Genomic DNA, 908,907 nt, shown 5'->3' with positions numbered 1-908,907 from the left:
GACATACACACACTGCCGTGTGTAAAACAGCACGTGGGAAGCTGCTGTGTAGCACAGGGAGCTCAGCTCCATGCTCTGTGATGACCTAGCAGGGTGGGATGTGGGGCTGGGAGGGAGGCTCAAGAGAGAGAGAGGATATATATATATAATTATCAGTGATTTGCATTGTTCTAAAACCAACAAAACGTTGTAAAGCAATTTCCACCAGGGGAAAAAAAAAAAAAAAGTGAATTTGAGGCTTTCAGACCTGAATTTGTGGATTTTTGATTCCTGATCTTCTCAACCCCCATAGCTACAATGATGCAGATCAGCAGAAGAAAACTATGGTATCAAGGGACAGCAAGGGAATTCCAGAAAAACATCTACCTCTGCTTCACTGACTACACTAAAGCCTTTGACTGCATGGATCACAACCAACTGTGGAAAATTCTTCAAGAGATGGGAATACCAGACCATCTTACCTGTCTCCTGAGAAACCGGTATGCAGGTCAATAAACAATAGTTAGAACCTTGTATGGAACAACTGACTAGTTCAAAATTGAGAAAGGAGTATACTAAAGATGTTTATTGTCACCCTGTTTACTTAACTTAGATGTTAAGTACATCATATGAAATGCCAGGCTGGATGAGTTACAAGCTGGAATCAAGACTGCCAGGAGAAACATCAACCACCTCAGATATGTGGATGATACCACTCTAACGGCAGAAAGTGAAGACGAACTAAAGAGCCTCTTGATGAGGGTGGAGGAGAGTGAAAGAGCCAGCTTAAAACTCATTATTAAAAAAAATAAGATCATGGCATCTGGTCCCATCACTTCATGGCAAATAGAAGGGGGAAAGGTGGGAACAGGGACAGATTTCCTCTTCCTAGGTTCTAAAATCACTGCTGATGGTAACTGCGGCCAAGAAATTAGAAGACAATTGCTTCTTGGCAGGAAAGCTGTAACAAACCTAGACAGTGTGTTAAAGAGCAAAGGCATCACTTTGCCGACAAAGGTACGACTAGTCAAAGCTGTAGTTTTTCCAGTGGTCATGTACAGATGTGAGAGTTGGACCATAAAGAAGGCTAAGGACTGAAGAATCGATGCTTTTGAACTGCGGTGCTGGAGAGGACTCTTGAGAGTCCCTTTGACAGCAAGGAGATCAAACTAGTTAATCTTCAAGGAAATCAAGCCTGAATATTCATTGGAAATGCTGATACTGAAGCTCCAACACGTGTGCCACCTGATGGGAAGAGCCGACTCACTGGAAAAGATCCTGATGCTAGGAAAGATTGAAGGCAGAAGGAGAAGGGGGCAACAGAGGATGAGATGGTTGGTTGGATGGCATCACCAATGCAATGGACATGAACTTGGGTAAACTCCAGGAGATGGCAGGGGACAGGGAAGCCTGGCATGCTGCAGTCCATGGGGTCTCAAAGAGTCAGACAGGACTTGGTGACTGACCCACAGCAACAACAAATGAACACTGGATTGTTCACTAAGTGCCAAGTAGCAGTAAAATGCTATAATACACATTTAATTTGTGATTTGGGGGAAATAATGTATGAAACCTATGCTCACAAATATATTGGACTTTGAAGCTGTTTTTAAAATGTTTCCTCAAAATGTAATAAGGCTAAATCCTAAGATAATGTATATACATACAAAAGTGTACAAATGAAAGTCACTCAGTCGTGTGTGACTCTTTGCAACCCCATGGATTATACATGGAATTCTCCAGGCCGGAATACTGTAGTGGGTAGCCTTTCTCTTCTCCAGGGATCGAACCCAGGTCTCCCACATTGCAGGCAGATTCTTTACCAGCTGAGACACAAAGGAAGCCCAAGAACACCAGATTGGGTAGCCTATCCCTTCTCCAGCAGATCTTCCCAACCCAGGAATCAAACCGGGGTCTCCTGCATTGCAGGCAGGTTCTTTACCAACCGAGCTATGAGGGAAGCCCAAGTGTACCAATGATGGTGCACATATATGATTTCTCCAAAACGTCCCTGTTGGGTAATCATTTCTTTCGTAAATAAACTATTTTTTAACATAAGACACATAACAGTTTAATATATTTAGTGAATAGTATGTGTGTTAGTCGCTCAGTCGTGTGGAACTCTTTGCAACCCCACTGACCGTAGCCTGCCAGGCTCCTCCATCCACAGGATTTTCCAGGGAAGAATACTGGAGTGGGTTGCCATTTCCTTCTCCAAGTGAATGGTATAGATGCATATGAAACCTAGCCACGTGAAGCATGAAGCTAGAGGCTGGAGGAGCAGAAAAAGTCTGAGTGTTAAAAACAACAAAGCAGAAAATAAATCATTAACCATGTGTTAATCAACCCACTTTCCCCAAGTCACCAGCTTTCTCAAAAGATTACACTGCTTTCATAGGTTCTCTAATTAATGTTTCTTGAATCAACACAGAGCCAGGGGTTAGGCTACCGGTTCTGTTTGTTTTGTGCATTAATTCTGCCTGTGACTGGTGGCTCAGTATATTAATAAATGCTTGTCCATAACTGACCCTGTGTTTTTTTGCTTGAGAAACCAAAGCGGAGAGTGGACATACTTAAATTGGATTGAACTGTGAACTTCAGTTCTTTCTAGGGACACCGTGAAACAAGTCTATTCAACTGACCACACACGAAACACCTTTTGATCTGCCCAGAAGTTAAACACTATCATCAAAATGTTTTGCGGAGACTATGCGAGTATAATGGCTATTTTCATAAAACTTGACAGTTTTTCGAGATGTGAACCTCGTGTACAAAATTTCATTTGTGGTTCTTGACATTTTCAACAAGAAATACTGGTGTTTTAATTTATCTTCATTAAAGTTTTAATGAGTAGGTGTTCGATGTCACTATTAAACCAAGTTTGTGTTATTAAATATCAAATTCGTGCTAATTTTGAAATAATGTATTATTCTCTAGAGGCAATTCAGTGATCCCTACTTTCTAAAGTTACCTGACTCAGAATTCTAACTGAAGTGTAATAAGCTCTTTTTGTCTCCATACTTACGTCTCTCTGTAAGAAACTAAAAGTAAACCTGACTGCTAATTTTTATTTAAAACCTATGGTATGTTCAGAAAATACGGTTTATTTTTTAAGAATTATTTTGAATTTAAACAAATGTAAGACTTAGTTTAGTCATTTTATTTTTTTCCTTGTCTGAGTCACTTTGATCCAATTGCTCTAATAGTCCATGAACTTTGGAAGAGCCTATAGAGACGCTGAGTTATTTAAACGTACATCGTTTGAAAAGATATCCACTTCACACAGCCCTGGAAATTTTATATACATTTGTTGAGGATTTTCTACAAATCTGTATCATTAAAAATGCTTTCCAGAAGCCTTTTATTTTTAGTGCAAAAATGTTATGCAAGAAAAGAAAACAATTATTTGGTGAAACTTTGGCGCAAAAATGATGTTATTTACCCATTTACAAAGTATTAATCCCTAGAAATTTTTATTTACTTATATTGTTTTTCAAATTAAATATTGAATGGGACCTCAAATGTAGCTACTTTCCATCACTGTTGGTTCATGAATCTTAATTTTACCTTGAGATTTCAGGATCTTATTTGCAGTTGAAACTTCCTTCATCATCTTATTAATTGTAAGGCAGTTACATTCTACTAAAGAAACAGAAGTTGTTACGTAATTTAGGCCAGGACAGTCAATGATTTCATTTGTAAAAGAAGTTGTTTTCTCCTGATTATTACTTTCAAATAATTGTACTTGGATGAATAGAAAATTTCTCCCTTTTTGTTCATTCAAGTACAATTATTTGGAAGTAATTAAAACTATATTCTGTGTGGTACATATGGTTTTATATTAACATTTATATGCCCATCTATCAAAAGATATATTCATAGAATATTTACATTACATGTCAGAGACTACTAAAAGTTACCAATGATAACAAGCTTTTAAAGAAATGCAATGGTTTGCCATGCTTCTGTAGATAAAGAAGAACATCAGAGATTAAAGAGTTGGATTTCAGCAGACCTAAACTTTCATTTTAAGTGTTCTGATCATCTATTTCAGAGATAAATATCAGGTTTTATGAATTATCTCAGAAAATGAGAAATGGTTTTACATAATCATGTGATTATATTTTCATATTTATAGTCTTTAGGATATATATTTATACATCCCGTTATATATATATATATATCTACCTCCTTAAGATTTATGGACTAACTGGGAAGAATTGGATATTAAAGAGGCCAATATATGAGGTCAAGTTCACCTGTTTAATCTCCATTCTGGGTGTGTGTCCTTCAGCAAAAGGCAGGCTTTTGCATAATAAGCAAAAGTCCTCAAGTCATAGGGGAGATAGTTACTGACTGGGTTGCTTGTTAAACTATTGAGTTTACATTAAAATTAAATTATCGACTGAGCCTTCTTCTCAGCAGCTCTGATTGAATGACACCTGAATTCACCCCCTTGGTATAAACACATGACTGTCTTTAGAGCCACCAAAATAATGCATTATGTCAGTTACAAAACATAGAAAATTTAAACAGAAATCAAGCAGGAAGCAAGAATTAGAGAAAAGCAGTTATATTTCTATAGGAAAGAAGCATATGCACTCCTTGAAAATTCCTTTCCAGAATTTTGGAGTTCGAGGACCCTCAGGGATTAAAGTAATTCAAGTGGGTTAATTACACCAAGAAGGTAAATTCACCTTCCTGTAAGTATTTTACAGGTGTAAGTATTTTACAGGTGTGCTTGACTGTAAAACTGTCAAAAGCAAGCTTTAATGAAATGACGTTGGCAAGCCTCAAATCTCCCTGGCTGCATCCTACCTGGGCTGTCACCCACCCCCTCTACCTGCTGGGTCCTGTGGAGGTTGGCAGTGACCTCCATGACCTGACCTATACCCCATTCTCTGCCTTCTCTTGCAGATATATGGGTGAGGTCTTGCCAGAGTTCTGCTCCAGCTGGTCCAGGGGTTCCTTGAGGAAGGATGGCGTCAGCGATGCGAAATGAGAAGACACAGCGAATCTTAGAGTCTCCAAGTGTCTCCTGACTTTGTTGTTTTCAAGACAGCTTTTATATTTTTAGTGGTACATAGAAACAAATGTAACATGTAGAGTCATACCAAATCAGCTTAATGGGTCAGCAGTTCTGACCCTTATCGACGCCGTTTGCGTATCTTAGTTACAAAAAGTTTCATTTTGTTTACATCATCTTCTGGCCTGGGGGCCTGCTAACATCTTGTGACTCTATTGATAAGGGTTGATCAGCCAGAACACTTTTGTATCAGGCACAGCAGGAAAGAATTCATCAACAGAAAGTTTCAAAGTGAAACCTGTTTTCGGTAATCTATCCTAGCCTTGAGCCTAACAGAAAAGAATGTGGTCCCATAAAATCATAGAACAGCAAGCTGAAACAATGTAGCGCAAAGGTCATTTCTTAGCAAAAATCACCAGCTGAATTAACAATTCTTATTATTTGTATTAAGGCTAAGCTTTTATTTTTATAATTCTTAAACTATTATATTTTTATTATGTAGGCTAAATATGTTAAGAGCAAAAATATAGCAAGTAAATATAGACTAAGTAACAGTTTCATAAAGCAATGTTTCTTATGTTTTCTAATAAGCCCTTTCCTACTAAGGGCTCTGTGCCCATTGGGGCTCTCTGTGCGGAGGCTCTTAATGCTGTTTATTGTTAAGGAGCAGTCATGCACATTAGCTCCAAAGGCACAGGTATTTTTATCAAGCAAACTAATATACTAGTAAGAGAAGTGTCAATTAAAATACTCTATATCCTAGATAATCTTACAGGGAACTACCGTTCAGGGGCCGTAAAGTTTTCAGATTAATCTATTTGAGAAGAGATCAGGAAAGGCCTTCTACCTAAGCCGCAGAAAATAAGAAGAGGTTTATTAGAAAGATAGATACCATCTTTAAGGTGAGCACTGAGGCAGCCTTCCGAGAATGCCCTGAGGCCTGAGTTGCTCTGCTCATCAGGCCTTCTCCTCATGACTCTGTCATGGGTGGGATCTCGTGAGCTGGCTCCCGGCACCCGTGGACTGTAGCCCGCCAGCCTCCTCTGTCCGTGGGATTCTCCAGGCAAGGACACTGCAGTGAGTTGCCATTTCCTTCTCCAGGGATCTTCCCGACCCAGGGATGCAATCCATGTCTCCTTTGTCTCTCACATTGGCAGGCAGATTCTTTACCACTGGGCCACATGGGAAGCTCATTGCTATTAACAGTGATTCTCAATAATAAAGTTAATAGTTATTCTCTTTTTAGTTTTATTACTTTGCTATATTTTGCTATATAATGTTTTTTCTTTCATGTGGGATCTTAGTTCCCTGACTGGGGATCAAACTCACGCTCCCTGAATTGGAAGGCGGAGTCTTAACCACTGGGCCACCAGAAAACTCTCTACTATAGGCTGTTTTTGACGAGGCTTCTTATCATTATAAATACAGAATTGTGAGATCTTAGATTGAAAGGGTTAGAAAATGTAAACGCCATGAAGACAGGCCCAGTGGCCTTAACCCCAGCCTCAGCCCCAAGCTCCTTTGTCTGACCAAGGCTTAGAGCAGGTCTAACAGAGCTGCTTTGTCAGTGCACATTGGGTGCCTACCCCTCCCTCTGCTGAGTGAGCACTCAGACTCTGTCTGGACCCTAGTGATGCTGAATCTGTTCTTTTCAGAGTGGTCTCCCCACAGTCATCTATTTATTCTGAATATTTGAAATATCCATCTAGGATATCTCCCATTTACTCGTATCTTAGTTTAATAATCTTTCATAGTAAATAATCTTACTTAATCAGTTTTTTAAAAACATAACTTTATCTCTTTATTTTTGGCTCCCCTGTGGGCTTTCTCTGCTTGCGGGGAGTGGGGACGGCTCTTCATTGCAGGGCTCAGGTGTGGCTGTGATGGCACCTCTCGCTTCAGAGCACAGGCTGCAGGCGTGTGGGCTCCAGCTGACGCAGCCTCTACAGCGCGGGCTCAGCAGCTGTGGCTCCCAGGCTTAGTTGCTCTGGGGCATGTGGGATCTTCCTGGACCAGGGATTGAACACGTGTCCTCTGCATTGGCAGTCAGATTCTTACCAACTGCACCAACAGGGAAATCCCAATAGTAAATAATCTTAGAATTCTAGAATGATAAATAGAAGGTGACCTTCCTTATGATTTTACTTGATGATGACGTTTAACTCCAAAAGAGAGTATCCATTCCCACCCCACCCATGAATTTGCTTAAAAAAGTGAAAAAGTGAACTGAGTTTTTTGAGAAATCAGAGCAATTCAAATTCTTATTCTAGTTGCTGTTGCATTAGGTAGAGTGTTTCCCAATGAATTCCAAGAAGGTATTCCTAGCACTGGAATTTAGATGTAACATCATGAGGGTCATTTCCCTGGCTTTTCTCTAATCTGGAAGGAGGACAACTGACAGAAGTTTAAGGGAGATTCTTTGTGCAATTAGTCTTCAACATGAAAGACTAATATCTTCCTTTTTCTGAGAAGTGGCCTCAAACAGGAATCTTCTCCGGTGCTGGAGGAATTCTTGCTGACACACTCAGAAAGGCTAGGCAAGCAACTTGCTGGCATAATTGGCAAGGATGTTACATCTCATCCCACTTAATATAATTAAATCTGATTATATATAATGACTCCCTTCCACGGAAGAAGTTTCCTTGAAAGGTTAAAAACACTGATGGCTGGGAGTGGAGATTTCACTTTCCCATGTTGACCACAGGTAGAAATAATACTCTGTTGAACTCCTGTATCCAACATACTTATTCAAATATATATTCCTTTTCCCTCCTCAAATGCATTTAACTTCTCACCAAAGAACTATAATCAAGATGAATCGGTCCCAAAACAGAACCACATTTTCCTGTAAAAACCCCACATTCTTTCTCTGGGTTTCCCTGGTAGCTCAGATGGTAAAGAGCCTGCCTGCAATGCAGGAGACTCGAGTTCCTTCTCTGGGTCAGGAAGATGGCCAGGAGAAGGATATGGCCACCCACTCCAGTGTTCTTGCCTGGAGAATCCCATGGACAGAGGAGCCTGGCAGACTATATAGTCCATGGAGTCACAAGGAGTCAGACAGGACTGAGCCAGCAACACTCACTTTCTTTCGCTATTACTTTTATCTTCCTATTCTCTTAATATGTAACTTAACTTGATTCTAATAAATAACAAGAGGTGACTAAACTCACTGAAAAACTTTGGCGTTGAAATTTTGTTGGGTAAAGTAAGCAAAAGGGGAAAAATAGAGCAACAATTAAGTGGTCAAAACAACGTTTTCCTGACTTCCCACCAACCTTTCCCCAGTTCTTCCTCCTTTAATCTCTCAGAGATGTGTCTGCTTTCCTGACTATGAAGTAGGTAGAGTCATCTTTAAGCTCTTAAGCAATAGCTGCCCATCAAAGAGAAAAAGCCCATGTCCTCACAGGGACTCAGGGTCCATTCATTTGGCTTTATTTTCCTCTGGCTTTTGTTTTAACGTCCTGCCTCCTGAGTCCTTCTTTGCGATCCTATGACATACCAGTCAGCCTCCTATTAAAGAGCCGTTGCTTGGGACTTCCCTGGTGGTCCAGTGGCCAAGAATCTGCCTTCCAAGGCAGGGGATGTGGTTTGATCGCTGGTCGGGGACCTAAGATTCCACGTGCTGTGGGGCACCTAGTCCCGCTCACCCAGAAAGGCAGGGCTTTATTCTTCCTGAGATGCTCTGTCTACATGGCTTCTCTTCCATCTTTCACTTCTCTACTTTGTTTTCTGTTCTCCCAGGAAAAAAGGAAGCAGGTTGACCATTGCTTATTTCTCTCCTCATTTACAACTGATAGCACCTAGATTATCTTGTAGTTCCGTATTATGTTCTGAGAAAGCCATGCAAAATAGAAACAAGTTGATATTTAGGTTTATCGATGATTACCTTTTCTACCATCATCATGAGATTAATTTTTAACTTCACAATAAGCCATAACATAAGCAAAATAAACAACTGGAAAATAACTTTTAGTAAAATTCTTAATAAAATACATACCTCCTTAACAAAATTAAGGAAAAGCACTGCCCTGGATTTATATGATAATTGCATTCCTGGAAAATTCACTATTGTTAAAAATTACCCCCACATACATTATTTCTATATATTCAGTGTCGTTGTTGTTTAGCTGCTAAGTTGTATCCAACTCCTTGTGACCCTTTGGACTGTAGCGCACCAGATTCCTCTGTCCATGGTATTGCCCAGCAAGAGTACTGGAATGGATTGTCATTTCCTTCTCCAGGGGATCTTCCTGACCCAGGGATCAATCCTACATCTCCTGCATTGGCAGGTGGATTCTGGATTCTTTACCACTGAGCCATCACCGAAGCCCAAATATTCAGTGGGAGTCTTTCAAAAGTCATGTGGGTATGAAATGTCCTTTTTTTTTCTTTTCTTGGTCAGGACTGTCCAGTGTTTCAGAGAATTTCTAGTATCCTTGACCTACTCACTAAATGCTAGCAGCGCCCCTAGATATTATGACAATAAAAGTGCCCCCACCAGATTTCCAAAATGCCCACCTCCAGGAGATGGTGTTACCTTTACTGACAGCCATTGCTCTAAAGGAATTTGGGTGGAGTGTTCCTTCCCTGACTTTGGGGCCAACAGTCCTTCTGAGCAAAAGCACAATAGTTAGCATCATGCGCTTTGTCCTAAAGGCACAGGTTGTAAGGGAGCTCAGTTCTTGCCCTTTGTAACTGACGCAGGGTGAGATGAATGTGCCCCCACGTGCAGACATATTAACGGAATCACTGATGCTTTTCCTGCTGACCATGTAGGCTCTATGAGTGTGATTTTCTCCATGTGGAATTTAGGGAGGAAAAAAAAGGGAGAAAAGGCAAAAGCAATCTTCTTTTGCTACATATGTCTTAGCCCCATTATGTGTGAAAGTACTAAATTTACAGGAAGGTCTAAGTAACTGCAAACAAGATGAGGAAAATTTCCTCCTAACAGGCAAGGCATAATCTCCCTAAAAGGGACCTTGAAGGAGACTTATTCAGCCGTACATTTAGGGTATTTTGCTGTCAGGGGAAACTAGAGGAAGATTTGAGGGCAAATGTTAACCTGAAATGCACACACAGCTGCATGCAAATATCTAGGGCACAATTTCGCTTTAGTTAAGTGAAAGACCTTCTTCATCCTTCTTGCAAAGTTGTAGCTCTTGGTAATAAATAAGTTTCTTTCTGAATGATCAGGTTCTCCTTCTTTAGTCTTCCCATTTTTTTAGCTTGCCCCCCTCCCCCAAACATTCTTGGCTATCGAATCCTTGTTTATCAGGAGGGCTGAAGATGAATAATTTTCTACAACTGTAACAAGCTATTCCTTCTGGATGCCCCAGACTCTTCATCTATAATATAGGGAAGGAAGTTTGAACAAGACTCTTTAATGGCCCTTCCAACCAAGAGCTTCGGTTTCAGGGACCTTAATTCTAGCTGAATGACCCTGTATTTAATAGCAAGGATATTCTTCCAATACATGGGTAAAGTGACTGATTTTTCCAGTAGGAAATGAGGTGACCCCCCCACATTCAAATCACTCTTCTGCCATTGTTTATCTCAGGTTAGTCTCATCTCTGCAGCGTTATCATCTGGGTTTGAATCTCAGGCGGATTCCTCAGTAGCTGGGTGACCTTGAGGCAGTTACTGAGCATCTCAGAGCCTCAATTTCTTCAAGTGTGAAACAGACAATATTGGTTTCTATAGAGATCTTATGAGGAGTAAATACCTGTGAACATATTAGCTGGTCACCATCATCCCCAGCATATGGTAGGACTCAGCACCATTTGACTTTTTTTAAAAAAAAACTATTTAAAAAAATTTTAAAGAATTTATTTATTTATTATTTTTGGCTGTGCTGGGCCTTCGCCGCTGCGCGGGCTTTCTCCAGCTGCGGGAGCGGAGGCTACTCTTGCGGCGGCGCTCAGGCTCCAGGCGCACGAACTGCAGTAGCTGGGGCGCACAGGCTTAGTTGCCCCGTGGCATGTGGGATCTTCTTGGACTAGGGATCAAACGTGTATTCCCTGTGTTGCCAGGTGGATTCTCAACCACTGGACCCCCAGGGGAGCCCTTGACTTGCTATGTGCATCCCTAGTTCCCAGCATGTGGGGGACATGCATTCAAAACTCAATGACCTGAATAAGGTCACTTCCATCCTGGCCGTTTCTCCAAACTCACTGTTTCCTATTGCCGGGGCTTGCTGTAAAACATTGTCTCCAGTCTTTCAGAGATCCGGATTTTTAATGAATTTCTGAAATCATACTGAATCTGGCATTGCCTGGCTCCGCCAGGTACGGTGGAGCATTTTCCCAGTCTGTCACTGGGGGCTCTGCGGTGGTTCCACCCACACATTCCGGAAGTTACCCCCGCACAGCTTCACAGCACAGTCATTCCACTTCGTCCATACCTTGAGAGAGGGGTGCTCAGGGTTCCCATTAAAAGGCAACAAATGAAGGCCCCAGTCTTCCCATCCACCACAAATATATGGACTTTTTAACCCTGGGACGATTTTACCTTTCTGTTATAGAAATGATAAGTGTTGTGGGCTTCAGTTTTCCCTAAATTGAAAGAGCTCTGTCATATCCTTCAAATGCTAAGGGCTGCTCTCTCCCTTCCCAGAACAAGTACATTCATACTTAGGGCAATTTCAAATGTGACTCTGCAGCAGGCCAACACTGGAGCTATAGACTGTTTTGTGCACCCTCAAAATCCATATGTTGAAGTCTAACCCCTTCTGGTTTCAGAAGGGTGGAGCACCCCATCAATGAGATTAGTGCCATTTACCAAAGAGATGCTGGAGAGCTCCCCTTCCCCCTCTACCATGTGAGGACATTACAAACAGATGGTAGCCTGTGAACCAGGAAGTGGGCACCCAGGAGACTCCACACCTGCCCATGCCTTGATCTTGGACTTCCCAGCCTCTGGAATGCACAGAAACAAACGTTTGTTGTTATAGTCATCCAGCCTACAGTGTTCTATTACAGCACCCAGAATGGATGAAGGCAGCTAGGGTAAAGGGAATGTGACACTGGCTTTAGGTGCAAAACCCAAGAGGCCACCAAAAAACCTAGTAATCCAGATAAACCATACTTTATTTTATAAAATATTTTTATTTATTTATTTGCACTGGGTCTTGGTTGCAGCACGTGAATTCCTACTTGTGGCATGTGGGATCTGGTTCCCCGACCAGGGGTTGAACCTGGGCCCCCTGCCTTGGGAGCATAGAATCTTAGCCACTGGACCACAAGGGAAGTCCCCAGATAAATGATATTTTAATGCAATAGTTTTAAAAGTCAAAAATAATTTAAAATCCCATGATGGGACTTCCTGATGGTACAGTGGCTAAGAATTCACCTGCCAATGCCAGGGACACGAGTTGGCTCCCTGGCCCAGGAGGATCCTACATGCTCTGGGACAACTAAGTGCATGAGCCAAACTGCAGAAGCCCACAGGCCCAGTGCTCAGCAGCGAGAAGCCACTGCAATGAGAAGCCCACGTGCTGGAACACAGAGCAGTCCCACTTGCTGCAGCTAGAGAAAGCTCAGGCAGCCGTGAAGACCCAGTGCAAAAAAAACAAAAAACAAAAGAAACCCATGATGAATGAAAAATCAAAATTTTAAAGAAAGATCGGGTCAAGAGTAGTGTTAGGGTGAGCCATTAGTTAAAGGAATTAATAATAGTAATTGTGCATTAAAAATATTTTGTTTATCATGGATGTTTTGGTGTTAATTTTGATTGAAAAATACTACATTATAATGTGATGTACCTGGATAACTGAATGCTTTGGCATTGTCTTCCACCCTTAGATTTTGTGTCTGAGCTTGTATTTCTCTTCTCTCATGTTAGTCTTTGCCCTGAAAAGAGGGTCATCCATTCCTCTTTACATTGTGTTCAGGAAACTTCCTTTGCTTATCTTTCGACCACTAAAAAAAAAAAAAAAAAAAAATACACTACAGGAATCATTCTTGAGCCTTGGTCAAAGATAAGTGGCAGAAGTATTTGGTGCGTGGACCACAGTCATTGGCTGACCTCCGCTCTAGGCCAAAGCCAAACTACCCAGCTCTTAGTTATGAGACAATCCGAGAATGTCTTTCAGCAAAATGATTCAAAGTATCTTCTCGAAGGTAATTTAAAAATGTGAGTTTCTTAGATGAGAGTCAGGATTTTTATAAAGAGATGTAGAGAGAGTAGATTAAGAGAACCACAGATTTGTTGTTCTAAATAGCCAAGTTACATTAGGTGCCCCCTCTCAACCTTCTAACATTGTGTAATTATCTGTATGGAGCATTTAAATTGCCTGTAGTTATGTCTGTTTTCTCGTCTGGACTGACAGTCTGTGATGGCAGAGGTTCTTGTACTCTTGACTCCCTGGACAAATTTGGTGCAAAGCAAGGTTATAATGAATGTTTGATGAATGCATAAACACATATTTACATCCCAAGAAATATAGCAGAAATTTCCGTATTTCAGGCTCACCAACAAATACTATGTTTGTCAACGTAAGCATAGTTTTGCAGCAATTTATGGAGACATTAATCCACCAAGAAAAATAACATTGTTTCATTCTTCAGAGGTGAGATAGTCTAACATCAATAGTAATAAAATAATCTTTTGTCTGATGTAAGTTATTAACTACTCGCCATAAAATCAAAAATAAAAAGAAAGGCTTAAATGGTTATATCTTGCTTTTAAATGGATAAAATAAAGTATTTCCAAATTTTCTGAATAAACCAAGAATCTCAAAGTCTAAATTTACTAATAAGCTGATTTTTTACAGGAATCAGTCACTTTGTTAACATAAGGAAAGATCCTGGGTCAGGTAATTCAACTTTAAGATCGATGCTGTTCAATTATTTAGTAATAAATCCTCCTAGAGCAGCATTATACAAGCACTGTGCCTTTAAAAACATAGGATTGGAGGGAGATGAGATGGCAGCTTTTTGATCAGATGAGACTATGCGGGGAGGTGATAAATTTCTGTAGATGCCGGTAACGCTGAATGCCACTAGAAATGATTCTAGTATTTTATCTATACATTAAAAGCTAAATTGCAAAGTATTTGGCATCTTTTCAGCGCAAAAGCCATCTTAGGGAATCCTCATTCCATCTTAGGTAAAATTCTAAGGTCAGTACAGAGGACAGAAATCATCTGCAGGGTGAACTAACTGTGAAAATCTCTTTAGGAGGGCATCCTATTGGAAACTGACATACATTAGGTCAATGATTCAATCTGGCCACTTCTGCTCTTGGGTACAAAGAGATCTCTGTTTTTCTGTGTAAGCATCCCAAGAAGCAGTTGCCTTGTATTTTTAGGCAAGGCTGTAGAAAAGGGAATTCTGCGTCATTAAGCCCCAGCGAGTCTGATGGTTATACGGCGAAAGGCAATGGAGAAGGGAGACGGAGAAAGAAACAACAGATCTGTGTTTCTTACATGATTCTTACTCTGGAATGATTTACTCACTGGTTGGAGGGGGCAGTTGCTTGCACTGTTGCAGGCATTTCTGACGCTCTGTGAATTGACCTCTACTTGGCCACCTTGCTGCATTAATTAACTCACATGTTCCTTCTGGAAAGCATCCTGACTCCTTATGCCTCCACGCTGAAGACTCCAGGCTGGTAGACTAATCTCTAGTTTTCCTGCACACTTCTATTGAAGCTTGGTGCTTGCCAAGTGTTCACTTTGTTGTCCTAAATCTGTTCATGGTAATTGTACTTGCTATTATAATTATACCATTTAATTAAGCATTATATAAACTGATAAGTTGTAAGTGTGAAAAGAGAATTATCTCTATGAAAACTAAGTTGAACACCTTGGAAAAAAATGATAAAGGCAATCAGCTAAAAGATGCTATCATATTAGGTGTGAGGGAGACAAATGTTAAGACTGAAAATATCATACAAATCTAGAAGTCTGAAATCAAAGTACAGTAAAAGTCTTTTGAGGTCCTGCAGCATTTTCAAGAAACTGCCATTTATCTAGTTAAGTTCCATAAGCAGCATAGGATTGGTCAGCTTGCAGTTGTCAGTATCTGCACCACAAGAAGAAAGAAGAAATGCTCAGAGACCATCCCCTGAACTCCTAGAGTAGCCACGCTGGAGGGCGCGGCGGTGCCCTTGGCGCTGGAGGTCATGCGAATGGCACCCTCAGAGTTGAGCAGTGTGCAGCCTGAGGAGCTGTAGATGGCGCTCCTGCTGATGCTTGCCAAAATCAAAACCGCCTCATTAACCAATCATACCCACGGTCCTGGAGAGTATGTAGCAAAGCAGATAAACTCCCAGACGTGATTGGTGGGAGTGAAAGTTATCTAGTTCTTGAGAAGGGCAGTTCTACCAGAAATTAAACACTATATGCACTTCGAGCAAGGCTTTCTTCTTCTAGGAGGTTATTTTTTAATTAATCGATTTTACTTTTGGCTGCACTGGGTCTCTTGCTCCCCGTGGGCTCTCTCTCGCTGGGGCGAGTGGGGGCTCCTTCCTCGCTGGGGCGTGTGCACCTCGCCGCGAGAGCGTCGCGTGTCGGGCACCACAGGCTCTCGAGTATGCAGGTGTCTGTAGCTGCCACCCTGGGCTCAGCAGTTGTGGCTCATGGGCTGAGCTGCCTCGTGGCATGTGGCATCCGCAGACCAGGGATTGAAACCAGAGTCCTTTGCATTGCGAGGTGAATTACTGACCAGTGGACACCAGGGAAACCCTAGTAGGTCAGTTTTAAGAAATTCTTGGGGCTTCCCTGGTGGTCCAGTGGTTAAGACTGCACACTTTCCCTGCAGGGGGCACAGGTTTGATTCCTGGTTGAGGAACTAAGATCCCACAAGCTGAGTATCAGGGCCCAAAAAGAGAAAAACAGCAATTCTCATTCATGTGCATGGAGATACATGTTCAAACGTGTCCATTTTAGCAGTGGAGAAAAATCTAAATGCCCTTCTTCCTCCAATCCTTTGATATTTGAGCACAACCAAAATAGTGTGGCTTATGGAAATTCAGACTGGAAGAGACACACAATGACCCTGACCTCAGGGAGCATGCCTTTCTGTGAGGTCTCAGATAAACAGCCAACAGATGCACAAATAAATATGTATCATGATATCAAAAGGTCAATAAGGCCATGGAGACATTATTTATGATTCATTCTGGAATTCTATTAAGCCATAACAAAAGAATGACATAACCAATTTTTACAGATAAAAAAATTATCAAAATATTTTCAATTCTTTCTCGGAAAATAAGTCACACCGCGGTGCAATGTGAATCATAAGATCACAGCTATGAACAGTCTGTGTCCGTGGGCGTACATATGACTCGACTGTACAGAAGACATCTGAGAGTGTATGCATTGGAATAGAATGGAGCTATGTCTGGGGTGGGGGTCTTAGTGCTGGGAGAGGGCAAGGGCGTATATGTGAGGTGGGTGGGGTGGGGAGTGAGAACAAGGGGAGGGTTGATACTCTGTTTTGCCTTATTGCATCTTCCCATTCTACTTTTGTGTTTGAAAAGAAGAAATCTATGAGCACTAATCAGTGCTTCTCTAAAGCTGATAACTGAGTAGGGCAGTGAAGAAAGGAACTCCTCTGTCCTGATGCAGGACTGAAAAATCTAACCTTTCTAGAAGGCAAGGTCAACAGCTTTAAAAGCTCAACTTTTTGAAGCAACAATTTGACGTCTAGGAATTTAGCCTAGAGAAGTAACTCATGGTGTGGAAAAAAATTTAAATAGAAGAATGTCCATTTCAGGTTTTTTGGCTTAGAAAATTTTAAAAATGATGTCCACATAGAGAAATGGCTAAATAAATTATGACAGCTCCTAAGGGATAAGATATTACACAATTCAAAATCTTCTTTTGGGAATTGTGAACATATAAATGCTCACAATATTGCAAATTTGGGGAAAATAGTAGAAAACAAAAACAGACCACTTGGCATAATCCAATATTGTAATAAAAACAGAATATGCCTTTGAGGAGGACATGACAGGCCACTCTAGTATCCTTGCCTTTAGAATCCCATGGACAGAGGAGCCTGGCGGGCTACAGTCCATGGAGTTTGCCAAGAGTCAGACACGACTGAGCACACACCACACCCAAATACAGAAACTATAATGCCTGCGAGGTTGGGTTCCGCCGGGAGCCAGCTCACGAGATCCCACCCATGACAGAGTCATGAGGAGAAGACCTGATGAGCAGAGCAACTCAGGCCTCAGGGATTCTTGGAAGGCTGCCTCAGTGCTCACCTTAAAGATGATATCTATCTTTCTAATAAACCTCTTCTTATTTTCTGCGGCTTAGGTAGAAGGCCTTTCCTGATCTCTTCTCAAATAGATCAATCTGAAAACTTTACGGCCCCTGAACGGTAGTTCCCTATAAGATTATCTAGGATATAGAGTATTTTAATTGACACTTCTCTTACTAGTATATTAGTTTGCTTGATAAAAATACCTGTGCCTTTGGAGCTAATGTGCACGACTGCTCCTTAACAATAAACAGCATTAAGAGCCTCCGCACAGAGAGCCCCAATGGACACAGAGCCCTTTGTAGGAAAGGGCTTATTAGAAAACATAAGAAACACTGCTTTATGAAACTGTTTCTTAGTCTATATTTACTTGCTATATTTTTGCTCCTAACATAGTTAGCCTACATAATAAAAATATAATAGTTTAAGAATTATAAAAATAAAAGCTTAGCCTTAATACAAATAATAAGACAGTTGTAAATTCAGCTGGTGATTTTTGCTAAGAAGTGACCTTTGCGCTACATTGTTTCGGCTTGCTGTTCTATGACTTTATGGGACCACATTCTTTTCTGTTAGGCTCAAGGCCTAGGATAGATTACGGAAAACAGGTTTTACTTTGAAACTTTGTTAATGAATTCTTTCCTGCTGTGCCTGATACAAAAGTGTTCTGGCTGACCAACCCTTATCAATAAAGAGTCACAAGATGTTAGCAGGCCCCCAGGCCAGAAGATGATGTAAACAAAATGAAACTTTTTGTAGCTAAGATATGCAAACGGTGTCCACAAGGGTCAAAACTGCTGAGCCATTAAGCTGATTTGGTATGACTCTACATGTTACATTTGTTTCTATGTACCACTAAAAATATAAAAGCTGTCTTGAAAACAATCAAGTCAGGAGACACTTGGAGACTCTAAGATTTGCTGTGTCTTCTCATTTTCGCATCGCCAACGCCGTCCTTCCTGAAGGAACCCCTGGGCCAACTGGAGCAGGACTCCGGCAGGGTTCCTGCCTTATTAAAACTGTGCTCTCTCCCTAAAACTAACATAATGTTGTAAGTCAACTTGACTTTAATTTAAAAAAAGCAAAAATCTGTGTTCTCAGAAGTTACTCAGCTCTACTCTTTTCCCCTCTGGAATGAGACCGTTACTTAATGGAAGAAAAAGGAAGATGCAGAGGTTAGAACTTAAATGTCAATTACACGTTCCTAGACGCCTGCGCGTCAGGCCATTGATGTTTGACCCATCTCATTTTCAAAGGGCTGAGCTCTGTCGCTCACTCTAAGTTAATAAAAATTACATAAGAAATATTTTCAGTATGTACAGAGCAGTCTATATGTTTTATGACAATTTCCAACTCTCTGGCTGTAAGTCCAGCGCAGCGGCGGGCAGACGCCGCGGCGGCCCGCGGGCCGCCGCCGGGGCACGCGTCCCCGGGGTGCGGACGCGCACGCGGACTCGGCCTCGGGCGCGAGCCGCCCGTCCCGACGGGGCGAGAGCCGCCACGGGGGAGGCGCGGGCCGCGCACGCGCGGCGGGGAAGGCACCGCAGAGGGAAGGGGGGCCGTCCGGGCGCCGGGAAACGCCGCCGCCAAGGGCAGGACGGCGCACGACGGCGGACCGAAAACGCGACCCCACCACCCCCGCGGGCCCCCGCCGCGCGGCGCGAGACCGTCCCCAACCCCCCCCCCCGACACCCCAGGGGAAGCGACCCCCAAAGGCCGCTTGCGGCGCGAGGAAGCTCTCCAAGGGGAGGACCCATCACGGAGGCCCGGCAGGCCGGGGGCCTCGGCGCGAGCTCACGTCCCCTTCTCTCCTCTCGCGGGCGGCGTCCCCCTGGCCGCGGAGGCGGGGGACGCCGTGTCTGCACTTAGGGGGACGGAGGGCACGGCGGCCCTGCGAGGACACCCCCCAGCCGTGCGACCCCCGGGGAGGCGTGCACACGACACGGGCACCCGGAGGGGCGATTGATCGGCAAGCGACGCTCAGACAGGCGTCCCGGGGCCGCAAGTGCGTTCGAAGTGTGGATGATCAATGTGTCCTGCAATTCACTTTAATTCTCGCAGCTAGCTGCGTTCTTCATCGACGCACAGGCGAAGTGATCCACCGCTAAGAGTCGTTCGAGGTGTTCGAGGGTTTCGTTTCGGCGGGAGGCCCGCCCCTGGCACAGCACAGCCCTCCCGCTTTCCCTTCCCCGGAGGTGGGGGCGGGGGGGTTGCCTCTGGCCGGCCAAGTCAGACAGAAAACAGCAGACCGGAGGGGTCGGGAAAGGTTTCACACGACGGGGCGTCCGGCGCCAACCCGGTAGGGCGGGCTCGGACACCCCACAGGCGCCCGGGGGTTCCCCACCCTCCCCCAGGGACGCGGGGGGTCGGGCGCACGCAGAGCACCGCACACGGCCACAGCCCGCCCACACGACGACCGCCGGGCAGGCCCCCTCCCGAGGGCCGCGGCGGCGGCGGTGACCGTGGCGCGCCACCCCGGCCCCTCGGGGGACGGCGGAGTCTGGGGGAGACGGGAAGCACCTCCCGACTCCCCGCGGGCCCGACCGACCCGACCCCGAGGCGGACGGGCGACCCCCCCCAAGGGGTCTTTAAACCTCCGCGCCGGGACGCGCTAGGTACCTGGAAAGGGGGGAGGCGGGCGAGGGGCACGGCGCGCCCCACGGGCCACCGCCCCGACGTCGACCACCACCGCGGCCCCCCCCCGGGCCTCGGCGCTGCCGGCCCGTGACGCACGGGGTCCCGCCGTGCCCCGGTCGAACGCCGCCGCCCGGGGGTCCCCCGCCGACGCCAGACGACCACCCCAACGTCCCCCCGAAATGGGGCAGAGCCCTCTCCCCGTCAACCACCTCGCGACGCCCCTACGGCCGTCTCCCCCGGACCCCGCCCTCTCCCCTCCACCCTCGGGGTGCCCCTACCCGCGCCCGCGTGTCCCAGGCACCCTTCTCCCCCACCCGCCACCGAGGGCGGGGGGGGGGGCGCCGACGGGAAGCACCGAGCGGGCAGGGGACGCGACAGAGGGAAGGGGGGACGAGAGGGCGAGAGACCCGGAAGAGACGAGACGGCCGCGGGGGGCGTGGGGGGAGGAGTGGGGGCGAGCCCCGAGGCTCGGAGGGCGCGGGGAGGCGCATGGCGACCGCGCGGCGGGCCCAGAGCAGCGGGACGACCGACGACCAGCCGAGGCAGACCGGTCCAGGGCCGGCGGCGGGAGGCGACGGGCGGGCAAGCGGCCCCGCGGCGGGGAGCCGCCACCCGTCACGCCGCACAGCTCGCGAGACGCGACCGGAGGATCCGCGACCGGGGCAAAGGCAGCCGTGGCCGGCGCCACGGGGCGAAGGCGGGTGGGGGTGGGGGTGGGGGTGGGGGTGGGGGTGGGGGCGCGCCGAGCCCTCGGACCCAACCTCGAGGGACGTGGCGGGGAGGTCGGACGGGAGAGGGAGGGACACCGGAGACGACGCCACCGGGCGCCGGGGGGCGGGGGACCCCTCCGGCCGGGGAACAGAGGCGCGCGGAGGGGCCGGCGGGGCGGGGCGGGGCGGGCAGGCGGAGGGGAGCCGCCTCTCCCGCCCGACCCCCGACACACGCTGCACGCCGCCCCCCACCTTCTCGCGCGACCCCTCGTCCCCCGAGCCCCGGAAAGGCCACCGGCCCCGGCCCCGGGGCGGGGCGCCTCCCGGACGTCTCTCTCCCCCCTCTCCCCTTCCTGCCCATCCCGCGCCCGCCGCACGGGTGGAGGAGAGGCTCTCGAGCCGGGCGGGGCGAGGTGAGGCGAGGCGAGGCGAGGCCGCCGCGCCTCTCTCGGCACCGACCACGGTAATGATCCTTCCGCAGGTTCACCTACGGAAACCTTGTTACGACTTTTACTTCCTCTAGATAGTCAAGTTCGACCGTCTTCTCAGCGCTCCGCCAGGGCCGTGGGCCGACCCCGGCGGGACCGATCCGAGGGCCTCACTAAACCATCCAATCGGTAGTAGCGACGGACGGTGTGTACAAAGGGCAGGGACTTAATCAACGCAAGCTTATGACCCGCACTTACTGGGAATTCCTCGTTCATGGGGAATAATTGCAATCCCCGATCCCCATCACGAATGGGGTTCAACGGGTTACCCGCGCCTGCCAATCTTTCCTCTCCTAGGTATCATGATGCAAGCCATTATTTCATTTGAATATGATTTGCTATGTTTTTTTTTTTTAAGGATTTTTAAAATCTTTGGTACTCTCTGTGAAAAGTGAAAGTGTTAGTCACTCACTCAGTCACATCCGACTCTTTGCAACCCCATGGACTGTAGCTTGCCAGGCTTCTCTGTCCCTGGAATTTTCCAGGCAAGAATACTGGAGTGCATAGCCATTCCCTTCTCCAGGGCATCCTCCCAACTCAGTGACTGAACGCTTGTCTCCTGCATCGCAAACAGATTCTTTACCATCAGAGCCACCAGAGAAGCCTGTTGGTGCTCTCTATCAGTTACTAGTTATTACTAATACATTTCAAAACGGACTCCAACACACCAGATATCAATATATCATCACTGAGACCTGCGTACTCAGACACTTGATGAGAGAATCCTTTCCCCCAGTTTCAACATACATTTTTTAAAGAAATCAAACCAGAAGCTATCTATCAGCCCCATCTCCAGGCATTTCTTGAAGACTGGCTTACGTGCTAGACCAGTAAAACTCAAAATTCTTCATGAAACCGTTCATATGAATGGTGGTATATTTCTATCCAGAAAAGCACAGCCCCGGTGTGATCCCATCATGCTCTCCCGTGTCCTATCTGCTCTGACCTGCGTGTCCCTCCATGAGCACACAGCCTCCTGAGGGCAGAAACCCACCATGTCCATGGTGCACAGCCGGCACCTGGTAGGGAACCTGGCAGATAACAGGTGCCTGCGAAATAGTCATGGAAGGAAAGAAGACATCTCAGAATGGCCACATATTGTATTTTTTAAAAAGGTTTTACTACGTGATTCATCCACTGCCATCATAATTGTGGCTATTTCCTGCTCGTTCTACCAAGTTCTGCCTTGTCCAAGATAGCAAGGACCCCTTCTCATCCCTCCCGATCAGTCCATCTCCCCGTTCCTCTCCCCTGGGAAGTTGAAGAGCACACGAGGCTGCTGGATGGCGGCCCTTCAAGTGATGACTAACGGTAGTAACGCAGTCTTAACTCCTCTCCCTGCATCCTGCAATGGAATATTCTTGCCTTCTCCCTCCCACTTCTAGGACACATGGTCTGCCCAGGAATCCAGCTTCTATAGAACTTGTGTCTCCTAATCTAACATCTTTCCATCCTCTGGCCTCTGAGAAAATAAAAACAGCCTCTCCAAGCACAGAGTCATATCTTTATCTCCTTATTAGCCTTTTGGATTAGTTGGCTGTTTTTCCTTCCATGTGGCTTTGGGTAGTTAAATATACAGACACCAAGCAGACTAGTATGTGGAGCCATCACTCCATCTCAAGTCATTATCATTTGTTTATAAATATGATTTCTCATGGCTGTGTGACTGTCCATTACATAGAATTCGCCATAAGTTTTTTAAAAATTCCCTTTTGCTAGGCATCATTTTATAAAGGCTTTTAAGCAATCCTGAAAGAGTGTTCTTATACTTAAATGTTTGTGAGTATCACCATTATCAGTAATATTACCTGGGATATAGTCTTAGGTGTGGAGATACTAGGCCAAAGGATTGAACTTTTTCAGAGACAAAGTTCACAGGAGGATAGACTAGCTGATAGAATATCACTTGATTTGAAAGATCTATATAAAAGATATAGAGATGATAATATATGAGCAAGGATGGGCTTCCCAAGTGGCACGCCAGTGTAAGAGACATAGGAGACGCAGTTCTGAACCCTGGATTGGGAAGATCCCCCGGAGGAGGAAGTGACAACCGTCTCCTGTCCTCCCTGCCCGCGCTGTCCCTGATCCCCGGGGCGGGCACGGCGCTCGGGGCCGGAGGGGCCGCTGGAGCCGCGCGCTCCTCTGCCCTCCCGGCCGGGGCGGCAGCCGCGCCGCGTTCTCTCCGCTCGGGCTGAGCCCATGGACACCGCCCGGGGCGCAGCGGGGAAGCCGCTGCCTTCCAGGCGGAGCTCGCGTAGGACTACCGCACAAAGTAGCCCGCGACCAAGCAGGGACCTCGTGAGCACATGCACAGCGCCATGGGATCCCAGTGGTTACATTATTATTTACAAAACGTGGGCTGAGAGAGCCTGAACACGCCGTCTAAATCTCTCTCCCCGCAGCAACCCGCTCCAGTGTTCGTGCCTGGGAATCCCGCGGGCAGAGGCGTCTGGTGGGCTGTGGGTCCGCGGGGTTGCAAAGAGTTGGATACCACTTAGCAAGCGAGCGGGAGTCTCGCACCCAGCTTTATCTCTGCCTCAATCACTGTGAATTACTGATACGGCGCTTTAATTTGTCTGAATTTTCTTTTCCCCAAATACATACATCTATGAGAGTTAGTAGATGGCTTAATATTTATTTTGTGACTGGTAAAGCTTCAGCTTGAAACCATTACTTTTGTTTTAGTTTATAAACAACTATCGATATAAAAGATCCCATCAAGAAGCTCTCGTTTCCAGTTTTACTTACAGGCAAGAAACATGTTAAAAGTCAGGGATATCAAGCAAATCCATACAGGGTACATGTCTGGTCTGAATCGAAACGGTTGATATGTAAGATAATGGTGAGTAGGAGCTGTTGTAAACTGCAGGATGTGCGCCAGGTTTGAGACGATTCATCAAGAAAGTCGTGGGCAGAAAAGAAGTGACAACTTCCTTCACTTTGGGCTCACCATCTCGTTGCTTAAATGCCACCATCGTTTATCCTGCTTTCAATACCTTCTCTTCTGTTGATATGGTTCTCATCAGTGGATTTCTTTTAAAGCTTTACTTTTTCCTAAAATATTTATATGCACGAAGCAGAATGTATAACCAGCAATCCATAATCAGGGATATCTTTAGCTGTGTTACAGCAGAAGACCTGGAGGACAGAAGGGAGAATTTCCCAGAGGGCAAATGAGTGTAAGTTCACAGAAGTTTCGATGACTCTTCAATATTCTTGAGCCTGGTAGTCTCAAGGAGTAAGCCTGACATTTCCATAAGTGAAAACTTTTGATTCTCCATGATAGAAATTCTTATGCTAATTAACTTACGCAAAACAGAGAAAATCAGTTTTAAGTATATATAATGAAACTACAGTCCATGGGATTCTCCACACCAGAATACTGGAGTGGGTAGCCATTCCCTTCTCCAGGGGATCTTACCAACCCAGGGATCAAACCCAGGTCTCCAGCATTGCAGGCAGATTCTTTACCAGCCCAGCCACCAGAGAAGCCCAAGAATGCTGGAGTGGGTAGCCTATCCCTTCTCCAGGGGATCTTCCCGACCCAGGAATTGAACCAGGGTCTCCTGCATTGCAGGCAGATTCTTTCCCAGCTCCAGGGAAGTCCAATAGCTCTCACCTAGAGGTGGCTTGTTGGTCAAGTGGAATGATTCTCGCTTTGGGTGCGAAAGATCCTGGGTTTAAATCCCGGACGAGCTGCTTATGGTTAGATGGTTTTGGGGCTTCCCTCATAGCTCAGTCTTTAAACAATCTGCCTGCAATGCAGGAGACAAGGTCTCAATCACTGAGTTGGGAAGATGCCCTGGAGAAGGGAATAGCTACCCACTCCAGTATTCTTGCCTGGAGAATTCCATGGACAGAGGAGTCTGGCAGGCGACAGTCTATTGACTCTCAAGAGTTGGACACGACTTAGCAACTAGACCACCACATAATGAAAACAGCCCACGTTAAATTTGGGTTTTAGGGAGTCAACAATGTCAGGGGGCCAGGTCTCTCCAGTTTTTTCTGTGCTAATTTCATGCTCAGGTTCTACTAATGGCAAGACGGATGCCCAGAAGCCCGCCATATACATTATTCCAACTTTAGTGGAGAAGAATGTGTGCTTCAATATTTTTCTCAGTAAACTTGTGCCTGAATCCCCTGAGCAGGCTCTGCTTTATGGAATCGAGACTGAAAGAGCAAGGAAGGAAACAATCCCGAACTGTGTCTGGAAGAAGACGTTCTCATTGTATGACCTCAGCTTGCAGAGGACAGTGGTTTCCAGGTTTTGAATGCTCGTGCCCATTGATGGATAAGGATGCTAGAATAATTCCTACTGATCCCTGTCAGAACAAAGAGAACTCGTAGAGCTTATTATTAATATTTTATTCCTTTAAAGAGTATTTACTTATTCATTTGGCTTATTTGTCCTTACTTGTGGGGCTCAGTAATTGCAGTACACAGGCTTGGTTGCTCTGAAGCTTGTGGGATCTTAATTCCCAACCAAGGATCGAACTGGTGTCTGCTATATCCCAAGACAGATTCTTAACCACCTGACCACCAGGGAAGTCCCTATTTTACTCTTTTTTTGGGATGAAGACTCACATCAAATTCGTATGGCTTCCCAAGTGGCACTGGTGGTAAAGAACCCGCCTGCCAATGCAGGAAACATAAAAGACACAGGTTCGATCCCTGGGTCAGGAAGATCCCCTGGAGAAGGAAATGGCAACCCCTACAGTGTTCTTGGCTGGAGAATCCCACGGACAGAAGAGCCTGGTGGGCTACAGGCCACAGGGTCACAAAGCGTCAGACACGACTGAGAAACTGGGCACACACGTTTATAAGACACGTACAGTGTCAAAACCTCCAAGCACACGCTTGGGTGGCATTGGGATTCAGTATTTTGGGGGGGAGTGGAGACCTGAGTTTTAGGGACTTTGTAATTGCTCTTTGCTTTAAATGGGTTAGAGGTACTTTGGGTGGAAGCCCAAGGTTAGATAATGCTGTGTCATTTGCTATGACTACTAAAATAAGACCAGAGCGAGTAGAAATTGTATGACTCAAAAAATTCATCTCCATTTCATGGATTTTTGAGGTGACCTCTTTGAAGCTTTCTGGCTCTCTGATTTCATATTCCAAAGACTAAGAATGGAAGAGGAAGGGCTATAATGTAAGGCCACAGTATAAACACAGTTGATTGCAAAGAACAATAAATTGCTATCAGAAATCAATACATTATTTTCCAAAGCTTGTCTGGGGAGAATCATTCCATCTTCACAGACACAGTGAATGTTAGCTAGATTTATAGCTGTTTGCTGGGGGTTTATACAGCATCATATTTCCAATGGATCCACCAGGAAGAGAAGCTTGGTTATTTAGCCTCCCTTTAGGGAGTACCAACAGCAGAGAAATTTCCGAGATGACGTATTGAGAGTTATAAAGGAGTGATCTTTTCCATGTACAATTAATCGGTGAATTAAAGAAAAGATTCTTGCGATAGTTCATTTAACAGTTCACTTTTAATGCTTTATTTTGCACATAGAGGTCTGGATTAGATAAATTTACTTTATTAGTACAGATAATATTAAACATTTGGGCAGTCTTGATATATGATGCTTAGTTGTATATATTTAAAGGGAAAATTTAACATGTATCAGGACACTTAAAATATAAAACATCTTGACTGCAGTCACAGAATGAACCAAACTCTAAATTATTATTTACTGAGCAGGAAAGTCAAATTTGAACAATTTGGTTTCAAGCACCAATAGTTTGAAGGAGTCATATGCTAACTACTGCATTTTTTCCAAAAAAATCCTTACTTAAAGATATTGAAAACTTGAAATACACACTAAAATCTGATTTACTTGGAATTCACTAATTTGTAGTTCATAATAATGTGACTTAGCTAGAATGACATTGACTTGTGTTTTCTATTCAAAGAAAAGTAGCTATTCTGTGTAAATGCATTTTCCCAAGGAGCATCTTATCTATTTATTAAAGGACTTGACAGCACGGAAATTGCATTTCATTGAAATAGTTTTGTAATTTACCTGGACCCCAATTAGTACAGGATTGTGATGTTTGACTATCCTTCACTTTATACCGCAAGAACATCTAGTTCAGAGTTTAAACATAATACTCCTTTCTCATAAAATAATTTTATAAAATGAGATCTTTTCCTTCTCCAAAGATCCTTCTTTTAATTTTTATACCATAAATAATAATAGAACATCATCATGTGTAATAAAATACTCACCTCTCTGGATAAACCACTCTGCTCTTATTATTTGTATCCTGAAACAGAGTCATTTATGAATTGAAATCATAAACTGTCTTAGCTCTAAGTATAAATTAAGCCAAGCCAATAAAATTTTAGCTGGCCATTCTCAACCAGTACTGTGGAGAAGCTTAACATTTCTAAAGTCCCATATTAGGCAAACTAGTCAACATCCAAGGGTATTGTGTCAGGTGAAGGCATAGCAAGGGGCATTTCTAAGACGGATTTGAATAAAAGCAAAAACATTCAAAGGATGACTTTCCAGACTAAACCGATTTCCCCATCTGAACGCACATACAGCAGCGAGAATTGCTCCCTCCGCAACTCTCTGCATCCAGAACATGAAACCCCGCTTTCAGGACAGGCATGAGGGGAAACGGGGACTTTCTCATTGTCTCAGGGACCTTCTCTGACCTTGCACGACTTTCCTCATGCCCTCAACCACGAGGTCTCTGAAACAATCTAGTCCTTACGGTCAGTCCAAGAAGACGCTCGGTCTTGTGTGGCTCACTTCTGCCAAGTCCTGTCCCTAGAACCAGAGTCGTTAGGGGAGGATGAAGGGAAAAGTGCTTTATATTCTGTTGCTATTAAAAATTACCGCAGGTGCAAGGCACACTGATTTCAATCAGTCTCCCACATATTGTGAGGACTTTGGAAAGCCTAGAAAGTTCCGAAAGCTGTAAGTTTCCATCAGACACAATAACCTAGGGCTACCATCTCAGAAGATAGACTCACAGTATTTAACAGCCCACAAATTCTTCTATTTATCTGCATCTCCCCCTCTTACTCTATAGTTGCCCTTCAGCTTGAAATTACTGATCTGTAAGATAAGGCAACATTTGGTCATTTATTCACCAAATACTTCTTGCTCTATATCAAGCATTGTGAGTAGGCATTGGAGACATATAAATTAATGTGATAGACAAAATCCTTATTGTCAGAGACCTCGTATTTCTGGGTGGGGATGTACAATTACGATAGACAAGTCTTTCAAATGAAAATCCAGAGCTATAAACACTGTAACAGACAAAGCAGGGTGAGGCTTTACCATGGTGTGGCTGACACACCAGATGCTGCAGTTAAGAAATCAGAAAACATTTTTGTGTGTTTTAATATTTCACCTTTCAAAGTGTCCCATCAAAAGTCAGGTTTATTTTTGCAAAGTAGAGGTATAAGTCAGGGTTCTCTAGGGAAACAGAACCAATGGGATATAGAAGTAGATATAGATATATAGACTCTTAAGAGCTCCAATACTCTGGTCATCTAATGCGAAGAGCCGACTCATTGGAAAAGACCCTGATCCTGGGAAAGACTGAAGGTAGGAGAAAGAGGCGGCAGAGGATAATAACATCCCTGACTCAATGGACCTGACTTTGAGCAAACTCAGGGAGATAGCCAGAGGAACCTGGTGTTCTGTAGTCCACTGGGGCCCAAAGAGTCGGACATGATTTAGTGACTCAGCAACAGCAACATATAGTAATAGATATAGATATAGATATAAATGTAGTTATAAGAGGAGATTTATGATAGCAGTTGCTTCATGCACTTATGCCAGCTGAAAGTGAAAAGTGTTAGTCGCTCAGTCATGTCCAGCACTTTTCGACCACGTGAACTTGACCCCATGAACTCAACCCCATGAGCCCACCAGACTCCTGTCCATGGAATTCTCCAGGCAAGAATACTGGAGTGGGTTACCATTTCCTTCTCCAGGTTGTCTTCCCAACCCAGAGATGGCACCTGGGTCTCCTGCATCACAGGCAGATTCTTTACCATCTGAGCCACTATGACAGCTGAGATGCTCCACAATCTGCTACCTGCAAGCTGGAGAACCAGGGAAGCCAGTGACATGCTTCGGTCCAAGTCCAAAGTCCTGAGAGCCAGCGGGCTGCTGGTTTAAGTCTTGGGGGTCTGAAGGTCTGCGAGCAGGAGCTGCCGTGTCTTGGCATGTCGGTGACCTTCCAGCTCAAGACGAGGGAAGAACTTGCCCTTCCCTTACCTTTCTGTTCCACTCGAGGGCCCGGTGGATTGGTGAGAGTGGCTCTTCACGCCAGCTACCAGATCAAATGCCAGTCATTTCCAGGCACACATGCACAGACTCACCCAGAAAGAATGTTCTTCCAGCTGTCTGGGCATCCATCCCTAAGGGCAGTCAAGTTGACACGTAAAATGAACCATTGCAATGGTAACAAGAGTCCATCTTTATTTCAGCTTGTTAAGTTATATCAATGTCCTGCTTATATGTGCATAAATGTTGGATGTGCGTGGTAATTTGAGAGAAGACCCATGGGCCCGAAGCCTGAATTTGTACAGTTTTCTGATTCCCTTTGAAAAAGAGCACGTCTCATCAGTTACATGTTAGAAGGGGAAGAGTAGGTGCCTGACTTTGTCGTCAGACCTGTGGCGTGGAGTCCCCCTGGGGGAGACGGGGCACCCGCGGTGCACACGTTACTCTTGCAGGCGCGCTCCTGTCTCCTGAAGCCAGCAGAGTTCTTGTTGATTTCAAAGGTGTTCTATGGAGATAGAGTTGCATACCGACTGATAGGTCAGAGCGTTGAGTTTCCACATCAGCCGTCTTTCTCCTTAAATATGCACCTTTCACTTGTGAGTCTTTCAAACAATACAGTTGTCAATAATTTAGGAAATGATCTCCAATGTCTTACAACTTTTATAGCACTTTGGGTTTGCAGTCTGGTGATGTTTTACATCCTGGATGCCTCTACAAATCAAAATCTTTATTATGGAGTCAAGTACATACCCAGAGCTCTCCTAGAAAAGGGAGGGAAAGGACAGATGTTTGTAGATAAATATTTGCAAAATAAAAATGTTTTAATGAGAAAGGCTTGTTGCAGTGAGGATAGAATGGATGTCCAAACTTGGAAAATAAAATCGAGTAACCTTCATCTCATTCATCTGGTTTTTGATGAGATCCTCAAGACTAGCTTGACCACAGTTAAGATAAGACCTGGAAGTGAGGAAGATGTGATCTGCTTATTATTCAGAAAAGTGCCTTGCACTTTAGAGATGCTTAATGAACTTGTGTTAAATTGGTACCTCCCTAATTTATGGGGGTATATGGGCTTCCCTTGTGGCTCAGCTGGTAAAGAATCTGCCTGCAATGCGGGAGACCTGGGTTCAATCCCTGGGTTGGGAAGATCCCTTGGAGCAAGGAAAGGCTACCCACTCCAGTATTCTGGCCTAGAGAATTCCATGGAATATCCATGGAGTCACAAAGAGTCGGACACAACTGAGCGACTTGTACTTTCACTTATGGTATAATCTTGAAAACAAGTCTTCTTCCAGTCAGGAGGAATTCACAAACATCCTGTTTACACTACAGTTCATGTGTGTCAGGAATCGTTAGTAAAATACATGGAGATGCATGAAATATTTGTGCTGATACTAATTCATTATTATAAGCTTCTATTACACCAGTGGTTCTTAACACTACCCAAACCAATGTCATTTTTATAGCAAATATTTCATACTATCTCTTTTACTCTTATGCAGTAAAGTTCATAGCTAATATGAGCTTTGTACCATATAATTTTAAGATGTAATATCATAATTATGAGAAATAAGAGAACACTACTGTGCTTTAGAGCAATAATAATATGACACAGATTTTAATACAGGAACATTTAGTCTTGACCATGCTAGGAGACAAAATGTAATTGTCAAATATTTACACTTAGACATAGAATTATCTATTTAGACATATTTACACAACTAATGAAGGTTTATTGTGTTGGTTGTTGCATCTGGAAAATACTGAGGTTTTCCAAAACAGTGAATGACTGACTCAGTAGTTATGAACCACAGTAAAAGTTTACATCAGTTTATACAGATATTGTGCTTCTGGAGAATTGAGTGGTTAAAAGTGTGAAGAGATAATTTAGACTTGTCTGTGAAGGGTGGTTAGATTCTAGGCTCATAAGATTATAAACACGTTTGCCACCTTCCCGGACATCCACGGGAACATTTCAAAAGCTCTCAGAATATAGGAACGTCCTTTGTTCTTTGAGGAAGAAAAGTCTGGATCCCTTGGACCCCGTATTCCATATGAGTCCTCGCCCCCCACTCACCCTGACGACCAGAGGTCCTTTTACGCCCCCAAACGTTCCCCGGGATGCCGCGCTGTGGCTGCAGAGAGCCGGTGAACCGCGTGCGCAGGTTGAGGAGGCGGCTGTAAGCCTCCCCCTCGCTCATCGTGGGCGCCCCCAAACGTTCCCCGGGACGCCGAGCTGTGGCTGCGGAGAGCCCGTGAACCGCTTGCGCAGGTGAGGAGGCGGCTGTAAGCCTCCCCCTCGCTCATCGTGGGCGTTGTCGTCACTCTTCCCCAAGCTCCTGGCGGTTTTTGAGATGTGACCCCACACAGCAATCTCACCGCCACTGATAGTTGGCTGGCGACATAGTTTTCCTGTCCTCTAGTCATTTAAATAGAAATGAATGGCAATAAAATGAACCCCACATGTTTAAAAGCAGTTCTGGTTTACATAACTATAGGACTGGAAAAAAAATATTGCTACACGGAGGGAACAATTAATCACACGGGAGACTAAGACAAATAAACAGCAAATAAACAGCAGGACTTTTTCATCTTTAAATGTGAAGAAGACAATGTAACAGTCATGGAAATATGCAAAAAAGAGAAAGAAGACGATTGTTGGCTTCAAGGAGCTTTGAGTATCTCCAAGCGTTGGGGACGGGAGCGTAGATAGGGCTCTGATAACTAGCACTTCAGAGCCTAAGCAAAGCTCACAACAAGTGGCTGGTAGGTTACATCACTTCTATCCTTGGGTATGTGGGTTGTAATGCTATGGATTTTAAGTAACTGCCTCATAAACTCAATTGACCATTAAAGTCCAATTGACCAAAATATTAAAGCCTTTGGCAGGGCAGGGGGGAGGGGGGAGCCTTAATGACAACAGAGTGATTCAACTAAGTTTGATAAATGCTCATCGGAGGTCTAGCACATGTCAAACACTGGGAAGATCTAGCATTGATGAGCCTCTTCCAGAAGCTACACACATAGTTTTCTGTAGTCTTCTCAGTAACTCTCTGTGAGAATATTTCATCCCCACTTTATAGATGTGAGCACTGGGGTTCAGCTGGAGAAGGAAATGGCACCCCACTCCAGTATCCTTGCCTGAAGGATCCATGGACAGTGGAGCCTGGCCGGCTACAGTATGTGGGATTGCAGAGAGTCTGACAGGAGTCAGTGACTAAACAACCGAGGTTGAGCAAAGCTCAGAGAAGCAATCCTAGAAGCTGGGGTTTGCACGTTCACCTGTTTCATTCTCAGGGAGGAGAGTGTATCATTCCGGTACTAGGTCCTAGGCTAGGAAAGGTGCAAGCTCTATTTCCTTCATTCCTCAAAGAACCAAATGATAAAGGTGGTGGCTATTTCTCTAATTTTAAAGCTGAGTCTCTGAAGGCACAGAAAGCTAAGTGACTTGGTTCATATCCCGCCACGAGTGAACAGTGTAAGCCAGACATATGGTTGCATTGACATGATCCCGGAGGACCTGTTCTTTCTACCCTGGTCTCCTAGGCGTGGTAGCACCATCTCACTTTTTCATTTCTCTACTTGTCATGATTCTTTCTTGAATGTGCCCTGTCGTGTCTCTTTGTGACCCTATGGACTGTAGCCTGCCAGGCTCCTCTGTCTGTAGGGATTCTCCAGGCAAGAATATGGAAGTGGGTAGCCACTTCCTTCTCCAGGGGATCTTCCCAATCCAGGGATCAAACCCACATCTCCTGTGTCTCCTGTATTGCAGGAGGACTCTTTATTGCTTTAGCTACTGGGGAAGCCCTTCTTGTTTAATTTTATTTATTTATACATATTTTGCTGAGTTGGTCTTTGTAGCTGCACTCGGGTTTACTCTAGCTAAGACAGCAGGGGCTACTCTCTGACTGTGGTGTGTGGGCCTCGTCTGTTGCCCAGCATGGGCTTTAGGGGGCACGGGCTTCAGCAGTGGCAGCTCCCGGGCTCTAGTGCTGTGCTGTGCTTAGTTGCCCAGTCGTGTGCGACTCTTTGTGATCCATGGACTGCAGCCCATGGCTCCTCTGTCCATGGGATTCTCCAGGCAAGAATAGTAGAGCAGGCTGCCATTTCTTCCTCCAGGGGATCTTCCTGACCCAGGGATTGAACCCGGGTCCCTTGTGTCACTTGCATTGCCAGGCGGATTCTTGACCACAATGCCACCTGGGCCAGGGTTCAAAACCCTATCCCTCTTCTCACTTTTCCTGCAGTTTAAATGGAATTGTGCATGGCTGTACACTCCCAGTTGTTTGAGTGGCGACTTCAACTCAACCCCAGTCTGAATCATCACCAAGCACGCAGCCTGACACGTTGATCTATCCAGACTCCTTGCCGAGGCTGCCTAATAGGAGACCTGATGATAACAGGGACTAAGTCATGTCGCCTTCCCATACCAGCAAGTGTAGAGTCTTAGCCAGTGTTTATCCAGAGCGTGTCAGATTTATCTTTCAGCTTCTGAGGGAAAATGCATGCGTGATAAGAGCATGGTGGAAAACTAAATCTTCAGGGGTCCACCACTAAGAGCTTCAGGCAATTATCCAGGATTCATCATGCAAAGGTTCAATATTTTTTTTTTTTCAATATTACTTTTGAAGAATTTTCACACTCTTTTGGTATTTCTAGATATTTTCGCTAGAATTTCCTTTTCCTAGTTTTGGAGTATTCACTTGAGATGCTGCTGCTGGTGACAACGTACAATACACAGCACGTGCACACACACACACACACACACACACAAGGAGGCACTATATATTTTGATTAGATAATAATTTAAAATTTTAATATGGATATTGCATTCCTGCCATGGACCCTCATAGCACTATTCCTTTCCTTCACTGCACTTATCATGGATATAATTATACATGTACTTGGGTGATTCTTATTACTTCTCCTTTTCCCCACTAAGCTCCTTAAGGGCAGGGAGAGTTTGTTTTGCTCACTGTTGTATATCCGTGGTGGCCTCCACCATGACTTTTTGTTGTTGTGTATTCGCTAAGCCCTGTCCGACTCATAGGAGATCCCATGGACTGTAGTCCACCAGGCTCCATGTCCATGGCATTCTCCAGGCAAGAATACTGGAGACGGTTACCATTTCCTACTCCAGGGGATCTTCCTGACCCAGGGGATTCTGCATTGGCAGGAGAATTCTTTACCACTGAGCCACCTGGGAAGCCCTTCCTCAGTGATTATCATAGAGTAAAAGGGTAGAAAGTATTTGTTAAATGAATTAATGGTTAAGTGATTAAACAAATGAATGGGTGTTAATACTCCAGTGTGTTATATATTCAAGATTCTTTATATAATGGCTTTACCTCAGCCCTCAACATTATAACAGACCCCAACTTCAGTCCACCCAATTTCATAATCAGTGCATGTTCATCTAAAGAATCTATAAAATGCTAAAATCACAAAGCTTTTTCCATCGTGCCATTGCCTAGAAACAATGATGGTTTAAGTTTGATGTATACACTTCCACACTTTTTAATCATTATTGCAGAAAATCGAATCTGTATTATATTTATTAGCTTACTCTTTCACTTGATATATCGTGAACATTTTCCATGAAATATTGTCCTTAACTCAGTGTTTAATGATCATCAGGCATCCCATCATTTGGATGAATAATAATTCATTTAACGGATCCTCTGTTTTCTTGCACATGAAATGTCTTTCTAAAACTGTAGGGACCCTGAGATATCAGGAGCAGGGCCAGACAGAAGGGCTCATGACTACGGTCCCAGGGACTGTGGCTTCTGCCTCACCCTCGTGTTAATACTGAGTCTTACTATTTTAATAAGACAGTTTGTATCTTATGAGGTGAAAACAATACATTTTTAATTTAAAATTTCTTTCCTGGGGGCTTCCCAGATGTCTCAGTGGTAAAGAATCTGCCTGCCAGTGCGGGAGACTCGGGTTCGATCACTGGTCCAGGAAGATCCCATACGTCTGGAGCAACAGTCCGTACACCACGGTACTGAGCCTGTGCTCTGGACCCTGGGGCCCGAACACTGAGCGGCGAGCCCAGGGTCCGGCTCTGCAGTCAGAGGGGAGCGCCCTCTCTCTGCAACAAGAAAAGCCCGCATAGCAACGGAGACCAGCATGGTCAAATAAAATAAAATAAGTTATAAAAATTTTAGCTGAATAATCTATGAGTTATATATATATATATATTTAAAAGTGGCCCATCAATACTCCAAAATGATGGTTACCTTTATCATTCATTTCTTCTTAATCTGAAAGCTACACAATCCAAGATTTTGTTTCCTGAAAACAAAACACTGGGTCCTAACTCAAGGATGGTGACACACAAGGAAGACAGAAATCCAACAGACCAGATACCTGGAGGAAAACAAATATTTAAAAAGATCATGACAGAAAAGAATAACTTTAAAACAGGCAAAGATTTTGTCACCTGGCCTGAGGGCCTTTTTCCTACAAACAGTCCACAGGCAGTAACACGTACGTTGTAATCACTACACAGTCATCAGCAGAGATGAGAGAAATTTAAACATTATGCCTTGTTTTTCCTGCCAGGAAAAGCAGAGATGGTGAAGTAACATTCTAAGAACTCGGACTTTCCTGGAGGTCCAGTGGTTAAGACACCGCGCCTCCAGTGCAGGGGGCAAGGGTTCGACCCTTGGTTGGTGAGCTGAGCTCCTACATGCCGCACGGTGTGGCCGGAAAGTAAAGAGAGTCCTCGGAATGGACACGAAGGCAGCTGAGAAGGCTGCTGTTTCAAGTAATAGTTAAAGACAGAATGAAAGAAAAGAGCCTCTGTCTTCCTCCATCAGGGAGCTGGACTTTTCACAGGTGTGTTTCTGTTGGAGACGAAAAAGACACTGTTTGAAGATGGGAAAGAGAGGAAAGCCTGGGAATTTGTATTTATGGTTGAATGGCAACTGCTTATATTAATATTTAAGAGATGTTTTAGATTTCCCCCCTTTTTAAATAGTGCGAAATCTAGAGAAGGATAGGCATGATAAAAATTTTAAAATAAGGGTGAGAAAAACAGAAGAAGGAAACAAAAAATTCCTGATTACTTAGAAACTTATCACCCTAGAAAATCAACGGTTTTCATCCTATTTTGTTAATGCGATTGGTTTCACAACACACAATCTCATGATATTCTGACCACTGCTCTTAATACTATTGGCAAGAATAGTAACAATATTAGCCAATATTTATTAAAACGTTATAGTATCCTAAATGTCATGGGTTGAATTGACCCCCATCCACAATAAATTCATTTACTGGAGTGCTTAACCGCCAGCGCCTCAGAGGCTGACCTTATTTAGAGAGCGCATCTTTACCGAGGGGATGGATTTAATTAGAGGTCATTGTTGTTGCTAGGGTTCCCCAGGGGGCACTGAGTCCTACTATTAAAGTGATAAAAACCTGTCTCCAATGTAGGAGACATAAGAGTCATGGGTTTGATCCTTGGGTCGAGAAGCTCCCCTGAAAGAGGGCATGGCAACCCACTCCAGTATGCTTGCCTGGAGAATCCCATGGACAGAGGAGCCTGGCGGGCTTTAGTCCATAGGGTTGCACAGAGTCAGACATGACTGAAGTGACTTAGCAAGCACACACACACGTTGTTGTTTAGTTGCTAAGTCATGTCCAACTCTTTGCAACTCCATGAACTGTAGCGCACCAGGCTCTTCTGTCCATGGGATTTCCCAGGCAAGAATACTGGAGTGGGTTGCCATTTTCCTCTCCAGGGGATCTTCCTGACCCAGGGATTGAACCTAAGTCTCCTGCATTGGCAGGCACTTCTTCACCACTAAGCTTGGGTGGGCCCAATCCATTGTGAGTGGTATCCTTAAAAAAGCAAAAATCCGGAGACGGACCAGCACACGGGGAGAACACCATATAAAGGCGAAGGCAGAGATGGGGGTGGTGCTTCCCACAGCCCAGGCGCGCCCGTGATTATCGCCAAACCACCAGCACTGACAGGCGAGACGTGGGGGAGATGCCATCCTGACCCTCAGGAGGGGTCAGCTCTGCCTGAACCTTGGTTGTGGACTTCTGGCTTCCAGAAGTGTGAGGCAGTAGGTGTCTCTAGGGCTTCGATATTGTTGCCCCAGCAAACTAACACAGCAAGCACTGCATTAAACAAACTACACATAAACACTTATTAAATACTCAAAGGTTTTACATGCCAGCTTCTGCCTGTTGTTTTTAGCACAAAGTCTGACATATTCTCCCTAAGCACACATTGGATAAATAGTTCTAGTTCTGTGGTTCTCACATAAATTAAATGATAGCACAGACAGCATATAACATTTTAGTATGGAATGTTCTATGTTCCTACAGAGCCTCCATGATTTTTACTTCTTTAATGGCTATACAAAATTCTATCAATTGCATGATACTCTTATTTATTTGGTCATTTTCCTATTGCTGGATGTTGATGTTGATTTTAATATATTACTATTATAGGTAACACCATGATGGACGTCTTCATGCCCAGATATTTTCCCAGTTTTTTAAGATGGAATGTTTACTTCCCTGTGGTAGTCATGAAGTTTATACACATTTCTCTAGTTATTATAATATGTATTATCAAATTACCTTGCAAAAGACTTCTGCCAATAAACCTTATTGATGTGGACATGTGTAAGTGTAGATATTTCACGATATTTACATCTGTACTGGGTCAAAATTCACAGTAATTATTAAACCCAGTTTGTCAGATTATCATTCTATGTTTTAAATTTGATCTTTTTGATTTAAAACTTACTTTATCAAGTATCCTAATTGCACCCTTTCTCATGCTCTTGTTAGAAATTAAATTAATTTTGGATTCCCAATGACAAGGCTAGTTTTAAATGTTGAGGTTAGTTATTTAGAAAAATGAAAACACCCACTAAATGAGGTAATCAACTGATAAAATTGACGGAACTTAGTCATATTGAACTAGCACACCAATTTAGTTTAAATACTTGTCCTGATGAATGCAAATAGATACAAGCACAGCTTGTATATATCACAAATTGACCAAATGACAGTATCTGGTGTTCAACTGGCATTTCATGAAACAAAGATAAGTTGTGATGTATTTCAGATTATGAACACACACACACGGCCCCATGATTTGCTTAAAACTGTAAAATCAAATACGTAAAATGTGAAAGCAGGTGAATTGGAAAAAGGAAAGTAGCCCAAAGATGTAATTTTTTCCGACCTCTAAGATATAAAAGGAAGAATTCACTTTGCGATTAGAAAGTTAAAAAGTTGAGTGATTCCTGGACACAGCACATTTTCTGGTAGGGATCTGTTAATACTATAGTCAGCTCAGGAAACAGACCAACTTAGTGATGCTGAGCCTGTTCTATGTGTTACTCCAGTGAATGTGCTAAAGAAAGAAATAAGCTTAATTTACCCCTTGGCCACCTGATGGGAAGAGCCAACTCACTGGAAAAAAACCCTGATGCTGGGAAAGATTGAAGGCCACAAGAGAAGGGGGTAGCAGAGGATGGGATGGTTAGATGGCATCACTGACTCAATGGACATAAATCTGAGCAAATTCCAGAAGATAGTGGAGGACAGAGCATCCTGACAGCTGCAGTCCATGAGGTCACAAAGAGTTGGGCACAACTTAGTGACTGAAAAACAACAACAACACCCCCTTGGCTCAACATGGTCACTGAAAGGCATGGGGTGGAGGGAGAAAGGAGAGTGAGCATGGAAAGGAGAGAGAGGAGGAGAAAAAGGAAAAGCAGAGAGAGAAAGGGAAGGAAGAGCACAGAAGGAAGCGGGGAGGAAAGCAAAGGAAAGAGTCGGGAAGGGAAGCGGGATGAAGAGAGGCAGGGAGCTGCTAGGACATTTGTCTATAACTGTGATTGGTATGTTTGTTTATTTCACTTTAAAAATCCCATATGTCAGTGACAGCAGAGAGTATTTGTCTTTCCCTGGCTTATTTCACTGAACAGAAGACTCTCTAGGTCGATCGCATTGTTGTGTATAGCCGAGTTTTCTCCTTTTATGGCTGAGTAATAGTCCACTGTATATGTATATATCTCACAACTTTATCTCAGGGACAATTGGGGAGGGACAAAATTGGGGTATGGGATTAAGACATACAAGCGACTATGTATGACATAGCTAAGCAACAGAGATATATTGTACAGCACAGGGAAATATAGTCATTATTTTGTAATAGCTTTAAATGGAGTGTAATCTGTAAAACTGCTGAATCAGGGCTTCCCTGGTTGCTCAGTGACAAAGAATCACCTGCTGATGCAGGAGACACGGGTTCAATCCGTGATCCAGGAAGATCCCACATGCCAAGAAGCAACCAAGTCCATGCCCCACAACCATTGAGCCAGTGCTCTAGAGCCCGGGAGCCACAGCAAGAGAAGCCACTGCAGTGAGAAGCTGAGGAACCACCGCTAGAGAGTGTCCCCGCCTGCCGCAGCAAGGGAAAAGCCTGTGCAGCAGCAAAGACTCAGCACAGCCAGTAAAAAAAAAAAAAAGAAAAAGAAAAAATTCTGAATCACTGTTACACACTTGAAACTAATATAACATTGTAAATCAACTACACTTTACAAAAAAGAAAGATGAGGAAGGCAGAAAGGAAGGGAGGGGGAAAAAAAACAATTCATGACGCACAGATAGATGCATGAAGTTTGTTAGCACGTGCACAAAGAGAAACTCACTTCAGTATAAGATACTCAATTTTTTAAAAGCCCAATGTTTTAATTGAATTAATTGATAGTGCATATAAATGGAAATTAATTAAAACAGTAATCACATTCAAATCAGATATTAACTTTGCTTTTTTTAAATGACAAAAGTAATCTTTAAGCAGTAACTTCATCTGCAAAGTCCTAAGCAAGGAATTTCTGTGAATTAATCAGTGGCATCTACAATCTGCAGAGTACTCAGCACCTTTGGTGGCTCAGATGGTAAAGAATCTGCCTGCAATGCAGGAGACCTGGGTTCAATCCCTAGGTCGGGAAGATCCTCTGGACAAGGAAATGGCAACCCACTCCAGTACTCTTGCCTAAAAAATCCCATGGACGGAGGATCCTGGTAGGCTACAGTTCACGGGGTCGCAACAAGTCAGACACGACTGAGCTCACCGACGTGAGCCCAAGGACGGAGCACAAGTTCTCTGGCCACAGAGGACGACCTCAAAAACAGTCCTTTCCATCCCTCCCTCCTCTGTCATGATGCGAGGTGTGTTTTCTCCAAGGAAAGCATTTCCTGAAGTTTTCTTTCAAATAGGAAATCACTGAGGCTGCTTATACACTGGGAAGCAAGAAATAGGACTGTACTAGCCTTTCAGGTCATGCTGGCTTTCTTCTCTTTTCCTTTCCAGTTCTTTTTGGTCATAGTTCAACCTTTGCAGGCACACAATTCCACACTGGAAACTGTTTCTGTTTCCAAGAGAAAAAAAAAATTTAGACCTGGCCGCAGGCAAACATCTCTCAGCAGGCTAGTGAGAACTTCTTGCACCGACTGACCTGTGAAAACTATCAACCATTTTCAGTTGCCCACGAAGGGCTTTCTTGGTCAAGTGGTCCAGCATCCGCACGTGCACAAGGCACTCCACGAAATAGCTACGGTTGTGCGGGAGGCCGAGACTGGGCAGCCACTTGTTGCCGATCCACTCATGTTTCACGTTCCTGTACGCGCGGGTCTGCATTCAGTAATTAAGGATGGTTAATTGAGGAAAAAATGGAGGAGGCAATGGCAACCCACTCCAGTACTCTTGCCTGGAAAATCCCATGGACGGAGGAGCCTGGTAGGCTACAGTCCATGGGGTCGTGAAGAGTAGGACACAACTGAGTGACTTCACTTTCACTTTTCACTTGCATGCATTGGAGAAGGAAATGGCAACCCACTCCAGTGTTCTTGCCTGGAGAATCCCAGGGACGTGGGGGCCTGGTGGCCTGCCGTCTATGGGGTCGCACAGAGTCGGACACGACTGAAGCGACTTAGCAGCAGCAGCAGCAATTGAGGAAAAAAACCCACGGAAGCAGTCACAAGGGCCATTTACATCATCTTGAAAATGGATTTTTAAACAATTACATAATCTCAAAGGCTAAGCCAAAGACAACAGTATTGATCATAACTTCAAAATTATTTGATCTTTTCTTTGCTACCTTTTAAATTTGCTGGCAAAATTTTATACAAAGAAATTATACCATTAAAAGTCTATGACTCATCTGTGGCAATAAATTTAACCTATCTACCAAACCATGATAAAATTGTAATGACTACACATTACTTCTCTGAAATAGCTTTTATACATAATAATATGTCAACAAAGAATGAGCACGACTCATGAACAAGTTTGAAGGATTGACCTAACTCTACTCACTAAAAATATCTCTGGCTAGCTTGAATTTTAATTTCAACGCTTTGTGTTCCAAATTTCTTTAGCAACACATCTGCTAATTTCAAAGTCAGTTAAGTGTATTAAAAAATAGCTTTAAAAAGAAGAGATAAGGAAAACAACAACGAAATAGACTGAAAGAAGAAATAGGACACACCCACAATTACAGTCAGGGACCTCAGTCTTCCTCTCCATGACTCAATAACTGATTGAACAAGGAAGCCAAAACAGACAACCAACCAAGGTCAGTAAGGATGTTGAAGCCTTTAAACAATTCTCCAGGCAAGAGTACTGGAGTGGGTTGCCAAGCCCTCCTCCCGGGGATCTTCTCAACCCAAGGATCAAACCCAGGTCTCCCGCATTCCAGGCAGATTCTGTACCATCTGAGCTACCAGAGAACCCTCTTAAACAGCACTATCAACCAACTTGATCTAACTGACATTTGATAGAACACTCTATCCAACAAGAAGCACGATAAAACTCTTCTCAAGGGGATACGGGACATTCTTCAAAAGACAGACAAATCTCAGCATACTTAAAGTGACTCAAATCATACAAAGCATGTTTTCTGATCTCAACAGATTTAAATTAGAAATTAAAAACCCCCTGATATCCAGGAGTCTCCCAAACATCAGCAAAGTAGCATATTTCTAAAGAATTCATGTGTCAAAGAAGAAATCACAAATGAAACAGGAAATATGTTGAAGTGAATAAAAGTGAATATACAATATACTAAAAAGCTACGGGACATGGCTAGATCAGTACCTGGAGGGAAACTGATAGGATGAAATACTTACACAAATGAAGAAAGATTTTGAATCGATCCTCTAAGACTCTATCTTAAACAACTTATAAAAGAACAAATGAAATCCACAGCAAGCAGAAAGAAGAAAATGAAAGAGTAAAAATCAATGAAACAGAGACCAGAGAAACAAAATGAAATGAAAAAACTAAAATCAGGTTCTTCAAAATATCAACAAAAATGACTAAGCCGAGTGACGAAGAAAAAAGAGAAGACATAAACTACCAATATCAAGAATCAAAGAGGGAACATCAGTACAGATCCTATAGACACTGAAAGGAAAGGGTAAACTGTGAACAACTTCAGGCAACTTAGATAAAATACCCTACTTTGTTGAAAGACACAACCTATGAAAGCCACTCAGTAAGAAACAGATAACCTCAATCTATTAAAACTCAAATCCGTAGTTAGAAATCTTACCTACCCATACACCCACACGCACAAAATCTCTATCCTAAATGGCCTTACTAGTGAATCCTAACAAACAGTTATGAAGAAAATCCTGGTTATACACAAACTATTCCAAAATAGTGAAGAAAGAAACACCTAACTCATTCTGAGGCCAGAATTCTCTTGATACCCAAACCAGACAAACATATTACAAGAATATCAATATCCCTCAGAGACACAGATGCAAAATTCCTTAATGACACATCAGGAAATCAGTAATCAATTAAAAGTACAAGGTATCATGACAAGTAGGGTTTATCCCAAGAACATAAGTTTCGGCCAACATTTGAAGAAATCAGTGAAATTCACCATATCAGTGGACTGAAAATAAAAACCACAGTCTCACCTCAAAAGAGAGAGAAAAGGCATCTGACAGTATTTATCATTTATATATGGAAATCTTAGCGATCTAGGAATGGAAGAAAACTGCCCCAACCTCATAAACGGCATCTACAAAAAATGTAGAGCTGACAACATATGGTGTTTCTCCTCAAGATCAGGAACCAAGCAAGGATGTCTGCTCTCTTGGCTTTTATTCAACTCTGTACTGGAACTCCTAGCCACTGTTACAAGACAAGAAAAAAGAAATCGAAATCATATGAACTGAAAAAACAATATAACTGTACTTGCTGACGACCTGATGATTAACGTGGAAAATGAATCAACAAAAGAGGTACAAGCATGAAAGTGAGTTCAGCAACGTTGCAGTATACAAGGTCAACATATAAAAATGCTCCGTATTTCAGCATACTAAACTAGACCAGAAATTGACATTTTAAAGAATACCCTTGATTATAATGTCATCTAAAACTATGAACTCCTCAGGGATAAATCTAATGGAATAAGGGCAAGATCTGCACAATGAAAATAAACACATGCCATGTACATACATACACACCAAAGAAGGCACTTGATGTTCTTCCGTCCAAAAAGACTAAGGTATGTTCTGAGGAATTATGTACGTTATGGAATCCTGGGAAAGGATTATCTACAAAGTACACAAGTAGATGATCGAGACTAATACTGGAAAAAAAGCAACCAATTGAAAAATGAGCAGAAGACCTGAACAAATTTCTCCAAAGAAGACAGGAAGAAGGCCACCAAACACATGAAAAGATGCTCCACATCGCTCATTATTCAGGAAATGCTAATCAAAACTACATGAGGTATCACCTCACACCAGTCACAATGGCCATCATCAACAATTCTACACATAATAGTCGCTGGACAGGACATGGAAGAAAGGGAACCCTCTTGCAATGTTAGTAGGCATGTAAATGGATACAGCCACTATGGAGAAGGAACATAGGTTTCCTTAAAAAGTAGGACTAAAACTACAATATGACACAACAATCCCCTACTGGCCATACACCCTGAGAAAACCATAACTCTAAAAAGACATTCGTACCCAATGTCCATTGCAGCACTATTTAACATAGGCAGGGCATGGAAGCAACCTAATGTCTCTCAAGAGAACAATGGAAAAAGAAGTTGTGGGACATACATGCAATGGAACACGACTCAGCCATGAAAAGGAACAAATACGAATCCGTTGAACTGAGGTGGATGAACCTAGAAACTGGGATACAGAGTGACGTCAGTCAGAAAGAGAAAAACAAATGTAGTATATTACTGCATACGCATGCGATCTTGTAAAATGGTACTGGTGAATATTTGAAGGGCAGAAATAGATACACAGATGTAGAGGAAGGACTTGTGAACTCAGCTGGAGAAGGAGAGAGTGGGACAAATGGAGAGAGTAGCAATGAAACATAGCCACTACCATATGCAAAATAGCTAGCTAATGGGAAGTTGCTGGATAACATAGGGAGCCCAGCATGGTGCTCTGGGACGACCTAGAGGGTGGGATGCCAGGAACTGGGAGGCAGTCTCACCAAAGAGTGGATAATATACTTATGGTTTATTCGTGGAATTGCATGAGGAAAACCAACCCAACACTGTAAAGCAGTTATTCTCCAAATAAAAATCAATAAATACAATCTGAAAACTATCATTCAACACATTTGTACTTTCATTTAGAGCTATACGGGATCATCTTCTATTCCTAGCTATTTTTCCAATATAAGTGCTTATAAATGTCATTCGAGTTTTTGAAAATATGATTTTAATAGCTACATAGCATTGCTTAATATCTCGTACAGAAATAATGAACTTTCAGTCTCAAAATAGAAACATAATACCGAAAAAGGTTAAGATTTTAAACTAAAGCTTGCATTTTAATTCAGCTTAATGAGAATTCCTCGGAAGAGCTAAAATTCCTATGAAAAGTAAATATGTGGAGTCCTTCTTGCTTTCATCTGTTATGTCTTATTGTCATTTAATTCTAAGGACTCTTGGACTTTTGACATGTTTGCCTTTGACTGTAATTTTTGACTGAGATAAAATCTTCAATGTAGACATTAAAAATGTCAAGAAGCACTCTTGTAAGTGTGAGTCACTCAGTCATGTCCAGTTATTTGTGACCCATGGACTATAGCCCACCAGGTCCCTGTCCACAGAATTTGCCAGGCAAGAACATTGGAGTGGGGTAGCCATTCCTTTCTCGAGGGGATCTTCCTGACCCAGGGGTCAAACCCAGGCCTCCCGCATTGCAGACAGATTCTTTACCATATGAACCACCAGAGAACCCTGACCCTGGTGTACCTGGATGTAAAAATCCTCAAAAAAGTATTACCAAGCCAAACTGAAGCATACGTTAAAAGAATCATACACTAGGATCAAATAGATTTATTCTGGGCCTGCAAGCATGATTTATTATCTGTACATCAATTACTGTGATACACAATATGAGCAAAATGAAGACTAAAATCATGTGATCTTCTCAATAATTGCAGAAAAAGCTTTCAACAAAGTGTAACATCAATTCTGATACCATCTCTCAATACAGTGGTTATCCATGGAACATCCTAAAGGGCACGTTAAGACAAACCCACAGCTAACATCCAACTCAGTGATAAAGAGCTGAAAGATTTTCCTAAAAGATCAGGAATAGTACAAGGATGCCCGTTCTCACCAATCTTGTTCAACATAGTGGCGGAAGTGTCCTACCCAGAGGAACTAGGCCAGAAAAGGGAATAAACGGCATCCCCATTGGAACAGAGGAAGTTACACTGTCACTATTCGATTATGACAGGATTTATATGAAACCCTAAAAATGCCACCAAGTAAGAAGTATTAAAACTAATAAACTCAGCAATATAGCAGGATAGGAAGCATAAGAGAACAGAAAAGTCCCATATACAAATGCATCAAAAAAAAAAAACAACTTCAAATAAATTTAACCGAGGAGCGGGAACACCTGTATCGTCACGGCCTCCAAGACATACAGTCTGGGTTCAAATCTCAGCTCACCCGCTGACCCGCACAGTGACCCAGGGCAAATCACACAATGATCTGAGGCTCAACATATTCAACTGTAAAATGGACACAAACCCAGGATCTACACCCAGAGCTGTGAAACTCCGAAGAAGTGCTTATTTAGGCCCGGGGATGGAGTGTCTCCAGGAGACTCTCCTTGTATGACACTCCTCTAGAACTGGGCTCTCCTGATCCTGTGGGTGAGGCTCAAGGGTAGAGCCTGGGAGCCAGATGGGAGGCGACAAGGATGAGGACAGAAAAGACTAGTTCTGTGTCAGGGAGGGAAGCCACCTCCTTTCCAGATCTCAGAGTGGGGCCTGCACCGAGGGCCCGGGGGATGCACAATCGGAAGTGACAACTCCGAACCCCCCACAGCAGGGATGGAGCCTTCCTGGCAAGAACCTTCTCTCTGGTCCAGGCTCCAGGGTGATGTGGTACTGCTCCCTGAGTGCTCCACGTCTCCACCAGGCAAAGAGCTCCCGGGACTTGGAGGTCTATTAAACCACAGGTGCCTGAGTGTCAGAATGACACAAGGGCTAACACCATTGAAAATTAGCTACATTAAAAAAAATGACAGAAGTATGGACGAGGCAGGGCATGAAAAGCAGAAGGATTGACTACCTCTCAAGCCTTTATCAGAAATCTCTCCACACCAGCTCAGCGGAGCCCGCAGGAGGAAAATATCATGGAAAAGCAGGCCATGGGTATATCTCTACACTGCTGGACCCAGAGACCCACGTCCCAATCCACCAACATCTTTTTGCGTATCCAGACACCAAGAGGAAGAAACACAGACCTTGCCTGAGAAAGTCTCAGCCAGACTTAATATTGGGGTTGCTGAGCATGCTCACATGGTCACTATGGACTCAGCCTCTCCTCCGTGCTCACATCCTCTGTCCTCACAGAAACATACACGGTTCACTGCAGAGAGCCCTCTGAGGGCACTTGTGTATACGACAAACGGGCAATGGTAAAATGCAAATAGAAGACACAGAAGTGGAAACAAGCCTCTGGAGTACAAATTACCAAAGACCCGAACTTCTCGATACTTGGCATTTGGAAAAATAGCTTCTTAATATGTAAACGCAGAAAGGACATTTCTAGGAGAAAGGACAAAGGAATCGTCCCATTGGGACAATATTGTATCCATAGGAGAAGGTAAGTTGGATCCCTAACTCACAAAACACCACCAAACCAATCAGACTGCATACTAAGAACCAACAATTGAAAGAAAAACTTGACAAAATTCAAACAATTTTTGATGAGGAAATATCTTTTCTTTAAATTGAGGTATTGCTGATTTACCATAATTTGTTTGTCTAAGGTGTACAGCAAAGTGACTCAGAGATTCAGCCTCTCAGGTGCTTCCTTGGACAAAATTCATTGCCTTTGGGAGGCCCCTGGGCCATGCCCTCTACTCAGAACAGCTAAGAATCCTGAATACGCAAAGCAGCATATGGTGGTCCTCCTGGGGGTTTTCAGACTGAATAAATTATTCTAACGGGATACAAGAAACAAGCCCGGAGGTTAAGAGAGGATCTCCAAACTTACCTTCAAACCGGAGGCCTTGCTCCCTTGAATGTGGGTGCGTGCAACAGCGCTTGCGAAGCGAAGAGGTTTATCGTGAATCTTCCGTCTGCAGAGGACAAAGCGGTGTGTAGAGAGGACGCGCAGGCACGTCCCAGGACCCTGAGCACACGGACACAGTGACTGGACTCTCAGCCCTGCTCTTGGGGTACCGCACTCTCTCCACCGCTGACACAGGGCGAGCAGCTCACACGTGACCTGCGGTATGGTCACGGGACCTGGAATATGGTCCCATGACCTGGATCTGGCCAATCGGTGTGCTCCATCCTCCCTGGCTACCGTGATTGGCTCAGGACTGGGGCTGTGACCAATCGGGGCCCAGGGCCGGGCCTCAGGCTGGAATCAAGAGAGGAAGAGGAAGTTCCGCCAAAAGGGGTGGGGCCTGGTGAGGTCAGGTTACAGCGGTGGAAGCGGCGTGAGGTCAGCCTGGGGCAGTTGGTGGCTTTCCCGCGCCCATCAGGGCAGAGCCGCCCGCCTGAGAATGAGGGCGCTGCTGAGCCCACGGGCTGAGAGCGCCAGTTCCTGCCGTGGTCCCGGAGATCCACCTGAGACCTGAGCGAAGCCGTCTGCCGGTGAGTCCTCTCCTGCTTGTCTGTCAGCTTGTTTGCACCACGCTGGGTTTTCTGTCTAGCTGGCTAAGTGGAGACCCTGGAAATGCACGTGTGTGGGTTTTGGCTGGCTTCAGGGAAGAAATGCCAGAGGACACTGGGAGCCTCCAGTTTAATCTGGATTCAGGTCATATCTCTTGAAAATGAAGTGAAGTTCCTCAGTCGTGTCCGACTCTTGTGACCCCATGGGCTCTACAGTCCATGGAATTCTCCAGGCCAGACTGCTGGAGTGGGTAGCCTTTCCCTTCCCCAGGGGATCTTCCCAGTCCAAGGATTGAACCCAGGTCTCCCGCATTGCAGGCAGATTCTTTACCAGCTGAGCCACAAGAGAAGCCCGAGAAGACTGGAGTGGGTAGCCTGTCCCTTCTGCAGCGGATCAGGATTCGTGACCCAGAAATCAAACCGGGGTCTCCTGCATGGCAGGAGGGTTCTTTACCAGCTGATCTATCAGGGAAGCCCAGGATCTCTTAAGGCCAGCTAGTCATTGATATGTCTTAAGGCAAGCTACTCATTGTAGGGTTCCCCTAATTAGTCTTCACAGGATTAAGGTAGCAACCTGCTAAGGTAGCAATCAATGTCCTTTTTCTAGAGGACAAAAGCGGGGCTCAAAGGAGGTAACAGAGCTACAGCAAGGAAGTGTGTACCTAGACAAAACCCCCAGATCCTGCTGTTAGAACTCAGGGAAGCCATATGGTGTGGCTTGTCCATGTGACAGGGGCTAAGGCGCCCAGCCCACACTGGGTACTGTGGGGACCTGACTTGGTAACTGCCGTCTGGCAGCTCTGAGGCTGACAAAAGCAGTTTGCACTAAAGAGAGGAAGGACACCTCCCTTCATCCACCCCACCACACCCTCGGGGTACTGCCACACCCTGCCCCCTTTCTCTTGCTTTGTGAGGGAATAAGAGTCACGCTCACGTGACCACATTGGCTGTCCACTTTTCACGGGCTACCAACTGGAGCTGCTACAGGAGAGGCCAAGAGCCTTTGCCCCTGAGTACCTCTCTTTCCTTTGCACCGTGGGGGCCCTCCTCCACACTTGCACACCAGAGGCCTCCTCTGAGACATGCAGGGACCCTCCCTCAGTTTGCAACAGGTTGCCTCCGTGCCTGTCCTTTCAATGCCTCCCTCGAAACTCAGATCCTAGCCCCTTTGTCTACTCGCGGCCCACCTGGCTGCCATGGGAGGGCCATAGCTTACAATGAATCCCAAGCTCAGATCTGACAGGCGGGAATCTGTGTATAAAGGACCTGATTATTGACGCTGTACAGGCTGTATTAGGCTCCAGGGATCCGTAACCAGGGCTTGGGCCACAGTGACTCCACAGCTGTTTTGATGCCTGCGGAGGGTTCTGCCTATAGTGGGGGTGGGGTGAGTCTCCTGAGGTTCTGAAGGCCAACTTTTTGCAGGTTCATGGTGCACAGAGAAGAGAAGGCGGAGTCCTTCCCTGGAGGTGGTCACAGCTCATGGATGAGCCAGACAGGCAGGCAGGGCACAATAGCACCTGAGCTGCCTTTATGAGGAAATGGTGTGAGGGCAGAGGAAGAGAACCAGGTCTGCTCCCTCGTGTGGTGCCCAGGGCAGGTTGTCACCAGACTAAACACTTAACTATGGTGATGACCATCACTGCTGTCTGCAAAGGCTTTACACTGGCATGTGTCTTCATCTAGCGGTCAGGCCGTCTCTAAACTACACTGTCCATGGGCATGGCCTCTTCCTTGGAACTTGCCGTGTTTCGTCTCTTCCTTACTGAACATTCGTTTCCAAGAGGGTTTTTGGGCCACAAGATTGTTGAGTTTTCTCTAGCTTTGCCTCATGAGGAATGCTTTTCCGGTTGTTGGTGTGGTTTGTTTTTCCAGCTCTCTTTCTTGGCTTATTTTGTGAATTGGTTTCTGCCAGAGGAAGAGCTCAGAATTTGCCTTCTGGCTGAGATGTGACACTTACAGCAGCAACGCCTACCTGGATATTAGGACCACATTTGCCGAAAGGGCTTTGTTATGCAGAAGACCCCTTGAAAGTACCTACCCTGTCCTTTCAGATACCCAAAGGCTATTTGCAATGAAATAGAAAACAATAATGCTCAACTTTAGTCTTACAATCTGTGGGGAGTCAGAAAAATCCCCTGGAGAAGGGAAACACTAGCCATTCCAGTATTCTCGCCTAGAGAATTCCACGGAGCGTGTAGTCCATGGAGTCGCAAAGAATCAGACAAAATCTGATGACTGAACAGCAACAACAATGAAGCTTCATCACTCATCAAACAGAGACAACAACAGTATTTACACAACTGTGTGCATGTTCAGTTGCTCCTTCGTGTCCACCTCTTTGCAGCCCTGTAGATTGTAGCCCCCAAGATCCTGTATCTGTGAATTTTTCAGGCAAGAATGCTGAAATGGTTTGTCATTTCCTCCTCCAGGGGATCTTCCCAGCCCAGGGATTGAACCCAAGTCTCCTGCATCTCCTACATTGGCTGGCGGGGTCTTTTCTGCTGAGCCACCTGGGAAACAAGTCATTACATCACTGGGTTATCCTAAAGTACTTAATGTAGAGTCTGGCTCTTGGGAAATTCTCACTGGTAATGTGAATATTCAGTCATCTATCATTATTGCTCATAGGATAATGGAATGGCCATGCTCACAAAAGGGAAAGAAGAGCCTTTCCAAGTCCAGTGAAATCCTTCGCCACACATATCTTTTTTAAAACTTGACTTTGAAATAAATACCAAACATAAAGACATTGGTTATGGCCACCAGAAAAGATGGAGTTGTACCAACAAGTGAGGATTCTTCTCCAAGTTCCAACATGCATGCGTTGTTTGCCTGGCACCACCCACACTTCTGTGACAGCAGCTGGGGGTCCTGCAGCTTAACTCAGTGTGGACACTGCCTATCTGCGGGTAGTGCCAGACCCCACAGGTTAAAGGCCCAACCCTATAAGACCCTTGCCCCACTTGAGACATCATTTGCAAGCCCAGATGGTCACCTACGCTCTGACCCACTGGCCACCCGTTCAGAGGTTCTAATGACTTTGGGTTCTATTAATTGGTAGAGTGGCTCACGGAACTCAGAGAAACATGTTGCCTACTAGATCACAGCTTTATTGTAAAAGGTACTAAAACTCAGGAACAGCAGATGGAAGGGGATGCACAGGACAGAGTGTGTGTGGGGGAGGCACGGAACTTCACGCTCTCCAAGCCCCGCTTTCCCCAAATCCACATGTGTTCATCAACCCAGAGCTGTCCAGACCCTGTTTGGTGGTTTTTCTGGAGGATTCATCACACAAGCACAATTGGTTAAATCACTGGCTGTTGGTGATTGCTTCGACAGGAAGCCCTTCTCGCGTTCCCAGACATGGTAGTGGGGAGGGACCGGAAGTTCCAATCCTCTAACCATGTGGTTAGTTCCCCTGGCAAAAAGCCGCCCCCCTTTGGAAAAGAGGCACTCTCTGAAAAGTCATCTCATTCACCTAACAAGAGACACCTTGACTGCTGTCCCCACTTAGGAAATTCCCCGAGTTTTAGGAGCTCTGTGTCAGGACTGGGGGACAAAGACCAAAAATGTATTTCTTCTTATGAATACAAGTCACAAGGTCACAGTGACCCCAAATTTCAGTGATAATTTGGTACTATAGCTTTAAAAGGTTTTCAGCAGTTGATTGGACCTTTTTTAAAAAAAAATGTTGGGGCCACACCTCAAGACATGTGGGCATCTTAGTTCCCCAACCAAGGATTGAACCCACACTCCCTGCATTGGAAGGCAGAGTGTTGATCACTGGACCACCAGGGAAGCCCCTGATGGGCCCTTTTTTGATGAGAATGCTCCTGTGGTGTAAACTAAAGGGTTCAAGATTTCAAAAAGCTGGAGCTGAGCATGAGCCATCTTCTTATGCTGTCTTTAGATCATAACCGACTTTTCCATGGCCCTTGCAAGCCTGAGCTTTCCCCTGAGATGAGTCAGGCCCCAAGCAGCCTGTTGCCTTCCCCTGCTCGAGACCAGAGTCTATTCGGGGGCCGCTGGGCGCAGGCAGCATGCAGGGTGTGCGCGGGTCCACGCCAGCGGGATTAGCGAGAGATGCCTGGGATGGCTCATTGCCGGGTGTGCTCTGATTACAAGAAGTGAGAGGGTTTGGGGAACAAGATAGCCTCGGAGAGAGCCCAGCCACACAACCTTGCCCACTGTGAAACAAAATTGTGCTGCTTCCCCAAGGAGAAAGAAATCCATGGACTCCTTTGAATAATCAACGACCCCCAAAAGATGAAGAGTCTTAAAGTGGGATTCCTCAGCCTTGGCGTTGCTGGCATTTGATATGTTGCAGCATTTGTAAATACAACCGAAAATGTCCCCAGATGTCACCAGTGTCCCCCGGACCCCAACATTGAGGGCCAGCTGGACAGGCTGGACCAGGAGCAGGGATGAATGAAATGAAAGTTGCTCAGTCATGTCCAACTCTTTGCAACCCCATGGACTATACAGTTCATGGAATTCTCCAGGCGAGAATAATGGAGTGGGTAGCCTTTCCCTTACCAGGGGATCTTCCCAACGCAGGCATCGAACCCAGGTCCCACATTGCAGGCGGATTCTTTAGCAGCTGAGCCCCAAGGGAGGCCCAAGGGAAGACCAGGAGCAGGGATGGGAGAATGCAAAAGGACAGTGAAGCAAGAGAAATGGGGGCAGAGAAGCAAGTCCGCCCTCCTGAGACGTCTGCTGGCCCGGTCATCTGCAGTTGTGACCAGGTCACGGGGGCTCAGAGGTGTGTGACCCCCTGTGCTCCCCCAGGGCCAGCGGGTGTGTGAGGCTGAGCTGCTCCGGGGGAAGCGTGGGCCTCAAGCCCCACACAGATGTGCGGCGCGAGCCTTTCTCCCGAGTCAGGAGGTTTATTGTTGAGAAGACTTCCCGTGATGAACAGGGGAAGACCGGCCTGGCTGAAGTCGCGGTCAAGGGGTGGATCTTTTTTTGTTGTCGTTTGCTGTGAGGCTCAGGCATAAAAACTTTTATTAGAGAAGTCATGATTATGTATAGATGTGTGTAATTTTGATCTGATATTCAAATATTCAAATGTTTTCTCTTTTAGTTTCTCAGCTCAGTTCAGTTGCTCATTCGTGTCCAACTCTTTGTGACCCCATGAACAGCAGCACTCCAGGCCTCCCTGTCCATCACCAACTCCCAAAGTTTACCCAAACTCATGTCCGTTGAGTCAGTGATGCCACCTAAGCATCTCATCCTCTGTCGTCCTTTTCTCCTCCTGCCTTCAATCTTTCTCTACATCAGGGTCTTTCCAGTTGAGTCAGCTCTTCGCATCAGGTGGCCAAAATATTGGAGTTTCAGCTTCAACATCAGTCCTTCCAATGAATATTGAGGACTGATTTCCTTTAGGATGGGCTGTTGGATCTCCTTGCAGTCTAAGGGACTCTCAAGAGTCTTCTCCAAGACCACAGTCCAAAAGCATCAAGTCTTCTGCGCTCAGCTTTCTTTATAGTCCAACTCTCACATCCATACGTGAGTACTGGGAAAACCGCAGCCTTGACTAGATAGACCTTTGTTGACAAAGTAATGTCTCTGCTTTTTATTTTTTTAATCAGCTTACTCATTTTAGTTGGGGGCTAATTACTTTACAGTACTGTAGTGGTTTTTACCATACATTAACATGAATCAGCCATGGGTTTACATGTGTTCCCCATCCTTAACCCCCCTCCCACCTCCCTCCCCATCCCATCCCTCTGGGTCATCCCATTGCCCCAGCCCTGAGCATTTGTCTCATGCATCGAACCTGGAATGACGTTCTGTTTCACATATGATAATGTACATGTTTCAATGCTCTTCTCTCAGATCGTCCCACCCTCACCTTCTCCCTCAGAGTCCATAAGACTGTTCTATGCATCTGTGTCTCTTTTTCTGTCTCGCATATAGGGTTATCGTTACCATCTTTCAAATTCCATATATAGGCATTAGTATGCTGTATTGGTGCTTTTCTTTCTGGCTTACTTCACTGCGTATAATGGGCTCCAGTTTCATCCATCTCAATAGAACTGGTTCAAATGTATTCTTTCTAATGGCTGAGTAATATTCCACTGTGTATATGTAACACAGCTTCCTTATCCATTCGTCTTGTGATGGACATCTAGATTGCTTCCATGTCCTGGCTGTTATAAACAGTGCTGCATTGAACATTGGGGTACACGTGTCTCTTTCAATTCTGGTTTCCTCGGTGTGTATGCCCAGCAGTGGGATTGCTGGGTCATATGGCAGTTGTATTCTCAGTTGTTGAAGGAGTCTCCACACTGTTCTCCATAGTGGCTGTACTAGTTTGCATTCCCACCAACAGCGTAACACCCTCCAGCATTTATTGCTTGTAGACTTTTGGATAGCAGCCATTCTGACTGGCATGAAATGGTACCTCATTGTGGTTTTCATTTGCATTTCTCTAATAATGAGTGATGTTGAGCATCTTTTCATGTGTTTGTTAGCCATCTGTATGTCTTCTTTGGAGAAATGTCTGTTTAGTTCTTTGGCCCACTTTTTGATTGGGTCGTTTATTTTTCTGGAATTGAACTGAGCTGGTAGATCTTAAGGACACAGAATATTGGGAGTCCCAGATGGGGCTTCTGATACTGACGACCACAACCTGGGGGCTGGGGGTGGGGGAGGCTTAAAACAATACTAATCGATTCTCTCCCAGTTCTGGGACCAGAAGTTTATTGTATTTTCTTTATTTTTATTAAATTAGGTTATTTATCTATCTTTTAACTTTACAATACTGTATTTGTTTTGCCATACATTGACATGAATCCACCATGGGTGTACATGTGTTCCCCTTCCGAAACCCCCCTCCCAGCCCCCTCCCCATCCCATCCCTCCAGGTCATCCCGGCGCACCGGCCCCGAGCACCCTGTATCATGCGTCGAACCTGGACTGGCGATTCGTTTCACATATGATAATTGACATGCATCAGTGCCATTCTCCCATATCATCCCGCCCTCGCCCTCTCCCATAGAGTCCATGATACTGTTCTATATATCTGTGTCTCTTTTGTTGTCTTGCATACAGGGTTATCTTTCCGATTTACTAAATTCCAAGGCGTCAGCAGGACCGGGCCCCCCGACCCGGGCTCTGGGGGAGCGTCACTTCCAGCTCTTCCAGTTTCTGGGGCTCCAGGTGTTCTTGGGTTTGGGGCCACGTGCCCCCAGCCTCCGCTTCCTACTCACATGGCCTCCTCCTCTCTGTGTGTCCTTCCTCTTCTTATAAAGACACCCAGCATTCTGCATAAGGCCCAGCTAATCCTCTATAACCTTATCTAACTTGATTTCATCTGCAAAGACCCCATTTCCGAATAAAGCCCCCCTCGCAAATATGAGGAGTTGGGATGTGGGTGTCTCTTTTGGAGGGCACCATTCACCCATCCACAAAGCTGGGCCTTTACACATGAGCGGTTATCCCAGGAGTGGGGGGAGTTCACGCAGGACCCCTCGAAGTACAGCCATGGGTGGGGGAGGCATGGCTCGTGGTTGGAAGGCTGAGCGGGGCAGGTGGTCTGGTGGGAACCAAGCTTTGAGCTGGCTGCCTGGGTGCAGGGTCCCGGGGTGTGCATGGAAGCCCCTGAGGTCGTCAATACGCAGGTTCTGACTCAGCAGGTCCAGGTGGGCCCCACACTGCGCTTCTCACCTGCTCCCAGGGTGTATAAACTGCTGAGCCTGGTCCACGCTTGGAGGTGTGAGGAGCGTGCAGTCCTGTTTCCCAGGAGCCGTCAGAAACGTCCCCAAGGAAGGCCCCTCCCCAGTGTCCACTCAAGTCCCCGACCCCCTGTCCAGTGCCCCTGAGGTACCCAAGACAGAGGCCCGCACACCCCGCTGGGTGCCCCGGGCCAGGAACCCAGTGGAGGGGGAGGGGCGGGCCTGGAAGAAACGTGCTCATGGCTCCGTGTGTGGGGCGGATGGAGGCTGAGCCCGGCCGACGGGCTGTGCCCACAGGTGACCCACTGGCCCCCGCCCCCCGCCAGGCACCCAGGGGAGCTCAGCTTGAAAACTGCTTCCCCAGCCACCCAGAGGAGGGGCCCTGGTTGTCAAATTAGGATCTGACAGCTTGATCCAGAAGACGGCCCCCGAAGTCAGTTTCACACATGAGGGTCCAGGAGGGGGTCATGTCAGAGACCCCTGGGACAGCAGATAGGATGGAAACGGTGGGGGAAGGTCCTGGAGGCAGGCAGCCCAGGCCTGCCTTCTGCAGGAGCACCTCTTCTGCCCACCCCCCACTCCTCTGTCCCTCTGATGGCGTTGGGATCTGAGCCAGGGATTCCAGGAAATGGAAAAGAGCAGCTTGTGCGCCAACATGTTTCCCTGTACCTGAAACCCATCAGCATTTTTCAAGTCCAACCTCAAAGCCAGGGCGTTATTGATGTCCTAGGAATGTCTTTGTAAGCCTCCCAGAGTGCGGGCGGACACCCGGGCTGGACTCGGGAATTGAGGCCCAGGGAGCAGGCCCGGAGGTCTGGCGTCTGAGGAGCCCCAGACTTTCTGTGCGAGGGAGGACTGAAAAGCCACTCTCTGGGGCTGCCTTTCCTGCCTCCAAGGACGATAGCCTCCCCTACCGCGTTTGGGCTGAGAGTCATCCTGGGCTGGGAAGCGCTGGCTGGGAGGTCATTTTTCAGAGGCCATTGCCCAGGGGGCCCCGCGCCCAGGGAGAGCTCCCACACTGCCTGGGAACGTCAAGGCGCCCTCCACACGGCTGTTCTGTCACGTTTGCTCTGTGGGAGGGAGCTCGCGAGACTAGGCCTGTCTGCACCGTGCTCGGCTCCTGCAGGGAGAACACCGTGGGCCTAGGGGCCCCAACCGGCATTTTTCTCCTGGGAAGGCCACACGTGGAGCGGCCCAGCAATGCCTTTGGAGCCATCCCGTGGCTGTTTGCTTTCGTCTGCCGGAGCTAGCTTTGCTCCCCTCAGCGGCGTTGGACAGGGCCGGGGTAGGCCCGCCACCCCTCGCCGGGGGCCCCTGGGAAGTGCGGGCTGGCCTTGGCCAGGGGACACCGGCATGGCACACGGACCTCTCCGCCATACTCACCTGGCCTCCTGCCCCATGGGAGGACGCGTTGCCCTAGGACTATCTTTGCAAGGCTCCCAGAGTGCAGGCAGTCACCCGGGCCTGACTCGCGAATTGAGACCCTGGGAGGAGGCCCGGAGGTCTGGGATCTGAGGAGCCCCACACTTGCTGGGCGAGGGAGGACTGAAAACCCACTCTGTCGGGCTGCCTTTCCGGCCTCCAAGGAAGATAGCCTCCCCTGCCAACTTCGGGCTGAGTGTCACCCCGGGCTGGGAAGCACTGGCTGGGAGGTCATTTTTCAGGGGCCATGGCCCCTGGGGCCCCGCGCCCAGGGAGGGCTCCCACACTGACCGGGAACTTCAAGGCACCCTCAAAAAGGCTGTTCTGTCACGTTTGCTCTGCAATACTAGGCCTGTCTGCACCGTGCTCGGCTCCTGCGGTGAGAACACCGTGGGCGCCCGCCTGCATCCCGGGACTTTCTCCTTAGGCTTTTAGTTACATCATTTTGCAAGAGGTACGGACTGACATATGCAACACTTAAAAAGACGTTAGTTGAAATTCTTGTTTTATATAAGGCCTGTGCTGATCTACAGATCTTCCTTGGTGGCTTGCTAAGTTGCTTCAGTCGTGTCCGACTCTGTGCGACCCCATGGACTGCAGCCTACCAGGCTCCTCCGTCCATGAGATTTTCCAGGCAAGAGTACTGGAGTGGGGTGCCATTGCCTTCTCCGCCCTGGTGGCTTAGCGGTAAAGAAACTGCCTGCCAAGGAAGACACGCTGGCTTGATCCCTGGGCGGGGAGGATCCCTTGGAGAAGAAAATAGCAACCCATTCCAGTATTCTTGCCTGGGAAATCACATGGGCAGAGGAGCTTGGAGGCTACAGTCCATGGGGTCACAAAGAATCGGACATGAGTTAGCGACTAAAACAAACCACAGTGCTGATTTGTGAATACGATGGCCATGAGCCAGGTTCCCTAATTGTCTTCCTTTCCCTTTTCGTGTTGTTTCCAGATGGGGGAAATCAGGTCATTGGCAGGCATCCCCCTGGAGTGATTGCAGCGTCTCTGCTGGTGTTTCATTCAGCATTTGGAAAGATCTGGAAAGTCATCTGTCCCCCTTCCCTAGCCAACAAACCTCTGACAAATCTGTAGTCAGTTTCTTTCATGACTTGCCTGTAAGAAAGAATTGTTCTGATCCTTTAGAAGCAAGATTTTGCTACATTTGAGCAGTAGTTTTGGTAAAGGACTAATTTAGGGTTGCAAAAATATAGATGTCATCTATGTTTTGTCTCTGCCTCAGCATTACTGACTCATTCCTTTATGAGCCCAATTGATACAATAGTTTACAGAGATTCACAAGAATGCTAACATTTCCACTTAACAGAGGAAGACAAACGGGCTGATGCTGCTGTTTAGTCACCGAGTTGTGTCCTACTTTTTGTGACCCCAGGTACTGTATCCCGCCAGGCTCCTCTGTCTATGGGATTCTCCAGGCAAGAATACTGGAGTGGATTGCCATGCCCTCCTCCAGGAGTTCTTCCTGATCCAGAAATCGAACATGCGCCTGCCTCATTGGCAGGTGAATTCTTTACCACTGAGCCATCAGGGAAGCCGAAAGCCATACTGGGACAGAGACAAATGCAAACAGCCCCCAAAGCAGCTCATTTCCTCTTTCGTCTTGGCAGCTCTGCACAGGGCCGGGTCGTGGATCTGAGTTTGCTCAAAAGAAGAGTCAAGTGACCCTGCCGCTGGGCTACGGAGGCCCCCCTTTCATGACAACCCCCTCACCCCAAGCATTTCTCTCATTTCTTCTTTGCTGACATGTCCCCCTCCGCCGCCGATCACACGTGGCAGTATATCACTGGGTGACCCGCTCTACCTTCATGGCGTGCCACAGCTCGTGGGCATCATATGAGGGTGGGGGGTACATGAGGCCGACCATGACGTCCTTGAAGTGATTGGAAAGCTTCTCCTTCAAGTCCCCAGCCAGGTCCTGTGCAGGGAAAGCAAGTACTTGCATTACACCACTTCCCAAGTTTGCGGGGAAAATGGGATAATTGCAGAAAGTCTTCTAGCAGGATTCCCTTCTCCTTGCCCCTTCACATAATAGCTAGTTTGGTTTGGATTCACACGTGTGTACATGGGTTACATGAAAGGATGGACTTGAGGGTTTGAAAATGAGTGATGTGGTCATACCTCCACGCCAGACGTCATCTGTATGGATATTCTAGTTACACAATCACAGAACCATGATCCTTCTTTAATCCCAACACAACCCCTCTTCTGAGCCTATAAATGAAAGTTAAAATCTGAAAAGCTTAAAATAAATAAAAGTTGAAACTGAAAGCATTTCAGTAGGGAGTATAATAGTTTTGTGTGGAATTAATGAAATATTAGTCCTTAAAGAAAATATGCATTTTATCATTATAGCAGTGTCTTTTAGTAAAGAGTTCCGGTTATACTGTTGCCAAAAAGCTTGTGTAAATGAGTTAAGTAAGCAGTCTTGGAACTTTCTTCAAATAGTCACCTGAAAAAGAAAAACAAGCATGCTAGATTTTAGCCCTTGAAATACAGGTATAAAGGCGTGAAACTGATGGTTTTCCTTTAGTTTTCATTTCACTCATATAGAGTAGATGTTTAAAAACAAAAAATATGCACAATTTATGTTTTCTAGGGTTATAAAGACATCTGAAAGATTTTTTAAATGTACCATTTCTTGTTAAAATGTACAGTATATATTCAGTTATATGTTAAAATATGCAACAGTTTAGTTATGAGATGATTCACTAAGATAATTCAATAAGGCACAATAAGCTTTGTTACAGTACAAAACAAAATTGTCATAATTTTCATTTTATTTGCTATAATCTGGCAGTATATTTCCTGTGTTTCTTTTTTAGCAAAAAAGGCATCAGCCACAAGGTGTTAATTGGCAACACAGAGAATGTTTGCTCAGGTCAAGGCAGTTTGTCTAATGTCTGGAGTTGTGGCTGGTCTTGGAGTATATATAAGACTTATAAGATCGCCTCCTCATGGAGCTGGTATTCCAGTCAATTCCCTCATCTTTTGCCATCAACTGTTTCTAATTTCTGTAACAGACTGTCCTGGTGTGCTGTCAGGAGGCAGGCAAAAGCAATGATAAAGCCGTTGTGAACACATGAGCTTGTGAAGACTTTGTTCTCCTGCCCACATGAGCTCAGCACATCGTTTTGAAGGAAAGGCAGCAGTGGAGTCAGTGGGTTTTTATTTCTACTTTTTCTCAGACAAGATGGTAGGAGCTGGAGAAAAACAACACACGATCTCTGTTTTCAAGAGGATCCACATCCATAAACATCCCAGACATAATGCGAGTGAAAATGCGAGCTAATGCTTTGGAAGGCTCTGGTCATGATTTTTCACATCATAAGATCCTAAACAGTAGTTCAAGAGGGTTCTAAAAATTCAGGTAAGAGATGAGAATGGCCTTACAGGCCTAGGGACACAAGACAGTCAGACAAGAGAGAAGTTACTTTGGGATGGGTGTTCAGAAGTCACTTCTGATAGTTAACTTTATTCACTTTTGCTGGGCCATTAACATTGTTCTAGATGTTTCTGTGAAGGTGTTTTTAGATGATTTATGTTTTTAGATGATTTACGTTTAAATCAGTGGACTTCAAGTCAAGCGAATTGCCCTTCACAGTGTGGGTGAGGCTCCTTCAGTCAGCTGAAGACTTTCCCTCAAGAGTTCTGCCAGCAGCTGGTCCTTGACACTGGGCTCCTACCCCCTCTGAGCCTCCAGTTGGCCTGCGTCTCGGCTGGCCTGCCCTGTGGATTGTGGCCTGTCCACCTCACAGTCATGTAGCTAATCCCTCACATCGCCCTCCTTCTCGGTGGCAGTGGGCATCCTTCTGACAGCGAGGACTTTGCATAGTCAGAACAGCATGAGGGTGACACGTTTCCTGCGGCACGGCTCATGACTTGTCTCTCGGGTGAGTTTACTCTCCCACTGCAGCAAAATCAACTGCGAACTAATAATAAAGATGGATCTGGGCAATCCCAGATACTTTATTTAGTGAACCTGAAAATGTAACACGTCACAATATGTGACATGCAGCTGAGACAGTGATTGAACATCCATTTTAGCTTTAAATATTTATATTAGAAGAGAAACAGGCAGTCAATGACCTAATCTTCCACCTCAAAACTAGAAAGAGAAGAATACATTAAATCCAGTATAAGAAGGGAGGAAATGACAGGGTGGAGTGCAGACTGTGATGGATTAATGTAACTGTATTACACATGTATGAAACATATATTCATATATTTTAAATTTTAAAAAAGGGAGGAAATGAGAATAAGATCATATTTCAATGAAATAGAAAATAAATACTTAAACTGTCAATGAAATCAAAACCTAATTTCTGAATGTTAATAAAATTCTAATTAGACTGAAAAGAAAAAAGAAAATGCAAAAATATTGGCAATGTAAGAGTAGCATATACATATAAAACAGAAAAAAAAAAGTCGCATACACAAATACTACAGATATTGAAGGAAAAAAGAATATTATGAACACATTTATACCACTATATATATTTTTAGTTGAAATATAATTTATTTACAATGTTGTGTTAGTTTCAGGTGATTCAGATATATATATATATATATATGTTTATATGTTCTTTCTCATAATCTATCTCTTAGGTTATTACAAAATATTGACTAAATTTCCCTGTGCTATACAGTAGGTCCTTGTTGTTTACCTATTTTATATATAGTGATGTGTTTATGTTAATCCCATCCTGCTAATTTATCCCCCCCTGTTCTCTGTGCGTGTGAGTCTGTTCTCCATGCGTGTGAGTCTGTTCTCCGTGTGTGAGTCTATTTCTGGTTTGTAGATAAGTTCATTTGTGTCATATTTCAGATTCTACATATAAGTGATATCATACAGTGTCTGTCTTTCTCTATCTGACTGGTTTCACTAAGCGTAATGTTCTCTGGGTCTCTCTATGTTGCTGCAAGTGGCATGATGTCATTGCTGTTTATGGCTGAGCAATGTTCCATACGCATACCACAGACACATTCCACATCTTTATCCACTCCTCTGTCTATGGACACCTAGGTTGCTTCCACATCCTGGCTATTGTGAACACTGGGGTGCGCGTGTCTTTTTGAATTATGCCATCATCATAAAGCCTGAAATACTCAGCACCTGTAGGTCATTCCTGTCACCTGGCTGCTGCATCCCTAGGGACCGCCTGTGGCTGTGTCACAGACAGGAGAGCAGAGCTGAGGCTCAGTTCCCTTCTGCACTCCTGATGGGAATAGGAATGGTGCAGCGTCTACGGAGAACAGCATGGAAGCTCCTCAGAAAACTAAACATACAACTACCATATGACCCTGCGATCCCACTCCTGGGCATATATCTGGAGAAAAAGATAAAGATACACCACTATAGTTGAAAATTTAGTTGAAAAGTATAAATTTGTTGACAGCCACATATTACAAAAATAGGACAAGGAGAATTTCCAACTCAATCTAAATTTCCTTATATTAACGAAAAACAAAACCAAACCAGATTCGCAAGTAATCCACCCTCTTTAATCTCTAGACCCAAGTGGAGTCACTTCATAACATCTATGACACATTTTAATGTAGAAGTAAAATCATCTCTACACAGTATTGTGTAGAAAGCAGAGGGTGAAAGAAGACTTCTCAATTTATGCAACTATTATTGTCCTAATACCCCAATAAAAAAAAAAAAATTAAATCCAGTGCTGTGCCTCGGTTTAAAGGGCGGCAGATGGAAACGGTAGAATCAGCAACTCTTTGCGAGCCTTCCTCCGGCCCTCAGGGCAGCTGATTGTTTCTTTGACACTGCAGCTCCACCCCTGAGTTTATTGCACTGGATGAATGACCATATTACATGAATGTTTGCCCCCCTCCCCAAGTCTGTCTCAGGCTTCTCAGGTGGCTCAGCGGTACAGAATCTTCCTGGCAATGCAGGAGAGGTGGGGTTGATGCCTGGGTCGAGAAAATGCCCCCGGAGAAGGAAGTGGCAACCCACTCCAGTCTTCTTGCCTGGGAAAGCCTAAGGACAGAGGAGCCTGGCGGGCTACAGTCCATGGGGTAGCAAAGAGTTGGACATGACTGAGCGACTAAACAACAAGAAACGGCTTTATCACAAATGTTGCCAAATTTGGCCGAGTGCTGAGTGGTCAGATGTGCAGAGTTTATGGTGTATACCCGGTATAAATGAACCTGTAACAAGTTGAAGAATGAAGGAATGAACGTGGGAGGAGAAAGCCCTGAAGTTACTGATTAAACGTAAAACATACAGGCAATGGCTTGGGCATGGCAAAATCCTCCATTTGATCTTCAGTCACTTCTGGGGTCCCTATCCCTCCCGAATATTCGTAACAGCATCTTCCCCTTACTTCACCTGTGATCGCTGTGGGCTCTGACCCGGAACACCTGCGCCGGTTCCACTGCCCGGTGAGGTTCGGTGCGGCCGCTAGATGGCGCTGGGGAGCTGCGCGCCGGAGCGCGGGGGTGCGCGGGTGCGTGTGTGCGCGTGGCTATAGCACACGGATTTGATAAGGGACCTAGAGGAAGCTGGAGCACTGCGGTGAAAAAGACTGCCGGTGGCGCCCGGGCAGGAGGTGGCCTGGGTTCAGCCCGGGCCGAGCGTCAGCTGCGAAGTGGGCGACTCACCTGTGTGCCCCGTCTGGTCTGTACAGTGAGGACGGCTCCCACCTCAGCGTTGAGCTTTCTAGACAATGTTTGCTCAGGTGAAGTCCTTAACATGTTTTCTGGCTGCTATGAGGCACTGAAAATGTCTTTTTTCCCAAAATATATTAGGTAATTTGCTGTAGGTTTAAAATGGTGGGTACTAGCTGTGTCCTCTCTCCCCTCTTTTTTCTCTCTCTCCACCTCATTAGTTGTCTGTTCCCTTATATATCTCACAGCCTTTCCAGTATCCAGTTGTCAGTGATTCCATGGTCTCTAACTTACGAATGCATCCCCAAATTGACGATTTCATGCCCAGTTACCGCTGCAGCCTCGGCCTTTCGTGGTCATCGCTCCTGCGGTCAGTGCCCAGGCCTCCAGAGCGCCCCGTTCTGCCCTCCCAGCGCACCTGGCAGGTGACCCTGGAACATGCACATCAGCTAGTCACTTCTCTGCAGAAAGGCCCTTCCCCACTCCAAACGCCAGGACGAATTACAGCTACGTTTGTGCAGCTCAGCTCAGAATACAGCAAAGATGCAGGTGTTCTGTGTGACGGTCTCCAGGGCGCTGGATGGGCCCGCGGTGGACACATCCCTGCCCTCACCTCCGGCCGCTGCCATCCCTGCTCCCTATCCGCTCCACCCCGCCGCTGGCTTCCTGCAGCTCCTGGGTCTGCAGGCCCCTCCCTCAGGGCCCCAGCTTCCCATTCCTGTCACCTGCATGTTCTTTTGTTGTCTGTGCTGGCTGCCTACTTCATAGAGAGCTGCCTGCTCTCATCACCGTTGACAGTATGCCCCAGCCGCAGCACTGTTTCTCGCCCGGCTTGATCTTTTCTCCAGAGCACTAGTTCATTCTAACATGATACGCGTGCGTGTGTGTGTGTTGCTTCAGTCCTGTCTGACTCTTTGTGACCTATGGACTGTAGCCCGCCAGGCTTCCCTGTCCTTGGCATTTCCCAGGCAAGAATACTGGAGGGGGTTGCCCTTTCCTTCTCCAGGGGATCTTCCTGACCCAGGGATTGAACCCGCATCTCTGAAGTCTCCTGCATTGGCAGGCGGGTTCTTTGCCACTAGCACCACCTGGGAAGCTCGCTGTAGTGGTGGCTTGTTTTTCAGGACATCAGAAGACAGTACTTTCATTAGGGAAAACAGATATTGAGTAACATGTTGAAGTAGCCAAACTTCTCAAGTTCAGAGCGGAGCCTTCACCTGCGTTGTCTAGTCAGTGTTTTAAATGCTCTCCGGAGGGACAGACACAGCGTTGCAGATGCAGTCTTCGCAGGGTGCCTTTCCGCAGCCTGCCTGCTGCTCTTTCCTGTTTGCCAAAGACTCGCCCCAAAGGGACTCCTTGGGCCTCACAGCCTGGGCCTAAACTAGGCTGATGAGTGGATGCCCTTCAAGTGGATCTATTGGAGCTGCAGGTGGGCCGTGTCGCAGCAGCTCCGACAGCTCCACTTCAGCTAAGAGTGACATGGTGGTTCCCTTTTCTGTCTTCCTTTCACCTTTACCTAACTGTGTGCGCTCAGGGCAAGACACAGGATGGCCAGCACTCTGCTTGTTGGAATATGTTTATAACTTCTATCACTTTTCCTGCTGTTGTAAAAAAATACTTGCTCTTGAAGCCATGTTGTAGACCTGTACCAAGTGTGACTTAGAAGTTGTCTTAATTCTGCCCACCCCAATAGTCATCGTGTAAACCCTCGGGAAATTTTATGTTACATTAGAAAAACACTTGTGCAAACTGCTTTGTCACTGTGCAGTGGTAAGTAAATGTTTAAAAAACGTATTTACTTATATTGACATGTAGTTGATTTACAATGTTGTATTAGTTTCAAGTATAAAGCAGGGTGATCCGTTATAGGTTGCTGCAAGATATTCAATAGAGTTCCCTGTGCTATACAGTAAAAGTGATATCATACAGTGTCTGTCTTTCTCTATCTGACTGGTTTCACTAAGCGTAATGTTCTCTGGGTCTCTCTATGTTGCTGCAAGTGGCATGATGTCATTGCTGTTGTTGTTTATTTGTTGCCGGTGTTGTTTATCGGTTTTATTTACAGTGGGATCTATCTGTTAATCCCAGACTCCTAATTTATCCCCCGCACCTTTCCCCTTTGATACCATATGTTTGTTTTCTATGTCTGTGAGTCTGTTTCTGTTTTATATGTAGATTCATCTGTATTACTTTTAAGGATTCTATGTTTAAGTGATATCATATGGTATTTCTCTTTCTCTATTACTTCTTTTGGTATGATAATATCTCTGAGTCCATCCATGTTGCTCCAAATGGCATTATTTCATTTTTTTTATGGCTGAGCAATATTCCATTGTACATATGTACATATCACATCTTCTTTATCCATCCTTCTGTCATTGGACATTTAGGTTGTCTTAGATGTAAAACTCACGTCTATTGTATGCTGCTATGGACACTGGGATGCATGTAGCTTTTCAAATTAGAGTTTTCTCCAGATGTATGCCCAGGAGTGGGATTACTGGATCATATGATAACTGTTTTTTTAAGGAATCTCCATACTGCTCTGCATAGTGGCTGTGCCAGTTTGTATTCCAGAATATTACTTCAGGTGAATTTGCCTCCTCTAGGAACCACTGTCAGATTGCCCAGCCCTTCAGCTGGGACAGACCTCCTCAGCCCAGGGGCATCTTGGGTCCCAGGTTCCACTGTACTGGGGAGAACTGCTCTGGGTCAAGGTCTGGAGTGACCGCATCCCTTACGCTGACCAGTGTGTCAGCGGTGTTCCAAGGCTCCTCTCGTGTGTCTCGGGACTAGTGTCAGCAGCTCGTCTAACGTAAAGTATCAAATAGTAAGAAGTATTTGTGAAATGTGCCCAGAACTGTACCTTATTCAGCAGCTAAGAGAGTAATTTCCTCTCATCTTTCTTACTCATGTTCATAAAAATCAATGGTTGGCATACAGGAAATCTATCAGCTCTCCCACAGGAAGGGAAAGCTGGCCTTGTCCAGGTAGAAGAAGTCATTCTGAACGTGAGCAGTGGGGGAGGTCAGGAAGCCATCCCCAAGGTCCAGCAAGCTGACTGGGGGGCAGCCAGAGGAAGAAATGAAGGAAAAGGGAAATTTAGGCAGTTTGTCGGTGGTTTTTTTTTCCCTGTTAAGTGTACCCTAATGGGATTTTTTTCCCTCCTTTGTATTTACAGGCAGAGTGGACTTCTGTGAATGCAGTTCCTGTTCTGTATCAGACCCTGGCTGGACCCGGTCCCTGACTCCAGGAGGTGAAGGCTGAGGGGCGGGAGGTAAGGTCAGTCCGCACACCTGGCGTGGAGGGAGGGGCAGAGAGCCAGGCCTGTGCGCCGGCAGCAGAGGATGTGGTGTAGCAGTCTCGGGGGTGTGTGTCTGGGGTGGCCTGAGTGTGTAGGTCCCGGGGAGAGTGCACGGAGCCCTGGCCGCTCAGTTTGCAGGCCTGCAGGGCCTCCTCTTGATGCAGTGGGCAGAGCAGGAGGTGGCCAGCCCAGCTTGAGGGTCAGAGTGCAGATGCTGCGGATTTGGTGAGAGGGGTGGGAGGATGGATTGAATTCGGTGCACAGATGGGTATTTTGCGGGGGGATCGAGATTAATGCTCTGGTATTAAAGCGGGACAGTAGAGTTTTAGGTTTGGACTCCTCCTGCCTTCAGTTTAGGGATAGCCAGGGTAAGGTCCTGGGGCAGCAGCTTGGGGCGGGGCACCATTTCCACATCCATCTGGATACCACGTGGCGATGCCCAAATCAGAACCGTGTGAGCCAGGGACCCGTGGCAGTAAAAGTGACTAGGAGACTGACTAACTGACCTGATGGGATCTGAGAGCCGAGGGGCCCCACTAGGCTCCTCTGAGGGTCCTCAAGCTCTCTGGATGCCTGGGGCGCTAGCACAGGGGGTCTGACCACTCTGAGACCTTGGGCGTGTGGTAAGGCCTCTTCCCTGGAGGATCCGGTGTCTGAGAAGGTGCAAACACCTCGTTTCTTAGTTTTTTTCTCGGTCTGTTTTAGGGCCATTTTGTAGAAAGTGATAAAGTATTGCTTTTACCCAAGTTAACCTCATCTATGAAAGGCACAGATGTACGTAAACTTTTGGGATATGAACTTACTGAAAATGACCTCTCTTACGGCAGTATGCATATTGCAGCAATATTCGTGACTGATGCTGCAACTTGTATAGCTTTTTTTTTTTTAATAAATTTATTTATTTTAGTTGGGGGCTAATTACTTTACAATATTATAGTGGTTTTTGCCATACATTGACATGAATCAGCCATGGGTTTACATGTGTTCCCCATCCTGAACCCCCCTCCCACCTCCCTCCCCATCCCATCCCTCTGGGTCATCCCATTGCCCCAGCCCTGAGCATTTGTCTCATGCATTGAACCTGGAATGGTGTTCTGTTTCACATATGATAATATACATGTTTCAATGCTATTCTCTCAGAACGTCCCACTCTCACCTTCTCCCTCAGAGTCCATAAGACTGTTCTATGCATCTGTGTCTCTTATTCTGTCTTGCATATAGGGTTATCGTTACCATCTTCCAAATTCCATATATATGCATTAGTATACTGTGTTGGTGTTTTTCTTCGTGGCTCACTTCACTCTGTATAATGGGCTCCAGTTTCATCCATCTCAATAGAACTGATTCAAAGGTATTCTTTTTAATGGCTAAGTAATATTCCATTGTGTATATGTAGCACAGCTTCCTTATCTATTCGTCTGCTGATGGACATCTAGGTTGCTTCCATGTCCTGGCTATTGTACACAGTGCTGCTTGTGTAGCTTTTACGTTCTCTTTCAAAGGAAAACTACTCCGGGTGTCACAGGAACATAAGAAAAGGAGCAGTTTTACCTGGAAGAAAAACAACAACTGGTTTCCTACTACGGTTTAATTCAGCTAATTTCATGAGCAGTGGTGGCCTTTTAGATGTCATTCATTCCAAAGCAGAGCACACCTTTGTTTTGTGTACTGTGGTTGTTCAGAGCCTGAGGTTTGGAGATGGAGTAAATCTTTAAGAACTAGTCTTACAGAGAAAGAGTTATGGTGGTATTTCATCGATAATGGTCAGGTGACAAAAAGTAATTGCTATTCCAGGTCCTTTTGGACTGAAGAGTTTTCATTCTTAATCTGTGGTTTAAGTGCACAAAAGAGGAGAGAAATCCTTAATGGCACCTGCTTTGAAACCAGTGCATGATTCCGTAAAGTACTCTGGACGGTTCTATTGCCTGAAATTATTTTTGAGCACCATTCTTTTCTAATGGTCTCTAACTGCAGCTTTGGGAGGAAAAGCTAGTGGGGAAGCCACTTGGATAGAGATGCGGGTGAGGACCTCAGGAGAACTGCAGGAAAAGATCTTATTTCTGGGCCTGGATCATTAGCTCTATGTGCCTTCCCTGGAGCTGAACACGGGGTGTTCCCAGGCAGTGCCTAATTGGACCAGCTGGTAGTGTTGGGCTGTGAGAGCTTGTACTTTATGAAGCTGAATGATTTCTAAGAAAGGGCTGGTGGGGTCACACATCACGTGCCGGCACTTCTGATGTGTCTCTTTCCCACATCCTGTGCAACACGTTTGAGGTAGAGGAACTGTCTCGAATGTTCAGTGAAGTCAGACACCTTTGTGATCAGAGACTGGAGAGCCCAGACCCTGTGCGGAGGTGTCTCAGAAGTTTGCCTGGAAACAGGAGGGGTTGGGGGGACTCACCCGGCCGAAGGCACCCAGGTAAGCCTCAGCGATGAGCTAGTGCTACAAGGGTAGTGTTGAGTCATTGTGACAGGGACTATTCAGCTTCAAAGTCATACAGCCCTTTCAGTTCAGTTGAGTTCAGTCGCTCTGTCATGTCAGACTCTTTGCGACCCCATGAATCGCAGCACGCCAGACCTCCCTGTCCATCACCAACCCCCGGAGTCCACTCAAACTCATATCCATCGAGTCAGTGATTCCATCCAGCCATCTCATCCTCTGTCGTCCACTTCTCCTCCTGCCCTCAATCCTTCCCAGCATCAGGGTCTCTTCCAATGAGTCAACTCTTCGCATCAGGTGGGCAAATTATTGGAGTTTCAGCTTCAACATCAGTCCTTCCAATGAACACCCAGGACTGATCTCCTTTAGGATGGACTAGTTGGATCTTCTTGCAGTCCAAGGGACTCTCAAGAGTCTCCTCCAACACCACAGTTCAAAAGCATCAATTCTTCGGCGCTCAGCTTTCTTCACAGTCCAACTCTCACATCCATACGTGACTACTGGAAAAACCATAGCCTTGACTAGACGGACCTTTGTTGGCAAAGTAATGTCTCTGCTTTTCAATATGCTATCTAGGTTGATCATAACTTTCCTTCCAAGGAGTAAGTGTCTTTTAATTTCACGGCTGCAGTCACCATCTGCAGTGATTTTGGAGCCCAGAAAAATAAAGTATGACCCTGTTTCCACCGTTTCCCCATCTATTTCCCATTAAGTGATGGGACCAGATGCTATGATCGTAGTTTTCTGAATGTTGAGCTTTAAGCCAACTTTTTCACTCTCCTCTCTCACTTTCCTCAAGAGGCTTTTTAGGTTCTCTTCACATTCTGCCATAAGGGTGGTGTCATCTAAATATCTGAGCTTATGGATATTTCTCCCAGCAATCTTGATTCCAGCTTGTGCTTCCTCCAGTGCAGCGTTTCTCATGATGTACTCTGCATATGAGTTAAATAAGCAGAGTGACAATATACAGCCTTGACGTCCTCCTTTTCCTATTTGGAACCAGTCTGTTGTTCCATGTCCAGTTCTAACTGTTGCATCCTGACCTGCATACAGGTTTCTCAAGAGGCAGGTTAGGTGGTCTGGTATTCCCATCTCTTTCAGAATTTTCCACAGTTGATTCTGATCCACACAGTCAAAGGCTTTGGCATAGTCAATAAAGCAGAAGTAGATGTTTTTCTGAAACTCTCTTGCTTTTTCAATGATCCAGCAGATGTTGGCAATTTGATCTCTGGTTCCTCTGCCTTTTCTAAAACCAGCTTGAACATCTGGAAGTTCATGGTTCACGAATTGCTGAAGCCTGCCTTGGAGAATTTTGAGCATTATTTTGCTAGCGTGTGAGATGAGTGCAATTGTGCAGTAGTTTGAGCACTCTTTGGCATTGCCTTTCTTTGGGATTGAAATGAAAACTGATCTTTTCCGTTCTTTTCCAGCCCTTTACTGTACTTACTGTAACCTTAATCTAGGGCATGTAAAGAAAAGGATTATTAAAAATAAAATTATAAAATAATGATTTTAAGATTAATCTGTGATATGTCAGTTGTTTTTAACATGTTCTAACATGCATAGAAAACCATGTAATGTTATGCTATTTTGTTAGCATCCTCGCATACTAAAACATTGAATGAAAAGCATAATGAAAAAAAATAGATACGTTTCTCACATACAGGTGAAATATTGAAAGTAAATATTATTGAATCTAATTCAGCAGATGTTTAACTATTAATTACCTGCAGCCAAGTGAAAATTTATTCCAGGGTGTATAAATTATTTACTATACGGAAATATGCTAATATACCTAATCACATCACATAGCCCAAAGCAGAGAAATCATGCATTAATCTTAATAGATACAGAGAAACAGTTGGTCTCTTTTTATGATAGAAAAATATTAATCTAGAAATGGAAAAGTATATTCTCAGTATGCCACAAACAGCATACATACTCTGATGTTTTTCACAGTTAAACATCAGAGATGGTCTTTTAAAGTCATAAATGCTACAAGAATATCTTCTATTTCATGAATATTTAAGGGAAAAAAAGTTAATGAAAGTTCCAACTAGTGAATAAGACATGAAAGATTTGATAAGAGGAAAACATCATTATTTTCAGATTATATTATGACTATATTTCCTGAAACCAAAGTCTGGAAATTAACAGATCTGATAGTTGTCCTCATTCAAGCTTCTTCAGTTGGCAAAGGGATTCCAGTGAGTTTGACATGTAACATTTATTAGTTGTGTCTTTGCATTTTCCTTCAGTTCGGAACAGTTCCTCATTTTTTCTTTGTATTTCATACCTTGACAGTTACAGAACTATAAATCAGTTATTTCATAGAACATCTGTTAATTTGGGGTGTTCCTGTTAGTTTAAAGTTAATGCATCATTGGCTGAAGTATTTCAGAAATAGTGTTGTGTTCTCATTATATGCCCATCCTATCAGATGCACATGTTTTCCTTTGTTCTATTACTGATAGTGTTTACCTTTGATAAGTTGATTAAAATGCTACTGACCATTCTAAACTTACTATTTTTCCATTTTTGTAATAGGTGTTATATCAGGAGATAATTTGTAACCATAAGAGTACCTATCCTATTCTGCATTATTTTATCCATCTGTTTATTTATATTGGCATGTATTCATGGCTTTCTGTTTTATTCAATGATTATAATTTGTTTCTATATATATTTAACTGCTCAAATTGTCCAGGGTGGCCAAATACTGAAAATTATCATACGGCCAGGATCTGCACTAAATATAGAAAAACATTCCCTATTCAACAATATCAAAATACATTGTTTCCTAGCAAAGTTTATATGTAGAGCAATGTTATACATAACCGCAAAAAACTCAAAGCAATCTCAGAGTACAACGTTAGAGGAATTAACAGAGATTTATACATCATCAGATATAGTGGGCTGTTGGATAGCCCTAAAATCATTAATGTTATTATGTTATTCATGTGCTATTCATTACATCAGAAAATGCTCATTGTAATATTAATGGAAGCAAGGTAACTAGGTACAAACTGTATATTTTATAATCTCAAACATATTAAAAATAAAAGGAGCAGAAACTATATTAAAATATGTATAGTAGATCTTTTCAGTGATGGAGTTATGAGTGACTGTTATTTTTTAAAATTTCCAAATTTGTCATTGGGCATACTATGTTTTTGTAATCAGAAGGGGAAAAAAAGAAAAACAATAAAAAGCATTGGATCAGCTTCCCACAAATATTGATTCAGTTATTGGGCTAAGGGAAGTTTTACTACCTGGGACGCTTTCATTTTCCCACTGTGCGTTACTCCACAGGAGAAAAAAGCATGCCAGCTTTTTTGTTTATGGGCACTGGGCAGGATGGTGCACCATTAAATCTAAGTTGGAATAACGATCATTATCTGCTAGGTGACCTGGAGAGGATGGTTATCCAGTAACTCTCTCTATATTCTACCATGGATGCATTAAAAGAAATCTGCCCTCATATCCTTAGTGGGAAATATGGACCTGAAAATGGGTTAAACAGAAAGAAAAAAGGGTTAAACAAAAGTACACAACATAAACAACAAAAAATATAAGACCTCTATGTTAAGTTCATTACTCTAAAAAAAAGATAAAATGCAGGATGTTCCTCTCATGTGTACTATAATACTTATGAGGTCATTAATGTTTGCCAAAAACAGTACATGCAAAACTGTCTTATTCTTTCTTCTCTGGCATGATCATAATATGATCCTATATGGAGCTTTTAGTAAAAATTGGTATAGTCATTCATTATGCATTTATCTTATTTTAATCCTCTTTGGACTTGATCAGGATGACAATACTTAGTGCTTGAGAAGTCACCATGAAAAGTATGAAAGCTCAAGATATATCTGCTTATTCACAAGTAAATAAATCAGCCTTTTTAATCCTTTAATCTATTCTAGAAATTGAATAATTGAGCTAGAACAGGGGTTGTTCCATCTGATACAAAACATTTGGAGGTCAGAGTCTCAGAGAGATTTTTCACATGTTTATTTTCTCTAATTCGCATAATTAGTTAAAATGAACAAATTAGAAAACAAGTAACCAGAGGGTGCTGGATTAGCAGGAGTCTTAAAAGCTTTGCAGCTTCTTCGTATAATTATTGAGGAGGCATGTTTAATTAATATAATACCCATTAGTAACAAACATAGCCAAGGTCAGGATGTTAACCTTTTTACCATTTACTGTTGGCATTTTAATTTTATAGTACTCTCAGCCCAGAAGAAATGTTCATTTATTTCAATGTAATATTCTGTGATACTGTTGCAACATCAAAAATCTCTCTTTTTCATATCACTATAATGCAGTAATTTATGGGTAAGAAATCGAGGTTTTAGTTTCTAGAGATATCTATAGAAGACTCTCATAAGTGTGAAAGTTCAGTACTCAAAGAAATGACGATGCACATACAATTTCAAGTGACTGTGCTTTGCGAACTGGACTCTTTCTGAGCTCAGTGAAAAATAGAATGAAGAGACTTAAATAGTTGCTCCATTTCCTAATCCCACATCTTGTACCTCAATTGAAAGGGGTTAAGAGCCCATTAAATTCTCTTCTTGGTCCATAAGCTTCTTTTCAGTACCTTTCCCAGGTTGCAAAGAAAATTTCCTGAAGGTTAGCCATTAAAGATTACTATACTCCTGAAAATCCTTGACTTATGTCTTGAAACATGGGATCATTTTAATTATCTATGAATGAAAGACTGTGGTTTGACTTCAACTCACTTTAGATGTCTCTTACGATGTATAACATCTTAAGGTTCTGAAAAACTATCTCCCTCATTACAACCTAAGAAATACCATATTTACTCAGCTTTTTATTTCTGCTCTATGTAATTCATTACTACTAGTGCATCAATTCTGATTTCTATGAATGAGGGAAAAAAAATCTACAAATCAAAAAAAAACAGAGTATCGAGTTATCTTTTTAGTTTCCATAATGAAGCTACCCTCTCTTTTGTTAAAGCTGTAAAAATTACTATCAATGAATATTATAAGAACCAGAGGATAAAGAAGGTGGGATATGAAAGATATTGACTGTTTATGTGGATGAAAATTTTCATGAATAGTGATACCTGTTTTATGTTCTCAAATTAAAAAAAATTACAATATTAATTTTTAATTATTTTTATTGGAGTACAATTGCTTTACAATGTTATGTTCTGTACAGCAAAAGTGAATCAGCTATATGTATACATGTATCTCCTCTCTCTTGACCTTCCTTGCTACCCATGCATCACTCTCAAATTTTTTGAAAAGATAGTTTTCAGATCGAAGAGAGATGCAGCTCTAATAGTTATACTTTTCTATGAACTGTATGTTTAATATATTTAACATGTATGAAATATATGTTTATTACAGAGTTGTCCTATATTAGTTGTGATTAATACTTGGTCTTTTGAAGTTCAAAATAAATCAAGCAAGATGAATTGGGTAGGAACATCTGGACAGAATAAGGTTTTGTCACATCTGAAGCTGAAATCTTTCACCTGGATGAATTTACCAAAGCCCAGGGGCTTTCCCACAGTTGTAGGGTTTGGAAACATGACATTTTTAGAATTCTAAATACAATCTCTTTTCCCAAGGGAGGACTCACATTAAACCAGCAAACACAAATAGTGTGTAATAACAGAATGGCAAGTTGTGATTGTAATGATAAACAAAAAAAAGTAAAGAAATCACAATGCTCTTTATCTCTTTGAAATGTACTCTGTGACTTGAGTTTGAGCGATCTGGATGTCAAAAGCAATCGAGATTCATAAACTTTTCTGTGTGTATTTTATACCTCAATGAAATTTACAAAAACAAAGTGAAATCTCTGAAACCCAGGGACTAAGACTCTACAGAGTAAACAGTAAGGAAAATTCTCCTGGAAGTTTGGGTGGTGGTTTCTAAGGGCAAAGGGTAATAGCCACTGCAGTTGTCAGTTATGATTTGAAACTTTAATTTCTGAATCACAGATGCATGCGTTTCAAAGGAACCTTGGAAATTTGGATGGATGGTTGCCTTAAGAAGACCTTTTGTTTCTGAGTAGTGAGGATGACTCTTTAATGATTGATGGCTTTTCTGTCAGTCGCCTGAAATAGCTTTTCTTACTTCGTTTGGCAAAACATTTACTGGTCTTTCCTCTAAACCAGAGGTCAAAATCTAACTCCTACAAAACTTTTCCAACTGTTTCAATTTATTCCAAAACTCCTTGACCCTATCAACCTCTCTTACTGGGAACATTTCAAAATAATTGTAATTTAAACTTGGAGTTACAGCTCTCTGAAAATGTGACTCATGTGTTTTATTGGTGGACCTTCAACTCTCAGAAACTCTGAAGTATTGAACAACTGGATGCCTTGTGTTTCTGGGTAGTTAGAGCTACTCTCTCATTTATCAGCTGAGTGATATTGAGCAAATTGTGAAACTTCTCTAAGCTTTAGCTTCCTTGTCAATTAAATCAGGAAGTTAGCACCAAAATATGTAATATTTTATACATAATAGTATACACGGTATAGGTGAGGTATGTTGTGTGTGCAGTGACTATGATATGCATTTAGTACTAGAAACGACTTGATCTCCATCCTTTGTGCTTAGTCGCTCAGTCATGTCTGACTCTTTGTGACCCCATGGACTGTAGCTCACGAGGCCTCTCTATCCATGGGGATTCTCCAGGCACGAATACTGGAGTGGGTTATACCATGCCCTCCTCCAGGAGATCTCCCAACCCAGGTATTGAACCCAGGTCTCCTGCATTGCAGGTGGATTCTTTACCCTTGAGCTAACAGGGAAGCCCCTCCATCCTTTATCCTTTGGTAAATATATTCTTACAAGTGTATCAACAATTGAATTGACACCTCTGTGAGACAGGGAGGAGTCAGAGAACAAAGGATCAGTTCTCATCTGGTCAAATCTTGGTGGTGTTGCAGAAGACTCTTGAGAGTCCCTTGGACTGCAAGGAGATCCAACCAGTCAATACTAAGGGAAATCAGTTCTGAATATTCATTGGAAGGACTGATGCTGAAGCTGAAATTCCAAAACTTTGGCCACCTGATGCGAAGAACTGCCTCATTGGAAAAGACCTTAATGCTGGGAAAGATTGAAGGCTGGAGGACAAGAGGACGACAGAGGATGAGATGGTTGGATGGCATCACCAACTCGATGGACATGAGTCTGAGGAAGCTCTGGGAGTTGGGATGGACAGGGAAGCCTGGCGTGCTGCAGTCTATGTGGTCACAAAGAGTCTGACATGGCTGAGCGACTGAACTGACTGAACTGAACCTTGGGGATAAGAGGAAGGAGGTTCAGAATGAAGCAGGGTTAATTCCCAAGAAACTTGTCCCTCAGAACCTTTCCACATTTGAGTTTGCCATATATAAGAGAGAATATGGATTAGAAGTCCTGCACCTCTGATTTAACTGTGATGCTGGTACATTCTTCCAAGCTAGCATTAATCAGAAGCCCAAATTTCAGTGTATCTCTCTGCTTTCCTTTATTTTTATTTTTCTTCTCTTTCTTCTTTCTTTTGAATGAATTATCAACCTCTTTTTTGTTTGTTTTTATTTTTTCCTCTTGTTGTTATTGTCCAGTTGCTCAGTTGTGTCTGACTCTTTGCGACCCCATGGGCTGCAGCACGCCAGGCTTCCCTGTCCTTCACTGTCTCCTGGAGTTTGCTTAAATTCATGTCCATTGAGTTGATGATGCCATCCAACCATCTCATCCTCTGTCGCCCCCTTCTCCTCCTACCCTCAATCTTTTCCAGCATCAGGGTCTTTTCCAATAAGTTGCCTCTTTGCATCAGGTGGCCAAAGTATTGGAGCTTCAGCATCAGTCCGTCCAATGAATATTCAGGACTTATTTCCTTTTAGATTGATTGGTTTCATCTCCTTGCTGTCCAAAGGACTCTCATGAGTCTTCTCCAGCACCACAATTCAGAAAAATCAATTTTTCAGGGCTCAGCTTTCTTTATGTTCCAACCCTCACATCCATATATGACTACTGAAAAATCTATTGCTTTGACTAGATGGACCTACATTTTCAGGAGCTTTCCACAGTCTTCCATCTGTCTTTCCATCTATTTCTCTTCAGTCTAATTCTATTTCACTTAACTAACCTCATCCAGCCTTTCTCTCAGGTCCCCCAACATGTAGTACTCATATGTTCAGCCAGGTTTGTTCCCTATTCCATAAGCCCTCTGTGCTCACTCCTGACGTTGTGTATAGTCCCTTCCCTGAAGGCTCTTTGCTGTCCTTCTTATATACTTATGCAAGACTCAAATCCTACCTCATCTAAGAGGTCCTCACAGAAGAAGGCAGTGCTTTTTGAAACCCTTCTTTAAATGAAATCCCATAGCAAGTCTAATTTGTCCTCCCTGACCTGGTAATTAATTATCCATTGACTCCATCATATAGGGTATATTGTTTTTCTTATGTGTTATTCTTCTTTATATAAAAAGATTTTAATGACTTGAACTAGGAGCTATGGCATTTTCGTTTTCATTTTCATACAAGGATCTGTGATATGAAGTTAACATCCTTTTCCCCCACTTCCCATTCACCCTCAGCACTTGTTAAACATAAAGGATACTTGGAACTTACTGGTTTACAGGTTTTTGTAGTCCTTGGTTCTGGTCCTTGGGTCTAAGCCGCAGTACTATAATGCTAATTTGATTGATTTCTTATTGTCACATAACTCAGAAATTAACTAAATATCATTACAAATTTAGAAACGTATAAGATATTGTAAGAAAGCCAATGGATATCACAGCCTTAGGCCTGGAGGAGAGTGTTGTGCAAGTCATAGGTTGGTGGGGTTCATATTTAATGATTTAGCCTTCTAATATTCCATTGTAATTAAGAGATATGCAACTATATATTTAATATTTAACAGCATTGGTTAAAAAAAGAGAAAAGAGAGAAAGGGAGGGAAGAGAGAGATCTTGAAGACTTTTTGAAATTCATGAACAAATATGATTGGATGGGGAAAGAGAAAAACCAAGGGCTGACCTCTCACAAATAAGCTCAGGAAAGAGAGAAGGGCTCATCTGACATGCAAGTAGAAAGGTTAAACCTCCAGAACCTTAGAAAAGCTGAATAGTCTGAGCAGTATTGGCAGAAGGCACATTAAAGAGCTTGCACAATTCTGCAAATGTCTCACCCAAAGAAATCTGACATGGTGTTCATCATCTAGCTAATCCTATCATGCAGACATTTCTGAGAGTGAAATCAGATCTTTCTTTGCCAGAGTGGGTTCCTTATTTGGGCCACCGGGTCAAATCAAGAAAGGCCAATACAGGCTGCCAGAGTAGACAAGGAGAGGAGAAATAAAAGAACAAGACATATAATTCATCAGTGATTTCCTCCCAATATACTTAGCCTCCACCTTACCTCCATCTTACTGGTAATACAGAAACAAGGTTGAAGGATCAGGTAAAAGGTATCTGTAGAAACTGAGTAAATATAGGAAATAAAGTAACTTAAAACATAAAATTGAAAATTTTCTTTCTAGGGATAATTGTGATGATAGTTCAGTAATAAAATAAGATCAGATGAAGTCTGAAGAAATGTTAGAAAACCTGGATAAAGTAGAAAAACATCTGTTTGAAGGCATCAGAATGTTAGAGACACAAAGACGTGTGGGCCAAGTTCTAGAGAGAAGGGAAACAGACACAGGCTTGACATTTGGCCCAGCTTTTCTCCTTGGGGCATTTGCTGATTCAAATCTTACAGCCTAGGGGCTGAGAAGCCAAGGAGTTCAAAAGACTGCAAGCAGAGAAGCCAAGTGGCAAAAGCTCAAGCAAAAAGAAACAACTAAGAGAATGACAAGCTAAGTCTCACAGGGCTGAGGGAACCATTGCATATAAAGCCTGACCAGTGCAAGTACTTGGGAATGGTCACATGGTAATTTCAAAGGGCAGCACCCATAGAGGAAGGACAAGCCAGAAATAGACCAGTCTTCACAAAGACTGAGAACCCCTTTGAATGAGCTCAAACTGAGAATGGACTAAGGTTACCAGTCCCTACCATAACTGTCTGCTGTGAGCAAAAAGAGATCTTTTCAAAAGAAAGATAACAACATCCAGAGTGGAGGTATCTTTATAGTTTCCTAAAATAAGCCCAATGTTAATATAAAACATAATTTGGCATACCAGGAAAAAAGACTAAATTGTCAAGAGCCCCAAAAGAAAAAGACAACATAAATCAACACAGGAGGACAAGATATTTGAGTTTTCAGTCATTAGTTAAAACAACTATGATTTAACAAAGAAAATATACACATGGCAGGTAAGTTCATGGAAAGGTGCTACATGTTATATAACATTCAGTTCAGTTCAATCACTCAGTCGTGTCCGACTCTTTGCGACCCCATGAACCACAGCATGCCAGGTCTCCCTAGGGAATTTTAAATTAAAACGATGAGATACACACCTATTCAAGTGGCTAAAATCCAAAAAATGAAATACCAAAGCTGGTGAGGATATAGAAAATAGGAATTCTCATTTGTTGCTAGTGAGATACTTGACAGTTTCTTAGAAAAGTAAACACTTTTATCATACAGTGATCTTGTCATCATGCTACTTGGTATCTGCCCATAGCAACTGAAAAGTTATATCTCTATTAAAAACCTGAATGTGGGTGTTTATAACAGTTTCTTTCTTAATTGCCAAAACTTGGAATCAACCAAGATGTTTTCCAATAGATGAACCATTTGGCTTCTCTGCTTATAGTCTTTTGAACTCCTTGAGTCCATACAAAGGAATAGCATTCAGCAATAAGAAAGAAAATCTATGAAGCCATGAACAGACATGGAAGAATCTTAAATGCATATAGCTAAGTGAAAAAGAGCCAGTCTGCAAAGGCTATGTACATATTGCATGATTCCAACTATGTGAAACTTAGAAAAGGCAAAACTGTGGTCACAGTGAAAAGATCTTTGGTCATAAGAGATTGTGAGAGGGAGAAAAGGATAGGTGAACCATGGAAATTTAAAGGCTGTGAAACTTCCATGTGTGGTTCTGTGATGATGGATACAGGTTATTCAATTCAGTTCAGTCGCTCAGCCGTGTCCGGCTCTTTGCGATCCCATGAATCACAGTACACCAGGCCTCCCTGTACATCACCAACTCCAGGAGTTTACCTAACTCATGTCCATCGAATTGGTGATGCCATCCAGCCATCTCATCCTCTGTCGTCCCCTTCTCCTCCTGACCCAATCCTTCCCACTATCAGGGTCTTTTCCAATGAGTCAACTCTTTGCGTGAGGTGGCCAAAGTATTGGAGTTTCAGCTTCAGCATCAGTCCTTCCAATGAACACCCAGGACTGATCTCCTTCAGGATGGACTGGTTGGATCTTCTTGCAGTCCAAGGGACTCTCAAGAGTGTCCTCCAACACCACAGTTCAAAAGCATCAATTCTTTAGCACTCACCTTTCTTCACAGTCAAACTCTCACATCCATACATGACTACTGGAAAAACCATAGCCTTGACTAGATGGACCTTTGTTGGCAAAGTAGTGTCTCTGCTTTTAAATATGCTATCTAGGTTGGTCATAACCTTCCTTCCAAGGAGTATGCGTCTTTTAATTTCATGGCTGCAGTCACCATCTGCAGTGATTTTGAAGCCCAAAAAAATAAAGTCTGACACTGTTTGCACTGTTTCCCCATCTATTTCCCATTAAGTGATGGGACCAGATGCTATAATCTTAGTTTTCTGAATGTTGAGCTTTAAGCCAACTTTTTCACTCTCCCCTTTGACTTTCATCAGGAGGCTCTTTAGTTCTTCTTCGCTTTCTGCCATAAGGGTGGTGTCATCTGCATATCTGAGGTTATTGATATTTCTCCCGGCAATCTTGGTTCCAGCTTGTGTTTCTTCCAGCCCAGCGTTTCTCATGATGTACTCTGCATAGAAGTTAAATAAGCAGAGTGACAATATACAGCCTTGACAGACTCCTTTTCCTATTTGGAACCAGTCTGTTGCTCCATGTCCACTTCTAACTGTTGCTTCCTGACCTGCATACTGGTTTCTCAAGAGGCAGGTCAGGTGGTCTGGTATTCCCATCTCTTTCAGAATTTTCCACAGTTGATTCTGATCCACACAGTCAAAGGCTTTGGCATAGTCAATAAAGCAGAAGTAGATGTTTTTCTGGAACTCACTTGCTTTTTCGATGATCCAGCGGATGTTGGCAATTTGGTCTCTGGTTCCTCTGCCTTTTCTAAAACCAGCCTGAACATCTGGAAGTTCACGGTTCACATACTGTTAAAGCCTGGCTTGGAGAATTTTGAGCATTACTTTACCAGCGTGTGAGATGAGTGCAACTGTGCGGTAGTTTGAGCATTCTTTGGCATTGCCTTTCTTTGGGATTGGAATGAAAACTGACCTTTTCCAGTCCTGTGGCCACTGCTGAGTTTTCCAGATTCGCTGCCATATTGAGTGTAGCAATATATTACTGATGCTAATTAAAAAATAGCTAGACTAAAATTTGGAGGGAAAATGATGGGAAACAGAGAACCTATCCCAAGACCCTGGGGGCAGGAAAAACCATGGCATGAATGTAAAAATTCCACCTGGCTCTCTTGGCACAAAGAGGGAACAGGCTGGCCTGCCTTTAGTTCATTGCTCTGCTGGGAGGGGGGCCTTTTACCCACCATGCAAAATGTTAGGGAGCCTGCCCTCCAAGATGCCTTAAGTAGCAGAAGCCAGGGCTGCCACGCCAGCTCCCAGGGCAAGGGACAGCCTGCTTGTGTCTGTCTTTTTTTTTTTTTTCCATAATGGCAGAAATATGACCTAAGGGTCCTATCTTGTCGTATATATTTGAGGTGCTTCACTAGTACTTGAGGCTGATTAGACAGGTTTGAGTCAAATTTACTTTGTTTCATTGTTAATTGAGAAACTGTTTCAATAAAATATTCTTAAAAAGAAAAAGAGAAATGAGTACAAAAGACATATGGAGTATATATATAAACTACTGTGTCTAGCCAGGCCCAAGTCACACAGCCTCGAGAGGAGACACAGTCTACCTGAATCTCTAGGACTTCTCCAAAGGGAAAAAATGAGATTCTGATGCCAGAAGTGGAAGGAATGATTTTAAAAGAAAAAGGTAAAATATAATCTAAATACATCAGTAGATGCATATTTCCCTGTGTTTTTAATCTGGTACAGATAATAAGAAAAGGATGCAGCTAATAGTAGGGGCCGTTAGATTCTGCTGAGGAAAATGTGCTGTGGAGGGAGAGTTTGTTTAGCTATTTGTTAGAGTCCACATGTAAGTGGCATCATGCACTATTTGTCCTTGTGTTATTTCACTTGGCATAGTGTCTTCTAGTTTTATCCATGTTGTCTCAAACAGTTGAATTTTCTCTTTTTTAAGATTGAGTAATATTCCACTTTGTATATACATCATATTTTCTTTATTTATCAATGTATTGATGGATACCTAGGCTGTTTCCGTATCTTGGCTCTTGTGAATAATGCTGCAATGAATATGGGAGTGCAGATATCTCTTCAAATAATGATGGTGTTTCCTTTGGAAGTGGTAGTGAGGAAGAGCTTATGACAAATTGACCATGTGTTAAAGATGTTGGAGAAAAGGTCATTTTCAAGGTCATACATAGTTTAAAATCATGACATTTCAGTGAGCCTGTGTGTATGAAGACTTGCTTTTTTTTTTCTGAATTTGAATACACTGCAAAGAAGTATTGCAAAATTTTTGATCAACATCAAAAAAAAGAAGAATAAAAAGGATGGAAATACTTTGTTTTTTACTATGAAACTGGAGGAAAGGCAAGCCTTGTAAGCAGCATGGGATGAAGCCCACTAGAATTTTCTCTGATGATAGTGCTAATTTAGGAGAAGAAGGATACAAGGCCAAGGCACAATTCTGAAGCAAAATAAGGCTGCTGAGTCTGCACCCAGTGTATGAGATTAAGTTTTAATGGCATATGATGAAGTGGCCATGACAGCTGGCAGAGCTGGTTGAGTTGTTGAAAATGGCTCTTGAAGCTACAGGAACTGGACAGTAGACACAGAAAAAGAATAAGGTAAATCCAAAAGAGTGGAAGGACAAAATTAATAAAGAGCAAAGACAAAAATAGAGAAGAAAAGTAGTAAACTTGACAATACTGAAAGCTTGTTCTTTAGAAAGACTAGTAAAATAAGCAATATTTGGTAAAGACAGTAGAGATAGAACTAGCTATAAAGCAGTATTTTTTTAATTACAACAGAATACTGTACTAACTTTATACCAATACACTTGAAAATCTGGACAAACTAGATGATAATAAGTTATATGCATCCAATATTGACTCATATTTTGAGTAGAAAATATAAGTAGCTTTATGAGGTTAGAAAATATAATCAAAGATCTACACTTTAGAAAGATATCAGTTGTTTTCCAATTTATTAAAAAAGCTAAGAGTCCCAAGACAAAAATCAGATTTAGCAATTTACCCTAAAATTAACCAGAAGCACATTTCTTTTACGGTATTAGGTTATAATGAATGTTAGCAGATAGATTCCAGCAACACATTTTTAAAAAGTTATAATGATCAAGAGGGATTTATCACCATAAAGCAGAGTTTTTTAAGGGAAGATAAAGTTGGAATGAGGAGAGAAATGTGCATATCCAATATCAAAACACACTCCAAAGTTTCAGTGGTTTTAAAAAAATCTACTAAACTATAATAGTACATCAATATATTATTAAACCTGTATAGGAACCCATGTATATATAAGAAATAAAATATAAGATAAATAAAGTACAGACTGTCCTTACTGTAGAACTACAAAAATGGTCACACAAATTGCACTCTGCAAAGTTGATCTTAATGACCAGTGCAGAAAATATTATTGTTCCTTGATCTTAAAATCTTGCTGAGAAAACACTAGAAATTTTCTTGTTTAAAAAAGTAACTGCTGTACACATGAAACTACCACAATATTGTTAATCAACTGTCCTCCAATATAAAAGAAAAAGTTAAAAATGTTTTTAATACTAAATGTGGAGCTTGATTTATATAATTGTTTTAGATGACAATAGCAAGTCATTATATAATAATGCTAACATATTTGGATATTACAAATTTTATTTTACTTAAAGATACATTCTTTTAAGCTTTCAAAATATAGTAAACCTTAGTTAAGAGACTGCAACCTAAAACATTAGAAATACTGAGAATTAGCATGTTTTATTCTATTGTCAAAAAAACTTACGAGACGTCTAGTTTTGAGTCCAACATGAAAGGAGCTTGGAAGTTGCCACTCTGTACTAACAAGTAAATATCTGAACAAACTGAAAAATCAACAATTCTTAGATACAGTAGAGAAGTGAGGTCACAGGAAAAATCACCATGCCCAAAATTGGAGAGGCAAACAGAATATAACAGCTTACTGGAACGGAAACGCAAGAGTAGAAATCACTGTGGAAACCAAACTGAGGTAGGAAAAACTGAACTGTGTTTGATGAATTGCTAGAGGCCCCGTGTGCAAATGTCTGTGTGATAAAAATTCCAGGGAGGCCTCTATACTTTTGTGAGTTTTGTTTCTTGAGCTCTGCCAGGTTGTCACTACTGGGTGAAGAAGGTCAGAATAAACTCCTCTTCTGGCTGAGGGAAGATAATTTTGAAATACAATTTTGAAACACACCAGAACAATTTTGAAATACACGAGAAAATTCTACTATTCATAGTAAGGCCTGCCCTCAGTTCAGTTCAGTTCACTCATTCAGTCGTGTCTGACTCTGTGTGACCCCATGGACTGCAGCACGCCAGGCCTCCCTGTCCATCACCAACTCCTGGAGTTTACTCAAACTCATGTCCATTGAGTCAGTGATGCCCTCCAACCATCTCATCCTCTGTTGTCCCCTTCTCCTCCCACCTTCAATCGTTTGCAGCTTCAGGGTCCTTTCCAGTGAGTCAGTTCTTCACATCAGCTGGCCAAAATAGTGGAGTTTCAGCTTCAACGTCAGTCCTTCCAATGAATATTCAGGACTGATTTTCTTTAGGATTGACTTGTTGGATCTCACTGCAGTCCAAGGGACCCTCAAGTGTCTTCTCCAACACCACAGTTCAAAAGCATCAATTCTTCAGCCCTCAGCTTTCTTTATACTCCAACTCTCACATCCATACATGACTACTGGAAAAACCATAGCTTGGACGAGATGGACCTTTGTTAGCAAACTAATGTCTCTGCTTTTAAATAAGCTGCCTAGGTTGGTCATAACTTTCCTTCCAAGGAGCAAGCATCTTTTATTTATTTATTTAAATAAATTTATTTATTTTAGTTGGGGGCTAATTACTTTACAATATTGTAGTGGTTTTTGCCATACATTGACATGAATCAGCCATGGGTTTCCATTCGTTCCCCATCCTGAACCCCCTTCCCACCTCCCTCCCCATCCCATCCCTCTGGGTCATCCCATTGCCCCAGCCCTGAGCATTTGTCTCATGCATCGAACCTGGAATGGTGTTCTGTTTCACATATGGTAATATACATGTTTCAATGCTATTCTCTCAGAACGTCCCACCCTCACCTTCTCCCTCAGAGTCCATAAGACTTCTATGCATCTGTGTCTCTTATTGCCGCATATAGGGTTATCGTTACCATCTTTCAAATTCCATATATATGCATTAGTATACTGTATTGGTGTTTTTCTTTCTGACTTACTTCACTCTGTATAATGGGCTCCAGATTCATCCATCTCAGCAGAACTGATTCAAATGTATTCTTTTTGATGGCTGAGTAATATTCCATTGTGTATATGTACCACTGCTTCCTTATCCATTCGTCTGCTGGTGGACATCTAGGTTGCTTCCATGTCCTGGCTATTGTAAACAGTGCTGCGATGAACATTGGGGGACACGCGTCTCTTTCAATTCTGGTTTCCTCAGTGTATATGCCCAGCAGTGGGATTGCTGGGTCATATGGCAGTCCTATTCCCAGTTTTTTAAGGAATCTCCACACTGTTCTCCATAGTGGCTGTACTAGTTTGCATTCCCACCAACAGTGTAAGAGGGTTCCCTTTTCCCCACACCCTTTCCAGCATTTATTGCTTGTAGACTTTTGGATAGCAGCCATTCTGACTGGTGTGAAGTGGTACCTCATTGTAGTTTTGATTTGCATTTCTCTAATAATGAGTGATGTTGAGCATCTTTTCATGTGTTTGTTAGCCATCTGTATGTCTTCTTTGGAGAAATGTCTGTTTAGTTCTTTGGCCCATTTTTTGACTGGGTCGTTTATTTTTCTGGAATTCAGCTGCAGGAGTTGCTTGTATATTTTTGAGATTAATTGTTTGTCTGTTGCTTCGTTTGCTATTATTTTCTCCCATTCTGAAGGCTGTCTTTTCACCTTGCTTATAGTTTCCTTCGTTGTGCAAAAGCTTTTAATGTTAATTAGGTCCCATTTGTTTATTTTTGCTTTTATTTCCAATATTCTGGGAGGTGGGTCATGGAGGATCCTGCTGTGATTTATGTCGGAGATTGTTTTGCCTATGTTTTCCTATAGGAGTTTTATAGTTTCTGGTCTTACATTTAGATCTTTAATCCATTTTGAGTTTATTTTTGTGTATGGTGTTAGAAAGTGTTCTAGTTTCATTCTTTTTCAAGTGGTTGACCCGTTTTCCCAGCACCACTTGTTAAAGAGATTGTCTTTTCTCCATTGTATATTCTTGCCTCCTTTGTCGAAGATAAGGTGTCCATAGGTGCGTGGATTTATCTCTGGGCTTTCTGTTTTGTTCCATTGATCGATATTTCTATCTTTGTGCCAGTACCATACTGTCTTGATGACTGTGGCTTTGTAGTAGAGCCTGAAGTCAGGCAGGTGGATTCCTCCAGTTCCATTCTTCTTTCTCAAGATTGGCAAGTGTCTTTTAATTCCATGGCTGCAGTCACTATCTGCAGTGATTTTGGAGCCCCCCAAAAATAAAGTCAGCCACTCTTTCCACTGTTTCCCCATCTATTTGCCATGATCTTAGTTTTCTGAATGTTGAGCTTTAGGCCAACTATTTCATGCTCCTCTTTCACTTTCATCTTTAGTTCTTTGTTTTCTGCCATAAGGATAGTATTATCTGCATATCTGAGGTTATTGGTATTTCTTCTAGCAATGTTGATTCCAGCTTGTGCTTCATTCCAGTCTAGCATTTCTCATGTACTCTGCATATAAATTAAATAATCAGAGTGACAGTATATAGCCTTGACATACTCCTTTCCTGATTTGGAATCAATCTGTTGTTCCATGTCCAGTGTCAACTATTGCTTCTTGACCTGCATAAAGATTTCACAGGAGGCAAATCAGAAGGTCTAGTATTCTCATCTCTTGAGGAATTTTCCAGTTTGTTGTGATCCACACAATCAAAGATTTTGGCATAGTCAATGAAGCAGAAATAGATGTTTTTCTGGAACTCTTGCTTTTTTGAAGATCCATCGGATGTTGGCAATTTGATCTCTGGTTCATCTGCCTTTTCTAAATCCATCTTGAACCTCTGGAAGTTCATGGTTCATGTACTGTTGAAGCCTGACTTGGAGAATTTTGAGCATTACTTTACTAGTTTGTGAGATGAGTGCAATCATGTGGTAGTTTGAACATTCTTTGGCAATGCCTTTCTTAGGGATTGGAATGAAAACTGACTTTTCCAGTCCTGTGGCCACTGCTGAGTTTTCCCAATTTGCTGGCATATTGAGTGCAGCACTTTCACAGCATCATCTTTTAGGATTTGAAATAGCTCGTCTGGAATTCCATCACTTCCACTAGCTTTTCTCATAGTGATACTTCCTAAGGCCCACTTGACTTCACATTCCAGGATGTCTGGCTCTAGGAGAGTGATCACACCATCATAATAATCTGGGTCATGATCTTTTTTGTATAGTTCTTCTGTGTTATCTTGCCACCTCTTAATATCTTCTGCTTCTGTTGATATCTTCTATTTCTGTCCTTTATTGTGCCCATCTTTGCATGAAATTTTGCCTTGGTATCTCTAATTTTCTTCAAGAGATCTCTAGTCTTTCCCATTTTATTGTTTTCCTCTATTTCTTTGCATTGATCACTGAGGAAGGCTTTTCTCATCTCTCCTTGCTATTTTTTGGAACTCTGCATTCAAATGTGTATATCTTTCCTTTTCTCCTTTTTCTTTCACTTCTCTTCTTTTCATAGCTGTTTGTAAGGCTTTCTCAGACAACCATTTTGCTAATTTTGCCTTGGTCTTGTTTTTGCTGACTGTATAGAGCTTCTCCATCTTTGGCTGCAAAGAATGTAATCAGTCTGATTTTGATATTGACCATCTGGTGATGTCCATGGGTAGAGTCGTCTTTTGTGTTGTTCGAAGGGGGTGTTTGCTATGACCAGTGAGTTCTCTTGGCAAAACTGTTAGCCTTTGGCCTGCTTCATTCTGTACTCCAAGGCCAAATTAATCTGTTATTCCAGGTATTTCTTGACTTCCTACTTTTGAATTCCAGTCCCTTATAATGAAAAGGACATCTTTTTTGGTTGTTAGTTCTAGAAGGTCTTGTAGGTCTTCATAGAACCATTCAACTTCAGCTTCTTCAGCATTATTGGTCAGGGCATAGACTTGGATTACTTTGCTGTTGAACAGTTTGCCTTGGAAGCGACAGAGATCATTCTGTCATTTTTGAGACTGCATCCAAGTAGTGCCTTTTGGACTCTTTTGATGACTATGATGGCTACTCCATTTCTTCCAAGGGATTCTTACCCACAGTAGTGGATATAATGTTCATCTGAGTTAAATTCACCCATTCCAGTACATTTAATTTGCTGATTCCTAAAATGTCGATGTTCACTCTTGTCTTCACCTGTTTGACCACTTCCAGTTTGCCTTGATTCGTGGACCTAACATTCCATGTTCCTATGCAATACTGCTCTTTACAGTATCAGACTTTACTTCTATCACTTTTTCTTAATAAGCCCTGCCCTCAGGAGAGACTGTTTTACTAGAGGTCTAATATACTGGGTTTTTTGGGGTTTTGGGACTGACTGCAAAAGCAAGAGAGTTCCAGAAAAACATCAGCAGTACATGAACATGAACTTATCGATGTTCAAGCTGGTTTTAGACAAGGCAGAGGAACAGAGGTCAAATTGCCAGTATCTGCTGGATCACCAAAAAAGCAAGAGAGTTCCAGAAAAACATCTACTTCTGCTTTATTGACTATGCCAAAGCCTTTGACTGTGTGGATCACAATAAACTGTGGAAAATTCTGAAAGAGATGGGAATACCAGACCACCTGACCTGCCTCTTGAGAAACCTGTATGCAGGCCAGGAAGCAACAGTTAGAACTGGACACGGAACAACAGACTGGTTCCAAATAGGAAAAGCAGTACATCAAGGCTGTATATTGTCACCATGCTTATTTTATTTATATGCAGCGTACATCATGAGAAATGCTGGGCTGCATGAATCACAAGCTGGAATTAAGATTGCCAGGAGAAATATCAATAAGCTCAGATATTTAGATGACACCACCCTTATGGGAGAAAGTGAAGAAGAGCTAAAGAGCCTCTTGATGAAAGTGAAAGAGGAGAGTGAAAAAGTTGGCTTAAAGCTCAACGTTCCGAAAACTAAGATCATGGCATCCGATCCCATCAATTCATGGCAGATAGATGAGGAAACAATGGAAACAGTGGCTGGCTTTATTTTTCTGGGCTCCGAAATCACTGCAGATGGTGATTGCAGCCATGAAATTAAAAGATGCTTACTCATTGGAAGGAAAGTTATGACCAACCTAGACAGCATATTTAAAAGCAGAGACATTACTTTGCCAACAAAGGTCCGTCTAGTCAAGGCTATGGTTTTTCCGGTGGTCATGTATGGATGTGAGAGTTGGATTATAAAGAAAGCTGAGCGCCGAAGAATTGATGCTTTTGAACTGTGGTGTTGAGAAGACTCTTGAGAGTCCCTTGGACTGCAAGGAGATCCAACCAGTTCATCCTAAGGGAAATCAGCCCTGGGTGTTCATTGGAAGGACTGATGTTGAAGCTGAAAGTCCAATATTTTGGCCACCTGATGCGAAGAGCTGACTCATTGGAAAAGACCCTGATGTTGGGAACGATTGAAGGCAGGAGGAGAAGGGGACGACAGAGGGTGAGATGGCTGGATGGCATCACTGACTCAATGGACGTGAGTTTGGGTAAAGTCCAGGAGTTGGTGATGGACAGGGAGGCCTGGCGTGCTGTGGTTCATGGGGTTAGAAAGAGTCGGACGTGACTGAGCGACTGAACTGAACTGACCTGAGGGAAGGGAAATACCTTACCCAAGTCCCTTCCAGCCATTTTGTCTCATTTAAAGTGAGAGAAAATGTTGAGAGGCACTTCTGAAATTCAGCGCTGAGAAGCACATGCTCATTATAAGACTGAGACCTAATCATAAGACTATAGAATGCCTCTACAGCACCACATCACTGAAGATTTATTTACTGCTGTTAATTTCACCAGTACACTGTGTCTTCCTTTTCAAGGAGATAACTGAATCATATACAATGTTTAATTAAAACCACAAATGGCAGAAAAAGATGGAATATAAAAATAGGAACAAAGAACAATGGCAATAAATGTGAAACAGCATCAGATATGATAGATATTAATCCAATGATATCAATAATCATTTTAAATACCAATGACTATTCCTATTAAAAGATTGTCATAGAGCATCTAAAAACAAGATCCACTTATAAGAAATCTACTTTAAATGTTAATATAAAGGCACATATAACTTAAAAGCAAAGGGTTGTGGAAAGAGATATCATACTAATTCAAAGAAGTTTGAGAAGCTTCATCAGTTTCAGTCAAAGCAGATTTAAGGGCACGGAAGATTACCAGCCACAAAGAAGGCTTTCCGTAATGATAAAGGGGTCAGTTCTCCAAGAAGACATAACAATTCTTGATGTGTATGTGCCTGACAACAAAGCATCAAATTAGTGAGACAGAAACAGAACTGCAAGGAGAAAGAAAGAAGCCCAATATCATAGTTGGAGATTTATACACCCCTCTATCCTAAATGGAGAGATCCAGCAGGCAGAAAATCAGCACAGACATAACTGAACTCAACAACACCATTGACAAAATGGATGTAATAAACATCTCCAGACTGCTTCATCCAACAACAGAATGCACATTGTCTCAAGCTCACATGGCATATACACCAAGATGGACCACATTCTGGGGCATAAAGCATGCTCTAACAAATTTAAAATAGCAGAAATATATGAAGTCTGTTCTATTCTTGGACCATGATAGGAGTAACTTGAAATCAATAATAAAAAGAGAGGTGGAAAATTCCAGAATACCTGGAAATGAAGCTGTTCAATTCTGAGCATTCCATGAGTCTTGCTGTCTGTAAGTGAACATGCACAGTGACCCAGCACCCAGAGACTTTGAAAGATGGGGCCTGATTGTTCTCTAATCGTGATATACATCTACCATTACCGTGGTGGTTTGTAAACTTGTTAACAGCTGTGAAGTTTGTACTTTATGCACTTCCTCACAGTTAACACATGCTGGTGTCTGAAATTTGTTTGTTCTGTTGGGGGACAGGTATTATTTAATTAAATAACAGTAACTGAAATTCACGAATGAGCAAACTGTTCAGAGTAAGGACTGCCTGTGTAGCATACACTGAGTAATGTTCCATGGTAAGAAACATATACCTAGAGGCCTATAGGATGAGAATTCATATCTTGTTATGAGGAAGTCTTTCTCTAAGCAGAATGTGAAACTGAGATATAAAGAAAAAAGAGAGTTGCTTTGACTTCATAAAAATGAAAGAATTCTGCACAGCAAAAGGCAACCCAAATAGAGTTAAAGATAAGTGGCAAACTTGGAAACATAAACATCTGACGATGTCTTTGGCCAACAATTCCTTTTCTGCACAATAGAATGAGGGGGGAAATCTCAGTGAGCCAAACCTCATGAATCAATAGATGAGAGGTTAGACTAAATTTCTTATATGGTGTGGATTTAATTTTATGGAATGCAAAATACCTTCCAGTAGGAAATATGGAGCACTACCCATCTTATCCAAATCCTTGGCAATGCACACAGGTAAACCTTGAGTAACTGTGTGATGGATGAGTCTCTTTTCTGTTCTATAAGAGAGAGAAAACAATTAGCAGAATGTGTGTTTCTCCAGGGCAGAATTCTAGTATTGTCTCTGGACCACTGAGCTTTGCAAAAAATCGAAATGCACAGTCTCGGTCAATCACTCTTAAACAATCAAGAGGGAAAGAAATGGAAAGGCTGATGAACTTGCCAGTCGCCGTTGTGGTCCTGACTCCTGAAAATAGTGATGATGGGGAGTATGTGATGTCACATATATGAAACTTACAGGGCATGGAGATTCAGATTTACAGGGTGTAGATTCAAATGAAGTTGAGTAGGGAAGAATGCCTCTCATAACCCACCTCAGCTGAATTACTTATGGTCTCAACTGGGAAATGTTAATTAAGAAATGAGAGGATACAGGCAGGAGCAACTCCTGAAATAGCGCCTATATAACTCAAATATTCCTAAGGAATCTTGTGGACAACTGTGTCAGAGAGGAGCTGACAAATGGAATATAATAAGCACAGAGATCATGCCCTTGTCAGCTAGCATACAGAGAGCATTACTGATCCTCAGCAAATCATTACTGATCCTCAGGAAAATGTACTGTGACTGGGTCTAAAACCTGACTGGAATGTTCCATAGACGTGTGATATTGGAGATGCGTTTGCAGCTGCACTTGGCAAATCACCTTGTCAAAGCACAGTAGGTCATGGCCAGAGGAGCAAGGGCTGCTCTGCTCGCTCTGAGGCAGAAAAGGATTTTAGAAATGCCAAGTTCTCTCCCACAAAGGAAGGGGTTAGCAGGTTATGAATTAATGATTAGTACAAGTGTCTGTGATCTCTCAACTAATTTCCGTCTTGAAGCTGGGATATAAAGACTCAGGTGCTGGGTGGTGAGTCACAATCTCTCTGAATAGGTGCTTAATCACGACTGGATGGGCTGAATTTGGGTCTCGGCATTGGATACCAGCTCTTTTTTCAGCAGGATGCCTTTAGACTTGGCCCCACACCTTTGCATCTATAGCTTTTTGTTGTTGTTTAGTTGTTTAAATATATAAAATGATGATAACACTAGTTGGTGGCATATTATATTTTTTAAAAAAAGCAACCTTTCATTACTTAGTGCAAATCAAACAGTAAATGCTTTCTCTTAGTAAACCTGCTTAACAGTTTTCTGGACTCTTCTGCTCTGGGCCAGATTCAGAAATACACAAGTGAAAGAGGAGATGGTACATCATGTTCTATTCAGTTGGGTCTTGATACCTATGTGTGACTCTTAACCAAGGAGTATGCAGTAGTTAAGGACACAGATTGAAATTGTTTAGAGTGTGTCCTAAACTCTGACTGCCAGGATTTAAATCTCAACTCTGGAAATTGTAAAACCTGGGAAAAATTGCTTCCCTAAACTTCATTTCCTGGATCTGAGAAAAATAACAGTATCTACCTTGTAGACTGAATAATACCCTTGTCCCTAAATGTCCACATTCTAATGCCCAGAACCTGTGAATGTCACATTAAATGACAGAAGGGATTTTGCCAATGGGATTAAATTAGGGTTATTGACGGGGAGATTATCCTGGGTTGCCTGAATGGGCCCAAATTCATCACGGGTGTTCTCATTAAAGAGAGGTAGAGGGAGATTTGACTCCAAAGAGAAAGTGATGATGAAGCTGGGTTTGGATTGATGCAGCCAGAAACCAAGAAATGCTGGCAAGGAAACAGATTCTCTCTTAGAGCCTCTAGAGGGGGCATGAATGGTCCTACCAACTCCTGATTCCAGTCCAGTGAAACTGGTTTTGGACCTCTGTCTTCCAGAACCATAAGAAAATGTGTTTTGTTTTAAGCCACCATGTTTGTAATAATATTATAGCAGCCATAGCAAACAAATGTGCACCTCTTAGGAATTATTACCCCAGTTAAAATGTGTGATTGGAAGCAGACTTAGTGGCATATCTGCATGCAGCATGTATGCCATCATAAGCCATTCTTAAAAACCCGAATCCTTGGTTTTGTGGGATCATCAAATCCAGTACAGTGGTCGCCATTTTTCTCCTTGTTCATCCTGGTAACATGTCTAGACAGCTAGTGGAGAGAGCTCTGTCCTTCTCCACAGGTCCTCTCACCTCTATTAATTAGAAGGAAAGTAAAAGTTGTTCGGTCATGTCCAACTCTTTGTGGCCCCATGGCTCCTCTGTCCATGGGGATCCCCCAGGCAAGGATACTGGAGTGGGTTGCCATGCCTTGCTCCAGGGGATATGCCCAACCAAGGGATTGAACCCAGGTCTCCTGCATTGCAGGCAGATTATTTACCAACTGAGCCACCAGGGAAGCCCAAGAGTACTGGAGTGGGTAGTCTTCCTTCTTCAGGGGATCTTTCTGACCCAGGAATCGAACTGGGGTCTCCTGCATTGCAGGCAGATTGTTTACCAACTGAGCTACCCGGGAAGCCCTAATTAGAGGGAAGAGGTTACTTAAGTAATATGTTACTTAAGCCACCTTATTCTTTTCCTTTCCTTCGTGATTCTTCATCCAGCTGGTCTTTATAAATTTTAAAGAAAACAAAGTCATTTCTCAATGGATTCAGATACTACCCCAAATTAACATTCCCAGTAAGTTCTTGTTCTTATTTCCAGACCTCATCACCAGAAATTCCTGAGCCTAAATCCTCCCTAGCTTCTAGGATCACTCATTTTCTCATTTCTCCCTTTTCCTTTTAGTTGAATCTTGTCATTTTAGTCTCTTCCTTAAACACAACCCTTAATAAGGTGACATAGCAAAGTGATGAAAGTACAGATGGTTTGGTTTTAATCCTGGGTTTTTGCCATCTACTTACTGTGTGACATTGGACAGGCTCTTTAACCTCTCTGGGCCTCAGTTTCAAAAAAATAAGTCAGTATTATAAATAATACCTACCTAAGATTACAATTGTGAGGATTAAATGAGTTTAATATTTGCTAAGCACTTAAAATAGTACTTGTTATAGTGTAAGCACTATAGTTGTGCTTGCTAATAATAATAAATGCAATTCCAAGCACATAACCTACTCAACTTTCTGTCATAACTTTGAGGTATGTATTTGATGAAATCAGTAAAATCATTCTGTTTCAAGGGGAACAGAAAAGTATTTTTGAGCAATTGTCTATGTGGCTATTTCACCACATTTAGTGTTTCCAAATTTCTGTACAATAGCCTGGGCTACTCCAGCAGCAAATTAAAAATGGACAGAGCTTATGTTTTGCACCCTTTACCTCACTGCCCCCCCCCACACACACAAATCCCCATCTCTTTGGACACAAACTTTCATTTGTCCTCCATCTTCTGAAAACCTACTTCTAAGAAAGTGTCTGGGTTCATCCATGTCACTACAAAGTTGCATTGACATATATACACTAACATGTGTAAAATAGCTAGCTAGTGGAAAGCTGCTATATAACACGGAGAGCCCAACCTGGTGCTCTGTGATGACCTAGAAGGGTGTGAGGGGAGGGCTGAGGTAGGCTCAAAAGGGAGGGATATATATATATGTAAAATTATGATTGATTTGCCTTGTTGTATGGCATAAACCAACACAACATTGTAAAACAATTATCTGCGAATTTAAAAAACAAAGGTGTGTGATCTCCAACTTAATGTGAATTTAAGACAAAGGTACCATTTACCTCAGAGAGACAACTTTTCAAGACTGGTTGTGTTTTTCAAGTTTGTTTTGTTTTTCTGTCTCTCCCAGCCTCTCAACCTTGGACAAATACAGGAGATCCATACTATGGCTTCAATACTTAGTACCTATGGCATTCTCCAAGCCTGAAAGGAGCATCTGAGGGCAACACTCCTGTCCCGGGACTGCTGAGAGGACCACGCTTAGCTCTGTCTCAGGTAAAGTATAAACTGTTGCTCAGGCAGCCCATTGCATCACATCACCCTAGGTACACGGCAGTGGCTGGTCCAGGGAGGGCCTGGGTGGGCTCAACACAGTCAAGGGCTGTTTCTGGATCTCTAAGAAGAAAATATATAGGACAAGACAGGCATACATTCATGAGTCTGAAATTCTCAAATCTTCCACAAGCTACCTTCTCATTCCTGCGAGATATATGCAGGGAAAATGCCCTGCTTAGTAATAACTAGAGTTTTAGCCTGAAGTTCCACACAGAATTTCTAATCTTAGGAAATATAGGAGGCCCTAGGTCAGATCTCACTTGTGGCCTAGACCAGTATTGGGCGTGATATGGAACAAGGTCTACCTGGCTCATAATTACCTGAAGTACTGGTTGAAATCCAGATTGTTAACTCTCCCACAAAGCAAGGAAATTAAGAGTGATGGGGTCAGAATTATGCAGTTTTCATGATCAGTAACTAGTCATTATTTCTAGTCTAACTGGAAAGCAATTTGGTCTCTTTTCTTTCAGGATCTTATCCTTACTTTGGTCTTACAGCTTCCAAACTGATGAAGGGGAGGGACGAGTGTTCTGAAAAAGGAGGGGATCCAGGCAAGGAAACGGTGTTGAGTTTGAACATTTCAAAAATAGTTTATTCTGGGAAAATGGTGCAAGGAGAACAAAAGAAGGTGGGTCACATTTTAGGAAAAGTAATGAAATTTTGTGAGAAAATAGCAGTTGAAGTAAAAAGCAAACTGAAATATAGCATCAGTTTAAACAGTTGATGTTAGAGACAGAAGTAGGAGCATCATACCTACAGAGAGGAAAATACAGTTCTACCATACTGTTGTCCCCAGGACTGAGCAGAACTTAGTTAATTTAACTTACTTGTTTTCAACCCATAGCATCAACCTGTGAATAAAACACAGGACACTTTGTTCTGATTGCATAACAAATTGTAAATATTATCATCACAGGTAAACAAAGCAAACATGCTATTGACAAAAGGTGAGTTGTACAAGGGGAAAGACAGAAATGGGAGCACAAGCAGTCTCAGGCATAAAGAAAATGATGAGATTAGAGTGAAAGTGACTACTGTAGCTATGTACTATAGCTAATATTTCTTGAGAGCTTCCGTGTGTTGGACGTTGAAGGCTGCAAATGTGTTATTATTTGCATCATCATGAGCAACTCCATGCAATGGTGGTTACCATCCATTTCCTCATTGTACAGGTGAGGAAACAGAGGCCCAGGAAGGTTGAGTAAATTGCTCAGGATTGCAGAGCTAATAAACTGAAGAACAAAGCTTCCAAGCCAAGTGGTCCATCTACAGAACCAAGGCTTTTAGCCACTATGCTACCACTTCTCCCTTCAGTAAAAGCCAGCAAAAATTGCATGGCATTACAGAAGAGAAGCAGCATAAGTAATGAAATGAATATGAAGTATTGAAAGGAAGAGGGATGAGAAGTAGTGGGGGCAGGAGTTTGTCTTCCTGCCTCATGCTACGGTGATAAAATCAATCTACAATGGATACAGCAGATAAACATAATGTTTAGAATTATGGGAGTAACATGCATGTGGCCAAAAACTGTCTCTGGAGAGGGGGAACTGGGGTTAGAAAAGTTGAATTTCTGTATCTGAGATGCTATCATGTCCACATATTATTTTCATAAAAATAATTCTATTTATTTAGAAATAGCTTCAACTGTGTAAGTGCATTAAAACATGAAATTCAAAATCATCTTTACATCTCATACATTTGTTAAGTACTTGCCTTATCAGAATTGATCTTTTCAGCTTCAAAGTTTTTTTTTTTAATGAAAAGCATTATAAATTTTAAAAATTGTCTCTGGTAATATTGCCCGGCATGGCTGAGAGGTGTGGAACTATTAGAAGCAAACTGGATTTCAGCCCTGCTTCTGGGAGGCAGTTGCAACAACAAAGGGAAGGAGAGTCTCTGAAGTCAGGGAGCAGGAGCTTTGATCCTCTGGAGTTGTAACAACTTAGAATAAATGAATCAGGCAGCAGGGTGCCGGGAGGAGGCTGTAGGCCTCTCTGTGATGGTGTTGTTTTTGTGGGAAGGCAATGGCACCCCACTCCAGTACTCTTGCCTGGAAAATCCCATGGACGGAGGAGCCTGGTAGGCTGCAGTCCATGGGGTCGCTAGGAGTCGGACACGACTGAGCGACTTCACTTTTACTTTTCACTTTCATGCATTGGAGAAGGAAATGGCAACCCACTCCAGTATTCTTGCCTGGAGAATCCCAGGGACGGGGGAGCCTGGTGGGCTACCGTCTATGGGGTCGCACAGAGTCGGACACGACTGAAGCGACTTAGCAGCAGCAGCAGCAATCTCAGAAATGTTGCATTAGGCTCAGTGCTATGCATTTTTAGGCTGGAGTTACCATGTTTTTCCATCTGTGTACTTCATGAAAGCAAGCACTTTTATGCTCCCTTTGAAATGGGAATCTCCTATTTGAATTGCCTGGTGAAGACATTTGAAGTAATTCATTAAGTATACATATACGTGCTCTATCTCCATCTATGTATCTATCAATCATCCTTTCCCTACTTACCTACCTGTGTTAGTCTGCTCAGGCTGCTATAACAAAATAGCGTAGTCTGAGTGGCTTAAACAACAGACATTTCACACTTCTGGGAAGTCTAAGATCAAGGCAGATCTACTTCCAGGTGAGTCTTCCATTTTTGGCTTGTAGATGGCCATCTTCTTGCTGTAGTCCTCCTCACATGGTGGAGAGAGAAAGCTCTAGTGTTTTTTCTGTTTCTTAGAAGAGCTAATCCCATCATGACAGCTCTACCTTCATGGCCTCTTCTAAACCTAGTTGCCTCCTAAAAACTCCATCTCCTAATTCTATCACACATAAGAGGATAGGGCTTCAATATATGAATCTCTGGAAAGGGACAAAAGAATTCAGTCTTAACTCTCTATATCTGTCTCTGTCTGTCTGTCTTTATGTATAGAATAGTAACAGTGGCTTATAATTCATTTCCCTGTGTTATTTTATCCTTCCTTTACTCGTGTGAGGTAAATTGGCCATAGGAAGATCACTGATTTCACTGAAACACTTGAAAGTTGAATTAACTTTGTGATCACACAATCAATAAATAATGATGCCACAATTCAATCCACATCTTCTCCATCCTGCTTTCCTGTTCTCTTCTCCCTTCCCACTTTCTGACTCTATTCCAGCCACATTATTTGCTAGCTTTTCCCTGAGGACATTGGTATCCTTCTTCTGGGCCTTGCAGAGGTTATTCCCATTATCTGGAATGCTTTTTCCTCAGATATCTGACTCAGTTGCCTTCCCCTACACTGTTCAAATTCCACTTTCCCAGTAAGACTTATCCTGTCTACTGTTTAACTTGAAAACCTTGTTTCTCTGCCCACAAGGTCAATTCCCCATATACTGCTTAATCTCTATTACATTTGTTACTAGGCTTCCCTGGTGGCTCAGTCAGTAAAGAATCCACCTGTAATGCAGGAGACCTGGTCCGATATCTGGGTCAGGAAGATCCCCTGGAGAAGGAAATGGCAACCCATTCCAGTATTCTTGCCTGGGAAATCCTGTGGACAGAGGAGCCTGGTGGGCTACAGTCCCTGGGGTTGCAAAGAGTCGGACACTACTTAGCAACTAAACCACACCACCAACTTGTCAGATAATTTACATAGATTTCTGTTCTCCCCTCTGACTAGAAGATAGGCTACCTAGAGTCAGGAATTTTGCCTTTATTGAACCTGGAGGCCCAACAGAACTCTAGGGTATGCAAGAACTGGACACAGTTATAACTCTTATGTTTGGTATTTTAGCAGCCTATCTCAGAGCCAAGCCAGTTATTAAAGAGAACTTTTCTGATACTTTAAGCAGTATGATAAACTTGAAGTAAACTTAAATTTTCAACAATTACAGAGCAGGCATGGACTCTTCCTTTGTTTTCCAGACACATGAACCTGGATACAAAATCCATCCTCTCTGGGTGAAGTGGGAATATACCAAGATGACTGGCCTAAGTCTCAACTGGATAAAAAAAAAGATGCACAAAAGAGACGTTTAAACATTTTCAAAAACTAAAATCATACAGTGTGTTTCCTCCTCACACATCAGGGATTATCTGGACTCTAGTGTGGTTAGAGTGGTGTGGGGGGAGAGAGAGAGAGAGACAGAGAGAAGTAAGGATAAGTCACCCTGTCTCTCCCTCCTCTGGACCTTAGTTCTTCCTGGATTGTCACTCCTTACACTCAAAACAGATTTCAGGAGTCAGCACACATGGTCATAATGTGTGCCCAGCTCCTCATCCCAGTCACTGGGACCCAGAAAATTTTGCAACCTCAAGTCTGCCTCAACACATCAATATCAACGAGTAAAGACACATAAACAGTAGTAGATTAACAAGAATAAGTTTTTATTTATATATAAATTACATATATATATATTTGTACATAAAGCTAGGAAAGATAAGGGCCCATTGAGGCAAATGGATAGGGGGAGAAGAAGCAGCTAAAGACTGCTGTGGGCACCCTGCCAGTTCCAAGTGTAGGGAAAATAGCCAGAAGTTTGGGTCGGCCAAGTTTACAGTCAAACCAGGGATGGCACAGTTGATGATACATGCAAGTTATTTTTCATCCTCCAAATGGAACTTCTCAAGTCTGGTATCTAGTTCTGAGCTGGGCTCATCTGCTTCTAACCTTGCAACACACACACACCCACATTCCTCACCCATGCACATACAACACACACATACTCCTGCACACCCCTGAGTGTGTGGTCGTTTGGCTCGTTGTAGAAGAAAGCAGGTTAACAGTTTCACTTAAATGGGCAGAGTCGTTTTCCAGCAAAGCCCGTTCATCGTTGCACAGAATCTGCAGAACAAGATCTGCTCTTTATCTGTTGAGTTTCTTCACAGAAGAAAGGAGTTTGCTGATGCTCCAATGAAATCCTGGGCAGGTGATGAAAGTACCAGACCTAGAGCACAGATGCAGCTTCCCTGACCAGGAGCCGCTAAACACAACACTGTGCTCCTCCAAAGTCAGAGGGGTGCCCTGAGTTGGGGTCCCAGGTGTTCTGAGCATAGAAGTTCCTCTCTAAATATATATGGTGCTATCCCCCATCATACTTCCTGGGTTTGGGCTGGGGAGGCCCGGGTGCTTTGTATGCATGGAACACTAGAAGTGTACCCAGTCATAGCAGGTGTGGTGCTGTCCCCCATCGCCCCCTCTGTGCTTTGCATATAAGAGTTCTGAGTCCAATGGCAGGTGTTGACACTGGGGCCTCCCATCCTATATGAGATGTTGCTCCTTCCATCTATTCCACTCATGGTGTATTGGCCAGGTGGGCCCCAGTTGTACGTATGGGAAGTGTGGATACCAGGTCCTCCAATCCTGGGAATGATGTTGTTCCCTCCTGTACCACCACCACTTGGATTTTGGACAGGTAGGCCCCTTGTGTTTGGAAATAAGGTGGAACTTCTAGTGGGTTCCAAGCCAGGGGTGGGTCTCACACTTTCAAATCGAATGGATGCAGTGTTGCCCTGGTGGAAAGTGGAAATTGACTTGTCCCTTAACACAAATTTCTTCTCCATGGTGAAGGGATTTGTAACTGTAGATTTTCTACATTCATGTGGGTCCTGAGTGCAGCAATGGGAAGTGGTAACACCCCAACCTCTAACCATAAGGATGCTGGTGTCCCCTGCCATCACTCTACCACCTGGTTTCAGCTCAGGTAGACCCCAGGCATTTGGATTCAAGTTGGAACCAGATATGTGCCTGGATGCTGGGATGGTGGCTTGCCCTTCCTACTGCAGCAGCCATGCTGCAATGAGATGACCCGCAGGTAATCTGGCCCACAGTAGGAGCACAAGTGGTGCTGGGTGCCCCACACAGTTCTGTCCAAAAGTTAGTTGGTCCAGATGCATCTGAATAAGTGAGGCCTAGGGCATTCACACCAACCCCCAAATTCCCACCAGCCATAGAGACTGCAGATCCCATCAACAGTGGGCCTGATGTGGTACTAGCAGACAGCAAGCTACTGTCTCCAGTACCAGGCACTGTGGTATACACTCCAAAATAGCAGATACATCCCTGGGGAAAATACTGGAGTTGTAGACAAAGGCCGGCTGCATGTTGATGATGATTGTGGCAGACAGGGGATCTGGCAAACCTGAATCCATTATGTTTCCTCTGGGTGGCTGGACTGCAGAAGAGGTTAGCTTTTTATCTCGTGCTAGGACTAATGGGTTTCCCAGTGGAATAAACTTGTCAGGCTTCTCCCTATTGTTGGCCCCAGATGTGGGCTGAATGGTGAGTTCTGGGTCCAAGTGAAGCTTGAAAACGTGGGTACCTCTGTTGACCAACTCCACAGGTAAATAAGTTGAAGCTTGGGTCCAGGCATTGCCACCACTGGGTGCTGTGTTCTCAGAACCAACAATAGCATGTGATATGGGTAGTGGTTCTCCTTGGAGTCAGAGGTAGACTGAAAAATAAATCTGAGAAAGAGGTGTTGTATCCATAGCATCGATGTCAAAGACTGGTTTAACGTTTGTACAGATGCCATCTGCTGGAGCATGGATAACTGCCAAAGCCATAGGTGGGGGACTGGGAAAAACAGGAACTGAAACCATAGATGGGGGTTGGGAGAGGCAGGACCCAAAGCCATAATTTGGGGACTGAGGGAAACAGCCAAAGCCCTAGAGAGGGGGCCAAGGAAGACAAGACCCAAAGCTGTAGATGGGGGGCCAGGGGAGACAGCGGCCGGAACCGTAGATGGAGGGATGGGGAAGACACCGGCTGGAGCCCTAGATAGTGGGGCTGGGGAACACAGGACCCAAGGCCGTAGATGGGGGACCAAAGGAGACATTAGCCGGGGACCTAGATGGGGGGCTGGGCAAGACAGCAGCCAGAGCCTTAGATGGAGGGGCCAAGAGAGGCAGCAGCTGGAGCCCCAGATCGGGGGCTGGGGAAGACGGCAGCCTGAGCGCCAGGTGGGGGCCCGGGGAAGACGGCAGCGGGATCCCCAGATGGGCTGGGGAAGATGGCAGCGGGATCCCCAGGTGGGGGCCGGGGAAAGACGGCAGCCGCATCCCCAGGTGGGGGCCCGGGGAAGACGGCAGCCGGAGCCCCAGATGGGCTGGGGAAGATGGCAGCGGGATCCCCAGGTGGGGGCCGGGGAAAGACGGCAGCCGCATCCCCAGGTGGGGGCCCGGGGAAGACGGCAGCCGGAGCCCCAGATGGGCTGGGGAAGATGGCAGCGAGATCCCCAGGTGGGGGCCGGGGAAAGACGGCAGCCGCATCCCCAGGTGGGGGCCCAGGGAAGACGGCAGTCTGATCCCCAAATGGGGGCACCGGGAAGACGGGAGCCTGATCTCCAAATGGGGGCCCCGGGAAGACGGGAGCCTGATCCCCAAATGGGAGCCCGGGGAAGACGGCAGCTGGAGCCCCAGGTGGGGGCCGGGGAAAGATGGCAGCTGCATCTCCAGGTGGGGGCCCGGGGAAGACGGCAGCCGGAGCCCCAAATGGGCTGGGGAAGATGGCAGCGGGATCCCCAGGTGGGCGCCGGGGAAAGACGGCAGCCGCATCCCCAGGTGGGGGCCCGGGGAAGACGGCAGCAGGATCCCCAGGTAGGGGCCCGGGGAAGACGGCAGTCTGATCCCCAAATGGGGGCACCGGGAAGACGGGAGCCAGATCCCCAAATGGGGGCCTGGGTAAGACGGCAGTCTGATCCCCAAATGGGAGCCCGGGGAAGACGGCAGCTGGAGCCCCAGGTGGGGGCCGGGGAAAGATGGCAGCTGCATCTCCAGGTGGGGGCCCGGGGAAGACGGCAGCAGGATCCCCAGGTTGGGGCCCGGGGAAGACGGCAGCCGCATTCCCAGGTTGGGGCCCGGAGAAGACGGCAGTCTGATCCCCAAATGGGGGCACCGGGAAGACGGGAGCCTGATCCCCAAATGGGAGCCTGGGGAAGACGGCAGCAGGATCCCCAGGTTGGGGCCCGGGGAAGACGGCAGCCGGAGCCCCAGTTGGGGGTCTGGGGAATACAGAGGCTTTTTGCTGCTTATCTGTGGTCACAAATGTGGGCCGAGGGTTGGTTTGGGAGTCAAAGGGATAGTTAAAAATTGAAGCGCGGCAGGGGACCATCGGCACAAATGGGATGGTGGTGTCTGGTCTCTGTGCAATGTGTGTCTGCTCCACCCAAATACCTGGGGGAGACAGAAAAATGACAGCTTGATCAGGGGGAGTAGTGTCCATGTCAGTGATGCCCGGATTTGAAGGAGACGGGGAGGTCACACTTGCAGATGCCATGACTGTGGTGGTAAAAGGGACTGAAGTAGAAGTGATGGGCTGGTCAGTTAGAACAGGGGGAGCGATGGGAGGGTCTGGAAGAGGGGTGAGTAAGTATAAGGGAGGGGGAGAATCTACACACATGGGTGTTGGGGTTTCATTTTTGTAGGAGGGTGGCTGGGAGGAGAGGGTTGGGGTGCTCAGAGGTGTGGAGAGGTCAGAAATAAAAGGTGGTGTTGCTCTGACTGAACACTGAGGGCCTCCATCCTCCTTAAGCGTTATTCCCACAATGGGATTGAAAATTGGAGGAAGACGAGAATCTGCAGAAATAGCAGAATGAGAGTAAACACGGTCTGTGTGTCTTGCCTCCTGATCCATACAAGGTGTCAGGTAAGGTGGAAGGCCAGCCAGATTGGGGAATCTGGAGGACAGGTCGGCCAAGTCAGTGGTAGTAGGAGGGACCTCTAAAATGTGACTGACCGGAACCAGGGAGCCTGCGGTCCCTGGGGCAGGCGGAGGGGCACTGCGGCGTCGCATGGCCTTCCTTGTATCCTTCAGGACTTTGTTCCGATGTCGCTCCATGCTTCGTTTCAGGGTGCCCCAGTTTCTGGCAAGAGTCATGCCTGGAAGCTTCGGAGGTGGGGGAAGGTCACTGCGACCCCACGGCAGAGGCAGCGGTGGTGGCAGTGGTGGCAGCAGTGGCGGCAGTGGCAGAAAAAGCAGCGGGGGCATCTTCCGCTTGCGGTGGTGCCTACTGCTGGCAAATCCCAGGGAAGAAGAGCTTCTCCGTGGGGTGTCTGAAGGTTGTTCGCGCTGCAGCACCTTCCCAGACATCAGTGAGTCAGGGGAGCTGGGTCGGTGGTCTTCACCCAGCACTTCTTCTATTGGCCTGTCGGGCAGCAGGTTGCAGCACGGACTTGAGGCAGAGAGCACCGTGGCCAGGGGGCCAGGCTGCAAGGGAGGCTGGCCATCTCCAGCAGTGCCGTCTGAGCAGATGGCGGGGCTTTCGGAGGAAAAGTTCATCCGAGACACCTGGGCTTTCTCACTAAAGTTGCCTTCTGGGTGCACCGGAAGGAGATTTGGAGGCTCAGGACTGCATTGGAAGGACGCGAGGACCCCGCTGGTCTCCTGGGGCCTAGATGTCATTGTCATATCCCCGTTGCGGTATGGACTTATCTTTCTTTTTTTTTTTTTTTTTTTTTTTTTTTTTAACTCTCCTTTTTTTTTTTTTTTTATTACTTTACAATATTGTAATAGTTTTTGCCATACATTGACAAGAATCAGCCATGGGTTTACATGTGTTCCCCTTCCCGGACCCCCCACCCACCTCCCTCCCCCTCTCATCCTTCTGGATCATCCCATTGCCCCGGCCCTGAGCCCTTGTCACATGCATCGAACATGGAATGGTGCTCTGTTTCACATATGACAATACACATGTCTCAATGCCATTCTCCCAGAACGTCCCACCCTCACCTTCTCCCTCAGAGTCCATAAAATTGTTCCATGCATCTGTGTCTCTTATTCTGTCTCGCATATAGGGTTATCATTACCATCTTTCAGATTCCATATATATGCATTAGTATACTGTATTGTTGTTTTTCTTTCTGGCTTACTTCACTCTGTATAATGGGCTCCAGTTTCATCCATCTCAGTAGAACCGGTTGAAACTGGGAATAGAACTGCCATATGACCCAGCAATCCCACTGCTGGGCATATACACCGAGGAAACCAGAATTGAAAGAGACGCGTGTACCCCAATGTTCATCGCAGCACTGTTTACAATAGCCAGGACATGGAAGCAACCTAGATGTCCATCAGCAGATGAATGGATAAGGAAGCTGTGGTACATATACACAATGGAATATTACTCAGCCATTAAAAAAAATACATTTCAACCGGTTCTACTGAGATGGACTTATCTTTCCATTGTCCTCTCCTTCGGCCTCTGTGTGACCTTCCTCCTTTGTCGTGCCTTCCCTGTGTTCTTCTTGGACCTTCGCCTCACTCTCTTTTGCGCAAGGAAGTAGGAGGTGACTGGTTGGTACCAGCTTCCCAGCCTCGACGACCCAAGCAGGTAGCTCAGGTAGTGAACGCAGGAGAATAATTTTGCGCCCCGGTGGAGGAATTCTGACAGTTCTCGAAGGTCCGAACATCATGGAATTACGAGTGGACAAGACGGGCTGCTTCTTCGGCGAGTCCTTCAAGTTCACCAGGGGTAGGACGCCCACACGGGAGTACCCAGCCTGCTGGATGGGGTAGTGCCTTTTCGGCGCGATGTAAAAGCTGGATGATAAAGGCACTCGATCCTGGTTGAGCAGCCTACGACCCGGGTGTAAAGCAGGAGCTGGAGCAGCGGGGTGTAAAGCAGGAGCTGGAGCAGCGGGGTGGCCCCGGCCAGATGTGATGGCAACCCGAGAGGGCAAAACCAGTGAGCGATGGCCCAGCGGGTGCCGGCGGTGGAGCGCGGAAACAAATTTACACAGTAAATTGCCCATATAGGACAGATTGTGCGCCAAACGCCCCGAGAATAGAGTGTGAAACTGGGAGAGCGTCTCCCTAGCTTCTGACTCCTATCGCGGTCAAACACGCACTGGAGAAACGATTCCTCAGCCTGGCGTTTGTGACATGTCCATGGTATACGCATCACAGAGGGCAAACTCCGGGGCAAAGGGCGGGGCCCCTCCCGGACTCTCTAGCAGCTGAGACTTCCCACTGTGGGTGCAGGTGTTTGGCACCAGAGGCGCCACCACGCAGAGACTGTTCAGGACTGTGGGGGCTTCCTCCTCCAGAGCTCATCCTGTCTAGCATCTCATCATGCAGCCCCTTTGGTGCCTGCATGTGTATTGGCCAGCCCCTCCCTGCCTGGGTCTCAGAGGCCTGTGCAAAGCTGAGTGCAGGAGCCACCCACCCTGTGGAGGGGTGGTCCAGCACCTATGGGGGACCTCCCCAGCTTCTCTGCGAGGCCTGGAGCCAGGACCACTTTCTCCACTGCTGTTCCTCTGCCATCATCACCAGCCGGCAGAGAATGCAGAGACCTCACCTGGCCAGATGCTGCACCCCACAACGTCCCTTCTTGGCAGGTAAGGCTCTTTCTTCACTTCTTTTTAGAAATTTGGTACAACAGTTAAACCTTATACTGTTCTTCAGGGTGTGCAGATGGTAATGGCTTAGCCAGGATTTGAACCAAGCCTGCTCTGGACTGTGGTGCCTCCTTGTCATACATGCTTCATGTGTTACTGTTCTTTTCTTGTACTCCTTATGGCACTTAGCCCTAAGTGTCATACCTATAATGAGCCTATATTCTACCCTGTAGAAGGTTTTCTTTTGCTCAATTCATGAATTGATCACCTACCGCACTGGGTTCTGATCTCAGAAGATGCAGGTTAGGGACCACCAGTTGTCAGCATAGCACCAGCGGAGGTTTTCCCTTTGGTCTAGTTTGAAGGATCCAGATATGTAAAGATTATAGTCTAAATAAATCGTGGGCTTTCCTGAAAGAAATTTACCAGTGAATTATCCCGTATGAATTAGAAGCCAATTTCTCTGGCCTTCCTGGAGTTATTTTCAGTAAGGCAGTTGCCTTTCATGTCTAGAAAGTAAATACATCATTTATTGTAGCTTCATAGTGGATCACTGTGTCAGTTTAAAATAGTCAGGTACAATTTGGTCACTGTGAGCATGTCAGCTTGGTCCACTCTTTACTACCATATATAATTCTCGAGATTCTTATGCCCAGGAGAGAAGAAGCACTCTTGGGTGTCTAGGACAAGGGAAACATGTTATTATTCACAAGGTAGAAGCTTCAAAATAATAGGAAAGAACTGGAAAATCCTAGTCTAACATGGCTTTATCGAGTTTGAATCTTGTTTCTTTGGCTTACTTCATTGGAGTGTTTTCTTTCTCCTGTGTTTCTCCTGTAACACATTGTGTGTTACACATCAGGCATGTGACATGTAGAGGTTTCAGAACCCAGAACTGTATTGATCAGTGAAATTTTATTTATATATTTTAGTTTAAAATCTCTTTAAAATAACATGACATAATTCATATATTATAAATAAGTTTTGCCCTCTGCCCTTGAGATTCTTTTTATAGTATGTCAAAGCAAATTTGGACTTCCATCCCCAATAAGATTTGAGATTGGAGGGCACAATAAGTTTTTCTCAGACCTAAATTATGTCTGAAAAAAGCGAGAAATATCATGAGCCCTATCTGACCTCTCTAGGAGCAGAAATGATTTACAGCCGTGGCATTTAACCATAATTCCTTGATCTTGTTTGAGACGAGTTCAGTAAGGAACAATCTCTTGATTTTTGTTTCTTCTTTGTTTTCTTGTTTTGCTTACCAACAATCCATTGTAATCCATGTATTAATATGGCAGCAGGCTGAGTGATCTTTGGAGCTCATTAAAGTAACTTTTTTTCCCTAAAATAACTTTAATTTCCTTGTTTTTCAGCTCCTCTTCTTTCCTTGCCCTTTACCATAACCAGAACTCACCAAAAGCTGACTGGCTTTGTGCAGACCCCTCTTAGGACAATCTTTCCTTAATTATTTTATTCATCACTCTGTTTCATTTTTTGCCTTCTAGAAATATGTTGAAATCTTTCTGTAGTTGATGACTTCCACAACCTCTTGGCTTTTATTAGCTTATTAATTTGGTATTTCTACACTTTTATTTAAATATGGTTTCAGAAGGAACAGAAAGTAAATATGTGCCCTAGTCTGCCATCTTGAGCTGAAAATCCCTGTCAATTTTAGCATCCAGCATTCCCATAGGGGGAAAAAAAAAAAAAACCTTGACATTAATAGGTGTAACACTCAAGATTTCAGCTTTTCTTGGGCAATCACTAAGGACTTAGTATGTGGTAATTTCTAATGGGAAAATAATAACTATTTCATGGAATTTATTTGAGGATTACGTTAGATAATGAACATACAAACACTTTCTAAAGTTTAAAAGTCCATAAAAATGTTTTTTGTTATTGATTTATTGCTACTTCAATTTTACTTGACCTTGCTTATGTGAGAAGATGCCTTCTGATTTGCTGTTTTGAAAGTTAGATTGTATTTTTCAACAGTTCAATGAAAACATAATTTCTGAAGGTGAAGCTGTAAATGTTTCCTGATACTTGTCACTTTACAATATTTTCAGCACCTAATTCACTCATGTATTCCTCCTCCCAATTTTGTTGTGGACCTACTACCCGCCAGATGCTTTCCATCAGGTGTCGGAAAACATTTTCTGGATTTTTAAATATGTGTCTTAGATTTGGTGGGCCATATACAGTTGCTGTAGCTTCTTCTCCTCTTCTTTCTTCAGCAGCCTTTCAAAATGTGAGGCTCAGTATTAGCTCACCGGTCATAAAAACACAAGCTGAGCTCACAATGATTTGTGAGCAATTATTTGCCAGTCCCTGCTCTACATTGTCACTGACTAAGAGGTGCGTTTTTGAGTAAATCATGTCTTTGAGTCAACTCTTGGTCTTCCGGAGCTTGTCCTTACTCTCTTGCAGTCTCTAATCAACAGGGCATTCAGAGAGATCCTGTTAAAACATAAATCAGATCCTATTGCTCAGATCTCTTCAGTGACTTACTCCAAGCAGAAAGCAAAGTCTCCACAGGCCTAGAAATCTGGGCCTCTGTTTCCTCCCTGACTTGTTCCTTCTCCTCTCTACTTTGCTCACTCTATTTCCCACACACTGACATCCTTTCTGTTCCTTGAATACCCTAGGCATATTTTTGCCTCCTTCTCTTTCCATCTGACTGTTCCCTCTGCTGGTAATATTCATTCCCCAGATATGCACCTCGCTCCCTTCCACAACCACCTTAAATTCCTTCATAATTATTATCTTCCTCATAAAGCCTTCATTTATTACTTAATTTCAAGTGGCAGGTGCCTTCTATCAGCCATCTCCATCTCCCTACAATGCTTTCTGTTTTTTCTCTAGCACTTACCTGATATTCTAGTTATTCTATGCATCTATTTAATTTTTATTTACATGTTTATACTTATAGTTTTATATTTGCTTGTTTATTTTTGTCTACCCCCTCAGTTGGAGAGAGGGTATATTCATCTATGTTGATCACTGCTGTGTCATCAACCTATAAAACATACTGAAGAATGGTGCCTGAAATTTGATAAGGGATTAAGAAATTGGCCACATAACTAAATACGTACATAAATTAATGAACAAATCTCCAGGGCTTCTGGATTGAGGGCTAATGAAAAGAGGAAGGCAAATGGTTGGGGCAGGGTACTACAAGAAGTAGAATTTGGAATACTCTGATAGCTATCCCAATAGATAAGGTCTTGTTAATTTAGATAGTTTTAATGAGCGAGCTGCGAACTAGGGACACAGTATCAAGATTTTTATAATGTATTGTGTAGAGTTCTTTTGAAGTGTGCACAGATATCACTGAAAATCTATGAATGTGTGCATGCCTGTATTACTTTATTTAGTGCTTTACAAGAGCCCCTCAAGGACAGGGTTATTGTAAGTATCAGTATCTTTCCTTTATTATGAGCTTAATTTGTTCAAAATTATATCATAATTTATTTGCAGCTGTGAAACTAGACTTAGTTTTTGAGTATACCCTCCCTAGAAATCTGTGACATTAATAAAACCAACACACATGTGTTCAGCTTCCAACGATACACATACTACAAACTCAATTATGGGCCATCCATTTTAATGAAGGCAAGAAGTGATTTAACAAATACAAAGCAAAGAGAATATTAAGTTTTGTCCTCCGTTAATATTAGTAATGGATAACGTGGATTCCAACACCTTCAAAATAGTTTGAGACCATCATCTCTGTGTCATGGCAGAGGGATATTCAGCCAGGATATTGTTCTCTGTCACTCAGAAAAATACCCGCAATGTATACTGATACTTACTGAGTCAGATATGGGACATTTGAGTGATTAGGAGTCTTTTAGCATGATTCTTTCAGATGCCTTAGCTACAAGATGAAGCTAGCAGCTTTGGACACTTTTAGCAATGAAGAGTTTGTTGGGATATTAATTTTCATGCTGAATGAAATGAGCTTATTTCTTCTTGAAAGCCTCCCACATACCATTTCTAACCTCTGTTTTCTGTTTGGAAAGACTTTTAGAAATTAAAGATCAAGACAAAAAATAAATCACAACTTAAATGATACATGGAATATTTTTCTGACTTAAAGGACCCTGCAGAATTAAATATGACCCAGTTCAAATCTGAGCTACTAAGGCTTCTCTGGTAGCTCAGATGGTAAAGAATCTGCTTGCAGTGCAGGAGACCTGGTTTCAATCCCTGGGTTGGGAAGATCCCCTGGAGAAGCAAATGGAAACCCGTTCCAGTATTCTTGCCTGGAAAATCCCATGGACAGAGGAGCTTGGCCGGCTACAGTCCATAGGGTCACAAAGAGTCAGACAGTACTGAAGAGACTTAGCACTAACACAGTTCAAATGTTAATTTCATTTTAATGTGTATATTGGAGTGGAATCTTCAAGGTACCAGAAAACGAGAATTCACCCTACCTACTTGAAACTGCAGCACAGCACGCACACTTCAGTTACCAGTTCTGTTCATTCCACAGAATTATCTTCATAAAACATAGTGTTCTATATACCTGAGATGTATCTTACTTAGTTTTAAGAATTTCCAGATAACTCTTCATACATAGTGTTACAATTCCCATCTTGCCAAGTCCTGCACCAGTTACATAGAACACAGCACATTTATTTCTCTGGATTGTTCAGATCCCAGTGATAGAAGGATGGAGTGGGATCAAAGAGATCAGGATTCTTGTCCCAGATTTACCATAAAATAATTGTGTTCTCAGGAAAATTGTAGTTATTCTAGACCCCTTTCCTTGTCTTTATTTCCAGAGTTTCACTATTCAGTTCAGTTCAGTTTCTCAGTCGTGTCCGACTCTTTGAGACCCCATGAATCGCAGCACGCCAGGCCTCCCTGTCCATCACCAGCTCCCGGAGTTTACCCAAACTCATGTCCATCGAGTCGGTGATGCCATCCAACCATCTCATCCTCTGTCGTCCCCTTCTCCTCCTGCCCCCAATCCTTCCCAGCATCAGGGTCTTTTCCAGTGAGTCAGCTCCTCGCATGAGGTGGCCAAAGTATTGGAGTTACAGCTTCAACATCAGTCCTTCCAATGAACACCCAGGACTGATCTCCTTTAGGATGGACTGGTTGGATCTCCTTGCAGTCCAAGGGACTCTCAAGAGTCTTCTCCACCACCACAGTTCAAAAGCATCAATTCTTTGGCGCTCAGCTTTCTTCACCGTCCAACTCTCACATCCATACATGACCACTGGACCATAGCCTTGACTAGACGGACCTTTGTTGGCAGAGTAATGTCTCTGCTTTTCAATATGCTGTCTAGGTTGGTCATAACTTTCCTTCCAAGGAGTAAGCATCTTTTAATTTCATGGCAGCAATCACCATCTGGAGTGATTTTGGAGCCCCCCAAAAATAAAGTCTGACACTGTTTCCACTGTTTTCCCATCTACTTCCCATGAAGTGATGGGACCAGATGCCATGATCTTAGTTTTCTGAACGTTGAGCTTTAAGCCAACTTTTTCACTCTCCTCTTTCACTTTCATCAAGAGGCTCCTTAGTTCTTCTTCACTTTCTGCCATAAGGGTGGTGTCATCTACATATCTGAGGTTATTGATATTTCTCCTGGCAATCTTGATTCCAGCTTGTGTTTCTTCCAGCCCAGTGTTTCTCATGATGTACTCTGCATATAAGTTAAATAAGCAGTGTGACAATGTACAGCCTTGACATACTCCTTTTCCTATTTGGAACGAGTCTGTTCCATGTCCAGTTCTAACTGTTGCTTCCTGACCTGCATACAGGTTTCTCAAGAGACAGGTCAGATGGTCTGGTATTCCCATCTCTTTCAGAGAGTTGCACTAGATGACACCAAATAACATCCCACTCTTTGCAGTAATAGCTTCGATGTTATTGGTATTCTGAAACAAATGAAGACAATGACACATGAAGCTGTGCACCATCTATGTAACTATGTTTTTAGAGTTGCCTCCGTTTTAAAAGAGACACGTGTGCCCCAATGTTCATCGCAGCACTGTTTACAATAGCCAGGACATGGAAGCAACCTAGATGTCCATCAGCAGACGAATGGATAAGGAAGCTGTGGTACATATACACAATGGAATATTACTCAGCCATTAAAAAAGAATACATTTGAATCAGTTCTATTGAGATGGATGAAACTGGAGCCCATTATACAGAGTAATGTAAGCCAGAAAGAAAAACACCAATGCAGTATACTAATACGTATATATATATGGAATTTGAAAGATGGTAATGATAACCCTATATGCGAGACAGAATAAGAGACACAGATGCATAGAACAGTCTTATGGACTCTGAGGGAGAAGATGAGGGTGGGATGTTCTGGGACAATAGCATTGAAACATGTATATTATCATATGTGAAACAGAACACCATTCCAGGTTCGATTCATGAGACAAATGCTCAGGGCTGGGGCAATGGGAAGACCCAGAGGGATGGGATGGGGAGGGAGGAGGGAGGGGGGTCCAGGATGGGGAACACATGTAAACCCATGGCTGATTCATGTCAATGTATGGCAAAAACCACTACAATATTGTAAAGTAATTAGCCCCCAACTAAAATAAATAAATTTATTAAAAAAAAAAAATGATAAGATGGCTGAGCACAGAGGTAGATGTTTTGACCAGAGAGGCTCCAAAGTAAATGCAGCTAAACCACACGTTTCCTTCTTTCCCGAAGCTCACTTAACTGAACATAGGCTGCCGGATATTAAGCTGTAAAGCATATTATCAGTGTATTTTAAAAGAAGCTATTCTTCTAAGATTTCTAATTAATAGCAGGAAGTTTTGAAATTCTTAAAAGATCATCTGATCTTGTGAGATTTACAGCTCCATTTTCCAGTCAAGCAAGTTGAGTTAAGGCATCTGAACTTCTGGATGCATCTCAGAACTAAAATTCTGAACCTCTTGAGTTTTTCTTCATGCTGTCAGAAATTCACGCCAGATAATCCTTTTAATAGCGAGTACGTACAGACTTGTATATTTTCATATAAGAAAGCAATGTGGTGAGTCAGGATGGAAGTGAAGCCCTTAGTCTCAGAGGGGTACTGAGCTCCTGGTGAAATATAGCCATCATTTCTTCAAAATAGAAAAGCAGTTATTTGAAGTTATTAACACCAAATAACTATTGATACATTTATCTGTGATACATGTATTTACTGTACCAACTAGGTGTGTTCTCTTTGGGAAGTCTGTTTAAGACACAGATTGTTTATTTTTGTTTGTTTTCCCACAAAGACCGTGACCTTCTGATCAGGAATGTCTATATTTTACTAACATCTGGAACCACCAACTAACACGGTGTCTAGAATGTAGCCAATGAATATGAAATAAATGAATACATTTTTAAAGTAAGGGCCAGGGTGTGGGCAAATACAAATTTTTTGTTTTCAGTCATAACGTGATTGAAACATGTAAATGATACAGACAACAAGCGCTACAGTAATTCAAAGAAGGCATAGAACAGATAACCTGTAAGCATCTATTGTATAGCACAGGGAGCTATACTCGATATTTTGTAATAACTTATTAATGGAAAAGAATCTGATAAAGGACGTATAGATAAATTAATCACTGAACTGTACACCTGAAACTAACATGGCGTTGTAAATCAACTATACTTCAATTTAAAAAACAGACAACAAAAGACACCAAGAAGTCATAGCCGTTCTTATGATATTTCCATAGAGAAGCCAAATGAGGAAGAGAGAGATAGCTTTTGAATTAACCAGAGGAGGAGTCACAGAGAACCTAGGCTTGGACCTGAACTTGAGTTTGCATTAAGATTGCGGTGCAGGTACAGATGTACGTAATCACGTACACTCACTATAGTGAGACTAGCTGAAGTTATGAGTGTTATTCAAGATCCCAAAGCAAGTGCAGTATGGAGTCAAAATTTTAAGTGACACCTAATACACTAAAAAAAAAACAAACAACAACAAGCCCTTTCTGTGATACTGTGTTGTCGTTGAAATAGTTTTGCTTCTTTTTGGTAGATTATAGTAGAAATTGGTTCTAGTGTTTTCTGCAGTAATTACTAGTTCTGTTTATCCCCTCTAGAGCTGATCTTCAAAATTTCCATTACAGTGGTTTTGCCAAAATGAAACATACAAATATTCATGATGCCTGTATCCAAGTATTTCTTCTGTTGTTCCCTGCTTTTCTTCTAGGATTATATGAACAATTCACTATCTTGAATTATGCTTTTCCCTCCTTCAAGAATTCTCTCCTCCCTATTGGGCACCTGGAAAACCCACTTCATTTGTCAAAACTCAGTTTACATATTATCTCTTTTGTGCTGTCTTCTGTTTAGTGTTGTGATCACACTTTCCTTTTTGCTCCCATTACACTTTTGCATACCTGATTGTTGCACTTGCTACACTGTATTGTAGTTGGATTTTTTACATATCTCGGGCTTCTTCTGGGCAACATTCCTTGGGGCCAGGGACTACCTTTTCTTCATCTATTGCTGCAGCTTTAGCATGTTACTTGTTATGCAGTAGTTAATATAAAAATGAGATTTGAATAAACTTAAAAAGGTAGGTACCTATGACTTATTATCATTTTCCAGACATAACAGGAAAAAATATTACTGTTGGTGCTGAATGTTCACTTTTACTGTAGTGAATGGTGGTGGTACTTGACTCCACTTATAATGTTTTACCCACCATTTAATGTATTTCTACCCGATATCTCTTCTTTATTTCCATCTATATATTTATTGCTAATCCAAGTAAAGCAGGAATGAGGGTAGGGCTAGGTTATACTTGGCTGGAATAGTAAAGACATTGTGTGACTTTTTGGTGAGAAAATCCTAATGCATAAGAGGTCTACATCTTCCCTTTGAGGCATATGGAGGGCTCTGCCTCTAAAGAGTTTTATTAGCAACTAATCAAGATGTTTCTGCATGAGGCTCCTGATTAGCTATTAGTAATACTAAGAGTAAATCAAAACTAAAGTAGTTTCTGACTTGTTTTACATTGTAAATGTAGGTTATTATTTTTTAACGCTGGGGGTGGTGGTGGTGGGGAGTGAGGGAATGGTCTTTTCCCATCTTTATGTTTCAATCCTGTCAAGAGAGATCTTAGGGTAATTTCAGCCCTGCTTCTTTTCTTATTCCACCCTAGGGTGATCACGTGACTTATATAGGAAGCTTGAAAAGAATTAAGTGGGCCTGTTTGTCTTAACTAATTCTGTTCTCTCCCTTGAGAGTGAGAGTTGGTGTCTTCTGTTTCTGTCATCCTGTGTATTACTAGTTCAGTTATGGACTAGTAATTTCTGGGGTTCAGTTATGGGGTCATTTCATTCAAACTGGATTCTAAGCCAGGGTTAGATCAGTACCAGGAATATTTTGACCTCCATCTTCGCTCTTTTATCTTGTTTCTTAATTAACTCCATACCTAGGTGTAATTAAGGTGTTGTACCTGTTGTACTTTCACAAATGCATCCTTTGATATGTTACCTGGAAACACTGAGAAATAAAAAGAAAGGAGCAGACTTTTTGGAGAGGAAAATGTCCACGTGGAAATGTTTTGGTGCTTCCATGCAAGGTAGTCTTGTGCCTTGGTCTTTAATGTGTGGTGGGATGTTGGGACCTTTGACTATTTGAAAATACTTCGGCTTATGCAGTTAACTGCTGAAGTCTAGAAAAGTTTTAATGTATGCTGTATTAGTTTCCAGTACCTGCTATAACAAATCAGTATAAACTTGGAGGCTTAACATAATAAAAATGTACTATCTCACAGTTCTAGAGGTCGAAAGTCTGATATCAAGGTGTCAGTAGGGCTGCCCTCCCTAAAGCTGTTCTAGGGGAGAGTCCACTCCTTGTCTCTTTGAGCCTCTGGTGGTTAGTAGCTTCCCTGCCTTGAGGCCGCATCACTTAGTCTCTGTTTTCACTCCCTTTGTGTGTCTGTATCTTTTTCTTTCATCTGGTCCAAATTGCCCTCTGCCCTTCTTGTTTAATAAGGACAATTATCGTCATATTAAGAACCCGTCTGATTAATACAGGATGGGAATCCCATCTCAAGATCCTTAATGAAACTTGCAAAGACCTTGTTTCCAAGTGAGGTAACAGTTAAGAATTAGAACATGAATATATCCTTTTGGGGGGTCACCATTCAACCCACTACACCAACAATAAGACTCGGCAGTTGGCTGCAGTTTATTGCATGGAGGAGTGGCTGTTTCTGTCAAGCCACTTAAGTAAAGGTCTGGCATAAAGAAAGGGGGCCCTAGGGAATTGCAGGTGGCTGAGTGAATAACTGGAGCAGAATGAATAGGGCACCTGGAGGGTCTTTAGTATACAGAGAACTTTACCTGGCTCTTAACTTTGGGGTGGGCAGGAGTTTACAGGGCAGGAAATACTCAGGCAGCTGCTCACCTTGGCTTACTCTTCAGGTAGTTTTTTCCCAAGCAGGCTTGACTGAGACAAAGACTTAGTTGTAAGGAAAGTATATTTTACAGAACTTGTCAGCATTGACACATATGGTTACCATAGGCTCAAGTTAATCCTTTTACATGTGGATCCAACTGACATGGAATTTGTCAGTTACACTGGAGAAAGAAATGTTCTCTAAAAGGCAGGCTTCTTTGGTCTGTGCAGTTCCACAGCCAGAGGCAGTGAAAATGGCTATGGCGCCGTAGGATCGTAGAATCTACACATCATAACTGGAGGTATAATGTTACTGGATAGAACCCATAATCAGGTCAGTACTGCAGTGTGAACAAGATCATCAAAGAGGAAGGATAACTCAAAAGTCCATGTGTGATAGGTGCTCAGGGCTGTGCATTGCACATGGCAAATTCATAGCGAACAATCAACCTTAGGCCAGAAAATTCCTCCTGGTTCTAAGTTTGCAGGTCAGGAATTTCAGATAAATGGCACAGACTAATGGACATCCTAGTGAGGCTAAAATCAAAGAGACTTTATCTTTCAAATGCCATTGAGTTTCTGCTATGTTCTTTGATAATTTCTGTACTGGTTTCTGGGAATGAAAATGTACCTAGTTTCATTATTCTAGGAGTGGGGACTGGCTTGCTTTTGAGATTGTTTAAATTGTGGGCATAATGCTGTAATCTCAGATTGAATCTTAGTAACTCTTTAAAATCTTTAAAAGCATGATTCACGAAAGACTTGATAAACTGATAGAACAGCCAAGATCCTGAGAGACCTAAGCCAATGTCAGTAACAGAAGTCCAAGCTATAGATATGGAAGTATCCCTCAGTCCACTGAGACACGGAAAGCCCTGCCACTGAGAATGAATTAAAACATACATTTGGGAGGATTATTTCTGGACATTTAGGGACTTCAGATTTTTAACCCAGCATAACAAGGAAACCTGATTTAAAAAAAAAAAAAAAGTGAGGTCTTCAACTTTGTTTTTCTTTCTCAAGATTGCTTTGGTTATTGAGGGTTCTTTGTGGTTACATATGCATTTTAGACTAATTTCTTCTATTTCTGAAAAAAATAGGTTATTTTGATAGGTATTGCATTAAAATGTAGATAGCTTTGTGTAATATAGACATTTTAACATATTAAGTCTTCTAATTCGTAAACATGGTATATCATTCCATTTATGTCTTCCTTAATTTCTTTCAATAACATTTTGTAGTTTTCAGTGTGCAAGTCTTTCATGTCTTTAGTTAAGTTTATTCATATTTTATTATTTTTGATACTATTATAAATGAAATTGTTCTCCTGATTTTTTTTAGATTGTTAATTGTTAGTGTACAGAAGTGCAAGTAATGTGTGTATGCTGATTTTGTATTCTGCAAACAAACTGCTAAGTTTATTAGTTCTAATAGATTTTTTTGTGAACTCTTTAGCATTTTCTGCATCTTTTTTCAGTATGTTCACTTTCAGCCTAAGTGTATCCTTAATTCTAGGTGACATTTTCACTTCCATCTTAGGTTTTCATCTTTTTAAAAAATTATTTTACCATTAATGTTTTTATTTTAATAATCATATTTATATTTTGGCTGTACTGGGTCTTCATTGCTGTCCAAGCTTTTCTCTAGTTGTGGCATGTAGAGTTTCCTCTCTTTGCAGTGCGTGGGCTTCTCACTGCAGTGGTTTTTCTTGTTGTGGAGCATGGGCTCGAGGGTGTGTGGGCTTCAGTCACTGTGGTATGTGGGCTCAGAGTTGTGGTTCCCAGTCTCTAGAGCACAGGCTCAGTAGTTGTGGCTCAGGGGCATAGTTGCTTCGCGGCATGTGGAATCTTCCCAGATAGGAATCAAACCCAGGTCCCCTACATTGGCAGGCACATTCTTTACCAGTGAGCTGCCAGAGAAGCCCCTTAGGCTTTCATCTTAATTCTCAATATATTCAGGCTTAGTTGGGTATATCTCTTGCTCCTCTTCCCTGTACCTCACCATGCCTGGAATAGGAGGTGCCCCTATAACCCTGTGTTGATTTATTTTAAACGACAGAAGTGCATGTACATGTTCATTTCCCTCTGGAAAAGGGGGTTACATTCCACAAGATTCAAACATCAAGTCTTTAAACTTCATTGAACCCATAGATTAATATATAGTTGCATAATTATCGTCCTCTACACCACTCTAAGATAATCATATCAAAGTATGGTTATTAATTATTTTACTTGCAAAGAAATAATAGGCAAAGAGAAAGAAATCTCTTCTCAAAAGAAATTATTCCACTAAAGTAAAGACTAAAGGTCCAAAAGTCAAATTTATATGGAATTTGTGACTATTCTAAGTGATAAAGGACTCTGACAAGAAATATTTCAGTGTTGATTGCTATTATCACCTTTTCACTTTCCATTACAGTTGTTTATATTATTCTCATGAGATTTTACTTAAGTTATCAAGATTTTTATAGTAGTCAAATTAAAGAAACAAAACCCAAAATATCTTAAAATGCCAATACAAAGAAAAATGAGTCAGAACATGAAAAATATTTTAGACAAGTTGGCAACATATATTCTTTGCTCATTTGTTTTTGAGACAAGTTCCATCTTATTCACACCCACATGTACAATACACTGAATAAAATACAACCAATCACCCTATGGTGATGAAAAACAAAAGACAGGATGGTTCTAGAAATTTCTTCTGTCTGTTCCTAGTATCTTGTTGCATCTGGCAAAATAAGCATGTTGAAATGTTCTCTAAATTTTGTGTTTTATTTTATAATAATTTGCTTATTTATCTTAATGTAAATGTTAAAAAAAAAACTTGAGATATTTTAACAGTTGGCATATGAGTTTCCCCACCTATTTTCTCTAATGTTCCCTTTGCCTCCTATAATGATCTTTTAGAATAGCCTGCATATACCATTCACATACTCCGCAGACTCTACAGCCCTATACATGTGCAAAAATAGCTTCTAGGGATGGGTTAGCATACATTGGATTGAATTAGGAAGGTTGTAGAATACATAGTTTTTCATCTCAACATTTCAAAAATACCTTTGGAAATTTTGCACTCAAGTTTGAGTGCAAATTCCATCGACTTACCAAATGCATTTCAGGTATACCTAGGTATGTCCAGTAAAATGGTGAGGAGACTATTTAAATGAGCAAGCGAAAAGAAATCAGCAAAAGGATATATTATAACCAAAAGGCAGATATCATGGGTCAATCAAGTAATCCCAGAAACATATCCACACATATAAACACAATTAACTTACAAAAGAGGTGCAAAGCCAGTTTAGAAGAGAAAGGATAGTCTTCCTGACAAATGGTGCTAGAAACATGTAGTACATGGGTAATATCCATAGATAGCCATATGCAAGACTATGAGTTTTGATCCCTACCTCACACCATATAAAGAATTAATTAAAAATAGATCAAAACATAAATCTGTTAAACTTGGACAAAATCTGTTTGACCTTGGTTAAGCAAAGATTTCCTAGAGATGACACCAAAAACAAGATCCATAAAAGAAAAAAAGTGATAAATTAAGTGTCATCTTTGAAAGACATTATTAATCAAGGAAAAGCTACAGATTGGGATTGGAAGAAAACGTTTTCAAATTACAAATTTGAAAAGACTTGTATCTGTAACATAAATAGAACTCAAAACTCAATAATTAGAAAATTTTTTTAAAAATGAGCAAAAATATTTAAAAAGAGATCCTGCCAAGAAGATGTATGGATGTCAAATAAGCACATGAAGTTGCTCAATGTAATCAATGATTAGCTAAAAGAAAAAAACCACAGGAGATACCACTGCACACCTGTTGAATGGCTAAAATTAGAGTCCAACCACACTAAGTATTGGTGAGGCAGTGTAAAAATTGGAAGTGTTATACAATGCTTGTTGTTGCTGTTGTTGTTCAGTCACTAAGTCATGTCCAAGTCTTTGTAACCCCGTGGACTGTAGCATGACAGGCTACTCTGTCCTCCACTGTCTCCTGAAGTTTGCTCAAATTCATGTCCATTGAGTCAGTGATGTTATCTAACCATCTCATTCTCTGCTTCCTTCTCCTTTTGTCCTTAGTCTTTCAAAAGCATCAAAGTCTTTTCCAGTGAGTTAGCTCTTTGCATCAGGTGGCCAAAGTATTGGAGCTTCAGCTTCAGCATCAATCTGTCCAATGAATATTCAGAATTGATTTCCTCTAGGGTTGACTTCTTTGATCTCCTTACTGACCAGGGGACTCTCAAGAGTCTTCTCCAGCACCACAATATGAAATCAATCAGTTCTTTAGTGTTCAATCTTCTTTATGGTCCAACTCTCACATTCGCACATGCTGCTGCTGCTGCTAAGTCCGACTCTGTGTGACCCCATAGACGGCAGGCAGCCTACCAGGCTTCCCCGTCCCTGGGATTCTCTAGGCAAGAACACTGGAGTGGGTTGCCATTTCCTTCTCCAATGCATGAAAGTGAAAAGTGAAAGTGAAGTCGTTCAGTCGTTTCCGACTCTTTGCGACCCCATGGACTGCAGCCCACCAGGCTCCTCCGTCCATGGGACTTTCCAGGCAAGAGTACTGGAGTGGGGTGCCATTGCCTTCTCCACATTCGTACATGACTACTGGAAAAACCATAGGTTTGACTATATGGACCTTTGTTGGCAAAGTAATGTCTCTGCGTTTTAATATGCTGTCTAGGTTGGTCATAACTTTCCTTCAAAAGAGTAATGTCTTTTAATTTCATGGCTGCAGTCACCATCTGAAGTGATTTTGGAGCCCAGAAAAATAAAGTCAGCCTCTGTTTCCACTGTTTGCCCATCTATCTGCCATGAAGCAATGGGACCAGATGCCATGATCTTAGTTTTCTGAACGTTGAGCTTTAAGCCAACTTTTCACTCTCCTCTTTCACTTTCTTTAGTTTTTCTTCACTTTCTGCAATAAGGGTGGTGTCATCTGCATATCAGAGGTTATAGATATTTCTCCCGGCAATCTTGATTCCAGCTTGTGCTTCCTCCAGCCCAGCGTTTCTCATGATGTACTCTGCATATAGGTTAAATAAGCAGGGTGACAATATACAGCCTTGACATACTCCTTTTCGTATTTGGAACCAGTCTGTTGCTCCATATCCAGTTCTAACTGTTGCTTCCTGACTTGCATGCAGGTTTCTCAAGAGGCAGGTCAGGTGGTCTGGTATTCCCATCTCTTTCAGAATTTTCCACAGTTTATTGTGATCCACACAATCAAAGGCTTTGGCATAGTCAATAAAGCAGAGATAGATGTTTTTCTGGTACTCTCTTGCTTTTTTGATGATCCCTTGGATGTTGGCAATTTGATCTCTGGTTCCCCTGCCTTTTCTAAAACCAGCGTGAACATCTAGAAGATCACGGTTCACGTATTGCTGAAGCCTGGCTTGAAGAATTTTGAGCATTACTTTACTAGCATGTGAGATGAGTGCAATTGTGCAGTAGTTCAAGCATTTTTTGGCATTGCCTTTCTTTGGGATTGGAATGAAAACTGGCCTCTTCCAGTCCTGTGGCCACTGCTGAGTTTTCCAAATTTGCTGGCATATTGAATGCAGCATTTCCACAGTGTCATCTTTCAGGGTTTGAAATAGCTCAACTGGAATTCCATCACCTCCACTAGCTTTGTTTGTAGTGATGCTTCCTAAGTCCTGCTTGACTTCACATTCCAGGATGTCTGGCCCTAGGTGAGTAATCACACCATCGTGATTATCTGGGTCGTGAAGATCTTTTTTGTACTGTTCTTCTGTGTATTCTTGCCACCTCTTCTTAATATCTTCTGCTTCTGTTAGGTCCCTACCATTTCTGTCCTTTATTGTGCCCATCTTTGCATAAAATGTTCCCTTGCTATCTCTAATTATCTTGAAAAGATCTCTAGTCTTTCCCATTCTATTGTTTTCCTCTATTTCTTTGCACTGATCACTGAGGAAGGCTTTCTTATCTCTCATTGCTATTCTTTGGAACTCTGCATTCAAATGCGTATATCTTTCCTTTTCTCCTTTGCTTTTCACTTCTCTTCTTTTCACAGGTATTTGTAAGCCCTCCTCAGACAGCCATTTTGCTTTTTTGCATTTCTTTTTCTTGGGGATGGTCTTGATTCCTGTCTCCTGTGCAATGTCATAAACCTCCATCCATAGTTCATCAGGCACTCTATCAGATCTAGTCCCTTAAATCTATTCCTCACTTCCACTGTGTAGTCATAAGGGATTTGATTTAGATCATATCTGAATGGTCTAGTGGTTTTCTCCACTTTCTTCAATTTCAATAAGGAGTTCAAGAAAAATAAAAGCATTTTTTCATACAAAGACTTGTGCATGTATCTTTATAGCATCTTTATTTTTAATACAATTGTAATAACATCAAGCATCCTTCAACAGGTTAATGAATAAACATACTGTTGTATACTCATACAATGAAACACCACTCAGCAAAACAAAGGAATAAACTAATAATATCCACAAACATATGGATTACTTTCAAAATAATTACACTGAGTATAAGAAGCCAGGCAGAAGAGTGAACACTGTGTAAATCTATTTATATAAATTTTTTAAAAATGCAGACACCTCTATAGTGATAGAAAGTTTATCAGTGGTCATCTGGAGATGTGGAGGGGTAGAATGTGGAAAGAAAATAGGGGCATTATGAATGAGGTATGGAGACACTTTTGCAAGTGATGGTATGTTCCTTTTTTTGATTGTGTTGGTAGTTTCATGGGTATATATATATATTTCAGAACTTAGTCAAATTGTGTTCTTTAAGTATGTGCAGTTTATCATGTCAATTTTATTTTAATAGAACCCTTAATAGAAGGCAAGAACAGAAGTTTGTCTTAACAAAAATGTACAAAAGAACAGAAAAGTTAAGTGCATTATGATCTCTGTCAGTTGAATATTTCTATAGTTTATTTCCCTCAAAACATATATCCCAGTTCTTGAAAGAGATGGGACTCTTAATAAAGGGTAATAAAACCATATTCATTGAATTTCAGGGATAGTTTTTGATATCTCGCTAGCAACATGTTAGAGAAAAGGAGAAAATAAAATTTATCCCACATGTACCCAGACCATCTGTGGCTTCACTGAGGATGCTTGAGGATCATAGCCTCACTATTACCCATCAGAGGCTCTAGTACATGTCTCTGGTTGCCACGACACCCAATGGCAACAGTGGTATCTGGTGATAAGTGGTTTGCATGTGGCTGCTGCTACTCTGGTGAGACACCTTCTCAATGTTTTGTGCACAGGGAGACTGTGAAAGGGTAGCGAGAACAGAAGTGGAATAAAATTGGATGTTCTCTATGGAAGTTGAGAGATTTTGTTGGTATCACTATGAAAAACATGGCTTATATATAGAAATCATCTTTTTTTTTCAAAGATAAATGCAGTTCTAATGATAGTAGCATCTCTAAGTGAGCCCTAAATCATTCTACCAAATTTCTTGGGCTTAGGAAACCTCTCAGGATTGATTAAAGAATCACTAACCCCTAGCAGAAGGCCATCATGTGTATAAGATGATCTCACATCCCAAGGGAGATTCTCCTACTTTATTATGTTTAATTGATATTTCCAGTGATTCCAAACAGAGAGATACACAAAAGTGCCCTCATTCTCAAATAATTAGGAGGTTAGGAAACTGTACTGGTAATCCTAAACCTCGTATTTGAAATGCTTCCAGATTTAAGCCTTTTGAAGTGCTGTGTTTTTTCTCAACTGCTTTTTTTCTTTTTTTTTAAATTTTACTATTTAATGTTCTTTGAATCATACAACTCTTCTACAGGGGATGAATATGCCAAAACAGATAAGGACATGTATTTTCAAAAGGCTCTCTACTTCAAGTTTAGTAGTCTCCCAAAGTTTATATAACAGAATCCCAAGCTGTTGCAAGGGTTTGACGAGCATGTTTTTCAGCAGTTCTGGGATTTATGTTAGATGGCTTTTAGTGCAGATAAAGCAAAGAAAATTTACTGAGTTCCTAAATAACCAGTGATGCAAGTTCTTATTAATATTCTTAGTAGTGGTAAATACTCTTCCTTGCTGTTCTGCCTTAGAATTCTTCGTTTGTTTTCTTCTTCAGGGATTTATTGACTATTTTAAAGATGTATCAAGCTTTTCATTATTCGAATTTGTGTTGTCTCTTGCCCCCTTTTTTTGTCTCCTCCCTATGGCTTGATTTACTTTGCCATATTTAAGGTTTATTCATTTGGTAACATCAGTTCAGTTCAGTTCAGTCGCTCAGTTGTGTCTGACTCTTTGCAACCCCATGAACCGCAGCACGCCAGGCCTCCGGGTCCATCACCAACTCCCTGAGTCCACCCAAACCCATGTTCATCGAGTCGATGATGCCATCCAGCCATCTCATCCTCTGTAGTCCCCTTCTACTCCTGCCCTCAGTCTTTCCCAGCATCAGGGTCTTTTCCAATGAATCAGCTCTTCGCATCAGGTGGCCAAAGTATTGGAGTTTCAGCTTCAACATCAGTCCATCCAATGAACACCCAGGACTGATCTCCCTTAGGATGGACTGGTTGGGTCTCCTTGCAGTCCAAGGGACTCTCAAGAGTCTTCTCCAACACCACAGTTCAAAAGCATCAATTCTTCGGTGCTCAGCTTTCTTTATAGTCCAACTCTCACATCCATACATGACCACTGGAAAAACCATAGCCTTGACTAGACAGACCTTGGTCGGCAAAGTAATGTCTCTGCTTTTTAATATGCTGTCTAGGTTGGTCATAACTTTCCTTCCAAGGAGTAAGCATCTTTTAATTTCATGGCTGCAATTACCATCTGCAGTGATTTTGGAGCCCAGAAAAATAAAGTCAGCTACTCTTTCCACTGTTTCTCCATCTATCTGCCATGAAGTGATGGGGCCGGATGCCATGATCTTAGTTTTCTGAATGTTGATCTTTAAGCCAAATTTTTCGCTCTCAACTTTCACTTTCATCAAGAGGCTCTTTAGTTCTTCTTCACTTTCTGCCATAAGGGTGGTGTCATCTGCATATCTGAGGTTATTGATATTTCTCCCGGCAGTCTTGATTCCAGCTTGTGCTTCATCCAGCCCAGCATTTCTCATGATGTACTCTGCATAGAAGTTAAATAAGCAGGGTGACAATATACAGCCTTGACGTCCTCCTTTTCCTATTTGGAACCAGTCTGTTGTTCCATGTCCAGTTCTAACTGTTGCTTCCTGACCTGCATGCAGGTTTCTCAAGAGGCAGATCAGGTGGTCTGGTATTCCCATCTCTTTCAGGATTTTCCACAGTTTATTGTCATCCACACAGTCAAAGGCTTTGGCATAATCAATAAAGCAGAAATAGATGTTTTTCTGGAAGTCTCTTGCTTTTTTGATGATCCATCAGATGTTGGCAATTTGATCTCTGGTTCCTCTGCCTTTTCTAAAACCAGCTTGAACATCTGGAAGTTCACGGTTCACATATTGCTGAAGCCTGGCTTGGAGAATTTTAAGCATTACATTACTAGCATGTGAGATGAGTGCAAGGCTGCCTCTTAAGGAAGAGTAGATAAAACAAAGATAACTGTTTGTGCAGTAAGCTTGAACTCTTTGCACACGTGTGCCCAACCAGTTTATAAATTTTTTTTGGTCACTCTTTTCAAAGATTTGCTAACATGGTTGAACTTTTACTGTAGAATCCCCTGGCTGCTTAAATCATTCAGCTGATAATCCTGATTCTCAGAGGTGGGTAGAAGGGGCTGACTTCCTTCTCCCCCCCACCCCCTCACCCCCCCCACTACCTCCCACCTCCCCACTCCGCCAGGACTCTGAACTTTACTGCATAAAGCCAGTGTTGAGCAAGCACCTAGAAATTTACAGTCTGCTAGCAGGGAGAGTAGTGACAGGAAAAAGCCCCCCTTCCTCATGACTGACATCAAGTATCCTGACCCTCCACACTTTATTATTCCTCATTCATGTGCTTACTATTAAGTGATTTTCCTGTGTATGGACCCCAAGTCCTCTAGAACTCTTCTTCCATAAAATTGTCATATATTGCAGTGCTCCTGTCTCATAGAAAGTAATATTTTAGATGGGTACAGCCAAAGAAATAGTTCACATAAAGTCTGAAGCTAAAGCTATAAAACACAAGTAAGCAGGATACTTCTTTAGGGATTATATTTTTAAACAGTTTCAAGTCATATCTGGCCTTTACTTCCCCAAATATGAATTATTTTTCAGGCAAATGTCAAATTCTATGACTTTTTACAGATTCCATTTTGTAATTATCTACACTTCACTTCCTGAACCTACACATTTTGCTGAACCCATAGGTCTTGTTTGATTTCTGATAAGCTCCAGGTAACAATAGCTACCTTGTAACAATAGCTACTTTCAAACTCTTCTTATCAGGAGAGTTCTGGGGATGTTTTGTTCTTGGTTTCTTTCTTGATTATTAGTGTTGTTACTTTATGTCTCACCAGTTCCTGGGAAGGGGTCTAGACTAGTACTTAGAAAGCCTGACTCTTGACCTTCTTAGTTGGGTGAATCAGTTAATATCTCTGGAATTTAGTTTCCTCATCTACAAAAGGGGAATCAGAATACCAGGCCTGTCTACCATATAGGACTTTTTTGAAGGTCAAGTGAAACCGTGTGCTTACTGACGTTTTGAAGATGATTATGTGTGGTAGCAACACACAGTACCATTATTACTATTGTATTGTTCTTACTCCTGTTTCTACCATACTGTTAATAATATCACCAGGTGAGATGCTATCCAGAAAACATACTTATCATTTTCAATGAGTTTGCCCTGCTTTGTACAAGATAATATTACATTTTATATATCTTATTTTTTGTTGAGGAACCAGTTTCCACTTTAATTTTTATTTATTGGTACCAATAAATAACTGTGGGGCTTCCCTGATAGTTCAGCAGGTAAAGAATCTGCCTGCAGTGCAGGAGACGTAGGAGACATGGGTTTGATCCCTGGGGTCAGGAAGATCTCCTAGAGAAGGAGATAGCAACCCACTCCAGTATTCTTGCCTGGGAAATTGCATGGACAGAGGAGCCTAGTGGGCTCTAGTCCTTGGGGTCACAAAGAGTTGCACGCAACTGAGTACAACAGTAACAAAAAAATAAATAACTATAAAGCCTGATTAGATACCAAAAGGGAAAATTGTATTTAAGTTCAAGGAGCAAAGAGAATCCAAATAAAAAAAACATATAAAGTGTTCAAACCTGCTAGAAGAAATATATATTTTTATTGTGAATTTATATCAAACAGTGGTTCTATATGAGACAAAATCATTGGTTATACTTATTATGATTTCAACACTCAAAGAATCCACTCAGCTTCTTTTAATCAAAGGAAGAGAAGGTACACAACAGGCACAACTCATTGTGAGGCTCTGTCTGTGAAAATCATTACATTGCCCAAACCCCATGTGTACTCCAAATCTTCATAACACATTTTGTTCAAAGTAAATTGTTTCTGGCAATTCTGTGCCTGAAATTTCTGAGCAGCTTGCCACTCCAGTTTATCGCTGGAGGACATTATTAGTCACTCTATTATTTTTAAAAATGCAGAGGTAGTATGTGTGTCTATGTAGTATGCGTGCTGAGTAATAACCAAGAGAATGGGATATTTTTGCAGGCTAGTGATGGGCACGCTCTGCTTGTACGTAGTTCCACATCCGCCCCACCTGTTGACTTCTTGCTGACCTGCCTCCTCAGCATCATGTGTGTGGCCTAACATGGGAAACTTTGCTTCCTCATTTAGTACTTGTTTCCCCAGCTATAGATTGTAAAAGAGAGTGCTGAGCCTCAGGGGATGGGTTTTTATCCAGACAGGCACAAAGCTGATGATCGAATAAGTCTGCAACACTGATCTCAAGCTGGAGAGGTTAGCTGAGAAGCAGATAGGGGCAAGAGGTAAGCAGCTCAAGATAACTGAGACCACAAGGAGGCTTGATGGAAGCCACTGTTCAGCTGTGTCAAGGAATGGAGACCTTCCCTTAAGAATCAATTAGTGGTTTGTCCCTATGAGGGCCTGCAAATGACTCAGAGCTCTGGGCACAACTGTTCACCTGGTCTCTGTGACCAGTGGAGTATATGCAGCTCCATGTACCATTTCCTTTGTCATCACTGGGCATTAACATGATATGAGGAGGATCTGTTGTTTTTCTTGCAGAATTAAAAAAAAAAAATTTGTAAGAAGTATTTGGCTTTACAGAAGTGAAGGAGTATACGCTTACTCGTGACTTGCTTGAGACTCAAGTAATAAGAATATTTGCCATGTGAGAAGCTGGTATCTGCAAACAACCTCCCCACTTCCACTCCCCCTACCCAAATCTACCACCTCCTGGCCGGCCCAGAGTGGCCCTGGCACTCTTGTGCCGGAGTGCTTTCATTACCGAATCCCAGACACCCCTTTCAATAATTAAAGAATGCCCTGTTATATTTATTAGAGAGGTGGCTGATATTGCTGCCGATTGTTGAATTTCGGTTTCCTGTGGTTGATTTTCATGCATGAGGAACACCCAGCTCCTGGGCAGGTATCAGGGCTCCATTAATCTCCCCAGGCTGCCTCGACCTCAGGATAAATTGGAAGATCAATGACTTGTCCCTGCTGCCGCATCAGCTGCTATTGAGAAATTAATATGAGGATCACTATAAATAAAAGATAAAAGATGATATGGCTAACAGTGTAAAATATTAAGGCTGGACACAATGTGCCAGAGGAATCTAAACCACAAGAGGAAGAAATTAACCCCATACAGGCCTTCTACTACTTTGTTGCAAATCCAGTCTGAGGACAAGAGGTGGTGCTGGCATGTGAGAAGGATCTCTTCCTAGAGAAAAAGTTAAAAACAGTGTTCTTCTCTGTGTTGTAGAGTTTTAAGCCTAGAAGAGACTGCAGAAATTATTTAACCCTAGACATCTCATTTTACATGAGGAGACTGAGGACCAGAGTGCTAAGTGGTTTGCTCAAATATTTGCAGCCAGCCAGAGACGGAGCTGCTAATGGACCCCAGTTCCTGTGCTCAATCCTTTTTATCAAGGTATCTCCTATCGCAAAGTCTCTTCGTAAAACTCCCATTTTTGTGCTCTCTAGGGCTTCCCTTAGAAGAGCACTAATTTGTAATCATGCTGCTGCTGCTGCTAAGTCGCTTCAGTCGTGTCCGACTCTGTGCGACCCCATAGATGGCAGCCCACCAGGCTCCCCCGTCCATGGGATTTTCCAGGCAAGAGGACTGGAGTGGGGTGCCATTGCCTTCTCCGAGGTAATCATGCTAGAAGCAGTCAAAGACGAGTGTATTTCTTAACATACACTCAAGACCAGAGATCTATGTGCAGCATGATAATAACATTTGACAGATATCATTTGCAGAGCATCTCTGATTCTAGAGCTTCACAGAGGGCATTATCAACGTTTCTTCTAGAGAAGAGAAAACAGAACAGATTATCAGACTCAAAAAGAGATGTGGAGTCCAGAAAGGGGCTTGGGAGAGAAAAGAAAAATGCTAGTTGAATTACGATAATGCTGGTTGTCAAGAAAATAAGGCCCTAAGAGGAGCAACCTGTTGAAAAGTCATGAGTTAATTATATTTGCATCTAAAAGTCTAAATTCAGCTGCTGGCTCTCGTGCTCAATTTGTGTGCACTAGTCTGCATGGCTCAACTCAAAGTGACTCTGAATCCCCGAGGTTTCCAGCTTTAAACTTTACTCTGCCCATACTGGCAGCTTCCTGGGTGGCTCTGGGTGGTAAAGAATCCACCTGCCAGTGCAGGAGATATGGGTTCGATCCCTGTGTTGGGAAGATCCCCTGGAGGAGGACCTGGCAACCCATTCCAGTATTCTTCATCTGGAAAATCCCAAGGACAGAGGAGCCTGGCCGGCTACAGTCCATGAGGTCACAAAGAGCTGGACGTGACAGAGCGACTGAGCGTGCACACACCCACTGGCAACTTGAGACACGAGGCTGCTGTGATCGCCAGACAGCTGAGTTAGGTGTGTACCTTGATTTGCAGTTCCTTTTGGCTGCTTCTCAGGACAACTAGACGGGATTTAGATTCCTTAAAATGCATTTATGAATCTATTGGTCTTGACTCTAGGTTCTACCTATGAATTCATTTGTAGTTGGCAAGGAACATTTAATTTCTCATCTCCTACATCATTTAAGCCTCTCTTTAGAGCCTGGCCTCACTCTCACCTGTTAGTAATCAGAATCAGCTACATGAAAGAGTCAAGTCAAGCTCCGTCTCTTGAAGACAAATGCACTTTAAAAAAGCCGTGTCACCTACAAGGTGACAAAGTCTGATTCTCTCTTCAGCAGGTTAAAAAAAATCCATGATCTCAAACTCTTGCTTTTCCTTTAAAAAAAAAAAAAAGTGCAAACTTCTATCAGAGCTATTTCTTAAGGGCCAAAAGTGTACGTTACAAAAAGGGAGAGACAAAAAGATTAGAAATCAATGCAAGCTCTCCCTGAAATACCTGTCTCAGTTGAGAAATGAATATGAAGATCACTACAAATAAAAGATAAAAGATGCTATCCCTTTTTGAGTAAAATATGAGGCCAGTCACAATATGATGTATCAGGTTTAACCAAATTAACCCGCTGGGATAAACAGGGGCTTGGATTTTGCTGCATTTGAAAAATGAACTGATATTAAAAAAATAAGCTTATATATGAAAAAAAGTCATCTAGGGGCTCAAAAAGGAGAATTCAGCTTCTTTCCTTTTAGGTAGTCTCTGTCAGACACCTGCACGAGATTTGGAAAATGCTTTCCCCTGGGCGACAGAAAACAGAGCAATCATTCAGCATTCTGCAAAGGTGCACCAACTTATCTTATTGGTTGATGTGGTAGCTGGAAGCTGTGTTTAGGGGATGGATTATTTTTTTGCATTTCAGTCTACAAGCTTCTCTCAGAAAATATGCTTTCCATTAGGATGTACACAAATCATTTTCTAATATACTGTTCATTAGATTAATGTTAGTATTAGAGCTTCATAGAGCACATATGTGTCTTGGGCATTTTTCCAGAAATGCATTATGTAACACATGGATTTCCAGTTCATAATTGCAAAAGTTTCAAAACTTGAGCTTCACAGTAGAAGCAGGCTAGCTGCAATGAATTTTTCACTCCCTTTTCTAACTAGTCTTCCTGAATTGTGCGCCTTTTCCAGGAAATGAGATAAAAAAAAAATTAAATTTGGTTCACTAGAAGCGATCACTTTGATCTGTTGAGATGTTTCCAGTTTTTCTCTAAGTCTGTTCCATATAGGCTCTCTCTTTTTTTTTTTTTGCATGTTTTGACCTTCTCTATAACCCTGAAAGAATATAGATGGGGTGGGTGACTCACAGCACTTTTGGAGTAGTGAGCTGAATTATTTAGCATAGGCAATGGGAGAATATGGAGGAGTAAGCAGGGAGAAATAATTTTAAATTATATCTTCAGCTGGAGGAAAATTGGCCTACCTACACAAGAGTAAATATGGCATATGCAGTGATTCAAATACTCAAAGATGTCTGTTTTAGCAATAAAGACCAGATATGGACACAGTCCCTGGCAGAGTCAGACATACACCTGCACATTCACTATATCAAAAGAACCACAGAAGTGTGTTGAAAACTGCTTAAGTGAGAGACATAAACACAACTACAGATGAATGGACAGGAATTCAAGGTTTTAAATGCTGGACTGCTGCCAAAGCAGTCAGCAGCGTAAGCTCAAGCCAATTTTCAGTTGTGAGACACTAGGTTCCCATTGCAGGCATGCTGGAAGGTTTGTTCTTCCTGCCCAGTGTTTTCAGGAGGATATTAAACACCCCTGTTAAATGCCTGCAAGTGATTGCCAGAGTGAAGCTTTTGAGAATGATGGCTGTGATCTTTAATAGGGTTGTGGCTTTGTCAAGAATCTCATTCAGAATTTCCAATGTAATTTTCAGTTCAACTTTTTTTTTGGATGATATATACAAATAACTTATTTCAAGAATATATGTAGACATGAAGTTCGGGACCAGCTGGTGTCAATTTTTGTGGTTATCTCCTGACCTAACCTTTTAGCTTCTTTTTGTTCCTTGATTGTAGCTAAGCTTCATCTTGCTTTAGGGCCTTTGTATTCACTGTTCCCATTTTTTGGAAATACCATTTCCAGAAAAATTCTCTGTAAATGATTCCTTTCAGTGGCACTCACTTCTTAAAAGATATTTGGTCCTGGACTGTCCTGCTAGCCTAACTTTATCAGATTACCTTATTTATTTATTTTACATGATAAAAATAAAAATAAATATTATCTCTGGTTTCTATTTGTATTTAGATAAGTTTCTTCCCAAAGAACAAAAGCCCCACAATGACAGAGGTTGTTACCTTTCTTATCCCTTATTCTGTGACTTAGAATAGTGTTTGGCATGTAGTCATCACTCAAGGTCTGTTGACTGTGAAAAGAATGTGTGAGTAGATACATGGATTTGGAGTTATTTGAGGTCATTCTTAATGATGGCTAGGGTTGGTGATTAAATTGCACTTGTAGGTTTTAGAGTTGGAAGTGATCTTGTTGCGTCTCACAGATATGGCAAAACTCTTCCTGCTGTAGCATCCCTGACAGGTAATCAACAAGTCTGTGCTTGAGTAACTATACAAAAGACACTCACCAGGGCACCCTCCTAGCTGCCTTCAAACAGATTACTACCTTCCATGGGAGTTTGCTGCTTGTTATTCAGCTGTAATTAGGGGGGAAAAAAAGAAAAAAAGAACTGATTTACTCAGAATCATCTTCTCTCAGTCTCCTTGTTCTAGTTCCTAGAGGATAGTCCAGACAGAATTTCTCTAAATTACATCCTTAGGGTTTGCATTCATGCTTGTAGCAAAATTAGCACACTACTATGGCAAAACTCACCTTGATTGTCTGCCACTTATTACTATAACCCTTGTTAGTATTTAGAAATAATGTGTCTTCATGTTCCACATTATAATTGAGGGAGTATAGGAGTATAGAAACAAAAGTAATCTTGAGGTTATGTCAGAAGCAACCAGATAGATATTTTCACTTACCCTCTTAATGTAGTCAGTGCTGATGCTGTGAGGGATTGAGCAGTATAGTTACAGCATTATTGCCATTGCTGGGGAAAAAAAATGTATTTATGGTGAAATATACGGTAACTTTGACAGCTTTACCTGATGGGGAATTTGTCAACTACATCTTAGAGCTATGAGCGTTTCTCAGAAAGTTGTGATACAAAACACCTCTCCCTTTTCTTTTTTTTTGTATGTTCACCTTCACAAAAAACATACTTCATATCCTTGAAATAATGATGGCTTAGTTGACATTCTTTTGGGTCCTCAAGGACCGACATCTGAGCGTAATAGTGTAGAGTTGCACAGAGCCTGGATATTTGGCTCCAAACTGAAAGCTCCATGGAGTCATTCTTTTCATGTCTGTTCATCAATGTGTATAAGTGAGAGAAAATCAAAGTCCTAGTTTGCCGATCAAGGTGATCCACACTCTTTCACTTTTTGCTGTGACAAACAGGTACAGAGGTGTAAAATATCTGAAAACAGCCTCATAGGGTTGTGAGAAACTTAAGTGGGATGTAGAGAATATGTAACAAGAAGAAAAACAAGAGAGAACAACTGGCAAATTTTTTCAAGGACCGCTTATGGAGCAGTAATAATAGTAACAATAATAGATTGGTTTGAAAAGACTGAAGAGCAGCACAGATTTCTAAGCTCTCTACATGTATTTAATTCCATGTCACAGCTCTGTAAAATGGGTGAGGTTTTTAACCCCCTGTTTTTCAAAGAAAAACACTCCTAAAAGTCCACCACTAATAAGAGGTATAGCTGGGGAAAAGATCCAGGCAAATTGATTTCAGAGTCAGTGCTCTTAACCAGTAGGTTATATGCCATAGGCAATATTTGTACATTTTGAAATCAGTTCACAAATACTATTCTTACCCCTAAAGTACACAGGGAATACACAGGGAAATTGGCATTATAATTATTTACTTTGCCAATGATCAGTTAACTTTTGACCGTTCAACATCCTTACCCAACTTCTTAAAAATTCAGCCTCTTGGCTCTTACTTGGACTTATTTCTCTCACCTCTTCTCCTTGCTTGCCCTTTTCCAAACACCTTGTACTCTTTAGTCCTTGGTGTTGCAAAAAAAAAAACAAATACAGTAGCAGACATTTTCACTTGCTGTTCACATTGCCTAAATTGTAGTTCTCTTCAGCATCTACATTACTCATCCGCTCTCTTTTATAGGTCTTTTCTCAAATATCACCTTCTCCGTTATGAGCCCTTGCTTATTTTTCTTGGGCTTCCCTGATAGCTCAGTTAGTAAAGAATGCACCTGCAATGCAGGAGGCCCCAGTTAAATTCCTGGGTTGGGAAGATCTGGTGGAGAAGGTGTAGGCTACCCACTCCAGTATTCTTGGGCTTCCCTTGTGGCTCAGCTGGTAAAGAATCTGCCTGCAATACAGGAGACTTGTGTTCAATCCCTGCATTGAGAGGATCCCCTGGAAAAGGGAAAGGCTACCTGCTCCAGTATTCTGATCTGGAGAATTCCATGGACTGTATAGTCCATGGGGTTGCACAGAGTTGGATACGACTGAGCGACTTTCACTTACTCACTCATAGTTTTCTTATAATAACCTGCAACCCCATTAATAAACCCTACCTCCTTAGAAATCTCTCTTTTTACTGTAGAATCTGTTGAATGAATGAATATAATGAATTATATCTAATTAAAAAAACATAAACTGTAAACACTTATTGAGTGATGGTGTCACTAGAATATAAAAAAAGAAGTGTAAGTTCAGGCTTTACCATTCATGATCTATTCTCTCAGGTCTCCTGTGGTGTATCCATGTATAAAAAACACACTTAGATAAGACTAATTACTAGCTTAAATTTGTTAGGATCCAAAAATGTTTGTAGTAGAAATATGATAAAAATTGTGTCAGAGATTCTCAACAAAATATTAGTAAATGAAATTCAAAAAAGTGTAAAAATAATTATATACCATGACCAAAATGGAGTTTGTCTCAGTTATGTAAGGCTGGTTCAACATTTGAGAATCAATTAATATAATCCATCCAAGACTAAAAAGGAGAAAAAAAGACCAAAACACATAGGCACATAAATACATGCAGAAAAGCTTTTGACAAAATCCAGTGTGGACTCATGATAAAAACTCTCAATAATCTAGGAATAAAGGAGAATTTTCTTAACTTGTTGAAGATTATCTATAAAAAATTGATAGTTAATGTCATACTTAATGGAGAAAAACTCAGTTTTTCCACTAAGATTAAAAAAAAGACAAGGATGTTCCCCATTATTATCACTTCAGTATTGTGCTGTTAAGCCCTTGATAATGCAGTAAGGCAAGGCAAGGAAATAAGAGGTGTGCAGATTGTGAAGAAAGACATAAAATTGTTTTTGTTCACAGATGACATGATCATCGATGTTGAAAATAAAGAGTTGACCAAAAAACTCCTAGAACTAATAAGTGATGTTGGTAAGGTGGCAGGATGAAGGTTAATATACAGAAGGTAATTGCTTTCCTATATACAAAAAATGAACAAGGGAATAGGTTAAAACTAAACAGACATTTCTCCAAAGAAGACATACAGATGGCTAACAAACACATGAAAAGATGCTCAACATCACTCATTATTAGAGAAATGCAAATCAAAACTACAATGAGGTACCATTTCACACCAGTCAGAATGGCTGCTATCCAAAAGTCTACAAGCAATAAATGCTGGAGAGGGTGTGGAGAAAAGGGAACCCTCCTACACTGTTGGTGGGAATGTAAACCAGTACAGCCACTATGGAGAACAGTGTGGAGATTCCTTAAAAAACTGGGAATAGAACGGCCATATGACCCAGCAATCCCACTGCTGGGCACACACACCGAGGAAACCAGAATTGAAAGAGACACATGTACCCCAGTGTTCATCGCAGCACTGTTTACAATAGCCAGGACATGGAAGCAACCTAGATGTCCATCAGCAGACGAATGGATAAGGAAGCAGTGGTACATATACACAATGGAATATTACTCAGCCATTAAAAAGAATACATTTGAATCAGTTCTATTGAGATGGATGAAACTGGAGCCCATTATACAGAGTGAAGTAAGTCAGAAAGAAAAACACCAATACAGTATACTAACGCATATATATGGAATTTGAAAGATGGTAATGATAACCCTATATGCGAGACAGAATAAGAGACACAGATGCATAGAACAGTCTTACGGAATCTGAGGGAGAAGGTGAGGGTGGGACGTTCTGAGAGAATAGCATTGAAACTTGTATATTACCATATGTGAAACAGAACACCATTCCAGGTTCGATGCATGAGACAAATGCTCAGGGCTGGGACAATGGGATGACCCAGAGGGATGGGATGGGGAGGGAGGAGGGAGGGGGGTTCAGGATGGGGAACACATGTAAACCCATGGCTGATTCATGTCCATGTATGGCAAAAACCACTACAATATTGTAAAGTAATTAGCCCCCAACTGAAATAAATAAATTTATTAAAAAAATAAATAAATAAAACAAAAGATTTCAGAATTGAAAAAAAAACAAACACTGCATACATTAGCACCACCAAAAATGAATAACTTCAGTATAAATCTAATAAAACATGTACCAAACCTCTATTGTTTTCCTCAATAGGTGGAAAACTACAAAACCCTGATGAATGAGATCAAAGAATAAATAAATCAAGAGACATTGCATGTTCATGATAGGAATATTCAGCATTACCAAAATACTAGTTTTTTCCCAATGTAATCTGTAGAAATACAGTGCAATTCCAATCACAATCCCAGAAAGTTATTTTATGGATACTGTCACATTGATTCTAAAATTTATTTTTTTGGTCTTTTTTAAAAATTGATTATTTTAATTGGAGGCTAATTACTTTACAATACTGTGGTGGTTTTTGCCATACATTGACATGAATCAGCCACGGGTGTACGTGTGTCCCCCTGCCCTGAACCCCCCTCCCACTTGCCTCCTTATCCAATTCCTCTAGGTTGTCCCAATGCACCGGCTTTGAGTGCCCTGCTTCATGCGTCGAACTTGGACTGATCATCTATTTCACATATGGTAATATACATATTTGCTTGCTATTTTCTCAAATTATCCCACCCTCGCCTTCTCCCACAGAGTCCAAAAGTCTTCTTTACATCCGTGTCTCTTTTGCTGTCTCGCATATAGGGTCATCATTACCAGCTTTCTAAATTCCATATATATGCATTAATATACTGTATTGGTGTTTTACTTTCTGACTTGCTTCACTTTGTATAATAGACTCCAGTTTCATCTACCTCATTAGAACGCACTCAAATGCGTTCTTTTCTATAGCTGAGTAATTTTCCATGGTGTGTAGGCACCATAACTTTCTTATCCATTCGTCTGCTGATGGACATCTAGGTTGCTTCCATGTCCTGGCTATTGTAAACAGTGCTGCAGTGAACATTTGTGTACATGTGTCTCTTTCAGTTATAGTTTCCTCAGTGTGTATGTCCAGCAGTGGGATTGCTGGGTCAGATGGTAGTTCTATTTCCAGTTTTTTAAGGAATCTTCACATTTTTCTCCATAGCGGCTGTACTAGTTTGCATTCCCATCAAGTGTAAGAGGGTTCCCTTTTCTCCACACCCTCTCCAGCATTTATTGTTTGTAGACTTTTGGATAGCAGCCATTCTGACTGGTGTGAGATGGTATATGAAGAGGCAAAAAACCCAAAATAGCTATTACCTTATTGAACGAGGACAAAGTTGAAGGAATATTACCCACCTTGAAGATTTACTTTGAAGATATAGTATCAAGACAGCGTGATATTGGTGAAAGAACAAATATATCAATGGAACAGAATAAAAAGCCTCAAAATGAACAACATGAATACAGTCACCTCATCTTTGTCAAAAGAACAAAAGCAATATAATGGAGCAAAGATAGTCCTTTCAACAAATAGGGCTAGAAAAACTGAATATCCATTAAAAAAAAAAAAAAGAAATCTAGACCCAGACTTCACATCCTTCATAAAAATTAGCTCAAAATGAGATCTTAATGTAAAACACAGAACTATAAAACTCGTAGAAGATAACATAGGAAAACCTAGATGACCTTGGGTATGGCAATAACTTTTAAGATATAACCCCAAAGGCACAATCCATGAAAGAAAGAATTGATAAACATAGTTCAGTTCAGTCGCTCAGACCCGTCCTGCTCTTTGTGACCCCATGGACTGCATCATGCTAGGCTTCCCTGTCCATCATCAACTCCTGGAGTTTACTCAAACTCGTGTCCACTGAATTGGTGATGCCATCCAACTATCTCATCCTCTGTCGTCCCCTTCTCCTGCCTTCAATCTTTCCCAGCATCAGGGTCTTTTTCAGTGAGTCAGCTCTTCACATCAGGTGGCCAAAGTATTGGAGCTTCAGCTTCGGCATCAGTCCTTCCAGTGACTATTCAGGACTGATTTCCTTTAGGATGGATTGGTTGGAACTTCTTGCAGTCCAAGGGACTCTCAAAGAGTCTTCTCCAACACCACAGTTCAAACGCATCAATTCTTCGGCACTCAGCTTTCTTTATAGTCCAACTCTCACATCCACACGTGACTACTGGAAAAACCATAGCTTGGATGAGATAGATCTTTGTTGTCAAAGTAATGTCTCTGCTTCTTAATATGCTGTCTAGGTTGGTCATAGCTTTTCTTCCAACAAGCAAGCATCTTTTAATTCATGGGTGCAGTCACCATCTGCAGCGATTTTGGAACCCAAGAAAATAAAGTCTGTCACTGTTTCCACGGTTTCACCATCTATTTGCCATGAAGTGATAGGATCGTATGCCGTGACCTTTGGTTTTTGAATGTTGAGTTTTAAGCCAACTTTTTCACTCTCCTCTTTCACTTTCTTTAAATTAATTTATTTATTTTAATTGGAGGCTAATTACTTTACAATATTGCAGTGGTTTTTGCCATACATTGACATGAATCAGCTACTCCTCTTTCACTTTCATCAAGAGCCTCTTCAGTTCCTCTTTGTTTTCTGCCATAAGGGTGATGCCATCTGCATATCAGAGGTTATTGATATTTCTCCTGGAAATCTCGATTTTAAGTTGTGCTTCATTCAGCCTGGTAGTTCTCATGATGTACTCTACATAAAAGTTAAATAAGCAAGGTGACGATATACAGCCTTGACGTACTCCTTTCCCGATTTGGAACCAGTCTGTTGTTTCATGTCCAGTTCTAACTGTTGTTTCTTGACCTGCATATAGATTTCTCAAGAGGCAGGTCAGGTTGTCTGGTATTCCCATCTCTTTCAGAATTTTCCACAGTTTCTTGTGATCCACACAGTCAAAGGCTTTGGCATAGTCAATAAAGCAGAAATAGATGTTTTTCTGAAACTCTTTCACTTTTTCGATGATCCAATGGATGTTAGCAGTTTGATCTCTGATTCCTTTGCCTTTTTTAAAACCAGCTTGAACATCTGGAAGTTCTTGGTTCATGTACTGTTGAAGCCTGGCTTGGAGAATTTTGAGGATTACTTTGCTAGCGTGTGAGATGAGTGCAATTGTGCAGTAGTTTGAACATTCTTTGGCATTGCCTTTCTTCGGGATTGGAATGAAAACTGACCTCTTCCAGTCCTGTGGCCACTGCTGAGTTTTCCAGATTTGCTGACATATTGAGTGCAGCACTTTCACAGCATCATCTTTTAGGATTTGAAATAGCTCAACTGGAATTCCATCACCTCCACTAGCTTTGTTTATACTGATGCTTCATGAGGCCCACTTGACTTCAGACTCCAAGATGTCTGGCTCTAGGTGAGTGATCACATCATCACTGTTATCTGGGTCATTAAGATCTTTTTGGTATAGTTCTTCTGTTTAGTCTTGCCACCTTTTTTTAATATCTTGTGCTTCTGTTCGGTCCATACCACTTCTGTCTGTTTTCTTTTTTACCTTTTTATTTCTCACACTTTGAACCAGCAGTGGTTAAGAATCTGAGCCACCAGGGAAGCCCAAGAATGAAAGGAACTCAGATCCAAATATTTTTCTCTTGCAAAGTACAGAGAATATGGGGGGAAGTGAAATTTGGGAATTTGTTTTCGTTCCTTTTCCTCCACCTTTTTGGTCAGTTACCTTAGTTCTTCACCTCACTTTTTCTTTCTCATCTGGCTTTAGAAGGAAGATAATTCGATTGACTACACAGTGTTGGAGAAGGAAATGGCAACCAGCTCCAGTATTCTTGCCTGGAAAATTCCACGGACAGAGGAGCCTGGCAGGCCACAGTCCATGGGGTTGCAGAGAGTTGGACATGACTGAACATGAGTACATACACAATATTGGAGTAGATTGCTAGAAGGGACCAAGATCTGGATAACTTTAAAAAGTGGCTACATGGAATTCTATTCAAAAGGGATGGTCCAGCCAATTTCCCTAATTACACTGTGGAATGGATTCCCTGTTTGTAAAACAGTAGACCTATGTTCAACTGACAGGAAGGATGGAGGTTTAGCCCAGTGCATGTATATATGTATTTTTGTGTGTTTGTCTGTGTATGTTTTTAAATTATATGTATTTAATGCCTAATGAGAATATCTCAGACGGTCTCCTACTTTCATGTATTTTTTTTAATTTTACTTGTAAAATTGTGACCATTTTTCAATTCAAAATGAGGAGAACCTTAAAAATTAATTAAAAAGACATTCTCAGTAGTCTAAGGTTCAGGGTGACTTGGCAGAGAAAATTAACGAATGGTGAGATAACAGTGCTGGTATGCTTGGCTACTGTGACACTGTCCATTTGAGTTTCCCTTAGTTGAATTTATAAGATACTATATAACTCAAGAGAAAGACTGATAATTATTAATATTCTGCTTGCTTTTTATATAGCCTCTTGAAGACTATTTTGGTTAATTATTTTGAAGTTCATAGGAAGGAACCTTCATGATCTGACTTTTAAACAAGTAGGGTTGCAACATAGAGCTATGACTAAAAATTAAAAAGGAAGTTTGAAATGATCTGTTTGTTTTGGTTTCTCTTAAGAAATTTTTTTTTTTGGAGTATAGTTACTTTACAGTGTTGTGTTTCTACTGTACAGCAGGGTGAATCAGCTATAGGTATACATGTATGCCCTCTTTTTAGGATTTCCTTCCCATTTAGGTCACCGTAGAATATTGAAAAGAGTTCCCTGTGCTATACAGTCGGTTCCTGTGTGTGCTTGTGCTCAGTTGCTCAGTTTTGTCTGACTCTCTGCAACCCCATGAACTGCAGCCAGCCAGACTACTCTGTCCATGGGATTATTCCAGCAAGAATACTAGAACAGATTGCCATCTCCTTCTCCAGGAGATTTGACCCAGGGATCAAACCCCCCTCTCCTGTGTCTCCTGTGTTGGCTGGCGGATTCTTTACCACTGAGCCACCTAGGAAGCTCCACTGAAGATTCTCATTAGTTATCTATTTTACACATAGTATCAATAGTGTATATATTTCAACACCAATCCCCCATTTCATCTCACCTCCCACATCTCAGTCCAGGTGTCTGTCAGTAAAATGAATCACTTTTCAGTCAAATGGGTGGTCAGCAATATAATTTTTTTAAGATGGGAAGCTGAAAAACACTGTTGCCAAACAGCATCTGCAGTGTTAACATCTATATGGAACATCTTTCTTTTTCCCAAGGGATGCAAATGAGAAGAATGAGGGCAGAAAAATGCACCTGAATAAAGCTTTTCTAAATGGATGGAACAGAGAGCATTCCCAGAGGCAGGTCAAGTTCAACCCAAGAACAACTCTCTCAGTGCTTTCACAACTAGTTAAAACACAAGACCAATAGTACCTCAGCTCTCAAATCAGTGTGGAAATCCAGCAGAAGGTTGTTAATATCGATATGGTTAATATACATCAAATAGGATTCCTTTAATTTTCTGAATCGAAAAATTCTGCACAGTGTTGACATTTCCTTACTGAATTCCCAGGATTGTTTGGTTTCAAAGGCTGTCGGGCTCAAGACGCATTTTGTTTTAAATAATCCTTCATAAAAAATTCAGCTTTCAGTCTAATATGATTGAAACTCAGCTTGAGTGTGTTTTATAATGCATTGAACTGGAAAGACTATGGGCACTGAATTATTCAAAACATGATAGGCGAAGGAGTGATATGTGGGGAGGAGATGATCAAAGAAATCAGTGAGACTTGATATATCTTGTTATCTCATTTTATTTAGCTTTTAGAACTCCTCCAAATATTAGAGAAAAGAAATCAATATCAATTTTCACCTCTGTCACGTTCCACACTTCAATTATTAATGCATGTCAAGTTTGACCACAGTTCTCTATACCACCTGCTTTGCAATAATATTTCTGAGCCTTTATTAAAAATGTAAAATTGTCATTGAATTTCCAAATATGATTCTCCAGTGGCTAATTCGGCTTGTTTTATTAATAAGCAAGTTCTGATGAGTAATACTAATTTAATACCCTGCATGTAAGATTAAATTATAAATTATTTCAGCTGAAGGTGATGAGATATGACTCTGATTTGGTTTTTGGGCAATCACCTTCCTGAACTAACCCTGCAAGCACAGTTCTTGGGAGAAACCAGTACTATAGATAGTAGCAAATCTGATATTATTTTACATGTCTCCTTTGGCAGTGGAATACACACACACACACACACACACAAACACACACACACACACACAAACATGATGGGTGAAAAAGCATACATGCATACCTTAGATGTTTGCATTAATTTCTGAATACGATTCTCCAGGAAGAAAAAAGCTTTACTAATGATTTGTATTTTTATAGTTTATTATTTTATCCATACTAAAGCACTTCAGGAAATCACTTGCTGTTTTGTTGTTCATGGAATCCTTTCAATTTTGAGTTGCTAAATGTAAATTGGGCCTTCCCTGCTGGCTTAGAATCCACCTGCAATGCAGGAGATCCAGGTTTAACTCCTGGGTTGGAAAAATGCCCTGGAGAAGGGAATGGCAACCCACTCCAGTATTCTTCCCTGGAGAATCCCATGGACAGAGGAACCTGGTGGGCTATACTCCATCAGGTTGCAGAGTCATGACTGAGCTACTAAGCACACATGCACAAATGTAGATTGAAATAATAATTAATAGTCCTTGGCCATGAAAGACTAAGTTACAGAGAAACTGGTGACTGGAGGTGAGAGATGCCATGCAATTCTTCTCTGCTCAGTTCAGTTCAGTCGCTCACTCGTGTCCGACTCTTTGCGACCCCATGAATTGCAGCACGCCAGGCCTCTCTGTCCATCACCAACTCCCGGAGTCTACCCAAACCCATGTCCATCGAGTCGGTGATGCCATCCAACCATCTCATCCTCTGTCGTCCCCTTCTCCTCCCGTGGTTGTAATAAGTCAAAATAAAATAAACATGTTTGCATTTCAGAAAAAAGCCTCTAAAACTGTATATCAACAATTTTTTTTTTCTTTTTTTTCAGTTTTTTTTCTTTTTCTTTCATTCTTTTTTGTTATTGTTGCTGTTACTGTATTCTTCCTGGAGAATCCCATGGACAGAGAATCCTGGCAGTCCACGGTCCACAGGATTGCAAAGAGTCAGACAGGACTGAAATGACTTATCATAGCAAGAAGATCTCAGCAGCACAAGATGCTCAGCAGTGATTTAAGTCCTGAACTTCCTTGAAAGAGATGATTTTTGTCCTAAAGCAGTTGTTAGCATTTTAGGTATCATAGCTAAAGAATAGCAGCTATCTACAAGGGATTAGTAACACGGACAGGAACTGTAAGTTTCACTCGATTTTACAATATGTGACTTGTTAACTGAAAACATCAATTCTTATCTGGATAAGAGTTTTTCATACTCTAAAGGTATAAACTCTTCTTAAATTAATCTTCTCAATGGGAATCTTAATGAAAATAATTGTTTTGAATATATTTTAAATTTATTTTAACAATTTTAAGCTAATTTTAATTTGAACTTTTATCTTGCTGCTGCTGCTGCTAAGTCACTTCAGTCGTGTCTGACTCTGTGCGACCCCACAGACGGCAGCCCACCAGGCTCCGCTGTCCCTGGGATTTTCCAGGCAAGAGTACTGGAGTGGGTTGCCATTGCATTCTCCAAAGTTTTATCTTATTTATACTTAATATATTATCTTATTTTAATAATTTTAAAATAGAAATATATGGGCTTAGGCAAAATTCTGAGAAAGAATACTAATAAGGGACTGCTAGACTCTTCACAACTACTTGCACTCATCTCACATGCTAGTAAAGTAATGCTCAAAATTCTCCAAGCCAGGCTTCAGCAATACTTGAACTGTGAACTGCCAGATATTCAAGCTGGTTTTACAAAGGCAGAGGAACCAGAGATCAAATTGCCAACATCTGCTGGGTCATCAAAAAAGCAAGAGAGTTCCAGAAAAACATCTATTTCTGCTTTATTGACTATGCCAAAGCCTTTGACTACGTGGATCACAATAAACTGGAAAATACTGAAAGAGATGGGAATACCAGACCATCTGACCTGTCTCTTGAGAAACCTGTATGCAGGTCAGGAAGCAACAGTTAGAACTGGACATGGAACAACAGACTCGTTCCAAATAGGAAAAGGAGTATGTCAAGGCTGTATATTGTCGCCCTGCTTATTTAACGTATATACGTCATGAGAAACACTGGGCTGGAAGAAGCCACAAGCTGGAATCAAGATTGCCAGGAGAAATATCAATAACCTCAGAAATGCAGATGACACCCCCCTTATGGCAGAAAGTGAAGAAGAACTAAAGAACCTCTTGATGAAAGTGCAAGAGGAGAGTGAAAAAGTTGGCTTAAAGCTCAACATTCAGAAAACTAAGATCATGGCATCTGGTCCCATCACTTCCTAGGAAATAGATGGGGAAACAGTGGAAACAGTGTCAGACTTTATTTTTCTGGGCTCCAAATTCACTGCAGATGGTGATTCCAGCCACAAAATTATAAGACACTTACTCCTTGGAAGGAAAGTTATGACCAAACTAGATAGCATATTAAAAAGCAGAGACATTACTTTGCCAACAAAGGTCCATCTAGTCCAGGCTATGGTTTTTCCAGTAGTCATGTATGGATATGAGAGTTGGACTGTGAAGAAAGCTGAGCACTGAAGAATTGATGCTTTTGAACTGTGATGTTGTAGAAGACTCTTGAGAGTCTCTTGGACTGCAAGGAGATCCAACCAGTCTATCCTAAACTGATGTTGAAGCTGAAACTCCAATACTTTGGCCACCTCCTGCGAAAAGTTGACTCATTGGAAAAGACCCTGATGCTGGGAAGGATTGGGGGCAGGAGGAGAGGGGGACGACAGAGGATGAGATGGCTGGATGGCATCACCGACTCAATGGACATGAGTTTGGATAAACTCCTGGTGTTAGTAATGGACAGGGATGACTGGCGTGCTGTGATTCATGGGGTCGCAAAGAGTCAGACACGACTGAGCGCCTGAACTGAACTGAGACTCTTCACATGTCAAAATATCTTAGATATCATAGCAATTATGTGTCAATGCACACATGAATAAAGAGATCAGTGAAAAAGATTAGAGTTTTGAATTAGACCCAAATACATTTGGAGGTAAAAATACAATAGTCAGAATTTCAAATCAATGGCAAAAAGATAAAGTGAATATTTTTAAAAAATTCTAAAATTTACAAAACAAATACAATCAACCCCTCTTGAAAATCCTAAATCAAAATGAATCAAATGCTTTAATGTAAGATGTAATATATGCTTTAAAGATGTAAAAAATGCTTTAAAATTAAATGCAAAAAAAAATGAAGTTTTGGCACAAGTGAAATGAGAAAATTCTTCCTAAGCAGGATACGTTTTTGTTTTTTAATTTAATATAAAATACAAAAAAAAATACATGCAGAAATAATTCTACATGGGATAAAAAAATTAAAATATATATCCAGAAATTATTAACCATATATACAATGTAAAAGATATCATTTCTTTTGTTTCAAATTCTCTCTTAAAAATAAAAAATTGAATGAATCATATTAAAGACATATATATAAAATCCATAAACAAATACAAATCAAATCATACATATGGGAAGATGTTCAAACTTAATTATATCAAAAGGGTTTCAGTTAATGTAAAAAATAACTTTAATTAGATGTGATAAATATTTATCAGATACTGGTCGTTGAGAATGTGGACAAAAAATTCACATGGACTATGAACAGGACAGAAACTGTTATTAGGGCTTCCTTGATGGCTCAGCGAGTAAAGGAGACACAGGAGATGCAGGTTCGATTCCTGAGTCAGAAAGAGCCCCCGAGGGAGGAAATGGCAATCCATTCCAGTATTCCTGCCTGAGAAATCCCAAGAACAGAGAAACCTGGCAGGTTACAGTCCATGGGGTCACAAACAGTGAGACACAACTGAACAACTAAGCACAGACATAGTAGCTGTTAGTACAACCTCAAGGGCAATAGTTTGGAGTGAAGTAAGTCAGAAAGAGAAAAACAAATATAGTATATTAACTATCTATATGGAATCTAGAAAAATGAACCTATTTGCAGGAAAGAAATGGAGATGCAGATATAGAGACAGGACTCATGGACGCAGTAGGGGAAGGAAAGTGTGGGACAAACAGAGAAAGTAGCAGCGACATATATACACTATCTTGTATAAAACAGATAACTGTGAGAAGTTGCTATATAACACAGGGAGCCCAGCTTGGCACTCTGTGGTGACCTACAGGGGTGCAGTCGGGGAAGCAGAGGGAGGCTCAAGATGGAGTGGTGCTGGTTTAGTCACTAAGTCGTGTTCGGCTCTTGTGACCCACGGACTGTAGCCTGTCAGGCTCCTCTATCCATGGGACTCTCCAGGCAAGAATCCTGAAGTAGGTTGCCATTTCCTGCTCCAGGGGATCTTATCGACCCAGGAATCAAACTCCGGTCTCCTGCATTCCAGGCAAATTCTTTACCCACTGAGCTAGGAGGTAAGGTGACACGTGCATAATTATGACTGATTTGGGCTGTTGTATGGCAGAAACCAACACAAAACATTGTAAAGCAATTTTTGCCAAATTGAGAAATAAATTTAAAAAAAAAGAGAATGATATTTTGGCAATAAATATCAGTATCAGCATTTTAAATGCATGTAGTACCTGACCATTAAATCAAATGTAATATCAACAATTCTACACCTAGAAACTTATATTTGCACATATTCAAAAACATATATTTATTGGAAATGTAACTGTCATAGAAAAGCCTGGGAATCTCATGAAAGGAATGGATATTAATTTAGATATAAATTTATAAAGAGTGTTGTGCAAAATGAGAAAATTTAAGAAATCTATATGGACTGGTATGGAAATATCTTTAAGATATTGCATAGCAAAAGCAAGCAAGTGATACATATTTAGAAAGAAACAAATATATATAGAGAGAATATACTTGCATCTGCAAAGATTATTACTAGATGAAAATTAAGAAACAAATTTAGGTTCAACCTCTGAGAATGAGGACTAGAAGAAGCTGAGAGAAAAACAGAAAATTCATTTTAAATTTCACCTCATGCTATTTGGATCTCCTTGGGGATCATACAGTAAAGAAACTGCCTGCAATGCGGGACACCCAGGTTCCATCCCTGGGTTGCGAAGATCTCCTGGAAAAGGGAATGGCAATCCACTCAAGTATTCTTGCCTATAGAATTCTGTGCAGAGAGGAGCCTGGTGTACTACAGTCCATTGGGTTGCAGAGTCGCACTCTACTGAGAGAATACAGTTTCCTAGCATTCAGTTTTTGCTTATGCTATTTATTATTATCTATTTTACTTCAGTTTCATTGTAAACACTGAAAGTATAAAAGTAAAAATGTTGTCTATAATGTGAATGCAATACAGTAAAGGCAAGTCATACAGAATTATGTATTTTAAACTGTATAAGTAAAAATGTTAACTTAAGTGACAAGATGCTAAGTAAAGATTACACTGCCTCTGAAAAAGAATAAAAAATATAAATGCATAAGTTGATGAAAAATCAGAATAACTGTATAATAATTTACTTGTTAATTCATTACATATTAATCTCTTGCTATATAGGCATTACACCATTCTAGGTACACTGATAAGTTAATTATAGACTTCATATTCTAGTACGTAGGTAAACTGTTATTATACCCTGGTTGTATAATTATAATTACCATAAACTCTTTGAAGAAAGAGAAATCAGAATCAAATTTTAAAATGACTTCTGCATTCTAAGGAAATGCAACCTGATGTCAAATTACTCCCTTCATGGTGGATGATGCACTTATTGAATATGAGATATGATGTTTCTTCTCCAGGGCATCTTCATAGCATAAGTTAGCTCAGAACTTCTTAAACTGTAGATTAATGGGTTCAGAATGAGGGTTGTGACTGTGAAAAACACGCTCAATAATTTGTCAAGGGGAAACGTCTTAGCAGGTCTTACATACGTGAAAATACAGGGAACAAAAAAGCAGACAACCACAGTGATGTGGAAACCACAGGTGTGGAGGGCATTCTGCCTCCCTTTCTGAGTCAGATTCTTCAGAGATTGCAGGATGACTCCATAGGAGATGAGTAAGAGCAGAAACACAATAGTGCAGATCAGTCCTCCATTGGCCATAACAAAGATTCCAATGAGATAGGTGTCAGTAGAGACGAATTTCAATAAGGGGTACATGTCACACACAAAGTGATCGATGACATTGGGGCCACAGAATGGGACCCCATAAATAGTGCTAAGTTGAATTACTGAGTGCAGAAAACCTCCAAACCAGGACACCGCCAGCACCACAACACATACCCTCTGCCTAATGATCACCAAATAACGCAAGAGCTTACAGATGGCCACATAGCGGTCATAGGCCATCACCAGCAGAATGAAGACCTCTGATCCAGCAAAAAAGTGTTCTGTAAGCAGCTGGGTCATACAAGATTCAAAGGATATGTGTTTTTCCTCGAATAACAACTCTGAAATCAATCTGGGGGTGACAGAATTGGAGTAAGTGACATCCATACATGATAAGCTAGCAAGAAAAAAGTACATTGGTGAGTACAGGTTCTTACTGACAGCTATAGTCACTATAATAAACAGGTTGCCTACCAGAGTCAAAAGGTAGATGAACAGCAACAAAAGACAAAGGACTTTCTGCTCCTTTGGATTCTGTGTGAGACCCAGAAGGACAAAGTAGGTTACATCATTTCTTGATTCCATCTAATCTGAACAGGAGCTGACTTCACATATTAAAGCAGTTTACCTAAAAAAAAAGGGGGGGGGGTATAACAATTAAAGGGGAAAAACGCTAAAAATCTATAGAAATAACGTTTTATTTATCCATTCATTGGAAGAATGTCAGTAGAACATGCAATTGTGTCTAATGTGTCATAGACATTTTGATTACCAATTTGAATAGGCATAGCTTGTGTTTTTGTTTTTGTTTTTTTAACCTCAGTGATATGACACAGAACAAAGAAAACAAGCAATTCCAGACACATGTATGAAGTTCCATTAAATCCACACAGCACTGAGGAGTCAGAATATAAGAGTATATCAAGTAAGTATCACAGAAGACCTTCAAGAGGAAGTAATGCTTCAGCTGAGTGTAAAAAATAATTCAAAGTATAAAGAAATAGAAAGAGAAAGTCATGAAAAGGTGCAGCATTTATAAAGACACAGAGTATAATACATGAAACACACTCAAGGTAATACACATAGTCAGTGGGTAGATGAATGTATGAACACAAGTTCCTTGTCTTGAATTGTCTCAAAGCTCCCTGACACTTTTTCAGTCTTTAGGTAGATATTTCCCTTTTCTGACCAATAAACTATACTGCAACAGTCTAATTTTGTATTTCTAATCCTTATCTTTCCCCTAAATTTCAAATGTTTATTTACAACATATCTAATTTTGAATTCCAATTGAATAGCAATTTACTATTGTAAAACATAACTTCTAAATTTTCCACAATAAACATGAGCATTTTCTAAGCAAAATTTAAAGAGGCATTCCTTATTTGTCTCATTAAATGCTATAATTTTCATGTTAATATTCAGAAACAAAATTTCAGTACTCTTAACTCATTTTTTACTCTCATGAGAATTAATAAATCCTACTAACTCTATTTTCAAAATACATCACAAATGTGATCATCCCCTACTTAATTTCCTCCTGGTCCACTCTAATAGCCTCCTACTAAGTCTCTCCACATTTATATTGGCCTCAAAAGTCAATTCTCCTTAAGCAGATCAAATTGTACTTTTTAATCTTATTCTGATAACATCACTCTACTTCTCCAAACTCCTACAGTATATTCCAATCACACACTCATAGTTTAATGTAACACATTTAATATTTACAGTAGCAAGAACTGTAATCCTTATTTCATAAGTGAAAAAATTAAGGCTCAGAATATCTAATTCATTTTCTCATGTACACATTTTTAAGTGATATACCTAGAATTGAATCTGTTTGATTGATTTCAAAGAAATTAACTTTCTTATATAATAAAGAAAGTCACATCTGTGAGTCTGGTTCCCACTATTTAATGTTAGTATTACCTTCTGGAGGCTTGTTCAGAACCTGAAAAATAACTTGAAGTTATTCATAAACACTTGGAATTGTTTTTCATCCAGTTTGACAACAGAGGAAAAAAGGCTGCCTTATTACTTGAGTGTATAGTTTATTTGACTTTCTGTCCATTTACTTCATGGAACCTTCTAATTACTCAGGTCATTTTTATGCGAAGTGTAAATTATTTGAAAGTAATTCCATGGTACACACACTGAAAAACAAGTTCATTACATTAGGAAATATATCAAAATGACCAGTAAATCCTACATATACATAGAAGAAATCAGCTAGCTATTTGGCAGGGAAATTATTCACAAGTAAGTTCTTTCCTACTAACTTCAAAAAGAAAAATAGCATTTGACTGGTCAGTTATTTTCACTCTGTCATATAAACATGACCAGATTAGTTGACTGAGATTTTGAAAGACATTCCCATGATTCTTTTTAAGTCATGTTATAAGTCTAAGAAAGGACCTCCTGAATGTTTTATGCCAGTTACTAAGCAAATAGCATCTTCTTCCTATTAGAGGTGAAGATCATGGGATATTCCATCCCTTCCAGCTTCAATTATCACTGAGTCTTGGAATGTATTCAAGGCTGATTCTTGTTTAATTAATTCACTGGGATTTTCCACAGAGGTTTTAAAGAACATCTATAGGGGCTTTCCTGGTGGCTCAGTGATGAAGAATTCACTTGCCAATGCATAAGATGCAGGTTTGTCCCCTGGTTTTAGGAAGATCCTCTGGAGAAGGAAATACCAACCCATTTCAGTATCCTTGCCTGGAAAATCTCATGGATAGAGGAGCCTGGAAGGCTACAGTCTGTAGGGTGGCAAAAGAATCAGGCATGACCTAGGTACTAAATAACAACAAAAAATATGTGAAGATATTACGAGAGCAAAGCATGTAATTAATGTCAGAAAGGTACAACATGCAAAAAAAAAAAAAGTAGCTTTAGAATCACTATGAGGCTGCTGCCAATAAGGATAAAATATAGACCCACTCATTTTGATCTAGTGGAATTATTAATATATTCTCCCCTGCCATGGAAAGAATATCTTTCCTTTTATTTAATACTAGATTCAATCACCTTAAAATTTGGTTAAATAAATAACAGTTATACTAAAAATAAAATTAAATGTTTTCAGGTTTTAGATGTAATAACTAATAATTTATCCAATTATTAGTTGTTTATAAAAGTCAGGGCACGCCTCTTATGCCATCATCTGTGCTACGAGTTAGGACACAGTACTTAATAAAAGCAGCGGAAAAATCACGTAAAAAATATTTTCCTGCATGGATATTATAATCGTCAGACAATAAAAAAGGAGACATTTAATAAAGTAGCTATAGTCTTATTCAGGGCTCATAATGTAAGAAATAGAATAACGTGACAGAAAAGAAGAGATAGAATTCTACCATGGATAATATAATCAGAGGAGACCCTTCTTAAAAGGTTATGTTTAAGCTGTGATTGAAAGGTAGAACGTTGCTGTCATTAGAAGTGTTACAGAGAATAATACTAAATAAAAATTAATAAAATTATCTCCTGTCATCAGAGATGACAGGATCTATACTCAGAAAAATATAAACTTTTCACAGGAATTTTTATGGCAGTACTATGTTATAAAAGGACTTGTGAGAGTGTGCCCTCTTGTCTTATTCTAGATTTTAATGAGGAAGATTTCAACCTTTCTATATTGAGGATGATGTTAGCTGTATATCTGTAATATATGGAGTTTCTTATGTCAAGGTACATCTTTTGCTAATTACTTGAGAGTTTTTTTTTTTATGAAATGATGTTTCATTTCTATGTGATAATGAGCAACTCAAGGAAAAATTAAGAAAATAATTCCACGTATAAAAGTATCAAAAAATAAAATATTTAAGTAAACTTAATCAAAGAGACAAGTCCTGTAAACTGAAAACTACAAAAGGTTACTGAGAGATATTATGGAACACACACAAATATGAAAAGACATTTATGATCTGGGACATTTAAAAGTATTAAGTTGTTAATACTACCTCAAGTAATATACAGATCAAAATAGCAATATTGATTTTGCAGAAACGGAAAAATCCATGCTAAAATTCATATGGAATCTCAAGGACTCCAAATTGCTGAAACAATTTTGAAAAGAAGAAAGCTGGGGGTCTCATATTTCCTGACTCTAAAAGATATTATACAAAGCAATGGTAATCATAGCACCAGTATTCGAATGAAGATGGATGGTGGACTAATGGAATAAAATAGAAAGTCCAGAAATAAACCTGTGCTGCAATTCATGGGGTCACAAAGAGTCGGACACGACTGAGCGACTGAACTGAACTGATATGTCTTTAGATAATTTTCAACAAGGGTCCCAAGAGTATTTAAAGGGGAAAAGATATTATAAAAAGTTATAAGAAGGCAATCACATAAAAGCAATTATCATATAATTTGACTTACATGAAGAACTTAGACAATCAAACTCATAAACAGATAGTAGAATGGTGGTTGCCTGGGGCTTCATGAGCTTAAATGTAGAGTTTTGTTTAATGACTGAAATTTCAGTTTGGGAAGTTGGAAAAGTTTAAGAGTTGGATAGTGGTAATGTTTCTATAACAAGTCTGTGTCACTTTAAAATGATTAAAATTGTAAATTTTGTTATGTATGTTGTTGTTCGGTCGCTAAGTTATGTCCAACTCTTTGTTGACATCATGGACTGTAACACGCCAGGCTTCCCTGTCCTTTTTTAATCTCCTGGAGTCTGCTCAAAGTCATGCTTATTGATTTTGTGATCCTATCTAACTATCATCCTCTGTCATCCCCTTCTCCTGCCTTCAACCTTTCCCAGAATCAGGGTCTTTTCTATTGAGTTTGCTCTTTGTATCAGGTGGCCAAAATATTGGAGCTTCAGCTTTAGCATCAGTCCTTCCAAAAAATGTACAGGATTGGTTTCCTTTAGATTTGGCTGCTTTGATCTCTTTTCTGTCCAAGGATCACTCAAGAGTCTCCTCCAGCAACACAATTCTAAAGCATCAATTCTTTGACACTCAACCTTCCCTATGTATATAGGAGCACAATTTTCAAAATAAATGTAAGAACTAATGGACTTCCCTAGTGGTGCAGTGGATGGGAATCAGCCTGCCAGTGGAGGGGACATAGGTTCAATCCCTGGTCTGGGAAGATTCCACATGCTGCAGAGCAATTAAACTCATGCACCACAACCACTGAGCACATGCTCTAGAGCCTGAGAGGCATGACTAGACAGCCTGCATGCCACAACTACTGAGGTCTGAATACACCAGGGTCCTGTAGCCACAACTAATTAGCTCCAGTGCTGCAATTACTGAAGCCCAGGCACCCTAAGGACAGTAAGTCACAACTACTGAGCCCTCAGGCTGCAAGAATTGAAGCCCATGCACCTAGAGCCTGTGCTCCTCAACAAGAGAAGCCACAGAAATGAGAAGCCCATGAACCACAACTAGAGAGTAGCTCCCACTCTCTGAAAATATAGAAATCCCACATGCAGCAAGGAAGACTCAGTGCAAGCAATAAATAAATAAAACAGTATATGTGTTAGTTGCTCAGTCATGTCCAACTCTTTGCAACCCCATGGACTGTAGCCCACCAGGCTCCTCTGTCCATGGGATTCCCCAGGCAAGAATACTGGAGTGGGTTCTGTTCCATGTCAAAAAAAAAAAAAAAAAAAAAAATGAAGTCAGTTTCGTAAAAGAAAAAAAAAAAAACTAAGGTGACTTCATTAATTGGTTTATGATGGAAACATAAAATATAGCTTGATAACATAAAGCATATGCAAATATCATGGCTTCAGATAAACTTGAGTAACTTGTTTAAGAGTTAAATATGTCAATCTAATGGCAAAACCATTGAATAAAATCCTCTATTTTTTTTTAATTTTTATTATATATTATAGTACAGTTGACCAACAATATGTTAGTGTCAGGTCTAAATCAAAGGGACTGAGTTATACATGTATATATATCTATTTTATAAAATTCTTTTTTCAATTTAGGTTATTACAAAATATTGAGTAGAGTTCTCTGTGTTATAGAGTAGGCCCTTGTTGATTATCTATTTTAAATATACTGTTTATATGTCCGGAAAAGGCAATGGCAACCCACTCCAGTATTCTTGCCTGGAAAATCCCATGGAAGGAGGATCCTGGTAGGCTGCAGTCCGCGGGGTCGCTAAGAGTCAGACACAACTGAGCGACTTCACTTTCACTTTTCACTTTCATGCATTGGAGAAGGAAATGGCAACCCACTCCAGTGTTCTTGCCTGGAGAACCCCAGGGACGGCGGAGCCCAGTGGGCTGCCGTCTATGAGGTCGCACAGAGTCGGACACAACTGAAGCGACTTAGCAACAGCAGCAGCAGCAGCAGCAGCAGTGTGTATGTCAATATCCAAGTATTATGTAATCAACTTGAGCAGCCTGCCAGGCTCCTCTGTCCATGGAAGTTTTCAGGCAAGAATACTGGAGTGGGTTGCCACTGTCTGCTCCAGGGAATCTTCCCAATCCAGGGAGCAAACCCAAGTCTCTGGCATCTCTTGCATTGGCAGGTGGATTCCTTACCACTAGTGCCACCTGGGGTTGTAATAAGTCATAATAAAAGAAACATGTTAGCATTTCAGAAAAAAAATCTCTAAAACTGTATCCTAACACATTTTTTTTTTTAGGTTTTTCTTTCTTGTGTGTGTGTGTGTGTGTGTGTGTGTGTGTGTGACTATATTTTTCTGGCAAAGTCCATGGACAGAGAATCCTGGCAGGCCACGGTCCATACAGTTGCAAAGAGTCATACAGGACTGAATCAACTTATCACAGTACATGGCAAGAAGATCTCAGCAGCACAAGATGCTTAGCAGTGATTTACGTCCTGAATTGCTTTGAAAGAGATGATTTTTTTTCCTAAAGCAAGTGTCACGTAGCATTTTAGACGTCATAGCTAAAGAACAACAGCTATCTGCAAGGGATTAGAAACACGGGCAGGAACTACAAGTTCCACCCAATGTTACAATAGGTGACTTGTTAACCGAAAACACCAATTCTTATCTAGATAACAGGTTTTTTTTTTAATATATATACTCTAAACGTATAAACTCTTCTTAATGTGAATCTTAATGAAAATAATAGTTTTGAATATATTTTAAATTTATTTTAACAATTTTAAGCTAATTTTATTTTTATCTTATTTATACTTAATCTATTATTTAATTTTTACTTTTTTTTTTAAATAAATTTATTTATTTTAGTTGGGGGCTAATTACTTTACAATATTGTAATAGTTTTTTGCCTAATACTTACAGGCTTAGGCAAAATTCTGTAAAAGACACATGATACAGGGTGCTCAGGGCTGGTGCACTGGGATGACCCGGAGGGATGGGATGGGGAGGGAGGTGGGAGGCGGGTTCTGGAAAGGGAACACATGTACACCCATGGTGGATTCATGTCAGTGTATGGCACAACAAATACAATATTGTAAAGTTAAAAAAAAAAAGATAAATAAACTAATTTAAAATAACAAAAACAACAATAACAAAATGCTAATAAGGGACTTCTCGGAGAAGGCAATGGCACCCCACTCCAGTACTCTTGCCTGGAAAATCCCATGGACGGAGGAGCCTGGTAGGCTATAGTCCATGGGGTCGCTAAGAGTCGGACACGACTGAGCGACTTGACTTTCACTTTTCCCTTTCATGCACTGGAGAAGGAAATGGCAACCCACTCCAGTATTCTTGCCTGGAGAATCCCAGGGACGGCGGAGCCTGGTGGGCTGCCGTCTATGGGGTCGCACAGAGTCGGACACGACTGAAGCGACTTAGCAGTAGCAGCAGTAGCAGTAATAAGGGACTTCTAGATTCTTCACATGTCAAAATATCTTAGATATCATAGCAATTATGTGCCAAGGTGCACATGAATAAAGAGATCAGTTAAAAAGATTAAAGTTTTGAATTGGACCCAGATACATTGGGAGTTCAAAATACAATAGTCAGAATTTCAAATCAATGGCAAAATGATAAATAGGTGAATATTTTTAAAACATTCTAAAATTTACAGAACAAATAAATCAAACCCTATTCAAACTCCTAAATAAATTCAAGATGAATCAAATGTTATAAGATGTAAGATATGAAAAATGCTTGAAAAATTAAATGCAAAGGAAAAAAATAATTGAAGAACTTTTGGCACAACTGAAATGAGAAAATTCTTCCTAAGCAAGATAGATTTTTTTAAAATTTAATATAAACTACAAAAAATTTTACATGCAAAGATAACTCTACATAGGATAAAAAGTTTAAAACATTTAACCAGAAAATATTAACTATATATACGATGTAAAATAGACAATTTATTTGGCTTAAAATTCTCTCATAAAAATCAAAAATTGAATGAATAAGATTAAAGACATATATATAAAATCCAAAAACAAATACAAATCAAATTAAACATGTGGGAAGATGCTCAAACTCAATTATATCAAAAAGTTTGCAGTTAAAGTAAAAAATAACTTTAATCACATGTGATAAATATATTTATCAGATACTGGTTCTTGAGAATGTGGTCAAAAAAATTCACATGGACTATGGACAGGACAGTAGCTGTTAGTGGGGCTTCCTCAATGGCTCAGTGAGTAAAGGAGACACAGGAGACACAGATTTGATTCCTAAGTCAGGAAGATCCCCTGGAGGAAAAAATGCAACCCATCCCAGTATTCTTGCCTGAAAAATCCCAAGAACAGAGAAGAGTAGGACACAGTTGAATAACTAGCTGTTAGTAAAACCTCAAGAACGACAGTTTGGAGTGAAGTAAGTCAGAAATGCAGTACTTGAATGCAATCTCAAAAATGACAGAATGATCTCTGTTCCTTTCCAAGGCAAACCATTCAATATCACAGTAATCCAAGTCTATGCCCCAACCAGTAATGCTGAAGATGCTGAAGTTAAACGGTTCTATGAAGACCTACAGGACCTTTTAGAACTAACACCCAAAAAAGATGTCCTTTTCATTATAGGGGACTGGAATGCAAAAGTAGGACTTCAGGAAAAACCTGGAGTAACAGGCAAATTTGACATTGGAGTACAGAATGAAGCAGGACAAAGGCTAATAGAGTTTTGCCAAGAGAACGCACTGGTCAGAGCAAACACCCTCTTCCAACAACACAAGAGAAGACTCTACACATGGACATCAACAGATGGTCAACACTGAAATCAGATTGATTATATTCTTTGCAGCCAAGGATGGAGAAGCTCTATACAGTCAGCAAAAACAAGACCGGGAGCGGACTGTGGCTCAGATCATGAACACCTTATTGACAAATTCAGACTTAAATTGAAGAAACTAGGGAAAACCACTAGACCATTCAGGTATGACCTAAATCAAATCCCTTATGATTATACAGTGGAAGTGACAAATAGATTTAAGAGACTAGATCTGATAGAGTGCCTCATGAACTATGAATGGAGGTTCGTGACATTGTGTAGGAGACAGGGATCAAGACCATCCCCATGGAAAAGAAATGTAAAAAAGCAAAATGAATGTCTGAGGAGGCCTTATAAATAGCTTTGAAAGAAAAGAAGTGAAAAGCAAAGGAGAAAAGGAAAGATATTCCCATCTGAATGTAGAGTTCCAAAGAATAGCAAGGAGAGATAAGAAAGCCTTCCTCAGTGATCAATGCAAAGAATTGGAGGAAAACAACAGAATGGGAAAAACTAGAGATCTCTTCAAGAAAATTAGAGATACCAAGGGAACATTTCATGCAAAGATGGGCTCGATAAAGGACAGAAATGGTAAGGAACTAAGAGAAGCAGAAGATATTAAGAAGAAGTGGCAAGAATACACAGACCAACTGTACAAAAAAGATCTTCAAGACCCAGATAATCACGATGGTGTGATCACTGACACTCACCTAGAGCCAGACATCCTGGAATGTGATGTCAAGTGGGCCTAGGAAGCATCATTATGAACAAAGCTAGTGGAGGTGATAGAATTCCAGTTGAGCGATTTCAAATCCTAAAAGATGATGCTGTGAAAGTGCTGCACTCGATATGCCAGCAAATTTGGAAAACTCAGCAGTGGCCACAGGACTGGAAAAGGTCAGTTTTCATTCCAATCCCAAAGAAAGGCAATGCCAAAGAATGCTCAAACTACTGCACAATTGCACTCATCTCACACGCTAATAAAGTAATGTTCAAAATTCTCCAAGCCAGTCTTCAGCAGTAACTGAACCGTGAACTTCCAGATGTTCAAGCTGGTTTTAGAAAAGGCAGAGGAACCAGAGATCAAATTATCCAACATCCTCTGGATCATCAAAAAAGCAAGAGAGTTCCAGAAAAAAACATCATTTTCTGCTTTATTGACTATGCCAAAGCCTTTGACTGTGTGGATCACAATAAACTGTGGAAAATTCTTAAAGAGATGGGAATACCAGACCATCTGACCTGCCTCTTGAGAAACCTGTATGCAGGTCAGGAAGCAACAGTTAGAACTGGACATGGAACAACAGACTGGTTTGAAATAGAAAAAAGGAGTACGTCAAGGCTGTACATTGTCACCCTGCCTATTTAACTTATATGCAGAGTACAGCATGAGAAACGCTGAGCTGGAAGAAACACAAGCTGGAATCAAGATTGCTGGGAGAAATATGAATAACCTCAGATATGCAGATGACAACCCCCTTATGGCAGAAAGTGAAGAAGAACTAAAGAGCCTCTTGATGAAAGTGAAAGAGGAGAGTGAAAAAGTTGTCTTAAAGCTCAACATTCAGAAAGCTAAGATCATGGCATCTGGTCCTATCACTTCATGGCGGATAGATGGGGAAACAGTGGAAACAGTGGGTGACTTTATTTTTTGGGGCTCCAAAATCACTGCTGATGGTGATTGCAGCCATGAAATTAAAAGACGCTTACTCCTTGGAAGGAAAGTTATGACCAACCCAGATAGCATATTTAAAAGCAGAGACATTATTTTGCCAACAAAGGTCTGTCTAGTCAAAGCTATGGTTTTTCCAGTAGTCATGTATGGATGTGAGAGTTGGACGATGAAGAAAGCTGAGTGCTGAAGAATTGATGCTTTTGAACTGTGGTGTTGGAGAAGACTCTTGAGAGTCCCTTGGACTGCAAGAAGATCCAACCAGTTCATCCTAGGGGAGATCAGTCCTGGGTGTTCATTGGAAGGACTGATGTTGAAGCTGAAACTCCAATACTTTGGCCACCTCATGCGAAGAATTAACTCATTGGAAAAGAGCCTAATGCTGGAAGTACTGGGGGCAGTAGGAGAAGGGGATGACAGAGGATGAAATGGCTCGATGCCATCTCTGACTCGATGGACATGGGTTTGGGTAGACTCCTGGAGTTGGTGATGGACAGGGAGGCCTGGCGTGCTGCAATTCATGGGGTCACAAAGAGTCGGACACAACTGAGCGACTGAAATGAACAGAACTGAAGTCAGAAAGATAAAAAAACAAATATAAAATTTATCGTATCTGTATGGAATCTAGAGAAATGGTTTTGATGAACTTATTTGCAGGAAAGAAATGAAGACGCAGATATAAAGATGGAACTCGTGGATGCAGTAGGGGAAGGAAAGAGTGGGACAAACAGAAAAAGTAGCATTGACATATATACACTACCTTGTATAAAACAGATAATGGTGAGAAGTTGTTATATAACACAGGGAGCCCAGGTTGGCGCTCTGTGGTGACCTACAGGGGTGGAGTCCGGGGAGAAGAGGGAGGTTCACGATGGAGATGGTGCTGGTTTAGTCACTAAGTCGTGTCCGACTCTTGCGACCCCATGGTCTGGAGCCTGTCAGGCTCCTCTATTCATGAGACTCTCCAGGCAAGAATCCTGGAGTGGGTTGCCATTTCCTTTTCCAGGGGATCTTCTCGACCCAGGAGTCTCCTGCATTGCAGGCAGATTCTTTATCAACTGAGGTATGAGGCAAGGTGACATTATGTATGATTATGACTGATTTGGGCTGTCGTATGGCGGAAACCAACACAATATTGCAAAGCAATTTTCCTTCAATTAAAAAAATAGATTTTAAAAAAAGGGAATGATATTTTGGCAATAAATAACAGTATCAACATTTTAAATGTATATACTACCTGAACATTGAATCAAATGTAATATCAACAATTCTACATCTAGGAACTCATATATACACATAATAATAAAAACAACAAAACATACATTTATTGGAAATATAACTGTCGCAGAAAAGCTTGGGAATCTCATGAAAGGAATGGACATAATTAATTTTGATATAAATTTATAAAGAGTGTTTTGAGAAAATTTAAGAAATATATATGGACTGGTATGGAAATGTCTTTAAGATATTGCATAGCAAAAGCAAGTGATAGATATATAGAAATAAACAAATACATATACATATAGAGAATACCCTTGCATCTACAGAGATTATTACTAGATGAAAATTAAGAAACAAATTTAGGGTCAACCTCTGAGAATGAGGACTGGAAGAAACTGATAGAAAAATAGAAAATTCATTTCATATTTCATCTTGTATTGTTTGGATTTCCTTGTGGCTCAGATGGTAAAGACAATGCCGGCAATGCGGGAGACCCAGGTTCCATCCCTGGGTTGGAAAGATCCCCTGAAAAAGGGAATGGCAATCCACTCCAGTATTCTTGCCTAGAGAATTCCATGGAGAGAGGAGTTTGGTGGACTACAGTCCATGGGGTCGCAAACAGTCAGACTCCACTGAGCGACTACAGTTTCCTAGCATTCAGGTTTCACTTATGCTATTTATTACTATCTATTTCACTTCAGTTTCATGGTAAACACTAAAAGTATAAAAGTAACAATGCTGTGCATAATGCGAATGAAATACAGTATAGGTAAGCCATACAAAATTATGTATTTTAAGCTATATAAGTAAAAATGCTAACTTAAATGACAAGATGCTAAATAAAAATTACACTGTCTTTGAAAAAGAATAAAAAATATAAATGTGTAAGTTGGTGAAAAATCAGTATAACTATGTAACAATTTACTCGCTAATTCATTGCATATTAATTCCTTGCTATATAGGCATTACACCATTCTGCTGCTGCTAAGTCGCTTTAGTCGTGCCCGACTCTGTGCGACCCCATAGACGGCAGCCCACCAGGCTCCTCTGTCCCCAGGATTCTCCAGGCAAGAACACTGGAGTGGGTTGCCATTTCCTTCTCCAGTGCATGAAAGGGAAAAGTGAAAGTCAAGTCGCTCAGTCGTGTCTGACTCTTAGCGACCCCATGGACTGCAGCCTACCAGGCTCCTCCGTCACTGGAGTGGGGTGCCATTGCCTTCTCCGGACCAACTTACAGGTCTTCATTTTTTAATCAATTTAACAATCTCCGTGGCCAAAAGCTGGGCCACACCATTCCATTCCGCTGGCGTTCACTGTATGACAACTAATGAGCCAGCCCAGGGAGACAAGGAAGAGAGATAAAAGGTCACAGGCTCACACCCTCCTTCATTTATGAACATGCAGCATCACACCATGATGGTGTTTTGGCAAATCGCACTGTCCGCAACCCCACAGGTGACGGGAAGCACAGTTCCACAGGCAGCAGAAAGATGCGCAGCCCCTCCCACATTTGCTGGGGCTGACACCCCCGTCCCGACAGCTGTCCCTGAGTGGCCAGATAGCTGGTGACCAAGTTGGACTCCACCCCGTGCCAGAAATGAACCTCACATGGAGGCAGGCCCTAAACCTACTCAGCCCCTCCTTCTGGAGCCCCCGTGTGACAGCAGAGCCACAGCGCAGACACCTATGGGGACAGCTCTTCTGTTCATGTTGCCTCACCACCCAACCTCCTCACGTCCACCTGAGGTCTACTACACAAGATCAGGGATCACCTCCTTGCTCAGGGAGGCTGCCATGCCTTGTGCCACTGATGCTTTAGGAAACACTCCATATGAACACACGCTACACACACAACTGTCAACATACACATTTAATGCCGTCCAAGCTGGGTTCCTATTGCAAAAGGAGACTCATGCAGTAGCATGACCTTTGCAGGAGTCACATGGGGTTAGAGTAGCTGGAGCCGCTTCCCAGCCATCCATTAATAGCCACTGAGATAGCAGACAGGCACTTGGAGCAAGATGCCAACCTCACCAAGTTCTCCCAACCCCTGTGCTCACTGCCACCTAAAGACAGCCTGCCCTGAACCATCTACACAGAACAGAGGACTGTGTAAATGCTGCACTGAAATGCCTAGTGACAAGGTGGAAAGAGAAGAGAAGAGGAGATGGACACAGAGAAAGGAGGCTTGCTATCTATGTGTGGGTTATCATCACTACTCCAGTTTGGGGGTACGAGTTAGGTCACAGGAATTTCACCCACATTTCAGTTTTCTTTAGATGTAGATAGAGCTATTGCCACACAAAAAAGAAAGTCCTGTAATAAAATCCTATTGGAAAATTACTGCACTGAACGCATTCCATTGCTTTTAGAAGCTACTGCGTCACAGCCCAAAGGCCATAACGTGATTCTCACTCAGTCCCTCACTCACGCATCTGTCCACCAGTCTGTTCAGAACACAGAGATGAAACTGCAGGCTCTGGAGTCATCTATGTGAGACGGCACCCCAGCCCCACCCCTTCCTCAGCAGTACAGGTTCTCTCTGCCCTACCTCCCTCGCTTGTGAAACGGGAGTATCAGTAAGGCGTCCATCCTATTGTTGCAAAGGTTAAAGGAGACAAGATACATAAAATCCTTAGAACCCAAAGTATGTGCTCCCTCTGGGTGTCTATATTCATGTAACAAACATTTCAATCCAGCTAGCTACAAACCACAAGGGCAGAAAATCTGTCTTCAAGGAATTATTCCAGTAAGAAGACAAGCTGTTAAGGAACTTCAGCAGCAAGACAACCACGACTGTTGTCAGACAGGAAATACAGACCAGGTGCGTGGAGAGAAGACTCCCTCCAGCTAAGCAGGTCACAGAGGATTCTGAAGAGATTTCCCATGAGAAGGGCCATCAAAGATGAACAGGGTCTGGACAACTGGTACTGCGCATCTGTGGTGAAACACTCCAGTTTACAGATAAACCATGAGGGCGTCCAGTAAAATCCATCAAGCAGATGAGCAGAAGCACTTGGGGCTGGGTTCTGGAAGACCTCGGGAGCCTGACCAAGGAGCTGTGCCTTTGGCTGTTTGCAAAAGAAAGCCATCAGAGGCTCAGCAGGATCAGAATTATCCTCTTTATTTACCTAAGTTATGTTTCTGATAGATACGTCATTCAGGCAGAACTTGGAACTACTCCCTAGGACATCAACTATTGTAACTAAAGAAAACTGCATGTGACTTAAAAACTGTCAGACCAGAAGGCTTCATCTGACAACAGAGTTTAGAGTATATTTAACTTGTTCAGTCTTGGAAGCAAAACTGTTGCCTAATTATCACTTTGAGAGGCAACCAAAGCTTTAATGGGCCATCCTGAGAATAGAATGGAAAAGGAAAACAAATGCGAAGAAAATTAAGAAATCTTCCCCCACTCAAACCCCAGAGCCCCAAATGAGGTCTCCTTAAGACTTCCACCTTATTGATTTACTACCAAAACATCACAGTGTGATTGCTATGTCAGTGAAAAGCATCTTTTCCTCGTCTAACCTAATTCACAGCGATCAAATTCTCACGTGTATGAGACACTGTCCACACAAAGTTGTAGCTGCACTAAGAGAAGAGACAGTGTCCAAAAAGGTGGATGGATGGACATGGGTGCTGAGAAGAAGGAAAATGGGCAAAGATAACATCCAAGAATAAAGAAAAATCAACCCAAAAAAACTTCAGGTTAAAGTGTTCAGTCATTTTTAAGCTTTGCAGAGGCATACACCATTAAGGAATAGATAAAAACTAGGAAGTTATTCTTGTTGCTTTTAAAACTCAGATTAAATATCTGTTAAAAGTACTGATTCTGTAATTCTGATGAGTACCACCCAGGCAGCTCTGCATTATGACATAAATAATAGCCTTTGCTCAGAACAAACATGGCAGAAGTATCACTCACATGGTCTGTTGTCAACGCAGCACACAGGTGAAAATGGTCACAGGAAATGTCATGATTGCTCACTGAACATATGTACTTCTCTAAGTCATCGTATCTCTCTTCATACAGCGCTGGAAGTGAAGAGCAAGAATTTCCCAATGAATGGACACACAAGGATGGGATAACTTGAAAGGAAGACACAAAATTCCTATGAATGTGTCAAACCTACCAAGTCTCACTTTATATGACTGCTTCATCAGCAAGTAGTTCTTGTGGGAACTGGCACGGGAGTTGGCATTTCTTTTAGAAGCAATACTTCATTCAATCATACTGTCTGCTTGTTTCCAGTACCGTTTTACAGATTGTAGCCACCTTAAAAATTTTAATTATGTATTACTTATGCAGAACATGGAACCACTTCCTGAAATGTCAAGTACTTCAAAATACAGAAAATGTTATGTGCCTTAAAACTTGTACATAAATGAATAGGCCCTGGAGCCAGATGGCCTAAGGTTGAATTCCAGCCTCCTTAACCTGGGCTGAGACTCTTGGTTGAATCACAAAATCTCTCTGTGCCTCGTTTTTCATATTTAAAAGGAAATAATAATAGCAGTCAGAAAATCTACCTAACAGCAGCAATTAAAATAATAAATCATAAGCGTTGTTGGCCATCTAAGACACATCAACATATGCAAAGTACTTAGAAAGGCACTTGGCAAATCAGAGTCTTTGCTATAATTGTTGTTAGTGGGCAAAGATCTAGCACAATGGAAAAATGATACGGGGCTTTCAACTAATAAGGCTCCCCTATCTTTCCAAACATCTGTAAACTGGGACAACATAAGAAGTCTCAAGGTCCATGGCAGACTGTGTCATTATGTGTGTGTGTTAGTTGCTCAATCAAAGTGTCTGACTCTTTGCGACCCCACAGACTGTAGTGCCGGAAGCCAGCTCACGAGATCCCACCCATGACAGAGTCATGAGGAGAAGACCTGATGAGCAGAGTAACTCAGGCCTCAGGGATTCTCGCAAGGAAGGCTGTCTCAGCGCTCACCTTAAAGATGATATCTCTCTTTCTGATGCTTGCTATAATAAACCTCTTCTTATTTTCTGTGACTTAGGGAAAAGGCCTTTCCTGATCTCTTCCTAAATAGATCAATCTGGAACCCTGATCGATACGGCCCCCGAACGGTGGCGCCCTGTTAGATTATCTAGGATATAGAGTATTTTAATCTAAACTTCCCTTGCTAGCATTTTAGTCTGTTTAACAAGAGTGCCTGTGCCTTTGGAACTAATGTGCATGACTGCTCCTTAACAATAAAACAGCATTGAGAGCCTCTGCACAGAAAGCCCCAATGGGCACAGAACCCTTCGTAGGAAAGAAGGCTTATTAGGAAATATAAGAAATATTGCTTTATGAAACTGTTACTTAATCTATATTTACTCACTATGTTTTTGCTCTTAACATATTTAGCCTATATAATGAAAGCATAATAGTTAGAGATAAAAGTTTAGCTTTAATACATAATAAGACAATTGTTAATTTAGCTGGTGATTTTTGCTAAGAAGTGACCTTTGCGCTACATTGTTTCAACTTGCTGTACCATGACCTTATGGGACCACATTCTTTTCCCTCGGGCTCGGGCGTGGGATGGATTACCGAAGACAGGTTTTGCCTTGAGGCTTTCTGTTGATGAATTCTTTCCTGCTGTGCCGGATGCAGGAGTGTTCTGGCTGGTCGACCCCTGTCAATGGAGAGTCACGGGGTGTTGGCAGGCCCCCGGGCCAGAAGATGATGTAAACATAATGAAACTTTTTGTAACTAAGAGATGCAAACGGTTTCAATAATGGTCAAAACTGCCGACCCATTAAGCTGATTTGGTATGACTCTATACTTTACATTTGTTTCTATGTATCACTAAAAATATAAAAGCTGTCTTGAAAACAATAAAGTCGGGAGACACTTGGAGACGCTAAGATTCGCTGTGTCTTCTCATTTCGCATCACCGACGCCATCCTTCCTGAAGGAACCCCTGGACCCACTGGAGCTGGACTCCGGCACTCTAGCCCACCAGGTTCCTCTCCATGGGATTCTCCAGGCAAGAATACTGGAGTGGGTAGCCTATCCTTTCTCCAGGGAATCTTCCTGACCCAGGGATGGAAACTGGGTCTCCTGCATTGCAGACAGATTCTTTACTGTCTGAGCCACCAGGGAGCCATGATACTATTTTAATTCTATTTCTTTGCAGAAGGACAAAGAAAAAGAAAAATAAATCAATCACTTCTGGTGAGCCTTTCTTGAGATACGGGGGAAATTTCCTACTCAACTGCAGATCCAGCTGGGGGAACCCTTGGTTTTTTTCCTTTACAGAGTGTGGCCTTGCTCAGCACCTGCCAGGAGGAGTGAGTGTATTCCCTGAATATTCAGAGATAAGGTAAGAGATTCATCAGGTGGTTATGGAACTTTCCAGAACACATATAGAAAAGATGACATTCAAACATTCAAAACAGATAAGTATTCTATCTAGACTGAAGCTCAGGCCTACTCAGTCAGATGCTCCGGGTTGCTGATGGTAGCGGAAAGAGCCAGGAAGGGGCAGTGGATAATGATGAGATGCTCCCAGATTTCTGCTCCAGTTTCCCCACCAAGACAGTGGACCTATTAAAGACAAAAATGCTCCATTAAAACTGAGCAGGAGGTCTGAAAGATGTCTTTCCAAAGCAAACAAACAGATGGCCAATAGTTACTTGAAAAGATGCTCAACTTTACCCATCATTGAGAAATGAAAATCAAAACCACATGAGGTATCACTCACACCTGTCAGAACAGCCACCACCAAAAAGAACACACATAAAATGTGTTGGCTGGAGGCTTCCCTGATGGCTCAGTGGTAAAGATTCTACCTGCCAATCCAGAAGACACAGGTTCAATCCCTGATCCAGGAAGATCCCACAAGCCAAGGTACAACTAAGCCTGCACACCGCAACAATTAAGCCTGTGCTCTAGAGACCAGGAGCTGCAACTACTGAGCCCATGTGCCACAAATGAAGCCCTCATGCCCCAGAGCCCATGCTCCACATCAAGAGAAGCCACTGCATTGAGAAGCCAGTGCACCACAACTAGAGAGAAACCTCCACTCGCCTCAGCTAGAGACGAGCCCATGCAGCAGTGAAGACCCAGCACAGCCAAAAAATAAAAATATAAAATAAACAAAAATATTTTAAAAAGCAATCTGAATGTCCATTGCTCAGAGACTAAGTAAACACATTTAAAAAAATATTGTTGGCGAGGGTATGGAGAAACAGGAACTCTTGTACACTTTTAGAGGGAATGTGAGATGGTTACAGCCATTCAGAATAGTACCAGAGGCTCCTCAATAAACTAAAAATAGAACTGCCATATTCTGCAATTATATTCAGCAATTCCACTTCTGGGTGTCTATCCAAAGAAAACAAAAGGATATATGCATCCCCCATGTTTATTGCAGCACTATGTATAACAGCCAAGATAGGAAGCCACCTAAGTGTTCACTGAAGGATGGATGTATGGATAAAGAAACTGTAGTATGTATACATAGAATGGAATATTATTTAACTACAAAAAAGAATGACATCTTCCCATCTGTGATCATGGAAGGACGTCAAGGGCATTATGCTAAGTGAAATAAATCAATAAGTCAGACATAAAAATGATTTCACATGTGAAATCTTAAAACACACACACACAAACAAGCTCAAATATATAGAGAACACGCATGTAGTTACAAGAAGTGGGTGTGGGAGAAATTGGTGAATGGCTTTTATTTGTTGTTTTAGTTTAGTTTAAACAAATTAAATAGCTTTCCAGTTGATTTAAAAATAGCAGATGCAAATAAGCCCTGGAAGCTTGACTCATCATCATACATCGTTTCATATTGGCCAACCATGCCAAGTTTACATAAACACTGACAAATTCAGCCAACACAAAATCCTGACACACACTTTCTTTTAATTCCCATAACCAATCCATCAATAATTCCTCTGTATCTTACTTTCCAAAATATCTTTCAAATCTAAGCATTTTCTCCACGTTCATGGCCCCCAGGTCATCTACAATATCCTCCTGGCTGACCTCCCAGCTCCCCTGGGCCCACCCCTGCACTCTTCACATCATAGCCAATAGACATGTCTCGAGGATGAACTCAATCAGGCCACGTCCCCAATTACATTTTCTCAATATCTTCCCACTACATGTGGAACAAAATACAGACTCCTGAACAGGGCGAACATTGTGTTGGGGGTTCCCACCCTCACCAGCCACTCTCCAGCCGCATTCCAGCCTCTCTCCCTTCGTGCACTCACTTCTCTCCAGACACACCGGACTTCGCTTTGTCACCTGAACACAAATTTCCTACCCCAGAGCTTCCACATACACTGTTCCCTCTGCTTAGAATGCTCTTACCCCCTTTTGGACTTGTAGAGTTCGGTTTAGTGTCACCCACTGGAAGACTCTTCCCACCAGCACTGCAGAGCTGTCCTCAGGCTGCACCTATCCCCCAGCTGGCCATCATCACAGTCAGACAGGCTGCCCCTTCTCATCACCATATGCAGGGAAGTGGGCTGCCACAGTCACACGTATGCTCAGCTGTCTGATCCCTTTTGCCCAGTGATTCTGTGGCTCACATCTGGGCATTCCCACACCCACAGTGCCTGGCATTGTGGAGACACTGCTTCTATGCCGAATGCATGAACGTCCTTTGACCCGATAAAGCAAATGGAACTAGATTTAGGGAAGATTCTCAAAAGTGGTGTCAACTTATAAAATATAAGTTTTCCTCTAATTTTGCCCTCCAAATGTGAATTTCTGATCCCCGAGAGTGCCCAGGAACAGCAATACCTGCTATCTGGCAGCCATGGAGCTGCCACCACTCCCTATGGTGAGCAAGGAAATAAGGATGTGAATAATCACATCACAGGACACGGTTTTAGTTAAAAACTAAACATGGTGAGAGTTATGTTTCATTTGGTGGGAATTTTTAGGGCATCAAGCCCGGGAGACAGCCTCTCAAGTGACCCTGAGAGAACTGCTCTGAGGAGACAGGGAGAGGAGGGGAGGGTGGGAAGTCAGGTAATGTAGAAGCTTGCAACAAGGGGCAGGTAGTCTGAAAATCAAAAGATTATTGCTAATCAGGGAACACGTGCTGTAGTCCATGCGGTTGCAAAGAGTCAGACATGACTGAATGACTGAACCGAACTGAACTGAGGGAAGACGAGATATCTCATTAAGGAATTGCACTTTTCTGTGTATGGGAAGATGCAAGAGTCTGGGCTCACTGAAATCATCCCTTTCATATGCATCTCAGCTATCTGGGGCCACTGCCCTGTGATGTGATTATTCACATCCTTAGTTCCTTGTTCACCATAGGGAGTGGTGGCAGCTCCATGGCTGCCAGATAGCACGCATTGTTCTTCCTGGCCACCCTCGGGGCTCAGAAATTCACATTTGGAGGGCCAAAACAGCTGAAGGCTGTGACATCCTTGTCTATGATATGGCAGGAAATACTTCATCTCACACTGGTTTCCTTTAAACAGATTACACTGACACTTGGCAATCAACTGGAAATGACTCACTATCACAGTTATTAGATAATTTTTTACAATTCCCTTGCCCATTTGGTTTGGTGGCTCAGATGGTAAAGAACCTGCCTACAGTGTAGGAGGCACAAGAGACCTGAGTTCGATCCCAGAGTCAGGAAGATCCCCTGGAAAAGGGAATGGCTACTGACTCCAGTTTTCTTGCCTAGAGAATTCTATTTATTATTGATTTCCCAGGTGGCGCAGTGGTGAAGAATCCACCTGCCAATACAGGAGGCACAAGAGACAGGGGTTTGATCCCTGGACTGGGAAGATCCCCTGGAGGAGGGCGTGGCAACCCACTCCAGTATTCTTGCCTGGGAAATCACATGGGCAGAGGAACCTGGCGGGCTACAGTCTATGGAGTTGCAAACAGTCGGACATGACTGAGGGACTGACCACACACAGTCAGATAACACAGCTGAATGGTGGCCTTACAGTCTGTGCACATGGCACTCTTCCCTGACTCTGCCAGAAGAACCATCAGTCTCCAAAGACCTCCAGCTTTACCCTTACAGAAGCTGGGGAAGCTGAGGTCCCCCATGTCACTCCATTTCAGAGCTTGGAGACAAGAGTACAGTTCAAGGCCCTGGAGTGCAAAGACAAAGCTGTTGGATGTTTTCCAAATGTGAATATTCAAGGCCTTCAAGATGCAGTGTATACAGATTGAGCAGAAATAAACACAAGAAGTCAGCTTCAAACAAATCAAAAATACAGCCTGCTTGGTGGCTCCTAGTTCACACAGGAAAAGTTAAGCGAAACACAGGCTTATCATCATTTCCCCTTCAAGCTGAAAGCCCCTTAGAGCGGAAGAATTCTTCTATAATGCTGTAAGCCTCTCTGAATAAATACTCTCACTCTGCTGTAAAAACGTTCTCAGTACCCTTCATTTGCCCTATAAATGTCTATTTTCCAACCTGCTCTCTCTGCCCTGGGAAACTGAGCCACAGAGGCTACTTCAAAAGGGTTCCGGGGTTCTCTGGGTCCATCGGATTTGGCTGAATGAGAGCCTGGGCAAGAGACCTGAGGGGAATGAGGATGAGGTCTTAGTGCCACCAGCTCCCTTCCTGGAGGGTTGCCCTGAGCCAACTGTGCCCCCCTGCCTGCCTCCCCCCGCCCCCGCCACCCTCACTAAGGCAGCTGCCCTCCCCAAGCGGCCAGCACGCATAGAACCTCCCTGTGGGCCTCAAGGACGAGCTCCAGGATCAGGCCTACAGGTCTGCCCACAGTTTTCTCTGTGACCTGATCCACCCTTCAAGCTCCACAACTGAGAGCCTTTCACTGATGGACAACTGATTTCATTCTGGTTTCTCCTTCGGTTCACTTGTTGAGATGGGAAGTGTTTGGGTATGTGTGGTATTTTGTGGCTGTTCAGGGTTTTTAATGAGTTGAGGATGTGAAACCTCAGCAACCCCTGACCCAGTCCTCCCCCTCTTCCACCCAGCATATTTCAACAGCACCGGAAGCTCTAGTCTCACTCTCCACTTCAACAACCTACTCCCGTGACCACACCTGGACCCTGTCCAGCATGTCAACAATCACAAACCCCTCTCTGTGTGTCAGCCCCTCCCTCCAGCTGCCTCCCCTGGGGACCTCCCAGAAGTGTGTCCTGTTGGGTGAGCTCCGAGGCAGCACCTCTCCAGTCCGCTGCTGGCTCCCCTCCATACCTTGCCTGCAGCTGACGATCTGGATCCACTTTCCCCAGTGTTCTGTCTGGACACAGGGCAAGTTTACCCTGCTCGTGTCCCATCAAACTGTGACATAGCTGATGCCTTTCCCACAAGACTTCTGCATGTTCTACAATGATGGTAGAACTGATGGTACAACTCCACAGCCCTTGACATTCTTCTGCAGTCCTTTCTGATGAGAGGACATCTCTGTTTTCAGTTCTCTCTCAACTTTGTGATGAACGCTCACCCTCTCGGTCTTAGAGTCTGAGAAGACACCAGGCACCACCAGACCCAACACTAGCCCCCTACGATGGGACCAGGTACCACCTCAAACTTCCCAGTTCCTTCTTCCTCAGCCAGTTGTACTCCCCCTTGACCCTGTCAACTGGAAGGCGCTGCTGTTCATTCCACTAGCAGACTCAGGTCACTTCCATTGAAAACACCACCAAGGTTCATCTCCTGTGGCACTCTCTCCCTCCTCTTTTTGGCACGGCTCCCCCTTGTGGTCTACACACACTGTCTGCACCTCCTCCCCTTCCTCTGAGTCCTTGGGACCAACCCTTTAGTCCTTGGCACTGCTCTTCAAACACCAGTGATGCTTCAGTGATAGAGAAATCCAGACGATGCTCCCCTGGCCCACAGTGCGCTGGCTTCTCTCTGAAACACGTGAAAGATTTCTGCCAGGGTCTCCTTTCCTAAGAGCTTCTGCTCCCTGGGTTTCAGTTACAGTATTCTTCCTTAGATCTATTTCTCTTCCTCTCTTCTCTCGGGATTAGTGTAATCACTGCTCAAATTAGAAGTGTGAAGATCGTTGAGCATCTTCACTCAAATCCCAGTGAACCTGAGCTCCTAGCACCAAGAGAATCTGGCACCTCTTGCTCCCGTTTTCCACAGACTGGCGCGAGCATCACCATGCTCACCTGGATGGCTGAAACAAGTGCTTCCCTGCCAGACTGCTGGCGGCCTCTCCACCCCATTGCCTCCTGCTACCTGGGCCACCAGTGAGTGTGTAAGGTGGAGGCTGACTGACCCTGCTGAACACACTCCAATGCTTTCTCTTGCTTCTGAGTTAAATCAACCTCATTAGTGCTTCCTTTCTGGGACCTGCCAACCATTTGATAAGCCTCCTTCCACTGATGAATCTAAAAAAGAGTGAATATATGTGTATGTAAAACACACACTGATTCACTTTGCTGTACATCTGAAACACACAACCACACAACATTGTAAATCAACTCTATTCCAATAAAAAATTTTTTTTTAATTTTCTGCTCAGTTCTTTGGGACTTCATTCTATTTTGAAAGGTCCCAAGTATGTGTCAAATATCAGTAAGATGTGTATGCTTTCCTCCTGCTCACCCATCTTATGTCAGTTTAATGCTTAGACTCAGCCACACACCCTAAGAGACCAGAGGACGTCTGTCCTCCTCTATAGCTTCCCAGGTGGCTCAGTGGTAAAGAACCTGCCTGCCAATGCAGGAGACACAAGAGATGCAGGTTCAGTCTCTGGGTTGGGAAGATCCTCTGGAGGAGGGCATGATAACCCACTTCAATATTCTTGTCTGGAGAATTCCATGGACAGAGGAGCCTGGCAGGCTACAGTCCACGGGATCGCAAAGAGTCAGACACGACTGAGCACACACAGGGTACACATGGGATTTTAGGTCTTACAATACTTTGACATCCTTTTAAACCTTGGTGATGACTCATATCTTTAGGGAGGAGGACAAATGCTCCTCAGGAAGCAAAGTAGGCCCCTGACCAGGCGGGACAGGGTCAGGTGGGGAGGTGGCCACTGGAAACGAGAACCTCAGAGGTTCCCATCCTCATGGCCACTATAAGTGGTTGGGGTGTCTGAGTGGTGGGGGTGGGAATGTTGGGGGAAGTGAAGTCCCCAGGGACAGAAAGTTCGCTTGATTGGTGTCTGTAGTAATGGTGACACTCACAGGAGGTGGAAAGGTGGCATGTGGTACTGTTTAACTTCTATCAGAGCTCTGGAAGAGTCCCTTGGCTTCCAAACTGAACCAATTAGATCGGCTGCCGGGGGTGTATGTGGAAGGCGGGTGCGCCGAGCACTCCCTTCATGCCTAGCAATGTCTTCTGAGATGGGACAGGAGTCCTTGCTGTGGGTGACATCTGGATGACATCTAGGACTCCCAGGGGGATGAGGCATGTCCCAGGAGGGCTGTCTGGGGGTTAGCAGATGTAGACAAGTCTGCTACTGGCTCTCTGTTTGGGTACCTGTAAAGCAAAGATCTCTGGAGTCCTTCAACCCAAAGGGAGAGGCTTCCAGGCCAGGGGCAGGCACACGTGGAGATTCCCAGACAGGGCCCCTGGTCGGCCAGCCTTGGGGCTGAGACCGCTGCCTGAAGGGCAGCCAGCTGTTCAGCCTTGGCCCCCTTCCTCTGCCAGGACACTTGGTTTGAGAGATGGGAGAGTAGCCCCAAATCCCTGAGTTCCTGCACACACACTGGTGGTAACTCCATCTATAGAATCTGCCAACTCCCGTTTCTGTTCACTCAGGTGATCTCTGGGTGTCCCCAGGCAGCTGAATGGTCTGGGATTGGGGTACCTCCTCCAACTCCCCAGCATCTGGCCTGGACTGAGGGCAGGGGGCAGAGAGGACAAGTCCCGCTCGAGGGTGGGGCCTGCCAGGGCCCCAGGTTCAGCCCCACACCCCTGCCCTCCACAAGAGGCCTGGTCCCAGTTCCACACTGTGGGGTGCTGCTATCACCAACCGAATCGGGGAGGGCAGAGTCCAGAGGGTCACAGGCTCAGGGTCATGGGCACCTGTTTTCCGGGATCCTAAGTGCAGGGCTGAGGAAGGCAGCACTTGAGGTCACAAGCCCGGGGGTGCCCGTGGCCACCGCAGGTAGTCAGGTACTGAGGAGTCACAAAAGGAGGCCTCTTCAGCGGAGGAGTGGGGGAGGGCACCTATGGAATGCGCACAGAGCTCAGTGGGGGCAAGTTTTACAGCGTGTGGTGCAGGGGCCCCCATGAGACAGTGACTTGCAAGTCCCACCATCAGTCAGGTGAAATGAGTGGATGCAGATCGTGTTGTCCCCAGAACCCAAACAGGACTAAAAGCTGTCAGCGTTGTGTCCACACGTTGGATGGGGCCCGGTCACCAGGTCTCTGCACTCCTAGTCGGCAGTGGGGCCCTCAGCTTACCAATCAGATCCTGAGCCCCACTCTAGGGTGGCGGGCCGGCACCGTCTGTCTGTGCGGCATCCAACCCCAACACGCATTGGGCTCTTTGTCAACATCCGTGGGTCCAAGATGAGCACTTCAGTGAAAGAAGGGGTCTCCTCAGATGATACCATCAGTGCTGTCACACCTGTGCCCCTGGAGAAAGGTGACACGGCTAAGACGTCACCTACAAAGCATGTGCACATCCCAGGCGGCTGCCCCCCTCCCCAGGGAGCCAGGCAGACACACGTCCTGGCCCTTCAGAGATGGGACACTGCAGACTTCAGAGGGGCCATAGAAACAGGCACAGAACAGAACAGCTGTGCATTTCTGTGACAGTCATGCACCAGCTGCAGTTGGATGGAGTGACGGGGGGTGGGGGCTTCCTGGAGCCATGAAGGGAGTGGATCCACTGTGGGGGCAGGGGGCACTCTCAGGCTGAGAACACACCAAGGTGGGCTGGTGCCTGGAGAGCCAGTGAGGGCTACCACCCCTTCATTCATTAGGTCAATGATGGTGCAGCGGTAAAGAATGCACCTGCCAAGCAGGAGATGTAGGTTCGATCCCTGGATCGGGAAGATCCCCTGGAGAAGGAAATGCCAACCCACTCCAGTATTCTTCCCTGGAGAACCCCATGGACAGAGGAGCCTGGCGGGCTACAGTCCGTGGGGTCGCAAAGAGTCCGACACAACTGAGCACACACACACACACGGACGTGACTCAGTTCATGAAAATTATTTGTCAAGAGTGCAGCAGTTGAATATATGCTGTTTCACTTTTTACTTTTTTTTCTGATTATGCTGTGATTATTATTTTAGGAGTTTACCTAACATGTGGCTTTCTAAGGAATCCAAGACTTACTTTTTCAGATGTAATTGAATTTTTTTGATCTTGCCAGGAAGCATGTGGCATTTTAGTTTCCTGAATAGGGACTGAACCTGTACCTGTTGCAGCAGAAGCTCAGAGTCTTAACCACTGGACTCACAGGGAGTCCCACGATGAATTTTTTTTTTTAACACCAAGATAGTCTCATGCTTTCTTAAGATCATAAAGTCAACACTTTTTATTACCAACAGAGTTCTTCTCTACTGAATCTGTTTTGGTTTGAATTGTGTAATAATAACCTCAGTATTAAATATACAAATCATAAATAAACGATGGGCTTAATCAATTTTTCTGTATCCCTATGGAAAAGTGTCAGCAATAATATACTGACCTCTTCATCATGAAGAAACACATAAAACATTTACACACAATCACAGGCTCTAGTAGAAAGTGAAGATGAGCCCCTGGGTGTGTGACATTTCTGATACAGGCATCTCCAACACCTGCTTGTCGGTCCATCAGAGGAAACCTTGGGGCTAGAGACCTGCCAGCTCCCTGCAGATTCCTTCCCAGAATAGCAGGCGCTGAGCAAAGAGTGTGTCCAGCCGCAGCAAGCCAGGGCAGACCCGAGGTTTCTGTGGCACAGCAACTGGCCTCCACGCTGGCCTTTTTTCAGCGTCTAAATCGTTCTCTGCTCTGACAGCCGCTTTCCCCCTTTGACACATTCTTCCTTCCTGTTTGCTTTCCCAGGGGAGTCCCGGCCGCATGGTCCAGGGCAGGCTCCGTGGGGAGCTGCCCCTGAAGCTGTGGGCAGCTGTCCCCATATCCCCGCTTGTTGCAGCAAATGCTCCCCAGGCAAGTCTGATGCTCCCCACCCTATGTCTCCACCCCATATCTCTCCAAGGCAGAGAAAACAAGAACTCTAGGAGAAGCAGAGGCTGTCAGCTGGGATGAGGTTGTGAAGTCTCAAAGCCACTATTAGACATCAAATTATCCTGGCAGATCTGCCTTCCCCTCTAATGGAGAAAAAAGCCAAATTATCTCTTCCCATCAAGGCTTTACTTCCTTTTATATCAACTCAACTTAAAACAGTGCAGTCTGCCACCATAAAAAAAAAAAAAAAAAAGATGCTGTGGGCCTCCCTGTTGATGCAGTGGATAAGAATCTGCCTGCCAATGCAGGGGACACAGGTTCCACCCTTGATCCAGGAAGATTCCACATACCGCGGAACAACTAAGCCTGTGCTGCACAACTCTTGAGCCTGTGCTCGAGAGCCCGGGAGCCGCAGCAACTGAAGCCCCAGTGCGCTGGAGCCTGTGCTCACAGCGAGGGAACCACCATACTGAGAAGCCGCGCACAGCTAGAGAGGAGCCCCGGCTCACTACCAACTGAAGAAAAGCCTGCACAGCAATGAAGATTTGGCATGGTAAAAAATAAATAGATAAATTTTAAAAGATGCTGCATTTTAAATAATGCATTCATAGTGTAAACACAGATGATTATTATTTCTTTTCATTATCATTCTACAGAGAGTTTTTCCTATGCAATTAGAAACATTTCATTCACATCACTTTCTATGACCACTTTAAATTCCATGAATTAACTTGGCCAGTCCATACCCTGGAGATCTAGGCTGTTACTGACTGTTTGCTACTATAAATACTGTTGTACAGACCATGACATCACACATGTCCTCAAAGAAGAGCAGGAGAGAATGAGTGGGTCAAAGTATGCTGTCAAGTGTGAGCATTTAAAGTGTGCAGATGCTAATCCACTTACAAATGGACTAAAGATCTGCCAGTTCACAGATGAGAGCTGGCCCTGAGTAGAGGACACTTCAACTTCCCTGGTGGCTCAGATGATAAAGCGTCTGTTTACAATGCGGGAGACCCAGGTTCGATCACTGGGTCGGGAAGATCCCACGGAGAAGGAAATGGCAATCCATTCCAGTACTATTGCCTAGAAAATCCCATGGATGGAGGAGCCTGGTAGGCTACAGTCCATGGGGTCACAAAGAGTTGGACACAACTGAGCGACTTCACTTTCTTTTATTTAAAGTCAGTGAGGGTCATTTAATGTTCTGGATAAAAACACATGAGGTTTGAGGCTGTTGCTCTAAGCCTCTAAATTTGAGAGTAGTTTCTTATACAGCAATACATACTGATACATATTTTGATCTGGGATTTTGGAAGTGGAGGACATAAGTGTTGCTGGACAAGCAAGGGGTAGACAATGAACAGAGGTGAAAAGCAACAGGTGTAAGAAGATAAAATCACAGATAGGAAGCAAGACTCCAGGGTGTGGAATTGACAGACAAGTGGGTGCTGGTGTCATCCAGGATTATGGCAGGACTTGGGGTGAAGAAGAAAGCCAAGAGCCCAGATAGTTCAAGGTCTTGATTCAACAAGGTGGGTGGAGGACAGTCAACTCCAATGACCAGCGCATGAAAGAGCAGGGCTTTTTATGAAGAAGCAATTGCATCGAGGCTGAACTGGGGACCCAGGACAGGCCACTGACTCCTTCCTCATCTCCCAGCCTCAGATGCACGTAGAATGGGCTGCGGTGGTAAATGGGAAGTGCGTGGGACTCCCTTTCACAACGTCCGCTCAGTTAGGCACGGCAAGGCCAGAAGCAGACTGAGAGGAGAGACCAGAAAGAGTCCAGCAGCTCTGTCACTTGAGTTCCAGGGGGAGAGCAGACCATGCAGGGCCACTCAGAAGAAGCACTGGGGTCAGGCAGGGGGCAGAGGAGAGGGGAACAGCGGGTGGTGCCTGGTCTGTGGTTTCCATGCAAAGGAGCTGGTGCGGCAGGGTGAGCAACCTAGTACAGGCTCCAAATAAATCCCACCAGGGGGGTGATAAGGGCAGGTGCATGGTGGCCTGGAGCTCTATATGGGAGGTGGTTGGGGTGTGGGCTTGAGGCACTGGACAAGAAAGGGAAACTAGCAGCTCCTAGTAAGGGCCTCAGAACTGGCCAAATTAATGTGTTACAAACTGTACTACACTCCCCATGGCCACGGCTGCTGTGGCGGGCCACGCAGTCACTCCGGGGCCAGCCCCCCCGCCTGCACAGCCTTGTCACAACAGGAGGACACGCAGCCCCTGGGCTCTCGTGGCCAGGCGGGGCTGTGCCTCTGAGCCCACAGGCAACCTATTATGCTGTCTACTTCTTCAAGACCGGAAGAGAGAGCTGATTCATCTAATACACAGAAACAGAGAACTAGGCAACATAAGGATATGTGTTCCAATCAAAAGAACAAGACAAAAAAACCTCAGAAAAATAATTAAATGAAACAAATACAAGCAATCTAACTGACAAAGAGTTCAAAGTCATAGTCCTGAAAGTGCTTGCTGAATTCAGGGCAAGGATGATGAACAAACACAGTGAGAACTTCAACAAAGAGATAGAAAAAACCAAACAGTCGTGTTTCTGAACTGAAAAACACACCAGAGAGACTCAACAGCGGGTAGGAGGGAATCAACAAACTGGAAGACAAACCAGAGGAACTCACCCAGACAGAGCAGCGAAGTGAAAAACAAAGTTTTAAGAAAAAAACAAAGCTACCTTAAGGGGACCTAGGGACAACATCAAGCAGAATAACGTTTGCATTATAGGGGTCCCAAAAGAATAAGAGAAAGAGCAAGAGAGGAAAATTATTAGAAGAAATAGTGTCTGAAAACATCTCTAATCTGAGGAAGGAAACACATCTAGGTCCAGGAAACCCAGAGAGTTCTGAATAAGATTAACCCTAAGAGACCACCCCAAGGCACATGAACACTAAAGTGGTAAAAATTGAGGATGCAATTGTTGTTATTGTTTAGTCTCTCACTCATGTCCAACTCTTTGTGACCCCATGGACTGTAGCCCACCAGGCTCCTCTGTCCATGGGTTTTCCCGGGCAAGAATACTGGAGCAGGTTGCCATTTCCTTCTCCAGGGGATCTTCCCAACCCAGGGATCGAACCCTCGCCTCCTGCATTGGCAGGTGGATTCTTTACCACTGAGCCACGTGCGAAGCCCTTAAGGATAAAGAAAGCATCCTAAATGCAGCAAGAATAAAATGACTTGTTACATACAAGAGAACCCCCATGAGGCTACCAGCAGATTTTTCAGCAGAAAACTTACACAAAACTTTTTTAAAATGGAAAAAATAAACACAAAAAATCAAACAACACTGCTGAATAATCAACTGGTCATCAAGTAAACCAAAGGAGAAATTTAAAAATATATAGAAACAAATGCGAACAGAAATACAACTTATGGAAATCTATTGGGGGAAGTCTGTGACAGAAAGAACCAAAGGCCTGGGCTTCGTTTGGGGGAGGAAGCAGCTGCTTTGGGCTTCAGGGGACAGGTTGGGGAGATAGGACTAGGGGTGGGGGCAAAAGGAGAAGAAAGCCTACAGAGGAGACCAGATTTTGGGAGACCACCCTGGGGAGCAGCGAAGGGACAGTGCCTGTGGTTCCCAGGGGTGGACAGCACTCCAAGCCAGGCTGCCCACTGGAGAAGGGGAGCCTGACCTCTGGGAGGGCCCCACTTTCCTGTGGGCTGAGTGGCCCCTAGAGCTCCAGTTTGTGTGGAAGGAGGAAGGCAGAGAGAGCAGCAGGAGCAGGAAGCCAAGGGTCTCACCACCCCGCCCGCGGGTGGGGAAGGGAGGGAAATTGGCCGATGCCCGGAAGGGGAGCAGGAGGAACAGCCAAGGGGCTAGGGCTCCAGGAGCACTGGCTCCCTCGTGTGCTGGCTGCCCACACATGAGTTACTAACTGCCTTCCATGAGAATTTAACAAGAGGCACCAAGATCCTCACATTTTCAGCAGCTTTTTGGCCAATAATCCCACTTTCCATTTCAGAAAATCTAAGAATTTCATTCCAAACTGGAAGGAAATCTTTAAACACATAACTCTTGAGACCAACAGCATTTATGATATAAAACCTGAAAATTATCCTAATGCCCTGTAATAATGGAGCAATTATATAAACTATAGTAGGTCACTCGAACACTATTTAACAGTCATAAAAATTATTTTTTCACAGTGCTGTGAAAAAAATGGAAATACCTTTAAGGTAAAATAATGCACAGTATATATAGTATGACTGCAACCATATAAGAAACAACCACATGGACTTCCCTGGTGGTCCAGTGGATAAGACTCCATGCTCCCAACACAGGGGACCCAGGTTTGATCCCTAGGTCAGGGAACTAGACCCTACATGTTGCAATGACAACCCGGCTCAGTAAAATATTTTAAAAAGTGAAAAACAAAGAGAGAGAAAAACAGCCACAACAAAATCTATGCCCTAAAATAAAACAGTAGTAGAAATTAAGTCAAAATACTAATAGTTATCAGCATCAATTTGAGAGGTAGGCTAGGAGTACATATTATCTATTTTTCTTCAGTTTTCCAATTTTTCTCATAATTTTATAATAAACAGAAAAAATAAATGCATAAATGGGTTTTCTAATTCTAAGAACAGAACACAGTGTTAACCAAGTTTCGTGGTTGGTGACACAGAAACATGCTCTCATCAGAGGGAGGAAGGAAAGAGAGGAATGCTCTCACGCTTCAAACAAACAGATATATTGTGGAAATAAAGCAATGTGTTGAAAATGGGACCTGATTGATTCATCAACTAATTAGATCTGGCATTATTCCAAGATGAATCTATATATTTTTTTCATTTGGGATGTAATTGCTTTACAATGTTGTGTTAGTTTCTGCTGTACAGCATAGATCAGCTGTTGCTGTTGTTCAGTCTCCAAGTTGTGTCTGACTCTTTGTGACCCCATGGACTGCATATACCAAGTATACCAGGCCTCTCTGTCCCTCATAATTCCCCAGAGTTTGCCCAAACTCATATCCATTGAATCCATGATGCCATCCAACCATCTCAACCTCTGTCTCCTCCTTCTCTTCCTGCCCTCAATCTTCCCCAGCATCAGCGTCTTTTCCGATAGTCAGCTCTTCATATCTGATGCTTTAGCATCAGTCCGTCCAATGAGTATTCAGGGTTGATTTCCTTTAGGGTTGACTGGTTTGATCTCCTTGCTGTCCAAGGAACTCTCAGGAGTCTTCTCTAACACCACAGTTTGAAAGCATCAGTTCTTCAGCACTCTGACTTCTTTATGGTCCAACTCTCACATCTGTACATGACTACCGGAAAGACCATAGCTTTGACTATATGAACCTTTGTCAGCAAAGTGATGTCTCTGCTTTTTAATACACTGTCGAGGTTTGTCATAGCTTTCCTTCCAAGAAGCAAACATTTTCTAATTTCATGGCTTCAGTCACCATTCACAGTGATTTTAGAGCCCAAGAAGAGGAAATCTGTCACTGCTTCCACCTTTTCCCCTTCTATTTGCCATGAAGTGATGGGACCGGATGCCATGATCTTAGTTTTCTTGAACATTGAATTTTAAGCTGTCTTTTTCACTCTCCTCTTTCACCTTCATCAATAGGTTCTTTAGTTCCTCTTTGCTTTCTGCCATAAGGGTGGTGGCATCTGCATATCTGAGGTTACTGATATTTCTCCCAGCAATCTTGATTCCAGCTTGTGCTTCATCCAGCCTGGCATTCCATATGATGTGCTCTGCATATAAGTTAAATAAGCAGGATGACAATATACAGCGTTGATGTACTCCTTTCTGAATTTTGAACCAGTCAGTTGTTCCATATAAGGTTCTAACTGTTGCTTCTTGATCTGCATACAGGTTTTTCAGGAGACAGGCAAATTCGTCTGGTATTCCCATCACTTTAACAGTTTCCCACAGTTGGTTATGACCCACACAGTCAAAGGCTTTAGTGTAGTCAATGAAACAGAAGTATATGTTTTCCTGGAATTCCCTTGCATTCTCTATGATCCAGCAAATGTTGGCAATTTGATCTCTGGTTCCTCTGTCTTTTCTAAACCCAGTTTGTAAATCTGGAAGTTCTCAATTCAAGTACTCCTGAAGCCTAGCTTGAAGGATTTGGGGCATTACCTTGCTAGCATGTGAAATTAGTGCAATTGTGCAATAGTTTGAACATTCTTTAGTAACTGCCCTTCTTGGGAACTGGAATGAATATTGACCTTTTCCAGTCCTATGGCCACCGCTGACCTCTCCAAACTTGCTGACATATTGCATGCAACACTTTAATAGCATCATCTTTTAGGATTTTTAAACAGCTCAACTCAAATTCCATCACCTCCACTAGCTTTATTAGCAGCAGCACTTCCTTAAGCCCCTTAACGTCACACTCCAGAATGTCTGGCTCTGGGTGAGTGACCACACCTTCTTGGTTATCCAGGTCACTAAGATCTTTTTTGTACAGTTCTTTTGTATATTCTTGCCATCTCTTCTTGATCTCTTCTGCTTCTATTACATCTTTATCATTTCTGTCCTTTATTGTGTCTGTCTTTGTATGAAATGTTCCTTTGATATCTCCAATTTTTTTGAAGAGATCCCTAGTCTTTCCCCTTTTGTTGTTTTCCTCTATGTCTGTGCACTGTTCGTTGAAGAAGGCCTTCTTGTCTCTCCTTGCTAGTCTCTGGAACTCTGCATTTAGTTTGGTGTACCTTTCCCTTTCTCCCTTGCTTTTGGCTTCTCTTCTTTTCTAAGCTATTTGTAAGGCCTCTTCAGACAACCACTTTGACTTCTTACATTTCTTTTTCTTTCAGATGCTTTTGGTCAGTACCTCCTGTACAATATTATGAACCTCTGTCCATAGTTCTTCAGGCACTGTTTACCAGATCTAATCCCTTGAATCTATTTGTCACCTCCATTTTATAATCATAAGGGATTTGATTTAGGTTGTACCTGAATGGCCTAATGGTTTTCTCCACTTGCTTTAGTTTAAGCTTGAATTTTGCTATGAGGAGGTGATGATCTGAAGCACAGTCAGCTCCAGGTCTTGTTTGTGCTAACTGTATAGAGTTTCTCCATCTTTGGCTGTGAAGAATATAACCAATCTGATTTTGCTATTGACCATCTGGTGATGTCCATGTGTACAGTCATCTCTGGTGTTGGTGTAAAAGGGTGTTTGCCATGACCAGTGCGTTCTCTTGGCAGAATTCTGTCAGCCTTTGCCCTGCTTCATTTTGGACTTTAAGGCCAAACTTGACTGTTACTCCAGGTATCTCTTGACTCCCTATTTTTGCATTCCAATCCCCTAAGATGAATAGGACATCTTTTTTTGGTGTTAGTTTTAGGAGGTCTTGTAGGTCTCCATAGAACTACTCAACTTCAGCTTCTTCAGCATCAGTGGTTAGGGCATAGGCTTAGATTACTGTTATGTTGAATGGTTTGCCTTGGAAACAAAGAGAGATCATTCTGTCATTTTTGAGGTTGCACCCAAGTACTGCATTTTGGACTCTTGTGTTGATTATGAGGGCTACTCCATTTCTTCTAAGGGATTCTTGTCCATAGTGGTAGGTATAATGGTCATCTGAATTAAATTCCCTCATTCATGTCCATTTTAGTTCACTGATTCCTAAGATGTCAATGTTCACTCTTGCCATCTCCTACTTGACCACATCCAATTTACCTTGATTCATGGACCTAACATTCCAGGTACCTATGTAATACTGTTCTTTACAGCATCAGATTTTACTTTCATCACCAGACACATTCACAACAGCTATATGCATATCCCCTCCCTCTTGAGTCTCCCTCCCACCCATGTAGCCTCCCTCCTACTATCTTACCTTTCTAGGTTATCACAGAGCACTGATCTGAGCTCCCTGCACTCTATAGCAGTTTCCCACAACATGAATCTATTTTAAAGGTGATCATGCTCTTTATCTCTCATCTTGAAACAAAAGATAAGCTAGTATGAACTACAGTTACCATTTTTAAGAACACACAGACACACCCAATCCTAGAAGAACAGGCTCTCCAAGCCAGGGCAGCAGAGCAGCGAAGCCGCACAGAGAGAACCACGGCCACACAAACCTCCCCCTGCGAGGCTAGGCCTTCCCCACTACCTGCTCGAAGCACAGAAGGTGCTCAAGAGCAGCAGGTGACCGTCTATAGGAAGGACAGATGGAGAAAGTGACGACCATGTTCACCTGGGGAGCAGTCATGATTTTTTATCTGGGACAGATGTATATTTCACTGAAGGTGTTGTATATGACTTTCTCTATTTTTTAGAGTAAGATGATGATTCAGATGGCATAGCAAAGCTTCATGCAACCCACAGGAGAAAGGAAGATGTTAGCATGAGCCCCTGACTTTGGATGTTTAACATGGAAAGAGACTATGGAAGAGGTACTGAAAGGCTCGGTTTTGAAATACAAGTTTGATGGACTTTGATCAATAAGAAACTGTTCTGAGGAGTTCAGTGCCTCAGACCAGACTAAAGGCTGCCTTCTGTGACCTTACCAACCAGAGACAAACTGCCCGCATCTCAGCATACCATGCTCTTAATGGGACCTGCATTGATCAGATGGCAGATGAGACTTAATGTTCATTCCTGGGAACCACATTAGCATAGACTCTGGCAGATTAGAAACTTGTAGCAGTTAATGCAAGAGCAATCTAGTTTTTAGTGCATGTTTTCCTAATTAAGGAGGTCAGTAAAATTATCATTTGTCACCTAAAAAGTCAAAATGAGAAATTAATTGTACCTTCAACCTGGTTTCCTCAAACCAAGCTTTACACCACTGTCGATTGTGATGAACTGCTAGGCAAGAGAACCCCTTTCTTCCTTTTTCTGATCGTCAAATGGAAAAAGGTGATTTGCTTGAGAAACTCTGGAAAATAAAGTAAAACATGAAGGGATAGTCATCATTCCGCTACTGGAGTTCTGTGTAGTCAGATGTAAACAATTTTTTCTATATGTTTTCTTTCAGTTAAGAATATTGCTGAGTAAAAAAGAATCTTTCTGAATTATTTGACATTCGAAAAGTGTTCTTTTCTGACAGGCTTCTCTGCTTCCCACGGATGAGAAGCTTGGGGCTCCGGGTGTGATGTCTGTCTGACTTGGTGTTAGCCTCTGAGAACGTGCTGTCCCTTCTCGGGGAAGGACAGGATGCAGCCTCCGGGCGGGAGACAGTCACTCATCAGCAGGTGTGGCTGGCGTCGCTGCAGCGGGCCCCCCCGGGGGTCTCCACTCTGGAAACACTCTTGGCTCTGACCACCGTGTCCTTCCTTTGGAACTTACCCCCGCCCTCTTGCTAATTTATATGTACTAAATATCAAAACAGGGAGAGAGGCTTCCCAGGTGGCTCAGTGATAAATAATCCACCTGCCAATGCAAGAGACACAGGTTCAATCCCTGACTTGGGAAAATTCTACAGGTATTAAGGCAACTAAGCCTGTGTGCCACAGCTACTGAATCTGTGCTGTAGAGCCTGGGAGCCCGTGTGTCCTATGGCCCAGGCTCCACAGCAAGAGAAGCCACCACAATGAGAAGCCCACACACCACAACTAGAGAGCAGCCTCTGCTCGCCACAATGAGAGGAAAACACCGCAGCAATGAAGACCCAGCACAGCCAAAGAGAAAATAAATAAAAACTGGGGAAATCAGAGTGCTTATGAGAAAATATTGTTATTTAACTAATTTGTTTTTAGAAAACAATGCAGAGAGAGTATTATCTGAAGCTCCACTTAGAACTTACTTTTCTAATTTTTGTAATCACCAGAGAAAGTGAGTAAGAAGGGGAAAAGAAATGACTCTGGGGAGGCGGCTTCTCAGGGTAAGTGTTATGATGCTCTCCATTCACGTGATGGAGACCAAGACTTTGTTATGGTAACTAACGCTACCTGGATTCTACCAGGAGGACTGGCATCAAAGCTTGCAATATGCGCATGGATATGTGCTAAGATGCTTCAGTCTTATCTGACTCTTTGCAATCCCATGGACTGTAGTCCACCAGGCTCCTCTGTTGATGGGATTTCCAGACACGAACACTTGAGCGGGGTGCCATTTCCTTCTCCAGGGGATCCTCCCAACCCAAGGATCAAACCTGCATCTCTTTCCTCTCCTGCACTGGCAGGCAGATTCTTTACCACTAGCACCTCCTTGGAAACACCAAAGCTTGTGATGGTTCCACTTTACTAAACTGCCTTTTATAAAAGAACATTTCTGTTCTTTTATGCATGTTACGCACGCTGGAGAAATTCTGAATTTTAAAAATACTTTTTGGCTTAGAGGACCCTTTAAGAATCTGTTCATGAACATGAATTTTCTAATAAAAAATGCCTCCCTCCTTGAATGTGACCCTAGGCACGTGCACACACTCACACTCAGAGGAAACCTTGTATGTAGTCTCAGTCTGGATACTGGTATATTCCAGGCTAAAAAAAATCCAGTTCATAAAAAGTGACTGCACAGGTTTCAAAGAACTACTGCTCTAGGGAAGGAGTCGTCAATATTTAAAACCCATCAGTGTGTTTTCTCGAGACGTTTCCTTGTTCTTGGTGACACGATATGCAGTCTGGGGACAGAGAAGGAACACACAGTGTATCCAGTTGACAGCACACCCCTTGGGACGCAGTGTTCCTGGTCTCTGAAGGTACTAGGACTCCAGACACATATCCGATTGCCTACCGACATTTCCACTTGGATGTGTAGTGAATGGACATCTCAAATTTAAGATGCCTGCAACCAATGCCTCAAACTTGGGGCTTCCCCACTTTCCCCAGTCCCAGTAAAGATGGCAACATCTTGCTAACCACGTGAGGTAGCAGGTGAGGACACAGACACGTACAAAACCTGGGCCCCGGGGACAGGGGGAGAGAAGAACACTGAGCTCTCTGCTTCTTCCTTCTTGATTCTCTCCTTTGTTTACATTCAAGTGAACTGTGATTTCATTGCTTTGTTGATTGAAAAATAAGTATTTATTCATCAAATCAGCTAATGGTTCTTGAATGTCTAGCATGTGCTAACAAACTGCTTTCAGTACACAGGATGGGGATATTATGAAGAAATAGCAAATAACAGATCACATTGATCAAGGGCTTATGGTATGTTTGCAGTGTCTAGCTACACTACAGCTATGGCCACGTTTAGTTTTTACTAGAACCCTATGAGGAAGCACACTGCTACTATCCTGATTTTACACATACGAGAAATAACTCTTCAAATGTGTTGGCTGGAGTGGTACAGTGACAAAGGGAAACCCTAGATGTGCAGCTAGTCCCATTTCTAGAGCTCGGATTCCGAATTATTATGCAATAGGCTTTTTGAACAAGGAGACAGAGCACCACAATATTTTTAATTAGTGTATAATACAGTAGGTCATAGCTGTGTCGTTTTCTCTAAAATTATGGCTTTAGTTTTCCAACTATGAAAAAATAAGATATATAAATTCTGTATGTGTTACAATGTACACTAAGTAAAATCACTTGTATGTGTCTTTGGGGCAATTTTGTTTAAGCTCTAATTTGCTTAAACTCTTTGCCAAATTAATTTTTATTAAAAAATACAATGGGTTGTTTGGATTATGAAGTTTTCAAAAGTACAGAAAATAGTATGACCTCCATCTTTATACCACCCTCAATAATCAACATATAACACAACTGTAATGCTCATTCATAGACTGAGTACAAATGGTGATGAATAAAATAACTACTATTAGGGAAGTGGCTATAGTCAATGGAGTAGGAAACAATTTTGCAGAAAATAAAATCCTCAATTAAAAAAAAAAAGGTTATTATTAAGGAGAGACCGAACAGAGTACTTATGCTGCATTTTTAACATTCTGAGTCTGGCATCTGTCAGACAAAATAAAGATTTACTGATGGCTGTACCTTCTCTCACTATGAAAATATAATTTAAAGTTCTTTTAAAAACCTGAGAAATTTTTAATGACAGAGACAACACAAAATCAAACAGTAAACCAAAACGCAGTACTTTATGAATGTTTCATTGTCATGAAGGATGTCTTTCAAAACAGCAAATTTTCACTGATTTTTGTTACCATTTGTACATTTAGAAGCTGGTTTTCAAACTCAGAGACAAACAGCATGGGGCTGGGAATGTAAATTGGTGCAGCTACTAGGGAAAATAGAACATGAAAGTGAAGTTGCTCGCTCAGTCATGTCTGACTCTGCAACCCCATGGAGTGTAGCCCGCCAGGCTCTTCTGTCCATGGCATTCTCCAGGCAAGAATACTGCAGTGGGTTGCCATTCCCTTCTCCAGAGATCTTCCCAACACAGAGATAGAACCCAGGTCTCCTGAATTGTAGGTGGATTGTTTACCATATGAGCCACCAGGGAATCCAGCAAAACAGGATGACGTTCCTCAAAAAACTAAAAATAGAGCTACCATATAATCCAGCAATCCCACTCCTGGGCTTATACCCAGACAAAACTAAATGGCAAAAAAAATATATGCACCCTAATGTTCACTGCAGCACTATGTGCAATATCCAATACATGGAAACAATCTAAATGTCGGATCAACAGAAGAATGAATAAAGAAGTTGTGGTACATATATACAATGGAATACTACTCAGCCTTAAAAAGAATGAAATAATGCCATTTGCAGTAACATGGATGGACCTAGAGATAATCACACTAAGTGTAGTAAGTCAGACAGAAAAAGACAAATATCATATGTTATCACTTATATATGGAATCTAAAAAAAACTGAAAAAAAAAATAAACTTCTTTAAAAAAATAGAAACAGACTCACAGGCTTAGAGAACAAACTGATGGTTACCGAGGAGAAGAGTGGGGGAGGTATAGTTCAGGAGTTTGGGATCCACATGTACACACTGCTATATTTAAAATGGATAACCAATAAGGACCTGCTGTACAGAACAGGGAAGTCTGCTCAATATTACATAACAACCTAAATAGGAAAAGAATTTGAAAAAGAATGATTCACGTATATGCATAAATGAATCACTTTGCTGTATACCTGAAACTAACACAACGTTGTTAATCAACTCTACTCCAATATAAAATAAAAATTAAAAGAAAGAAATCCACTGTCAATCTTTCATTAGATATTTAATGTGAGAAAATTATTTCCATACTCTAAATATGCTTTGACAGGTGATGTGATAATACCACAAACTGCTGCTGCTGCTACTGCTAAGTCGCTTCAGTCGTGTCCGACTCTGTGCGACCCCATAGACGGCAGCCCACCAGGCTCCACCGTCCCTAGGATTCTCCAGGCAAGAATACTGGAGTGGGTAATACCACAAACAGATAGGGATAAATAAATATCCTGTATCTCATAGGATTATTCTGAGAATTAAAAGAGATTATTTAGAAAAGGAACTAGCAAAAACAATTGTTACTATTACTAAATTGATTACCTCTTCTGAGACTATCTCTGATGCTGCTGCTGCTGCTAAGTCACTTCAGTCATGTCCGACTCTGTGTGACCCCATGGACTGCAGCCTACCAGGCTCCTCTGTCCATGGGATTGTTCAGGCAAGAGTACTGGAGTGGGTTGCCATTGCCTTCTCCCACTATCTCTGATAAATCTTATAAAAAAAAGATGGAAAGAATGTTGCATTAAGTCATTTTGATAAATAAAATAAAAAGTCAGGACAAAACAAGAGAATTGTTTTGTAAATTGTTCCTGTAAATTACCTCTTAAAATTTTTTTTGTTTCTTTCTGTGCTTTGCATAACATATGCGTAACTTCTGAGGTTATCAGATTCTTGCCCTGGTAGAAACATAATATTGATCCCCATCCTCTGGGTGAGTATGATTAAGAAGTTATAAAGGAGTGTTTGAGGTCATCAGGATTCCTTTGAAACTATCAGGAAACATGGGGGCAATGCTTTTCCAAGAATAATTTCTACTCTCATGAGAGGCATCCAGAAAACCCTGTTTGAACACCAGCGTTAGCACCGTATCGAAGACAGAGAATTAAGACAGATAACTCAATGAAAGAAGTTTAAGAAATCAAAACATAAACATTCAGTTTCTTGCAGTGAGGGGAAAAATGTACATTACTTTGAAATCTTCACTTCATGGCAGTTAATACTATTAGTTAGAGATCAACGAGTCATAGGATCGGAATCAGTGTGGTCCAATGTTTCGCTCTGAATTATAGTCAAGGACCATAGGTTAAGTAGAGGTCTGAATCCTCAACTGTCATTTCACAAATGTATGCCATAGGTCAAAATTAGGATTTAAATAAATCTGTCTTATATAATTAAGCAGGTGTACACTACTTAGAGTATCTATTAATTTCACTTCTCAACTTCCAATTCTTTTACTCTCTAAGTTCAAACAGGGGTCAAAGTAGCAAGTGGATGGATCTGTTATATCTGTTTTCGGAAGCTGATGTGCGTCACTCTCAGCAGATTAAACCTAGTAGTTGAGGTAATGTATTTCCTCCTTAAACAACACAAGTCTTTAATGAGCAGATAAAAAATTCCATTTTTCAGTGAAGTAGTCTAGATTGCTTAAAAGTAAAGCAATAATTGCTTATAAAGAGTAGGGTAGGAGAAATTCTTTATCAGATTGAGATTTGCTAAAATTGGAGTCCATTCAATTTGTAATTTTTAAAAGCCAGAAAATTACCTTGTTGGGGATATTTAATATAAAGGAAACAATGAGAGCGTAGTGCCTCTGTTGAATGTGCCATTTTACTGGGCTGTAAATAAAATCCCTGGTGAGTTTTGAAGTCTAAAGGGCTTTCTAGAATTTAAGGCCGGCATCTAGACAGGAAAAAGGCTGTTGATGAAACTTCTTCTCCTTCCTCATGTTTCTGGATGTCCTTAAAATAGACTTCCATCATCACAAATAAATAGGGGCTTCCCTGATAACTCAGTTGGTAAAGAATCCGCCTGCAATGCAGGAGACCCCAGTTCGATTCCTGGGTCGGGAAGATCCGCTGGAGAAGGGATAGGCTACCCACTCCAGTATTCTTGGGCTTCCCTGGTGGCTCTACCGGTAAAGAGTCTGCCTGCAATGCAGGAGACCTGAGTTCAATCCCTGGCTTGGGAAGACTCCCCTAGAGAAGGGAAAGGCTACCCGCTGCAGTCCATGGGGTCACAAAGAGTCAGATACCACTGAGAGACTTTCACTTCACTGCATCGCAAATGAGTTTTACCTATCATCCATTTTGACCTAATGACATTTTCAGAACACTATATTCAAAAACTATGGAAGATGTATTTTTTCCAAGAACACATGGCACATTCATACAAATAGGCCATTTTGGGGGGTCATAAAACAAGCCCCAACATTTTTAAATAACTGAAATTATACAGGAATAATTTATCTGACTACAATGGAATTACATTAGATACCAACAGTGATAACATATCTAGAAAAAAACAAGTATTTATAAATTAAAATAGCACACTTCTAGCTAATCCCTTGTCAAAGAAGAATGATGAGGTATTTTACAAAATACGTCTAATTAAATGGGGAAGAAAAAACCAGTAGATGCAAATTCGTGATGTGCTGCTAAAGCAATGATTAAAAATAAATTTTAAATGTTCAAAATGATAAAGAAGAAAGGTCTTGACTTGCGGTTCCAATTTAATAAGGGAGGGGAAAAAACATAAAGAAATTCCAAGAGAAGAAATAACAAATGTAAGTAGAAATTAACGAATTTATTTTAGAAAACAGACAAACATTTGAGAAAGTAACAAAACCAGGGCTTCCCTGATGGCTTAGTGGTAAAGAATCCGCCTGCCAATGCAGAAGACAGGGGTTCAATCCCTGGGTCGGGAAGATCCCACATGCCAGGGAGCCACAATTACTGAGCCCACATGCTGCAACTACGGAAGCTCATGAGCCCTAGAGCCTGTGCTCTGCAACAAGAGAAGCCGCTGCAATGAGAGGCCTGAGCACCGCAGCTAGAGTGGCCCCCACTCCCCAGAAAAACCTGCTCAACAGTGAAGACCCAGCACAACGACAACAAAAAAAGCTAAAGCTGGGTCCTTGAAAACATCAAGAAAACTAATAAACCACTAGATAAATTAATCAATAAGATGGGACAGAAGTCATAAATTAGCAATATAAAGAATTTATAGAATATTTAATATTATATAAAGAATATACATTTACTAGGTCAGTAAAATACTGATACCGAAATAGCCTGACAGACATTATAAAAGAAAGAAAATTACACATCAGTATCCTTCATGAATGAATATAGGCACACACAAAATATTAGGTAATCAAATCCACTTATATATCTTTTAAAAAATATGGCCAAGTAGAATTTTCCCAGGAAAAAAAGGTTGAATTAATACTCCAAAATCAGTCAATGTAAAACACTTAATTAAAAAAATAAGAGGAAAAGCATATAACAATGCACATAGAAAAAGCACTTGAAAAAACTTAACACCTATTTATGATAAAAAACCCTCAGGAAACTAGTAATAAAGGGGATTTACTCAATCTTGATAAAGGTATCTACAAAATAACTACAGATAACACAATATCAAATGGTGAAATAACACTTTCCCTTTAAGATCAAGAAGAGAGTGAAGATGCTTATTCACTCTACTTCAACCCTTACAGAAGGAATCAGCCAATTTAATAATACAAGGGAAAACACATAAAATTGAAGAAGAAATAAGATCATATTTATTCACTAAAGACATGTAGAAAAGCTTAAGAAATGTACAAATGAATGACTAAAATTAATGAGTTAGTTTAGCAAGATTGTAGGATAATAGGTCAATATGCAAAAATCGATTATATTTCTATACACTAGCAGCAAAAGATGAAGAAATTAAAAGTTCAGTGGATAATTTTTTAAAATGAAATATCTATAAATATATTTAATAAAAGATGCGCAAGACCTCCACACTTAAAACTACAAACAACTGGTGACAGAAACTAGAGAGGATCTAAATAAACGGAGATACATACCATGTTCATTCACTAAAAGACTCTGCAGCTATAATGAGTATAATTCCATCAAGCTTTTTTAAAAAAACAGAAATTCAGAAGCTGACTGTAAAATTTATGTGGAGGTGCATAGCACCTAGAATAGTCAAAGCCGAACAAAGAACAAACAATCTTCCCTGGGCATGGCAACCCTCTCCAATATTCTTGTCTGGGAAATTCCATAGACAGAGGAGCTGGCAGGCTACAGTCCATGGGGTCACAAAGAGTCGGACACAACTGATCAACTAAGTACGGCACAGAACAAAGTTGATTTCAAGACTTACTATAAAGTTATACTGATTAGGACATTGTGATACTGGCAACAAAGTTAAGTCCATTTTTGAAACAGAGTAGACAGCCCAGAAGTAAACTGACATATACAGTCATTTGATTTTTTACCAAAACAACAACAAAGTAATCCACTGAAGGAAAAAGAAATCTTCTCAACAGTTGATACTGGAATAACTGGACCTCAAACTCTAACTCAAACCACACACACACAAAACTTAATTCAAAATATATCATAGACTCAAGTTCAAAAGTTGAAACTATATACTCCTAGAACTAAATATAGGAGACTATATGATTAAGAGGCTTTTTTTTTTTAAGTGGTACAGGAACAACAACTATTAAAGTATGATGAATTAGATTTCATCAGAAAAAGCTGTCTGGTCATCTGAAGAGAGCGTTAAGAAAATTAAGTGCCAAGCCACAGACTGGGAGAACATATTGCCATAACACAAAGGATTGCTTGTTTTATTGCATTTTACTTTATTGTGTTTCATAGATATTGCACATTTTACAAAATTGAATGTTTTGGCAACCTTACATTGAGCAATTATATCAGTACCATTTTTTCCAGCAAAATTTGCTCATTCTATATCTCTGTGTCACATTTTGGTAATTCTCACAATATTTCAAACTTTCATTATTATTCAATTTATTATGGTGATCTATAAACAAAGATCTTTGATGTTGTAATTGTTTAGTGGAACCATGTTTAGTAAACCGTTGTTTACTGCACCCATAAAAGACTGTGGCCTTAATAAACATGTCAGTACTGATTTCTCCACCTGATGGAAAAGTACAAGACTAAGGCTGTTTTCATGTCTGCTAACACAATACCCATTCTTCAGCCCATGGATCAAGGAGTCATTTCTACTTTCACATCTTTTTTTTTTTTTTTTTTTAAGAAATACATTCTGTAGGGCTACAGCTGCCACAGATAGTGATTCTTCTGATGGACCTGGGAAAAGTAGTCTGTAAGCTTTCTGGAAAGGCTTCACTGTTCTAGATGCCATTAAGAACACTTGTGACTCAGAGGAAGTGGTCCCGATATCAACATTAACAGGAGTTAATGGAGAAGGTGATTCCAACCCTCATGGGTCACTTTGACAGGTTCAGCCCTTCAGTGGAAGAAGTAACAGCAGACGTGGTGGAAATAGCAAGAGGGGGGGACACATGTGCACCCGTGGCTGATTCATGTTGATCTATGGCGGAAAACCACAAAAATATTCTAAAGTAATTAGCCTCCAATTAAAATAAATACATTAATTTTTTAAAATAAAGAAAAATAACCCCCCCCCAAAAAAAATGTAAAAAAAAATGAAAGAAACAGCAAGAGAACTAAAATGAGAAGTGGAGCTGAGGATGTGATTATTTGCTGCAATATGATCATAAAACTCTAACAGAGGAGTTGCTTCTTATGGATAAGCAAAGAGAATGGCTTCTTGAGATGGAATCTATTCCTGGTGGAGATGCTGTGAAGACTGTTGAAAAGGAAGCAAAGGATTTAGAACATGTCTTAAACTTAGGTGATAAAGCAGAGGCAGGGTTTTAGAGGACAGACTCCAACTTTGAAAGAAGTTCTCCTGTGAGTTAGATCACATGGCTTCTCAAGCTACAGAGAAATTGTTCATGAAAGGAAGAGTCAATTCAATGCTACAAACTTCAGTGTTGTCTTATTTCAAGAAATTTCCACAGCCACCCCACCCTTCAGTAACTACCACCCTGATCAGTCAGCAGCCACCGAGGCCACACTCCTCCACCAGCAAAAAGATTATGACTCACTGAAGGCCCAGATGGTGGTTAGCATTTTAATCAACAAAGTATTTATAATTAAGGTATGAACAATGTTTACTTAACTTATACGCAGAGCACGTCATGCAACATGCCAGGCTGGATGAAGCACAGGCTGGAATCAAGATTGCTAGGAGAAATACCAATAACCTCAGATATGCAAATGACACAATCCTTATGGCAGAAAGCAAAGAGGAACTAAAGAGCCTCTTGATGAAAGTGAAAGAGGAGAGTGAAAAAGTTGGCTTAAAACTCAACATTCAGAAAACTAAGATCATGGCATCCAGTCCCATCACTTCATGGCAAATAGATAGGGAAACAATGGAAACAGTGACAGACTTTCTTTTCTTGGGCTCCAAAATCACTGCACATTGTGACTGCAGCCATGAAATTAAAGGACGCTTGCTCCTTGGAAGAAAAGCTATTATACAAACCTAGACAGCATGTTAAAAAACAGAGACATTACTTTGCCAACAAAGGTCCATCTAGTCAAAGCTATGGTTTTTCCAATAGTCATGTACGGATGTGAGAGTTGGACCATAAAGAAGGCTGAGCACCGAAGAATTGATGCTTTTGAACTGTGGTGTTGGAGAAGACTTTTGAGAGTCCCTTGGACTGCAAGGAGATCCAACCAGTCCATCCTAAATGAAATCAATCCTGAATATTCACTGGAAGGACTGATGCTGAAGCTGAAGCTCCAATACTTTGGCCACCTGATGCTAAGAGCTGACTCATTAGAAAAAACTCTGATGCTGGGAAAGACTGCAGGCAGAAGGAGAAGGGGACAACAGAGGATGAGATGGTTGGATGGCATCGCCAACTCAATGGACATGAGTTTGAGAAAGCTCTGGGTGATGGTGAAAGAGAAGGAAGCCTGGCCTGCTGCAGTCCATGGGGTGAAGTGAAGTGAAGTGAAAGTCGCTTAGTCGTGTCCGACTCTATACAGTCCATGGAATTCTCCAGGTCAGAATACTAGAGTGGGTAGCCTTTCCCTTCTCCAGGGGATCTTCCCAACCCAGGGATCAAACCCAGGTCTCCCGCATTGCAGGCGGATTCTTCACCAGCTGAGCCACAAGGGAAGCCCGCGGTCCATCAGGTAGCAAAGAGTTGAACATAACTGAGCAACTGAACAACAGCAATGAGCATTGCTTTCCTAGGCATAATGCTATTCTATTACACACTTAACAGACTGTAGTATAGTATAGCGCAAGCATAACTTCTGTGCACTGAGAAACCAAGACATTCTTGTACTTATTCATTATGATATTCACTTTATTGCAGTGATCTGGAAATGAACCCACAGTATCTTTCAGGTTTGCCTGTGACTAGGAATTGTAGCCAGAATATATTAAGAACTTCTACAACTCAATAATAAAAATATAAAGAATCCAATTGAAAATAGTTAAAAGATTTGAGCAGACACTTCACAACATATATGGATGGACAACCAGCACTTGGAAAAAAGCATGTAGGTAAATTCTGATGATAAAATTAAAACCACAATGACACAACACCACACTACACATCCACTAGAATGACTAGACTGAAAATACAAGCATTTACAAGTATGAAGAACACCAGAACTCTCACTCACTGTTGGATGGAGTGCAGAGTGGTACAGCCTCTGGGAAAAGATTTGACAGTGCTTTTTTTTTTTAATAAAACTAAATATACATCCACTTTGTGACATGGTAATTATAAACACAGATACATGAACAAGGAAAATGAAAATACATGCCTCAATTCTTGAATGCAATTAGGCACAGTAGCTCTACTGGTACCAGGGAAAGTAGAGAAAGAGCTCAAGTGTCCTTCAACAGCAGAATGGATGAGAAACTGTGGTACACGTGTATTGTACACTACCACTCGGCACTGATTAAAGGAACACAGTGCCGATGCACGTGACAAAATGAACGAGACTCAGAGACATTACACTGGGTGAAGGAAGCTTTACACAATGAGCTCATGCTGTAAAGATCCACCTATTAAAAGTTCTAAAAGAACAGGCAAAACTAACAGATCTAAATGGTGGTTGTTTCTGGGGACGAGTGAGGAGAGACTGAGCAGGGGATTAAAAGAAAATGTTGGGACTTCCCTGGTGGTCCAGTGTTTAAGACTTCATGCTTCCAATGCAAGAGGCATGGGTTCAGTCCCTAGTCAAGGAACAAAGCTGCTGCATGCTGCCTGACAAAAAAGAAGAGAATCAACAGTCTATTGGTATTGCTGGAAATTTAAAAAAGAAAAAACAGAGAACATGCTGCTGTGATGGTCATGTTTCTCTGCTTGGTAAGAGTTTGGGCTATGCAAGTGTGCATCTGTCAAAACTCATCAAAATAGTATAGCTAAGATTTGAGCATCTCATTTCATGTAAATCTTACCTCAAAAAATAAATCTCCTAGAAATACTGAACTCTAGTTAAAGACCTACATGGTGAAATGTTTAAAAGTATGATACAAGAAGGCAGAGTAGAAGGACGGGCACTCCTCTTCTCCTGCAAGAACTCCAAAATTACAACTCGCTGTTGAACAACCATCAATAGGAGAGTGTTGGAGCCCACCAAAAAAAGATACCTCACATCTAAGGGCTAAGGAGAAGCCCCAGCAAGATGGTAGCAGGGGCGAAATAGTGTTTAGAATCAAACCCCATACCCGCCAGAGATGCTGGGACAGCTCTAACAAAACCTTGTGTTCACCAGGACGCAGAGACCCCACAGAGAGAGCGCCAGACCTGCCTTTTAGTGTTTGAGTGTCTCCTCTGGAATTAAGGGAAAGCAATGGCCTGCCACTGGGGTAGGGGCTCTGGGTGTAGCAACCTGGGTCACACAGCCTGTAGCATAAGCCTTCTTGGAGGAGGTTGCCATTAACCCCACCACAGAGCTGCGGAGTAGACGACCCACAAACTGCAGAACAATTATACCAAAGAAATTCTTGCACTGTTAAGAAAGTTCTAGGACCCACAACAGATTTCCCAACCTCGGGGTCTGGCAAAGGGACTGAGAACTCCCAGAGAATTTGACTTTGGAGGCCAGTGGGATGTGATTACAGAACTTACACAGGATGGGGAAACAGACACTCGGAGGGCATAAACAAAACCTAGCACCCACCAGGGCCCAGGAGACAGGAGCAGTGTGCCCACAGGAGACCGAGCCGGACCTGCCTGTGAGTGTCCAGGGGTCTCCGGCAGAGGGGTGGGTCAGCAGTGGCCTGCTGCACGGTCCGCGGCACTGAGTGCAGAAGTGCGTGCATGAGACCTTTTGAAGGACGTCGCCATTATCTTCATTAACCCCACCATAGTTTGGTCCAGGTCAAACAAGAGGGAGGCAACACAGCCCCGTCCATCAGCAGAAAATTAAAGATTTACTGAGCATGGCCCTACCCATCCCAACAAAACCCAGTTTCCCCCAGAGTCACTCTCTCCCATCAGGAAGCTTCCATAAGCCTCTTATCCCTGTCCCTCAGAGGGCAGAGAGAATGAAAACCACAATCATAGAAAACTAATCAAAATGATCACATGGACCACAGCCTTCTCTAGCTCAATGAAACTATCAGATATGCCATGTAAGGCCACCCAAGACGGACGGGTCATGGTGGAAAGTTCTGACAAAACATGGGCCACTGGAGAAGGGAATGACAAACCACTTCAGTACTTTTGCCTTGGGAACACCATGAACAGCATGAAAGGCAAAAAGATACGACACTGAAAGATGAACTCTCCAGGTCGGTAGGTGCCCAATATGCTACTGGAGATCAGTGGAGAAATAACTCCAGAAAGAATGAAGAGACAGAGCCAAAGCAAAAACAACACCCAGCTGTGGATGTGACGGGTGGTGGAAGTAAAATCTGATGCTGTAAAGAACAATATTGCATAGGAACATGGTATGTTAAGCCCATGAATCAAGGTAAATTAGAAGTGGTCAAACAGGAGAGGGCAAGAGTGAACACTGACATTTTAGGAATCAGTGAACTAAAATGGACTGGAATGGGTGAATTTAATTCAGATGACCATTATATCTACTACTGTGATATAGCAGTAGAAGAAATGCACTAGCCCTCATAGTCAACAAGAGAGTCTGAAATGCAGTACTTGGGTGCAATTTCAAAAACAACAGAATGATCTCTGTTCATTTTCAAGGCAAACCATTCACTATCACAGTAATCCAAGTCTATGCTCCAACCAGTAATGCAGAAGAAGCTGAAATTGAACAGTTCTATGAAGACCTACGAGACCTTCTAGAACTAACACCAAAAAAGATGCCCTTTTCATCATAGGGGACTGGAATGCAAAAGTAGGAAGCCAAGAGATACCTGGAGTAACAGGCAAATTTGCCCTTGGAGTACAGAATGAAGCAGGGCAAAGGCTAATAAGAGTTTTGCCAAGAGAACACACTGGTCATAGCAAACACCCTCCTCCAACAACACAAGAGAAGACTCTACACATGGACATCACCAGATGGTCAACACCAAAATCAGATTGATTATATTCTTTTCAGCCAAAGATGGAGAAACTCTATACAGTCAGCAAAAACAAGACAGGCAGCTGACTGTGGCGAAGATCATGAACTCCTTCTTGCCAAATTCAGACTTCAATTGAAGAAAGTAGGCAAAACCACTAGACCATTCAAGTACGACCTAAATCAAATCCCTTACGATTTTACAGTGGAAGTCACGAATAGATTGAAGGGATTAGATCTGATAGAGTGCCTGAAGAACCACGGATAGAGTTTCGTGAAATTGTACAGGAGACAGCAATCAAGATCATCCCCAAGAAAAAGAAATGCAAAAAGGCAAAATGGTTGTCTGACAAGACCTTACAAATAGCTGAGAAAAGAAGAGAAGCTAAAGGCAAAGGAGAAAAGGAAAGATATACTCATTTGAATGCAGAGTTCCAAAGAATAGCAAGGAGAGTTAAGAAAGCCTTCCTCAGTGATCAATGCAAAGAAATAAAGGAAAACAACATAATGAGAAAGACTAGAGATCTCTTCAAGAAAACTAGAGATGCCAAGGGAACATTTCATGTAAAGATGGGCACAATAAAGGATAGAAATGGTATGGACCTAACAGAAGCAGAAGATATTAAGAAGAGGTAGCAAGAATACACAGAAAAACTGCACAAAAAAGATCTTCATGACCCAGATAATTATGATGGTGTGATCACTCACCTAGAGCCAGACATCCTGGAATGGAAAGTCAAGTGGGCCTTAGGAAGCATCACTATGAATAAAGCTAGTGGAGGTGATGGAATTCCAGCTGAGCTATTTCAAATCCTAAAAGATGATGTTGTGACAGTGCTGCACTCAACATGCCAGGAAATTTGGAAAACTCAGCAGTGGCCACAGGATTGGAAAAGGTCAGTTTTCATTCTAATCCCCAAAAAAGGCAATGCCAAAGAATGTTCAAACTACTGCACAATTGCACTCATCTCACACGCTAGCAAAGTAATGCTCAAAATTCTCCAAGCCAGGTTTCAATAGTACATGAACTGTGAACTTTCAGATGTTCAAGCTGGATTTAGACAAGGCAGAGGAACCAGAGATCAAATTGCCAACATCCATTGGATCATCGCAAAAGCAAGAGACTTCCAGAAAAACACCTATTTCTGCTTTATTGACTCCATCAAAGCCTTTGACTGTGTGGATCACCACAAACTGTGGAAAATTCTTAAAGAGATGGAAATACCAGACCACCTGACCTGCCTCCTTAGAAATCTGTATGCAGGTCAAGAAGCAACAGTTATAATTGGACATAGGACTGCTTTCAAATTGGGAAAAGAGTACATCAAGGCTGTATATCGTCACCCTACTGATTTAACTCATATGTAGAGTACATCATGCTAAATGCTGGCTGGATGAAGCTCAAGCTGGAATCAAGATTGATGGGAGAAAAATTAATAACTTCAGATATGCAGACGACACCACCCTTATGGCAGAAAGCGAAGAGGATCTAAAGAGCCTCTTGATGAAAGTGAAAGAAGAGAGTGAAAAAGTTGGCTTAAAACTCAACATTCAGAAAACTAAGATCCTGGCATCCGGTCCCATCATTTCATGGCAAATAAATGGAGAAACAATGGAAACAGTGACAGACTTTCTTTTCTTTGGCTCCAAAATCACTGCTAATAGTGACTGCAGCCATGAAATTAAAAGATGCCTACTCCTTGGAAGAAAAGCTATGACCAACCTAGACAGCATATTAAAAAGCAGAGACATTAATTTGCCAACAAAGGTCTGTCTAGTCAAAGCTATCGTTTTTCCAGTAGTCATGTATGAATGTGAGAGTTGGACCATAAAGAAAGCTGAGCACCTAAGAACTGATGCTTTTGAACTGTGGTGTTGGAGAAGACTGTTGAGAGTCGCTTGCACTTCAAGGAGATCAAACCAGTCAACCCTGAAGGAAATCTATCCTGAACATTCATTGGAAGGACTGATGCTGAAGCTAAAACTGGAATATTTTGGCCACCTGATGGGAAGAACTGACTCATTGATAAAGACCCTGATGCTGGGAAAGTTTGAAGGCAGGAGAAGAGGATGACAGAGGATGAGATGGTTTGATGGCATCACCAACTCTATGGATATGAGTCTGAGCAAGTTCCAGGAGTTGGTGATGGACAGGGAAGCCTGGCATGCTGTAGTCCATGGGGTCACAGAGTCAGACACAACTGAGTGACTGAACTGAACATTTGAAACTTCCTTTCAAATGTGTCCCTCTCCATCGTCTTTTTAATAAATGACTAGAGGCAGAGAAAATTTATGGACATATGTAAAGCAAATATAATAAAAGTAATCATAGAATTAGATGGTGGGGCGATGGATACTTGTGGCACACCTTTCAACTTTTCATGTTTGCAAATTTTTATAATAAAATGTTGAAAACTGAAGAATGGTTTTCTTTGAGTACTGAGATAATGGGTTATATATTTTCTGCAAATCTCCACTCACTATAATGATATACTTTCTAAGTAAAGTAGTTTGACAGTAAGTTAAGAGATTTTAATTTTTATTTTCAAAGAATTAAGAAGACATTAGTCTAGAATCATACAATATTTCTCACAGATGAAAATGGATTTAAACTAGAAATCAATAACAGAAATACAACTGGAAAATCCAAAATAACTGGAGCTTAACACTTTTCTAAGTATCACATGGACCAAAGAAGATATCTCATGAGAAATTTTAGAATATTTTGAACTAAATGAAAGTTCAAATATAACATCAAAATTTGTGAAAGGCAGTGAAAACAATTCTTAGAAGGAAATCTATAGTATTAAATGCATACATTAGAAAAGAAAGATCTAAAATCAGTAATCCAAGCTGCTACTTTAGAAAACTAGGCCACAGGTGCAAGCCCAGTGTCAAGGTCACCTCTGGAATTGACTGAGCCTCTGTGTCACTGTTGACAAAAGGCCCCTGATCATCACCAGCAAGCTTCCTGACTCCAAACTAGGTAAAAGGCCCACCTCAGTGCTCACCCTACAGTGCCCTAACCAATCACCTAATGCCAACTTTACAGCGTGAATTTTATTTGCCTTGAGGCTATCAAAACTGGCTACTAAACCACAGACACTTTTACCTCTCCCTGGTCTGTCAAGAGGTCGTTCCTCTGAGCTCTCAGTGCCCCTCTTATCTCTGCTCTTTGCTCTTAATAAACTCCCTCCCTTCTGCAATGCTGTGTCTGGAAATTCTTTTCCAGCCTGTGCTTGGGCTGCCATGACAGAAAGAGAAGAGCAAAATTAGTCCAAAATTAACAACAGAAAATAAATAAATAATAAGAATTGCAGCAGAAATCGATGAGGTTGAAAACAGGATATTAGCAGACAAAAACAAGAAAACCAAGACCTGGTACTTTGAGAAGTTCAAAGAAATTGATAAGCCGCTAAGCCAGGCTAACTAAGGGAGAGAGAGAGAGGACAAAAATTACTAATATCAAAAATGAAGAGGGAACATTCATGACAACCCTATGGACATAATAGGATAATCACAGAACACTATGAACAACTGTACATCAATAAATTTGATTACCTGATGAACTTCACCCATCTCTTGAAAAGCACAATAAATTAGGAATAGAGGGGAAACTTCCTCAACTAGATAAAGACCATGTACAAAAAACCTAGAGCAAACATTATACTTAACAGTGAGAATCCCACAGACAGAGGATCATGGCAGGCCACAGGCCACAGGATCTCGAAGAGTTGGACATGACTGAAGCAACTTAGCATGTACAAGAAACTCAAGCTTCCTCACTGAGAAGCTGCAGAGAAAGGCTACCCCTCTCACCACTCCTCTCCAGCATGCTATTTCCGGTCCTGGCTAGTGCGCTGAGACTATCTGAGGAGAACTATGCAAGCTGTCCTTCATTTCTCATAAAATCTGCGAGATAGCATTCTACCAGGTAGAAGAAGCTACTGCCCCTGTTGAATGACTTCTCACGTAGGCATGTGACAAGCAAGGAGTCTCCATCCATCACAAAAAAAGTTAGATTCAACAAAATCATTTAGGAAACTGGAATATATAAAATAAAAATCAACCGTTAAAATAAACATTACAGATTTATGACTACATTTTCTACAAGGACATTGTTGTTATTATTATTTTGATTATCAGCATCATTGTTGCTGTAGTTATCAACAACAGCTACTCTTCGTTGAGTCAGTTCAGTTCAGTTGCTCAGTCATGTCCGACTCTTTGCAACCCCGTGCACTGCAGCGTTCCAGCTTCACTGTTCATCACCAGCTCCCTGAGCTTGCTCAAACTCATGTCCATCAAGTCGGTGATGGCATCTGATCATCTCATCCTCTGTTGTCCCCTTCTCTTCCTGCCTTCAATCTTTCCCAGCATCAAGGTTTTTTTCAATGAGTCACTTCCTCCCATCAGGTAATCAGAGTATTGGAGCTTCAGCATCAGTCCTTCCAATGAATATTCGACTGGGGATCGAACCAGGGTCTCCAGCATTGGAAGGTGGATTCTCAACCACTGACTACCAGGGAAGTCCTCTTTGTTGAGTACTTATAGCAGACAGTCTGCTATGACTTTCAAAATTAACCTCATTTCAGCATTACGACTATCCTACATAAAGACACAGGGCAATTACTATTTCATAACAAGAAAAACTGGGCTCAGTGGGACAAAGTAATATACCCAGTGCAGAGCCAGGATCTAAACTTAAAATCCGATTCTAAGGCCGTTATTCTGGATACAAATATATGTAATATAGCTGCATGCAAAACATCAGAAATCTGATTCATTTTGGAAACCATTTGGTAATGACACCTGTTGACAGCCATAGGGAAAATAATGTTTTCCCACCGTCACCAAATTGCTCTGAGTAAGTATACTGAATGATCATTTATGTGTTTATCACTTTATAGATACACGGATACACAGAGCAGAAGATTTCACAGCACGTTGTTTTTTGTTTCAAAGTACTTACCTAACTTTGGCTATTTCACTCAACATTAATTTTGTCATTTTCCTGAAAAATACTACATGATCTGCTAACTTTAAAAAAAAGGATTATTGTGAACCATCAATACTTTCCAAATAAACACGTAGTTTACTTATTGTTAGGGAAAGAAGAGAGGGCAATCCAATTATTTTTAATACTGTTGAATCTGACTATCGCACAATGTTGTGGTTTTATAAATTATAAATGTCAAAGATTGAAAATTACCCCATTGTGGTTGCTACTTGGACCTTAGAATAGAATATGTATTAAATACGGCTAATATCTTTTATTTTGTCACCTCTACATTGACTATATTTTATGTAAATAGTACTCTTGGAAAAAAAAAAGAAAAATCAAAAATGCACTTATACTTACAACAACAAGGAGAATGAGCAAAAACACTACTGGTAACAAACTTCATGGAATAAACAATCTGATGGCTAAGAGGGACACTAATCAAACAATTACACAAAAAATTTGAATCATAAATATGACAAATGACACAGAGCTCAAAGGTAGCTTCCTTGAAGGTTTTGAGCCTGACAGCTGAAGAATCAGTGCTTCCTTGTAATCTGTCCCGTAAGGACAGCAAAGACTGATGGAGGGAGGGTTCAAGATGGTCGCCCAGGAAGAGCCTGAATTCACTTCTTCCCAAGGACACAACAAATCTACAACTAATACAATAATTCCCTAGACTGGATAAGCAGCCTCCACAACGAAGGGTAAAAAGACAGCCTCGGGATGAGCAGAAGAGCAGAGAGAAAGTTTTGCTGAGATAAAAGCCACAGCCCAGCCTCAGGATGTGCGATACCTTTCAAGAAAAAGGAAGGATGACTCCAAGGTCAGAACCTCAAGGCCAGAAGGCAGAGCCCAGAGCCACGGAGGATTGTTTGCTAGAAATTTTAATTTTTTGGGGACCGACCAGTAACTCCTTTTTTTCCTTTCATTTTCTTTTTTTCTGAACAGGGATGTTCATAACTGGTACCCTGCCCCTGTCACAATGTTCCATCTTGGGCACAGATAACCTGCATTCTAGCTCCATGCTACTTGAATGGAAAGGAGTGTTGGCTGAGAATGGTTCATATGCAGCAGCCTCACCCATACCTGATTTAAATAATTTAGCTGATGATATTTGGATGTCCTGAGTTGATAAGATTTAGATGAAAGTTTGGACTTGAGGTGATACCATCATGGGTTGAGGCTTTAGGGGACTTTGGGATGCGGTGACTATATTTTTCATGTGAAATAGATGTGAGTTTTTCTGGGCAGAGAGTGGACTGTAGTAGACAAATAAATGGCCCCCAATGAATGAAGTCCATGCCCTAATCTGCAGGACCTGTGAATATTACCTTAGGTGGCCAAAAGAACTTGCATATGTCATTCATTCATTTAAGGACTTTGAGATGGGAGATTATCCTGGATTATCCAAGAGGCCCAATATGGTCTCAGGCAGGTAGTTAGAGAGGAGAGAAGTGCCATGCTACTGGCTTAGAGATGGGAGTGGGCACATAACAGGTATTGAGGAACCTCTACAAGCTGGAAAAGACAAGGAAACAGATCCCCCCTCAACCCCCTGATGTAGCACAGCCCTGCTAACACCTTGACTTTAGACTTCTGATTTTCAGAATTGAAAGAGAACAAATTTGTGTGCTTTAATCCAATAAATTGGTTGGAATTTGTTACAACAACAATAAGAATTCAGTACAACTAACATTACCATCCATTCCATTAAAATAATCAATCCACTTCCATCTTTGAAACACCTGTGAGAGTGAGCCCACACCCCACTTCCCCTCCTCTCTTTCCCTGTGGAAACTTGCAGGGTGTACACGCTCCATCTCTACTCCTTCCCCTTCAAACTCCTGAAGGTGGGTGAGCTGACCTACCTTTAGACCGAATCTGCACTAGAGCTCCTCTGCCAAACATCACCAGCGATGAGCTATGGACAGCCAAATCCAAACAACCCTGTTTAGTTCTTGAGTTACTGACCTGTTGTCAATATTTGAGATTTTCACGGCATTTCTTCTTTGAAAGGGTCTCTTCTCCCTTGATTTCAGCTACACTATTCCCTTCCAAATCTACTCTTCTTATTACATCTCTGTGTGCGTGCTCAGTCCCCCAGTGTGTCAGACTCTGTGACCCCATGGACTGTAGCCCACCAGGCTCCTCTGTCCATGGAATTCTCCAGGCAAGAATACTGGAGTGGGTTGCCATTCCCTTCTCCAGGGGATCTTCTCCAACACAGAGATCGAACCCGGGTCTCCCTGCACTGCAGGCGGATTCGTTACCACTGAGCCACCAGGGGAGCCCTGTCATTTCTAAAACACCCATGGGCGCTCAGTGGCAGGAGGGCACACTTATGACTCAAGAATGTGCTCATGTTGCAAGAGGCTTGGGTTTACAGATGCCCACCACAGCACCAAGGCAAAGTATCACATCTCATTTAGAGACATCTAGATTCTAATTTTTTACTTAAAAAAAGCTTCAGGTTTCCTGTGTTTGCAAAGTGAATTCACTACAATGACCCAGTTGTGGATACTGCTGTTCTTGGATAAAGCAGTTTCACAATGAAACGAAAGCAGGATGAAAATGCACAGTGACGTGAAGGAATCTGAATATTCCCATATTATCTGTTAAGCTCGCAGAGGACAGGTGGACTTCTGAGCTCTATCAGGTGGACTTTGTGGATAAGGGGGACTTTTCTCCTTTTCTGCTTTCTTTTAAATGAGCTAACGAATTTGGCTACGTGGAAGATGGCACATATGTGAGGGAGAATCAAGCAGTAACAGCCAACACAGATACCACTTTATCAGAGTATTAGCTGTGAGAAAAAGGAATTCTCAAAGGAAATGCAGATGTTGATTCATCAGTGGTGTGTCTCGGATTAAAAATTATTTTTAGTGCATTAAAAGGAAGAACTTAACTTATCATTTTCTTTCCTCCCAGTTGTGTGTCCACTGAGGAGATATTTCAGGGGAGGCCTAACTGGGGTCTTTATGCTAAAGAGTCTGACTCCTCTCGGACTGTGGATAGGGCTCACCTGCTCAACAGGGACTGACAGAGGCTGGATCACAGCTGTGGTCACTCTTGTCTTTGGAGATGATGATCCAGTGGTCAAGGACATAGAAGTGGTTTTCTTCTGAGCTCTGCAAAGTAAGGAGTGAAGTCTTGGGTCAGAATTTCTTAAGCAGGAATTATTCTTTGAAATACTGCCACAGAACAGGCCAGTTTCTTTATGTTTGCTCAATCTGCTTCAACTGGAACTGCTTCAGAAATGGGGACCCACAACCTACAGTTAGAACAGTGGTGCTCAGTATATATTCAGAGGGGCCCACAGACAGCAGCAAAATAAACACACAGATGAAAGTACTAACTATGTATCTCAGCTCTTATTAGAAAGCAGAAAGTATTGAACTGGAAAATCCTAAGACAAAAGATAATACTTAGAAAAGCCCAGTCTGGAGCAGTAAGCAGATACGTTTAGGAAATGTTTAGGAACAGGCTTCGATATTTAATTCAAAGTTCTGGTGGTTGCTTTTCAGTCCAGCAACTGCTCTTTATTCCAGTTTCCCATTGTGTAAAGTTGAGAATGTCTTGGACTGTGGTCTTTTCTTAGTGCATAAAAGTTAAGAGCTGTTTCTAGGTCCAATTTTGCTAAGTCACAGGCTGTGTAATCTCAAGCGAGTCATGGAACTTCACTAAACTTGAGATCCTTGTCGGAATGCACAGGTAGCAGAGTATGTGATCTTATTAAGAGCCCTTTAACACATATGCTCAGTTAGCACTCAGTCACGTCTCTTTGCCACCCCATGGACCGCAGTCTACCAGGTTCCTCTGCCCATAGGATTCTCCAGGCAAGAATACTGGAGTGGGTTACCATGCCCCCCTACAGGGGATCTCCCCAACCCAGGGATCAAACCCATGTCTCCTGCATTGGCAGGCACATTCTTTACCACTCAGCCACCAGGGAAGCCCCCTTTAACATGAATGCTCAGTGATAATTTGAGGCTGAATGGCTATGATTGTTATGCATATACTAGTAAATCAAACAAATTTCTTAGCACAGTCTCAATATTCATGGAGTTTTCTACCAACTCTTGATAGATTTTATCTTTGCAAAATAATTAAGATCCTAACATATTACTAATAATCCCTATGTCTTTGTAGGGACAATGACATTTTGAGATTTTCATGACATGATCTAACTGGAGATACACTTGATCCAAATGGAAACCCATTTCTAGCCTAATTAGATATTTTCTAATTTATGTGACAAGTTGTTTGTCATTTACATTTTAGTACTGATGTCAGTCATTTTCTCTCATTGTGACTGCTCCTTCTACATATTTATAAGCAGTCAGTTGGCACTGGAACAAACATTGTGGATGGTTAGATTTGGGGACACTGAGGATGAAATGCAGACTTCAAAGTTCAAAAGTCAAAGACTCTGTTCCAGGCTCAAGCATCTGATCTCTCACTGACATCAGCTGACCTCTTCCTTTAGCGCACAACACCAGCGGCGTCACTGAGCACAAGTCTGCTGACATTTTCTACTTAAACGGACGGAATCATACACACTTACTGTGGCATGGCTCCAGGCTTCGATTTGCAAGCTAAACTTTCACTGTCAGAATCTGTTGAACTGGCACCTGAGTGAAAAAAAAAAACACAACAAAGATGTAGGTAGTATCTATATCTGCTTCCATTAGCATATTGGGCACCTACTGACCTGGGGAGTTCATCTTTCAGTGTCCTATCTTTTTGCCTTTTCATACTGTTGATGGGGTTCTCAAGGCAAGAATACTGAAGTGGTTTGCCATGCCCTTCTCCAGCGGACCACATTCTGTCAGACCTCTCCACCATGACCCATCCGTCTTGGGTGGCCCCACACGGCATGGCTTAGTTTCATTGAGAGAGACAAGGCTGTGGTCCGTGTGATCAGATTAGTCAGTTTTCTGTAATTTTAGTTTCAGTGTGTCTGCCCTCTGATGCCCTCTCGCAACACTTACCATCTTACTTGGGTTTCTCTTACCTTGGGCCTTGGGTAATTCCTCTCGCGGCCGACGCCGGCCCCCAGTCCCCGGCCCAGCCTAGCCCCTGTCGGTCGCCGCCCCCGGCCCGTGGCCAGGCCTAGGCCCTGTCGGCCACCGCCCCCGGCCCCCGGCCCGGCCTAGCTCCTGTCGGCCACCGCCCCTGGCCCCCGGCCCAACCTAGCCCTCGGCCCAGCCTAGCCCTCTGTCGGCCGCCGCCCCCGGCCCCCGGCTCCTGGCCCGGCCTAGACCCTTGTCGGCCGCCGCCCCCGGCCCCCCGGCCCGGCCTAGACCCTTGTCGGCCGCCGCCCCCGGCCCCCCGGCCCGGCCTAGACCCTTGTCGGCCGCCGCCCCCGGCCCCCCGGCCCGGCCTAGACCCTTGTCGGCCGCCGCCCCCGGCCCCCCCGGCCCGGCCTAGACCCTTGTGGGCCGCCGCCCCCGGCCCCCCGGCCCGGCCTAGACCCTTATCGGCCGCCGCCCCCGGCCCCCCCGGCCCGGCCTAGACCCTTGTCGGCCGCCGCCCCCGGCCCCCCGGGCCCGGCCTAGCCCCTTGTCGGCCGCCGCCCCCGGCCCCCCGGCCCGGCCTAGCCCCCTGTCGGCCGCCGCCCTTGGCCCACGGCCGGCCGGGCCTAGGCCCTGTTGGACGCCGCACCTGGCCCCCGGCCGGGACTAGCCCGTCGGCCGTCTCCCCTGGCCACCGGCCCATGGCCCCGCCTCGCCCCTGTGGGGCACCGACCCAGGCCCCCGGCCCCCGGCCCGGCCTAGCCCCCTGTCGGCCGCCGCCCCCGGGCCCCGGCCCGGCCTAGCCCCCTGTCGGCCGCCGCCCTTGGCCCGCGGCCGGCCGGGCCTAGGCCCTGTTGGGCGCCGCACCTGGCCCCTGGCCAGGACTAGCCCCTGTCGGCCACCTCCCCTGGCCACCAGCCCCCAGCCCGGCCTAGCCCCTGTCGGCCACCGACCCCGGCCCCCGGCCCCCGGCCCGGCCTAGCCCCCTGTCGGCCGCCGCCCCAGGCCCCCGGCCCGGCCTAGGCCCTGTCGGCCGCCGCCCCCGGCCCCCGGCCCGGCCTAGTCCCTGTTGGCCACCTCCCCTGGCCACCGGCCCCCAGCCCGGCCTAGCCCCTGTCGGCCACCGCCCCCGGCCCACGGCCAGGCCTAGGCCCTGTCGGCCGCCGCCCCCGGCCCCCGGCCCAGCCTAGCCCCTGTCGGCAGCCGCCCCCGGCCCCCGGCCCCCGGCCGGCCTAGCCCCCTGTCAGCCGCCACCCCAGGCCCCCGGCCCGGCCTAGGCCCTGTCGGCCGCCGCCCCCGGCCCCCGGCCCGGCCTAGTCCCTGTTGGCCACCTCCCCTGGCCACCGGCCCCCAGCCCGGCCTAGCCCCTGTCGGCCACCGCCCCGGCCCCCGGCCCGGCCTAGTCCCTGTTGGCCACCTCCCCTGGCCCCCGGCCCCCGGCCCGGCCTAGTCCCTGTCGGCCACCTCCCCTGGCCACCGGCCCCCAGCCCGGCCTAGCCCCTGTCGGCCACCGACCCCGGCCCCCGGCCTGGCCTAGCCCCCCGCCGGCCGCCGCCCCTGGCCCGCGACCAGGCCTAGGCCCTGTCGGCCGCCGCCCCCGGCCCCAGGCCCGGCCTAGCCCCTGTCGGCCACCTCTCCTGGCCACCGGCCCCCGGCCCGGCCTAGCCCCTGTCGGCCACCGACCCCGGCCCCCGGCCTGGCCTAGCCCCCCGCCGGCCGCCGCCCCTGGCCCGCGACCAGGCCTAGGCCCTGTCGGCTGCCGCCCCCGGCCCCCGGCCCGGCCTAGCTCCTGTCGGCCACCGCCCCTGGCCCCCGGCCCAACCTAGCCCTCGGCCCAGCCTAGCCCTCTGTCGGCCGCCGCCCCCGGCCCCCGGCTCCTGGCCCGGCCTAGACCCTTGTCGGCCGCCGCCCCCGGCCCCCCGGCCCGGCCTAGACCCTTGTCGGCCGCCGCCCCCGGCCCCCCGGCCCGGCCTAGACCCTTGTCGGCCGCCGCCCCCGGCCCCCCGGCCCGGCCTAGACCCTTGTCGGCCGCCGCCCCCGGCCCCCCGGCCCGGCCTAGCCCCTTGTCGGCCGCCGCCCCCGGCCCCCCGGCCCGGCCTAGCCCCCTGTCGGCCGCCGCCCTTGGCCCGCGGCCGGCCGGGCCTAGGCCCTGTTGGGCGCCGCACCTGGCCCCTGGCCAGGACTAGCCCCTGTCGGCCACCTCCCCTGGCCACCAGCCCCCAGCCCGGCCTAGCCCCCTGTCGGCCGCCGCCCCAGGCCCCCGGCCCGGCCTAGGCCCTGTCGGCCGCCGCCCCCGGCCCCCGGCCCGGCCTAGTCCCTGTTGGCCACCTCCCCTGGCCACCGGCCCCCAGCCCGGCCTAGCCCCTGTCGGCCACCGCCCCCGGCCCACGGCCAGGCCTAGGCCCTGTCGGCCGCCAGCCCCGGCCCACGGCCAGGCCTACGCCCTGTCGGCCGCCGCCCCCGGCCCCCGGCCCAGCCTAGCCCTCTGTCGGCCGCCGCCCCGGCCCCCGGCCTCCGGCCCCCGGCCCCCGGCCCCGCCTAGCCCCTGTCGGCCGCCGCCCCCGGCCCCCGGCCCCCGGCCCGGCCTAGCCCCTGTCGGCCGCCGCCCCCGGCCCCCGGCCCCCGGCCCCGCCTAGCCCCTGTCGGCCGCCGCCCCCGGTCCCCGGCCCAGCCTAGACCCTTGTCGGCCGCCGCCCCCGGCCCCAGGCCCGGCCTAGCCCCCTGTCGGCCGCCGCCCTTGGCCCGCGGCCGGGCCTAGGCCCTGTGGGACGCCGCACCTGGCCCCCGGCCGGGACTAGCCCCTGTCGGCCGTCTCCCCTGGCCACCGGCCCACGGCCCCGCCTCGCCCCTGTCAGCCGCCGCCCCCGGTCCCCGGCCCGGCCTAGCCCCCTGCCCGGCCTAGCTCCTCTCGGCCACGCTTCTGCGCCGAGGCGTCACAGCCGCCTCGCTTCTGCGTGCTTCTACTACCCAAGTTAAATATTCCAGAGAGTTCCAGAAAAACATCTATTTCTGCTTTATTGACTATGCCAAAGCCTTTGACTGTGTGGATCACAATCAACGGTGGAAAATTCTGAAAGAGATGGGAATGCCAGACCATCTGACCTGCCTCCTGAGAAATCTGTATGCAGGTCAGGAAGCAACAGTTAGAACTGGACATGGAACAACAGACTGGTTCCAAATAGGGAAAGGAGTACGTCAAGGCTGTATATTGTCACCCTGCTCATTTAACTTATATGCAGAGTACACCATGAGAAACGCTGGGCTGGAGGAAGCACAAGCTGGAATCAAGATTGCCGGGAGAAATATCAATAACCTCAGATATGCAGATGACATCCTCCTTATGGCAGAAAGAAAAGAAGAACTAAAGAGCCTCTTGAAAGTGAATGAGGAGAGTGAAAAAGTTGGCTTAAAACTCAACATTCAGAAAAGTAAGATCATGGCATCCGGTCCCATCACTTCATGGCAAATAGATGGGCAACAGTGAGAACAGTGGCTGGCTTTGTTTTTCTGGGCTCCAAAATCACGGCCGATGATGACTGCAGCCATGAAATTAAAAGACGCTTACTGCTTGGAAGAAAAGTTATGACCAACCTTGACAGCTTATTAAAAAGCAGAGATATCACTTTGCCAACAAAGGCCCGTCTCATCAAGGCTGTGGTTTTTCCAGTAGTCACGTATGGATGTGAGAGTTGGACGATAAAGAAAGCTGAGTGCTGAAGAATTGATGCATTTGAACTGTGGTGTTGGAGAAGACTCTCAAGAGTCCCTTGGACTGCAAGGAGATCCAATGAGTCAATCCTAAAGGAAATCAGTCCTGAATAGTTATTGGAAGGACTGATGCTGATGCTGAAACTCCAATGCTTTGGCCACCTGATGTGAAGAACTGACTCATTTGACAAGACCCTGATGCTGGGAAAGATTGAAGGCAGGAGAAGGGGACGACAGAGGATGAGATGGTTAGATGGTATCACTGACTCAATGGACATGAGTTTGAGTAGACTCTGGGAGTTGGTGATGGACAGGGAAGCCTGGCGTGCAGCAGTCCACGGAGTCACAAAGAGCTGGACACAGCTGAGCAACTCAACCTCAGCCTCTTGCCTCTCTCCCCTCCCCCAACGCTGCTCTAACCATGGAGAAGTCTAGGGCGCAGGACCCCCTCCCCGACCCCAGAGCCGACGGAGGAGGAAGGACAGGCGGGAACACTCGCTGCCCCGGCCCCGCCGACCTGCCGGAAGTCGGCCGGGACTCCGCGCGCCCCCTGGCCCCGCGCGTCCACCGCCCCGGCCCCGCACGACCCGCGCTCCGCGCCGCCCGCACTAACCGGCCTCGCCGCAGACACCTCCTGCCCGGAAACAGCTCGTCTCGGGCCTCAGGACTCAGTCCTGCTCGGCTCGCAGCGCCGGCCTCTGAATTCGGTCTCGTTGGCGGAGCGCCAGGGACGGAGAGCGCGCAACCGGCGGCCAGGAGCCGGGGCGAGGGCGGCGCAAAGACTTCCCTGTTCAGTCTGCCTGTGGCGGAGGGGGCCTGAGCTTCGGGTTCACGGAGGGGAGCGGAAGGGTGTGTCCTCGGGCGGCTGGGGAGGGGGAGGGGTGTGTCTTGGGGGCTGGGGAGGGTGTACCCTGGGGCTGGGGAGGGGTGTGTCCTGGGACTGCGGAGAGGGGAGGGGGTGTGTCCCGGGTTTGCAGCGGAGGGGCAGGAGGTGTCTCACTGGGGGTGCTGGGGAGGGGGAAGGGGTGTGTCCTGGCGGGGGGGGGGGTGTTGCTGGGAGGAGAAGGGCTGTGCCTGGGTCTGGTGGGGGAAGGAGGTGTGGTATATCCTAGGGTTATGGAAGTCAACAAAACGGATGACAATTTCTGCCCCATGGCATCGATATCTTGGGGGAGGCGCATAAAGCAGACAATAAACATATAAGTTATATGCTGTGTTAGAATATAATAAGAGTAATTGAAAACATAGAGCTAGATAATGGAGACTGGAAATGGCAGGTGGGGACTTAGATTTTAGATGGAGTGGTCAGAGGTGGCCTTGTGGAGAACGTGACATTTAAGCAGAGTTAAAGGTGGTGAGGGGGTGAGCGCTGGGATTCTCTGGGGAGGCTAAGGGAATGGCTTGTACAAAGGCCTTGAGGTGGGAGGCTGACCCGCACGATTGAGGTACAGGGAAAAGGCCATGCGACTGGAGAAAAGCAAGGTGGACTGTCAAAGGAGGGAGGGAAATCAGGGGGCCACAGTCAGCCGTCAGAGGGTCTCAGGCAGAGGAGAGGTGTGATACGGATCGCTCTCATGTGTCACATCTCATGGCATTGTCCTGGACAGATGCCACACAACTGAAGCAGGACCCGAACGATAGACCCTGTGCTTCCAGTATTTGGCTATTAAACAGTGTTGCAAGCTTCCACATGCGACATTCTACCTGCTGTGTCTAAGGTATTCATCACGGCAAGTGAGATCACTGGGCTGTACATTCCTAATTCTGGTGGACACAGCCCTGTTGCCTCTCAAAGGGCTTCGCCAGCCCAGATGCCCACCAGCAATGCTGACCGCTGCCTGTTCACCACGGCCTTGCCTGCAGACCACTTCGGCAAACGTCCGAGTGTCCACTAGTCTGATGGGTGAAGAGTGACGTCTCAAGCAGATTCATAGGGACTTCCCTGGGCGTCCAGTGGCTAGGACTCTGTGCTCCCAATGCAGGGGGCCCAGGTTCAGTCCCTGATCAGGGGACTAGATCGCACAGGCCGCAACTAAGATGCTAAAGATTCCACTTGCCTCAACAAAGACCCTGTGTGCCACAGCTAAGACTTAGCACAGCCAATAAATAAACACAGAAAAAGAAAAAAGGCATACTCACAGATCTTAAAATCAAACTTTACAGTGACCAAAGGGGAAGCGTGGGGGGAAGTAATAAATTGAGAGATTGTGCTTGACATATACACACTACTATATGTAAAATAGGGAACTCATGAGAGCCTACTGGATAGCACAGGAAACTCGGCTCAATATTCTGTAATGACTTCCACGGGAAAAGAATCTAGTGTATAGGTATAACTGATTCAGTTTGCTCTACAGCATAAAGTAACACAACATTGTACATCAACAATAATAAATATTAAACATAATAAAAATTAAACAATTAAAAAAAAGGACGATTCTGACTGCCTTTCTGTGATATTCAAGCAGCTAGTTGGCTACCTGTGTCAGGATACATTTAACAGGAGGCTTCCTGTGTGCTGTTTTCAGTCTTGCATGAATTCTATGTTCTTTGGCACCCCACTCCAGTACTCTTGCCTGGAAAATCCCATGGACGGAGGAGCCTGGCGGGCTGCAGTCCATGGGGTCGCTAAGAGTCGGACACGACTGAGCGACTTCACTTTCACTTTTCCCTTTCATGCAATGGAGAAGGAAATGGCAACCCACTCCAGTGTTCTTGCCTGGAGAATCCCAGGGACGGGGGGGCCTGGTGGGCTGCCGTCTGTGGGGTCGCACAGAGTCGGACACGGCTGAAGTGACTTAGCAGCAGCAGCATGAGAGTTCAATAATTTTTCTGGACACAAGGTCCACATAAAATTCAATCTCATCTCTTTCATTAAGGAATTATTCTGTTAAGACCAAAATAAAAATAATATAACTTGAAATATTGATAGAAAGACAAATATGAATAATTGGAACCAAATAAAGTTTCTTGTAATTGGCAAAAACTATACAAATGTTTACTAAATCTTTTAGGAAAGAAAAACACATAAATAATTCAACAGATATGTCCTGTTAGTGACTTCTCTAAATTGATTGCTAAGCTTACAGTTATTTTAATTGATATTTGAATAACATTTTTTGAGATCCATGTGAAAATATTTTGAAATACTTCTAGAAAACAAATGAGCCAGGATTGCTATGAACTTTGAAACACGGAGAAAAATTCCGAGAGGTGTATTGTGGATAATATCCCAACAGAATAACAACAAAAATCACATTATAATAATTATGTATGATGATAGCAAAATCAATATGTATATATAACTGAAAAACCTTATTTGTTGTTCTTCAGTTGCTTAGTTGTCTCTGATTCTTTGCCACCCTATAGAAGGCTGCACACCAGGCTTCACTGTCCATGACCATCTCCTGGGGCTTGCTCAAACCCATGTCCATCGAATCGGTGATGTCATCCAACCATCTCATCCTCTGTCATCCCCTTCTCCTCCTGCTTTCAATCTTTCCCAGTATCAGGATATTTTCCAATGAGTCTGCTCTTCACATCAGGTGGCCAAAGTATTGGAGCTTCCGCATCAACACTTCCAATGAATATTCAGGACTGATTTCCTTTAGGATGGACTGGATTGATCTCCTTCCAGTCCAAGGGACTCTCAAGAGTCTTCTCCAACACCACAGCTCAAAAGCATCAATTCTTCAGTGCTCAGCCTTCTTCATAGTCCAACTCTCACATCCATACATGACGACTGGAAAAATCCATACTTTGACGAGATGAACCTCTGTTGACAAAGTCATGTCTCTGCTTTTTCACATGCTGTCTAGGTTTGTCATAGCTTTTCTTCCAAGGAGCAAAAGTCTTTGAATTTCATGGCTGCAGTCACCATCCGCAGTGATTTTGGAGCCCAAGAAAGTAAAGTCTGTCACTGTTTCCACTGTTTCCCCATCTATTTGCCATGAAGTGATGGGACCAGATGACATGATCTTAGTTTTTTGAATGTTGAGTTTTAAGCCAGCTTTTTCACTCTCCTCTTTCATCTTCATCAAGAGGCTCTTTAGTTCCTCTTCCATTTTCACCCTAAGGGTGGTATCATCTGCATATCTGTGGTTTTTGATATTTCTCCCAGCAGTCTTGATTTCAGCTTGTGCTTCATCTGCCCTGACATTGTGCGTGATGTACTATGTCTAAAGGAAATCAGTTCTGAATGTTCATTGGAAGGACTGATGCTGAAGCTGAAGCTCCAATACTTTGGCCACCGGATGCGAAGAGACGACTTATTGGAAAAGATCCTGATGCTGGGAAAGATTACAGGCAGGTGGAGAAGGGGTCGCAAAGAGTCAGACACGACTGAGGACTGAACTGAACTCTGCATATAAGTTAAATAAGCAGGGTGACAATATTCAGCTTTGATGTACTCCTTTCCCAATTTGGAACCAGTCTGTTCTATGTCCATTTCTAACTGTTGCTTCTTGACCTGCATTCAGGTTTCTCAGGAGGCAGGTAAGGAGATCTGGTATTCTCATCTCTTTCAGAATTTTCCACAGTTTGTTGTGATCCACACAGGCAAAGGCTTTAGCAGAGTCAATGAAGCAGAAATAGATGTTTTTCTGGAACTCTCTTGCTTTTCTATGATCCAGTGGATGTTGGCAATTTGATCTCTGGTTCCTCCGCCTTTTCTAAATCCAGCTGGAACATCTGGGAGTTCTAGGGTCACTATGTGAAGCCTAGCTTGAAGGATTTTGAGCATAACCTTGTTAGCACGTGAAATAAGTGCAATTGTGTGGTAGTTTGAACACTCTTTGGCATCGACCTTCTTTGGGATTGGAATGAAAACTGACCTTTTCCAGTCCTGTGGCCACTGCTGGGTTTCCAAATTTGCTGGCATATTGAGTACAACACTTTCACAGCATCATCTTTTAGGATTTGAAATAGCTCAGCTGGAATTCCAACACCTCCACTAGCTTTGTTCCTAGTAATGCTTCGTAAGGCCCAACGTCGATATTTTAGGAATCAGTGAACTAAAACAGACTGGAATGCGTGAATTTCATTCAGATAACGATCATTTTACTACTGTGGACAAGAATCCCTTAGAAGAAATGGAGTAGCCTTCACAGTCATCAAATGAGTCCAAAATGCAGTACTTGGGTGCAATCTCAAAAACTACAGAATGATCTCTGTTTGTTTCCAAGGTAAACAACTCAATATCACAGTAATCCAAGTCTATGCCCAAACACTAATGCCCAAGAGGCTGAAGTCTATGAAGACCTACAAGACCTTCTAGAACTAACACCAAAAAAAAAAAAAAATGATGTCCTTTTCATCATAGGGGACTAGAATGCCAAAGTAGGAAGTCAAGAGATACTTGCAGTAACAGGCAAGTTTGGCCTTGGAGTACAGAATGAAACTAACAGAGTTTTGCCAAGAGAACACACCGGTCACGGCAATCACCCTCTTCCAACAACACTAGAGACAACTCTACACATGGACATCACCAGATGGTCAATACCAAAAAACCTTCTACCTATTATTAAAACTACATTTATTTTGGATCAAGCAGTCAACAGACTCCTCTAGAACCATCTCATGTCCCTCGGGTCCAGGACTTAACCCGGGAGCCTGGGCACCCTGCTGCTCAGTGCCACTTTACTGCATGCCACCTTTTTGTCACCAATCTGAAATTCCAGTCTTTGGAGAAGAGTCTCTGCCTTCCCACCTCCACTCTGCAGCTGCCAGACCATCTCTCTGACATGAATAGACACCCTGCCCCACACTGGGTCTCCAGAGATACACTCACCCACCTTGATCCAATCCTCACCCTCACTCACTGCCTGTTTCCACACCCGACTCATTACCTTCCTATGATCCCCACATTTCCACGATGGCTTTAAACCCCCAAAATATGATCTGCTTAACATCCTAGTGCTTCAACTCGCTTTTCTCCACATCTCCATAATTCGTCAGAGAAAAACTGTACCACACACAACTCAACAGGCCAGGATGCCTTTGCAAAAGGAGAGAGACTGCCCCCAGCTCCTCTGGGATAAAGGCAGGCGAGGTCTGAGCCCTGGGCTGAGCTAGTGAGTAGTTCAGAGGACACAGGGTGGGGGCCCGGTCACGCCATGAGGACTCCCGAGTCTGCCTACTGGCACTGAGGGTTCTGCCTGCCACAGAGCCCGGGGCCAGCAACTGTCTCACTCAATGACTGTGGCTGAAAGGGGTGGATTCTAAGCCCTTGAGGAAGGCATTTCTAGCCATCCAGCAAGTGGTTGGGAGAAGATTTACATCTCAAATGAGTAAAGAAAGAATTTACAACCACAAGTTTTCCAAAGTAAATGCTCTCAGAAAAAAGAAAAGATGGAAGGCTTATGATAAGGAGAAGTTTATCTAAATACTGGTCAAGCTGAGGGGCTTCTGAGGTCTTCCTGGTCACTACTGTGACTGCATGTGTGCATGCTAAACTGCCCAGTGTCCGACTCTTTGCGACCCCATGAACTATAGCCTGCCAGGCTCCTCTGTCCATGGGATTCTCCAGGCAAGAAAACTGGAGTGGGTTACCATTTCCTTCTCTAGAAGATCTTTCTAACCTGGGGATTGAACCTGCGTCTTTTTTGTCTCCTGCACTGGCAGGTGGTTCTTTATGACCACAATCTCCCCGCAGCGATTGTACATCCAGGCATTTTACCAGGTTGATGGGTTGGTGGAGGAGGAAGGGCAGGCCTCAGAGCCTAGGAGCAGAGCCCCTGTTAAAAGCAGGGGCCGGATTCCCTCCTCTCACAGCTCCCTGCCCCAAGACTCTTCCTTCTCTGGAGAGTCTGCACTGAGTAAGGGGCACATGGGCCCCTGAGTAGAGCAGCTGGAGTTTGTCAGGTGGATTCAACGGGAGCTGTGTCTTCCCTGATACTCCAAAGACGGAATCAGTGGCAGGAGCCGAGCTCTGCAGGAGTGAGAGAGAGGATGAGCACACCTGTCCCTCCTGAGGGCGGGGAGACGAGGCCCCGCCCCACCAGGCACCAGTGTGCAAGCGGCTCCTCAGGGGTCTCAGAGGGAGGGGGCGCCATCCTATAAGTTGTTGTTCAGTCGCTCAGTCACGTTTGACTCTTTGCGACCCCATGGACTACAGCAGGCCAGGCTTCCTTGTCCTTCACCAACTCCTGGAGCTTGCTCAACCTCACGTCCATCGAGTTGCTGATGCCATCCAACCATCGCATCCTCTGTCGTCCCCTTCTCCTCCTGCTTTCAATCTTTCCCAGCATCAGGGTCTTTTTCAATATGTTGACTCTTTGCATCAGGTAGCCAAAGTATTGGAGCTTCAGCTTCAGCATCAGCCCTTCCAATGAATATTCAAGGTTGATTTCCTTTAGGATTGACTAGTTTGATCTCCGTGCTGTCCAAGGGACTCTTGAGAGTCTTCTCCAGCACCACAGTTCAAAAGCATCAATTCTTCAGTACTGAGCCTTCTTTATGGTCCAGCTCTCACATCATAATAAGTGCTGTCAAACCTCCCACAATCTTCTGTGCTAGAATCCATCTTGGCTAAAAGATGAGCATGTATATGGGGAGGGCCCTGGGACAGGTCACATGTGGGGAAAGAGGCAAGATACCTGGCCAGAGTGGAACACAGCCCTGGAAGAAGTGCCCCACATTAGTGATTTAAATCCCGTCTCTGGCACACTCCTCACTAGGGACGTTGCCTGCTGTCTTCTCTGGGTCTGTGTGTCCGCTTTGCTCCTGCTCTACATGAACTGCTTCTTTGTTCCCTTTGCATGAACTGTGCTGCCAATAACCTCTGTGCCTGCTTCACTCCATTTCTGCGGGGAATTCTTTCTCCAAAACAGAGAGGGACCCTGGTGGTCTCACCTGCTGTCAGCAGGACCAGAGCAGTGACTTTCCTCTCAACGCACATTGTAAATCATTCAGAGCCGTGTGGTGAGAAGGACATGGGGTCTGTTCAAACTGGATCCGTGTGGAGATCAGGGAAGCCTTTTGCTGGTGGGGTAGGAGGGGGATGGAAGAAAGGCCACATTCTCTCCTCCCCTCTATTTGTATTGAATCTTTTAAAAGAAAAGTCTGTAGCAGCAGGAGAGGGGGAGACGGAAGGCACCTCGGCCACGGCAGGGGTACCCTGAAACTTCCACTCACGTTGGGCCTTCTCCCTCCACTGGGAGCACCAGGGGACGAGCTGGCCCACTGGCCTTGGCCCCTGCACCGTGGGCTCTCCCTACCTGCAGTGTGGCACCCACAGCACTCACTCACTCTCCAACACAACTCTCTTCCAGGCTGTGACAAGGACCTGCTGATCGACATCCTGACCCAGCGCTGCAACGCCCAGAGGCTGCTCATCGCTGAGGCTTACCTGGGTGCCTTCGGCCGGGTGAGTCCCCCCAACCCCTCCCGTTTCCAGGCAAACTTCTGAGACACCTCCGCACAGGGTCTGGGCTCTCCAGTCTCTGATCACAAAGGTGTCCGACTTCACTGAACATTCGAGACAGTTCCTCTACCTCAAACGTGTTGCACAGGATGTGGGAAAGAGACACATCAGAAGTGCCGGCACATGATGTGTGACCCCACCAGCCCTTTCTTAGAAATCATTCAGCTTCATAAAGTACAAGCTCTCACAGCCCAACACTACCAACTGGTCCAATTAGGCACTGCCTGGGAACACCCCATGTTCAGCTCCAGGGAAGGCACATAGAGCTAATGATCCAGGCCCAGAAATAAGATCTTTTCCTGCAGTTCTCCTGAGGTCCTCACCCACATCTCTATCCAAGTGGCTTCCCCACTAGCTTTTCCTCCCAAAGCTGCAGTTAGAGACCATTAGAAAAGAATGGTGCTCAAAAATAATTTCAGGCAATAGAACCGTCCAGAGTACTTTACGGAATCATGCACTGGTTACAAAGCAGGTGCCATTAAGGATTTCTCTCCTCTTTTGTGCACTTAAACCACAGATTAAGAATGAAAACTCTTCAGTCCAAAAGGACCTGGAATAGCAATTACTTTTTGTCACCTGACCATTATCGATGAAATACCACCATAACTCTTTCTCTGTAAGACTAGTTCTTAAAGATTTACTCCATCTCCAAACCTCAGGCTCTGAACAACCACAGTACACAAAACAAAGGTGTTCTCTGCTTTGGAATGAATGACATCTAAAAGGCCACCACTGCTCATGAAATTAGCTGAATTAAACCGTAGTAGGAAACCAGTTGTTGTTTTTCTTCCAGGTAAAACTGCTCCTTTTCTTATGTTCCTGTGACACCCGGAGTAGTTTTCCTTTGAAAGAGAACGTAAAAGCTACACAAGCAGCACTGTGTACAATAGCCAGGACATGGAAGCAACCTAGATGTTCATCAGCAGACGAACAGATAAGGAAGCTGTGCTACATATACACAATGGAATATTACTCAGCCATTAAAAAGAATGCCTTTGAATCAGTTCTATTGAGATGGATGAAACTGGAGCCCATTATACAGAGTGAATTGAGCCACAAAGAAAAACACCAATACAGTATACTAATGCATATATATGGAATTTGAAATATGGTAACGATAACCCTATATGCGAGACAGAATAAGAGACACAGATGCATAGAACAGTCTTATGGACTCTGAGGGACAAGGTGAGGGTGGGACGTTCTGAGAGAATAGCACTGAAACATGTATATTATCATATGTGAAACAGAACACCATTCCAGGTTCAATGCATGAGACAAATGCTCAGGGCTGGGGCAATGGGATGACCCAGAGGGATGGGATGGGGAGGGAGGTGGGAGGGGGGTTCAGGATGGGGAACACATGTAAACCCATGGCTGATTCATGTCAATGTATGGCAAAAACCACTACAATATTGTAAAGTAATTAGCCCCCAACTAAAATAAATAAATTTATTAAAAAAAAAAAAGGTATACAAGTTGCAGCATCAGTCACCCAATATTGCTGCAATATGCATACTGCCGTAAGAGAGGTCATTTTCAGTAAGTTCATATCCCAAAAGTTTACGTACATCTGTGCCTTTCGTAGATGAGGTTAACTTGAGTAAAAGCAATACTTTATCACTTTCTACAAAATGGCCCTAAAACAGACCGAGAAAAAAAACTAAGAAACGAGGTGTTTGCACCTTCTTAGACACCAGATCCTCCAGGGAAGAGGCCTTACCACACGCCCAAGGTCTCAGAGTGGTCAGACCCCCTGTGCTAGCGTCCCAGGCCTCCAGAGAGCTTGAGGACCCTCAGAGGAGCCTAGTGGGGCCCCTCGGCTCTCAGATCCCATCAGGTCAGTTAGTCAGTCTCCTAGTCACTTTTACTGCCACGGGTCCCTGGCTCACACGGTTCTGATTTGGGCATCGCCACGTGGTATCCAGATGGATGTGGAAATGGTGCCCCGCCCCAAGCTGCTGCCCCAGGACCTTACCCTGGCTATCCCTAAACTGAAGGCAGGAGGAGTCCAAACCTAAAACTCTACTGTCCCGCTTTAATACCAGAGCATTAATCTCGATCCCCCCGCAAAATACCCATCTGTGCACCAAATTCAATCCATCCTCCCACCCCTCTCACCAAGTCCACAGCATCTGCACTCTGACCCTCAAGCTGGGCTGGCCACCTCCTGCTCTGCCCACTGCATCAAGAGGAGGCCCTGCAGGTCTGCAAACTGAGCGGCCAGGACTCCGTGCACTCTCCCCGGGACCTACACACTCAGGCCACCGCAGACACACACCCCCGAGACTGCTATACCACATCCTCTGCTGCCGGCGCACAGGCCTGGCTCTCTGCCCCTCCCTCCACGCCAGGTGTGCGGACTGACCTTACCTCCCGCCCCTCAGCCTTCACCTCCTGGAGTCAGGGACCGGGTCCAGCCAGGGTCTGATACAGAACAGGAACTGCATTCACAGAAGTCCACTCTGCCTGTAAATACAAAGGAGGAAAAAAAATCCCATTAGGGTACACTTAACAGGGAAAAAAAAAACACCGACAAACTGCCTAAATTTCCCTTTTCCTTCATTTCTTCCTCTGGCTGCCCCCCAGTCAGCTTGCTGGACCTTGGGGATGGCTTCCTGACCTCCCCCACTGCTCACGTTCAGAATGACTTCTTCCACCTGGACAAGGCCAGCTTTCCCTTCCTGTGGGAGAGCTGATAGATTTCCTGTATGCCAACCATTGATTTTTATGAACATGAGTAAGAAAGATGAGAGGAAATTACTCTCTTAGCTGCTGAATAAGGTACAGTTCTGGGCACATTTCACAAATACTTCTTACTATTTGATAGTTTACGATAGACGAGCTGCTGACACTAGTCCCGAGACACACGAGAGGAGCCTTGGAACACCACTGACACACTGGTCAGCGTAAGGGATGCGGTCACTCCAGACCTTGACCCAGAGCAGTTCTCCCCAGTACAGTGGAACCTGGGACCCAAGATGCCCCTGGGCTGGGGAGGTCTGTCCCAGCTGAAGGGCTGGGCAATCTGACAGTGGTTCCTAGAGGAGGCAAATTCACCTGAAGTAATATTCTAGAATACAAACTGGCGCAGCCACTATGCAGAGCAGTATGGAGATTCCTTAAACAAACAGTTATCATATGATCCAGTAATCCCACTCCTGGGCATACATCTGGAGAAAACTCTAATTTGAAAAGCTACATGCATCCCAGTGTCCATAGCAGCATACAATAGCCAAGATGTGACTTTTATATCTAAGACAACCTAAATGTCCAATGACAGAAGGATGGATAAAGAAGATGTGATATGTACATATGTACAATGGAATATTGCTCAGCCATAAAAAAAAATGAAATAAAGCCATTTGGAGCAACATGGATGGACTTAGAGATATTATCATACCAAAAGAAGTAACAGAGAAAGAGAAATACCATATGATATCACTTAAACATAGAATCCTTAAAAGTAATACAGATGAATCTACATAGAAAACAGAAACAGACTCACAGACATAGAAAACAAACATATGGTATCAAAGGGGAAAGGTGCGGGGGATAAATTAGGAGTCTGGGATTAACAGATAGATCCCACTGTAAATAAAACCGATAAACAACACCGGTTTACTGTATAGCACAGGGAACTCTATTGAATATCTTGCAGCAACCTATAACGGATCACCCTGCTTTATACCTGAAACTAATACAACATTGTAAATCAACTACATGTCAATATAAGTAAATACATTTTTTAAACATTTACTTACCACTGCACAGTGACAAAGCAGTTTGCACAAGTGTTTTTCTAATGTAACATAAAATTTCCCGAGGGTTTACACGATGACTATTGGGGTGGGCAGAATTAAGACAACTTCTAAGTCACACTTGGTACAGGTCTACAACATGGCTTCAAGAGCAAGTATTTTTTTTTACAACAGCAGGAAAAGTGATAGAAGTTAAAAACATATTCCAACAAGCAGAGTGCTGGCCATCCTGTGTCTTGCCCTGAGCGCACACAGTTAGGTAAAGGTGAAAGGAAGAAAGAAAAGGGAACCACCATGTCACTTTTAGTTTAAGTAGAGCTGTCGGAGCTGCTGCGACACGGCCCACCTGCAGCTCCAACAGATCCACTTGAAGGGCATCCACTCATCAGCCTAGTTTAGGCCCAGGCTGTGAGGCCCAAGGAGTCCCTTTGGGGCGAGTCTTTGGCAAACAGGAAAGAGCAGCAGGCAGGCTGCGGAAAGGCACCCTGTGAAGACTGCATCTGCAACGCTGTGTCTGTCCCTCCGGAGAGCATTTAAAACACTGACTAGACAACGCAGGTGAAGGCTCTGCTCTGAACTTGAGAAGTTTGGCTACTTCAACATGTTACTCAATATCTGTTTTCCCTAATGAAAGTACTGTCTTCTGATGTCCTGAAAAACAAGCCACCACTACAGCGAGCTTCCCAGGTGGTGCTAGTGGCAAAGAACCCGCCTGCCAATGCAGGAGACTTCAGAGATGCGGGTTCAATCCCTGGGTCAGGAAGATCCCCTGGAGAAGGAAAGGGCAACCCCCTCCAGTATTCTTGCCTGGGAAATGCCAAGGACAGGGAAGCCTGGCGGGCTACAGTCCATAGGTCACAAAGAGTCAGACAGGACTGAAGCAACACACACACACGCACGCGTATCATGTTAGAATGAACTAGTGCTCTGGAGAAAAGATCAAGCCGGGCGAGAAACAGTACTGGGGCCGGGGCATACTGTCAACGGTGATGAGAGCAGGCTCTATGAAGTAGGCAGCCAGCACAGACAACAAAAGAACATGCAGGTAACAGGAATGGGAAGCTGGGGCCCTGAGGGAGGGGCCTGCAGACCCAGGAGCTGCAGGAAGCCGGCGGCGGGGTGGAACGGATAGGGAGCAGGGATGGCAGCGGCCGGAGGTGAGGGCAGGGATGTGTCCACCGCGGGCCCATCCAGCGCCCTGGAGACCGTCACACAGAACACCTGCATCTTTGCTGTATTCTGAGCTGAGCTGCACAAACGTAGCTGTAATTCGTCCTGGCGTTTGGAGTGGGGAAGGGCCTTTCTGCAGAGAAGTGACTAGCTGATGTGCATGTTCCAGGGTCACCTGCCAGGTGCGCTGGGAGGGCAAACGGGAGGGCAGAACGGGGCGCTCTGGAGGCCTGGGCACTGACCGCAGGAGCGATGACCACGAAAGGCCGAGGCTGCAGCAGTAACTGGGCATGAAATCGTCAATTTGGGGATGCATTCGTAAGTTAGAGACCATGGAATCACTGACAACTGGATACTGGAAAGGCTGTGAGATATATAAGGGAACAGACAACTAATGAGGTGGAGAGAAAGAAAAAAGAGGGGAGAGAGGACACAGCTAGTACCCACCATTTTAAACCTACAGCAAATTACCTAATATATTTTGGGAAAAAAGACATTTTCAGTGCCTCATAGCAGCCAGAAAACATGTTAAGGACTTCACCTGAGCAAACATTGTCTAGAAAGCTCAACGCTGAGGTGGGAGCCGTCCTCACTGTACAGACCAGACGGGGCACACAGGTGAGTCGCCCACTTCGCAGCTGACGCTCGGCCCGGGCTGAACCCGGGCCACCTCCCGCCCGGGCGCCACCGGCAGTCTTTTTCACCGCAGTGCTCCAGCTTCCTCTAGGTCCCTTATCAAATCCGTGTGCTATAGCCACGCGCACACACGCACCCGCGCACCCCCGCGCTCCGGCGCGCAGCTCCCCAGCGCCATCTTGCGGCCGCGCCGAACCTCACCGGGCAGTGGAACCGGCGCAGGTGTTCCGGGTCAGAGCCCACAGCGATCACAGGTGAAGTAAGGGGAAGATGCTGTTACGAATGTTCGGGAGGGATAGGGACCCCAGAAGTGACTGAAGATCAAATGGAGGATTTTGCCATGCCCAAGCCATTGCCTGTATGTTTTACGTTTAATCAGTAACTTCAGGGCTTTCTCCTCCCACGTTCATTCCTTCATTCTTCAACTTGTTACAGGTTCATTTATACCGGGTATACACCATAAACTCTGCACATCTGACCACTCAGCACTCGGCCAAATTTGGCAACATTTGTGATAAAGCCGTTTCTTGTTGTTTAGTCGCTCAGTCATGTCCAACTCTTTGCTACCCCATGGACCGTAGCCCGCCAGGCTCCTCTGTCCTTAGGCTTTCCCAGGCAAGAAGACTGGAGTGGGTTGCCATTTCCTTCTCCGGGGGCAATTTCTCAACCCAGGGATCAACCCCACCTCTCCTGCATTGCCAGGAAGATTCTGTACCGCTGAGCCACCTGAGAAGCCTGAGACAGACTTGGGGAGGGGGGCAAACATTCCTGTAATATGGTCATTCATCCAGTGCAATAAACTCAGGGGTGGAGCTGCAGTGCCAAAGAAACAATCAGCTGCCCTGAGGGCCAGAGGAAGGCTCGCAAAGAATTGCTGATTCTAACGTTTCGGTCTGCCGCCCTTTAAACCGAGGCACAGCACTGGATTTCATTTTTTTTTTTTTATTGGAGTATTAGGGCAATAATAGTTGCATAAATTGAGAAGTCTTCTTTCACCCTCTGCTTTCTACACAATACTGTGTAGAGATGATTTTACTTCTACATTAAAATGTGTCATAGATGTTATGAAGTGACTCCACTTGGGTCTAGAGATTAAAGAGGGTGGATTACTTGTGAATCTGGTTTGGTTTTGTTTTTCGTTAATATAAGGAAATTTAGATTGAGTTGGAAATTCTCCTTGTCCTATTTTGGTAATATGTGGCTGTCAACAAATTTATACTTTTCAACTAAATTTTCAACTATAGTGGTGTATCTTTATGTTTTTCTCCAGATATATGCCCAGGAGTGGGATCGCAGGGTCATATGGTAGTTGTATGTTTAGTTTTCTGAGGAGCTTCCATGCTGTTCTCTGTAGACGCTGCACCATTCCTATTCCCATCAGGAGTGCAGAAGGGAACTGAGCCTCAGCTCTGCTCTCCTGTCTGTGACACAGCCACAGGCGGTCCCTAGGGATGCAGCAGCCAGGTGACAGGAATGACCTACAGATGCTGAGTATTTCAGGCTTTATGATGATGGCATAATTCAAAAAGACACGCGCACCCCAGTGTTCACAATAGCCAGGACGTGGAAGCAACCTAGGTGTCCATGGACAGAGGAGTGGATAAAGATGCGGAATGTGTCTGTGGTATGCGTATGGAACATTGCTCAGCCATAAACAGCAATGACATCATGCCACTTGCAGCAACATAGAGAGACCCGGAGAACATTACGCTTAGTGAAACCAGTCAGATAGAGAAAGACAGACACTGTATGATATCACTTATATGTACAATCTGAAATATGACACAAATGAACTTATCTACAAACCAGAAATAGACTCATACACACGGAGAACAGACTCACACTCATGGAGAACAGACTCACATGCACAGAAAAGAGACTCACGGACACAGAGAACAGACTCACGGGCACGGAGATCAGACTCACACGAATGGAGAACAGACTCACATGCACGGAGAACAGGGGGGGATAAATTAGCAGGATGGGATTAACATAAACACATCACTATATATAAAATAGGTAAACAACAAGGACCTACTGTATAGCACAGGGAAATTTAGTCAATATTTTGTAATAACCTAAGAGATAGATTATGAGAAAGAACATATAAACATATATATATATATATATATCTCTGAATCACCTGAAACTAACACAACATTGTAAATAAATTATATTTCAACTAAAAATATATATAGTGGTATAAATGTGTTCATAATATTCTTTTTTCCTTTAATATCTGTAGTATTTGTGTATGCTTTTTTTTTGTTTTATATGTATATGCTACTCTTACATTGCCAATATTTTTGCATTTTCTTTTTTCTTTTCAGTCTAATTAGAATTTTATTAACATTCAGAAATTAGGTTTTGATTTCATTGACAGTTTAAGTATTTATTAATTTTCTATTTCATTGAATTATGATCGTATTCTCATTTCCTCCCTTTTTTAAAATTTAAAATATATGAATATATGTTTCATACATGTGTAATACAGTTACAGTAATCCATCACAGTCTGCACTCCACCCTGTCATTTCCTCCCTTCTTATACTGGATTTAATATATTCTTCTCTTTCTAGTTTTGAGGTGGAAGATTAGGTCATTGACTGACTGTTTCTCTTCTAATATAAATATTTAAAGCTAAAATGGATGTTCAATTACTGTCTCAGCTGCATGTCACATATTTTGACGTGTTACATTTTCAGGTTCACTAAATAAAGTATCTGGGATTGCCCAGATCCATCTTTATTATTAGTTCGCAGTTGATTTTGCTGCAGTGGGAGAGTAAACTCACCCGAGAGACAAGTCATGAGCCGTGCCGCAGGAAACGTGTCACCCTCATGCTGTTCTGACTATGCAAAGTCCTCGCTGTCGGAAGGATGCCCACCGCCACCGAGAGGGAGGGCGATGTGAGGGATTAGCTACATGACTGTGAGGTGGACAGGCCACAATCCACAGGGCAGGCCAGCCGAGACGCAGGCCAACTGGAGGCTCAGAGGGGGTAGGAGCCCGGTGTCAAGGATCAGCTGCTGGCAGAACTCTTGAGGGAAAGTCTTCAGCTGACTGAAGGAGCCTCACCCACACTGTGGAGGGCAATTCGCTTGACTTGAAGTCCACTGATTTAAACGTAAATCATCTAAAAACACCTTCACAGAAACATCTAGAACAATGTTAATGGCCCAGCAAAAGTGAATAAAGTTAACTATCAGAAGTGACTTCTGAACGCCCATCCCAAAGCAACTTCTCCCTTGTCTGACTGTCTTGTGTCCCTAGGCCTGTAAGGCCATTCTCATCTCTTATCTGAATTTTTAGAACCCTCTTGAACTACTGTTTAGGATCTTATGATGTGAAAAATGATGACCAGAGCCTTCCAAAGCATTAGCTCGCATTTTCACTCGCATTATGTCTGGGATGTTTATGGATGTGGATCCTCTTGAAAACAGAGATCGTGTGTTGTTTTTCTCCAGCTCCTACCATCTTGTCTGAGAAAAAGTAGAAATAAAAACCCACTGACTCCACTGCTGCCTTTCCTTCAAAACGATGTGCTGAGCTCATGTGGGCAGGAGAACAAAGTCTTCACAAGCTCATGTGTTCACAACGGCTTTATCATTGCTTTTGCCTGCCTCCTGACAGCACACCAGGACAGTCTGTTACAGAAATTAGAAACAGTTGATGGCAAAAGATGAGGGAATTGACTGGAATACCAGCTCCATGAGGAGGCGATCTTATAAGTCTTATATATACTCCAAGACCAGCCACAACTCCAGACATTAGACAAACTGCCTTGACCTGAGCAAACATTCTCTGTGTTGCCAATTAACACCTTGTGGCTGATGCCTTTTTTGCTAAAAAAGAAACACAGGAAATATACTGCCAGATTATAGCAAATAAAATGAAAATTATGACAATTTTGTTTTGTACTGTAACAAAGCTTATTGTGCCTTATTGAATTATCTTAGTGAATCATCTCATAACTAAACTGTTGCATATTTTAACATATAACTGAATATATACTGTACATTTTAACAAGAAATGGTACATTTAAAAAATCTTTCAGATGTCTTTATAACCCTAGAAAACATAAATTGTGCATATTTTTTGTTTTTAAACATCTACTCTATATGAGTGAAATGAAAACTAAAGGAAAACCATCAGTTTCACGCCTTTATACCTGTATTTCAAGGGCTAAAATCTAGCATGCTTGTTTTTCTTTTTCAGGTGACTATTTGAAGAAAGTTCCAAGACTGCTTACTTAACTCATTTACACAAGCTTTTTGGCAACAGTATAACCGGAACTCTTTACTAAAAGACACTGCTATAATGATAAAATGCATATTTTCTTTAAGGACTAATATTTCATTAATTCCACACAAAACTATTATACTCCCTACTGAAATGCTTTCAGTTTCAACTTTTATTTATTTTAAGCTTTTCAGATTTTAACTTTCATTTATAGGCTCAGAAGAGGGGTTGTGTTGGGATTAAAGAAGGATCATGGTTCTGTGATTGTGTAACTAGAATATCCATACAGATGACGTCTGGTGTGGAGGTATGACCACATCACTCATTTTCAAACCCTCAAGTCCATCCTCTCATGTAACCCATGTACACACGTGTGAATCCAAACCAAACTAGCTATCATGTGAAGGGGCAAGGAGAAGGGAATCCTGCTAGAAGACTTTCTGCAATTATCCCATTTTCCCCGCAAACTTGGGAAGTGGTGTAATGCAAGTACTTGCTTTCCCTGCACAGGACCTGGTTGGGGACTTGAAGAAGAAGCTTTCCAATCACTTCAAGGACGTCATGGTCGGCCTCATGTACCCCCCACCCTCATATGATGCCCACGAGCTGTGGCACGCCATGAAGGTAGAGCGGGTCACCCAGTGATATACTGCCACGTGTGATCGGCGGCGGAGGGGGACATGTCAGCAAAGAAGAAATGAGAGAAATGCTTGGGGTGAGGGGGTTGTCATGAAAGGGGGGCCTCCGTAGCCCAGCGGCAGGGTCACTTGACTCTTCTTTTGAGCAAACTCAGATCCACGACCCGGCCCTGTGCAGAGCTGCCAAGACGAAAGAGGAAATGAGCTGCTTTGGGGGCTGTTTGCATTTGTCTCTGTCCCAGTATGGCTTTCGGCTTCCCTGATGGCTCAGTGGTAAAGAATTCACCTGCCAATGAGGCAGGCGCATGTTCGATTTCTGGATCAGGAAGAACTCCTGGAGGAGGGCATGGCAATCCACTCCAGTATTCTTGCCTGGAGAATCCCATAGACAGAGGAGCCTGGCGGGCTACAGTACCTGGGGTCACAAAAAGTAGGACACAACTCGGTGACTAAACAGCAGCATCAGCCCGTTTGTCTTCCTCTGTTAAGTGGAAATGTTAGCATTCTTGTGAATCTCTGTAAACTATTGTATCAATTGGGCTCATAAAGGAATGAGTCAGTAATGCTGAGGCAGAGACAAAACATAGATGACATCTATATTTTTGCAACCCTAAATTAGTCCTTTACCAAAACTACTGCTCAAATGTAGCAAAATCTTGCTTCTAAAGGATCAGAACAATTCTTTCTTACAGGCAAGTCATGAAAGAAACTGACTACAGATTTGTCAGAGGTTTGTTGGCTAGGGAAGGGGGACAGATGACTTTCCAGATCTTTCCAAATGCTGAATGAAACACCAGCAGAGACGCTGCAATCACTCCAGGGGGATGCCTGCCAATGACCTGATTTCCCCCATCTGGAAACAACACGAAAAGGGAAAGGAAGACAATTAGGGAACCTGGCTCATGGCCATCGTATTCACAAATCAGCACTGTGGTTTGTTTTAGTCGCTAACTCATGTCCGATTCTTTGTGACCCCATGGACTGTAGCCTCCAAGCTCCTCTGCCCATGTGATTTCCCAGGCAAGAATACTGGAATGGGTTGCTATTTTCTTCTCCAAGGGATCCTCCCCGCCCAGGGATCAAGCCAGCGTGTCTTCCTTGGCAGGCAGTTTCTTTACCGCTAAGCCACCAGGGCGGAGAAGGCAATGGCACCCCACTCCAGTACTCTTGCCTGGAAAATCTCATGGACGGAGGAGCCTGGTAGGCTGCAGTCCATGGGGTCGCACAGAGTCGGACACGACTGAAGCAACTTAGCAAGCCACCAAGGAAGATCTGTAGATCAGCACAGGCCTTATATAAAACAAGAATTTCAACTAACGTCTTTTTAAGTGTTGCATATGTCAGTCCGTACCTCTTGCAAAATGATGTAACTAAAAGCCTAAGGAGAAAGTCCCGGGATGCAGGCGGGCGCCCACGGTGTTCTCACCGCAGGAGCCGAGCACGGTGCAGACAGGCCTAGTATTGCAGAGCAAACGTGACAGAACAGCCTTTTTGAGGGTGCCTTGAAGTTCCCGGTCAGTGTGGGAGCCCTCCCTGGGCGCGGGGCCCCAGGGGCCATGGCCCCTGAAAAATGACCTCCCAGCCAGTGCTTCCCAGCCCGGGGTGACACTCAGCCCGAAGTTGGCAGGGGAGGCTATCTTCCTTGGAGGCCGGAAAGGCAGCCCGACAGAGTGGGTTTTCAGTCCTCCCTCGCCCAGCAAGTGTGGGGCTCCTCAGATCCCAGACCTCCGGGCCTCCTCCCAGGGTCTCAATTCGCGAGTCAGGCCCGGGTGACTGCCTGCACTCTGGGAGCCTTGCAAAGATAGTCCTAGGGCAACGCGTCCTCCCATGGGGCAGGAGGCCAGGTGAGTATGGCGGAGAGGTCCGTGTGCCATGCCGGTGTCCCCTGGCCAAGGCCAGCCCGCACTTCCCAGGGGCCCCCGGCGAGGGGTGGCGGGCCTACCCCGGCCCTGTCCAACGCCGCTGAGGGGAGCAAAGCTAGCTCCGGCAGACGAAAGCAAACAGCCACGGGATGGCTCCAAAGGCATTGCTGGGCCGCTCCGCGTGTGGCCTTCCCAGGAGAAAAATGCCGGTTGGGGCCCCTAGGCCCACGGTGTTCTCCCTGCAGGAGCCGAGCACGGTGCAGACAGGCCTAGTCTCGCGAGCTCCCTCCCACAGAGCAAACGTGACAGAACAGCCGTGTGGAGGGCGCCTTGACGTTCCCAGGCAGTGTGGGAGCTCTCCCTGGGCGCGGGGCCCCCTGGGCAATGGCCTCTGAAAAATGACCTCCCAGCCAGCGCTTCCCAGCCCAGGATGACTCTCAGCCCAAACGCGGTAGGGGAGGCTATCGTCCTTGGAGGCAGGAAAGGCAGCCCCAGAGAGTGGCTTTTCAGTCCTCCCTCGCACAGAAAGTCTGGGGCTCCTCAGACGCCAGACCTCCGGGCCTGCTCCCTGGGCCTCAATTCCCGAGTCCAGCCCGGGTGTCCGCCCGCACTCTGGAAGGCTTACAAAGACATTCCTAGGACATCAATAACGCCCTGGCTTTGAGGTTGGACTTGAAAAATGCTGATGGGTTTCAGGTACAGGGAAACATGTTGGCGCACAAGCTGCTCTTTTCCATTTCCTGGAATCCCTGGCTCAGATCCCAACGCCATCAGAGGGACAGAGGAGTGGGGGGTGGGCAGAAGAGGCGCTCCTGCAGAAGGCAGGCCTGGGCTGCCTGCCTCCAGGACCTTCCCCCACCGTTTCCATCCTATCTGCTGTCCCAGGGGTCTCTGACATGACCCCCTCCTGGACCCTCATGTGTGAAACTGACTTCGGGGGCCGTCTTCTGGATCAAGCTGTCAGATCCTAATTTGACAACCAGGGCCCCTCCTCTGGGTGGCTGGGGAAGCAGTTTTCAAGCTGAGCTCCCCTGGGATCACAGTGCCTGGCGGGGGGCGGGGGCCAGTGGGTCACCTGTGAGCACAGCCCGTCGGCCGGGCTCAGCCTCCATCCGCCCCACACACGGAGCCATGAGCACGTTTCTTCCAGGCCCGCCCCTCCCCCTCCACTGGGTTCCTGGCCCGGGGCACCCAGCGGGGTGTGCGGGCCTCTGTCTGGGGTACCTCAGGGGCACTGGACAGGGGATCGGGGACTTGAGTGGACACTGGGGAGGGGCCTTCCTTGGGGACGTTTCTGACGGCTCCTGGGAAACAGGACTGCACGCTCCTCACACCTCCAAGCGTGGACCAGGCTCAGCAGTTTATACACCCTGGGAGCAGGTGAGAAGCGCAGTGTGGGGCCCACCTGGACCTGCTGAGTCAGAACCTGCGTATTGACGACCTCAGGGGCTTCCATGCACACCCCGGGACCCTGCACCGAGGCAGCCAGCTCAAAGCTTGGTTCCCACCAGACCACCTGCCCCGCTCAGCCTTCCAACCACGAGCCATGCCTCCCCCACCCATGGCTGTACTTCGAGGGGTCCTGCGTGAACTCCCCCCACTCCTGGGATAACCGCTCATGTGTAAAGGCCCAGCTTTGTGGATGGGTGAATGGTGCCCTCCAAAAGAGACACCCACATCCCAACTCCTCATATTTGCGAGGGGGGCTTTATTCGGAAATGGGGTCTTTGCAGATGAAATCAAGTTAGATAAGGTTATAGAGGATTAGCTGGGCCTTATGCAGAATGCTGGGTGTCTTTATAAGAAGAGGAAGGACACACAGAGAGGAGGAGGCCATGTGAGTAGGAAGCGGAGGCTGGGGGCACGTGGCCCCAAACCCAAGAACACCTGGAGCCCCAGAAACTGGAAGAGCTGGAAGTGACGCTCCCCCAGAGCCCGGGTCGGGGGGCCCGGTCCTGCTGACGCCTTGGAATTTAGTAAATCGGAAAGATAACCCTGTATGCAAGACAACAAAAGAGACACAGATATATAGAACAGTATCATGGACTCTATGGGAGAGGGCGAGGGCGGGATGATATGGGAGAATGGCACTGATGCATGTCAATTATCATATGTGAAACGAATCGCCAGTCCAGGTTCGACGCATGATACAGGGTGCTCGGGGCCGGTGCGCCGGGATGACCTGGAGGGATGGGATGGGGAGGGGGCTGGGAGGGGGGTTTCGGAAGGGGAACACATGTACACCCATGGTGGATTCATGTCAATGTATGGCAAAACAAATACAGTATTGTAAAGTTAAAAGATAGATAAATAACCTAATTTAATAAAAATAAAGAAAATACAATAAACTTCTGGTCCCAGAACTGGGAGAGAATCGATTAGTATTGTTTTAAGCCTCCCCCACCCCCAGCCCCCAGGTTGTGGTCGTCAGTATCAGAAGCCCCATCTGGGACTCCCAATATTCTGTGTCCTTAAGATCTACCAGCTCAGTTCAATTCCAGAAAAATAAACGACCCAATCAAAAAGTGGGCCAAAGAACTAAACAGACATTTCTCCAAAGAAGACATACAGATGGCTAACAAACACATGAAAAGATGCTCAACATCACTCATTATTAGAGAAATGCAAATGAAAACCACAATGAGGTACCATTTCACGCCAGTCAGAATGGCTGCTATCCAAAAGTCTACAAGCAATAAATGCTGGAGGGTGTTACGCTGTTGGTGGGAATGCAAACTAGTACAGCCACTATGGAGAACAGTGTGGAGACTCCTTCAACAACTGAGAATACAACTGCCATATGACCCAGCAATCCCACTGCTGGGCATACACACCGAGGAAACCAGAATTGAAAGAGACACGTGTACCCCAATGTTCAATGCAGCACTGTTTATAACAGCCAGGACATGGAAGCAATCTAGATGTCCATCACAAGACGAATGGATAAGGAAGCTGTGTTACATATACACAATGGAATATTACTCAGCCATTAGAAAGAATACATTTGAACCAGTTCTATTGAGATGGATGAAACTGGAGCCCATTATACGCAGTGAAGTAAGCCAGAAAGAAAAGCACCAATACAGCATACTAATGCCTATATATGGAATTTGAAAGATGGTAACGATAACCCTATATGCGAGACAGAAAAAGAGACACAGAGGCATAGAACAGTCTTATGGACTCTGAGGGAGAAGGTGAGGGTGGGACGATCTGAGAGAAGAGCATTGAAACATGTACATTATCATATGTGAAACAGAACGTCATTCCAGGTTCGATGCATGAGACAAATGCTCAGGGCTGGGGCAATGGGATGACCCAGAGGGATGGGATGGGGAGGGAGGTGGGAGGGGGGTTAAGGATGGGGAACACATGTAAACCCATGGCTGATTCATGTTAATGTATGGTAAAAACCACTACAGTACTGTAAAGTAATTAGCCCCCAACTAAAATGAGTAAGCTGATTAAAAAAATAAAAAGCAGAGACATTACTTTGTCAACAAAGGTCTATCTAGTCAAGGCTGCGGTTTTCCCAGTACTCACGTATGGATGTGAGAGTTGGACTATAAAGAAAGCTGAGCGCAGAAGACTTGATGCTTTTGGACTGTGGTCTTGGAGAAGACTCTTGAGAGTCCCTTAGACTGCAAGGAGATCCAACAGCCCATCCTAAAGGAAATCAGTCCTCAATATTCATTGGAAGGACTGATGTTGAAGCTGAAACTCCAATATTTTGGCCACCTGATGCGAAGAGCTGACTCAACTGGAAAGACCCTGATGTAGAGAAAGATTGAAGGCAGGAGGAGAAAAGGACGACAGAGGATGAGATGCTTAGGTGGCATCACTGACTCAACGGACATGAGTTTGGGTAAACTTTGGGAGTTGGTGATGGACAGGGAGGCCTGGAGTGCTGCTGTTCATGGGGTCACAAAGAGTTGGACACGAATGAGCAACTGAACTGAGCTGAGAAACTAAAAGAGAAAACATTTGAATATTTGAATATCAGATCAAAATTACACACATCTATACATAATCATGACTTCTCTAATAAAAGTTTTTATGCCTGAGCCTCACAGCAAACGACAACAAAAAAAGATCCACCCCTTGACCGCGACTTCAGCCAGGCCGGTCTTCCCCTGTTCATCACGGGAAGTCTTCTCAACAATAAACCTCCTGACTCGGGAGAAAGGCTCGCGCCGCACATCTGTGTGGGGCTTGAGGCCCACGCTTCCCCCGGAGCAGCTCAGCCTCACACACCCGCTGGCCCTGGGGGAGCACAGGGGGTCACACACCTCTGAGCCCCCGTGACCTGGTCACAACTGCAGATGACCGGGCCAGCAGACGTCTCAGGAGGGCGGACTTGCTTCTCTGCCCCCATTTCTCTTGCTTCACTGTCCTTTTGCATTCTCCCATCCCTGCTCCTGGTCTTCCCTTGGGCCTCCCTTGGGGCTCAGCTGCTAAAGAATCCGCCTGCAATGTGGGACCTGGGTTCGATGCCTGCGTTGGGAAGATCTCCTGGTAAGGGAAAGGCTACCCACTCCATTATTCTCGCCTGGAGAATTCCATGAACTGTATAGTCCATGGGGTTGCAAAGAGTTGGACATGACTGAGCAACTTTCATTTCATTCATCCCTGCTCCTGGTCCAGCCTGTCCAGCTGGCCCTCAATGTTGGGGTCCGGGGGACACTGGTGACATCTGGGGACATTTTCGGTTGTATTTACAAATGCTGCAACATATCAAATGCCAGCAACGCCAAGGCTGAGGAATCCCACTTTAAGACTCTTCATCTTTTGGGGGTCGTTGATTATTCAAAGGAGTCCATGGATTTCTTTCTCCTTGGGGAAGCAGCACAATTTTGTTTCACAGTGGGCAAGGTTGTGTGGCTGGGCTCTCTCCGAGGCTATCTTGTTCCCCAAACCCTCTCACTTCTTGTAATCAGAGCACACCCGGCAATGAGCCATCCCAGGCATCTCTCGCTAATCCCGCTGGCGTGGACCCGCGCACACCCTGCATGCTGCCTGCGCCCAGCGGCCCCCGAATAGACTCTGGTCTCGAGCAGGGGAAGGCAACAGGCTGCTTGGGGCCTGACTCATCTCAGGGGAAAGCTCAGGCTTGCAAGGGCCATGGAAAAGTCGGTTATGATCTAAAGACAGCATAAGAAGATGGCTCATGCTCAGCTCCAGCTTTTTGAAATCTTGAACCCTTTAGTTTACACCACAGGAGCATTCTCATCAAAAAAGGGCCCATCAGGGGCTTCCCTGGTGGTCCAGTGATCAGCACTCTGCCTTCCAATGCAGGGAGTGTGGGTTCAATCCTTGGTTGGGGAACTAAGATGCCCACATGTCTTGAGGTGTGGCCCCAACATTTTTTTTTAAAAAAGGTCCAATCAACTGCTGAAAACCTTTTAAAACTATAGTACCAAATTATCACTGAAATTTGGGGTCACTGTGACCTTGTGACTTGTATTCATAAGAAGAAATACATTTTTGGTCTTTGCCCCCCAGTCCTGACACAGAGCTCCTAAAACTCGGGGAATTTCCTAAGTGGGGACAGCAGTCAAGGTGTCTCTTGTTAGGTGAATGAGATGACTTTTCAGAGAGTGCCTCTTTTCCAAAGGGGGGCGGCTTTTTGCCAGGGGAACTAACCACATGGTTAGAGGATTGGAACTTCCGGTCCCTCCCCACTACCATGTCTGGGAACGCGAGAAGGGCTTCCTGTCGAAGCAATCACCAACAGCCAGTGATTTAACCAATTGTGCTTGTGTGATGAATCCTCCAGAAAAACCACCAAACAGGGTCTGGACAGCTCTGGGTTGATGAACACATGTGGATTTGGGGAAAGCGGGGCTTGGAGAGCGTGAAGTTCCGTGCCTCCCCCACACACACTCTGTCCTGTGCATCCCCTTCCATCTGCTGTTCCTGAGTTTTAGTACCTTTTACAATAAAGCTGTGATCTAGTAGGCAACATGTTTCTCTGAGTTCCGTGAGCCACTCTACCAATTAATAGAACCCAAAGTCATTAGAACCTCTGAACGGGTGGCCAGTGGGTCAGAGCGTAGGTGACCATCTGGGCTTGCAAATGATGTCTCAAGTGGGGCAAGGGTCTTATAGGGTTGGGCCTTTAACCTGTGGGGTCTGGCACTACCCGCAGATAGGCAGTGTCCACACTGAGTTAAGCTGCAGGACCCCCAGCTGCTGTCACAGAAGTGTGGGTGGTGCCAGGCAAACAACACATGCATGTTGGAACTTGGAGAAGAATCCTCACTTGTTGGTACAACTCCATCTTTTCTGGTGGCCATAACCAATGTCTTTATGTTTGGTATTTATTTCAAAGTCAAGTTTTAAAAAAGATATGTGTGGCGAAGGATTTCACTGGACTTGGAAAGGCTCTTCTTTCCCTTTTGTGAGCATGGCCATTCCATGATCCTATGAGCAATAATGATAGATGACTGAATATTCACATTACCAGTGAGAATTTCCCAAGAGCCAGACTCTACACTAAGTACTTTAGGATAACCCAGTGATGTAATGACTTGTTTCCCAGGTGGCTCAGCAGAAAAGACCCCGCCAGCCAATGTAGGAGATGCAGGAGACTTGGGTTCAATCCCTGGGCTGGGAAGATCCCCTGGAGGAGGAAATGACAAACCATTTCAGCATTCTTGCCTGAAAAATTCACAGATACAGGATCTTGGGGGCTACAATCTACAGGGCTGCAAAGAGGTGGACACGAAGGAGCAACTGAACATGCACACAGTTGTGTAAATACTGTTGTTGTCTCTGTTTGATGAGTGATGAAGCTTCATTGTTGTTGTTCAGTCATCAGATTTTGCCTGATTCTTTGCGACTCCATGGACTACACGCTCCATGGAATTCTCTAGGCGAGAATACTGGAATGGCTAGTGTTTCCCTTCTCCAGGGGATTTTTCTGACTCCCCACAGATTGTAAGACTAAAGTTGAGCGTTATTGTTTTCTATTTCATTGCAAATAGCCTTTGGGTATCTGAAAGGACAGGGTAGGTACTTTCAAGGGGTCTTCTGCATAACAAAGCCCTTTCGGCAAATGTGGTCATAATATCCAGGTAGGCGTTGCTGCTGTGAGTGTCACATCTCAGCCAGAAGGCAAATTCTGAGCTCTTCCTCTGGCAGAAACCAATTCACAAAATAACCCAAGAAAGAGAGCTGGAAAAACAAACCACACCAACAACCGGAAAAGCATTCCTCATGAGGCAAAGCTAGAGAAAACTCAACAATCTTGTGGCCCAAAAACCCTCTTGGAAACGAATGTTCAGTAAGGAAGAGACGAAACACGGCAAGTTCCAAGGAAGAGGCCATGCCCATGGACAGTGTAGTTTAGAGACGGCCTGACCGCTAGATGAAGACACATGCCAGTGTAAAGCCTTTGCAGACAGCAGTGATGGTCATCTCCATAGTTAAGTGTTTAGTCTGGTGACAACCTGCCCTGGGCACCACACGAGGGAGCAGACCTGCTTCTCTTCCTCTGCCCTCACACCATTTCCTCATGAAGGCAGCTCAGGTGCTATTGTGCCCTGCCTGCCTGTCTGGCTCATCCATGAGCTGTGACCACCTCAAGGGAAGGACTCCGCCTTCTCTTCTCTGTGCACCATGAACCTGCAAAAAGTTGGCCTTCAGAACCTCAGGAGACTCACCCCACCCCCACTATAGGCAGAACCCTCCGCAGGCATTAAAACAGCTGTGGAGTCACTATGGCCCAAGCCCTGGTTACGGATCCCTGGAGCCTACTACAGCCTGTACAGCGTGAATAATCAGGTCCTTTATACACAGATTCCCGCCTGTCAGATCTGAGCTTGGGATTCATTGTAAGCTCTGGCCCTCCCATGGCAGCCAGGTGGGCCGCGAGTAGACAAAGGGGCTAGGTTCTGAGTTTCGAGGGAGGCATTGAAAGGACAGGCATGGAGGCAACCTGTTGCAAACTGAGGGAGGGTCCCTGTGTGTCTCAGAGGAGGCCTCTGGTGTGCAAGTGTGGAGGAGGGCCCCCACGGTGCAAAGGAAAGAGAGGTACTCAGGGACAAAGGCTCTTGGCCTCTCCTGTAGCAGCTCCAGTTGGTAGCCCGTGAAAAGTGGACAGCCAATGTGGTCACATGAGCGTGACTCATTCCCTCACAAAGCCAGAGAAAGGGGGCAGGGTGTGGCAGTACCCCGAGGGTGTGGTGGGGTGGATGAAAGGAGGTGTCCTTCCTCTCTTTAGTGCAAACTGCTTTTGTCAGCTTCAGAGCTGCCAGACAGCAGTTACCAAGTCAGGTCCCCACAGTACCCAGTGTGGGCTGGGCGCCTTAGCCCCTGTCACATGGACAAGCCACACCATATGGCTCCCCTGAGTTCTAACAGCAGGACCTGGGGGTTTTGTCTAGGTACACACTTCCTTGCTGTAGCTTTGTTACCTCCTTTGAGCCCCGCTTTTGTCCTCTAGAAAAAGGACATTGATTGCTACCTTAGCAGGTTGCTACCTTAATCCTGTGAAGACTAATTAGGGGAACCCTACAATGAGTAGCTTGCCTTAAGACATATCAATGACTAGCTAGCCTTAAGAGATCCTGGGCTTCCCTGATAGATCAGCTGGTAAAGAACCCTCCTGCCATGCAGGAGACCCCGGTTTGATTTCTGGGTCGCGAATCCTGATCCGCTGCAGAAGGGACAGGCTACCCACTCCAGTCTTCTCGGGCTTCACTTGTGGCTCAGCTGGTAAAGAATCTGCCTGCAATGCGGGAGACCTGGGTTCAATCCTTGGACTGGGAAGATCCCCTGGGGAAGGGAAAGGCTACCCACTCCAGCAGTCTGGCCTGGAGAATTCCATGGAATGTAGAGCCCATGGGGTCGCAAGAGTCGGACACGACTGAGGAACTTCACTTCACTTTCAAGAGATATGACCTGAATCCAGATTAAACTGGAGGCTCCCAGTGTCCTCTGGCATTTCTTCCCTGAAGCCAGCCAAAACCCACACACGTGCATTTCCAGGGTCTCCACTTAGCCAGCTGGACAGAAAACCCAGCGTGGTGCAAACAAGCTGACAGACAAGCAGGAGAGGACTCACCGGCAGACGGCTTCGCTCAGGTCTCGTGGATCTCCGGGACCACGGCAGGAACCGGCGCTCTCAGACCCTGGGCTCAGCAGCGCCCTCATTCTCAGGCCGGCGGCTCTGCCCTGACGGGCGCGGGAAAGCCACCAACTGCCCCAGGCTGACCTCACGCCGCTTCCACCGCTGTAGCCTGACTTCACCCGGCCACACCCCTTTTGGCGGAACTTCCACTTCCTCTTCCTCCCTTGATTCCAGCCTGAGGTCCGGCCCTGGGCCCCGATTGGTCACAGCCCCAGTCCTGAGCCAATCACGGTGGCCAGGGAGGATGGAGCACACCGATTGGCCAGGTCCAGGTCATGGGACCATATTCCAGGTCCCGTGACCATACTCCAGGTCACGTGTGAGCTGCTCGCCCTGTGTCAGGGGTGGAGAGAGTGCCGTACCCGAAGAGCAGGGCTGAGAGTCCAGTCACTGTGTCCGTGTGCTCAGGGTCCTGGGACCTGCCTGTGCGTCCTCTCTACACACCGCTTTGTCCTCTGCAGACGGAAGATTCACGATAAACCTCTTCGCTTCGCAAGCGCTGTTGCACGCACCCACATTCAAGGGAGCAAGGCCTCCGGTTTGAAGGTAAGTTTGGAGATCCTCTCTTAACCTCCGGGCTTGTTTCTTGTAGCCTGTTAGAATAATTTATTCAATCTGAAAACCCCCAGGAGGACCACCACATGCTGCTTTGCGTATTCAGGATTCTTAGCTGTTCTGAGTAGAGGGCATGGCCCAGGGGCCTCCCAAAGGCAATGAATTTTGTCCAAGGAAGCACCTGAGAGGCTGAATCTGAGTCCCTTTGCTGTACACCTTAGACAAACAAATTATGGTAAATCAGCAATACCTCAATTTAAAGAAAAGATATTTCCTCATCAAAAATTGTTCGAATTTTGTCAAGTTTTTCTTTCAATTGTTGGTTCTTAGTATGCAGTCTAATTGGTTTGGTGGTGTTTTGTGAGGTAGGGATCCAACTTACCTTCTCCTATGGATACAATATTGTCCCAATGGGACGATTCCTTTGTCCTTTCTCCTGGAAATGTCCTTTCTGCGTTTACATATTAAGAAGCTTTTTTCAAAATGCCAAGTATCGAGAACTTCAGGTCTTTGGTAATTTGTACCCCAGAGGCTTGTTTCCACTTCTGTGTCTTCTCTTCGCATTTTACCATTGCCCGTTTGTCGTATACACAAGTGCCCTCAGAGGATCTCTGAAGTGAACCGTGTGTGTTTCTGTGAGGACAGAGGATGTGAGCACAGAGGAGAGGCTGAGTCCATAGTGACCATGTGACCATGCTCAGCAAGCCCAATATTAAGTCTGGCTGAGACTTTCTCAGGCAAGGTCTGTGTTTCTTCCTCTTGGTGTCTGGATATGCAAAACGATGTTGGTGGATTGGGACGTGGGTCCCTGGGTCCAGCAGTGTAGAGATATACCCATGGCCTGCTTTTCCATGATACTTTCCTCCTGCGGGCTCCGCTGAGCTGGTGTGGAGAGATTTCTGCTAAAGGCTTGAGAGGTAGTCAATCCTTCTGCTTTTCATGCCCTGCCTCGTCCATACTTCTGTCATTTTTTTTAATGTAGCTAATTTTCAATGGTGTTAGCCCTTGTGTCATTGTGACACTCAGGCACCTGTGGTTTAATAGACCTCCAAGTCCCGGGAGCTCTTTGCCTGGTGGAGACATGGAGCACTCAGGGAGCAGTACCACATCACCCTGGAGCCTGGACCAGAGAGAAGGTTCTTGCCAGGAAGGCTGCATCCCTGCTGTGGGGGGTTCGGAGTTATTACTTCCGATTGTGCATCCCCCGGGCCCTCGGTGCAGGCCCCACTCTGAGATCTGGAAAGGAGGTGGCTTCCCTCCCTGACACAGAACTAGTCTTTTCTGTCCTCATCCTTGTCGCCTCCCATCTGGCTCCCAGGCTCTATCCTTGAGCCTCACCCACAGGATCAGGAGAGCCCAGTTCTAGAGGAGTGTCATACAAGGAGAGTCTCCTGGAGACACTCCATCCCCGGGCCTAAATAAGCACTTCTTCGGAGTTTCACAGCCCTGGGTGTAGATCCTGGGTTTGTGTCCATTTTACAGTTGAATATGTTGAGCCTCAGATCATTGTGTGATTTTCCCTGGGTCACTGTGCGGGTCAGCGGGTGAGCTGAGATTTGAACCCAGACTGTATGTCTTGGAGGCCGTGACGATACAGGTGTTTCCGCTCCTCGGTTAAATTTATTTCAAGTTTTTTTTTTTTTTTGGATGCATTTGTATATGGGACTTTTCTGTTTTCTTATGCTTCCTATCCTGCTATATTGCTGAATTTATTAGTTGTAATACTTCTTACTTGGTGGCGTTTTTAGGGTTTCATATAAATCCTGTCATAATCAAATAGTGACAGTGTAACTTCATCTGTTCCAATGGGAATGCCGTTTATTTCCTTTTCTGGCCTAGTTCCTCTGGGTAGGACACTTCCGCCACTATGTTGAACAAGATTGGTGAGAACAGGCATCCTTGTACTATTCCTGATCTTTTAGGAAAATCTTTCAGCTCTTTATCACTGAGTTGGATGTTAGCTGTGGGTTTGTCTTAACGTGCCCTTTAGGATGTTCCATGGATAACCACTGTATTGAGAGATGGTATCAGAATTGATGTTACACTTTGTTGAAAGCTTTTTCTGCAATTATTGAGAAGATCACATGATTTTAGTCTTCATTTTGCTCATATTGTGTCTCACAGTAATTGATGTACAGACAATAAATCATGCTTGCAGGCCCAGAATAAATCCATTTGATCCTAGTGTATGATTCTTTTAATGTATGCTTCAGTTTGGCTTGGTAATATTTTTTTGAGGATTTTTACATCCAGGTACACCAGGGTCAGGGTTCTCTAGTGGTTCATATGGTAAAGAATCTGCCTGCAATGTGGGAGGCCTGGGTTTGACCCCTGGGTCAGGAAGATCCCCTCGAGAAAGGAATGGCTACCGCACTCCAGTATTCTTGCCTGGGAAATTCTGTGGACAGGGACCTGGTGGGTTGTAGTCCATGGGTCACAAATAACTGGACATGACTGAGTGACTCACACTTACAAGAGTGCTTCTTGACATTTTTAATATCTACATTGAAGATTTTATCTCAGTCAAAAATTGCAGTCAAAGGCAAACATGTCAAAAGTCCAAGAGTCCTTAGAATTAAATGACAATAAGACATAACAGATGAAAGCAAGAAGGACTCCACATATTTACTTTTCATAAGAATTTTAGCTCTTCCGAGGAATTCTCATTAAGCTGAATTAAAATGCAAGCTTTAGTTTAAAATCTTAACCTTTTTCGGTATCATGTTTCTATTTTGAGACTGAAAGTTCATTATTTATGTACGAGATATTAAGCAATGCTATGTAGCTATTAAAATCATATTTTCAAAAACTCTAATGACATTTACAAGCACTTATACTGGAAAAATAGCTAGGAATAGAAGATGATCCCGTATAGCTTTAAATGAAAGTACAGATGTGTTGAATGATAGTTTTCAGATTGTATTTATTGATTTTTATTTGGAGAATAACTGCTTTACAATGTTTGGTTGGTTTTCCTCATGCAACACCACGAATAAGTATATTATCCACTCTTTGGTTAGACTGCCTCCCAGTTCCTGGCCTCCCACCCTCTAGGTCGTCCCAGAGCACCATGCTGGGCTCCCTATGTTATCCAGCAACTTCCCATTAGCTAGCTATTTTGCATATGGTAGTGGCTATGTTTCATTGCTACTCTCTCCATTTGTCCCACTCTCTCCTTCTCCAGCTGAGTTCACAAGTCCTTCCTCTACATCTGTGTATTTATTTCTGCCCTTCAAATATTCACCAGTACCATTTTACAAGATCGCATGCGTATGCATTAATATACTACATTTGTTTTTCTCTTTCCGACTGACGTCACTCTGTATCCCAGTTTCTAGGTTCATCCACCTCAGTTCAACGGATTCGTATTTGTTCCTTTTCATGGCTGAGTCGTGTTCCATTGCATGTATGTCCCACAACTTCTTTTTCCATTGTTCTCTTGAGAGACATTAGGTTGCTTCCATGCCCTGCCTATGTTAAATAGTGCTGCAATGGACATTGGGTACGAATGTCTTTTTAGAGTTATGGTTTTCTCAGGGTGTATGGCCAGTAGGGGATTGTTGTGTCATATTGTAGTTTTAGTCCTACTTTTTAAGGAAACCTATGTTCCTTCTCCATAGTGGCTGTATCCATTTACATGCCTACTAACATTGCAAGAGGGTTCCCTTTCTTCCATGTCCTGTCCAGCGATTATTATGTGTAGAATTGTTGATGATGGCCATTGTGACTGGTGTGAGGTGATACCTCATGTAGTTTTGATTAGCATTTCCTGAATAATGAGCGATGTGGAGCATCTTTTCATGTGTTTGGTGGCCTTCTTCCTGTCTTCTTTGGAGAAATTTGTTCAGGTCTTCTGCTCATTTTTCAATTGGTTGCTTTTTTTCCAGTATTAGTCTCGATCATCTACTTGTGTACTTTGTAGATAATCCTTTCCCAGGATTCCATAACGTACATAATTCCTCAGAACATACCTTAGTCTTTTTGGACGGAAGAACATCAAGTGCCTTCTTTGGTGTGTATGTATGTACATGGCATGGGTTTATTTTCATTGTGCAGATCTTGCCCTTATTCCATTAGATTTATCCCTGAGGAGTTCATAGGTTTTGATGACATTATAATCAAGGGTATTCTTTAAAATGTCAATTTCTGGTCTCGTTTAGTATGCTGAAGTACGGAGCATTTTTATATGTTGACCTTGTATCCTGCAACGTTGCTGAACTCACTTTCATGCTTGTACCTCTTTTGTTGATTCATTTTCCACGTTAATCATCAGGTCGTCAGCAAGTACAGTTATATTGTTTTTTCAGTTCATATGATTTCGATTTCTTTTTTCTTGTCTTGTTACAGTGGCTAGGAGTTCCAGTACAGAGTTGAATAAAAGCCAAGAGAGCAGACATCCTTGCTTTGTTCCTGATCTTCAGGAGAAACACCATATGATGTCAGCTCTACATTTTTTGTAGATGCCGTTTATGAGGTTGGGGCAGTTTTCTTCCATTCCTAGATTGCTAAGATTTCCATATATAAATGATAAATATTGTCAGATGCCTTTTCTCTCTCTTTTGAGGTGAGACTGTGGTTTTTATTTTCAGTCCATTGATATGGTGAATTTCACTGATTTCTTCAAATGTTGGCCCAAACTTATGTTCTTGGGATAAACCCTACTTGTCATGATACCTTGTACTTTTAATTGATTACTGATTTCCTGATGTGTCATTAAGGAATTTTGCATCTGTGTCTCTGAGGGATATTGATATTCTTGTAATATGTTTGTCTGGTTTGGGTATCAAGAGAATTCTGGCCTCAGAATGAGTTAGGTGTTTCTTTCTTCACTATTTTGGAATAGTTTGTGTATAACCAGGATTTTCTTCATAACTGTTTGTTAGGATTCACTACTAAGGCCATTTAGGATAGAGATTTTGTGCCTGTGGGTGTATGGGTGGGTAAGATTTCTAACTACGGATTTGAGTTTCAATAGATTGAGGTTATCTGTTTCTTACTGAGTGGCTTTCATAGGTTGTGTCTTTCAACAAAGTAGGGTATTTTATCTAAGTTGCCTGAAGTTGTTCACAGTTTACCCTTTCCTTTCAGTGTCTATAGGATCTGTACTGATGTTCCCTCTTTGATTCTTGATATTGGTAGTTTATGTCTTCTCTTTTTTCTTCGTCACTCGGCTTAGTCAGTTTTATTGATATTTTGAAGAACCTGATTTTAGTTTTTTCATTTCATTTTGTTTCTCTGGTCTCTGTTTCATTGATTTTTACTCTTTCATTTTCTTCTTTCTGCTTGCTGTGGATTTCATTTGTTCTTTTATAAGTTGTTTAAGATAGAGTCTTAGAGGATCGATTCAGAATCTTTCTTCATTTGTGTAAGTATTTAATCCTATCAGTTTCCCTCCAGGTACTGATCTAGCCATGTCCTGCAGCTTTTTATTATATTGTATATTCACTTTTATTCACTTCAACATATTTCCTGTTTCATTTGTGATTTCTTCTTTGACACATGAATTCTTTAGAAATATGCTACTTTGCTGATGTTTGGGAGACTCCTGGATATCAGGGGTTTTTTAATTTCTAATTTAAATCTGTTGAGATCAGAAAACATGCTTTGTATGATTTGAGTCACTTTAAGTATGCTGAGATTTGTCTGTCTTTTGAAGAATGTCCCGTATCCCCTTGAGAAGAGTTTTATCGTGCTTCTTGTTGGATAGACTGTTCTATCAGATGTCAGTTAGATCAAGTTGGTTGATAGTGCTGTTTAAGAGGGTTCTCTGGTAGCTCAGATGGTACAGAACCTGCCTGGAATGCGGGAGAGCTGGGTTTGATCCTTGGGTTGAGAAGATCCCTGGGAGGAGGGCTTGGCAACCCACTCCAGTACTCTTGCCTGGAGAATGGTTTAAAGGCTTCAACATCCTTACTGACCTTGGTTGGTTGTCTGTTTTGGCTTCCTTATTCAATCAGTTATTGAGTCACGGCGAGGAAGACTGAGGTCCCTGACTGTAATCGTGGGTGTGTCTATTTCTTCTTTCAGTCTATTTCGTTGTTGTTTTCCTTATCTCTTCTTTTTAAAGCTATTTTTTAATACACTTAACTGACTTTGAAATTAGCAGATGTGTTGCTAAAGAAATTTGGAACACAAAGCGTCGAAACTAAAATTCAAGCTAGCCAGAGATATTTTTAGTGAGTAGAGTTAGGTCGATCCTTCAAACTTGTTCATGAGTCGTGCTCATTCTTTGTTGACATATTATGATGTATAAAAGCTATTTCAGAGAAGTAATGTGTAGTCATTACAATTTTATCATGGTTTGGTAGATAGGTTAAATTTATTGCCACAGATGAGTCATAGACTTTTAATGGTATAATTTCTTTGTATAAAATTTTGCCAGCAAATTTAAAAGGTAGCAAAGAAAAGATCAAATAATTTTGAAGTTATGATCAATACTGTTGTCTTTCGCTTAACCTTTGAGATTATGTAATTGTTTAAAAATCCATTTTCAAGATGATGTAAATGGCCCTTGTGACTGCTTCCGTGGGTTTTTTTCCTCAATTGCTGCTGCTGCTGCTAAGTCGCTTCAGTCGTGTCCGACTCTCTGCGACCCCATAGACGGCAGGCCACCAGGCCCCCACGTCCCTGGGATTCTCCAGGCAAGAACACTGGAGTGGGTTGCCGTTTCCTTCTCCAATGCATGCAAGTGAAAAGTGAAAGTGAAGTCACTCAGTTGTGTCCTACTCTTCACGACCCCATGGACTGTAGCCTACCAGGCTCCTCCGTCCATGGGATTTTCCAGGCAAGAGTACTGGAGTGGGTTGCCATTGCCTCCTCCATTTTTTCCTCAATTAACCATCCTTAATTACTGAATGCAGACCCGCGCGTACAGGAACGTGAAACATGAGTGGATCGGCAACAAGTGGCTGCCCAGTCTCGGCCTCCCGCACAACCGTAGCTATTTCGTGGAGTGCCTTGTGCACGTGCGGATGCTGGACCACTTGACCAAGAAAGCCCTTCGTGGGCAACTGAAAATGGTTGATAGTTTTCACAGGTCAGTCGGTGCAAGAAGTTCTCACTAGCCTGCTGAGAGATGTTTGCCTGCGGCCAGGTCTAAATTTTTTTTTTCTCTTGGAAACAGAAACAGTTTCCAGTGTGGAATTGTGTGCCTGCAAAGGTTGAACTATGACCAAAAAGAACTGGAAAGGAAAAGAGAAGAAAGCCAGCATGACCTGAAAGGCTAGTACAGTCCTATTTCTTGCTTCCCAGTGTATAAGCAGCCTCAGTGATTTCCTATTTGAAAGAAAACCTCAGGAAATGCTTTCCTTGGAGAAAACACACCTCGCATCATGACAGAGGAGGGAGGGATGGAAAGGACTGTTTTTGAGGTCGTCCTCTGTGGCCAGAGAACTTGTGCTCCGTCCTTGGGCTCACGTCGGTGAGCTCAGTCGTGTCTGACTTGTTGCGACCCCGTGAACTGTAGCCTACCAGGATCCTCCGTCCATGGGATTTTTTAGGCAAGAGTACTGGAGTGGGTTGCCATTTCCTTGTCCAGAGGATCTTCCCGACCTAGGGATTGAACCCAGGTCTCCTGCATTGCAGGCAGATTCTTTACCATCTGAGCCACCAAAGGTGCTGAGTACTCTGCAGATTGTAGATGCCACTGATTAATTCACAGAAATTCCTTGCTTAGGACTTTGCAGATGAAGTTACTGCTCAAAGATTACTTTTGTCATTTAAAAAAAGCAAAGTTAATATCTGATTTGAATGTGATGACTGTTTTAATTAATTTCCATTTATATGCACTATCAATTAATTCAATTAAAACATTGGGCTTTTAAAAAATTGAGTATCTTATACTGAAGTGAGTTTCTCTTTGTGCACGTGCTAACAAACTTCATGCATCTATCTGTGCGTCATGAATTGTTTTTTTTTCCCCTCCCTTCCTTTCTGCCTTCCTCATCTTTCTTTTTTGTAAAGTGTAGTTGATTTACAATGTTATATTAGTTTCAAGTGTGTAACAGTGATTCAGAATTTTTTCTTAACTTTTTTTTTTTTTTACTGGCTGTGCTGAGTCTTTGCTGCTGCACAGGCTTTTCCCTTGCTGCGGCAGGCGGGGACACTCTCTAGCGGTGGTTCCTCAGCTTCTCACTGCAGTGGCTTCTCTTGCTGTGGCTCCCGGGCTCTAGAGCACTGGCTCAATGGTTGTGGGGCATGGACTTGGTTGCTTCTTGGCATGTGGGATCTTCCTGGATCACGGATTGAACCCGTGTCTCCTGCATCAGCAGGTGATTCTTTGTCACTGAGCAACCAAGGAAGCCCTGATTCAGCACTTTTACAGATTACACTCCATTTAAAGCTATTACAAAATAATGACTATATTTCCCTGTGCTGTACAATATATCTCTGTTGCTTAGCTATGTCATACATAGTCGCTTGTATGTCTTAATCCCATACCCCAATTTTGTCCCTCCCCAATTGTCCCTGAGATAAAGTTGTGAGATATATACATATACAGTGGACTATTACTCAGCCATAAAAGGAGAAAACTCGGCTATACACAACAATGCGATCGACCTAGAGAGTCTTCTGTTCAGTGAAATAAGCCAGGGAAAGACAAATACTCTCTGCTGTCACTGACATATGGGATTTTTAAAGTGAAATAAACAAACATACCAATCACAGTTATAGACAAATGTCCTAGCAGCTCCCTGCCTCTCTTCATCCCGCTTCCCTTCCCGACTCTTTCCTTTGCTTTCCTCCCCGCTTCCTTCTGTGCTCTTCCTTCCCTTTCTCTCTCTGCTTTTCCTTTTTCTCCTCCTCTCTCTCCTTTCCATGCTCACTCTCCTTTCTCCCTCCACCCCATGCCTTTCAGTGACCATGTTGAGCCAAGGGGGTGTTGTTGTTGTTTTTCAGTCACTAAGTTGTGCCCAACTCTTTGTGACCTCATGGACTGCAGCTGTCAGGATGCTCTGTCCTCCACTATCTTCTGGAATTTGCTCAGATTTATGTCCATTGAGTCAGTGATGCCATCTAACCATCCCATCCTCTGCTACCCCCTTCTCTTGTGGCCTTCAATCTTTCCCAGCATCAGGGTTTTTTCCAGTGAGTTGGCTCTTCCCATCAGGTGGCCAAGGGGTTAATTAAGCTTATTTCTTTCTTTAGCACATTCACTGGAGTAACACATAGAACAGGCTCAGCATCACTAAGTTGGTCTGTTTCCTGAGCTGACTATAGTATTAACAGATCCCTACCAGAAAATGTGCTGTGTCCAGGAATCACTCAACTTTTTAACTTTCTAATCGCAAAGTGAATTCTTCCTTTTATATCTTAGAGGTCGGAAAAAATTACATCTTTGGGCTACTTTCCTTTTTCCAATTCACCTGCTTTCACATTTTAAGTATTTGATTTTACAGTTTTAAGCAAATCATGGGGCCGTGTGTGTGTGTTCATAATCTGAAATACATCACAACTTATCTTTGTTTCATGAAATGCCAGTTGAACACCAGATACTGTCATTTGGTCAATTTGTGATATATACAAGCTGTGCTTGTATCTATTTGCATTCATCAGGACAAGTATTTAAACTAAATTGGTGTGCTAGTTCAATATGACTAAGTTCCGTCAATTTTATCAGTTGATTACCTCATTTAGTGGGTGTTTTCATTTTTCTAAATAACTAACCTCAAAATTTAAAACTAGCCTTGTCATTGGGAATCCAAAATTAATTTAATTTCTAACAAGAGCGTGAGAAAGGGTGCAATTAGGATACTTGATAAAGTAAGTTTTAAATCAAAAAGATCAAATTTAAAACATAGAATGATAATCTGACAAACTGGGTTTAATAATTACTGTGAATTTTGACCCAATACAGATGTAAATATCATGAAATATCTACACTTACACATGTCCACATCAATAAGGTTTATTGGCAGAAGTCTTTTGCAAGGTAATTTGATAATACATATTATAATAACTAGAGAAATGTGTATAAACTTCATGACTACCACAGGGAAGTAAACATTCCATCTTAAAAAACTGGGAAAATATCTGGGCATGAAGACGTCCATCATGGTGTTACCTATAATAGTAATACATTAAAATCCACGTAAACATCCAGCAATAGGAAAATGACCATATAAATAAGAGTATCATGAAATTGATAGAATTTTGTATAGCCATTAAAGAAGTAAAAATCATGGAGGCTCTGTAGGAACATAGAACATTCCATACTAAAATGTTATATGCTGTCTGTGCTATCATTTAATTTATGTGAGAACCACAGAACTAGAACTATTTATCCAATGTGTGCTTAGGGAGAATATGTCAGACTCTGTGCTAAAAACAACAGGCAGAAGCTGGCATGTAAAACCTTTGAGTATTTAATAAGTGTTTATGTGTAGTTTGTTTAATGCAGTGCTTGCTGTGTTAGTTTGCTGGGGCAACAATATCGAAGCCCTAGAGACACCTACTGCCTCACACTTCTGGAAGCCAGAAGTCCACAACCAAGGTTCAGGCAGAGCTGACCCCTCCTGAGGGTCAGGATGGCATCTCCCCCACGCCTCGCCCGTCAGTGCTGGTGGTTTGGCGATAATCACGGGCGCGCCTGGGCTGCGGGAAGCACCACCCCCATCTCTGCCTTCGCCTTTATATGGTGTTCTCCCCGTGTGCTGGTCCGTCTCCGGATTTTTGCTTTTTTAAGGATACCACTCACAATGGATTGGGCCCACCCAAGCTTAGTGGTGAAGAAGTGCCTGCCAATGCAGGAGACTTAGGTTCAATCCCTGGGTCAGGAAGATCCCCTGGAGAGGAAAATGGCAACCCACTCCAGTATTCTTGCCTGGGAAATCCCATGGACAGAAGAGCCTGGTGCGCTACAGTTCATGGAGTTGCAAAGAGTTGGACATGACTTAGCAACTAAACAACAACGTGTGTGTGTGCTTGCTAAGTCACTTCAGTCATGTCTGACTCTGTGCAACCCTATGGACTAAAGCCCGCCAGGCTCCTCTGTCCATGGGATTCTCCAGGCAAGCATACTGGAGTGGGTTGCCATGCCCTCTTTCAGGGGAGCTTCTCGACCCAAGGATCAAACCCATGACTCTTATGTCTCCTACATTGCAGACAGGTTTTTATCACTTTAATAGTAGGACTCAGTGCCCCCTGGGGAACCCTAGCAACAACAATGACCTCTAATTAAATCCATCCCCTCGGTAAAGATGCGCTCTCTAAATAAGGTCAGCCTCTGAGGCGCTGGCGGTTAAGCACTCCAGTAAATGAATTTATTGTGGATGGGGGTCAATTCAACCCATGACATTTAGGATACTATAACGTTTTAATAAATATTGGCTAATATTGTTACTATTCTTGCCAATAGTATTAAGAGCAGTAGTCAGAATATCATGAGATTGTGTGTTGTGAAACCAATCGCATTAACAAAATAGGATGAAAACCGTTGATTTTCTAGGGTGATAAGTTTCTAAGTAATCAGGAATTTTTTGTTTCCTTCTTCTGTTTTTCTCACCCTTATTTTAAAATTTTTATCATGCCTATCCTTCTCTAGATTTCGCACTATTTAAAAAGGGGGGAAATCTAAAACATCTCTTAAATATTAATATAAGCAGTTGCCATTCAACCATAAATACAAATTCCCAGGCTTTCCTCTCTTTCCCATCTTCAAACAGTGTCTTTTTCGTCTCCAATAGAAACACACCTGTGAAAAGTCCAGCTCCCTGATGGAGGAAGACAGAGGCTCTTTTCTTTCATTCTGTCTTTAACTATTACTTGAAACAGCAGCCTTCTCAGCTGCCTTCGTGTCCATTCCGAGGACTCTCTTTACTTTCCGGCCACACCGTGCGGCATGTAGGAGCTCAGCTCACCAACCAAGGGTCGAACCCTTGCCCCCTGCACTGGAGGCGCGGTGTCTTAACCACTGGACCTCCAGGAAAGTCCCAGTTCTTAGAATGTTACTTCACCATCTCTGCTTTTCCTGGCAGGAAAAACAAGGCATAATGTTTAAATTTCTCTCATCTCTGCTGATGACTGTGTAGTGATTACAACGTACGTGTTACTGCCTGTGGACTGTTTGCAGGAAAAAGGCCCTCAGGCCAGGTGACAAAATCTTTGCCTGTTTTAAAGTTATTCTTTTCTGTCATGATCTTTTTAAATATTTGTTTTCCTCCAGGTATTTGGTCTGTTGGATTTCTGTCTTCCTTGTGTGTCACCATCCTTGAGTTAGGACCCAGTGTTTTGTTTTCAGGAAACAAAATCTTGGATTGTGTAGCTTTCAGATTAAGAAGAAATGAATGATAAAGGTAACCATCATTTTGGAGTATTGATGGGCCACTTTTAAATATATATATATATATAACTCATAGATTATTCAGCTAGAATTTTTATAACTTATTTTATTTTATTTGACCATGCTGGTCTCCGTTGCTATGCGGGCTTTTCTTGTTGCAGAGAGAGGGCGCTCCCCTCTGACTGCAGAGCCGGACCCTGGGCTCGCAGCTCAGTGTTCGGGCCCCAGGGTCCAGAGCACAGGCTCAGTACCGTGGTGTACGGACTGTTGCTCCAGACGTATGGGATCTTCCTGGACCAGTGATCGAACCCGAGTCTCCCGCACTGGCAGGCAGATTCTTTACCACTGAGACATCTGGGAAGCCCCCAGGAAAGAAATTTTAAATTAAAAATGTATTGTTTTCACCTCATAAGATACAAACTGTCTTATTAAAATAGTAAGACTCAGTATTAACACGAGGGTGAGGCAGAAGCCACAGTCCCTGGGACCGTAGTCATGAGCCCTTCTGTCTGGCCCTGCTCCTGATATCTCAGGGTCCCTACAGTTTTAGAAAGACATTTCATGTGCAAGAAAACACAGGATCCGTTAAATGAATTATTATTCATCCAAATGATGGGATGCCTGATGATCATTAAACACTGAGTTAAGGACAATATTTCATGGAAAATGTTCACGATATATCAAGTGAAAGAGTAAGCTAATAAATATAATACAGATTCGATTTTCTGCAATAATGATTAAAAAGTGTGGAAGTGTATACATCAAACTTAAACCATCATTGTTTCTAGGCAATGGCACGATGGAAAAAGCTTTGTGATTTTAGCATTTTATAGATTCTTTAGATGAACATGCACTGATTATGAAATTGGGTGGACTGAAGTTGGGGTCTGTTATAATGTTGAGGGCTGAGGTAAAGCCATTATATAAAGAATCTTGAATATATAACACACTGGAGTATTAACACCCATTCATTTGTTTAATCACTTAACCATTAATTCATTTAACAAATACTTTCTACCCTTTTACTCTATGATAATCACTGAGGAAGGGCTTCCCAGGTGGCTCAGTGGTAAAGAATTCTCCTGCCAATGCAGAATCCCCTGGGTCAGGAAGATCCCCTGGAGTAGGAAATGGTAACCGTCTCCAGTATTCTTGCCTGGAGAATGCCATGGACATGGAGCCTGGCGGACTACAGTCCATGGGATCTCCTATGAGTCGGACAGGGCTTAGCGAATACACAACAACAAAAAGTCATGGTGGAGGCCACCACGGATATACAACAGTGAGCAAAACAAACTCTCCCTGCCCTTAAGGAGCTTAGTGGGGAAAAGGAGAAGTAATAAGAATCACCCAAGTACATGTATAATTATATCCATGATAAGTGCAGTGAAGGAAAGGAATAGTGCTATGAGGGTCCATGGCAGGAATGCAATATCCATATTAAAATTTTAAATTATTATCTAATCAAAATATATAGTGCCTCCTTGTGTGTGTGTGTGTGTGTGTGTGCGCGTGCTGTGTATTGTACGTTGTCACCAGCAGCAGCATCTCAAGTGAATACTCCAAAACTAGGAAAAGGAAATTCTAGCGAAAATATCTAGAAATACCAAAAGAGTGTGAAAATTCTTCAAAAGTAATATTGAAAAAAAAAAATATTGAACCTTTGCATGATGAATCCTGGATAATTGCCTGAAGCTCTTAGTGGTGGACCCCTGAAGATTTAGTTTTCCACCATGCTCTTATCGTGCATGCATTTTCCCTCAGAAGCTGAAAGATAAATCTGACACGCTCTGGATAAACACTGGCTAAGACTCTACACTTGCTGGTATGGGAAGGCGACATGACTTAGTCCTTGTTATCATCAGGTCTCCTATTAGGCAGCCTCGGCAAGGAGTCTGGATAGATCAACGTGTCAGGCTGCGTGCTTGGTGATGATTCAGACTGGGGTTGAGTTGAAGTCGCCACTCAAACAACTGGGAGTGTACAGCCATGCACAATTCCATTTAAACTGCAGGAAAAGTGAGAAGAGGGATAGGGTTTTGAACCCTGGCCCAGGTGGCATTGTGGTCAAGAATCCGCCTGGCAATGCAAGTGACACAAGGGACCTGGGTTCAATCCCTGGGTCAGGAAGATCCCCTGGAGGAAGAAATGGCAGCCTGCTCTACTATTCTTGCCTGGAGAATCCCATGGACAGAGGAGCCATGGGCTGCAGTCCATGGATCACAAAGAGTCGCACACGACTGGGCAACTAAGCACAGCACAGCACTAGAGCCCGGGAGCTGCCACTGCTGAAGCCCGTGCCCCCTAAAGCCCATGCTGGGCAACAGACGAGGCCCACACACCACAGTCAGAGAGTAGCCCCTGCTGTCTTAGCTAGAGTAAACCCGAGTGCAGCTACAAAGACCAACTCAGCAAAATATGTATAAATAAATAAAATTAAACAAGAAGGGCTTCCCCAGTAGCTAAAGCAATAAAGAGTCCTCCTGCAATAAATACAGGAGACACAGGAGATGTGGGTTTGATCCCTGGATTGGGAAGATCCCCTGGAGAAGGAAGTGGCTACCCACTTCCATATTCTTGCCTGGAGAATCCCTACAGACAGAGGAGCCTGGCAGGCTACAGTCCATAGGGTCACAAAGAGACACGACAGGGCACATTCAAGAAAGAATCATGACAAGTAGAGAAATGAAAAAGTGAGATGGTGCTACCACGCCTAGGAGACCAGGGTAGAAAGAACAGGTCCTCCGGGATCATGTCAATGCAACCATATGTCTGGCTTACACTGTTCACTCGTGGCGGGATCTGAACCAAGTCACTTAGCTTTCTGTGCCTTCAGAGACTCAGCTTTAAAATTAGAGAAATAGCCACCACCTTTATCATTTGGTTCTTTGAGGAATGAAGGAAATAGAGCTTGCACCTTTCCTAGCCTAGGACCTAGTACCGGAATGATACACTCTCCTCCCTGAGAATGAAACAGGTGAACGTGCAAACCCCAGCTTCTAGGATTGCTTCTCTGAGCTTTGCTCAACCTCGGTTGTTTAGTCACTGACTCCTGTCAGACTCTCTGCAATCCCACATACTGTAGCCGGCCAGGCTCCACTGTCCATGGATCCTTCAGGCAAGGATACTGGAGTGGGGTGCCATTTCCTTCTCCAGCTGAACCCCAGTGCTCACATCTATAAAGTGGGGATGAAATATTCTCACAGAGAGTTACTGAGAAGACTACAGAAAACTATGTGTGTAGCTCCTGGAAGAGGCTCATCAATGCTAGATCTTCCCAGTGTTTGACATGTGCTAGACCTCCGATGAGCATTTATCAAACTTAGTTGAATCACTCTGTTGTCATTAAGGCTCCCCCCTCCCCCCTGCCCTGCCAAAGGCTTTAATATTTTGGTCAATTGGACTTTAATGGTCAATTGAGTTTATGAGGCAGTTACTTAAAATCCATAGCATTACAACCCACATACCCAAGGATAGAAGTGATGTAACCTACCAGCCACTTGTTGTGAGCTTTGCTTAGGCTCTGAAGTGCTAGTTATCAGAGCCCTATCTACGCTCCCGTCCCCAACGCTTGGAGATACTCAAAGCTCCTTGAAGCCAACAATCGTCTTCTTTCTCTTTTTTGCATATTTCCATGACTGTTACATTGTCTTCTTCACATTTAAAGATGAAAAAGTCCTGCTGTTTATTTGTCTTAGTCTCCCGTGTGATTAATTGTTCCCTCCGTGTAGCAATATTTTTTTTCCAGTCCTATAGTTATGTAAACCAGAACTGCTTTTAAACATGTGGGGTTCATTTTATTGCCATTCATTTCCATTTAAATGACTATGGGACAGGAAAACTATGTCGCCAGCCAACTATCAGTGGCGGTGAGATTGCTGTGTGGGGTCACATCTCAAAAACCGCCAGGAGCTTGGGGAAGAGTGACGACAACGCCCACGATGAGCGAGGGGGAGGCTTACAGCCGCCTCCTCACCTGCGCAAGCGGTTCACGGGCTCTCCGCAGCCACAGCTCGGCGTCCCGGGGAACGTTTGGGGGCGCCCACGATGAGCGAGGGGGAGGCTTACAGCCGCCTCCTCAACCTGCGCACGCGGTTCACCGGCTCTCTGCAGCCACAGCGCGGCATCCCGGGGAACGTTTGGGGGCGTAAAAGGACCTCTGGTCGTCAGGGTGAGTGGGGGGCGAGGACTGATATGGAATACGGGGTCCAAGGGATCCAGACTTTTCTTCCTCAAAGAACAAAGGACGTTCCTATATTCTGAGAGCTTTTGAAATGTTCCCGTGGATGTCCGGGAAGGTGGCAAACGTGTTTATAATCTTATGAGCCTAGAATCTAACCACCCTTCACAGACAAGTCTAAATTATCTCTTCACACTTTTAACCACTCAATTCTCCAGAAGCACAATATCTGTATAAACTGATGTAAACTTTTACTGTGGTTCATAACTTTACTGAGTCAGTCATTCACTGTTTTGGAAAACCTCAGTATTTTCCAGATGCAACAACCAACACAATAAACCTTCATTAGTTGTGTAAATATGTCTAAATAGATAATTCTATGTCTAAGTGTAAATATTTGACAATTACATTTTGTCTCCTAGCATGGTCAAGACTAAATGTTCCTGTATTAAAATCTGTGTCATATTATTACTGCTCTAAAGCACAGTAGTGTTCTCTTATTTCTCATAATTATGATATTACATCTTAAAATTATATGGTACAAAGCTCATATTAGCTATGAACTTTACTGCATAAGAGTAAAAGAGATAGTATGAAATATTTGCTATAAAAATGACATTGGTTTGGGTAGTGTTAAGAACCACTGGTGTAATAGAAGCTTATAATAATGAACTAGTATCAGCACAAATATTTCATGCATCTCCATGTATTTTACTAACGATTCCTGACACACATGAACTGTAGTGTAAACAGGATGTTTGTGAATTCCTCCTGACTGGAAGAAGACTTGTTTTCAAGATTATACCATAAGTGAAAGTACAAGTCCCTCAGTTGTGTCCGACTCTTTGTGACTCCATGGATATTCCATGGAATTCTCTAGGCCAGAATACTGGAGTGGGTAGCCTTTCCTTGCTCCAAGGGATCTTCCCAACCCAGGGATTGAACCCAGGTCTCCCGCATTGCAGGCAGATTCTTTACCAGCTGAGCCACAAGGGAAGCCCATATACCCCCATAAATTAGGGAGGTACCAATTTAACACAAGTTCATTAAGCATCTCTAAAGTGCAAGGCACTTTTCTGAATAATAAGCAGATCACATCTTCCTCACTTCCAGGTCTTATCTTAACTGTGGTCAAGCTAGTCTTGAGGATCTCATCAAAAACCAGATGAATCAGATGAAGGTTACTCGATTTTATTTTCCAAGTTTGGACATCCATTCTATCCTCACTGCAACAAGCCTTTCTCATTAAAACATTTTTATTTTGCAAATATTTATCTACAAACATCTGTCCTTTCCCTCCCTTTTCTAGGAGAGCTCTGGGTATGTACTTGACTCCATAATAAAGATTTTGATTTGTAGAGGCATCCAGGATGTAAAACATCACCAGACTGCAAACCCCAAGTGCTACAAAAGTTGTAAGACATTGGCGATCATTTCCTAAATTATTGACAACTGTATTGTTTGAAAGACTCACAAGTGAAAGGTGCATATTTAAGGAGAAAGACGGCTGATGTGGAAACTCTCAACGCTCTGACCTATCAGTCGGTATGCAACTCTATCTCCATAGAACACCTTTGAAATCAACAAGAACTCTGCTGGCTTCAGGAGACAGGAGCGCGCCTGCAAGAGTAACGTGTGCACCGCGGGTGCCCCGTCTCCCCCAGGGGGACTCCACGCCACAGGTCTGACGACAAAGTCAGGCACCTACTCTTCCCCTTCTAACATGTAACTGATGAGACGTGCTCTTTTTCAAAGGGAATGAGAAAACTGTACAAATTCAGGCTTCGGGCCCATGGGTCTTCTCTCAAATTACCACGCACATCCAACATTTATGCACATATAAGCAGGACATTGATATAACTTAACAAGCTGAAATAAAGATGGACTCTTGTTACCATTGCAATGGTTCATTTTACATGTCAACTTGACTGCCCTTAGGGATGGATGCCCAGACAGCTGGAAGAACATTCTTTCTGGGTGAGTCTGTGCATGTGTGCCTGGAAATGACTGGCATTTGATCTGGTAGCTGGCGTGAAGAGCCACTCTCACCAATCCACCGGGCCCTCGAGTGGAACAGAAAGGTAAGGGAAGGGCAAGTTCTTCCCTCGTCTTGAGCTGGAAGGTCACCGACATGCCAAGACACGGCAGCTCCTGCTCGCAGACCTTCAGACCCCCAAGACTTAAACCAGCAGCCCGCTGGCTCTCAGGACTTTAGACTTGGACCGAAGCATGTCACTGGCTTCCCTGGTTCTCCAGCTTGCAGGTAGCAGATTGTGGAGCATCTCAGCTGTCATAGTGGCTCAGATGGTAAAGAATCTGCCTGTGATGCAGGAGACCCAGGTGCCATCTCTGGGTTGGGAAGACAACCTGGAGAAGGAAATGGTAACCCACTCCAGTATTCTTGCCTGGAGAATTCCATGGACAGGAGTCTGTGGGCTCATGGGGTTGAGTTCATGGGGTCAAGTTCACGTGGTCGAAAAGTGCTGGACATGACTGAGCGACTAACACTTTTCACTTTCAGCTGGCATAAGTGCATGAAGCAACTGCTATCATAAATCTCCTCTTATAACTACATTTATATCTATATCTGTATCTATTACTATATGTTGCTGTTGCTGAGTCACTAAATCATGTCCGACTCTTTGGGCCCCAGTGGACTACAGAACACCAGGTTCCTCTGGCTATCTCCCTGAGTTTGCTCAAAGTCAGGTCCATTGAGTCAGGGATGTTATTATCCTCTGCCGCCCCTTTCTCCTACCTTCAGTCTTTCCCAGGATCAGGGTCTTTTCCAATGAGTCGGCTCTTCGCATTAGATGACCAGAGTATTGGAGCTCTTAAGAGTCTATATATCTATATCTACTTCTATATCCCATTGGTTCTCTTTCCCTAGAGAACCCTGACTTATACCTCTACTTTGCAAAAATAAACCTGACTTTTGATGGGACACTTTGAAAGGTGAAATATTAAAACACACAAAAATGTTTTCTGATTTCTTAACTGCAGCATCTGGTGTGTCAGCCACACCATGGTAAAGCCTCACCCTGCTTTGTCTGTTACAGTGTTTATAGCTCTGGATTTTCATTTGAAAGACTTGTCTATCGTAATTGTACATCCCCACCCAGAAATACGAGGTCTCTGACAATAAGGATTTTGTCTATCACATTAATTTATATGTCTCCAATGCCTACTCACAATGCTTGATATAGAGCAAGAAGTATTTGGTGAATAAATGACCAAATGTTGCCTTATCTTACAGATCAGTAATTTCAAGCTGAAGGGCAACTATAGAGTAAGAGGGGGAGATGCAGATAAATAGAAGAATTTGTGGGCTGTTAAATACTGTGAGTCTATCTTCTGAGATGGTAGCCCTAGGTTATTGTGTCTGATGGAAACTTACAGCTTTCGGAACTTTCTAGGCTTTCCAAAGTCCTCACAATATGTGGGAGACTGATTGAAATCAGTGTGCCTTGCACCTGCGGTAATTTTTAATAGCAACAGAATATAAAGCACTTTTCCCTTCATCCTCCCCTAACGACTCTGGTTCTAGGGACAGGACTTGGCAGAAGTGAGCCACACAAGACCGAGCGTCTTCTTGGACTGACCGTAAGGACTAGATTGTTTCAGAGACCTCGTGGTTGAGGGCATGAGGAAAGTCGTGCAAGGTCAGAGAAGGTCCCTGAGACAATGAGAAAGTCCCCGTTTCCCCTCATGCCTGTCCTGAAAGCGGGGTTTCATGTTCTGGATGCAGAGAGTTGCGGAGGGAGCAATTCTCGCTGCTGTATGTGCGTTCAGATGGGGAAATCGGTTTAGTCTGGAAAGTCATCCTTTGAATGTTTTTGCTTTTATTCAAATCCGTCTTAGAAATGCCCCTTGCTATGCCTTCACCTGACACAATACCCTTGGATGTTGACTAGTTTGCCTAATATGGGACTTTAGAAATGTTAAGCTTCTCCACAGTACTGGTTGAGAATGGCCAGCTAAAATTTTATTGGCTTGGCTTAATTTATACTTAGAGCTAAGACAGTTTATGATTTCAATTCATAAATGACTCTGTTTCAGGATACAAATAATAAGAGCAGAGTGGTTTATCCAGAGAGGTGAGTATTTTATTACACATGATGATGTTCTATTATTATTTATGGTATAAAAATTAGAAGCAGGATCTTTGGAGAAGGAAAAGATCTCATTTTATAAAATTATTTTATGAGAAAGGAGTATTATGTTTAAACTCTGAACTAGATGTTCTTGCGGTATAAAGTGAAGGATAGTCAAACATCACAATCCTGTACTAATTGGGGTCCAGGTAAATTACAAAACTATTTCAATGAAATGCAATTTCCGTGCTGTCAAGTCCTTTAATAAATAGATAAGATGCTCCTTGGGAAAATGCATTTACACAGAATAGCTACTTTTCTTTGAATAGAAAACACAAGTCAATGTCATTCTAGCTAAGTCACATTATTATGAACTACAAATTAGTGAATTCCAAGTAAATCAGATTTTAGTGTGTATTTAAAGTTTTCAATATCTTTAAGTAAGGATTTTTTTGGAAAAAATGCAGTAGTTAGCATATGACTCCTTCAAACTATTGGTGCTTGAAACCAAATTGTTCAAATTTGACTTTCCTGCTCAGTAAATAATAATTTAGAGTTTGGTTCATTCTGTGACTGCAGTCAAGATGTTTTATATTTTAAGTGTCCTGATACATGTTAAATTTTCCCTTTAAATATATACAACTAAGCATCATATATCAAGACTGCCCAAATGTTTAATATTATCTGTACTAATAAAGTAAATTTATCTAATCCAGACCTCTATGTGCAAAATAAAGCATTAAAAGTGAACTGTTAAATGAACTATCGCAAGAATCTTTTCTTTAATTCACCGATTAATTGTACATGGAAAAGATCACTCCTTTATAACTCTCAATACGTCATCTCGGAAATTTCTCTGCTGTTGGTACTCCCTAAAGGGAGGCTAAATAACCAAGCTTCTCTTCCTGGTGGATCCATTGGAAATATGATGCTGTATAAACCCCCAGCAAACAGCTATAAATCTAGCTAACATTCACTGTGTCTGTGAAGATGGAATGATTCTCCCCAGACAAGCTTTGGAAAATAATGTATTGATTTCTGATAGCAATTTATTGTTCTTTGCAATCAACTGTGTTTATACTGTGGCCTTACATTATAGCCCTTCCTCTTCCATTCTTAGTCTTTGGAATATGAAATCAGAGAGCCAGAAAGCTTCAAAGAGGTCACCTCAAAAATCCATGAAATGGAGATGAATTTTTTGAGTCATACAATTTCTACTCGCTCTGGTCTTATTTTAGTAGTCATAGCAAATGACACAGCATTATCTAACCTTGGGCTTCCACCCAAAGTACCTCTAACCCATTTAAAGCAAAGAGCAATTACAAAGTCCCTAAAACTCAGGTCTCCACTCCCCCCAAAATACTGAATCCCAATGCCACCCAAGCGTGTGCTTGGAGGTTTTGACACTGTACGTGTCTTATAAACGTGTGTGCCCAGTTTCTCAGTCGTGTCTGACGCTTTGTGACCCCGTGGCCTGTAGCCCACCAGGCTCTTCTGTCCGTGGGATTCTCCAGCCAAGAACACTGTAGGGGTTGCCATTTCCTTCTCCAGGGGATCTTCTTGACCCAGGGATCGAACCTGTGTCTCTTATGTTTCCTGCATTGGCAGGCGGGTTCTTTACCACCAGTGCCACTTGGGAAGCCATACGAATTTGATGTGAGTCTTCATCCAAAAAAAAAGAGTAAAATAGGGACTTCCCTGGTGGTCAGGTGGTTAAGAATCTGTCTTGGGATATAGCAGACACCAGTTCGATCCTTGGTTGGGAATTAAGATCCCACAAGCTTCAGAGCAACCAAGCCTGTGTACTGCAATTACTGAGCCCCACAAGTAAGGACAAATAAGCCAAATGAATAAGTAAATACTCTTTAAAGGAATAAAATATTAATAATAAGCTCTACGAGTTCTCTTTGTTCTGACAGGGATCAGTAGGAATTATTCTAACATCCTTATCCATCAATGGGCACGAGCATTCAAAACCTGGAAACCACTGTCCTCTGCAAGCTGAGGTCATACAATGAGAACGTCTTCTTCCAGACACAGTTCGGGATTGTTTCCTTCCTTGCTCTTTCAGTCTCGATTCCATAAAGCAGAGCCTGCTCAGGGGATTCAGGCACAAGTTTACTGAGAAAAATATTGTAGCACACATTCTTCTCCACTAAAGTTGGAATAATGTAGATGGCGGGCTTCTGGGCATCCGTCTTGCCATTAGTAGAACCTGAGCATGAAATTAGCACAGAAAAAACTGGAGAGACCTGGCCCCCTGACATTGTTGACTCCCTAAAACCCAAATTTAACGTGGGCTGTTTTCATTATGTGGTGGTCTAGTTGCTAAGTCGTGTCCAACTCTTGAGAGTCAATAGACTGTCGCCTGCCAGACTCCTCTGTCCATGGAATTCTCCAGGCAAGAATACTGGAGTGGGTAGCTATTCCCTTCTCCAGGGCATCTTCCCAACTCAGTGATTGAGACCTTGTCTCCTGCATTGCAGGCAGATTCTTTAAAGACTGAGCTATGAGGGAAGCCCCAAAACCATCTAACCATAAGCAGCTCGTCCGGGATTTAAACCCAGGATCTTTCGCACCCAAAGCGAGAATCATTCCACTTGACCAACAAGCCACCTCTAGGTGAGAGCTATTGGACTTCCCTGGAGCTGGGAAAGAATCTGCCTGCAATGCAGGAGACCCTGGTTCAATTCCTGGGTCGGGAAGATCCCCTGGAGAAGGGATAGGCTACCCACTCCAGCATTCTTGGGCTTCTCTGGTGGCTGGGCTGGTAAAGAATCTGCCTGCAATGCTGGAGACCTGGGTTTGATCCCTGGGTTGGTAAGATCCCCTGGAGAAGGGAATGGCTACCCACTCCAGTATTCTGGTGTGGAGAATCCCATGGACTGTAGTTTCATTATATATACTTAAAACTGATTTTCTCTGTTTTGCGTAAGTTAATTAGCATAAGAATTTCTATCATGGAGAATCAAAAGTTTTCACTTATGGAAATGTCAGGCTTACTCCTTGAGACTACCAGGCTCAAGAATATTGAAGAGTCATCGAAACTTCTGTGAACTTACACTCATTTGCCCTCTGGGAAATTCTCCCTTCTGTCCTCCAGGTCTTTTGCTGTAACACAGCTAAAGATATCCCTGATTATGGATTGCTGGTTATACATTCTGGTTCGTGCATATAAATATTTTAGGAAAAAGTAAAGCTTTAAAAGAAATCCACTGATGAGAACCGTATCAACAGAAGAGAAGGTATTGAAAGCAGGATAAACGATGGTGGCATTTAAGCAACGAGATGGTGAGCCCAAAGTGAAGGAAGTTGTCACTTCTTTTCTGCCCACGACTTTCTTGATGAATCGTCTCAAACCTGGCGCACATCCTGCAGTTTACAACAGCTCCTACTCACCATTATCTTACGTATCAACCGTTTCGATTCAGACCAGACATGTACCCTGTATGGATTTGCTTGATATCCCTGACTTTTAACATGTTTCTTGCCTGTAAGTAAAACTGGAAACGAGAGCTTCTTGATGGGATCTTTTATATCGATAGTTGTTTATAAACTAAAACAAAAGTAATGGTTTCAAGCTGAAGCTTTACCAGTCACAAAATAAATATTAAGCCATCTACTAACTCTCATAGATGTATGTATTTGGGGAAAAGAAAATTCAGACAAATTAAAGCGCCGTATCAGTAATTCACAGTGATTGAGGCAGAGATAAAGCTGGGTGCGAGACTCCCGCTCGCTTGCTAAGTGGTATCCAACTCTTTGCAACCCCGCGGACCCACAGCCCACCAGACGCCTCTGCCCGCGGGATTCCCAGGCACGAACACTGGAGCGGGTTGCTGCGGGGAGAGAGATTTAGACGGCGTGTTCAGGCTCTCTCAGCCCACGTTTTGTAAATAATAATGTAACCACTGGGATCCCATGGCGCTGTGCATGTGCTCACGAGGTCCCTGCTTGGTCGCGGGCTACTTTGTGCGGTAGTCCTACGCGAGCTCCACCTGGAAGGCAGCGGCTTCCCCGCTGCGCCCCGGGCGGTGTCCATGGGCTCAGCCCGAGCGGAGAGAACGCGGCGCGGCTGCCGCCCCGGCCGGGAGGGCAGAGGAGCGCGCGGCTCCAGCGGCCCCTCCGGCCCCGAGCGCCGTGCCCGCCCCGGGGATCAGGGACAGCGCGGGCAGGGAGGACAGGAGACGGTTGTCACTTCCTCCTCCGGGGGATCTTCCCAATCCAGGGTTCAGAACTGCGTCTCCTATGTCTCTTACACTGGCGTGCCACTTGGGAAGCCCATCCTTGCTCATATATTATCATCTCTATATCTTTTATATAGATCTTTCAAATCAAGTGATATTCTATCAGCTAGTCTATCCTCCTGTGAACTTTGTCTCTGAAAAAGTTCAATCCTTTGGCCTAGTATCTCCACACCTAAGACTATATCCCAGGTAATATTAGTGATAATGGTGATACTCACAAACATTTAAGTATAAGAACACTCTTTCAGGATTGCTTAAAAGCCTTTATAAAATGATGCCTAGCAAAAGGGAATTTTTAAAAAACTTATGGCGAATTCTATGTAATGGACAGTCACACAGCCATGAGAAATCATATTTATAAACAAATGATAATGACTTGAGATGGAGTGATGGCTCCACATACTAGTCTGCTTGGTGTCTGTATATTTAACTACCCAAAGCCACATGGAAGGAAAAACAGCCAACTAATCCAAAAGGCTAATAAGGAGATAAAGATATGACTCTGTGCTTGGAGAGGCTGTTTTTATTTTCTCAGAGGCCAGAGGATGGAAAGATGTTAGATTAGGAGACACAAGTTCTATAGAAGCTGGATTCCTGGGCAGACCATGTGTCCTAGAAGTGGGAGGGAGAAGGCAAGAATATTCCATTGCAGGATGCAGGGAGAGGAGTTAAGACTGCGTTACTACCGTTAGTCATCACTTGAAGGGCCGCCATCCAGCAGCCTCGTGTGCTCTTCAACTTCCCAGGGGAGAGGAACGGGGAGATGGACTGATCGGGAGGGATGAGAAGGGGTCCTTGCTATCTTGGACAAGGCAGAACTTGGTAGAACGAGCAGGAAATAGCCACAATTATGATGGCAGTGGATGAATCACGTAGTAAAACCTTTTTAAAAAATACAATATGTGGCCATTCTGAGATGTCTTCTTTCCTTCCATGACTATTTCGCAGGCACCTGTTATCTGCCAGGTTCCCTACCAGGTGCCGGCTGTGCACCATGGACATGGTGGGTTTCTGCCCTCAGGAGGCTGTGTGCTCATGGAGGGACACGCAGGTCAGAGCAGATAGGACACGGGAGAGCATGATGGGATCACACCGGGGCTGTGCTTTTCTGGATAGAAATATACCACCATTCATATGAACGGTTTCATGAAGAATTTTGAGTTTTACTGGTCTAGCACGTAAGCCAGTCTTCAAGAAATGCCTGGAGATGGGGCTGATAGATAGCTTCTGGTTTGATTTCTTTAAAAAATGTTATGTTGAAACTGGGGGAAAGGATTCTCTCATCAAGTGTCTGAGTACGCAGGTCTCAGTGATGATATATTGATATCTGGTGTGTTGGAGTCCGTTTTGAAATGTATTAGTAATAACTAGTAACTGATAGAGAGCACCAACAGGCTTCTCTGGTGGCTCTGATGGTAAAGAATCTGTTTGCGATGCAGGAGACAAGCGTTCAGTCACTGAGTTGGGAGGATGCCCTGGAGAAGGGAATGGCTATGCACTCCAGTATTCTTGCCTGGAAAATTCCAGGGACAGAGAAGCCTGGCAAGCTACAGTCCATGGGGTTGCAAAGAGTCGGATGTGACTGAGTGAGTGACTAACACTTTCACTTTTCACAGAGAGTACCAAAGATTTTAAAAATCCTTAAAAAAAAAAAAACATAGCAAATCATATTCAAATGAAATAATGGCTTGCATCATGATACCTAGGAGAGGAAAGATTGGCAGGCGCGGGTAACCCGTTGAACCCCATTCGTGATGGGGATCGGGGATTGCAATTATTCCCCATGAACGAGGAATTCCCAGTAAGTGCGGGTCATAAGCTTGCGTTGATTAAGTCCCTGCCCTTTGTACACACCGTCCGTCGCTACTACCGATTGGATGGTTTAGTGAGGCCCTCGGATCGGCCCCGCCGGGGTCGGCCCACGGCCCTGGCGGAGCGCTAAGAAGACGGTCGAACTTGACTATCTAGAGGAAGTAAAAGTCGTAACAAGGTTTCCGTAGGTGAACCTGCGGAAGGATCATTACCGTGGTCGGTGCCGAGAGCGGCGCGGCGGCCTCGCCTCGCCTCGCCCCGCCCGGCTCGAGAGCCTCTCCTCCACCCGTGCGGCGGGCGCGGGATGGGCAGGAAGGGGAGAGGGGGGAGAGAGACGTCCGGGAGGCGCCCCGCCCCGGGGCCGGGGCCGGTGGCCTTTCCGGGGCTCGGGGGACGAGGGGTCGCGCGAGAAGGTGGGGGGCGGCGTGCAGCGTGTGTCGGGGGTCGGGCGGGAGAGGCGGCTCCCCTCCGCCTGCCCGCCCCGCCCCGCTGGCCCCTCCGCGCGCCTCCGTTCCCCGGCCGGAGGGGTCCCCCGCCCCCCGGCGCCCGGTGGCGTCGTCTCCGGTGTCCCTCCCTCTCCCGTCCGACCTCCCTGCCACGTCGCTCGAGGTTGGGTCCGAGGGCTCGGCGCGCCCCCACCCCCACCCCCACCCTCACCCCCACCCCCACCCCCACCCCGACCCCACGTGCCTTCGCCCCGTGGCGCCGGCCACGGCTGCCTTTGCCCCGGTCGCGGATCCTCCGGTCGCGTCTCGCGAGCTGTGCGGCGTGACGGGTGGCGGCTCCCCGCCGCGGGGCCGCTTGCCCGCCCGTCGCCTCCCGCCGCCGGCCCTGGACCGGTCTGCCTCGGCTGGTCGTCGGTCGTCCCGCTGCTCTGGGCCCGCCGCGCGGTCGCCATGCGCCTCCCCGCGCCCTCCGAGCCTCGGGGCTCGCCCCCACTCCTCCCCCCACGCCCCCCGCGGCCGTCTCGTCTCTTCCGGGTCTCTCGCCCTCTCGTCCCCCCTTCCCTCTGTCGCGTCCCCTGCCCGCTCGGTGCTTCCCGTCGGCGCCCCCCCCCGCCCTCGGTGGCGGGTGGGGGAGAAGGGTGCCTGGGACACGCGGGCGCGGGTAGGGGCACCCCGAGGGTGGAGGGGAGAGGGCGGGGTCCGGGGGAGACGGCCGTAGGGGCGTCGCGAGGTGGTTGACGGGGAGAGGGCTCCGCCCCGTTTCGGGGGGACGTTGGGGTGGTCGTCTGGCGTCGGCGGGGGACCCCCGGGCGGCGGCGTTCGACCGGGGCACGGCGGGACCCCGTGCGTCACGGGCCGGCAGCGCCGAGGCCCGCGGGCGGCCGCGGGGGGGGCCGCGGTGGTGGTCGACGTCGGGGCGGTGGCCCGTGGGGCGCGCCGTGCCCCTCGCCCGCCTCCCCCCTTTCCAGGTATCTAGCGCGTCCCGGCGCGGAGGTTTAAAGACCCCTTGGGGGGGGTCGCCCGTCCGCCTCGGGGTCGGGGCGGTCGGGCCCGCGGGGAGTCGGGAGGTGCTTCCCGTCTCCCCCAGACTCCGCCGTCCCCCGAGGGGCCGGGGTGGCGCGCCACGGTCACCGCCGCCGCCGCGGCCGTCGGGAGGGGACCTGCCCGGCGGTCGTCGTGTGGGCGGGCTGTGGCCGTGTGCGGTGCTCTGCGTGCGCCCGACCCCCCGCGTCCCTGGGGGAGGGTGGGGAACCCCCGGGCGCCTGTGGGGTGTCCGAGCCCGCCCTACCGGGTTGGCGCCGGACGCCCCGTCGTGTGAAACCTTTCCCGACCCCTCCGGTCTGCTGTTTTCTGTCTGACTTGGCCGGCCAGAGGCAACCCCCCCGCCCCCACCTCCGGGGAAGGGAAAGCGGGAGGGCTGTGCTGTGCCAGGGGCGGGCCTCCCGCCGAAACGAAACCCTCGAACACCTCGAAAGACTCTTAGCAGTGGATCACTTCGCTTGTGCGTCGATGAAGAACGCAGCTAGCTGCGAGAATTAATGTGAATTGCAGGACACATTGATCATCCACACTTCGAACGCACTTGCGGCCCCGGGACGCCTGTCTGAGCGTCGCTTGCCGATCAATCGCCCCTCCGGGTGCCCGTGTCGTGTGCACGCCTCCCCGGGGGTCGCACGGCTGGGGGGTGTCCTCGCAGGGCCGCCGTGCCCTCCGTCCCCCTAAGTGCAGACACGGCGTCCCCCGTCTCCGCGGCCAGGGGGACGCCGCCCGCGAGAGGAGAGAAGGGGACGTGAGCTCGCGCCGAGGCCCCCGGCCTGCCGGGCCTCCGTGATGGGTCCTCCTCTTGGAGAGCTTGCTCGCGCCGCAAGCGGCCTTTGGGGGTCGCTGCCCCTGGGGTGTCGGGGGGGGGGGTTGGGGACGGTCTCGCGCCGCGCGGCGGGGGCCCGCGGGGGTGGTGGGGTCGCGTTTTCGGTCCGCCGTCGTGCGCCGTCCTGCCCTTGGCGGCGGCGTTTCCCGGCGCCCGGACGGCCCCCCTTCCCTCTGCGGTGCCTTCCCCGCCGCGCGTGCGCGGCCCGCGCCTGCCCCGTGGCGGCTCTCGCCCCGTCGGGACGGGCGGCTCGCGCCCGAGGCCGAGTCCGCGTGCGCGTCCGCACCCCGGGGACGCGGGCCCCGGCGGCGGCCCGCGGGCCGCCGCGGCGTCTGCCCGCCGCTGCGCTGGACTTACAGCCAGAGAGTTGGAAATTGTCATAAAACATATAGACTGCTCTGTACATACTGAAAATATTTCTTATGTAATTTTTATTAACTTAGAGTGAGCGACAGAGCTCAGCCCTTTGAAAATGAGATGGGTCAAACCTCAATGGCCTGACGCGCAGGCGTCTAGGAACGTGTAATTGACATTTAAGTTCTAACCTCTGCATCTTCCTTTTTCTTCCATTAAGTAAGGGTCTCATTCCAGAGGGGAAAAGAGTAGAGCTGAGTAACTTCTGAGAACACAGATTTTTGCTTTTTTTAAATTAAAGTCAAGTTGACTTACAACATTATGTTAGTTTTAGGGGGAGAGCACAGTTTTAATAAGGCAGGAACCCTGCCGGAGTCCTGCTCCAGTTGGCCCAGGGGTTCCTTCAGGAAGGACGGCATTGGCGATGCGAAATGAGAAGACACAGCAAATCTTAGAGTCTCCAAGTGTCTCCTGACTTGATTGTTTTCAAGACAGCTTTTATATTTTTAGTGGTACATAGAAACAAATGTAACGTGTAGAGTCATACCAAATCAGCTTAATGGCTCAGCAGTTTTGACCCTTGTGGACACCATTTGCATATCTTAGCTACAAAAAGTTTCATTTTGTTTACATCATCTTCTGGCCTGGGGGCCTGCTAACATCTTGTGACTCTTTATTGATAAGGGTTGGTCAGCCAGAACACTTTTGTTATCAGGCACAGCAGGAAAGAATTCATCAACAGAAAGTTTCAAAGTAAAACCTGTTTTCCGTAATCTATCCTAGGCCTTGAGCCTAACAGAAAAGAATGTGGTCCCATAAAGTCATAGACCAGCAAGCTGAAACAATGTAGCGCAAAGGTCACTTCTTAGCAAAAATCACCAGCTGAATTAACAACTGTCTTATTATTTGTATTAAGGCTAAGCTTTTATTTTTATAATTCTTAAACTATTATATTTTTATTATGTAGGCTAAATATGTTAGGAGCAAAAATATAGCAAGTAAATATAGACTAACAGTTTCATAAAGCAGTGTTTCTTACGTTTTCTAATAAGCCCTTTCCTACAAAGGGCTCTGTGTCCATTGGGGCTCTCTGTGCGGAGGCTCTTAATGCTGTTTATTGTTAAGGAGCAGTCATGCACATTAGCTCCAAAGGCACAGGTATTTTTATCAAGCAAACTAATATACTAGTAAGAGAAGTGTCAATTAAAATACTCTATATCCTAGATAATCTTATAGGGAACTACCGTTCAGGGGCCGTAAAGTTTTCAGATTGATCTATTTGAGAAGAGATCAGGAAAGGCCTTCTACCTAAGCCGCAGAAAATAAGAAGAGGTTTATTAGAAAGATAGATATCATCTTTAAGGTGAGCACTGAGGCAGCCTTCCGAGAATCCCTGAGGCCTGAGTTGCTCTGCTCATCAGGTCTTCTCCTCATGACTCTGTCATGGGTGGGATCTCGTGAGCTGGCTCCTGGCGGAACCCAACCTCGCAGGCATTATAGTTTCTGTATTTGGGTGTGGTGTGTGCTCAGTGGTGTCTGACTCTTGGCAAACTCCATGGACTGTAGCCCGCCAGGCTCCTCTGTCCATGGGATTCTAAAGGCAAGGATACTAGAGTGGCCTGTCATGTCCTCCTCAAAGGCATATTCTATTTTTATTACAATATTGGATTATGCCAAGTGGTCTGTTTTTGTTTTCTACTATTTTCCCCAAATTTGCAATATTGTGAGCATTTATATGTTCACAATCCCCAAAAGAAGATTTTGAATTGTGTAATATCTTATCCCTTAGGAGCTGTCATAATTTATTTAGCCATTTCTCTATGTGGACATCATTTTTAAAATTTTCTAAGCCAAAAAACCTGAAATGGACATTCTTCTATTTAAATTTTTTTCCACACCATGAGTTACTTCTCTAGGCTAAATTCCTAGATGTCAAATTGTTGCTTCAAAAAGTTGAGCTTTTAAAGCTGTTGACCTTGCCTTCTAGAAAGGTTAGATTTTTCAGTCCTGCATCAGGACAGAGGAGTTCCTTTCTTCACTGCCCTACTCAGTTATCAGCTTTAGAGAAGCACTGATTAGTGCTCATAGATTTCTTCTTTTCAAACACAAAAGTAGAATGGGAAGATGCAATAAGGCAAAACAGAGTATCAACCCTCCCCTTGTTCTCACTCCCCACCCCACCCACCTCACATATACGCACTCGCCCTCTCGCAGCACTAAGACCCCCACCCCAGACATAGCTCCATTCTATTCCAATGCATACACTCTCAGATGTCTTCTGTACAGTCGAGTCATATGTACGCCCACGGACACAGACTGTTCATAGCTGTGATCTTATGATTCACATTGCACCGCGGTGTGACTTATTTTCCAAGAAAGAATTGAAAATATTTTGATAATTTTTTTATCTGTAAAAATTGGTTATGTCATTCTTTTGTTATGGCTTAATAGAATTCCAAAATGAATCATAAATAATGTCTCCATGGCCTTATTGACCTTTTGATATCATGATACATATTTATTTGTGCATCTGTTGGCTGTTTATCTGAGACCTCACAGAAAGGCATGCTCCCTGAGGTCAGGGTCATTGTGTGTCTCTTCCAGTCTGAATTTCCATAAGCCACACTATTTTGGTTGTGCTCAAATATCAAAGGATTGGAGGAAGAAGGGCATTTAGATTTTTCTCCACTGCTAAAATGGACACGTTTGAACATGTATCTCCATGCACATGAATGAGAATTGCTGTTTTTCTCTTTTTGGGCCCTGATACTCAGCTTGTGGGATCTTAGTTCCTCAACCAGGAATCAAACCTGTGCCCCCTGCAGGGAAAGTGTGCAGTCTTAACCACTGGACCACCAGGGAAGCCCCAAGAATTTCTTAAAACTGACCTACTAGGGTTTCCCTGGTGTCCACTGGTCAGTAATTCACCTCGCAATGCAAAGGACTCTGGTTTCAATCCCTGGTCTGCGGATGCCACATGCCACGAGGCAGCTCAGCCCATGAGCCACAACTGCTGAGCCCAGGGTGGCAGCTACAGACACCTGCATACTCGAGAGCCTGTGGTGCCCGACACGCGACGCTCTCGCGGCGAGGTGCACACGCCCCAGCGAGGAAGGAGCCCCCACTCGCCCCAGCGAGAGAGAGCCCACGGGGAGCAAGAGACCCAGTGCAGCCAAAAGTAAAATCGATTAATTAAAAAATAACCTTCTAGAAGAAGAAAGCCTTGCTCGAAGTGCATATAGTGTTTAATTTCTGGTAGAACTGCCCTTCTCAAGAACTAGATAACTTTCACTCCCACCAATCACGTCTGGGAGTTTATCTGCTTTGCTACATACTCTCCAGGACCGTGGGTATGATTGGTTAATGAGGCGGTTTTGATTTTGGCAAGCATCAGCAGGAGCGCCATCTACAGCTCCTCAGGCTGCACACTGCTCAACTCTGAGGGTGCCATTCGCATGACCTCCAGCACCAAGGGCACCGCCGCGCCCTCCAGCGTGGCTACTCTAGGAGTTCAGGGGATGGTCTCTGAGCATTTCTTCTTTCTTCTTGTGGTGCAGATACTGACAACTGCAAGCTGACCAATCCTATGCTGCTTATGGAACTTAACTAGATAAATGGCAGTTTCTTGAAAATGCTGCAGGACCTCAAAAGACTTTTACTGTACTTTGATTTCAGACTTCTAGATTTGTATGGTATTTTCAGTCTTAACATTTGTCTCCCTCACACCTAATATGATAGCATCTTTTAGCTGATTGCCTTTATCATTTTTTCCCAAGGTGTTCAACTTAGTTTTCATAGAGATAATTCTCCTTTCACACTTACAACTTATCAGTTTATATAATGCTTAATTAAATGGTATAATTATAATAGCAAGTACAATTACCATGAACAGATTTAAGACAACAAAGTGAACACTTGGCAAGCACCAAGCTTCAATAGAAGTGTGCAGGAAAACTAGAGATTAGTCTACCAGCCTGGAGTCTTCAGCGTGGAGGCATAAGGAGTCAGGATGCTTTCCAGAAGGAACATGTGAGTTAATTAATGCAGCAAGGTGGCCAAGTAGAGGTCAATTCACAGAGCGTCAGAAATGCCTGCAACAGTGCAAGCAACTGCCCCCTCCAACCAGTGAGTAAATCATTCCAGAGTAAGAATCATGTAAGAAACACAGATCTGTTGTTTCTTTCTCCGTCTCCCTTCTCCATTGCCTTTCGCCGTATAACCATCAGACTCGCTGGGGCTTAATGACGCAGGATTCCCTTTTCTACAGCCTTGCCTAAAAATACAAGGCAACTGCTTCTTGGGATGCTTACACAGAAAAACAGAGATCTCTTTGTACCCAAGAGCAGAAGTGGCCAGATTGAATCATTGACCTAATGTATGTCAGTTTCCAATAGGATGCCCTCCTAAAGAGATTTTCACAGTTAGTTCACCCTGCAGATGATTTCTGTCCTCTGTACTGACCTTAGAATTTTACCTAAGATGGAATGAGGATTCCCTAAGATGGCTTTTGCGCTGAAAAGATGCCAAATACTTTGCAATTTAGCTTTTAATGTATAGATAAAATACTAGAATCATTTCTAGTGGCATTCAGCGTTACCGGCATCTACAGAAATTTATCATCTCCCCGCATAGTCTCATCTGATCAAAAAGCTGCCATCTCATCTCCCTCCAATCCTATGTTTTTAAAGGCACGGTGCTTGTATAATGCTGCTCTAGGAGGATTTATTGCTAAATAATTGAACAACATCGATCTTAAAGTTGAATTACCTGACCCAGGATCTTTCCTTATGTTAACAAAGTGACTGATTCCTGTAAAAAATCAGCTTATTAGTAAATTTAGACTTTGAGATTCTTGGTTTATTCAGAAAATTTGGAAATACTTTATTTTATCCATTTAAAAGCAAGATATAACCATTTAAGCCTTTCTTTTTATTTTTGATTTTATGGCGAGTAGTTAATAACTTACATCAGACAAAAGATTATTTTATTACTATTGATGTTAGACTATCTCACCTCTGAAGAATGAAACAATGTTATTTTTCTTGGTGGATTAATGTCTCCATAAATTGCTGCAAAACTATGCTTATGTTGACAAACATAGGATTTGTTGGTGAGCCTGAAATACGGAAATTTCTGCTATATTTCTTGGGATGTAAATATGTGTTTATGCATTCATCAAACATTCATTATAACCTTGCTTTGCACCAAATTTGTCCAGGGAGTCAAGAGTACAAGAACCTCTGCCATCAGAGACTGTCAGTCCAGACGAGAAAACAGACATAACTACAGGCAATTTAAATGCTCCATACAGATAATTACACAATGTTAGAAGGTTGAGAGGGGGCACCTAATGTAACTTGGCTATTTAGAACAACAAATCTGTGGTTCTCTTAATCTACTCTCTCTACATCTCTTTATAAAAATCCTGACTCTCATCTAAGAAACTCACATTTTTAAATTACCTTCGAGAAGATACTTTGAATCATTTTGCTGAAAGACATTCTCGGATTGTCTCATAACTAAGAGCTGGGTAGTTTGGCTTTGGCCTAGAGCGGAGGTCAGCCAATGACTGTGGTCCACGCACCAAATACTTCTGCCACTTATCTTTGACCAAGGCTCAAGAATGATTCCTGTAGTGTATTTTTTTTTTTTTTTTTTTTTAGTGGTCGAAAGATAAGCAAAGGAAGTTTCCTGAACACAATGTAAAGAGGAATGGATGACCCTCTTTTCAGGGCAAAGACTAACATGAGAGAAGAGAAATACAAGCTCAGACACAAAATCTAAGGGTGGAAGACAATGCCAAAGCATTCAGTTATCCAGGTACATCACATTATAATGTAGTATTTTTCAATCAAAATTAACACCAAAACATCCATGATAAACAAAATATTTTTAATGCACAATTACTATTATTAATTCCTTTAACTAATGGCTCACCCTAACACTACTCTTGACCCGATCTTTCTTTAAAATTTTGATTTTTCATTCATCATGGGTTTCTTTTGTTTTTTGTTTTTTTTGCACTGGGTCTTCACGGCTGCCTGAGCTTTCTCTAGCTGCAGCAAGTGGGGCTGCTCTGTGTTCCAGCACGTGGGCTTCTCATTGCAGTGGCTTCTCGCTGCTGAGCACTGGGCCTGTGGGCTTCTGCAGTTTGGCTCATGCACTTAGTTGTCCCAGAGCATGTAGGATCCTCCTGGGCCAGGGAGCCAACCCGTGTCCCTGGCATTGGCAGGTGAATTCTTAGCCACTGTACCATCAGGAAGTCCCATCATGGGATTTTAAATTATTTTTGACTTTTAAAACTATTGCATTAAAATATCATTTATCTGGGGACTTCCCTTGTGGTCCAGTGGCTAAGATTCTATGCTCCCAAGGCAGGGGGCCTAGGTTCAACCCCTGGTCGGGGAACCAGATCCCACATGCCACAAGTAGGAATTCACGTGCTGCAACCAAGACCCAGTGCAAATAAATAAATAAAAATATTTTATAAAATAAAGTATGGTTTATCTGGATTACTAGGTTTTTTGGTGGCCTCTTGGGTTTTGCACCTAAGGCCAGTGTCACATTCCCTTTACCCTAGCTGCCTTCGTCCATTCTGGGTGCTGTAATAGAACACTGTAGGCTGGATGACTATAACAACAAACGTTTGTTTCTGTGCATTCCAGAGGCTGGGAAGTCCAAGATCAAGGCATGGGCAGGTGTGGAGTCTCCTGGGTGCCCACTTCCTGGTTCACAGGCTACCATCTGTTTGTAATGTCCTCACATGGTAGAGGGGGAAGGGGAGCTCTCCAGCATCTCTTTGGTAAATGGCACTAATCTCATTGATGGGGTGCTCCACCCTTCTGAAACCAGAAGGGGTTAGACTTCAACATATGAATTTTGAGGGTGCACAAAACAGTCTATAGCTCCAGTGTTGGCCTGCTGCAGAGTCACATTTGAAATTGCCCTAAGTATGAATGTACTTGTTCTGGGAAGGGAGAGAGCAGCCCTTAGCATTTGAAGGATATGACAGAGCTCTTTCAATTTAGGGAAAACTGAAGCCCACAACACTTATCATTTCTATAACAGAAAGGTAAAATCGTCCCAGGGTTAAAAAGTCCATATATTTGTGGTGGATGGGAAGACTGGGGCCTTCATTTGTTGCCTTTTAATGGGAACCCTGAGCACCCCTCTCTCAAGGTATGGACGAAGTGGAATGACTGTGCTGTGAAGCTCTGCGGGGGTAACTTCCGGAATGTGTGGGCGGAACCACCGCAGAGCCGCAAATGACAGACTGGGAAAATGCTCCACCGTACCTGGCGGAGCCAGGCAATGCCAGATTCAGTATGATTTCAGAAATTCATTAAAAATCCGGATCTCTGAAAGACTGGAGACAATGTTTTACAGCAAGCCCCGGCAATAGGAAACGTGAGTTTGGAGAAACGGCCAGGATGGAAGTGACCTTATTCAGGTCATTGAGTTTTGAATGCATGTCCCCCACATGCTGGGAACTAGGGATGCACATAGCAAGTCAAGGGCTCCCCTGGGGGTCCAGTGGTTGAGAATCCACCTGCCAACACAGGGAATACACGTTTGATCCCTAGTCCAAGAAGATCCCACATGCCACGGGGCAACTAAGCCTGTGCGCCCCAGCTACTGCAGTTCGTGCGCCTGGAGCCTGAGCGCCGCCGCAAGAGTAGCCTCCGCTCCCGCAGCTGGAGAAAGCCCGCGCAGCGGCGAAGGCCCAGCACAGCCAAAAATAATAAATAAATAAATTCTTTAAAATTTTTTTAAATAGTTTTTTTTTTTTAAAAAGTCAAATGGTGCTGAGTCCTACCATATGCTGGGGATGATGGTGACCAGCTAATATGTTCACAGGTATTTACTCCTCATAAGATCTCTATAGAAACCAATATTGTCTGTTTCACACTTGAAGAAATTGAGGCTCTGAGATGCTCAGTAACTGCCTCAAGGTCACCCAGCTACTGAGGAATCCGCCTGAGATTCAAACCCAGATGATAACGCTGCAGAGATGAGACTAACCTGAGATAAACAATGGCAGAAGAGTGATTTGAATGTGGGGGGGTCACCTCATTTCCTACTGGAAAAATCAGTCACTTTACCCATGTATTGGAAGAATATCCTTGCTATTAAATACAGGGGCATTCAGCTAGAATTAAGGTCCCTGAAACCGAAGCTCTTGGTTGGAAGGGCCATTAAAGAGTCTTGTTCAAACTTCCTTCCCTATATTATAGATGAAGAGTCTGGGGCATCCAGAAGGAATAGCTTGTTACAGTTGTAGAAAATTATTCATCTTCAGCCCTCCTGATAAACAAGGATTCGATAGCCAAGAATGTTTGGGGGAGGGGGGCAAGCTAAAAAAATGGGAAGACTAAAGAAGGAGAACCTGATCATTCAGAAAGAAACTTATTTATTACCAAGAGCTACAATTTTGCAAGAAGGATGAAGAAGGTCTTTCACTTAACTAAAGCGAAATTGTGCCCTAGATATTTGCATGCAGCTGTGTGTGCATTTCAGGTTAACATTTGCCCTCAAATCTTCCTCTAGTTTCCCCCGACAGCAAAATACCCTAAATGTACGGCTGAATAAGTCTCCTTCAAGGTCCCTTTTAGGGAGATTATGCCTTGCCTGTTAGGAGGAAATTTTCCTCATCTTGTTTGCAGTTACTTAGACCTTCCTGTAAATTTAGTACTTTCACACATAATGGGGCTAAGACATATGTAGCAAAAGAAGATTGCTTTTGCCTTTTCTCCCTTTTTTTTCCTCCCTAAATTCCACACGGAGAAAATCACACTCATAGAGCCTACATGGTCAGCAGGAAAAGCATCAGTGATTCCGCTAATATGTCTGCACGTGGGGGCACATTCATCTCACCCTGCGTCAGTTACAAAGGGCAAGAACTGAGCTCCCTTACAACCTGTGCCTTTAGGACAAAGCGCATGATGCTAACTATTGTGCTTTTGCTCAGAAGGACTGTTGGCCCCAAAGTCAGGGAAGGAACACTCCACCCAAATTCCTTTAGAGCAATGGCTGTCAGTAAAGGTAACACCATCTCCTGGAGGTGGGCATTTTGGAAATCTGGTGGGGGCACTTTTATTGTCATAATATCTAGGGGCGCTGCTAGCATTTAGTGAGTAGGTCAAGGATACTAGAAATTCTCTGAAACACTGGACAGTCCTGACCAAGAAAAGAAAAAAAAAAGGACATTTCATACCCACATGACTTTTGAAAGACTCCCACTGAATATTTGGGCTTCGGTGATGGCTCAGTGGTAAAGAATCCAGAATCCACCTGCCAATGCAGGAGATGTAGGATTGATCCCTGGGTCAGGAAGATCCCCTGGAGAAGGAAATGACAATCCATTCCAGTACTCTTGCTGGGCAATACCATGGACAGAGGAATCTGGTGCGCTACAGTCCAAAGGGTCACAAGGAGTTGGATACAACTTAGCAGCTAAACAACAACGACACTGAATATATAGAAATAATGTATGTGGGGGTAATTTTTAACAATAGTGAATTTTCCAGGAATGCAATTATCATATAAATCCAGGGCAGTGCTTTTCCTTAATTTTGTTAAGGAGGTATGTATTTTATTAAGAATTTTACTAAAAGTTATTTTCCAGTTGTTTATTTTGCTTATGTTATGGCTTATTGTGAAGTTAAAAATTAATCTCATGATGATGGTAGAAAAGGTAATCATCGATAAACCTAAATATCAACTTGTTTCTATTTTGCATGGCTTTCTCAGAACATAATACGGAACTACAAGATAATCTAGGTGCTATCAGTTGTAAATGAGGAGAGAAATAAGCAATGGTCAACCTGCTTCCTTTTTTCCTGGGAGAACAGAAAACAAAGTAGAGAAGTGAAAGATGGAAGAGAAGCCATGTAGACAGAGCATCTCAGGAAGAATAAAGCCCTGCCTTTCTGGGTGAGCGGGACTAGGTGCCCCACAGCACGTGGAATCTTAGGTCCCCGACCAGCGATCAAACCACATCCCCTGCCTTGGAAGGCAGATTCTTGGCCACTGGACCACCAGGGAAGTCCCAAGCAACGGCTCTTTAATAGGAGGCTGACTGGTATGTCATAGGATCGCAAAGAAGGACTCAGGAGGCAGGACGTTAAAACAAAAGCCAGAGGAAAATAAAGCCAAATGAATGGACCCTGAGTCCCTGTGAGGACATGGGCTTTTTCTCTTTGATGGGCAGCTATTGCTTAAGAGCTTAAAGATGACTCTACCTACTTCATAGTCAGGAAAGCAGACACATCTCTGAGAGATTAAAGGAGGAAGAACTGGGGAAAGGTTGGTGGGAAGTCAGGAAAACGTTGTTTTGACCACTTAATTGTTGCTCTATTTTTCCCCTTTTGCTTACTTTACCCAACAAAATTTCAACGCCAAAGTTTTTCAGTGAGTTTAGTCACCTCTTGTTATTTATTAGAATCAAGTTAAGTTACATATTAAGAGAATAGGAAGATAAAAGTAATAGCGAAAGAAAGTGAGTGTTGCTGGCTCAGTCCTGTCTGACTCCTTGTGACTCCATGGACTATATAGTCTGCCAGGCTCCTCTGTCCATGGGATTCTCCAGGCAAGAACACTGGAGTGGGTGGCCATATCCTTCTCCTGGCCATCTTCCTGACCCAGAGAAGGAACTCGAGTCTCCTGCATTGCAGGCAGGCTCTTTACCATCTGAGCTACCAGGGAAACCCAGAGAAAGAATGTGGGGTTTTTACAGGAAAATGTGGTTCTGTTTGGGGACCGATTCATCTTGATTATAGTTCTTTGGTGAGAAGTTAAATGCATTTGAGGAGGGAAAAGGAATATATATTTGAATAAGTATGTTGGATACAGGAGTTCAACAGAGTATTATTTCTACCTGTGGTCAACATGGGAAAGTGAAATCTCCACTCCCAGCCATCAGTGTTTTTAACCTTTCAAGGAAACTTCTTCCGTGGAAGGGAGTCATTATATATAATCAGATTTAATTATATTAAGTGGGATGAGATGTAACATCCTTGCCAATTATGCCAGCAAGTTGCTTGCCTAGCCTTTCTGAGTGTGTCAGCAAGAATTCCTCCAGCACCGGAGAAGATTCCTGTTTGAGGCCACTTCTCAGAAAAAGGAAGATATAATAGTCTTTCATGTTGAAGACTAATTGCACAAAGAATCTCCCTTAAACTTCTGTCAGTTGTCCTCCTTCCAGATTAGAGAAAAGCCAGGGAAATGACCCTCATGATGTTACATCTAAATTCCAGTGCTAGGAATACCTTCTTGGAATTCATTGGGAAACACTCTACCTAATGCAACAGCAACTAGAATAAGAATTTGAATTGCTCTGATTTCTCAAAAAACTCAGTTCACTTTTTCACTTTTTTAAGCAAATTCATGGGTGGGGTGGGAATGGATACTCTCTTTTGGAGTTAAACGTCATCATCAAGTAAAATCATAAGGAAGGTCACCTTCTATTTATCATTCTAGAATTCTAAGATTATTTACTATTGGGATTTCCCTGTTGGTGCAGTTGGTAAGAATCTGACTGCCAATGCAGAGGACACGTGTTCAATCCCTGGTCCAGGAAGATCCCACATGCCCCAGAGCAACTAAGCCTGGGAGCCACAGCTGCTGAGCCCGCGCTGTAGAGGCTGCGTCAGCTGGAGCCCACACGCCTGCAGCCTGTGCTCTGAAGCGAGAGGTGCCATCACAGCCACACCTGAGCCCTGCAATGAAGAGCCGTCCCCACTCCCCGCAAGCAGAGAAAGCCCACAGGGGAGCCAAAAATAAAGAGATAAAGTTATGTTTTTAAAAAACTGATTAAGTAAGATTATTTACTATGAAAGATTATTAAACTAAGATACGAGTAAATGGGAGATATCCTAGATGGATATTTCAAATATTCAGAATAAATAGATGACTGTGGGGAGACCACTCTGAAAAGAACAGATTCAGCATCACTAGGGTCCAGACAGAGTCTGAGTGCTCACTCAGCAGAGGGAGGGGTAGGCACCCAATGTGCACTGACAAAGCAGCTCTGTTAGACCTGCTCTAAGCCTTGGTCAGACAAAGGAGCTTGGGGCTGAGGCTGGGGTTAAGGCCACTGGGCCTGTCTTCATGGCGTTTACATTTTCTAACCCTTTCAATCTAAGATCTCACAATTCTGTATTTATAATGATAAGAAGCCTCGTCAAAAACAGCCTATAGTAGAGAGTTTTCTGGTGGCCCAGTGGTTAAGACTCCGCCTTCCAATTCAGGGAGCGTGAGTTTGATCCCCAGTCAGGGAACTAAGATCCCACATGAAAGAAAAAACATTATATAGCAAAATATAGCAAAGTAATAAAACTAAAAGGAGAATAACTATTAACTTTATTATTGAGAATCACTGTTAATAGCAATGAGCTTCCCATGTGGCCCAGTGGTAAAGAATCTGCCTGCCAATGTGAGAGATAAAGGAGACATGGATTGCATCCCTGGGTCGGGAAGGTCCCTGGAGAAGGAAATGGCAACTCACTGCAGTGTCCTTGCCTGGAGAATCCCACGGACAGAGGAGGCTGGCGGGCTACAGTCCACGGGTGCCGGGAGCCAGCTCACGAGATCCCACCCATGACAGAGTCATGAGGAGAAGACCTGATGAGCAGAGCAACTCAGGCCTCAGGGCATTCTCGGAAGGCTGCCTCAGTGCTCACCTTAAAGATGATATCTATCTTTCTAATAAACCTCTTCTTATTTTCTGCGGCTTAGGTAGAATGCCTTTCCTGATCTCTTCTCAAATAGATTAATCTGAAAACTTTACGGCCCCTGAACGGTAGTTCCCTGTAAGATTATCTAGGATATAGAGTATTTTAATTGACACTTCTCTTACTAGTATATTAGTTTGCTTGATAAAAATACCTGTGCCTTTGGAGCTAATGTGCACGACTGCTCCTTAACAATAAACAGCATTAAGAGCCTCCGCACAGAGAGCCCCAATGGGCACAGAGCCCTTCGTAGGAAAGGGCTTATTAGAAAACATAAGAAACATTGCTTTATGAAACTGTTACTTAGTCTATATTTACTTGCTATATTTTTGCTCTTAACATATTTAGCCTACATAATAAAAATATAATAGTTTAAGAATTATAAAAATAAAAGCTTAGCCTTAATACAAATAATAAGAATTGTTAATTCAGCTGGTGATTTTTGCTAAGAAATGACCTTTGCGCTACATTGTTTCAGCTTGCTGTTCTATGATTTTATGGGACCACATTCTTTTCTGTTAGGCTCAAGGCTAGGATAGATTACCGAAAACAGGTTTCACTTTGAAACTTTCTGTTGATGAATTCTTTCCTGCTGTGCCTGATACAAAAGTGTTCTGGCTGATCAACCCTTATCAATAGAGTCACAAGATGTTAGCAGGCCCCCAGGCCAGAAGATGATGTAAACAAAATGAAACTTTTTGTAACTAAGATACACAAACGGGGTCATAAGGGTCAGAACTGCTGACCCATTAAGCTGATTTGGTATGACTCTACATGTTACATTTGTTTCTATGTACCACTAAAAATATAAAAGCTGTCTTGAAAACAACAAAGTCAGGAGACACTTGGAGACTCTAAGATTCGCTGTGTCTTCTCATTTCGCATCGCTGACGCCATCCTTCCTGAAGGAACCCCTGGACCAGCTAGAGCAGAACTCTGGCAAGACCTCACCCATATATCTGCAAGAGAAGGCAGAGAATGGGGTATAGGTCAGGTCATGGAGGTCACTGCCAACCTCCACAGGACCCAGCAGGTAGAGGGGGTGGGTGACAGCCCAGGTAGGATGCAGCCAGGGAGATTCAGAGGTGAGAAGCAGGATAACACAAGTACAATACACTTTGGAGGACTTGTGCCATAAAAAACAGAGTCTGCAATAACTGGCGAAGAAAGTGGGATTGTGAAAAACTTTTCAGCACAGTAGAAGCTGTTTACAGATAAAGAAAATTTATTCACATACGAGAATATATTTCTATTTCTACCCATGGAACTTTTGCTGGTATTCAAATTTGCTCATAAATGTTATGAATACTTACACACACATATACGAATATACATATGTGTGTGTGTGTGTTTGTGTGTGTGTCTATGTGTAACCTCCTCTCTAGAAGCCATGTGCTGGGATGTTGAGAGCCAGGGCTTCTGCATTAGCTGGGTTCAAACTCTGGCACAGTTACTTAATGAAGCTGCTAATAATAGTTCACTTTCCCAGGTGTGTTTTGTGCTCCAGGTCTTCTCAGAGCTTTACCTGCCAAGTGATCCTCGAGAGACTCATCTAACACAGGTGCTGTTATGCCACCCATGTTGCTGTGCTGTGTGCTGTGCTATGTTGCTCAGTCATACCCAGCTCTTTGCGATCCCACTGCCGGCAGCCATGGGATTCTGCCCTCTGTCCACGGGATTCTCCAGGCAAGAATACTGAAGGGGGTTTCCACGGCGTCCCCCAGGGGATCTTCCTGACTCAAGGAAGGAATCCACGTCTCTTATGTCTCATCTTCATTGGCAGGTGGGTTCTTTACCACTTGCACCACCTGGGAAGCCCATATCGCCCATCTCACAGGTAGGAAAATTGAGGTGCAGAAAGCTTAAGTAAGGGCTTCCCAGGTGGTGCTCAGTGGTAAAGAACACGCCTGCCAAACCAGGAGATGCGGGTTCAATCCCTGGCTGGGGAAGATCCCCTGGAGGAGGAAATGGCAACCCACTCTAGTATTCTTGCCTGGGAAATTCCATGGACAGAGAAGCCTGGCGGGCTACAGTTCATGGGGTTGAAAAGAGTCGGACACAACTGAGTGACTAAACAACGACAAAGCTTGAGTAAATGGTCCTCAGCACAGAGCCCTGGAGGTAAAGCTGGCCCTGAGTGCTTGTGCAGTAGTGATCCTGCAGTTATGTTTGCCCTGCTCTTCCAGTAAAGCAATCCACAGCTGTTACAGAAGTTTTGAAATACTATTAGCAATAACAATAATACTTATTAGCAATATGCTTGTATATGACTACAAGGAAAACGTGCCTGCATCGAATTTTCCAGTCCAGTATGTATGAGTTCAACAGAAGCTTCAGTTGCAGTGGAGGCCCTCACCCACGAGTCATGAGTTTTGTTAAATTCCAGAGTGTCAAGTTCAGACAATGCAGTCCTGTGATAGTAAAATGCAATCGCAGTACGAACAACCTTTTCTTATTATTTGTTCAGTAAGTCATACTGTAGATAAGCAATCCAAATCACATTTCTTGCTTGGAATGTTTCTCTCAGGAATCCCTTTCTATAGGAAAAATCTGCTTTTCAAACGATTTTGCCTTTGAATCCACTGTACTCCAATAAACATGTTTTACAAAAGATCTTGCCCTTCCCAGCTTCTACCCCCAGGGGAGGGAGGCCTTCTCAGCCTGCAGACCCTCCCAGACTGAAAGCCCGGACTTGCTTCTGACTTCCTGCCTGTCTGCCTTCCTCACCGGCCATTCGCACCTGAGCAGCCATGCGTTTAATTCATGTTGTTGTTATTCGGTCCTCAGTCATGTGCGACTGTTTTTGACCCCACGGACTGTCATGCGCCAGGCTTCCCTGTCCATGGGATTTCCCAGGCAAGAATACTAGAGTGGGTTGCCATTTCCTCCTCCAGGGGATCTCCACCCAGGGATCAAACCCAAGTCTGTGCCTCCCGCCTTGGCAGGTGGGTTCTTTAATACTGAGCCTTGTTTTGTGTTCGTTGAGCTGAAATGCAGAATGCCTTGTCGCCCATTCTAGTCGTTAGCTCAGCTGCTGTTGTCAGACTGTTCTCAGGCCATTCTGGAAGCAAATCTGTGAGTAACAGCATCTCTGTGAAAATACTGCTGCTAATTTCCTCTCTCAATTGGACTGACAAAGGGTCTGCTCTTTCCTTCATAACATAACCTCGAATTATGTAGGATCATCACACTTAGGGGCTTCCCTGGTAACTCAGCTGGTAAAGAATCCACCTGCAGTGCAGGAGACCTGGGTTGGGAAGATCCCCTGGAGGAGGGCATGGCAACCCACTCCAGTATTCTTACCTGGAGAATCCCATGGACAGAGGAGTCTGGCGGGCGACAGTCCATGGGGCTGCAGAGAGTCAGACACGACTGAGGGACTAACACACAGCAGTCACACTTAGACGTGTTTACCCTCTAACTGTGTCTGTGTGATGGATACAGTTTTGGAGTTACATTCTGTTTCGCCACTTCCTGCCTTTCCATTCCTGGAAAAATTATTTAACTTCTCTAAGCCTCAGTATATTCATATGGAAACTGGTAGATTAAAATTTTCCATGAAGGTTGTGAAGCCTAAAAACAATATATTTAAAACCACCGAGCAGGATGTCTGGAGCCTCCAAGAAGAACGCAAGGACCTTTGCATGTCCAGGAGTATTCTTGTAAGAAGATTCACAGTGACTGTTCCATCAGACAACGCGCGCAAAGCTCCTGCTGTTTATCACCGACTAGGAAATTTTAATAGTGATAACTTCTCTCTGTGTAAAATAAAATGTAAATTCAGGTATGGAATGTGTGCTCGACATATTCTATTGCTGGTGATCTTCCTATGATTAACTTTTTTCAGAGTCAATAAATGTGGTAGAAATAGGAAAGTTGTCAGAAGGAAAGGAAAAGGACTATAATTTCCTTTGAGGCAAAAAGGAAGAGTGTTCCCAAGTAAAGGAGTCTATAATAAAGAAAATGCTACTGTACAAAATGATGGAGGAGGAGATGATAACCCAACCCACTATTCTTGCCTTGGAAATCCCGTGGACAGAGGGGCCTGGTGGGCTACAGTCCATGGAGTCACAGAAGAGTCAGACACGACTTAGTGACTGAGCACGCACACAAAACGGGGGAATCAGTTGATGACAAAACAGGACAAAAACAGCCAACAGTTTTGGTAGAAGAATCAGGGCGATGTATGTGGAAGAGACAGTGTTTTTCTGTGGATAAGAGCTTGAGTTACGGTGGCAGAGAGAGACCTGGTTTAGATACTGATCTGGGCAGGGTTTTGGTAATGCTCTGCAGTGAAATTTTTTCCACTCGAAGAGACATGTTGTAATACCATCTTCATGACGGGTGATTTATATCTGGCTAAATAGTAAATCAAAACAATTTGAGGCTTGCCAACGTCATTTCATTAAAGCTTGCTTTTGACAGTTTTACAGTCAAGCACACCTGTAAAATACTTACACCTGTAAAATACTTACAGGAAGGTGAATTTACCTTCTTGGTGTAATTAACCCACTTGAATTACTTTAATCCCTGAGGGTCCTCGAACTCCAAAATTCTGGAAAGGAATTTTCAAGGAGTGCATATGCTTCTTTCCTATAGAAATATAACTGCTTTTCTCTAATTCTTGCTTCCTGCTTGATTTCTGTTTAAATTTTCTATGTTTTGTAACTGACATAATGCATTATTTTGGTGGCTCTAAAGACAGTCATGTGTTTATACCAAGGGGGTGAATTCAGGTGTCATTCAATCAGAGCTGCTGAGAAGAAGGCTCAGTCGATAATTTAATTTTAATGTAAACTCAATAGTTTAACAAGCAACCCAGTCAGTAACTATCTCCCCTATGACTTGAGGACTTTTGCTTATTATGCAAAAGCCTGCCTTTTGCTGAAGGACACACACCCAGAATGGAGATTAAACAGGTGAACTTGACCTCATATATTGGCCTCTTTAATATCCAATTCTTCCCAGTTAGTCCATAAATCTTAAGGATATATATATATATATATATAACGGGATGTATAAATATATATCCTAAAGACTATAAATATGAAAATATAATCACATGATTATGTAAAACCATTTCTCATTTTCTGAGATAATTCATAAAACCTGGTATTTATCTCTGAAATAGATGATCAGAACACTTAAAATGAAAGTTTAGGTCTGCTGAAATCCAACTCTTTAATCTCTGATGTTCTTCTTTATCTACAGAAGCATGGCAAACCGTTGCATTTCTTTAAAAGCTTGTTATCATTGGTAACTTTTAGTAGTCTCTGACATGTAATGTAAATATTCTATGAATATATCTTTTGATAGATGGGCAGATAAATGTTAATATAAAACCATATGTACCACACAGAATATAGTTTTAATTACTTCCAAATAATTGTACTTGAATGAACAAAAAGGGAGAAATTTTCTATTCATCCAAGTACAATTATTTGAAAGTAATAATCGGGAGAAAACAACTTCTTTTACAAATTAAATCATTGACTGTCCTGGCCTAAATTACGTAACAACTTCTGTTTCTTTAGTAGAATGTAACTGCCTTACAATTAATAAGATGATGAAGGAAGTTTCAACTGCAAATAAGATCCTGAAATCTCAAGGTAAAATTAAGATTCATGAACCAACAGTGATGGAAAGTAGCTACATTTGAGGTCCCATTCAATATTTAATTTGAAAAACAATATAAGTAAATAAAAATTTCTAGGGATTAATACTTTGTAAATGGGTAAATAACATCATTTTTGCGCCAAAGTTTCACCAAATAATTGTTTTCTTTTCTTGCATAACATTTTTGCACTAAAAATAAAAGGCTTCTGGAAAGCATTTTTAATGATACAGATTTGTAGAAAATCCTCAACAAATGTATATAAAATTTCCAGGGCTGTGTGAAGTGGATATCTTTTCAAACGATGTACGTTTAAATAACTCAGCGTCTCTATAGGCTCTTCCAAAGTTCATGGACTATTAGAGCAATTGGATCAAAGTGACTCAGACAAGGAAAAAAATAAAATGACTAAACTAAGTCTTACATTTGTTTAAATTCAAAATAATTGTTAAAAAATAAACCGTATTTTCTGAACATACCATAGGTTTTAAATAAAAATTAGCAGTCAGGTTTACTTTTAGTTTCTTACAGAGAGACGTTAAGTATGGAGACAAAAAGAGCTTATTACACTTCAGTTAGAATTCTGAGTCAGGTAACTTTAGAAAGTAGGGATCACTGAATTGCCTCTAGAGAATAATACATTATTTCAAAATTAGCACGAATTTGATATTTAATAACACAAACTTGGTTTAATAGTGACATCGAACACCTACTCATTAAAACTTTAATGAAGATAAATTAAAACACCAGTATTTCTTGTTGAAAATGTCAAGAACCACAAATGAAATTTTGTACACGAGGTTCACATCTCGAAAAACTGTCAAGTTTTATGAAAATAGCCATTATACTCGCATAGTCTCCGCAAAACATTTTGATGATAGTGTTTAACTTCGGGGCAGATCAAAAGGTGTTTCGTGTGTGGTCAGTTGAATAGACTTGTTTCACGGTGTCCCTAGAAAGAACTGAAGTTCACAGTTCAATCCAATTTAAGTATGTCCACTCTCCGCTTTGGTTTCTCAAGCAAAAAAACACAGGGTCAGTTATGGACAAGCATTTATTAATATACTGAGCCACCAGTCACAGGCAGAATTAATGCACAAAACAAACAGAACCGGTAGCCTAACCCCTGGCTCTGTGTTGATTTAAGAAACATTAATTAGAGAACCTATGAAAGCAGTGTAATCTTTTGAGAAAGCTGGTGACTTGGGGAAAGTGGGTTGATTAACACATGGTTAATGATTTATTTTCTGCTTTGTTGTTTTTAACACTCAGACTTTTTCTGCTCCTCCAGCCTCTAGCTTCATGCTTCACGTGGCTAGGTTTCATATGCATCTATACCATTCACTTGGAGAAGGAAATGGCAACCCACTCCAGTATTCTTCCCTGGAAAATCCTGTGGATGGAGGAGCCTGGCAGGCTACGGTCAGTGGGGTTGCAAAGAGTTCCACACGACTGAGCGACTAACACACATACTATTCACTAAATATATTAAACTGTTATGTGTCTTATGTTAAAAAATAGTTTATTTACGAAAGAAATGATTACCCAACAGGGACGTTTTGGAGAAATCATATATGTGCACCATCATTGGTACACTTGGGCTTCCCTCATAGCTCGGTTGGTAAAGAACCTGCCTGCAATGCAGGAGACCCCGGTTTGATTCCTGGGTTGGGAAGATCTGCTGGAGAAGGGATAGGCTACCCAATCTGGTGTTCTTGGGCTTCCTTTGTGTCTCAGCTGGTAAAGAATCTGCCTGCAATGTGGGAGACCTGGGTTCGATCCCTGGAGAAGAGAAAGGCTACCCACTACAGTATTCCGGCCTGGAGAATTCCATGTATAATCCATGGGGTTGCAAAGAGTCACACACGACTGAGTGACTTTCATTTGTACACTTTTGTATGTATATACATTATCTTAGGATTTAGCCTTATTACATTTTGAGGAAACATTTTAAAAACAGCTTCAAAGTCCAATATATTTGTAAGCATAGGTTTCATACATTATTTCCCCCAAATCACAAATTAAATGTGTATTATAGCATTTTACTGCTACTTGGCACTTAGTGAACAATCCAGTGTTCATTTGTTGTTGCTGTGGGTCAGTCACCAAGTCCTGTCTGACTCTTCGAGACCCCATGGACTGCAGCATGCCAGGCTTCCCTGTCCCCTGCCATCTCCTGGAGTTTACCCAAGTTCATGTCCATTGCATTGGTGATGCCATCCAACCAACCATCTCATCCTCTGTTGCCCCCTTCTCCTTCTGCCTTCAATCTTTCCTAGCATCAGGATCTTTTCCAGTGAGTCGGCTCTTCCCATCAGGTGGCACACGTGTTGGAGCTTCAGTATCAGCATTTCCAATGAATATTCAGGCTTGATTTCCTTGAAGATTAACTAGTTTGATCTCCTTGCTGTCAAAGGGACTCTCAAGAGTCCTCTCCAGCACCGCAGTTCAAAAGCATCGATTCTTCAGTCCTTAGCCTTCTTTATGGTCCAACTCTCACATCTGTACATGACCACTGGAAAAACTACAGCTTTGACTAGTCGTACCTTTGTCGGCAAAGTGATGCCTTTGCTCTTTAACACACTGTCTAGGTTTGTTACAGCTTTCCTGCCAAGAAGCAATTGTCTTCTAATTTCTTGGCCGCAGTTACCATCAGCAGTGATTTTAGAACCTAGGAAGAGGAAATCTGTCCCTGTTCCCACCTTTCCCCCTTCTATTTGCCATGAAGTGATGGGACCAGATGCCATGATCTTATTTTTTTTAATAATGAGTTTTAAGCTGGCTCTTTCACTCTCCTCCACCCTCATCAAGAGGCTCTTTAGTTCGTCTTCACTTTCTGCCGTTAGAGTGGTATCATCCACATATCTGAGGTGGTTGATGTTTCTCCTGGCAGTCTTGATTCCAGCTTGTAACTCATCCAGCCTGGCATTTCATATGATGTACTTAACATCTAAGTTAAGTAAACAGGGTGACAATAAACATCTTTAGTATACTCCTTTCTCAATTCTGAACTAGTCACTTGTTCCATACAAGGTTCTAACTATTGTTTATTGACCTGCATACAGGTTTCTCAGGAGACAGGTAAGATGGTCTGGTATTCCCATCTCTTGAAGAATTTTCCACAGTTGGTTGTGATCCATGCAGTCAAAGGCTTTAGTGTAGTCAGTGAAGCAGAGGTAGATGTTTTTCTGGAATTCCCTTGCTGTCCCTTGATACCATAGTTTTCTTCTGCTGATCTGCATCATTGTAGCTATGGGGGTTGAGAAGATCAGGAATCAAAAATCCACAAATTCAGGTCTGAAAGCCTCAAATTCACTTTTTTTTTTTTTTTCCTGGTGGAAATTGCTTTACAACGTTTTGTTGGTTTTAGAACAATGCAAATCACTGATAATTATATATATGTATCCTCTCTCTCTCTTGAGCCTCCCTCCCAGCCCCACATCCCACCCTGCTAGGTCATCACAGAGCATGGAGCTGAGCTCCCTGTGCTACACAGCAGCTTCCCACGTGCTGTTTTACACACGGCAGTGTGTGTATGTCAGGGCTCCTCTCCCAATGGGTCCCACCCTCTCCTTCCTCCCCTGTATCGACAAGTCTGTTCTCTACGAGGTTCATCGGTGCCATTTTTCCAGATTCTCTATATATGCTGTCATATTCCTGGGTGGCTCAGAATCTGCCTGCCAGTGTAAGAGACACAAGCGTGATTCCTGGGTCAGGAAGATACCCTTGAGCAGGATATGGCAACCCACTCCAGTATTCCGGCTGGAGAAATCCCATGGACAGAGGAGCCTGGCAGGCTACATACAGACCATGGGGTCGCAAAGGGTCAGACACAACTGATTGACACACACATATACAATACTTCTTTTGACTTGCTTCACTCTGTATAACAAACTCTGTGTTCATCCACTTCACTATAACTGACTCAAATTCATTCCTTTTCATGACTGAGTAATATTCCATTGTATATATGTAACACATCTTCTTTATCCATTCAGCTGTTGATGGACATCTAGGTTGCTTCTATGTCCAGCATTATTGTAAATAATGCTGCAGTGAACATTGAGGTACATGTGTATTTTTGAATTGTGCTTTTCTCAGGGTATATGCCCAGGGATTGCTGGGTCATGTTGTCGATTTATTCCAATTTTTTTTTTTTTTTGTATTTTCTTTAAAGGATTACTTTATTAATTCTAAGTACATAACATAAAGTATACTAATTTTAAATGCACAATTTTTCAAAACATGTATACATCAGTAAAACTACCACTCATAGGAAGGTATTGAACATTTATTTTACAATGAATGCCATGTTATCTACCGCATAAATCATCTTAAATGTTACAACCTGTACTGTATGTCTTATAAATATGCTGTAGCTTGAGTTGTCTAATAAAAATATTGCTCCCTACTTGCATTTCTATGACTCTTTGTTTTCACTATCTTTATACTCTTTTATGGTTTGTTTTCTACAAATATGAGTATCCAGGGTTACAGAGCCATACTGTTCTTCATAGTGGCTCTATCAATTTACATTCCCACCAACAGTGCAAAAGGGCTCCCTTTTCTCCACATCCTCTCCAGCATTTATTGTTTGTAGATTTTTTTTGATGATGGCCATTCTAACCGAGGGCTTCCCTGATAGCTCAGTTGGTAAGAACCTGCCTGCAATGCAGAAGACCCCAGTTCGATTCCTGGATCGGGAAGATCCACTGGAGAAGGGACAGGCTACCCACTCCAGTATTCTTGGGCTTCCCTTGTGGCTCAGCTGGTAAAGAATCCGCCTGCAATGTAGGAGACCTGGGTTTGATCCCTGGGTTGGGAAGATCCCTTGGAGAAGGAAATGGCAACCCACTCCAGTATTCTTGCCTGGAGAATCCCATGGACAGAGAAACCTGGTGGGTTAGGGGTCCATGGGGTCGCAGTTGGACCTGACTGAGTGACTAAAACTTTGATTGTAACCATATGAAGTGATACCTCATACAGTTTTAATTGCTCTAATAATGAGTGATGTTGAGCATCTTTTCACGTGTTCATTGGTCATCTGTACGTCTTCCTTGGACAAATGTCTGTTTAGGTCTCCTGCCCAGTTTTTGGTTGGGTTTGTTTTTCCGATGTTGAGCTGCATGAGCTGCTGGTATATTTTGGAGATTAATCCTTTGTCAGTTGCTTCATTTGCAATTATTTTCTCTCATTCTGAGGGTTCCCTTTTCATCTTGTTTGTAGTTTCCCTTGCTGTGCAAAAGTTTTTAAGTTTTATTAGGCTCCATATGTTTATTTTTGTTTTTATTTCCATTACTCTGGGAGGTGGGTCATAGAGGATCTTACTGTGATGTATGTCACACAGCGTTCTACCTATGTTTCACTCTAAGAGTTTTATTGTTTCTGGTCTTACATTCAGATCTTTAATCCGTTTTGAGTTTATTTTTGTATATGGTGTTAGGAAGTGGTCTAATTTCATTCTTTTACATATAGCTGTCCAGTTTTCTCAGCACCACTTATCGAAGAGGCTGTCCTTTCTTCATTGTATATTCTTTCCTCCTTCGTCAAAGATAAGGTGCCAATATGTGCATGAGTTTATCTCTGGGCTTTCTACCTTCTTCCATTGATCTGTATGTGTTTTTGTGCCAGTACCATCCTGTTTCAATGACTGTAGCTTTGTAGTATATCTGAAGCCAGGAAGGTTGATCCCTCCAGCTCTGTTTTTCTTTCTTAAGATTGCTTTGGCTATTTGGGGTCTTTTGTGCTTCCAAACAAATTGTAAAATTATTTGTTCTAGGTCTGTGAAAAACAATGCCTTCGGTAATTTATAAGGATTGCATTGAATCTGTAGTTTGCTTTAGGTAGTTTAGTCATTTTCACAATATTTATTCTTCCAGTCCAGGAACATGGTATATCTTTCTATCTGTTTGTGTAGTCTTTGATTTCTTTCCTCAGTGTCTTACCATTTTCTGCATACAGGTCTTATGTGTCTTTAGGTAGGCTTATTCCTAGGTATTTTATTCTTTTTGTTGCAAACACATTTCTTACTCTTAAGAACTGTTTTTTTTTCAAGAGAAAAATTTCCTGTAGCCTCTATCTGATTTTGGATAATTTCTACTGCTGTTACATTTTCGACTTTTTATTTCATCTGGCTCTATAATTGTTATCTAGTATAATTTTTTATCTACACTGGTTGAGTCTACACAGCCATTTTACTTGGACAACATTTCTGGACATTCTCTCTCTCTCTCTCTCTGTTAAAAACTAACATCTATTTATTTATGTTTGGCTGTTCTGGGTCTTTGTTCCTGCATCGGCTTTTCTCTAAGGGTGGTGAGCAGGGTCTATTCTGAAGTTGTGGTGTGTGAGTTTCTCATTTCAGTGGCTTCTCTTGTTGTGGCTCCTGAGCACAGGCTTAGTAGTTGTGGCTCCAGGCTTAGTTGCTCTGAAGCATGTGGAATCCTTCCAGACCAGGGATTGAACCTGTGTCGCCTGCATTGGCAGGTGGATTCTTAACCACTGGACCACCAGGGAAGTCCCGGATGTTCTCTCTTTATGCATAAAATGTAATTAGTAAAAATCCTGTGAACATAATCTTCTAAGTATTAAAACTTTTCTTTCTTTAAAGAGATTTCCTTAGAGTATTAGTGCACAACTGGTCAAAAACATAAACATTTTTCAGATATATTGTATTATGATGAGATAAATAAATGATTTTTCTCAAATCCCTGTGGGTGAATGTTGCTGGTAGCTGGAATGGGAGAGTAATAGTAAACCAGCAAGCATTCCAGTGTTTTAAAAGAGGGTAAGCTTTGCAAAGCATATTCAGATCAGTATTGTGGTAGGAACAAGAGAAGTTTGTTTGTTTGTTTGTTTGTTTGTTTACAAGAACATAATTCACTTCTGTGAAGCTCTGAGTAATATGAACATTGTGAATGTCTCATTGAAACATTTACCAGTTTACAAGTTGACAAATTTGGTTCAGAAAGATTTTCTCTTCAATCATTATTATCATCATCTCAGTTTCTAATAAAAACACTGAAAAGCACAACCTCCCTAATGACTATTAATTTTGCTCTTCTTACTTTCTTAGATACATCGTGTTGTCAGAGTTAAAATCGAACATAACTGGGGAAACACGATGCTACAAATAGGAAAAGTGGGAAAGTTTTTACTCAAATTGTCACTTGGTATCAAAGACCTATATAATAACAATGCTTAATTTTCTTGGTTCTCTTTAAATCCCTTGAAAGTACTTGAAAATTGAACAGAAATCAGACGCTGTGGAAATACTAGATGTATTAGTAGCTAAATACAGTGTTTGAAAACAATTCAGTGTACAATTCAGACTTTTGCAGAATTTGAACAGCAGTGAACATCTGCAAGAATGTAATTAATCTTAACCCAACGAAGCTGGTTTTCCTAAATCCTAGGCATGACTCCCTGACTGCAGTGAGGGGTCCTTTGCCTTACTCTGACTGCACAGGTCACACTGTCTCAGTCTCCTGCTCTGTGAACGCTTTCTCTTCCCCACCTCCCTATTTGGAAATGTCCCCTGATTCGTATTAGGTCCTTTTCTGTTTCTGTGTAAACACTTGTCCTAATTTATCTCATTTAATTCCTGAACTTTGAAACCGTCTATCAACTTAGGAGTCCCAATTTTTGGATTGGCCCCGAGCTCCAAAATGTTTATTCAACACCCTCACTTGAATGTCTACAAAGAGAAAAACAAATATCATGTGTTAATGCATATATATGGAATCTGAAAAAATGGATATAGGTTATCTTATTTACAAAGCAGAAATATACATTCAGACATAGGGAACACATGAACAAATGTATAGACACCAAGGAGAGGGAGAGAGGATGAATTGAGAGAACGGGATTGACACACATGTATTATTGACACTATGTATGAAGTAGGTAACTGATGAGAAGGTACTGTATAGCTCAGGGACCTCTACTCAGTGCTCTGTGACCTCGTAAGAGTGTTAGTCATGCAATCGTGTCCGACTCTTTGCAACCCCATGGACTGTAGCCCCCCAGGCTCCTCTGTACATGGAATTCTACAGGCAAGCATACTCGAGTGGGTTGCCATTCCCTTCTCCAGGGATCTTCCCGACACAGGATTTAACCCAGGTCTCCCGCATTGCAGGCAGATTCTTTACTGTCAGAGCCACCAGGGAAGCCCATGGTGACCTAAAGGGGGAGGAAATTCAAAAAACAGGGGATATGTGTATACGTATAGCTGATTCATTTTGCTGTATAGCAAAAACTAGCACAACATTGTAAAGCAACTAGACGCCAAGAAAAATTTTTTTAATGTATCAAGAAGGACCAGACATTTTTATTCACCTCAATGCAGCCCACCCTCCCATGTGAGTCAAAGCCACCACATTCCTCCCACGACCCAACCAGCTGCTCAAACCAGGAATCTGGGTCTCACCCCTCAGAGCCTTTGTGTACCCTGAACCACCAGAAGGTCCTGTGACACTGCCTTGCGGTGTGTCCTGACCTGGGTCAGCGTCTCCTCTCACGCCAGCTAGTCCTCTGCTCCCTCGTCCTCACAGAGCAGCTTTGATGACCTGCTCTGCTCTGCAGTGTCCGGTCTGCAGGCTGAACCAGAGAGAGTTGGATCTGTCTCTCACCCCTCTAACATCCTTCACTGACAGACAGTTCAGATAAAACCCATCTTCTGCCCCAGTCTCGCCAGGCTGTGCTCAGGCCTTGGCCTTGCCCTGAGCCTTTCTGCCTGCTCACCTGCCTTTCCTTCCAGACCAAAGGCCGTCTCCTTGAGGGCTTGTGGACAGCAAACTCGGCTCCTGCTCAGAACCTTAACGTGACATGTAAACCTGCTCTTCATTTATGTGGACCCCTGTGCCCATATTTGGCAAGCGTGGCTCTTTCTTCTTATTGAGACCTCTGCTTGAACATTGCTTCCTTATAATATCTTAACCTGGCCAACCTGTTCTTTTTTTTTAATTTGATTTTTTAAAACTGAAGTAGTATAATAATGAGTACAATTCAGACAGTAAAGAATCCGCCTGCAATGCAAGATACCCAGGTTCGATCCCTGGGTTAGGAAGATCCCCTGGAGAAAGAAATGGCTACCCACTCCAGTCTTCTCGTCTGAAAAATCCCATGGAACAGTGGAGTCTGGCAGGCTATAGTCCATGGGATCCCAAAGAGTCAGCCACGACTGAATGACTAACACTTTCACTTTTCTGTGTTGATTCATAGTGTGCTAATTACTTCTGTACAGAAAAGTGATTGCTATATATACATATATATACACACACACATACATATACCTTTTATTTATATTCTTTTCCATTATGGCTTATCACAGGATAGTCAATGTAATTCCCTTTGCTGTACAGTAGGACTTTGTTGTTTACCCATCCTCTATATAAAGCTTGTGCTGTGCTGTGCTTAGTGGCTCCGTCGTGTCTGACTCTTTGTGACCACATGAATTGTAGCCCTCCAGGCTCCTCTGTCCATGGGGATTCTCCAGGTGAGAATGCTGGATTCGATTGCCATGCCCTCCTCCAGGGAATCTTCCCAACTCAGGGATCAAACCCGGGTCTCCTGCATTGCAAGCAGACTCTTTACCATCTGAGCCACAAGGGAAGCTCATATATAGTTATATATGATATATACAAAGCACCCAAAATAGTTTGAATGAATGAATCGGTTTTTCTAAGGATTTGGAACCGAGGGCAAGGCAGGCGGTCATGTTGGTGGGCCCCTGGACGTCCCCGTGTGGCCGTGCTCTCACCCTGTATGGCATATTCGGGTCACCTGTTAGTGTAACAACCAAAGTTACCAGTCACCCAAATTCATTTACTTTTCAGAAATATTCTTTTCCAAGACTTCAAAAATGTTATCACTGGTCATCCTAGCCAGCAATCCCTGAAACCTCCATCTTTGAAAACCTCAAGACTCTCTCCAAAGCAAAATAGGAAATGTTAGCTTTCCTGAATTGTGTTGCTTATCAATTATAACAATAGATTTTCCTTGTATAAGCCACATTTCTCCAACTCTAAATGTGACTGTCAATTTCATATATCGACAGAGTATTGCTCTTCAATCTAAAGCAATTTTTTGAGAGAATTCACATAGAATATACAATAGCTATCTATGTCATGCATAAATGAAAAAATATGATTTTAAAAATTATCTTTATCTCTGCACTTTGGACATAGACTGATATTCAAAAGCCCATTTAAGGCTGCCTCTAATTGGAAATTTGCATTCACCCTTTCCATTTTGTAGCAACAGAATTCATGAATTAAAATAACCTGTTTTAAATTATTTTTCAAATCAGAGACTCCAAACCTTACAAGAAATTTAGTTAAAACTCCAAGAAAAAAGTAACATACTACAAAATTATTTTCACCACTTTTAAAGTTAGATTCTAGTACATTAGTTATATATGTTAATTTGAAACAAAGTTCATATTTCTGGAATAGTAATTTTCATATATTTCAGAGAGATTAGAAGTCAGAGAATCATTCTCATTAAAGAAGGAGAAATGCTTATGATGGTAAATGGGTCTCATATGACATTAAAAGCAATGTGTATTGAAAAGAGGTATCAGGTGTTTCTGGAGGATATTTTCCTTTGGGTTTGTCAATACCATTTTAAAAATTGTTTTTTATTTATCTGACTGTGCTGGGTCTCGTTGCTGCACAGGCTTTTCTCGAGCTGTGCAGAGCGGGGGCTCCTCTCCGTTGCAGAGTGCAGACTTCGCTTTACAGGGGCTTCTCTTGTTGCAGCCCGGGCTCTGGAGCACAGGCTCAGTAGTTGGGGCACACGGGCTTAGTTGTTCTGGGGCAGGCGGGATCTTCCCGGACCAGGGACTGAACCCTCGTCTCCTGCATTGGCAGGCGAATTTATTTGTTTTGAAATGGAAACACAAGATGCGTCTGACTCCCATGTGAAGGCTGGAGCCGGTCCTAGGAAGGAGCATCAGTTCTCACGGAGCAGATGTGAACAAAGCAGAGCCATAACCATGACTTAACTTTTCTTGAAATCAGTAAATAAAGTTCATGTCATCATATAAAAATCCTTCCCTGGTGGCTCAAGCAGTCAAGAATCCACCTGCAGTGCAGGAGACATTGATTGGATTCCTGGGTCAGGAAGATCCCCTGGTGTAGGAAATGGCAACCCACTCCAGCATTCTTACCTGGGAAATCCCATGGACAAAGGAGCCTGGTGGGCTGCAGTCCATGGGGTTGCAGAGTCGGACACGACTGAGCGACTGAGCACACACACTAGTCTTACCCATTGAAATAGCAAATATAGTTTTTGCAAAATAATATTTCATTTTGATGTGTGACTGTGAAGTATTTAAGAAATAGACAAGCTGGAATTTACATATCCAGGCATGTATTGTTGTTTGCCTTGGGAGATTATTAATGATGGCAGTGATGCCCTTGTTTCAGTGATAAAAGTGAGTATTTTTCAGCACCAAATGTGCCAGCTTTGTTCTAAACACTTTAAATAGTTTTAATTTGTCCCTGTAAACAAGCCTATGAAGTAGGCTTTATTATTTCTCCATAATATAGTTGAGGTTGAATATATGGAAAATGAGATTCAGATGGTTGATGCTCTGTGGAGCATCCTTGTGTGAGGTTTTAGTGAAGATAAGGACCTGGAGCGGCAGGCAGGAGAGTCCAGGCAAACCATGGGCTTGCCATCGAGGCCCCCCACATGGGAGGATGCGACACCCACAGATGGGACCATCACCTGTGGATGTGTGTTGCTTTGGGAGACTTTGCTAGAAGCTTCCGGTGAGATCTGTCTCTGGTTATGCAGCCAAGCCAGGCTGACTCACCTGCACCAGCAGTTCCTGGTTGCTCTGGGAGTTGTCTGGGGTTAGTCTGAAACTGCTGCAGTGGGACACCCGCCCGCGATGCAGTAAGGAGTTTCATGATGCAGCCCCCACTTTGGGCTTCTTTTCCCTTCGGGTGTCTCAGGCCCATTTTCCAGACCGCATCAGAGGCCCACTGGCTCATCCCCAACAATGGGCAAAAGCCACTTCTGCTGTTGGCGATTTCCTCTGACGGTGAAAGGAACAGTGCTTACCTCTGCCCACAGCGGGCTTTTCTTTGACCTCTTCAGTTAGTGTAATGCCATCAGCATGTCAGCAGAGCACTGTTTTCTAGATGGAACACAGGCTGGTCATCTTGATCAGCGGTTCCCAACCTTTCTGGCATCAGAGACCAATTTTGTGGAAGACAATTCTTCCCCCAGCCGGCGATGAGGGGTGTTTTCAGGATGATTCAAGCTTTCCATTTACTGTGCACTTTATTTGTAATCTAACCCCACTACTGATGATGACAGGAGGTACTGAACCACAGCCTGGAGACTGGGGACCCCTCCTCTAGATGGTCAAGGACCGTCTACCATCCATGCCATGTGGCACCCTCTGATAAGTGTCACAGGAAAGGGACCCCTCAGTGACATCCTTTCAAGAGTCCACAGGGAAATGGAGGACCCGGGGGAACACCAGCCTCCTGAACATCCTCCTGATGAGGTCCCATAATACGCTTCCGCCCCCAACCCCCATGATGCTGTGAAAGTGCTGCACTCAATATGCCAGCAAATTTGGAAAACTCAGCAGTGGCCACAGGACCGGAAAACGTCAGTTTTCATTCCAATCCCAAAGAAAGGCAATGCCAAAGAATGCTCAAACTACTGCACAACTGCACTCATCTCACACGCTAGTAAATGCTCAAAATTCTCCAAGCCAGGCTCCAGTGATAGGTGAACCGTGAACTTCCAGATGTTCAAGCCGGTTTTAGAAAAGGCAGAGGAACCAGAGACCAAATTGCCGCTGGACCACTGAAAAAGCAAGAAGAGTTCCAAAAGACATCTATTTCTGCTTTATTGATTATGCCAAACCCTTTGACTGTGTGGATCACAATAAACTGTGGAAAAGTCACCAAGAGATGGGAATACCAGACCACCTGACCTGACTCTTGAGAAACCTGTATGCAGGTCAAGAAGGAACAGTTAGAACTGGACATGGAACAACAGACTGGCTCCAAATAGGAAAAGGAGTACGTCAAGGCTGGATGTTGTCACCCTGCTTATTTAACTTCTATGCAGAGTACATCATGAGAAACGCTGGGCTGGAGGAAGCACAAGCTGGAATTAAGATTTCCGGGAGAAATATCAATAACCTCACATATGCAGATGACACCACCCTTATGGCAGAAAAGTGAAGAGGATCTAAAAAGTCTTTTGATGAAAGTGAAAGAGGAGAGTGAAAAAGTAGACTTAAAGCTCATCAGTCAGAAAACTGAGATCATGGCATCTGGTCCCATCACTTCATGGCAAATAGGTAAGGAAAGAGTGGAAACAGTGTCAGACTTTATTTTTGGGGGCTCCAAAATCACTGCAGATGGTGATTGCAGCCATGAAATTAAAAGACACCTACTCCTTGGAAGGAAAGTTATGACCAACTTAGATGGCATATTTAAAAGCAGAGACATTACTGTGCTAACAAAGGTCCGTCTAGTCCAGGCTATGGTTTTTCGAGTAGTCATGTATGGATGTGCGAGTTGGACAGTGAAGAAAGCTGAGTGCCAAAGAATTGATGCTTTTGAACTGTGGTGTTGGAGAAGACTCTTGAGAGTCCCTTGGACTGCAAGAAGATCCATCCAGTCTATCCCAAAGGAGATCAGTCCTGGGTGTTCATTGGAAGGATTGATGTTGAAGCTCAAACTCCAATACTTTGGCTACCTCATGCGAAGAGTTGACTCATTGGAAAAGCCCCTGATGTTGGGAAGAATTGGGGGCAAGAGGAGAAGGGGACGACAGAGGATGAGATGGCTGGATGGCATCACCGACTCGATGGACATGGGTTTGGGTGGACTCCGGGAGTTGGTGATGGACAGGGAGGCCTGGCGTGCTGCAATTCATGGGGTTGCAAAGATTCGGACACGACTGAGCGACTGAACTGAAAAGAAGTCTTCACTAAGAGATAATCTTGTATCAACCTAGAGGGGTGGGATGGGAAGTGAGATGGAAGGGAGGTTCAAAAGGGAGGGTCTATATGTGTACCTGTGGCTGATTCATGTTGCGGTTTGACAGAAAAGAACAAAATTCTGTAAAGCAATTATCCTTCAATTAAGAAATAAACTCATTAAAAAAAAAAAATAGATGATCTCTCCTGGACTCCCAGCTTTTCCGCTGGTCCTGGGTCTGAGGACAGGAAACAGTGGTGGCAACAGTGTGGGGAACAGCTAACCCCTTCAGGGTCCAGACGGGTCTCACTTATACCTTTGCGCGAGTGGTTCAGCCAGGGGAGGTTTTAGGAAGCATGCACGGCGAAGTATTTTTATAAACAATGAGTGCGCTGTTTTAACCAACTAACCTGTGCCTTTTTAATGAGATTCTGTAAAGAATACTGATCCACTGCAGCCCCACAGGAGCTTGGTGACAACAAAGTGACTTAGTGCAAAATACAGCTGAACTCATTTAACAGCAGTTGGATAAACTGTGCACCCTCCCCTGATCTGTAACAACCACCCTCAGACAACAGAAGGCTAAAAGGCTAGAAATTATCCACATGGAACTGAACAGGGATCAATCTCAAATTCAAGTTAAAAGAAGCATTTATAAAAATCAGAAAACAACAAAGAACAGACGAAGGAAGTGACACCCCTGGGTTGACTATAGACTCCATGGAGAAAAACACCTGCCTCAAAGTCAGGGACCACGGCCAGGCCCTTCCCCCGGGCCTCCTCCTAAGGCAGGCCTCTGGGTCCCCAGCCTGGCCGCCCTCCCCCAGGATGGGAGCCCGCCCCACGGGTGCCCACGTGACTAGGACGGGCAGTACCGTGTCCTCACTTAACAAGAGGGCAAAGCAGGCCACAAAACGGGCGAGCCGTACACCCAGGTCACAAACCCCAGGGTGACGGTGCTGCTCTGCTGTGCCCGGCAGAAGGGTTCCTGGGCACTGCGCTGCCTGAACTGGAGCGCAGCTGCCCGAGTCCTGCGGAAAGCCCCAGGAGTGCTCGATTAGCAGGCTGGAAGCGAGAGAGGGACAAGGCAGGCCAGCCCTCGGGGCACTGGACTCCAACAACAGGGGCTCATCCAAGTGACCCGAGCGGAGAGGCACCGAGCTCCCTCCTGATGCTCCCTCCATCAGGGATGCCATGATGGACACGAGAGCCTCTGGAGGAAAGCGGGCTGGACGGCACCACAGCTAAGTGTCCAGGCTCTGATCAGACCAGTCCCCACCGCACTGCTGGGTGTGCAAGCCTGGGCATGGTGCCCAGCCTCTCTAAGCCTCAGTGTCCATGTCTGCTGAATGGGGATAACAGCAGCCTGGACCTCACCTGGGTGTCTGTGGGATTAGATGACAGGCTCGGAAAGCACTCTTCGGGGTGCCTGGTGCACAGAGTCTCCTGCACACTGCTACCCACCGTCATTAAATTGGTTTCCCCCAATTCTAACATCTATGGTTCTGATTCGGTCATTTCTTTTAAAAAACCACTAAGTGGAAATTCCATGGTGGTCCAGAGGTTAGGTCCAGAGGCACTTTCACTGCCCGGACACAAGTCTGATCCCTGGTTGGGAAACTAAGATCCCGTAAGCTGTGCAGCATGGCCAAAATAAATAAGTAAATAAAATTTTAAAAATAATAAATAATACTACGTCCATTATAAATAAGCATGAGATGATTAGAAGGCAAACAAGTGGGAGAAAGGCAAACTGTTACAATTTCCCCAAGGAATGACCCATTTGCAACAAAATCATCAGCATATTTTAAGTGGTGGGTGAGTTTCATCACTTCCATTAAAATGTCAAGTATTCACCGGTACATAACCACATAGCGTTCATTCATGTAAAACGATAAAGACTCTTTAATACTTCATCGAGAAACAAAGGCATGCTAAATTACTAAATAGTTTACCTTTCGACGATGCTTCCTTAAATCACTAGGCTGATAGATGCATGCAAAGAAATGAAGAGAAACCAGATTTATTGCGACTTTGAAGCTAAAAATCCAAGAATCCGTATAGGCAAAGACAGTAAAGCAAAAATGACAGCAAACATATAAGTGAGATGAAGATTTAGAGAACATGTAACTGGAAACAGAACATTTTCTTGGACCACAGAAGTTAAATAAGCTATTCAGGATTTACTAGAGAAACACTATACATTATTCCTCAGCAAGATACAATTCTATTCCAACATCATGATTTGTTAAAGCACAGCATTCTGTACAACGAAGGGCCTTAACAAAGGGCCTGAGTTTTCTATTCTCAGCCAAACTTCCCTATAACTTAGTTTCTCTTAATAAATAACATGTTATACTTCAAAATAGTAATTTAACAGATGAGGAAGTTACCATAATACCTTTTTTAACACTGAACAAATCTAACCACCTATTGGACGTTAATGTAATATCTTTACGTAGAATCTGATTTCAAACTTCTCAAAATAAATTCATTAAAGCAGGTACCCTGTGAAAATATATAAGAATGAAAGCTAGAATAATAGCAGGTGGAGTCTTTACATTTTATGAACCATAGAAGATACATTTTAAGAGAGTCTAGTAGAGACATTAACCGTGCAAAAGCTGATGAGATTTACAGTCTTAAGTACAAGCACCAACACAGAAAGGATATTGTGTCAAAAGTCCATTAATTCTACACTTAGAGGATCATTTCTTTATGTAAGCATAATCTCATTTAAGAATCACACATGTTACGTAGTGTACTATCCATCTACATTCTGCTTGTAACTGCATAGTGATACAATAATTCAAACTTCCTGCTGTGGGAGAAGAACATCATTTAATGAGACATGACGACAAAGCACAAACCCGACGAAAAGGGACACACGCTGTGGACCACAGCACTGCTATGACCAGAGCAAGTGGGAGGGCGAGGGAGGGGAGACGGATGGGTAAACTACAGCCTCCGGGTGGGGGGATGGGAGGCTGGGGTCTGGACTGACGACGACTAAGCAGACAACAGTATGAGACAGGAAATCAAAACCAATGATGAAAGCAGACACACCGTCAGAGAGCTCCAACAACAAGGAAAAAATATACAGAACTGTTCTTTTACAAATACTCGGAAAGAAATCAAGCATGAAACCACAGAGAAATTTCAAAGAATTTTAAATACCAACTAATTAGCCAGTGATGCAAATTATAAAAACAGTGTGTCAAGAGACCACAAAATGGACTAGTTACCACTTCATCTGCAGCTAAAATGATTCACCGATAATTTAATTATATGCTAACTAACAATGCAGCTACAATGAAATGGGTGGTAACAAAAAATAGTGATAGTACAAGTGCAGTTACAAAGCAGAGTGTTGCAGACATGATTTCATGGGGTAAACAGCAATGCACTCACAAAACCTAAGCTAAACACGCAAGAAAGCTGGAACATGTGCTTTAGAGCCGCACACTCTGTCACCAAAAGCCCTAGGTCGTCATCCCATTTTTAGACTCGGAAGAGCGAGGAAGCCCAACTTCTTCCCTGGGGCCCTGGGCTTTTAACCTGGTTTCACACGCAGAGCTGGCCTGAGCGTGCGGCCAGGTCCAGCAGCAAGCAGACCAGTTTAGCTTCTTGGTTTTGTTCCCACCGCATGCCCTGCACCCTGCAGCCAGGCATCCCCAATGGAAAACGTGCTGCACGGTTTTCACACACCATGAGACCTGCCTATGGTTACTTTCACGAAGCTGTCTGCTCCCTGAGAACAGAAAACTTCCCTGCAGCTGCTGTGCCCAGCACAGGCCAGGCCCAACGTTACAGAGGCAGGCTCTGGCTGAGTTCATGATGATGTGGCTAAGCCGGCGGTCCAAACATCAAGACTCACTTGTCGCTGTGTGATTACGGAATGATTAAAGACTAGCCAGTTTTAAAAATCTTACACCTCTGAGCGTAGCAAATGTATATCTGATTTTATTCTGGGTAAAAAGAGAAAAAAACAAAAAAGAAACAAATAAAACACAAAACCAGTGTGCTGGGGGAGGGACGCAGCAGGGAGGCCAGAGTCTTGATGTCCAGCTTGTCTACCTCTTGCTCCGGGCTGTGCAGCCTCCTTTGGGGCTTGGAGCGCCCACTGCTGGGCAGGCAGGAGTCGGCAAGCGAGGAGGTGGGACACAGGTTGAGGGAGCTCACAGATTCACGACGACGAAGGTTGCCTAAGCTCCCCCTGCACACTCTGCTCTCAATCTCCTCGACCCGCTGCTCCGTGTTCTCCTTCTCTTCTTGGATCAACCTAAAATAGAATAAAACTCTTCACCTGCCTTTGTCAGCAGAGGAACGTGTCTGGACAACAAATGTGGGCTTGCATTCTGTGTCACGATTAGCAAATTCCAGGAACAGTTGCTCAACTAACATCTCAGCAAAAAGGTAGGACTTTCCCTCTTTTCAACAGTCTCAAACTTAGAATAATTATCATTGAGTCTTACAAAGTGGCCCCTGATCGTTCACGTTTGATTTGACTGATTTACTCTAACATTCTGACGGGGCCTGGGTGGCGCCTCTCTCCCTGTGAGGAGATAACCTGAAGTTGACAACCTTCACCTTCCCCGCTCTCAGGGCAGAGATGCACGGCAGTGCCTCAAGTCTTTTCCACTGGGAATCGGGAACTCTGTATAATCAAACAGCAATTCACGAACAAGCTGGAGTTTCTAAACACAAGTCTCCAGACCAGATGAAGTGCTGAGTTGATTTTTTTTTTTTAAGGTTCTATACATACAAACGCATCACTTGATGCAGTTCTCCACCAGCTTTGTGTGAGTTTCTGGATTCATGTCAATGTGCTGCATTAACCTGTAATTCATGGTTACTGCTTTTCTCCCCTAATGTGTGGTGGATGATTTTATACAGCAGTTTAAATACTCGATTATGCAAATAAAATGATTTTCAAATTTAACTACAAGATTCTTACAGGTCGTAACCTCTCCAGTTTCACTTCTGCTTATACATACTGGAAGTTTTTCACCGTTGATAACAAGTTGATGGACAGCATTTGCCATTTACATCAAGTTAACTTGTGGCATAAGGAAAAATCACCTTTACCTGACAACGTGCTGTAAAAATAAAAATATTAATATATAACCGTTCCAGATTACCTGCGGGGACGGGGAAAGACAATCTTTCTGAGCTGTCTGTGCTCAAAGCCGGCCCACAGAGCAGTCTGTCTACGGCGTCAGAAGTGCAGGCGGCACCACCTGCGTTTGCTGGTTGGCCGTCACCCCCGCCTTTCCCCCGGGCCCCCCGTGCTCGGCCGACAGGAACGGGCACCTCGGCCTGGGCTGACGTGACAAGAACAATCTGAGCAGCGGCTCTGCCAGGTCCTGTGCAGGGTCACCGGCCTGCGACCAACTCTGAACGTGGACTCGGGACAGGAGGCATGGCTGTGCGGGTGTGGTACCAGGCAGATCTCGGGGCCCCCAGCCACCCGGCTGCACCCAGACCCAAGGCCCCCTGTTCACCACGAGGCCGGCCTTTGGATTCTAGCCCGTTTTGTAAATTGTTATAACTGCCAAGACGGTGTCTAAGGAAAACATCTTCAATATACTGATGAGATGAGAAAAACTCAAACACATGTCCTTGGACCACTGTCTTACTTACAACAAGCCAATCTTCACACTGTATTAACTTTAAAAGGAAAATGCAGATCTGAGTGGGAATTTGCCAACCCCAAAACCCCAGCTTTTCTGTTCTAGGTGGCTTTTCACCAGAACGTGGGCGGCTCCGAAGGACACACGAGGGCGAACCCTCAGTGCCGGAGGGTGCACGGGCCACAGGGGGACACCGCCTTGGCACCTCACCCACCTTGGGGCTCAGAGCTGAGAGGGGAACACCCCACAGCGCCTCCCCACAGAGTGCTGACAACACACTGTGGACCGAATGCCCTGGCTGACTGAGCTCTATAATCAAGGGCCATCTCGGAACTGAAAATTCTTGAAGCAGACCTGAAGTCAGTTTTCTTACTAGGGAACACTCAAGACTTGTCTAAGGAGAACAGCTCCTCAGAGAAACCAAGTTTCCAGGAAGCTGGGCTCGGGCGCACCCACCGGATCTCTTCGTTGATGCCGTCCAGCTGCTCCTGAAGCATCGCAGTCAGAGTCTCGGCATCGCCCTGCCCTCTGGGCGACAGCAGAGCGGCCGAGCTGCAGAGGATGGCCCTGTCGTCCTCGCCGTCAGACACGTCCACGTCACTCTCGAACGCCTGGGCCACGCTGGCCGGCACGCTGGCTTCCTTGGCGCGCTCGCAGTCCTGTTTCTTCGGGGTCTGCACCTGGGCACGAGAGGACCACGTCTCGTCAGTGACCACGATTTTACATGGGAGCCCTGACTTTGGATAAATGGGCCATGCTTATGAGACACTGTCATCTCTTAAGCGAGCAGTACTGAAGAAATGGGCAGGAGGAGAATCCAGTTCCTAGATGGCCTGGTGACATTCAGGTCTTAGCGTGGACGGAAGGCAATCCTATGAGGTTTTTCATAAGGGTGGGCTGATGGAGTCAGAGACAAAAACCGAAAATTAAAAAAAAATACATCCATGCTTCCTTCAGCCAGGCGGAAGGAAAAGAAAAAAAAAATCCTTCAGCTCCGCAGCAGCTGGGTCCACCTCAGCCGTCATCACTTGTACTAGTTCACCGAGGAGTACAGTCCTCACAGGTTCCCAGCCCTCCGTTTTCCAGGCTGGTCTGAACACCTCAGACAGGAGCGAGCAGGGGCAGCCAGGGGACCGGAAGGCCAGCCCCCCGCGGCTCTCCTCTCGGGGCACAGGCACTCGGGCTGTTCTGGGGGACGGCCCCTCACACCCCAGGGGTGGCTCTGTCATCAGAGATGCCCGGGAGAGTGCCTGCTGGGCCCCATCCTGCTCTTCCACTCTCACACCTCACACCCTTCTCTCTGCAAATCTCCCCCCTGCCCCACTCTCAACCCAGGTCCTGCCTTCTTTTCCCAGACATGACCTCAAAGCAACCAAGGGGCAGCCTTGAGGGGCTGGTTTGCCGGCTCCCTGTCCCCCGTTGCCTGTGCCCTCACCCTCTGTCTTCGTCACAATCCCTCCCCAGGGCTGGGCCACCCCCTTCGCTGGCTCCAGCACCTCCTGCCATCATTCCTGCTCCGCTCCAGCGAACCAGCTGCCTATGGGTTCACCCCCATCAGCCCGGTCAGCACATCCTCTCCCTTTTCTCACCTTAAAATCGCACAATGGGAACCAGCAGATTCCTCCTCCAGGGCTCCCTGCAGCACCCACTGCAGGTCTCTGAAAGCTCCCTGGGAGCGGCCTCTACTGTCCCCTGCCCCACCCGGTCTCCAGCTCTCTGCAAGCAGGTGGTGTGCCCCACCCCGCAGGGCAGTTCCCCGGGGGCGCCAAGGAACCCATGTTATCAAGCCCCCTCCCCTCCTTGCCCCCGCAGCATGTCTCTCCCTGGGCTCCAGGCCCCTCCCTCTCTGGGGTTATTCCTCAGTCCCTCGCGCCCCTTCTCAACCTTGGAATGTGGGGCACCCCACGGCTCTACTCTTGCACCCCATCTCTCTCCACCAGCACATGCCTGGTGACTTTACCATGCTCGTGCCTTTAAATGCCATCTGTATGCCCACGACCCTGAGTCCTCTCCCGGATCCAGGCCGGAACACTCAGCTGCTGACGGGCTCGTCCACTTGAACAGGGCTGAGGCCGGCTCTTAGCTCCCCACCCCAGTGCCCTCCTCACTTCAGGAAACAGGCTCCGGCCTCGAGCTGCTCAGGCCTGAGCCCGGGGTCCTCCCTGATGTGGCCCTCTCTCTCCGTTATCCCAGCTTGTTGACACGACCCTTGATCTATCTCCGAGTGGCTCCTTCTCTTCCTGCCTCTGGGGCTCTGTTCAAGGTCACCCTCCTGGTGTCACCTCGTTGGCCACCCTGTTCACACTCAATCGTCCCCCCTTCCTTGGACAACTCGGGCACTCTGGTCTCCTTTCCCTGCTCGTTACTGTCCAACGGGCTGCGCGGGCTTAAAAATGGATCCACAAATTCTTCCATCCTCCTCCCTTCAAGAGGCAGAGGGGGCAACTCCTGCTCAGCCCCTGAGCGAGGCAGGACTTTGCAGCTCACTCTCGCAAACACAAGTCAAGGTGTGCGGTTTCTGAGACCGGGGCGCGAAAGGCCCCGGGATACACCCCGCACTCTCGCTCTCAGAGGGTGTTCCGAGGAAAGCCAGGCCATGAAGAGGTCCACACGGCAGGGACCTGGGCCTGTCCCCACCAGCCAGGTGAGTCTGAAAGCCTGCCATCCAGCCCTGGGGGGCCTTCCCATGTTTGCGTCCTCAGGAGGCCCTGAACCAGGCCCACCTGCTGCAAAGCACAGAAACTGGACTGTGACCTGCTCACTGGGAAGTCACTAAGCTTTGCAGTGATTTGTTACATGGCAGTGGATAAAGAACGCACACCGTTTTTAATTCACTGCTGGAGTCCTAGTTCTGACGATGTCTGGCCCAAACTAGCTGCTCACTGAACATGGCAGCTCAAAACACAGACATGTATGAAAAAATACATGCCATAAATGAGGCGAAAATACAAAGGTACTTAAACTTCCAATGAGAATTCTTCTCACTATAAAATGATGGGTATGTGTATCCATTTACTCGCAGGATGATTTCAATCAAAACGGTGCTAATTAGTACTGTGCTGGGCCTCACAGTAGGCCACAAGTTATCAAAATTGGTTCTTTTAAGAAAAAAAAGCATGCCTTAAAAGGAAACTCGTAGCCAGAAAAAGGAAAATGGGAAGACATAAAGCGATCTATCAACGCTTTGTTCCAAAACCATTTCAGGACCACAGTGTGAGGGGGCAGGTGCCTTACAACGTGGGAGTCACATGAAAAGGTGTTTACCTTCCTTCCTCAGGAATTCACCACTATAAAAGTCAGACACAGTTCAGTAAAAGCCGTTACCTGTCGATGCATAGAATCCTTATCTGCGATTTCATTTTCAAGTTTATCATTGAGGTCGTCGTGCACAGAGGTGGCTTCGCGCTGGGCGGCAAGGTAGCATCTCTCAAGGGTAGTGATTCGCACCTCCGCGTCCGTGTTCTGGACCATGGCCTACACCGGGCATTGCAGAGTAGAAAAGGTAAGTCATTATCATGGAACATTCCGATACACGTACGCGTAAAAAAGTTGGACTAAATCCTAAGTTTCAACTCAAAAATAAAGTTAGCGTCCTCAAAATTAAAGTCCTAGACACGGCAGTTTCCTCGGACGTGAGCAAAAACGTGCCTACTTAAAATGTCACATTTGCCACGATTGGCACCCATATGTCTGTATTAACGTTCTGTCTGGCCACTCGGTTTCCCAAGCTTCTCTTCAACATAATAAACCCAAACAGCAAAGAGTATACTAAACTACCCTGTTATTGCATGAATTCCAGGAGGAATGGTATCTGGCATGAAGTCACGACCTCTGTCTGCTACACCACACAGGCGGACTGGATCCACAAGAGGGAGGGACCTTCAACAGATCCAACAGGGACCTCTGAGGCTCGTTTCCTCGGGTAAAAGTCGGAAAACTCTCATGCAATTTCCTCAGAATTCAAGTAATAGTAATGAGTGGAAACAGAAGTCAAAGTTTAACACAACTGGAAGCAGCCTTCTCAAGCCTAATTCTTCTAAAGCAGACTTACACCACATGTATGAAAGGGTCAAACCAGGACCAGAACTTGCTGCTGGTGCAACTCCCGTCCGCCAGGTCAAAATCCACTGCAGGTCCCTCCGTAGTCGACTACTAAGTAACCAATGTGGGCAAAGGCCTGACATTAAAAGTGAAAGGTCTCAAGGCCGCTTTTCCCAGAATTCTCTACATATTGAACTCTGCCACCTAATCTCCTCCTGTTGCCAAAGAATAGTGGGAAAAGGTTATACAAGCGTGCAAATATTCTGTTTTGAGTTCTCACCTTGAGCTCTCACAGAGAATTACTCACACCAAGCTACTAAACAAGGACACCTGCTGTAGCACATGTCGGAGGGGTTCTGTCTGAGACGGTCTCACGGGGCAGGGGTGGGGCAGGGTGGGCGCTGTCTGTCTGCCTACAAAGGAGAGGTGAGGCTCACAGGAGGAGGCCCGAACCCTCAGCACTCTTCTCTTTTCACAATGACCGTTAGGCAGTTTCTCATCAATCATGACAGCCGCAGACACGACCACCAGAAACATCATGACTCTACATGGTCACACAGCACGGGCCTGAGGCTCTGAGGGTGAGCAAACGCCACTCGACCTGTCTGACCGCCGGTATCAATGTCACACATCCCTTCAAGGAGCAGAACCTCAGAAAACTAGAGAAGACGGCCAGGCAAGCTGCCTCAGCTGGGCCCACACAGCGGGCTCCCATCTCTCCGAGAGAACGGGCTCCACAGACGTCACCAGACTCGCCTGAGTGAACCCGAAGGAAATTTCAGCATCATCAGGTATACATTCGACAGGCAGGTGGGGGAGATGAACTGGGAGACTGGGGTTGACGTATGTACACTACTGAGACTATGCGTAAAGTCAACAACGAGTAAGGACCTACTGTACAGCACAGGGCAGTCTACTCAGGGCTCTGTGGTAAAGTAAATGGGTAGGAAATCTAAAAAGAGGGATATATGTAGACACACACACACACACACACACATATATATATATATATATATATAAATATATATATAAATATAAATATATATATATATATATATATATGACGGATTCACTTTGCTGTACAGCAGACATTGACACAGCAGTGTAAAGCAACTGCTAACTGCTAAGTCGCTTCAGTCATGTCCGACTCTGTGCGACCCCACAGACGGTAGCCCACCAGGCTCCCCTGTCCCTGGGATTCTCCAGGCAAGAATACTGGAGTGGGTTGCCATTTCCTTCTCCAGTGTATCAAAGGGAAAAGTGAAAGTGAAGTCGCTCAGTTGTGTCCGACTCTTAGCCACCCCATGGACTGTAGCCTACCAGGCTCCTCCATCCATGGGATTTTCCAGGGAAGCGTACTGGAGTGGGGTACCACTGCCTTCTCCAATACAAAGTAAAGCAACTAGACTCCAATAAATGAATGAATGGATGAATGAATTTTTCAAAGAGGAACACACTGGGCACCCTAGAACTTGTAGAAATGAGGAGTCCACACCCAGGGTGAGCACAGCGCTAGGGATGCCCTCATGTTGCTCCACTGCCAATGGACCGCCTGGACCAGGCCTCTTCTACCGCAGAGATCTCGACGCAGAGGCGGGGAGGCCGCCAGTCGCGGTCTCGCCAGCGCTCTGCTCCTACTCACGCAGCCATCCCAAAGCTCAGATCACCGGGAGAACAAGGGACCCACATTCCACCTCAGGACAACAGACACGTCCGCTGTCACTCACTGCGCGGACATCCCGCTGTAGCTGTCTTTTCGCTTCCTCGGACGTGAGGAGCTCCTTCCTGGCCGTGTCCAGGTCCTCCTCCAGCTCTCTCACGTAGGCAGAGAGGTTTGCCAGGCACTCCTTCAACTGGCTCTGCTCACCTGACTGCCTCTCGATGACTTCCTGGAGCTCGATCACCTTAGCCAGGTCTTCCTCGTGGCTTGGGGAGCCGTCGGAGGATCTCTAAGGGAGAAAGGAAGCCTTAGACAGCCTTGTTTTGGGAGGCAGGGAACACAGCATTTCCGGGCAATCGGTGAGGTCAAAACTTTCTTCTGCACTCTGGGAGCTCACACGACCCTCACAGCCACTCAGATCTACATGGTGCATTGCTGACAGGTCCCAACAGCCCCGCACAGACTGGACGGTAAGGCGAGAACCAGACAGAGAGCGAGACCGAGGACTTGCCTTTCCATCAAGCACCCCGTCCGTTAGTAGCTTTCCCCAGTTATTCTGCTCTTTAAGAATCATCTGCTAAACGTGAAGTCCACCGGACTTTAGGAAGCATCACTACGAACAAAGCTAGTGGAGCTGATGGAATTCCCGTTCAGCTATCTCAAATCCTGAAAGATGATGCTGTGAAAGTGCTATATTCAATATGCCAGCAAATATGGAAAACTCAGCGGTGGCCACAGGACTGGAAATGGTCAGTTTTCATCCCAATCCCAAAGAAAGGCAATGCCAAAGAATGCTCAAACTACCGCACAATTGCACTCATCTCACGTGCTAGTAAAGTAATGCTTAAAATTCTCTAAGCCAGGCTTCAGCGATACGTGAACCGTGAACTTCCAGATGTTCAAGCTGATTTTAGAAAAGGCAGAGGAACCAGAGATCAAATTGCCAATATCTGCTGGATCATCGAAAAAGCAAGAGAGTTCCAGAAAAACATCAATTTCTGCTTTATGGACTATGCCAAACAAAGCCTTTGACTGTGTGGATCACAATCACCTGTGGAAAATTCTGAAAGAGATGGGAATACCAGACCATCTGACCTGTCTCTTGGGAAACCTGTACGCAGGTCAGGAAGCAACAGTTAGAACTGGACATGGAACAACAGACTGGTTCCAAATAGGAAAAGGAGGACGTCAAGTCTGTGTCCTTGTCACCCTGCTTATTTAACTTATATGCCGAGTACATCATGAGAAACGCTGGGCTGGAAGAAACACAAGCTGGAATCGAGACTGCCGGGAGAAACATCAATAACCTCAGATATGCAGATGACACCACCCTTACGGCAGAAAGTGGAAAAGAACTAAAGAGCCTCTTGATGAAAGTGAAAGAGGAGAGTGAAAAAGTTGGCTTAAAGCTCAACGTTCAGAAAACTAAGATCATGGCATCCGGTCCCATCACTTCATGGGAAATAGATGGGGAAACTGTGGAAACAGTGTCAGACTTTATGTTTTTGGGCCCCAAAATCACTGCTGATCGTGATTGTAGCCATGAAATTGAAAGACGCTTACTCCTTGGAAGGAAGGTTATGGCCAACTTAGATGGCATATTTAAAGGCAGAGACACTACTTTGCCAACAAAAGTCCGTCTAGTCAAGGCTATGGTTTTTCCAGTGGTCATGTATGGATGTGAGAGTCGGACGGTGAAGAAAGCTGAGTGCCGCAGAATTGATGCCTTTGAACTGTGGTGTGGGAGAAGACTCTTGAGAGCCCCTTGAACTGCAAGGAGAGCCAATCAGTTCATCGTAAAGGAGATCTGTCTTGGGTGTTCATTGGAAGGACTGATGTTGAAGCTGAAACTCCAATACTCTGGCCACCTGATGCAAAGAGCTGACTCATTGGAAAAAACCCTGATGCTGGGAAAGATGGAGGATGAGATCAATCGATGGCAATCATCGACTCGATGGACATGGGTTTGGGTGAACTCTGGGAGTTTGTGATGGACAGGGAGGCCTGGTGTGCTGTGACTCATGGGGTCGCAAAGAGTCAGACACGACTGAGTGACTGAACTGAACTGAAAGAAGTAAGTAAAGACAGCAAAACTCCACTTCGAAAAACTCAACTCTAAACTGAAAACAGAATATAAAAAGAAAATTCACGGTGATGCTATCCATCCCGAATACAACCAGGTGATTAGAGTCAGAATTTGTCTTCTACTGGACAAATGGGTACTTAAGAGATTCTGTAGCTCTGAACCACAAGTCTAGTTTACTAGTCATTAAAATAACCCAGGTGGGCAGGTCCTCAATCAGAAAGATAAATAACCTCTGATGTCCACCACTACAGCCTTCATACTTTTTTAAAATGAAAGGATGCAAATTACAAACCCTTAACTGAAATTACACGATGACTGATCAAACTTACCCCGTTACATGTGGCACCTAATCCTTCTTCTAACAAACTCCACCTTTCGCGTGCTACTCATAATCGCTCTCTCAACTCAAATAAAAGGGGCCGAGTCACTGTGTGTTGATGTGTGCATATACCTTAGTGCACTTCTTATTGTATACTCACCCTAATACATGGCTACTGTAATAGAATACCTTTAATGTCTCTCATTGATCTTAACGTTAAGAAAATCTCCTTCTTAACAGCTTTAAATTCTAAGTTTGAGACAACAAAACGTTATCCTAAATTAATTCTATTACCCAGTTTTTAAATGCAAATTGATATACAGAATATAATCAATCTTGAGTCATTTATGCCAACTAATACTTTTTAACTGCGGGCTTCCCAAGTGGCTCAGTGGTAAAGAATTTGCCTGCCAATGAAGAGGGCAGGTTCAATCCCTGGGTCAAGAAGATCCACTGGAGTAGAAGATGGCCACCCAGTCCAGTATTCTAGCCTGAGAAGTCCCATGAAGAGAGGAGCGCGGTGGGCTACAGTCCACAGGGTCGTAAAGACTCGGACATGACTGAGCATGTATGCAGGCAACGCTTTTTAACCATATAAAACTCTGTCTTCTTACAGAAAGAATCTATTTACAAAAATTCAAGAAGCTCAAAAGTCAACTAGTTACATAAATACGTGCAGCATCCACCTAACAAGGCAGCAAGTGTACAAATTCAAGACGGCCAGGTGGCTGGTACCTTCTCGTCCAGGGCCTTGTGGTGCTCGAACAGCGATTTCAGCGCCCTGAGCACCTCCACCTCACTGGTCATGCCGGCTGGGGACTGCGCCTGTTGCTCATCCGCCGTCATCCGGAGGGACGGCATGTACTGGGAAACCAGGCGCTCCAGACGCTCCAGCAGCAGCTGCAGGGCGGGGCCAAAAGAGCACCTTCAACCTCATGCTTGAATTCAGGGCCGATAACTCCTCTCAGCCTCATGCTAAAGCCGAAACCATGCTAAGGCAAGTCGGAATCCTGCCAGTTCAGCCTAAAGTTAGAGTGGACTTCCACAGTGGCCCAGTAGTTAAGACTCCACACTTCTGCAGGGGACATAGGTTTTAATCCCTGGTCAGGGAACTAAGATCCCACACAAAGTGGAGCATGGACAAAAATGTAAGTTAAGAGAACTCCCCCCTCAAATGTACTAAAATTACATTAGCTCTCATCATAAATTTGAAGCAAGGTATGAGAACCCCAAAGTGATCCACCTCGGTCTGCTCAGAGGGAAGATGTGAAAAATAACTTGAAAACAGACAGAGTTTAAAGACAGCAACACGGAGCCCGGTGGTGACCCCCGCAAGGCAAATGTCAACCCGTGACAATCCCCCTACTGACCCCGGTGTTGTTCCTTTCGGCTTTCAGCTCAGCGATTTCTTCTTCTCTTTCAAGAAGCTGCTGCCTGCATGCATTTAGTCCTTTGGTAAGCGTAGCAAAATCCTAGAAAACAGTGAAATGAGTAAGTAACTAAATGCAAACACAAATTAAAAAGAGAGCAAGATGCTGAAGACTGACCCTGCCAAGTCTTTCCAAGATCCACACAAAGGATCTCCTTGCCCCTCCAGAGAAGAGGGGTCTGCTGACCCCAAGACCACACAGACCACCACAACTCAGACCGGCCTGCAGCCTCCACCTCGACCTGACAGGCACGTGGCAGGGGAGAACCCGGAATCCAAGCCTGCCTTCTCAAGACCCAGGGACGTCTGAGAAACTTTCCTAAACATAAATCCAACAACAAAGTGCATAAAGAGATTCTTAAACAACACACAGACAAGTGACCTAGAATCACTGGGGAGAGTGAAGAAAAAAGGAAAGGTCTACAAGGCCACCAGGCTTTGGAGTGTTCCCCTGGGAAAAAGGCTGATGGCACCCCAGGGCCATCCGTTAGCCTGACTCCACTGAAGTCACCCAGTCATTCAGTAAACAGTGCCCAACACTTGCAAGAGGCATGTAGTAGACATGTGAAGCTATGAGGGTGTATGTTATACACGTAAGCAGTAGGTACCCGTCATTAAGATACTGGACACACTGTCCTGTGCTTTGTAAGATGAGAGACGTTAAGAGGCTTAGCATTTCTGCTTCAAGGACGGACTCTCTAGCTCGATCCACATGCCCCAGAGACTCATCCAGCCAGTGTTTCCCTTCTTGTGGGGCCTCCGCCCATCCTCCAAGCAGCACCTGCACAACCTCTTACAAGGTAAACCTGCTGGGGTCGATCCTGCCCACTAAGGCCGAAATGCCCTGGCCGGCAGGGCCCACAACCGTGCTAACAAGAAACACGACCCCAGTGCTTCACCGCGTGAGGGCCGATCCGACGAGCCCAGCCTCCATCTGCTCTCACCTCAAGCAGCTCTGCATCCAGGACTTGGGCCGCGTCCAAATTCTTCCTCGTCTTGGCCTTTGCCTTGGGGTAGCAGCACTGAAAAAGCGCCCAGACGCGGGCCTTTCTGCGACCCATCCTCACGGATGGGGGCAGCCCCCCACTCGGGGGCAACTGCTGGTTCACTACCAGATACCTGAGCACCGGAGCTATCACCACCACTATTCACACTACGACCATGGCTATTCACACCATGAACATCACTCTCACACACCCCACTCTCACACCCCACTCTCACACCCTCCTCTCACACCCCGCTCTCACACACACTACTCTCACACACACAGCTCTCACACTATGACCACCGCTCTCACACTATGTCCACCAGCACCGGTGTCTCAAGAAGAAATGGCACGAAGGCTCTGCCTCCAGCACGTCTCCCAGGAGCCCGGAACCCGGAACCCACTCAGTCACAAGGGGCTCCGTGGTAACAGGGGGGCTGGGCTCAGGCCCACCATCAAGGGCGCCGAGAAGGGGGAGGGGCTGCCAAAAAGACGGCAGGTGAGTGTGGGGTGCGGGAGAAGGAAGGCCGTGCCCACAGCTCAGGCCCACCGTCAAACATGACCCTGCAAGGTACTGGTTCACAGTTGAACCGAACAGTATGAACTGCTTCAGAAACCACCACCACTAGGAATGAGCATGTCTTCTAAGTGGACTTCTGCCCCTCCACCCCCTAAACAAGCCTCCAGTGAGGCTAGTGAAAGGGCACCCCTGAACTCAAGGGCGTCCCCAGAACCCACCCAGCTGAGGAGGACTCACCACACTAGCTGCCCCTCACTCTCACCCTGAGCTCGGTCCTCCCTGACTGACTCTCTCAATCGAGCTCAGCAAGGGCTTGACCAACCTCGCTCCAGGCACTTAACATGAACCCACAGTGGGTACAGGGGTTCACTCAACCTGTTGCGAACTCGCTCTCTTAACTTCAACCCTGGGCGGCCAGACAACTCTGCCCCGTGGGGGCTGCACGGTGGAGGTTCAGGGGTGTCCCTGCCTCGAGCCCCGACAGCCAGCGCCTCCCAGACCCCCCTAGGTGCTGCCCCTCCCTCCGCCCCCGAGTCCCCCACCCCCTCTCCCGGCTCCACTCCCACCCTCGCGGCTCTCCACTCACTGGGGCACAGGCCACACTGCTCCTGGCTCAGCCGGGACCTCTGCTGTCACTTGAGGACCTCAGTCCTGAGGGTGCTTGGGGTTCTATATCCACCCATCTCAGCCATTACAGACTCCGGGAGAGACACAGGACAGTTTGGGGTCCCGCCCGCAGTTCACCCGGAACACATTCTGTTTTTTTGGCTTTATCTACTGGAGTTTTCTGAGATGTCTTTTGAAAACCTCAACTGTTGCTTTCAGAAAGACTGTAAAATCACTGTACTCAAATTTAAGAATAAAATCTTCATTTTCAACCTTAACGTGAAACTGGAGGGAAGACTAAAAGCAGTCATTTTTTTCAAACTGAAAAAGTAAACTCGCATGTGACCACGTCACAGAATACACGTCACCGAACCCCTTCCCCCTCAGCCTTCACCTCCACCACCAGCCGGTCATCACGAGGCCTGCCCTGGGCCAGCAGGGGCAGAGGAAGAGGGGAGACCGGCAGGGGCAGAGGAAGAGGGGAGACCGGCAGGGGCTGAGGAAGAGGGGAGACCGGCTGCTCTGCCCCCAGGCCGAGTGGGCTGCTTGCTCTACCTCCTTCCCAAGTTCAAGTGGCACTGAAACAGCCCGGCAACCTGGGGATTCTGATCAGAAACACAACCGTGGGTACTAAGCAAGGACTCCTGGTTCATGTTTTCCCTGGTATCAAATAAAGATGATCAGTAGAATTACTGTGACTTTTACATGTGGCTTCAGATGAGAGAAGGCACCCAGGGCTTCCCCACTTCCAGTTACAGACACAAGCAGCCTGTAGGTCAGCCTGCCAAAAGCTAGAAAAGCTAAATACATTTGAAAAGAGGTCCTTAGGCAGCCACAATCCAAGATTTCAAACAAAAGGGAAGCCCAGGGAGGGAGCCAGAGGCTGAGAGGGCTGCTCCTTCCCTTGGGGCATTTGAACAAAGCTGACTCTGGGAAGAAAAGGCAGGCAAAAAGTCAAGCAGAGGGGACTGGCTAACACAGCTCTGGATGGTTCCTTGGGCTGGGAAGACAAAAATTCAAGCACAGGCCTGACAACTCAGTCCGGATGTTAGAGACCAAGCTCCCCAAGAAAAGGGAGGCACAGAAAACGGACCCAACACTCTGCCCAAACCGGCTGAGCGCTGAGTATCAATCACCTCGTGGCGCTCAGGAGACAGACGGTGGGCTTCAGGACCTGCCGAGAAGGAGGGGCCCTGGGAGGGACCCCAGGCTTGCAGACGGAGACGCTGGAGGGCTCCTCCCTGGGGTTGGGGGGGAAAGTGGGTGAAGGCTGCTGAGACTGAGCTTACAAGGAGCCCCCAGTCAAGTCACTCAGGCCCGAGTGAACAGACAGCTCTGTCCCCACTGGAGGTCTGCGTCAGAGGAAACTCTGGAGAAGACAGCATCACTCAGAACCTCTAGGGTTTTCCATACATCATGTCCAACATGCAACCAAAAAAGCAAAAAGGGGTGTAACCACAAACAGGACCAAGAGAAAAAGAACTGAAACAGCTCCACAGGTGTCAGATGTATATCAGCATATCAGAGGTACGCTAGAGGTATCAGATGCAAACTTCACCTGCTCAAAAAGATACTTGACAAAAGGAAAAATTTCTGAGAATCACAACCGATTCTAGAACTTTACAATAACAGTGACTCAATTTAAAAACTCAGTCTCTGGGCTTAACATCAAATTGGACGTAGCTGAAGACAGGATCAGTGAACTGAAGAATGGATCGGTTAAAAATACATATATAAGAGGGCGGAAAGTATAGAATATACTGAAGGAGCCCGTTGTTAAACTACGTTGTTAAAATCTATAAAGGGGGCCCCTCACAGTGGGGAAAAGACAGAAAGGGGAATAAGAAATGTCTACAGGGGTTGAAACTAAAGAGCCTCTTAATGAAAGTGAAAGAGGAGAGTGAAAAAGCTGGCATAACACTCAACATTCAAAAAAGGAAGATCACGGCATCCGGCCCCATCACTTCATGGCAAATAAATGGGGAAACAATGGAAACAGCGACAGACTTTATTTTCTTGGGCTCCAAAATTAAGGCAGATGGTGAAATTAAAAGACGCTTGCTCCTTGGAAGGAAAGCTATGACAACCCTAGACAGCATATTAAAAAGCAGAGACGTTACTTTGCCGACAAAGGTTCATTTAGTCAAAGCTATGTTTTTTCAGGTAGTCATGTATGGACTTGAGAGTTGGCCCATGAAGAAGGCTGAACGCCGAAGAATCGATGCTTCTGAACTGTGGTGTTGGAGAAGACTCTTGACAGCCCCGTGGACTGCAAGGAGATGCAACCAGTCAATCCTAAAGCAAATCGGTCCTGAATATTCACTGGAAAGACTGATGTTGAAGCTCCAATACTTTGGCCACCTGATGCGAAGAACTGACTCATTGGAAAAGAACCTGATGCTGGGGAAGACTGAAGGCAGGAGGAGATGGAGACGACAGAGGATGAGATGGTTGGACGACATCACTGACTCGATGGACATGAGCTTGAGCAAGCTCCGGGAGTGGTGATGGACAGAGAAGCCTGGCATGCTGCAGCCCATGGGGTCACAACGGGTCAGACACTGAGCGACTGAACTGACGGACAGGGACAGTGGCAAGAGTTGGATCAAGAATCAGACCATTGACTCAAAAATGCAAACCGCACATTGGTTTCAGCAGCTCTGCGGGTGCCTAAGGCAAGAAGAAAATGTTCAAGCGCTCAGAGGCTTTTAATGGCACAGCAAGACTGAGAGCTGACTTCAAGAACAAGGAAGTCAGAAGATGATGGACTGGCATCTGTAAAATGCTGAAAAACAAATAACCACCAACCTGGAATTCTATACCCAACAAAAACACGTTTCGAAAGTGAAAGCAAAATAAAGACTTTTAGGGCAAATGGAAATGAGACAACTCATCAGCCACAGACGTGAACTAAAAAAACATGAAGGCAGTTCTTTGGGAAAAGGAAAAGTAGTCTCTGACGGAAACAGACAAAACAAGTAAAGACCAACAATGAGGTAACTCTGAGGGTAAATATTAACTCTACAAAACAATGATGATCATGCCAAAAATGTATCTAAAATTTTCAAGTATAACAGTGACAAGGAGGAAACAATCGTGTCAGGGAGGCAGTAAAAGTACTAAGTTAGACTTAAATGTGAAACACACGCTGTATCTGCCAATGTACGCCCAACAACCTGACAGAGGAGTACAGAACTAGAGAAACACTTCATACTTCTAAAAGAAGGCAAGAGAAAAAGAACACAGAATAGGTGGGACAAACAGTAACATGGTATCTACACACTGAAATATCAAAATAATAAATAGAGCAAATACTCTCATTAACAGGTACAGTGTCAAACTGATTATAATTAAACCTATACACTATTCACAGAGGTACATGTTAAGATAGAAGATCTTTTAGACAGGTGAAAGTAAAAGATACCCAGGCAAACAAGGACAGAAAACTCATGTGGCAATATCACTGTCAAACAGTGCCTAAATTAAGAAGCATTACTAGCGATAAAAAGGAGCATCTCATACTGATACAAGTTCAGTCTAGCAAGAAGATGAGGATTCTAAATTTGAATGTACCTAATAACATAACCTCAAAATATCAATCCATAAAAACTGACAGAAATAGAAAAGGAGTAACAGCCAAGTTCATCATCGCAGTGGGAGACGTTAAAGACACGTCTCTCCTGGAACTGGGCTCCCTGGTGCGGAGTCACCTGCAGCCACGAAGTACCTGAAATGCGGCTGGCTCGACAATGAGACGCGCTGCAAGCATGAAACACACACTGGATTTTCAAGACTCAGCATGAAAAACAGAATGTGAAATATTTCACTAGGCTTTATCATGTTGATCACACACTGAAATGATAATATTTTGGGTGTGTTAAATAAAATATATTACAGGTAATTTCACCGACTTCTACTTTATTCAGCATGGCTACCGGAATCTGAATTATACGAGTGACAAGCCTGCTCTAACTGATACATACGGAACACTGCACTCCCACTGACCCATATTATTTTCAAGAGCCCAAGGAACATAGAACAAAATGAATATATATTGGGCCATTAGGAAAGCTCAAATTATTTCCAAGGACTGAAATAATTCAGGGTATACTTACGGATTGCAATGGGCTGACGGTTTATGTGCCCTCAAGCTTCACCTCGCACGTGGTGATGATACTAGAAGGCAGGGACTCTGGGAGGGGTCAGGTCAGGAGGGAATGGGCTCCCGTGCTGCGAGGACAGAGAGAAGAAGCAGGCAGCCTAGGAGCCAGGAAACAGGCCTCACCAGATGTGGCACCTGCGGGTGATCTTAGGACTTCCCAGCCTCCGGGACTATAAGAAACAACTTTCTGTTGTTTACCAGCTAGTCTATGGTATTTATAACAGTAGCGCAAAATGACTAAGACGGGGCTCTTCATGGAATTAAGTGAGAAATCAAAAAAGGGTCACTAGAAAAACCTCCCCAAACACTGGGAAGTTCAATGACATGCTTCTTGAAGAATTTCTTCAATAAAATTTTAAAAACCACATGAAGATTAGGAAAAACTTTTACATAAAAGATAGTGAAAATCGGGCTTATTCAAACTTGTGGCACGCAGCGAACTGTGTTTAGAGGGTAACTTAAAGCCCGAAACACATATACTGGAAAAGAAGGAAGGCTAAAAATCAACTAAGCCTCTAGCCCAAGAAACCAGAAAAAGAGCAAAGCAAACGAAACACAAGGCAGATGGGGAAAAAAGGAGCAGAAAATAAGGCAACAGAAAGCAAATATGAACATTTTTAAAAACAAAGCCAAAAGTTGGCTCTTTGAAAGGACCGATACAACTCATAAACCCCTAGAGACACTGATTAAGAAAAAGAGACAAAGCACAAATCACCAGTATCAAGGATTTTTGAAAGGGGAGACAACACATCTTGCAGATAGGAAACATACTATAAACCACAGTTCACTTACTAATTGGAGAATCTGCTGGCCTCAATAAATTCCTAGCAGGGGGAATATGCTTTACTTAAATAGACCCAAGAAGACATACAAAATCAGAACATTTTATTTGCATGAAAAAAATTAAATCTGAAATTAAAAGCCTCCCCACAATGAAACCAACTGGTTTTGCCAATCAATTCTTTCCAAAATCTAGGGAAGAAAACAGTAATCTCACAGGAACTCTCGGGGTAAACAAGGAACACTCTGCAACCTTGTTTTAGAAGACTAGCATAACCTTGATACTAAAACCAACAAGGAAGAAGTACAAGAAAGCAAAATTACAGACTCTGAGTATAGATGGAATAATCCTAAATAAAACCCCAACAAATAAAGTCCAACCAAAGGAGAATACATCGAGATCAGGTTGGGGTCGTTTTAGAATCACAAAATTTTTTAAAAGTTAAATCGCCACATTAAAGAAAAATCACCTGTTTCAAAACCTGCAGAAAATAAACTTAACAAAATTTAATGTAATAATCTTAGTTCATGACTAAGAAAAAACTCTTGGTCAACTAACAGAGAAGAATTTATATATTTTGATAAAAATGTCTCCAAAAAAGCTAATATCATATGTGATGGTGAAATACTGAAAGCTTTTCCTCTGATTATGGAAAAGAGACACGGATACTTATTCTCACTACTTCTGTTCACCACTGTACTCTGTACTGGAGATCCCAGTCCGAAAAATAAGGCAAGAAAAAGAAAAGGGTTATCACAGTTGCAAAGGGGAAAGAAAGCACTTATTTGAAGACATAATTATGTATACATAAAAAAATACAATTAGAATTATTTGAAATAAATGGAATTAGGAAGTGAATATAGAAAAGTCAGTTCTATCTCTATCTATGAGGAATTTATAATGCCACTGAAAATATCAAGATATCTAACTAAACATGTGCAAGACATACAGCAAACTATAAACTTCTAAGATAAATTAAAGAAGATCTAAAAAAATGGAGAGCTATATATATTGTGTTCATGGATTCTAGAACAACATTAAAGAGACAAACACACACACACACACACACACACAGATTTAACTGTGTGAGGCGATGCGTATGTTGGGCAATCATTCCATGAGGCCTATGGGCATCAAGTCATCACAAGGTAGACTTGAAATACACACAAACTGTATCTGTCAAGGACTCCTTAGTGAAGCTGGGGGTCTAAAATCAGGGCCTGGCACCTGGTAGCTGGCAGGTGTGGGAATCCGGGTTCACATGCAGGCTGTACACACTCTTAATCACAGGTGAGACCTGAAGCAACCCAGCAAGTCTCTGTTTTTCTTTTTCTGTTTTTCTCTGTTCCCCTTGCCATTTGTGTTTAACAGATTCCCAGGATCGAGTGAGCAGCGCCAAGGCAGCAATCATGTTTCCCCATCTAAGGCGGGAGCATGTAACAACAACAGACTTCCCAACCGCCCGGAGATAAGTGGGGTGTCCCATCACAACAAAAAGCAAAGAAACAAGACATTCCCCGAGACAGAGCTGCCCGACGGCAGTGGAGACTATGGTCCACCAGACTTCCCAAGGGGACCCCCAGGGGCTTGGAGCCCACGCTGGGCCCCTCAGCTTGAGGCCACACTCGCCTTTCCACCATCCTGGGGGTCCTGGCAGAAGAAAGCCAGGCCACAGAAGGGGGATGGTGTGGCCGGCCCGTGGGACTCAGGGCAGGACCGACTTGGGTCTGTGCTGGGCTCCACGTCCAGTCACCACCCTTGGAGTGTACAAAGTTCTTGGGATCATTGTAGGTTTTTGGCAAAAACCAATGGAGCCAAAGTCACTTAGGATGGTTTTTAAGGAAAAAACCTCACTGAGGATTCACTTGGTGCCAGCCTCGGCCCCTAGCGAGATGCAGACTCCTGGTCATCCATGGCTGTGCCCGCAGCCCACCAGGGCAAGGGGAGGCTCCCGGACACCGGCTGCCACGTGGGGTTCTTCCCCCACTTTGAGTGAAGGGCTGCACCCCCTGGATGGACCCGGCTCACCCCTCCACCTCTGATGCTGAGACCCCGAGCCTCCCACGACCAGAGGTTCCAGCCTCTCCCAGGGCCTCCGTGTCACTGCACAGGCCTTGTCCATGCGGCCCCAGCAGGCAGGGTGAGTCCTGTGTGGAGCCTCCCAGCTCGTTGGCCTCGTTCCCCACATCAGGGCCGTGCAAGAGCACCGCGTGTCCACTGAACGAGTGGATGAGGACCCCTAATGATGGTGATGATGACAAGGAGGAGGAGGTGAAGGGGGCTGAGACCCAAGTGGCAGTCCCTGATTCAGGCATCTCATCTGTGCATATTCATTCCTTTAACCTTATGACAAGATCGTGGCGGGGGGCGGGGGGGCAGGGGTCGCGGGTCCTGCCACTGTTTTCACCTTGGAGCCAGCAAGTTCACTCTCGGTGTCCAGGGGCGGCTGCAGCCACTGGCCACACACTGGACAGCTTTAACACAAATTCATTCTCCCCCAGTTCTGGAGTTAGAAACCTGTGACCAAGGTGTGGGCAGGGCTGAGCTCCCTCCAGAGGCTCCAGGGGAGTCCCCCTGGCCTGCTCCAGCCCTTGGGGAACCCCAGGCCTCCCTGGGCTTGTGGCCACATCACCCCGACCTCTGCATACATCTGCACAAACCTTCTCCCCTAGGTGGCTCTGTGCTTCAGATCACCCCCTCTTCTCTTCCAAGGACACCCTTCATTGGATTTAGGATCCACATGCATCCCGGGTGATCTGGTACAGAGGTCAGTAACTTACTTCCATCTGCCGAGACCTTTCATCGGAATAAGGTCACCTTTACCGGCTGCAGAAGGATGGACAGCTTTCGGGGCCACCATTCAGCCCACCATACCTGTCAGGACACACACAGAGACCCTGGGGTCACTCTGCCGACACCTCAGGACACACACAGAGACCCTGGGGTCACTCTGCCGACACCTCAGGACACACACAGAGACCCTGGGGTCACTCTGCCGACACCTCAGGACACACACAGAGACCCTGGGGTCACTCTGCCGACACCTCAGGACACACACATACAGACCCTGGGGTCACTCTGCCGACACCTCAGGACACACACATACAGACCCTGGGGTCACTCTGCCGACACCTCAGGACACACACAGAGACCCTGGGGTCACTCTGCCGACACCTCAGGACACACACATACAGACCCTGGGGTCACTCTGCCGACACCTCAGGACACACACAGAGACCCTGGGGTCACTCTGCCGACACCTCAGGACACACACAGAGACCCTGGGGTCACTCTGCCGACACCTCAGGACACACACACAGACCCTGGGGTCACTCTGCCGACACCTCAGGACACACACACAGACCCTGGGGTCACTCTGCCGACACCTCAGGACACACACACAGACCCTGGGGTCACTCTGCCGACACCTCAGGACACACACACAGACCCTGGGGTCACTCTGCCGACACCTCAGGACACACACAGAGACCCTGGGGTCACTCTGCCGACACCTCAGGACACACACATACAGACCCTGGGGTCACTCTGCTGACCCCCAGGCTGCTCTCCCAGGAGACGCATCTCCAGGCTGTAGTCTAGCTGGTGGCGTCTTCTGTTCAGTAGAAATGTGCCGCAGACCACTCTTCCACTGAAATCTTAGCCGGATGCTTTTGCATCTCTAGCTTAGTTTGCTTTCTGAGTATAAAAGACCATGGTTTTAAAAGCCTCAAGTCATTGAGCCCGATCTCCTTGTCTGAATGGAATTGAATGTTTCACTAATAAAACAACTGGATGGAAAATGCAGTGTGCAGACCCCACAGTCAAGAAGATATTGTCTGTAAGGGGGTTTCACATTTCCAGGGAACTCCGACAACATTGTTCTGCATGTGGTTTAAAACGGAAACAAACTATTGAAACTCAAGAGATGCATTAGCAGAGAGAAACAAAGAAAAAGCTTCTTACCAGGTTCAGCTGTGGATCGAGGTTCTGTTCCCCACATGAGAAAAAAAGACATCAAAACAGAGCATTCGAGTCAGTTTCCGTTCATACGAAACCTGCCCATCCTTTCCTGTGGCCTTGTCTAGGACATGTCTGCAGAAACACTGGAGATAAGCCCCATCGCAAAAGAGAGAGGGACGGTAGATCAATTTACATTCCCATAAATAAACTAAGACTCCCTTAACAGCTCACACTAGCAAGGTTTTCAATTGCAGTTCATAGAAGGCTCAGAGCCTCCTAGGATGACTGGCCCAACTTTGAATTCAAATGTGGATGTGTGATTTTTGCGGAAGAAGAAAACAAAACTTCAGTCAGGGCTTGTGAGGGCCCATAGCCAGCAGGATGGCTTTCATGTGCTGGAGCCCATGTCCCCTCACTCTGAGACCACAAATCTACACACCTCACACCACTGTCCATAAACAGATAAACAACCAGGTTTCCTGTACAGCACAGGGTCCTCTACTCCATACTCTGTAGTGACCTGTATGGAGCAAGACTCCAAAAAAGGATGGATTCATGTATGCTGTGCTTAGTCACTCAGTCGTGTCCGACTCTTTGCGACCCCATGGACTGTAGCCTGCCAGGCTCCTCTGTCCTTGGGATTCTCCAGGCAAGTGTACTGGAGTGGGTAGCCTACCCCTTCTCCAGGGGATCTTCCCAACCCAGGAATCAAACTGAGGTCTGCTGCATGGCAGGCAAATTCTTTGCCACCTGAGCCACCAGGGAAGCTTGGATGCATGTAGATGTATAGCTAAATCACTTTGCTGTACACTTGAAACTAACTCAATATTGTTAATAAAAATAAAAATTAAAAAATATCTAGAGGGTTGGGATGGGGTGGGAAGTTCAAGAGGGAGGAAGAAAAAAATAGTTAAAAATAATAAAATGCCAAAAAAAAAAGGAAACAAAGAAGAAATCCATGCATCTTAGTGACTGAACCCTTCCTGGTTCTCCTGGGCAGAGACAGGGCCTGGTCAGCCCCGGGGTGGTGCTGTGGGCAGCACTGTGAGGGGGCCCCTCTCCTTACTTTTCTGCAAGATCCAGAAGTCCGGTGAGTCCTGGATCTCGCTGCCTTGCCGGAACCAGCAGACCTACAGCGGGGGCGTGCCGCGCACACGGCACTCCAGCATGACCACCTGGCCCTCAGACGCACGGATGTTCTGCAGCTCCTGAAACACCGGGACACACCCATCAGGTCTGGGCTCACACAGCCACACGACACGGTCTCATGACACAGAGGAACACTTCCTAAGCTCAGAGGAGCACTTACGGGGTGGGCACCGTGCACACGAACCCCTCCTCAGGTCAGGAGAGCACTGGATCCCAGGTGATGAAGTGAGGGAGGTCCCGGGGCCCGCCCTGCAGTGCACGGGCTCCATTACCCATGGAACGTCTCAGTGTCGGCATGACCTGTCTTTATCAACACCAGGATGCGCTGGTGCAATCCACCCCTGTTCCATCTGGGGGTAGAGTCCTAGGGGACCAGACAGGAGGGGAAGGAGATGCCACTTGTCCACCAGAGGAGCCCGCCAGGCTCCTCTGTCCATGGGATTCTCCAGACAAGAATACTGGAGTGGGTCGCCACGCTCTTCTCCAGGGGATCTCCCCGACCCAGAGGCTGAACCTGGGTCTCCCATCTGTGCCCCAAGCTCCGACCTTCCCCCAGGACCTTCATGTGTCCACCAGCGTCCTGGGGCAGCTGCACCAGAAGGAGGGCTGGCATTTCCTCATCTGCAGGTTCTTTTGTTTTTTTTTAATAATTAAATTTATTTTTAATTGAAGGATAATTGCTTTACAATATTGTGTTGGTTTCTGCCAAATATCAACAAGAGTCATCCACAAGCATAGATATGCCCCCTCTCTCTTAAACCTCCCTCCCACCCCGCTAGGTTGTCACAGAGCACTGGTTTGCGTTCCCTGAGTCACACAGCAAATCTCCAACTGGCCATCTCTTTTACCTATGGTCGTGTATATGTGTCTACACTACTCTCTCCATTCATCTGACCCTCTCCTCTCTCCCAGCCCCCCTCCCCGGGTCCACAAGTCTGTTCTCTATGTCCGTGTCTCCACTGCTGCCCCACAGATAGGTGCACCAGTACCTCTTTCCAGATCCCATTCACCTGCAGGGTCTGAGCGAAATAAAACGGGAGCACTTCCCCCACCTGACCTTCCTCGCCTCCTCCCCCTGACCAGCACTGTCACCCTGGTGCTCCAGCCACTCTAGCTCCAGACCAATCAACTCTGACAGCCCAACAGACCAGAAAGGAGTGTGGCTTCATAGATGCAAAGAGCTGAAACTTGTCAAGCGGCTACTCAAAACCAAAGGAATGACTGACCCTTCCAGGTGCCTCCCTTGCCTTCTTCCCCTGGCAACAGGCCCACTGAAACTTTCTACTATCTATGTATGTGCCTACAGGGTATCGCATCCAATAAAGGACAAGTACGGCTCTTGAAGTAAGTCAGATGCAATAATTGATTATGCATAGAACCAAAGCAAACAAATTCACATTAGGCAGGATGCTTTTTTTTTTTTCTGTTTCCATTTTTGCTTTTTACATTTTTCTCAAAAGACGGCCAAAGGTGTGCTGGGGAAAAACAGATCCTGTAACAACTGGCCTGCAGTGCATGTGCTCTGGCCCTGTGAAACCTTGGAAGTCCACAATGTGGGCAGAAGCAGGAAAGTCTAATGTACCTGCTGAGAATTTTGGTGCCAAAGGCCTTTTTTGATAAATGAAAAGGTGAATATTATTACCTACTTCTGAGTCCATTCTCTCTTCATTCTTACTTGTAAATGTAGAAAAGTCTCTGGTTTTAAATTGACTTCCACTTTCTGATTAGTCCAGAGGGCAGTATTTCGCAGATCAGCAGGGAAGATGTTGCCCTCGGGGTCCAGCTAGTGAGGATGGAGTCATCGATGTCCCCGGTGTGTTCAGGGAGCATTCACAGCGCGTTACAGACGCTGCACTAATACTCTCCACGTGTGAGCTTCCAGACACCCAGGGGCCTCTGGTTTGCTCCTAGGACTGCGCATACTCTTCACACTGGAGAGTCACAAAGGTAGGACCTGGGTAGAAACCAAGCACGTCACACACACAGGTCTCCGTAGTTTTCCAAGGTCTGCCACGTGGCTCCTCCTGAGTGAGCTTCTCCTGAGCAAAGCCACGTTCGCACGGCTGACCTTGGGAGGCTGGTCTGTGGCCCTGGGGGTTTGAGGTCCACAGGAGGGCATCTCCTGCTCTCAGGTCCACCTGGTACCAAGACTCCCTGCAAGGTCCACGGCTCCAGGGAGAAACGCCACACGGGGTGGCCGCTCTCCGGGCCCCGAGTGTGTCCCTGGGACCCGTGAGCTGCTGTCCCCACCAGGTTGGTGGCCCCGGCTTCAGCCCCAGGGAACCCCACCAGGGGCGTGGGGGGACACGGATGGAGGTGCCCAAGGACTGGCAGAGCCCAGGCCCTGAAGGACGGGGCAGGGCAGGGAGGGACAGCGCCCCCAGGGGAAGGGTGCTGCAGGCACCAGCGAGGAGGAAGAGGCCGGCACAGCAGGCGAGGACAGTCACTCTACTGTTTGCGACTTACGAACTCAAGCTTTAGAAAAATGTGGAATCCTGGTTTCCTTTTCTATCAGGCTCAGAGCATGCCTCATGGCTCCCTTTGGGTTGAAGGGGACAGTGTGCTGGGGTCTCTGCCCCAGGAGCTGGACTGCACTGTGCGGACACGGATGGGCTGTGGCTGGCCCGAAGGAGTTTCGCAGCCCTGAGGGAGACAGGAGTGTCTCAGGTCTCTCTCCGCTGGGTACCCCAGGACGGTGTGACACCTCAGCCCGGAGGTGCGTGGGGCCCTGGCTCCAAAACCAACAGCGTTCCGACAACAACTCAGCAGCTCCCACAGACTTCACGGATGGGGCTGCTTGTCAACAGCTCCTGCGCTCCATGCAATAGTCACGCCGGCCGCTCTGTGAACGACTCCTGCTCTGAGCACGGATAGATGCCCCGTGGGCTGTTATCCCGACATCGCTGTTCATAGGCAGGACGTGACTTCTTCCTTCTTTGGGTATTTTATCCTGGGTAGGGGGAGGTGGACCCTCACTGTTGTTGTCAACAGCCCTCATTCATTGACTGTGTCCTCCGTAAACACTCTGTAGGAAGAGGTCTTTAACCAAGCTGGCTGCAGGCTGGCTTAGGAGGAAGCATCACTCCCTGGATGAAGACAGACAGAGGCTCTTCGCGGCTGCCTTGTGGAAGATTCACAGATTTCAGAGAATGGACTACAGAAGCCACTGTCACATTCGTCCTGTTACTTGGGGTTGATCCTGTGAGATGGGTGAGGCCGGGGCCCACCTCTGAAGAACCCACCCTGCCCAGGGACCCTCGGGTTGCTGGGGCATCTTGTGGGCGCTCTCGGGGCCTCGTCCTGCTGTTTGGCCAGGTTTGAGCCAGCCCTGCCCTCCTGGCGCTCTGGTCTAGGGAGTCCTGACATCTCACATCCTAACACCATCTCAGCCTGCCCCTGCAGGAGGACCCCAGCTGCTCTCAGCCACTTTTGAAACCACAAAAGGTTCAGAATCAGCCTGCCAAGCTCAACAACAAACAGAGATAAAAACGAGGATCTGTTGCAATTTGAGGAATACTACACTCAACTTAGCTGGGCTGGGGGCATGACTTCCGACAGTACGCTGGTACACAGGCATGGGGCACCTCTTCAACTGTGCCTTTTAAATATCTTTCCATCAAAAAATGATACACGTGAACTTACGTTCAAAACAGAAATAGACTCACACACTCAGAAAACAAATTCTACCATTAGCAAAGGGGAAAGGGGGGGATAAATTAGGAGACGGGACTGACGTGTACACATTATAGTCTATATACAGTAGATAACCAACAAGATCCTACTGTATTACACAGGGAACTCTACTCAATGTATTTTAAAACTCGATAAGGAAAAAGAATCTGAAAAAAACTACATCTATAACTGAATCACTTTGCTGTACACCTGAAACTAACACAACACTATAAATCAACTCAACTCCAATTAGAACATTTACAATTTTCTCGGAAAGAGGTGGGGAGGAGACAGAGGAGAAACACCCCACGGGACCATTTCTGAGCTGAGCTGATCAGCTGACCAATGTCATCATGCCTGGTGATGCAAAACACCCCCTGAGACAAACTGAAAATCTGTCAGTTGGTTTTGAAACCATCTACAAACCTTGCTGCTTTCCCAGGTTCCCATCCATCATTCTGTCTCCTCCCATGCACTGTTTGGTGTTCCCAGTCTGTTCTGAGCTCTATCAGGCCCACCTTTCGCAGACCTTTATATGATCATGGTCACACAGCAGCTGTGCACCGAGTATCTGTTTAGCCCCACAGGTAACCTTGAGATGAACCCGTTCATCACTCGTTTTCATGTTTAAAGACTATACATGAAGCCACAGGAGAATGGAATCAAAGGCCCAGAGCAAACTCAGAGGATGAGACATGCAGCTGCCTGACCTTGGTGAAGACAGGCGGGAGGCAGGCGGCAGCAGGTCCATCCGGCCGGCAGAGGAACAAGGTGGGGCTGGGGGCCTGGAGGGCAGAGGCACGTGGGTCAGACTCGGAACACGCAAACCACGGAAACATGGACCCACGTGGGTGACAGCATGGCCACTGACAGGGCTAAGCATTCATCGCACACCTACCAGTGCTTACATAGCAAACACGAAACAAGTCCACTGGTGCACAGAATGGTTTCTGTAAAGTCCACTCTGCTTTGGGGGTTGACAGGGAGTTTCTACTATACATGCCACCTCTGAATGACTTCTACTGCTTGGCTCTTTCCTAGTGTCTCATCTCAGATGTGCTTTCTCGATGGTTTGCATACCCAACATACCACAGAGTAAGTAAGAGCTAGTCGCTCAGTCGTGTCCACCTCTTTTGCGACCCCATGGACTGTAGCCCGCCAGGCTCCTCTGTCCATGGAATTCTCCAGGCAAGAATACTGGAGTGGGTTGCCATTCCCTTCTCCAGGGGATCTTCTCCAACACAGAGATCGAACCCGGGTCTCCCTGCACTGCAGGCGGATTCGTTACCACTGAGCCACCAGGGGAGCCCTGTCATTTCTAAAACACCCATGGGCGCTCAGTGGCTGGAGGGCACACTTATGACTCAAGAATGTGCTCATGTTGCAAGAGGCTTGGGTTTACAGATGTCCACCACAGCACCAAGGCAAAGTATCACATCTCATTTAGAGACATCTAGATTCTAATTTTTTACTTAAAAAAAGCTTCAGGTTTCCTGTGTTTGCAAAGTGAATTCACTACAATGACCCAGTTGTGGATACTGTTGTTCTTGGATAAAGCAGTTTTACAATGAAACGAAAGCAGGATGAAAATGCACAGTGACGTGAAGGAATCTGAATATTCCCATATTATCTGTTAAGCTCGCAGAGGATAGGTGGACTTCTGAGCTCTATCGGGTGGACTTTGTGGATAAGGGGGACTTTTCTCCTTTTCTGCTTTCTTTTAAATGAGCTAACGAATTTGGCTACGTGGAAGATGGCACATATGTGAGGGAGAATCAAGCAGTAACAGCCAACACAGATACCACTTTATCAGAGTATTAGCTGTGAGAAAAAGGAATTCTCAAAGGAAATGCAGATGTTGATTCATCAGTGGTGTGTCTCGGATTAAAAATTATTTTTAGTGCATTAAAAGGAAGAACTTAACTTATCATTTTCTTTCCTCCCAGTTGTGTGTCCACTGAGGAGATATTTCAGGGGAGGACTAACTGGGGTCTTTATGCTAAAGAGTCTGACTCCTCTCGGACTGTGGATAGGGCTCACCTGCTCAACAGGGACTGACAGAGGCTGGATCACAGCTGTGGTCACTCTTGTCTTTGGAGATGATGATCCAGTGGTCAAGGACATAGAAGTGGTTTTCTTCTGAGCTCTGCAAAGTAAGGAGTGAAGTCTTGGGTCAGAATTTCTTAAGCAGGAATTATTCTTTGAAATACTGCCACAGAACAGGCCAGTTTCTTTATGTTTGCTCAATCTGCTTCAACTGGAACTGCTTCAGAAATGGGGACCCACAACCTACAGTTAGAACAGTGGTGCTCAGTATATATTCAGAGGGGCCCACAGACAGCAGCAAAATAAACACACAGATGAAAGTACTAACTATGTATCTCAGCTCTTATTAGAAAGCAGAAAGTATTGAACTGGAAAATCCTAAGACAAAAGATAATACTTAGAAAAGCCCAGTCTGGAGCAGTAAGCAGATATGTTTAGGAAATGTTTAGGAACAGGCTTCGATATTTAATTCAAAGTTCTGGTGGTTGCTTTTCAGTCCAGCAACTGCTCTTTATTCCAGTTTCCCATTGTGTAAAGTTGAGCATGTCTTGGACTGTGGTCTTTTCTTAGTGCATAAAAGTTAAGAGCTGTTTCTAGGTCCAATTTTGCTAAGTCACAGGCTGTGTAATCTCAAGCGAGTCATGGAACTTCACTAAACTTGAGATCCTTGTCGGAATGCACAGGTAGCAGAGTATGTGATCTTATTAAGAGCCCTTTAACACATATGCTCAGTTAGCACTCAGTCATGTCTCTTTGCCACCCCATGGACCGCAGTCTACCAGGTTCCTCTGCCCATAGGATTCTCCAGGCAAGAATACTGGAGTGGGTTACCATGCCCCCCTACAGGGGATCTCCCCAACCCAGGGATCAAACCCATGTCTCCTGCATTGGCAGGCACATTCTTTACCACTCAGCCACCAGGGAAGCCCCCTTTAACATGAATGCTCAGTGATAATTTGAGGCTGAATGGCTATGATTGTTATGTATATACTAGTAAATCAAACAAATTTCTTAGCACAGTCTCAATATTCATGGAGTTTTCTACAAACTCTTGGTAGATTTTATCTTTGCAAAATAATTAAGATCCTAACATATTACTAATAATCCCTATGTCTTTGTAGGGACAATGACATTTTGAGATTTTCATGACATGATCTAACTGGAGATACACTTGATCCAAATGGAAACCCATTTCTAGCCTAATTAGATATTTTCTAATTTATGTGACAAGTTGTTTGTCATTTACATTTTAGTACTGATGTCAGTCATTTTCTCTCATTGTGACTGCTCCTTCTACATATTTATAAGCAGTCAGTTGGCACTGGAACAAACATTGTGGATGGTTAGATTTGGGGACACTGAGGATGAAATGCGGATTTCAAAGTTCAAAAGTCAAAGACTCTGTTCCAGGCTCAAGCATCTGATCTCTCACTGACATCAGCTGACCTCTTCCTTCAGCGCACAACACCAGCGGCGTCACTGAGCACAAGTCTGCTGACATTTTCTACTTAAACGGACGGAATCATACACACTTACTGTGGCATGGCTCCAGGCTTCAATTTGCAAGCTAAACTTTCACTGTCAGAATCTGTTGAACTGGCACCTGAGTGAAAAAAAAAAACACAACAAAGATGTAGGTGGTATCTATATCTGCTTCCATTAGCATATTGGGCACCTACTGACCTGGGGAGTTCATCTTTCAGTGTCCTATCTTTTTGCCTTTTCATGCTGTTGATGGGGTTCTCAAGGCAAGAATACTGAAGTGGTTTGCCATGCCCTTCTCCAGTGGACCACATTCTGTCAGACCTCTCCACCATGACCCATCCGTCTTGGGTGGCCCCACACGGCATGGCTTAGTTTCATTGAGAGAGACAAGGCTGTGGTCCGTGTGATCAGATTAGTTAGTTTTCTGTAATTTTAGTTTCAGTGTCTGCCCTCTGATGCCCTCTCGCAACACTTACCATCTTACTTGGGTTTCTCTTACCTTGGGCCTAGGGTAATTCCTCTCGCGGCCGACGCCGGCCCCCAGTCCCCGGCCCAGCCTAGCCCCTGTCGGCCGCCGCCCCCGGCCCCCGGCCCGGCCTAGCCCCTGTCGGCCACCGACCCCGGCCCCCGGCCCGGCCTAGCCCCCTGTCGGCCGCCGCCCCCGGCCCCCGGCCCGGCCTAGTCCCTGTTGGCCACCTCCCCTGGCCACCGGCCCCCAGCACGGCCTAGCCCCTGTCGGCCACCGACCCCGGCCCCCGGCCCGGCCTAGCCCCCTGTCGGCCGCCACCCCCGGCCCGCGGCCAGGCCTAGGCCCTGTCGGCCGCCGCCCCCGGGCAGGCCTAGTCCCTGTCGGCCACCTCCCCTGGCCACCGGCGCCCAGCCCGGCCTAGCCCGTCGGCCACCGCCCCCGGCCCCCGGCCCGGCCTAGCCCACTGTCGGCCGCCGCCCCCGGCCCGCGGCCAGGCCTAGGCCCTGTCAGCCGCCGCCCTCGGCCCCCGGACCGGCCTAGCCCCTGTCGGCCACCGACCCCGGTCCCAGGCCCCCGGCCCGGCCTAGCCCCCTGTCGGCCGCCGCCCCAGGCCCCCGGCCCGGCCTAGTCCCTGTCGGCCACCTCCCCTGGCCACCGGACCCCAGCCCGGCCTAGCCCCCTGTCGGCCGCCGCCCCCGGCCCGCGGCCAGGCCTAGGCCCTGTCGGCCGCCGCCCCCGGCCCCCGGCCCGGCCTAGCCCCTGTCGGCCACCGACCCCGGCCCCCGGACCCCGGCCCGGCCTAGCCCCCTGTCAGCCGCCGCCCCAGGCCCCCGGCCCGGCCTAGGCCCTGTCGACCGCCGCCCCCGGCCCTCGGCCCGGCCTAGTCCCTGTCGGCCACCTCCCCTGGCCACCGGACCCCAGCCCGGCCTAGCCCCTGTCGGCCACCGACCCCGGCCCCCGGCCCGGCCTAGCCCCCTGTCGGCCGCCGCCCCAGGCCCCCGGCCCGGCCTAGGCCCTGTTGGCCACCGCCCCCGGCCCCCGGCCCCCGGCCCGGCCTAGTCCCTGTCGGCCGCCTCCCCTGGCCACCGGACCCCAGCCCGGCCTAGCCCCTGTCGGCCACCGACCCCGGCCCCCGGCCCGGCCTAGTCCCTGTCGGCCGCCTCCCCTGGCCACCGGACCCCAGCCCGGCCTAGCCCCTGTCGGCCACTGACCCCGGCCCCCGGCCCGGCCTAGCCCCATGTCGGCCGCCGCCCCAGGCCCCCGGCCCGGCCTAGGCCCTGTCGGCCGCCGCCCCAGGCCCCCGGCCCGGCCTAGCCCCTGTCGGCCACCTCCCCCGGCCCCCGGCCCCCGGCCCGGCCTAGCCCCCTGTCGGCCGCCGCCCCAGGCCCCCGGCCCGGCCTAGCCCCTGTCGGCCACCTCCCCCGGCCCCCGGCCCCCGGCCCGGCCTAGCCCCCTGTTGGCCGCCGCCCCAGGCCCCCGGCCCGGCCTAGCCCCCTGTCGGCCGCCGCCCCAGGCCCCCGGCCCGGCCTAGGCCCTGTCGGCCGCCGCCCCCGGCCCCCGGCCCCCGGCCTCCGGCCCCCGGCCCCCGGCCCCGCCTAGCCCCTGTCGGCCGCCGCCCCGGTCCCCGGCCCGGCCTAGCCCCTGTCGGCCGCCGCCCCCGGCCCCCGGCCCCCGGCCCCTGGCCTCCGGCTCCCGGCCCCCGGCCCCGCCTAGCCCGTCGGCCGCTGCCCCCGGTCCCCGGCCCGGCCTAGACCCTGTCGGCCGCCGCCCCCGGCCCCCGGCCCCCGGCCCCCGGCCCCCGGCCCCGCCTAGACCCTTGTCGGCCGCCGCCCCCGGCCCCCGGCCCGGCCTAGCCCCTGTCGGCCGCCGCCCCCGGCCCCCGGCCCCCGGCCCCTGGCCTCCGGCTCCCGGCCCCCGGCCCCGCCTAGCCCGTCGGCCGCTGCCCCCGGTCCCCGGCCCGGCCTAGACCCTGTCGGCCGCCGCCCCCGGCCCCCGGCCCCCGGCCCCCGGCCCCCGGCCCCCGGCCCCGCCTAGACCCTTGTCGGCCGCCGCCCCCGGCCCCCGGCCCGGCCTAGCCCCTGTCGGCCGCCGCCCCCGGCCCCCGGCCCCTGGCCTCCGACTCCCGGCCCCCGGCCCCGCCTAGCCCCTGTCGGCCGCTGCCCCCGGCCCCCGGCCCGGCCTAGACCCTTGTCGGCCGCCGCCCCCGTTCCCCGGCCGGGCCTAGCCCCCTGTCGGCCGCCGCCCTTGGCCCGCGGCCGGGCCTAGGCCCTGTCGGACGCAGCACCTGGCCCCCGGCCGGGACTAGCCCCTGTCGGCCGTCTCCCCTGGCCACCGGCCCACGGCCCCGCCTCGCCCTAGTCAGCCGCCGCCCCCGGTCCCCGGCCCGGCCTAGCCCCCTGCCCGGCCTAGCTCCTCTCGGCCACGCTTCTGCGCCGAGGCGTCACAGCCGCCTCGCTTCTGCGTGCTTCTACTACCCAAGTTAAATATTCCAGAGAGTTCCAGAAAAACATCTATTTCTGCTTTATTGACTATGCCAAAGCCTTTGACTGTGTGGATCACAATCAACGGTGGAAAATTCTGAAAGAGATGGCAATGCCAGACCATCTGACCTGCCTCCTGAGAAATCTGTATGCAGGTCAGGAAGCAACAGTTAGAACTGGACATGGAACAACAGACTGGTTCCAAATAGGGAAAGGAGTACGTCAAGGCTGTATATTGTCACCCTGCTCATTTAACTTATATGCAGAGTACACCATGAGAAACGCTGGGCTGGAGGAAGCACAAGCGGGAATCAAGATTGCCGGGAGAAATATCAATAACCTCAGATATGCAGATGACATCCCCCTTATGGCAGAAAGAAAAGAAGAACTAAAGAGCCTCTTGAAAGTGAATGAGGAGAGTGAAAAAGTTGGCTTAAAACTCAACATTCAGAAAAGTAAGATCATGGCATCCGGTCCCATCACTTCATGGCAAATAGATGGGCAACAGTGAGAACAGTGGCTGGCTTTATTTTTCTGGGCTCCAAAATCACGGCAGATGATGACTGCAGCCATGAAATTAAAAGACGCTTACTGCTTGGAAGAAAAGTTATGACCAACCTTGACAGCTTATTAAAAAGCAGAGATATCACTTTGCCAACAAAGGCCCGTCTCATCAAGGCTGTGGTTTTTCCAGTAGTCATGTATGGATGTGAGAGTTGGACGATAAAGAAAGCTGAGTGCTGAAGAATTGATGCATTTGAACTGTGGTGTTGGAGAAGACTCTCAAGAGTCCCTTGGACTGCAAGGAGATCCAATGAGTCAATCCTAAAGGAAATCAGTCCTGAATAGTTATTGGAAGGACTGATGCTGATGCTGAAACTCCAATGCTTTGGCCACCTGATGTGAAGAACTGACTCATTTGAAAAACCCTGATGCTGGGAAAGATTGAAGGCAGGAGAAGGGGACGACAGAGGATGAGATGGTTAGATGGTATCACTGACTCAATGGACATGAGTTTGAGTAGACTCTGGGAGTTGGTGATGGATAGGGAAGCCTGGCGTGCAGCAGTCCACGGAGTCACAAAGAGCTGGACACAGCTGAGCAACTCAACCTCAGCCTCTTGCCTCTCTCCCCTCCCCCAACGCTGCTCTAACCATGGAGAAGTCTAGGGCACAGGACCCCCTCCCCGACCCCAGAGCCAACGGAGGAGGAAGGACAGGCGGGAACACTCCCTGCCCCGGCCCCGCTGACCTGCCGGAAGTCGGCCGGGACTCCGCGCGCCCCCTGGCCCCGCGCGTCCACCACCCCGGCCCCGCACGACCCGCGCTCCGCGCCGCCCGCACTAACCGGCCTCGCCGCAGACACCTCCTGCCCGGAAACAGCTCGTCTCGGGCCTCAGGACTCAGTCCTGCTCGGCTCGCAGCGCCGGCCTCAGAATTCGGTCTCGTTGGCGGAGCGCCAGGGACGGAGAGCGCGCAACCGGCGGCCAGGAGCCGGGGCGAGGGCGGCGGAAAGACTTCTCCGTTCAGTCGGCCTGTGGCGGAGGGGGCCTGAGCTTCGGGTTCACGGAGGGGAGCGGAAGGGTGTGTCCTCGGGCGGCTGGGGAGGGGGAGGGGTGTGTCTTGGGGGCTGAGGAGGGTGTACCCTGGGGCTGGGGAGGGGTGTGTCCTGGGACTGCGGAGAGGGGAGGGGGTGTGTCCCGGGTTTGCAGCTGAGGGGCAGGAGGTGTCTCACTGGGGGTGCTGGGGAGGGGGAAGGGGTGTGTCCTGGCGGGGTGGGGGGTGTTGCTGGGAGGAGAAGGGCTGTGCCTGGGTCTGGTGGGGGAAGGAGGTGTGGTATATCCTAGGGTTATGGAAGTCAACAAAACGGATGACAATTTCTGCCCCATGGCATCGATATCTTGGGGGAGGCGCATAAAGCAGACAATAAACATATAAGTTATATGTTGTGTTAGAATATAATAAGAGTAATTGAAAACATAGAGCTAGATAATGGAGACTGGAAATGGCAGGTGGGGACTTAGATTTTAGATGGAGTGGTCAGAGGTGGCCTTGTGGAGAACGTGACATTTAAGCAGAGTTAACGGTGGTGAGGGGGTGAGCGCTGGGATTCTCTGGGGAGGCTAAGGGAATGGCTTGTACAAAGGCCTTGAGGTGGGAGGCTGACCCGCATGATTGAGGTACAGGGAAAAGCCATGCGACTGGAGAAAAGCAAGGTGGACTGTCAAAGGAGGGGAGGGAAATCAGGGGGCCACAGTCAGCCGTCAGAGGGTCTCAGGCAGAGGAGAGGTGTGATACGGATCGCTCTCATGTGTCACATCTCATGGCATTGTCCTGGACAGATGCCACACAACTGAAGCAGGACCCGAACGATAGACCCTGTGCTTCCAGTATTTGGCTATTAAAGCGTTGCAAGCTTCCACATGCGACATTCTACCTGCTGTGTCTAAGGTATTCATCACGGCAAGTGAGATCACTGGGCTGTACATTCCTAATTCTGGTGGACACAGCCCTGTTGCCTCTCAAAGGGCTTCGCCAGCCCAGATGCCCACCAGCAATGCTGACCACTGCCTGTTCACCACGGCCTTGCCTGCAGACCACTTCGGCAAACGTCCGAGTGTCCACTAGTCTGATGGGTGAAGAGTGACGTCTCAAGCAGATTCATAGGGACTTCCCTGGGCGTCCAGTGGCTAGGACTCTGTGCTCCCAATGCAGGGGGCCCAGGTTCAATCCCTGATCAGGGGACTAGATCGCACAGGCCGCAACTAAGATGCTAAAGATTCCACTTGCCTCAACAAAGACCCTGTGTGCCACAGCTAAGACTTAGCACAGCCAATAAATAAACACAGAAAAATTAAAAAGGCATACTCACAGATCTTAAAATCAAACTTTACAGTGACCAAAGGGGAAGCGTGGGGGGAAGTAATAAATTGAGAGATTGTGGTTGACATATACACACTACTATATATAAAATAGGGAACTCATGAGAGCCTACTGGATAGCACAGGAAACTCGGCTCAATATTCTGTAATGACTTCCATGGGAAAAGAATCTAGTGTATAGGTATAACTGATTCAGTTTGCTCTACAGCATAAAGTAACACAACATTGTACATCAACAATAATAAATATTAAACATAATAAAAATTAAACAATTAAAAAAAAGGACAATTCTGACTGCCTTTCTGTGATATTCAAGTAGCTAGTTGGCTACCTGTGTCAGGATACATTTAACAGGAGGCTTCCTGTGTGCTGTTTTCAGTCTTGCATGAATTCTATGTTCTTTGGCACCCCACTCCAGTACTCTTGCCTGGAAAATCCCATGGACGGAGGAGCCTGGTGGGCTGCAGTCCATGGGGTCGCTAAGAGTCGGACACGACTGAGCGACTTCACTTTCACTTTTCCCTTTCATGCAATGGAGAAGGAAATGGCAACCCACTCCAGTGTTCTTGCCTGGAGAATCCCAGGGACGGGGGGGCCTGGTGGGCTGCCGTCTGTGGGGTCGCACAGAGTCGGACACGGCTGAAGTGACTTAGCAGCAGCAGCAGCAGCATGAGAGTTCAATAATTTTTCTGGACACAAGGTCCACATAAAATTCAGTCTCATCTGTTTCATTAAGGAATTATTCTGTTAAGACCAAAATAAAAATAATATAACTTGAAATATTGATAGAAAGACAAATATGAATAATTGGAACCAAATAAAGTTTCTTGTAATTGGCAAAAACTATACAAATGTTTACTAAATCTTTCAGGAAAGAAAAACACAAAAATAATTCAACAGATATGTCCTGTTAGTGACTTCTCTAAATTGATTGCTAAGTTTACAGTTATTTTAATTGATATTTGAATAACATTTTTTGAGATCCATGTGAAAATATTTTGAAATACTTCTAGAAAACAAATGAGCCAGGATTGCTATGAACTTTGAAACACGGAGAAAAATTCAGAGAGGTGTATTGTGGATAATATCCCAACAGAATAACAACAAAAATCACATTATAATAATTATGTATGATGATAGCAAAATCAATATGTATATATAACTGAAAAACCTTATTTGTTGTTCTTCAGTTGCTTAGTTGTCTCTGATTCTTTGCCACCCTATGGAGGGCTGCACACCAGGCTTCACTGTCCATGACCATCTCCTGGGGCTTGCTCAAACCCATGTCCATCGAATCGGTGATGTCATCCAACCATCTCATCCTCTGTCATCCCCTTCTCCTCCTGCTTTCAATCTTTCCCAGTATCAGGATATTTTCCAATGAGTCTGCTCTTCACATCAGGTGGCCAAAGTATTGGAGCTTCCGCATCAACACTTCCAATGAATATTCAGGACTGATTTCCTTTAGGATGGACTGGATTGATCTCCTTCCAGTCCAAGGGACTCTCAAGAGTCTTCTCCAACACCACAGCTCAAAAGCATCAATTCTTCAGTGCTCAGCCTTCTTCATAGTCCAACTCTCACATCCATACATGACGACTGGAAAAATCCATACTTTGACGAGATGAACCTCTGCTGACAAAGTCATGTCTCTGCTTTTTCACATGCTGTCTAGGTTTGTCATAGCTTGTCTTCCAAGGAGCAAAAGTCTTTGAATTTCATGGCTGCAGTCACCATCCGCAGTGATTTTGGAACCCAAGAAAGTAAAGTCTGTCACTGTTTCCACTGTTTCCCCATCTATTTGCCATGAAGTGATGGGACCAGATGACATGATCTTAGTTTTTTGAATGTTGAGTTTTAAGCCAGCTTTTTCACTCTCCTCTTTCATCTTCATCAAGAGGCTCTTTAGTTCCTCTTCCATTTTCACCCTAAGGGTGGTATCATCTGCATATCTGCCGTTTTTGATATTTCTCCCAGCAGTCTTGATTTCAGCTTGTGCTTCATGTGCCCTGACATTGTGCGTGATGTACTATGTCTAAAGGAAATCAGTTCTGAATGTTCATTGGAAGGACTGATGCTGAAGCTGAAGCTCCAATACTTTGGCCACCGGATGCGAAGAGACGACTTATTGGAAAAGATCCTGATGCTGGGAAAGATTAAAGGCAGGTGGAGAAGGGGTCGCAAAGAGTCAGACACGACTGAGGACTGAACTGAACTCTGCATATAAGTTAAATAAGCAGGGTGACAATATTCAGCTTTGATGTACTCCTTTCCCAATTTGGAACCAGTCTGTTCTATGTCCATTTCTAACTGTTGCTTCTTGACCTGCATTCAGGTTTCTCAGGAGGCAGGTAAAGAGATCTGGTATTCTCATCTCTTTCAGAATTTTCCACAGTTTGTTGTGATCCACACAGGCAAAGGCTTTAGCATAGTCAATGAAGCAGAAATAGATGTTTTTCTGGAACTCTCTTGCTTTTCTATGATCCAGTGGATGTTGGCAATTTGATCTCTGGTTCCTCCGCCTTTTCTAAATCCAGCTGGAATATCTGGGAGTTCTAGGGTCACTATGTGAAGCCTAGCTTGAAGGATTTTGAGTATAACCTTGTTAGCACGTGAAATAAGTGCAATTGTGTGGTAGTCTGAACACTCTTTGGCATCGACCTTCTTTGGGATTGGAATGAAAACTGACCTTTTCCAGTCCTGTGGCCACTGCTGGGTTTCCAAATTTGCTGGCATATTGAGTACAACACTTTCACAGCATCATCTTTTAGGATTTGAAATAGCTCAGCTGGAATTCCAACACCTCCGCTAGCTTTGTTCCTAGTAATGCTTCATAAGGCCCAACGTCGATATTTTAGGAATCAGTGAACTAAAACAGACTGGAATGCGTGAATTTCATTCAGATAATGATCATTTTACTACTGTGGACAAGAATCCCTTAGAAGAAATGGAGTAGCCTTCACAGTCATCAAATGAGTCCAAAATGCAGTACTTGGGTGCAATCTCAAAAACTACAGAATGATCTCTGTTCGTTTCCAAGGTAAACAATTCAATATCACAGTAATCCAAGTCTATGCCCAAACACTAATGCCAAAGAGGCTGAAGTCTATGAAGACCTACAAGACCTTCTAGAACGAACACCAAAAAAAAAAAAAAAAAAAATGATGTCCTTTTCATCATAGGGGACTAGAATGCCAAAGTAGGAAGTCAAGAGATACTTGCAGTAACAGGCAAGTTTGGCCTTGGAGTACAGAATGAAACTAACAGAGTTTTGCCAAGAGAACACACCGGTCACGGCAATCACCCTCTTCCAACAACACTAGAGACAACCCTACACATGGACATCACCAGATGGTCAATATCAAAAAACCTTCTACCTATTATTAAAACTACATTTATTTTGGATCACGCAGTCAACAGACTCCTCTAAAAGCATCTCATGTCCCTCGGGTCCAGGACTTAACCCGGGAGCCTGGGCACCCTGCTGCTCAGTGCCACTTCACTGCATGCCACCTTTTTGTCACCAGTCTGAAATTCCAGTCTTTGGAGAAGAGTCTCTGCCTTCCCACCTCCACTCTGCAGCTGCCAGACCATCTCTCTGACGTGAATAGACACCCTGCCCCACACTGGGTCTCCAGAGATACACTCACCCACCTTGATCCAATCCTCACCCTCACTCACTGCCTGTTTCCACACCCGACTCATTACCTTCCTATGATCCCCACACTTCCACGATGGCTTTAAACCCCCAAAATATGATCTGCTTAACATCCTAGCGCTTCAACTCGCTTTTCTCCACATCTCCATAATTCGTCAGAGAAAAACTGTACCACACACAACTCAACAGGCCAGGATGCCCTTGCAAAAGGAGAGAGACTGCCCCCAGCTCCTCTGGGATAAAGGCAGGCGAGGTCTGAGCCCTGGGCTGAGCTAGTGAGTAGTTCAGAGGACACAGGGTGGGGGCCCGGTCACGCCATGAGGACTCCCGAGTCTGCCTACTGGCACTGAGGGTTCTGCCTGCCACAGAGCCCGGGGCCAGCAACTGTCTCACTCAGTGACTGTGGCTGAAAGGGGCGGATTCTAAGCCCTTGAGGAAGGCATTTCTAGCCATCCAGCAAGTGGTTGGGAGAAGATTTACATCTCAAATGAGTAAAGAAAGAATTTACAACCACAAGTTTTCCAAAGTAAATGCTCTCAGAAAAAAGAAAAGATGGAAGGCTTATGATAAGGAGAAGTTTATCTAAATACTGGTCAAGCTGAGGGGCTGCTGAGGTCTTCCTGGTCACTACTGTGACTGCATGTATGCATGCTAAACTGCCCAGTGTCCGACTCTTTGCGACTCCATGAACTATAGCCTGCCAGGCTCCTCTGTCCATGGGATTCTCCAGGCAAGAAAACTGGAGTGCGTTACCATTTCCTTCTCTAGAAGATCTTTCTAACCTGGGGATTGAACCTGCGTCTTTTTTGTCTCCTGCACTGGCAGGTGGTTCTTTATGACCACAATCTCCCCGCAGCGATTGTACATCCAGGCATTTTACCAGGTTGATGGGTTGGTGGAGGAGGAAGGGCAGGCCTCAGAGCCTAGGAGCAGAGCCCCTGTTAAAAGCAGGGGCCGGATTCCCTCCTCTCACAGCTCCCTCCCTCAAGACTCTTCCTTCTCTGGAGAGTCTGCACTGAGTAAGGGGCAGATGGGCCCCTGAGTAGAGCAGCTGGAGTTTGTCAGGTGGATTCAACGGGAGCTGTGTCTTCCCTGATACTCCAAGGACGGAGTCAGTGGCAGGAGCCGAGCTCTGCGGGAGTGAGAGAGAGGATGAGCACACCTGTCCCTCCTGAGGGCGGGGAGACGAGGCCCCGCCCCACCAGGCACCAGTGTGCAAGCGGCTCCTCAGGGGTCTCAGAGGGAGGGGGCGCCATCCTATAAGTTGTTGTTGTTCAGTCGCTCAGTCACGTTTGACTCTTTGCGACCCCATGGACTACAGCAGGCCAGGCTTCCTTGTCCTTCACCAACTCCTGGAGCTTGCTCAACCTCATGTCCATCGAGTTGCTGATGCCATCCAACCATCGCATCCTCTGTCGTCCCCTTCTCCTCCTGCTTTCAATCTTTCCCAGCATCAGGGTCTTTTTCAATATGTTGACTCTTTGCATCAGGTGGCCAAAGTATTGGAGCTTCAGCTTCAGCATCAGCCCTTCCAATGAATATTCAAGGTTGATTTCCTTTAGGATTGACTAGTTTGATCTCCATGCTGTCCAAGGGACTCTTGAGAGTCTTCTCCAGCACCACAGTTCAAAAGCATCAATTCTTCAGTACTCAGCCTTCTTTATGGTCCAGCTCTCACATCATAATAAATGTTGTCAAACCTCCCACAATCTTCTGTGCTAGAATCCATCTTGGCTAAAAGATGAGCATGTATATGGGGAGGGCGCTGGGACAGGTCACATGTGGGGAAAGAGGCGAGATACCTGGCCAGAGTGGAACACAGCCCTGGAAGAAGTGTCCCACATTAGTGATTTAAATCCCGTCTCTGGCACACTCCTCACTAGGGACGTTGCCTGCTGTCTTCTCTGGGTCTGTGTGTCCGCTTTGCTCCTGCTCTACATGAACTGCTTCTTTGTTCCCTTTGCGTGAACTGTGCTGCCAATAACTTCTGTGCCTGCTTCACTCCATTTCTGCAGGGAATTCTTTCTCCAAAACAGAGAGGGACCCTGGTGGTCTCACCTGCTGTCAGCAGGACCAGAGCAGTGACTTTCCTCTCAACGCACATTGTAAATCATTCAGAGCCGTGTGGTGAGAAGGACATGGGGTCTGTTCAAACTGGATCCGTGTGGAGTTCAGGGAAGCCTTTTGCTGGTGGGGTAGGAGGGGGATGGAAGAAAGGCCACATTCTCTCCTCCCCTCTATTTGTATTGAATCTTTTAAAAGAAAAGTCTGTAGCAGCAGGAGAGGGGGAGACGGAAGGCACCTCGGCCACGGCAGGGGTACCCTGAAACTTCCACTCACGTTGGGCCTTCTCCCTCCACTGGGAGCACCAGGGGACGAGCTGGCCCACTGGCCTTGGCCCCTGCACCGTGGGCTCTCCCTACCTGCAGTGTGGCACCCACAGCACTCACTCACTCTCCAACACAACTCTCTTCCAGGCTGTGACAAGGACCTGCTGATCGACATCCTGACCCAGCGCTGCAACGCCCAGAGGCTGCTCATCGCTGAGGCTTACCTGGGTGCCTTCGGCCGGGTGAGTCCCCCCAACCCCTCCCGTTTCCAGGCAAACTTCTGAGACACCTCCGCACAGGGTCTGGGCTCTCCAGTCTCTGATCACAAAGGTGTCCGACTTCACTGAACATTCGAGACAGTTCCTCTACCTCAAACGTGTTGCACAGGATGTGGGAAAGAGACACATCAGAAGTGCCGGCACGTGATGTGTGACCCCACCAGCCCTTTCTTAGAAATCATTCAGCTTCATAAAGTACAAGCTCTCACAGCCCAACACTACCAGCTGGTCCAATTAGGCACTGCCTGGGAACACCCCGTGTTCAGCTCCAGGGAAGGCACATAGAGCTAATGATCCAGGCCCAGAAATAAGATCTTTTCCTGCAGTTCTCCTGAGGTCCTCACCCGCATCTCTATCCAAGTGGCTTCCCCACTAGCTTTTCCTCCCAAAGCTGCAGTTAGAGACCATTAGAAAAGAATGGTGCTCAAAAATAATTTCAGGCAATAGAACCGTCTAGAGTACTTTATGGAATCATGCACTGGTTTCAAAGCAGGTGCCATTAAGGATTTCTCTCCTCTTTTGTGCACTTAAACCACAGATTAAGAATGAAAACTCTTCAGTCCAAAAGGACCTGGAATAGCAATTACTTTTTGTCACCTGACCATTATCGATGAAATACCACCATAACTCTTTCTCTGTAAGACTAGTTCTTAAAGATTTACTCCATCTCCAAACCTCAGGCTCTGAACAATCACAGTACACAAAACAAAGGTGTTCTCTGCTTTGGAATGAATGACATCCAGAAGGCCACCACTGCTCATGAAATTAGCTGAATTAAACTGTAGTAGGAAACCAGTTGTTGTTTTTCTTCCAGGTAAAACTGCTCCTTTTCTTATGTTCCTGTGACACCCGGAGTAGTTTTCCTTTGAAAGAGAACATAAAAGCTACACAAGCAGCACTGTGTACAATAGCCAGGACATGGAAGCAACCTAGATGTCCATCAGCAGACGAACAGATAAGGAAGCTGTGCTACACATACACAATGGAATATTACTCAGCCATTAAAAAGAATGCCTTTGATCAGTTCTATTGAGATGGATGAAACTGGAGCCCATTATACAGAGTGAAGTGAGCCACAAAGAGAAACACCAATACAGTATACTAATGCATATATATGGAATTTGAAAGATGGTAACGATAACCCTATATGCAAGACAGAATAAGAGACACAGATGCATAGAACAGTCTTATGGACTCTGAGGGAGAAGGTGAGGGTGGGACGTTCTGAGAGAATAGCATTGAAACATGTATATTATCATATGTGAAACAGAACACCATTCCAGGTTCAATGCATGAGACAAATGCTCAGGGCTGGGGCAATGGGATGACCCAGAGGGATGGGATGGGGAGGGAGGTGGGAAGGGGGTTCAGGATGGGGAACACATGTAAACCCATGGCTGATTCATGTCAATGTATGGCAAAAACCACTACAATATTGTAAAGTAATTAGCCCCCAACTAAAATAAATAAATTTATTAAAAAAAAAAAAAGCTATACAAGTTGCAGCATCAGTCACCCAATATTGCTGCAATATGCATACTGCCGTAAGAGAGGTCATTTTCAGTAAGTTCATATCCCAAAAGTTTACATACATCTGTGCCTTTCATAGATGAGGTTAACTTGGGTAAAAGCAATACTTTATCACTTTCTACAAAATGGCCCTAAAACAGACCAAGAAAAAAACTAAGAAACGAGGTGTTTGCACCTTCTCAGACACCGGATCCTCCAGGGAAGAGGCCTTACCACACGCCCAAGGTCTCAGAGTGGTCAGACCCCCTGTGCTAGCGCCCCAGGCATCCAGAGAGCTTGAGGACCCTCAGAGGAGCCTAGTGGGGCCCCTCGGCTCTCAGATCCCATCAGGTCAGTTAGTCAGTCTCCTAGTCACTTTTACTGCCACGGGTCCCTGGCTCACACGGTTCTGATTTGGGCATCGCCACGTGGTATCCAGATGGATGTGGAAATGGTGCCCCCCCCCCAAGCTGCTGCCCCAGGACCTTACCCTGGCTATCCCTAAACTGAAGGCAGGAGGAGTCCAAACCTAAAACTCTACTGTCCCGCTTTAATACCAGAGCATTAATCTCGATCCCCCCGCAAAATACCCATCTGTGCACCGAATTCAATCCATCCTCCCACCCCTCTCACCAAGTCCACAGCATCTGCACTCTGACCCTCAAGCTGGGCTGGCCACCTCCCGCTCTGCCCACTGCATCAAGAGGAGGCCCTGCAGGTCTGCAAACTGAGCGGCCAGGGCTCCGTGCACTCTCCCCGGGACCTACACACTCAGGCCACCCCAGACACACACCCCCGAGACTGCTACACCACATCCTCTGCTGCCGGCACACAGGCCTGGCTCTCTGCCCCTCCCTCCGCGCCAGGTGTGCGGACTGACCTTACCTCCCGCCCCTCAGCCTTCACCTCCTGGAGTCAGGGACCGGGTCCAGCCAGGGTCTGATACAGAACAGGAACTGCATTCACAGAAGTCCACTCTGCCTGTAAATAAAAAGGAGGGAAAAAAATCCCATTAGGGTACACTTAACAGGGAAAAAAAAAACACCGACAAACTGTCTAAATTTCCCTTTTCCTTCATTTCTTCCTCTGGCTGCCCCCCAGTCAGCTTGCTGGACCTTGGGGATGGCTTCCTGACCCCCACTGCTCACGTTCAGAATGACTTCTTCCACCTGGACAAGGCCAGCTTTCCCTTCCTGTGGGAGAGCTGATAGATTTCCTGTATGCTAACCATTGATTTTTATGAACATGAATAAGAAAGATGAGAGGAAATTACTCTCTTAGCTGCTGAATAAGGTACAGTTCTGGGCACATTCCACAAATACTTCTTACTATTTGATACTTTACGTTAGACGAGCTGCTGACACTAGTCCCGAGACACACGAGAGGAGCCTTGGAACACCGCTGACACACTGGTCAGCGTAAGGGATGCGGTCACTCCAGACCTTGACCCAGAGCAGTTCTCCCCAGTGCAGTGGAACCTGGGACCCAAGATGCCCCTGGGCTGGGGAGGTCTGTCCCAGCTGAAGGGCTGGGCAATCTGACAGTGGTTCCTAGAGGAGGCAAATTCACCTGAAGTAATATTCTGGAATACAAACTGGCGCAGCCACTATGCAGAGCAGTATGGAGATTCCTTAAACAAACAGTTATCATATGATCCAGTAATCCCACTCCTGGGCATACATCTGGAGAAAACTCTAATTTGAAAAGCTACATGCATCCCAGTGTCCATAGCAGCATACAATAGACAAGACGTGACTTTTATATCTAAGACAACCTAAATGTCCAATGGCAGAAGGATGGATAAAGAAGATGTGATATGTACATATGTACAATGGAATATTGCTCAGCCATAAAAAAAATGAAATAAAGCCATTTGGAGCAACATGGATGGACTTAGAGATATTATCATACCAAAAGAAGTAACAGAGAAAGAGAAATACCATATGATATCACTTAAACATAGAATCCTTAAAAGTAATCCAGATGAATCTACATAGAAAACAGAAACAGACTCACAGACATAGAAAACAAACATATGGTATCAAAGGGGAAAGGTGCGGGGGATAAATTAGGAGTCTGGGATTAACAGATAGATCCCACTGTAAATAAAACCGATAAACAACACCGGTTTACTGTATAGCACAGGGAACTCTATTGAATATCTTGCAGCAACCTATAACGGATCACCCTGCTTTATACCTGAAACTAATACAACATTGTAAATCAACTACATGTCAATATAAGTAAATACGTTTTTTAAACATTTACTTACCACTGCACAGTGACAAAGCAGTTTGCACAAGTGTTTTTCTAATGTAACATAAAATTTCCCGAGGGTTTACACGATGACTATTGGGGTGGGCAGAGTTAAGACAACTTCTAAGTCACACTTGGTACAGGTCTACAACATGGCTTCAAGAGCAAGTATTTTTTTTACAACAGCAGGAAAAGTGATAGAAGTTAAAAACATATTCCAACAAGCAGAGTGCTGGCCATCCTGTGTCTTGCCCTGAGCGCACACAGTTAGGTAAAGGTGAAAGGAAGAAAGAAAAGGGAACCACCATGTCACTTTTAGTTGAAGTGGAGCTGTCGGAGCTGCTGCGACACGGCCCACCTGCAGCTCCAACAGATCCACTTGAAGGGCATCCACTCATCAGCCTAGTTTAGGCCCAGGCTGTGAGGCCCAAGGAGTCCCTTTGGGGCGAGTCTTTGGCAAACAGGAAAGAGCAGCAGGCAGGCTGCGGAAAGGCACCCTGCGAAGACTGCATCTGCAAAGCTGTGTCTGTCCCTCCGGAGAGCATTTAAAACACTGACTAGACAACGCAGGTGAAGGCTCCGCTCTGAACTTGAGAAGTTTGGCTACTTCAACATGTTACTCAATATCTGTTTTCCCTAATGAAAGGACTGTCTTCTGATGTCCTGAAAAACAAGCCACCACTACAGCGAGCTTCCCAGGTGGTGCTAGAGGCAAAGAACCCGCCTGCCAATGCAGCAGACTTCAGAGATGCGGGTTCAATCCCTGGGTCAGGAAGATCCCCTGGAGAAGGAAAGGGCAACCCCCTCCAGTATTCTTGCCTGGGAAATGCCAAGGACAAGGAAGCCTGGCGGGCTACAGTCCATAGGTCACAAAGAGTCAGACAGGACTGAAGCAACACACACACACGCACGCGTATCATGTTAGAATGAACTAGTGCTCTGGAAAAAAGATCAAGCCGGGCGAGAAAAAGTACTGGGGCCGGGGCATACTGTCAACGGTGATGAGAGCAGGCTCTATGAAGTAGGCAGCCAGCACAGACAGCAAAAGAACATGCAGGTAACAGGACCAAGTCAGGTCCCCACAGTACCCAGTGTGGGCTGGGCGCCTTAGCCCCTGTCACATGGACAAGCCACACCTTATGGCTTCCCTGAGTTCTAACAGCAGGACCTGGGGGATTTGTCTAGGTACACACTTCCTTGCTGTAGCTCTGTTACCTCCTTTGAGCCCCGCTTTTGTCCTCTAGAAAAAGGACATTGATTGCTACCTTAGCAGGTTGCTACCTTAATCCTGTGAAGACTAATTAGGGGAACCCTACAATGAGTAGCTTGCCTTAAGACATATCAATGACTAGCTGGCCTTAAGAGATGCTGGGCTTCCCTGATAGATCAGCTGGTAAAGAACCCTCCTGCCATGCAGGAGACCCCGGTTTGATTTCTGGGTCGCGAATCCTGATCCGCTGCAGAAGGGACAGGCTACCCACTCCAGTCTTCTCGGGCTTCTCTTGTGGCTCAGCTGGTAAAGAATCTGCCTGCAATGCGGGAGACCTGGGTTCAATCCTTGGACTGGGAAGATCCCCTGGGGAAGGGAAAGGCTACCCACTCCAGCAGTCTGGCCTGGAGAATTCCATGGACTGTAGAGCCCATAGGGTCGCAAGAGTCGGACACGACTGAGGAACTTCACTTCACTTTCAAGAGATATGACCTGAATCCAGATTAAACTGGAGGCTCCCAGTGTCCTCTGGCATTTCTTCCCTGAAGCCAGCCAAAACCCACACACGTGCATTTCCAGGGTCTCCACTTAGCCAGCTGGACAGAAAACCCAGCATGGTGCAAACAAGCTGACAGACAAGCAGGAGAGGACTCACCGGCAGACGGCTTCGCTCAGGTCTCAGGTGGATCTCCGGGACCACAGCAGGAACCGGCGCTCTCAGCCCCTGGGCTCAGCAGCGCCCTCATTCTCAGGCGGGCGGCTCTGCCCTGACGGGCGCGGGAAAGCCACCAACTTCCCCAGGCTGACCTCACGCCGCTTCCACCGCTGTAGCCTGACCTCACCCGGCCACACCCCTTTTGGCGGAACTTCCTCTTCCTCCCTTGATTCCAGCCTGAGGTCCGGCCCTGGGCCCCGATTGGTCACAGCCCCATCCCTGAGCCAATCACGGTGGCCAGGGAGGATGGAGCACACCGATTGGCCAGGTCCAGGTCATGGGATCATATTCCAGGTCCCGTGACCATACTCCAGGTCACGTGTGAGCTGCTCACCCTGTGTCAGCGGTGGAGAGAGTGCGGTACCCCAAGAGCAGGGCTGAGAGTCCAGTCACTGTGTCCGTGTGCTCAGGGTCCTGGGACCTGCCTGCGCGTCCTCTCTACACACTGCTTTGTCCTCTGCAGACAGAAGATTCACGATAAACCTCTTCGCTTCGCAAGCGCTGTTGCACGCATCCACATTCAAGGGAGCAAGGCCTCCGGTTTGAAGGTAAGTTTGGAGATCCTCTCTTAACCTCCGGGCTTGTTTCTTGTATCCTGTTAGAATAATTTATTCAGTCTGAAAACCCCCAGGAGGACCACCACATGCTGCTTTGCGTATTCAGGATTCTTAGCTGTTCTGAGTAGAGGGCATGGCCCAGGGGCCTCCCAAAGGCAATGAATTTTGTCCAAGGAAGCACCTGAGAGGCTGAATCTGAGTCACTTTGCTGTACACCTTAGACAAACAAATTATGGTAAATCAGCAATACCTCAATTTAAAGAAAAGATATTTCCTCATCAAAAATTGTTCGAATTTTGTCAAGTTTTTCTTTCAATTGTTGGTTCTTAGTATGCAGTCTAATTGGTTTGGTGGTGTTTTGTGAGGTAGGGATCCAACTTACCTTCTCCTATGGATACAATATTGTCCCAATGGGACGATTCCTTTGTCCTTTCTCCTGGAAATGTCCTTTCTGCGTTTACATATTAAGAAGCTTTTTTCAAAATGCCAAGTATCGAGAACTTCAGGTCTTTGGTAATTTGTACCCCAGAGGCTTGTTTCCACTTCTGTGTCTTCTCTTCGCATTTTACCATTGCCCGTTTGTCGTATACACAAGTGCCCTCAGAGGGCTCTCTGAAGTGAACCGTGTGTGTTTCTGTGAGGACAGAGGATGTGAGCACAGAGGAGAGGCTGAGTCCATAGTGACCATGTGACCATGCTCAGCAAGCCCAATATTAAGTCTGGCTGAGACTTTCTCAGGCAAGGTCTGTGTTTCTTCCTCTTGGTGTCTGGATATGCAAAACGATGTTGGTGGATTGGGACGTGGGTCCCTGGGTCCAGCAGTGTAGAGATATACCCATGGCCTGCTTTTCCATGATACTTTCCTCCTGCGGGCTCCGCTGAGCTGGTGTGGAGAGATTTCTGATAAAGGCTTGAGAGGTAGTCAATCCTTCTGCTTTTCATGCCCTGCCTCGTCCATACTTCTGTCATTTTTTTTAATGTAGCTAATTTTCAATGGTGTTAGCCCTTGTTTCATTCTGACACTCAGGCACCTGTGGTTTAACAGACCTCCAAGTCCCGGGAGCTCTTTGCCTGGTGGAGACATGGAGCACTCAGGGAGCAGTACCACATCACCCTGGAGCCTGGACCAGAGAGAAGGTTCTTGCCAGGAAGGCTCCATCCCTTCTGTGGGGGGTTCGGAGTTATCACTTCCGATTGTGCATCCCCCGGGCCCTCGGTGCAGGCCCCACTCTGAGATCTGGAAAGGAGGTGGCTTCCCTCCCTGACACAGAACTAGTCTTTTCTGTCCTCGTCCTTGTCGCGTCCCATCTGGCTCCCAGGCTCTACCCTTGAGCCTCACGCACAGGATCAGGAGAGCCCAGTTCTAGAGGAGTGTCATACAAGGAGAGTCTCCTGGAGACACTCCATCCCTGGGCCTAAATAAGCACTTCTTCGGAGTTTCACAGCCCTGGGTGTAGATCCTGGGTTTGTGTCCATTTTACAGTTGAATATGTTGAGCCTCAGATCATTGTGTGATTTGCCCTGGGTCACTGTGCGGGTCAGCGGGTGAGCTGAGATTTGAACCCAGACTGTATGTCTTGGAGGCCGTGACGATACAGGTGTTTCCGCTCCTCGGTTAAATTTATTTCAAGTTTTTTTTTTTTTTTTGATGCATTTGTATATGGGACTTTTCTGTTTTCTTATGCTTCCTATCCTGCTATATTGCTGAGTTTATTAGTTGTAATACTTCTTACTTGGTGGCGTTTTTAGGGTTTCATATAAATCCTGTCATAATCAAATAGTGACAGTGTAACTTCATCTGTTCCAATGGGGATGCCGTTTATTTCCTTTTCTGGCCTAGTTCCTCTGGGTAGGACACTTCCGCCACTATGTTGAACAAGATTGGTGAGAACAGGCATCCTTGTACTATTCCTGATCTTTTAGGAAAATCTTTCAGCTCTTTATCACTGAGTTGGATGTTAGCTGTGGGTTTGTCTTAACGTGCCCTTTAGGATGTTCCATGGATAACCACTGTATTGAGAGATGGTATCAGAATTGATGTTACACTTTGTTGAAAGCTTTTTCTGCAATTATTGAGAAGATCACATGATTTTAGTCTTCATTTTGCTCATATTGTGTATCACAGTAATTGATGTACAGACAATAAATCATGCTTGCAGGCCCAGAATAAATCCATTTGATCCTAGTGTATGATTCTTTTAATGTATGCTTCAGTTTGGCTTGGTAATATTTTTTTGAGGATTTTTACATCCAGGTACACCAGGGTCAGGGTTCTCTAGTGGTTCATATGGTAAAGAATCTGCCTGCAATGTGGGAGGCCTGGGTTTGACCCCTGGGTCAGGAGGATCCTCTCGAGAAAGGAATGGCTACCGCACTCCAGTATTCTTGCCTGGGAAATTCTGTGGACAGGGACCTGGTGGGTTGTAGTCCATGGGTCACAAATAACTGGACATGACTGAGTGGCTCACACTTACAAGAGTGCTTCTTGACATTTTTAATATCTACATTGAAGATTTTATCTCAGTCAAAAATTGCAGTCAAAGGCAAACATGTCAAAAGTCCAAGAGTCCTTAGAATTAAATGACAATAAGACATAACAGATGAAAGCAAGAAGGACTCCACATATTTACTTTTCATAAGAATTTTAGCTCTTCAGAGGAATTCTCATTAAGCTGAATTAAAATGCAAGCTTTAGTTTAAAATCTTAACCTTTTTCGGTATTATGTTTCTATTTTGAGACTGAAAGTTCATTATTTATGTACGAGATATTAAGCAATGCTATGTAGCTATTAAAATCATATTTTCAAAAACTCTAATGACATTTACAAGCACTTATACTGGAAAAATAGCTAGGAATAGAAGATGATCCCGTATAGCTTTAAATGAAAGTACATATGTGTTGAATGATAGTTTTCAGATTGTATTTATTGATTTTTATTTGGAGAATAACTGCTTTACAATGTTTGGTTGGTTTTCCTCATGCAACACCACGAATAAGTATATTACCACTCTTTGGTTAGACTGCCTCCCAGTTCCTGGCCTCCCACCCTCTAGGTCGTCCCAGAGCACCATGCTGGGCTCCCTATGTTATCCAGCAACTTCCCATTAGCTAGCTATTTTGCATATGGTAGTGGCTATGTTTCATTGCTACTCTCTCCATTTGTCCCACTCTCTCCTTCGCCAGCTGAGTTCACAAGTCCTTCCTCTACATCTGTGTATTTATTTCTGCCCTTCAAATATTCACCAGTACCATTTTACAAGATCGCATGCGTATGCATTAATATACTACATTTGTTTTTCTCTTTCCGACTGACGTCACTCTGTATCCCAGTTTCTAGGTTCATCCACCTCAGTTCAACGGATTCGTATTTGTTCCTTTTCATGGCTGAGTCGTGTTCCATTGCATGTATGTCCCACAACTTCTTTTTCCATTGTTCTCTTGAGAGACATTAGGTTGCTTCCATGCCCTGCCTATGTTAAATAGTGCTGCAATGGACATTGGGTACGAATGTCTTTTTAGAGTTATGGTTTTCTCAGGGTGTATGGCCAGTAGGGGATTGTTGTGTCATATTGTAGTTTTAGTCCTACTTTTTAAGGAAACCTATGTTCCTTCTCCATAGTGGCTGTATCCATTTACATGCCTACTAACATTGCAAGAGGGTTCCCTTTCTTCCATGTCCTGTCCAGCGATTATTATGTGTAGAATTGTTGATGATGGCCATTGTGACTGGTGTGAGGTGATACCTCATGTAGTTTTGATTAGCATTTCCTGAATAATGAGCGATGTGGAGCATCTTTTCATGTGTTTGGTGGCCTTCTTCCTGTCTTCTTTGGAGAAATTTGTTCAGGTCTTCTGCTCATTTTTCAATTGGTTGCTTTTTTTCCAGTATTAGTCTCGATCATCTACTTGTGTACTTTGTAGATAATCCTTTCCCAGGATTCCATAACGTACATAATTCCTCAGAACATACCTTAGTCTTTTTGGACGGAAGAACATCAAGTGCCTTCTTTGGTGTGTATGTATGTACATGGCATGGGTTTATTTTCATTGTGCAGATCTTGCCCTTATTCCATTAGATTTATCCCTGAGGAGTTCATAGGTTTTGATGACATTATAATCAAGGGTATTCTTTAAAATGTCAATTTCTGGTCTCGTTTAGTATGCTGAAGTACGGAGCATTTTTATATGTTGACCTTGTATCCTGCAACGTTGCTGAACTCACTTTCATGCTTGTACCTCTTTTGTTGATTCATTTTCCACGTTAATCATCAGGTCGTCAGCAAGTACAGTTATATTGTTTTTTCAGTTCATATGATTTCGATTTCTTTTTTCTTGTCTTGTTACAGTGGCTAGGAGTTCCAGTACAGAGTTGAATAAAAGCCAAGAGAGCAGACATCCTTGCTTTGTTCCTGATCTTCAGGAGAAACACCATATGATGTCAGCTCTACATTTTTTGTAGATGCCGTTTATGAGGTTGGGGCAGTTTTCTTCCATTCCTAGATTGCTAAGATTTCCATATATAAATGATAAATATTGTCAGATGCCTTTTCTCTCTCTTTTGAGGTGAGACTGTGGTTTTTATTTTCAGTCCATTGATATGGTGAATTTCACTGATTTCTTCAAATGTTGGCCCAAACTTATGTTCTTGGGATAAACCCTACTTGTCATGATACCTTGTACTTTTAATTGATTACTGATTTCCTGATGTGTCATTAAGGAATTTTGCATCTGTGTCTCTGAGGGATATTGATATTCTTGTAATATGTTTGTCTGGTTTGGGTATCAAGAGAATTCTGGCCTCAGAATGAGTTAGGTGTTTCTTTCTTCACTATTTTGGAATAGTTTGTGTATAACCAGGATTTTCTTCATAACTGTTTGTTAGGATTCACTACTAAGGCCATTTAGGATAGAGATTTTGTGCCTGTGGGTGTATGGGTGGGTAAGATTTCTAACTACGGATTTGAGTTTCAATAGATTGAGGTTATCTGTTTCTTACTGAGTGGCTTTCATAGGTTGTGTCTTTCAACAAAGTAGGGTATTTTATCTAAGTTGCCTGAAGTTGTTCACAGTTTACCCTTTCCTTTCAGTGTCTATAGGATCTGTACTGATGTTCCCTCTTTGATTCTTGATATTGGTAGTTTATGTCTTCTCTTTTTTCTTCGTCACTCGGCTTAGTCAGTTTTATTGATAGTTTGAAGAACCTGATTTTAGTTTTTTCATTTCATTTTGTTTCTCTGGTCTCTGTTTCATTGATTTTTACTCTTTCATTTTGTTCTTTCTGCTTGCTGTGGATTTCATTTGTTCTTTTATAAGTTGTTTAAGATAGAGTCTTAGAGTATCGATTCAGAATCTTTATTCATTTGTGTAAGTATTTAATCCTATCAGTTTCCCTCCAGGTAGTGATCTAGCCATGTCCCGTAGCTTTTTAATATATTGTATATTCACTTTTATTCACTTCAACATATTTCCTGTTTCATTTGTGATTTCTTCTTTGACACATGAATTCTTTAGAAATATGCTACTTTGCTGATGTTTGGGAGACTCCTGGATATCAGGGGTTTTTTAATTTCTAATTTAAATCTGTTGAGATCAGAAAACATGCTTTGTATGATTTGAGTCACTTTAAGTATGCTGAGATTTGTCTGTCTTTTGAAGAATGTCCCGTATCCCCTTGAGAAGAGTTTTATCGTGCTTCTTGTTGGATAGAGTGTTCTATCAAATGTCAGTTAGATCAAGTTGGTTGATAGTGCTGTTTAAGAGGGTTCTCTGGTAGCTCAGATGGTACAGAACCTGCCTGGAATGCGGGAGACCTGGGTTTGATCCTTGGGTTGAGAATATCCCCGGGAGGAGGGCTTGGCAACCCACTCCAGTACTCTTGCCTGGAGAATTGTTTAAAGGCTTCAACATCCTTACTGACCTTGGTTGGTTGTCTGTTTTGGCTTCCTTGTTCAATCAGTTATTGAGTCACGGAGAGGAAGACTGAGGTTCCTGACTGTAATCGTGGGTGTGTCTATTTCTTCTTTCAGTCTATTTCGTTGTTGGTTTCCTTATCTCTTCTTTTTAAAGCTATTTTTTAATACACTTAACTGACTTTGAAATTAGCAGATGTGTTGCTAAAGAAATTTAGAACACAAAGCATTGAAACTAAAATTCAAGCTAGCCAGAGATATTTTTAGTGAGTCGAGTTAGGTCGATCCTTCAAACTTGTTCATGAGTCGTGCTCATTCTTTGTTGACATATTATGATGTATGAAAGCTATTTCAGAGAAGTAATGTGTAGTCATGACAATTTTATCATGGTTTGGTAGATAGGTTAAATTTATTGCCACAGATGAGTCATAGACTTTTAATGGTATAATTTCTTTGTATAAAATTTTGCCAGCAAATTTAAAAGGTAGCAAAGAAAAGATCAAGTAATTTTGAAGTTATGCTCAATACTGTTGTCTTTGGCTTAGCCTTTGAGATTATGTAATTGTTTAAAAATCCATTTTCAAGATGATGTAAATGGCCCTTGTGACTGCTTCCGTGGGTTTTTTTCCTCAATTGCTGCTGCTGCTGCTAAGTCGCTTCAGTCGTGTCCGACTCTGTGCGACCCCATAGACGGCAGGCCACCAGGCCCCCACGTCCCTGGGATTCTCCAGGCAAGAACACTGGAGTGGGTTGCCATTTCCTTCTCCAATGCATGCAAGTGAAAAGTGAAAGTGAAGTCACTCAGTTGTGTCCTACTCTTCACGACCCCATGGACTGTAGCCTACCAGGCTCCTCCGTCCATGGGATTTTCCAGGCAAGAGTACTGGAGTGGGTTGCCATTGCCTCCTCCATTTTTTCCTCAATTAACCATCCTTAATTACTGAATGCAGACCCGCGCGTACAGGAACGTGAAACATGAGTGGATCGGCAACAAGTGGCTGCCCAGTCTCGGCCTCCCGCACAACCGTAGCTATTTCGTGGAGTGCCTTGTGCACGTGCGGATGCTGGACCACTTGACCAAGAAAGCCCTTCGTGGGCAACTGAAAATGGTTGATAGTTTTCACAGGTCAGTCGGTGCAAGAAGTTCTCACAAGCCTGCTGAGAGATGTTTGCCTGCGGCCAGGTCTAAATTTTTTTTTTCTCTTGGAAACAGAAACAGTTTCCAGTGTGGAATTGTGTGCCTGCAAAGGTTGAACTATGACCAAAAAGAACTGGAAAGGAAAAGAGAAGAAAGCCAGCATGACCTGAAAGGCTAGTACAGTCCTATTTCTTGCTTCCCAGTGTATAAGCAGCCTCAGTAATTTCCTATTTGAAAGAAAACTTCAGGAAATGCTTTCCTTGGAGAAAACACACCTCGCATCATGACAGAGGAGGGAGGGATGGAAAGGACTGTTTTTGAGGTCGTCCTCTGTGGCCAGAGAACTTGTGCTCCGTCCTTGGGCTCACGTCGGTGAGCTCAGTCGTGTCTGACTTGTTGCGACCCCGTGAACTGTAGCCTACCAGGATCCTCCGTCCATGGGATTTTTTAGGCAAGAGTACTGGAGTGGGTTGCCATTTCCTTGTCCAGAGGATCTTCCCGACCTAGGGATTGAACCCAGGTCTCCTGCATTGCAGGCAGATTCTTTACCATCTGAGCCACCAAAGGTGCTGAGTACTCTGCAGATTGTAGATGCCACTGATTAATTCACAGAAATTCCTTGCTTAGGACTTTGCAGATGAAGTTACTGCTTAAAGATTACTTTTGTCATTTAAAAAAAGCAAAGTTAATATCTGATTTGAATGTGATGACTGTTTTAATTAATTTCCATTTATATGCACTATCAATTAATTCAATTAAAACATTGGGCTTTTAAAAAATTGAGTATCTTATACTGAAGTGAGTTTCTCTTTGTGCACGTGCTAACAAACTTCATGCATCTATCTGTGCGTCATGAATTGTTTTTTTTTCCCCTCCCTTCCTTTCTGCCTTCCTCATCTTTCTTTTTTGTAAAGTGTAGTTGATTTACAATGTTACATTAGTTTCAAGTGTGTAACAGTGATTCAGAATTTTTTCTTTTTCTTTTTTTTTTTTTACTGGCTGTGCTGAGTCTTTGCTGCTGCACAGGCTTTTCCCTTGCTGCGGCAGGCGGGGATACTCTCTAGCGGTGGTTCCTCAGCTTCTCACTGCAGTGGCTTCTCTTGCTGTGGCTCCCGGGCTCTAGAGCACTGGCTCAATGGTTGTGGGGCATGGACTTGGTTGCTTCTTGGCATGTGGGATCTTCCTGGATCACGGATTGAACCCGTGTCTCCTGCATCAGCAGGTGATTCTGTGTCACTGAGCAACCAGGGAAGCCCTGATTCAGCAGTTTTACAGATTACACTCCATTTAAAGCTATTACAAAATAATGACTATATTTCCCTGTGCTGTACAATATATCTCTGTTGCTTAGCTATGTCATACATAGTCGCTTGTATGTCTTAATCCCATACCCCAATTTTGTCCCTCCCCAATTGTCCCTGAGATAAAGTTGTGAGATATATACATATACAGTGGACTATTACTCAGCCATAAAAGGAGAAAACTCTGCTATACACAACAATGCGATCGACCTAGAGAGTCTTCTGTTCAGTGAAATAAGCCAGGGAAAGACAAATACTCTCTGCTGTCACTGACATATGGGATTTTTAAAGTGAAATAAACAAACATACCAATCACAGTTATAGACAAATGTCCTAGCAGCTCCCTGCCTCTCTTCATCCCGCTTCCCTTCCCGACTCTTTCCTTTGCTTTCCTCCCCGCTTCCTTCTGTGCTCTTCCTTCCCTTTCTCTCTCTGCTTTTCCTTTTTCTCCTCCTCTCTCTCCTTTCCATGCTCACTCTCCTTTCTCCCTCCACCCCATGCCTTTCAGTGACCATGTTGAGCCAAGGGGGTGTTGTTGTTGTTTTTCAGTCACTAAGTTGTGCCCAACTCTTTGTGACCTCATGGACTGCAGCTGTCAGGATGCTCTGTCCTCCACTATCTTCTGGAATTTGCTCAGATTTATGTCCATTGAGTCAGTGATGCCATCTAACCATCCCATCCTCTGCTACCCCCTTCTCTTGTGGCCTTCAATCTTTCCCAGCATCAGGGTTTTTTCCAGTGAGTTGGCTCTTCCCATCAGGTGGCCAAGGGGTAAATTAAGCTTATTTCTTTCTTTAGCACATTCACTGGAGTAACACATAGAACAGGCTCAGCATCACTAAGTTGGTCTGTTTCCTGAGCTGACTATCGTATTAACAGATCCCTACCAGAAAATGTGCTGTGTCCAGGAATCACTCAACTTTTTAACTTTCTAATCGCAAAGTGAATTCTTCCTTTTATATCTTAGAGGTCGGAGAAAATTACATCTTTGGGCTACTTTCCTTTTTCCAATTCACCTGCTTTCACATTTTAAGTATTTGATTTTACAGTTTTAAGCAAATCATGGGGCCGTGTGTGTGTGTTCATAATCTGAAATACATCACAACTTATCTTTGTTTCATGAAATGCCAGTTGAACACCAGATACTGTCATTTGGTCAATTTGTGATATATACAAGCTGTGCTTGTATCTATTTGCATTCATCAGGACAAGTATTTAAACTAAATTGGTGTGCTAGTTCAATATGACTAAGTTCCGTCAATTTTATCAGTTGATTACCTCATTTAGTGGGTGTTTACATTTTTCTAAATAACTAACCTCAACATTTAAAACTAGCCTTGTCATTGGGAATCCAAAATTAATTTAATTTCTAACAAGAGCATGAGAAAGGGTGCAATTAGGATACTTGATAAAGTAAGTTTTAAATCAAAAAGATCAAATTTAAAACATAGAATGATAATCTGACAAACTGGGTTTAATAATTACTGTGAATTTTGACCCAATACAGATGTAAATATCGTGAAATATCTACACTTACACATGTCCACATCAATAAGGTTTATTGGCAGAAGTCTTTTGCAAGGTAATTTGATAATACATATTATAATAACTAGAGAAATGTGTATAAACTTCATGACTACCACAGGGAAGTAAACATTCCATCTTAAAAAACTGGGAAAATATCTGGGCATGAATACGTCCCTTATGGTGTTACCTATAATAGTAATATATTAAAATCAACATAAACATCCAGCAATAGGAAAATGACCAAATAAATAAGAGTATCATGAAATTGATAGAATTTTGTATAGCCATTAAAGAAGTAAAAATCATGGAGGCTCTGTAGGAACATAGAACATTCCATACTAAAATGTTATATGCTGTCTGTGCTATCATTTAATTTATGTGAGAACCACAGAACTAGAACTATTTATCCAATGTGTGCTTAGGGAGAATATGTCAGACTCTGTGCTAAAAACAACAGGCAGAAGCTGGCATGTAAAACCTTTGAGTATTTAATAAGTGTTTATGTGTAGTTTGTTTAATGCAGTGCTTGCTGTGTTAGTTTGCTGGGGCAACAATATCGAAGCCCTAGAGACACCTACTGCCTCACACTTCTGGAAGCCAGAAGTCCACAACCAAGGTTCAGGCAGAGCTGACCCCTCCTGAGGGTCAGGATGGCATCTCCCCCACGCCTCGCCCGTCAGTGCTGGTGGTTTGGCGATAATCACGGGCGCGCCTGGGCTGCGGGAAGCACCACCCCCATCTCTGCCTTCGCCTTTATATGGTGTTCTCCCCGTGTGCTGGTCCGTCTCCGGATTTTTGCTTTTTTAAGGATACCACTCACAATGGATTGGGCCCACCCAAGCTTAGTGGTGAAGAAGTGCCTGCCAATGCAGGAGACTTAGGGTCAATCCCTGGGTCAGGAAGATCCCCTGGAGAGGAAAATGGCAACCCACTCCAGTATTCTTGCCTGGGAAATCCCATGGACAGAAGAGCCTGGTGCGCTACAGTTCATGGAGTTGCAAAGAGTTGGACATGACTAAGCAACTAAACAACAACGTGTGTGTGTGCTTGCTAAGTCACTTCAGTCATGTCTGACTCTGTGCAACCCTATGGACTAAAGCCCGCCAGGCTCCTCTGTCCATGGGATTCTCCAGGCAAGCATACTGGAGTGGGTTGCCATGCCCTCTTTCAGGGGAGCTTCTCGACCCAAGGATCAAACCCATGACTCTTATGTCTCCTACATTGCAGGCAGGTTTTTATCACTTTAATAGTAGGACTCAGTACCCCCTGGGGAACCCTAGCAACAACAATGACCTCTAATTAAATCCATCCCCTCGGTAAAGATGCGCTCTCTAAATAAGGTCAGCCTCTGAGGCGCTGGCGGTTAAGCACTCCAGTAAATGAATTTATTGTGGATGGGGGTGAATTCAACCCATTACATTTAGGATACTATAACGTTTTAATAAATATTGGCTAATATTGTTATTATTCTTGCCAATAGTATTAAGAGCAGTAGTCAGAATATCATGAGATTGTGTGTTGTGAAACCAATCGCATTAACAAAATAGGATGAAAACCGTTGATTTTCTAGGGTGATAAGTTTCTAAGTAATCAGGAATTTTTTGTTTCCTTCTTCTGTTTTTCTCACCCTTATTTTAAAATTTTTATCATGCCTATCCTTCTCTAGATTTCGCACTATTTAAAAAGGGGGGAAATCTAAAACATCTCTTAAATATTAATATAAGCAGTTGCCATTCAACCATAAATACAAATTCCCAGGCTTTCCTCTCTTTCCCATCTTCAAACAGTGTCTTTTTCGTCTCCAATAGAAACACACCTGTGAAAAGTCCAGCTCCCTGATGGAGGAAGACAGAGGCTCTTTTCTTTCATTCTGTCTTTAACTATTACTTGAAACAGCAGCCTTCTCAGCTGCCTTCGTGTCCATTCCGAGGACTCTCTTTACTTTCCGGCCACACCGTGCGGCATGTAGGAGCTCAGCTCACCAACCAAGGGTCGAACCCTTGCCCCCTGCACTGGAGGCGCGGTGTCTTAACCACTGGACCTCCAGGAAAGTCCCAGTTCTTAGAATGTTACTTCACCATCTCTGCTTTTCCTGGCAGGAAAAACAAGGCATAATGTTTAAATTTCTCTCATCTCTGCTGGTGACTGTGTAGTGATTACAACGTACGTGTTACTGCCTGTGGACTGTTTGTAGGAAAAAGGCCCTCAGGCCAGGTGACAAAATCTTTGCCTGTTTTAAAGTTATTCTTTTCTGTCATGATCTTTTTAAATATTTGTTTTCCTCCAGGTATCTGGTCTGTTGGATTTCTGTCTTCCTTGTGTGTCACCATCCTTGAGTTAGGACCCAGTGTTTTGTTTTCAGGAAACAAAATCTTGGATTGTGTAGCTTTCAGATTAAGAAGAAATGAATGATAAAGGTAACCATCATTTTGGAGTATTGATGGGCCACTTTTAAAAATATATATATATAACTCATAGATTATTCAGCTAAAATTTTTATAACTTATTTTATTTTATTTGACCATGCTGGTCTCCGTTGCTATGCGGGCTTTTCTTGTTGCAGAGAGAGGGCGCTCCCCTCTGACTGCAGAGCCGGGCCCTGGGCTCGCCGCTCAGTGTTCGGGCCCCAGGGTCCAGAGCACAGGCTCAGTACCGTGGTGTACGGACTGTTGCTCCAGACGTATGGGATCTTCCTGGACCAGTGATCGAACCCGAGTCTCCCGCACTGGCAGGCAGATTCTTTACCCCTGAGACATCTGGGAAGCCCCCAGGAAAGAAATTTTAAATTAAAAATGTATTGTTTTCACCTCATAAGATACAAACTGTCTTATTAAAATAGTAAGACTCAGTATTAACACGAGGGTGAGGCAGAAGCCACAGTCCCTGGGACCGTAGTCATGAGCCCTTCTGTCTGGCCCTGCTCCTGATATCTCAGGGTCCCTACAGTTTTAGAAAGACATTTCATGTGCAAGAAAACAGAGGATCCGTTAAATGAATTATTATTCATCCAAATGATGGGATGCCTGATGATCATTAAACACTGCGTTAAGGACAATATTTCATGGAAAATGTTCACGATATATCAAGTGAAAGAGTAAGCTAATAAATATAATACAGATTCGATTTTCTGCAATAATGATTAAAAAGTGTGGAAGTGTATACATCAAACTTAAACCATCATTGTTTCTAGGCAATGGCACGATGGAAAAAGCTTTGTGATTTTAGCATTTTATAGTTTCTTTAGATGAACATGCACTGATTATGAAATTGGGTGGACTGAAGTTGGGGTCTGTTATAATGTTGAGGGGTGAGGTAAAGCCATTATATAAAGAATCTTGAATATATAACACACTGGAGTATTAACACCCATTCATTTGTTTAATCACTTAACCATTAATTCATTTAACAAATACTTTCTACCCTTTTACTCTATGATAATCACTGAGGAAGGGCTTCCCAGGTGGCTCAGTGGTAAAGAATTCTCCTGCCAATGCAGAATCCCCTGGGTCAGGAAGATCCCCTGGAGTAGGAAATGGTAACCGTCTCCAGTATTCTTGCCTGGAGAATGCCATGGACACGGAGCCTGGCGGACTACAGTCCATGGGGTCTCCTATGAGTCGGACAGGGCTTAGCGAATACACAACAACAAAAAGTCATGGTGGAGGCCACCACGGATATACAACAGTGAGCAAAACAAACTCTCCCTGCCCTTAAGGAGCTTAGTGGGGAAAAGGAGAAGTAATAAGAATCACCCAAGTACATGTATAATTATATCCATGATAAGTGCAGTGAAGGAAAGGAATAGTGCTATGAGGGTCCATGGCAGGAATGCAATATCCATATTAAATTTTTAAATTATTATCTAATCAAAATATATAGTGCCTCCTTGTGTGTGTGTGTGTGTGTGTGTGTGTGTGCGCGCGCGCGCTGTGTATTGTACGTTGTCACCAGCAGCAGCATCTCAAGTGAATACTCCAAAACTAGGAAAAGGAAATTCTAGCGAAAACATCTAGAAATACCAAAAGAGTCTGAAAATTCTTCAAAAGTAATATTGAAAAAAAAATACTGAACCTTTGCATGATGAATCCTGGATAATTGCCTGAAGCTCTTAGTGGTGGACCCCTGAAGATTTAGTTTTCCACCATGCTCTTATCATGCATGCATTTTCCCTCAGAAGCTGAAAGATAAATCTGACAAGCTCTGGATAAACACTGGCTAAGACTCTACACTTGCTGGTATGGGAAGGCGACATGACTTAGTCCCTGTTATCATCAGGTCTCCTATTAGGCAGCCTCGGCAAGGAGTCTGGATAGATCAACGTGTCAGGCTGCGTGCTTGGTGATGATTCAGACTGGGGTTGAGTTGAAGTCGCCACTCAAACAACTGGGAATGTACAGCCGTGCACAATTCCATTTAAACTGCAGGAAAAGTGAGAAGAGGGATAGGGTTTTGAACCCTGGCCCCGGTGGCATTGTGGTCAAGAATCCACCTGGCAATGCGAGCGACACAAGGGACCCGGGTTTGATCCCTGGGTCAGGAAGATCCCCTGGAGGAAGAAATGGCAGCCTGCTCTACTATTCTTGCCTGGAGAATCCCATGGACAGAGGAGCCTCATAGGCTATAATCCATAGGTTCTCAAAGAGAAGGACACAACTGAAGTGACTTAGCACAACAAGAAAATCTTACTTGTCACTAACCCAATTGTTTTGCATTTTTACTGATTTGTTCTTTATACACTCTAGCTTTTCTAACTTTCTATATTGCTTTTACAGTGAAAAATAAGACTTCATTATATTTTGCTATATGATATGTAAAACATAAGGTCCTAAGATACTGGAAGGAAATGTGCAAAATATAACCACAATTATCTTGGAGTGATGGGGCTTTATGCAATTCAACTGCGAGGGCCCTCTGAATTCTACTTCTGCATTTTAGGAATTTATTATAAGGACAAATAAATATGCTTTTTTAAAAAGAGTTAATTGCCACCTGGACAACAAAGTGGTGCAACACTGTAAACATCTAAAGTGAAACAGCAGATAAACCTCCACAGGTCCTAGAGTCAGTAGACTCTTCACCTTCCATGGGACCTTCACTAAGTCACTGACCTGTTCCAAACCTCTTCTGTAAAACTGGAACAGTAATGCACCTACCTCACAGGAAATTAAAATAGGAAAATACTGTTTTCTGGATGACTAAACTGAAGATGTAACTGCCTACATAAAAATGAAAGTTCTTTGGAAAAAATCTACAAGTTTATGATAACACAATTTAACAGTGTTTTGCTACTGACACAATCAGTTCAATCTTCAGTGAATTAAAGTTTGAGAAACCTTGAGGGAAATTATAAAGAATTAAAATTCTAAAATAATCGGCAGCAGCTCTGATGAGACAATGGATGTCCAGCCTGCCTTTTGTTGATGTTTATCTGCATTTTACATAGATCAACATTCTATCAAGGTAGAGGTTCTATTGCGTGTGTTCACTGAGACAAAGCCTCCTATTGCTTTACTCTAGTTCAAAGATGCAAATACACTTTTGGGATTTTGATTCTGAAAATTATCCTATCTGTTTCTACACCATTTTGACATCAATGTAATTGTTGATTTTCCACCACAAGGAGTATAAAAGGAAAGAGTGGCCTAGAGGCAGCAATGTATTTTAGATCAAGGGTGGCTATGAATCCCATTTTCTCACACTGGTCCACGGAGTGAAATACTTCATTGTGTACTGGTGGGACAGAATGAAGCACACTGCTTTGAAACTTTTATCTTTAACTGGTTTTTACTATAGTATTTTCTTTCTTTTCAATTTAGAAAGATAATAAGAGAAAGAATTACAGGGGAAACTATGTTTCTATCTCAGTGTTTTGGACAAAGCAATATATTGAATCTTTGACATTTTTAGAAACCACCCACATGATTTAAAAAAAAAAGTTTGCTTCTTCTTGAGGCTCATTTAAAGAAACTTCAAATACAAGGAAATACATGACAATTATCTTTTGATTCCTGCAATTCAGTGGGACTCATTTAATGTTAGAATGCCAGTAAAAATTTTTGCTGCCCAGCAGAAACACAGAATCCAGATCAGATGGTCCTGATTACCTGTAACACTGACAATAGATGTAAGAACAGGCACTGTATTTTGGAGCATATTGCTCTTATTGTGAAGCTTTGGACAACTTTTTTTTTAACTTTCTATGTTGTACTGGGGCATAGCCGATTAACAACGTTGTGATACTTTCAGGTAAACAGTCAGGGGACTCAGCCATCCATATACACGTATCCATGGGCTTTGCCAATGGCTCAGTTGTAAAGACTCTACCTGCAATGTAGGAGACAAAGGAGACATGGGTTCAATCCCTGGGTGGGGAAGACCCCCTGGAGGAGGAAATGGCAACCCACTCCAGTATTCTTGCCTGAAAAAATCCCATGGACAGAGGAGCCTGGTGGGCTACAGTCCAAAGGGTGGCATTGAGTCGGACACGACTGAGCAGGTTCTCCCCCAAACTCCCCTTCCATCCAGGCTGCCACATAACATCGAGCAGAGTTCCCTGTGCCATACAGTAGGACCTTGTTGGTTATCATTTTAAATATAGCAGTGTGTACATGTCTATCCCAAGCTCCTTAACTATCCCTTCCCTCCATCCTGCCCCCTGGCAACCATAAGTTTGTTCTCTTAAGTCTGTGAGTCTAGGACAACGTTTAAGTTCCTCGATAATCTTCTTTCTGAAAGAGATTCAAACTCCCTTGATCTAAGTTCAGATTTCACCCTGGGGCCACTGGTTGCTGGCTGAGGATGGCCAGCAGCAGATGCAAGGGAGAGACATAGCGCAAAGGCGAAGGCGGGCTGGGGCTGGGTGCAGAGGAAGAGAGACACAGGTAAGTGATCAGTGCACAACAAGGCACGTTTGTTCATACATCAGATTTGTGTTATTGAGGGAGTACTGCTTCTTAGTACTTCTTCTTAGAAGAAAACTACCACTATTAGTCAGGATCCAATCAGGAAAACAGGGTCCACGCCATGTGGTTCAATAGGAGGAATTTAATATAGGAGCCTGTCACAAAGGTCATGAAATCTGGGGCCACCATGACTTTCTGCCCAGAGTGTCTTTACCATCAGGCTGTTTCTTTCACTTAGGGAAGAATTAAGTAAAAACAGATATTTTCCGGTCGTTTCTTTCTTAGGAGTATTATTTTCCCCACTCATTCTTTAAAATATGTTTTAACAGTTATACTAAAACCCTTTCCTTATTTGCTTTTCCTCATATGCAAATCAGACTCTGAAAAATACCTTCAAAAATGCAAAAATCAACAATGCAGATCATAGAAATAAAAAATGCAAAAAAAAAAAAAAATCTTGAAAATACCAATCACTCTACACCCAGAGATAATAATTTCAAATTTTTAGTTGAAAATTTTATAGAAAAATCTTACAGTATTATACAGTCTTGTTACTAGCTTTTATCCTCCAATGAACATTTATTTATTTTTTTCTACCTCATTGAATATTCTTCAGAAACTTTCTTTTTGGTGTATTCAATATATATCAAGTCTAAATTTCTTTACCATTTTCCTACTGTTGGACATTGAGTTTATTTCCAACCATGTAATTTTAAATAAAGCTAAAATATAATATTCTTATAAGTAGGCTTTTTTTTTTTTTGCCTCTTTGATTATTTCCAAAACTAAGAGAAGTCCTACCCTTTTTTTGTCTCTTCTTAATTTGTGAGAGGGGGGAAAAAGTCAGGTCTAATTATGACTTAAATATGAGTAGTGCTTAATGACATGGTTTCTTAGAAGTTAAAGAAAATTATAACTTTAAAATACAATTATATATAAAAAATAACCAATTCCAGAAACCTCTAAAGTTTTCATGCACTTTAGTCCCCTCAATGTTCTCTTCATGTTCTCTCTATTTTCCTCTTAATGAACATAATTTTCTACAGTGTCATCCTTCAAGAAAAAGGATCAGATTCTCTTATATAGATTTTCTACTTTATTCAGTTACTGTAATTGGAGGCAATATTATTTTCTACTATTTCAATAAACTGTCCTTCAGCTGAATAACAGGCTTGGATATATATCTTTATACTTAATATTGTTTCTATGGGAAAATGTATTCAGAGATTCAAATACATATTTAAAAATAAACTTTAACAACACAATTTGCTTACAGGTAAAGGACATTCAGTATTTCAAAAAGTAAACCATATTTGGTTAACCTTGTTCCATTATTCACATATTACCAAATACCATTGTACTTTGATATATAGTTCATCAGGTCAAATATGAAAAACTTTTCTAAGAAATGTGTGTGTGCGCATTAAATATTAGATATGGTAGATTCTTTGAAGGATTTAGGCACTGGAATTACTAGCTGACCCTTAAGTTATGTTGATTTCCAGAAGGAGACTATAAACTGTGTCAATGAAGATTCTGAGCAAATTTTGCACAATAGCATAGTCATCACTGTTGTTATTGTCTTGCTTTATTTTCTTTTCATAACATTTCTCATTCGGTTTATAATATATTTAGATGTTTTTATTTTAAATTCCATCCTTCATTAGAGTATTAGCACCACGAGAGCAGGTCATTTCTTTCCTTCTCTGCTTTATTTACTGTCTTGTATATAGTAGGTACGCAATAAATGCCTTATTTGAATGAATGACTATTGTGTGAATAAAATGTGATGATTGTTTCAGATCTGATACAACAGAAATAACATATAAAATATTGAAAATTTTGTAAATAAGCCCAATTTAAAAAATTGCAAGTGTCATATTTTTATTATCATACAAAGTATTTGTGAGCTGTTTTGTTTTATAGATATATTCATTTGTGTCATATTTTAGATTACATATATAAATGATATCTTGAAATACTGAGTGTGTCAAATCTTGAGCTGTGTCTGTACAGAAAAGAAGTGTGAATCTCAAAGCCTACATTACAAAACATGTATCTTTTTCTTTCCAAGTAAATTAAAAAGTTTTGTCTTAAAAAAATGTGAAATAGACCTAACTCTTTAAACCAAGCAGCATTGCTGATGATTTTAGAATGTGGTTGCCCTGACCTTCATGGAAAGTCACAAATATTTTCTTCATTTAATACAGACTTCATTTGCTTTACTCTTAATAAGTAAGTTAAACGTCCCACACCATAAAAATTACCCTTAGACAAAGGGTACTTTGTCTTCTGAAAGTAAGAATTCTGAAAGAATTCTCAACAATTCAAAGATAAACATTAGTCTTTTTGGAGAGGCAAGGCTACAAAGAAATAATAAGATGACCAGCGTCAAATTTAGTCTGGCTTTTTTCCCCCAGCAACTCTTAGGCATTTGTCATGGTGTTTAACAGAAGTTCCCAAAGTTAAATGAGGGAATGGAATTAGAATAGATTTAAAAAAAATGTTTATTAAGATCCACAACTGTATTCACTATTGGTAAGTGGAACTTCAAAGCAGAGTAATGAATTTAAATACATAATAACAGAAAAAATCTTTTTAAAATTTATAGAAGGAACAAGTTAGGTTGGAAAGAATTATTACCATCAATCAGTCTTAGAATTGAAGCCTTTACTTTATGCATGCCTGAGAGGTAAACTGGTTAATATATCTATGGCCTGCACATTTCCACTATATCTCTTTTCTCTCTCTTTCCCACTCTACCCTTCATTTTTCAGACCCTTTCCACCTCTCCCAACCCAGTCAGCCCACACATTCATGCACATGCACAAGTCTGTCTTTGGTATGAAGCTAACATCTTAGGTTTATAATGACCTCATTAGAAAAGTTAAAACAATAGTGCCTATTACCACATAAATGCGTGCAAATGATTAAAAAAATAATTCCTTTTTCTTGTTCTAAATTACATAGACTGTAATGAAAGCAATTACTGTTGCCATTTCCTGCGTTATCAGAATGTTCATATCACTGCAGAAGTAAGAAAAGTTTTTCTATTTAGTTTGGCCTCTGCAATCACAACAAAAGGTATTTATATAAAAGGCCAGAAAACCGTCAAGAAATTGTACTCAATAATCCCAATGCTATCAAATCTATCCTAAGAAAATATTCTAAAATTCTGAAAATTATGAATACAAATATTGCTGCAAGCAACAAAATGAATTCAAGGTAAATTAAGCAAGTAGGAGAATTTGTTGAAAAGATAAGTCATAAATTTAATGACACATTTGTAAAACAGCTTCAGGAACAGATAGGAGCTAAAACAGAATTCCTAGAATTTCTTATCATTGTGCTACCACTGGAATTAGTTAGCTCCAACTACATTTTCCTTCTTGATTTTTACATGCTTAAGATTCAAAAAGTAAAGAAAAAAGAGGACTAACTAAAATCAGAAATGAAAGGGAGATATTACAACTGATACCACAGAAATATGAAGGATCATAGAGACTACTATAAACAATTACATGCCAACAAATTGGACAACCTAGAAGAAAGGAAAGAATTTCTAAAAACATACAACCTATCAAGACTGAATCATGGTGGAAGAGAAAATCTAAACAGACCAATTAACTGGTAATGAAACTGAATCAGTAATTAAAAATCTCCCAGCAAACAAAAGTTAAAAACTTCACTGATGAATTTTACCAAACATTCAAAAGAGAATTAAACCAATCCCTCTCAAACTCTTCAAAAATAGAAGAGGAGAAAACTCTTTTAAACTCATTTAAAGAGGTCAGCATTACCTGATACCAACATCAGACAGGATACCAAAGGAAAGAAAATTATAGGCCAATATTATTGATGGATGTAGATGCAAAAATCCTCAACAAAATATTATCAAACTGATTTCAACAACACATTTTAAGGATCATACAACATGATCAAGTAGGATTTTTTCCAGGGGTGTAAGTATCATTCAATATCTGCAATGAAGTCAATGTGATACAACACATTAAAACAAAATGAATGATAAAAATTATGATTATCTCAACCGAAACAAAAAAAAAGCATTTGACAAAAGTCAACATCCATGTACAAAAAAATCTCTAAATAAAATGAGAATAGAGGGACTGTGCCTCAACATAATAAAGGCTGTACATGACAAACCCACAGCTAACATCATACTCAATGGTGAAAAGCTGAAAGTCTTTCCTCTAAGATGAGAAACAAGACAAAGATGTTCACTGTCACCAGTTATTTTCAACACAGTATTGGAAATCCTACACAGAGTAATTAGGTGAGAAAAAGAAATAAAAGACATCCAAATTGGAAAGGAAGAAGTAAACCTGTCACTTGCAGATGACAAGATATTATGCCATTAAAAACTGTTAGAGCTAATAAACAAAATCAGTAAAGTTGCAAGATATAAAATCAATATGCAAAAATTTGGTGTGTTCCTATACACAAATAAACTAACATAAAGAGAAATAAAGAAAACAATCTCATTTATAGTTATATCAAAAAGAATAAAATTCTCAGGAATAAATTTAACCAAGAAGGTGAAAAGCTTACATATTGAAAACTAGGGAATTCCCTGGCGGTCAAGTGGTTAAGACTCAGCACTTTCAATTTGGGGGCCTGTGTTTGATTGAAATAGATGAAAACAACAGAATGGGAAAGACTAGAGATCTCTTCAAGAAAATTAGAAATACCAAGGGAACTTTTCATGCAAAGATGGGCACAATAAAGGACAGAAATGATATGGACCTAACAGAAGCAGAAGACATTAAGAAGATGTGGCAAGAATACACGGAAGAACAATACAAAAAAGATCTTCATGACCCAGATAACCATGATGGTGTGATCACTCACCTAGAGCCAGACATCCTAGAATGCGAAGTCAGGTGGGCCTTGGGAAGCATCACTATGAACAAAGCTAGTGGAGGTGATGGAATTCCACAGAAAGTTATAAGACACTGATGAAAGAAATCAAAGATGACATAAACAAATGGAGAGATATTCCATGTTTCTGGGTAGGAAGAATCAATATTGTGAAAATGACCATACTACCAAATGCAATCTACAGATTCAATGCGATCCCTATCAAATTACCAATGGCTTTTTCACAGAACTAGAACAAAAAATTTCACAATTCATATGGAAACACAAAAGACCCCGAATAGCCAAAGCAGTTGAGAAAGAAGAATGGACCTGGAGGAATCAACCTTCCTGACTTCAGATGATACTACAAAGCTACAGCCATCAGGACAGTGTGGTACTGGCACAAAACAGAAATATAGACCAATGGAACAAGATAGAAAGCCCAGAAATAAACCCATGCACCTATGGGTACCTTATTTTTGACAAAGGAGGCAAGAATATACAATGGGGCAAAGACAGCCTATTCAATAAATGGTGCTGGGAAAACTGGACAGTTACATATAAAAGAATGAAATTAGAACACTTCCTAACACCACACACAAAGCTAAACTCAAAATGGATTCAAGACCTAAATGTAAGACCAGAAACTATAAAACTCTTAGAGGAAAACAGGCAGAACACTCAATGACACAAATCAAAGCAAGACGCTCTATGACCCACCTCCTACAGTAATGGAAATAAAAACAAAAGTAAACAAATGGGACCTGATTAAACTGAAAAGCTTTTGCACAGCAAAGGAAACTAAAAACAAGGTGAAAAGACAACTCTCAGAACGGGAGAAAATAATAGCAAATGAAACAACCTGAAAAGGATTAATTTCCAAAATATACAAGCAGCTCATATAACTCAATACCAGAAAAACAACCAACCCAATCCAAAAGTGGGAAAAAGACCTTGACAGACTTTTCTTCAAAGGAGACAGATGGCTAACAAACACATGAAAAGATGCTCAACATCACTCATTATTAGAAAAATGAAAATCAAAACTACAATGAGATATCACCTCACACTGGTCAGAATGACCATCATCAAAAAGTCTACAAACAATAAATGCTGGAGAAGGTGTGGAGAAAAGGGAACACTCTTACACTGTTGGTGGGAATGTAAATTGATATAGCCTCTGTGGAAGACAGTATGGTGATTCCATAAAATCTAGGAATAAAAGCAACATAGCCAGTGCAGTGCAGTTGCTCAGTCGTGTCTGACTCTTTGCAATTCCATGGACTGTAGCCTACCAGGCTCCTCCATCCATGGAATTTTCCAGGCAAGAGTACTGGCGTGGGTTGCCATTTCCTTCTCCAGGGGATCTTCCCAACCTGGGGATTGAACCCAGGTCTCCCAATTGCAGGCAGATGCTTTACCATCTGAGCTACCAGAGAAGCCCTATAAGCAACATATGACCCAGCAATCCCACTCCTAGGCATATAACCTAAGGAAACTAAAATTGAAAAGACACAGGTATCCCACTGTTCATTGCAGCACTGTTTACAATAGCTAGAACATGGAAGCAACTTAGGTATCCATCAACAGATGAATGGAGAAAGAAATTGTGGTATATATATACAATGAAATACTACTCAGCCATAAAAAGGAACACATTTGAGTCAGTTCTAATGAGGTGGATGAACCTAGAGCCTATTATACAGAGTAAAGTAAGTCAGAAAGAGAAAGATAGATATCGTATACTAGCACATATATATGGAATCTAGAAAAATGGTACTGAAGAATTTATTTGCAGGGCAGCAATGGAGAAACAGACACAGAGAATAGACTTATAGACATGGGGAGAGGGGAGGAGAGGGTGAGATGAATGGAGAGAGTAACATGGAAACTTACATTACCATATGTAAAATAGATAGCCAACGGGAATTTGCTGTTTGCCTCAGAAAACCCCAACAGCAGCCCTGTATCAACCCAGAGGGATGGGATTGGGAGGAAGATGGTAGGGAGGTTCAAAAGGGAGGGGATATATGTATACCTATGGCTGATCCATGTTGAGGTTTGACAGAAAACAACAAAATTCTGTAAAGCAATTATCCTTCAATTAAAAAATAAATTAATTAAAAAAAAAAGCTGAAGGCATCGTGCTCCCTGATTTCAAACTGCAATATAAAGCATTATAAAACAAAACATGGTACTGGGAAAAAAACAGATACATAGATCAGTGGGACAAGACAGAGGTCGCAGAAACAGACCAACACACAGGGGCCATTGATTTATGATAAAGGACCAAGAATATATAATGAAGAAAGGGCAGTCTCTACAACAAATGTTGTTGGGAAAATTGGACAGCCAAATACTAAAGAATGAAACTGGATTACTATCTTATACTACACACAAAAATTAACTCAAAATGGATTGAGGATTTGAACATAAGACCTGAAGCCATAACATTTCTAGAAGAAAATATAAGTGCTAAGCTCCTTGATATAGGTCTTGGCTACAATTTTTTTAATGACACCTAAAGCAAAAGTGACAAAAGCAAAAATAAATAAATAGAACAACATGGTACTAAAAAGCTTCTACACAGTAAATGAAACCATAAACAAAATGAATAGGCAACCTATGGACTGAGGGAAAATATTTCCAAATCACCTGATAAAGAATTAATATTCAGGAAATGTAAAGAGCTCACACAACTCAATAACAAAAACAAAAACAATGTGATTAAATAATGGACAGAATATCTAAAGAGAGATTTTGCCAAAGAAGACATACAGATGGCTAACAGGTGCAAGAAAAGATATTCAACATCCTCAATCATCAGGGAAGTGCAAATCAAAACCACAGTAGGATATCTCCTCACATCTCCTAGAATGACTGTTATCAAAAGACAAGAAATAACAAGTGTTGGCAAGGATGTGGAGCAAAGGGAACCCTTCTGAACTGTCAGTGGGAATGCCAATTGGTGCAGTCGTTTTGAAAAACAGTATGGAGTTTTCTCAAAAACTAAAAATATAACTACCATACCGTTCAGCAGTTCCACCTCTAGGTATTATCAGAAGAAAATGAAAGTACTAATTCAGAAAGATACACAACTCCATGTTCAATGTCACATTATTTACAGCACCAAGATATGGGAACAACCTAACTGTACACTGATGGATGAATGGGTAAAGAAGATGCAGTGTATATATACAAACAAATATGTGTGTCAAGTATGTCGAGATTGCTTAACAAATTTAAAAATGAAAAAAAAACTTGCCATTTTCAAAACATGGATGGACCTTTAGGGCATTATGCTAAGTGAAATAAGTCAGAGACAAATATTCTACGATCTCTTTTATATGTGGAATCTAAAAAATAAACGTAACAGTTCATAGATATAGAGAACAAATTGGTGATTGTCAGAAGTGGGGGTGGGTGCGGAAAGAATAGGTGTTAGAGGTCAAAAGGTAAAAAAAAAATAAAAAAGAATGACTTGTGAAATAGCCAATAGATTCTTATTATCTTATTCTTAAAATTTCCTATTTCTATCAACAGAAGCATCATTAATTCAAACCTGCTGGAGGCATTTAGACATAGTGAAAACATCTGATTTACAGTCTAATTCTCCACAACATACTTTTATAACTAAAGTACAAGATTGGGTAGAGGATTATAGAAGATCCACTGCTTCATTAATAGATTAAGCTGCTCTGTGACTACAAGATAAAATGTTTATTCTTTCAGCAAACGATTATTGAATACTTACTGTGGCCAGCTTCAGAGGTAACTGCCAACATATAACTGTTTGTACAGAGGTGGTTACTGCACAGTTGCACTCATCTCACATGCTAGCAAAATAATGCTCAAAATTCTCCAAGCTAGCCATCAATAGTACGTGAACTGAGAATTTCCAGATGTTCAAGCTGGATTTAGAAAAGGCAGAGGAACCAGAGATCAAATTGCCAACATCCGCTGGATCATCAAAAAAGCAAGAGAGTTCCAGAAAAAACATCTACTTCTGCTTCATTGACTATGCTAACCTTTGACTGTATGGATCACAACAAACTGTGGAAAATTCTTAGAGAGATGGGAATACCAGACCACCTCACCTATCTCCTTAGAAATCTGCATGCAGGTCAAGAAGCAACAGTTAGAACCGGATATGGAACAATGGACTGGTTCCAAATTGGAAAAGGAGTACATCAAGGTCGTATATTGTCACCCTGCTTATTATACTTATATGCAGAGTACATCATGCAAAATGCCAGCTGAATGAAGTACAAGTTAGAATCAAGATTGCTGGGAGAAATACCAATAACCTCAGATAGGCAGATGCTACCACCCTTATGGCAGAAAGAGAAGAGGAACTAAAGAGCCTCTTGATGAAGGAGAGTGAAAAGGTGGCTTAAAACTCAACATTCAAAAAACGAAGATCATGGCATCCGGTCTCATCCCTTCATGGCAAATAGATGGGAAACAATGGAAACAGTGACAGACTTCATTTTCTTGGGCTCCAAAATCACTGCAGATGGTGACTGCAGTCATGAAATAAAAGACTCTTGATCCTTGGAAGAAAAGCTATGTCAAACTTAGACAGCATATTAAAAAGCAGAGACATTACTTTACTGACCAAGGTCTGTCTAGTCAAAGCTATGGTTTTTCCAGTAGTCATGTATGGATGTGAGTTTGACCATAAAGAAGGCTGAGCGCCAAACAATTGATGCTTTGAAATGTGGTGCTGGAGAAGACTCTTGAGAGTCCCTTGGACTTCAAGGAGATCAAACCAGTCAATCCTAAAGGAAATCAATCCTGAATATTCATTGGAAGGACTGATGCTTAAGTTGAAAGTCCAATACTTTGGCCACCTGATGTGAAGAGCTGACTTATTAGAAAAGACCCTGATGCTGGGTAAGACTGAAGGCAGGAGGAGAAGGGGTCGACAGAGGATGAGATGGTTGGATGGCATCACTGACTCAATGGACATGAGTTTGAGCAGGCTCCAGGAGATGGTGAAGGAAGGCATGCTGCAGTCCATGGGGTTGCAAAGAGTTGGACACGACTGAGTGCTGAACAACATAGAGGTGGTTGTAAAGATAAATATTTTATAATGCTCTTTGGAGCCAGGTTTATATGTTTAGTTTCTAAAGTATTTTCTTTTGTAAAAAATATGTTCAGTTCAGTTCAGTTGCTCATTCGTGACCTGGCATGGACGGCAGCATGCCAGGCATCCCTGTCCATCACCAACTCCTGGAGTGTACTCAAACTCATTACCCAAAGAAAGGCAATGCCAAGGAATGCCAAAAAGTGTGTAATATCAATGTAAATTTAATTTCAGTGTATGAATTATGATGTTACTGTTGTCTAAATTAGTAAAATCTCACTATGTTCTCAAAAGTGTTAATGAGGTTATTCTTGGTACACACATACCTTGTTTCATTGCACTTTGCTTTATTGTTTCAAAGATACTGTGGCATAGTCAGACAAAACTATAATTCAAAAAGATAGCAGGGTTATTCATAGTAGCCAAAACATGAAAGCAACCAAAATGCCCAATGACAGATGAATGGATAAAGAAGATGTGGTACATACATACAACTACTCAGCCATAAAAAGGAAGAAAATAATGCTATTTGCAACAACATGGATTCAACTAGAGATTATCATACTAAGTGAAGTAAGCCAGAAAGAGAAAGACAAATACCATATGATATCACTTATAAGTGGAACCTAAAATATGGCACAAATTAACCTGGCTACAAAACAGAAACAGACTCACAAGCATAGAGATCAGACTTGTGGTTGTCAAGGGAGAGGAGAAAGATGGTCTGGGAATTTGGGGTTGACAGATGCAAACTATTACATTTAGAATGGCTAAACAACAAGGTCCTACGGTATAGCACAGGGAACTATATCTAATCTCCTGGGATAATCCATAATGGAAAAGAATGTTTTAGAAAGAGAACGTAGGCCATTTCGTGGACGTCCGGTGTGCGAGCGCATCTGGGAACGCCGGGCGGGAGGGGACCGGGAAGACCTCTGTGGATTTGAACCTCCGCATCTCTAACCTAAGATCTCGAAAAGCATCGTGATTCCTATCCACTGGACTGTAAATTTTATGTCGATAATCTTGGAAACAATGGCAACAAGACTGAATTGGAAGGAGCTTTTGGCTATTAGGGACCACTCCGAAGTGTGTAGGTTGCTAGAAACCGTCCTGGCTTTGCTTTTGTTCCGTCCGAAGATCCCCGAGATGCAGCTGATGCTGTCCGAGAGCTAGACGGGAGAGAACATCGTGTGGCTGCCGAGTAAGAGGGGACTATCCAATGATGAAAAGGGAAGTCGAAATCGCCGCCCACCTCCTTCTTGGGGTCGTCGCCCTTGAGATGGTTATCGGAGGAGGAGTCCTCCACTTCCACGCAGATCTCCAAGACGGAGAAGCTTCTCCCGCCGCCGGAGCAGGTCCCTTTCTAGAGATTGGAGAAGAGAGAGATCACTGTCCCCGGGAGACAAATCACAAGCCATCCTGATCTTTCTCTAGGTCTCATAGCAGATCTAGGTCAAATGAAAGGAAATGGAAGATCAGTTTGCAAGAGGAGTGGTGTACAGGAAATAACTTCGTTTGACAGGAGTATGTACAGAAAATTCAAGTTCTGTTTGAGACTTCATAAGCTTGGTGCATTTTTAAAATGTTTTAGCTGTTCACATTTGTTTGTCTGTTGGAACAGTGACACACAAAGGTGTAATTCTCTGTGGTTTGAAATGGATCATATGAGGCATGTAATATCAAGAATTGTTACTTTACAATGTTCCCTTAAACAAAATTTAATTTGCTTTGAATTTTAGTCTTGCATAGGCTGATAATAAACCTCTAACTCCTGCCCAGGTAAAGTCAATGTTTAACATTATGGAAACAAAAACTGGCAAAAATTGGAAGATTTTTTTCAACATAGCTGGGATATGATATGTAGCTGTAGTTAAGCAGTTTTTAAAAGCTGCTGTGAACTCAAAAGCCAGCTGGAAAAATTAAAGCTGCACCCTTAAACTAGATTAGAGGTTTAAAAATTCCACTACTCTTCACATTGGACAAAAGGTTGTCCAGTTGGTGTAGAATCTAAGAAGTTTCAAGGAAGTTAGTTTACCTTTTCTTTAGGTTGTAAGTTCCTTCTGTGATTGCTTTATAAGAATACACAGCTCTTTGTAACATTCTTTATTCGGAAATTTGAGACTACTCAAGATACCAAATATCCTGCCAGTTTAAGGGTACATTGTACAGCTGAACTGAGTTACTGTGTAAGATTCTTTTTTCATGCTGTCATTTGTAATATGTTTTGTAAGAATCCTTGGGATTAAAGTTTTGGTTACAAAAAAAAAGAAAAAGAGAGAATGTATATATGTGTAAAACGGAGTCACTCTGCTGAATTTTGTACAATGTTGCAAATCAACTATGTGTCAATAAAAAAGGGGGGAAAAGATAAGGTGGTTCCACTGTGAACCTGTAAGATTAACAGAGAAGAAAAGTCTGGCAATACCAAGAATGTCAAGCACATAGGAAAACAAACTCTCAAGTATAGCTGGTGGTAGTATAACTTTGTATAATCATTTTGGAGAGCATCTGGCAATGTTTAGTATAATTAAAGATGCACATATACTACTTCCCAGAAATTTCACTTCTAGATATATACTCTGAAGAAATTATCACCAATGGGTACAAGGAGACATGTTCAGGATGTATACAAGATTATTTTCTGTAATAGCAAAAAAAATGGTACTAAATGTAGAAGGAATGAATGATATATGTGTATATATGTGTGTATAATAAAATATATATCATCTTTAAACACAAATAGAACACTAAAAAATAAATCAAAGGATTTCCCTAATGATCCAGTGATTAAGAATCTGCCTTCCAATGCAGGAGACACAGGTTTGATCCCTGGTCCGAGAATTAAGAGCCCACATACTTCAAGGCAACTAAGTCTGACTGCTGGAACTAGAGAGAAGCTTGCACCCCAATGAAAAGTCCTGCATGCCACAACTAAGACCTGATGCAGATAAATAAATAAATGTTAAAAATAAAATAAAAGCTAGAAATGATTAAGTGTAGTATGAAGGCACGTAGAAAGCCAAGATAGGCCAAAAGTGAGGCCTCTTGCAATGACCAGTTAGCCAAGCTGTGAATGCAAAGGAAAAGTTCTTGAAGGAAATTAATCACGTGTGGGTTTTTTTTCCCCCCTTCACTCTGTTAAAGAGGTATATGGGCATGTGTCTGTGATACGCTACTTCAGTCGTGTCTGACTCTTTACAACCCTATAGACCGTAGCCCGCCAGGCTCTTCTGTCCATTGGATTCTCCAGGCAAGAATGCTGGAGTGGGTTTACTATGTCCTCCTCCAGAGGATCTTCCTGACCCAAGAATGAAACCTGCGTCTTATGTCTCCTGTGTTGGCAGGTGGGTTCTTTACCACTAGCGCCACCTGGGAAGCCCAATGTGGTGCATTACATTGATTGATTATTAATTGATTTTCGTATGTTGAACTATTCTTACATTCTAGGAATAAATCCCACTTGGTCATCGTGTTTAATATTTATCATATGCTGCTGAATTCTATTTGCTCGTATCTTGTTGAGGATTTCTGCATCAATGCTCATAAAGGATATTGATCTGTAGTTTCCTGTCTTGCTGGTCTTTGGCTTTGGTAATTCTGACCTCACAGATTGAGTCAGAAAGTGTTCCATCCCCTTCAGTTTTTTGGAAGAGTTTGAGAAGGAGTGGTGTTAGTTCATCTTTAAATGTTTGGCAGTGAAGCCATGGTCCAGGGCTTGCCTTGTCAGATTTTTTATTACTGATTCAATCTCATTACTAGTTAGTTCTTAGGTTTCAACCTTGGTAGCTTTTGTGTTTCTAGGAGTTTATCCATTTCATCTAAGTCATCTAATTTGTTGGTATATAATTGTTCATAGTACTCTCATAATGCTTTTTATTTCTATATAATTGTTAATACTGATCCCATTTTTATTTATATTGGTTATGAATTTTCTGTGTCTTTTTTTCCTTTGTCAACCTAGCTTAAGATTTGTCAATTTGTTCTTTTTGAAGATCCACCTTTTGGCTTTGTTTGTTTTCTCTATTGTTTTTCTGGCCTCTATTTTATCTCTGCTCTTATATTTATTATTTTCCTTCTTTTACGGTTTCTTTAGTGTGCCAACCTTATCTCCAATTTAAATCCTTTACAATAGTTTCTGGTTTTGTGGCTTGGGATACTCTTCACCAGTATTTCCCGACTCCCCCTTTATTTTCTTTAGGACTCAGTTCCTCTGGACACCTTCACTGACCTTCCAATCTAAAGCAGCCTATAGCTGTTTTCTATCACAGCATCATGTGTTCTTCACAGCCCTTATCACTCTATGATATTTTCGTTTTTGTTTTTTTGTCTGCCCCCCACCACACATGCTTGCACATGCGTGTATGCATATGTGCATGCATGTGCATGCACATTCCTTAGAATATAAACTCTATAAGAACAGACATTTTCATTGTCTTGTTTAACCACTGCATCCGCGTGGCCTAGAATAGTCTCTGGCCCAACAGTAAAAAATGTTCAGTAAGTATTATTGACTGCTCTAATGTCTTGCGAAGGCTATCAAGTGATTGGTTAAAAAACTTCTTACCTCTTGCTCCTAGAAGATTACTGAAAGACAAGAAATTTATAAAGTAGTTTTAAATTTTAAGATGGCCATAACCTAAATCATTGCTGTCTAATATACTTTATTAACACAGTTGGTTTAACATAGTTATTAGGTAAATAACCATGTTTTACATGCTATTTTTATAATATATCAGCATCTACTTACTTATGTATTATTTCTTACTCTATTTGTTTTTTGAGGTTAAAGTTTTGGGGGGGATATAAATTGTACACTACTCATATCAGGTGGTCAGTTCAGTTCAGTTCAGTCGAGTCCGACTCTTTGCCACCCCATGAGCCACAGCACGCCAGGCCTCCCTGTCCATCACCAACTCCCAGAGTCTACCCAAACCCATGTCCATTGAGTTGGTGATGCCATCCAACCATCTCATCCTCTGTCATCCCCTTCTTCTCCTGCCCTCAATCCTTCCCAGCATCAGGGTCTTTTCCAATGAGTCAACTCTTCACATCAGGTGGCCAAAGGATTGGAGTTTCAGCTTCAACATCAGTCCTTCCAATGAACACCCAGGACTGATCTCCCCCAGGATGGACTGGTTGGATCTCCTTGCAGTCCAAGGGATTCTCAAGAGTCTTCTCCAACACCACAGTTCAAAAGCATCAATTTTTCGGCACTCAGCTTTCTTTAGAGTCCAACTCTCACATCCATACATGACCACTGGAAAAACCATGGCCTTGACTAGACAGACCTTTGTTGGCAAAGTAATGTCTCTGTTTTTTAATATGCTATCTAGGTTGGTCATAACTTTCTTCCCAAGGAGTAAGCATCTTTTAATTTCATGGCTGCAATCACCATCTGCAGTGATTTTGGAGCCCAGAAAAATAAAGTCTGATACTGTTTCCACTGTTTCCCCATCTATTTGCCACAAAGTGATGGGACTGGATGCCATGATCTTAGTTTCCTGAATGTTGAGCTTTAAGCCAACTTTTTCACTCTCCTCTTTCACTTTCATCAAGAGGCTCTTTAGTTCTTCTTCACTTTCTGCCATCAGGGTGGTGTCATCTACATATCTGAGGTTATTGATATTTCTCCCGGCAATCTTGATTCCAGCTTGTGCTTCCTCCAGCCCAGCATTTCTCATGATGTACTCTGCAGATAAGTTAAATAAGCAGGGTGACAATATACAGCCTTGACATACTCCTTTTCCTATTTGGAACCAGTATGTTGTTCCATGTCCAGTTCTAACTGTCGCTTCCTGACCTGCATACAGGTTTCTCAAGAGGCAGGTCAGGTGGTCTGGTATTCCCATCTCTTTAAGAATTTTCCACAGTTGATTGTGATGCACACAGTCAAAGGCTTTGGCATAGTCAAAAAGCAGAAACAGATGTTTTTCTGGAACTCTCTTGCTTTTTTAATGATCCAGCGGATATTGGCAATTTGATCTCTGGTTCCTCTGCCTTTTCTAAGAGAACCTTGACTATCTGGAAGTTCACGGTTCACGTATTGCTGAGGCCTGGCTTGGATAATTTTAAGCATTACTTTACTAGTGTGTGAGATGAGTGCAATTGTGCGGCAGTTTGAGCATTCTTTGGCATTGCCTTTCTTTGGGATTGGACGTGGCACTAAACTGGAAGTCTTAGTTTCTAGCTTCATCTTTGCTACTATATAATATGTATAGCTTTGGGAAGAAGGGCTTCCCTGCTGGCTCAGCTGGTGGTAAAGAATCCACCTGCAATGTGGGAGACCTGGGTTCGATCCCTGGGTTGGGAAGATCCTCTGGAGAAGGGAAGGGCTACCCTCTCCAGTATTCGGGCCTGGAGAATTGCATGGGCTGTATAGCCCATGGGGCCACAAAGAGTCGGACACACCTGAGCAACTTTCACTTTGTAAAGAATTGTTTCACTTGTTTGTACCTCAGTTTTTTCATTTTCAAAATAAGGGGATTAAATTAGATAAACTGATAAAGTCCCTTCCAACAATCAAATCTATAATTCCATAATTTAGAGTTCAATTTTACTAGTTTAACATGTTTATAATTGTTGGATGTTCATAACATATTTTTCTTTACTTTTTAAAATGTTAAGTTCTTTAATATTACTTAAGTTATAAAATTGTAACCCTCTGTTTGAGCATGGAGATTCCTTTACAGATTTCCACTTTATTTTTCTTAGGAAAAGATATATCTTTTTTTTGTTTCTACAGTATATTTTTATTTATTTTAATTAATTTAAAAATTTTGGCTGTGCTGGGACTTTGTTGCAGAAAAAGCTCTAGGGCTTTCTCTAGCTGCAGCTCTTGGGCTCAGTTGCCCAATGACGTGTGGGATCCTAGTTCCCTGACCAGGGATGGAACTGTGTCCCGTGCGTTGGAAGCTGAATGTCTAACCACTGGACCACCAGGGAAGTCCCTAAGTTATTTTTAATTGGAGGATAATTGCTTTACAATGTTGTGTTGGTTTCTGCCATACAACAAAGTGAATCAGCTGTAAGTATACACGTATCTTCTCCCTCATGAGCCTGCCTTTCATCCCACTTCATCCCACCCCTCCAGGTCATCACAGAGGAATTTCCACTTTATAGAGGGGTTTCTAGAACTGAACTACGTGAAGCTGTCCCTACTCTAGGCAAGATGAGTAGCTGGCTGTCAATAAATTTTGTTGAATTTTTAAGTTGAGTCTGCTAAAGGAAAAGGAAAGATAATATAGCAATGATTGACTTCTAAGAAAAATATTATACTCCAAAAGTATGTAACACTTTACATCAAGGAATTTGATTTAAAAATAACAACTACAATTATAAATTAAAATACATAATAATTTAATGAGAAGATGAAATGCTTTCAGACACTATGGTATCTATAAAATAAATTTCATCTAACTTGGCAATTGGATTTAAACATAAGAGACATGAATCTTGATATAAAAAGTAACATCAAAAGGACAATGTTGATTTCTTCTCGTAAACTTTAGGATTTTGAACATAAACAACCATCATATGTTAGAGGAAACAGACCTTAGAAGTTGAGGTAAGTTTACTTTTCCAATTTCCTGGCCCACTCCTGGACTGTCACAATTTTCCTCTTTCTCTCTCTCTCTCTCTCTCACACACACACACACACACATATGTAATATTTTGGATATATTTAAGGTAAAAATTTTAGGAAGTGTAGCAGGTAACTGTTGTTGTTTAATCGCTGGTTATGTCTGACTCTTTGTGATCCCATGGGCTATATAGCTTGCCTGGTTCTTCTGCCCATGAGATTTTCCAGGCAAGAATACTGGAGTGGGTTGCCATTCCCTTCTCCAGGGGATCTTCCCGACCTAGGGATCAAACCTGTGTCTCCTGCACTGGCAGGTGGATAGTTTACCACTGAGCCACCAGGGAAGCCCAGGAAATTGTTAGCAGGCTAAAATACACATTTCATGTCTTCAGAGATTCAAAATGGGAGGACTAGCTGAAAATATCCAATAGAAAGTCCTGCTCATTAAGAAAATAGTGAGTTGTGACTCTGTGAGGTAAAAAGCTTTGATTTACTTCACCTAAGGACACTTACATGATTATAAATGTGTTCTGTGAATGTAGCTAGTCAATTTGATTTGTTACCATTTCTCTACAGGACTCAAGATAACATAAAGGGAGTCTCTCAAGAGGATTAGAGACTTCAGTACTGGCCAGCCACTTGGTATCTTGTTAATTATCTTTTTTCTCTTCTCTGTATTTAGATCATTTAATTAATTTAGAATCCCCATTGAAACTCTAGCACCTCCTCCACCATGAACCATTTATGGAAAGACTTCCTCCATACAATCCATTTTGCACGATATAATGAAAGGGCTGAGCAGAAGGGATTTGTTAAGCATAATTTACATCTACTGCATAGTCAACCTTAATTATTTAGTGACTGATTGTCCTTTTAGGGGATTATGCAAGCATTTTGTTTCTACTATGTCTCACTGCTGCTAACTATTTAGCCATTTCACTAATCAGCATGTCTATTAAGAGCAGTTTGGGGCTAGAGTAAAGCAGAAGATCACACTGTGATCCATCATTTTGCCATTTCTTAGAAGATTTAGTAAAATCTTTAATGATGTGGGGAACCGAAGCTTGTGTGTAAATCAGTGGAATTTAATGTTTTCATTATCCATTTATTCTTTGCCTCCTGAGGACAATTAAAAGTTTGCTGTATGCATTTTGAAAATCTTAAGAATAAGAACATGTATCTTACTTTGTTCAGGATGCTATAATAAAATACTACAGACTGGGTGGCTTATAAACAGCAGAAATTTATTACAGTTCTGGAGGCTAGAAGTCCAAGATCAGCGTGACAACTCTCTCTGACTGCAGAACTCACTGTATCCTGCTGTAGCACAAGGGGCTGGGAGCTCAGTGAGATTTCTTTTTTATGGAAAAAACTCGAACGAATTTCTTGGCCAACTCGATATAAACACACTTATTCTGTCCAGGAGGGCTCCATTTTCACAACCTCACCAACCCCGAAAGACCCCCCCCTACTAATAACATCACCTTTGAGGGTTAGGGTTTCAGTATATAAATGATTGAAGATAAACTTTCAGCCCACAGCAACAAGGCTATTGTTGTTGTTGTTCAGTTGCCAAGTCCTGTCTGAATATCTGTGACCCCACAGACTGTAGACCGCCAGGCTCCTCTGTCAATGGGATTTTCCAGGCAAGAATACTGGAGTGGACTGCCAATCCCTTCTCCAGGGGATCTTCCTGACCCAGGGACCAAACCTGTGACTCTTGCCACATCTGCATTGACAGGTGGATTCTTTACCCATGAGCCACCGGGGAAGCTCCAGCAACATGATTATACATATTTAAATTTTTAATGGGTATTGCTATATCATCCTATAAGAAAGTTTCTTCTGTTGTTACTCCCCGTGAATGGTGCATAAGCGTGGCTTCCCTCTCTAAACTTTTCCAAACAACACTACATCTTTTTCCCAAAAGGATGGGTGAATTTACCTTTAACTGTTAAATCTTTCAGGTAGTTTATTTTTCAAATAAGCTTACATAAATCCACAAGACATTTTCATTTAAATGGATAAAACCCATAGTAGAGAAGTTTGAGGGGTAAAGGTTAGAGGGAGAAAATTTTTAAATGCAGCAAATTATTTTTAATAATACAAAATGTTTCCCTTGAAATGCATTGTTACATTAAAATTTCCTTTTGGGAGTTGAAAAATCAAGTGGAGAACTATATTTTTTAACAAATATTTCATGTTAATATGTAAAAAGATAAAAATGTTAGTCGCTCACTTGTGTTCCCTCTTTGTGACCCCATGGACTGTGGCCTGCCAGGCTCCTGTCCATGGAATTCTTCAGGCACGAGTAGTGCAGTGGGTTGCCATTTCCTTCTTCAGGGGATCTTCCTGATCCAGAGAGCCTCCCACATTACAGGCAGATTCCTCACTGTTTAAGCCACCAGGGAAACCCCAATATTAATATATAAGCTTACATAAGTTACATTGTTATTTCAGTATAAAATGCCACTAGTAGATAATATAGGGGAAATAATGGAAACAGTGACTTTAATTTTGAGGGCTTCAAAATCACTGCATACGGTGACTGCAGCCATGAAATTAAAAGATGCTTGCTCCTTGGAAGAAAAGTTATGACCAACCTAGACAGCATATTAAAAAGCAGAGACATTACTTTGCCAACAAAAGTCCATCTAGTCAAAAGCTTTGGTTTTTCCAGTAGTCATGTATGGATGTGAGAGTTGGACTATAAAGAAAGCTGAGTGCTGAAGAATTGATGCTTTTGAACTGTGGTGTTGGAGAAGGTGCTTGAGAGTCCCTTGCACTGCAAGGAGATCCAACCAGTCCATCCTAAAGGAAATCAGTCCTGAATATTCATTGGAAGGACTGGTGCTGAAGCTGAAGGTCCAATACTTTGGCCACCTGATGCAAAGAACTGACTCATTGGAAAAGACCCTGATGCTGGGAAAGATTGAAGGCAGGAGGAGAAGGGGATGACAGAGGATAAGATGGTTGGGTGGCGTCACCAACTCAATGGACATGAGTTTGAGCAAGCTCCAGGATTTGGTGATGGACAGGGAGGTCTGGCGTGCTGCAGTCCGTGGGGTTGCAAAGAGTCGGACACAACTGAGCGACTGAACTGAAATGAATATAGCAGTATTATAAACTAGAAAATTAGATAAGGATTATAAACTGGAAAATTAGATAAGGGTTACATGCTACATTATAAATGAAAGGAGTATATAAAAATTTACCCATTTTCGGGAACCCCCTTACACTGTTGGTGGGAATGCAAACTAGTACAGCCACTATGGAGAACAGTGTGGAGATTCCTTAAAAAACTGGGAATAGAACTGCCATATGACCCAGCAATCCCACCGCTGGGCATACACACTGAGGAAACCAGAATTGAAAGGGACGCGTGTACCCCAATGTTCATCGCAGCACTGTTTACAATAGCCAGGACATGGAAGCAACCTAGATGTCCATCAGCAGACGAATGGATAAGGAAGCTGTGGTACATATACACAATGGAGTATTACTCAGCTATTAAAAAGAATACATTTGAATCAGTTCTACTGAGATGGATAAAACTGGAGCCCATTATACAGAGTGAAGTAAGCCAGAAAAAAAACCACCAATACAGTATACTAATGCATATATACGGAATTTGAAAGATGGTAATGATAACCCTATATTCGAGACAGAATAAGAGACACAGATGCATAGAACAGTCTTATGGACTCTGAGGGAGAAGGTGAGGGTGGGATGTTCTGGGAGAATAGCATTGAAACATGTATATTATCATATGTGAAACAGAACACCATTCCAGGTTCGATGCATGAGACAAATGCCCAGGGCTGGGGCAATGGGATGACCCAGAGGGATGGGATGGGGAGGGAGGTGGGAGGGGGGTTCAGGATGGGGAACACATGTAAACCCATGGCTGATTCATGTCAATGTAGAGCAAAAACCACTACAATAATGTAAAGTAATTAGCCCCCAACTAAAATAAATAAATTTATTTTTTTAAAAAATTACCCATTTTCAAACTAACAGTAGCATTTTCCTTTGACATTTAGACACTTTTTCTCTGAATCATTTCCTAATTATAACTATTTACAATAGACAATATTTGGAAATGGTCAAAATCTTCAACAATGTAATTGAATACTGTGAAGCCATTAAAATGGACATTTCAAAAAAATATAATGTCATGGAAAAGATTCTACAATGATATAGTGAGTGGAGGAGTCAGAGAACAAAACTGAAAATACAATGTGACTTCAATTTAGTATTTCCATTCTCCACTGGAAAGAGAGAGCGTGAGAGTGACAGTGAGAAAGAAGAACGGGAAATGCACAGTAAGAGCATTGAAAGGAAATCAATCAGCAAAATGTTGACAAAATTATCTCTGGGTGATGCCATAGAAGAATTTAATTTTCTAAGTTTTTCTTTATTTTTGAGCTTTTATAGCAATAATAACTTTTGTTAACAAAATTTCCTCCTTATTTTGTGTATTTCTTTTTTAGCATCTATACTATCAGCAGGTACTGCAGCAATGATCATGTTAACTCTTCCACAAAACTAGGATTTCTTGGGGAAGAGAGCCTTGTTTATTTATCTTTATGCTCTCAGCACATAGAGCTTAACAAATGTTTGTTAAATTTTAAAGCTTGAGATAATGAGAAAATAAAAAACAATAAAAACAATAAAAACCTCACAATATAACTAACACTCAACTCTTAGGGCTTTGGACCATCCCTTGTGGCTCAGACGGTAAAGAATCTGCCTGCAACGAGACCTGGGTTTGATCCCTGGGTTGGGAAGATCCCCTGGAGGAGGGCGTGGCCACCCACTCCAGTATTCTTGCCTGTAGAATCCCATGGACAGAGGAGCCTGGTGGGCTAGTCTATGGGGTTGCAAAGAGTCAGACATGACTGAACAACTAAGCACAGCACAGCACATCAGGGCTTCCCAGGTGGTTCAGTGGTAACGAATTCACCTGCGGTGCAGGAGATGAAGGTTCGATTCCTGAGCCTGGAAGATCCCCTGGAGAAGGAAATGGCAACCAACTTCAGTATTCTTGCCTGGAAAATCCCATGGACAGAGGAGCCTTGTGGGCTATAATCTATGGGGTCGCAAGAGTCAGGCATGACTAAGCCACTAAAGAAACAAAAAAATCAGAGTACTCCTCCTCTAGTCCAAGTGCTAACATCTGTCACACTGTTCTATCATCTTTCTATCTATATCATTGCTCATGTCATATGTCACCCTTACAGAATAAAAATACTCTTCCACACAAACATAATACCATTATCACAATCAAGAAATTTAATACTATGTAGTAATATTATATTCAAATTTCCCCAGTTGTCTGAATAACGTTTATAGCTTTTTGTTTGTTTAATTCAAGACCCAAACAAGGATCAAGCATTGCATTTAGGTGATAGGTTACCCTAGCCTCTTTTACTCTAGGTAAAAAAAGGTGTTGTTTCTTTTTTTTAACCTAAAAGTGGGTTCTGGGTTTTTTTCTTTGACTTTCATGACCACCATTTTTAAGCATCTAGCCCAGGTGTTTTGTAGAATGTCCACAATTTCAGTTTGTCTGACTGCTTCCTCACAATTAGAAGCAGTTGAAATATTTTTGACAAAAATACTAAAAAGATGATATAATGTCTTTCTTAAATGCATCACATTTGGAGGTACATAATATCCACTTGTCCCATTATATTTATGCTATTTTTAACATAAGTTTTAAAAGTTTTGTAATTCCTTCCAACTGCCATCATGGCTGTATCCCACAGATTTAGATAAGTAAATTCCTTTCATTCAATTCTAAATATCAACTTCCACTATAAATTCTTTAACCCATAAATTACATAGATATGTGTTTTGACATTCCAAACAAAATTTCCTCATTGTTTTTACTATTTTTTTAGACTTCATATTTTGAAATAATTGAAATTACTGGAAATTTACCTGAAAGTTTCAGAAATGTACACAAAGCTCCTGCATATCCAGTTTTTGAGCACATCCTTACTGGTATATCAAAATATTTCAGATTTGTACTTTCCTAATCCTGAAGTGGAGGTAGACAATATTCTAAGATTCTTGGTCCCTTTTATGTGTGTGTGTCAGTCAGTTAGTTGTGTCCGACTCTTTGTGGCCCAATGGACTGTAGCCCATGGGGCTCCTTTGTCCATGGAATTTTCCAGCCAAGAATACTGGAGTGGGTTGTCATTTTCTTCTCCAGGGGATCTCGCCAACACAGGGATTGAACCCATGTCTCCTACATCTCCTGCATTGGCAGGCAGATTGTTTATCATTAGTGCCATCTGGGAAGCGCTGGTACCTTTTATAAGGTGCGTGTTTGGGTGATCAGTCACTTCAGTCATGTGGACTATAGCCCACCAGCCTACTCTGTCCATGGGATTCTCCAGGCAAGGATACTGGATACAAGGTAATGGAATTTAAAAACAGGATCTGTGCAGTACATGCTTTCTTTTTGTGTGTTTTTAAATGACTATAATGAGGCATCATGAGATGGAGATGAGTGCATGAATTTGTAAGTCAAAGCGCAAGGTTCCTGCTTTGACCAGCCAAGCTGCCAGCTTTGTAACCTAGGGGCATTATCCTCCCTGATATTTGGTTTCCTCATCTTTAAAAAAGTTACTTAAAAAAATAGTAACAACAAAAACAATAATGATAACAAAGAAGGGAAGGGTAATGATATGTGATTATAGTAATCTGATGGGTATTATTCTAAGTTCTTATATAAATACTTAATTTTCACAACAATATTGTTATTATGCCCATTTTACAGATGAAATAAATGAAGATCATAATAAAATATTTGTATCATTCGAATAAAATGAAGTATGCAGATGTGATATGGATTCAAATTGTTTGAGTCCACTTATATGTGAATTTTTTTCAACAGTTAATACTACAGTATTACACTATCTAAGGCTGGTTGAATGAGGGGATGTGGGACCTCAGATTCAGCGGAATAGCAAGCATATTTGGAGAGTCAAGTATAAAATACACACAGATTTTGGACTTAACCTCCTAGTTGTTCAAGGGTCAATTGTATATGTATACATATAATCACTCAATTATTTATTGATTCAATCAGTGAGTATCTATTAAGTATTTACTAAGTACCATATGCAATTTTTATGCTAAGTATAAAATAAAACAATGTATACATGTTAAAGTTTATCATTATATATGCATATCTGCATGTTTATAGCTCCACAGAAAGTTTATTTGAAAGTACCATACAACAAAAATATAATGTAAGTCACATATGTAATTTAAAATTTCCTAGTAGCTGTGGTAAAATGGCTTTATTAAAGGTGAAATAAATTTTAATTATATATTTTATTTTACATAGTATATCCAAGATATTGTCATTCTAACATGTAAATGTAAAACAATTATTAATGATATATTTTGCACTTTTTTAGTCTTCAAAATCCATCACAAATTTTATACTTAGCACATCTCAGTTAGAACAAGTCACAGCTTAAGTTCACAACAATCACGAGTTAGTGGCATCTGTTGGATATTTCAGGTCTAGAATGATATACAAAAAACTGACTGGGAGATGGAAGAGGGAGAGGAATTTACCTTTTATTATATATCCTTTCATACTTTAGATTCTTGTATGCTGTGTACTTGTTGCCTAATCAAAGAAATTTGAAAAAATATATTAATACATTAAAAGCATCATGTTTCTATCTGTGCATGTGTGTGCATTCTTGTCTGTCAGTGGTTTTCAATTGCGGGTGATTCCTCGTCCCCCTCAGGAGACATATGGAAACTTTTGGAGATATTTTGGGTAGGTGGGTGGGGACCACTGGCATCCAGTGAGTAGATGTGAGGAGTGCAGTTATAGATCCTACAATGTATGTTACAGCACCCACCCCCCCAATAAGAATTATATGACCCAAAGTATCAACAGTGCTGAGGTTGAAAAACTCTTCTATGTTATGTGCTTCAAAAAGTAAAAATTTCAGTGTCTACTTGTTACCAGGCATTATCAAGACCTGGATATACAAAGAAGGTTTACACACAGCGCCTGCACTTCAATGGCTCACAGTCTAGTGAGGGAGGGAGACAATAGGCAAATTATTGCAGAAATGTGATAAATTTGAGAACAGAGTAGAAAGAAGGTATTAAGAAAGAATTAAAATATCTGTAAACATATTCATTAACTAGAAAGCCACTTGTTAGAAGCATCAATTTGAATAGAATAATTGAAATTGAGGGCTTCCCAGGTGGTGCTAGTAGTCAAGATCCTGCCTGCCAATGCAGGAGATTTAAGAGACCTGGGTTCCATCCCTGGGTTGGGAAGATCCCCTGGAGAGGGTCATGGCAACCCACTCCAATATTCTTGCCTGGAGGATCCCACGTATAGGGGAGCCTGATGGCCTCAGTCCATGGGGTTGCAAAGAGTCGGACACAGCTGAAGCAATTCAGCCCCTACACAAGCAGTTGAAATTGAAACATCAATTTCAGAAGTTATTTTCTACCAAATCCTCAGGTTGAGAGTGTAGCACTTTATTCAAAGGCTTTAGTGTGCCTCTGTACCACTCTAATGTCAATAAAAGATGTCTGGGAAGAACCCTTAATTTGGTTATAACATCTGTTACTCTATTTCTGTGCTGAGTATTACATTTTGGAACTTTAAAAGGACTCTGATATATCTTAAGAAGAATGTGTAAGTCATGACTAATTGTTGTTGCTGTCTGAAAGAGACTGCTATATTTTATAAGAACGACAGTCCAAAGGATTATTGTGTTTTGCATATTTCTTCCCAAGAATGTCTCCACTTTTCTGAGAGGCTCCCAAGTTCAACCGTATTTCATTACCTATCAAAAAAATGAGACAAAAACTCAGACTGTGAATTCCACTGGCTTTGTTTAGGTTTTCTTAAACCTTAATGCTCTCGTATTTTTGCTTTGGTTTAGTTTTTCACAAGTGAGCTCACAAAAGTGTTGTACACATCTGTTTGCAGGTTGAAAAAAATCTTGTGTCCTTCTCACTGCCTGCAAACTGCCAATACAAGGGGCAGCACAGGGCAGTAGTGATGGGCAAGTGCTCTGGCATCTGGTAAGACCTAGGTTTGAGTCCTGGTTTCACCTCCTAAGCTGCAGCACAGCTTACTTAACTTCACTAAACTTCTGTATCCTCATGTAAAATGTCTGTCATTCAACAAGATCAAATAAGATAGCATATTAAATTCACTATCATTGCTAGGAATGAAGTAATGGGAGCTGTTATTATCCGAATGGCACGAAACGAAAAGCAGCCTTTTAAGCTACAAGTCAGAATAGAGCTCATGGGTTTTTCTCCACCAGAAATTATTTATGTTTTCATAGTCATTATGTTTCCAAAAAATAAGTGATTCCCCACCTTTTTATTTGAACCTTAATTAGAGAAATCTGAGTACTGCTCTGGGCTGAATTGGTTCACATTTGCATTCACTATTCATTTCTTGCTACCTTTCACCACTGTGCTGTTAGAACACTGTACTAGCTCCTGTTTTTTTATGTCTATGCTTCTTTCCAGCTAAGTTCACGTTGTGTATTTAAAACTCAACTGTCTTGGAAAATTCCCCCTTGGATCCTCATTATCACACTAACTAAACCTCACTAAATAGTAACCTGTATCTGTTTAGCAACGAGCCCATCTTCAATAGCTTGAAAAAATATAGTGCCATTCCACAGACTTCACATCTATATGCAGAGACAAGAGGCTTCTTCTTGACTTGTAATTTCAACAGACCAAGTGATTGTAATGTTACTGTGGTAAAAAATGCAGCTGCATTTTTTCATGCTTTCTAGAAAAGTTGAGATGCCATCTTACAATCACACCACACATAGTTTATTATTCAAACCTCAAAGAGGTTTGAATTTTTCATTTTCAATCTTCAATTTTTTCATTCAAAAAGCTGAAATTACACATTTCATTTCATTTGTGTGAAAAGTTATACTTGAATCAATTAATTTTATACAAAATCTTCTATTTCTCTTTGTCAAAATACCCACTGAATGCCTAATTAAAAGATGCAATAGCTTTCTTCATCTTTTAATATATTGATATTTTACACTACCCTTTTTCATGATAGCAAAAAGTTAATGACCTAATTAAAGATTAGAGGAGGTTATAATAACAAAGAATATAGGTAATTTCATTGTTTTTCTTATGGTTGATATTAATAGAGAAGAGCATAAATAAAAGGTACACTAACAATCTAGTAGCCTAATGACTTGAGACAGACAATTAGGCTCCAATCCATCAAGGAAGATGAGCAGACCTCCAGGGTGAGTAGGTTTTTTGTAGAGAGGGAGAGCCTGGACTCTGTCCTTCTCTTTGCCACACAAGCGAAGATGAGAAACAGATCCAAGCTTCTTTGAACATTTTTCCTCCTGTTTTTCCCTCTATTCTATTCCTGAAGGGAATATTTTTGAGGTGGTATGTCCATTATACACATAACAGATTCCAAAAGAGGGATCTTTTTTTTTTTTTTTTTTTTTAATGGTAGAGCAGGTAAGGGAATGAGGAAAACACAAACGGGGCAGGGAGAGAGCAACTGCATGCAGATTGAGTAAGCCGTGGAGAGAAACTATCACTGAAACGGGTGTGGGAAGAGACAAAGAGAGCCTTCCGGGGGGGAAAATGGCTGAAAAGCTGAGAGAACAATCGGGAATGTAGACGTTTAGAAATCACCATAGGAAATCTAAAGCCTCAAGTGGATCATTTTACTTTTTTGCCCCCAAAACGGTGCTCAAGTCGCTTTTTCATTCAGTTCTCGAGAGCTGGGAGAAGTCCTTGGCCACAGACCCAGCAGAATGTGAGCTGCTCAACAAGCTCCTCATCAGAAGCACCAGTCTCAACCTGTTGACTCTCCTTCACCTCTTACCTGGTCTAGAATTTTAACCTCTCCTCTCATTCCTGTGGGTGACACACCGAAGTGGATGGTTATCTTAAAAAGCTATTATAATTAAGACTCCTGGAGGTGGAGAAGAGGCCCTGAGGGTTCTTTTAGTCCAGCACAAAGGAATGTATCAAATCAATGGCTGGCAAACACTCAGGATCTGATACTGTCCATAACCCTGGAGAAAGGCATGGCAACCTACTCAGTATTCTTGCCTGGAGAATCCCATGGACAGAGGTGCCTGGTGGGCTACAGTCCATGGGGTCACAAAGAGTCAGACACTACTGAAGTGATTTAGGGGGCGCACACCGTCCATAAGGCAGTGTTTGTGATAGGAGACTTGCAGAGAGAGGAGAGCCTGCAGTCTTAAGGCTGTATTCCCAAAGCCACCTTCTGGGTATGAAGGTATGAACAGCTGGAAAGTGCCAGATCTAGGAAAGCAGGTCCTGGAATCCCACTCAGGAGGTACACTGCTACAGACGGTGCTCAAAATGAAGAATATGGGAAAGCAAGAAGTACCAAATTTATTTATTTATTTTTATCTATTGCATATAGGGTTTAACTTGGTTTGATATCAGTTAACAACCATTCTGGAATGGGTCTGGGTTGGACTCCTCACTGTCTGGAGCAGGCTGGTATGAAAAGGGGGGGATTACACTAGAATGTATTGTCTCGAAGAGGCTGGTGGCACTCTTGAGAATACTGAGCAATATTTTGGGGCTAATGCCTGAGCTCCAGATGGCCCAGTGATAAAGAATCATCTGCCGATGCAGGAGACGCAAGATATACAGATTCAATCCCTGGGTTGGGGAGATGCCCTGGGGTGGAAATGGCAACCCACTCCAGTATTCTTGCTTGGAAAATCCCATGGACATAGGAGCCTGGGTGGCTACATCCATGGCATTGCAAAGAGTCGAACATGGCTAAGGGACTAAGCATGCGCACGAACACACACACACACACACACACACACACACACACTCACTCACTTATTCACCAAAATGTCTCTCAGAACTGAATGAGGTCAAAACTGATTGATTCTAACCTAAATCCAGGTTAATCATTCAGAGGAGTGGACTAGCCACTGAAACTTAGGGCAGAGTCGTGAGGAATTCTATTAATAACAAGTAGCCTCGTACTTTTAAAATGAGGACTGCTGTTTTAAACGACATTGTGGACTAGAGTTGTCTCGAAGGATATTTATAGGAGAAATAAACGGACCTTGATTAATTGGTGAGATTAAATAGGTGGCTCCAAATAGGAAAAGGAGTACGTCAAGGCTGTATATTGTCACCCTGCTTATTTAACTTATATGCAGAGTACATCATGAGAAACACTGGGCTGGAAGAAACACAAGCTGGAATCAAGATTGCCGGGAGAAATATCAATTAACCTCAGATATACGGATGACACCACCCTTATGGCAGAAAGGGAAGAAGAACTAAAGAGCCTCTTGATGAAAGTGAAAGAGGAGAGTGAAAAAGTTGGCTTAAAGCTCAACGTTCAGAAAACTAAGATCATGGCATGTGGTCCCATCACTTCATGGGAAATAGATGGGGAAACAGTGGAAACAGTGGCAGACTTTTTTGGGGGGGCTCCAAAATCACTGCTGATGGTGATTGCAGCCATGAAATTAAAAGACGCTTACTCCTTGGAAGGAAGGTTATGGCCAACCTTGATAGCATATTTAAAAGCAGAGACATTACTTTGCCAACAAAAGTCTGTCTAGTCAAGGCTATGGTTTTTCCAGTGGTCATGTATGGATGTGAGAGTTGGACGGTGAAGAAAGCTGAGCACCGCAGAATTGATGCTTTTGAACTGTGGTGTTGGAGAAGACTCTTGAGAGTCCCTTGGACTGCAAGGAGATCCAATCAATCCATCCTAAAGGAGATCAGTCCTGGGTGTTCATTGGAAGGACTGATGTTGAAGCTGAAACTCCAATACTTTGGCCACCTCATGCGAAGAGTTGACTCATTGGAAAAGACCGTAATGCTGGGTAGGATTGGGGGCAGGAGGAGAAGGGGACGACAGAGGATGAGATGGTTGGATGGCATCACCGACTCGATGGACATAGGTTTGGGTAGACTCTGGGAGTTGGTGATGGACAGAGGCCTGGTGTGCTGCACTTCATGGGGTCGCAAAGAGTCAGACACGACTGAGCGACTGAACTGAACTGAACTGAAGTAGATGGAGAAGAGGATGAAGACAGTCATTGATTCATTCACTTATTTCTTCAAGAAATTATTCATGAAGCCTCTATGGGAACTGTGCTACACACCAGGGATTTTGTGGAGAGCAGAAGTGACAGGTTCCTGCCCTAATGGCGCTTACCTTCCTGAGTGTGGAGTCAGACAACAAACACGGTTAAAGACAAAGATCACTTCAGACAGCAGTAGGTGCTGTCAAGGAAGGAGAACAGTTCAATGGGATGGCGAGTGACCTGGGGGAAGGGTGATGATGAGTTTTTAGCTAGAGGGTGCAGATTTGGAGACTACCTGGAAAGGTGGTATCTGATTGAGACCCAAGAGTTGAAGTGTGGCTCTGTGAAGACCCAGAGAAGGGCATTCTTTGAAGAGGGAGTAGCAAGTATGAGAGGCCTGAAATATCAGTGAACTTGATACAGTGGGGGAAGAAATCAGCAACAACAAAAGCAATGAAAAGGAATGTGGCCAAAGAAAGTAAACAAAGCACAAAAAGTCCAAGACAAAGTTCGCAGGCTAGGCCACATGGAGTTTCTTTAACTGTAAAGAGAATTTAAAGGGAAGATTAAAGTAGAAGCTAATTCTGATCCAGAGAAGATTCAGGAAGATCAGACAGAATCCATTAAAACAGCGTTTTTGAGGATGTAGAGAAAAGAGGGCAACCCTGCGTGTAGCGCCCCTATAATAGTGAAGACAAGAGCTAAAACCTGGGTGATACTCAATGTCAGCAAGCTTTGGTTTACAAACATGTGCTCCAGAAAGAAAGGTAAAAAAAAACCCTTGCTGTGGCTACAGCAGTAGGTAAGGAACCCCAGGGATCAACCCAGACTACAGTGTTACAGTCACCACAGCTGGTATTCTAATTCAAGAGGAAGAGGGAAATGACTACCACTGATACCTTCATTAAACAAGAACAACAAACTTACATAGATAAAATTTAATGGCCTAAATATCTTAGATTTTTAATAAAGTAAAAAAAGTTAAAATTCCTGTGTGAGAACCCAAAAGAGTATCAGTGCATAATTTAGTCCTTAGAGGTAATATCTTACTTGTTTTATGTTTCAAAGGCTTACCAACACTTTAATTTGGTCTGAACTCCTTTGTCTACCAATTTAAAAGGCAAAGGAAGTTCAGTTCTTTCCCAAAGAAGCTGAGGTTTTAATTAACGACACATTATTTACCAGATTTCAGAGCCACAAATGCACACTGGGTAAGGGTTTTGGTTTTTTTTTGAAAGGTTAGCATGTTCTCAAGGATGTGTAGCAGCCTTCCCTGACTGTTCTGTTTTAGTCTGGATTGTAAAACTGCATCTTGACTCAACATGCTTTGGTAGGAAAAAACTGTTAGTTCTTCAATAATATTGAACAAAGGATGAGGTTAGAAAAAGGGGGAAAAAACAAAACAGAAAACGTACCATCTGTTCAGTGGTCATGAAGTAGCCAGCACAGCATTTTTCTTATTCCTGCACAACATCACTCTGAGGTGGTGCTGACACCTCCAGATGCAACTCGAAGAGAAACTAGCAAAGATCTGAGTTGTTAAACGGCTGGGGAGAATTTGATATAACGCCCTATGGTTGACAGTCTGTGTGCTATCCACCAGGCTACACAGCATCCCCTTATTTAGAGATTTGTAACAGAGATGATAAAAGTTTGTTTACTGACATTAAGAAAAATTAATAAATGCAACTGAATGATCACGTTAATTGTAATACCACCCTTTTCTGATGGAAAAGTCACCTATTAAAAATTGGCTAAGGATACAGGTACCTTGGCAAAAGGAAAACAGGGCAGCAGAGCATGAGATGGTTAGATAGCATCACTGACTCAATGAACATGAACTTGAACAAATGCTGGGGGACAGTGGAGGACAGGGGAGCCTGGTATGCTGCAGTCCATGGGGGTCAAAAAGTCAGACACAACTTAGCAACTGAACAACAACACAGGTACCTTTGGGCTTCCCTGATGGCTAAGTGGAAAAGAATCTGCTTGCCAGTGCAGGAGATGGAGGTTTGATCCCTTGGTAGGAAAGACCCGGAAAGGAGAAAATGGCAACCCACTCCAGTATTCTTGCCTAGACAAGCCCATGATGGAGGAGTCCATGGGGCTCACAAAAGAGTCAGGCACAACTTAGCGACTAAATAACAACAACAGATACCTCTCATGGAGTCGCTATGATGCAGAAGGCCTGGAGAAAGGAGGGAGAAGGTAAGAACAGCCTGCATGGGAGCCTAGGAAGATTATCCACCAGAGTTTGAGGAAAGGGAATTCTTTCAATTTCTTTCAGTCAGTTAGTTCAGTCACTCAGCTGTGTCTGACTCTTTGCCACCCCATGGACGCACCCCATGGACACCACGGCATGCAACATGCCAGGCCTCTCTGTCCATCACCAACACCTGGAGCTTGCTCAAACTTATGTCCACTGAGTCAGTGATCCCATCCAACCATCTCGTCCTCTGTCGTCCCTGTCTCCTCCTGCCTTCAATCTTTCCCAGCAACAGAGTCTTTTCAAATGAGTCCGTTCTTCACATCAGGTGACCAAAATATTGGAGTTTCAGCTTCAGCATCAGTCCTTCCAATGAATACTAAGGACTGATTTCCTTTAGGATGGACTGGTTGGATCTCCTTACAGTCCAGGGGACTCTCAAGAGTCTTCTCCAACACCATAGTTCAAAGGCATCAATTCTTTGGTGCTCAGCTTTCTTTAGAGTCCAACTCTCACATCCATACATGACTACTGGAAAAACCATAGCTTTGATGAGAAGGACATTTGTTGGTAAAGTAATGTCTCTGCTTTTTAATACGCTCTCTAGGTTGGACAAAGCTTTTCTTCCAAGAAGAAAGCGTCTTTTTATTTCATGGCTGCAGTCACCATCTGCAGTGATTTTGGAGCCCCCCAAAATAAAATCTCTCACTGTTTCCATTGTTTCCCCATCTATGTGCCATGAAGTGATGGGCCTGGATGCCATGAACTTAGTTTTCTGAATGTTGAGTTTTAAGCCAAAGTTTTCACTCTCCTTTTCACTTTCATCAAGAGGTTCTTTAGTTCTTCACTTTCTACCACAAGGGTGGTATCGTCTGTGTATCTGAGGTTGTTGATACTTATCCTGGCAATCTTGATTCCAGCTTGTGCTTCATCCAGCCCAGCATTTCTCATGATGTACTCTGCATATAAGTTAAATAAGCAGGGTGACGAAATACAGCCTTGACATACTCCTTTCCCAATTTGGAACCAGTCTGTTGTCCCACGTCAATTCTAACTGTTGCTTCCTGACCTGCATACAGATTTCTCAGGAGGCAGGTAAGATGTTCTGGTATTCCCATCTCTTGTAGAATTTTCCACAGTTTGCTGTGTTCCACACAACCAAAGGCTTTGATGTAGTCAATAAAGCAGAAGTAGATGTTTTTCTGGAACTCTCTTGCTTTTTCCGTATCCAGTGGATGTTGGCGATTTGATCTCTGGTTCCTCTGCCTTTTCTAAATCCAGTTTGAACATCTGGAAGTTCATGGTTCGTGTACTGTTGAAGCCTGGCTTGGAGAATTTTGAGCATTACTTTGCTAGCATGTGAGATGAGTGCAATTATGTGGTAGTTTGAACATTCTTTGGCATTGCCTTTCTTTGGGATTGGAAAAAAAACTGACATTTTCCAGTCCTGTGGCCACTGCTGAGTTTTCCAAGTTTGTTGGCATATTGAGTGCAGCACTTTCACAGCATCATCTTTTAGGATTTGAAATAGCTCAACTGGAATTCTATCACCTCCACCAGCTTTGTTCGTAGTGATGCTTCCTAAGGCCCACTTGACTTCGCATTCCAGGATGTCTGGCTCTAGGTGAGTGATCACACCCTAGTGGTTATCTGGGTCATGTGTATAATTTTATGTGTAATTCTTCTGTGTATTGTTGCCACCTCTTCTTAATATTTTCTGCTTCTGTTAGGTCCATACCATTTCTGTCCTTTATTGTGCCCATCTTTGCATGAAATTTTCCCTTGGTATCCCTAATTTTCTTGAAGAGATCTCTAGTCTTTCCCATCTATTGTTTTCCTCTATTTCTTTGCATTGATCACTGAGGAAGGCTTTCTTATCTCTTCTTACTACTCTTTGGAACTCTGCATTCAAATGAGTATATATTTCCCTTTTCTCCTTTGCCTTTAGCTTCTCTTCTTTTCACAGCTATTTGTAAGGCCTCCTCAGACAACCATTTTGCCTTTTTCCATTTCTTTTCCTTGGGGATGGTCTTGATCCCTGCCTCCTGTATAATGTTATGAACCTCTGTCCATAGTTCTTTAGGCACTCGACCAGATCTAATCTCTTGAATCTGTTTCTCACTTCCACTGTATAATCATAAGGCATTTGATTTAGGTCATACCTGAATGGCCCAGCGGTTTTCCCTACTTTCTTCATTTTACGTCTGAATTTTGCAATAAGGGGTTCATGATCTGAGCCACAGTCAGCTTCCAGTCTTGTTTTTGCTGACTGTATAGAGCTTCTCCTTCTTCAGCTGCAAAAGAATATAATCCATCTGATTTCGGTCTTGACCATGTGGTGATGTCCACGTGTAGAGTCTTCTCTTGTGTTGTTGGAAGAGGGTGCTTGCTATGACCAGTGCATTCTCTTGGCAAAAGTCTATTAGCCTTTGCCCTTCTTCAATTTGTACTCCAAGGCCAAATTTGCCTGTTACTCCAGGTATCTCTTGACTTCCTACTTTTGTATTCCAGTCCCCTATAATGATAAGGACATCTCTTTTGGGTGTTAGCTCTAGAAGGTCTTGTAAGTCTTCATAGAACCGTTCAACTTCGGCTTCTTCAGCGTTACTGGTCGGGGCATAGACTTAGATTACTGTGATATTGAATGGTTTGCCTTGGAAACGAACAGAAATCATTCTGTCGTTTTTGAGATTGCATCCAAGTACTGCATTTCGGACTCTTGTTGACTATGAGGGCTACTCCATTTCTTCTAAGGGATTCTTGTCCACAGTAGTAGATATAACGGTTATCTGAGTTAAATTCACCCATTCCAGTCCATTTTAGTTTGCTGATTCCTAAAATGCTGATGTTCACTCTTGCCATCTCCTGTTTGACCACCTCCAATTTACCTTGATTCATGAACCTAACATTCCAGGTTCTTACGCAATATTGTTCTTTACAGCATCGGACCTTGCTTCCATCACCAGTCACATCCACAACTGGGTGGTGTTGTTGTTTTGGCTCCATCTCTTCATTCTTTCTGGAGTTATTTCTCCACTGACCTCCAGTAGCATATTGGGCACCTACCAACCTGGAGAGTTCATCTTTCAGTGTCCTATCTTTTTGCCTTTTCATACCGTTCATGGGGTTCTCAAGGCAAGAATACTGAAGTGGTTTGCCATTCCCTTCTCCAATGGACCAGATTTTGTCAGAACTCTCCACCATGACCCATCCATCTTGAATGGCCCTACCCGGCAAGGCTCATAGTTTCATTGAATTAGACAAGGCTGTGGTCCGTGAGGTCAGATTGGTTAGTTTTCTTTGATTGTGGTTTTCATTCTGTCTGCCCTCTGATGGTTAAGGATAAGAGGCTTATAGAAGCTTCCTGATGGGAGAGACTGACTGAGGCAGAAACTGGGTCTTGTTTTGATGGGCGGGACCATGTTCAGTAAATCTTTAATCCAATATTCTGTTGATGGGTGGGGCTGTGTTCCCTCCCTCTTGTTTGACTTGAGGCCAAACTATGGTGGAGGTAATGAAGATATTGGTGACCTCCTGCAAAAAGTCCCCTGCAAGCACTGCTTCAGTCAGTGCCCCTGACCCTGCAGCAGGCCACTGCTGACCCATATCTCTGCCAGAGACTCCTGGACACTCACAGGCAAGTCTGGGTCAGTCTCCTGTGGGGTCACTGCTCCTTTCTTCTGGGTCTTGGTGCATACAAGTTTCTGTTTGTGCCCTCCAAGAGCCTGTGTCCCCAGTCCTGTGTAAGTTCTAGTAGTTCTATGGTGGGATTAATGGTGACCTCCTTCATGAGGGCTTATGCCATACCCAGGTCTGCTGCATCCAGAGCCCCTGCCCCTGCGGCAGGCCACTGCTGACCTGTACCTTTGCAGGAGACACTCAAACACTCATAGGCAGGTCTGACTCAGTCTCTGTGGGGTCTCCTGGTGCACACAAGGTTTTGTTTGAGCCCTCCGGGCGTCTCTGGTAGGTATGGCATTTGATTCTAAATGCAATTTCGCCTTTCCTATTGTCTTGTTGGTGCTTCTCCTTTGCCCTTGGATGTGGGGTATCTTTTTTTGGCGGGATCCAACATTCTCCTGTCGACAGTTGTTCAGCAGCGAGGTGTAAGTTTGGAGTTCTCACAGGAGAAGATGAGCGCACGTTCTTCTACTCCGCCACCTTTCAGAAACCAATTCCTTTGGCCTGTTATTATACTAGTCAAGAAATCACGCAGAAGCCTAGGGTGAGCTCCTTAAAATTTCCAGAAACCAGCAATCTGTTTTGTCTTTCTTTACAGCAAAATAAATAGAGAAGTGTAGGAGTTCTTTCAGGTAACATTTAGGTTTATGGATCAGTATTTTTGCTTGGAAGAAGACTACTGTGCTTGCTCTTAAGCATTGACCACTTGAAACCAGAGTGCCTAATGTTAACCTGGCTCCTGGGCAGGCTGAGTCTAACTGTTAGTGAACCCGTGACTTCTGTAAACCACGTCCAAACTTCCTTCTTACCTCGATCTCAGAAGACAGTCTGATGGCCTGATCTGGGGCCAAAGTCAACAAAGTAGTACAGAAAAGCCCTGTTCTTTTTCATTGCACCTCCCCTGATCCTAAGATGTCCTATTCTGTACTTATTTTTTAATACCAATAATTTTGGCAATAATATTAATAGCCATCATTTATCCAGAACCTACTGTATGCCAGGTATTATGTTGTTATTGCATTAATTTAATCATCACCAAGGAGTGTCCTTGAAGTAAGTATTAGTGTTGTCAGTCACTCAGTCATGTCCAACTCTTTGTGACCCCATGGACCATAACCCACCAGGCTCCTCCGTCCATGGAATTTTCCAGGCAAGAATACTGGAGTGCGTTGCCATTTTCTTCTCCAGGGGATCTTCCCAACCCAGTGATCGAACCTGAGTCTCCTGCATAGGTAGGCGGATTCTTTACCACTGAGCCACCAGGGAAGCCCTGTTTTTAAAGTAAGCAACCATAAAAATTCTCAACTCCTACGGAATCACTTAGATTTAGGAATAGTCAAGTTTATAGAATAAGAGTTTATCTTTGAAATACAGATATTCCTCGACTGCCAACAGAGATTCCTCGACTTACCATGGGGTTATATCCCGATAAATGTAAGTTGAATATATTGTGTGTTGAAAATGCATTGAATACACCTAACCTACTGAACATCAGAGCTTCGCCTCATTCACCTTAAACATGGTCAGAACAGTTACATTAGCCCACAGTTGGGCAAAACCATCTACACAAAGTTTAATTTATAATAAAGTGTTGACTAGCTCATGTATATGAATATTGTACTGAAAGTCAAAAACAGAATGGCTATGTGGAGACAGAATGGTTATTAACGTATGTTGGTTGTTTACTGTCGTGATCGTGAAGGCAGCTGCTCCTACTAAGTATCATGAGATTATACCATGTAACGCTAGCCTGAAAAAAAGATCAAGCTTCAAAATCTGAAGTATGATTTCTACTGAATGCATATCGCACTACCATTAAGTTAAAAAATCATTAAGTTGAATCACTATAAGTCAGGGACCATCTACAGCAGCATCGTTAATACCATATCTTTCTTCTTTAAATACAGCAATGTTATTAATAACATTTCTTTTTTAACTTTATAACTTCCTGAAATATTGGATCCATTTACTTGTTTTTCCTGAACATTGTATATGTTCATTTTTGCTGATTTATATAGAACAACTTCTTTTTCATTCAGTATCATTCTTAAGATTGTTTAATATCCTGCAACTTCATGAGACCTGTGGACTAGAGTGAAGTTTATAAAAACTGAAATCGCAGCATTCTCCAGTATTTGCAAAATAGGAGGAGGGATACAGTGTGGTTGTGTGAGTTCCATGATTGATTTTGCACTTGTATGATGGGCTTCCCTGGTGGCTCAGATGGTAAAGAATCTGCCTACAATGTGGGAGACCTAGGTTCGATCCCTGGGTTGGAAAGATCCCCTGGAGGAGGGCATGGCAACTGACTCCAGTATTCTTCCTGGAGAATCCCCATGGACAGAGGAGCCTGGCGGGCTACAGTCCATGGAGTTGCAAAGAGTCGGACACAACTGAGCAACAAAGCACATGATTTACTCTGATCACCAAAAACATTTAAAAAAATTGTCATTGCTTCAAATTCATCTCCAGATGCTTAAAAATTATTTGGTCACAGTCCCTCTAGAATTGCTAATCCAATCTATCATCTAAGGGCATGAAAAAGAAAATATAATGGGAAGATACATATTTGTAGCAAAATAAAATGTTCTAAATAAAGTCAGTTTCTTTGTTTTTATTAACATTTTCCATAAAAACTCTTTTAACTTGCAGGGAAAAAACTCTGCATTTCACTGCCTTCTGTGCATTTAACTGTAGGCAACCATCTCACAAAGGTAAACAACTAACCATCAAGAGAACTAGATAAGAGACTAGGGTCAGTGAAAATATTTATTGAGAAGCTTATACTAAGTAACGAGGATCCAGAAATGAATAAGATCCAGTACCTCACTCAGTAGCTTATATAAGCCCAGCACAAATCCATCCAACAACTTGAGAAAAATTCATTATGAAAAATAATGTATTTTTAAGTGCTCACTTGGATACCACTAAATGTGCCCTCTGTGCTTTCTTTGTAAATCTTTATCAAAAATATTTTGAAAATAAAAGAATATAGAAAATTATGAAGTATAAAATCAGAACTTTCAAACACTATTATGTATCACAATCAAGAACCAAAATTATGTCATTATTTATATTCTTAAAACTAATGCTATTGCTCAGATTTTTGTGTTGATTTCCAGCGTTGGAGCATTTTAAAACTCTTCAAGAGATTGATTTCTTAACAGATTTCTTCTTTCTGCCTTCATTATTTTATGCCCTGTTGAGCTAGTTAAGTTCCAAAGGTTAATATTATTCAAAGTTATTGTTGAGTCTCTGAAATAATTTACCTAAAACATTTCTGAAGACAAACAGTCCACAAGACATAAGCATTACATTAATAGCTGTTCTTTTACAGAACAAAACCTTGTTAGTTAACATTTCTTATTTCAGGTTCCTAGATGGAACCCAGAAACATCCATGAAGTTGCCTTTGCTCGGGCCCAGGAGTCAGCTCCAACACAACTGATACTGTGTGCCTAGTATTGTTTTTCTTGTTGACTGACTGACTGTATTTCATTTTCCTAATGACCATGGGATAGCAAAGAACATTTCGTCATATGTAGAGACTTTTAACACTGGATAGAGGTTTTCTAAGCCTTCTAAAAATAAAGACTAGTCTAGAGTAGCGTCATATTTTTAATGCCCCGAGTTTATTACACAACTCAGTTATAAATACTGCCAATGAATCTCTGTTTCAAAACTGTTATCTTTCAGTCTCCAAATGAGGGCAAACTGTACTTCACAATGTAACTGTTTTATGGAAGGGGGAGAAAAGAAATTCTTTCTGATTTCAGCTCCACGAGCATATTTTGTCTCTAGTTCTTATAGCAGTGTTATGCAAGAGTGTGAGCCTTTTTAATGCTTTGGGGTTTTTGGTTTGAGGGTGTGTAGGAAGGCAACAGCAATGTGTGAAGCTTAAATTTCTTGGACAAGAAACTTCACTGTATTACAAAATTCTGGGAGTTGTGGCGAATACAATTTAACTGAGAAGTTTTGTGATCTCCTCATCAAATTGTTATTGCTGTTGTTGATCAGTCACTAAGTTGTGTTTGCCTCTTTGCAACTCCATGGACTGTAGCCCACCAGGCCCCTCTGTCCATGGATTTCCCAGGCAAGAATACTGGAGTGGATTGTTATTTTCTTCTCCAGGGGAGCTTCCCAACCCAGGGATCAAATCTGTTGTGGTCTCCTGCTTGGCAGGCATAGTCTTCACCACTGAGGCAACTGAGAAGTGCTCTCATCAAATTAAACCAGGGTTTTTTTCGTTTCATGTTTCTTTTTCTTTATCAGTATCTTAGGGACAGCCTTACATGTGGTACAATTGCAGGAGGCTTCCTCCTTATCCAAATTCCTGCTCTCCTGGGACTCAGTTCAGGGGATGCCTGAAAGCCCATAATCCTTTGTCCATTCCATGCATTCTTTTGTCCCTGTTACAATGTTAATATCTCCACACTGGTTGATACATTAAGTCTTATCAGGCAGCTGGTACACTTTGGGAGTCTTTTACTAGGAGTTTGGAGCCCTGAATTCATTGATAAAATCTTTTGGTTTTTTTCCCCTTGCAGACAGATAAAAAACAAGACTGAGTTAGCTTATAATGTAGAGTGGAAGATGTAATTCTAGGGATATTAAGACACCTTTGCTTACAGCTGACCCTATGTTTCACTGAAGTGATTGTTTAATTGACAATGCACTTCCAAGATATTTAGCATTGGGAAAATTCATGTAGTCACACAGCAAGTAAGTATCTGTCTAAATTCCCTGTCTGGGACTTCTCTGGTGGTCCAGTGGTTAGGAATCTGCCTTGCAATGCAGGGTACACGGGTTCGAACCCTGGTTGGGTAATGAAGATCTTACATGCTGCAGGACCACCCGGCCTGTGGGCACAACTAGACAGTCCAGGCTCTGCAACAATCTGGCACAATGTAACAAAGATCCCGTCTGTGTGCCGCACCTAGGATGTGATGCAGCCAAATAAATAAGTACTTTATAAATTCCAAAATATATATATAAATTTCCTGCATAGAACAGTTTTGCAGAATGCAACTATAGTAGCCAGTCTCAAAGAGTGCCCCCCTGCAGTCCCCACCCCCTGGAACTCACATCCCTCCTGCACCGTAGCACAGTTAGTTTACTCTGTGAGCAATAGGATATGGCAGAATTGACAGTGTATCAGTTGTAAGATTAGGTCATAAGAATCTTCGTGATTTCTGTCTCGGTCACGCTCTTGCTCTTTTGGATCACTGGCCCCGGTGGAAGCCAATGCCTTATTGTGAATGGCCTGATGAGAATTCCATGTGCTGAGGAACTAAGCCCTTCAGCCAACAGCCTGTGAGTGATCTGGGAAGCAATTTCTCTAGTGCAGCCAGGCCTTCAGATAACTGCAGTCCCATCACCAATTGGACTGCAGCTTCGTAAGACGTCTTAAGCCGGAAACACCCAGTTCGGCCACTCGCAAGTTCGTGACTCCCAGAAACTCTGTGAGATAATAAATGCTTATTGTTTTAAACCACTAAATTGTGGGACAAAACACTATCATGTCACTGTAGACATTTATCATGTGTCTCCAGAATCCATAGGCTAAAATATCTGTGAAATATCATAATTTAGCATGAAGCTGCTGCCAGATAAAAAAGTATAAACCAGGTATAGTAAACTCAAATGCTTACAAAGTCCAGGCAGGTAGGACCCATGGTGAATTGAGGACCGTTCCCTAAGTCTAAGGATGGAAATAGCCATAGACATTTGTCACTGTGTGGGAACTAGGGTTGTGATAGTGCCAGAGCTCTTGATTTTTTCAACTTGTAGTATACATTAGCTGATCTCTTCCCAAGTTCCCACATAATTAGTCCAAGCTAATCACAGCTCAGTCTATCCTTTCAGTCAATGATTGTTGCAGCAACAGGTGTGCATGCATGCTCAGTTGTGTCTGACTCTATGTGACCACATGGACTGCAGCCTTCCTGCCACCTCTGTCCATGGGATTCTCCAGGCAAGAATACTGGAGTGGGTTGCCATTTCCTTCTCCAGGGGATCTTCCTGACCCAGGGATCAAACTCGTGCCTCCTGCATCTCTTGCACTGGCAGGTGGATTCTTTACCACTGAGCCACCAGGGAAGCCACAGGTGCAGGCATGTGGCCCAGGAATGGCCTACAAAGTGTCAGGGGAAATCCTTGGAAGCCTCTGGGGAAAGATTATTTTGCTCCTGAAAAGGGGCACAGAAAGAACAAATCTCTTTTCTTCTTCTGGACATGACCTCTATCTAGATGTAATGTTTTGTTCCTTGTTGGCAGTCTGAAGATGAAGCCAACACTCAGATAGCCAAACAGAGAGATAAAGAGCCTGCCACCTCAAAGGTGTGGTTAGGCACCGAAACAATCAACCTGGATTGCTTGGTACTTCCTACTGAATGGGATCATATAATCCTTGAAAATACCTGACTTTAAGCCAATTTGAGTTGAAGTGTCTTTTACTTGCAGTCAAAAGCTTTCTAACATGCACACATACAAGGCTGGTAATCCATAATTTCATGGATGAGCTACTGATTTTAAATAATACATAAAGTTCAATTATTAAAATAACATTTCACTAAACAAAATATATCTAGATGGCATGTCCATTTTGGTGGTGGCTAGTTTGTGGTCTCTGTTGTAGACACTACACTATCATATTATAAAAAAGCATTAAAAGCTCATTTGCATTTTATTTGAGGATCTCATTTGCTCACTGTTCATTGGGTGACATTTTTAAAAACTTGACTTAAAATTTTTAGAGCAGTTTTAGGTTTACAGCAAAACTGAGGGGGAAGGTACACAGATTTTCATATATCCTCTTCATCACTCATGCATAGCTTCCTCCATTATCAACATCCCCCACCAGAGTGACATATTTGCTACAACTGATGAACCTACACTGATACATGATAATCGTCCGAAGTCCATGGTTTATATTACAGTTTACTCTTGGTGGTATACATTCCATGTGTTTGGACAAATGTATAATGACGTGGATGCATTATTATAGTACCGTATGAAGTATTTTTGCTGCTCTAAAAATTCTCCATGCTCTGCCTGTTCATTGCTGCCCCAACACCTCAACCACTAGCAGCCACTAATCTTTTTACTGTCTCAACAGTTTTGTCTTTTCCAGAATGTCAAATAGTTGAACTCGTATAGTATATAGTCTTTTCAGATTGGCTTCTTTCACTTAGTAATATGCTTTTAAGATCCTTCCACATCTTTCATGCTGAGTAATTCTTTTCAGTGCCGAATAATACTCCATCGCCTATTGGCTTCATGTAAGGACCAATCACTATAGAATGCATAATTCTTTGCATTGGGGATTTTACAATGAAAACAAGTCTGGAACAATGTGATTGTGACTGTAGAAATTCTGTGTGTACGGCATGCCAGGCTAACCCATATTTCAACAGCAGAATTTGATTAGGGAAGATTTCATAGTTTGAACAGGGTTTTAATGGCTATGGGGAATTCTGTCAGACAGACAAAAGTTTAAGAGTAAACTCAAAACAAACAAACAAACAAAAAAGAGTAAACTCAAATACAAGAGTGACTGTGTTTATTGTGTAACAACCACATATTATGCAGCTATGGAAAAGTTAATGTAATCATAGTGTGGTATGTGGAATAAGAGTGACCTTTTTCCATTGAAATCTGCAATGGGTAAATAATATCTGAGGTATTGTTTTTAATTCTATGAGTTGCCATTTACTGCCATATTTGTCCTGATAATTGTCTTTACATACTTAAATGATAGTCATGTGCTCACTGTCCAGACCTTAATATACTGTTTCTAATTCTTGCAGCTTCGTAAAATAGAGTTATCTCCATATTACAAACAGGGAAACTCTATTTCCGAAGAGGTTAGCAGTGATTGATGGATGAGTGGGGAGCCAGGACCCTTAAATCCTATCTCCACTCCCACCCTCTCCCATCCTCAGGCAATGAGTTCCCCGGAGGACGTTTATGCATAGGATACAAGCCGGGCAAATGCAGACTTTTACAATTAGCTGAGGCTTTGATCCCAAACCCCAAAGTAGTTTCCTAGTAGTAGTGGAAGTGTTGGTCACTTAGTCGTATCCAACTCTTCATGACTTCAACTCTTTGTGGCTCCTCTGTCCATGGAATTATCCACGCAGGAATACTGGAGTGGGTTGCCATTCCCTTCTCCAGGAGATCTTCCTGACCCAGAGATAGAACCCAGGTACCCTGCATTGCAGGCAGATTGTTTACCATCTGAGCCACCAGGTAGGCAAACAACTAAACAGCTAAACTGCTTCTCTCCCTCTCTTTCAACCTCAACCCAGGTCCAAATCTCAACTTTATGGTCCCTAAGATTCCAGTGATGAAGTAGGGAAAACAGTAAGCAAAAGGAGGGAAAATAGGACATTGAACATTTATTCTTACACAGACTCATACCTCCCACAATAATACTATTAAGGGAGTCCAGTAATGCGAATCAATTGCCGTTCTTGGATCTGCACACTCCAAATGGGGAGATCTCTTTCTTGAACGTGAAAGAAGTTGGGGAGAAAAGATTCTTTAATACCACTGCCCCCCCCGGAGGCCAGGAAACTAATAAATTTAATAGGGATTTGAACCCAGGTCTGCTGGACTCTAAATCAGTAGGAGTATAACCAGCATCATAGCTGGATAAAGTAGGTTTCCACCTGGAGGCAACTTGTGGCTTAGTAGATGGGAAGATTTTCCTAACAATTTGGATTTTCTAGAGACAGAGTGAGCTAGCTTCCAAGTAGAAATTTCCCCCACCCATAGTTTTTAAAAAATACCTGGAAGTCTACTTGTTAGGAAATTCTAGAAAGGTTTCCTGCATTTGACAGAGTTGGGGCTCTAAGTCCTTTTCAACACGGAGATTCTGTGCTTCCCAGATCACCGGCAAACAGTTCTAGCCAGGTTTTTCTTTCTATCTGTTTACTCCTTTTACAAGTGACCACAGCTCACTTGCAACTGAGAGATTTGAAAACTACTCATTATCCTCAGGCAGACGGCTCAGGAAAAGAGTTTTAACTCAAAATATCTAGTGATGGGTTGACCAGAAAGTTCATTCGGGTTTGTCCGGAGTGCCTTGGCTTTCAGGGACCAAACCTGTGGGGATGAGGAGACAGAAAACCCATCAGACAGGACTAGTGTTCAGGGGAGTGAAGCTAGGGTGGCTGCATATTTGTCTTCCATCTTAGAGGGGAGATGCTGGGGGGCAGCAAGGGACAGGGGCGTGGTAGGGAGGGGATTTTCTGCTTTGTGGAGGCAGGTTTTCACAGAGTGACTTACTCTGAGGAGTTAAAACTCAAAGGCAGTTACTGAGGCTAATCTACCGCATTATAGTTGGCACTTTCTGAGTGCTCTGCTCATCAGTTTATAGGCATTATCTCAGTTACCTCCCCCCATCAGATCTATCTTGGAAACATGATTACTATCCCTTTTTTGAAGATGCTGAGCCTTTGACTTAGGAAACTAAGGGAACTTGCTTAAGATATTTCAAGGCCAAAATAACATTTTTTCTTTTGGGGGGGCGCAGGGGTAAAGAAACCTCCTGCCAATGTAGGAGATGCTGGTTTGACCCCTGGTTCGGGAAGATCTCCTGGAGAGAGAAATGGCAACCCACTCCAGTATTCTTGCCTGGGAAATCCTATGGACAGAGGAGCCTGGCAGGCTACAGTCCATAGGGTCACAAAAGAGTCAGACATGACTTAGCAACAAAACAACAATGAAAATCTATATATTTACATCTATATTCTTCATATACCCTATGTATAATTTGAGTAAGCCTGAAAATGAACCTACAGAATTAATTTCCAGGTAGGGATTACACCAAGGTTAGATGAACTTTCTAAAATAAATGGAAACAAAAAAGTATTCTGTTTTATAAAATTCTATTTAAAACAATAAGGAAAATAGAGATCAAATGCCTCTTAAAAGCATTATGAATACAATGAGTCAAGCAGAGCCCCTTTGGCCAAACCACTGTGCCATTCATTTAGCAATTCATTACTTGTTTTCTGGACCTTTCTTTTATTTTCCAGAACTTTTAACTAAATACTATATGTTCTTTTGTTGTATCCACCCCCCCTTGACCAAAGGCCTGATAATGTCTTATAATTTTAAATCTTCCACAGTCCCTAGACATGGACTTATGTTATTGATATTATTTAATATATTTTTGCTTTTATGTGAAAGAACAATGCCCAGTGTTTCTTTTTTAACAATATTTTTGCACTTGGAATTGTTCAAGTAAATACTGCATTTTGCTTTTCCAAATACAGGCAGTACCCAAACTGTACATGGAACTTATCCAAGTTATTTGGTGTATTGGCTTTAGAACTCTGTATATTCAGTCCATTATGTAGGTAAAGCATAATGATCCCCTAAACGACCATAAAACCAAATGTCCCTATATAACACAGTTGCCACAGTAAAGTGCAGGTATGCACATGTATTCAATACTCGCGCCCGGCTCCACCCCCAAGGCTGCACCTCCTCCCTGCTGTGAGGTGGGCAGGGAGACACCCCTCTTCACTTCCCTTTTTAGGTTTTTGGCTGGGAGGCTGGGGATAGTTGAGCTCTTGAGCCTTTGTCACCCAGGTTGCTTGATGGAACTGGAGGTTACAGAGGTGACAAGAGAGACTGGGGGACCTCATGGGGCTTTTGAAGGGTTGTGCTGGGAAATGCCTGCCAAGTGTCATCTGTTTCATTCTGTTCCTTCTCCTGGCTCCTTTAGCGCTGCTGAAGGGATTGGAAAGCAGAGAAAGCATCCACAGTGGGCTTCTTGCAGCTGTAACACGATGGAGCTGCCGCCCCCTTTCCTTTGGCTTTGCTGTGTGTGACCGGGTGAGGAGCGGCTGAGGAGCGGTGGCTAGGTGGTGGTTCTCCGGGGTGGAGGGAGGCTTCTCCCCCAGCCCCCAACACAGGCAGTGTAATGTGACAGAGGCAGGAGGGAGAAACGCAAATCAGGGAAGGGGAATCCATTCCATCGGATGGGGAATTGGAAATCCTAAACATCTGCATGTTGGTAGCAGCCAGGAGGAATGAAGGAAGAGAGGGAAGGAAGAGATTAGCAGGAGGGCGGAGTAATACATAAAGAGCAGGTCTGTTTAAGTCATACTTTCCCTGTAAAATAGAGGACAAAACCCAAATCGAGGCCCTTGACTTCACAGTCCAATTACAGACGTGCTGTTTTATCATCTCGGAAAGGGTACGCTTTAAAATGGAGGCGATTACATCCAGATGTGGAATTTTCTGTGGATAACTCCACTTCGTATGAATCAGCTTCATAACTTGTTAACTGTTAAGTAGACCTTGGAAAATTGTCAGTTCCTCTTAGGTGTAAAACGGGCTGGAGAAGAGGCCACACCAGGGTCCCTATTCTTGGGAGCTCAGTTCCAACCATCTTCTCTTCTACTCACTTCTTTCTTGTTATTTTCCTCTCTCCAAGGTGCATAGGTACACTGGGACCAGGTCTGCCTCCAGACTCTCAGCAAGTGTGAAAGCCCTGGGTGTAGGAGCCATGCAGAGAAAGGAGAGAAGCAGGGCTAAGCGGGCCGATCAGAATCCCAGGGCGAGCCTTTCTTGGACCATCATGTGAGTGGCAGAAGGTGGAGACTCAGTTTTGAAGAAAAGGGGTGATTCCTTTTAGAACTGTCACCTATAATAGACAAAGAATCTATGATTTGTCGGAATCTACTTTGGCCACCTCATGCGAAGTGTTGACTCATTGGAAAAGACCCTGATGCTGGGAAGGATTGGGGGCAGGAGGAGAAGGGGACGACAGAGGATGAGATGGCTGGATGGCATCACTGACTCGATGGACATGAGTTTGGGTAAACTCTGGGAGTTGGTGATGGACAGGGAGGCCTGGCGTGCTGCGGTTCATGGGGTTGCAAAGAGTCGGACACGACTGAGCGACTGAACTGACTAAACTGTGATTCTTCCCTGATGGTCCAGTGGCTCAGACTCCGTGCTCCCACTGTAGGGGCCTGGGTTCAATCCCTGGTCAGGGAACTAGAGCCCATGTGCTACAACCAAGACCCAGCACAGACAAATAAATAAAAATAAAGAAGTAATTAAAAAAATAAAGTGTACAAATCAATGGTTAAGTAAAAAAAAAAAAGAAAAAATCTGTGATTGGTGAATTCTGCTGACCTCTACTAAAATAAGTAAATCAACTTCCCCCAAATATGTATTTTAACTTTACTCTTCTTCGCCAAGTACAGTTTTAACTATGCTTTTGGAATCAGAAAAGTGTAAGTTTAAAAAAAATGAAACAGTGGGTAAAAGCATCTGGAGCAAAAACATCTTGAATAAAGATTTAATAAACACATTCCTGGATGCCTAATATTGTTCATTTGTCCACTTCTCTAAGTAAAAATCAGATATTTCATTAACAGGGGTGAAAAATTAAGAAAACAGTAATATGATTCAGAATGGTTAAATTAAGATTATTTGAGTTGGGGGTAGGAAATTAATTCAGTTTCTAACTGAAACTAGGTTTTAACAATAAACATTTAATGTTCAAGTTTTCTTCAGAGGAGTGTACGATGGGATTCCCAGGTGGCTCCGCACTAAAGAATCTGCCTGCGATGCACGAGACTCCGGTTGGATCCCTGGGTCAGGAAGATCCCCTGCAGAAGAAAACGGCAACCCACTCCAGGGTTCTAGCCTGAGAAAACCCATGGGCAGAGGAGCCTGGTGGGCTACAAAAGAGTCATGGGGTCATAAAAGAGTAGCGACTAAACAACAGTATACTGTGGGGCAGCCGGTCTCCCCTACACTTCAACACGATTATGCCAGGATGTAAAACATTACCTTTTTTATTGGCCTTCCTTGTTTCTTGTTTAACTTCCGTGGCATAGTCAGGAACAACTGAAGGGGGAAATCCCTAAAACATCCAGCTTCAGGGATTTTTAAAAAGATTCTAAACCAACTTTTTTTTTTTTCTGGCCGGGGAAGTGGGGCAGTGCAAATCGGGGGAGCTGTTGAAAAGGCTTTCCTAAGGTCGAGCCAACAGCTATAGAGTTGCCGGTGGACAGAGTCCACTGTGGAGAGGCAAATGAGTAGGCTTAACTCAAGTCCCATGCTCGGCCAAAACGAGGCAGGTGTTAGAGGGATGGGCTTTTTGGATAGGATGGAGACCCGGACGGATGAAGTCGTCTCTGGCTAGAAAGGAAATTTGGTATTAAGAGGGCTTCACTGAATCCCAATAATAACCAAACAACTGGTGTTGTTCAGGGCACCGGGTGGAGAGTGGGTGGCAGGAAGTAGAAAGGCTCGACCTGCTTTCCCTGGGTCGGTTCAGGAATTTAATTTCAGCAAATGTTTATTGGAGCCTAATAAGTGTGGCCCGCGGTTTTAAGTTTTAAGCACTGGGAGATAAAGGAAACGAAATGTGGTCTTGTCCTTGAGGAGCTCACAGCTCAGGAAAATGGCTTCGGCATTCCAAGTGGGCTTTGATAGCTTTTACCCCGGGACTTCAAGGGACTAAACCCATCCACACTTATAAATATTTCAAAACATAGGAAATGAAGCGCGGCAAAGGGGTGGAGGAGAGGTGGGCTGCAGGGGCTGGTGGCAGGTTTGGCAGCCGCCAGACGGAAAGGCTGTGGTGGTGTCGGCTGCTGGCAAAGAGCAGCCAAGACCGTCCCCCGCGTGGGCACCCTCGGACTTGGCTCAGGCACCCCGAGGCCGCCGGGGTGCCAGCGAGCTGATCTGGCCCGGCCCGGCGCGCTGACAGCGGGAGCCCGGCAAGGACAGCGCGGAGCCCGGCTCCGGGGCGAGACCGCGCGCCTGTGCCCGCCGCCAGAGGGCAGAGTCCCCGGGTCGGCGCCTTCTCTCGGCCGGTCCTCTCTACGAGCCAGGGCTCCGCGGAGCGCACGCCTTCCCCGCCCGGGACCGCTCCCGAGCGCAGCGAGCAGGGGCGCGGCAGCGGGCCCCGCGGCGGGAGGCGGTCCGCGCGCGGGAGGGCGGGAGGGGGCTGGAGCGGGGGTTCCGGGGACGCGCAGCGCCTCCCCCGCCTCCCCTTCAGAAACGGCGGAGCCGGGGAGCATGGAACAGACGCCGCGGCTCCGGCACCATGAAGCTCCCCCACTTCGCGGTGGCTCTGATTCTCGGGGCGCTCCCCGGCGTGGTCAGCTTTGATTCGGTCCTCGGTTATCCGCTCCACCACCGCTATCACCATGCGCCCTCTCGGGGTCCCCAGGACCCTTATTACCTTGCCACTCAGCGGCGGCCACAGAAGACGCCCCCGCCGCCCCCTCTCCCGCGCGTCCTGCACCCCCCTCCGGCGCTCCGCGCTTCGCGCGCGCACGGCCTCCGCATGACCCGGCCGCCTCCCGGGGACTGCCCCGCCGGGGCGCCCGGGGCCAACGTGACAGACTCCGGCGCCCCTTGTCTGCGCTGGGCAGACGTGCCACCGTTCCTCGCGCGGTCGCCCCCGGCGGGCTGGGCGCAACTGCGAGGGCAGCGCCACAACTTTTGCCGGAGTCCGGACGGCGCGGGCAGACCCTGGTGCTTCTACGGGGACGCCCGCGGCAAGGTGGACTGGGGCTACTGCGACTGCAGCCGGGGTGAGTGGCCGCGGAGCGGCGGCGACCGGGGCCCGGCGGGGAGCCCGCCTGGGTGGGCGAGCGCGTTAGGTGCTCCTGGAGGAGAAAGTGAGAGCGGGTGGGGTTGCGGGTTTGCCTCGCTCTGTGTGAAGGTGGACGGCCACGGACTTACCGTCCAAGTACCTTGGCACCGTGACTGTGAACTAGCGAGGCGCGCTTTGTGTGCGGTTACCTGGGGTGACAGTCTCAATGGAGGGTGGTGCACTCTCGGGGCTCCTGGGTGACGGCTTGTCTCCGGGCTGCGGGCTTGTCTCCAGCCACTGTGATGTGTGTGGGGGGAGGGGAAGGGGATGTGTGCGCGCGCGCTTGGCGTGGATGTGTGTTTTCTGCATCAGCTTTGCCTTGAGAATGGTGCCGTATTTACGTAGAAGTGGCAAAGTAAAAGAGAAGATAGTTTCTAATTACCTGTTTTGGAAAGGGAAATATTAAATCTAATATGACAATCAATTACCACACCCCCCCCGCTCAATTTCTGCCCGCAGTTGACATGTATTTGAAAAGGTTTTTGCAAACTTTCTGGGCCCAAATGTGACTTGTCAAATGATGTTCATGTTCTGGGGCACAGCGTGGTAAATATCAGTGAGTGGAGAAGAAAGAAAGGCAAAAGATAGGAATAGTAACTATTCTAGGGAAGAAGCAACTTGATATAGTCAAGTGCTGTTTTCAAGAATGCCAGTATTCAACTGTATATGTTATTTGTGGAAAACCGGAATTAGTTGGTAAAGAGATAAAGTTGGTAAGATGTTTCACATTAATTAATGTGAAAGATCACATTAGTAGATTTAATGTAAGTGAATCATCTGCCTTTGAACAGTGCTTTGTTTTGAGTTGGTGGCGTTTTGTTTACCATTAGGGCTTTTTTTTTTTTTCTTTAATAGTTGTGGAAAAAAACCCTAAAGTTCTTCAAAGTTTAGATTTTCCTTAAAAAAAATTTTTGGCAGCTCTCCATCCAAGCTTTGTGGCAGGGGCTTTGTTAATTGTGATTCTGAGATATATTGTACTTTGTACCTTTTGGTGATTTGGAGGTTAAACTTTCACAGGGCCATTCTTTCCCTTCATAAAATTTTATTTATATGTACCTTCAGTTGCATTAGTGCTTTGAGTTAAAGGGAAGTGATAGGAAGGTTAAGATCCATTATCCTTCATCCTAGAGAATGAAGTCATCGCTACACTTGTTACACAGACAGAATGCCAATGTGGCTATAAAAAATTTGAGGTGATATCAGGCAGACAGCCCTAGTGCTGTTTCACTCTTTATTTGTAGTAAAAGCTCATGGTTAGCAAACACTGACACTTTTTTCATTTTTCTATTATTATATTTCATATTTCCTATTGTGTATACATATATATATAAATAAGTAGAATTCAAAGTTAAAACACTGTAGTGATCTATTGTTCTCGGTTTAACACATAATTTTTTAAATTTTACATTCGGAATGAGGAGAATAGCTTGGCGGTTCATTCTCCCCACCCTCTTGTGTTGAAAAGAAAATTAAACCTAACATCAGTACAGACTCTTTGGGATAGATACCTTTATGCTGATAGCTAATTCTCACTAGACAAAACTCTAAGCACTGCATAATAGTGTGTACTTCCTGAAATAAAGTGCCTGACTGAACACAAGAGAAGCAAAAGAAACCCCCCAAGATGGGAGATAAATACACTCCCCCCCCCCACCCAAAAAAAAAAAAAAAGAACCAGGAAAACAGTCTGCTGGCTCTGTAATGATTTAATTACTTTCCAGGCTCAGTCTGTCATTCACTCCTCACTTTCTGACGGGGCATAGTCATGCCTTAAAATGACTGACATGTTCTGAAACTATGGCTGTCCTGGTTCTACATTCGGTTAGGAGTGTAAACAAAGCTATCATGGTGTGGTGAAAAGAATATGGAATTGTGCTCTGGAGAGCACTGGTGTCCACTTTGGCTCAGCCAGTAGCTATACAGTGTTGAGTAGGACTCTTAACCCCCAAGCTTTGATTTCCTTATCTGGAAGAAGGCAGTTTGGGGATAGATGTATTCAAAGGACTTTCCTAGCACTGAGCACGTACCAGAACAGCCCAGCCTGATAGTTAACAGGTAGGATTTATTGAGGATTCATTCTGTGTTGGATGCTGAGCTAAGCATTTTATATATTAGTTTTCTCATTTAATTCTTTTTTTTTTTTCTGAAATATCAGTTTTACTGTAACCCAGGAACTGATAAGGATTGTCTTACATGTTCTAGGTGGTCTCCCCATCTGGCACAGTGAGAAAACCCACTTTGTGTCTATACCATGTTTCTTTTCCTCACAGAATATTTAATTTAAAAATGCGAAGTCTTCATGGAATTGATTCTGTTGGTTCCTACCAAGAGGAAGTGTGGTCTTCCTTGAGGCCCTAGGTTTACATTTGACTCTAGAAGTAACCTAGAACTGGAGATATCAATGGGAGATGCTCCCATTTAGTGATTCCATCATCCTCTGCTGCTGCTGCTGCTGCTAAGTCTCTTCAGTCATGTCCGACTCTGTGCGACCCCATAGACTGCAGCCCACCAGGCTCTGCCGTCCTTGGGATTCTCCAGGCAAGAATACTGGAGTGGGTTGCCATTTCCTTCTCCAGTGTCTCATTTAATTCTTATAGGAACATTATAAGATAGTGCACATTTCACTCCATAGCTCATTTTCCTCTTTAATTATATAAACATGTAGAAAGTCTGTGTGCTCAATTGCTCAATTGTGTCCAACTCTTTTTGACCTCATGGACTGTAGCCTGCCAGGCTCCTCAGTCAGTGGGATTCTCCAGGCAAGAATACTGACTGGAGGTGGTTGCCATTTCCTCCTCCAGGGGATCTTCCCCACCCAGGGAACGAACTCGAACTCGAATTTCCTGTGTCCCCTGCATTGCTGGTGGATTCTTTACCACTGAGCCACCTGGGAAGCCTGTAGAAAAGCCTAATGATTCTATTTTTGTAGCTTGAAGACTAGTTTAAAAGGAAAGAGAAAGGAAGCTATGTTTGGCCCAATGCATGTGATTTCCAGTCTCTTATGGCTTGAAAATATCCAGGGTTTTCGTTCTCTTTCTTTTTTAAACAAAAAATAGCTTGAACAAAAGGAAAGAAGATTAATTGTAACGGAATCCCTCCTTTGAAAAATATACTGGAGGCTAGATTTTCATGTACCTGGCTGCGTGGAGACAAATGAGGAAGCTGGTGTCTCCAAGGTGGAAAGTTGATTGAAACCTAGTTGAAGGGGTGGCAGGGGGATCTCAGGTGAGTGGGGCAGGGCGTGGACACTCCAATGGCTCAAATGTCTCAGAACAAGGAAGATTATGCCTGGGCCCTGGGTGTGTGAAACTTGCAAATCAGTGATAAAAGAATCGTTGGGGGATTGGAATACCCTGAATCAGCCTGGAGAGTTAGTTCTTACAATAAGCATTAGAATCATGGCACGGGGGTGGTGGTTGGGGGGGCTTATTAAAATACAGATACCTGGGCTCTAGCCTTGAGACCCTGTTTAAGTAATCTCCGGAATCTGGCTGAGGAATGTGCATTTCTAATGAGCAGTCAAGGTCATTTGGAAACTGAAAACTCATTGCCACAGTCAGGGAAAACCAGGGGAGGGCATCAGAACCCACCTAAGCTGTGTAGCGGTGGGTGGTCACGTCAGCTGAATCTGCCATTCTGTGACTTAATCCTACTAGATTTAGGTGACACTAGTGGTAAAGAACCCTCCTGCCAATGCAGGAGACATAAGAGATGCAGGTTCAATCCCTGGGTTGGATCCCTGGGTCAGGATGCCCTTGGAGGAGGGCATGGCAACCCACTCCAGTATCCTTGCCTGGAGAATCCCATGGACAGCGGAGCCTGGCGGGCTACAGGCAGTAGGATCGCAAGGAGAAACAACTTAGCATGCATGCACATACGGCAGGCCTATGGTAACTTTTTGTGTGGTTTTAGAAAATGGTACCACACTTGTTATTTGACCAGTGTGGGGTAATACCAACTTAGCTCACCAGAATATGATTTATTAACTGAATGTGAGCCAGGTTAGTTTTGACATTTCTACAGGAAGAATTAACAGGTGACTGATGACCTCCAGGAATGTGCTCAGTCGCTCAGTTGGATCTGTCTCTCGGTGACCCCGTGGACTGTAGCCCACCAGGCTCCTCTGTCCATGGAATTTTTCAGGCCCGAATACTTGGAGCGGGTTGCCATTTCCGCCTCCAAGGAATCGTCTAGATCGAACCCCCATCTCTTGTGTCTTCTGCATTGGCTGCTGCTGCTGCTGCTGAGTCGCTTCAATTGTGTCCGACTCTGTGCGATCCCATAGACGGCAGCCCACCAGGCTCCCCCATCCCTGGGACTCTCCGGGCAAGAACACTGGAGTGGGTTGCCATTTCCTTCTGCAGTGCTTGAAAGTCAGAGTCTTTACCACTGTGCTACCTGGGGAGCCCCAGTAATTTACGACTTCCTGACTGGAAAGGGAAATCCCTTCTCTAGTCTCAGGTTGGCCCCTCAGGTGGGGCAACTTGCTTGCACTGTGCTGGGAACTCCTCTTTGTTACAAGCAGCTGAGTGGAACTCAACCTTAAGTGACTGATAGGTAAAATAGATAGAAGAATCAATAGTGCTCTAATAACTGAGATTTTACCAGAAAGAATGATTCATAGATCTGACTTTTTGTCATGTCCTGCTAATCTGTTCACCCAAATCTGATTCAAATAGAGATAGTGGTCTTGTGGGATAAATGCTGCTGTTTACAGGCTGTATTCTTTGAAGTCCATCTGGTGTTTGAAGTGAAGGTTAATTAAAAAGTTGGCTGAAAGCTGTCCCTTTTTAAATTTTTTTAATGCTGCATCTTGATTCTATGTAGCAGATGCTAAAATCATTTATTAGCAACAACAGATTTGATACATTTCCTGGCTGGATTTTAGATATTGAGCTCAATCTCCTTTTCAGGCTAAGGCAGATATAAAATACTTTTGATTTGGAGGCATTATCAGACTCTTCAGTAATGTGAAAAAAATTTTAAGAAGAAAATTAGATGTTCAGTTACTATTGCCTTTTATGAGTGATTATCCTGGACACACACTGTACACAGACACACATACACACACTCTCTTACTGCATATATATTTATTAAATATATATATTTATTCATATATAAATATGGATATATTTATGAAGCATATATACTTATATATTTATATTTATGCAGTGTGTGTGTGTGTGTGTGTGTGTGAAGGTAACCTTTGTAAAAGTAATTGGTTTTTTAACTGTGAAGGCAAACCTAAGTGCGCAGCAATAATGTATTATTCAGAGATCCCTTTATTTGATGTATACTGTGCAGGTCCTAAGGGCTTCCCAGGTGGCACTAATGGTAAAGAACCCACCTGCCAGTGCAGGAGACATAAGAGACGTGGGTTCAATCCCTGGGTCGGGAAGATCCTCTGAGGAGGGCATGGCAACCCACTCCAGTATTCTTGCCTGGAGAATCCCATGGGTAGAGGAACATGGCAGGCTACAGTCCATAGGGTCTCAAAGAGTCAGTGTGTGGTGCAGCTCCTAAGTGATAATTGTGAAGATTGTCTATAGAAGATGGAAAAATGCTCATGATAAGGTTGAAGGGAAAAGATTGGAACAAAATGTATATATGTTTTTACTAACTGAAAATAAAGATGGCTGTGAAGTTTGGGAAGGAAAACAGGTGATGATTATGAACTTGGATATGAATGTGGCTTGGATCAGTTCACGCAATTTTGATGGCAAAGAATAGAAAACCTAATTCAAAATGACTGAATAAATAAGGAGGTTTGTTGTTCATATTACAAGAAGTCGGGCTCCAACATAGTACATCTCTATCTCTCTGCTACTCTCTTGATTCTATTATTTTCAAAGTGTGGTTTTATCCTTAGACTGATGGTTATTCCAGATTTTATATTGAGATAGAATAACTTGAAGAAGCAAGATAGGGTATCCTCTTTATGTATGTCCCATTGAAAGAGCAAGGAGACCTTCCCAGAACTTCTGCACAGATTCCCTCCTGTGTTTCATTGCTCAGACCTTCCTGGCACTCTCTGGGAAGGAAAATGCAGTTACCATGCTTTGCCTGTATTAGTCAGGATTGACCTCTGAACACGTGGGGCCTCGCCTGGCAGGGAGAAGCAGGTAGTTATTCAAGAGAACCAACAGAGTCTGTCAAAAAATGTGACTGAGGTTTGTCCTCTTGGGCTGCACACCACAAACTTGCAAGCCCTGGTGCCTGCCCAGCCTCCTACGTCCATGGTTTAATGGATGCGGGGGCCTTACATGTCTGCAGCCAGCTCCTGAAGCAGCATCTCACCAGGTGTGGCAGGCGGTGAGCAGGACATGGCAGTAGTCTTTGCTGTGTGTGTGTGTGTGTGTGTGTGTGTGTGTGTGTGTGTAGGGAGTGTGAGGTAGGAGGAATAGAGGTGAGAGCTGGGGCTGGGAGGTGGAGAGGGAGGTTACCAGTTATAGAGGAAATTGACTTGTCAGGTTGGCTCACTGGTTACCAGGGAAACCAGCAGAGGAGCACACCTCTCACCACCCCTTTGATAAGCTGTCATAGTGGAGATGCTCTGTTCTAAGAATTCACACAGTCCCTAGCTGGAGTTGGGGCAGGTATGTAGGAGTTGACTGATTAGGCTCTATGATTAAGAGGGAAGGTCAGTCACCTGAGTAGGGTGTAACGCAGGGACTGATGGAACAGAGGGATGTACTGAGAGCAAGGGGACGGCCATCTGGGATGGCCTGACCATACAATCCTTATACAGGTATCCCCCACTTTTTGAAAGTTTGCTTTATGCCGCTTCACTTTTAAGAAAGACCTACATCAGTACTTGTTTTCGCTAACCAAAGGAAATCCAATTTTCACTTTTATGAAAAATGGTGAAAATTTACAAGTGCTCTCAGTGTTTGTTTTGCTGGGAGCCGTTATAAACTCAGGGCGATAGCGGAGGACAGAGGAGCCTGGCCTGCTGCAGTCCCTGTTGTAGCAGAGCTGAACACGACTTAGCAACTGAACATTATAGCGGCGGCGCACACCCCCCTCAGCAGCGAGAGTGCTGCCCCCAAGCGCCTTCTCCAGGAACTGCACTCAGTATATCAGCATCCGGCTGCCGCCAGTCTTTGAGCTGTGTCTGGGAGCATCTGCACTTTTCCTGTTTATTTTGTGCATTTCTTAGCAAGATGTTTCCTAAGATTAGTTGCTTCTTTTTTGTTTGTTGTTGTTGTAAGGTGTAGGTGTTGTTTTTTGACAAGTTGTGTCTGACTCTTGCAGCCCCATGGACTGTAGCCCGCTAGGCTCCTCTGTCCATGGAATTTTCCAGGCAAGAATACTGAAGTAGGTTGCCATTTCCTTCTCCAGGGGCTCATCCCGACCCAGGGATCGAACCCGTGCCTCCTGCATTGGCAGGCGAATTCTTCACTGCTTAGCCACCAGAGAAGCCCAGGAACAGAACTTACAAAGATGAATAAGAAATCACCTAAGTCCTCTGGTTAAGGATGCCCACTCTCTGGTTGAAATGTCAAAATAATACTAGGCATTTTTTATTACCTTTCCTGTGATATGTACGCTGGGAGACAGATAAACTTACTATTAAGTGTAGTTTAATTTCATCACTTAGAGTTGTACAATAAAATGTTAATACCCACACTATGTGTTTATGTGTGGACTTAGCTACTGAACAGTATAAACACAATTTGTAAAATTTTCTGCTAAAGTTATTTAAATGCATATATTGTCTTATTCTTTTGCATTATATTGTATAATGTTTTAAATGCATGAATAATTGGTGGTGGTGGTGTTCAGTCACTCAGTCGTATCCGGCTCTTTGCGACCCCCTGGACTGCAGCACTCCAGGCTTCCCTGTCCCTCACCATCTCCCGGATGGGCTTATAGATTTATGTAAGCCCAATGTAAATGGGTAGAATTGCTTATTCAAAAGATATGCTTTCATTTTGAACCTGACAAGTTCATATTTTTCTCAGTATGAAAGGTATCTACATAAATAATAAATGAACAATTAATATGAATTATAGATGAGGACTAATGGGGGTGAGTATAGTTCAGTTGGATATTTAAGGGGATGCTTCCTATGTTAAAAGATGATTTCATTTTGACATGGCATGATTTGAGTAAAATCTATTATTTCACAATGCTAAAGTGATTTCAGTTATGGGTAAGTGTAATCATTGACAAAATAGAATTCAGTTCAGTTCAGTCGCTCAGTCGTGTCCGACTCTTTGCGACCCCATGAATCGCAGCACGCCAGGCCTCTCTGTCCATCACCAACTCCTGGAGTTTACCCAAACCCATGTCCATCGAGTCAGTGATGCCATCCGACCATCTCATCCTCTGTTGTCCCCTTCTCCTCCCGCCCCCAATCCTTCCCAGCATTAGGGTCTTTTCCAGTGAGTCAACTCTTCGCATGAGGTGGCCAAAGTATTGGAGTTTCAGCTTCAACATCAGTCCTTCCAATGAACACCCAGGATTGATCTCCTTTAGGATGGAGTGATTAGATCTCCTTGCAGTCCAAGGGACTCTCAAGAGTCTTCTCCAACACCACAGTTCAAAAGCATCAGTTCTTTGGCGCTCAGCTTTCTTCACCATCCAACTCTCACATCCATACATGACCACTGGAAAAACCATAGCCTTGACTAGACGGACCTTTGTTGGCAAAGTAATGTCTCTGCTTTTAAATATGCTATCAAGGTTGGCCATAACCTTCCTTCCAAGGAGTAAGCGTCTTTTAATTTCATGGCTGCAATCACCATCAGCAGTGATTTTGGAGCCCAAAAAAATAAAGTCTGACACTGTTTCCACTGTTTCCCCAATCTATTTGCCATGAAGTGATGGAACCAGATGCCATGATCTTAGTTTTCTGAACATTGAGCTTTAAGCCAACTTTTTCACTCTCCTCTTTCACTTTCATCAAGAGGCTCTTTAGTTCTTCTTCCCTTTCTGCCATAAGGGTGGTGTCATCTACATATCTGAGGTTATTGATATTCTCCCGGCAAAATAGAATACCTGAATACTATCAAATAAGCTGTAGGGAAAAAAACAAAACATAAAAATTAATGTAGCCTCCCCAACTGTACTTGAAAAATTCAACTAACTAATCCTCTATTCAGTTGTTTTTAGGCAATGTGATTATTTGGTGTATGTTTTATAATTAAGACAGAAAATGATCACTTAATATATTTTTCCAATTTTGCCTTTAGTAGAAGGCATAAGATTATATTTAATTCATTGTCAAATATGTGTACTAAATTGTCCAATATGTAATGGACTTTTGTTCTGTTTTTTTAATAGTTCATAAACTGAAATTTCTACATCACTTTCAGCTTTAAGTATACTTTTTGTCAAAGATCTGAATAATAGCTTGATGTCACCAGCATGAATTTCTGGTTCCACCAGAACAATAGAGCTGACTAAAATTAAGTATTTTGTGCCTCTGTGAAGTTCAGTAATGGATGAGAAAGGATTCGGGCGATAACATTAATTTTCTATTCCTCATTTATCAAACTGTGATTTTTACAAGATTTCAGAAATATTTATTTTTAATTCTGTTCAGAATACTGGGATGGATCTTTGTTTTTGCTGTTTTTTCTGTCACATGAGTGAGTGCTATTGTATAAGTATATTTTAAGGAGTTAACTAAATAGGCATACCTTTTCATTTCACTAATTTTGAAATGAGCTGGATTTAGAGAACAAAGATAACTGACATGTTTGGTTCCTTTCCTGATATTTCTTTTAGGTCTTCTTGAAGTATGGATGGTTTTGCCAGCTGTCCATGGAGAGATAATACCAGAATGGGTCTATTAGTTTGCTAGAGCTGCTGTAATGAGTACACAGACTGAGTGGCTTAAATAAAGAAACTTGTTATTTCACAGTTCTGGGGACTGGAAGTCCAAGATCAGTGTCAGCAGAGCCATACTTCCTCTCAAGACAGTAGGAAAGGATCTGGTCCAGGGCTCTCTCCTAGCTTCTGATAGTTCCTTGGCTTGTGGAAATGTAACTGCAACCTCCGGATGGCATTCTCCCTATGGGTGTCTGTCCAAATCTCTCCTTTTTATGAGATCATAGTCATACTGGATTGGAGCCCACCCTAATGATCTCATTTATCTTGATCCTCTGCAAAGACCCTATTTCCAAATAAATTCACACATTCATAGGCACCGGAGGTCAATGCTTAAGCATATTTTGGGGGGAAAAGAATTCAGCCCATCACCATCTTTCAACGATAACCCTGTATGCGAGACAGAATAAGAGACACAGATGCATAGAACAATTTTATGGACTCTGAGGGAGAAGGTGAGGGTGGGACGTTCTGGGAGAATAGCATTGAAACATGTATATTATCATATGTGAAACAGAACACCATTCCATGTTCGATGCATGAGACAAGGGCTCGGGGCCGGGGCAATGGGATGACCCGGAGGGATGGGATGGGGAGGGAGGTGGGTGGGGGGTCCAGGAGGGGGAACACATGTGAACCCATGGCTGATTCATGTCAATGTATGGCAAGGACTATTACAATATTGTAAAGTAATTGGCCCCCAACTAAAATAAATAAATTTATTAAAAAAAAAAAAAAAAGAATTCAGCCCACTGCAATAGCCTTGAGAACCGATGAAACTTGTGAAGAGAATTTTAATCTAGTTAACTCTCTTTCTCTAGATTACCTTGTATTGAGTGAGACTGATAACATGGCAGAAGAGAACCCCTCTGGAATGTCTCTTTGTTTTAGGAATCCCTATTTTTTTTTTTTTTGTAGCTAAGTTATCCATAAAGCAAATTTCTGTAACAAAAATCTTTTATGTTCCTTTTCCTTTATAAAAACTGGAGATGTGTTTACATAATAAAAAATAGTAGTAAACTAAAATGACAGTGATTTCAACATCTTTTAAAAATGTACTCATTTTTAATTGGAGGATAATTGCTTTACAATATTGTGTTGGTTTCTGCCATATGTCAACATGAATCAGCCAGAGGTATATGTATGTCCCCTTCTTTTTGAACCTCCTTCCCACCTCCCACTCCATCCTACCCCAAGTTCAACATTTTTGGCAGAGAATTAAGGTAGTAGAATTCTGACCATTGTTGTGTATTGGCACATTTTGCCTTTAAGTAGTTGTTTATACCAACAGGCTGGTACGACTGACAGTTTTCTTTGTTTTTTTGCAATAATTCTTTTCATGAACTCTAGGGGCTCCTCTCCATGACATGCCATCATGCATAGCTTTATAGTTCCAGACTTTTTTCTATTACTGGTTTAGTCTGTAAATTAGTAATGACTACTATAGTTGATCTAAAACCTCTGTCTGAGACTTCAAATTTTAGATTATTGTTATTAACACTTTTTAAAAAATAGGAATATTTAGAATAGAATATTTTTCCATCAAATTGGCACATGAGAGACTTTAAGACCATGCAACCCTGGATTCACTGAGGTGTTGCTGAGAGACATGAGCTGAGACTACGAGGAACATCGCAAAGTGCTGGGCAGAAGTAGGAAAGTATGAACCAAGGAAGACAGATCAATTTTTGGTAATAAGAGGCTGTGACAACGGAGCAATATTTACCAAAGAATCTGGTCTAGAATTTGTCTGAAGAATTTTATTGTTAGTAAGATAGTAATAAAAATGAGTTTACCAGGCTCTGGCCTTTGTGGATTGCTTTATTGTTTTATCCTCTCTCTCTCTGGTTTTTTTTTTTTTTATTTCCTCTTGTAATTGCGTATCTATAAATTTGTGCAAATGTATAGTCCTAGAAATTTGTACAGTCCTAGAAATTTGTACAGCCCATGGGACAAATCAGCCTCCACTGGAGGATTAGCCTCAAATATAGATCACCAGAAAGCCACTTCTCTTGTGTTCTGTAGTATAGAGAAACTCTTAAGACTGTCTTATGGATCTGCCTGGCTAGTGTATCCCCATGTAATGTTTGGTAGATTTGTTGTAGTATTTCACCATCCTGGTGAATGCCAACATGGCAGAATGCATAAAGTGGTACCTGAACTATTGAAAAGTGCTTATTGCATCCCAAGTCTTTGCTCAGGTTTGGAGGCAAGGGACTGGTAGCAAGGGAGGGAATCTGGGAGGCAGTTTGTCATGGCTCTGCAACTGCTCAGTTGGTTGGCTCCGTAGCTTCCTCATCCATAAATTAAGGGAAACCAATTACAGTTCTACCGTCTTAAGCATTCTAAGAGAGCTAAGTGAAGCAAGAACGAAGTAAAACCAAAACCAAACAAAAACTACCTCCTGTCTCAAATGTATGTAGTATGAATTGTGTGTTCATGCTTTTCTTATCTTAGGCATATTATCGTGCTGATATTTTTTTTTTAAAGTTCTTTCAAAAAATTATTAGAAGTGTAAACCTCATAGAATTACATACCAGTAAGAAATACTCACTGAGTTCAAGGTAGATGATTACTCAGATATTTTGGAAATTTTTATGGCGTAAGGAAAGGATAAACTATGTGGAGGGGCACTGCTAGGCAGGTGTGTGTTTTGGGGATGTTGGTGTTGAGAATGGATTCTTCCAGAGAATTCGCTAGTCATTGACATGCAAACTGCCTTTCCAGAATTGCAAATATTTGTATCCATTTGTTAAAGGAAAATTGGATGAGCACTCCACATTTCTTGCCATATAACAAATACAGATAAACAAATCCAGGTTTTCACAGCATGTTTGGTGCATGTGAGAAATGATGGTAGAACTGATAATTGACCTGGAAATTATTCCCAGTGCTATCATTTTTGTTATAATGATGTTATGGTAACAATTACATATTATGCAGAGTTTTCTCCTCCTCATTTGTAGATAGGTGCCTTAATCATTTAGATAATATGCCTGCATCATTTCTTCTTTGAAAGCTTTTTAGTGATTTGGGCAATATTTTACATTTTATTGTGATTATTTAACATGCATGAGTAGAGTTCCAGTTTGTTTTCATTACTAGAACTTCTGTCCAACCCTTTGACATGAAGAATTTGATGGCGGTGGTATTTGTGGTGGTGGTGAATTAATAAACAGATAATAGATTAAACGGTTTCTCTGGTGGCTCAGCTGGTAAAGAATCCGCCTGCAATGTGGGAGACCTGAGTTCGCTCCCTGGGTTGAGATGATCCCCCTGGAGAAGGAGACGGCTACCCACTCCAGTATTCTGGCCTGGATAATTCCATGGACTGTATAGTCATGGGGCCACAAAGAGTTGGACACGACTGAGTGACTTTCACTTTCGGATTAAACATCATTTCAAATAACATGTGTTTGAGGTGAACAAATGAATTCTTTGATTTGAAAAAAATCAAAAGACATTTTTACTGTGCATGATATTAGTATTATGTGGGTCTCTATAGAAGACATTTTGTGATTATAAGAAATCATTAAAGTTCAGTTAAACTCTTTGGACATATTTCTTTAAAAATATTCTACAGCTCACACTTTTTGTTGTAGAAAGGGGGACCTCTTCTAAGGCCCAAGAGTAGGCTCTTGTCTGACAGTGAGAAAGGAATTATCTGAGGAGGCACATGTGCTGACAAAGCAAGAGATTTTATTGGTAAAGGGGCGCCTGGGTGGAGAGCAGTACTGTAAGGAAACCCAGGAGAATTGCTCTGCCCCATGGCTCACAGTCTTGGGACCTATGGTGATGAGATTAGTTTCCGGGTTGTCTCTGGCCAGTCATTCTGACTCAGGTCCTTCCTGTTGGTCCAGGCATTGCTCAGTCAAGATGGATTCCAGCGAGGAGGATTCTGGGAAGTTGGTAGGACATAGGGATTGGTGTCTCCTTTGGAGCTTTCCCAAATTCTTCTGGTTGGTGGTGGCTTGTTAGTTTCATGTTCTTTACCAGGACCTCCTGTCATAAAATAAATCATGAGATGGTTACTGTGGTGCCTGGCCAGGGTGAGCGGTTTCAGTTGGTGTTTCCCCCTAACATTTTCACTGAGCTAGACAGGGCTTCCTCTTGCTTGGTCTGAATTAAAGAAAGTTAGAATATATATGAATCAGTTTTAGATTATCTGCCATATGAATGATGCACGCTCACCTTCTCTCCTGAGTAATCAGGATTTGGCAGTGCAACTTTGTCTCCATTTGTTCTTGCCTCTTGTTTAAATTAAATGACACTTTGTATTTATCATGAGAGATAGGATATGTGTTTCTTAAATAGTTATATTTTTAAAGGATGATTGGGTGGAAAATAATAGTGATAGATGACTAGGCTAATGCAAATGAAATGAATGGATGATTTAGAATCTATTATTTTTGAAAAATAATTATAAAGCCATAGATTACTTTGAAATATGTAAAATGTGCCAGAAATTTTTAATAAAATTTAATTTCTTAACTTCTTTTACCTATGAAACAAAGGTCATCTTAAGTGACTTTTCACAGACTTTTATGAAATTTTTAAGTTGTCTGAGTTTGCTTCTACCTCTGCACATGTCTCAACTGCAGCCTCAGGACCGACTCTAAGAATAAATGCCAGTGAGAAGAGAAATGTAGTCCTTTGATGCACACTTAAAAAAAACTTGAAATATATTTGATATACGCTATTATGTTGGTTTCAGATGTACTGCATAGTGATTGCAATTTGCATATGTTATGAAATAATCACCACAGTAAGCCTAGTAACCACTTTGATCCACAGTTAAGGGATAAGACTTAAAATAGTATCTTCCCAGGGATGCTCTAATTTAAATTTTGACTCTTTTAAGACTGAGAAGAATGACTCAAATTATGGACTGTGGAGCAGCTGAGTGGGGATGATATGTAAAGAGAAGTGAAGTTCAAGGGCCATTCAGTTACACCACACCAGTCTCCCTAGGGGCAGTTTCCCTAAGACTAACATTAGACAGTATTTCTGACACTTAACACCTTTCTGAAATTTTAGACATTGTCTTTAGACTTCTCACAACTACTGGTAGAGGCTAAAAGGGGAAAAACATTTTATTCTTCTTTAGTGGAAGAACAGATAGAAGGAAGATACAACAGCCAATAACAGGTAACTTATAAACAGCATTGTATTTGTTTCTGTTTTTCTTTTTTTAAAATCTGTGATGTCTCGTGAAGATGGAAAGTGATACATAAGTGATAAGAACTTCCTATGTGATGTAATCAAACATGTGGGATGCAGTATCTGCCATTAGTCACAGTCTTCCACTTTTTCCCTTTGGACTTCTGTTTGCCTGGATAAAGAAAGAAAGTATCCTTAGCATTGACATCAGGATGTTAATTTAAAAAAAAGTGCCTGCTAAATCCTCTTTTAAAGATAGAAGGACTTGCTGTGAACAGTGAAAGCCTGGCTCTCTCAGCATGTTACCCGAGGACTCGTTCAGTATGTTCAGTGTGTTCAAACGGTTATGTTCTATTCAAGGATCTGGGGATTCTTTTCCATTTAGGGTCAGTCCGGCTTCGTGGTGGCAAAAGCGCCTTTGAAGGCACAGTAGGAGTGTATGAGAATGGAGCCTGGGGCGTCGTTTGTAGCAGCCACTGGGACGACGCTGATGCTTCAGCTGTTTGTCACCAGCTGCAGCTGGGGTGAGTTTGTTCATCCTTGACCGAATCTGTCTGCTGATACCTGAAGGGAGTGCTGGCCTCCCGCTGTTACCTTGGAGAGGTTACCTCCTCCTTCTCCTTCTCTCACGTTCCTCACTCACTTCTCTCAGGAGACTTTTAAAGAAAGGGTCCCCAATGGAAGGAGTGAGTTCCTTTACATACAAATGCATTTCACTTGTTACTACCCCTGCTGACTAGGAAATGCCTGCCAGAGACGCTCAGAGGGCTCAAACAAACCAAGTGCACACCAGGACCCAGGGACCCCACAGAGACTGAGGCAGAACTATGTTTGAGCCTCACTTGTGGAGGTGAGGGTCAGCAGTGGCCTGCCGCTGGGGCAGGGGCTCTGGGTGTAGCAGACCTGGCTATGGCATAAGCCCTTTTGGAGGAGGTCGGCATTAACCCCACCATAGAGCTGCCAGAACTTACACAGGACTGGGAAATAGACTCTGGGAGGGCACAAACAGAACCTTGTGTGCACCAGGACCCAGGAGAAAGGAGCAGTGACCTCACAAGAGACTGACCCAGACTTGCCGGGGAGTGTCCAGGAGTCTCCAGCGGAGGCATGGGTCGGTGGTGGCCTGCTGCAGGGCTGGGGGCACTGAGTGTAGCAGTGCATGCACGGGACCTTTTGAAGGTCACCATTATCTTCATTACCTCCACGATAGTTTGGCCTCAGGTAAACAGCAAGGAGGGAACACAGCCCCGCCCATCAACAGAAAATTGGATTAAAGATTTACTGAGCATGGCCCCGCCCATCAGAACAAGACCCAGTTTCCCCCTCAGTCAGTCTCTCCCATCAGGAAGCTTCCATAACCTCTTATCCTTCTCCATCAGAGGGCAGACAGACTGAAAACCACAATCACAGAAAACTAACCAATCTGATCACATGGACCACAGTCTTGTCTAATTCATTGAAACTATGAGTCATGCCGTGTAGGGCCACTCAAGACAGATAGGTCATGGTGGAGAGTTCTGACAAAACGTGGTCCACTGGAGAAGGGAGTGGCAAACCACTTCAGTATTTTTGCCTTGAGAACCCCATGAACAATATGAAAAGGCAAAAAATATGACACTGAAAGATGAACTCCCCAGGTGCTCAATATACTACTGGAGATCAGTGGGGAAATAACTCCAGAGAGAATGAAGAGATGGAGCCAAAGCAACAACACCACCCAGTTGTGGATGTGACTGGTGATGGAAGTAAAGTCTGATGCTGTAAAGAGCAATATTGCAAAGGAACCTGGAATGTTAGGTCCATGAATCAAGGCACATTTTAAGTGTTCAAACAGGAGATGGCAAGAGTGAACGTCGACATTCTAGGAATCAGCGAACTAAAATGGACTGGAATGGGTGAATTTAACTCAGATGACCATTATATCTACTACTGTGGACAAGAATCCCTTAGAAGAAACGGAGTAGCCCTCATAGTCAACAAAAGAGTCCAAAATGCAGTACTTGGATGCAATCTCAAAAACGACAGAATGATCTCTGTTCATTTCCAAGGCAAACCATTCAATATCACAGTAATCCAAGTCTATGCCCTGACCAGTAATGCTGAAGAAGCTGAAGTTGAACGATTCTCTGAAGCCCTACAAGACCTTTTAGAGCTAACACCCAAAGAAGATGTCCTTTTCATTATAGGGGACTGGAATGCAAAAGTAGGGAGTCGAGAAATACCTGGAGTAACAGGCAAATTTGACCTTGGAGTACAGAATGAAGCAGGCCAAAGGCTAATAGACTTGTGCCAAGAGAATGCACTGGTCATAGCAAACACCCTCTTCCAACAACATGAGAGAAGACTACACATGGACATCACCAGATGGTCAACACTGAAATCAGATTGATTATATTCTCTGCAGCCAAAGATGGAGAAGCTCTATACAGTCAACAAAAACAAAACCGGCAGCTGACTATGGCTCAGACCATGAACTCCTTATTGCCAGAGTCAGACTTAAATTGAAGAAAGTAGGGAAAACCACTAGACCATTCAGGTATGACCTAAATCAAATCCTGTACGATTATACACTGGAAGTGAGAAATAGATTGAAGGGATTAGATCTGTAGACAGAGTGCCTGAAGAACTGTGGATGGAGGTTCGTGACATTGTACAGGAGGCAGTGATCAAGACCATCCACAAGGAAAAGAAATGTAAAAAGGCAAAATGGTTATCTGAGGAGGCCTTACAAGTAGCTGTGAATAGAAGAGAAGCAAAAGGCAAAGGAGAAAAGGAAAGATATACCCATTTGAATGCAGAGTTTCAAAGAATAGCAAGAGCGACAAGAAAGCCTTTCTCAGTGAACAGTGCAAAGAAATAAGGAGAATAGAATGGGAAAGCCTAGAGATCTCTTCAAGAAAATTAGAGATACCAAGGGAACATTTCATGCAAAGATGGGCTCAATAAAGGACATAAATGGTATGGATCTAACAGAAGCAGAAGATGTTAAGAAGACATGGCAAGAATACACTGAAGAACTATACAAAAAAGATCTTCATGACCCAGATAATCACGATGGTGTGATCACTCACCTAGAGCCAGACATCCTGGAATGCAAAGTCAAGTGGGCCTTAGGAAGCATCACTACGAACAAAGTTAGTGGAGGTGATGGAATTCCAGTTGAGCTATTTCAAATCCTGAAAGATGATGCTGTGAAATTGCTGCATTCAATATGCCAGCAAATTTGAAAATCTCAGCAGTGGCCACAAGACTGGAAAAGGTTAGTTTTTATTCCACTCCCAAAGAAAGGCAATGCCAATGAATGCTCAAAGTACCGCACAGTTGCACTCATCTCACATGCTAGTAAAGTAATGCTCAAAATTCTCCAAGCCACGCTTCAACCGTGAACTTCCAGATGTTCAGGCTGGATTTAACAAAGGCAGCAGAACCAGAGATCAAATTGCCAACATCCATTGGATCATCGAAAAAGCAAGAGAGTTCCGGAAAAACATCTGCTTTATTGATTATGCCAAAGCCATCGACTGTGAGGATCACAATCAACTGTGGAAAACTCTGAAAGAGATGGAAATACCAGACCACCTGACCTGCCTCTTGAGAAACCTGTATGCAGATCAGGAAGCAACAGTTAGAACTGGACCTGGAACAACAGACTGGTTCCAAATATGGAAAGGCGTACATCAAGGCTGTATATTGTCACCTCTGCTTATATGCAGAGTACATCATGAGAAATGCTAGGCTGGATCACGCACAAGCTGGAATCAAGATTGCCGGGAGAAATATCAGTAACCTCAGATACGCAGATGACACGACCCTTATGGCAGAAAGTGAAGAACTAAAGAGCCTCTTAATGAAAGTGAAAGAGGAAAGCGAAAAAGCTGTTTTAAAACTCAACATTCAGAAAACTAAGATCATGGCATCTGGTCCCATCACTTCATGGCAAATAGATGGGGAAACAGTGGAAACAGTGGCTGACTTCATTTTTTCGGTCTCCAAAATCACTGCAGATGGCGACTGCAGCCATGAAATTAAAAGATGCTTCCTCTTTGGAAGAAAACTTATGACCAATATAGACAGCATGTTAAAAAGCAGAGACATTACTTTGCCAACAAAGGTCTGTCTCATCAAAGCTGTGGTTTTTCCAGTAGTCATGTATGGATGTAGAGTTGGATTCTAAAGAAAGCTGAATGCCAAAGAATTGATGCTTTTGAACTATGGTGTTGGAGAAGACTCTTGGGAGTCCCTTGGACTGCAAGGAGATCCAACCAGTCCTACCTAAAGAAAATCAGTCCTGAATATTCATTGGAAGGACTGATGCTGAAGCTGAAACTCCAGTACTTTGGCCACCTGATGTGAAGAACTGACTCATTTGAAAAGACTCTGATGCTGGGAAAGATTGAAGGCAGGAGGAGAAGGGGACAACAGAGGATGAGAAGGTTGGTTGGATGGCATCACCGACTCAATGGACATGAGTTTGAGTAAACTCTGGGAGTTGGCGATGCACAGGGAGGCCTGGCGTGCTGTGGTTCGTGGGTTCGCAAAGAGTTTGACAGAACTGAGCAACTGAACTGAACTGAATTGACTAGGAAATGGGCAGAAGCTGAATGGTCCAAAAATAAAAGCATCTTTTGGTCTTTGATCTAACAAATGGATTCTTCAGTGCCAGGAAACAAAGAATTGGGTCCTAAGAGTTTTATTTTCCCAGTAGCCTCTACAGCCTGTGGTTGCTGTCATTCGCTTTTACCTTGAGCCAGCCACAGATTCCCCTGTTGTATGTGTGTGTGTAGGAGGTGAAGTTCATTTGTAGTTTCATCCCATGCTGAGTAAGGTGTGATATCCTGGGACATAGGTTTCTGCACTGAGGAGATTCTGTAAGAGATGGCAATTTCCCTCAGCCCAGCAGCACCTGTCATCCTGAGAAGTTGCTGGCCGTTCCTACCACCCTCAGTTCCGTTCAGTTCAGTCACTCAGTCGTGTCCGACTCTTTGCTACTCCATGGACTGCAGCACACTAGGCCTCCCTATCCATCCCCAAATCCCGGAGTTACTCAAACTCATGTCCATTGAGTCAGTGATGCCATCCAACCATCTCATCCTCTCTCACCCTCTTCTCCTCATGCTTTCAGCCTGACCCTAGGCACTCTCCTTAAAATGGACTGGTGTACACTGACTCCCACCATGCCCAGTACCTTTATGCTTTGTCTCAAGGGGTTTCCCAGGAGCAGAAGTTTCCATTTTGGAATTAATGGTTTTTTTTTGTTGTTGTTATTGTTCTGCTTTTCTGTATCATTTATTTTTTCCAAGTATACATGCCCTATATTTTTCTTGACCTTTATCACCAAGGATCTTTAAAAAGCTTGGAAAATATCTTGTTATGAAAAAAATAAAGGTTAAAAGGCCTGAAAGAAAAGCTTTCTATTTGCAAATATTTTAGATTAATAATCAATGAGTGGTAATATCTAATGTGATGACACAAATGAAAAGGTTAGTCAAGTGCAGTCAAATCAGTAAGAATTTTAATTTGCCCGTTTCCTGTCTTCTCACTCGGAAGGTGGGAAATTAGTATTTAGTACAGGCGAACCTTGCAGGCTTAAGTTTTATTCAGACTTTTGATTCTATTAGAGTAGCAAATAGGGTTAATGTAATACTTAATTGATGCTTTCCAACTGTGGTGTTGGAGAATACTCTTGAGAGTCCCTTATACTCAAGGAGATCAAACCAGGCAATCCTAAAGGAAATCAACCCTGAATATTCATTGGAAGGACTGATGCTGAAGCTGAAGCTCCAGTACTTTGGCTACCTGATGTGAAGAGCTGACTGATTGGAAAAGACCCTGATTCTGGGAAAGATGGAAGGCAGAAGGAGAAGGGGATAATGAGATGGTTGGATGGCATCACCGACTCAATGGACATGAATTTGAGCAAGCTACTGGAGATGGTGAAGGAAAGGGAAGCCTGGTGTGCTGCAGTCCTTAAGGTCTCAAAGAATTGGACACGACTGAGCGACTGAACAACAACAACAATACTTAATTAGGCTTCCTTGGTGGCTTATCGGTAAAGAATCCACCTGCCAGTGCAAGAGATGCAAGTTCTATCTCTAGGTCAGGAAGAGCCCCTAGAGAAGGAAGTGGCAACCTGCTCCGGTTGTCTTGCTGGGAAATCCCATGGACAGAGGAACCTGGCGGGCTACAGTAAATGGGATTGCAAAGAGTCAGACACAACTTAGCAACTAAACAACGATTAGTTAAGTTAGTTAACTAAACAATTAGTTAAGTTCAGCTACAACTCACTAATTTTTTACAATGAGGGTTGAAATAAATCAGGATAAAAGCAAGAGGAGAGAGCCTACAAAGAGTTATGGTGTTAGCATGTTAATTACTGATTTTATCCCCAGTGGTTTGTTTGGCAAACAGTCCTTGGCTGGTTGGGCAAGTCACAAAGAATGTTGGCTTGATGCTTTTTCTTTGACAGCCTGAAGGTGTAACAATTTGTAGGTTGATGTCAGTGTCTTCCTTCATGGACCTTTCTACCTGTGCTTTTATTATCCCTGAAAAGCAGGGAAGAATGAAATTTTCTATGAGACTGACATAAGAAAACAAAAATGGTACAAATGAACTTATTTACAAAATAGAAATAGAATTACAGATGTAGAAAACAATCTTATGATTACTAAGGGGGGACAGTAGGGAGGGATAAATTGGGAGATTGGGATTGATATATACACACTACTATATATAAAATAAATAATTAATAAGTACCTATTTTATAGCACAGGGAACTCTACTCAGTGCTCTGTGATGACCTATATGGGAAAATAATCTAAAAAAGAATGGATATATGTATATGCATAGCTGATTCACTTTTTTGTACAGCAGAAAGAATGGATATGTGTATATGCATAACTGATTCACTTTTTTGTACAGCAGATACAACACTGTAAATCAACTATATGCCAATAAAATTTTCTAAAAAATTTTAAAACAAAACAAGCTCTGTAGCGGAGATGTGAATTACAGAGATCCTCTTGATTGATAAGGGACTTCCCTGGTGGCTCAGAGGTTAAAGCGTCTGCCTCCAATGCGGGAGACCTGGGTTCGATCCCTGGGTCGGGAAGATCCCCTGGAGAAGGAAATGGCAAACCACTCCAGTATTCTTGCCTGGAGAATCCCATGGACGAAGGAGCCTGGTAGGCTAGAGTCCACGGGGTCGCAAAGAGTCGGACACGACTGAGCGACTTCCCTCCCTTGATTGATAAAAGAATGTAAACTATCTTTATGCAAACATAAACTTCAGATAAGCTGATCTGATTCCTTCTGTCATCTCTTAGTAGTCCATTAATAAAAAAGAATTTCAAATAAGAGCAGAGCAACCTGGCTTTATTGCTGTCAAGACAGATTCATATTTTAGATACACCCCAAATATTTATTGTTGGGTTAATGGAAGCTGTAGCATGGAGACAGTTCTAGAGATCATCATGTTATTCAGATAAGCATTTAATCTTTTAAAAATTTAATTTAAGCTTTGTACATATTAGAGGTTAAAAGTATGTAGACTAGATGAGTTTTCTCAATTGATTTCAAAAGTTCATTAGCAAATACTATTATATATATATAAATTTTTTAAAAATGGGAATGGATTGCCTCTCTTGATATTACCTTGCTTAGATGTGGCAATAATAATTGTTTTGAAAATGACAGCCTAAAATATTGGAATAGGAAAGAATCTTCAAGCATCCAGACTTCTTTCATGTATCAGAAGGAAGGACTTAGAGACGTGTTAGAGTAATTTGCAGCTGAGTGCAGACTAGAATCCAAGTCCCACTAGATCACATGACAGACACACTTCTTCCATATAACCATCCAGACTCCTGTTTTATGTCTGTAGTATTTGCCCATTTTCTTCTAAAATCAGCTGTAGATAAAGGCACATGCCTAGCATTATTCAAGGTTAATTAGAAAGATTGCCATAGATAATCACCCTGTTCTGATCTAATATTTTGATTTCCTTGAAATTTACATAATCCATTATGTTTGTCTTTTTCTTCCACATCCACCTTTTTTGACTTTTTCAATTTTTTTAAAACCCTTGTGCTTTGATAAAAGTTAGCCTACATTTGATAAACCTAACCTTGAGCATTGTACTTCCAGAGGAAAAGGAGTCGCAAAACAAACCCCGTTTTCTGAACTGGGCCTTATTCCCGTTTATTGGAGCAATGTCCGTTGCAGAGGAGATGAAGAAAATATACTGCTTTGTGAAAAAGACATCTGGCAGGGCAGGGCATGTTCTGAGAAGATGGCAGCTGCTGACCTGTGTAGCTTTTCCCATGGTGAAAAAAAAAAATTTTTATTCCCTTGCTTTACTTTTATTCTGTTTTCAGCATTCCAGATGAAAAACATGTCTTAGTTGAATGTTTTCCTAAGCGTTGAAATACAGACCTGAGTCTGAATCATCATAGTCTATCAACAATCTAATTAGTCTTCAAAGGAATTCATGTAACAGTCGGATTTCCATTTGAACTCAGTTGTTTTTTTTTTTTTTAATTAAAAATTTTTTTGATTGCACCGAGTCTTGACTGCTGTGCACGGGCTCTCTCTAGTTGCAGTAAGTGGGGGCTACTCTCTAGTTGCAGTGCACGGGCTTCTCATTGATTGAGGTGGCTTTTCTTGCTGTGGAGCACAGGCTCTAGATCATGCAGGCTTTAGTAGATGTGATGCTTGCACCTAACTGCCCCCTAGCATGTGGGATCTTCCTAGACCAGGGTTTGAACTGGTGTCCCCTGCATTGCAAGGCAAACTCTTAACCACTGGACCGCCTGAGAAGCCCTGACCTCACTTCACATATTTTCTGTTTTAATATAATTTGTTTATAGGATTATTATATACTGTATATGAAACACTTATTTGGGTAATGAAAAATTGTGATGGAATCAAGTTAAAAGTCATCTTGAAACCAAATATAAAATACAGAAACTATAATAAAATGTTTTCACTTTATAAAATAGAATAGAATCATAGTTATTAGCATTATTCTTTGAAGATAGCACATTCCATAAAACAAATCGCTACCTTGGATAAGGGCTCCTATGCATGATGTCCTAGGCATTCAGTTCAGTTCAGTCGCTCAGTCGTGTCTGACTGTTCGCGATCCAATGGACCGCAGCATGCCAGGTTTCCCTGTCCATCACCAACTCCCGGAGTTTACTCAAACTCATCTCCACTGACTCAGTGATGCCATCCAACCATCTCATCCTCTGTTGTCCCCTTCTCGTCCTGCCTTCAGTCTTTCCCAGCATCAGGGTCTTTTCAAATGAGTCAGCTCTTCTCATCAGGTGGCCAAAGGATTGGACCTTCAGCTTCAACATCAGTCCTTCCAATGAACACCCAGGACTGATCTCCTTTAGGAAGGACTGGTTGGATCTCCTTGCAGCCCAAGGGACTCTCAAGAGTCTTCTCCAACACCACAGTTCAAAAGCATCAATTCTTCGGCGCTCAGCTTTCTTTATAGTCCAACTCTCATATCCATACATGACTACTGGATAAACCTTAGCCTTGACGAGATGGACCTTTGTTGGCAAAGTAATGTCGCTATTTTTTAATATGCTGCCTGGGTTGGTCATAACTTTCCTTCCAAGGAGGAAGCATCTTTTAATTTTATGACTGCAGTCACCATCTGCAGCATTGGTGATTAGTATGTGGTTTTGGTATACAGATGTGTGTATGATCATGTGAACGGAAGCAGCGGGAGAAGCTCCCTTTGCTAGTTATTTTTCCTTGTTTGGGATATTCTTTCTAGGCTTTTAGTTTCACAATTGTGGGTGGGTTTTCTGGGGTCCGTGATTGTTTTAACGTGTGACCACAACCTGTGGCTATCACACCTTTTTGGATTTTCTTGGCGATAGTAGCGTGATCAGATGTCCCAGGTCTTAGAATGCCAGCAGACAGCCGAGGGCAATGGTTTCTGATTGAGTACAAGTATCAGGGAAGGAATTGACACACTCCCTCTGCAAAACATAGGAAGATCCAAGCTAGGGTCATTCCTGTGAACTGACTGGAAGAACCAATGGAAATGGTGCAAGATATCACACAAGTGTGTGCTTGGAGAGCTACAGTCCTTTTGTGGATGCAAGGTGCATTCTAAGTCTTTATGTCTTGTAAGTTTTTCCTTTTCTTCCTTTGCCTCTCCACCTCTTGGTAATCCTACTTGTGGCAAACACATGTTTACACATTGCTACATCAGGGATGCTGTGCATCGGGCTCAACAGTGCACTGCTTTTTGTAGACATTGCTTGTATTCTGTGTTCAACTGAACTGATAAAGTATGTTAACATTTTTCAAGTAGTGAAGTAAGTAAATTTTTGAAAACAATCCTTTTTTTTTTTCAGGGTTTCATAGTACTTTATTTTATTTTTAATTTGATTTACGGTGTTGTGCCAGTCTCTGGTGTACAGCAAAATGACTCAGTTATACACACATACAGTTTGTAGTACTCTAAAAGCCTGCATTTAATTCTAACAACAATGGGAAGTCAGTATATTTTTTTCAGGCTCTCTGTCTACTCTTTTTTTAAAAAAGCTCTCCATTCTCTATAATCTATCCACTTGTTTATGCTCTGGCTGCAAAGATAAATTTAAGGTTGATGTAAGCATATATAAAATATCGAAGGTTGAGATAAATTAGAAGTGAGAATGAAAAAATATGCTTTTATGGTAAATTAAATGAGAATATGAAAACAAATAGCTCAAATCAGCAAACACTGAGTCTATCTTAAGGCACAGCAGCAGACCTTTAACATTAATACTTTCTTTTAGTTTGGAATTTACATTTAGCATCTTGGCATTTAGTACTTTTCCAACACTTACAAAGTAGAAGATCGTATCTTTGTATTGGACATAGGAAATATCAGTATAAATGAAAATGTCTGGGAGTTTTATTTATCCATAAGTTAAATACGAGTCAACTACTTCACTGAAATTTCTTTCAAGTGATTTTTTTTTTGTGCGTGTATTTATTGGGAAGATGTGAGATGGTGACTAAATTTTGTCTTTGAGCTTCTCTATATTTTCACAAATACTTATACAACCAGTGTAAAAACTACATTTAAAAATAAAGCACAACGTTTAAAAAAATGTAAGGTAATTATGCCATAATGTTTCTAGGTTGTAGATAATTTTAAATTTCCTTTTAAATTTTTTTTTTTTTTTCTGTTTTCTCCAAGCTTACTATGGAGGTGGGGAGAGGAGAAGCAGAGAAGGATATAATAGTTTAAGAAATTTATGCTGTTTCTATTGGTTTGTTTCTATATTTTCCAAGCTTCTTAAAAGAAAAACATAGTAACATGTAAATTTAGGTTTCTTGTCATAATTCAGCAGTCATTAATTATAAGAAGCTGCTATATACTGTTGAGAACAGTTATGTTTATTAAACCTACCTTTATCCTTTTCCAAATTACAAGTGCTAGTTGACTTATGTAAGAAAACTGTGTTACAAATATCAGAGTATGAGTATATGTACATGTTTGCTAATCTAAATCCCTTCTCTGGTGTGATATTTGAATATAAATATGAATGTCCAAGTACCATTTATTGATAGCTGCTTATACTGTGGAGGAATTAGAAGCATATTTCATGTGGATAAATGATGAGTATTTGGCAAAAGATAACACTAAATTTCCTAATAGGGACCCAGCCTGTTCTGAACCTTTGACCATCTCACATTCTTTATTCCAGAAAAATTAGAGGGCCGTTCTGTTTCCCAAACACATACAGCTTTGTGTTTCTATGCTTGTGTTCATTCGGTTCATTTTGTCTGAAGTGCACATCCCCCATGTAGAACTTATGAAGTCCCATCCATCATCTTGGCCCTCTCAGCTACAGCTCCTTTAGAAGAGATTCCCTAATTTCCTCCGGGGGTGGGCGAGCACCTTTTGCATCTGAACCCCTGCAGGGCCTTCTCAATGGTCTCCCATCTGTACTCATGTTGTCCATATCCCGAGGCAATATACTTCTTAAGGGTAGCATTTGTGCAGTGCCTCTCTGCCTAACAGCTGTTTAAGAAACAGAATTGAAGGAGTGGATATCAATAGTTATTTTTCGTTGTTTGGGATATTCTTTCTAGGCTTTTAGTCATCGTTTGCCAATCCAGTCAGTCAACAAATATTTATTACATGCCTTCTACATAGCTGGGTATCTGAAGTACTTGAGTGAAAGGGAAAGGCGTTCCCTGTGTCCTCAATTCTAGACTAAGAAAAAGAGAGAAAAATTAAAAAACTGATGAAGCTAGATAAGGGCATTGTAGACTATAATAAGGAATTTGCATGGGGAAGCCTCTGGTATTCTTCACAGAGAATGAATTGATTCATACACAAATGATGAACTGATTCATACACAAATGAATCTTCAATATTGTTTTTTGAAGGTACTGGCTGTGATGTCCACCAGCTTCTTATAATGTGATAATGTTAACTTTGACTTGATCTCTACAAATGTAGAAATATTTCTATGCTGAAAGCAAGTATGTCATAGATATAAGTGCCATTCTTAATAATTACATGTTGGTAATTCTCAAGTTACTGTAAATAAAAAATCAATGCTATCCCCCACAATACCATAAAAATCAAATGGATTTCCAATAACTGCAGTTTTGAGTGTGTCTTTTCTGGTTTCTGAGGTCCTCGGGAAAAAGTGAATTTAGACTGCTTCCTCTTGACAGCTATTTGTATGAATGTAATTCAAGTTGGAGGATTTTAATCAGTTGAGATTATCATAAAATATATTAGACATGCGTGGGTATGTCCATATTGCTGAAGTGGCTTATTAAATATAACTTTATGATTGAGAATGGCAAAGAAATAGAATATACCTGATCTTCTATAGCTCAGTATGAATGTGTAGGTTTAATTTGTTGTTAATTTCATATCGCAGGCCCTGCGTTCCCCATCCTGCGCCTTGCTGGGGGGAGCAGTGTGCGTGAGGGCCGAGTGGAGGTCTACCATGCCGGTCAGTGGGGGACAGTCTGTGACGACCAGTGGGATGATGCAGATGCAGAAGTGGTCTGCAGGCAGCTGGGTCTGAGGTTGGTTCTTCTTCTTTTGTTTTGCTTACATTTCTAAGTTTATTACTTCCATACCCAAAGATAGGTGTGTTTAAATTGCACATTTCTTTGAACAAGTAGAAAAAGCCACCTTTTTGATCATTGTATTCGGCGGTAGTCTCCTTGAAGAGAATGTCTATGTACCTATAGATCTAACCTGTTTGTATCTGAATTCAACTGATTTTGTATCCTTAAGAACCTTAAGCCTTTTACCACTTTTTATCGGGAGCCTTTATAGGACTCCCAGGTAGTAACTAGCACGGTCAACTGCAGTAACTTACCAAAGTCATATGATGAAACTAGTTGTGAGGCTTTAACTGAAGTTCAACTTCTTTCCCCCAAATATCGTCTAAACTTTTGCCCTTTGCTCCTTATTTGTTAGGTATGTGCTTAGAACAAAGAATGTTTATTAATGTTCAAAGGAAATAATTCCTATGCAGGATATGGCAATGAAGCTTGTGGAATAAAGACAGAAAACCAATATTATATGTTGCTTTAGTTATGGTTACTTTGGAATAGTATGGTATAATTGTGTATCCTCTGATCCTTGTCTTTAGTGATTTTGAACATTGGTATAGCAGGCCTAAAAGTTTCTCTGAAATTATACTGGCAGATCTTCTGAAGTTGATATTTTACTTTAAATTGGAAAAAAATTATTTAGCATGTTGTGGCAGGTAGGGGTGGGTTGATGTGGAGACCTCTCAAAATTAAGTCTTCTCAGTTCTTGTTTCACTTTGTCCAGTTAAGCATAGTCTTTGACACTGGAGCATGATTTTTGAACCTTGAACCGTAATTTTTTTGCAATTGTTTTTGCAACTGACCCCTCCCCTCCCACTTTTTCAAAACTGTAGGTTAATATTAAAGTATTTTAAAACAAAATAAAGGTGTTTCAACATTTTACCTCTAAATACTTCAGTGTATACTTCACCTTTTAAAAATAAGAACATTGTCCTACATAGCCAAATTATCATCACAACTAATGTCAGTGGTAATCATTCTTACATTGTTTAATATCCTGTAATATTCAGATTTCCATAGGTGTTCCCACCATGTCCTTGACGGATGGTTTCTCTGTAGCAGAATTTAGCCCAGGGCCTTGTGGTGCATCTGGACGTTATACCCCCAAAGTCTTTTAATCCAGAACAGTTTCTTGTTTTTCCTAACACTGACTTGTTGCAGAGACCAAAGACCACACCAGTTGGTTTGTAGAATATCCTCCCTTCTGAATTTGTCTCATTCTGGTTCTTGTAACTTCTGAAATGGGAGGCTAGATCCAAAAGTTTGATTAGATAAACATCACTCAAGTATTTGCTTCCCAGGTGGCGCTACTGGTAAAGAACCCACTTGCTAATGCAGGATACTCAAGAGACCTGGGTTCGATCCCTGGGTTGGGAAGATCCCCTGGAGGAGGAAATGATAACCCACTCCAGTATTCTTGCCTGGAGAATTCCATAGACAGTGGAGCCTGGCGGGCTATAGTCTGTGGGGTCTCAAAGAGTTGAATACCACTGAGCAACTAACACTTTCACTTTCATAGTTTTAAAAGTGAGTCTAAAAATTCATGTTGTAATGTAGAGTTCTTTCTTGAGAGCCAAGATTTTTTTTTTTTTTTCACTTACATAAACAGTTCTCAAACAAAGACTGTGTTGACAAACAATAGTCTACTGCATGGAAAGAATGTAGAGATAGAATCACAAGGAAGACTGTATTAATGTTGAACATATGTATGGGTTGAGTAAAGTGTTTACATCTTTCTCAAGCATTTGCTCGCTGCCATCTTTTGTATGAGGAGATTTGTGTTTGGAGAAGTGATGAAAAGGAAAAATATCTTCAAATATTCAAGACAGCAAAGATCTTCCACAAGCCTGTGTAATAACCAACAATCTAGCTTGGTGGAGATTTTTTTTTTATTATTAAGTACCCTAGGATCTGAGCTGATGCTGTTCTTTTGCTTTGTTTTTCTTTACTTTGATTTTCTACTTCTCTCATAACCTTGCAGTACAGCAGTATTCTGCAAGTGCTCTTCCCCTAGAATTTGTTTTGCTCACTTAAAGGCACAGTACTTTCAGATGCAATAATTTTTAATGTTGCATGTTTCATCTCAGTGGTACTTGCTTTGTTGAATTCCCAAAGGGAAACTATATCATGCCTCCCTGGAGTGCTGGTTACAATTTCTTTGTGAGATGCTGTCTTTGTTGACCCTCATCTTTTAATGGTGGCTGTAGATTTTGGTAGCTGGCAAGCGTCCTAAAACACAAAAGGAATAACTGTACTTAAGATATTTAAATTTGATTAATCCAGAACTCAGAGAAACATGAGGATTAGGAAAGGAAGAAGCCAAGTGTTAGAAAATTGAACTTGAGAATGCATACATATGCAGTGAAGTTTCAGATAGAGACATTTTAATTGGAGTTCCTTTTGTGCACTTAACATTAAAGCATTTCCTATGTCTTTCAGAACTCTTAAAAGCATAGCTGCTCATGGAACTGTGACATCATATTTTATTTTGTGGATATGCCATAATTTACATAAGAATTTTAAATTTTTGAGCGCTTTTTTCTTCTTAGGTTTTTTTTTTGGCTATAAAATTATCTTAAAGAAAGAACCATATTATTCCGTGGTCAAAATAAAAATTCTTCTCATGCTCTTTTTAAATATTTATTTGTTCTCTTATTTTATTGTTTATTAATTTTTAAAATACTTTATAAACATTATTAGTATGTCCAATTATTGAGCAGAAAGGAGGCCTTATTTAACAGATGAGAAAGTTAGGCTCTCTGAGATTACTCAAAGTCCCCAAATTATACTGTGAATGAAGACTGGAATCTTGAGATTTGTGGCTCCCAAGGTAGGATTTTTCATTTCATGTTACACTGTTTGCAAAATAGGCAGGTATTAATAAGAATAAATATGAATACAAGCTGAAAGAAATAGGGAAGTCAAGGGAGAAAAGTTTATTGTAGGAGGAAATTGATGATGAGCATGTTTTAGACAGACTATATATTAATGTGCCACAGACACATCACTGAAAATGCCCCAAGAGACTGAAAGAAAGTAAAGTGTTTCAGAGTCTGCTCTAAAGCCAGACAAATTTTACTATCTAATGCTGGGCAAATTGTTTAACTTCTGCAACTCAGTTTCCTCATCTGTAAACAGTGGGTAATAACATCATGGGGTTGTAGGGAGGATTGAAAAAGTTAATACATTTGAAGCTGTTAGACCAGTGTCTGGGATACAGTAATCATTCAGTATACTTCAAAATATCATTATTGGAGATAGAGGGGATTGTTTTCCAGAAAGAAATATGGACTATTGACCAGTAAAAATGAGTTTTTCATCCAAATGTTATGTGTCACAAAATGATATTTGCTGTCAAAGAACCAATCTTTTATAACCTAGCAAGTAATTCTTTTTACACAATAGAATTGCCTAACTCCATTCTGTGTCTAGTCAAAGTAGTAGCTAAATCCAGGGATTGAGTTAGTCAGGTGGTATTTTTTATTTGCTCTTTTTCTATGAAAAACAGACAAATTTTATATGAATACAATCAGATTAGCTAAATAGGTTTAGGAATGTTTTGGATACGGATCAGACATAGGATCAGTTCGGTGTCTATTGGGGATTGCTGCTGTGTAGGTCAAACAGCTTTGCATAAAATAACCTAATAAATCGATGCATTATATCAGAAAACCCCTATTCCACAAATTTATTCTGTGGTCAGATGGTGAGAAAGTAGTAAAACTGGGACTGTTACTACAAATGAACTGCCAGGGCTGATGTGGACATACTTTTCATAATGGAAGGGAAGAGAACACACAACTTTATCAAATTTACATAGTACTTATTAGCCTTTAACAAACCATGAGTCTCATGTTGCTTTCCCTGGTATTAGACAATGTCTTAAACGGCAGAGTCATCCATTTCTTTGGTATTCCCCTGAAAGCTAATACAGTCCAGGACACCAGGAAATAGGCTGAAGGACTGTGTGAATTTATAAATATCATCTTAATTTTTAATGAACTCCAAAATTAGCTGGGAAACCTAGTTTGCTTTACATCATGATTTCTTCGTGTTTTTTTTGTTTTGTTTGGTTCTTGAATTTATTGCATTAATTTTTCTGATTAGTTTATTTTAATTAAACATTTTTGTGATCATTAAAATAATGGTTGTAAACAATGGAAAATATGGAGATGCATAAGGAAGAAAATAAAACACCCAAATGATGTTTTAAGGCTGCATTATAACATAGGTGATTTTCCCCAGAGTCACTATCCGGGGCTTCTGATCTCCCATCTAGTGTTCTCCCTTAAGGAAGGAACACAGTTTAGAGGCTGTTAATCAGGGCTTTTGCTTTTTCCTAGAACCTCTACCACATCTTTGACATATTTGAAATGCAAAGTATTTCAGTTACTCTGTCCAGCCTGTCTCAAGTCACTCCCAAGTAATGAGTATTTTAGGTTTGTTATTTTTTTCTTGGGAATAGAAAGCCTTTAGTTTTTAATCTTTTAGCCTAGATTTTTAGTGCAAAGGATTTTAAGGATATGTAAAAATGCATTCTAACTGTTTTAATTTGATCACTGTAAGTTGAGCATCTTACAATATGCTCAGTGGCCATGGGTATTTCTTCTTCTGTACATAGCTTGTTTGTCTCCATTACCCTATTTTTGATGTTGGTCGTTTTTTCTTTTATTATGATAATAATAAATTATGATTATTTACTTCTAGGAATTTTTTTTATTTGATTGCTGTTATATTTTACAAATATATCTTTCACCTTCTTTGCCTTTTGATCTGGTTGTGGTGTATTTTGCCATACAATAGTTCAAATTTATGTGTTTGGTTTATTTATTACATAGTTCAAATTTATAAGTTTAACTTTTTTTAGTCTTTGTTTTCTGATTTCTTGGTTTTTCATCTTGCTCAGGAAATTCCCTTATTACCAAGGTTATAAGAACTATGTTATTATTATTTCATTGCATTGTATTAACTTTTTAGTCATCTTGTCTTCCTCTTTCCCTCCTTCCTCCCTTTCTTTCCTTCTTTCTATTTAAATTTTGAAACCATCTGGAGTTTATTTTTTGTTTCTGAGTTTGGGATCAAATTTTATTTTCTCTCATATTGGTCCCTGGTTTTATTTTAGCACCTAGTCTTGCCTCAAGGAATTATACTCACTGAAATTTTCTTTGACAGGTCTTTTTCTTTTCTAGCAATTGTCACAGGGCAGAGACCCAAGAGACGGTCAATCTGCCTTTCTCTAAAACTCTGCTCCTATCTGGCTTCCCCATGGCCTGCATTAGTCATCCTGTCTCTTCTGCTTCTACTCTCCAGCTTTCAGTGTTCTCTAAATCAGTTTCCATATTTGCTTTCATTAATCTCTTTCCTCTCGAGCAAGGGTCAGCAAACATTTTCCGTAAAGGGACAGATAGTGAATATTTTAGACTTTCCAATTACTCCACTGAGCTTTTGTGTAGTGCAAAAGCAGCCACAGACAATAACTTGGGAATGAGTGTGGCTTTGTTCTGATAAAACCTTATTTCTGGATAGTAAAATTTGAATTACATATATCAAAATTGCATTCCTGTTTTGGTTTTAAATTCTCAAGATAGTTATAATGTAAGGAGAAAAAGGCAACTTAAATAATGGGGAATAGATGCAGTATCGTTGAAAAGCAAACTAAAAATATAAATTCTCTAGTCTAAGAATTAAATGGCTGAAAAAGGCTGAAGATACAATTTCTGAAGTCATTTATCATTTTGACAGGCAATCATGATCTTCTTCATTGAAATCTGGGGTTCTAGAGAATATGGTGTCACTTTGAATTGTGAGAGAAGTAAATTTAGTCAAATAAATTTGAGTGAAGAGATGTTTGACCATGAGTAACAGAGAACTGAAAATAACCATGGCTTAAACAAGACATGAGAAATGCCAGGCTGGATGAGTTACAAGCTGGAATCAAAACAGTCAGGAGAAACATCAACAACCTCAGATATGCTGATAATACCACTCTAATGGCAGAAAGCAAAGAGGAATTAAAGAGCCTCTTGATGAGGGCAAAGGAGGAGGGTGAAAGAGCTGGCTTAAAACTAAATATTAAAAAAGCTAAGATGATGGCATCCAGCCCCATTCCTTCATGGCAAAGAGAGGGGGAAAAGGTGGAAGCAGTGGCAGATCTCTTCTTCTTGGGCTCCAAAATCACTGTGGACGGTGACTGCAGCCATGAAATCAGTAGATATTTGCTTCTTGGCAGGGAAGCTGTGACAAACCTAGACCATGTGTTAAAAAGCAGAGACATTACTCTGCCGACAAAGGTCCGTATCGTCAAGGATATGGTCTTGCCAGTGGTCATGTCCGGTTGTGAGAACTGGACTGTAAAGAAGGCGGAGCACCGAAGAATTGATGCCTTCAAACTGTGGTGCTGGAGAAGACTCCTAAAAGTCACTTGGACAGCAAGGAGATCAAACCAGTCAATCTTAAGGGAAATCGACACTGAATATTTGTTGGCAGGACTGATGCTGCAGCTGAAACTCCAGTCTTTTGGTCATCTGATGTGAACAGCTGACTCACTGGAAAAATCCCTGATGCTGGTAAAGATTGAGGGCAGAAGGAGAAGAGGTCATCAGAGGATGAGATGGCTGTCCAGCATCATTGATGCAATGGACATGAACCTGGGCACACTTTGGGAGATGGTGAGGGACAAGGAGGCCTGGTGTGCTGCAGTCCATGGGGTTGCAAAGGGTCAGACGTGACCGCGTGGCTGAACAACAACAACAAAGACAAGAGTCTATTTCTCTCTCTGGAGACCGGAGATAGTTAATTCAAGGTTGGTACGGTGGTTCCACAGTCATCAGGGCCCCAGACTCTAGCTTGTAGCTCTTTCATTCTTAGTTTGGTACTTTATGGACCAAGATAGATACAGTGGAGTGAATTGATACGGAAAATTATAAATTAATCATAAGTTTACCTTTGCCAGAGGCAAAAGAAGAAACAGGTCAGACTAACCTTCAATCTGACTTATGTTCTTATGTTTGTTCAGTGGCATTGCCAAAGCGTGGAAACAGGCGTATTTTGGGGAAGGGTCTGGCCCAGTAATGTTGGATGAAGTACGCTGCACTGGGAATGAGCTTTCTATTGAGCAGTGTCCAAAGAGTTCCTGGGGAGAGCATAACTGTGACCATGAAGAAGATGCTGGAGTGTCCTGTACCCCTCTAACAGGTAGGAACTTCACCCTGTCAACCTAGCCACTCTTGCCTTCGCCCGTATTTGGGCTTAACTTCCCTTCTCAATTTAGCTGATATTACTAAATGAACTTACAAATAAATCCCCCAAATAAGACATAAAAAGAATATACACTGTATATTATAATGCTATCTCTTTATTTATAGATATTTCTGAATTTTTCAGTTGAAAGCTACACAATCCTATAAAGTAATTAAGAATATATGATCTTGTTGCAATATATAGTACCTAGTAGTCAGAATCAGTGTACAATGCTACATTTAGGATGTTAGATTTTATAATTATACATTTAGTCCATTCATTTATTAGCCTGTCTTGACTCTCAGAATGTGTTTATAGCTGGTAAAACTATTTTGATGGGATTGTTGATTAAAGCACACTATTAAAGAACCAGGTTAACCTTTGCTGTGCTGAATATTCAGACTGTTCCAAATCACAGCATGCTTGTCAAGCTATGTCTTGTGTTGCAAGAAGGACATGTCTGAGTGCAAATGAGTGTATGTGTATGTACTTAAATGTTTGAGGGGAAGAAGAGAGAAATGGATGGGCAAGAGAAGTTGGGTCAACACAAATCTGTTGTTTCTATAGCAAAAAGAGCTTGAAGAAAAAAATTAAGGCTTTAATATTTCTTTAAAAAAGTCAAATGAAATACTTCTGACAGACTGTGAAATGCTGAAGGTCTACTTTTTTATTTACATAGCTCTGTATACACTGTTGTTTTATTAGAATAACCCATTTATACACAAAACAAATAGAAAATTTATACCAGATTGTAAGCCAGAGCACTTCATCTTCTTGAGCCTCCATTTCCTCCTCTTTCAAATGAGGATAGTCTTGTACTGTTGCTGGGATGGTCAAATGAGGTAACAGGTGTAACAATGCTTTGCAAACAGTGAAATTTTACATTAATAATGATTCTGTTGCTAGGAGACCTTAATTTACTTTGAATGATCCCAGAGATTCATGAAAAGTATGACTTTCTCCCAAGATTATTTATATATTTCATTTGGGAAGAGGGACAGTGTTTGGATTATTTTGGATGGAAATGGCCTCTTATACTTTTTGGGGAATGAATTTATTATATTGTGTATCTGCTTAGAAGCTTTTTACAGGATTTTCTGGGAATTAAGTATTCATTTAATTTCAGAAGACTGAAATTTAGATTTGTATTATCGATAAAAGAACACAGGCAAAACATGCACCCTAGTTTTTATTCCCTTCTCCAGGGGATCTTCCCAACTCAGGAATTGAACCTGGGTCTCCTGCATTGCAGGTGGATTCTTTACCATCTGAGCCACCAGGAAATCCTTTATGAATGCCTAAGGAATAGTAATAAATATTTTGACATGATAGATCACTCTTTAACCAGAGTAGCTTTTTCTGTCTTCATATTTCAGTATTTTTTCATTCACAGTTAAATTTTTCAGCTATTTCCAAGTTACTGTGTTTTTATACTTTTTAAATTAAAGTGACAAATATTGCTCATACTTTTAAGGAGATTAAAACCATAAGAAATTTCCCAAGTATTATTTAATCTGAAGAAATCTAAATAGTTACTTTGGAATTATATCAGAGTATATTTTTCTAGTTAGACACAAGAGTAGAAATAAAAGGGAAGTAGTTTGTTAGGACCGATATGTGTTATGACTTTGTTCAAGAACAATCCCGTTAATGATCTCAGATCACTGAGCACAGTTCTATGCTTGTGTGCTTAGTTGCTTCAGCTGTGAATGACTCTTTGCCACCCCATGGACCGTAGTCCTCCAGGCTCTTCGGTTCATGGGAAGAATCCTGGAGTGGGGTGCCATTTTCTTCTCCAGGGTATCTTCCCGATCCAGGGATTGAACTCAGGTCTCCAGCATTGCAGACAGGCTCTTTACTGTCCGAGCTACCAAGGACAATTCTAATAGGAGTTTAAAAAAAGGCCTCGAGAGAGATCTGGGTAGGATGATATTTCTCATGAAATTACAATGTTGCTCTGCCTTTTTCTGATCATTATTTGCTCAGTCTCCGTGTCTTCTTCTTGTCGCAGATGGCGTCATCAGACTTGCAGGTGGTAAAGGCAGCCATGAGCGTCGCCTGGAAGTGTATTACAGGGGACAGTGGGGGACTGTCTGTAATGATGGCTGGACTGATCTTAATACCTATGTGGTTTGCTGACAGCTGGGATTTAAGTAAGATCTATTGATATGAGATAGCTAAATGCCAAGCTATATTTTTAAAAGTCTTATTTTGTCACCCTTGCTTGTAATGTCTATAATACTAACAGTATATATTCTCAATTATTATCTACCTGTCTATTCTACCTACCTTCCTACCCCTCTTATCTACCTATCTATATATGGAAGTTCAGCAATTAAAAAACAATAACATTTCTTTGATGATAAATAACCATATCTTGCTATTTATCTCATTTGCCTTTCCTGCCATGACCCCTCTTCTTGAATAACTGGTTGGAGCCATGGATGACTTCTAAGTCCCGTTTTGTCTATTTAAGTAAGACTGTATGCTGTGAATGATCAGTTTTATTCTGATGCATTGCTACTATTGGATGTTGTTAGTGATAACATCACTGTATTTAAAATTTCAGAGAAGTCCAATGTCAAATTCTTTGGTATTACATTATTTCCTTTCTCATAATGTGATGATAATTATCACTTTTATTTGAGAAAAACAGCTTTCTTGTCATGAGATGACCTTTTGAACTCACCCTTGACCTCATTCTCTTAAAAACTGAGTATCACACTTTGAGCAATATATTTCATGTCACACACATAATGCATTCCAGAGTAAAGACCTAAGTTGCTTGAAGTAATTGCAAATGATGCCTTTGAGCTAATATCTGAATGAAGCCCATGGATGCCCATTCTTTCTTATTTTCCATATTGCTATGTCATACTTGAAGTAATTGTCTCTTGTTTAAAAGAAATAAGCAAAATTATATTATTTCAGCTTGAGATAGAATTAATTGCAAATATTTATTAAAACTTAAAATATGCTTTCATTCAAGCTATGTTTAAACATATATTTTTAAAGTTGTAAAAGTAATATAAAATTTTAGCGATTTGGAAAAAAGAGAAAATAAAAAACTACTCCTAATTTTTCCATTATTAAAACTTGTGTATAACTTTGTAGCAGCTCTAGTAGTAGATATATAATTTTACTATTCACTTTTTTACTTTATATTACTGTAGTCATAGTTTTAATAACATAACTGATGATGTTCATACTATAATTTACTTAATATATCAATTAGTTTAAATTTTCCTGTTGTAAATAATGACATCACAAAGGTATAGATGTATGCGATTGACAAATATTTTGAATTTTCATGGGCAGTGCAGTTAATTATAATTATGAGGTCAAGGGCTATGACATGCTAGCCAAATAAATATTGATATTTAATTAATAAGAATTACTTTAAAATGCCGTTTCATCCAAGTAAATCTCTGTTAGTCTGAGAACTGTATCCCATTTTCACAAGTTTAGAAAAATTCAAAAATATTATTGTTTACTGTTCTCATATTTTTCCTTATTAGTGAAAACAACTGAATAAATGCTGATTTTTTCTCCATTTTTTATTTTATTTTATTGTTTCACAGATACATTCAGTTTTTCTTGCATATACAGAGTATCAGAACTTAATGGTTCTGAAAGTGTTCTCAATATTTGTTAAAATTCTAAATGATTACGTTAGAAGGTAGAATAGGCACCTGCTACATTTACATTTTAGTTTACAGAGGAATTTCTGAAAGAGAATGCACTTTTGGAATGAAAAAGACGGTGAACTCTGGGTTTCTTCATACAAACGAAATCCCAAAGTAAAATGACCTCTTGCTGTCTCTTACATAATCGATATGAATGGATGTAATCCGATTGCTGCATTTTGTGGAAACCTGGTGTAAGTTGAGCGTGATAGCAGTATGGAATTTAGGATAATTACTTTTTTAGCTAAGAATCGATAAGTCAGCAAAATAGAAGTCTTAGAATGACATTGAAAGTTGCATTGTTTTAATTAATTGAAATGTTTATCATGTTAAATAAATTTAATAAGTAAGTGCATAGGAAAAGATTAGGAAAATTCATTTTTCAGAGAGAAAGATCTCTTCATACTCTTAGTACAGAAATAATAAATTGGGATGGAAGTGACTAACATAAAATTTATGAGTTAGAGTTTAATTATTTATATAGACCAATTGAAAGACACTTCAGATATCTTTTAGCCCAGGGATTTCTGGAGGCTTGTTTGGATTTTACAGAACAAAAGAACTAAACTGGGGAGAAGATGAACGAAGGTAGAGATTGACTTATTTGCTAATTTTTGACTTTGTGGATCTTTCCTATTTCTACAGTGTGTATATATATATATATATATATATTATAATATACTTCGGGTTTTTCAGTAAGGCAGTGTTACAAATAAAGTCAGTTGAAACACAAATATAATTCATGAAAGTTTAAAAAATCAGATTATGTAACCTTATAAAAAGGTAGAAACACTGTTATTACTCTGATTTTGATGGGTTAAAATCCACGTTTCATCATGGATGGGAATGATGCTTGAGAAATCATTGAACCAATACATACATTTTGTTTTTATTTTTTGTTTACTTGTTTTCTTTGACTGTGCCATGTAGCTTTCAATATCTTAGTTCCACTACCAGGAATTGAACCTGCAACCCTTGGCAGTGAGTGTGGAATCCTAACCACTGAACCTCCAGGAAATTCCTCACATGGTTTATTTTGGAAGACAGGATAGGAAAGGGTCTTAGAGAACTAATGAAATCACATGCACTCAGAAGGCTTTCAGAGGCTGACGCAAGTGTTTTCACTTCCTGGTGCACTGTGTTATTTCCACGGTCAGGAATTTGACATTTATCTGTCTGCATTCTCTCTGGATGGTGGCTTAAATTGTAGACAAAACACAAGAATGGTTGGGGGAATAGGATTAATTATCCACTCGTTACCCATTCAGTCAATCAAACATTGTTAAGATCATCAAAATATGTGATGTAGTGAACACTACTGTTAGAAGTGAGTTCTCAGGATAGGAGAAAGAACAAGTACTTACCCTCTGAAGTCATGATGCTTAATGAAGTTGCTTGTTTTATGTTTTGTGGTTCCTTGAAACAAGAGACAGCAGTTCTGTGCATGATGTTTATTTTATTGCCACAGATATGGCAAACAAGCCTCTGCAAACCACTTTGAAGAGAGCACGGGACCCATATGGTTGGAAGGTGTCAGTTGCTCAGGAAAGGAAGCCAGTTTCCTTCAGTGTTCGCGGAGACCCTGGGGAGGTCATGACTGCAGCCATTGGGAAGATGTTGGCATCTCCTGCTACCCTGGCGGGAATGGATTCAGATTCTCCCTGGGTGAGGTCCTGCCACAGCTCTTGAGTATTCATAATCCAGTAGCCACTGCACATCTAGCCACTGGTCCGGAATGTGAGAGGCTTCTAATCTCTGGCTTTTCAAAAAGTCTATTTCCCCAAATGCTCTAATTTTTAATAATTTGATTTCATATAAAAATAGTCTTTTGAGTCTTTCCACCAATGTCACAAAATTTTACTCCTAGTTTTTCTCTACCTATGAGCCCACGTTTCTCATGTATCTGAAAGATGGAAGAAAGAAACTGCAGTGTCCATTCCCCAACTGATTTCGTCACCTATTCTGCCTCTCATTTACCTAGACTTCTAATGAACTATTTGAGAAAGGGTTGAAAATAAACCAGAACAAAACAATAGGTCTCTTTCCCACCCTCCATGATTCATTTGTCTTTAGTCCTGAGGCCTTGTCAATCATTGCTTGCCAGCCAGCCATTGCTGTGTCCTAACCTAGATCTTTCAAGTTTCTCACTGGATTCCAAGGTGGATTCATTGGAGTAAACAGCCCACTTATCTTTCTAAGATATCTTGTTACTAAAAACCCATTAGCATCACTTATTATCCCCTCATTCCAAATTTCTTCAGACTTATAGTCAGATAAAAGGTACTTAGCTCATCTAACAGTCTAAAATATTCGTGTGTAGTCTTAATCACTCAGTCGTGTCCAACTTGTTTGATGGCATGGACTGTAGCCTGCCAGGCTCCTCTGTCTCTGGGATTTCCCAGGCAAGAATACTGGAGTGGGTTTCCATTTCCTTTTCCAGGGGATCTTCCCGACCCAGTGGTCCAACCTGGGTCTCCTGCATTGCAGGCAGATTCTTTACCATTTGAGCTACAAGGAAGACCTTAAATATTGTTAGATAAAGGTCCTTTTGTGAGCAGAGAGGAACTACTATATATCCTTGACAGACTTAACATCTGATGAGGAGGCCAGAATAAATATGAATGAAAAGTGTAGAGGGAGATATTCAGAAGACTTGCCAGGACTCTACCATAGCTCTGTTTGTATCTATACATGTATTTTTTGGTACATAAATGTTGAAATAACAACTGGTGGTCCTTAAGTCTCACCTCAGGCTTGAGTCAGCCCCTTTTATATCCTCCTGTTTTGAGACTCTGAAGCTGGAATCTTCATATTATAAAATAATGGGATGTGTTGAATCCCACAGTATTAACTATTCTCTGGTGGCACAGTGGTTAAAGAATCTGCCTGCCAATGCAGGAGACGTGGGCTTGATCCCTGGGTTGGGAAGATCCCCTGGAGAAGGAAATGGCAACCCACTCCAGTATTCTTGCCTGGAAAAGTCCACAGATAGAGGAGCCTGGTGGACTACAATCCACGGGGTCACAAAAAGTGGGACATGACTGAGCATGCAGTTAAGCACACATACTTTAATTTGTCAAAGTGTATGTTGATTCCTCATTGTACTCTGACCTGTGAGATCATAGTGACGTACTCCACTAATCTAGCACTGATGATACCAGGTAGAAATACAGCATTTTACCCTGTCCCTCATAGGTCATAGTTTAAATTGTTTCTGTTTGGTCTCCTTCCTTGCTACTTTCTTCCTATAAAGGATTTATGATCCTCCTAGGATTATGTGATGAATGATTGCATGTGGTTGGGAGAGATAGAGCCTGTTTGCTAGAAATGGAACCTCTTAGCCCCAGATAGCAGGTATTTGGATCATGGAGTGATCTATTCAGGCATATTCCATCAGTACTCCATGTGATGAAGTGTTATAAATACTATGCATGTGTTCTCAGCCACTTAAGTTGTGTCTGACTTTTTGCAACCCTTTGGACTATAGCCCGACAGGCTTCTCTGTCCATGGGACTCTCCAAGCAAGAATACTGGAGTGGGTTGCCATGTCCTCCTCCAGGGGATCTTCCCAACCCAGGGATGGATCACCCCCCAACCCCCCGCCCTGTCTCTTTTCTCTCCTGCATTGGCAGGTGGGTTCTTTATTACTAGTGCCACCTGGGAAGCATACCAAATACCACAATCTCAGTTCTCTGAAGACCTGTGTGGTTAAATATACACATACAGTTAGGAAAACTAATCCTTTCAATTTCCTAAAAATTTTTAATTTTCTAGGATTATATTGATAGATATATTTTTAAAAAATTTAAAAGTTGAGGGTGATAATTATTAATAAAATATGAGATTATTATTATGAATTCTTTGGTACTAATTTTGGTAATATATTAACTACTTATTTGTCCAAAGAACATTATATCTGAGCCAAATTATTCTTTTGCAGTAGAATCAGATTACCATTTATTCATCCAAAGAGATCATTACTTATCCACTTATCAAAAAGGACTGCATAATTAAAAGAGAAGTTTAGGGAAAGAGACCATGTAATGGTGCAGTTTAAAAACAATTGAGTTTTTTCACTTCTTTGGCGCTATGATAAGAGCTGTTAGACTACTAAGAGTATTCAACTATTTGAAGGCAACTCATTGACCTTAACTTTAATTGTGAATGAAACTTTTCTCAAAATTAGTAGTAGTTCAGTAGACACTTCCTAATTTTAGGTGTGTGGTAGATGGAATGCTCAAAAACAATATTCTAGGTCAGTAAAGGTGATTTAGTACAAGTGTAGTTAATGCCTATGTTAGTTGGGGGAAATTTGTAGGATGGTAAATATGTAGATTTCTTATTTTAATACTGCATTCTTTTTTAAAAATTTAAATAAATTTATTAATTACTGAATTTTCCACATCCTATCTCAAACTTACTTGCCCTGATTGCCCTAAGACTACTCTCCACCAATACTGCATTAATTCTAAAGTTCAGAGTATTAAATCTTAACAGAGATATCTTTCACACCTTCATTGTCTCTCAATTTTACGGTATAAAGTTCAACTTTTACTTTTATGCTAGATTTTATCGTTCTTTTAGGAAAAATATTATTTCTTAAAAATAATGTATTAAATCAGTTTTAGAGGAAAATTGAAATAAAGAAAACTCTGTTGTAATCAGAGTTTGAGATATATAATGAAAGGTACTATATACTCTGTTTAGTTTTCCCAAGCATTTTAAGATTTTAGAAATAAATCATGTATGTTATTATTGCTATAACAAAAAGAACTTAGTGAGGTGGTATTAATAGAATGGCTTCTGTCATTCAGTTTCTCTTCAAGCATCGAAAATCCAATGATTTAATAAAATGAATGGCTAAAATTAGGTTCAGAAATATTGTATATATTATTTTTACAAAATATGCAACTTAGGCTTTAAAACTACTTTATCATTTTTATTTTTATGGAATGTGAAAAACTGCCTATAAAACAACTAGGATGAAATGTGGAGATCGAATTCCATGTGTATATGATTTCTTAATTTTCTTAATTTCTTAATTTTACACTAAAAAGTGTAAAAATCAAAAACTTGAAGAATTTCATCTCTTTAAATTTTTTCATTGAAAATCACTTTTCCCCTTGCTCCTCTTGCAAAGAATCCCTAAATTTCAGATATAATAATAAAAAATGTAAAGTTTTAAATATATTGCATTTTGTAACATGCCTATTACAAAAATTTTTAGCTAATGTAAACAACACATAGAGAAGGTTGTTAATTTTGACTTTGCTGTATTGATTCCACTATGATGCCTGTTACATGAAGTGGGTATGATCAGAGATTAGAGAGCCAGCAACTCTGGGGCAACAAAGAAGAATTCGAGGAATCAAAGTTGGATGTGTCTATCTTGCCAACTGTGTTTTCTTTCAGTTAAAAAATGTCATCTAGTGATTACATACATGGGGTTGAACACATATTGAGTGATACTTGGTTTGTTAGCTGCTTACTTCACCTCCTTAGGTTCTGATAATTTCACCATGTTGGGTGGTATTCTTTGAGTCCTTATCAATCTTAGAGGCGCAAGCTGGAGACCCTTCTAGTAACTAGATAATGTAAAGAAGGTGTATTAGTTTGCATGGACTACTGTAACAAATCACACACTGGGTGGCTTAAACAACAGGTATTTATTGTCTCACACTTCTGGAATCTGGAAGTCCAAAATCAAGGTGTGCACACTGGTTGGGTACTTCTGAGGACTGGGAGAGAAAGATCTGTTCCAGGCCTCTCTCTTCAGCTTGTAGGTGGCTGTTTTCTCCCTCTGTCTCTTCACAACATCTTCCTTCTGTGAGTCTCTGTGTACAGATTGGATTAGAACCCATTCTAATGGCTTCACAACTCAGCCCCAGGCAGTATGCAAGCCATAATGAGGGCTTTTAATTAAACGAAACCATATTTATTGGTGTCAATAGAGATGTGTGAAAAACTCTACAGATCATTTCTTTTGCATAATTCAGATAAACCCCCAGTTTGCTAGAGATCAGTATCTCAACTTTTACATCTTTAATGATTTTTATGACTTAAGCCCTTCCTTGGGAATCAAGAATAAATAGGAAGCCTGAGATGGAAATTGTCCTTATTAGTTGCTTGCGTTTTTTTTTTTTTTTCTTCTCTTCCATCATTCAAGTTACTCATGCATCCTAAAGTATATCTAAAAATTCTTCTTAAAAATCCTAGCTTTGGAATGTAATCAGTGCAGATCCTGGCCGTATGATAATTTTCAGTATTTGGCCACCTTGGACAATTTGAGCAGTTAAATATATATAGAAACAAATTATAATCATTGAATAAAACAGAAAGCCATGAATACATGCCAATATAAATAAACAGATGGATAAAATAATGCAGAATAGGATAGGTACTCTTATGGTTACAAATTATCTCCTGATATAACACCTATTACAAAAATGGAAAAATAGTAAGTTTAGAATGGTCAGTAGCATTTTAATCAACTTATCAAAGGTAAACACTATCAGTAATAGAACAAAGGAAAACATGTGCATCTGATAGGATGGGCATATAATGAGAACACAACACTATTTCTGAAATACTTCAGCCAATGATGCATTAACTTTAAACTAACAGGAACACCCCAAATTAACAGATGTTCTATGAAATAACTGATTTATAGTTCTGTAACTGTCAAGGTATGAAATACAAAGAAAAAATGAGGAACTGTTCCGAATTGAAGGAAAATGCAAAGACACAACTAATAAATGTTACATGTCAAACTCACTGGAATCCCTTGGCCAACTGAAGAAGCTTGAATGAGGACAACTATCAGATCTGCTAATTTCCAGACTTTGTTTTCAGGAAATATAGTCATAATATAATCTGAAAATAATAATGTTTTCCTCTTATCAAATCTTTCATGTCTTATTCACTAGTTGGAACTTTCATTAACTTTTTTCCCTTAAATATTCATGAAATAGAAGATATTCTTGTACCATTTATGACTTTAAAAGACCATCTCTGATGTTTAACTGTGAAAAACATCAGAGTATGTATGCTGTTTGTGGCATACTGAGAATATACTTTTCCATTTCTAGATTAATATTTTTCTATCATAAAAAGAGACCAACTGTTTCTCTGTCTCTATTAAGATTAATGCATGATTTCTCGGCTTTGGGCTATGTGATGTGATTAGGTATATTAACATATTTCCGTATAGTAAATAATTTATACACCCTGGAATAAATTTTCACTTGGCTGCAGGTAATTAATAGTTAAACATCTGCTGAATTAGATTTAATAATATTTACTTTCAATATTTCACCTGTATGTGAGAAACGTATCTATTTTTTTCATTATGCTTTTCATTCAATGTTTTAGTATGCGAGGATGCTAACAAAATAGCATAACATTACATGGTTTTCTATGCATGTTAGAACATGTTAAAAACAACTGACATATCACAGATTAATTTTAAAATCATTATTTTATAATTTTATTTTTAATAATCCTTTTCTTTACATGCCCTAGATTAAGGTTACAGTAAGTACAGTAAAGGGCTGGAAAAGAACAGAAAAGATCAGTTTTCATTTCAATCCCAAAGAAAGGCAATGCCAAAGAGTGCTCAAACTACTGCACAATTGCACTCATCTCACACGCTAGCAAAATAATGCTCAAAATTCTCCAAGGCAGGCTTCAGCAATTCGTGAACCATGAACTTCCAGATGTTCAAGCTGGTTTTGGAAAAGGCAGAGGAACCAGAGATCAAATTGCCAACATCTGCTGGATCATTGAAAAAGCAAGAGAGTTTCAGAAAAACATCTACTTCTGCTTTATTGACTATGCCAAAGCTTTTGACTGTGTGGATCAGAATCAACTGTGGAAAATTCTGAAAGAGATGGGAATACCAGACCACCTGACCTGCCTCTTGAGAAACCTGTATGCAGGTCAGGAAGCAACAGTTAGAACTGGACATGGAACAACAGACTGGTTCCAAATAGGAAAAGGAGTACGTCAAGGCTGTATATTGTCACTCTGCTTGTTTAACTTATATGCAGAGTACATCATGAGAAACGCTGCACTGGAGGAAGCACAAGCTGGAATCAAGATTGCTGGGAGAAATATCCATAAGCTCAGATATTTAGATGACACCACCCTTATGGCAGAATGTGAAGAGAACCTAAAAAGCCTCTTGAGGAAAGTGAGAGAGGAGAGTGAAAAAGTTGGCTTAAAGCTCAACATTCAGAAAACTAAGATCATAGCATCTGGCCCCATCACTTAATGGGAAATAGATGGGGAAACGGTGGAAACAGTGTCATACTTTATTTTTCTGGGCTCCAAAATCACTGCAGATGGTGACTGCAGCCACGAAATTAAAAGACACTTACTCCTTGGAAGGAAAGTTATGATCAACCTAGATAGCATATTGAAAAGCAGAGACATTACTTTGCCAACAAAGGTCCGTCTAGTCAAGGCTATGGTTCTTCCAGTAGTCACGTATGGATGTGAGAGTTGGACTGTGAAGAAAGCTGAGCGCCGAAGAATTGATGCTTTTGAACTGTGGTGTTGGAGGAGACCCTTGAGAGTCCCTTGGATTGCAAGAGATCCAACTAGTCCATCCTAAAGGAGATCAGTCCTGGGTGTTCATTGGAAGGACTGATGTTGAAGCTGAAGTTCCAATACTTTGGCCACCTGATGCGAAGAGTTGACTCATTGGAAGAGACCCTGATGCTGGGAAGGATTGAGGGCAGGAGGAGAAGGGGACGACAGAGGATGAGATGGCTGGATGGAATCACTGACTCGATGGATATGAGTTTGAGTGGACTCCGGGGGCTGGTGATGGACAGGGAGGTCTGGCGTGCTGCGATTCATGGGGTCGCAAAGAGTCTGACATGACAGAGCGACTGAACTCAACTGAACTGAAAGGGCTGTATGACTTTGAAGCTGAATAGTCCCTGTCACAATGACTCAACACTACCCTTGTAGCACAAAAGCAGCCACTGACAATTTAAAAGTCAATGAGCATAGCTATGTTTCAATAAAATGTTATTCACCAAAACAGGTAGTGGGCTAAAAGTGACCTATGGACTAGAGTTTGCCAACGTGTGCTTTATTTTAGATATTCTTTTTTAAAAATCTTCAATGAAATTTAAAACTTAAAAAAATTCCTTGTTTATTCTTTAGTATTTAAAGCATATAGAGACATTTATTTTCTTCTGAGTGCAACTTTGAAAATCTCTCATAAATGTTGATATATAATATTCTTACCACTGACCTTTTTATACATTATATAATTTACATTTATATTTTCTTTTGGTCTAAGAACCAGTTAGGAAGATTACCAGTTTAATTTTTACCTGTCAAAAAATGAAAAGGACTTTGAAAATAGGGATATGTATAAGAATAAGTAAAGGAACACAATTAAGTGGCATTTTAGTACTGATAATGGCACATTGTATTCAATGCAAGTGTGAAAGGCTCAGATTTTAACCCACTGGTTTGTGTTACCAGAACTAGAGCTATTTGGAAAGAATTATAGTACATAGATTATTAACCACAAGAGAAAAGTACTAAATGATGTCACTTTGATGGCCATAGTATGTCTTTAGATTAAGAAGTTCTCTGAAAACAAATTAAAAAAAAAAAAAAAAAACTTCTACAGAAAGAGAGTCATAACACAGTCCTGTGAAATTTGGGAGATGGTCAAGTTATTGAGTATTATTCATTTTGTTTTATTATTTCCCTCTTGTATTATGGTCAGACAATATTTTCTCTTAAATGACTGCATTTTGCAATACACTGATGCTTACATTATAGCTGAAAATGCAACCAAATTTTTCTAGTGTTTTATAAGAGATGAGGGAAAGAATCCTACTCTGAAGGGCATTGGCTTACTTACTAGCTTATTTGTAGATTACTGATATCCCCAGGACTGTAAAAATACTCACTCTATTAGTATTGGGTTCCTTTTCACTTTTCTTGTGTGTGTGTGTGTGTGTGCGCGCGCGCACGTGCATGCTTAGTCACTCAATAGTATCTGACTCTTCACAACCCCATGGACTGTATCCCACTGGGCTTCCCTGTCCATGAGATTCTCCAGGCAAGAATATTAGAGTTGGTAGCCATTCCCTTCTCCAGGGGATCTTCCTGACCGAGGGATTGAAACTGGGTCTTCTGCAGACAGACACTTTACCATCTGAACCACCAGGGAAGCTCTTTCAACTTCTCTTAGATTTCCACAGATGTGTATTTTGATTATTTTATGTATTTTTATGTTGGTTATTTTAATGCAAGGAATAACGGTATTTATATTTTCTTGGACGATTGTGTCCATCAATAATGCAGTAGTATTGGTACATTTAATATGTTGGGCATTTATTTCTACCTGTTTGGCATTAATATTATGATTCCTTTATTTAAATGAGTTTGCATCTCTTTGTTCATTCTTTGCTTTCAACTTCTGTGAATACTTTTTTTGCAACAGTGTATACTTCTATTTTTCTTTTCCATGGTGTAGTCACATAATCTTTTCTGTTAGTAAGAAGCACTGATGTGAATTTTTCCTTATTATTAAATGTATTTGGTTATTCGAATCACTTTGGCCACCTCATGTGAAGAGTTGACTCATTGGAAAAGACCCTAATGCTGGGAAGGATTGGGGGCAGGAGGAGAAGGGGACAACAGAGGATGAGATGGTTGGATGGCATCACCGACTCGATGGACATGGGTTTGGGTAAACTCCGGGAGTTGGTGATAGACAGGGAGGCCTGGCATGCTGCAATTCATGGAGTCGCAAAGAGTTGGACACGACTGAGCGACTGAACTGATCTGAATCAGGATCTGAGAGGGAGAGAGAGAGACACTAGCATTCATATAACCATGTTACTTTGAAGTTAATTGATAATCTCTTTTACGCCATAAAATCACACAGATTTTATGGACTAATTTTTTAATGTCTGAATGGAATTTTTAGTCTGAATGGCTAATTGCCAATGAGTCAAATTTATATATTGTGTTATTTTTAGCATCTTTTCTGGGTAGATAATCAGTAACAGGGCTGAGGGTGGCCTAAAAGCACTGGATATGACTAAGCCCAAAAGCTTCACTGTTCTGGACTCCTGTAGACTCCATCAAATGTACACATGCTTCTATTATCAAGAGCATGCAAAGGGTTGAGAGAGTTAATCAGATCTGTGATGGAAAGCAAATGCTTTTCTTGATGACATACTTTAAAAATACAAATCATCAAGACCCCAGGAGACACTAGGATAAAAAAAAAAAGAAAGAAATCCTTTTTTCCCCTCATTCGAATAAAACTAAAAGGAAGCTACTGGCTTCTTCTCATGATACATATTTTCACTTACTCAGTTACTTTCCATAACAATGATCCAGACTCAGCCATCCTTTGGGGACTGTCCTTCTGATTGAAAATTCACAAAGCAGTCGCCAAGAAGGTTAGTTGTTACAAGTTTTATGGATAAGAACTGAGACTGTCTCTGGTTGTAAACTCTATGGACATATCATTGATTTAGTGGCTCTATTCTCAAATTCTGTAGTAGCTGAATTATGGGGACTGAAGTCGTTCTGCCTCTGTCAGACCATATACCTCTAACCTTTCTGAACATGAAGATGTCTAGTTCCCACATTACAATCTCAAGAGACTGTGTTTTTTTTCCTAAGTGTGTACCTAATTCTTATAGGAGCTCAAAAAATAAGAAATATATATATATATATATATATATGTGCTTCCCTTGTGGCTCAGCTGGTAAAGAATCCGCCTGCAATGCGGGAAACCTGGGTTTGATCCCTGGGTTGGGAAGATCCCCTGGAGAAGGGAAATGCTACCCATTCCAGTATTCTGGCCTGGAGAATTCCATGGAGAGTCCATGGGGTCGCAAAGAGTCGGACACAATATGAGCAGAAAGAGAATAATTCATACTTACCGCCACAACTCAAAATAGAGAAAATCGGAAGGTTGTAGATTTACTATATTCTTTTACGACTTTCTGCTATCAGGCTATTTCTATCAAAAACAAAAACCCAGATGCATAAGCTGAATGTCACTAAGGCACACTCTCACAAGGTACTATAGCACGGAAGAGCTATGGAATTTTTGAAGAGAGAGGCTTTCAACAAAGGAATTGCATTGAGGGAGGCAACAAACTATAAAGTCCTGTTTTCCCTTTTGGAAAGTTCATTGTAGTGAACTCTTCCTCCTTCGTGTTAGGAAGAGGAAATCAAAAGGAAGATTCCTAGACACTAACACTACAATCCTACTGCCATCATTAGCTTTCCCAGTCAGTCTGGGGGTGGGGGTGGGGGGTGATGATCCACAAGTCCAAGATATGTTATATATAATAAACAGTAATGCAACAGCAGTATCAAATCTTTCCTCAGGCAATTAAACTTTATGCCAAGCTAATTCAATTTTGTTGCTGTTTTATTAACTCCTATGGAAAAAAATCTGCTTTCTCTGGTAAATCACAAGTTTCACAACACATTTCTTAATACAAGCTCCTTGTTCTGCTATTTTGATATATTAAATATCCACCAACGAATTTCTAGGGTCATAAATCTACAGTGATAAAATTAATCCTACTGCTGAAGACAAATAAATATTTTATTGCAGTTTTATGAGCTTTTGTTTCCTCTTCACTTGCAAGTAGATGTTGTTTAGTGGTATGAAGATATTTTGCTCCCATAAAATGTATTGGAAACAATACAGTAGCAGTAGAATTCAGATCTATAAAACTGTTGTGAACCCTAAGACTGAGAACTCAAGCACATCTCGACCCCCAAAATTATAAAGACTAATTTGTCAACAGAAAATACCCAATCACTATATTCAACTCAATTTATATCCTGAGGTCTTTTGCATTTCCAGTTGTAGACACCAATTCTATTTGTGACACTGTTTGTGTGTGAGCAAAAAATTTGAGTTGCAGGAGGGAAGAAAGAGCAACAAACCAAATTCCTAAATGTAGTTCTTTCAATTCTCCAGAGGGCACAAACCTTGGAGGTTACCAGGAATTGCAAAAGTTTGGACAGGGGAAAGAAAGTTCAGGTATAAAGAGGCTCTGTGATGTATATAGAAAGTTTAATTTAGTCCACTTAAACCAGAAAACCTTTCATAAAAAATAGAAATTTAGTATGTAAAGATCAAGTAGCAGAGGATGGATGTAAGTTTGAGCAAACTCCGGGAGATAGGAAAGGACAGGGAAGCCTGGTGTGCTGTAGTCCATGGGGTCACAAAGATTCAGACACAACTCAAGTGACTGGACAACAACAAAAAAGATCTAGTAGTATATTCCCTTCCCTACCATACGCAAGAAAAGGAAACTGAAGTTTAGAGATGGGAGATTACCTACCCTGAAAACATTTTATGCTAGAAAATGGAGTCATTTTCTAAAACCAGACCTGAATTATCTCTCAGTCCCTTAAATTAGGTGTCATCCCTATCATAACACATTAACTGCTAAACATACACACACACACAAATTGCAAATTTGAATCAGGCTAAAGTCCACAGGAGTGTTATCCAAGAAGTATTCCAACTTAATCTGTTCTTCATACACCCTGGCCTTCAGTCATTTCTACAAAGGTCTGTTCAGGGTGTTGCTTACTGCTTTCTGGGTCCACACCATTTCACTCCAGACACATTCTCTTCTTGAACTAATTCCCATCCCCTCAGGCTCAAATTCTATGGGCAGAGAGGCCTAATTAGTAAGTAGAGACAGGACTACTCATAAGCACTTTTATCTCTGACAGGAAGTAAAGTGCATATGCTAACTTCACTTACACTTTGGCAAATTACAACGAATACCAAAGTAATCTGCAAAGAACTCACCAAGCAGATGAGAGGTATGAGTATAATAATAAATAGGAGGAAAAAGTGAATAGAGGAGGGAACTTCCACTCACAGCCAGGACAAAATAACAGGGACCCCATTAACCCTTCCTACTTAAAACACACAAAAAAGAAACAACGGTTTTTAAGACAATGAAGGCAATGGAGGAAAAGTGATCCTTCATGATGAGAAACAAACAAAATGAAACCCATCATAGACCTAACTTATCAACTTGAGAAAACGTCAAAGTTGTAATGCAGGCAGGGAGAATCCGAGTGGAGCCCAGGATAGTCTGAGTTGAGAAGATGGAGTTAAGAGCCTAGGGAGAAGATGACTAGAGTTTCCAAGATAAAGTATCGGAGTCCCACAGGAACAGCATTCTTTAATATAAGCCCTTAATAAAAAGCCTAATTTTAATCAACCAAACACATCGTCATCCCAATCAACAGTGTTTTCTAGCCTATTTTTCAGTTAGTATGCTATACAGGTGGTAAAGAATCTGTCTGCCAATGGAGGACCAAAGAGACTTGGGTTCGATCCCTGGGTCAGCAAGATACCCTGTAATAGGAAATGGTGCCCCACTCCAGCATTCTTACCTGGGAAACTCGATGGGCAGAGGAGCCTGGTGGGCTACAGTCCATGGGGTTGCAAAGAGTCAGACACGACTGAGCAAATAAGCACACATGGCTATATAGCTATTTTGGCCAATGAGATGTAAGAAAATATTGTATGAGAAACTTGATAGAAAAGGAATCCCTTTTACCTACTGATAGAAAGCAAGTGTGACAGCTCAAGTTTGAGCAGTCTTATTGGACAATAAAGAAAAGCTATAGGCATCTGGGCCTTTGTGTCTTTTGTCCACACAGCTAATTCCTAGTCCTGTTTGGGTCTCTGTCATTAGTCCACACAGATTACGAAGGTTATATAACTTAATTTCATATACATGGTTCATTCATGTCTGACAGCTCTCTTCTTTCAACACTTCCTTGATTTGAAGTCTTGGACATAGGGAGATTATTCTGTCACTCATACAACATAATGGTAGGTTATGGGAATTTTGAAGGAGAGGAAGAAGGCTGAGATAAAAACAGAGCTTCTTTATACTTGGAACCTGCTATCTGTGTAGGATCAACCTGGGCATGGAGCAAAAACCTGTTTGGGATTTTCTGCCTCTCCATTCTACCTCTCCAGGAGTCAGTCCATGAAGATAGCACAGGGATTCTCTCTATGGGATCCACCACTGTTGAATTATTCTCTATCTGTCCTTTTTCATAAGGTGGGGAGCAGAAAAGTTTTGTTCTGACTACAGTACTCCGCAAAATAATTTGTCTACGCTTCAAATCCTTCCTATCTCATTAAGGATCCAGATTTTTGAAAAACAAGTCAGGAAAAGGCAACCCCTCAATCAGTATCCGGAGAAGGCAATGGCACCCCACTCCAGTACTCTTGCCTGGAAAGTCCCATGGACGGAGGAGCCTGGTAGGCTGCAGTCCATGGGGTCGCGAAGAGTCGGACACGACTGAGCGACTTCACTTTCACTTTTCCCTTTCATGCACTGGAGAAGGAAATGGCAACCCACTCCAGTGTTCTTGCCTGGAGAATCCCAGGGACGGCAGAGCCTGGTGGGCTGCCGTCTATGGGGTAGCACAGAGTCGGACACTACTGAAGCGACTTAGCAGTAGCAGCAACAATCAGTATCTATTGTTAAATCCATTCCTTGACTCACTGACCAGTGACAGGGCTGAATGACTAAATTAAAAGAAAAAAGTTGGGCCCTTCAGGAAAGACTAACCAGTAAAAATATTATTCTAACATACCAGATTTAATGATCCTCAAAATTTTCTCCTGGCTTTCGACCCGATGGGTGTTCTGATCTGGGGAAATAATGATTAACAATTTTGGTAGCTTTCTCATTTTATTACTTTTTAGAAAACATTCCCATTTGTTTCCTAGTAAAAACTACTTATAATGAATTCTTTGCCTCTTTTAGAGGGAAAATTTGCCCTTATTGCTTGGGTGGTGCTGACTTTCAGACACATTAAAAAAAATGTGGCATGAAACAATCAAGTAGAACTCACATAAAAAACAGAGAATGACAATGTTCAGCTGAAGTCTATGCAAACAGGGCGAAACCACAACATTCTATAAATGCAAAAAAGATGAACATGGCGTGTCAGAGACTTAGGGCACTCTGGACTCTTCATACAGGAATGGAAACTCCGAAAAGAGCTAAGAGAAAACAGGTTTTAGGAATCATAATTTTAAAAGAAACCATATGAAAGTAAGTAACTCACTTCTTTATTCTTCTTTCTCTTCTAAATTATATTTGGTTTTTACAGAAGAAAGGAACCAACTGAGCTTTTACTAGCAGCCACCCTTACCATTCCACAGACCCCCTCCTCCAAATAAAAACACCATGTGATTTGCCGAGTAATTCTAAAGCAATAGCAGGATAATACTGTGAAATGTTAATTGACATTTTTGGTCCAAGTTTCCTTGTGCTCACTGCCCTTTCTACTCCTAACAGTTGGACAGAGGTGATAGCTTTCCATTTCCCTTGCCCTTAAGGGTAGGCAGGAATAAACAGCAACATTCTGTTTTGGTTATTGAAAACTTATTGAAAAGACAATTTATTGAAAGTAAAAACACTTGTGATTTATAACAGTTTTGACTTTTGAAAGAGAAAGGCATTGTAAAATGATTTAAAATTTAAGATACAGAGCTTGTAGATTTAACACATAGCTTTTATTTTAATACCAAACAAACATAGTGTGGAGGATACAGGCAGATGACATAAGAGTTGACTTCCTATCAAAGACCCAAAAGATAGATAGAAACATTTCCAATACTCAAGCAATGAGCTAGGAGAAGACTAGAAAATAGGACTAGAAATAAAAAGTCTCTATTCTCTTCCTATGCCCACAGTTACTCCTTGACAATACTGTGGCTGAAACCTCAATTAAGGATGGAAATAAGGAAGCAGAAAAGGCTTTCATGTCTCAGTTTACAATTAGAACTCCCAACATGAAGTGACCACAATAGGTTATAAAGGATGATGTATATTCTGTCACAATACAATTTTTTGAGAAGTTACCAGAGATGGGAAAAGTATTTAGATATACAGATGTTATAAACAGTGAAACATCCCAGAAAAGTCAAGTCAGAAGCACTTCTAGAATAGTGATGTGAGGAACTCTGTGGATCCTCTTCCTAACAAAAAACTAATGATCGAAGTATGGAAAACAATTTAAAGATCTCTGGAAGTCATCCTAAGGTCATATAATAAATGGAGAAACACTTATTCAAGAAAATCTACTAACTTTTAGAAGAATAGAGTCAGTGCCATTTGAACTATGACTTGCCCCCTTCCCTCCCCAGGTAAAGTGACAGGCATGTGAAGTTAAGAAGATGGAATAAGTCTTTCATGACAGTCCAAGCCTAGGGTTATGGTATCTGTCAAAGAGGAGCAGATGACCTGTTTCTCACCCTTTCCTCTCCCAGCTTCATGTGCCAAAAGCTCTATTTCAGGCAAAAATGACAGAGAAGTTAGAGGCCCTCTTCCTCTACCTAGGCCTTGTCATAGGACCAAAGTTCTATATCAGGCATGACAGGCTGAGAATACTGGACCTTAAGCATCCTTGTCTTAGTTCACGAGTATAGCTAAGGTTCCATGTTAGGAGAAGAAAGCCAAGAAGACACAGAGTATCCTTGCCTAGAACTCTGCTCATAGAACATGAGTGTCTCTGCAAGAGAAATAGGGTGCTGTCCTCACCTTAAACTCTGAAGCAGTAGCAGATACATTCTGCCTGGGAAGAAGAGGAAGGCTAAAAGAACAAAGCACTCCATACATCTCCTTAAGAGGACTCATCTTATATGGAACGGAGTGTGGGGAAGTTCAAGCCTAAGGACACTGGAATCAACAGTGGTCATTTTGGTGATGAGTAAATTAGTTGGGGGCTTACAGCTCTGTAACAGCAATAAGAGAAAAGACAGAACAGCTAGAAGGTTAGTAGAAATAACTAAGGAAAGAAGCAGCAAAGAAGAGCCCTCCTGGGGGTGGAGGAAGCCTTAAAGTGTGGCCTCAAAGACAACTCCTAGAAACTGGAATCAGATTGTTTCTGTTCAAGCAGAATCAGATCAGACTTCAGAGTAATTTATTTACCAGGGCGTTGTCAAAACAATAGAGCAATCAGCTAGAAATTAGCATAGGCTAACTGCAGCATCCGATACCAATGCAGATGATATTTCATCTGCAACTAAAGCAGTACCTTAAAAAGGAGTTCACAGAAAGAGATAGTCAAAGAGGACAGAGATAAAATCATTTTAACCCAGTGGGGTAGGAGGAGTCATACTCAAGCCTGAACTCTCTGAGCGCAACATCAAGGGTTGCACATTTGGGGAAAAACTAATTTCACTCAACTAAAGCAAGCAACTAACTAGAAAATAAATGCAAACAAACAAGTAGACTAGCAAACAATGATAGTCTTAGAAATAGGGTGTTAGTATCAGAGCTGCTATAATATATTATCAAATATCCAGTTTGGAACCAAAAAAATAACCATGAGAAAGGCAAATAAATAAGAAAGCATATTTTTAGGATTTAAAAGAACAGGCAAAAGAAACTGCATTTTAGAGAGTCCAAATGTTGTACTTTGAGGACAGAAACTTTAAAGTAGCTATTACAAATACATTCAAAGAACTAAAGGAAGTCATACTTACAGAATTAAAGGAAGATATGATGATAATGTCTCACGTATTATAAAAGATCAATGAAAAATAGAAATTATAAATTGAACCAAAAGGAAATTCTGGAGTTTAAAAAGCCCAATAACCAAACAAAAATTTTGCTTCAGGGGTCAACAGGAAATGGGAGTTAGGAGAAGAATAAACCAGTAAACACGAAGACAGTTGGATAGAAATCATAGAATCTGAGAGCAGAAAAAAAGTAAGAATGAGGAACAATGAAAAGAGCCTTGGAGAAATGTAGGACACTATTGAGCATACTAATGTACAATTGCTTCTCATGACTCATGGATTCTGCATTTGTAAATCTGACTACTTGCAAAATGTGTTTGTAACCCCCCAAATGGATACTCAGGGCAAGTTCACAGTCATTTACAAACTTATATAAAGTAATGAATCATCTGAATCACCCAATACATGTTCTAAGCTGAGGTCAAATCAGGCAACACATTGCCCTGTCACGTCAGCTCTCACACGTAACAAGTTTCTTTTCTGACACATATTTAGTGTCAAGTTTTTCATGTTTTTATGCTTTTTGTTGGTGATTTTGCTATTTTAAATGGCCTCAAGTGTAATGAAGTGCTGTCTACAGGCACAAGAAGGCTGTGATGTGCTTTTTAGGAAAAAACGTGTGTTAGATAAGCTTCATTCAAGCATGACTTGCAGTGCTGCTCACCATGAGTTCAATGTTAACAAATTAACAATACTTTACATTCAGGAAAAAGAAGAGGGCATCTGTTTTGTATGTGACACTGCTCCATAAAGTGCTAAGATAATATCCATAGTACATGATGAAGCTACAGAAAGGTAGAGTTTTATGGGTAAACTTTTCAGATACACTTGTAGATTTGTGAGTTGATGAACAATTAAAAAAAAAAATGTAGTGTACAGATTGCTTTGAGGCTGAATTCCAAAGAATTTTATGGTCAAACAGTTAATGAAAACATGACCAATTCCTTAAAAAGTCTTCTAAAAAATAGAAGAGGATAGAATACTTCTCAACTCATTCTATTATTTCAATTTACCCTGATGCCAAAACTGGACAAATACAAGAAATACCCATATATAATTTGAGATAATGTGGGTGTGGGATTTGATCTGTTCCCAAAAATGAGGACTATTTCTGGCTTAGAAGTGAACCATAGTTCTGATGATAATAATTCATATTAGTATATATCTGTGTTGTAGTGCTCAATTGTGTAATCTTCAGTCTTAAATGTTGTTTCATGGCTGCAATTCCATCAAACAATATTTATATAATAAATTATCTCCCCCGCATAGAGAAGAAAATCTTAAACAGCTGCAGTGATTATTATCAGAAACTTTATATGCAACCATAACATCAAACGGTGTTGCTGTTGTTCAGCCGCTAAAGCGTGTCCGACTCTTTGTGACCTAAAGGACCGCAGTATAGTATGCCAGGCTTCCCTGTTCTTCACTATCTCCCAGTTTACTCAAACTCATGTCCATTGAATCGGTGATGCCATTCAACTGTCTCATCCTCTGTGGCCTCCTACTCCTCCTGTACTCAATCTTTCCCAGCATCAAGGTCTTTTCCAATGAGTTGGCTAGCTCAAACAGTGATGCATATGTAAATTTATCATGTGATCAGATGATAATAGTCTTCTTCAGCCAAAGCTGACAAATCACAAAAACGAAGGACTGAAACCTGATACCAAAATAATTTTCTCTTCCTGTGTTAAACAACACAGAGACTGAGCATACTTCCTCTGACTATGTTAAACAATACTGAGAACAAGCAAAGTAAAATCGGGTTTTTGCTCCAGGGAATACTCACTTCTGGAAGATAAGACTGAGCAAATGAGAGCAGCTTACTTATGGAGACTAAGCTTACTTGTCATACCTTACTTCAAAACCCTCACTTCTCTGTACATGCCAATCCAAATCAGTTATGTCATGAACTCTGCCCGGTCCCAGCTAGTTTCCCTTCTTGCAAGATTCACCTGAAAATTACTCTTTAAAATTCTAAAATCATGCAAATATTCCCCACCTCCCCAGTTTTCCCCTTCAGAGATGTTACCAAGAGTGTGACAGTTATAGTTTATTTTCCCTTATTGCAATATGTCAAATAAATTTAGCTTTACTGAATTCAGGATTTTCTGTTGGTCTTTTGGGGCAGTTGTCACACCCCTTAAGATTTTTGTATCCTATTGGACAGTGAGTTTTTAAAGACAGGCTCTTATACTCTACTCTCCATGTATATGTCAGAAAGTACCCCCCAAAATAATGACTGCATTCACCAGGCAGTTAGAGAAACCTATGAAACTGAAACACTGCCTTTTATTTTACCAATAGCTTTAGTGGAGGAACAAATGCATTATAGTATCATGCTTTGCTGCTAAGTCACTTCAGTCGTGTCCGACTCTGTGTGACCCTATAGACGGCAGCCCACCACGCTCCGCCGTCCCTGGGATTCTCCAGGCAAGAATACTGGAGTGGGTTGCCGTTTCCTTCTCCAGTGCATGAAAGGGAAAAGTGAAAGTGAAGTCGCTCAGTCGTCCAACTCTTAGCGACCCCATGGACCTTAGCCTACCAGGCTCCTCCATCCATGGGATTTTCCAGGCAAGAGTACTGGAGTGGGGTGCCATTGCCTTCTCCGGTATCATGCTTTAGAGACTAACAATAATAATATTTTGTTTCATTGCTTTCTAATTAACGTGGAAATTATCTAAAACGGAAAAATGAAACTCTGAGGATCATATCAGCCTAGAGAAGCAGTAAAATTTGCTGTTTTATAAAGACGGCATTTTACAGAGAAAAACAGAGGAACATGTAGAAGGGCTTTAACTAAATCATTCATAATATGATAAGTAATCTATTCCTAAGATAGATTTAAAGGTATTTGACAGTATGGGAATGTACTTATTTATTCAATAAATATGTTTTAATAACTACTATAGGCTGAGTCAAGTTTTTAGAATTGGTGCATAATGGTTAATAAAGCGAATGTTCTCCAAATACATGGGACTTGTATTCTAGTTGTAAGAAGGCAAATCTTTCAGAAGTTAACACATACATAAATATAGAATTACCAATTGTGGTAAGTACTATGAAGTGTAGTGAAAGAGACTAAAAACAGACGCAATGGGTACAAGGAGATTAAGTAGACTTCGCAGAAGACCAGGCATAAGATTAAATTGGAATGTACTGATATTTTTCTCTACCTTGACCTCAAGGATTAGGCTAAAGCTCCCAGCAAGTTAGAAATGTACAATTTTCCCAAGATAGAGGAGGAAAAACAAAAGTGAAATTTCAATTATCTTACATAATGGGAATAATAGATGACAGGAATGAGATATGTTTCATCAATCTTAAATAAAACAACACACTAGATTTGAGGAGGAAGGATTGAGATCATGTAAAACTCAGCACTCCATGCAGCCGCAAACAGTTGGACAAAACTTAGCACATGACACACAGGACACACAACTCAGCGCTAGAAATTCTATTTCCACACAGCATTTCCAAAACCTTTAGACAAAGTTATTCTGAAAGAAGTTGGAATTGGGACTTGTTATGAAACCCTAAAGAAACCAAAGTTACTGACAGGATACAGCATTCTAACTTACTTACTGAACTATGCATTTTCAGTAAATACACATCACATTGCTTACCTAGAATGTACAGGACATAACCTGTTCTATATTAATGCATTTGGGTGTCTAAACTCCTAAAGAACATACAAATGGGATAAAAATCACTTAAGCATGAAACATACATATTTACCCAATCATAATTTAGTACTAAATAAAGAGTTTAAATTGTTTCTAAATGAAGTCTTATATGCATACTAAATGGCAGGTACTTCATAAGATTTTCAGTAAATTTCACAATTCAGTAATTCTATTTACAGAAGAGAAAACTAAAGCTCACAGAAACTAAATAAATTACCAAAGGTCCACCACAAAGAAATTGTGTAAATGGGTTTTTAAAACAGGTTTCCACACTTTCTTTTCTTGTACACTTGTTCTTCCAAAGTGACCCTGAACTTATTATTTGTCAACAATTTTTAGGTATGTTCCAATAAAATGTTAGAAGTAGGAGAAACTAAGATCCAACCTATTACACCTTTAGTCAGATATAAAGCCTACGAAAACATATGAGTTTTCACTATCACATCAGTGAAAATAAAGTTTAAGAACACATTGTTTTGATTTGTAAATCTAGGGCATAGAGGTAGTTTCATACATTGTGGATAGATGTGTGAATACATGAAATATCTAAGGATGTAAAACTGGCAAAATCTATCAAAATTACAAATACACAAATGCTTCATTCCAATAATTCTAAATTTATTGTTATTATTATTATTTTTTTTTTTTGGCAGCCACTCAGCATGTAGGATCTTAGCTCCCTGACCAGGGATCAAACTTGTACCCCCTGCGTTGGAAGCATGGAGTTTTAACCACTGAACTGCCAGGGTATTCCCTCAATAATTCTAAATTTGAGTTTGACATGCCTCTGTCCTTCTGGTAAAGAAACCCTCTGGTGACGGTCTGCCCAACTCTCACAATCCTGCACAGTATTTTCACCAGTTTCTCAACCACTGGCTCATTTCTCTTCTGAATACACTGATTACCCGGAACCATACTCTTAATAGTCGTGACCTTGATTATTGCTTGGAATCCCTGTCTACCCTGCCCAGTTCACTTGATGAGACTCCCTTATGTATAAACATTCACCTGAATGAAGTCTGCATTCATCACAACCTTTCTACAATTAGCATTAGCAACTGGTTACCACTGCTCCTCAACAGTCAAATTTACAATCCTCCCACCATCTCCGTTTTCCCAGTGCTGTTGGGAGGTCATAGCATACTCGCCAACTCAGCCTGTCCAATATATAATACCTTTAAAAATTAATTGTATTACACCCCATTGTGCATAGCACTAAACCACCAAGGACAAGGAAAGGGAATTTTTGAAACACTTTTCAGAAACTGTCCTCGGCTAGCAACTTCAACATATTCTACCTGATTCAATCTTCATTGCAGACCTTTAGTGTAGATATTATTTTCTTCATTTTCTCTTGAGTAAACCAAGACCTAGAGAAAGTACCTTTCTTCAGGTCATGTATTTAAGACTGAGCTGTGATTATAGCCAGCTCTCTTGACTTTCAATCTAGTACCATTTTTAATTAAACTGCTTGGCCTTTAAACCACCTCCCTTTTAATCAGAAAGGGATATTCAATCAGAAGTCTATTTCCATTTCAGCAGCTTCAATGAATCTAGAAGAATTAATGGTTTTTTTTTCCATATGCCATTTTTTTTTATTTCTCAGGTACTGTATAAATTCATTGTCAAATGGCTTTAACATCCTTTAAATATTCCTTCATATTTTGTTACACTGGCCCTTTTTGTTTGTTTTTGTTATCTACCATATACAATCTAGATCAAAGTCATAACATGATACTTTCTTCATTTATGGAAACTTGTAGACTATTTTTCCTTGTAAATCAGCTATATGCTATGTCTTTTCTAGGTGTGAAACATACACAATCTCTATTTTGGCAGCACGTGACTTATGAAGCCTTACAAATGGAACGTGCCATCTGTTTGATATCTAAGGATTTCAAGCTATGTTTGTCATAAAATATATTTAATCTGAATTGATAATTACATATGTTTGATCAATTTTAATTTTCATGAGTTTAGAGGCTATCTCTGAATGTGACTTTGCTCTTCATCTTTTTTTTTAATTTAAATTGCTATTGGCTCTTAATTCCAATTGGTATGGACTACTTCATCAAGTATATGTACCTGATTTGAGGCACTTTAAAATGCCCCATCTCTGCTTTAAATTTTCTCATTAGCTGGGAAGGAAGGATTGGCGGCAGGAGGAGAAGGGGACGATAGAGGATGAGATGGTTGGATGGCATCACAGACTCGATGGACATGGGTTTGGATAGACTCCGGGAGTTGGTGATGGACCGGGAGGCCTGGCGTGCTGTGTTTCATGGGGTCGCAAAGAGTCAGACATGGCTGAGTGACTGAACTGAACTGAACGCTGTGTGTTCTTGCCACCTCTTCTTAATATCTTCTGTTTCTGTTAGATCCATACTATTTCTGTACTATATTGATCCCATCTTTGCATGAAATGTTCCCTTGGTATCTCTAATTTTTTGAATAGATCTCTAGTCTTTCCCATTATATTATTTTCCTCTATTTCTTTGCACTGATCTCTGAGGATGGTTTTCTTATCTCTCTTTGCTATTCTTTGGAGCTCTGCATTCAAATGGGTATATCTTTCCTTTTCTCTTTTGTTTGTTGCTTCTCTTCTTTTCATAGCTATTTGTAAGGCCTCCTCAGACAGCCATTTTGCTTTTTTTGCATTTCTTTTTCTTGGGGATGGTCTTGATCCCTGTTTCCTGTATAATGTCACGAGCTTTCATCCATAGTTCATCAGGCATTCTGTATATCAGATCTAGTCCCTTAAATCTATTTCTCATTTCCACTGTGTAATCATAAGAGATTTGATTTAGGTCATACCTGAATGATCTAGTGGTTTTCCCTACTTTCTTCACTTTAAGTCTGAATTTGGCAATAAGGAGTTCATGATCTCCTCATGAGCCACAGTAGAATATATGCATACACACACACACACACACACACACACACATATAATCAAATCACTTTGCTGTGCATCTGAACACTAACACTGCATTGCAAATTAACTAATTTTCAATAAAAGAAAATTTAAAAAAATGTTTAAAAAACTAACGAATCTTAGTAAGATAGATTTCTTTTTGGGGGGAAAACAAAGTCCCTTTTCGATTTATTTTTTTCATAAGTGAAACAATTACCAGTGTTTGTATTCATAAATGTCAGGTGGCTAAGGTAAACTTTCAGAAAGTGGGGGACACCCACAATGTTTTTGTAAAGTCATTCTACATTATTAATAAGAAAGTAAGTGTTATTCACTCAGTCATGTCCCAGTCTTTGCAACCCCATGGAGTGTAGTCCACCCGGCTCCTTTGTCCTTGGGAATATTAGAGTGGGTAGTCATTGTCTTCTCCAGGGGATCTTCCTGGCCCATGGATTGAACCCGTGTCTCCCGAATTTCAGGCAGATTCTTTACTATCTGAGCCAGGTGGGCCATAAAGAAGGCTGAGCATGAAAGAATTGATGCTTTCAGTTTTCGGTGCTGGATAACACTCTCAAGTTCCCCTTGGACAGCAAGGAGAACAAACAAGTCAATGCTAAAAGAAATCAACCCTGAATATTCATTGGAAGCACTGATGCTGCAGCTGAAGCTCCAGTACTTTTGCCACTTGATGTGAAGAGTCAGTTCATTGGAAAAGACCTTGATGCTGGGGAAGATTAAGGATAGGAAGAAAAGGGTGTGACAGAGAATAAGATGGTTGGATGGCATGGTCAGCTCAATGGAGATGAGTTTGATCAAACTCCAGGAGACAGTGAAGGTCAGGGAAGCCCTACATACTGCAATCCATGGTGTCACAGAGTCGGACATGACTTAGTGACTGAGCAACTACAACTCTTTTAATACTGTTCACGGGGTTCTCAAGCAAGAATACTGAAGTTCTTTGCTATCCCTTCTCCAGTGGACCACGTTTTGTCAGAACTCTCCACCATGACCTGCCCATCTTTGGTAGCCCTGCATGGCATGGCTCATAGCTTCACTGAGTTGCACAAGGCTGTGATCCATATGATCATTTTGGTTAACTTTCTGTGATTGTGGTTTTTGTTCTGGAGGCTGTGAAATTACAGTTTTTATTTCTTCTGTCTGACCTTGGATGGATGATCATAAGAGGATTATTCAGGCTTCCTTATGGGAGGGACTGGCTGTGGGGAAACTGGATATTGCTCTGTTGGGCAGGACCATACTCAGTCTTTAAACTAACTGACTGCTTGTGAATGGGGTCGAAGCTCCAATACTTTGGCCACCTGGTGTGAAAAGCCAACTCATTGGAAAAGACCCTGACACTGGGAAAGATTGAAGCCAAGGGGAGAAAGGGGCAGAGGAGGATGAGGTGGTTAGACAGCATCACTGACTCAGTGAGTTTGAGCAAACTCCAGGAGATAGTGAAGGACAGGAAGGCCTGGCTTGCTGCAGTCCATGGGGTCACAAAGAGTCAGATACTAGTTAGTGACTGAATAAAAACAACAGCAAATCTTTTTATAGTTTCAAACTGTTTCTTTTCAGTTGAGTCAAAAGAAGTATTGCATATCTTTTTTACAATAGCATAGTTCTCAGGCAGAGCACTAAATAAGCTTCAGTCAACACTTCCACACAAATAACCAACCAAGACCTACTGTACAGCAAAGGGAACACTGGTCACTGTAAGGTAACAACCTAAATTGATAAAGAATCTGAACAAATAATAGATACATGTATATGTATAATTGAATCACTTTGCTGTACACCTGGAACTATCACAATATTATTGATCAACTGTTCTTCAAAATGGGCTACCCAGGTGGCTCAGTGTAAAGAATCTGCCTGTCAATGTGGGAGATACAGTTTTGATCGCTGAGTTGAGAAGATCCCCTGGAGCAGGAAATGGCAACTCGCTCCAGTATTCTTGCCTGGAGAATCCCAAAGACAGAGGAACCTGCTGGGCTACAGTCCATGGGGTTGCAAAGAGACAAACATGATTGTGGAACTGAGCATAATAGCAGTAGGATTTCCTGGTATAACTCCAGGAATCCACTTTTGAATAATTCTTTACACAAAAACCTTCACTGATTTAGAGCTAACTACACTCTCTCCTTTTTATGCTACTCTAGGGTTTGAGGAGCTAGACTAGACAAGTGTAGGGGTTCTAAAGCAATCTCTCTAACCAGAACCATAGCTATTTAAGTAGAGGCTGGATGACCACTCAATGGATCATTCTGAACGGATTTCAAACTTTTATGAGCTGTAGGAGTGATGATTTTGCCCATACATGCTAATTCTCTGATCTGACTCTGCTTTTCATACCCGAGTTGAAAGACAAGTTCAAGATATTTTAATGATGACACTTCAGCAAAATCCTTATCACACAGAGTTCTTTAGATAGTTTAAAATCTGCATTCAGGCTTTTACATCTGCTATCACAAATATTATTATAGCACTATAATATTGGAGTGTCCTTTCAAACTAGGTTTGGTCATGGGGTTTCAGTTTTATTAAACTCTTTTTTTTCATAACACATGTTGCTCACAGTGACACATTCTCTGGAGCCAATGAGAATTATGTACAAATTATTTTCTTCTTATTAATGCAATTATATTTGAAAATTGTAAGTATTTTTCTACATAAGAATATTTCTGAGTTTAATTGATTTAAATATATTTACAAAATAATTTCATACATCGATGTTTCTGTTCATGGATGTTTGTAATGGGCTTACAGTTGGTGATATCAAACATTTCATTCTGCTTTAGTTATAAAACAATAATTTTTTTTTCTTTATTTTTTTTTAATAAATTTATTTATTTTAGTTGGGGGCTAATTACTTTACAATATTGTAGTGGTTTTTGCCATACATTGACATGAATCAGCCATGGGTTTACATATGTTCCCCATCCTAAACCCCCCTCCCACCTCCCTCCCCATCCCATCCCTCTGGGTCATCCCATTGCACCAGCCCTGAGCATTTGTCTCATGCATCGAACCTGGAGTGGTGTTCTGTTTCACATATGATAACATACATGTTTCAAAACTATTGTCCCAGAACGTCCCACCCTCACCTTCTCCCTCAGAGTCCATAAGACTGTTCTATGCATCTGTGTCTCTTATTCTGTCTCGCATATAGGGTTATCGTTACCATCTTTCAAATTCCATATATATGCATTAGTATACTGTATTGGTGTTTTTCTTTCTTGCTTACTTAACAATAATTTAATATAAGGATTCTGATCCAGGATTTAGTGCTCTGGTTTCTAAATTCCCCTTGGCAAATGGCATTCTTATTCTTTGTCTTATATTTCTTTGCTATGAATTGTAAATATCATTGCTTATTTCTCTATACCATATGGATTTATAAATTAAATTTAAATGAGTGAAATAGATGCTTTAATCATCTTTAAATATAATTGAATAAGGGAACTATTTTCATTAATATCTTGTTAATCTAATTCCAGAATTGTCAAAAAAACAACTATTTTGAGAAGTACTGGTGTGAAAACTTCACCTGGTGTGAAGTTCCAGTAGTACAATAGGATTCATAATTATCAATTAGTGTACGTCTGAAAACAATATTTAAAAATTATGATTTGCATAAGCGTAGATCAATCAATACAAATTATTATAATAAAAATTAAAAATCAGATGATTTTCTACCTGAATGCTTATTTTATATAATATTAAATATTAAGGCTTCATAATAAACTCAACTGTTTTCCAATACCAAATTTCACAAGTGGTCAACTTTTTATTTTCTCTAGTCTTAGTGTTTTGTCTACATAGAGACTTTATGTAGAAGTTAAAAATTAAAGATAAGAGACATACAAGTTCTCTACTGTTCAGTTAACTTATATGAAATAATTGGGTTATTGGCAAGATCTACTAATGATGATGCAATACCTCTGAGGTCCTGTTAGTCGTAGCTGAGAAACTTTATATAATTCACCTGTATACAGGACATGTGGTAGTACTTTTAAGGCTATCCAAAGGCACCATTTTTAAGTCAACAAAGATACTTATTGTAGTTGAGCTAGTTGGAATTTTGAAATCTTACTATTTTGCTTCTTTCTTGGTGTACTAACAACTGCTTGGGGCCCTGGCCATGAACCTATGTCAGGCAAGTTCATAGGTAAGTTCCCCCCCCCCCCACAAGAAATCTCATAATTAGAGACTCTCAGGTTTAAATTAACCTTAAAATCATATAATCACCACTCATCCACAATGATATGACATTTAAATTGCTTTTTCAGCTTACAAAACATCAAGAAAGATAGACTCAAATAATACTATCAATTTATAAGTAAAAATATTTTGAGTCCTTATTTCTTATGACATATTTACATTAGAATAATAATAAAGTTAGCATTAAATTAGAATAATTATGCAATTCAAATTTGCATCAAAATTTTTCTCCATTTATGTTACAACTCACATATGTTTCAATGACACTGCACAAGTTTTAAAAACATCTTTTAAAAACTACATATTACTCAAAGAGACACATTATGTTTTAATTATCCATTTCTCCACTGTTGAACATTCTATTTCATTCTCAAGTTTCCCATAGCTCTGAAAAATTGTGTAGAATATAACTGTAAATAACAATTTTTCTCTGTTAAAAAATATTTTCCATTAGCGTGTCTTCCTAGAAAGAGTATTGTTGAACAAATTAAAAGTGAAAAATTTATTTCTTCATCATTATTTCTAAACCTTATTAATAAGATCTAACTCTTACTTCTTGACAACTTTTTTTGCTCTGTTGTGGGGTCTCACTTTAGAATAAGGAAATAAAATGAGGCCATTGCACTTTGTTTCCACTCAGGTATAAAATCTTCATCTTGGAGAACTAAAACATGAAGATATTCATCCACTTGTTTTTGGAAAACAATATATTTTTCACAGAATATATTTCATTACATTTATGTTTTCTCTTGTCTTTTCTTTGCAAAATTTCTGGCAAGTTTCCCATCCCATTAGTCATCCAGTAGCCTGTAACCAGGAAGGATGGATGACTGATCCTATAGTAAGATGGGAGGAGGCATAGGAATCATATAGCAGAAACATAAAGGAGTGAGAAGGTTATGCATATCATGGATGTATGAACTGCTGCTATTTGGTACTGAAATGTCAGATAGTAAGTGTAATTAGCAGGGAAACACCTCGTGACATTGTGTGGAAAAATATATGTTTATATACACAGTTTTGGTCCAAGAAATATTTATTGAACGTGTGAGCTTATAATAGGTACTCCCTGATATCTCAGTTGGTAAAGAATCTGCCTGGAATGCAGGAGACCACGGTTGGATTCCTGGGTCAGGAAGGTCCGCTGGAGAAGAGATATGTTACCCACTCCAGTATTCTTGGGCTTCCCTTGTGGCTCAGATGGTAAAGAATCCACCTGCAATGCAGGAGACCTGGGTTCAATCCCAGGGTTGGGAAGATTCCCTGGAAAAGGGAAAGGCTACCCACTCCAGTATTCTGGCCTAGCGAATTCAATGAACTGTATAGTCCATGGGGTCGCAAAGAGTCGGACATCACTGAGCAACTTTCACTTTCACTTTTTTTTTCCACTTCTTAAGTAAATACTTTATATGTTTGTGTTAGTCTCTGTATACAACGATATATGTGTAGTTCTTTATCTATCTTACCTAGCAATCTATTATTTCTTTCTCTTCCATACTTATTATTCCATATTATTTTTTTTAGAACTTTGAAAATAAGGATTTCCTTTGCTTGAAAGATCCTTGTGTACTGAACACCCATGCAAGAGCTTCTATACCCAAGTCTATAAAAGCTGTAAATGTACTGAAAATGACTATATTAAATCATATCGTAATAGAATTTTGAAAAAATAGAAGTATCAAATAATGAACACACTATCTTAAAAATAAATTAATCCAGAAAATACTATTTCCTATAGGCAATTAAAAATATTCATATTAACATGATACAGTGTATCAGAAACTAAATTTTAGGAGTTCACCTTCCTTTCAAATGTTTATTTCTGTTTCTCATCAGTTCAGTTCAGTTCAGTTGCTCAATCGTGTCTGACTTTTTGCAACCTCATGAACTGCGGCACACAGGGCCTCCTTGTCCATCACCAACTCCCGGAATTTCCCCAAACTCATGTCCATTGAGTCGGTGATGCCGTCCAACCAACTCATCCTCTGTCGTCCCCTTCTACTCCTGTCCTCAATTTTTCCCATCATCAGGGTCTTTTCAAATGAGTCAGCTCTTCACATCAGGTGGCCAAAGTATTGGAGCTTCAGCTTCAGCATCAGTCGTTCCAATGAACACCCAGGACTGATTTCCTTCAGGATGGACTGGTTGGATCTCCTTGCAGTCCAAGGGACTCTCAAGAGTCTTCTCCAACACCACAGGTCAAAAGCATCAATTCTTCGGCACTCAGCTTTCTTTGTAGTCCAGTTCTCACATCCATATATGACTACTGGAAAAAACATAGCCTTGACTAGATGGACCTTTGTTGGCAAAGTAATGTCTCTGCTTTTTAATATACTGTCTAGGTTGGTCATAACTTTCCTTCCAAGGCGTAAGCATCTTTTAATTTCATGGCTTCAGTCACAATCTGCAGTGATTTTGGAGCCCCCCAAAATAAAGTCAGCCACTGTTTCCACTGTTTCCCCATCTATTTGCCATGAAGTGATGGAACCGGATGCCATGATCTTAGCTTTCTGAATGTTGAGCTTTAAGCCAACTTTTTCACTCTTCAGCAGGAAAAAAAAAAAGAGCACTTGAAATCCTTCTAGGTTTATGGTCAGGGGACGCAGTCATGATTTACCTATCCATGTTAGTCTATCAGTCGTGTCCCACTCTTTGCAATCCCATGACTATAGACTGCCAAGCTCTTCTGTCCATGGAATTCTCCAGGCAAGAATGCTAGAGGGGTTGCCATTTTCTCCTCTAGGGGATCCTCCTGACCCAGGGATTGAACCCAGTTCTTCTGCATTTCATGCAGATTCTTTACCAGCTGAGCCACCAAGGAAGCCCTATTTGCACATGGTGAATGGAAATTTATCAAACATTTGCTCATCACCTAATAGGTTTCAGGCACTGAAGCCATAGTGGCAGATTCTATGGTAAGAGCCCCAAGTGGTGCTAGTGATAAAGAACCCGCCTGCCAATTCAGGACACATAAGAGATGTGGGTTCAGTCCCTGGGTTGGGAAGATCTCCTGGAGAAGGGCATGTCAACTCACTCTAGTATTCTTGTCTGGAGAATCCCATGGACAGAGGAGCCTGGCAAGCTATAGTCCATACAGTCACAAAGAGTTAGACACGACTGAAGTGACTTAGTATGCAGGCACCCATGCTAAGAGTGGAAACAGAGCTGAAAAACTTTAGTGTTCTGGATGGTTCCAATTGTAGTGTGTCATCAGTGCAATACATATTTCCTTATATTCAATGCTTGTGATAGATACTTGTCGATGTTATATTTCTTTCCACAGTTAGAGCTGAGGGTTCAAATGTAAATTCACATGGAATAGAAAATAACTCCTACCTGTGTGTAGCAATTCTCAACTTACAAGATACATCTGAAAATTATAGTTTGTAAGCTGATGGACAGAGCGAAGGGCTCATGAGGCACTGAGATGACTTTGCAGAATCACTTTGAGCTGAACTAAGAGAAGAATCCAGCTCTTACGTAGACAGAACACTGATTTCTCAATAAATTACACACCAGACATTGCTCTAAAGGTGTTTAACAGGTGACAGGTGCTAGGGGTCTGTAGAAATGGAAATCATCTTGGAAAAATTTTAAAAAGGCTTGAAACAAGAACTGAGACAAAAGTGACAAGGAGATGGTTCATAGTAAAATAATCATTCTTCCTTTGTTGTAAGAAATTCAGATCAAATTTCTTTCATGGTTAATCAGTATCGTTTTTTGGGGGTTTTTTTGTGTGTTTTTTTTTTTTTTTTTTTTTTTACTTATTTGTAGATAATTCAGGACGTAGGAAGGTATTACTTCCTAAATGGATGTCCTCACACCTCCCAACAACGTGACTGAATTTGTTCTCTTGGGACTCACACAGAATCCACACTTGCAGAAAATTCTCTTCATTGTCTTTTTGCTCATTTTCCTGTTTACTGTGTTGGCCAACCTGCTCATTGTCATCACCATCTCTCTCAGCCCCATGCTTTCTGTTCCCATGTACTTCTTTCTCACTCACTTGTCCTTCTTAGATGGCATCTTCACCTCTGTCACCACCTCCAAACTGATCACTGACCTGCTGTACCAGAGGAGAACCATCTCCTGGAGTGGCTGCCTGATTCAGATCTTTCTGGAACACACAGTGGGAGGTTCAGAGATCATCCTTCTCATTTCCATGTCCTATGACCGCTACGTGGCCATCTGCAAGCCTCTGAGCTACACGACCATCATGCGACAGGGGCTCTGCCAGCTCCTGGTGGTGGTGGCCTGGATTGAGGGGGTCCTACATGCCACCGTGCAGATTATTTTCTTTGTCAACTCGACCTTCTGTGGTCCTGACATCATTGATCACTTCATGTGTAATTTCTTCTCACTGCTGGAACTCGCCTGCAGTGACACCTACAAGCTTGGCATCATGGTGGCAGGTAACACTGCAGAAATGTGTTTAGTTTTTTTTTTATCATGCTCTTCATCTCCTACACAGTTATCCTGCACTCTCTGAAATCCCATGGCTCTGAAGCATGACACAAAGCCCTCTCTACACGTGGCTCCCATTTCACAGTAGTGGTGCCTTTTTTGGTCCCTGTATATTCACCTATATGCGTCCTGTGGTCACCTACCCTGTGGACAAATTCGTGGCTATGTTCTTTGCAATCCTCACTCCCATGTGAAATCCTATCATTTACACAGTGAGAAACACAGAGGTGAAAAATGTCATGAGGAGTTTGTTGAAGAGGAGAGTGACTTAGGCTGTTCATGGTGCCAAGAAAGCGATTGTTTATATGCATTCAGAGGGCTATACCTGTTGTAAAGTGTGAAATAAAAGTAAGAAATTTTGTAGATCATTTAAAAAGAGAGAGAGAGAGATCCAGGAACTAATACTTGTCGGGTTTTTTTTTTTTTTTTTTAATTTTGGCTAGGCATTATTGTAGGCATACTGATATTTTAATGTACACTGCCAAGGTTTCAGTATTCATAGGTTCAGAATAGGCAATGAAAAGAACATTAAATCCACAGTTTGATAATTGTAGAGTAAGAAGTTTTTCTCCAGAGTCTTACTGCTGCTTTTTCAGATTTCTCATATATGTTACTTTGATGAAATTGGCTTTTCCATAGGATTTTAATCTCATTTTTTTTTCCATTTTTACTTACCCTATGGTAAAGCAAACATTGGATAGAAATATTGGGTAAATACATAGTGAAGAGGGAGTTGAATGAGGGAATAATAGCTAATTTTTCCCTGTACTATGGATTTATCAAAAGCAAAATGAGTGTCACTGACAAAAGGAGGAAAGAATATTTTACAATCTATCTCTGATTCTCTTTTTAATAGAGAAGATAGAGCACAAACTTTGAAATTACTCTTAATTTGCTCTCTTTTTCTTAAATATCACTATGGATCACATTTTTTATTGAATATAAAGAAAACATTTTCATTTTTTATACCAAGACTTGAGGAACCATTTGAAACAAGAGTACACATCTCTTTCAAGTATCAACTGAAAAGCATATGGTCAATTTCCAAAGCTGTTGCTCTGTAGATCTGATTCATATAAGTACATTATGTGAACCCTTTATTATCTACCAGGCACACTCACTTCAGTTGATTTATCCTCAAACAAAACTGGTAGTTTCATTATCTTTGTTCCTAATTTACAGGGAAGCAAATTGAAGCCAAGACAGTTTTACTGATTTGCTTGCCTCACATCACACATGCTTCTCCCATAAAGTATGTCCAGGACCTATAACTCTAGAATGAAGTTCCCTTACAAACTTTCAACCTAGGGCTTCTAACTCAGTTTCTTTCAAATGCTTTGTCTGTGGTATGTGTTTTCATGTAGATAAGAAAATTATCTGTGATCTTAATGATTTACCTCTTTTGTGAAGATGGTGTTAATGTGTTGTAGCTTTGTCTCACATTTTATGATATACTTCGGCAGTACAAGTTTATTCATTTTTTGAAAGTTCAAGTTATACTACTTCACTTTTACAAAGAAACATTAGTATGGTAATGGTAATCTAAAATGGAAAAGAATCTCAAATAGACTATATATATATATATATATGCATGATACAGGGTGCTCGGGGCTGGTGCACCGGGATGACCCGGAGGGATGGGATGGGGAGAGAGGTGGAAGGGGGGTTCTGGAAGGGGAAAACATGTACACCCATGGTGGATTCATGTCAATGTATGGCAAAACAAATACAATATTGTAAAGTTAAAAAATAGAAAATAAACTAATCTAAAACAAAAGAAAAAAAGAATATATATATATTATACATATATATATAGATATATATATTTGTAAATAAATCACCTTGCTGTGCACTTGAAACTTACCCAACATTGCAAACTAACTGTGCTTCAATAAAAAAAAGAAATATTTAAAACCTCCTCAACATTTGTATGATTGTGGAGTCTTGTGTTGGCTTTTGTAAAAACAAAAATCCCATTTTTTTTAATTGGTAAAATCAAGTATTGATGTTGTTCTTCATAAAAACCAAATGCTTAAAGTTAACTTCAGAAAGCTGGGAATACCGGTAATGCTCCTCTATATACATGGCAAATACCAGGTCATCCTACATTATTAATAACTGTAAATCTAAGCTTCTCTGACTACAACACAGAAACCCATGTTACTTATCACAGATGTCACTTTCTTAGACTCAATGATGAAGTGGAGCTATTTATTCCATAATTTGAACATAGAGTAATGCTTGAACATGGTACTGGGACGATGGTGTTTAGTAAATTGTGCATAATTATCTCAAATTCATAGGAAACAGCAATTTTTCTCACAATGTCTAGGCCTGGAAAATGATAGAATCAGCATTTAATCTATTAAAATTGTCGTTTGAAATTTCTGGTGAGAATTAAACCTTTCAACAAATCAAGACTAAATGATATATGGTTTATTCTGATGAGAAGGTAAGAGGAAATGAGAGTAATCCAAGGGCAGTGAATAGAAAAGTCTTAAGTAAATGTTGTTTCTACTCTAAGACCAAAGGGAAGATTTGAAGACAGAAAATAAGACCAATGATTGTGTTTTAGGGGGCTATATCAGAGGCTCAATGGAGGAATGAGAAAATTAATGCTGCATGAACTATAAATTTCCAACAGAAAACTTGGAAGGTATCAGAACTGAAGAAGGATGTGTAGGCTGTATGGAATCTCAGTGGGTGAAGTATTGCAGGTTGTAAGTTTAGAGATTTCTTTTCTCTCATTCCCAATAATCTCTTCTGAGGAGCAACTACCATGTGACTTCTTTTGATTCATTAATATATATATAAATATATATATAAATATATATATATCAGGCATAGTTACATTTCTCCTAAAAAGTTAATGAGATAGAATGTCTGGATCTGGTGTATAAGGATATTTTGTTTTAACATGAAATTTTCATTTGGTGAAAATTTTAGGCATTAAGAGACTGAAGTGAGTTCACTAGTGTTGAAAGCCAACGTGAGACATACATTTTGACAGGTTCTTTTCAAACTTTAACTCTCTTATCGTAGGGACAGGTATTAGTTGATCGAGTTTCACTCCATTGTATGCAAGAGGGAAATGAAACTCAATAAAGTAAAAAAGAATATGAAGTCTGTTAGAGTTGGATTTCTATATTCATCTCACTTCACAGAACTCCTCCTGTCATGACGTGAAAACATCAAAACAATGATCTGACCACTGGCCACATTGTGAAGATTGTCACGGAGGCATTCAGTTCAGTTCAGTTCAGTCGCTCAGTCGTGTCCGACTCTTTGCGACCCCATGAACTGCAGCACGCCAGGCCTCTCTGTCCATCACCAACTCCAGGAGTCTACCCAAACCCATGTCCATCGAGTCGGTTATGCCATCCAACCATCTCATCCTCTGTCGTCCCCTTCTCCCCCTGCCCCCAATCCTACCCAGCATTAGGGTCTTTTCCAATGAGTCAACTCTTCACATGAGGTGGCCAAAGTATTGGAGTTTCAGCTGCAACATCAGTCTTTCCAATGAACACCCAGGACTGATCTCCTTTAGGATGGATTGATTGGATCTCCTTGCAGTCCAAGGGACTCTCAAGAGTCTTCTCCAACACCACAGTTCAAAAGCATCAATTCTGCGGCGCTCCGCTTTCCTCACCATCCAACTCTCACATCCATACATGACCACTGGAAAATCCATAGCCTTGACTAGATGGACTTTTGTTGGCAAAGTAATGTCTCTGCTTTTAAATATGCTATCTAGGTTGGCAATAACCTTCCTTCCAAGGAGTAAGCATCTTTTAATTTCATGGCTGCAATCACCATCAGCAGTGATTTTGGAGCCCCCCAAAATCAAGTCTGACACTGTTTCCACTGTTTCCCCATCTATTTCCCATGAAGTGATGGGACTAGATGCCAGGATCTTAGTTTTCTGAACATTGAGCTTTAAGCCAACTTTTTCACTCTCCTCTTTCACTTTCATCAAGAGGCTCTTTAGTTCTTCTTCCCTTTCTGCCATAAGGGTGGTGTCATCTGCATATCTGAGGTTATTGATATTTCTCTCGGCAATCTTGATTCCAGCTTGTGTTTCTTCCAGCCCAGCGTTTCTCATGATGTACTCTGCATATAAGTTAAATCAGCAGAGTGACAATATACAGCCTTGACGTACTCCTTTTCCTATTTGGAACCAGTTTGGTGTTTCATGTCCAGTTCTAACTGTTGCTTCCTGACCTGCATACAGGTTTCTCAAGAGACAGGTCAGATGGTCTGGTATTCCCATCTCTTTCAGAATTTTCCACAGTTTATTGTGATCCACACAGTCAAAGGCTTTGGCATAGTCAATAAAGCAGAAATAGGTGTTTTTCTGGAACTCTCTTGCTTTTTCGATGATCCAGCGGATATTGGCAATTTGATCTCTGGTTCCTCTGCCTTTTCTAAAACCAGCTTGAACATCTGGAAGTTCATGGTTCACGTATTGCTGAAGCCTGGCTTGGAGAATTTTGAGCACTCCTTTACTAGCATGTGAGATGAGTGCAATTGTGCAGTAGTTTGAGCATCCTTTGGCATTGCCTTTCTTTGGGATTGGAACAAAAACTGACCTTTTCCAGTCCTGTGGTCACTGCTGAGTTTTCCCAATTTGCTGGCATATTGAGTGTAGCACTTTCACAGCATCATCTTTCAGGATTTGAAATAGCTCAACTGGAATTCCATCACCTCCACTAGCTTTGTTCGTAGTGATACTTTCTAAGGCCCACTTGACTTCACATTCCAGGATGTCTGGCTCTAGGTGAGTGATCACACCATCGTGATTATCTGGGTTGTGAAGATCTTACATCACTTTATTTCACTCTTAGAATAATTTTTAGTGTTGGGGTTACTTGTATAAAAAATATAGTCATTTTTATGACTCTAAAAGTATTTGCTAAAACATTTCCCAATTAGATAATATGAATGAAGCTGTTTCATTGCAATTTAGAAGACACCGTTTTTTTAAAAACCTGACTTAGAAATCTGTTTTATTCTTATGATAGATCCTTCAGTGCACTTTGTATGTATAAACACTATTAAAAAAATAAAGTTTACATCAATATTCCACATCTTCCTTTTGAACTATACATTACAAAGCAATTCATAGTAACTGTCTTATTTGACTCTCACAGGTCAACAGCTTGAACAAATGGTACTCTATTTTATCGGAGAGGACTCAGAAGCTTCTGGTTTCTTCAGTGACACATGACTATAAATCTGTAGCTTCTAGATTTTTATATTGGAAACTGAACAATTATTATATTATTTTAATTAACTTTTCATTTTGGAATAATTTTGGATTAATAGAAAAGTTGCCAAGATAATACGGAGCTTCTGTCTACTCCTCAATTATTTCCCCTAATAAATATCATTTAACATTACTAATAGTATATTTGTCAAGACTGTGGAATGAACATTGATTATATTACTCTTAAAGAAGCACAAGATTTTAATCACGTTTCACTAACTTTTCCACTTCTATCACTTTTCTGTTCTAGGGGTCAATCCAGGACAACACAGTATGTTTAATTACCTTTTAAATACTTTCTAATCATAAACCTTGTGATCATAAACTCTGAGGACACTGTCCTCTCTATTGCCTAAGTTTTAACAGGAATTTTGGAAATTCCTTTTATCTAAAAAAAAGAGCATTTTGATTTGTTCGTATTTAATGAGCATTTGATTCTAAAATAGTATTTCTTAGAAACTTCTCAGATTAGGGAAGTACAGAGCCTGAGAATTACTTGTTAGATTAATACAGAGCCTTGCTCTTTCTCTCCACTGTTTGTATTATTTGATTTCCTTTGTACAGTGACACTACCTGTAAAAGAAGTGGACAGCTGAGGATTTGGGCTTCCTAGGTGATGCTAATGGTAAAGAATCTGCCTGCAAATCCAGGAGATAGAAGGGATGAAAGTTTGATCCCTGGGTCGGCAAGATCCCTTGGAGAAGGGCACAACAATCCATTCCAAAATTCTTGCCTGGAGAATCCCATGGACAGAGGGGCCTGGCAGGTTACAGTCCATAAGGCCACAAAAAGTTGGACACAACTGAAGCAACTTAGCACCCACACACGCACACATGAGGGTCTGAAGACTATAAAATTGTATTCAGGGATTATTAAAGACTTAAAATTGTTGCAAATTTAAATGATACCTTATCTCCATTGTGGTAACCAATAAAACTATTTTATATTTGTGAATATGTAAAAGGATGAGTAAAGATATTTGTAAGCCTAGATCATGGTAAAGCAGAAATTAGGAGTTAAAGGATTGTCATTTCTGCTCTGCGTCAAAGGCTCTGGAAGCTTTTTCTCACTGATGGCAATTTTCTCCAGTGCATCTAACTGCATTAATGGTTTTATGAATATCAATATTGCCTTATCTGATTCTTCTAAGAATCTTATCAATAGGTATTGTTATTATACATCATTACAGAATAGAATCTGAGCTCTTGAGAATTTTAAGTAACTTTTCTCACCACATAATATAACTTAGTACAAGAGCTTGGATTTGAACCTAGGTCTCTATGAATCTGGACCTGGTGTCTTTATTTCATTTCAGTGTCTCTGCATATATTGATAGTTTTTACTCTTTAATATATAGTCATTAACTGATCCAATGATCTTATAAGGTTTTTCTCATGCTCTTGTTTGCTTGATGACATACCTGAATATGGAGTTCAGAGTACAGACGCTGTTTAGGAATGCCTAGTACCCTGGAAACAATTTGTTTTAAAGTAAGTAAAAAGACGTGTTGTATATACGTCTGTATATTTGCTAGTTTTATTCATATTTTCAATCATTTTTGTTAGCTGTCAGTGTCATTCATAAAAATCAACTCATTTTTAATTCTTTCAGAAAGCCCAATTATTCTTTTACTTCCCTATATAACAAGCATAGATAGTATGTGTATGTACACACACACACACACACACACACACACACTCACTTGCCACTTGACTCATGAATTTCTCATATATACAGGGAAGGACACAATCATATTTCCCTGGTTGTTTATCAGTAAAGAATCCACCTGCCAATGCAGGAGATACGGGTTCAATCCCTGCATAGGGAAGATCCCCTGGAGAAGGAAATGACAACCCACTCCGAGGTTCTTGTCTGGGAAATCCTATGAACAGAGGAGCCTGACAGGCTACAGTCCATGGGATCACAAAGAGTCAGACATAACTGAACAACTAAACAGCAACAAAGGACAGTCATTCTTCAAAGCTGTGTCTTGCTATAAGAAATGAAGTCAAAAGTTGGAGTAATATCTGGATGAGTAATGGAAAAGCTTTATGTGGGTAACCTGTTTGCTTTTTTAAGTGAGAGAAGAGTCACTAAAATCAGTAAGAGCATTTTATCATAAGCAGCAATTTCACATTTTCCAATTTGACCCTCATTATAATCGTATGAAATGGGTAGGGATGTTATATGTGAATATCCCTACACTACAGTAAGTCATACTGTAAGTAAGTCAACAGACACACACTTGTGAGTACTGCTTGATCTGATTGAGTCACCTTGAATAAATACTTAGCAATTAATAAAGCCTCAGGCTCTGGCTATAGTCAGCATTCTGTTTCTATTCCTTACCTCTGTGGTTACTGTCAGTTTGTATCTGTAAATAATCTGGTCATTACCTTCTGATTCTACATCACTGGCTCTGTGTCATTCATCAAGAAGCATCAGTCAAACATGAACAGAGGAATCAGGTTATAACCTCTACAGTGAATGGAGACTCGAGAGAAGCCCCTCCTGCTCTTGCTAGAAAAATTTTTGCTTCTTTCCCTATAGAGTCAGTCACTTCCATGCTGAAGTCAAAGTTTCTGGGTTAAAACTCCAGAGCCAGTATCTGTTATTTCTTTAATTTTATCTGTTTAAGCATGGGCTTCCTACCAGTAAAACTGGGTAATAAGATCTAACGTGGACTGTTTCCTAGCCACTTAACTCTGAACAACTGCTTCCTTACATTATTTAACTTAGTCATCATAACAGTACATATTAGTAGGTATTACTTATTTTTGTCAGCTTCTATTCTTGTTTTCGGAGAAGGCAGTGGCACCCCACTTCAGTACTCTTGCCTGGAAAATCCCAAGGACAGAGGAGCCTGGTAGGCTGCAGTCCATGGGGTCGCGAAGAGTCGGACACGACTGAGCGACTTCACTTTCACTTTTCACTTTCGTGCATTGGAGAAGGAAATGGCAACCCACTTCAGTATTCTTGCCTGGAGAATCCCAGGGACGGGGGAGTCTGGTGGGCTGCCATCTATGGGGTCGCACAGAGTTGGACATGACTGAAGCGACTTAGCAGCAGCAGCCGCAGCCGCAGCAGCATTCTTGTTTTAAAATAATGAGTGAAAAGAAAGCCAACTTAACACACGCATATTTATTATGTATTGGTCTACAGCAAGGTGATATTTCTTTTTTTTTTTTTTCTGAATAATGAATTTGTTGACTTTAAAGTCTCATTTTTTTTTTTAGACTTTAAGGAAATAATTTGGAGTATAGCCATGATCCAAGCACTACTCCAGTTTTGTCTAATTTTTCCTTCTACCTAGAGATAAGGAAGTCACCTGATCATGGATGGCATGCAACTTCCCCTTCTCCCATCCATGCACATGGCAGGCATGACCAATAAACTGCTCTTTTCCTTTCCTCAGATCATGGATGTAGCTTCAGAACTCTTCTCACAGTTCACTCCAGGAAACCACTACTATTAACATATGACCAGAGTTAGCAGTTGATATAATAACGATTTCTTATCCCCACCCCAGATGGATCCCTACCCTTCTCCTACATTGAAGCTCTGTCTTAAAACATTTAACAATTTATCTAAACTTCAATTCTTCCTGATATCCTCCTACCACCTTCAACACATTTCTAGCTTTGTGTTCTCAATGAAAAAGCAAGCACAAGAACATAAGTCAATTTTTCACATGGATGCACCAATTTGTTGATGACTATGATGACTCCCAAAACCGGTCTGACATTTGTCTTTTTCTCTAACTAGATTCTACATGCTCACTGTGGTACCTTTCACCTTTTCCTTGGAAATTATGCAAAACCAAAGCTTCGTAACTGAGTTTGTCCTCCTGGGGCTTTCACAGAATCCAACCATGCAGAAAATAATATTTGTTGTTTTTTTGTTCATTTACAGTGCAACTGTCGGGGACAACTTGCTAATTGTGATGACCATCAGTAGCAGCCCAGCACTCTGTGGCTCCCCCATGTACTTCTTCCTGGCTTTTCTGTCCTTCCTGGATGCATGCTTCTCCTCTGTCATTGTCCCAAAGATGATTGTGGACTCTCTCCTTTGGAGGAAAACCACTTCTTTCGAAGGCTTCATGACCCAGCTCTTTGCTGAACACTTCTTTGCTGGGGTGGAGGTGATTGTCCTCAGCGCCATGCCTATGACCGCTATGTGGCTATCTGCAAACCCTTGCACTATTCTTCTATCATGAACCGTAGACTCTGTGTCCTTCTGATGGCGGTAGTCTGGACAGGGGTCTTCCTGCATTCCATGATACAGATTTTCTTCACTTTCCAGCTGCTCTTCTGTGGCCCCAACGTCATCGATCACTTCATGTGTGACTTGTACCCACTGCTGGAGCTTGCCTGCGCTGACACTCACATCTTTGGCCTTTTGGTAGTCACCAACAGTGGGTTTTTTGGCATCTTAATCTTCTCCTTGTTGCTTGTCTCCTATGGGGTCATCCTGCTGTCTCTGAGAATACATAGCTCTGAAGGGCAGAAGAAAGCCCTCTCCAACTGAGGATCTCACATTGCTGTTGTGGTTTTGTTCTTTATCCCGTGCATATTTATGTATGTATGACCTTCATATTCTTTACCCTTTGACAAAATGGTAGCCATATTTTACACCATCCTAACTCCCTTGATAAACCCTTTGATTTACACTTTCAGGAATCTTTATTCACTTCTTTAAGTGAAAAGTGCCATGAGGAAAGTGTGGAATAGGATAATGGTAGTTTCTAATGAAAAATAAAACATTTAAAGTTGAGTAAAAAATTCAAATTATCTAATCAGACAAAAATCTTATATGGATGAACATTGTTTGACCGGGTGTAAAGTAATGCAATATTATAAAAAATAGCATAAGTTCCAGGAAATAATTTAGTTTTCATTCTTAGATCACTTATGAACTCTGATTTGGCAATTCAATAGCCTCAAATGAAAATTAAGAAGACTTGAATTTTACGCTCACTTAGAATTTAGAAGTCAAAAAAGAATGAAAAAATTATTCTCACTTATTGCTGCTGCTGCTGCTGCTGCTGTTAAGTCACATCAGTCGTGTCCGACTCTGTGCAACCCCATAGACGGCAGCACACCAGGTTCCCCTGTCCCCGAGATTCTCCAGGCAAAAACACTGGAGTGGGGTGCCATTTCCTTCTCCACTCACTTCTTGCAACTCATTTGATATTTTGGAAAATATTTCTGGAGGGAAGAAAAAATTGTCTTAGAGATTAGATTTTGCATACATAAATATGTATGTGTGTGTGTGTGTGTGTGTGTGTGTGTGTGTGTGTATGTGTGTATATATATATATATATCAATGAAGATTTTGTCCAACCTAATGTATCTGCTAAACCACTAGACAATTCAAGCATGACCTAAATCAAATATCTTATGATTATACAGTTGAAGTGAGAAATAGATTTAATGGCCTAGATCTCATAGACAGAGTGCCTGATGAACTATCAATGGAGGTTCACAACATTGTACAGGAGACAGGAATCAAGACCATCCCCAAGAAAAAGAAATGCAAAAAAGCAAAATGGCTGTCTGAAGAGGCCTTACAAATAGCTTTGAAAATAAGGGAAGCAAAAAGCAAAGGAGAAAATGAACGATATACCCATTTAAATGCAGAGTTCCAAACAATAGCATGGAGAGATAAGAAAGCCTTCTTCAGTGATCAGTGCAAAGAAATAGAGGAAAACGATAGAATGGGAAAGACTAGAGATCTCTTCAAGAAAATTAGAGATACCAAGGGAACATTTCATGCAAAGATGGGCTCAATAAAGGACAGAAATTGTATGGACCTAACAGAAGCAGAAGATATTAAGAAGAGGTGGCAAGAATACACAGAAGACCTGTACAAAAAAGATCTTCATGACCCAAATAATTATAATGGTGTGATCACTCACCTAGAGCCAGACATCCTAGAATCTGAAGTCAAGTGGGCCTTAGGAACCATCACTACGAACAAAGCTAGGGGAGGTGATGGAATTCCAGTTGAGCTGTTTCAAATCCTGAAAGATGATGCTGTGAAAGTGCTGCACTCAATATGCCAGAACCAGCCCCGAGAGCCCGGTATCATGCATTGAACCTGGACTGGAGATTCATTTCCCATATGCTAATTTACATACTTCAATGCCATTCTCCCATATCACCCCGCCCTCACTCTCTCCCATAGAGTCCATAATACTGTTCTATTTGTCTGTGTCTCTTTTGATGTCTCGCATACAGGGTTATCTTTACCAGTTAACTAAATACCACATATATGTGTTAGTATACTGTATTGGTGTTTTTCTTTCTGGCTTACTTCACTCTGTATAATAGGCTCCAGTTTCATCCATCTCATTAGAACTGATTCAAATGTATTCTTTTTAATGGCTGAATAATATTCCATTGTGTATATGTACCACAGCTTCCTTATCCATTCATCTGCTGATGGGCATCTAGGCTGCTTCCATGTCCCGGCTATTATAAACAGTGCTGCAATGAACACTGGGGTACACGTGTCTCTTTCAATTCTAGTTTCCTCAGTGTGTATGCCCAGCAGTGGGATTGTTGGGTCATATGGCAGTTCTATTTCCAGTTTTTTGAGGACGACCCGGAGGGATGGGATGGGGAGGGATGTGGGAGGTGGGTTCTGGAAGGGAAAAACATGTACACCCATGGTGGATTCATGACAATGTATAGCAAAACAAATACAATATTGTAAAGTTAAAAAATATTAAAAAAAAATATATATATATATAATAATAAAATGTGAAAAAAAATGCCAGCAAATTTGCAAAACTCAGCAGTGGCCACAGGACTGGAAAAGGTCAGTTTTCATTTCAATTCCAAGAAAGGCAATGCCAAAAATGTTCAAACTACCGCATAATTGCACTCATCTCACACGCTAGTAAATAATGCTTAAAATTCTCCAAGCCAGGCTTCAGCAATACGTGAACCATGAACTTCCAGATGTTCAAGCTGGTTTCAGAAAAGGCGGATGAACCAGAGATCAAATTGCCAACATCCGATGGATCATTGAAAAAGCAAGAGAGTTCCAAAAGAATATCTGCTTCTGCTTTATTGACTATGCCAAAGCCTTTGATTGTGTGGATCACAATAAACTGTGGAAAATCCTGAAAGAGATGGGAACACCAGACCACCTGACCTGCCTCTTGAGAAACCTGTATGCAAGTCAGGAAGCAACAGTTAGAACAGGACATGGAACAACAGACTGGTTCCAAACAGGAAAAGGAGGACGTCAAGGCTGTATACTGTCACTCTGCTTATTTAACTTATATTCAGAGTACATCATGAGAAATGCTGGGCTGCAGGAAGCACAAGCTGGAATCAAGATTGCCAGGAGAAATATCAATAACCTCAGGTATACAGATGACACCATCCTTATGGCAGAAAATGAAGAACTAAAGAGCCTCTTGATGAAAGTGAGAGAGGAGAGTGAAAAAGTTGGCTTAAAGCTCAACATTCAGAAAACTAAGATCATGGCATCCGATCCCATCACTTCATGGGAAATAGATGGGGAAACAGTGGAAACAGTGTCAGACTTATTTTTCTGGGCTCCAAAATCACTGCAGAAGGTGATTGCAGCCATGAAATTAAAAGACGCTTACTCTCTGGAAGGAAAGTTATGACCAAACGAATATCACCAATGACCAATATGACCAAACCAGAATATGACCAAACCAGACAGCATATCAAAAAGCAGAGACATTACTTTGTCTGCAAAGGTCTGTCTAGTCAAGGCTATGGTTTTTCCAGTAGTCATGTATGGATGTGAGAGTTGGACTCTAAAGAAAGCTGAGCGCCAAAGAGATAGATGATGCTTTTGAAGTGTGATGTTGGAGAAGACTTTCGAGAGTCCCTTGGACTGCAAGGAGATCTAACCAGTCCATCCTAAAGGAGATCGGTCCTGGGTGTTCACTGGTAGGCCGATGTTGAAGCTGAAACTCCAATACTTTGGTCACCTGATGTGAAGAGCTGACTCATTTGAAAAGACCTTGATGTTGGGAAGGATTGAGGGCAAGAGAAGAATGGGACGATAGAGGATGAGATGGTTGGATGGCATCACCGACTCAATGGACATGTGTTTGGGGGAACTCATAAGTTGGTGGTGGACAGGGAGGCCTGGCGTGCTGTGGTTCGTGGGGCCGCAAAGAGTCAGACACGACTGATCATCTGAACTGAATTGAATGTATCTGCTGTACAACTGAAAATTACAAAACATTGTAAATCAACTCTATTTAAAACATAAATAAATAAACAATAGAAAGAAAAACATTCACATATTAATATTTCAGATTTGTCAAAGAACTGTAATTATTGCTGACTTTAGCTCTTTGATAGTGATGATAAATATAATTCACAGTTTGAAAGTGAAAGTGATGTCTCTCGGTCATGTCCACTCTTTTGTGACCTCATGGACTGTAGCCTACCTGGCTCCTCTGTCCATGGGATTTTCCAGGCAAGGGTACTGCAGTGGCTTGCCATTTCCTTCTCCAGAGGATCTTCCAGACCCAGGGATCGAACCCTGCTCTCCCACATTTCAGGCAGGTGCTTTACCATCTGAGCCACCAGGGAAACCAGTTCACACTTTGATATAACACAAATAAGAGTAGCTAACCACACATATTTCATCTATGGGCTTTCAACTGCCTTCAAAGACTTCCAGGCCTCTAGAAGAGATGGACTTAAGGAAAGTTTATGGGGAAGAGAATAGAATTGCCTCATATCAAGTCATATGAGTTGAAGTTTAACCAATTGTCCCCAAGGCTTGATTTTGCCCTTGGACTGTTTGAGCTAGGTAGCTTGTTGCATATCACTTGGGACTGGTTTCGAAGAAATAGTTTCCTTGGAGCTCCTGAGGCTTAAAGCCTACCTTAAGCATTTGCAAACTTTTGTGTGAATTTCTATAAATATCAAGTACAGTAAAAATAAAACAGTTAGCCTCATGATTTTTCAAAAAAAAAAAAAAAGAGAGAGATACAGTGGGAAGGAAGCTGGCTGCAGAGGCATTTATTTCTCAGACTGTAAGAAAATTTACTCCAATTAAGTTTCCAAGAGCCGAATTAAGAAATTCACTCCATTTTCAGAGCATTCTCTCTGCTCCAATACAGACGTTGCTGTTCTGTCTGACCCAGTGTTTCCAGGAAGGAGCTGTCTGAATTATAGCTACATGAAGAGTTCCCTTCTCCATAAACTCTTTATATCCCATCATCACTTGTGATAGAAGGCAATGATAAATCTCATTGAAGTATCATTTGTGTGTTTTATTCAAGCTTCACACAATTCACCTTCTAAGTAAATGAAAGTTGAAGATATGAAAAATACACTCTGTTGGAAGTCATCTGTTTGGTTGTAAGAAAAGAGGCAATTTTCTCAATCTGTCTGAAATATTTTCTTCTGTGCTGTGCTTAGTCTCTCAGTCATGTCTGACTCTTTGTGACCCCATGGACTGTAGCCTGCCAGGCTCCTCTGTCCATGAGATTCTCCAGGCAACAATACTGGAGAGGGTTGCACTCTTCCAAGATATCTTCCCAATCCAGGGATTGCACCCAGGTCTCCTGTATTGCAGGCGGATTCTTTACCATCTGAGCCCTAAACACTGATCTAAGTTTCTGTCTTGGGGAGCTCCTGGTCCAAAGTCTATGGTCAGTGCTGATGCTTCTGGGACAGAGTATTAAATCGGGCTCCACTTTCTACACACCTGGGTTTTCAAGATCCTTGACAATCCTTGTTTTAACACACAACAACAATCTCTCTTTAATGGGGGTAAGTGATGGCGTGGTTGTTCAGGAAGAAAGAAGCTGAACTGTGGGATGAAATCTTAGATAAAACTACTTTCTCTAAGATGTTTGCTCTCCTTCCCACTCTATCTCTTTCTATATCCCATCTCCGACTATTCTTCCCCTGGTACCTGATCACTCCTCTCTCCTGTTCTGACTACACTAGTCTGCTTCTTTCCTCCTCTTCACTATTATCCAGTTAGATCTTTATTTATTTATTTTTTACTTTAATATTAGCCTCAGCATGCAGTTTAATGCACTTGATTTTGGAGTCAGGACAGAAATTTAAGAGATCAATTGCTATCCTTCTCTCATGACTCATGATTTCTCTTTTCTAAGATGCAATCCATGTGATGATTAGAATTTGGTATTTTATATGAGATGTAGGGTGAATGCTGAGAGAGAGGCTACATAGTAACATCCCTTTCTAGTTCTAGCCTCAGTGTCTTAATTAAAACACTCTGTATCACAGGTCATGCTTTGTAACTAGAAATGGATGAATCACATGGTCAGTCCAGTTACCTTGCAAAAAAATGTGTATGTCACATGAAATTGCACAAGCAAAAATTGTTTGAATGATAAGATTATGGAAAAATAATAATATTTAATATTGAATTGCCTTATTCAATCATACATACATACATACGTTATATATATGGAACATAGGAGATAGAGGCAGGTGATTATTTAACTTAGGAAGAATGGAAAAATTTTGGCACCAAATATATTTGAATCAGTTAACAATTCAGTAGGTAAAAGTAAAATGTAAGGCTCAAGGAAGGAAAAAGACCTTCTACCACCATGATGCCCTCCCAAATCAAAGAGGCAGGGTGGTCCAGAAAAGTTTGGAGATAATGGCTGAATTCAATAATAAAATTCTTAGGTAGTATTGATTTAAACTAATGCATACATCCTGTCAATGATGCTTTCCTGTTTTTATGTCCCTAAACCTTCTCTTTGCTTACTTAAAATAAAATAGAATTAGTTGAACTGGATGTCATGGTTGTCTGTTACCTACCCAAAATTTGTCTCTTAAAATGTTTGAAATTTAATGAGAGTGTAGTTTTTAATGATGGGAGCATTTATTTTTTTCCTGAAGCAATGCATGTTCCCTTTTTAAAAATATTTAATCACTCTTCAATCTTAACTCCTCCTCTTCTCACAGCAAAGGGCTCCCCTTCTTTTGTTTTTATCCCCTACTGGAAACCTAATGTATTAAAATTAAATAATAATTGATTTCCTTTTTTTTTAATAATCAGCAGAGAAAATTGCAACTTCCAATCAGAGTTTGTAATTATTGTGATATTTCTAATTTCTCAGAGTGAACTAATATTATTTTAGCTCAACTGCAAGGAAAATCTAATTGTATTTAGATGCGTAACTTTACTAGAGTTAAATAGCTTGATTTACTGATATTGATATATTTATCTTACTTAGGGAAACCCTTTACAAACTTTTTGAATATTTAATTTTCAGAGAACTTTGTTGGAAATTGCAGTTTAACTCAATTAAAGCCATAATTTCACTTATTTCCCATGTTTAAACCTTTAACGACCAATCAGCTTATTTTCTAGGATCTTTCTGATATGGAGTTAAAATTTACTTAGCATTATCACAGAGTTGTGTGTAGTTTTTCAATGATTAAGAATCTTACATAGAGAAATGTTATCCCTCCAACGTGGTTGTGAGGAGGTTGAGGACATCTTTTCATGCTCTATAAGTTGACTCCAGATATGAGTAGGTTCTCAGTACACATTTGATGACTGAGTTGATGGTGTTATTGAATCACTAAAGAATTGATGATTAATCAGAAAGAGGAAGTGTACGTCAAAATTCATGTTAAAATGTGTTTCATTTGACATTAAATTTTAAAAACATGATTGACTAAAACGGAAACAGGAGTGTAAAATTGATAGAGTTTATTGTATAATGTTGAAAAAAAAAGAGCTCAAAATTTAAAGATATCAAAAATTAAACAAATATAACATACAAAATTCAAAACAAATGAAATATAATAAATTAAAATATACAAAAATGTTATACTCTATTACTAATCAAAATATATATTCATAATTTTAATTCTGTTAACTAAACAAGTATAATAATGCCTGAAGTTAATTTTTTATTTGCAATTTGTGCCATATTGTTATAGTTTTAGAAACAATGGGAAATGACCTAATTTGTGCATAAAAATATTTCACATATATGTGTGAGTATATACATACATATATATCTATATATAGGTAGATGTAGGTATATAGATATATATCTGAAAACCCAGCAGAATGTGTAAGGAACTAACTTTTACTTCTGGTTTATGGGCTCCCCTGGTGTCTAAGATTGTAAAGAATCTGCCTGCAGTGCAGGAGACATGGGTTTGATCCCTGGGTCTTAAAGATACCCTGGCAAAGGGAATGACAGCCCATTTGCCTGGAGAATCCCATGGACAGAGGAGCCCGGTTGGGTTCATGGGGTCACAAAGAGTCTGGCAGGACTGAGTGACTAACACCACCCTTGGACTGGTTAAGTATGAATTTCTGAAGGGCGCTTTTCTTACCCTGTAATACATTGCAAGCTTTGGAAATTTTATTATGCAGATACACCCATACCATAATTAATTTTCTAATAAATATTGAAGCAACCAAACTGAAAGATTATTTGAGAATAATGTCAATAATTATGGGCTTCCCTGGTGGCTCAGTGGTAGAACATGCTTGTAATGCAGGAGATGTGGGCTCGATTCCTGGGTCAGAAAGATCCCCCGGAGAAGGAAATGGCCAATCATTCCAGTATTCTTGCCTAGAAAATCCCATGGACAGAGGTGCCTGGTGGGCTACAGTCCATGTGACTTAAAATAGTGATATTTATATTAACAATTCCCTGGGCATATATTTGATTAAACTATTAAAATAAGCACAAGCTATATGAGAAGCGTTTATTAAAAATATTTTAATTAAGATGAAAATTTGGAAAAACAAAAAATAAATGGTGGAATTTGTATTTTCAGATTTTGATAGGTTAATTTTGGGCTCCCCTGGTGGCTCAGTTGGTAGAGTCTGTCTGCAATGAAGTAGACCTGGATTTGATCCCTGGGTTGGGAAGATCCCCTGGAGGAAGGAATGGCAACACACTCCAGTATTCTTGCCTGGAGAATACTATGGACAGAGGAGCCTGGTGGAGTCCATGGTGTCACAAAGAGTCAAACATGACTGAGTGACTAACATCATGTTTATTTTTAATTGCTAAGTAGATAATTACACTACAAATACAGTGTAGCTAACATAGAAAAGGCTTTTAAATTAAAAAAGGAAATTCAGAAAATATAATACGATGATTGAAATTATATAGGTATAGTATATAAGGAAAAAGTAAAGGAGAGCAAGGAGATGCATTTTATGTTGAGTTTCTGAAATACATTTTTAAACTTACATTTTAAAGAGATACAAATTGAAAGAATGCAATCTTCTAGATGATAGTGGTAGGAGAATCAGATATGAAGGAAGATAGTACACAGGTTACAGAAACATAGAAAGTGAAATAATAGGCTGAGTCCACAGAATGTGAAATTTACTAGCATGCATCTGACATATGTAATGGTTTATATCAAATATATAGCAATTTTCCAAAATACTGCTAGCCTCATTGATTGGCTCAAATATCTCATGTGCCCTAACTGGCAATGAAGGTAAAGTTATAGCTGCAATGAATCTAAAGACGGAAAAATAAGCTTTTTTCTTAAGTATAACCCAACAAAGATACTGAAGAGACCAGGAATAATGGCTACAAACTGTTGTTCAAATCAAGAAATGTATTCACTCAGGAGATAATCTCCAAATATATTATTTTTAAATTATATAAGGATATTATTGTCAGTAATTGATGTGCATACACATCATATGAACATATATGTATCATATGCATATGCATATCCTTAATAATGTATCTGTCAGATTCTCTGTCATATAAAGAAAGAGTGTCAAGGCATTAAAATGATCTGACCAAGATCATAAAGCAAATTCACTAGTTTTCAGACCATGGCAGAGTGCACAATCACTTGAGCGCTTTCCCCCCACACACACACACATAAAATTTGGCAACCCAGCTGCTGTCTATGGGGTCGCACAGAAGCGGACACAACTGAAGCGACTTGGCAGCAGCAGCAGCAACAAGAAGACCTTGAATCAATGCCAATGTTTAAAGCATGCCAACATTAAAAAAAAAAAATTCCTGAGTGAGTATAGTGTATGAAAACTTTGAGAAACACTAAGTTATATGTTTGACGAAATTAGAACTCTAAAACTTGCAATTCTGCATCCAAATGCACCACAATTGCCAAGCCACCATTTCTCCAACTTTTCTTTAGAAGATGAACCACTTTTCAGCTGTGTCTGTTCTATATTTATCATAACCATAGAGGTGAACAGCAGTGTGAACGAATTCATTCTACTCAGAATGAATGTGTTCATTCAACACAGAATCTACTAAAGGAGAAAGTAGTATCTGTTATCTTCCTATTTCTATACTTTGGAACTCTGTTGGCAAACTTCCTAATTGTGATGACCATACGATATAGCCAGACACTTCAGAGCCCCATGTACTTCTTCCTTTTCTACTTATCCTTTGCTGATGCCTGTTTTTCAACAACCATTGCCCCTAGGTTGATTATAGATTCTGTATCTGAGAAGAAAGCCATCTCCTTCAACTAGTGCATGACCCAGATCTTTGCATTTCACTTCTTTGGGTGCATGGAGATCTTGGTACTTGTCCTCATGTCTTTCGATTGCTATGTGGCCATTTGCAAGCCCCTGCGGTACACATCCATCACGAGCCAATGTGTCTGTGGCACACTGGTAAAACTGGCCTGGTTAGGGGCCTGTATCCATTCTTCAGCACAGATTCTCTTGACTTTGGAATTACCCTTCCGTGGCCCCAATGTTATTGATCACTATTTCTGTGATATGTAACCGTTGTTGAAACTTGCCTGTGTGGATACTTATGTCATCAACCTACTCACAGTGTTTAACAGTGGGACCATATGCATGGTGAGTTTCCTGTTGCTGCTGATCTCATATGTTTTCATCTTAGGTTGTCTGAGTAACTGTAGCACAGAAGGAAGAAGGAAGGCCCTTTCCACATGCACCTCCCACATTATCGTTATTGGCTTATTCTTTGTACCGTGTATATACATATATGCTCGCCCTCTAACTGTATTTCCAGTGGACAAGACGGTGGCTCTGTTTTACAGTATTGTAACAACCTTGCTCAACCCTCTGATTTACACTCTGAGGAATGCAGAAGCCAAACAGGCCATGAGAAATTTATGGTGCAACAAAGTCTAACTTGAGACGGCAAAGAGTGGAAGATGCCAAATGCTAATTCTGCCCGAGTTTAAGTATAATTGGATTGATGGAAAAGAGAAAATGTTCTCATTCTATTATGGACAGTATAGATGTGTTCCAGTGGGGCATTTAGGGGAACAGGCAGAATGAGCACCCAGCAAAATCTGTATTGTTTTAACCAACGCCTCAGAAAGAGAACCTGAAGTTCCATCATCTTTGTGGGGACACAAGCCCATTCCTCGTGTCTGCTGTCTGCTTTGATGTTTCTGGTTGTGAGCCACATCCTGTTCTTTCTATAGGTTTATCTTCTGGTTTTGTACATTATTGTTTTTGTTTTTTTTTCTTACCCATGTTTAATAGTTTGTCCCTGATTTCTATCATCCATTTTGTTGGTAAACCAGCTCTGGAACTACTGGATCTGTATCATATACTTTCTGGCTCAAGAGTCAATAGCATAATATCACACCCAGAAACCTATGATCCCCAAGGAGCATAAATATCAACTAGTTAAGCCTCTATTTGGTGCTTGTTTCCCCTCTATAATACTCTTAAAAATTAGCTTTTCCTTTGCCTATGTACAGGGAAATAATGCCTTACTTCCTATTCAAATCAGATAATTCTAGTTATAACAAAGATATTCACTGCATTGATAGATAATTTCTCTCTATATACATTAATATGTTTTGTTCATCATGTTGATTATTATTTTCATATTTCTTAGTTTTTTTATACATATCTTTTTTTTTTTTATTTTAAGTTCATGGACACTTCCCTAATCTTTGGTTACTTCTGAATGGATGACCATTTTATAAAGCTGTTAGTTAAATTATAAAAATTAACATCTCAAGGATGAGGTCATACATATGAAAAAGGCAATAATTGACAAATAAAATAGAACTAATGCCATGATGTGGGTGTGTGCGCTCAGTCGCTCAGTCCTGTCGGACTGTTTTGAGACCCCGTGGACTGCACCCTGCCAGGCTCTTCTGTCCATGTGATTCTCCAGGGAAGAATACTGGAGTGAGTTGCCATTTCCTTATCCAGGAGGTGTTCCTGACCCAGTGATGAAACTTGCATTTCTTGCATCTCCTGTAATGGCAGGTAGATTCTGTGTCACCTGGGAAGCTCATATTTTTCATGCATCTCACTAAATTTGCATTTTATTTGAGTACTGTTAACTAATGAGTATCAACAGTAGGAGCCAGTCCACAAGGGAACAGACATTGAGTCTACCTCTGAGAATAAATATAATTAAGACTATTTTGCTACTGTTGAAACGCCAATACTTTGGCCACCTGATGTGAAGAACTGACTCATTGGAAAAGACCCTGATGCTGGGAAAGATTGAAGGCAGGAGAAGAAGGGGATGACAGAGGATGAGATGGTTGGATGGCATCACCGACTCGATGGGCACGAGTTTGAGTCCGCCCCCGCGCCCCCGCCCCCGCGCCCCTCCGCCCCTCGGCCCCCGCGCCCCCGCCCCTCCGCCCCCGCGCCCCTCCGCCCCCGCGCCCCTCCGCCCCCCTCCGCCCCCCTCCGCGCCCCTCCGCCCCCCTCCGCCCCCCTCCGCCCCCCTCCGCGCCCCTCCGCGCCCCTCCGCCCCTCCGCGCCCCTCCGCGCGCCCCCGCCCCTCCGCGCCCCCCCGCCCCCCCGGCCCCCCGCCCCTACGACCCTCCGCCCCCGCCCCTACGACCCTCCGCCCCCGCCGGCCCCGCCGCCCCCGCCGCCCCGCCGCGACGCGCCCCGCCCCTCTGCGACGCGCCCCGCCCCGCCCCGCCCCGCCCGGCCCCGCCCCGCCCCGCCCGGCCCCGCCCCGCCCCGCCCCGCCGTCTCGACCCCCCACGTCCGCACGGCCCACCTCGTTTTTTCCTGGGAGGAGCGCGCTGATGTCTGTGGCCTCGGCGGCTCCAGGAGGCGAGACGGCGGACGCGTAGAGCCGGGCGGGCGCCGCGTCTGGCCTTTTGCTGAGGCCGCCGCCTCCGGCTGTCAATCCCGCCGGCCTGGCCCCGCCCCGCCCAACGGCGGAGCGTCGCGGGGCGTATGGCCGAGGTGGCTGCCGGGACGGACCCAAGATGGCCGCGCGCCTGTGTTCCGTTCCTGCCGTCGGCCCCGAGCCTGATTCATTGCCGCGCTGCTGAGCGGAGCCGCAAGCCAGCTCGAGGGCTCCGGGCGCTGTCCCCGCGGGGCCGCAGGCCGCCATGGCGACCCTGGAAAAGCTGATGAAGGCCTTCGAGTCCCTTAAGTCCTTCCAGCAGCAGCCGCCGCCGCCGCCGCCGCTTCAGCCGCCTCAGCCCCCGCAGCCGCCGCCGCAGGCGCAGCCGCCGCCTCAGCCGCCGCCGCCTCAGCCGCCGCCGCCGCCGCCGCTATGCCCGGCCGTGGCCGAGGAGCCGCTGCACCGACCGTGAGTACTGACCCGCCGCAGCTCGGCCCCAGCCCTCCCCGGCCTTCGCCAGCTTCCCGCGGAGGCACGGAGGCGGCCCCGGCCCTCTGCCCTCCCGGCTGCCCAGTTTGGGGAGGAACCGGGGTTGCGTTGTGAGCAGGACTCGGCCGAGCCGAGGCCGCGTCCAGCCCCCACTCTTCTGCTCTGAGGGGAGCAGGGCCGCGCGGGCGCTGGCCGCTCCCCGAGGAGCCGGGAATTGGGAGCCCGAGTGATGCAGGGACAGTGGTGACCTCATGCCCGGGGACGTCGGGCTGGAGGGCGGGGGAGCGCGCGCGTTCCAATGGGGAGCCTCTGGCGGGGCCCCCTTTAAACAGGCTGGGAGTCAGTCGGGCCTGTCTTCCCGTAGCCTCAGGGCTTTTCGTTTAGTTCGGGGGTCGCAGCAGAAGACTGAAGTGTTGGAAAGAGACCGGCTTGTCTCAGTTCAAGGCGGTCTGCAGGCCCCTTAAATGAGCGGTGGTCGCCCCGTAAGTGTGAACTTAGCCTAGATGGTTGTTATTAACACACAAGAAACAATAAAACGGCCTTCCATAGTGGGACGAGTGGACTGAAGTTTATTACTTGTCTGCAGTTGGAAATAAATCACATCTTGCTGAGGGAGAGGTTAATCGTCGGGGCGAGTGATGTCCATTTCACGGGCATCGCAGTCACGCTGGCCAGAACCTGGATGGGTGTCTGCGGACAGTCTCCTGTGGCAGACATCCTGGTACTGTTCGGAAGTAGGGGGTCTCGGTTGCTTGTGCTAGGGAACTTTTCGAAACAGAAGAAGAGAGACCATTTGATGTCACCTTCTTACAGAGCCCAAGTACTTTTCCTTGAAGTCTTGGGTGTTCCGCAGAGGTCAGGGCGTGCTCTGCTACAGTTCAGGCCTTTCTTTCATGTGCGGGCGTTCTGTTTCTCATCTGGATTTGTACAAGACGGCATTTAATGAGGACAGTTTTTGGGAAGCAGCCCCTTTAAGAAGTTCACCTTAATGTTAAGATGGATTCATTTTCAGGAATGTTTTCATCTTTGTTTCTGATACGATTCCTTGCTGTGTCCTGAGGTTTCATCAGGAAATGAGTATTTGGGGAGTCATTTTGGCTTATCTGTTAAAATGTAGCAGGAAATTGCTTTTTCTGCTAAAAGGTGAAAAACTTGTTTGGATACTTTGAGAAAAAAAGAATCTTTTTTTAACAACTTGACATTTCTCCGCGGCAAATAACTTGTAACCATGACCCATTCCAGACTTAGCATAGTGCTTCTCCGTGGAGGTAGAAGTCAGAGAAGTTCACGCATCTCAGCGTCTCTTGGATCTTGTGTACAAACAGGAAGCACCAGGCAGGCTCTGGGTGGGAAGGAACGTCTTACTGCCGTCCCTGTCTGTTGTCCAGCACTTGGTCTGTCATCTTTGCATAAACAATACATTGCTGCTGCTACTGCTAAGTCGCTTCAGTCGTGTCCGACTCTGTGCGACCCCAGAGACGGCCGCCCACCAGGCTCCCCCGTCCCTGGGACTCTCCAGGCAAGAGTACTGGAGTGGGTTGCCATTTCCCTCTCCAAGGCATGAAAGTGAAAAGTGAAAGGGAAGTCGCTCAGTCGTGTCCGACTCCTAGCGACCCCATGGACTGCAGCCCACCAGGCTCCTCCGTCCATGGGATTTTCCAGGCATGAGGACTGGAGTGGGTTGCCATTGCCTTCTCCAATACAATACATTAACATGATACAAACGCCAAAATTGCAGACAAGTAATTAAAATGTCTCTCTCCCCTTCCTTTCTCCTGAGTACCTAACTCCGTTCCCAGAGGCAGGCACTGTTACACTTCTTCCTTGTGTATCCTACCTGGTATAACTTGTGTATATATATGGATAGACTTTAAATTTTTTAAAAACAAAAATACTTCAGAATAGCAGCTTTGAAAGGTTCTTTAGCATGCTCTGAACTCAATTGCATTTGGCTTAATTATAGTTATAAAATGCATAAATATATTTTTATGTACTTTGCTGTTGAGAAAGCAGATACTCATTGATTTTGAGTAACAAACTCCCTGCCTACAAATTTGGATCTTAGCATTTCTGTTCATACACTTCAGCTGAAAAAGCCCTTCCCCACAAGATTGGCCAAAAGCAATGAGAAAGTAACTGTTCTGTTGTTATGGTTCTTGCTGTCTATGGAACTATAGTGGCACCAGCTGAGCGTGGACTCTGATTAAGGACCTGAGTGCCTACTATGGGCTCAGTGTATGGTATGCAGGGCTTCCGCGTGGTGCTGGCTACAGTCTCTAGAAGGCTGGCGTGCAGGGGAGTACCAGAGCTTGGCAGGGTCCTCACTGCAATTATGAGGCAGTTGGCATTGGCCTTTGGCACTTTCTCACTTTCCTTCGTATCCCCTCCTAGTTTTTCCCTGACTTTAAGTATTTGCTGAACGAACATCGAACGAGTGCCAGCCAGTATCCTAAATAGGTGCAGCGCTATGGCCTTGAACAGATAAAGCTCTGCCCTCGTGAAGCTTACGTTTTAGTGAGGGACATAGACTGTAAACAGGGTACATAGGTAAAATACACAGTATGTTAGATAGCGATAAATGGAGGAGGAATAACAGCAAACAGGGACGAGTAAAGACCAGGCCCAGGGAGCAGGTCCGGACTTTGCAGAGAGGACTAGCGAGGTGGTAGGTGTGGCCTGTTGAATTCCGGAGAGGAGACTCTCAGTGGGAGCGGAGGTCCCAGAGGTAGAGGAGTGCCTCGCCGCATCAGTAATCCCTTCCAGGTGGATTAAAGACAGTGGCACTTACTCTAAGTGAGGTGGGAAGTCATTGGAGGGTTTGCTCAGAGGAGTGGAAGGATTTGAGTTCTGTTTTAAAATGAATACTGGCTGAGAACTGAGTTGACGGACAGCCTGGGCAGCAGCAGGAAGCCAGTTAGGAAGTTAGTGAAGTGATCAGGTGCGAGATGATGGTGAATTCTGTCAGGCTGTTGGCAGTGGCAAGGTGGGAAATGGCTGAATTTTGAAGGTAAACCCAACAGGACTTGTTCTTCTCTGCTGAGTATAATTTAGCCGTAGTGGGTATTATCGTTTAGGGTTACGTTCAACTGCAAATAGCAGAAACTCTTCTGCAGTAAGTTAAACAGATAAGAATGTGAGGAAGTTCCACAATGACTGGGGGTGCCCAGCTTTGTTTTTTGTACTTAACTTGTAAGTCCCTGTCCTCCTTCTTTCCCATTTTTTAAGTTGAGTTATTGTCTTTTTGTTGGAGTGTAACAGTTCTTCATAATATTCTTGATGCTAGACCCTTATCAGATAGGTGATTTGTGAAATGATACTCCCTCTCTTGGGTTGTCTCTTCACTTTTTTTTCCGTGCACTGCCTGGCTGTGGGGTCTCAGTTCCCTGACCAGGGACAGAACCCAGGCCCTCGATGGTGCAAGAGTGGAGTCCAACCACTGGACCACCAGGGGAGTCCCCTCCACACAGTCTTTTTTTAAAAATGTTTTTAAGATGGATTTATTTTTGGCTGTGGGGAGTCTTTGTTGCTGCACCCAGGCTTTCCTCCAGTTGCAGTGAGTGGGGACGACTCTTCCTTGCGGTGTGTGGGCTTTAGTCGTTGTGGTCCACGGGCTTAGTTGCTCCGAGGCACGTGGGATCTTCCCAAACCAGGGATTGAACTGGTGTCCTTTGCGTTACAAGGCGAATTTTTAACCACTGGACCTCCAGGGAAGGGCCCCCCGCCTGCCCCCCTCTGCCCCATACAATCTGGATTTCTGTTAATTTTGTATCACAATTTCAAGTGAAATGTGAGTCCTCCAACTTGATTCCTTTTCAAGATAGTTTTGGCTACTCTGGGCCCCTTGCGTTTCCATTTAAACTATAAGAACAGATGGTCTGTTTCAGTGAGGAAGCCAGCCGGGATTCTCTGATGGGGATTGCATTGAATCTGTGGATCAACTCGGAGAGTATTGGCGTCTCATCCACATGAAGTCTTCTGGTTCTTGAACACTGACCCACTCTTTATGCGCATGGTCAGACAGTGTTCCAGGCTTTGTGAGCACATCTCTAGCTGCCGTTCAGCTCTGCCATGTGGATTAGAGCAGCCGGAAGCTCCAGCTAGATGAACAAGTGTGCCTCTGTTCCAATAAGATTTTGTTAGTGATGTGAAACTTTGAATTTTGTGTGTAACTTTCCCATGTCACAAAATACTATTCTTTGATGTTTTATTTTGTGTTTTGGTTAACCATTTAAAAATGTAAGAACACTTCTTAGACTGTCTAGGACAGGCAGGCTCTGGTTTGCCTCCCACCCCGGATTAGATATGCTGAGACCACTTTGGGGAAGCAGTTTTTCTTAACTAGCTTAAAAAATTATAAAAATTACGCACATACATTGTAACAGCATCTTCAGCTAGCACAGAAGATGACAAGCAAGACTTCCTCCCTGGCTGTCCTAGCCTTATTCTCTAAAAATAACAATTAAGTTTCTTTTGTTTTCTCTGACGTTTGAGTGCACGTGCAAGTCTTTTTTTTTTTTTTTTTGCTCACACTATATTTTTTCACTTAGCACTATATCTCAAAGATGTTATTTCATAGCAGTGCATGTAATTCTTACTGGTTGGCTATGTAATGCTGTAGAATTTCTTTGTAAAAGAGGACTCACAGAGGTGTAAAGGCAGAGGTCTTTCCAGTGCTGTCCACATTCAGAGGCCCCACCCCATTACCTCTGGTCCCAGCAAGTGAGCCCGCCACTCAGTAAACCACAGACAAGACTTGCCGCGGATCCTTGCTGCTCAGTGTGGTTTCAGGGCCAGCAGTTTGGTATCACTTGGGAGCGTATAAGAAGTACAGAATCTCTGCCCGACCTTAGACCTACGGAGTCAAGAGTCTGCATTTTAACAAGGTTTGTGAGCAATTTGCGTGCACATAAATCTTGAGAAGCTCCGCTGTAGATGATCAGGCCGTATCTTTCTGATGTTATAGTATAATATGAAATATAATTAATCCAATAATGCCATCTGCATTTGGGAGGGAAGACTTAAGGCGCTCACGGTGCAGCTGTAGCTGAGGCGGTATCGTCTCCCTGTCCTAGGCTGTGGGGCGTTTGTGTGGCTGTAAAGTAGGTTGTAACACTGCCAAAGGAGCTGTGGTGGCATTAAGAGCCCCGGCCACTGGGAGCGGGGACTTCAGTGGGGACTGGACGAGATGACCCGGAAGGACTCCTTTCAGCCAGGTGCCTCTCACGTGCCAGGGCCTGTTCTGGGCCCTTGGGTTACAGGTGAACAAGGGCTGGTGATCAATCCTCTGGAGAAAAACGAAACCGAATTCGGGGGAGCGGTGCTGTGGGGCGTGGTTGAGGGTGTGAAGTGCACTGAGAAGGTGCCTCTGAAGCGGAGGGAGGGAGCGGGCCGCGTGGGTGTCTGAAGGCGGGGCCGTGAGGAGACCGGGAAGGGAGGTGAGGGGCAGCCCCGGACGGCCTCGTACCCCAGTCTGAGGACTTCGGATATTCCCCTGCCCAGATGCACACTTGTGTCGTCAAACAAGTGATGCAATTTATGCCGCTCAGCCAGCGCCAGATGCTGGTGCGAAAGAAACTGGGTCACTTCATCGTCGCTGGTGGGACTTCGGAAGGGGAGAGCTACTCTGGAAAACAGCTCACGGCAGTTTCTTACAGAACTGAACTTTTGACTACTCTATGATCTGGCTGTAGCACTCCTGGGGGTTTATCCCAGAGAAGTGAAAACGTATGTTTACATAAATCTGTGCACAAGTGTTTGTGGCAGCTTTATCATAGTAGCTCCAAACTAGAATCCACTTAGGTGTCTTTCAACAGGGGATTGATTAGACTACTGAGCAGTAGAAAAAGGAACAGGCTCAGGCTCCTGATAACACACGCAACAGCTAAGGCAAATGTTAAGGAGATTGTGCTAGTGAAAACAGCCAATCCCCAAAGGTGACACACTGTTTGAGAAGTGAAGTGAAAGGCACTCAGTCGTGTCTGACTCTTTGCGACCCCATGGACTAGACAGTCCCTGGAATTCTCCAGACCAGAATACTGGAGTGGGTAGCCTTTCCCTTCTCCAGGGGATCTTCCCAACCCAGGGATCGAACGCAGGTCTCCCCCACTGCAGGTGGAGTCTTTACCAGCTGAGCCACCAGGGAAGCCCTACATACTGTCTGATTCTACTTATATAACATCTTTGAAATGACACAGTTGTAGGAGCGGAGAATAAATGAGTGGTTGCCAGGGTTAGGGGCAGGGTGGAGGGTGAGGGAGTGGGTGTGGTTCTGAAGGGCAGCTGAGGGATCCCCATGGTGATGGGAGTGTCCCCTCTCGTGACTGGTGGCAGATACACAAAGCATATACATCTGAGAAATTGTGTGGAGCCACATAGAGGCACACAGACGAGTAAGCCTGGAAATCTGAAGATCAGTGTCACTATTCTGTAGCACTGTTCTGGTGTGATTGTTTTGTAAAATGTTCCCCTTGGGGAAAACTGGGGAAACTGTACCCTGAATTTTGTATATTTCTTATGGTAGCACATGAATCTGCAATTGCCTCATTAGAAACTTGAACAATAGAGGCCACCCTGGTGGACAAGGGAGTAGGAGTGAAAGAGGCTATTGAAGTAATGGAAGCAGATTGGAAGTAATCAGGTCAGCTGAGGGGCTGTTATGGGACTCAAAGCTGGAGCTGGGGTGGCTGGTGCCCGCGGGGTGGTCCCCTCAGGAGGGAGGGCTGCTGGGACTGCAGCCAGATTTTTAAGAGACATTAAGGTTATGATTTACATATCATAAGATCCACCGTTTCAAAGTGTACAATTTAGTGGTTTTTAGTACGATCATAAGGTTCTGCAACCATCACTCCTATCTAATTTCTGGGACATTGCATCACTCACAAAGAAAGCCCCTCTCTGCAGCAGTCCGTCCCCGTCCCCTCTGCCTCCCCCCAGCCCCTGGCAACCCCTGATCTGTTTCTGTCTCTGTGGAGCTGGCAGTTCTGGATGTTTCTTATGAACGGAATCATTCACATGGGGCCTTTGTGTCAGATTTTATTCACTTAGCGTAACAGATTGGAGTTTGAACTGCACTTTCTTCTATAGTATTCAGTTAAATCACCAGTAAGAAAGGCATTAATAGCTTTTTTCTATGCTATAGACTGGTAGCGGGGAACTATTAGGTCTTGCTTTCCCTAGCCAAACGACTTTTTTTTTGGCCACACCGCACAGCCTGAGGAATCTTAGTTCCCCGACTAGGGACTGAACCCGGGCCCTTGCCGTTTGTGAAAACGCCGAATGCTAACCACTGGGCTACCAGAGAATCCCCTCAACCAGTACTTTTATTTTAAAATTATGTCTGAAACATAATTCCAAAGTGACTTAGGTGTTGTATTCCTTCTTTGAAAAAAGAGGATCTTTCCAAAGGAGTTCTAATCTTCTAGGAACACTCTCACATTAGTCTAGTACTTGGCTAAAGTTAAAGAGCCACTGATGAGGAACCAGAAGACCTGGCTCTCTGCCTGGCCCTTTACTGCCGTGCTCCTGCACCGGGCCGCCTCTGGACCTCAGTTGTGCCTCCTGTGTGGGGCGTGTAGGCCCTGACTCGGGGTGTGTGTATGAAAGGACCCGTGAGCATGAACAGCAAGACAAGTGCAGGGTGAGTGGTGTCTTCAGTCCCTGAGGGGGTCCAGGTCTTCTCTTGCACACCCTCAACCCGGAATCAAATTTTTCATGCTTCATCTTAAAATAACCTAATTCTAAAAATGTGAATTTAGATGAGAGGGCTTCAATTCCTGTTTTCAGAATTCTTTCTTCAATGATCAGTTTGATTGTTCTGTGCTATACCAGGGCTTCCCTGGTAGCTCAGGCGGTAAAGAATCTGCCTGTAATGTGGGAGACCCAGGTTCGATCCCTGAGTTGGGAAGATCCCCTGGAGAAGGGAATGGGAACCCACTCGAGTATTCTTGCCTGGAGAATTCCCATGGACGGAGGAGCCTGGCTGACCACAGTCCATGGGGTCGCAGAGAGTTAGATACGACTGAGTGACTAACATTGTCACTTACTACGATGTAGAGACCTTGATTTTCATAGGTCCCTCCTTACAGATGACAACCACAATGGTGTGGTCATTCACCTAAAGTTAGACATCCTGGAGTGTGAAGTCAAGTGGGCCTTGGGAGGCATTACTACAAACAAAGCTAGTGGAGGTGATGGAATTCCAGCTGAGCTATTTCAAATCCTAAATGATGATGCTGTTAAAGTGCTGCACTCAGTATGCCAGCAAATTTGGAAAACTCAGCAGTGGCCACAGGATTGGAAAAGGTCGGTTTTCATTCCAATCCCAAAGAAAGGCAATGCCAGAGAATGTTCAACCTACCGTACAATTGCGCTCATTTCACATGACAGCAAAGCAATGCTCAAAATCCTTCAAGCTGGGCTTCAGCAGTACATAACTGAGAACTTCCAGGTGTACAAGATGGATTTAGAAAAGGCAGAGGAAGCAGAGATCAAATTGTCAACATTCATTGGATCATAGAAAAAGCAAGGGAATTCCAAAAACAAATCTGCTTCGTTGGCTACACTAAAGCCTTTGATTGTGTGGATCACAACAAACTGTGGAAAATCCTTGAAGAGATAGGAATACCAGACCACCTTACCTGCCTCCTGAGAAATCTGTGTGCAGGTCAAGAAGCAACAGTTAGAACTGGACATGTAACAACGGACTGGTTTAAAATTGGGAAGGGAGTACGTCAAGGCTGTATATTGTCACTCTGCTTATTTAACCTATATGCAGAGTACATCATGCGAAATGCTGGGCTGGATGAATCACAAACTGGAATCAAGATTGTCAGGAGAAATAACAATAACCTCAGATATGCAGATTGATACCACCCTAAGGGCTTCCCTGGTGTCTCAGCTGGTTAAGAATCCGCCTGCAATGCGGGAGACCTGGGTTCCATCCCTGGGTTGGGAAGATCCCCTGGAGAAGGGAAAGGCTACCCACTCCAGTATTCTGGCCTGGAGAATTCCATGGACTATATAGTCCATGGGGTCATAAAAAGTCGGACACGAGTGAGCGACTTTCACTCACCACCCTAATGGCAGAAAGTGAAGAGGAACTAAAGACCCTTGATGAAAGTGAAAGAGGAGAGTGACAAAGCTGGCTTAAAACTCAACATTCAGAAAACTAAGATCATGGCATCTGGTCCCGTCACTTTTTGGCAAATAGATGGGGAAACAATGGAAACAGTGACAGACTTTATTTTCCTGGGCTCCAAAATCACTGCAGATGGTGACTGCAGCCACAAAGTTAAACGATGTTTGTTCCTTGGAAGAAAAGCTATGAAAAACCTAGACAGTGTATTAAAAAGCAGAGACATTACTTTGCTGACAAACGTCCATCCAGTCAAAGCTGTGGTTTTTCCAGTAGTTGTACGGATGTGAGAGCTGGACCATAAAGAAGGCTGAGAGTGGAAGAATTGATGCTTTTGAACTGTGGTGTTGGCGAAGACTCTTGAGAGTCCCTTGGACTGCAAGGAGATCCCACCAGTCCATCCTAAAGGAAATCAGTCCTGAATATTCATTGGGAAGGACTGATGCTGAAGCTGAGGCTCCAATCCTTTGGCCACCTGAGTTGAAGAACTGACTCATTGGAAAAGACCCTGATGCTGGGAAAGATTGAAGGCAGGAGAAGAAGGGGATGACAGAGGATGAGATGGTTGGATGGCATCACCGACTCGATGGGCACGAGTTTGAGCAAGCTCTTGGAGTGGTTGATGGACAGGGAAGCCTGGCGTGCTGAAGTCCATGGGGTCACAAAGAGTCGGACAGGACTGAGTGACTGCACTGACTGATTTCCCTATAGATCTGAAAGCTGGACTGTAAACTGTGGCAGATGAACTCATATGATGCCACTTTGAGATGTTTTGCATGAGCATGTCTCTTTGGGAATCTCAGCACTCATGGACCTTCAGTCTCTGACAGTCAAAGTGTGGAAGATTTGATTATATTCTCTTCTGTAACACCTTTTTATGGTTAAAGATGGGAACTGATCTTATGGCTGTGATCATTTCTAAGAATCTTTGCAAGCCTGCCTGTTTTCTGTCTCTCAATTATTCTTCATCTGGATATATTCATAGCTTATCCCCTCAATACTTTTGATTTATTGTTAAAATGTATCTTCTCAATAATGACTTTTCAGACTGCTTCATAAAATTGCAACACCCACCCAGTAACCTTCCGTATCTCCTGATCCTCCATCTCTGCTTAATTTTCCTCCTTAGCACTTATCATTCTCTAACCTGTCATACAGTTTATTCATTTTATTTTCTGGTATATATACTACAATATACTTTTATGATGGTAGGAATTTGTGTCTTAAAAATACCATTACATCTCCAGTGCCTAGAATAGCACCTAGCATAGTGTAAATGGTCAAGTACCTGTTGAGCTAATAAATAAATAATTGTATAAACATATATAAACCACCAGAGAGAGAGTGGCATGGAATGGATTGTCTGTCTTACTTCATAAGGAACCATATTATAATACCAACTAATAAAGAACAGAAGGAAAAATAAAGAATATAATTATGAAGAGAAGACACACAGAAAGCCATACTCTGGTCCTTTGACTAGAAGAACAAAATTAATAATCTCCTATCACGTGGTGGTATTTACATGGGTGTGTATATTTGTCATAAGTTATTTACCGTATGTTTAAAATGGTGCCGTCTATTGTATGTAAATCATACTGTAAGAAGTTCATTTAAATACAAAAATATATAAAAACATTTTTCTTTCCATTTTTCTCTTCTCCCTTCCTTTATCTAGTGACTAATTTCAAAATGCTATAGGAATTATAGAAATTTTAATTATTAGCTTTCATTGTCATTATATTTCACTAGTATCATCAGGATTTATATAATAATTAATATATCTAACAGTAATAGTTTCTAGAACATGAAACCAGGAGAAGTCAAGAAACTTGCTTAAAGCCACAGAAACACAAGTCATGAAGCTAGAATTCTATTACATCACATCTATTTGAACCTTTACCTACACTCAGAGCTTCTTCTGTCATTAGGAAAGATTTGACTTAAAGGACAGAGTCTTTGGTAACTTTTCATAGTCTATACCTCCACGTGACTTTGAACATGTGATTTTTCCTTGGAGTAGGGTACATGAGTGTAGCTCCTGGTCACTGAAATGTTAGATGTCCCATTAGGACAGAGTAGGAGGAGAAGAGGGCTCTGTGGGCAGAATATTCCATTTGACAATCTTGTCTGGGATGAATTAGCCTCATGGTTTGCTGTGATTCTGGATTAACTGAACTAAATAGCTCATTTAGCAAATCCTTCAGGGTTGGGTGGGAAGGGTGAGGACATTTTTCCTTCAGATCCTCGGCAAAGAACTTTTTATGAAGTCCCTATAAATATCTGTTGGAGGAAGAGAAAATGTTTAATTTGCATGCTCTGCCAGGGGATGATTTGGGGTAATGGGTATGGCTATTTAGAGAGAGTTTTATCACAGAAGAGTGAGAATATGTCTTATTTATTCTAGAAATTTCTAAGAGCAGAGTAAGAAACTTTCTGCCAGTATTACACATCCTTTTGAAGAGTCTAACTCAGGCCTTCTAGGAAGGGTTGGTATCTATGGAGTATCTTCTCTCCCCATAGGCCCTCTCCCCATAGCAAGGGGGCCGTTGCTGTTCCCGTGGGGACACGGTTTCCTGTGGCGGTGCTGGGTTTCCACTCACCTGGCTGCTTTGGGAAAACAGGCTCTGGAATCAGGTGGAGATGTGGCTTGTGGCCCAGAACTGGGGACTTCTCCTGGGGGCCACCCACGTGCCGCCCCTCGGCTTGCTCAGGGCCCCCCTCCAGGTGCTGAGGCTCTGGAGCCCCGGGCCCGCCCACGCAGCCGGCCTCGGTCAAGGGGGGGGACACCCTTGGGTCAAGCGGTCATGCGGGTGAGGGACCTCTGGGGCCAAAGCTGCTGCTCGCTATACCAGCCACGGCCTCTCGCGACAGCAGGCGCAGACCAGGCAGGTTCTGACCAGCCGTGCCAGCCCCAAGCCCCTCGGTTCTTCTCGGGCTGCGCAGTGACCCTCCAGGGATGTGCTCGACTCGGGGACCCCACCTGGGCTCCACCTGAGAGTGCCCTGGCTCCGCCTGAGGCGCACCACTCCCCGCTCCCTTCTCTGCAGGGCTGTCCCGTGAGCTCTCCCTCCGCCCGGGACGCTGAGTGGGCAGGCTCCCCCGCGGGGTCTCAGGCTCCGAGCCCGTGGCCGGCCCGCCCTTCCACCCGCGGGCGTCACTCGGGGGCTCCTCTCCTAGTGGATCGTTCGCCAGCTAGCCGGAGGCTCACTGCCGCCACGCCGCGCGCCGCCGCGCCCCGCGCCGCCGCGCCCCGCCCCGCCGCGCCGCGCGCCGCCGCGCCGCGCCCCGCCGCGCCCCGCCCCGCCGCGCCGCGCGCCGCCGCGCCGCGCCCCGCCCCGCCGCGCCGCGCCGCGCCCCGCCGCGCCGCGCCGCGCCCCGCCCCGCCCCGCCCCGCCCCGCCCCGCCCCGCCCCGCACCTCCGCCCCGCCCCGCCCCTCCGCCCCGCCCCGCCCCTCCGCCCCGCCCCGCCCCGCCCCTTCTCGCCCCGCCCCGCCTCGCCGTCGCGACCCCTCACGTCCGCACGGCCCACCTCGTTTTTTCCTGGGAGGAGCGCGCTGATGTCTGTGGCCTCGGCGGCTCCAGGAGGCGAGACGGCGGACGCGTAGAGCCGGGCGGGCGCCGCTTCTGGCCTTTTGCGGAGGCCACCGCCTCCGGCTGTCAATCCCGCCGGCCTGGCCCCGCCCCGCCCAACGGCGGAGCGTCGCGGGGCGTTTGGCCGAGGTGGCTGCCGGGACGGACCCAAGATGGCCGGGCGCCTGTGTTCCGTTCCTGCCGTCGGCCCCGAGCCTGATTCATTGCCGCGCTGCTGAGCAGAGCCGCAAGCCAGCTCGAGGGCTCCGGGCGCTGTCCCCGCGGGGCCGCAGGCCGCCATGGCGACCCTGGAAAAGCTGATGAAGGCCTTCGAGTCCCTTAAGTCCTTCCAGCAGCAGCAGCAGCCGCCGCCGCCGCTTCAGCCGCCTCAGCCCCCGCAGCCGCCGCCGCAGGCGCAGCCGCCGCCTCAGCCGCCGCCGCCTCAGCCGCCGCCGCCGCCGCCGCTATGCCCGGCCGTGGCCGAGGAGCCGCTGCACCGACCGTGAGTACTGACCCGCCGCAGCTCGGCCCCAGCCCTCCCCGGCCTTCGCCAGCCTCCCGCGGAGGCACGGAGGCGGCCCCGGCCCTCTGCCCTCCCGGCTGCCCAGTTTGGGGAGGAACCGGGGTTGCGTTATGAGCAGGACTCGGCCGAGCCGAGGCCGCGTCCAGCCCCCACTCTTCTGCTCTGAGGGGAGCAGGGCCGCGCGGGCGCTGGCCGCTCCCCGAGGAGCCGGGAATTGGGAGCCCGAGTGATGCAGGGACAGTGGTGACCTCATGCCCGGGGACGTCGGGCTGGAGGGCGGGGGAGCGCGCGCGTTCCAATGGGGAGCCTCTGGCGGGGCCCCCTTTAAACAGGCTGGGAGTCAGTCGGGCCTGTCTTCCCGTAGCCTCAGGGCTTTTCGTTTAGTTCGGGGGTCGCAGCAGAAGACTGAAGTGTTGGAAAGAGACCGGCTTGTCTCAGTTCAAGGCGGTCTGCAGGCCCCTTAAATGAGCGGTGGTCGCCCCGTAAGTGTGAACTTAGCCTAGATGGTTGTTATTAACACACAAGAAACAATAAAACGGCCTTCCATAGTGGGACGAGTGGACTGAAGTTTATTACTTGTCTGCAGTTGGAAATAAATCACATCTTGCTGAGGGAGAGGTTAATCGTCGGGGCGAGTGATGTCCATTTCACGGGCATCGCAGTCACGCTGGCCAGAACCTGGATGGGTGTCTGCGGACAGTCTCCTGTGGCAGACACATTTCACATGATAGCAAAGTAATGCTCAAAATCCTTCAAGCTGGGCTTCAGCAGTACATAACTGAGAACTTCCAGGTGTACAAGATGGATTTAGAAAAGGCAGAGGAAGCAGAGATCAAATTGTCAACATTCATTGGATCATAGAAAAAGCAAGGGAATTCCAAAAACAAATCTGCTTCGTTGGCTACACTAAAGCCTTTGATTGTGTGGATCACAACAAACTGTGGAAAATCCTTGAAGAGATAGGAATACCAGACCACCTTACCTGCCTCCTGAGAAATCTGTGTGCAGGTCAAGAAGCAACAGTTAGAACTGGACATGTAACAACGGACTGGCTTAAAATTGGGAAGGGAGTACGTCAAGGCTGTATATTGTCACTCTGCTTCTTTAACTTATATGCAGAGTGCATCATGAGAAACGCTGGGCTGGAAGAAGCACAAGCTGAAATCAAGATTGCTGGGAGAAATATCAATAACTTCAGATATGCAGATGACACCACCCTTATGGCAGAAAGTGAAGAAGAACTAAAGAGCCTCTTGATGAAAGTGAAAGAGGAGAGTGAAAAAGTTGGCTTAAAGCTCAACATTGAGAAAACTAAGATCATGGCATCTACTCCTATCACTTCATGGGAAATAGATGGGGAAACAGTGTCAGACTTGATTTTTGGGGGCTCCAAAATCACTGCAGATGGTGATTGCAGCCGTGAAGTTAAAAGACGCTTACTCCTTGGAAGGAAGGTTATGACCAACCTAGATAGCATATTTAAAAGCAGAGGCATTACTTTGTCAACAAAGGTTCATCTAGTCAAGGCTGTGGTTTTTCCACTGGTCATGTACGGATGTGAGAGTTGTATGGTGAAGAAAGCTGAGTGCCGAAGAATTGATGCTTTTGAACTGTGGTGTTGGAGAAGACTCTTGAGAGTCCCTTGGACTGCAAGAAGATTCAACCAGTCCAACCTTAAAGAGGTCAGTCCTGGGTGTTCATTGGAAGGACTGATGTTGAAGCTGAAACTCCAATACTTTGGCCACCTCATGCGAAGAGTTGACTCATTGGAAAAGACCCTGATGCTGGGAAGGATTAGGGGCAGGAGGAGAAGGGGACGACAGAGGATGCGATGGCTGGATGGCATCACCCACTCGATGGACATGGGTTTGGGTAGACTCTGGGAGTTGGTGATGGACGGGGAGGCCTTGCGTGCTGAGATGCATGGGGTCGCAAAGAGTCGGACACGACTGAGCGACTGAGCTGAACTGAACTGATTCTTCAGTGTGATAAAAGCGGAGATTTTGTCATAATTATTTAGGTAGCAATCAGGTAGTTTGTTTTTATGCTCCTCACTCAAAATAGGTGCGTGCATGCGTACTCAGTCGTGTCCAACTCTTCGTGACCCCATGGACTGTGTAGCCTGCCAGGCTCCTCTGTCCATGGAGTTATCCAGGCAAGAATCCTGGAGTGGTTGCCATTTCCTTCTCCAGGGGATCTTCTCTCCCCAGAGATGAAACCACAGCTGTTGCTTCTCCTGCGTTAACAGGCGGATTCTTTACCACTAGCGCCACCTAGTCATTATTGTTTGAATTTTAATATAAGATCAGTCACCACTGAAGACCATCCATCTACCTGAAGAATTTTATGATTTTAGAGCTACCTATTGAGTGCAGAAAAGAGTAAAATTTAATCAGGGCAGATGTTTTCCCCCTCAAATCGGTGTGGATTGCTGGGAAGTGACTTTGGATGAGTTAGAAGAGAGATCTGAAACATGCGCTTTCTTCGTAGCTGACCGTGATGGGACGTGTACTCACCCTTTCTGGCAGTAAAGCTGTGACAGTCAGGGTCACAGACGGGCCGTCACTGACGTCTTGGTCACACCTGAGGGCTGCAGCTGGGACTCCACAAGCTGCTTGAGCTCAGTCGCGTGGGACTGCTCTTCAGGGTCTCTCTTTTTTTAAGCTCTGCTGTTTCTACTTCTCTTTCCATCTCTTGGTTTTAGAAACTCAAGGTTAACATAATTATCATTTATCTTCCGAAACCTGTTGGTAAGATTGACTCAAGACTTTTGAGTCAGTTTTACTGTGTATTTAACCTACTCCTTTGGTCTTCCCTTGTGGCTCAGCCAGTAGACTCTGCCTGCAGTGCGGGAGACCTGGGTTTGATCCCTGGGTTGGGCAGATCCCCAGGAGAAGGGAAAGGGTACCCACTCCAGTATTCTGGCCTGGAGAATTCCATGGACTAAGTCCATGGGGTTGCAAAGAGTCAGACACGACTGAGTGACTTTCATTTTCTTTCACTTTCAACCTACTCTTGTACGGCAAGCACTTGCCCACTCCTTTGTTGTCTGTGAAACACCTGTCCAGTGTAGGTGCTGGGCTGAGTGCCCGTGAGAGGCACGCGCTTGTTCTCAGTGAGTCTGTCATCCCTGGAGAGGTAACCGTGGGAAGCGTTCCTTCCAGAGTGTGGTGCTGGCTCATGGCAGGGCCTGGGGCAGGAGCCCTGGGGGAATAGGGCAGGCTTCCCCGATGGCTCAGCAGTGAAGAATCTGCCTGCAATGCAAGAGAGGGAGATACAGGTTTGATCCCTGGGTCAGGAAGTTCCCCTGGAGACGGGATGGCTGTCCGCTCCAGTATTCTTGTCTGGAAAACCCCGTGGGCAAAGGAACCTGGTGAGCTACAGTCCATGGGGTGGTAAAGAGTCGGACACCACACACACACACACACACATATCTTTCTCTCTATCCACACACACACACACACACACACACACACACACATCTTTCTCTCTATCCCCACAGGGAGCTCAGAGGAGGAGCTAGACCCAAGCAGACAACACAGGAGTGTACTTTTATTTTGATGGGTGAAATTGGTATTCGGTCTTTGCTTTTTTGCTTGTCTCATAAATTTTGCTCAAATTCTAGCATGGGGCCGCGGGTGCAGCACATGTGAGTCTTAAGGAAATCAGGCAGCAGGTTCAGAAAGTGGTATCATTTTTTGTTACCTGTATTCTTGTGGCCTAGTCCACATGCGAGGAGAGAGACACAGTTCTTTTTAAAGCTTATATTTGTATTGATCACTTTTCTGTTGTGACCATCTTAGATAGTGAGGTGCACTCAATTTAGTGTTTGTCAGCTTTTTCTGATGGCCATCCCCCCAGGAGTTGTTTTAGACCCTAGGGTAAGAGGCTGCCCACAGAGGGGTCATTGCCAGTCGAGCTGGGAGACCGGGTGTGTGAATGCAGCTCATTTAAGGCCTTTGTGGGTTTTCACTTTGGAAGGGAGCCATACAGAAGAGAGTTCGTTTGCCTCCTAACTTGTTGGGAGAGGTCAGTGTTCTTTAATTTTCTTGATGACTTAAGGTCTTCAACTAGGTGAGCTGCTGTAATCGAGACTTTAATGTGGTGGCTCAAAGAAGAGAGCATTTAAACTCTCATAGTACTTTCTTTTTCAAACTGAGGTCTGATGTACACATACATACACACACACACACACACACACACATATCTATATAGTTGCTGTTGTTCACTCCCTCAGTCATGTCTGACTCATTGCAACCCCATGGACTGCAGCACCCCGGGCTTCCCTGTCCTTCACAATCTCCCAGAGTTTGTTTGCTCAAACTCATGTCCATTGAGTCAGTGGTGCAATCCAACCATCTCATCCTCTGTCACCCCCTTCTCCTCCTGCCTTCAATCTTTCTCAGCATCAGGGTCTTTTCTTAAGAGTCGGCTCTTCACATCATGTGGCCAAAGTATTGGAGCTTCAGCATCAGTTCAGTTCAGTTGCTCAGTTGTATCCCACCCTTTGCAACCCCATGGACTGCAGCATGCCAGGCCTCCCTGTCCATCACCAACTCGCAGTTTACTCGGACTCATGTCCATTGAGTATGTGATGCCATCCAAACATCTCAGCCTCTGTTGTCCCCTTCTCCTCCTGCCGTCAGCCTTCCCCAGTCTTTCCTGAGTCTCTCCCTTCAGGAAGCTTCCATAAGCCTCTTATCCTTCTCCATCAGAGGGCAGACAGAATGAAAACCACAGTCACAGAAGACTAACCAGTCTGATCCCATGGACCAGAGCCGTGTCTAACTCAGTGAGCTATGCGTCGTGCTGTGTAGGGCCACCCAGGACAGACGGGTCATGGTGGAGAGCTCTGACAAAACGTGGTCCTCTGGAGAAGGGAAGGGCAAACCACTTCAGTGTTCTTGCCTTGAGAACCCATGAACAGTATGAAAAGGCAGCTTTAGCGTCGGTCCTTCCAATGAATATTCAGAGTTGATTTCCTTTAGGATTGACTGGTTGGATCTCCTTGAGGTCCAAGGGACTCTCAAGAGTCTTTTCCAGCACCACAGCTGAGAAGCATCAGTTCTTTGGCGCTCATCCTTCTTCACAGTCCAACTCTCACATCCATACCTGCCTACTGGAAAAACCATAGCCTTGACTAGATGGACGGACCTTTGTCAGGAAAGTAATGTCTCTGCTTTTTAATACGCTGTCTAGGTTTTTCATAGCTTTTCTTCCAAGGAGCAAGCGTCTTTTAATTTCATGGCTGCAGTCACCATCTGCAGTGATTTTGGAGCCCAAGAAAATAAAGTCTGTCACTGTTTCCACTGGTTTCCCATCTATTTGCCATGAAGTGATGGGACCGGATGCCGTGATCTTAGTTTTTTGAAAGTTGAGTTTTAAGCCAGCTTTTCACTCTCCTCTTTAACCTTCATCACGAGGCTCTTTAGTTCCTCTTCACTTTCTGCCATTAGGTTGGTGTCACCTACATATCTGAGGTTATTTATATTTTTCCTGGCAATCTTGATTCCAGTTTGTGCTTCATCCAGCCTGGCATTTCGGATGATGTACTCTACATAGACGTTAAATAACCAGGGTGACAATATATAGTCTTGACGTACTCCTTTCCCAGTTTGGAATCCAGTTCACTCATCGGTACCTTTTTTAGTGTACTCCTCCCCTGCCAGGACCCTGTAAATTTCAGACCACTTTACATTCCCTTAAAGGTAAAGACTGTGGCATAAATTGAATCATCCCTGTGTACCTTGAAGCAGATGCATTGAGATTCATCCTTGTGTGTGTCAGTCGTTTGCTTCTTTCACTGCCAAGCAGTATTCCGTTACTCCGTGGCAGCTGTTTATCCATCCACTGAGACATTTGGATTGTTTCCATCCCAGCACTTTTGAAGTGAGTGACTCAGGTGGGCGGGAGGTGAAAGGCCTCTGCCTCCTCCTGCCACTCAGGACCCAGGCTCCTTCCATCCTGTCACCCTGCAGCCTTTTTGTTGTCTTTGTCTGTACGTTCAGAAACTGGGTGTTAGAAGTGTCTGTTCCAGTTGGGGGAAGCTAAAAGGAGGGGGTGGTGCCCTGGGCAAGCCACAGGCAGAAGCTCCACTCGCTGCTGTGTTCCCGTTTCATCTGTGTGAACAGTCACTTGTGTGTGCCTGGCTGCAGGGAAGCCGGGCTGTGGGACTTGTCAGCAGGAAGCTCGTGTCTGAGAAGGGAAGCACGGTGTTTTGGTGGGTGCCTAGCAGCCCACAGCACAGCTCATCAGCGAGTCTCTTTTAGGAAGGAGACCAGTGGGGGACATGGTCACCTGTCCATGTGGTGAGAGACTTACTGGCTGCTGACTGGGAGCCCCTCTCTGCACACCATGGACTTGGCCTCTCATCCAGGCCTGTCTTTCCTTCTCCTGGGCCCTGACTTTCCGCTCGGGAGACTCTTCCTTGTCCATGTTCTTCCCTGGCCACGTCTGAACTGCCTTTTGAGGGTGTGTCTTTCTTGGTTTGCACAATTGGAAGAGTCTGTTCCTTCACGTGTAGTTTTTTGGAGCCTGCAGTTGCTGCTGCTGCTACTGCTGCTAAGTCGCTTCAGTCGTGTCTGACTCTGTGCGACCCCATAGACGGCAGCCCACCAGGCTCCGCCGTCCCTGGGATTCTCCAGGCAAGAATACTGGAGTGGGTTGCCATTTCCTTCTCTAGTGCGTGAACGTGAAGTCGCTCAGTCGTGTCTGACTCTTAGCGACCCCATGGACTGGAGCCTACCAGGCTCCTCCGTCCATGGGATTTTCCAAGCAAGAGTACTGGAGTGGGGTGCCGTTGCCTTCTCCGGCCTGCAGTTGCATTAGGGATTAAACGGAGGTGTTGGTCAATTAGTATTTTAATCTCTTTGGTACTCTTTATAGAATTGCCTCAAAAACGTAGGAGTCTTCTGGTCTCACTGTTGCTAGTTAGTACCATGTCCTGGTAGCTGTCAGACACTCGGATCCTTTTTTGGATGTAATCATCAAGCCTGATTTCTTTTTCGCTTCCTCTTTGGATCATCCCTGTCTTCTGTATTTCTCCGGTGCCTGCTTAAGAGACCTCTGAAGTCATAGGTTTGGGTGAGAAGCAGGCACCTTTTATCTCATCTTCTTGGCCAGTCTGTCTCCTTTTTAAAATTTTGACTGAACAGTCTCACTAGGAGGCTTTTGAGAAAGGCTCTGGGCAGGGTACTTGTTTGTAGCCATTCAGAGATATAGGAGCACTTAGCCATTGTGTTAATACATTCTCTCATACTTCATCGTGTGAGGCCTGTGTGGGGCTGACTCGTCCGTCCGTGTGGTTTTGCGAGGGGGCTGCTGTGTAGAGTAGGTGTTATACTATTGCGCTGAATTGAAGCTCCCTCTGTCCACGTGATCCTGGGCCAGCCCTGTTGGCGCTGCAGTTTCTTCTCTCTGCAGCAGAGAAGGCAGGCGTGTTAGTGACGCCCCCTGAGTTTTCTGTGGAGCCCAGTCCTGGAGGGAACCCGGGGTTCGGCCCACCCCACCTCTCTGACCTCAGAGCACCCTGCCCCCGCACGGTTTTACTCCTTGGAGTCAAAGAAGCTGTGTTGAATGAATGAATGAATGCCACGTAGAAATAGATGGAGTGGACAACACTAACTTCCTTTACTCTTTTTTTCCCCCTTTTAGAAAGAAAGAACTCTCAGCCACCAAGACCGTGTGAATCATTGTCTGACAATACGTGAAAACATAGTGGCACGGTCTCTCAGGTAACTGCACTTTGAACTTTCTAGTGAAAATAGAACACTTCTGTGTTTTCATCCTTAATGGGCTAGAATGTTCTTCGTCGCCCCAGTTGTTTTGAAACCTTGACGGGACCCCTCCCCCTTCTGGCGGTGGATATGGAGGATTTCCAGACACCGTAATGAGTAATGCTTCCTTCTTGTAATCTTACACCGTGTCGTTGTAACCATTTGGATAACTGAACAGCATGTTTGTATTTTACTTATTGCGGTGTGGGAACAAGAGCCTGCCCGATTACTGGGATCTCGTGGTTGCTTTTCTTCTGCGCTCTGCCCTGTCCGCCCTGTGGGGGTGCTCCCTGCTCATCACAGCTTTGGGATGGTGGGATCATGGGCGTTAACCGGAGGCCCACCTCCCTGGCTCAGGCTTTCCTGTGGGGTGAGCAGGCAGCACCTTCTTGTATCGCTTTTTTGCTGATTCTCCTCCTTCTCCTTGCTTTTTACTGTCTGTCTCTCTTTCTGAGTACTGTTCCTTGTATCTGTGGGTGGTAGTTATTTTAAGCCTGTCTCTAAATGAGTGAGTAGGAAACAGATGTGCTTATGGTTTCTGAACTCCGTTACTCGGATGGGACGTGTGAAATACTTCTCTTGGAGTAAGTACTTTCTCTTGGAGTAAATCATCCATGTTCTTCTCCTGTTGGGAAGGGCTCTTTGTAATCTATTAGAAAAACCTCTAAGAATAATCACCTTGGTTTTCGTACTGACAGAAATTTGGTGATTCATTTATTTTTAGTGGCACATTGCCACTTGTATTTTATACTTGCCACTTGTATTTTATGCTTTCAAAGTGATTTCATGTAGGCTATTTCATTTTAGTTGAACTCAATGCCATTTTGAAAGACAGTGTATGATTACTGTTCTCATCTAATTTGTAGAAATATTGTGGGAAGAAATGAAGTGACAAGTGAGAATATGTGCTGAAAATAAGAATACAAAAATTCTAAGTTAGCATGCTATTGTAGACAACAGTACTAAGTAAAAGTAGGGGAGAAGGTTTGAATTCTGTCTCCGCTCCGAATAAGCCATGCAGCTTCGGACGAGGCCAACTTCTTGGAGTCCCTGTGGCCTCGTCTTTGATGTGTAAACTCAGTGTACAGAGCTCTTGTGGGAGGAGCGACACCCGTGGGACGCTGTTGAGAGCTGCGTGAAAGTGCTCATGAGCTCCTGAGAGGCAGAAATCCATCCTGTGGTGGCGCACGTTGTCCTGCAAGCCGCCATGACTCTTATGTGAATGGACGTTAGATGCCTGGCAGACCCCCGGGGCCTGCTGCTTCCTTCGCACAGCTGTGCTCATCAGCCTTCCAGCATCCAGGTCTCAGGAAGAACACCTCACATCGAAAGCTTATGGACCCAGAAAATAGACCTTTTCCATTCTGAGTGCTTCATGCCTTACGCTTACTTTGTTTCTTAATAATTCCCAGTGGACTTGATGGACTGTTGGCTTAGATTCACACCTGTGTGTGGGGGCGTGTGTGTGTGTGAGTGAGTGTGTGTTCAATTGCTCAGTCATGTTTGACTCTTTGCAGCCCCATGGACTGCGGCCCACCGGGCTCTTCTTATCCATGTAATTTTTCAGGCAGGAATACTGGAGTAGATGCCATTTCCCTCCTCCAGTGGGTCTTCCCCACCCAGGAATTGAACCTGCATCTCTTGTGTCTTCTGCATTCAGGCAGATTCTTGACCACTAGCGCCACCTGGGAAGTACGTTGAGATATGTTAAGACTGGTTTGTGGTTCACTTTGCCATCGTAAATCGTGGTAATCGCTGTTAATAGTTTCTCCATTCCTGTGTCTGTTCTGTTTTTATGGAGTAATGCTAATGGTCTTTGCGGTGCTTGTGCTACGTAGGATCAGATGAATGGGATATTTTTTGGAGGCAGAGAGGTTGTCTTTGGTCGCATCAGATCAAAGAACGTGTTTGTTTTAAGATGTTCTCCATACTTTTCAGAAATGTCGGGTTGTAGAGCTGCAGTGGATCTTTTATACACAGGTAATGATTTAGGAAGTCTTCGTGGCTGGCGTTTCCTGTGGTCTCTCCTCTAATGTACCTGATCTCTGGTACGTTCTTCAGCTTCTGTCAGGTACTGATGTTATCTCTCGGGGCTTATTTCAGGCAGCTTCTCGAGTCCTTGAGGTGTGTTGTGACTCAGCCTACTTCAGCTCTCAATTTGGTGGTCTGTCCTGCTTCCTACATACGCACGAACATCAGAATCACCCGGAAAATTTGTTAGAAATACAGAAACGAAGATAACCTCACTGCCCTCTTTCCCCAGCACTCGGATGTTTTCTGTCCAGTGGAGGGTGAGGATTCATTTTTAACTTGTTTCCTTTTGGGAGGACCTCGACACCCTCGTCTAAGCAAGTGGCCTTGATGAGGTGATTGGGTAAAAATAAGTGTACAGGAATCTATAGATTTCCCATTCCCATATATTAGCTTAAATCTGTTAGAAAATATAATGCTTCAAGATCCAATTCATAGTAGCACCAACATATAATATTTGAAGAAATTGACAAGAGATATGCAGAAACTATGGAAGGACTGTATGGACTTCCCTGAAAGGGACAGATGACTACTGCTTTTTCAACGTGGGAACAGTTCCTTATCATAAAGTTAAACTTTCTCTAAATTAATCCATAAATTTAAAATGAGCTTGATCAGAATTCTAGTAGAGATATTTTTGAACTTGTTCATCTGCAAGAATAAATACATCAGTTTTAACAAACAAAATCTGAAACCATCAGTAATTGGTGAGACCTGGTGTTCATGACATTAAAATAGCTCTTAGACATTAAAGAAGGTACAGAATAGGAAGTGGGAAAGTGTATGTGCGTATGTGCAGATACGAATTTCCGATAAAGGTAACATCTTGTATTAGTGTGGAAATGATGGATTATTGAACCAGTTGAGTATTTAGGGGAATATTCTTCATATTGCAGGCAAACGTAAATGCCAGATTAATTACCTAAATGTAAGAGAGTGAAATCATTACTACAAAAAGGACATTTAATCTTAGTCTGTGGAATGCTTACAATATAAAGGAAAAAAGTGTTTTATCTAGAATATAGTTCAGTATGTCAAAATCTACTTTAAACTGAAACTTAAATGCAACTTGGGGAAAGTATTGATGGTATATGTATCAAAGGTTTACTAGCTTCTTTAGAGAGAAATTGTAAACCATTAAGAAAAAGGCTGTCTTTCTAATAGGAAAACAGGCAAAACTATGAATGGGCAGTTTGGAAAAGAAGAAATGTAACTGAGCCAGTAGACGTAATAGCTAACACTTATTTCATGCTTCCTGTGGAGAAATGTTCAGATTTACTAGTAATCACTGGAATGAGACGAAAACAAAAATCAGAACGTTTCTTTTTTACCTGTCAACTTTACAGACATTAAACAATCCTCAGGATTTTGTCAGAGATGATGCAACTTTTTTAAAAGGCAACTTGGGGAATTTCACGGTCCAGGGGCTAAGACTTTGTGCTGCCGATGCAGGGGGCCCAGGTTCGATTCCTGGTCAGGGAACTAGATCCCGTGTGCGGCAACTAAGACCCGGCGCAGCCAAATAAATAAATATTTAAAAAAATGAAAGGCAGTTTGGCCTGTTTGATTTGGCCATGTCGCTTCAGGAGTTTATCCTTAGGAAAGTGTCCGGTGATCCTGGTGCAATGCTAGTCATCCCGTTAAAGAATGAAAAATAATCTTGATGACTTACCTACAGGGGAATTGAACTTGATACATTTATGGAAAGGAATATTAGTTAACTTTATTAAAGATGATTTCTACATCTGTGACTAGGTGATATAATAATAATATGATAAAGATTAAATTAGAAAATTATGAAGGATTTTTGCTTCTGACTCAGATGGTTAGATAGCATCACCGACTCAACGGACATGAGTTTGAGCAAACTCTGGGAGACAGTGGAGGACAGGGGAGCCTGGCGTGCTGCAGTCCATGGGGGTCACAGAGTCAGACATGACTGAGCGACTGAACAACAAGATAAGTGACAAGGACAGGGTTTGCCTTCCTGCCCAAAGCAGTTGATAATGGATACAGTGCATTCACTGTGGTTTTCAAGGCATCAGGTATTAGGCATCTCTGGAAAAATGGAAAGCTAATGCTATGAGCCTCAGGATTTCCCCAGATGACTGCCTGGAGGGGGTTTTCCAGTGAGGACGGGAGGAGGGGAAACCCGGGAGAGCCCATGGTTGCTGAGGCAGAGTTGATGGCCTCAGGAGGCAGGGTGGCTGGGACCATGGGGGGAAGATCAGAGAGGGACAAGCTGCACAGAGAGACCTGGAGACCCGTGAGGGCTCTCAGGTCTCAGCTGAGTCTTGCTGCAGACAGTGGCCTGGAGCTGCGGGTAGAGTCACCTGAAGGGGCTGGAGGGAGCAGGTGCTGAAACTCCAAGTGCGGGAAGAGCTCCTGCTCTCACCAGCCAGAGGGGGAACCTCATCCTTCTGGCGCTTTGGGTCAGCTGCTCAGAAGGGTTTGCCTTCACAGCAGGGGTGACTCACTTCAGCCCTAGATGAGATGCTGTTCTGATCCTGCCTGCAGGCGGAGCCCAGGGCGGCCCTAGTCCTTCAGAATAACACAGTTGCATTCCAGGGCAAACTTCAAGAACGTCGGAATTCAGAAGTGTATAGCGCCCAACAAGATAGAAGGTATAAGGTCTGGCATCTGATCCGAAATGGTCAGGAATGCCAAGAAGCAAGAAAACATGAGCAACGGTGAGGAAAATAACTGAAGCTGACCCAAACAATATTTAACCCAGAAGAAGGCAGGGAAGAGGGCCAATAAAGAGCATATGGACCAAATAGGGAAGTCGCAGTACAGTGGCAGATTCAAACCTAGTTTTAGGGACTTTTCTGGTGGTCTGGTGATTAAGAACCCGCCTTCTAATGCAGGGGACATGGGTTCAATCCCTGGTCAAGAAGCTGGGATCCCACATGTTGCAGGACAGCTGAGCCCGAGTGCCACAGTGAAGAGCCTGGGCGTTGCAGCTGAGAGCCGTTGAGGCCAAAAAATAAAAAATAAACCTAGTTGTATCAATAATGACATGAAATGCAAAAGATTTTTCAGATCAAACGAGAAGCAAGACCCAGTCTCTGCTGCCTAGAAGAAATACATTTTAAATATAAAGATTCATATAGGTTAACAGTAAGACAATGGAAAGAGGTTCACCATGTTGGCCCTGAACAGATGGAAGCTGATATTACCATCAAGTGGAAGTGAAAGTCACTCAGTTGTGTCTGACTCTTTGTGGCCCCATGGACTATACAGTCCATGGGATTCTCCAGGCCAGAATATTGGAGTGGGTAGCCTTTCCCTTCTCCAGGGGATCTTCCCAACGCAGGGATCAAACCTAGGTCTCCCACATTGCAGGTGGATTCTTTACCAGCTGAGCCACCAGGGGAGCCCTGTTATCATCGAAGTGGGTCTCTAATCCAAGGCCATGACCTGGAATAGGATCATCATTTCATAACAACAGTAAAGGCATCAGTTCATCAAGTGGGCGTGACAGCCCTAAATGTGTATGTACTGAAGTCCGGAGCTTCAGAAACACACGAAGCAAAACCTGATGGAATTGCAAGGAGAAATAGACAAACCCACAGTTACAGGCAGATGTCAGTGGCCTCTCAGAAATTCTTAAAATCTGGATCTCGAAAACTGAAAACACTGTCCCACCGTGTCCTGATCGACATTTACAGAAGCTCCATGCAGGAGAGCAGAAGACCCCTTTCGAGTGCCCACAGGACACGTGCCAAGGAAGACTGGCAGGGCCATAAGCAGGTCTGTGGACGTAAATCAGTAACGTCACACAAAGCATGCTCTCCGACCTCAGTGTAGGTGTCTGGGACTCTTCTGTTGAAAGGCGGTCTTGAAAAGCCCCCACTATGTGGAAAACAAATAGCACATTTCCACATGATCCATGGGTCAAAGAGGAAGTCAAAAGGGAAATTTGAAAATATTTTGAATTGAGTGAAAATAAAAAGGAAGGATTAAAAAACTTGTAATATGCTGCTATAGCATTTTAAAGGGGCATTTATGGCATTAAACGTCTATTTTATAAAAGAAGAAAGGTCTCAGACCTTCAGTAACCTCAGTATACCTTAGAAAACTAAAAAGCAAATGAGACCCAAATTTAGCAGAAGGATGGCCATACTAAAAATAACAAAAGTCAGTAAAATTCAAAACAGAAGTGTATAGAAAAGTCAATAAAACGAAAAGTGTGTTCTTTGAGAATGTCAGTAAGAGTAATAAGACTGATCAGGAAAAAGTGAAGTCACAAATTTCTAATGTCTGGAAAAGGGAAATGGTGTCAGTGTAGGTTGTACAGATAGTAAAAGGATAACAAGGAAATACGAACTTGATGCCAGTAAATTCAACCACTTAGATGATGGGCACGTTTCTTTTTCGAAAAGCACTGTTTATTCTGTTTGGCGGTGCTGGGTCTTCGTTGCTGCCCACAGGCTTTCTGTAGTTGCGGCCAGCGGGGGCTGCTCTCCGTTGCGATCGGTAGGCCTCGCATTGCAGTGGCTTCTCTTGCTGTGGAGCACAGGCTGTAGGCCCACGGGCTTCAGTGGTTTCGGCTGTCAGGCTCTAGAGCACAGGCTCAACGTCTGTGGGGTACGGGTTTAGTTGCTCCGTGGCACGTGAGGTCTTTGTGGACCAGGGATCAAACCCATGTCCGCTGCACTGGCAGACGGATTCCTGTCCGCTGTAGCATCAGGCAAGTGCGATGGACAAGTTTCTTGAAAGACCAACTTGTAAAGCTCTCTCAAGCAGAAATAGATAGCCTGACTAGCCCTGTGTCTCGTTGTTGTTGTGTTTTTGGGGCGTGCTGTGCAGCTCGCAGAATGTGTTCCCCCGCCAGGGGTCGAACCTGGGGCCACAGCAGCAAGAGCTCAAGAGTGCTAACCACTAGGCACCAGGGACTCCCTAAGTCCTCTATCTATTTTATTAAATTAAAATTTAAAAACAGTATTTGATTTAGTTATTGGAGAGCTTCTTAAAAGCATGGTTAGAAGTAGTATGTAAACCTACTTTTTGTCTTTTTTAAAAATTGAGAGAGAATGGGCCCACAACACTGGTGGTTTGATTCCCTTGTATAATGCACTGCGGCAACCTGGTGTTAGCCAGCACCTCTGTCGTATCATTGTTATTCCTTTTTGTGTGTTGAGAGCACTAAAGAGCTAGTCTCTTAGCAACTTTGAAGTTTAAAATGCAGTATTGCTAGCAATAGACTGCAATCACTAGGCTGTGCTTCCGAGTTCCAGGTTATCTGCTAATTACAAGTCAGCCTGCTTTTTCAGCTGTGAATTGTATGGAATCTCTACACACGTATTTCTGTCTCCCCCCCCCCCCCCTCTCTCTTTTAAAGGTTTATCTAATTACTTCTTTTGGGCTGTGCTGGGTCTTCGCTCCTTCTCGGGCTTCCTCTAGTTGCAGCAGGCGGGGGGTGCTGTGATCGCGGTGTGCGGGCTCAGTATTGTGCCCGGACTTAGCTGTCCCCACAGCACGTGGGAGCCTGCCAGTCTTCGCAGACCAGGGAGCGAGCCCGTGTCCCACCACTGGACCACCACGGAAGCCCCCAAATGAAATAGTTCTGATGAAAATTTTGTGTCTGAATTCAGATGTGCTGTAAAAAAGATTGTTCTATAGCACAGTAATTTCTTCATGTTGATTACATGTTGAAGTAATATTTTGGATACATTGGGTTAAATGAAATATATTATTAAGATGAATTTTACCTGTAAGGTAAATGTAACGTCCTTTTTCTCTTCCAGAATCCCACACAGGATACCAGAAACCTAACTGCGTTTCATCGTCGTGTGTTCTCTTGGCTGTGACAGTCTCTCTTCTCTTTTCATTTAGAAATTCTCCAGAATTCCAGAAACTTCTGGGCATCGCTATGGAACTTTTTCTGCTGTGCAGTGATGACGCGGAGTCAGATGTCAGGATGGTGGCTGACGAATGCCTCAACAAAGTCATAAAAGTAAGAACCCTCTGGACGGTGTTCTCTGAGATGCGATCACTGTAGCTAAGGGAAGAAGCCGTGACTTGGTGTTCTTTTGTTTTGAGTAGCCAAGTCCTTTAGGTCGTCTGCACTTTTTTAATCGAATAGTGTGTGGTTTGGAGGGACTCTAGTGTCTGCCAGGGTACTGGCTGTACCTGCCCAGTCAGAGGGAACAGGTTTCCCCTCATGCCTGCGCGGGGCGTAGGTCAGGGATGGGCGCTGGCAGTGGCCTCTGGGGGCTCTTGGACCGAGTGTCACTCTGTCGAGAAACCAAGACGCCCCGAGAAGGCAAGGGGACGGGCGGTGGAATCCGCCGTTGATGTCTTCGTCTCCCGAGTCCTGGGTCAGGCAGGACTGTTCACAGGTAAGGACGTGCCTTCTCTGGTAGCTTGGCTGGAGTTCTGGCTGGAGTTGGTGTGACGTGACTGGGGAGATAGGAGTTCCCAGAAAAGGTTGGTGAAGCCAGAGCCACCTGGGTGGGAGGTGAGGTGAGGAGCGCGGGGGACACAGGTCCTCTTTGCTCAGGCTTTCCCAGTGCAGAGTTTGTACCCAAGATCAGTGTAGCTTTAATCCACTTTTCCCTTTTCCTGTTTTCTGCTGCCATTGAAGATGAAGTTCTTTCATAATTGTTACTATCTTGGAAAACTGCCTTTGTTTTTCGCATTCTGCCCTTCTCCTTGTTTGTATCCCCAGCCATCCTGGGGTTTCAGCTGACAGTGTGCTCCTGCCTTCAGATAATGTACAGTCTCAGACGGGGAGCATGTTTGTTCAGAAATGCCTGAACGCATGGTGTAAGTTCTGAGTTCTGGGAGATGTTGGCAGCTCATCATTGCAGTCTGGAGGTGGAGGTGATTTCTGTGTGGGGAGGCAGAGCAGGCTCCCCGGAGGTGGTGGCAGTTAGGTGAATGAGAAGATTTAGGACCTTCTCTTTTTTTGGCTCACTGTGTGGCATGTGGGATCTGGGTTTCCCCCACCAGGGATCGAACCCGGGCCCCACTGCAGTGGAAGCAAGGAGTGCTCTAGGGACGTCCCTTAGGACCTTCTTAACGCTTGCAGACTCACGGAGGAGGGGGACTCTACCAGAGAACGGGAGATGTTGAGGATCAGTTCAAGGGGTTTGCACTTTATTTGGTAGAGAATGAAGAAAGGGAAGAGCTCTCGAGGATTTGTAACCTGGTAGTTGAAGTAGCCTGGTGGTGCCTTGTAGCTTGCCTTGGACAGAAGAGAGACTTTGTGCCCAGAATCCATGAGGGAGGCTAAGTGTCCAGGGAAGAGAGGCGGGGCCCTGAGCCAGGAGGAGGTGCTGGGGTGCCAGTGAGGAGCAGAGGTTGGGCTGTCACGGACTGGACGTGGCGGCTGTGTGTCCACCCCGGTGTGGAGGTGGAGGCGGGAGCAGGGAGGGCTCAGGTGGCGCATTAGCATCGCCTGTGGCTGTGAGCGCCCATTCAGTGCTATTTCTCGGCTTTGAAGTTTACTTTTCTCCTGTAATAAAATACATTTGACATTAGTTTATAAAACATTTATGAAGTGAAACAAAACTTGGATATGCCTTCTAGTTTTACTGGCCAAGCCGTGTTTTACTATATACTTGTCCGTTTTGATGTGCTTGTTTGAGGGACTGTAGTCCAAACTGAAATAGTAGAATTAGAATTTTAAAATATCCTAGGCATGATTCAGAACCTCCCAGAATGTGACCCTGGTTTGATTTTCAAGCTCGCTGAGCCTCTGTGGGTTTGCTAAGACCAGCTTGGTTTATAGCTGTCACATGCTTATATCACAGGAAAGGAAGACGTCTTTTCTGTGGAGGCTTGGTTATATCTTCTCTCTCTTCTTGTGGACAAGCCATTGGCAGTACCGTTCGGAGGAGAGGGTTCTCACGGCTGAGAGCGGGGCCCAGAGATCTTTCCGTCTTGGGAAGCCATCTCCAGCGTGGACTTTGTGTCCTTGCTGGTGGTTGCCATCAGCCATTATTCCTGGGTTGAAGTTGCCCGTGTGGCCATTTCGGTTTGACTTGTAGTCGAGCAACAGGGTCAGGGCTCTGAGGAGCCTGTGGTTCCAGCAGGTTCGTGTGTCGCTGGGGCCCTGAGGTGGGGAGCACGTGTGCCTCACGGGCGGACCAGACCTTTGGGAAGGGTGCGGCTTCTGCGTGGAGCGGCGTGTTCCCATGCCGGAATCAGGGCTCTGCCCTTGGGTGTCCACCTCCTGTCCCACTTGCTCTGCAGACTCCAGGGAATTGCTGATGTTGGATCATCATTAAAAACGATGGTTAAAGAATGTGCTTTAATGACTAAAAATGATTAAAGTATGTACTTTAATTGAATATAAGAGCTTTAGAGTGAATTTGAACTATCTACCATTTAATTTTGATATTATGTAGTGTTTGATTGTAATGAATATTCTTTTCCTTCCTTTTTTAAATATTATGGTGAATGACCTGTATCTAGTTGGTAACTTCCTGCATACATATACTTCTTTCTTAATGAACAGGTTTTCAGTTTAGTTGCTATTATATTCTCCTTTGCATCAACATTGAAGTTTTAGTTGTCCTTTATTTAGATTTCTTTAGAACTGCTTCGTGGTTGTTGTTCAGTCGCTCAGTCGTGTCCAACTCTTTGCGGCCCCGTGGACTGCAGCACGCCAGGCTTCCCTGTCCTTCATCACTCTTAGAACTGCTAGTAAGTAGAATGTATCTTCTCTGAACAAATCTCTTGTGTTTTGTTGTAGGCTTTGATGGATTCCAATCTTCCGAGGTTGCAGCTAGAACTCTATAAGGAAGTGAAAAAGGTGGGTTTTTATTTTTCCTTATTGAAACAAGTCTATTGATCCACTGTATTGAGTAATGTATGAAATTTTCTTTTATTTGATAAGTAAAAATGTTAGAAGGAAACAAATGCTGTTGGATGAAGTAGACTCTATTGTTGTACTTCTTTTCAGAATGTTGTTCTTCATTATTTATTGGATGAGATGGGAATTAAAATGGGAGTTTTTTAAAAAATTCTTTATAATTTCGTCCCATTAAACCTTAAAATTTCAAAAGTAGTTGCACACTTAAATGGCCTTTTCTCTAAAATTAGAAATTAGTGAAAAGAGCTCTTTTGTTTATCTGAAGTCCTGTTGATGACCGGTGTCTGTGACTCCTCCGGGTAACACACCGCTCCTTCACTCCCTCAGAACGGCGCTCCTCGGAGCCTGCGCGCTGCCCTGTGGAGGTTTGCCGAGCTGGCTCACCTGGTTCGGCCTCAGAAATGCAGGTGAAGTGGGTGCTGTGGGTCGTCACTGTTGCTGTTATTTTGGTCGGGAGGCCAGCTCCTGTGGACTCTTTCTGTCTCAGCTCAAAAGTCGTTTGTCTGAAGGTCTCCCCTCCCCCCCATCTGAAGCCAGCCACCTCCTCCCGTCCCACTGCAGTCCGTGCCGTCCGCTTCCTCTCCCTCACAGCAGCCGTGGCTCAGAAACGCTCTCACACACCTGTTCGCTTTCTGCCCCCCCCCGCCCCCCAAGGCACGTGCGTCCCAGGACAGGGGGCGTCCCTGTCGGCCTGCTGTAGCCCAGCACCGCGGACGGTGTCTGCCCGGGGGCTTGCCAAGGAGATGCTTGTCAGGTGGTCAAAGACTGCGTGCCACCTCGCTGTTGCTCACCGTAGGGATTATAGAAAACGCTGTCTGTCTGTTACATGGGTTAAAAGTACGAAGTGTGAGGAAAGTTTTGACTGATTGAAACGGTTGTATCTTTTTACTTTATTTTAATTGGAGGATAATTTCCTTATGGTGTGGTGGTGGTTTTTGCCATGAATCACCCATGGGTGCACGTGTGTCCCCCATCCTGAAGCCCCCTCCCGCCTCCCTCCCCACCCCATCCCTTGGGTTGTCCCAGAGCACCGGCTTTGAGTGCCCCGCTTCATGCATCGAACTTGCACTGGTCATCTCTTTTACATATGGTGATAGACATGTTTCCGTGCTGTTCTCTCAAATCATCCTGTCACCAGGATTTTCCAGGCAAGAGTACTGGAGTGGGTTGCCGTTGCCTCCTCCATTTTTTCCCCAATTAACCATCCTTAATTATTGAATGCAGACCCTTGCATACAGGAACGTGAAACATGAGTGGATCGGCAACAAGTGGCTGCCCAGTCTGGGCCTCCCGCAGAACTGTAGCTGTTTCATGGAGTGCCTTGTGCACGCGCGGATGCTGGACCACTTGACCAAGAAAGCCCTTCGTGGGCAACTGAAAATGGTTGATAGTTTTCACAGGTCAGTCGGTGCAAGAAGTTCTCACTAGCCTGCTGAGAGATGTTTGCCTGCGGCCAGGTCTAAATTTTTTCTTTTTCTCTTGGAAACAGAAACAGTTTGCAGTGTGGAATTGTGTGCCTGCGAAGGTTGAACTATGACCGAAAAGGACTGGAAAGGAAAAGAGAAGAACGCCAGAATGACCTGAAAGGCTAGTACAGTCCTATTTCTTGCTTCCCAGTGTATAAGCAGCCTCAGTGATTTCCTATTTGAAAGAAAACTTCAGGAAATGCTTTCCTTGGAGAAAACACACCTCGCATCATGACAGAGGAGGGAGGGATGGAAAGGACTGTTTTTGAGGTCGTCCTCTGTGGCCAGAGAACCTGTGCTCTGTCCTGGGGCTCACATGCGTGAGCTCAGCCGTGTCCGACTCTTTGCGACCCCATGAACTGTAGCCTACCAGGATCCTCCGTCCATGGGATTTTTTAGGCAAGAGTACTGGAGTGGGTTGCCATTTCCTTCTCCAGGGGATCTTCCCGACCCAGGGATCGAACCCGGGTCTCCCGCCTGGTAGGCAGATGCTTTACCGCCTGAGCCACCAGGGAAGTTCCAAACACCCATGAAAAACACTAATTCTTTCATTGAAACAGCAACAAACAGCAAAACCTTATCTTTGGTCTCTAGGAGAAGAAGAAAAAAACCGCTGCACCTCCACCAAGGACAGTGAGTGTCAATGCACACCTGGCACTTTCCGTGGAGAAGATGCAGCTGAATTCTGTCAGAAATGCAGCACCGGGTGAGACACAGGAGCCTAGGGGGCTTCCAACCCACAGGAGACCCCAGTTTCCTTGTACCCATGTCTCTCTTCTGCTTCCGTGAAGCCCCTCCCACCTCTCAGAGCTCCCCTGTGCCTGTGGGGTCTCCTGAGCCTGCAGCAGCGCTCCCCACCACCCCCGTTTGTCCTGCACGGCTTTCCCAGTGGCCCCTTCCCACGTCTCCTCAGGAGGGGCCTAGAAAGACCGAAGTGCTGACAGCAGACAGAAGTCATCATGAGGCCACGTGTGTGCTCCTTCAAGGTTCCTATAAAACCGGAGCCAACTCGACAGGCCTCACACCCAGCCCTTGCTCGCCAGTAGCACCTGAATCTTTCCTACTGGGGGGCTCGGTGGCCAGTAGTAATTCACTGTCCTCTGACGCTCCAGTGTTGGCTGAGATTGGTAGGAAGAGTCAACAGGTGGATGAAAGGGCCTGGTATTTAAGTTTGACTGGAAGATGAGTCAGAATTGTGCCCATACCCTTCTGACCCTTGACCTGGATGAGGCCCCCCTCACAGAGCTCTTGAAGAACAGCTCTGAACACTCAGCAGGAGCCTGGGGGCCACAATACACAATCCTGGATCCTTCTCCTGCCCAGTGAGGGGGAGTGAGGGGACCCTGCCCTGCAGACAGCAGGAGCCTGTCCCCCCTCCAGTCTTGTCAGGGGACCCAGGACAGGAGGCTACCCCCTCTTTCTCCTCATCCAGCTAGCTGTCCCTGATGAGTCCCCCTGTATCTGTACCCAGGTGCCCTGATGGGAAGGTCATGGTCATGGACTGTACGCCCTGGAGCAACATGAAGTGTGTGGACCAAGAATCAAGTACCCTGGCCCATGGGGAGGTCCTGGTTCCTGGAGAGCGAGCAGCCATGAGCCAGAGACTACCCATCACTCCCTCTCCCTCCTCATGCACTTCACTGGTGATGAAAATGGTAACTGGACTTGGAGTCACCACTGTCCTCATCCTAATCGGATGTGCTGTATGCTGGTACTTTAAAGGTGAGGTTCTAGAAGGGAGGGAGGAGGTGCTGGCTCCCTCCTCCATCTCCCCAATCCTCCTGTTCCTCCTGGTTTGTCTCTGATCTTGTTACCCAGGAAACTCCTCCTCCTCCCACCTCACCAGGTCCTACCAAACCATGATCACATCGGTCCCCCCAACTCAGCTGACGGTCCCCTCTTCCCCCTGGCCGAGTCTGGTGGGAGGAGGCAGGAGAAGAAGGTGGTTCAGGAGCGCTGCACAGAGATTTTCCACGGTTTCATTTTATTTCCTTTTCTCCCTTCTCTTCTCCTCCCTGAGGGTTGTCCAGACTCGGAATGTCCCGCTTGCCGTCACAGGCCCGGGACTCTGTTCAGTGTCTGAGCCCCCAGCCTGCACCCTGTCCCTAGGGAGGGAGGTGTGGCAAGAGGGCTGTCCCCACCACTCAGCGGATGTCTCTTCTCTTGTAGGTCGCTTGAGTGAGTGTTGCCACAAGGTGAGTCGGTTTCTCCAGCATCTGGCGGCATCAGACCCTCAGTCACTGCTTTCCCCCCACAACAAAGCCCAGGGTGGACACGGTCCCTGGTTTGTCCTCTACTGTTGTCCCTGACTCTCTCAGCTGGCCTGGGGGCTCTAGGCTGAATGTAGGAGGGAGACGGGCCTGTTGAGAGCTGTCCTAAGGCCGGTTGGCAGCGCTGGCCCTGTCCTTACTGTTTGAGACACCCTCACTCTGTAACCCTGGACCCGGAGGCATGGGGGGTGTCAGGCAGGGGTGCTCAGATCCCCTTAGCATCACACCAGAGTCTGGGTGCCATCAGCAGAGCCCAGATGTGATGAGTCTGTGCCCACTTGGAGGGCAAAGCATAGGAGTAGGTGGGAAGGCAGAACCCACTGTGTCCCCCCAGATACTGTAGGGGTTTGTGGGTTTGTGACTCCTGGGTCAGCGCCTTGCTTTCTCAAGGCCCTTTTCTGGTGCTTATGTGTCCCCCAAGAGGGTCTGGGACTCTGGACCATGCCCACAACAATACGCTGACCAATGGAGATTCACTTTCTCTTCTGGTCCCTTGGCAGGAAAAGCTGACAGAAGACAACGCCCAGTCCCAAGATGAAGCAAGCAGTCTGTCTGTTGGTGAGTGTGGGGCTCTGGCCCTTCTGCTTGCTCGGACTGTGGTAGAGACAGGGAGAGGCCATGCTGGTCAGGTCTCCTCTCCTCTGGGGAGGTGGTGATGGAGGGAGACCAGGGCATGGAGGGAAGGGAGCCCCACTCCCTGCTCTGGAGAGAGACCAGGGCATGGAGGGGAAGGGAGCCCAAGCCCTGTTCTGGTCCACTGGCAGCTCTGATGCTGTTGATCCTCTGTCTTGTTCTCACCACATCCGTGGTCTAGAACAGGGCAGCCGAAGGGTGATCACTCCTCCCATGGCTGACCGAGTGATGGAGTCAGAGCTACCTAATATTTGTCTGTGTGATTGTTACTCACTTTTAAGCCATTCCTCATCATAGTAGGAATTTCACATTTATTTCAAAAGTATGATTAAGTTGAATCTACTTGAAGTAAAATTTCTTTGTCAACATATAGAAGTATTTTCACTGTGTATATGTGTGTGTATGGGGCATGGCAACCCACTCCAGTATTCTTGCCTGGAGAATCCCCATGGACAGAGGAGCCCAGCAGGCTACAGTCCACGGGGTTGCAAAGAATCAGATATGACTGAGTGACTGAAGACATATATATAATATATATGTACACACACACACACACACACACACACACACACACACACACACACACACACACACACACACACACACACACACACACACACACAGAGTTTGGGGTCCTATCACTTCAATAGCTTTGAGGTTTTTGAGTATTACCTTAATTTATAAATTAATCTAGGAGGAATTGAGATCTTTCAGGTGTTCTATATTTTTCTTATGAAAAGATTTAGCATTTTAAGAGTTTTATAATCCCTCAACTCCATGTGTGTTTTTCTTTGGTCAATTTCTCATTTCTTGTTGAGGCTGTATCTTTGTATTACAGTGTTCTGTAACCTTATGAGTTTATCCAACTCATAATTCATTATAGAATTTATTGCCTGTTATAATTTTTAACATTCATCCATCCATACATTCACATTTAGGTATTAGTGTTGAACCATTCGAGTTTGATAAGAATACAACCATATATCCAATAACGACTCTTTTGTCCACTCCCTTCAAAGATCCTGCATTGGTTTTGTTTTGCTTATGGCTGCATCTGCCAGAATTTCAGAACAATGTTTACTAGGCTCAGTTGTGTAATCTTGGATCCTCGATGAAGACCAAGGCTGCTCTCCATTGTGTTTTACAGAAACCAGCAGCCCCTGAAGGATCTCAGAGGAGAAGATGGCTGCTGGTTCCAACAGACGCCACTGAAAGTGAGTGTTTTTCTCCTGGGCAGTGGAGATCAGGAGTGGGATCAGGAGTGGAGGGATGAGCGACAGAATTAGTGTCCTAATTTCTGTCTCCATAGCTGTTAGGGCAACTCAGAGAGGGGACGGCTTGTCCCTGGACCATCAGGACTCGAATTCCCTCCCTGCCCCCCCCTCTTTTTCCCACCCTGCACCCCTCTGTCCTCTACCAGTGGCCCCTAACACCTCCCTGTCCTTCCCTCCTCCACCATCCTCTCTCGTCCCTGGTTGCTCAGGGCCAGGTTGACCCACCCTGAGACATCTGAGAGGTTGTGCTGCCTAGCAGGGCACCCACTGGCCCAGGGAGGCTGTGGAGCACCTGTCCATGCATGCTCAGTGGCTTGAATCATGTCCAACTCTTTGCAACCCCATGGCCTGAGGAGCCTGCCAGGCTCCTCAGTCCGTGGGAATCTCCAGGCAAGAATACTGGAGTGGGTTACCATGCCCTCCTCTAGGGATCATTCCAACCCAGGGATCGAACCCACATCTCTTACATCTCCTGCACTAGCAGAGCCCCAACTGCCCCAGGCTGACCTCACGCCGCTCCCACTGCTGTAGCCTGACTGGCTGGTGGTGGAGGAGAAGGCTGAGGAGGAAGGGGTTCGGTGACGTGTATTCTGTGACGTGGTCACGTGCGGGTTTGCTTTTTCAGTTTGAAAACATGACTGCTTTTAGTCTTCCCTCCAGTTTCACGTTAAGGTTGAAAATGAAGATTTTATTCTTAAACTTGAGCACAGTGATTTTACAGTCTTTTTGAAAGCAACAGTTGAGGTTTTCAAAAGACATCTCAGAAAACTCCAGTAGGTAAAGCCGAAAAAACAGAATGTGTTCAGGGTGAACTGCGGGCGGCACCCCAAACTGTCCTGTGTCTCTCCCAGAGTCTGTAATTGCTGAGATGGGTGGATATAGGACCCCAAGCACCCTCGGGACTGAGGTCTTCAAGTGACAGCAGAGGTCCCGGCTGAGCCAGGAGCCGTGTGGCCTGTGTGGCCTGTGCCCCGGTGAGTGGGGAGCCGCGAGGGTGGGAGTGGAGCCGGGAGAGGGGGTGGGGGACTCGGGGTCGGAGGAAGGGGCAGCACCTGGCGGGGTCTGGGAGGCGCTGGCTGTTGGGGCTCGAGGCAGGGACACCCCTGAACCTCCACCGTGCAGCCCTCACAGGGCAGAGTTGTCTGACCGCCCAGGGTCGAAGTTAAGAGAGCGAGTTCGCAGCAGGTTGAGTGAACCCCTGTACCCACTGTGGGTTCATTTTAAGTGCCTGGAGCGAGGTTGGCCCAGCCCTTGCTGAGCTCGATTGAGAGAGTCAGTCAGGGAGGACCGAGCTCAGGGTGAGAGTGAGGGGCAGCTAGTGTGGTGAGTCCTCCTCACCTGGGTGGGTTCTGGGGACGCCCTTGAGTTCAGGGGTGCCCTTTCACTAGCCTCCCTGGAGGCTTGTTTAGTGGGTGGAGGGGGAGAAGTCCACTTAGAAGATACGCTTATTCCTAGTGGTGGTGGTTTCTGAAGCAGTTCATCCTGTTGGGTTCGACTGTGAACCAGTACCTTGCAGGGTCATGTTTGACGGTGGGCCTGAGCTGTGGGCACGGCCTTCCTTCTCCCACACCCCACACTCACCTGCCGTCTTTCTGGCAGCCCCTCCCCCTTCTCTGCGCCCTTGATGGTGGGCCTGAGCCCAGCCCCCCTGTTACCATGGAGCCCCTTGTGACTGAGTGGGTTCCGGGTTCCGGGCTCCTGGGAGACGTGCTGGAGGCAGAGCCTTCGTGCCATTTCTTCTTGAGACACCGGTGCTGGTGGACATAGTGTGAGAGCGGTGGTCATAGTGTGAGAGCTGTGTGTGTGAGAGTAGTGTGTGTGAGAGTGGGGTGGTCGTAGTGTGAATAGCGGTGGTCATTGTGTGAGATCGGTGGTGATAGCTCGGGTGCTGAGGCATCTGATTGTGAATCAGCAGTTGCCCCCTAGTGGGGGGCTGCCCCCATCCGCGAGGATGGGTCGCAGAAAGACCCGCCTTTGGGGGCTTTTCCAGTGCTGCAAGCCCAAGGCAAAGGCCAAGAGGAGGAAGAACTTGGCCTCGGCCCAAGTCCTGGAAGCAGAGTGGCCTGAGGTGAGAGCAGCCGGGGTCTGGGCCCATTAGATTGGCCCTCAGCCGGCAAAGCGTTGGCTTTGTGTTTCATTTTGTTAGCACGGTTGTGGGCCTTGCCGGCCAGGGCGTTTGGCCTTAGTGGGCAGGACGGACCCCAGCAGGTGGACCTTGTAAGAGGTTGTGCAGGTGCTGCGTGGAGGATGGGCGGGGGCCCCACAAGAAGGGCAACACTGGCTGGAGGAGTCACTGGGGCACGTGGACTGAGCTATAGAGTCAGTCCTTGAAGCAGAAAGGCGAAGCCCCTTATTATCGCCCCTCTTCCAAAGAAGGGATATACTGGCTGGAGGAGTCTCTGGGGCCTGTGGATCGAGCTAGAGAGTCAGTCCTTGAAGCAGAAATGCTAAGCCCCTTAACGTCTCCCATCTTAACAGAGCACAGGCCAGTGGGTCCAGTATTTTAATGACTGGTACCTACTGCTTTACGTGTATAACGTACACCCTCATAGCTTCACATGTCTACTACATGCCTCTCACAAGAGTTGGGCACTGTTCTGGGTGCTGAATACTCAGTATGTAGTAGGGGATACGTAGCCCAGGATTTTTGTATTTCTGCAAAGAAAAACAGAAGAATGAAAGGCTCCGTGTGGTTTAGTTTGAGGGAGTTCACCACGTGGATGGCCCCATGTGCACGCAAATGGTGGTAAAATACATATAACGTGAATTTAACATTTTAACCAGTTTATTGAATGACTGTGTGACTTCAGTGGAGTCAGGCTAACGGATGGCCTTGGGGTGCCATCAGCCTTTTTCCCAGAGGAACACTCCAAAGCCTGGTGGCCTTGTAGACCTTACCTTTGTTCTTCGCTCTGCCCAGTGGTTCTAGGTCACTTGTCTGGGTGTCATTTAAGAATCTCTTTATCCACTTTGTTGTTAGGATTTCTGTTTAGGAAAGTTTCTCAGACGTCCCTGGGTCTTGAGAAGGCAGGCTTGGATTCCGGGTTCTCCCCTGCCGCGTGCCTGCCAGGTCGAGGTGGAGGCTGCAGGCCGGTCTGAGTTGTGGTGGTCTGTGTGGTCTGTGGGTCAGGGGGACCCCCTCTTCTCTGGAGGGACAAGGAGATCCTTTGTGTGGAGCCTAGAGAGACTTGACAGGGTCAGTCTTCAGCAGCTCGCTCTCTTTTTAATTTGTGTTTGCATGTAGTTACTTACTCATTTCACTGTCTTCTAGGAGTTTATAGAACTTACGAAAGAACTAAAGGTATGCAGGGAGCAGCTTCTTGAACGAGAAGAAGAAATTGCTGAGCTGAAAGCGGAAAGGAGCAACACCAGGGTCAGTAGGGGGATTCTCACGTGTTGCCCTTTGCCCCGTGGGGGTCACCACTGGGCTCTCTGTTGCTGTCTTTAAACTCGGTCTGGTTTTCAAGTCATTTTTCACATCTTCCCACTGAGCAGACCAAGGTGGATCAGTTCGGGGTTCTCATACCTTGCTTCAAATTTATGATGAGAGCTAATGTAATTTTAGTACATTTGAGGGGAGAGTTCTCTTAACTTACATTTTTGTCCATGCTCCACTTTGTGTGGGATCTTAGTTCCCCGACCAGGGATTAAAACCTATGTCCCCTGCTGAAGTGCGGAGTCTTAACTACCGGGCCACTGGGGAAGTCCACTCTAACTTGAGACTGAACTGGCGGGATTCCGACTTGCCTTAGCGTGGTTTCAGCTTTAGCGTGTGGCTGAGAGGAGTTATTGGGCCTGAGTTCAAGAATGAGGTTGACGGCGCTCCTTTGGCCCTGCCCTGCAGCTGCTGCTGGAGCGCCTGGAGCGCCTGGTTTCCCGGTACGTGCCATCCCTCCGCACGTCCCCAGCCGGCATGACCAGCGAGGTGGAGGTGCTCAGGGCACTGAAGTCACTCTTCGAGCACCACAAGGCCCTGGGCGAGAAGGTACCAGCCACCCGGCCGTCCTGAATTTGTACACTTGCTGCCTTGTTAGGTGGATGATGCACGTATTTATGTAACTAGTTGACTTTTGAGCTTCTTGAATTTTTGTAAATACATTTTTTCTGTACGAAGTCAGAGTTTTATATGGTTAAAAAGTGTTGCCTGCGTACGTGCTCAGTCATGTCCAAGTCCTTGCGACCCTGTGGACTGTAGCCCACCACACTCCTGACTCCTGAGGTCCTGACTTCATGCCAGATACCTTTCCTCCTGGAATTCTTGCAATAACAGGGTAGTTTAGTATACTTTTTGTTTGCTGTTGGGGTTTATTATATAGAAAAGAAGCTTGATAAACCGAGTGGCCAGACAGAACGTTAAGACAGATGGGTGCCAGTCGTGGCAAATGTGACATTTGAAGTAGGCACGTTTTTGCTCACGTCCGAGGAAACTGCCGTGTCTAGGACTTTAATTTTGAGGACGCTAACTTTATTTTTGAGTTGAAACTTAGGATTTAGTCCAACTTTTTTACGCGTACGTGTATCGGAATGTTCCATGATAATGACTTACCTTTTCTACTCTGCAATGCCCGGTGTAGGCCATGGTCCAGAACACGGACGTGGAGGTGCGAATCACTACCCTTGAGAGATGCTACCTTGCCGCCCAGCGCGAAGCCACCTCTGTGCACGACGACCTCAATGATAAACTTGAAAATGAAATCGCAGATAAGGATTCTATGCATCGACAGGTAACGGCTTTTACTGAACTGTGTCTGACTTTTATAGTGGTGAATTCCTGAGGAAGGAAGGTAAACACCTTTTCATGTGACTCCCACGTTGTAAGGCACCTGCCCCCTCACACTGTGGTCCTGAAATGGTTTTGGAACAAAGCGTTGATAGATCGCTTTATGTCTTCCCATTTTCCTTTTTCTGGCTACGAGTTTCCTTTTAAGGCATGCTTTTTTTTCTTAAAAGAACCAATTTTGATAACTTGTGGCCTACTGTGAGGCCCAGCACAGTACTAATTAGCACCGTTTTGATTGAAATCATCCTGCGAGTAAATGGATACACATACCCATCATTTTATAGTGAGAAGAATTCTCATTGGAAGTTTAAGTACCTTTGTATTTTCGCCTCATTTATGGCATGTAATTTTTCATACATGTCTGTGTTTTGAGCTGCCATGTTCAGTGAGCAGCTAGTTTGGGCCAGACATCGTCAGAACTAGGACTCCAGCAGTGAATTAAAAACCGTGTGCGTTCTTTATCCACTGCCATGTAACAAATCACTGCAAAGCTTAGTGACTTCCCAGTGAGCAGGTCACAGTCCAGTTTCTGTGCTTTGCAGCAGGTGGGCCTGGTTCAGGGCCTCCTGAGGACGCAAACATGGGAAGGCCCCCCAGGGCTGGATGGCAGGCTTTCAGACTCACCTGGCTGGTGGGGACAGGCCCAGGTCCCTGCCGTGTGGACCTCTTCATGGCCTGGCTTTCCTCAGAACACCCTCTGAGAGCGAGAGCGCGGGATGTAGCCCGGGGCCTTTCGCGCCCCGGTCTCGGAAGCCGCACACCTTCAGTTCTGTTTGCGAGAGTGAGCTGCGAAGTCCTGCCTCGCTCAGGGGCTGAGCAGGAGTTGCCCCCTCTGCCTCTTGAAGGGAGGAGGATGGAAGAATTTGTGGACCCGTTTTTAAACCCACGCAGCCTGTCGGACAGTAATGAGCAGGGGAAGGAGACCAGAGTGCCCGAGTTGTCTAAGAGGAGGGGGGACGATCGTGTGTGAACAGGGTGGCCAGCGAGGTGACACCAGGAGGGTGACCTGGAACAGAGACCCGGAGGCCGGAAGAGAAGTAGCCACTCGGAGATAGATCAAGGGTCGTGTCAACAAGCGGAGATAAGGGAGAGAGAGGGCCGCATCAGGGAGGACCCCGGGCTCAGGCCTGAGCAGCTCGAGGCCAGAGCCTGTTTCCTGAGCTGAGGAGGGCTGTCAGGGCAGGGAGCTAAGAGACGGGCCTCAGCCCTGTTGAGGTGGATGAGCCCATGGGGTGTCCAGGGGACCTGTGAGGTCAGCAGCTGAGTGTTCCGGCCTGGATCCAGGAGAGGCCTCACTCAGCTCAAGGTGGACTTGGGTCGTGGGCATACAGATGGTGTTTAAAGGCACAGACAAGGTAAAGTCACCAGGCAGGTGCCCGTGGAGAGATAGGGGGTGCAAGGGTAGAGCTGTGGGGTGCCTCGCATTCCAAGGTTGAGAAGGGGCGCAAGGGACTGACTAGTAACCCCAGGGAGGGCGGGGCCTGGTGCCCAGGGAGAGACATGCTTGGGGTTGGGGGAGGGCAAGGAGAGGAGGGGGCTTGGTAACATGGGTTCCTCAGAGCTCCCTGGGAGCTGCCCTGCGAGCGGGGCACACCGCCTGCTTGCAGAGAGCTGGAGACTGGGCGGGGAGGGGGACAGTAGAGGCCTCTCCCAGGGAGCTCTCAGAGACCCTCAGTGGGCGCTGCAGGGAGCCCTGGAGGAGGAATCTGCTGGTTCCCTTTGTGCAATTTTAAGGTGAGAGAAGGGAGAGGACGTGCTGGCTGAGCTGATGGGGGTGAAGCCATATGCAGCTGGTTCGCTGGAGAGGAGCAGGAATGATGGCAGGTGGTCCTGGAGCCAGTGCAGGGGGTGGCCCAGCCCTGGGGAGGGGTCGTGACGAAGACAGGGGCGAGGGCGCTGGCCACGGGGGACAGGGAGCCAGCAAGCCAGCACCTCGAGGCTGCCCCTCGGCTGCTTTGAGGTCACGTCTGGGAAAGAAGGCAGGACCTGGGTGAGAGTGGGCCGGGGGGAGATGTGCCAGAGAGAAGGGTGTGAGGTGTGAGAGCTGGAGGGCGGCTCGGAGCCCAGCAGGCCCTCTCCCGCACGTCTCTGGTGACAGAGCCGCCTTGCGGTGTGAGGGGCCGTCCCCCAGAACAGCCCGCGGGCCTGCGCCCCGGGAGGAGCCCCGCGGGGGGCTGGCCCTCCCAGCCCTGCTGGCCCTGCTTGCGCCTGTCTGTGCGTGTTCAGACCAGCCTGGAAAACGGAGGGCTGGGGACCTGCGAGGATGGCGCTCCTCGGTGAGTAACACAAGTGGTGACCGCTGAGGTGGACCCAGAGGCTGCGGAGCTGAAGGATTTCTTTTTCTTATTTTCCTTCAGCCTGGCTGATGGAGGCACAGATGTATTGTTGTAATTTTCGGACTTTGTCTCTGACTCCATCGGCCCACCCTTGTGAATAACCTCATAGGATTGCCTCCCATCCACGCTAAGACCTGAATGTCACCAGGCCATCTAGGAAGTGGATTCTCCTCCTGCCTGTTTCTTCAGTACTGCTCGCTTAAGAGATGGCAGTGTCTCATAAGCATGGCCCGTTTATCCACAGTTGGGGCTTCCATGTAAACTTGTGTTCAGTTCCTGATAGACTTGAGCTGCCCTGAATGTCGCTGACGAGACGTGGTCCTCTCGTGCCCAGGTGCAGACCCTGAAGGAAAAGGACTGGGAGCGCGCGCAGCAAGCCAGCGTGCCGGCCAACGTGGCCCAGGCGTTCGAGAGTGACGCAGACTTGTCTGACGGCGGGGGCGACAGGGCCACCCTCTTCAGCTCGGCCGCTCTGCTGTCGCCCAGCGGGCAGGGCGATGCCGAGACTCTGACTGTGATGCTTCAGGAGCAGCTGGACACCATCAACGAAGAGATCCGGTGGGTGAGCCCGAGCCGAGCTCCCCAGAAACTCGGCTTCTCTGAGGAGCTGTCTTCTCCTTAGAGAAGGCTGAGTGTTCCATAGTAAGGAAACTGACTTCAAGTCTGCTTCAAGAATTTTCAGTTCTGAGATTGCCCTTGATTATAGAGCTCAGTCAGCCAGGGCTGTGGGGGGCGTTGTGGGGTGTCCCCCCACCAGCTCTGAGCCCCAAGGTGGGTGAGGTGCCGTGACAGTGTCCCCTGCGGCCCGTGCACCCTCCAGCACTGAAGGTTCGCCCTCGTGTGTCCCTCGGAGCCTCCCACATTCTGGTGAAAAGCCACCTGAAACAGAAAAGCTGGGGTTTTGGGGTGGCAAATTCCCCCTCAGATCTGCATTTTCCTTTTGAACTTAATACAGTGTGAAGATTGGCTTGTTGTACGACAGTGGTCCAAGGACATGTGTTTGAGTTCTTCTCAACTCATCAGTGTCTGTGAGATGTTTTCTGTAGACACCGTCTGGGCTGTTATAACAGTTTACAAACGGGATAGAATCCAAAGGCCCGCCTCATGGCGAGCAGGGGCCTTGGGTCTGGGTGCGGCCAGGTGGCTGGGGGCCCCGAGGCCAGCCTGGTGCCGCACCCGCACAGCTCTGCCTCCTGTCCCTTGTCCACGTTCAGAGTGGCCACAGGCCGGTGACCCTGCACAGGACCTGGCAGAGCTGCTGCTCAGACTGTTCTTGTCACGTCAGCCCAGGCCGAGGTGCCCGTTCCTGTCAGCCGAGTGCGGGGGGCCCGGGGGAAAGGCAGGGGTGAAGGGCACAACCAGCAAACGCAGGTGGTGCCGCCTGCACGTTTGACGCTGAGACAGACTGCTTTGTGGGCCGTGTTTGAGCACAGACAGCTCAGAAAGATTGTCTTTCCCCCTCCCCCAGGAAATACGGAACGGTTACATATTAATATGTTTATTTTTACAGCATGTTGTCAGGTAAAAGTGATTTTTCCTTAGGTAACATGTTGACTTGAGGTAAATGGTAAATTCTTTCCATCAACTTGTTATCAACAGTGAAAAACTTTCAGGGTGTATAAGGAGAAGTGAAACTGGAGAGGTGACGACCTGCGAGAATCTTGTATTTTATTTTGAAAATCATGTTATATGCATAATCGAATATTTAAACTGCTATATAACATCATCCGCGAGACATTAGGGGAGAAGAGCAGTAACTGTGAATTCTAGGTTAATGCAGCACATTGACATGAGTCCAGAAACTCACACAAAGCTGGTGGAGAACTTCATCAAGTGATGCATTTGTACATAGACAACCTAAAAAATAAAAAAATCAATTCAGCACTTCATCTGGTCTAGAGACTTGTGTTTAGAAACTCCAGCTTGTTCGTGGCTCACTGTTTTGATTGTACAGAGTTCCTGATTCCCAGCGGAATAGACTTGAGGCACTGCCGTGCATCTCTGCCCTGAGAGCAGGGAAGGTAAAGGTTGTCAACTTCAGGTTATCTCCTCACAGGGAGAGAGGCGCCACCCAGGCCCCGTCAGAATGTTAGAGTAAACCAGTCAAATCAAACGAGAATGATCAGGGGCCACTTTGTAAGACTCAAGGATAAGTTATTCTAAGTTTGAGAATATTGAAAAGAGGGAAAGTTGAACCTTTTTGCTGAGATGTTAATTGAGCAACTGTTCCTGGAATATGCTAATCGTGACACAGAATGCAAGCCCACATTTGTTGTCCAGACACGTTCCTCTGCTGACAAAGGCAGGTGACGGGTTTTATTCTATTTTAGGTTGATCGAAGAAGAGAAGGAGAACACGGAGCAGCGGGCCGAGGATACTGAGAGCAGGGTGGGCAAGGGGAGCTTAGGCAACCTTCGTTGTTGTAAATCCTCGAGCTCCCTCAACCTGTGTCCCGCCTCCTCGCTCGCCAGCTCCTGCCCGCCCAGCAGTGGGCGCGCCAAGCCCCCAAGGAGGCGGCACAGCTCGGCGCGGAAAGTAGACCAGCGGGACATCAAGACTCTGGTATGTGTCTGCCTCCTCCCTGCCACGTCCCTCCCCCAGCACACTGGCTTTCTTTTTTGTTTGTTTGTTTTTTGTTTTTTCTGTTTTTACCCAGAAGAAACTCAGGTACATTTGCTACGCTTAGAGGTCTAAGATTTTTAAAAACTGCCTAGTCTTTAATCATTCCATACTCGCACAGCAACAAATTAGTCTTGATATTTGGACCACCGGCTTAGCACGTCATCATGAACTCAGCCAGGGCCTGCCTCTGTAACGTTGGGCCCGGCCTGTGCTGGACACAGCAGGTGCAGGGAAGTTGCTGTTGTCACCGAGTAGACAGCCTTGTGAAAGTAACCATAGGCAGCTCTCCTGGCGTGTGAGACCCACGCAGCACATTTTTCATTGGGGATACCTGGCTGCAGGCTGCAGGCCATGCGGTGGGAACAAAACCAAGAATCTAAACTGGTCTGCTTGCTGCTGGACCTGGCTGCACGCTCAGGCCAGCTCTGGGTGTGAAACCAGGTTAAAAGCCTGGTGCCCCAGGGCCCCAGGGAAGAAGTTGGGCTTCCTCACTCTTCTGAGTCTAAAAATGGGATGACGACCTAGGGCTTTTGGTGACAGAGTGTGCAGCTCTGAAGCGCATGTTCCTGCTTTCTTCCATGTTTAGCTTAGGTTTCCTGAGCGCATTGCTGTTTACCCTGTGAAATCATGTCTACAACACTCTGCTTTGTAACTGCACTTGTATTATCACTTTTTTTGTTACCACCCATTTCATGTTAGCTGCATTGTTAGTCAGCATATAATTAAATTAACTGTGAATCATTTTAGCAGCATGTGAAGTGATAACTGGTCTATTTTGTGGTCTTTTGACACATTGGTTTTATAATATGCATCACTGGCCAATTAGTTGATAGTGTGTATTCTTTGACGATTTCTCTGTGGTTTCATGCTTGATTTCTTTCCGAGTATTTGTAAAAGAACAGTTCTGTATATTTTTTCTTGTTGCTGGAGTTCTCTGACGGTGTGTCTGCTTTCATCGTTGGTTTTGATTTCCTGTCTCATCCTGTTGTCTGCTTCGTTGTCATCAATCCAGACCCCAGCTTCCCACAACCGCACCCCCCCGAGGCTGTAGTTTACCCATCCATCTCCCCTCCCCCGTCCTCCCACTTGCTCTGGTCATAGCAGTCTGGGGTCCACAGCGTGTGTCCCCTTAGTCGGGTTTCTGCTTTGTCTTCATGTCTCATTAAATGGTGTTTTTCCCCCATAGCACTAAGTTTGAATTATTGTTATCACTGTGCAGTTACAAGCATAATGTAGATGGATGATACACTACAGAACCTGTGTAATTCATAACTGAGATTATGCTTACCTGAAGAAATGATCCTCTTATGTGTAGAATTAATGGACTTTTGACACAACATCCTTTCTGTGTTGGTGCTTGTATTTGAGACTGTAAATCTCATCAGCTTTTGCATGCTTAATGTCTCTACGAGACTCTTTTACAAAGTATCTTCTATGGTTCATAAAATGTGAAGACTCCACCTGCTGTTACGCTAGCTTTCATTCTTACATATTTTCATAGGGTACCTGCTTTAATGAATTTATTTTCAGAAGTTTGAAATCAAATTCTAGGTAACGATTTTACATTAATGTCCAACAGGTGGTTAGATCTGTTCAGTGTTAAAATAGGTATTACGGCAACTTCCTCGTCAGTTAAATTACTATTTTAAAGTATAACATGTTTTTTTTATTAAGAGAAACTAACTTATAGAGAGGTTTGGCTGAGAACAGACAACTGTTAAGGCCCTTTGTTGTACACAGTGCTGTGCTTTAACAAATCATGATGTTGTAATAGAATTGTATCTTCCTGAGGAATAATGTATAGTGTTTCTCTAGTAAATCTTGAATAGCTTATTTAACTAATGTGGTCCAACAAATTGTTCTGTTTCCAGTTACATGTTCTCTAAATCTACATCTCACTTATATGTTTGCCGTCATTTTTGCTTTACTGTCTTTGCCTATATTGATTCTTGAATTTTTAGCTTCAAAGTCGCAATAAATCTGGTTTCTCTTCATTTCTTTGCATGCATCTATCAGTCTAGTGAGTTAAGGAAGCATCGTCGAAAGGTAAACTATTTAGTAATTTAGCATGCCTTTGTTTCTCTGTGAAGTATTAGAGTCCTTATCGTGTTAGTGAATGAACACTATGTGGTTACGTACTGGTGGATGATTGACATTTTAATAGAAGTAATGAAACTCGCCCACCACTTAAAATATGCTGATGATGCAATCAATCCATCCTAAAGGAGATCAATCCTGGGTGTTCATTGGAAGGACTGATTTTGAAGCTGAAACTCCAGTACTTTGGCCACCTCACGCGAAGAGTTGACTCATTGGAAAAGACCCTAATGCTGGGTAGGATTGGGGGCAGGAGGAGAAGGGGACAATAGAGGATGAGATGGCTGGATGGCATCACTGACTCGATGGACATGGGTTTGGGTGGACTCCGGGAGTTAGTGATGGACAGGGAGGCCTGGCGTGCTACAATTCATGGGGTCGCAAAGAGTCAGACACGACTGAGCGACTGAACGGAACGGAACTGAACTGAACTGAACTGAACTGATGGTTCTGTTGGAAATAGGTCATTGGTTGGGACAATTGTAACAGTTTGCCTTTCTCCCACTTGTTTGCCTTCTAATCATCTCATGCTTATTTATAATAGACATAGTAGTATTTATTATTTTTAAAATTTTCTTTACTTATTTTTTTGGCCATACTGCACAGCTAATGGGATGTTAGTTCCCCAACCAGGGATCAGACCGGTGTGAAAGTGAAAGTGCCAAGTCCTCACCTCTGGACCACCATGGAATTTCCACGTAGTGTTTTCTTAAAAGAAATGACTGAATCAGAGCCATAGATATTAGATTTGGGGGAAGCCAATTTAATGACGGTGGGTAGCAGTGTGCAGGAGACTCTGTGTGCCAGGCACCGTGTCCAGTGCTTTCTGAGCCCGTCATCTAATCCCGCAGACACCCAGGTGAGGTCCAGGCTGCTGTTATCCCCATTCAGCAGATATGGACACTGAGGCTTAGAGAGGCCGGGCACCGTGCCCAGGCTCGCATACCCAGCGGTGCGGTGCAGACTGGTCTGATCAGAGCCTGGACACTTAACCGTGGTGCCGTCCATCCCGCTTTCCTCCAGAGGCCCTCCTGTCCATCACAGCAACCCTGATGGAGGGAGCCTCAGGAGGGAGCTCGCTGCCTCTCCCCTCGGGTCACTTGGATGAGCCCCTGTTGTTGGAGTCCAGTGGCCTGAGGGCTGGCCTTCCTTGTCCCTCTCCTGCTCCCAGCCCGCTGATGGAGCACTCCTGGGGCCTTCCCACAGGACTTGGGCAGCCGCGCTCCGGTTCAGGCAGCTCAGTGCCCAGGAACCCTTCTGCCGGGCACAGCAGAGTAGCTCCGTCACCCTGAGGTTGGTGACCTGGGTGTGCCGCTTGCCCGCTTTGTGGCCTGCTTTGCCCTCCTGTTAAATGAGGACACGGTACTGCCCATCCGACTCACGTGGGCACCCGTGGGGCGGGCTCCCATCCTGGCGGAGGGTGCCAGGCTGGGGACCCAGAGGCCTTTCTCAGGACAAGGCCCGGGGGAAGGGCCTGGCCGTGGTCCCTGACTTTGAGGCAGGTGTTTGTCTGCATTCAGTCCTAGTCAGCCCAGGTGTGTCACTTCCCTGCTCTGTTCTTTGTTGTTTTCTGATTTTTATAAATGCTTCTTTTAACTTGAATTTGAGATTGATCCCTCTTCAGTTCCATGTGGATAATTTCTAGCTTTTGTAGCCTTCTGTTGTCTGAGGGTGGTTGTTAGAGATCAGGGGAGAGTGCACAGTTTATCCAGCTGCTGTTAAACGAGTTCAGCTGTATTTTGCAGTAAGTCACTTTGTTGTCACCAAGCTCCTGTGGAGCTGCAGTGGATCAGTATTCTTTACAGAATCCCATTACAAAGCCACAGGTTAGTTGGTTAAAACGACGCACTCATTGTTTATAAAAATACTTTCCATGCATGCTTCCTAAAACCTCCCCTGGCTGAACCACACGCCCACATGTATAAGTGAGACCTGTCTGGACCCTGAAGGGGTTTATCTGTTCCCCACACTGTTGCCACCACTGTTTCCTGTCCTCAGACCCAGGACCAGCGGAAAAGCTGGGCGTCCAGGAGAGATCTTTTTTTTTTTTTTCAATTAGCTTATTTTTTAATTGAAGGATAATTGCTTTACAGAATTTTGTTCTTGTCTGTCAAATCGCAGGAAAAATCAGGCATAGGTACACATATATCCCCTCCCTTTTGAACCTCCCTCCCATCTCCCTCCCCTCGAGATTGATAGAAGAGTATCTCTTAGTGAAGACTTCAGTTGAGTTCAGTCGCTCAGTCGTGTCCGAATCTTTGCAACCCCATGAATCGCAGCACGCCAGGCCTCCCTGTCCGTCACCAGCTCCCGGAGTCCACCCAAACCCATGTCCATCGAGTCAGTGATGCCATCCAGCCATCTCATCCTCTGTCGTCCCCTTCTCCTCCTGCCCTCAATCCTTCCCAGCATTAGGGTCTTTTCCAATGAGTCAGCTCTTCGCATGAGGTGGCCAAAGTGTTGGAGTTTCAGCTTCAACATCAGTCCTTCCAATGAACACCCAGGATTGATCCCCTTTAGGATGGACTGTTCGGATCTCCTTGCACTCCAAGGGACTCTCAAGAGTCTTCTCCCACACCACAGTTCAAAGGCATCAGTTCTGTGGCGCTCAGCTTTCTTCACCGTCCGACTCTCACATCCATACACGACCACTGGAAAAACCATAGCCTTGACTAGACGGACTTTTGTTGGCAAAGTAGTGTCTCTGCTTTTAAATATGCCATCTAAGTTGGCCAAAACCTTCCTTCCAAGGCGTAAGCGTCTTTCAGTTTCGTGGCTGCAGTCACCATCAGCAGTGATTTTGGAGCCCCCAAACATAAAGTCTGACACTGTTTCCACAGTTTCCCCATCTATTTCCCATGAGGTGATGGGACCTGATGCCATGATCTTAGTTTTCTGAACGTTGAGCTTTAAGCCAACTTTTTCACTCTCCTCTTTCACTTTCATCAAGAGGCTCTTTAGTTCTTTTCCACTTTCTGCCGTAAGGGTGGTGTCATCTGCATATCTGAGGTTATTGATGTTTCTCCCGGCAGTCTCGATTCCAGCTTGTGTTTCTTCCAGCCCAGCGTCTCTCATGATGTACCCTGCGTCTAAGTTAAATAAGCAGGGTGACAAGGACACACAGCCTTGACGTCCTCCTTTTCCTATTTGGAACCAGTCTGTTGTTCCATGTCCAGTTCTAACTGTTGCTTCCTGACCTGCGTACAGGTTTCCCAAGAGACAGGTCAGATGGTCTGGTATTCCCATCTCTCTCAGAATTTTCCACAGTTGATTGTGATCCACACAGTCAAAGGCTTTGTTTGGCATAGTCCATAAAGCAGAAATCGATGTTTTTCGGGAACTCTCTTGCTTTTTCGATGATCCAGCAGATATTGGCAATTTGATCTCTGGTTCCTCTGCCTTTTCTAAAATCAGCTTGAACATCTGGAAGTTCACGGTTCACCTATCGCTGAAGCCTGGCTTAGAGAATTTTAAGCATTACTTTACTAGCACGTGAGATGAGTGCCATTGTGCGGTAGTTTGAGCATTCTTTGGCATTGCCTTTCTTTGGGATTGGGATGAAAACTGACCATTTCCAGTCCTGTGGCCACCGCTGAGTTTTCCATATTTGCTGGCATATTGAATATAGCACTTTCACAGCATCATCTTTCAGGATTTGAGATAGCTCAGCTGGAATTCCATCAGCTCCACTAGCTTTGTTCGTAGTGATGCTTCCTAAAGTCCGGTGGACTTCACGTTTAGCAGATGATTCTTAAAGAGCAGAATAACTGGGGAAAGCTACTAACGGACGGGGTGCTTGATGTAAATCCCGAGCAAGTAAACATGCCAAGCACCAATGGAAAGGCAAGTCCTCGGTCTCGCTCTCTGTCTGGTTCTCGCCTTACCATCCAGTCTGTGCGGGGCTGTTGGGACCTGTCAGCAATGCACCATGTAGATCTGAGTGGCCGTGAGGGTCGTGTGAGCTCCCAGAGTGCAGAAGAAAGTTTTGACCTCACCGATTGCCCGGAAATGCTGTGTTCCCTCCCTCCCAAAACAAGGCTGTCTGTCTAAGGCTTCCTTTCCCCCTTAGAGATCCTCCGACGGCTCCCCAAGCCACGAGGAAGACCTGGCTAAGGTGATCGAGCTCCAGGAGGTCATCGAGAGGCAGTCAGGGGAGCAGAGCCAGTCGAAGGAGTGCCTGGCAAACCTCTCTGCCTACGTGAGAGAGCCGGAGGAGGACCCGGACACGGCCAGGAAGGAGCTCCTCGCGTCCGAGGAAGCGAACAGACAACCACAGCGGGATGTCCGCGAAGTGAGTGACAGCGGACGTGTCTGTTGTCCTGAGGTGGAATGTGGGTCCCTTGTTCTCCGGCTGATCTGAGCTTTGGGATGGCTGCGTGAGTAGGAGCACAGAGCGCTGGCGAGACCGCGACTGGCGGCCTCCCCGCCTCTGCGTCGAGATCTCTGGGGTAGAAGAGGCCTGGTCCAGGCGGTCCATTGGCAGTGGAGCAACACGAGGGCATCCCTAGCGCTGTGCTCACCCTGGGTGTGGACTCCTCATTTCTACAAGTTCTAGGGTGCCCAGTGTGTTCCTCTTTGAAAAATTCATTCATCCATTCATTCATTTATTGGAGTCTAGTTGCTTTCCTTTTTCTTGGAGAAGGCAATGGTACCCCACTCCAGTACTCTTGCCTGGAAAATCCCATGGATGGAGGAGCCTGGTAGGCTACAGTCCATGGGGTCGCTAAGAGTCGGACACAACTGAGCGACTTCACTTTCACTTTTCCCTTTGATACACTGGAGAAGGAAATGGCAACCCACTCCAGTATTCTTGCCTGGAGAATCCCAGGGACAGGGGAGCCTGGTGGGCTACCGTCTGTGGGGTCGCACAGAGTCGGACACGACCGAAGCGACTTAGCAGTTAGCAGTTGCTTTACACTGCTGTGTCAATGTCTGCTGTACAGCAAAGTGAATCCGTCATATATATATATATATTTATATTTATATTTATATTTATATATATATATATATATATATATATATATATATATATATATATACACGTGTGTGTGTGTCTACATATATCCCTCTTTTTAGATTTCCTACCCATTTACTTCACCACAGAGCCCTGAGTAGACTGCCCTGTGCTGTAGAGTAGGTCCTTACTCGTTGTTGACTTTACGCATAGTCTCAGTAGTGTACATACGTCAACCCCAGTCTCCCAGTTCATCCCCCCCACCTGCCTGTCGAATGTATACCTGATGATGCTGAAATTTCCTTCGGGTTCACTCAGGCGAGTCTGGTGACGTCTGTGGAGCCCGTTCTCTCGGAGAGATGGGAGCCCGCTGTGTGGCCCCTGCTGAGGCAGCTTGCCTGGCCGTCTTCTCTAGTTTTCTGAGGTTCTGCTCCTTGAGGGGATGTGTGACATTGATACCGGCGGTCAGACAGGTCGAGTGGCGTTTGCTCACCCTCAGAGCCTCAGGCCCGTGCTGTGTAACCATGTAGAGTCATGATGTTTCTGGTGGTCGTGTCTGCGGCTGTCATGATTGATGAGAAACTGCCTAACGGTCATTGTGAAAAGAGAAGAGTGCTGAGGGTTCGGGCCTCCTCCTGTGAGCCTCACCTCTCCTTTGTAGGCAGGCAGACAGCGCCCACCCTGCCCCACCCCTCCCCCGTGAGACCGTCTCAGACAGAACCCCTCCGACATGTGCTACAGCAGGTGTCCTTGTTTAGTAGCTTGGTGTGAGTAATTCTCTGTGAGAGCTCAAGGTGAGAACTCAAAACAGAATATTTGCACGCTTGTATAACCTTTTCCCACTACTCTTTGGCAACAGGAGGAGATTAGGTGGCAGAGTTCAATATGTAGAGAATTCTGGGAAAAGCGGCCTTGAGACCTTTCACTTTTAATGTCAGGCCTTTGCCCACATTGGTTACTTAGTAGTCGACTACGGAGGGACCTGCAGTGGATTTTGACCTGGCGGACGGGAGTTGCACCAGCAGCAAGTTCTGGTCCTGGTTTGACCCTTTCATACATGTGGTGTAAGTCTGCTTTAGAAGAATTAGGCTTGAGAAGGCTGCTTCCAGTTGTGTTAAACTTTGACTTCTGTTTCCACTCATTACTATTACTTGAATTCTGAGGAAATTGCATGAGAGTTTTCCGACTTTTACCCGAGGAAACGAGCCTCAGAGGTCCCTGTTGGATCTGTCGAAGGTCCCTCCCTCTTGTGGATCCAGTCCGCCTGTGTGGTGTAGCAGACAGAGGTCGTGACTTCATGCCAGATACCATTCCTCCTGGAATTCATGCAATAACAGGGTAGTTTAGTATACTCTTTGCTGTTTGGGTTGATTATGTTGAAGAGAAGCTTGGGAAACCGAGTGGCCAGACAGAACGTTAATACAGACATATGGGTGCCAATCGTGGCAAATGTGACATTTTAAGTAGGCACGTTTTTGCTCACGTCCGAGGAAACTGCCGTGTCTAGGACTTTAATTTTGAGGACGCTAACTTTATTTTTGAGTTGAAACTTAGGATTTAGTCCAACTTTTTCACGCGTACGTGTATCGGAATGTTCCATGATAATGACTTACCTTTTCTACTCTGCAATGCCCGGTGTAGGCCATGGTCCAGAACACGGACGTGGAGGTGCGAATCACTACCCTTGAGAGATGCTACCTTGCCGCCCAGCGCGAAGCCACCTCTGTGCACGACGACCTCAATGATAAACTTGAAAATGAAATCGCAGATAAGGATTCTATGCATCGACAGGTAACGGCTTTTACTGAACTGTGTCTGACTTTTATAGTGGTGAATTCCTGAGGAAGGAAGGTAAACACCTTTTCATGTGACTCCCACGTTGTAAGGCACCTGCCCCCTCACACTGTGGTCCTGAAATGGTTTTGGAACAAAGCGTTGATAGATCGCTTTATGTCTTCCCATTTTCCTTTTTCTGGCTACGAGTTTCCTTTTAAGGCATGCTTTTTTTTCTTAAAAGAACCAATTTTGATAACTTGTGGCCTACTGTGAGGCCCAGCACAGTACTAATTAGCACCGTTTTGATTGAAATCATCCTGCGAGTAAATGGATACACATACCCATCATTTTATAGTGAGAAGAATTCTCATTGGAAGTTTAAGTACCTTTGTATTTTCGCCTCATTTATGGCATGTAATTTTTCATACATGTCTGTGTTTTGAGCTGCCATGTTCAGTGAGCAGCTAGTTTGGGCCAGACATCGTCAGAACTAGGACTCCAGCAGTGAATTAAAAACCGTGTGCGTTCTTTATCCACTGCCATGTAACAAATCACTGCAAAGCTTAGTGACTTCCCAGTGAGCAGGTCACAGTCCAGTTTCTGTGCTTTGCAGCAGGTGGGCCTGGTTCAGGGCCTCCTGAGGACGCAAACATGGGAAGGCCCCCCAGGGCTGGATGGCAGGCTTTCAGACTCACCTGGCTGGTGGGGACAGGCCCAGGTCCCTGCCGTGTGGACCTCTTCATGGCCTGGCTTTCCTCAGAACACCCTCTGAGAGCGAGAGCGCGGGATGTAGCCCGGGGCCTTTCGCGCCCCGGTCTCGGAAGCCGCACACCTTCAGTTCTGTTTGCGAGAGTGAGCTGCGAAGTCCTGCCTCGCTCAGGGGCTGAGCAGGAGTTGCCCCCTCTGCCTCTTGAAGGGAGGAGGATGGAAGAATTTGTGGACCCGTTTTTAAACCCACGCAGCCTGTCGGACAGTAATGAGCAGGGGAAGGAGACCAGAGTGCCCGAGTTGTCTAAGAGGAGGGGGGACGATCGTGTGTGAACAGGGTGGCCAGCGAGGTGACACCAGGAGGGTGACCTGGAACAGAGACCCGGAGGCCGGAAGAGAAGTAGCCACTCGGAGATAGATCAAGGGTCGTGTCAACAAGCGGAGATAAGGGAGAGAGAGGGCCGCATCAGGGAGGACCCCGGGCTCAGGCCTGAGCAGCTCGAGGCCAGAGCCTGTTTCCTGAGCTGAGGAGGGCTGTCAGGGCAGGGAGCTAAGAGACGGGCCTCAGCCCTGTTGAGGTGGATGAGCCCATGGGGTGTCCAGGGGACCTGTGAGGTCAGCAGCTGAGTGTTCCGGCCTGGATCCAGGAGAGGCCTCACTCAGCTCAAGGTGGACTTGGGTCGTGGGCATACAGATGGTGTTTAAAGGCACAGACAAGGTAAAGTCACCAGGCAGGTGCCCGTGGAGAGATAGGGGGTGCAAGGGTAGAGCTGTGGGGTGCCTCGCATTCCAAGGTTGAGAAGGGGCGCAAGGGACTGACTAGTAACCCCAGGGAGGGCGGGGCCTGGTGCCCAGGGAGAGACATGCTTGGGGTGGGGGGAGGGCAAGGAGAGGAGGGGGCTTGGTAACATGGGTTCCTCAGAGCTCCCTGGGAGCTGCCCTGCGAGCGGGGCACACCGCCTGCTTGCAGAGAGCTGGAGACTGGGCGGGGAGGGGGACAGTAGAGGCCTCTCCCAGGGAGCTCTCAGAGACCCTCAGTGGGCGCTGCAGGGAGCCCTGGAGGAGGAATCTGCTGGTTCCCTTTGTGCGATTTTAAGGTGAGAGAAGGGAGAGGACGTGCTGGCTGAGCTGATGGGGGTGAAGCCATATGCAGCTGGTTCGCTGGAGAGGAGCAGGAATGATGGCAGGTGGTCCTGGAGCCAGTGCAGGGGGTGGCCCAGCCCTGGGGAGGGGTCGTGACGAAGACAGGGGCGAGGGCGCTGGCCACGGGGGACAGGGAGCCAGCAAGCCAGCACCTCGAGGCTGCCCCTCGGCTGCTTTGAGGTCACGTCTGGGAAAGAAGGCAGGACCTGGGTGAGAGTGGGCCGGGGGGAGATGTGCCAGAGAGAAGGGTGTGAGGTGTGAGAGCTGGAGGGCGGCTCGGAGCCCAGCAGGCCCTCTCCCGCACGTCTCTGGTGACAGAGCCGCCTTGCGGTGTGAGGGGCCGTCCCCCAGAACAGCCCGCGGGCCTGCGCCCCGGGAGGAGCCCCGCGGGGGGCTGGCCCTCCCAGCCCTGCTGGCCCTGCTTGCGCCTGTCTGTGCGTGTTCAGACCAGCCTGGAAAACGGAGGGCTGGGGACCTGCGAGGATGGCGCTCCTCGGTGAGTAACACAAGTGGTGACCGCTGAGGTGGACCCAGAGGCTGCGGAGCTGAAGGATTTCTTTTTCTTATTTTCCTTCAGCCTGGCTGATGGAGGCACAGATGTATTGTTGTAATTTTCGGACTTTGTCTCTGACTCCATCGGCCCACCCTTGTGAATAACCTCATAGGATTGCCTCCCATCCACGCTAAGACCTGAATGTCACCAGGCCATCTAGGAAGTGGATTCTCCTCCTGCCTGTTTCTTCAGTACTGCTCGCTTAAGAGATGGCAGTGTCTCATAAGCATGGCCCGTTTATCCACAGTTGGGGCTTCCATGTAAACTTGTGTTCAGTTCCTGATAGACTTGAGCTGCCCTGAATGTCGCTGACGAGACGTGGTCCTCTCGTGCCCAGGTGCAGACCCTGAAGGAAAAGGACTGGGAGCGCGCGCAGCAAGCCAGCGTGCCGGCCAACGTGGCCCAGGCGTTCGAGAGTGACGCAGACTTGTCTGACGGCGGGGGCGACAGGGCCACCCTCTTCAGCTCGGCCGCTCTGCTGTCGCCCAGCGGGCAGGGCGATGCCGAGACTCTGACTGTGATGCTTCAGGAGCAGCTGGACACCATCAACGAAGAGATCCGGTGGGTGAGCCCGAGCCGAGCTCCCCAGAAACTCGGCTTCTCTGAGGAGCTGTCTTCTCCTTAGAGAAGGCTGAGTGTTCCATAGTAAGGAAACTGACTTCAAGTCTGCTTCAAGAATTTTCAGTTCTGAGATTGCCCTTGATTATAGAGCTCAGTCAGCCAGGGCTGTGGGGGGCGTTGTGGGGTGTCCCCCCACCAGCTCTGAGCCCCAAGGTGGGTGAGGTGCCGTGACAGTGTCCCCTGCGGCCCGTGCACCCTCCAGCACTGAAGGTTCGCCCTCGTGTGTCCCTCGGAGCCTCCCACATTCTGGTGAAAAGCCACCTGAAACAGAAAAGCTGGGGTTTTGGGGTGGCAAATTCCCCCTCAGATCTGCATTTTCCTTTTGAACTTAATACAGTGTGAAGATTGGCTTGTTGTACGACAGTGGTCCAAGGACATGTGTTTGAGTTCTTCTCAACTCATCAGTGTCTGTGAGATGTTTTCTGTAGACACCGTCTGGGCTGTTATAACAGTTTACAAACGGGATAGAATCCAAAGGCCCGCCTCATGGCGAGCAGGGGCCTTGGGTCTGGGTGCGGCCAGGTGGCTGGGGGCCCCGAGGCCAGCCTGGTGCCGCACCCGCACAGCTCTGCCTCCTGTCCCTTGTCCACGTTCAGAGTGGCCACAGGCCGGTGACCCTGCACAGGACCTGGCAGAGCTGCTGCTCAGACTGTTCTTGTCACGTCAGCCCAGGCCGAGGTGCCCGTTCCTGTCAGCCGAGTGCGGGGGGCCCGGGGGAAAGGCAGGGGTGAAGGGCACAACCAGCAAACGCAGGTGGTGCCGCCTGCACGTTTGACGCTGAGACAGACTGCTTTGTGGGCCGTGTTTGAGCACAGACAGCTCAGAAAGATTGTCTTTCCCCCTCCCCCAGGAAATACGGAACGGTTACATATTAATATGTTTATTTTTACAGCATGTTGTCAGGTAAAAGTGATTTTTCCTTAGGTAACATGTTGACTTGAGGTAAATGGTAAATTCTTTCCATCAACTTGTTATCAACAGTGAAAAACTTTCAGGGTGTATAAGGAGAAGTGAAACTGGAGAGGTGACGACCTGCGAGAATCTTGTATTTTATTTTGAAAATCATGTTATATGCATAATCGAATATTTAAACTGCTATATAACATCATCCGCGAGACATTAGGGGAGAAGAGCAGTAACTGTGAATTCTAGGTTAATGCAGCACATTGACATGAGTCCAGAAACTCACACAAAGCTGGTGGAGAACTTCATCAAGTGATGCATTTGTACATAGACAACCTAAAAAATAAAAAAATCAATTCAGCACTTCATCTGGTCTAGAGACTTGTGTTTAGAAACTCCAGCTTGTTCGTGGCTCACTGTTTTGATTGTACAGAGTTCCTGATTCCCAGCGGAATAGACTTGAGGCACTGCCGTGCATCTCTGCCCTGAGAGCAGGGAAGGTAAAGGTTGTCAACTTCAGGTTATCTCCTCACAGGGAGAGAGGCGCCACCCAGGCCCCGTCAGAATGTTAGAGTAAACCAGTCAAATCAAACGAGAATGATCAGGGGCCACTTTGTAAGACTCAAGGATAAGTTATTCTAAGTTTGAGAATATTGAAAAGAGGGAAAGTTGAACCTTTTTGCTGAGATGTTAATTGAGCAACTGTTCCTGGAATATGCTAATCGTGACACAGAATGCAAGCCCACATTTGTTGTCCAGACACGTTCCTCTGCTGACAAAGGCAGGTGACGGGTTTTATTCTATTTTAGGTTGATCGAAGAAGAGAAGGAGAACACGGAGCAGCGGGCCGAGGATACTGAGAGCAGGGTGGGCAAGGGGAGCTTAGGCAACCTTCGTTGTTGTAAATCCTCGAGCTCCCTCAACCTGTGTCCCGCCTCCTCGCTCGCCAGCTCCTGCCCGCCCAGCAGTGGGCGCGCCAAGCCCCCAAGGAGGCGGCACAGCTCGGCGCGGAAAGTAGACCAGCGGGACATCAAGACTCTGGTATGTGTCTGCCTCCTCCCTGCCACGTCCCTCCCCCAGCACACTGGCTTTCTTTTTTGTTTGTTTGTTTTTTGTTTTTTCTGTTTTTACCCAGAAGAAACTCAGGTACATTTGCTACGCTTAGAGGTCTAAGATTTTTAAAAACTGCCTAGTCTTTAATCATTCCATACTCGCACAGCAACAAATTAGTCTTGATATTTGGACCACCGGCTTAGCACGTCATCATGAACTCAGCCAGGGCCTGCCTCTGTAACGTTGGGCCCGGCCTGTGCTGGACACAGCAGGTGCAGGGAAGTTGCTGTTGTCACCGAGTAGACAGCCTTGTGAAAGTAACCATAGGCAGCTCTCCTGGCGTGTGAGACCCACGCAGCACATTTTTCATTGGGGATACCTGGCTGCAGGCTGCAGGCCATGCGGTGGGAACAAAACCAAGAATCTAAACTGGTCTGCTTGCTGCTGGACCTGGCTGCACGCTCAGGCCAGCTCTGGGTGTGAAACCAGGTTAAAAGCCTGGTGCCCCAGGGCCCCAGGGAAGAAGTTGGGCTTCCTCACTCTTCTGAGTCTAAAAATGGGATGACGACCTAGGGCTTTTGGTGACAGAGTGTGCAGCTCTGAAGCGCATGTTCCTGCTTTCTTCCATGTTTAGCTTAGGTTTCCTGAGCGCATTGCTGTTTACCCTGTGAAATCATGTCTACAACACTCTGCTTTGTAACTGCACTTGTATTATCACTTTTTTTGTTACCACCCATTTCATGTTAGCTGCATTGTTAGTCAGCATATAATTAAATTAACTGTGAATCATTTTAGCAGCATGTGAAGTGATAACTGGTCTATTTTGTGGTCTTTTGACACATTGGTTTTATAATATGCATCACTGGCCAATTAGTTGATAGTGTGTATTCTTTGACGATTTCTCTGTGGTTTCATGCTTGATTTCTTTCCGAGTATTTGTAAAAGAACAGTTCTGTATATTTTTTCTTGTTGCTGGAGTTCTCTGACGGTGTGTCTGCTTTCATCGTTGGTTTTGATTTCCTGTCTCATCCTGTTGTCTGCTTCGTTGTCATCAATCCAGACCCCAGCTTCCCACAACCGCACCCCCCCGAGGCTGTAGTTTACCCATCCATCTCCCCTCCCCCGTCCTCCCACTTGCTCTGGTCATAGCAGTCTGGGGTCCACAGCGTGTGTCCCCTTAGTCGGGTTTCTGCTTTGTCTTCATGTCTCATTAAATGGTGTTTTTCCCCCATAGCACTAAGTTTGAATTATTGTTATCACTGTGCAGTTACAAGCATAATGTAGATGGATGATACACTACAGAACCTGTGTAATTCATAACTGAGATTATGCTTACCTGAAGAAATGATCCTCTTATGTGTAGAATTAATGGACTTTTGACACAACATCCTTTCTGTGTTGGTGCTTGTATTTGAGACTGTAAATCTCATCAGCTTTTGCATGCTTAATGTCTCTACGAGACTCTTTTACAAAGTATCTTCTATGGTTCATAAAATGTGAAGACTCCACCTGCTGTTACGCTAGCTTTCATTCTTACATATTTTCATAGGGTACCTGCTTTAATGAATTTATTTTCAGAAGTTTGGAATCAAATTCTAGGTAACGATTTTACATTAATGTCCAACAGGTGGTTAGATCTGTTCAGTGTTAAAATAGGTATTACGGCAACTTCCTCGTCAGTTAAATTACTATTTTAAAGTATAACATGTTTTTTTTATTAAGAGAAACTAACTTATAGAGAGGTTTGGCTGAGAACAGACAACTGTTAAGGCCCTTTGTTGTACACAGTGCTGTGCTTTAACAAATCATGATGTTGTAATAGAATTGTATCTTCCTGAGGAATAATGTATAGTGTTTCTCTAGTAAATCTTGAATAGCTTATTTAACTAATGTGGTCCAACAAATTGTTCTGTTTCCAGTTACATGTTCTCTAAATCTACATCTCACTTATATGTTTGCCGTCATTTTTGCTTTACTGTCTTTGCCTATATTGATTCTTGAATTTTTAGCTTCAAAGTCGCAATAAATCTGGTTTCTCTTCATTTCTTTGCATGCATCTATCAGTCTAGTGAGTTAAGGAAGCATCGTCGAAAGGTAAACTATTTAGTAATTTAGCATGCCTTTGTTTCTCTGTGAAGTATTAGAGTCCTTATCGTGTTAGTGAATGAACACTATGTGGTTACGTACTGGTGGATGATTGACATTTTAATAGAAGTAATGAAACTCGCCCACCACTTAAAATATGCTGATGATGCAATCAATCCATCCTAAAGGAGATCAATCCTGGGTGTTCATTGGAAGGACTGATTTTGAAGCTGAAACTCCAGTACTTTGGCCACCTCACGCGAAGAGTTGACTCATTGGAAAAGACCCTAATGCTGGGTAGGATTGGGGGCAGGAGGAGAAGGGGACAATAGAGGATGAGATGGCTGGATGGCATCACTGACTCGATGGACATGGGTTTGGGTGGACTCCGGGAGTTAGTGATGGACAGGGAGGCCTGGCGTGCTACAATTCATGGGGTCGCAAAGAGTCAGACACGACTGAGCGACTGAACGGAACGGAACTGAACTGAACTGAACTGAACTGATGGTTCTGTTGGAAATAGGTCATTGGTTGGGACAATTGTAACAGTTTGCCTTTCTCCCACTTGTTTGCCTTCTAATCATCTCATGCTTATTTATAATAGACATAGTAGTATTTATTATTTTTAAAATTTTCTTTACTTATTTTTTTGGCCATACTGCACAGCTAATGGGATGTTAGTTCCCCAACCAGGGATCAGACCGGTGTGAAAGTGAAAGTGCCAAGTCCTCACCTCTGGACCACCATGGAATTTCCACGTAGTGTTTTCTTAAAAGAAATGACTGAATCAGAGCCATAGATATTAGATTTGGGGGAAGCCAATTTAATGACGGTGGGTAGCAGTGTGCAGGAGACTCTGTGTGCCAGGCACCGTGTCCAGTGCTTTCTGAGCCCGTCATCTAATCCCGCAGACACCCAGGTGAGGTCCAGGCTGCTGTTATCCCCATTCAGCAGATATGGACACTGAGGCTTAGAGAGGCCGGGCACCGTGCCCAGGCTCGCATACCCAGCGGTGCGGTGCAGACTGGTCTGATCAGAGCCTGGACACTTAACCGTGGTGCCGTCCATCCCGCTTTCCTCCAGAGGCCCTCCTGTCCATCACAGCAACCCTGATGGAGGGAGCCTCAGGAGGGAGCTCGCTGCCTCTCCCCTCGGGTCACTTGGATGAGCCCCTGTTGTTGGAGTCCAGTGGCCCGAGGGCTGGCCTTCCTTGTCCCTCTCCTGCTCCCAGCCCGCTGATGGAGCACTCCTGGGGCCTTCCCACAGGACTTGGGCAGCCGCGCTCCGGTTCAGGCAGCTCAGTGCCCAGGAACCCTTCTGCCGGGCACAGCAGAGTAGCTCCGTCACCCTGAGGTTGGTGACCTGGGTGTGCCGCTTGCCCGCTTTGTGGCCTGCTTTGCCCTCCTGTTAAATGAGGACACGGTACTGCCCATCCGACTCACGTGGGCACCCGTGGGGCGGGCTCCCATCCTGGCGGAGGGTGCCAGGCTGGGGACCCAGAGGCCTTTCTCAGGACAAGGCCCGGGGGAAGGGCCTGGCCGTGGTCCCTGACTTTGAGGCAGGTGTTTGTCTGCATTCAGTCCTAGTCAGCCCAGGTGTGTCACTTCCCTGCTCTGTTCTTTGTTGTTTTCTGATTTTTATAAATGCTTCTTTTAACTTGAATTTGAGATTGATCCCTCTTCAGTTCCATGTGGATAATTTCTAGCTTTTGTAGCCTTCTGTTGTCTGAGGGTAGTTGTTAGAGATCAGGGGAGAGTGCACAGTTTATCCAGCTGCTGTTAAACGAGTTCAGCTGTATTTTGCAGTAAGTCACTTTGTTGTCACCAAGCTCCTGTGGAGCTGCAGTGGATCAGTATTCTTTACAGAATCCCATTACAAAGCCACAGGTTAGTTGGTTAAAACGACGCACTCATTGTTTATAAAAATACTTTCCATGCATGCTTCCTAAAACCTCCCCTGGCTGAACCACACGCCCACATGTATAAGTGAGACCTGTCTGGACCCTGAAGGGGTTTATCTGTTCCCCACACTGTTGCCACCACTGTTTCCTGTCCTCAGACCCAGGACCAGCGGAAAAGCTGGGCGTCCAGGAGAGATCTTTTTTTTTTTTTTCAATTAGCTTATTTTTTAATTGAAGGATAATTGCTTTACAGAATTTTGTTCTTGTCTGTCAAATCGCAGGAAAAATCAGGCATAGGTACACATATATCCCCTCCCTTTTGAACCTCCCTCCCATCTCCCTCCCCTCGAGATTGATAGAAGAGTATCTCTTAGTGAAGACTTCAGTTGAGTTCAGTCGCTCAGTCGTGTCCGAATCTTTGCAACCCCATGAATCGCAGCACGCCAGGCCTCCCTGTCCGTCACCAGCTCCCGGAGTCCACCCAAACCCATGTCCATCGAGTCAGTGATGCCATCCAGCCATCTCATCCTCTGTCGTCCCCTTCTCCTCCTGCCCTCAATCCTTCCCAGCATTAGGGTCTTTTCCAATGAGTCAGCTCTTCGCATGAGGTGGCCAAAGTGTTGGAGTTTCAGCTTCAACATCAGTCCTTCCAATGAACACCCAGGATTGATCCCCTTTAGGATGGACTGTTCGGATCTCCTTGCACTCCAAGGGACTCTCAAGAGTCTTCTCCCACACCACAGTTCAAAGGCATCAGTTCTGTGGCGCTCAGCTTTCTTCACCGTCCGACTCTCACATCCATACACGACCACTGGAAAAACCATAGCCTTGACTAGACGGACTTTTGTTGGCAAAGTAGTGTCTCTGCTTTTAAATATGCCATCTAAGTTGGCCAAAACCTTCCTTCCAAGGCGTAAGCGTCTTTCAGTTTCGTGGCTGCAGTCACCATCAGCAGTGATTTTGGAGCCCCCAAACATAAAGTCTGACACTGTTTCCACAGTTTCCCCATCTATTTCCCATGAGGTGATGGGACCTGATGCCATGATCTTAGTTTTCTGAACGTTGAGCTTTAAGCCAACTTTTTCACTCTCCTCTTTCACTTTCATCAAGAGGCTCTTTAGTTCTTTTCCACTTTCTGCCGTAAGGGTGGTGTCATCTGCATATCTGAGGTTATTGATGTTTCTCCCGGCAGTCTCGATTCCAGCTTGTGTTTCTTCCAGCCCAGCGTCTCTCATGATGTACCCTGCGTCTAAGTTAAATAAGCAGGGTGACAAGGACACACAGCCTTGACGTCCTCCTTTTCCTATTTGGAACCAGTCTGTTGTTCCATGTCCAGTTCTAACTGTTGCTTCCTGACCTGCGTACAGGTTTCCCAAGAGACAGGTCAGATGGTCTGGTATTCCCATCTCTCTCAGAATTTTCCACAGTTGATTGTGATCCACACAGTCAAAGGCTTTGTTTGGCATAGTCCATAAAGCAGAAATCGATGTTTTTCGGGAACTCTCTTGCTTTTTCGATGATCCAGCAGATATTGGCAATTTGATCTCTGGTTCCTCTGCCTTTTCTAAAATCAGCTTGAACATCTGGAAGTTCACGGTTCACCTATCGCTGAAGCCTGGCTTAGAGAATTTTAAGCATTACTTTACTAGCACGTGAGATGAGTGCCATTGTGCGGTAGTTTGAGCATTCTTTGGCATTGCCTTTCTTTGGGATTGGGATGAAAACTGACCATTTCCAGTCCTGTGGCCACCGCTGAGTTTTCCATATTTGCTGGCATATTGAATATAGCACTTTCACAGCATCATCTTTCAGGATTTGAGATAGCTCAGCTGGAATTCCATCAGCTCCACTAGCTTTGTTCGTAGTGATGCTTCCTAAAGTCCGGTGGACTTCACGTTTAGCAGATGATTCTTAAAGAGCAGAATAACTGGGGAAAGCTACTAACGGACGGGGTGCTTGATGTAAATCCCGAGCAAGTAAACATGCCAAGCACCAATGGAAAGGCAAGTCCTCGGTCTCGCTCTCTGTCTGGTTCTCGCCTTACCATCCAGTCTGTGCGGGGCTGTTGGGACCTGTCAGCAATGCACCATGTAGATCTGAGTGGCCGTGAGGGTCGTGTGAGCTCCCAGAGTGCAGAAGAAAGTTTTGACCTCACCGATTGCCCGGAAATGCTGTGTTCCCTCCCTCCCAAAACAAGGCTGTCTGTCTAAGGCTTCCTTTCCCCCTTAGAGATCCTCCGACGGCTCCCCAAGCCACGAGGAAGACCTGGCTAAGGTGATCGAGCTCCAGGAGGTCATCGAGAGGCAGTCAGGGGAGCAGAGCCAGTCGAAGGAGTGCCTGGCAAACCTCTCTGCCTACGTGAGAGAGCCGGAGGAGGACCCGGACACGGCCAGGAAGGAGCTCCTCGCGTCCGAGGAAGCGAACAGACAACCACAGCGGGATGTCCGCGAAGTGAGTGACAGCGGACGTGTCTGTTGTCCTGAGGTGGAATGTGGGTCCCTTGTTCTCCGGCTGATCTGAGCTTTGGGATGGCTGCGTGAGTAGGAGCACAGAGCGCTGGCGAGACCGCGACTGGCGGCCTCCCCGCCTCTGCGTCGAGATCTCTGGGGTAGAAGAGGCCTGGTCCAGGCGGTCCATTGGCAGTGGAGCAACACGAGGGCATCCCTAGCGCTGTGCTCACCCTGGGTGTGGACTCCTCATTTCTACAAGTTCTAGGGTGCCCAGTGTGTTCCTCTTTGAAAAATTCATTCATCCATTCATTCATTTATTGGAGTCTAGTTGCTTTCCTTTTTCTTGGAGAAGGCAATGGTACCCCACTCCAGTACTCTTGCCTGGAAAATCCCATGGATGGAGGAGCCTGGTAGGCTACAGTCCATGGGGTCGCTAAGAGTCGGACACAACTGAGCGACTTCACTTTCACTTTTCCCTTTGATACACTGGAGAAGGAAATGGCAACCCACTCCAGTATTCTTGCCTGGAGAATCCCAGGGACAGGGGAGCCTGGTGGGCTACCGTCTGTGGGGTCGCACAGAGTCGGACACGACCGAAGCGACTTAGCAGTTAGCAGTTGCTTTACACTGCTGTGTCAATGTCTGCTGTACAGCAAAGTGAATCCGTCATATATATATATATATTTATATTTATATTTATATTTATATTTATATATATATATATATATATATATATATATATATATATATACGTGTGTGTGTGTCTACATATATCCCTCTTTTTAGATTTCCTACCCATTTACTTCACCACAGAGCCCTGAGTAGACTGCCCTGTGCTGTAGAGTAGGTCCTTACTCGTTGTTGACTTTACGCATAGTCTCAGTAGTGTACATACGTCAACCCCAGTCTCCCAGTTCATCCCCCCCACCTGCCTGTCGAATGTATACCTGATGATGCTGAAATTTCCTTCGGGTTCACTCAGGCGAGTCTGGTGACGTCTGTGGAGCCCGTTCTCTCGGAGAGATGGGAGCCCGCTGTGTGGCCCCTGCTGAGGCAGCTTGCCTGGCCGTCTTCTCTAGTTTTCTGAGGTTCTGCTCCTTGAGGGGATGTGTGACATTGATACCGGCGGTCAGACAGGTCGAGTGGCGTTTGCTCACCCTCAGAGCCTCAGGCCCGTGCTGTGTAACCATGTAGAGTCATGATGTTTCTGGTGGTCGTGTCTGCGGCTGTCATGATTGATGAGAAACTGCCTAACGGTCATTGTGAAAAGAGAAGAGTGCTGAGGGTTCGGGCCTCCTCCTGTGAGCCTCACCTCTCCTTTGTAGGCAGGCAGACAGCGCCCACCCTGCCCCACCCCTCCCCCGTGAGACCGTCTCAGACAGAACCCCTCCGACATGTGCTACAGCAGGTGTCCTTGTTTAGTAGCTTGGTGTGAGTAATTCTCTGTGAGAGCTCAAGGTGAGAACTCAAAACAGAATATTTGCACGCTTGTATAACCTTTTCCCACTACTCTTTGGCAACAGGAGGAGATTAGGTGGCAGAGTTCAATATGTAGAGAATTCTGGGAAAAGCGGCCTTGAGACCTTTCACTTTTAATGTCAGGCCTTTGCCCACATTGGTTACTTAGTAGTCGACTACGGAGGGACCTGCAGTGGATTTTGACCTGGCGGACGGGAGTTGCACCAGCAGCAAGTTCTGGTCCTGGTTTGACCCTTTCATACATGTGGTGTAAGTCTGCTTTAGAAGAATTAGGCTTGAGAAGGCTGCTTCCAGTTGTGTTAAACTTTGACTTCTGTTTCCACTCATTACTATTACTTGAATTCTGAGGAAATTGCATGAGAGTTTTCCGACTTTTACCCGAGGAAACGAGCCTCAGAGGTCCCTGTTGGATCTGTCGAAGGTCCCTCCCTCTTGTGGATCCAGTCCGCCTGTGTGGTGTAGCAGACAGAGGTCGTGACTTCATGCCAGATACCATTCCTCCTGGAATTCATGCAATAACAGGGTAGTTTAGTATACTCTTTGCTGTTTGGGTTGATTATGTTGAAGAGAAGCTTGGGAAACCGAGTGGCCAGACAGAACGTTAATACAGACATATGGGTGCCAATCGTGGCAAATGTGACATTTTAAGTAGGCACGTTTTTGCTCACGTCCGAGGAAACTGCCGTGTCTAGGACTTTAATTTTGAGGACGCTAACTTTATTTTTGAGTTGAAACTTAGGATTTAGTCCAACTTTTTCACGCGTACGTGTATCGGAATGTTCCATGATAATGACTTACCTTTTCTACTCTGCAATGCCCGGTGTAGGCCATGGTCCAGAACACGGACGTGGAGGTGCGAATCACTACCCTTGAGAGATGCTACCTTGCCGCCCAGCGCGAAGCCACCTCTGTGCACGACGACCTCAATGATAAACTTGAAAATGAAATCGCAGATAAGGATTCTATGCATCGACAGGTAACGGCTTTTACTGAACTGTGTCTGACTTTTATAGTGGTGAATTCCTGAGGAAGGAAGGTAAACACCTTTTCATGTGACTCCCACGTTGTAAGGCACCTGCCCCCTCACACTGTGGTCCTGAAATGGTTTTGGAACAAAGCGTTGATAGATCGCTTTATGTCTTCCCATTTTCCTTTTTCTGGCTACGAGTTTCCTTTTAAGGCATGCTTTTTTTTCTTAAAAGAACCAATTTTGATAACTTGTGGCCTACTGTGAGGCCCAGCACAGTACTAATTAGCACCGTTTTGATTGAAATCATCCTGCGAGTAAATGGATACACATACCCATCATTTTATAGTGAGAAGAATTCTTATTGGAAGTTTAAGTACCTTTGTATTTTCGCCTCATTTATGGCATGTAATTTTTCATACATGTCTGTGTTTTGAGCTGCCATGTTCAGTGAGCAGCTAGTTTGGGCCAGACATCGTCAGAACTAGGACTCCAGCAGTGAATTAAAAACCGTGTGCGTTCTTTATCCACTGCCATGTAACAAATCACTGCAAAGCTTAGTGACTTCCCAGTGAGCAGGTCACAGTCCAGTTTCTGTGCTTTGCAGCAGGTGGGCCTGGTTCAGGGCCTCCTGAGGACGCAAACATGGGAAGGCCCCCCAGGGCTGGATGGCAGGCTTTCAGACTCACCTGGCTGGTGGGGACAGGCCCAGGTCCCTGCCGTGTGGACCTCTTCATGGCCTGGCTTTCCTCAGAACACCCTCTGAGAGCGAGAGCGCGGGATGTAGCCCGGGGCCTTTCGCGCCCCGGTCTCGGAAGCCGCACACCTTCAGTTCTGTTTGCGAGAGTGAGCTGCGAAGTCCTGCCTCGCTCAGGGGCTGAGCAGGAGTTGCCCCCTCTGCCTCTTGAAGGGAGGAGGATGGAAGAATTTGTGGACCCGTTTTTAAACCCACGCAGCCTGTCGGACAGTAATGAGCAGGGGAAGGAGACCAGAGTGCCCGAGTTGTCTAAGAGGAGGGGGGACGATCGTGTGTGAACAGGGTGGCCAGCGAGGTGACACCAGGAGGGTGACCTGGAACAGAGACCCGGAGGCCGGAAGAGAAGTAGCCACTCGGAGATAGATCAAGGGTCGTGTCAACAAGCGGAGATAAGGGAGAGAGAGGGCCGCATCAGGGAGGACCCCGGGCTCAGGCCTGAGCAGCTCGAGGCCAGAGCCTGTTTCCTGAGCTGAGGAGGGCTGTCAGGGCAGGGAGCTAAGAGACGGGCCTCAGCCCTGTTGAGGTGGATGAGCCCATGGGGTGTCCAGGGGACCTGTGAGGTCAGCAGCTGAGTGTTCCGGCCTGGATCCAGGAGAGGCCTCACTCAGCTCAAGGTGGACTTGGGTCGTGGGCATACAGATGGTGTTTAAAGGCACAGACAAGGTAAAGTCACCAGGCAGGTGCCCGTGGAGAGATAGGGGGTGCAAGGGTAGAGCTGTGGGGTGCCTCGCATTCCAAGGTTGAGAAGGGGCGCAAGGGACTGACTAGTAACCCCAGGGAGGGCGGGGCCTGGTGCCCAGGGAGAGACATGCTTGGGGTGGGGGGAGGGCAAGGAGAGGAGGGGGCTTGGTAACATGGGTTCCTCAGAGCTCCCTGGGAGCTGCCCTGCGAGCGGGGCACACCGCCTGCTTGCAGAGAGCTGGAGACTGGGCGGGGAGGGGGACAGTAGAGGCCTCTCCCAGGGAGCTCTCAGAGACCCTCAGTGGGCGCTGCAGGGAGCCCTGGAGGAGGAATCTGCTGGTTCCCTTTGTGCGATTTTAAGGTGAGAGAAGGGAGAGGACGTGCTGGCTGAGCTGATGGGGGTGAAGCCATATGCAGCTGGTTCGCTGGAGAGGAGCAGGAATGATGGCAGGTGGTCCTGGAGCCAGTGCAGGGGGTGGCCCAGCCCTGGGGAGGGGTCGTGACGAAGACAGGGGCGAGGGCGCTGGCCACGGGGGACAGGGAGCCAGCAAGCCAGCACCTCGAGGCTGCCCCTCGGCTGCTTTGAGGTCACGTCTGGGAAAGAAGGCAGGACCTGGGTGAGAGTGGGCCGGGGGGAGATGTGCCAGAGAGAAGGGTGTGAGGTGTGAGAGCTGGAGGGCGGCTCGGAGCCCAGCAGGCCCTCTCCCGCACGTCTCTGGTGACAGAGCCGCCTTGCGGTGTGAGGGGCCGTCCCCCAGAACAGCCCGCGGGCCTGCGCCCCGGGAGGAGCCCCGCGGGGGGCTGGCCCTCCCAGCCCTGCTGGCCCTGCTTGCGCCTGTCTGTGCGTGTTCAGACCAGCCTGGAAAACGGAGGGCTGGGGACCTGCGAGGATGGCGCTCCTCGGTGAGTAACACAAGTGGTGACCGCTGAGGTGGACCCAGAGGCTGCGGAGCTGAAGGATTTCTTTTTCTTATTTTCCTTCAGCCTGGCTGATGGAGGCACAGATGTATTGTTGTAATTTTCGGACTTTGTCTCTGACTCCATCGGCCCACCCTTGTGAATAACCTCATAGGATTGCCTCCCATCCACGCTAAGACCTGAATGTCACCAGGCCATCTAGGAAGTGGATTCTCCTCCTGCCTGTTTCTTCAGTACTGCTCGCTTAAGAGATGGCAGTGTCTCATAAGCATGGCCCGTTTATCCACAGTTGGGGCTTCCATGTAAACTTGTGTTCAGTTCCTGATAGACTTGAGCTGCCCTGAATGTCGCTGACGAGACGTGGTCCTCTCGTGCCCAGGTGCAGACCCTGAAGGAAAAGGACTGGGAGCGCGCGCAGCAAGCCAGCGTGCCGGCCAACGTGGCCCAGGCGTTCGAGAGTGACGCAGACTTGTCTGACGGCGGGGGCGACAGGGCCACCCTCTTCAGCTCGGCCGCTCTGCTGTCGCCCAGCGGGCAGGGCGATGCCGAGACTCTGACTGTGATGCTTCAGGAGCAGCTGGACACCATCAACGAAGAGATCCGGTGGGTGAGCCCGAGCCGAGCTCCCCAGAAACTCGGCTTCTCTGAGGAGCTGTCTTCTCCTTAGAGAAGGCTGAGTGTTCCATAGTAAGGAAACTGACTTCAAGTCTGCTTCAAGAATTTTCAGTTCTGAGATTGCCCTTGATTATAGAGCTCAGTCAGCCAGGGCTGTGGGGGGCGTTGTGGGGTGTCCCCCCACCAGCTCTGAGCCCCAAGGTGGGTGAGGTGCCGTGACAGTGTCCCCTGCGGCCCGTGCACCCTCCAGCACTGAAGGTTCGCCCTCGTGTGTCCCTCGGAGCCTCCCACATTCTGGTGAAAAGCCACCTGAAACAGAAAAGCTGGGGTTTTGGGGTGGCAAATTCCCCCTCAGATCTGCATTTTCCTTTTGAACTTAATACAGTGTGAAGATTGGCTTGTTGTACGACAGTGGTCCAAGGACATGTGTTTGAGTTCTTCTCAACTCATCAGTGTCTGTGAGATGTTTTCTGTAGACACCGTCTGGGCTGTTATAACAGTTTACAAACGGGATAGAATCCAAAGGCCCGCCTCATGGCGAGCAGGGGCCTTGGGTCTGGGTGCGGCCAGGTGGCTGGGGGCCCCGAGGCCAGCCTGGTGCCGCACCCGCACAGCTCTGCCTCCTGTCCCTTGTCCACGTTCAGAGTGGCCACAGGCCGGTGACCCTGCACAGGACCTGGCAGAGCTGCTGCTCAGACTGTTCTTGTCACGTCAGCCCAGGCCGAGGTGCCCGTTCCTGTCAGCCGAGTGCGGGGGGCCCGGGGGAAAGGCAGGGGTGAAGGGCACAACCAGCAAACACAGGTGGTGCCGCCTGCACGTTTGACGCTGAGACAGACTGCTTTGTGGGCCGTGTTTGAGCACAGACAGCTCAGAAAGATTGTCTTTCCCCCTCCCCCAGGAAATACGGAACGGTTACATATTAATATGTTTATTTTTACAGCATGTTGTCAGGTAAAAGTGATTTTTCCTTAGGTAACATGTTGACTTGAGGTAAATGGTAAATTCTTTCCATCAACTTGTTATCAACAGTGAAAAACTTTCAGGGTGTATAAGGAGAAGTGAAACTGGAGAGGTGACGACCTGCGAGAATCTTGTATTTTATTTTGAAAATCATGTTATATGCATAATCGAATATTTAAACTGCTATATAACATCATCCGCGAGACATTAGGGGAGAAGAGCAGTAACTGTGAATTCTAGGTTAATGCAGCACATTGACATGAGTCCAGAAACTCACACAAAGCTGGTGGAGAACTTCATCAAGTGATGCATTTGTACATAGACAACCTAAAAAATAAAAAAATCAATTCAGCACTTCATCTGGTCTAGAGACTTGTGTTTAGAAACTCCAGCTTGTTCGTGGCTCACTGTTTTGATTGTACAGAGTTCCTGATTCCCAGCGGAATAGACTTGAGGCACTGCCGTGCATCTCTGCCCTGAGAGCAGGGAAGGTAAAGGTTGTCAACTTCAGGTTATCTCCTCACAGGGAGAGAGGCGCCACCCAGGCCCCGTCAGAATGTTAGAGTAAACCAGTCAAATCAAACGAGAATGATCAGGGGCCACTTTGTAAGACTCAAGGATAAGTTATTCTAAGTTTGAGAATATTGAAAAGAGGGAAAGTTGAACCTTTTTGCTGAGATGTTAATTGAGCAACTGTTCCTGGAATATGCTAATCGTGACACAGAATGCAAGCCCACATTTGTTGTCCAGACACGTTCCTCTGCTGACAAAGGCAGGTGACGGGTTTTATTCTATTTTAGGTTGATCGAAGAAGAGAAGGAGAACACGGAGCAGCGGGCCGAGGATACTGAGAGCAGGGTGGGCAAGGGGAGCTTAGGCAACCTTCGTTGTTGTAAATCCTCGAGCTCCCTCAACCTGTGTCCCGCCTCCTCGCTCGCCAGCTCCTGCCCGCCCAGCAGTGGGCGCGCCAAGCCCCCAAGGAGGCGGCACAGCTCGGCGCGGAAAGTAGACCAGCGGGACATCAAGACTCTGGTATGTGTCTGCCTCCTCCCTGCCACGTCCCTCCCCCAGCACACTGGCTTTCTTTTTTGTTTGTTTGTTTTTTGTTTTTTCTGTTTTTACCCAGAAGAAACTCAGGTACATTTGCTACGCTTAGAGGTCTAAGATTTTTAAAAACTGCCTAGTCTTTAATCATTCCATACTCGCACAGCAACAAATTAGTCTTGATATTTGGACCACCGGCTTAGCACGTCATCATGAACTCAGCCAGGGCCTGCCTCTGTAACGTTGGGCCCGGCCTGTGCTGGACACAGCAGGTGCAGGGAAGTTGCTGTTGTCACCGAGTAGACAGCCTTGTGAAAGTAACCATAGGCAGCTCTCCTGGCGTGTGAGACCCACGCAGCACATTTTTCATTGGGGATACCTGGCTGCAGGCTGCAGGCCATGCGGTGGGAACAAAACCAAGAATCTAAACTGGTCTGCTTGCTGCTGGACCTGGCTGCACGCTCAGGCCAGCTCTGGGTGTGAAACCAGGTTAAAAGCCTGGTGCCCCAGGGCCCCAGGGAAGAAGTTGGGCTTCCTCACTCTTCTGAGTCTAAAAATGGGATGACGACCTAGGGCTTTTGGTGACAGAGTGTGCAGCTCTGAAGCGCATGTTCCTGCTTTCTTCCATGTTTAGCTTAGGTTTCCTGAGCGCATTGCTGTTTACCCTGTGAAATCATGTCTACAACACTCTGCTTTGTAACTGCACTTGTATTATCACTTTTTTTGTTACCACCCATTTCATGTTAGCTGCATTGTTAGTCAGCATATAATTAAATTAACTGTGAATCATTTTAGCAGCATGTGAAGTGATAACTGGTCTATTTTGTGGTCTTTTGACACATTGGTTTTATAATATGCATCACTGGCCAATTAGTTGATAGTGTGTATTCTTTGACGATTTCTCTGTGGTTTCATGCTTGATTTCTTTCCGAGTATTTGTAAAAGAACAGTTCTGTATATTTTTTCTTGTTGCTGGAGTTCTCTGACGGTGTGTCTGCTTTCATCGTTGGTTTTGATTTCCTGTCTCATCCTGTTGTCTGCTTCGTTGTCATCAATCCAGACCCCAGCTTCCCACAACCGCACCCCCCCGAGGCTGTAGTTTACCCATCCATCTCCCCTCCCCCGTCCTCCCACTTGCTCTGGTCATAGCAGTCTGGGGTCCACAGCGTGTGTCCCCTTAGTCGGGTTTCTGCTTTGTCTTCATGTCTCATTAAATGGTGTTTTTCCCCCATAGCACTAAGTTTGAATTATTGTTATCACTGTGCAGTTACAAGCATAATGTAGATGGATGATACACTACAGAACCTGTGTAATTCATAACTGAGATTATGCTTACCTGAAGAAATGATCCTCTTATGTGTAGAATTAATGGACTTTTGACACAACATCCTTTCTGTGTTGGTGCTTGTATTTGAGACTGTAAATCTCATCAGCTTTTGCATGCTTAATGTCTCTACGAGACTCTTTTACAAAGTATCTTCTATGGTTCATAAAATGTGAAGACTCCACCTGCTGTTACGCTAGCTTTCATTCTTACATATTTTCATAGGGTACCTGCTTTAATGAATTTATTTTCAGAAGTTTGGAATCAAATTCTAGGTAACGATTTTACATTAATGTCCAACAGGTGGTTAGATCTGTTCAGTGTTAAAATAGGTATTACGGCAACTTCCTCGTCAGTTAAATTACTATTTTAAAGTATAACATGTTTTTTTTATTAAGAGAAACTAACTTATAGAGAGGTTTGGCTGAGAACAGACAACTGTTAAGGCCCTTTGTTGTACACAGTGCTGTGCTTTAACAAATCATGATGTTGTAATAGAATTGTATCTTCCTGAGGAATAATGTATAGTGTTTCTCTAGTAAATCTTGAATAGCTTATTTAACTAATGTGGTCCAACAAATTGTTCTGTTTCCAGTTACATGTTCTCTAAATCTACATCTCACTTATATGTTTGCCGTCATTTTTGCTTTACTGTCTTTGCCTATATTGATTCTTGAATTTTTAGCTTCAAAGTCGCAATAAATCTGGTTTCTCTTCATTTCTTTGCATGCATCTATCAGTCTAGTGAGTTAAGGAAGCATCGTCGAAAGGTAAACTATTTAGTAATTTAGCATGCCTTTGTTTCTCTGTGAAGTATTAGAGTCCTTATCGTGTTAGTGAATGAACACTATGTGGTTACGTACTGGTGGATGATTGACATTTTAATAGAAGTAATGAAACTCGCCCACCACTTAAAATATGCTGATGATGCAATCAATCCATCCTAAAGGAGATCAATCCTGGGTGTTCATTGGAAGGACTGATTTTGAAGCTGAAACTCCAGTACTTTGGCCACCTCACGCGAAGAGTTGACTCATTGGAAAAGACCCTAATGCTGGGTAGGATTGGGGGCAGGAGGAGAAGGGGACAATAGAGGATGAGATGGCTGGATGGCATCACTGACTCGATGGACATGGGTTTGGGTGGACTCCGGGAGTTAGTGATGGACAGGGAGGCCTGGCGTGCTACAATTCATGGGGTCGCAAAGAGTCAGACACGACTGAGCGACTGAACGGAACGGAACTGAACTGAACTGAACTGAACTGATGGTTCTGTTGGAAATAGGTCATTGGTTGGGACAATTGTAACAGTTTGCCTTTCTCCCACTTGTTTGCCTTCTAATCATCTCATGCTTATTTATAATAGACATAGTAGTATTTATTATTTTTAAAATTTTCTTTACTTATTTTTTTGGCCATACTGCACAGCTAATGGGATGTTAGTTCCCCAACCAGGGATCAGACCGGTGTGAAAGTGAAAGTGCCAAGTCCTCACCTCTGGACCACCATGGAATTTCCACGTAGTGTTTTCTTAAAAGAAATGACTGAATCAGAGCCATAGATATTAGATTTGGGGGAAGCCAATTTAATGACGGTGGGTAGCAGTGTGCAGGAGACTCTGTGTGCCAGGCACCGTGTCCAGTGCTTTCTGAGCCCGTCATCTAATCCCGCAGACACCCAGGTGAGGTCCAGGCTGCTGTTATCCCCATTCAGCAGATATGGACACTGAGGCTTAGAGAGGCCGGGCACCGTGCCCAGGCTCGCATACCCAGCGGTGCGGTGCAGACTGGTCTGATCAGAGCCTGGACACTTAACCGTGGTGCCGTCCATCCCGCTTTCCTCCAGAGGCCCTCCTGTCCATCACAGCAACCCTGATGGAGGGAGCCTCAGGAGGGAGCTCGCTGCCTCTCCCCTCGGGTCACTTGGATGAGCCCCTGTTGTTGGAGTCCAGTGGCCCGAGGGCTGGCCTTCCTTGTCCCTCTCCTGCTCCCAGCCCGCTGATGGAGCACTCCTGGGGCCTTCCCACAGGACTTGGGCAGCCGCGCTCCGGTTCAGGCAGCTCAGTGCCCAGGAACCCTTCTGCCGGGCACAGCAGAGTAGCTCCGTCACCCTGAGGTTGGTGACCTGGGTGTGCCGCTTGCCCGCTTTGTGGCCTGCTTTGCCCTCCTGTTAAATGAGGACACGGTACTGCCCATCCGACTCACGTGGGCACCCGTGGGGCGGGCTCCCATCCTGGCGGAGGGTGCCAGGCTGGGGACCCAGAGGCCTTTCTCAGGACAAGGCCCGGGGGAAGGGCCTGGCCGTGGTCCCTGACTTTGAGGCAGGTGTTTGTCTGCATTCAGTCCTAGTCAGCCCAGGTGTGTCACTTCCCTGCTCTGTTCTTTGTTGTTTTCTGATTTTTATAAATGCTTCTTTTAACTTGAATTTGAGATTGATCCCTCTTCAGTTCCATGTGGATAATTTCTAGCTTTTGTAGCCTTCTGTTGTCTGAGGGTGGTTGTTAGAGATCAGGGGAGAGTGCACAGTTTATCCAGCTGCTGTTAAACGAGTTCAGCTGTATTTTGCAGTAAGTCACTTTGTTGTCACCAAGCTCCTGTGGAGCTGCAGTGGATCAGTATTCTTTACAGAATCCCATTACAAAGCCACAGGTTAGTTGGTTAAAACGACGCACTCATTGTTTATAAAAATACTTTCCATGCATGCTTCCTAAAACCTCCCCTGGCTGAACCACACGCCCACATGTATAAGTGAGACCTGTCTGGACCCTGAAGGGGTTTATCTGTTCCCCACACTGTTGCCACCACTGTTTCCTGTCCTCAGACCCAGGACCAGCGGAAAAGCTGGGCGTCCAGGAGAGATCTTTTTTTTTTTTTTTAATTAGCTTATTTTTTAATTGAAGGATAATTGCTTTACAGAATTTTGTTCTTGTCTGTCAAATCGCAGGAAAAATCAGGCATAGGTACACATATATCCCCTCCCTTTTGAACCTCCCTCCCATCTCCCTCCCCTCGAGATTGATAGAAGAGTATCTCTTAGTGAAGACTTCAGTTGAGTTCAGTCGCTCAGTCGTGTCCGAATCTTTGCAACCCCATGAATCGCAGCACGCCAGGCCTCCCTGTCCGTCACCAGCTCCCGGAGTCCACCCAAACCCATGTCCATCGAGTCAGTGATGCCATCCAGCCATCTCATCCTCTGTCGTCCCCTTCTCCTCCTGCCCTCAATCCTTCCCAGCATTAGGGTCTTTTCCAATGAGTCAGCTCTTCGCATGAGGTGGCCAAAGTGTTGGAGTTTCAGCTTCAACATCAGTCCTTCCAATGAACACCCAGGATTGATCCCCTTTAGGATGGACTGTTCGGATCTCCTTGCACTCCAAGGGACTCTCAAGAGTCTTCTCCCACACCACAGTTCAAAGGCATCAGTTCTGTGGCGCTCAGCTTTCTTCACCGTCCGACTCTCACATCCATACACGACCACTGGAAAAACCATAGCCTTGACTAGACGGACTTTTGTTGGCAAAGTAGTGTCTCTGCTTTTAAATATGCCATCTAAGTTGGCCAAAACCTTCCTTCCAAGGCGTAAGCGTCTTTCAGTTTCGTGGCTGCAGTCACCATCAGCAGTGATTTTGGAGCCCCCAAACATAAAGTCTGACACTGTTTCCACAGTTTCCCCATCTATTTCCCATGAGGTGATGGGACCTGATGCCATGATCTTAGTTTTCTGAACGTTGAGCTTTAAGCCAACTTTTTCACTCTCCTCTTTCACTTTCATCAAGAGGCTCTTTAGTTCTTTTCCACTTTCTGCCGTAAGGGTGGTGTCATCTGCATATCTGAGGTTATTGATGTTTCTCCCGGCAGTCTCGATTCCAGCTTGTGTTTCTTCCAGCCCAGCGTCTCTCATGATGTACCCTGCGTCTAAGTTAAATAAGCAGGGTGACAAGGACACACAGCCTTGACGTCCTCGTTTTCCTATTTGGAACCAGTCTGTTGTTCCATGTCCAGTTCTAACTGTTGCTTCCTGACCTGCGTACAGGTTTCCCAAGAGACAGGTCAGATGGTCTGGTATTCCCATCTCTCTCAGAATTTTCCACAGTTGATTGTGATCCACACAGTCAAAGGCTTTGTTTGGCATAGTCCATAAAGCAGAAATCGATGTTTTTCGGGAACTCTCTTGCTTTTTCGATGATCCAGCAGATATTGGCAATTTGATCTCTGGTTCCTCTGCCTTTTCTAAAATCAGCTTGAACATCTGGAAGTTCACGGTTCACCTATCGCTGAAGCCTGGCTTAGAGAATTTTAAGCATTACTTTACTAGCACGTGAGATGAGTGCCATTGTGCGGTAGTTTGAGCATTCTTTGGCATTGCCTTTCTTTGGGATTGGGATGAAAACTGACCATTTCCAGTCCTGTGGCCACCGCTGAGTTTTCCATATTTGCTGGCATATTGAATATAGCACTTTCACAGCATCATCTTTCAGGATTTGAGATAGCTCAGCTGGAATTCCATCAGCTCCACTAGCTTTGTTCGTAGTGATGCTTCCTAAAGTCCGGTGGACTTCACGTTTAGCAGATGATTCTTAAAGAGCAGAATAACTGGGGAAAGCTACTAACGGACGGGGTGCTTGATGTAAATCCCGAGCAAGTAAACATGCCAAGCACCAATGGAAAGGCAAGTCCTCGGTCTCGCTCTCTGTCTGGTTCTCGCCTTACCATCCAGTCTGTGCGGGGCTGTTGGGACCTGTCAGCAATGCACCATGTAGATCTGAGTGGCCGTGAGGGTCGTGTGAGCTCCCAGAGTGCAGAAGAAAGTTTTGACCTCACCGATTGCCCGGAAATGCTGTGTTCCCTCCCTCCCAAAACAAGGCTGTCTGTCTAAGGCTTCCTTTCCCCCTTAGAGATCCTCCGACGGCTCCCCAAGCCACGAGGAAGACCTGGCTAAGGTGATCGAGCTCCAGGAGGTCATCGAGAGGCAGTCAGGGGAGCAGAGCCAGTCGAAGGAGTGCCTGGCAAACCTCTCTGCCTACGTGAGAGAGCCGGAGGAGGACCCGGACACGGCCAGGAAGGAGCTCCTCGCGTCCGAGGAAGCGAACAGACAACCACAGCGGGATGTCCGCGAAGTGAGTGACAGCGGACGTGTCTGTTGTCCTGAGGTGGAATGTGGGTCCCTTGTTCTCCGGCTGATCTGAGCTTTGGGATGGCTGCGTGAGTAGGAGCACAGAGCGCTGGCGAGACCGCGACTGGCGGCCTCCCCGCCTCTGCGTCGAGATCTCTGGGGTAGAAGAGGCCTGGTCCAGGCGGTCCATTGGCAGTGGAGCAACACGAGGGCATCCCTAGCGCTGTGCTCACCCTGGGTGTGGACTCCTCATTTCTACAAGTTCTAGGGTGCCCAGTGTGTTCCTCTTTGAAAAATTCATTCATCCATTCATTCATTTATTGGAGTCTAGTTGCTTTCCTTTTTCTTGGAGAAGGCAATGGTACCCCACTCCAGTACTCTTGCCTGGAAAATCCCATGGATGGAGGAGCCTGGTAGGCTACAGTCCATGGGGTCGCTAAGAGTCGGACACAACTGAGCGACTTCACTTTCACTTTTCCCTTTGATACACTGGAGAAGGAAATGGCAACCCACTCCAGTATTCTTGCCTGGAGAATCCCAGGGACAGGGGAGCCTGGTGGGCTACCGTCTGTGGGGTCGCACAGAGTCGGACACGACCGAAGCGACTTAGCAGTTAGCAGTTGCTTTACACTGCTGTGTCAATGTCTGCTGTACAGCAAAGTGAATCCGTCATATATATATATATTTATATTTATATTTATATTTATATATATATATATATATACGTGTGTGTGTGTCTACATATATCCCTCTTTTTAGATTTCCTACCCATTTACTTCACCACAGAGCCCTGAGTAGACTGCCCTGTGCTGTAGAGTAGGTCCTTACTCGTTGTTGAGTTTACGCATAGTCTCAGTAGTGTACATACGTCAACCCCAGTCTCCCAGTTCATCCCCCCCACCTGCCTGTCGAATGTATACCTGATGATGCTGAAATTTCCTTCGGGTTCACTCAGGCGAGTCTGGTGACGTCTGTGGAGCCCGTTCTCTCGGAGAGATGGGAGCCCGCTGTGTGGCCCCTGCTGAGGCAGCTTGCCTGGCCGTCTTCTCTAGTTTTCTGAGGTTCTGCTCCTTGAGGGGATGTGTGACATTGATACCGGCGGTCAGACAGGTCGAGTGGCGTTTGCTCACCCTCAGAGCCTCAGGCCCGTGCTGTGTAACCATGTAGAGTCATGATGTTTCTGGTGGTCGTGTCTGCGGCTGTCATGATTGATGAGAAACTGCCTAACGGTCATTGTGAAAAGAGAAGAGTGCTGAGGGTTCGGGCCTCCTCCTGTGAGCCTCACCTCTCCTTTGTAGGCAGGCAGACAGCGCCCACCCTGCCCCACCCCTCCCCCGTGAGACCGTCTCAGACAGAACCCCTCCGACATGTGCTACAGCAGGTGTCCTTGTTTAGTAGCTTGGTGTGAGTAATTCTCTGAGAGCTCAAGGTGAGAACTCAAAACAGAATATTTGCACGCTTGTATAACCTTTTCCCACTACTCTTTGGCAACAGGAGGAGATTAGGTGGCAGAGTTCAATATGTAGAGAATTCTGGGAAAAGCGGCCTTGAGACCTTTCACTTTTAATGTCAGGCCTTTGCCCACATTGGTTACTTAGTAGTCGACTACGGAGGGACCTGCAGTGGATTTTGACCTGGCGGACGGGAGTTGCACCAGCAGCAAGTTCTGGTCCTGGTTTGACCCTTTCATACATGTGGTGTAAGTCTGCTTTAGAAGAATTAGGCTTGAGAAGGCTGCTTCCAGTTGTGTTAAACTTTGACTTCTGTTTCCACTCATTACTATTACTTGAATTCTGAGGAAATTGCATGAGAGTTTTCCGACTTTTACCCGAGGAAACGAGCCTCAGAGGTCCCTGTTGGATCTGTCGAAGGTCCCTCCCTCTTGTGGATCCAGTCCGCCTGTGTGGTGTAGCAGACAGAGGTCGTGACTTCATGCCAGATACCATTCCTCCTGGAATTCATGCAATAACAGGGTAGTTTAGTATACTCTTTGCTGTTTGGGTTGATTATGTTGAAGAGAAGCTTGGGAAACCGAGTGGCCAGACAGAACGTTAATACAGACATATGGGTGCCAATCGTGGCAAATGTGACATTTTAAGTAGGCACGTTTTTGCTCACGTCCGAGGAAACTGCCGTGTCTAGGACTTTAATTTTGAGGACGCTAACTTTATTTTTGAGTTGAAACTTAGGATTTAGTCCAACTTTTTTACGCGTACGTGTATCGGAATGTTCCATGATAATGACTTACCTTTTCTACTCTGCAATGCCCGGTGTAGGCCATGGTCCAGAACACGGACGTGGAGGTGCGAATCACTACCCTTGAGAGATGCTACCTTGCCGCCCAGCGCGAAGCCACCTCTGTGCACGACGACCTCAATGATAAACTTGAAAATGAAATCGCAGATAAGGATTCTATGCATCGACAGGTAACGGCTTTTACTGAACTGTGTCTGACTTTTATAGTGGTGAATTCCTGAGGAAGGAAGGTAAACACCTTTTCATGTGACTCCCACGTTGTAAGGCACCTGCCCCCTCACACTGTGGTCCTGAAATGGTTTTGGAACAAAGCGTTGATAGATCGCTTTATGTCTTCCCATTTTCCTTTTTCTGGCTACGAGTTTCCTTTTAAGGCATGCTTTTTTTTCTTAAAAGAACCAATTTTGATAACTTGTGGCCTACTGTGAGGCCCAGCACAGTACTAATTAGCACCGTTTTGATTGAAATCATCCTGCGAGTAAATGGATACACATACCCATCATTTTATAGTGAGAAGAATTCTCATTGGAAGTTTAAGTACCTTTGTATTTTCGCCTCATTTATGGCATGTAATTTTTCATACATGTCTGTGTTTTGAGCTGCCATGTTCAGTGAGCAGCTAGTTTGGGCCAGACATCGTCAGAACTAGGACTCCAGCAGTGAATTAAAAACCGTGTGCGTTCTTTATCCACTGCCATGTAACAAATCACTGCAAAGCTTAGTGACTTCCCAGTGAGCAGGTCACAGTCCAGTTTCTGTGCTTTGCAGCAGGTGGGCCTGGTTCAGGGCCTCCTGAGGACGCAAACATGGGAAGGCCCCCCAGGGCTGGATGGCAGGCTTTCAGACTCACCTGGCTGGTGGGGACAGGCCCAGGTCCCTGCCGTGTGGACCTCTTCATGGCCTGGCTTTCCTCAGAACACCCTCTGAGAGCGAGAGCGCGGGATGTAGCCCGGGGCCTTTCGCGCCCCGGTCTCGGAAGCCGCACACCTTCAGTTCTGTTTGCGAGAGTGAGCTGCGAAGTCCTGCCTCGCTCAGGGGCTGAGCAGGAGTTGCCCCCTCTGCCTCTTGAAGGGAGGAGGATGGAAGAATTTGTGGACCCGTTTTTAAACCCACGCAGCCTGTCGGACAGTAATGAGCAGGGGAAGGAGACCAGAGTGCCCGAGTTGTCTAAGAGGAGGGGGGACGATCGTGTGTGAACAGGGTGGCCAGCGAGGTGACACCAGGAGGGTGACCTGGAACAGAGACCCGGAGGCCGGAAGAGAAGTAGCCACTCGGAGATAGATCAAGGGTCGTGTCAACAAGCGGAGATAAGGGAGAGAGAGGGCCGCATCAGGGAGGACCCCGGGCTCAGGCCTGAGCAGCTCGAGGCCAGAGCCTGTTTCCTGAGCTGAGGAGGGCTGTCAGGGCAGGGAGCTAAGAGACGGGCCTCAGCCCTGTTGAGGTGGATGAGCCCATGGGGTGTCCAGGGGACCTGTGAGGTCAGCAGCTGAGTGTTCCGGCCTGGATCCAGGAGAGGCCTCACTCAGCTCAAGGTGGACTTGGGTCGTGGGCATACAGATGGTGTTTAAAGGCACAGACAAGGTAAAGTCACCAGGCAGGTGCCCGTGGAGAGATAGGGGGTGCAAGGGTAGAGCTGTGGGGTGCCTCGCATTCCAAGGTTGAGAAGGGGCGCAAGGGACTGACTAGTAACCCCAGGGAGGGCGGGGCCTGGTGCCCAGGGAGAGACATGCTTGGGGTGGGGGGAGGGCAAGGAGAGGAGGGGGCTTGGTAACATGGGTTCCTCAGAGCTCCCTGGGAGCTGCCCTGCGAGCGGGGCACACCGCCTGCTTGCAGAGAGCTGGAGACTGGGCGGGGAGGGGGACAGTAGAGGCCTCTCCCAGGGAGCTCTCAGAGACCCTCAGTGGGCGCTGCAGGGAGCCCTGGAGGAGGAATCTGCTGGTTCCCTTTGTGCGATTTTAAGGTGAGAGAAGGGAGAGGACGTGCTGGCTGAGCTGATGGGGGTGAAGCCATATGCAGCTGGTTCGCTGGAGAGGAGCAGGAATGATGGCAGGTGGTCCTGGAGCCAGTGCAGGGGGTGGCCCAGCCCTGGGGAGGGGTCGTGACGAAGACAGGGGCGAGGGCGCTGGCCACGGGGGACAGGGAGCCAGCAAGCCAGCACCTCGAGGCTGCCCCTCGGCTGCTTTGAGGTCACGTCTGGGAAAGAAGGCAGGACCTGGGTGAGAGTGGGCCGGGGGGAGATGTGCCAGAGAGAAGGGTGTGAGGTGTGAGAGCTGGAGGGCGGCTCGGAGCCCAGCAGGCCCTCTCCCGCACGTCTCTGGTGACAGAGCCGCCTTGCGGTGTGAGGGGCCGTCCCCCAGAACAGCCCGCGGGCCTGCGCCCCGGGAGGAGCCCCGCGGGGGGCTGGCCCTCCCAGCCCTGCTGGCCCTGCTTGCGCCTGTCTGTGCGTGTTCAGACCAGCCTGGAAAACGGAGGGCTGGGGACCTGCGAGGATGGCGCTCCTCGGTGAGTAACACAAGTGGTGACCGCTGAGGTGGACCCAGAGGCTGCGGAGCTGAAGGATTTCTTTTTCTTATTTTCCTTCAGCCTGGCTGATGGAGGCACAGATGTATTGTTGTAATTTTCGGACTTTGTCTCTGACTCCATCGGCCCACCCTTGTGAATAACCTCATAGGATTGCCTCCCATCCACGCTAAGACCTGAATGTCACCAGGCCATCTAGGAAGTGGATTCTCCTCCTGCCTGTTTCTTCAGTACTGCTCGCTTAAGAGATGGCAGTGTCTCATAAGCATGGCCCGTTTATCCACAGTTGGGGCTTCCATGTAAACTTGTGTTCAGTTCCTGATAGACTTGAGCTGCCCTGAATGTCGCTGACGAGACGTGGTCCTCTCGTGCCCAGGTGCAGACCCTGAAGGAAAAGGACTGGGAGCGCGCGCAGCAAGCCAGCGTGCCGGCCAACGTGGCCCAGGCGTTCGAGAGTGACGCAGACTTGTCTGACGGCGGGGGCGACAGGGCCACCCTCTTCAGCTCGGCCGCTCTGCTGTCGCCCAGCGGGCAGGGCGATGCCGAGACTCTGACTGTGATGCTTCAGGAGCAGCTGGACACCATCAACGAAGAGATCCGGTGGGTGAGCCCGAGCCGAGCTCCCCAGAAACTCGGCTTCTCTGAGGAGCTGTCTTCTCCTTAGAGAAGGCTGAGTGTTCCATAGTAAGGAAACTGACTTCAAGTCTGCTTCAAGAATTTTCAGTTCTGAGATTGCCCTTGATTATAGAGCTCAGTCAGCCAGGGCTGTGGGGGGCGTTGTGGGGTGTCCCCCCACCAGCTCTGAGCCCCAAGGTGGGTGAGGTGCCGTGACAGTGTCCCCTGCGGCCCGTGCACCCTCCAGCACTGAAGGTTCGCCCTCGTGTGTCCCTCGGAGCCTCCCACATTCTGGTGAAAAGCCACCTGAAACAGAAAAGCTGGGGTTTTGGGGTGGCAAATTCCCCCTCAGATCTGCATTTTCCTTTTGAACTTAATACAGTGTGAAGATTGGCTTGTTGTACGACAGTGGTCCAAGGACATGTGTTTGAGTTCTTCTCAACTCATCAGTGTCTGTGAGATGTTTTCTGTAGACACCGTCTGGGCTGTTATAACAGTTTACAAACGGGATAGAATCCAAAGGCCCGCCTCATGGCGAGCAGGGGCCTTGGGTCTGGGTGCGGCCAGGTGGCTGGGGGCCCCGAGGCCAGCCTGGTGCCGCACCCGCACAGCTCTGCCTCCTGTCCCTTGTCCACGTTCAGAGTGGCCACAGGCCGGTGACCCTGCACAGGACCTGGCAGAGCTGCTGCTCAGACTGTTCTTGTCACGTCAGCCCAGGCCGAGGTGCCCGTTCCTGTCAGCCGAGTGCGGGGGGCCCGGGGGAAAGGCAGGGGTGAAGGGCACAACCAGCAAACGCAGGTGGTGCCGCCTGCACGTTTGACGCTGAGACAGACTGCTTTGTGGGCCGTGTTTGAGCACAGACAGCTCAGAAAGATTGTCTTTCCCCCTCCCCCAGGAAATACGGAACGGTTACATATTAATATGTTTATTTTTACAGCATGTTGTCAGGTAAAAGTGATTTTTCCTTAGGTAACATGTTGACTTGAGGTAAATGGTAAATTCTTTCCATCAACTTGTTATCAACAGTGAAAAACTTTCAGGGTGTATAAGGAGAAGTGAAACTGGAGAGGTGACGACCTGCGAGAATCTTGTATTTTATTTTGAAAATCATGTTATATGCATAATCGAATATTTAAACTGCTATATAACATCATCCGCGAGACATTAGGGGAGAAGAGCAGTAACTGTGAATTCTAGGTTAATGCAGCACATTGACATGAGTCCAGAAACTCACACAAAGCTGGTGGAGAACTTCATCAAGTGATGCATTTGTACATAGACAACCTAAAAAATAAAAAAATCAATTCAGCACTTCATCTGGTCTAGAGACTTGTGTTTAGAAACTCCAGCTTGTTCGTGGCTCACTGTTTTGATTGTACAGAGTTCCTGATTCCCAGCGGAATAGACTTGAGGCACTGCCGTGCATCTCTGCCCTGAGAGCAGGGAAGGTAAAGGTTGTCAACTTCAGGTTATCTCCTCACAGGGAGAGAGGCGCCACCCAGGCCCCGTCAGAATGTTAGAGTAAACCAGTCAAATCAAACGAGAATGATCAGGGGCCACTTTGTAAGACTCAAGGATAAGTTATTCTAAGTTTGAGAATATTGAAAAGAGGGAAAGTTGAACCTTTTTGCTGAGATGTTAATTGAGCAACTGTTCCTGGAATATGCTAATCGTGACACAGAATGCAAGCCCACATTTGTTGTCCAGACACGTTCCTCTGCTGACAAAGGCAGGTGACGGGTTTTATTCTATTTTAGGTTGATCGAAGAAGAGAAGGAGAACACGGAGCAGCGGGCCGAGGATACTGAGAGCAGGGTGGGCAAGGGGAGCTTAGGCAACCTTCGTTGTTGTAAATCCTCGAGCTCCCTCAACCTGTGTCCCGCCTCCTCGCTCGCCAGCTCCTGCCCGCCCAGCAGTGGGCGCGCCAAGCCCCCAAGGAGGCGGCACAGCTCGGCGCGGAAAGTAGACCAGCGGGACATCAAGACTCTGGTATGTGTCTGCCTCCTCCCTGCCACGTCCCTCCCCCAGCACACTGGCTTTCTTTTTTGTTTGTTTGTTTTTTGTTTTTTCTGTTTTTACCCAGAAGAAACTCAGGTACATTTGCTACGCTTAGAGGTCTAAGATTTTTAAAAACTGCCTAGTCTTTAATCATTCCATACTCGCACAGCAACAAATTAGTCTTGATATTTGGACCACCGGCTTAGCACGTCATCATGAACTCAGCCAGGGCCTGCCTCTGTAACGTTGGGCCCGGCCTGTGCTGGACACAGCAGGTGCAGGGAAGTTGCTGTTGTCACCGAGTAGACAGCCTTGTGAAAGTAACCATAGGCAGCTCTCCTGGCGTGTGAGACCCACGCAGCACATTTTTCATTGGGGATACCTGGCTGCAGGCTGCAGGCCATGCGGTGGGAACAAAACCAAGAATCTAAACTGGTCTGCTTGCTGCTGGACCTGGCTGCACGCTCAGGCCAGCTCTGGGTGTGAAACCAGGTTAAAAGCCTGGTGCCCCAGGGCCCCAGGGAAGAAGTTGGGCTTCCTCACTCTTCTGAGTCTAAAAATGGGATGACGACCTAGGGCTTTTGGTGACAGAGTGTGCAGCTCTGAAGCGCATGTTCCTGCTTTCTTCCATGTTTAGCTTAGGTTTCCTGAGCGCATTGCTGTTTACCCTGTGAAATCATGTCTACAACACTCTGCTTTGTAACTGCACTTGTATTATCACTTTTTTTGTTACCACCCATTTCATGTTAGCTGCATTGTTAGTCAGCATATAATTAAATTAACTGTGAATCATTTTAGCAGCATGTGAAGTGATAACTGGTCTATTTTGTGGTCTTTTGACACATTGGTTTTATAATATGCATCACTGGCCAATTAGTTGATAGTGTGTATTCTTTGACGATTTCTCTGTGGTTTCATGCTTGATTTCTTTCCGAGTATTTGTAAAAGAACAGTTCTGTATATTTTTTCTTGTTGCTGGAGTTCTCTGACGGTGTGTCTGCTTTCATCGTTGGTTTTGATTTCCTGTCTCATCCTGTTGTCTGCTTCGTTGTCATCAATCCAGACCCCAGCTTCCCACAACCGCACCCCCCCGAGGCTGTAGTTTACCCATCCATCTCCCCTCCCCCGTCCTCCCACTTGCTCTGGTCATAGCAGTCTGGGGTCCACAGCGTGTGTCCCCTTAGTCGGGTTTCTGCTTTGTCTTCATGTCTCATTAAATGGTGTTTTTCCCCCATAGCACTAAGTTTGAATTATTGTTATCACTGTGCAGTTACAAGCATAATGTAGATGGATGATACACTACAGAACCTGTGTAATTCATAACTGAGATTATGCTTACCTGAAGAAATGATCCTCTTATGTGTAGAATTAATGGACTTTTGACACAACATCCTTTCTGTGTTGGTGCTTGTATTTGAGACTGTAAATCTCATCAGCTTTTGCATGCTTAATGTCTCTACGAGACTCTTTTACAAAGTATCTTCTATGGTTCATAAAATGTGAAGACTCCACCTGCTGTTACGCTAGCTTTCATTCTTACATATTTTCATAGGGTACCTGCTTTAATGAATTTATTTTCAGAAGTTTGAAATCAAATTCTAGGTAACGATTTTACATTAATGTCCAACAGGTGGTTAGATCTGTTCAGTGTTAAAATAGGTATTACGGCAACTTCCTCGTCAGTTAAATTACTATTTTAAAGTATAACATGTTTTTTTTATTAAGAGAAACTAACTTATAGAGAGGTTTGGCTGAGAACAGACAACTGTTAAGGCCCTTTGTTGTACACAGTGCTGTGCTTTAACAAATCATGATGTTGTAATAGAATTGTATCTTCCTGAGGAATAATGTATAGTGTTTCTCTAGTAAATCTTGAATAGCTTATTTAACTAATGTGGTCCAACAAATTGTTCTGTTTCCAGTTACATGTTCTCTAAATCTACATCTCACTTATATGTTTGCCGTCATTTTTGCTTTACTGTCTTTGCCTATATTGATTCTTGAATTTTTAGCTTCAAAGTCGCAATAAATCTGGTTTCTCTTCATTTCTTTGCATGCATCTATCAGTCTAGTGAGTTAAGGAAGCATCGTCGAAAGGTAAACTATTTAGTAATTTAGCATGCCTTTGTTTCTCTGTGAAGTATTAGAGTCCTTATCGTGTTAGTGAATGAACACTATGTGGTTACGTACTGGTGGATGATTGACATTTTAATAGAAGTAATGAAACTCGCCCACCACTTAAAATATGCTGATGATGCAATCAATCCATCCTAAAGGAGATCAATCCTGGGTGTTCATTGGAAGGACTGATTTTGAAGCTGAAACTCCAGTACTTTGGCCACCTCACGCGAAGAGTTGACTCATTGGAAAAGACCCTAATGCTGGGTAGGATTGGGGGCAGGAGGAGAAGGGGACAATAGAGGATGAGATGGCTGGATGGCATCACTGACTCGATGGACATGGGTTTGGGTGGACTCCGGGAGTTAGTGATGGACAGGGAGGCCTGGCGTGCTACAATTCATGGGGTCGCAAAGAGTCAGACACGACTGAGCGACTGAACGGAACGGAACTGAACTGAACTGAACTGAACTGATGGTTCTGTTGGAAATAGGTCATTGGTTGGGACAATTGTAACAGTTTGCCTTTCTCCCACTTGTTTGCCTTCTAATCATCTCATGCTTATTTATAATAGACATAGTAGTATTTATTATTTTTAAAATTTTCTTTACTTATTTTTTTGGCCATACTGCACAGCTAATGGGATGTTAGTTCCCCAACCAGGGATCAGACCGGTGTGAAAGTGAAAGTGCCAAGTCCTCACCTCTGGACCACCATGGAATTTCCACGTAGTGTTTTCTTAAAAGAAATGACTGAATCAGAGCCATAGATATTAGATTTGGGGGAAGCCAATTTAATGACGGTGGGTAGCAGTGTGCAGGAGACTCTGTGTGCCAGGCACCGTGTCCAGTGCTTTCTGAGCCCGTCATCTAATCCCGCAGACACCCAGGTGAGGTCCAGGCTGCTGTTATCCCCATTCAGCAGATATGGACACTGAGGCTTAGAGAGGCCGGGCACCGTGCCCAGGCTCGCATACCCAGCGGTGCGGTGCAGACTGGTCTGATCAGAGCCTGGACACTTAACCGTGGTGCCGTCCATCCCGCTTTCCTCCAGAGGCCCTCCTGTCCATCACAGCAACCCTGATGGAGGGAGCCTCAGGAGGGAGCTCGCTGCCTCTCCCCTCGGGTCACTTGGATGAGCCCCTGTTGTTGGAGTCCAGTGGCCCGAGGGCTGGCCTTCCTTGTCCCTCTCCTGCTCCCAGCCCGCTGATGGAGCACTCCTGGGGCCTTCCCACAGGACTTGGGCAGCCGCGCTCCGGTTCAGGCAGCTCAGTGCCCAGGAACCCTTCTGCCGGGCACAGCAGAGTAGCTCCGTCACCCTGAGGTTGGTGACCTGGGTGTGCCGCTTGCCCGCTTTGTGGCCTGCTTTGCCCTCCTGTTAAATGAGGACACGGTACTGCCCATCCGACTCACGTGGGCACCCGTGGGGCGGGCTCCCATCCTGGCGGAGGGTGCCAGGCTGGGGACCCAGAGGCCTTTCTCAGGACAAGGCCCGGGGGAAGGGCCTGGCCGTGGTCCCTGACTTTGAGGCAGGTGTTTGTCTGCATTCAGTCCTAGTCAGCCCAGGTGTGTCACTTCCCTGCTCTGTTCTTTGTTGTTTTCTGATTTTTATAAATGCTTCTTTTAACTTGAATTTGAGATTGATCCCTCTTCAGTTCCATGTGGATAATTTCTAGCTTTTGTAGCCTTCTGTTGTCTGAGGGTAGTTGTTAGAGATCAGGGGAGAGTGCACAGTTTATCCAGCTGCTGTTAAACGAGTTCAGCTGTATTTTGCAGTAAGTCACTTTGTTGTCACCAAGCTCCTGTGGAGCTGCAGTGGATCAGTATTCTTTACAGAATCCCATTACAAAGCCACAGGTTAGTTGGTTAAAACGACGCACTCATTGTTTATAAAAATACTTTCCATGCATGCTTCCTAAAACCTCCCCTGGCTGAACCACACGCCCACATGTATAAGTGAGACCTGTCTGGACCCTGAAGGGGTTTATCTGTTCCCCACACTGTTGCCACCACTGTTTCCTGTCCTCAGACCCAGGACCAGCGGAAAAGCTGGGCGTCCAGGAGAGATCTTTTTTTTTTTTTTCAATTAGCTTATTTTTTAATTGAAGGATAATTGCTTTACAGAATTTTGTTCTTGTCTGTCAAATCGCAGGAAAAATCAGGCATAGGTACACATATATCCCCTCCCTTTCGAACCTCCCTCCCATCTCCCTCCCCTCGAGATTGATAGAAGAGTATCTCTTAGTGAAGACTTCAGTTGAGTTCAGTCGCTCAGTCGTGTCCGAATCTTTGCAACCCCATGAATCGCAGCACGCCAGGCCTCCCTGTCCGTCACCAGCTCCCGGAGTCCACCCAAACCCATGTCCATCGAGTCAGTGATGCCATCCAGCCATCTCATCCTCTGTCGTCCCCTTCTCCTCCTGCCCTCAATCCTTCCCAGCATTAGGGTCTTTTCCAATGAGTCAGCTCTTCGCATGAGGTGGCCAAAGTGTTGGAGTTTCAGCTTCAACATCAGTCCTTCCAATGAACACCCAGGATTGATCCCCTTTAGGATGGACTGTTCGGATCTCCTTGCACTCCAAGGGACTCTCAAGAGTCTTCTCCCACACCACAGTTCAAAGGCATCAGTTCTGTGGCGCTCAGCTTTCTTCACCGTCCGACTCTCACATCCATACACGACCACTGGAAAAACCATAGCCTTGACTAGACGGACTTTTGTTGGCAAAGTAGTGTCTCTGCTTTTAAATATGCCATCTAAGTTGGCCAAAACCTTCCTTCCAAGGCGTAAGCGTCTTTCAGTTTCGTGGCTGCAGTCACCATCAGCAGTGATTTTGGAGCCCCCAAACATAAAGTCTGACACTGTTTCCACAGTTTCCCCATCTATTTCCCATGAGGTGATGGGACCTGATGCCATGATCTTAGTTTTCTGAACGTTGAGCTTTAAGCCAACTTTTTCACTCTCCTCTTTCACTTTCATCAAGAGGCTCTTTAGTTCTTTTCCACTTTCTGCCGTAAGGGTGGTGTCATCTGCATATCTGAGGTTATTGATGTTTCTCCCGGCAGTCTCGATTCCAGCTTGTGTTTCTTCCAGCCCAGCGTCTCTCATGATGTACCCTGCGTCTAAGTTAAATAAGCAGGGTGACAAGGACACACAGCCTTGACGTCCTCGTTTTCCTATTTGGAACCAGTCTGTTGTTCCATGTCCAGTTCTAACTGTTGCTTCCTGACCTGCGTACAGGTTTCCCAAGAGACAGGTCAGATGGTCTGGTATTCCCATCTCTCTCAGAATTTTCCACAGTTGATTGTGATCCACACAGTCAAAGGCTTTGTTTGGCATAGTCCATAAAGCAGAAATCGATGTTTTTCGGGAACTCTCTTGCTTTTTCGATGATCCAGCAGATATTGGCAATTTGATCTCTGGTTCCTCTGCCTTTTCTAAAATCAGCTTGAACATCTGGAAGTTCACGGTTCACCTATCGCTGAAGCCTGGCTTAGAGAATTTTAAGCATTACTTTACTAGCACGTGAGATGAGTGCCATTGTGCGGTAGTTTGAGCATTCTTTGGCATTGCCTTTCTTTGGGATTGGGATGAAAACTGACCATTTCCAGTCCTGTGGCCACCGCTGAGTTTTCCATATTTGCTGGCATATTGAATATAGCACTTTCACAGCATCATCTTTCAGGATTTGAGATAGCTCAGCTGGAATTCCATCAGCTCCACTAGCTTTGTTCGTAGTGATGCTTCCTAAAGTCCGGTGGACTTCACGTTTAGCAGATGATTCTTAAAGAGCAGAATAACTGGGGAAAGCTACTAACGGACGGGGTGCTTGATGTAAATCCCGAGCAAGTAAACATGCCAAGCACCAATGGAAAGGCAAGTCCTCGGTCTCGCTCTCTGTCTGGTTCTCGCCTTACCATCCAGTCTGTGCGGGGCTGTTGGGACCTGTCAGCAATGCACCATGTAGATCTGAGTGGCCGTGAGGGTCGTGTGAGCTCCCAGAGTGCAGAAGAAAGTTTTGACCTCACCGATTGCCCGGAAATGCTGTGTTCCCTCCCTCCCAAAACAAGGCTGTCTGTCTAAGGCTTCCTTTCCCCCTTAGAGATCCTCCGACGGCTCCCCAAGCCACGAGGAAGACCTGGCTAAGGTGATCGAGCTCCAGGAGGTCATCGAGAGGCAGTCAGGGGAGCAGAGCCAGTCGAAGGAGTGCCTGGCAAACCTCTCTGCCTACGTGAGAGAGCCGGAGGAGGACCCGGACACGGCCAGGAAGGAGCTCCTCGCGTCCGAGGAAGCGAACAGACAACCACAGCGGGATGTCCGCGAAGTGAGTGACAGCGGACGTGTCTGTTGTCCTGAGGTGGAATGTGGGTCCCTTGTTCTCCGGCTGATCTGAGCTTTGGGATGGCTGCGTGAGTAGGAGCACAGAGCGCTGGCGAGACCGCGACTGGCGGCCTCCCCGCCTCTGCGTCGAGATCTCTGGGGTAGAAGAGGCCTGGTCCAGGCGGTCCATTGGCAGTGGAGCAACACGAGGGCATCCCTAGCGCTGTGCTCACCCTGGGTGTGGACTCCTCATTTCTACAAGTTCTAGGGTGCCCAGTGTGTTCCTCTTTGAAAAATTCATTCATCCATTCATTCATTTATTGGAGTCTAGTTGCTTTCCTTTTTCTTGGAGAAGGCAATGGTACCCCACTCCAGTACTCTTGCCTGGAAAATCCCATGGATGGAGGAGCCTGGTAGGCTACAGTCCATGGGGTCGCTAAGAGTCGGACACAACTGAGCGACTTCACTTTCACTTTTCCCTTTGATACACTGGAGAAGGAAATGGCAACCCACTCCAGTATTCTTGCCTGGAGAATCCCAGGGACAGGGGAGCCTGGTGGGCTACCGTCTGTGGGGTCGCACAGAGTCGGACACGACCGAAGCGACTTAGCAGTTAGCAGTTGCTTTACACTGCTGTGTCAATGTCTGCTGTACAGCAAAGTGAATCCGTCATATATATATATATATTTATATTTATATTTATATTTATATTTATATATATATATATATATATATATATATATATATATATACGTGTGTGTGTGTCTACATATATCCCTCTTTTTAGATTTCCTACCCATTTACTTCACCACAGAGCCCTGAGTAGACTGCCCTGTGCTGTAGAGTAGGTCCTTACTCGTTGTTGACTTTACGCATAGTCTCAGTAGTGTACATACGTCAACCCCAGTCTCCCAGTTCATCCCCCCCACCTGCCTGTCGAATGTATACCTGATGATGCTGAAATTTCCTTCGGGTTCACTCAGGCGAGTCTGGTGACGTCTGTGGAGCCCGTTCTCTCGGAGAGATGGGAGCCCGCTGTGTGGCCCCTGCTGAGGCAGCTTGCCTGGCCGTCTTCTCTAGTTTTCTGAGGTTCTGCTCCTTGAGGGGATGTGTGACATTGATACCGGCGGTCAGACAGGTCGAGTGGCGTTTGCTCACCCTCAGAGCCTCAGGCCCGTGCTGTGTAACCATGTAGAGTCATGATGTTTCTGGTGGTCGTGTCTGCGGCTGTCATGATTGATGAGAAACTGCCTAACGGTCATTGTGAAAAGAGAAGAGTGCTGAGGGTTCGGGCCTCCTCCTGTGAGCCTCACCTCTCCTTTGTAGGCAGGCAGACAGCGCCCACCCTGCCCCACCCCTCCCCCGTGAGACCGTCTCAGACAGAACCCCTCCGACATGTGCTACAGCAGGTGTCCTTGTTTAGTAGCTTGGTGTGAGTAATTCTCTGTGAGAGCTCAAGGTGAGAACTCAAAACAGAATATTTGCACGCTTGTATAACCTTTTCCCACTACTCTTTGGCAACAGGAGGAGATTAGGTGGCAGAGTTCAATATGTAGAGAATTCTGGGAAAAGCGGCCTTGAGACCTTTCACTTTTAATGTCAGGCCTTTGCCCACATTGGTTACTTAGTAGTCGACTACGGAGGGACCTGCAGTGGATTTTGACCTGGCGGACGGGAGTTGCACCAGCAGCAAGTTCTGGTCCTGGTTTGACCCTTTCATACATGTGGTGTAAGTCTGCTTTAGAAGAATTAGGCTTGAGAAGGCTGCTTCCAGTTGTGTTAAACTTTGACTTCTGTTTCCACTCATTACTATTACTTGAATTCTGAGGAAATTGCATGAGAGTTTTCCGACTTTTACCCGAGGAAACGAGCCTCAGAGGTCCCTGTTGGATCTGTCGAAGGTCCCTCCCTCTTGTGGATCCAGTCCGCCTGTGTGGTGTAGCAGACAGAGGTCGTGACTTCATGCCAGATACCATTCCTCCTGGAATTCATGCAATAACAGGGTAGTTTAGTATACTCTTTGCTGTTTGGGTTGATTATGTTGAAGAGAAGCTTGGGAAACCGAGTGGCCAGACAGAACGTTAATACAGACATATGGGTGCCAATCGTGGCAAATGTGACATTTTAAGTAGGCACGTTTTTGCTCACGTCCGAGGAAACTGCCGTGTCTAGGACTTTAATTTTGAGGACGCTAACTTTATTTTTGAGTTGAAACTTAGGATTTAGTCCAACTTTTTCACGCGTACGTGTATCGGAATGTTCCATGATAATGACTTACCTTTTCTACTCTGCAATGCCCGGTGTAGGCCATGGTCCAGAACACGGACGTGGAGGTGCGAATCACTACCCTTGAGAGATGCTACCTTGCCGCCCAGCGCGAAGCCACCTCTGTGCACGACGACCTCAATGATAAACTTGAAAATGAAATCGCAGATAAGGATTCTATGCATCGACAGGTAACGGCTTTTACTGAACTGTGTCTGACTTTTATAGTGGTGAATTCCTGAGGAAGGAAGGTAAACACCTTTTCATGTGACTCCCACGTTGTAAGGCACCTGCCCCCTCACACTGTGGTCCTGAAATGGTTTTGGAACAAAGCGTTGATAGATCGCTTTATGTCTTCCCATTTTCCTTTTTCTGGCTACGAGTTTCCTTTTAAGGCATGCTTTTTTTTCTTAAAAGAACCAATTTTGATAACTTGTGGCCTACTGTGAGGCCCAGCACAGTACTAATTAGCACCGTTTTGATTGAAATCATCCTGCGAGTAAATGGATACACATACCCATCATTTTATAGTGAGAAGAATTCTCATTGGAAGTTTAAGTACCTTTGTATTTTCGCCTCATTTATGGCATGTAATTTTTCATACATGTCTGTGTTTTGAGCTGCCATGTTCAGTGAGCAGCTAGTTTGGGCCAGACATCGTCAGAACTAGGACTCCAGCAGTGAATTAAAAACCGTGTGCGTTCTTTATCCACTGCCATGTAACAAATCACTGCAAAGCTTAGTGACTTCCCAGTGAGCAGGTCACAGTCCAGTTTCTGTGCTTTGCAGCAGGTGGGCCTGGTTCAGGGCCTCCTGAGGACGCAAACATGGGAAGGCCCCCCAGGGCTGGATGGCAGGCTTTCAGACTCACCTGGCTGGTGGGGACAGGCCCAGGTCCCTGCCGTGTGGACCTCTTCATGGCCTGGCTTTCCTCAGAACACCCTCTGAGAGCGAGAGCGCGGGATGTAGCCCGGGGCCTTTCGCGCCCCGGTCTCGGAAGCCGCACACCTTCAGTTCTGTTTGCGAGAGTGAGCTGCGAAGTCCTGCCTCGCTCAGGGGCTGAGCAGGAGTTGCCCCCTCTGCCTCTTGAAGGGAGGAGGATGGAAGAATTTGTGGACCCGTTTTTAAACCCACGCAGCCTGTCGGACAGTAATGAGCAGGGGAAGGAGACCAGAGTGCCCGAGTTGTCTAAGAGGAGGGGGGACGATCGTGTGTGAACAGGGTGGCCAGCGAGGTGACACCAGGAGGGTGACCTGGAACAGAGACCCGGAGGCCGGAAGAGAAGTAGCCACTCGGAGATAGATCAAGGGTCGTGTCAACAAGCGGAGATAAGGGAGAGAGAGGGCCGCATCAGGGAGGACCCCGGGCTCAGGCCTGAGCAGCTCGAGGCCAGAGCCTGTTTCCTGAGCTGAGGAGGGCTGTCAGGGCAGGGAGCTAAGAGACGGGCCTCAGCCCTGTTGAGGTGGATGAGCCCATGGGGTGTCCAGGGGACCTGTGAGGTCAGCAGCTGAGTGTTCCGGCCTGGATCCAGGAGAGGCCTCACTCAGCTCAAGGTGGACTTGGGTCGTGGGCATACAGATGGTGTTTAAAGGCACAGACAAGGTAAAGTCACCAGGCAGGTGCCCGTGGAGAGATAGGGGGTGCAAGGGTAGAGCTGTGGGGTGCCTCGCATTCCAAGGTTGAGAAGGGGCGCAAGGGACTGACTAGTAACCCCAGGGAGGGCGGGGCCTGGTGCCCAGGGAGAGACATGCTTGGGGTGGGGGGAGGGCAAGGAGAGGAGGGGGCTTGGTAACATGGGTTCCTCAGAGCTCCCTGGGAGCTGCCCTGCGAGCGGGGCACACCGCCTGCTTGCAGAGAGCTGGAGACTGGGCGGGGAGGGGGACAGTAGAGGCCTCTCCCAGGGAGCTCTCAGAGACCCTCAGTGGGCGCTGCAGGGAGCCCTGGAGGAGGAATCTGCTGGTTCCCTTTGTGCGATTTTAAGGTGAGAGAAGGGAGAGGACGTGCTGGCTGAGCTGATGGGGGTGAAGCCATATGCAGCTGGTTCGCTGGAGAGGAGCAGGAATGATGGCAGGTGGTCCTGGAGCCAGTGCAGGGGGTGGCCCAGCCCTGGGGAGGGGTCGTGACGAAGACAGGGGCGAGGGCGCTGGCCACGGGGGACAGGGAGCCAGCAAGCCAGCACCTCGAGGCTGCCCCTCGGCTGCTTTGAGGTCACGTCTGGGAAAGAAGGCAGGACCTGGGTGAGAGTGGGCCGGGGGGAGATGTGCCAGAGAGAAGGGTGTGAGGTGTGAGAGCTGGAGGGCGGCTCGGAGCCCAGCAGGCCCTCTCCCGCACGTCTCTGGTGACAGAGCCGCCTTGCGGTGTGAGGGGCCGTCCCCCAGAACAGCCCGCGGGCCTGCGCCCCGGGAGGAGCCCCGCGGGGGGCTGGCCCTCCCAGCCCTGCTGGCCCTGCTTGCGCCTGTCTGTGCGTGTTCAGACCAGCCTGGAAAACGGAGGGCTGGGGACCTGCGAGGATGGCGCTCCTCGGTGAGTAACACAAGTGGTGACCGCTGAGGTGGACCCAGAGGCTGCGGAGCTGAAGGATTTCTTTTTCTTATTTTCCTTCAGCCTGGCTGATGGAGGCACAGATGTATTGTTGTAATTTTCGGACTTTGTCTCTGACTCCATCGGCCCACCCTTGTGAATAACCTCATAGGATTGCCTCCCATCCACGCTAAGACCTGAATGTCACCAGGCCATCTAGGAAGTGGATTCTCCTCCTGCCTGTTTCTTCAGTACTGCTCGCTTAAGAGATGGCAGTGTCTCATAAGCATGGCCCGTTTATCCACAGTTGGGGCTTCCATGTAAACTTGTGTTCAGTTCCTGATAGACTTGAGCTGCCCTGAATGTCGCTGACGAGACGTGGTCCTCTCGTGCCCAGGTGCAGACCCTGAAGGAAAAGGACTGGGAGCGCGCGCAGCAAGCCAGCGTGCCGGCCAACGTGGCCCAGGCGTTCGAGAGTGACGCAGACTTGTCTGACGGCGGGGGCGACAGGGCCACCCTCTTCAGCTCGGCCGCTCTGCTGTCGCCCAGCGGGCAGGGCGATGCCGAGACTCTGACTGTGATGCTTCAGGAGCAGCTGGACACCATCAACGAAGAGATCCGGTGGGTGAGCCCGAGCCGAGCTCCCCAGAAACTCGGCTTCTCTGAGGAGCTGTCTTCTCCTTAGAGAAGGCTGAGTGTTCCATAGTAAGGAAACTGACTTCAAGTCTGCTTCAAGAATTTTCAGTTCTGAGATTGCCCTTGATTATAGAGCTCAGTCAGCCAGGGCTGTGGGGGGCGTTGTGGGGTGTCCCCCCACCAGCTCTGAGCCCCAAGGTGGGTGAGGTGCCGTGACAGTGTCCCCTGCGGCCCGTGCACCCTCCAGCACTGAAGGTTCGCCCTCGTGTGTCCCTCGGAGCCTCCCACATTCTGGTGAAAAGCCACCTGAAACAGAAAAGCTGGGGTTTTGGGGTGGCAAATTCCCCCTCAGATCTGCATTTTCCTTTTGAACTTAATACAGTGTGAAGATTGGCTTGTTGTACGACAGTGGTCCAAGGACATGTGTTTGAGTTCTTCTCAACTCATCAGTGTCTGTGAGATGTTTTCTGTAGACACCGTCTGGGCTGTTATAACAGTTTACAAACGGGATAGAATCCAAAGGCCCGCCTCATGGCGAGCAGGGGCCTTGGGTCTGGGTGCGGCCAGGTGGCTGGGGGCCCCGAGGCCAGCCTGGTGCCGCACCCGCACAGCTCTGCCTCCTGTCCCTTGTCCACGTTCAGAGTGGCCACAGGCCGGTGACCCTGCACAGGACCTGGCAGAGCTGCTGCTCAGACTGTTCTTGTCACGTCAGCCCAGGCCGAGGTGCCCGTTCCTGTCAGCCGAGTGCGGGGGGCCCGGGGGAAAGGCAGGGGTGAAGGGCACAACCAGCAAACGCAGGTGGTGCCGCCTGCACGTTTGACGCTGAGACAGACTGCTTTGTGGGCCGTGTTTGAGCACAGACAGCTCAGAAAGATTGTCTTTCCCCCTCCCCCAGGAAATACGGAACGGTTACATATTAATATGTTTATTTTTACAGCATGTTGTCAGGTAAAAGTGATTTTTCCTTAGGTAACATGTTGACTTGAGGTAAATGGTAAATTCTTTCCATCAACTTGTTATCAACAGTGAAAAACTTTCAGGGTGTATAAGGAGAAGTGAAACTGGAGAGGTGACGACCTGCGAGAATCTTGTATTTTATTTTGAAAATCATGTTATATGCATAATCGAATATTTAAACTGCTATATAACATCATCCGCGAGACATTAGGGGAGAAGAGCAGTAACTGTGAATTCTAGGTTAATGCAGCACATTGACATGAGTCCAGAAACTCACACAAAGCTGGTGGAGAACTTCATCAAGTGATGCATTTGTACATAGACAACCTAAAAAATAAAAAAATCAATTCAGCACTTCATCTGGTCTAGAGACTTGTGTTTAGAAACTCCAGCTTGTTCGTGGCTCACTGTTTTGATTGTACAGAGTTCCTGATTCCCAGCGGAATAGACTTGAGGCACTGCCGTGCATCTCTGCCCTGAGAGCAGGGAAGGTAAAGGTTGTCAACTTCAGGTTATCTCCTCACAGGGAGAGAGGCGCCACCCAGGCCCCGTCAGAATGTTAGAGTAAACCAGTCAAATCAAACGAGAATGATCAGGGGCCACTTTGTAAGACTCAAGGATAAGTTATTCTAAGTTTGAGAATATTGAAAAGAGGGAAAGTTGAACCTTTTTGCTGAGATGTTAATTGAGCAACTGTTCCTGGAATATGCTAATCGTGACACAGAATGCAAGCCCACATTTGTTGTCCAGACACGTTCCTCTGCTGACAAAGGCAGGTGACGGGTTTTATTCTATTTTAGGTTGATCGAAGAAGAGAAGGAGAACACGGAGCAGCGGGCCGAGGATACTGAGAGCAGGGTGGGCAAGGGGAGCTTAGGCAACCTTCGTTGTTGTAAATCCTCGAGCTCCCTCAACCTGTGTCCCGCCTCCTCGCTCGCCAGCTCCTGCCCGCCCAGCAGTGGGCGCGCCAAGCCCCCAAGGAGGCGGCACAGCTCGGCGCGGAAAGTAGACCAGCGGGACATCAAGACTCTGGTATGTGTCTGCCTCCTCCCTGCCACGTCCCTCCCCCAGCACACTGGCTTTCTTTTTTGTTTGTTTGTTTTTTGTTTTTTCTGTTTTTACCCAGAAGAAACTCAGGTACATTTGCTACGCTTAGAGGTCTAAGATTTTTAAAAACTGCCTAGTCTTTAATCATTCCATACTCGCACAGCAACAAATTAGTCTTGATATTTGGACCACCGGCTTAGCACGTCATCATGAACTCAGCCAGGGCCTGCCTCTGTAACGTTGGGCCCGGCCTGTGCTGGACACAGCAGGTGCAGGGAAGTTGCTGTTGTCACCGAGTAGACAGCCTTGTGAAAGTAACCATAGGCAGCTCTCCTGGCGTGTGAGACCCACGCAGCACATTTTTCATTGGGGATACCTGGCTGCAGGCTGCAGGCCATGCGGTGGGAACAAAACCAAGAATCTAAACTGGTCTGCTTGCTGCTGGACCTGGCTGCACGCTCAGGCCAGCTCTGGGTGTGAAACCAGGTTAAAAGCCTGGTGCCCCAGGGCCCCAGGGAAGAAGTTGGGCTTCCTCACTCTTCTGAGTCTAAAAATGGGATGACGACCTAGGGCTTTTGGTGACAGAGTGTGCAGCTCTGAAGCGCATGTTCCTGCTTTCTTCCATGTTTAGCTTAGGTTTCCTGAGCGCATTGCTGTTTACCCTGTGAAATCATGTCTACAACACTCTGCTTTGTAACTGCACTTGTATTATCACTTTTTTTGTTACCACCCATTTCATGTTAGCTGCATTGTTAGTCAGCATATAATTAAATTAACTGTGAATCATTTTAGCAGCATGTGAAGTGATAACTGGTCTATTTTGTGGTCTTTTGACACATTGGTTTTATAATATGCATCACTGGCCAATTAGTTGATAGTGTGTATTCTTTGACGATTTCTCTGTGGTTTCATGCTTGATTTCTTTCCGAGTATTTGTAAAAGAACAGTTCTGTATATTTTTTCTTGTTGCTGGAGTTCTCTGACGGTGTGTCTGCTTTCATCGTTGGTTTTGATTTCCTGTCTCATCCTGTTGTCTGCTTCGTTGTCATCAATCCAGACCCCAGCTTCCCACAACCGCACCCCCCCGAGGCTGTAGTTTACCCATCCATCTCCCCTCCCCCGTCCTCCCACTTGCTCTGGTCATAGCAGTCTGGGGTCCACAGCGTGTGTCCCCTTAGTCGGGTTTCTGCTTTGTCTTCATGTCTCATTAAATGGTGTTTTTCCCCCATAGCACTAAGTTTGAATTATTGTTATCACTGTGCAGTTACAAGCATAATGTAGATGGATGATACACTACAGAACCTGTGTAATTCATAACTGAGATTATGCTTACCTGAAGAAATGATCCTCTTATGTGTAGAATTAATGGACTTTTGACACAACATCCTTTCTGTGTTGGTGCTTGTATTTGAGACTGTAAATCTCATCAGCTTTTGCATGCTTAATGTCTCTACGAGACTCTTTTACAAAGTATCTTCTATGGTTCATAAAATGTGAAGACTCCACCTGCTGTTACGCTAGCTTTCATTCTTACATATTTTCATAGGGTACCTGCTTTAATGAATTTATTTTCAGAAGTTTGGAATCAAATTCTAGGTAACGATTTTACATTAATGTCCAACAGGTGGTTAGATCTGTTCAGTGTTAAAATAGGTATTACGGCAACTTCCTCGTCAGTTAAATTACTATTTTAAAGTATAACATGTTTTTTTTATTAAGAGAAACTAACTTATAGAGAGGTTTGGCTGAGAACAGACAACTGTTAAGGCCCTTTGTTGTACACAGTGCTGTGCTTTAACAAATCATGATGTTGTAATAGAATTGTATCTTCCTGAGGAATAATGTATAGTGTTTCTCTAGTAAATCTTGAATAGCTTATTTAACTAATGTGGTCCAACAAATTGTTCTGTTTCCAGTTACATGTTCTCTAAATCTACATCTCACTTATATGTTTGCCGTCATTTTTGCTTTACTGTCTTTGCCTATATTGATTCTTGAATTTTTAGCTTCAAAGTCGCAATAAATCTGGTTTCTCTTCATTTCTTTGCATGCATCTATCAGTCTAGTGAGTTAAGGAAGCATCGTCGAAAGGTAAACTATTTAGTAATTTAGCATGCCTTTGTTTCTCTGTGAAGTATTAGAGTCCTTATCGTGTTAGTGAATGAACACTATGTGGTTACGTACTGGTGGATGATTGACATTTTAATAGAAGTAATGAAACTCGCCCACCACTTAAAATATGCTGATGATGCAATCAATCCATCCTAAAGGAGATCAATCCTGGGTGTTCATTGGAAGGACTGATTTTGAAGCTGAAACTCCAGTACTTTGGCCACCTCACGCGAAGAGTTGACTCATTGGAAAAGACCCTAATGCTGGGTAGGATTGGGGGCAGGAGGAGAAGGGGACAATAGAGGATGAGATGGCTGGATGGCATCACTGACTCGATGGACATGGGTTTGGGTGGACTCCGGGAGTTAGTGATGGACAGGGAGGCCTGGCGTGCTACAATTCATGGGGTCGCAAAGAGTCAGACACGACTGAGCGACTGAACGGAACGGAACTGAACTGAACTGAACTGAACTGATGGTTCTGTTGGAAATAGGTCATTGGTTGGGACAATTGTAACAGTTTGCCTTTCTCCCACTTGTTTGCCTTCTAATCATCTCATGCTTATTTATAATAGACATAGTAGTATTTATTATTTTTAAAATTTTCTTTACTTATTTTTTTGGCCATACTGCACAGCTAATGGGATGTTAGTTCCCCAACCAGGGATCAGACCGGTGTGAAAGTGAAAGTGCCAAGTCCTCACCTCTGGACCACCATGGAATTTCCACGTAGTGTTTTCTTAAAAGAAATGACTGAATCAGAGCCATAGATATTAGATTTGGGGGAAGCCAATTTAATGACGGTGGGTAGCAGTGTGCAGGAGACTCTGTGTGCCAGGCACCGTGTCCAGTGCTTTCTGAGCCCGTCATCTAATCCCGCAGACACCCAGGTGAGGTCCAGGCTGCTGTTATCCCCATTCAGCAGATATGGACACTGAGGCTTAGAGAGGCCGGGCACCGTGCCCAGGCTCGCATACCCAGCGGTGCGGTGCAGACTGGTCTGATCAGAGCCTGGACACTTAACCGTGGTGCCGTCCATCCCGCTTTCCTCCAGAGGCCCTCCTGTCCATCACAGCAACCCTGATGGAGGGAGCCTCAGGAGGGAGCTCGCTGCCTCTCCCCTCGGGTCACTTGGATGAGCCCCTGTTGTTGGAGTCCAGTGGCCCGAGGGCTGGCCTTCCTTGTCCCTCTCCTGCTCCCAGCCCGCTGATGGAGCACTCCTGGGGCCTTCCCACAGGACTTGGGCAGCCGCGCTCCGGTTCAGGCAGCTCAGTGCCCAGGAACCCTTCTGCCGGGCACAGCAGAGTAGCTCCGTCACCCTGAGGTTGGTGACCTGGGTGTGCCGCTTGCCCGCTTTGTGGCCTGCTTTGCCCTCCTGTTAAATGAGGACACGGTACTGCCCATCCGACTCACGTGGGCACCCGTGGGGCGGGCTCCCATCCTGGCGGAGGGTGCCAGGCTGGGGACCCAGAGGCCTTTCTCAGGACAAGGCCCGGGGGAAGGGCCTGGCCGTGGTCCCTGACTTTGAGGCAGGTGTTTGTCTGCATTCAGTCCTAGTCAGCCCAGGTGTGTCACTTCCCTGCTCTGTTCTTTGTTGTTTTCTGATTTTTATAAATGCTTCTTTTAACTTGAATTTGAGATTGATCCCTCTTCAGTTCCATGTGGATAATTTCTAGCTTTTGTAGCCTTCTGTTGTCTGAGGGTGGTTGTTAGAGATCAGGGGAGAGTGCACAGTTTATCCAGCTGCTGTTAAACGAGTTCAGCTGTATTTTGCAGTAAGTCACTTTGTTGTCACCAAGCTCCTGTGGAGCTGCAGTGGATCAGTATTCTTTACAGAATCCCATTACAAAGCCACAGGTTAGTTGGTTAAAACGACGCACTCATTGTTTATAAAAATACTTTCCATGCATGCTTCCTAAAACCTCCCCTGGCTGAACCACACGCCCACATGTATAAGTGAGACCTGTCTGGACCCTGAAGGGGTTTATCTGTTCCCCACACTGTTGCCACCACTGTTTCCTGTCCTCAGACCCAGGACCAGCGGAAAAGCTGGGCGTCCAGGAGAGATCTTTTTTTTTTTTTTAATTAGCTTATTTTTTAATTGAAGGATAATTGCTTTACAGAATTTTGTTCTTGTCTGTCAAATCGCAGGAAAAATCAGGCATAGGTACACATATATCCCCTCCCTTTTGAACCTCCCTCCCATCTCCCTCCCCTCGAGATTGATAGAAGAGTATCTCTTAGTGAAGACTTCAGTTGAGTTCAGTCGCTCAGTCGTGTCCGAATCTTTGCAACCCCATGAATCGCAGCACGCCAGGCCTCCCTGTCCGTCACCAGCTCCCGGAGTCCACCCAAACCCATGTCCATCGAGTCAGTGATGCCATCCAGCCATCTCATCCTCTGTCGTCCCCTTCTCCTCCTGCCCTCAATCCTTCCCAGCATTAGGGTCTTTTCCAATGAGTCAGCTCTTCGCATGAGGTGGCCAAAGTGTTGGAGTTTCAGCTTCAACATCAGTCCTTCCAATGAACACCCAGGATTGATCCCCTTTAGGATGGACTGTTCGGATCTCCTTGCACTCCAAGGGACTCTCAAGAGTCTTCTCCCACACCACAGTTCAAAGGCATCAGTTCTGTGGCGCTCAGCTTTCTTCACCGTCCGACTCTCACATCCATACACGACCACTGGAAAAACCATAGCCTTGACTAGACGGACTTTTGTTGGCAAAGTAGTGTCTCTGCTTTTAAATATGCCATCTAAGTTGGCCAAAACCTTCCTTCCAAGGCGTAAGCGTCTTTCAGTTTCGTGGCTGCAGTCACCATCAGCAGTGATTTTGGAGCCCCCAAACATAAAGTCTGACACTGTTTCCACAGTTTCCCCATCTATTTCCCATGAGGTGATGGGACCTGATGCCATGATCTTAGTTTTCTGAACGTTGAGCTTTAAGCCAACTTTTTCACTCTCCTCTTTCACTTTCATCAAGAGGCTCTTTAGTTCTTTTCCACTTTCTGCCGTAAGGGTGGTGTCATCTGCATATCTGAGGTTATTGATGTTTCTCCCGGCAGTCTCGATTCCAGCTTGTGTTTCTTCCAGCCCAGCGTCTCTCATGATGTACCCTGCGTCTAAGTTAAATAAGCAGGGTGACAAGGACACACAGCCTTGACGTCCTCGTTTTCCTATTTGGAACCAGTCTGTTGTTCCATGTCCAGTTCTAACTGTTGCTTCCTGACCTGCGTACAGGTTTCCCAAGAGACAGGTCAGATGGTCTGGTATTCCCATCTCTCTCAGAATTTTCCACAGTTGATTGTGATCCACACAGTCAAAGGCTTTGTTTGGCATAGTCCATAAAGCAGAAATCGATGTTTTTCGGGAACTCTCTTGCTTTTTCGATGATCCAGCAGATATTGGCAATTTGATCTCTGGTTCCTCTGCCTTTTCTAAAATCAGCTTGAACATCTGGAAGTTCACGGTTCACCTATCGCTGAAGCCTGGCTTAGAGAATTTTAAGCATTACTTTACTAGCACGTGAGATGAGTGCCATTGTGCGGTAGTTTGAGCATTCTTTGGCATTGCCTTTCTTTGGGATTGGGATGAAAACTGACCATTTCCAGTCCTGTGGCCACCGCTGAGTTTTCCATATTTGCTGGCATATTGAATATAGCACTTTCACAGCATCATCTTTCAGGATTTGAGATAGCTCAGCTGGAATTCCATCAGCTCCACTAGCTTTGTTCGTAGTGATGCTTCCTAAAGTCCGGTGGACTTCACGTTTAGCAGATGATTCTTAAAGAGCAGAATAACTGGGGAAAGCTACTAACGGACGGGGTGCTTGATGTAAATCCCGAGCAAGTAAACATGCCAAGCACCAATGGAAAGGCAAGTCCTCGGTCTCGCTCTCTGTCTGGTTCTCGCCTTACCATCCAGTCTGTGCGGGGCTGTTGGGACCTGTCAGCAATGCACCATGTAGATCTGAGTGGCCGTGAGGGTCGTGTGAGCTCCCAGAGTGCAGAAGAAAGTTTTGACCTCACCGATTGCCCGGAAATGCTGTGTTCCCTCCCTCCCAAAACAAGGCTGTCTGTCTAAGGCTTCCTTTCCCCCTTAGAGATCCTCCGACGGCTCCCCAAGCCACGAGGAAGACCTGGCTAAGGTGATCGAGCTCCAGGAGGTCATCGAGAGGCAGTCAGGGGAGCAGAGCCAGTCGAAGGAGTGCCTGGCAAACCTCTCTGCCTACGTGAGAGAGCCGGAGGAGGACCCGGACACGGCCAGGAAGGAGCTCCTCGCGTCCGAGGAAGCGAACAGACAACCACAGCGGGATGTCCGCGAAGTGAGTGACAGCGGACGTGTCTGTTGTCCTGAGGTGGAATGTGGGTCCCTTGTTCTCCGGCTGATCTGAGCTTTGGGATGGCTGCGTGAGTAGGAGCACAGAGCGCTGGCGAGACCGCGACTGGCGGCCTCCCCGCCTCTGCGTCGAGATCTCTGGGGTAGAAGAGGCCTGGTCCAGGCGGTCCATTGGCAGTGGAGCAACACGAGGGCATCCCTAGCGCTGTGCTCACCCTGGGTGTGGACTCCTCATTTCTACAAGTTCTAGGGTGCCCAGTGTGTTCCTCTTTGAAAAATTCATTCATCCATTCATTCATTTATTGGAGTCTAGTTGCTTTCCTTTTTCTTGGAGAAGGCAATGGTACCCCACTCCAGTACTCTTGCCTGGAAAATCCCATGGATGGAGGAGCCTGGTAGGCTACAGTCCATGGGGTCGCTAAGAGTCGGACACAACTGAGCGACTTCACTTTCACTTTTCCCTTTGATACACTGGAGAAGGAAATGGCAACCCACTCCAGTATTCTTGCCTGGAGAATCCCAGGGACAGGGGAGCCTGGTGGGCTACCGTCTGTGGGGTCGCACAGAGTCGGACACGACCGAAGCGACTTAGCAGTTAGCAGTTGCTTTACACTGCTGTGTCAATGTCTGCTGTACAGCAAAGTGAATCCGTCATATATATATATATTTATATTTATATTTATATTTATATTTATATATATATATATATATATACGTGTGTGTGTGTCTACATATATCCCTCTTTTTAGATTTCCTACCCATTTACTTCACCACAGAGCCCTGAGTAGACTGCCCTGTGCTGTAGAGTAGGTCCTTACTCGTTGTTGAGTTTACGCATAGTCTCAGTAGTGTACATACGTCAACCCCAGTCTCCCAGTTCATCCCCCCCACCTGCCTGTCGAATGTATACCTGATGATGCTGAAATTTCCTTCGGGTTCACTCAGGCGAGTCTGGTGACGTCTGTGGAGCCCGTTCTCTCGGAGAGATGGGAGCCCGCTGTGTGGCCCCTGCTGAGGCAGCTTGCCTGGCCGTCTTCTCTAGTTTTCTGAGGTTCTGCTCCTTGAGGGGATGTGTGACATTGATACCGGCGGTCAGACAGGTCGAGTGGCGTTTGCTCACCCTCAGAGCCTCAGGCCCGTGCTGTGTAACCATGTAGAGTCATGATGTTTCTGGTGGTCGTGTCTGCGGCTGTCATGATTGATGAGAAACTGCCTAACGGTCATTGTGAAAAGAGAAGAGTGCTGAGGGTTCGGGCCTCCTCCTGTGAGCCTCACCTCTCCTTTGTAGGCAGGCAGACAGCGCCCACCCTGCCCCACCCCTCCCCCGTGAGACCGTCTCAGACAGAACCCCTCCGACATGTGCTACAGCAGGTGTCCTTGTTTAGTAGCTTGGTGTGAGTAATTCTCTGAGAGCTCAAGGTGAGAACTCAAAACAGAATATTTGCACGCTTGTATAACCTTTTCCCACTACTCTTTGGCAACAGGAGGAGATTAGGTGGCAGAGTTCAATATGTAGAGAATTCTGGGAAAAGCGGCCTTGAGACCTTTCACTTTTAATGTCAGGCCTTTGCCCACATTGGTTACTTAGTAGTCGACTACGGAGGGACCTGCAGTGGATTTTGACCTGGCGGACGGGAGTTGCACCAGCAGCAAGTTCTGGTCCTGGTTTGACCCTTTCATACATGTGGTGTAAGTCTGCTTTAGAAGAATTAGGCTTGAGAAGGCTGCTTCCAGTTGTGTTAAACTTTGACTTCTGTTTCCACTCATTACTATTACTTGAATTCTGAGGAAATTGCATGAGAGTTTTCCGACTTTTACCCGAGGAAACGAGCCTCAGAGGTCCCTGTTGGATCTGTCGAAGGTCCCTCCCTCTTGTGGATCCAGTCCGCCTGTGTGGTGTAGCAGACAGAGGTCGTGACTTCATGCCAGATACCATTCCTCCTGGAATTCATGCAATAACAGGGTAGTTTAGTATACTCTTTGCTGTTTGGGTTGATTATGTTGAAGAGAAGCTTGGGAAACCGAGTGGCCAGACAGAACGTTAATACAGACATATGGGTGCCAATCGTGGCAAATGTGACATTTTAAGTAGGCACGTTTTTGCTCACGTCCGAGGAAACTGCCGTGTCTAGGACTTTAATTTTGAGGACGCTAACTTTATTTTTGAGTTGAAACTTAGGATTTAGTCCAACTTTTTTACGCGTACGTGTATCGGAATGTTCCATGATAATGACTTACCTTTTCTACTCTGCAATGCCCGGTGTAGGCCATGGTCCAGAACACGGACGTGGAGGTGCGAATCACTACCCTTGAGAGATGCTACCTTGCCGCCCAGCGCGAAGCCACCTCTGTGCACGACGACCTCAATGATAAACTTGAAAATGAAATCGCAGATAAGGATTCTATGCATCGACAGGTAACGGCTTTTACTGAACTGTGTCTGACTTTTATAGTGGTGAATTCCTGAGGAAGGAAGGTAAACACCTTTTCATGTGACTCCCACGTTGTAAGGCACCTGCCCCCTCACACTGTGGTCCTGAAATGGTTTTGGAACAAAGCGTTGATAGATCGCTTTATGTCTTCCCATTTTCCTTTTTCTGGCTACGAGTTTCCTTTTAAGGCATGCTTTTTTTTCTTAAAAGAACCAATTTTGATAACTTGTGGCCTACTGTGAGGCCCAGCACAGTACTAATTAGCACCGTTTTGATTGAAATCATCCTGCGAGTAAATGGATACACATACCCATCATTTTATAGTGAGAAGAATTCTCATTGGAAGTTTAAGTACCTTTGTATTTTCGCCTCATTTATGGCATGTAATTTTTCATACATGTCTGTGTTTTGAGCTGCCATGTTCAGTGAGCAGCTAGTTTGGGCCAGACATCGTCAGAACTAGGACTCCAGCAGTGAATTAAAAACCGTGTGCGTTCTTTATCCACTGCCATGTAACAAATCACTGCAAAGCTTAGTGACTTCCCAGTGAGCAGGTCACAGTCCAGTTTCTGTGCTTTGCAGCAGGTGGGCCTGGTTCAGGGCCTCCTGAGGACGCAAACATGGGAAGGCCCCCCAGGGCTGGATGGCAGGCTTTCAGACTCACCTGGCTGGTGGGGACAGGCCCAGGTCCCTGCCGTGTGGACCTCTTCATGGCCTGGCTTTCCTCAGAACACCCTCTGAGAGCGAGAGCGCGGGATGTAGCCCGGGGCCTTTCGCGCCCCGGTCTCGGAAGCCGCACACCTTCAGTTCTGTTTGCGAGAGTGAGCTGCGAAGTCCTGCCTCGCTCAGGGGCTGAGCAGGAGTTGCCCCCTCTGCCTCTTGAAGGGAGGAGGATGGAAGAATTTGTGGACCCGTTTTTAAACCCACGCAGCCTGTCGGACAGTAATGAGCAGGGGAAGGAGACCAGAGTGCCCGAGTTGTCTAAGAGGAGGGGGGACGATCGTGTGTGAACAGGGTGGCCAGCGAGGTGACACCAGGAGGGTGACCTGGAACAGAGACCCGGAGGCCGGAAGAGAAGTAGCCACTCGGAGATAGATCAAGGGTCGTGTCAACAAGCGGAGATAAGGGAGAGAGAGGGCCGCATCAGGGAGGACCCCGGGCTCAGGCCTGAGCAGCTCGAGGCCAGAGCCTGTTTCCTGAGCTGAGGAGGGCTGTCAGGGCAGGGAGCTAAGAGACGGGCCTCAGCCCTGTTGAGGTGGATGAGCCCATGGGGTGTCCAGGGGACCTGTGAGGTCAGCAGCTGAGTGTTCCGGCCTGGATCCAGGAGAGGCCTCACTCAGCTCAAGGTGGACTTGGGTCGTGGGCATACAGATGGTGTTTAAAGGCACAGACAAGGTAAAGTCACCAGGCAGGTGCCCGTGGAGAGATAGGGGGTGCAAGGGTAGAGCTGTGGGGTGCCTCGCATTCCAAGGTTGAGAAGGGGCGCAAGGGACTGACTAGTAACCCCAGGGAGGGCGGGGCCTGGTGCCCAGGGAGAGACATGCTTGGGGTGGGGGGAGGGCAAGGAGAGGAGGGGGCTTGGTAACATGGGTTCCTCAGAGCTCCCTGGGAGCTGCCCTGCGAGCGGGGCACACCGCCTGCTTGCAGAGAGCTGGAGACTGGGCGGGGAGGGGGACAGTAGAGGCCTCTCCCAGGGAGCTCTCAGAGACCCTCAGTGGGCGCTGCAGGGAGCCCTGGAGGAGGAATCTGCTGGTTCCCTTTGTGCGATTTTAAGGTGAGAGAAGGGAGAGGACGTGCTGGCTGAGCTGATGGGGGTGAAGCCATATGCAGCTGGTTCGCTGGAGAGGAGCAGGAATGATGGCAGGTGGTCCTGGAGCCAGTGCAGGGGGTGGCCCAGCCCTGGGGAGGGGTCGTGACGAAGACAGGGGCGAGGGCGCTGGCCACGGGGGACAGGGAGCCAGCAAGCCAGCACCTCGAGGCTGCCCCTCGGCTGCTTTGAGGTCACGTCTGGGAAAGAAGGCAGGACCTGGGTGAGAGTGGGCCGGGGGGAGATGTGCCAGAGAGAAGGGTGTGAGGTGTGAGAGCTGGAGGGCGGCTCGGAGCCCAGCAGGCCCTCTCCCGCACGTCTCTGGTGACAGAGCCGCCTTGCGGTGTGAGGGGCCGTCCCCCAGAACAGCCCGCGGGCCTGCGCCCCGGGAGGAGCCCCGCGGGGGGCTGGCCCTCCCAGCCCTGCTGGCCCTGCTTGCGCCTGTCTGTGCGTGTTCAGACCAGCCTGGAAAACGGAGGGCTGGGGACCTGCGAGGATGGCGCTCCTCGGTGAGTAACACAAGTGGTGACCGCTGAGGTGGACCCAGAGGCTGCGGAGCTGAAGGATTTCTTTTTCTTATTTTCCTTCAGCCTGGCTGATGGAGGCACAGATGTATTGTTGTAATTTTCGGACTTTGTCTCTGACTCCATCGGCCCACCCTTGTGAATAACCTCATAGGATTGCCTCCCATCCACGCTAAGACCTGAATGTCACCAGGCCATCTAGGAAGTGGATTCTCCTCCTGCCTGTTTCTTCAGTACTGCTCGCTTAAGAGATGGCAGTGTCTCATAAGCATGGCCCGTTTATCCACAGTTGGGGCTTCCATGTAAACTTGTGTTCAGTTCCTGATAGACTTGAGCTGCCCTGAATGTCGCTGACGAGACGTGGTCCTCTCGTGCCCAGGTGCAGACCCTGAAGGAAAAGGACTGGGAGCGCGCGCAGCAAGCCAGCGTGCCGGCCAACGTGGCCCAGGCGTTCGAGAGTGACGCAGACTTGTCTGACGGCGGGGGCGACAGGGCCACCCTCTTCAGCTCGGCCGCTCTGCTGTCGCCCAGCGGGCAGGGCGATGCCGAGACTCTGACTGTGATGCTTCAGGAGCAGCTGGACACCATCAACGAAGAGATCCGGTGGGTGAGCCCGAGCCGAGCTCCCCAGAAACTCGGCTTCTCTGAGGAGCTGTCTTCTCCTTAGAGAAGGCTGAGTGTTCCATAGTAAGGAAACTGACTTCAAGTCTGCTTCAAGAATTTTCAGTTCTGAGATTGCCCTTGATTATAGAGCTCAGTCAGCCAGGGCTGTGGGGGGCGTTGTGGGGTGTCCCCCCACCAGCTCTGAGCCCCAAGGTGGGTGAGGTGCCGTGACAGTGTCCCCTGCGGCCCGTGCACCCTCCAGCACTGAAGGTTCGCCCTCGTGTGTCCCTCGGAGCCTCCCACATTCTGGTGAAAAGCCACCTGAAACAGAAAAGCTGGGGTTTTGGGGTGGCAAATTCCCCCTCAGATCTGCATTTTCCTTTTGAACTTAATACAGTGTGAAGATTGGCTTGTTGTACGACAGTGGTCCAAGGACATGTGTTTGAGTTCTTCTCAACTCATCAGTGTCTGTGAGATGTTTTCTGTAGACACCGTCTGGGCTGTTATAACAGTTTACAAACGGGATAGAATCCAAAGGCCCGCCTCATGGCGAGCAGGGGCCTTGGGTCTGGGTGCGGCCAGGTGGCTGGGGGCCCCGAGGCCAGCCTGGTGCCGCACCCGCACAGCTCTGCCTCCTGTCCCTTGTCCACGTTCAGAGTGGCCACAGGCCGGTGACCCTGCACAGGACCTGGCAGAGCTGCTGCTCAGACTGTTCTTGTCACGTCAGCCCAGGCCGAGGTGCCCGTTCCTGTCAGCCGAGTGCGGGGGGCCCGGGGGAAAGGCAGGGGTGAAGGGCACAACCAGCAAACGCAGGTGGTGCCGCCTGCACGTTTGACGCTGAGACAGACTGCTTTGTGGGCCGTGTTTGAGCACAGACAGCTCAGAAAGATTGTCTTTCCCCCTCCCCCAGGAAATACGGAACGGTTACATATTAATATGTTTATTTTTACAGCATGTTGTCAGGTAAAAGTGATTTTTCCTTAGGTAACATGTTGACTTGAGGTAAATGGTAAATTCTTTCCATCAACTTGTTATCAACAGTGAAAAACTTTCAGGGTGTATAAGGAGAAGTGAAACTGGAGAGGTGACGACCTGCGAGAATCTTGTATTTTATTTTGAAAATCATGTTATATGCATAATCGAATATTTAAACTGCTATATAACATCATCCGCGAGACATTAGGGGAGAAGAGCAGTAACTGTGAATTCTAGGTTAATGCAGCACATTGACATGAGTCCAGAAACTCACACAAAGCTGGTGGAGAACTTCATCAAGTGATGCATTTGTACATAGACAACCTAAAAAATAAAAAAATCAATTCAGCACTTCATCTGGTCTAGAGACTTGTGTTTAGAAACTCCAGCTTGTTCGTGGCTCACTGTTTTGATTGTACAGAGTTCCTGATTCCCAGCGGAATAGACTTGAGGCACTGCCGTGCATCTCTGCCCTGAGAGCAGGGAAGGTAAAGGTTGTCAACTTCAGGTTATCTCCTCACAGGGAGAGAGGCGCCACCCAGGCCCCGTCAGAATGTTAGAGTAAACCAGTCAAATCAAACGAGAATGATCAGGGGCCACTTTGTAAGACTCAAGGATAAGTTATTCTAAGTTTGAGAATATTGAAAAGAGGGAAAGTTGAACCTTTTTGCTGAGATGTTAATTGAGCAACTGTTCCTGGAATATGCTAATCGTGACACAGAATGCAAGCCCACATTTGTTGTCCAGACACGTTCCTCTGCTGACAAAGGCAGGTGACGGGTTTTATTCTATTTTAGGTTGATCGAAGAAGAGAAGGAGAACACGGAGCAGCGGGCCGAGGATACTGAGAGCAGGGTGGGCAAGGGGAGCTTAGGCAACCTTCGTTGTTGTAAATCCTCGAGCTCCCTCAACCTGTGTCCCGCCTCCTCGCTCGCCAGCTCCTGCCCGCCCAGCAGTGGGCGCGCCAAGCCCCCAAGGAGGCGGCACAGCTCGGCGCGGAAAGTAGACCAGCGGGACATCAAGACTCTGGTATGTGTCTGCCTCCTCCCTGCCACGTCCCTCCCCCAGCACACTGGCTTTCTTTTTTGTTTGTTTGTTTTTTGTTTTTTCTGTTTTTACCCAGAAGAAACTCAGGTACATTTGCTACGCTTAGAGGTCTAAGATTTTTAAAAACTGCCTAGTCTTTAATCATTCCATACTCGCACAGCAACAAATTAGTCTTGATATTTGGACCACCGGCTTAGCACGTCATCATGAACTCAGCCAGGGCCTGCCTCTGTAACGTTGGGCCCGGCCTGTGCTGGACACAGCAGGTGCAGGGAAGTTGCTGTTGTCACCGAGTAGACAGCCTTGTGAAAGTAACCATAGGCAGCTCTCCTGGCGTGTGAGACCCACGCAGCACATTTTTCATTGGGGATACCTGGCTGCAGGCTGCAGGCCATGCGGTGGGAACAAAACCAAGAATCTAAACTGGTCTGCTTGCTGCTGGACCTGGCTGCACGCTCAGGCCAGCTCTGGGTGTGAAACCAGGTTAAAAGCCTGGTGCCCCAGGGCCCCAGGGAAGAAGTTGGGCTTCCTCACTCTTCTGAGTCTAAAAATGGGATGACGACCTAGGGCTTTTGGTGACAGAGTGTGCAGCTCTGAAGCGCATGTTCCTGCTTTCTTCCATGTTTAGCTTAGGTTTCCTGAGCGCATTGCTGTTTACCCTGTGAAATCATGTCTACAACACTCTGCTTTGTAACTGCACTTGTATTATCACTTTTTTTGTTACCACCCATTTCATGTTAGCTGCATTGTTAGTCAGCATATAATTAAATTAACTGTGAATCATTTTAGCAGCATGTGAAGTGATAACTGGTCTATTTTGTGGTCTTTTGACACATTGGTTTTATAATATGCATCACTGGCCAATTAGTTGATAGTGTGTATTCTTTGACGATTTCTCTGTGGTTTCATGCTTGATTTCTTTCCGAGTATTTGTAAAAGAACAGTTCTGTATATTTTTTCTTGTTGCTGGAGTTCTCTGACGGTGTGTCTGCTTTCATCGTTGGTTTTGATTTCCTGTCTCATCCTGTTGTCTGCTTCGTTGTCATCAATCCAGACCCCAGCTTCCCACAACCGCACCCCCCCGAGGCTGTAGTTTACCCATCCATCTCCCCTCCCCCGTCCTCCCACTTGCTCTGGTCATAGCAGTCTGGGGTCCACAGCGTGTGTCCCCTTAGTCGGGTTTCTGCTTTGTCTTCATGTCTCATTAAATGGTGTTTTTCCCCCATAGCACTAAGTTTGAATTATTGTTATCACTGTGCAGTTACAAGCATAATGTAGATGGATGATACACTACAGAACCTGTGTAATTCATAACTGAGATTATGCTTACCTGAAGAAATGATCCTCTTATGTGTAGAATTAATGGACTTTTGACACAACATCCTTTCTGTGTTGGTGCTTGTATTTGAGACTGTAAATCTCATCAGCTTTTGCATGCTTAATGTCTCTACGAGACTCTTTTACAAAGTATCTTCTATGGTTCATAAAATGTGAAGACTCCACCTGCTGTTACGCTAGCTTTCATTCTTACATATTTTCATAGGGTACCTGCTTTAATGAATTTATTTTCAGAAGTTTGGAATCAAATTCTAGGTAACGATTTTACATTAATGTCCAACAGGTGGTTAGATCTGTTCAGTGTTAAAATAGGTATTACGGCAACTTCCTCGTCAGTTAAATTACTATTTTAAAGTATAACATGTTTTTTTTATTAAGAGAAACTAACTTATAGAGAGGTTTGGCTGAGAACAGACAACTGTTAAGGCCCTTTGTTGTACACAGTGCTGTGCTTTAACAAATCATGATGTTGTAATAGAATTGTATCTTCCTGAGGAATAATGTATAGTGTTTCTCTAGTAAATCTTGAATAGCTTATTTAACTAATGTGGTCCAACAAATTGTTCTGTTTCCAGTTACATGTTCTCTAAATCTACATCTCACTTATATGTTTGCCGTCATTTTTGCTTTACTGTCTTTGCCTATATTGATTCTTGAATTTTTAGCTTCAAAGTCGCAATAAATCTGGTTTCTCTTCATTTCTTTGCATGCATCTATCAGTCTAGTGAGTTAAGGAAGCATCGTCGAAAGGTAAACTATTTAGTAATTTAGCATGCCTTTGTTTCTCTGTGAAGTATTAGAGTCCTTATCGTGTTAGTGAATGAACACTATGTGGTTACGTACTGGTGGATGATTGACATTTTAATAGAAGTAATGAAACTCGCCCACCACTTAAAATATGCTGATGATGCAATCAATCCATCCTAAAGGAGATCAATCCTGGGTGTTCATTGGAAGGACTGATTTTGAAGCTGAAACTCCAGTACTTTGGCCACCTCACGCGAAGAGTTGACTCATTGGAAAAGACCCTAATGCTGGGTAGGATTGGGGGCAGGAGGAGAAGGGGACAATAGAGGATGAGATGGCTGGATGGCATCACTGACTCGATGGACATGGGTTTGGGTGGACTCCGGGAGTTAGTGATGGACAGGGAGGCCTGGCGTGCTACAATTCATGGGGTCGCAAAGAGTCAGACACGACTGAGCGACTGAACGGAACGGAACTGAACTGAACTGAACTGAACTGATGGTTCTGTTGGAAATAGGTCATTGGTTGGGACAATTGTAACAGTTTGCCTTTCTCCCACTTGTTTGCCTTCTAATCATCTCATGCTTATTTATAATAGACATAGTAGTATTTATTATTTTTAAAATTTTCTTTACTTATTTTTTTGGCCATACTGCACAGCTAATGGGATGTTAGTTCCCCAACCAGGGATCAGACCGGTGTGAAAGTGAAAGTGCCAAGTCCTCACCTCTGGACCACCATGGAATTTCCACGTAGTGTTTTCTTAAAAGAAATGACTGAATCAGAGCCATAGATATTAGATTTGGGGGAAGCCAATTTAATGACGGTGGGTAGCAGTGTGCAGGAGACTCTGTGTGCCAGGCACCGTGTCCAGTGCTTTCTGAGCCCGTCATCTAATCCCGCAGACACCCAGGTGAGGTCCAGGCTGCTGTTATCCCCATTCAGCAGATATGGACACTGAGGCTTAGAGAGGCCGGGCACCGTGCCCAGGCTCGCATACCCAGCGGTGCGGTGCAGACTGGTCTGATCAGAGCCTGGACACTTAACCGTGGTGCCGTCCATCCCGCTTTCCTCCAGAGGCCCTCCTGTCCATCACAGCAACCCTGATGGAGGGAGCCTCAGGAGGGAGCTCGCTGCCTCTCCCCTCGGGTCACTTGGATGAGCCCCTGTTGTTGGAGTCCAGTGGCCCGAGGGCTGGCCTTCCTTGTCCCTCTCCTGCTCCCAGCCCGCTGATGGAGCACTCCTGGGGCCTTCCCACAGGACTTGGGCAGCCGCGCTCCGGTTCAGGCAGCTCAGTGCCCAGGAACCCTTCTGCCGGGCACAGCAGAGTAGCTCCGTCACCCTGAGGTTGGTGACCTGGGTGTGCCGCTTGCCCGCTTTGTGGCCTGCTTTGCCCTCCTGTTAAATGAGGACACGGTACTGCCCATCCGACTCACGTGGGCACCCGTGGGGCGGGCTCCCATCCTGGCGGAGGGTGCCAGGCTGGGGACCCAGAGGCCTTTCTCAGGACAAGGCCCGGGGGAAGGGCCTGGCCGTGGTCCCTGACTTTGAGGCAGGTGTTTGTCTGCATTCAGTCCTAGTCAGCCCAGGTGTGTCACTTCCCTGCTCTGTTCTTTGTTGTTTTCTGATTTTTATAAATGCTTCTTTTAACTTGAATTTGAGATTGATCCCTCTTCAGTTCCATGTGGATAATTTCTAGCTTTTGTAGCCTTCTGTTGTCTGAGGGTGGTTGTTAGAGATCAGGGGAGAGTGCACAGTTTATCCAGCTGCTGTTAAACGAGTTCAGCTGTATTTTGCAGTAAGTCACTTTGTTGTCACCAAGCTCCTGTGGAGCTGCAGTGGATCAGTATTCTTTACAGAATCCCATTACAAAGCCACAGGTTAGTTGGTTAAAACGACGCACTCATTGTTTATAAAAATACTTTCCATGCATGCTTCCTAAAACCTCCCCTGGCTGAACCACACGCCCACATGTATAAGTGAGACCTGTCTGGACCCTGAAGGGGTTTATCTGTTCCCCACACTGTTGCCACCACTGTTTCCTGTCCTCAGACCCAGGACCAGCGGAAAAGCTGGGCGTCCAGGAGAGATCTTTTTTTTTTTTTTCAATTAGCTTATTTTTTAATTGAAGGATAATTGCTTTACAGAATTTTGTTCTTGTCTGTCAAATCGCAGGAAAAATCAGGCATAGGTACACATATATCCCCTCCCTTTTGAACCTCCCTCCCATCTCCCTCCCCTCGAGATTGATAGAAGAGTATCTCTTAGTGAAGACTTCAGTTGAGTTCAGTCGCTCAGTCGTGTCCGAATCTTTGCAACCCCATGAATCGCAGCACGCCAGGCCTCCCTGTCCGTCACCAGCTCCCGGAGTCCACCCAAACCCATGTCCATCGAGTCAGTGATGCCATCCAGCCATCTCATCCTCTGTCGTCCCCTTCTCCTCCTGCCCTCAATCCTTCCCAGCATTAGGGTCTTTTCCAATGAGTCAGCTCTTCGCATGAGGTGGCCAAAGTGTTGGAGTTTCAGCTTCAACATCAGTCCTTCCAATGAACACCCAGGATTGATCCCCTTTAGGATGGACTGTTCGGATCTCCTTGCACTCCAAGGGACTCTCAAGAGTCTTCTCCCACACCACAGTTCAAAGGCATCAGTTCTGTGGCGCTCAGCTTTCTTCACCGTCCGACTCTCACATCCATACACGACCACTGGAAAAACCATAGCCTTGACTAGACGGACTTTTGTTGGCAAAGTAGTGTCTCTGCTTTTAAATATGCCATCTAAGTTGGCCAAAACCTTCCTTCCAAGGCGTAAGCGTCTTTCAGTTTCGTGGCTGCAGTCACCATCAGCAGTGATTTTGGAGCCCCCAAACATAAAGTCTGACACTGTTTCCACAGTTTCCCCATCTATTTCCCATGAGGTGATGGGACCTGATGCCATGATCTTAGTTTTCTGAACGTTGAGCTTTAAGCCAACTTTTTCACTCTCCTCTTTCACTTTCATCAAGAGGCTCTTTAGTTCTTTTCCACTTTCTGCCGTAAGGGTGGTGTCATCTGCATATCTGAGGTTATTGATGTTTCTCCCGGCAGTCTCGATTCCAGCTTGTGTTTCTTCCAGCCCAGCGTCTCTCATGATGTACCCTGCGTCTAAGTTAAATAAGCAGGGTGACAAGGACACACAGCCTTGACGTCCTCGTTTTCCTATTTGGAACCAGTCTGTTGTTCCATGTCCAGTTCTAACTGTTGCTTCCTGACCTGCGTACAGGTTTCCCAAGAGACAGGTCAGATGGTCTGGTATTCCCATCTCTCTCAGAATTTTCCACAGTTGATTGTGATCCACACAGTCAAAGGCTTTGTTTGGCATAGTCCATAAAGCAGAAATCGATGTTTTTCGGGAACTCTCTTGCTTTTTCGATGATCCAGCAGATATTGGCAATTTGATCTCTGGTTCCTCTGCCTTTTCTAAAATCAGCTTGAACATCTGGAAGTTCACGGTTCACCTATCGCTGAAGCCTGGCTTAGAGAATTTTAAGCATTACTTTACTAGCACGTGAGATGAGTGCCATTGTGCGGTAGTTTGAGCATTCTTTGGCATTGCCTTTCTTTGGGATTGGGATGAAAACTGACCATTTCCAGTCCTGTGGCCACCGCTGAGTTTTCCATATTTGCTGGCATATTGAATATAGCACTTTCACAGCATCATCTTTCAGGATTTGAGATAGCTCAGCTGGAATTCCATCAGCTCCACTAGCTTTGTTCGTAGTGATGCTTCCTAAAGTCCGGTGGACTTCACGTTTAGCAGATGATTCTTAAAGAGCAGAATAACTGGGGAAAGCTACTAACGGACGGGGTGCTTGATGTAAATCCCGAGCAAGTAAACATGCCAAGCACCAATGGAAAGGCAAGTCCTCGGTCTCGCTCTCTGTCTGGTTCTCGCCTTACCATCCAGTCTGTGCGGGGCTGTTGGGACCTGTCAGCAATGCACCATGTAGATCTGAGTGGCCGTGAGGGTCGTGTGAGCTCCCAGAGTGCAGAAGAAAGTTTTGACCTCACCGATTGCCCGGAAATGCTGTGTTCCCTCCCTCCCAAAACAAGGCTGTCTGTCTAAGGCTTCCTTTCCCCCTTAGAGATCCTCCGACGGCTCCCCAAGCCACGAGGAAGACCTGGCTAAGGTGATCGAGCTCCAGGAGGTCATCGAGAGGCAGTCAGGGGAGCAGAGCCAGTCGAAGGAGTGCCTGGCAAACCTCTCTGCCTACGTGAGAGAGCCGGAGGAGGACCCGGACACGGCCAGGAAGGAGCTCCTCGCGTCCGAGGAAGCGAACAGACAACCACAGCGGGATGTCCGCGAAGTGAGTGACAGCGGACGTGTCTGTTGTCCTGAGGTGGAATGTGGGTCCCTTGTTCTCCGGCTGATCTGAGCTTTGGGATGGCTGCGTGAGTAGGAGCACAGAGCGCTGGCGAGACCGCGACTGGCGGCCTCCCCGCCTCTGCGTCGAGATCTCTGGGGTAGAAGAGGCCTGGTCCAGGCGGTCCATTGGCAGTGGAGCAACACGAGGGCATCCCTAGCGCTGTGCTCACCCTGGGTGTGGACTCCTCATTTCTACAAGTTCTAGGGTGCCCAGTGTGTTCCTCTTTGAAAAATTCATTCATCCATTCATTCATTTATTGGAGTCTAGTTGCTTTCCTTTTTCTTGGAGAAGGCAATGGTACCCCACTCCAGTACTCTTGCCTGGAAAATCCCATGGATGGAGGAGCCTGGTAGGCTACAGTCCATGGGGTCGCTAAGAGTCGGACACAACTGAGCGACTTCACTTTCACTTTTCCCTTTGATACACTGGAGAAGGAAATGGCAACCCACTCCAGTATTCTTGCCTGGAGAATCCCAGGGACAGGGGAGCCTGGTGGGCTACCGTCTGTGGGGTCGCACAGAGTCGGACACGACCGAAGCGACTTAGCAGTTAGCAGTTGCTTTACACTGCTGTGTCAATGTCTGCTGTACAGCAAAGTGAATCCGTCATATATATATATATATTTATATTTATATTTATATTTATATTTATATTTATATATATATATATATATATATATATATATATATATATATATACGTGTGTGTGTGTCTACATATATCCCTCTTTTTAGATTTCCTACCCATTTACTTCACCACAGAGCCCTGAGTAGACTGCCCTGTGCTGTAGAGTAGGTCCTTACTCGTTGTTGACTTTACGCATAGTCTCAGTAGTGTACATACGTCAACCCCAGTCTCCCAGTTCATCCCCCCCACCTGCCTGTCGAATGTATACCTGATGATGCTGAAATTTCCTTCGGGTTCACTCAGGCGAGTCTGGTGACGTCTGTGGAGCCCGTTCTCTCGGAGAGATGGGAGCCCGCTGTGTGGCCCCTGCTGAGGCAGCTTGCCTGGCCGTCTTCTCTAGTTTTCTGAGGTTCTGCTCCTTGAGGGGATGTGTGACATTGATACCGGCGGTCAGACAGGTCGAGTGGCGTTTGCTCACCCTCAGAGCCTCAGGCCCGTGCTGTGTAACCATGTAGAGTCATGATGTTTCTGGTGGTCGTGTCTGCGGCTGTCATGATTGATGAGAAACTGCCTAACGGTCATTGTGAAAAGAGAAGAGTGCTGAGGGTTCGGGCCTCCTCCTGTGAGCCTCACCTCTCCTTTGTAGGCAGGCAGACAGCGCCCACCCTGCCCCACCCCTCCCCCGTGAGACCGTCTCAGACAGAACCCCTCCGACATGTGCTACAGCAGGTGTCCTTGTTTAGTAGCTTGGTGTGAGTAATTCTCTGTGAGAGCTCAAGGTGAGAACTCAAAACAGAATATTTGCACGCTTGTATAACCTTTTCCCACTACTCTTTGGCAACAGGAGGAGATTAGGTGGCAGAGTTCAATATGTAGAGAATTCTGGGAAAAGCGGCCTTGAGACCTTTCACTTTTAATGTCAGGCCTTTGCCCACATTGGTTACTTAGTAGTCGACTACGGAGGGACCTGCAGTGGATTTTGACCTGGCGGACGGGAGTTGCACCAGCAGCAAGTTCTGGTCCTGGTTTGACCCTTTCATACATGTGGTGTAAGTCTGCTTTAGAAGAATTAGGCTTGAGAAGGCTGCTTCCAGTTGTGTTAAACTTTGACTTCTGTTTCCACTCATTACTATTACTTGAATTCTGAGGAAATTGCATGAGAGTTTTCCGACTTTTACCCGAGGAAACGAGCCTCAGAGGTCCCTGTTGGATCTGTCGAAGGTCCCTCCCTCTTGTGGATCCAGTCCGCCTGTGTGGTGTAGCAGACAGAGGTCGTGACTTCATGCCAGATACCATTCCTCCTGGAATTCATGCAATAACAGGGTAGTTTAGTATACTCTTTGCTGTTTGGGTTGATTATGTTGAAGAGAAGCTTGGGAAACCGAGTGGCCAGACAGAACGTTAATACAGACATATGGGTGCCAATCGTGGCAAATGTGACATTTTAAGTAGGCACGTTTTTGCTCACGTCCGAGGAAACTGCCGTGTCTAGGACTTTAATTTTGAGGACGCTAACTTTATTTTTGAGTTGAAACTTAGGATTTAGTCCAACTTTTTCACGCGTACGTGTATCGGAATGTTCCATGATAATGACTTACCTTTTCTACTCTGCAATGCCCGGTGTAGGCCATGGTCCAGAACACGGACGTGGAGGTGCGAATCACTACCCTTGAGAGATGCTACCTTGCCGCCCAGCGCGAAGCCACCTCTGTGCACGACGACCTCAATGATAAACTTGAAAATGAAATCGCAGATAAGGATTCTATGCATCGACAGGTAACGGCTTTTACTGAACTGTGTCTGACTTTTATAGTGGTGAATTCCTGAGGAAGGAAGGTAAACACCTTTTCATGTGACTCCCACGTTGTAAGGCACCTGCCCCCTCACACTGTGGTCCTGAAATGGTTTTGGAACAAAGCGTTGATAGATCGCTTTATGTCTTCCCATTTTCCTTTTTCTGGCTACGAGTTTCCTTTTAAGGCATGCTTTTTTTTCTTAAAAGAACCAATTTTGATAACTTGTGGCCTACTGTGAGGCCCAGCACAGTACTAATTAGCACCGTTTTGATTGAAATCATCCTGCGAGTAAATGGATACACATACCCATCATTTTATAGTGAGAAGAATTCTCATTGGAAGTTTAAGTACCTTTGTATTTTCGCCTCATTTATGGCATGTAATTTTTCATACATGTCTGTGTTTTGAGCTGCCATGTTCAGTGAGCAGCTAGTTTGGGCCAGACATCGTCAGAACTAGGACTCCAGCAGTGAATTAAAAACCGTGTGCGTTCTTTATCCACTGCCATGTAACAAATCACTGCAAAGCTTAGTGACTTCCCAGTGAGCAGGTCACAGTCCAGTTTCTGTGCTTTGCAGCAGGTGGGCCTGGTTCAGGGCCTCCTGAGGACGCAAACATGGGAAGGCCCCCCAGGGCTGGATGGCAGGCTTTCAGACTCACCTGGCTGGTGGGGACAGGCCCAGGTCCCTGCCGTGTGGACCTCTTCATGGCCTGGCTTTCCTCAGAACACCCTCTGAGAGCGAGAGCGCGGGATGTAGCCCGGGGCCTTTCGCGCCCCGGTCTCGGAAGCCGCACACCTTCAGTTCTGTTTGCGAGAGTGAGCTGCGAAGTCCTGCCTCGCTCAGGGGCTGAGCAGGAGTTGCCCCCTCTGCCTCTTGAAGGGAGGAGGATGGAAGAATTTGTGGACCCGTTTTTAAACCCACGCAGCCTGTCGGACAGTAATGAGCAGGGGAAGGAGACCAGAGTGCCCGAGTTGTCTAAGAGGAGGGGGGACGATCGTGTGTGAACAGGGTGGCCAGCGAGGTGACACCAGGAGGGTGACCTGGAACAGAGACCCGGAGGCCGGAAGAGAAGTAGCCACTCGGAGATAGATCAAGGGTCGTGTCAACAAGCGGAGATAAGGGAGAGAGAGGGCCGCATCAGGGAGGACCCCGGGCTCAGGCCTGAGCAGCTCGAGGCCAGAGCCTGTTTCCTGAGCTGAGGAGGGCTGTCAGGGCAGGGAGCTAAGAGACGGGCCTCAGCCCTGTTGAGGTGGATGAGCCCATGGGGTGTCCAGGGGACCTGTGAGGTCAGCAGCTGAGTGTTCCGGCCTGGATCCAGGAGAGGCCTCACTCAGCTCAAGGTGGACTTGGGTCGTGGGCATACAGATGGTGTTTAAAGGCACAGACAAGGTAAAGTCACCAGGCAGGTGCCCGTGGAGAGATAGGGGGTGCAAGGGTAGAGCTGTGGGGTGCCTCGCATTCCAAGGTTGAGAAGGGGCGCAAGGGACTGACTAGTAACCCCAGGGAGGGCGGGGCCTGGTGCCCAGGGAGAGACATGCTTGGGGTGGGGGGAGGGCAAGGAGAGGAGGGGGCTTGGTAACATGGGTTCCTCAGAGCTCCCTGGGAGCTGCCCTGCGAGCGGGGCACACCGCCTGCTTGCAGAGAGCTGGAGACTGGGCGGGGAGGGGGACAGTAGAGGCCTCTCCCAGGGAGCTCTCAGAGACCCTCAGTGGGCGCTGCAGGGAGCCCTGGAGGAGGAATCTGCTGGTTCCCTTTGTGCGATTTTAAGGTGAGAGAAGGGAGAGGACGTGCTGGCTGAGCTGATGGGGGTGAAGCCATATGCAGCTGGTTCGCTGGAGAGGAGCAGGAATGATGGCAGGTGGTCCTGGAGCCAGTGCAGGGGGTGGCCCAGCCCTGGGGAGGGGTCGTGACGAAGACAGGGGCGAGGGCGCTGGCCACGGGGGACAGGGAGCCAGCAAGCCAGCACCTCGAGGCTGCCCCTCGGCTGCTTTGAGGTCACGTCTGGGAAAGAAGGCAGGACCTGGGTGAGAGTGGGCCGGGGGGAGATGTGCCAGAGAGAAGGGTGTGAGGTGTGAGAGCTGGAGGGCGGCTCGGAGCCCAGCAGGCCCTCTCCCGCACGTCTCTGGTGACAGAGCCGCCTTGCGGTGTGAGGGGCCGTCCCCCAGAACAGCCCGCGGGCCTGCGCCCCGGGAGGAGCCCCGCGGGGGGCTGGCCCTCCCAGCCCTGCTGGCCCTGCTTGCGCCTGTCTGTGCGTGTTCAGACCAGCCTGGAAAACGGAGGGCTGGGGACCTGCGAGGATGGCGCTCCTCGGTGAGTAACACAAGTGGTGACCGCTGAGGTGGACCCAGAGGCTGCGGAGCTGAAGGATTTCTTTTTCTTATTTTCCTTCAGCCTGGCTGATGGAGGCACAGATGTATTGTTGTAATTTTCGGACTTTGTCTCTGACTCCATCGGCCCACCCTTGTGAATAACCTCATAGGATTGCCTCCCATCCACGCTAAGACCTGAATGTCACCAGGCCATCTAGGAAGTGGATTCTCCTCCTGCCTGTTTCTTCAGTACTGCTCGCTTAAGAGATGGCAGTGTCTCATAAGCATGGCCCGTTTATCCACAGTTGGGGCTTCCATGTAAACTTGTGTTCAGTTCCTGATAGACTTGAGCTGCCCTGAATGTCGCTGACGAGACGTGGTCCTCTCGTGCCCAGGTGCAGACCCTGAAGGAAAAGGACTGGGAGCGCGCGCAGCAAGCCAGCGTGCCGGCCAACGTGGCCCAGGCGTTCGAGAGTGACGCAGACTTGTCTGACGGCGGGGGCGACAGGGCCACCCTCTTCAGCTCGGCCGCTCTGCTGTCGCCCAGCGGGCAGGGCGATGCCGAGACTCTGACTGTGATGCTTCAGGAGCAGCTGGACACCATCAACGAAGAGATCCGGTGGGTGAGCCCGAGCCGAGCTCCCCAGAAACTCGGCTTCTCTGAGGAGCTGTCTTCTCCTTAGAGAAGGCTGAGTGTTCCATAGTAAGGAAACTGACTTCAAGTCTGCTTCAAGAATTTTCAGTTCTGAGATTGCCCTTGATTATAGAGCTCAGTCAGCCAGGGCTGTGGGGGGCGTTGTGGGGTGTCCCCCCACCAGCTCTGAGCCCCAAGGTGGGTGAGGTGCCGTGACAGTGTCCCCTGCGGCCCGTGCACCCTCCAGCACTGAAGGTTCGCCCTCGTGTGTCCCTCGGAGCCTCCCACATTCTGGTGAAAAGCCACCTGAAACAGAAAAGCTGGGGTTTTGGGGTGGCAAATTCCCCCTCAGATCTGCATTTTCCTTTTGAACTTAATACAGTGTGAAGATTGGCTTGTTGTACGACAGTGGTCCAAGGACATGTGTTTGAGTTCTTCTCAACTCATCAGTGTCTGTGAGATGTTTTCTGTAGACACCGTCTGGGCTGTTATAACAGTTTACAAACGGGATAGAATCCAAAGGCCCGCCTCATGGCGAGCAGGGGCCTTGGGTCTGGGTGCGGCCAGGTGGCTGGGGGCCCCGAGGCCAGCCTGGTGCCGCACCCGCACAGCTCTGCCTCCTGTCCCTTGTCCACGTTCAGAGTGGCCACAGGCCGGTGACCCTGCACAGGACCTGGCAGAGCTGCTGCTCAGACTGTTCTTGTCACGTCAGCCCAGGCCGAGGTGCCCGTTCCTGTCAGCCGAGTGCGGGGGGCCCGGGGGAAAGGCAGGGGTGAAGGGCACAACCAGCAAACGCAGGTGGTGCCGCCTGCACGTTTGACGCTGAGACAGACTGCTTTGTGGGCCGTGTTTGAGCACAGACAGCTCAGAAAGATTGTCTTTCCCCCTCCCCCAGGAAATACGGAACGGTTACATATTAATATGTTTATTTTTACAGCATGTTGTCAGGTAAAAGTGATTTTTCCTTAGGTAACATGTTGACTTGAGGTAAATGGTAAATTCTTTCCATCAACTTGTTATCAACAGTGAAAAACTTTCAGGGTGTATAAGGAGAAGTGAAACTGGAGAGGTGACGACCTGCGAGAATCTTGTATTTTATTTTGAAAATCATGTTATATGCATAATCGAATATTTAAACTGCTATATAACATCATCCGCGAGACATTAGGGGAGAAGAGCAGTAACTGTGAATTCTAGGTTAATGCAGCACATTGACATGAGTCCAGAAACTCACACAAAGCTGGTGGAGAACTTCATCAAGTGATGCATTTGTACATAGACAACCTAAAAAATAAAAAAATCAATTCAGCACTTCATCTGGTCTAGAGACTTGTGTTTAGAAACTCCAGCTTGTTCGTGGCTCACTGTTTTGATTGTACAGAGTTCCTGATTCCCAGCGGAATAGACTTGAGGCACTGCCGTGCATCTCTGCCCTGAGAGCAGGGAAGGTAAAGGTTGTCAACTTCAGGTTATCTCCTCACAGGGAGAGAGGCGCCACCCAGGCCCCGTCAGAATGTTAGAGTAAACCAGTCAAATCAAACGAGAATGATCAGGGGCCACTTTGTAAGACTCAAGGATAAGTTATTCTAAGTTTGAGAATATTGAAAAGAGGGAAAGTTGAACCTTTTTGCTGAGATGTTAATTGAGCAACTGTTCCTGGAATATGCTAATCGTGACACAGAATGCAAGCCCACATTTGTTGTCCAGACACGTTCCTCTGCTGACAAAGGCAGGTGACGGGTTTTATTCTATTTTAGGTTGATCGAAGAAGAGAAGGAGAACACGGAGCAGCGGGCCGAGGATACTGAGAGCAGGGTGGGCAAGGGGAGCTTAGGCAACCTTCGTTGTTGTAAATCCTCGAGCTCCCTCAACCTGTGTCCCGCCTCCTCGCTCGCCAGCTCCTGCCCGCCCAGCAGTGGGCGCGCCAAGCCCCCAAGGAGGCGGCACAGCTCGGCGCGGAAAGTAGACCAGCGGGACATCAAGACTCTGGTATGTGTCTGCCTCCTCCCTGCCACGTCCCTCCCCCAGCACACTGGCTTTCTTTTTTGTTTGTTTGTTTTTTGTTTTTTCTGTTTTTACCCAGAAGAAACTCAGGTACATTTGCTACGCTTAGAGGTCTAAGATTTTTAAAAACTGCCTAGTCTTTAATCATTCCATACTCGCACAGCAACAAATTAGTCTTGATATTTGGACCACCGGCTTAGCACGTCATCATGAACTCAGCCAGGGCCTGCCTCTGTAACGTTGGGCCCGGCCTGTGCTGGACACAGCAGGTGCAGGGAAGTTGCTGTTGTCACCGAGTAGACAGCCTTGTGAAAGTAACCATAGGCAGCTCTCCTGGCGTGTGAGACCCACGCAGCACATTTTTCATTGGGGATACCTGGCTGCAGGCTGCAGGCCATGCGGTGGGAACAAAACCAAGAATCTAAACTGGTCTGCTTGCTGCTGGACCTGGCTGCACGCTCAGGCCAGCTCTGGGTGTGAAACCAGGTTAAAAGCCTGGTGCCCCAGGGCCCCAGGGAAGAAGTTGGGCTTCCTCACTCTTCTGAGTCTAAAAATGGGATGACGACCTAGGGCTTTTGGTGACAGAGTGTGCAGCTCTGAAGCGCATGTTCCTGCTTTCTTCCATGTTTAGCTTAGGTTTCCTGAGCGCATTGCTGTTTACCCTGTGAAATCATGTCTACAACACTCTGCTTTGTAACTGCACTTGTATTATCACTTTTTTTGTTACCACCCATTTCATGTTAGCTGCATTGTTAGTCAGCATATAATTAAATTAACTGTGAATCATTTTAGCAGCATGTGAAGTGATAACTGGTCTATTTTGTGGTCTTTTGACACATTGGTTTTATAATATGCATCACTGGCCAATTAGTTGATAGTGTGTATTCTTTGACGATTTCTCTGTGGTTTCATGCTTGATTTCTTTCCGAGTATTTGTAAAAGAACAGTTCTGTATATTTTTTCTTGTTGCTGGAGTTCTCTGACGGTGTGTCTGCTTTCATCGTTGGTTTTGATTTCCTGTCTCATCCTGTTGTCTGCTTCGTTGTCATCAATCCAGACCCCAGCTTCCCACAACCGCACCCCCCCGAGGCTGTAGTTTACCCATCCATCTCCCCTCCCCCGTCCTCCCACTTGCTCTGGTCATAGCAGTCTGGGGTCCACAGCGTGTGTCCCCTTAGTCGGGTTTCTGCTTTGTCTTCATGTCTCATTAAATGGTGTTTTTCCCCCATAGCACTAAGTTTGAATTATTGTTATCACTGTGCAGTTACAAGCATAATGTAGATGGATGATACACTACAGAACCTGTGTAATTCATAACTGAGATTATGCTTACCTGAAGAAATGATCCTCTTATGTGTAGAATTAATGGACTTTTGACACAACATCCTTTCTGTGTTGGTGCTTGTATTTGAGACTGTAAATCTCATCAGCTTTTGCATGCTTAATGTCTCTACGAGACTCTTTTACAAAGTATCTTCTATGGTTCATAAAATGTGAAGACTCCACCTGCTGTTACGCTAGCTTTCATTCTTACATATTTTCATAGGGTACCTGCTTTAATGAATTTATTTTCAGAAGTTTGGAATCAAATTCTAGGTAACGATTTTACATTAATGTCCAACAGGTGGTTAGATCTGTTCAGTGTTAAAATAGGTATTACGGCAACTTCCTCGTCAGTTAAATTACTATTTTAAAGTATAACATGTTTTTTTTATTAAGAGAAACTAACTTATAGAGAGGTTTGGCTGAGAACAGACAACTGTTAAGGCCCTTTGTTGTACACAGTGCTGTGCTTTAACAAATCATGATGTTGTAATAGAATTGTATCTTCCTGAGGAATAATGTATAGTGTTTCTCTAGTAAATCTTGAATAGCTTATTTAACTAATGTGGTCCAACAAATTGTTCTGTTTCCAGTTACATGTTCTCTAAATCTACATCTCACTTATATGTTTGCCGTCATTTTTGCTTTACTGTCTTTGCCTATATTGATTCTTGAATTTTTAGCTTCAAAGTCGCAATAAATCTGGTTTCTCTTCATTTCTTTGCATGCATCTATCAGTCTAGTGAGTTAAGGAAGCATCGTCGAAAGGTAAACTATTTAGTAATTTAGCATGCCTTTGTTTCTCTGTGAAGTATTAGAGTCCTTATCGTGTTAGTGAATGAACACTATGTGGTTACGTACTGGTGGATGATTGACATTTTAATAGAAGTAATGAAACTCGCCCACCACTTAAAATATGCTGATGATGCAATCAATCCATCCTAAAGGAGATCAATCCTGGGTGTTCATTGGAAGGACTGATTTTGAAGCTGAAACTCCAGTACTTTGGCCACCTCACGCGAAGAGTTGACTCATTGGAAAAGACCCTAATGCTGGGTAGGATTGGGGGCAGGAGGAGAAGGGGACAATAGAGGATGAGATGGCTGGATGGCATCACTGACTCGATGGACATGGGTTTGGGTGGACTCCGGGAGTTAGTGATGGACAGGGAGGCCTGGCGTGCTACAATTCATGGGGTCGCAAAGAGTCAGACACGACTGAGCGACTGAACGGAACGGAACTGAACTGAACTGAACTGAACTGATGGTTCTGTTGGAAATAGGTCATTGGTTGGGACAATTGTAACAGTTTGCCTTTCTCCCACTTGTTTGCCTTCTAATCATCTCATGCTTATTTATAATAGACATAGTAGTATTTATTATTTTTAAAATTTTCTTTACTTATTTTTTTGGCCATACTGCACAGCTAATGGGATGTTAGTTCCCCAACCAGGGATCAGACCGGTGTGAAAGTGAAAGTGCCAAGTCCTCACCTCTGGACCACCATGGAATTTCCACGTAGTGTTTTCTTAAAAGAAATGACTGAATCAGAGCCATAGATATTAGATTTGGGGGAAGCCAATTTAATGACGGTGGGTAGCAGTGTGCAGGAGACTCTGTGTGCCAGGCACCGTGTCCAGTGCTTTCTGAGCCCGTCATCTAATCCCGCAGACACCCAGGTGAGGTCCAGGCTGCTGTTATCCCCATTCAGCAGATATGGACACTGAGGCTTAGAGAGGCCGGGCACCGTGCCCAGGCTCGCATACCCAGCGGTGCGGTGCAGACTGGTCTGATCAGAGCCTGGACACTTAACCGTGGTGCCGTCCATCCCGCTTTCCTCCAGAGGCCCTCCTGTCCATCACAGCAACCCTGATGGAGGGAGCCTCAGGAGGGAGCTCGCTGCCTCTCCCCTCGGGTCACTTGGATGAGCCCCTGTTGTTGGAGTCCAGTGGCCCGAGGGCTGGCCTTCCTTGTCCCTCTCCTGCTCCCAGCCCGCTGATGGAGCACTCCTGGGGCCTTCCCACAGGACTTGGGCAGCCGCGCTCCGGTTCAGGCAGCTCAGTGCCCAGGAACCCTTCTGCCGGGCACAGCAGAGTAGCTCCGTCACCCTGAGGTTGGTGACCTGGGTGTGCCGCTTGCCCGCTTTGTGGCCTGCTTTGCCCTCCTGTTAAATGAGGACACGGTACTGCCCATCCGACTCACGTGGGCACCCGTGGGGCGGGCTCCCATCCTGGCGGAGGGTGCCAGGCTGGGGACCCAGAGGCCTTTCTCAGGACAAGGCCCGGGGGAAGGGCCTGGCCGTGGTCCCTGACTTTGAGGCAGGTGTTTGTCTGCATTCAGTCCTAGTCAGCCCAGGTGTGTCACTTCCCTGCTCTGTTCTTTGTTGTTTTCTGATTTTTATAAATGCTTCTTTTAACTTGAATTTGAGATTGATCCCTCTTCAGTTCCATGTGGATAATTTCTAGCTTTTGTAGCCTTCTGTTGTCTGAGGGTGGTTGTTAGAGATCAGGGGAGAGTGCACAGTTTATCCAGCTGCTGTTAAACGAGTTCAGCTGTATTTTGCAGTAAGTCACTTTGTTGTCACCAAGCTCCTGTGGAGCTGCAGTGGATCAGTATTCTTTACAGAATCCCATTACAAAGCCACAGGTTAGTTGGTTAAAACGACGCACTCATTGTTTATAAAAATACTTTCCATGCATGCTTCCTAAAACCTCCCCTGGCTGAACCACACGCCCACATGTATAAGTGAGACCTGTCTGGACCCTGAAGGGGTTTATCTGTTCCCCACACTGTTGCCACCACTGTTTCCTGTCCTCAGACCCAGGACCAGCGGAAAAGCTGGGCGTCCAGGAGAGATCTTTTTTTTTTTTTTTAATTAGCTTATTTTTTAATTGAAGGATAATTGCTTTACAGAATTTTGTTCTTGTCTGTCAAATCGCAGGAAAAATCAGGCATAGGTACACATATATCCCCTCCCTTTTGAACCTCCCTCCCATCTCCCTCCCCTCGAGATTGATAGAAGAGTATCTCTTAGTGAAGACTTCAGTTGAGTTCAGTCGCTCAGTCGTGTCCGAATCTTTGCAACCCCATGAATCGCAGCACGCCAGGCCTCCCTGTCCGTCACCAGCTCCCGGAGTCCACCCAAACCCATGTCCATCGAGTCAGTGATGCCATCCAGCCATCTCATCCTCTGTCGTCCCCTTCTCCTCCTGCCCTCAATCCTTCCCAGCATTAGGGTCTTTTCCAATGAGTCAGCTCTTCGCATGAGGTGGCCAAAGTGTTGGAGTTTCAGCTTCAACATCAGTCCTTCCAATGAACACCCAGGATTGATCCCCTTTAGGATGGACTGTTCGGATCTCCTTGCACTCCAAGGGACTCTCAAGAGTCTTCTCCCACACCACAGTTCAAAGGCATCAGTTCTGTGGCGCTCAGCTTTCTTCACCGTCCGACTCTCACATCCATACACGACCACTGGAAAAACCATAGCCTTGACTAGACGGACTTTTGTTGGCAAAGTAGTGTCTCTGCTTTTAAATATGCCATCTAAGTTGGCCAAAACCTTCCTTCCAAGGCGTAAGCGTCTTTCAGTTTCGTGGCTGCAGTCACCATCAGCAGTGATTTTGGAGCCCCCAAACATAAAGTCTGACACTGTTTCCACAGTTTCCCCATCTATTTCCCATGAGGTGATGGGACCTGATGCCATGATCTTAGTTTTCTGAACGTTGAGCTTTAAGCCAACTTTTTCACTCTCCTCTTTCACTTTCATCAAGAGGCTCTTTAGTTCTTTTCCACTTTCTGCCGTAAGGGTGGTGTCATCTGCATATCTGAGGTTATTGATGTTTCTCCCGGCAGTCTCGATTCCAGCTTGTGTTTCTTCCAGCCCAGCGTCTCTCATGATGTACCCTGCGTCTAAGTTAAATAAGCAGGGTGACAAGGACACACAGCCTTGACGTCCTCGTTTTCCTATTTGGAACCAGTCTGTTGTTCCATGTCCAGTTCTAACTGTTGCTTCCTGACCTGCGTACAGGTTTCCCAAGAGACAGGTCAGATGGTCTGGTATTCCCATCTCTCTCAGAATTTTCCACAGTTGATTGTGATCCACACAGTCAAAGGCTTTGTTTGGCATAGTCCATAAAGCAGAAATCGATGTTTTTCGGGAACTCTCTTGCTTTTTCGATGATCCAGCAGATATTGGCAATTTGATCTCTGGTTCCTCTGCCTTTTCTAAAATCAGCTTGAACATCTGGAAGTTCACGGTTCACCTATCGCTGAAGCCTGGCTTAGAGAATTTTAAGCATTACTTTACTAGCACGTGAGATGAGTGCCATTGTGCGGTAGTTTGAGCATTCTTTGGCATTGCCTTTCTTTGGGATTGGGATGAAAACTGACCATTTCCAGTCCTGTGGCCACCGCTGAGTTTTCCATATTTGCTGGCATATTGAATATAGCACTTTCACAGCATCATCTTTCAGGATTTGAGATAGCTCAGCTGGAATTCCATCAGCTCCACTAGCTTTGTTCGTAGTGATGCTTCCTAAAGTCCGGTGGACTTCACGTTTAGCAGATGATTCTTAAAGAGCAGAATAACTGGGGAAAGCTACTAACGGACGGGGTGCTTGATGTAAATCCCGAGCAAGTAAACATGCCAAGCACCAATGGAAAGGCAAGTCCTCGGTCTCGCTCTCTGTCTGGTTCTCGCCTTACCATCCAGTCTGTGCGGGGCTGTTGGGACCTGTCAGCAATGCACCATGTAGATCTGAGTGGCCGTGAGGGTCGTGTGAGCTCCCAGAGTGCAGAAGAAAGTTTTGACCTCACCGATTGCCCGGAAATGCTGTGTTCCCTCCCTCCCAAAACAAGGCTGTCTGTCTAAGGCTTCCTTTCCCCCTTAGAGATCCTCCGACGGCTCCCCAAGCCACGAGGAAGACCTGGCTAAGGTGATCGAGCTCCAGGAGGTCATCGAGAGGCAGTCAGGGGAGCAGAGCCAGTCGAAGGAGTGCCTGGCAAACCTCTCTGCCTACGTGAGAGAGCCGGAGGAGGACCCGGACACGGCCAGGAAGGAGCTCCTCGCGTCCGAGGAAGCGAACAGACAACCACAGCGGGATGTCCGCGAAGTGAGTGACAGCGGACGTGTCTGTTGTCCTGAGGTGGAATGTGGGTCCCTTGTTCTCCGGCTGATCTGAGCTTTGGGATGGCTGCGTGAGTAGGAGCACAGAGCGCTGGCGAGACCGCGACTGGCGGCCTCCCCGCCTCTGCGTCGAGATCTCTGGGGTAGAAGAGGCCTGGTCCAGGCGGTCCATTGGCAGTGGAGCAACACGAGGGCATCCCTAGCGCTGTGCTCACCCTGGGTGTGGACTCCTCATTTCTACAAGTTCTAGGGTGCCCAGTGTGTTCCTCTTTGAAAAATTCATTCATCCATTCATTCATTTATTGGAGTCTAGTTGCTTTCCTTTTTCTTGGAGAAGGCAATGGTACCCCACTCCAGTACTCTTGCCTGGAAAATCCCATGGATGGAGGAGCCTGGTAGGCTACAGTCCATGGGGTCGCTAAGAGTCGGACACAACTGAGCGACTTCACTTTCACTTTTCCCTTTGATACACTGGAGAAGGAAATGGCAACCCACTCCAGTATTCTTGCCTGGAGAATCCCAGGGACAGGGGAGCCTGGTGGGCTACCGTCTGTGGGGTCGCACAGAGTCGGACACGACCGAAGCGACTTAGCAGTTAGCAGTTGCTTTACACTGCTGTGTCAATGTCTGCTGTACAGCAAAGTGAATCCGTCATATATATATATATATTTATATTTATATTTATATTTATATTTATATTTATATATATATATATATATATATATATATATATATATATATACGTGTGTGTGTGTCTACATATATCCCTCTTTTTAGATTTCCTACCCATTTACTTCACCACAGAGCCCTGAGTAGACTGCCCTGTGCTGTAGAGTAGGTCCTTACTCGTTGTTGACTTTACGCATAGTCTCAGTAGTGTACATACGTCAACCCCAGTCTCCCAGTTCATCCCCCCCACCTGCCTGTCGAATGTATACCTGATGATGCTGAAATTTCCTTCGGGTTCACTCAGGCGAGTCTGGTGACGTCTGTGGAGCCCGTTCTCTCGGAGAGATGGGAGCCCGCTGTGTGGCCCCTGCTGAGGCAGCTTGCCTGGCCGTCTTCTCTAGTTTTCTGAGGTTCTGCTCCTTGAGGGGATGTGTGACATTGATACCGGCGGTCAGACAGGTCGAGTGGCGTTTGCTCACCCTCAGAGCCTCAGGCCCGTGCTGTGTAACCATGTAGAGTCATGATGTTTCTGGTGGTCGTGTCTGCGGCTGTCATGATTGATGAGAAACTGCCTAACGGTCATTGTGAAAAGAGAAGAGTGCTGAGGGTTCGGGCCTCCTCCTGTGAGCCTCACCTCTCCTTTGTAGGCAGGCAGACAGCGCCCACCCTGCCCCACCCCTCCCCCGTGAGACCGTCTCAGACAGAACCCCTCCGACATGTGCTACAGCAGGTGTCCTTGTTTAGTAGCTTGGTGTGAGTAATTCTCTGTGAGAGCTCAAGGTGAGAACTCAAAACAGAATATTTGCACGCTTGTATAACCTTTTCCCACTACTCTTTGGCAACAGGAGGAGATTAGGTGGCAGAGTTCAATATGTAGAGAATTCTGGGAAAAGCGGCCTTGAGACCTTTCACTTTTAATGTCAGGCCTTTGCCCACATTGGTTACTTAGTAGTCGACTACGGAGGGACCTGCAGTGGATTTTGACCTGGCGGACGGGAGTTGCACCAGCAGCAAGTTCTGGTCCTGGTTTGACCCTTTCATACATGTGGTGTAAGTCTGCTTTAGAAGAATTAGGCTTGAGAAGGCTGCTTCCAGTTGTGTTAAACTTTGACTTCTGTTTCCACTCATTACTATTACTTGAATTCTGAGGAAATTGCATGAGAGTTTTCCGACTTTTACCCGAGGAAACGAGCCTCAGAGGTCCCTGTTGGATCTGTCGAAGGTCCCTCCCTCTTGTGGATCCAGTCCGCCTGTGTGGTGTAGCAGACAGAGGTCGTGACTTCATGCCAGATACCATTCCTCCTGGAATTCATGCAATAACAGGGTAGTTTAGTATACTCTTTGCTGTTTGGGTTGATTATGTTGAAGAGAAGCTTGGGAAACCGAGTGGCCAGACAGAACGTTAATACAGACATATGGGTGCCAATCGTGGCAAATGTGACATTTTAAGTAGGCACGTTTTTGCTCACGTCCGAGGAAACTGCCGTGTCTAGGACTTTAATTTTGAGGACGCTAACTTTATTTTTGAGTTGAAACTTAGGATTTAGTCCAACTTTTTCACGCGTACGTGTATCGGAATGTTCCATGATAATGACTTACCTTTTCTACTCTGCAATGCCCGGTGTAGGCCATGGTCCAGAACACGGACGTGGAGGTGCGAATCACTACCCTTGAGAGATGCTACCTTGCCGCCCAGCGCGAAGCCACCTCTGTGCACGACGACCTCAATGATAAACTTGAAAATGAAATCGCAGATAAGGATTCTATGCATCGACAGGTAACGGCTTTTACTGAACTGTGTCTGACTTTTATAGTGGTGAATTCCTGAGGAAGGAAGGTAAACACCTTTTCATGTGACTCCCACGTTGTAAGGCACCTGCCCCCTCACACTGTGGTCCTGAAATGGTTTTGGAACAAAGCGTTGATAGATCGCTTTATGTCTTCCCATTTTCCTTTTTCTGGCTACGAGTTTCCTTTTAAGGCATGCTTTTTTTTCTTAAAAGAACCAATTTTGATAACTTGTGGCCTACTGTGAGGCCCAGCACAGTACTAATTAGCACCGTTTTGATTGAAATCATCCTGCGAGTAAATGGATACACATACCCATCATTTTATAGTGAGAAGAATTCTCATTGGAAGTTTAAGTACCTTTGTATTTTCGCCTCATTTATGGCATGTAATTTTTCATACATGTCTGTGTTTTGAGCTGCCATGTTCAGTGAGCAGCTAGTTTGGGCCAGACATCGTCAGAACTAGGACTCCAGCAGTGAATTAAAAACCGTGTGCGTTCTTTATCCACTGCCATGTAACAAATCACTGCAAAGCTTAGTGACTTCCCAGTGAGCAGGTCACAGTCCAGTTTCTGTGCTTTGCAGCAGGTGGGCCTGGTTCAGGGCCTCCTGAGGACGCAAACATGGGAAGGCCCCCCAGGGCTGGATGGCAGGCTTTCAGACTCACCTGGCTGGTGGGGACAGGCCCAGGTCCCTGCCGTGTGGACCTCTTCATGGCCTGGCTTTCCTCAGAACACCCTCTGAGAGCGAGAGCGCGGGATGTAGCCCGGGGCCTTTCGCGCCCCGGTCTCGGAAGCCGCACACCTTCAGTTCTGTTTGCGAGAGTGAGCTGCGAAGTCCTGCCTCGCTCAGGGGCTGAGCAGGAGTTGCCCCCTCTGCCTCTTGAAGGGAGGAGGATGGAAGAATTTGTGGACCCGTTTTTAAACCCACGCAGCCTGTCGGACAGTAATGAGCAGGGGAAGGAGACCAGAGTGCCCGAGTTGTCTAAGAGGAGGGGGGACGATCGTGTGTGAACAGGGTGGCCAGCGAGGTGACACCAGGAGGGTGACCTGGAACAGAGACCCGGAGGCCGGAAGAGAAGTAGCCACTCGGAGATAGATCAAGGGTCGTGTCAACAAGCGGAGATAAGGGAGAGAGAGGGCCGCATCAGGGAGGACCCCGGGCTCAGGCCTGAGCAGCTCGAGGCCAGAGCCTGTTTCCTGAGCTGAGGAGGGCTGTCAGGGCAGGGAGCTAAGAGACGGGCCTCAGCCCTGTTGAGGTGGATGAGCCCATGGGGTGTCCAGGGGACCTGTGAGGTCAGCAGCTGAGTGTTCCGGCCTGGATCCAGGAGAGGCCTCACTCAGCTCAAGGTGGACTTGGGTCGTGGGCATACAGATGGTGTTTAAAGGCACAGACAAGGTAAAGTCACCAGGCAGGTGCCCGTGGAGAGATAGGGGGTGCAAGGGTAGAGCTGTGGGGTGCCTCGCATTCCAAGGTTGAGAAGGGGCGCAAGGGACTGACTAGTAACCCCAGGGAGGGCGGGGCCTGGTGCCCAGGGAGAGACATGCTTGGGGTGGGGGGAGGGCAAGGAGAGGAGGGGGCTTGGTAACATGGGTTCCTCAGAGCTCCCTGGGAGCTGCCCTGCGAGCGGGGCACACCGCCTGCTTGCAGAGAGCTGGAGACTGGGCGGGGAGGGGGACAGTAGAGGCCTCTCCCAGGGAGCTCTCAGAGACCCTCAGTGGGCGCTGCAGGGAGCCCTGGAGGAGGAATCTGCTGGTTCCCTTTGTGCGATTTTAAGGTGAGAGAAGGGAGAGGACGTGCTGGCTGAGCTGATGGGGGTGAAGCCATATGCAGCTGGTTCGCTGGAGAGGAGCAGGAATGATGGCAGGTGGTCCTGGAGCCAGTGCAGGGGGTGGCCCAGCCCTGGGGAGGGGTCGTGACGAAGACAGGGGCGAGGGCGCTGGCCACGGGGGACAGGGAGCCAGCAAGCCAGCACCTCGAGGCTGCCCCTCGGCTGCTTTGAGGTCACGTCTGGGAAAGAAGGCAGGACCTGGGTGAGAGTGGGCCGGGGGGAGATGTGCCAGAGAGAAGGGTGTGAGGTGTGAGAGCTGGAGGGCGGCTCGGAGCCCAGCAGGCCCTCTCCCGCACGTCTCTGGTGACAGAGCCGCCTTGCGGTGTGAGGGGCCGTCCCCCAGAACAGCCCGCGGGCCTGCGCCCCGGGAGGAGCCCCGCGGGGGGCTGGCCCTCCCAGCCCTGCTGGCCCTGCTTGCGCCTGTCTGTGCGTGTTCAGACCAGCCTGGAAAACGGAGGGCTGGGGACCTGCGAGGATGGCGCTCCTCGGTGAGTAACACAAGTGGTGACCGCTGAGGTGGACCCAGAGGCTGCGGAGCTGAAGGATTTCTTTTTCTTATTTTCCTTCAGCCTGGCTGATGGAGGCACAGATGTATTGTTGTAATTTTCGGACTTTGTCTCTGACTCCATCGGCCCACCCTTGTGAATAACCTCATAGGATTGCCTCCCATCCACGCTAAGACCTGAATGTCACCAGGCCATCTAGGAAGTGGATTCTCCTCCTGCCTGTTTCTTCAGTACTGCTCGCTTAAGAGATGGCAGTGTCTCATAAGCATGGCCCGTTTATCCACAGTTGGGGCTTCCATGTAAACTTGTGTTCAGTTCCTGATAGACTTGAGCTGCCCTGAATGTCGCTGACGAGACGTGGTCCTCTCGTGCCCAGGTGCAGACCCTGAAGGAAAAGGACTGGGAGCGCGCGCAGCAAGCCAGCGTGCCGGCCAACGTGGCCCAGGCGTTCGAGAGTGACGCAGACTTGTCTGACGGCGGGGGCGACAGGGCCACCCTCTTCAGCTCGGCCGCTCTGCTGTCGCCCAGCGGGCAGGGCGATGCCGAGACTCTGACTGTGATGCTTCAGGAGCAGCTGGACACCATCAACGAAGAGATCCGGTGGGTGAGCCCGAGCCGAGCTCCCCAGAAACTCGGCTTCTCTGAGGAGCTGTCTTCTCCTTAGAGAAGGCTGAGTGTTCCATAGTAAGGAAACTGACTTCAAGTCTGCTTCAAGAATTTTCAGTTCTGAGATTGCCCTTGATTATAGAGCTCAGTCAGCCAGGGCTGTGGGGGGCGTTGTGGGGTGTCCCCCCACCAGCTCTGAGCCCCAAGGTGGGTGAGGTGCCGTGACAGTGTCCCCTGCGGCCCGTGCACCCTCCAGCACTGAAGGTTCGCCCTCGTGTGTCCCTCGGAGCCTCCCACATTCTGGTGAAAAGCCACCTGAAACAGAAAAGCTGGGGTTTTGGGGTGGCAAATTCCCCCTCAGATCTGCATTTTCCTTTTGAACTTAATACAGTGTGAAGATTGGCTTGTTGTACGACAGTGGTCCAAGGACATGTGTTTGAGTTCTTCTCAACTCATCAGTGTCTGTGAGATGTTTTCTGTAGACACCGTCTGGGCTGTTATAACAGTTTACAAACGGGATAGAATCCAAAGGCCCGCCTCATGGCGAGCAGGGGCCTTGGGTCTGGGTGCGGCCAGGTGGCTGGGGGCCCCGAGGCCAGCCTGGTGCCGCACCCGCACAGCTCTGCCTCCTGTCCCTTGTCCACGTTCAGAGTGGCCACAGGCCGGTGACCCTGCACAGGACCTGGCAGAGCTGCTGCTCAGACTGTTCTTGTCACGTCAGCCCAGGCCGAGGTGCCCGTTCCTGTCAGCCGAGTGCGGGGGGCCCGGGGGAAAGGCAGGGGTGAAGGGCACAACCAGCAAACGCAGGTGGTGCCGCCTGCACGTTTGACGCTGAGACAGACTGCTTTGTGGGCCGTGTTTGAGCACAGACAGCTCAGAAAGATTGTCTTTCCCCCTCCCCCAGGAAATACGGAACGGTTACATATTAATATGTTTATTTTTACAGCATGTTGTCAGGTAAAAGTGATTTTTCCTTAGGTAACATGTTGACTTGAGGTAAATGGTAAATTCTTTCCATCAACTTGTTATCAACAGTGAAAAACTTTCAGGGTGTATAAGGAGAAGTGAAACTGGAGAGGTGACGACCTGCGAGAATCTTGTATTTTATTTTGAAAATCATGTTATATGCATAATCGAATATTTAAACTGCTATATAACATCATCCGCGAGACATTAGGGGAGAAGAGCAGTAACTGTGAATTCTAGGTTAATGCAGCACATTGACATGAGTCCAGAAACTCACACAAAGCTGGTGGAGAACTTCATCAAGTGATGCATTTGTACATAGACAACCTAAAAAATAAAAAAATCAATTCAGCACTTCATCTGGTCTAGAGACTTGTGTTTAGAAACTCCAGCTTGTTCGTGGCTCACTGTTTTGATTGTACAGAGTTCCTGATTCCCAGCGGAATAGACTTGAGGCACTGCCGTGCATCTCTGCCCTGAGAGCAGGGAAGGTAAAGGTTGTCAACTTCAGGTTATCTCCTCACAGGGAGAGAGGCGCCACCCAGGCCCCGTCAGAATGTTAGAGTAAACCAGTCAAATCAAACGAGAATGATCAGGGGCCACTTTGTAAGACTCAAGGATAAGTTATTCTAAGTTTGAGAATATTGAAAAGAGGGAAAGTTGAACCTTTTTGCTGAGATGTTAATTGAGCAACTGTTCCTGGAATATGCTAATCGTGACACAGAATGCAAGCCCACATTTGTTGTCCAGACACGTTCCTCTGCTGACAAAGGCAGGTGACGGGTTTTATTCTATTTTAGGTTGATCGAAGAAGAGAAGGAGAACACGGAGCAGCGGGCCGAGGATACTGAGAGCAGGGTGGGCAAGGGGAGCTTAGGCAACCTTCGTTGTTGTAAATCCTCGAGCTCCCTCAACCTGTGTCCCGCCTCCTCGCTCGCCAGCTCCTGCCCGCCCAGCAGTGGGCGCGCCAAGCCCCCAAGGAGGCGGCACAGCTCGGCGCGGAAAGTAGACCAGCGGGACATCAAGACTCTGGTATGTGTCTGCCTCCTCCCTGCCACGTCCCTCCCCCAGCACACTGGCTTTCTTTTTTGTTTGTTTGTTTTTTGTTTTTTCTGTTTTTACCCAGAAGAAACTCAGGTACATTTGCTACGCTTAGAGGTCTAAGATTTTTAAAAACTGCCTAGTCTTTAATCATTCCATACTCGCACAGCAACAAATTAGTCTTGATATTTGGACCACCGGCTTAGCACGTCATCATGAACTCAGCCAGGGCCTGCCTCTGTAACGTTGGGCCCGGCCTGTGCTGGACACAGCAGGTGCAGGGAAGTTGCTGTTGTCACCGAGTAGACAGCCTTGTGAAAGTAACCATAGGCAGCTCTCCTGGCGTGTGAGACCCACGCAGCACATTTTTCATTGGGGATACCTGGCTGCAGGCTGCAGGCCATGCGGTGGGAACAAAACCAAGAATCTAAACTGGTCTGCTTGCTGCTGGACCTGGCTGCACGCTCAGGCCAGCTCTGGGTGTGAAACCAGGTTAAAAGCCTGGTGCCCCAGGGCCCCAGGGAAGAAGTTGGGCTTCCTCACTCTTCTGAGTCTAAAAATGGGATGACGACCTAGGGCTTTTGGTGACAGAGTGTGCAGCTCTGAAGCGCATGTTCCTGCTTTCTTCCATGTTTAGCTTAGGTTTCCTGAGCGCATTGCTGTTTACCCTGTGAAATCATGTCTACAACACTCTGCTTTGTAACTGCACTTGTATTATCACTTTTTTTGTTACCACCCATTTCATGTTAGCTGCATTGTTAGTCAGCATATAATTAAATTAACTGTGAATCATTTTAGCAGCATGTGAAGTGATAACTGGTCTATTTTGTGGTCTTTTGACACATTGGTTTTATAATATGCATCACTGGCCAATTAGTTGATAGTGTGTATTCTTTGACGATTTCTCTGTGGTTTCATGCTTGATTTCTTTCCGAGTATTTGTAAAAGAACAGTTCTGTATATTTTTTCTTGTTGCTGGAGTTCTCTGACGGTGTGTCTGCTTTCATCGTTGGTTTTGATTTCCTGTCTCATCCTGTTGTCTGCTTCGTTGTCATCAATCCAGACCCCAGCTTCCCACAACCGCACCCCCCCGAGGCTGTAGTTTACCCATCCATCTCCCCTCCCCCGTCCTCCCACTTGCTCTGGTCATAGCAGTCTGGGGTCCACAGCGTGTGTCCCCTTAGTCGGGTTTCTGCTTTGTCTTCATGTCTCATTAAATGGTGTTTTTCCCCCATAGCACTAAGTTTGAATTATTGTTATCACTGTGCAGTTACAAGCATAATGTAGATGGATGATACACTACAGAACCTGTGTAATTCATAACTGAGATTATGCTTACCTGAAGAAATGATCCTCTTATGTGTAGAATTAATGGACTTTTGACACAACATCCTTTCTGTGTTGGTGCTTGTATTTGAGACTGTAAATCTCATCAGCTTTTGCATGCTTAATGTCTCTACGAGACTCTTTTACAAAGTATCTTCTATGGTTCATAAAATGTGAAGACTCCACCTGCTGTTACGCTAGCTTTCATTCTTACATATTTTCATAGGGTACCTGCTTTAATGAATTTATTTTCAGAAGTTTGGAATCAAATTCTAGGTAACGATTTTACATTAATGTCCAACAGGTGGTTAGATCTGTTCAGTGTTAAAATAGGTATTACGGCAACTTCCTCGTCAGTTAAATTACTATTTTAAAGTATAACATGTTTTTTTTATTAAGAGAAACTAACTTATAGAGAGGTTTGGCTGAGAACAGACAACTGTTAAGGCCCTTTGTTGTACACAGTGCTGTGCTTTAACAAATCATGATGTTGTAATAGAATTGTATCTTCCTGAGGAATAATGTATAGTGTTTCTCTAGTAAATCTTGAATAGCTTATTTAACTAATGTGGTCCAACAAATTGTTCTGTTTCCAGTTACATGTTCTCTAAATCTACATCTCACTTATATGTTTGCCGTCATTTTTGCTTTACTGTCTTTGCCTATATTGATTCTTGAATTTTTAGCTTCAAAGTCGCAATAAATCTGGTTTCTCTTCATTTCTTTGCATGCATCTATCAGTCTAGTGAGTTAAGGAAGCATCGTCGAAAGGTAAACTATTTAGTAATTTAGCATGCCTTTGTTTCTCTGTGAAGTATTAGAGTCCTTATCGTGTTAGTGAATGAACACTATGTGGTTACGTACTGGTGGATGATTGACATTTTAATAGAAGTAATGAAACTCGCCCACCACTTAAAATATGCTGATGATGCAATCAATCCATCCTAAAGGAGATCAATCCTGGGTGTTCATTGGAAGGACTGATTTTGAAGCTGAAACTCCAGTACTTTGGCCACCTCACGCGAAGAGTTGACTCATTGGAAAAGACCCTAATGCTGGGTAGGATTGGGGGCAGGAGGAGAAGGGGACAATAGAGGATGAGATGGCTGGATGGCATCACTGACTCGATGGACATGGGTTTGGGTGGACTCCGGGAGTTAGTGATGGACAGGGAGGCCTGGCGTGCTACAATTCATGGGGTCGCAAAGAGTCAGACACGACTGAGCGACTGAACGGAACGGAACTGAACTGAACTGAACTGAACTGATGGTTCTGTTGGAAATAGGTCATTGGTTGGGACAATTGTAACAGTTTGCCTTTCTCCCACTTGTTTGCCTTCTAATCATCTCATGCTTATTTATAATAGACATAGTAGTATTTATTATTTTTAAAATTTTCTTTACTTATTTTTTTGGCCATACTGCACAGCTAATGGGATGTTAGTTCCCCAACCAGGGATCAGACCGGTGTGAAAGTGAAAGTGCCAAGTCCTCACCTCTGGACCACCATGGAATTTCCACGTAGTGTTTTCTTAAAAGAAATGACTGAATCAGAGCCATAGATATTAGATTTGGGGGAAGCCAATTTAATGACGGTGGGTAGCAGTGTGCAGGAGACTCTGTGTGCCAGGCACCGTGTCCAGTGCTTTCTGAGCCCGTCATCTAATCCCGCAGACACCCAGGTGAGGTCCAGGCTGCTGTTATCCCCATTCAGCAGATATGGACACTGAGGCTTAGAGAGGCCGGGCACCGTGCCCAGGCTCGCATACCCAGCGGTGCGGTGCAGACTGGTCTGATCAGAGCCTGGACACTTAACCGTGGTGCCGTCCATCCCGCTTTCCTCCAGAGGCCCTCCTGTCCATCACAGCAACCCTGATGGAGGGAGCCTCAGGAGGGAGCTCGCTGCCTCTCCCCTCGGGTCACTTGGATGAGCCCCTGTTGTTGGAGTCCAGTGGCCCGAGGGCTGGCCTTCCTTGTCCCTCTCCTGCTCCCAGCCCGCTGATGGAGCACTCCTGGGGCCTTCCCACAGGACTTGGGCAGCCGCGCTCCGGTTCAGGCAGCTCAGTGCCCAGGAACCCTTCTGCCGGGCACAGCAGAGTAGCTCCGTCACCCTGAGGTTGGTGACCTGGGTGTGCCGCTTGCCCGCTTTGTGGCCTGCTTTGCCCTCCTGTTAAATGAGGACACGGTACTGCCCATCCGACTCACGTGGGCACCCGTGGGGCGGGCTCCCATCCTGGCGGAGGGTGCCAGGCTGGGGACCCAGAGGCCTTTCTCAGGACAAGGCCCGGGGGAAGGGCCTGGCCGTGGTCCCTGACTTTGAGGCAGGTGTTTGTCTGCATTCAGTCCTAGTCAGCCCAGGTGTGTCACTTCCCTGCTCTGTTCTTTGTTGTTTTCTGATTTTTATAAATGCTTCTTTTAACTTGAATTTGAGATTGATCCCTCTTCAGTTCCATGTGGATAATTTCTAGCTTTTGTAGCCTTCTGTTGTCTGAGGGTAGTTGTTAGAGATCAGGGGAGAGTGCACAGTTTATCCAGCTGCTGTTAAACGAGTTCAGCTGTATTTTGCAGTAAGTCACTTTGTTGTCACCAAGCTCCTGTGGAGCTGCAGTGGATCAGTATTCTTTACAGAATCCCATTACAAAGCCACAGGTTAGTTGGTTAAAACGACGCACTCATTGTTTATAAAAATACTTTCCATGCATGCTTCCTAAAACCTCCCCTGGCTGAACCACACGCCCACATGTATAAGTGAGACCTGTCTGGACCCTGAAGGGGTTTATCTGTTCCCCACACTGTTGCCACCACTGTTTCCTGTCCTCAGACCCAGGACCAGCGGAAAAGCTGGGCGTCCAGGAGAGATCTTTTTTTTTTTTTTTAATTAGCTTATTTTTTAATTGAAGGATAATTGCTTTACAGAATTTTGTTCTTGTCTGTCAAATCGCAGGAAAAATCAGGCATAGGTACACATATATCCCCTCCCTTTTGAACCTCCCTCCCATCTCCCTCCCCTCGAGATTGATAGAAGAGTATCTCTTAGTGAAGACTTCAGTTGAGTTCAGTCGCTCAGTCGTGTCCGAATCTTTGCAACCCCATGAATCGCAGCACGCCAGGCCTCCCTGTCCGTCACCAGCTCCCGGAGTCCACCCAAACCCATGTCCATCGAGTCAGTGATGCCATCCAGCCATCTCATCCTCTGTCGTCCCCTTCTCCTCCTGCCCTCAATCCTTCCCAGCATTAGGGTCTTTTCCAATGAGTCAGCTCTTCGCATGAGGTGGCCAAAGTGTTGGAGTTTCAGCTTCAACATCAGTCCTTCCAATGAACACCCAGGATTGATCCCCTTTAGGATGGACTGTTCGGATCTCCTTGCACTCCAAGGGACTCTCAAGAGTCTTCTCCCACACCACAGTTCAAAGGCATCAGTTCTGTGGCGCTCAGCTTTCTTCACCGTCCGACTCTCACATCCATACACGACCACTGGAAAAACCATAGCCTTGACTAGACGGACTTTTGTTGGCAAAGTAGTGTCTCTGCTTTTAAATATGCCATCTAAGTTGGCCAAAACCTTCCTTCCAAGGCGTAAGCGTCTTTCAGTTTCGTGGCTGCAGTCACCATCAGCAGTGATTTTGGAGCCCCCAAACATAAAGTCTGACACTGTTTCCACAGTTTCCCCATCTATTTCCCATGAGGTGATGGGACCTGATGCCATGATCTTAGTTTTCTGAACGTTGAGCTTTAAGCCAACTTTTTCACTCTCCTCTTTCACTTTCATCAAGAGGCTCTTTAGTTCTTTTCCACTTTCTGCCGTAAGGGTGGTGTCATCTGCATATCTGAGGTTATTGATGTTTCTCCCGGCAGTCTCGATTCCAGCTTGTGTTTCTTCCAGCCCAGCGTCTCTCATGATGTACCCTGCGTCTAAGTTAAATAAGCAGGGTGACAAGGACACACAGCCTTGACGTCCTCGTTTTCCTATTTGGAACCAGTCTGTTGTTCCATGTCCAGTTCTAACTGTTGCTTCCTGACCTGCGTACAGGTTTCCCAAGAGACAGGTCAGATGGTCTGGTATTCCCATCTCTCTCAGAATTTTCCACAGTTGATTGTGATCCACACAGTCAAAGGCTTTGTTTGGCATAGTCCATAAAGCAGAAATCGATGTTTTTCGGGAACTCTCTTGCTTTTTCGATGATCCAGCAGATATTGGCAATTTGATCTCTGGTTCCTCTGCCTTTTCTAAAATCAGCTTGAACATCTGGAAGTTCACGGTTCACCTATCGCTGAAGCCTGGCTTAGAGAATTTTAAGCATTACTTTACTAGCACGTGAGATGAGTGCCATTGTGCGGTAGTTTGAGCATTCTTTGGCATTGCCTTTCTTTGGGATTGGGATGAAAACTGACCATTTCCAGTCCTGTGGCCACCGCTGAGTTTTCCATATTTGCTGGCATATTGAATATAGCACTTTCACAGCATCATCTTTCAGGATTTGAGATAGCTCAGCTGGAATTCCATCAGCTCCACTAGCTTTGTTCGTAGTGATGCTTCCTAAAGTCCGGTGGACTTCACGTTTAGCAGATGATTCTTAAAGAGCAGAATAACTGGGGAAAGCTACTAACGGACGGGGTGCTTGATGTAAATCCCGAGCAAGTAAACATGCCAAGCACCAATGGAAAGGCAAGTCCTCGGTCTCGCTCTCTGTCTGGTTCTCGCCTTACCATCCAGTCTGTGCGGGGCTGTTGGGACCTGTCAGCAATGCACCATGTAGATCTGAGTGGCCGTGAGGGTCGTGTGAGCTCCCAGAGTGCAGAAGAAAGTTTTGACCTCACCGATTGCCCGGAAATGCTGTGTTCCCTCCCTCCCAAAACAAGGCTGTCTGTCTAAGGCTTCCTTTCCCCCTTAGAGATCCTCCGACGGCTCCCCAAGCCACGAGGAAGACCTGGCTAAGGTGATCGAGCTCCAGGAGGTCATCGAGAGGCAGTCAGGGGAGCAGAGCCAGTCGAAGGAGTGCCTGGCAAACCTCTCTGCCTACGTGAGAGAGCCGGAGGAGGACCCGGACACGGCCAGGAAGGAGCTCCTCGCGTCCGAGGAAGCGAACAGACAACCACAGCGGGATGTCCGCGAAGTGAGTGACAGCGGACGTGTCTGTTGTCCTGAGGTGGAATGTGGGTCCCTTGTTCTCCGGCTGATCTGAGCTTTGGGATGGCTGCGTGAGTAGGAGCACAGAGCGCTGGCGAGACCGCGACTGGCGGCCTCCCCGCCTCTGCGTCGAGATCTCTGGGGTAGAAGAGGCCTGGTCCAGGCGGTCCATTGGCAGTGGAGCAACACGAGGGCATCCCTAGCGCTGTGCTCACCCTGGGTGTGGACTCCTCATTTCTACAAGTTCTAGGGTGCCCAGTGTGTTCCTCTTTGAAAAATTCATTCATCCATTCATTCATTTATTGGAGTCTAGTTGCTTTCCTTTTTCTTGGAGAAGGCAATGGTACCCCACTCCAGTACTCTTGCCTGGAAAATCCCATGGATGGAGGAGCCTGGTAGGCTACAGTCCATGGGGTCGCTAAGAGTCGGACACAACTGAGCGACTTCACTTTCACTTTTCCCTTTGATACACTGGAGAAGGAAATGGCAACCCACTCCAGTATTCTTGCCTGGAGAATCCCAGGGACAGGGGAGCCTGGTGGGCTACCGTCTGTGGGGTCGCACAGAGTCGGACACGACCGAAGCGACTTAGCAGTTAGCAGTTGCTTTACACTGCTGTGTCAATGTCTGCTGTACAGCAAAGTGAATCCGTCATATATATATATATATTTATATTTATATTTATATTTATATTTATATATATATATATATATATATATATATATATATATATATACGTGTGTGTGTGTCTACATATATCCCTCTTTTTAGATTTCCTACCCATTTACTTCACCACAGAGCCCTGAGTAGACTGCCCTGTGCTGTAGAGTAGGTCCTTACTCGTTGTTGACTTTACGCATAGTCTCAGTAGTGTACATACGTCAACCCCAGTCTCCCAGTTCATCCCCCCCACCTGCCTGTCGAATGTATACCTGATGATGCTGAAATTTCCTTCGGGTTCACTCAGGCGAGTCTGGTGACGTCTGTGGAGCCCGTTCTCTCGGAGAGATGGGAGCCCGCTGTGTGGCCCCTGCTGAGGCAGCTTGCCTGGCCGTCTTCTCTAGTTTTCTGAGGTTCTGCTCCTTGAGGGGATGTGTGACATTGATACCGGCGGTCAGACAGGTCGAGTGGCGTTTGCTCACCCTCAGAGCCTCAGGCCCGTGCTGTGTAACCATGTAGAGTCATGATGTTTCTGGTGGTCGTGTCTGCGGCTGTCATGATTGATGAGAAACTGCCTAACGGTCATTGTGAAAAGAGAAGAGTGCTGAGGGTTCGGGCCTCCTCCTGTGAGCCTCACCTCTCCTTTGTAGGCAGGCAGACAGCGCCCACCCTGCCCCACCCCTCCCCCGTGAGACCGTCTCAGACAGAACCCCTCCGACATGTGCTACAGCAGGTGTCCTTGTTTAGTAGCTTGGTGTGAGTAATTCTCTGTGAGAGCTCAAGGTGAGAACTCAAAACAGAATATTTGCACGCTTGTATAACCTTTTCCCACTACTCTTTGGCAACAGGAGGAGATTAGGTGGCAGAGTTCAATATGTAGAGAATTCTGGGAAAAGCGGCCTTGAGACCTTTCACTTTTAATGTCAGGCCTTTGCCCACATTGGTTACTTAGTAGTCGACTACGGAGGGACCTGCAGTGGATTTTGACCTGGCGGACGGGAGTTGCACCAGCAGCAAGTTCTGGTCCTGGTTTGACCCTTTCATACATGTGGTGTAAGTCTGCTTTAGAAGAATTAGGCTTGAGAAGGCTGCTTCCAGTTGTGTTAAACTTTGACTTCTGTTTCCACTCATTACTATTACTTGAATTCTGAGGAAATTGCATGAGAGTTTTCCGACTTTTACCCGAGGAAACGAGCCTCAGAGGTCCCTGTTGGATCTGTCGAAGGTCCCTCCCTCTTGTGGATCCAGTCCGCCTGTGTGGTGTAGCAGACAGAGGTCGTGACTTCATGCCAGATACCATTCCTCCTGGAATTCATGCAATAACAGGGTAGTTTAGTATACTCTTTGCTGTTTGGGTTGATTATGTTGAAGAGAAGCTTGGGAAACCGAGTGGCCAGACAGAACGTTAATACAGACATATGGGTGCCAATCGTGGCAAATGTGACATTTTAAGTAGGCACGTTTTTGCTCACGTCCGAGGAAACTGCCGTGTCTAGGACTTTAATTTTGAGGACGCTAACTTTATTTTTGAGTTGAAACTTAGGATTTAGTCCAACTTTTTCACGCGTACGTGTATCGGAATGTTCCATGATAATGACTTACCTTTTCTACTCTGCAATGCCCGGTGTAGGCCATGGTCCAGAACACGGACGTGGAGGTGCGAATCACTACCCTTGAGAGATGCTACCTTGCCGCCCAGCGCGAAGCCACCTCTGTGCACGACGACCTCAATGATAAACTTGAAAATGAAATCGCAGATAAGGATTCTATGCATCGACAGGTAACGGCTTTTACTGAACTGTGTCTGACTTTTATAGTGGTGAATTCCTGAGGAAGGAAGGTAAACACCTTTTCATGTGACTCCCACGTTGTAAGGCACCTGCCCCCTCACACTGTGGTCCTGAAATGGTTTTGGAACAAAGCGTTGATAGATCGCTTTATGTCTTCCCATTTTCCTTTTTCTGGCTACGAGTTTCCTTTTAAGGCATGCTTTTTTTTCTTAAAAGAACCAATTTTGATAACTTGTGGCCTACTGTGAGGCCCAGCACAGTACTAATTAGCACCGTTTTGATTGAAATCATCCTGCGAGTAAATGGATACACATACCCATCATTTTATAGTGAGAAGAATTCTCATTGGAAGTTTAAGTACCTTTGTATTTTCGCCTCATTTATGGCATGTAATTTTTCATACATGTCTGTGTTTTGAGCTGCCATGTTCAGTGAGCAGCTAGTTTGGGCCAGACATCGTCAGAACTAGGACTCCAGCAGTGAATTAAAAACCGTGTGCGTTCTTTATCCACTGCCATGTAACAAATCACTGCAAAGCTTAGTGACTTCCCAGTGAGCAGGTCACAGTCCAGTTTCTGTGCTTTGCAGCAGGTGGGCCTGGTTCAGGGCCTCCTGAGGACGCAAACATGGGAAGGCCCCCCAGGGCTGGATGGCAGGCTTTCAGACTCACCTGGCTGGTGGGGACAGGCCCAGGTCCCTGCCGTGTGGACCTCTTCATGGCCTGGCTTTCCTCAGAACACCCTCTGAGAGCGAGAGCGCGGGATGTAGCCCGGGGCCTTTCGCGCCCCGGTCTCGGAAGCCGCACACCTTCAGTTCTGTTTGCGAGAGTGAGCTGCGAAGTCCTGCCTCGCTCAGGGGCTGAGCAGGAGTTGCCCCCTCTGCCTCTTGAAGGGAGGAGGATGGAAGAATTTGTGGACCCGTTTTTAAACCCACGCAGCCTGTCGGACAGTAATGAGCAGGGGAAGGAGACCAGAGTGCCCGAGTTGTCTAAGAGGAGGGGGGACGATCGTGTGTGAACAGGGTGGCCAGCGAGGTGACACCAGGAGGGTGACCTGGAACAGAGACCCGGAGGCCGGAAGAGAAGTAGCCACTCGGAGATAGATCAAGGGTCGTGTCAACAAGCGGAGATAAGGGAGAGAGAGGGCCGCATCAGGGAGGACCCCGGGCTCAGGCCTGAGCAGCTCGAGGCCAGAGCCTGTTTCCTGAGCTGAGGAGGGCTGTCAGGGCAGGGAGCTAAGAGACGGGCCTCAGCCCTGTTGAGGTGGATGAGCCCATGGGGTGTCCAGGGGACCTGTGAGGTCAGCAGCTGAGTGTTCCGGCCTGGATCCAGGAGAGGCCTCACTCAGCTCAAGGTGGACTTGGGTCGTGGGCATACAGATGGTGTTTAAAGGCACAGACAAGGTAAAGTCACCAGGCAGGTGCCCGTGGAGAGATAGGGGGTGCAAGGGTAGAGCTGTGGGGTGCCTCGCATTCCAAGGTTGAGAAGGGGCGCAAGGGACTGACTAGTAACCCCAGGGAGGGCGGGGCCTGGTGCCCAGGGAGAGACATGCTTGGGGTGGGGGGAGGGCAAGGAGAGGAGGGGGCTTGGTAACATGGGTTCCTCAGAGCTCCCTGGGAGCTGCCCTGCGAGCGGGGCACACCGCCTGCTTGCAGAGAGCTGGAGACTGGGCGGGGAGGGGGACAGTAGAGGCCTCTCCCAGGGAGCTCTCAGAGACCCTCAGTGGGCGCTGCAGGGAGCCCTGGAGGAGGAATCTGCTGGTTCCCTTTGTGCGATTTTAAGGTGAGAGAAGGGAGAGGACGTGCTGGCTGAGCTGATGGGGGTGAAGCCATATGCAGCTGGTTCGCTGGAGAGGAGCAGGAATGATGGCAGGTGGTCCTGGAGCCAGTGCAGGGGGTGGCCCAGCCCTGGGGAGGGGTCGTGACGAAGACAGGGGCGAGGGCGCTGGCCACGGGGGACAGGGAGCCAGCAAGCCAGCACCTCGAGGCTGCCCCTCGGCTGCTTTGAGGTCACGTCTGGGAAAGAAGGCAGGACCTGGGTGAGAGTGGGCCGGGGGGAGATGTGCCAGAGAGAAGGGTGTGAGGTGTGAGAGCTGGAGGGCGGCTCGGAGCCCAGCAGGCCCTCTCCCGCACGTCTCTGGTGACAGAGCCGCCTTGCGGTGTGAGGGGCCGTCCCCCAGAACAGCCCGCGGGCCTGCGCCCCGGGAGGAGCCCCGCGGGGGGCTGGCCCTCCCAGCCCTGCTGGCCCTGCTTGCGCCTGTCTGTGCGTGTTCAGACCAGCCTGGAAAACGGAGGGCTGGGGACCTGCGAGGATGGCGCTCCTCGGTGAGTAACACAAGTGGTGACCGCTGAGGTGGACCCAGAGGCTGCGGAGCTGAAGGATTTCTTTTTCTTATTTTCCTTCAGCCTGGCTGATGGAGGCACAGATGTATTGTTGTAATTTTCGGACTTTGTCTCTGACTCCATCGGCCCACCCTTGTGAATAACCTCATAGGATTGCCTCCCATCCACGCTAAGACCTGAATGTCACCAGGCCATCTAGGAAGTGGATTCTCCTCCTGCCTGTTTCTTCAGTACTGCTCGCTTAAGAGATGGCAGTGTCTCATAAGCATGGCCCGTTTATCCACAGTTGGGGCTTCCATGTAAACTTGTGTTCAGTTCCTGATAGACTTGAGCTGCCCTGAATGTCGCTGACGAGACGTGGTCCTCTCGTGCCCAGGTGCAGACCCTGAAGGAAAAGGACTGGGAGCGCGCGCAGCAAGCCAGCGTGCCGGCCAACGTGGCCCAGGCGTTCGAGAGTGACGCAGACTTGTCTGACGGCGGGGGCGACAGGGCCACCCTCTTCAGCTCGGCCGCTCTGCTGTCGCCCAGCGGGCAGGGCGATGCCGAGACTCTGACTGTGATGCTTCAGGAGCAGCTGGACACCATCAACGAAGAGATCCGGTGGGTGAGCCCGAGCCGAGCTCCCCAGAAACTCGGCTTCTCTGAGGAGCTGTCTTCTCCTTAGAGAAGGCTGAGTGTTCCATAGTAAGGAAACTGACTTCAAGTCTGCTTCAAGAATTTTCAGTTCTGAGATTGCCCTTGATTATAGAGCTCAGTCAGCCAGGGCTGTGGGGGGCGTTGTGGGGTGTCCCCCCACCAGCTCTGAGCCCCAAGGTGGGTGAGGTGCCGTGACAGTGTCCCCTGCGGCCCGTGCACCCTCCAGCACTGAAGGTTCGCCCTCGTGTGTCCCTCGGAGCCTCCCACATTCTGGTGAAAAGCCACCTGAAACAGAAAAGCTGGGGTTTTGGGGTGGCAAATTCCCCCTCAGATCTGCATTTTCCTTTTGAACTTAATACAGTGTGAAGATTGGCTTGTTGTACGACAGTGGTCCAAGGACATGTGTTTGAGTTCTTCTCAACTCATCAGTGTCTGTGAGATGTTTTCTGTAGACACCGTCTGGGCTGTTATAACAGTTTACAAACGGGATAGAATCCAAAGGCCCGCCTCATGGCGAGCAGGGGCCTTGGGTCTGGGTGCGGCCAGGTGGCTGGGGGCCCCGAGGCCAGCCTGGTGCCGCACCCGCACAGCTCTGCCTCCTGTCCCTTGTCCACGTTCAGAGTGGCCACAGGCCGGTGACCCTGCACAGGACCTGGCAGAGCTGCTGCTCAGACTGTTCTTGTCACGTCAGCCCAGGCCGAGGTGCCCGTTCCTGTCAGCCGAGTGCGGGGGGCCCGGGGGAAAGGCAGGGGTGAAGGGCACAACCAGCAAACACAGGTGGTGCCGCCTGCACGTTTGACGCTGAGACAGACTGCTTTGTGGGCCGTGTTTGAGCACAGACAGCTCAGAAAGATTGTCTTTCCCCCTCCCCCAGGAAATACGGAACGGTTACATATTAATATGTTTATTTTTACAGCATGTTGTCAGGTAAAAGTGATTTTTCCTTAGGTAACATGTTGACTTGAGGTAAATGGTAAATTCTTTCCATCAACTTGTTATCAACAGTGAAAAACTTTCAGGGTGTATAAGGAGAAGTGAAACTGGAGAGGTGACGACCTGCGAGAATCTTGTATTTTATTTTGAAAATCATGTTATATGCATAATCGAATATTTAAACTGCTATATAACATCATCCGCGAGACATTAGGGGAGAAGAGCAGTAACTGTGAATTCTAGGTTAATGCAGCACATTGACATGAGTCCAGAAACTCACACAAAGCTGGTGGAGAACTTCATCAAGTGATGCATTTGTACATAGACAACCTAAAAAATAAAAAAATCAATTCAGCACTTCATCTGGTCTAGAGACTTGTGTTTAGAAACTCCAGCTTGTTCGTGGCTCACTGTTTTGATTGTACAGAGTTCCTGATTCCCAGCGGAATAGACTTGAGGCACTGCCGTGCATCTCTGCCCTGAGAGCAGGGAAGGTAAAGGTTGTCAACTTCAGGTTATCTCCTCACAGGGAGAGAGGCGCCACCCAGGCCCCGTCAGAATGTTAGAGTAAACCAGTCAAATCAAACGAGAATGATCAGGGGCCACTTTGTAAGACTCAAGGATAAGTTATTCTAAGTTTGAGAATATTGAAAAGAGGGAAAGTTGAACCTTTTTGCTGAGATGTTAATTGAGCAACTGTTCCTGGAATATGCTAATCGTGACACAGAATGCAAGCCCACATTTGTTGTCCAGACACGTTCCTCTGCTGACAAAGGCAGGTGACGGGTTTTATTCTATTTTAGGTTGATCGAAGAAGAGAAGGAGAACACGGAGCAGCGGGCCGAGGATACTGAGAGCAGGGTGGGCAAGGGGAGCTTAGGCAACCTTCGTTGTTGTAAATCCTCGAGCTCCCTCAACCTGTGTCCCGCCTCCTCGCTCGCCAGCTCCTGCCCGCCCAGCAGTGGGCGCGCCAAGCCCCCAAGGAGGCGGCACAGCTCGGCGCGGAAAGTAGACCAGCGGGACATCAAGACTCTGGTATGTGTCTGCCTCCTCCCTGCCACGTCCCTCCCCCAGCACACTGGCTTTCTTTTTTGTTTGTTTGTTTTTTGTTTTTTCTGTTTTTACCCAGAAGAAACTCAGGTACATTTGCTACGCTTAGAGGTCTAAGATTTTTAAAAACTGCCTAGTCTTTAATCATTCCATACTCGCACAGCAACAAATTAGTCTTGATATTTGGACCACCGGCTTAGCACGTCATCATGAACTCAGCCAGGGCCTGCCTCTGTAACGTTGGGCCCGGCCTGTGCTGGACACAGCAGGTGCAGGGAAGTTGCTGTTGTCACCGAGTAGACAGCCTTGTGAAAGTAACCATAGGCAGCTCTCCTGGCGTGTGAGACCCACGCAGCACATTTTTCATTGGGGATACCTGGCTGCAGGCTGCAGGCCATGCGGTGGGAACAAAACCAAGAATCTAAACTGGTCTGCTTGCTGCTGGACCTGGCTGCACGCTCAGGCCAGCTCTGGGTGTGAAACCAGGTTAAAAGCCTGGTGCCCCAGGGCCCCAGGGAAGAAGTTGGGCTTCCTCACTCTTCTGAGTCTAAAAATGGGATGACGACCTAGGGCTTTTGGTGACAGAGTGTGCAGCTCTGAAGCGCATGTTCCTGCTTTCTTCCATGTTTAGCTTAGGTTTCCTGAGCGCATTGCTGTTTACCCTGTGAAATCATGTCTACAACACTCTGCTTTGTAACTGCACTTGTATTATCACTTTTTTTGTTACCACCCATTTCATGTTAGCTGCATTGTTAGTCAGCATATAATTAAATTAACTGTGAATCATTTTAGCAGCATGTGAAGTGATAACTGGTCTATTTTGTGGTCTTTTGACACATTGGTTTTATAATATGCATCACTGGCCAATTAGTTGATAGTGTGTATTCTTTGACGATTTCTCTGTGGTTTCATGCTTGATTTCTTTCCGAGTATTTGTAAAAGAACAGTTCTGTATATTTTTTCTTGTTGCTGGAGTTCTCTGACGGTGTGTCTGCTTTCATCGTTGGTTTTGATTTCCTGTCTCATCCTGTTGTCTGCTTCGTTGTCATCAATCCAGACCCCAGCTTCCCACAACCGCACCCCCCCGAGGCTGTAGTTTACCCATCCATCTCCCCTCCCCCGTCCTCCCACTTGCTCTGGTCATAGCAGTCTGGGGTCCACAGCGTGTGTCCCCTTAGTCGGGTTTCTGCTTTGTCTTCATGTCTCATTAAATGGTGTTTTTCCCCCATAGCACTAAGTTTGAATTATTGTTATCACTGTGCAGTTACAAGCATAATGTAGATGGATGATACACTACAGAACCTGTGTAATTCATAACTGAGATTATGCTTACCTGAAGAAATGATCCTCTTATGTGTAGAATTAATGGACTTTTGACACAACATCCTTTCTGTGTTGGTGCTTGTATTTGAGACTGTAAATCTCATCAGCTTTTGCATGCTTAATGTCTCTACGAGACTCTTTTACAAAGTATCTTCTATGGTTCATAAAATGTGAAGACTCCACCTGCTGTTACGCTAGCTTTCATTCTTACATATTTTCATAGGGTACCTGCTTTAATGAATTTATTTTCAGAAGTTTGGAATCAAATTCTAGGTAACGATTTTACATTAATGTCCAACAGGTGGTTAGATCTGTTCAGTGTTAAAATAGGTATTACGGCAACTTCCTCGTCAGTTAAATTACTATTTTAAAGTATAACATGTTTTTTTTATTAAGAGAAACTAACTTATAGAGAGGTTTGGCTGAGAACAGACAACTGTTAAGGCCCTTTGTTGTACACAGTGCTGTGCTTTAACAAATCATGATGTTGTAATAGAATTGTATCTTCCTGAGGAATAATGTATAGTGTTTCTCTAGTAAATCTTGAATAGCTTATTTAACTAATGTGGTCCAACAAATTGTTCTGTTTCCAGTTACATGTTCTCTAAATCTACATCTCACTTATATGTTTGCCGTCATTTTTGCTTTACTGTCTTTGCCTATATTGATTCTTGAATTTTTAGCTTCAAAGTCGCAATAAATCTGGTTTCTCTTCATTTCTTTGCATGCATCTATCAGTCTAGTGAGTTAAGGAAGCATCGTCGAAAGGTAAACTATTTAGTAATTTAGCATGCCTTTGTTTCTCTGTGAAGTATTAGAGTCCTTATCGTGTTAGTGAATGAACACTATGTGGTTACGTACTGGTGGATGATTGACATTTTAATAGAAGTAATGAAACTCGCCCACCACTTAAAATATGCTGATGATGCAATCAATCCATCCTAAAGGAGATCAATCCTGGGTGTTCATTGGAAGGACTGATTTTGAAGCTGAAACTCCAGTACTTTGGCCACCTCACGCGAAGAGTTGACTCATTGGAAAAGACCCTAATGCTGGGTAGGATTGGGGGCAGGAGGAGAAGGGGACAATAGAGGATGAGATGGCTGGATGGCATCACTGACTCGATGGACATGGGTTTGGGTGGACTCCGGGAGTTAGTGATGGACAGGGAGGCCTGGCGTGCTACAATTCATGGGGTCGCAAAGAGTCAGACACGACTGAGCGACTGAACGGAACGGAACTGAACTGAACTGAACTGAACTGATGGTTCTGTTGGAAATAGGTCATTGGTTGGGACAATTGTAACAGTTTGCCTTTCTCCCACTTGTTTGCCTTCTAATCATCTCATGCTTATTTATAATAGACATAGTAGTATTTATTATTTTTAAAATTTTCTTTACTTATTTTTTTGGCCATACTGCACAGCTAATGGGATGTTAGTTCCCCAACCAGGGATCAGACCGGTGTGAAAGTGAAAGTGCCAAGTCCTCACCTCTGGACCACCATGGAATTTCCACGTAGTGTTTTCTTAAAAGAAATGACTGAATCAGAGCCATAGATATTAGATTTGGGGGAAGCCAATTTAATGACGGTGGGTAGCAGTGTGCAGGAGACTCTGTGTGCCAGGCACCGTGTCCAGTGCTTTCTGAGCCCGTCATCTAATCCCGCAGACACCCAGGTGAGGTCCAGGCTGCTGTTATCCCCATTCAGCAGATATGGACACTGAGGCTTAGAGAGGCCGGGCACCGTGCCCAGGCTCGCATACCCAGCGGTGCGGTGCAGACTGGTCTGATCAGAGCCTGGACACTTAACCGTGGTGCCGTCCATCCCGCTTTCCTCCAGAGGCCCTCCTGTCCATCACAGCAACCCTGATGGAGGGAGCCTCAGGAGGGAGCTCGCTGCCTCTCCCCTCGGGTCACTTGGATGAGCCCCTGTTGTTGGAGTCCAGTGGCCCGAGGGCTGGCCTTCCTTGTCCCTCTCCTGCTCCCAGCCCGCTGATGGAGCACTCCTGGGGCCTTCCCACAGGACTTGGGCAGCCGCGCTCCGGTTCAGGCAGCTCAGTGCCCAGGAACCCTTCTGCCGGGCACAGCAGAGTAGCTCCGTCACCCTGAGGTTGGTGACCTGGGTGTGCCGCTTGCCCGCTTTGTGGCCTGCTTTGCCCTCCTGTTAAATGAGGACACGGTACTGCCCATCCGACTCACGTGGGCACCCGTGGGGCGGGCTCCCATCCTGGCGGAGGGTGCCAGGCTGGGGACCCAGAGGCCTTTCTCAGGACAAGGCCCGGGGGAAGGGCCTGGCCGTGGTCCCTGACTTTGAGGCAGGTGTTTGTCTGCATTCAGTCCTAGTCAGCCCAGGTGTGTCACTTCCCTGCTCTGTTCTTTGTTGTTTTCTGATTTTTATAAATGCTTCTTTTAACTTGAATTTGAGATTGATCCCTCTTCAGTTCCATGTGGATAATTTCTAGCTTTTGTAGCCTTCTGTTGTCTGAGGGTAGTTGTTAGAGATCAGGGGAGAGTGCACAGTTTATCCAGCTGCTGTTAAACGAGTTCAGCTGTATTTTGCAGTAAGTCACTTTGTTGTCACCAAGCTCCTGTGGAGCTGCAGTGGATCAGTATTCTTTACAGAATCCCATTACAAAGCCACAGGTTAGTTGGTTAAAACGACGCACTCATTGTTTATAAAAATACTTTCCATGCATGCTTCCTAAAACCTCCCCTGGCTGAACCACACGCCCACATGTATAAGTGAGACCTGTCTGGACCCTGAAGGGGTTTATCTGTTCCCCACACTGTTGCCACCACTGTTTCCTGTCCTCAGACCCAGGACCAGCGGAAAAGCTGGGCGTCCAGGAGAGATCTTTTTTTTTTTTTTTAATTAGCTTATTTTTTAATTGAAGGATAATTGCTTTACAGAATTTTGTTCTTGTCTGTCAAATCGCAGGAAAAATCAGGCATAGGTACACATATATCCCCTCCCTTTTGAACCTCCCTCCCATCTCCCTCCCCTCGAGATTGATAGAAGAGTATCTCTTAGTGAAGACTTCAGTTGAGTTCAGTCGCTCAGTCGTGTCCGAATCTTTGCAACCCCATGAATCGCAGCACGCCAGGCCTCCCTGTCCGTCACCAGCTCCCGGAGTCCACCCAAACCCATGTCCATCGAGTCAGTGATGCCATCCAGCCATCTCATCCTCTGTCGTCCCCTTCTCCTCCTGCCCTCAATCCTTCCCAGCATTAGGGTCTTTTCCAATGAGTCAGCTCTTCGCATGAGGTGGCCAAAGTGTTGGAGTTTCAGCTTCAACATCAGTCCTTCCAATGAACACCCAGGATTGATCCCCTTTAGGATGGACTGTTCGGATCTCCTTGCACTCCAAGGGACTCTCAAGAGTCTTCTCCCACACCACAGTTCAAAGGCATCAGTTCTGTGGCGCTCAGCTTTCTTCACCGTCCGACTCTCACATCCATACACGACCACTGGAAAAACCATAGCCTTGACTAGACGGACTTTTGTTGGCAAAGTAGTGTCTCTGCTTTTAAATATGCCATCTAAGTTGGCCAAAACCTTCCTTCCAAGGCGTAAGCGTCTTTCAGTTTCGTGGCTGCAGTCACCATCAGCAGTGATTTTGGAGCCCCCAAACATAAAGTCTGACACTGTTTCCACAGTTTCCCCATCTATTTCCCATGAGGTGATGGGACCTGATGCCATGATCTTAGTTTTCTGAACGTTGAGCTTTAAGCCAACTTTTTCACTCTCCTCTTTCACTTTCATCAAGAGGCTCTTTAGTTCTTTTCCACTTTCTGCCGTAAGGGTGGTGTCATCTGCATATCTGAGGTTATTGATGTTTCTCCCGGCAGTCTCGATTCCAGCTTGTGTTTCTTCCAGCCCAGCGTCTCTCATGATGTACCCTGCGTCTAAGTTAAATAAGCAGGGTGACAAGGACACACAGCCTTGACGTCCTCGTTTTCCTATTTGGAACCAGTCTGTTGTTCCATGTCCAGTTCTAACTGTTGCTTCCTGACCTGCGTACAGGTTTCCCAAGAGACAGGTCAGATGGTCTGGTATTCCCATCTCTCTCAGAATTTTCCACAGTTGATTGTGATCCACACAGTCAAAGGCTTTGTTTGGCATAGTCCATAAAGCAGAAATCGATGTTTTTCGGGAACTCTCTTGCTTTTTCGATGATCCAGCAGATATTGGCAATTTGATCTCTGGTTCCTCTGCCTTTTCTAAAATCAGCTTGAACATCTGGAAGTTCACGGTTCACCTATCGCTGAAGCCTGGCTTAGAGAATTTTAAGCATTACTTTACTAGCACGTGAGATGAGTGCCATTGTGCGGTAGTTTGAGCATTCTTTGGCATTGCCTTTCTTTGGGATTGGGATGAAAACTGACCATTTCCAGTCCTGTGGCCACCGCTGAGTTTTCCATATTTGCTGGCATATTGAATATAGCACTTTCACAGCATCATCTTTCAGGATTTGAGATAGCTCAGCTGGAATTCCATCAGCTCCACTAGCTTTGTTCGTAGTGATGCTTCCTAAAGTCCGGTGGACTTCACGTTTAGCAGATGATTCTTAAAGAGCAGAATAACTGGGGAAAGCTACTAACGGACGGGGTGCTTGATGTAAATCCCGAGCAAGTAAACATGCCAAGCACCAATGGAAAGGCAAGTCCTCGGTCTCGCTCTCTGTCTGGTTCTCGCCTTACCATCCAGTCTGTGCGGGGCTGTTGGGACCTGTCAGCAATGCACCATGTAGATCTGAGTGGCCGTGAGGGTCGTGTGAGCTCCCAGAGTGCAGAAGAAAGTTTTGACCTCACCGATTGCCCGGAAATGCTGTGTTCCCTCCCTCCCAAAACAAGGCTGTCTGTCTAAGGCTTCCTTTCCCCCTTAGAGATCCTCCGACGGCTCCCCAAGCCACGAGGAAGACCTGGCTAAGGTGATCGAGCTCCAGGAGGTCATCGAGAGGCAGTCAGGGGAGCAGAGCCAGTCGAAGGAGTGCCTGGCAAACCTCTCTGCCTACGTGAGAGAGCCGGAGGAGGACCCGGACACGGCCAGGAAGGAGCTCCTCGCGTCCGAGGAAGCGAACAGACAACCACAGCGGGATGTCCGCGAAGTGAGTGACAGCGGACGTGTCTGTTGTCCTGAGGTGGAATGTGGGTCCCTTGTTCTCCGGCTGATCTGAGCTTTGGGATGGCTGCGTGAGTAGGAGCACAGAGCGCTGGCGAGACCGCGACTGGCGGCCTCCCCGCCTCTGCGTCGAGATCTCTGGGGTAGAAGAGGCCTGGTCCAGGCGGTCCATTGGCAGTGGAGCAACACGAGGGCATCCCTAGCGCTGTGCTCACCCTGGGTGTGGACTCCTCATTTCTACAAGTTCTAGGGTGCCCAGTGTGTTCCTCTTTGAAAAATTCATTCATCCATTCATTCATTTATTGGAGTCTAGTTGCTTTCCTTTTTCTTGGAGAAGGCAATGGTACCCCACTCCAGTACTCTTGCCTGGAAAATCCCATGGATGGAGGAGCCTGGTAGGCTACAGTCCATGGGGTCGCTAAGAGTCGGACACAACTGAGCGACTTCACTTTCACTTTTCCCTTTGATACACTGGAGAAGGAAATGGCAACCCACTCCAGTATTCTTGCCTGGAGAATCCCAGGGACAGGGGAGCCTGGTGGGCTACCGTCTGTGGGGTCGCACAGAGTCGGACACGACCGAAGCGACTTAGCAGTTAGCAGTTGCTTTACACTGCTGTGTCAATGTCTGCTGTACAGCAAAGTGAATCCGTCATATATATATATATTTATATTTATATTTATATTTATATTTATATATATATATATATATATACGTGTGTGTGTGTCTACATATATCCCTCTTTTTAGATTTCCTACCCATTTACTTCACCACAGAGCCCTGAGTAGACTGCCCTGTGCTGTAGAGTAGGTCCTTACTCGTTGTTGAGTTTACGCATAGTCTCAGTAGTGTACATACGTCAACCCCAGTCTCCCAGTTCATCCCCCCCACCTGCCTGTCGAATGTATACCTGATGATGCTGAAATTTCCTTCGGGTTCACTCAGGCGAGTCTGGTGACGTCTGTGGAGCCCGTTCTCTCGGAGAGATGGGAGCCCGCTGTGTGGCCCCTGCTGAGGCAGCTTGCCTGGCCGTCTTCTCTAGTTTTCTGAGGTTCTGCTCCTTGAGGGGATGTGTGACATTGATACCGGCGGTCAGACAGGTCGAGTGGCGTTTGCTCACCCTCAGAGCCTCAGGCCCGTGCTGTGTAACCATGTAGAGTCATGATGTTTCTGGTGGTCGTGTCTGCGGCTGTCATGATTGATGAGAAACTGCCTAACGGTCATTGTGAAAAGAGAAGAGTGCTGAGGGTTCGGGCCTCCTCCTGTGAGCCTCACCTCTCCTTTGTAGGCAGGCAGACAGCGCCCACCCTGCCCCACCCCTCCCCCGTGAGACCGTCTCAGACAGAACCCCTCCGACATGTGCTACAGCAGGTGTCCTTGTTTAGTAGCTTGGTGTGAGTAATTCTCTGAGAGCTCAAGGTGAGAACTCAAAACAGAATATTTGCACGCTTGTATAACCTTTTCCCACTACTCTTTGGCAACAGGAGGAGATTAGGTGGCAGAGTTCAATATGTAGAGAATTCTGGGAAAAGCGGCCTTGAGACCTTTCACTTTTAATGTCAGGCCTTTGCCCACATTGGTTACTTAGTAGTCGACTACGGAGGGACCTGCAGTGGATTTTGACCTGGCGGACGGGAGTTGCACCAGCAGCAAGTTCTGGTCCTGGTTTGACCCTTTCATACATGTGGTGTAAGTCTGCTTTAGAAGAATTAGGCTTGAGAAGGCTGCTTCCAGTTGTGTTAAACTTTGACTTCTGTTTCCACTCATTACTATTACTTGAATTCTGAGGAAATTGCATGAGAGTTTTCCGACTTTTACCCGAGGAAACGAGCCTCAGAGGTCCCTGTTGGATCTGTCGAAGGTCCCTCCCTCTTGTGGATCCAGTCCGCCTGTGTGGTGTAGCAGACAGAGGTCGTGACTTCATGCCAGATACCATTCCTCCTGGAATTCATGCAATAACAGGGTAGTTTAGTATACTCTTTGCTGTTTGGGTTGATTATGTTGAAGAGAAGCTTGGGAAACCGAGTGGCCAGACAGAACGTTAATACAGACATATGGGTGCCAATCGTGGCAAATGTGACATTTTAAGTAGGCACGTTTTTGCTCACGTCCGAGGAAACTGCCGTGTCTAGGACTTTAATTTTGAGGACGCTAACTTTATTTTTGAGTTGAAACTTAGGATTTAGTCCAACTTTTTTATGCGTACGTGTATCGGAATGTTCCATGATAATGACTTACCTTTTCTACTCTGCAATGCCCGGTGTAGGCCATGGTCCAGAACACGGACGTGGAGGTGCGAATCACTACCCTTGAGAGATGCTACCTTGCCGCCCAGCGCGAAGCCACCTCTGTGCACGACGACCTCAATGATAAACTTGAAAATGAAATCGCAGATAAGGATTCTATGCATCGACAGGTAACGGCTTTTACTGAACTGTGTCTGACTTTTATAGTGGTGAATTCCTGAGGAAGGAAGGTAAACACCTTTTCATGTGACTCCCACGTTGTAAGGCACCTGCCCCCTCACACTGTGGTCCTGAAATGGTTTTGGAACAAAGCGTTGATAGATCGCTTTATGTCTTCCCATTTTCCTTTTTCTGGCTACGAGTTTCCTTTTAAGGCATGCTTTTTTTTCTTAAAAGAACCAATTTTGATAACTTGTGGCCTACTGTGAGGCCCAGCACAGTACTAATTAGCACCGTTTTGATTGAAATCATCCTGCGAGTAAATGGATACACATACCCATCATTTTATAGTGAGAAGAATTCTCATTGGAAGTTTAAGTACCTTTGTATTTTCGCCTCATTTATGGCATGTAATTTTTCATACATGTCTGTGTTTTGAGCTGCCATGTTCAGTGAGCAGCTAGTTTGGGCCAGACATCGTCAGAACTAGGACTCCAGCAGTGAATTAAAAACCGTGTGCGTTCTTTATCCACTGCCATGTAACAAATCACTGCAAAGCTTAGTGACTTCCCAGTGAGCAGGTCACAGTCCAGTTTCTGTGCTTTGCAGCAGGTGGGCCTGGTTCAGGGCCTCCTGAGGACGCAAACATGGGAAGGCCCCCCAGGGCTGGATGGCAGGCTTTCAGACTCACCTGGCTGGTGGGGACAGGCCCAGGTCCCTGCCGTGTGGACCTCTTCATGGCCTGGCTTTCCTCAGAACACCCTCTGAGAGCGAGAGCGCGGGATGTAGCCCGGGGCCTTTCGCGCCCCGGTCTCGGAAGCCGCACACCTTCAGTTCTGTTTGCGAGAGTGAGCTGCGAAGTCCTGCCTCGCTCAGGGGCTGAGCAGGAGTTGCCCCCTCTGCCTCTTGAAGGGAGGAGGATGGAAGAATTTGTGGACCCGTTTTTAAACCCACGCAGCCTGTCGGACAGTAATGAGCAGGGGAAGGAGACCAGAGTGCCCGAGTTGTCTAAGAGGAGGGGGGACGATCGTGTGTGAACAGGGTGGCCAGCGAGGTGACACCAGGAGGGTGACCTGGAACAGAGACCCGGAGGCCGGAAGAGAAGTAGCCACTCGGAGATAGATCAAGGGTCGTGTCAACAAGCGGAGATAAGGGAGAGAGAGGGCCGCATCAGGGAGGACCCCGGGCTCAGGCCTGAGCAGCTCGAGGCCAGAGCCTGTTTCCTGAGCTGAGGAGGGCTGTCAGGGCAGGGAGCTAAGAGACGGGCCTCAGCCCTGTTGAGGTGGATGAGCCCATGGGGTGTCCAGGGGACCTGTGAGGTCAGCAGCTGAGTGTTCCGGCCTGGATCCAGGAGAGGCCTCACTCAGCTCAAGGTGGACTTGGGTCGTGGGCATACAGATGGTGTTTAAAGGCACAGACAAGGTAAAGTCACCAGGCAGGTGCCCGTGGAGAGATAGGGGGTGCAAGGGTAGAGCTGTGGGGTGCCTCGCATTCCAAGGTTGAGAAGGGGCGCAAGGGACTGACTAGTAACCCCAGGGAGGGCGGGGCCTGGTGCCCAGGGAGAGACATGCTTGGGGTGGGGGGAGGGCAAGGAGAGGAGGGGGCTTGGTAACATGGGTTCCTCAGAGCTCCCTGGGAGCTGCCCTGCGAGCGGGGCACACCGCCTGCTTGCAGAGAGCTGGAGACTGGGCGGGGAGGGGGACAGTAGAGGCCTCTCCCAGGGAGCTCTCAGAGACCCTCAGTGGGCGCTGCAGGGAGCCCTGGAGGAGGAATCTGCTGGTTCCCTTTGTGCGATTTTAAGGTGAGAGAAGGGAGAGGACGTGCTGGCTGAGCTGATGGGGGTGAAGCCATATGCAGCTGGTTCGCTGGAGAGGAGCAGGAATGATGGCAGGTGGTCCTGGAGCCAGTGCAGGGGGTGGCCCAGCCCTGGGGAGGGGTCGTGACGAAGACAGGGGCGAGGGCGCTGGCCACGGGGGACAGGGAGCCAGCAAGCCAGCACCTCGAGGCTGCCCCTCGGCTGCTTTGAGGTCACGTCTGGGAAAGAAGGCAGGACCTGGGTGAGAGTGGGCCGGGGGGAGATGTGCCAGAGAGAAGGGTGTGAGGTGTGAGAGCTGGAGGGCGGCTCGGAGCCCAGCAGGCCCTCTCCCGCACGTCTCTGGTGACAGAGCCGCCTTGCGGTGTGAGGGGCCGTCCCCCAGAACAGCCCGCGGGCCTGCGCCCCGGGAGGAGCCCCGCGGGGGGCTGGCCCTCCCAGCCCTGCTGGCCCTGCTTGCGCCTGTCTGTGCGTGTTCAGACCAGCCTGGAAAACGGAGGGCTGGGGACCTGCGAGGATGGCGCTCCTCGGTGAGTAACACAAGTGGTGACCGCTGAGGTGGACCCAGAGGCTGCGGAGCTGAAGGATTTCTTTTTCTTATTTTCCTTCAGCCTGGCTGATGGAGGCACAGATGTATTGTTGTAATTTTCGGACTTTGTCTCTGACTCCATCGGCCCACCCTTGTGAATAACCTCATAGGATTGCCTCCCATCCACGCTAAGACCTGAATGTCACCAGGCCATCTAGGAAGTGGATTCTCCTCCTGCCTGTTTCTTCAGTACTGCTCGCTTAAGAGATGGCAGTGTCTCATAAGCATGGCCCGTTTATCCACAGTTGGGGCTTCCATGTAAACTTGTGTTCAGTTCCTGATAGACTTGAGCTGCCCTGAATGTCGCTGACGAGACGTGGTCCTCTCGTGCCCAGGTGCAGACCCTGAAGGAAAAGGACTGGGAGCGCGCGCAGCAAGCCAGCGTGCCGGCCAACGTGGCCCAGGCGTTCGAGAGTGACGCAGACTTGTCTGACGGCGGGGGCGACAGGGCCACCCTCTTCAGCTCGGCCGCTCTGCTGTCGCCCAGCGGGCAGGGCGATGCCGAGACTCTGACTGTGATGCTTCAGGAGCAGCTGGACACCATCAACGAAGAGATCCGGTGGGTGAGCCCGAGCCGAGCTCCCCAGAAACTCGGCTTCTCTGAGGAGCTGTCTTCTCCTTAGAGAAGGCTGAGTGTTCCATAGTAAGGAAACTGACTTCAAGTCTGCTTCAAGAATTTTCAGTTCTGAGATTGCCCTTGATTATAGAGCTCAGTCAGCCAGGGCTGTGGGGGGCGTTGTGGGGTGTCCCCCCACCAGCTCTGAGCCCCAAGGTGGGTGAGGTGCCGTGACAGTGTCCCCTGCGGCCCGTGCACCCTCCAGCACTGAAGGTTCGCCCTCGTGTGTCCCTCGGAGCCTCCCACATTCTGGTGAAAAGCCACCTGAAACAGAAAAGCTGGGGTTTTGGGGTGGCAAATTCCCCCTCAGATCTGCATTTTCCTTTTGAACTTAATACAGTGTGAAGATTGGCTTGTTGTACGACAGTGGTCCAAGGACATGTGTTTGAGTTCTTCTCAACTCATCAGTGTCTGTGAGATGTTTTCTGTAGACACCGTCTGGGCTGTTATAACAGTTTACAAACGGGATAGAATCCAAAGGCCCGCCTCATGGCGAGCAGGGGCCTTGGGTCTGGGTGCGGCCAGGTGGCTGGGGGCCCCGAGGCCAGCCTGGTGCCGCACCCGCACAGCTCTGCCTCCTGTCCCTTGTCCACGTTCAGAGTGGCCACAGGCCGGTGACCCTGCACAGGACCTGGCAGAGCTGCTGCTCAGACTGTTCTTGTCACGTCAGCCCAGGCCGAGGTGCCCGTTCCTGTCAGCCGAGTGCGGGGGGCCCGGGGGAAAGGCAGGGGTGAAGGGCACAACCAGCAAACGCAGGTGGTGCCGCCTGCACGTTTGACGCTGAGACAGACTGCTTTGTGGGCCGTGTTTGAGCACAGACAGCTCAGAAAGATTGTCTTTCCCCCTCCCCCAGGAAATACGGAACGGTTACATATTAATATGTTTATTTTTACAGCATGTTGTCAGGTAAAAGTGATTTTTCCTTAGGTAACATGTTGACTTGAGGTAAATGGTAAATTCTTTCCATCAACTTGTTATCAACAGTGAAAAACTTTCAGGGTGTATAAGGAGAAGTGAAACTGGAGAGGTGACGACCTGCGAGAATCTTGTATTTTATTTTGAAAATCATGTTATATGCATAATCGAATATTTAAACTGCTATATAACATCATCCGCGAGACATTAGGGGAGAAGAGCAGTAACTGTGAATTCTAGGTTAATGCAGCACATTGACATGAGTCCAGAAACTCACACAAAGCTGGTGGAGAACTTCATCAAGTGATGCATTTGTACATAGACAACCTAAAAAATAAAAAAATCAATTCAGCACTTCATCTGGTCTAGAGACTTGTGTTTAGAAACTCCAGCTTGTTCGTGGCTCACTGTTTTGATTGTACAGAGTTCCTGATTCCCAGCGGAATAGACTTGAGGCACTGCCGTGCATCTCTGCCCTGAGAGCAGGGAAGGTAAAGGTTGTCAACTTCAGGTTATCTCCTCACAGGGAGAGAGGCGCCACCCAGGCCCCGTCAGAATGTTAGAGTAAACCAGTCAAATCAAACGAGAATGATCAGGGGCCACTTTGTAAGACTCAAGGATAAGTTATTCTAAGTTTGAGAATATTGAAAAGAGGGAAAGTTGAACCTTTTTGCTGAGATGTTAATTGAGCAACTGTTCCTGGAATATGCTAATCGTGACACAGAATGCAAGCCCACATTTGTTGTCCAGACACGTTCCTCTGCTGACAAAGGCAGGTGACGGGTTTTATTCTATTTTAGGTTGATCGAAGAAGAGAAGGAGAACACGGAGCAGCGGGCCGAGGATACTGAGAGCAGGGTGGGCAAGGGGAGCTTAGGCAACCTTCGTTGTTGTAAATCCTCGAGCTCCCTCAACCTGTGTCCCGCCTCCTCGCTCGCCAGCTCCTGCCCGCCCAGCAGTGGGCGCGCCAAGCCCCCAAGGAGGCGGCACAGCTCGGCGCGGAAAGTAGACCAGCGGGACATCAAGACTCTGGTATGTGTCTGCCTCCTCCCTGCCACGTCCCTCCCCCAGCACACTGGCTTTCTTTTTTGTTTGTTTGTTTTTTGTTTTTTCTGTTTTTACCCAGAAGAAACTCAGGTACATTTGCTACGCTTAGAGGTCTAAGATTTTTAAAAACTGCCTAGTCTTTAATCATTCCATACTCGCACAGCAACAAATTAGTCTTGATATTTGGACCACCGGCTTAGCACGTCATCATGAACTCAGCCAGGGCCTGCCTCTGTAACGTTGGGCCCGGCCTGTGCTGGACACAGCAGGTGCAGGGAAGTTGCTGTTGTCACCGAGTAGACAGCCTTGTGAAAGTAACCATAGGCAGCTCTCCTGGCGTGTGAGACCCACGCAGCACATTTTTCATTGGGGATACCTGGCTGCAGGCTGCAGGCCATGCGGTGGGAACAAAACCAAGAATCTAAACTGGTCTGCTTGCTGCTGGACCTGGCTGCACGCTCAGGCCAGCTCTGGGTGTGAAACCAGGTTAAAAGCCTGGTGCCCCAGGGCCCCAGGGAAGAAGTTGGGCTTCCTCACTCTTCTGAGTCTAAAAATGGGATGACGACCTAGGGCTTTTGGTGACAGAGTGTGCAGCTCTGAAGCGCATGTTCCTGCTTTCTTCCATGTTTAGCTTAGGTTTCCTGAGCGCATTGCTGTTTACCCTGTGAAATCATGTCTACAACACTCTGCTTTGTAACTGCACTTGTATTATCACTTTTTTTGTTACCACCCATTTCATGTTAGCTGCATTGTTAGTCAGCATATAATTAAATTAACTGTGAATCATTTTAGCAGCATGTGAAGTGATAACTGGTCTATTTTGTGGTCTTTTGACACATTGGTTTTATAATATGCATCACTGGCCAATTAGTTGATAGTGTGTATTCTTTGACGATTTCTCTGTGGTTTCATGCTTGATTTCTTTCCGAGTATTTGTAAAAGAACAGTTCTGTATATTTTTTCTTGTTGCTGGAGTTCTCTGACGGTGTGTCTGCTTTCATCGTTGGTTTTGATTTCCTGTCTCATCCTGTTGTCTGCTTCGTTGTCATCAATCCAGACCCCAGCTTCCCACAACCGCACCCCCCCGAGGCTGTAGTTTACCCATCCATCTCCCCTCCCCCGTCCTCCCACTTGCTCTGGTCATAGCAGTCTGGGGTCCACAGCGTGTGTCCCCTTAGTCGGGTTTCTGCTTTGTCTTCATGTCTCATTAAATGGTGTTTTTCCCCCATAGCACTAAGTTTGAATTATTGTTATCACTGTGCAGTTACAAGCATAATGTAGATGGATGATACACTACAGAACCTGTGTAATTCATAACTGAGATTATGCTTACCTGAAGAAATGATCCTCTTATGTGTAGAATTAATGGACTTTTGACACAACATCCTTTCTGTGTTGGTGCTTGTATTTGAGACTGTAAATCTCATCAGCTTTTGCATGCTTAATGTCTCTACGAGACTCTTTTACAAAGTATCTTCTATGGTTCATAAAATGTGAAGACTCCACCTGCTGTTACGCTAGCTTTCATTCTTACATATTTTCATAGGGTACCTGCTTTAATGAATTTATTTTCAGAAGTTTGAAATCAAATTCTAGGTAACGATTTTACATTAATGTCCAACAGGTGGTTAGATCTGTTCAGTGTTAAAATAGGTATTACGGCAACTTCCTCGTCAGTTAAATTACTATTTTAAAGTATAACATGTTTTTTTTATTAAGAGAAACTAACTTATAGAGAGGTTTGGCTGAGAACAGACAACTGTTAAGGCCCTTTGTTGTACACAGTGCTGTGCTTTAACAAATCATGATGTTGTAATAGAATTGTATCTTCCTGAGGAATAATGTATAGTGTTTCTCTAGTAAATCTTGAATAGCTTATTTAACTAATGTGGTCCAACAAATTGTTCTGTTTCCAGTTACATGTTCTCTAAATCTACATCTCACTTATATGTTTGCCGTCATTTTTGCTTTACTGTCTTTGCCTATATTGATTCTTGAATTTTTAGCTTCAAAGTCGCAATAAATCTGGTTTCTCTTCATTTCTTTGCATGCATCTATCAGTCTAGTGAGTTAAGGAAGCATCGTCGAAAGGTAAACTATTTAGTAATTTAGCATGCCTTTGTTTCTCTGTGAAGTATTAGAGTCCTTATCGTGTTAGTGAATGAACACTATGTGGTTACGTACTGGTGGATGATTGACATTTTAATAGAAGTAATGAAACTCGCCCACCACTTAAAATATGCTGATGATGCAATCAATCCATCCTAAAGGAGATCAATCCTGGGTGTTCATTGGAAGGACTGATTTTGAAGCTGAAACTCCAGTACTTTGGCCACCTCACGCGAAGAGTTGACTCATTGGAAAAGACCCTAATGCTGGGTAGGATTGGGGGCAGGAGGAGAAGGGGACAATAGAGGATGAGATGGCTGGATGGCATCACTGACTCGATGGACATGGGTTTGGGTGGACTCCGGGAGTTAGTGATGGACAGGGAGGCCTGGCGTGCTACAATTCATGGGGTCGCAAAGAGTCAGACACGACTGAGCGACTGAACGGAACGGAACTGAACTGAACTGAACTGAACTGATGGTTCTGTTGGAAATAGGTCATTGGTTGGGACAATTGTAACAGTTTGCCTTTCTCCCACTTGTTTGCCTTCTAATCATCTCATGCTTATTTATAATAGACATAGTAGTATTTATTATTTTTAAAATTTTCTTTACTTATTTTTTTGGCCATACTGCACAGCTAATGGGATGTTAGTTCCCCAACCAGGGATCAGACCGGTGTGAAAGTGAAAGTGCCAAGTCCTCACCTCTGGACCATCATGGAATTTCCACGTAGTGTTTTCTTAAAAGAAATGACTGAATCAGAGCCATAGATATTAGATTTGGGGGAAGCCAATTTAATGACGGTGGGTAGCAGTGTGCAGGAGACTCTGTGTGCCAGGCACCGTGTCCAGTGCTTTCTGAGCCCGTCATCTAATCCCGCAGACACCCAGGTGAGGTCCAGGCTGCTGTTATCCCCATTCAGCAGATATGGACACTGAGGCTTAGAGAGGCCGGGCACCGTGCCCAGGCTCGCATACCCAGCGGTGCGGTGCAGACTGGTCTGATCAGAGCCTGGACACTTAACCGTGGTGCCGTCCATCCCGCTTTCCTCCAGAGGCCCTCCTGTCCATCACAGCAACCCTGATGGAGGGAGCCTCAGGAGGGAGCTCGCTGCCTCTCCCCTCGGGTCACTTGGATGAGCCCCTGTTGTTGGAGTCCAGTGGCCCGAGGGCTGGCCTTCCTTGTCCCTCTCCTGCTCCCAGCCCGCTGATGGAGCACTCCTGGGGCCTTCCCACAGGACTTGGGCAGCCGCGCTCCGGTTCAGGCAGCTCAGTGCCCAGGAACCCTTCTGCCGGGCACAGCAGAGTAGCTCCGTCACCCTGAGGTTGGTGACCTGGGTGTGCCGCTTGCCCGCTTTGTGGCCTGCTTTGCCCTCCTGTTAAATGAGGACACGGTACTGCCCATCCGACTCACGTGGGCACCCGTGGGGCGGGCTCCCATCCTGGCGGAGGGTGCCAGGCTGGGGACCCAGAGGCCTTTCTCAGGACAAGGCCCGGGGGAAGGGCCTGGCCGTGGTCCCTGACTTTGAGGCAGGTGTTTGTCTGCATTCAGTCCTAGTCAGCCCAGGTGTGTCACTTCCCTGCTCTGTTCTTTGTTGTTTTCTGATTTTTATAAATGCTTCTTTTAACTTGAATTTGAGATTGATCCCTCTTCAGTTCCATGTGGATAATTTCTAGCTTTTGTAGCCTTCTGTTGTCTGAGGGTGGTTGTTAGAGATCAGGGGAGAGTGCACAGTTTATCCAGCTGCTGTTAAACGAGTTCAGCTGTATTTTGCAGTAAGTCACTTTGTTGTCACCAAGCTCCTGTGGAGCTGCAGTGGATCAGTATTCTTTACAGAATCCCATTACAAAGCCACAGGTTAGTTGGTTAAAACGACGCACTCATTGTTTATAAAAATACTTTCCATGCATGCTTCCTAAAACCTCCCCTGGCTGAACCACACGCCCACATGTATAAGTGAGACCTGTCTGGACCCTGAAGGGGTTTATCTGTTCCCCACACTGTTGCCACCACTGTTTCCTGTCCTCAGACCCAGGACCAGCGGAAAAGCTGGGCGTCCAGGAGAGATCTTTTTTTTTTTTTTCAATTAGCTTATTTTTTAATTGAAGGATAATTGCTTTACAGAATTTTGTTCTTGTCTGTCAAATCGCAGGAAAAATCAGGCATAGGTACACATATATCCCCTCCCTTTTGAACCTCCCTCCCATCTCCCTCCCCTCGAGATTGATAGAAGAGTATCTCTTAGTGAAGACTTCAGTTGAGTTCAGTCGCTCAGTCGTGTCCGAATCTTTGCAACCCCATGAATCGCAGCACGCCAGGCCTCCCTGTCCGTCACCAGCTCCCGGAGTCCACCCAAACCCATGTCCATCGAGTCAGTGATGCCATCCAGCCATCTCATCCTCTGTCGTCCCCTTCTCCTCCTGCCCTCAATCCTTCCCAGCATTAGGGTCTTTTCCAATGAGTCAGCTCTTCGCATGAGGTGGCCAAAGTGTTGGAGTTTCAGCTTCAACATCAGTCCTTCCAATGAACACCCAGGATTGATCCCCTTTAGGATGGACTGTTCGGATCTCCTTGCACTCCAAGGGACTCTCAAGAGTCTTCTCCCACACCACAGTTCAAAGGCATCAGTTCTGTGGCGCTCAGCTTTCTTCACCGTCCGACTCTCACATCCATACACGACCACTGGAAAAACCATAGCCTTGACTAGACGGACTTTTGTTGGCAAAGTAGTGTCTCTGCTTTTAAATATGCCATCTAAGTTGGCCAAAACCTTCCTTCCAAGGCGTAAGCGTCTTTCAGTTTCGTGGCTGCAGTCACCATCAGCAGTGATTTTGGAGCCCCCAAACATAAAGTCTGACACTGTTTCCACAGTTTCCCCATCTATTTCCCATGAGGTGATGGGACCTGATGCCATGATCTTAGTTTTCTGAACGTTGAGCTTTAAGCCAACTTTTTCACTCTCCTCTTTCACTTTCATCAAGAGGCTCTTTAGTTCTTTTCCACTTTCTGCCGTAAGGGTGGTGTCATCTGCATATCTGAGGTTATTGATGTTTCTCCCGGCAGTCTCGATTCCAGCTTGTGTTTCTTCCAGCCCAGCGTCTCTCATGATGTACCCTGCGTCTAAGTTAAATAAGCAGGGTGACAAGGACACACAGCCTTGACGTCCTCGTTTTCCTATTTGGAACCAGTCTGTTGTTCCATGTCCAGTTCTAACTGTTGCTTCCTGACCTGCGTACAGGTTTCCCAAGAGACAGGTCAGATGGTCTGGTATTCCCATCTCTCTCAGAATTTTCCACAGTTGATTGTGATCCACACAGTCAAAGGCTTTGTTTGGCATAGTCCATAAAGCAGAAATCGATGTTTTTCGGGAACTCTCTTGCTTTTTCGATGATCCAGCAGATATTGGCAATTTGATCTCTGGTTCCTCTGCCTTTTCTAAAATCAGCTTGAACATCTGGAAGTTCACGGTTCACCTATCGCTGAAGCCTGGCTTAGAGAATTTTAAGCATTACTTTACTAGCACGTGAGATGAGTGCCATTGTGCGGTAGTTTGAGCATTCTTTGGCATTGCCTTTCTTTGGGATTGGGATGAAAACTGACCATTTCCAGTCCTGTGGCCACCGCTGAGTTTTCCATATTTGCTGGCATATTGAATATAGCACTTTCACAGCATCATCTTTCAGGATTTGAGATAGCTCAGCTGGAATTCCATCAGCTCCACTAGCTTTGTTCGTAGTGATGCTTCCTAAAGTCCGGTGGACTTCACGTTTAGCAGATGATTCTTAAAGAGCAGAATAACTGGGGAAAGCTACTAACGGACGGGGTGCTTGATGTAAATCCCGAGCAAGTAAACATGCCAAGCACCAATGGAAAGGCAAGTCCTCGGTCTCGCTCTCTGTCTGGTTCTCGCCTTACCATCCAGTCTGTGCGGGGCTGTTGGGACCTGTCAGCAATGCACCATGTAGATCTGAGTGGCCGTGAGGGTCGTGTGAGCTCCCAGAGTGCAGAAGAAAGTTTTGACCTCACCGATTGCCCGGAAATGCTGTGTTCCCTCCCTCCCAAAACAAGGCTGTCTGTCTAAGGCTTCCTTTCCCCCTTAGAGATCCTCCGACGGCTCCCCAAGCCACGAGGAAGACCTGGCTAAGGTGATCGAGCTCCAGGAGGTCATCGAGAGGCAGTCAGGGGAGCAGAGCCAGTCGAAGGAGTGCCTGGCAAACCTCTCTGCCTACGTGAGAGAGCCGGAGGAGGACCCGGACACGGCCAGGAAGGAGCTCCTCGCGTCCGAGGAAGCGAACAGACAACCACAGCGGGATGTCCGCGAAGTGAGTGACAGCGGACGTGTCTGTTGTCCTGAGGTGGAATGTGGGTCCCTTGTTCTCCGGCTGATCTGAGCTTTGGGATGGCTGCGTGAGTAGGAGCACAGAGCGCTGGCGAGACCGCGACTGGCGGCCTCCCCGCCTCTGCGTCGAGATCTCTGGGGTAGAAGAGGCCTGGTCCAGGCGGTCCATTGGCAGTGGAGCAACACGAGGGCATCCCTAGCGCTGTGCTCACCCTGGGTGTGGACTCCTCATTTCTACAAGTTCTAGGGTGCCCAGTGTGTTCCTCTTTGAAAAATTCATTCATCCATTCATTCATTTATTGGAGTCTAGTTGCTTTCCTTTTTCTTGGAGAAGGCAATGGTACCCCACTCCAGTACTCTTGCCTGGAAAATCCCATGGATGGAGGAGCCTGGTAGGCTACAGTCCATGGGGTCGCTAAGAGTCGGACACAACTGAGCGACTTCACTTTCACTTTTCCCTTTGATACACTGGAGAAGGAAATGGCAACCCACTCCAGTATTCTTGCCTGGAGAATCCCAGGGACAGGGGAGCCTGGTGGGCTACCGTCTGTGGGGTCGCACAGAGTCGGACACGACCGAAGCGACTTAGCAGTTAGCAGTTGCTTTACACTGCTGTGTCAATGTCTGCTGTACAGCAAAGTGAATCCGTCATATATATATATATTTATATTTATATTTATATTTATATTTATATTTATATTTATATATATATATATATATATACGTGTGTGTGTGTCTACATATATCCCTCTTTTTAGATTTCCTACCCATTTACTTCACCACAGAGCCCTGAGTAGACTGCCCTGTGCTGTAGAGTAGGTCCTTACTCGTTGTTGAGTTTACGCATAGTCTCAGTAGTGTACATACGTCAACCCCAGTCTCCCAGTTCATCCCCCCCACCTGCCTGTCGAATGTATACCTGATGATGCTGAAATTTCCTTCGGGTTCACTCAGGCGAGTCTGGTGACGTCTGTGGAGCCCGTTCTCTCGGAGAGATGGGAGCCCGCTGTGTGGCCCCTGCTGAGGCAGCTTGCCTGGCCGTCTTCTCTAGTTTTCTGAGGTTCTGCTCCTTGAGGGGATGTGTGACATTGATACCGGCGGTCAGACAGGTCGAGTGGCGTTTGCTCACCCTCAGAGCCTCAGGCCCGTGCTGTGTAACCATGTAGAGTCATGATGTTTCTGGTGGTCGTGTCTGCGGCTGTCATGATTGATGAGAAACTGCCTAACGGTCATTGTGAAAAGAGAAGAGTGCTGAGGGTTCGGGCCTCCTCCTGTGAGCCTCACCTCTCCTTTGTAGGCAGGCAGACAGCGCCCACCCTGCCCCACCCCTCCCCCGTGAGACCGTCTCAGACAGAACCCCTCCGACATGTGCTACAGCAGGTGTCCTTGTTTAGTAGCTTGGTGTGAGTAATTCTCTGTGAGAGCTCAAGGTGAGAACTCAAAACAGAATATTTGCACGCTTGTATAACCTTTTCCCACTACTCTTTGGCAACAGGAGGAGATTAGGTGGCAGAGTTCAATATGTAGAGAATTCTGGGAAAAGCGGCCTTGAGACCTTTCACTTTTAATGTCAGGCCTTTGCCCACATTGGTTACTTAGTAGTCGACTACGGAGGGACCTGCAGTGGATTTTGACCTGGCGGACGGGAGTTGCACCAGCAGCAAGTTCTGGTCCTGGTTTGACCCTTTCATACATGTGGTGTAAGTCTGCTTTAGAAGAATTAGGCTTGAGAAGGCTGCTTCCAGTTGTGTTAAACTTTGACTTCTGTTTCCACTCATTACTATTACTTGAATTCTGAGGAAATTGCATGAGAGTTTTCCGACTTTTACCCGAGGAAACGAGCCTCAGAGGTCCCTGTTGGATCTGTCGAAGGTCCCTCCCTCTTGTGGATCCAGTCCGCCTGTGTGGTGTAGCAGACAGAGGTCGTGACTTCATGCCAGATACCATTCCTCCTGGAATTCATGCAATAACAGGGTAGTTTAGTATACTCTTTGCTGTTTGGGTTGATTATGTTGAAGAGAAGCTTGGGAAACCGAGTGGCCAGACAGAACGTTAATACAGACATATGGGTGCCAATCGTGGCAAATGTGACATTTTAAGTAGGCACGTTTTTGCTCACGTCCGAGGAAACTGCCGTGTCTAGGACTTTAATTTTGAGGACGCTAACTTTATTTTTGAGTTGAAACTTAGGATTTAGTCCAACTTTTTTACGCGTACGTGTATCGGAATGTTCCATGATAATGACTTACCTTTTCTACTCTGCAATGCCCGGTGTAGGCCATGGTCCAGAACACGGACGTGGAGGTGCGAATCACTACCCTTGAGAGATGCTACCTTGCCGCCCAGCGCGAAGCCACCTCTGTGCACGACGACCTCAATGATAAACTTGAAAATGAAATCGCAGATAAGGATTCTATGCATCGACAGGTAACGGCTTTTACTGAACTGTGTCTGACTTTTATAGTGGTGAATTCCTGAGGAAGGAAGGTAAACACCTTTTCATGTGACTCCCACGTTGTAAGGCACCTGCCCCCTCACACTGTGGTCCTGAAATGGTTTTGGAACAAAGCGTTGATAGATCGCTTTATGTCTTCCCATTTTCCTTTTTCTGGCTACGAGTTTCCTTTTAAGGCATGCTTTTTTTTCTTAAAAGAACCAATTTTGATAACTTGTGGCCTACTGTGAGGCCCAGCACAGTACTAATTAGCACCGTTTTGATTGAAATCATCCTGCGAGTAAATGGATACACATACCCATCATTTTATAGTGAGAAGAATTCTCATTGGAAGTTTAAGTACCTTTGTATTTTCGCCTCATTTATGGCATGTAATTTTTCATACATGTCTGTGTTTTGAGCTGCCATGTTCAGTGAGCAGCTAGTTTGGGCCAGACATCGTCAGAACTAGGACTCCAGCAGTGAATTAAAAACCGTGTGCGTTCTTTATCCACTGCCATGTAACAAATCACTGCAAAGCTTAGTGACTTCCCAGTGAGCAGGTCACAGTCCAGTTTCTGTGCTTTGCAGCAGGTGGGCCTGGTTCAGGGCCTCCTGAGGACGCAAACATGGGAAGGCCCCCCAGGGCTGGATGGCAGGCTTTCAGACTCACCTGGCTGGTGGGGACAGGCCCAGGTCCCTGCCGTGTGGACCTCTTCATGGCCTGGCTTTCCTCAGAACACCCTCTGAGAGCGAGAGCGCGGGATGTAGCCCGGGGCCTTTCGCGCCCCGGTCTCGGAAGCCGCACACCTTCAGTTCTGTTTGCGAGAGTGAGCTGCGAAGTCCTGCCTCGCTCAGGGGCTGAGCAGGAGTTGCCCCCTCTGCCTCTTGAAGGGAGGAGGATGGAAGAATTTGTGGACCCGTTTTTAAACCCACGCAGCCTGTCGGACAGTAATGAGCAGGGGAAGGAGACCAGAGTGCCCGAGTTGTCTAAGAGGAGGGGGGACGATCGTGTGTGAACAGGGTGGCCAGCGAGGTGACACCAGGAGGGTGACCTGGAACAGAGACCCGGAGGCCGGAAGAGAAGTAGCCACTCGGAGATAGATCAAGGGTCGTGTCAACAAGCGGAGATAAGGGAGAGAGAGGGCCGCATCAGGGAGGACCCCGGGCTCAGGCCTGAGCAGCTCGAGGCCAGAGCCTGTTTCCTGAGCTGAGGAGGGCTGTCAGGGCAGGGAGCTAAGAGACGGGCCTCAGCCCTGTTGAGGTGGATGAGCCCATGGGGTGTCCAGGGGACCTGTGAGGTCAGCAGCTGAGTGTTCCGGCCTGGATCCAGGAGAGGCCTCACTCAGCTCAAGGTGGACTTGGGTCGTGGGCATACAGATGGTGTTTAAAGGCACAGACAAGGTAAAGTCACCAGGCAGGTGCCCGTGGAGAGATAGGGGGTGCAAGGGTAGAGCTGTGGGGTGCCTCGCATTCCAAGGTTGAGAAGGGGCGCAAGGGACTGACTAGTAACCCCAGGGAGGACGGGGCCTGGTGCCCAGGGAGAGACATGCTTGGGGTGGGGGGAGGGCAAGGAGAGGAGGGGGCTTGGTAACATGGGTTCCTCAGAGCTCCCTGGGAGCTGCCCTGCGAGCGGGGCACACCGCCTGCTTGCAGAGAGCTGGAGACTGGGCGGGGAGGGGGACAGTAGAGGCCTCTCCCAGGGAGCTCTCAGAGACCCTCAGTGGGCGCTGCAGGGAGCCCTGGAGGAGGAATCTGCTGGTTCCCTTTGTGCGATTTTAAGGTGAGAGAAGGGAGAGGACGTGCTGGCTGAGCTGATGGGGGTGAAGCCATATGCAGCTGGTTCGCTGGAGAGGAGCAGGAATGATGGCAGGTGGTCCTGGAGCCAGTGCAGGGGGTGGCCCAGCCCTGGGGAGGGGTCGTGACGAAGACAGGGGCGAGGGCGCTGGCCACGGGGGACAGGGAGCCAGCAAGCCAGCACCTCGAGGCTGCCCCTCGGCTGCTTTGAGGTCACGTCTGGGAAAGAAGGCAGGACCTGGGTGAGAGTGGGCCGGGGGGAGATGTGCCAGAGAGAAGGGTGTGAGGTGTGAGAGCTGGAGGGCGGCTCGGAGCCCAGCAGGCCCTCTCCCGCACGTCTCTGGTGACAGAGCCGCCTTGCGGTGTGAGGGGCCGTCCCCCAGAACAGCCCGCGGGCCTGCGCCCCGGGAGGAGCCCCGCGGGGGGCTGGCCCTCCCAGCCCTGCTGGCCCTGCTTGCGCCTGTCTGTGCGTGTTCAGACCAGCCTGGAAAACGGAGGGCTGGGGACCTGCGAGGATGGCGCTCCTCGGTGAGTAACACAAGTGGTGACCGCTGAGGTGGACCCAGAGGCTGCGGAGCTGAAGGATTTCTTTTTCTTATTTTCCTTCAGCCTGGCTGATGGAGGCACAGATGTATTGTTGTAATTTTCGGACTTTGTCTCTGACTCCATCGGCCCACCCTTGTGAATAACCTCATAGGATTGCCTCCCATCCACGCTAAGACCTGAATGTCACCAGGCCATCTAGGAAGTGGATTCTCCTCCTGCCTGTTTCTTCAGTACTGCTCGCTTAAGAGATGGCAGTGTCTCATAAGCATGGCCCGTTTATCCACAGTTGGGGCTTCCATGTAAACTTGTGTTCAGTTCCTGATAGACTTGAGCTGCCCTGAATGTCGCTGACGAGACGTGGTCCTCTCGTGCCCAGGTGCAGACCCTGAAGGAAAAGGACTGGGAGCGCGCGCAGCAAGCCAGCGTGCCGGCCAACGTGGCCCAGGCGTTCGAGAGTGACGCAGACTTGTCTGACGGCGGGGGCGACAGGGCCACCCTCTTCAGCTCGGCCGCTCTGCTGTCGCCCAGCGGGCAGGGCGATGCCGAGACTCTGACTGTGATGCTTCAGGAGCAGCTGGACACCATCAACGAAGAGATCCGGTGGGTGAGCCCGAGCCGAGCTCCCCAGAAACTCGGCTTCTCTGAGGAGCTGTCTTCTCCTTAGAGAAGGCTGAGTGTTCCATAGTAAGGAAACTGACTTCAAGTCTGCTTCAAGAATTTTCAGTTCTGAGATTGCCCTTGATTATAGAGCTCAGTCAGCCAGGGCTGTGGGGGGCGTTGTGGGGTGTCCCCCCACCAGCTCTGAGCCCCAAGGTGGGTGAGGTGCCGTGACAGTGTCCCCTGCGGCCCGTGCACCCTCCAGCACTGAAGGTTCGCCCTCGTGTGTCCCTCGGAGCCTCCCACATTCTGGTGAAAAGCCACCTGAAACAGAAAAGCTGGGGTTTTGGGGTGGCAAATTCCCCCTCAGATCTGCATTTTCCTTTTGAACTTAATACAGTGTGAAGATTGGCTTGTTGTACGACAGTGGTCCAAGGACATGTGTTTGAGTTCTTCTCAACTCATCAGTGTCTGTGAGATGTTTTCTGTAGACACCGTCTGGGCTGTTATAACAGTTTACAAACGGGATAGAATCCAAAGGCCCGCCTCATGGCGAGCAGGGGCCTTGGGTCTGGGTGCGGCCAGGTGGCTGGGGGCCCCGAGGCCAGCCTGGTGCCGCACCCGCACAGCTCTGCCTCCTGTCCCTTGTCCACGTTCAGAGTGGCCACAGGCCGGTGACCCTGCACAGGACCTGGCAGAGCTGCTGCTCAGACTGTTCTTGTCACGTCAGCCCAGGCCGAGGTGCCCGTTCCTGTCAGCCGAGTGCGGGGGGCCCGGGGGAAAGGCAGGGGTGAAGGGCACAACCAGCAAACGCAGGTGGTGCCGCCTGCACGTTTGACGCTGAGACAGACTGCTTTGTGGGCCGTGTTTGAGCACAGACAGCTCAGAAAGATTGTCTTTCCCCCTCCCCCAGGAAATACGGAACGGTTACATATTAATATGTTTATTTTTACAGCATGTTGTCAGGTAAAAGTGATTTTTCCTTAGGTAACATGTTGACTTGAGGTAAATGGTAAATTCTTTCCATCAACTTGTTATCAACAGTGAAAAACTTTCAGGGTGTATAAGGAGAAGTGAAACTGGAGAGGTGACGACCTGCGAGAATCTTGTATTTTATTTTGAAAATCATGTTATATGCATAATCGAATATTTAAACTGCTATATAACATCATCCGCGAGACATTAGGGGAGAAGAGCAGTAACTGTGAATTCTAGGTTAATGCAGCACATTGACATGAGTCCAGAAACTCACACAAAGCTGGTGGAGAACTTCATCAAGTGATGCATTTGTACATAGACAACCTAAAAAATAAAAAAATCAATTCAGCACTTCATCTGGTCTAGAGACTTGTGTTTAGAAACTCCAGCTTGTTCGTGGCTCACTGTTTTGATTGTACAGAGTTCCTGATTCCCAGCGGAATAGACTTGAGGCACTGCCGTGCATCTCTGCCCTGAGAGCAGGGAAGGTAAAGGTTGTCAACTTCAGGTTATCTCCTCACAGGGAGAGAGGCGCCACCCAGGCCCCGTCAGAATGTTAGAGTAAACCAGTCAAATCAAACGAGAATGATCAGGGGCCACTTTGTAAGACTCAAGGATAAGTTATTCTAAGTTTGAGAATATTGAAAAGAGGGAAAGTTGAACCTTTTTGCTGAGATGTTAATTGAGCAACTGTTCCTGGAATATGCTAATCGTGACACAGAATGCAAGCCCACATTTGTTGTCCAGACACGTTCCTCTGCTGACAAAGGCAGGTGACGGGTTTTATTCTATTTTAGGTTGATCGAAGAAGAGAAGGAGAACACGGAGCAGCGGGCCGAGGATACTGAGAGCAGGGTGGGCAAGGGGAGCTTAGGCAACCTTCGTTGTTGTAAATCCTCGAGCTCCCTCAACCTGTGTCCCGCCTCCTCGCTCGCCAGCTCCTGCCCGCCCAGCAGTGGGCGCGCCAAGCCCCCAAGGAGGCGGCACAGCTCGGCGCGGAAAGTAGACCAGCGGGACATCAAGACTCTGGTATGTGTCTGCCTCCTCCCTGCCACGTCCCTCCCCCAGCACACTGGCTTTCTTTTTTGTTTGTTTGTTTTTTGTTTTTTCTGTTTTTACCCAGAAGAAACTCAGGTACATTTGCTACGCTTAGAGGTCTAAGATTTTTAAAAACTGCCTAGTCTTTAATCATTCCATACTCGCACAGCAACAAATTAGTCTTGATATTTGGACCACCGGCTTAGCACATCATCATGAACTCAGCCAGGGCCTGCCTCTGTAACGTTGGGCCCGGCCTGTGCTGGACACAGCAGGTGCAGGGAAGTTGCTGTTGTCACCGAGTAGACAGCCTTGTGAAAGTAACCATAGGCAGCTCTCCTGGCGTGTGAGACCCACGCAGCACATTTTTCATTGGGGATACCTGGCTGCAGGCTGCAGGCCATGCGGTGGGAACAAAACCAAGAATCTAAACTGGTCTGCTTGCTGCTGGACCTGGCTGCACGCTCAGGCCAGCTCTGGGTGTGAAACCAGGTTAAAAGCCTGGTGCCCCAGGGCCCCAGGGAAGAAGTTGGGCTTCCTCACTCTTCTGAGTCTAAAAATGGGATGACGACCTAGGGCTTTTGGTGACAGAGTGTGCAGCTCTGAAGCGCATGTTCCTGCTTTCTTCCATGTTTAGCTTAGGTTTCCTGAGCGCATTGCTGTTTACCCTGTGAAATCATGTCTACAACACTCTGCTTTGTAACTGCACTTGTATTATCACTTTTTTTGTTACCACCCATTTCATGTTAGCTGCATTGTTAGTCAGCATATAATTAAATTAACTGTGAATCATTTTAGCAGCATGTGAAGTGATAACTGGTCTATTTTGTGGTCTTTTGACACATTGGTTTTATAATATGCATCACTGGCCAATTAGTTGATAGTGTGTATTCTTTGACGATTTCTCTGTGGTTTCATGCTTGATTTCTTTCCGAGTATTTGTAAAAGAACAGTTCTGTATATTTTTTCTTGTTGCTGGAGTTCTCTGACGGTGTGTCTGCTTTCATCGTTGGTTTTGATTTCCTGTCTCATCCTGTTGTCTGCTTCGTTGTCATCAATCCAGACCCCAGCTTCCCACAACCGCACCCCCCCGAGGCTGTAGTTTACCCATCCATCTCCCCTCCCCCGTCCTCCCACTTGCTCTGGTCATAGCAGTCTGGGGTCCACAGCGTGTGTCCCCTTAGTCGGGTTTCTGCTTTGTCTTCATGTCTCATTAAATGGTGTTTTTCCCCCATAGCACTAAGTTTGAATTATTGTTATCACTGTGCAGTTACAAGCATAATGTAGATGGATGATACACTACAGAACCTGTGTAATTCATAACTGAGATTATGCTTACCTGAAGAAATGATCCTCTTATGTGTAGAATTAATGGACTTTTGACACAACATCCTTTCTGTGTTGGTGCTTGTATTTGAGACTGTAAATCTCATCAGCTTTTGCATGCTTAATGTCTCTACGAGACTCTTTTACAAAGTATCTTCTATGGTTCATAAAATGTGAAGACTCCACCTGCTGTTACGCTAGCTTTCATTCTTACATATTTTCATAGGGTACCTGCTTTAATGAATTTATTTTCAGAAGTTTGAAATCAAATTCTAGGTAACGATTTTACATTAATGTCCAACAGGTGGTTAGATCTGTTCAGTGTTAAAATAGGTATTACGGCAACTTCCTCGTCAGTTAAATTACTATTTTAAAGTATAACATGTTTTTTTTATTAAGAGAAACTAACTTATAGAGAGGTTTGGCTGAGAACAGACAACTGTTAAGGCCCTTTGTTGTACACAGTGCTGTGCTTTAACAAATCATGATGTTGTAATAGAATTGTATCTTCCTGAGGAATAATGTATAGTGTTTCTCTAGTAAATCTTGAATAGCTTATTTAACTAATGTGGTCCAACAAATTGTTCTGTTTCCAGTTACATGTTCTCTAAATCTACATCTCACTTATATGTTTGCCGTCATTTTTGCTTTACTGTCTTTGCCTATATTGATTCTTGAATTTTTAGCTTCAAAGTCGCAATAAATCTGGTTTCTCTTCATTTCTTTGCATGCATCTATCAGTCTAGTGAGTTAAGGAAGCATCGTCGAAAGGTAAACTATTTAGTAATTTAGCATGCCTTTGTTTCTCTGTGAAGTATTAGAGTCCTTATCGTGTTAGTGAATGAACACTATGTGGTTACGTACTGGTGGATGATTGACATTTTAATAGAAGTAATGAAACTCGCCCACCACTTAAAATATGCTGATGATGCAATCAATCCATCCTAAAGGAGATCAATCCTGGGTGTTCATTGGAAGGACTGATTTTGAAGCTGAAACTCCAGTACTTTGGCCACCTCACGCGAAGAGTTGACTCATTGGAAAAGACCCTAATGCTGGGTAGGATTGGGGGCAGGAGGAGAAGGGGACAATAGAGGATGAGATGGCTGGATGGCATCACTGACTCGATGGACATGGGTTTGGGTGGACTCCGGGAGTTAGTGATGGACAGGGAGGCCTGGCGTGCTACAATTCATGGGGTCGCAAAGAGTCAGACACGACTGAGCGACTGAACGGAACGGAACTGAACTGAACTGAACTGAACTGATGGTTCTGTTGGAAATAGGTCATTGGTTGGGACAATTGTAACAGTTTGCCTTTCTCCCACTTGTTTGCCTTCTAATCATCTCATGCTTATTTATAATAGACATAGTAGTATTTATTATTTTTAAAATTTTCTTTACTTATTTTTTTGGCCATACTGCACAGCTAATGGGATGTTAGTTCCCCAACCAGGGATCAGACCGGTGTGAAAGTGAAAGTGCCAAGTCCTCACCTCTGGACCATCATGGAATTTCCACGTAGTGTTTTCTTAAAAGAAATGACTGAATCAGAGCCATAGATATTAGATTTGGGGGAAGCCAATTTAATGACGGTGGGTAGCAGTGTGCAGGAGACTCTGTGTGCCAGGCACCGTGTCCAGTGCTTTCTGAGCCCGTCATCTAATCCCGCAGACACCCAGGTGAGGTCCAGGCTGCTGTTATCCCCATTCAGCAGATATGGACACTGAGGCTTAGAGAGGCCGGGCACCGTGCCCAGGCTCGCATACCCAGCGGTGCGGTGCAGACTGGTCTGATCAGAGCCTGGACACTTAACCGTGGTGCCGTCCATCCCGCTTTCCTCCAGAGGCCCTCCTGTCCATCACAGCAACCCTGATGGAGGGAGCCTCAGGAGGGAGCTCGCTGCCTCTCCCCTCGGGTCACTTGGATGAGCCCCTGTTGTTGGAGTCCAGTGGCCCGAGGGCTGGCCTTCCTTGTCCCTCTCCTGCTCCCAGCCCGCTGATGGAGCACTCCTGGGGCCTTCCCACAGGACTTGGGCAGCCGCGCTCCGGTTCAGGCAGCTCAGTGCCCAGGAACCCTTCTGCCGGGCACAGCAGAGTAGCTCCGTCACCCTGAGGTTGGTGACCTGGGTGTGCCGCTTGCCCGCTTTGTGGCCTGCTTTGCCCTCCTGTTAAATGAGGACACGGTACTGCCCATCCGACTCACGTGGGCACCCGTGGGGCGGGCTCCCATCCTGGCGGAGGGTGCCAGGCTGGGGACCCAGAGGCCTTTCTCAGGACAAGGCCCGGGGGAAGGGCCTGGCCGTGGTCCCTGACTTTGAGGCAGGTGTTTGTCTGCATTCAGTCCTAGTCAGCCCAGGTGTGTCACTTCCCTGCTCTGTTCTTTGTTGTTTTCTGATTTTTATAAATGCTTCTTTTAACTTGAATTTGAGATTGATCCCTCTTCAGTTCCATGTGGATAATTTCTAGCTTTTGTAGCCTTCTGTTGTCTGAGGGTGGTTGTTAGAGATCAGGGGAGAGTGCACAGTTTATCCAGCTGCTGTTAAACGAGTTCAGCTGTATTTTGCAGTAAGTCACTTTGTTGTCACCAAGCTCCTGTGGAGCTGCAGTGGATCAGTATTCTTTACAGAATCCCATTACAAAGCCACAGGTTAGTTGGTTAAAACGACGCACTCATTGTTTATAAAAATACTTTCCATGCATGCTTCCTAAAACCTCCCCTGGCTGAACCACACGCCCACATGTATAAGTGAGACCTGTCTGGACCCTGAAGGGGTTTATCTGTTCCCCACACTGTTGCCACCACTGTTTCCTGTCCTCAGACCCAGGACCAGCGGAAAAGCTGGGCGTCCAGGAGAGATCTTTTTTTTTTTTTTTCAATTAGCTTATTTTTTAATTGAAGGATAATTGCTTTACAGAATTTTGTTCTTGTCTGTCAAATCGCAGGAAAAATCAGGCATAGGTACACATATATCCCCTCCCTTTTGAACCTCCCTCCCATCTCCCTCCCCTCGAGATTGATAGAAGAGTATCTCTTAGTGAAGACTTCAGTTGAGTTCAGTCGCTCAGTCGTGTCCGAATCTTTGCAACCCCATGAATCGCAGCACGCCAGGCCTCCCTGTCCGTCACCAGCTCCCGGAGTCCACCCAAACCCATGTCCATCGAGTCAGTGATGCCATCCAGCCATCTCATCCTCTGTCGTCCCCTTCTCCTCCTGCCCTCAATCCTTCCCAGCATTAGGGTCTTTTCCAATGAGTCAGCTCTTCGCATGAGGTGGCCAAAGTGTTGGAGTTTCAGCTTCAACATCAGTCCTTCCAATGAACACCCAGGATTGATCCCCTTTAGGATGGACTGTTCGGATCTCCTTGCACTCCAAGGGACTCTCAAGAGTCTTCTCCCACACCACAGTTCAAAGGCATCAGTTCTGTGGCGCTCAGCTTTCTTCACCGTCCGACTCTCACATCCATACACGACCACTGGAAAAACCATAGCCTTGACTAGACGGACTTTTGTTGGCAAAGTAGTGTCTCTGCTTTTAAATATGCCATCTAAGTTGGCCAAAACCTTCCTTCCAAGGCGTAAGCGTCTTTCAGTTTCGTGGCTGCAGTCACCATCAGCAGTGATTTTGGAGCCCCCAAACATAAAGTCTGACACTGTTTCCACAGTTTCCCCATCTATTTCCCATGAGGTGATGGGACCTGATGCCATGATCTTAGTTTTCTGAACGTTGAGCTTTAAGCCAACTTTTTCACTCTCCTCTTTCACTTTCATCAAGAGGCTCTTTAGTTCTTTTCCACTTTCTGCCGTAAGGGTGGTGTCATCTGCATATCTGAGGTTATTGATGTTTCTCCCGGCAGTCTCGATTCCAGCTTGTGTTTCTTCCAGCCCAGCGTCTCTCATGATGTACCCTGCGTCTAAGTTAAATAAGCAGGGTGACAAGGACACACAGCCTTGACGTCCTCGTTTTCCTATTTGGAACCAGTCTGTTGTTCCATGTCCAGTTCTAACTGTTGCTTCCTGACCTGCGTACAGGTTTCCCAAGAGACAGGTCAGATGGTCTGGTATTCCCATCTCTCTCAGAATTTTCCACAGTTGATTGTGATCCACACAGTCAAAGGCTTTGTTTGGCATAGTCCATAAAGCAGAAATCGATGTTTTTCGGGAACTCTCTTGCTTTTTCGATGATCCAGCAGATATTGGCAATTTGATCTCTGGTTCCTCTGCCTTTTCTAAAATCAGCTTGAACATCTGGAAGTTCACGGTTCACCTATCGCTGAAGCCTGGCTTAGAGAATTTTAAGCATTACTTTACTAGCACGTGAGATGAGTGCCATTGTGCGGTAGTTTGAGCATTCTTTGGCATTGCCTTTCTTTGGGATTGGGATGAAAACTGACCATTTCCAGTCCTGTGGCCACCGCTGAGTTTTCCATATTTGCTGGCATATTGAATATAGCACTTTCACAGCATCATCTTTCAGGATTTGAGATAGCTCAGCTGGAATTCCATCAGCTCCACTAGCTTTGTTCGTAGTGATGCTTCCTAAAGTCCGGTGGACTTCACGTTTAGCAGATGATTCTTAAAGAGCAGAATAACTGGGGAAAGCTACTAACGGACGGGGTGCTTGATGTAAATCCCGAGCAAGTAAACATGCCAAGCACCAATGGAAAGGCAAGTCCTCGGTCTCGCTCTCTGTCTGGTTCTCGCCTTACCATCCAGTCTGTGCGGGGCTGTTGGGACCTGTCAGCAATGCACCATGTAGATCTGAGTGGCCGTGAGGGTCGTGTGAGCTCCCAGAGTGCAGAAGAAAGTTTTGACCTCACCGATTGCCCGGAAATGCTGTGTTCCCTCCCTCCCAAAACAAGGCTGTCTGTCTAAGGCTTCCTTTCCCCCTTAGAGATCCTCCGACGGCTCCCCAAGCCACGAGGAAGACCTGGCTAAGGTGATCGAGCTCCAGGAGGTCATCGAGAGGCAGTCAGGGGAGCAGAGCCAGTCGAAGGAGTGCCTGGCAAACCTCTCTGCCTACGTGAGAGAGCCGGAGGAGGACCCGGACACGGCCAGGAAGGAGCTCCTCGCGTCCGAGGAAGCGAACAGACAACCACAGCGGGATGTCCGCGAAGTGAGTGACAGCGGACGTGTCTGTTGTCCTGAGGTGGAATGTGGGTCCCTTGTTCTCCGGCTGATCTGAGCTTTGGGATGGCTGCGTGAGTAGGAGCACAGAGCGCTGGCGAGACCGCGACTGGCGGCCTCCCCGCCTCTGCGTCGAGATCTCTGGGGTAGAAGAGGCCTGGTCCAGGCGGTCCATTGGCAGTGGAGCAACACGAGGGCATCCCTAGCGCTGTGCTCACCCTGGGTGTGGACTCCTCATTTCTACAAGTTCTAGGGTGCCCAGTGTGTTCCTCTTTGAAAAATTCATTCATCCATTCATTCATTTATTGGAGTCTAGTTGCTTTCCTTTTTCTTGGAGAAGGCAATGGTACCCCACTCCAGTACTCTTGCCTGGAAAATCCCATGGATGGAGGAGCCTGGTAGGCTACAGTCCATGGGGTCGCTAAGAGTCGGACACAACTGAGCGACTTCACTTTCACTTTTCCCTTTGATACACTGGAGAAGGAAATGGCAACCCACTCCAGTATTCTTGCCTGGAGAATCCCAGGGACAGGGGAGCCTGGTGGGCTACCGTCTGTGGGGTCGCACAGAGTCGGACACGACCGAAGCGACTTAGCAGTTAGCAGTTGCTTTACACTGCTGTGTCAATGTCTGCTGTACAGCAAAGTGAATCCGTCATATATATATATATATTTATATTTATATTTATATTTATATTTATATATATATATATATATATATATATATATATATACGTGTGTGTGTGTCTACATATATCCCTCTTTTTAGATTTCCTACCCATTTACTTCACCACAGAGCCCTGAGTAGACTGCCCTGTGCTGTAGAGTAGGTCCTTACTCGTTGTTGAGTTTACGCATAGTCTCAGTAGTGTACATACGTCAACCCCAGTCTCCCAGTTCATCCCCCCCACCTGCCTGTCGAATGTATACCTGATGATGCTGAAATTTCCTTCGGGTTCACTCAGGCGAGTCTGGTGACGTCTGTGGAGCCCGTTCTCTCGGAGAGATGGGAGCCCGCTGTGTGGCCCCTGCTGAGGCAGCTTGCCTGGCCGTCTTCTCTAGTTTTCTGAGGTTCTGCTCCTTGAGGGGATGTGTGACATTGATACCGGCGGTCAGACAGGTCGAGTGGCGTTTGCTCACCCTCAGAGCCTCAGGCCCGTGCTGTGTAACCATGTAGAGTCATGATGTTTCTGGTGGTCGTGTCTGCGGCTGTCATGATTGATGAGAAACTGCCTAACGGTCATTGTGAAAAGAGAAGAGTGCTGAGGGTTCGGGCCTCCTCCTGTGAGCCTCACCTCTCCTTTGTAGGCAGGCAGACAGCGCCCACCCTGCCCCACCCCTCCCCCGTGAGACCGTCTCAGACAGAACCCCTCCGACATGTGCTACAGCAGGTGTCCTTGTTTAGTAGCTTGGTGTGAGTAATTCTCTGTGAGAGCTCAAGGTGAGAACTCAAAACAGAATATTTGCACGCTTGTATAACCTTTTCCCACTACTCTTTGGCAACAGGAGGAGATTAGGTGGCAGAGTTCAATATGTAGAGAATTCTGGGAAAAGCGGCCTTGAGACCTTTCACTTTTAATGTCAGGCCTTTGCCCACATTGGTTACTTAGTAGTCGACTACGGAGGGACCTGCAGTGGATTTTGACCTGGCGGACGGGAGTTGCACCAGCAGCAAGTTCTGGTCCTGGTTTGACCCTTTCATACATGTGGTGTAAGTCTGCTTTAGAAGAATTAGGCTTGAGAAGGCTGCTTCCAGTTGTGTTAAACTTTGACTTCTGTTTCCACTCATTACTATTACTTGAATTCTGAGGAAATTGCATGAGAGTTTTCCGACTTTTACCCGAGGAAACGAGCCTCAGAGGTCCCTGTTGGATCTGTCGAAGGTCCCTCCCTCTTGTGGATCCAGTCCGCCTGTGTGGTGTAGCAGACAGAGGTCGTGACTTCATGCCAGATACCATTCCTCCTGGAATTCATGCAATAACAGGGTAGTTTAGTATACTCTTTGCTGTTTGGGTTGATTATGTTGAAGAGAAGCTTGGGAAACCGAGTGGCCAGACAGAACGTTAATACAGACATATGGGTGCCAATCGTGGCAAATGTGACATTTTAAGTAGGCACGTTTTTGCTCACGTCCGAGGAAACTGCCGTGTCTAGGACTTTAATTTTGAGGACGCTAACTTTATTTTTGAGTTGAAACTTAGGATTTAGTCCAACTTTTTTACGCGTACGTGTATCGGAATGTTCCATGATAATGACTTACCTTTTCTACTCTGCAATGCCCGGTGTAGGCCATGGTCCAGAACACGGACGTGGAGGTGCGAATCACTACCCTTGAGAGATGCTACCTTGCCGCCCAGCGCGAAGCCACCTCTGTGCACGACGACCTCAATGATAAACTTGAAAATGAAATCGCAGATAAGGATTCTATGCATCGACAGGTAACGGCTTTTACTGAACTGTGTCTGACTTTTATAGTGGTGAATTCCTGAGGAAGGAAGGTAAACACCTTTTCATGTGACTCCCACGTTGTAAGGCACCTGCCCCCTCACACTGTGGTCCTGAAATGGTTTTGGAACAAAGCGTTGATAGATCGCTTTATGTCTTCCCATTTTCCTTTTTCTGGCTACGAGTTTCCTTTTAAGGCATGCTTTTTTTTCTTAAAAGAACCAATTTTGATAACTTGTGGCCTACTGTGAGGCCCAGCACAGTACTAATTAGCACCGTTTTGATTGAAATCATCCTGCGAGTAAATGGATACACATACCCATCATTTTATAGTGAGAAGAATTCTCATTGGAAGTTTAAGTACCTTTGTATTTTCGCCTCATTTATGGCATGTAATTTTTCATACATGTCTGTGTTTTGAGCTGCCATGTTCAGTGAGCAGCTAGTTTGGGCCAGACATCGTCAGAACTAGGACTCCAGCAGTGAATTAAAAACCGTGTGCGTTCTTTATCCACTGCCATGTAACAAATCACTGCAAAGCTTAGTGACTTCCCAGTGAGCAGGTCACAGTCCAGTTTCTGTGCTTTGCAGCAGGTGGGCCTGGTTCAGGGCCTCCTGAGGACGCAAACATGGGAAGGCCCCCCAGGGCTGGATGGCAGGCTTTCAGACTCACCTGGCTGGTGGGGACAGGCCCAGGTCCCTGCCGTGTGGACCTCTTCATGGCCTGGCTTTCCTCAGAACACCCTCTGAGAGCGAGAGCGCGGGATGTAGCCCGGGGCCTTTCGCGCCCCGGTCTCGGAAGCCGCACACCTTCAGTTCTGTTTGCGAGAGTGAGCTGCGAAGTCCTGCCTCGCTCAGGGGCTGAGCAGGAGTTGCCCCCTCTGCCTCTTGAAGGGAGGAGGATGGAAGAATTTGTGGACCCGTTTTTAAACCCACGCAGCCTGTCGGACAGTAATGAGCAGGGGAAGGAGACCAGAGTGCCCGAGTTGTCTAAGAGGAGGGGGGACGATCGTGTGTGAACAGGGTGGCCAGCGAGGTGACACCAGGAGGGTGACCTGGAACAGAGACCCGGAGGCCGGAAGAGAAGTAGCCACTCGGAGATAGATCAAGGGTCGTGTCAACAAGCGGAGATAAGGGAGAGAGAGGGCCGCATCAGGGAGGACCCCGGGCTCAGGCCTGAGCAGCTCGAGGCCAGAGCCTGTTTCCTGAGCTGAGGAGGGCTGTCAGGGCAGGGAGCTAAGAGACGGGCCTCAGCCCTGTTGAGGTGGATGAGCCCATGGGGTGTCCAGGGGACCTGTGAGGTCAGCAGCTGAGTGTTCCGGCCTGGATCCAGGAGAGGCCTCACTCAGCTCAAGGTGGACTTGGGTCGTGGGCATACAGATGGTGTTTAAAGGCACAGACAAGGTAAAGTCACCAGGCAGGTGCCCGTGGAGAGATAGGGGGTGCAAGGGTAGAGCTGTGGGGTGCCTCGCATTCCAAGGTTGAGAAGGGGCGCAAGGGACTGACTAGTAACCCCAGGGAGGACGGGGCCTGGTGCCCAGGGAGAGACATGCTTGGGGTGGGGGGAGGGCAAGGAGAGGAGGGGGCTTGGTAACATGGGTTCCTCAGAGCTCCCTGGGAGCTGCCCTGCGAGCGGGGCACACCGCCTGCTTGCAGAGAGCTGGAGACTGGGCGGGGAGGGGGACAGTAGAGGCCTCTCCCAGGGAGCTCTCAGAGACCCTCAGTGGGCGCTGCAGGGAGCCCTGGAGGAGGAATCTGCTGGTTCCCTTTGTGCGATTTTAAGGTGAGAGAAGGGAGAGGACGTGCTGGCTGAGCTGATGGGGGTGAAGCCATATGCAGCTGGTTCGCTGGAGAGGAGCAGGAATGATGGCAGGTGGTCCTGGAGCCAGTGCAGGGGGTGGCCCAGCCCTGGGGAGGGGTCGTGACGAAGACAGGGGCGAGGGCGCTGGCCACGGGGGACAGGGAGCCAGCAAGCCAGCACCTCGAGGCTGCCCCTCGGCTGCTTTGAGGTCACGTCTGGGAAAGAAGGCAGGACCTGGGTGAGAGTGGGCCGGGGGGAGATGTGCCAGAGAGAAGGGTGTGAGGTGTGAGAGCTGGAGGGCGGCTCGGAGCCCAGCAGGCCCTCTCCCGCACGTCTCTGGTGACAGAGCCGCCTTGCGGTGTGAGGGGCCGTCCCCCAGAACAGCCCGCGGGCCTGCGCCCCGGGAGGAGCCCCGCGGGGGGCTGGCCCTCCCAGCCCTGCTGGCCCTGCTTGCGCCTGTCTGTGCGTGTTCAGACCAGCCTGGAAAACGGAGGGCTGGGGACCTGCGAGGATGGCGCTCCTCGGTGAGTAACACAAGTGGTGACCGCTGAGGTGGACCCAGAGGCTGCGGAGCTGAAGGATTTCTTTTTCTTATTTTCCTTCAGCCTGGCTGATGGAGGCACAGATGTATTGTTGTAATTTTCGGACTTTGTCTCTGACTCCATCGGCCCACCCTTGTGAATAACCTCATAGGATTGCCTCCCATCCACGCTAAGACCTGAATGTCACCAGGCCATCTAGGAAGTGGATTCTCCTCCTGCCTGTTTCTTCAGTACTGCTCGCTTAAGAGATGGCAGTGTCTCATAAGCATGGCCCGTTTATCCACAGTTGGGGCTTCCATGTAAACTTGTGTTCAGTTCCTGATAGACTTGAGCTGCCCTGAATGTCGCTGACGAGACGTGGTCCTCTCGTGCCCAGGTGCAGACCCTGAAGGAAAAGGACTGGGAGCGCGCGCAGCAAGCCAGCGTGCCGGCCAACGTGGCCCAGGCGTTCGAGAGTGACGCAGACTTGTCTGACGGCGGGGGCGACAGGGCCACCCTCTTCAGCTCGGCCGCTCTGCTGTCGCCCAGCGGGCAGGGCGATGCCGAGACTCTGACTGTGATGCTTCAGGAGCAGCTGGACACCATCAACGAAGAGATCCGGTGGGTGAGCCCGAGCCGAGCTCCCCAGAAACTCGGCTTCTCTGAGGAGCTGTCTTCTCCTTAGAGAAGGCTGAGTGTTCCATAGTAAGGAAACTGACTTCAAGTCTGCTTCAAGAATTTTCAGTTCTGAGATTGCCCTTGATTATAGAGCTCAGTCAGCCAGGGCTGTGGGGGGCGTTGTGGGGTGTCCCCCCACCAGCTCTGAGCCCCAAGGTGGGTGAGGTGCCGTGACAGTGTCCCCTGCGGCCCGTGCACCCTCCAGCACTGAAGGTTCGCCCTCGTGTGTCCCTCGGAGCCTCCCACATTCTGGTGAAAAGCCACCTGAAACAGAAAAGCTGGGGTTTTGGGGTGGCAAATTCCCCCTCAGATCTGCATTTTCCTTTTGAACTTAATACAGTGTGAAGATTGGCTTGTTGTACGACAGTGGTCCAAGGACATGTGTTTGAGTTCTTCTCAACTCATCAGTGTCTGTGAGATGTTTTCTGTAGACACCGTCTGGGCTGTTATAACAGTTTACAAACGGGATAGAATCCAAAGGCCCGCCTCATGGCGAGCAGGGGCCTTGGGTCTGGGTGCGGCCAGGTGGCTGGGGGCCCCGAGGCCAGCCTGGTGCCGCACCCGCACAGCTCTGCCTCCTGTCCCTTGTCCACGTTCAGAGTGGCCACAGGCCGGTGACCCTGCACAGGACCTGGCAGAGCTGCTGCTCAGACTGTTCTTGTCACGTCAGCCCAGGCCGAGGTGCCCGTTCCTGTCAGCCGAGTGCGGGGGGCCCGGGGGAAAGGCAGGGGTGAAGGGCACAACCAGCAAACGCAGGTGGTGCCGCCTGCACGTTTGACGCTGAGACAGACTGCTTTGTGGGCCGTGTTTGAGCACAGACAGCTCAGAAAGATTGTCTTTCCCCCTCCCCCAGGAAATACGGAACGGTTACATATTAATATGTTTATTTTTACAGCATGTTGTCAGGTAAAAGTGATTTTTCCTTAGGTAACATGTTGACTTGAGGTAAATGGTAAATTCTTTCCATCAACTTGTTATCAACAGTGAAAAACTTTCAGGGTGTATAAGGAGAAGTGAAACTGGAGAGGTGACGACCTGCGAGAATCTTGTATTTTATTTTGAAAATCATGTTATATGCATAATCGAATATTTAAACTGCTATATAACATCATCCGCGAGACATTAGGGGAGAAGAGCAGTAACTGTGAATTCTAGGTTAATGCAGCACATTGACATGAGTCCAGAAACTCACACAAAGCTGGTGGAGAACTTCATCAAGTGATGCATTTGTACATAGACAACCTAAAAAATAAAAAAATCAATTCAGCACTTCATCTGGTCTAGAGACTTGTGTTTAGAAACTCCAGCTTGTTCGTGGCTCACTGTTTTGATTGTACAGAGTTCCTGATTCCCAGCGGAATAGACTTGAGGCACTGCCGTGCATCTCTGCCCTGAGAGCAGGGAAGGTAAAGGTTGTCAACTTCAGGTTATCTCCTCACAGGGAGAGAGGCGCCACCCAGGCCCCGTCAGAATGTTAGAGTAAACCAGTCAAATCAAACGAGAATGATCAGGGGCCACTTTGTAAGACTCAAGGATAAGTTATTCTAAGTTTGAGAATATTGAAAAGAGGGAAAGTTGAACCTTTTTGCTGAGATGTTAATTGAGCAACTGTTCCTGGAATATGCTAATCGTGACACAGAATGCAAGCCCACATTTGTTGTCCAGACACGTTCCTCTGCTGACAAAGGCAGGTGACGGGTTTTATTCTATTTTAGGTTGATCGAAGAAGAGAAGGAGAACACGGAGCAGCGGGCCGAGGATACTGAGAGCAGGGTGGGCAAGGGGAGCTTAGGCAACCTTCGTTGTTGTAAATCCTCGAGCTCCCTCAACCTGTGTCCCGCCTCCTCGCTCGCCAGCTCCTGCCCGCCCAGCAGTGGGCGCGCCAAGCCCCCAAGGAGGCGGCACAGCTCGGCGCGGAAAGTAGACCAGCGGGACATCAAGACTCTGGTATGTGTCTGCCTCCTCCCTGCCACGTCCCTCCCCCAGCACACTGGCTTTCTTTTTTGTTTGTTTGTTTTTTGTTTTTTCTGTTTTTACCCAGAAGAAACTCAGGTACATTTGCTACGCTTAGAGGTCTAAGATTTTTAAAAACTGCCTAGTCTTTAATCATTCCATACTCGCACAGCAACAAATTAGTCTTGATATTTGGACCACCGGCTTAGCACGTCATCATGAACTCAGCCAGGGCCTGCCTCTGTAACGTTGGGCCCGGCCTGTGCTGGACACAGCAGGTGCAGGGAAGTTGCTGTTGTCACCGAGTAGACAGCCTTGTGAAAGTAACCATAGGCAGCTCTCCTGGCGTGTGAGACCCACGCAGCACATTTTTCATTGGGGATACCTGGCTGCAGGCTGCAGGCCATGCGGTGGGAACAAAACCAAGAATCTAAACTGGTCTGCTTGCTGCTGGACCTGGCTGCACGCTCAGGCCAGCTCTGGGTGTGAAACCAGGTTAAAAGCCTGGTGCCCCAGGGCCCCAGGGAAGAAGTTGGGCTTCCTCACTCTTCTGAGTCTAAAAATGGGATGACGACCTAGGGCTTTTGGTGACAGAGTGTGCAGCTCTGAAGCGCATGTTCCTGCTTTCTTCCATGTTTAGCTTAGGTTTCCTGAGCGCATTGCTGTTTACCCTGTGAAATCATGTCTACAACACTCTGCTTTGTAACTGCACTTGTATTATCACTTTTTTTGTTACCACCCATTTCATGTTAGCTGCATTGTTAGTCAGCATATAATTAAATTAACTGTGAATCATTTTAGCAGCATGTGAAGTGATAACTGGTCTATTTTGTGGTCTTTTGACACATTGGTTTTATAATATGCATCACTGGCCAATTAGTTGATAGTGTGTATTCTTTGACGATTTCTCTGTGGTTTCATGCTTGATTTCTTTCCGAGTATTTGTAAAAGAACAGTTCTGTATATTTTTTCTTGTTGCTGGAGTTCTCTGACGGTGTGTCTGCTTTCATCGTTGGTTTTGATTTCCTGTCTCATCCTGTTGTCTGCTTCGTTGTCATCAATCCAGACCCCAGCTTCCCACAACCGCACCCCCCCGAGGCTGTAGTTTACCCATCCATCTCCCCTCCCCCGTCCTCCCACTTGCTCTGGTCATAGCAGTCTGGGGTCCACAGCGTGTGTCCCCTTAGTCGGGTTTCTGCTTTGTCTTCATGTCTCATTAAATGGTGTTTTTCCCCCATAGCACTAAGTTTGAATTATTGTTATCACTGTGCAGTTACAAGCATAATGTAGATGGATGATACACTACAGAACCTGTGTAATTCATAACTGAGATTATGCTTACCTGAAGAAATGATCCTCTTATGTGTAGAATTAATGGACTTTTGACACAACATCCTTTCTGTGTTGGTGCTTGTATTTGAGACTGTAAATCTCATCAGCTTTTGCATGCTTAATGTCTCTACGAGACTCTTTTACAAAGTATCTTCTATGGTTCATAAAATGTGAAGACTCCACCTGCTGTTACGCTAGCTTTCATTCTTACATATTTTCATAGGGTACCTGCTTTAATGAATTTATTTTCAGAAGTTTGAAATCAAATTCTAGGTAACGATTTTACATTAATGTCCAACAGGTGGTTAGATCTGTTCAGTGTTAAAATAGGTATTACGGCAACTTCCTCGTCAGTTAAATTACTATTTTAAAGTATAACATGTTTTTTTTATTAAGAGAAACTAACTTATAGAGAGGTTTGGCTGAGAACAGACAACTGTTAAGGCCCTTTGTTGTACACAGTGCTGTGCTTTAACAAATCATGATGTTGTAATAGAATTGTATCTTCCTGAGGAATAATGTATAGTGTTTCTCTAGTAAATCTTGAATAGCTTATTTAACTAATGTGGTCCAACAAATTGTTCTGTTTCCAGTTACATGTTCTCTAAATCTACATCTCACTTATATGTTTGCCGTCATTTTTGCTTTACTGTCTTTGCCTATATTGATTCTTGAATTTTTAGCTTCAAAGTCGCAATAAATCTGGTTTCTCTTCATTTCTTTGCATGCATCTATCAGTCTAGTGAGTTAAGGAAGCATCGTCGAAAGGTAAACTATTTAGTAATTTAGCATGCCTTTGTTTCTCTGTGAAGTATTAGAGTCCTTATCGTGTTAGTGAATGAACACTATGTGGTTACGTACTGGTGGATGATTGACATTTTAATAGAAGTAATGAAACTCGCCCACCACTTAAAATATGCTGATGATGCAATCAATCCATCCTAAAGGAGATCAATCCTGGGTGTTCATTGGAAGGACTGATTTTGAAGCTGAAACTCCAGTACTTTGGCCACCTCACGCGAAGAGTTGACTCATTGGAAAAGACCCTAATGCTGGGTAGGATTGGGGGCAGGAGGAGAAGGGGACAATAGAGGATGAGATGGCTGGATGGCATCACTGACTCGATGGACATGGGTTTGGGTGGACTCCGGGAGTTAGTGATGGACAGGGAGGCCTGGCGTGCTACAATTCATGGGGTCGCAAAGAGTCAGACACGACTGAGCGACTGAACGGAACGGAACTGAACTGAACTGAACTGAACTGATGGTTCTGTTGGAAATAGGTCATTGGTTGGGACAATTGTAACAGTTTGCCTTTCTCCCACTTGTTTGCCTTCTAATCATCTCATGCTTATTTATAATAGACATAGTAGTATTTATTATTTTTAAAATTTTCTTTACTTATTTTTTTGGCCATACTGCACAGCTAATGGGATGTTAGTTCCCCAACCAGGGATCAGACCGGTGTGAAAGTGAAAGTGCCAAGTCCTCACCTCTGGACCACCATGGAATTTCCACGTAGTGTTTTCTTAAAAGAAATGACTGAATCAGAGCCATAGATATTAGATTTGGGGGAAGCCAATTTAATGACGGTGGGTAGCAGTGTGCAGGAGACTCTGTGTGCCAGGCACCGTGTCCAGTGCTTTCTGAGCCCGTCATCTAATCCCGCAGACACCCAGGTGAGGTCCAGGCTGCTGTTATCCCCATTCAGCAGATATGGACACTGAGGCTTAGAGAGGCCGGGCACCGTGCCCAGGCTCGCATACCCAGCGGTGCGGTGCAGACTGGTCTGATCAGAGCCTGGACACTTAACCGTGGTGCCGTCCATCCCGCTTTCCTCCAGAGGCCCTCCTGTCCATCACAGCAACCCTGATGGAGGGAGCCTCAGGAGGGAGCTCGCTGCCTCTCCCCTCGGGTCACTTGGATGAGCCCCTGTTGTTGGAGTCCAGTGGCCCGAGGGCTGGCCTTCCTTGTCCCTCTCCTGCTCCCAGCCCGCTGATGGAGCACTCCTGGGGCCTTCCCACAGGACTTGGGCAGCCGCGCTCCGGTTCAGGCAGCTCAGTGCCCAGGAACCCTTCTGCCGGGCACAGCAGAGTAGCTCCGTCACCCTGAGGTTGGTGACCTGGGTGTGCCGCTTGCCCGCTTTGTGGCCTGCTTTGCCCTCCTGTTAAATGAGGACACGGTACTGCCCATCCGACTCACGTGGGCACCCGTGGGGCGGGCTCCCATCCTGGCGGAGGGTGCCAGGCTGGGGACCCAGAGGCCTTTCTCAGGACAAGGCCCGGGGGAAGGGCCTGGCCGTGGTCCCTGACTTTGAGGCAGGTGTTTGTCTGCATTCAGTCCTAGTCAGCCCAGGTGTGTCACTTCCCTGCTCTGTTCTTTGTTGTTTTCTGATTTTTATAAATGCTTCTTTTAACTTGAATTTGAGATTGATCCCTCTTCAGTTCCATGTGGATAATTTCTAGCTTTTGTAGCCTTCTGTTGTCTGAGGGTGGTTGTTAGAGATCAGGGGAGAGTGCACAGTTTATCCAGCTGCTGTTAAACGAGTTCAGCTGTATTTTGCAGTAAGTCACTTTGTTGTCACCAAGCTCCTGTGGAGCTGCAGTGGATCAGTATTCTTTACAGAATCCCATTACAAAGCCACAGGTTAGTTGGTTAAAACGACGCACTCATTGTTTATAAAAATACTTTCCATGCATGCTTCCTAAAACCTCCCCTGGCTGAACCACACGCCCACATGTATAAGTGAGACCTGTCTGGACCCTGAAGGGGTTTATCTGTTCCCCACACTGTTGCCACCACTGTTTCCTGTCCTCAGACCCAGGACCAGCGGAAAAGCTGGGCGTCCAGGAGAGATCTTTTTTTTTTTTTTCAATTAGCTTATTTTTTAATTGAAGGATAATTGCTTTACAGAATTTTGTTCTTGTCTGTCAAATCGCAGGAAAAATCAGGCATAGGTACACATATATCCCCTCCCTTTTGAACCTCCCTCCCATCTCCCTCCCCTCGAGATTGATAGAAGAGTATCTCTTAGTGAAGACTTCAGTTGAGTTCAGTCGCTCAGTCGTGTCCGAATCTTTGCAACCCCATGAATCGCAGCACGCCAGGCCTCCCTGTCCGTCACCAGCTCCCGGAGTCCACCCAAACCCATGTCCATCGAGTCAGTGATGCCATCCAGCCATCTCATCCTCTGTCGTCCCCTTCTCCTCCTGCCCTCAATCCTTCCCAGCATTAGGGTCTTTTCCAATGAGTCAGCTCTTCGCATGAGGTGGCCAAAGTGTTGGAGTTTCAGCTTCAACATCAGTCCTTCCAATGAACACCCAGGATTGATCCCCTTTAGGATGGACTGTTCGGATCTCCTTGCACTCCAAGGGACTCTCAAGAGTCTTCTCCCACACCACAGTTCAAAGGCATCAGTTCTGTGGCGCTCAGCTTTCTTCACCGTCCGACTCTCACATCCATACACGACCACTGGAAAAACCATAGCCTTGACTAGACGGACTTTTGTTGGCAAAGTAGTGTCTCTGCTTTTAAATATGCCATCTAAGTTGGCCAAAACCTTCCTTCCAAGGCGTAAGCGTCTTTCAGTTTCGTGGCTGCAGTCACCATCAGCAGTGATTTTGGAGCCCCCAAACATAAAGTCTGACACTGTTTCCACAGTTTCCCCATCTATTTCCCATGAGGTGATGGGACCTGATGCCATGATCTTAGTTTTCTGAACGTTGAGCTTTAAGCCAACTTTTTCACTCTCCTCTTTCACTTTCATCAAGAGGCTCTTTAGTTCTTTTCCACTTTCTGCCGTAAGGGTGGTGTCATCTGCATATCTGAGGTTATTGATGTTTCTCCCGGCAGTCTCGATTCCAGCTTGTGTTTCTTCCAGCCCAGCGTCTCTCATGATGTACCCTGCGTCTAAGTTAAATAAGCAGGGTGACAAGGACACACAGCCTTGACGTCCTCCTTTTCCTATTTGGAACCAGTCTGTTGTTCCATGTCCAGTTCTAACTGTTGCTTCCTGACCTGCGTACAGGTTTCCCAAGAGACAGGTCAGATGGTCTGGTATTCCCATCTCTCTCAGAATTTTCCACAGTTGATTGTGATCCACACAGTCAAAGGCTTTGTTTGGCATAGTCCATAAAGCAGAAATCGATGTTTTTCGGGAACTCTCTTGCTTTTTCGATGATCCAGCAGATATTGGCAATTTGATCTCTGGTTCCTCTGCCTTTTCTAAAATCAGCTTGAACATCTGGAAGTTCACGGTTCACCTATCGCTGAAGCCTGGCTTAGAGAATTTTAAGCATTACTTTACTAGCACGTGAGATGAGTGCCATTGTGCGGTAGTTTGAGCATTCTTTGGCATTGCCTTTCTTTGGGATTGGGATGAAAACTGACCATTTCCAGTCCTGTGGCCACCGCTGAGTTTTCCATATTTGCTGGCATATTGAATATAGCACTTTCACAGCATCATCTTTCAGGATTTGAGATAGCTCAGCTGGAATTCCATCAGCTCCACTAGCTTTGTTCGTAGTGATGCTTCCTAAAGTCCGGTGGACTTCACGTTTAGCAGATGATTCTTAAAGAGCAGAATAACTGGGGAAAGCTACTAACGGACGGGGTGCTTGATGTAAATCCCGAGCAAGTAAACATGCCAAGCACCAATGGAAAGGCAAGTCCTCGGTCTCGCTCTCTGTCTGGTTCTCGCCTTACCATCCAGTCTGTGCGGGGCTGTTGGGACCTGTCAGCAATGCACCATGTAGATCTGAGTGGCCGTGAGGGTCGTGTGAGCTCCCAGAGTGCAGAAGAAAGTTTTGACCTCACCGATTGCCCGGAAATGCTGTGTTCCCTCCCTCCCAAAACAAGGCTGTCTGTCTAAGGCTTCCTTTCCCCCTTAGAGATCCTCCGACGGCTCCCCAAGCCACGAGGAAGACCTGGCTAAGGTGATCGAGCTCCAGGAGGTCATCGAGAGGCAGTCAGGGGAGCAGAGCCAGTCGAAGGAGTGCCTGGCAAACCTCTCTGCCTACGTGAGAGAGCCGGAGGAGGACCCGGACACGGCCAGGAAGGAGCTCCTCGCGTCCGAGGAAGCGAACAGACAACCACAGCGGGATGTCCGCGAAGTGAGTGACAGCGGACGTGTCTGTTGTCCTGAGGTGGAATGTGGGTCCCTTGTTCTCCGGCTGATCTGAGCTTTGGGATGGCTGCGTGAGTAGGAGCACAGAGCGCTGGCGAGACCGCGACTGGCGGCCTCCCCGCCTCTGCGTCGAGATCTCTGGGGTAGAAGAGGCCTGGTCCAGGCGGTCCATTGGCAGTGGAGCAACACGAGGGCATCCCTAGCGCTGTGCTCACCCTGGGTGTGGACTCCTCATTTCTACAAGTTCTAGGGTGCCCAGTGTGTTCCTCTTTGAAAAATTCATTCATCCATTCATTCATTTATTGGAGTCTAGTTGCTTTCCTTTTTCTTGGAGAAGGCAATGGTACCCCACTCCAGTACTCTTGCCTGGAAAATCCCATGGATGGAGGAGCCTGGTAGGCTACAGTCCATGGGGTCGCTAAGAGTCGGACACAACTGAGCGACTTCACTTTCACTTTTCCCTTTGATACACTGGAGAAGGAAATGGCAACCCACTCCAGTATTCTTGCCTGGAGAATCCCAGGGACAGGGGAGCCTGGTGGGCTACCGTCTGTGGGGTCGCACAGAGTCGGACACGACCGAAGCGACTTAGCAGTTAGCAGTTGCTTTACACTGCTGTGTCAATGTCTGCTGTACAGCAAAGTGAATCCGTCATATATATATATATATATTTATATTTATATTTATATTTATATTTATATTTATATATATATATATATATATATATATATACGTGTGTGTGTGTCTACATATATCCCTCTTTTTAGATTTCCTACCCATTTACTTCACCACAGAGCCCTGAGTAGACTGCCCTGTGCTGTAGAGTAGGTCCTTACTCGTTGTTGACTTTACGCATAGTCTCAGTAGTGTACATACGTCAACCCCAGTCTCCCAGTTCATCCCCCCCACCTGCCTGTCGAATGTATACCTGATGATGCTGAAATTTCCTTCGGGTTCACTCAGGCGAGTCTGGTGACGTCTGTGGAGCCCGTTCTCTCGGAGAGATGGGAGCCCGCTGTGTGGCCCCTGCTGAGGCAGCTTGCCTGGCCGTCTTCTCTAGTTTTCTGAGGTTCTGCTCCTTGAGGGGATGTGTGACATTGATACCGGCGGTCAGACAGGTCGAGTGGCGTTTGCTCACCCTCAGAGCCTCAGGCCCGTGCTGTGTAACCATGTAGAGTCATGATGTTTCTGGTGGTCGTGTCTGCGGCTGTCATGATTGATGAGAAACTGCCTAACGGTCATTGTGAAAAGAGAAGAGTGCTGAGGGTTCGGGCCTCCTCCTGTGAGCCTCACCTCTCCTTTGTAGGCAGGCAGACAGCGCCCACCCTGCCCCACCCCTCCCCCGTGAGACCGTCTCAGACAGAACCCCTCCGACATGTGCTACAGCAGGTGTCCTTGTTTAGTAGCTTGGTGTGAGTAATTCTCTGTGAGAGCTCAAGGTGAGAACTCAAAACAGAATATTTGCACGCTTGTATAACCTTTTCCCACTACTCTTTGGCAACAGGAGGAGATTAGGTGGCAGAGTTCAATATGTAGAGAATTCTGGGAAAAGCGGCCTTGAGACCTTTCACTTTTAATGTCAGGCCTTTGCCCACATTGGTTACTTAGTAGTCGACTACGGAGGGACCTGCAGTGGATTTTGACCTGGCGGACGGGAGTTGCACCAGCAGCAAGTTCTGGTCCTGGTTTGACCCTTTCATACATGTGGTGTAAGTCTGCTTTAGAAGAATTAGGCTTGAGAAGGCTGCTTCCAGTTGTGTTAAACTTTGACTTCTGTTTCCACTCATTACTATTACTTGAATTCTGAGGAAATTGCATGAGAGTTTTCCGACTTTTACCCGAGGAAACGAGCCTCAGAGGTCCCTGTTGGATCTGTCGAAGGTCCCTCCCTCTTGTGGATCCAGTCCGCCTGTGTGGTGTAGCAGACAGAGGTCGTGACTTCATGCCAGATACCATTCCTCCTGGAATTCATGCAATAACAGGGTAGTTTAGTATACTCTTTGCTGTTTGGGTTGATTATGTTGAAGAGAAGCTTGGGAAACCGAGTGGCCAGACAGAACGTTAATACAGACATATGGGTGCCAATCGTGGCAAATGTGACATTTTAAGTAGGCACGTTTTTGCTCACGTCCGAGGAAACTGCCGTGTCTAGGACTTTAATTTTGAGGACGCTAACTTTATTTTTGAGTTGAAACTTAGGATTTAGTCCAACTTTTTTACGCGTACGTGTATCGGAATGTTCCATGATAATGACTTACCTTTTCTACTCTGCAATGCCCGGTGTAGGCCATGGTCCAGAACACGGACGTGGAGGTGCGAATCACTACCCTTGAGAGATGCTACCTTGCCGCCCAGCGCGAAGCCACCTCTGTGCACGACGACCTCAATGATAAACTTGAAAATGAAATCGCAGATAAGGATTCTATGCATCGACAGGTAACGGCTTTTACTGAACTGTGTCTGACTTTTATAGTGGTGAATTCCTGAGGAAGGAAGGTAAACACCTTTTCATGTGACTCCCACGTTGTAAGGCACCTGCCCCCTCACACTGTGGTCCTGAAATGGTTTTGGAACAAAGCGTTGATAGATCGCTTTATGTCTTCCCATTTTCCTTTTTCTGGCTACGAGTTTCCTTTTAAGGCATGCTTTTTTTTCTTAAAAGAACCAATTTTGATAACTTGTGGCCTACTGTGAGGCCCAGCACAGTACTAATTAGCACCGTTTTGATTGAAATCATCCTGCGAGTAAATGGATACACATACCCATCATTTTATAGTGAGAAGAATTCTCATTGGAAGTTTAAGTACCTTTGTATTTTCGCCTCATTTATGGCATGTAATTTTTCATACATGTCTGTGTTTTGAGCTGCCATGTTCAGTGAGCAGCTAGTTTGGGCCAGACATCGTCAGAACTAGGACTCCAGCAGTGAATTAAAAACCGTGTGCGTTCTTTATCCACTGCCATGTAACAAATCACTGCAAAGCTTAGTGACTTCCCAGTGAGCAGGTCACAGTCCAGTTTCTGTGCTTTGCAGCAGGTGGGCCTGGTTCAGGGCCTCCTGAGGACGCAAACATGGGAAGGCCCCCCAGGGCTGGATGGCAGGCTTTCAGACTCACCTGGCTGGTGGGGACAGGCCCAGGTCCCTGCCGTGTGGACCTCTTCATGGCCTGGCTTTCCTCAGAACACCCTCTGAGAGCGAGAGCGCGGGATGTAGCCCGGGGCCTTTCGCGCCCCGGTCTCGGAAGCCGCACACCTTCAGTTCTGTTTGCGAGAGTGAGCTGCGAAGTCCTGCCTCGCTCAGGGGCTGAGCAGGAGTTGCCCCCTCTGCCTCTTGAAGGGAGGAGGATGGAAGAATTTGTGGACCCGTTTTTAAACCCACGCAGCCTGTCGGACAGTAATGAGCAGGGGAAGGAGACCAGAGTGCCCGAGTTGTCTAAGAGGAGGGGGGACGATCGTGTGTGAACAGGGTGGCCAGCGAGGTGACACCAGGAGGGTGACCTGGAACAGAGACCCGGAGGCCGGAAGAGAAGTAGCCACTCGGAGATAGATCAAGGGTCGTGTCAACAAGCGGAGATAAGGGAGAGAGAGGGCCGCATCAGGGAGGACCCCGGGCTCAGGCCTGAGCAGCTCGAGGCCAGAGCCTGTTTCCTGAGCTGAGGAGGGCTGTCAGGGCAGGGAGCTAAGAGACGGGCCTCAGCCCTGTTGAGGTGGATGAGCCCATGGGGTGTCCAGGGGACCTGTGAGGTCAGCAGCTGAGTGTTCCGGCCTGGATCCAGGAGAGGCCTCACTCAGCTCAAGGTGGACTTGGGTCGTGGGCATACAGATGGTGTTTAAAGGCACAGACAAGGTAAAGTCACCAGGCAGGTGCCCGTGGAGAGATAGGGGGTGCAAGGGTAGAGCTGTGGGGTGCCTCGCATTCCAAGGTTGAGAAGGGGCGCAAGGGACTGACTAGTAACCCCAGGGAGGACGGGGCCTGGTGCCCAGGGAGAGACATGCTTGGGGTGGGGGGAGGGCAAGGAGAGGAGGGGGCTTGGTAACATGGGTTCCTCAGAGCTCCCTGGGAGCTGCCCTGCGAGCGGGGCACACCGCCTGCTTGCAGAGAGCTGGAGACTGGGCGGGGAGGGGGACAGTAGAGGCCTCTCCCAGGGAGCTCTCAGAGACCCTCAGTGGGCGCTGCAGGGAGCCCTGGAGGAGGAATCTGCTGGTTCCCTTTGTGCGATTTTAAGGTGAGAGAAGGGAGAGGACGTGCTGGCTGAGCTGATGGGGGTGAAGCCATATGCAGCTGGTTCGCTGGAGAGGAGCAGGAATGATGGCAGGTGGTCCTGGAGCCAGTGCAGGGGGTGGCCCAGCCCTGGGGAGGGGTCGTGACGAAGACAGGGGCGAGGGCGCTGGCCACGGGGGACAGGGAGCCAGCAAGCCAGCACCTCGAGGCTGCCCCTCGGCTGCTTTGAGGTCACGTCTGGGAAAGAAGGCAGGACCTGGGTGAGAGTGGGCCGGGGGGAGATGTGCCAGAGAGAAGGGTGTGAGGTGTGAGAGCTGGAGGGCGGCTCGGAGCCCAGCAGGCCCTCTCCCGCACGTCTCTGGTGACAGAGCCGCCTTGCGGTGTGAGGGGCCGTCCCCCAGAACAGCCCGCGGGCCTGCGCCCCGGGAGGAGCCCCGCGGGGGGCTGGCCCTCCCAGCCCTGCTGGCCCTGCTTGCGCCTGTCTGTGCGTGTTCAGACCAGCCTGGAAAACGGAGGGCTGGGGACCTGCGAGGATGGCGCTCCTCGGTGAGTAACACAAGTGGTGACCGCTGAGGTGGACCCAGAGGCTGCGGAGCTGAAGGATTTCTTTTTCTTATTTTCCTTCAGCCTGGCTGATGGAGGCACAGATGTATTGTTGTAATTTTCGGACTTTGTCTCTGACTCCATCGGCCCACCCTTGTGAATAACCTCATAGGATTGCCTCCCATCCACGCTAAGACCTGAATGTCACCAGGCCATCTAGGAAGTGGATTCTCCTCCTGCCTGTTTCTTCAGTACTGCTCGCTTAAGAGATGGCAGTGTCTCATAAGCATGGCCCGTTTATCCACAGTTGGGGCTTCCATGTAAACTTGTGTTCAGTTCCTGATAGACTTGAGCTGCCCTGAATGTCGCTGACGAGACGTGGTCCTCTCGTGCCCAGGTGCAGACCCTGAAGGAAAAGGACTGGGAGCGCGCGCAGCAAGCCAGCGTGCCGGCCAACGTGGCCCAGGCGTTCGAGAGTGACGCAGACTTGTCTGACGGCGGGGGCGACAGGGCCACCCTCTTCAGCTCGGCCGCTCTGCTGTCGCCCAGCGGGCAGGGCGATGCCGAGACTCTGACTGTGATGCTTCAGGAGCAGCTGGACACCATCAACGAAGAGATCCGGTGGGTGAGCCCGAGCCGAGCTCCCCAGAAACTCGGCTTCTCTGAGGAGCTGTCTTCTCCTTAGAGAAGGCTGAGTGTTCCATAGTAAGGAAACTGACTTCAAGTCTGCTTCAAGAATTTTCAGTTCTGAGATTGCCCTTGATTATAGAGCTCAGTCAGCCAGGGCTGTGGGGGGCGTTGTGGGGTGTCCCCCCACCAGCTCTGAGCCCCAAGGTGGGTGAGGTGCCGTGACAGTGTCCCCTGCGGCCCGTGCACCCTCCAGCACTGAAGGTTCGCCCTCGTGTGTCCCTCGGAGCCTCCCACATTCTGGTGAAAAGCCACCTGAAACAGAAAAGCTGGGGTTTTGGGGTGGCAAATTCCCCCTCAGATCTGCATTTTCCTTTTGAACTTAATACAGTGTGAAGATTGGCTTGTTGTACGACAGTGGTCCAAGGACATGTGTTTGAGTTCTTCTCAACTCATCAGTGTCTGTGAGATGTTTTCTGTAGACACCGTCTGGGCTGTTATAACAGTTTACAAACGGGATAGAATCCAAAGGCCCGCCTCATGGCGAGCAGGGGCCTTGGGTCTGGGTGCGGCCAGGTGGCTGGGGGCCCCGAGGCCAGCCTGGTGCCGCACCCGCACAGCTCTGCCTCCTGTCCCTTGTCCACGTTCAGAGTGGCCACAGGCCGGTGACCCTGCACAGGACCTGGCAGAGCTGCTGCTCAGACTGTTCTTGTCACGTCAGCCCAGGCCGAGGTGCCCGTTCCTGTCAGCCGAGTGCGGGGGGCCCGGGGGAAAGGCAGGGGTGAAGGGCACAACCAGCAAACGCAGGTGGTGCCGCCTGCACGTTTGACGCTGAGACAGACTGCTTTGTGGGCCGTGTTTGAGCACAGACAGCTCAGAAAGATTGTCTTTCCCCCTCCCCCAGGAAATACGGAACGGTTACATATTAATATGTTTATTTTTACAGCATGTTGTCAGGTAAAAGTGATTTTTCCTTAGGTAACATGTTGACTTGAGGTAAATGGTAAATTCTTTCCATCAACTTGTTATCAACAGTGAAAAACTTTCAGGGTGTATAAGGAGAAGTGAAACTGGAGAGGTGACGACCTGCGAGAATCTTGTATTTTATTTTGAAAATCATGTTATATGCATAATCGAATATTTAAACTGCTATATAACATCATCCGCGAGACATTAGGGGAGAAGAGCAGTAACTGTGAATTCTAGGTTAATGCAGCACATTGACATGAGTCCAGAAACTCACACAAAGCTGGTGGAGAACTTCATCAAGTGATGCATTTGTACATAGACAACCTAAAAAATAAAAAAATCAATTCAGCACTTCATCTGGTCTAGAGACTTGTGTTTAGAAACTCCAGCTTGTTCGTGGCTCACTGTTTTGATTGTACAGAGTTCCTGATTCCCAGCGGAATAGACTTGAGGCACTGCCGTGCATCTCTGCCCTGAGAGCAGGGAAGGTAAAGGTTGTCAACTTCAGGTTATCTCCTCACAGGGAGAGAGGCGCCACCCAGGCCCCGTCAGAATGTTAGAGTAAACCAGTCAAATCAAACGAGAATGATCAGGGGCCACTTTGTAAGACTCAAGGATAAGTTATTCTAAGTTTGAGAATATTGAAAAGAGGGAAAGTTGAACCTTTTTGCTGAGATGTTAATTGAGCAACTGTTCCTGGAATATGCTAATCGTGACACAGAATGCAAGCCCACATTTGTTGTCCAGACACGTTCCTCTGCTGACAAAGGCAGGTGACGGGTTTTATTCTATTTTAGGTTGATCGAAGAAGAGAAGGAGAACACGGAGCAGCGGGCCGAGGATACTGAGAGCAGGGTGGGCAAGGGGAGCTTAGGCAACCTTCGTTGTTGTAAATCCTCGAGCTCCCTCAACCTGTGTCCCGCCTCCTCGCTCGCCAGCTCCTGCCCGCCCAGCAGTGGGCGCGCCAAGCCCCCAAGGAGGCGGCACAGCTCGGCGCGGAAAGTAGACCAGCGGGACATCAAGACTCTGGTATGTGTCTGCCTCCTCCCTGCCACGTCCCTCCCCCAGCACACTGGCTTTCTTTTTTGTTTGTTTGTTTTTTGTTTTTTCTGTTTTTACCCAGAAGAAACTCAGGTACATTTGCTACGCTTAGAGGTCTAAGATTTTTAAAAACTGCCTAGTCTTTAATCATTCCATACTCGCACAGCAACAAATTAGTCTTGATATTTGGACCACCGGCTTAGCACGTCATCATGAACTCAGCCAGGGCCTGCCTCTGTAACGTTGGGCCCGGCCTGTGCTGGACACAGCAGGTGCAGGGAAGTTGCTGTTGTCACCGAGTAGACAGCCTTGTGAAAGTAACCATAGGCAGCTCTCCTGGCGTGTGAGACCCACGCAGCACATTTTTCATTGGGGATACCTGGCTGCAGGCTGCAGGCCATGCGGTGGGAACAAAACCAAGAATCTAAACTGGTCTGCTTGCTGCTGGACCTGGCTGCACGCTCAGGCCAGCTCTGGGTGTGAAACCAGGTTAAAAGCCTGGTGCCCCAGGGCCCCAGGGAAGAAGTTGGGCTTCCTCACTCTTCTGAGTCTAAAAATGGGATGACGACCTAGGGCTTTTGGTGACAGAGTGTGCAGCTCTGAAGCGCATGTTCCTGCTTTCTTCCATGTTTAGCTTAGGTTTCCTGAGCGCATTGCTGTTTACCCTGTGAAATCATGTCTACAACACTCTGCTTTGTAACTGCACTTGTATTATCACTTTTTTTGTTACCACCCATTTCATGTTAGCTGCATTGTTAGTCAGCATATAATTAAATTAACTGTGAATCATTTTAGCAGCATGTGAAGTGATAACTGGTCTATTTTGTGGTCTTTTGACACATTGGTTTTATAATATGCATCACTGGCCAATTAGTTGATAGTGTGTATTCTTTGACGATTTCTCTGTGGTTTCATGCTTGATTTCTTTCCGAGTATTTGTAAAAGAACAGTTCTGTATATTTTTTCTTGTTGCTGGAGTTCTCTGACGGTGTGTCTGCTTTCATCGTTGGTTTTGATTTCCTGTCTCATCCTGTTGTCTGCTTCGTTGTCATCAATCCAGACCCCAGCTTCCCACAACCGCACCCCCCCGAGGCTGTAGTTTACCCATCCATCTCCCCTCCCCCGTCCTCCCACTTGCTCTGGTCATAGCAGTCTGGGGTCCACAGCGTGTGTCCCCTTAGTCGGGTTTCTGCTTTGTCTTCATGTCTCATTAAATGGTGTTTTTCCCCCATAGCACTAAGTTTGAATTATTGTTATCACTGTGCAGTTACAAGCATAATGTAGATGGATGATACACTACAGAACCTGTGTAATTCATAACTGAGATTATGCTTACCTGAAGAAATGATCCTCTTATGTGTAGAATTAATGGACTTTTGACACAACATCCTTTCTGTGTTGGTGCTTGTATTTGAGACTGTAAATCTCATCAGCTTTTGCATGCTTAATGTCTCTACGAGACTCTTTTACAAAGTATCTTCTATGGTTCATAAAATGTGAAGACTCCACCTGCTGTTACGCTAGCTTTCATTCTTACATATTTTCATAGGGTACCTGCTTTAATGAATTTATTTTCAGAAGTTTGAAATCAAATTCTAGGTAACGATTTTACATTAATGTCCAACAGGTGGTTAGATCTGTTCAGTGTTAAAATAGGTATTACGGCAACTTCCTCGTCAGTTAAATTACTATTTTAAAGTATAACATGTTTTTTTTATTAAGAGAAACTAACTTATAGAGAGGTTTGGCTGAGAACAGACAACTGTTAAGGCCCTTTGTTGTACACAGTGCTGTGCTTTAACAAATCATGATGTTGTAATAGAATTGTATCTTCCTGAGGAATAATGTATAGTGTTTCTCTAGTAAATCTTGAATAGCTTATTTAACTAATGTGGTCCAACAAATTGTTCTGTTTCCAGTTACATGTTCTCTAAATCTACATCTCACTTATATGTTTGCCGTCATTTTTGCTTTACTGTCTTTGCCTATATTGATTCTTGAATTTTTAGCTTCAAAGTCGCAATAAATCTGGTTTCTCTTCATTTCTTTGCATGCATCTATCAGTCTAGTGAGTTAAGGAAGCATCGTCGAAAGGTAAACTATTTAGTAATTTAGCATGCCTTTGTTTCTCTGTGAAGTATTAGAGTCCTTATCGTGTTAGTGAATGAACACTATGTGGTTACGTACTGGTGGATGATTGACATTTTAATAGAAGTAATGAAACTCGCCCACCACTTAAAATATGCTGATGATGCAATCAATCCATCCTAAAGGAGATCAATCCTGGGTGTTCATTGGAAGGACTGATTTTGAAGCTGAAACTCCAGTACTTTGGCCACCTCACGCGAAGAGTTGACTCATTGGAAAAGACCCTAATGCTGGGTAGGATTGGGGGCAGGAGGAGAAGGGGACAATAGAGGATGAGATGGCTGGATGGCATCACTGACTCGATGGACATGGGTTTGGGTGGACTCCGGGAGTTAGTGATGGACAGGGAGGCCTGGCGTGCTACAATTCATGGGGTCGCAAAGAGTCAGACACGACTGAGCGACTGAACGGAACGGAACTGAACTGAACTGAACTGAACTGATGGTTCTGTTGGAAATAGGTCATTGGTTGGGACAATTGTAACAGTTTGCCTTTCTCCCACTTGTTTGCCTTCTAATCATCTCATGCTTATTTATAATAGACATAGTAGTATTTATTATTTTTAAAATTTTCTTTACTTATTTTTTTGGCCATACTGCACAGCTAATGGGATGTTAGTTCCCCAACCAGGGATCAGACCGGTGTGAAAGTGAAAGTGCCAAGTCCTCACCTCTGGACCACCATGGAATTTCCACGTAGTGTTTTCTTAAAAGAAATGACTGAATCAGAGCCATAGATATTAGATTTGGGGGAAGCCAATTTAATGACGGTGGGTAGCAGTGTGCAGGAGACTCTGTGTGCCAGGCACCGTGTCCAGTGCTTTCTGAGCCCGTCATCTAATCCCGCAGACACCCAGGTGAGGTCCAGGCTGCTGTTATCCCCATTCAGCAGATATGGACACTGAGGCTTAGAGAGGCCGGGCACCGTGCCCAGGCTCGCATACCCAGCGGTGCGGTGCAGACTGGTCTGATCAGAGCCTGGACACTTAACCGTGGTGCCGTCCATCCCGCTTTCCTCCAGAGGCCCTCCTGTCCATCACAGCAACCCTGATGGAGGGAGCCTCAGGAGGGAGCTCGCTGCCTCTCCCCTCGGGTCACTTGGATGAGCCCCTGTTGTTGGAGTCCAGTGGCCCGAGGGCTGGCCTTCCTTGTCCCTCTCCTGCTCCCAGCCCGCTGATGGAGCACTCCTGGGGCCTTCCCACAGGACTTGGGCAGCCGCGCTCCGGTTCAGGCAGCTCAGTGCCCAGGAACCCTTCTGCCGGGCACAGCAGAGTAGCTCCGTCACCCTGAGGTTGGTGACCTGGGTGTGCCGCTTGCCCGCTTTGTGGCCTGCTTTGCCCTCCTGTTAAATGAGGACACGGTACTGCCCATCCGACTCACGTGGGCACCCGTGGGGCGGGCTCCCATCCTGGCGGAGGGTGCCAGGCTGGGGACCCAGAGGCCTTTCTCAGGACAAGGCCCGGGGGAAGGGCCTGGCCGTGGTCCCTGACTTTGAGGCAGGTGTTTGTCTGCATTCAGTCCTAGTCAGCCCAGGTGTGTCACTTCCCTGCTCTGTTCTTTGTTGTTTTCTGATTTTTATAAATGCTTCTTTTAACTTGAATTTGAGATTGATCCCTCTTCAGTTCCATGTGGATAATTTCTAGCTTTTGTAGCCTTCTGTTGTCTGAGGGTGGTTGTTAGAGATCAGGGGAGAGTGCACAGTTTATCCAGCTGCTGTTAAACGAGTTCAGCTGTATTTTGCAGTAAGTCACTTTGTTGTCACCAAGCTCCTGTGGAGCTGCAGTGGATCAGTATTCTTTACAGAATCCCATTACAAAGCCACAGGTTAGTTGGTTAAAACGACGCACTCATTGTTTATAAAAATACTTTCCATGCATGCTTCCTAAAACCTCCCCTGGCTGAACCACACGCCCACATGTATAAGTGAGACCTGTCTGGACCCTGAAGGGGTTTATCTGTTCCCCACACTGTTGCCACCACTGTTTCCTGTCCTCAGACCCAGGACCAGCGGAAAAGCTGGGCGTCCAGGAGAGATCTTTTTTTTTTTTTTTCAATTAGCTTATTTTTTAATTGAAGGATAATTGCTTTACAGAATTTTGTTCTTGTCTGTCAAATCGCAGGAAAAATCAGGCATAGGTACACATATATCCCCTCCCTTTTGAACCTCCCTCCCATCTCCCTCCCCTCGAGATTGATAGAAGAGTATCTCTTAGTGAAGACTTCAGTTGAGTTCAGTCGCTCAGTCGTGTCCGAATCTTTGCAACCCCATGAATCGCAGCACGCCAGGCCTCCCTGTCCGTCACCAGCTCCCGGAGTCCACCCAAACCCATGTCCATCGAGTCAGTGATGCCATCCAGCCATCTCATCCTCTGTCGTCCCCTTCTCCTCCTGCCCTCAATCCTTCCCAGCATTAGGGTCTTTTCCAATGAGTCAGCTCTTCGCATGAGGTGGCCAAAGTGTTGGAGTTTCAGCTTCAACATCAGTCCTTCCAATGAACACCCAGGATTGATCCCCTTTAGGATGGACTGTTCGGATCTCCTTGCACTCCAAGGGACTCTCAAGAGTCTTCTCCCACACCACAGTTCAAAGGCATCAGTTCTGTGGCGCTCAGCTTTCTTCACCGTCCGACTCTCACATCCATACACGACCACTGGAAAAACCATAGCCTTGACTAGACGGACTTTTGTTGGCAAAGTAGTGTCTCTGCTTTTAAATATGCCATCTAAGTTGGCCAAAACCTTCCTTCCAAGGCGTAAGCGTCTTTCAGTTTCGTGGCTGCAGTCACCATCAGCAGTGATTTTGGAGCCCCCAAACATAAAGTCTGACACTGTTTCCACAGTTTCCCCATCTATTTCCCATGAGGTGATGGGACCTGATGCCATGATCTTAGTTTTCTGAACGTTGAGCTTTAAGCCAACTTTTTCACTCTCCTCTTTCACTTTCATCAAGAGGCTCTTTAGTTCTTTTCCACTTTCTGCCGTAAGGGTGGTGTCATCTGCATATCTGAGGTTATTGATGTTTCTCCCGGCAGTCTCGATTCCAGCTTGTGTTTCTTCCAGCCCAGCGTCTCTCATGATGTACCCTGCGTCTAAGTTAAATAAGCAGGGTGACAAGGACACACAGCCTTGACGTCCTCGTTTTCCTATTTGGAACCAGTCTGTTGTTCCATGTCCAGTTCTAACTGTTGCTTCCTGACCTGCGTACAGGTTTCCCAAGAGACAGGTCAGATGGTCTGGTATTCCCATCTCTCTCAGAATTTTCCACAGTTGATTGTGATCCACACAGTCAAAGGCTTTGTTTGGCATAGTCCATAAAGCAGAAATCGATGTTTTTCGGGAACTCTCTTGCTTTTTCGATGATCCAGCAGATATTGGCAATTTGATCTCTGGTTCCTCTGCCTTTTCTAAAATCAGCTTGAACATCTGGAAGTTCACGGTTCACCTATCGCTGAAGCCTGGCTTAGAGAATTTTAAGCATTACTTTACTAGCACGTGAGATGAGTGCCATTGTGCGGTAGTTTGAGCATTCTTTGGCATTGCCTTTCTTTGGGATTGGGATGAAAACTGACCATTTCCAGTCCTGTGGCCACCGCTGAGTTTTCCATATTTGCTGGCATATTGAATATAGCACTTTCACAGCATCATCTTTCAGGATTTGAGATAGCTCAGCTGGAATTCCATCAGCTCCACTAGCTTTGTTCGTAGTGATGCTTCCTAAAGTCCGGTGGACTTCACGTTTAGCAGATGATTCTTAAAGAGCAGAATAACTGGGGAAAGCTACTAACGGACGGGGTGCTTGATGTAAATCCCGAGCAAGTAAACATGCCAAGCACCAATGGAAAGGCAAGTCCTCGGTCTCGCTCTCTGTCTGGTTCTCGCCTTACCATCCAGTCTGTGCGGGGCTGTTGGGACCTGTCAGCAATGCACCATGTAGATCTGAGTGGCCGTGAGGGTCGTGTGAGCTCCCAGAGTGCAGAAGAAAGTTTTGACCTCACCGATTGCCCGGAAATGCTGTGTTCCCTCCCTCCCAAAACAAGGCTGTCTGTCTAAGGCTTCCTTTCCCCCTTAGAGATCCTCCGACGGCTCCCCAAGCCACGAGGAAGACCTGGCTAAGGTGATCGAGCTCCAGGAGGTCATCGAGAGGCAGTCAGGGGAGCAGAGCCAGTCGAAGGAGTGCCTGGCAAACCTCTCTGCCTACGTGAGAGAGCCGGAGGAGGACCCGGACACGGCCAGGAAGGAGCTCCTCGCGTCCGAGGAAGCGAACAGACAACCACAGCGGGATGTCCGCGAAGTGAGTGACAGCGGACGTGTCTGTTGTCCTGAGGTGGAATGTGGGTCCCTTGTTCTCCGGCTGATCTGAGCTTTGGGATGGCTGCGTGAGTAGGAGCACAGAGCGCTGGCGAGACCGCGACTGGCGGCCTCCCCGCCTCTGCGTCGAGATCTCTGGGGTAGAAGAGGCCTGGTCCAGGCGGTCCATTGGCAGTGGAGCAACACGAGGGCATCCCTAGCGCTGTGCTCACCCTGGGTGTGGACTCCTCATTTCTACAAGTTCTAGGGTGCCCAGTGTGTTCCTCTTTGAAAAATTCATTCATCCATTCATTCATTTATTGGAGTCTAGTTGCTTTCCTTTTTCTTGGAGAAGGCAATGGTACCCCACTCCAGTACTCTTGCCTGGAAAATCCCATGGATGGAGGAGCCTGGTAGGCTACAGTCCATGGGGTCGCTAAGAGTCGGACACAACTGAGCGACTTCACTTTCACTTTTCCCTTTGATACACTGGAGAAGGAAATGGCAACCCACTCCAGTATTCTTGCCTGGAGAATCCCAGGGACAGGGGAGCCTGGTGGGCTACCGTCTGTGGGGTCGCACAGAGTCGGACACGACCGAAGCGACTTAGCAGTTAGCAGTTGCTTTACACTGCTGTGTCAATGTCTGCTGTACAGCAAAGTGAATCCGTCATATATATATATATATTTATATTTATATTTATATTTATATTTATATTTATATATATATATATATATATATATATATATATACGTGTGTGTGTGTCTACATATATCCCTCTTTTTAGATTTCCTACCCATTTACTTCACCACAGAGCCCTGAGTAGACTGCCCTGTGCTGTAGAGTAGGTCCTTACTCGTTGTTGACTTTACGCATAGTCTCAGTAGTGTACATACGTCAACCCCAGTCTCCCAGTTCATCCCCCCCACCTGCCTGTCGAATGTATACCTGATGATGCTGAAATTTCCTTCGGGTTCACTCAGGCGAGTCTGGTGACGTCTGTGGAGCCCGTTCTCTCGGAGAGATGGGAGCCCGCTGTGTGGCCCCTGCTGAGGCAGCTTGCCTGGCCGTCTTCTCTAGTTTTCTGAGGTTCTGCTCCTTGAGGGGATGTGTGACATTGATACCGGCGGTCAGACAGGTCGAGTGGCGTTTGCTCACCCTCAGAGCCTCAGGCCCGTGCTGTGTAACCATGTAGAGTCATGATGTTTCTGGTGGTCGTGTCTGCGGCTGTCATGATTGATGAGAAACTGCCTAACGGTCATTGTGAAAAGAGAAGAGTGCTGAGGGTTCGGGCCTCCTCCTGTGAGCCTCACCTCTCCTTTGTAGGCAGGCAGACAGCGCCCACCCTGCCCCACCCCTCCCCCGTGAGACCGTCTCAGACAGAACCCCTCCGACATGTGCTACAGCAGGTGTCCTTGTTTAGTAGCTTGGTGTGAGTAATTCTCTGTGAGAGCTCAAGGTGAGAACTCAAAACAGAATATTTGCACGCTTGTATAACCTTTTCCCACTACTCTTTGGCAACAGGAGGAGATTAGGTGGCAGAGTTCAATATGTAGAGAATTCTGGGAAAAGCGGCCTTGAGACCTTTCACTTTTAATGTCAGGCCTTTGCCCACATTGGTTACTTAGTAGTCGACTACGGAGGGACCTGCAGTGGATTTTGACCTGGCGGACGGGAGTTGCACCAGCAGCAAGTTCTGGTCCTGGTTTGACCCTTTCATACATGTGGTGTAAGTCTGCTTTAGAAGAATTAGGCTTGAGAAGGCTGCTTCCAGTTGTGTTAAACTTTGACTTCTGTTTCCACTCATTACTATTACTTGAATTCTGAGGAAATTGCATGAGAGTTTTCCGACTTTTACCCGAGGAAACGAGCCTCAGAGGTCCCTGTTGGATCTGTCGAAGGTCCCTCCCTCTTGTGGATCCAGTCCGCCTGTGTGGTGTAGCAGACAGAGGTCGTGACTTCATGCCAGATACCATTCCTCCTGGAATTCATGCAATAACAGGGTAGTTTAGTATACTCTTTGCTGTTTGGGTTGATTATGTTGAAGAGAAGCTTGGGAAACCGAGTGGCCAGACAGAACGTTAATACAGACATATGGGTGCCAATCGTGGCAAATGTGACATTTTAAGTAGGCACGTTTTTGCTCACGTCCGAGGAAACTGCCGTGTCTAGGACTTTAATTTTGAGGACGCTAACTTTATTTTTGAGTTGAAACTTAGGATTTAGTCCAACTTTTTTACGCGTACGTGTATCGGAATGTTCCATGATAATGACTTACCTTTTCTACTCTGCAATGCCCGGTGTAGGCCATGGTCCAGAACACGGACGTGGAGGTGCGAATCACTACCCTTGAGAGATGCTACCTTGCCGCCCAGCGCGAAGCCACCTCTGTGCACGACGACCTCAATGATAAACTTGAAAATGAAATCGCAGATAAGGATTCTATGCATCGACAGGTAACGGCTTTTACTGAACTGTGTCTGACTTTTATAGTGGTGAATTCCTGAGGAAGGAAGGTAAACACCTTTTCATGTGACTCCCACGTTGTAAGGCACCTGCCCCCTCACACTGTGGTCCTGAAATGGTTTTGGAACAAAGCGTTGATAGATCGCTTTATGTCTTCCCATTTTCCTTTTTCTGGCTACGAGTTTCCTTTTAAGGCATGCTTTTTTTTCTTAAAAGAACCAATTTTGATAACTTGTGGCCTACTGTGAGGCCCAGCACAGTACTAATTAGCACCGTTTTGATTGAAATCATCCTGCGAGTAAATGGATACACATACCCATCATTTTATAGTGAGAAGAATTCTCATTGGAAGTTTAAGTACCTTTGTATTTTCGCCTCATTTATGGCATGTAATTTTTCATACATGTCTGTGTTTTGAGCTGCCATGTTCAGTGAGCAGCTAGTTTGGGCCAGACATCGTCAGAACTAGGACTCCAGCAGTGAATTAAAAACCGTGTGCGTTCTTTATCCACTGCCATGTAACAAATCACTGCAAAGCTTAGTGGCTTCCCAGTGAGCAGGTCACAGTCCAGTTTCTGTGCTTTGCAGCAGGTGGGCCTGGTTCAGGGCCTCCTGAGGACGCAAACATGGGAAGGCCCCCCAGGGCTGGATGGCAGGCTTTCAGACTCACCTGGCTGGTGGGGACAGGCCCAGGTCCCTGCCGTGTGGATCTCTTCATGGCCTGGCTTTCCTCGGAACACCCTCTGAGAGCGAGAGTGCGGGGTGTATCCCGGGGCCTTTCGCGCCCCGGTCTCGGAAGCCGCACACCTTCAGTTCTGTTTGCGAGAGTGAGCTGCGAAGTCCTGCCTCGCTCAGGGGCTGAGCAGGAGTTGCCCCCTCTGCCTCTTGAAGGGAGGAGGATGGAAGAATTTGTGGATCCATTTTTAAGCCCGCGCAGCCTGTTGACAGTAACGAGCAGGGAAAGGAGACCAGAGTGCCCGAGTTGTCCAAGGAAGGGGGGACGATTGAGTGTGAACAGGGTGGCCAACGAGGTGACACCAGGAGGGTGACCTTGAACAGAGCCCCAGAGGCAGGAAGAGAAGGAGCCACTCGGAGATAGATCAAGGGTCGTGTCAACAAGCTGGGATAACGGAGAGAGAGGGCCACATCAGGGAGGACCCCGGGCTCAGGCCTGAGCAGCTCGAGGCCGGAGCCTGTTTCCTGAAGTGAGGAGGGCACTGGGGTGGGGAGCTAAGAGCCGGCCTCAGCCCTGTTCAAGTGGACGAGCCCGTCAGCAGCTGAGTGTTCCGGCCTGGATCCGGGAGAGGACTCAGGGTCGTGGGCATACAGATGGCATTTAAAGGCACGAGCATGGTAAAGTCACCAGGCATGTGCTGGTGGAGAGAGATGGGGTGCAAGAGTAGAGCCGTGGGGTGCCCCACATTCCAAGGTTGAGAAGGGGCGCGAGGGACTGAGGAATAACCCCAGAGAGGGAGGGGCCTGGAGCCCAGGGAGAGACATGCTGCGGGGGCAAGGAGGGGAGGGGGCTTGATAACATGGGTTCCTTGGCGCCCCCGGGGAACTGCCCTGCGGGGTGGGGCACACCACCTGCTTGCAGAGAGCTGGAGACCGGGTGGGGCAGGGGACAGTAGAGGCCGCTCCCAGGGAGCTTTCAGAGACCTGCAGTGGGTGCTGCAGGGAGCCCTGGAGGAGGAATCTGCTGGTTCCCATTGTGCGATTTTAAGGTGAGAAAAGGGAGAGGATGTGCTGACCGGGCTGATGGGGGTGAACCCATAGGCAGCTGGTTCGCTGGAGCGGAGCAGGAATGATGGCAGGAGGTGCTGGAGCCAGCGAAGGGGGTGGCCCAGCCCTGGGGAGGGATTGTGACGAAGACAGAGGGTGAGGGCACAGGCAACGGGGGACAGGGAGCCGGCAAACCAGCCCCTCAAGGCTGCCCCTTGGTTGCTTTGAGGTCATGTCTGGGAAAAGAAGGCAGGACCTGGGTTGAGAGTGGGGCAGGGGGGAGATTTGCAGAGAGAAGGGTGTGAGGTGTGAGAGTGGAAGAGCAGGATGGGGCCCAGCAGGCACTCTCCCGGGCATCTCTGATGACAGAGCCACCCCTGGGGTGTGAGGGGCCGTCCCCCAGAACAGCCCGAGTGCCTGTGCCCGGAGAGGAGAGCCGCGGGGGGCTGGCCTTCCGGTCCCCTGGCTGCCCCTGCTCGCTCCTGTCTGAGGTGTTCAGACCAGCCTGGAAAACGGAGGGCTGGGAACCTGTGAGGACTGTACTCCTCGGTGAACTAGTACAAGTGATGACGGCTGAGGTGGACCCAGCTGCTGCGGAGCTGAAGGATTTTTTTTTTCTTTTCCTTCCGCCTGGCTGAAGGAAGCATGGATGTATTTTTTTTTAATTTTCGGTTTTTGTCTCTGACTCCATCAGCCCACCCTTATGAAAAACCTCATAGGATTGCCTTCCGTCCACGCTAAGACCTGAATGTCACCAGGCCATCTAGGAACTGGATTCTCCTCCTGCCCGTTTCTTCAGTACTGCTCGCTTAAGAGATGGCAGTGTCTCATAAGCATGGCCCATTTATCCAAAGTCAGGGCTCCCATGTAAAATCGTGGTCACTGACGAGACGTGGTCCTCTCGTGCCCAGGTGCAGACCCCGAAGAAACAGGACTGCGAGCGCGCCAAGGAAGCCAGCGTGCCGGCCAGCGTGGCCCAGGCGTTCGAGAGTGACGTGGACGTGTCTGACGGCGAGGACGACAGGGCCACCCTCTGCAGCTCGGCCGCTCTGCTGTCGCCCAGAGGGCAGGGCGATGCCGAGACTCTGACTGCGATGCTTCAGGAGCAGCTGGACGGCATCAACGAAGAGATCCGGTGGGTGCGCCCGAGCCCAGCTTCCTGGAAACTTGGTTTCTCTGAGGAGCTGTTCTCCTTAGACAAGTCTTGAGTGTTCCCTAGTAAGAAAACTGACTTCAGGTCTGCTTCAAGAATTTTCAGTTCCGAGATGGCCCTTGATTATAGAGCTCAGTCAGCCAGGGCGTTCGGTCCACAGTGTGTTGTCAGCACTCTGTGGGGAGGCGCTGTGGGGTGTTCCCCTCTCAGCTCTGAGCCCCAAGGTGGGTGAGGTGCCAAGGCGGTGTCCCCCTGTGGCCCGTGCACCCTCCGGCACTGAGGGTTCGCCCTCGTGTGTCCTTCGGAGCCGCCCACGTTCTGGTGAAAAGCCACCTAGAACAGAAAAGCTGGGGTTTTGGGGTTGGCAAATTCCCACTCAGATCTGCATTTTCCTTTTAAAGTTAATACAGTGTGAAGATTGGCTTGTTGTAAGTAAGACAGTGGTCCAAGGACATGTGTTTGAGTTTTTCTCATCTCATCAGTATATTGAAGATGTTTTCCTTAGACACCGTCTTGGCAGTTATAACAATTTACAAAACGGGCTAGAATCCAAAGGCCGGCCTCGTGGTGAACAGGGGGCCTTGGGTCTGGGTGCAGCCGGGTGGCTGGGGGCCCCGAGATCTGCCTGGTACCACACCCGCACAGCCATGCCTCCTGTCCCGAGTCCACGTTCAGAGTTGGTCGCAGGCCGGTGACCCTGCACAGGACCTGGCAGAGCCGCTGCTCAGATTGTTCTTGTCACGTCAGCCCAGGCCGAGGTGCCCGTTCCTGTCGGCCGAGCACGGGGGGCCCGGGGGAAAGGCGGGGGTGACGGCCAACCAGCAAACGCAGGTGGTGCCGCCTGCACTTCTGACGCCGTAGACAGACTGCTCTGTGGGCCGGCTTTGAGCACAGACAGCTCAGAAAGATTGTCTTTCCCCGTCCCCGCAGGTAATCTGGAACGGTTATATATTAATATTTTTATTTTTACAGCACGTTGTCAGGTAAAGGTGATTTTTCCTTATGCCACAAGTTAACTTGATGTAAATGGCAAATGCTGTCCATCAACTTGTTATCAACGGTGAAAAACTTCCAGTATGTATAAGCAGAAGTGAAACTGGAGAGGTTACGACCTGTAAGAATCTTGTAGTTAAATTTGAAAATCATTTTATTTGCATAATCGAGTATTTAAACTGCTGTATAAAATCATCCACCACACATTAGGGGAGAAAAGCAGTAACCATGAATTACAGGTTAATGCAGCACATTGACATGAATCCAGAAACTCACACAAAGCTGGTGGAGAACTGCATCAAGTGATGCGTTTGTATGTATAGAACCTTAAAAAAAAAAAATCAACTCAGCACTTCATCTGGTCTGGAGACTTGTGTTTAGAAACTCCAGCTTGTTCGTGAATTGCTGTTTGATTATACAGAGTTCCCGATTCCCAGTGGAAAAGACTTGAGGCACTGCCGTGCATCTCTGCCCTGAGAGCGGGGAAGGTGAAGGTTGTCAACTTCAGGTTATCTCTTCACAGGGAGAGAGGCGCCACCCAGGCCCCGTCAGAATGTTAGAGTAAATCAGTCAAATCAAACGTGAACGATCAGGGGCCACTTTGTAAGACTCAATGATAATTATTCTAAGTTTGAGACTGTTGAAAAGAGGGAAAGTCCTACCTTTTTGCTGAGATGTTAGTTGAGCAACTGTTCCTGGAATTTGCTAATCGTGACACAGAATGCAAGCCCACATTTGTTGTCCAGACACGTTCCTCTGCTGACAAAGGCAGGTGAAGAGTTTTATTCTATTTTAGGTTGATCCAAGAAGAGAAGGAGAACACGGAGCAGCGGGTCGAGGAGATTGAGAGCAGAGTGTGCAGGGGGAGCTTAGGCAACCTTCGTCGTCGTGAATCTGTGAGCTCCCTCAACCTGTGTCCCACCTCCTCGCTTGCCGACTCCTGCCTGCCCAGCAGTGGGCGCTCCAAGCCCCAAAGGAGGCTGCACAGCCCGGAGCAAGAGGTAGACAAGCTGGACATCAAGACTCTGGCCTCCCTGCTGCGTCCCTCCCCCAGCACACTGGTTTTGTGTTTTATTTGTTTCTTTTTTGTTTTTTTCTCTTTTTACCCAGAATAAAATCAGATATACATTTGCTACGCTCAGAGGTGTAAGATTTTTAAAACTGGCTAGTCTTTAATCATTCCGTAATCACACAGCGACAAGTGAGTCTTGATGTTTGGACCGCCGGCTTAGCCACATCATCATGAACTCAGCCAGAGCCTGCCTCTGTAACGTTGGGCCTGGCCTGTGCTGGGCACAGCAGCTGCAGGGAAGTTTTCTGTTCTCAGGGAGCAGACAGCTTCGTGAAAGTAACCATAGGCAGGTCTCATGGTGTGTGAAAACCGTGCAGCACGTTTTCCATTGGGGATGCCTGGCTGCAGGGTGCAGGGCATGCGGTGGGAACAAAACCAAGAAGCTAAACTGGTCTGCTTGCTGCTGGACCTGGCCGCATGCTCAGGCCAGCTCTGCGTGTGAAACCAGGTTAAAAGCCCAGGGCCCCAGGGAAGAAGTTGGGCTTCCTCGCTCTTCCGAGTCTAAAAATGGGATGACGACCTAGGGCTTTTGGTGACAGAGTGTGCGGCTCTAAAGCACATGTTCCAGCTTTCTTGCGTGTTTAGCTTAGGTTTTGTGAGTGCATTGCTGTTTACCCCATGAAATCATGTCTGCAACACTCTGCTTTGTAACTGCACTTGTACTATCACTATTTTTTGTTACCACCCATTTCATTGTAGCTGCATTGTTAGTTAGCATATAATTAAATTATCGGTGAATCATTTTAGCTGCAGATGAAGTGGTAACTAGTCCATTTTGTGGTCTCTTGACACACTGTTTTTATAATTTGCATCACTGGCTAATTAGTTGGTATTTAAAATTCTTTGAAATTTCTCTGTGGTTTCATGCTTGATTTCTTTCCGAGTATTTGTAAAAGAACAGTTCTGTATATTTTTTCCTTGTTGTTGGAGCTCTCTGACGGTGTGTCTGCTTTCATCATTGGTTTTGATTTCCTGTCTCATACTGTTGTCTGCTTAGTCGTCGTCAGTCCAGACCCCAGCCTCCCATCCCCCCACCCGGAGGCTGTAGTTTACCCATCCGTCTCCCCTCCCTCGCCCTCCCACTTGCTCTGGTCATAGCAGTGCTGTGGTCCACAGCGTGTGTCCCTTTTCGTCGGGTTTGTGCTTTGTCGTCATGTCTCATTAAATGATGTTCTTCTCCCACAGCAGGAAGTTTGAATTATTGTATCACTATGCAGTTACAAGCAGAATGTAGATGGATAGTACACTACGTAACATGTGTGATTCATAAATGAGATTATGCTTACATAAAGAAATGATCCTCTAAGTGTAGAATTAATGGACTTTTGACACAATATCCTTTCTGTGTTGGTGCTTGTACTTAAGACTGTAAATCTCATCAGCTTTTGCACGGTTAATGTCTCTACTAGACTCTCTTAAAATGTATCTTCTATGGTTCATAAAATGTAAAGACTCCACCTGCTATTATTCTAGCTTTCATTCTTATATATTTTCACAGGGTACCTGCTTTAATGAATTTATTTTGAGAAGTTTGAAATCAGATTCTACGTAAAGATATTACATTAACGTCCAATAGGTGGTTAGATTTGTTCAGTGTTAAAAAAGGTATTATGGTAACTTCCTCATCTGTTAAATTACTATTTTGAAGTATAACATGTTATTTATTAAGAGAAACTAAGTTATAGGGAAGTTTGGCTGAGAATAGAAAACTCAGGCCCTTTGTTAAGGCCCTTCGTTGTACAGAATGCTGTGCTTTAACAAATCATGATGTTGGAATAGAATTGTATCTTGCTGAGGAATAATGTATAGTGTTTCTCTAGTAAATCCTGAATAGCTTATTTAACTTCTGTGGTCCAAGAAAATGTTCTGTTTCCAGTTACATGTTCTCTAAATCTTCATCTCACTTATATGTTTGCTGTCATTTTTGCTTTACTGTCTTTGCCTATACGGATTCTTGGATTTTTAGCTTCAAAGTCGCAATAAATCTGGTTTCTCTTCATTTCTTTGCATGCATCTATCAGCCTAGTGATTTAAGGAAGCATCGTCGAAAGGTAAACTATTTAGTAATTTAGCATGCCTTTGTTTCTCGATGAAGTATTAAAGAGTCTTTATCGTTTTACATGAATGAACGCTATGTGGTTATGTACTGGTGAATACTTGACATTTTAATGGAAGTGATGAAACTCACCCACCACTTAAAATATGCTGATGATTTTGTTGCAAATGGGTCATTCCTTGGGGAAATTGTAACAGTTTGCCTTTCTCCCACTTGTTTGCCTTCTAATCATCTCATGCTTATTTATAATGGACGTAGTATTATTTATTATTTTTAAAATTTTATTTACTTATTTATTTTGGCCATGCTGCACAGCTTACGGGATCTTAGTTTCCCAACCAGGGATCAGACTTGTGTCCGGGCAGTGAAAGTGCCTCTGGACCTAACCTCTGGACCACCATGGAATTTCCACTTAGTGGTTTTTTAAAAGAAATGACCGAATCAGAACCATAGATGTTAGAATTGGGGGAAACCAATTTAATGACGGTGGGTAGCAGTGTGCAGGAGACTCTGTGCACCAGGCACCCCGAAGAGTGCTTTCCGAGCCTGTCATCTAATCCCACAGACACCCAGGTGAGGTCCAGGCTGCTGTTATCCCCATTCAGCAGACATGGACACTGAGGCTTAGAGAGGCTGGGCACCATGCCCAGGCTTGCACACCCAGCAGTGCGGTGGGGACTGGTCTGATCAGAGCCTGGACACTTAGCTGTGGTGCCGTCCAGCCCGCTTTCCTCCAGAGGCTCTCGTGTCCATCATGGCATCCCTGATGGAGGGAGCATCAGGAGGGAGCTCGGTGCCTCTCCGCTCGGGTCACTTGGATGAGCCCCTGTTGTTGGAGTCCAGTGCCCCGAGGGCTGGCCTTCCTTGTCCCTCTCTCGCTTCCAGCCTGCTAATCGAGCACTCCTGGGGCTTTCCGCAGGACTCGGGCAGCCGCGCTCCAGTTCAGGCAGCGCAGTGCCCAGGAACGCTTCTGCCGGGCACAGCAGAGCAGCACCGTCACCCTGGGGTTTGTGACCTGGGTGTACGGCTCGCCCGTTTTGTGGCCTGCTTTGCCCTCTTGTTAAGTGAGGACACGGTACTGCCCGTCCTAGTCACGTGGGCACCCGTGGGGCGGGCTCCCATCCTGGGGGAGGGCGGCCAGGCTGGGGACCCAGAGGCCTGCCTTAGGAGGAGGCCCGGGGGAAGGGCCTGGCCGTGGTCCCTGACTTTGAGGCAGGTGTTTTTCTCCATGGAGTCTATAGTCAACCCAGGGGTGTCACTTCCTTGGTCTGTTCTTTGTTGTTTTCTGATTTTTATAAATGCTTCTTTTAACTTGAATTTGAGATTGATCCCTGTTCAGTTCCATGTGGATAATTTCTAGCCTTTTAGCCTTCTGTTGTCTGAGGGTGGTTGTTAGAGATCAGGGGAGGGTGCACAGTTTATCCAACTGCTGTTAAATGAGTTCAGCTGTATTTTGCACTAAGTCACTTTGTTGTCACCAAGCTCCTGTGGGGCTGCAGTGGATCAGTATTCTTTACAGAAATCTCATTAAAAAGGCACAGGTTAGTTGGTTAAAACAGCGCACTCATTGTTTATAAAAATACTTGGCCGTGCATGCTTCCTAAAACCTCCCCTGGCTGAACCACTCGCGCAAAGGTATAAGTGAGACCCGTCTGGACCCTGAAGTGGTTAGCTGTTCCCCACACTGTTGCCACCACTGTTTCCTGTCCTCAGACCCAGGACCAGCGGAAAAGCTGGGAGTCCAGGAGAGATCATCTATTTTTTTTTTTAATTAGTTTATTTCTTAATTGAAGGATAATTGCTTTACAGAATTTTGTTCTTTTCTGTCAAACCGCAACATGAATCAGCCACAGGTACACATATAGACCCTCCCTTTTGAACCTCCCTCCCATCTCACTTCCCATCCCACCCCTCTAGGTTGATACAAGATTCTCTCTTAGTGAAGACTTCTTTTCAGTTCAGTCGCTCAGTCGTGTCCGAATCTTTGCACCCCATGAATTGCAGCACGCCAGGCCTCCCTGTCCATCACCAACTCCCGGAGTCCACCCAAACCCATGTCCATCGAGTCGGTGATGCCATCCAGCCATCTCATCCTCTGTCGTCCCCTTCTCCTCTTGCCCCCAATTCTTCCCAACATCAGGGGCTTTTCCAATGAGTCAACTCTTCGCATGAGGTAGCCAAAGTATTGGAGTTTGAGCTTCAACATCAATCCTTCCAATGAACACCCAGGACTGATCTCCTTTGGGATAGACTGGATGGATCTTCTTGCAGTCCAAGGGACTCTCAAGAGTCTTCTCCAACACCACAGTTCAAAAGCATCAATTCTTTGGCACTCAGCTTTCTTCACTGTCCAACTCGCACATCCATACATGACTACTCGAAAAACCATAGCCTGGACTAGACGGACCTTTGTTAGCACAGTAATGTCTCTGCTTTTAAATATGCCATCTAAGTTGGTCATAACTTTCCTTCCAAGGAGTAGGTGTCTTTTAATTTCATGGCTGCAATCACCATCTGCAGTGATTTTGGAGCCCCCAAAAATAAAGTCTGACACTGTTTCCACTCTTTCCTTACCTATTTGCCATGAAGTGATGGGACCAGATGCCATGATCTCAGTTTTCTGACTGATGAGCTTTAAGTCTACTTTTTCGCTCTCCTCTTTCACTTTCATCAAGAGACTTTTTAGATCCTCTTCACGTTTCTGCCATAAGGGTGGTGTCATCTGCATATGTGAGGTTACTGATATTTCTCCCGGAAATCTTAATTCCAGCTTGTGCTTCCTCCAGCCCAGCGTTTCTCATGATGTACTCTGCATAGAAGTTAAATAAGCAGGGTGACAACATCCAGCCTTGACGTACTCCTTTTCCTATTTGGAGCCAGTCTGTTGTTCCATGTCCAGTTCTAACTGTTCCTTCTTGACCTGCATACAGGTTTCTCAAGAGTCAGGTCAGGTGGTCTGGTATTCCCATCTCTTGGTGACTTTTCCACAGTTTATTGTGATCCACACAGTCAAAGGGTTTGGCATAATCAATAAAGCAGAAATAGATGTCTTTTGGAACTCTTCTTGCTTTTTCAGTGGTCCAGTGGCAATTTGATCTCTCGTTCCTCTGCCTTTTCTAAAACCGGCTTGAACATCTGGAAGTTCACGGTTCACCTATCACTGGAGCCTGGCTTAGAGAATTTTGAGCATTTACTAGCGTGTGAGATGAGTGCAGTTGTGCAGTAGTTTGAGCATTCTTTGGCATTGCCTTTCTTTGGGATTGGAATGAAAACTGACGTTTTCCGGTCCTGTGGCCACTGCTGAGTTTTCCAAATTTGCTGGCATATTGAGTGCAGCACTTTCACAGCATCATGGGGGTTGGGGGCGGAAGCGTATTATGGGACCTCATCAGGAGGATGTTCAGGAGGCTGGTGTTCCCCCGGGTCCTCCATTTCCCTGTGGACTCTTGAAAGGATGTCACTGAGGGGTCCCTTTCCTGTGACACTTATCAGAGGGTGCCACATGGCATGGATGGTAGACGGTCCTTGACCATCTAGAGGAGGGGTCCCCAGTCTCCAGGCTGTGGTTCAGTACCTCCTGTCATCATCAGTAGTGGGGTTAGATTACAAATAAAGTGCACAGTAAATGGAAAGCTTGAATCATCCTGAAAACACCCCTCATCGCCGGCTGGGGGAAGAATTGTCTTCCACAAAATTGGTCTCTGATGCCAGAAAGGTTGGGAACCGCTGATCAAGATGACCAGCCTGTGTTCCATCTAGAAAACAGTGCTCTGCTGACATGCTGATGGCATTACACTAACTGAAGAGGTCAAAGAAAAGCCCGCTGTGGGCAGAGGTAAGCACTGTTCCTTTCACCGTCAGAGGAAATCGCCAACAGCAGAAGTGGCTTTTGCCCATTGTTGGGGATGAGCCAGTGGGCCTCTGATGCGGTCTGGAAAATGGGCCTGAGACACCCGAAGGGAAAAGAAGCCCAAAGTGAGGGCTGCATCATGAAACTCCTTACTGCATCGCGGGCGGGTGTCCCACTGCAGCAGTTTCAGACTAACCCCAGACAACTCCCAGAGCAACCAGGAACTGCTGGTGCAGGTGAGTCAGCCTGGCTTGGCTGCATAACCAGAGACAGATCTCACCGGAAGCTTCTAGCAAAGTCTCCCAAAGCAACACACATCCACAGGTGATGGTCCCATCTGTGGGTGTCGCATCCTCCCATGTGGGGGGCCTCGATGGCAAGCCCATGGTTTGCCTGGACTCTCCTGCCTGCCGCTCCAGGTCCTTATCTTCACTAAAACCTCACACAAGGATGCTCCACAGAGCATCTGAATCTCATTTTCCATATATTCAACCTCAACTATATTATGGAGAAATAATAAAGCCTACTTCATAGGCTTGTTTACAGGGACAAATTAAAACTATTTAAAGTGTTTAGAACAAAGCTGGCACATTTGGTGCTGAAAAATACTCACTTTTATCACTGAAACAAGGGCATCACTGCCATCATTAATAATCTCCCAAGGCAAACAACAATACATGCCTGGATATGTAAATTCCAGCTTGTCTATTTCTTAAATACTTCACAGTCACACATCAAAATGAAATATTATTTTGCAAAAACTATATTTGCTATTTCAATGGGTAAGACTAGTGTGTGTGCTCAGTCGCTCAGTCGTGTCCGACTCTTTGCAACCCCATGGACTGCAGCCCACCAGGCTCCTTCGTCCATGGGATTTCCCAGGTAAGAATGCTGGAGTGGGTTGCCATTTCCTACACCAGGGGATCTTCCTGACCCAGGAATCCAATCAATGTCTCCTGCACTGCAGGTGGATTCTTGACTGCTTGAGCCACCAGGGAAGGATTTTTATATGATGACATGAACTTTATTTACTGATTTCAAGAAAAGTTAAGTCATGGTTATGGCTCTGCTTTGTTCACATCTGCTCCGTGAGAACTGATGCTCCTTCCTAGGACCGGCTCCAGCCTTCACATGGGAGTCAGACGCATCTTGTGTTTCCATTTCAAAACAAATAAATTCGCCTGCCAATGCAGGAGACGAGGGTTCAGTCCCTGGTCCGGGAAGATCCCGCCTGCCCCAGAACAACTAAGCCCGTGTGCCCCAACTACTGAGCCTGTGCTCCAGAGCCCGGGCTGCAACAAGAGAAGCCCCTGTAAAGCGAAGTCTGCACTCTGCAACGGAGAGGAGCCCCCGCTCTGCACAGCTCGAGAAAAGCCTGTGCAGCAACGAGACCCAGCACAGTCAGATAAATAAAAAACAATTTTTAAAATGGTATTGACAAACCCAAAGGAAAATATCCTCCAGAAACACCTGATACCTCTTTTCAATACACATTGCTTTTAATGTCATATGAGACCCATTTACCATCATAAGTATTTCTCCTTCTTTAATGAGAATGATTCTCTGACTTCTAATCTCTCTGAAATATATGAAAATTACTATTCCAGAAATATGAACTTTGTTTCAAATGAACATATATAACTAATGTACTAGAATCTAACTTTAAAAGTGGTGAAAATAATTTTGTAGTATGTTACTTTTTTCTTGGAGTTTTAACTAAATTTCTTGTAAGGTTTGGAGTCTCTGATTTGAAAAATAATTTAAAACAGGTTATTTTAATTCATGAATTCTGTTGCTACAAAATGGAAAGGGTGAATGCAAATTTCCAATTAGAGGCAGCCTTAAATGGGCTTTTGAATATCAGTCTATGTCCAAAGTGCAGAGATAAAGATAATTTTTAAAATCATATTTTTTCATTTATGCATGACATAGATAGCTATTGTATATTCTATGTGAATTCTCTCAAAAAATTGCTTTAGATTGAAGAGCAATACTCTGTCGATATATGAAATTGACAGTCACATTTAGAGTTGGAGAAATGTGGCTTATACAAGGCAAATCTATTGTTATAATTGATAAGCAACACAATTCAGGAAAGCTAACATTTCCTATTTTGCTTTGGAGAGAGTCTTGAGGTTTTCAAAGATGGAGGTTTCAGGGATTGCTGGCTAGGATGACCAGTGATAACATTTTTGAAGTCTTGGAAAAGAATATTTCTGAAAAGTAAATGAATTTGGGTGACTGGTAACTTTGGTTGTTACACTAACAGGTGACCCGAATATGCCATACAGGGTGAGAGCACGGCCACACGGGGACGTCCAGGGGCCCACCAACATGACCGCCTGCCTTGCCCTCGGTTCCAAATCCTTAGAAAAACCAATTCATTCATTCAAACTATTTTGGGTGCTTTGTATATATCATATATAACTATATATGAGCTTCCCTTGTGGCTCAGATGGTAAAGAGTCTGCTTGCAATGCAGGAGACCCGGGTTTGATCCCTGAGTTGGGAAGATTCCCTGGAGGAGGGCATGGCAATCGAATCCAGCATTCTCACCTGGAGAATCCCCATGGACAGAGGAGCCTGGAGGGCTACAATTCATGTGGTCACAAAGAGTCAGACACGACGGAGCGACTAAGCACAGCACAGCACAAGCTTTATATAGAGGATGGGTAAACAACAAAGTCCTACTGTACAGCAAAGGGAATTACATTGACTATCCTGTGATAAGCCATAATGGAAAAGAATATAAATAAAAGGTATATGTATGTGTGTGTATATATATATGTATATATAGCAATCACTTTTCTGTACAGAAGTAATTAGCACACTATGAATCAACACAGAAAAGTGAAAGTGTTAGTCATTCAGTCGTGGCTGACTCTTTGGGATCCCATGGACTATAGCCTGCCAGACTCCACTGTTCCATGGGATTTTTCAGACGAGAAGACTGGAGTGGGTAGCCATTTCTTTCTCCAGGGGATCTTCCCAACCCAGGGATCGAACCTGGGTATCTTGCATTGCAGGCGGATTCTTTACTGTCTGAATTGTACTCATTATTATACTACTTCAGTTTTAAAAAATCAAATTAAAAAAAAAGAACAGGTTGGCCAGGTTAAGATATTATAAGGAAGCAATGTTTAAGCAGAGGTCTCAATAAGAAGAAAGAGCCACGCTTGCCAAATATGGGCACAGGGGTCCACATAAATGAAGAGCAGGTTTACATGTCACGTTAAGGTTCTGAGCAGGAGCCGAGTTTGCTGTCCACAAGCCCTCAAGGAGACGGCCTTTGGTCTGGAAGGAAAGGCAGGTGAGCAGGCAGAAAGGCTCAGGGCAAGGCCAAGGCCTGAGCACAGCCTGGCGAGACTGGGGCAGAAGATGGGTTTTATCTGAACTGTCTGTCAGTGAAGGATGTTAGAGGGGTGAGAGACAGATCCAACTCTCTCTGGTTCAGCCTGCAGACCGGACACTGCAGAGCAGAGCAGGTCATCAAAGCTGCTCTGTGAGGACGAGGGAGCAGAGGACTAGCTGGCGTGAGAGGAGACGCTGACCCAGGTCAGGACACACCGCAAGGCAGTGTCACAGGACCTTCTGGTGGTTCAGGGTACACAAAGGCTCTGAGGGGTGAGACCCAGATTCCTGGTTTGAGCAGCTGGTTGGGTCGTGGGAGGAATGTGGTGGCTTTGACTCACATGGGAGGGTGGGCTGCATTGAGGTGAATAAAAATGCCTGGTCCTTCTTGATACATTAAAAAAATTTTTCTTGGCGTCTAGTTGCTTTACAATGTTGTGCTAGTTTTTGCTATACAGCAAAATGAATCAGCTATACGTATACACATATCCCCTCTTTTTTGAATTTCCTCCCCCTTTAGGTCACCATGGGCTTCCCTGGTGGCTCTGACAGTAAAGAATCTGCCTGCAATGCGGGAGACCTGGGTTAAATCCTGTGTCGGGAAGATCCCTGGAGAAGGGAATGGCAACCCACTCGAGTATGCTTGCCTGTAGAATTCCATGTACAGAGGAGCCTGGGGGGCTACAGTCCATGGGGTTGCAAAGAGTCGGACACGATTGCATGACTAACACTCTTACGAGGTCACAGAGCACTGAGTAGAGGTCCCTGAGCTATACAGTACCTTCTCATCAGTTACCTACTTCATACATAGTGTCAATAATACATGTGTGTCAATCCCGTTCTCTCAATTCATCCTCTCTCCCTCTCCTTGGTGTCTATACATTTGTTCATTTGTTCCCTATGTCTGAATGTATATTTCTGCTTTGTAAATAAGATAACCTATATCCATTTTTTCAGATTCCATATATATGCATTAACACATGATATTTGTTTTTCTCTTTGTAGACATTCAAGTGAGGGTGTTGAATAAACATTTTGGAGCTCGGGGCCAATCCAAAAATTGGGACTCCTAAGTTGATAGACGGTTTCAAAGTTCAGGAATTAAATGAGATAAATTAGGACAAGTGTTTACACAGAAACAGAAAAGGACCTAATACGAATCAGGGGACATTTCCAAATAGGGAGGTGGGGAAGAGAAAGCGTTCACAGAGCAGGAGACTGAGACAGTGTGACCTGTGCAGTCAGAGTAAGGCAAAGGACCCCTCACTGCAGTCAGGGAGTCATGCCTAGGATTTAGGAAAACCAGCTTCGTTGGGTTAAGATTAATTACATTCTTGCAGATGTTCACTGCTGTTCAAATTCTGCAAAAGTCTGAATTGTACACTGAATTGTTTTCAAACACTGTATTTAGCTACTAATACATCTAGTATTTCCACAGCGTCTGATTTCTGTTCAATTTTCAAGTACTTTCAAGGGATTTAAAGAGAACCAAGAAAATTAAGCATTGTTATTATATAGGTCTTTGATACCAAGTGACAATTTGAGTAAAAACTTTCCCACTTTTCCTATTTGTAGCATCGTGTTTCCCCAGTTATGTTCGATTTTAACTCTGACAACACGATGTATCTAAGAAAGTAAGAAGAGCAAAATTAATAGTCATTAGGGAGGTTGTGCTTTTCAGTGTTTTTATTAGAAACTGAGATGATGATAATAATGATTGAAGAGAAAATCTTTCTGAACCAAATTTGTCAACTTGTAAACTGGTAAATGTTTCAATGAGACATTCACAATGTTCATATTACTCAGAGCTTCACAGAAGTGAATTATGTTCTTGTAAACAAACAAACAAACAAACAAACTTCTCTTGTTCCTACCACAATACTGATCTGAATATGCTTTGCAAAGCTTACCCTCTTTTAAAACACTGGAATGCTTGCTGGTTTACTATTACTCTCCCATTCCAGCTACCAGCAACATTCACCCACAGGGATTTGAGAAAAATCATTTATTTATCTCATCATAATACAATATATCTGAAAAATGTTTATGTTTTTGACCAATTGTGCACTAATACTCTAAGGAAATCTCTTTAAAGAAAGAAAAGTTTTAATACTTAGAAGATTATGTTCACAGGATTTTTACTAATTACATTTTATGCATAAAGAGAGAACATCCGGGACTTCCCTGGTGGTCCAGTGGTTAAGAATCCACCTGCCAATGCAGGCGACACAGGTTCAATCCCTGGTCTGGAAGGATTCCACATGCTTCAGAGCAACTAAGCCTGGAGCCACAACTACTAAGCCTGTGCTCTAGAGCCCAGGAGCCACAACAAGAGAAGCCAATGAAATGAGAAACTCACACACCACAACTTCAGAATAGACCCTGCTCACCACCATTAGAGAAAAGCCGATGCAGGAACAAAGACCCAGAACAGCCAAACATAAATAAATAGATGTCAGCTTTTAACAGAGAGGGAGAGAGAGAGAATGTCCAGAAATGTTGTCCAAGTAAAATGGCTGTGTAGACTCAACCAGTGTAGATAAAAAATTATACTAGATAACAATTATAGAGCCAGATGAAATAAAAAGTCGAAAATGTAACAGCAGTAGAAATTATCCAAAATCAGATAGAGGCTACAGGAAATTTTTCTCTTGGAAAAAAAACAGTTCTTAAGAGTAAGAAATGTGTTTGCAACAAAAAGAATAAAATACCTAGGAATAAGCCTACCTAAAGACACATAAGACCTGTATGCAGAAAATGGTAAGACACTGAGGAAAGAAATCAAAGACTACACAAACAGATAGAAAGATATACCATGTTCCTGGACTGGAAGAATAAATATTGTGAAAATGACTAAACTACCTAAAGCAAACTACAGATTCAATGCAATCCTTATAAATTACCGAAGGCATTGTTTTTCACAGACCTAGAACAAATAATTTTACAATTTGTTTGGAAGCACAAAAGACCCCAAATAGCCAAAGCAATCTTAAGAAAGAAAAACAGAGCTGGAGGGATCAACCTTCCTGGCTTCAGATATACTACAAAGCTACAGTCATTGAAACAGGATGGTACTGGCACAAAAACACATACAGATCAATGGAAGAAGGTAGAAAGCCCAGAGATAAACTCATGCACATATTGGCACCTTATCTTTGACGAAGGAGGGAAGAATATACAATGAAGAAAGGACAGCCTCTTCGATAAGTGGTGCTGAGAAAACTGGACAGCTATATGTAAAAGAATGAAATTAGACCACTTCCTAACACCATATACAAAAATAAACTCAAAACGGATTAAAGATCTGAATGTAAGACCAGAAACAATAAAACTCTTAGAGTGAAACATAGGTAGAACGCTGTGTGACATACATCACAGTAAGATCCTCTATGACCCACCTCCCAGAGTAATGGAAATAAAAACAAAAATAAACATATGGAGCCTAATAAAACTTAAAAACTTTTGCACAGCAAGGGAAACTACAAACAAGATGAAAAGGGAACCCTCAGAATGAGAGAAAATAATTGCAAATGAAGCAACTGACAAAGGATTAATCTCCAAAATATACCAGCAGCTCATGCAGCTCAACATCGGAAAAACAAACCCAACCAAAAACTGGGCAGAAGACCTAAACAGACATTTGTCCAAGGAAGACGTACAGATGACCAATGAACACGTGAAAAGATGCTCAACATCACTCATTATTAGAGCAATTAAAACTGTATGAGGTATCACTTCACATGGTTACAGTCAAAGTTTTAGTCACTCAGTCAGGTCCAACTGCGACCCCATGGACCCCTAACCCACCAGGTTTCTCTGTCCATGGGATTCTCCAGGCAAGAATACTGGAGTGGGTTGCCATTTCCTTCTCCAAGGGATCTTCCCAACCCAGGGATCAAACCCAGGTCTCCTACATTGCAGGCGGATTCTTTACCAGCTGAGCCACAAGGGAAGCCCAAGAATACTGGAGTGGGTAGCCTGTCCCTTCTCCAGTGGATCTTCCCGATCCAGGAATCGAACTGGGGTCTTCTGCATTGCAGGCAGGTTCTTACCAACTGAGCTATCAGGGAAGCCCTCGGTTAGAATGGCCATCATCAAAAAAAATCTACAAACAATAAATGCTGGAGAGGATGTGGAGAAAAGGGAGCCCTTTTGCACTGTTGGTGGGAATGTAAATTGATAGAGCCACTATGAAGAACAGTATGGCTCTGTAACCCTGGATACTCATATTTGTAGAAAACAAACCATAAAAGAGTATAAAGATAGTGAAAACAAAGAGTCATAGAAATGCAAGTAGGGAGCAATATTTTTATTAGACAACTCAAGCTACAGCATATTTATAAGACATACAGTACAGGTTGTAACATTTAAGCTGATTTATGCGGTAGATAACATGGCATTCATTGTAAAATAAATGTTCAATACCTTCCTATGAGTGGTAGTTTTACTGATGTATACATGTTTTGAAAAATTGTGCATTTAAAATTAGTATACTTTATGTTATGTACTTAGAATTAATAAAGTAATCCTTTAAAGAAAATACAAAAAAAAAAAAAACAATTGGAATAAATCGACAACATGACCCAGCAATCCCTGGGCATATACCCTGAGAAAAGCACAATTCAAAAATACACATGTACCTCAATGTTCACTGCAGCATTATTTACAATAATGCTGGACATAGAAGCAACCTAGATGTCCATCAACAGCTGAATGGATAAAGAAGATGTGTTACATATATACAATGGAATATTACTCAGTCATGAAAAGGAATGAATTTGAGTCAGTTATAGTGAAGTGGATGAACACAGAGTTTGTTATACAGAGTGAAGCAAGTCAAAAGAAGTATTGTATATGTGTGTGTCAATCAGTTGTGTCTGACCCTTTGCGACCCCATGGTCTGTATGTAGCCTGCCAGGCTCCTCTGTCCATGGGATTTCTCCAGCCGGAATACTGGAGTGGGTTGCCATATCCTACTCAAGGGTATCTTCCTGACCCAGGAATCACGCTTGTGTCTCTTACACTGGCAGGCAGATTCTGAGCCACCCAGGAATATGACAGCATATATAGAGAATCTGGAAAAATGGCACCGATGAACCTCGTAGAGAACAGACTTGCCGATACAGGGGAGGAAGGAGAGGGTGGGACCCATTGGGAGAGGAGCCCTGACATACACACACTGCCGTGTGTAAAACAGCACGTGGGAAGCTGCTGTGTAGCACAGGGAGCTCAGCTCCATGCTCTGTGATGACCTAGCAGGGTGGGATGTGGGGCTGGGAGGGAGGCTCAAGAGAGAGAGAGGATATATATATATAATTATCAGTGATTTGCATTGTTCTAAAACCAACAAAACGTTGTAAAGCAATTTCCACCAGGAAAAAAAAAAAAAAAAGTGAATTTGAGGCTTTCAGACCTGAATTTGTGGATTTTTGATTCCTGATCTTCTCAACCCCCATAGCTACAATGATGCAGATCAGCAGAAGAAAACTATGGTATCAAGGGACAGCAAGGGAATTCCAGAAAAACATCTACCTCTGCTTCACTGACTACACTAAAGCCTTTGACTGCATGGATCACAACCAACTGTGGAAAATTCTTCAAGAGATGGGAATACCAGACCATCTTACCTGTCTCCTGAGAAACCTGTATGCAGGTCAATAAACAATAGTTAGAACCTTGTATGGAACAACTGACTAGTTCAGAATTGAGAAAGGAGTATACTAAAGATGTTTATTGTCACCCTGTTTACTTAACTTAGATGTTAAGTACATCATATGAAATGCCAGGCTGGATGAGTTACAAGCTGGAATCAAGACTGCCAGGAGAAACATCAACCACCTCAGATATGTGGATGATACCACTCTAACGGCAGAAAGTGAAGACGAACTAAAGAGCCTCTTGATGAGGGTGGAGGAGAGTGAAAGAGCCAGCTTAAAACTCATTATTAAAAAAAATAAGATCATGGCATCTGGTCCCATCACTTCATGGCAAATAGAAGGGGGAAAGGTGGGAACAGGGACAGATTTCCTCTTCCTAGGTTCTAAAATCACTGCTGATGGTAACTGCGGCCAAGAAATTAGAAGACAATTGCTTCTTGGCAGGAAAGCTGTAACAAACCTAGACAGTGTGTTAAAGAGCAAAGGCATCACTTTGCCGACAAAGGTACGACTAGTCAAAGCTGTAGTTTTTCCAGTGGTCATGTACAGATGTGAGAGTTGGACCATAAAGAAGGCTAAGGACTGAAGAATCGATGCTTTTGAACTGCGGTGCTGGAGAGGACTCTTGAGAGTCCCTTTGACAGCAAGGAGATCAAACTAGTTAATCTTCAAGGAAATCAAGCCTGAATATTCATTGGAAATGCTGATACTGAAGCTCCAACACGTGTGCCACCTGATGGGAAGAGCCGACTCACTGGAAAAGATCCTGATGCTAGGAAAGATTGAAGGCAGAAGGAGAAGGGGGCAACAGAGGATGAGATGGTTGGTTGGATGGCATCACCAATGCAATGGACATGAACTTGGGTAAACTCCAGGAGATGGCAGGGGACAGGGAAGCCTGGCATGCTGCAGTCCATGGGGTCTCAAAGAGTCAGACAGGACTTGGTGACTGACCCACAGCAACAACAAATGAACACTGGATTGTTCACTAAGTGACAAGTAGCAGTAAAATGCTATAATACGCATTTAATTTGTGATTTGGGGGAAATAATGTATGAAACCTATGCTCACAAATATATTGGACTTTGAAGCTGTTTTTAAAATGTTTCCTCAAAATGTAATAAGGCTAAATCCTAAGATAATGTATATACATACAAAAGTGTACAAATGAAAGTCACTCAGTCGTGTGTGACTCTTTGCAACCCCATGGATTATACATGGAATTCTCCAGGCCGGAATACTGTAGTGGGTAGCCTTTCTCTTCTCCAGGGATCGAACCCAGGTCTCCCACATTGCAGGCAGATTCTTTACCAGCTGAGACACAAAGGAAGCCCAAGAACACCAGATTGGGTAGCCTATCCCTTCTCCAGCAGATCTTCCCAACCCAGGAATCAAACCGGGGTCTCCTGCATTGCAGGCAGGTTCTTTACCAACCGAGCTATGAGGGAAGCCCAAGTGTACCAATGATGGTGCACATATATGATTTCTCCAAAACGTCCCTGTTGGGTAATCATTTCTTTCGTAAATAAACTATTTTTTAACATAAGACACATAACAGTTTAATATATTTAGTGAATAGTATGTGTGTTAGTCGCTCAGTCGTGTGGAACTCTTTGCAACCCCACTGACCGTAGCCTGCCAGGCTCCTCCATCCACAGGATTTTCCAGGGAAGAATACTGGAGTGGGTTGCCATTTCCTTCTCCAAGTGAATGGTATAGATGCATATGAAACCTAGCCACGTGAAGCATGAAGCTAGAGGCTGGAGGAGCAGAAAAAGTCTGAGTGTTAAAAACAACAAAGCAGAAAATAAATCATTAACCATGTGTTAATCAACCCACTTTCCCCAAGTCACCAGCTTTCTCAAAAGATTACACTGCTTTCATAGGTTCTCTAATTAATGTTTCTTGAATCAACACAGAGCCAGGGGTTAGGCTACCGGTTCTGTTTGTTTTGTGCATTAATTCTGCCTGTGACTGGTGGCTCAGTATATTAATAAATGCTTGTCCATAACTGACCCTGTGTTTTTTTGCTTGAGAAACCAAAGCGGAGAGTGGACATACTTAAATTGGATTGAACTGTGAACTTCAGTTCTTTCTAGGGACACCGTGAAACAAGTCTATTCAACTGACCACACACGAAACACCTTTTGATCTGCCCAGAAGTTAAACACTATCATCAAAATGTTTTGCGGAGACTATGCGAGTATAATGGCTATTTTCATAAAACTTGACAGTTTTTCGAGATGTGAACCTCGTGTACAAAATTTCATTTGTGGTTCTTGACATTTTCAACAAGAAATACTGGTGTTTTAATTTATCTTCATTAAAGTTTTAATGAGTAGGTGTTCGATGTCACTATTAAACCAAGTTTGTGTTATTAAATATCAAATTCGTGCTAATTTTGAAATAATGTATTATTCTCTAGAGGCAATTCAGTGATCCCTACTTTCTAAAGTTACCTGACTCAGAATTCTAACTGAAGTGTAATAAGCTCTTTTTGTCTCCATACTTACGTCTCTCTGTAAGAAACTAAAAGTAAACCTGACTGCTAATTTTTATTTAAAACCTATGGTATGTTCAGAAAATACGGTTTATTTTTTAACAATTATTTTGAATTTAAACAAATGTAAGACTTAGTTTAGTCATTTTATTTTTTTCCTTGTCTGAGTCACTTTGATCCAATTGCTCTAATAGTCCATGAACTTTGGAAGAGCCTATAGAGACGCTGAGTTATTTAAACGTACATCGTTTGAAAAGATATCCACTTCACACAGCCCTGGAAATTTTATATACATTTGTTGAGGATTTTCTACAAATCTGTATCATTAAAAATGCTTTCCAGAAGCCTTTTATTTTTAGTGCAAAAATGTTATGCAAGAAAAGAAAACAATTATTTGGTGAAACTTTGGCGCAAAAATGATGTTATTTACCCATTTACAAAGTATTAATCCCTAGAAATTTTTATTTACTTATATTGTTTTTCAAATTAAATATTGAATGGGACCTCAAATGTAGCTACTTTCCATCACTGTTGGTTCATGAATCTTAATTTTACCTTGAGATTTCAGGATCTTATTTGCAGTTGAAACTTCCTTCATCATCTTATTAATTGTAAGGCAGTTACATTCTACTAAAGAAACAGAAGTTGTTACGTAATTTAGGCCAGGACAGTCAATGATTTAATTTGTAAAAGAAGTTGTTTTCTCCCGATTATTACTTTCAAATAATTGTACTTGGATGAATAGAAAATTTCTCCCTTTTTGTTCATTCAAGTACAATTATTTGGAAGTAATTAAAACTATATTCTGTGTGGTACATATGGTTTTATATTAACATTTATATGCCCATCTATCAAAAGATATATTCATAGAATATTTACATTACATGTCAGAGACTACTAAAAGTTACCAATGATAACAAGCTTTTAAAGAAATGCAATGGTTTGCCATGCTTCTGTAGATAAAGAAGAACATCAGAGATTAAAGAGTTGGATTTCAGCAGACCTAAACTTTCATTTTAAGTGTTCTGATCATCTATTTCAGAGATAAATATCAGGTTTTATGAATTATCTCAGAAAATGAGAAATGGTTTTACATAATCATGTGATTATATTTTCATATTTATAGTCTTTAGGATATATATTTATACATCCCGTTATATATATATATATATCTACCTCCTTAAGATTTATGGACTAACTGGGAAGAATTGGATATTAAAGAGGCCAATATATGAGGTCAAGTTCACCTGTTTAATCTCCATTCTGGGTTTGTGTCCTTCAGCAAAAGGCAGGCTTTTGCATAATAAGCAAAAGTCCTCAAGTCATAGGGGAGATAGTTACTGACTGGGTTGCTTGTTAAACTATTGAGTTTACATTAAAATTAAATTATCGACTGAGCCTTCTTCTCAGCAGCTCTGATTGAATGACACCTGAATTCACCCCCTTGGTATAAACACATGACTGTCTTTAGAGCCACCAAAATAATGCATTATGTCAGTTACAAAACATAGAAAATTTAAACAGAAATCAAGCAGGAAGCAAGAATTAGAGAAAAGCAGTTATATTTCTATAGGAAAGAAGCATATGCACTCCTTGAAAATTCCTTTCCAGAATTTTGGAGTTCGAGGACCCTCAGGGATTAAAGTAATTCAAGTGGGTTAATTACACCAAGAAGGTAAATTCACCTTCCTGTAAGTATTTTACAGGTGTAAGTATTTTACAGGTGTGCTTGACTGTAAAACTGTCAAAAGCAAGCTTTAATGAAATGACGTTGGCAAGCCTCAAATCTCCCTGGCTGCATCCTACCTGGGCTGTCACCCACCCCCTCTACCTGCTGGGTCCTGTGGAGGTTGGCAGTGACCTCCATGACCTGACCTATACCCCATTCTCTGCCTTCTCTTGCAGATATATGGGTGAGGTCTTGCCAGAGTTCTGCTCCAGCTGGTCCAGGGGTTCCTTGAGGAAGGATGGCGTCAGCGATGCGAAATGAGAAGACACAGCGAATCTTAGAGTCTCCAAGTGTCTCCTGACTTTGTTGTTTTCAAGACAGCTTTTATATTTTTAGTGGTACATAGAAACAAATGTAACATGTAGAGTCATACCGAATCAGCTTAATGGGTCAGCAGTTCTGACCCTTATCGACGCCGTTTGCGTATCTTAGTTACAAAAAGTTTCATTTTGTTTACATCATCTTCTGGCCTGGGGGCCTGCTAACATCTTGTGACTCTATTGATAAGGGTTGATCAGCCAGAACACTTTTGTATCAGGCACAGCAGGAAAGAATTCATCAACAGAAAGTTTCAAAGTAAAACCTGTTTTCGGTAATCTATCCTAGCCTTGAGCCTAACAGAAAAGAATGTGGTCCCATAAAATCATAGAACAGCAAGCTGAAACAATGTAGCGCAAAGGTCATTTCTTAGCAAAAATCACCAGCTGAATTAACAATTCTTATTATTTGTATTAAGGCTAAGCTTTTATTTTTATAATTCTTAAACTATTATATTTTTATTATGTAGGCTAAATATGTTAAGAGCAAAAATATAGCAAGTAAATATAGACTAAGTAACAGTTTCATAAAGCAATGTTTCTTATGTTTTCTAATAAGCCCTTTCCTACGAAGGGCTCTGTGCCCATTGGGGCTCTCTGTGCGGAGGCTCTTAATGCTGTTTATTGTTAAGGAGCAGTCGTGCACATTAGCTCCAAAGGCACAGGTATTTTTATCAAGCAAACTAATATACTAGTAAGAGAAGTGTCAATTAAAATACTCTATATCCTAGATAATCTTACAGGGAACTACCGTTCAGGGGCCGTAAAGTTTTCAGATTAATCTATTTGAGAAGAGATCAGGAAAGGCCTTCTACCTAAGCCGCAGAAAATAAGAAGAGGTTTATTAGAAAGATAGATATCATCTTTAAGGTGAGCACTGAGGCAGCCTTCCGAGAATGCCCTGAGGCCTGAGTTGCTCTGCTCATCAGGCCTTCTCCTCATGACTCTGTCATGGGTGGGATCTCGTGAGCTGGCTCCCGGCACCCGTGGACTGTAGCCCGCCAGCCTCCTCTGTCCGTGGGATTCTCCAGGCAAGGACACTGCAGTGAGTTGCCATTTCCTTCTCCAGGGATCTTCCCGACCCAGGGATGCAATCCATGTCTCCTTTGTCTCTCACATTGGCAGGCAGATTCTTTACCACTGGGCCACATGGGAAGCTCATTGCTATTAACAGTGATTCTCAATAATAAAGTTAATAGTTATTCTCTTTTTAGTTTTATTACTTTGCTATATTTTGCTATGTAATGTTTTTTCTTTCATGTGGGATCTTAGTTCCCTGACTGGGGATCAAACTCACGCTCCCTGAATTGGAAGGCGGAGTCTTAACCACTGGGCCACCAGAAAACTCTCTACTATAGGCTGTTTTTGACGAGGCTTCTTATCATTATAAATACAGAATTGTGAGATCTTAGATTGAAAGGGTTAGAAAATGTAAACGCCATGAAGACAGGCCCAGTGGCCTTAACCCCAGCCTCAGCCCCAAGCTCCTTTGTCTGACCAAGGCTTAGAGCAGGTCTAACAGAGCTGCTTTGTCAGTGCACATTGGGTGCCTACCCCTCCCTCTGCTGAGTGAGCACTCAGACTCTGTCTGGACCCTAGTGATGCTGAATCTGTTCTTTTCAGAGTGGTCTCCCCACAGTCATCTATTTATTCTGAATATTTGAAATATCCATCTAGGATATCTCCCATTTACTCGTATCTTAGTTTAATAATCTTTCATAGTAAATAATCTTACTTAATCAGTTTTTTAAAAACATAACTTTATCTCTTTATTTTTGGCTCCCCTGTGGGCTTTCTCTGCTTGCGGGGAGTGGGGACGGCTCTTCATTGCAGGGCTCAGGTGTGGCTGTGATGGCACCTCTCGCTTCAGAGCACAGGCTGCAGGCGTGTGGGCTCCAGCTGACGCAGCCTCTACAGCGCGGGCTCAGCAGCTGTGGCTCCCAGGCTTAGTTGCTCTGGGGCATGTGGGATCTTCCTGGACCAGGGATTGAACACGTGTCCTCTGCATTGGCAGTCAGATTCTTACCAACTGCACCAACAGGGAAATCCCAATAGTAAATAATCTTAGAATTCTAGAATGATAAATAGAAGGTGACCTTCCTTATGATTTTACTTGATGATGACGTTTAACTCCAAAAGAGAGTATCCATTCCCACCCCACCCATGAATTTGCTTAAAAAAGTGAAAAAGTGAACTGAGTTTTTTGAGAAATCAGAGCAATTCAAATTCTTATTCTAGTTGCTGTTGCATTAGGTAGAGTGTTTCCCAATGAATTCCAAGAAGGTATTCCTAGCACTGGAATTTAGATGTAACATCATGAGGGTCATTTCCCTGGCTTTTCTCTAATCTGGAAGGAGGACAACTGACAGAAGTTTAAGGGAGATTCTTTGTGCAATTAGTCTTCAACATGAAAGACTATTATATCTTCCTTTTTCTGAGAAGTGGCCTCAAACAGGAATCTTCTCCGGTGCTGGAGGAATTCTTGCTGACACACTCAGAAAGGCTAGGCAAGCAACTTGCTGGCATAATTGGCAAGGATGTTACATCTCATCCCACTTAATATAATTAAATCTGATTATATATAATGACTCCCTTCCACGGAACAAGTTTCCTTGAAAGGTTAAAAACACTGATGGCTGGGAGTGGAGATTTCACTTTCCCATGTTGACCACAGGTAGAACTAATACTCTGTTGAACTCCTGTATCCAACATACTTATTCAAATATATATTCCTTTTCCCTCCTCAAATGCATTTAACTTCTCACCAAAGAACTATAATCAAGATGAATCGGTCCCCAAACAGAACCACATTTTCCTGTAAAAACCCCACATTCTTTCTCTGGGTTTCCCTGGTAGCTCAGATGGTAAAGAGCCTGCCTGCAATGCAGGAGACTCGAGTTCCTTCTCTGGGTCAGGAAGATGGCCAGGAGAAGGATATGGCCACCCACTCCAGTGTTCTTGCCTGGAGAATCCCATGGACAGAGGAGCCTGGCAGACTATATAGTCCATGGAGTCACAAGGAGTCAGACAGGACTGAGCCAGCAACACTCACTTTCTTTCGCTATTACTTTTATCTTCCTATTCTCTTAATATGTAACTTAACTTGATTCTAATAAATAACAAGAGGTGACTAAACTCACTGAAAAACTTTGGCGTTGAAATTTTGTTGGGTAAAGTAAGCAAAAGGGGAAAAATAGAGCAACAATTAAGTGGTCAAAACAACGTTTTCCTGACTTCCCACCAACCTTTCCCCAGTTCTTCCTCCTTTAATCTCTCAGAGATGTGTCTGCTTTCCTGACTATGAAGTAGGTAGAGTCATCTTTAAGCTCTTAAGCAATAGCTGCCCATCAAAGAGAAAAAGCCCATGTCCTCACAGGGACTCAGGGTCCATTCATTTGGCTTTATTTTCCTCTGGCTTTTGTTTTAACGTCCTGCCTCCTGAGTCCTTCTTTGCGATCCTATGACATACCAGTCAGCCTCCTATTAAAGAGCCGTTGCTTGGGACTTCCCTGGTGGTCCAGTGGCCAAGAATCTGCCTTCCAAGGCAGGGGATGTGGTTTGATCGCTGGTCGGGGACCTAAGATTCCACGTGCTGTGGGGCACCTAGTCCCGCTCACCCAGAAAGGCAGGGCTTTATTCTTCCTGAGATGCTCTGTCTACATGGCTTCTCTTCCATCTTTCACTTCTCTACTTTGTTTTCTGTTCTCCCAGGAAAAAAGGAAGCAGGTTGACCATTGCTTATTTCTCTCCTCATTTACAACTGATAGCACCTAGATTATCTTGTAGTTCCGTATTATGTTCTGAGAAAGCCATGCAAAATAGAAACAAGTTGATATTTAGGTTTATCGATGATTACCTTTTCTACCATCATCATGAGATTAATTTTTAACTTCACAATAAGCCATAACATAAGCAAAATAAACAACTGGAAAATAACTTTTAGTAAAATTCTTAATAAAATACATACCTCCTTAACAAAATTAAGGAAAAGCACTGCCCTGGATTTATATGATAATTGCATTCCTGGAAAATTCACTATTGTTAAAAATTACCCCCACATACATTATTTCTATATATTCAGTGTCGTTGTTGTTTAGCTGCTAAGTTGTATCCAACTCCTTGTGACCCTTTGGACTGTAGCGCACCAGATTCCTCTGTCCATGGTATTGCCCAGCAAGAGTACTGGAATGGATTGTCATTTCCTTCTCCAGGGGATCTTCCTGACCCAGGGATCAATCCTACATCTCCTGCATTGGCAGGTGGATTCTGGATTCTTTACCACTGAGCCATCACCGAAGCCCAAATATTCAGTGGGAGTCTTTCAAAAGTCATGTGGGTATGAAATGTCCTTTTTTTTTCTTTTCTTGGTCAGGACTGTCCAGTGTTTCAGAGAATTTCTAGTATCCTTGACCTACTCACTAAATGCTAGCAGCGCCCCTAGATATTATGACAATAAAAGTGCCCCCACCAGATTTCCAAAATGCCCACCTCCAGGAGATGGTGTTACCTTTACTGACAGCCATTGCTCTAAAGGAATTTGGGTGGAGTGTTCCTTCCCTGACTTTGGGGCCAACAGTCCTTCTGAGCAAAAGCACAATAGTTAGCATCATGCGCTTTGTCCTAAAGGCACAGGTTGTAAGGGAGCTCAGTTCTTGCCCTTTGTAACTGACGCAGGGTGAGATGAATGTGCCCCCACGTGCAGACATATTAACGGAATCACTGATGCTTTTCCTGCTGACCATGTAGGCTCTATGAGTGTGATTTTCTCCATGTGGAATTTAGGGAGGAAAAAAAAGGGAGAAAAGGCAAAAGCAATCTTCTTTTGCTACATATGTCTTAGCCCCATTATGTGTGAAAGTACTAAATTTACAGGAAGGTCTAAGTAACTGCAAACAAGATGAGGAAAATTTCCTCCTAACAGGCAAGGCATAATCTCCCTAAAAGGGACCTTGAAGGAGACTTATTCAGCCGTACATTTAGGGTATTTTGCTGTCAGGGGAAACTAGAGGAAGATTTGAGGGCAAATGTTAACCTGAAATGCACACACAGCTGCATGCAAATATCTAGGGCACAATTTCGCTTTAGTTAAGTGAAAGACCTTCTTCATCCTTCTTGCAAAGTTGTAGCTCTTGGTAATAAATAAGTTTCTTTCTGAATGATCAGGTTCTCCTTCTTTAGTCTTCCCATTTTTTTAGCTTGCCCCCCTCCCCCAAACATTCTTGGCTATCGAATCCTTGTTTATCAGGAGGGCTGAAGATGAATAATTTTCTACAACTGTAACAAGCTATTCCTTCTGGATGCCCCAGACTCTTCATCTATAATATAGGGAAGGAAGTTTGAACAAGACTCTTTAATGGCCCTTCCAACCAAGAGCTTCGGTTTCAGGGACCTTAATTCTAGCTGAATGACCCTGTATTTAATAGCAAGGATATTCTTCCAATACATGGGTAAAGTGACTGATTTTTCCAGTAGGAAATGAGGTGACCCCCCCACATTCAAATCACTCTTCTGCCATTGTTTATCTCAGGTTAGTCTCATCTCTGCAGCGTTATCATCTGGGTTTGAATCTCAGGCGGATTCCTCAGTAGCTGGGTGACCTTGAGGCAGTTACTGAGCATCTCAGAGCCTCAATTTCTTCAAGTGTGAAACAGACAATATTGGTTTCTATAGAGATCTTATGAGGAGTAAATACCTGTGAACATATTAGCTGGTCACCATCATCCCCAGCATATGGTAGGACTCAGCACCATTTGACTTTTTTTAAAAAAAAACTATTTAAAAAAATTTTAAAGAATTTATTTATTTATTATTTTTGGCTGTGCTGGGCCTTCGCCGCTGCGCGGGCTTTCTCCAGCTGTGGGAGCGGAGGCTACTCTTGCGGCGGCGCTCAGGCTCCAGGCGCACGAACTGCAGTAGCTGGGGCGCACAGGCTTAGTTGCCCCGTGGCATGTGGGATCTTCTTGGACTAGGGATCAAACGTGTATTCCCTGTGTTGCCAGGTGGATTCTCAACCACTGGACCCCCAGGGGAGCCCTTGACTTGCTATGTGCATCCCTAGTTCCCAGCATGTGGGGGACATGCATTCAAAACTCAATGACCTGAATAAGGTCACTTCCATCCTGGCCGTTTCTCCAAACTCACTGTTTCCTATTGCCGGGGCTTGCTGTAAAACATTGTCTCCAGTCTTTCAGAGATCCGGATTTTTAATGAATTTCTGAAATCATACTGAATCTGGCATTGCCTGGCTCCGCCAGGTACGGTGGAGCATTTTCCCAGTCTGTCACTGGGGGCTCTGCGGTGGTTCCACCCACACATTCCGGAAGTTACCCCCGCACAGCTTCACAGCACAGTCATTCCACTTCGTCCATACCTTGAGAGAGGGGTGCTCAGGGTTCCCATTAAAAGGCAACAAATGAAGGCCCCAGTCTTCCCATCCACCACAAATATATGGACTTTTTAACCCTGGGACGATTTTACCTTTCTGTTATAGAAATGATAAGTGTTGTGGGCTTCAGTTTTCCCTAAATTGAAAGAGCTCTGTCATATCCTTCAAATGCTAAGGGCTGCTCTCTCCCTTCCCAGAACAAGTACATTCATACTTAGGGCAATTTCAAATGTGACTCTGCAGCAGGCCAACACTGGAGCTATAGACTGTTTTGTGCACCCTCAAAATCCATATGTTGAAGTCTAACCCCTTCTGGTTTCAGAAGGGTGGAGCACCCCATCAATGAGATTAGTGCCATTTACCAAAGAGATGCTGGAGAGCTCCCCTTCCCCCTCTACCATGTGAGGACATTACAAACAGATGGTAGCCTGTGAACCAGGAAGTGGGCACCCAGGAGACTCCACACCTGCCCATGCCTTGATCTTGGACTTCCCAGCCTCTGGAATGCACAGAAACAAACGTTTGTTGTTATAGTCATCCAGCCTACAGTGTTCTATTACAGCACCCAGAATGGACGAAGGCAGCTAGGGTAAAGGGAATGTGACACTGGCTTTAGGTGCAAAACCCAAGAGGCCACCAAAAAACCTAGTAATCCAGATAAACCATACTTTATTTTATAAAATATTTTTATTTATTTATTTGCACTGGGTCTTGGTTGCAGCACGTGAATTCCTACTTGTGGCATGTGGGATCTGGTTCCCCGACCAGGGGTTGAACCTGGGCCCCCTGCCTTGGGAGCATAGAATCTTAGCCACTGGACCACAAGGGAAGTCCCCAGATAAATGATATTTTAATGCAATAGTTTTAAAAGTCAAAAATAATTTAAAATCCCATGATGGGACTTCCTGATGGTACAGTGGCTAAGAATTCACCTGCCAATGCCAGGGACACGAGTTGGCTCCCTGGCCCAGGAGGATCCTACATGCTCTGGGACAACTAAGTGCATGAGCCAAACTGCAGAAGCCCACAGGCCCAGTGCTCAGCAGCGAGAAGCCACTGCAATGAGAAGCCCACGTGCTGGAACACAGAGCAGTCCCACTTGCTGCAGCTAGAGAAAGCTCAGGCAGCCGTGAAGACCCAGTGCAAAAAAAACAAAAAACAAAAGAAACCCATGATGAATGAAAAATCAAAATTTTAAAGAAAGATCGGGTCAAGAGTAGTGTTAGGGTGAGCCATTAGTTAAAGGAATTAATAATAGTAATTGTGCATTAAAAATATTTTGTTTATCATGGATGTTTTGGTGTTAATTTTGATTGAAAAATACTACATTATAATGTGATGTACCTGGATAACTGAATGCTTTGGCATTGTCTTCCACCCTTAGATTTTGTGTCTGAGCTTGTATTTCTCTTCTCTCATGTTAGTCTTTGCCCTGAAAAGAGGGTCATCCATTCCTCTTTACATTGTGTTCAGGAAACTTCCTTTGCTTATCTTTCGACCACTAAAAAAAAAAAAAAATACACTACAGGAATCATTCTTGAGCCTTGGTCAAAGATAAGTGGCAGAAGTATTTGGTGCGTGGACCACAGTCATTGGCTGACCTCCGCTCTAGGCCAAAGCCAAACTACCCAGCTCTTAGTTATGAGACAATCCGAGAATGTCTTTCAGCAAAATGATTCAAAGTATCTTCTCGAAGGTAATTTAAAAATGTGAGTTTCTTAGATGAGAGTCAGGATTTTTATAAAGAGATGTAGAGAGAGTAGATTAAGAGAACCACAGATTTGTTGTTCTAAATAGCCAAGTTACATTAGGTGCCCCCTCTCAACCTTCTAACATTGTGTAATTATCTGTATGGAGCATTTAAATTGCCTGTAGTTATGTCTGTTTTCTCGTCTGGACTGACAGTCTGTGATGGCAGAGGTTCTTGTACTCTTGACTCCCTGGACAAATTTGGTGCAAAGCAAGGTTATAATGAATGTTTGATGAATGCATAAACACATATTTACATCCCAAGAAATATAGCAGAAATTTCCGTATTTCAGGCTCACCAACAAATACTATGTTTGTCAACGTAAGCATAGTTTTGCAGCAATTTATGGAGACATTAATCCACCAAGAAAAATAACATTGTTTCATTCTTCAGAGGTGAGATAGTCTAACATCAATAGTAATAAAATAATCTTTTGTCTGATGTAAGTTATTAACTACTCGCCATAAAATCAAAAATAAAAAGAAAGGCTTAAATGGTTATATCTTGCTTTTAAATGGATAAAATAAAGTATTTCCAAATTTTCTGAATAAACCAAGAATCTCAAAGTCTAAATTTACTAATAAGCTGATTTTTTACAGGAATCAGTCACTTTGTTAACATAAGGAAAGATCCTGGGTCAGGTAATTCAACTTTAAGATCGATGCTGTTCAATTATTTAGTAATAAATCCTCCTAGAGCAGCATTATACAAGCACCGTGCCTTTAAAAACATAGGATTGGAGGGAGATGAGATGGCAGCTTTTTGATCAGATGAGACTATGCGGGGAGGTGATAAATTTCTGTAGATGCCGGTAACGCTGAATGCCACTAGAAATGATTCTAGTATTTTATCTATACATTAAAAGCTAAATTGCAAAGTATTTGGCATCTTTTCAGCGCAAAAGCCATCTTAGGGAATCCTCATTCCATCTTAGGTAAAATTCTAAGGTCAGTACAGAGGACAGAAATCATCTGCAGGGTGAACTAACTGTGAAAATCTCTTTAGGAGGGCATCCTATTGGAAACTGACATACATTAGGTCAATGATTCAATCTGGCCACTTCTGCTCTTGGGTACAAAGAGATCTCTGTTTTTCTGTGTAAGCATCCCAAGAAGCAGTTGCCTTGTATTTTTAGGCAAGGCTGTAGAAAAGGGAATTCTGCGTCATTAAGCCCCAGCGAGTCTGATGGTTATACGGCGAAAGGCAATGGAGAAGGGAGACGGAGAAAGAAACAACAGATCTGTGTTTCTTACATGATTCTTACTCTGGAATGATTTACTCACTGGTTGGAGGGGGCAGTTGCTTGCACTGTTGCAGGCATTTCTGACGCTCTGTGAATTGACCTCTACTTGGCCACCTTGCTGCATTAATTAACTCACATGTTCCTTCTGGAAAGCATCCTGACTCCTTATGCCTCCACGCTGAAGACTCCAGGCTGGTAGACTAATCTCTAGTTTTCCTGCACACTTCTATTGAAGCTTGGTGCTTGCCAAGTGTTCACTTTGTTGTCCTAAATCTGTTCATGGTAATTGTACTTGCTATTATAATTATACCATTTAATTAAGCATTATATAAACTGATAAGTTGTAAGTGTGAAAAGAGAATTATCTCTATGAAAACTAAGTTGAACACCTTGGAAAAAAATGATAAAGGCAATCAGCTAAAAGATGCTATCATATTAGGTGTGAGGGAGACAAATGTTAAGACTGAAAATATCATACAAATCTAGAAGTCTGAAATCAAAGTACAGTAAAAGTCTTTTGAGGTCCTGCAGCATTTTCAAGAAACTGCCATTTATCTAGTTAAGTTCCATAAGCAGCATAGGATTGGTCAGCTTGCAGTTGTCAGTATCTGCACCACAAGAAGAAAGAAGAAATGCTCAGAGACCATCCCCTGAACTCCTAGAGTAGCCACGCTGGAGGGCGCGGCGGTGCCCTTGGTGCTGGAGGTCATGCGAATGGCACCCTCAGAGTTGAGCAGTGTGCAGCCTGAGGAGCTGTAGATGGCGCTCCTGCTGATGCTTGCCAAAATCAAAACCGCCTCATTAACCAATCATACCCACGGTCCTGGAGAGTATGTAGCAAAGCAGATAAACTCCCAGACGTGATTGGTGGGAGTGAAAGTTATCTAGTTCTTGAGAAGGGCAGTTCTACCAGAAATTAAACACTATATGCACTTCGAGCAAGGCTTTCTTCTTCTAGGAGGTTATTTTTTAATTAATCGATTTTACTTTTGGCTGCACTGGGTCTCTTGCTCCCCGTGGGCTCTCTCTCGCTGGGGCGAGTGGGGGCTCCTTCCTCGCTGGGGCGTGTGCACCTCGCCGCGAGAGCGTCGCGTGTCGGGCACCACAGGCTCTCGAGTATGCAGGTGTCTGTAGCTGCCACCCTGGGCTCAGCAGTTGTGGCTCATGGGCTGAGCTGCCTCGTGGCATGTGGCATCCGCAGACCAGGGATTGAAACCAGAGTCCTTTGCATTGCGAGGTGAATTACTGACCAGTGGACACCAGGGAAACCCTAGTAGGTCAGTTTTAAGAAATTCTTGGGGCTTCCCTGGTGGTCCAGTGGTTAAGACTGCACACTTTCCCTGCAGGGGGCACAGGTTTGATTCCTGGTTGAGGAACTAAGATCCCACAAGCTGAGTATCAGGGCCCAAAAAGAGAAAAACAGCAATTCTCATTCATGTGCATGGAGATACATGTTCAAACGTGTCCATTTTAGCAGTGGAGAAAAATCTAAATGCCCTTCTTCCTCCAATCCTTTGATATTTGAGCACAACCAAAATAGTGTGGCTTATGGAAATTCAGACTGGAAGAGACACACAATGACCCTGACCTCAGGGAGCATGCCTTTCTGTGAGGTCTCAGATAAACAGCCAACAGATGCACAAATAAATATGTATCATGATATCAAAAGGTCAATAAGGCCATGGAGACATTATTTATGATTCATTCTGGAATTCTATTAAGCCATAACAAAAGAATGACATAACCAATTTTTACAGATAAAAAAATTATCAAAATATTTTCAATTCTTTCTCGGAAAATAAGTCACACCGCGGTGCAATGTGAATCATAAGATCACAGCTATGAACAGTCTGTGTCCGTGGGCGTACATATGACTCGACTGTACAGAAGACATCTGAGAGTGTATGCATTGGAATAGAATGGAGCTATGTCTGGGGTGGGGGTCTTAGTGCTGGGAGAGGGCAAGGGCGTATATGTGAGGTGGGTGGGGTGGGGAGTGAGAACAAGGGGAGGGTTGATACTCTGTTTTGCCTTATTGCATCTTCCCATTCTACTTTTGTGTTTGAAAAGAAGAAATCTATGAGCACTAATCAGTGCTTCTCTAAAGCTGATAACTGAGTAGGGCAGTGAAGAAAGGAACTCCTCTGTCCTGATGCAGGACTGAAAAATCTAACCTTTCTAGAAGGCAAGGTCAACAGCTTTAAAAGCTCAACTTTTTGAAGCAACAATTTGACGTCTAGGAATTTAGCCTAGAGAAGTAACTCATGGTGTGGAAAAAAATTTAAATAGAAGAATGTCCATTTCAGGTTTTTTGGCTTAGAAAATTTTAAAAATGATGTCCACATAGAGAAATGGCTAAATAAATTATGACAGCTCCTAAGGGATAAGATATTACACAATTCAAAATCTTCTTTTGGGGATTGTGAACATATAAATGCTCACAATATTGCAAATTTGGGGAAAATAGTAGAAAACAAAAACAGACCACTTGGCATAATCCAATATTGTAATAAAAACAGAATATGCCTTTGAGGAGGACATGACAGGCCACTCTAGTATCCTTGCCTTTAGAATCCCATGGACAGAGGAGCCTGGCGGGCTACAGTCCATGGAGTTTGCCAAGAGTCAGACACGACTGAGCACACACCACACCCAAATACAGAAACTATAATGCCTGCGAGGTTGGGTTCCGCCGGGAGCCAGCTCACGAGATCCCACCCATGACAGAGTCATGAGGAGAAGACCTGATGAGCAGAGCAACTCAGGCCTCAGGGATTCTCGGAAGGCTGCCTCAGTGCTCACCTTAAAGATGATATCTATCTTTCTAATAAACCTCTTCTTATTTTCTGCGGCTTAGGTAGAAGGCCTTTCCTGATCTCTTCTCAAATAGATCAATCTGAAAACTTTACGGCCCCTGAACGGTAGTTCCCTATAAGATTATCTAGGATATAGAGTATTTTAATTGACACTTCTCTTACTAGTATATTAGTTTGCTTGATAAAAATACCTGTGCCTTTGGAGCTAATGTGCATGACTGCTCCTTAACAATAAACAGCATTAAGAGCCTCCGCACAGAGAGCCCCAATGGACACAGAGCCCTTTGTAGGAAAGGGCTTATTAGAAAACATAAGAAACACTGCTTTATGAAACTGTTTCTTAGTCTATATTTACTTGCTATATTTTTGCTCCTAACATAGTTAGCCTACATAATAAAAATATAATAGTTTAAGAATTATAAAAATAAAAGCTTAGCCTTAATACAAATAATAAGACAGTTGTAAATTCAGCTGGTGATTTTTGCTAAGAAGTGACCTTTGCGCTACATTGTTTCGGCTTGCTGTTCTATGACTTTATGGGACCACATTCTTTTCTGTTAGGCTCAAGGCCTAGGATAGATTACGGAAAACAGGTTTTACTTTGAAACTTTCTGTTAATGAATTCTTTCCTGCTGTGCCTGATACAAAAGTGTTCTGGCTGACCAACCCTTATCAATAAAGAGTCACAAGATGTTAGCAGGCCCCCAGGCCAGAAGATGATGTAAACAAAATGAAACTTTTTGTAGCTAAGATATGCAAACGGTGTCCACAAGGGTCAAAACTGCTGAGCCATTAAGCTGATTTGGTATGACTCTACACGTTACATTTGTTTCTATGTACCACTAAAAATATCAAAGCTGTCTTGAAAACAATCAAGTCAGGAGACACTTGGAGACTCTAAGATTCGCTGTGTCTTCTCATTTCGCATCGCCAACGCCGTCCTTCCTGAAGGAACCCCTGGGCCAACTGGAGCAGGACTCCGGCAGGGTTCCTGCCTTATTAAAACTGTGCTCTCCCCCTAAAACTAACATAATGTTGTAAGTCAACTTGACTTTAATTTAAAAAAAGCAAAAATCTGTGTTCTCAGAAGTTACTCAGCTCTACTCTTTTCCCCTCTGGAATGAGACCCTTACTTAATGGAAGAAAAAGGAAGATGCAGAGGTTAGAACTTAAATGTCAATTACACGTTCCTAGACGCCTGCGCGTCAGGCCATTGAGGTTTGACCCATCTCATTTTCAAAGGGCTGAGCTCTGTCGCTCACTCTAAGTTAATAAAAATTACATAAGAAATATTTTCAGTATGTACAGAGCAGTCTATATGTTTTATGACAATTTCCAACTCTCTGGTTGTAAGTCCAGCGCAGCGGCGGGCAGACGCCGCGGCGTCCCGCGGGCCGCCGCCGGGGCACGCGTCCCCGGGGTGCGGACGCGCACGCGGACTCGGCCTCGGGCGCGAGCCGCCCGTCCCGACGGGGCGAGAGCCGCCACGGGGGAGGCGCGGGCCGCGGACGCGCGGCGGGGAAGGCACCGCAGAGGGAAGGGGGGCCGTCCGGGCGCCGGGAAACGCCGCCGCCAAGGGCAGGACGGCGCACGACGGCGGACCGAAAACGCGACTCCACCACCCCCGCGGGCCCCCGCCGCGCGGCGCGAGACCGTCCCCAACCCCCCCCCCGACACCCCAGGGGCAGCGACCCCCAAAGGCCGCTTGCGGCGCGAGGAAGCTCTCCAAGGGGAGGACCCATCACGGAGGCCCGGCAGGCCGGGGGCCTCGGCGCGAGCTCACTTCCCCTTCTCTCCTCTCGCGGGCGGCGTCCCCCTGGCCGCGGAGGCGGGGGACGCCGTGTCTGCACTTAGGGGGACGGAGGGCACGGCGGCCCTGCGAGGACACCCCCCAGCCGTGCGACCCCCGGGGAGGCGTGCACACGACACGGGCACCGGGAGAGGCGATTGATCGGCAAGCGACGCTCAGACAGGCGTCCCGGGGCCGCAAGTGCGTTCGAAGTGTGGATGATCAATGTGTCCTGCAATTCACATTAATTCTCGCAGCTAGCTGCGTTCTTCATCGACGCACAAGCGAAGTGATCCACCGCTAAGAGTCGTTCGAGGTGTTCGAGGGTTTCGTTTCGGCGGGAGGCCCGCCCCTGGCACAGCACAGCCCTCCCGCTTTCCCTTCCCCGGAGGTGGGGGCGGGGGGGTTGCCTCTGGCCGGCCAAGTCAGACAGAAAACAGCAGACCGGAGGGGTCGGGAAAGGTTTCACACGACGGGGCGTCCGGCGCCAACCCGGTAGGGCGGGCTCGGACACCCCACAGGCGCCCGGGGGTTCCCCACCCTCCCCCAGGGACGCGGGGGGTCGGGCGCACGCAGAGCACCGCACACGGCCACAGCCCGCCCACACGACGACCGCCGGGCAGGCCCCCTCCCGACGGCCGCGGCGGTGACCCTGGCGCGCCACCCCGGCCCCTCGGGGGACGGCGGAGTCTGGGGGAGACGGGAGGCACCTCCCGACTCCCCGCGGGCCCGACCGCCGCGACCCCGAGGCGGACGGGCGACCCCCCACAAGGGGTCTTTAAACCTCCGCGCCGGGACGCGCTAGGTACCTGGAAAGGGGGGAGGCGGGCGAGGGGCACGGCGCGCCCCACGGGCCACCGCCCCGACGTCGACCACCACCGCGGCCCCCCCCGCGGCCGCCCGCGGGCCTCGGCGCTGCCGGCCCGTGACGCACGGGGTCCCGCCGTGCCCCGGTCGAACGCCGCCGCCCGGGGGTCCCCCGCCGACGCCAGACGACCACCCCAACGTCCCCCCGAAACGGGGCGGAGCCCTCTCCCCGTCAACCACCTCGCGACGCCCCTACGGCCGTCTCCCCCGGACCCCGCCCTCTCCCCTCCACCCTCGGGGTGCCCCTACCCGCGCCCGCGTGTCCCAGGCACCCTTCTCCCCCACGCGCCACCGAGGGCGGGGGGGGGGGCGCCGACGGGAAGCACCGAGCGGGCAGGGGACGCGACAGAGGGAAGGGGGGACGAGAGGGCGACAGACCCGGAAGAGACGAGACGGCCGCGGGGGGCGTGGGGGGAGGAGTGGGGGCGAGCCCCGAGGCTCGGAGGGCGCGGGGAGGCGCATGGCGACCGCGCGGCGGGCCCAGAGCAGCGGGACGACCGACGACCAGCCGAGGCAGACCGGTCCAGGGCCGGCGGCGGGAGGCGACGGGCGGGCAAGCGGCCCCGCGGCGGGGAGCCGCCACCCGTCACGCCGCACAGCTCGCGAGACGCGACCGGAGGATCCGCGACCGGGGCAAAGGCAGCCGTGGCCGGCCCACGGGGCGAAGGCACGTGGGGTGGGGGTGGGGGTGGGGGCGGGGGCGGGGGCGGGGGCGGGGGTGGGGGTGGGGGCGCGCCGAGCCCTCGGACCCAACCTCGAGGGACGTGGCGGGGAGGTCGGACGGGAGAGGGAGGGACACCGGAGACGACGCCACCGGGCGCCGGGGGGCGGGGGACCCCTCCGGCCGGGGAACGGAGGCGCGCGGAGGGGCCGGCGGGGCGGGGCGGGCAGGCGGAGGGGAGCCGCCTCTCCCGCCCGACCCCCGACACACGCTGCACGCCGCCCCCCACCTTCTCGCGCGACCCCTCGTCCCCCGAGCCCCGGAAAGGCCACCGGCCCCGGCCCCGGGGCGGGGCGCCTCCTGGACGTCTCTCTCCCCCCTCTCCCCTTCCTGCCCATCCCGCGCCCGCCGCACGGGTGGAGGAGAGGCTCTCGAGGCGGGCGGGGCGAGGCGAGGCGAGGCCGCCGCGCCGCTCTCGGCACCGACCACGGTAATGATCCTTCCGCAGGTTCACCTACGGAAACCTTGTTACGACTTTTACTTCCTCTAGATAGTCAAGTTCGACCGTCTTCTCAGCGCTCCGCCAGGGCCGTGGGCCGACCCCGGCGGGGCCGATCCGAGGGCCTCACTAAACCATCCAATCGGTAGTAGCGACGGACGGTGTGTACAAAGGGCAGGGACTTAATCAACGCAAGCTTATGACCCGCACTTACTGGGAATTCCTCGTTCATGGGGAATAATTGCAATCCCCGATCCCCATCACGAATGGGGTTCAACGGGTTACCCGCGCCTGCCAATCTTTCCTCTCCTAGGTATCATGATGCAAGGCATTATTTTATTTGAATATGATTTGCTATGTTTTTTTTTTTTAAGGATTTTTAAAATCTTTGGTACTCTCTGTGAAAAGTGAAAGTGTTAGTCACTCACTCAGTCACATCCGACTCTTTGCAACCCCATGGACTGTAGCTTGCCAGGCTTCTCTGTCCCTGGAATTTTCCAGGCAAGAAGACTGGAGTGCATAGCCATTCCCTTCTCCAGGGCATCCTCCCAACTCAGTGACTGAACGCTTGTCTCCTGCATCGCAAACAGATTCTTTACCATCAGAGCCACCAGAGAAGCCTGTTGGTGCTCTCTATCAGTTACTAGTTATTACTAATACATTTCAAAACGGACTCCAACACACCAGATATCAATATATCATCACTGAGACCTGCGTACTCAGACACTTGATGAGAGAATCCTTTCCCCCAGTTTCAACATACATTTTTTAAAGAAATCAAACCAGAAGCTATCTATCAGCCCCATCTCCAGGCATTTCTTGAAGACTGGCTTACGTGCTAGACCAGTAAAACTCAAAATTCTTCATGAAACCGTTCATATGAATGGTGGTATATTTCTATCCAGAAAAGCACAGCCCCGGTGTGATCCCATCATGCTCTCCCGTGTCCTATCTGCTCTGACCTGCGTGTCCCTCCATGAGCACACAGCCTCCTGAGGGCAGAAACCCACCATGTCCATGGTGCACAGCCGGCACCTGGTAGGGAACCTGGCAGATAACAGGTGCCTGCGAAATAGTCATGGAAGGAAAGAAGACATCTCAGAATGGCCACATATTGTATTTTTTAAAAAGGTTTTACTACGTGATTCATCCACTGCCATCATAATTGTGGCTATTTCCTGCTCGTTCTACCAAGTTCTGCCTTGTCCAAGATAGCAAGGACCCCTTCTCATCCCTCCCAATCAGTCCATCTCCCCGTTCCTCTCCCCTGGGAAGTTGAAGAGCACACGAGGCTGCTGGATGGCGGCCCTTCAAGTGATGACTAACGGTAGTAACGCAGTCTTAACTCCTCTCCCTGCATCCTGCAATGGAATATTCTTGCCTTCTCCCTCCCACTTCTAGGACACATGGTCTGCCCAGGAATCCAGCTTCTATAGAACTTGTGTCTCCTAATCTAACATCTTTCCATCCTCTGGCCTCTGAGAAAATAAAAACAGCCTCTCCAAGCACAGAGTCATATCTTTATCTCCTTATTAGCCTTTTGGATTAGTTGGCTGTTTTTCCTTCCATGTGGCTTTGGGTAGTTAAATATATAGACACCAAGCAGACTAGTATGTGGAGCCATCACTCCATCTCAAGTCATTATCATTTGTTTATAAATATGATTTCTCATGGCTGTGTGACTGTCCATTACATAGAATTCGCCATAAGTTTTTTAAAAATTCCCTTTTGCTAGGCATCATTTTATAAAGGCTTTTAAGCAATCCTGAAAGAGTGTTCTTATACTTAAATGTTTGTGAGTATCACCATTATCACTAATATTACCTGGGATATAGTCTTAGGTGTGGAGATACTAGGCCAAAGGATTGAACTTTTTCAGAGACAAAGTTCACAGGAGGATAGACTAGCTGATAGAATATCACTTGATTTGAAAGATCTATATAAAAGATATAGAGATGATAATATATGAGCAAGGATGGGCTTCCCAAGTGGCACGCCAGTGTAAGAGACATAGGAGACGCAGTTCTGAACCCTGGATTGGGAAGATCCCCCGGAGGAGGAAGTGACAACCGTCTCCTGTCCTCCCTGCCCGCGCTGTCCCTGATCCCCGGGGCGGGCACGGCGCTCGGGGCCGGAGGGGCCGCTGGAGCCGCGCGCTCCTCTGCCCTCCCGGCCGGGGCGGCAGCCGCGCCGCGTTCTCTCCGCTCGGGCTGAGCCCATGGACACCGCCCGGGGCGCAGCGGGGAAGCCGCTGCCTTCCAGGCGGAGCTCGCGTAGGACTACCGCACAAAGTAGCCCGCGACCAAGCAGGGACCTCGTGAGCACACGCACAGCGCCATGGGATCCCAGTGGTTACATTATTATTTACAAAACGTGGGCTGAGAGAGCCTGAACACGCCGTCTAAATCTCTCTCCCCGCAGCAACCCGCTCCAGTGTTCGTGCCTGGGAATCCCGCGGGCAGAGGCGTCCGGTGGGCTGTGGGTCCGCGGGGTTGCAAAGAGTTGGATACCACTTAGCAAGCGAGCGGGAGTCTCGCACCCAGCTTTATCTCTGCCTCAATCACTGTGAATTACTGATACGGCGCTTTAATTTGTCTGAATTTTCTTTTCCCCAAATACATACATCTATGAGAGTTAGTAGATGGCTTAATATTTATTTTGTGACTGGTAAAGCTTCAGCTTGAAACCATTACTTTTGTTTTAGTTTATAAACAACTATCGATATAAAAGATCCCATCAAGAAGCTCTCGTTTCCAGTTTTACTTACAGGCAAGAAACATGTTAAAAGTCAGGGATATCAAGCAAATCCATACAGGGTACATGTCTGGTCTGAATCGAAACGGTTGATATGTAAGATAATGGTGAGTAGGAGCTGTTGTAAACTGCAGGATGTGCGCCAGGTTTGAGACGATTCATCAAGAAAGTCGTGGGCAGAAAAGAAGTGACAACTTCCTTCACTTTGGGCTCACCATCTCGTTGCTTAAATGCCACCATCGTTTATCCTGCTTTCAATACCTTCTCTTCTGTTGATATGGTTCTCATCAGTGGATTTCTTTTAAAGCTTTACTTTTTCCTAAAATATTTATATGCACGAACCAGAATGTATAACCAGCAATCCATAATCAGGGATATCTTTAGCTGTGTTACAGCAAAAGACCTGGAGGACAGAAGGGAGAATTTCCCAGAGGGCAAATGAGTGTAAGTTCACAGAAGTTTCGATGACTCTTCAATATTCTTGAGCCTGGTAGTCTCAAGGAGTAAGCCTGACATTTCCATAAGTGAAAACTTTTGATTCTCCATGATAGAAATTCTTATGCTAATTAACTTACGCAAAACAGAGAAAATCAGTTTTAAGTATATATAATGAAACTACAGTCCATGGGATTCTCCACACCAGAATACTGGAGTGGGTAGCCATTCCCTTCTCCAGGGGATCTTACCAACCCAGGGATCAAACCCAGGTCTCCAGCATTGCAGGCAGATTCTTTACCAGCCCAGCCACCAGAGAAGCCCAAGAATGCTGGAGTGGGTAGCCTATCCCTTCTCCAGGGGATCTTCCCGACCCAGGAATTGAACCAGGGTCTCCTGCATTGCAGGCAGATTCTTTCCCAGCTCCAGGGAAGTCCAATAGCTCTCACCTAGAGGTGGCTTGTTGGTCAAGTGGAATGATTCTCGCTTTGGGTGCGAAAGATCCTGGGTTTAAATCCCGGACGAGCTGCTTATGGTTAGATGGTTTTGGGGCTTCCCTCATAGCTCAGTCTTTAAAGAATCTGCCTGCAATGCAGGAGACAAGGTCTCAATCACTGAGTTGGGAAGATGCCCTGGAGAAGGGAATAGCTACCCACTCCAGTATTCTTGCCTGGAGAATTCCATGGACAGAGGAGTCTGGCAGGCGACAGTCTATTGACTCTCAAGAGTTGGACACGACTTAGCAACTACACCACCACATAATGAAAACAGCCCACGTTAAATTTGGGTTTTAGGGAGTCAACAATGTCAGGGGGCCAGGTCTCTCCAGTTTTTTCTGTGCTAATTTCATGCTCAGGTTCTACTAATGGCAAGACGGATGCCCAGAAGCCCGCCATCTACATTATTCCAACTTTAGTGGAGAAGAATGTGTGCTTCAATATTTTTCTCAGTAAACTTGTGCCTGAATCCCCTGAGCAGGCTCTGCTTTATGGAATCGAGACTGAAAGAGCAAGGAAGGAAACAATCCCGAACTGTGTCTGGAAGAAGACGTTCTCATTGTATGACCTCAGCTTGCAGAGGACAGTGGTTTCCAGGTTTTGAATGCTCGTGCCCATTGATGGATAAGGATGTTAGAATAATTCCTACTGATCCCTGTCAGAACAAAGAGAACTCGTAGAGCTTATTATTAATATTTTATTCCTTTAAAGAGTATTATTCATTTGGCTTATTTGTCCTTACTTGTGGGGCTCAGTAATTGCAGTACACAGGCTTGGTTGCTCTGAAGCTTGTGGGATCTTAATTCCCAACCAAGGATCAAACTGGTGTCTGCTATATCCCAAGACAGATTCTTAACCACCTGACCACCAGGGAAGTCCCTATTTTACTCTTTTTTTGGGATGAAGACTCACATCAAATTCGTATGGCTTCCCAAGTGGCACTGGTGGTAAAGAACCCGCCTGCCAATGCAGGAAACATAAAAGACACAGGTTCGATCCCTGGGTCAGGAAGATCCCCTGGAGAAGGAAATGGCAACCCCTACAGTGTTCTTGGCTGGAGAATCCCACGGACAGAAGAGCCTGGTGGGCTACAGGCCACAGGGTCACAAAGCGTCAGACACGACTGAGAAACTGGGCACACACGTTTATAAGACACGTACAGTGTCAAAACCTCCAAGCACACGCTTGGGTGGCATTGGGATTCAGTATTTTGGGGGGGAGTGGAGACCTGAGTTTTAGGGACTTTGTAATTGCTCTTTGCTTTAAATGGGTTAGAGGTACTTTGGGTGGAAGCCCAAGGTTAGATAATGCTGTGTCATTTGCTATGACTACTAAAATAAGACCAGAGCGAGTAGAAATTGTATGACTCAAAAAATTCATCTCCATTTCATGGATTTTTGAGGTGACCTCTTTGAAGCTTTCTGGCTCTCTGATTTCATATTCCAAAGACTAAGAATGGAAGAGGAAGGGCTATAATGTAAGGCCACAGTATAAACACAGTTGATTGCAAAGAACAATAAATTGCTATCAGAAATCAATACATTATTTTCCAAAGCTTGTCTGGGGAGAATCATTCCATCTTCACAGACACAGTGAATGTTAGCTAGATTTATAGCTGTTTGCTGGGGGTTTATACAGCATCATATTTCCAATGGATCCACCAGGAAGAGAAGCTTGGTTATTTAGCCTCCCTTTAGGGAGTACCAACAGCAGAGAAATTTCCGAGATGACGTATTGAGAGTTATAAAGGAGTGATCTTTTCCATGTACAATTAATCGGTGAATTAAAGAAAAGATTCTTGCGATAGTTCATTTAACAGTTCACTTTTAATGCTTTATTTTGCACATAGAGGTCTGGATTAGATAAATTTACTTTATTAGTACAGATAATATTAAACATTTGGGCAGTCTTGATATATGATGCTTAGTTGTATATATTTAAAGGGAAAATTTAACATGTATCAGGACACTTAAAATATAAAACATCTTGACTGCAGTCACAGAATGAACCAAACTCTAAATTATTATTTACTGAGCAGGAAAGTCAAATTTGAACAATTTGGTTTCAAGCACCAATAGTTTGAAGGAGTCATATGCTAACTACTGCATTTTTTCCAAAAAAATCCTTACTTAAAGATATTGAAAACTTTAAATACACACTAAAATCTGATTTACTTGGAATTCACTAATTTGTAGTTCATAATAATGTGACTTAGCTAGAATGACATTGACTTGTGTTTTCTATTCAAAGAAAAGTAGCTATTCTGTGTAAATGCATTTTCCCAAGGAGCATCTTATCTATTTATTAAAGGACTTGACAGCACGGAAATTGCATTTCATTGAAATAGTTTTGTAATTTACCTGGACCCCAATTAGTACAGGATTGTGATGTTTGACTATCCTTCACTTTATACCGCAAGAACATCTAGTTCAGAGTTTAAACATAATACTCCTTTCTCATAAAATAATTTTATAAAATGAGATCTTTTCCTTCTCCAAAGATCCTTCTTTTAATTTTTATACCATAAATAATAATAGAACATCATCATGTGTAATAAAATACTCACCTCTCTGGATAAACCACTCTGCTCTTATTATTTGTATCCTGAAACAGAGTCATTTATGAATTGAAATCATAAACTGTCTTAGCTCTAAGTATAAATTAAGCCAAGCCAATAAAATTTTAGCTGGCCATTCTCAACCAGTACTGTGGAGAAGCTTAACATTTCTAAAGTCCCATATTAGGCAAACTAGTCAACATCCAAGGGTATTGTGTCAGGAGAAGGCATAGCAAGGGGCATTTCTAAGACGGATTTGAATAAAAGCAAAAACATTCAAAGGATGACTTTCCAGACTAAACCGATTTCCCCATCTGAACGCACATACAGCAGCGAGAATTGCTCCCTCCGCAACTCTCTGCATCCAGAACATGAAACCCCGCTTTCAGGACAGGCATGAGGGGAAACGGGGACTTTCTCATTGTCTCAGGGACCTTCTCTGACCTTGCACGACTTTCCTCATGCCCTCAACCACGAGGTCTCTGAAACAATCTAGTCCTTACGGTCAGTCCAAGAAGACGCTCGGTCTTGTGTGGCTCACTTCTGCCAAGTCCTGTCCCTAGAACCAGAGTCGTTAGGGGAGGATGAAGGGAAAAGTGCTTTATATTCTGTTGCTATTAAAAATTACCGCAGGTGCAAGGCACACTGATTTCAATCAGTCTCCCACATATTGTGAGGACTTTGGAAAGCCTAGAAAGTTCCGAAAGCTGTAAGTTTCCATCAGACACAATAACCTAGGGCTACCATCTCAGAAGATAGACTCACAGTATTTAACAGCCCACAAATTCTTCTATTTATCTGCATCTCCCCCTCTTACTCTATAGTTGCCCTTCAGCTTGAAATTACTGATCTGTAAGATAAGGCAACATTTGGTCATTTATTCACCAAATACTTCTTGCTCTATATCAAGCATTGTGAGTAGGCATTGGAGACATATAAATTAATGTGATAGACAAAATCCTTATTGTCAGAGACCTCGTATTTCTGGGTGGGGATGTACAATTACGATAGACAAGTCTTTCAAATGAAAATCCAGAGCTATAAACACTGTAACAGACAAAGCAGGGTGAGGCTTTACCATGGTGTGGCTGACACACCAGATGCTGCAGTTAAGAAATCAGAAAACATTTTTGTGTGTTTTAATATTTCACCTTTCAAAGTGTCCCATCAAAAGTCAGGTTTATTTTTGCAAAGTAGAGGTATAAGTCAGGGTTCTCTAGGGAAACAGAACCAATGGGATATAGAAGTAGATATAGATATATAGACTCTTAAGAGCTCCAATACTCTGGTCATCTAATGCGAAGAGCCGACTCATTGGAAAAGACCCTGATCCTGGGAAAGACTGAAGGTAGGAGAAAGGGGCGGCAGAGGATAATAACATCCCTGACTCAATGGACCTGACTTTGAGCAAACTCAGGGAGATAGCCAGAGGAACCTGGTGTTCTGTAGTCCACTGGGGCCCAAAGAGTCGGACATGATTTAGTGACTCAGCAACAGCAACATATAGTAATAGATATAGATATAGATATAAATGTAGTTATAAGAGGAGATTTATGATAGCAGTTGCTTCATGCACTTATGCCAGCTGAAAGTGAAAAGTGTTAGTCGCTCAGTCATGTCCAGCACTTTTCGACCACGTGAACTTGACCCCATGAACTCAACCCCATGAGCCCACCAGACTCCTGTCCATGGAATTCTCCAGGCAAGAATACTGGAGTGGGTTACCATTTCCTTCTCCAGGTTGTCTTCCCAACCCAGAGATGGCACCTGGGTCTCCTGCATCACAGGCAGATTCTTTACCATCTGAGCCACTATGACAGCTGAGATGCTCCACAATCTGCTACCTGCAAGCTGGAGAACCAGGGAAGCCAGTGACATGCTTCGGTCCAAGTCCAAAGTCCTGAGAGCCAGCGAGCTGCTGGTTTAAGTCTTGGGGGTCTGAAGGTCTGCGAGCAGGAGCTGCCGTGTCTTGGCATGTCGGTGACCTTCCAGCTCAAGATGAGGGAAGAACTTGCCCTTCCCTTACCTTTCTGTTCCACTCGAGGGCCCGGTGGATTGGTGAGAGTGGCTCTTCACGCCAGCTACCAGATCAAATGCCAGTCATTTCCAGGCACACATGCACAGACTCACCCAGAAAGAATGTTCTTCCAGCTGTCTGGGCATCCATCCCTAAGGGCAGTCAAGTTGACACGTAAAATGAACCATTGCAATGGTAACAAGAGTCCATCTTTATTTCAGCTTGTTAAGTTATATCAATGTCCTGCTTATATGTGCATAAATGTTGGATGTGCGTGGTAATTTGAGAGAAGACCCATGGGCCCGAAGCCTGAATTTGTACAGTTTTCTCATTCCCTTTGAAAAAGAGCACGTCTCATCAGTTACATGTTAGAAGGGGAAGAGTAGGTGCCTGACTTTGTCGTCAGACCTGTGGCATGGAGTCCCCCTGGGGGAGACGGGGCATCCGCGGTGCACACGTTACTCTTGCAGGCGCGCTCCTGTCTCCTGAAGCCAGCAGAGTTCTTGTTGATTTCAAAGGTGTTCTATGGAGATAGAGTTGCATACCGACTGATAGGTCAGAGCGTTGAGAGTTTCCACATCAGCCGTCTTTCTCCTTAAATATGCACCTTTCACTTGTGAGTCTTTCAAACAATACAGTTGTCAATAATTTAGGAAATGATCTCCAATGTCTTACAACTTTTGTAGCACTTTGGGTTTGCAGTCTGGTGATGTTTTACATCCTGGATGCCTCTACAAATCAAAATCTTTATTATGGAGTCAAGTACATACCCAGAGCTCTCCTAGAAAAGGGAGGGAAAGGACAGATGTTTGTAGATAAATATTTGCAAAATAAAAATGTTTTAATGAGAAAGGCTTGTTGCAGTGAGGATAGAATGGATGTCCAAACTTGGAAAATAAAATCGAGTAACCTTCATCTCATTCATCTGGTTTTTGATGAGATCCTCAAGACTAGCTTGACCACAGTTAAGATAAGACCTGGAAGTGAGGAAGATGTGATCTGCTTATTATTCAGAAAAGTGCCTTGCACTTTAGAGATGCTTAATGAACTTGTGTTAAATTGGTACCTCCCTAATTTATGGGGGTATATGGGCTTCCCTTGTGGCTCAGCTGGTAAAGAATCTGCCTGCAATGCGGGAGACCTGGGTTCAATCCCTGGGTTGGAAAGATCCCTTGGAGCAAGGAAAGGCTACCCACTCCAGTATTCTGGCCTAGAGAATTCCATGGAATATCCATGGAGTCACAAAGAGTCGGACACAACTGAGCGACTTGTACTTTCACTTGTGGTATAATCTTGAAAACAAGTCTTCTTCCAGTCAGGAGGAATTCACAAACATCCTGTTTACACTACAGTTCATGTGTGTCAGGAATCGTTAGTAAAATACATGGAGATGCATGAAATATTTGTGCTGATACTAGTTCATTATTATAAGCTTCTATTACACCAGTGGTTCTTAACACTACCCAAACCAATGTCATTTTTATAGCAAATATTTCATACTATCTCTTTTACTCTTATGCAGTAAAGTTCATAGCTAATATGAGCTTTGTACCATATAATTTTAAGATGTAATATCATAATTATGAGAAATAAGAGAACACTACTGTGCTTTAGAGCAATAATAATATGACACAGATTTTAATACAGGAACATTTAGTCTTGACCATGCTAGGAGACAAAATGTAATTGTCAAATATTTACACTTAGACATAGAATTATCTATTTAGACATATTTACACAACTAATGAAGGTTTATTGTGTTGGTTGTTGCATCTGGAAAATACTGAGGTTTTCCAAAACAGTGAATGACTGACTCAGTAAAGTTATGAACCACAGTAAAAGTTTACATCAGTTTATACAGATATTGTGCTTCTGGAGAATTGAGTAGTTAAAAGTGTGAAGAGATAATTTAGACTTGTCTGTGAAGGGTGGTTAGATTCTAGGCTCATAAGATTATAAACACGTTTGCCACCTTCCCGGACATCCACGGGAACATTTCAAAAGCTCTCAGAATATAGGAACGTCCTTTGTTCTTTGAGGAAGAAAAGTCTGGATCCCTTGGACCCCGTATTCCATATCAGTCCTCACCCCCCACTCACCCTGACGACCAGAGGTCCTTTTACGCCCCCAAACGTTCCCCGGGATGCCGCGCTGTGGCTGCAGAGAGCCGGTGAACCGCGTGCGCAGGTTGAGGAGGCGGCTGTAAGCCTCCCCCTCGCTCATCGTGGGCGCCCCCAAACGTTCCCCGGGACGCCGAGCTGTGGCTGCGGAGAGCCCGTGAACCGCTTGCGCAGGTGAGGAGGCGGCTGTAAGCCTCCCCCTCGCTCATCGTGGGCGTTGTCGTCACTCTTCCCCAAGCTCCTGGCGGTTTTTGAGATGTGACCCCACACAGCAATCTCACCGCCACTGATAGTTGGCTGGCGACATAGTTTTCCTGTCCCATAGTCATTTAAATGGAAATGAATGGCAATAAAATGAACCCCACATGTTTCAAAGCAGTTCTGGTTTACATAACTATAGGACTGGAAAAAAAATATTGCTACACGGAGGGAACAATTAATCACACGGGAGACTAAGACAAATAAACAGCAAATAAACAGCAGGACTTTTTCATCTTTAAATGTGAAGAAGACAATGTAACAGTCATGGAAATATGCAAAAAAGAGAAAGAAGACGATTGTTGGCTTCAAGGAGCTTTGAGTATCTCCAAGCGTTGGGGACGGGAGCGTAGATAGGGCTCTGATAACTAGCACTTCAGAGCCTAAGCAAAGCTCACAACAAGTGGCTGGTAGGTTACATCACTTCTATCCTTGGGTATTTGGGTTGCAATGCTATGGATTTTAAGTAACTGCCTCATAAACTCAATTGACCATTAAAGTCCAATTGACCAAAATATTAAAGCCTTTGGCAGGGCAGGGGGGAGGGGGGAGCCTTAATGACAACAGAGTGATTCAACTAAGTTTGATAAATGCTCATCGGAGGTCTAGCACATGTCAAACACTGGGAAGATCTAGCATTGATGAGCCTCTTCCAGAAGCTACACACATAGTTTTCTGTAGTCTTCTCAGTAACTCTCTGTGAGAATATTTCATCCCCACTTTATAGATGTGAGCACTGGGGTTCAGCTGGAGAAGGAAATGGCACCCCACTCCAGTATCCTTGCCTGAAGGATCCATGGACAGTGGAGCCTGGCTGGCTACAGTATGTGGGATTGCAGAGAGTCTGACAGGAGTCAGTGACTAAACAACCGAGGTTGAGCAAAGCTCAGAGAAGCAATCCTAGAAGCTGGGGTTTGCACGTTCACCTGTTTCATTCTCAGGGAGGAGAGTGTATCATTCCGGTACTAGGTCCTAGGCTAGGAAAGGTGCAAGCTCTATTTCCTTCATTCCTCAAAGAACCAAATGATAAAGGTGGTGGCTATTTCTCTAATTTTAAAGCTGAGTCTCTGAAGGCACAGAAAGCTAAGTGACTTGGTTCAGATCCCGCCACGAGTGAACAGTGTAAGCCAGACATATGGTTGCATTGACATGATCCCGGAGGACCTGTTCTTTCTACCCTGGTCTCCTAGGCGTGGTAGCACCATCTCACTTTTTCATTTCTCTACTTGTCATGATTCTTTCTTGAATGTGCCCTGTCGTGTCTCTTTGTGACCCTATGGACTGTAGCCTGCCAGGCTCCTCTGTCTGTAGGGATTCTCCAGGCAAGAATATGGAAGTGGGTAGCCACTTCCTTCTCCAGGGGATCTTCCCAATCCAGGGATCAAACCCACATCTCCTGTGTCTCCTGTATTTATTGCAGGAGGACTCTTTATTGCTTTAGCTACTGGGGAAGCCCTTCTTGTTTAATTTTATTTATTTATACATATTTTGCTGAGTTGGTCTTTGTAGCTGCACTCGGGTTTACTCTAGCTAAGACAGCAGGGGCTACTCTCTGACAGTGGTGTGTGGGCCTCGTCTGTTGCCCAGCATGGGCTTTAGGGGGCACGGGCTTCAGCAGTGGCAGCTCCCGGGCTCTAGTGCTGTGCTGTGCTTAGTTGCCCAGTCGTGTGCGACTCTTTGTGATCCATGGACTGCAGCCCATGGCTCCTCTGTCCATGGGATTCTCCAGGCAAGAATAGTAGAGCAGGCTGCCATTTCTTCCTCCAGGAGATCTTCCTGACCCAGGGATTGAACCCGGGTCCCTTGTGTCGCTTGCATTGCCAGGCGGATTCTTGACCACAATGCCACCTGGGCCAGGGTTCAAAACCCTATCCCTCTGCTCACTTTTCCTGCAGTTTAAATGGAATTGTGCATGGCTGTACACTCCCAGTTGTTTGAGTGGCGACTTCAACTCAACCCCAGTCTGAATCATCACCAAGCACGCAGCCTGACACGTTGATCTATCCAGACTCCTTGCCGAGGCTGCCTAATAGGAGACCTGATGATAACAGGGACTAAGTCATGTCGCCTTCCCATACCAGCAAGTGTAGAGTCTTAGCCAGTGTTTATCCAGAGCTTGTCAGATTCATCTTTCAGCTTCTGAGGGAAAATGCATGCATGATAAGAGCATGGTGGAAAACTAAATCTTCAGGGGTCCACCACTAAGAGCTTCAGGCAATTATCCAGGATTCATCATGCAAAGGTTCAATATTTTTTTTTTCAATATTACTTTTGAAGAATTTTCACACTCTTTTGGTATTTCTAGATATTTTCGCTAGAATTTCCTTTTCCTAGTTTTGGAGTATTCACTTGAGATGCTGCTGCTGGTGACAACGTACAATACACAGCACGCGCGTACACACACACAAACACACACACACACACACAAGGAGGCACTATATATTTTGATTAGATAATAATTTAAAATTTTAATATGGATATTGCATTCCTGCCATGGACCCTCATAGCACTATTCCTTTCCTTCACTGCACTTATCATGGATATAATTATACATGTACTTGGGTGATTCTTATTACTTCTCCTTTTCCCCACTAAGCTCCTTAAGGGCAGGGAGAGTTTGTTTTGCTCACTGTTGTATATCCGTGGTGGCCTCCACCATGACTTTTTGTTGTTGTGTATTCGCTAAGCCCTGTCCGACTCATAGGAGATCCCATGGACTGTAGTCCGCCAGGCTCCATGTCCATGGCATTCTCCAGGCAAGAATACTGGAGACGGTTACCATTTCCTACTCCAGGGGATCTTCCTGACCCAGGGGATTCTGCATTGGCAGGAGAATTCTTTACCACTGAGCCACCTGGGAAGCCCTTCCTCAGTGATTATCATAGAGTAAAAGGGTAGAAAGTATTTGTTAAATGAATTAATGGTTAAGTGATTAAACAAATGAATGGGTGTTAATACTCCAGTGTGTTATATATTCAAGATTCTTTATATAATGGCTTTACCTCACCCCTCAACATTATAACAGACCCCAACTTCAGTCCACCCAATTTCATAATCAGTGCATGTTCATCTAAAGAAACGATAAAATGCTAAAATCACAAAGCTTTTTCCATCGTGCCATTGCCTAGAAACAATGATGGTTTAAGTTTGACGTATACACTTCCACACTTTTTAATCATTATTGCAGAAAATCGAATCTGTATTATATTTATTAGCTTACTCTTTCACTTGATATATCGTGAACATTTTCCATGAAATATTGTCCTTAACGCAGTGTTTAATGATCATCAGGCATCCCATCATTTGGATGAATAATAATTCATTTAACGGATCCTCTGTTTTCTTGCACATGAAATGTCTTTCTAAAACTGTAGGGACCCTGAGATATCAGGAGCAGGGCCAGACAGAAGGGCTCATGACTACGGTCCCAGGGACTGTGGCTTCTGCCTCACCCTCGTGTTAATACTGAGTCTTACTATTTTAATAAGACAGTTTGTATCTTATGAGGTGAAAACAATACATTTTTAATTTAAAATTTCTTTCCTGGGGGCTTCCCAGATGTCTCAGGGGTAAAGAATCTGCCTGCCAGTGCGGGAGACTCGGGTTCGATCACTGGTCCAGGAAGATCCCATACGTCTGGAGCAACAGTCCGTACACCACGGTACTGAGCCTGTGCTCTGGACCCTGGGGCCCGAACACTGAGCGGCGAGCCCAGGGCCCGGCTCTGCAGTCAGAGGGGAGCACCCTCTCTCTGCAACAAGAAAAGCCCGCATAGCAACGGAGACCAGCATGGTCAAATAAAATAAAATAAGTTATAAAAATTTTAGCTGAATAATCTATGAGTTATATATATATATATATTTAAAAGTGGCCCATCAATACTCCAAAATGATGGTTACCTTTATCATTCATTTCTTCTTAATCTGAAAGCTACACAATCCAAGATTTTGTTTCCTGAAAACAAAACACTGGGTCCTAACTCAAGGATGGTGACACACAAGGAAGACAGAAATCCAACAGACCAGATACCTGGAGGAAAACAAATATTTAAAAAGATCATGACAGAAAAGAATAACTTTAAAACAGGCAAAGATTTTGTCACCTGGCCTGAGGGCCTTTTTCCTACAAACAGTCCACAGGCAGTAACACGTACGTTGTAATCACTACACAGTCATCAGCAGAGATGAGAGAAATTTAAACATTATGCCTTGTTTTTCCTGCCAGGAAAAGCAGAGATGGTGAAGTAACATTCTAAGAACTGGGACTTTCCTGGAGGTCCAGTGGTTAAGACACCGCGCCTCCAGTGCAGGGGGCAAGGGTTCGACCCTTGGTTGGTGAGCTGAGCTCCTACATGCCGCACGGTGTGGCCGGAAAGTAAAGAGAGTCCTCGGAATGGACACGAAGGCAGCTGAGAAGGCTGCTGTTTCAAGTAATAGTTAAAGACAGAATGAAAGAAAAGAGCCTCTGTCTTCCTCCATCAGGGAGCTGGACTTTTCACAGGTGTGTTTCTATTGGAGACGAAAAAGACACTGTTTGAAGATGGGAAAGAGAGGAAAGCCTGGGAATTTGTATTTATGGTTGAATGGCAACTGCTTATATTAATATTTAAGAGATGTTTTAGATTTCCCCCCTTTTTAAATAGTGCGAAATCTAGAGAAGGATAGGCATGATAAAAATTTTAAAATAAGGGTGAGAAAAACAGAAGAAGGAAACAAAAAATTCCTGATTACTTAGAAACTTATCACCCTAGAAAATCAACGGTTTTGATCCTATTTTGTTAATGCGATTGGTTTCACAACACACAATCTCATGATATTCTGACTACTGCTCTTAATACTATTGGCAAGAATAGTAACAATATTAGCCAATATTTATTAAAACGTTATAGTATCCTAAATGTCATGGGTTGAATTGACCCCCATCCACAATAAATTCATTTACTGGAGTGCTTAACCGCCAGCGCCTCAGAGGCTGACCTTATTTAGAGAGCGCATCTTTACCGAGGGGATGGATTTAATTAGAGGTCATTGTTGTTGCTAGGGTTCCCCGGGGGGCACTGAGTCCTACTATTAAAGTGATAAAAACCTGCCTGCAATGTAGGAGACATAAGAGTCATGGGTTTGATCCTTGGGTCGAGAAGCTCCCCTGAAAGAGGGCATGGCAACCCACTCCAGTATGCTTGCCTGGAGAATCCCATGGACAGAGGAGCCTGGCGGGCTTTAGTCCATAGGGTTGCACAGAGTCAGACATGACTGAAGTGACTTAGCAAGCACACACACACGTTGTTGTTTAGTTGCTAAGTCATGTCCAACTCTTTGCAACTCCATGAACTGTAGCGCACCAGGCTCTTCTGTCCATGGGATTTCCCAGGCAAGAATACTGGAGTGGGTTGCCATTTTCCTCTCCAGGGGATCTTCCTGACCCAGGGATTGAACCTAAGTCTCCTGCATTGGCAGGCACTTCTTCACCACTAAGCTTGGGTGGGCCCAATCCATTGTGAGTGGTATCCTTAAAAAAGCAAAAATCCGGAGACGGACCAGCACACGGGGAGAACACCATATAAAGGCGAAGGCAGAGATGGGGGTGGTGCTTCCCGCAGCCCAGGCGCGCCCGTGATTATCGCCAAACCACCAGCACTGACGGGCGAGGCGTGGGGGAGATGCCATCCTGACCCTCAGGAGGGGTCAGCTCTGCCTGAACCTTGGTTGTGGACTTCTGGCTTCCAGAAGTGTGAGGCAGTAGGTGTCTCTAGGGCTTCGATATTGTTGCCCCAGCAAACTAACACAGCAAGCACTGCATTAAACAAACTACACATAAACACTTATTAAATACTCAAAGGTTTTACATGCCAGCTTCTGCCTGTTGTTTTTAGCACAGAGTCTGACATATTCTCCCTAAGCACACATTGGATAAATAGTTCTAGTTCTGTGGTTCTCACATAAATTAAATGATAGCACAGACAGCATATAACATTTTAGTATGGAATGTTCTATGTTCCTACAGAGCCTCCATGATTTTTACTTCTTTAATGGCTATACAAAATTCTATCAATTGCATGATACTCTTATTTATTTGGTCATTTTCCTATTGCTGGATGTTTATGTTGATTTTAATATATTACTATTGTAGGTAACACCATAATGGACGTATTCATGCCCAGATATTTTCCCAGTTTTTTAAGATGGAATGTTTACTTCCCTGTGGTAGTCATGAAGTTTATACACATTTCTCTAGTTATTATAATATGTATTATCAAATTACCTTGCAAAAGACTTCTGCCAATAAACCTTATTGATGTGGACATGTGTAAGTGTAGATATTTCACGATATTTACATCTGTATTGGGTCAAAATTCACAGTAATTATTAAACCCAGTTTGTCAGATTATCATTCTATGTTTTAAATTTGATCTTTTTGATTTAAAACTTACTTTATCAAGTATCCTAATTGCACCCTTTCTCATGCTCTTGTTAGAAATTAAATTAATTTTGGATTCCCAATGACAAGGTTAGTTTTAAATTTTGAGGTTAGTTATTTAGAAAAATGAAAACACCCACTAAATGAGGTAATCAACTGATAAAATTGACGGAACTTAGTCATATTGAACTAGCACACCAATTTAGTTTAAATACTTGTCCTGATGAATGCAAATAGATACAAGCACAGCTTGTATATATCACAAATTGACCAAATGACAGTATCTGGTGTTCAACTGGCATTTCATGAAACAAAGATAAGTTGTGATGTATTTCAGATTATGAACACACACACACGGCCCCATGATTTGCTTAAAACTGTAAAATCAAATACTTAAAATGTGAAAGCAGGTGAATTGGAAAAAGGAAAGTAGCCCAAAGATGTAATTTTCTCCGACCTCTAAGATATAAAAGGAAGAATTCACTTTGCGATTAGAAAGTTAAAAAGTTGAGTGATTCCTGGACACAGCACATTTTCTGGTAGGGATCTGTTAATACGATAGTCAGCTCAGGAAACAGACCAACTTAGTGATGCTGAGCCTGTTCTATGTGTTACTCCAGTGAATGTGCTAAAGAAAGAAATAAGCTTAATTTACCCCTTGGCCACCTGATGGGAAGAGCCAACTCACTGGAAAAAACCCTGATGCTGGGAAAGATTGAAGGCCACAAGAGAAGGGGGTAGCAGAGGATGGGATGGTTAGATGGCATCACTGACTCAATGGACATAAATCTGAGCAAATTCCAGAAGATAGTGGAGGACAGAGCATCCTGACAGCTGCAGTCCATGAGGTCACAAAGAGTTGGGCACAACTTAGTGACTGAAAAACAACAACAACACCCCCTTGGCTCAACATGGTCACTGAAAGGCATGGGGTGGAGGGAGAAAGGAGAGTGAGCATGGAAAGGAGAGAGAGGAGGAGAAAAAGGAAAAGCAGAGAGAGAAAGGGAAGGAAGAGCACAGAAGGAAGCAGGGAGGAAAGCAAAGGAAAGAGTCGGGAAGGGAAGCGGGATGAAGAGAGGCAGGGAGCTGCTAGGACATTTGTCTATAACTGTGATTGGTATGTTTGTTTATTTCACTTTAAAAATCCCATATGTCAGTGACAGCAGAGAGTATTTGTCTTTCCCTGGCTTATTTCACTGAACAGAAGACTCTCTAGGTCGATCGCATTGTTGTGTATAGCAGAGTTTTCTCCTTTTATGGCTGAGTAATAGTCCACTGTATATGTATATATCTCACAACTTTATCTCAGGGACAATTGGGGAGGGACAAAATTGGGGTATGGGGTTAAGACATACAAGCGACTATGTATGACATAGCTAAGCAACAGAGATATATTGTACAGCACAGGGAAATATAGTCATTATTTTGTAATAGCTTTAAATGGAGTGTAATCTGTAAAACTGCTGAATCAGGGCTTCCCTGGTTGCTCAGTGACAAAGAATCACCTGCTGATGCAGGAGACACGGGTTCAATCCGTGATCCAGGAAGATCCCACATGCCAAGAAGCAACCAAGTCCATGCCCCACAACCATTGAGCCAGTGCTCTAGAGCCCGGGAGCCACAGCAAGAGAAGCCACTGCAGTGAGAAGCTGAGGAACCACCGCTAGAGAGTGTCCCCGCCTGCCGCAGCAAGGGAAAAGCCTGTGCAGCAGCAAAGACTCAGCACAGCCAGTAAAAAAAAAAAAAGAAAAAGAAAAAATTCTGAATCACTGTTACACACTTGAAACTAATATAACATTGTAAATCAACTACACTTTACATAAAAGAAAGATGAGGAAGGCAGAAAGGAAGGGAGGGGAAAAAAAAACAATTCATGACGCACAGATAGATGCATGAAGTTTGTTAGCACGTGCACAAAGAGAAACTCACTTCAGTATAAGATACTCAATTTTTTAAAAGCCCAATGTTTTAATTGAATTAATTGATAGTGCATATAAATGGAAATTAATTAAAACAGTAATCACATTCAAATGAGATATTAACTTTGCTTTTTTTAAATGACAAAAGTAATCTTTAAGCAGTAACTTCATCTGCAAAGTCCTAAGCAAGGAATTTCTGTGAATTAATCAGTGGCATCTACAATCGGCAGAGTACTCAGCACCTTTGGTGGCTCAGATGGTAAAGAATCTGCCTGCAATGCAGGAGACCTGGGTTCAGTCCCTAGGTTGGGAAGATCCTCTGGACAAGGAAATGGCAACCCACTCCAGTACTCTTGCCTGGAAAATCCCATGGACGGAGGAGCCTGGTAGGCTACAGTCCATGGGGTCGTGAAGAGTAGGACACAACTGAGTGACTTCACTTTCACTTTTCCCTTGCATGCATTGGAGAAGGAAATGGCAACCCACTCCAGTGTTCTTGCCTGGAGAATCCCAGGGACGTGGGGGCCTGGTGGCCTGCCGTCTATGGGGTCGCACAGAGTCGGACACGACTGAAGCGACTTAGCAGCAGCAGCAGCAATTGAGGACAAAAACCCACGGAAGCAGTCACAAGGGCCATTTACATCATCTTGAAAATGGATTTTTAAACAATTACATAATCTCAAAGGCTAAGCCAAAGACAACAGTATTGAGCATAACTTCAAAATTATTTGATCTTTTCTTTGCTACCTTTTAAATTTGCTGGCAAAATTTTATACAAAGAAATTATACCATTAAAAGTCTATGACTCATCTGTGGCAATAAATTTAACTTATCTACCAAACCATGATAAAATTGTAATGACTACACATTACTTCTCTGAAATAGCTTTTATACATCATAATATGTCAACAAAGAATGAGCACGACTCATGAACAAGTTTGAAGGATCGACCTAACTCTACTCACTAAAAATATCTCTGGCTAGCTTGAATTTTAGTTTCAACGCTTTGTGTTCTAAATTTCTTTAGCAACACATCTGCTAATTTCAAAGTCAGTTAAGTGTATTAAAAAATAGGTTTAAAAAGAAGAGATAAGGAAAACAACAACGAAATAGACTGAAAGAAGAAATAGACACACCCACGATTACAGTCAGGGACCTCAGTCTTCCTCTCCGTGACTCAATAACTGATTGAACAAGGAAGCCAAAACAGACAACCAACCAAGGTCAGTAAGGATGTTGAAGCCTTTAAACAATTCTCCAGGCAAGAGTACTGGAGTGGGTTGCCAAGCCCTCCTCCCGGGGATCTTCTCAACTCAAGGATCAAACCCAGGTCTCCCGCATTCCAGGCAGATTCTGTACCATCTGAGCTACCAGAGAACCCTCTTAAACAGCACTATCAACCAACTTGATCTAACTGACATTTGATAGAACACTCTATCCAACAAGAAGCACGATAAAACTCTTCTCAAGGGGATACGGGACATTCTTCAAAAGACAGACAAATCTCAGCATACTTAAAGTGACTCAAATCATACAAAGCATGTTTTCTGATCTCAACAGATTTAAATTAGAAATTAAAAAACCCCTGATATCCAGGAGTCTCCCAAACATCAGCAAAGTAGCATATTTCTAAAGAATTCATGTGTCAAAGAAGAAATCACAAATGAAACAGGAAATATGTTGAAGTGAATAAAAGTGAATATACAATATACTAAAAAGCTACGGGACATGGCTAGATCAGTACCTGGAGGGAAACTGATAGGATTAAATACTTACACAAATGAAGAAAGATTTTGAATCGATCCTCTAAGACTCTATCTTAAACAACTTATAAAAGAACAAATGAAATCCACAGCAAGCAGAAAGAAGAAAATGAAAGAGTAAAAATCAATGAAACACAGACCAGAGAAACAAAATGAAATGAAAAAACTAAAATCAGGTTCTTCAAACTATCAATAAAAATGACTAAGCCGAGTGACGAAGAAAAAAGAGAAGACATAAACTACCAATATCAAGAATCAAAGAGGGAACATCAGTACAGATCCTATAGACACTGAAAGGAAAGGGTAAACTGTGAACAACTTCAGGCAACTTAGATAAAATACCCTACTTTGTTGAAAGACACAACCTATGAAAGCCACTCAGTAAGAAACAGATAACCTCAATCTATTAAAACTCAAATCCATAGTTAGAAATCTTACCTACCCATACACCCACACGCACAAAATCTCTATCCTAAATGGCCTTACTAGTGAATCCTAACAAACAGTTATGAAGAAAATCCTGGTTATACACAAACTATTCCAAAATAGTAAAGAAAGAAACACCTAACTCATTCTGAGGCCAGAATTCTCTTGATACCCAAACCAGACAAACATATTACAAGAATATCAATATCCCTCAGAGACACAGATGCAAAATTCCTTAATGACACATCAGGAAATCAGTAATCAATTAAAAGTACAAGGTAGCATGACAAGTAGGGTTTATCCCAAGAACATAAGTTTGGGCCAACATTTGAAGAAATCAGTGAAATTCACCATATCAATGGACTGAAAATAAAAACCACAGTCTCACCTCAAAAGAGAGAGAAAAGGCATCTGACAATATTTATCATTTATATATGGAAATCTTAGCAATCTAGGAATGGAAGAAAACTGCCCCAACCTCATAAACGGCATCTGCAAAAAATGTAGAGCTGACATCATATGGTGTTTCTCCTCAAGATCAGGAACCAAGCAAGGATGTCTGCTCTCTTGGCTTTTATTCAACTCTGTACTGGAACTCCTAGCCACTGTAACAAGACAAGAAAAAAGAAATCGAAATCATATGAACTGAAAAAACAATATAACCGTACTTGCTGACGACCTGATGATTAACGTGGAAAATGAATCAACAAAAGAGGTACAAGCATGAAAGTGAGTTCAGCAACGTTGCAGTATACAAGGTCAACATATAAAAATGCTCCGTACTTCAGCATACTAAACGAGACCAGAAATTGACATTTTAAAGAATACCCTTGATTATAATGTCATCAAAAACTATGAACTCCTCAGGGATAAATCTAATGGAATAAGGGCAAGATCTGCACAATGAAAATAAACACATGCCATGTACATACATACACACCAAAGAAGGCACTTGATGTTCTTCCGTCCAAAAAGACTAAGGTATGTTCTGAGGAATTATGTACGTTATGGAATCCTTGGAAAGGATTATCTACAAAGTACACAAGTAGATCATCGAGACTAATACTGGAAAAAAAGCAACCAATTGAAAAATGAGCAGAAGACCTGAACAAATTTCTCCAAAGAAGACAGGAAGAAGGCCACCAAACACATGAAAAGATGCTCCACATCGCTCATTATTCAGGAAATGCTAATCAAAACTACATGAGGTATCACCTTACACCAGTCACAATGGCCATCATCAACAATTCTACACATGATAATCGCTGGACAGGACATGGAAGAAAGGGAACCCTCTTGCAATGTTGGTAGACATGTCAATGGATACAGCCACTATGGAGAAGGAACGTAGGTTTCTTGAAAAAGTAGGACTAAAACTACAATATGACACAACAATCCCCTACTGGCCATACACCCTGAGAAAACCATAACTCTAAAAAGACATAGGTACCCAATGTCCATTGCAGCACTATTTAACATAGGCAGGGCATGGAAGCAACCTAATGTCTCTCAAGAGAACAATGGAAAAAGAAGTTGTGGAACATACATGCAAAGGAATACGACTCAGCCATGGAAAGGAACATATACGAGTCCGTTGAACTGAGGTGGATGAACCTAGAAACTGTGATACAGAGTGACATCAGTCAGAAAGAGAACAACAAACATAGTATATGAATGCATATGCATGCGATCTTGTAAAATGGTACTGGTGAATATTTGAAGGGCAGAAATAGATACACAGATGTAGAGGAAGGACTTGTGAACTCAGCTGGAGAAGGAGAGGGTGGGACAAATGGAGAGAGTAGCACTGAAACATAGCCACTACCATATGTAAAATAGCTAGCTAGTGGGAAGTGGCTGGATAACATAGGGAGCCCAGCATGGTGCTCTGGGACGACCTAGAGGGTGGGATGCCAGGAACTGGGAGGCAGTCTCACCAAAGAGTGGATAATATACTTATGGTTTATTCGTGGAATTGCATGAGGAAAACCAACCCAACACTGTAAAGCAGTTATTCTCCAAATAAAAATAAATCAATACAATCTGAAAACTATCATTCAACACATATGTACTTTCATTTAAAGCTATACGGGATCATCTTCTATTCCTAGCTATTTTTCCAATATAAGTGCTTATAAATGTCATTCGAGTTTTTGAAAATATGATTTTAATAGCTACATAGCATTGCTTAATATCTCGTACATAAATAATGAACTTTCAGTCTCAAAATAGAAACATAATACCGAAAAAGGTTAAGATTTTAAACTAAAGCTTGCATTTTAATTCAGCTTAATGAGAATTCCTCGGAAGAGCTAAAATTCTTATGAAAAGTAAATATGTGGAGTCCTTCTTGCTTTCATCTGTTATGTCTTATTGTCATTTAATTCTAAGGACTCTTGGACTTTTGACATGTTTGCCTTTGACTGTAATTTTTGACTGAGATAAAATCTTCAGTGTAGATATTAAAAATGTCAAGAAGCACTCTTGTAAGTGTGAGTCACTCAGTCATGTCCAGTTATTTGTGACCCATGGACTATAGCCCACCAGGTCCCTGTCCACAGAATTTGCCAGGCAAGAACATTGGAGTGGGGTAGCCATTCCTTTCTCGAGGGGATCTTCCTGACCCAGGGGTCAAACCCAGGCCTCCCGCATTGCAGGCAGATTCTTTACCATATGAACCACCAGAGAACCCTGACCCTGGTGTACTTGGATGTAAAAATCCTCAAAAAAGTATTACCAAGCCAAACTGAAGCATACGTTAAAAGAATCATACACTAGGATCAAATGGATTTATTCTGGGCCTGCAAGCATGATTTATTATCTGTACATCAATTACTGTGATACACAATATGAGCAAAATGAAGACTAAAATCATGTGATCTTCTCAATAATGGCAGAAAAAGCTTTCAACAAAGTGTAACATCAATTCTGATACCATCTCTCAATACAGTGGTTATCCATGGAACATCCTAAAGGGCACGTTAAGACAAACCCACAGCTAACATCCAACTCAGTGATAAAGAGCTGAAAGATTTTCCTAAAAGATCAGGAATAGTACAAGGATGCCCATTCTCACCAATCTTGTTCAACATAGTGGCGGAAGTGTCCTACCCAGAGGAACTAGGCCAGAAAAGGGAATAAATGGCATCCCCATTGGAACAGAGGAAGTTACACTGTCACTATTCGATTATGACAGGATTTATATGAAACCCTAAAAACGCCACCAAGTAAGAAGTATTAAAACTAATAAACTCAGCAATATAGCAGGATAGGAAGCATAAGAGAACAGAAAAGTCCCATATACAAATGCATCAAAAAAAAAAAAAAACTTGAAATAAAATTAACCGAGGAGCGGAAACACCTGTATCGTCACGGCCTCCAAGACATACAGTCTGGGTTCAAATCTCAGCTCACCCGCTGACCCGCACAGTGATCCAGGGCAAATCACACAATGATCTGAGGCTCAACATATTCAACTGTAAAATGGACACAAACCCAGGATCTACACCCAGGGCTGTGAAACTCCGAAGAAGTGCTTATTTAGGCCCGGGGATGGAGTGTCTCCAGGAGACTCTCCTTGTATGACACTCCTCTAGAACTGGGCTCTCCTGATCCTGTGGGTGAGGCTCAAGGGTAGAGCCTGGGAGCCAGATGGGACGCGACAAGGACGAGGACAGAAAAGACTAGTTCTGTGTCAGGGAGGGAAGCCACCTCCTTTCCAGATCTCAGAGTGGGGCCTGCACCGAGGGCCCGGGGGATGTGCAATCGGAAGTGATAACTCCGAACCCCCCACAGCAGGGATGCAGCCTTCCTGGCAAGAACCTTCTCTCTGGTCCAGGAGTTTCACAGCCCTGGGTGTAGATGTGGTACTGCTCCCTGAGTGCTCCATGTCTGCACCAGGCAAAGAGCTCCCGGAACTTGGAGGTCTATTAAACCACAGGTGCCTGAGTGTCACAATGACACAAGGGCTAACACCATTGAAAATTAGCTACATTAAAAAAAATGACAGAAGTATGGACGAGGCAGGGCATGAAAAGCAGAAGGATTGACTACCTCTCAAGCCTTTAGCAGAAATCTCTCTACACCAGCTCAGCGGAGCCCGCAGGAGGAAAATATCATGGAAAAGCAGGCCATAGGTATATCTCTACACTGCTGGACCCAGAGACCCACGTCCCAATCCACCAACATCTTTTTGCGTATCCAGACACCAAGAGGAAGAAACACAGACCTTGCCTGAGAAAGTCTCAGCCAGACTTAATATTGGGCTTGCTGAGCATGGTCACATGGTCACTATGGACTCAGCCTCTCCTCCGTGCTCACATCCTCTGTCCTCACAGAAACATACACGGTTCACTGCAGAGAGCCCTCTGAGGGCACTTGTGTATACAACAAATGGGCAATGGTAAAATGCGAAGAGAAGACACAGAAGTGGAAACAAGCCTCTGGGGTACAAATTACCAAAGACCTGAACTTCTCGATACTTGGCATTTGGAAAAATAGCTTCTTAATATGTAAACGCAGAAAGGACATTTCCAGGAGAAAGGACAAAGGAATCGTCCCATTGGGACAATATTGTATCCATAGGAGAAGGTAAGTTGGATCCCTAACTCACAAAACACCACCAAGCCAATTAGACTGCATACGAAGAACCAGCAATTGAAAGAAAAACTTGACAAAATTCGAACAATTTTTGATGAGGAAATATCTTTTCTTTAAATTGAGGTATTGCTGATTTACCATAATTTGTTTGTCTAAGGCGTACAGCAAAGTGACTCAGAGATTCAGCCTCTCAGGTGCTTCCTTGGACAAAATTCATTGCCTTTGGGAGGCCCCTGGGCCATGCCCTCTACTCAGAACAGCTAAGAATCCTGAATACGCAAAGCAGCATGTGGTGGTCCTCCTGGGGGTTTTCAGACTGAATAAATTATTCTAACAGGATACAAGAAACAAGCCCGGAGGTTAAGAGAGGATCTCCAAACTTACCTTCAAACCGGAGGCCTTGCTCCCTTGAATGTGGGTGCGTGCAACAGCGCTTGCGAAGCGAAGAGGTTTATCGTGAATCTTCCGTCTGCAGAGGACAAAGCGGTGTGTAGAGAGGACGCGCAGGCACGTCCCAGGACCCTGAGCACACGGACACAGTGACTGGACTCTCAGCCCTGCTCTTGGGGTACAGCACTCTCTCCACCGCTGACACAGGGCGAGCAGCTCACACGTGACCTGGAGTATGGTCACGGGACCTGGAATATGGTCCCATGACCTGGAGCTGGCCAATCGGTGTGCTCCATCCTCCCTGGCCACCGTGATTGGCTCAGGACTGGGGCTGTGACCAATCGGGGCCCAGGGCCGGGCCTCAGGCTGGAATCAAGAGAGGAAGAGGAAGTTCCGCCAAAAGGGGTGTGGCTGGGTGAGGTCAGGCTACAGCGGTGGAAGCGGCGTGAGGTCAGCCTGGGGCAGTTGGTGGCTTTCCCGCGCCCGTCAGGGCAGAGCCGCCCGCCTGAGAATGAGGGCGCTGCTGAGCCCACGGGCTGAGAGCGCCGGTTCCTGCTGTGGTCCCGGAGATCCACCTGAGACCTGAGCGAAGCCGTCTGCCGGTGAGTCCTCTCCTACTTGTCTGTCAGCTTGTTTGCACCACGCTGGGTTTTCTGTCTAGCTGGCTAAGTGGAGACCCTGGAAATGCACGTGTGTGGGTTTTGGCTGGCTTCAGCGAAGAAATGCCAGAGGACACTGGGAGCCTCCAGTTTAATCTGGATTCAGGTCATACCTCTTGAAAATGAAGTGAAGTTCCTCAGTCGTGTCCGACTCTTGCGACCCCATGGGCTCTACAGTCCATGGAATTCTCCAGGCCAGACTGCTGGAGTGGGTAGCCTTTCCCTTCCCCAGGGGATCTTCCCAGTCCAAGGATTGAACCCAGGTCTCCCGCATTGCAGGCAGATTCTTTACCAGCTGAGCCACAAGTGAAGCCCGAGAAGACTGGAGTGGGTAGCCTGTCCCTTCTGCAGCGGATCAGGATTCGCGACCCAGAAATCAAACCGGGGTCTCCTGCATGGCAGGAGGGTTCTTTACCAGCTGATCTATCAGGGAAGCCCAGGATCTCTTAAGGCCAGCTAGTCATTGATATGTCTTAAGGCAAGCTACTCATTGTAGGGTTCCCCTAATTAGTCTTCACAGGATTAAGGTAGCAACCTGCTAAGGTAGCAATCAATGTCCTTTTTCTAGAGGACAAGAGCGGGGCTCAAAGGAGGTAACAGAGCTACAGCAAGGAAGTGTGTACCTAGACAAAACCCCCAGATCCTGCTGTTAGAACTCAGGGAAGCCATATGGTGTGGCTTGTCCATGTGACAGGGGCTAAGGCGCCCAGCCCACACTGGGTACTGTGGGGACCTGACTTGGTAACTGCCGTCTGGCAGCTCTGAGGCTGACAAAAGCAGTTTGCACTAAAGAGAGGAAGGACACCTCCCTTCATCCACCCCACCACACCCTCGGGGTACTGCCACACCCTGCCCCCTTTCTCTTGCTTTGTGAGGGAATAAGAGTCACGCTCATGTGACCACATTGGCTGTCCACTTTTCACGGGCTACCAACTGGAGCTGCTACAGGAGAGGCCAAGAGCCTTTGCCCCTGAGTACCTCTCTTTCCTTTGCACCGTGGGGGCCCTCCTCCACACTTGCACACCAGAGGCCTCCTCTGAGACACGCAGGGACCCTCGCTCAGTTTGCAACAGGTTGCCTCCGTGCCTGTCCTTTCAATGCCTCCCTCGAAACTCAGATTCTAGCCCCTTTGTCTACTCGCGGCCCCCCTGGCTGCCATGGGAGGGCCATAGCTTACAATGAATCCCAAGCTCAGATCTGACAGGCAGGAATCTGTGTATAAAGGACCTGATTATTCACGCTGTACAGGCTGTAGTAGGCTCCAGGGATCCGTAACCAGGGCTTGGGCCATAGTGACTCCGCAGCTGTTTTAATGCCTGCGGAGGGTTCTGCCTATAGTGGGGGTGGGGTGAGTCTCCTGAGGTTCTGAAGGCCAACTTTTTGCAGGTTCATGGTGCACAGAGAAGAGAAGGCGGAGTCCTTCCTTGGAGGTGGTCACAGCTCATGGATGAGCCAGACAGGCAGGCAGGGCACAATAGCACCTGAGCTGCCTTCATGAGGAAATGGTGTGAGGGCAGAGGAAGAGAACCAGGTCTGCTCCCTCGTGTGGTGCCCAGGGCAGGTTGTCACCAGACTAAACACTTAACTATGGTGATGACCATCACTGCTGTCTGCAAAGGCTTTACACTGGCGTGTGTCTTCATCTAGCGGTCAGGCCGTCTCTAAACTACACTGTCCATGGGCATGGCCTCTTCCTTGGAACTTGCCGTGTTTCGTCTCTTCCTTACTGAACATTCGTTTCCAAGCGGGTTTTTGGGCCACAAGATTGTTGAGTTTTCTCTAGCTTTGCCTCATGAGGAATGCTTTTCCGGTTGTTGGTGTGGTTTGTTTTTCCAGCTCTCTTTCTTGGCTTATTTTGTGAATTGGTTTCTGCCAGAGGAAGAGCTCAGAATTTGCCTTCTGGCTGAGATGTGACACTCACAGCAGCAACGCCTACCTGGATATTATGACCACATTTGCCGAAAGGGCTTTGTTATGCAGAAGACCCCTTGAAAGTACCTACCCTGTCCTTTCAGATACCCAAAGGCTATTTGCAATGAAATAGAAAACAATAATGCTCAACTTTAGCCTTACAATCTGTGGGGAGTCAGAAAAATCCCCTGGAGAAGGGAAACACTAGCCATTCCAGTATTCTCGCCTAGAGAATTCCATGGAGCGCGTAGTCCATGGAGTCGCAAAGAATCAGACAAAATCTGATGACTGAACAACAACAACAATGAAGCTTCATCACTCATCAAACAGAGACAACAACAGTATTTACATAACTGTGTGCATGTTCAGTTGCTCATTCGTGTCCACCTCTTTGCAGCCCTGTGGATTGTAGCCTCCAAGATCCTGTATCTGTGGATTTTTCAGGCAAGAATGCTGAAATGGTTTGTCATTTCCTCCTCCAGGGGATCTTCCCAACCCAGGGATTGAACCCAAGTCTCCTGCATCTCCTACATTGGCTGGCGGGGTTTTTTCTGCTGAGCCACCTGGGAAACAAGTCATTACATCACTGGGTTGTCCTAAAGTACTTAATGTAGAGTCTGGCTCTTGGGAAATTCTCACTGGTGATGTGAATATTTAGTCATCTATCATTATTGCTCATAGGATAATGGAATGGCCATGCTCACAAAAGGGAAAGAAGAGCCTTTCCAAGTCCAGTGAAATCCTTCGCCACACATATCTTTTTTAAAACTTGACTTTGAAATAAATATCAAACATAAAGACACTGGTAATGGCCACCAGAAAAGATGGAGTTGTACCAACTGGGAGGATTCTTCTCCCAGTTCCAACATGCATGCGTTGTTTGCCTGGCACCACCCACACTTCTGTGACAGCAGCTGGGGGTCCTGCAGCTTAACTCAGTGTGGACACTGCCTATCTGCGGGTAGTGCCAGACCCCACAGGTTAAAGGCCCAACCCTATAAGACCCTCGCCCCACTTCACACATCATTTGCAAGCCCAGATGGTCACCTGCACTCTGACCCACTGGCCACCCGTTCAGAGGTTCTAATGACTTTGGGTTCTATTAATTGGTAGAGTGGCTCACAGAACTCAGAGAAACATGTTGCCTACTAGATCACAGCTTTATTGTAAAAGGTACTAAACTCAGGAACAGCAGATGGAAGGGGATGCACAGGACGGAGTGTGTGTGGGGGAGGCACGGAACTTCACGCTCTCCAAGCCCCGCTTTCCCCAAATCTGCATGTGTTCATCAACCCAGAGCTGTCCAGACCCTGTTTGGTGGTTTTTCTGGAGGATTCATCACACAAGCACAATTGGTTAAATCACTGGCTGTTGGTGATTGCTTCGACAGGAAGCCCTTCTCGCGTTCCCAGACATGGTAGTGGGGAGGGACCGGAAGTTCCAATCCTCTAACCATGTGGTTAGTTCCCCTGGCAAAAAGCCGCCCCCCTTTGGAAAAGAGGCACTCTCTGAAAAGTCATCTCATTCACCTAACAAGAGACACCTTGACTGCTGTCCCCACTTAGGAAATTCCCCGAGTTTTAGGAGCTCTGTGTCAGGACTGGGGGACAAAGACCAAAAATGTATTTCTTCTTATGAATACAAGTTACAAGGTCACAGTGACCCCAAATTTCAGTGATAATTTGGTTCTATAGCTTTAAAAGGTTTTCAGCAGTTGATTGGACCTTTTTTTAAAAAAATGTTGGGGCCACACCTCAAGGCATGTGGGCATCTTAGTTCCCCAACCAAGGATTGAACCCACACTCCCTGCATTGGAAGGCAGAGTGTTGACCACTGGGCCACCAGGGAAGCCCCTGATGGGCCCTTTTTAGATGAAAATGCTCCCGTGGTGTAAACTAAAGGGTTCAAGATTTCAAAAAGCTGGAGCTGAGCATGAGCCATCTTCTTATGCTGTCTTTAGGTCATAACCGTCTTTTCCATGGCCCTTGGAAGCCTGAGCTTTCCCCTGAGATGAGTCAGGCCCCAAGCAGCCTGTTGCCTTCCCCTGCTCGAGACCAGAGTCTATTCAGGGGCCGCTGGGCGCAGGCAGCATGCAGGGTGTGCGCGGGTCCACGCCAGCGGGATTAGCGAGAGATGCCTGGGATGGCTCATTGCCGGGTGTGCTCTGATTACAAGAAGTGAGAGGGTTTGGGGAACAAGATAGCCTCGGAGAGCGCCCAGCCACACAACCTTGCCCACTGTGAAACAAAATTGTGCTGCTTCCCCAAGGAGAAAGAAATCCATGGACTCCTTTGAATAATCAACGACCCCCAAAAGATGAAGAGTCTTAAAGTGGGATTCCTCAGCCTTGGCGTTGCTGGCATTTGATATGTTGCAGCATTTGTAAATATAACCGTAAATGTCCCCAGATGTCACCAGTGTCCCCCGGACCCCAACATTGAGGGCCAGCTGGACAGGCTGGACCAGGAGCAGGGATGAATGAAATGAAAGTTGCTCAGTCACGTCCAACTCTTTGCAACCCCATGGACTATACAGTTCATGGAATTCTCCAGGCGAGAATAATGGAGTGGGTAGCCTTTCCCTTACCAGGGGATCTTCCCAACGCAGGCATCGAACCCAGGTCCCACATTGCAGGCGGATTCTTTAGCAGCTGAGCCCCAAGGGAGGCCCAAGGGAAGACCAGGAGCAGGGATGGGAGAATGCAAAAGGACAGTGAAGCAAGAGAAATGGGGGCAGAGAAGCAAGTCCGCCCTCCTGAGACGTCTGCTGGCCCGGTCATCTGCAGTTGTGACCAGGTCACGGGGGCTCAGAGGTGTGTGACCCCCTGTGCTCCCCCAGGGCCAGCGGGTGTGTGAGGCTGAGCTGCTCCGGGGGAAGCGTGGGCCTCAAGCCCCACACAGACGTGCGGCGCGAGCCTTTCTCCCGAGTCAGGAGGTTTATTGTTGAGAAGACATCCCGTGATGAACAGGGGAAGACCGGCCTGGCTGAAGTCGCGGTCAAGGGGTGGATCTTTTTTTGTTGTCGTTTGCTGTGAGGCTCAGGCATAAAAACTTTTATTAGAGAAGTCATGATTATGTATAGATGTGTGTAATTTTGATCTGATATTCAAATATTTTCTCTTTTAGTTTCGCAGCTCAGTCCATTTGCTCATTCGTGTCCAACTCTTTGCGACCCCATGAACAGCAGCACTCCAGGCCTCCCTGTCCATCTCCAACTCCCAACGTTTACCCAAACTCATGTCCGTTGAGTCAGTGATGCCACCTAAGCATCTCATCCTCTGTCGTCCCCTTCTCCTCCTGCCTTCATTCTTTCTCTACATCAGGGTCTTTCCAGTTGAGTCAGCTCTTCGCATCAGGTGGCCAAAATATTGGAGTTTCAGCTTCAACATCAGTCCTTCCAATGAATATTGAGGACTGATTTCCTTTAGGATGGGCTGTTGGATCTCCTTGCAGTCTAAGGGACTCTCAAGAGTCTTCTCCAAGACCACAGTCCAAAAGCATCAAGTCTTCTGCGCTCAGCTTTCTTTATAGTCCAACTCTCACATCCATATATGAGTACTGGAAAAACCGCAGCCTTGACTAGATAGACCTTTGTTGACAAAGTATTGTTTCTGCTTTTTATTTTTTTAATTAGCTTATTCATTTTAGTTGGGGGCTAATTACTTTACAATATTGTAGTGGTTTTTACCATACATTAACATGAATCAGCCATGGGTTTAGATGTGTTCCCCATCCTGAACCCCCCTCCCACCTCCCTCCCCATCCCATCCCTCTGGGTCATCCCATTGCCCCAGCCCTGAGCATTTGTCTCATGCATCGAACCTGGAATGACGTTCTGTTTCACATATGATAATATACACGTTTCAATGCTATTCTCTCAGATCGTCCCACCCTCACCTTCTCTCTCAGAGTCCATAAGACTGTTCTATGCATCTGTGTCTCTTTTGCTATCTCGCATATAGGGTTATTGTTACCATCTTTCAAATTCCATATATAGGCATTAGTATACTGTATTGGTGCTTTTCTTTCTGGCTTACTTCACTGCGTATAATGGGCTCCAGTTTCATCCATCTCAATAGAACTGGTTCAAATGTATTCTTTCTAATGGCTGAGTAATATTCCATTGTGTATATGTAACACAGCTTCCTTATCCATTCGTCTTGTGATGGACATCTAGATTGCTTCCATGTCCTGGCTATTATAAACAGTGCTGCAGTGAACATTGGGGTACACGTGTCTCTTTCAATTCTGGTTTCCTCGGTGTGTATGCCCAGCAGTGGGATTGCTGGGTCATATGGCAGTTGTATTCTCAGTTGTTGAAGGAGTCTCCACACTGTTCTCCATAGTGGCTGTACTAGTTTGCATTCTCACCAACAGCGTAACACCCTCCAGCATTTATTGCTTGTAGACTTTTGGATAGCAGCCATTCTGACTGGCGTGAAATGGTACCTCATTGTGGTTTTCATTTGCATTTCTCCAATAATGAGTGATGTTGAGCATCTTTTCATGTGTTTGTTAGCCATCTGTATGTCTTCTTTGGAGAAATGTCTGTTTAGTTCTTTGGCCCACTTTTTGATTGGGTCGTTTATTTTTCTGGAATTGAGCTGAGCTGGTAGATCTTAAGGACACAGAATATTGAGAGTCCCAGATGGGGCTTCTGATACTGACGACCACAACCTGGGGGCTGGGGGTGGGGGAGGCTTAAAACAATACTAATCGATTCTCTCCCAGTTCTGGGACCAGAAGTTTATTGTATTTTCTTTATTTTTATTAGATTAGGTTATTTATCTATCTTTTAACTTTACAATACTGTATTTGTTTTGCCATACATTGACATGAATCCACCATGGGTGTACATGTGTTCCCCTTCCGAAACCCCCCTCCCAGCCCCCTCCCCATCCCATCCCTCCAGGTCATCCCGGCGCACCGGCCCCGAGCACCCTGTATCATGCGTCGAACCTGGACTGGCGATTCGTTTCACATATGATAATTGACATGCATCAGTGCCATTCTCCCATATCATCCCGCCCTCGCCCTCTCCCATAGAGTCCATGATACTGTTCTATATATCTGTGTCTCTTTTGTTGTCTTGCATACAGGGTTATCTTTCCGATTTACTAAATTCCAAGGCGTCAGCAGGACCGGGCCCCCCGACCCGGGCTCTGGGGGAGCGTCACTTCCAGCTCTTCCAGTTTCTGGGGCTCCAGGTGTTCTTGGGTTTGGGGCCACGTGCCCCCAGCCTCCGCTTCCTACTCACATGGCCTACTCCTCTCTGTGTGTCCTTCCTCTTCTTATAAAGACACCCAGCATTCTGCATAAGGCCCAGCTAATCCTCTATAACCTTATCTAACTTGATTTCATCTGCAAAGACCCCATTTCCGAATAAAGCCCCCCTCGCAAATATGAGGAGTTGGGATGTGGGTGTCTCTTTTGGAGGGCACCATTCACCCATCCACAAAGCTGGGCCTTTACACATGAGCGGTTATCCCAGGAGTGGGGGGAGTTCACGCAGGACCCCTCGAAGTACAGCCATGGGTGGGGGAGGCATGGCTCGTGGTTGGAAGGCTGAGCGGGGCAGGTGGTCTGGTGGGAACCAAGCTTTGAGCTGGCTGCCTGGGTGCAGGGTCTCGGGGTGTGCATGGAAGCCCCTGAGGTCGTCAAGACGCAGGTTCTGACTCAGCAGGTCCAGGTGGGCCCCACACTGCGCTTCTCACCTGCTCCCAGGGTGTATAAACTGCTGAGCCTGGTCCATGCTTGGAGGTGTGAGGAGCGTGCAGTCCTGTTTCCCAGGAGCCGTCAGAAACGTCCCCAAGGAAGGCCCCTCCCCAGTGTCCACTCAAGTCCCCGATCCCCTGTCCAGTGCCCCTGAGGTACCCCAGACAGAGGTCCGCACACCCCGCTGGGTTCCCCGGGCCAGGAACCCAGTGGAGGGGGAGGGGCGGGCCTGGAAGAAACGTGCTCATGGCTCCGTGTGTGGGGCGGATGGAGGCTGAGCCCGGCCGACGGGCTGTGCCCACAGGTGACCCACTGGCCCCTGCCCCCCGCCAGGCACTGTGGTCCCAGGGGAGCTCAGCTTGAAAACTGCTTCCCCAGCCACCCAGAGGAGGGGCCCTGGTTGTCAAATTAGGATCTGACAGCTTGATCCAGAAGACGGCCCCCGAAGTCAGTTTCACACATGAGGGTCCAGGAGGGGGTCATGTCAGAGACCCCTGGGACAGCAGATAGGATGGAAACGGTGGGGGAAGGTCCTGGAGGCAGGCAGCCCAGGCCTGCCTTCTGCAGGATCGCCTCTTCTGCCCACCCCCCACGCCTCTGTCCCTCTGATGGTGTTGGGATCTGAGCCAGGGATTCCAGGAAATGGAAAAGAGCAGCTTGTGCGCCAACATGTTTCCCTGTACCTGAAACCCATCAGCATTTTTCTAGTCCAACCTCAAAGCCAGGGGGTTATTGATGTCGTAGGAATGTCTTTGTAAGCCTCCCAGAGTGCGGGCGGACACCCGGGCTGGACTCGGGAATTGAGGCCCAGGGAGCAGGCCCGGAGGTCTGGCGTCTGAGGAGCCCCAGACTTTCTGTGCGAGGGAGGACTGAAAAGCCACTCTCTGGGGCTGCCTTTCCTGCCTCCAAGGACGATAGCCTCCCCTACCGCGTTTGGGCTGAGAGTCATCCTGGGCTGGGAAGCGCTGGCTGGGAGGTCATTTTTCAGGGGCCATGGCCCCTGGGGCCCCGCGCCCAGGGAGAGCTCCCACACTGCCTGGGAACGTGACACAAGGCGCCCTCCACACGGCTGTTCTGTCACGTTTGCTCTGCGGGAGAGAGCTCGCGAGACTAGGCCTGTCTGCACCGTGCTCAGCTCCTGCAGGGAGAACACCGTGGGTGCCCGCCTGGATCCCGGGCCTAGGGGCCCCAACCGGCATTTTTCTCCTGGGAAGGCTACACGCGGAGTGCCCCAGCAATGCCTTTGGAGCCATCCCGTGGCTGTTTGCTTTCGTCTGCCGGAGCTAGCTTTGCTCCCCTCAGCGGCGTTGGACAGGGCCGGGGTAGGCCCGCCACCCCTCGCCGGGGGCCCCTGGGAAGTGCGGGCTGGCCTTGGCCAGGGGACACCGGCATGGCACACGGACCTCTCCGCCATACTCATCTGGCCTCCTGCCCCATGGGAGGACGCGTTGCCCTAGGACTATCTTTGCAAGGCTCCCAGAGTGCAGGCAGTCACCCGGGCCTGACTCGCGAGTTGAGGCCCTGGGAGGAGGCCTGGAGGTCTGGGATCTGAGGAGCCCCACACTTGCTGGGCGAGGGAGGACTGAAAACCCACTCTCTGGGGCTGCCTTTCCGGCCTCCAAGGAAGATAGCCTCCCCTGCCAACTTCGGGCTGAGTGTCACCCCGGGCTGGGAAGTGCTGGCTGGGAGGTCATTTTTCAGGGGCCATGGCCCCTGGGGCCCCGCGCCCAGGGAGGGCTCCCACACTGACCGGGAACTTCAAGGCACCCTCAAAAAGGCTGTTCCGTCACGTTTGCTCTGCAATACTAGGCCTGTCTGCACCGTGCTCGGCTCCTGCGGTGAGAACACCGTGGGCGCCCGCCTGCATCCCGGGACTTTCTCCTTAGGCTTTTAGTTACATCATTTTGCAAGAGGTACGGATTGACATATGCAACACTTAAAAAGACATTAGTTGAAATTCATGTTTTATATAAGGCCTGTGCTGATCTACAGATCTTCCTTGGTGGCTTGCTAAGTTGCTTCAGTCGTGTCCGACTCTGTGTGACCCCATGGACTGCAGCCTACCAGGCTCCTCCGTCCATGAGATTTTCCAGGCAAGAGTACTGGAGTGGGGTGCCATTGCCTTCTCCGCCCTGGTGGCTTAGCGGTAAAGAAACTGCCTGCCAAGGAAGACACGCTGGTTTGATCCCTGGGCGGGGAGGATCCCTTGGAGAAGAAAATAGCAACCCATTCCAGTATTCTTGCCTGGGAAATCACATGGGCAGAGGAGCTTGGAGGCTACAGTCCATGGGGTCACAAAGAATCGGACATGAGTTAGCGACTAAAACAAACCACAGTGCTGATTTGTGAATACGATGGCCATGAGCCAGGTTCCCTAATTGTCTTCCTTTCCCTTTTCGTGTTGTTTCCAGATGGGGGAAATCAGGTCATTGGCAGGCATCCCCCTGGAGGGATTGCAGCGTCTCTGCTGGTGTTTCATTCAGCATTTGGAAAGATCTGGAAAGTCATCTGCCCCCCTTCCCTAGCCAACAAACCTCTGACAAATCTGTAGTCAGTTTCTTTCATGACTTGCCTGTAAGAAAGAATTGTTCTGATCCTTTAGAAGCAAGATTTTGCTACATTTGAGCAGTAGTTTTGGTAAAGGACTAATTTAGGGTTGCAAAAATATAGATGTCATCTATGTTTTGTCTCTGCCTCAGCATTACTGACTCATTCCTTTATGAGCCCAATTGATACAATAGTTTACAGAGATTCACAAGAATGCTAACATTTCCACTTAACAGAGGAAGACAAAGGGGCTGATGCTGCTGTTTAGTCACCGAGTTGTGTCCTACTTTTCGTGACCCCAGGTACTGTAGCCCGCCAGGCTCCTCTGTCTATGGGATTCTCCAGGCAAGAATACTGGAGTGGATTGCCATGCCCTCCTCCAGGAGTTCTTCCTGATCCAGAAATCGAACATGCGCCTGCCTCATTGGCAGGTGAATTCTTTACCACTGAGCCATCAGGGAAGCTGAAAGCCATACTGGGACAGAGACAAATGCAAACAGCCCCCAAAGCAGCTCATTTCCTCTTTCCTCTTGGCCGCTCTGCACAGGGCCGGGTCGTGGATCTGAGTTTGCTCAAAAGAAGAGTCAAGTGACCCTGCCGCTGGGCTACGGAGGCCCCCCTTTCATGACAACCCCCTCACCCCAAGCATTTCTCTCATTTCTTCTTTGCTGACATGTCCCCCTCCGCCGCCGATCACACGTGGCAGTATATCACTGGGTGACCCGCTCTACTTTCATGGCGTGCCACAGCTCGTGGGCATCATATGAGGGTGGGGGGTACATGAGGCCGACCATGACGTCCTTGAAGTGATTGGAAAGCTGCTCCTTCAAGTCCCCAACCAGGTCCTGTGCAGGGAAAGCAAGTACTTGCATTACACCACTTCCCAAGTTTGCGGGGAAAATGGGATAATCGCAGAAAGTCTTCTAGCAGGATTCCCTTCTCCTTGCCCCTTCACATAATAGCTAGTTTGGTTTGGGTTCACACGTGTGTACATGGGTTACATGAGAGGATGGACTTGAGGGTTTGAAAATGAGTGATGTGGTCATATCTCCACGCCAGACGTCATCTGTATGGATATTCTAGTTACACAATCACAGAACCATGATCCTTCTTTAATCCCAACACAACCCCTCTTCTGAGCCTATAAATAAAAGTTAAAATCTGAAAAGCTTAAAATAAATAAAAGTTGAAACTGAAAGCATTTCAGTAGGGAGTATAATAGTTTTGTGTGGAATTAATGAAATATTAGTCCTTAAAGAAAATATGCATTTTATCATTATAGCAGTGTCTTTTAGTAAAGAGTTCCAGTTATACTGTTGCCAAAAAGCTTGTGTAAATGAGTTAAGTAAGCAGTCTTGGAACTTTCTTCAAATAGTCACCTGAAAAAGAAAAACAAGCATGCTAGATTTTAGCCCTTGAAATACAGGTATAAAGGTGTGAAACTGATGGTTTTCCTTTAGTTTTCATTTCACTCATATAGAGTAGATGTTTAAAAACAAAAAATATGCACAATTTATGTTTTCTAGGGTTATAAAGACATCTGAAAGATTTTTTAAATGTACCATTTCTTGTTAAAATGTACAGTATATATTCAGTTATATGTTAAAATATGCAACAGTTTAGTTATGAGATGATTCACTAAGATAATTCAATAAGGCACAATAAGCTTTGTTACAGTACAAAACAAAATTGTCATAATTTTCATTTTATTTGCTATAATCTGGCAGTATATTTCCTGTGTTTCTTTTTTAGCAAAAAAGGCATCAGCCACAAGGTGTTAATTGGCAACACAGAGAATGTTTGCTCAGGTCAAGGCAGTTTGTCTAATGTCTGGAGTTGTGGCTGGTCTTGGAGTATATATAAGACTTATAAGATCGCCTCCTCATGGAGCTGGTATTCCAGTCAATTCCCTCATCTTTTGCCATCAACTGTTTCTAATTTCTGTAACAGACTGTCCTGGTGTGCTGTCAGGAGGCAGGCAAAAGCAATGATAAAGCCGTTGTGAACACATGAGCTTGTGAAGACTTTGTTCTCCTGCCCACATGAGCTCAGCACATCGTTTTGAAGGAAAGGCAGCAGTGGAGTCAGTGGGTTTTTATTTCTACTTTTTCTCAGACAAGATGGTAGGAGCTGGAGAAAAACAACACACAATCTCTGTTTTCAAGAGGATCCACATCCATAAACATCCCAGACATAATGCGAGTGAAAATGCGAGCTAATGCTTTGGAAGGCTCTGGTCATGATTTTTCACATCATAAGATCCTAAACAGTAGTTCAAGAGGGTTCTAAAAATTCAGGTAAGAGATGAGAATGGCCTTACAGGCCTAGGGACACAAGACAGTCAGACAAGGGAGAAGTTGCTTTGGGATGGGCGTTCAGAAGTCGCTTCTGATAGTTAACTTTATTCACTTTTGCTGGGCCATTAACATTGTTCTAGATGTTTCTGTGAAGGTGTTTTTAGATGATTTATGTTTTTAGAATATTTACGTTTAAATCAGTGGACTTCAAGTCAAGCGAATTGCCCTCCACAGTGTGGGTGAGGCTCCTTCAGTCAGCTGAAGACTTTCCCTCAAGAGTTCTGCCAGCAGCTGGTCCTTGATACCAATGATCTCCTGCAGAGCAAACGTGACGGAACAGCCGTGTGGAGAGCGCCTTGACGTTCCCGGGCAGTGTGGGAGCTCTCCCTGGGCGCGGGGCCCCCTGGGCAATGTTTTACAAAGACATTCCTAGGACATCAATAATACCCTGGCTTTGAGGTTGGACTTGAAAAATGCTGATGGGTTTCAGGTACAGGGAAACATGTTGGCGCACAAGCTGCTCTTTTCCATTTCCTGAAATCCCTGGCTCTGATCTCAACGCCATCGGAGGGACAAAGGAGTAGGGGGTGGGCGGAAGAGGCGCTCTTCCAGAAGGCAGGCCTGGGCCGCCTGCCTCCAGGACCTTCCCCCACCGTTTCCATCCTGTCTGCTGTCCCAGGGGTCTCTGACATGACCCCCTCCTGGACCCTCATGTGTGAAACTGACTTCGGGGGCCGTCTTCTGGATCAAGCTGTCAGATCCTAATTTGACAACCAGGGCCCCTCCTCTGGGTGGCTGGGGAAGCAGTTTTCAAGCTGAGCTCCCCTGGGACCACAGTGCCTGGCGGGGGGCAGGGGCCAGTGGGTCACCTGTGGGCACAGCCCGTCGGCCGGGCTCAGCCTCCATCCGCCCCACACACGGAGCCATGAGCACGTTTCTTCCAGGCCCGCCCCTCCCCCTCCACTGGGTTCCTGGCCCGGGGCACCCAGCGGGGTGTGCGGGCCTCTGTCTGGGGTACCTCAGGGGCACTAGACAGGGGATCGGGGACTTGAGTGGACACTGGGGAGGGGCCTTCCTTGGGGACGTTTCTGACAGCTCCTGGGGAACAGGACTGCACGCTCCTCACACCTCCAAGCATGGACCAGGCTCAGCAGTTTATACACCCTGGGAGCAGGTGAGAAGCGCAGTGTGGGGCCCACCTGGACCTGCTGAGTCAGAACCTGCATCTGGACGACCTCAGGGGCTTCCATGCACACCCCGGGACCCTGCACCGAGGCAGCCAGCTCAAAGCTTGGTTCCCACCAGACCACCTGCCCCGCTCAGCCCTCCAACCACGAGCCATGCCTCCCCCACCCATGGCTGTACTTCGAGGGGTCCTGCGTGAACTCCCCCCACTCCTGGGATAACCGTTCATGTGTAAAGGCCCAGCTTTGTGGATGGGTGAATGGTGCCCTCCAAAAGAGACACCCACATCCCAACTCCTCATATTTGCGAGGGGGGCTTTATTCGGAATTGGGGTCTTTGCAGATGAAGTCAAGTTAGATAAGGTTATAGAGGATTAGCTGGGCCTTATGCAGAATGATGGGTGTCTTTATAAGAAGAGGAAGGACACACAGAGAGGAGGAGGCCGTGTGAGGAGGAAGCGGAGGCTGAGGGCACGTGGCCCCAAACCCAAGAACACCTGGAGCCCCAGAAACTGGAAGAGCTGGAAGTGACGCTCCCCCAGAGCCCGGGTCGGGGGGCCCGGTCCTGCTGACACCTTGGAATTTAGTAAATCGGAAAGATAACCCTGTATGCGAGACAACAAAAGAGACACAGATATATAGAACAGTATCATGGACTCTATGGGAGAGGGCGAGGGCGGGATGATATGGGAGAATGGCACTGACGCATTCAATTATCATATGTGAAACAAATTGCCAGTCCAAGTTCGACGCATGATACAGGGTGCTCGAGGCCGGTGCACCGGGATGACCCGGAGGGATGGGATGGGGAGGGGGGTGGGAGGGGGGTTTCGGAAGGGGAACACATGTACACCCATGGTGGATTCATGTCAATGTATGGCAAAACAAATACAGTATTGTAAAGTTAAAAGATAGATAAATAACCTAATTTAATAAAAATAAATAAAATAAAATAAACTTCTGGTCCCAGAACTGGGAGAGAATCGATTAGTATTGTTTTAAGCCTCCCCCACCCCCAGCCCCCAGGTTGTGGTCGTCAGTATCAGAAGCCCCATCTGGGACTCTCAATATTCTGTGTCCTTAAGATCTACCAGCTCAGCTCAATTCCAGAAAAATAAACGACCCAATCAAAAAGTGGGCCAAAGAACTAAACAGACATTTCTCCAAAGAAGACATACAGGTGGCTAACAAACACGTGAAAAGATGATAAACATCACTCATTATTAGAGAAATGCAAATCAAAACCACAATGAGGTACCATTTCACGCCAGTCAGAATGGCTGCTATCCAAAAGTCTACAAGCAATAAATGCTGGAGAGGGTGTGGAGAAAAGGGAACCCTCTTACGCTGTTGCTGGGAATGCAAACTAGTACAGCCACTATGGAGAACAGTGTGGAGACTCCTTCAACAACTGAGAATACAACTGCCATATGACCCAGCAATCCCACTGCTGGGCATACACACCGAGGAAACCAGAATTGAAAGAGACACGTGTACCCCAATGTTCAATGCAGCACTGTTTATAATAGCCAGGACATGGAAGCAATCTAGATGTCCATCATCAGACGAATGGATAAGGAAGCTGTGTTACATATACACAATGGAATATTACTCAGCCATTAAAAAGAATACATGTGAACCAGTTCTATTGAGATGGATGAAACTGGAGCCCATTATACGCAGTGAAGTAAGCCAGAAAGAAAAGCACCAATACAGTATACTAATGCCTATATATGGAATTTGAAAGATGGTAATGATAACCCTTTATGCGACACAGAAAAAGAGACACAGATGCATAGAACAGTCTTATGGACTCTGAGGGAGAAGGTGAGGGTGGCACGATCTGAGAGAATAGCACTGAAACATGTATATTATCATATGTGAAACAGAACACCATTCCAGGTTCAATGCATGAGACAAATGCTCAGGGCTGGGGCAATGGGATGACCCAGAGGGATGGGATGGGGAGGGAGATGGGAGGGGGATTCAGGATGGGGAACACATGTAAACCCATGGCTGATTCATGTTAATGTATGGTAAAAACCACTACAATATTGTAAAGTAATTAGCCCCCAACTAAAAATGAATAAGTTGATTAAAAAAATAAAAAGCAGAGACATTACTTTGTCAACAAAGGTCTATCTAGTCAAGGCTGCGGTTTTTCCAGTACTCATATATGGATGTGAGAGTTGGACTATAAAGAAAGCTGAGCGCAGAAGACTTGATGCTTTTGGACTGTGGTCTTGGAGAAGACTCTTGAGAGTCCCCTGGACTGCAAGGAGATCCAACAGCCCATCCTAAAGGAAATCAGTCCTCAATATTCATTGGAAGGACTGATGTTGAAGCTAAAACTCCAGTATTTTGGCCACCTGATGCAAAGAGCTGACTCAACTGGAAAGACGCTGATGTAGAGAAAGATTGAAGGCAGGAGGATAGGGGGACGACAGAGGATGAGATGGTTAGGTGGCATCACTGACTCAACGGACATGAGTTTGGGTAAACTTTGGGAGTTAGTGATGGACAGGGAGGCCTGGAGTGCTGCTGTTCATGGGGTAGCAAAGAGTCGGACACGAATGAGCAACTGAACTGAGCTGAGAAACTAAAAGAGAAAATAAATATCAGATCAAAATTATACTGCCTACAATGCGGGAGACCTGGGTTCGATCCCTGAGTTGGGAAAATCCCCTGGAGAAGGAAATGGCAACCCACTCCAGTAATCTTCCCTGGAGAATCCCATGGACGGAGGAGCCTGGTGGGCTACCGTCCATGGCGTCGCAACGAGTCAGACACGACTGAGTGACTTCACTTTTCATACATAATCATGACTTCTCTAATAAAAGTCTTTATGCCTGAGCCTCACAGTAAATAACAACAAAAAAAAGATACACCCCTCCACCGCGACTTCAGCCAGGCCCGTCTTCCCCTGTTCATCACGGGATGTCTTCTCAACAATAAACCTCCTGACTCGGGAGAAAGGCTCGCGCCGCACATCCGTGTGGGGCTCGAGGCCCACGCTTCCCCCGGAGCAGCTCAGCCTCACACACCCACTGGCCCTGGGGGAGCACAGGGGGTCACACACACCTCTGAGCCCCCGTGACCTGGTCACAACTGCAGATGACCGGGCCAGCAGACGTCTCAAGAGGGCGGACTTGCTTCTCTGCCCCCATTCCTCTTGCTTCACTGTCCTTTTGCATTCTCCCATCCCTGCTCCTGGTCTTCCCTTGGGTCTACCTTGGGGCTCAGCTGGTAAAGAATCCGCCTGCAATGTGGGACCTGGGTTCGATGCCTGTGTTGGGAAGATCCCCTGGTAAGGGAAAGGCTACCCACTCCATTATTCTCGCCTGGAGAATTCCATGGACTGTATAGTCCATGGGGTTGCAAAGAGTCGGACATGACTGAGCAACTTTCATTTCATTCATCCCTGCTCCCGGTCCAGCCTGTCCAGCTGGCCCTCAACGTTGGGATCTGGGGGACACTGGTGACATCTGGGGACATTTTCGGTTGTATTTACAAATACTGCCAAGATATCAAATGCCAGCAACACCAAGGCTGAGAAATCCCACTTTAAGACTCTTCATCTTTTGGGGGTCGTTGACTATTCAAAGGAGTCCATGGATTTCTTTCTCCTTGGGGAAGCAGCACAATTTTGTTTCACAGTGGGCAAGGTTGTGTGGCTGGGCTCTCGCCGAGGCTATCTTGTTCCCCAAACCCTCTCACTTCTTATAATCAGAGCACATCAGGCAATGAGCCATCCCAGGCATCTCTCTGCTAATTCCACTGGCGTGGACCCGCGCACACCCTGCATGCTGCCTGTGCCCGGCGGCCCCTGAATAGACTCTGGTCTCGAGCAGGGGAAGGCAACAGGCTGCTTGGGGCCTGACTCATCTCAGGGGAAAGCTCAGGCTTGCAAGGGCCATGGAAAAGTCAGTTATGGTCTAAAGACAGCATAAGAAGATGCCTCATGCTCAGCTCCAGCTTTTTGAAATCTTGAACCCTTTAGTTTACACCACAGGAGCATTTTCATCTAAAAAGGGCCCATCAGGGGCTTCCCTGGTGGTCCAGTGATCAACACTCTGCCTTCCAATGCAGGGAGTGTGGGTTCAATCCTTGGTTGGGGAACTAAGATGCCCACATGCCTTGAGGTGTGGCCCCAACATTTTTTTTTAAAAAGGTCCAATCAACTGCTGAAAACCTTTTAAGGCTATAGAACCAAATTATCACTGAAATTTGGGGTCACTGTGACCTTGTGACTTGTATTCATAAGAAGAAATACATTTTTGGTCTTTGTCCCCCAGTCCTGGCACAGAGCTCCTAAAACTCTGGGAATTTCCTAAGTGGGGACAGCAGTCAAGGTGTCTCTTGTTAGGTGAATGAGGTGACTTTTCAGAGAGTGCCTCTTTTCCAAAGCGGGGCGGCTTTTTGCCAGGGGAACTAACCACATGGTTAGAGGATTGGAACTTCCGGTCCCTCCCCACTACCATGTCTGGGAACGCGAGAAGGGCTTCCTGTCGAAGCAATCACCAACAGCCAGTGATTTAACCAATTGTGCTTGTGTGATGAATCCTCCAGAAAAACCACCAAACAGGGTCTGGACAGCTCTTGGTTGATGAACACATGCGGATTTGGGGAAAGCGGGGCTTGGAGAGCGTGAAGTTCCGTGCCTCCCCCACACACACTCCGTCCTGTGCATCCCCTTCCATCTGCTGTTCCTGAGTTTAGTACCTTTTACAATAAAGCTGTGATCTAGTAGGCAACATGTTTCTCTGAGTTCCGTGAGCCACTCTACCAATTAATAGAGCCCAAAGTCATTAGAACCTCTGAACGGGTGGCCAGTGGGTCAGAGCGCAGGTGACCATCTGGGCTTGCAAATGATGTGTGAAGTGGGGCGAGGGTCTTATAGGGTCGGGCCTTTAACCTGTGGGGTCTGGCACTACACGCAGATAGGCAGTGTCCACACTGTGTTAAGCTGCAGGACCCCCAGCTGCTGTCACAGAAGTGTGGGTGGTGCAAGGCAAACAACGCATGCATGTTGGAACTGGGAGAAGAATCCTCCTCACTTGTTGGTACAACTCCATCTTTTCCGGTGGCCATTACCAATGTCTTTATGTTGGATGTTTATTTCAAAGTCAAGTTTTAAAAAAGATATGTGTGGCGAAGGATTTCACTAGACTTGGAAAGGCTCTTCTTTCCCTTTTGTGAGCATGGCCATTCCATTATCCTATGAGCAATAATAATAGATGACTGAATATTCACGTCACCAGTGAGAATTTCCCGAGAGCCAGACTCTACATTAAGTACTTTAGGATAACCTAGTGATGTAATGACTTGTTTCCCAGGTGGCTCAGCAGAAAAGAACCCGCCAGCCAATGTAGGAGATGCAGGAGACTTGGGTTCAATACCTGGGTTGGGAAGATCCCCTGGAGGAGGAAATGACAAACCATTTCAGAATTCTTGCCTGAAAAATCCACAGATACAGGATCTTGGGGGCTACAATCCACAGGGCTGCAAAGAGTTGGACACGAATGAGCAACTGAACATGCACTGCTGTGGCTGCTGCTAAGTCGCTTCAGTCGTGTCCGACTCTGTGCGAACCCATAGACGGCAGCCCACCAGGCTCCCCCGTCCCTGGGATTCTCCAGGCAAGAACAGTGGAGTGGGTTGCCATTTCCTTCTCCAATCCATGAAAGTGAAAAGTGAAAGTGAAGTTGCTCAGTCGTGTCTGACTCTTAGCGACCCCTTGGAATGCAGCCCACCAGGCTCCTCCGTCCATGGGGTTTTCCAGGCAAGAGTACTGGAATGGGGTGCCATTGCACACAGTTGTGTAAATACTGTTGTTGTCTCTGTTTGATGAGTGATGAAGCTTCGTTGTTGTTGTTCAGTCATCAGATTTTGTCTGATTCTTTGCGACTCCATGTACTACACGCTCCATGGAATTCTCTAGGCGAGAATACTGGAATGGCTAGTGTTTCCCTTCTCCAGGGGATTTTTCTGACTCCCCACAGATTGTAAGGCTAAGGTTGAGCATTATTGTTTTCTATTTCATTGCAAATAGCCTTTGGGTATCTGAAAGGACAGGGTAGGTACTTTCAAGGGGTCTTCTGCATAACAAAGCCCTTTCGGCAAATGTGGTCATAATATCCAGGTAGGCGTTGCTGCTGTGAGTGTCACATCTCAGCCAGAAGGCAAATTCTGAGCTCTTCCTCTGGCAGAAACCAATTCACAAAATAAGCCAAGAAAGAGAGCTGGAAAAACAAACCACACCAACAACCGGAAAAGCATTCCTCATGAGGCAAAGCTAGAGAAAACTCAACAACCTTGTGGCCCAAAAACCCTCTTGGAAACGAATGTTCAGTAAGGAAGAGATGAAACAAGGCAAGTTCCAAGGAAGAGGCCATGCCCATGGACAGTGTAGTTTAGAGACGGCCTGACCGCTAGATGAAGACACACGCCAGTGTAAAGCCTTTGCAGACAGCAGTGATGGTCATCACCAGAGTTAAGTGTTTAGTCTGGTGACAACCTGCCCTGGGCACCACACGAGGGAGCAGACCTGGTTCTCTTCCTCTGCCCTCACACCATTTCCTCATGAAGGCAGCTCAGGTGCTATTGTGCCCTGCCTGCCTGTCTGGCTCATCCATGAGCTATGACCACCTCCAGGGAAGGACTCCGCCTTCTCTTCTCTGTGCACCATGAACCTGCAAAAAGTTGGCCTTCAGAACCTCAGGAGACTCACCCCACCCCCACTATAGGCAGAACCCTCCGCAGGCATTAAAACAGCTGTGGAGTCACTATGGCCCAAGCCCTGGTTACGGATCCCTGGAGCCTACTACAGCCTGTACAGCGTGAATAATCAGGTCCTTTATACACAGATTCCCGCCTGTCAGATCTGAGCTTGGGATTCATTGTAAGCTCTGGCCCTCCCATGGCAGCCAGGGGGGCCGCGAGTAGACAAAGGGGCTAGAATCTGAGTTTCGAGGGAGGCATTGAAAGGACAGGCACGGAGGCAACCTGTTGCAAACTGAGGGAGGGTCCCTGCGTGTCTCAGAGGAGGCCTCTGGTGTGCAAGTGTGGAGGAGGGCCCCCACGGTGCAAAGGAAAGAGAGGTACTCAGGGGCAAAGGCTCTTGGCCTCTCCTGTAGCAGCTCCAGTTGGTAGCCCGTGAAAAGTGGACAGCCAATGTGGTCACATGAGCGTGACTCTTATTCCCTCACAAAGCAAGAGAAAGGGGGCAGGGTGTGGCAGTACCCCGAGGTGTGGTGGGGTGGATGAAGGGAGGTGTCCTTCCTCTCTTTAGTGCAAACTGCTTTTGTCAGCCTCAGAGCTGCCAGACGGCAGTTACCAAGTCAGGTCCCCACAGTACCCAGTGTGGGCTGGGCGCCTTAGCCCCTGTCACATGGACAAGCCACACCTTATGGCTTCCCTGAGTTCTAACAGCAGGATCTGGGGGTTTTGTCTAGGTACACACTTCCTTGCTGTAGCTCTGTTACCTCCTTTGAGCCCCGCTCTTGTCCTCTAGAAAAAGGACATTGATTGCTACCTTAGCAGGTTGCTACCTTAATCCTGTGAAGACTAATTAGGGGAACCCTACAATGAGTAGCTTGCCTTAAGACATATCAATGACTAGCTGGCCTTAAGAGATCCTGGGCTTCCCTGATAGATCAGCTGGTAAAGAACCCTCCTGCCATGCAGGAGACCCCGGTTTGATTTCTGGGTCGCGAATCCTGATCCGCTGCAGAAGGGACAGGCTACCCACTCCAGTCTTCTCGGGCTTCTCTTGTGGCTCAGCTGGTAAAGAATCTGCCTGCAATGCGGGAGACCTGGGTTCAATCCTTGGACTGGGAAGATCCCCTGGGGAAGGGAAAGGCTACCCACTCCAGCAGTCTGGCCTGGAGAATTCCATGGACTGTAGAGCCCATGGGGTCGCAAGAGTCGGACACGACTGAGGAACTTCACTTCACTTTCAAGAGATATGACCAGAATCCAGATTAAACTGGAGGCTCCCAGTGTCCTCTGGCATTTCTTCCCTGAAGCCAGCCAGAACCCACACACATGCATTTCCAGGGTCTCCACTTAGCCAGCTGGACAGAAAACCCAGCGTGGTGCAAACAAGCTGACAGACAAGCAGGAGAGGACTCACCGGCAGACGGCTTTGCTCAGGTCTCAGGTGGATCTCCGGGACCACAGCAGGAACCGGCGCTCTCAGCCCCTGGGCTCAGCAGCGCCCTCATTCTCAGGCGGGCGGCTCTGCCCTGACGGGCGCGGGAAAGCCACCAACTGCCCCAGGCTGACCTCACGCCGCTTCCACCGCTGTAGCCTGACTTCACCCGGCCACACCCCTTTTGGCGGATCTTCCTCTTCCTCCCTTGATTCCAGCCTGAGGTCCGGCCCTGGGCCCCGATTGGTCACAGCCCCAGTCCTGAGCCAATCACGGTGGCCAGGGAGGATGGAGCACACCGATTGGCCAGCTCCAGGTCATGGGACCATATTCCAGGTCCCGTGACCATACTCCAGGTCACGTGTGAGCTGCTCGCCCTGTGTCAGCGGTGGAGAGAGTGCCGTACCCCAAGAGCAGGGCTGAGAGTCCAGTCACTGTGTCCGTGTGCTCAGGGTCCTGGGACGTGCCTGCGCGTCCTCTCTACACACCGCTTTGTCCTCTGCAGACGGATGATTCACGATAAACCTCTTCGCTTCGCAAGCGCTGTTGCACGCATCCACATTCAAGGGAGCAAGGCCTCCGGTTTGAAGGTAAGTTTGGAGATCCTCTCTTAACCTCCGGGCTTGTTTCTTGTATCCTGTTAGAATAATTTATTCAGTCTGAAAACCCCCAGGAGGACCACCACATGCTGCTTTGCGTATTCAGGATTCTTAGCTGTTCTGAGTAGAGGGCATGGCCCAGGGGCCTCCCAAAGGGAATGAATTTTGTCCAAGGCAGCACCTGAGAGGCTGAATCTCTGAATCACTTTGCTGTACACCTTAGACAAACAAATTATGGTAAATCAGCAATACCTCTATTTAAACAAAAGATATTTCCTCATCAAAAATTGTTCGAATTTTGTCAAGTTTTTCTTTCAATTGTTGGTTCTTCGTATGCAGTCTAATTGGTTTGGTGGTGTTTTGTGAGGTAGGGATCCAACTTACCTTCTCCTATGGATACAATATTGTCCCAATGGGACGATTCCTTTGTCCTTTCTCCTGGAAATGTCCTTTCTGCATTTACATGTTAAGAAGCATTTTTTTTTAAATGCCAAGTATCAAGGACTGCAGGTCTTTGGTAATTTGTACAGCACCCCAGAGGCATGTTTCCACTTCTGTGTCTTCTCTTCGCATTTTACCATTGCCCGTTTCTAGTATACACAAGTGCCCTCAGAGGGCTCTCTGCAGTGAACCATGTATGTTTCTGTGAGGACAGAGGATGTGAGCACGGAGGAGAGGCTGAGTCCATAGTGACCATGTGAGCATGCTCAGCAACCCCAATATTAAGTCTGGCTGAGACTTTCTCAGGCAAGGTCTGTGTTTCTTCCTCTTGGTGTCTGGATACGCAAAAAGATGTTGGTGGATTGGGACGTGGGTCTCTGGGTCCAGCAGTGTAGAGATATACCCATGGCCTGCTTTTCCATGATATTTTCCTCCTGCGGGCTCCGCTGAGCTGGTGTGGAGAGATTTCTGCTAAAGGCTTGAGAGGTAGTCAATCCTTCTGCTTTTCATGCCCTGCCTCGTCCATACTTCTGTCATTTTTTTTTAATATAGCTAATTTTCAATGGTGTTAGCCCTTGTGTCATTGTGACACTCAGGCACCTGTGGTTTAATAGACCTCCAAGTCCCGGGAGCTCTTTGCCTGGTGGAGACATGGAGCACTCAGGGAGCAGTACCACATCACCCTGGAGCCTGGACCAGAGAGAAGGTTCTTGCCAGGAAGGCTGCATCCCTGCTGTGGGGGGTTCGGAGTTATCACTTCCGATTGCACATCCCCCGGGCCCTCGGTGCAGGCCCCACTCTGAGATCTGGAAAGGAGGTGGCTTCCCTCCCTGACACAGAACTAGTATTTTCTGTCCTCGTCCTTGTCCAGTGCCATCTGGCTCCCAGGCTCTACCCTTGACCCTCACCCACAGGATCAGGAGAGCCCAGTTCTAGAGGAGTGTCATACAAGGAGAGTCTCCTGGAGACACTCCCTCCCCCGGCCTAAATAAGCACTTCTTTGGAGTTTCATAGCCCTGGGTGTAAATCCTGGGTTTGTGTCCATTTTACAGTTGAATATGCTGAGCCTCAGATCATTGTGTGATTTGCCCTGGGTCACTCTGCAGGTCAGCGGGTGAGCCGAGATTTGAACCCAGACTGTATGTCTTGGAGCCCGTGACTGTACAGGTGTTTCCGCTCCTCGGTTAAATTTATTTCAGGTTTTTTTTTTTTTTTTTTTTGATGCACTTGTATATGGGACTTTTCTGTTCTCTTATGCTTCCTCTCCTGCTATATTGCTGAGTTTATTAGTTTTAATACTTCTTACTTGGTGGCGTTTTTAGGGTTTCATATAAATCCTGTCATAATCGAATAGTGACAGTGTAACTTCCTCTGTTCCAATGGGGATGCCGTGTATTCCCTTTTCTGGCCTAGTTCCTCTGGGTAGGACACTTCCACTACTATGTTGAACAAGATTGGTGAGAGCGGGCATCTTTGTACTATTCCTGATCTTTTAGGAAAATCTTTCAGCTCTTTATCACTGAGTTGGATGCTAGCTGTGGGTTTGTTTTACGTGCCCTTTAGTATGTTCCGTGGATAACCACTGTATTGAGAGATGGTATCAGAATTGATGTTACACTTTGTTGAAAGCTTTTTCTGCAATTATTGAGAAGATCACATGATTTTATTCTTAATGTTGCTCATATTGTGTACCACCGTAATTGATGTACAGATAATAAATCATGCTTGCAGGCCCAGAATAAATCCATTTGATCCTAGTGTATGATTCTTTTAATGTATTCTTCAGTTTGGTTTGGTAATATTTTTTGGAGGATTTTTACATCCAGGTACACCAGGGTCAGAGTTCTCTGGTGGTTCATGTGGTAAAGAATCTTCCTGCAATGCGGGAGGCCTGGGTTTGACCCCTGGGTCAGGAAGATCCCCTCGAGAAAGGAATGGCTACCCCACTCCAATATTCTTGCCTGGCAAATTCTGTGGACAGGGACCTGGTGGGCTATAGTCCATGGGTCACAAATAACTGGACATGACTGAGTGACTCACACTTACAAGAGTGCTTCTTGACATTTTTAATATCTACATTGAAGATTTTATCTCAGTCAAAAATTACAGTCAAAGGCAAACATGTCAAAAGTCCAAGAGTCCTTAGAATTAAATGACAATAATTCCTAACAGATGAAAGCAAGAAGGACTCCACATATTTACTCTTGATAAGAATTTTACCTCTTCCGAGGAATTCTCATTAAGCTGAATTAAAATGCAAGCTTTAGTTTAAAATCGTAACCTTTTTCGGTATTATGTTTCTATTTTGAGACTGAAAGTTTATCATTTATGTATGAGATATTAAGCAATACTATGTAGCTATTAAAATCATATTTTCACAAACTCTAATGACATTTATAAGCACTTATACTGGAAGAATAGCTAGGAATAGAAGATGATCCCGTATAGCTTTAAATGAAAGTACGTATGTGTTGAATGATAGTTTTCAGATTGTATTGATTTATTTTTATTTGGAGAATAACTGCTTTACAATGTTTGGTTGGTTTTCCTCATGCAACACCACGAATAAACCATAAGTATATTATCCACTCTTTGGTGAGACTGCCTCCCAGTTCCTGGCATCTCACCCTCTAGGTCGTCACAGAGCGCCATGCTGGGCTCCCTGTGTTATCCAGCAACTTCCCACTAGCTAGCTATTTTGCGTTGGTAGTGGCTATGTTTCAGTGCTACTCTCTCCATTTGTCCCACCCTCTCCTTCTCCAGCTGAGTTCACAAGTCCTTCCTCTACATCTGTGTATCTATTTCTGCCCTTCAAATATTCACCACTACCGTTTTACAAGATTGCATGCGTATGCATTAATATACTACATTTGTTTTTCTCTTTCTGACTGACGTCACTCTGTATCCCAGTTTCTAGGTTCATCCACCTCACTTCAACAGACTCGTATTTGTTCCTTTTCATGGTGGAGTCGTATTCCATTGTATGTATATTCCACAACTTCTTTTTCCATTGTTCTCTTGAGAGACATTAGGTTGCTTCCATGCCCTGCCTATGTTAAATAGTGCTGCAATGGACATTGGGTACATATGTCTTTTTAGAGTTATGGTTTTCTCAGGGTGTATGGCCAGTAGGGGATTGTTGTGTCATATTGTAGTTTTATTCCTACTTTTTCAAGAAACCTACGTTCCTTCTCCATAGTGGCTGTATCCATTGACATGTCTACCAACATTGCAAGAGGGTTCCCTTTCTTCCATGTCCTGTCCAGCGATTATTATGTGTAGAATTGTTGATGATGGCCATTCTGACTGATGTGAGGTGATACCTCATGTAGTTTTGATTAGCATTTCCTGAATAATGAGCGATGTGGAGCATCTTTTCATGTGTTTGGTGGCCTTCTTCCTGTTTTCTTTGGAGAAATTTGTTCAGATCTTCTGCTCATTTTTCAGTTGGTTGCTTTTTTTCCGGTATTAGTCTCGACGATCTACTTGTGTACTTTGTAGATAATCCTTTCCAAGGATTCCATAACGTACAGAATTCCTCAGAACATACCTTAGTCTTTGGACGGAAGAACATCAAGTGCCTTCTTTGGTGTGTATGTATGTACATGGCATGTGTTTATTTTCATTGTGCAGATATTGCACTTATTCCATTAGATTTATCCCTGAGGAGTTCATAGGTTTTGATGACATTATAATAAAGGGTATTCTTTAAAATGTCAATTTCTGGTCTAGTTTAGTATGTTGAAATACAGTGCATTTTTATATGTTGACCTTGTATACTGCAACGTTGCTGAACTCACTTTCATGTGTGTACCTCTTTTGTTGATTCATTTTCCACGTTAATCATCAGGTCGTCAGCAAGTACAGTTATATTGTTTTTTCAGTTCATATGATTTCGATTTCTTTTTTCTTGTCTTGTTACAGTGGCTAGGAGTTCCAGTACAGAGTTGAATAAAAGCCAAGAGAGCAGACATCCTTGCTTGGTTCCTGATCTTCAGGAGAACCACCATATGATGTCAGCTCTACATTTTTTGTAGGTGCCGTTTATGAGGTTGGGGCAGTTTTCTTCCGTTCCTAGATTGCTAGATTTCCATATATCAATGATAAATATTGTCAGATGCCTTTCTCTATCTTTTGAGGTGAGACTGTGGTTTTTATTTTCAGCCCATTGATATGGTGAATTTCACTGATTTTTTCAAATGTTGGCCCAAACTTATGTTCTTGGGATAAACCCTATTTGTCATGATACCTTGTACTTTGAATTGATTACTGATTTCCTGATGTGTCATTAAGGAATTTTGCATCTGTGTCTCTGAGGGATATTGATATTCTTGAAATATGTTTGTCTGGTTTGGGTATCAAGAGAATTCTGGCCTCAGAATGAGTTAGGTGTTTCTTTCTTCACTATTTTGGAATAGTTTGTGTATAGCCAGGATTTTCTTCGTAACTGTTTGTTAGGATTCACTAGTAAGGCCATTTAGGGTAGAGATTTTGTGCGTGTGGGTGTATGGGTGGGTAAGATTTCTAACTACGGATTTGAGTTTTAATAGATTCGGGTTATCTGTTTCTTACTGAGTGGCTTTCATAGGTTGTGTCTTTCAACAAAGTAGGGTGTTTTATCTAAGTTGCCTAAAGTTGTTCACAGTTTACCCTTTCCTTTCAGTGTCTATAGGATCTGTACTGATGTTCCCTCTTTGATTCTTGATATTGGTAGTTTATGTCTTCTCTTTTTTCTTCGTCACTCTGCTTAGTCAATTTGACTGATATTTTGAAGAACCTAATTTTATTTTTTTCATTTCATTTTGTTTTTCTGGTCTCTGTTTCATTGATTTTTGCTCTTTCATTTTCTTCTTTCTGCTTGCTGTGGATTTCATTTGTTCTTTTATAAGTTTTTTAAGATAGAGTCTTAGAGGATCGATTCAAAATCTTTCTTCATTTGTGTAAGTATTTAATACTGTCAGTTTCCCTCCAGGTACTGATTTAGCTATGTCCCGTAGCTTTTTAGTATATTGTATATTCACTTTTATTCACTTCAAAATATTTCCTGTTTCATTTGTGATTTCTTCTTTGACACATGAATTCTTTAGAAATTTGCTAATTTCCTGATGTTTGGGAGATTCCTGGATATCAGGGGTTTTTTAATTTCTAATTTAATTCTGTTGAGATCAGAAAACATGCTTTGTATGATTTGAGTCACTTTAAGTATGCTGAGATTTGTCTGTCTTTTGAAGAATGTCCCATATCCCCTTGAGAAGAGTTTTATCGTACTGCTTGTTGGATAGAGTTTTCTATAAAATGTCAGTTAGATCAAGTTGGTTGATAGTGCTGTTTAAGGGGGTTCTCTGGTAGCTCAGATGGTAAAGAATCTGCCTGGAATGCCGGAGACCTGGGTTTGATCCTTGGGTTGCGAAGATCCCTGGGAGGAGGGCTTGGCAACCCACTCCAGTGCTCTTGCCTGGAGAATTGTTTAAAGGCTTCAACATCCTTACTGACCTTGGTTGGTTGTCTGTTTTGGCTTCCTTGTTCAATCAGTTATTGAGTCACGGAGAGGAAGACTGAGGTCCCTGACTGTAACTGTGGGTGTGTCTATTTCTTCTTTCAGTCTATTTCGTTGTTGTTTTCCTTATCTCTTCTTTTTAAACCTATTTTTTAATACACTTAAGTGACTTTGAAATTAGCAGATGTTTTGCTAAAGAAATTTAGAAAACAAAGCGTTGAAACTAAAATCAAAGCTAGCCAGAGATATTTTTAGTGAGTAGAGTTAGGTTGATCCTTCAAACTTGTTGATGAGTCGTGCCATTCTTTGTTGACATATTATTATGTACAAAAGCTATTTCAGAGAAGTAATGTGTAGTCAGTTACAGTTTTATTATGGTTTGGTAGATAGGTTAAATTTATTGCCACAGATGAGTCATAGACTTTTAATGGTATAATTTCTTTGTATAAAATTTTGCCAGCAAATTTAAAAGGTAGCAAAGAAAAGATCAAGTAATTTTGAAGTTATGATCAATACTGTTGTCTTTGGCTTAGCCTTTGAGATTATGTAATTGTTTAAAAATCCATTTTCAAGATAATGTAAATGGCCCTTGTGACTGCTTCCATGGGTTTTTTTCCTCAATTGCTGCTGCTGCTGCTAAGTCGCTTCAGTCGTGTCCGACTCTGTGCGACCCCATATACGGCAGCCCACCAGGCCCCCCCCGTCCCTGGGATTCTCCAGGCAAGAACACTGGAGTGGGTTGCCATTTCCTTCTCCAATGCATGCAAGTGAAAAGTGAAAGTGAAGTCGCTCAGTCATGTCCGACTCTTCACGACCCCATGGACTGTAGCCTACCAGGCTCCTCCGTCCATGAGATTTTCCAGGCAAGAGTACTGGAGTGGGTTGCCATTGTCTCCTCCATTTTTTCCTCAGTTAACCATCCTCTACTATTGAATGCAGATCCTCGCGTACAGGAACGTGAAACATGAGTGGATCGGCAACAAGTGGCTGCCCAGTCTGGGCCTCCCGCAGAACCGTAGCTATTTCACGGAGTGCCTTGTGCACGCATGGATGCTGGACCACTTGACCAAGAAAGTCCTTCGTGGGCAACTGAAAATGGTTGATAGTTTTCACAGGTCAGTCAGTGCAAGAAGTTCTCACTAGCCTGCTGAGAGATGTTTGCCTGCGGCAAGGTCTAAATTTTTTCTTTTTCTCTTGGAAACAGAAACAGTTTCCAGTGTGGAATTGTGTGCCTGCGAAGGTTGAACTATGACCGAAAAGGACTGGAAAGGAAAAGAGAAGAAAGCCAGAATGACCTGAAAGGCTAGTACAGTCCTATTTCTTGCTTCCCAGTGTATAAGCAGCCTCAGTGATTTCCTATTTGAAAGAAAACTTCAGGAAATGCTTTCCTTGGAGAAAACACACCTCGCATCATTACAGAAGAGGGAGGGACGGAAAGGACTGTTTTTGAGGTCGTCCTCTGTGGCCAGAGAACCTGTGCTCTGTCCTGGGGTTCACATGGGTGAGCTCAGTCGTGTCCGACTCTTTGCGACCCCATGAACTGTAGCCTACCAGGATCCTCTGTCCATGGGATTTTTTAGGCAAGAGTACTGGAGTGGGTTGCCATTTCCTTCTCCAGGGGATCTTCCCGACCCAGGGATCGAACCCGGGTCTCCCGCCTTCTAGGCAGATGCTTTACCGCCTGAGCCACCAGGGAAGTTCCAAACACCCATGAAAAACACTAATTCTTTCACTGAAACAGCAACAAACAGCAAAACCTTATCTTTGGTCTCTAGGAGAAGAAGAAAAAAACCGCTGCACCTCCACCAAGGACAGTGAGTGTCAATGCAAACCTGGCACTTTCTGTGGAGAAGATGCACCTGAATTCTGTCACAAATGCAGCACCGGGTGAGACACAGGAGCCTAGGGGGCTTTCAACCCACAGGAGACCCCAGTTTCCTTGTACCCCTGTCTCTCTCCTGCTTCTGTGAAGCCCCTCCCACCTCTCAGAGCTCCCCTGTGCCTGTGGGGTCTCCTGAACCTGCAGCAGCGCTCCCCACCACCCCCGTTTGTCCTGCACGGCTTTCCCAGTGGCCCCTTCCCACGTCTCCTCAGGAGGGGCCTAGAAAGACCGAAGTGCTGACAGCAGACAGAAGTCATCATGAGGCCACGTGTGTGCTCCTTCAAGGTTCCTATAAAACCGGAGCCAACTCGCCAGGCCTCACACCCAGCCCTTGCTCGCCAGTAGCACCTGAATCTTTCCTACTGGGGTGCTCGGGGGCCAATAGTAATTCACTGTCCTCTGATGCTCCAGTGTTGGCTGAGATTGGTAGGAAGAGTCAACAGGTGGATGAGAGGGCCTCGTATTTTAAGTTTGACTGGAAGATGAGTCAAACTTGTGCCCATACCCTTCTGACCCTTGACCTGGATGAGGCCCCCCTCACAGAGCTTCCTGAGCAGCCCAGGGAGGCCAGGGCGGGCCTTGCAGAGGAAGCCCAGCTTTTGAAGGACAGCTCTGAACGCTCAGCAGGAGCCCGGGGGCCACAATACACAATCCTGGATCCTTCTCCTGCCCAGTGAGGGGGAGTGAGGGGACCCTGCCCTGCAGACAGCAGGAGCCTGTCCCGCCTCCAGTCTTGTCAGGGGACCCAGGACAGGAGGCTGCCCCCTCTTTCTCCTCATCCAGCTAGCTGTCCCTGATGAGTCCCCCTGTGTCTGTACCCAGGTGCCCGGATGGGAAGGTCATGGTCATGGACTGAACGCCCTGGAGCAACATCAAGTGTGTGGACCAAGAATCAAGTACCCTGGCCCATGGGGAGGTCCTGGTTCCTGGAGAGCGAGCAGCCGTGAGCCAGAGACTACCCATCACTCCCTCTCCCTCCTCATGCACTTCACTGGTGATGAAAATGGTAACTGGACTTGGAGTCATCACTGTCCTAATCCTAATCGGATGTGCTGTATGCTGGTACTTTAAAGGTGAGGTTCTAGAAGGGAAGGAGGAGCTGCTGGCTCCCTCCTCCATCTCCCCAATCCTCCTGTTCCTCCTGGCTTGTCTCTGATCTTGTTCCCCAGGAAACCCCTCCTTCTCCCACCTCACCAGGTCCTACCAAACCGTGATCACATCGGTCCCCCCAACTCAGCTGACGGTCCCCTCTTCCCCCTGGCCGAGTCTGGTGGGAGGAGGCAGGAGAAGAAGGTGGTTCAGGAGCGCTACACAGAGATTTTCCACGAGTTTCATTTTACTTCCTTTTCTCCCTTCTCTTCTCCTCCCTGAGGGTTCTCCAGACTCGGAATGTCCCGCTTGCCGTCACAGGCCCGGGGCTCTGTTCAGTGTCTGAGCCCCCAGCCTGCACCCTGTCCCTAGGGAAGGAGGTGTGGCAAGAGGGCTGTCCCCACCACTCAGCGGATGTCTCTTCTCTTCTAGGTCGCTTGAGTGAGTGTTGCCACAAGGTGAGTCTGTTTCTCCAGCATCTGGCGGCATCAGGCCCTCAGTCACTGCTTTCCCCCCACAACAAAGCCCAGGGTGGACATGGTTCCCGGTTTGTCCTCTACTGTTGTCCCTGACTCTCTCAACTGGCCTGGGGGCTCTAGGCTGAATGTAGGAGGGAGACGGGCCTGTTGAGAGCTGTCCTAAGGCCGGTTGGCAGCGCTGGCCCTGTCCTTACTGTTTGAGACACCCTCACTCTGTAACCCTGGACCCGGAGGCATGGGGGGTGTCAGGCAGGGGTGCTCAGATCCCCTTAGCATCACACCAGAGCCTGGGTGCCGTCAGCAGAGCCCAGATGTGCTGAGTCTATGCCCCCTTGGGGGGCACAGCACAGGAGTAGGTGGGAAGGCAGAACCCACTGTGTCCCCCCAGATACTGTAGGGGTTTGTGGGTTTGTGACTCCTGGGTCAGCGCCTTGCTTTCTCAAGGCCCTTTTCTGGTGCTTATGTGTCCCCCAAGAGGGTCTGGGACTCTGGACCATGCCCACAACAATACGCTGACCAATGGAGATTCACTTTCCCTTCTGGTCCCTTGGCAGGAAAAGCTGACAGAAGACAACGCCCAGTCCCAAGATGAAGCAAGCAGTCTGTCTGTTGGTGAGTGTGGGGCTCTGGCCCTTCTGCTTGCTCGGACTGTGGTAGAGACAGGGAAAGGCAATGCTGGTCAGGTCTCCTCTCCTCTGGGGAGGTGGTGATGGAGGGAGACCAGGGCATGGAGGGAAGGGAGCCCCACTCCCTGCTCTGGAGAGAGACCAGGGCATGGAGGGGAAGGGAGCCCAAGCCCTGTTCTGGTCCACTGGCAGCTCTGATGCTGTTGATCCTCTGTCTTGTTCTCACCACATCCCTGGTCTAGAACAGGGCAGCCGAAGGGTGATCACTCCTCCCATGGCTGACCCAGTGATGGAGTCAGAGCTACATAATATTTGTCTGTGTGATTGTTACACCGTTTTAAGCCATTCCTCATCATAGTAGGAATTTCACATTTATTTCAAAAGTATTATTAAGCTGAATCTACTTGAAGTAAAATTTCTTTGTCAACATATACAAGTATTTTCATTATGTATATGTGTGTGTGTAGGGCATGGCAACCCACTCCAGTATTCTTGCCTGGAGAATCCCCATGGACAGAGGAGCCAGCAGGCTACAGTCCACGGGGTCGCAAAGAATCAGATATGACTGAGTGACTAAAGATATATATATATATATATAATATATGTATACATATATATATACACACACACACACATAGAGACATCTACAGTTTTGGGTCCTATCATTTCAATAGTTTTGAGGGTTTTGAGTATTGCCTTAATTTATAAATGAATCTAGGAGGAATTGAGATCTTTCAGACGTTCTATATTTTTCTTATGAAAAGAGTTAGCATTTTAAGTTAAGAGTTTTATAATCCCTCAACTCCATGTGTGTTTTTCTTTGGTCAATTTCTCATTTCTTGTTGAGGCTGTATCTTTGTATTACAGTGTTCTGTAACCTTATGAGTTTATCCAACTCATAATTCATTATAGAATTTATTGCCTGTTATAATTTTTAACATTCATCCATCCATACATTCACATTTAGGTATTAGTGTTGAACCATTCGAGTTTGATAAGAATACAACCATATATCCAATAACGACTCTTTTGTCCACTCCCTTCAAAGATCCTGCATTGGTTTTGTTTTGCTTATGGCTGCATCTGCCAGAATTTCAGAACAATGTTTACTAGGCTCAGTTCTGTAATCTAGGATCCTCGATGAAGACCAAGGCTGCTCTCCATTGTGTTTTACAGAAACCAGCAGCCCCTGAAGGATCTCGGAGGAGAAGATGGCTGCTGGTTCCAACAGACACCACTGAAAGTGAGTGTTTTTTTCCTGGGCAGTGGATCAGGAGTGGAGGGAGGAGCGACAGAATTAGTGTCCTAATTTCTGTCCCCGTAGCTGTTAAGGCAACTCAGAGAGGGGACGGCTTGTCCCTGGACCATCAGGCCTCGAATTCCCTCCCTGCCCCCTCCTCTTTTTCCCACCCTGCACCCCTCTGTCCTCTACCAGTGGCCCCTGACACCTCCCTGTCCTTCCCTCCTCCACCATCCTCTCCCCTCCCTGGTTGCTCAGAGCCAGGTTGACCCAACCTGAGACCTCTGAGAGGTTGTGCTGTCCAGCAGGGCACCCACTGGCCCAGGGAGGCTGTGGAGCACCTGTCCATGCGTGCTCAGTGGCTTGAATCATGTCCAACTCTTTGCAACCCCATGGACTGTAGCCTGCCAGGCTGCTCAGTCCATGGGATTCTCCAGGCAAGAATACTGGAGTGGGTTACCATGCCCTCCTCTAGGTATCATTCCAACCCAGGGATCGAACCCACATCTCTTACATCTCCTGCATTAGCAAGCAGGTTCTTTACCACTGGCGCCTCTTGGGAAGCCCCGTGGAGCACCTGAATTGTGGCTAAATCTGATGAGCTGTAATATATAACTCGATATTGTAGCTCAAGGTGTTGGTAGAAAAAAGGACTGTAATATGTCTTGTTAACAGGTTTGTTGTTTTTTTTTTATATTGATTACATGTTGAGGGGCTTCCCTGGTGGCTCAGATGGTAAAGAATTTGCCTGTAATGCAAGAGAACAGAGTTCAGTCCCTGGGTTGGGAAGATCCCCTGGAGAAGGGAATGGCAACCATTACTCTTGCCTGGAGAATCTCATGGACAGAGGAGCCTGGCGGGCTACAGTCCATGAAGTCTCAAAGAGTCAGACACACAACTGAGTGACTAACACTACATGTTGCAGTGAAAAAAATTTTTAACTTACTTTTAATTGGAGGATAAGTGTTCCACAGTGTTGTGCTGGTTTCTGCTGTACAGCAACATGAATCAGCCATAGGTATACATATATCCCCTCCCTCTTGAGCCTCCTTCCAACGCCCCCATCCCACCTCCCACAGAGCACCGAATTGAGCTCTCTGTGTTATAAAGCAACTTCCCATTAGCTATCTATATTACATATTGAAATGAAAATTTTTAGAATGCTTTTAGTACCGTATTTTATGAAAACTAGTATTACTTGTTATTTTTCATGTTTTCGGTGTGGCTGTTAGAGAATATAAACTTGTGTTGGGTGCCCTCCTTATGTACTGTGGATGGTGGTGTGCACAGCATTTCACACACACAGCATTGAATCCGCAGCACAGTCCATGAGGCAGGTGGTGTTTGCTCCATTTTATGGTTAAATTCTTGCTCAGAGTCTGTCCCCATCCAGCTCTACCAGTGTCCGGCAGTGAGGCCGAGCGGGGTGTGAGGCCGGAGACCTTCCTGCCTCCAGGCCTTTGCTTTGTCCCCAGTGCAGACGTGGCAGCCAGGGGACCTCACCCTCCTGAGAAAGGCAGCTGCCCTACGCTGAGCTCTGTTCCACCACAGTGTCCCACCGTCTGTCTCCTATCATAGATGCCTTCTCCCTCTGTGACGGCAGTCTCCCCTTCCAGATGGGCCCTCATCCCCTGCTTAGGGCAGGACTCTCTGCTGACCTGGACTGCCCCCCACTGCCCTGGGTGCCAGCGAAGCCCAATGCTCCATGCTGGTGTGGCTTGTTTCTCTGCTGCTGGGAAGCAGGTCAGGGGTGCAGAGCAGCAGGTTTAGCAGCAGGGGGAGCTCCTCAGGTTCCCACCCTGAAGTCTAGGCCTGACTTGAGGGTTCTCTGCCTTTGTGAAAGCCCGTTCCAACTCTGTCTCTGTAACTTTCCCCCAACCTAGGCCTGAAGCTGTTCTTCAGTGACTTTGCAGCTATCTTTTCCTTGTGACTTCTGTGATTCGCTCCTGAGGCAGTTGGGCCTCACATGAAATGAGATCCTTGTGGCCAGAGAATAGGCCTGGGTCTCTCCAGATGCCTTGTATGAAATGCTGCCAGTAACCAAGAAGGGACAGGGGATCTCAGTCAACACCCTGCTGGATGCCTTGGAAATGCTGGGGCAAAGATTGACAAAAGAGACAATTCAAGAGCGCCTGCTGAACTTAGGAAAGTATTAACATGTTTATGAAGAAAGTGAGGCAGGCTCTGTTGTGCCCTGAGTGTTTGAGTACCTCAATCTTTCAGTTCAGGACACTTCTTTATCCTAATAGACTTCTACTTTTTATTTGTATTTGTTTGAAATTTGTCATTCATGTTAGTATGTATGCATTCAATGATGTAACTTATAATGAAAGTGTTCGTCACTGAGTCATGTCCAGCTCTTTGCGACCCCATGGACTGTAGCCCACCAGGCTCCTCTGTCCTTGGGGTTTCTCCAGGCAAGAATGCTGGAGTGGGTTGCCGTTTCCTTCTCCAGGGGATCTTCCCTACCCAGGGATGGAACCTGGGTCTCCTGCACTGTAGGCAGTGCTTGTAATATACATCATTAAAGTGCAAACATCTTGTATGTCTTTGTACTTTTATGTTTGTGCATATATTTCTATGTGTAGAAAAATGTTTTGGAAACATAATTTCTAGGTTGTTTATGTGGGCTACCTGGTTGTGTGCTGGCAATCCAAAGCAATTAGAAATACAAACGGAGGGCATTCCCTGGCTGTTCAGTGGTTAGGAGTCTGCGCTGAGAGCCCTGAGTTCAATCCCTGGTCAGGAAGTAAGATCCCACAAGCCATGAGGCAAAAGCAAACCAAGAAACAAAAACCTACAAAACAACAACAACAACAACAATAAAGGAGAGCAAGCCCCCTGCTGGGGGAATTTGACCCCGTTGGGATTGCCTGGCGGCTTCTATAGGGTCCAGGCTTTCAACATATCAACTTTATAGTTGTGTGAATATTTGTATTTTTTATAGGGAGATGTTAACAAGTGAGCAGAGGGAGGAGGAGTGGCACACCCATGCAGCACTGTGTCTGGTGTCCATGAACTGGGCTGTTATTCCCCAGGCTTCCTCCTGCTCATCTGGGAGGTTAGGGTGGGATGTGGGTTAGATATGAGTGTCATAGTTTCTGTGTCACGTCTGGTCTTATCAGTGACCTTCATTCCATCTGGGCTCAAGGAAGAAAGGACAGGGATCTGCCATGGTTTCTGGGAGGAAGAATGGACGGGCTCCTGGGTTATGTTCAGTGTTGGCTTGCTCAGCACTAGATGGGCCCCCCTTGATACTGGTGCTCTGAGCTCAGAATTGCCTTTTTGTGTTTGAATTGGCTAATTAAGGATCTCAGCCCCTCTATAAGTTTTGATCTTCTGCAGAAAAGACACAGAAATGCTGATTCTTAAATACTGTGAGAACTCACATAAAATGCCTGCTATATTAGGGTTTTGTCTTTTTTTTTTTTATTCCTGCTAAACCTTTCTCCATAGTATTCCAATCACCGCAGGATAATTTAATGGCAGAAGCAATTCTCGGGGTGGGGGGTGTTGGTCTAGTCCATCTCAAGGCTTGTACGTTGTCTTTCCTAAGGTTGATGTGGCTGGTGTGGTCAAAACTGGAATTGCCTAAAATTTAGGTACAAATGGATACAGTATGTGGAGTTCACTTGTGTTTTTAGAAGGGCCGACCCCTGTGGTCTTGGTGCTACATCCCTCTGGCCCTGATGTCCCTCCCTTTCCTGGAAGTCAGGTGTTTCCTGTCTTTGCTGTTCCTTCTGTGCAGGACACTCTGCCTTCATCTCCAGAAGGAGATAGAAATGAATTCTTGGGACTTCCCTGGTTGTCCAGTGGTTAAGACTCTGCACTCGCAATGCAAGGAGCCTGGGTTCAATCTCTGGTTGGGGAACTGAGATCCCACATACCACAACTAAGCATGTGCTCTGCAACTACTGAGCCCATGTGCTGTAGAGCCTGCACATCACAACTAGAGAAGCCTGTGTGCTGCAATGAAGAGTCTGCATGGCTAAAATAAATAAGATAAACTTATTCACTTGAAACTGACACCTATATATTACAAAAAGCATATGCATTTGTAAAACAGTTTAAAAAAATAAATGGTCAGTCAAGTGTCAGGTCACTTGTCCCTTTCTCAGAAGACTTCCTTGAGTGCCCATCTAAAGTATCAGCCTTGTCAGTATTTGTCATGTATATTCATTTGTATATGTGTTTATTGTGTGTTTTACTAATGAGAACCTTCAAGAAACGTGAAACTTGAATCCTTTGTTGCTTTCCTGTGGGTGCTTAGTTGCTCAGTCGTGTCCGACTCTGCGACCCCGTGGACTAGAGCCCACCAGACTCCTCTGTCCATGGGATTCTTCAGGCAAGAATACTGGAGTGAGTTGCGATTTGCTACTCCAGGGGATCTTCCCGATCCAGGGATCCAACCCATGTGCCCTGTGTCTCCTGCATTGCAGGCGAGTTCTTTGCCTGCTGAGCCATCCGGGAAGCATTATTGCTTTAGGCCAATGCAAATGTGACAATTTAAAGTTTTACTTGAGACTGGATGCCTGTTCAGGTTTCTCCTCAGTAATGAATTTGTGACCAAATTAAATATGCAATGTCATATACAAATTTTATAATTTTATGTAAATGTGAAATTTTATGATTTTGAACCAAATTGAATATTCAATGTTATATACAATATTTGCAATTTTCTATAAATATGCACTTTAAAGAATTTGTGGCCAAATTAAATATGCAATGTTATATAAACATTTTATAATTTTATATAAATAAGCAATTTGATGAATTTGTGACCAAATTAAATGGCAGTTACATAAAAATTTTGCAATTTAATGTAAATATGCAATTTTATAACTTTGTGACCAAATTAAATATGTAATTTTATATAAAAAGAGGTGTGTGTGTGTGTTTTTTCCCTATCCTCTGGTTCTCTAGAGCAGTTCTGAGTGAAGGGTACAAGGGTGTGTGTTCTTGCTGTGTGACCCACTCCTTCCTTCTCCCCTTTATGCCTCAGGCTCATCCTGCATGGGTGTGCCTCCTGCTCTGACTCAAGATTTCCGGGTTCCAGATTCCTGGGGGACTGGAATTCAGCCCCTCCTCCCTGCTCTTCCCCTGGGAGAGAGGCTCCAGCCTGGCTGGGCTCCTGCACAGCCTCCCCTCTGTGGTGTCTCTGAGTCCTATCTGGGCCTGCTGGGCTCCCTGGAGGTGCAGACTGGCTCTGACAAGAGCTGTTGGGAAGGGTTGGTGGGGCCCTGCTTGCTGGGGTTCTTCTGTGGCCCCTCACTTGTGAGCCTCCTGCCACTCCGGGGCCACATTCCTCTTCTGTCCCTGCTGTCCTTTCTGCATTCTCATCACAGTGGGTCTGGTGGCTCAGCCCTGCAACCTCATGGAGACCCAATTGCCTTCCCCTGGACCTTGGGGCCTTAGGGTAGATCCCCCACCCACCTAGGTTTCCTGGGGGAGCCCCGTGGTCCCACCCCTGTCCCCTTCCCCAGAGCAAAGGTGCTAGTGCAGAGCTGTACACCCCCTTGACTGCCCCCACTCCTGCCTGTGAACGATTACATATTACATCAAGATTGGGAAGAAAAGTATTTTAGATCACAAATCAGGAGAAAGAGGTGAATTTATAATTACTTTAAAATAAATTCTTGAAAAGCAGTGTTGCCTGTGTGAGACCCCTATATCAAATCATCTAAGTTGTCCTTGAATGGATAAGACTGACTGGGCCTCCATTTGTTTTCGTGTCTGTTAACGCTTTATGAGAAGCTGAGGATGTTAGGGGCAATATTACATAATCAATAGGCTTGAGCTTCCCTGGTGGCTTACAGGATAAAGACACATATGGGATGCATCTGAGCAGTTTTGCAGGATAGGTAAGAGCATGTATTAGTGGAAACTCCCCTAAAACTTAGTGTTTTAAAACTACAGCCTTATTCTTGTTGTTCAGTCACTCAGTCATGTCCGACTCTTTGTGACCCCATGGACTGAAGCATGCCAGACTTCCCTGTCCTTCATCATCTCGCAGAGTTTGCTCTAACTCATGTCCACTGAGTCGGTGATGCCATCCAACCATCTCATCCTCTGTCGACCACTTCTTTCCATGCCTTCAATCTTTCCCAGCATCAGAGTCTTTTCAAGTCAGTCGGCTCTTCCCATCAGGTGGCCAAAGTATTGGAGCTTCAGCTTCAGTATCAGTCCTTCCAATGAATATTCAGGGTTGATTTCCTTCAAGATTGACTGGTTTGATCTCCTTGCTGTCCAAGGGACTCTCATGAGACTTCTCCAACACCACGGTTAAAAAGCATCAGTTCTTCGGTGCTCAGCCTTCTTTATGGTCCTATTCTCAAAGAGCCTCTTGATGAAAGTGAAAGAGGAGAGTAAAAAAGTTGGCTTAAAACTCAACATTCAGAAAACTAAGATCATGGTCCCGTCTAAGATTTCGTCCCATCACTTCATGGGAAATAGATGAGGAAACAGTGGAAACAGTGTCAGACTTTATTTTTTTGGGCTCCAAAATCACCGCTGATGGTGACTGCAGCCATGAAATTAAAAGACGCTTACTCCTTGGAAGGAAGGTTATGACCAACCTAGATAGCATATTTAAAAGCAGAGACATTACTCTGCCAACAAAGGTCCGTCTAATCAAGGCTATGGTTTTTCCAGTGGTCATGTATGGATGTGAGAGTTGGACGGTAAAGAAAGCTGAGTGCTGAAGAATTGATGCTTTTGAACTGTGGTGTTGGAGAAGACTCTTGAGAGTCCCTTGGACTGCAAGAAGATACAACCAGTCCATCCTGAAGGAGATCAGTCCTGGTTGTTCATTGGAAGGACTGATGTTGAAGCTGAAACTCCAATACTTTGGCCACCTCATGCGAAGAGTTGGCTCATTGGAAAAGACCCTAATGCTGGGAAGGATTGGGGGCAGGAGAAAAAGGGGACGACAGAGGATGAGAGGTTGGATGGCATCACTGACTCGATGGACGTGGGTTTGGGTAAACTCCTGGAGTTGGTGATGGACAGGGAGGCCTGGCGTGCTGAGATTCATGGGGTTGCAAAGAGTCGGACACGACTGAGTGACTGAACTGAACTGAACTGAACTTCACATCCGTACATGACTACTGGAAATACTATAGCGTTGACCAGACGGATCTTTGTCAGCAAAGTGATGTCTCTGTTTTCTAATACAGTGTCTAGGTTTGTCACATCCTTTATTACATCACCATTTCTAATGGTTCAGTGTAGTTTGGTTCTCTGATAGAGTCTCACCAGATTGGGGCTGTGGTCCCTTCAAAGGACTTGTTTCCAAGCTTACACATGAGGTGGGGGCTGGATTCAGTTCTTGGGGGCAGTTGGCAGGAGGCTATCCTTTGTCCTTGTGATGTGGGCTTCTCGTTATTGTTTAGTCACCCAGTCATGTCAGACTCTTTGTAACCCCATGGACTGTAGCCTACCAGGCTCCTATGTCTGTGGAATTCTCCAGGCAAGAATACTGGAGTGGGTTGCCATGCCTTCCTCCAGGGGATCTTTCCGACTCAGGCATTGAACTGGCATCTCTTAGGTCTCCAGCAATGGCAAGCGGGTTCTTTAGCCCAATGCCACCAGGGAAGCCCGGGCCTCTCCACAGGGCTGCACAAAACATGGCAGCTTGTTTCATCAGAGCAAGTGAGCGACCTGAGGGGGGAAGTCACCATCCTTTTACCCTGATCTTGAGACATCCCACTGCTTCTGTTGATCCATATCTCAGTCTTTTGTCTGAAACTCTGACAGGTCTGAGATCCTACTTGCGAGTTAATGAGTTACCTTGCCACAGTTATTTATGTGAGTCTTCATGAGTGTGCACGTATACCTGGGTAGCATGTATATATCAGTATACAAGTGTATATGTATGTATACAAACATACATGCTAGCCAACAGTACACACACCATCCCACTGCGAGATCTCTGGATCAAGGATCAGACTGTCTCGTTGCCGAGTAAACTTATCCCTGGTTCCCCATGGGGGGAGAGAGTAGAGGCACATGTACCTGTGTGTGCAGGGGGGTTTATGCATAAATTCCAGGTTATGAAACTCAGAGCTTAAACAGATGGCTGACACATCTACTCCTGCTCTCCTCAGTAAGAAAGATCCTGTATTTTCTTCTGGAATAGAAACAAAGTCTCTTTTGAAGGAAAGAAGCCTAGAATGTGAGCACATGGCCCTGATGGGCAGGGGACAACCTCTAGTTCCTACAGGGCAGTAGCCAACCTCTCCCTTCTAAGGCGTGTCAACCATTTGCGCTTGCTGCATGCTAAGTCGCTTCAGTCATGTCTAACTCTTTGCAACCTTATGGACCTTAGCCCACCAGGCTTCTCTGTTCATGGGATTTGCCAGGCAAGAATACTGGAGTGGGCTGCCATGCTCTCTTCCAGAGATCTTCTTGACCCAGAGATCAAACCAGCATCTCTTAGGTCTCCTGCATTGACAGGCAGGGTTCTTTACCACTAGCACCACCTGGGAAGTCCTATTAACCATTCAAACAGCCTTTAAGCAAAGTTGCCCACAATCTTTACTCCAAAAACTTAAACTTTAAGCAAATCTGGAAAATGTCATGTCCATTTTATAAACTGAAAAAATAGGATGAAAGGCCAGAAATTTGTCCCCAGTAGTAAAGATAAGCAGGGTGCACACAGTCTCTCTGCCTGGATGTTAAACATTTACTCTATGGAATTTCATTAAATACATATAAACTTTTAAAGATTTTTTGACATCCCTAAATATTTTGAGCTGGACAAATAGAAAATACAAAACTCAGTCTTTGAAATAGATTTCCACAAAAAACATGAAGTGACTTTTCACCCATCCCTTTCCTGGGTCCTGAGTCATCTTTGCCTGTTTTTCTTGACTCCTCAGACTCAGGTTTTACCATGTCTCAGCACTTGACTTCTCAACTCTTCCTTTGGTTTGTCTTTTCTGTCTCCTTGGGCACACCTCATGCTCTCCCTGCTGAATCACAGCAAAAGGTCTCTTGCTTTGACAGCCGTCTCTGTCTTCCATTTATACTACAATCCCATAGGAGTCTGGAATCTTCTTGATTCAAACCACTTCCCAGGATTTCCACCCCTCCCTCCCTGGAGAGTGTCCAGACAACGTCTTATTAAGTGCTTAGCTTTCGCTCCATTCTCTGAGTTGCTGAAATCATTTCTACACTAATGACCATTTTAGTCTACCTATTAGCCTTGTTAAATAATCATGGATTATAGAGACATTTGGGCTTCCCCGGTGGCTCAGATGGTGAGGAATCTGCCTGCAATGCAGGAGACCTGGGTTCAATCCCTGGGTTGAGAAGATCCCCTGGAAAAGGGAATGGCAACCCATTCCAATATTCTTGTCTGGAGAATCCCATGGACAGAGGAGCCTGGCAAGCTACAGTTCATGGGTTGCAAAGAGTCGGACACGACTGAGTGACTAACACACATATAGACATTTATGTGCCAAAATGTTTTTGTAGTATTATTCAAATGTCAAAAACTTCAAAATAATTAAAATGTTCCCAATGGGATTCTGGTTAAGTTACTGGTGTTAGACCCATACAATATGTTAGGGAGTTATCAAAAGTAACATTGTAGCAAAATAATTAATGAAATGAAAAAATGTTTTTAAAAAAGTGTTTAAAAATGTTAAGAGGAATAAACAAGATCATTAATAATATTTACCTGTGGTGGTTTTAAGGCAGGTGCATAAATTCTTTGATCTTTTTCTTTCAAGATATATAGCTGAACATGGAGTGCAATTAGCAACTCATCTGTAATCATTAGGACGTGGCAGAGGCGGCTATACGTGACTAGGTGCTAGAACTGGGATCTCTCCTCCGGATCGAAGGGCCAGCAACAAGCCATCACAGCAAACATTTCCTCAGGACAATGCGGGAACCACCTTTTAGGGCCCGCAGCCATGTCAAAGGGGTCCATGTCCGTGTAGGGCGTTTGGCCGAGTCAAGAGCTAGCTCCCACAGCATCACTCTGAAGGCCCACAGGTCACTGGCACTGGAGAACTCATTATTAACCAGACTTCCAAGGGCTGTCCACCGAACCCGCCTATTTCCATTGTCCCCTAGGCAATGATAGTTCATGGGGAACAAGTCTCTGGAGACGGCAGTCTGTGATCTTAACTTGAAGTGTTTCCTCAGTGATACAGTTCCTAGCAGCCCCATCTTGGTGGATGACTTCCCTTCTGGCCAGATAGCTCATTCCCCAGGCAATCTGAACAGTCATGTGAACCAAGTCTTGTTGAGAAACTGCCTGTGGATTACGGGCCTCTACTAATTGGCGCTGCCGTAAAAACAATCTAAGATTCCCCCAATTCATGTAAGGCAATAGCCCCGTGGGATTTTCTCCTTCTATACACACCCTGGTGATAGGAAGAAGATTTCCATGATGAAGACCTCGTAGCTTACAACTCTCAGTGAGCATCATTGTCACCTGAATTTCAGGAGCTTGATCTTTAACTGTTTTTACAAATACTTGGTTTTCTTTATTTGGATCTTTTTCTTTTTTTCCTTTAGCCACAGACTTTATTGTTTGAATGTTTGCAACTATTATTTTATACACTTTTAATTTTTTCCAAAACTCTATGCTCCATATTGCTAGGTCACTTCACTCTCCATTTTATTCTACATTTCCATCAAGCAGTGTTTCCCCAAATCACAATCTGCCTGATTGTGTGTTGTTGTTCAGTTGCTAAGCTGTGTCTGACTCCTTGTGATGCCATCGACTGTAGGCCACCAGGCTCCTCTGTCCATGAGATTTCCCAGGCAAGAATACTGGAGTGGGTTGCCATCTCCTTCTCCATATTTGGATCTTTTTCATCTACTAAAATCCCATGGAAAATATGCTCAAAATTACCTTACTGAAGTTCATCTTTTAGAGTTCTCCTCTCCCTGGATATTGCAATATCCTTCACCTTAGCTTTGGCCTCCAAAAGAGTGACACTTCTCAGGTCATTCTTCTGTCTTCTTTGAAGACAGAACTCTGCTTGAGTGAAAATAAAAACAAAAAACCAAACCCCATTGCTATGTCAGATAAGATATCATCAACATAGTTCAGAAGCGACAATGCAAAACAATGCTTTAAACAAAACAATGCTTATTATGCAATCTGAGACAAAGTGCACTCAGGAGGGAGCCTGATCACACTCTAGAAGAAAATGCACTCGGGAGTGAGTCTGGAATCAGAAGCAGCTTTGGTATTTGTTGGACTGTGATCCTCAGCCATTTTTGCCAAAACACGCAGAATGGATGGGTCTGATGCCCTGTGTGCTAGGCTGCAGACCCAATTTCTTAACACAGGGCAGATCACCTGGGCCAACCACCCCTGTACTCAGTGGGCAGAGCTGAGTCACTCTCCTGTCCTCATGGGGCTAGCGGGAGGGACTGACTGAAGACAAACTTCAAAGGGGTGTGATGCAGAAGGGTGCCAATTTTATTGATTGCAGCCCCATCCACTTCTTCTTCCATCTTCCTGGCTTCCTCCAATTCTCCTGGATTTAACACAAATTAACCTCAACTTCGGCCCCTTACCTAGATTTCTCAAGAATTTGATCTGGCTATAAATAGGAGGAGGAAAAAAATAAATAAGTCAAAAAACCTTTTTGCTTTGCTCAAAGACTCTACACAACCATCCTGCTTTTAAAAAATCTTATTCCCTTTCATTTCCTTTTATAATAGTTGAAAATAACATGAGGTGCTTTGGCCGAAAGTCAAGCTTGCTCTAGACCTGTGACTACCCTTTAAAGCCACAATCACACAAAGGCTCTGAAGAGCTCTACCTTCTCACCCCACTGCACAAACCCCAGTTCCTAGCTAGAGACCTAGGCCAGGATGCATTTCTTGGTCAGCCTGCTCAAGATGGATGCTTATGTAACTCTTACCTTCTTCTAAGCAAAAGCAGGAAATCTAGAAATTAGTTTTCTTTAAAATAAAGCAAGGCACGTTCAGGAGGTGGTTAAAATGGCAATAATTTCATACTAATTATTTTTCTAGATCATTTGAGGTGCTGGAGAAGACTCATGAGAGTCCTTTGGATGACAAGGATTTTGGCCAACTGATGGGACGAGCTGACTCACTGGAAAAGACCCTGATGCTGGGAAAGATTGAGGGCAAGAGGAGAAGGGAGTGACAGAGAAGGAGATGGTTGGATGGCATCACCGACTCAGTGGACATGAGTTTGAGCAGACTCTGGGAGATAGTGAAGGATAGGGAAGCCTGGCATGCTGTGGTGCATGGGGTCACAGAGTCAGACACAACTGAGTGACTGAACAACAACAAATGAGGATTAAAGTCATGTATATTGAATGCTCAGTGTATGGGACCATTGAATAAATTCACTCGGTTACTGTTGAATCACTGTGATTACTGTAAATGTAGAAACTGGCTGGAATTCCCCTTTCAAAAAAAAAAATTTGTTTTTAGGACTTCGATGTTGGGCCTGTGGTTAAGCATCCACCTGCCAATGCAGGGGACACAGGTTCCATCCTTGATTCAGGGATATCCCATATGCCATGGGGCAACTAAGCCTGTGTGCCACAACTACTGAAGCCCACATGCCCTGCAGCCCATGCTCCAAAACAAGAGAGTCCACATCAATGAGAAGCCCATGCATTGCAATTAGAGAAAGCCTGAGCATAGCAATAAGATCCAGTGCAGCCAAAAATAAATAAGTGAAATTTTTTTTTTTAAAAAAAAAGATTGGTTCATGTCTAAAAAAAATTAGCATTGTTCAAGGTAATGCTTGCTTACAAACATTTGGTTTGTTGGGAGAAATAATTACATTAAATTATATCATATTAAAAAGGCCTCTCTTATAAACAGGGTCAAACATTGTATATTTTAAAATAGTATTTATCATGTTTTGTTAGATATATTTGCTGCAGAAGATTAAAATGATACATATATATAAAAACCTCACTGTTTTTCCATCATCTAGATATAGCACTCTCAGCGTATTAGTGCATTTAAAAATTTTTTTCTTTCTTTATTTTTGGCTGCACTGGGTCTTGGTTGCTTTGCATGGGCTTTCTCTAGTTGTGATGAGCAGGGGCTACTCTTCATTGTGATGCATGAGTGATGGTTTCTCTTGTTGCAGAGCACAGGCTCTAGGTACAAAGGCTTCAGTAGGTGCAGCACATCGGCTTGGTAGTTGTTGTTTGTGGGCTCTAGAGCACAGGCTCAGTAACTGTGAATGTAGGCTTAGCTACCCTGAGGTATGTGAAATCTTCACAGACCATAGATCAAACCTGTGTCGCCTGCAGTGGCAGGAGAATTCTTACCCACTGCACCATTAGGGAAGTCCCTATGGATTTTTTTAGACACAGATGAATGGATAGGAGGGAGGGACAGAGGTGAGAGGGAAAGAGTGAGATTGGGTGACTTGATGGTATCTGGGTCCTTGTTGCATCATGGTCACTGTAATAGTTAGCTATTGCTGCCTAGACATCTCCTGAAAATGTTGAAGCTCAAAAATACAAGCATTCATAATCTAATTGCTTTTGTGGATTGGGAATGACTTAACTGGGTGGTTCTGGCTCAGTGTCTCGTGGGTTGTGGTCAAGTAGTCATTGGACTGTAGTCAGCTGAAAGACTGACTGGGGCTGGAGGGTCTATGCCCAGATGGCTCATCACAGGGCTACTGAAGAAACCTCCATTGCTTGTTGGCTCTTGGCAGGAGGACACAGTCATTTCCTGCAGGCGCTTGTCCAAAGGCTTGCTTGAATATCTTCATGTCAGGGCAGCTGGCCTCCCTGGAGAGAGTGATCCAAGAGAGAGAGGAAGGAGGAAGCCACAATGCCTTTTATGACTTAGTCCTTGCAGTCATATACTGCCACTTCTGTTGTATCCTATTCATGATAGGCAAGTTACAATTTTAGCTTATGCTCAGCTGGAACCATTTGAAGAGAGAAGGATCCCAAAATTTTAGACTTCTCAAAACCACAAAATATTTTCATCATCTCATGTATTCCTCCTGCCGTATTTTGATTATGCTTTGTATCATTAATTATCTTGCTACAACATTATGTTAATAACTCTCTGAGATTACATTCTATGGGTAAACTGTCATTTGCTCAACCGGAATTCTATAGGGATTCTTGCAATGTGCTTGATATTTTACATAACGCTTCAAGAAACATTTTTGTACATAAATGTTTTTATAATCTATGATGATTTCCTTTGGTTAATTGTTTAGACTAGTGGGATAGAGTAAAATGGTCATTGGTATGAGAAAGTTTGGTGACCCAGGGAAATGAAGCAAATACCACCTGACAAGACATTGCCTGAACATTCTCTTGGAGGCATGGGGAGGGTTTGAACTCCTGGGAAGTGACTTGACCTGGGCAGATTTCAGAGCTCCAACAGGATCATCAGAGTAAGTGAAGAAGAGGGACAACTGTCAAGAGAAAAGACTTTCCTGGAGAGCCCTAGAGCCTGTGCTCCACAACAAGAGAAGCCTGGTGGATACCCACACGCCACAGCTAGAGAGCAGCCCCCGCTCACTGCCACTAGAGAAAGCCTGCCTGTAGCAACTAATACCCAGCATAGGCAAAATAAACAAATAAATATTTTTAAAGCTAAAAAAGAAAAAGAAAGGCTTTCTTGCAGTGATTCAGCTAGGAGAGTGTGATACTGTGCTTTATATTAAGAAATCTGTGTTTGAGCTTCATCCCAGTTTCTGGCACAGAGCTCCTTAAAACCCTAAGTGATGAATTTCCTTAGTCATGAGAGCCATGCAGGTGACTTGTAGGGACTTCTCTGGTAGTCCAGTGGTTATGATTCCACTCCTCCAATGCAGGAGGTGAGGGTTCAGTCCTCAGTCAGGGAACTAAGATCCCACATGCCATGTGGTACCACCAAAAATAAATAAATATAAGAAAACAAAGGCAGAAAAAAAAGTGACTTTTGGAAAAACTCCTAGACCACCTGAGGAGGGAAACTGGTTGCCAGGAGAGTTGGGAATTTTCAGTTCCACCCCATCTTCCCCCTCTAGGAGGGCAGGATTATAGACTGAGTTTAATCATGGATGGCCAATAGTTTAATCAATCATTCCTAAGTTATGAAGCCTCAAAAAAAAAAAACAAAAAAAAAAACAGAAAAGGAAGGTTCAGAGAGCTTCTGGGCTCATGAACACCTGGAGGTGGTGGAAAAGTGGGGCGCTGGGAGAGCACAGGAAGTGCAGTGCACCTTCCCACTTATCTTGCCCAGTGCAACTCTTCCAATTTTTTCCTGAGTTACTGCCTTTTATAGTAAACTGGTCATCTGGAATTGTCTGAAGCAGAAGGCAGTCACGTAGGCCTGAGCCACTAGCCTGTGGAATCTGTCGGTATCTTTGGGTAGGGGTAGGGGTAAGTCACTCAGTCTTATCTCTTTTAAAAATTGAGTTAAAGGTAGGACACTCAGTTGATGTCAGAGAATTGCTTAATGATGTGTAAAAAACCTCACCAACATTGTAACTGAGGTCCTTATCCCTTTAGAGAAAATGAGACATGCCTATAAGTATGAGGAAGAAAGAGGTGAAGGGGCCAACAGTCCATAAGGGTGGCAAAATGATTACTTTAAATGGAAAATATTCATCATAGCAGATGCAGAAAGAACTCTTATTTGAATGTCATTATCAGAAAATACAGCTGCCAAATTCCCTCTCCCAGGGAATTTCCCATTTGAGCCAACACTCTTACAGGTGTAACTTTAGCAGTCAGAAAGAGAACCCTCATCAGGAAATTAATCTTCTAGAACCTTGTTCCTGACTTTCTCAGCCTTCAGAACTATGAGAAATAATTTGTTATTAAAGTCATCTAGTTTGTGATATTTTGTTATGATAGCCTGAGCAGGTTAATACAGTTTTATAAGCCAATGGTTCAAACTGACCTCATGCTGCTGCTGCTGCTAAGTCGCTTCAGTCGTGTCCAACTCTGTGTGACCCCATAGACGGCAGCCCACCAGGCTCCCCCATCCCTGGGATTCTCCAGGCAAGAATACTGGAGTGGGTTGCCACTGCCTTCTCCACAAACTGACCTCACAGACATGTGACTCTGTGGTCTTTACCAGGGAGGCATCTTTGTAGACAAATTACTCTAGACCATCAGACGGTAAAACCACGAGATTCTCTCTCCACCTTGATTTTATATCCTTAGGGTATGGTTTTAGAAATTAGCATTCTCTCTGGTTTTCTACCTGACATTTACATATTTGTTGGGTATGAGTCTAGAAGGGACCAACTGTGAGGTAGGGGACCTGAGACAAGGAACACATGAGCCTAATATTCTTACTGGCAGTTGCCAGCTTTCATGGGGTTGTCAAAATCCCAATTCTTTTTTACCTCATTATCTTTCTCATGCTGTGACTTCCAGTCTCATTATCATCCATCCAGGATTAGAGATTAGTGAGTCCTTGATTGAAGGCATCTTATTTTTGTGGAGGGCCCAGAGCTTCATTTTTGCTACCTTGCAGCAACTTAAATTTTTTTCTTCTAGGCTACCTTTAGGAACAACTTTGGCCACAGAGCAGATCCTTTGATTTAGAAAAGATTTTATATTTAAGAGAATTTCTATGCGTTTTCATCCTAAACAAACATCCTACTGGTACTTTTGGAAGGGTCAAATTAGGAACACAGACACGCACACACAAAGATATACATACGTGCACACACAAACACACACACAAGTAGTACAGGGCCATCCTAAAATACTCCCCTACAAAATTAAAAAGCAGAAGTCACTCAAACATTAGTGCCATTCCCTTTATACTTGGGACTTCACAGACCCTAAAATAACGGTATGAGGCTGAAAAAGGAACAGAGCTAATTGGAAACACACTGAATTTTTTTTTTTTCACCTGGATATGCTTTGGAGACCCCTATATGCTGTCTTCTTAGTTCCTCATCCAAATTTTAGTTTCCAGTTACACTAAGATTATTTATAAGGGCAAAAGAAAATCTTAGAAGTCTCCTCCACTAATACTGATGGAAGTCTCATGATAGTCACAATGAAAAAAAGAGCAGATCCAAAAAGATAAAGAGAAAGCAATCAAAGCCTACCACCACAAAAAAATTCACCAAACCACAAAGGAAGACAGTAAGAAAGGAAAAGAACCAAAGAACCACAAAACAGAAAGAAATCAACAACATGGCTGTATTAAGCCACTACTTGGATCAGTAATTATTTCAAAAGCAAATGGATTAAACTCACCAATAAAAAGACATAGAGGAAGAATGAATCAAAGAAATAAAATCAACTATTATGTTATCTCCAACGACCCACTTTAGACTTAAGCTGAAATAGAGGAAAGTAAAGGAATGGAAAAAATATTCTATATGAATTATAACCAAAAGAGAGGACTGACTATACTTACATCACACAAAATAGAATTTCAGTTGAAAATGGTCAAAACAGACAAAGAAGGTAATTACATAATGATAAAAGAGTCAATTTAATAGGAAGACACCAACAATTATATGCTGTTTGTCCTTTGGCTTTTTGGGACTTATCAATTAACATACACCTAGCTGGGAAAGATTGAGGGCAGGAGGAGAAGGGGACGACAGAGGATGAGATGGCTGGATGGCATCACCCACTTGATGGACATGGGTTTGGGTGGACTCAGTGAGTTGGTGATGGACAGGGAGGCCTGACGTGCTGTGGTTCATGGGGTTGCAGAGTCGGACACGACTGGGCAACTGAACTGAACTGACAATCTCCCGTGTTCTTTTCTCCTGTTGTAAAATAAAGGATATTTATTCTAGAAAATTGGGCAATAAAAAATTTTCTTATTTTGTAAATAAGAATGCAGATTCCCTCAACTAGAGATAACATCATTAATATTTAATCTTACTAAAAAACTATTTGAACATATGTATGTATTCTGTCTCTCATTTTTACATTTTAACCTTTATTGGTTATATATTTCAGTTCAGTTCAGTTGCTCAGACGTGACCGACTCTTTGCGACCCCATGAATCGCAGCACATTATATATTTGCATATTCTTAAAAAAAAAATCTCAGGACACAGGATCACACATTAAGTAATGAACTTCTGGTTTAAAGGGGTGCCTGACACGATGTCACCTCAAAAAACTGTATGGTGTTTGAGGATTAGATAGGAATGTGTTGATATTAATATTTGGATTTGAAAGATGTATTATGGAAAGTCACTTGAATTCAATATTAGTTTACAGTTCTTAAATGATATAATTAAGAAACAGTGAAATGCATGATTCTTAAGTACACTATTCAATAAATCGTAATAAATATATACATTTGTGTAACCCAAATCCTCTGTGCATGCTCAGTCACTGAGTTGTGTCCCAATTCTTCTGCAACCTTATGGCCTGTAGCCCGTGAGGCTCCTCTGTCCATGGAATTTTCCCAGCAAGAATACTGGAGTGGGTTGCCATTTCCTACTTCAGGGGGATCTTCCCCACCCAGGGATCAAACCTTCATCTCCTGCATTTCAGGGCGATTCTTTACAGCTAAGCCACCAGGGAAGCCAACACAAATCCTCTCTAGATCACAAAATATGAGCATTACCACAGAATATTCCTTTGTGTCCATTCCCAGATTCTACTCTGGAAAACCACTCCTAGAGGCAATTATTTTTTCATCATGGATTGGTTTTGTCAACAACAGAATTTTAAATAAGTCCATCTGTGCAAGCCCTCTTTCACTCACCATGTGGAGATTTGTCTGTGCTGTTTTATGTATTAGTATTTCTTCCCTTTTATTGATAAATGGTATTTCCTTGAATAAATATATTCCAATTCCATCACATTGTTTATCTAGTGTCTGTGGATAGATGCTTGGTCTATTTCCAGCTTTTGACAACTATGATTAAAATGGCTATGAAAGATTCATGGATAGTTAGGGAAACATCATGAATCGTAAGGGAAATTCGAATCAACACTGCAGTGAGATATCACCTCACACCAGTTAGGTTGGCTACTATGAAAAACTAAAAAACAAGTGCTGGTGAAGATGTGGAGAAACTGGAATGCTTATGCATTGTTGGTGAAAATATAAAATGGTGCCGCCTCTATGGTAAAAGTATGGCAGTTCCTCAAAAAAAAAAAAAAATAGAATTACCATATGATCCAGCAAGTCCATTTCTGAGTATATATACAAAGGAACTAACAGCAGAGTCTCAAAGAAATATTTACACACCCATGTTCATGAAAGCCTTATTCACAGTAAGAGGTAGAAGCAATCCAAGTGTCCATCAAGGGATAAAGGAATGAACACAATGTGGTTTACCCATACAGTGGACTATTACTCAGCTTTAAAAAGGAAGGAAGTTCTGGCACATACTATAATATGGATGAACCTTGAGGACATTGTGTTGAGTAAAATAAGCCAGTCACAGAAATACAACTACCATTTGATTCCACTTATATGAAGTAACCACAGTAGCCAAATTCACAGAAGCAAAAAATAGAATGGTGATTGTCAGGGATTGCAGGGAGGGGAAATGGGAAGTTGTTTCAGTTTTGCAAGGTGAAAAAATGCTGGATGAGGATATGTGGGTATACTTAATAGTATTGAAAAGTAAAGTGAAGGTGTTAGTCGATCAGTCATGTCTGACTCTTTGTGAACCCATGCACTGCAGCCCGCCAGGCTCCTCTGTCCATGGGATTCTCCAGGCAAGAATACTGGAGTGGCTTTCCATTTCCTTCTCCAGCGGATCTTCCCAACCCAGAGCTCTAACCGCAGTTTCCTGCATTGCAGGTAAATTCTTTACTGTCTGAGCCACCAGGGAAGCCCAGTAGTACTGAACTGTACACTTACAAACGGTTAACACAATAAATGTTATGATAATATGTATTTTTTAAAACAGACCATGACAAACTTAATTACCAATTTTTCTGTTAAGAATACTTAGCCAATGTCAAGTTACAAATATAGTCTCTTAGGCTTTTCTCAAGAACCTTCACTGGTTTAGTCTTCAGGAGTGGGTAATGATTTATTGCAAATTGATTTTTGAGTATGATATAGTATAGGGGTTCTTATGCCTTTGTCCCTGTGTTGATAGCCATTGTTTTATCACCATTTGTTCACTTATTTATTTTTGGTTGCACTGGCTCTTTTTCACTGCCTGGGCTTTCTTCAGTTGTGGTAAGTGGGGGTTACTCTGTTGTGATGCATGGGCTTCTCATTGCAGTGATTTCTCTTGTTGCAGAGCACAGGCTCTAGGCACACAGGCTTCAGTAGTTGCAGCACTCAAGGTTCAGTAGCTGTGGCTTGTGGGCTTTAGAGCTTGGGCTCAGTAGCTGTGGCGCATGGGCTTAGTTGCCCTGGGGCATGTGGAATCTTCCTGCACCAGGGATTGAACTGGTGTCCCCTGCATTGGCAGGCAGATTCTCATCCACTGTACCACCAGGGAAGTTCCATCACCGTTAGTTGAAATTAATTTGCTTACCTCACTGAATCGTTTTAACACATTGGTTAAAAATTAAGGAAACATACAAGTTTGGGGTCCATTTTATAGCCATCTATTCTGTTCTATTGATTTATACTTCTCAGCTACCTCCTTGGTTAGGTTTTAAATATATTAAATGTAAATAGCCTGAAAGAGGAAAGAAGTGGATTAGAGAAAAAGACACTAAGAGGGAGTTGATGTTTCTGGCTTGTTCTTGAGTGAACTAACCCCTGCTTCCATCTGCCCCACCCACCACTCTGGCTGCCTTTATCAAGGACTTCAATAATCAGAAATAACAGTCATGAGTGGGTGTGTGCTAAGTCACTTCATCGTTCCGACTCTTTGTGACCCTATGGACCACAGCTTGCTAGGTTCCTCTATTCATGGGATTTTCCAGGCAAGAATACTGGAGTGGTTTGCTCTTTCCTCCTCCAGGGGATCTTCCTGACCCAGGGATCGAACCTCAGTCTCTGGCACCTCCTGCATTGGCAGGCAGGTTCTTTACCACTAGCACCACCTGGGAAGCCCAATAATAGCCATAGACTCTTCAGCACTAAGAAGTCAGAGAGAACTGTTCCAAAAATAGGGCCAGAGTGAAAGCTTAGCGATTCTCCCAACTTTCTGATCAAAACAGCTTTCTCCCCCAGACTGGCCTTGGTCTTACACTGACTAGACTCTATTCCTTATCAGACAGTCAGCACCAGGCAGAGCACTGCGGGAAGCAGGGATGACACTGGTCGTGGGAGGCACCCCTCTCTCAAGCAGGTGCTGGCTCACGAGTGCGACAAGCCCTGTCATTGCTGGCTGAGTCCGATCCGGGCACAAGGGGGATGGGGTGGAATTACAGAGGAACCCGACCCCAGCTGATACCTCAGCACAGAGTAAAGGCAGACATCTCAAGTTACCCAGCCTGGGAAATGCACACCCATTTCACTGCAGATGCAGCACACCTGCTCCAGTCTACTGCCTTCTCTGCAGGGCGGACACAGCCCCCAGCTGATCCAGCCCCTCTCCGAGTACTAGCAAAGGATGCTGCACTGTTAACAGCTTCAGTCCCACCTACTTAGACCTGCCTGTCCTCAGCCTGGTGGGCCACAGTTTGACGCCGGTGGCCAGGGTCCTCTCTGAAGGTCACCAAGTGTGGAAAGGACAGCAGCACGCCAGGTGGCTGACTTTCCAGCCTTGACATGAAACCAGGTGCTGAAACTCAGCTCTGGGCTGCAGATGGGAACCACTAAGGCTGCAGCCTGAACCACAGGTGACGACCATGCCGGCAGTCTGGCCGCCTGCGGGCCTCTGTCCTGGTCACACAGCCGGCCTATGGTAGGACCTGATCTCCAGCTCCAGGCTTTCCAACACACCTCCCTCCCCAGCAACTCAAAATCTGAAGAGAGCTTCAGAAACCGCAGCCCTTCTTGGCTAAGGTCAATTGAGAGAGGGTTACTTCTGGCAAATCTCGTCCTCAACAAGTGGACTCCCAACTTTTCAACGGAGGGGGAGGGCTGAGTAACACCCTGCTGACCACGGCGAGGTCAAGTATCCCAGGACCCTGACACCATGTGGGGCGGCACTCGTCCATCCTGTCTTGCTCCATGCCGAACTTCCCTCCGTAGCCGTGCGAGGCTTTGGGTCCTGTTTTCAGCTCTTTCTCCTTGAGGGTCTGGTGTTCTTGAAACACATTCTCCTGCAGCTTGTGGATGCTTGGGAGGGAAGAGATGGAAGACGAACAAATCGGTCAGACAGCCAGCCAAGACATGCGTCTGTGCTTTCTGGGAGGACAGACAAGGACGTTATCTCTGCAATCTGTGAGGTTTCGTTCCCCGGAGGCTCCCCAGCCCGGCCTCCCTTGTGTTCACTTTACTGCACCTCCAGCTGCCCCCATCTACAGCAGTTCTCAGAGTCAGATGCAGGTTAATAGGAAAAAAAGTAAGTCTGAACACACACAGTGAGGCATCTCCAAGCCCCCTCAGAAGCTGGGGCTATGATGTGGACAGCATTCCACCACATGGAGGACAGCTCCTCGGGGTTCACCAGACACCTGACCCGGGAGAGCCAGCTGCATAAATGTCACCAGAGGCAAACGGGAGACAAAGCCAACAGGCTTGTCTCTGGCCACCTGATGCAAAGAGCTGACTCACTGGAAAAGTGATGCTGGGAAAACTGACGGCAGGAGGAGAAAGGGGTGGCAGAGGTTGAGACAGTTGGATGGCAGTACCAAGTCAATGGACATGAGTTTGAGCAAATTCCAGGAGACAGTGAAGGACAGGGAAGCCTTGCACGCTGTGGTCCATGGAGTCACAGAGTCAGACATAACTGAGCGACTGATCATCAAGATCTACAGAATTAATTTATCTTGCATAACTGAAACTTTATGCCAACTGCACAACAACTTCTCATTTTCCTCTCTCTCCAGCCTCTGACAACCACTGCTGTATTCTCTTCTTCTGTGAGAATCACTATTTTAGGTAGCTCATAAAAGTGTATGTATTTATATATGTACTACTGATATTTTAAGTACCTCTTTAAGTGCGTGCATTTTTGTCATTCTGTAATTGGCTTATCTCACCCTTATTATAACTTTTTGTGCTACATCTAAATTGTGACCATGAAAACATTAAAATCAGTTTCCACATGTTGCTTACAAGCAAAAAAAGAAAAAGTATATTGGATTACATCAAAATAAAATTTTTGTGTGGCAAAGGGTGCCATCAAAAAAGCGAAAAGACAACCCATAGAATGGGAGAAAATATTTGCAAATCATACATCTGATAAAGGAGAATATATAAAGAGAATACATACACTGAGAATATATAAAGAACTCTTACAATAAAATAATAAAAAGTCAAATACCTAAAAAAAAAGCTTTTAGACATTTCTCCAAAATAGGTATTTAAATGGAAAAATAAGCATAGGAAAAGATTTTTAATATCGTTAGTCACTAGGGAAATGCAGATCAAAACCACATGAAATACTACTTCATATTCACTAGTATAGCTATAACTATAAAGACAGATAATAGAAAGTGTCAATGATACCTGAAATATTGTTGGAACCCTCACATATTGTTAGTAAAAATATATACAGTACAGCTGCTCTGAAAAACAGATTTGCAGTTCCTCAAAAAGTTAAATGTAGAACTATCACATGACCCAGTAATTCTCTCCCAGGTATACACCCAAGAGAAATGAGAGCATGCATTCACACAAAAACTCTACATGAATATTCACAGCAGGAGAGTTGTCAAGTCAGAAAGTGGAAACAATTCAAATGAATAAACAAAATGTGGTATATACTTACAATGGAAATACTTCTACACGCTGCTAACATCAATGGCCACTGAAAACACTATGTTACGTGAAAAAAGCCCAGTCACAAAATCACATTGTATGAGTCCAATTATATGAAATGTCTAGAATAGGCAAACTGATAATGAGTCAATGAATGGTTATTTAAGCCTGGTTGGGGGGGGGGGGGGCCGGCAACTGTGTGAGAAGGAATGGAAACTGACTGCTAATGATTGAGTACTGAGTTTCTTTAGGGGAGATAAAAATGTTCTAAGGATGTGTAATATTGTTGGTAGGAATGTATGTAGCAACTGTGGAAAACAGTAGGGAACTATCATACTGTTTTTCCAAAAAACTAAAAATAGAAGTAACTATATGAATACAGAAATTCCACTCCTGGGTATGTATATGAAAAAAACAAAAACACTAATTCAAAAAGACACAGGCACCGATGTTCTCAGAAGCATTATTTACAATAGCCAAGATATGGAGGCAACCTAAGCGCCCATCAACATGTGAAAGGATAAAGATGTGGTACATACACATATACAATGGAGTACTCCTCAGCCATAAAAAGTGATTGTATCTTTCACTATTTGCAACAACATGGAGGATATTATGCTTAGTGAAATAAGTCAGAAAGACAAATACCATATATTATCACTCATATGTGAAATCTAAAAAATAAAGAGCAACCTAGTGAATATAACAAAAAGAAACAGACTCAGAAAACAAATTAGTGGTTACCAGTGGGGATAGAAGAGGGAGAGCAAAACGGGGGCAGGGATTATAAAATACAAATTTCTATATATGTAATGAATAAGTTACAAGCATAATGTTCAGCAAAGAGAATATAGCCAATATTTTATATTAGCTATAAATAAAGTATAAACTTTAAAAATTGTGAACCACTATTTGTACACCTAAAACTTATATAAGATTGTAAGTCAACTATACCTCAATTTTAAAAAAAGGTCTAAAATTAGATGGTGGTGATGGTTGCACAAACCTGTAGATACTTTAAAAAATTATATTCTTTAAATGGGTGAATTGTATAGTACATGAATTATCTTAATCAAGCTGTTTTAAAAATGCAGGGATACTGCCTCTGAGGAGCATACTGGTAGACCGAACACAGCTGAGGAAAGAATCTGAGCTTGAGGATATCTCAACAGAAATCTCAAAAACTGAAAAGTAAATAGAACAAAAACTGGGGGGAAAAAAGTCAGACTATCCAAGGAACATAAGATAACTACAAAAGGTGTAATGGAAACATCAGACGAAGAGAAAAACCAGAGGAACAGAAGAAATATCTGAATCAATAATAACTGGGGGGACTTCTCTGGTGGTCCAGGCATTAAGAATCCACCTTGCAATGCAGGGGATGGCGGTTCGATACCTGATTGGGGAACTAAGACCCCACATGCGGCATGACAACTAAGTCCATGTACCACAACTACTAAGCCACAACAGTGAGCTCACATGCCACAACTAAGATCTGAGGAAGTCAAAAATAAACAAATAATGACTAAAAATTTCACAAATTAATGTCAGACATCAAACCCCAAATATAGGAAGCTCAGAGAGTACCAAACAGGATACATATCAAAAAAGGGAAAAACTCAACTATACCTACACATATCATTTTCAAGCTATAGAAAATAAAAGTCCTGAAAGAAACCAGGAAAAAAAAAAAAACCTACTGTGGAACAAAGTTAAGAATTATATCCAACTTCTCAGAAAAAAGCAAGCAAAAAGAGAGTGAAGTAAAATATTTAAAGTATTGAAAGAAAGAAAACACCAATCCAGAATTCTGTACTTTACAAAATTAATCTTTCAAAAGTAAAGGAGAAATAAAGACTTTCTCAGAGAAACAAAAACTGAGGGAATTTGTTGCTAGTAGGCCTATCTTGCAAGAAACGTTAAAAAAAAAAATTCTTAGAGGAAAGGAAAATGACATAGGTCAAAAAATCAGATTTACCTAAAGAAAGGAAGAGCATCAAAGAAGGAATAAATAAAGGCAAAATAAAAATGAGGGATAATCACAGAAACAAAATGAAGGAAAGGAAGGAAAAAGGAAAAAAGCAACACTGCTTGATGGAAAAAGACAGTGTACAAGAAGTACTATGAATTAAAGCCATGCCAGGAAAAAGTAATTTTGTTAGAAATAAACCACAAAATGGATAAATTACATGCATGTAACCAACAGCCGGCAATCGCATATTCCCAACAAATCAGACATACCTACATCCCTGATGAAATTCTGGGGTCTATGTCCAGTGTCTACAAAATGTTGGCAGTAATCATTATGGGGATTTAAACTCTGTGTTCCCTAAAGAAAAAGTCAAAATTAAATTAATAGCTTTCACTCTGATGACAGATACATTAACTCGGAGCTTTATTTTTTATTATGAGGCCAAGCAAAATATAAGCTAACTGATAGATTTAAAAAATAAAAAACATCACTACTAAAATGATAGTTTACAATTCAGTTATCTACAGACATTAATAGCCAAGCATCAGAAGAGCATTTCATGAATAATTTTAAATGATATTTTATTTTACAATAAAAATGATCCCTCAATAACTGAAAAAAAATCTTGAACATAAATAAGTATTTAAAATCTTTTCAGGCAAAGGGCTGAAACATGAAAAGTTAAAAGATTTGAAAATTATTTACCTTAAGAAAAGTACTAGAATCTTTATAAATCTCTTCTTCATATGGCAAATTCTCTTCCTCCTGTTGCATTTCTAATTCATCCTTAAAAAAGGAAGATTAAGTAGATATTTTATGTTTAAGAGGAATCTTATGTATTATATCGTAAGTATTAAGACTCATAAATATTTTATTTCCCTAAGACGTAAATTTTTCAAATTACCATTAAAGTCAAACATTGAAGTCTTTGCTTTATCATTACCTGTAACTAGCTATGTTTATAATAAAAATTTCCTTTTCATTCTCAATAATAACTGTCTATAACTACTAATTCTGTTGACTAAGTTATCTATATTTACCTTAGATATAATACTTTAAATTATTAGAATTTAGCTTAAATCATGAAAGACAGGCCCACCAATGGGGCAATTTTACTTCTACTAGAGCAAACCAAAAGAAATCGCTATTTTATAGGTCAAAAATGTTAAAATATTAGGAAGTGTATATGCTTTAATCTAACATAATCACAAATATTTAAGTTATATATTAGAATACATCAAATGCAACCAACACACAATATTTTTGTTTCACAAAGATGGGTCCAACTCTTTGCGACCGCATGGACTGTAGCCTGCCAGGCCTCTCTGTCAGTGGGATTTCCTAGGCAAGAATACTGGAGTGGGTTGCCATTTTCCCCTCTAGGGGATCTTTCAAACCCAGGGATTGAACCCACATCTCTTATGTCTCCTGCACTGGCAGGCACATTCTTTACCACTAAGCCACCAGGGAAGCCCAACACACAACATAGTTTTTATGAAATTAGGTAATTATACTTAGAGATTTACTCAAACTATTTATTCTCATTTGTTAAATACAGCTGTATAACAATTAATTCGAAAAAATGGAGATAGGTTTTTTGCCCTTTACTTTTTTTTCACCTAAATAATGCAACTACAAGTTCAGAAGTTGGGTTTTTTTGCTTGGGCCTCTGTTAAAAATGCTTCTACACTGTCATCTAGCCCATGGATTCTCAAAATATTTTAATTGCACTACCCTATATTGTTAAGATGGAATAATACAACTCACAAAAGACAGTGTAGCCTCCTGAAAATTGATCCAATTATCCAATGTTACTGGTACATCTACCTCCTTGCTCTTATTTAAGAATGTTGTTGCCTAGAGCTTACTAGGCATTACGCTTAGTGCTTTACATACATCACCTGATGTAAATTGATATAAGTGGTGACATATATGCTACTGACGTTATTTAGTGTTTTGTTAAAATTCAACTTTTGTCAAATTTGTTTTCCTAAATAAGACTCTACAGATTGTAAGGACTTATTTTTCTCTTGCCCAAAACATTGCCCCATTCTCTACTCGCCTTGTATTCTTCCATCTTGTCTTCATCTGTCTCTCCTTCATCCTGATACTTACGTTTTGCGTTTGGAGCAGAGGTATCATAGGAAGCCCTGAAAATTAAAACTGAAATATCACTCACAAATACATAAGATGTATACATGCATCCATTAATATTAAAGAACAGTTTTAAAAAGACAGAACAAGACAAATTTTTCCTGACTAAACAGTATCCATTCACTTGGTTTATAAATTTTAAAAGTATCACAACCTGATTAATAACTTTGTACTTTATTTTTGAGAAATCAACCAAATGAGAAAATAAGTTTTTATAAGGTATGTATGGCAAAGAGAAATTTCTACATTACATACCATTCTAATCTGTCTTGAGTGAAATTGATGTTCTAATTGGTAACTACAATACTGAAAAATTCTAAATGCTTTATGAACTATCAAATGAGTATCACTTTTAGGGTAAAGTACTTTTTTTTAAATAAGGATTTTTAAAATAAAATTATATATGGTACATAAGCTAATTCTCAGTCTAACATTCCATTTTCTAACTAGTTCATAAATGAGAACTTATATTAAGAAAATAAGCATTTCATAACTCACAGACAATAAAAATCAATGTTTTCCAAATTGGTATGCTGATGCTTATCATAACAACATACTTGATACCTAAGATTATTGTTTATTAAAGCAATGATCCTTTTGCAAATATTAACATATCGCTTATAAAAAGCAATTATTCTACTGACCTGCAAGTTTCTCTTGTTTCAGCAATTTCTCTCTGCTCATCTTTGCTATTTAACACAGCACCAATGCTGTCGGCACTTTCAGCTCCCAACTGAGAAAAGGCAAAAATCAAAATTAGAACACAATGCGCTGAATATCCTTTCTAGCCATCTGTAGCAGCATTTAATACATCAAATATTAAAAAAAAAAAAAGAAAGAAAGAACTATCCCTAACTACCATAGCAAGCAAATGGACTATTGACCTTGCAGGAAAAACAGAAGTACCTTGAAACAAAACCACGTTATTTAAGAATGATTTGGACAGCTGAAAAGTATTTTATGCTTTAAGTTATATCAGTATAACTTATAGTTATATCAGTATATCAAAACAATTAACTTGAGCCAATCTTCTTTTAAAGTAAATAATAAAACACGTAGTAGTAATAGTAACAAAAAAAAGCAGCTAACAGTGTTTATAGTTTGATAGGCATTATGTTAAACACTTTTCATCCATCTGTGTACCATTCCTTATTTATTTTATATGGTACATATACTTCATGTGCTATACCTTATTTATCCCATATTGTAATAAATACCTATTTGGTTTTATTCAAACCAAGTCTTTATATAATGATTACAAGCACAATACTAAACTTTCCAAATACCTGAAAAATAGTTATGCAAATTATGGCTGGCAGTTGGGGAAATTTTGCAAAATACAAATGCAAACAAATCACTAGTTGAGATAAGTCTGGCTACAAACTGTGGCATCAATTCACAGAAAAATTAAAAACCAAACCAAAGGTATAGAAAGCAATTTATAGGCCATGAGGAATCACTTAACATTTTTAAGCACAATAAGAGCATGAGGAAGTCTGCATTAAATAGCCCCTTGAGCTCAAAAAAGGTGAGAAAGCATACAATACTAGCGCCCAGTCATTATTAAACAATTTTTATTAAACAATTATATTAATTTCCACTGCCTCTTTAGACTATTCCATGACTCCCCTAAAGTTTCCCCACTGATAAATCTCTTCTAATATATTAACTGTTCTGATATTTTAATTCTTCCATAAAATTTTCCTGATCCCTCCTCTGTTTTGTCAGAAAACACATCTACTTCCTGTAGGGGAAATGCTTTTTAACCTTCTTCCCATGAAAGCGACTGACTCCACTCCCTTCAGTTCTCAGATAAACACAAGTCACTTTCTCAGAGAGTTCTTCTATGAACACTAGAGAGAGAATAGGTAGTCTCCTTCCATTTTTCCCTTACCTCCTCATTTTCTCATTCAGATAAAAATACAAACTAATTTTGTTTTACTTTTGTTTATTCCCTATTTATATTATTTTATATTTGTACACCTCAATTATTTTATGTTTACTTTTGTCTACTTCTCCCCCCATTGAATTGTTAGCTCACTGAGGAAGAACTCTGTCCTGTTGATATCTATATGTTCAGGAGCTATTATAAAGTCTGACTTATAATAGATGCTCAATAAATATGTGAATAAACCAATGAGATTTCTTGCCAAGGCCTAAATTAGAATACGATGTTTTATAAGACAAACGCTTTAGATCAAATTGTGCTTACATACATAATCATCTTGTGTTCCAACATTTTTTTTTTTTTAATTGTGGAATGACTGGAGTAATTAAATAGACTTTCCATCGTGGGTGGGTGGGTGTGTGCGTGCTCAGTTGTGTCCAATTCTTTGTGATTCCCCCTTGACTGCAGCCCACCAGGCTACTCTGTCCATGGAATTTTCCAAGCAAGAATACTGGAGTGGGTTGCCATTTCCACTGTGGTAGCACTAAATATATTATTTGAATAATTATGACAATTTGGTATCCTTTGGAAGTATATTAATTTTTAAAAACAAAGCTACAAGCTAAAAAGCAGGTGTAAATTACTGGTGGCAGCATCAATGGCCACAATCATAGTTTGTGCCTATACACTGCACCTGATATCTTCATCCAGCAGCCAAAAGCAAATCAAGCAAATTATATACGTTGAGTTGTGCTCTACTTTGAAGTTCATGAATCAACAAAAACTTATTAAAAAACTTATTAAAAACTAACTTTGGGTAAGAAACAGAGTTAGGGTAGAAGATTAACCCAACTGGAATTGTATTTATGAGTTAGTGATGTACAGTAGTGGACCCAACATTCAGGACAACAGACACACAGAGAGAGAAAAGCCTAAACCAGGGAGTTCCAGACCAAGTTTCATCACAAAGTTCTGACCACGGCTGTGCCATAAAGGATAGAAACCAGAAAGAAAGGACACTTCTTAAAAATTATAAAGTCTATTATATTACACAAATAACTTTCTGGAGAGCAACCAGTCTTGTTCACATAGTAAGTGAAAAAAAAAGGCTGCTGGTAAAGTGGAAGTCTACCATTGATGATATTGGCCATCCTCACCCAGGTGGAATGGTTTCTAACCAGTTATACCAAGAAGGAGCCAGGTGTATTGAAAAGAGCACAGAGAGGCCTAACACTGAAGCTGGCAAACTTAAGTTTTGTCACCTTCAGCGTGTAAGGGAAATTCTTTGAGCTTTATTTTCTTCATCTATAAGACCCAGATAGCATCTGACTTGTATGATAAAATATAACATATGTAAAAGTTTGTCAAGTTCTTTGACACATACAAGGGACTTAATAAACAGTAGCCATTAGTAAATGCTGTACACTATGTAAGTTATCTAATGGTAGGATAACCTATTATTCATAGCTGAGTTACCAACATCTACAAGAGTTCCTGGTACATAGTAAGACATTCAAGAAATAATTCCTTATGTATGTATTTTGAGTCAAATATAGGTCTGAATTCAAAACTTAAGTGTAAAAATCTTACTTGGTTGTAATAAAGAGCCACTGGATATTTTCAAACATAACATGATAAAAGCAATTGGGATAAAGAAGGCTTGAAAAAGATATCTGATTTGTCAAAAAATCATAATGTCAGAGGCACAGAAACAGATCTGATTCCAAACACCCATTTTTTTTTTTTTTGGCTTACACCACGGGACTTAAGGGATCTGAGTTCCCAAACCAGGGATTGAACCCAGGCCACAGCCATGAAATCGCAGAGTCCTAACCACTGGACCAACAGAGAAGTCCCTAAACACCGACATTTTAAACGCTATACCATAAATCTTTTCATGTCATAAAAGAAGCTATATCTTTGATTTTCATTTACTAAAGCCAAGACTTAAAACAGAAAAAAATTACTATTTTTGAATAACTATTAAGATTCCTCATTAAAGCTTATGAGCATTTCCCCCATCACTTTTACTGACCCGAGGGGTAGAAAGGAAAACACAGCCTCTGACTTTAAGCAAAGATGTGCATGTGCATTTTCTGCACGTGTACTCTACTAATCAGCACGTGTCAACTTACACACAAGAAGCAGTGAAGATAAGCTTTGGACAGACAAACCTGGGTTCAACTTACTGGCCTAGCGGTTAACGACTCGGGGGAAAAGTTAGTTAACCACCGGCGCCTGTGTTTCATTATGTGAAGATAATACTACCCCTTTCAGAGATTTGTTGTGACTGATAAAAGAATTCAAACGTTTAGCTGTGGGTAATGACGAGGATACGGTACACAGCACAGTCGACTGCAACACCCATGATGCAGAACCTAAAATTTACACTCAGGCTACTTCCAATGAGGCCTTTAGATATTATCCCAGAAAAAAACACTGTAAACCTATTTCACAATGAAGCCACAATCTCATGAATCAGGCGCTGATACGAGAAAACCAAGACACAAACGACTACTTAAAAAGTGAAGAGAAACTGAGGGGATAACGAGTCCCCTTTCCTCGCGTGAACCGCGATAACTTATACACAAACACCCAAGTTTTGTATCCTCGTCACTGAGCACTGTGCCAGACACCTAGCGGGCATTCCATAAATGATGCTGAAGACCACGCGTGGCGGTCGGTTTAGCACCACCACAAAGACCACAACATGAAAGGGGAACGATTCGGGGCACAGAGGGTAGGCAGGTCCCAGCATTAAAGTCTTGAGACCAGAAAGGGATGCCCCGTGGCAGATGAGGAGGCGGAAAAGCGAGGCGAAAAGGACGGGGAACGCCGCGCACGCGTATTCGCGACCCCTCCCTGGGCCGCGGACCTGCTGCGCGAGAAGCTGTCGACGTAACTTCTGCCGCTCCCGGATCTCCTGCAAGCGGCTGTCCATGTCCCGACTTGTTTTCCACTACCTCGAAAATTGGCAATTAGCGGATGAATCCTTGTCCCAATTTCTCTTCGGAATCTGTGGAACACAAAATTTTCCAGCCGCTTCAGGAGGCGGGTACCCAATACCCTCTCCTCAGTAGGCCTTTCCGGCGCGGCCGGAATTTTGCGCCACGGGACCCGGAAGTCCCGCCTCCTCCTGGACGCCCGCGATTTGACGCCATTTAGCAGAGGCCCAATGAGTGTCCTGCGGCGCAGGGGGCGTCACGGAAGGTGTCCGCCCTTCCGAGAGCGCGGGCTGTCAGAATGGTGCGCGGGCTGTCAGAATGGTGCGGGCAGGTGGCCTGGCTTCTCACTGTCCTCTCCTGGGACTGCAGCCTTCCTAGGTCTGTTAGCACTGTTTCCGAGTTGTGGGTCGTATTGTCGATTCCCTTTTTCAATAATTCCCCAGTTGCCAGTGCTGACGTTTTAAAAATTGCTGGGTACCAGGTTTTTTGCTAAAAGCACAGGCTCGAGTCCGATTGCCGGGTTTAAACCTGGGACTGTCCTTTACTAGCTGAATGGCCTTGGCTAGTTAATCACCCTCTTGTGCCTCTGGTTTTCTCATTTGTACAGTAGGAGTGATAAGAGTGGCTACTTCACAGAGTTGAAGATTGAAAAAATAAACAGCTAAAAGCATACCACCATGGAGATGTTTGAGATTTTTATTATTATATTTCCCTTTAGATAGGGAACAACAATGCATGAGACATAAGAGACACGGGTTTGATCCCTGAGTCAGGAATATCCCCTGAGGAGGGCACAGCAACCCACTCCGGTATTCTTGCCTGGAGAATCCCATGGACAGAGAAACATGACAGGCTACAGTCCATAGGGTCACAGAGAGTTGGACACGACTGAAGCGACTTAGCACTGCACAACACAGGGAACAGTCACTGCATATGCTCATGCTCTTCACAACTCACTAACCCTTGAGAAGTTTCCTGTTTTACCAGAATGCATTCTTAAGGATTCTTTTGTTTAAGGAAGTGAATGTGTAATAAGTGGCTCAGACAGTGAAGAAACTGCTTGCAATGCAGGAGACCTGGGTTCGACCTCTGGGTCAGGAAGATCCCCTGGAGAAAGGAATGGCAATCCACTCCAGTATTCTTGTGTGGAAAATCCCATGGACAGAGAAGCCTGGCAGGCTACAGTCCATGGGATCGCAAAGAGTTGGACAGGGCTGAGCGACTAATACTTTCACTTTGACTTTTTTGTCCTCTATTACAAGTTAATCACTAAAGGGATGCTGTCTGTAAGCTTAAATTATACATAAATGGCCCATCTCTGGGAACTCTGTTTTCCAGGAAATGCACATTACGCTAAAATCCTTCTCATAGGAAACATCCTGACCATACCCACCTGTGAATCACTGCCAGGAGAAAGAGATTAACACATCCCCCTCCAGAGGCTGATAGGAAACAAAGTGTTTGACTTTACTCCCTCCACTTTTACTATAAAAAGAGCCTAAATTCTAACTCAGGCAAGATGGTTCTTTGGGGTATGAGCCCACTCTCTTCTTGCTTAACTGACTTTCCAAAGGAAGTCATTATTTCTTGTCCCAACAACTTGCCTCTTGATTACTGGCCTTTTGTGCAGCAAGCAGTATGAGCTTAGACTTGATAACAGATGGGTCAAAGGAAAATAAGTCTTGGTTGTATTCTAGAGGTCAGATGCTAGGGGGCCCCTTTTTTGTGCCTGTGCAGTTGTCTTAGCTGGAAATAACCCTGAGATATAAAAACAAATAGCCTACTGAAATAACCTGCTTGTAGCAGGGGGCTCCGTGATGCTCCTCTCTTTATAGGAAGGCAACAAAGACTGAAGTCTTAAGTTATTACCATCATACATCATATTCTCATCTTATTCCAAATTCAAAGTACTAGCAGAATTCGACTAAGAAAGTCATGTGGCTGCATGTTTAATTGGAAATTGTGGCAAGTACTTAGTGACATTAGTAACAAGTCTGTATTCTTCAAGGGGGGATTTACTTTTTGAAAATAGTATTAAATCCTGCAGATCAAAAGCAAGTGGTCCCGGCTAGGCCAAAAGGGCTAAACTCAGTAACAGGTGGGTCATAGTAAAACATTTCCTTGGTTCACGTTCTAGAGGTCAGATGCTAGGGGTCCCTTTTTTGTGTTTGTTCATTTGTCTTAGCTGGAAATAACCAGTACTAGACTCTACCAGTTGTCACGTATTTCTCAATAAGTAGCTCTGAAAAGCAGTTTCAAAAAAGGAGTCCTAAAAATCCTTTGAGTAATGGCAGCACTACTTGAAAAAGTATGCTGACTTCCAAGGGCCCTGAACTATAAAAGACAATACTAACTTGAACTTAAAAATTAGCTGCATCACTTGCCAGTCATGTGAGTACTGATTTGAACTTTTATTGATCAGTGATGTAAATAGACATTTTGTTCACTCAAATATGCATTGATATTTATTGAGCATTTTACTACCACATCAGCACACCTGTAGAGTACTGTACATGTGCATCAGTAATATTTCTTCATTACGACAAAATAAGGGCCACTAGGGAATGTGTGTGGCAGGAGTGGGGGGAGAAGAAATTTGTAAATTCCCCAAATATAATTCATATTCTTTGAAAAAGCAATTTTACTTGTAGACACTTATTTTAAGGAAGTAATGAGAGATGCAGGCTTCCCAGGTGGCTCACTGGTAAAGAATCCACCTGCCAATGCAGATGTGGGTTCAGTTCCTGGATTGGGAAGCTCCCCTGGGTGAGGGAATGGCAACCCCTCTAGTCTTTTTGCCAGGAGAATCCTGTGGACAGAGGAGCCTGGCGGGCTACAGTCCATGGGGTCACAAAAGACTCTGACATGACTTACGGCTAAACAACAACAAATGAAAGCTCTAGGTAACAATTAATGCATCTCCCCTCTTGGGCTCCATCCCATAGGCCTACAAGTCCTGTGCTCACCCAGCTTCAAGCCCAGAGTTAGCAACAGAGACAGCAATGGTTTAATGAATGGGGAACTAACATGTGTGAAGCAAAGTCCTGGAGCAACACCTCATGGTGTATGGCAGACGGCAGGCAAGCCATGGTGGCCATCTTCACTGGGGGGCCGGGAGTATATTACCAGTTATAAGGGAACTGATGTCAGGTGGGCTCGTTAGTTACCAGGGAAAGCAATAGAGGGGCATGCCCCTCACCACCCCTTTGATGAGAACAATCACTAAATCACTAGCTGGAGCCTGAGGCAAGTGCATAGGAAGGTCAGTCATGGGATTAGGGTGCAGGCAGTAGGGGTGCAGGGGATGTGCAGACAGCAAGAGAGCAAACGTCTTCAGTGACCTGACCATGCATCCCCCTAAGTTCCTTGAGGATGACTCTTCCAAACTTATGTATCCAACTGTCTATTGTCCATCTTACTAAAATGTCCCTCACAGTCTCAAAGTTGATATGGCTATAAGGTGAATTCATCAATTACCCCCATCCATTTATTTTTTAATTAATTTTTATTGAAGTATAGTTGCTTTACAGCAGAAAAATGAATACACATACATATCCTTTCCCTTTAGGATTTCCTTCCCATTCAGGTCACCACAGTGCATTAAGTAGAGTTCCCTGTGCCTATCTTTTTAATTCTACTTCTAAAATGTTTCCTCTTTCAGTGAGTGGGATCAATAGCCACCCATTTTCCTAAATAAGAAGAACTCTACCTCTCCTTCAGCCTCCTTATCTGCTTTGTGACTATAATCTCTTCCCTCACCTTAACACACACACACACACACACACACACACACACACACACACACACCCTAGTCTTCATTTCAGTAAACACAACCTTGGATGATACATATCCTGATTCATATCCTAATTTTCCTAGCAGTTTTCAGTCTATCAAATTCTTCCTAGAGATCTGTGGAAAAATACAAGTTTATCACTTCCAACTCTACTAAAAATTTTTACATGCTTCCCCACTGTCTGGGGCAGTGCTGTCCAAGAAAAATTTTTATAATTATACAAGTGTGCTATTTGTACTAAACCACTAGCTATATGTATCCACTGAGGACTTAAAATGTGTCTAGTGTACCCAAGGAACAGAATTTGTATTTGATTTTAATTAATTACATGTAATTAACCATATTTGGTATATCAGCTACTATATTACATAACACAGCTCTAGGTTCAAGGGGATTAAAATCTAAACTACCCAGCATTATATGCAAAACAGTCCTCTGTTACCTCTCCCATTTTCATTCTATTCTCCTTTATGTACACAATCTTACAGGTATATGACAATTTTTATCTAGTTTCCTAAAACACCTTTTTTCTTGTACTTTTTATTAACTTATAACTGGGTGAGAGAAAATCTTCTAAAATAAAAAGAGATATTCTTAAATGAGTTTTAAAAAATATATTTGGTAAGAAACTTTTTAAAAGAGCTAAAGAACTAGAAATGAATGCTTTCTCCCAGTGCCTTGGAAAGAAAAGTTCAGTTCAGTTGAGTCGCTCAGTTGTGTCCAACTCTTTGTGACCCCATGGACCGCAGCACACGAGGCCTCCCTGTCCATCACCAACTCCCGGAGTCCACCCAAACCCATGTCCATTGAGTCGGTGATGCCATCCAATCATCTCATCCTCTGTCATCCCCTTCTCCTCCTGCCCTCAATCTTTCCCAGCATCAAGGTCTTTTCAAATGAGTCAGCTCTTCGCATCAGGTGGCCAAAGATTGGAGTTTCAGCTTCAACATCAGTCCTTCTGATGAACACCCAGGACTGATCTCCTTTAGGAAGGACTCGTTGGATCTCCTTGCAGTCCAAGGGACTCTCAAGAGTCTTCTCAAACACCACAGTTCAAAAGCATCAATTCTTCGGTGCTCAGCTTTCTTCACCGTCCAACTCTCACATCCATACATGATCACTGGAAAAACCATAGCCTTGACTAGACGGACCTTTGTTGGCAAAGTAATGTCCCTGATTTTTAATGTGCTGTGTAGGTTTCCTTCCAAGGAGTAAGCGTCTTTTAATTTCATGGCTGCAGTCACTATCTGCAGTGATTTTGGAGCCCAGAAAAATAAAGTCTGCCTCTGTTTCCCCATCTATTTGCCATGAAGTGATGGGACCAGATGCTATAATCTTAGTTTTCTGAATGTTGAGCTTTAAGCCAACTTTTTCACTCTCCTCTTTCACTTTCATCAAGAGGCTCTTTAGTTCTTCTTCACTTTCTGCCATAAGGGTGGTGTCATCTGCATATCTGAGGTTATTGATATTTCTCCCAACAATCTTGATTCCAGCTTGTGCTTCATCCAGCCCAGTGTTTCTCATGATGTACTCTGCAGATAAGTTAAATAAGCAGGGTGACAATATACAGCCTTGACGTACTCCTTTTACTATTTGGAACCAGTCTGTTGTTTCATGTCCAGTTCTAACTGTTGCTTCACGTCCAGTTCTAACTGTTGCTTCCTGACCTGCATACAGATTTCTCAAGAGGCAGGTCAGGTGGTCTGGTATTCCCATCTCTTTCAGAATTCTCCACAGTTTATCATGATCCGCACAGTCAAAGGCTTTGGCATAGTCAGTAAAGCAGAGAGAGATGTTTTTCTGGAACTCTCTTGCTTTTTCAATGATCCAGCAGATATAGGCAATTTGGTCTCTAGTTTCTCTGCCTTTTCGAAAACCAGTTTGAACATCTGGAAGTTCACCATTCATGTAATTCTGAGCCTGGCTTGGAGAATTTAAAGCATTACTCTACTAGTGCGTACGAAAGGTGCAATTATGTGGTAGTTTGAGCATTCTTTGGCATTGCCTTTCTTTAGGATTGGAATGAAAATTGACCTTTTCCAGTCCTGTGGCCACTGCTGAGTTTTCCAGATTTGCTGGCATATTGAGGGCCGCACTTTCACAGCACCATCTTTCAGGATTTGAAATAGCTCAACTGGAATTCCATCACCTCCACTAGCTTTGTTCATAGTGATGCTTCCTAAGGCCCACTTGACTTCACATTCCAGGATGTCTGGCTCTAGGTGAGTGATCACACCATCATGGTTATCTGGGTCATGAAGATCTTTTTTGTATAGTTCTTCTGTGTATTCTTGCCACCTCTTCTTAATATCTTCTGCTTCTGTTAGGTCCATACCAGTTCTGTCCTTTATTGAACCATCTTTGCATGAAATGTTCCCTTGGTATCTCTAATTTTCTTGAAGAGATCTCTAGTCTTTCCCATTCTATTGTTTTCCTCTATTTCTTTGCACTGATCACTGAGGAAGGCTTTCTTATCTCTCCTTGCTATTCTTTGGAACTCTGCATTCAGATGGGAATATCTTTCCTTTTCTCCTTTGCTTTTCACTTTCCTTCTTTTCACAGCTATTTGTAAGGCCTCCTCAGACAGCCATTTTGCTTTTTTGCATTTCTTTTTCTCGGGGATGGAAAGAACAAACGCTCAACAAATGCTTATTGATGAACTGGTTGAGGCTAACTGTCTAATTTTTCCAAGCTTCGTTGGAAAGGTTGGTTGTAAGTAGCTGTTTTGGGAGGGATGGGAGACAGCCAGTTAGTATTTGACGTTTTCTGCATCATCCATGGAAACTGATTTATGGCCACTGGGTGCAGGCTTCTCAGTCCATGCATGTGATTGTGCCCAAAAGGACAACGGGTAAGATCTAGTGCAGCTGTAGCACAAGAGAATATTTAGCAAGCCTCGTGTGTCAAATAAATGGACTACATAAGAAACAGGGATTAAGATGGCTTTTCTTATCTGTCAATAGATTTTTTTAAGGGCATTGTGATTAAATTATTCTGGAGCCTTTCCTGGTGGTCCAGTGGCTAAAATGCCATGCTCCCAAAGAAGGGGGCCCAGTTTCTATCTGTGGCCAGGGAAATGGATTGCACATGCCACAGTTAAGAGTGTGAATGCCTGCAACGAAAGATCCTGCATGCTGAAATGAAGATCAAAGATCCTACGTGTTGCAGATAAGACCTGGTGGAGCCAAGTAAATTTTAAAAAATACTTAAAAAAATTTTTATAAAAGATTGGTTTCCTGGAATATAAAGAAGAACATTTCACAGATTATATGTCAGTGTTAACTGGAAAGATGTGGAGAATTGAGTATGTTTGCTTTACCTGGAGAATTAGCACAAAACATCCCTAGTCTTTTCAAAATGACAAAAATAAGGAAGCAAGTGAGACAAGGCCAAGTGAAAAGCATAAAATAATGCAAAGACAGGTTAAGTAAAATGTCAACATGCTTAACTAAATATATGAAGAAAAATATTTAAATATTGGTTAGTGTGATTTAAATGACTGTATTATTTGTGAAAATCAGTTCTGCTGGAGCACACAAAATAGGGTGGATGAATCCCATAGGATGTGTTAAGTACAGATAATGAGTAAGGCCTTGAGTACAAAATGAAGCAGGGAAAAGGCTAACAGAGTTTTACCAAGAGAACACACTGGTCATAGCAAACACCCTCTTCCAAAAACACAAGAGAAAACTCTGCACATGGACATTACCATATGGTCAACACCGAAATCAGATGGATTATATTCTTTACAGTCAAAAAAGGAGAAGCTCTATACAGTCAACAAAAACAAGACCAGGAGCTGACTGTGGCTCAGATCATGAACCCCTTATTGCAAAATTCAGACTTAAATTGAAGAAAGTAGGGAAAACCATTAGAACATTCAAGTATGACCTAAATCCCTTATGATTATACAGTGGAAGTGACAAATAGATTCAAGGGATTAGATATGATAGACAGAGTGCCTGAAGAACTGTGGATGGAGGTTCGTGACATTGTACAGGAGACAGGGATCAAGACCATCCACAAGAAAAAGAAATGCAAAAAGGCAAAATGGTTGTCTGAGAAGGTCTTACAAATAGATGAGAAAAGAAGAGAAGTGAAAGGCAAAGGAGAAAAGGAAAGATATACCCATTTGAATGCAGAGTTCCAAAGAATAGCAAGGAGGGATAAGAAAGCCTTCCTCGGTGATCAGTGCAAAGAAATAGAGGAAAACAATAGAATGGGAAAGACTAGAGATCTCTTCAAGAAAGTTAGAGATACCAAGGGAACATTTCAGGCAAAGATTGTCACAATAAAGGACAGAAATGATATGGACCTAACAGAAGCAGAAGATATTAAGAAGAGGTGGCAAGAATACACAGAAGAACTATACAAAAAAGATCTTCATGACCCAGATAACCATGATGGTGTGATCACTCACCTAGAGCCAGACATCCTGGAATGTGAAGTCAAGTGGGCCTTAGGAAGCATCACTATGAACAAAGCTAGTGGAGGTGATTGAATTCCAGTTGAGCTATTTCAAATCCTGAAAGATGATGCTGTGAAAGTGCGGCCCTTCAATATGCCAGCAAATCTGGAAAACTCAGCAGTGGCCACAGGACTGGAAAAGGTCAATTTTCATTCCAATCCCAAAGAAAAGCAATGCCAAAGAATATTCAAACTACCACACAGTTGCACTCATCTCACATGCTAGCAAGGTAATGCTCAAAATTATCCAAGCCAGGCTTCAACAGTATGTGAACTGTGAACTTCCAGATGTTCAAACTGGACTTAAAAAAGCAGAGGAACCAGAGATCAAATTGCCAACATCCTTTGGATCATTGAAAAAGCAAGAGAGTTCCAGAAAAACATCTACTTCTGCTTTATTGACTACGCCAAAGCCTTTGTGTGGATTACAACAAACTGTGGGACATTCTTCAAGAGTTGGGAATACTAGACCACCTGACCTGCCTCCTGAGAAATCTGTATACAGGTCAAGAAGCAACAGTTAGAACTGGACATGAAACAACAGACTAGTCCAAATAGGGAAAGGAGTACATCAAGGCTGTATATTGTCACCCTGCTTATTTAACTTATATGCATAGTACATCATGAGAAATGCTGGGCTGGATGAAGCACAAGCTGAAATCAAGATTTCCAGGAGAAATATCAATAACCTCAGATATGCAAATGACACCACCCTTATGTCAGAAAGTGAAGAACTAAAGAGCCTATTGATGAAAGTGAAAGAGGAGAGTGAAAAAGTTGGCTTCAGTCAGTTTGTTAGTTCAGTCACTCAGTCGTGTCCAATCTTTGCGACCCCATGGACTGCATCACGCCAAACCTCCCTTTCCATCACCACCTCCTGGAGTTTACTCAAACTCATGTCCATTGAGTCGGTGATGCCATCCAACCATCTCATCCTCTGTCGTGCACTTTTCCTCCCACCTTCAAACTTTTCCAGCATCAAGGTCTTTTCAAATGAGTCAGTTCTTCATATCAGGTGGCCAAAGTATTGGAGTTTCAGCATCAACATCAGTCCTTCCAATGAATATTCAGGACTTATTTCCTTTAGGATGGACTGGTTGGATCTCCTTGCAGTCCAAGGGACTGTCAAGAGTCTTCTCCAACATCACGGTTCAAAAGCATCAATTCTTCAGTGCTCAGCTTTCTTTATAGTCCAACTCTCGCATCCATACATGACTACAGGAAAAACCATAGCTTTACTACATGGACCTTTGTTGGCAAAGTAATGTCTCTGCTTTTTAGTATGCTGTCTAGGTTGGTCATAACTTTTATTTCAAGGAGTAAGCAGAGACATCTGGACATCACCAGATGGTCAATACCGAAATAAGATTGATTATATTCTTTGCAGCCAAAGATGGAGAAGCTCTATACAGTCAGCAAAAACAAGACCAGGAGCTAACTGTGGCTCAGATCATGAACTCCTTATTGTCAAGTTCAGACTTAAATTCAAGAAAGTAGGCAAAATCAAATAGTTGGCTTAAAACTCAACATTCAGAAAACTAAGGTCATGGCATCCGGTCCATCACTTCATGGCAAATAGATGGGGGAATAATGGAAACAGTGAGAGACTTTATTTTGGGGGCTCCAAAATCACTGCAGATGGTGACTGCAGCCATGAAATTAAAAGATGCTTGCTCCTTGGAAGAAAAGTTACGACCAACCTAGACAGCATATTAAAAAGCAGAGACATTACTTTGTCAACAAAGGTCTGTCTAGTCAAAGGTATGGTTTTTCCAGTAGTCATGCATGGATGTGACAGTTGGACTAGAAAGAAAGCTGAGTACCAAAGAATTGATGCTTTTGAACTGTGGTATTGGAGAAGACTCTTGAGAGTCCCTTGCAGTGCAAGGAGATCCAAGCAGTCCATCCTAAAGGAAATCAGTCCTTAATATTCATTGGAAGGACTGATGCTGAAGCTGAAGCTCCAATACTTTGGCCACCTGATGTGAAGAACAGACTCATTGGATAAGACCCTGGTGCTAGGAAAGAAAAATTGAAGGCAGAAGGAGAACGGGATGACAGAGGATGAGATGGTTGGATGGCATCACCGTCATGTTGGACATGAGTTTGAGTTAGCTCCAGGAGTTGGTGATGGACAGGGAAGACTGGTGTGCTGCAGTCCATGGGGGTGCAAAGAGTCAGACATGACTGAGCAACTGAACTGAACTGAACTGATATTTTAAAGCATTTAAATTATCAAGAAGAGAGAAGAGTAAGAGGCTTTAAAGACACTTATAATTAGGAGGAAGTGCATGTATAGTTCTACTTTTTATGAATTCTTCTATTATTTCTATACAATTTCTTCAACATTCCCTATAACTTCATTCCTATTTCAAAAACACTAATAATGCGGTTTTAAAGATCTGTGAGATAAAAAATTTAATAAAATGAAATATCCCTATGAAATGAAAGCAATTTCCCCCTAACTTATCTCTTCTATAGTTTATTTTAACGAGTCACTGTATCTCAATGTCCTGGAGGAGGAAAGGGCAACTCACTCCAGTATTTGTGCCTGAAAAAATCCCATGGACAGAGGAGCCTGGTGGACTACAGTCCATGGGGTCACAAATTCTCGATCACCACTGAGCCACTGAGCACACACACAGGTATCTCTATGTAACGCAGAAAATGTTGAGTTAAAAATCTGTAAAGTTTGAAATACCTGTAACAGCATGTAGGGCTTTCTCTAAGAAGATTACCATACTTACGTAAGAAATGAAATTGTTTATGAAGCAAATACTTTTGGGAGCTTATTCTGTGGTTTTTAAAGAATAGGAAGTTTTGTTCTGTAGCTCACTCCAATTAACAGCCTTAATGCTTTACACTATTTTTTAAATGTGTTTGTTTTTACAGCTTAATTCTTACTTTGAGTATTCTCTCTCTCCAAAATTTGAAATGTTAAAAACAATTAGAAAAAGAAAGTATATTCTGGAATGAATCAAAAATAAAACGTATAGGGACTTCCTTGGTGTTCCAGTGGTTAAGAATCCACAATCCAATGCAGGGGACACAGCGTCTATCCCTGACTGAAGAACTAAATCCCACACAACGCTGGGCAACTAAGCTTGCATGCCACAACTAGAGAAAGCTGGCACAGTGAAGACCCAGTGCAGCCAAAAATTATAAATGCATAAAACTTATATTCAAAGAGAAACTGATGATATAATAGTAAGTGCTGCTTACTTTTTAATGCTCTGTTTGGGATTTGGGGGATTTTTAAATATTAACAGTATTTTATAAACCACACATACAAACCGCACAAGATTCGGTCTCAGAAATTACAAAGTACTATTATAAAGGAATCCACTATTCCAGAAATTTGGATCAGAAAAATGCTAAAAACTATTTTTGTAACTTTATACCCAAACTTCCCAGGTGGTGCTCATGGTAAAGAACCTGCCTGCTAACGCAACAGAAGTTAAGAGACACAAGTTCAATTCCTGAGTCGGGAAGATCCCCTGGAGGAGAGCATGGCAACCCACTCCAGTATTCTTGCCTGGAGAATTCCATGGACAGAGGAGCCTGGTGAGCTACAGTCCATAGGATTGCACAGAGTCAAATATGACTGAAGCGACTTAGCACGCAGGCACCATAATTATAGATTTCATTGGATACATTCTTTAAAACAGGCGACATATTCATACAGAGTGAAGTAATCAGAAAAAGAAAAACAAACATTTTATATTAATGCACGTGTATGGAATCTAGCAAGATGGTACAGATGAGCCTGTTTGCAGGGCAGGAATAGAGATCCAGACGTAGATAATGGAGAAGTGGACACGGGAAAGCGGGGAATGGATTGACATATACTACACACTACTGTGTGTAGAACAGATAGCTAGTGGGAAGCAGCTGTGTAGCACAGGGAACTCAGCTCGGTGCTCTGCAATGACCTAGAGAGGTGTAATGGGGGAGGTGGGAGGGGGAGGGAGGCTCAAGACGCAGGGGATACGAGTATGCGTAGAGCCAATTTACTTTGCTGTCCAGCAGAAACTACCACAAAATTGTAAAGCAATTATATGCCAATTAAAAAAAAAGTATAACAGATTATTGTAGCCAATACAAATGCTGTAATTTTTACAGTACTTAAAATTAAATCTATAAATTCCAAAGAGTTAAGTTTCAAATGAATATGAAAAGACAATTCTTGTATATGTGCTCAGAAATACAGATATTAAGACCAAATTATGGCTAATATGCTAAATCTGTTTTAGATTATAAATCAGTGCATCCAAGAGAAGTCACTGGAGTTGCCCTACTTTCTCCTGTCCAGCCTTCTCCTCTGGGCCTTTATGTCAGATGACTTAGGAATGAGCAGAATTAGCACTCACTGGCTACTCACTGGTTATGCAGAATTCCCTCCAATTTGAATGATCTAAACTGTTTTTTTTCCCTCTCATCTGTTTATGGGTCAAATGTACAATAACTCAAAGCATGTTGATCCTGGTGAAATTTAGCAGAGAAAAACAGCTTGGCCACAGAAACTTGAAGAGCTTTACTGAAGGGAAAAAATTGGACATTTTCTCATCCTGGAGAGGAGCTGGATAGGATTCTAACTTCAATTTCCAACTGTAATTGTTTTGTTATGTCTCTACAGGCTGGACCTTAGTTATAGTAAAACTCATCTTAGGCCAAAATAAACAATTTCCATATTTGTAGCACAGTAGTACTGCTCTGTAAGTTAACTAATTCAGGAAAACTGGAAGTGACATTAAAAGTAAGCAACTCTTTCACATCTGTACCCAAGTCTGAATTGGTAGTTTCTGAAAACAGGTATCATCTTCATAGCAGGGGGGAAAGCACATGATTCTGTATGCACGTGTAACACATATGCACATATGGCAATAGTATAATTTAGAAAAATTTTGTTAAGATGTATAGGAAGATTGGGGCTTCCCAGATGGTAAAGAATCTGCCTGCCAATGCAGGAGGCTCACTATACGAAGGCTTGATCCCTGGGTCAGGAAGATCCTGTAGAGTAGGAAATGGCAACCCACACCAGTATTCTTGCCTGGAGAATCCCATGGACAGAAGAACCTGGTGGGCTACAGCCCATGGGGTAGCAGAGTCAGACACTGAGCCTGCACGCATAGGAAGATTACCTTTGTATTTAGAATACTGACCCAGCAGGTCTTGTAGCATATATTCATTAAGCAAATTAATTATTGTCTTCTACTACTCTTTCTGTGAGGCTGGTTCTTCCCTTGTCCTTGGATGAAAACTTAAGCAGTCTTCATAGTTTTTCTGGTCATTCTTATTTATTAGAAACCGTTATTTGGTTATTCAAGTTTTCATCTCATTATAACAATCAATGAGATGGGGGCGGGGGGGCGGGCCTTCCCTGGTGGCTCAGTTGGCAAGAATCTGCCTGCAATGAAGACCTGGGTTTGATCCCTGGGTCGGGAAGATCCCCTGGAGAAGGGCATAGCAACCCACTCCAGTATTCTTGCCTGGAGAATCCCATTGACAGAGGAGCCTGGCAGGCTATAGTCCATGGGGTTGCAAAGAGTCAGACACGACTGAGTGATTAACACACACATATAACAATCAAAGTAAGAAGTCACAGTTTAATTCTGGCTTTCTGGTAAAGGCTTGTCTCCTTACCCCCATCTTCAGGCCAGTTGCAGGCATGAAGCTCACCGTTACAGAGGCAGAGAAAGGAGAGCGCCGTCAGCTGCTTCTCTCTGTCATCCTGGGGATGCTCCAGCTCCACCTCAGTCAGACCTGCAGACCCCCACACCCAAGGTAGGAGTGCGGGGACCGAGGGGACTTCATGGACAGCTTAGTGGAAAAGTTCTTACTAAATTAGTACTGTCCTCACAATCTAGCATAGAAACTTCCTGAACTTGGCAGATGTTCAAAATTGACTCTTTTTCTTTCTTTAAAATATTTCTTTTATGTATTTGGCTGTGCCACTTCGTAGTGGTGGCACGTGGGATGTTTGCTCTTCGTTGCAGCATGTGGAATCTTTAGTTGCGGCATGCAGACTCTTAGTTGAAGCATGTGAACTCTGAGTTGCAGCATGTGGCATCTCATTCCCTTGCGGAGAGAGAGTGAAGTCTTAGCCACTGGACCACAGCAGAAGCCTCTTAAAATTGACACTTTCTCATTTTGCATTTTCATGGGTTCTTCCAAGACCCACTCTACTCTCCCTGTGGGTTCCCATGACAAGAGCTCTGTTTCTACTGTTCTTTAGCTTTCTTTATTTACTTGGCTTCTTTCTGCAGAGCACTATTCACCCCTCTTGGCTATTCTTCAGGGCATAATCTAAGAAGACTCCATGCTGGCTTTCTAAGTGACTGGCTTTCTAAGATTTGGTTCATGGAAAAACTACATTGTTTATCCCAACAGACTCTGGGGGCAATATTTTACTGCCAGAATTCAGGAAAACCAGAAATCCTCTTACAAAGTGGCCACTTGACCCCTTTTTATCTCTGCCCTTTGAGCAACTAACCAACCATTCCAAATGGAAAGTAAACAGTCCCATATCCCCCAGACCTCAGGTTTCCCCATAGTCTCCTTAAAGCCTCCTTTGTTGATTTAGGTTAAGCAGGACTAAGCTCTCCCTCCCTTCCTTGAGGGGAAGGGTGGTATCACAACATAATACAGTGAACTCTGAAAATTCTCTCCTCCAATCACCACTTCTTGATCATTTGAGGACTCTGAAGCAGACAGAATAGTTTAGAGCCTTACAGCCAATTATCTTCTACTTCTTTTACACGTCCGACAGGGTGGTTGTGATCCACACTTTGGAAACTTTGGAAGTCCTAGCCAAAACTTCCACAAGTACTATTGTACACTTAAGTGAAAGATATATCCTATGATGTTGTTCAGTCACTAAGTCATGTCTGACTCTTTGTGACCCCATGGACTGAAGCTCACCAGGCTTCCCTGTCCTTCACTATCTCCTGGAGTTTGCTCAAACCCATGTCTATTGAGTCAGTGATGCCATCCAACCACCTTATCCTTGCTGGCTCTCATCTCCTCCTGCCCTCAATCTTTCCCAGCATCAGGGTTTTTTCCCACTTAACTGGCTCTTCACATCAGGTGGCCAAAGTATTGGAGTTTCAGCTTTAGCATCAGTCCTTCCAATGAATATCCAGGGTTGATTTCCTTAAGGATTGACTGGTTTGATTTTCTTGCTGTCCAAGGGACTCTCAAGAGTCCTCTCTAACACCACACCTCCAAAGCATCAATTCTTCGGTGCTCAGTCTTCTTTATGGTCTAACTCGCACATCTGTACACGACTACTGGAAAAACCATAACTTTGAAGAGACCAACATTTGTCGGCAAAGTGATGTCTCTGCTTTTTAATACATTGTCTAGGTTTGTCATAGCTTTTCTCCCAAGGAGTAAGCACCTTTTAATCCTAAAATTTTAATATATCCTATACAATAGTTAAATTTTAAAAGTTAAATTTTTTATTTTGTTATTACTCTGTTGTGTGTTATTTTTTTGTACTAGACTAGCTGAAATTATTTGTTTATTTCATCTGCCCCCACTCAAAGTGTGACCTTGCCTGTCAATATTCATCACATCTCAAACACCCAGCACATAGGGGTCACTCAATATTTATTACATGTTTAACATTTCTATTTCCTTTTCAAAATGCAAATTCTTTTTGAGTATTCAAATACTGGTAGATTCAGTATATCCTCAAAAGGGACTGTTTATAGTGTTGTTAATTAATTACAGAAACAAAGAAAGGTGAGCTCTGATTTCAGATAAATTCTACTCATGCTACTTACCACTGAGTCAAGTCCTCTATTCATGCCGCATGAAGTAAATAAGAAATGTGGAACCATATATTAATATACCTCAAACATGTCTTGATTCTAAATAAAAGAGAGGATATTGTTGTGTTTCACAAGTTCCAGAAACCACGGGAATTTTTATCCTTTGACTTCATCAGTAATTCTGTGATTTAATCTAGGCAAGTCTGAACAGGTTTTCACAGCTTTGTGTTTCGTTGTGTTAAAAGGATATAACACAAGCTTACCTCATCAAGATGTTATGTAAAGCAGTTTCTATTTGTTCTAAGTGCTGTGTGATTTTTGTCTCTACACTTGTATGGAACAGCACATTTATTACATGATGGTGTCAAAAGAGTTGATGCCACAAAGGATGCCACATTCTTAGAGATACTTGTGGGATTCTATTACATCTATTAAATTAATTTTGGGGGTTGGGTTGGAATTAAGTCTAAAGATAAATCTGGAATTTAGCTAGGTTGAAAAATTGTCTCAGACCATTTTAAGTTGTGTCTTTAGAATAAGACTCTTAGATATCTCAGGATAGCCTCAAAACTTTAGTAGAAAATCAGTGAAATACATTTTATAAACTTAAAATTCTATAGTTTATGTATCTATTACATGATTAGAATACTGAAGGCACATTCCTTATTTTGAAATGAAAGAGCTTTCTGATATTATTAGCATTCACTTACTTGAAACCCTGTGGAACTCGACACAATAATAGAACACACAAATAGAAAAAAAAATTGTCCATTTATCCATTCTGATTCTGAAAGGATTTTCAAAGAAACTGAAACTTAAAATATATGATACAGTTCCATAAAATGCATTGTGTAGAGTTTTTAAAAGAAATTTAAAATATCAAAAGAGCCTTATAGTTACCTTAATATAACTAGGAGTAATATTGTAATAGAATTCAGTAAAATAAAAAATGTAATTTAATTTATAAAATTAGAAATTTCATTTATAAATGTAAACTAGGCTTTAAAAATTCTTGAGCTATGAAAAAGAAATAGCTTTATGGCATGGATCAAGTCATCTAACCATTTGTATCCTGTGTTCCTAAACTGCAATTCAAAAGGAATAAAATAATTTAGTGGTTCTCAAATAATTCAGTGGTTCTTTGAGATTTCTCAAAGAAGTCTCAAGGACGTCTTTACTCTCTTAAAACAGGTGATCTCAATGAGCTCAATTTTTATTTGTGAGGATTATATCAATCATTATTACAATATTCAAAATTAAGACTGAGAAAAACTTGAGAAAAATTGTATTCATTTAAAAATAACTATCTCACTGTATGTTAGCATAAACAATATATTTTATGAGAAATAACTAAGTTTTCCAAAACAAAATATTTTTTAAAGAAAAGTAGCACTGTTTTGCATGATAAATAAAATCTGTTTAATGTCTGGTTTAATAAAGAATGGCTAGATTCTTAGATGTTTTCCTGCGTTGATTTTCCTGTGATCTGTTGTCTTGATTAAAGTATATGAAGAAAATCTGGTCTCATGTAGATAGTTGGAAAGGAGTTTAAACCTTTAAAACTTTAATATTATTTTAAGATAATTATGGATATTTTTGTTCATAGCACATGGAAGCTTGATACACGATCATTTTTTAAAAGCCCAGCTGCTATGTGAAATCTGTAATCATAGCAATGAATTTTTCATATCAAAGAGTAACAACTTTCTGGAGAGTGGCTTGAAAATGAATAGAGATTATGCCACCTTTTAGTCTAACTAAGAGTGATGTGATGAGAATTTTTTATTCCTTTACCTTTACTTGACCCCTTTTCATTAGTGAATATTCTTTTATTGTCTTAAAAAATTTATTTTTGGTGAATTTTCTTAAGACTAGATAATAGATAAGCAATTTAAATAGGTAGTTTAATAGATATCACAGTAAAATGATGAATACTGAATATCATCAATTTAATCAGAAATTCTGTGAGTCTGTCTCGACTGAAAGATATAAGAAGATCACTGGGGGAGGGGAGTGGGTGGAACAGAGTTAGTGGTTCAGTACAGTTACAGTAGTAGTAATAATAGAATAATGCTCCAGTCTATTGTACCAGCAGCATCATGGGAACCTAGCTTCTAAACCTTTCATTAAGGATCGAGACATGCTCAAAACGTCTCTTAGATCAATTTACAATCTGAGTCTTCTCAGTCCTCTCTCAGCAGCCTCCCTTTCTACTGCTGGTGATGATGACCTCTTGCGTCCTGTATCAGTAGATCTCTGATAATCTGTTCTTACCCGAATTGAAGAGTCTTGGTGCTCAGACCTCAAAGAGTCTGCCTGCAATGGAGGAGACCCGGGTTCGGTCCCTGGGTCAGAAAGATCCTCTGGAGAAGGAAATGGCAACACATCCCAGTATTCTTGCCTGGAAAATCCCACGGACGGAGGAACCTGGAGGGCTAGAGTCTATCGGGTTGCAAGGAGTCAGACATGACTGAACAACTAACACTCCTTACATTTCTGGGACCTAGAGAAAATGAAATCCAGAGAGGGAGCATCCTGTTACCCATCTGTTCTATGCCATTAGGGCAGACATAAAATAACTCTTCTCAAAATGGCTTTATTCCATTCTTCATTTTGAGAGTTTCTTCTCAATCTGACACTCTAGCTGAGAGGTAAAGGACTAGACCTTGTTCTCTGGTGATTTAAGGACCTTACAACTGTGCTAGGGAACAGCTATCAAAAGTAGCTCAGCCAATCATTGCCCTTCTAATGAACTGTACAGTTTTTCAAGGGAATAGACCCAGCTAGCCCACTTGCTTTCACTATAAAGGTAGCTGGTGACTATTCAAGAGGTTCATGCTTTGGACTTCATTCCAGGAAACTTCTTACCCAGAATTTTGGTCTTTCTTGATTTCATTTTCTCTCAGTCTAATATACTCCTGTGCCTGCATTCTCCTACTCTCTTTAGCCCAATTATTACTTTCTTAATCATGAGCAAAAAAAAGTTTGATCTACGCTCCAAAGGTTTAAATACTTCTCTGTGTCTCAGAATCACCTGAGGATATCTACAAAAGCTTTCTTCTAAGGTTGTATCTACCTCTTTCAAGAAACAAAAGCTGTCTGTGTGTGTGTGTGTGTGTGTGTGTGTGTGTGTGTGTGCGTGTGTGTGTGTGTGTGTGTCTGCAAGAGGAAGGAGATGATGAGAGGGAATAGTGACCTACAGGTGAAGACAGCTAGGCATCAGGGATGGAGGTTTGGTTGGAGGAAGAGTTGCCCTTTTCTCTCTCCTACATTGTTCTGGCTAATTATTTCCCATCCTACTGCCTCTTCAGGGCGGAAAAACACTAGCACCGGCTCAGTGCCAGCCCAGGGTAATGATATAGTAGCATATAACAACTAAGGCAGGCAAGCTGACTATGCCCTGAGCATGCATCCTACTCCTTCACCCGCTTCACCCCAACTCTGGCCAGATAATTACAGCTGAAGGAAACAGCTGCTGAAAAGAGCGGTGCCCAGGTTGGTAAAAGTGATAGAAGGTTTAATAAGGGATAGGATTGCCTGGTAGATCATGGAAAGGGTATAGATGGGGAGTGGTCAATTCACATTGCAACATCAAAGACAAGGAAAACATCTTAGATGATTTCTGAGAGAAAATGCATATCACCTATAGAGAAACAAAAATCAGCTTAACATTACCCTTTCATTAGCCATTCTAGATGCAAGAAGGTAAAAGAGTTAATATTTTCAAAGGATTTTAGCAAAACAACTTTTAACCTAGATTTTTTACTTCTAGGAAAACTACATTTTGTGTAAGGGCTTGATAATACAAGGAGGCAAAAGTGTTTCCCTAAAAAAGTCTTCTTTGCAATGACTCTTGGAGGAAATATTCCTTCAAGAGAGAAATAAATTCTGGAGAAAACAACTTTATATTTATATTTAACAATGAACAAAATAATATAAAGATAAAAAATAAGTTCATTAAGCACTGACTTGAGGAAAATTAGAGATACCAAGGGAACATTTCAGGCAAAGATGGGCTCGATAAAGGACAGAAATGATATGGACTTAAGAGAAGCAGAAGATATTAAGAAGAGGTGGCAAGAATACACAGAAGCACTGTACAAAAAAGATCTTCATGACCCAGATAATCACGATGGTGTGATCACTCACCTAGAGCCAGACATCCTGGAATGTGAAGTCAAGTGGGCCTTAGAAAGCATCACTACGAACAAAGCTAGTGGAGGTGATGGAATTCCAGTTGAGCTATTTCAAATCCTGAAAGATGGTGCTGTGAAAGTGCTGCACTCGGTATGCCAGCAAATCTGGAAAACTCAGCAGTGGCCACAGGACTGGAAAAGGTCAGTTTTTATCCCAATCCCAAAGAAAAGCAATGCCAAAGAATGCTCAAACTACCGCACAATTGCACTCATCTCACATGCTAGTAGAGTAATGCTCAAAATTCTCCAAGACAGGCTTCAGCAATACGTGAACCGTGAACTTCCAGATGTTCAAGCTGGTTTTAGAAAAGGCAGAGGAACCAGAGATCAAACTGCCAACATCTGCTGGATCATCGAAAAAGCAAGAGAGTTCCAGAAAAACATCTATATCTGCTTTATTGACTATGTCAAAGCCTTTGACTGAGTGGATTACAATAAACTGTGGAAAATTCTGAAAGAGATGGGAATACCAGATCACCTGACCTGCCTCTTAAGAAACCTGTATGCAGGTCAGGAAGCAACAGTTAGAACTGGACATGAAACAACAGACTGGTTCCAAATAGGAAAAGGAGTATGTCAAGGCTGTATATTGTCACCCTGCTTATTTAACTTATCTGCAGAGTACATCATGAGAAATGCTGGGCTGGAAGAAGCACAAGCTGGAATCAAGATTGCCGGGAGAAATATCAATAACCTCAGATATGTGGATGACACCACCCTTATGGCAGAAAGTGAAGAAAAACTAAAGAGCCTCTTGATGAAAGTGGAAGAGGAGAGTGAAAAAGTTGGCTTAAAGCTCAACATTCAGAAAACTAAGATCATGGCATCTGGTCCCATCACTCCATGGGAAATAGATGGGGAAACAGTGGAAACAGTGGCAGACTTTATTTTTTTGGGCTCCAAAATCACTGCTGATGGTTATTGCAGCCACGAAATTAAAAGACACTTACTCCTTGGAAGGAAAGTTATGACCAACCTAGATAGCATATTGAAAAGCAGAGACATTACTTTGCCAACAAAGGTCTGTCTAGTCAAGGCTATGGTTTTTCCAGTGGTCATGTATGGATGTGAGAGTTGGACTCTAAAGAAAGCTGAGCGCTGAAGAATTCATGCTTTTGAACTGTGTTGTTGGAGAAGACTCTTGAGAGTCCCTTGGACTGCAAGGAGATCCAACCAGTCCCTCCTGGGGGAGATCAGTCCTGGGTGTTCATTGGAAGGACTGATGTGGAAGCTGAAACTCCAGTACTTTGGCCACCTGATGCGAGGAGTTGACTCATTGGAAAAGACCCTAATGCTGGGAAGGATTGGGGGCAGGAGGATAAGGGGACGATAGAGGATGAGATGGTTGAATGGCATCACCGACTCGATGGACATGGGTTTGGATAAACTCCGGGAGTTGGTGATGGACCGGGAGGCCTGGCGTGCTGCGGCTCATGGGGTCGCAAGGAGTCGGACACGACTAAGCAACTGAAATGAACTGAACTGAGGAAAAGAGTGAGAAAGAAGCATTTAAAATATATTTATATCAATTCTGAACAAAAATGCTAGATGTTACCAGTATGGGCTGGTGAAGGGCTGAGGCAGAACAGAAAGAAACAGGCTGATGCTAAGGTCCTTATCTTGTTTGAGGCAAGAATACCTATGGATAAGTACAACTAACTTGTAGAGACAATTGAGTCTAGTTCTTTGGGTTTTAGGAAGAGACAATAAAGAACAAAATAACACAATTATTCTTGCTGTGCAGTCGCCAAGTCATGTTTGACTCTCTGTGACCCCAAGAACTGGAGTACACCAGGCTTCCCTATCCTTCACTATCTCCCTTTGGGAGGATAGGATTGACTGGTTTGATCTCGTTGCTGTCCAAGGGACTCGCAAGAGTCTTCTCCAGCACAATTTGAAATCCTCAGTTCTTAGGCGCTCAGTCTTCTTTATGGTCCAACTCTCACATCCACACATGACTACTGGAAAAACCCAGTTGCTTTGACTATATGGACCTTTATTGGCAAAGTGATGTCTCTGTTTTTTAATATGTTATCTAGGTTTGTCATAGGCTTCCCAGGTGGCGCTAGTGGTAAATAATCCCCCTGCCAATTCAGGTGATGTAAGAGACATGGGTGTAATCCCTGGGTCAGGAAGATCCCCTGGAGGAAGGCATGGCAACCCACTCCAGTATTCTTGCTTGGAGGATCCCATGGGCAGGCTACAGTCCATGGGGTCGAAAAGAGTCAGATACCACTGAAGTGATTTAGCAAGCAGCACGCAGGTTTGTCATAGCTTTTCTCTGAAGGAGCAAATGTCTTTTAATTTCATGGCTGCAATAACCATCCACAGTGATTTTGGAACCCAAGAAAATAAAATCTGTCACTGTTTCCACTTTTTCCCCATCTATTTGCCATGAAGTGATGGGACCAAATGCCATGATCATAATTTTTTGAATGTTGAGTTTTAAGCCAGGTTTTTCATTCTCCTCTTTCACCTTCATCAAGAGGCCCTTTAGTTCCTCTTCACTTTCTGCCATTAAAGTGGTAACTATCATCAGCCTATCTGAGATTGTTGATACTTCTCCTGGCAATCTTGATTCCAGCTTGTGATTCATCCAGCCCAGCATTTCACATGATGTACTCTGCATAAAAGTTAAGTAAGCAGGGTGACAAAATACAGCCTTGACATACTCCTTTCCCAATTTTGAACTAGTCAGTTGTTGCTCATCTGATTCTAACTGTTGCTTCTTGACCTGCATACAGGTTTCTCAGGAGGCAGGTAAGATGGTCTGGTATTCCCATCTCTTTAAGAATTTTCCACAGTTTGTTGTGGTCCACACAGTCAAAGACTTCAGCATAGTCAATGAATCAGAAGTAGATTTTTTGGGAATTCCCTTGCTTTTTCTATGATCCAGTGGATGTTGACAATTTGATCTCTGGCTCCTCTGCTTTTTCTAAATCCAGCTTGTACATCTGGAAGTTGTCAGTTCAGGTACTGTTGAAGCCTAGCTTGAAGGATTTTGAGCATAATCTTGCTAGCATGTGAAATGAGTGCAATTGTACAGTAATTTGAACAATCTTTGGCATTGCCTTTCTTTGGGATTGGAATGAAAATTGACCTTTTCCAGTCCTGTAGCCACTGCTGAGTTTTCCAGATTTGCTGGCACATTGAGTGCAACACTTGAACAAAATACATAACTTTAAAATCAGCAAAAGATAATATGCATTATTCTATGCAAAGCAGAAAAGGAAGAAAAGAATACGGCAATTGCAAAACACTAAATAAGGGATCAGAAAACATTCCAAATAACACAATAATTTCAATCAATGTCACTAGGTTAAACTTACAGATTAGAAGACAGAAATTTTCAGATTGTATTAAAAATATAACAGTTTCTTAAAAATACATTTCTTAAAAGAGACTGTTTCTTTTCTCAGAGAGATACATGAGTGAGCTGTGCAACCCCATTGGAGTCTGCATCCGTTCTCCCTCTGGGCATCAAGAACCTACAGCCAGATCTTCACCATATCCATTGTCAAGATCGTTACCAAAGCTTCCTAGAAACTTGGTGTTGAGGTTAAGCTTTCCATCTGAAAATTTCTCTTCAGAGCTCTTCTAATAGCATGTCAATCAGTATATACATACTGAGATATATATATATAAGGGATATATATATATATACATGTATGTATAAAAGGCCCTCAAACTCTAGGAAACAATGAAAAAAAGTGCCACCAAAGCTGTCAAACACATCAGCTAAACTACTAGATGCTGCTGCTGTTAAGTCGCCTCAGTCATGTCCGAGTCTGTGCGACCCCATAGACGGCAGCCCACCACTGGAATTGCCTAGTAAACAAGGGACTGAGTGTTATGTAAAGCAGGTTGACAAACTGATGACAAATTGGCACTGAGAAGGAATTTAAATAGAAATATTGTCAAACTAAGTATTCCTCTTGCTGTCAAGGCTGAAACTGTCAAAGGGGTGGGGGGCCTCTCTCTCCCATCTTATTATCAACTAATCTGGCCACTCAGATGTCACCTAGTCAGTTCCAGTTTTAGTGTGATCAAGAATAGCAACAAGCTCACAATGCAGTGTTTCATAACACTTCCCTACCAGTGATGCAAACTTCAGATAATGCACTAGAGTTGAGGTCTAACAAAACAAAAGAACTTCATCAGGTAGGAGTAAAGAAAGATGCACCAATAAGGGGCATAAGAGATTTTCCTCTAAACATCCTTGAGAATAATGAAGCCCTGGTTCTGTTAAAGATCATCATTGCAAAGGCTGCATACATGGATAAAGTTGTTGACATAGGTGAAAGTACCTCTGGTTCTTCCAGTGTTGGAGATATGACCCAGATTTCAAGTCTTTTTTTTAACTCTAGCTGGTATATCTTATCTGACTAGTTATCAAACATGTGCAAGTTTTCCATTAAGGATGATTTGGTGGTGTGATGCTGTTGTCTATTTAACATTCTTTTCATAAGGATGGCTAGGAAACTTGAAAGAAGTTCCCCAGCATACTATTTTCTAGGTGGTAAGAGGAGATATCATAGTGACCAGCCCCAAGCAAATTTCCAAGGCTAGGATGAGAAGTCATGCCATTGCCTTCTGCTCACAGTGAATCAGATCCATTCTGAAACTGAGTGTTTTCAGGTGTGCTATTCAGTTCAGTCCAAAAGGTGAATTTTCATGGTTTCCCATAATTCTAAAGATACTGAGATATTACTGTTGTCAACAAGGACAGCACTAGGCCATCCCTGTTCCAATCTAAGTGCTTGGCCAAGTACAACCGGGCAATGAAGAAACCAAAAGTTCCATAGACAAGTATTACTGAATAAGACCTCTGCTCCTCTTCTAAAAGCAGGTAGCCCAAGATAGCATAATTACCTCTTCTTTTGTCCATTTACCTTTTGATAAGCTTCATGATTCATTAGATAGAGAAGGAAATGGCAACCTACTCTAGTACTCTTACCTGGAAAATCCCACGGACAGAGGAGCCTGGTAGGCTACAGTCCACGGGGTCAAGAAGAGTTGGACACGACTGAGCGACTTCACTTTCCCTTTTCACTTTCAAGCATTGGAGAAGGAAACAGCAACCCACTCCAGTGTTCTTGCCTGGAGAATCCCGGGGACGGCGGAGCCTGGTGAGCTGCCTTCCATGGGGTCGCACAGAGTCGGACACGACTGAAGCGACTTAGCAGCAGCAGCAGCATTGTGATTCATTAGAACTGCTACCCTGGAAACTAAGCTTGCACCTGGAACATGTTGAGGAAAGAATGTAGATCTTGTGTCTGACTCAGAAATATTATGTAATCTCACCTGCCTCTGTGAAGCTATATACTTAAAATGTAGACCTTAAAATGTTTGTAAGCAAGACCTGTGGCTTTATGTTGGGGGACAGAAACAATTCAGTAACTTACCTCAAATGTGTGTATAAAAGGGTATATGTTAAGAAAAGGGATATCAGGTAAATATGAGACAATCTCCTTTAAAAGAAGCCAAGATAGCAAAATAGAATTTGAAGTTAAAAGTAGCTTTTAGAATAACAGTATACCAATAAACTATAATAATATAATAGGAACATAGCAGCAGCAGACAACATAACTTTCAATTATGTAAGGAAGCAGAAAGAACTATTGAGGGAAATTAATAAATTAATTTAAGCTGGAGATTTTAAGTCATCCCTCTAAAAAAACTGAAAAGTCTTCAAAAAATTAACACTATACAAAATTATAACATGACTTACAAACTGAAATGAAGATAACAGACTTTTACACTCAGCAGAGTATAAATATACATATATAATATAACATTATATATATTATATAATACTGTATATAGAAACTTGGTATAATTATACCAATTAAAATTATACCAGTATATAATATAATTATACAATTATGATTATACCAAGTATAACAATTATAATTATACCAATTATACCAATTACAGTTATACCAATATATAATTATAACAATATATAACAATATATTATATAATAATATAATAATATATATGTATTATTATATAATTATGTATTCTATATAATACTATGTATGTAATAGATATAGCATATATCATATTTTATATATATATTATATGTAATACATATATTATATATTATATAACATAATATATGTAATATATACATTATATACATGTTGTATAATATATATTATATATAATATAGTATATATAATGTTATATTTTATAATATATATGATATCATATATTATACATATTATATTATATATGTAATATTATATATTATATTGATAATATATATTATATTAATAGTAATACATATTGTATATAATGTATATATATTATAACATTCATAGTTTTATATATAATATTAAATATATAATATATATTATATTAATATATTATATAGTACATATATTATATATAGTATATATAGTACATATATTATATATTATGCATATATTAAATATTATATAATTATATATATGTTATACAATATATATAATATATATGTAATATTATATATTATAATAATAATATGTATTATATTAATAATAATATATATTGTATATAATATAAAATATTATAATATTCATAGTTTTATATATGGTATATAATGTTAAATATATAATATATATTATATATTTAATATTATATAATATATATTATACTTAATAAAAATAAAGGAAGCATTAAATTCAAAGAACTTGAAAAGGAAACCACAGAATAAACATAGAAACAGGAGGGGAGGAGATAATACAAATAAGGAAAAACCAATAAGAAAGAAAAAAATCAATAGAGATGACAAACAATCAAAACCTTATTTCTTTGAAGTGATCAACTATTGAACACAAATATCTGACAAAGCTGATCAACCATAAAAGACTATGAATTAAAGCATAACCCCCAAAAGAAAATTAACTCTAGAAACAATAGAGATTTAAAAATAACAACTATGATCTATATAACAATAATATCAAAAAATCTAAAGGAGGGTGTGCGTCCCTGGTGTCAGTGGTAAAATCCACCTGTTAACGCAGGAGTCGTGGGTTTGATCCACGATCCGGGAAGATTGCACATGCCTTGGGGCCCTAAGCCCACTGCCACAACGATTGTGCCTGAGCTTAGAGCCGGGGAGCCGCAAGCACTGAGTCCATGCGCTGCAACTCCTGAAGCCCTTGGCCCTAGAGTGCATGCTCTGCATGGACCCTAACAAGAGAAGCCACCACAGTGACACGCCTGAGCACCGCAACTAGAGAAAAGCCTACCGAAGACCCAGCACAGCCAAAAATAAAGAAAGAATAAAAAAAAAAACACTAAATGAAAAATAAATTTTCAGGAAAAAATTTGCCTGAGAAGAAATAGAAAACTTGAATAATGCATTAATCATGAAAGAGATTTCTAATTATTCATCAGGACTCCAGTCTAAAATTTATGGTCAAGTTTCTTAATTTTAGTTAAGTAAACACACTCTAGTTAAGATACTCTGCAAAGGATTTTTTTAAGGAATATATAAATCACAGAATTGTTAAAAAGACTGATGAAACAGACTATGGCTGAGCTTTCAAGAATGATTTCTAAAACCCACCAGGAATAAACAAAAGAACTGTGGCCACTATTATGATCAGGAATTTGCTGCCCGCACTTCTGACTTTACCACCACCACTGCCAAAATCTATATGATAAAAACAAATGTACAAAGTTACAGTTTTAAGATAAAATAAATACT

At 44.9% G+C, this 908,907-nt stretch overlaps 11 protein-coding genes, 18 long non-coding RNA genes and 6 pseudogenes across 111 annotated transcripts; 12 read left to right on the top strand and 23 right to left on the bottom strand.

The window, feature by feature from the left end:
* Window positions 1-19,194: 19,194 nt before the first annotated feature.
* LOC145522040 (5.8S ribosomal RNA) lies at window positions 19,195-19,333 on the bottom strand (annotated as a pseudogene).
* Window positions 19,334-26,537: 7,204 nt separating this feature from the next.
* LOC145506881 (uncharacterized) lies at window positions 26,538-48,103 on the bottom strand. Its single transcript, XR_014054415.1, has 2 exons — window positions 47,883-48,103; window positions 26,538-30,083 (listed from the first exon to the last, which is right to left on the bottom strand). It is a non-coding gene; the product is annotated as an uncharacterized LOC145506881 (long non-coding RNA).
* A 192-nt stretch (window positions 48,104-48,295) lies between these two features.
* LOC145506877 (uncharacterized) lies at window positions 48,296-98,654 on the top strand. The gene is made up of 5 exons (XR_014054414.1): window positions 48,296-48,490; window positions 67,433-67,528; window positions 96,769-96,914; window positions 97,445-97,602; window positions 98,147-98,654. It is a non-coding gene; the product is annotated as an uncharacterized LOC145506877 (long non-coding RNA).
* LOC145506822 (uncharacterized) lies at window positions 63,691-65,105 on the bottom strand. The gene is made up of 3 exons (XR_014054363.1): window positions 64,977-65,105; window positions 63,974-64,682; window positions 63,691-63,792 (listed from the first exon to the last, which is right to left on the bottom strand). It is a non-coding gene; the product is annotated as an uncharacterized LOC145506822 (long non-coding RNA).
* A 5,092-nt stretch (window positions 98,655-103,746) lies between the features above and the next one.
* On the bottom strand, window positions 103,747-108,032 carry LOC145505887 (nuclear pore-associated protein 1-like). The gene is made up of 2 exons (XM_081489086.1): window positions 107,119-108,032; window positions 103,747-106,374 (listed from the first exon to the last, which is right to left on the bottom strand). The coding sequence occupies exon 2, from the start codon at window positions 106,353-106,355 to the stop codon at window positions 103,833-103,835; it is 2,523 nt and encodes an 840-aa protein (XP_081345212.1). The 5' UTR covers window positions 106,356-106,374; window positions 107,119-108,032; the 3' UTR covers window positions 103,747-103,832.
* Window positions 105,391-143,258, top strand: LOC145506828 (uncharacterized). Its single transcript, XR_014054369.1, has 3 exons — window positions 105,391-106,367; window positions 107,113-108,283; window positions 142,848-143,258. It is a non-coding gene; the product is annotated as an uncharacterized LOC145506828 (long non-coding RNA).
* On the bottom strand, window positions 111,877-361,082 carry LOC145506257 (olfactory receptor 4A47-like). 50 transcript variants are annotated; one of them, XR_014053688.1, is made up of 13 exons: window positions 217,209-217,393; window positions 212,437-212,503; window positions 210,895-211,000; window positions 188,143-188,268; window positions 177,698-177,871; window positions 169,790-169,902; window positions 168,904-168,988; window positions 167,473-167,615; window positions 167,265-167,374; window positions 151,777-151,930; window positions 135,695-135,762; window positions 132,854-133,013; window positions 126,409-128,134 (listed from the first exon to the last, which is right to left on the bottom strand). XR_014053688.1 is itself a non-coding variant. In XM_081490463.1 (12 exons), the coding sequence occupies exon 12, from the start codon at window positions 151,885-151,887 to the stop codon at window positions 150,958-150,960; it is 930 nt and encodes a 309-aa protein (XP_081346589.1). In that variant the 5' UTR covers window positions 151,888-151,930; window positions 167,265-167,374; window positions 167,473-167,615; window positions 168,817-168,988; window positions 169,790-169,902; window positions 177,698-177,871; window positions 188,143-188,268; window positions 192,789-192,959; window positions 210,895-211,000; window positions 212,437-212,503; window positions 227,386-227,486; window positions 360,857-361,082; the 3' UTR covers window positions 150,446-150,957. The 50 variants fall into 50 exon arrangements, 10 of the variants coding, with proteins under 10 accessions (XP_081346589.1, XP_081346575.1, XP_081346527.1 ...); XR_014053687.1 differs by lacking the exon at window positions 132,854-133,013 and having other exon boundaries at window positions 125,001-128,134; XR_014053713.1 differs by lacking the exons at window positions 132,854-133,013; window positions 151,777-151,930 and adding an exon at window positions 177,317-177,460 and having other exon boundaries at window positions 168,817-168,988.
* On the top strand, window positions 245,573-254,841 carry LOC145506891 (uncharacterized). The gene is made up of 2 exons (XR_014054423.1): window positions 245,573-247,004; window positions 251,361-254,841. It is a non-coding gene; the product is annotated as an uncharacterized LOC145506891 (long non-coding RNA).
* LOC145522024 (5.8S ribosomal RNA) lies at window positions 275,547-275,685 on the top strand (annotated as a pseudogene).
* Window positions 312,542-429,677, bottom strand: LOC145506098 (liprin-alpha-1-like). Of its 9 annotated transcripts, XM_081489949.1 has the most exons (14): window positions 343,630-343,757; window positions 343,182-343,248; window positions 341,640-341,745; window positions 340,310-340,384; window positions 337,570-339,013; window positions 335,845-335,986; window positions 334,782-334,921; window positions 333,599-333,692; window positions 323,706-323,807; window positions 323,071-323,235; window positions 319,998-320,219; window positions 317,554-317,703; window positions 314,686-314,909; window positions 312,542-312,878 (listed from the first exon to the last, which is right to left on the bottom strand). In XM_081489949.1, exons 8-14 carry the CDS (start codon window positions 333,602-333,604, stop codon window positions 312,560-312,562), a joined length of 1,188 nt encoding a protein of 395 aa, XP_081346075.1. In that variant the 5' UTR covers window positions 333,605-333,692; window positions 334,782-334,921; window positions 335,845-335,986; window positions 337,570-339,013; window positions 340,310-340,384; window positions 341,640-341,745; window positions 343,182-343,248; window positions 343,630-343,757; the 3' UTR covers window positions 312,542-312,559. The 9 variants fall into 9 exon arrangements, with proteins under 9 accessions (XP_081346075.1, XP_081346029.1, XP_081346052.1 ...); XM_081489903.1 differs by lacking the exons at window positions 333,599-333,692; window positions 337,570-339,013; window positions 343,630-343,757 and adding exons at window positions 357,621-357,716; window positions 429,586-429,677 and having other exon boundaries at window positions 334,782-334,805; XM_081489926.1 differs by lacking the exons at window positions 337,570-339,013; window positions 343,630-343,757 and adding an exon at window positions 347,427-347,620.
* Window positions 340,437-397,034, top strand: LOC145515759 (uncharacterized). The gene is made up of 5 exons (XM_081517118.1): window positions 340,437-340,446; window positions 347,276-347,662; window positions 355,096-355,190; window positions 361,380-361,464; window positions 396,377-397,034. The coding sequence occupies exons 1-4, from the start codon at window positions 340,437-340,439 to the stop codon at window positions 361,395-361,397; spliced, it is 510 nt and encodes a 169-aa protein (XP_081373244.1). The 3' UTR covers window positions 361,398-361,464; window positions 396,377-397,034.
* Window positions 428,832-503,518, top strand: LOC145505946 (neurotrypsin-like). Its single transcript, XM_081489337.1, is given in 8 exon segments — window positions 428,832-429,374; window positions 444,819-444,957; window positions 452,576-452,754; window positions 457,348-457,498; window positions 464,550-464,728; window positions 466,785-466,926; window positions 469,928-470,124; window positions 501,889-503,518. Coding segments are annotated over 8 exon segments (1,950 nt in total). The 5' UTR covers window positions 428,832-428,881; the 3' UTR covers window positions 502,359-503,518.
* LOC145506735 (uncharacterized) lies at window positions 442,953-525,320 on the bottom strand. 5 transcript variants are annotated; one of them, XM_081492044.1, is made up of 5 exons: window positions 524,593-525,320; window positions 459,580-459,763; window positions 458,519-458,783; window positions 456,348-456,470; window positions 442,953-443,275 (listed from the first exon to the last, which is right to left on the bottom strand). In XM_081492044.1, exons 1-2 carry the CDS (start codon window positions 524,932-524,934, stop codon window positions 459,719-459,721), a joined length of 387 nt encoding a protein of 128 aa, XP_081348170.1. In that variant the 5' UTR covers window positions 524,935-525,320; the 3' UTR covers window positions 442,953-443,275; window positions 456,348-456,470; window positions 458,519-458,783; window positions 459,580-459,718. The 5 variants fall into 5 exon arrangements, 3 of the variants coding, with proteins under 3 accessions (XP_081348170.1, XP_081348173.1, XP_081348159.1); XM_081492047.1 differs by lacking the exons at window positions 456,348-456,470; window positions 458,519-458,783 and adding an exon at window positions 443,465-444,605 and having other exon boundaries at window positions 459,632-459,763; XM_081492033.1 differs by lacking the exons at window positions 456,348-456,470; window positions 458,519-458,783.
* LOC145506247 (olfactory receptor 4C15-like) lies at window positions 511,411-512,357 on the top strand (annotated as a pseudogene).
* Window positions 517,888-522,783, top strand: LOC145538947 (olfactory receptor 4C11-like; annotated as a pseudogene).
* On the top strand, window positions 524,786-563,632 carry LOC145506074 (kazrin-A-like). Of its 3 annotated transcripts, none has more exons than XM_081489779.1 (13): window positions 524,786-525,135; window positions 546,039-546,118; window positions 554,030-554,150; window positions 556,896-556,955; window positions 557,343-557,422; window positions 558,254-558,415; window positions 558,505-558,602; window positions 559,076-559,187; window positions 559,953-560,203; window positions 560,651-560,676; window positions 561,252-561,309; window positions 562,532-562,598; window positions 563,510-563,632. In XM_081489779.1, exons 1-12 carry the CDS (start codon window positions 525,100-525,102, stop codon window positions 562,546-562,548), a joined length of 1,101 nt encoding a protein of 366 aa, XP_081345905.1. In that variant the 5' UTR covers window positions 524,786-525,099; the 3' UTR covers window positions 562,549-562,598; window positions 563,510-563,632. The 3 variants fall into 3 exon arrangements, with proteins under 3 accessions (XP_081345905.1, XP_081345894.1, XP_081345884.1); XM_081489768.1 differs by lacking the exon at window positions 524,786-525,135 and adding an exon at window positions 538,019-538,364; XM_081489758.1 differs by lacking the exons at window positions 524,786-525,135; window positions 560,651-560,676 and adding an exon at window positions 538,019-538,364 and having other exon boundaries at window positions 559,953-560,229.
* On the bottom strand, window positions 525,703-538,618 carry LOC145506564 (uncharacterized). 4 transcript variants are annotated; one of them, XM_081491506.1, is made up of 3 exons: window positions 537,822-538,163; window positions 537,273-537,465; window positions 536,874-536,896 (listed from the first exon to the last, which is right to left on the bottom strand). In XM_081491506.1, exons 1-3 carry the CDS (start codon window positions 538,161-538,163, stop codon window positions 536,889-536,891), a joined length of 543 nt encoding a protein of 180 aa, XP_081347632.1. In that variant the 3' UTR covers window positions 536,874-536,888. The 4 variants fall into 4 exon arrangements, 2 of the variants coding, with proteins under 2 accessions (XP_081347641.1, XP_081347632.1); XR_014054042.1 differs by lacking the exons at window positions 536,874-536,896; window positions 537,273-537,465 and adding an exon at window positions 525,703-526,498 and having other exon boundaries at window positions 537,822-537,986; XR_014054040.1 differs by lacking the exons at window positions 536,874-536,896; window positions 537,273-537,465 and adding an exon at window positions 534,382-536,572 and having other exon boundaries at window positions 537,822-537,986.
* LOC145506870 (uncharacterized) lies at window positions 538,935-554,027 on the bottom strand. Its single transcript, XR_014054406.1, has 4 exons — window positions 553,906-554,027; window positions 544,132-545,801; window positions 540,902-541,639; window positions 538,935-539,089 (listed from the first exon to the last, which is right to left on the bottom strand). It is a non-coding gene; the product is annotated as an uncharacterized LOC145506870 (long non-coding RNA).
* On the bottom strand, window positions 562,400-563,196 carry LOC145506851 (uncharacterized). Its single transcript, XR_014054394.1, has 2 exons — window positions 563,126-563,196; window positions 562,400-562,613 (listed from the first exon to the last, which is right to left on the bottom strand). It is a non-coding gene; the product is annotated as an uncharacterized LOC145506851 (long non-coding RNA).
* A 34-nt stretch (window positions 563,633-563,666) lies between the features above and the next one.
* On the top strand, window positions 563,667-752,430 carry LOC145505791 (uncharacterized). The gene is made up of 58 exons (XM_081488689.1): window positions 563,667-564,726; window positions 565,930-566,031; window positions 566,503-566,643; window positions 567,233-567,382; window positions 570,109-570,332; window positions 572,105-572,336; window positions 578,563-578,784; window positions 581,089-581,238; window positions 583,965-584,188; window positions 585,961-586,192; window positions 592,419-592,640; window positions 594,945-595,094; window positions 597,821-598,044; window positions 599,817-600,048; window positions 606,275-606,496; window positions 608,769-608,918; window positions 611,645-611,868; window positions 613,641-613,872; window positions 620,099-620,320; window positions 622,623-622,772; window positions 625,499-625,722; window positions 627,495-627,726; window positions 633,952-634,173; window positions 636,454-636,603; window positions 639,330-639,553; window positions 641,326-641,557; window positions 647,784-648,005; window positions 650,318-650,467; window positions 653,194-653,417; window positions 655,190-655,421; window positions 661,648-661,869; window positions 664,180-664,329; window positions 667,056-667,279; window positions 669,052-669,283; window positions 675,510-675,731; window positions 678,036-678,185; window positions 680,912-681,135; window positions 682,908-683,139; window positions 689,366-689,587; window positions 691,868-692,017; window positions 694,744-694,967; window positions 696,740-696,971; window positions 703,198-703,419; window positions 705,714-705,863; window positions 708,590-708,813; window positions 710,586-710,817; window positions 717,045-717,266; window positions 719,565-719,714; window positions 722,441-722,664; window positions 724,437-724,668; window positions 730,895-731,116; window positions 733,417-733,566; window positions 736,293-736,516; window positions 738,289-738,520; window positions 744,748-744,969; window positions 747,272-747,421; window positions 750,065-750,288; window positions 752,096-752,430. Exons 1-58 carry the CDS (start codon window positions 564,610-564,612, stop codon window positions 752,412-752,414), a joined length of 11,817 nt encoding a protein of 3,938 aa, XP_081344815.1. The 5' UTR covers window positions 563,667-564,609; the 3' UTR covers window positions 752,415-752,430.
* LOC145507013 (uncharacterized) lies at window positions 571,540-577,568 on the bottom strand. The gene is made up of 2 exons (XR_014054503.1): window positions 576,994-577,568; window positions 571,540-574,615 (listed from the first exon to the last, which is right to left on the bottom strand). It is a non-coding gene; the product is annotated as an uncharacterized LOC145507013 (long non-coding RNA).
* Window positions 599,252-605,280, bottom strand: LOC145506986 (uncharacterized). Its single transcript, XR_014054489.1, has 2 exons — window positions 604,706-605,280; window positions 599,252-602,327 (listed from the first exon to the last, which is right to left on the bottom strand). It is a non-coding gene; the product is annotated as an uncharacterized LOC145506986 (long non-coding RNA).
* LOC145507036 (uncharacterized) lies at window positions 613,243-619,104 on the bottom strand. The gene is made up of 2 exons (XR_014054521.1): window positions 618,530-619,104; window positions 613,243-616,151 (listed from the first exon to the last, which is right to left on the bottom strand). It is a non-coding gene; the product is annotated as an uncharacterized LOC145507036 (long non-coding RNA).
* On the bottom strand, window positions 654,625-660,653 carry LOC145506947 (uncharacterized). The gene is made up of 2 exons (XR_014054463.1): window positions 660,079-660,653; window positions 654,625-657,700 (listed from the first exon to the last, which is right to left on the bottom strand). It is a non-coding gene; the product is annotated as an uncharacterized LOC145506947 (long non-coding RNA).
* LOC145506946 (uncharacterized) lies at window positions 668,487-674,515 on the bottom strand. The gene is made up of 2 exons (XR_014054462.1): window positions 673,941-674,515; window positions 668,487-671,562 (listed from the first exon to the last, which is right to left on the bottom strand). It is a non-coding gene; the product is annotated as an uncharacterized LOC145506946 (long non-coding RNA).
* Window positions 682,343-688,371, bottom strand: LOC145506960 (uncharacterized). The gene is made up of 2 exons (XR_014054469.1): window positions 687,797-688,371; window positions 682,343-685,418 (listed from the first exon to the last, which is right to left on the bottom strand). It is a non-coding gene; the product is annotated as an uncharacterized LOC145506960 (long non-coding RNA).
* Window positions 696,175-702,203, bottom strand: LOC145507045 (uncharacterized). The gene is made up of 2 exons (XR_014054524.1): window positions 701,629-702,203; window positions 696,175-699,250 (listed from the first exon to the last, which is right to left on the bottom strand). It is a non-coding gene; the product is annotated as an uncharacterized LOC145507045 (long non-coding RNA).
* Window positions 710,021-716,050, bottom strand: LOC145506910 (uncharacterized). Its single transcript, XR_014054442.1, has 2 exons — window positions 715,476-716,050; window positions 710,021-713,096 (listed from the first exon to the last, which is right to left on the bottom strand). It is a non-coding gene; the product is annotated as an uncharacterized LOC145506910 (long non-coding RNA).
* On the bottom strand, window positions 737,724-743,749 carry LOC145507060 (uncharacterized). The gene is made up of 2 exons (XR_014054530.1): window positions 743,179-743,749; window positions 737,724-740,799 (listed from the first exon to the last, which is right to left on the bottom strand). It is a non-coding gene; the product is annotated as an uncharacterized LOC145507060 (long non-coding RNA).
* On the bottom strand, window positions 750,665-752,189 carry LOC145507108 (uncharacterized). The gene is made up of 2 exons (XR_014054586.1): window positions 751,962-752,189; window positions 750,665-751,418 (listed from the first exon to the last, which is right to left on the bottom strand). It is a non-coding gene; the product is annotated as an uncharacterized LOC145507108 (long non-coding RNA).
* A 33,554-nt stretch (window positions 752,431-785,984) lies between the features above and the next one.
* LOC145522017 (5.8S ribosomal RNA) lies at window positions 785,985-786,123 on the bottom strand (annotated as a pseudogene).
* Window positions 786,124-793,334: 7,211 nt separating this feature from the next.
* On the bottom strand, window positions 793,335-881,129 carry LOC145506524 (N(6)-adenosine-methyltransferase non-catalytic subunit METTL14-like). Of its 12 annotated transcripts, XR_014054008.1 has the most exons (8): window positions 880,908-881,129; window positions 876,789-876,877; window positions 876,053-876,140; window positions 874,696-874,776; window positions 874,260-874,347; window positions 864,644-864,834; window positions 859,181-862,073; window positions 856,976-857,279 (listed from the first exon to the last, which is right to left on the bottom strand). XR_014054008.1 is itself a non-coding variant. In XM_081491397.1 (7 exons), exons 1-7 carry the CDS (start codon window positions 880,971-880,973, stop codon window positions 796,852-796,854), a joined length of 570 nt encoding a protein of 189 aa, XP_081347523.1. In that variant the 5' UTR covers window positions 880,974-881,129; the 3' UTR covers window positions 795,264-796,851. The 12 variants fall into 12 exon arrangements, 6 of the variants coding, with proteins under 6 accessions (XP_081347589.1, XP_081347523.1, XP_081347570.1 ...); XM_081491397.1 differs by lacking the exons at window positions 856,976-857,279; window positions 859,181-862,073; window positions 864,644-864,834 and adding exons at window positions 795,264-796,882; window positions 809,483-809,609; XR_014054017.1 differs by lacking the exons at window positions 856,976-857,279; window positions 864,644-864,834 and adding an exon at window positions 851,723-851,901.
* LOC145506598 (liprin-alpha-1-like) lies at window positions 814,396-853,190 on the top strand. Of its 5 annotated transcripts, none has more exons than XM_081491628.1 (10): window positions 814,396-814,595; window positions 836,794-837,047; window positions 843,934-844,109; window positions 844,199-844,296; window positions 844,770-844,881; window positions 845,699-845,949; window positions 846,398-846,423; window positions 846,999-847,056; window positions 848,247-848,313; window positions 850,194-853,190. In XM_081491628.1, exons 2-6 carry the CDS (start codon window positions 836,967-836,969, stop codon window positions 845,730-845,732), a joined length of 501 nt encoding a protein of 166 aa, XP_081347754.1. In that variant the 5' UTR covers window positions 814,396-814,595; window positions 836,794-836,966; the 3' UTR covers window positions 845,733-845,949; window positions 846,398-846,423; window positions 846,999-847,056; window positions 848,247-848,313; window positions 850,194-853,190. The 5 variants fall into 5 exon arrangements, with proteins under 5 accessions (XP_081347754.1, XP_081347769.1, XP_081347745.1 ...); XM_081491643.1 differs by having other exon boundaries at window positions 814,421-814,595; window positions 836,963-837,047; window positions 848,203-848,313; XM_081491619.1 differs by having other exon boundaries at window positions 814,422-814,595; window positions 836,963-837,047.
* LOC145507017 (uncharacterized) lies at window positions 855,751-860,628 on the top strand. The gene is made up of 2 exons (XR_014054506.1): window positions 855,751-855,960; window positions 860,317-860,628. It is a non-coding gene; the product is annotated as an uncharacterized LOC145507017 (long non-coding RNA).
* On the bottom strand, window positions 857,931-859,791 carry LOC145538946 (tyrosine-protein kinase RYK pseudogene; annotated as a pseudogene). The gene is made up of 3 exons (XR_014077351.1): window positions 859,724-859,791; window positions 859,100-859,347; window positions 857,931-858,807 (listed from the first exon to the last, which is right to left on the bottom strand). The product of XR_014077351.1 is annotated as a tyrosine-protein kinase RYK pseudogene (transcript).
* Window positions 881,130-908,907: the final 27,778 nt, after the last annotated feature.

The sequence above is a fragment of the Giraffa tippelskirchi genome, chromosome 1 (genome assembly GCF_054371585.1).
Source record: "Giraffa tippelskirchi isolate mGirTip1 chromosome 1, T2T-mGirTip1v1.2.pri, whole genome shotgun sequence".
In the NCBI taxonomy this organism is placed as follows: domain Eukaryota; kingdom Metazoa; phylum Chordata; class Mammalia; order Artiodactyla; family Giraffidae; genus Giraffa; species Giraffa tippelskirchi.
This window is presented reverse-complemented; position numbering and strand designations above follow the sequence as displayed.

What these genes read in the sequence shown, in the direction of transcription:
- LOC145505887 (XM_081489086.1), bottom strand. Translation starts at nt 106,355, where the DNA reads ATGACAATGACATCTAGGCCCCAGGAGACCAGCGGGGTCCTCGCGTCC.
- LOC145506257 (XM_081490463.1), bottom strand. Translation starts at nt 151,887, where the DNA reads ATGGAATCAAGAAATGATGTAACCTACTTTGTCCTTCTGGGTCTCACA.
- LOC145506098 (XM_081489903.1), bottom strand. Translation starts at nt 340,350, where the DNA reads ATGGACCTGCTGCCGCCTGCCTCCCGCCTGTCTTCACCAAG. An exon ending in CCGAAAGGAACAACACCGGG is followed by an intron (nt 323,236 to 323,705) that starts GTCAGTAGGGGG and finishes CCCGCCCTGCAG; the next exon opens with CTGCTGCTGGAGCGTCTGGA. An exon ending in GGCATCAACGAAGAGATCCG is followed by an intron (nt 312,879 to 314,685) that starts GTGGGTGCGCCC and finishes ATTCTATTTTAG; the next exon opens with GTTGATCCAAGAAGAGAAGG.
- LOC145515759 (XM_081517118.1), top strand. An exon ending in TCACGGAGGGGAGCGGAAGG is followed by an intron (nt 347,663 to 355,095) that starts GTGTGTCCTCGG and finishes ACTCTCTTCCAG; the next exon opens with GCTGTGACAAGGACCTGCTG.
- LOC145506735 (XM_081492044.1), bottom strand. Translation starts at nt 524,934, where the DNA reads ATGGCGGCCTGCGGCCCCGCGGGGACAGCGCCCGGAGCCCTCGAGCTG. An exon ending in TCCTCCCAGGAAAAAACGAG is followed by an intron (nt 459,764 to 524,592) that starts GTGGGCCGTGCG and finishes TTTGTGTTTTAG; the next exon opens with GACGCTTGCCAGCTACCAAA.
- LOC145506074 (XM_081489779.1), top strand. Translation starts at nt 525,100, where the DNA reads ATGCCCGGCCGTGGCCGAGGAGCCGCTGCACCGACC. An exon ending in GTTCGGCCTCAGAAATGCAG is followed by an intron (nt 557,423 to 558,253) that starts GTGAAGTGGGTG and finishes CCTTGCATACAG; the next exon opens with GAACGTGAAACATGAGTGGA. An exon ending in ACGCCAGAATGACCTGAAAG is followed by an intron (nt 558,603 to 559,075) that starts GCTAGTACAGTC and finishes TTTGGTCTCTAG; the next exon opens with GAGAAGAAGAAAAAAACCGC.
- LOC145506564 (XM_081491506.1), bottom strand. Translation starts at nt 538,163, where the DNA reads ATGGCGGCCTGCGGCCCCGCGGGGACAGCGCCCGGAGCCCTCGAGCTG. An exon ending in TCCTCCCAGGAAAAAACGAG is followed by an intron (nt 537,466 to 537,821) that starts GTGGGCCGTGCG and finishes ACGATCCACTAG; the next exon opens with GAGAGGAGCCCCCGAGTGAC.
- LOC145505791 (XM_081488689.1), top strand. Translation starts at nt 564,610, where the DNA reads ATGGGTCGCAGAAAGACCCGCCTTTGGGGGCTTTTCCAGTGCTGCAAG. An exon ending in ACAAGGCCCTGGGCGAGAAG is followed by an intron (nt 566,644 to 567,232) that starts GTACCAGCCACC and finishes TGCCCGGTGTAG; the next exon opens with GCCATGGTCCAGAACACGGA. An exon ending in AGCGGGACATCAAGACTCTG is followed by an intron (nt 586,193 to 592,418) that starts GTATGTGTCTGC and finishes TTTCCCCCTTAG; the next exon opens with AGATCCTCCGACGGCTCCCC.
- LOC145506598 (XM_081491628.1), top strand. Translation starts at nt 836,967, where the DNA reads ATGATTCACGATAAACCTCTTCGCTTCGCAAGCGCTGTTGCACGCATC. An exon ending in GCAAGGCCTCCGGTTTGAAG is followed by an intron (nt 837,048 to 843,933) that starts GTAAGTTTGGAG and finishes TATTGAATGCAG; the next exon opens with ATCCTCGCGTACAGGAACGT. An exon ending in AAGCCAGAATGACCTGAAAG is followed by an intron (nt 844,297 to 844,769) that starts GCTAGTACAGTC and finishes TTTGGTCTCTAG; the next exon opens with GAGAAGAAGAAAAAAACCGC.
- LOC145506524 (XM_081491397.1), bottom strand. Translation starts at nt 880,973, where the DNA reads ATGGACAGCCGCTTGCAGGAGATCCGGGAGCGGCAGAAGTTACGTCGA. An exon ending in GAAACAAGAGAAACTTGCAG is followed by an intron (nt 876,141 to 876,788) that starts GTCAGTAGAATA and finishes TTTAATTTTCAG; the next exon opens with GGCTTCCTATGATACCTCTG. An exon ending in TTGCAGATGCCGTTTATGAG is followed by an intron (nt 796,883 to 809,482) that starts GTTGGGGCAGTT and finishes TCCCTTTTCTAG; the next exon opens with GAGAGCTCTGGGTATGTACT.